The sequence below is a fragment of the Monodelphis domestica genome, chromosome 6, assembly GCF_027887165.1.
Source record: "Monodelphis domestica isolate mMonDom1 chromosome 6, mMonDom1.pri, whole genome shotgun sequence".
NCBI lineage: Eukaryota > Metazoa > Chordata > Mammalia > Didelphimorphia > Didelphidae > Monodelphis > Monodelphis domestica.
The window spans coordinates 220472928-221626360 of record NC_077232.1 but is presented as its reverse complement, the minus strand read 5'-3'; the positions used below and the strand labels follow the sequence as shown (position 1 = coordinate 221626360).

The 1153433-nt window shown below is 36.2% G+C and overlaps 5 protein-coding genes and 3 long non-coding RNA genes across 16 annotated transcripts; 4 read left to right on the top strand and 4 right to left on the bottom strand.

Annotated features, from left to right (window-relative positions):
• Positions 1-161544: 161544 nt before the first annotated feature.
• SPCS3 (signal peptidase complex subunit 3) lies at positions 161545-174765 on the bottom strand. Its single transcript, XM_001371218.4, has 5 exons — positions 174383-174765; positions 172615-172688; positions 169625-169701; positions 165933-166048; positions 161545-164967 (listed from the first exon to the last, which is right to left on the bottom strand). Exons 1-5 carry the CDS (start codon positions 174523-174525, stop codon positions 164832-164834), a joined length of 546 nt encoding a protein of 181 aa, XP_001371255.1. The 5' UTR covers positions 174526-174765; the 3' UTR covers positions 161545-164831.
• A 41610-nt stretch (positions 174766-216375) lies between these two features.
• ASB5 (ankyrin repeat and SOCS box containing 5) lies at positions 216376-306755 on the top strand. Of its 5 annotated transcripts, none has more exons than XM_007496089.3 (8): positions 216376-216583; positions 235848-236129; positions 288141-288220; positions 292140-292247; positions 293852-294002; positions 294157-294291; positions 301627-301818; positions 305274-306755. In XM_007496089.3, the coding sequence occupies exons 2-8, from the start codon at positions 235934-235936 to the stop codon at positions 305399-305401; spliced, it is 990 nt and encodes a 329-aa protein (XP_007496151.1). In that variant the 5' UTR covers positions 216376-216583; positions 235848-235933; the 3' UTR covers positions 305402-306755. The 5 variants fall into 5 exon arrangements, with proteins under 5 accessions (XP_007496151.1, XP_001364860.1, XP_056658911.1 ...); XM_001364823.4 differs by lacking the exon at positions 216376-216583 and adding an exon at positions 218367-218507; XM_056802933.1 differs by lacking the exons at positions 216376-216583; positions 235848-236129 and adding an exon at positions 262199-262238.
• Positions 306756-335197: 28442 nt separating this feature from the next.
• On the top strand, positions 335198-367403 carry SPATA4 (spermatogenesis associated 4). 2 transcript variants are annotated; one of them, XM_056802932.1, is made up of 6 exons: positions 335198-335442; positions 338506-338635; positions 338979-339097; positions 339209-339429; positions 349449-349562; positions 366961-367403. In XM_056802932.1, exons 1-6 carry the CDS (start codon positions 335249-335251, stop codon positions 366978-366980), a joined length of 798 nt encoding a protein of 265 aa, XP_056658910.1. In that variant the 5' UTR covers positions 335198-335248; the 3' UTR covers positions 366981-367403. The 2 variants fall into 2 exon arrangements, with proteins under 2 accessions (XP_056658910.1, XP_007496154.1); XM_007496092.3 differs by lacking the exon at positions 366961-367403 and adding an exon at positions 354724-354934 and having other exon boundaries at positions 335199-335442.
• WDR17 (WD repeat domain 17) lies at positions 366332-502398 on the bottom strand. Of its 2 annotated transcripts, XM_003341401.4 has the most exons (30): positions 502101-502398; positions 453548-453676; positions 450403-450586; positions 446889-447119; positions 441465-441716; positions 438666-438788; positions 433902-434086; positions 426908-427076; positions 422540-422631; positions 418418-418500; positions 416841-416927; positions 412919-413083; positions 405675-405877; positions 404234-404383; positions 404018-404148; positions 403530-403655; positions 402178-402333; positions 400346-400410; positions 396051-396183; positions 392450-392541; positions 389120-389219; positions 388359-388498; positions 386077-386097; positions 382579-382690; positions 378161-378302; positions 377633-377735; positions 376264-376365; positions 371613-371711; positions 371146-371326; positions 366332-368326 (listed from the first exon to the last, which is right to left on the bottom strand). In XM_003341401.4, the coding sequence occupies exons 2-30, from the start codon at positions 453668-453670 to the stop codon at positions 368207-368209; spliced, it is 3870 nt and encodes a 1289-aa protein (XP_003341449.1). In that variant the 5' UTR covers positions 453671-453676; positions 502101-502398; the 3' UTR covers positions 366332-368206. The 2 variants fall into 2 exon arrangements, with proteins under 2 accessions (XP_003341449.1, XP_003341448.1); XM_003341400.4 differs by lacking the exon at positions 386077-386097.
• Positions 502399-591506: 89108 nt separating this feature from the next.
• GPM6A (glycoprotein M6A) lies at positions 591507-1098568 on the top strand. 3 transcript variants are annotated; one of them, XM_056802931.1, is made up of 7 exons: positions 591507-592025; positions 1005439-1005631; positions 1044767-1044923; positions 1078488-1078641; positions 1085571-1085647; positions 1086620-1086685; positions 1096432-1098568. In XM_056802931.1, exons 1-7 carry the CDS (start codon positions 592022-592024, stop codon positions 1096582-1096584), a joined length of 804 nt encoding a protein of 267 aa, XP_056658909.1. In that variant the 5' UTR covers positions 591507-592021; the 3' UTR covers positions 1096585-1098568. The 3 variants fall into 3 exon arrangements, with proteins under 3 accessions (XP_056658909.1, XP_007496157.1, XP_007496156.1); XM_007496095.3 differs by lacking the exon at positions 591507-592025 and adding an exon at positions 868975-870081; XM_007496094.3 differs by lacking the exon at positions 591507-592025 and adding an exon at positions 988210-988427.
• LOC103103041 (uncharacterized) lies at positions 626268-666749 on the top strand. Its single transcript, XR_468613.2, has 2 exons — positions 626268-627366; positions 666389-666749. It is a non-coding gene; the product is annotated as an uncharacterized LOC103103041 (long non-coding RNA).
• LOC103104134 (uncharacterized) lies at positions 902957-905668 on the bottom strand. Its single transcript, XR_468618.3, has 2 exons — positions 905299-905668; positions 902957-903248 (listed from the first exon to the last, which is right to left on the bottom strand). It is a non-coding gene; the product is annotated as an uncharacterized LOC103104134 (long non-coding RNA).
• On the bottom strand, positions 921383-988159 carry LOC103103949 (uncharacterized). Its single transcript, XR_468616.3, has 4 exons — positions 988020-988159; positions 982873-982913; positions 925073-925181; positions 921383-921760 (listed from the first exon to the last, which is right to left on the bottom strand). It is a non-coding gene; the product is annotated as an uncharacterized LOC103103949 (long non-coding RNA).
• Positions 1098569-1153433: the final 54865 nt, after the last annotated feature.

Here is a 1153433-nt window from a genome sequence, read left to right as displayed (position 1 = left end):
AGTGCCCAGGGATGAAGTCCCAGTTGAGCCTTCCTGAGAATAGAGAAGTATACCATCATCCAGAATGTATAGTCAATAGATAACAAACTCCCCAAGACATGCCGACCTGTGTTACTACTCCTCACAACTAGAGGTTCTTCAATAAATATGGAGATGGCTATCTGCAATGTTTTTGTAGAGAGCTGTGATATGATTTATGATACCACCATCCCCTGGTATAGATCGAAATCCATGTATGCCTAATCCTGTTCAGTTCTTATCCATATCTTCACATAATCTTTTTATGGGATATCTAAGGAAGGGACCTTGAGATTTGGGAAGAGTTTACCAAATGACCATCCAACTGTTATCTTTTACTCTCAATACATGACCCACTCCTTTTCTAATCATACGTTTCTTTGCTGATATCTCTAATGTCACTTTTCCTGCATAATATTTGTTGGAAATATGTTTTAAGAAGGCTACACATTCATAGCATGAATCTCTCAATTGGCTTTTTGAAGAAAAGTAACTTTAATTCTTTGGAAAATATGGTATTATGCTTCATAGTTATACATCATGAGAAGAATATTAGTGTTTCCAAGACAGACGTTTCATTCAGGGGGAAATGGAGTCAGTCATTGAATGAATTGCATAGTTTCTGAAATGCAATATAGTACAAGTAGAGAGAAAACTCTTTACATATTCCCTCCAACCTAGATAGCACAGAATAATTTCATTCAATTTGGAGTCTGATTCATTGCCCATCTGTGAAATCTGCCCGAGACATTAGGGGGAATTATACTGCAGGAAGGATCTAGAAAGCATGACTAAAGATTACAAAGACTTCTATAAGAAGCTGATGATCTATGGAACCCAGCCGGTGTTTTCATCTCTGCTAGTAATTGAAATCAGGGTCTCCAGAAGAGAAAGCCAGATTTGGAAAAAGAAAAGCTGGTTAAGAAGATGCTGCCTTAGAGTATATGGTTTTGATTTTTGAACCATAGCTTAAAATATAGGAAATGCATAATGTACCTAACAAATGATGATAAAAAGTATTTGTCTGAACTCTTGACAGTCTAATCAAAAGGATTTTCAGCTGAAAAAGAAGGGAGAAAATTATCTACATGTACTCATCAAGCTAGATACCACAAGAAAAAAATAGACAAACAAAAATCCACAGAAGGCATAATTCGAGAAGCGAACCGAAGTTAAAAATCCATGGACTTAAAATGCACAAAGCATAAATTAGAAGTAAAGTGAAATGAAGATGCCAAGTCAATGATATTTATTTCACAAATATCACTAAGACCTGGTGGGATAGGACATGTATAAAGACTCATTAATATTCCCTACTCTGGTAAGGTATACTTTATTCAAAAGAAAAAGGAAAGCTAAAAAAGGAGGAAGTATCTTGAGACATTACTCAAATACTCAAATGGATCTGTGATCTCATCTGTCTAACAATACTCTCCTGCAATGCAGAGAAACATCCATGCCCCCTCATCCTGTACAACTTTGATCCATATACTCCATTAAATTTGCCCCTGGGGTCCATCTAATATGCCAAAAGTCCTCCTCATTTTTTTCTTTGAAATTACAAAGAAAACAATAGAGAACCCTGTTTATCTACCTGTCATCCCTTTCCTTCACTACATAATCAACCCATCTTCTCTTCCCGTCATGGACATTTTTTACTACAATGTTCCTCTATGATTACATATTATAGCTGGTTCACACCCATCCTGTGCCTCATTATTACATTCTGGGTGATTCTATATTTAATTCTTTCGACTTTGGAATTCAGTTTCTCAATATCATATAGCAACACTGTCAGTTATGGTATTAAAAAGATGAGTCTTTATTTCAATTGGAAAACTGAAGTCATTAAAGAAACTTTGCTGTTTCCCAAAAAATAGATTTAATCAAATGAGGTACCTTAGAATTCAGGCACCAGTGAGAAAGCAGAGTAGAGAGCATTTGAGTAAAAATCAACAGAAGCACAAAGAAAAATAGTTCTGTACACATAGTACCTCACGCAACCTGTATAGAAAAAGAGGAAATAAATGAAGAGTTGGGGGAGCAGATCACAAACCTGGCACAGAGTCATGCAATGCCAGTGATGGGAGACTGCAATTATTCACATAACTACAATAATTCTCTTTCCATCTAAAACAGAGCTAAAAATTCTCAACCTGCCACAAAAATAATGCCATACTTCAAAGATAGAGAATCCAAGGAAAGGAACGTCTATTCTAAACATTACACTCACCAACTGGAGGAAATGATGGAAACTTTGGGCTATCATTCTTACTCTAAGATTCTAGGATGTAAAAAGAAAAGGAAAGCAAGTCATAGCCTAATATCTAATGCATAATAGGTTAGATAGGTAGAAACACAGAGGTTACAATTTTACAGAAGAAATCAATGGAGAAGGAATGGAAAATTTTAAAAATCACATTCTGAAAATGTAAAAATAAATAATTCTGATGAGCTAAAGAAATGGAAGTTGCCTAATGAGACCAATGTTGATGTCTAAGAAAGTTACCAATGAACTGAATTTTAATACAACATGTACAGAAGATAGGGGCAAGAATAGGTAACAGTATATATATATATATATATATATATATATTTTTTTTTTTTTTAAAGTATGACCTAGTACTATAAGAACTGAAGGTGGGCTTGTCACTATTACTTAAAATGATACATTACATTACATATTCAGCAGTATACTAAGAAAAATACCACAGCACCTCTGAATCTCATTCTACCTCTAATAAAGTAATTAACAAACAACTAAACAGAGATGTGGGGTTGGATTAACTGAACCCTGGCAACTCTGAGAATTTGTGATTCTGGGAGAAAGTACTTTGCAACCTCATCAATGCCATAAGGTCTCTCTCTTTTTTTCAATTCATTGTCTGACACATCATAGCACCTACTTGATATTGGTATGTATGCGCATTGTTTATATGAGGTTTTGTATCATTTTATTGGACTGTTGTGATGCGAGCCCATAGTAAATCATAAATCTCTCAATTTCTGCCATTTTTATCTTAGTTTTACTGTTTCTATCCCTTTCTCTCTCTCTGCCTGTCAACACACACACACACACACACACAGAGCAGAAATATAACTTTATACACAAAGCAAGTTTCAAAATGTCGCCATCTCTCCCTAGCACGGGATTAGTCCATTCAAGACCAATCCCACACTAGGAAGTAGGGGGCGTGGTGCCTGCCTAAGCAGGGGATTGGTCCAGTCAATACCAATCACACGCCAGGAAGTAGGAGAGACCCCTGAGGCACTCTGGGGGATGTAGTTCAGGCCACAACACTCACAAAGCGCACTTACTGGAGGTTGACATCTGTGCTGTAATTTATAGTCTGAGATTTCCCCCTGAGAAGTTGAGGGATATGGCTATAGACCCACAGCCAAGATATGTCAAAGGCCCAGGTCTTCTTAGCCCCCCCATTCTATTTAAGCAGTATGGCAGAATGGATTAAGAGCGAGCTGGTCTCCGAGTCAAGAAATTTGGGTTCATGTCCAGCCTCTCCCCCATCCCGGTAGGTGACCTGTCACAAGACCTCTCAGTTCCCCAAGCTATAAGCTGCAGATCAGAAGCTAATCTACATTGGTAAAGATAATTTCCTCACTATCCCATGGGTCAAGACCAAATATATATTTATGATCTTATATTTTCAATGCAGTTTGAAAAATAAATAAATTACTCTTCTGGGACAGCAAGAGGAACAATTAGGACTAAGTGATCTGAGAAAAGTCATTTCCCCAGTGGAATAAGACATAGAAGGAAAGAAAGAGAGTAGGCCATGAAGATGGCTCAATATTAGTAGAAATACTCAGACCGAAAGCAGTAATAAGAGTTCTAAGACTAAGGCTGAGATAAGACACGGGCTGAAGTTAAGGGAATATGAGAATAGTTAGCTCCTCAGATAATGAATTGCGATGAATGGGTTTCTGCTGGGAAAGGGAGCCCTTTGATCATAAATGATTGCGCTCATTCATGGTCCCTCAGACAAGGTGGGATATGAGGTAGGCAGCGAATAAACAAACATTGGTTGACTGGACTTAAGTTGGTTTCACTAGACTAGCCTGGAAGAATTGTTATGTTTCATAAAATACCATTGGGACTAAAAGGAGATGACTATCTGATAATGAGAAATTAGGTCCACTTAGTTTAGATTTTATTTCATTAAAATTTTTTTAAACTATATCATCAGCATGTTTGTATTGTTTATGGTATGGATATGTTGCCATAATGAAGTGAGAAAGTACCAAAATGCTCTATGCATGAGAACACAGAAAAACAAATGAAAAGCTTATCTAAAGAATATAGCAATGTTGTGAAATCCTTTTGCTAAGTCAAAATCTCAAATAGTGAATAATTACTTGCTTACCAACATGAACTTATAAGGGGACCACCCAAAGGGTGAAGAGGCATTTTTTAAACCACTGCATGCTGTGTACTATTAACAAATACAAATGTTTTGAATAAGCAAGCACTGCATTTTACATGTGAGCTTTGCAATTTGATTATGATATTGTACCATTATGAATGTGCAATGGAGAAGGGTAGCTAGGTGGCATAGCAGATAAAGTGCTGCACCTGAAGTCAGGAAGACATCTTCTTGGGTTTGAATCTCACCCTGTGTGACCCTGAACAAGTCACTTAACCCTGTTTGTCTCATTTTCCTCATCTGCAAAATGAACTGGAGAAAGAAATGGCAAACTACTCCATTATCTTTGCCAAGAAAAACCCAGATGGAGTCACAAAGAGCTGGACATAACTGAAACAAGTGAATGACAACAACGGAGGAAGAAGAACAAGACATGACTTGAGAAAACAAAGTGTGATAATAGTATACAAAATTTTTGTCTTTAATAACAATATCAATGCTACTCTGGAAGCCAGATGAATTAAAACCACATAATCCATGAATGCAAATATTTCTGTTCCTAAAATTTTAATATACTTAACTCAAAAAGTCAGGACATATAAGTGGAAATTTATAAATTATTGGGATTGAAGTGCTACTAAAAGGGATCTAGCTCCCAATTACTGACCTCCAAAGGAAAAACATAAAAATGAAATATTTTGACCTTAATTGTTCTGACCCAGTCACGGGATGACTGCTTAGGGCAAGGTGTCTAAGTTATGGTCCAATCAGAAATGTGCTCCAGCATTTCATGGGGGTGGAAGTTAAAGACAGGAAAGAGAGTTTATCTAATCCTTTATTATTTGCCTGAATTGATTCCATTCAGTAAAGGAGAAACATATGTACAATGTGCTCATATGCTATAAGGTAGGGTGGTTGCAGTGCTACCACTGATAATAAAGAAGACATATTGAATAATCCAAATAACTGGTTTGGAAAAAAAAAACAAGACTCACTCCAGGTGGGCAGTATAAACTATGACTTATTTGGTAAGCTTTGAGGAGGGCTAGAAGACTTGCCTATTCTAATCTCTTTTTTCTTTTTTTTTTTACAAACATCTCACTTCCTTTTTTAATTGTTATTTTATTTTACTTTGTATTCAATCTATACTTTCTTCCAAAACTGAACAGAAAATGAGAAAGAAAATCCTTATAATAAAAATACATGATTAAACAAAATAAATTCCTACCTTAGCCATATCCAAAAATGCATATCTAATTCTTAAGTCCATCATTTCTCTATTAGGAAGTTAATAGTCTAGTTCAACATTAGTGCTCCAGAATCATGACTGGTCATTACATGGATCATAGTTGTGAATTTTTTCAAAGTCAGTATTGTAGAAATTATCTTAGTTCTGCATGCTTTGATCTATATCAGTTCATAAAAATCATCTGGTTTACCTACCAATATCCCTTTCATCAATTCTTATGGCTTGCTGGTCTTTCTTCTTAAACATAGAATGAATGCAACATATAACTTCCTAAGCTGCCAAGAAACATCTAAAGACTATTTTGCAGACCAAATGCTCATCCTCATTGGTGAAGCATCTTTTTACTGGAAATTCCCTGCACCAATGAAATCACACATCTGTTTTTGAGAGAGCCAGTTCAAACAGGCTCAAAGGAATCGAGTATTAAACATTTAGCGTGAGCATTTACACCTTAGAAATCAGCAAAAGTTACAAATCAGGACTTGGGTTGTTTTATTAATTGTCTGCTAGATAATGCTAATAATGTAGATTAAAATTAAAAGTGTATTATAAGAGGGCAACTAGGTGGCTCAATGGTTTGAGAGCCAGGCTTAGAGATAAGAGATCTGGGGTTCAAATTTGACCTTACACACTTCCTGGCCAAGTGAGCTGGGCAAGTCAATTAACTAACTGCCTAGTCTTTATCACCAACCAATACCACAGTATTGATTCTAAGACAGAAGATAAGAGTGGAAAAAAGTGGATGGTGAGTACACTTTTCTTTTCTAGAGAGCCAATACTTAGATACTTAATCAGCACACCTCTGATCCCATGTCATGTATTTATTTATTTGAATGTCTGGTTCTCATCCAGCAGACATATATTCTATCTCTAGGTTTGTTCCTAATGATTTTTCATATTTTCATAGGTTGATAGAATAAAAAGCAATTATTTTTGTTAAAATAGTATATCTTCAGAAGACTATCTCTACTCCATTGGTATTTAGTCTAATCCTCTCTAATTATAGAGATAAAGATTCTGAAAGGCCAGGAATTTGTGACTTGCCCTAAACATTATTTCTTTTCTTAAATATCAGGGGGGAAATTTAAACCCAGGATGCCTAACTCCAGAGTTAGTGTGCACTCCTCTGCATCAAGTAACTCTCATTTTATTTTAATGTATTAAAAATGAAATGAAGTAACTGGCCAATGGGGCCAAGCCATTGGACCATGAGCAACATTCCAAGAACTGAGATCCCATTTTAGCCAGTATCACACAAAAATGTCAGAAAAACACCCAAACTAAGTTATAGCATAAACTAAGCTAATTCTCTACAAAAATATCTGTGAGCCTGGGGATGTATTTTTGAAAAAATACACTTCTTTCCAAAAAGTTTACTTGTTAATCTGCCTGTCACAGTCAACCAGCAACTATATTTCTCTCTGAGGTTTGGACTGGAATTATCCTCATACTGTCACCATAAAGTCTTCTCTACCCATCATTAATACTCATGGAGTGAAAATCTGGTAAAGATGGAGATCACTTTCTTATAATTAGTTGTCCCAAATAAGTGGCCTCATGGGTTTCCAACTTGAAGAGATTCATTCTGCCCCCAACTGACCTTAGAAAAAATAAACAGCACATCAGAAATCACCCACTTTTAATACCCCACCTCCTGCCACTGATAATACCGGTATTAAAGAACTAAAGTAAGAAGGATTTTTTTTTTTTGCCAGAAATAAATTAAAAGCATTTGGAAAATATTTATATTGAGAACTTTAGACAGTTAAGAACTAGCACTGACAAGGTCAAGAGCCAACTTTTATGCCATTTGATTAAATTTTTTCTTTTTGATTCCAGCCTCCCAAAATTCCATTGGGGTAATGAACCATCTCCATCCTATTGGGCAGTGAAAGTGAGAACACACTTGCACCCTCTGCCTTTGGGTCTGGATTGACACCACATAAAACTCCTACTAATTACTCAAAAAAAAAAAGTTTTGTGGGTTCTTTGTTTGTCTGTTTGTTTTAAGAAGGTCGGACTAGTTCCTCAGGGCATTCTTGGCAAGTTTTCACCTTATCATCCCATCTCAGGCAGAACTTGAAGTGAGTTAGACTTCCAATGTGGTCATTCTGAAAGAAGAGAATCCAAATCTCCACAAGAAGTCTTGTGCCATTTTTTTTTGTTGTGTCTGACTCTTCATGACCCCATTTAAGATTTTCTAGGCAAAGATACTATTATATACTATAGAATTTTGCCATTTCCTTCTCCAGCCCATTATATAGATGAGGAAACTGAGACAAACAAGGCTAAGTGACTTACCTATAGTCATCCAGCTGGTAAGTGTAGTGTCTGAGCCTGGATTTGAACTCAGGAAGATAGGTCTTCTCCTAACTCTAGGCTGAGGACTTTTATCGGACTTTGTCCACTATGCCACTTACTGCCCTTATGAAGAGTCTAGGGAAGGTAATTTTGAAATAAGTATCCAAAAAATCCTTTCTAACTAATATTTTCCAGCATTCCAGATTTAGAACTGGAACTAGAAAGGACTTCAGAAGACATCTTGTTTAATTAACATCTTCATTTTACAGATAAAGCCATGAAAAACTTACCTCTCCTCCAATGTCACCTATTTAATAAACATCAAAGGAAGAATCTGAAATCAGATCCTCTGGCTCCAGAGAGCTCTTACCACCCAACCAAATTCCTGGGTGAATGGATAGGGATTTGGGCAGGTATTATTTCCCTCCTTGACCACTCATCTTCTATAGAATCTCCTCCATTTCACTTTCTTTTCGATAAAGTCCAAAGGAAAAAGAGGTGGAAGCTGTTCCCCAAAAGCAATACTGCTGTAAAGAGATGGTAACCACGTGAGGAGAACAGATGCCAGTGGTGATCAGCCTAGGTATGGCTGCTCTCTTCTACTGTCCCCAACTCCATGAGGCAGATAGGTGAATAGAGAGTTAGGCCTAGAGTTAGGAAGAACCTCAGATACTTACTTGCTGTGTTTCCCTGGACCACTGTAAAATAAGGATAATAACAGCATCTACATTCCAGGGTCTTTTGTAATGATAAAGTGAGATAATATTTTTAAATATTAAAAATTTAAATGAATAAAAAATTGAATATTTTATTTGAAATAAAATAAATTTAGAAATTAAGTAAATTTAAATATTAAATAAATATTTAAATATTTTGAAAATACACTTAAATATTTTAAATAAATATAAACACAGTGCCAGGCACATACCAGGTACCATAGGAAAGTTTATTGTCTTTCCCTTCCCATAAACATGCTAGTTACTCAGATAAATAGCAAAATGCTAAGTGTAGTAACCAAACCCCAAGCTATTCAGATTTTAAATGAATGTAAAGTTTTAGACAGGGAGCGGACATGGCACTAAGGAAAGGCTGCCTTATTATCCATGAAGCAGTGCAGTGGGATAGTCTAGAGTAGGCTATGAAATGAGGATAGTTTCTGAATTGCCTGATGTGGAATGTGGAATGAGGGACCCAAGAAACAATTCTATCTATACCACAGCAAGCAAACATCTGGGAAATGGGTAAATGTCCAGTTTGCAATTTAGTTAAGACTTAGCATACATGCACCCTGAGGGCTGGGATCTTATTGGTCAAACCGGCTGCCATGATTTTTGGTGGAGTAATACCAGAACACAAATGTTGAGCTTGACAGTCATTACCAAACCATTCTAGATGCCATGCATTGTTCCTTTGGGTGATTTTTCTAATTCCTGATCTCTGAAATGGCAGACAACAGCATTCACTCTTAGAAACATGCCAATCCATTGTGGCAAGTCATTTTTTTCCCATTTGGTGTCAAACTTCAATATCTCCACTGGGTCATCTTTACTGTATAACAATATAAAGAAAGAGACTTGAAAAGTATATGGTAGATATGAGCAGACTAAAACATATTACCAATCAAGAGTTATGTGGCAGAGACAGAGTAAAAGCTTTAATTAGACTTAATTAAGTTTTATTAAATTTAATTAGTCCAACCAGAAAAAGAAGAGGGCCAGGCACATGAAAGGCCAAGAGAAGTTAAAGGACTTTGCCAGGACTGCACAGCTGATAGATACCTGCAACAGGATTCAGACACAGGTTGTCCTACCTCTGAGCCCTTTATCTTCTTTATTGTTTCTTCTCTATTTGTATATATTTGTAAATAAATTTCTGACTCGAGATATAATAAATCTTGGCAACCACATAATTTCATAAAATTATTGTCCAACCATTAAATTTAACCCTTTCGGCCCAATACTATATTCACAATTCTGTGTTTCTTCTCCATAAATGCATGTTTTTCTTATCTTTCATCATATAAGACTAATGGTATTCTCCTTTATCATATATGTTATCCATAATTTAAAAGATTATATACTAATTGTTTTCCTTATTTAAAACTGCATGCTATAATTAATAAGGTCCTTGGTTGAAATTCAGAAAACATTTTCTTAAGTGGGGCAATGAATACCACGTCCCACAGGCATGAAGCTAAACTGTTACAGACTGCTTACATATGGCGATTTCGTCACATTTTACAGTTTGGGGGGAACATTTGAAAAGCTTCCTGGCTGGAATAAACTCTATCTATCATGATACCTCGCTAATGGACATTCTTTCTTTTAAAGGCGACTCCAACTTGTGATGAAGCTAACAGGCAAGATGAATGTAATATGTGACCTCTAAAGCCAAAGATTATCACTCTCATATCCTTGAAAATATGTGGGCCAGAGGTAAGCAAAATAGCATACTGTATATTGTATGAAGCAGTATGTGGGTCCTTGGCAATCTTCCCAGGTTGAAATTCTCTGCCGTGGCCATAGTCAAAACATAAAGTAACCAGAAACCTGAAGTATTCAGGATTAAAGAATAGGAAAAAACACACATTTCACTAGATGTGGCAACAGGCCTGATGAATGGTGTACTCTCTGACCTTTTCTCCTTGGAAATACCATATCACATACCATTGCCAAGGCATCCTGTCATAAAATGTAATCATCACAACCTAGTCCTCTTTCTGTGGATCCTTGATGAAGCTGGCCACATTTAAATGGCATGTTCTAGTTCTTCTGTTACTCAGATTGGGAAATGATGAAGCTATCTTGGGAATATAAAGCAGTCTTAATCCATATATCTTGGACAGGCACTGGAAGAGGACCATGATCTGGGTCCAAAATTGAGCAGAGAAGAGAGCAGCCTGGATTGCCTTTGGGAAATTGCATTCTATTTTTGACGACCCCCAAGTTTCTCCCCAAAACAAGACCCATCTTTTTAACATCAATATTTGCCTAGTGAGGCAGTATGACTGCAAGTCATGGAATCCCATAGTCTCTGATAAATGAAAGCTGTAGGTCACCCAGCGGCCAAAGGAGGTGCATGGTAGTGGGAGCAAATTATGATATGTGTCCAATGAAAATTTGCCTGAAAGTAGTGGTTTAAGAGATGTCATCAGAGAAGTACAGGGGGTTGACAGTGGAAGAAAGAAGAACCAGTCATCTAGTAAGAATGAACAATCAGGATACAAAATAAACCCACATAAATCATCAGCTTTTCTATATATCTCCAACACAGCTCAGCAGCAAGAACTAGAAAGAGAAATCCCATTCAAAATCACCTTAGACAAAATAAAATACCTAGGAATCTATCTCCCAAGACAAACACAGGAACTATATGAACACAACTACAAAACACTCGCCACACAACTAAAACTAGACTTGAACAATTGGAAAAACATTAACTGCTCATGGATAGGACGAGCCAATATAATAAAAATGACCATCCTACCCAAACTTATTTATCTATTTAGTGCCATACCCATTGAACTACCAAAATACTTCTTCACTGATTTAGAAAAAACCATAACAAAGTTCATTTGGAAGAACAAAAGATCAAGGATATCCAGGGAAATAATGAAAAAAAACACATATGATGGGGGCCTTGCAGTCCCAGACCTCAAACTATATTACAAAGCAGCAGTCATCAAAACAATTTGGTACTGGCTAAGAAACAGAAAGGAAGATCAGTGGAATAGACTGGGGGAAAACGACCTCAGCAAGACAGTATACGATAAACCCAAAGATCCCAGCTTTTGGAACAAAAATCCACTATTCGATAAAAACTGCTGGGAAAATTGGAAGACAGTGTGGGAGAGACTAGGAATAGATCAACACCTCACACCCTACACCAAGATAAATTCAAAATGGGTGAGTGACTTAAACATAAAGAAGGAAACCATAAGTAAATTGGGTAAACACAGAATAGTATACATGTCAGACCTTTGGGAGGGGAAAGGCTTTAAAACCAAGCAAGATATAGAAAGAATCACAAAATGTAAAATAAATAATTTTGACTACATCGAACTAAAAAGCTTTTGTACAAACAAAACCAATATAACTAAAATCAGAAGGGAAACAACAAATTGGGAAAAAATCTTCATAGAAACCTCTGACAAAGGTTTAATTACTCATATTTATAATGAGCTAAATCAATTGTACAAAAAATCAAGCCATTCTCCAATTGATAAATGGGCAAGGGAAATGGATAGGCAGTTCTCAGATAAAGAAATCAAAACTATTAACAAGCACATGAAGAAGTGCTCTACATCTCTTATAATCAGAGAGATGCAAATCAAAACAACTCTGAGGTATCACCTCACACCTAGCAGATTGGCTAACATAACAGCAAAGGAAAGTAATGAATGCTGGAGGGGATGTGGCAAAGTAGGGACATTAATTCATTGCTGGTGGAGTTGTGAACTGATCCAACCATTCTGGAGGGCAATTTGGAACTATGCCCAAAGGGCGACAAAAGAATATCTACCCTTTGACCCAGCCATAGCACTGCTGGGTCTGTACCCCAAAGAGATAATGGACACAAAGACTTGTACAAAAATATTCATAGCTGCGCTCTTTGTGGTGGCCCAAAACTGGAAAACGAGGGGATGCCCATCAATTGGGGAATGGCTGAACAAACTGTGGTATATGTTGGTGATGGAATACTATTGTGCTCAAAGGAATAATAAAGTGGAGAAGTTCCATGGAGACTGGAACAACCTCCAGGAAGTGATGCAGAGCGAGAGGAGCAGAACCAGGAGAACATTGTACACAGAGACTAATACACTGTGGTATAATCGAACGTAATGGACTTCTCCATTAGGGGCGGTGTAATGTCCCTGAACAACTTTCAGGGATCCAGGAGAAAAAAAACACCATTCATAAGCAAAGGATAAACTATGGGAGTGGAAACACCGAGAAAAAGCAACTGCCTGAATACAGAGGTTGAGGGGACATGACAGAGGATAGACTTTAAATGAACACTCTAATGCAAATACTATCAACAAAGCAATGGGTTCAAATCAAGAAAACATCTAATGCCCAGTGGACTTACGCGTCGGCTATGGGGGGTGGGGGGGAGGAAAAGAAAATGATCTATGTCTTTAACGAATAATGCTTGGAAATGATCAAATAAAATATATTAAAAAAAAAAAGAAAAAAAAAAGAATGAACAATCAGGAACATGTGTGATTCACTAGTATCCACAGGATGCTAAGGGATCGAAGGGTAGGTTTCCAACATGGCCAATCCAATACCAGTCATGGATCTAGTGCCGGAAAGGACCACTAGATCAACCAGTTCAATCTCCTTTTTTTTACAAATAAGGAACCTGAAATCCAGGGAGATTTGATGATTTGGCTGTGTACAGAGGTAGTAAAAGTTGGAAATGGGCTTTCAACCCAATCCTCTACCTCCAGAGGCAACATATTTACCCCTGGACAACATGAAAACCTTGTGGACTTGCCATACAACATGTTCAAGAGTCACACTAGTTGGGTAAACCTAGATGGGATATGATCTGTATCTTTGGGCGGGAGTAGTCACATTGATGAATTCACAGATCCATTGAAGTATTGAAAAGTTTTAGTAAGATATATATTTTATGTTTTAAATCCTATCTGAAATGAAAATGGTGGTGATAATTAGCAATGGTGATTAGTTATTTTGAAATATTGAAATAAAGCATTTCTAAATCGGAGGTTGTATTAATTGTGTATTCTGGAACACCATTCAATAAAGATGGGCATACATGATTTATTATCATAAATATTTATTAATTGACACAAATACATATTACAGGAATTGGGACCCTTTTAACTTTAGAAAGTAAAGTTCCCTAGTTTGGTACAGAGAAGCATTTTTATACTAGCAACTCAAATAAATGTTGCATTAGTTCAGTTTGTAAAATATTTTTTATAGATTGTTTTTTCCACTTCAATTGTAATAGTTGTTTGGTTTGGTTCTTTTGGGTCAATGACCAAAAAACACAACATGATAAAACTTTATTTCAATTCTTTACTTGGTGCCTCAAAAGATCCAGATCCTTTTGAACCTCTGTAGCCCTTGGTTTCCTTTTATTTTGTTATAACCAATAAGCTGCAATGCAAGAAATTCATTATTTGGTGGCCAATCATTGCATGATAACATCTTCTAAACTTAGCTAGGTTGAACCTCAAAAAAGAAATACTAAGTCCATAATCATATTCATTCTTGAAACTTTCCCCACATGTTAGGGCTTTCCAGTTCTTGTGCTCCTCTGGTACAAAAGAATACAGCCCAGTTTCATTGATGAACCCAAGTGGGTAATAAGGCAACCAAGGAAGACTTTAGTGAGAGTCTTTGTTCAGAGTCAAGTTTAATATTTGTGTTCAGATTGGTTTGAGTTCAACACATGAGTATAGTGTAATCCTTTTAGAGTTTCTGAGATTATTTTAGATCGAATATGGTAACCTTTGCTGACTGCCTTATTTTTTCTTTTCTAAAAGTTAAAGATTCAGTCACTCTATTACATTTTACTGGGAATTCATTATTTGCCTTTGAGTGGCTATGGATAAAACTTCATGGTGTCAAAATCCTTTCATGATTAATCCTCCATAAAAATGTAAAATTCTTGAAGACCAAGACTATCTCATTCATGTCTTTATGTATTAAATGCCTAGAATAGTATCTTGAATATATGTATATATTTCAGTTGAATCTATCCAAATCATGGAATCAGATTTTGGATTTGGAGCTGGAGCTGGAAGAAACTTTTGAATTCATTTACTCTGACTGTTAAATTGTATAGGTGAGGCAACTGAGGACAAAAAGGGGTATGAAAAGTAATAAAGAGGAAAGGGAAGAGAATTTGAAAAGAAAAATCTTATTCTCTCATTAGTGGATAAAAGTCCAACATGAACAAGTGGGTGGTACTAAAAGGCTGGGACTATGTTTCATTAAATATGACCTGAGAATCAATACCAACTGTGAAATTAGGAAAGCATATCAGAAAATCTCCAGAAACAAAAACAGTGTACATAGTTACATATAAAATAGAGGCTTTTTTTCCCCCTGGGGGAAAAGGGCTTCCCATTGAAATATGACAAGACAACAGATTATGAAGTCAAAGAGCAAATAAAATTTGTTATTAATGCCTACAACCTCATCTTGCCTAAAAGGAAAAAGAAGACAGTAATATGACTCACTCACTTAACAAATGAGCAGGTAAATTCTGGGCTTGACAAAATCCATCTGTGCCAAACTTGTGATGTTTCTCAACCTCCTCATATATTTCCTCTTCTTGTCCATGTGGTCTGTGGCATCCCTTTTATTTCTCCCTCCACTGATCTTCATCCAAAGATTTTTTTTTGCCATATTTTGACTCTCTGGTTCTGATATTTTCTCACATGGGTGAGGATATAATGCTACCCCCCCCCCGCCAGCCTTTCTTCATCAATTGTTCCTTTTAAACAAGTAACACTCATGTAGAGTCACATTTGAATAATGGAATGACAAGACACGAAGTCTATGATTCCTATGAGGTTACATTTCTAGTACTGCTTTAGGATCTTGATTCTTGGCCAAACACTAAGCATTTGTGCATAAACATGTAAGATTGTGAGTTTTATCATTGTCTTCCTTGTCCCTTTTGTCTCTTGTGAACTCTGGGTGTCTCAACTCCTTTTTTTCCTTCACTTTATTTAGCTTAGTATGGAATATCAGATAGTTTTCTCCTTCCTCCATCATTTTTATATTTTTTATTTGAAAATTTTAATTTAATTGATTTAGAATATTTTTCCATAGTTACATGATTCATGTTCTTTACCTCCCCTCCTTTCACCCCACTCCCGTAGCCAATGAGCATTTCCACTGGGTTTTACATGTGTCATTGATCCATCCTTTTTATTTTAAAGACCAGTTACATGAATGTGCAAAAAAAAAAAAAAGGCCAAAAAATGAGCAAGGAAAAAAAAAAGAAAAAAAATATATATATATAAGCTTTCTTTGAATATACTTCATCACTGGCCACAAGTTTAGCATTTCTACATTTTAAGTGTCTAGAAATACAAATCGTATTCTTGGAGACCATCTTCTTAGCCAATTATTCATTTTCCAAATCTTTTTCTCTTCTACAGGCCTTGCTTTTGTTGAGCAACAATCAGGAAAACCCCTATAGTTCTCAGTTTCTTGCCCAAAATGTTATTATCTTAGGCAACATTTTCTAGGTTTCGTCTGGCAGTATAATTTATCCACATGAAATCATCATCTTCATAGCAGTAGTCACTGATTTTGACAAGTCTTATAAGGTTTTCAGTTATATATTAGATACATGAATAGAACTCTATTATTGTTATCCATGAGTAGGAAGTCACCAGTCATCTAGGATTCTTTTCTTCCTCTGACCTTATACATAATCTCTTGTCTGACATCTAAAGTATCTCTGTTTTATCATTCCAGGAGGAAAAAAATAACTGATTTATCCTTAAAGAATCTAACTTATTGGGAGAGTTAGATGGCTCAGTGGATTGAGAGGTAGACTTAGAGCTCGGTGCTCCTGGGTTCAAATGTGGTCTTAGAAACTTCCTATCTGTGTGACTGTGGGAAAGTCACTTAACCCCTATTGCCTAGTCCTTACCTCTGCCTTGGAACCTATATACAGTATTGATTCTAAGATGGAAGGAAAGATGTTTTTTTTTAATATCTAGCTCCTCCTTTTCAGAATGATTTCTTTAGCCTACAAGTATACAATAATCCTTCCTTCCCCCTCTCTCTTTTCTTCAAACTTGTACTCTCCTGACAGAGATCAAGTTTTCCCTATATTACAACAGTTGCTTTCTCCCCCCAGTGAATATATGTTTCCAATTTATTAAGGAACATTTGAATCCTCCCAATAACCTGAAGTCTAGAGAAGCAGTCCTCAAGTCCCTTCATCTTTCCTTTCAGGAAACACGTAATCTTATCCATTGACTATATTTAGAAGGCACTCAGCTATAGAAGAAATATAAAATAACGCCTTCATGGAATAATGGATTTTATAGATTTAGAAATAGGAAGGATTCAATGTAAATCTTAATAAATAATCATGGTCTTCACACTGAAAGAACATGGGTACAGATCTTGAAAAATAACTTTAAAATACATTCCAATGAAAGAAGAGACAATATACTTCAATACACCAAAACAAAATGGTCAGTCTCCTTCTAATAGAAATTAGGGAGGCTAGTCTTCAGAAGATGTTGTCTCTTCTGCGTCCACTACTGGACCTATAATCTAATTTTCTAGCTATGTAGAACCTCTTGGTTCTGGAAACAGAAACCTGGAGTTTCTGCTTCACTAGTATAGCCTTAAAGATGTCATGGTAAGACACAAAAAGAGTAATCTGCTGGATATGGAGACGTTATAGATGTCCGTCACATTATAGGAAGGTCGTTACTTAGCTGGAGAATGCCTGAACAAAAACTTCAAGTTCATTCCACATGAGGATCAGTTGAAGGAAATTAGAATGTTAAGTTTGGAGAAGAAAAGACATGGAGCTGACATGCCAATTATTGTGAAATATTTGAAGGGGCTCTAGTAGAAATGGATTCAATTTTTTTTCCTTTGGTCTGCTAAGGCAGAAGAAATACTATGAGAACAATGGCTGGAAGTTTCAAAGAAAAAAAATTAGGTTTGTTGTAGGAGAAAATTTGCAAAGAAATAGAACTATTCAAACAGCAAATGGGCTGCCTTTGAAGGAATGAGGATGTTTCCTCTCACCTAAGGTCTTTAAGAAAAAGTTGGAAGAAAACTTGTCAGATATATTATAGAACAGAAGTGTCAAATACACAGCTCTAGGCTATATGCAGCTCATAACACTCCCAAATGTAGCCCAAAAAATAGTAAAATGTAATTGGGAATTGTTTAACAAAATATATTTAAAAATACAATTAAAGATAAGTAATGTAACATTTTAAAACTAAATCAATATGTGGCCAGAGGGATACTGATGTATGGATGCTTCTATTTGAGTTTGACACCCCTGTTGCAAAGGGATTTTTTTCATATTGAATTAAATGACTTCTGAGGACTCTTACAACTCTGAGACTCTATGACTGAAAATTGGGAAAGTATAGAATAAATCCCCACCGTGAACAAGTGAAAATTGAGGCAAGATACAAAATAGATATCACAGTTTTTCCACTGTGTTCCCTTGGGCTATAGATGTTCACATTCATCAGATATACATGATCTCTGACAACACTACGTATCAGAGGAGGACAAGTGAAAATACTTCAGGCTAATCTGTTTTTGCAACTTTGTAGACCTAACACATATGCAACTTTCTTCAATGTCTTTGCTTCCTTTCTTCTCACTCTCTTAACTGTGCAGTCTAACTTTTTTTAATGTCATCATTCAACTGAAACATCTCTCCCCAAAATGGCCAATGATTTCTTAGTTCCAGATTAATAACATTGTCTCAGTATTTCATCCTTCATCTCTCTGAAGTTTTGGACATTTGTGATAACCCTCTTCTCCATGATGTTCTTTTTTTCTCTAGGTTTTTGTGATAATCTTTCAGTTTTCCTCTTAACTACCTGACCACTTCTTCTTAGTTTCCTCTGCAGAATCTTGGTCCAGGTCTTCATTCATGTCTACTAATTGTGGGTTTATTCTCAAGGCTTTATCCTGGACCCTATTATCTTCCACTTTTATATTACTTTTATTTTTAATGATCTCATCACCTCCCATGTATTAAATTTTCATCTCTGTGCTAATGATTTTTCAGATCTCTTTATCCAGCCTCAACTTTTCCTCCTAATCTCCAATCTGATATATCCAACCACCTATTAGACATTTCCGATTGGATATCTTATAGACATCTTAAACTCAACATATTTAAAGTTATGTTCATTAACACACACACACACACACACAAGTCCTCCTTTCTTTATAATTTCCATTTTTACTGTCAAAGGTGGAACCATTCTCCTAGTCACCAAGATTTGAAACATCTAGGTATCAGCCACCTGTGTCACCCCTAACCACTCACTCTTTTTTACCACTCCTAATATCTAATGAGTTGCCACGTCCTGTTGATTCTACCTTCATAATATTTTCCATGTACATAGAAGTTCCTCCTTTGATACTGCCATCTCTGGTTCAGCCATTCATCATATCATATCTAAACTATTCCAGTATTCTACTGGTTGGTCTTCCTGCTTCAAGGCTTTCTCCACTCTAATCCATCCCCCATTCAGCTGTTAAATTAGTTTTTTTTTTCTAAATCATATGTCTATATCACACCACTGTTCAATAAACTCTAGTAGCTCCCTTTTACCTCAGAATCAGATACTAAATCCATTATTAAGCCCTTTGTAACCTGTGTCACACCTGCCTTTCCATTTTTTTATGCCTTATTCCTCCTATCCACCCTACTTCATCCTCCATACCACCTACCCTACTGTATACTATGAGATACAGTGACCGCAGCATCCTTGCTGTTTCTCACACCAGACACTCCATATCATACCTCTAATGCTAGCACCTCCTTTCTGTCAATTACTCTAATTATTTTCATATATCTTTTTTGGACAAAGTTGTTAGAATGTTGTCTCCATCATTTGATGAAAAGCTATTTGAGGGAGGGCTGTTTAGGGTATTTCTTTGTATCTCCAAATACATAGTAGATGCTTAATGAGTGCTTGTTGACTGTCTGGATGACTTTAGAGGACTTTGGACATGCCTATTTTAGTTGGAAGAATCAGTCATTAAATCTCAGCTTCTCAAATCTCACTGTCCTTGCCATGGGATCATTCCTTTCCCTTCTCTCCTCAAATCCAATTTAGAATTGTATTTTATTTCCCTTTTTAAGTTTTACGTTATGTAAAAATATAATCTGCATTACATCTATATCTGAAGGGAGGGGGTGGATTACTACCCTAGTATTCTATATTATATGAGTGTAAAAAAAGAACTTTCAGAGGACTTCCTGGAACACATGGTTCATCAAGACCCAAAGAACCCTTATTCATTGGAAAAGAGAGATTCTGGACTATATGTCTCTGCATCCATGCCTTCTTTCTTCCCATCACCATCCTAGGTTTCTGGAAAGCTTTGCAAAGATTCTGAAATAGACTATTCAAACTAATATGCATGTAGAATACCAGGTAAGTATGAAATATTTTTCCACTTTGGCCTTTCCCAGTGGGAGCTTGGTGGTATAATGAATAGTCCCCAGATTTTAAGTCAGGAAGATTTGGATTAAAATGTGGCCTCCAATACTAACTGTATGACCCTGTGCAAGTCACTTAACTTTTCTGTGCCTTAGTTTCCTAATCTGTAAAATGAGGATAATAGAATCAACCTCCTAAGGTTGAGAATAAAATGAGACAATAAATAAAAAGCACTTAGAACAGCATGTGGCACAAAGTAAGTGCTATTATTGGTATTATTATTTTTCCCCACAAAATGCATGTTCAAGACAATCATATTTATAGATATTGCTTCCAAATCGTTAAATCTAGAATCTTAAACTTGAGAAATATGTAAATATTTAATGGACGGAATTTTTTTAATTGATTAAAGTATAGAAATAAAAGAGGAGAGCTATTAAGTCATACCCTGTATTCATTTTGGTTATGTCCTCTCACAATATTATATTAATAACCTAGGACTTTATCACCTCTAATGATGTTAACTGGACAGAGAAAGAAACTCAGAAACTTTGGTAGATCTCCTTGAAACTTTTAGGGGTCATTTGAGGACTCGGCTCAATATCTACTTCATACTCAAGTTACCTTTTTCTATAGGGATTTTATCTCCAGATAGTAAGGGATAAAATTGTGCCTGAAGGTTTCCAAACAATCCACCTAATGTTTAGACATAAATCTTGTGAAAGAGATACTCAATCCAGGCAGAGGTAGAAGATTCTCTCCAAGTCAAAATAAACAACTCTGCAGATTGCAATTCTTTCATGAGCAACAGGCAGCATGAATCAACACCCAGCAGTTAACAGCCACTTAAATCATTTGAAAGGCTCCCAGGTGGACTGAACTATCCTTGAAGTTAACAGGTCATGGAGTATCTCAACAGCCAAAAATCTTTGCTCACAGATTGCCCTGAGTCCAGGAATCCATAACCACCTCCACTGTCCACCATATTCCTTTGGGGATTACGAAGGAGATCACCATACATCAAGAAGGCAAAGCAATTCCTCTGAGACATGAATCAAGAGATTTAAAGCGCCAATGAAATATGGCCATGATTATTCATCATCTTGCTTCCTTTTTCTCTTTACACTTATACTTATACAGTGGCTGTTATTTCAATTTAATTTAATTCTGTGACAGGTTGCCCAAATAGCTCTAACACTATCCAGTTCTGTTACCAGGTCTAAAAGAAATTTACCAAAGAATTAGAGGAATCAGTCCATGCTGAAAACAAACAGGTGCTTTTATTTGGCATATTTAAGAGGAATCCCTAAAGTTAAGACCACAGTGGTTTAACTTGAGAACCCGGTAGGAGCAGGAAGGGAAAAAACTGAGCTTCTCTATTAGGAAGGGTGAAGGAAAGAAATACAACCAAAGAGCTTCAAGCATGATGGTCTTCAGATTACAGCAAGAAGTGTCCATTATGGTCTTACGAGAGACTGCATTTATGACTGGACATGTGGTTATGCCATGCTTTCATGGACACACTCCATGCTTTAAGAGATGCTTAGCTTATCAGGATAGTTAAGTCCGCACAGTGGTTATGGTGGATCTGGGATCAAAGTCTTATAGGGCAGGGAAAGGCTCTGCTTCCCAAAGACCAGATGGATTTTCAACCCAAAGGTCACAGTCAGGAACAACAATCATCTAAGTGGAGTTCCCTTCCTAAAGCAGAAGATTCCAGATGGAGTGAGGAAGGAGGAAATGAGAATATTTAGTGTCCAGACAAGAGATAGAGTAGAAAATTAGAAATACAAGACAAATGAAATAAGCTAAGGAATAAACTGACTACTGATTAGGTCTAGGTGACTGACCTTGAGTTCTCAAAGTCTTAATCAACAGAGCACAAGCTAGAAAAACTTCCAGTGTGGGACTGACCCAAGAATATTGTCTCCTGATGGGACTATTCCCAGAATGCAACCACTTATTGCTGATTTTATTTTTTTATTATTTTTTAAATGTTTTTATTTTAATAACAAGTTTCCACATAAGTTTTCCAAAGTCATATGATCCATATTGTCTTCCTCCCTTCTTACCTCCCTGTTCCTGGAGTTGACAAGCAATTCAATCTGGATTACACATGTATTATTACTGGTGATTTTATAAAAAAAAATTTTGGCTGCAACAATTATGAAAATACCTAAAACATCTACTAATCTGAAACTAATTTGTAATCTGGTTCAGTGCAAGCAAGGCTCATTAATTTATTTTGACTAATTAATTACATTTTGACTAAATGAAACTATGCTGATAGGATTTGCAATGTTTTCATATGGCCAAGGAAACTCAAATATTCTGTATTTTATTTAAATATGTGATGAGTTCACAGTTTATATTCTTTTTTAAAATGGAGATAATAATACTTTTAGAGATAGGTAGCATGATATAGAAAAGCAGGTAGGTGACAGAGTGGATAGAGCACCAGACCTAGATTCAGGAAAGCCTAAATTCAAATCTGACCTCAGACACTTATTAGTTGTGTGACTCTGAGCAAGTCACTTAACCTTGTTTGCCTTCATTTCCTCAACTCTAAAATGAGCTAGTGAAGGAAATGGCAAACCACTCCAGCATCTTTGCTGAGAATATCCCAAACAAGGTCATGAAGAATCAGACATGACTGTAATAACTGAACAGCAAAGCATGGTAGAGAGTAGTTAGAGCACTGACCAAAGAGTTAGGGAGACCTGGGTTTAGGTCCTACCTCTCACACCTATTGACTTCATGACCCCCAATAAATCAAGCCTGTTAAACCCTCAAAACAGTGCCCCAGGCACTTCACACTAGATTTCAGATGAGTTTGTAGAACTACAGACTTATTCCTAGAAGCAACCTTGGAGGCCATAAGTCCAATCCCCTCATTTTACAGATGAGAAAGCTGACGTCCAGAAAGGTTAATTGATTTGCCTAAGGTCAAACGGTTCAGTCTAAAGTGGAATAGGGCTTCCTGACTCTACTTCCAGAGCCCTATCCAGGACTCCATCCAGTCTGTCCATTTATTGTCATTCAGTCCTTTCAATTATTCCCAATTTTTTGTGACCAGAAATATCAACACCTTTAAGACTTTCATCACTTGTGATTCTGCTGTTTTCCTTGGAATTTGAATCAAAAGATATCATTTGGCACATAATCCATGTAAAATGAAAACTAATCCATCAATGTGACAGCATAAATGAAACTGAGACGCTCCTATCTTTGCCACTGCTAAGGGACCTCTAGGACCTCATGGTTGGAATAAAGGCACACTATTCAGCACTCTACTTTTTCAATTAATATGGAAAGGTTGAATTAATATCATCTCAAAAGTACTGCTTGCTTAAGCAAAAATTGTTCAAGTTAATTAAAACTCCAAGTATTTCATGAATGAGATCTTTCTTCCATCATTCTCTTCTAGCTCTGATTCATCATTCATAGCTAACTGGCCAGACTAATTTTCCTTATTTATTTATCTAGCCATGCCACTCTTTTAATCAAAATTCTTCAGAGCTCCCTGTTACCTAATAAGCAATGTTCAAATTCTATTTCTTGGCATTCAAGACCCTCCATATCTGATACTATTGTACTATTCCCATATTATTTTTAATATTAATGTTAATTGTTAATATTAATTTTACATTATTAAAATTAAAAATAAAACAAAATTAATGTAAATGTTGATGTTAATATTAATAAAAATATTAATTTTACCCCATATTAAAATCTCCACTCAAACTACTCTATTCTTGAACATTCTCTTCAGTTTATGGTTTCTGATGACTGATATATAAGCCTTTTACCTCTTTACCTTCTTAAAAGATCAATTCAAATCCTCTCTTCCCCTATTTCTTGAGTCCTTGATAATCTAATTTATTGCAAAATCTCTCACTCCCCCTGCCTCTTACAAAATACTTTGTATGAACTTCTCTGGTTCACATATATTAGATTATCTTACAGTTATTTGTCAGGACTCCAGTCCCAACCCTTTGGACTTTCTCCATCCTACTCACCTGGGTGCCAGATTGGCACAGTTCTGGCACATAGTAGGTGCTTAATAAATATTGATTAATTGATCTTCCTCCCTGTCCCTTAGCTTCCTTTGATGTGTTGTTTTCCTCCATTAGAAAGTAAGCTTCTAAAGGGCAGGAATGTCTTTCATGGTGCTTATATGTGTATATACTGTGCTTAGCATGGTAAATGTTTAATAAATGCTTATTGATCTGTAGAGAGATCATCTATCTCTCTATATACCTTTTTACTTCAAACTAACTCTTTAGACATAGTAGGTGTGCTAACTATTATTACTATGGTATTGGCTGTTATTGGTTATTATTATTGTTGTTACTACTTATGGCACTGTTAGCCATTCATAAATATTTATAGAATGAAACATGATTACTGAGTTTAATTAGAATAGAGGTACAAATGTATGTCCAAATGCATTTTAATTGCAAAAAGGATTTTTTTAGCAATCTAATTCATACAATCACAAAATTACAGAATTCAAATGCCCTTTACATACATCTAAAAAACAATTCTCTCTATGATGTCCTAACAATCTCTATTTCCAGCAAGAAATTATCTACTACCTCTCAAAGTAATCCATATCACTTTTAAACCGGAAATATCTGAACCCAAGTCTCCTGAATCAAAGCAGAGACATAATTATCAGTTCTGACCTCATAAATAAGTCTTCCCAAATTCATAAAAGGCCCATTGAAATCAGTTTTAAAAGGAAAGTCATTGGAAAAGTAGAAAATCTTGGATGAGAAGCTTGAACTTCAGGAGAAAAGACTTTGTGCCAGGGCAGTTCCTTGGACACTGTCCTTTAGGAGAACAAAACAAGAAACCCCTATCCAGGATACTTTGAAGACTCTGCTTAGGACCCATGCCTGGCACTGGGTTGGGCCAGGGAGCCATAGCCTTCTATTTTTAGCTAATTATTTTTTCTGCCTAGAAACTAAATGTAGTGGTTTCTACTCCCTTGAAACAGTTCAAATTCTGCTAATACTCCCTAAATTTCAACATCTTAATGTTCCTAGAAGAAAAGTTCTAGTTGTCACTAAGCAATTCTTTACTCCATCTTCCTCTATTCCACCATGAATTTCAAAAATCACTCAGAGAAGAAAAGAAACACCACTCACCAAGTTATATGGTAAAAATGCACAAAGATGTTTAATCCAACAGAAATGGCAAGGGACTAGACAAATCTGATATTCAATTTTTAATTAGTACTAACCTATAACTTACTTCAGTGGCATTTTTGTGCTATTGCTAACATTTAATTCTATAGAGATGATAATATTTTAAAAGTTACTTTTTTGTCATTGCTGTTTTATGTTTGAACATCATTGACACAGGACTTTGACTTTGATCAGGAAACTAGAATTTTCTTTGTATTCCATTACCTGTGAACCTACCATCCCCAGTTTTGAAAAGGAAAATGGCCAGTGAGGAGGCAAAAGACCCAGGCTCTCCTTAACTTTTGCTAGGCTGGCTTAAGAGAGAATTCTGTGTTATTCTTAATCTCTGTTTCACTAGGGTCCCTCTGAAGCAATCATGTCTATATATTGGAAGGGCTGATTGGAAGATATTCCTTGAGTAAAATTTTGAAAATCACCATCAGCTTCAAGGAAAAAAAAATAATAGGCATGTTGCTTTTCACTAAATAGAATTAGGCAAAGACTTTCAAACTCAGTAGAGACTCAGCTAGTTATTGGCATTCATACAAGTATTCTCTGCTAGCATTTAGAGAAAAAAAAATACTCTCTGATTCCTGATTCACTTCCTTCTCTATACCTGTTGGTTGTCAAGTGAAACTCCTCAATTATGATCAAAATTGACAGCGAAAATACCAGGTAGAAACTTTATAAACACAAATACCAGGTAGAAACTTTACAAACTCAAATACAGAAACAAATCCACCTAGCCTATCATAAACTTTCATGGATGTCTATGAGATCCCCTTTAGAACTTGCATTCTTTTTCCCCTTGAATAAAGAACTCAGTTCAGCAATTAACTTGTTTTTAAACATTTTGTTCCAAATGGCAATCATTAATCTGTGATACTAAGTCCTTTTGGTCATTTGATGAAACTAGAAATAGCTTTTGGTTTAATTTAAACATAGGTTGTGTGTATGTGTGGTGAAATTTAGTTAAAGAATTTAAACATTGGTGTAATTGTGTGCCTACAATTGTATCCTAATCCAGCACTAGTGATATTCTGGAACCTGAGGATCTCCAAGGCTTTGCCAGAAAGTACTAGACTTTAAGACTTACAAACATCAGGAAAAAATCTCTTTAAAATGAAAGAGAAAAGCTGTCCCAAGTAACCAATGTGGATGCAAAGGAAACTCTTTGACAAATACATAAGATGTAAGCTGAGGCAGGTAACAAAAGATGAATATAAAAGAATAGCATGGTCCTATGAGAATAATACTAAGAGTGCTAAAGCTATGAATGAGTTGAGATTGGTGAGAAAAAAACAAGAACAAAAATATTGCTTTTTCATTCATTTTGTTGTTAGTTTTTAGCTAAACTTGGGAAAGACAAAGAAGAAATAGGACCACTGCTTGAGATAATGAATGATGGAGAAGTGGAGCTGCTCAATTCATATTTTATTTCTGGTTAGTTTGTTTTTTTCTTCAAAGGAAAATTCTTTTTGGACCAAAAGTACAGAACAAAGCTGATTATAAAGGAAAGGGTAACCAAGATAAGGGGTACGTGAACGTGTATTTGTATTTACATGTGAGTTTTGAAGGAAATAGGAGGAGGTCTGGAGAGAGTTGGTTCATTGCCTTTGATTTCATTTATGAAGGGAAATCCTAATGTGGAAATATTTCCTCTATACAGAATGGCCACTGCTGTTACGTACAGACATAGAAAGTTGCCTATGGTATAAAGAGGATGAGTGGTTTGCCCTTTGGTCATATGTCAGAGAGAACTTCAAGGTAGATGTCCATGACTTCAAGCCAGCCCTCTATCCACTAGAGGAAATAACATGAGAGCACCTAGATCACTGCCAGTGATCATGGAAAGAATATGGAGAATGAGAGAGATAACATGGGGATGGAGAAGGGCAAATGCCCTTATTTTCAAAAATGGAATCCGCACTCTATAAACCAATGAGTTTGTCCTCCATCCCCAGAAAAGTTCTGATGACGTTCAGCCATTTCTGTCATATCAGAATTTTTATGACCCTGTTAAGGGTTTTCTTGGCAAAGATACTAGAATGATTTGTCATTTCCTTCTCCAGTTCATCTTATATATGAAGAAACTAAGGTAAATGGGGTTAAATGACTTGCCCAGAGGCACACAGCTAGTAAGTGTCTGAGGTCATATTTGAAATTGGGTCTTCCTGACTTTGGGCCTGAATCTATGTACTAGACCAACTATCTGTTACAGAAAAATTATAGGGAAACTATAATAGGAGACTTCATTTAAACCAAAAATATAGGAGACTTCATTTAAACCAAAAAAAAAAAAAAGAGCAGAGCTCAAAGGGTTCACATCTAAACCCAGAGACCATTGAGAGAACGCTTTCTCTCTTATGGGTCTTTACATCCCCTAGGGACTTCTCAATCCTCCAAAGTTTTAATATTACTCAAGGCTTAAACAAACACACCCACAAACACTCATATACTCAGGGATACTAGAGGAATTTACTCTTCTTTGTCTAATGAAGACCACCTCAAAATGATCTTTCCAGTCATTTTCAGACATATTACTACCATAGTTGATCTAAAGATCTAAGTAGATTAAATCACTCAATGCTACTAGAGAGTAAATTTTCCTTCTGTTGAGTCTCACCTTCCGAAGAATCTATAAGGACTCTAAATGAATGGTTCTCAAAGTGTTATCTGGGTACCCTTTGGAAATTCTAAGAGACTTTTAAGAAGTCTGTGAGGTCAAAACTTTTCATAAATATATCATTGTCATTTTAACTTATAACATGGTAAATATTAATAGGTATAATATAATAAAAAACTCTCTGGGGTTCTCAATAGTTTTTAAGAATGTAACATAATTATAAAATACTTTTTATATAAAGTCAGATTTAAATAATTGGAGAAATATTCATTGTTCATGGGTAGGCAAAGCCAATATAAATAAAATGACCATCCTACCTAAACTAATCTACTTATTCAATACCATCCCAATCAAATTTTCAAAAATAAATTCATTAAACTAGAAAAAGGCAAAACAAAATTCAGTTAAAAAACAAAAGGTCAAGAATATCAAAAGAAATAATGAAAAAAGTATTGATGAAGGAAGTCTAGTAGAACTAGATTTCAAACTATGCTATCCAGCAATAACTATCAAAACTATCTGACAAACTGGCTAAGAACTAAAAAAATAGATGTGGAACAAGATAGACATACAATAAACAGCTTTAAAAGGTTTTGATAACCTTGTGTTTACAAAGATAAAGTTCCAAATTTTTGGAAAAAGAATTCACAATTTGGTAAAAATTGCTGCAAAAACTGGAAAACAGTTTGGCAGAAACTAGATATAGACCAATATCTTACAACATTTACCAAAATAAGACCAAAATAAATACAAGGCCTAGGTATAAAGGGAGAAATTTTAAAATATGTATAGGTATATAGTCAATCAGATTTATGCATAAGAGAAAAATTCATGAATAAGCAAGAGATTGAAAGCATTGTGAAAATATATTGTTCACTTTTAATACATAAAATTGAGAGGTTTTTGTAGAAATAAAGCTAATGTAGCCAGGATTAGAAGGAAAGCAATAAATTGGGGGAAATTATTATAGTTTCATGGAGAGACCTCATATCTAAAATACATAGAGAACCTTATCAAATATATGATTTTGAGCCATCACTCAATTGATAAATGATCAAAATGATATAAACAGTTTCTGGATGAAGAAATCAAAGCTAAATATATTTTAATGAAAATTTCTCTAAATCATTATTGATTAGTGAAATGCAAATGAAAACAACTCTAAGATATCATCTCATACCAGTCAGATTAGCTAAAATGATAAAAGGGCAAAATGACAAATGTTGGAGGATATGTGAGAAAATAAAGACACTAATATAATACAGAACTGCAAACTGATCCAACTACTTTGAAGAGCAATCTGGAATTATATCCCCAAAGTTATAAAACTGTATATGACTTTTGCCCCAGGAATACCATTATTTGTTTTATTTCCTAAAGTGATAAAGGAAAAAGGAAAAGAAACTATATGTTCTAAAATATTGATAGGAATTCTTTGTGTGATGGCAAAGAACTGAAAACTGAAGGGATGTTCATCAATTGGGGAATGACTGAACAAGTTGTGATATATGATTGTAATGGAATACTATTGGGCCATAAGAATTGACAAACAAAATGATCACCAAAAAAAAAAAAACCTGGAAAGACTTATATGAAGTGATGCAAAGTGAAGTGAGCAGAACCAGAAGGATGTTAAACACAGAAATAGCAATAATGTAGGATGATCAACTGTGAATGAATTATCCATTATCAACAAGGCTAGGATCCTGGACTACTCCAAATGGCAAAAAAGGATATCCATTGTCATAGAAGAAACAGAGACTGAAAATGGATTGAAACATATCAGTTTTCATTTTATTTTCCCCATTAATTTTTTATAGTGTAAGCAATATGTATCTTGTTCCACAACATGTTGAACAGGGAAATCTATGTTATATTATAATATATATATGACCTATATGTATATGTACAAATTTGTCTTGGATAAAAATACCCATTATAATTTATTGAATATTTATAATAAATCATAAGTATTATAATACTATTATTCTACATATATTTTAAAATAAAAATAAATGGTGACAAAAAAAGATTTGTTGGCATCTTGTCTCTCTTTTTTTTTTTAAACCCTTACCTTCTGTCTTGGACTCAATACTGTGTATTGGCTCCAAGGCAGAAGAGTGGTAAGGGCTAGGCAATGGGGGTCAAGTGACTTGCCCAGGGTCACACAGCTGGGAAGTGTCTGAGCTCAGATTTGAACCTAGGACCTCCCGCCTCTAGGTCTGACTCTCAATCCACTGAGCCACCCAGCTGCCCCCACATCTTGTCTCTTTTAAAGCAAATGCCTGAAAGGAGAAGTAAATAATTTCTCAAAAGGGGTAGTGGCAAAAAACAATAACAATAATTTCTATGTATAATTAGGATAGATTCCATGATACTATCAAATTTTTAAAAATTATTTAAGGGGTCCTGAGACTAAAAAGTGTGAGAATCATTCCTCTCTAGACCTAATGAACCACTCCTTTAAGCCTACTACCATGACTGTAGTACCTACTAAAGGGGAAGGAATTTGGAATTAGACTCCCTCTCCCCTTTATTTCATAATCTACATACATTGTTTTATTGAAGGTCAAAGTCCAAGCTGGATCATCCACATTGTGGCTCTATTCCTTAAGGTTCCTTGGCTTCTTAGCTCTGGCCCTAGCTCTACCTTGGTCCTAGAACTATTCCATTTGGTCTCACAATTCATCATTGTCTGGGAACTGCTCTTACATGTCAATTACAGTTGATCTTCAAATCCCTCTGCTTGTTCAGAACCTGTTCTGTTGCTTCTGAGACTGGGTCTGTTGGATATCTCTGTTCCTTTTAACGTGAGGCTATATGATTTCCAAGAAGAAATGAGGGAGCACAGAGCCATGGAATCTTGCCCCCAGGCAAATGAAGACTATGTGTATGTCTGAATTTATTTTGCCCCATACCTCACTGGATCTTTCCAAGTCTTTACCTCCTCATTATAAAGATTTAGTTCAAGGATTTAGACCAAGTGCTTTGAAACTGGCCATATAGAAAGCAATCATTATTAATATGAAATGGAAGGGACTAGAGAACCAGATAAAAGCTAGTTCATATTCCATCAAGGATTCATCTTTTAACTTTGTTAACCATGTTTAAAAAGAGATCATATTAACCAGGCTCCTTTAGTGCATAGTCTTTTGACTATATATATATATATATATATACATATATATATATATAATATCACACACACACACACACACACACACACACACACATACATCTTCTATGCTCCTCCACTTTCTCTTTTCTTCCTCCATTAGAATGGAAACTCCTTGAGGGAGCATAGTGTCTTGCCTCTCCCTTAAATGGGCAGAACTTTGAAAAAAAAAACAAACAAGAAATAAGTTCATTATTCACTGAGGTTTAAAGATGATATATTGATTTAAAAAAACTGATTCTTTTTCCATAAAGGCATGCCTGATTTATTTAAATGTATTTATTTTGAGTTCCAAAAAGGTTCATTGGCATGACTGGCACTAGATGTTTTTATTTACTTTTTTCTCTAAAATTTAAGGAGCCTGATTCATGCTAATCTGCCTCCTTTAAAAGATTTCATACACATAACTTCTTTATTTTAGAGTTAGAAATAAAATGAACCTAGAAAATAAAAAAGAGGTGGGATATCATGTAATCTGATCAGGTTCCAAAATAAAACACCATATAAACTTTAGTCCTTGAAGAAAACCCTTTGAACAACAATGGATGCACTTCAAAACCTGCTTTATTTTGGATTTTTCATATTTTATAATAGTTTCTTCAAATATACTCTGTCCAAGAGACTCCCAATTAAAGAAGATGTATAAAAATCAATGGGAACATACAGCTCAATTTAACACTAGCATTAGGAATGGGTGAAACAGTTTCTGTCCCCATTCCAGAATCATCCTCCAAAATTGTAATTGGCAACGGTCAGAAGACAAGCCAATTAAAAGTTTCCACAAGCAACTAGGAGCCAAAGCACTGCGGTCTTGGCTAGAGGACAGACCAGTGGAATGTCCACTCTCATCCATCATGAGCAGAGGTCACTTTGTTTTACATGACATTTGTATACTTCATCAAGGGAAGTGTTGCTAATCAACATATGATCACTTGCATTTCAACATTTAATGCCTCTAAAGGGTAAGTCCCTGGTAGCAATTCCAAATGAACTCCAGGATGGGAAAAGAGGAGCCAGAAGTCCCAAGGCTTGCCCTACCAGTGACCTTTCTCTAGAGGTAGAGTTACTTCCTTCTGTAGATGTTGGAGGCATTTCATTTTATATGCAACTTCCATCCAAATCAGCCCCCAAGTACAGACTGAGAAGAAATTTTGGATTAGAAAGAATCACACAAGGGAGCAATGTAGGATGTGTGCAATTCTAGCCCTGACTCACCCACATATTCAATAGAATTTTATTTTTTCTCTCTATGGATGCATGTTCTCTAAAAGTCAAATGGAGGCACAGAATGTGGTCCAGGAAGCATCAATAGCATCCTATTGTCTCTAGAAAAAAACACAAATTTCTCTGTTTTCCACTGGTACATAGCATAGAGTCAGTCACATAATAAATACTAATCGATTGATTAATTCAATGATTGAATGATTTAAAGTCCTACAGAATTTGTCTGCAACTTTCTATTCAAATTGACTTTCTGACTTTGTTCATGTTAGTCTCTCTTGAACCAACCAAATTTGCCTACTTGTAGTGTCCTATTCATGATACACCTCCTGCCCCTGATCCTTTGCTATATATCCAATTTCCAAGGCATTCTGTGTACTCTTGGAGACCAAACCAACATTCTTACATGTACCATCTCCCCTCCTCATGCCTTTGCACAGGCTATCCCTGATGCATGGAATATACTCCCTCCTAGACTCCACTGCTTTCAAAGACCATTTCCTAAATGATATCTTTGCTATCTGACCTGTAATAGCAATGGAATGACCTCAAGATTAAATAGAAAAAGTTCAGCCAAATTACCTTATGCTTCTCTTGCATGTATTCTATATATACTTATATGGGAATGATTTTTCTCCCCATAGAGAACAGAAGTTTTTGAAAAGTTATTCATTATCCTTTTATCCTCAAAGCCTAGCCCAGTGTCTATAACACTGTATTTAATAAATGTTTTTCAGATTGTATTGACTTCCATGGATTCCCACCATCAAAGCATCCCAACCTGCTTCTGGAAGTTATTTATAATTATATATATGCATATATATATATATGGGGGAGCACTACAATATTATATATTATGTATCTATTATATGTAATAATCTGAATGAGACATAGACTAGTATAGTTCATAGAAAACTGACCTAGTATTCAGAAAAACCAACTTTTAAACCCTGCTTTTGATTCCAACTGGGCAAGTTATTTAAGCTCTCAATGCCCTAGGCAACTCTCTAAAATTTATAGAGAACCTGAGAGTTTGCATTGGTGGAGGGAGTTGCCATATCAGGATTTCTAAACATTGTGAAGATGAGATTGACTCCCCCCTTGCTTATTTTTGAATTAATCAACCAAAGCTTGAACACCCCTACTTAATACTAAGTAGGGGAGGTCCACAAGCCACTTACTAAAGTGGGTGACAACTCCAGAAGCAACTGACCAGTGGTAAGGAGGAAGGGACAGGAAGTGACATAAAAAAAAAGACTATAAAAGATGATGAACTTCCATCCTGAACTTTCAGGTTGAAGGAGTTTGGACTGGGACTGTGGCTCTTGGACTGCTTCTGGTAAGACTGCCCCTGGTTATTTTCCCTTTGGATCTTCTCCTGGTGAGTGAAAAGCTGACCCTCCTTTCCTGGCATCTGGAGAGATTAGTTCCAAAAATTCCTCCCCTTCTTGGAGGAAGCCCTGTGGGTTGAACCCTTTCTTAATTCATCACCAAGTTCTGTGGCTGAGGGGTTAATGAACCCTGTGTGGGTTGAGTCACGGAATTGAGCAGCATTTAGGGTGATAAGTTAGACTTCTTACTCTACCCTCTTTCATATTTCTCTATTTTCACTCTCTCCACCTTTTTTGTAAATAAAAGCTGCTAAAAGTCACTTTGACTTGGGTTACATTAATTTTAAAATTAGCAACCACAGTATTATCTTAGAATTCTCATATATTTAGTCCAACTCATAAAATTTAATTCCTTACAACATTAATGAAATGTAAAATCTCCTCCCTCAATAAATATAAATAAAAACAATAATGATTTGCATTTTGATGTTTCCAAAAGCTCTTGATATATATTATCTCCTTTTATCATCACCATAGCAAAATGATAATATCAAGTATTACTGTTCTCTTTTTACAAATGAGGAGATTTAGGGAGATTAAATGACTTAATTAAGGCCACATTGTCTGGACTTCAATGTCTGAAATTTTTTTTTAAAATACCATCAAGATGGTAGTGGTGCTATGGACAGAGTCAGGAAGTCCTGAATTCAAATCTGCTGTGGGACTATGGGTACCCTCAAGTCTCACTTTCTCCATCTGTAAAATGGACATGATAACCTCCCAGGGTTGTGAGAATCAGATGATAAAATACTTGTAAAGTGTTTAGTAAAGTGTTGGGCACACAGTGATATAAATTATTACCTGTTATTATCACTAATAATAATGATAATGATGATGATGATAATTTTTAAATTGTCTCTCCATATCTCATCCAGAAATGCACATCCTGAGCCAAATTCCAATACAACTTTCTATAAAAGATTTAACCTACACTATTTTTCTGAACTAGACTAATTGACCCCTCCTTCAGGAGTTTATTGGCCCTTTTCACTTCCATAGACTCACCATATTTGGATGGACACTCAATCAGCTTTAATCCAAACCCAACTCAGAGCTCCCAAATTTAAGCAATGCCCAAGTTGAGTTTCCCCCTGTAGCAAGGTCCATTGGTATCCATCACCATACTCAATTTGAGAAGGTTGATTCTAAGAGCTAGTCCTTCAAGGTTCAGAATGAGATGCTTACTTTTTTTTAAAGTCCTGTGCCAACATGGTGGAGAAGTGACAGCTGGCAAAATGAAGACATGAGAACAGGAAAACGTGAAGATGAGCACAGCTCCAGAATGATGTTCATGTCACAAAATGAGGTCACAATAAAGATATAAAATAGATACCATCAGTTTCAACTTGTCTTAACTTCTTTTCCAATGAATGGGATGCCTTTCAAGTTGAATGCTACCCTTAATGCTAAGTGGAACAAGCTGATTAGGAATAATCCTGGCAAGTAGAAGATGACAAAGATAGCAAGATACACTGAAAGGAACTCTGATTCTTAAGTAAGGAGACTACATTTCAAATCCAGTCCTTACTAGTTGTTGTGACCATAGGCAAGTCATTTAAAATCTTTTTCAATTCAAAGTCAATTAAAATTCTTAATCTGTCTAAAAGTAGTAATACTTATATTACATATTTCTCATACTCATTCTCATTCTCAAATACTACATTTTTCTCATAGGTTTTGTGAGGGCAGGGTTTGGTAGTAAAATGTAAACTCCATGGTTTTTTTGGTAGTAAAATGTAAACTCCTTGAAGGCAGGGATTGTGCTGTGTTGTTGAATTTTTGGCTTCTATGTGTCCTTGTCACCTAATATGTTGTTCTATGGATAAGTGCTTAAGAAATATTTTTGAAGTACTATATTTGGTTATTCATCATTTTTGTTTCCTCATACTCCATTCCTCCAAAAATAAAGTTTTAGATCTAGATCTCCTCCCTGGCTGGGCAACATCAGAAGTAAGATTATCACACTCTCTAATAAGGTATTCCCTCATTTTTTGCCCTGCTATTTGTCAGTAATCAAAGGATATATTAACAATGAAGTCAAATTCCTCAAGTCAACCACTTAATATTCTCCCATTTTGCATCAGGTTAAACTATTTCCCTATACTGTCAATCCCATTCAGATTATGAATGACTTCACCTATAAGACTGAAATTTTAATAGATCATTTTGTGATCCCCATAATTCTGCAAAAAAAAATTGAAATTCATAAGATCTATATGTGGATTTAGAAGTGGAGGAATAACTGAGTGTCCTCCATAAAACCTTAAAATATCTATCAATGTCCATAAAGATGATTAGTCATGTTACTATATTTAAGTGAGCTCTTGTATAAAAGCATGAACATAATTATTGTTTGGGTTAGAAGGGGGTAATATTATTTTACAATAAAATCTTCCATACATGAGCAGTAGCTCACTGTTCTATTTCACTAGATCAGGTTCATAACATACACTTACTTCATCCTAGCGATAATAAGAAAACCTCCAGAGATTTAGAACTGGGATTTCGTTTGGACAGTAATCTAAAACATTGAATGTTTTTCTGAAGCTTATCTGAATCATCCAAACCTCTGGAGTCCACTAAATTGGCTCAGAAATCTTAGAAGGAGAGGTGCTCTCATAATATTTTTCAGCTCAATTTTTTGTTCTGATTTTAGCCAAAAATAACGTAAAAGAGATCTTTCAACACATGGAGGTTCAGCTTGAGACAAAAAACATGAGTGGGAGAAAAGAAAGAAAAAATCCTTGAAAAGTCAAGGAAGGTTCACATTGCTTTTCTCTCTGTTCTAAATACCCAATAAAAGTAATCATGTTGTACATGTGTCTTTTACTTTAATGGATTGTGGTGTGTCTGTGGCTATGGTACAGTTTCCATTTGGAGATGAGTCTAGTCTATGACAACTTTCCCTGCCTCTGGCTAATTCATCTCAGCTAAAAGGAATGAGAAACCATGAAGAGGAAACATTCTAAAGAGGTCAACTTATGTCATGAGGTACATCAGCAGAAGGACCTTGGGCAGGCCACTGAACCAATCTGAGCCCTATTTTCCTTATTTCTAAAAGAAGAGCATTAAACAAGATGGCCTTTGTGGTCCCTTCTAAACCTAGAACTATTATACTGAATGGATGGTGTCATATAACTATTAAATTGTGACTAAACTAGAAACTAGAAAAGGAAGAAAAAATTAACAAGGAAAAAAAGCCCCATGGTTAAGCAAAAGAAACAAAAAAGCAGACAAAAAATAAAAGACATAAAAGATACTGCAAAAAAAAAAAAGTGCCCTCAATTGCTTACAGTATTCTAGAGAAGTCCTTAAACCTTTTTCTTCTTTTTTTATGGATTCTCTTGGCTGTCTGTTGAAGTCTATGGATCTCTTCTCAAAATGTTTTTAAATTTGTAAAATAAAACACATAGCATTAAAAGGAAATCAAAGATTTTTGAAAATGAGATCTTTTTCCCATCCAAGTTTACAGACTCCCTTCCCCCCCTCCCCCCGAAAGCTACCCCTACACCTCTTGGAAGCCCATAGACCCCAGATGAAGAACTTCTGCCCTAAGGTGATAGAGAAAAGAGGTGGCAGCATGAAGCCACTTAAGCAGAGGCTGGCAGAGAGTGCTCTTGAAAATTCCATTGTTAAAATTGCTACTCTAAGAGGACTCTTGTTTCTTATTATAACCTTTCAAGTCTATCCAGCATTATCTGCAAGGGAAGCTCATGCTATTTATCCAGGCTCAGTGACTGGCAGGAAAGTGCCAGCTGTTTTCTCTAGGAAAATCAAATCCTAGGACTTAAAGACCTAGAAGAAATTACAGAAAGGATCTAATCCAACCCCTTCATTTTACAGATGAGGAGACTGAGTTCTATAAAAGTTATAAGGTATAAGACATCTTTTTCTAATTATAAATCTTATGTATGATGTTTCGTATCATTTCTTGTGCATGAATCACCATGAACAGGCTTCAGCCTATCTGAAGCCACCATATATCTCTAGATTTATATTTGGATCACCTACAGTTTTGATCTTTAGGGGTTTGGGGTGTCAAATATTCATGGCTATAAAGCATCACTAAAAAAATGGTATCAGAAAAAGAATTTTTATGTTTTAGTTTGTAACTTGAAAGGATTGAAAGAATGCTACCATTTCTCAGATGTAGTCCAGCCAGACCTCTTCCTTCTATTCAGTTCTGGATGTAGCTCATTGATGGACCAACTTAATAGGCTACCCATCCAAATGAATATCATAGATTATAAACATCTTTTGTTTTTTTTCCCTGCATTTTGTGTTAGGCTGAACTCTTTTAAGTGGTTATGCATTCCAGGAGGCTCTCTAATGTTCCCAGATTTAAATGTAATCAATATAATGTCTTCTGCTAACCAAAGCATCTTGAGGACATCAAAGGACTTTGTGGAAAGATTCAGAGCCAGAGGAGCCATTTTCAAGTCTTGATTCTGCTATTAACTACCTTTGTGACCTGGAGCAAGTCCCATGGCTTTTCTAAACCACAGTTTCCCAGTGGTTAAAATTAGGCAGTTGGATTACATGTACTCTCAATTTCCCTCCAGCTCCAAATTTATGATCCTGTGATTATTATCTATAGAAAATCTTCATTTAAACTCTTCCTCCATGTGTGACAAATCCCTTAGGTGAGTATGCCTCCTGATGTTTGATCTCTTGCTTGAAAATAGTGATCAGAGGGTGTTCTTACGTCTCTCAAGGAATCATGTCTAATCTTAATTCCATGTATACAGAAGGTATTTTGTTGGAGAGCAGTATTTAAGGCTGTATCTCTGTCACTCAAAATAAATTCTTTTTGTAGTCAGAAAAAAATAAAGATAATGGATTCTTCTGTTTTCAGTATCTTTTAGTCAATTGCATAGTTACAAAAATGTGGTCTGCTATACAATACCACTTGTGAAAGCCTTCCTGTTCATCTTATGATTTCATCAGGAATAATTGTCACTTGTATGTAGATAAGTATTATTAAAAAGTTTGCAAGAGAAAATACATATAGAGATCAGTCTTATATATTCTTCTTGACATCAATTATTGTTGTCAATATCAATCAACTTTTTTCAGCAGTACTATAACACGTGATTTTTCTAACCATTGCCAATCACTTCTTCCTCAGTTGTCTGAAAACTATATCTTCTTCAACATAGATTGCCTCTGTACATTATTGGTCTAGTCCAGCTTCTTTTTTCCAATCTTCTTATTTACTTTCTATTTTATTATTATTTCTGTTTTTTCTATTACTGTTTCTACTTCATTATTTCATCTGTCTTTTCTCATATAGCACACAGGAACAAAGATAGCAAAGTCCAAACACAATGGTTCAACTGTCCTTGATAAAGAAAAGAGTGTGTATAGAAACACAGAGATATCTTTTTCATTTTTAATCTCTTTGTTCTTTTTCTTCCAGTTTCTTCTTGAAATGCACTTGGAATTATCTGATTTAATTGTCTCTCATGCCAACTTTTCTCCAAACTCATTTTTCACTCACCAGGCTTCTCTCAGTTTTAGAAGACATTACTGTCTATAATCTTGTGTAAGTAGAATTGCTGACCAGAACTCTAAAGCCCACCTTCCCATGTTCCTTCTCATGTTATGTACTAATGAAGGGAAGATATAAGTTGTGTGTAGCTCTGTCCTCACACTTTTTTCCTGGAACACAGTTTGAGGAGATGGGGTGAGTGCCAGGCAGGAGAATTTTACTCGTATTATTTTCTTAGATTTTCATACTTTTGTTCTTTTATTTCTTCTACTTCAAGTGATTATTAATAAACCTTATAAAATATAATACTTGGACTTATTGGATATTAGTATTAATCTTACAATCTTCTGCTATCCTTCTCCATGAGCACCATCACAGATACCATGCTGATACAATGGATATTCTACTGGACTCAAAATTAGGAAAACCTGCATTCAAAAATAGCCTTAGATATTTCCTTGCTGTGTGACCCTGGGTTTGTCACTTAACCTCTTTCTACATCAGTTTCCTCATCTGTAAAATGGAGATAATAATGTCTACCAGGAATATTATGAGGATGAGACAATATTTGTAAAGTGCTTTTCAAGCTTTAAAGTACTGTGTAAATCTTTGCTATAATTTTTCATTTTGAAAATACTCTCTTAGATTGTGTTAATACAAAAATAGAGTCTAGAATGAAGATCATTGTTTCTCTTTACCCTGCCCCTATCAGACCACATCTGTACCAATATGCTCAGTTCTTGACATCACGTTTTAGAAAAGGACACTCATGAGTCCAAGTTTGTCCAGAGTAGAGCAATCTCGTGTGAGGAGACCCCAAATTATGCCACAGTTGAAAGAACTGGTGATGTTTAGTTTGTGTATGAGAAGACTTGGGAGTGGAGGAAACAGTGGATCATAGCTGTCTTTAAATGTTTCAAGGGCTACCATGTGTAAAAGGGAATAAATTTGTTTTGCTTGGCCCCAGAGGGAAGAACTAGGACCAATGGACAGAAGTTAGTAAGAGGCAAATTTCAACTCAATTTAAGGAAATACTCCCTTATCAATTAAAGCTGTCCAAATCCTTGTAATGAACTTCCTGGGGTGGGGATAGGATGCGGTGAGTTTCCCTATGCTGGAAATCTTCAAGGGAGGAGGTTATTTGACTGCTGTGGGAATGTTATAGAGGAAGCTTCTGAATAGATATGGGTTAGAAGAGGTGACCTTTGAAGTTCCTTTCTGTGATTCATTAGTCCCGACTTTATTTTCCTCACCTATTGTCTACTGATGGTTCAGGACTTCAGCTATCATTGGTAATAGTGAAGAAATTCCCTCTGCTAATGTCGTTATTCTGCACCCTATAATGTTAGAGAATTTCCTTAGGTACTGAAAGGTGAAGAGACTTGCCCTGAGTCACACAGACAGAATGTGTCAACTGTGAGATTTGAATTCAAGTCTTCCTGATTCTGAAGTCAGCTATCTATCCACTATTCCCATAGTGCTTTGCTATTTGTTTTTATTTGTTTAAAAGGTTGTGTCATAACCTAAATCATAACTTGGATCAGACTATGCCGCTCACTGAGAGTTGGGCTCATGCCTGATTTCTACAAAAGCATATTTGCTTTCTGTTCTTCAAGAAAACAAGTGAAGTGAGCAAAACCAGGCATAGGTACAAGCCACACACATACACGTGCAGTGTCACACACATATGCTGCAAACATGGAACGTGAGCTTTTTAAAAATAGTGCTCATCATTAAAGTAGGAATGGTGGGAATCCGGGGCACACATTGAGAAGTGCAAAAGATTATCTCAGGAGGCTTAAGCCTGTTAATTGGAAGGAGTCAGGTCCTGCGTCCAGCCTGAGAAACATGAGAAGAAAGACCCCAAATCTGTGGCTGTTATTTGTGTAGCCTCATGACTGCCCCAGTAACTGCACAGTTGGATGGAGATAGCTCATTCGCTTCCTGCAGAGAGGGACAAGGGAAAGTTAATTGAGAACAGTTCAGAAATATTCCACCAGCTGTCTGGCTTTCTTTAAAAGGCAGCCAAGGAGTTTAAAAACCTGCTTGTGGTTGAAATATTTCTTTACTCATTTTCCACATATGTGACTTGGGATCCCACAGAAGTACTCGGTCACAGCAGCATTTGGGGGGCTCTTTCAGAGCCGGAGTTGTTCATGAGGAAGCATGAAATACAAGGACTGATCATATCAAAGACATCCAGGGAATGTGCAGGGAGAGTGTTATGTGAAAAGTCTTCCAGAATGACTAGGACGCTGGGCAGAAATGGAAATGGGAGTTGAGGACAAGCTTCCTCGAAGCGAAGACCATCCATTAACCCAAGCATATGGAGACTGGAGTTGTCTTGGGGAGAAGTTAATCCAGACACACACAGAGAAACAGGTCCAGCACATAACTTCTGGCAAGCCCTCAAAAGCTGCGCTGAAGAACAATTCATCCATGACTTCTTGCTCCTAAAAACAGTTGGGGAATTCCCAGTTCATACCTGTTTGGTGGTCTTAAAGGGATGTGACCATTACAACTTCATAGTGAACAGAGGAAGAGAGAACAGACATAGTTCTCTGCTAGACCCTTACTCTGTTTTCTAATGCTTTGGCTATTCCAATAGCCTCAGAAAGAGGCTTCCCATCTCTGCTCTCTACCTCCTTTAATTCAACCTTCATCCTGCTCCAGACCAGTCTTCCTCATTGGACAGATCTAGTTGTATCACTTCCCTATGCTATAGGATCATTGTTTAAGAGCCAAAAGAGATATCTCTCGTTTTACCAATGAGGAAACTGAGGTCTAGAAGTTAAATGATTTTTCTAAAGTCACACAAGTAACAAAAAACCAAATTTGAATTTGAATTCCAGTCTTCTATTGATAAAAAGCATTTCTTATTGCTTATTAAAGTTGAATTTCCGATGTCTGATGTTTGAAGTCTTCCTCAGTTTAGCTCCAATTTACCTTTCTAGCCTCATTTTGTATGACTTTCATTCTACATTATAATCACATTGGACTACTAGCTATTTTGTTATCTTGTCTCTCTCCTGCCTTCCTGAATTTTCCACCCACTATTTCCCAGGCTTGAAAATGTCTTCTTCCATCTACATCTCTGTCAGTGGAAATCCTTGCCTTCATTCAATGCCCACATGAATCCTTTCCTCCTCCTCTCTAGCCAGAAGCTCTCTCTCCCAGAATTCCTACATTCCTTCTTGACCTTTCCTATATGTGCACATTAACTACCTGGATTTTAATAATATGGCTTTGTGTCCATTTGTATAGAACACAGTCCCTCCACTTGTTTGTATGCATTTATTTTGAGTTGCTTTGGTCTAAAATATCCATTCATTGGAGAAATAAATGAACCTTTCTGCAGTTAATTAGCCTGGTCCTCCCATGGCAGTCCCTCACTAATCCCATAGACATGGTCTTTCTAGTTCAGTAGAACCTACCAAAACTTGAGCTCTACTCACAGTGTGAGAAGATTAACACACATTTGTTAGGGTTTTAGCATTTACAAAGCACCTTGCACAAAAATACTGTCCTCCCCACTTTCTAGTTGAGGAAACTGAGTCAGAGCAAGATTAAATGTCTTGCCCATGGTAGTAATCAGGGTCAGAGCTATGAACCCAGTTTTCTGATTTTTGTAGCTTTTTTTTTCACTGTAATCCACAGCCACCTTGTACAGCATTATGAAGCATTAAAGTAAGCCTTAATGTAAAAACATGGTACCCAAAGAATAAAAGCAAGTAAACCAGAGAAGGAACATTTACTTGGCTGATTGATTTCCTCTTATTCTGTTAATAGAAAATTACAAAAGCCAGGCATAGAATAGGGAAACTACTGTACAATCCATCAAATTCAGTATTAGTCTCAACCACTGGGTTTCCTTCATGATGGGGACTAGACATGTATGTACATAGAACTTGCTATAGCTGCATGTACCCAAGAACAATAGTGGCATAGGGGATAGAATGCTGAGTCTAGAGTCAGGAAGACCTGAATTTAAATCTAGTCTCAGATACTTACTAGCTGCATGACCCTTGGCAAGTCACTTAACCCTGTTTGCCTCAGTTTCCTCATCTGTAAGAAATGGCAAACTATTCTAATATCTTTGACAAGAAATCCTCAAATGGGGTCAGGAAAACCTGGACAGGACTGAAAACAACTAAACAACAACTGGAGAACAAATCAAAAGGACTCTAACTACTGTGTGAATGGTGCCAGCCAAAAGCAAGCAATGCCATTAATTTTACCTATTCATATTCATATTCAATATTACCTGTCCATAAGCCTGTCCTTTCAAATGCAAATGATAGAATGCTATTTCTTTATCATATCTCAAGAGAACCCTAAACAAAACTTCATGACACCCCCTTCCTTCCTCTTCAGCACCATGTATGCTCACGCTGTCCCCATTCCCTCAGAGATCCTTTCTGCTCTTTACACAAGACACTTCCATCTCCTGACTGGAGGCGTTTTCAGTATCCCACAAGTCCTGGGGCAGTTTTAAATTCTACTCACTTTCAAAGTATAAATGCTAAAAAAACAACAATTGAAAGATCATTTGGCTTCATAAAATACTGATATATTTCTTCTTAAAATTCAGCATAATCATCATCTCGTGCTATACATTGTTCTAGTTGCTTTTCAGACTTTGTAGAAACTTTCATCAGCTATTGCTCAGTGACCGAAAGGATTGCATTTGTAATCCTAGCCTTAAGATCAACCCAGGAATGCGGTTTTGTTACACACAGAACAATTTTGACCACCCCCCTTCCCATTCCCCCAAAATGTCTAATGTTCTGGATCTGATTTCAGCCAACAAGATAATAAAAATGCCTTTTTCTCCCCAACATTTACCACCTTCAGTGAGAGAGACTGAAAAAGATAAAGATTCTAATTCGAAATTCACAAAACTAAATGTTTGGAAGAAATTTAACTTCCAAAGGACACCTTTGAAAGTCGATAACATGTATAGTTTTGAAGTTCTCAAAGCTTATAAGTGCATTAAGTCTTTTGGGATACTCCATAAATAAGACACGGTGTTGAGTTTTGGGGTCATAAAGACATGGCTACTAGGTGACCAGTTTCTTTTTTAACAAAGAGTTTCTGCCCTGAAACAAAGGTATAAGCCACAGTGGGAACTGCATATGTTTGTCACAAGAGAACTGAACCAAGACTTTCAAGCAAAGATCCTTTTAGGACCCCTCAGCGCCCATCCTCTTAAGGTCTACTGGTTTCCCTTATTCCTAAGGCCAGCCCTGAGTATCTCTCCTTCTAGGACAGAGATTTATTCACTAGTTTTCTCAGCTTCCTGCAAAACATTTATTAAGTCCAAAATGGTCTCTCAGATTTCTGTCCTACTTTCCAGTTCCATACTTCCCCCCTCCCACAAACCAAAGTACCCAATTACAAAGCTCCAGGCACACCAAGGCCTGAGATTGCCATCTTTTGTGCAAATCAGTCCATACCTAGTCAGTATTTTGCTTCTTTATCACAAGTATGACAGCAAGCGGGAGAATTTCCATAAGGAAGGCAAAAGTCCAGAAATAGAGCCCCCATTAAGGTGACTTTTTGAAATACAGTATTAAAGAGAAGAGGCACCTTCAGTACCACAAAGAGACTAGAGGAATAGCCTTAGATGCTGGCCCCACTTCCCTACTGAGCTCCGCCTGATAGAAACAGGCTCCTTCTCCAACTTGGCTCATAAGAAAGACCCTGGCAGTATACCTATAGAATGTTTCTTGTTTTCCCCCCCACTGTCCTTCATGATTGAATCCACGCTAGAAGACAGGTGTGGAGAATGAAATGTTCTTGAAATACAGAGCGATGAAAACCATTAGACCTAAAGCTCCATTTTCTAAGTTGGATTTATTTGTTTTTAAAATCTCATCAGGTTGCAGCTCTAGTGTCTTTGGGGGGTGGGGGAGAAGGATTTTTCATGATAAATGTAAATATAAGTCCAAAAATAAGTCAAAATCCAAAAAGCATCTATTAAGTGCTTAATAATTCTGTGCTAAGGCCTGAAAATACCAAGATAAAAGGTGGGGGGATGCCCCTTGTCCTCACAGTTTTTATCTTTCCCTTGGGAGAAATATAAAGATATAATGATCACTTGAGAGAGAGAAGTGAGAAAAATTTCTGCCAAAAAAATTGATACTTTGAAAATATGCAATTTCTCAGCTTGGATTATTCCCTCTTCTGATATACATCAAGATCCCTGAATCAATGAATAAGTATTTATTAATAATACATTTATAAGTATTTAATAAGCATCTATCATGTGCTAAATACTGTACTAGGTGTTGGGATTTAAGACAATAAGTAGTCTTTACCTTTAAGGAGTGTGCAGTCTATTAGAGGAGATCAGTTCAGTCATTTCAGTTGTGTTCAAGTCATTGTGATTTCATTTGGGGTTTCCTTGGCAAAGATAATGGAGTGATTTGCCATTTCCTTCTCCATTTTATAGATGAAGAAAATGAGATAAACGGGGTTAAATGACTTGACCAGGTTTCACAGAGCCAGTAAATGAGGCCAGATTCAAACTCAGGTAGATTATCCTTCCGGACTCCAAACCCAGGATTGTATCCATTATACAGCAGAGAGAGAGAGAGGCAGAGAGAGAGAGAGAGAGAGGCAGAGAGAGAGAGAGAGAGAGGGGGGGGCAGAGAGAGATGGATGGAGAGAGAGAGAGAGAGATGGATAGATAGAGATAGAAAGAGAGATAGATGGATGGATAGATAGATAGATAGATAGATAGATAGATAGATAGATAGATAGATAGATAGATAGATGAAGATCATCTTAGCTAAATTCAGAAATAAATGCTCATCAATAGGTTGGCCTCTAGTAAAATGAATTTTTTTTTGGCCAAAATAAAATTCCAAGATCTTAGTTCTGGAGTCAGAGAATATGGGTTCAAGTTCTACCTTTGACACTTATTGCTTAGCTATTAGGTGATACACTTAACCTCCCTAGGACTCGTTTTTTCATCTGTAAAATCAGAGAGGTGGAGCTGATGGTCTCTGGGTCCCTTCCAACTCTAGGTCTATGATCCTATGATCCATTGTGGCCCATCATAACTCAGCTCAAATGACAGCGTGTGGAAACATGAATCCTTTTCTGTTCCTCCTAGTTATTAGTATTCGTCTACCTCTAATTCCCCTGTCCCCATTACTACATAGTTTGACACTGGGAATAGAGAACTGACCTGAGTCCAAAAGAACTGGGTTCTGTTGTGTACTGCTGTGTGATCTCATTCAAGTCATTTAACTTCTTAATGCTACTATCTCCTCCTGCACCCTATTTCACAAAATGAAGTGGTTCTTCACATGAAAGAAAACTCTTCCACATATACAAGTAATCCTATTCCATTCTGTTGTCTCCAACAGATTTCCCCTTCCATCATTCCCATCCTCACTTATCTTCAGTCTTTTCTTGTCTACAAGTTGCTTTATTTTTGCCTACAAAGAAATCAATTCCACCTCCATCCTCAAAAATTCTCACTTAATCAAATCATCCTTATTAGTTTTCATCTATGTTTTCTCCTTTTATAACTTAACTCTTTGAGAAGTCTCTGTACAAGAGGTGCCTCCACTTCTTTTCCTCTTACTCTCTTTTGAAGCTACATATTATCTTCTACCATCATTATACAATCAAAACCATTCTGTCCAAAATTTCAAATGATCTCTTAATAGCCAAATATAATGGCTTTTTCTCAATCCTCATTCTTCTTGACCTCTCTGCTGCCATTGATGCTTATAGTTCACACTCTTCTTGATACCATTTTCTCTCAAGATTTCCATGATAATACTCCATCTTTGTTCTTTTTTCTATTTCAGTCTCCAGTCTTCTAACTGGAGTTTTGAATAAGTCATGGTTGAGAAACTTGGGTGATTCATAGGCCCACTTCTCTTTTTTCCTCTATGATATTTTATTTTGTGATTTCATCAGCTTCAAAGATTTCAATTATCATCACTATACAATTGATTTTCAAATTTACTTATCGAAGTCCCAATCTGTGACCTGACCTCCAGACTTGTATCACCAATTTCTATTAGGCACCTCAAACCCAACATTTCCAAAACTAAACTTAAACTAAATCTTTCCCCCAAAACTTCCTCCCCTTCTGAACTTCCCTACTACTAGTGAGAGCACCACCATTCTCCTAGTTCCCAGGCTTACATCATTCTTGCGTCCTCACTCTCTCTTTCTCTACCCCATCCATATCCAACCTCTTATCAAGAACTGTCCATTTTACCTTCACAATATCTCTCATATGCCCCCTTTTTTTCTCTAATTCTGCAGCCACGCTCATATATAGATTGCAACAGCGTGTGGGTTCCCTACTCCAGTTCAACCTCTATGCAGGTGTCAAATGAGTCTTCCTAAAGCACAGATTAGCCCATTTAAAATCCTCGCACTTAATTTACCACTATACTTGCTACATCATTGCAAAGGAAGAGCATGTGGGAGGCATTATTTCCAGTTAAATACCAATAACATAACCTCGCCAATGTGGAGAGTCAGGAGAGATTATTGGGAATTCTGGGAAATACCAAGGACTTCTGGGGAATGAAGTCTAAGGTTCAAAAAATCTCCATTTATACAATAGGTCTGACTAATATGTCTGCTATTCAATAAACTCCACTGACTCCCTATCTTCCCTGGAATCAAATATAAGATTCTTTGTTTTGCATTTTTAAGTCGTTCTTAACTTATCCCCAGCCTACTTTTCTTCTCTTACTACATCTTACTCCCAATTAAAGATTGTTTGATCCATTGACACTCTGGCCTCCTCTATTCTTCACACAAACGATTCCATGTCCAGACTTCAGGCATTTTCTCTGACTGTCTCCCAAACCTGAAATAGTCTTCCTCATCTCTATCTCCTGGCTTTTCTCAGTTGGAAAGTTCCAGCAAAAATTCTGTCTTCTTCAAGAAGCCCTTCCCTATCCCTCTTAATCCCAATAAACCTTCTCAATGTAGATTTTCTCTATCTTACCCTATGAACCGTTTGTATATAAATTTTTAACTATTGTCTCCTCCATTACATTGGGAGCTCCTTGAGTATGAAGGCTGGCATTTGTCTTTCTCTTTATCCCCAGGTGCCTGATAAACCCTTACTATTCAACCAACTAATCTGGTTCTAGCTTACCTTTCTCTGCTGTAAAGCACAATTTGAAAGGACTTGAATTTGAATTTTAATTCAAGTAATTTTTATTTGAATTTGCATTGAATTTGAAAATACAGTTTATGGCTGGTTAGGAATTCCTATCAGAGAGTGTGGTATAGTGCGAAAAGTAAGTTCTAGTCCCAACTTGGACATTCTTTCTGAATTTGAGGCAAATTATTTCATTTTTCTAGGTCTCGGCTTCTATAAACTAGAGGTCATACGACTGGCAAACCAGTACCTTAAGCAATAAATGAATTGCCAAATACTATAGAGAGGTGACCCCCTAGTGGCCCCTACCCCTTAACACATAAAGCCAGAGCTTTAAGGTTCAACCTTATCTATCAATTGACATAATGGAATCTGGATTTTGAGCTGGAGAGGATGGAAGAGAAAAGGAACTGGACCTTTGAGACTCCAAATGGACTTTGCTTTCCTGTTTCTCTTGAAGTGGGCAATACCTCCCTGAAACAAGACAAACATCAGCGACATGAGTATGAAAGTTTTCTGTTCAAAGAAATATAACTGAGGGCAGTCACATCAAGTGGCTCACGTTCTGGAAGAGTTTTGGCCAAGAGTTTTCCATGACAATGACAAGGCATCTCCTACTTTCTGTTAGCACTGCCAAAAACAGCCTTGGATGCTGAAGACTCCAAGCTTCAAAACAGTATGGAACTCCATTTGCATCTCCCTGCTGCTTTGGGCAATCTATCAGACCATAATCATGACTGTGTCAATGGGATAAGAGGGACTGTTCGGGTCCATATAGCTAGATCTATACATCTGATCTATGTCCATAGCCCATCAGTCCCTCAGAGCAAGCCAAACTGGGAGGAACCAAGTAACCAGCAAGAGAATGTATTATTTTTGCTTTTTCTATCTTTTTTTTCCTTCTTTTCTGTCCTGGAACTTAAAGACAGGCTCAAATGCCCTGAAATAGAGCATGCTCAGAATATTTCCATCCTGACCAGAAACAGGAAATGCCAGAAATATCATAAGGGAACTGGCCCCTGAGAGATTTCTAGCCCAATTCACATACCCAAGAAGTCAAGGTGGAGGGGAGAGGGGGGTAAGGAAGGGAGTGTGGATGGGGAAACTAAATCATGGCTACTTATCCAAATATCTCCTTTTCAAAACTTCCAGTTTCTATACAGTTCATTAGGCTTTCTGCATGTAGAACTCCTAGCTGAAAACATTCCCCGAAGATCGTTCTCTTTAGATTCTTCCAGTGTTCCTTTTTTTTTTTGCCACCAGCATTTTTACTTAAAGACTTGTCACTTCTCTTGCCTTCCCAAGGAATTCATTCCTGTTGAACGTTCTTAAAAGGGTAGCAAGGAAACAAAAGTAATGTTAGCCATCAATTTCTCTTTAATTCCTAACAGCAGAAGAAGAGGGCATAATAAGCGTACTGAACTAAGTTTCTCTCTGTTACCCAAAAGTCATTGCATTGCTCTGCCTACCTAATTATGAGCAAATAATTAGTTTTAATGACTGCTGTTCATTCTGCCTAAAGCTCTTAAGGAAGCTATAAAAACAATGAAAAAAGTTTCTCGGACTCTGTCAAGAAGAGAAACCAAGGAAGTTTCTAGCAGTTATCAGGAACAATTTGCAAAGACCAAGATTTTCTTAGCAGCCAGCCATGAAATGTACATGAAACAGAATGTGTTTTTGTTCAAGAAAGGAATGCATGGAGATTGGTGTGGATCAGTCCACTGGTGGCTGTCAAGATTCTAAATGCAATTATTTGACTGTTTGAAATTAACTTTGTCAGGATTTTGGAGGCTATAAATAGAACCTATGCAATACAGATTTTTATCAAACATAAATAAAGGAGAGGCTGAGAGATAAACATTTGATTTATCAAAAGAAAAATGAACTATTGTTTGGTTTAGATATTGTTATATGAGGTTGGCTTTTTATTAGTATCCTCACCCAGTTATTTGAGTTAAAAAAAAATCCATGTTCTGTTTGCCTCTTATAGGATGAAAATCATCTTCATTTGCAAGATGCCTTTTCCAGTCCCTTAGATGTACTTTCCACCTATTTTTATGCCTCTTGTACATACTTATGTACCTCCAGAAATGGTTCTCAAACTTTTTGGTCTCAGGTCCCCTTTACACTCTTAAAAAATAATTGAGCACCCAAAAAAGTTTTTGTTTATGTAAGTTATATTTATTAATATTTACCACTTTAGAATTTAAAATTAAGTATTAAAATATCAATTCATTTTAAAAAGCAATAATAAACTCATTACATGTTCATATTCAATATGTTTATGAACAATTACTAAATTTTTAAAAACAAAAAACTAATAAGGAGTGGCTTTGTTTTACATAGTTTTGGAAATCTTTTATGTTTGACTTAACGGAAGACAGCTGGATTCTTATATCTGCTTCTGCATTCAATCTGTTAGGATGTATTGTTTTGGTTGAAATAGATGAAGAAAAGTCCAGTCTCACATAGCTATGTAGTTGGAAAATAGAGGAGTAATTTAATATGGAAATAATGTTATTATTTAAAAAGTGTGTCCTCACAGATCCCCTGCAAGGGTCTCAGTGACTTCTAAGGGTTTCCAGGTCATACTTTTATTTATATTTTGTTATCTCACCCATTACGATGTATGGTTCGTGTGGAAGGAGACCATTTTTGCACCTTTTTTCTGTTTCCTGTGTTAAGCACAGTACTTAGCACATAGTAAACTTTTACTAAAAGCTTGGAGTTGGTTGGTTGGTTCATTGGTTGGTTGGTTCAACTCTGAATCCAATTTCCAGACATAAGCACAAAGTCTATTAGAACTGACATCATCAAGGGTTAGGGGGAAAAAGAAGAGATATGACAAACACAATCAGTGTCGTGGTAGCAAAGACAATTTAGAATAACTACAAGGACAGGCCCATAAACAACCAGGAAAAGTGGCAGGAAGGATGAGAACCAGAAGAGGACTTTCAAAGCCATATCTTAGCCTCGTCTTTCCTTCTGGGTTTGTCTGTCATGGGAATCTGGGTTTGGAAAGTATGTGCATGTCAGTCTAGCTAGGATTCTATGTCCTGGACAAGGAATCAAAAAATGCAGAAGATGGTAGGAAAAAAGATAAGGAAGGACAGTAAGAAGTTATTTGTGTCTCCGGTGGAGGCTTGGTGAACTGGAAACCTTCTCACAGTCTTTAGGTCCCTCTAGTAACATGTGAAACTCGATTCCCCTTTTTTCTGGGAGTGGGGATCCATACTGTTGATTTCTTCTGTGCTGAGAGCTCCTGGTTGTGGGAATTCCCACCACTGATGCAAATCAGCAGCTCCTCAGGAACTCAGAATCTTGGACAATTGCCTGGGCTCACTTAGAAGTTAAATGACTTGCTCATGAGTACATGAAAGGAAGACTTCATCACAGGTCTTCCCTAGGCCAAAGTCAAACCTCTCTCTAACTATGTCTCTGGCTTGAGGAGTGTAATGTGAGATAATGTCTCTTTAAGGTGTAGGCAGTTTGGCTGTCGAAAAGGTCAGGGAAAATACTATTGTATACAGAAGAAAAAAAACTATTAACTTGGGAAGGATGAACCTTTCATAAGTGAACAACTTGGAGATTAAGTGGCACAATGGATAAAGCACTGGGTCTAAAATCAGGGAGACTTGAGTTCAAAACTGGCCTCTGACACATCCATTATGTGGCTTTGGACAAATCACTTAACCTCTGTTTGCCTTAGTTTCCTCAACTGTAAAATGAGGATTATTATGAAGATCAAATGAGATAATTTTGACAATGCATTTTACACAGTTTTGGGGAAATACCAAACACAGTGAATGCTTAATACCTTCTCCTATATCTCTAAAAGCTGCTAAAGCTGCTAAAAAATCCATGTGCATAGAAAAAGCAGTTTAATTCCCCAAAGAGGCAGAAAATGGACTTTAGCATAAATTAAAAAGACTTAGATCGCTTTGTATGGGAAGCAAAGTAAATAATTTGTTCATATGTGTTCATTTTGCTTTGCTGAAAGGGGGCAGAGAAGGATTTTTATTTATCAAAAAAATGTTTAAAAAATGCAAGAGTTGAGAAAGACAAGTTTCAGAGGCAAAAACTGCTTGAGGGTTCCTATTTGAGGACTGACCAATGACTGAGTCTGCAGGGCATTGTGGTCTCTCAGCTCATTCACATGGAACTGCTTTTTAAGGATTAAGAAGTTAAATCTCACAAAATGAGTTAAATAAATTTTCAGAGACTATGGGATAATTTAATGATCCCTGTTGGCTTTATAACTAGACAAAAATAAATACACATAGCCGAAAAAGTGAGTTCTGGTTCTATTTTGAACACCTGAGACCGGAGAAGAACCTTCCTGGAGTAGTAAAGGAATTGGCAAAGGACAGTCAGTGGACAAATAAGCATCAACTGCTAGTTCTCTGAATGGCTAGATAAAGGCTGCCTGTGGCTCATTAGAAAACTGATGAATTATCCTCTTGTGCCATCTATAGTGTAAAAGATGTGAAGCTTCTGAGACCTGCCTATTGCTCTCTGTTGCCCTCTCTGGTTTGAGGAAGAAAAGGAGAATAATGGGATTTTTTAAATGATTTGGGATTGGACTAGCTGGCAATGAACTGGATGACGCAGAAATCCCAGTGAATAAAGAGCTGGCTGGGCTTGGCAAAGTAGATATATAGAACACTGCATTTGGAACCAAGAAGAGTAAATTCAGATCTTTCCTGGCTGTGTATCGCTAGATAAATCACTTAAACTCTTTTGGCCTCTCTTTCCTCATCTGTAAAGTAGGGATAACAATAGCACCTAAATCCCAACGTTATTGGGAGGATCAAATGAAATGGCATATGTAAAACCTGGAAGAATTATGAAATGCAGGTTATTATTGTTGCTCTTGTTGTTATCCAGGAAGAGAGACAGGCCAGTAGAATTTGAAGATCTCTGGCTTGAAGGGAAAAGCGAGTCAATACAGAAGATTCACACCCTCAGCACCCTTTTATGGGTGATTGAGAGAGGAAAGAACTCAGCGGTGCTTCATCAGTCGGAGAGCAGAAAAGAATTTCCCTGCAAGAGATCTGAGAAGCCGGAAAAGAGCAGTTAGCAGAGAAATAACATCATCTGATACAGATATTCATAGATGGACCAGTGACATAGAGGCCTGCAGCCTAGAGTTGTGATTTAGCCCAAACACAGGGATTTTCTTCATTCAGCTTCCTCCTGCCAAGTTTCTAGGGGACTGTTTTCCTTGCCAGAAACTGAAAGCGGTGCAGTGAGAGTGGGAACCAGATTTATGTATGAACCACCGTGATGTATTGATTTGTCTTACCATTAGGTTATATTTAAGATCTAATGCCATCATTAGGAGTGAATGGTCTTTGTGTGAATGAGAATCACACTGGTGGGAGCTAGATAACTATAGTGCTAAGTAGGAAGAGCATAAAAGTCCATGACAATATTACTTCCAGGATGCTAAGAAACTTTAGAATGTGTCAGTGGTCTTCACAGGGGGAGGAAAGGATTAGATTTACAGAGCACCTCTATGCCATTCCCTGCACTAAGGGCTTTTAGATTATTTCACTGAAACTTATAATAATCTGTGAGGTAGGTGTTATTTTTTTCCCCATTTTACATCTGAGGAAACTATGGCAAACACAGATGAAATGACTTTCCCAGGATCAAACAGCACAGCTAAAAAGTTCACTTAGGTCTTTCTGACTCCAGGATCAATGCTCTATCCACTCTGCCACAGCTGCCTCAGTTTACCCCAAGAGGGTTTAGAACATAGTGGTGATCCTTCTCAGGAAACTTAGACCTGCTGGTACTAAGATATGTTAGAGCAAACAAGTCATAAGAGTGAGATTGACATACCATGTAAGATGAGGAAGGAGAAGGGTATTTGCATTAGTTGCTAATATACAAAATATAAGATATAAAATTTTAATATTCACTTACTAGAGTTCTCTGCAATTCATTTCTGAATTTGGCCAAAGTTTTTTTAAAAAGATAGGTATATTTAATATAATTGATGGAGAAACCTATATAATTTAACACAGGCTCTGCCCCTCAAAAAAATATTTGATATAGTTATCTGTCCTCAAAAGATTTTCAGTCTAGTTATAGAAAGAAACAATAAAAGAAACTAAGAAATATAATAATAATAAATATAATTCATTTAATTATAATTATACATAATTTTATATATTATTTACATATAAAAATATAATTATAAAATAAATAAAATATAATAAAAAGAAAAATAATAAGCATAATTATATAAGCTTACATAATAAGCACTACAGACTGTGAGAGACAGATGTAGACAGAACACTGGGCTTGGAGTCTGGAACATTTCACCTAATGAATTGAAACTAACCAGCAATATGGTCAAGGCCACCATAGCCACTAAAGAAGCACATGACTAGAATCCAGTTATATCATTTAGCACCATAATCACCATGTAGATAAAAGTAGATATAAGGTGACTTGAGGGGGTGAAAAACCATAGGTGGGAAATAAGGAAAAGTCTTCATCTAGAAGGTGAAACTTGAGCTGAACCTTGATTGAAATTGGGGATTTTGAAAGAAGGTTATAAAGAGGGAGAATATTGTAGGCATAGAGGTAGACAATAAAATGTCTTTAATGAGCAGTAAGTACGACAATTTGGCCAGACCATATGGTTAATGGAGGGGAGAAATGTTGATATGTTGTGTGGAAAGCACATTATAAAACCATTGAGGACTACAGAGTTATTATTTTAGAGTTGTCTATCATCTTAAAATGGCTTAGCATTATTTGGGAAAAGCTACTTCTTGCCAAGAACCTGAAATTTTTAATGTATTTTTTAATATGCAATCACTTGGGCAGGAAGATTTCAGAAAAACTTGGAAAATTTTATATGTCCTGATGCAGAGTGAAGTAAGAAGAACCAGGAGAACATTGAACACACAAAGAACAATATAGTATGATGAATGACTTGGTTGTTCTCAGTAATACCAGCATCCAAGATAATTCCGAAGAACTCATGAAGAACATGCTACCCACCTCCCATGCTACCCACCTCCAGAGAAAGATCTGTTGGAGTCTGCATGCAGATCAAAGCACACTGTTTTTTTTTATTTTATTTTCATTGTGTTTTTTTAATGTGTTTTCTTCTACAACATGATGAATGTGGAATATTTTGTATGATAGCATATGTATAACCTATATCAAATATAACCTAAAACCTGTATCAGATCACTTACTGTCTCAGGAAAGAAAGAGAAAGTGGAGAAAGGGAGAGAATTTGGAACCCAGAATATTAGAAAATGAATGCTAAAAATTGTTTTTACATGTAATTGTGAAAAAAAATTAAAGGGAAAAAAATAAAATAAAATACACAGTCATGGAATTATAGATTAAGAACTATCTAGTGCAAAATCCTCTTTTTTTTAATGGATGAAATAAATGAAGCCCAAAGAAAATAAATGATTTATTTAGGGTCACATAAGTAACAAGTGACAGAATCTGGATTAAAAACCTGGTCATCTGATCTCAACTCCAGTGTGCTTTCCTTTGCTCCAAAATGCCTTTAATTCTTCAAAGTAATCAGCAAGAGTCTCTTATTTGATAATAATCAACCAGTCTTTGGGCTGGGTAATGTTTATAACTCTCAACATGTGTTTGGGCAAAACAAATGTGCTTATAATACTCCGAGGTAGTGACAAGATGTGTCTTTACTAAAACTGCTTCACATTCAAATAAAATAGTTCTTTGTATGACAAAGCACCATGCCTTTCACTATTTACATTATCCTTCAGGAGCAGTATCACTTATTAGAATCTTTCCACATCTAAAGAAAGGCCTACCATGTTTCCTACAGGACCATTTATAAAAGATGGGACAATAGTTATCCTCAGTCCTCAGTCACCTTATTACACTCAGCCCTTTAATTAATAGGTAAGGTGGGACCTTCGATGTCATAGAGTCTAACCCCCAAAAGTAAATGACTTACCCAAGATCGCATTAATTCAAAAGCATCCCAGACAAGGTTAGAACTCAGAATCAACTAGATAATGTACTAGACAGAGTCAGGAGAATTGGATTTTAAATCCTGTCTCAGATGCTTCCTGACTGTGTGTTTCTGGGCAATTCACTGGCTATCTCCTAGTCGTGGTTTCCTCATCCTCAAACTGGAAATCAACATAGTGCCTATTTCATATGGTTGTGTTAGGATCAAAGATAATTAATACCAGAAAAGTGCTTTATAACCCTAAAGTGTTCTCTAAATATTAGTTATTATTATTATTATTAAACCTGCAGTGTCCACATGCTTTGAAATTCATTATCAGATCGAGCATATTGCCCCTGTTGCCTCTACCTTCTGTTAAATTGATCTGGACACACTGAACTTGTTTTATTGAGTACAAAACCATGGAAAACACAAAGATCTCCATAATCTAAAGCCTCACCTCATGTAAAAAGTAAAACAAAAAATCCCTGCAAAAGGGTGGCATGAAATAGTGGAAGAAAATTCAGTTCTAGAAAGAAGACCTCAATTCAAAATCTGAATCAATTACCACCTGGGTGACCTTGGGCAAGTCATTTAATTGCTCTATCTCTGTGGCCTCATTTGTAAATTAAATGAATTTGGCTGAATGGCAGCAAAAATTTCTTCTGAGGTTAGATTTAAGTTCCAATGATTCATTCATAAGAAATTAGGATGGGTTGCTAAGAACAAATCCATTTTTATAATGCTTTTTAATGTATAAAAATTTCAGAGCTGTATAAAGTTTAGTGTATCACTAGTATTATATGTATAGTATTATATATATGTATATATACATTATATATATATAATGTATAGTATTATATATATATATAGTATATAAAGAATCATACATTAAATGGGGGTACTAATCGGATTTATGTTGCAGGATTATTATGAGGATCAAATGGGATACTATCTATGAAGTATTTAGCACAGTGCCTTGCACATAGTAGGTACTTAATAAATGCTTGCTCTCGTTCCTTATACCTCCTTTGCTTGAGCAGAGCAGCAAAACACAAAGTGTTATTCCACCAGATTTGACTCCAAGAATGCTTTTGAAAAGCAGGTTCCTGGTCAGGTCAAGTAAATGGTATGATTAGTCCAAGAAATAGGAAAATGATTCTATAAATTGAACAATGTTTTTTGAAAAACAAAACATTTTTGTTGTGAATAAAAAATGAAAGACTTCATTTTGTAGTAAAAGCTTTCCTGCCCAGGACACACATACACTCGTACTCCTTCTCAAAGAAAAAACCTCACAGCTGCATGCTGTGAGTTTACTTGACCCTGTTTCCTAGAATATTATCTAAAGGTTGAAATTAATTTCAAGTTGAAAGTGCATTAAATTTGCACCCAAAAATTTCCAGCAGAAGCAGTCATATGCCGCCATGCTTCCATTTGTCTACCATGATTTACTTTTGTTTTATCTGAACTATTGGGCTTTTACATTTTATTAAAATGTTTTATTTTTAAATTGCAAATATTTACAGACCAGTTCCACTTAGTGTGAGTTCTCTTGTAACAAAATGAAATGGCTCAGTCAAACTAATAATATAGTTAACTTATCTGAAAAGGCATGCAACAATTACATTTGTAGCACACACTCCCTCTCCATTTTTTAAAATGAACAAAAACCTGTTTTCTCTTCCTCCCACTTTATTGAGGGAAAAGAAAAGAAAAACACCCAAATGACATACCTCAGTGAAATAACTGCCTCTCCCCTTGATCCTCTTCAACACCCCTTCGAGGGTTTTCTTTTCACCTAGACTTACCTTCTGGGAGCCAACACTGTCTCTACATTAAGCTGGCCCTACCCACAAGTAATGCCCATCCTTGAAAAATGGTCTAGGTATATTCTCCATATCTAGCTCTCCTTCTAACAAAAAGAAAAACAACTACATATAGTTAGGTTTTTTTTTATTTTACATTATATTAGTTTTTCATACACACATACATATATATATATATATATATGTCAGACAAAACAAATTCCCTAAATGGCACCATATATATATATATGTATGTATGTATAAATGTAAATATGCCTCATTCTGTTCCCTATATCGATCATTTTTCTGTTATGTGCAACTTGTTTAATTATCAGTTTTCTATAATTATAAATGGTCATTTTATTATGATATATAATTGATATATTTAGAGTTATTTTTGTGGTGTTATTGCTATCAATTATTCTCCCAGTTCTGCTCATTTCTTCATTAGTTTATAAAGGTTCTCAAATTGGTCCATTTTTGTGACATTGATGTAGTTTACACTGTGTTCCTGTTTCTGCTTTTTAAAAATATGATATAGAAAAGAAAAAAGAAATAAAAACTACATATAATTATATGGGGGAAATGCCATGAACCACTACTATTTAGAGAACTATAAATCAAAACAAGTCAGATATCATCTCATACCTATCAAATTGGCTAATACACTGTTGGTGGAAATATGAACTGATCCAAATATTTTAAAGAGCAATCTGGAATTATGCTCAAAGAGCTATAAATCTGTGTATGCATTTTAAGTCAGCATTTCCACTATTTGGCTTATTTCCTAAATCAGGGAAAAAGGAAAAGACTTTATATGTTCTAAACTATTTATAGCAACTCCCTATGTGGTGGCAAAGAGCTAGAAATTAAAGGAATCAGTTAGTGAATGGCTAAACAAGTTGTGGCATACAATTGCAATGGAATTCTTCTGTGCAATAAGAAATGATGAGTAGGTTAATTTTGGAAAAACATGGAAAGACATAGATCAAAGTATGAAAAGTGAAATGAGCAGAACCAAGAAAACATTATAAATAACAACAGAAATATTGTTTGAAGAATGACTTGTGTGTGTCCACCTTCAGAGAATGAACTGATAAACAGAAATAAGTAAGATAAGCAGAAATAAGAATAAGTAAGATAAAACATGTTTTATATATACATATATCTTTTTATCAATAATATCTTCTCTAAGGGGAGGATGATGAGGGAGGGAGTTAACAGGATATTTTAATAAAAACAAATAAATACTTTTAAAAGTTAAGATTATAAATAAAACAGTGCTAGGAAAAGAAAGGAAATGAAGGAAGGAAAAAAGAAAAAGAGAGAAAGAGAAAGGAAGGAAGGAAGGAAGGAAGGAAGGAAGAAAGAAAGAAAGAAAGAAAGAAAGAAAGAAAGAAAGAAAGAAAGAAAGAAAGAAAGAAAGAAAGAAAGAAAGAAAGAAAGAAAGAAAGAAAGAAAGAAAGAAAGAAAGAAAGAAAGAAAGAAAGAAAGAAAGAAAGAAAGAAAGAAAGAAAGAAAGAAAGAAAGAAAGAAAGAAAGAAAGAAGGAAGGAAGGAAGGAAGGAAGGAAGGAAGGAAGGAAGGAAGGAAGGAAGGAAGGAAGGAAGGAAGGAAGGAAGGAAGGAAGGAAGGAAAGGATGAGTGAAAGAACGAAAGAAAAAGAAAGAAAGATCATTTGTATCCTAGAACCTAGAATCTAAAAGATTAAGCTAGTCTTTCAGTAGAAGGGGCATGAAGATTCTGAGACCTGCCCTCAGGTTTGAGACAAGCTTTGAGCACAGCTATTATCTGAGATGCTACATTTCAAGGAGTCCCCAGCACCAGACCTCTGCTATCTTCACTCATCTTCAAAGTAGTTGGCCATTTCTGCTTTTCCTATGACCTAACATGCAAAGCTAAAATTCAGTAAGATATGCAAATCCTCTTTTTTTTTTTTAATCAGTTATGGCTCAAGGTAAATAGCCCAGCCTCCTTGGGTCTAGGTGTGGGGCCCTGGAATTAGTAAAACAGAATTAGCTACTCTTTTGATAGCGTATGAGATGAACAATCTAGCTCAAGAATCAAAGAATAATTATGGATATCCTCAGGAAAATTCTCTACCAAAATGATCTAGAGTCTTCCCCTAATGATCATAAGCAAATATTTCCAAGACAGGAAGTCAATATGGAAAAAGCAAAAAAAAAAAGACCTTAGGTAAAATCCCTTACCGCCACCGTGCCTCAGTTTCTCCATTTGTAAAATCAGGAGATTTGATTAGATGGCCTCTGTGATTCCCTTTCAGTTCTATAATGATAATACTAATGAACTAGATGGCCTCTAAGATTTCTTTCAGTTCTAAATCTATGGTGCTGTGATCCAATATTCCTATAATTGATACAAGGCTCTCCTCCCTCACCACCACAAGCACATATTCTGAATTTTAAGAAAAACAGTATTTCATTGTGACTTCAGCCTCAAGTCTATGTATTGAGAAGGGGAAATCGCTACCATATCTCTCTACACTGGTCTTTTCAATTTACAAGAATAGTATTTACAACTGAAAGAATAGCAGGAAATGTCTAATAGCACTTAACACTAGGTCTCTAGGAAACCAGAAATACCACTGGTAGTCACTCAGGGCCAGATCTCAGAGCACCTTCATTTCACTTATTAAATTGTCTGAGCAAGCACCAGAAGGTGTTGGCTTTCCTATTATCAGACCAGATTAAATTAAGACATTATAGAGGCAGGAGAGTAAGAAGCATTTACTTAAAGGCAGATGTTTGTCAACTAAAAAACCCCCTCATGATGAAAAAGAATCCCTTCCCCCTCACAAAGGAGGTAATGTTTTGTTTTGGTTTGGTTTTTTCCTAAGAGATTTTTGCAATCAGAGTGAACAAATAATGTTTCTCTTGGAATTCCACTTGGGAAATGAACCTCTTCTCAAAAATCACTCATAATTCCCTCAAGGGCTTTGGGGTAGAACTGATTCCAATAAATTTCAGCTTAAACTTTACACTTTGTGACCAAAAATTCAGCAGAGCAGTTCAAATCTACAGTAATGTAGATCAAGCAAGGCTTAATATACTGATGAGAAGAGAATTAATTGCCCCTTTCTCCCAAGGTCAACTTTTCCCTTGTCTGACAAACTCTTAGGAGAGGCAGGATGATGCAATAAAAAGAATATTTGGGGAAAGGGGGGCAGCTATGTGGCACAGTGGATAGAGCATCAGACCTGGAGTTCAAATCTAGCCTCAGACACTTCCTAGCTGTGTCACTTAATTCTATTTGCCTAGCCCTTGAAGCCTTTCTATCTATTACCAAGACAAAAAGTAAGAATTTAGGAAAAAAAAAATATATATATATATGGCTAGGAGAGGTGGCCTGGATTCTAGTCCTCCTCTGCTCCCTAACTTAAGCGACCCTGAGCTTGGGCTCACTAGGCTTCATTTGTCTCATCTCTAAAATAAGGCAGTAAGACTAGAGGACTCGGGGGTCCCTTACAGCTCATAAAGTCTAGGTAAGCATGAAACTTGCATCCATTAGGCTTTCCAAATAGCTCCTGAACCAACATTCCCCCACCAACATGCAATCAAAATAAGCTGAAAAAATAATGTGTGTGTAAGTGCAGTTTTCTCTGAATTTTTTGCACATGATTTTTAAATTAAATTTTATTATCTTAATTAAGAGAAGTTCATTTTCTCTCACTCCCACCTCCCACACAATGCAACCTGCTCCAATCCTTCAGGCCCTCTCTGTTCCCTGGAAAGGCTCTGTTAAACCAATTAGCCAATTGTCTGAATGGCAAGAATGAGTCTCTCACAAGGGAAAACAACTATCTAATTTATCATTGAACCCCAAATCTCTTCATAAAAACCATATGTTCCTTGGATTGGTGATGGGATCCCTGAGAAAGAACTGAAATCTCAAGAGAAAGCTTTTAAAGTAGCAGGTGGTTGGCATTCTTTAGCCTAATGTATTGCTGTAAAGTCGAATTAATCTTTTAATTTTTTTTCTAAGAAAGTTTAGTGTGTCAGGTGTTAATGTAATGCCTATGATCCTCCCCAGTTAGGAGGCAGAGTCGTACTGAGGAATAAATACTAGATTTAGAGGCAGATTGCCTGAATTTACATCCTGGATCTGCCACAAATTATATATGTGGCCTTAGGCACGTCCCTGAATCTCTCTGGGTTTGGGTTTCCTCCTATGTAAAATGAAATCGTTGGTCCTTTGAGATCCCTGTTACCTCTAAGAGAAACCTAATTTTTAGGCTCCACCAAGTAGATAGAATGGATTTTTTCTCCTCCTTTGCAACATTTATAAAACCCACTTAAATTATTACATCTTCAAAAATTCCCCTGACCTATGTGTGTGAGAGAGATTCTATATTATCTTCCCTACTTTGAAAGTGGTTCTATTACTTTTAAAGTAATTTCCCAAGTCTACTTCCCTGACATCTTATCTCTCTTCCTCTCACTCTTCCACCACGTGTTCATCTTAAGCATCAGAGGCTTCTCTATCTATTCTCCCAATCTCGCTGTCATTGAAGTGAGAGCTTTCTCCCTTGCCATGATGGAAGACTTCTATCTCAGGTTCCTTTCATGTATACTTTGTTCTTTGGTTTAAATAATACGTTTGAAGTAAAATTTTTACAAAGTGAAATGAATTTTTTTTAAGTTTCCTTTTTATTAAACAAAGCTCCCTTGTTTGATTTCACACTATTTAATCAGAGATGCCTAATATTTTTCTAAAGAAATGAAGACTAGTCTTTAACTGCGATCTTGGCAATGCAAAATCAGCAGCATTAGTTGAAAGCAGACATTAAAATAACAGTCCTGATCAGTAAGACACCATTCCAAGAACATTTTACATGTAACTGGCTCAAGTCAGCTCAATAACTGGAAAAAGAATGCACTTTGTTTTCTGAAAGTTCATCTTGAACAAATTCATTGTTGTTGTTGCTTTTTCTAAAGTGCCATTAGCATTTTTTTAATAAGGTACTCACCGTCCAAAAATATTTGCAACTGACTCAATATTTGTAGCACATTGTTTTGATACTCATAACATGATCTCGTGGAAGTAAGTGGCTTACCTTGTTCTTTAACAGAAAGTCCTAATATACCCAAGAGTAAAACCCAGAAGAGGAAAACATTTCATGAAACCTTTTAAAGAGGGGGAAAGTATCATTTGATCACGATGGAGTCAACTCTGTAACTCGTGCAAGGGGGCCAACATGTCTTCGGTACTTCATGGAGCTTAATGCAATTCACAAAGGACTCGATTACTCCCAATTAAAGACTCCTTTCATGTGCTCCTAAGAATTGGATAATTTCTCAAGTAAAAGAGGAGATTTCCCAAGCTAATGGCTGATCTATAACAAACTGGGCAGGAAGGAGAATCAGATCAAGTGCCATACTTGCCCAGCCTCTAATGCACTAGGTGCCACCTAGCTGCCCATTAGTAAAAATACTACAGCATTTCAAAGTTTTCAGAGAGCCATACATGTATGTTTTCATTTGAGCTTCACACTTGAACCCAAACCATCACAACTCCAAATCCAGAAAGCTCCCTTCTTTGTGATGCTGCCTTTCACAGGTCTTTGCATTTATTTTGGAGAAGGGGGAAGCTATGTAGCACAAGGGATAGAGTGCCAGGTCTGGAATTGGGAGAACATGAGTTCAAATCTGGTCTCAGAAACTTCCTAGTTGTGTGACTGGACAAGTCACTTAATTCTGTTCACCTAACCCTTGCCCTTCTATCTTAGAGTTATTACCAGGACAAAAAGTAGGAAATTAAATATATATTAGATCTGGAAGAGACCTTAAAGATAATCCAGTGCAAATTCCTAATTTTACCACTAAGCTAGAGATACTGGAAACCAAAAAAAAAAAGGTAAAATTTTTATCCTTTTCCACACAAGAAGACAATGGCAAGGCAATTAATGGAATTAAGGTCTCCTGACTCCAAACCTAAGTGCTTTCCTCCCATCCTAAAGGGTACAGTGGATAGAGACAGACCAGGAATCAGGAAGATTTATCTTCCTAAATTCATATCTGGCTTCAGACACTTACTGTGTGGCCCTAGACAAGTCATTGGCCCTGTTTGCTTTAGCCTCCTCATCTATAGAATGAGATGGAGAAGAAAATGGAAAACTTCTCCAGCCAAGAAAACCCCAAATGGGTTCACAGAGAGTCGGACACAATTGAAAAATGACTGAACAGCAACAATAGCATGATGGCTTCCATCACTGTACAGCAAATATTTTAATGTATCTTTCTACCTACCTTGCAAAGTTTATTTCATTCTGTTTCTTCAAATATCTTAAATTCTTTATGTAGATTCCTTATCAAAAAAAGGGGGGTAATAAGAACTATATTTTTTACTTAGTAGGAGGAACAGAAAGCTTCACAGAATAAGGAAAGTCAGGGGGAACTTTTGCTCTCCCCAAAGAGGGAGAAAAAAGGAAGACTTATACCAGTTGTGACCCATTGGCAAGAAGCCTTGTCTGGTTCACTGAGCCACTGGAGGAGTGGTCTGCCTGTACCAAATTTGATTAGATGTGAGTTTGCCTCATGAAATTATCCCCTCTTTGCCCCTGTCTCATCATTGCCTGGGCAGCGCTCATCACTACCTCTGGAAGTTCCCTTCTCTACTTAAATTTTATTTATTTACTGTCTCCACTTTTATGTGGGGTATTGTCTCCCATTAAAAATAAACTGTTTTTTGTTGAATTCTGAGTGTTTAATATACTGAAGATGACCACAGAAGGAAGGGAAGGTCAAGAGGGAATCTGAGACCATTCTTCTTAGACTTAACTGTGACCCTGAATTAAGTTCCCATTATAAGGAAGGACTTCATTTATTCATTGGTCACTGTATATTTCAGGATTGGAGGCAGTCCATATTATTAACTACTAAATCCAGCTTAATGTTCGGTGCAACTAAAAATAAAAGAATGAGCTAAATAATTTATAGCTATTCATTTTTATAGGCCTGCTGGAAATCAGACATTTTTTGAAAGTTACTGCAATGAATTGCACTTCTTGTGTCATTTTTCCATTGTATCCAGTGATTCAGGGACTCATTTGGAGTTTTCTTGGCAAAGATAATGGAATGGTTTGCCATTTTCTTCTCCAATTCATTTTACAGCTGAGGAAACTAAGGCAAACAGGGTAAAATGTCTTACCTGGAGCCACACAGCTAATAAATGCCCTAGGTCAGATTTGAACTCAGGAAGAAAAATCTTCCTGACTCCAGGACCAGCACTCTATGCACTGTACAACCTCGTTGCCCTTTTACATACACTAGCCCTTGTAAACACCTAGTTGTGTGTTCAGTGTTCCACAAATCACTGTGTTCAACACACTGTAACTGTCATTTTGATTCCAAATCAAAAGTCCCATACTCAGGACTCATCATCAACTCTGGATTCACTAGCCATTTCTTTTCATCCTCAGCCCCAAAAGATTTTCAAGTGATGTTTGGGAAAACTAGAGCTCATCAGAAAAACCCACACTGTGTCAAAACAGCCTTTATAGGATTAGCTATCTCCCTTGTGTTTCCTGACAGTCATTCGCGCAGCATTTCCTACCTGCCAAGGAAAATCAGACAGAGCTCAGGAAATAGGTTTGTTTTTCTACCATAAAGTTTGGTAAAGAAGCATCAGTCAAGTCATGAGTTAACTAAGTAGTCTCAGAGGTTTCCAAAATGTGCTGCATCCTGAATCTTCCTGTCACCTTCACAACCTTCTAGACAATTGTGATAAAGGATGGAAAGGTGCAAATCTTTCCATCCTTTATCACACAGCTCAAAGTAGAGTGGTATTGACAATACTCCTACCTAGAGGCTTGATAAGGCTACGTATTGGAAGCTGGGAACTTTCTGAACTCTTTCAAACAGGTCAAATTTTAGGGCTCAGAACAGCCAGAACCACTGACATGTTTGCTATATCTGATACGATTACAAAGCCAGTCCCTGAAGTCCACTTCACAAGCATAATGTACTTCAATACTTATTTTTTTCACCAACAAAGGGCAATTCCCTTCCGTTAGTTTCAGAACGAATTCAATAAAACATCCTAGTGAGATCCAACTTTCATCTTTGGTTTGTGTCTATCACAATCAAAGTGACAGTCCACACAAATTTGAAGTATTGGGACCCAATGGACAGATTTATCACAATTTAGCATCCTCTCTCTTTCTCTGTTTCCCTTCTTTCATTTCTTAATCTTCTCCCACCATTGATTTCTTGTAGATCGATTTCTCTCGTGCATTATTTCCATGATGAGGAAGGGATTTGGGGAATAGAAATTACAGTTTTATTGCAATTGATTTGTAATTACCCTCAAACAGAATATCTCTGTGACATGAGTAGGTCCAGTGCAAAATATAATTTAGGACATCTGGTTACTTTCTTCAATCTACATATTTTTAAAGATCTAGCCTTTCATTGATGTGATTACCTCTTCCACACAAAAAAGTATGCTATTCTTCCATGAATCTGCTGATCATTTCAAAGTTACTTTGCCCCAAAGTGTTTATCACTTGTCACCAAACTTAAGATTCCTCTAGTTAAGTTTAATGAGGCTGTCATTGTTCTGACTCTGCCAGAGCTTATGATTCACTGACATGTAGTATAAGAAAAATCATCTCCACGCCATAAGGAAGCGTCAAATAAGGGCAGAATCTCAGGATCTCAGAATTTGAAAGTTGGGAGGATTTCAGTAACCATCTAGTCCAATGAAAGAATCTCCAGTGTTATATACCCAACACGTGGTTGTCCAGTCTGTTTGAAGACCTCCAGCCAATACACCCCATCTCAAGGCTGCCCTTTACACTTTTGGACCACTTACTGACATTAAGCCTAATTTGACCTGTTTTAAACTTTAAAGCTTTGCTACTTTTTAAGTAGCTTTTTAAAGTAACTTTTTAAACTTTAAAGTTTGGCCATTTGGACTAAATCTACCCCTCATGGTAGATCTTCAGATATTGGAAGACAACTTTCATATCCTCATCCTTCTTCTCAAATTTCCTCTTCTCCCTTTTAAATATAGCCAATTCCTGCAACTAGTTGGTTTTGGTGAAGAATTTCCACTATTGGCCACTAGTTTTGAGAAAAAGTCACAATGTGGGGTTCAAGAAATTAACTGATTAAAAATAAATGAAGAGAATAACAGGAATATTAATTTTCCTTTTTCCATGAATGAAACATGATTAAGAACAGGAGTTTTTAACCTAGAATTTATTTATAACCTAGAATAATAATATTGTGATAACTGCATTTCCTTTGTAATTCTAGGTATTTTATTTTATGCATTTAAAAAAATAGGCAGACGGGGTTTATGAAGTTCACCAGCCTGCCAAAGGGGTACGTGATACATACAAAAAACTTAAGAACTCCTGATCTGGGGGGAAAATCCCTTTGAAAGTTTGGTCTCCCCTTTTCTTCAACTTCAAATAATCATTCTTATTCCATTAACTCCATTTCCAGTCTGCATCATATTTCTTGCCATCTATGATCAAGAGGAGGACCAATAGAATCTGTCAGATGAATTAGTAATTTCACTAGATTCTTTGAATGCTTTAGCATCACATGGATAGAGACACAGTTTCTGTACTTCCCAGTATTTGTCCACATGATTCATTCATTCATCCTGCAAATTTACTGAGTATCCACCATGTACAAAATTCTGTACTAGGTACTATGAAGAAGAACAAGAATGAGACGCTGTTCCTGCCCAGATCAACAGTGAAGAAGGAGCAATTGCATGTACAAAACAACTATAATACAAAGCAGAATGAGAAAAGCACAATATCTGGTACAAAATAATGTATTGATCTGGAGATGGAAACAACTTCAGAGGTCAAATACTTCAACCTCATATTTCGCATATGAGGAACCTGAAGCCCAGGGAAGTTTGGGGATCTTGTGACCCAAGGTCACACAGGTAATACAGAAGATGGGTAAGCTCCAAAGTCAAGTTCTCTGCTCCTGATCCAAAGTCTATTCCATGACCTCCCACTATATAGCTACCAATACCACGTCTACCTTTTGGGTACTTTCTGATCCAAAAAGAAACCCAATGCTATATCTCTTAATATGGAAAATTAGAGGAGCAAGAAAGGATCCACAAAGACCAATGAGAATTTGACTGTACACAGTCTACTCCAAATACCAAAGTTTCACAGAACAGAAAGGATGTGGAAAAAGACATTCTGAAAGATGTAGCAAAATGTAGGTCCACTATAAAATATAATCTAGGTTCTCTGATTACTTTATTCAATATATTTTTAGAGGATCCATCTTTTCACTGATATGGCTACCTCTTCCACACATATAGATAGCTATCCTTTCACTTACTAGTCGATCATTTCAAAGTTGCTTTGCCCCAAAGTGTTCATCACTTGGTCAAAATCTTAAGATGAATCTATCTGAACTTAATGACGCTGTCATTGTTTTGAGTCTGCCAGAACTTTTCCATAATGTATATTGGACAACAAGCAACTAATATAAACACAAAACAATGACTTCAACACTTATAACCACCCAGAGTGGAAGCCTAGTACAACAGAAAAGCACCAGCTCTGAAATGGAGTCAAATCCTGCCTCAAATTCACCTGGATTCAAATCCTGCCTCATCTCTATTACTATTTGTGTAATCTTAAGCAAGTAACTTTATTTATTTATCTATTTATTTATTTATCTATCAGACCTCAAGTTGTTCAAATATAAAATGAGACAGACTCTGAGGTTCCTTCTAGCTCTAAATTTATGATCGTTCTCATTTTCTTGTTATGGCATCATAAGTCTTCTCAAATCATGCCCTTGTAACTCCCTCCCCATCACAGCTTTTTAGAAATACCCAGTGCCCCTTTTAAAGGGATCATTTAGAATTTTAGCTTGGTATGAGATGATAAAAAAGATGCAGTATTTATTGGAACTGATAAAAAATCAGTAAGAGCCAACCCACTCTGAGACATCCTGAGCAAATTACTGAGCTGCATCCCTCAACAATCCTAAGATTCTAAGTTGCAGAATGGCTGTCAATCTGCATTGGTAGAGAATGTTTCTTCACTGGGAGTTCCCTCTCCTGAGGAAATCACAGTTCTAGGCAAAATTTTTGTTTAAATCTTGAAGTATTAATAGAAATAAGTTTCCTTTGTCTCATACTTTGTTTGTGTTTGTGTCTTCAATTTTACATTAATGTCAGGACTTTGTTTTCCTGAATTGTTAACTCAGAAAACAATGAGAGAAGAAATTAGGCTACCTTCTTTCCAAGATTAAATATTTATCTATAAATGATTATAAAATTACATAAGAGATAAATATATCACAAAGCACATTCACTCCATTTTAAAATAAATGACTTAAGAGAGAAACAGAGCCAACATGGCAGAGTAGAAAAGCACTCAAACATCCCCTCCCAAATTCCCCTCCAAACAACTATTAAACAAAGCCCCAAATCTAATTCTGAATCAGAGGAACCAACGAAAGGTCAGGTGAAACAATTTGTCTTCCCAATTCAACTTAGGAGATCATCAGGAAAGGCCTGTTATATCAAGATGATGATGGAGTCCAGGACAGTGAAGGCAGCACATGCCCCAACCAAGGGGCAGTAGCTTTGACAACAGCAGAAGATTCAGGAGATCAGGAGATGCAGATGGTGGAGGGGGTCAGATAACTGGTAGGAAAAAAAAATTGCCGGCACTGAGTTTAGGACCCTGTTGCATTTCCCATGTGCAGGTTGTAGTCCTAGGACCAAAGGGAATGATAACACTTGCAGCTGCAGGGGAGCAAGGGTGTAGGTCATGGTTAAAGAAAGGAAAGGCGTGCTCCTGGTCATGGTCTCAATTCCAAGAAATTTTGGCAAAAGAAGAATAAGACACCTGGTCACAGGCCCAGGACTAGGAGGAGGCCAGGTGAACCCAGAGGAGCAAAGACCCTTCCTGGGTAAAAAAACAGAGCACAGATCAGGATAGCAGTGACCACACTTCTCTTTAAATAATACCATCTTGGAAACACCATATTGGTAGAAATTTCAACAGATTCCCAGAGCTAGTTCAGGAAAAAGCAGCAAAAAATTTCTGAATCTTGGGACTATGTTCCCCTTGAGGAAAAAAAAAAAAACAGTAGAGGACTTCTACTTCCCCTCTCAGAACTAGATAAATTTAACCATAAAATGAACAAGAAAGAAGTCAAGGAAATGGACAGAACTTGATAAAAGGCCTCTGGAGAAAATAAAATGGAAATAGAAAGGAATATACCTTCCTTTTTGATGGTATATGGCACTTTTATAAAAAACCTGACAGTCTATTAAGGCATAAAAAAATCATGACCAAATGTAAAAAAGACAGAATAAAAAATATTTTCAATAAAGGGTCATGGAAATATAAATTAAAAATTAAAAGGAGTACTTTAATTTATTAAATGCTAACTTAGGGGCCCAGAAGAATTTATATATTATTCTAAGTGTCAAAAGTTGCTCATAATTACCTGGTGATTCTGAGCCAATGTGTCATTCAAAATGATGTGTTCTAGTCATTTCAAATAATTAACTACCATCATATAATGCCATGAAATAAAAGGATTTGTGAAGATGGAAAAAAAAATTAAAGGGAAACTAACTTTTAACCCTAAAGAATTAGAGGGTCAAAGAACAAATCACAGAAACAATAGAAACAATAATTTCATTAAGGAGAATGACAACAGTGACACATTTAGTGAAATTTTTTTCTCTATAAATGCTTACATCAGTATAATTTAAAAAACTAGAAAGAGAACATACTTAAAGTCCCTAATGAAACACAAAAATTAGAAAGACTGATACTCAAAGGAGAGATTAATAAAACTGAAAGTAAGAAAGTCATTGAATTAATAAATAAAAGCAGGAGCTAGTTTTCTAAAATAACAAAATAGATAAATCATTGGTTAATTGTATTTTTAAGAAAGAAAATCAAATCACCAGTATCAAAAATAAAAAGGCTAAATTCACCACCAATGAAGAGGAAAGTAGAGCAATGAGGTGTTATTTTGAGAAATTATATGCCAACAAATCTGACAATATAAGTGAAATAGATGAATATTTACCAAAATATAAATTGCCTAGATTAACAGAAAGGGGAATAGAATACTTAAATAACCCCATATTAGAAAAAGAAATTGAACAAGCCATCAATGAACTCCCTAAAAAAAATCCCCAAGACCAGATGGATTCAGAAGTGAATTTTAATGAGCATTTTAAAAACAATTAATTCCAATACATATCTGAACCAGGAAGAGCAAAATTAGAGAAGGAAAAGTATATGAATTTCCCTAATAAATATTGATGCAAAAATTATAAGTAAAATTCTAACAAGAAAATAATAGCTATAATATAACAGAAAGATTATGTACTATGTCCATGTGGGATTTGTATCAGAAATTCAGAACTGCTCCAATATTGGGACAACCATCAAAATAATTTATTATATCAATAACAAAGCCAACAAAAATCATATGACTATCTCAATAGATACAGAAAAAGCTCTCAATAAAATGTAACATACTTCTTTTAAAAAACATTAGAAAGAATAGAAATAAATGGAGCTGTTCTTTAAAATAATTAATAGTATCTATCTGGAATTATTAGCAAACATTATCTGTAATAGGAATAAGCTAGAAAACTTTCCAATAAAATTAAAAGTTATGGTATATGACAATGGTACATGTAAAACCCAATGAAACTGCTCCTTAGCTACAGGAGGGGATGGGGTGGGAGGAGGGGAAGGAAAGAATATGAATCATGTAACCATGGAAAAATATTCTAAATTAATTAATTAAATTTTTTTTCAAATTAAAAATGTTATGGTAAATGAGTATCATTGATTACTACTATGATATATGAAATGATAAGCAGGATTCTTTTAGAAAAAGCTGGGAAGACACATAAATTGATGCAAAGTGAAGTGAGAAGAACCAGGAAAATATTGTACACAATAACAGCAATATTGTATGCTAATCAACTGTAAGGACTTATGATGAAAAATGCTACCCATCTCAAAAAAATAAAAGATGGCATCTGGATTCTGAATCATACTTTTTCAATTTTCCAATTCTTGGTTGTTTGGGGTTTGCATTCTCTTTTGAAACATGACTAATATGGAATTGTTTTGCATGACTATACATGTATAATCTATATCAAATTTCTTGCCTTCTCTAGGAGGGGAAAAGAGAGAGAGGAAGGAAATCATCTGAAACTCAAAAATTTTAAAAAAAAATCTTTAAAAAAATTAGATGTAATTGATGGAAAATAAGATTAAAATTAAATTTGAAAAATAAATTAAATTAATAAATTACTTATTTTCACATTTCCTAATGAAATATCAATGTATAGCTAAACCATCAATGAATTCATGGAAACTTTTAAACAACAACAAAAAAAAACCCACATAACCAATTTCCACAATAAATTGCATTCACTTCAGGCCAAGCAAACCCAAGCTGCCAATATATTGGTACACACAGCAGTGTTAGCCATTGGATCTCCACTTATATGACATTTCCACTGTGCAAAGTAGATTTGAAATGACACAAAGAAAGCAGATATAAGATTTTCAATCTTCAAACCAAAAAATGATGTAGAAGGTACAGCATGTGAAAAAGTTTCCATCAGCAGTCTCCTGCCGTTACTGTAAAGAAAACCAAAGGCTCACAGGGGCTGAAATGGAATTAGGCTACATCTCTCGGGGCTCCTTCCCATAGAATGCAAGGGACTCTTTGTTGCGCCTTCATTGGCTCCCTACATGACTCTCCCCCACCGATTCTGTCCCAGATGGCTCTACACTGTATGAAGGTGTCCAAATGGAAGACAGCTTGCCATTTTTTAAAAGTGCTGACTGGCAAACCAAGTGACAGTATGTTCAGTTTTAGTGTTTATAATACCAGAAATCTGAGCAGACTGGCATATTTGCAAGTGAGGGGGAAAAAAAGGAATAATAAAAACAGGATGAATGAGTAAAGGAAATAATGGAGGAGGGAAGTGCCTATATAAAAAGAGAACCAATAAGATAAATAAGAATAAAAGATAGGAGAAAAGAAAACAATATGGAACCAAAAGGCAAATGGCTGGCAGAATACCTGATTTTTAAAATTGATATATTTTATTTTTACATAACCATTATTTCCAAATATGTCCCTGCTCATGGGTTGGTATGAATTTCTTTTTCCCAGGATAGTTTTTAATTTAAATAATTATGATAAGGATTTATTTATCCATGTGTTCTATTAAATTTAAATTGTGATTGGACTCTGAATATTTATATAGGTGGTCGCCAGGGATTTAATTTCTAAATCCCAAAATGAATTACTAAAGTAAATGGAATTTATGTTGGTTTATTTACAATAGAGGGAAGATATTAAGGAATGAGAGAGAGAGGGGGGAAACTCCAGGTTCCTCTGAGCCAGGTAGAAATACTAAGGCCCTAATCAGGAAAAAGAGTCTCAAAATGATGGGCTTTCTCAGAGGTTTCTGAGAAAGGCAGGAACACTAAGTCAGCCTTTCACTCACCAACAGTGACCATCTAAAAGGAAAGAAGTCTGGGTATCTGTCTTCTGGTCGCTCCTCGAGTGTCTGTCTTCCAGTCTCCCCTCGGAGTCAGAGAGCTCTTCCATCTCCTTGAATCGAATCGAATAATCTTCCTTTGGCCTCTGGTCCTCTTGTAAAGATCTTTTTCTCTTGTGTCACCCCCCCTAAATTTCATGTCTACCAATCACAGCAGACACTTTTCTCCAGGACCTTCCATTCTTTAGTTCTCACCTTCTTGGGTTAGATTTTATCTTTTGGGGTTACTTAACACCTTTTTTTGGTTAGTTCACTTTTTGTAGTTACTTAACACCTTTTTGTTACAATGGGTGGATCTACTTAAAATACTTAGTTACCACCCTTTTGTAGATAAAAATCTAAAACTAGATTGTGAATTACAATTCAATCTTCCCAATAAAGGAAGAGCTAAGTATCTTCATTGTTACAGTCAGGAGATAGCTAAATCCAATCTTCACAGTCCTCAGAGTTCAGCAATTTATTATTATTGTTGTTATTGTTATTACTACTACTACTACTACTACTACTACTATTACTACTACTACTACTACTACTACTACCTAAATAAACCTGAGAAGCATTGTAATATAGTGGATAGAAAGTTGACCTTGAAGTCAGAAAAATGTGGATGTTTGTCTCAACTCTGAAACATATGGATATGGAACTCTGGGCCTATCAATGACCCCTTTCAACCTCAGTTTCCTCACCTGGAGAATGGGAATTACTTAAGCAAGTAACTTAAAATTTCAATGCCTTGCACAATTCTCCAAAACTACATTTTTGAACATAACAGGTCTTTAATTGTAACATGCCTTGTAATGATACATAAAAAGAGAAGAAGGAAGAAAAAGCAATTTAGCAAACCCAACCTTCAATCAAGTATGATAGTAAAGGTAGAGTTCCACACATATAGTCTTCCTTCTCTGGGAAAAAAGAAAAAGAAAGGGAGATACTTTTTCTTGACTATTATCTGGGTCCAAGCCAATCTTCCTAACTTCCTGAAAGACCAGCTTTCCACTGTACTAACTACATTGTCTCACACTTCTTTTTAGATAATTTTTAAAAACTGGTGGAACTTTGAGAAGACATTGATCAAGAAAGCCATGTTTTATTATTCAAATTTTACAAATTATCTTAGGAAATATAAAGTTTTCAGTAGATACCAGGCTTCATGCTTTTGCTCATTCTATTTATTCAACTAAAATTATAATTTATTTCTTGCATCTTATTTCCTAGACCTGGAAGAAATTTTAAATTCAAGTCTAGGGCCTTGGTCTGGGAAAAGACGAAATGATCTTTCAGAATGTGTTTTCCCTTCTTTAAAAAGTGCCCAATGAAAAATAGCCTCTTCAGGTAATGTAGACCAGTGTTTATAAGTGTTTATAAGTTTGGATAGTAGACAGTTCATCCTAATGTGTAATCTAAATACTTCTTGCTAATCTTTTAGTCCATTCACCACAAGTATATGTATTCAAGACCATTGCCATTTTTTGCTGAAGAATACTCTAGCTCTGTAAGTTCTTTATAGCTTCCATACTAGCAAGGCATTAATTTTAGCTAAAATGAATTATAACCCTGACAAGGCTTCAATTTGGAAACTTGTGTATTAAGAGGTAAAAGAGACCTGAGAAATCACTAGTCCAATCTCCCCATTTTACATCTAAGGAAATACACTAAGAGAGAGGCTTACCAAGGTCCATGGATAGTAAAAAGCAGGAGACATTTTAACCCATATCCTTTCACTATTGCAGGGCTCTTTCCACAATATTACTGAGCTGGTTAGTTCAGATTTCTTGGTATATTTTGGAGATGTCTGATAGGGAGAGAGATCTGTTCATGTGTAAATTATTTAAAAACCAGATTTTCATTGGTGATGAAACTATAAAGTTCTCAGTCTAGACAATTCTCTTTCCTGGCATTTCCTTGCAATGAGCTCTACTGGTTTCCAAACAAATTCAGGACACTCAATGGAAACAATTGGTTTTTATCAGTGCTTAAATATTTCACTCAGTGCCTCACCCAAAAACCTCCAGGGGTGGTTTTCAGGATGACTTTAAATCTGAAATCCCATCTTCCTTACAGAAAAGAATTGTTGATAGGACTCTGAGAATACTTGAAATCTACAGATCCTCCCCAACTATGGTCACTAGAGGTCAAGCCATTGTCTTCACTTCAGACCTGGCTGGCCAAGCCATTTGTTGATACCCAGTATCTTTGTCTAAAGTGATGATACCACAAGCTGAGAGAGCATAACCTCTCCCCAAGAATGGTTTTGAAAAATCCTACCACAAGGGCTGGCTATCTGCACTAGGAGTCACTGAAATCTACTGTGGATGTCAATTTACCTGAGATTTTTGTGTTCATGAATATTGGACAAGCACTAGCACTTTCAAGTTCATAGGTGGTACTCTGATGCTAAAGAAATTTTTTCTGGAGGAAACCAGTGGTTCCTTCCCCACTGTATGAATAATATGGACCATTCTTTATAACAGTACTAATGGAAGGATGGATTATGCAGCAAGATAGGAGCACCTATTACATGCTAGGTACTGTAGGGCTTGGGTATATAAATACAAAAGCAAAAGAGAAGACTCTTCCTTCCATGAGCACCTAGCTCCACAAACCATTTATAAAAGGAAGTTCTTCTTAGCTGGGTGATCTTGGACATCACTTAACTTCTCTTTGCCTCAGTTTTCTCATCCGTAAAATGGAGATAATAATAGCACTTATATTCCAGGATAATTGTGAGGATAAAATAAGATAATATTTGTAAAGTGTTCTAGAAATCACAATTATTATTGTCATGGATTAAAAATTAGAAGGGACCTTAGACATCATCTAGTCCAACCCCTTCATCTTATAGAACAAGAAGCTGAGACTCAGAAGTCTGGTGCTATGAAAAGTTCAACATGGAGTTACAGAATCTCCATCTGAATCTTGGCTCTGCCAACTATTACCTATATGATCTTAGGCAATTTACTTAATCCCTCTGGGCTATAGTTTCCTCATCTGTAAAATGAGGGGACTGAACTATGTGATCTTTAAGGTCCCTTCCAGCCTTAGAGGTATGATTCTAAATTCAAGGTAATGTAGTTTATACTCGTAAACTTTTAAGTGTTACATAAAGATGAACTATTACTACATTCGCATGGATTGCCCATGGATAAGGCAGTATACCCTCTGAACTACTCTACCAACTCATATTTGAAAAAGAAATCTACCTCCAGTAGGAGATAGATTGATTGGGAAGGACCTCGATAGATTGGTGTTGGAAAAAAACCCAACTAGGGAACCTCCTGTGCAATGCCTTCTCCTTCCAGAATCTTCTCCCAGGGTTTGTGGCTAAATTCTCTTCCTTCCCCTTAGAGACCATCTTTACATTTTTTCCTATCCCTTATCCTTACATATTCACGTTAGTGGGCTGGGGTGCCAAAGAACAGCTGAGTGTCCTATTCTCACAGGTCTCTTAGTAACCTTTAGCAACTGTCCTTCATATGCAAGACCAGAGTGTCCCATTAACATCAATCAGTTAGACTTCAGTTGTCTTTTAGGAAAGGCTTTTTACTAAGATAGCACAGTTAGAAGAATTGGGGAAAAACATTCTCCCAAAGATCTAAGGCATCTTCCTCCACAAATACAAACAGGAAAGAGTGGAAAGAAGTTTGCAGAATGAAGGTACATTATAGGGAACATTATACTCAAAATGACTGGTTCCTGGAAAGCCTCTCTTAAATATAGAATGATCTTAAATGGTGCAAAGGACTTGGGCTCCTTGAAGAACATCCTCTCTTGGGTCCATATTTGTTTCTGGAGCTTAATTGGAGCTTTTCCACCAGTTAATCAGTGAACAAGCATTTTTGGAGTACCTACTATGTGTCAGGCACTGTGATAAGCACCAGGGATGGAAAGAAATATTACAAAATAATAAAAATATTGCTGCTCTTAAGCATACTGTATAATGGGGAATACCATTAAATGAAACTGTTACACCACATTTGCCTGACTCATTGCTGTACTAACTACTTTTTTATTCATAGATCCAGAGAAGTGTCCAATTCTTTGAGTCAATCATAAGACATTTCCTGTTGAATGTCATTTGTCTTCATCCAATCATCAAAAGTATTATAATACTTTGTTTTTCCTTTTTTTATTTATAATATTTTTCCATGGTTCCATGATTCATGTTCTTTCCCTCCTCTCTTACCTCCCTCTTCCCAGAACTGACAAGCAATTCCACTGGGTTATCTGTGTTCAAGACTATTTCCATGTTATTCATATTTGCATTAGAGTGATCTTTTACCATCAAAACTCTAATCATATCCCCTTCGAACCATGTGATCAATCATGTGTTTTTCTTCTGCACTTCTGCTATAATACTTTTTAAATGGCCCATTCTCACCTAGTGTACATTTTTTAATCAAAGGGTTGATGGATGGGTTAGTTAGATTGAGATGACTACATTTTCTATTTGTCATTGAAACGATATAGTTACAGTACCATAGAATGTTACACCTGGAAGGAACTTAAATGACCATTGTATTCAATCCTTTCATTTGACAGTAAAGTAAAATAAAGGACAGAGTTCAAGATCATAAAATCATAGATTTCGAGCTGGAAGGGACCTTAGAAGTCACTAAGTCTATCCTCTCCTCTTTAGATATGAGGAAACTGGGGCAAAGAGAGATTAAACAATTTGCCCAGTTATTAGTCATATAGATAATGGAACCTAAGACCTTAGCCTTTAGACCCCTAGTCTAGGGGTCTGAAAGCTAACTTGTCTTGTTTGTCTAGGTTTGATTAGCAAGACTTCAGGTGTGTAGTGTGATAGAGACATGAAGAGAGAGCTTTCGCAGGACAAACCAAGATGCAAGAGTCAAGGATGGGGACCTGCCTGTCAATGAAGAAGAAGGTTCCATACAGAATGTTCCCAGGAGGAGAGGCAGTTGAGCTGGCCAGGGGGAGAAACTTGGGACTTCATCTCTGTCTCTCAGGCTCTGGGTAGTTGAAGCTGACAAGGGGAGAAACTTTGGAATTTGTTTCCCTCTCTGGGGTTGAGGCTGGCTGAGGACTCTTGTAGGACTGACTTGGTTTTGGGGATCTCTGACCAAGGGAGAAACTTCTGTTCTCTCTGAGATTTGACTGACCAACAGTTGAAGGAAAGCCAGGCTGAAGGAGAGATTTTGAACTTTTCTGGGGTTAAGCTGAGAAACCTTGCTGGCTTTGTGAAAGAAGAAAGAAAATTTTAAACAGCTGTTGTCCTCCATCTCTCTAACTGTCTTAGAGTCACAGTTTGTGCCTGGACTACTTTCTCAAACCCTCAAATTCTCCCTCATTTTAGATTAGGGACATCCTCATCCCTCTTACTTCAGTCTCCTATCCTGTTATCCCAATAAGCCCCTTGACTTGAAAAAGGAAAGAAAAGAATATCTTTATAGTTTACTCAAGGGGGAGGGAAGAAGCCAAAAGCTTCAAGAAGAACTGGGAGGTGAGGGAGGCAGGAAGGAAAGGGTTGGAGAAGGGAGGGAGTGAAGGGGGAAGGAGGTTAGAAAGATATACTGATTCATCAAGCCATCAGTAGGGATCAGTAGGCAAACCCTAGAGCATTCCCCAAAGCAGTTCCCCTGTGTATCAGCATCTCTGTGTGGCAGAATTCCTGTACTAGCATCCCTCAGCATTTCTCATTCCTACCTTCATTACAAACAAGCAGTTTCAGGTTCCCCTCTAGCAGTTCTCCAGTCACAGCCAGCCAGAGCATAGTCATTTACAGCAACAAGAAGCAGTTTCCTCAGTTTACTTTCTCTATTTCAGTAGGCATAGCAGCACAACTGGGTAAAAGGGGCTTAAAAAAAACAACTCTTCAGGTGAATTACATTACCAGTGATTTATAAAAATCCCCCTTTCTGAGAGCAACTGGGTGGCTTAGTAGATTGAGTCAGGCCCAGAGATGAGAGGTCCCGGGTTCAAATTTGACCTCAGATACTTCCTAGCTGTGTGACTCTGGGCAAGTCACTTGACCCCCATTGCCTAGCCCTTACCATTCTTCTGCCTTAGAACCAATACCCAGTATTAATTCTAAGACAGAAGGTAAGGGTTTAAAAAAAGCAAATCTTTCTCCTGTTCAATTTGTTCCTTTAAATAGGCACATATAGATGTGGACTTTGTCATGCTACTTACATCACAATGGCTAACAGACTGGATTCAGGTATGAAATTAAAGAATTTCCAAGAAGCTCTTTCATTAGAACATCAGGGCATAGGAAGCAAATAGAAGGCTTTGGAATCAAAAAGATCTCAGTTCCCATTCTGCTTCTGATATTTACAAGCTATGGGAAAATAAGGGGTTCGACTAGATGGTTTCCAAGATTCATTCCATCTCTAGATCTATGATTCTCTTAAATTATTTATCTGAGACTCATCTTCTTCATCTACAAAATGTCTTTAAATAATCTCTAATTTTCCATTTCCTTATCTGAAAAATGGATATTATAGCATACATAGGTAATTATTACATGAAGTTGTTGTGAGGATCATATGAGATAACAGACATTGTGGCAGGTGAAAGATGAAACGACTGAGGAAACAAAGGTTCATGTTTCCAAATATGTCAATTTAATAAGCAATACACAGCCACTGCCAAATAAACTTTCCTCAACTTTGGCACTAGACCTCAAATATACTCTACACACACACACACATTAAAACAATTAGTTAAACAAAGTCAATTAACAATTTGGATTTTATGACTTTATTTTTATTGAAAATTTTTATTTAATTAATTAATTTAGAATATTTTCCCATGATTACATGACTTATGTTCTTTCCCTCCCTGCCTATTCCCCTCCTTGCCCCATAGCTGACGCTCAATTCCAATGGGTTTTACTTGTGCCATTGATCAAGACCTATTTCCATATTATTGATAATTGCACTAGTGTGTGGCTCATATCTTTAGAAACTTACGAGGAAAATTTTTCAAAGCATGTAATTGATACAATAATATATATCTATATATATGTTTTAAAATAAGGGCAATTAACTAAAAGAAAACAATAAGGAGAGAATATTAGTTCATCTGTCTAATTGGAGGAAAGATTAGGGACTTTCCAAGTTGGGAGGAGAAGAGTGAATAGGTACAATTCCTTGAAATCAGAAGAGGAGGTATCTCACTCCCCCCATGTGTTGCATTCAGTCAAAAGAACATGAAACAATAACTGTTGATCATTGATCAGTACAGGGCTGGTTTTCAGATAAAACATAGGGGCTGCTTGACATATATGACAAAACTCCTTGCATCAGTCTTTGTTTCTGACCAGCTTTCTGTTCAGCATAACCTAGGACCTTAGTTGGGGGTTTCTAAGCAGCAGGTAGAAGTATTCCACCTTCCTAGTCATACAGGAGTAGGTTCAAACAATGCAATAAAGGTTTTCTCCCATTTCCCACAATTGAACAACCCCCCCCCCCAGGTCAGAAATTGAACTAGACCCATAATTGAACAGAAAGGGAACTAAGCAAGGTCCAGAAATGAGTCACAAGATGGGGTCAATGTGGTTCACTCAATTTCCACTACTCCTTAGTGTTTTAATTCCCTCAAGTTACCTACTCAATATAAAGAATGGTGTTTCAGTTATTTATCATGGTGATCAATCCCTTAACTAAAAAGAGGCCAGATGCTATAGTGGTTACACCATAGGGCTCTGAGCAAGAAAAATCTGAGTTTAAATCTCACCTCTGACATTGTGACCATTATCAAGTCAATTAACCTTTCCTTACCTCCAAGGAAGCTTCCATTAATTAACATTTATTAATCATCTACACTGAACCAAGGATTGGGGTAAGTGCTAAGGATAGGAAAAGAGGCGAAAGGTAGTCCCTGCCCTCAAGGAGCTCAAAATCTAATGGTTTCTTCTGAAAATTCCATGTCTTCTAATTATGCTAATCACCATTTACATAAAGCTTCCAAGTTTGCAAAAAACTTTATAAATATTATCTCATTTATTCTTATAACCACTCTGAGTGACATAATGTATTATTAAGCATATTTTATGGAGGAGGAATCTGAAGCATATAGCTATTAACCAATATGCCTAATTCAGGTTTTCCTGACTGAAGATAATACATCACTCTATCAATCACCCACTGTGCCACTTCACACTACCTAAGTTGCAGATCAGGTGTAGACCTCAATTGACAGAGGAAGTTTTGTCACTGAGTATTTATTCCCTATACCAATAAACCCAAAGTCCTGGCCCCCACCCCCTAAAAAAAACCCACTGCTAAACATAAGTCAGTCAAAGATGTTTCAGGTCAGATATGAATTAAATAATAAAATAATTATTTTGTTGATGCCCTCCCAAACAAAGGTTGAGTATATAGAATAAAAGTTATTGACTAAATTTTCCACCTCCAAAGTGTACCATCTTGCAATCTGTATCACCCATTAAAAGTAGTTCACTTTAGGAGGAGTGAACCAGTTCTTTCTATCATCTACCTGACAGCATTCAATAAAAATAAGTTCCTAATGGGAAGCTTATGAACTGTACTTGCTGTTGTCTTTCCTCAGCTCACAATGAGAAAACATATATTTTACTTAAAGTAGTATAATAGGAGAAAACTAAATCAGTAGTTCTCAAAGTGTGATCTACAGATCCCTGAAGGGTCGACAAAGTTAGAACTCTTTTTATAATACTTAGACATTATATGCCTATTAAAATACTCCTCCCTTTTCCAACTACCTATCTGTGTGAGGCCAGATTTTCTTCCTTAACTTGAATCAAAACAACAGACTGCAACAGATTGGATGCAAAAGCAGTCATGAGAATCCAGCTGTCTTCTATTAAATCAGACATTGAAGAGATTTGAAAAAAAAAGAGAAAAAGAAAAAAGAAAACAATGCCACTCTCCTCACTAAATTGTTTTGTTTGTGAAACTATAGTTTTAGAATTTTTTATAATTTTTGGTTTTATCATTGATCTTTTCAAATGAATTAATAATCATTTTTAAATTTTGTTTTAATTTCAAATACAGTAAGTATGAATAGCTAAGCTCACATAAGCAAGAGCTCTTTGGGGACTTCCATAATTTTTAAGAGTTTATAGGGATGTGGTCTCAAATACCTCCTAGCTGTATGACCCTTGGAAAGTCACTTAACCCCCATTGCCTACCCCTTACCTCTCTTCTGCCTTTGAACCAACACATGATATTGATTCTAAGATGGAAGGTAAGAGTTTTTAAAGAAAAAATAACTTTAGAAGTCTCCTGAGACCAAAAAGTGTTAGAAATCCCATTCTGGATGTTCTCTAAGATCTCTTCCTGCTTTAAACACTATGATCTTGGGAAACCTATGGTTGGTCAGATTCACTCTAATATTCTAGAACTATGGGTCTTCTTTTTTTTTTCCACAGACATTATTTAAATGAGCCTGTCTAACCATTGACTTTTGAAAGGAAAGTGGAGGCCCAGGGTAGACATGGACATAGTTATTGTAAACCTTACAGCACCTTCTGAAGCTTTTTCTTTTCCAACCCTTTAGCCTCTCTAAGACCAGGAGGAACAATTGTTTCATGCTCTCTAAAAACACCAACTACATTCATTTCTATTAATAGAAAAATCTGATAGCACACCAAGCAATGGTGTCGTGCATTTTCTTATCGCAGACTATTGTCTGAGCTCTTTGAGAACTGGTTCATATGCATAGACTAAGCATCCTATTAATTCTTCTTCAAGTGTGACTCTAGACATTGGTAGAGAGTCTAACAGTAATAACAATAGCAATGACTAACACTTTAAATCTGGTTTAAATTTTGCAAGGCATTTGGCTCATAACAATTAAAAATGAATAATTTTTCAAATTTGGTTTGGTTTTATTTTTTGCTGAATTTTTTTTTGCGTTCATTTATCAAGGAAAGACAGTCTGGACTGGTGATCTTACTTGCATAGTGATCTCTTACTGTGGAAATCCCTTCCAAGGATACAGATCAACAACTCACCTGTACCTTTTAGTGATGGGGAATGTCTGGAGCAACTTCCTCATGACTTCAGGTCTTCCTGACTCTAGATATATCCCTTTATATCTAAGAGTACTCATAAATGATGATAATAATTATAATTAGAAGAATAATATGATTTTCAGAAGAAACCATAGATTGTGAGCTCCTGGAGAGCAAGAATTATCTTTTGCCTCTTTCTGTATCCCCAAATGCCTGGCATTTAGTAGGTGCTTAATAAAGTTAAGTAACTTGCCCATGACTGCACAGGTAGCATGAGTCAGAAGACTTAAAACCAGACTTTCCTATGTTAGTCATTTATCTATTATGCCTCCCAAGACTGGTGCTTTTCGCTCCAATTTATAGTGGAGGAAACAGTCTCCAAATGACTTACTTTTGGTCACAAAACTCATGAATACCAGTCACCAGTCAGGATTTAATCCCATGTCTCCTGGTTTTAGGTCTACCAGTTTTTTTGCCATACTGTTTTATTAGAACATTGCCTTTCTTTCTTTCTTTTTTGCATTCCCCCTTTTTTTTCCACGTCCCCAGACTGGGCTGCCCAGAACGTACATAGGTTGCCTGACTATTCCCATAGCTGAAATGAGAAGAGAGTCACCATCTCTATTCCTTTCAGTGAAATTGAGGATCATTAGATCTTACCAGAGATTAGAAGACAGAATGGAAAAAGCCCTGGGCTTGGAATCAGATGATTCATCTTCATGAGTTCAAACCTTTCTTCAGATACTTACTAGCTCTGTGATGGTGGACAAGTCATTTAGCCCTGTTTGCCTCAGGTTCCTCAGCTAAAAATGAGCTGGAGAAGGAAATGGCAAACCACTCCAGTATGTTTATCAAAAATTGGACTCTACTAAAAAAAACAAAAAACTGACGACTTTCTGTATGTCCTGCAAACATTAATATATAACCTACTAACACAAGCAAAGAACCTTTGATCCTTGTCATCTGATGCACTGTCACACTCTAAGGACTCCTGAATCTTTCCTTTTGCCTTAAAGCTGAATTTTCTTTTTTAAGTTATATTCCTCAGTTAAAGTATGAGCCAGGTTTCTCTGCTTGTATCCCCAGCATGGGCACAATGCTTGGCACATAGTCAGTACTTTTCCTTTCATTCATTCCCTCACATATACTAATAGTCCAACCCTGGGCAAATCACTTCTCTGAGTCTCACTTTCTTCATCCACAAAATAGGGATGATACTTAGTAATGTTATAGGAATAGTATTAAGTTAACAGTTACAATAACAATGAAAAGATACAAGAGGGCTGTCATCTTAGAGAGGTGTTGTGAAGAAAGCATTTTGTAAATCGGGAAGTACTACATGAGAAGCAGCATAACCTTCCTATGGAGAATTTTGCCCTAATCCCAACTCAGACTTACTAGTTTATGGGACCCCAAGCAAGTCACCTAATTTTCCTTAGGCTCAAGTTACCTTATCTATAAGGTTAGGGGACTGGATTTAATGACCTCTAAGTTCTGTTTTAGCTCTAAATCCTCTGATCTGCAAGAGTAGGAAAAAAATCTTCACCAAGAACTCCTTACATTGATAAAACAGATTAGTTAGAAGAAAAGGAAGAGTACTATATTTAACGTAAGCTATTATTAGTATTCCTATGAGAACCTTCTTATCGATGGATTTCAATTTGATTCCGTTTATTATTCTTTTTTTTTACTTGTGCTGGAATGAACACAGGATCTAGTCATAGAAATCCAAAATCGAGCTTCTCTGTTTTCCCTCACCTCTGAAGCTTTTTGGGGAGCTTTGGCATATATAGCATAGACAGGGCACCACACTGAAGGAGTATGAGGTTTATCCTTTTTTGTATGCACACAGGCTGTAAAGGAAGAGAATAAATTTTATAAATAATCATTTATGTTAGAAACATTATGTTTAGGTATCCCATGGACAAGAAGCTTCATCTGCCTGTATGTCTGCTTTTACTTATGCATTACTTCCCATTGCCTACGACCACACAGGTTATTGAAAAATTGAGTGAGGAAGCTTCTTCTCTAGGCCTCATCTAGAAAATGAGTGTTGGACAGGAGGAGCTCTAGTGTCCCTTTCACACCGAAGGCTATTATTCTATGACTCCTCCAGTTTTTGGAGTACAGTAATGAGAGCATGGGGCAGCTAGGTGCTACAGTGGATAGAGCACTAGATCTAGAGTCAGAAAGATTGACCTTCCTGAGTTTAAATCTGGCCTCAGACACTTAATAGTTCTCTGATCCTGGGCAAGTCGCTTAACCCCATTTGCCTCAGTTTCCTCATCTGGAAAAATAAGCTGGAAAGGAAATGGCAAACCACTTCAGTGTCTCTGCCAAGAAAACCCCAAAAGGCTTAGCAAAGAGTGAGACACAACTGAAAATGACTGACCAACAAATTTAGAGTGTAGTCATTTTCTCATTCCTCTCTAGGCTTTGCTCTGGACTTTCTCTACCATGAACTAAAAACCTCTTCATCCTAGAAGTTCACTCTAGCCCTAGAATCCACACATTGGAAGCCCCCTCCATTATTATGGTCTCACCTTCTGATTGAATAACTCCCTGCAGCACCTCCATTTAAGAATTGTTTCTTAAGATTCTCCATGTCTTCATTCCTCTCCAGAATGTAAAGAAGACTTTTTCCCCCCTCTAACACAGCCCTACATCAACACCTTCATTCCTCCTCTTCCTCTTCAGCTTCTTTTTACATGTTGGCTCAGTCAATTAGGAGCAAACTCCTTAAGGACAAGGTCTATCTTTCTTGGTAATTTATAATCTCAAACAGACACATGGAAAGGGATTAATTAATGATATCTAATTTGATTTGATTTGTTAACACTTTAAACCTCATCAGCAAAATAAGAAACTTGGGCTGGAAGCTTGCAAGACCCCTTCTGATCCTAAATTTATGACTAGGAAAAAAATAAAATGCTATGTCACATTTGTGAGTATGAGTAAGTAAAGTACCCTAACCTTTCAGAGGATCAATATTCTCACCTGTAATATAGAAGTCATAATTCTTTATAGGGTTTGTAGGTGATTTTTTATGAAATAGCACTACTAAGTTTAAGAAATGATTAAAACATGAGTTACTATTAATTTTTCTGTGATCTCGTCAATATTTATAGAACTCTTCTTCCAAAGAACTAGAAACTTGCTCATAGCTAGGTAATTCATTGATTTGTGAAGCCAGTGTAGTAATAGAGGAAAGGTGCTAACCCTAGAGTCAGAGGACCTGGGTTCAAATGCCTTCTCTCACACTTAATTGTATTATATTGGGGAGGTCACTCAACTACTTCTTAAAATAAAGACTTGAAGTCCTTCCCTAATCTAAATATGTACTACTATGAGCAAGACTTCTTTGTGAGATGTTGGTGGGAAAACTGAATTAACAAAATACATAAGTGACTTTCCTTGGATGACAGTTGGTTAGGGACCAAGATGACCCTAGAGTTCATCTTTCGTAGGACTGATAGAAATGCTGTTTTTTTTTTCCCTAGTATATTACTCTTCTTACTTCCCCATTCTTTTTTCTTATCCATTGGGAGAACCAAACTCATTCTATCAGTAGGCAAATTGAAAATAGACTTTGCCATTGATGTGGGTATAAAATTAAGCACAGTACTTATTACCTTGAAATGTAAGTGTCAGCTACTAACTTCTAAATTTTAGAAGATCTATAAGTGGAAAAAAAAAAGACACACAGATGGTCTATTAGCTATTTCAGTTAATTCTTCTTCTCTTTCCTCAGACATCATTAGCTTCCTTTCCTAATTATCACTTGTGTTTTGGGAAGGATAAGACAAGTGTAGGCATTTCTGTTGGAGGTCTCTCCTTTAGTCTCCCAAGGTGACCAAAAGATTAAGGAAAGCAATCTTAAACATTTCAAAATGGTTCTTGTTCAAGACAAGTACTTTTTAGTGCTAATGTTCCATCTGGGTCTGTACTGACCATGGGTTTATAATCTCTTACTCCTGCCTCCTGAGAAGTAAAATTACTGAATCATTACTGATTAGGACCCTGATGCTACCCATTGGTAGAACTCCCTGTACTTTTCTACTGTTAATCTTTGTGATTCATTATCACACAGTAAAACAAATAATCAATCATTCAAGAATTTCTACAGCCACTGAAAGTCTTCTAGCTGGAAATATGACTATAGGAAAATGCTGTTTCAATTAAAAATCAATTAAGTGATTCCATCTTATAATAATACTTACACCAGTACTTTAAGAATTTGTGATATTTTCAGCATGGAGATCTTACAGGGAGGGAACTCATTTCAACAATGCTAATCATTAACAATCTAGACCTTGATAAATAGCCTGATGCATATCATGGATAAATGACTTGGCCATTAAGTGTTAGAGTTTGGAAGTGAATTCAGATCTTCTTACTCTGAGTCTAATATACTATTTGGTAGACTAGTCTTTTTATTGTTTGACAAAATAACAAAAGCAACAAACAATTCACATTATTAGAGCACTTAGAGTTCTCCTGAGAGCTTTCAACAAAACCAAGCTATGAGTTAGGTATGGCAGACATCAGAGATCAAATAATTAATTCCTTAATTTACAGATAAGAAAACTAAGGCCCGAAAAAGTAAAATGTCTTCTAATATTCCCTCGTATATTAGTGGCTAAGCTGGAAGCAGTCTAATATTCTTTTTACTCTTCCACGAGGTCAACCATTCCCCATAATCTATGAGGATTGTCTTTTAATTGAATCCCCAAAGTTCTATGCCACTTAGTATTCAATCTTACTTTTTTTTTCCCCATTAACATTCAGGAAATAACCTTCACTAACAAGAAGAACCTGTTTCAGTCACCTTTATTCACTAGAAGTCCCATGGTCTGAAGTTATGCCCCAAGATCATAGCTGCATATAGGCTTATCCATAAAGCTAAAAGGAACCTTAGAGACCAGCAGGTCCAACTCCCTCACTTACAAATGAGAAAAATGAGAAATTTAGTGGTTAAATGACATCCCTTCTCTCCACTCCACAGCTTTCCATCTTAAGTCAGACCCTCATCATTTCTCACCTGGCTTATTTCAATAGCCTTCTAATTGTTCTCTTTACCTCCAGTCCATAGTCTACCATCTTGCTGCCAAATCCATTTCCTGTAAGTGCAAATTTGACCATGTTACTCCCCTAGTCTATTAATCCCAGTGGCTTCCCATTACTTCTAAGATAAAATATAAACTCATCTGCTTAGTTTTTAAAGCCCTCTGCTACCTAACCTCAAAGCGCCTTTCCAGACTTGTCAGACATTATTCCCACCTCCTGAAACTCAGAGATCCAGTTGCTCTGTTCCTCACAAAGGGCATCCTTTTCCCCTCTCTCCATGCCTTTGCCCTCACAATGTCTCATGAAATTCCTCACTTCTTTTAAGATGCAGCCCAGGCACTCTCTTCCTCATGAAGGCTTTCTTGATTCCCCTCCCCAACTGCTAATGTCCTTCTTTCCCAATTATTTTGTATATATTTTGTCAGCAAATCAATAAATATTTACTAAATGCCTGCTCTGTGCCAGTCATTGTGCTAAGCTTTGGGAATACAGAAAGGAGCAAAAGCTAGTCCCTGCCCTCAAGGAGCTCACAATCTAAAGAGGGAGACCACAAGCCCTCAAATTTGTTGTGTCACAACAAGCTATATTCAGGATAAATAGGAATTAATTAATAGGGGAAAGGCCCTAGAATTAAGTCATTAGGAAAGGCTTGCTATATGCGATTTTAGCTGAGACTTAAAGGAAGCCAGGGATGTCAGCAGGTAAAGATGAGGAAGGAGAACATCCCAGGAACAAGGGTCAACCAGAGAAAATGTCCAAAGTGAAGAGATGGAATACCTTGTTCATAGAACAGCAAGGAGGCCAGAGTGACTGGATTAAAGAGTATGTTGGCAGGGAGTAAGATAAGGAAGAAGGCTGGAAAGGTAGGAGAGGGATAGATCTTGAAGAATATATATGTATATATATATATGTATATGTATGTATATCTCTGTCTGTGTGTGTGTGTGTGTGTGTGTGTGTAACTTCTTACAAGGAAGTTCTTTGTGCTTCTATTCCTAGTGTTATGGGCATGGAAGGGTACCCTTTGGGGTTCGGGAAGGATGCCTTTTGCAAGCATGCAAGACTCCAAAACTTAGCTTAAAAACAAAAAGAGATTTATTAATTTAGAAAGTAATGTTGAGAGTGTCCAGGAGGCTAGCAAGGTAGAACAGCAAGATGGGGGGGGGCAGTTCCCTGGGAGGACAGCATGAAAGGAAAGGCTGTTCCTCCATGGGGACAGCATGGATGGAGAGGCTGTCCCCCAGACGACATCAGTTCTGGGGTTTATATACACTTTAGATGCTAGGTCCTGGTGTGGACAAGACCAGAGTGAGTGTTGGTCCCTCAGGCATTTGGTGGGGTGGGGTGGTCATCTGACTGGGGTCTGCCTGGAGGCATAAAGATTCATTTCTTTGTCCACCTTAAATCTAGAGGACAAAAGAGGGTAAACATCTCAGGACCCTAGGTGGGGTCATTGGGTGTTTCTAGGTTAAGAGTCACAAGGATGCAAGGGCAATGGAGTTTCCCTGATAATAGTTGGCCTGGGTTTCTGGGGGTACAGTGCCCATGTCACTAGCAGCTAAACTTGGTATAATAAATACTTGATGGCTTGATTAGTTATCCTGAGTCGCACATTAATCAGTGTCTGAAGCAGGATTTAAACCCAGATCTTTTTTTTTTTTAAACTCTTACCTTCTGTCTTGGAATTAATACTGTGGATTGGTTCCAAGGCAGAAAAGTCATAAGGGCTAAGCAATGGGGGTTAAGTGACTTGCCCAAGGTCATACAGCTGGGAAGTGTCTGAGGCCAAAGTTGAACCTAAGACCTCCCATCTCTGGGCGGGGCTCTCAATTCTACTGAGCCACCCAGCTGTCCCCAAACCCAGGTATTCTTAAATCCAACCCTGGTACTCTATTAAAGTAGATAATACATTTCAAAATTAAATTTCACCTCAGGGTGCAAATGTGAATGATTATTTATCATCTTTATTAAACAAAGATCAAATGCACTCTTTATAAATCCTCCTCCTCATAGCAATCTTCTCACTTTGAATAATACACCTTGTACTCATTCTTCTCAGGGCTAATACCTCCCATTCAAATGGTCCAGTTCTGACTTACTTCTCGTACATAACCCAGCCTATGCTTGTGACTTGTCTTCAGCATTATTTTAAATAGTAACTTAAAAGAATTTTCTCAGGAAGTCAATATGATTCCTCCTTTTCATCTATAGCCTGGAACGTGGAAAAAGAACCAAGTGGAATAAGTACCTTTCTGTGGTTTGAACTGTGTTCCCCCTTCTGATTGATTTATTCCTTGACTGCATTGAGGTTAGCCCATAATTAAGGTATAGTGTCCTATATAGTCAGTTACATTGACCTCAAGTTACAGTTTAATATTTAGGATAAATGGGTCAGCATTAACCTTGGAAAAGGGGTTGTCAAGGCCCATGAGGACATTGATATAATTAAGTTTGGTCATGTTGGGCATGACAAGCATCATTTCACTCTAAGAAAATCCTATCTTGGGCAAATTGGATGGAATAGACAAATTCTCATTCATCTATCTAAATCCCCTTTCACAGTGCATTTTGCTCAGTCTTCCTCATATTGACCTGGCTCACTTTGTACTGTTGCTCTGACCTCCTTCATAGATCCTTCCTAGTCCTGGGTCATTCCATGACTTTTGATGTATTGCAGTGCAGTATTCTGTTTACTCTCTCTGGGAATACGCAAGACCCCTTCCCTATCCGTTCCCCAGAAGGATTCATGCTAAAGCCCTCAAATCCCTACCTTCACTGATATCTTGCAAACTTCAATCCAGCATCCCCCCATTAGTCTCTTCTTCTAGTGCTACTGAATTATTTTTACTGGGTCTGATACAAATCCCTGTTAACTACCCTCCATTAGCCCTCACTGCAGCAAAGCAATTTTTTTTCTCTTCCCTGGTTCTTTTATCTCATCTCCCAAAGGAGCTGTTCCAAACCTTCCTTTAAATCTCTATAAGTCTCCCATACCAACCTTTCCTCACTCTTTCACTAGAGGACCTGAACTCTTGGGGGGAAAAAAAAAAACCTAAACTAAAATCATTCTTTGTAAACTTTGTAAATATTGACTTTGTAAAAGTCAAACTTTGTAAACATTCTTTGTAAACTCTTTTTTTGACCCCTTCACTTCCTGTAAGAAAGAAGAGACCCTTATCTTAGCTCTCTACAGCTTTAATGGCTTCTTTTCCCATCTCCTATATATGAACCTGACCGTTATCCTTTCTCTCTAATCTTTGGTCTTTCCTTATCTATTCATTTTTTGCCTGCCACCTACAAAAAAGCTACAGTACTTCCATTCAGTTCTTTCCCCTTTGCAATATGACTACTTATTTCATTACTCAACTAAAACTGCTCTCTCTAGAGTTAGTAATGATTTTTAATTTTTCTTCTTCACCTTGGAAGAATTTGATTCTTCTGGGAACTCTCTCCTATCTTCGTTTTTGTAATAATTTTTCTCTTGTTTCTCCTCCCACCTACCTTCTCAGTCTCCTTTGCTAAATAATCATTACTATCATGCCCCATAACCATGGGAATGCCCAAAGTTTCAGTGCTGGATCCTCTTCTCCTCCCTGTAACATAGAGTTTTAGAGAGTTATCTAAAGTACTTAGAGAGAAATGAAGTGACTTGCTCAGGGTCATGATGTGTTTAGATCCTATATTCTTTAAAATTAAACATTATCTTTATACTTTATGTCTTATTTTCATGGGATGTTTCTAGTACAAGAAATGGAATAGATTTTCCAGAACTATGATCAATTATTCTTTTTCATCACTGAGGAAGATTATAGTCCTTTACCTCAAAGATGAAAGCTTCACCTCACCAGCTTATAGTCTATTTGAAAGTAAGGTAGAAATGGGACATAAAAACAGATCTTACATTACATTTATATCATTTACATGACAGGAGTATTAGAAAACTGAAAAACAAATAGATACACAGGAATTTTAAAATAAATATACTAATTTCCTTGATTTGCTTGAGCTCCCCAATTATCGAGGGAATTGAGAGAAGCTATATGGGACTGACTTCACCAATCAAGATACAGAATAACTTGACAAACCAACAAACCTTTGCAATCATTGAGAGTAAGCCATCCAGAAGCATGGAATCAGCAACCCTGAAACTAGCTCAGCTCAAACCAGATTTGGGCAATCTTTGAGCAATCAGCTAGCCTTGGACTCTTAGAGGTATTCCCCTTATATTGTCATCATCTTGGACTCTCTGTGTCATCATAATTATCTTGTTTACTGTCCAATGTGCCAAAAGTAATTCAGCATCCCTTTTTTTCTGGAATTTTTCACCCCCTTAGTGGCACTCTCTGCTCCCTGTGCCTGGAACTCTCCACCCTTTGTTAGAACTACATACAGTCACTCCCTACTTTCCCCAAATTGAACTGTTCCAGTATTAGACTGTTTGCTCCATATATCCATATAGGCAGCTGCTTAATAAAGACAACTCTTGACCTGTATGGGCATAAAATCTGCATTATATTTGCATGATACTTTAAGGATTTCATAATACTTCAAAAATATTTTCTCATTTTATATTTACAACAATAGTGGGAAGAAGAGGCTCTTGTTATCTCCATTTTATAGATGAGGAAACTAAAGCAGGCAGAAGTTAAGTGACTTGCCTAGAATCACACACCCAATAAGTGTATGAGGGCAGATTTGAACTCAAGTCTTCCTGATTCCAGGTCTAGGGTTCCTTACCACCTACTTGCCTCTAGAAACATAATATATCAGTATAGTCCAGTAAGTCTAAAGGGTTGTATATGTTCCTGGGAAGTAAATGCCCATTGCAGAGGAAGATTAACATCCTAGCAAACCCAAATTTATTGCCATTTTGGAATGCCTTAACCTAGAGTAGTACTATAAGTCTAGAGTATAGTGTTGGTTCCAGGATAAGATCAGAAAGATAAAGGTAGTTGATTTGAGTATGTATGTCATCAGATATGAGTCCTTTGTGGATTTGGGGGTTAAATAAAAATTGCTAAATAAATAGGAGGTAAATAAACCTGCTCTCTTTGATGTTTTATTACCCTGAGTACTTTCCTATGAGTGGAGGCTCTTTTCACCCTCTATCTGATAATGGAAATCTCCAGTAAAGCCGCATTCTGATATGCCTAGGAGAGGGAACAAAGTGTGTGAGAAGTTGAAGATCCAACTCCATCTATATGAGCCCAGAGCTTGGCCCACATATAATACCAGAGTCTCCTCTTCAGGCTTAAAAGCAAACTATGATCAGTTTAACAATATAAATGCAACAGTGTTCACATTTATAGAAGCTTATCTACTAGACCATCAGCTGGGATATGGAAAGCAGATCTTGACAGATCAGATTTGTATGGTTTTCCCCATGTCCTTTACATAAATTTATGGTATTAGTATTTCTCTGCCAAAATGAAAAAAAGTCACTATATAGAAATATAGTAAATATTTCAGTTGCCAAGTGCATTGGGAGATTAAGAAGACTGAAAGTTCTCTTTTAGAATGGAAGTGACTATAAATAAGTTTATACATGCAGCGTGGCAGGAAAAAAGCTCATTGCTCTTGGGTCACATGGTCTGCCCAAACTGGGTCAAAGATTATCAAACAAGAACAGGACATTCTTTTTACATGGGGGTGCAAGGGCAAAGGTGCAGCAAGAACTGCTTAAAAGGATTTGAGAATATAATTGAATTTGATTTGAGGCTTTTTAAAAAAATGGCATTGAAGGATTTCCCAAAGAGCTTAAACACAATATAATCTGATCATTAGGATTTTTCTAATAAAGGAGAATTAGCAGTTTTTAGTATGTCTTTGATCACAAAGGCAACTTTACTTCCTCCTGTGAAGCCATCACAACTAAGCAGTGACCCACCTAAAGGGAAGTGGCTTATCCTGAGGCAGAGAATGCCCTTTCCTAAATGTATAGAATATGATCTCATTAAGGCAAGAGTGTTGACCATTTGTCTTCATTTATTCCTTCAGCAAGCACACAGTTATTAAATTCCTACTACATATGAGGCATTGTATCCCTTCCCTAAAGGAGCTTAGATCATTTTGAGAAGAAACAGTATGTACACTGATAAGTAAAAACAAATACATACAAATGAAATACAAGGAGTTTTGGGTTGTGGGAAGAGCACAACATGGTGGTGGGGGAAGGCTGGGCAAAAGGAAGGTTCATGTAAGAGGTAGCATCTGAGCCAAGTTTTGAAGGACTCTAAGGACTCCGAGAGGCAGAAAAGAGGAAAAAGAACATTCCAGGAATGGGGGACAGTTAGTGCAAACAGAGGCAAGAAATGAGATGATGGGAACATATAAGGGGAGAAGGAATAAGCATTTATAAAGTGCCTACTGTGTACCAGGCACTGTGATCATTATAAATATTATGTCATTTAAAAAGAACAATAAGATTAGTTTGGTTGAAAAAAGAGTACATGAACAGGAGCAAAATTATGTCTATCTAGAAAGAGAGACTGGAAACAAATATTTTAAAAATCAAAGAAAGATAGTTCTCCAGTTAAGTCAACAAGCATTTATTAAGTGCCTGATGAGGCATTAATGTTAAGCACTGGGACTACCAAGAAATGCAAAAAACAGTTCCTGCTTTTAAGGGATTTAATAATGGAGGAGATGAGATTCAAAAGATTGCATACAAACAGGCTATATAAAGGATGAATTAAAGAAAATCAACAGAGTTATCAATAATATTAAGAATGACTGGGAAAACCTTTCTACAGAATGAAGAATTTTAGTTGAAATTTGAAAAAAGCCAAGGAAACCAGGAAGTGGAGGTGAGGAAAGTGAGAATTTCAAGCACAGAGACCTTCAGTGAAAATGCCCAGTCAGAGATGAGTGTCTTGTTAAAGGAAAAGCAAGAAAGCTTTTGTCTTTGATCATGGCATAGATATAAGAATGTATAAAAGACTAAAAACACAGAAAGGATCCAAGTTATGAACTTTATTTTATTTTATTTTTTAAACCCTTACCTTCCATCTTGGAATCAATACTGTGTATTGGCTCCAAGGCAGAAGAGTGGTAAGGGCTAGGCCATGGGGGTCAAGTGACTTGCCCAGGGTCACTCAGCTGGGAAGTGTATGAAGCCAGATTTGAATGTAGGACCTCCTGTTTCTAGGCCTGACTCTCTATTCACTGAGCTACCCAGCTGTCCCCCAAGTTATGAATTTTAAAAGGCAAACAGAGAATTGTAAATTTAACCTGGATGTAATAGAGAAACATTAGAATTTGCTGGTTGGTGGTACAGAAACAAGATTAGAGACCTGGGAAGATCTGTACATTAAGAAGACCAAATTGGCATCTGGGTTAGGGATGGACTAAAGTGGGAGGAAATTTGTATATTGAACTGCTTTATTTGAGGATTATTAAGGCATTCTTTATTAAAATGCAAAGAAGAGAACAGAAGGAAGGCCAGAAAGAGCCACAAGCAGGGCAACTTTGAAAACTACTAGTTGAAATTTGTAAAAAGAAACATAAGTTTAAGGATTTTTTTCTATTTTTTCTATTCTATATATGTGGAAATGACCATTTTAATTGGTGTCTATTAAGTTCCAAATAAAAATAATTTTTTAAAAAGGAAAAAGAAATGTCCATCGATTAGGTAATTTTAAAGAAAGCTTTAATTTTTTAAATGAACTTTTCCCAAAAAAGAAAAAATACCATCAAAACAATCTTCCTAAGGCAATAATGTAAGCATGTCACTTCCATACTCATCCAAGGATAACTTCCTCATAGACTAGAGGATAAAGAGGATACTATCTACCTTGTTATTTAATGCCTTAACAAATTGGCTTCATTTTTTTCTTGAACTTGACCATTGATCATCTTTTCCTCCTTACCTTTGTACAAACCTATGCTCTGTATTTAGAATACATTCACTCCTTTATTTTACTTCTCGGAATCTTTTCCCTCTTTTTAAGGCTCAGTTCAGCTATTCATTCTTCTATGATTCTCCTAATAATGAATGTTCTCCTTAATTTTCCTTATACTAAACTTATCTGAACAAATATTGCAAATGCCCAGTGCCCATACTGCCTATAGTACATACTTCCATGACTCCATGGCTAATTAACAATTTAACTCAAAAGACCAGTTGATTCCATGAAGAGGAAAAGTTGCTGTGTAAATTGAGGAAATAGTTTAGTAAAATGGGCCAAGCCAAGAAGCCCTACGCTGATACAGCTGTAGAGATACTCAGGTGTATCCATGGTGTGTATTGCTTCAATATGTCAAAGATCTATGTTTTCACTCTTCTGCCATTGAAGATTGTAACCCCTCCTATGATTAGAAGACTTCTTACTGAATTTCTGAGACTGAAAAAAATCACCATCTATTGTAACAATGAGTTTCTCTGGTGGTTCTTGACCAAAAGTCATCAGTCCATGGCTGAGCCTATTCTCAAACCTTTCCAACTTGATGAGATGTACCTAAGTTGTGCTCACCTGGCTCATCAAGAAAGCAAGGTCATATCTCCAACAGAATGAGGCATACAAGAGGACTTTAGTGGGAGAAGTATTTATGTTTACATATCTTTCAAATCTGAAGGAGATTTCTTAGGACCTTTGGGTTGATTTGATTCAATGAGAACTCTCTGACATCCATGTGCAGTAATCACCATGTGATCCAGGAAAACATAAATCAACCAAGATTGCTAAACTGAAAAAAGATTCCACAAATTAGAATGTGGTCTGTAAAAGCAGTAGCACTGTTGGGCTATGCCAAAGAGTTAGTGTTGTGATACATATCCTTAGGGAAAGAGTTGGACATAGCCCTAATAACCCATTGTAAACTTCAATTACTAAATAAACAACTTCACTTTTCACCAGGGGAGGTATGGGAGATGGAGAAATTCAATGATATTTAGAAACTGTCTTGAAGAAAAAATATAATAAAGTAACAATATTCTCAAATGGAGTTTAGAACAAAAGAAAATTTAAGTCAGTATGCATATTATCCACTTGAATTTTATGGAATAATGAAGTGGATTTTCTTATTTATTTTCAGAATTATGTCGCATTTCATTGGACAGTGAAGTCCAATGAAGAGGTAGTATGATCATTGGTTTAGAGCTGGAAAGGATATTAGCAACTTTCTAGTTCAACTCCTTCATTTTACAAATGAAGACACTGAAACCCAGAGAGGAAAAATGATTTACCCTGAGTGACATGAATATTAAATGGAAGAGGTCAATTTTGAACCCTCTGACTACAAAGTCTTTGCCCTTTTGTACTATGTTGCCACCCCAACTCCCAAATGGATTATCTTTGCTTTGATGAAGACAATGATATGTCAAGGTAAAATAAAAACATCTTTCTTGTTCATTCAGAGACACGATATTTTTATTTTATAAATAAGTAAATTGATCTTACTACATTTCTCTGCAGGAGACAGGAGAAAAACCCAACCAGATGAAAATCCAAGGTTTTCTACTTCCACCAACTACAGTTATTATTCCTTTTTTGTTCTTATTTTTTTAATGGAACTTCTATTCCTTGTTTTCTGTTCAGCAGGGGACATTAGTTAAGCAGAGATTTGAAGGATGTTAAGGATATAAGGGAACCAATAAAGAAAAATTCAATTGTGCATATGATTCTTGCCAACATGGCAGAACTGCCCTGGAAATGATAAGAACTTTGTGAAGAAGTTATGATTTCCTCCCAGAGTTTTTGATAAAGGAGAAGCAAGTCTGGCATAGTCTTAATACTCCTGAGAATTCAGGAAATGAGATTTCAAGGGGTTCAGAGAAAGAATAGATATGATCCTTTGGACAAAAATTACATAAAGAAATTATATTACATAAGGAAAGTTGAACCAGAAAGTATTAGAAATTCAACAATGAGTGAAGAAGATACAAAGGAAAGCAATTCCAATTAGGAAGGGGAAATAGTAACTATCCAAAGAGTGTGATATAGATATATATGGAACTTATCAATAAATCTATTTAAATATAAGTATATGACAAAAATGATAGATAGATAGATAGATAGATAGATAGATAGATAGATAGATAGATAGACAGATGAAGATGTATGATGAAAATGAAGGTAGGTAACAAAGAGTGCATATAAGAAGTTGGCATGGATCTATGAGAAAAAATGTGAGACTAGGGGAAAAAAGCTAAGGACAACAAAAGGACTTGTTGGCAAGCTTTTTGTTTTTTTAATCTATATTGTTGGAAAAGGGAAATCCAAGGGAGAGTCACACCACTTGAGGTGAATAAGACAATGATAGCTAGCAACAGAGAGAAGATAAAACTACTCAATTATTTCCTTGCTCCTGCCTTCTCTGCCAAGGAGAACGACCTTTGGGCTATAAAAGACAGGACATACATGGAGAACAGGGTATTAACACTCAACATCAGTAAAAAGAGAGTAAGAAAATATCTAACTTTCCTTGATGAATTCAAAATACTTGGCCTGGATGAACCATATATCTTAGAGTACTAAGTGTGTCATTTCTGAGTCACTGTCAGTGATATCTGAAAGGTTTTGAAAATAGAATGTGTGCCATGGGACTAAAGAAAAGCCAAGGCTGCCTCAATAAAATATATTTTTTAAAATATGCATGTTATATAATGTCCTTCTGTATGTATATGATATAGATTTGACTTTTTTAAGGAAAAACTATGAAAACTACAGATCAGCAAGCCTGACTTTGATTCCTCAGAAGATTCTAGCATTGATTATTATTAAAATATTTAGAGAGCATTTAGAAAGGAATCATTAGTTACATAAAACTAGCATAGTTTCATCAAGTATCAGCCATATGTTGTTGATTATTAAAGTGATTAAAATTCCGCCCTTAACATAGGGATGTTGCATTATACTAGAATTGTCTCTACCAATTATGAGAGGCTTATGAAAAATGTACCAGGTTTGGCTAGAAAGTCAGAATATGTACAATTAAATAGTTTCAGATCTGTTTGAATGGCCAAACTCACAGATAAAGTGATAGATTTTAGCAAAACACTTGACAAATTATCTTGTCCTACTATCATGGGAAATATGGAGAGAGGAGAACTAAATGACTGTACATTTCAGGTGTTTATTGTCATGTAAGCACATAGACACACACACAAACACACATAGGATATCTCAACATCAGCAAGTAGCTTAGTTTTAGGACAAGTATAGATGAATCTCTGGAATCTTGTCTGCCCCTCTTCAAGAAAGACTATGATTCCTGTCCCTTGTGGAGCAAGAGAAATGACTGCTGTATTCTTCTCTGAGACAGGGGTACCAGGCTAGAAGTATCTCTATCTGCCCTCTCCTCCTAAATATCATCAGTGTAAGGATTCAACTTTTAGATTCAAGCCAAGTCTCTGGCCACTATCTCTTAAAGAGGATGGGTATCCAAAAACTCCAAGCTTGACTGCTTCCCTTTTGTACTACTAATTACACAAAAGACAATCATAATAGTTACTAGGGAGTAAATTATTTATCCAAAGAGCAAAAAGAAATCAGAAATACTGTACAGATTTGAATATACCATATATACAAAAATGAAAGAGCTCCTCAAATGAGAATTTGTGGAAAGCTCATTCATCCAAAAGAAATGCCCCTGATGTCACCCAAGGACAAGTTCTTCAAAGTCTCAAGGGAGATGAGCTGAAAACCAGGGACAAGTGAAAGAGTCACCTTCCTCCTATGAGAGATCCTTTCTCTTTCTCCTCCCTAGTTAGTCCCAAGGAGTCTCTTTCAAAGCCAGAATCAATACTAGCTCTCTTCTCCAAAGTTCTTCTACTAATTCCATCCTTGCATAGGTGCATTATATTAGAATTGTCTCCATCAATTACAAGAGTCTTGTGCAAAATGTACCAGGTTTGGCTAGAAAGTCAGAATATGTACAATTAAATAGATTCAGATCTATTTGAATGGCCAGACTCACCAAGTTATCTAAATAGTTCAAATCTACTTGCCAAAAGATCTCCAAGGGAGAGCCACTTATCTGTGCTTGGCATTATGCTGTTTAACATTCCTATCAGTGACTTGCTTAAAGGCATAGATGACATAATTCTCAAACTTGTAGACCCCAGGAATCTGGGAAAGAAAATTAACATACTGGAGGGCATAATCATAGTCCAATGAGATCTTGATAGACTAAAACAGAGATATAAAACTGTCTGAAAAAAAAAGATTAAAATAGAAATGTTTAAATCAATAAAAATACATTTTATTGTTGTTTAGTTGTATCAGTCACCTGTGACTCTTCATAACCCTATTTGAAATTTCTGTGGCAAAGATCCTGGAATGATTTATCACATCCTTCTCCAGCTCATTTTATAGATAAGGAAACTGAGGCAAAAAGGTTTAAGTGATTTGTCTAAGGTCACCTATCCAGCAAGTGTCTGAAGCCAGATTTGAACTCTGGAAGAGGAGTCTTCCTGACTCCAGGCCAAGCACTCCCTCTGCTGTACTTCCCACAATACAACAAAGATTATGATAATTTGTGGTTTACTTTGTATGAAGGTCAGAAGTATTCCTATTTAAGTTGGATACCACTGGACAAAAAGTATTGGGCTAAGCTTGACAAGGGATAAATGTAAAGTTTTACACTTTGGTTAAAAAAGTAAATTTCACAAGCCTTATATTGAGGAGTTATGGTTGGCCAGTCCTTTGTATGGAGAAAAAAGAAGGAACCAGGGGTTTTTAGCTAACTGCAATTTCAGTATAAATGAGCCAAATGAGGGGGCATCCGCAAATATTCAGGTGGTCCTTGGCTGCCTTGAGATCAATTCATAACTTCCAAGAATAATAAAGTGAGAGTTCTGCTCCACCCTGCTCTGGTTGTTCTCTGCTCAATCCTGGGCACCATGGTTTATAAAGGACTTTGATTAGCGAAAGTATGTCTAAAAAGAGGCAAGTAAGGAACTTGATTAAGTCTGTGTCCTATATGGAACATTTTAAAGAAATGGGAATGTGTAGGCTGGAGAAGAAAAGAGACAGGGAAGACATGATCATTGTCTTTGTTTATTTGAAAGGCTGCCATGTGGAGAAGGTATTAGACTTTTTCTCTTTGGTACCAAAAGGCAAAACTAGTAACAGTGGGTAGAAGGGCAAAGCGACACATTTGGGCTTGATTTTACCTTCCTTAGAATTAAAGATGACCAAAAATGGAATGGACTGCATTGGGAAAGGGTGGGCTGCCCTCCTTGGAGATCTACAGGCAGAGGCTGGACAATTCTTTTTAAGGCATAAGTTTCTTTCTAATTTTAAAATTACATGATTCTGTAAAATGCCTGGGCTGTACCCCCCACATCATAATTTAATGTTGCCTATACACCCAAGGAAATCAGAGCAAAACAGATCAAATAGGGAGCTGTATTTATTAAGAAGGTCACGATGATCGCAAGAGGGATGCTGGGATCTGCTTGTTAAAATCATATAAAGTACTGTCTCTTTTGTAGGTCTCCCTGCAGTACACAGTGTGTTCATCTGAGACAAACAATACAGATGGTCAGTGAACTGGACCAGAGTTGAAAAGGAAAAAAGAGCAGGCAGGATTGCTTTGGGGAAATTGCAAAGCACTTTTATTGACCCTCCAGCTTCCCATCACAACAAAAGCCCATCATATCCATACAAACATTTTAGTGGTATTGCTGTATGGCTGCAAGTCTGGGAACCCACTGCCTCTCTAGAGCTTAAGCCCATCATCCCATGGAGGGCAAAGGAAAGGGACATAGGAAATGTGAGTAAAATGTGACACAAAGCCAAATTTTTTTTAAAAAAAAGGAATAAAGGAAGTAATCAAAATAATCAGAGTAAGAAAAGAAGATGGGTTGGATCCATAGAAAAAAGCAAGAGATGGCAGGTAAATGGCAGAGTCTGGTACCATCTTGAAACTGGGAGAAATCAAGGACAGTCTCCAGCATAATAGTTGGACTCCCAGTGGTAAACTTTTAGGATAAAACAAGAGGCAAATTTGCCCTTTTGGAGGGGGATATGCATGACTTCAGAACATGACATTGGAGAGAAAAGTCACAAACTGATGAGATAATCAATTCATTTTCATAGATGAGAGGACTCCCTAATAAGACGGAAACCAAAAATTGCTCATTGCCCAAAAGCATTTCTCTATAGCATCCCTCTAATCTACCAGACAAATAACCTTTATAGTCAATTAGAAGTCTTGCCTTCAAATTGTATTATCATCATCATCATACTAATAATGACAAAAACAACTCTGTGTTTATAGAAATTTCCTCACAATAAACTCTGTGACCCCTCTGGGCCTTGGTTTCCTCATCTATAAAATGAGAGGGTTGGACTAAATGGCCTCAAAAGTCTTTGTCAAAAAGAATGCTCTACCTCCAGAGAATGAACTGTTGGAGTCAGAATGCAGATGAAAACATACCATTTTTAAATTGTCTATTTGGGTTTCTGTGTTGGGGTTTTGATTTTATAAGATTACTCACAAAAATGAACAATGTGGAAAAAATGATTAAATTAAATTTAATTAATTTTTTAAATAAAAGTCTTTGTCACCTCTAAAATCTATTCCTAAACACCCGTTTGCCAAATTTCAGTTTTCACACCCGCAAAACAGTGTTAATAATCCCTTCACCCTGCATTTCATCCAATTGGGAAATTATGGAGAAAGTCCTTCATAAACCTTAAATGTAGATGTGACATTATCATTATTCTTCCTGTCACATAGAATGAACATTGAGAGTGGGAGGAGGAAAAAGACTAGTCTAGCATCCTTAGGCAGACTTATTAGCTATACTCTCCTTTAGAATCAGGAAAGTATAACAAACAGCCCATTAAAATCATTATTATCTTGTTTGATGCTAAGATAAAAAGATGGTATAAAACAAAAGATATCAATAAAAAAAAATTAAGGTTAAAAAATTGTAAGCACTAAGTTGCCTCCATGTCATCAGGTATAGAGCTGGTCTTGGAATAGAAAATCCCTTGGTTCAAGTCTTCCTTCTAACATATCTTGGTTATCTGATTCTGGCTGAATCTGGTCTTACACACCTCCTGACTATGTGACTCTGGACAAATCGCTTTCCCTGTTTGCCTTAGTTTCCTCATCTGTAAAATGAGCTGAAGAAGAAAACCCCGAAGAATTGTACACACCTGAATAATTGGGACCAGGGCAGCTTACTTGAGTTCTGAAGGCACCTAACTCTCTAAGATTATCAATTGCAGAGCAATTCCTAATATGCATTGGTTGAAGGAATTTTCTCATCAGAAGTCAACTATGTCAATGAAATCACAGGTGTGATCCAGAGAAAACACATCACCAGGACTAGAAAGATCACTCTTTTGGAAACTTAACAGCTGACAATATTTGTTAGAATTTGATAGAAAAAAAAGTAAGCCCTGATCCTTCCTCTAAAAAGATTTCTATGTAGAAAAAAAGAGGTTAGTGGTGGGAGGGGAAGGTCCAGTTTCCCTGAGAGGAGGCACGTTTTTATTTTGGAGCTCCAAAAAGTTTTCCCATGTTCCCCAACAGAAAGCCTGTTTGCCATTTCTGAGTTCTGACCACCTAGAACACTGCTCACCATAGGGGTACAGTAAGGAAAAGCCATTTGCCAGCATAAACTCATGTTGCATTGTTCTAAGGCAGCCCCCGCCTCCCTTATCAGAAATGTGCAAGGTGAAGCAGGAACAAAAGCAGGCCAGAAAGTTCCCCACTGCCCCACATATTTTGTGCTGGATGCAGAGCAATATACTGTGAAGGGGAATGTTGGAGCGGGTAGGAACCCTGAATGGTGCCTCTGCTCTTGGAAAAGAGGAAAAAGAATTGTGAGACCTTGTCGAAAAGGAAGGAGCCAGTGAAGCCAATCTGCGACAAAATCATTTTCACACAGCCATAATTCAAGGAAACCATGTAATATGTAATGTATTGGGTGGTGAATTTGCTTTTAAAAAAAATCCAAGTTTTTTTCTGGCTACTATAATATTTTTAAACATCGTTTGGATTTGGCTCACATCTTCCTTTGCGTCTTCCTTTGCAAGCAGACTTGCTAAACATGGGAATGTATGAAGCCCAGACCTTCATTGTGACTCATTACTATTGTTTCCTCTAACTTTTCTCACCATCTCATCCTGCATCAACATTTCCCTTGTTCTCAAGAATGAAAAACACTGATGGAAAAAAAACCCTACATTTTAAAATATCTCCCGGCCACATATAGTGAGAAATATGCTTCAGGGACTTAACTCTCTTTACTTTGGCTTCATTCAGGTCATTAGCTGAGTCTCTCTTTTTTAAATTATTATTATTCACGAATGATTTACACCCAAGTACAAAAATTATAACTTCCAAAGAATTTCAGACAATGAAGGAAAAAAATAGCTAATCAAGGACCACTTTGTTTGTCCCTTCTACGAGAGGTAGGGTAAGGTGAGGTTAGACTTTGATTCTCATTGCTAAGGCAGCGCCTGCTAAAATCAAGTCTCTTGGGCTCACTTTATACAATGCCAGCAGCACAGTGAGTATTTTACTGGATAATGATGCCTTGGTGTCTTAACCAAAAGTGAACCATATTTCGAGCAATGATACATGTATAACCCAGTGGAATTGCTTGTCAGCTCGCTCCAAGAGGCAGGAAGGAACGGAGGTGGGAGGGGAATCATGAATCATGGAACCATGGAAAAATAGTAAAAAAAAAAAAACAGTTAATTATAGCTCTATGAGCTGATCAGTGCAAATTAATATGCTCAGGGGACTCCACAAAAGGTACCATGATGGGATCCTGCTCATTATAATAGTTTGCATTTCTATGATGCTTAAAAAAACTTACCTTCTGTCTTAGAATCAATATGGTATGTTGGTTGCAAGGAAGAAGATCAGTAAGGGCTAGGAAATAAGGATTAAGTGACTTGTCCAAGATCACACAGCTAGGAAGTGTCTGTCAAATTTGAACCCAGGACCTCCCATTTCTGGACCTGACCCCCAATCCACTGAGCCACCAAACTGCCCCTTCTATAGTATTATAAAGGTCACAAAGCATTTTGCTCACCAGATTCCTGGAAGAGTAGCAGCATTAGTAAAATGAACTCCATTTTAGAGATATGGTCCAAGGACTCAGAAAGATTGTCTTGTCTAAAACCACAAAGCAATTCAGGTTTGCAGCTGAGACTCAACTCCAAGTTTTCAAGATCCAGACCCAAAGTGTACTTTCTATTACAAATCTCAAAAACCAGAAGAGCCATTTGGTTTAAAATCTAAAATGCAACTGGTAAGCCATCTCTCTCGGTTAATTACCTCCAGACTTGTCCTGTACATAGCACATTTGTACATAGTTATGCAGACCCTTTGCCCCATTAGACTGAGTTTCTTAAGAGTAAAACCTGAAGGGAAATGCCTTTCTTTGATTCCTCAGCAGTTAGAACATAATAGCCACTTAATAAAGGCTAGTTGCCTGACCAACTTCAAGGGAATTGTTCATTCAGCAAAATCTTAGCTATAGAAATATGAAGTCATTGACTCTCAGAGGGAGGCTACCTCAAAGGTCGTCTGCTTTAAACTATTCCAGAGCAAGAATCCCTCTACAATATCCCCCACTGAGTATCCAAACCTCTTGTCAAAGACCTCTAGTGATGGGAAATCCACCACCCGTTCTATTATTGGATAGCTCTACATACTAAGAAGTTGTCTATTTTCTTCTATCAAATTAAATCTTTCTCTCTGCAATTTCCACCCATCCCTTCCCCCTTTCTATTCTCCAAGATCAGATATAGAATAAGTTTAATATCTTATCCACTTGATACCTCTTCAGATAGAAGACAATTATCATACCCTAAGTTTTCTTATCTAGGCTAACCATGCCTGATGCTTGCATGGCATGGTTTCCAGTATACTTGCCCTCTTAGTACTCTTCCTTTAGACTCAGGTCACTTTGTTAATGTCCATTCTAAAATGTGATGCCTAGAACTGGACACCTTACTCTAGATGTGATTGAATTAAGGCAAAGTTCAATAAGAATGGTTTTTTCACTTATTCAGCAGAAGCATTTTAATTCAAATATTTATTAAGACTCCGATTTTTAAGGCACTGTGTGGTAGGTTCTGCAGATTACACCTGATAGAATTCATTTTAAGATGGTGTTAGCTTGCTCTTACTGCTATCACACTCATACTAAAATTGCAGTCCATCAAAACTACAAGATATTTGATACATGAAGAGTTATAATGCCATGACTCTGTTTTGTATACACGTACAACTGATTATTTGAGCCCAACTTTAGTACTTTAAATATATTCCTATTAAATTTCATGTTTTGACACATGAACCATTATTTTAGCCTATTGAGCTCTCTCTCTGGATCCTGATTCTGCCATCCGTTGTGTTAGCTATCCCTCCAAGATTTATGGCACCTTCTAATTTGTTAAGAATGTCGTGTCTTTGAATTCCCAGCACCTGACCCATAATAGGTTCCTAGTAAATGCTTATTGGCTGGCTGATTAATCTGTTCCATCATCCAAATCATTAATAAAAACAGTGAACAGTAGGTCAGGGACTGATGTGTAACTCAACAAGAGACCTAACTCCAGGTAGACATGATTCATTCATCATTCTGCTCTTTGGTTCTGGTCAGTTCTGTAAAAGTTAAAATTAAATCTCAATAATAATATTATATTTTAAGAGATTTATTAATGATCATTAGAAATCAAGGAATAAAGAAGATACAAAATAAAGACCACATGCCCATGGCTGGTTAGCCATTTTTTTAGTCAACCCCACTCACCACCATCAATGCTGATTCTACATCAGAGAGAGGGAGCCTCCAAAGCCCACACCCTTTATCCTCTGTCTAGAGGAAGTACGTAACGACAGGAAGTCAGTGGGCTCTTGGGATATGTAGTTCTATTTTAGGGTAACAGATTTTCAGTCATACAGTTCACCAGCTCCAAATCCAACAAATCATTTAGTCTTCATTTTTGCATCTTTTATGCATGGACATAATGAAACACTTGGTCAAATGCCTTGCTGAAATGCACTTATACTATATCTGTAGCATTCCTTTGATCTACCAGTCTATCTGCCCTAGCCAAAAATATAAGATTAGTTTGGCTTTGATAAGTCCCCTTGCCTTTTCGATTATTCATAAGTTATCTCTTTAGTAGTATAGTCTAGACTTTGCCAAAAATCAATCAAGTTGAACAGTCTATAGTTTGATGATACAGCCCTCTTCCCTTATTATAAAATCCAAAAAAAACATTTAGTTGTCTCCAGATTTGTGACACTTTTCTCTTTTTCTATATTTTTTTCAGACACCAACAACAGCTCAGTGATCACATTTTACAATGCAAAGCCTTCTCTTCAATTAAAAAGAGAAAAGACACAAGAGGAGATTTATATTTTTATAGTTTCTCCATTGTACATTATAATTGTGCCATCTTTTTGGGCAGGGGTCTTAAGTTTTTCTTAATCTCCTTCTTGCCTCCAATCATAGCCAACAGGTCCCTTTCATTATCTTTAAAAGCCAACATCAGTTTCAGGTAACCCTAAACTTGTACATTGATGCTTAGCTCCCTGTCCTGTCTTCCACAAACACTTGTTAAAACTTGTGGGCAAATGAGATCCCTGTGCAATCATATGTATCTTGTAAATTCCCTCTCCTTCCTCATCAGAATCATTTGTATCTGCAACACCATAATTTTGTTGTTGATCATCTCATTTCAAGTGGATTGGTTACCTTTTATAATTTTAATCATCAGACCACATTTGGAATTTTCTTGGCAAAGATACTTGAATGGTTTGCCATTTCCTTCTCTAACTCATCTTACAGATGAGAAAACTAAGGCAAAAAAAAGTTAAAGGACTTGCCCAGGGTCACACAGCTAGTATTTGAGGCTAGATTGGAACCCAGGTTCTTTCTCTTGACTCCAGTACAGAAATTCTATCCACTAAATCTAAAATCTAAATGCATATAAAACCATACCTGTAAACTAGATAGCACAGTGCATAGTTCAAATTCTGCCTCAGACACTTACTAGCTGAATCATTCTGGGTAAGTCATTTCACTTTCTCACTGCTTCAATTTCCTCCTCTATAAAATAAAGATAATAAGAGCACCTACCTCCTAGGGCTTCTTTAAGGATCAAATATAAATAACTTGCAAACTTTAAAAGACTTTATAATACTAACTACAAATATCCTTTTTATTTCACAGGCAATCTAGAAAATCCACATAAAAAACATAAAATGTTTTGCCTTTCATATTCTTTTCACAAACTTTAACTTTTTACTTATTTAAATTCTATAACAAAGCTGTGTGTGTTTATGGTATTAAAAGATAAAATATGTTGATTTTATATACTCTATGCATTTTATACATTTTTGTGTTTCTAAACTTTTTTTTATAGTCTGGTCCTGGCATATAGTCTGAAGCTTCCACAAAACTCCCCCCAAATTCCTACTTAATTTATTATGCCTATATATGAGTAAATCTGCCAAAATGAACCCAGGAACATAATCATAAAATACTTTTTACACAAATAAAGTCAGATTTAAATAATTGGAGAAATATCCATTGTTCATGGACGGCCAGAACCAATATAACCAAAAATACAATCTTACTCAATCTACTTATTCAATGCTAACTCAATCAAATTATATATATATATATATATATATATATATGTGTGTTATTTTATTGAGCTAGAAAAAAATCACAGCAAAATTTATTTGGAAGAACAAAGCATTAATAACATCAACAGAATTAATGAAAAATATAAAGGAAGGTAGTTTAATGGTATTGGATTTTAAATTGTTTTATAAAGTAATAAAATTTATCAAAACTATCTGACATTGACTGAAAAATAGAAAGATAGATAAGCAGAGCAGAACAGACATACAACAAACAATATTAAAGATTAAATGAACTTTGTATTTGACAAAAGTATAGATCCAGGCTATTGGGATAAGACACCAGTATTTGATAAAAAAAAATTGTTGGGACAATTGGAAAGTAGTTTGACTAAAGCTAGATTTAGACCAATATTTTATACCATTCACTAAGATATAATCAAAATAGATATAAGGTCTAGATATACAAGGAGATACCATAAGCAAATTAGAAGAAACAGGGAAAATATTGCCTATGAGATTTATGACTAGGAAAGGAATTTAAGAGTAAATAAGAGATAGGGAACATTGTGAGATATAAAAATGGATAATTTTGAGCACATTAAATCAAAAAGGTTTTGTACAAATAAAACAAATTCTGGCAAGATTAGTAGGAAAGGAGAAAATTGGGAGGAAAATTTTTCATAGATAGCCTCTGGGATACAGATTTTATATCTAAAATATATAGGGAACTTTGTCATATTTTTGTGGGAATAAAAGCCATCCCCTAATTGATAAATGAGCAAAAGATAAGAATAGTTTTTGGATGAAGAAATCAAAGCCATATTTAGGTAGGTGAAAAAATGCTCTAAATCACAACTGATTAGGGAAATGCAGACCAAAACAATTCTGAGGTATCATCTCACACCAATCAGATTGACTAAAATGACAAAAGGGGAAAATGACAAATGTTGGAGGGAATGTGGAAAAGTGGAGACACCTACATAATATACTGTTAGTGGAACTGTGAACTGATCCAACCATTTTGGAGAGGAATTTGGAATTAAGCCCAGAGAACTATAAAACAATAGTGTTGCTAGGTCTATTTCCCAAGGAGATTAGGGGAAAAGAAAAAGAATCTATATGTTCCAAATATTTCTAGCAGCTCCATTTGCGGAGGCAAAGAATTGGAAATCAAAAGGATGTCCATAAATTGGGGAATGGCTAAACAAATTGTGGCCTATGATTGAGATGGTATACTACAACATCATAAGAAACAATAAGCACATTAATTTTTTGAAAACTTGGAAAGAATTATATGAGATAATGAAGAGTTAAAGGAGTAGAACCAAGAGAACATTATATACAACTAGAGATTAATATTTACAGAATACCTTATGAATGTTAACCTGTGGAGAATGAATTAAAAAATGGAAACACAAAAGACATGCTCTATATACATATCTATTTGCTAGATGATGCCTTCTATGAGGTGGCAAAGGAAAGAGGATCTGAGATACATGGCAATAAATTTTATTAATAAAAAAACCCATGGTGATAGAAAAGTAAAATATATCAATAAAATTTTAAATAAAAAAATTTTAAACACTAAAAAATGTCTTATCCTAACCCACTCACTATATATTGAAAATGTAATGAGGAAAGTCATGATATGCAAGGATACCTTTTCTACTACTACTGCTATTATTATTCTGTCATTACCTATAATGAATTCTAAGAGTAATCTCTTCCTTCCAAGGTTCTCAACATTTCTATTTTTGGGAAGCATTATCTCCTAACTGGTTTGAATCAGACCCAGATGATCAATTCTATTTATTCACTCATCATCTCTCCAAATTTTAAGAATTGAAATTATCCCCAATATAAATCTGGAAATTTGAAGATACACTTTTTCTAGCCCAAGGAGAGCACCATGACCATGGACAACTAGATCATACTTGTGCTGGACTTGGAGTCAGGAATACCTGAGTTTGAATTCTAACTTGGACATTTATTAGCTCTGTGACTCTGGGTAAGTGTATGGACCTCTCTCAGTATGCAAGTGGAGTTCTTGGATCTTCTTCCAAGCTGAAAAGACTCTGAAACAATTTTTAAAAGCTCAGTGGCTTTACCAAACTAAATTCAAAGAGGCTCATTACCAAAGAAGTAGATTAACAGATGTTGTGTGTGGTTTTTATTTTTTTTTTTAATGTTATCAACACATGTAGACTATGGGTTAGGAGTCAGAAGCCCTATGTTCAAATCCTAGCTCTGCCACTTACAACCTATGTGACTGTAAGCAAGTCATTTCACCTCCTAAGAATCAGTTTCTTCATCTTAAAAAAAAATGGAATGGATGACTTCCAATGTCCCTTTGAGCACAAAAATTATGATTCTATAATCCTACCAAAGCTCAGGGTGATTGTGCTATGCCTATCCAAAGTGGATGGGGGCCAAGAAAACCTGTTATTTCACTGGATCCCCAAGGAATTCTTGATGAGGAAATTCCCTCTGATAATGCAAATCTAAAAGTTTTCTGTAATTTAGGGGCTTAGGGAGTTGGGAGTGGAGGGCTGAGAGGTCAGATGATTTACCAGTTTGCGGTAGAGAAGAGATGAGATGGCATTTGAACCCAGATTTTCCTGGTGCTGAGAGTGACCTACCATCTCTATGCTATTATATTTTCTCAACTAAAAAATGAAGAACCAAAATTCAGAGAGGTTGATAACAGTAATACCATTGGTATAGTACTTTAAGGTTCGAAAAATGCTCTAAATAAGATATCTCACAACAATCCTGTGATATAGGTGCTAATATTATTCCCATTTTAGGGAAGAAGAAACTGAGTCTGTTAATAAGAACCCAAAGTCACCTTCATACTGTTATAGCATCATATATTTGAAGCTACAAAGGATATTAAAATTAATTTAAAAAAAAACTCCTCCAGGGGAGAAAATTGAGGCTCAAAGGAGTTAAATGGTTTGCCAAAGCTCATAACAAAGGTCTGGAGAATTTGAATCCAGGTCTCCCTGACTCTAAATGTAGTGCTCTATCCCCTATACTGCATTGATTCTCATTAAGTATATATATATAAGTACTGTCAAGTTTAATAAAACACTTTTTAAAAATCCTAATGCAATATAGTTATACATGAAAATTGTATACAATTTACATACAAAAGAAATTATGGACTTCAAATTAAGAGATGAATTACTGGGACTAGAGTGATACATGGAAGGCTTCATAATAGGAATCCCCTTAACTAGATCTTGACAAATATATAGATTTTAGTAGGGTGGGAAGAAGAATAGGAAATTCCAAACTAAAGTCACGAATCAAGTCACCAAGGCAGAAATGGGAAGGTCACAAGCAGGGGATATGAAAACTCTAGCCTAGCTAGAAGATCAGGAATATGCCAGAGAGTAACGAGAAAAGGATACTTTGGTCAAGGTTTTAAATGTTAGGCTGAAGACATTGGATCCTGGGTTGTATTTTAAACAAGGGATAGGCAAAATGAAAGTGATCATTCAGAAAGGGTAATGGGATAATGAGAGAGGAAATGTAGCATCATGGACAGAGAGCAAAGAGCTGGCCTTGGAGCCAAGAAAAGCTGAGAGTCTGACACACATTGGCTGTGTGATCCTGAGAAAATCGCTTACCCTCTTAGTGGGCTGGGCTGCACTCTAAACATAGGAGTTGCCGAGAACACGCTGACTAGCTTTGACAAAGAGAACTTCCTCATTTGGCAGTTCCTTTATTAATAAAATGGCAGGTCTGGTGCTTATCCCTGTCTGATTGGGAAAGTAGGTATCAGGCTATGGAAACAGAAGGACTAGAGGAGAAACAAGTTTGAAGGGTATTACAAAAATCCAGGAATAAAAAGGTGTGGGCTACCAAATCACATTTTAGGGCTAGATGGGAGCTTAGCTTTAACTCTCAAACAAATTAGTTGGGGAAGTGGGGGGGGAGAGAGAGGGAGAGACATTTGAAAAAGTTTTCTACAAAAAACTTAAAGCATTACCACTTGAAAAATATCTTTAAAGACCTAAGGTCATTTAAAGAAGAATGACTCTTGTGATTCCCATTGCAAATTCATAGAGAATTGACCAAGATCCAATTTTTCAAATTCTAAGCAATTTTGAACAAACTCTCACAATTTCAGTAATATCTGTCACATAAAACCAAGGGCAAAAAGTATAATGGAGACCAGAACATTTGAAGAATATATCAGCATGCTCACCTGATGTAAATTTCCTGTGTGGCAGAGACTGAAGAGTCTGCTTCCAAAAAAGGTACAATGGCATGTATTGGAAGCCCTTTGGTGATGCATCAAAACACTCAGCGATAATCTATTACTGGTTCCAGTCTATTAATCACATGGTGAATTAGTCCTTTGATGGACTGTAGTTGCAAAATTATATTGGAAGAAGTTTTCTAAAAGACTTTTTTTGACTTGGGTTCATTTAGTTTTTTTGCTCATTGGTTGCTCACATGGATTTGGCTATTTTCTTAAGGGCATCTAGGGAGACATGAAGATGCCTTGGACCCTGTCCTTACTGAGATCAAAGGGTAGTCCCATGTAAAAGGACCTCAATTCTACTGCCCCATCATTTGTTCCTTAAGAGTTCTGAAAGGTCAGGAGAGCAAGTTTTCCAGGAATCTTGGCATCCCAATATCCAAGTCCTTCAGCCTCGCCCAGCATCAGTGCTGCAAAGAGTAATCTTAGGGACTGAGCCCAGAAACTGCTGAGATGAGCACTCCTTCAGAAGGGATGTTACATTTGGACATCAATTTGGTAGGACAAACAGAATGCAGAAACTGCGCTAAGTCTGAGCCCATTTTCCCTTGTAAAACCTAACTGGTGTTAATTGGTTAAAAGTAAATGCAATATTAGTCACTGTCACCTATCAGTGGGAGAAACATAATCAGTAGGGGCTCAAGCCAAAAAGATTGAAGAAAAGACACCCCAAAATCTCAAAAGACACCCATTTTAGAGGCTCTCAAAGAATGAGCGAGAGAGACCTGCTACAAAAGACTTTGACAAAATTGCTGAAAAGTCATGTAATTTTTCTTCTGATAGAACATCAGGCATTGTTTCAGGGAAAGGAAAAAAAATAAAGAGAAGGTTTATTCAGCTCTGTTATGCATTGTTACCCTAAATGTGACCATTTGTAAAGAAATACTGTTCAAGTATTTACAGTAACAAAATAAATATTGTACCAATGGTGAAGTATGAAACTATTAGCAAAACAAGTTTCCAAGATAACCAATTTATAATAAAAAAGTTTTAAACCACTATCTATAGCTAAAGAAAGAACTGTTGGAATTTAATTATAGATCAAAGCATGTCATCCTTTGCTTTATATCCTTCATGAGTTTTGGGTTTTTTTCAAACCCTTACCTTCCATCTTGGAGTCAATACTGTGTATTGGCTCCAAGGCAGAAGAGTGGTAAGGGCTAGGCAATGGGGTCAAGTGACTTGCCCAGGGTCACACAGCTGGGAAGTGTCTGAGGCCAGATTTGAACCCAGGACCTCCCATCTCTGGGCCTGGCTCTCAATTCACTGAGCTACCCAGCTGCCCCCCTTCATGAGTTTTTTATTATATATGTGATATTGATATGTGATATGTGTCTTCAGTCATGACATGGAGAATATGGAAATACATATTGCATGAAAATATTGGTAAAATCAACATCAGACTATTTACTACCATGGGGAGCAGGAAAGGGGGAGAGAATATCTGAATCACAAAATGTCAGAAAACAATTGTCAAAAATTGTTTCTATATATAACTGAAAAAATAAAATTTAATAATTTTTAAAAAGAAATCATGTTCAACATTGGCCAGAAGATCTCCTAAATCAGTGTTTCTTAACCTCGAGTAACCATTTAGTACAACCTCTTCTGAGGGTACATGCCAATAGATAGTTCTACTTTTTTATCTATTCTGTTATTGCTTCATCACTCTAATACCTTCATTCCCCTTGGCAATCCTCTCCTTTTCCTATTCAACCCAATTCCACCAACTTATCTTAAGCATTTACTATATCCTAATTGCTGGAGATACAAAGACAAAATTAAATTGTTTTTAAAGTGCCTGTCCTCAAAAAGCTTATATTCCACTGAGAGAAGGAAGGAGTAATATTTACACAGAAAAGCAGATACACATACTTGATACCTCGAGGGAAAAGGATTAATAATTAAGGGGAATAGAAAAGAATTCCCAGCAGAGATGGAAAAAGAGATAAGCCCATGAAGGAAATTAGGAATTCTGAAAGGTGAAAGTAAGGAAGGAGTACCTTCTAGAGATGATGGACAACTTCCATGAAAGGGTGGAAGAGGGCAATAATGTTTGGAGAATAGCTAGTAAGTCAGTTTGGAACATAAAATACATTAAAGAAAGTCTAAGTGATTAGCATAGAAAGATAAAGTCTCTTCCTGATCATTTAGCCTTCAAGTTGGATAACTGACTCATGGCTAGGTGACTGAATACTTGATCATTCTGAAATTAGTAAATCAAGGAAATAAATTACACACGTTGTCTACTTCATGACAGCATGAAAAGTTGATTCCGTGATTTGGGTATGCACATGGTGAAAGTAAGAATCTTAATGGTCATGGAAACCTTGGCAGAAATCATAGTATGAAAAATTAAAATTTTTTTCTTAACACTAATCCACTTGGAAAAATGTTTTGTGTAATATTTCTATTGTATAAATATGTCCATAATGTAGATATTAAAAATCACTGGAGGGTTTTATTTTAGATGAAGAAACTAAGGCACAGAAGAATTAAATCAACATATGTTGGAGCCTGACAGGACAATAGAGTTCAGTGGAACAGTAATATGAGCTGGAAGGGACCTTAGGGATCACAGTGCTCTTTACACATAGTAAGCACTTAATAAATGAGTTTTCATTCATTCATTTTGGCCCAAGTTTTTCATTTTACCACTGAGACACAGATAATGTCAGATTTGAGATTTGAACCCAGATCCTATGGCTCTAGAACTTGTGCTATTTCTACTACACTATATTAATTCCCTAATTTAGCTTCCTCATTTTAAAGATGAGGAAACTCAGAAGTTGAGTATGGTCCTATGTGATGGCAGAGTATAGACTAGATGAATTATTATGGCTCTTTTCATTAGTTTTAATTTCTTAAAAGCAACTCATGAATGGTTTACACCTTGAGAAATCATCTAATCTAAAGTGTCACCATCACAGAAGGCAATACTTAGATCATTTCATACATAATAAATCTCTGTCTATATGTATTATTAATCATAAATGTATTACTTAATAACTTCCCACTCCAAACTCTTATCATCATACAAGAGTAAGCCTAAATTCCCTAACATTATTCCCATAAGCTCTGATAAGCCTTAATATCAAGTTGGAAAAGCTTTGACAGTAGACCAAATAATAGCTTGTGTGTCTTTTCTTTGTGGACTAGCCGAGAGAAGAATACTGAAATTCATCTCCAAGATCTCCACAGGGTTATAATTTTTTCCACACAGTTAAGTCTCAAAGATATCATTCAAAGGTATAAAGAGGTTGCAATCTACAGCAATGAGGGAAGTAGCCACCCCAGAAAATCACAACTTCCTACAAGAGATACAAGCTTGGTTTATGTCTTGGTTTTGCCTTTTATCTGGGTGACCCTGAGCAATCTTTGCTTCTCTTGGTCTCAGTTTTTTATAGATAAAATGAGGGGGTTCAATGAATAACAAAAATCATGGAACATAGAATTGCAGAGCTGGAAGGAAACTCAGTGACTACTACCTTACGAAAAAAAAAAAGGACTATAAAAGACCCAACCAAAAACTGATCATCTACGCTCTGCTTGAAGACCTCTAATTTGGTATAACTGATCTCTGAGGTCCCTTCTGTCTCCAAAATTCTTCTTTGTTTTGGAGGACCAATAACATTACTGGTTAATGTCGTGGGTTGTGTGTGAATTAGATTTAAGTGAGGCAGAGTTGCAAAAAGTTGTCAGTCTCCACTGTCTTCCAGAGACATCATAAAGTCCTGTGGCAAAACAAGTCAAGATGACTGGCAATGGCCTGGGATGTGGTGAATGCCCTATGTACCTATGCTACCTATGATTTACATATAAAATTGAGGACGAATGGGACCCACATACCTTTGTGATCCCAAAGCCATAAAGTATAACTACATGTATAACTATTTTAAACAGCAATTAGGGATGTGGGGGACAAAAACAGACTTGGAGCTTATCGATATTCTCATTACAAAAATCAAGAACTGACTGAATAATAATAAGTAGTAGTAGTTTTCCTAAGGCCATTTGGACTTGAAGATAATTACATTAAACGAGTACATTTTAAAACATAGACACACTTTTAGAAAATGCTAAACATAAGTTGACTTTTGTTCTTTTATTTATTTTCTTTCCTTTTGAAGAGGCATTTTCTTCCCCCCCCAAAAAAAAAATTCTCCCTGGAAAAATAAAGCTTATGTTCCATTGAAAATAATTGCTGCTAGATGGTACAGTATAGAGAGTGCCAGGCTTGAAGTTAGGAAGATTTGACTTTGTATCCCACCTGAGACATTTACTAACTGTGGATCATCCAACCTCTCAGTCTCATTTTCCTCATCTGTAAAACAAAAATTATAATAGTGCCTACTTCCCAGAGTTGAAGTGAAGACCAGATGAGATGAAGAATCTTGTAAACCTCAAAGCATCAGCATTATTATTTTAAAATGCATAAAACAATCTTTCAAGATATTCTCAAGACCCATGAATATTCACCAACTATGAAACTCCTTTTACAACAATATAAGGAAAACATATACATCACTTAAATTGAAAAATCAGCAATTCTTGAGCAGGTCTGGCTAAAGAGGTAATTCTAACTAAAAAAGGAATCGAAATAGATAAAAATAGACAATTTGAATGATACAATATTACAAAACTTTTCATAAGCAAAATCAGTATAGTTAGGAAAAAGGAGGGGCAGTTAATGGGAAAATTATTCACAACAAATATTACTGATAAAGGTCTAATATTCAACATATGTGGGGAATGGACACAAATGTATAAGTAAAAAATAATTCTCTAATAGAGAAGGGGTGATGAAATCTAAGCCATCAACAACCATGTAAAAACAAAAACTCCAGATTTTTAACAATAAGAGAAACTGAAATTAAAACAACTCTGCCTCCTACTTCTTAGCAGAAAAATGGTGACTCTAGGTGCAGAGTGAGCTGTGCCATTTCAACATGATCAATGGGTTAATTCATTTTGTTTGAATATGCAAAAAATAGGTGGGGGGGAATAGGAAAAGGATGGTGTTAGCCATTGGGAAATAACAGTGATAGAAATAAGAAAAGAAACAATAGAAATAAAACTTTTTTATTAGTCCCAATGGGTGGAACCTTTATTTATTTCACTTCAAAATCAACTCAATCAAGAACTCTGGGGATGACTCCAAGCTCCTTTCCAGCTTTCTTTTATGTGTTGCTTTCCTCCACTAGAAGGTAACCTCTCTGAGGGCAGGGACTGTGTTTCTTTTCGTTTATACTGGTATTTCCAGCATAGCTACCGACACATAGTTTTCTCTAAGGTAAAGTTCTAGAATGAGACCATGGGGTGAATATGTATCCCATTTTCTGATGTCGTAGTAAGGTAGTATCAAAAACGGAAAGGAAAGACGGTTAAAGGGCATTCTAACTTCCTTCCTCCAAAACATAACATGCACATCCAGCAAACAACATAACATTTCCTTGTTCTTGATGATGCTATGAAATCATAACCCCATACTGACTTTTATCAAACAGTGATACATCCTCCGACTCACCCATCGGTAGGAATGTTTTTTTTTTTTCCTGAAACCAGATTCATATTCCTCACATGTCTGTCTATCTGTGCTCTCATTCATTTGGTACTAATACACATCGGAAACTGAAATGGAATTTTTTAATTAAGTGAGAAAATAAAAACTCATCATGATTAGACTCCAAAATATTTCAAGTTCCTGATAGGTTAATGGGGAGGATTATTATTGTTACAGTTCAATAAACATGCCGCACTTTGACATAACTGAAGGTGATGTCTATTCTGGGGGGTGTAGTAGAGTGGGTATCTGCATAATGTCTTTCTAAAGAGAAGGACTGACATCTGCTGGAGCCATGAACAAACTGAAGAAATGATGGGAAATGGCATTTAACTGTTCATTCTAGAATCTACTGAAGACATAGAAGAAGGAGAAAATAGATGCAGGGGAATGGATTTTAATGGGGAAGGGAAAAAAGGAGTGGAAACATTAGTGGAAGGCGTTACAGTGTGGCAAGCTGAGGTCGATAGAATTCCCAGAATCTAGATTCTGAAAATACAAAGTCCTGTAAAAGGTGGGACTTTCTTCCATCTTTCTCACTCTTGGTTTCTGGAAAATCAGAGGACTTTTTAAAATCCACTTGAAAATTGTCAGTAAGACTGATGATTAAGTGATGAGATCTAATCTTTCAGCACTTTCAAACAGTATAATCGGTGATATGGTTTTGTGCCCAGACCAGATTTGACTGATCATTTGATGAGTTTTAGAATTTAATTGCAATGATTATGACACTGATTGAATATATGGGAAAAAAGAATATGTTGCCTACCTACCCACTGGATCATCTGAAGAAAAATTGCATAAGTTGGATAGGGAATTCATGGTATTTAAAAACCCATATACAACGCAAAAAGAAAGCACCCATTAAAATGGATTTAAGATTGGTATCATAACTCTATGATCCATGCCCTCGATTAGTAAATATTTGCTGACTAGTGTTGGACAGTCCACTGAGCTGAGGTGGATATTGAAAATGGTTCAGTGGATAGAGCATCAGGTCTGGAGTCAGAAAGATGTGAGTTCAAATCCAACCTTAGATATTTACCAAGAGTGTGAATCCAGATAAGTCACTTAATTTCTGTCTGTCTTTTTCTTCATCTGTAAAATGGGGATGTGATCCCACCTTCCAGGGTCATTATTGTGGGATCAAATGAAATAATAATTGTTGAGATCTCAGCACAATGTCTGGCACAGAGTATGCATTATATAAATGTTAACTATTTTATTACTATTTTTATTTCTTTCCTATGTCCTTTCCTTTTCTTTCCTTCCCTTTTCCCTCTCTTCCTTTATTTCTCTTATCTTTTCATTCCTTTTCCTTTCCCTCCTTTCCTCTATTTGTTTCCTTCTTTTATTCTTGCAGCATCCTTACTTCAACAAATATGTATGATGGTTTATTTGGATAATAAGATGACATATACTATTCCCCACCCTAAAAGATTTTTATGATCTAGTTTCCATTTTAGTAGGGGCAGCAAAGTGGTACAGTAGGGAGATTCATCTTCCTGAGTTCAGGAAGACATTGTACATACACAGTAACAGCAATATTATGGAATGATCAACTGTTACAGATTTAGCTACTCCCAGCAATACAACTATCCAAGACAATTCTGAGGGACTTATGCCAAAGAATGCTATCTACCTCCAGAGAAAGAACTGTGGGAGTAGGAATGCAAATGAAATCTTACAATTTTTCCCTTGTTTATTTGGGTATATGTTTTGGGGGTTTGGTGTTATAAGATTACTTGCTTACAAAAATGAACAGTAGAAAAATATGTATGACCCAGATTGAATTGCTTGCCAGCTCTGGGAGAGGGGAGGGAAGAAAAGGAGACAATTTGGATCATATAACTTCAGAAAACTTAGACAGAAATTTATTACTTTGTTTTAAAAAAGACTCATCTTTCTAAGTTTAAATCTGGGATCAGACACTTATTTGCCATATGACCCTGGGAATGCCATTTAAACTTTTTTGTTTCAGTTTTGTTATCTGTAAAAATCTAAAATTTAAAATTAAATTTCAAAATAATTTTTAATTAATTTAAAATAAAATTTTTAATTAAAAATTTAAAAATCTGTAAAAATGTGAAAAATTCATTATCTGTAAAATAGCTGGAGAAGGAAATAGCAAATTACTCCAATATCTTTGCAAGAAAACCCAAATAGGGTCATGAAAAATTGAACATAACTGAAAACCACTAAACAATAATAAAAAACCCTCCATTCTAGTAATAATGTGTTGTATGAGTCTAGGCAAGTGATGATTTCTTTGGGCCTCAGTTTGCTCATCTGTAAATGAAGATTTTTTGAACCAGCTAACTGCCCATGTAATTTTCATCTTGAATCAGATAAGCACCAACATCACTTTCTTCTGGAACGTCCTCTGATTTGTGCTTTTAGGAGGAAGGCTCAAAAAGGTCCATTGTGCAATTCTCAGCATTGCAAAGGTTGTTCGTTGAAACTCTGAGCAACTAAATAAGACCAGGAGAGAATAAGATTTCCAAAGGGAAGCAACAGAGCTGTAAAGTTTGTTATTATGCCGGCATAGTTCCAGTCCTAGAATCCCTGTAATTAGGCACATGCTAGAGTCCTCATTCATTGACTAAAGCACATGATGCTTACTGTTTTTGAGCACTGATATTTCCAATGGCTCGTAGCATCTCAAAGTGGCAGCATGGTCCTTGAAAGGACCATAAACTGGCACGCTCTTTCTTTATGTGCCCTGCTGTGTCTATCTCAAAACCAGGTGTTTTTTCAGACTCAAAACAATACATTTTCAGTTCACTTTTTCTAGTATTTCATTAGCCTGTTTGGAAAATAGAAGCGATGTGCACTGCCTGATAGAGAATTGTTTTCTTCTTAGCATTGATGCACCCCCACATAATCATAGAAGTAGGAAGACCTTTGTAGACCATTTCACCTACGTTTGATTTTATGAATGAGGAAAATGAGACCCAAGGAAGAGAAAGAACGGCTAAAACATTCGAGAAGTAGGAAATGGCCAGAGCCAGGGTTCCATGACTGGCCGTCCGACTCCAGTTCAGCATTCTTTCTGCCACATCCCAAAAGAATGCTTTGTAACAAGGAATAGAAGAGTATCTATAATTCTACCACCAAAAGGATCAAGGAGCATTTCATGGCTCTTAAGCAGCTGAAGATGTGACCTCCTGTCTGCTGTACTGCCAGTCCTGATTAGTGCAAATAACAAAGGCTGAGAGGTGGCCACGGATTCATATTTGCACCACTCAAAGTTATAGTTTTCTAAAACATCATCACTGGTTCTAACCCAGTGGGAATATTCAGGGCTGCTCCAGTCAGTTTTCCAAGAGGATACAAATTCTCACCATCCGGCTTCCAACGTGATCAAAAGCATTGTAATCTTTGCTTTTCGAGTTCATGTTCAAGGGGAAAGGCCAGACAGAACAAATAAATACCTTCTACACGCCAGCCAATTTCTACGTTTAAACCTTTGTCAGAAAGGATTTGGCACTCAATGTCACCATCTAGTGGTGGAAAAAATCTGCTCAGCATTTCTTTTTCTTTTTCTCATTTTTTGAAGTTGTACCTAAACATTTGACTCCATTTCCCCCCTCTGCAATACACACCACTCCCGGGTGTTTGGGGAGCCTGGGCCTCTTGCCAAAAATGACCCTCCTATCTGGTGCTTTCTCTCCTGTACATCAGAACGGAGTCCTGTGCTCATTCTGGACTTCTAGGATGGACAGTGACAACTTTGGGGAGAAATATACAACAGAAGTACCTGCCAAGCACTTTACACATAGTATCTCATTTGATCCTCCCAACGACCCTGGGAGGTAGATGCTTTTATTATCACTTGAGGAAACTGAGGCAAAATGCAGTTAAGTGACTTGCCCAGAATCACACAGCTAATGAATTTCTGAGCCTAGAGTTAAATTCATACCTTTCTGACAACAGGCCCAGAACTCTAACCATTGCACCACCTGGCTGTAGGCAATGTTAAAGAAATACTAAATCCAGAATAGTTAGGAACAAGGTAGATGAGGTAGCCACTTACATAGTATTATTTCCAAGATGCCAAAGTAAGAACTCCCAATTCCAAATATTTTTTTCTGACTATTTACCAGAGTTTTAATATTCTACATTTAGAGAGTCATTTTTTTTTTACTTCAGACTCTTTGTTCCCTGTGAATATGAACATACACCTAGGAATCTTGTCACCTCAATTCAGCACTAATGAAGTGCTTTCTGTGTGTCAGACAGGTGCTAGGAACTGGAGGTAAAGCCAAAATGAAAGGACCCCTTCTCCTCCTGGAGGCGTTTACATTCTATTAAGGGGAAAGGAAGCATTCAGAGGCAGAAAGCATGGATGCAAAACCCATCCAAAGTAAATCTTAGTGTTGGAAGGGAAAGAACACAATAGCTTTGGGGAAGCTGTTACCCTAGAAGAGAGAGAGAGAGAGAGAGAGAGAGAGAGAGAGAGAGAGAGAGAGACAGACAGACAGACAGACAGACAGACAGACAGACAGACAGACAGAGACAGAGAGACAGAGACAGAGAGACAGAGACAGAGAGAAAGAGACAGAGAGACAGAGACAGAGACAGAGAGAGAGAGAGAGAGAGAGAGAGAGAGAGAGAGAGAGAGAGCAAAGGATACCTAACTGCACCAAATGAATTCAAGTCACCTCCTCTGGATGAACAACATCCTCAGGTGACAGACACAACCCCTGAGCCATTGTCAATAGTTTTTGAAAGTCAATGAAAAATAGGAGCAGAAAAAAGGAGAGTCCCAATTTGTCCCCCCAAGGGAAAAAAAAAGGAAGAAGAAGAGGAGGAGAAAGGCTACCAGCGTACTTGACTTTGACTTCTGAGAAAATTCTAAAATAGATCATTTGAAAAATTGATGGGAAACACCCAGATAGGGAATCCACAATTACCATAAACCATCATTACCTGATCAAAAGTTTGTCAAAGGAGACTAATCTCATTTACTTTTCTGACAGGACTGCTAAATAAGGAGATGAGAAGAATATTGTGGATAGAGTTTAGCTAAATTGGAGAAACTCTTGATGAAACAATTCATGTTATTCTCATATAGAAGATGGAGATAGATAAATAGGTAAATAGACAATAGATAGAAAGACACATGATAGACAGATGGAAAATAGATAGACGTTAGGTGATAGTACAATTATATGGATGCAGAACTAGTTGGATGGCTAGATTCAGTCAACAGGCATTTATTAAGTGCCTATTAAGCACAGAAAATACAAAGAAGAGGGGGAAAGAGTCCCCATTCTCAAGGAGCTCACAGCCTAACGAGGAAAGAGGAAAGCAACCTGAAACAAGTATGTACAACCAAAATATAGACAGAATAAACTGGGGATACTCTCCCTGGTAAGGCAATTGTTCTGAAAATAATCCACTGCTGTGATACGTAGCAGCCACAAAAGCTAATGTGATGTTAGGTTAAGCCAAGAGGCATAGTTTCTAGGAATGAGAAAGGGATATTCTCACTATTCTATTCCCTGGCGTTGTGCTCAGACTGGGGTGTCTCAGTTTAAGAAGGGCATAGATAAGCCAGAGAGCATCCAGAAAATGGCAGTCAGAATGGTAAAGAGCCTCAAATCCATCTCATGAGAGAATCATTTGAAAGAATCCTTAGATAAGATTCAAATGACTTACTTCTTGACTTCAGGTATTTGAAAAGCTGTTATATGAAGAAAGAATTAGATTTGTCCTGATTGTTAGGACCAGGAAGAATGGGTAGAAGTTGCAAAAAGACTAATCTGGGGTAAAGAGAGGAATGAGCATTTATATAACACCTATTACATGCCAGGCACTGTACTAAGCACTTCATTTTTTTTAACCCTTACCTTCTGTCTTAGAGTCAATACTGTGTAATGACTCCAAGATAGAAGAGTGATCAAAAACGAGGAAATGGGTTGTAAGTGACTTGCCCAGAGTCACAGAGCTAGGAAGTATCTAAGGACAAATTTGAACTCAAGACATCCCATTTCGATGCCTGCCTCTCAATCCACTTAGGTATCTAGCTGCCCCACTGCTAAGCACTTTAGACATTATCTCATTTGATCCCCATAATAACCCTGGAAGGTAGGTGCTACTTTTGTCCCCATTTTACAGTTGAGGAAACTGGGGCAGAGAAGTTAAGTTACTCGTCCAGGGTCACAGGACTAATAAGTGAAATAGAATTTGAATTCAAGACTTCCTGATTCCAGACTCAGAAATAAGTTTCACCACCTCATTGCCCCTAAAAGGTAATAATTAGAAGGTTGCCTTGGTTGAGTGTTAGACTGGAGAGGTTTCAGAAACAGAGCGGATGTCCAGATTTCTGGAGTTGATGGATATGAAGATGCCAAGTAGATAAGAGTTAGTTAGCTTAGTCTGTACTTATTTAACAATCAAAAGAGTCCTTCTTCAGGTCAGGGTTTTAAAAGTAGATTAGCTCCCCCTCTCCACCCATTCGGCAAGTTGAGGTAGCATCTCCAGACTTCTGGTTTGCAATATTTCTTAGGGAAAATGGGTCCAAGCCAGGATAGATGGTAGGGTTTCAGAGTGGATATATGTCCAAACAGATCTATGTTTTAGAAATATCAATTTGGTGGCTCTGAAGGAGCTGAATTGGAGATGTGAACATTTTTATTACAATTTGCAAAAGGTAAAGAGAGGGGGGAATGTTAGGAGGGTGGAAAGATTATCTATATACCCGTCTTTTTAGCAAAATTCCACCAGAAGGAGACTAGAATTCAAGAAAACAAATGGGGATCCTTGGTGACAGTAAAACTTCTGACTGATATTAACTCAGATTCACTTCTTTATTTGTAGATTATCACAACAACCCTGTGAGATAGGAAGTACACATATTATTATCCTCACTTAAGAGATTAGGAAATTGAGTCCCAAAGATACTAAGTGATTCAAGGTCCCCCAGATCAAGGCAGAGCCAGGATTCAAAGTTGCCTCATTTTTAAAATGGCATAATAATATTTTATTTGCCTAGACATGCCTACTAGTGATATACTCTAACACATAAAGGAGGCATGGCAAGAGGAGAATCAAGGTAAGAGGGGACTAGGATCCTGGCTGTGGTAATAGGAATGAGGGACAAAGGGCCTCCATTCTGCTTCTCCACTTTGGCCTTGCCAAAGACTTCCTTAAGATTTTTTAAATGGTGTAAGCAAATCTGAATGGTCTATTGCCAGTTGCCTGGGGCATGACAGAAAATGAAAGGAATTTATTTGCCCTTGCCTAGCTTGGCATGAATACTAGGGTACTTTCTTTTAAAGAGGGACAGTAAAAAAGAAAAGGCCTTGACTGCCACTTGAATTACAACCAAGTATGATTAACAAAAGAGGTGAGTCAGTTGATTAGCCTTTGGCCATGTTGGCACTATTGGTTTTATATAATTGATTATTTTTGGTTAAAAAGGAAAGCATATGCTTTGTGGTGGCAAAAAACTGGAAAATGAGGGGATGCCCTTCAATTGGGGAATGGCTAAACAAATTGTGGTATCTGTTGGTGATGGAATACTATTGTGTTAAAAGAAATAATGAACTGGAGGGATTCCATGTGAACTGGAACAACCTCCAGGAACTGATGCAGAGTAAAAGGAACAGAACCAGGAGAACATTGTACACAGAGACTGATACACTGTGGTACAATTGAATGTAATGAACTTCTCTACTAGTGTACAGAGAAAGAACTGTGGGAGCAGTGTAATAATTAAAATAGTTGAGGCCATAAACTGTAGTGATTAAAATAGTGGAAGACTTAATTTGCTTGGATAAAAGAGTGGATGAGTAAATTGTGACCGCAGAAAATTTTTTTTCACTACAGTGTCTTGTTTTTAAATCAATATATAAGGTGGTCGCCAGGGAAATATTCCCATTTATGAATATACCCAAGTCAACTGGGTTGACTGAGAATTTAATTAATAATACAATGAGGAATTAAAGAAAGAGAGAAAGAGAGAAAAAGGAAATAAATGAGAAAAGAATAGGCCAGCCCAGGCAGCCCTGGCCTACCCAGGCCTAAGCCCTAAGAGAAAAGATCAGTCAGTCCTTAATCACTCACCACAAGATCTGTCCAAGCAAGGATTCTAATGACACTAGGCCAGCTCCATCTCAACTGACTTCACCAGCTCAATCCTGAATCTGAATCTGAATGTGAATCCGAATGTCCCCAAGAGAGTCCCAAGAGAGACCCTTCAAGGCAGCCTTTCCCAGCTGACTGTCCCGAGGGAGACCCGAGAGAGACAGAGTCTCCTCAGAGGGAGTTCCAGCCAGAGTCCTCCTCAAAGGAAGTTCCAGCCAGAGACTGTCCTAAGAGCCTGTTTCCAGAGCTCTCTCCCAACAGCCTCCTTAGAGACTGTTTTTATTTTCTCAGATTTCTCATCTCCTTATATAGGGGGTTTTCTCCTATGTCACCTCCCCTAAGTTCTCCCATCTACCAATCACAGTAGATGTTTTTCAAAGGACAAACCATTCTTAGTTCACACCTAAGAAGCTGTAAATTTTTGAGTAATTCACACCAGGAAAGCTCTGAGTAAGTTTCTCAGCTCTTTGTTCCTTGTAAATTCACAAGTTGCCTGACCTTTATAGGTACTTAGCTTAAGAAAAGTATGGGTTTAAGTACTTTTCATTGTTCAGAAAAGAGTTTACAACTTTATCTTCCCCTAGGGCAGACCCGAGTAGGTAAAGTAGAATTCTCACATTCCTGCTTTAAGTAGAGTTCACTGCCCAAATGGGGAATGGTCTTAATCCAATCTTATGAGGTAGGGTCTGGGAAATTTTAAGGTTCACAGCAGAAACACAGAAGAAAAACAACCGCTGGACTACATGGGTCGAGGGGGATATGATTGGGGATATAGACTCTAAGCAATCACCCTAGTGCAAATGTCAACAATATGGAAATAGGTCTTGATCAATGACACATGTAAGACCCAGTGGAATTGTGCATTGGCTTGGGGGGGGGGGGGGGAAGAACATGAATCATGTAGCCATGGAAAATTTTTCTTAATTAATCAATTAAATAATTTTTTTAAAAGGAAAGTGTATGGGGAATGGGAAGGGTATGGTCAGAAATGATTGATGTAAAGTACAAAAGGTGTTGATAAAACTTTTTTTAAAAAGAGATGAACACATGACAACATGATGCTGATGACAACATCAATTCAAAAGAGAAGCAGTCAAGGGCAACTTATGGCACAGAGAGGAAAATGCAGTTGCGAAGCAGGGGAATAAGGTAGAAATGAGGCAACTCTTCCTTCCTTACCTAAGAACATGAATTAGCTACTTCAATTACTAGAAAGTCTCAGGGACCTAGCATGAAAGTCTATAGAAATTGAACCCTTTTCTGTAGAAAGAGCTAAGAAAGCTTCTTCACTTCATTTTCCCTGGCTATTCACTTTGCAAATGTTTTAACTAAATGCTTTGCTATTTGATACATTTTTCCTGCTTAAGCTAATGGTAGAAAAGATACCACATGGGGTAGAGGGGGAAGGGTCAAACTATATTCTCAAAACTTTGATTGTCAAAAACACCTTACATTGGAGGTACAGTGCATGAGGTAGCAAGGGGTTCCAGAGTGGGGCAGATTGTTGTTCCATTTGTGGGATCTTGACCAGAAGTAGTAAATAGTATTTATTAGTTCAGAGTCAAAATAAGTCTACATACACTAGCTCTGTAGGGATCCACTGGAAATTGTATTTGGAGAAGGGATAGGAAGGAGAGATGTCTAGTCTACATTTCTATTTCCGGATAGAAATTGAAATTGTTTAGTGAAAAAATGTATTTGTTTTAATAAGAAGCATCCACAATAGCGAGTTACACTGACTTCCTCTCACCCCATTCCTGTTGGCAGAGTCTTGGCAACAATTTGGCAGAAGTCTTAATTGTCCAAATGAAGACCCTATCAGCAATTTAGGCACTTTGAATCAAGGACCAATGTACGGTTGTGTTAAGTGCCATTATATGACTTGTTAAATTGTCATTTTATTTCTTGCCAATATTATTATTGTTGTTTCAGTCATGTCCAGCTCTTTGTAACCTCATTTGGGATTTTCTTGGCAAAGATCTTGTAGTGGTTTGCCATTTCCTTCTCCAGCTTATTTTGCACATACACAACTGAGGTAAATAGGGTTAAGCAACTTAGTCATGGTCACACAGTTAATAAGTATCTGAGCCAGGATTTGAACTCGGGGAAAATGTCTTCTGATTTCAGACCTGGAGCTCTATCCACTGAGCCACCTAGCTGTTTTTGCCAATGTGACTAGTCAACTATTACCCAGAGGTAGAACTAAATCCTCATTAAGAATTGTTGATTATGAAGTACCCAGAAATATGAAGAAGAAATAGAAAAGATTTTATACCAAGTTATAGACTCATTCTGAGACAGGGGAAGACGGATGTTAAGTAGTTGATGATTGAAGCAAGAAAGAAGATGGAACAGTCATTACACTTTATGACTGCCTGGGGACTTGTATAAAGAGTTCAGGATCCAGAGAGCATAGGTTCAAAATCTAACATGGCCCCTCACTCTCTGTGTGACTTATGAAAAGTCGTTGAACATCTCTAGGATTCAATTGCTCATCTGTAAAATGATGAGATTGAACTAGTAGTTCTAGAAGGTCCCTTTCAGTTCTAAACTTATGATCTTACTGTAGAGAGACTAGTGACATTTTCTGCTAAAGCCAAAATATGAGATAAAAGTCTGGGGATATATTACTGCTGGCCAATATATGCAATAATGTGGCATTTGTATGCCACAAGGGACTGAACGGCAGTTGAAATAAATTTTCCAACCTCAAGGTAAATAGTTTGAGACCAAAGATCTCAAAATTGGCACCAAAAAAAGGCAGGGGAAAACAAGATAATAAAAAAGATGATCTTGGTTAGCCCGGGGCATTCTGCTGGAATTTTGCTAGCTCCCTGGCTAGGAAGGGTGTCCCATAGCCTCAGTTGCACCAAAAAGACATCCACCTGCCTTATCAAGTGTAGACTCTTTAGTAATTGTAGCTTAGCAAATGGGAACAGTGTCCAACAGACAGCAGCAGGGAGCAGCAGACAGTCCTGAACACCTGAAGACCAGCAGATGGGAGCAGAGAGCAGCCTAGTCACCATAAGAACAGAGGGAATGCCTAGGAGAAACAATTTACAGAGTGGAAATAGCAGCATCCACTAGAACACCGCAGAACACATACATGATGCCTAGAAAAGAGCAGCAGCATCTCAAGAGCACACAAAGACAAGCAGCTCAGGGCATCTTCCCTCTTCCTTCTCCTCCAGCTACCAAGACAAAGATCTTTTTCTGCATCATCAGAAATATAAGTCGCCATTGCATGCACTTCTTTTTTTTTTTAAACCTTACTTTCTATCTTAGAATCAATATTGGTTCCAAGACAGAAGAGTGGTAAGCACTAGGCAATGGGGGGTTAAGTGACTTGCCCAAGGTCACACAGCTAGGATATGTCTGAAGTCAAATTTTAACCCAGGATCTCCCATCTCTAGGTCTGATTCTCAATCCACTGAGCCACCCAGCTGCCCCCACATACACATCTGAATATATTTCCTAGGCATGTATTCCCTATACATTGCCTTCCATGTTACCAATGATCCTGGCTTTTGTCTTGCCACTGGACTCTCATGCCCCTGGAAAAGAGAATGAGGCTGATTGACTTCGTGCAATAATGCCTCACTTAAGTCCAGTTCACAAACAAGAAAGACATCACCCTGTGATGTCATTGGTAATGTCATTAGTCTTCTTTGAGAATGAAGAATGAAAGCAGAGGTCCAGGTGTGTTCCCTGGCCACGGGCACTCTGAACATGCCTCTGGCTCCTGCTGATGTCATGGTGTGCTATGGGAAGGTTTAGCCCATGTGTCCAGGGGGAAAAATCTTTTCTTTTCTCTGTATTTAGGCTGTTTAATGGTCTTTCATGTTGAGCTAAGCCGTGGCAGGCTTGTAAACGTGCATGCCTTGGTGGGCATGCGTGGCCTTCGATTTTGGGGGGTGGTAGTCCACAGGATACTTCCAAAGTGAAGCCATTTTTCTGGAAGCCCATCTAGAGTAACTTATTCCAACTTCTAGCTCTGGGCACTTGGGTAGGTTATCGTCCACACCTGTCAGAAGCCGTTTATTTCTTCAAGACTCACCTTGGTCTTCCCTGCCAGCTCACATTTTCCCCGAGGGGCAAGTCTGAATGTCTTCTTCATCCCAATCACACCTGACCCTATAGCATGCTTATCTGTGGGTCCACACTGTCATTATAGAGAGAATCAAGGAGTAAGCATTCAAGTACTCTACGAAGTTCTGGGAAGACAAAGAGAAGTAGCAAACAGTCCCTGACCTCAAGGAATATACAGCTTTATGGGGAGGGAACAAACTGGGTATATGCAAGTAAAAATGTAAACTCCTTGAAAGTTTCAGATCCCCAGGTCCCTGCATTATTATGTAGCACATAGTAGGCCCTCCATAAATGGTCATTGAATTGACAATTGAAGGAGGCGTTATATAGTGACAAGAATAGTGACTTGGGAGTGAGGAAGCCTGTGTTACAATCCTAACTGCTATAAAACCCCTTTTTTCCTCAGGATCCTTTTCTGAAAAATGGAGGAGTGAAGCAGATGCTTGCTCGGGTCAGATATTACTTGAACAGCCAGGAGACAATCTTATGTTTACATTCCTTGCTCAGTGAAGCCCTTCTTGCTAAGGTTTACGTTATCCACAAGGTATAAATCAGTGACTATTTCCTTGAAAAAAGTTAGAGTATCAAGCTGAAACTCTAAAGTAGAACTCTTATCAAAATATTCCCATTAATCCAAAGAAAAGAGGCATTATTAAATTAATGTTTTGACTCTATATAGTTGCTAAAGAAACTTTTATTTTGATGCATAAATACCCAAATGGATCTGTGATCTTATCAATTGAGGACATTCTCTCCAACAATATAATAATAATAGCTAATATTTAAATAGTTCTTGCTACATGCCAAGCACTATGTTAAGTGCTTTACAACCATCTCATTTGATCCTCACAACAACCTTGGGAAGCTGGTGCCATTATTATATCCATTTTACAGATGAAGAAACCAGACAAATAGAGATTAAGTGACTTGCATACAGCTAATAATGTCTGAGGCTTTATAGCACTGCTGACTCCAGGAATTTTTTTGTTAGTAGCAATCTTTATTGATTATGACTCTTACAACTCATCCCAGTTTGTTGATACTATAGAACTATTATCTATATGTCCCCATGAATCCATCACAAGAGTCTACCCAATGTAATTAGGTCCTCCTTCTTATTCCCCCTCTCCTCACAACATGAGGACTCCTGACCATCCCATCTTTCTTTGTGATTCTTTTCCATCCTATATTCTGGTTCTTCCTCAAAGTTCCTTTTTTGTTATATGTAACAGTATGTTTATATCCATCATACACCATTCAATTGCCTTCCATGGAATATTCAATTTTAATTATTTGGAGGATATAGTGTTCCACGAATCACAGCCACATGAAATCACCAATAAAATGGTCTTTTGTTTCCAAGAAAAATTTTTTTTTGCTTTATTAAAGAAGCTTTACAGTTTTTCAAAGGCAATACAGTCAGTTCTCTATTTAATTCTGGATCTAGTTTATTGTCCACTTGTATTGTCTACTAAAGATGCATAAATACATGAACATACATATGTGTAGACATACATACATATATATAGTGTGTAAATGGAAATCTTGTGCCTTTGAACTACATTTTCCAGGAGCCCACTGACATTACCATTATGTGCTGAAGTAGACAGGAGAATAAATAGGGTGGTCTTCCGTGGCTAGCCCTTTTTGATTACTGTGGCAACTGTGGTGGAGCAGGCTATTTGAAAAGGTAGATTAGCCATGGGCACATGATTTTATTTTGTTACCTTTTTATTCCTTTATTTCTAGTGATTATTAATAAATTTTACAAAATATATTTGAAATTATTGCATATTAATTTTAATTTTTATAGTAGGCTATAGAGGCTATTCATATAGCTTCTTTAATAAAGCAAAAACAAAGGGACAAACAACACAAAAGACTAGGTTTTGTCTTCAATATTTGGTACTTTGGGGGAGATGGGAGACAAGCATTGATTGACTCCTTCACCCCCTGGGCCATGATTTTCTTCAGACTTCAGACCTGGGTTGGTAGGGGAGATTGTTATGCCAGAGAGATGGAAAGGGAAGTTGAAACTAACTGATGTCCAAGCCACAAAGCAGTTAGTTATACAAGAGCTGGGAAGTAAGGGGAGATTGTAAGGGGGAATAATACAGAAAAATGAGCAAAAGAGTCATCAATAGACTTCCCCAGGATAAACTGAATTTAGATTCAGTCAGAAACTCAGCCCTCGTCCTGGAGGCCACCCTGGGGCCCTGACCATTCACAGAGACACTCTGCTTGTGCCAACCACAGAGCAGAAAAATGCTTGACCACAGCCTTAGCCAACTGAGGCCTCTGTGAGAGTGATGTGATAAAGGTGGCATCAGAAGAAAGGATGGTGGAGGGAGAGGAAGAGGGTGAATTGGCAGAACCTAGGTTAGAAGACCCAGAAAATAAAGTCTTGCCATTTGGTAGTTCTTGAATTTGACTATAACATTCCTGGGTGTCGTCAGTTGGGGATTAAGTACAGGAGGTGATCTGTGGATTCTTTCAATCTCCACTTTTCACTCTTGTTCTAGAATATCAGGGCAGTTTTCTTGAATAATTTCCTGTAGTATTATGTCCAGGATTTTTCTTTTGTCGTGGTCTTCTGGTAGACCAATGATTCTTAAATTGTCTCTCCTCGAACGATTTTCTAAATCTTCTGTTTTGTGAATGAGATGTTTCATATTTTCCTCAATTTTTTCATTCTTTTCATTTTGTTTTATAGTGTCCTGCTGTTTTGTGAGGTCACTTAATTCTAGTTGTTGTATTATGGTTCTTAAGGACTGGATTTCATCCCTGGCTTTTTGGTCATCCTTCTATTTCTGGTCTGATTTTCTTTGGAGGTCATCTTTCATCCTCTTTGCCTCATCTTTCATCCTCTTTGCCTCATCTTTCGTCTCCTTTGACTCATTTTCAAGCTGGTTGATTTTTGGCTTTCAAGACAGTATTTTCTGTTTCCAGGTGACTTATCTTAGTTTTTACGTTCTTTTCCCAATTGTCTTCAGCCTCTCTTAATTGTGTTTTGAATTGCATTTTGAGTTCTTCCAAAGCCTGTATCCAATTCACTGGGATTCCTGATTTATCATTTCCTGATCCCACCCCCTCTGTTCCATTTACTCTTTGCTCATTGCCTGTACAGAAGCTGTTTATTGTAATTTCTTTCTTCTTTTTCTGTTGTTTGCTCATATTTACCCCTTCTTTGCTCCCCATATTTGTCTGTGCTCTTGCTCCTCTCAGTTTTTTGGTTTGCGGGGGTTTCTGTCAGTCTCCCCTCTTGGAGCTTTGACAGAAGGTCTCTCCCTGCAGTCTGTGGGGGAGGGGTATTGTTGTTTGAGCTTCCCTGTCCTCTGGAGGCTTTTGATTGGATTAAATTAAAGTCCAGCAGTCTGTGGGGGAGGGGTTTGGGAGTTTGAGTTTCCCTGTCCTCTGGAGACTTTTGATTAGATTAAATTAAAGTTCAGCAGTCTGTGAGGGAGGGGTGTTGGAGTTTGGGATCCCCTGACCTCTGAAGACTTTTGATGGGATTAAGTTCAGCTGGGTTGGGCTGGATGTGCCCTGAAGCTAAAACCTCCTGGAAGGCTGGAGCAATATGGAGGGTCTCCACAGCTCTGTCTAGGCTGCCAGCTTTGCACTCCCTCCCCAGCTCCTTCCCCGTCTCCTCTGTTCAACTCTCTGAGCCTGGCACAGCTCTGCCTGCAAGGTACACCCTCCAGACAAGTGCCTTTGCCCACCCAGAGGTTCCTACTGCTGCTGGAGGCTTAGCACTCTAGGTGGGAGGGGGAAGGGGTCCTGAGACCTTCCTTCTGCCTTCCCCTTAAACCCAAGTGTTCTCAGATTCCAGCTTTTGAGAGGTGTACCTTTTGGATTGAGTCCAGCAGGAGGGTTCCTTTGGCTCTGTCCTGTTGTTAGGTTTGATTTTCAGTCCCCTAGGAGCATTCAATTTGTGATCAGTAAGGAAGGATTTTCAGAGGTCTGAACTTCTGCTGCTTCTAAGCCACAATCTTGACTCCCAAGTCTTGCCATTTGGGAAGGTCAAGTAGAAGTTGTCTCTCCTGCTTCCACCCCTGAAAGTTTGCAAACAGAAAACCAGAAGCATTTGATTCTGTACTCTTTCCCCTATGGTGATCTTCGAGCCAGAATGGACTAGATCTGGAGTTCATAGTCAAATCTCCTGAAGTTAGAGCCAAAGCTAGAAGCAGAACCAAGTGCTTTGATGAGACTCTTGGTTCCATGTCCCAAGTTAAAGAGATGATTAAAAGGCTATGTGCCAAGGGCAAGGCAGCTGTGAAAAGAAGAAAAACCCACCCCAGACACTCTTCAGGAATACCAGGCCATTCAGGCATAGAACTCTTCCTGCTTGAGAAGTTTCTTAAATACACTGCTGACTTGCTTCAGCTCCTGCTAGGAAGCCAAAGCATTTATTTGATTTGGTTTTTCCTACATGGATAGTTGAGTCTCATTCTTGAATGATTATGGTTTCCTTTCAGGAGACTCTATAATGTTCCAGGACTTAAGGTAATCATCACAGCATCATCTAAAAAAATAGAGGACTTTATCTTTGACAAGAAATGCCCCTGCCACATGGGCTATGAACCTGATCTTCTCCAAGATCATATCAGACACCCTTGATCAATATGTAACTCTCCCTTCTCACAAGGTGATCTCGTAAGTTATATTATTCAGGGAACCTTAAATAATTTTGATGTATAGGTAAGAGATATTTTGTTTCAAGAGAGTCATTAAGACAGCATTTTAATCTATCAAACTAAATTCATAAAAAAATAACCAGTTTATTTTGGGGAGGTTGGTTATGTTTGAGTGTGCTCTTACAACAATAATCAATATGTAAGTATGTTTTGCATGACAATAATTTTTTAATAACTGGCAATAAAAGACAATAGGATTGATGTCCTATATAGCTTTCAGACACATCTGTGAAAGCAAGGATGTATTCTACTATGGCTTGTTGTGAATGTCAGTGGCAGGGAAGGGGAGGAGGCAGAGAATGTAGATGATTCTTATAAAAAATTTACATAGCTAGGAGAATAAGTTGATGGGATGGATGGATGGATAGATGGATGGGTAGATGGATGGACAGATGGATGGATGGACAGACAGATGGATAGATCAATAGGTAGATGGATAGATAGATAGACATGCAGACAGATCCATAGTTTCCAAGTCGCCTTTTTCTAGTATTAATAAGACCTGAGGTTTTTTCCATACAACTTTCCACCACAATTATCTCACCTCAACAATTCTTTATGTCTCCTCATAAGAATGTAAATTCTTTGAAAGCAAGAATAGTCTTTTTTACCTACTCTATTTTGATGTCAAAAATCCATTATTTCTTCAATACATCACATAGTATAGTATAATACATAGTCTCTATAGTACTTTTCATCGTGTACGTAACTATCTATTTGCCATTTAGGATTTTTGTAGTTCTAAGTACCATCTTGTGACTGCAAGTGAGTTGATAATATTTGCTAGAGAATGTGGATACCCATCAATTCAAGACTATTATTAATTGAAGGGTTTTTCTCCCTAATGATAAAATCCTTGTTAAGTTTTCTCCTCATATAGGTCAGCTTTCACTTGAAAAATCTCTTGAGATAAATTTGAAGTCTTTTGAATAGAGGCCCTATTCTCTTCTCTCAGGAACTATCCCTAAAGGTCATTTCCCTTGACAAAGGGAAAACAAAAGCTTCCAGGAGATAAACAAAACTTTTTAGGATGTTTGATTATTAGTTTCCTTCTTAGATAATTGATTACATTTTCACTATTTGTCTTTCATCCCTTAACTGTTGGGAAGCTCTCTACTTATTTTCAAAATGGATAATGTTGAACTCTGTCCAGATGTAGAAGTTTGTTCTAACCACCCAGTTCTATAGAAAACTGAGTTCTTTGTCCTAAACAAAGAAAGATGAGATTTGGTGATTCTATCATCACCATCCAATTCAGTCAATCCCTTCCCTAGAATCCTAAGGAACTAGAAAACTGCTGATATGTCAGAACTGGGAACTTTTTATGCCTAAAAATTATAGAAATCTGGTGATTCTCATTGGATGCCACAGTCTTAATACTTCTGGATATTATGATCTCTGACTTCCCCTCCCTCGATCGGAATGGTCTTTTGATCTGTAGTTATAGGCCACAAGTATTTGGTAGGTATCTAATTTGTAAACAGACTTGAATTTCCAGTCTCATCTCCAGCCCCGCTGAGACCTCTGCTAATTCCCAAGTGATATACTTAAATAAATCTAATTAAGACAAATAAATTCTTTTCATCTAAAAGGCAAAGAAAAAGCTAGCAAAATTATGTCCATTCACCAAATCTTTTCTATGGCCTCTAATAAAAATTTATGTCAAAAATGGAAACAATGTTAGAAATTATTAATAGAGACAATCATAGTACTGGAGGCAATGCTAAAGCTAGCATCATCCTCTAAATTCAAATTTGATCTTGGAACCAAATGAGACACTGGAAAGTCAGTGAACATTTAACAAAGGAGAACGTTTACTTTGTCCTAACAGCAAAGATTCAGTGACACTAGTTTCTCTGAATGTAGACCCTTTCATCTCCATCTGGAAATGTGTCTGGTCAGCAAGTCATCAGAGAATGGGCACTCAAGTGGTCATAAACCCCCACCAAGCCTATGAAGATCTAAATCCATGTGACTTGGATCTTTCATCCTCTTAGATGATCATGCAGTCACATCAAGGAAGCCAGGGCCAACAGATTCCAAGAGTAGCCTTGTCCTGGAACTACCTCTTGTTGGTTGGGATGGAGTGAAAGGTTGGTTTCATCTGGGAAGTTGAGGCCAAGCAGATTCCAAGGGGAAGCTTAACACTATCACACATAGCATTATAGATTTAGAGCTTGGAGGAACCTCAGAGGCTCTCTTTCCCAACTCACTCTCTGCCTGTCTGACAGTCTATCTGTCTGTCTGTCTGTCTCTGTCTCTCTCTCCTCCTCTTCCTCTTCCCTTTCTACCTCTCTCTTCCCCTCCCTCCCTCTCTCTCTCCCTCTCCCTCCCCCATGTCTCTCTCTCTGTCTCTCTGTCTCTGTCTCTGTCTCTCTGTCTGTCTCTCTCTGTCTCTGTCTCTCTCTGTCTCTCTGTCTCTCTGTCTCTGTCTCTGTCTCTCTGTCTGTCTGTCTGTCTGTCTGTCTCTCTCTCTCTCTCTCTCTCTCTCACACACACACACACACACACACACACACACACACACACACACTCACTTTTATGGATAAGAAAAGTGAAACCCAAGAAAGTGAAATGCTTGCCCAAATTCACACAGGTATAACCATCAGAAGGAAGATTTGCACCTTTTTCCTCTACTTCCAAAGCCAATCCTCTCCCTACTGCCCCACTATTTCTTTCCTCCCCAAGTATGGCAGTTATTTCATCACTTTATCACTTTAATATTTCTACTTTGTTTCACTATATATTTTGTCACTTTTTTGTCACTTTTGACACAAAGTCTCCTTTTGAGGGCATTTGCCCTCAAATATAAGAAATAATGCAAGAATGTAAGAAAAATAGGGACTAGAGAATCTGATGAATTCTTCTTTTTGATTATTTCTTCTGAGTCCCTAAAGTAACCCTAAGTCATTTTGTAAATGGAGCAGGACACCAAAACAAATGCCTGGCACATAGTAAGTACTTGATAAATGCTAGTTAATTGATTGATCCATGTAACTGATTTCCCCTTTTATTTTTTTCCCTTCATTAGTGTCATTTCTACCCTCTTTGTAAACACATCCAGGTCAGAGCCAAGTATGGTAATTCCCTTCTCCTTGAAGGTAAAAAGAGTTTCTTTTATATAAATCTTTGTAGATCTTTTCCATTTCTCTTTATTGTTATTTTTATCTGCTCTTGGGATTACTTCCCTTAAGTGGGTCTCTTGACAAGTTTTCTTTACACTGGTTTTACCTCTGCTGCTTTTCTCTGTTTTAGAAGGTCAACCTACTCATGTGATCTTGCATTAACACTAAATATTCTTTTTTTTTTAAACCCTTACCTTCCATCTTGGAGCCAATATTGGCTCCAAGGCAGAAGAGTGGTAAGGGTTAGGCAATGGGGGTCTATTGTGTGTGACTTGCCCAGGGTCACACAGCTGGGAAGTGTCTGAGGCCAGATTTGAACCTAGGACCTCCCGTCTCTAGGCCTGTCTCAATCCACTGAGCCACCCAGCTGCCCCCATCACTCTAAATATTCTTAACTTACACTGCCTTTGGCTTCCATAACTTTCCACTTGACAAAAAACTAACGTGAAGCTCCTTCCTAAGAGACTTTTGTTTTGTTTCTTATGATTATTACTGGGCATCTGTTACATTTCTTTTGTTTGTTTGTTTGTTTGATCTTTTATCAGTTACATTTCTGAAAGAACAATTACAATCTTTCTGCTTTCTATATTCCATCTTCCATCATCAAGAACTTGTTTAACTAGGTTAGGATCCAGCTATTTCAATTACATGTGGCAGCTTTTTTTCTCATTACTATTCTTTATTCCCACTTTATACTAATTTTAATCTTTGTTCTAACAAGACTGTGCTTTGGCTTTGTGTAGACAGCTGAATCAAGAATTATTCCTACAAACGAAATGAGTCATTGACATCTGACAAAATGTAAGCAGGTTCAGTTTGAGGGATCGGTGTTATTCAGTGCTCACTGTGTGTGACGCCCCTTACCCATTCTTTTTTCAAAGAAATTATTCAGGATATATAAGCATGAGGTTTCTGCATTATTCTACAAGCCTTTTGCTTAAAACCTAAACTTTAGTAGCTTAAAACTGTACAAGTCTTTCAGGATACTCTAAAGAACATAAATATGAAGAGATTTTAAATACATATACATATATAGTAGTGTGGAAGATAGACATTTGCAATTGGGGTGATCAGAAAACATTTCATGCAAAAGATGCAAAAAGGGAAGAATGAGGCAGGAGTAAGGGAGGAACGCATTACAGATGTGGGTTTGGCCATTGCACACGTACCATGCTCATTCCTATCTTTTTTTGTTCAAGATGCTCCCTCAATCTGCAGTGTTCTTCCCTCTCCTTCTTCTTCATCAATATAAATACTACTTTCAACTTCCAAATTAAGCTCCATCTTTTCCAGAGTGTCTGACTACTCCAGTCCCCAATGATTTCTTCCTTGCCTCTTACTATGTTTAAAGTCTATTCCATGCCACTCAGAGGGAGTGTGTGTGTGTGTGTGTGTGTGTGTGTGTCTGTGTGTGTGTGTGTGTGTCTGTGTGTGAGAGAGACAGACAGACAGACAGACAGAGACAGAGGGAGACAGAGACATAGAATCATAGATACAGAAGGGACCTCAAAGGCCAACTAAAGTAAACACCTAATTTTACAGATGAAGAAATTGAGGTCCTAGAAAGCTTGCCTCAAATCACATAGCAAATAAATATCCAAATGAAGATTTGAACCCATGTCTTCTGAATATAGAACCAGGGTGTTTTCTTGTGCAATGCTTCTCCTAATTATTTTTTTGGTTTCTGTAAGTAGAAATTCTATCCCTGGTTTCTATTTCTCTGGAACAATGTATTTCTATGTATCACTTTGAAATTTATTCCTGCTGCTTTCATATCTATCTTTTCCCAGCATGTTTCCATTTTTTCCCCTATAACTGACAGAAACCATAAAGCCAGATTCATTGCCCAAGTGGTGTTCAATTCAGGCAACTGAAAAGAAAAAAAAATCAATCCCTTTTGCTTCCTTCAGATGGTCCTTGTTATCTATAAATGGCTTATCTTGCACTGTCCTTTCATCTGTAAAGCACTTCAGAACTAGGCAGAGAACAAATCACACACACACACACACACACACACACACACACACACACACATCCCATCTCCAAGTGCAATAAAGCTGCTAGGACAGGCACTTCTTCCTAAGCCAATCAGTATTTGCTCAGTTAGCTACCAAAGCAGGGGACTGTTCTAGAAAGTCTCCCACTTGCTGTCAGTTGCTGGTATATTGATCAGGTAGCACTTCAACCTCTCCTCTCCCCTCCATCTCCAAGAATAGCACTTCTCCCAAGAGACTGGCCACATGCTCCAATGGTCCTCCAGGATGGTAAAAAACACAAGACCATCACCCCATCCCTAGGAAGCTGCATGATACAGATGGCGCACTTTTTTGAGGCATGCAAAGCTGAAGGTGCCTATTCTCGACTCTCCTAGGTATGAGCTTAGAGAATCCCTCTATGTATGTATCCCTCTTCAATGTAACAGGAGCTATCCATGGAAATCACAGTACCCCAAAGGGCTTTCCACGTGGACTGTTTTCATAAAGAATTCCACCAGTCTTTGTCAAATAGATCACTTCAAGAAAGAATTTGCTGACAGTACCAAAGAGTGTGTTGGTGTTGTTGCTGTTGTTATTTTGGGGTGTATTATTTTGGGCAGGAACTAGAAAATACAAAGAGTTCCCAACTATTCAAACTCCCTCAACCAATGAAGATCAGGAATTTCTTTGTGACTTTTAGTTTGCTGCCAAGGACCTTCTGAAGTTAAAAGACTTGCCTAGGGTCACACAGCCAATACACATCAGAGGTGGGAAATAGATCCAGTTTTTTCCCACTGAGGCTAGCCCTCCTTTAACTACCCTGTGCTGCTTAAGGAGTAAGGAGAAAACAAAAGACTGGAGCTGTAAGCACCTCGAGGTCAGGGACTTATGTCTCATCTAAAGGTGGTATCTTTGTAAGTCTATGCATGATGGACGACTGAATCCTGTGAAGCAAGGGGACAGATGTTGGTTATGTAGTGCAAACCCCAGAAGATCTGTTAAGAGGAAATTTCTTATTATTCAATCTGTTCTATCAAACTGAAATAATACCCATACTTAGTGGAGAAATTAAATGCTGGCACTTTGCAGAAGGGCTGGATGGACATCACCCCTATATCTTTCAATCCACTGAAATCTTTGCAGACTCTCCACTACGGTAGCCTTCCTTACCATTTTTAGTTCTATGGTTAGTACAATGACTCACCTTTTTGTGTGGCTCTCTACTGATTTCTGTAGGGTTGCATACCTAAAATAAAATGCATAGGATTACAAAGGGAAACACTTATTTCTAAGTAAAACTATTTCTTTCCCACCTAAGCTCACTTAGGAGGAGCAGAATCCTAGATCTAGACCTGAAGAGCCTTCAAAGTCCCCAGTGAGCTCATTTATATGAGAGGAAACAAACCCAAAGAAGCCTAGTGATCTGTTCCACATCCCACAGCAGGCTATCAAAGGTTCAATTTAAACCTAGATCCTCTGACTTCTCTCTTACCTAGAGTGTTCTCTCTCATCTATGCTCTGCCTCCTGACTTCCCTGACTTCCTTTAAGACCCAAATAAAATCCTCTCTTCTAGTGGAAGCAGTACTCAACTGCTCTTAGTCTGTGTCTCCCCTCTGATAATGCATTTGTCTTATATGAAGCTAGCTTTGTGCATATTTATTTACCTGTTGTCTCCCTCCTTGGGACTGCCAGCACCTTTGGAGAAGGGACTGTCTTTTATCCTTTTCTGTATCAGAGCTTGGCATGGTGCCTGGCACATAGTAGATGCTTAAAAAATGTTGATGAATGATTTGACTTCAAAGTTGGTTCTTCTTTCTACTCATCCTAACCTCTACCCGAATGAGGTGGAGAAATTGAAGAAACTGGTTCACAATTGACTATCGCCATTTCCCCTGATACTCGGTGATCTTAGGAGCATCTTTAGAAGAATGTTGGAACAAGGGGGATTTTTCCCCCCACCTAAGTGTTTTTCTACTGCCATGGCCTCTTAATCTACCCTCTTCCTCTGTCAATCTCTCTCTCACAAAATGACCAAAATAATCTTTGTGAAGTTCAGCTTTGATCGTGTTACCCTCTTACTGAAGAATCTTCAGAGGATCCTTATTGTTTGCAGAAAAAAACCCAGAACAGACTCCTTAGTTTGTCATTTAAGGCCCTTCACAGTATGGCTCCAACCTATTTTCCCAGGGGTATTTGTCAGTTTGCTTATCTAGTTTTTTCCTGTTGATCTATTTCATGTATTCTATTTTCCAGTAAAACTGACCCACTTTATCTTTTCCAAAACCGCTATTCCTTAACCCATCTCCATCTTTTTTAACAGCTTTATACTTAGAATGTATCCCTCATTACTTGGATCTCTTAGAATTCTTAGCTTCCTCCGAGGCTAAACTTGGATTCTACCTTCTGTGAAAAATGTTTCCTGATTCCCCCTAAATTATTTGTATTATGGACTCCTCTGGAAGTCTGCTAAATCCTACAAACACTTCAAAATGATGTTTTTAAATGCATAAAACAAAGTGCATAGCCTTAGAAAGGAAACCAATGATATGAAATTTAAAAGAGTTTTTTCCCTAAGTTCACAGACCCTCTATCCACAGAGCCCAGGTTAAGAAGCCTTTCCTTAATTAGTGCTTTCTCCCTTCTCAAATTATTATTTTTAACTTATCTCCAGAAATGTTGCTTCCATCCTGTGATCAAAGTGCTTTACATCCATTACTCCTTTGAGTTTCCCAGCTCACCTGGCTCATAGTAAGTGCTTCATAAAAACTTAGCGATTAATTAGGAGCCAGGCACTTTAGCAGGTGAGTTGTGAAATCTTATTTCCTGAGCCTTCCTGCTCTCCTGCTGAATTCAAGCAATTTTATGAAGCAATACAGGGGTCAACTGGTAAGTGTTTAACAACCATTTGGTTAAAAAAGCGATTTGGAGAGGAAAAAAACCATGCAAGCATAGTTTAATCTATATTGTTGTAGTTTGATCTACATTATTAACATTTTCTTGAGATTAGATCATCAATAAAACAATAAATCAAGACTTGATTTCTAGCCATCGCTGATTTCTGTAGATGCTGCTCATTCTAGATATTTAACAATCTTCCCTCACAAGCTGGTTATAGCTGGCTCCAGCACATCCCTACACTGTAATAAACACTGTGGAAACGAACATAGTCCAAAAAAAAAAAAATAGTCCCTTTTCAAGAAGCTCACTATTGAATGCAGAAGATAACTTGTAGATAACTAGATGCATACAAGGCATATATAGAGTAGATGAGGATTATTTGAAAAGTAGATGCTAATAACTAGGGAAATCCAGAAAGGGCTTCTGCAGAAGATGGGGAGAAAGGGAAGGAAGAAAAGAGGAAAGGAAGGAGTACTGTATTAAGTACCTACTGTGCACTAGGCACTATACTAAGTGCTTTACAATTATTATCACATTTGAGCCTTTCAAATAAATACCCTAGGACGTGGGGATTGTTATTATCCCCATTTTATAGTTGAGTAAACTGTGTGAAGTGACTTGCCCAAGACAAATAATTATTATATATCAGAATCAAATTTGAACTTGGATCTTCCTGACTCCAGAGCCAGCACTCTTCCCACTATGCCACCTCAATGCCTCTTGCTGTCTCTCAGACATCCTTTGAATTTTGGTTCTGCCACTTGGTGACCCTGGGGAAGGGGGCAGGACCTACGTAGCCATTAAGATCTTCTCCAGCTCTAAATCCCATGATACACATTCCCTGTGCTTTAAGTTAAAAGAGTATTGAATAAGGATGTGTGTGTGTGTGTGTAATGATCTTTTTTCTTAATCTACCAACTTAACATTTAACTGGCTTTCCCAGACGTCCAAGTCCTGTGGCTGTGTGTCTGAGGACAAAGGCTTGCACCTGACCGACCTTTCTCGAACATTCCTTCTGCTCTGGGCTAAGCCATTTATTCTTTTACTCTAACCAGCAATCCCTCTGACTCCCTTGTCCAAAATGCTCTCTTTCAGTCCATCTCTCTCCATAGGCATTGTCTGCTCCTCTTATTAGCTAAGCTCTTTGGGGGAAGCCAGGGACTTTTGCTTTCTTCTATCTTCATCTTAAGCAAGTTGATTTTTCATTCATTCCCATGTGGGGAATGAACTAAAAATCTAGATCTCCTCTCCTTGGCTTCTTGCCGATGCCAGTTTGAGGGGCTGGGAGCCTTTGATAACTTCAGATGGATGTTCTGCTTCCTTAGTGGCCTGGACTTCTAATACAGTCCTCTGCTCTCACTGTACTCTCACATCTCAACCCTTGCACAATCTCCAGCAATGGTTTATGTCCCCAAATACTTGTGCAAGACTGATGCTGCGAGGGCTGACAGGTACACATGCTGACCTCTTGTTACTATCTCTTCCCTTTCTTTAGAGGTAGCTGATGGAGGAGTGGATGTGGAGCCAGGGAGACCCGAGTTCAAATTCAACTTCAGACCAATATTATTAAACGTGGAATCCTGGGCAAGTCACTTTATCCCTGTTTGCCTCAGTTTCTCTGCTGTAAAATGGGAATGAGAATAGCACCTATTTTGCAGAGTTATTGTAAAGGATCAAATAAGATATTTATAGAAACAGCTTCCCTCAATGCCTGGCACATAGTAGGTGCTCTAAAAATGCTAATTCTCCCATTACAAATCACTGCCAAATTGAATATTGTTTTCATGTTCTAGAATACAATTCTGCATTCCTCATCTCTTCCACCAGAGGGCCCTCACTGTCTGCATAACAGCAAAGGAATCATTTCTGCAGTCAGTCCTTTAAAAAAAAAAACCAATACTCATCATTTTATCAATTTGAGGCAGACATCTGTTAAGCTTTCCCTGGTAAGGAAAAACATGAAACCACAATCTGGAAACAAAACAAGGTTCTACTGCAATTCATTCATTCATTCATTCATTCATTCATTCATTCATTCTATAATCCCCCCCCCCCCCCCAAATTTCCAGGGAAATATATATTTTATGCAGCTCTCTAATGATCAGGGAGAGACATCTAATAGCATCTCACTGAATACTGAGTGGAGTGGAATAGACTTGCCCATGGTTCCCCAGACTTTTTCCAGGCTTCTAGTCCCAGGGTCTGGTCTTGCTGCCTCCCCTGTTGGTCCCTGCTTCCCCCACCCTAGATTTGCCTCCAGAAAAGGACTCCATTTTTCTCTTCCCATCGACTCTTTCCCTGAACATGGCGTACTCCCCTTCTGATAGGGTGCTGTACGTTTCGGAAGCTCTCAAGGGAAACTTACTTGCATTGATAATAAGAGCTGACACTTCTATAGCACTTAGTGTGCACAAGCATTGTGCTAAGTGCTTTACCACGATTATCTCACTGGATGTGAAGGGGGACAGTCTGCCTACATATGGTACGCAGAGACTGAAATATTCCTCATCTTGGAACTAGGTCATACTCTCTTTGTTCTCCCTCCTTTTTCTCCCTCCCAGAGCCAGGTCTTATCCTCTGAGGTGCCTGGCACAAGCTCCTTTGGACTGGATGTTAGACCAGGCTCAACATCTCTAGCTGATGAGTTGAGCCACTGCTAAGGTGGGAGCCCTGCTAAAAATCGTGGCTTCATATGAAGAGGATCCAGGTCTTTGGTAGACATCTGGCTTCTTTCCAATACTTCCACACTCAAATGCCTTGCACCTAGCTTTCATAAATGCACACACTCACACACACACACAATCTCTCCTGGGTTTGGAGGCTACAAGGGACTTACAGAGAGTTGCGTCTCATTTTAGACCCTGGACAGAGCCCTGGGGAAGTCCTGGTCTTCTTTCCTAAGCACCCTGGATGAGAAAGACTCTTCCATATTTGTCCACCACAAATCTCTTCTGACCTTCGGAATTCCCATTCTAATTTTACAGTCACCCTTCTTGAGTCGCTGGAGGGTCCAGCCTTTGGGAGTCCTCTTTCTTTTGTCTTTGACTCGTCTTCTCTGTCCTGGTTGGCTTGCTGGAAAGAAGTTCTCTAGCTGGTCCATAACAGCTGTCTCTGCTCTTTGGGATGACACCCGGCTGTTATCAAAATCAAGAAGACAGAGCAATCGATCTGTGGAGTTCTCAATGCCCTAAGAAGGGCACCAACCTTTCTTATGCTATGGCTGCCTACAGGTGGCATATGTAGCAAGGGAGTGATGCCAATCTACTCAGAATGGCAGTGTAGCCCCCCACCCTTCTCCCTCTTTTTTGGCCTCATACTGACATGTCTGGAGGAGGATTTCCCAGAGAGGGGGATAATCATAGCTGAAAGCACTCTGCTTCTATCGGGGTCCTAGGGATAAGGGAGAGGAGGAAGGTGAAGAGAGAGAATATACACTCCCATTATTTTCTACTACAGCTCCTATAGGATGAGCAAAATTCACATCTACACAAATCAGTTTCAATGAGCCGATCACAATTATTATTTACTTCCTGCCAGACATTGTGCCAAAGGCTTGTCGTTGAGACATTTTCCAGTCATGTCCGACTCTTCCTGACTCCATTTGGGGTTTTCTTAGCAGAGATATTGAAGTAGTTGACTATTTCCTGCTCCAGCTTATTGTACAGATGAGGAGACTGAAGCAAAAAGGGTTTAAGTGACTCACCCAAGGTCTCCCAGCTAGAAAGTGTCTGTGGCCAGATTTGAACTAAGGAAGATGAGACTTCAGCACTCCATCGGTTATGTCCCCTGGCTATCCGTGCCAACTCCTAGAGATGCAACTATAAAAAGGAGCAAATCCTTGCCTTCAAGGAACCTATATGACTCCAATAGAAGACATAACACATTTAGGGGAGTGACCACAATGGCCACGGAAGGGAATTTGTTCTGAGGAGACACAGGGATAGTGAATGAATCCATAGTTCAGCTGATGGATGTGACCTTTCCAAAACCATGCCCACAGCAAGAGGCAAAAAGAGGAGGCGCCTGTGAATTGGGCGCAGATGGCTAGACGGTAATAATGTAGAATGGTTTGGCCAGCCCTAGTACTTCTTCTGAACTCCAATCTGACATCATTTAACTGCATAGGGTTCATTTACAATTGGGTGCCCTACTGTAAGCATATTAAATTCAACATCTCCAAAGCAGAACTCATCCCCCCCAACATATTCCTTCTAACTTCCCTATTTCCATCTGAGGACACCACCATGCTTCCAGGTACCCAAATTTCCAACCTTAGAATCAGCCTCAACGCCTTACTCTTCCTCATTCCACGTATCCAATCACAGCTTTGTCCATCTAGTTCCCTGCAATCCAAGTGTTTCAGTTCTATTTCAGTAATACCTCTCTCATCTCATCCTATCTCTTGACCCAGCTGGCCACCATCCTAATTAAAGCCTCATCACTCATCTAAATTCTCCCATCTGGTTTTCCTTCCTTGAGTGTCAACCCAACCCTGTCAATTCTTGGACACCAACTAAGGTGCTCTGACTGAATCATAGGTCTAGCCAAGTCACTCCCTGCTTAAAAACAAAAAACAAACAAAAACAAAAACAAACAAACAAACAAAAAACAAAAAACCAAGTGCTGGTATCTCGTTACTGCCTAAAGGAGAAACTATAGAATGACATTTAAATAGCCCTCAAGGGGGTAGCTAGGCAGCTCAGTAGATTGAGAGTCAGGCCCAGAGATGGGAGGTCCTGGGTTCAAATATGACCTCAGACACTTCATTGCTGTGTGTTCCTGGGCAAGTCACTTAACCCTCACTGCTTAGCCCTTACCACTCTTCTGCCTTGGAGCCAATACACAGTATTGATTCCAAGACAAAAGGTAAGTGTTTTAAAAATAAATAAATAGCCCTCCACAATATGACTCCAGCCTGCTCTTCAGACTTATTATATAATACTATTTATTTATGATATATTATTATAACTAATTATATATGCACAATATTATATTGATATAATATAATTATATAATAATTATTATATAATTCTTGGTGAATATGTGATCAGCCTCCTTGCTGGTCTGCACACATGATAATCCATCCCTCATCTTCATGCTTTTGCGCATTCCTAGAATCTCCTCCTTCCTCAGCTCCACTCATAGAATCTCTGGCTTCCTTCAAAGCACTCCTGCTAGCTGCTAGTGCCTCACCCTCTCTCCCCTGCCAAAATTATCTTCCCTTACCATTGTTTATATTTGTATGCATTTATGTGCGTGTGTGTTATTTCCACCAATAGATCACAGGCTCTCTGAGAGCAAGAAATGTTTCACTTTTGCCTTTGCATTCCCATCCCCTAATAGCCCCAGACCTCTAAGTGTATAATAAATGCTGTTGCTTCAATGACTTATCAAAGATGACACTTTAAATATTAAGTGGGATGGTAGAGATTCGAACCCTCTATCACACCTGGCTGCCCCATCTCCACCAAACCCAATCATCCACTGCTCCTACCAGAGATCGAATGCCTCTTATAAAGCTCGATTCTCCTTGTCTGACTATAACAGGCTAAGACAGAGAAGCCTGTATCTGATAGAAATGAGTAGGAACAACATGTGTTGTAGGTGGGTGCTGACAGCTGTAAGTTTCTCCATCTAAGTCTTAAACAACTGAGCAACTCACAGCCCACACAATGGCCATTACTGTTCCACTTGGATTAATACTGGGCAGACAGCCAGTTTTCCCAAGACACAGAAGGATTTTATATAAATGGCTATGTTTCTAGGTTCCTATCATTCAGGACAATAATTTCCAACCTTTTGGTTGCTTGAACATTCTATTATTATCAGTTTGACTTTTCACAACACAACTTTTTAATAACATCTATCAGTAATAGAATACTACATAAGATAATAACTCACATTTATGTAGTGCTTTAAGATTTTTTCAATTACCAAATATTTAATTTTTTCCTCCTATACTCCTGAGAGGGAAGGAGGGGAGAAGGAAGGAAGGAAAAAATGAAGAAAGAAAGAGAGAGAGAGAGAGAGAGAGAGAGAGAGAGAGAGAGAGAGAGAGAGAGAGAGAGAGAAAGAAAGAAAGAAAGAAAGAAAGAAAGAAAGAAAGAAAGAAAGAAAGAAAGAAAGAAAGAAAGAAAGACAGAAAGAAAGAAAGAAAGAAAGAAAGAAAGAAAGAAAGAAAGAAAGAAAGAAAGAAAGAAAGAAAGAAAGAAAGAAAGAAAGAAAGAAAGAAAGAAAGAAAGAAAGAAAGAAAGAAAGAAAGAAAGAAAGAAAGAAAGAAAGAAAGAAAGAAAGAAAGAAAGAAAGAAAGAAAGAAAGAAAGAAAGAAAGAAAGAAAGAAAGAAAGAAAGAAAGAAAGAAAGAAAGAAAGAAAGAAAGAAAGAAAGAAAGAAAGAAAGAAAGAAAGAAAGAAAGAAAGAGAGAAAGAAAGAGAGAGAGGAAGAGAGAAAGAGAGGAAGAGAGGAAGAAAGAGAGAAAGAGGAGACAGAGGGGAGGAGGGAGGGAGAAAGGATTATATAAGCGTAGTTAAGGAAAAAACAAATTCTACACTGAAAAATGCATTTCTCATTCTATTAGTCCATCATCTTTCTGTCAGGAGGTGGGTAACATTCCTCTTCTTCAGGCCTCTGGAATACGGGTTTATCATTTTGTTCATTAAACATAACTTGCCTTACATTATAACCCTGAGAGTAGATGATCATCCCCTTTTTAAACTTCAGAAAACTGAGTGTGTTAACATTAAGGCTCAAATTTGGATCTCCTGCCTGAGTCTAATCCTTTTAGCCCTACCTCCAGTACCTTTCACAAAAGAGATGCATTGCACCACATGGGGTATGTAGGGCAATATTTATGTCAACTCCTATATTCTACTTGGAAATATTTTTATGGCAAGGTGCAGCTCAGCTAAGAGGCTCAGTGGATAGAAAGCCAGACCTGGAAATGGGAGATCCTAGGTTCAAATCTGTCAGACACTTCCTTGCTGTGCAACCCTGGGCAAGTCATTTAACCCCCATTGCCTATCCCTTACCTCTCTTCTGCCTTAGAACCGATACTTAGTGTTGATTCTAAGACAAAAGATAAAGGTTTTTTAAAAATATATTATATGGCATATATGTTTGGTTTTTAATTAAAATTTGGAGAATTCAAGAAAAATGTATAGATTTTCCTTATTAAACAGTTGAAGAAAGTCCAGAGTGTTCAAAAGCAGAACTGGGAATAACCAGTTTAAAAAGATGATTCCAAAGAGGAATGTGGAAACAGTCAAGTAAACAAAGAATAGAGCTCGTAATCTATGCTTCTGGGAAGAAAGCTAAGTCAATATTCTCTGCCTATCCATAGTATCTCTCTATATCCAGGAACTTCCCTTAGGCTGATTGAAAGGTGACAACCATATAGTAATTGCTTTGCCTCCCCCCCCACCCCCCCCACTTCCTAGCTATTCATGCTTTGTTTTTTTTTGGGGGGGTTGTATTTTATTGTTGCTGTTAACATATCTTCAGGCATGTCCAATTCTTCCAGATGACATTTAGGGTTTTCTTGGCAAAAATCCTAGAGTGGTTTGTCATTTCCTTCTCCAGTTAATTTTACAGATGAGGAAATGGAGGCAAACATGGTTAAATGACTTGCCCAGGATCACAGAACTAGGAAATATCTGAGGCCATTTTTGAATTTGGGAAGATGAATCTTCCTGACTCTGGACCCAGAACTCTATTCACTGTGATATCTGGTGACATAGAACTGCTATTTATTTCCTCCACACCCCCAAAAATGCTTAAAACCTTAAAGACTCAAAAACATACATTGACAAAGACTTAAAAAGAGTGATGTTAACTCATAACCCTTACCATACTCTTCTAGATGCCCATATTTGAAATAGAAAAAACATGCAACAAAATGATGGAACTGTTGCCTACACCTTCACCTTGGTTTCGAGTCATCTGGACACCCCTCAGGACCATGTCTTCTGGCAAACCAGTTCACTGTTTGGGCTCATTTCCTCGGTAGATCTTGGTGTTTTATTGTTGTTGTTTTTTCCGGAGAGGAGGTATAATTGCAAAAAAAACACTTCTGGGTGCCAGCCAATTGTGACTGAGGGTCCCCAGAAGTCCTGAAATCCCACAGTGGCCATTCATGAAAAGTGTGTCTCTTATGAGGAACACTGGAAAACAGCACTGAATTTTTAGTTAGAGGACTTGAAACCCTTACTCTCTTTGGTACCTTGACCACTCACTTTTTCTAGGAATTATCTCAAATATATTCCAGCCTTTGCCATTTTTCTAATATGACTCACCTCACCCAGTTTGAAGGCTTTAGACTCACCACACCTTGAGATGACCGCCTGCTTTGGTAGGAAGCATTTCATAAATTTCTTGCTTGAGGCAGATGTGATCCTAGTTTCCAGGTATGTGATATTTTCTAGTCTATTGCCTCAAGTTAATCTCTAGGATTTGAGTACCACTAACTGGATACTAGCCCATTACTTGGCCTTGACCTCAGGAGCCTATATTTTCTACTTGCCCATTTATTGACTCAGATGACCTTACCTAGATATATGGATTAATGAATGGAAAAAGCATTCATTAAATGCTTGCTTTGTGCTAAGCACTGAGAGGTAGAAAGAGCAGAGGTGGTCTCTGCTCTCAAGGAGCTCACATTCGAACGGAGCCTGGGGTGCGGCAAATGACACATAGGAAGAAGTCAATAGCAAATATTGGAAAAGCCCCAGGGTTCTAAGAGGACAGCCACAAAGCAGATGGGAATGCTTATTTCCACTGACAAAAAATCATATCTTTTTCTGGTGCTGAACCATTTGACAGAGCCAAGGTCTTGGGTGACAAGAAATTTCTTTCCTGGGTCTTCTGTAGCTGTGACTGTAGCACCAGGAGGAGCCATTGCTAGGCTGTATCTTCATGGGGACCAATTGCCTAGGTGGTGGCTATAGGCTAGATGCACTGCAATCCCATAGGCTCTAGGGTTGGGATCTTGGACCATTTACATTGTGATTTTTAGATTTTCTCCATCTTACTTAGTGTAGCCCCCAGGAATGTGTACACCCACAGTACACTGGCATGTGCTAGCAAATGACAAATCAGAAACAACTGACTGTCCCCTGGGCTGTCCTAAGCCAAGCTTGAGCCACAATTGGCACATATGAGACGCAGGAAGTGATGTAGAGAACTGCCTTTGGAGTTCTTGTCACTTCCTGTGGAGGGGGCTGGGCGCCAGTTCGATCCTGGAACTGGAGCCTGGAGGAGCTCCCTCAGACAGCTTCCTTGAATCGGTCATGTGATGAGTGATAAGACTGAATCCCCTTTCCCTTGGCTCTCAGGGGAAGGCTGCCCTTAGTCAAGGCCTTGAACTCCTGCCTGGCTCAGCCTGAGCTGGAGCAATTTGAGTTAAGTCTTTTCTCTCTCCCTCTCCCTGTCTCTCCCTCCCTCCCTCTCTCTCTCTCCCTCCCTCTCTCTCTCTCCCTCTCTCTCTCTCTCTCTCTCTCTCTCTCTCTTAATTTCTTCCTCCTATTGTAATTAAATCACCATAAAATTCCATTCTGACTTGAGTGTTTCATTTAAGAAATTAAATCCTTGGCAACCAATAATTATTACATTCATTCTCAACCCTAAATTTATCCCTTACAACATCCAGGACTGAGGGAAGATGGTGGTCCAGGTGGTGGTGGTGGTTTGACTTACCCACCACATCCTGCTTCCAATTTTCCAGTCTCAGCTATAGCTAGGCTGGCTTATCCACTCTTTGGTTGGCATTTGATTGATTGTTGGTGGGGGTGCCTTGTCCCTTCTCCATAGGAATTGTTTTCCCAGATGATGGCTGTGAGGGTCGAGTGCTAGATCTGAAGTGAGAGCAGCTATGTGACCCCAGCCAATACCCTGTTCTGCTGGGTTCTCAAGTGATGAGTGTCAATCAGTTGCTATGAACTTGTCAAACAAGCATTTCAGTCCTTTCTAAAGTGCCAAATATGTATTATTGTCACACGGGTAAGTATGCAAGTGCTGGTTAATAAAGATTTCATGTTGACTGAATGTCAGAGAAGCCGGCTTTTATTGGAGGAAGAGTCTATGCTAGTCATCTAATGAGGCTAACTATCCTTACAGGGCCCATCTCCCAGAGGGAAGTAAACATCTGCATCAGGTTGAAATCAAACACTCAAAATGGTTGGGTTGCAACAGAAAGAAGCACCACTTCCTGAGGGAGATTTGGAGGTAACGGGCAGTCAGCTGGAAAACTGTCAGTACAAAATGTCATTTTAACTCCGTGCACTAATTTGGCACATAATTCGAGTTCCGGAAATTAACAGTTCGTGCATCTTAGTGTTTATCCACATCAAATGAACCCTGAATTACAGAGGCATCCTCGTCCTTCTACAGAGGAAGCTGTTTTTAGCGATTCCAGGTTTAAGAAACTTCTGCCAATAATAAGTGAATTTCAATGTAAATCCCGAGTTGAATTCTGCTTGAGACACCATCGAGGTTAGCATGTCTGAAATCTTTTTTTAGGATGTTCTTTTGAGACTTTAATATTACTGCCAGTTCCCATTGAATTCTTCCCCCATTTCCCACACCACCTCTTGCAACAAAGAATTCATGCAGATATTCTTCCAGGGCTTGCCCTACATTTAGAAAAATCAAGGTGTGAAAACTTCCAAGGTTTTTCTCAAGACTTCAGTCCCAGATTTGTGCATGGGTGGGAGTGGAGGTGAGAGGGATTATAGGTTTATGCTGGATTTGGAGTCAAAGGACCTGACTTCAAATTCCGCATCTGTCATTTATTTTATTCTCCGGGTGACCTTGGGCAAATTATTCCACCTCTCTAAACATCCAATCTGTAAAATCTGTAAAAATGGAAAGCAATATGGAACAGACCACGAGGTGAGTGGACCTAGGTTCAAATCCTACCTCTGATATTTAGCATATGACCCCTTTTCCCTGGGCCTAAATTTCCTCTTAAGACAAAGTAGGGTATTGGAGTAGGTGGTGTTGGGGGCTTCTTCCAGCTCATTATCTGAATTTCTGATGTCTAAATCCCTTCCAGCTTTGAATTCAGGATCCTTATGGATCCATCATCTTCACTCCTAACAACTGCTACCATTCCCAACTATTTCCATTCATGAAGAAGTAAGTCACTTAGCCCCTCTGAGCCATCATTTCCTCATCTCTAAAACATTGCCCTATTTCAATGATTCAGAATTTCACCTGGAGGGGCATTTCCTCTACCAATGAAGAGTGCCGCCCCTTTCTGATTTAGTAGATGGTGATGAAGTTGTTGTGAACAAGAAATCCACCACCCAACAGCGTAGCTCCTAAAGAACCCTTCTGAACTTACCAAGCCGATTCTTCAAATGACACCCATACAGTCTATCTTGGGGCCCCAAGTTCTTCCAGCTCAGTAGGACCTTCCAGAGCTTGTGCCAATTTAACATAGCATTTAAGGACCTTGTTACCTGCCACGCCACAAGGAGGCATGGGAAGAGGACAATTCTGAAAGGATCCATACAATGGGGTCAAGAACCCTTGTCCTACCCTCAAAGACATTGGGATGAGAGTGCTTGGTCAGTCTTAAAAGCTCTCCAGCAACATAAACCATGATGAGGATCTCCAATCCTCACTGGCGCTGCAGGCACAGGAACTCCAAACCATTCTTCTTGACTGGAGTTATTCTTGGTTGCCACCTCTCCTCCCATATTCAGTCAGTTACCACACTGGGTACATTCTACATCCACCAAAGCTTTAGCATTGGTCTCATGTCACACTTCTACCCATACCTCACTCAGCAGCTCATTGCCTGGGCTCTGGGGTGTGTAGCAGATAAAGAGTAGTGGACTTGGGACCCAGGAAAATCATGATACCTTATTTTATAAACAGTTTTAAGGTTTGCAGAACACTTAATTCATATTACCTGACTTGAACCTTACAAGAATTCTGTGATATAGATGTTTTTACAGATGAGGAACTGAGGTGGAAAAGGAATATGTATTTTGCCCAGGACCACATTGCTAACAAGAATCTATGATTGGATTTGAACCCAGATTTTTCTGGCTCTAAAATGAGCACTACTACAAAATTTAGATACCTATATGGGTTCCAATCCTGCTTTAGACACATTAGCTATGTGTCCCTGTGCAAGCCATCACCTCTCTGAGTCTGTTTCATCATCTGTAAAAATGGATTTAACGATATATAGTCTCTACTTCATGGAGTTGATGTGAGGTTCCAGTGAGGTTTTATGGTTGTTGTTGAGTCATGTTATTTGTGTCTGATTCTTTGTGACCCCATTTGCAGTTTTCTTGGCAGATAGTGGAGTGATTTGCCGTTTCCTTCTCCATCTCATTTTCTAGATGAGAAAACTCATAAGTAGGGTCAACTGACTTGCCCAGGATCATACATCTAGTATTTCAGGTCATATTTAAATTCAGGTCTTCCTGACTTCAGAGTTGACACTCTTTCCACGGTGCCACCTAGCTGCCCATTCCAATAAGGTTAGTCAGGTCAAAGCCTTTGCAAACTTTAAAAGAAAACATTAGTCATTATTATAGCCTATCTGGTCTCCTGGACCCTAAGATCTAGTCTCTACAATCCATCCTTCACTGATCCTATCACTTTCCTGTTCACAAACTTTCCATGGCTCCTAGCTACATATTGAATAAAATACAAATTACTTAGTCTGACATTCTAGGCCTTTAATCTGGTTTTAATTTAACTTCCCTGCCTCTTTTTATGTTTCCCAAACTGTGCTCCAGTCCAAAGGCATGCAAAAGCGTCATGGACAGGACCTGGATTCAATCCCACCTCTACTACTTAGTACCTGCATGATCTTGAGCAAGACACTCCCTTTGGTCTGATCCCACTACCAAACAAGGGGTTTGGACTGGATGACCTCTACAATGGACTCTAGCTCTAAATCGAGGATTCTATGACTACTCATTAATATGAATTCCCCAATGTCTCCAATTCAATAAATATTAAGTAAAAAATAAGATTCACCCCAATAAACAAGGCTCACTTACCCCTCTGATTCCCAAACAAGCCAAATGTACTGATTCCAACCAAGTTATCACAACTCTGACCCTGGCAAGAAATACAGTGAGGCTGAAGATAATGAGATCTGACTACTTGGTGTGCCCTCTTGCTTGTAAAAAGGGAGAATGAGGCAAAAATAAGTCCATCAGCTAACACATGCCATATGTTTGTTATTGGCAATAAAGAAGCATTTTTCACTCTGGCATTGTCACTCCACAGTGGTGGCAGAGCTGGGGAGGGGAGGAGTGTCAGTGTCACTGCTGTGATTATAATCACTGCATATTGAGGTTTACAAGAGTGCATTACCAGCCAAATTGTATGTGGCCCTTTTTATTTGCAAAAGACACATGGGACTTGCCTGGCTGCCAGCTTTTAGTCCACCCCTTCCTGTGTTGCTAGTGATTTCCTGAGAGTTATTGGAGCTTTAAGATGAATTGTAAGCCCATTGCTTGTTAGTGCGGATGGGGTGAGTGGATAGGAACTGAACTGAAAACCTGATGAGATTTGAAAGGGTGTTTACACTCAACATTCAGCAAAGGGTAATGACCATCTGAGAGGCACAACTCTGCATAGGGGTGGCAAAAACAAATGCTCATCACCCTCCTCGGCTAGGAATAAAAAAAGCTGCGGACCTTCAGTTGAGAAGAATGTCAGCAAAGTTACCTGGGACCCCGGTGTGTTCCGGCCAAGGCAAAGGCTACCAGGGACTTGGAACAGAATGGAAAATGTGTTGACTAGCTATAAGGAATATGGAACTGGGTGGTCTTCCTCACTGTAATAACACTTTCCAGAAGATGTAGTAATGGCTGCAGCCGTTAGGTCAGTGACAGAGCTTCAGCAGAGTAGATAAGAGGAATAGGGGCAGTTCTGGTAGCAGAGTCAAAAGCAAAAGGCAGAACTCCAGTGGAGAGAAGAGAACAGGGGAGGCATGCAGCCCCACAAGTGCAGCAATGAGTCCCCACCACTCTCCAATGAAGAGTATAAGGTGGCAGCAACAAGAGGATCCCAGGAACATGTTACATCATAGTTATGAAGTAAGGTAAAGTCACCTGAAGATGGAGTCTCAAGGATTCAGGAAAAAGCTTTACAGCCTTGAGAAGGCCGACAGGTTGGTGGCCTGAATCTTCCCTCTCCTTAGAGCCCCAGTTTTCTGAGGATTTGTTCAGAGAAAAAGCTGACTCAACTCCCCAATCACCTGTGAATCTATGGGAGATTATAACCACTTCTGGATGGCTGACTAAAAATAATTCCATGGTTTTAACTTTTGCCTGTAACCTATCTTGCTATTATTGTCTCAATTAAATACTTCACTATTTGATTAATGGTTTCTGCCTGGTCTGTTAAGAACTGGATGAAGATTACGTTGATTTCAGTGTGAATTCCTGGCATGACAATGGTGCTACACATTTGTAAAATACAGGAGGTAAAATTAGGTCACATAAGATTTCGGGTGAAAAGGCTTCCATTAATCTTTCATTTTCCTCCTAATTCATCTTCAGGGACTGATGTTATCCTCCCAATCCTTCAAGATTTCCACCTCCCCCAACTCCCATGATTGAACCTCTCCACCCATTTTCATAAATATGATAAAACTTTTTTCAGTGTTATGTTGCTTATTTATGTTTCATCCCCCTACAACAAACTTTTCAAAAGCAAGGATTGTCATTTATGTTTACCCAACCCTATTATGCATGGTTCCTCAGGCTTAGTAGGTACCTAATTAAGATTAATCTATTTTCATAATTGATATCAATAATTCAACAATTCTCCAGAAAGATTTCAGGGGATTTCTTTTTCTCTCTATTTTAAATTACATCTTCCTCCATAAGTCAAATACCTCTAACAGCAACAATAAAAGCTTCAAGGTGGGAGCTGTGTACTGGCTCCCAAGATCCATCTTTGCACACTGGACATTCAATAAAAATTGCCTAGTACAGCATAGAAAGTATATCCAATTTTTAAAAATCCATTATTATATCAAATAGAACTTATAAGAAACTTCTAAGTGAGTCCAATTGTGTATACTTTCCCTTTCTAAAAGCAAAGAAGAGGTGAGAATTTTAACATGAATTGCATATAAGTAGCTGATAAATACTAAACTTATAATAGCCTAATTTAAAGGTCTAGGAGTTGATTTTGGACTTTCTGATATTCAGAGTTCTGCCAGATTATAACTATAGGAATGGATACTAAGTAGACCAATTTCTTTTATCATTCATCTCCTTTAGATATCTATATCTTATTTGTACTAATTAGCTGGCTTTAAATGGTCTTGCATTATCACCAAATCAGTTACATAAAATTGATTTTTCAAAAAAAATTAGAACTGACTTCCAACAAGAATACTTTCAATGCCTTAACCATTTTTCAGGCTTGTAATGAAGGCCCATTTGACCTTTCCAATTCTATTTAACTGTCATGAATCACAATTCATCAATCAGTCTTTATTTAACTTAACAAGTTTGATTACAATTCCTCTATCTTGTTGGGCTCCTTTATGGCACCACTCAAAACTTTACATTATTTTGGAAGGATTGGCTCTCTGGTTATTTAAAATAAACTTGGCATGAAACAAGGTCTTACTTTTTTCCTAAATAAAAATTTTAATACAAACTATTTAATAAACAAAGTTTCTCTATTGTTTTCCTAGTTTTGCAAATAGTTTATGCTTAATGTTTTTCATTTTAATTTCTGTAACCCATAAGCTAAGTACCTTTTCTTACCACCTCAAATATTTTTCACCAAAATATAAAATATTCCCATGTAAGTTTTCATAGTAAAGAAAAACATGAATCAGCAGAAGGATGATTTATTATTTCAGGAGAAATTCCCCAATGGAAATGTCATTTTGTCTCCTTTTTAAAAAAAACTATTAAAAAAACAATAACATAACAATCTGAACCTCATATTTCACAGCTTATTCCCAATACTTTTCTTGATACAAATATTTAATTACAAAGTGCTTTATGTAGTTTCTCACTTGATCCTTACAATCATCCTGTGAAGCAACAAATACAAATATTAGCCCTATTTTACAGGAGGAAACTGAGCTTGAGAGGTTAGGTTACTTGACTAGTCACACAGCTAATGGACTGGAGTGCACCTTAAAGTGGGAGTTTTTTTTTGTTTTTTTCCCCATGTGGGCACGCATACTTCCAATGCTTGAATAGTTCATAGGCACTATGGGGGAAAAACAATTTCTTGGCCCTTTAAGAAGAAAAAGTGCAGCATGGCTAATTGAGGCCATTAGTTTGTTCACAAGTGCCAATAATGGCTCACATTTATACTGGATGTGAAGTCTGCAAAGTTCTTTAATCCCAAGGACCAGGTGAGGTAGGTAGTGATGCTGTGTCTATCTCAAGAAAAATGGTTTCTTTCTCCCAACTGGGAAGAACTCATTATCCATCTCACAGTCCATTGTAGTACCTGGTTAGAAGGACTTGATAGTTCTTTCCCAGAAGGTAGACTTGTGGGAGCTGGGCATGAGAATGTTAGGAAATGCCTGAGTAAAAAGCAGAGATTTGAGACTTTCTTTAGAGAACTAAGGTGAAGTAAAGAGGACTATATGTCCTATAAGATGCATCAGCCAAGTGAATAGTTGATTAGACAGTTAATATAAAAAAACAAATACAGTCAACATAACATAATGAAGAGCTAGCCTTGGCCTAAGAGAAACAGGTCAAGACCCAACTATTGACACCTACTGGTCATGTAAGACTAGGCAATCCCTTAACCCCTCAGTGCCTCAAGCAGTTCAATAAAACCTTAAATAATAAAGAAGGCGATTTATATTTATAAAAGAGGCTCCTCATATGTAGCTCCCTACAAAGACAAAAATCACATGTAACTTGTTTAAATCAGAAATTTACACTCTGAAAATAATCACTACTCTCCTAGAATTATAAAAATCAACTTCAGAAAGCCAGTGGAGTTGAGGCAGGATGAAATGTCTTTTTTTCCAGCTTGCTATACTCATACAAACCAAAGGGATATATATATATATATATATATATAAAATCTATATGGAGACTTCTACTATGGTTTATATTTTAAGGAGTAACCCAGTTTATACATTAATTCAAATGGTTTGATCCCACGAGGCTCCCCAACTAGCTACAGCAAAGGATTGGAGGCACGCAGGATAAGAGAACTGTGGCTACAATAGTCAACGTAACACCCACCTTTCTCCAGCCCCCAAGTCAGCTAGGGATGAATATACAATGTATCTGAGATTTGGGAAGTGGAGGCAGATAGAGAACTTTGTAAATCTGCAGGAAGGGATCCTATAACCAAGCCCTATGGACTAGGCATAGCAGGCACACAAAGGATTATTTTCTTAACTATCAAGTATGACTCAGTTGTTATTTTAGTCTTCTTACCTTTAACAAGAAATACATTATTTCACTTAAGAAATTATGTCTGTACTTGGTGTCTCATTTATTTTTACATCAACTGTTTCACACAAAAAGCAAGACTCCCAAAATTCTTTAAGATGCATCATTTACTTATAAACCAAATTTATTTTATTAATAAAAATGCTGAATACTTATTGCAATTAAGAAAATCCTCATTGTCTTTAGTATTTCCATTGTTTTCCTCATGAAATCTTCATCTATTACGTAAACAATTGCCCAAACTGCATCAAAAATATGCAACTTTTTCTTAAACAATTGTCTCTAAGCCATTGGCAACAACAAAAATTGCTTCATTTCTTCATGTAAACAGTCTCTGCTAAAGCAAGGAAAGCATTGGAAATGTATGGGCTTAAGTTTGGTTACTACCAACATTACCAAAGTTCACAGCTTATGGCTTTTCACAACACCAAAAATTTCATTTCATTTCAAACTAACACACATTAACAACCTGGTTAAGTAGCACCCACACCAGGGTCTAGAACCCATAAGCAAGCTGCACCACATTGTACCCAGGAGTTCTAGGCAGAAACAGCCTCCCACTTTTGTGACTCAAGATTTGCACCTAAAATGTACCTGACTACTATCTTTTGGATGAGCCACTTTAATTACTGTGATAATTATAACTCTCAAAGGTCACAAACCAAAGGAATCTAATTCAGGCCTCTCTGCAGAATGGGTAGACCCAGAGGAAGTATAATAAAATGTTTTTTATTGGAGGCTACAATTTAGATTTTAATGAAATTTTATTTATTTTCCAAAAACTTTTGAAGCATTCTTGTATTTTAACCCAACACTGCCACTACAGAAACTGCAATTTCGACAAAAGGAAAAAATAGATTTAACTTTTAACTTACTATTAACTAAAACTGAGGCAGTCTGAAGCCATAAGTTTTTAATCTCCCTTTTTTTTTTTAAACCAGAATTACTTTACTAAGTGCCTTCCAATTACCCAAAGCTTTTTCAGGACCCTATAACTTCTTAAATTTTATTTTTCAAAGCTTTTTCTCATACAATTCAATAGTATGTATGCACTTCGTGAGTATTTCTACTTAAAAGTCAGTAACAAGTTCATATTTCTATTTTTTAATGAAACCTCTTTCAAATAATTTTGGTTCTGAAGTTGATCTGGCTACTAAGCACTGATTAACCAATAGAATTGTGTGCCCTCAGAAATGTTCCTGGAGTCCAGGCCCTTAATTCAGGTACTATCCTTGCCCTGAACAAACTCACAAGTGAAACAGACTAATCAGTTATCACTAGACTATCCAGATTAAATGAGGTGTTACTATACTTTGCTTCCTAATTACACATCAAGTAAACAATTAAATAGCATCAGGCCAATCTTGGTTTGTCACTTCCATCAAACTCACTCAATGTGAGTAGAAGTCTTATAAATAATTAATGCTTTCTCAAACTTTCGCGACTATCCAGTAGCTCAAATAAAGTACTAGCTGAACAGCAGGCTGCTTGTTGTACACCACTGCTTTCTATGATCAAGCCATGCCCTTATCATTCAAGCTCAATTATAGTAGTTTTAGTGTCAGTCTAGGCGCCATATTTCCAAGCTGATATTAGTCCATATTACCTTAAGGGAGTTAAGTTTGCAAGGCCTGGGGGATCCAAGAAAAATTATTTTGTATTGGATGAGGGAAAGCTGGATCAAAGTAGGTTATCCTTCCTAATATTAGGGCTCCTCCTCATCCCATGGGCTGTTTTTCAAGCAGCATCCTTATGCTAAAAGTAACCCCCCATCTGAAACCTTTACCTTACTTTTCTTCCCTTGACACATTCAATCCTGAAGAAATATGTCAGAGTCCAAGACTAGGATTTATAAATGGGTTATATTAATTATAATAGCAACTCACTAAATTTGCATTTATAAAAAATGGTTGTTGTGAATAAAGATAAAAGACAATTTTTGTTAGGACATCAGAATAATTCTTAAGAAAGAAGAAGCCATTTGATTGTTCCCAATTATGTAACCACTGTGTTAAAATGTTTGCTCTTGAGAGGAAGTTTATTTATGGTTTCCTATTTGCAACTTTTAAGGCCAATTTATAAAAAGGTTTAATGTCAACTTCAAATTTGTTACCTGCTATATATCTTACAATTTGATTTGCACTGAATGTGAGCATGTATGCTAACTATGGCCAATTGCAGTTTGTTTATAACTTAGCATGCAAATGAACTGGTTTATATCTCTGAGGTCCCTTCTCTCAATTTCTGAGATACAAAAATGTTTAAAATAACTACAAATAAATTCCATGGAATGGTTCTCAGGATAACATCTACACTCACTTGTTCCCCCTCACAAGATGACATAACACTCAGGAAGCAGAGCACAAGGCATCCAGAGTTAACAAACATGATGACCAGATATGGCTCTGTAGAATGGCCTGTAAGCTGTGGCAAGCTGGTACTATTTTCATACCGTTAGTATCAAAGTATAGCCTGGTGGAAGCTTTTAAATAATCCCCATTCAATGACACTAGGCATGCTCACCAAGATAGACTTGTTAGAAAGGAGGATAAACCATGCTGAAATCTTCAATTCTCAGTGACAATGCTAAGAAGTTATATAAAGATATCACAGGAAGGAAAGTTTAAAAAAAAAGTACTTAAAAGACACACATTTGGTTCACTTAAGAGGCTTTAAAAATTTTTGTAACAGACAGGCTTATAGCATATAAAGAGGTATTTAGCCTTTTAAGTGGAGAAAATTGCTAGTTACCTGTATTAAAAAAAAAGAAATATGGGCATTCCTAAGTGACACTTAAGTCACTTTTAGCTATTTTGTAAACCAGACTTCTAATATATAACAATATATGACAGTATTTTGCCGGTTATCAGACATACTCAGAAAAGATACAAGAGAATGTCTACATCTGAATCACATCAAATGCTTATTTGCATGAATGGAAGGCATATAATACAGAGTTCTTATGACTCTACAGGCACCTGGAAGTTTTAACTACCCTTCATGCTCTTCACTTTATATTCCATAAGAATAATGGAAATGCAGAGAATACTTCAAACAGATATTTTACAAATCAAGACTATTTGAGGGTTTTTCAACTTTTATTAATAAGAAAGGTAATACTTCATTCAGGTGGCCAATTTCAAAAAAACTTTGTCACCTATTTACCTTTCCTTTCAGTTATGTTTTTCAATGTTGGCTCTTGTAAAAAAAACAAAAACCAAAAGAAACCTAATTTTTAAAAAAGTTACAACCAAAAGCAAGTTTTCTCTTGCTATTAGGGCAAAAGAAGAAGGAGCAAAAAGGAGCAAAGGGATGGGGCAAATGAGATAAAATTCATTAAGTATAAAAATATGTTGCTCAAATTCAGAATAATAATTTAATAATAACTCTTTGTTATTTCATATGTATCTGGGAATGGAATAGAGACATGTCCTGATCCTGTCACAAGAGGTAGAATTCCAGCATTTGGTACAACATTCCAAGAGAGGGTTAAAGTAACATTCCTGTTTCCCCTGAAAAAAGACAGATGATAATTAGTGGTCAGCAGAAATATTTGCAGCTTCATGACTAAAATCACTGAGCTCTAAATCATTTTATTTGCATATAGCTACTACTAAGAAGATCATCTTTGCCACTTGAACTCTGCTTCTACTTTGTTTCAAATGTAGAATCAAGAGAGGAATAAAGTTTTAACAGCAATTTGCAAGTGACTGCTGACCTATGCCTTAAAACATACTTATTAACAGCACCAATGAAAGTTTAAATTAAGAGTCCGCATCATATAATGGAAAGAACGTTCTAAACCTCATTGGCCCTCAGTGCTCTCCTGTTACATAAGAAGGTTGACTAGAGGTAAGGGCCCTCCCACTCTAACATTCTATGACTGTATAAAAGAAGTTCATGAGCCCCCAGCAATTTCCCAAGTTTTCAGTTATAGGTTCTACCGCTGTCATGAGTTGACTTAGTAATCCTGACTTTGAAAGTAAGCTCCTGCACTTCCTATACCTATAAAAGCAAAAACCACACCTCCAGGAGAAACACAGAATGAATAGACTCCTGTTTCTACTGCTACTACTCAAAGGATGTGGTATATTATACATGGAAAATTTGCTCTACTGTTCAAGTGGATCAAAGGAACAAAGATGGAGAGAGGAATTAGAAGGACTCATCTAGCCCACCCCCTCAGTTTCTATAGATAGGGAACTGAGGTCCCAGAGAAGTTCAGTCATGTGCCCATGATCACAACTTCTAGACTCCAAATCAAGAATAGCCCCTATATTGCACCCCACCCAGTGCCTATCCCCCTCTACCCTAAAAGGTTCTACAGTCAGTAAGTAAAAATATGCATAAATATTATTTTGTCTCTTGCCATTTTCTTCCCAGTAGTGAAATATTTTTTGTTTCATCTAGTTTCTCTTTCCCTCTCTTCTTTCACAAAAAACATGGTTAAACAGTTAAAATGGCATAAGTTGCTCACTTGAGACCATTTCCATCGTCAAAGAAAAAATATTTTGATTTCATATCTTTCAGCAGCAGCTTCGGATTATCGCCTCTCAGAATGATCTTGTCCCAAAGGACAACCTGGTTCAGAGCCTACATTGAAATGAGAATTAATTAGACAACTCTTCTAACACAACATCTGGTCAGTGCATATTAAAAGTAGCACTGATCCAAAGGAGACAGTTTAGTAAACATGCAATTTAACTTATATTAATCAGCCTGACTTTTAAGAAAATCTCTGCAATATTAATATTAAAACATGAAAGACAAGCAAAAATATGAAGAACCACATTTAGGCCATAGAGATGACCCTTTTACCACAAGGAAATCACAGTCCTTTCATTAAGCTGCAGGGTGGATCTAATGAGGTGCCACAACCTAAGGAGCTCCAGAGAGCAATTCCCCAACTGAAGTATCGGTTGACCTTTCAATACTCTCTTAAGTTTCCTAGGATCATACTTAGGATGCCTGATTCTACTTGGGGTGACTATGAATAATTGTTCGTGCCCTGCCCCCCCACACACACACATTTAAAAGGGCCCCAAATAGTGTCATAAGAATTTATGACTGTCTAGCAACTTCAGCTACCCCTACTTAACAAGAAGTTCCAGTCTCATACAGGAGATGCTGGATTATTAGGAATGGCTTGAAAAAAGAATCATTGCCTTTAAATAATTCATTTTCTTACCAGAAATGTTTAAAATAAAAACAATGTAGCCACAATGTAGTTCTCTCATGAATCCTATTAAGACCAGCTCTCTGCTGGTTTACACATAAACAATATTGCAATTTCCAAAATACAGATGAAAAACAATTGTGCAGTTATAATCTTAATTTCTAATGCACAAAAATTATTTTCTTTATATCAAAGAAAAAACGAGCCCCCAAATGTTAAAGAAATGAAAAGGAAGAAAAATTCCAATGACATTCCCTGTCTCATTCATTATCTTTATACAGCCCAGTTACTAAATGTATGGCCACTCTATTACGAAAAAAAATACATCTTTTTTAGTGTCCCAGGCATGACTGTAAGACTTCTTAAGAAATACAAACATTTGGAATGAAGGAATTTTGAGTTTGAATTTGGCCCTGCTACTTATAAGTCACCTGCTTCTTTGGGCCTCAGTTTCCTCCACTGTAACACGACAGAGCTCAACTAAATGCTTTGTCCCTTCCAGTTCAAATCTGGGTGAACTTAATAGAGAAGTACATGATTATTACAAAACCTAAACTTACCATCATTGCCATTCAGATTTTAAATCTCTCAAAGCATCTTGGTCAAATACCAAAGCAAACTCATTAGTTACACAGGAGAAAAATAGAGTAAACTGGACTACTTCTCACAAATTATTAATTTGTTTATGCTATCCCAGACACAAAAAAATTACTAGGGAGGCAGAAAATCCAGGTGAATTTCTGAGCTTGTTAAATGCTCAATTATTATGCTGGTGTTTACTCTTTTGCTCTCATGCCTAGTTTATGAACTGCTTGTTTTGAAAGCTGATGTTTTAAGGGGTTCGGTTAAAGCAACCAACCAAATCAAAATGTGAGAACAGACATATAATATGCCAATCTGCTAATTGCTGCTTAACATTGGCTATTGTCAAAGAATAGTTTAAATGACATGTAAAAACCACGACTACCTTCACCACTGTCCCTTAGGCTACTGCACCAAAATAAGATTTTATATGGAAACCCAGACACAAAAGAAATAATTTTACATTTTAATTCTTCTTTCTAAATAACAGAACCATGAATTTTATTAACCTCTGCATAAAACATGCTGGGATTCCTTATAATTCTTATGGTGGCTTTTCTAATTTGTTCCATGAAAATAAAGTATGAAGTGAAACAACATGCTAGCTAGGTTAGTTTCATTAGAATGATGCTATAAATGTCAAAACTGAGCAATCAGCCAATGAATATTACCAGAAAGGTTTTATGTTTCTATGGTCAAGGCTGATTATAAGGTCTATTCTTTTAATATGTGTTCTTGGTAATGTTATTGCACAATGGGTCTTGGTCTGAACAATCTCATAAAGGATGAACTTACTCCCTGTGGCATGTTTGTTACACTAAGTATATTTTAAGCATGTTAACAATGATATAGAATTTTATGGCTATCAATGTACTTTACAATATGTGAAGAAATGAAGAGTAAATGACTTGGCACAAGGTCACCCAGTTAGTTAATATCTAAATCAAGGGTAGAACTAAGGTCTTCCTGACTCCAAGTCCAACACTCTACCGAGACTGTACCACCTGCCCATCTATGTTTCCACTAGGCAATGTGGGCCACTTAACTCTTAAATTTCTAGGGGAACCAATGTTAAACATAGATACTTCAAGTGAAATGATTTCAACTCTTACCAATTTTGGCACAATTAACTACAAATTTACATCAACAACTATCAATAGCTTATTGACAGAAAGTCTTGCATAAAACAAACTATTAACATAAAACAGTCAGAAAACCAAAGCACAATTGAGTAAGAGTCTTGGCTTTGTGATTTACTGTCTATCCCATCTCAGTTATTCCTCTCCTTCCCTCAACATACTTGAGCAATAATGTAAAAAAATGACAGGTACTGCTTTCTGTAGAATTTGGGTGATTTACTTTTTAATATGTGGGATTTCTCTTAAGAGAAGAAAGATGAGAGGAGGAAGAGACCGGAGGAAAGAAGAGAAAGAAAAAGAGAAGGAAAAGGAGAAGAGGAAAAGGCAAGAAGAAGAGAAAGGTCATGGAAAAGGAGAGAGAGGAGAAGGAAGAGAAGGACAAAAGAGGAATAAGGAGAAAAGGAGAAAGAAATAGAGAAAAAGGAAATGAGGCTAAGGAGGAAGGAAAAGGAGAAAAAGCTGGGAAGAAAAAGAAAGGGAGGAGAATAAAGAGGAGGAGAGGAAGAGAATCAGAGAGAAGAGGAGGAATTCCCACCATTATGTGGCATGTTTTAATAATTAAAGGTGGCACTTGCCTCACTACTTATTTTTTTAAACATTCCAATAGTGGTATTTTTTAGAAGAATGGAAAACAGTGATCGTGATAATTAAGTCTAAATATCTAAATTATAAATACCATAAAACCTCCAAATCATAGAAACATGGAAAATTATGAACATATAGTATATGAAAACTCTAGAACACCCACCACTAACATTTTGCAAAAAAGTTGGCATATAATCAAACATGCAAAAGAAAATTTTCAGCAAAGTATTTCCACTAATTTCAAGAATTTGGTCTGATAAGATTCCAAATCTGCACAGGTTAACAAAGGTTTATGGTCCCCCAACTCTCCTCCAGCCTCGCTGAAGACATAGTGATCTAGTTTAAACTAAATCATTCTAAAATCTACCTCTCACAATGTTTTTGTAAAATGAAATAATATGTGTTAAAGGGCTTTACAAATTTTAAACCTAGAGACCACTTTCTAGATTCACACTCAGGCTAAAAACAGTCCCAAAGAAGTGACAGGGAGGGCTGTGGAAAGAGCCTGGTATCACCACATCAAGTTCTCATAGCTTTCTCTCTCTTTAAGCTCATTACCAATATGGTACAAAGAATTTCAATTTTTTACAGGAAAATACATGTCATGTAACTCATTTCTGATGCTAATTTTAAGTAGTTTTTAAGTTAATATACATTTCCAAATATACATGATACATATATACTTACATTATTTTTTGTTGAATATTCTGCTGATAAATATAGAAACAACTGCTTTACATTCCAATCAAATATATTCTCTAGATGTAAAAAAAAATTAAGGAACAAAGACATAGAAAACAGCACACAACTTTAATGGTCAGTTCTCAATTATTCAAAGATTTCTAACAGAATATTCTGACATAAGAATGTTGTTCTTCAATCACCCAATATGCTAGTCATTTTCCCTTCTGTAATTAAGTATATCAAAAGATCTTAGATTAAGAGCTAAAGGGACCCTGGAGATCATCAAAGTTTTGCCCTTCCTTTTACAGATGAAGAAAATGAGATTAAATGACTTACTCCAGATTACATAGAAAAATATATTGGAACCTATGTGCTCCAAGTCTAGTACTCTTTCCATTATAACATATTGACTCTTAGTATGCACTTCTGTCTGTGAAAAATTAGCTATAAATCTGCCACAAAAAGAAGGGAAAATACCAGAAATTTGGGAGATTTTTAAATTAATCATTGCCCTCTTTCCCTCCACTACAGAAAGGAAGGGAAGGTAGCACAGAATCCAAGTTCAATCTAAGTTATTATTACAAAGGAGAAAACTAAGATCTGTAGGTTGAAATTATTTGACTGAAATCACATACTAAAATGATGCTTATTGGCTGAAACTTCACGATATATATATATTTGCTTTAATAGAAAAATAAACATAATCTGTTTACCAGGTTTTTGCAAGTAACAGTATCTAAGTCAGAGTTGTGTGAGAATCAGTGAGGTAATATATGTAAAGAGTTTTACATATCTTAAAGTAATATATAAATCATAGTTACTATGATTAGTAAACCAAGTAACATCAGTGTGCTAGGTCACTATAAACAAGTTTACTTCTCTGACCTTGTTTTCCTTATTTGTAAAATGAAGGAACTACCTAGACTAGATCTAGGTCTCTTCCAGCTCCAATTCCCAAAATTAATAAAGGACTCAAAATCTACTTTTCTGTGAAATATCAAATTCACATTGTAAAATTTAAAGTAAAAAGAAGCATCTATGACTATGAAACAGGGAGATCTGGGTTCAAGTCCAGCCTCTGATACATATTGACTATATTACAACTGGGGCAAATCACTTAACTGCCCAGTGCTGTAGATGCCTACCTATACTGGTAAAGATAGTCTTGCCATCAAAAGTTCCTTATGCCAATAAAATTACAAGCCCAGTACAAAAAGAAAATAATGAAATTATCTTACAGCATTATGTGCACTGTGGATCCTTTTCCTAAACCAATCACTGTACAATGAACCTACATTGCCATTTTAAACTGAGCAAAATATTTAAAATAAATTTCAACTATTTTCAGTGCTTAGCACAGTGCCTAGCACATAGCAGGCACTTAGTAAATGTTTATTATTATTAATTGAATGATTGAAATAATCAGATCAAATGTTATAAACTGTGTTATTTTTAATTAATTAAAAACAAAGTATCTCACAGAATGGCAATTCAAATAATTTTGTGCCTATTACATCTATATGCAAGTATATAGGACATTTACAGAACTAGCACTTCCACAGGTTGTAATCTGTACTTTGTTTTAGTAAGCTGATAAATATGCACTGGAATGCAAACATACTTAACAAATTACTACTGATATCAATTAGAGAGAAATATTTGAATGAACCAAGGAATGGAGAGCTAATTAATATAAGAATATTTAAATAAACCAACGAATAATTTTTTAATCTGAAAATTTTCAGTCTAATCCAAGCTCCTCAGCAATAATGGGTTAAAGATGACCACAGAGGCCTGAAAGTAAGTCACAGAAAATATTTAATGTAACAAATGAACTTAATTCCCTTTTTATTTTTTTAAAAAAAGCAAGAACCTTGCTTTCACAGTAGCTTACTTATAAGACACTAGCCCTGGCACAAAAGAGAGTATCTTCTGTTTAAGTACACTTAGAGAAAGAGTTCTTAACCTTTCCTGTTCCAAGGAGTCCTTTTAGCTCTTTGGTGAAGCCCGCTCCCTTTATACAAAAGAAAGTTACAAATTAAAAATGAAATTATAAAGGAAACTAGTTATGTTGAAAGTTATCTTTTTTTTTTAATTTTACAGACCCCAGTTGAAGAATCCCTGATATGGAAAAATATGCTTGATACAAATGCCCTTATCCTTTTGTATATTGGCAAAGTAGGAATGGCAGGAGAGGGCTGTCTCAATAAAACAGTTGAGACCAGACCTAGAAGTGATTTAAGGTGCTTCCAAACCAAGAATGGTCTAATAAATTGAGGTGGGAAAAAAGACATTCACAATTTTCAGGAAGGCATGGTTGGCAGAAGCCAAAAAACTGGAGGGCCTAGATAAGCTATTAAATCCAATCATAAAATGACTTCTTCAATTTTAAATAATTCTGTCCTGCCTGTGAAATCATATATGCTATAAAAGGATAGTAACTGTCAACTGAGATAGTAAACTGACACCACAAACATGTAACCTAACATTACACAAGCAAACTGCTACATAAAACTGCTACTGAAACAGCATTGATGGCTCCTGGGTTACAGGATATTAGATGCACTTTCTATATAGTTTGAGTATTAGTAATTATTCATTCTACCCTGATTTTGTTCTAAAAGAAACTTTTAAAAGTGCAAAATCTCATTTTTGATGGATTAGATTTATGTAATATTTCTTCTGAATAATTCCAGGCCTGGTCACCATGTATATTTTCTTGAAGTATGAAAAAAATATCGATGTAGAGAGGAGCAGTTATTATTAATCTTGTTTTGCTAATAAAGAAACTGGGGTACAGAGATTAAATAATTTTTTTAAGCAACATCCAAGTTAGAGACAAATTCACAGTTATAAATGAGGTGTTCTGAAGTTCAAATCAGTTTTTTCCCCCTTCATTAGAATCTTTCAAATGTTTTAATTCAGCTTACTATAAACTTAAAATAACTGAAATTTATGTGTATTTTTGCTTTTTTTTTTTCCATAAAGGATATCGGCTGTTACATCAAATGTAATGAATCCCAGGTCACTTCGTTCTCTAGGTCCAGTGAAGTCTTCTACATTTTTTCTGAAAATAAACATGAGTTTTATAATCCTTTAAGCATAAAAAGTCACAGAGTTTCCATGTCTGCAATTTCTTAAGAGAACTGAATCCTCCTGTACAATACATATACAATACAAAACAGCTTATTCCAAACATATGTGTGTCTCCTGGTCAGTTCTATGCTATATAAAAATAAGTAGACATATAAACTGAAGAATTAGGGCTACCCTGGATACATAAAAATGTTATAAATCTAAAAAAAAGATGGACATTGAGCCCAACTGAAAGGAAATAGCATAAGTCTTAAGTAAATATCAAAGAAGGCCATCAGCTGTCTTCATATGCTTTAAGAGTTCCTGAAAAAAAAATTGCAAGAAATCCTTGAAATTAGGCAATTTCATAAATAGATAGAAAACGTTTTCACTGAAGGAGATATAGAAAATAAAAGTAAATTAACCAATGGCTAAGGGCAGCAGAGCAAACCAAACCAATGGGGGTAGGTAGCAGAGGAAGAGTGATTTAGAAGAGCTCTCAGAGTTAAAAAAAAAATTGCAGGAAAGCCTTGAAATTAGGCAATTTCATAAATAGAAAATGTTTTCACTGAAGATGTAGAAAATAAAAGTAAATTAACCAATGGCTAAGGGCAGCAGAGCAAACCAAACCAACGGGGGTAAGTTAACAGGAAGAGTGATTTAGAAGAGCCCTCAGAGTTAAATACCTGACAAGAAAGGTCCAAAGTTAAAGCTGAAAGCAACAGGGAATCAGCTTGACTAGACAGGAAAGAGACGAAGAGAAAGAATATTATGTCTGTCAAGATAAATAAGCATAGAATAGAAGACGGTTTTAGAAAGATTTTTTTTAAGACTACAGGCAACTGCGGCAATAACATGTCGGTATCCTATTTCGTTATGATCATTTCAGAACTGTCAGAAAATTCCCATCCTAAAAACAGCACAAGCTTAAATAAAACAAAAAGGGGGGGGGGGGCGGAAGCAGTGAGAGAGTATCTTTTCACAAAATGCACCGAGGATTTCCCAAAAACCTCAGCAGGTGCGAATCTGGGGTATGGACGAATAAATTTTCCAAGGAAAATCTTAAAAGCGAGAGAGGGAGGAACAAGTCCAATTCAAATGTATGTAAGCATCGTAAAGATAGTTGGGAAAGGTCTAAGAAAACAAAAATAACAATACCAAGGTTTAAGAGATCTCAAAGTGCTTTGTCTCTGTCAGGGGAAAAAGTTGCAGGGTTGGAACAGTCATGAAATCAGGAATACACGAAATGAGAAATAAACCCAGGGAGGAGTGCAAACAGGAACCACACTCTAGCGGGCACACTGCAGATGTGCCAGGAGGGGTAGGGAAGGGGCAGGCGCCGGCCTCGGCAGAGCCGGAGTTGGCTGGTGTGGGGCTCCCTCATTGGCCCGCGCGGGGGAGGAGGGAAGTGAAGGAGCAGGAAGGAGGGCTGCAGTCTCTGACCTGAATTAGGGGAGCCAAGAGAGCAAGCCTAAGAACTTAACCCGGGATGGGTGTGCAAGCAGATAGGGGGTTGGGAGTTGGGGGTGGCCCGGCAGGGCGGGTGAGGATGGGGGAGGGAGGAGGCTGGCCCTAGGGTAGCTACAGGGTAAAGCCAGCGGGGTAGCGCAGCCCGGCCAGGAGCGGGGCTGGAGAGGAGGCTCCCCCAGCCGCCAACGCACACCCCCTGCCCCGTCCCGCACTCACAGCATGATTCGGGAGACGTGGACTCGGACCGGGACCCTTCTGTCTTTGAAGGCGGTGGTGATGAAGCAGCCGAAGGTCAGCGCCGCCATCACGCTCAGCGAGAAGGCGAACAGCGAGTTCGCCCGCGACAGAACCGTGTTCATCGCGGCGGATCAGCTCGGCTTGGCCCCTCGCACTCGCTCCCCGCCGCCCGCCCTCCTTCACACACGCTCCTGCTCACGCCACACGCCACACGCACCCCCACACACACCCGGCTCGGCTCCGGCCCGGCTTGCTTCTCTCCCCACCGCCCTGGGCGCGCGCGCGCCTCCCGGGAGCGAGCGCGCCGCCACCGAAACCCCGGCCCACCCCCGCACCTCCCCCCACCCCGCCCGAGGGGCGCGACTCCGCGAGAGAGGCGGACGCGATCTTACCCCCGCCCCCGATCTGCTCCGCCCCTTCCCGCGCGCGCACTGACAGACGGGGCGCGGCCCCGAAGTCGACGGAAGCCAAGCGGAGGAAAGGCGGACAAGGTCCTGAAACCTTCTCTCCCTCCCCCTCACGCCGCAGTCTGTGTGACCCGTAGCCAATCAGAGAGGCACAAGGCGCGAAGGCAGGAGAACAGGAGGAGCGTGTTTCGCGCACTGACGCTTTCGTCATGGGGGCCCGCCCACCGTTTGTAGCCCCGCCCCTTGGCCCCGCCCCTCCCTTTCTCTCACCTCTCTCTTAGATCTAAGGAGGGGCTAAGCAGTGTCAGGTCAAGCAGGGGGTGGGGCTCGCATCCTCCCGCTCATTTCTCTGCAGGGTTTGGAAAGCTTTGCCTGAAGACTCTTCTTTGCCTATGGTGGGCTCCATCTGGCAGTTTAAATCTCATTCATTCCAGAGCAGATCAGTGCATGGGAAAGGAAAGGACTTTGTAAAAAACGCCCTGACCGCCCCCAGCCTCAGAAACCGAACAAAAACTGAACAGACCCGACATGGGTGAAGTTGGGGCATTTGTGTCCTGACCCTGGGCTCAGAGAGAGGCCCTGGGCTAGTGTTCCAATTTAATTTACTACGGCTCAATTTAACAAATCTATATGGAGTTTGTAAATATTTAAAATGTGCTGGGGAATGTGAAAACAAAACCAAAATAATAATAAACTGCATTTCTTATCCTTAAGAGCTTATATTCTATTATTCCCTTTTTTAGTGTATGAACTGTTTGAGTGCAGCATGTCTACTACGTGCTAGGCCCTGGAGACAGACTAATAAAAAGGAAAGACTCCCTGCATTATCCTGAGGGAGTAACAGGATATAGACCAGTAAGTCTATATAAGGAATATATAAAGTTTCACAAAGCAATTTCAAGAGGGAGTTCTTATAATGGGAGGGGCTGGGGAAAACCTGGTAGAGGTCCTGAGCTTATTTGAAGAAAGGTAGAAAAGGCAGAGGTTTTGAGGGAATGATGTCAAATACAAGGAACAGTTAGCAAGCCATTTTTACTGGAACTGAGAGTGCATGAAGGAGAATGATGGGAAATAAGCCTGGAGTTAAAGGGACCCAGCTGATGCCAGGTTTAGCATGAGTAAGAACTTTGTATTTTACTTCCTCCTCCTAGGCAAGGAGAGGCCAGAGAGGGTTTTTAAGTGGAGGAGAGGAGAGTGGCATAACCAGGACAGTGTTTTAGGAAGATCATTCTGGCTGCTTTTGGAGGATAGGTTAAGAGGGAAGAGACTAATGGCCAAGAAATTTAATAATAAGCTATTGGAATATTCCAAGCAAGAGATTAGAAAAGAAAATGGAATAAATACAAGAGGTGTTGTGGAGGCAGAACTGACAAGACCTGGCAACTGAAGGAGAAGGAAGAATCCAAAATACCCCAAGGTTGTGAACCCTCATGCCTGGAAGGATGGTAGGGCCATCAATTGAAAAGGGAGTTTCAAGGAATGATATTTTTGAAGAGTATTAATTACCATTTTGGACAGGTTGAGTGTGATACCTATAAAATATTCATCCAAGTAAAGATATCCAGAAAACAGCAATACTGGACTTGAGTTCAGAAAAGTGAGTAAGGGTGGATATAGAGCTTTGTCACCCATCTAGAGATGATTGATAATTGAACCCAATGGAAGGTAAAAACACTCTAGAATATTGCAAATGCAGCTAAGCTAGCTCTCCTTGCTTTTATTCATTTCTGGGCCAACTCACCATCCATCTGCAATAGCTAGGTATCCAAGACATGTCATAATAGATTAACTCCAAGGGATATCTGACTATTTCTTCTAAGGATCCATAGAAGATCCTGGATCCATGATTCAATTAGTATATGTGTGCTTCCTTTACCCAAGCAAATTGCACCCCCTCTAAAACTTGGTAGTCTTTAAGAATGACTTTGCTTGAAAAATTCATCACTTAATGTGATGAATTCAAGTTCATCTATTAATAAGCTCCCCAACATTAGTGTGGGTTTGTTCTGAAGTCACACTCAAAAAGTCTTGACAGTTTAGTAAGATTTGCCAGAAATTGTGTTCCACTGGCATTGCCTTTAAGAAGTCAGTGTCTCAAAAAAAAAAAAAATATATATATATATATAAATTAATTAATTAAAGAAAAAAGTCAGTGTATTTTAGTGAAGGGTCTTTTAGCTGCATGTCAGAATAAGAATGGTCTGTGTCATTCTTACATTTTTAATATGGAAGTCTTAAGCTTTAAAAGTCTTATGTAATAACTCATTTATTCAGTGCTTTATGATTTACAAAGTGGCTTCCTCACAACCCTGTGAAGTAAGTAGTATTATCATCACCCACCTATTACAAATGAGGAAATTGAATCACAAAGAGTTTAAGTTAATTGGCTAAGGTAAATCACAGCCAGGAACAATAAAAGATGGGTCTTTAATTTTAGGCTAATTCCCAATCAGTAAAATTTCAGACTATATTTGGTAGATTTCAGGTTGTGTATATGTATATGTTTAATAAACTCTTGTGTTTTTATTTTGGTTTAATATCACCTACCTTCCCCTTTCTATCCTCTTTCTTTTGCCCTTCCCAGAAAGCCATCCCATATCATCATATAATCAGAAATCATTCCCAACCCCAGACAACTCCTACATAAGCTTTTTTTCTCCTCCTCCTTCTCTCTTCTGGGCAGTTTCGTTGGAGAAAGTGACAAAACACCAAAGATATGGCCTGATACAAATCTGTGTTGTATGAATTCAGCCAAATTTTTTCTGCTGCTTAACAATCTTTTTATTCATCTATTATTATTTTTATCTTCTTGATTCCACAGTGTGTTCCTCACAGCAGCTGTTCCAAACCTCCTCCTCTTCTAGTCTCCAATCCTGTCCTTTCTTGGCAAGTGATCTGACCTCCTACTTTCTTTCAAAATTGGAGACCATCCAGAAAGAACTCCCTCAATCTTCTCTTACTCCCACTACTAAGTGTCTCTTTCTTTACCCCTATCTCTTAAATCTTCCATCCTATTTTAGGAGAGGCAGTTTTCTAGCTTTCCAAGGCTAACTATTTAGCACCTTCCCACTTCCTCTGTGACCTGGATTCTTTAATTATCCCTTCCCTCTTTTCTTCATTCTGTTCTTTTCTACCAGCTTTTACCCCTTTACCTTTAAAGATCATTCAATCAACAGGCATTTATTTAGTGTTTACTGTATGGCAGGTGATGTTCTAAAACTGAGGGCAAAAAGATAAAAGAAAAACAAGAATTTATATTCAAATGGGGAAACAGTATGTACATATACAAATATAAGCATAATGTATATATAGTAAGGACTGTTTCCCCACATGTAGCATAAAGATGTCTTGTGTAGCAAAAGGGGAGGTAAAATAGACATCTTTAGCCTCTTCTCCAACTCTTTTCCAAAGGAGATTCTCATTCTTACAAGATAGGGAAGGAGGAATTTGGGACCAGCAGCTGCAGTTTTCCTCAGAAAGAGAGAGTACCAGGCTAGAATTATAATTATTATATTATATTCTAGTCTAGGGGATGAAGTTTTCAGGTTCAAGATAAACTTCTAGTTGCTGTTTTTTAAAGGGGAAAGGAGGACCTCAATTTTATAGTCAAATCTTGATTTCTTTCCCAACAAATACCAGTTTCACAATGAACACAAATAGCAGATAGCAAAGAAACCCATTTATCCAAGTCAATACCAAAACAGAAACCAGAGAAGGTATACACAGGAGGATAGATACCAGACAATACAGAGTGAAAGAGTTCTTCCATTGGGAGCAAGGTAACTCAGGTCAACTAGAAGAGTCCCAATTTTCACCCAAAGAGAAACTCCCTCAAGTCTCTAGTGTAGCAAGCTAGGAATCCGGACATGATGGAGACTGCCAGTTCTTCCCAGCTTGTAGAAGGTGATATAGGAATGGACTATTTCTAAAAGAAAATGTGAGATTCTAAGAGACAGAGGTAAGGAGAGACTGAGATCTTCCTAGCTCTTAAAAAAAATGACTTGTCCAACCAACTCATATTGTCTTTTCCTGTTTCCAATCTCTGTCATTCACCCACCACTTACCTGATGTTCCCTTTTTCTACTGTCCCTCCCCTTCAATCTATCTACACACTGCTGCCAGACTAATTTTGCCAAAATACTGGTTTTATCATGTCAGTCTCCTGTTCATAACATTTCAATGGCTCCACATTAGCTCAGGTTTTTAAAGTTGGCATTCAAGTCTTAAACCATTCCCCAAACAACCTTTCCAACATTTTGCTCTTATTGTTCTCATAGCGTGGATTCTCTGCTTCAGGATGCCAGCTATTAGGCCCAAAGCATTTTCTGCCTTTCTTCAGGCTTTTCCCCTTACCTGGAACACCTACCTATCTTCCACACCTATTCAAATCCTAACCAGCTGTTCCCCTACTAGTCATATCTCCCAAAAAAGATCAAAGAAAGAGGAAAAGGACTCATATGTACAAATATATTTATAGCAATTCTTTCTGCAGAGGCAAAGAATAGAAACCAATGAGATAACCACCAATTGGGGAATGACAGGGCATGTGAATGTAATACAATATTATTGTGCCATAAAAACAATTATGAAAAGGATGCTTTCAGGAATCCCTAGGAAAATTTGGATGAATTGATAATGCAGAGTGGAATGAGAAGCAAGAAAATAATTAATATAATAAAAACAATATGACAAAAATAAATAGCTTTGAAAGACTTCAGAGTTTGAAAAAACAACAACCCAGCATGATTCCAGAGGTCTCGTGATGAAACATGCTACCCATTTTCTCATAGAAAATTAATGGAGAGGTAGAGTCAAGATGGCAGCCTAGGAGCAGCAATAGTTCAGACCTCTGAAAACCATTCCTTACCAATAACAAAGTAAATGCTCCTAGGGAACTGAAAATCAAACCTAACAACAAAACAGAGATGGGGAAACCCTCCTGCTGGACTCAATTCAAAAGTTACGCCCCTCAAAAGCCAGATTCTGAGAACACTCCGGCTTAGGGGGAAGGCAGAGGGAAGGTCCCAGGCCTCCTTCCCCTCCCCCCCCCCCCACCTAGAGTGCTAAGCCTCCAGCAGCAGCTGAAATCTCTGGGCAGGCAAAGGCACTGGTCTGGAGGGTGTACTTTGTGGGCAGGGCTGTGCCAGGCTCAGAGCAGCAAACACAGGCGGCAGGGAAGCAGCTGGAGAGGGAGTGAAGAGCTGGGAGCCTATACAGGAAGGCTGACACCCTCCATATTGCTCTAGCCTTCCAGGAGGTTTTGGCCTCAGAGCACATCCAGCCCAACCCACATGAACTTAATCCCATCAAAAGTCTTCAGAGCCCAGGGAAGCCCAAATTCCAACAACCCTCCCTTACTGACTGCTGGACTTTAATTTAATCAAGAGCCTCCAGAGGAAAGGGAACCTCAAATTCCAACACTCCTCCCCCAGAGACTGCACTGAGAGATCTGACAAAGCTCCAAGAGGGGAAAGTGACAGAAATCCCCAAAACCAAAAAAATGAGAGGAGCAAGAGGACAGATAACTATGGGGAGCAAAGAAGGGGTAAATATGAGCAAACAATAGAAAAAGAAAAAAGAAATTACAATTGACAACTTCTGCACAGGCGACTAACCAAGAACGAACAATACACAGGAGGAGGCAAGTAATAAAACAGAAATCCCAGCAAATTGGACACAGGCTTGCCAAGAACTCAAAATTCAATTCAAAACACAATTAAGAGAGGCTGAAGAAAATTGGGAAAAGAATTTAAAAACTAAGATAAGTCATCTAGAAACAGAAAATAGTGTCTTGAAAGCCACAATCAAACAGCTGGAAAATGAGGCAAAGGAGATGAAAGATGAGGCAAAGGAGATGAGAGATGAGGTAAAGAGAATGAAAGGGGACAGTTGGGTGGCTCAGTGGATTGAGAGCCAGGCCTAGAGATGGTAGTCCTAGGTTCAAATCTGGCCTCAGACACTTCCCAGCTGTGTGACCCTGGGTAAGTCACTTGACCCCCATTGCCTAGCCCTTATGCCTCTTCTGCCTTGGAGCCAATACACAGTATTGACTCCAAGATGGAAGGTAAGGGTTTAAAAAGAGAGAGAGAGAATGAAAGAGGACTTCCAAAGAGAATCAGATCAGAAGGAGAAGGATGACCAAAAAGTCAGGGATGAAATCCAGTCATTAAGAACCAGAATACAACAACTAGAATTAGGTGATCTCACAAGGCAGCAGGACACTATAAAACAAAACCAAAAGAATGAAAAAATTGAGGAAAATATAAAGCATCTCATTCCAAAACAGACGATTTAGAAAATCATTCAAGGAGAGACAATTTAAGAATCATTGGTCTACCAGAAGACCATGACAAAAGAAAAAGTTTGGCATCATATTACAGGAAATTATCCAAGAAAACTGCCCCAATATTCTAGAACAAGAAGGAAAAGTGGAGATTGAAAGAATCCACAGATCACCTCCTGTACTTAATCCCCAACTGACAACACCCAGGAATGTTATAGCCAAATTCAAGAACTATCAGACCAAAGAAAAGATATATAAGCTGCCAAGAAGAAGCCATTCAGATACCACAGAACCACAGTAAGGATAACTCAGGATCTGGCTACATCCATACTGAAGGACCAAAAGGCATGGGATATGATATTCCAGAAAGCAAGGGAACTAGGTCTACAACCAAGAATCAACTATACAGCAAAACCGATTATATTCTTACAGGAGAAAGTATGGTCATTCAACAAAATAGAAGAATTCTAAGAATTTGTAAAGAAAAGACCAGACCTGAACAGAAAATTTGATGCCCAAACACAGAACTCAGGAGAATCATCAACAGGTAATTTAAAAAGAGGGAGGAAAAGAGAAAACAAAACAAAAAAAAGAAACAAAAAACCACTTTGTTTAAGAGACTCAATAATTTAAAATGATATGTATCCCTATAAGAAAAGAGGTCATTGGTAACTCTTAAAAATTGTTATTCTCAACTGGGCAGCTAGAAGAATTACACTTAGAGGAAACAGTGACAAACTGTATAGGATGAAATGATAAGATATAAATAGGTATATAGATATATGTATGCATAAATACATATACATGTATATATATATATATATACACAACTAGAGCTAAAAAGAGATTAATACTAAAAGTAATGGGAAAAGAAACAAAAGGGTGTAAATTTATATGTCACAAAGAAGCTCATGGTGGAAGGGGGGAGAACATCAATACAATGGAAGGGTAAAGAGGTTGGAGATAGGACATACTCAACTCTTATGTGCATTGAAATTGACCCAAAGAGGGAAGAACAATCCAATCCATTGGGGCAGAGAATACATTTGTACCCTATAGGGGAGTAGGAGGGTAACAAATAGACTGTGGGGAAGGGAAGCAGTAAAAGGGAGGGAGAGGGTGGAGGGTAGTTTTAGAAAGACTGCAAGGCAAATAAGGGGGAGAATAAGAAAGGAGGGGGGTAGAAAAGGAGGTAAAATAAGGTTGGGAACTGGAGGGATTGACTAAAAACAAACATTGGTATAGAAGGAAATAGTGAAAGAAGAAAAGGCAGGACCAGGAGTAGAAATCAAAATGCTGGGAAATACATAGCTAGTAATCATAACTCTGAATGTAAATGGAATGAGCTCACCCATAAAATGCAAGCAAATAGCAGAGTGGATTAGAATCCAAAAGCCTACCATATGCTGTCTACAATAAACACACATGAGGAAGGTAGATACGCATAGGGTGAAAGTAAGAGGATGGATCCAAATCTATTGGGCATCAACTGATAAAAAGAAGGCAGGAGTTACAATCATGATATCTTACAAAGCCAAAGTAAAAATAAATCTAGTTAAAAGAGATAGGGAAGGTAATTACATCCTGATAAAAGGCAGTATAGGCAATGAGGAAATATCAGTACTCAACATGTATGCACCAAATGGCATAGCATCCAAATTTCTTTTTTTTTTAATTTTATAATATTTTATTTGATCATTTCCATGAATTATTCATTAAAGACAAAGATCATTTTCTTTTCTTCCCCCCCACCCCCCGTAGCCAACGTGTGATTCCACTGGGTATCAGATGTGTTCTTCATTCCACTGCCATGTTGTTAATATTTGCATTAGAGTCTTGGTTTAGAGTCTCTCCTCTGTCATGTCTCCTCAACCACTGTAGCCAGGCAGTTGCTTTTCCTCGGTGTTTCTACTCCCACAGTTTGTCCTCTGCTTATGAATAGTGTTTTTTCTCCTAGATCCCTGCAGATTATTCAGGGACATTATACCGCCACTAATGGAGAAGTCCATTACGTTCGATTATACCACAGTGTATTAGTCTCTGTGTACAATGTTCTCCTGGTTCTGCTCCTCTCGCTCTGCATCACTTCCTGGAGGTTGTTCCAGTCTCCATGGAATTCCTCCACGTTATTATTCCTTTGAGCACAATAGTATTCCATCACCAACATATACCACAATTTGCTCAGCCATTCCCCAATTGAAGGGCATCCCGTCGTTTTCTAATTTTTGGCCACCAAAAAGAGCGCAGCTATGAATATTCTTGTACAAGTCTTTTTCTCCATTATCTCTTTGGGGTACAGACCCAGCAGTGCTATGGCCGGATCAAAGGGCAGACAGTCTTTTATCACCCTTTGGACATAGTTCCAAATTGCCCTCCAGAATGGTTGGATCAGTTCACAACTCCACCAGCAATGAATTAATGTCCCCACAAATCCCCTCCAACATTCATTACTTTCCTTTGCTATCATGTTAGCCAATCTGCTAGGTGTGAGGTGATACCTCAGAGTTGTTTTGATTTGCATCTCTCTGATTATAAGAGATTTAGAACACTTCTTAATGTGCTTATGAATACTTTTGATTTCTTTATCTGAAAACTGCCTATCCATGTCCCTTGCCCATTTATCAATTGGAGAATGGCTTGGTTTTTTATACAATTGATTTAGCTCTTTATAAATTTGAGTAATTAAGCATTTGTCAGAGGTTTTTATGAAGATTTTTTCCCAATTTGTTGTTTTCCTTCTGATTTTAGTTACATTGGTTTTGTTTGTACAAAAGCTTTTTAATTTGATGTAGTCAAAATTATTGATTTTACATTTTGTGATTCTTTCTATGTCTTACTTGGTTTTTAGTCTTTCCCCTCCCAAAGGTCTGACATGTATACTATTCTGTGTTTACCCAATTTACTTATGGTTTACTTCTTTATGTTTAAGTCATTCACCCATTTTGAATTTATCTTGGTGTAGGGTGTGAGGTGTTGATCAATTCCTAATCTCTCCCACAATGTCTTCCAATTTTCCCAGCAGTTTTTATCGAATAGTGGATTTTTGTCCCAAAAGCTGTGATCTTTGGATTTATCATATACTGTCTTGCTGAGGTCCCTTGCCCCCAGTCTATTCCACTGATCCTCCTTTCTGTCTCTTAGCCAGTACCAAATTGCTTTGATGACTGCTGCTTTGTAATATAGTCTGAGATCTGGGACTGCACGGCCCCCCTCATTTGTGTTTTTTTTTCATTATTTCCCTGGATATCCTTGATCTTTTGTTATTCCAAATGAATTTGTTATGGTTTTTTCTAAATCAGTAAAGAAATTTTTTGGGAGTTCCATGGGTATGGCACTAAATAGATAAATAAGTTTGGGTAGGATGGTTATTTTTATTATATTGGCTCATCCTATCCATGAGCAGTTAATGTTTTTCTAATTACTCAAGTCTAGTTTCAGTTGTGTGGCAAGTGTTTTGTAGTTGTGTTCATATAGTTCCTGTATTTGTCACGGGAGATAGATTCCTAGGTATTTTATTTTGTCTAAGGTGATTTTGAATGGGATCTCTCTTTCTAGTTTTTGCTGCTGAGCTATGTTGTAGATATATAGAAAAGCTGATGACTTATGTGGGTTTATTTTGTAACCTGCAACTTTGATAAAGTTGTTGATTATTTCAATTAGCTTTTTGGTTGAATCTCTAGGATTCTTTAAGTAGACCATCATGTCATCTGCAAAGAGGGATAACTTGGTCTCCTCCTTGCCTATTTTGATGGCTTCAATTTCTTTTTCTTCTCTAATTGCTACTGCTAGTGTTTCTAGTACAATGTCAAATAGTAGAGGTGATAATGGGCATCCTTGTTTCACTCCTGATCTTATTGGGAATGCACCTAGTTTATCCCCATTGCAGATGATATTAGCTGATGGTTTTAGATATATACTGTTTATTATTTTTAGGAATGACCCTTCTATTCCTGTGCTTTCTAGTGTTTTTAATAGGAATGGGTGTTGTATTTTATCAAAGGCTTTTTCTGCGTCTATTGAGATAATCATGTGATTCTTGTTGGTTTGCTTGTTAATGTGGTCAATTATGTGGATGGTTTTCCTAATATTGAACCAGCCCTGCATCCCTGGTATAAATCCTACTTGATCATGGTGGATGACCCTTCTGATCACTTGCTGGAGTCTTTTTGCTAGTATCCTATTTAAGATTTTTGCGTCTATATTCATTAGGGAGATTGGTCTATAGTTTTCTTTCTCTGTTTTTGACCTGCCTGGTTTTGGAATCAATACCATGTTTGTGTCATAAAAGGAGTTTGGTAGAACTCCCTCTTTGCTTATTATGTCAAATAGTTTGTATAGTATTGGGATTAACTGTTCTCTGAATGTTTAATAGAATTCACTGGTGAATCCATCAGGCCCTGGGGATTTTTTCTTAGGAAGTTCTTTGATGGCCTGTTGGATTTCATTTTATGATATGGGATTATTTAAGAATTCTATTTCTTCTTCTGTTAGTCTAGGCAGTTTGTATTTTTGTATATATTCATCCATATCCCCTAAATTGGTGTATTTATTGCCATATAATTGGGCAGAGTAATTTTTAATGATTGCCTTAATTTCCTCTTCATTGGAGGTGATGTCCCCCTTTTCATCTTTGATGCTGTTAATTTGCTTTTCTTCCTTCCTTTTTTAAATTAGATTGACCAGTACTTTGTCTCTTTTGTTTGTTTTTTCAAAGTACCAGTTTCTTGTCTTATTTATTAAATCAATAGTTCTATCACTTTCGATTTTATTAATTTCTCCCTTAATTTTTAGTATTTCTAGTTTGGTTTTCTTCTGGGGGTTTTTAATTTGGTTACTTTTCAGTTTTTTTATTTGCATTTCCAATTGATTGATCTCTGCTCTCCCTAGTTTGTTAATATATGCACTCAGGGATATGAATTTACCTCTGATTACCACTTTGGCTGCATCCCAAAAGGTTTGAAAGGATGTCTCGCCATTGTCATTTTCCTCGATGAAATTATTAATTGTTTCTATGATTTCTTCTCTAACTAAATGATTTTGGAGTATCATATTGTTTAATTTCCAATTAGTTTTTGATTTGGTTTTCCATGTACCATTACTGATCATTATTTTTATTGCCTTTTGGTCTGAAAAGGCTGCATTTATTATTTCTGCTTTTCTGCATTTGTGTGCCATGTTTCTGTGACCTAATGTATGGTCAATCTTTGTGAATGTGCCATGTGGTGCTGAGGAGAAGGTGTATTCCTTTTTATCCCTATTTATTTTTCTTCATATGTTTATTAATTCTAATTTTTCTAAGATTTCATTCACTTCTTTTACCTCTTTCTTATTTATTTTTTGATTTGATTTATCTAAATTTGATAATGGTTGGTTCAAGTCTCCCACTAATATGGTTTTACTGTCTATTTCTTCCTTCAATTCTCCTAGTTTCTCCATTAGAAATTTGGGTGCTATATTATTTGGTGCATACATGTTGATTAGTGATATTTCCTCATTATCTAAAGTCCCTTTTAACAAAATATAATTACCTTCCCTATCCCTTTTGATCAGGTCTATTTTTGCTTTGGCTTTATCAGATATCATGATTGCCACTCCTGCCTTCTTTCTGTCAGTAGAGGCCCAGAAGGTCTTATTCCATCCTTTAATTCTGACCTTGTGGGTGTCTACCCACCTCATGTGTGTTTCTTGAAGACAACATATGGTAGGGTTTTGGATTATAATCCATTCTGCTATTCATCTATGTTTTATGGGTGAGTTCATCCCATTCACGTTCAAAGTTATGACTGTCACTTGTGGACTCCCTGGCATTTTGATATCCTTCCCTAATTCTAACCTTTCTTCTTCAGCTCTGTCTTTTAGTCCAGTGATTTACTTTAAATCACTCCCTCTTGTACTTCCCTTTCTACCCCCCTCCCTTCTTATTCCCTCCCTTATTTTCCCCTGTAGTCTTTTTAAAATCCCCCCCCTATTCTCCCCCTCCCTTGTACTGTTTCCCTCCCCACCAGTCTGTTTTTTACCCTTCTACTCCCCTATAGGGCGCAAATCTATTCTCTTCCCCAATGGATTGGATTGTTCTTCCCTCTTTGGGTCAGTTTCAAAGTACATAAGAGTTGAGTATTTCCTATCTCCAACCTCTTTACCCTTCCAGTGTATCGATGTTCTCCCCCCTCCCGCCATGAGCTTCTTTGTGACATATAAATTTACCCCCATTTGTTTCTTTTCCCATTTCTTTTAGTCATAACCTCTTTTCTTTTTTAGCTTTAGTCATGTATATATATATATATATATACATACACATGTATATGCATTTATGCATGCATATATCTATATACCTATTTATGTCTTGTCCTTTCATCCTATACAGTTTGTCAATGTTCCTTCTGAGTGTAGTTCTTCTAGCTGCTCAGGTGATAGCAACAGTTTTTAAGAGTTGCCAATGACCTCTTTTCTTATAGGGATACATATCATTTTAACTTATTGAGTCTCTTAAAATTTTTTGTTGTTGTTGTTTTTTCCCCTCTTTTTTAATTACCTTTTGATGATTCTCTTGAGTTCTGTGGTTGGACTTGAAATTTTCTGTTCAGGTCTGGTCTTTTATTTATGAATGCTTGGAACTCTTCGGTTGTGTTAAATGACCATACTTACCCCTGTAAGAATATAGTCAGTTTTGATGGGTAGTTGATTCTTGGTTGTAGACCTAGTTCCCTTTCTTTCTGGAATATCATATTCCATGCCTTTTGGTCCTTCAGTGTGGATGTAGCCAGATCCTGAGTTATCCTTACTGTGGTTCTGTGGTATCTGAATGGCTTCTTCTTAGCAGCTTATATATCTTTTCTTTGGTCTGATAGTTCTTGAATTTGGCTATAACATTCCTGGGTGTTGTCAGTTGGGGATTAAGTACAGGAGGTGATCTGTGGATTCTTTCAATCTCCACTTTTCCTTCTTGTTGTAGAATATTGGGGCAGTTTTCTTGGATAATTTCCTCTAGTATTATGTCCAGGCTTTTTCTTTTGTTGTGGTCTTCTGGTAGACCAATTATTCTTAAATTGTCTCTTCTTGAACGATTTTCTAAATCGTCTGTTTTGGAATGAGATGCTTCACATTTTCCTCAATTTTTTCATTCTTTTGGTTTTGTTTTATAGTGTCCTGCTGCCTTGTGAGGTCACTTGATTCTAGTTGTTTTACTCTGGTTCTTAAAGATTGGATTTCATCTCTGGCTTTTTGGTCGTCTTTTTCCTTCTGGTCTGATTTTCTTTGAAGATCGTCTTTCATCCTCTTTACCTTGTCTTTCATCTGCTTTGCCTCATCTTTCATCTCCTTTGCCTCATTTTCCAGCTGGATGATTTTGGCTTTCAGGACACTATTTTCTTGTTTTAGTTTAAGTGCCTCTGTTTCCAGATGACTTATCTTAATTTTTAAGTTCTTTTCCCAATTGTCTTCAGCCTCTCTTAGTTGTGTTTTGAGTTCTTCCACAGCCTGTATCCAATTTGCTGGGATTTCTGGTTTATCGTTTGCTGATCTCTCCCCCTCTGTTCCATTTGGTGAGTAGTAGCTGTCTATTGTGGTTTCTTTCTTCTGTTTCTGTTGTTTGTTCAAATTCACCCCTTCTTTACTTCCTGTATTTGTCTGTGCTCTTGTTCCTCTCATTTTTTTGTTTTTTGGGGACTTCTATCAGTCTACCCTCTTGGAGCTTTAACAGAAGATCTCTTGGTGTAATCTCTGGGGGAGGGTTGTTGGAGGTTTGAGCTTTCCTGTCCTCTGGAGGCTTTTGATCGGCTTAAAGTCTAGCAGTCAATGAGAATGGATGGGGAGCCTGGGCTTCCCTGCATTCTGGAGACTTTTGATGGAATTGAGTTCAGCTTAGTTGGGCTGGGTTTACTCTGAGTTTTAAACTTTCTGGAAGGCTGGAGCAAATATGGAGGATCTCCAAAGCTCTGGCCAGGCTGCCAGGTCTATGCTCTTTCTAGGCTGCCATCTTGACTTTGCCTCTAGGTTTCTGTTTTTTCAGAACACCCTGCTCTCTAAGATGGAGGGGTCATGGCTTGCCTGGGCTCTGAGGGCTCCTGATGGGATTAGGTTCACCTGGTTTGGGCTGAATGAGCCCTGAAGCAAAAAACCTCCTCCTCCACAATCTGTGTTGAATGCCTGGAAACTGGCCCGGGTTGTTTTCAAGGTAAGCCCTTCACGGGCCCTGAGGTTTTTGTTCTTTCAGAAGCTCTGAGGGCTCCTGATGGGATTAGGTTCAGGTGGTGCCCTAAAGCTGGGACCTCCCTTGAGACTCAGATGGACGGACCCAGCCAGGGGGCTACAGGCTTCCCCCTTCTCTCTATGTTTCCCTGCTGTCTGTGTTGGGTGCCCCAGAGACTGGCTCAGGTTGCTTTCAAGGTGAGTCCTCAGATCCCTGAGGTTCCCTCTACTGCTGTGCGCTCAGCACTCTGGGTTGGGGGGGGGATGGGTCCTGGGACCTTCTTTCTGCCTACCCCTTAGATCCAAGTGATCTAGGGTTCTGGCTTTTGGGGTGCGGTTCCTTTTGATCCACGTCCAGGAGGAGGGTTCCCCAGGTCTATCCTGTTGTTCAGCTTGAATTTTGGTGTCCTAGGAGCACTCCGTTTGCGATTTGTAAGGAAGGGTTTCCGAGGTCTGAACTTTTGCTGCTTCTATGCCGCCATCTTGACCAGAAGTTCAGCATCCAAATTTCTAAAGGAGAAATTAGTGGAGCTCAAGGATGAAATACATAGAAAAACTATACTAGTGGGAGACCTGAACCTTCCTCTATCCGAACTAGATAAATCAAACCAAAAAATAAATAAGAAAGAGGTAAAGGAAGTGAATGAAATCTTAGAAAAATTAGTTAGCAGATATGTGGAGAAAAATAAATAGGGACAAAAAGGAAAACACCTTCTTTTCAGCAGCACATGGTACTTTCACAAAAATTGACCATGTATTAGGGCATAAAAACATTGCAAACAAGTGCAAAAGGGCAGAAATAATAAATGCAACCTTCTCAGATCACAATGCAATGAAAATAATAATTAGTAAGGGCACATGGAGAGGTAAATCAAAATTAATTGGAAATTAAACAATAAGATTCTCCAAAACAGGTTAGTTAAAGAACAAATCATAGAAACAATTAATAACTTCATCAAAGAAAATGACAATGATGAGACATCCTTTCAAAACCTATGGAATACAGCCAAAGCAGCACTCAGGGGGAAATTTATATCCTTGAGTTTATATATTAACAAATTAAGGAGGGCAGAGGTCAATGAATTGGGCATGCAAATTAAAAAACTAGAAAGTGAACAATTTAAAAATCCTCAGATGAAGACTAAATTAGAGATCCTAAAAGTCAAAGGAGAAATTAATAAAATTGAAAGTCAAAGAACTATTGATTTAATAAATAAGACTAGAAGCTAGTACTTTGAAAAAACAAATAAAATAGACAAAGTACTGGTCAGTCTAATTAAAAAAAGGAAAGAAAAAAAATCAAATTGACAGTATCCAACATGAAAAGGGAGACCTCACCTCTAATGAAGAGGAAATTAAGACAATCATAAAAAACTATTATGCCCGATCATATGGCAACAAATATGGCAATCTAGGTGATATGGATGAATACTTACGAAAATATATATTGACTAGACTAACAGAGGAAGAAATAGATTACCTAAACAACCCCATATCAGAAAAAGAAATTGAACAAACCATCAAAGAACTCCCTAAGAAAAAATCCCCAGTTCCAGAAGGATTCACAAATGAATTCTATCAAACATTCAAAGAAGAACTGATCCCAATATTATACAAACTATTTGACAGAATAAGTGAAGGAATTCTACCAAATTCATTTTATGACACAAATATGGTACTGATCCCAAAGCCAGGCAGGTCAAAAACAGAGAAAGAAAACTATAGACCAATCTCCTTAATGAATATAGATGCAAAAATCTTAAATAGGATATTAGCAAAACGACTCCAGGAAGTGATCAGAAGGGTTATTCACTATGACCAGGTAGGATTCATACCAGAAATGCAAGGATGGTTCAATATTAGGAAAACCATCCACATAACTGACCATATTAACAAGCAAACTGACAAAAATCACATGATTATCTCAATAGATGCAGGAAAAGCCTTTGATAAAATACAACACCCATTCCTATTGAAAACACTAGAAAGTATAGGAATAGAAGGGCCTTTCCTTAAAATAATAAACAGTACATATCTAAAACCATCAGCAAACATCATATGCAATGGGGATAAACTAGAAGCTTTCCCAATAAGATCAGGAGTGAAACAAGGATGCCCATTATCAACTCTATTATTTAACATTGTACTAGAAACACTAGCAGTAGCAATTAGAGAAGAAAAAGAAATTGAAGGTATTAAAATTGGCAATGAGGAGACCAAGCTATCACCCTTTGCAGATGACATGATTGTCTACTTAAAGAATCCTAGAGAATCAACCAAAAAGCTAGTTGAAATAATCAACAACTTTAGCAAAGTTGGAGGATACAAAATAAACCTGCATATGTCATCAGCATTTCTATATATCTCCAACCCATTTCAGGAGCAAGAATTAGAAAGAGAAATTCCATTTAAAATCACCCTAGACAATATTAAATACTTAGGAATCTGTCTGCCGAGACAAACATAGGAACTATATGAATACAACTACAAAACACTCTCCACACAAGTAAAACTAGATCTAAACTGGAAAAACATTGATTGCACATGGGTGGGATGAGTTAACATAATAAAAATGGCAATCCAACACAAATTAATTTACCTATTTAGTGCCATGAACTACCAAAAAACTTTGAACTACAAAAAAACTTTTTTGATTGAATTAGATAAAAAGTAACAAAGTTCATTTGGAAGAACAAAAGATCAAGGATATCCAAGGAAATCATGAAAAAAAATGCAAAGGAAGGAAGACTTGCAGTCCCAGATCTCAAACTATACCATAAAGCAGTGGTTATCAAAACAATTTGGTACTGGCTAAGAGACAGAAAGGAGGATCAGTGGAATAGACTTGGGGTAAGTTACTTCAGCAGGACAGTCTATGACAAACCCAAAGACCCCAGCTTTTGGGACAAAAATCCACTATTTGATAAAAACTGCTGAGAAAATTGGAGGACAGTGTGGGAGAGATTAGGTTTGGATCAACACCTCACACCCTACTCCAAGATAAACTCAGAATGGGTAAATGACTTGAATATAAAGAAGGAAACTATAAGTAAATTAGGCAAACACAGAATAGTATACATGTCAGACCTTTGGGAAGGGAAAGACTTTAAAACCAAGCAAGACTTAGAGAGTCACAAAATGTAAAATAAATAATTTTCACTACATCGAATTAAAAAGTTTTTGTACAAACAAAACCAATGTAACTAAAATCAGAAGGGAAGCAACAAATTGGGAAATAATTCTTATAATAAAAACCTCTGACAAAAGTTTAATTACTCAAATTTACAAAGAGCTAAATCAATTGTTCAAAAAATCAAGCCATTCTCCAATTGATAAATGGGCAAGGGACATGAATAGGCAATTTTCAGTTAAAGAAATCAAAACTATTAAAAAGCACATGAAAAAGTGTTCTAAATCTCTTATAATCAGAGAAATGCAAATCAAAACAACTCTGAGGTTATCACCTCACACCTCACACACAAATTGGCTAACATTTCAGCAAAGGAAAGTAATGAATTCTGGAGGGGATGTGGCAAAGTGGGGACACTAATTCATTGCAGAGTTGTGAATTGATCCAGCCATTCTGGAGGGCAATTTAGAACTATCCCCAAAGGGTGCTAAAAGACTGTCTGCCCTTTGATCCAGCCATAGCACTGCTGGTTTTGTACCCCAAAGAGGTAATAAGGAAAAAGACTTGTACAAGAATGTTGATAGCTGTGCTCTTTGTGGTAGCAAAAAATTGGAAAATGAGGGGATGCCCTTCAATTGGGGAATAGCTGAACAAATTGTGGTATATGTTGGTGATGGAATACTATTGTGCTCAAAGGAATAATGAAGTGGAGGAATTCCATGTGAACTGGAACAACCTCCAGGAAGTGATACAGAGTGAGAAGAGCAGAACCAGGAGAACATTTTATACAGGGACTGATACACTGTGGTACAATCAAATGTAATGGACTTCTCCATTAGTGGCAATGCAGTGATTCTGAACAACTTGGAGGGATCTATGAGAAAGAACACTATCCACATCCAGAGGAAAAACTGTGGGAGTAAAAACACCAAATTAAAACAACTGCTTGAATACATGGATCGAAGGAATATGGTTGGGGATGTAGACTCTAAATGAACATCCCAATGCAAAAACCAACATGGAAATGGGTTCTGATCAAGGACACATGTAATACCCAATGAAATTGCCTGTGGGCTGTTGGAAGGGTGAGGTTAGGGGAGGGAGGGAAATAATGTGATTATTGTAACCAAGGAATAATGTTCTAAATTGACTAAATAAACTAATTCAAATGGAAAAAAAAAGAAAAGTAATGGAGTCAATATGTAAAATGCTGATTTCTTTGTGGATGTGACTAATATAAGCATTTAATTTGCTTAACTATGCATATTTATTACAAGGGTTTGTTGTTGTTGTTGTTTTCCCAACAAGCAGAAGAAGAAAAATTAGATTAATTTTTAAGAATACATTATATATATTTTTAAAATCCAAATCAGGTTTCATGTTTTAAGTCTTATTCTCTTCATGCAGTCATCCTTGACCATATCAGTCCACAGAATTAATTGTATAATACCTGAAATGTATGTCATTCAATAAACACTTCTTAATGCTTGCACTGTGCAAAGCTCTGAGGATATAAAAAAGAGGCAAAAGACAGGCCTTAACCTCAAGGTGCTTCCAATCTAATAGGGGAGACAACACACACAATTATATACAAAGTAAGATATAAACAGGATAAATAAGAAATAATCAACAGAGGGAAGGCACAATTCGGGGAAAGCTTCCTGTAGAAGGTATGGTTTTACTTGGAATTTAAAGGAAATCAGGCCAGTCATCATGGAGGAAAGAGCATTCCAGACATGGGATAGAAAATGCCTAGAGCCCAGAAAAGACTGATATTTTGTTTATGGAACAACCAGAAGGCTCAGAGACATTAGAGCTTTGGCCCATTATCACAAAGCAAGGAGTGAGATTCAAATATAGATCTGTCTAGCTTTAAGTGCTGCACTCGTTCCACTAGATCTCATTGTTTCAGCAAATGTTTGTTGAGCATCTAATGTGTACAAGATTTATAATATAATTTTCTTCATAAATCCAAATCTTCCACACTTGATCCACTGCATAATCTGCCACTTACACAGATAACAGCTCCTTTAGGACTTCCTAGATAGTCTTCAAGGTTTCCATTTGCTATAAAAGTAATCACTCTATAATCAAACTGATAAGGAATTTTCCCAAACTTAGCTAGGCTGGTCCTTGGATAATAGACATACAACCCTTTCTAGTTTAGTTTGCCTTGCTAGGGCTTACACTCCTCTGCCATAGCCTTGGAAAACCCAGGATCACCTCCACATCCAAATGAGACATCAAAGGAGGATGCAACTCAGAACAAATGAATAATTCATTTTAATATGATAATGACTTTTCCCACAAGGTCCACCAGTGTGTTAACTCTAGAAAAGAGGGAGAACCAGAAGAAATTGTCAATTTGGCTAAGGAGAAGGGATTTTATCTAATGGGTGTACAGGAATATGCAAAAATTGGCAGATGTTTATGACCAGAGGAGGAGATGGGCCAGTAGAACCAGAGACAACAAATGGAAAAGGACATTTCCCCTATATGCTAAAAGAACAAGATAACTCAAATTAATTGCAATCACAAATTTTGGAGAACAGGTGATGAAAACCTTTTCAGTTTATTGGTCAAGTATCTTTCAGAAGATTTATGGGAAAATATTGCCAAGAATGCCAAAAGATGAGAAAGGGCAGAGGGTTTTTGATGGACTAAGGACATTATACATACAGATAGACACATAGCTCTTTGAAAGCATCCAAAGGAATCTTTGGGGACTTACTTTGGCATCTGCATAATTCACAGACCGCTTTGCTCCTAGCTCATTTTTGTGTTTTACAACTTCATCAGATATGGTTTGGGTTTTGTTGGATTTTTTTTGCATAAAGGAGATATGAGATTTTATTGTTGGAATTATAATTCTAACAATGATTTGTATACACATACTTTCATTTTCATCTTCCCTTCTGTAAGAAATCATTACAGAAGAGTAAAAGGATGGTGATCAGTATTGGTAGAAGTGCCCAAAGTGATGAAATTATAGATCTTTAGAAGCATTTTAAGAAGTCATTATCATAGTCAAGTACATTCTTTAATGCTCCATTTACTATTTTCTAAGGCCTTATATACAAGTGATTGAATTGTAAAGAGGAAACAAATTTATAGCTGCCAAAGAATGAAAGCGTGGAGAAAGCCCTGTATACAATAGTGTTATTGCTGAAGATACTAAAAAGGAAAGATTGCAAAGTAACTGCAAGCCCTATTATTATTTCTCGTATTCAGAAGGGAAAGTATAAAAGTATCTTATTTCTTCATAACCTTTCCTTGAAATCTCTGCTCTAAAAACTTTTAACCAATAGTTTTAGAGGAATATATATGCTAGAGCTCAGCTGTGAGTGATGAGACATCTTCCTGCTATTCAGTTTCCTCTGTAGATGATCCCTTCTGGAGAAAATTTAAAAAAGAAAAATTGTACTGGAAGCTCTGTGTGGGCATGCTGCCAGGTTGTAATTGTTATACCACAAATCTGCTTTCATGCTTTTATCATGAGCCTATTTTTGCTCCAGACATGAAAAGAACCAGAGTTTAATCCACGAATATGCAAAATCCATGAATCAAACTCCAAGACTTTCTCCTACAATTTGGTACTTGCAGTGCTAAGAGAGTCCAGGAAGCCCATGTGAAAATAGCCAAAGAGAGGTCATTAGATTGATGGATGGAATACTTGGACAGGATTATGATTAACCTTACCTTCTCTTCTTACTCTTCCAACTGACTTTTTGAACTCTATGGAATTTCTAAATTCTCTTTTCACTCCATTTGTCTGCAAGAGCTTTATAATTCAGCATAATGTTTATTAAGATCTCTTCAGACTGATTAGGAAAATAATCTAAATACAAGTTATGAATGATAATTTTTAGTTGCACAGTCTTCTAATTTTTATTTTATAATGTGTTCATGTTAGTTAATTTTTTATTATCAGACTATCTTCTTCTCATGTCTTGGATGGTATCATCCACAATACAGTTTTATTAATCACTTCACCCTTCTGTAGATTTCCACTGTTAAGAGAAAAAAAAAGATCACATATAAAATGAGAAGGATCAATCAGATTCGAACTTAAGAGCATAGACTCCATCTTGTGCTGATACATGTACTTTCTTCCATTTTGTTATTTTTTTGTTATTCATCCATGGGAAACTAGATGATATAAATCATCTATAGTTCCATACATATATATAGGTGGTTATAATTAATCAGCATCTTTTCATTTTGGGAAAAGAGGACCCTGAAACTTATTCATCTCCCTCCCAACTTGAAAAATCCCAAACCTTTCCTGTAATTAAAAATTAGATTCTCTAAATTTGTATCCTGAATTTCATCCTAATTAATGATTTCTGTTATAATTAATTGATCTTTTGGACATATTTGACTGGTTTTGGGGAGATAATAATTTGTTTTACCTGATTTTTGGAGTCTGGCCTACTTGAGGAGTCCACTGACCATTGCCTTATTAATTGCATAGCCAATAAATCACTTAAAACCAAATTGTTCCTCAGTTATTTTTTTTTATCCGCTATAGTTGGAGAATGTTTGCTTCAATCAAGGTGGAAAGTATGCTGTCAATGGTCCTTCTTACTATCTCCAGTATGGAGAAATAGTTCCAGTTGATCATTAAATAACTAAGCAATGAGCTCCTAAAGCTCCCCCACCCCATCACAACAAACTTATCCAGAAATTGGATTTGATGATTCCTTTAAATGAAATGGAACTGATTTTCCTAGGTATAAAAATGTCCTACAAGAAGAAATTTATTATTTTTAATTCTGTAGATGCCTTCTTTTTCAAGAACTTCAGAGAGAAAGGGGATATTACCTAGAGCAAAACTTTAGGTGATGACAGTGAGGAGTGAGTAGTTGTCAGGCAAAGAATCCATACATGATCACTTGCAGAGAAATGTGGAAGAAAAGCCTAGGATTACTAGATGGATACAAACTGATTGTAAAGAAGTTAAACTATACTTCATGATAAGAGGTAAGAAACTAGGTGCAGTCCTTGGTTCAGGCCCTCATTATCTCTTGCCTAGATTATTGTGGTGGCCTCCCTGCTTCTATTCTCTCCTTATTCCAAACCATATTCCACATAGCTACAAAAGTTATTTTTCTAAAGTTCATGGCCTTAGTCATCTCAGTCCCCTACTCCATGAGCTCCCATGACTCCCTATTGCTTTTAATACAAATTCCCCTGTTGGGTTTTAAGAAATTATCCTAATCTAGGCCCAACCTATCTTTTAGCCTCTTTGCACATTGTTCCATTTCCTGCTGATTAAAATTGGCCTTTCTTCTGTTCTTACCCATAGCATTCCATCTCCCATGCCAATGGCTTTGTACAATGGGCCATCCCACATATCCAGAATGTACTCTGTCCATACTTCTGTCTCACAGAATCCCTTTCCTCCTTTAAAAAGCATTCAACTACTACCAAAAGGTAGTATGAAGCTTTTCCAGCTCTCCTCTCCATCCCACCCAAAGGGTACTGTCTTCCTGCAGAGTTTTTGTTGTGGTTCAGCTATTTTAATCATGTCCGACTCTTTGTGCCCCCCCTTTAGGGTTTTTAGGGCAAAGATACTGAAGCCATTTCCTTCTCCAGTTCATTTTAGAGATGCAGAAATGGAAACAAACAAGGTGAAGTGACTTGTCCAGGTTCACATAGCTAGTAAATGTCTAAATCCAGATTTGAACTCAGGAAGATGAGTCTTTCTGACTTCAGGTCCAATGCTCTGTCCACTGTACCACCTAGCTGCCCAATTGCCTAACAACCCTGACTTTATTCCATATGTACTGTTATCTTTCTATTTGTTGTGCATATATTCCTAAATATACTTCTAATCATGTCCCTGAAAGCTCTTGCTCCCAGCCCAGACCTTTGAAATAAGGTTACCTGGCCCTAGATGGATAATGATTACCTTATTTCACCTTACAGCCATCATCCAGGGAAGCAATGTCAGAGGAGAGGGGGCCAGCTTTCCTTTCCAAATGCCCACCAAATAACATCCACAGAGCAAGTAAGTCAGTCTAGCTGAAGGAGCAAGGTGCCCTGAAGGAGAGGCAGGAGGCAGGAGGCAGGATGTGTCAGGTAAGTCAAATCACTTTCACCCTCTTGACCACCATCTCCCCTAGGAGTCAATGCAGTACTCTGAGCAGAAGAGCAATATTTCCAGGCTCGTACCCACAGCCACCATCCTGGGAAACAATAATTGTGGAGAAGAAGTCTAGCAACTACTCCTACAGGTACTATGCTACATTTATCAAAGACCCCCAAAAGAAAGTCCTTGACACTGTCATAGAGTTCACCATTAGAAAATGACATGATTTTATTAGTAGAAATGACATTAAAGAAGAGACATGTCCATCTGCTTAGCTGCTAGCCCCTAAGCACCATAGGACTTTCCCAGTCAGCTGTGTGGTGCCTTCCCAGTTAGTAGGTGAGCTCCTTGAGAGCAGGGACTGCCATACTTTTCTATTTATACCCTCAGCAGTTAGCAGAGTATTTTGAATATTGTAGGCAATTAGCATTTGCTTTATTCATTCTCCCAACAGGGTGTAGGCTCTTTACCAGTAGAAATGATTTCTTCCTTTGTTTTTGTATATATAGTGCCTAGAAGAATACCTGGCTTACAGCAGACACTTGCAAAATTGCCTGATTGAACAGTTCAGTCAAGAAAAACATAATTGAAAGCTAAAGTGAAAGGGGGATAATATCTAAAGTTCTAGAAATCTAGGCCCCTGGTGTTTAGAATGATCTTCTTTCAACTTGTCATAGCATCACACTTTTAGAGCTAGAAATCCAACCTTTTCACCCACCAGAAGAGGAAACTGAAGCTGAGAGGCATTAAAAGACTTGCCCAGTATCACACATCTAATAAATATCATGGAAGAATCCAGACTCAGATCTTACTAACTTCAGATCAGTCAGGTCAACAAACATTTATTGAAGACTTGAGATAGTATCTTAAAAGCTGATGGTTGGTTTAGGGGATATGGGGAAGACAGGAGGAAGGAAGGGTAAAGACAGGGAAAAGGAGATGGAATGCTTCTAATCAATACACGTGACTCTTGAATTGTAAAGAAAATTTTTTTGTTTTCAAAGGCTTTGAACCTATAGCCTAATAATTGTCCTATTACATTTACACTAAGCAATAATCTACTGTACCCCTCAACTTTTATTTTTCTGAAGGAGAGAATAATCCAGGTTTGAAATCCATCAATGTATGGTGTTCCCTGTGTGGACATTTTGTTCACTAATGGAAGGTTTGGAATTTGCTTGTTTTTAATGGTGTCTAAAAATATATATATATAGAAGATGCTAAACTTAGATAGACAACATGACTAGGAGGCTAAGAGTCTGGGTTCAAACCATATTTCTGATATAAAATAGCTGTGTACATAGAGTATACTGGATACATACCTTAACCTCCCAGGGCCTCAGGAAACTAGTTACAGAGGTATTGTGTCATTAAGTAGAGTGTGTGATGGGGAGTAATATGTTAAAAAACTAAAGAGCCAAATTGTGGAGATATTCAAATACCAAACAAAGAAATTAGTAATATTTGCCCTTAGAGGTAATAGGGAGTCATTGGGATGTGGTGAGGGATGTGTATATGTGTATGTGTGACATCATCAAATCTCACATCAGAGAAATCACTTTGGCAACAGCATGGGGAATTGATTGGCCCAGGGGAGAGATTTGAGGCAGGTTCACTAACTAGACTATTGCAATATTCCAGAATAGAAGTGATCAGAACCTAAAACTTGGTAGCTGTGAGTGAAAAGAAGGAGGATCTTTCAAGAGGTGTTGTGGAGACTGAAATGACAAGATTGGGCAATTCACTGGTGTCCAAATGGGGAATAATCCCATTCCCCATTTGGACAGTGAGAACTCTACTTAGATCTAAAATGTGAGAACTCTACTTAGATCAAAAATGGGAAGACCTCTACTCCACCCATACTTAAACCTGCTTTAGGGGAGAAAACTCCTTGTTGAACAATGAAAAATACTTAAACCCTTAAAAAATGTTTCAGGTAAGTCAAATCACTTTCACCCTCTTGACCACCATCTCCCCTAAGAGTCAATGCAGTACTCTGAGCAGAAGAGCAATATTTCCAGACTCGTACCTACAGCCACCATCCTGGGAAACAATAATCGTGGAGAAGAGGTCTAGCAACTACTCCTACAGGTACCACGCTACATTTATCAAAGACCCCCAAAAGAAAGTCCTTGACACTGTCATAGAGTTCATTAACATTAAAAAATACTTAAATATTTAAGCCATGCCTATTTTTAGAATTAATACAAAGGGGTGCTAAGTACCTATAAAGGTCAGGCAACTTGTGAACTTACAAGGAGAAAAGAGGAAAAAACTTACTCAGAGATTCTAGCCTACTCAGGTGCAGATTACTAAAAGGATTAGTCTACTCAGGTGTGAATTCAGAATGGGCTGTCCTTTGGAAAATGTCTACTGTGATTGATAGATGGAAGAACTTAGGGGAGGTGACATAGGAGAAAACCCCCTATATAAGAAAAGGACAGCCTGTTGAAAGGAGGCTCTTGAGAGACAGGCTCTAAGGAGGTTGTTGAGAGAAGGACAATCTCTAAGGAGGTCTCTCAAGGGAGGCTGACTCTGGCTGGAACTCCCTCTGGGGAGACTCTGTCCCCCTGAGTCCTCGCTTGAACAGATCTTATGGTGAGTGATTAAGGACTGACTGATCCTTTTTTTTAGAGCTTAGGCCTGGGTTGGCCAGGGCTGCCTGGGCCAGCCTATTTTTTTCTCATTTATTTCCTTTTTTTTCTCTCTCTCTTTCTTTGATTCCTCATTGTATTATTAATTAAATTCTCTATAAAACCCAGTTGACTTGGGTATATTCATAATTGGGAATATTTCCCTGGTGACCACCTTATATTTGATTTAAAACAAGACACTGTAGTGAAAACATATTTTCTGCGGTCACAATTTACTCACCCACTCTTATATATACTACAATTTATATCTTCCACTATTTTACTCACTACAGTTTATGACAACCAACCATTTTAACTCTTACAGTTTATGGCATCCACTCTTTTAAATGCCACACTGGATAGATAGGGTGAGTGAAAGGAGTCCAGATGGTCATCCAGGTGGCAAACCTGGATAGGATAGAAGGATAGTTTTGCTTTCAACAGTAACAGCAAGTTTGGAAAGAAGGAAACAAGCATGTCTATCCTAACTACAATGTGCCAGGCACTGTGCTAAGTGATTTACAAATATTATGTTAGCTGATCTCACCACAATCCTTTGAGGTTGGTGCTACTATGATCCTTATTTCACAGTTAAGGAAACTTAGTAGACAAGCAATTAAATGCTCAACGTCACACAGTTAGGAAGTGTTTGAGTTTGGATTTCAATTCAGATCTTCCTGATTCCTGGTCCAGGAGTGGACTCTATCCACTGTACCACCTAGTTGTCCAGAAAAGGTTTGGGTGGGAAAATAATAAATTATATTTTATTGAGTATAAAGTACCCATGGGACATCAAGTTTGTAGTGTAAGGGTTAAAATTAAGGATTTGACTAAAATATATGATTCAAATATTATTGCTCAAAGTCAAAGTGACCTTTAATAGTTTTATTTACAAAGGAGATGGACAGAGTGAAAGCAGAGAAATAAGGGTAGAGAACACATTAACCTACTCAGCCAAGACTTGTTGACCTTCAACAGGAATTAAACTCTCTCCAGAAGATAGGAAGGGAAAGCCAGCTAACCCAAGTTCCCTCCAAGAGGCAGGTCAAGACAATTAGTCCAGCTGAAGGTGATTCCCGAGGCTGACTTTCTTCCTTGAACTAATCTTCTTCTTGAGGCTGACTTCCTTCTTGGAGTAGACTTCCTCAGCCCCAGAAATACAGGGCCTTTTATAGTGGTTCCTTATCCCATCCCCCTCTCACAAGGGCCAATCACAATTTCCAAATTGTCTAGCACTGCCCAGAGTACAGTGTCTGGGATTCACACCTCTCATCCTCTGAAGGTATCAGCTCTTATCAAATACCTCTGAAGGTCAATTTCTCATGAAAAGGTTCACAGTTTCCTGATTGATTGATTGATTGAATTTCTAAGGCTGTGAATTCTTTAAGTGGTTTGCAAGCTCCTCTACTTAGTTAAAGCTTTTGTTGATTCAATTAAAAGGTGTATTAATTCAAAATAAGCAAAGGGAATAAAGGATTCCCTTTCACAAGTGTGAATTCAGTCTAGGCAAAGGTAACAAAAAGAATTTTCTTTTCACAGTAACTAGTAGTTACTTGGAGATAAAAGACTGGAGCTCAAGAGAAAGATTTGATTTGATTACATGGATCTGGCATCACAGAAATGATCATTAAGACCATGGAAGCTAATGAGATCACCAAGCTAACTAATACATAGAAGAGGACCAAAGACAAAGCCTTGAGTGGCACTCACAGTTAGTGGGTGTGACATGGATAAAAATCCAGGTAAAAATACTAAGTGTGGTCACACAGGTAAAGAAAAATTCAAGAGAGAACAGATTTATGAAATCCAGAGAGAAGGGAGTAACAAAGTAAAAGCTGGTCAATAATGTTAAATGATACAGGAAGGTCAAGAAGGATGAAGCTCAAGAAGAGGCCATTAGCTTTGACAGTCAAGAGATTATTTGTATTATTCTGCTGTAAGAAATGATCAATTTGATGAATACCAAGAAGCACAGAAAATTTACATAAATTAATGGAAAGTGAAGTAAGCAGAGCCAAAAAAAAATCTAACACAATGGCTGCATTGAATAATGGAAAGAAAATTAAACGCAAAAACAATAGAAAATGAACATTGCAAAATTAAAAAGAATAATCATGGTCCTATAGGAGAGATATAAACTATACCTCTCCCAGTTCCTTTGTAGAAAGGGGACCCACATTTTTTTGATGTATTGATCAATTTTGCTGATTTTTTCTCTTCCTCTTTTTTCTTTCCTTAAATATAACAAGACAAAACAAAAGCAACTTTGTTATAAGGGTTATGTCTCTGAATCAGGACAGATTCAGGGAAAATCTATACAATAAAAGTATCAATAAAATCTATTTTTTAAATCCTTGGTAACTTTAGAGAAACCAATTTTACTTGAATGGTGAGGTCAGAAATCAGATTAAAGAAGGTTTAGAAGTGATTCAGAAAAGAGGAAGTGGAGCTAATTACAGAGTAATCTTTCAAGGGTTTTGCTAAGAAAGAGAATACATTTTAGCTATATAACTATATATAGCTATAACTACAGCTAACATTTATTGGCAATGTAAAGATGCAACTCAGGGGAATTTTTCCAGGTGAAAAAAATTAGCCAGGCACTTCACAATTATCTCATTTGATCCACACAATAGCCCTGGGAGGTAGGTGCTATTGTTTTCCTCAGATAAGTATAAAGATTAAAATTAATACTCAATAAGTAAATATTATATTTTATAAAGCTTTATTAATAATAAATAACTCAGAAGAACTGCCTGAATTCAGCCTGGTCGCAGGGCAAAAAGAGAGCATGGGAGGGGCATACATCCACTTAAATACCAATAATGTGATCTCCCCAACGTGGAGATGCAGGAGAGATTATAGGGAATTTTGGGAAATACTAGCCCTAAGGATTTCTGGGGACTGAAGCCAAAGGTTCAAAATCTCCATTTATACATAAGGAAACTGAGACAAATAAGCATTAAGTGGATTGCAGAGAATGCTATAGCTACTAAGTGCATGAGATGGAATTTGAACTCAGGTCTTCCTGACCCCGAGTCTATCACTATATACTACATAACCTAAACTAAAGAAACAAAGTCTGATTTTTTTGGATGATGGCTATAGGAACTGGGATGGACAGAAGGTTAGGGGTCTTTGAGGTGCTGGTCTCTGATTCCAGGAGCCAGGAAATGTAATAGATAGATACTTGAGGGTCTCTCTCTCTCTCTCTCTCTCTCTCTCTCTCTCTCTCTCTCTATATATATATATATATATATATATATATATATATATATATATGTTATATATATAACAAATGCAAGACTTAAAAGATTAATTAGAAGTAACAGAGAAAAATCCAAGAGAAAAGGAGATAGAGGAAATCAAGAAACTAAACACTGTTAGAACCTACCCAAAATCTAGTTATAAACTCTCTCTCTCTACAGAGAGAGATATAGATATAGATATAGATATAGATATAGATATAGATATAGATATAGATATAGATATAGATATAGATATAGATATAGATATAGATATAGATATAGATATCTAGACATTTATTTATGCTGTTCTGAATGACTGTCATGGAGGTAACTAGCAGTTTCACGTAGTTCTATCAGACTGATCGTAGCATATTTAGGGAAATAGTGTTTTTAAAAGTTCTTTAAGTGAGGTGTGCAACCCTTTAAAAACTGTCTTAGGATATGACGAGAAGACTCCTCACTATTAGCCTCTAGACCCAATATTGATTCTGCCATTTCTGAGAAATGATCAATGAATATGGCTGGATGTTCCCCTTTGTTTTGCATGAGTTTATCAAATCTTGCCCATACATTTGGCTTCCAGCAACATTGCTTTATTGCTTGGAGCAGCTCTTCCCTACATTTCCTTAAGTAGGACATGCTAGTGGGATTTGCAAAATCTACATCTTCCCTTTGCTCCTCAGTGAGCCAACTAGTTAAGTTGTTGTCAGTCCTGGTCTTTTCAAGGAATTGCCTTTGTTCATGGGGACTAAACAGTTCAGAGAGGAGAAATTCTACATCTTCAAAGTCTGGGTCAAAGATCCTAAAAACACATTTCAGTTCTCTCTGTGTCTTAAAATGACCCACATGATTTTTAATTCTCTGGATTACATTAAAAGGCTGTTCTATGAAATTTGGAAAACGTTTCTTTAGGGATTCAAGTTCCTGAGATGTAAACTGCCTGTGCACTTTAGATTGTAGTACACCAGTTGTACTTGAAAGCTTGGTGACCTCCTTTAATGGACAAATTTTTTCTGGTTCACTATCAGACTTAGTGTCCTTGTCACCTTCATTTCCCTTAGCATTGACCTTTGATTTCTTTGCCTTTCTTTCTTTTTCTTTGGGTGTACTATCTGTCTATCCATTGTTCTTGTCCTCAACCTGATCAAGCCCTTTTTATTTGATCAATTCCTCAAACAATTTCTTGATAATGTTTTCCAGGTATTTATCTACCACCAGTATCTGTTCTGCCTCTTTGGGGATCACAAATGTATAAATATTCTTTAAATAGGTCAGAGTCTGTAAGACTGCCATAGATATGATGTACACTTGAGTCAAAATCTGCCAGAGTATAGGTTCAGTTTGAAAAGGCAACTGCAGTATAAACTTGGTAGTGTTGCCAATGTAATCCAGAGAATCAAAAATCATGTGGGTCATTTTGCTATAAAGTATATTGTAGACCCAGAATTCAGGAATAGCTGCCATCACAACAGCTCCACAGAGAATTTGCTTAAACATGTTTCTTTTTAAGGGATTATATGGTTCAGTTGTTTAGGGGTGCCAATCTGTAATAGATAGATACTTGAGGGTGTCTATTTGAGAGATACTAAATGACTAACGGGTCAAGGTTTGCCTACCCTCCTCCCTCAATGCCTCCCATTTCCTCCCTCTTCAGAAGCCTTTCAGCTTCCCACTTCCCCCTTTCTTCTGTGAGTTATGAGATTTCAGAGGAAATGCTCTTTTCTTTTCTCAAGTAAGGGTTTATTGGGGGAAGACAGGACAAGGATGGAGAATAAGGTAAGAGGAGTAGGATTTCCCTATTCTCTAAAATGAAGGTTAGGAGGATATTGGGAGATATAGCAATCCAGTCACTCTTGTGAAACAGTCAGTCAGAGAGATATGAAGACCACTGTCTTTTCTTCTTCTTCTGCCAATCAAATCAGCCAGATCACCTCCAACTTTGATTAATTCAAATCTCAGAGATATAACTAGCTTCCTTCTTTCTCTACCTCAACCAGAAGCCAAAAGCCCCTCAGCCCAGTTCAGCTGTTGGCTTCACTCCAACTGTCTCCCAGTCACATTCCAAATGGATTCTTCATTTTGACTGACAGATGACATCCTCAGCTTTCTGTCTTGCATGCATGCCTCCTCCACAGCAATCTCCATTGGGGTCTGAAGAGAGAGGATGTGGTCAAAGTGGTAGCAATGGTTTGACTTGTCTGGTAGAAACTGATTCTCATCTTCTTTCTCAAATGTAAGCTAGGATAATGTCATAGAAAGGATTCTTTGCACTCCTTGACTAATTCGTTCCTTCCACCTGGAAAAATTCCTGAATTGCTTCTTCATATTGCCCATCTTTTTTTCCTAATTGGTTTACCCCTGGTCAGTTAAAGTATTCATTTCTAGCTGTCCTCAGCAATCTGAAAACCTGTATCAAATCATTCTGCTGCCTGATATAGTTGTTCTAAAAGTGTCCTTCCCTTTATTCCCATTTCCCCTAAGTCAGTTTGCATAGCTACAGAGCCCTACAGGCCCACAGGGGAGAAACATATTTATTAATCCATCCATCCAGATTAACTAAAAACACTGGCATATCTGAAGCCTTTGTTTACTTTTTACAGTTGTCTACAAGGAAACCAATTTCAATACAAGTCACAAAATAGATCTGGAGAGAGGGAGGATTTCCCAGAAAAAAAAATGTGTTAGGAAAAACAGTCGATCTTCAAGACAAGCTAGATTTGGCATTTGTGACAAAATCATCCAATACAAACAATGATAGCACCCTTTGTTTATTGTCATTACTTGTCAGCTCACAAAAAAGGTTTCATTTTGAGTGACTACAGCAGAGTTGACATGACTATGGCATACAGAATGCAACTATTTTATTATAAAATATTCATCATCTTCAGGTATTGTCATGGTTATAGCTATAGTTAATTTAGTTACTATTATTATTAAATAACAATAATGGTTCTTCATACTTATATAGCACTTTTAAATTATTTTTTTAAACTCTCACTTTCCATCTTGGAATTAATACCGTGTATTGATTCCAAGGCAGAAGAGCAGTAAGGGCTAGGCAATGAGGGTTAAGTGACTTGCCCAGGGTCACACAGCTAGATGTGATCCTAAGACCTCCCATCTCTGGGCCTGATTCTTAATCCACTGAACCACCTCATTGGTCCCCTATATAGGACTTTAAGGTTTACAAAGTGCTTCCTGTGAACTAAATAGTGAAACTATTATCCATTTTACAGATAGTGAAACGATTATCCATTTTACTGAAGTTCCAAGAGATTAAGTAGTTTGCCACATAGGGCAGTTGGTCATCTGGAAAATTAGCTAGAAGAGGAAATGGCAAATCACTCCAGCATCTTTGCCAAGAAAACCCCAAATAGAAAAGAAAACCCTAAAAGAAAACCCACAACTGGACAACAACAATATCATGGGCCACACAACTAGAGTATCAGAATCAAAACTAAAACGGTTTCCTGATTCTAAAACCAAATTCTTATGATTTCTTATTAAATGAATTGTAGATCCATCCCAAATGCCCAAGTAAATTGTTTCTCCTTCTCCTCACTAAAGAAGAGTGCCACTTCTATTCCTTTCTAAAGTATAATAGCATGGTACAACCCTATCAGATTACCCTCTTTGGGGGGTAGTGTGGTGAGAGGAGAGAGAATATGGACCTCAAAATGTAGGGAAATGATTACTAAAAATTGTAGCAACATGTAAAAAGAAAATAAAACAAGGAGCTTCATGAGGTGAGATTCTCATATGCATCATAAACTTAGTTGGAAGAGTTATATTCTATCTGAGTCATCTCATCATAAGCCTTTCCTGCCATCTTCTGAATCATTTCACTTTTCTCTGCCATGATTATTTCTCCAAAGACAATAATCTCACTACACATTATAGCTTAGGGCATGGCCATCTTTCATTCATTTGTTTTCACCAGTGATCTGTAGAATGATCTCTTTAAAGTGGCTTTAGAGTATTCTGGACAACGTAGTCATCAGGATGCCATTGTTAGAAGAAGCTTTGGGGAGGTAGAAGGATCCCTGGGTTTGGAGTCAGAGCACTAGAGTTCAAATATGGGCTGAGCTATTTACTACCCATGTCATGTTAGACAAGTCACTTTACCTTTGTAGGAGAAGTGATTCAATTTCCTCATCTATAAAACGAAGGCATGGGACTAGATGGCCTCTATGGTCCCTTCCAACTGTTAGTCTGTCATCCGAGAGGATCTAGAGGGCCTTATCATCTCTAGAACACATATATCCACTGGCTAGGAACTACATGAAGACCAGGAGCCGAACCTGGAACTGAATAGGAAGTAAGGAACAGGCTAGATGTGAGAAATTATGCAGCACCTCTCAATAATCCCAAACTACTCCCCAACCCCAAAACCCACCTTAACACCAGTGATTCCCTGGGATACTGTATGGTTGGTAACCATAAAACACCACATTCTTTGAAGAATTTAACTTACAGGTGGCTCAAAGAATCAAGGAAAGATGCACAGCAGGTCAAATGCTCTGCAACATAGCCCCAGTGATGATGTTCAAGCAAGCAGCATTAGGGATATCAATCGGAAATGTATGATGGGAAAAGAAGGTAGGTCAGGTAGGTGAGAAGCTAAAAAGATGAAAGATAAAAGATGGACCATCCAAATGCTGCACTTTTATCTTCCAAATACTAAAAAGCCTAAAGCAAGGCATCTTATCATGTTGGGCAGCAACTCTTTTAATAGAGAACTTATGGGAAGACACAGACAAGGATCACACAGGACAGGAAAGCTGTAGGATTTAAATTAATATCCAACACTCCAAGAATTATATTTTATAGAGTTTATTAATAATCACTTAAAGTAGAAGGAATAAAAAGGAAATAGAAGTTAAAAAGCCTAATTTTCTAACAAAATTAAGGCAATGTGAGCAATAGCTTCCTGGTTTTCACCTTATGTCACCTCCACCAAAACAATCAGATCAAAAGAGCAAGAGGTAAGGCTACACAAAATGTATAACCTCCCTATGTCTACATGTAAGGTGAGAAGGAGAGTGGGGTTTGGGGAATTGTCGTTTTAGGGTTCAGATTCTAATTACACAATCCCCCCTGTGATTCACATGGAAAATGAGCATGTAGAAATCTCCCAGATTTACATACAGAGTTTCCCCATGGAATCAGTACACATAACCAATTTACATCTCTAAAGATCTTCAACTACATATTGCACTTTCTAAGGGGAAATTATAATAATTTGGGAATAAAAGGGAAATAAAAGAGAAAAAGAACAAAACCAATGATTGCTAGGTGCATTTACAAAAAGCCAATTAGGGGGCAGTTCCCTTTGGCATAAGAGTGTACATACAAAATAAATGCATTCAACCCCACACAGTTTAATTTCAATACATCCCAAAGTTAATTCTGGATCTTTTGGTGCAGCATGTGGTCTCTGCAGTCATCTCCATGACACCTTCTCCGTTTGGAGTTCACTTCCTTGATTCGGGGAGGTAGCAAGTTTCTTATCCTAAAATACAAGAAAAATTTTTCTAAAGGTAGAATTATATGACAATTATACAAAGCTCATGTATGTAGTGTAGACTCTAAGATGACTCTTCCAACTCACTCAAGTCTTAAGCAGTCAGAACCCCAGAGGGCTGGTACTACATTTCCCCTCAAGGCATTAGGGGCAACTCTGTGGAGTTGTTACTTCTAAAACTTCCCCTTACAGGTCCTATCCAATATACTCTCCAATATTATTTAACCAATTAACATCAATTATTTATTTACTGAGACATTTACTGAGAGGGGATAGCAAGACCAAAGAACAACACATACCCCAAATGGGAAGCCCATTCATTCTCCACTCTGCACACCCACTCAGTTAATGAGGAGAAAAAAGTTCATACAAACACACCCACTTCCCAATCTGGGGAGAGCTACTTTCCTGGGTCATTTCTTCCTTCGTGGAGTCCCTACCAGGTTCACTTCTCCACATGGTATATAACCAATAGATAATTTACTTTTTGTTCATCTGGGATGGCTGCTTGTTTTGCTGGGTCAAACTGGTGGCTCCTAAGGGAAGGCTCCTCACTGGATACAGCTGCAAGGTCTAGTCCCCATTTAAGCAGCCTCACCAAGCCTTCATGCAGATTGGAGCCAGGCAAGTCTGTTATATGTGTTTTAAGTGGCCTGGGTCCTCATTGTTCCTATTATACATGGCTAGGTGATAATCTGTACTAGTGAAGGAAATGCCCACATTGATGAGATCATCAATCTATTGAAGTTTATAATGTATTTTCTAATGTCTATCCAGCTACTACTATTTAAGTAGTTAAAGCTAAATGAGAGAATATTCCAGTTTTTCCTTGAAGAAACAAATAAAGGAGTTGGCGGAATCATTTTTGTTGGGCAACCAAAAGATCAAGACATATTTCATGAGGCATTTGGTTATCTCCTATTGAAATGCTTATGATAAATATTTGGAAGAAAGATAACCATAAAAATAATTTCTACATTTCATACAAAATATCTATTTCTAGGTAAATAAAAATATGAAAAATTCAATATAACACCTAATTAAATCTACATGTAATTTTATTTATTTGTTATTATTATTATAACCCTTACCTTCCATCTTAGAATCAATGCTATATATTGGTTCTAAGGCAGAAGAGCTGTAAGGGCTAGGCAATGGGAGCTGAGTGACTTGCCCAGGGTCACACAGCTAGGAAGGGTCTGAGATCAGATTTGAACCTAGGACCTCCTGTCTCTAGGCCTGGCTCTCAATCCACAGAGCCACCCAGCTGCCCCCTTGTGATTTTAAAAATAGATTTTTATTGATTTGTTCTGACATCACCTACATTTCTCATTATGTGTATTTTAATAGTAGGTGACTTCAATACAAAAATGAACATGGAGGAGAATGTTGCAAAATATGTTGAATTATGGTTCAAAAAGTAAAAAAAAAAGCACAAAAAAAGAGGTCAAAGATTTGCAAACTAAACAAACTCCTCCTACCCAAACATAACATATTTTCTTTGCTTTTTAAAAATTAAATTTCATTTTTCAATTAATTAAAATCTACCTTTTATCCCTTCAAAATTTCTCTTCCCCCTTGGAAGCAGGAAGGGAATAAGCATTTATTAAGTACCTACTATATACTAGGTACTACACTAAGCATTTTAAAGATATTATATCATTTGGAAATGGGTATTATTATGATCCCCATCTTAAAGTTTATGAAAATGAGTCAGATGAAGATCAAGTGACTTCTCCAAAGTCATATAGCTAAGAAGTATCTGAGGCAGAATTTGATTTCCAGTCTGACTATCCCTAGCACTTTGTACCATTTAGCTGCTTCTACACAAAGAAAGCATAGGGCAGCTGGAAAGTGAAGTGGATAGAGCACCAGACCTGGAGATGGGAACACACATCTTTTGAAGTTGCTCTAATGACCAATATTCTAGGTTCTGGTTATTTGCCATCAAAAGTCTTATCTTGTTCCTCCTTCTTTGATCTCTTTGGTTATAGACCTTTTACTGGTATCAGTGGATCAAAGGATATATTTAAGATGAATAATTTTGGGGCATAATTCCATATTATTTTCCAGAATAACTAGACCAGTTCACAGCTCCAACAGTGTTTTAATACATCTGTTTTCCCACAACCTCTTTAGCATTGTTCATTTTTCTTTTTTTTTATTGCCAGTTCTGCCAATCTGATGGGTATAAGGTATATCTATTTGCAGCTTATCTTCTACTTTGTGGGACATGTTAGTCTATATCTAGTTTCTGTAAAACTACTGTCTAGTTTTCCTGGCAATTTTTGTCAAATAGTAGAATTTTTACCCTAACTGAAATCTTTGGGTTTATTTCACTCCAGACTAGTGTGCTTATTTATTTCTAAATAGTATACTGTACTTAACCTGTTCCACTCTTGGACTTTTCTATTTCTTAGTAGTACCAAATTATTATGGCTACTTATTGTTTTGTAGGTTAGTTTGACATCTATGAAGACTCCCTTCTTTCCCACCGTTTTCCATTATTTTCCTTAAAATGTTTGGCCTTAATTTTGTTATTTTTTTCAAACTCTATAAAATAGTGCCCTGGCAATTTGGTACAGCATTGAATTAACTAATTTAGATTGTATGGTCATTTCTGTTATTTTGGTTCAGCTCACCCATGGCAATTCATATTTCTCTAAATATTTAAATGTCTTTATTTGTGTAAAGAATGACTTGTAGTTGTATTAATATGGTTTTTGTGTGTTTATTGGCAGGTAGACTTCTAAGTGTCTTATATATCCTATAATTACTTAAATGGAGTTTCCCTTTCTATCTCTTCCTGATGAGTTTTGCTGGATATACCCAGAAATGTTGGTGATTTGCTTCACCTTATTTTATATCCTGCAACTTTGTTGGTTATTATTTCCACTTATTTAGTTGAGTTTTTAGAGTTTTCAAAGTAAAGTATCATATCATCATATATATGACTATTTCCTTTTTATTGCTATTTATTTCTTCTATTTCTTTTTCTTGTTTTATCACTAAGCCTGGCATTTTTAACATGATATCACAGGATGTTGGTGACAATGGAAATCCATGATTTGACCTTGATTTTACCTGAAAGTTTACATATAGCACTGGCTCTTGATTTTAGATAAATGCTATTTATCAAATGAAGGAAAGATCCATTTATTATTATGCTTTCTAGTGTCTTTAACATGAATTGGTAGTAGATTTTTTTATGAGTTAGGAGGTACTGACATGATTAATAAGAAATAAATAAAAGACATAATTTATTCAGTTTTAACATGCCCAAAACTGGTTATTAAATAATATGGGAATCATTTACAAATCATCCATATATAATCATACTATTGACTTATTACATACAACAAAATTCAGAATCAATATAAACTAGAAAAATTTACCTTGAAATTACGATAATTTCAACCTGAGATGAACAAGTTGTTGATATCAACAAAATGGAAAATTGATAAAAAGACAGATATAAATATAGACTATCAGTATTTCCTAAGGAAGTTTAAACAATTTATATCAATAGTCATATCAAGTAGACCAAAAGAGCATAGAAACTGTCAGCCAACAAATACTTGAAGTCTTATGAGAGATATGATAGCCAAAGGGAATATCTAATTCATAAATGCATTTTCAAGGTCTTACAGAGGACAATGGAAAGTTATCATCAGCAATAGCTCATAAAATAGTAGAATAGAGGCCAAAAAAGTTACAGAAAGATTGGCAAGGCTTTAACCTAAGCAAAGTCATCCAAAGCAAAGTGAAATCAAAGATGTATGTGAACAGAGGCTAATAAACAGAAAATAGAGATCTACAAAGATCTTTACAATAAACTATTTTGTTAAATTCTTTCCTTCCAGTATGATATATTGGTTCTAAATCATAAGAATGGTAAGGGCTAGGCAATGGGAGTTATATGACTTGCCCAGAGTGACACAGTTAGGAAGGGTCTGAACCAAGGATCTCCTGGCTATTGACTGATCCCTCTTACTGCCCCCTACATTAAACTTTTTAATTATCAATGATAACACAATATCCACATTTAGACTCTAATACCATAACCATAGATAAGGTGAAAGCTGCATGAAGAAAACAAAGATGGGAAGAATTAAATGGATTAAAGATGTATTAGAGGAGAGGCTTGATTCAGGCAGTTAATAAACTCAAGTGGTGTTATGTCTAGAATAGATTACAAACCCTTCTATTTGGCATTTAAGCCTTTCATAACCTGGCTTTAAGCTAGTCTTTCTAGCATTATTTTATATTATTCCCCTTTGTACATTCTGGATTCTGTTCTTATTGCTCTATTTTGTGTATGGCATCCTGTCTCCCATATCCATGATTTGCATAGAATATCCCCCAATTCTAGAATTCCTTTCCTCTTCAATTCCACTTTTAAGAATAACTAATTTCTTTCCAAGTCTGACTAAAAGCTATCTTCTATATAAAGCCTTTCTTGATTATCTCTCTCCCTAATGCCTTTTCTCCCCAAATTATATATATATCTATATATATATATATATATATATTACACACACACATATATATACAGTATACATTTATATGCCATACACACATATATAATCAATTGCATTTATATAACATATATTTCTTGTTAGTATTTATTTTCTCCAATGATAGAATATAAGTTCCTTTGGTATGAAGACTGTTTTATTTTTTCTTTGTCTATCCAGCACGTAACATAGTGAATAGCACATAGAAATTACTTGTTTGTTTCTTGTTTGATTGACATCAGAAGAGAGCAGACTATAACACATCACTAAAAAATAATTAAACTATATTAACTGGATGCAGGAGATGTGGTATAAAAGATGCCAGTAAGTAATGTACAACTGGTATAAAAAATGGAATTTATCACTTAGCAATAGTGTAGATAATATGTTGATAGCCTGAATATTCCATCAGTTTCATCGTAATACTGAAAGGAATAGAAATAGAAAAGAACCCCTAGCATATTGCATGGACCCTTTGTAGCCTGTTTATATAGGACCTGGACAAGGTTTACTCAGAATGCTCAACACATAGACAGGTTCCCTTCTACGTCATTGGAAAAATTACCCACATCATCTTGATTAAAAATTTATCAGAGTATTAAGATATCTTTTGATGCCTTCCTGCAAAGAAATGCCTGGTAGAATTTATCATCTTTATTTACCTTAAAGAAGAATGATTTCTAAAGAACAAAGAAAACATTTTGTATTGTCAATCACAGAAGTGACTAAGGTGCCATTTTATTGACATATCATACCCATCCTACAAGATGATTATCTGACTATTAACAAAAGTCTATTGTGGAAAATGAGTAAGGGGGTATACTTGGCATGACAAATACCAAATGAAAGAAAAAACATTATTTGTTCAGTTTTAACATACCAAAAACAAGTTATCAACTAATATGTGAATTATTCCAAAAGCTTCTATCTGTATAATCATACTTTTGACTTGTTACATACAACAAAATTCAAAATAACACAAAACTAGAAGAATTTACCTTGAAATTGAGATAATTGCAACCTGAGCTAAACAAGTTGTGTAGCCTTTAGCTACACTAAAAACATAAAAGCCTTGAATCCAAATGTTAACATTCCCTAATCTTGTTCAACTTGTTGCTCAAGGTTTTCTCTAAAATATTTACTTTTCTTGTTCTCTAGTTCATGAATAAAATTCTCCCATGTCCCTGTTCTCTCTATCACACACGTAAATTATTTAAAGTTAGCATCATTGGACAGTTTGAAGTACCATCCTAAGACTGAAGAAAAAGCAAGTTAATTAAAAGTCTGCTTTGTCTAAAGAAAATACACTTCCTACCTCACAGGGGATTTGTGGGGATTGCCACCCATTGCATAAAATTTAGATGGTGCCCTGAGAACCTTGGAATGTATCTAATAAATGCAAACTAACTGGATTTCTACCCTTTTGCTATTTATGAATACAACCCTCTAAGAGAAATTTCCATACCTCAGAATGGTTAAGCTTACTAAATTCATTGTGGATATTGTTGTTAGAAAATCAGAATCAGAGTACATAGGGAGGTACCCAATGAGAATATTGATGAGCTAGTCTGGGCAGGAAGACAAGTGTATCCATTTTTGCTTTGTCAGGTGCTGTGTAGATGGTTAAAATGGAACTTGGAAATGACATTTTGGCTGGCTGAATAACATAACAATATATATTTCCCTGGGCAGGCAGAGCTTATATATGTGGATTTTCTCTGTTGAGTGATAGAAGAGGAAAAGATTATTAAGATCTGTAAAAACTGAAGAATGTCAAAATCGTGAAACATTTTTTTTTAAAAAAATCCTCTCATGATTAAGATATTATACATTAAAAAGAGCATAAACCATGTGGCAACATCCAGCTTAAACCAGTAGGTTTGTTGGAGTCCAAGACATGCCTAGCACCCACTGTTAGGTCACAGTCAAAGTCAATTGCAGGCCTTGAAGGTGGCCCTGAAGGTTGATTATCTACACTCACCCACTCTATCCACGACACCTGTCCCAATGCCAGAGACCCAAGACTAGATGAAAGGAAGATCAAAGTCACATCTTCTTGCCCTGTCAAATGCAGAGATCTGAAGCTAGGAAGAGGGGCCGCCTATCCACTGGCCCAGGATGTTGCTCTCTAGCACACTGAGCGACAGTCATCACAGAGTAAGATCCCTTCTATTTCTGGGACCCTATGATGTTGCCTTTGGCCGTCTTCCCTGTACTGCTAACTCTTCCTTCAACAGCGTCCTGCTGGGGTCTGGGAACGACCCTCACACATTTTAGTGTGTTCATCCCAGGGAGAAAATACTTATGAAGTTAAAAACTAAACAGAAAAAATGGTAAATCATTGGTATCAAGAAGATGAATGTTATTTGATTCTTCTGGATTTAGGTTTAGGAGCTACCCTATAGGGATATATCTTTGAACAGTAGGGGGAGTCTGACACCCCACCCTAGGATGCTCTGCCTCACCCTATTCTTCGGCCACCAGGAGATGACTTTAGAATGGTTTTCTATACACTTATGGATAGTGTGAGTGGTAGGTTTAATATTTAATGACTACAATAAGTATTTTAATCATGAAATAAGAGCCATGGCAGTCAGAAGCAGGCAGGCTCTCCCATCTCAAGTCTTATTTTCTTTTCACCTGTTTGACATTTTACATTTGTATCATATTTGTTTAATTCTGTTAGTAGAAGTAGTAGTAATTCATTTTTATATAGTTCTATAAGATTTACAAAGCACTTAACTTGATCCTTGACATAGCACTATAATGTAGGGAATATCATTATCTCCATTTTATAGATGAAGAAACTGAGACTGAGAGAACTTAAGTGACTTGTCCAGGGTTACACAACCCTGTGTGGTATAGTGAACACTGGACTTGAAGTTAAGAAGAATAAAGTTCCAATCCTACCACAGAAATTGGCAAGTATTTGATCAGGGGCAAGTAATTCAACCTGTCTCAGTTTCCTCATTTATAAAATGGAGATGATAATACTAGTTTATATATAGTAACTAGGTTGTGAGGATCAAATGAGATAGTAATATGTATAGAGCTACATGTTAGCATTTTACTTGTTATTCCTTCCACACATTAGATTGCAAGCTCCTCAAGTACTGTGTCTTAATTATCTTTGTATCTTTCTTGGTATCTAACTGTCCCTGGAACAAAATGTATCAAATGCTCCAAAAGCTCAAAAATATTTCTGCCCAGATGGACCTTACAAAGTAGGAATGGAGGATTTACAAAGAAAGGTCTGCTTAATATATTTGTATATATAGCAACCACCTACCCTCCCCCCCCCAAATTCTTTCCATCATAACAGAAGCAAGAATTCCCTGGACATAGAAAAAAAATCCCGTTCCTTCCTAAATTTTCTCCCTTTCCTGAATACGTATGAAGAGTATCTACAAATCTGATTGACCTGAAAGGCTCCTTTCTATTCTCCTTAACAGAGATATGTTATGTGTTCAGGGATACTTACAGTCATAGAATAGAATCAGAGATCAAAAGCTAAGAGGGACTGTGGAGACCATCTAGTGAAACTCCTTTATTTTCAGGTGAGGAAACTGAGGCGCAGGTATGTTATTTAGTGGCTAATGCCTAGCTGATATACTACATGGTCTTTACCATTCTTCCTTCAAGTCATCATGGGCACTAGGAAGTTAGCAGAGACTCTCAAGGAGGAATATCAATTTACTATTTAAGTCTCCAAGTGAAAAATAATAACATTAATAATAATAACAATTCTTCCCATTATTACATGAATAGCAACAGCTTTGAAATCCATGGAGTCAGTCTTTTTGATGTATAAATTTGTATATTCTCAAACCCATAATAGTAATTAAAAGTAGGTGTGAAAAGACAAAAGCAAGAAAACAGTGCCTATGGTTGTCAAGGAAACCATAATCTTGGAATTCTAAACAGGATCATTCACAGATTCTACTCTAATGAACTGGTCTGCTGTCTCTAGGAGTAATCAGCATATGATGTACTCCAAGCAGTATTCATCTCTTTGGAAAGAAAAGAAAAAACAATCAGATTTGAGAACCCTCTGAATCTTATTCTCCATCACAGCAAGCAGGTTATTTGATTACCTTCATCTCTGATTGATAAAATGCTTTTGGGTGATGGGTTAATAATAATAACAATTAAAAACTAGCTTTTAATAATAATTGTTGGTATTATTAACTGTTGGTTATATTATATATATATAATATATATATTATAATAATAATTGTTGGTATCATTTTGTAATCAAGTCCAACTCTTTGTGACCCCATTTGGGTGTTTTTGGGTTTTTTGGCAAAGATACTAGAGTGATTTACCATTTCCTTCTCCAGATTATATTACAGATGAGGAAACTGAGGCAAACAGGGTTAAGTGACTTGTCCAGGGTCACACAGCTAATATCTGAAGTCAAATTTGAATTTATGAAGATGTCTACTTAATTCTAGACCTGGAATTCTATCCACTATGTCACCTACTTGCCTTGTATTTATATAGTCTTTACAAATATTAACTCATCCTCCCAACAACCTTGGGAGGTAGGTCCTATTAGTACCCCAACTGTACAAATGGGAAATCTGAGGCAGAGATTTTTTTAAAGAAGTAATTTGCCCAGAATTGCACAGTGTCTAAAGCAGAATTTAAACTCAGGTCCCCCTGACTCCTCATCCTTCATTCTGCCCAAAGGACCACCTAAACACCATTGGTGTGGTGTTCCAAGGTTTGCTGAGGACTTTATATATTCTCTCATTAAATCCTTTAATCTTCACAACAACCCCATAAGTTGTACGTATTACAAATCTTATATTCCATAGCTTCTAAATAAAGAAATATGACTTCCTTACTGTCAGTAAATGAAAGAAGTAGGGTCTGAACCCAAGTCACTCCAAGACTCCACACTTCATCATACTCATAAAGCAAGTGCTGATTCAACAACCACACACACACACATGCACACGCACAAACGAATGACAGCTCTAACAAAACTGTAAACACTGATGCCAATGTTTATTTTAGAAATGTAAGATTTTTTAATTTTAGAAATGGACAATTCTGTAGAACCTTATTTTTATATACAGTTTTAAAACAACTCTCTTTGGTTTCTGTGAAATAGGTTGGGGTTGAGGGCAGAGAATATAGAAGAAAGAAGACTATAGGTGGAGGTAAGGTGGCAGAAGGAGCCCCTCTGAATCTCCTTCCAACCAATCATTACAAAGGGTCTTAAAAGGACAGAAATCAAAATCTTATGAGCAAAGGGGTTCTCCCATGGGGCACAGCCTTCAAGGTAGGCAATGTTTGGGCATTTCCTCCCTATTAGGGGGTAAAATTACGCCTACCAAAGCACAAGCTGATCAGTCCTCCCCCATACCACCTACCATGCCAGAGTCAGAGCAAGGGCCAGGCAATCTCTAAATTCCCAGGGACTGGCTGAGGGTACCATATACTTACCCTTGAGAGCAGTGCAAGGCCTTGGCAGCAAGATTTGAGACCTGAGGCTGAAGAGTATGGAGCCTGGGCAGCAGAGCCTGGAGCTTGGGCAGAAATAAGGCTAGACACAGCTGAGGCAGCAGGGACTGGAAAGGGCAAAATACCTAAAAGGGCTTTATACAAAGAACATCATATTACATGCCTTCACTCAGGCTTATGGCTGGGAAAAGAAGATACTACCAAGGCAAAGCCCTGAAAGACAGGAGCTAAGAAAACTATCAACATGCAAGAACCCAGTCAATTATTGGCAAAAAAAAAAAATACACAGCAACAACAAAAAAAATTGACCCTGGATAATTTCTATGGAGAAAAAAAAGCAAACTACAGAAGCAATAACAGAGAGTGACAAATAAGTAAACACATCCAAACTTTTTAAAAAATAGAAATTGGTCATAAGCTCTCAAGGAACTCAAAAAGGAGTTCAAGAACCAAGTAAGAGAGATAGAAGGAAGAAAGAAGACTGTTTCAAATTGGAAGATCTGAGCTCAAATCCCAGTATTTGATAGTTGGCATATATATGTGGCCCTGGAAAGTGACTTCATCTCTCATGAGTCTGCGTCTCCTCCTTTTTAAAATGAAAGGCATGGACTTGATGACCTAAAATCCCCACTAGCTCAAAACCGTGATCTTATGTGTGCTATTGTTTATAGATAAAAATGAGGTAACTAGCCTTATAGTCTAAGAATCAGGGATTTGTTGTTCCATCATTTTTCAGTTGTATCTGACTCTGTGACCCAATTTGGGGAGATACTGAAGTGGTTTCCCATTTCTTTCTTCAGCTCATTTTACAGATGAGGAAACAGAGGCAAATAGAGCTAAGCAACTTGCCCAGTGTCAACATGGCAAGTGTCTAAGGTCAGATCTGAACTCAGGAAGAAGAATCTTCCTAACTCCAGGCCTGGTACTCTGTCCACTCTGTCACCTAGCTGCCCAAGTAAAACCACACAAATTCTCAAATGTCCCTGCTTTTTCTGTAGAGAAAAGCATAGTCTATTAAATGGTTGATAGATATTATAGATACAACATATGGTTGCAGAAGTATATTTCTTTCTTATTATGAGGTCAACTGAGCTAGATAAAAGCCTCATTCTCATTAGTGTCATTTTAGGGACCCAGGAATACAACAGGACTGATAAAATGATGTCAAGAACTCAACTCTAAGTAACTGTGACACAGAACCATTCTCCACCAAACTCTTTGGTATTTTTTCTGCTAAGACCTCTGACAAGCTCATAGTACAGTCAGGTGCACAGAATTTCTGGCAAGCATGCAGATACCACCAGGGAATACAACACAAACACAGACATAAAAGGAAAAGCATTCATGCATACCATATCCTCAGAACTTCATTGTTCTGACACAAAAAGGTCTCATGTGGCTCACTTACTTAGCCTCCTTCTAAAACGCCTCTGCCACTATGCTAGAATGGACTAGGCTAAACACCCATCCAGGAACCCTGGTTTGACCTGCTTTTATATGTTGTTTTTAGACTGACTGGCCCAAAAGACCATGTTATGGCTAACATAAGCAACAGAAGCCTTTGTGACTTGCTTTAAACAGACCACACAATTTCTGATTTGGCATACTTGTGGTCACCTAGCCTGACAACTCTCAGAATCGTTCTTGCATCTTGATATGCTCTACCCCATTGTGGGTCCTTCTAATTACTAGGTAAAGTACTGATTAGAGCATGAATCAAAGTAAGAAGACCTAAATTCAAATCTTGCCAAAGACATTTAATAACTGAGTAACGCTGGGAAAGATGTTTGATCTCACTCAGACTTAATTTTCTTTACTATAGAATGGGAATAATGGTATTACTGCATTGGAAAATTATACAGATCAAATGAGATAACATGTAAAGGGTTTTGCAAACAAAGCTGTTTATAAATTCTAGTTATGATGATAATAATTATTGTTATTAATATAATTATATTTATTTGTCTCTACATCCACTCTAGATAAGCCACCCTCACCGTAAAATAGCAGAAATTTTTCTACCTTGAGAGGTGATTGGTTATAATTGTGTAAATTATTGGTTATGGCTCTGTGCTCTTATTGGTTAAATTTTGTGCTTTGTTAATATGCAAGGACATCTTCTCTTTTAAAATGCCCATTGGATTATCCTGTAATATTTAAAGGCTGGATGTTTCAAGAGTAGCTTTTTCTGTTTTTTCAATTCTCCTGGAAATTATATAAAAACCTACATGTTCATGACTTTGTTTCATTTGGCCTTGGACAGATATTATAGTATAATTATAAGAGGGGATTAGGAACTAAATATAAGGGGAAGAAGGAACTCCTGATAAACTGGACAAATTACCTCAATCAAAATAATGATTGAGGCATCTACGGAGATGGTATAGGAAACTCCTCTGACTGGTGGCTAGAGCTTTCTCCAACATGATTGTCTTCAGAAAGTTGGGAAATACACTCTGTTTAGAGGAATATGACCCTCCCTTCATGGACTATAAGTCAAGCTGGTAGATACTCTTCTCTCCTTTCCCTTATGACTTCTGTTGTAGTGTAACTAGGAATGGGGAGGAGATTTCTACCTTATTCCTTATCCCTCTCCCATTCCTCCACCAAAGGAATGATTAGTTAATAGTGACTTTCAATAGAAGCATCTTGCAGCAAAAGCACATAGCTAAGGCAGATAAAGGTGCCCTCTCTGATGAATAATGTTTACCATTCTTGGAGTTCCCTACATCTCTAGGTAGTTCTAGGTTAAGCCACATGATTTTTTTCTTAATATGTCAAATGAAAGAATCATTTGTCTTAAATATCATTAATTCATTCCTCTAATTATTCTATGAAAGTCCTCTAAATTTCAGCAACAGAACCACTCCAATACTGAAGTCCTTGGATAGAAGATTCCAATTTGTTAGTATCTTCCAAATGGAAAGAAAGCTGGATTTAGTTATTGATTTCTTTCAGGTAATTTAAGTAAAATTTATTGTTCCCACAGCTATACAGTGTTAAGTCAAAATTAAGTTGAGTTGAAATTTCAATATTACCCAAGATATCAAAAATTTAATACTAAAGAAAGATTTCTATATTCTCCCAAGAAATTTTTCATGGGAGAAGCCACATATTTCTGCAAAAGTGAATTTAAAACCTCTATAGCTGTTTTGGTGAACCTATGGAACACATGCCAGAGGGAAGCTGCTCTCTTCTCCCTCTCCACCATGCTTCAGGACATTTTTCAAATCACCTCTGCCCAGCAGACCAATGGGAGCACTTCCTCCCTCTCCTATCTGGGCTAAGGGGGTGGCTCACATGTGGCATAAGGGTGCAGTTTATGCATTTGGTCTCTAAAATGTTTGCCTTCACTGATCTATAGGATTCAGCTGGCTACATATACTTAAGAATGGCCAGGAATATGATGTGGCAGGTAATAAAAATAACTAAACTTCATGGACTTTGATTTAGTCTAGGTGCCTTTCCCCTACCCCTTTGCTACAAGACAGAATTTATAAGTGGTTTGGAGTTAGAAAAACTGGAGAACTTCAAACTCCAGAACTGGAGTTTGATAATTCCTAGGTATAGCCTTCAGAGACTAAACATGAGAAGTAGAGGGAATGTTCACCATGATTTTTGAGTGAGCTGTTCATGTTAAACCTGGGGGCATCATTAGCTAAGAGGACATATCTGAGAGTGTGATTTTTTGAGGGGAAGGATTTAATTATTTTCTAATCAGGATTCTGGAAAGGCACAGGCAGGCCAATCTATAAAGAAAAGGGGGGAGGGGATAAAAAGTTTCTCTCCTTTCCCCCTTCCTCAAGAGTTATTATTGATCCTATGTCATAGATACAAGGTTGGCTACTTTTCTAAAAGAACTATTTTTTCTTTAAATTTAAAAAGTCTAGGTTCAGAACTAAAAAGATCATTATAAAGCCCATTCTTCTCATGACAAAGGGAACACCATAGCCAAAGGAATAAGTTGAAGGTAGAAGCTGGCAATAGAAAGGAGGCCTATGGCCATGTGCCCAGAGGGGCTATGCCTGGCAATACCCAACCCAGATCTCATATTTAGTGGGAACAGTGTCCAATCAAGCAGCATTCAATGAAGCAGTACATAGCACATACAGTGGAGACTGTATATCTAAGGGAAATTTGGGGGAAACAAATTTGGCCAAAATAGCATAATCATTATTATCACTATTAGCAGCCCTGCAGAGTTGACCCTAGTGCAGCTGGGAGGTAACGCAGACAAAGTGCTGAACCTGGAGTCAGAAAAACTCATCTTCCTGAGTTTAGTTCTGGCACTTATTAGCTATCTGACCTTAGTCACTTAACTCTATTTGACTCAGTTTCCTCACTGGAAGATGAGCTGAAGAAGGAAGTGACAAGCCAATTCCAATATTTTTGCCAAGAATACTCCAAACGGGGTCACAAAGAGTCAGAAACAAATGGAAAGTGACTGAATAAAGAGTGCCCAATCCCTACAAGTGAGCTGGCCAACCCCTCTATATAAATTCTCTCTATGTGATCTGACCACATATATTTCCCATTTTATTTTTCTCAATCTATTTCTTTTGCTCATCTACTATTCTCATATCAATCAATTGACAAATAACATTAACTAAGTGTCTAGTATGTGTTCGGCACAGTGTTGAGCTTAGCTAGGCTGAACCTCAGATGACAGACTCCCAGAGTCTATCCCAGGCTAGTAGACTTTTCTAACTTGGTAGAAATCAAAGCTTACACTCAGTTGCCATAGTCTTTGAGACTGTGGGGTCACCTCTCCACAACAAAGTAAGGATCAGGGTTGGATATGAATTGAGGAAGTTACAAATAGCCATTTATAATTTGGACCATCTTAAAATATTTCAGGGATGGTGGGAATTTTTCCTGAATAATGTTGATATGTGTACACAGTCCCCAAACTCTAAGGAAATATATATTTTCTTTATATTCATATGACACTTTACAGTTTGCCAAATGCTTTCACATTTAATCCTCCCAGCAATCTTCCGATAGAGACAAGAAAAGTAATGTTCTTCAATTATAGAAAAGTTCTGATGGGCTAAATGATTTTTGCCCTGTGGTTACTAAACTAATTTAGTGATGGAATCGTTTATTACTCAGTTCTTTGCTCCATATATCAGAGGCTCTTTCCACTATACAGCCTCCCTTCTACTCAGAATGTTTTACTTATTCCTACTACCATAAGAGTTTCTGAAGGGCATTTGAACTTAAACAAAAATTCCTGACAGTCACTAACCAGAATGTGGAAATGAGGTGGGGGGGGGGGGAAGGGGGCAATCTTTAAATGCATACTTGAAATTTTAATAGGAAACCCCAAACTGAAGGGCAAATGGTATTTCTGTAGATGAAGTTATGGGGGAAAATTCTTAACAAATAATGAACTAATACTTCCTACCCAAGTGGGTTTATTTTTTATGGTAACAGATGGTAACAGATCTTTGCTCCAAAAGACGAGTTCTAATACGGAGTCCAAACACTAGGCAAATTTCTTGCACAAGTAGAGAGATTTTTACAGGACCGCTCTAGACTAGGCAAAGTTTGTTGAGATTTTTTCCCTAAAAAATTATTATAAACCCCTATGAAACCTCAGAGATTTTATGTGCAAATGAAGCTTCTTAGTGTGCGTCAGATGTGTGCCTAGCCGATTATCACAACAAACATTTGCTAAACACCCAGAGGGTACATGACACTGTACTGAGCATTATAATACTGACTGCTTGAAAATGTACCCTTCTATTTTTGTTGTGTGTAGTCGGATCAGGAATATAAAAAACTCAGATGAAATCTTTAGATCTTTTGTCAGGCAATGAAGAGATACTTTGCCTTTTCTCTCTCTCTCACACACACACACAATTCAAATCTCTACTGAAAATGCTTTGTATTTTCCCTGCACATTGTAAAAAAACTGAACTACCCAACACTTGCTAAACAAATCTCTTGAAAGTGGCATTTCTGACATGCTATATTTCAACAAGATTCCCCCCAAATTGTTAAAAATTGCTTTGTGCAGAGTTCCTTTCTGGGTTGGGAGATGGGAAATTTAGATAAGACAGTCTGTCCTTGATTTTACCTTATTCAAAGCAACCCAAACAAACAATTGCAGTGAGAAAGAAAAACCAGGACTATTCAAAGAAAGCAATGTGGATGCATAGGGGACTCATCAATAGATTTTTAAAAGATGACATAGAAGATGTAAGCAAAGTAAATCTCTGAAGCCAGAAGCTTAGAACAAGATTGAAGAATGCAGAAGACAATTAAAAGGCCAAGGGGATAATCAAAGAAGAAGTTGGGCTTCTATATTTCAAGGCACTAAAAAAATATCACAGAGATGGGAAAGAATCATATTTTGTTAGGATTTTTAGACAAACCTTCTACTAGGTATTTAGCCTTCAAGGAACTCTGATTTCCCCTCTCAGTAAAAGAATGGCCATTCTCTGGAAGTGAATGGGAAAGGAACTTCCCTCCAACTGACTGAATATCCCAGGAGAAAACTGAGGTACCTCTTCCAAAAACTTTTGTGCCATTTAGTTCATGAGTCTGTTGTGTGTCAGCAAAAGAAAGATCAACACTCTGACTATGTGTACTTCATGTACTTCCCTGCTTTGAGAACCAGCCAAGCCACTTTGAACATGGTCCTTCCAGCTGGGCATTTCCCAGACCAGAGGCTCTAAAGGGGAAGTGACCTAGCTCTGGACAAAGAGAGAGCAGAGACAGAGCTGAGAAGTGGCTGGAACTCCTGAGTTCTCTGTGCATTTCCACTGGGGTACCCAGGAGGTTTATACCTCCCAGAGCTATTGGGAGCATCAAATAAGGAAAAATTGTAAAGCATTCAGAACAGTGACTGGCATAATGAGTGCTATATAAATATTAGCTGCACTAACGTGCAGTATCCCCTCATCACTAACTTTGTTACCGTGTTCTAGGACTCCAATTTGGTTCCCTCCCTAATACCAAAAGGGAATGAACTTGCCCATGAGGCAAGGTAGTTAGATGGAGCAGTGAATAGAGTGCTAGTCCTGGAATCAGGAAAACCCAAGTTCAAATCTAACTTCAAATACTTACTAGCTGTGTGACCTTGGGTGTGTCATTCAATCTCTATCTACCTCAGTTTCTTCAGTTGTAAAATGAAATAATAATAGCACCTATCTCCCAAACCTGGAAAAAAAACCACAAAACTACCAACATATTTATAAGTATCTTTAATCAAAATAAGGTAGATAAATCTGGGAAAATGTCCTCCTGGACATCCTGGGATGTCCTGGGACTTCAAATGAACTACAGAATACAAGATGCTTATGTACATTTTAGGAAAGGGGGATGAACAGCAGCCCAACCACCCTATTTCACTAGAGTTCAGGAACAAAGCACCAGCCATAGTCTAAGATAGCTGGGAGTAGCCTAGATGCAGTAGTCAGAAGCTATGATGATTGAATAATAAGTAATTAAGGTTTGATTATCTTTAGCTGAGTTCTGGCTTGAGTGACTGAAAGGTACTTGAGGATTTATTACTGAAAGTTACTTGAGGAGTCAGTCTGGGGATTTCTTGATGCCAGGTTTTCAGGGTCAAGGTCAATCTGGAAGCTTCAGAAAATAAGGCTGTCTATGTATATGTTTATGTAGTACTATATAATATGAGTATGCATATATCTTCTATGTGGATGCAGAGAGAGAGAGAGAGAGAGAGAGAGAGAGAGAGAGAGAGAGAGAGAGAGAGAGAGAGAGAGAGAGAGAGAGAGAGATCAACACAATGTCTGGCAAATGATTATTCTTTCCTGCCATGCCAGTCAAAGTCCCCTTCTGGGGTCCAGGTCAATTCCCTGAAGGCAGAGAAAAGGGAAAGAGCTAGGGGATTTCTATCCTCTCTGGTATTCACTTCTTGGCAAACCCCAAAGATACAACAAATGCATTAACATGGATGGCTTTACAACACTTTCCCAGATACATAACTGGGAAGTATACCCATTGTCTCAGGTGTCTTTCACTGAGAGTCATGCAGAACCCTGGGGACAGAGCTAGAGATCAGAGCAATCTTTCCTGGAGTCAGGCACTAAAGGCACCATTTCCTGACTAGTAACCTAAGTAACTCCCATCATTATACAACCAATTACAGAAGTTTGCATCCTAGTGCCCTTGGCATAGAAGTGATAGAATCTTTAAACGCCTTCCATCTCTACAGTCTTCTTCCCCTGCCCCCATTTTACAAATGAATTTGAGGCCCAGAAAATGACTGCGAAATAATTGAAACCTAAGCCACTGTCTCTGAAGCTAGTATTCTTTCCAACATACTGTACTTACCACTTTATCTTTATTTTTTAAACCAGGGCAAAAAAAGGTCTTCTTTCTGATACAAGAAATATTGGTTCATATTTTCAAACATGGAAACTGTGTATGTTCCAAATACCAGAGGATATGGGATGAGGATTGGGTGGAATGGAGTTTCTTTTGGGGAGTCACATTCATCCTGCCATTTAAACCCCTCCAGTGTGGTTTCCATCTCTACCATGCCAATGAAACTGTTCTCTTAAAGGATATTAAGGATGTCCTGTTGCTCAGATAAAGTGACTTTCTCAGTCATCATTCTCCTCAGCCTCTCTGAAGCATCTTGACACTATTTTGTGGATTCTCCACATTTAATAACCTTCCATAGATTCAATGATGCTTCCTTCCTTTCTAGTCATTCCTTCTCTATTCCATTCATCTTTTTGCTATGGCCCTCATCACCCCAAATTTTTAATCAGCACCCATATGCTACCTCCTCCACAGCTTCTTTCTTGATTAAAACAAACTGAATGGTGAAGTGGAGAGAGGTAGTCATAGACCTAAAGTCAGAAAGATTTGGATTTGAATCCTTTGAATCCCACCTCAGATACCCACTAATACATGTGGCCCTGAGCCAAAATCACTAATCTCTCTGGCCCTGTTTTCTCTTAAAGAGATAAGGACATTGTCCCTGACAAGACCATTAAAGTCCCTTCTGCTCTAAAGCTATGCTCCTATAGCTTCCTGGTTTTCTGACTTCTTAAACATTCAGAGCCTAAGCCACTCCATTAATCCATTGGTTATAGACTGGCTTATTTTTTGTTGTTTTTCAGTCATTCTGTCATATCTGACTCTTCATAATCCTGTGGTCTATAATGTACCAGGCTCTTCTATCCTCCACTATCTCTTGAAGTCTGTCCAAACTCAGGTTCACTGCTTCCATAACACTATCTACTCTTTTCCCATCTTTTTCTTTTCCAATGAATCCTGTCTTCTCATTAAAGTATCCAGCACCACAATTTGAAAATGTCAATTCTGTAGCACTCAGCTTTCCTGATACTCCAACTCTCATAGCCATGTATTGCTACTGGAAAAATAACTATAGCTTTGATTGTACAAACCTTTGTTGGCAAGGCGCTTTTTAGTATGTGGTCCTAATTTGCCTTAGCTTCCTTCCAAGGAACAAACATCTTTTAATTTGATGGCTGCAAGTTACTGTCTGCAGAGATCTTTGAGCCCAAAATGTAAAATCTGACACTTCTGCTATTTCTTCTACATTTGTTTGCCAGGAAGTGATGGAACCAGTTGCCAGGATCTTAGGTTATTTTTTTTTATGTTAAGCTTCAATGTAGCTTTTATACTCTCCTCTTTCACCCTCATCAGGAATCTTCTTGTGAGGAACAAGATAATGGACTCCTCATAAGTCCATATAAGGAGTAAATAGAAAAGAAAATTGAGTTAAGTTTTACATTCCTAGCTTGAGTTCCTTTTCCCCATATCCATGTCAGCAGGACAGTGTGAAGAACACATGATAGGTTAGTCTTTTTAGAGGCTAACAGGTGAAGTTGCTTTACTTTCATGTGAATGATTGGGATTATAAACTGTATTCTGATCAGCTAGTTCTAGATTATAACTCTCATAATTTTCCAATGATCAATAAGGGAAGGGATTGATTCATGTTAATAAAAGGGAGCCTGAGTGATCCCATTCCTTGTATTTGCTTGTTGGCTGTAACACTGGCACATGAGTACCTATTCTCAAGAAGATGAAACAAAATAGCCTTTGCCACATTAATGCCAAGTTCAAGATTCTTTTGAATAGGTGGTTGTTCTCTCTTCTTAATTTTTCTTTCTCTCATCATAGAGGCATCATTTGCGTATCTGAGATTATTGATATTTCTCCCACCAACCTTAATTCTGTCATTGGATTCATCCAGTGTGGCATTTCTCATGATTCTAGATGATCTTCAAATAAGTTAAATAAATAAGATGACAACACATAGCTTTATTATAATCTTTGTGCTCTTCAACCAATCAGTTCCTTGTTTAGTTCTAACGGTTCTTATTGACCTGCATACAAGTTCTCCAGGAGATAAATATGATCTGGTACTCCCATCTCATTGAGAACTTCTCACATTTTCTTGTGATTCACATAGTCAAAGGCTTTAGTGTAATCGGTAAAGTAAAGATAGATATTTTTCTGGAACTCTCTAGTTTTTTCCATAATCTAGTGAATGTTGGCAATGTGGTCTCTTAGTTTCTTTTCCTCTTTGAAAATCAATAATCACATGTTACTGAAGCCTACTTTGCAGAATTTTAAGCATAACCTTGCTAGAGGGTAAAATAAGCCCAATTGTTTGATCATTTGAACATTCTTTGGCACTATCTTTCTTTCAGATTGAGACATAAACTGATCTTTTCCAATCCATTGGCCACTGTTGAAATTTCCATTGCATATCGAGGGCAGTAATTGAATAGCATTATCTTTTAGGCTTTTTAAATAGTTCAGATGGAATTCTGTCACCTTCACTAGGTTTATTGTTAGCAAAGCTTCCTAAGGCCCTTATGACTTCCTTCTCCAGCATGTCTGGCTCTAGATTAGTAACCCTCATGGTTATCGGGGATGTGAAGATCTTTCTTGTATAGTGTATACACTTGCCACCTCTTTGACTTCCATTAAGACCCTACTACAATTGTCTTTTATTGTGTCCATTTTTGCATGAAATGTTTCCTTGATATCTCTAATTTTCTTTTTCTTGTCCTTTCCATTCTATTATTTCATTCTATTTCTCTGCACTGCTCATTTAAGAAAACCTTCTTCTCTCTCTCTTTGTGATTCTTTGGAATTCTACATTCATCTGGGCATATCTTTCCCTTTCTCCTTTCCCTTTCCTTCTTTTCCTCAGCTATTTGTAAAGGCTCCTTAGATTGTTATTTTGCTTTCTAGTGTTTCTTTTTCTGGTTGTTGTGGTTGTTGCTGCTGCTGCCTCCTGTATAATAATATGAACCTCTGTCCAATTTTTCAGGCACTCTTTCTACCAGATCTAATCCCATAAATCTATTCATTATTTTCACTTCATATTCATAAGAATGTTATTTATGGCATACCTATATGGTCTGATGGTTTTCTCTACTTCTTTCAAGCTGTCAGAATTTTGCAATAAGAAGCTCATGATCTGAGTTGTGATGGTCACATATAATCTCAAAAACTATAGATAGAATTATATTTGATTGAATCCTAGGCATACTATTTAACAACCCAGTAGTACAAGTCTATGCTCCAACGATTGGTGCCTAAGAAGCCAAAGTTAATTGGTTCTATGAAGGGCTACAATATCATCTAGAAATAATATCAGGAAAAGGTATAACACTTGTCATAAGGGATTGGTAAATCCTAAAGTAGGAAATCCAAAGATAATCAGAATAATGTTCTAGTTTGGCTTCAGCATACAAAATGAAGCAGCTAGGTGGATGGAAATCCAGGCCTGCGGAAGGAGGTGCTGGGTTCAAATTTGGATTCAGATTTCCTAGCTGTGTGATGCTAGGCAAATCCCTTAATTCTAATTGCCTAGCCTTTACTGCTCTTCTGCCTGAGAACCTATACTTGACATTGATTCTAAGACAGAAGACAAAGATTTAAAACAATGAAGTAGAGAAAGGACTAATCGAGTTTTTGTCAAGACAACTCATTAGTCATAACAACTCTTCACATGAACATCACTGAATGATCAATACTGACTTATACTATCCTCTAATTAGTTCTTGCTTATAAATCTTGTCTCTTCAATCAGACAATAAACTTCTAAAGAATGGGGACCAAATCTTATATCCATTTTGTGTTCCCCAGAGCACCCTCATGTTATGTACATTTTAAGTACTCAATAAACAAATATTTTTTTTATTTGATTAACCTAAGCTAAAAGGAATGGCACTGGGAATAGAAAAGGGTTGTTAACAGGATCTTTATTTGCCTAGTCAACAATAGTTCTTACTATCTTCCTTGAGAAGGACAGCATGGTAATAACATTACTCAACATTTAGATCCTGCTTCAAGGTCAGCAAGCATTAACATACCTTGTCTTATTCTACCTTCACAACCACACTGTGAAGTACATAACATGGGTTGCTGATGGATAGATAAATAGATGGATGGATGGATGGTCAGAGCAAATGAACTTTTATTAAGCACTAACCACTGAGTTTACAAATACAAGAAAGCAAAATTGTCCCTGCCTTCATGGAGTTTACATTTAAATGAGGGAAAACAACACAGAAAGAGGAGCTATAAGAGGAGGGAGATGTATTTTCAGAGACACTTAAGCACCTACAAAGCAAAGTAGAAATCATTTGAAGAGTGAGTTCAACTTTGAAGGAAATAATTGTGGCTGGGCCCCTCCTGAAATTGTGGCCTTGGTGAGGGATTCACCAGCTGAGACTCAAGATAAGAGCTTTCTCACAGATTGAAAAACAATCTAGCCAATAAGTTGAGCTGCTTGATTCTACAAATACTATATATCATTTCTCTAACACTTATTACCTTTATAATGTTAAATAAGTCAATTGACCTTGCTAGGTCTATTTCCTCATCTATAAAATGAGGAGGTTGAACTAGCTGACTTCTGAGAACTGTGTTCATTTTACAGATGATGAAGTTAAATGAGGCTCAGAAAAGCTAAACAACTTATTTATGTTCACACAGCTAAATATCAAAGGTAAAATTTGAACCAAGGTCTCTCTTGGCTCCAGTGGAATTTAGTTCATTTTTCTCTGCTTCTCTCTCTCTACATGGGTAACATGGAATATTCATTGAATCCAGAGTGAGGAGATCGAGGTTCAGGTTCTGACTCTGATCCCCACTAGCTGTGAGAATTTTTGCAAATCAGTGACCTTTTCTGAGACTCAGTTTCCTTAGGAGTAATACTTAACATTTTTTACGTGACTTAATGCGTAAGGTTTGTGGAATGAACATCTTCTGCCAGCAATTACATGTGAGCTACTACTATGAATTACTTCAGGAAGCTTTAGTTTTTATTTGGTGATTCACAAAACTGGAGGTGGTGAGAGAGGCACATATGGAAGGTACACTGAGAAAGGGGATAAGAGATGGGAATGCAGGAAAACATTCAAAGGGAATAATCTATAGTTTGAACTTGAGTCCCTGGAAAATAAAATATCTTGACCAATAAATCAACTGAGTTTTTAACTTCCTATAAAAATGGCAACAGCTTTGGAAAAAGAAATATTTGGGAACATGGGAGAATCCAACCTCCTGACTAACTAATGTGGAAATGATTATTTTTAATAGCTGGTAAAGCTATTTACTGGTAAAGCGGAAGAGATGAAACCTTAGACAGGCACTAGGAATATGACTAAGGAGAGGATTATTTCTCCAAGTACATCAGTGAACTGGTCAGCATAGTGACTCAGAGCATTCTGAGCTTTTAGCTTTCTGGAAATTTGGAATCAAATTATCAGTGTGCTCAACAAGAAGCTAAAATGGAGCTAATCATCACATCCACTAAGTGTACCAGCCCTAGCTCTAAGCAAAAGAGGTGACTGGCAATCTGGAACACTCCTTAGAATAATGTCTATAAGTACACAAAACAAAATACAAATGTTCACAAAGGAAATCAGTTATATTGAAATACAGTTTTAAAAAATAAGTAAGTTTGTGGAACTCAGATTAAGAACCCCAGATCTAGATAAATAATGTCACTCTCAGTCAGATCAATGATCCATCACATCAATTCTAATTTCCTCTCTAATAGTGATGCAAAATATGGTCATTATTCTATCCTCCTTGTCTATGGGTAAATCATTTCAACACTTTTATCGCCTCATCTATTCAAACAATATAATAATACCTGTACTATCTATATCAAAGGGATGGTTATTGTGAAGGACATTCTTTGCAAACATTGAAGAATTATACAAATGCTTTGCCGTCATCATTATTATTTTCATTACATTGACTTTAGTGCCTGAACTTGATCCTTGAAAATAAGTTGGGGTCTTGGGAAAAGAGAAGCCATTTTGTTTGCTAACTTTATGTCTTAGCTATGAAATTTCTAACCCTTTTCTCTAATACAAAAGTAAGGCTAGAATCAAAGTCATCCTTGGATTAACTCAATCCTCTTCTATCATGCTATGAGATACTTTTTGCCCCTGGACACAAATTTCAAAGCTATAACTTTAAGTTTCTGATCCTCTCTGTTCCTGGCTGCTGCTTTGGGAACCTACAGCTTTAAAGAATCTAAGAAGAAGAGAGACATGGCCCAGACCCTATCAAGTTATGCCAGGGATTCCACATGAGTAATATCAGTCTGGATCTGGGCACATTTTATTTTTTAACTTTAATATTTCACTCTATTAACTCTTTTCAGCTATAAATAGCACCAGTTAGGAAGCCATTTTTATTTCATTCATAAAACAAATTCATAAGAGTCATGTCCCATTCCCCATACATTCCCTGTTGGCTTAAAATACATCTCTTTCTTTGGTCAAAATTTTCTTTTTTGGAAAATCCAAACCAAACACTTTTGTTTTTATTATTAACTACTGCATCACAAAGTTCTTAGTTCTTCTGGGACAGTGTCAGCAGTATTTGTGGGACACCCACATTTGGATATTTGTAGGTCAAACCTGACAACAATCAAAAGCAAATGACAGAATGATGAAGAGTCATTGTGGTCACCCAAGTCATATCAACTATTGGTGGGTGATGATCTAATCCTAAAGTATTTCAACTGGTCCTCTTAGAGGCCTGACTTAAATGGAGAGAGTGATAGTTAAAAGACCTATGGTTCAGTCCTAGCTCTTCCAGAATCTTTGTCAAGGGGTAAGTCACCACTTCTGATAAGCTTTTCATACTTCATCTTTTAAGTGAGTGAATTAGAGTGGGAATTCTCAATCTTGTTTGGTCTCATGTATCTCTTTGGCAGTCTGGTGAGACCTATAGACACCTCACGAAATGTTTGCTTTTTAATTCATAATTGAAGGAAAAACTATTTTGGTTAGCAAAAAAAAAATTATTTTACATTCAAGTTCAGAGATTCCTTGAAATCTATCCACAGAACTCTTGATCTAAAGGATTTCAAGAGTCCCTTCTAGATATAAAGCTTTGATCCTCCAAGGGAAAGCTCTAACCTCAAGCAGTGGACTTGGAAATACAAAGCCTATCAAGTAGCTTTAACTTGGTAACATATTGTATTATCATTAATAAGCAAGGAGCCTACACAAAATGAACTCGAAATTAGTCATAGGTTTTTATACAGAGTTAGAACTGATCTGGACATCAGAGAACATCTAGTTCATCTCTTTCATTTTCCGGCTCAGGTAAGTGAAGCCCAAGCCAGGAAGCAGCATCCAAATTCATACAGCTATTTTGTGACAGAGGCAGGAATAGAACCTACTTGGGTTCTGGCTCCCAGACCAGTGCTCTTCCCACTATTTTTTATAAATGAAATAATAAAAATTAAAGGAGAAACGAATTTATAGAGGTCTGGGATTGACTTTTTAAATTGAGACTGGAAAGCCCAGAGTTCTAGAAATAGGGCATGTGATAAGTTGGCATCTGTGGAGTACTGTCAGGCCAATAGGAGGGCCTGGTGAACTTTTATGGCCAGTATAAATATTTTGAGCTGCAAGCATCATGACCACCTGATATCTTCTTTCCTCAGGATCAGCTGCTTGGGGGCCGTGTGTGGCCAGAGCCAGGCACATTTGAGACTTGGATCTCAGTCCTAACACACAAGTTCCAGCAGCCATGTCTGTGGAAGAGGAAAGCCGTCCTTTTGCCCAGCAGCTGTCCAATGTCTACTTTACAATCCTTTCGCTTTTCTGCTTCAAACTCTTTGTGAAAATCAGCCTTGCCATCCTGAGTCACTTCTATATTGTGAAGGGGAACCGCAAGGAAGCTGCGAGGATAGCAGCTGAGTTCTATGGAGTGACCCAAGGGCAAGGTAAGGCTCTGATAATGCTCTCTGATTCATAGCAAGTCAGCTTTGACTCAGGTTGGCTTCCTGGGGCTCCTTTGCTCTTCACAGATTTCTTCTGGGGGCCAGCTTCAAGGCCAGATTTTTGATTATTCATGAAAATGTTTGTGAGCTCACTCCTGGGTCGTTTCATGAAGGAAAGTCTTAGTTTGTTATGTAAACCCTTCTAGTTAGTGTCCCTGCTAGGCAAGACAGGGAACTCACGCCAAGATAGGTTTAACGGAAGTGTAACAACAACAATTGTATCATTTCCCATTAAACACCAAAAGACTGTAATCATTCTATTTTGCCTAAACATAAGAACTTAACTTGGACAGAGATCTTCAAACTCATTTTACCTACCTAGTGGATCTTGGACTTCTTCTTTAATCATATTCTAACTCAAGTTAATTCAAGGGACAACTCAGGCGTGTACAAAGTTACTGAAATTGGAGGTAACTTGGGAGTCTAGCTAGAGTGGTAGATTATTTGTGAGATCATTCTTTTGAGTAGAATATAGTATAAAACTACCAAATTAAATAAATGAAACTCCAGCTTCCAGGACCCACAGCAAGTCCTTTTTTTTTTTAAATAGTTATTTGCTATTGCTTCAACTTGTGAAAAATAGATGACAAGTTATGTGATAATATGAATAATTAAGACCTTATGTCTGGAAAATGATCCTCATATTCTAAAAATTGAATTCTGTGACCACATGTGAATCAGTAGTACCAATCTTAGACTTTAATGGGTATCATGAAACTATGTTTGTATATGACATCAGTCCAATTAATATGTACAATCAAAAGGTTTATGTGTCTATCTCAATAATGATGTCAGTCCTTTAGACTAATATTTGATTTGAGCAACAGAATTACTGGAAAACTCCAAATTCTAAATCAGCAAAAGTTTAGATTTAAGACTGGCATTGATGGAGAGAGAGAGAGAGAGAGAGAGAGAGAGAGAGAGAGAGAGAGAGAGAGAGAGAGAGAGAGAGAGAGAGAGTTCATAATAACTTAAATCAAGAGCATGTTATTCTTAGCATCTATTGTACTAACTTTTGTCATTGGGTAGCAAAGTCTATTTTCAAATGTAGGTTATGTCAAAGAACATTGTGTGGGAAGCTGAATGAAAAACGGAGAACCCTAGTAAAGTTTGGGGCATGAAGCTATACAGTATATAAAGTTGGCCACAATATTGCATTTGTTACTGAAAAGGAGGCAATTTAATTTGTTGCTAAGACAGTAGGTTGTGGTAGATGTTGCAAACAATCAATAAGTTTTCTGTTACTGAGACAAACCTCTCTATTAACGTGGGATATTCTTTCACAAAGACAAAGGTAAATATTTGCCATTGGCCTGAAGGAGAGGACTAGAGGAAAGGAACCTCAGCAAAGTCCATTGTGGGAGACACTATAACTATCCAAATGAAAAGGGGAGGGAAAAATAAGTCACTTCTGTGTTTACTTTGTCTTCATGCATGACACCAGGAAACTGCTTGTTTGGCTTTTTCTAGGCTGGATATTTGGATAAAGTTGACTATGTAAATGACTGATTGGAGTTTTCCCTTTCTAGCTATACAGTGTGACTCCAAAGTAATGACTAATTTTATGTGTGTGGTTTGTAAAACTAGGGTATTGGCTTTTAGTGCCACACCTTGTGTCTTACATTTCAGTGTGGGAAGGCCTGGGAGAAACAAAAGAAATTTCTGTAAGTTGAAATAGGTTACAAGAGAGACCTCTGGAGGTCCTTAAAAATAGAACAGTTTCTCATCTCTGGTATGGCTTAAGCAGAATTCTGTTTGAAGCTGAGGGATGGCTTAGATGACCTCTAACATTCTTTGATTCTAGGTGGTTAAATTATGTGCAGATAAAACCACCAACTGATATCTAAACTGTCTTCCCCCTTTCCTATTACCACTTGGGAGATCAAATGATAGAAAATATTAATTTAATTGTTGAGTATTTGGATCTTTTAAAAATCCTCTGAATTAGTGGCTGCTAAATAGCCCAAAAGTAGATAGACCTCTGGGCACGAAATCAGGAAGACCTGAGTTCAAATGTGAATTCAGACACTTACTTTCTGTGTGATCTTGGGCAAGTCAGTTAGCCTCTGTTTACCTCAGTTTCCTCATCTATGAAATGGGAATAATAATAGCATCTACCTCATAGAGTTGCTGGCAGGGTCAAATGAGATTATATTGGTAAAGTAAATAGTACATTGCATAGCACACAGTAGACATTTCATAAACATTCGCTTCCTTTCTAATTGACATACTTCAAGTCACTTGGTACAGTGCCTCTAGAATTAGATTTAAGTCCAAATCCTACCTCTGACATTCATAATCATGTGGCCAAAGTGCTGGGCAAGTCACTTAATCTCCCTGTGCCTTGGTTTCCTAATTTGTAAAATGAAGGAGTTGGATTAAATGGTCCCTTCTAGTTCTTTTTCCCTCTCTGCCCTCCCCTTTCTTTTTTCTCTGGCTCTCTCTTTCCATTTCTGTTCCTCCCTCAAAAAAAAAAAAGTCAAACCTAAATTCAGTGCTTTCTTTGATCTTCTTAATCAGCTAATCAGCCTTAATTGTTTTTGTATAATCCAGCTGTTTTCCATCTTCCTAAGGGAAGATTATCACCTTCATTCCATTTCAAATTAAGTTTCTTATTCTGACTTTCAAAGCTGGCCAAACCCATTCCCCAACCATTTCTGAAATGAACATGCCAAATTCTCTGAAATCTGAGATGTCATTGCATGTCACTGCATGTAATCATTTCTTTCGTAACCACAGTAGATGCTGCTGGTGACATTCTGGATGTCCTTTTCATGAACACAGTAGCACTTGGGTATGAAATAAATGAACCCATTAATTTTGTTAGATACCATCTCCTATCAGATCAACCTTTTGGGGGGGAGGGAAACAGAGGGAATCTTGGGGCAGGTGCTAAGTAAAAGATAACTTTTATCCTCTGAAGATTTCCTATGTACCTTCCAATGAGTATAAAGACCAAGATGTGATACAAAGAACATCCAGAAAAAAATTATAAAGTTACCAAATTGATTCCCCCAGAATCCACTTGCCATTGCACTGAATTTTACCTTTGGAAGAAAAAAAAGGCTTCATTTCTCTACCATTATAAAGAAAAAAAAAAACCCTCTTCCTTCACCCTCCTTTCCTATATAATGAGTAGCCCTAGCTTTGTTCTCTCCTGGAATATTTGCTGGACCCCCTAGCCTCTACAAATCAAAAGTCTATTCTTAACGTTGTTAAAGTTGTCATTAGCTTTTGAGACTAGCAGTTGGAAAATGAGATAGCTACCCAGGAATTCTAGGCAGCTTTTAACTTTATTCCTAACTGGTGGAGAGACCAAAGCAGCATGTGACACACCGTCCTGTCCTTCAGAGCACTGATATTTGGTTATTATAAAGGTTGTGCCCCATCCTGAGACATTTGTATACAATCATTGGACAAAGCTATGAAGAAGCTGTTTCTCTACTTTTATTGTCCTAATGACAGCCTGTCAAGAAATTTTTGTCCTCTACTGATGAATAGTTTTATTCCAGTGATAACCCAGGTTCTGAAAGAAGGATGAACGTTCTTTAGAAAGTCAGTGGACAAGGCAAAAATGTGATATAATTATCTGTCTTTGGAGTTGTGGTCTTCTTCTAGTTCATTTCTTCCTCTCTGTTTCATTCCCACTCTTCCTCCTTATCAGCCACCCTGTGCCCTCTTCTCTTTTCTCCTCCTCTGATCAAAATCTAATATCAAGAAATTGTCAGCACAGAGTTTTAAAATTTTAATGTAGATTTATCATCTTATTTCAGAATCATGTTATCTTTGGCCGTATTTCCATTAGACTGGAAATTCTTGAGGGCAGAGACTGTTTTTGTTATGTTTTTGTATCCTCGGCCCTTTACACAATACTTGGCACAAAGTGGGTGCTCCACAAAGACTTGTTGACTTATTTCTGATTGCAGAATAAATGTCACTTCCTCTCTTAAAAAAAAAAAAAAAACTTCAGGCATCAGTGGGAGCAAATAAAAGAGAGAGTTCTTTGGAGCATCTACTTTCATTATATCTAAGGCCCTGAAAATGATTCAAATTTAGCTTTCCTCAAAAAAAAAATGTATTGAGGAAACTCCTTATGTCAATTCAAATCAGTTCCTAACCTGAAATTTATAGTCTTAGGGAGTTACCTGAATGCCTGAGAGATCAAGTGACTTGCCCAGTTAAAGCTAATACTGTGTGTGTTAGAGAAGAGTCTTGAAGAAGATGAGGAGGAGGAAGAAGAAGAAGAGAAGGAAGAGGAAGAGGAAGAAGAAGAAGAGGAAGAGGAAGAAGAAGAAGAAGAAGAAGAAGAAGAAGAAGAAGAAGAAGAAGAAGAAGAAGAAGAAGAAGAAGAAGAAGAAGAAGAAGAAGAAGAAGGAAGAAGAAGAAGAAGAAGAAGAAGAAGAAGAAGAAGAAGAAGGAAGAAGGAAGAAGAAGAAGAAGAAGAAGAAGAAGAAGAAGAAGAAGAAGAAGAAGAAGAAGAAGAAGAAGAAGAAGAAGAAGAAGAAGAAGAAGAAGAAGAAGAAGAAGAAGAAGAAGAAGAAGAAGAAGAAGAAGAAGAAGAAGAAGAAGAAGAAGAAGAAGAAGAAGAAGAAGAAGAAGAAGAAGAAGAAAGAAGAGAGGCTTTTGGTTGTTATGTAGGAAGGTATCAGAGGTCACCCCTTTCTTCCTGTCTACTGCAGTCCAAGTGGTCCTGTCCCCATTACTACAGTGGCTTTGCTAACTCCTCAGGTCTCTGTACTTGAACACACATAGTCCAACTAAATGCATCTTAAAATATCACTTTGAAGGAACACCTAGCACTCCTTGCCCTAACTGCATTTTGTAAAACTTGTCTGAGGTAGAAAACATGCTAATTATGGTTCTGCTCATGAGCTTTATCTCTCAAACCAGTTTTCTCTCCACAATTTCCAAGCCCAAATCCTAAGTTAGTCTTGACTCTTTTCTCTCTTCTTCTCCACCCACATCCAAGTCCTACCTATCAGTTCTTCCTTCATGTTATCTCTCTTAATTATTCCTAAATACCCATTCCTATTGTTACCACCCTTTCAAATTGCCATTCCTACCCTTTATTATCTCACTTCAAAATTAGTTTCCTCACTGGTCTTTCCACCTCCAGGTTTTCCCTTTTCCAATCCCTCCCACATGTTCTGACAAATTAGTCTTCCTAAGGTAAAACTTTGTGCCTGCCATAGGCTATTTAGAAACCCACAATCTCTCTGCATTACTTACAGAATAGAATTTGTATTCCAAACCTTGACATTCAAGGTGTACCACAATCTGGCCCACAATAAAGTCTCTCTTTTACAAATTTATATTTCTTACCAACAAAGTAACTCTGTTCATCGTCTGTACTTTCCCAACTCCAGGCACAATGTATACATTCCTGTTTCTTTTGCTCCAATTTTATGCCTATCTAGAGTGGTCTTAATTCTCATCTCTACTCATCTTAGCCAGTTGGTAGATAAATTAGTACTTATTAAGCACCTTCTATATGCCTTAGCAAAGGCACTCTACTAAGCACCAGGAAAACTCATTCTTTAAGACCTAGATCAAATTCCATTTTCTCCCAATAACCCCAGTTTACCAGGATCTCTCCTTCCTCTAGTTTGCAAACTCCTTGAGGGCAGAGATTGTGCCTTAAATTTCCCTCTCAGGTCTAATCCTCAGCAAATTATGACAGATTGTCCATAAATTATGTTGAAGAAAGATCCTCTAACCTGAAAAAGATCCTTTTCTGCTAAGGTTGTTATTGTTATTTTTTTTCAGTTATCAAGAATGTTTTCCTCCTTTTCCCCTCCTTAGTAAAAGAAAAGAGAAAGAAGGCGAAGGTTATGTACATGTCTATCTATCTATCTATCTATCTATCTATCTATCTATCTATCTATCTATCTATCTATCTATATTTGTGCAATTGTATCTACATATATACATATAAACAAATAATTCAGTTAAGTAAAACAAATTCCCACATTGGTCATGTCCAAAAAATTTGCATTTCCTTCTGCATATATAGCTGATCACCTCTCTGTCCTGAGATAGGGATCATGCTTCTTCAGGCTATCATGGTCCTCTGGAACCATTGGAACTCTGGAATCAGAATTTTTAATTATTTCAAAGTTGTTTTTTTTTAAAGTCCTGTTATCTACATCATATTCTTGGTTTCATTTCTAACTAGAATGTGATGCAATAAAGCTATCTCAACTTAAAAAAAAATAAAGATAACCCACAATCCAAGATAGGTGTTCACCTCAGAGAGTCATGCCGAGGGTTTAGGTTGGACAAAAAAAATAATAATAAAGAGGAAAAAAGGGAAGAGATGGGGGCTATTGTATGAAGGGAAAGCAGATTTAATATTCTTTTTTCCCTTATCATGAAATCCTAGCCAAGGTTTAAAAACAGCTCCACAGATTTGAATTTATAGCAGCAGATGCCAACAGCAGCAGTAATGTCGTTCAGCATCTATTTCTAAGCAGCAAGTTGGTCCAAGCTGCTTCTGAAGGGCTAGTAGGTGTTGATTTGTGTGTGAGCTTAGCTCTTCTAGGAAGACTTGTCAGTGATGCTATAATGAAAAGTTACTTCAGAAAACAAGTGTATATAGAGACTCCTCCTCTTTGCCCCTTTCCATTATCTAAAGGTAGAAAAATACCAGGGAAATGCTAGACTTTTTCTGTTTTGTTTTTTTTAAAAAAACATATCTACTGGACTTGGGAGGAGATAACAAAATAAGCATATCCATGCCTCAAGAGAAATGTTATTCTGTAAGAGATTTGACACCCTAATGAATGGTGTGACCAAATAGGGGAAAATTTTAATTTATTTAAAATTATACACTCCCCCCAGCAGCTCCAAAAGCATTTTGTTGGCGAGAGCATCACAGCATTTTAAATTAAGGAAGGAATCTAGGAAGGAAGAATGAAGTTGAGAAATGTCTTGACAACTGTTATTTTGGTTGGAGAATGTCAAAGTAACTTGTGATAGCTGGAGAGGGGTAGCAAGATAGAGGAGATTGGTACCACTCTCCTTATGGCAGAATGGAAGCTGTACTTCCACACATATTTACTCTTCTTAACCTATATACCCAGATCTGTTTCCTCTTATACTCTGATTTATTACTTATTCCTAATTACCTACTCCTATACTTTAATTTTTTTCTTCTTTTTTGCCTTCTACTTTTTTCCATACCCCCCACACCCATACAAAAATGTTTCTTCCAATTACTTTCTGGGTATTTATTTTCACACTGCCATAGATCTAGAGTTAGAAGGGGCCTTAGATATCATTTAGTCCAAACCTCTCATTTTACAGATGAGAAAACTGAGACCCAGGGAACTTAAAAGCCTTGTCCAAGGTAACATCAATAGTAAGCATTAGAAATGGAATATGAGTCTAGGGATTCTGATTCTAGAGCTTGCACTCTTTTCACAGTGCTAGGCTAGTTTTGCTGCTAAAGAATTTCAACCAGAAAAAGAAAATTTGTTTCTATGTTCATGAATCTTTATGAAATGATGCCTAGCTGGTAAAAAAAATGTTACAACTGGATTGTCTAATATTCCTCAGACTCTATTTTCACAGGAAATGTTCAGTTTTGTTGTGCATCAACTGAAAAAAAAAAACCCTACCTAGCAACAAACAGGATAATGGACATTGAGTTCCTACTTCTAATTTTACTATCTCTTTTGACTGACAGAGAATTGTTAGAGGTGGCCAGTTGTTAGAGGTGACCATTTTTCCTCTTCCCTTTCCATTAATCAAGTTCCTTCAGCTTCATTAAATTCACTGTTGTGTGTGCACATATGCACATATATGTTATAGGCAAATTTTTGTTATATATGTACACACAATAGGAAGAGAGAATGAAAGAGAAGAGACAGAGAAGGGACAGAAAGAAATAAACAAAGAGAGAAAGACAGGCAAACAGACAGAAACAAAGAATAGAGATAAAAAGAGAAAGAATAAGAGTAGAGAGAAGAGAGAATGAGAAGGGGAAAGAAAGAGAAAGAATATAAGAAAGAGATAGATGCCTTGTCCATGTCAAGCATTGCAGTATTTGCTGTCCATTCGTTTGTTTGCTTGTTTTTATCATTCTTGTCATTTCACTCCTGAAGAACACTTCTAATGAAGAATTTCTCCTACCATGCAGATGAGCACCTACTCTGTAACATCTTAAGAGAGGTGAGAAGAAGTATAGTAGATAGAGAATTGTCTTTGGAGTAAAGAAGCCCTGAGTTCAAATGTGAACTCTGGTACATATTGGTTGGCACCTTGGAAGTTCATTTAATCTCTTAGGGCCCCAGGAAATCCTTTAAGAAGATAGGAATATAAAGACAAAAAAGAGACAGTCTCTCCTCAAAGAACTTATTTTTTTAAGAAAATAATATGAACAAAAAAGGAAATACAAAATATGGTGTGGAAATAAATTAAGACATTAAACATTTGGCATTTGTTTTGGGGAGTGAGGAAACTATCAGCTGGGGGTATACGGTCTAGTTTCCTGCAGAAGTTTACATTTGAGCTAAATTATGGAGGAAGGTAAGGTTTCTACAAGGCAGAATTGTGGAGAGATTTCATCCTGAGCATGGAGGTCAACCAGTGAAGAAGAAGGGCAGGGAGAAAAGAAATAGAGTGTGTTATGTACAAGGAGAGGCAAGGTCAATTGGCTGAGCAAAATAAAATGTGAAGGTGAGTTGTACTATGAGCTTGGAACAGTTGCAGAAAAAGAGTCAGACTATGATGGATTTTTAAAGCTGAATGAAGAGCTTCCTGAACCATCAAAAAAAGAACCTGGAAGCAGAGAGACTGCTGAGGACACTATGACAATAATCCTGGTGTGAGGTGATAAAACCTTGACCTGAGGTTAGGTATAAAGCAGACAAATGTGAAAGCTATTGCAGGGGTGAAAACTAACTGAAAATGAGGGATAAGGAAGAGTGAAGAGTTCAAGAAACTTGAAGAGGGGCCAACTTTAGGCTATTAAAGGGATGTTGGTGCCCTTGGAATTAGAGAAGTTAGGAAGAGAGAGGAGAGTTCTATTTTGGATATATATGTAGAATTTGAGATAGCTTTGGGATATATAGTTGGAGATTTGGGACTGGAATTAACCAGCCAATGGGGATATGGGACTGGAGTTACAAGGAAGGATTAGAGATGGATATAGAGTTCTCAGAGCCTCTTTATTGGAATTATTGTTGAACCTATGTGAGATGGGGGTAATGAGATCATGAAATGAAAATGTAAAGAGGTGAGGAAAGGTCCCGGAATAAAATCCTGGGGGCATACCCACATAGGAGATAGAACACAGATGATGGTATAGAAAGGAGAGTACTATGCATCTAACAATGGACTAGGTCTTTTGGGAGATACAAAAATAATTGGCATGGTTCCCACTTGCATGGAACTTTGGGGAAAGACATTTTTACATGAATTAAAGAATTAGACATAGAACAGAAGGATCATTAGTTTAAAAGTACACAATAAAATGCTAAACTGAAATTAATTACATATTAATATGGTATAGGCAAAAAAAAGGATGATAGCAGATATAGGCTGGAGTTGTCAAGATAAGCTTCAGAGGGAAGTCGTATTTGAGATGGTCCTTCTTATTGTTTAGTTGTTTCAGTTGTGTCTGACTCTTCATGACCCCATTTGGGGTTTTCTTGGCAAAGATACTGGAGTGGTTTGCCATTTCCTTCTCCATTTCCTTTTCCAGGTAAGGAAACTGAGGCACAGAGAATAGAGTTTTGTGATTTGCCTAGTGATACACAGATAATAAGTCAAGTTTGAATACAGGGAGATAAGTCTTCCTGACTCCATCTCCAGCACTATTCACTGTGCCACCTAAGTGGCTCTGGTGGTCTTTAAAGGAATGTTAATATTAAGATAATTAGAGAGAAGTAGGGAAAATCATCCAGACAGGTAGAGCAATATGAGTTAAGTCAAGAAGGTAGGAATGAGCAGGCTACATCAAAGACCATATGTTGGGACTTCTGGCCAAGATGGTTACGTGAAGTGAAGAGGGAAGCCTAGGTCCCCAAAACCTATTCTAGTAAAAACCTAAAAATCACACCAGATTGAAATGAGATAGAAACTCAATGAAAAATTAGAGTAAATGGCTTTTTCCAGCTCCTAGGGAGAATAGGAAAGGGTGCCTCTATCAAAGCCCCAGGGGAAGCAGTTTTAGTAGCCTTTCAACAACTACCAGAGACAAATGATCCCACATTGCTCTGAATTTCAAAGCATCAAGAAAAGAGGGTTTCTAGCTCTACTCAGAAAGCCCCAGGATGATTGTAAAGCCACAGGAAGTGTGTATAGCAAGTAAAGCATTATGGCAAAGGATGTAAACATATCCTTTTTAAAGCAAATAGTTAGCCTCTAATTAATCTAATTTGTGAATCTGAATTTACACATAATGTATTTGCTTAAAGTGAAGAACACTTATACAGAGCTATAATTTGGTGGAGAAATAGGTTCTTTGCCCAACAGGACCAAAATTCACATGGGGGCACTAATAGTTTATTACAGGTCCTTTATCTTCATAGAAACAATACAGCTTAGTACCTAGTTAGCATCAGAAGCTACCAGATGGTAAATTTAATAGATTTCCATTCCTACATGGTATCTCCCCCAGCAATTGCCTCATCTAGCTTTCCTAGGGGCCTCTGTCTCTCTATACTATTCTATATTTCATTCTGTCTTCATTGAGAGATGACTTCCTATCTCTTGCCCTGGGTATAGTTTGGGGTATGTTTCTCAAGCACAGATTTTTTTAAACCCAGTTTTAGTTGTGTACCTATATAAGCATCTCTTGATCAATTAGACAATCAGGTGACATGATGTATATACTCAGTCTTGAGTTTAAATCTTTTCTCAAACACTCACAATCTGTGGTTAAATCATTTAACCTCTCTGTGCCTTAGTTTACTCATCTGTAAAATGAGGGAGTTAGATTTGATATCTTAAGATCTCTTCTGCTCCACATCTATGCTCCTCTGAAATACTGGCTTGTTTCAACAACAATAAATCTATTCAGGAAACAGTAAGTGCCTATTATGTGTCCCATAGTATGCTAGATACCCCCTGAAAAAAAAGGAGAGTTTATACCTTTAAGTAGCCCTCCTTCTACTTTGTGGGAACAACATACACTCAAATAAGTACAAATTATATACAAATAAATACACAATTTAGAAAAGGGAAGGTGCTCAGTAGATGGGAGTGGATCAGGAAAGGCTTCATATGGGAGATACAGAGTCTTTAATGGAAATAAGGATTCTAAGGAAGGGAGACCATTCTTGGAATGAGGAGCAAGAGCTTGGATATAGGCAGAGAAGAGAGAGATGGAACATCTGTATGGGGTGATGTGAAACCTCTAGTAGCTCAGTAATATCTGAGAAGTAATGTGAAATTAGTCTAGAAATATAGATTAGAGTCATATTAAGAAAGACTTAAACTGCCAAAAAGTTTTAATTTTATCCTAAAGACAATATGGAATAACTGAAGTTTCTTGAGCAGAGATATGACATATTTCTTCATACTTTAGTACTACCACCAATTTGATAATTATGTGGAAGATAGACTGGAAAATGGGGAGAACTTCAAGAAGCAAGATGCATTAGGAGACTTTTATAATGCAGATTAAGGGTAGTGAGAACCTTATTTTGAGGATAAATACTCTGTGAGTCTAGAAAAGGGGATGGATTTGAGAAATGATATGGAAGGATAGTATTTGGCAACTGGTTGGATTTGGGGGAGTGAAGAAGTATAAAGAGTTAAAGATGACTCTTTAGGTGCAAACTTGGGAAACTGTAGAGTCACATCCTCAAAAGATAATGGGAAGTTAGGAAAGGAGTGAGTTTTGGGGGAAAGATAATAATGTCTGTTTTAGACATGTTGAATTTGAGATTCCTACAGGACTGATAGTTAGGTGGTATATGTTAGAAGTTGGAGATTAGGAGAAAAAAGAGCTAGATTTGATGGAGAGTCATCAACATGGAGATATTAAGATAAGACTTGGTAGCTCAGAAAGACAGAATGCAGAGAGAAGAGAAAAGGGTCCAGGACAGACTCCTGAATGCTCATGTCAGGTCTGTTAGAAGAACCTGGAAAGTATAGTGTTATGAAATCCTGATAAGAAGAGAGTATAGTAAATAGGGGCAACTAGATGACTAAGTAGATAGAAAGTCAGATCTGGAATTGGGAGGACCTAGATTCAAATCTAGCCTCAGATGTTTCTTAGCTATGTGACCCTGGTCATGTCACTTGACCCCAGTTGCCTAGCCCTAACTACTTTTCTGCCTTGGAACCAATTCTTAGTTCAGTTTCTAAGACAGAAGGTAAGGATTTTTTTAAAAAAGAAGAGAGTAAATAGGAGGAAACTATTGGTCAACAATATGAAAAAGAGGTCAATACAAATGAAAACAGAGAAAAGGCAATTAGATTTGTGCTAACTTGTGTTTGGTTCTTTTCTCTGATAATGGAAATCAAGATCGAACACTGCCAATTTATTCATAAAACAACTTGGCTTACTATGTAGAGTTCATAGGCTAACATACCACCCCCTCTGGAACTGATCTTGCCAACAGTCTCAGAAACATTAAGAGCTTCTTGGAATCCCCTGATTTCCACACAGAGAGACTTTTCTCCTGGAACAGAGCCTCTCTATATTCCTAATACTGAGTCAGGCTAACCAAAGGCTCCATGATGTTTCTATCAATGACAAGATCACAGAAGAGCAGCACCTTAGTCCTGAGTCCAACTTCTAGTCTCCATGTTTGTGCCTGTGTTCAAACATGAGAGGACAAAGTACTATACACGAATGGCTTGGAGAAGATCTACCTCCATCCCCAATAACAAATTATAGGGGATCCCTCAGCAGAATATGGTAGATATATTAGGGGACTCAAAATGAGAATGAATTGGGAGCCAAATTCAAACACTTATTAGCTTTGTGATCCTATGCAAATAATGTCATGTATGTGAATTATGTGAATCTTGGTTTTCTTCATCTATAAAATGAGAATGTTGAACTTGATAATCTCAGGGGTTCCTTCCAGTTCAAAATCCATGATCGTAGGTCCTCTCTTCCCACGCTGGATTTCAAGAGTTCATGTAAAGCAGTGAATCTACTGCCACATTCCTCTTTTCCTTTAAATGTAGTTCTGTCCTTTCTCACATCCTCTTCCCATTCTTGAATTTTTGGGTTCTTTCCTTCTTATGACTCTCCATCTCTCTCATGTTTCTTTCTATGCACTATCTTCTCTCTAATATAGACAAAATTATTCAAATATGAATGCTGCATCTCCCAAGTTCACCCACAATATGACTTTTTGGAAGTAAAATACCATGAGCCTAAGCATCTGCTACTTAACATCTGACCTTAGACAAGTCCCTTTCCCTTTTTGGGCCTCAGTTTCCTGGCATTTGTAAAATGAGGAGGTTGTACTAGCAGGACTCTAAGGTCCTTTCCAGCTCTAACTGATCCTCTGATATTTCATATAGAAATGACTTGGCACATTTCTACATATATCCAAGCTTGGCTGACCCCACATTTTCTATGATTGGAATTTGGTCTTGTTGATGCCATGAAATGAACATTGCTTATTTTCTTACCTTTCTTACATTGGGTGTAACTGCCTTGTCCTTGGGGATTTTGTTTCTGACCTATGTAGAACTAGAAATAGCAAATGCATTCTGTGCTATGTATCTTCCCTCTCTCCTTTCCAGGCAAAATCCATGGCTTATATATTAATCATAAGATGGGATCCTAATATAAAATGTATTCTGTAGGTGCTGCAGACCTTCGTGTTTTGTCAGGCCTAACAATTCATGTTTCTTTTTGGAGTCAAGTTTTGAATTAAACAATCTAGTTTCAGGTTTAAAACAAAGTAGACAAACTGAACTTTTTTTAAAATCTGAACATAGGGCTTGAGTTTCCTTCAAGGACTGTATATCATAGCCTAGCACAGTGCCATGGATTCTGAGAATTAAATAATAGGTAGATAATGTTTGTGGATATGATGCTAAAGACAATTTTCCAAAGAGAACAACTAAAAACAGAAAGCCAATTCTGTCTAAACATTGCATAATCATTGACCCTCAGAAATAGAAGGAGTCTCAGGGGCCATCTCTCTAGTCCAACCCATATCAGAACAGAAAATTTTCTTCAACAACATTTCTAACAAATACCTAGCTTTAGCTTGAAGAATTCCAATGGAGAGGATTTACATGAATACATTCTTTTTTTTCCAAATTTTGGAAAATTTTATTTATTTAATTCATTTAGAATATTTTTCCTTGGTTACATGAATCATGTTCTTTCCCTCCCCTTCTCCCACCCACCTCCTGTAGCTGATTTGCAATTCCACTGGGTTTTACATGTGTCATTGATCAAGACCTATTTCCATATTATTGATATTTGCACTAGGGTGATCATTTAGAATCTACATCCCCAATTATATGAATATATTCTAAATTATATATATCTATTATATATATAAAATGTGCTTCATTTTATTGTGGTTGATTTTGTTGTACTTTATAACCCACATCAAGCAAGTCTACTAGTGCCATTTTTCCAATGCATGGGCTCATATTGTGTCTTTGTGTCACATTCTGGCAATTTTCACAATGTTTCAAACCTTTCCTTGATTATTATATCTGTTATAGGGATCTGTGATCAGTGATCTTTGAGGTCACTATTGCAATTATTTTGGGGCACCACAAACAGTGCCCAGAGGAGATAGCAAACTTAATTGACAAATGTGGTGTATGTTCTGACTGCTGCAGTGACCTGCCATCCCCCTATCTCTCTCCCTCTCCTTGGGCTTCCCTATTCCCTGAGATACAACAATATTGCAACTCAGCCAATTAATAACCCTACTATGGTCTCTTAAGTGTTCAAGTGAAAGGAAGAGTTAATCAATGTGGCAAACCTCATTGCTGCCTTATTTTAAGAAATTGCCATGGCCAGCCCAACCTTCAGCAACCACCACCCTGATCAGTCAGCCGCCATTAACTTAGAGGCAAGAACCCACTGAAGGCTCAGATAATGACTAGCCTTTCTTAGCAAGAAAATATTTTTTAATTAAGATCTATACATTTTTTAGACATATACACTTAATAGACTACCATTTAATTTAAATAAAACTTATATGCACTGAGAAACCAAAAAATTCAGATAACTTGCTTTATTGCAATATTCAGTCCCATAATATCTCTGAGGTATACATGTATATACATTTTTACACATATATACATGTATACACATAAATACACACATATTTATTCATATGATACACACACATGTGTAATAGCTCATTACATTGCCCTGACACACAACAGCTCTCCAAGATAAATATCCCCAGTTTCTTCAACCAATCCTTACACGGCACATTAACCAAGTTCTTCATGATCCTGGTTGTCAGACTCTAGAATTGAAATGATTGTCTTCCTTTTGTAAATCACAAGTGACTGGTGATTCTCCATTTATCATATGATTATAAGATTTAGATTCTCATTTCAATATTCATGACTTCTTGCTTTACGTGAACTAGTTATTTTTAATGTCTGAAATCATCTTCACCCAGCTCAAAACCACTTGCTAAGTTGTAAACTAATTTTGTAATCATTATGCACAGCATTTTAATGTTTTTCTAACAAATATAAAATGGAAACATGCCACAATTTTCTGTTTAATAGAATAATAACTACCTCAAGAATATTTTCTAATATTTTTCAAAATGGAAAAGAAAAGCATCTTCTAAAGTTGCTCAGAAAACTTCAATGCCAGTGCAATGCAAATCTAAGAATCAACATTTGAAATTGATGATACCTGATTATATCAATATTTGGATTAGTTGGAATTTTACCAACTGCTAAGATAAATGGAAATGACTTTTAAGCCAGCCACCCTGACTTTAAGCTCTCCTTTCTGGAATTCATCTTGTCAAAATTATCTTCCTTAAAGGTTACTTTCATCATGTTACTCCCCAACTCAAAAATCTTCAATAAACTCATCTCATTTTTTGCTTTAAGTAAATGCTATTTTTAATAATTCATATCACCTGTAGCCAGTTCCAAATCTATATGTAGGCCATAAAATGTAGTGCATTTAAATATTATAATTGCATGCTCCATTTCAAAAGTTTTATAGTCAATAAAAATAGCAATACCCTGAAATTTCCTACAATAAAATCATAGCCAAGTTCAGAGGTCTGTTTCAATTTGTCATTATAATCAAGAAAAATATCCTCAAAGATTGCTCAAAAAAGTTCAGGACCCAGGTGATGCAAATCTCAGAATCAATACCTTAAATCGATGATATCTGCTTATACCAATATCTAAACTGGTTAATTGGAATTTCACTGCAGCCTTAATGTAAATAATTCCCTAGATAATCTCCTTTAATCTTTTCTCACTGCAATTCATCCTTCCTGATTTATCTTCTGTAAAGTCTATTTTCTACTTATTCGACTACTAAAACAATTCTTGAGTGCCTCCATGTTTCCTATTACATTAAATCTGAACTCCTTTGCTTATCTCCTTATTTAACTTGGATTGACTTTTTACTCCAACCACTTAGTACAGTGCCTTGTACAGAATCTTTGCTTAATAAATATTTGTTAACTTGAGTTTGATATTCAAACTTATTTTCTACTATTCTCAAACATGCATCATGTGCCCTTGACTTAATGAAGATTGCTCTTCTTCCCCACTGTCCTCATTCTCACTTCTCATTTCTATTAGGAAGAAAAATATAGTAATGTATACTATATGTGGAACAATAATTGACATAATGTTCTTATCTGAAATACTCTCTCCTTGTCTTTGTTACATATAAATTACATTTAAACAGTTTTACAGAGTTTTCTAAACCAATTTTCTCTTTAAAAAGAAGTATGAGTTTAAGTTAGGATTGGAGTGGTACTGGTACTCCCCTTTTACAGAAGAGGAAAATGACGCCAAACTTCTAGAAAAATCTGTCTATATTCACTGCCTCCACTTTTTTTTTTCTTTTCAATCATTTCTTAATCCTTTGTAATCTGGCCTGTTCGCTCAGCTCAACTAATATTGTTAAAAAAAGCCTTAATTGACAATCTAATGGTCTTCTTTTTCAGTCCACACCCCTCTTGGTTTATTCATTGTTTTTTGACACTGTTGACAGTCCTTTCCTCATGAATACTCTCTCTTCCCTATGCATTCATGACATTACTGTCTCCTGGTTTTCCTTCATCTCCTTGGGTGATTGCATCATCCCTATTATATTCCCTAAATTTGGATATTACCTAATGCTCTGTCCTAGACCTCTTATTCTTCCCTTTCCATACCCTCTCTCCTTGTGACCTCAATCAAGTCTTATTAGTTTAATTATCATTTATCTCTAGGCTGATGACTTATAAATCTGCATAATAGCTACATTTTTCCCTTGAGCTTTAATTCCTGTATTATTAATTCACTATTAAACATCTAAAGCTGGATGTTTTAAAGACATCTCAAATTCAACACATCCAAAACTTAACTCCTTATCTCCCCCCCAAAAAACCTACCTCTCTTTCAAACTTCCCTATTTCTTATTCGTTGATTAAGGCATATTACCAGTTAGGAATAGATTTAAGTGAAATCAACAAATGGAACTTGAATCAAAAAAGAAAATCCAAGAAACAATAAAATATTTTTATTTTGCTTCCATTTCCTCTATCTATCCCTAGGTGTCTTTCTAGCTGCTATACCACTTTTTCAATCCCCAAAATGGAAAAGAATCATTTATCTTGGACAACCTTTAGTGGGCAGGGCTCTAGTCCTGGGGCTAATCAAACCAGAGCTACCATTGTTTCTAGAAAGGCTTTGACCACCTACCCAACCCCATATATTTTTCCACTCACCATTGCTGTGGTTCATTATTAACTGTAATTTCTTTGAGGAAAGGTGCTATCTCACATTTACATCTGTATTCCTAGTGGCTCTTAATAAATGCCATGTTCTGCATAGCTTAGTAGATAAAGATCTGGCCTTGAATCCAGGAAGATCCAGGTGCAAGTCCTACCTCTGATACTTTCTTCTGAATCCCTAGGAAAGTCTGAATCTCTCAGTGTTCTGAGCAACTCTCTTTAAGACTATAATTGCAGAGAAGCTGCTAACCTGTATAGGTAGAAGGAGTTTCCTTATCAAAGAGTTCTCTATGTCAGTGAAATTACCAGTCTAATCCCTACCCCTTATCCCTCATTTATTCATCCATTTATTCATTCCATCAAGGAAAATTATCTTCATACCAGGAAATTCAGTATAGACCCAAGATGGAATTGAAATCCATGAAAAGTGGGACAAAATTTGTCCTTCTCCTAGTCAATGGGAGAGGTGCTTCAGAACAAGAGAAAGACAAATTTTATCCCAGTTTTCAAAGTAGGAGGAAAAGATGAATTCTCCAAAAATAAGAGGGTAAGCTTAACTTTGACTTCTAACAAAATCCTAACACATGTTTTTAAAACAGTGGGCTATTAGAAATTAGATTACTAGGGGTCAGCCATGAGTTCATTAAGAACAAGCAATTTTTGTTAGCTTCATTTATTTTCAGGAAGTTATTAGAGAATATCATGGACAGAATATCACCAAAGCATTTTGTAAGTCTATCACAATATTCTTATAGAAAAGATGGGAAGATATGAACTGAATAGAAGTATAATTGTGTAGTTATATTCAATGTGCATTTAGATGGACACTCTATTATAGAGTTTTTCCAATGGTATATTTATCTGGAACAAGGAGTACAGATGGACAATGAGATGTAGGATAAGAGTTGAATAAGAAGAGCAAAATAGTCCGGATTGCTTTCAGAAACTACAAAATTCCTTCAAGTTTCCCATGAAAGCATTGACCTGCATTTTAAATTCTAATATTTTTTTCTAGTGGTACTTTATGGTAGGGAGATTTGGAATACAAATGCCTTCAAAGAATGAAAATTAGTATCAGAGGGTAATGGAAAAGTACCTGATAATGTGAGCAGGCTATAAAGTAAAACCAATCAGGAACACCCAAGGAAAAGCAGAAAAATATATTATCAAGGAATTAGATGATAGAAAAGGAAGACATGACAAAAGTGAGGAATAAAAGGTATCCAGATAGGTCAAAAAGTATTCTTAAAAGGAAAGCCCCTATCATCTTGGGTTGATCTTATGTGATCAACTTATGGGAATATATGGAAAAGAGTCACACAGGATGGGCAGGCATGAATTGCTTGCAATCTGCATCACTGGACCAGAACTCTTGAATTAGTGACTTCATGGATTCCCTTGACTATTTTTTTAAACCCTTACCTTCCCTCTTGGAGTCAATACTGTGTATTGACTCCAAGGCAGAAGAGTGGTAAGGGCTAGGCAATGGGGGTTAAGTGACTTGCCCAGGGTCACATAGCTGGGAAGTGTCTGAGGTCAGATTTGAACCTAGGACCTCCCATCTCTAACTCTCAATCCACTGAGCCACCCAGCTGCCCCCCCCCCCCGGATTATTTGAGAAAGGCATTTAGAGCTGGTTGAAAGACCAGATACAAGAAGGAGAGGTGCTTGAGAATGATAATTGATGATAATTTTGTTGGATATATTTATCAGAATGTCATGGGATCTATTATTGGCCCAGTTCTGTTCCACATTTTAACCAATAACTTGGATGATGAATATGAATATTCATCAAATTTCAGATGACATTCATTTGAGTGAAGTAGCTAATGTGTTATATATGTCATCCATGAAAATGGGTCTTCCAAAAGCTCATGACAGATTAGATGGGCCAAATCTAACAAAAGATAATTTAATGTGGATAGAAATATACTTGAACTAAACAAGACCAACTGTAGAAATATGAGGGACAATTCTAGTGAACCACAAGCTGATTTGGGATAAATAATTCAACATGGTGGACAAAAAAAGGTTAATGCAATAATGGATTAAACTAAAAAAAAGTAATAGCAAACAAAAAAGGTGCTGTGGAGTGGAAAATTAGAACCCCACTGTACTAAACTCTAGTTAGAAAATATATTTGACTATGAGTATTTGATAAAGTCTCTTAAGCTATCCTTGTGATCAAGATGGAGGGATAAACTTAATAGATTAAATGGCCAGATCCAAAGTGTAGTCATTAATTCATCAATTTTCAATTTGGAGAGAGAGTCCTTGGACCGGTGTTATTTAGCTTAGCATAAAATCATAGGTTTACATCTAGTAGAGACTTCAAAGGTTATATCAGTTTATATCTCTCATTTTACAGATAAGGAAACTGAGATCCAGATAATGATTAGTGATTTGCCCAAGGTCACATAATAAAAGTCTGAAGCAGGTTTTAAGCTCAACTTTTCCTGACTATAAATTCAGTATTCACTTGGAAGGAGATATAAATAAGCTCTCTTGTTTTGTTGTTTTTCAGTCTTGTCCATCTCTTTGTGATTCCATTTGAGATTTCTTGGCAAAAATCCATGAGTAATTTGCCATTTCCTTCTCCAGATTATTTTATAGATGAAGAAAATGAGGCAAAACAGGGTTAAGGAATTTTCTCAAGGTCACAGAGCTAGTAAGTATCCAAGGCTCGATTTGTACTCAATAAGTGTCAGTTGAGACATGGCAGTCAAAAATTTTTTTGTAATCTTAGTATGGACTAAGAAGTATAGAATTTAGAACAAGGGAAGTGATAGTTTCACTGTACTCTATTCTTGTCAGAACTAATCCATGTTTAGTTCTGGGAAACACACCAAAGGAAAGACATTGACAAGCTGAAAAGCATCCAGAAGATGGTGACCAAGGATGGGAAGAAGACTAGAGACAAGGCTGGAGTTAGTTATATACAGCTCCTACAAGAGAAGACAGGGGAGATAGATACTAGCCTTCATTCAAACTTTTGAAGTAGGGAAGGGATATGGGAATGAAATAAGAATTACAAAGGATTTTGTAAAGAGGTAGATTTGGGCTCTTTATAAAAGGAAAAGCTTTCTAACAGGCGATGTCATATAGTGAAAAGAACAATGAACTTGTAATCAGGAGACTTGGACTTAAATCGTGGCTTTGTAGCTAGATCGGAGTTGGCTAGACCATTTACTATCTATTTTATCATGGGAAAATTATTTATTTCTTTTGCCCAAGTTTTCTCATCGATGAAGTTGTGATTCAATTACTTGAATGATCCATTTCACAAAGTTGTCTTGAGGAAAGTGCATTGTGTTTTACATGTGACACCCTGTGAGAATAATTTGCCCATTTTAAGAGAGCAACATAACAGTCCCGAAGATCTCTGTGGTTCTTTTCTTTGTAGCTTTAGATGGAAATTTATGAGTTCAGTTATAATACTCTTGGTCCTAGTAAAGAAAATTTCTAACATTTAGACAAAAGGTCAGTTTTCTTCCTGAATTTTTACATTTATATCCAGTTCTAATTAAGCTTTAGCCTCTTTTTAGTTGAAGCAAAATTCAGGTTTCCAGAAATATTTTAAGTTTGTGCAGATTTATATGATATCCATTGATCAACAGGAACCGGGGGGAAAGTTGGAGGAAAAGATCTTTTATTAGGATCCCCCTCACTCCTTAAATAGGTAGGCATACCACTGGAATTAGCTCAAGTCTTTTTCTCTGAGATACTTTTGGAGATAATGGCTCTCTTCAGAATCTCAGCCACATTTTGGTCCTGCCTTCTCTTTGTCCTTTTGCTAGTTGCCCTGAGCTGCTGGTTCCTAAATCAATTTTCAGTGACTTCCTCTCCTGGTCCTTCCTCTCCTACCAGCTACTACTACCTACTCTCACTACCAGACCCTTGGATGTCCACTTGATTCTGAGATGGCTTCTAGTCTGATTTCATTTTTTCCAGGAGCTTTGATTCATTCAAGGAGGTGTACAGACTCTATTCACAGGCAGTTATGATTAATTCAGCCAAGAAGTATGCTTGACTAACAAAGATCACTCCATTGATTATCTTGTCTCACTTTAAAGTGGGATAAGATAATCAAATGGAGCCCCTTATCTTTACACATATAAATATGTGTTGCCTTTCTATAACAGTTGAAACTATATAAGCACATAATAAACTGTGTCAAGAGGTAGAAAGTTTTCTATCACTGGACATTGGGATATTGTAAAAGTTATTCCTTCTGAGAAATGGGCTGGATTTAGATGACCTCTATGGTCCCTTTCAACCCTGAGATTCTATAAAGAAGAAAATATGAAATCTGTGAGGTAAAAGACAGAAGTGACTCAGAGAGCAGTAGCAGAATGGTTCAGACTTTTTGTTTGGTAAAACATTCCCTAGAAGCTGTGAGATTGTGTCAAGTCATCTGTAGGAAAACCAGTGGATTTGCCAATGGAGCCTATTGATGTTCTCTTGGACAAATCTGAGTTGCAACTAGCATACAAGAAGCCTCTAACTTCCTATGATTTTTGCTCTCACAATGCATTCCTGTTGATGTTTTTATGATAGCAGGACTAAGCTTCAGTGATTATTTTGCCCAATCATTCAAGAACAATATCAGCATTCAAAACAATCTCATCATCTGCTGCCTACCATACAGTCAGTGGTGATAAAAACTATTTGTGTCTGGGGCCCTGGGGAGGGACAGTTTTCTACGGAAGATTATTATTACATTAAGTCGTCGTTCATGGTGTGAGCTGAATTTTTTCCTAGCAGCTGTTGTCTTTGGAAAGGACACACTAGGCCTTTATCCTAGGTATGAATCTGTGACCTTCTTTTAATTGTCATGCTGAGTACTTAGTAGAGATGGATGGGCATGTGTGTGTGTGACAAGGGCAAGAGAGAAAAAGGAATTGGAAGAGAGAGAGAGAGAGGCGCCGCAGGTACTAGCCAAATGTTAACTACTCAGGCTATCTCTGTATTTCTTATTTCCTTCTTTACCTCTGGCCTTGTTATTAATATTTATTTCTATGTGAATAATGCAAAGTGATCTTAATGCACTGTCTTTCTTTGCATAGTGGTTTTTATGATTATTATATCAATTATTCTCATCAAAACTAGCTATATTTTGAGTGTAAATGTAAGACTTGGTAAGAACTGATGAGAGAGTATACCACAGACTTCAAGATCTGATTCAGAATTAAGTAAACAAAGCTAAGAGAACAATTTATACAATGACAACAATATAGAAAAAATGTTTAAAGACTTTAGAACTCTGACTGATAAAATCATAAGCCTGGAGGACTGAACATGAATCAAGACACATACCTCCTGCTAGAGAGGTGATGGTTTTAAAATCCAGAAGAAATGTTCATTTTTGGACATGGTCAAAAATGGGAATTTGTTTTTGCTAAACTTTTTTTGCATTTATTTGCTGTGAGTATTTAATTTTTTTTTAAATGGGGAGGGACATAGAGAGGGAGTAGAATGTTATTAAAATATATATGTACATAATATATATTTACATATATTGAAGAAGTGACATAGGGTTATTTAGAGTTCATCAAATTCAGAGGTGATTCTTAACCATTTCTGTGTCATATATGCCTTTAGCAATAAAGGAAACCAATAATATATTGAAATATAGTTATCAAAATATTTTTTAAAAGCAAGTTCCTGGACTTGGGTTAGTAACTCCTGAACTAACATGACCCCGTCACTTTATAGATGAAGAAATAATAGATGTTCATAGAAAGTAAGCCTGATTGAGGTCATAGAGCTAATTTGTGGCAAAGATGAAATAATACTTCTAGATTCCTAGAGTACACTTTCCACCACATAACACTATGTCATTGGTCACTCCTCCTCACCTCCAAAACACACACATACACACACATACACACACACACACAGAGTAAGCTTCTTGAGGGCAAGGATTGCTTAATTTCTGCTGTTATATCCTCAGAGCAAGTATAGTGCCTCTTATGCAACAGGTACCTAATAAATGTTTGCTGATTGGAAAGGGAGAAAGGGAGATTTGTTCAATTCTTCCATAAGCACATATTATATAACAGAGTAAAAAATCCTATCTCTGATTAAAAAAGAAAAATAAATAAATAGTATCCAAATAGTAACTATTCAGCAGGGCAGGCTCCATCTATAAAATGAAGAATTAGCCCTTACAGAAGGATCTGGCACCAAATATCATTCCTATAGAATAGTTTCTAATTCAGAGACAAAGAAGAATTAAACATGGAGGACAAATTCCATTCCCATAGGACTCTGTAGGCAGAACTTCTTTAGATGGTGAGTCTGATCATGTTGACCCTTCCCATCTTTTCCTCTTCCACTCAGTAAACTTCACTGGATCCTCATGACCTCCAGGATCTTCTGGATTGCATATAAGTCAATCCTCTATGGATATGAAAACTTCTGTGTGCTAATATCTGGAACTCTCAGTGAATTTGGGGGTGGTCTACTGTGGGGCAGCAAGGACTTCATTCCATCTGGGAGAGGTGTTGCCCAATGAACCGACAAGGGAAATGCCCTATGAAGGGGCAGGTGATAAGGAAAGATGGTTAATGACAGAGATCAGGGGAGAAAAAGGGGCCAGCCAGCCTGCACGACTGCTTTCAAGAAAACAACAAAATGGGATAATAATAATAATGATAAGCCCAGCGTCCATGAAAAGGACTTATGTGAAATAAGGTTAAAGATTATAGGAAACATTAAATGTCAGATTAAGCACATATATTGTATCCTAAGAAACAAATAAAGGTATTTGAGAAGAAAAGGGAAATGGTGCATGAGTTCCAATTACTGTGGTAGCTGAGTGTGTAAGGTAGGATTAGAAAGATGGAAACCAGGGACAGACTATTTAAAGAGACTATTATAATAATCTTGGTGAGAAGAGGGAGTAAACTAGAGTGGAGGCAATGTGAATAGAGAGAAGGAGGTAGATAGATATGAAAAGCCATTTTAGAGATAGGCTTGACAACTGATGGAATATGGCAGGTGAAGAAAGAGAAAAATCAAGGACTCCAGACAGGATGACTGGGAGAATGGCAGGGCCATTAATAGAGCTGGGAAAGGGATTTTAAAGTCATTTTTTTAATTGACTGTATGAATTTATCTACTTATGTATAGGGAAATCTCAAAAGCTGATATCATTAAAATGTTCCAACACTTTTTGGGGAGAACATGGATATTCTGAATGCCTTGCTTTGTCAATCTTCATGATTGATATACTTCAAGATTAATGGTATTGACAAACACAATGCAAAATTCTGGTGGTGAGACTTATGCGTTCTGTTAGCTACAAAATAATCTGGAAAATAGCCTCTCAGAATTTTAGTAAGAAAGGTGGTTGTACTGATTTTGCTTGTAGTCTCTTACTATTCCTATGTTTCCTAAACACATCAAAACCATTAACTGAAGTAGATGGTGTATTTAAGAAAATATAACCCACAAGTTTAGAAAATATGGTTTTGGTGGGCAATGCTTGTAAATAGAACACTTTGTGGATAAACAGAAATCTTTTAGAGCACTTTGAATATTTCTTGTCCAACACTGGTCTCTGCTGAGTCCTACTATGATGACTTCTCATGGTGTAAAAGGTAAGCCTGGGAGGAGGAAAACAAACAAGAGCCTACTATGTGCCAGGCACTGTGCTATGAGCTTTACATATATGATCTCATTTGATCCTCACCACCATAGGAAGGGAGTGTTATTATTTATCCTCACTTTACAGCTGAGAAAACAGAAGCAAAAAGGGATTCATACCTGAGGTGCCCAGGGTCACACAGCTAGTGTCTAAGGGCAGCTAGTGTCTGAGGCCAGATCTGAACTCAGGTTTTCCTGATTCTAGGCCTCTATCCATTGTACCATTGTACCACCTCACTGCTCTATTTGTGGATTCTTGAAGTCTGTACTAGTAAACTGTAAGCTGTGGCAGATACTATGAAACTAGTGAGACTTTCCTTCCAGAGATCAGATGGTATTTAAGGTCCAGACTAGTAATCAGGAGAAAGGTTCATCATGAGAAAGCTGGCCCCAATAGTCAATGACGTCTTCTGGCCATGTCACCTTATGGATACCCATCTTGGTACTAGAAGTGGAAAGGTTAGGTTCAGGAGGATCAGCATTGATGGAAGAACAGCTATGCCAACTCATGGACTGGAAAACAGTAAGTAATTTATTTTGGGTGGACTTTAGCTCATATGGACAGGAATAATATTAGAAAAGGCTGAAAAGGCAGTGTGGTACCAAATTATGGGATGATGGACCAGTGTGAACTTTGATCAAGAGGCTATAATAGCAAGTAGTGACATGGTCAGTTCTTCATAAAAAGATCAGTGCCACAGTGACCTAAAAAGACAATGTGGAAAAGTCAGGAAGTAGAAACAAAGATTTTCCAAAGCCTTATTGCAATGGTTCAGACAGTTAGTAATGATGGGATGGAAGTGGAACTAGATAGATTGTGGTAGTTGCAAGAATGGCTTAGAATCAATTGGTCAAAAGAGGTGAAGAACAGAGAATAGTCAGTGAAGATGACAAAGTTTCAAATATGGGAGTTTGAGTGGAAGGTAGAAATTAGACTTGTGATTTAATTGATATAGAGAATTTTCACTGTTATTAAACACTTTACATTCTGTCAGAAGAGACAGCATGACTGTATATACAAAATGAGTTCGAAAGCCACTTTTTTGGTGGGAAGAGAAAGGCATTAGCAATCACAGGAATAAGGAAAGGCTTGAAGTAGAAAGTGGCATTTGTGCTAAATCTTGAAAATCTTGAAGAAGATTCTAAGAGATAGATGTGAAGAGGGACTGCATTGCAGGAATGGGGGCCATTTCATGGAAAGAATTGGTCAAGGTTGAAAAATAATTATTTGGTACTCATTTGGATAGAGCTAATAGTTGAAGAATTGGGAGTGAAGGCACTTGAAGAAGGAAAAAGTATAGGGAAAGAACAGGAGGACCAAGGACAGAATTTTGGATAATATCCACCATAAATAATCTGAAAGCGGATAAGAAGATATAAAAGGAGGAAGAAAGGAAAAGTTGGAGGTAGGAAACAGGAGAATGTGATGTCTATGAAGCTAAATGAGGAGAGAGAGAGAGGAGATGCTCAAGAGTGTCAAAACAGGAGAATGTGATGTCTGTGAAGATAAAGGAGGAGAGATTAATCAAGAGAAAGAGGGAATGCTCAAGAGTGTCAAAAATGTAGAGGACAAAATATATGAGGACAGAATAAAAGCCATTGGATCGAGCAGTTATGAAGTCACTGGTGACCTCTAAGATAAAAATTTCAGTACACTGATAGTGGTAGAATCTATACTGCAAGATGTTGAGGAGAGAGGGTGGGTGATAAGAAAGTGAAGGCATCTGGCATAGGCGACTCAAGAACTTTGGGGAGCAGGAAGATGATGGTATGGTAACTGGATGGAATACAAGAATCAAGGGAAGATCTGAATGTTTGTATTCAGGTAGGAAAGAGTCACTGGAAAGAAAGAGATGGAAGGCAAAATGGGATTAGAGGAAAGACTGGCTGGAACATGGTTCTGGAGGAAATAGGAGTTTATGAGATCAGGTATATATACACAAGTTAAAAAGATCAGGCAAGAGTTATGAGACACCATCAGAGACAGTAAGGAAGGAGGAGAGAATCTGGGAGAATAGAAGTTCCTTGAAGGGGGAGGGACTTTCTCATTTTTGTACTTGTATCCCCAAGGCTATAATAAATAAATTCTAGTCGGTTGATGAAACTTAAGAAATTTTGAGGCGGAAAGGAGGGAAATTGATAGGGAGATCCTATTATATGATGTCAATAAAAATGGTCACAAAGTCACAAGTTATTACCTAACCTTTGCTATAGCAACTTCTGAATTGGTCTCATAAGATCTTGCCAGGTCTTTGTTTTGAAATTTTCATTGGCTTCTTGGGAAGTGTGTTCACAATGAAATTTCACAGCTGAGAAGTATAAGCTAACAAATTTGGTGGGGGGGGGGAGACTCTCAGGCATAATTTTAAAGTCAGAAGACTTAGATTTAAATCTCAATTCTTTTACTTACTATCTTTGTAGCCTTTGGATAAATCAAATCCCCTGTGGTCTAAATTCCAAGATTATGAAATTTGAGGTGGCTGACTTAGTGATTTCTGTGGTCCCTTCTAGCTTTAAGCACAATGAATCAAATCCTATGGTTGCATTGTTGTTGTTTTTGTACAGTTGTTTCAGGTGTGTCCAAATCTTCATGACCCTTTTTCAGATTTTCTTGACAAGGACACTGGAGTGGTTTGCCATTTCCTTTTCCAGGTCATTTTACAGATGAGGAAACTGAAGCAAATAGGGTGAAGTGACTTGCCCAAGGACATACAACTAGTAATTAATTATCTGAAACTGGGTTTGAACTCAGGTCTTTCTAACTCCAGACCCAGTTCTTTCCACTACTAACTGTCCCACAGTATACATAATTTATTATCAAGAAATCTTTCATTTTAAGAAACTAAGACTGTTTCTTATAGTAACAGTAGGATTATTCATGCTACTTGGATTATTAACATTTTGGTTCAGAAAGTTTGAAAATTCCAAGATTTTTAACTCTTCTTTCTTATAGCATTATATTGTTCCTATAAAGATTTTATGTCATTATGCAGTTTTAACTATTTTAGACTTTAACACCTTTTTATGCAAAGAAGAAAGCATCTGGCATTTAAAGGCAAACAATTTTTTTTTCTTACAGCTGGCACAGCCATCTATTTTTCTAACGATGGGTAGGACACAGATTTCTCATCTGCAATAGTCATTTTTTTGTTGCAGAATTCAAAATCAGAATAAATGAGGTACAATTTGCATAATAACAGTTGTCTCAAACTTGAATAAATTTCCTTTTAGATGCCAATGTTCATTTCTTTCACATCTATTATTTGTCTTAGTAAAGTTTAAAATTACCTAAAGATTTTATGAATCAATTTTATAATATTGATTTTTACTTATAGCTTCTGAGTGCCTACTAGTAAGTTAAACAGTTAGTAATCCCAGAAGTACAAGATTTGATTCGTGTAACCTTGGGCAAGTCATCTAACTCTCTAAGCCTTACTTTCTTTATCTGTAAAATGGGAGGATTGGACTAGATGGCCTTTAAGGTCCCTTCCAGCTCTCTCTATATGGTCCTATTACTCTATTTCAATATGGCTATCATATAAGAATAGACTTATAATATTATCATCATATCTGTATTTACCATTTACCAGATATTTATGACTTTTCATTAAATACAAAATTGAGGACAAGTAAGAACTATGTCATGGACTACCAGATGTCACTGTAGGTTTCCAAGCAACCTTTATAGAAGAGGTAAATGACTTTGAGACAAGGGTTAATCTCTGCTTTCCTCATAAACAAGGTGCCTGTGTGTACAGTATTAAATCTGGTTCTAGACTTCACCCACCCTCCGCCATCTCCATCACCATGTCAGTTAATTCAGGTAGCCATGTCCAAGCCCAAGCAAGAAGGATGGAAGGACAGACTGCCTCAAAGACTCTTAGAGTTTGTGGTCGCTTTCTAAGTCCAAAAGAAAACATTCCTGCATTAACTGAATAATGGCTTCTCCCACATGCTACAACACCAGACAAGAAATTTGGAATCATTGGTAAAATATGAATCTGGCACCATTTTGATATTTAAAATCATGTCTAATTCTCCTTTGCCCATAAATAAACCACATTGACACTGTATAGATTCGACTCTTTTAAGTATTTCTTTTTATAAAGTGTGACAACTACACAAAACCCATGGGGCTGTGGGCAAGACTTTCTACCTCTCTCAGGCTCAGTTTCCACATCTAAAAAAAACCAAAGGTTTGGGCAAGATGGTCTCTGAGGTCTCTCTTCCATTTAAATCTATAATCCTCAATTTCTTCATGAACAGATTTCTTAAGCTGTCCCTGCAAAATGATGCAATTTTGAAAGAAGTAGAACTTTGTTTTCCTGAAAGTCATGTAAAATTACTTATGGAAAAAAGAACAAAGCAAAGCAAAATTACTATAATGCAACTGCCCAAAACTTTGAAAATTTTAATATAATTTTTTCACTAAAATGACTGAAAATTTTTAATTTTATTTTTTAAACCCTTATTTTCTCTTAGAATTGATACTAAGCATTGATTCCAAGGCAGAAGAGTGGCAAAAGGATAGACAATTGTGGTTACATGACCTGACTAAGATCATACAGCTAGGAAATATCTGAGGCTAGATTTGAACCCAGGTGGCTTTCTGTCTACTTAGCCACTTAGCTGCCCTTGCACAAATTTGATTGAGCAATATGACAAAACTTAACTGTTATCAACTTGACCATGAGCAAGTCACTGAAACACCCTTGAGCCTTAGTTTCTTATCTGTAGAATGGGGAGTAGGGGCAATTAAATGGTCTTTGAGGTCCTTTCCTGCTCTAGATTGATGAACTTATGTTCTCATGAAGTGGAACTCATGATTTAAATTAGAATTTTGTTAGCCCTTCTGGCCAGAAAGAAGTAATCTTGAGTAGCAGAGAGTTCACTTGGAGCCAGGAACATCTAAGTTCTGACATTTACTCCATGCGTCACCCTAGGCATGTAACTTAACTTCTCTTGGTATTTTTTTTCTAGTCTACAAGTTGCTTGAAAAGGTGTCCATCTGTATAAGCAGAGGAAATTCCTCCCCAGAGGCTTCTGGACCACTGAAATCCCAGCCAGAGCAGCACCTCAATTAGATGTTTTTGCTTTATTCTGCTTCCCAAATCATAATTTTCTGGTCATAACACCTCTGTTTAGAAACTCTAATTCAAATGATCTTCTCATGAGACCATTACCTTGCATTTGACCACACTTAGGTTTATTAGCCACCTTTTCTATAGAAAAAAGCTCATGAGGGCTGTCATGCAATTTATCTCAATCCACTTGACTTCCTATTATTGGACAAGGCTTCATTACATTCCCTTATCTCACAGAAATGTGCCATTGTTTATACATACCCCAATTTGTTTCACTCCAATCAATGACCACATGCTTTGTTCCCAGTTCTTTTCTCACACAAAAAGTTCTTTGCCAATACCAGTAATATATGGAATCTTTCTTTTTTCATTTGACCTCTTCAAGGTTTAATGCCTAAAAGTGAGTACTCTGGGTTAAAGGATATGGACATTTTAGTCACTTCATTCTTACATAACTAAATTACTTTCCAGAATAATTGGACCTATTCCTTGTCCTACCGAAAATGCATCAGCATGCCAATGGCCCCCTCCAACGTTGACTTCTTCCCATCTGTTTTCATATTTGCCAATTTGTTGGGTGTATGGCAAAACTACAGCTGTTCTGTGCATTTCTCTCATTATTAATGATTTGGAGCACTCTTTCATATGGTTGTTTATATTTTGCAATTTTTCTGAGAACTCATCATTTATATCCTTTGATCTCTTCCTTGTTGGAGGGGTTAAGTGTTTTTAAAATAACTTGGGTATGGAATTTTGTGATTGGCTTTCCGAAAGACTTGAGAAATTAAATTAAATCCATTGCTTCTTGCTTCTACAGTTTTATTTAGTACCTGAATGAATTCTGAAGTTTTTTCTGTTTCTTAGCAAGTATGTTTTTGTATATGTATACTATTCACATATGATTACACTAGACATTCAGTCAAAGGAGAACCCTATGTTTTAGTGGGTGAAGTATCCCTAAAGGAATATACCTCTTTTCAATGGATACAATGGGTATTTGTTTAGTTTGTAGCTAAAAAAAGTAAGAGAGTGCCTCACTAGAATGTTTTATTGTTTTATTATTTTTTTGTTTTTATATCGCCATAGTTTCTAAAATGTAGCCCTGCCTTCCCGAAAGAGTTATCCTTTGTAAAAGAAAGAACCAAAAAAAGAGAGAGAAAAACCAACAATAAACCAGTTCCACAGCATAACAAGAATGGAAATAATAGGCAGGAATTATCTAGAGAACAAGAATTGGCCCAATATTAATAAGAAAGAGGATGACCTGGATTTTTTAAATTTAAAAATGCAGCAGAAGTGTTAACATTGCCTTCATTGTAAAAAAAAAAACTTAAAAGACAAACTAACATTTAATATGTCATTCTTCTCAATAGATACTTTATTCTCCCCTGTGGATTTGAGCTAGATGCCCTAACTGACAGTTACAATCAGTTGAAAGGAGCAAATGTAGATACCCTTTATCTCCCAAGCTGTGGCTTTCTTCATGTACCCTTGATGGGCTGCATGAACTGCAGGTGATACAGTTTTCATTCAGTCTAGATCCCTGGGGGAAGCAGGGTGGCTCAGTGAATTGAGACCCAGGCCCAGAGATGGAAGGTCCTGGGTTCAAATTTGGCCTGAGACAGTTTCCAGCTGTGTCAACCTCAGCAAGTCACTTAACCTCCATTGCCTAGCCCTTACAACTCTTCTGCCTTAGAACAGTATTGACTCTAAGACAGAAGGTAAGGGTTAAAAAAATTAAAAAACAAAAAGAGCCTAACTAGATTGGGAGATCCCTTGGGGCTAGAGGGAGCCCAGCAACTTTGAATAACTAGGCAAAGAAGAAGGGGAGGCCAATAGAAGGGGAAGAAAGAGACCTAAGCAGATGCAGTCCAATCCCAGTTACATGTCCAAGACAACTGCTGCTTTTTGCACTGATTTTTTTAATATTATATATCACCCTTTGTAGACATTAGCTGGGATTAACAATATCTGAGTAAATCGCTTGGGTTTCCTTGAATGAAGTTGGCCCTGTCCAGAGAGGAACAGAAAACTAGGCTCTTCCATAACACTGTAGGGAGCCACAACTTTTATTTTGATCTATGGCTAGCACACATATAGTCCAGAGCAGAGGTGTCAGACATGTGTCCTGCAATACTGCCCAGTGCAGCCCAAACAAGATTAAAATGTAATTGGAAAATATTTAATCAAATAAAAATACAATAAAACATAGATGATGTTAATGTGTGGTTTTCTAAATCAAATCAATATGTGTCTGGAGGGATTCTTACCTATGGTTTATGGAAGAGTTTGACACCATCGATCCAGGGCGCTTTCTTTGGCAAGGTGAGGAATCACATCTTCGATGTTCACTGGACAGTTCTTTTGATGAACTAGAGAAGTAAACAACATGACATATGATGAATTTCTGTCAAATTGAATCAATAAATCTAATCTAATGATATTGATTTGAATTGATGGAGAATATTTACAGTGTAATTTCAGAGAAAAGAGAAAGTATTAAATATTCATCTATGTGTTGGATTTGCACTCAGGAAAACCTGAGTTCTAGTCCTGCCTTAGACAACTAGTAAATTGTATGACAGCCGAAATCACTTAACTTCCTTTAGTCTCAGTTTCCTCATCTGTATGATACAGGGGTTTGAAAATCTTGTGATTTTTAAATTGCTTTCCACCTTCAAATCTATATCCTATATGTAATGAACTCCAGGTTAGTTTTGAATTCAACAGGGGGGTTCAAGTTTTGCCCTTCACTTTCAAGCTATGTGTCCCTAGACAAATCACTGAGCCCCTCAACCTTCCCACAAAACTGTAAAATTAGACATTAGTTGCCTCTCTGTATCAATGGAAGGCATTTCCACACCATGATTTCTTGATACTGATGGAATCACAAGCCCTGATCTACTCCCATGTCAAAAAAAAAATAGGTATAGAAGAAAGAATTTTACTTCCCAACGGTTATTTTATTTCTCCAGAAACTTGGTACTCGATCACCAAAGGAGTGGATAAAGCCCTCGGATTATTATTAATAATAATAGACAGCAGAATACATCAGAGTTCTGCCAGGTTCTCCTCCCCTCCTATATCCTTTTTCCATCAAAACACATCCCAAATAAGTCACTATTGTAATAAGATCACCAGCCCACTTAATCCAGGGTGTAATGTCCGGGATCAGTCACAGCTCTTGACTCAGACACAGACCATGTATCTTGTTCAAGCTTTACATACCAGCAAGTAGTAACTATCATATGTGTCCCCTGCCCCTATTGAGATTTTTTTCCTGGCTTTTTAAAAGTGTGTGATCCAGCTGCACCTAAATTGACAGCATTCTTCTTTAAGGTGTTGAAATGACCTACCAAAATAACCACATATGTGGCACAGAATTGAAACACATGTTCATTCTGCAATTTTTATCTCTGGCATAGGAACTGGACCACCGTGACCCACCAGCACATCAGTAAGAAGGCTGTGAATTTGGACTGGAACCAATTCTAAAATAAGGTTCTTACTGGTTGATGATTAGAGCTGGCCAGCTGACCTCACCTATCTAGCGTGCTTATTTAATGAACATGAGGAAGAACAGTTAAAATAGTTTCTTGGTCTCCTGGGCTGAAATTGTTTTGGCCCAGGGTTCCTGATCATTGAGACATAGCTATATCTATATCTCTGCATATCTATACATATACTCAAGTAGATATAGATATAGATATATCAAATTTCCATTGGTCTTACTCTGTGCAAAACAAAGCACAAACTCTCCAATTCCAAAAACATGATTTATTAAAAAAAAAACATTTAAATGCAGAAAGGCCACACAAAAGCCATCTATATTTTTTAGTTTTTATATATCTTTAATCCTTACCTTCTGTTTTAGAATCAAACTATGTATTGATTTCAATGTAGAAGACTGGGAAGGAGCTGGGAAGTGGGGGTTAAATGGCTTACCCAGGGTTTTCCAGGGTTAGAGGAAGTGCCTGAGGCTAACTAAATTCGAACCCAGGACCTCCTGTCTACAGGCCTGGCTCTCTATCCACTGAACCACCTAGCTGCCCTGTACCCCCATGATTTTTAAATCAGAGCTGTGATTTCATTGGATTAGAGGAAACTTTTACCTTTGCAGTTCTCTTACTCTTCTGAAAGTTGCTCCTAGATGGTACTGAGAAGGTATGACTTGCTCTTGGGGTCATATACACTTCGATGATCAGAGGGTATGTAACTTTTATAGGGTCTCACAGCACCTGGGACAGTGAGAAGGGTGAGTGACTTTTCCCTTGGGTCACTGTGAGTAAAATGATTGGCCCAGTGTCACATAGCACCTGGATGAGTGGTTTGCCCAGATCACATGACCTGAGAAGTGTATGTGACTTGAAAGGGTCGCACAGGACATTGGAAACTGAGAAGGGTGAGTGGCTTGTCCACAGTTGTCCTTGGCTAATGCACATAAGAGTCAGGACTTGACCCCCATCCTTCCTGCCTTGGAGGCCGGTTCTCTCTCCTCAGACGTTCCTCTTCTGTCCCTTCCTCCCTCCTTCCACCCTCCCCGCAAGAAAATACATCTCATGTCAGTGGTTCAGCCCTTCTCCCGCCGAGCCTCAGCTGAGTCCCTGCTTTTAAAAATAGCCGATGCTGGTGCAATGCTTGCCGCCCATCCCCCGTCCCGCACCCACTAGCCCGGCCTCAAGTGGTCGCGGCCCGCATTCTGTGCTACTAGTAGCTTTGTGTGCGTGGTGTAAGCACACAGCTCTTTTTTATAACCTACATACCAGGAGGTAGGGCAGGGACAGGAAAAGGGGATCACTGGGCTCCTTGCGCCCAGTCGCGCGTCGCACTTGCCCCCCCAATGCGCCCAGAACGCAGCTGGGAGGACCGCGAGTCCCGGCATGTCCGCAGACATCCAGCCCCTGGAGCGCAGGAGCGACGCTCAGCAGATGCTCCCCAAGAGAAGGCTAGAGAGCGGGGAGCCGTGCCCTTCCAAACGAAAGGCTAGCTGGGGTCTTCTGACCAGTCAAGGTTAGTAGAGCAGCACTTTCGTCACGTCTTGGGGGCCCCGACCTTGTCCCCTCGATTTTGCAGAAATGCCCATAGGCTGGGGATGCTTTCCGGAATGCAGGCGCAGAACCGTAAATGGAGACTGGGCAGGGAGGCAAGGATGGTTTTGTTTGTTTTGTTTGTAACTGCTAATCCCGGACACATATCAGCTGACTGACCCTCCTCTTGGTGGGGATGCATACGATGGAGAATTGTGGAAAACTATGCATTCAGGCTGTTCCCCTCTCTGTTTCTGTGTGAGCCTGAACCGGGGCTAGGAGAGCAAAGAATTCCTTCCTCCTTCAGCAGGGCCCGGTAGGTTGGCAAGCAAAGCAATGTGGACCTCCCCAAGGGGGTCGAGGTCATTTGGATCCAGGGAGGAGGAGAATAAACTACAAACAATTCTGCATTTGCTTTCCCACACTGTACAGATGGGAAGCTCAAAACAGAAAAAAAAAATTATAAGAGATGAATAAAGAATGTTGAACAAATTAGAGAAATCAGATTTCAGTGAAATTGCTGTTTTCAAAAAAACAAAGACCAGTGTGAATTGTTATCTGTTTTAGGAGAAAACAGAGAAATGCTTGATAAAAAACAAAACAAAATGGGAAATAGCAAACTATTCAGACAAATTCAACAATAGTTACCCAAAAGATTGAAATGAAATGCCATATAATAGTTTTATATTTAAGATTATTTGTTATAAGGGACTTTTTTGTTAGAAGTGTTATTTACCTTTTGGGGTCTGGACACATGATTTGTGAGGGAATTAAGGGTATATAAACTCCCTGCACTCATACAAATCTTTAATTTCTCTCATATTCCAGTCTTAGAATATGTGCTTATGACTAAAATGAAAGGTTAAGTGACTTGCCTAGGATCATACTACTAGGATATATGAAAGGCAGCACTTGAACCTAGATCCTCCTCTCTGGCTAATGTCATGTTTCATCTGGACCTAAAATGTTTTTTTTTTTTTAATATTGGTTGGGAAGAACTAGCTTATTTCATTTGGGAACTAAAAGATGCCCTGATTTCATTGATGCATGTCCCCCTATTTAAATATGGAATATGATGGTCAATCATGAATGACTTTGAAAAAATACCATCACCCAACAGGAAGCCTTCTGGTACAGAGTACTGGTTTGTTTTTGTTTTTGTTTTTGTTTTCCATTTTCTTTCCTCCTAACAATTTCAGAAGAAAGAATCAAATAAATGAGCATACGGGAAGCCATTTATAGTGCAAAGAAAGAGAGAGGGAAAAATACAAGCATTCAAGTTCAATAATTGGTAGGCACAAGCAAATCACAGGAATAGCTTATGTAATTTTCCATGAGGGAAAAATAAAAGAGATGAGTCAGTTTCGGCCTGTTAGGTTACAAGTAGGGGTGTAGAGGAAAGAAATTTGTTGTTGCTCAGTCTTTCTTCCAGACGAGTGAACAAGAGACATACTGCAAATCACTGCTCCAAATATTTGGGGAAACTAATATATTGTGTATTTAGAAAGCGGTTTTCATTATTGTTGATAATCAAATAGCTAAGCTCTTTCTAAATACAAATTTTATATGTGCTATTCCCCACTTTACAGCTGGGGAAACTGAGGAAAATAAAGGTTAAGGGATTTGCCTAGTATCATATAACTAGGAAGTGTCTGAAGTTGGGTTTGAACTCAGGTCTCTGATACTGTGCCATGTAGCTGCTTTATGAAGGTTCAGAGCAATTCAGGAAAAGGTCATTTAAGCAAGTTCTTAAAGAACTTTTGGATTTTAACAAGTAAAGGTAAAATATTCCAGGGAAAGGACCCAGCATTAACAAAGGTGTGGTTAGCACAAACAATAATAAAAAAAAACCTCTTGCTTAATTTTGCAATAGGCTACATACACATAGGGAATAAATGGGACCCAGATTGTAGCACATCTTGTATTTTAGGGCAAGGGGAACTTGGATTTTATATTTTTTGCCCATGGGAAACCATGAGAACATTGACCAGAGAAGTAAAACTATCAGAAGAAGGCTGCCTGCATCAGCCATTATGGTAGCATGGAATGCAAGAGAACCCAGAGGAGGCTGGAAGCAGGGAGATCAGAAAGCAATGACATGGAATAATGAGGGTCCAGAATTAGATGGTGACAATTGCAATAGAAGAGAATAACAATGAAAGTCATGGCCCAAGGGATGAGAAGACTTGCACTCTAGTCCTATTTCTGCTACTCACTAGCTATGTGAGCTTGAGAAAATTGCCAAACTTTTCTGAAACTACTTTTTCTCATGTGTAAAATGGGGATAAGAAAAAAAATAACAGGATTTCCTCTGTCCTTCTAAAGCAAGGGTTCTCACTTGACCTAGAGTGCATAGCTTACAGGGATAGATCCCAGGGAGGTTGATGAACTTGAGTGGGGAGGGAAAATAGGACTTTATTTTCATTAATCTCTAATGGAAACTTGAGCATTTCCTTCAATTATTTAAAAACATTATTTGGAGGAGGGCCTATACATTTCACCAGGATAACAAAGTGTTCACAAAAATGGGTAAAAAATCCCCATCCTAGAGCTTTTCTTGAGAATAATGCCAGTAAATGTGTAACATAGTAGGTAATTTAATCAACGGTGAATTGACAACACCTTGAAATTTATAATTTGCCGTGTATAGGTAACACTTTACTCTTTATGATTCCTCATTTTTGACTGTGGGTAGTGTCTAAGGTAATGAATGGTAATGCCATTGTCAGTACAAGGGAAGTGAGGAGGAAGAGTAGATTTGAAGAGAAAGTTAACAATAAGCAGATTTGGAGATTTTGTATTTGGGGGAGCAGCTGAACACTCCTGAAGATGTTTACCTGGCACCCTAGACATAACTTCTAAATTAGAAGAGAGATCAGGGCTGAGGATAAAGATTTGAGCATTAAAATTCCAAACTTTTTAGTCTAAGGACCCCTTTGCACCCTTAAAAATTATTGAGGATCCCAAAGAGCTTTTTTAAATGTAAGTTATATCAGTTTAGCTTATGAGAAATTAAAACTGATATTTAAAAAGTTACTTCTTTTAAAAACAATAATGAACCCTTTTCATATAACTTTTTTAAAACTGAAAAGTAGTTGTGTTTTCCAAAATGAAAAATCTTTAGTGAGAAGAGTGGCATTTTAAAATATCTTTCTGTGAATCTTTTTAAAGTTCTGGCTTAATAGAATGTAGCTGGATTCTCATATCTGCTTCTATGTTCAATCTGTTGTGATTTTTTGGGGGGGTTGAAGATTATGAAGAAAATTTGGTCTCAGAGATATGTGGTTGGAAAAAAGGAGTACTTTAATAGTCATAATGTCTTAGTATTATTTGGAAAAATAGTTTTGACTTTGCAGACCCTCCAAAAAGACATTGGAAAACACTAGGGAGCCCAGGGATCATACCCTGAAAATGACTAATCAGTAGAAATGACTTTTTTTTTCTTGCCTAAATTAATCTCTTCTAAAGATTAGGTAAACCAAAAGCAAGAGGAAATGAGTCTCTGTAAGCAAATAGAAGCCATTTTCCCTTATATAATCAAAGGTATGTGGGAGGATAAATCTGATATTTTGGTTAAAATGGACTTAGCTGTGTATTTCAGCTCTCTGTAACAGATGACTTAGGATTTCTCCCAAATGGACTGTTTTCTAGTGAAAGGCTTTATAGATATTGCTGCTTTATTTGATTTTCTTCCTTTGGATAAAAGAACAAATTATTATTATTATTTGCCATTTGTTCTCTTCAAGGGCAATCCTTTAACTAGTTAGATGCATAGGGTTTACAGTGGTAGAACAAGGGTCAGAGAAATAAGTCATTGATTATATAATAAGCTGAATTTCCTTTCAAATCTTTAGAAATCTCATTGGCATTGCCAAGTCCCCGTAAAATCCACGGATTCACATTTGAACCAATATCTCTCTGAAAATAGCATTTTTTTACCAGCCACAGAGGTGGAGAAAGGCCCAATCACCCCAGTTCCTAAAGGACACTGGCTCAGTTCTCACAGCTCTTTTCCTTTCCAAGGCAGATCTAGGTTGAACACATGAAGCAAACAGGATTTGGTGAGAGAGAACAGATCTTAAATAGGATTTTTTCATAAGATTTTTGGGGTTTGGGGACAGTCTGAAATCTGGAACTTCAGGGACAGTTTGCCAACATAATTAAAACTCCTAGATCTGTCTCAGGTAAAAATGGAAGCTAGTCATAGGTTTTGACCTGGGTAGGTTTGAGGTTTTCTGGTAAATTGAAAGAATAGCTAACTAGAATGGTTCTGTGATCCTGCCATCTATATAATAAGCATGCATGCCTAATCCTCTTTTGGTAAAGGGCTGGTTAAAGTACCACAGGTCTTTATTCCCAATGAAGGTGGCTGATATGTCCCGGATTTTATGATCTTTTTAGCAATAGTATAGTCTGGTGGAAAGAGTTTTCAGTTTGGATTCCTTAAGACTTGGGTTCAAATCATGCGTCGGAAGTTTTCCAGTTGTGTGACCTTGAATAAAGTATTTAACCAGTATATGACTCAGGCAATTCCTGGAAGAGTGGCAGTTCCACAAACTGACATTCTGCCTATTTTAAAAAATAACAGCATGCACAAAACTTTCTAATGGCAGAGTAGCAATAGCATCTTTGTATACAAATGGCAGCACAAATAGTAGTTGATTAATTAATTGATGGATTAGGGTGCAGTAGCAAAGCAAAGGTTTGACACCTCTTCATCAATGTCATCTCCACTACTAACATGATCTGTTTCTGATGTGGAACTCTTTGCCAGTGTTAAGGTCTCTAGTGTTAAATGCTTTCTTTACTGGGTCTTCGGCGTTTGTGGCTGTGACCCTAACGGGAACACTTGCCAGGATTTAGCTCTACAGGGATTACTTCTCAGGATAATGGTTGAGGACACCGAGTTGTGGAAGCATTCATATCAGAAGGCTTCTTGGGCTCAGGGTCTGAGGAGGAATGGCTGTCAGGGCGATAAATGTGGTTTGATTTGCCTGACACTCACTTTCTCCTTTTTCTCCCAGCTGGGTTGGCTTGTCTGTCCTAAGCATGATGGCAGCTGCTGGAAGTGGCACCCCCCCTTGCACATCTGCTCCCCCAGATGATGATTATAATGGCCAAGCAGGAAGCAAAACCAGAGATCTGGAGGGCACTGCCATTCCCAGGGCTCTACAGCCTGTTTATTGGCAATTAGCCAGGATAATGAGTTTTGGTAGCCAAAAAAAAAAATCATAACTCAGTAATCAACTTTATAGAGTAAGATTTAAATTAATAAATAACTTCAAGTATTAATTTAATAAAGTTTTTTAGTAATTTCTTGAGGTAGAAGAAATAAAAAAGGAAATAGAGGTTCAAAACCTAATTTTCTAAACTAAAGTAAGACCATGTGTATAAATGTGTAAATTCTCCTGCCTTGCTGAAAGCCAGCTTCAGTGACTGCTCAGGGATAGAGCAAGAGAGGCAGGGTCAAACCAAAACTTTATCCTACCTATGCATGCAATGTTTGCACTTTGTGTGAGCACTCAAATGGGATGCTGGATAAGAGAGTCCTGGGGAACAAATTCTATCTACAAATAGCGATGAGCATCTGAGAAACTACTGAGGCAGGCCCTTGGTCGCCATGTTGCCCCTTCTTGGGACCATCATCAAAGTCTGTCCAAAGTATTTGTCAGTTATCTGCTGTTATGGGTCTTGAGTTCCCCAATCACCTGCAGGCTAGAATCAACCTCTGAAATTGGACTCTGGTGAAAGATCATAGTATGATAGCTTTGAAGCTGGCTGGGACTTTGGAGGCTTTCCAGTCCCACCCCATCTTTTCAGATGAGGTAACAGAGTCTCAGAGAGCAGTTAAGTGATTTCCCTTAAGGCATCAGAAGCAGGATTTGACCCCAGACCCTCTGAGCTAGTGTTTTTTTCCAGTAGGCATTTGATATAAGGTAGAGAATGCTGTATTATGTGTATATATGTATACACACAAAAATACTGCTGTTTTATAGGGTGTATTCTGGAATCTGTAAAATGTTGGCTTTGAGAATTGCTTTTCTGGATGGATCCATGGTGAATCCCCCATTTCTTCCCCTGACCTGCATTTACAAGATGGTCTCAGTGGTAAGGGCACAGTAAATCCTTGGAAAGAAGCCAGTCATCTGGACCAAGTAGGGACCAGCCTGTCACCCAAGGGCATGCTCATTAGTACCATGTCCAACCCAATTAGGCCAACTAATCCAGTCTGAGAAATATCACAGCTCTGTGGGGATGCGATGATGATTGAAATCTTGGTTTTGAGAGTCATTCTTTCACATCTATCTCAGAAGCATAAAATTCTAGAGGGGGGAAGGACCTGGGTGGCCAGCAAGTCCATCTCCTATTCAGGAAGGAATCTTTACCACAACGTAAGAGCAACTCTTATATGGCACTTTTAAATATTTAGAGTATTTTATATATTCACGTGTATGTATGTATAAATATAGATATATCTTATTTGATCTTCATAGCTATTATTTCCATTTTTACAAGCGAAAAATTGGAGACTGTGAAAGGTTAATTGATTTGCCTAATTTGGTCTGTGAGAGGATCTGAACTTCTGGTCTTCCTGACTCCAATCTCAATATATCTACTCCCCACCTAGCTGCCATATACATACCTGATAAATGGCGTTCTACCCTTGAGCTAGATTCACAAATCCCTCTAAAGCCCTCGGTGAGCCTTTTTCTTGTGGGAAAAGTGAAGCCAAGTGGTTGTGACAGAGATTGCCTTCTCTGGGTGAACCCCCAGATTTTTCTTTATCCTATTTCTGTGAGAGAAACTTAAGTTGTGAGTGACATCTAACAGTTTATAAAAAGAGTCTAGTTTTCAGAGGGGCTGTGGACGTAGAGCTACTCTGCAAAACTAATAATCAGTAAGAATAATTTATAAATAAGAAAAGATGATCAGTATTTTTTAACGTAATATATTCATTCAGAGGGTTGTTTTTTCCTTTCCAACCAATAGTTTAGGAAGTGGAAGGTCATATGAAATTGAGCTCCTGTCTCCTTAACAGGATGACGGAACCAGCCAAGTAAACGACAAGATTTTTTATTTTCATAGAGAGATATGAGTCGGCTTTACCTAAATAGTGGCTGGCTTGAAGTGCCGTGGGGAGATGGAGATTTAGGTATGACCTGTACCCCGGTAAAAATGATTTCAATTCATGTGGATGTTTTTATTCTCGAAAGGTAATGTTTACAGAATGGTACCGAGTGCTGTTCCCCGTAAATTATATACCAGATGGCCTGGAACCAGTGTTGTTTCTAAATATAGTCAGAATTACCTCCTATGTAGTTTTCAAGAGAGACCAGAACAGTAGGGGCTCGATTAGCATTTTGAAAACGGCCGTTATTTGTTAAAATTACTCAATTTTGAGTCATTTATCCTAAATGGATAAAATTTAAAGTTTCCTGTTACCAAGTTAAGTTGGGGATTGGGTGCAAGGGGGGATTGTTCCTTTGGAATCCTTGATATTATGTTTGGGGAGCAGGATCTGGTATTCCTTCCCTGACTTAAGGGATAATGGAATTTTGAAACCGTTCAATTATTTTACAAGTTGACAAGTGCATCTGATGTGTGGTCCTGGAAAAACTGGCACATGGTCATAGCTCAAAACCTATTACAATTGAAAGTAATTACAGATTTGTTGCTGTACAAGACTGAACTGAACCCACCCAGTAGCTGCTATGTTTGGGTATTCTTGGAGGGGAGAAGAGAGGGCCAAGGTACAAAATAGAACTTGGAATGGGATGGTGCATCATTTGATTTTCACATGTTACCAAAATAATGACAGGCATTTTTTCCCCTGTTGGATGTCAGGGAAGTACTTATGAGGGAAGGGATATTTAGAGTGCAGCAGGCAGAACTGAAAACAAATAGAAGAAAAATGGTCAGTTTTCCCCCTACTGATTTAGAATGTGTGTGTATATGTGTACAAATACATATAATGTATACACTGTAATTTATTAATCTATTAGATTTATTTAACTTTGTCCTCTGTGGTACACTATAATAACATTGTGATTAACAGCTGCCAGTCATTAGCTTAAATAGATTCAAAAATCACTTAACGACTTTATAGAATTAATTTAATGAGTGCTGAAAATACGTTGGGTGGTCAGTAAATACTGTTTTGTTATTCGTGTCTTACAAGATCCCTCTCCTCCATACTTGCATGGACCTAGTGGTGTTCTTAGGAATGTACCATCTATCTCTGAGAATATAAGGAAGTAGCAGGGAAGAGGAAAACAAGGATATTATCTCATCTGATCCCCACAACAACCCTGCTATTATTATCATCCCTATTTTAGGTTAAGTGATTTACCCAGACTAGTAACTGTCTGGGGACAGATTTGAACCCAGATCTTCCTGACTCGTGGTCCATCTCCTTATCCATCCATTGCCCTGTCTAGCCACCTCTAGAGTGCCTGGAGAGCACCCATATGATGTTGTTATCTTTGTTATTATTACTACATTCAGTTCTCTCTCCATCCCAGGCAATATAAAGCAGTGTTCACAGATGGAATCCCAGCCATCATCTCATGGACCCATAGGGCAGTGCTACCCGGAGTTTTGGAGAGAAAGAATTCAAAGGAAGTTGTGAGGCAGGCAACAAGCAAAACATTTGGGGCGGGGTGGTTTAAAGAGTGAATTCAAACACTTTCTTGTGTCCCTTTTAATAATTGCTCTCTATGTCTCCCACTTCCCACTTTCCATTTCTTATCTTGTGCCTGCAGACATCACTGATAAAGTGAAGTCAAACCCAATCTTTTTGACTGACAACAGAAACGAGAGATGAGGGCTGGCTGAGATGAATGTCAGGAATATCTTCTCTACAAATACCATGGCTAGACCTCCTGTCTTTCAGATCTTCAGAATAGTCCCTGAAGGAATATTTGGGGAATGGCCATTTCTCCCACTACTTCTCCCTTTTCATTATTGTTTCCAGGGCTGTGGCTGGCTAGCTGCCACACTGGGGAGGGACAATGGAAGAGCAAATGCTATGAGTGGTATAGAATGATACTGAAGATTATTTATTCTTTAGCTCTAGTTTAGAGATAATTAAATTTATTCGGTCTTGACAATGGAAGAAACCCTCACTCTAACAAATGCCATGATTAAAATATGAGTTTTTCATAGATAGGAATTATCTATTACTTATTAGTCTTTTACATAGCAAGTACTTAATGAATATTGGATAAATCAGATTTAGTGATTTTGCAGTGATTCAACAGAGATAAGATGGAATAATGATGGCCATTCATTGGCCATTCATTGGCTGGCAAGCTCTGCCTTCAAGGCCCACCTCAGACACATGTAGTCAGGTGGCCCTGGGAAAATTAACTTTTTTTCAGTGCTCAAATGTCATGTCAAACAAATTTCTGGAGATTTAGCATCATGTTGCTCTTTTTTTTATCACTCTTTGATCAAGATAAATGGAGCATGCTACCTAAGAACAAAGGGTCAATGTCTTATTTACATTTTGCCAAAGATTCAGAATTTAAGATTCAACTTATTTTTATAGTATGTTGTCCTATAATTTAATTTTTTAAACCCTTACCTTCTATCTTACAATCAATACTGTATCAATATACAATATACAATATCAAGTATCCCGCCACAAATATAAGAAATATGTCTGACAAAAGAATTATCTTGATAGGATAAATAATAGGGGTTCAAACCCCCTTATTTCTAGAACAGTAGGAGTTGAACCTACATTCAAGAACTCAAAATTCTACGTGTTTCCTTTACTGAATGAATAATATTGGTTCAAAGGCAGAAGAACACTAAGAGCTAGGCAAGAGGGGTTAAGTGACTTGCCCAGGGTCACAGAACTGGGAAGTGTCTGATGCTGTAATTTAATTTTTAACAGGCTTTTTTAAAAATGAAAACTGGTGTGATAGATTCTGTGCTTTAATTTTTTTTAATGAAAGAAACATTCTAAAAAAGATAAGGGATAAGGTAAATTTTGAAATTTTCTCATTGCAGTCAAATTGTATACACTGTCCATAAGAAACAAGATCCAGATGCTTATGAATCATTTTTATATTATTTGCCAAATTACTTTTCAAAAACCACATTTCTATGGAGACTAGAAATCAACCTCCGTGGCTCTCAAAAATGAGAGATATCAGTGATTATATCAGCTAAATACTGAGGCCATAATTTTCTTTTTTAACAATGTTATATAGCTACTTTGTGAATTTTTAAAAATCCTATCATTTCATGAAATATTTTTGTTGTTCAGTCATTTCAGTCATGTCCAACTCTTCATTTGGGTTTTTCTTGACAAAAATATTAGAATGATTTGCCATTTCCTTCTCCAGCTCATTTTGCAGATGAAGAATCTGAGAAAAACAGGATTAAGTGACTTGCCCAGGGTCACAGAGTTATTAAGTGCCTTGGGGACTATATTTGGATTCAGGAAAAGAAGTCTTGCTGACTCCAGGCACAGCACTCTATCTCCTGAGCCATCTAGCAGTCCCTCATCAAATATTTACTGACATAAAACATTTACTACACAATTAGGGTGGAGGTTACATGAAAAGAAACTCCTGTACCCACAAAAACTAGTAATGGTAACTCTTGATTAACCAGAACACTCCAGCAAGGTGATTTATCATTAGTTCCATTCCTTAGATAATTAATGGTTATTGAGGAACCTTTTTTTTTTTGCTTTATCTCATTTTGTTAAAGTTTTTTTTTTTTCTAAAATAGTGATGATGAAAAAAGGCAGCTACTTAAAGGGATGTTTGATTGGTTTGTTTTTTTTTTTAATGTGTGATTTCAAGGATGATGAAAGCCCCCTTCTTGAATGTTGATCAAAATTTAACACAGTGCCTAGGACATAGTTGGTGGTTAATAAATGCTAATTGACCAGCTAATTAAGAACTTAATCTAACATTGAAATGACTGAGTTAAATGACTTCATATAGCTAGAATTGCTTTACATTATCCTGACCTAAATTATCCTTTAAGATAGATAAGGTAGATAATTCAAATAGTATTAAAATACCTGAAAAGATCTATGACTTCACAGGCATGAGCTATATACTAGGGTACTATCTACTGGTACGGACGACATACTTTCAAGTGTCATTTTCATTATTAACATTTTCTCCCATCATTTTCTTAAGTCTAAACAAATTAAAAAATAGATCAAGCCTCAATTTGTTGCATTTGCTCATTTCTGACGTGCAAATGCTCACAATGTTAAATTTCACAATCAGCTGTTATCCCCAGCTCGTATAAACCAGCTGCAGAACACCCCCAGGATGTGTCTTAGGGGCTATTATTCTCCATGTTTCCAGTTTCCTGTATAAATCTCAGTCCCTGTGCTGACACAAAACATGTTATTACTGCCCCTCCTGAAAACTACAATTTGAAATATATGGTTTTATTGAAGAGGAAGTGAAATAAGAAATGGTGCCAAGAGAAACCCACAGGAATTCAGTACAATTACTGAGCTGCCTATCTCTCGATTTTTATTTCAGTTTGTATCTAGGAAATAACTAAACTCCTTCATTTCTGTTCATCCAAGTGGCCAAGGATATCGAAGAACAGCAACTCACAGCTCACCCTTATTTCATAGAGTGCTTTCCCCCTCCTCAGGACAGTTGTCTAAGGGGTACGGAGTACAAAGGAAAAAAAAAGATAAATAAAATAAATCTCCTGCTTTTGAATTGGGTGATAAGCATCCTCTATCACCTAGGAAACAGACATGAATCGTTATGACCTCCAAGTCCTTTCTTTACACTAGCATTTCCCAAATTATGTTCCATGGAATCTCACTGTTCTGTAGGGTGTGAGTAGACGTTCTTTGGGGAAGGAAGGAATGGGAAAAAATTATCAAATATTTAGTATGTGCAAAATCTCTGTACTAAGTGCTGGGAATCTAAAGACAAGTCAAGCAGTCCTTGCTCTCAAGAAGCTCACATTCTAATGATGGGAAATAACACATATAGGAGGTTTCAGCTGCAAGTCACATAAAAAGGCCCTGTGGTCCTTCTAGTGAAGCAGCAAGGCAAATGGCAAGTGCATCTTCCTTGATGTCATTTGCCTTGATAAAGCCATCCGATGTTGAACTATTTGATAGCACCAGGGACTTCAGTGGCAAGGATTTTTCTCTCTACCTTTTCAATAGATGTGGCTGCTGAGAAGTAGAGAAAAGTAGAGTATCCACAGAAGTAGTTACCAGGTCAAAATGGCACCAGAGATACTCTCCTCAGTGATGGCTAGAAGCAAGGAATGGTGGTGGTCTGCTTTTTTGGGCAATGGAAAGTTATGGTTTGACCTGTCCAGCACAAACCACCTTCCATTTCTCTTTGTCTCCTACCTGCCAGGCCCGTATTAATCCATCAGCATTCATTAGACACTTATTATGTGTCTGGCTAGTGATATTTTCATGTTTAAAATGTTACCTACAAAATCGTATAAGTACAAAAATATTTATTTCATGTGAAATTTTTTCATTTCATTTTTTAATTCAATTCAAATTTCATTCATTCATGAAAAAATATTTTTCATTAGGAAAATAGGCTCCAATTTCTGTTTTGCTTTTAAATTTCCCTGAGTCCACCTTTATCCCAGGAATTTTCTATAACCCCAGATTCCTTGGAGAAACATTTATTGCTTCATTGCTATATTTCAAGTCCCCAAAGTGCTGGTAGCCAAATTAGTTTGTAAAATGTCAAGTAATTACAAAACTTTTAGAACTATGTGGGAAAATAAAACTTTATTTTTAAAAGAAAAAAAAAACCCAACCCTGAAGAACATAGAAGGCAAGCCAAGTCTGAATCTGTGAGACTATTCAAAAAGACAGCAAACAGATTGCAATATACTTTGCCCTAACCTGTTGGTGAACTCATCAGGCTTTGAAATGATTACAAAAATTGCTCTCCAGTAGTAGCTCAGGTCCACAGAAGTTTAAGGAATTTTGATGGAGATGATTCATGCCAGAATTGGGGGATTTTTGAAAGTTGCCTTTATTTCTTTAAGCTAAAGGGAAATAACTAATTTCTATATGATCATAAATTTAGAATTGGAAGGAGCCCTTGAGCTCATCCCAGCCAGCCCCCTTCATTTGGCAAATGTAGAAACTGAGACTCACAGAACTTAAGTGATTTGTTCAGGGTTAAACAACTATAATGTATTTCAAATTGGAATTGAACCCAGGTTTTCCTGACTCCCAAGTCCATTACTTTATTCATTATCCAAGACTAAAGGAAGGCTCAAGATTATTCACTCTGTTGCTTCTGATCTGGTATTTGGAAAACAAAGAGAAATTCCCCCCAAATTGCTTCACATTCACCATTGCCAGATGCCCCCCCCATCACGGATTATTATTATAATTATCAGTGCCCAAAAGGTCCAAGATTTTTTTAGGGAAAGGACTGATGCAAACATGTCCCTCCTTCTTACCACCAACATCATGAATTTTAATAACACTCTTGGAAGTAATTCAAGTGGGTAAACATTGCCAAAATCTATTGTTACTCAAGCCCTGGTAATAACAAGATCAGCCAGTCGTCCACTGGGGCCCCAGTTCAGAAGGCAACCAGCTGCTGGAATCCTTCCTATTATTACCCTGTGTAAAATGACCTTTTAAGGATAAAAATAAAAATCTTCCCCCAAATAGGTGTCAGCTTGAGTTTTGCCCAAGCTCTACCCTACAGCTGCTGCTGCTACTTAAGCAGTTGTTATTGAAATAAAGCAACTATGCAGTAAGGAGGAAGTGGTAGGAAGCAGTTGGTTAAGAATCAACCCATGAAGTGAGTATAAATTAAAATACCAATTTTTGTAAGGAAAAGTTCAACTCCAGTGATACATCTGATTCTCTTGGACCCTTGGCTCTACATTATCCCAATCTAGAATTAATGCTCAGATATCATATGGTAAAAATAAAACTAAAACAAAAATGCATATTAGGTATCTATCCCTGAACCTGAGTTTCCCCACAATAGATTAGAGAATTTATTTAAGATAAGTCTTTTAAGAGGAAACTTTTGAAAACAGGGATCCTTGACTCCTTTCTGTCACAAACTCTTTTTAACAATGTGTTGAAGCCTAAGGACCTCTTCTCTGAATGTTTTTATTTTAAATAAAGGCAAGAAGCACAAAATTAGTGAAAATAAAGATGTGATTTTTTTCCAACTCAAGTTCATGGTTCCCCCCAAAAATTGATCCATGGGTCTGTCAACTCCCAAGTTAAGAATCTCTGTTCTTAAAAGGTTTGTGGTAGAGACTGGAGAGAATTTAACTTCCTCTTTGTGGCCTATATGAGGGCCATAAACCAAATTAACAAGTGGGCACAGATGCCTGTTCAACCTTTTTAGGGGCATGAAAGGGTAATTTGAGAGGGAATCCATTTCTCCTTATGTGTAAAATGAAGGGGTTGGGCTAGATGGACTCTAAGGTCCCTTCCGACTATAAATTTCTGGTTCTCTTAAGACCTGTGTTTTCTAAAGCCTTTTCTGTGGGTCTGTGATGGCTCAGAAGCAGTAATTCTCTGCTTAAATGATGTCTAAACCAGCCAGAAATTCCATAATGGGGCATTCTCTTTCAGGAGCCAAAAGGAGACTTGGGCAACATCATGCTATAAAATGGTGACATCATTCAAGTTTAATTTCAACGTGCTCATCCTCTCCTTGATATGGGTCCTTTGTCTCCACTGCTGTAGATGAATGACACATCACTTTTCTTTATCTTGGCAATTCTTGTCTGTGTCCACCTACTGTGGTCATCTAATTTGTTACCAACAAAAATGCATCTTTTTTAACTATGTTAGTGTTTAGGGGGGCTTTGTTTTTGTCATTGATCTCCTTGGGGATCTACATATCTAGCAATTGAATTTTGGGTTCCTATAGTATGTCCTTTCCATTACATAATTACTATTTGCTACCCAGAGTGGTTGGATCAATGAACAGAGTAGTAGTGTGCCTGTCTGATTACATCCCTGCCAGCATTGATTATTACTATCTTTTGTCATCTGCCAATTTGCCAGGTATTGGGGGAAACCATAAGTTGAAACTTAAGAGATTGTTTTGACTTGCTTTTTAAAAATCATTAATGTTTTGTAATAGTCTTTTATTTAATAATCTGCAGTTCTGGGGCAGCTAGTGACTCAGTGGATAGAGAGTCAATCCTAGAGCTGGGAGGTCCTGGGTTCAAATATGACCTCAGGTACTTTCTAGCTGTGGGACCCAGAGTAAGTCACTTACACCCCATTGCCTAGTCTTTACTGCTTTTTTGCCTTGGAACTGATACTTACTATTAATTCTAAAAATTTTTTAAAATAATAATAATTTGCAGTTCTGTTTTGAGAAATATTTTTATCCTTTGGCCAATTTTCAATTTTCTATGAATGGCTTTTGGTCTTAATATATTTCTATTTGTTGCAATATATATATATACGTATATATATATATATGTATATATATATATATATATGAGATATCAGATCCTTTCAAGACATTTAATGCAAAGATTTTCCCCCCATTTGACTTCCCTTCTTATTTTTGCTGCATTAACTTTGTTCTTGCAAAAGGAGTTTTTCAGTTTCATGTAATTTAAATTGTCTGTTTCATCTTTTATAATTGCCTCAGTCCCTTGTTTAGATAAAAATTTGCCCCTTACATGCGGCTATGAAAAATATATATTCTGCTTTTCATTTTACATGGTATGATCTTTAATATTCTATTCATATATTCATTTGAATTTATTGTAGAAAATGTTGTAAAATGTCCTACAGCTAATTTCCACCAGATTAATTTCCAGTTTCCCAGAAGTTCTTATCAAATAGTGATTTTTCTCCCTTTGGCAATCTATATTTTAAGGTTATTGTACACTGGGTTATTGAGTTTCATTGTTTCTGATTCTTCTTCATCCAGTCTGTTCCACTGATATACTTTTATTTTTCTAAATGGTTATAATTGTTGTAGGGAAGTGCCCTTCTTTTGTGTAAATGATTAATTCTTAGGAATAACTGAGAAATTCTTCAGTAAAGTGAATGCACTGGGCTGAATGTTCAGATGTTGTTGCTGTGGTCCTCTGACTTCTCTCTGGAGTAGTCCTAGCAGAACAGGTCTGATCCTGGCAGAGTTTGGGAATACACCCAGAAAGATACAGCAGACCTGGAATGGTCTGATCCCAGGGTGCCCTAGGACGAACAAGGATATTTTGGGCATTTTGTTGACAATTGACTCTACTCTTCATTAGGAATAATACAGGAGTAACAGGGATTAATTTTACTCATGGATTTTGGTTTGTTGGTGGTATTTTTGGTAGGTTCTTGGGCAGATCGATCGCCACTTCATGAAGCAGCAAGTCAAGGCCGTCTTCTTGCTCTGAAGACTTTACTATCACAGGTAAGAAACAATATGGATCTTTAAAACTTCCCTATTTCCATATGTGAAGTGCATGATTGAGTATTCTCAATACTGGGCTGTTTGGAACAGTGAGAATTATGGCCTCTAATGGTCTGAAAGGAGCAGAATAGCAGGTTCCTCAATTAGATTGTAAGCTCCTTGAGGACAGCATTTTATTTTTTATCCCTTTTTTGTGTCCACAACAATTAGCATAGCACATAGTAAATGTATAATAAATGTGAATTGATTTATTGATTGATGACTATCAAGATTAGAAAATCTGATATTCCCCAAGTCATGGAGCTAGAGACTATCTGAATTCAGGTTGCCTGACTTTCCAGTGCAATTCTCTTCCCATTGTGCCATCCTGATACTCAGTCATTTTTTTTCTAACACTGAGGAGGCCAAATAAAATAGTAGAAAAATACAGATCTGGGTTCTTTCTAGTCCTGGCTCAGGCACTAATCAGTTGCCTAACCTTATGTGAGCCATTAACCCTCTGCATCATCATCTCCTTATCCATCCATAAAATGATAGAAATGGTCTAGGCTATTCCTAAAGTTCTTACTATCTCTAAATATGGAAAAACCTCATGGAAATTTTGCTACATATAATAGAGAAAGGAACCCATAAAAGGCCAGTAGATTCAAAAGATTAATTTCCTACAAAGGGTCACACAGTTCATTGAAGGAAAGAGTTAGCCTTCTTAAGATTTTCCTTAGCAGATGTCCAGCATCTGCTGAAACCTGAGATTGTAGTATATGGCAGATTTGGAACCACTCTTCATACTTGCCTCCCAGGAAATCTTGAAATGTTTGATGGAAGTCTGAGGAATCCTAAATCCAGACTTCTATGAGGATTTATTTTTCATATGCTGTATTAATTCTCATATTACTCAGAATTACTGTGTATTCTGGGATCTGGGTTAGAGATACCATCCAGTCTGCTGCTCCTGGCATTTTCTTTGTCTTTGGGAATCCCAAAAAGTATCTTCTTTTTTTCAATAGAATTTGCTTCATAAATAAGAAAGAAGGGTTCTTTTCCTCTCTAGGTGAGGGGATGGGATGTATGGAAGGCTGATGCCCCACCTCTTAATTAGCTGTCACCAATTAAAGATGTCTTGGGATGTTCAAGGGAAAGACCGAATAATGAGTTCCTAAAAATCTATATATTGAGCTTTGGTCACAAGAGAGCCATGGAAACCTATAAATCACTTTATTGGTTATGATACTTAACTGATAAAACCTAATGAAATCAGTAAACTTATATTATTACCTCCAAATCAGTCTCTTGATAATGTTAAACATAGCCTTGCCATATGCCAGTGAGAAAGAGGCTGCATAATAATGCAAGGGGTGGGGGAATCCCCTAAAAACTAAAACTGAAGAATTAAATTTAGGATCAGAGGACTGGGGTTCAAATCTCAACTCCCCTTCCTTATTACCTGTGAGATTGTGAGCAAGTCATTTAACATCTGAGACTCACTTTTTTTATCTGTAAAATGAAGAAGACTCTAAGATTCCTTTCAGTTCTGATTCTTCCACCATTTTGAATCTGTCTTCTTCCATTCTGAGAATGACTGATGATCCTAGACTAGTGTCTTGTACTACTGGAGATAGGCTAGAAAATAGCTAAGATGGGGGCAAAGATAGCATGAGTCACAAGACAGCAAGGAGAAAAGCTTTTGGATTTTGATACTATTAAGATACTTATGATAGTCATTTGTCTACCTGATTAAGGGTTTTTCCTGTTCTCATTTGATATTAGGGCCCATATGCAAAATAATTAAATCCCCCTCATCAGGAGCCCTGTCTGAGATCTTCAGTAAAGCTCTGAGATAATAACTGTGGTACAGTAGTAGAAAGAGGATTATATAAAGTGAGTCAAGAATCTGGCTTCATGTACTTTATAGCTGTGTGACTGTGGGTAAATCACATAATCCTGTTTGCCTAGCTCTTGCCCTTCTGTTTTATGGCTGTTACTAAGCCAGAAAGTAAAGGTATAAAAAAAGGAGTGAATCAGAGTACTGGGTTCTGTTTTACCTTGACTACTAACTAGCTGTGTGACTTTAGGCAAGTCACTTCCCTTCCTAGGCTGTTTCTTCATCTTTAAAATGTAGGGTTTGAAAGAGAGGAGCTTGAAAATCCCTTCTTACACTTAATTCCATAATCCTAAGAGTCCCTCCCACTTGGTCCTATGACTGTCAATTGGTTACATGATGCATCACAAAGTAAATCTAGAATGGATTTTGGTAGTTGCTTTAGGCAGTCTAAGAGCAGAGATTTCATCAAAGCAAACCACCAAGTCTACAATTATTCTGAATGAAGATCACAGATTGCTAAGGCTGAAGAATGCTCAAGTTATTTTACTTTTATTGTAATTAACAAAGGAATGTACTACAGGTCTGAGGTTATTTCCTCAACCTGGATTGCCTGGAGCACCTTTATTATATTTTATAAGTTCCATCAAACCAAGAAAGAACTGCCAAAATACATTCTCTTCTCATCTCTCCTCACTCAGTGAGGGAAAGGAAGGAAGGAAGGAGGGAGAGGGAGGGGAGGGAGGGAAGGAAAGGAGAAAGGAAGGAAGGAGAGGGAAGAAAGGGAGGAGAGGGAAGAAAGGCAGGGAGGAAGGAAGGAAGGAAGGAAGGAAGGAAGGAAGGAAGGAAGGAAGGAAGGAAGGAAGGAAGAAGGAAGGAAGGAATGAAGGAAGGAGAGGAAAAGGTAGGGAAGGAAGGGAGGAACAGAGGTAAGGAGGAAGGAAGGGAGGAAAAAAGGAAGGAAGGAAAGAGGGATGGAGGAAATATTATGGGACAGCAGTTTCCTGATTTCATGGGGAGTTCCTGCCTAAAGAATTACCAAGCCCCAACAAATCTTTAGAAAATAGAGATTTATTAGGTGGGAAAATCAAATGGCTAGGAGGCAAGATGGAGTTTATTCATCCAAGGATAAGAGACTCTAGTTTATATAGTTTTACAGGTAAAGCTGGTGATGTGTTATCATACAAGGACAGAAAACTGGGGAAAAGGTAGTTGCCTGAGGTTAGGAATGCTGTCTATAAGTGAGATATGCAGATCTCAAAAATATGGAACATACATGCCATCTTTGTCCATTCATCAGGGATATTTTGTTCCTGAAATCAGAAGTTCAAAGGAGTCCTTGAAGTGTCGCCTAGAATTTCTGGTTTTCCTGTGTCCCACTACAGAGTCAGGACTGAGGAATTCCTCATGTGCTCTTTCTGGTCTGGAGTCCTTCTAGTGACTTCCAGTATCCAGGGTGCCCCATACCCCCAAGAAGGAGGGAAAGAAGGAAGTTATAGAATCCCAAACAAAGATCATCAAACACATCATTTTGAAAAACAACAGATTCTATTAAGATTATCTTTTATTGCATGTGAAGACAATATACATTTATAGCTGAAGGGCATGGCAGTGTTCTCTTTCTCTCAGGCACCTTCTAAGGAATTAGACATTTCTATTTTTCAGAATATCCTTAGACGATGTTTCCAAGCAGCATCAAATTTTGTTGGAGAGAGTTTAAAAACAAAAACAAAAAAAGGCTATATATAGAGCACATGATAGTTGTGGGGTTTTTTTCCCTAAAAGTGAGCATCGGACTTGGATTTAATGCCATGTCAAACTCTCACAATAGATCCAAAGCGGTACTGATGACTCAGTCTGGTGGGGGTAGAGTTATAAGGATTTCTCTAGCACCTACTATGTGCAAGACTCTGCTTCACCTTAACTTGAATGTTTCCTCAGGCTGTCTTTGCCTCTCAGACAAAACAATTCCTGTTCCATGGAAACCTTAGAAGTCTCAGATTCTCCATTGCCTTGTTCCTCTCAGCTGCTATGGATGATAGATGGCTTTGCCTAATGCTTTTCCATCTCATCTTTGAAAGTTATTTATGTCACATTTAGGGATATAATGTAAATACGGTAACGATCGACCATGTCACTCCTCTGCATGAAGCCTGCCTGGGAGATCATGTCGCTTGTGCCAGGACTCTTCTTGAAGCTGGAGCCAATGTAAGTAACTTTTTTGAAAACAATCCTGAAACCCCTCCATTCTTAAATTGTCTTCTGTAGCTAATGCTAGATTCCGCTTGGACTTCAGCTCTGATCATAGCTCTTTTCTGCTTTAAAATCAGTGTCTCCCATTTGCCTCATGAACAGAGTACAAATTGCTTAGTTTGACTTTCAAGGCTCTCCAAATTATGACTCCTCCCCTATCTTCCTCCCCTACTCCTATATGTACATCTTCTCTTGTATTCCAACTAAACTTCCCCATGCTTTTTTTTTTCTGCTGTTGCTCTTTTCCTTATACTATTTCTTCTCCCTAGATGCCCTTTATCTTACTTCTATTCACAACCCTGCTTAGCATTCAGTATCACCTCCAATGCCAGTGGTATGGTAGATAGCTTGGAGTCAGGAAGAACTGAGTTCCAATCCAGCCTCAGACACTCACTAGCTAGAGTCACTTAATCTCTGTTTGCCTCAGTTTCCTCTTCTTGCAAATGAGGAGAATACTCGTCTCTACCTCCCAGGGTTGTCATAAAGATCAAATGAGATCATAATTGTAAATGATTAGTGCAGTGCCTAGAACACTGTAGACACTATATGTTAGCTGCTCTTATTGTTGTTACTATTCCTTCCATGGAATCTTCACTAAAACCCCCAATCTGATGTGACTCCATCCTACTCCCACCTCCCGTCTTCCAGCAACATTACCCTTGTATAACCATAATCTCCTTAAGAACTTGGACAAAGTAGCCCAGCCTCAGGACCTCAGACAGCTCTCTAAGAGAACAAGTTGAATGGCATGCTCTTGGAGGGAAAGGACTATCTTTTGTGTCATTTTGTATCCCCAGCATTTGACAAATCTAGCACTGCCTGACCATCCCACTTTTTTTTAACCCTTTCTTAGAATCAATACTGTTTTGATTCCATGGCAGAAGAGTGGTAAGAGATATGCAATGGGTGTTAAGGGACTGGCCCAGGGTCACACATCTGGGAAGTATCTGAAGCCACATTTGAATCTATGACCTCCCATCTCTAGGTCTGGGTCTCAATCCACTGGGCGCCTCAGCTGCCACTCCATCCCACTTTTTGATCCCCATTTTAAGCAGTCATCTATTTTCACAGTCAGGTCTTTCCTTCCCTGACTGACATAATTGCATTCCCATTGTTCTGTCAATCAACACTGGCTTATTGCAAAAATTTACTATAAAATCAGCCTTTGTATTTGTATCTCAATATATTTAAATTTTTAAAAAGGGAATATATTGGGGACAAGGGAATATTCAGTATTATTGGAATATTGGAATTGGAATAGTCAGTAATTTTGGAATATTCCTATTGGAATCATTACTGCTATCTCTAGTCCCTTTTTGTGGGTCCTGCGTGATGAGAAACAAGAAAGAAAACAACAGGAATTGTAAATGGTCCCAATTCTAATTAAGCATTTTGTCATTAGAAATTTGACTCATTTTAGGTCTTAAGTTTTAAAAAAAAGGACTCGTTCTTCTAAAAGTGGCATAGGAACTTCACACACACACACACACACATACATGAAGTCCTTTTCATATTTGATTTTGGTAGTCCCATTCTCTGCTTTCTCCAATTTCTTTTAGGTGAATGCAACAACAATCGATGGTGTGACCCCATTATTCAATGCCTGCTCCCGAGGAAGTGCCAATTGTGTTGAACTTCTGTTAGAGTATGGTGCTAAAGCTCAGCTAGAATCATGCCTTCCCTCACCGATGCACGAGGCAGCCAGCAGAGGTAGGCTATGAGCATCCCAGATGTGGCTGGTCCATTGGGAAGGAAGGAAGACTAGTTCAGAGAATGCAGTGTATTGTGTAGCTCCAGGAAAAGAGGGCAAGGAAGGTACATTCTCCAGAAGAAGAATAAACTCTTCCATGTTGTATATTGGCAGGTCACTGTGAATGTCTAGAAGCCTTGATATCCTGGGGCATAGATGTTGACCAAGACATTCCTCACCTGGGAACCCCTCTGTATGTGGCTTGTATAGCACAGCAATACCACTGCATCCAAAAACTTCTTTATGCAGGTAAATTTTTTATGTGTATGTGTATAAAGATTTTTCAGATGTCTATAAATTAATATATAGGTGTCTATAATAGGTATATGTCTCCATATGTCCTTAAAGTGCTTTCTGTTATTTACTTTGCATTTTGACAGCCAGCAATTTCTCCATATTTCCATTGCTTTTAAGCATTTTTCTAAGTATATCTTATTTTCATAGAAATTTTTTTAGGGAAACCATTCTAGCTATAATGTTCAACTGACCTACCAGAATATCATTCTTATTGAATTGAACATCAAAACCTGCACAAGAATAATACTTCTCTTGAAATAACAAAATGGTATCATTTTGATTTGGGTTATACTGGACATAGAAAGCCCTGTACCTCTTGGTTATTGCTGCTACGGAAAAAGCAGCATAATCAAGTTGCTGAAATTTGAGCTTTGTCCCAGATTACATCCCACCAAAGCCAAATAGAAGCCGTTTGGCCATTACTCACGCTTCCCTTCTTCAGATCCTGCATTCCAACCAGACTGATGGGTTCAGATTTTCCTAAATATACCTGCGTAGGGCCCACCTCAGCTGTCCTGCACAGACTGCTTCTCTTATTTGAGGTGCTCTCTCCTTTCCTTCAAGACCTAGCTCTAACCTCCCCATCTCTGAAAAGCCTTTCCTTACCATCTCAGCCCTATTACCCTCCTTGTTCCTATTGCACAGTGAATAGACCACTGGGCCTAAAGTCAGAAAAATCTGAGGTCCAATCCAATCTCGGACATGAGACTTGGGAAGTCACTTAAACTCTTTCTCAGTTTCCTCAGCTTAAAAATAGGGATAATAATAGAATTTCCTTCCAGGATTATTGTGAGAGGATCAAATAAAATAATATTTGTAAAGCACTTAGCACAGTGTCTGATAAATGCTATTATTATAATTATTTTACATTTTTACATTTAAGATAGTGGATGGATGGGGGAAAAATTTAAATTCATGGAACCCACATTGTGAATTATCCCAGAAATGGCAATTATGATCTTAATAGTCTACCACTATAATGATACCGAACAGTTGAAGCCTAGCTCTAGCTGTTAATGTTGGTACCAATGTGTAAAAAGAAAATATGGAGCAAGGACAAGTTTTGTATTTCACAGCAAAAGTCAAGTTTTTCTGGATGTCTTCTATCTTCTATTCCCTCCCAATATATGTACTTAAAGTGTGAGTATGCATATATATATATGTATATATATATATATATATATATTTAATTTCTGTTGGTTTTAAGTCTATACTATGAAGAGATTAGATCAATTACCTGTGAGAGGAAATGGGAATTTGTGCAACACAGAGCTCTTTTAGTATGATACCCTCCCTGATGGAAAGAATCTGTTCATCAATGCACATCTACAACTTGGATCTTATTTACTGTATGACCTCATTTTACACAAATGCAACACACATGAAATGAGGATATGGCATTGCTAATAAAACAGGGGGCAGAAAAATCCATGAAATAAAAATTTTCATTATGTGCCAAATCCATGCCATTTTCCCAGGCAGCATAAAAAAATCTTGCAGCAGTTTGTCCAATCCTGCTCAGTCTCACTCTGAGTCATTACTTAATATGAGTCATTATATTGTTTTACACCAAACATTAGCTCCCTAAGAGTCTTTGTGCAGAGTTCTCACCCATAACAAGTTGTGTCCTTGTCAGAGCAATGCTTCTCTTTGTTTCCTTAATACTATTTAGTTATTAATAATGGCCCCAAAGTAGAAGAGTAGGGATGCTGGTAGTTCTGGTAAGCCTAGGAAAAGTCACAAAGAACCAGGTATGTTCAGACTGATTAAATAATGGAATTTCCTATTATTAAGCATGATTTCCGACTTATTCAAAGGAACTTAGAAAATATTGGTTGAATAAAACAAGATCCTACCGTTAGACTATAGTCTTAGGGAATTACCTGGAGACTCAAGTGACTTGCCCTTAGTCACACCTCTAACTTGTTTCCATAGCAGGACTTGAATCCAGATTTTTGCTGACTCCAACATTGATTCAATATGGCATATTGCATTTCATTAAAAAATATATGTTGTGTAAATAGTCTCTTAAAGGAATTGTAAATATATAAGATTCGAAAACCTAAGTGTCTATACAAAGTAATCTTATTTAGATATTCAGAAACTCTTTTTTTAAAAAATACTTAAGGTTATTTGTGGATACCATTTCAGAAACTGAAAACTTATGGAAGGAACAATGTGGTTATACTTTAATAAAAATGCATTCATTTATGATGAATGCAGTATGAAAATTCAAATAACCCAAACATTGCCTACCAGATTATTATTAAACAAACTTTTAAAGTAATGTATATTTGTCTAGCATTTAATTTTTTTCCCCATCTCTACTTATGATATACTGAACCAGACTTAACAAATCCCATTTGCCAGTGCAAGCCTTTTTTTTTTTTACAGATAATATGGAAGATTTACTCAAGTTATTTCTATCACTGAGAGCCCCAGGAAATGAAACAAAAATAATTGGCCTTCCCTGCTACTTTTTTCTTGCCTTTTTTTTGCCTTTTGTCTATTTTAAACTAAACAGACACCCAATAAAATAGGCATTTCCATATACACCATAGAATAGAATAAGAGGAAAAACCACACATTTCTATTTCATACAGTCTGTCTTTCCTTTTATGTCTACAGTAAGTTTAACATGTAACTTTCAAAACTGTCCTGCGTGCCTGTAGCACTTTAAATTTCAAAGGAATTTCATATACCCTACCTAATTATAAGGTATTTAGGACAACTGTATGAGACAGAATAGGGCAGGAACTGCTAGCATCTGTATTTTGCAGATCAAAGAAAATAGGCTAAAAAGTCTTTGTTGCCCAAAGACACAAAGATGATAAATCAAATAAAGTCTATGAACCATACTTCCTGGTTTCCAGCTAGAACAGGATTTATGGTTCGACCTGTGGTCTAATATTTGAGGGACATCTCATTTTGGATTCCACCTTCCTGAACATTCAAGGGTATGGGTATCCCTGAAACCCTTTGATGGGGTTCTGATCTCACTGATCACTCCCTCTGTTGGTGGGCTATTTGTTAGAACCCTTTAGCCATGCAGTAGAGTATAGAAAAATTGAAGTTTGCCTCTTAAATGTTCTTGTCATTCAGCCTGTCTATAGATGCTTTGTTTTCAATGTAGTAATAGAGTTTGCCTTTCCATCCATATGCTGAATGTGTATATACCTAGATATATATATATATAGAGAGAGTATGTGTATACATATACATAGATAGATAGATAGATATGAAATTCATGCTTTATCAGCTTAAATAAAATAATAATACAGTAACGGGGAAGACTTTTTTTTGTCTTAATGGTTCATTTGTTGTGTTTTCCAAGAAAATCATGTCTATTGCTTTATAGTAAATTAAGACAAGAAGTCAGTTCAAGTCAGGTCAACAAATAAACATGAATTCAGCACCAGCTTCATTTCAGAGGATTTTGCTAGGGAGATTTTTTGAAGCACTGACTATTTTACACACTGGAGCTCCTAATTTAGTTTAACTAAATGCTCAATTCTCTTCTATCCCTAAAAATTTCTCACTAAAACCTGCCATCTCACAAAGATACTGTTGTCCTGTATCTCTCCTCCTTCTCTTGGCCAAATCCTTTGAAAAAGTAATTTTATACTTGATGTTTTCTCTTCCTTTTCTCTCACTTATTTACAACCTCTGCAATATGGCTTTCAACCCCATTGTTCAATGGAAGCTGATTTCTCCAGAGTTTCCCATTGATTTTCTAATCGCCCAATCTGATGGCTTTTTCTCCTTCTATTTACCTGTAGGCAGTATTTGATTTGATACTGCTAACCAACCACTTTCACCTAGATGGTCTCTGGGTTTTTTTGGTGGCCTTTCTGTCTCTTGGTTCTCTCCTGACATGTCCGAATCTTTCTTCTCAGTCTCTTTTGCTATATCTTTATCCTTTGACTATAGTTGTCCTCCAAGGAACTGTCCTAGACCTTCTTCTCTTTCTCTTCTATACTATGGGTTCTGTAATATTTATAAAGGAAAGATGGGGGGGGGATTGAAAAAACAGGGGATACAGAAGGTTTGTAGCAGGGAATGGAGGAGTTGAAGGGTGAGAAGGAATACGGCTACTGGTGAGGCAAAGGAGAGAGATGCCCCCTGCCACGAGGCTATATTTTGAACAAAATGGGGTGTCCAAGAAATGAGCCACTTATGATAGCCTACAGGAATGTCTTCTCACTGTATTGTTGCTGAAATTGCTCCAGAGCAGGTAAACATGGACCCTCCTGAGAGACAAGCCTTTCCCCAGAATTTGGTTGCCCAGCAGGGATCTGATAAGGAACTTTTGTAATGGATGACTGAACTGAGGTTCAGCTCCCTCTATGCTCCAGAAAAGATAGTCCATTTATCTGACTGCGATATTCTAATGAGAGAAATTTTAATAACCAGTTCGGATTGGAGAGGTATCAGGGAAAAGGGAAGAGGGAGGTCCCTAAATAAGGTTGGAGTCTTTCTCAGCTTTAGAGCTGAGGCCAGGCCTCACAGGCTGGTGGAGGTTTTCTCTTATTTCTGTCTATATTATATTTGTACTAGTTTTCTTAATTTCAAAATCATAGTAGTAGACAGCAAGTAACAAAAAAGTTCTGACCTTCACATCTAGTTGGACCTGTCTCTTTGGGCTGAAGAAAATAAAGCACTCTATCCAGACTGGGAAGCCAAAGCCCTTCCCACTTCCAAAACCAGGAAGGAAGTACTCAAGTCACAAGACCAACTGCCACTCCCAGTTGCTCCTTCCCCCATCAACTGTCAGTCTTGTCAATTTCTTCTCTCTCTAATATTCCCATTGTTGCCTGTTCCAACACAGTGGCAGAAAGTTCAGAATGTGTTCTAGTTTCCTTTCCACAGTTCTTAACCTCTTTTGAGGAGTCCTGGGTCCTTTTGATAACCTAGTGAACTCTTAAAAGTTTTTGTTACCTACATCCAAAATTAGAGGAACTGTGAAATTTTAGTTAGAGGTTTCTGAAAATGAGTATGTACATTTTCCCCCATCCAAGTTCACAGATCTCCTGAGACCTATCCATGGATCCCAGGTTAAGAGCCTGTACCATGTACCATGTCATAGGTGATCTCATCAACTCTCATGCATTCAGTTATATTTATGCAGGAGATTCCTAGATGTATTTGGTCAGCTTTCCGGTCTGGAGCCTCATCGACTAGGGCTCTTAAACTCAAGATACCTAAAATAGAATTGTGTCCTTTTTCTCTAAAACCCACCACAGTACAGAACTTCTTTATTGGAGTTGGGGGTCACCATCTTCCTCTCAGGCACCAGGTTCTCCATCTTGATGTCCTCCTCAACTTCTTACTCTTGCTTACTCCACATAGCCAGTGCATCACGAGTCTTAGGATTCTTTCTTTAGAACATGTGCCCCCTTTCACCTATGTCCCCTCCTCTCCTGTCTCAGAGACACCACTCTAGTTCAAGCTTTATCATCTATTGCCAAGTCTAATTGCAAAAGTCTTCTAACTGGACTCCCTCTTTCAGGCTATCCTCCACACAGGCACAAAAGTGATTCCCTGTTCACTATCCCTGTTCAGTAAATTCCAGTGGCTGTGTTATTCCTAGGAACAAATACAAACCCTCTATTTGTCATTGTTGAGTCCTTTCAGCCATGTCCAATTCTTTGTGATCCCTACTTGCAGTTTTCTTGCCATTTCCTTCTCCAGCTCATTTTTCAGATGAGGAAACTGAGGCCCACAGGATTAAGTGACTTGCTGGGGGTCTCACGGTTACTATGAGTCTGAGGTCAGATTTGAACTCAGAAAGATGAGTTTTCCTGACTTCACTCCACTGTGCTGCCCCCAAATTACTCTTTTTAGCTGCTCCTCATGATTGTAATGATCTCCTTCCTAATTTCTGCCCCTTGAAATCTCTGGCTTATTTCAAGATTCAGTTACTCTACCACCTCCTGAAGGAAGCCTTTTCTGATTCTCCAGATACTATTTCCTTTCCCTCTAAAATTATCATCCATCTAGTCAGTATTGAAAGAAATAAAGAAAAACTGGACTATAATTCTGAGCTTGAACTGACTTTATTTGTGGGCAGATACAGTCAATGGTCTCATCACACCTAGTCTGTGATGAAAGACCTCTTGTGAATCTTCACATTTATTTTATAGGCTTTTGACAGTTGATATAAATCATTGATGAACAAACCCCATATATTCAAAGTATGTTAGCTAATAGTTGATAACTTCTAATATAAAATCCAAGCATTTTATTGATGTTATAACTAAAACCCTTATACAATTTTACTCTTCAAAAAAGTTAGTTATCTCTTTGAGTCTTAAAATCTGATGACCCAGTTATTGCTAGAAAAGGAAATATTATTTTTATAAATATCATAAATTTTATTAAATTTGATTTATTAAATAAATTTAAATTAAAAATTTTAATATATAAATACAAAATTTTAAAATTTTTAAATCCTATTTTTACAAGTGACTTTATGATTGATTCTATAATCTTCATCCAGAATCAGGATTTAGTCAAACTATATAGTTATCTCACTACAAGGTTGATAACAGGAGTTCTTAAGCTAACTCTTCTTCTTAGCAATCACTGCTTATAGACAGTTAATTAATAGCTGGGACTAGCCTTTCTAACATCCTAGTTACAGATACAATCTATATGAGATGACTTGATTTTACAATAAATGACATAAAAGCAATAAAGAGAATTTCATATATATTATATGTATATGAATACATATATATTTCAATTCATGGTTATTCTAGTATGTGTGTGTGAAATTTTTCAAGTATGGAATTGATTTGATGCAATATATTTTAGTTTTCTAATTAATAGTAAAACACAATGCTACAGTGCTATTCCAATCGAGAAGTAGAACAAAGAGATATACGGGTATATGCACATAATATGTGTATACAAATATATTTCCATAGGCTCCCTGGTAGAACATAAACTCCTTGATGGTGGAGACTGTTTTTGTTTTTCTTTGTATCTTTAGAGCTTAGCAGAGTGCCTGGAACACAGGAAGTGTTTGATAAATGTTTGCTGCCTGATTGATTCTTATTTGATAGGGAATAAAAGGGACATTTTATAGAAGACTACTTAAGATCATTTAATACTGATCCTATAAAATTATTGTAAACCATTCATAATTTCTTTACAGAATTACTTGCCTAAATAATTTGCTTAAGAAGTCTTTGGACTGTCTAAAGTTCTAAGTTGCAAGTATAAACAGTTAGGATTTTTAGGATTTTAATAGTCTTTTCTCCATCCTCCCCCTTCCATATGTAGGTGCTGATGTTCAGAAAGGCAAATATTGGGACACTCCATTACATGCAGCCGCTCAGCAGTCTAGTATAGAGATTGTGGGTGCCCTGCTTGAATTTGGGGCTGACATCAATGCAAAAAATACAGAGCTTCAGCGGCCTGTGGATGTAGCCACTCCCAAAAGCTTGGTGGAGAGGATGTTGCTGCAGCAGGAAGGTAATGGGGGACTTTTATATGTACACTCTTGAAAATGTTTGGAATTTTTAAACCCATGGTTTGTTTATGTGTGTGTGTGTGTGTGTGTGTGTGTGTGTGTGCATTTCTTCAAGTAGGAAGTTGATTTGATGTGATGTATTTTATAGTTTTCAAATTCATAGAACAGCATATTTCAATGCTGTATTGCAGTAGAGAAGCTGAACAAGAAAATTATGCTGAGAAAGAATTTTAATGCTGGAACCCAAAATGCGAGAAGCTTCTTTGCCATTATATATATGCCCTTGTATTATTGGATGGTAGTTGTTATGCCTGAACATAGTTAAGAGAGACCTCATTTCATCTCTAAGTAATCTTAACCGTATTTGGCATTTCATGTTCATCTCTGGGCACTATATTTTAAGGAGGATTTGGATAATTTGGAAAGCATCCAGAATAGGGTGAAATGAGATAGTGAAAAGATGCTGATGTTGGGTAAAATTGGGTTGTCCTATGAAGACAGAACTTAATTAAAGGAAATATTACAACTGTCTTCCAAGTAGCTCAGCTTGTTATGTGAACAAGAGATTGACTTCTTTTTCTTAATACCAAAAGACAGAATTGCAAGTAGTGGGCAAAAGTTTCAGAGGGTTGTGGGCTCCACCTCCAATGTCCTAATAATAGGAGAACTTCTAAACTAGAAGAGGTTCTGGGATTCCCTTCATTAAAGGTCTCCAAGCAATGAGTGGATGATCACTTACTAAAGACATCATTATTGGGGGGGTAGGGTGGGGGGGATTTTTAGTAAGGTAGGGTTTGAATCATTTGGCCTTTCAAGCCCTTCTAACTCAGATCTTGGAATTCTGGGATCCTTTTAGTTCCTCATAAATGCAACATGGAATTCATCTTGAGCTCACTGGAACTCTCTTCTTAATTCCACTCACAGAATTAGTTGATTTTTAAAAGAAACATAGATCTTAAGAACTGGAAGCCACCTTAAGGATCTCATTGTCCATCCCCCTTGTTGGTTGGACACATAAGAAAACTGAGACCCAAGGAGAGTGAGTCTCAAGATCACACAGGGGCAGAACCAAGACTCTAGTGTAGATATACTGTCTACCACTTCCCAGTGGAAAATTCTTTCAACAATGCCATGTGTTTATAAAAGCCCATACACATATACAGAAAAAGCAAAATAAATGCACAATATGTAATTAAATGCCAGTAAAATGTAATTTGATTTAATGGGTTGTGACAGAAGCTGGAAGAAAGAAGGAAGGAATTTTTGAGGAAGAATGTAAGATATGGCTTCTATTTTATTTTTATTTATTAAATGCAATATTGAATAAAAACAACCCTGTTGAATGATAAGTGGTATTTTCAGACATAAACATAGAAACTTTAAAAATTTGTGTATTACTTTCTAAAGAACATAATTTCCAGGAAATATGTACATTGTCATTATTTTTCTGAGAAAACAAACGGCCTGATTCAGACTGCCTTTAATGATATGTCATTAATTGATTTTTTTCACTGTTTAACACAACAAAGACTTTGATAATTTCTGCTTCTATTATGAACATACCTTGGGAAAATTCCTTTGTTTCTGGGATCCACTTTCTTCCTCTATAAAACAAGGGGTCAGTCAGTCACTCCATATTTATTAAGCACTTACTATGAGCCAGGCATTTATTTGACTTTCATAACACCACCAGGAGAGAGCTAGGTGCTATTATCTTCATTGTACTGATAAGAAAACAGAGGCAAACTAGTTGAGTGACTTGCCCAGGGTCACACTGCTAATAAATGTATGAACCTGGATTTGAACTCACATCTTGACACTGGACCTGGCACTCTATCTACTGTACCACCCAGGTGCCCCTAATTCAATTTATTAGCTTGGAAAAAGAGACTATGTTGTTCTGCTTTAGTCTTTGCTTAGTGCTTTCTGGAGCCTGTACTGCTTTAATTCAACAAACATTTATTAAGGGCTGCTCTGTGCAAGATGAGAGACCAGAAGGAATAACCAGAGAGCAGACACTGGTGTTCAGGAATGTAAGATTAAAATTAATATCCAGAAACTCCAAGTATTATATTTTTAAGTTTTATTAATAATCACTTGAAATAGAGGAAAAGTATAGCCTGAGTAAAGAGGAGTTTCTCCCAGACTGTTCACAGAAGAGTGAGAGAGGTGGAACTACACAGAATTTATATCCTGCCTACGTCAGCACTAAGGACCGGAGGAGAGTGGGGTGCTGGGAATCGTAGTTCAAGAGTACCGAAATTAATTACAGTCACCTGGGGTTATGACCCCCCCCAAAGTGATCTCTGAGCTCTGGGCAACTCTCTTAAGATCTTAAGTTAGGAATGAATTCGATTGCAGATATATCTAGCTAGTTTGTATTACTGGAAGGAGTTTACCCATTGGCAGTCCCCACACCAGTGAAGTCACAGGTCCAGGCTTCCTACTCCCATCCCCAAATGTGCTCATTCCTGTTTCCTGCACTGAGTACACTGAGACCAACAAAAAGAGTTGGGTCCCACCATCATTCTCACAGCTTGACGTTCTGGCCATTCTATCCAAAACATAAGGAGGAACATTTTTACCCATTTACCCCCACTGTCGTAGGGGAATAAAGAACCCAAATAATTACATCCAAAGATTGATTTATTTCTTTATTTTACTGTAATTAATTAATTTTGCTTAAAGCATGTAGTTGATGAAACAAACTGGAACCAAGGCTCTTAGTAGCCAAGGACTATTGGTTTCTACAGTTTAATAAACAATATAATATACAACTAAAAACGGGTAAAAATGGGGCTATGGGGGTTGAGACAACACCTGGTTTCTTATTGGTGGAGCAGATCAGGGGACTCTGACTTGAGAGGGAGAAGGAATGGTTTTGTGACTTTCCTTAAAATAGGTGACCTTTGGGAGGGGAGTAATCTTGTGACTTCTCCAAAATCAGGCCACTGACAAGCAGCTGAAACTTAGCTTCATAAAATGGTTTATAAAAAGGGCAAAATGGAGTCACTTATCCAATTTTTTAATGTAACAACACATCCCCCCCTCCCAGACCTACATATAGATGCCATAGTAAATTTCATTTTAAATTACATGCTTCTCCAGTTTGGAAAATGCTTTATTATTATTATTATTATTTTTCCCCATTTGAGTCCATTCACAATTCTTTTTTTTGGCTTATATACCAACTGGCTTCTAAGAGCAGAGTCAACTCCTTATCTTGCAAGGCATCAACCTCTTGGGAAGCCAGAAAGTCAGAATTGCAAACCATCTCTTTTATTTCAACTTCAAGATGCAATTTTTATCCAAGGATCTGAACTCTTGTCAATAAAACATGCCATAGAACATATTAGCTGTTGTGTCATATTTTGCTGAAGGGTTTGATAACATGTTGAAGTACAGAAAATTTACATGGTCCTTAGTTGACAAAAACCCTTGTGTATTTTATTTATAGCCACCCCAAGCTCTCTGTGCCAACTTTGCCGGCTGTGTATCCGAAACTGCATAGGAAGAGCAAGGCTGCATCTTGTTCCCCAACTCCAGCTTCCAACAATCCTGAAAGACTTCCTGCAATACCGATAAAAGCAGTAAACTCACCCTTGATCACTCTAAAAGCAAATGTTGATGTTTGTTCTCTAGAATGCTGTATGTTTCCGATCCAAATATACTATAGATGAGGTAAAAGGTGGGTGAGGGGTGAGAGCCCTCAAGGAAGCTGTGGAGAGAGTTCTAGTCTAATATCTATATTCATTGGATGCTAAATTATTTTAGTTGGTGTTAACCTGTTCACCGTACTTTGTATTTCATGTATGGTCTAGATTTATCACCTAGTCCAGAGAATACTTTTGTTAATGTTGGACAAAAAATCAAAGCCTCTACATTTCATATAATCTGATTTTCAAATAGAAACAGAAATGAAATGCAAACTTACTAAAACTATTTAAATTGCATTACACTGTAAAATGTGATTGGTATTTCTTTAGATATCTGGTTAGTAGCTTACTCCTATTGATTGAAACTTTATCGCAGTTTGTTTTTGTATAACTAGTCTGTGAGTCATGCTTTGGAAAGAATAATAGGGAGAGATCTTGGATCAGAGCTGTGTACTCTATTAAAGGAAATTCCTTATATTGAATTTTTTTTTTACTTTTTCATTCTAAGAAATATTTCAAAAAGGAAAGATAAGATGGCTTTGACCCTACAGAACCTACAAAGAATATTAAACACTTTGTGTTTTTAATTCTTAGAAAGAAACACTTAGAAAGCCATTAGGAGCCTAACTAGGGCTTGTCCAAGAAATAAAATAATAAATGTTTATCCAGCATGGACAGTGCCTGCTAGAATCTCTAGGCCTGTCACTCACCTGTCACAAGTCCTCCTTGTGAGGGACTGACGACCATATCAGAGATTTCTCCTCATTGTTTACACATATCAGCTTAAGACCCAAGGAGCAGATTTTAGGAATTATGAAGTAGATGCAGTAACCCAAACAAGTAGGACTCATAACGTGGCCCAACTGATCAAGAAGCTGCAATGTACACTTGTTGGTCTCCAAGGGACAGGACAGGCCAACACTGAATAAAATGCAAGATCAATCTTTTAGAAGAAACTGGTTAGAAGTTATAGCATTTCAAGAAGAAATACCAGTAGAATACTATTTTAATAAGCTGAAGCAATATCAAAATCTCCAACACTCTATCCAAACCTCATTAATGGTGTTTTGTTGTTGTTTACAATAAAAAGTAGTGTTTGCTGTATTTATAGATTATAATGAATGAATGGAATGGGGTTAGGAGAGAGGAGTTCTGAATATGGGGGTTAATTCCAAACTAGTGGTGCCTGCAAGGGTAATATGACTGTATTCATCCCTTGAGTTGTAAGTATATTTGAGTGAAATGTAAAATATTATTAATAAAATCTGATTTTTTTCAAAATATATTGTTTTGGTGTGTGCATATGTGTGTTTTAATGAATTTAAAGGTTTTTGTTTATTTTTTAGTTAACTACTATAAGGTTTAATTAGGAGTTTTGACAAAATAAGAGAGCAATTTTTAATAATTTAAGTTTTAATGAGAATATAGTAGAGTTGTAAATTAATATTACCCCTTTAAGCCAGAGAAAAGAAAACTTCTAGCAGCTTTTAACAATGAACAATTTAGTTTAATTAAAATAGAGATAGAAAAAGAATATAGTAAAATGAATATAGTAAAGGAGAGAAACATATAGGAAAGAGATAGAGAAAGAACATTTCCTAATGTCTATACTAGTTATTCTGTAACTACCTATAATTACTACCTAAAACTGCCTATATCTACCTACAATTGCCTATAATTACCACTAATAACAACCACCCCACAAAGTTCCAACCCAATCAGTGTTTAATCCAACCCCAATTAGGTCTGTCAACAAAGACCATCCACATTCCAAAAAGTTCAAGAAAGAAAAAACCTCAAAGCCCAAACCAAAAGCCAAAAACCCAAAAGCCAAAAAAGGCTTTAGAGACTAAAGCCAAAAGCCCTCTCAATAAGGTCAGGCCTGCCTTTATATTCCAGCAACTAAATGCCAACCATCCACCCAACTCAGGCCCACTTCTCCACAACTCCCAGCCCTAACTGTCAGCAACTGACACTTACCCCTTTTATATTCTTTTCCTATCTCACTTCCTGTCTTTATGGTTTGTGATAGAGGCTGGCACTAAAGAAAAACTGCCAGACTGAAAAGTATGTGAAATTGATCACCCTGATGGGGGAGGGGCCCTTCCTTTTTTCCTTTTTTATTTTTTTAAGACAGGTTTCTCCTTCCTGTATTTATGGTTTCTAATTCCTATCACTGTGGGCTGGTTAATCCCTACATAGCTCTATGATAAGAGGACTTCCGGGTCTCCCATTAAATTAATAAAAGGTATAAAGAATTCCTTTTTTACACTACAATGGTTCAAGGGTTGGGTTGAACCAAAAATGGCATTGGTCAGTTCCTAGTAGATAGATATTTCAAATTTTGTCAACCAGTAAAACAACTAAGAAATAATGACTTATTTTGCGAACTACCAAATGACCAGCAACTTAGTTTAACAAAACTAACACTTGGCATTTCATGGTTGTCTCTAACGAGAACTGTTGTGTAACTATTATCACCCCAAAACCAACAGCTACCAAAAGCTCTTTTCCACACATATGGTATCCTTTTTATTGTTCAAAACCTATTTCCATGTTTAATATTTGTAATAGAATGATCATTTAAAGTCAAAATCTCCAATCATATAGCCCTTGAACCATGCAATCAATCATGTGTTTTTCTTCTGCATTTCTATTCCCACAGTTCTTTCTCTGTATGTGGATAGCATTCTTTCTCATAAGTCTCCATAGATGGCCGTCTTAAAGACTTTCAGTTGTCAAACTCTAAAATTGTAATCACACTTAGGTTATAGGGATGATATCACCTATCTTTTGGAGCACCTGAGGCACTTCATCTTGCATGTGAGTGTCTCCAGAAATCTACCCAAAGTTCAAAGCTCAGTGACTCTGTACCCACCATACATCATAGTTCGTTCGTCCATCCCTGCTCATGCATTTGTTTTCACCAGTTAGCTGGAGGCCATAGTTTATTCAAAGCAAGGCATGTGAGAAAAATACAATAGAATATTTTCCCCAAATATGGGACACAAACTGCTATGAGTCTACATAGCATCTGTGGGAGTAGAGTTACATGGAAAAATCAGACTCAGATGGTTGATACTGTTTTTGTGTTTGTGCTTCATTTTCAAAGAGGACCAGTGACATCCCCACCAATAATGTCTTGGCCACTCATGAATTCGATTTTAGTGAGGCAGAATTCCACAAAGATGTTAGTCTTAGTCTCTCTTCCACTTATCAAAATCCAGTGGAAAGACAAGTCAAGATGACAGTGGATGACTTCAGTGTCTTCAGTGCTGGACCAAGTTCTAAGAGCTCCATGGCATCTACTTCAGCTGCCTTCATGGTCACTGAAACCATTTGTTTTCATCTGCCCATTCTGCAAGGGGAAGTCTTCACATGTTTAGGGTAGCCATCTCTTAACTCACTGGTAGGTTTGAGGTCTGTTGGTTACCTTCAACCTGGTTTAGTCCATCTGCCTTATTAGGAAGATAAATTCAAGTCCTGCCTTATTCAATTATTGGTTGTGTGATCCTGGGCAAATTCCTTAAGTCCTCACCCTGTTTCCTCATCAGTGAAATAGGAGGGAGTTGGACTCAATGGCCACCAATGTCCCTTCCAGCTGTCTATATGATCCTTCTATTATTATATTTAAAAAAGCAATTAAATTTATAGTATCAGTAATAATAACTATACCTTTCCCTGTAGGTCCTTCATTAGTAACAGGGATTTTTTATTTTTATTTTATCTTTTGCACTAATAGGCCTGATGCCTACCACAATACCTGGCACATCATAAGTGTTAATTGATATTGTAAAGATAATTTTAGGTTTGTGACTTAAAGATCTAGATTTAATTGGTCACTGGGAAAAATCCCAAATAAAATACCCAAGTCAGTCTGGAAATTTATGGTAATTTAATTAATATAGAGGAAGGGAATTTAAGGAGGAGTGAAGAGGATAGAGGATTCTCCTGCCTGGCCTCTGCCAGGGGGAGTTTTAAAATCCCTGCCTCTAGGTCTCTGAAGAAGATTAGAGACTTCTAAGGAGATAATGTTGGAAAAGTAAAGGAGGGAAATTCAGCCAGAAACTCACTACCGAACCGGACGATAGCTTGTAGCCACGCTAAGATGCCGAAAGGCCAGCACACTGCTCTCAGCTAACTCTCCACCACCAATCGGGGAAAGAGAGTATTTCTGAGAGACAAAAAATCCCAAATATATAGACCTTTCACCCTTGTGTCTCCTCCTATAATTTTTCACATCTACCAATCACATCAAAGGCTTTCTCTAGGACTGCTCATACTTTTAGTTCTCATCTTCTTTGATTATATCTTTTGAGTTACTTAACACTTCTTTGTTAAGTTCACCTTTTGTTAGTTACTTGACCTTTTTGTGATTAATTTAACCTTTATAGTTACTTAACACCTTTTTGTATTAAGATCTAAAAATAGACTTGGCTTAACATTCTAGCTTCACTATAAAGTGAGAACTAAGTACCTTCATTGTTCAATCAGGAGATTACAACTTTATCTTCCCCTAAAGTATGGTCTAAGTAGGGTGGAGCAATTTAGAGTTCCCAAGACATTCCTGATTTTGTTAAACTAAGTATCTTCATTGTTACAAACAAGAAATAGCTAAATCCAATCTTCACAATACTTGTTGATTGATTTGTATAATCTGATAATTTATAAAGCTTTTTCCTAATAATCCTTTGAAGGTAGGTAATATAAATATTATTCATTATATTAATATTCTAAATAATACTTACATAAATATAGTTTACAGATAAAGTAGATTCAGCAACTAAATTACTTATTGATGTTCATATTTTAATTAAGTATAAGGAACACAATTTAACTCTTTTTGATTATTCAATCATTATTATGAATACCAATTAATGCATAATGGTGTCCTCCAGAGCTCTTGAGGTATTGAGGGGTATTTGTCCCAGTACAAAATGGCTACAAGCTGCTTACTCTGCATTCTTTTCTACTTTTTACAGTTTTTCTGCCTTGCCATCAGTGTCAATAATTAATTCTTACAGCTGCTGGTGGGCCTGCTAAGCCTTCTAATATGTTTTGGGCTTGGTTAAAGAATAATAGAGTTATGTGTTAATTAAAGGAAATAGACTATGAATCAGGGCTTAAAGAAAAATTTATGAAAAACTTTAGTGTTGACTTTGGGATAGGTTTCAGTTTTTTTCTTTTAATTTCTTTTACTGGGAATCTTTTGGGTTCTTGTGTTCCTAAAAAAGCTTAAATTGCCAGGTACATGAACTATGGATAGGTCTAAAGCCCCAACAATTTTTTTAAAGATTTCAAACTTGATTAAGAATATTTAGCATTATTCAGATTTTCCAATTATAAGTAATCAAACACAAAAAATTAAAGCATCTTTTTTATATATTAAATGCTAAATTAGCTAGATTAAATGCTAAATAAGAGGGACCCTGTTAAACAGGCTTATTCCTTCAACAAATTCATTTCATTCAATTTTCCAATATTTATTGAAAATGTACTGTCTTGGGGACAGCTGGGTAGCTCAGTGCATTGAGAGCCAGGCCTAGAGACAGGAAGTCCTGGGTTCAAAATCTAACCTCAGACACTTCCAAGCTGTGTGACCCTGGGCAAGTCACTTGACCCACATTGCTTAACCATTACCACTTTTTAATTTGATGTAATCAAAATTATTTTATATTTTGTTATTTTTTTCTAGCTCTTGCTTGGTTTTAACGTCTTTCCTTTCCCAAAGATATGACAAGTATACTTTCAGCATTCACCTAATTTACTTAGAGTTTCCTTCTTTATATTCAAGTCATTCAACCATTCTGAATTTATCTTATTGTAGACTGTGAGGTGTTGATCCAAACCTAATCTCTCCCATACTCTCTTCCAATTTTCCCAGCAGTTTTTATCAAATAGTGGATTTTGGTCCCCAAATCTGGGATCTTTGGTTTTATCATAGACAGTCTTGCTGAGGTCACTTACCCCAAGTCTATTCCACTGATCCTCCTTTCTATCTCTTAGCCAGTACCAAATTGTTTTGATGACTACTGCTTTATAGTATAGTTTGAGATCTGGGACTGCTAGGCCCCCTTCCTTCACATGTTTTTTTTTTCATAATTTCCCTGGATATCCTTGATCTTTTGTTCTTCCAAATGAACTTTGTTACTTTTTTTCTAATTCAGTAAAAAAAAAGATTTTGGTAATTCAATGGGTATGGCATTAAATAAGTAAATTAAATAGGGTAGGATTGTCATTTTTATTATGCTAGCTCATCCTACCCACGAGCAATTGATGTTTCTCCAATTGTTTAGATCTAATTTTAATTGTGTGGAGAGTGTTTTATAGTTGTGTTCATATTGTTCCTGTGTTTGTCTCGGCAGATAGATTCCTAAGTATTTTATATTGTCTAGAGTGATTTTAAATGGAGTTTCTCTTTCTAATTCTTGCTGCTGAGAGATGTTGGAGATATATAGAAATGCTGATGACTGATGTGGGTTTATTTTGTATCCTGCAACTTTGCTAAAGTTGTTGATTATTTCCACTAGCTTTTTAATTGATTCTCTGGGATTCTTTAAGTATACCATCATATCATCTGCAAAGAGTGATAGTTTGGTCTCCTAACTGCCTATTTTAATACCTTCAGTTTCTTTTTCTTCTCTAATTGCTACAGCTAGTGTTTCTAGTACAATGTCAAATAGTAGAGGTGATAATGGGCATCCTAGTTTGACTCCTGATCTTATTGGGAAGGTTTCGAGTTTATCCCCATTGCAGATGATGTTTGCTGATGGTTTTAGATATATACTGTGTATTATTTTTAGAAAAAGCCCTTCTATTCCTATGCTTTCTACTGTTTTCAATAGGAATGGGTGTTGTATTTTGTCAAAGGCTTTTTCTCCATCTATTGAGATAATTATGTGATTTTTGTCAGTTTGCTTGTTGATATGGTCAATTATGTGGATGGTTTTCCTAATATTGAACCATCCTTGCATTCCTGGTATGAATCCTATCTATCAGAGTGAATAACCCTCATGATCACTTGCTGGAGTCTTTTTGTTAGTATCCTATTTAAGATTTTTGCATCTATGTTCATTAAGGAGATTGGTCTATAGTTTTCTTTCTCTGTTTTTGACCTGCCTGGCTTTGGAATCAGTACCATATTTGTGTTGTAAAAGGAATTTGATAGAACTCCTTCTTTGCTTATTCTGTCAAATAGTTTGTATAATATTGGGATTAGATGTTATTTGAATGTTTGATAGAATTCATATGTGCATCAATCTAGACCTGGGTTTTTTTTTCCTTAGGGAGTTCTTTGATGGCTTGTTCAATTTCTTTTTCTGATATGGGGTTGTTTAGATAGTCTATTTCTTCCTCTGTTAGTCTAGTCAATTTATATTTTTGTAAATATTCATTTATATCACCTAGATTGCCATATTTATTGCCATATAATTGGGCATAATAGTTTTTAATGATTGCCTTAATTTCCTCTTCATTAGAGGTGAGGTCTCCCTTTTCATCTTGGATACTGTCAATTTGGTTTTCTTCTTTCCTTTTTTTAAATTAGATTGACCAGTACTTTCTCTATTTTATTTGTTTTTTCAAAGTACCAGCTTCTAGTCTTGTTTATTAAATCAGTAGCTCTTTGACTTTCAATTTTATTAATTTCTCCTTTGATTTTTAGGATATCTCATTTAACCTTCATCTGAGGATTTTTAATTTGTTCGCTTTCTAATTTTTTTTAATTTGCATGCCCAATTCATTGACCTCTACCCTCCCTAATTTGTTAATATATGAACTCAAGGATATAAATTTCCCCTGAGTACTGCTTTGGCTGCATCCCATAGGTTCTGAAAGGATGTCTCATCATTGTCATTTTTTTCAATGAAGTTATTAATTGTTTCTATGATTTGTTCTTTAACTAACCGGTTTGGAGAATGATATTGTTTAATTTCCAATTAATTTTTTATTTGCCTCTCCATATACCCTTACTAATAATTATTATTTTCATTGCATTGTGATCTGAGAAGGTTGCATTTATTATTTCTGCTCTTTTGCACTTGTTTGCAATGTTTTTATGCCCTAGTACATGGTCAATCTTTGTGAATGTACTATGTGCTACTGAAAAGGTGTATTCCTTTTTGTCCCTATTTATTTTTTCTCCACACATCTACTAACTCTAATTTTTTCTAAGCTTTCATTCACTTCTCTTACCTCTTTCTTATGTATTTTTTGGTTTGATTTATCTAGTTTGGATAGAGGAAGTTTCAGGTCTCCCACCAGTATAGTTTTTCTATCTATTTCATCCTTGAGCTCCACTAGTTTCTCCTTTAGAGATTTGGATGCTATGCCATTTGGTGCATACGTGTTGAGTACTGTATTTCCTCATTGTCTATATACTAACTTTTATCAGGATGTAATTACCTTCCCTATCTCTTTTGACTAGATCTATTTTTACTTTGGTTTTGTGAGATATCATAATTGCGACTTTTGCATTCTTTTTATCAGTTGATGCCCAATAGATTTTGCTTCATCCTCTTACTTTTACCCTATGTGTGTCTGCCTTCCTCATGTGTATTTCTTGTAGACAGCATATGGTAGGATTTTGTTTTCTAATCCACTCTGCTATTTGCTTGCATTTTATGGGTGAGTTCATTCACATTCAGAGTTATGATTATCAGCTGTGTATTTCCCAGCATTTTGGTTTCCACTTCTAATCCTGCCCTTTCTTCTTTCACTATTTCCTTCTACACCAGTGTTTTGTTTTTAATCAGTCCCCCTAATTCCCACCCTTATTTTACTTCCTTCCCTTCTTATTCCTCTCTTATTTTCTTTACAGTCTCTTAAAACTACCCCCCCATCTTCTCCCTCCCTTGTATTGCTTCCCTCTGCACCAGCCCGTTTATTATCCTTCTACTTCCTTATAGGGTACAAATCAATTCTCTGCCCCAATGTATTTGATTGTTCTTCCCTCTTTGAGTCAATTTCAATGCACATAAGAGTTGAGTATTTCCTATCTCCAACCTCTTTACCCTTTCAGTGTATTGATATTCTCACCCCTCCTGCCATGTGCTTCTTTGTGACATATAAATTTACCCCATTTTGTTTCTTTTCCCATTTCTCTTAGTATTAACCTCTTTTTTTAACTCTAGGTGTGTATATATATATATATATATATATATATATATATATATATATACCCACACACACATATATACATATTTATGTCTTGGCATTTCATCCTATACAGTTTGTCACTGTTCACTCTAAGTGTAATTCTTCTAGCTGCCCAGGTGATAATAACAATTTTTAAGAGTTTCCAATGACCTATTTTCTTATAGGGATACATTTCATTTTAAGTTATTGGGTCTCTTAAAAAAAAGGTTGTTTTTTTGTTTGTTTTGTTTTGTTTTTCTTTTTCCCCTCTTTCTTAATTACTTTTTGATGATTCTCTTGAGTTCTGTGTTTGGGCATCAAATTTTCTGTTAAGGCCTAGTCTTTTATTTACAAATGCTTGGAATTCTTCTATTTTGTTAAATGACCATACTTTCCCCTCTATGAATATAGTCAGTTTTGCTGGGTCGCTGATTCTTGGTTGTCGACCTAGTTCCCTTGCTTTCCGGAATATCATATTTCATGCCTTTCGGTCCTTCAGTGTAGATGTAGCCAGATCCTGTGTTATCCTCACTGTAGTTCCATTGTATGTGAATGACTTCTTCTTAGAAGCTTGTAATATTTTTTCCTTGGTCTGATAGTTCTTGAGTTTGGCTATAACATTTGTGGGTGTTGTCAGTTGGGGATAAGTATAGGAGATGATCTGTGGATTCTTTCAATCTCCACTTTTCCCTCTAGTTCTAGATTATTGGGGCAGTTTTCTTGGATAATTTCCTGTAGTATCATGTCCAGGATTTTTCTTTTGTCATGGTCTTCTGGTAGACCAATAATTCCTAAGTTGTTTCTCCTGGAATGATTTTCTAAATCTTCTCTTTTGTGAATGAGGTGCTTCATATTTTCCTCAGTTTTTTTTCATTCTTTTTATTTTGTTTTATAGTGTACTGCTGACTTGTGAAGTCGCTTGCTTCTAATTGTTATATTCTGGTTTTTAAAGACTGGATTTCATCCCTGGCTTTTTGGTCATCCTCCTTCTGGTCTGATTTTCTTTGGCGGTCATCTTTCATCTTCTTTGCCTCGTCTTTCATTTTCTTTGCCTCATCTTTCATCTCCTTTGCCTCATTTTCAAGCTGATTCCTTTTGGCTTTCAAGACACCATTTTCTGTTTCCAGATGAGTTATCTTGCTTTTTAAGTTCTTTTCCCAGATGTCTTCAGCCTCTCTTAATTGTGTTTTGAATTTTATTTTGAGTTCTTCCAAATCCTATATCCAATTCACTGAAGTTTCTGGTTTTTTTGCTTGATATTCCTTCATCCTTCTCTGTTCCATTTGCTCTTTGTTCATTGCCTGGATAGAAGCTGTCTATTTTAATTTCTTTTTTCTTTTTCTGTTTTTTGCTCATATTTACCCCTTCTTTACTCCTTGTAGTTTCTTGTGCTCTTGCTCCTCTCATTTTGCATTGGATCTGTGGTTTGGGACTTTTCTGTCAGCCTTCACCCTTGGAGCTTAGTCAGCAAATCTCTCAGCACAGTCTGTGGGGGAGTGGTTTTGGAGCTTGAGCTTCCTGGCTCTCTGAGGGCTAGATGAGATTAAATTCAATTGAGTTCACCTTGCAGAGCTGAATGTACCCTGAGGCCAAAACTTGGAAAGGGGGAGGCAATATGGATTGTCTCTGCTACTGCAACTAGGCTGCCCATTCTGTGCTTCTTCTCCAACTGTTTCCCCACACTGCCTGCGTTCAACACTGAGCCTGGAATAGCTTTGCCCGCAAGGTACTCCCTCCTGTCCAGCACCCTTGCCTGCCCAGAGATTCCAGCCACTGCTGGAGGCTTAGCGCTATAGGTGGGGGCGTGGTCCTGGGACCTTCCCCTGTACCCCAGAATGCTCTCAAATTCAGGCCTTTGGGGGGGGACATACCTTTTAAATTGAGTTCAGCAGGAGGGTTCCTTGGCTCTTTCCTGTTGTTAGGTCTGGTTTTCAGGCCCCTAGGCCCATTTAGTTATTAATCAGTATGGAAGGGCCTTCAGAGGTCTGAACTTTTGCTGCCTCTAAGCTGCCATCTTGACTCTGCCTCTGGGAATCTTAACACAAGGGAATTCCAGAACAAGAACATTGGATATAGTTTCAGAGGACCAGAGTTCAAGTCCTGGCCATGAATCCACTGTTTGTGTGACCCTGGACAAGTCACAGAATCAGAGAATTGACCACAACCTCAAAGGCCATCTAGTTCAATGACTTCCTTTTTCCAATGAGAAAAAGACATAGGAATTAAGTAGAAGAGATGGGAGTTAAAAGTTTGATTCCAAATCTAGAACTCTTCTAAGACAGGAATCTTCAAGGCCTCATTTTCCTTATCTATAAAGTAAATGAATTGAATTATATGACTCTCAGTCAGATAAAGTCCCTTTCAGCTCTAAATCTATGTTCATATGGGAAGTGGTCTCATAAAAAACTAGAGGTAATCATTGATTTATTTAAAAAATAATCCTATCCACATTTATTTTCAAATAAGCAGGAAAACCAAAAATAGGATTTAAAAGGTAATTTAATAAACAATAAATATTTCCTATTTCTCATATGGATTTGATGCCAAAGAAATGTGTTTTTTGGAATGACATTTTAGCTTGCAGCATGTTTGTATTTTGTGTTTTATTTTTAGTACTAATCTTTAGTCAAAAAATACCTTTTCTTCTCACACATTGTCAGCCTCATTATCCTGGCCCTCATCATCACCACTCACAGGGACTACTTAACAGCCTCCAGACTGGTCTTCTAGGCTCCAGTATCTCCTCCAATTCATTATTTACACAGGTGCCAACATCAATTTTCCAACCATGTCACTCACCTGCTGAGAAATCTTCAGTGGTTCTCCCATTACTTAAAGGATAGAAAATAAACCCAGCAGCCTGACATTTACAACCCTCCCCAGTCTGGTTCCAAATTACTTCTCCAGACTTATTTCCTTCCTTTTTCATACATTTTGTATTCCTCTTTGCCCTACTAGTTGTTCTTAGACTATACCTAGCTAACCAAGGAGCAGAAATCATCACTTTGACAAATAATAACAATTTGAATTTCTGATAATGATGACCTCATCATTTATTTCCTTTCCATTGTTTGCAACTGAGATTAGATGGTTTACAGTAACGATTTCTGTTTCCAAACATTAAGGGAAATTTTTTTTAATGACAATTGACTGGTTCCATTATTTCTAAACAGTATCAAGTATTCTGATTGACTTGGAGTCTTTAGTTATTTGATAAGTTTACTTGTTAAAATATGGATTTCTTAGCCAAAGCCAATTTTAGAAGTATTAGAGAAAGTTGTGTATCTGACTTTGAATGGTGCCATGGAACCTAGTCTTGTCAAGGTAGGAGGAAATGAGATGTGCTGTAGCTCACATTGTGTTTAAATTGGCAGAACATGCAAATATGGAGGAGGGTGTTCTAATCAGGTGGCAGAACACTGTCTGGCTTCCTGTCACCAGATTCCCTCCTGACTGTGTGGGGAGTCTTCGATGTGGGATGGGCAACAATGCAGGCAGATGGATTAACTCCATGGGTACTGGAGGAGAGTGCCTGGGAGGGTAAAGAAAGTGCCAAGACTGCCATTCCCTGGTTGTTGTTGACTATACTGCCTAAATCTCACTGCCAGCACAGTCGTCTGAAAGTAAACTGGGGCAGTGCATTGAGCAGCTAGAGAAAGAGGTCTTCACTTTCGGAAACCATGCAATAAAAGCCATGGGCCAGCTAGTGGAGCAGGTGGCCATAAAAGCTTCAGCTCTTTTCTGATGCAGATGGAGAATGAGGGCCCCCAATTTATAGTCTCTGACCCAAAAGTTCTGGTTCCTCCTAATTTGGAGCTCTGAGACTGGAGGAAAACAGACTTAGGTTAGACTCCCAGCACTGCTCTCAAGAAGACAGTGACTTTCTGCTCTGAGGGGCCAGCTGTGAGTAGACCCTCTGCCCCAAAGAGCTGAGGTGGATGCTGAAGAAGTTCAACCTGAAAACTGATGAATTCCTAAGACAATGGCTCCGAAGGGTCTAATAGTGGTTGGCGTTCAGTGTTTCAGTCCTGTCTTCCTGACCCCATTTAGGGTCTTCTTGGCAAAGATATAGGAACGTGTAATGGATGTGGAGATGGAGTCACCCCACTAAGTTTACTTTGAGGCTAGAGAGTGAGAGAGATGGAATGGAGCAAAAAGGTGGAAAGCAGGGATAGATTGTTCCTCCCCTCTCTTTTCTTAGTAAAACTAGCACTAGTTGTCTTCATAATTACAGAGTATATCTCTTCAGAGACTGGGTTGAATGTAAAGTCAAGGACTGAAACTGGTTCTTCTTCCTTGAGGAGAAAGTATAGCAGTCCTCCCCAAGCTTCAGGTCTCTCTCCCTGGATATTATGAGGCAGGAACTTGATCTAAAGAATAACTATTTATTCTAAAGGGATTCAAAAGATAGGGTAAATAGGATTATTGGGTAAGGAAGTGAAAAGTGGGAAGTAGGAGATCCCTAAAGACTAACAACTGACCCCCTCCCCAAATCCTGAACAGCCTGACACTCCTAGGTCAGTTGTGAGAGCTGTCTTGACTTCTATCTACCCAGGTTGTAGTACAAAGTTCAAGGACAGATTTTAGGGGATAGAGAGAGAAGTCTTTGGATGGATGGCTTTATAATAAAAGTCCTATCCACTCCTTTTCTCATCAGCTGGATCCAAGAGGTTTTGGGTTCATAGAGAGATGGTCAGTGTTCAGAAAATCCTCTGCCTCAGAGGTTTCCCTTAGACCAACCACCCTTGAGGAGTTCCCAAAGAGAAGTGAAGTAACTGTCTTTGAATCTTCTCAACTCCTCTGTTCCTTTCTGGAATTCTCTAACTTCCTTGCTCCTCCCCTGCTTGGGTTGCCCTTTTGCATGCTGAATCTGACTTTCCTCTCTTAGAAATGGTTTATCATTTTCTTCTCTGTTCCATTTTGTAGATGAGGAAACGGAGGCAAACAGGGTTAAATGACTTGCCCAGGGTCATGCAACAATTAAGATCTTACTAACTTCAGGCCTGGCACTCTTTCCTCTGTGCCACCTAGCTGCCCTACCCTCCTCTCCCTTTACTGAATTCTAAAAGACTGTTTTAGACTTTCAGGGCCTGGGAGAATTTTCGGAGGCCCCCCTTTTACAAAGCCAACTTAAATATGTTCAGACCCCTTTAGATAGATGAGATAAATAATTTATTTTCCCTGGCCTTATAAAGATGAATTTCCTTGCAGCCAGCTCAATAAACATTTATGAAGCACGTTTTATGTGCCCAGCACAGTGCAAAGAACTGGAAGTACAAATAAGAAAAAAGACAGCTCTTGCTCTCAAGGAGCTTGCATCCTAATGGGGAAAGATGAAAGGATGGTGTGCTGCCAAAGGCTACCTGGACTGTGGAACAACATGGTAACTGGTGCCATTGAAACCAATGAGAACATCTGGTGGGAAAGAAGAGCTGGGCATGAATTCCAGGACCTCTATAAAAAACTCTTTCCAGGTATTTTGTAGCACCCCTGCCAGGGGCAACTAAGGGTACCGATGAGGTGTGAGTGCCAAAGCAGAAGAACTCTCCATGGAAGTGCCCTGGTGATGATCCTCCTGGAAGAAGCTTGATGGTGGTGGTGCTGAAACCCAGGGAGCAGCTAAGAGATGTCTGCAAGAAATAAGGTGAGGTTTCCAAAAGAAATCAGTTGGGAAGATTTGATTCATTTGGCCTTCCCAAGGCCTGCCTTACCCTATAGTATGGTACAGGCCAATTAAAGTGCTCTCAGAATGGTTCAGACTTCAGCAAAAGGCTTGCCCCACCACACAACCATACACACGTGAGTTGATCAATGAGTCAATTTGAGCTGGAAGTCAGGACAATTATTGCTTGGGCAAGGGCTGCTGTCACTGTGGGAATGGTGGAGGAGAGTCCCAGAGACCTTCTACCAGAGAAATCTTCCATTTTGTGTGGGTACCCTGGAGCTCTGCCAAGCTCAAGGGGCCCCCCAAGCTCCCTGTCCCACTTGTATCCTTGGGAGAAGCTCCTGAGGGTAGTCCATGGGGGAAAGGGATACGATGGCATTGGGGCTGGTGTGGGCCCTTTCAGCAGTCTTGCTCCGGAGAGTGAAAGAGATGTGTCCCCAGTGATAGGGATAAAAGGGGTTGGAATACTTCACTATCCCAGATCCCCTTCGACACACCTGAGTTACCCATAAGTTCCTCTAATATGGGGGCTTTCTGAGCCCTTTTCAAGGCTGTTCATCCTCCCTGCTACCCATCTCTCTCCTGTGGTCCCCAGAAGCCGTAGCATGGGCGGCAGCCACATCCCAGGAACCTGACTGCAGATGGGCTCACACTGGTTTAGGATGACTGACAGGCCTCCAACTTGTCAGTGTTAGAGGAGCATCTACCCCAGGCATGTGAATGAAGCCTTCCCCCAATGGAAGGGGTACATGGGGACGACATGTCCCAACAGCCACAAAGGTGCTAGAAGCAGGCATTGTGGAGCTCTTGGAGCTTTATCAGACATCGAAAAGGCCAAGGCCATCACCAGTCATCTTGACTTTTTTTTTCCACTAGACTTTGATGAAGACAGAGTGTGCAATTCTGCCTCACTTAAATCCAATTTTACGCTGCTATCACCAGTGATGCCATCTTGACCCTCTTTGAGTACTAAAGCCCATGTGTAAGACAGGCAGTGGGAACCTGGCAGCTTACAGAGGTCCAGCAGAGAGCAGAACCTCGTCACCATGTCAATCTCTACTGTGATTTTTAAATTTCCTCCATCTTGCTTGGTCTAGCAACCAAGAATGTGCATTTAGGATTTTTATAAGTGAAATCCTTGGCGATCTGTAATTAATATATTCACTGTTTGACCCTAAATTTAAATCTAACACTACCATGTTCTTGATCTCAAGCCTGTGGGACAGGGAGCCCAGGCCCAGGGCGAGGGGTATAAGGTGATCAGCCTTGTCAATGCTTCCTCCCCACCCCCATCTCTGTTGGCTAAAAGGAGTCAAGAACAACTTGTTTTCAGCTGGGAAGGAGTCTGATGCACTTTCAGCATCCTTCCCCAGGTTTACCTGAATTCTTTTTCACATTATAGCGGCAGAGACCTGAAAGACCTCCTTTCCTAGGGTCATTAGTGCACACTGGAACACCGATGGTACAACGTAGACCAGGCCAGAGGAGGCCACTGTGACAGAGGGATCAGATGGGTGCTCCTCTATAGAACAAGGGGTGGCAAATCAATCTTAAGAAAACTGAGGACCTAGCCAACTTAGTCAAGTTGTGGGAAATACACTGGGCGATGAAGATCCACCTGGCTCCTGAGCCATCCATTTTGCCTGATGGTTCCATTCCCTTCGAGAGAGGCTGATGTAACTAGATTTTAGCAGCCATTAATATAGTAATGGGAGATTCCTTGGGGAGTAGAGTTGCTGGTATTTGGCAGATCTCCAGGCTACGTTGCTGGCATATAAAACCTTTGAGAGACAGAGCAGGGGAGATCTTCATCTATACTCATTCCTGGGCAGTAGCCCTAGGTCTGGCCAAGTAGACTGGGCCCTGGAAAGCACAGGATTAGATAATTAAATGTTTTCTCCTTTAAGACTAATGGAGGAATTTTGCTCCATCAAAGATATATGATTCATAATCAAGTTCAAACTGTGACAAGGATGGCAGAGACTGGGGAGTGGAACTAGTGTCTTGAACATTTGTGTGGTTCTATTGCCTTTAAAAACAAACAAACAAACAAAAAACCTTACCCACCACCCTAGAATCAAGACTATATATTGGTTCTAAGGCAGAAGAGTGGTAAAGCTAGGCAGTGGGGGTTAAGTGACTTGCCCAGGGTCACACAGTTAGGAAGTGTCTTAGGTCAAATTTGAACCCAGGACCTCCTATCTCCTAGGCTTGGCTCTCCATCCACTGAGTCTCCCAGCTGCCCCCTGAAACAGAGAGAGCTTCAGCATCTACTTAGGTCCCAGGAGAGGCTACATGCAAGAGTTTATGACTTGGTAGCCACTTTACTATAGATGACCCTGATGCAGAAGGAAGATTTGTTGACTGTGCCAGAAGTGTACGCATAAGCCCTAAGTTTCCTGAAGCTTCTCCTGCTCGTCACCACCACCTCACATGAGGAGAAGAAATCTATGAAGACCCTGGTGGTGCCATCATCTCTGGTTGGTCCTGCTATTCTTGGGAGCTACTCTGGCTCATTATTACTATTCTGCATTAGGAGATCCACTCTGAATTGCAAGGATGTGGCATCACCCATCACATGGACCATACTGTAAGACTTGGAGACAGTTTTTCTGAGGGGAGAAGAAAAAGGTTAGGATTTCTGGCTTTTGCTCTTTTCTTTTTCCCCTTTCCCCTTTTTCCCTTTCTTAGCACTACCAAAGATAAGAGGATTGCATAGCTATTAAAATGGTAGAAGGCCATCTAAAAGATCTTAGGATCTTGCTACCAATGGGTGGTAAATGATGAGACCACCATTTTCTTGATGCAGTTTCCTTGCCACAGCAGAGATAGAGGACACGTCCTCCCCTTCCCACAATGTGATTGGCTCCAGTTTCCATAGTATAGTTAATTGGGCTTGGGGACATAGAAGTTCCCATTCTCATGAAGACAGGGCCCCTCAGATTTGGTGAATGCTTGATACTACATGAGTCACCATACCCTGATGACTACTGACCAGAGACATTTCCAGATGGAGAAAAGGGTACTTGGATTCAGAGAATCTAAGTGTCATTGTATCCTTGTTGCATTTTCTTGAGGTATTAGGGCAAAATTAATCTCCTTTGTTAAATGTTCATTGATTTGCTAGTGCCTCATTTCAACCCTGAACTAAGAGGGTGCTGCTCTCTAGCACCCACAAAAATGATCATTAATCTATTAAGACCTCCTCACAAATCTCTGTTCTTCAGCTTCACTACCACAGTAGAGAATCATCACTTCTAAGTAGTTTGTAATTTGAAATAGGTGTAAATTCAGAGTCAAAACCAAATATAATTCAGGAAAATGTTTTTTTTATTGTAATTTGCCTTTAAGTTTTAATCTTCTGGGGTGTACTTCACTTGCATTTCTGTAATCCTTCTTATCTTTTATGATCTAGCTCAGTTTCTAACTACTCAGTGAAGCCTTCCCTGATTCTCTGCCTATTTCTCACCCCTAGAAATATGCTTTTTTTCCTCTTCAGTCTTTCTTGGGGAATTTGTTTGGATCTCTTCTTTGCTCTGATCATATTTTACCTTGTTTCATATTATGCAAATACATGTAGGATCCTACTAATTTCATTTTAAGCTTCTTTTGGACTTTGACTGTATGTATATCTCACTCCTCTCCCACCCACACTGCACCATATATAGTTCAGTGGTTTTCACACAGTATCTGCTTTGTGTTTGTTGAATTAAAAGAAACATGAAATTTTGGAACTTAACTTTTCACTTTGTAGAAAATGATTATAACATGACAAACACTTATTGGAAACTAAAATGTTTAAATAAATAAATGGAATTGCATCCTTTTTTATTATAAAAAGTTGCTTCTGATATCAGAATATATTTGAAAGATACTTTCCTTTTATTGATGGACTGTTTGATAACCTAAAAGGACAGAAAAAAGACATGTGTGTGACATTCTTTCCAGCAGTTGTCTCCACCAAATTCAAAGTAATGCCTTTCTTCCAGTCAGCAGTTTCCCAGCAAAATATCAGGAAAACTAATAAAAAGCAAATTTTGAAGAACAGTGTCTCAGCTAAAATTTTAAGGAAGGATAGAGGCTGTTTAGATGACTAGTTAGAGAATTGCTCTTCAGTTGAACTGGGAGAATTTATTTGAAGGCAAACAATGAATGAGGAAATGGGGCTGGTTCCTGGAGTTGCTATTAGGAAAAATGAAATAATATTTATAAAGCCCTTTGCAAACCTTAAAACTTTACATAAGTACTAATGATGATGACGTTGATAATTAATGATGCCTATGGGGCACTGTGGTCTATCAGATCATGTACATGTGTCTATTTTTAGAGTTTTAAAGGTTACAACTGACAAAATTGTACATCAATCAATGTATAGGGAGTATAGGAAAATTATCTAATCATTGCTGGGCTTATAGAAAGATGACTTTTGAGAGTGGCTTTACCTCATAAAACTTGGAGGCTTTGGTTTAAGGCTTTATAGAAGCAGTTCTAAAGTCAGCAGGAGAAGACACTACAGGAAAAGGTAGGTACTGACAACAGGAAGGATTCTTTATTTGCTGTGCTGGGCATGTGTTGATCAGAAGAGAGACCTTTCTTTGTTCATGGGTGGAGCAGCTGCTAAAAAGTGCATTGGAGGGGAGCTGAATCCTACCGCTGTGTACAGAAGTATTTAAGCTTACTGTTTTTTTCTGGCATCATCTACAGATGGAGATAGGAATGCTCTTGGGTATGCCTGTGTTGCCCTCTACTGCCCTCTATGATTTGAGAAGGAAAAACCATGATAGAGGTTTTACATCTATTTTACTGAGATTGGTCCTTTCCTGGGAGAAGAGGCAGGGGACTGATTAGACAAAGCCAAATCCCCTTTTATTTGCAAATCAGAGAGACATAATAGCTCTTTGGCTTAAGAGAATTTAAAATAGTCTGACACTTACTCGGCTCCCAGTGAGCTAAAAGAGATGTGGTAAGGGCCAGAAACAGAGCAGGAACAGAGAAGCAGCTCTCTGAGGGACAGATGATCTCTGAAGGACAAAGGAGGGCATTAACACCTCTAGTCCAGAGTGGTGAGTTGCCAGGCACTTGGCTTTCCTCACTCATGGCCCTCCTTGCTAAGTTTCTGTGGGTATGCAATGGTAGGAGAATATAATGCAAGCTTATGGATAGATGATGATATTTTGAATAGTCTCATTTTTGTCTTCTATTGAATTACTGTAATATTAGATCATTGCTGACTTTGCCTTCTATTGGTAAAAGTTATGATTATTTCAACTTTTACACTCTAAGAAGATGTGATTATTCTTTCTTTTGCCTTACTAAGTACTTATCATGTTTAAGAGTTAATAGAGCCACAGTGACTGATTTTGTATAAATAGGGGACTAAAGATCTAAAAGTGGAAGTAACAGGAGTGTCTCCATCTCCTAACACCAAGATGACCCCTAGGTGAGGGGGAAGAATGAGAGAGACAGAGAGAGGCTTGTAGCATCATGGTGCGACCTCTGGAACTGCACATATGACTGATGGAGTACATACTGGGCAATTGATCTTGCCCAAAATATGAGAGGAGGGGATGGTACCATACCCAAGATGCACATTTTAAGTCACTAATGTTTACATACTTGAGCTGATCTCCTCTAGAGGATTTTTGAGGACATAAAAAGAATCTATGACTAGATCTCCATATACATAAACACTACTGAAGGAAGTACTTGCATGCGAGGATAGGAGAGAGAGAGTAATCATAGGCCAGTGAAGCACTGTAGTCTAAATTAACTCAGGAAGTTAAATTTAATTTGTTTATAAACTCACTCCTAAAGTCCCACTCTGGCACCTCATATTCCTGAAGGCTATGCCAATGGCTAAAAGTTCTGCTGCATCATATCAAACTGAGAACGTTTTTAAGTGATGTTTATCTCTGGCACCCTAGGACACGGTATAGGTAAGCCACAACAATGTATAGTTATCCTATTACAACTCAGGAAGGTTGTCTACTAAGACAGAAAAGCTCTGTGTGATCAGCTTGATGGAGGCAGTATCCATATCTCCAAAGTTACAAGTCCTTAAAATACCTGCCTTGTAGTTTGTGGCACAATCTCAGGCAACTTAATTTAGCTGCTTCAGTGGGTTTGCATTCAGGAAGATGGACTTCCTTGCTATTTCCACAATAGGTTGTCTCCATTCCAGCCATCATTCTCATCTTCCTTCCTCATGTCCAACCACTGGGTTCTGATAGTGTATAAATTCCTCAATTGTATTTCTATACCTAGCACTCAGCACAATGTCTGGAATATAGAAGACTCTTATTATTTTATATATTAAATAACAGTGAGAAAATTTTCAAATGCTTCTATCTCTAGCCCTATGGATGAGAGAATCCTGGTGGCTCTGTTACTACCAACTACTAGAGAAAGTTGCTAACTGTTCAATGAATCTATACCCTGGTCTTTATCCCTCCTGTGGTCAGGCAATAATGGGAGAGTGGGGTAGCTGCACATGCAGCTCTTACTTTCTCTGCTATTAAAACTGAAGTTGTTCTTAGTGCTAATTTTTAGTACCTTAAATTATCATTCTAAAGCACCATAGGGAAAACACAAACTTTAGTTTTATAAAAATTGGAATTTCCAGTAGCTTTAAATAAAATAATTTTTAGGATGAAACCCTGCAAATTAGTGTTCTATATCAATATTCATTAAAACAAATCCTTTTTGATGACACAGGGCCCATTCAAATAATCCTCCAAATTACCACTGAATTTCATATTTTCAGAAGCTGTAAAATGAAGCCAAATTCTCCTTTTTAGAAAAAGAACAATTTCAGACACAGTTCAAATCCAGTAGATTTTTAATTACATATATTTTCATACAAACAAAACCCAGTATACTTTAAATTATGATTATATTATACTTCCAAGATGCTTTTTGCTTTTACACATAAGCCTAAATAATATCTGCATATTCCTAAGAAATTTATTTTAACATGGTTCAATGTAATTCAAATGTAATTCAACAGGGTTCAAGAGTAATTATTTTTATGTTTATAAGCAGAATACAACTAGTAACATAAACAAAATTGGGTTTTTTATGTAGTATCAAAATCATTAATATCAATAAAGGAAATTATTTCCTTTGCTTAGTTAAATCAAGTCCTAACAGCAAGGATGAACAAAAAGAAAATAATGGAAGATATTTTTGACATGGTGATTATCTGGTGAAGAAAATCACACAAATCATTCCCTTATCTTGCTTTCTCTTGTTCCCTTATTTTCAGGTTTACTAAGAAATGCTACACCAAACTCCTTAAAAATTAGTGTTGCTTTATTATTTTACATTTAATTCTTTATGCTTTTCCGATTTATTCACATCACAGGAAAACTTCAGCTAGCGTTGCTAGAAATTAATTTAAAATGTGAAGTGAAATGTTAAAATCAAGATTAAAATTTTGTATTTTTTAATATTTATCCAGTATATAATAAAGAAGCCAAATAATAAAGAACTGCTTTTGAAAGAAAATGCTTGAAACAGAACTATCAATCAATCAATCAATAAGTAATTGTTGTGACTAAGCAGTGAAGCAGGAAGACATGCTGGAGGAGAGACAATGTGCCAGGCAAATCAAGCTATCACCATCACATGGACTGCTATTTGCCCTCAGACTCTGATATATTTTATATTTGCCCTCAGACTTAGGAACCTGAACCCAAGAGTCTAAGGAAAAGCAGTGTCCCACAAATCACCAGACTTGTTTCTAGCCCAGCCTCTGAAGCCATTCCTGAGGAGAGAAATCGTTGTGGAGGAAGGGGCCATATTCCTCATCACCACCAGCAACAACTGCCTGTCACAAGAATACTGGAGTGGCAGTATCCTCCACAAAGGTGTCAAACTTGAGGACAACAGGCCTCTGAACTCAGTTCACAAAGCCCCAACTGTAGACTGAACTAGATTAAAATATAATGAGGAAATGTTTAACTAAATAAAAATAAAACATAGATAATGTTAATTTGTGTTTTTCTACGTCAATATGCATCATTGCTGCAGAGCAGTCCACTGTCCTGATAAAAGACTATCCTGGCCACTGTCCAGTTAAGCAACTCTTGTGGAGAAAGGAGGGCCTGCCATCTGAACTGCCAACTAATTCCCTGCTATTGAAAAGTAAGACAAGCAACCTAACTAAAAGAGTAAAGTACTGTGAGGTTGAGATAGAAAGCAACATATTCCAGGAAAAACTACCACCACCTTGACCTAATGAAGATAACCCAGAATTCTGAACCCAAGATTTTGGCAAGAGTAATGTGGAGATATAGCCTGTCAAAAGCTCCTGCTAATACCACAGTCACATCTATTAAAGATACAGAAAACAAAAGTTCTTGTTATCAAAATCGTTGGCATGGTCAAATGTTCAAACATGATTTTATCAGTAGAGATGACATTAAATAATAGGCACTGTCATCTACTTTGTAATAGCATCCTAAGGATCATGGGACCTTTCTATTTGTATATTCCAGTACCTAACAGTGTTTTACACAGTGATTGATAAATGCTTCATTCATTCATTCATTTATTCATTCATTCACTGGTGTTCTAAGCATTAGAGACTTAAATGCAAAAATAAAATTACTTTTGCCTTCAAGGAATTTATATTAGTTCATATGTTTGGGGATCAGGTCTGTTTCTGAGAAAAGGAATTACCGAGTTAAGTTTATCTTGACTATTCATTTGTCTCAGGTTTTTTCTGATTCAGAGTTCTGGGACAGCAATTGTTCAATTTATTTTGAAAAGCTATAGAACACTGGAGTGAATGGAAAACAGAGTATGCTTCAATTATTTTAAGTTAACCACTAAGGAAATATAGATGATACTAGAATTGTTCCATGATTATAGAATACATTTACTTGGTAACAGACAGAGGATGGAAAAACTGATACCAACCATGAGCTAATGTAGGTTCGTTCACAAAGAGGTGTCAGAGTTTAACACCAGAAAAATAAGAGAGAAGTTAAAGGACACATTTCAGAACTACATAAAAGAAACTGTAACTTGCTGAGTAAATTGGTTGTCCAAAGAAAATATGAAATATACCTTCTACTGCCTCCTGAGACTATCTATTCAAACTTGCTGAGACAAAGACTGAGAAGAGAGACTTCTTTTGAATTCTCACCTGCTGTTGCTGGGATAGAGAAAAAAAAATCCTGTGAGCTGTGAATTGGTTAGTGGAGCCATTCTCAAAACTATTTGGGACTATGCCCTTAAAAGTACTAAATTATGCATATATTTTGACAACTTTGTGTAATTCTGCCTCATTTAAATCTAATTCACATGCAAGTCAGACATCTCTCGGTGATGTCATTGGTTCTCTTCAAAAAATGAAGGACAAACAAAAACAATGACCCTTTGAGATAGCAATACTAAGTCTATACCTCAGTCATCAGAGAAGAAAAGTCCTACAGATACAAAATATGGCAACAAAGAATGAAAACTCAAGGATTGCTCCTCAGTTGGAGAATGGTTTACTTACGGCATATGAATGTAACAGAATACCAGTGTTGAAAGAAACAATGGAGGGGATGGTTTCAAAGAAACTTGGATGAACTTGATACAAAGGGAACTGAGCAGAACCAATAGGACAATTTCTACTGTAACACTGTAAAGGTGAACAGTTCTGAAAGATCACAAGAATTCTGATAAATGCAATATAATAACCATATGTAATAATTCCAGAGAACTGCCAATAAAGAATGCTATCCACTTCCATACAGAGAATTAATAGATTCAGAACATGGAATGAGACATGCTTTTTGTACATAACTAATTCAATAATTGGTTTTTCTCGATTAAGTATATTGGTCATAAGGGTTTTATTCGTCTTTTGTTTGCTTTGTTTTGCTTTTTGTCCCGTGGGAGAAGGAGTAAGAATGAACATTGGTTAATTCCTTTAAAATTATTTTTAAAAAGATCATAACACAAATTCAACAGAAGTCATCAGCTAAACCTGAAAACTAGAAGTAATGGATGCTTCAGTTGCTGAGAAAAAGAAGTCCAATTAAGCAGAGGAACAGCTTGTAACAGAATCAGAGAAGTCACATAGTATACCAACTTATTTGAGAATGTCCCCAGTGGCATCTTAATGAAGCACAGCAGGGATCAACTAAGCTTAACAGAAGAAGCATGTATTCAACAAAAATTGTCTTTATCAAGGAATGTTTAGGGACATTTTCTTTTTTTTTTAACATTATTTTTTTATTTGGTCAATTTCAAACATTATTCCTCAGTTACAAACATCATTCCTCCTTCCCCTCCCCTAGCTGACATGCAATTCCACTGGGTATTACATGTGCCCTTGAACATTTCTATGTTGTTGGTATTTGCACTAGGATGTTCATTTAGAGTCTACATACCAAGCCATATCCCTTTTGACCCATGTCATCAAGCAGTTGTTTTAATTTGGTGTTACTACTCCCACAGTTTTTCCTATGAATGTGGATAGTGTTCTTTCTCATAGATCCCTCTGAGTTGTTCAGGATCACTGCATTGCCACTAATGGAGAAGTCCATTACATTCAATTGTACCACAGTGTATTAGTCTCTGTGTACAATGTTCTCCTGGTTCTGCCCCTTTCACTCTGCATCACTTACTGGAGGTTGTTCCAGTCTCCATGGAATTCCTCCAGTTTATTATTCCTTTGAGCACAATAATATTCCATCACCAACATATACCGCAATTTGTTCAGCCATTCCCCAATTGAAGGGCACCTTCTCATTTTCCAATTTTTTGCCACCACAAAGAGTGTAGCTATGAATATTCTTGTACATATATTTTTCCTTATTATCTCTGGGGTACAAACCCAGCAGTGCTATGGCTGGATCAAAGGGCAGACAGTCTTATAGGGCCCTTTGGGCATAGTTCCAAATTGTTAGAGACATTTTCTGAGATAAAAAGGGATAAGAGAACTTATTAGTTCCAGAGTTATGGAATAACTTGAATACATGGGTTTTCCTAACTCGTGTGCTTCCTTGACATGTTTCTGTAACTGTATACCCATTATTTTTTTTACAGATATTGAGTGCTTTTCTGGCATAATCTGACCTAGATCTATCTGTGGCCTGAGCTATATTTATTATTCTTGCATTTTTGTTATGTGAGTGCTTGTGGTGCTATTTATTGTTTTTTAGCATTTTGTTAAATAAATTGCGATGTTTAAGATCTAATGTTATCATTTTGAGTGGGTGGGTGTGCAAAAATGAAAGAACACTGGTTGGAAGCTGAGAGCTATATTAGTGACTAAAGGGAATATGTTCCGCGCAATAAGGTAATTATATACACTGAGGGATCTGTCAATGTGAGATCAAGCTGGGGCTAATGAGCCAGAGCTGAGAGTAAATGCTGGGCTTTATCCCATTATGTCCATTTCAGACATCTTAATATAATATGCAGATGTTACACCAAATATATAGAAAAGGCTACATGTACCATTCCAGCAGAAATCTGGTCATTATGCTAACTTCTAGCAAACAATTTACAATCAGGTTGTAGCAGCATCAAAGTATGTCTTACATCTCATAATGATTTTTTAAAGAAATAGGTGACTTAATGAGGGACAATTGCTGATGGCAATTAAGTCTTATTGAATAGATTAAGTTGTGTTCAATGTCTTTAAATTGAATGCTAAGTTGTTTTTGGTCACATATTCCAGAGGTCCCAGAAAACATGATAATCTTAAGTATATTATTTTCTAATTATTAAAGTCTTGGTATTAAATAAAAATCTAGATTAGATTATTAGACATAGGAAAAGTAATCCATTTGTGTTTAGCCTGACAAAAGCTTTCCTCTATTTTCCTAATATATAAATATTTCCATAGCATTAATTTTTTATGGTTTGACTGAATATTTAATTGGTCACCAGGGATTATATTTCTAAATCCCAAAAATGAATTACTAAAGTAAAATGGAATTTATGGTAAATTATTTTCAATAGAGGGAAGATATTAAGGAAGAGAGAAAAGGGGAGAAAGAGAGAGAGATCCAGCTTTCTCTGAATCAGGTAGAAATTCTAAGACCCCAGCCAGGGGAAAGGAGTCTCAAGACGATGGGCATTTCCCAGGGGCTCACGCCTCCAGAAAGGGCAAGGAAGGAATTCAGCTTTTACACTCACCATGTTGTCAGTTCAATCAGCAGATTCTTTTATCAGCCTCAACTCCTGCAGGCTCCACTCCGGGTATATATCTTTCAAACTCCAAGTGACCCTCTTCACTCCAAGTGTCTTCACTCTAAGTGACTCTCTTCAAGTCTCTCTTTGTGTCTCTGTTTCCACTTTTAAAGACCTTTTTTATCTTGTGTCACTTCCCCTAAATTTTTATGTCTACCAATAACAAGCTATGCTCCACTCCAGGACTGCCTACTCTTTTACATGTGGGTCACAGACCTCCCACTCAATGTATGAAATGGGTGTTTACACCTTTTTGTGGTTAAAATCCAAAATGGGTAGATCTCCATACTCAACTTTTAAGTACTGTTATTTACATTTTGGGGATTAAAATCTAAAAATAGACAGGGGATTACAATGCAATCTTCACAATCAAGGAAGAGCTAAGTACCTTCATTGTTGCAATTAGGGGAGAGCCAAATCCAATCTTCACAATAGGCAAACCTTCCATAGCAAAGCTTAGTTCAAATCAGGACTTTGGCTGGACAGAATTTCACAGACTATAGGATACAATGTTGTTTCTTTGTCTAAAGAACCAGCAAGAAGGCCAAATACATGATGAGCTCATTTTCTTAAATTATAAAATTGAGATAATATACTTCTTGAACCTATAATTCACAGGGTTGTTCAATTTAATTAATTTCAAAGCAACAGTTATTGAGCACCATCTATGTATAAGGGTAGTGTCACAACATACAGATAGAAGGTAAATAGGCAAAGTCCTTGCTTATATTTTAGTCAAAAAGGTTATGTAATAATACAACCCTGGAGAATGTCATGTAATTATACTGATTGACTGGGTATCCTATAAATTTGTTACAAAATCTCAAGTGGGCCCTTACTAGGGCAAAGTAATCCTTTCACATCTTCCTAATTAACTCACTCTACCAATGACTTCTACACTATTTTATCCTTTCCCCAAATTCCTGTCCCCTTGAACCCTTCAGCTGTGAACCTTACCTTATATTTCACTGAAAAAAAATTGAGGTTATTATTTGAAAGTTCCAACTTCTTTACTATTCCTCACCCCATAATTATTCAGATGCTTTTTGCCACTATTTTCTCACATCATGTGAAGATGGTACCTTTCTCCTTGCCAAGACAGAACTCTCAATATACCATGATCCCATTCCATCTTGTCTTTTCATGCAGATAGCCTCATCATCACACTAATCTTCATTCATTATCTACTAGCTTTTTCTCTAGTATCTACAAACATGACAATGTCTTCACTTTCTTCAAAAACTGTCATTTTGTCCTTCCCCTTTTATTCATTCTTGCTATCTATCATCTTATATGATCTCTTCTCCCTTTTCTGTTTTAAAATGAGAGCTGCCATAGTAGACATGCTATTAATAAATGCTTATTGATTTGATTTGGACAAGTGACTTCATGGGAATGTCATGGGAATAGGGAACTCTCAGGTGAGCAAATTTCCTCTACCAATGTTGGATAACACCATTTCTACAATTTAATAACCTTAGTGAATTACCTGGAGTACTTAGAGGTTAAATGAATTGCTTGAGGGCCCACAATATGCATCAGAGGCAGGACTTGAAACTAGATCATATTGGCTTCTGGCCTTTTGGTTTTTAGACCTTCACAGGGATGTCTCTCTAAATACCAATATATGTTAATTTCAAAGATTGGGGATTGAAGGAATTGGGGAAAGGCCTTGTGAAGGAAATAGTATTTGAGCTGTTTTTTAAAGGAAAAGATGAATTGTTTTGGCAGAAATGTTTTGTAAGCTTTATGCTATAGGAAAGTCAATTATGTATGTTGGGGAAAATGAGCAAACTTTAGTTTCAGTCATCAGAGATCAAGATAAAGAATTAAGATTTTCATGTGTAGATTTACTCTGAAAACTCAGGTGCAATGTAGCTGTTTTGCATTAGTAGTCAGCTCCCCAATCACTGCAGGCCATCAAGCTAACAGACTCTCTGTGAACCCTTTGGGGGTTTTCTTGGTAAAGGATACAAGAATGGTTTGTTATTTCCTTCTCTAGCTCATTTCACACATGAAGAAACAGAGGTAAACAGGGTTAAGCATCTTGGGGGAGGGGGGTCACATAGCTGGTATTTAAAGCCTAAAGCCTAATTTGAATTTAGGAAGCTTAGTTTTCCTAACTCCAGGCCCCACACTCTATCCACAGTGCCACCTAGCTGCCCCTAGAGGTAAATAAAAATAAATACGGCTAATGCAAAGGTTATGCCAAAAAAGTTTCAGGTCAGTTTATTATTTGGTCTCTGATGCTCCATCTAAACCTAGAGTTCTATGAGTCTGACAAATGTCCTGGGCAGGCACACACAAAAAAGAGGAATCCAGTGATTCCTCATTAGGACTGAAGTGCTATTAAATAATGTCTAAAGAGAAGATTATAGGTTTCTAAATGTGTAGCTAGTAGGGTCCCTAAGCTATTTATTTTACAAGTGAGGAAACTGCGGCTAAAAAGGCTCAAGTGACTGCCCGAAAGGAGTGTACACGAAAAGGAATGTCAACTTCTCCCTCCAATGCAAGAATTGGGGTTCTTCTATCCACTCCGCTGTCTTGCTCCGCCTTCAGGTTCTTCCAAGAAATCAGCGAGATTATTTTGCTCCCAGGGAAGAAGGAGCAAAGTCTTTTAGAGCAAGGAACCAGAAATTCCCAAGATAATCCAAGGTATTTCTAAGCATGGCGCCTCCATCAGGTCGGTCCTCGGTGAGAAGAGAAGCTGCTCGCGGCGGCGCAGCGACGTGCTGATGCCCCTCCCCCTCTGGTTGCCGCGGAGGGGGACAACAGGCCATGGCTGCGGCCGGCCCCCTCTCCAGTCAACCGCCACAGTCAAGGCCTCCAAACATCTCTACAACTGCTTCCTCAAGAAGGCGAAAGCTAATTCTGCCATATTGGTCTCCCCCGAAGAAGTCCCGCTTGCCTAGGACCGTCTTGCGCTGGCTTCAAAGCATGGACCTCACTTTTTACCCCAAGAATATCAACAGGTGTGTGGATACAGGCAGCTACTTCACTCGCCCCCCTCACCCCCCCCAACTGACGCGCCGCGCCTGCGCCTCACCTCCCTCATTAATCTCCAGCAAGTCCCTTAAGGCACTCCGCCCCCAGGCCTGCAATGCACCAACGGGCTTCTGCCCCAACATCCCTACCTCCTTCGACCGCCCCGCCCCTCGTATAGGCACTACCCACTGGATGCCACACGCTTGCGCTGTACCTCTCTCTGCTTCCATCACTTTTTCTATGCAAAGCTCAACGCCTGCGCGGCCAGAGATCGACCTACCACACCCCGCCTTTGCTCCATCTCCCCTAACCTTGGCGCCTGCGCTCTCTCTCCCCAACCCTTTTTCTGCCGCCCCACCCTAGATGCCCCGCCACACACAGGGCCGGACCTAGGTAGTAGGAGGGACCTTAGAGTCAGAGACCAGCCCTTTCCTTTCTACATGTAGACTACCTTCTGGACCTTTATCCCCTCTCTATAAAGGAGAGATGTTAAGAGGTGGGAAGACCCTTTTATTTTTACAGATTAACTTATCAATAAGCATTTATTAATGTTTACACTAGCACGGTCCAGGCTTCGGGAATACAAAAACAAAAATGAAACAGCCTATGTCAAGGAGCTTATGTTCTGGGGAAACTGAGGCCCCAACAGGTTAAGTGGCAGAGCTAGGATTTGAACCTGCGTCCTCTGACTACACTTTCAATGCTCGTCTCCTATATTTCTGGGCTTCTCTGTGAGAAACAACGTAACTTAGTTGATGGCTTGCTAGGCTTTAAGGGGTAAAAATATGATGGTTCTCAATCCATTGTGCCACCTAGTTGCTCCCCATACTTAATTCTTTTTTTTTTAATTCATTTATTTAGTCAATTTAGAACATTATTCCTTGTTTACAAGAGTTACATTATTTCCCTCCCTCCCCTGCCCCCACCCTTCCCGCAGCCGATGTGCAATTTCATTGGGTATTAAGTGTGTCCTTGATCAGAACCTTTTTCCATGTTGTTGGTGTTTGCATTAGGATGTTCATTTAGAGTCTACATCCCCAGCCATATCTCCTCGACCCATGTCATCAAGCAGTTGTTTTAATTTGGCGGTTTTTACTCCCACAGTTTTTCCTCTGAAGGTGGATAGTGGTCTTTCTCATAGATCACTCCAAGTTGTTCAGGATCACTGCATTGCCACTAATGGAGAAGTCTATTACATTCGATTTTCCACAGTGTGTCAGTCTCTGTGTACAATGTTCTCCTGGTTCTGCTCCTCTCACTCTGCAGCAATTCCTGGAGGTTGTTCCAGTCTCCATGGAACTCCTCCACTTTATTATTCCTTTTAGCACAATAGTATTCCATCACCAACATATACCACAATTTGTTCAGCCATTCCCCGATTGAAGGACAGCCCCTCATTTTCCAATTTTTTGCCACCACAAAGAGCGCTGCTATAAATATTCTTGAACAAGCAAGTCTTTTTCCTTATTATCTCTTTGGGGTACAAACCCAGCAGTGCTATGGTTGGATCAAAGGGCAGACAGTCTTTTATCGCCCTTGGGGCATAGTTCCAAATTGCCCTCCAGAATGGATGGATAAATTCACAACTCCACCAGCAATGCATTAATGTCCCAACTTTGCCACATCCCCTCCAGCATTCATTACTCCCACAGTTAATTCTTAATAAATATTTGTTGAGTTGATAATAAATGAACATTATATCAAACTCCTACTATAGGTTTTTCTATTATGATCCTTTTGTATGAGTCATCAAACCTATAACCATTTTATATTCTGGCAATCTAAGAAACTGGCATACCTCCAGTATTATAAGTGCTATCAACAAATGTGAAAGCAGGATCATCTTGGGATAAATTAAAATGGGGATAATACTTAAATAATAATTAACAGAGCATTATACTTTACCATTCTCTCTGCTGTTATATCTCTCCAGGTTCTTTCTCAGCACCTAATGCTCTGAAATTATTAAGCTATTCATGAATTCATATTCATAAAAATGAAAATCATTTTTATATCCAGGTGACAAAGATTAATCAACATGCATTTAGATATAATGACACACCAAAATGATGTAGAGATGCTATAATTTTAAAGACTCCCCTGGAGTTGGTTCCAACGAATTTATTAGTAGATTCTTAAAAATGGAGAGAAATTGATAGATCATCTTGTCCAGCTTCTGTTTTTATAGATGAGGGAAGTGAGGCTCTGTACTATTTTGTTTCCTCAAGGTCATAAAGCTATGTAGAGGCAGATTTGGATTTTGAATCTAGAACTCCTAGTTCATTCTTTCTTCTTCCTGTATCAAACTACCTCAAAACCAAAGTAGTTTGAAGAATTTCTTACTTCAAGTTTTGGAAAGCTTCAATATTGTTATCTCGGATCCACATTAAATATTTGAATCATACTGTTCCACTCAAATCATCTAGCAAACACTGTGCTAGATTTTGGGGGTCATGAAGAATTAAGATAAGACAGAGTCCCATCCTTTTTAGAGTTTATAAGCGAAACTGATGATAATATGATGATGATGATGATGATGTGAGAGAGCTTTGAGGTGAAACCCCAGATTCCAGACAGGTACCGTTTTGCATGAATGCAAAGCTCCAAAATTTAGCTTAAAAATAAAAAGAATTATTTATTTGGAAGCAATGTTGAACAGTAGGGAGGCAGTCTGGGTTTTTTATAACCCTTTGACAAGAAAGGTTACAGGATGGGAGGGGGTTTAGGGGTGGTGGGTGTGGGGGTAAATCAGGAATGAGTAATAAATTGGGTTGGGGGGTATAAAGGATGATCTGTGGAATTCAAAGGATGCTTGGATTAGGTACCACCCAGTGCTTATCAGGGTAGAACTGGGAAGTGCATATCTATGTTAAAACAGGATCTAAGGGAAAATCCTAGGGGAAGAAAGGAATTCCATATGTCGTTTTGACCAGGAATACTTCTGGAGTTTGGGGTGTCTAGAGGGAAACCTTGGGCCCCATGCCAATGATACAATTGCAAACTAACTAAAATATAGCATTCTGTTTAATCTTCTTGTTGTTACTGGTCAGAGATTTTTCCAATGGCTTCCTACTTGCAGAAATATTCAGTATCTATTATCCACGGGATCTTAAACTGGCAGCTTTTGGGAATGGAACTTCCATAAAGACCAAATTGGCTAATTGGTCACAGCTGGAAAGTGTAAGTTATTAATCATATTTAATTTTAAGAAAATAGCACACTCCCACTCTGGATTTAAAAATAAACAAACAAATGGGCTAATTGTAAAGCATTTAATACAGGTGTCTGGCAGAGAGTAAGCACTATATTCAAGTTAACTATTCTTATTATTATAATATCTATATTTTATTCCATTGAATTAATTATGTTAACTTTTTAGAGGTTAGGAAAAGGATTAATTGAAAGATATAAATGTAGAATAAATCTAAGTAAATTCGTTAAAATGAGACTGTAATGTAGAACTCTTTACTATTAAAAATGCCTAATTGACTCAGCTAAAGATTTTTTGTTTTTTGTTTTTAAGTTTTTTGCAAAAAGACATTTGAAAATACCCAAAGAATTAATTCATGGGACACTTCACTGTAAACCTGGAGTACCAGAAATATTGATACAAGACGTCTATACATTACTCACAAAACAAGAGTGAGTTATTATTAGATATTTCACCTTTAAAATGAACAGTCTTAGATTTATGTAATTTTTATTTCCAAGGCTTTGAATAAACAGCAAGTTTTTTGTTTTGTATGTTTCCAGAGTTAAAAATATCCAAGATGACTATGTGAACTTCACAGATTGTAACTACCAGATAAATATGCCACTGGTGCCCAAAGCAACCGTTTCATCATTTATCAAGAGTAATATTCGGTTAACTGAATTACTGAGCAATCCCAATATACTTAGTAATCAACTTAAAATTGACTTTCTGTGTGTCTTACAAATGTTACAGAGAAGACTGAGTAGAAAACTCCATCCAAGTAAGTTTTCTAACAAAATTATTTTTTCTCACTCCTTTTTGGGCTTTATATTCTAATATTCTAAAAAAAGGGAACTCTTTCCGACCCTGATCTCCTGAAAGAGGAAATGAGGACTGGACTTGTAATAAGTAAAATTATGAAGGAAATAAAGTTTGTTCTTGCTAATTTCCATATCTCTAGGCCGTTGCTTCAGCTTCAATTTCTTCTTTTTTGCTTTTCTGATTCTCAACCATTTTAGCTACCCTTCTTCTATTTGTTAGCAAAACTCTAGTAAAGTTATTAATCATATCAGAGTAATTTGTGTTTAAATATACATATTTTTTTTTCTGAAACAGTTATGAAACATGGGTGACAGGACATTTATCCTCAAATTTGTAATGCATCATTCTACCAAACATATAGATAGTTCTTTTAATGGTCCTAGATTGTTAACTGCTTCAAGAGCCCAATATTTTCCTTGAGGTATAAAATAGATGCAAATAAGGAAATAAAATAATCACAGAAAAAAATTGAATTACAGACAACTAAAAAGGGCAATGGTAAGACTTTTTATTTCATATATTGAGAAGTCATATATTTCAGTGCAACTTTACAGCAACCTCTTCCTTCTTAACATTTTGAGGAATAAAAATCAATTTGAAAATCTATGAAACCTTCAAACAATTTTTTTAATGAAGGTGTCAGAAGGCATTCTATGATAATTACTAAAGCATCTTGATTTCCTTAATAGACCATACTAATCTATGAAGAATATGATGACTTCTTATTTTTTCAGTGATATCAAATAATTATAATATATCCTTCAAAATGGTCAGAATTGTGTGAGAACCTCAAATTTTTATTGAAATTGATCCTGTCAATTAATTGCATTTACATATGCAAAGTTATTAGTAGAGAGAGGTTTTTCACTTGAAGTTTTTTTCCATTGATCAAATAGTCTAAACCAAAAAAATATAGTTTTGTTTTTTCATTTAAAGAGTGTCACATTATAAGTGTTAATTAGACCTTAGGATAATGAAAGTTATGGAAAAAAGTTGTACTTTCTTTAAACTTATAATAGACTGAAACATTTTTTCATCTTCCCTACATTAATTGTACTTTTTCTTTTCTTATGTATTATTTATTATAGAAGTTTTTCATTGAAATGATGGTTTTTCTTTGTGAATTTTCTTTAGGAATAGACTAAGCAAATTGTTCCAGCAAATGTCTTGCAGAAAACTGGGAGAATTTGTAACTAAGTGACTAATTTTATACCTGGAACCTTAAAGCATCTTACCTATAAATGAAAGGTCACAATAAAATTAAAGACTAATGTCTCTTTTATAATACTAGCAAAAGCTTACATTAATATACATAATATACACTTTAGGATGTATTCAGCACTTAACTCACAATTACTCTGTAAACTGTCTTTCATCATCAAAACTTCAATTTTCCTCAAAGCATTTTTGTTCATTTTATTTGGCTAATTTCTGATGAAATTAGCTCTAGTCCTTTTAGACTTTTGTGATGAGTGTTGTGGTTAGTAGGCATCAACTAATCAGACTATTTTTGTGCTCTGAGAATTATGACCTCACAAAAGGTAGTTGTTATGGTACTTAGTAGATCTAGGAATGATTATAAACTGATGTAATGATGGGATTTGGCTTTAAATTCAGATATTTAGTTATCATTTTCTAGCTATTTAAAAAAATACACTCTTCTTCCCCAAGAAGAGACATCTACTCTCCCGTATGCTGCTCTCAGTATTGCAGCTTATTCATCAACTGAATAACTAATTAGTTTTCTTGGCTGGATCCCTGTATAAGACATTTAGACATCTCACCCTTGTTAGGAAAGGCACTTATTTTTGTTTATCCTTTAGTGGTGACTTGACTGGAACCATTCATAATGCCTTAAAGGCTAATAATAACGGCAAAAATATGGAGATGATTTGGGATAGAATCACTATGTCACTGATCTTGTTCTCTTTTATGACCTTTCACTGCTAGTTGGCTCCCTCACATCTGTGTATAATCATACTCAAATCTCCCAAATTCTTAAAAATAAACAAACAAAATTTCCTTTGACCATTTGCTCTTATTTTGCTAACATTCCATTTCTATACTTCCTTTCACTATTGAATGTCTTGAGAGAATTGTCTACACTCAGTGCTACCTCTTAATTTGTCACCCCCTTCTTGCATTCCGAGTTCTTCAGTTCTATTCTTCTGTTTCAGAACTTACAATGACTTCCTAATTGTCAAGTCCATTGGTTTTACTGTTCAGATCTTCACCTTAATCTATTTGCAATTTCTGACTATTCAGTCTTAGTAGTGACCCTCTTGCCTCTTGACTTCAGAGACACACATTATTTTGGTACTCAACTTACCTCTCTAGCCATTTTTTGACTCCTTTATTGGTACCTGATTTCTTTCTTGTCCCTTTAACATATCCTTTACCAATATTAGTAATTAACATACAAAGGGCAGTAAAGTAAAATGAAGACAATAATCAAATCCTGAATAATGAATAGATCAAAGAATAAAAGTAAAGCTTCAATTCCTTGCCATCATGGGACCAAAGAGATGGGATCTATTCTTGGACCTTCCCTGGGACAGAATTTAGAATATATTGTCCATATGAAGATCGCATGTATTCTGAACTCTTTCACTAATGTATATAAGAAAAACATTGTCTAACCCTTCTCTAACCTTTGAGTATCTAAACACTAGATCTTTTACTTCCAATAACCTATATAGGACCAGAGACCCAGAGACAAAACTGAGCAATGGTCAAATGCATGTTTCATATTTATGTTGTCTTTTAGGAATATATCTTTATGTGCCATCTTGGGATAAGGCAGAAGATGTGATGGCAAGCATGAGCATCAGTTGTTTGCCAACCAAAACTATTGACTCAATCATTAGGTCTTATAGGATTACAATTGAAATGGATTCCAGAAACAATCTAGTACAGAGTCTGGCAAACTATGGTTTACAGGACAAATTCAGCCCATTACATGCCTTTGTTTGTCTGGTGGCAAGCTAAAAGTAGTTTTTACATTTTAAGATAAAGTTTTATTGCATTTTAAAATGCAGTAATAGATAGTAATAGAGAATTTCAGAACAGGGGAGAGTTTTTTTTTTTGGGGGGGGGGAAATAAGTTCTATTAACTCCTAAGTTTAAACCCGAGTGGCTAAAAGAATCAGTAGATTAGTCAGTCATTGAACAATTTATGTCTATGATGATAAGCACTATGAAAAATGGTAAAGCTAGAATTACAGAGAAAGACAGAATCCCTCATCACAAGGAGCCAAGTTGGTACACTCATTGGAAATAGGGAAGTTATGGGTGAGTTTAGATGGCCAAAAAAATTAATTCTGTTCAGATATATTAATTTGTGATGCCAGTGGTATCTCTCCTAAAAATGCTCACCAGCAAGCAATTGAGGATATAGGACAGAAAAAGCTCAGGATAGAGAAGAGAGTTAGATGTGTAGATTTCAGATTCATCTTGATAAAGCTGAATTTATGGAATGGATGAGATAATCAAGCATTTGAGTATAGAGAGAGAAGCGGTAAAGGCCCAGGATTCCTTCATGAATTGAAGATGGAATACAGATGATGATCCTGCAAAGGATACCAAGATATGGTCAAACTAATAAGAGAACTCTGAAAAAATAGTATCAAGAATAACCAAGGATAGGCTGCCTTCTGAACTTCCGGTCAAGATGGCGGCTTAGAAGCAGCAAAAGTTCAGACCTCTGAAAACCCTTCCTTACTGATCACAAACTGAATGCTCCTAGGGGACTAAAATTCAAACTTAACAAAAGGACAGAGCCAGGGAGCCCTCCTTCTGGACTCAAATCAAAAGGTATGCCCCCCAAAAACCGGAATCCTAGAACACAGGAAAGTAATGAATGTTGGAGGGGATGTGGCAAAGTGGGGACATTAATTCATTGCTGATGGAGTTGTGAATTGATCCAACCATTCTGGAGGGCAATTTGGAACTATGCCCAAAGGGTGATAAAAGACTGTCTGCCCTTTGATCCAACCATAGCACTGCTGGGTTTGTACCCCAAAGAGATAATAAGGAAAAAGACTTGTACAACAATATTCATAGCGGCGCTCTTTGTGGTGGCAAAAAATTGGAAAATGAGGGGCTGCCCTTCAATTGGGGAATAGCTGAACAAATTGTGGTATATGTTGGTGATGGAATACTATTGTGCTCAAAGGAATAATAAAGTGGAGGAATTCCATGGAGACTGGAACAACCTCCAGGAAGTGATGCAGAGTGAGAGGAGCAGAACCAGGAAAACATTGTACACAGAGACTGATACACTGTGGTTCCATTGAACGTAATGGACTTCTCCATTAGTGGCAATGCAGTGATCCTGAACAATCTGCAGGGATCATAGAGAAAAAAAACTATCCTCAAGCAGAGGACAAACTGTGGGAGTAAAAACGCCGAGGAAACGCAATTGCACCCAGTGGAATTGCTCGTCAGCTATGGGAGAGGTGGTGGGTGGTAGGGAGGAAAAGAAAATGATCTTTTTTTTTTTCCAATGAATAATGTGTGAAAATGACCAAATAAAATAATGTTTAAAATGTTAAAAAAAAAGTTTTAGACTATAAAAATGATGTCATTGATTGTTTAAAAAAATTATGGGACTTTTGCTTAATGAATCTCTCTGATTCCAGGACAAGAGAATACAAAAAGAGCAATTGCACAGTGCCAAAGAAGCACGAAGCTAAACTGGATAGTGCCAATCAAACATAAAATCAAAGAGATCAACCAATCCCAATGGGATTGATGAAATTTTGAGCCAAGACAAGAAGACATGAACTTGTTTGGGGTTCAAGGTTGAGGCTATTTTGACATATGTCAGAGGAAGGTCTTCCTTGTCCCACATTCTGTCCCACATTCTACCAACTATCTCAAATTTGTTGTTACTGAGGCACTCTCCTATTTAGGAGAAAGGGCTAATTATAAGCTCTTTAGATTTGTAGTAAAGTTTTATAGTAATTCATTTTCTAAAAACATTACTCATCTCCCCAAATTTAGGTTATTTGACCATGGTACAATGGCTAGGCTTTGTTTTCTGCTCTACTTTTGGGTTTTATGGTTGTATCTGCTTAATCCTATCCTTGGTTCCTTGAGTTTCTTTGATAATCTCTACCTCCCAAGGTTTGGTCTTCCTGGAGGAAGGATCTTGGAGGTCAGATTACTGTTCATTCAGGACATTCTGGAATATCCTGGCTTGAGAATTCTTAGGCTGCACATTGGTTTTGACCACTTCTCAATAAAGTTCTCCAGCACTTCCAGGGTCTACACACTGGGGTTTTCTTAGATGAGCCTTCCACTCTGGCTGCATCTGGATGCAGTGCAGGTTAAATGTGCCCTTGGTCTGTCTCTGGTTACATGTGGACCTACCCTGGCTCTGGCTTTGCTGGCAGCCCCCTTTTTCTATTCTGGCTGATCTTTAGTTTTGTGGTTGGAGTTTTGGGGGTTTCTTCTGGGATTTATTTATTATTATTATTTGGTCTGGTGTAAACTTTAGGGTTTTGCTAAAGTGCTTATGTGGGAGTGGGACAACTTTCCTGCCATTCAAGCAGTCATTTCGATTAGAATCCAAGTGAATGTTTTAAAAAGTTGGGACAATCAGGAAGTGTTTATAAGATAGCAAAGGAGCTAGTATATAAGGAGAGATTGAAAATTAGGAAGAGGGCATTATTAAAGGAGCTTATAGTACACTGCTCCAGAATCAAGCAAAGGCAGACTCATTACTCCCTACTGTCACTTCTAGAAGGCCCTCACACCACCTACTACCATCACTAAGCATTACTTCCTTCATATTTTTCAATCAATTTGCCGTTTACTAAATGTCTACTCTATTCCATGTTCTTAGGGAACAAGGATTTCCCTATGATAATGAAATTGTCTGTCTGGTCCTAAAAAACAAGCAATGTTCAAATATTGAGCTAGATATCAAGAATATCATGATAACAACAAACCAGTCCCCTCCCACAAGTTTTATATTTTATATTTATATTTAGGGGTATATACTCTTGGGTACTTATGTAAGTAACTTCTAAGGCTTCATTTGTTTCAGCCTGCAACTAAGATTGCATCTGTGTAAGAAATTCCTTTTCAGGAACCTTCTTTTACCAGTACATATCACACTCTATAGCCTCAGGTCCTGGAGAAATGTTTGGTTTGCTGAGAGACTGAATACATTTTATAGTTCAGGGTCACAGAACGAGGATATGGATTTGTACCCTAGTTGTCTTCACTCAGAAGCCAGCTTTCTCTTCATACTACCAGGCAGCCTTTCAAATACTGAATGTATGCAAAATAGTTGAAAATAAAATTTCAGGAGGGAGAAAGCTCTCACACATGGAAAAAGTAAAAAAGCTAGGAAGAGATTTGATTTGAGCCTTGAAGGAAAATAAAATGCTTTGAGTCAGCAGTAAGGAAGAAATGAGAGATACCTAGAGGATTGACAGATTAAGGGCTTATCCTGAATTACATAACCAGAAAGTGTTAGAGCCTGGACTCATTCTTAGGTATTCATGGCTTAGAGGCCAGCTTTCTATCCACTGCACCATGCTGAAGCATTTTGAGATATTGCTTATATACACATATATGCATCTATACATATTATAATAAATTCTGTTCTTTCTCAGTTTCCTTTGCTGGTGCAACATCCATATCATTGTAAGTGTTCTCTCCTCTTTTCTCTCTACACTGTTTCATCAGCTCCCATGAGTTTAATAAGCACAGGATTAATAAAAACAAACCAGTCCCCTCCCACAAGTTTTATATTTTATGTTTCTATTTAGGGGTATATACACTTGTTTTCTTCACTCCATACAGATGACTTCCATTTCATATATTCAGTTCAAATCTTCCTCCTAAGTTTCAGGCTCTCATCACCAATTTCCTATCAGAAATTTCAAAATAGGTCTCCTATAGAAATCTCAAACTTAATTTCTCCCAAATAAAACTCATTATCTTTCACCCTCAACCTTCTCCTCTTCCAAACATCTTTATTTCTTTCAAAGGTGTGGCTATCTTTTCTGTCTCCTAGCTTCATAATCTTGGTATTATCTTGGAATTCTTTATTCTTCCTCACCCCATATATTCTGACAGTTTTTATGCCTTGCCATTCATTTCCATCTTCACAACTTCTCTCTAATCCAATTTCTTCTTTCTAATCATAGAGTTGTCACCTGACTTTAGGTTCTAATGACTCTTATTTACATTATTGCAGCAGTCTTTTCCTGTCTCAAGCCTTTCTACTTTAGTTCATCTGACTCACTACTGCCAAAGAAATTTTGCTAAAGCACACAGATAGGACCATATGAAGATGAACTTTTTTTATCAAGTTTCTTGCACATCCTGCCTTTAGCCTGTCTTTCCAGTCTTATTAGATATCACTTTCTTTTCTGCACTCTGGGATTGTGCCAAAGTGGCCTTCTCTGTATACCTCACACACCATACTCCTATCAATACTTGGTGGTGTTAAGCAAAATAGCATATATAATTATTTCCTTTGCTTTAAGAACCAACTAGTACATTAGAATCATGTCATAATGACCTAGTCTTTGCATAATGATAAAGTCAAGAGTTATGAAGTTGAAAATAAGCTAAAACTCATGCCACCTACTCGTGGTGATTTGGCTCATTTTACCATTTATGAAACGAAACTCTAAGCCATGGAATCAGAGAGCTGGAAAAGACTTTAGAGGTCACCTAGTTCAACTTCTCACTTAATGAAAGAAACCTTTCTACAAAATCTCTAACAAGTTGCTGCCTAGCTTCTACTCAAAGATCTTTAGTGACAGGTATGATGGTCCCTTTCTTGGAAGCCTTTTACATTATTGAGAAACTCTAACTGTGAAAAAGTTATTTCTTAGTTGAGTAAATATCTTTTTGAGTCCTAGACTTCTCACTTCCAATGTGATCTTGAGCAAATGACTTTCTTTCTTGCAGCCTTAGTTTCTTTATCTGTAAATTTTTTTCTAGTTCTAAAATCCTATGAGCCTGTGAAATTATACCCATTGATTCCATTTCTTAATTTTGAGGCAACAACAATTCTTCAAGGACAAGGACCTTGTCTTATTTATTTTGTATTTCCTCCAGTTCCCATCACAGTGCCCTATGTAGGCATTTTTTTAATTCAACAAACATTTAAGTAACTTGTGTTTGGTGCTGAGAAGAAGATCTATAATATATCACTGCTCTTGAGAAATTTATTATCTGATGGGAAAAGACAACCATACAGATAACTACTATGAGGTATGAGGAGGAAATGAGAGAAGTGCTAAGTAAAGGTCTAAGTAATTACCTATGAGAAATAGGGACATGATTTTCATCTGGTATGCGTGTGTGTTTGTGGGGGGAAGGAAAAGGAGGAGTGCATAGATTGGTATCCTAAATTGACCAGGAGGAAAGGGAAGAACATCAACCAATGGGAAAAGAAGTTATGTTTCATGGGAGCTGGCATGAGAAAAAGTATGAAGAATTGGAAAAATGAAAAGAAAGAGATATATGTTGTTTATAGTAGTCTCTCGGTAACTGAGAATGATGATTGTCTTTGTGCGGTTTCATCTATGGTGGGTGGGGTTAGGATAGATGAGTGTGCACAAAGACACTTGTGCGTGAAGGAGATTTAAGTGGAAGAGTCGATGCACAGAGACAGTCCCACTCTCTCGGTGTTGGAAGCCTGGGTCCAGTGGCACGAAAAATCGTTACACCTGGAGACTTCCTCAGCTCCATTATCCAATGGATACACGGATAGCCGTGTTGTCTTTTGTGCTCCAACACGCCCTAAGCACTCCACAGTGCTTTGCTGTGTCGCCCTCACAGCCGTTGAACCTTCTTATTGCTTTCTTCCGTCTGTTCGGCCGAAGCAGTCTTCACATGCTGGTTGAGCAAAGCCCTGGTTCATCAGGGATTGGAACATAAAATATATGAGTCTGGTATTGTGAGATAAGTTGGACAGTGTAAGTTGGTTTATGGAATGGATGCATGAGTGAACAAATGAATGCCTACTTTCTACCATGTATATAAAATCCTCTTTTAAGTATTTGAAGAAAACTATCAGATGTCCTCTTTAATTCACTCCCCACATACACTCACCTTCATTATAGTCATGGAACTTATAGATAGAATCTAAAAACCATAGTTGATTGCTGGAGTTTTTCCTGTTGTTTCTAGCCCTATACTCATATTTCTAGGTCTATTCTGATATAGTTGGAGAGAATTAGAAATTTTGTTGGGAAGGACTGCATTTGGATATTAAAAGTTCAATTTGATGAGTCAAAGTCACCATAGGCAGACTTCCACACTCATTTTCTCCAATCAGCTTTCTAAAGAAAGGCCAGTCAAAATATGCCTGAAAGATAGAGAAGGAAAGGAAGACTCTTTAGGTACATAAGAAATGAAAGGTCATGGGAACTTTGGTTGTATCACCATGGAAATAGTTAAGAATGAAAACTTCTCCACTAGAAGGCAAGCTCCTTGAGAACAAAAACTGTTTCACTTTCATCTTTGAATTCCCAGAGTTTGGTATGATGGCTGATAGACAGTAGACATTGAATAAATGCTTTGTTGATTGATTGGTTCATTATTATTATACAATCAAAATTTCTCTAGGACCTAATAGGAACACAGAAAATGCATCTTTAACTGTTTTGAATTTGGCCTGTAGTGGAATATATATATATATATTTTGTTTTCCTTTTATTTGCTAGCTTGTTTTAATAACATTTATATATATGATATAGAATACAGGTTGTGATTATTCTTAATTGCTAATACAGTCACATCATCTTTTTAACACAATATGAGTAAAGGTAAACTTTGTGAAATTTGGTGAAGGTGGGGTAGGGTGGATAGAAATCCTTAGTTAATATTTACATTTATGTCTAATAGTAATCAAAAAATCCAAAGTCCAAATAATTCATTCATCATAGATCATGGATGATTATTTTGACATAATTTTAAAAAATCTGTTTTTGTCATTTTTTGTAGAGTGGTTTAACATCAAACCAACAATAGGAGAACGTTGTCTTCCTCCTGCTAAAAAGAATGAGGATCTTTCAAAATGTGTCTTGGTAAAGGATAAATGTGTTGCTACTGTACTAGGTAAAATTATATTTTACTTTTCTGATAAAATATCACCTTTTTCTTTAACCTTTGCTTGTTCATTCAATTCATTTAAAAAATATTACTGTGACATTATATAGGTCTAGATTTTTTCTCAAAAATGTATATCAAATTTAGTTATAAAGAAGTCATATACCATTTAAAATGTAGGATTGCAATATTGTCTGATCAAATACTTGGTATAGTAGCATATGGTCAATGGTGTCAAATAGAAGGTCCCTGTGGATCATATTGATTTAGAAAACTACATATTAACATTATCTATATTATATTTTTACTTATTTTATTAAATATTTCCCAATTGCATTTTAATTTGATTCCAGTTGCATTCAAGAATTTTGATCTGCAATGCAACTCATGCAGCATATTTGACACCACTGATCCTTCAATTTTGTACGTCTAAACATAAAGCCTTCTAGACCCCAATTATCCAAATTCCAAGCCACTGGTGGACACTCCTGTGACCTGAAACAAAGGCTGCTGAGTAAAAAAAAAAATAAATGCTGAGTAAAAAGGCCTGTATGAAGAACTAAAACAGAGGTCCAGTGATATTGTGTGGCTTGAGGACGTGCAAAAGTAAGCAGTAAGGATAAGAAATGAGGATGTTGAAGAGACTGGTGACTCAGCCTGGGACAGTTTGAAGAGGGTTCAAAGGGAGTATCAGGAGAGGTTATGAGAAGTGTGGGAGGGAAATGGAATTTCTTGTCCCCTTTTCTCCTTCCTCTGATGGATTGCCTGGATCTAGTGAAGGACAGGGGAGAGGTGAAAGCTATAAACCTTTTATTTCTTTTCTCTTTTTGGAAGGTAGTAAGGAGTTTCCCAAAGAATTTGTGTTTCTAGAATCACTGATAGATATGATTCCTTCAAAACAACATTTTAAATGGGAAGTAAAAAAAAAAAGTTTTAAACCAGCAGCTTACTTCTGCATCTCTATTTCTGATATTAACTATTCCTGGCAGTTCATTTCCCCTCCTTCTCCATGTACTTCTTCCACACCAACTGCTTGATTTTCATCTCCCTTTCTTTAGTTTTCTCTTTCCCCAAAGCCCATAATAGTATTCTAGTAATATGTGGTCAGCAAGCCAAAATATTTTGTTTTTATTCATCAATCCTGCTTCAGAGACATGTCTCCTTTTAGCTAACTGACAGAATAGAAGCAGGTAAAAGTGGTGGAGATAGCTTTGGCAATGATGGAGAGGGATCATTAAACATGTTGCAGGCCACCAAAGATGTTTCTGAATTTCATTTTGTTTGTTTTTGGTTGGCAATTCTCAATTTCCTCTAACTGGGATAAATGCATAGAATAGTAATTCAGTTCAGCTTCAAGGTGCCTTGGGAGGCTTATTATAATATTTCAGGAATTTCTACCCTATATTGGTACCTGCGATCAGTTCTGCTTAGTACATGAAGGAAAAAAATAGTAGGTTTGAAAGACCCTGTAGTAACTTAAATTAGTAAACCTGTAAAGATTTAACAGGAGTCCAGACTACATTGTAAAATAGTCTTTACTTTTGATTTCACTTTCAATTTTTTTGTTCCATTCTGCCTTAATTTTTTTTTTCTTAAGGACTTTTGTTTGCCTAGTTCTGAAAGAATTTGCCCTAAACAGCTTAAAATGGAGCTGAATCATGACCTAGTAGGGTCTGAGCAGCCTCCTTGGAGCCTAAAGAGATACTTGCCTCAATGGAGAACCTTTTCAGAGTTCAAGTGCTCAAGAGGGCAAATTCAAGCTGTCTGTGAGCCCCAGATTGCAGAAGAGAGTTGAGGGAAAAAGTGCTTGCTTTGGGCTGAAGGACAGAGGGGTGGAGCATGCAAAAATGTTCTCAGCTGCTGGGAAGAGGGGGAATGGAGCAGCTCTCCAAGTGCCAGCTCTGAACATGTGCCATGTTTTCACCAGTGCTGTAAGAGCCTTGGTGTATAAATCCCCAAACCAAATGATTCACATTTGCTAAGCATAAGCTTTAAAATGTATACATTCATGGCACTGTTGCTTTTTTGGAAAAGTAGCTAAAATAGTTGTCTTTTCTAAGTAGTCAGCATGTGCAACAAGATAGGAGATTACTGACTTTTTAGAAATAGCCTAGGAATTGACAAGTGAGTGACATCCAACTTTTCTGCCCTTAAGATTTGAATGTATAATATGAACATTCTTTAAAAAGCAAAGGGTATTGATTGGCCCAGGCTACAATCAACCCATATAATTATCTTTGTTGTTGAGTTGTGTCTGACTCTTCAAGACCCCTTAGTGGATTTTCTTGGCAAAGATATAATTAAGCTACACACTTAGAATCACAAAGTCTCGTATTCAGGCTGATGCACATGTGACAAGGACATACCTTAACCAGTCTGTCCCTGATCATCATTGAGGAAGAGCCTGCTTTCTCAAGACAATGCTTTCCATCTCTGCATTTCTTTAGTTGTTAATGAAGTTTTACCTTTTACCAGGATTGGATTTACCTCTCCTCAGGCTCAGCTTACTGTTCTACTTCTACTCTTCGAAGCCAAGTATAATGACTCTTCTAATAGCCATTCAAATACTTTGAAAAATAGCTACAGGCTGTCTTTTCTTCAAATTCTCTGTGCTCAAGGCTGTACTTCCTCAGATGGCATGAATTGCAGGTCCTTCACCTTTCTTGCTCTGCTCCTCTAAATATTTTCCAGGGTATTAAGATATTTCCTAAAATGAGGAACCCCCCAGAACTGAAAGCAGTTCTCCAGACGTGATCTCATCAAGGCAGAGTTTAATGTGACTATCATTTTCTTATTGATGGATACTCTGATTCTTAGTGCATCTTAGACAATGTTACTTTTGTAAAATTCCACATCAAGCTTGTACCACACTAAAATATTCAGAACATTTTTTTCAGTTAGCTGTGTATCACCTTCTAACATTTGTGACGTTGATTTTTTGAACCTAATTTTGACTTTACCTTTATCCCCATTAAATTTCACCATATCTGATTCAGCTCAGTTTTTAGCTTATGATTTTTTTCTGAATCCTGATTGTCATTCATTGTATCATACCTATCCCTCCAAGCTTTATATCATCTGCAAATTTGATATGCAAATTATTGATTAAAATGTTAAATAGCAAAAGTTTAACCATAAGACCCTTTGCAATGTCCAAGCTGCATCAGTCTTTGCTCTGAGTCCATTACCTCTAACAGCAGGTCCATTTTTGCCCAGTAGCATTATAACCAGTTTTGCTTGGTAAGTTATCATTGCCTGTAAGCCCAAGAGACCTGGGCAGTTTTCTTTTAAGATTTCTTGGAATATAATCTTTTATTTTGTTTTGTTTTTCATAATGGAATTCAAATAGTGATTATGAAATGTTTTCTTCTTAATTTATTTTCCAGGTCATTTGTTTTTGCTTGTGAGATACTTTACCTTTTCTTTTTTTTCAGCCTTTTGCCTTTTAATATTTCTTATTGCCTCACAGAGTCATTGACTTTGTTGAATCATTTGAATTTTCAGGGTTTTTTTCCCCTCAGGCAAGGTTTTGAACTTCCTGTGCCAAATTGTTAATTCCATTTTTTTCTTTCATTGCTATCATTTCTTTTCCATTTCCCCCCTCAAATAATATCATTCCAATAAAACCAAAATTAAAATACTTTTTAAAAACTTTTGCTTCATCCTTCCCACTCTAGTTGACTTTGTGCCCAAGCTTTGTTTTTTTTTTTTTCAGAAACAATGCTTGTAGATGTTTAGAGTCATTCTCTGTTTAAATTTTGAGTGTCCCTGCCACACTAATAGCTCATTATGGGGGGTCAGGTTGTTTGCCCCATCTTTCAACTTGCTTCCTACCTTCAGTTTGATGTTAGAGCTGGATACTATGGCACTTCTGGAGGGAAGATCTGGACTGACCCTGTTGCTGTTTTCTTGAGTGTTGTGTTATTCTGAGATCTCGGGGACAGGCTGAGGACATACAAGCTTTTAGTGTTTGCAAAATGGTCTGATCCAGAACAGAGTCTGATTGCTATCTACCCTGGTCTGAACTTGGCAAGTTCCTGTGGGTTTGGGACTTAACAAGACTAGAATGCTGCTTGGGCAGCTAACAAGCTCTATTGATTCAGAGCAGCAGAAATATAGACTCACTTTTGGTTTAGGATTCCAGTCCTTATCCCTTTATATACTGGGCTGGACATTGGACATGAGACCCCGTTTTGCACCTGAGACCTGAGTAACACAACTGCTGCTACTGCTGGTTTCTGAACTTGTCACTTTCTTAGTACACTATTCAGTCTCCCTACCTGGGAATGCTTCTTCTTGGATCTAAAACCTGGTGCTGTTTAGTGAGTGACAAAGCTGCCATTTGGTACCTGTCCCCGTTGGTGTGGGTCTGGTACCTCCTCTTGCCTGGAACAGAGCCTCTCCCTGGGCACCAGAATCTTCCATTCACAGTGTGCTCTTGACCAACCCTGTCCTCATTGTCTACAAACTTCACTGTATCCCTATGTTGAACTGGGCTGGACAAAGGATTCACTGTAAAATGTTTCTGAATTTTCCCATGAGGATTCAGTCTGGCATATATTCTAGACCTGACAGGAAAAGTTTGTGTAGAGGAGCTCATTGAATTATATCTTGTCCCTCCACCATACTGGTTCCATCTCTCCAGATACTTTTCTTAACCAACTATTTATTTCCAAAAATCTGCTTCTCTCTTCTGAATCCCATACCTCTGATTGACAAAAAAAAAAAGATGAAATACTGCTTATGAATGTAGAGTCTTCATTTTTATGCCCCAAACTTTGTAATATCTAGTAATGCTTTTAGGGCTTTTTTCTGGCAGCATCACTTGGATCTATATGATTCGTCAGAAGTGGGTAATTGTCAAATGGGGAAAAACAAACTGCACTTGCAGCCATGAGAACTGGGGAATCCTGGCTCCAACATTTACTAGGTTTGGGACCATGACCAATGTTACATCAATATCCTGGGCTTTTCTTCCAGTGAAAAGAGGGTGATAATATGCTATCTATTTCCATAGGATTAGTGTGGAGAAATCATTTTGTAAGCCTTGAAGCACATTAGAGAGGTGAATTATTCTTTTATATTTAGAAATGCATTAAGTAAATATAGAGATTTTGTGGCAGATATTTGACTTTTGTTTTTTGTTTGTTTTGTTTTTTAAATTTCCCAGCGAAAGACAGCCATGAAACCCAGGTTAGAGAAATTCATGTGAAACAAGGAGACAAAGAGGCATTTGAATCCAGTGTTGAACCCAACAAATATCTGGAAACATTTTAATTAAATCTGTCAGCTTTGGAGAAACAAACACCACACGAAAGATAATCTAATCAGCCAGACAGATGTGTTTTAGAAATGTGTAAAATAAATAGTGTTGCAGGCCATATTTCTTTTTTTTATTGACCAAAATGAAATTTATTTAGATTACCTGGGAATATGGAGTTTCCCTCATCCTTGTTCTCCATTTCCATGAATAATTGAGAATGAAATATGCTCAGATTATTATCATTAAAATGCTAGAGTTTAGGTAGATGGGAAGTTAGAGATCATGTAACCTACTTGAATCAGAAATTCTTTCTATAGTATCACCAACAAGTAGTCCATTTATGGGAAACTTACTGCCTCGTAGGATAGTCTCTTCTTTTGGACTTGGATTATTCAGTGTTAGGAGATGTTTATTTAATCTTTTTTTTAATATCATTTTTCATTTATTTCTTCCTTCTTTTTTTAAACCCTTACCTTCCACCTTAGAATCAATCAGTACTACGTATTGATTCTAAGGCAGAAGATTGGTAAGGGCTAGGCAATGGGGGTTGTGACTTGCCCAGGATCACATAGATAGGAAGTGTCTGAGGCCAAATTTGAACCCAGGATCTCTAGGTTTGAGTTTCAATCCACTGAGTTACCCAGCTACCTCCTCATTTATTTATTTTTAATATTCTTTCCTTTTTAAGTTTCTCAATCTTTCTATATCCCCTCCAACATTTGTCATTTTCCTTTCTGACAAATTTAAGGTGGTACCTCAAAGTTTTTTTAATTTGCATTTCTCTTACAGTGATTTAGAGTATGTTTTATGTGAATATATATATAGCTTTGATTTTTTCATCTGAAAATTTCCTGTTTACATCACTTGAACATTTATCAATAGGGGAATGACTCATACATTTATAAATTTGACACAATTTCTTTATATATTCAAGAAATGTTTAATGAAAGAAACTTGATTTAAATTTTTCCCTTGTTTTTGTTTTCCTTCTAATCTTTACAACATTAGATTTCTTAGAGCAAACCTTTTTAAATTTAATGTAATCAGAATTATCTATCTAATTTCCCAGAATGCTTTCTCTTGTCTTGTCACAAGTTCTTCCCTTATCCATAGATCTGACAGGTAAAGTATCCCATATTTCTCTAATTTGCCTGTGATATCACCCTTTATGTCTAAATCGTGTATCCATTTTAACTATATCTTGGCAAGTGGTGTGATGTTTGTCTAATCCTAGTTTTTCCCAAACTGCTTCCCAATTTTCCTAGCAATTTTCATCAAATAGTGAACTATTTTTCCCAAAGCTTGAATCTTTGAGTTTATCAAACACTAAATTATTATGATCATTTATTAGTATGTGTTCTGTACCTAATCTATCCCACTGACAACGGCACTCTTTATTTTTAGCCAGTATTGGCTTTTAAAAATTGTTTTAATGATTATACTTTTAGAGTTTGAGATCTGGTAGTACTAGGTGAGCCAACTTTCTTCACATTTTTTTCATTGATTCCCTTTATAGTCTTCCATATGAATTGTTATTTTTGTAGCTCTCAAAAATTAATTTTTATTATTATGGTACTGAATAAATTAATTTATATGGAATTGTTATTTTTGTTATATTGGCTCACCATGCCCATGAGTAATTACTATTTCTCCAGGTATTTAGATCTGATTTTGTCTGAAAAGTGTTTTGAAATTGTGTTTGTATAGTTTCTGGAGTTTGTCTTGGCAGGAGTCTCCCAATATTGTCTACAGTCATTTAAAACAAAATTTCTCTCTCTTTTGCAGCTGGATTTTGAAGGTAATATATAGAAATCCTGATGACCTAAATGGATTTATTTTATACCTTGCATCTTTGCTTAATCTATTCATTATTTCAATTAGTTTTTTAAATGATTCTAGGATTCTCTCAGCTTGCCATCATATCATCTGCAAGGAACGATAGCTTTGTTTCCTCATTGCCTATTTTAATTCCTTCAATTTCTTTTTCTTCTTTTATTATTCTAGCAAGCATTTCTAGTACAACATTTCACAATAGTAGTGAAAATGGACTTCCTTGCTTCACCCCTGATCTTATTTGGAAGATTTCTAGCTTTCTGATGGTTATAATAGATTCTACTTATCATGTCAAACAAAGGTCCATTTTCTTCCTCTGCTTTCCAGTGTTTATGTAGGAATGAGTGTTGTATTTTGTCAAAAGCTTTTCCTCCATCTATTGAGATAATCACATATTTGTTGTTTCTGTTATTAATATGGTCAATTATGCTGAGAGTTTTCCTAATGTTGAATCAGTTCTTCATGCCTAGTATAAATCCCACCCAGTCATAGAATATATGATCCTTGTAATATATTGATGTAATCTCCTTGCTAGTATTTTATTAAATTTTTTGCATCAATATTCATTAGGTAAATTTACTGGTCTTTAGTTTTCTTTCTGTTTTTGTTCTTCATGGTTTAGGTATAACCATTATATTTGTGCTATAAAAAGGAATTTGGTAGAATTCCTTTGTTTTTTATTTCAAATATTTTATATAGAATTGTAATTGTTCTTTAGATATTTTATAAAATTTACTCATGCATCCATCTGGTCCTGGGGTATTTTTTTTAGAGAGCTCATTGATATAGTCTGTTCAATTTCTTTTTCTAAGATAAGATTATCTAAATATTTTAGTTCCAATTCTGTTAAAATGAACAATTTATATTTTTGTAAATATTAATTCATTTCACTTAGATTTCCAGATTCATTGACATGCAATTGGGGAAAACAGTTCCTAATAATTGCTTTAATTTCCTTTTCATTGGTTGCAAATTCACTCTTTTCATTTTTGATACTAGAAATTTGGTTTTCCTATTTCCTTTTTAAAAATAAAATTAACCAATGGTTTATTTTTTTTTCATAAAAAAACAACTCAATTTTATTCATCAATTCATTGGTTTTCTTTCAACTTTATAATTATCTCCATTGATTTTTAGGATTTCCAATTTCCTATTTAATTGAGGATTTATAATTTGTTCATATTCTTTTTTTAAATTTCATGCCCATTCATTGATCTGCTCTTTCTCTATTTTATTGATGTAAGCATTCAGAGATATATTTTTCCCCTAGTATTGCTTTGGCAGAAAATTTTGCTATGTTGTCTCATTGTTGGCATTCTTTTCAATGATATTGGTTGTTTCTGTGATTTCCTTTTTGCCAACTCATTCTTTAGGATTAGATTATTTAGTTTTCCAATTTTTTAATTAGTTTTCAATCTATTTCTTGATGTTCCTTCATTGAATGTAATTTTTATTACATTATGATCTGAAAAAGATGCATTTAATACTTCCTCTTTTATGCTTTTGGTTAGTGGTTTTTATGCCCTAATACAGGGTTAATTTTTGTGTAGGTGCTATACACAACTGAGAAAAAGGCTGTTCCTTTATATTTTACTCAGTTGTCTCCAAAGGTCTTTTACCTCTAACTTTTCTAAAATTCTATTCTTTTCATTAACTTCTAACTTGTTTATTTTATTGATTAGATTTTTCTAGTTCTGACAGGGCAAAGTTGTGATCCCCAATAGTATATTTTTACTATTTCCTTCTGTAATTCATTTAACTTTCCTTTAAGAATCTAGATACTATACCATTAGTGCATATACATTTAGTATTACTATTACTTCATTGTCTGTGGTACCATTTAGCAAAATGTAGTTTATTATATGTTTTTTAAATTACATCTAATTTTACTTTTGCTTTTTCTAAGATCATGATTACTACTCCTGCTTTTTTTTAAACCTCAGCAAAAGCATAAAAGATTCTGCTTGAACTCTTACTTTTACTCTGTGTTTCTCTGTTTCAAGTATATTTCTTATAAACAACATATTGTTGGATTCTGGTTTTTAAATCCCTCTGATATCTGCTTCTGTTTTATAGGTGAATTCCTCCCATTCACATTCACAATTTTGATTCCTGTGTGATTCCTGATCTCCCCTTTTACCCTGTCATTCCTCAAAAGTTTGTTTTGCTTCTGACTCCTGCTTCCCTCAGTCAGCCCTCCCTTCTATCATTACACTTTCTCTTACCTCTTCCCCTCCTACTTTCCTGGAGGGCAAGTTAGATTTCTATACCAAACTGATTATGTATAATATTCTCTCTTATATCCGATTCTAATAATAGTAAGGTTTAAGCAGTATCTGCCACCCTTTTATCTTTCCCTCCACTGTAAAAGCTCTTCCTTTCATACTTCTTTTATATAAGATAATTTATCCCATTCTACCTCTCCCTTTCTCTTCCCTTAATTTTACTTTTTTGAAATTATCTCATCATAATTAACTCACATTCATGGCCTCTGTTCTAACTATCCTAATAATGATAAAGTTGTTAGGATTTATAAGTATCATTTTCCTTTGTAGGAATTTAAACAATTTAACTGCATCAAATTCCTGATGATTTCTAACATTTTTATGCTTCTCTTAAATTTGTATTTGTCATGTAATTATCTTATATTTCAAAGTCATATTTTCTACTCAGCTCAGGTCTTTTCATTAAGAATGCTTGAAAGTCCTATATTTCATTGAATGTTTATTTATCCCTCTGAAGGATTATATGAAGTTTTGATAGGTTGTAATCCTAGCTGTTTTGTCCTCAAGAATAGCACATTCCAAACTTTCCAGTCCTTTAATGTAGAACCTGCTAAATATTACATTATCTTGACTATGGCTCCATAATATTTGAATTGTTTCTGGCTGCTTGCAAAATTTTCTTGGGAATTTTCATTTTGTGATCTTTTTCAGGTGATGATCAGTGGATTCTTTCAATTTCTATATCAGTTTAAGATATTAACTTTGAGTAGTCACAGTGAGTATGGTCCTCCAACCTTAGCTTGAAGACCTCCAGGGATGAAAAACTCCATTCCTTTTGAAGTAGACCATTTCACTTTTATGTAGTTTTAATCATTAGGAAGTTCTTCTTTGTATCAAACTTAAATCTTCCTCTCCATAACTTCTATTTTTTACTCCAAGCTTTGCCTCCTGGAATCAAGGTATCTAACTCCTACATATTGAAAAGATTTGTTCTTAATACGCTATCATTTTTATTTCTCTGACTATATAATTTAATTTCTAATACTGCTCTGTAACATTTTCAAAGCCTTTCCCTCATTTCTTTGTCCTAGCAGTCATAGGAATGCCCTCACATTTGCTGATTCAAAGCTTCTAAAATTGAGATAATTAAGATTGAGAATATAAGTTCCATCATGTCCAGCAAATAAAACCTAGTTTTTATTTATTTATAAAAACTGGGGGTGCATGGCAATGTCCTTGTCTTGTCCCATTAAAATGAATAGATAAAAGTCAACCTTTGGTAGGCCCTAACTTGTCTTCCCCATATAGATTGGTAAGGATATTGGAATCTTGTGATCAGGCTTGTGACTTTCCCTATTATCATGGGGAAATAACGATGGGATGGAAAATATTAGCTCATCTTCTCATTAGGTGTTCATCAATTAGAGACTGTATAGGAGGAGACTGAAAAAATGAGCTCTCAGAATTGTATTTAAATGGCTCAAGATTCTGAATGAATTATCTTTGGTCACCAAGAGAGATCAAAGACCAATTCATTTATTAGTTATTGCTAACCTAATGAATAAATTGATTTTTCTTACCCACAACCCAGTGTCCTGGAATTTTTACTCATCACAATATTCATTCTCCAGAAAATTAGAAATAGCTTTATCCCCCCCCCCCCCACCCCCCAGCTAAATAAGTTCCTTAAGCTGAATTTCAACTACATATTTTTACAGTGCTTTCCTCATCCTGGTTACTCTCTTCTTGACATACTCCATCTTGAGGTATTGAGAATTCAACAAAGTATCACCTATGTGGTTTTCCTAGAGTATTCAGTAATAAAATTATTATCTCACTTGCAGTGTAGTAGGATAAAGCTTTGCATTTCACATTTCTGATTCATATTGATGTTGCTGTTCACTAAAACACCCACTTCATCTTCACAAAAGCTATTGTCAAGCCATATTTCCCTCATTCTTTACTTTGAATTCTTTAAAAATTTAAATGTAAACTCTACATTTTCCCTTGTGAAACTTAATATTATTTGGCTTGGCCCATCATTCTAACCTATTGAAATAGTCTCGATGATAGAATCAAGATTTTAAAATATCATCTGATTCTCCCTCCACATCATCTATATGATGAACAAGCCCTTCACCTATGTATTAACTAAGTTGCTGATAAAAACGTTGGACATAACAGGACTATGAGCCACTGCCTCAGATAATCCACTCAACATATCTAGCTCAAGTTGAAATTTACTCATTGGTGACTACTTTTTGGTTCCAGTTACACAACTAGCTACACATTCACCTAACTGTATTATTGATCAGTCCATACATCTCCAAGCATAGCATGAAAGATTTTGTCAAATGTTTTGCCAAAATCTAAATTTACTGTATCCCTAACATTCTCTGAGCTACTAGACTACTCATCCCCCAAAATGATACTAGTTCATTCTGCTATGACTTTAAAGAAAATCTATACCTTCTATCTTAAAATCAATACTAAGTCCAAGGCAGAAATCAATACTAAATCCTAGGCAGAAGAGCAATAAGGGCTAGGCAGTTAGGGTTAAGTGATTTGCCCACAGTCACAAAGAGAGTATCTGAGGCTAAATCTGAACCCAGGACCCCCCCCCCCATCTCCAAGACTAGCTCTCTATCCACTAAGCCATCCACTGTACCTATGACTTGTTTTTGATGAAATCAACTTGGCTTATTGTGGTCTTGACTTTCCAAAATACAAACCATGCCCTTAAAAATATATTTTAGTGTTTTGCAAGGCATAGAAGTTAAGCTCACTGGTCTTTACTTCACATACTTCATTCTTTTCCCTTTCACTGAAAATTGGGAAATTTGTTTTTCTTTCCATAATCTTTTAAAAGGTTACTGATAGCAACTCAGCAATAATGTTTATTTTCTTCAGTAGCAAAGGATGTAGTTCATAAAGCTGAACTCTTTGGGAGTAACTAGTTGTAGTGTGATCATCACCTCATTTATTTGGGACTTCTGCTCCCTACCAGCATTTGTGCTAAATTTCTAGGCCAAAGGTCATTCTCATGGGAAGAAGAAACAAAAACAAAATAAGAATTGAATCATTCTGCCTTCCTTCCTTTTTTCATTATCATCATCTTACATATCCTGAACTGTGATCCTTCCTTTGATGGCAGGGATATGTAATTTTTTTTTGGAAAATCTCTTTTATTCCTCTTAGCAATCATTGCTAACCTCTGCTCATTCTCAACTTTAGAACTTTGACCCTTCTTGGAGGGCAAGTCATTATTGTGTATCCATCCTGTTACTTGGTCTTACTTTTATCTGCACTACACTAAATTCTATTACTCTAGATACAAATAGGAGAACTCCAGCCATCACTGTAACACTGTCTTCTGCCAGCATACATCCTACCTTTAGAATCACCACATATTCTACATACTGACTCCACATCCAACTCTTGCTGAGTTTGCTACTGAGTTCCTCCTTATGCAAAATCTCAATCTGTTTAGGCAGCTCCCTTTTCCCCTCTTAATTCAAATAAATTTTGCTTCCATCTTAAGAATTTCATTATTAAAAGTTTTACATCCTTCTTAGGCTAACTTCCTCTTCAAAATCTTAGAACATTCCTTTTTCTGAATCTTTTGAAATAGGTTTTCCCTAAATTCTAAATGTATGTCAAACTAGACCCAACTTTCTTTTCCTCTGTCACAAACTGCTATATGCCTCCAATTTTCTTCAGTAAGTAGCTTCTCCTTTTTTATTAGAATCATGCATAAAACAGCATTTCCTATCCTGTTACTTTTTCAAACTTTGGAAATATTGTCATCACTATGACAAGTCACACACATACTATATGTAAAGCATATATATAAATATATATATATATATACACTATATATGGAGGAGGCGAATAAAGGAGAGAGAGAGAGAGAGAGAGAGAGAGAGAGAGAGAGAGAGAGAGAGAGAGAGAGAGAGAGAGAGAGAGAGAGAGATTTGGAAGGATACAATCCTTCATCTATACTATGTCATGCTTTCATGCCAGATTTCTAACGTGTCCCTAACTTCTCACCTAATTCTTCACCTTAGGTGGTTGTTAGTATAATCATTGCTACTTTTACCTCTCTTGATCCTCATTCAAATGCTCTAAACCATGATCCTCCACCTGGGTTCTTAGATTTCCTCATAAAAAATATATAATCTTAAATTGCACTTTAATGTCATTTCAGACTCCATACCTCTCATTTACCAGAATCTCAGAAAAACAGAGGGCAAGAATCCTTTTTTTAGGTATGGAGGAGCACCTCTTGTTTTTTTCGGGGATATATTAAGAACTTCCTGTTTGATTTTTATATTGATCTTTAGAACAGTAATTAAGAGAAAAATAAGGGTAGAATAACAGTACTTCTAGGAATGTGCTTAAAGTATAGCTTTGCTTGGGAGGAGAGGGCAGGGGGTGACATTCTTAGTTCTCAATACCCTTGCCTATTTTAGGTAATTATGTGTCCAGTTGTTTGTTCCTTGCTCGGATATAGTCCCTGGAGAAGGCTAATGCCTTCACAAATTGTTCACTGCAGTTTTCTCATCTATAAAAATGAGAACTGGTAACTATCTCTTAAAGTTGTGAGGATCAAATGAGAAAATGTTTGTAAAACATTTTACAAACCTTGGAAGTGCTATGCAAATGTTAACTATTTTTAGTTCTTCAGAGTTCATGAAGGGAAGGTAGTCTGGAAAGGAAGGTAAAAGAGGTAGAGCATTAATTACTCAGAACAGATCTTTGGCAGCTTTACTTTGAAGCTCAGGATAGACAAATTTCCAAAGAAGAAAGATATCCTCTTGCTTTAGGAAGACTCGAACTACTTCTAAATGCTCAGAGGTTTGGATGAAGGGAATTATTCCACTAGTATTAGAGCTTCATCCACTTGGGAGAACTTTAGGAGAATGTCCTTGTTCGGTAGTGTGGGGTTAGAATAGGGTTTGGCCTGAAATCACTAATCTGCGTCTATCTCAAGAGTCAAGAACCCCCAAACCCATTATATCATGAAGTGTCTGGGAAGAGCTGAGGGTACTATAAGACAACTCAGAGGCTTCAGCACATTCCGAGATGGATGTAGAGGGAGGTGGAGAATATGTAGTGACTTTTAGAGGCAGGATGTATGCCGGCAGAAGACAGTGCTAGGGTGATGGCTGGAATTCTTCTATTAGTACTTCGTCCAGTAAGATTCAGTGCAGCCAACAGCTGGATCAGATATGCCTGCTCAGGACTATGGGGAGAGAATATGGTGGGGGCTTGTTGGGAGGCCAGACTTTCAGCAGACACTGCAGAGTTGAAGAATCCTTCTTGGGACTTGAAGCCACCATAACATCCCTCTGTTCACAACACTTCACATAGTTATATGTGACCTCTCCTGTGGCCCAATTAGAGTTCCCTTCAGATACGTTATGGTCATTATGCTAAAGAAGAAGAGTTGGTAGCATCTTCCCTGACTGTCTGGCATCTAGGTTTTTGGATGGAGCCTTAGAACATGACACCCATCAGGTAACCTGAGAGTTACCACAACAGGCATCTTGGATGTGAACATTACAGACACGGTGTCATTGGCCGACTGGAATAACATCTGCCTTCAGCAGTTAACCAGTCTAGGTTCAATATACTGGCCTCACACTTGAGACACAAAGATTAAAACCAACAGTCTCCACCCTCAAAGACCGTTCATTCTACTGGCAATGAGAAAGATCATGAATACAAATAAGCGTGGCACGAGGAACATTAGAAAAGGGCAAAGCTCTAAAAACTTGGAAAACAGAAATCAGATACAGTTTCACAAAGATGGAGATGCCTCAGCTGAGCCTTAAATACAAGGACTCTGAGAAGCAGAAGTCAAGAGAGTGCATTTGGGCATGGAGATGGTGTGCAAATTGATGAAAACTGGATATTGTGTTTGGAAAATAGCTAGCAATCTAGTTTGACTTTAGCCTGTCTAGAGGCAACTAGGTGCTATACTGGCACCTCAGTTCAACTCAGGAAGACCTGAGTTCAAATCCTACTTCATACACTTATTATGTGGACCTCGACAAGTAATTTAAATTCCATTTGCCTCAGTTTTCTCATGTGTAAAAGTGGGGGATATTAGAACCCACCTCTCAAGATTTTTATAAACCTTGAAATGCTATGCAAATATCATTATTACTAATGGCTATTCAGAGTCTTTGAAAGGAAAGTTGTATGAACTATATCTGGAAAGGAAGAGATAGAGGAAGCCAGACTAGTTATCCCATAAGCAATGAAGAGTCATTGAATTTGGGGAGTGACATGATCAAACCTGTGATTGAAGATTATCCTGCCATTTCAGTGGAGGAGGCATTGAAGGGAGACCCTGGAAGTAGGGAAAGCAACTAGTAATTTAAGCAAGAGATAATTATTTGAATGACAATAGTGCCCTTGAGTGAAGAAAAGAAGGCAAATATAAGAGATGTTGGGACAGTAGAAGTGACAAGATTTAGTAGCTATATAAACATGTGGGGGGGTAAGGAGGAAGAATCAGAGCTGACTTTGAGGCTACAAATCTGGACATCTGGGGAGATAATGGTACCCTCAATTGGTATAGAAAAGTTTGGAGGAAAAGCAAGTATAGGAGAATTATGAGGAACATTGTGGATATAAGGTACTTCAGAACATATCTAGGAGGAGATACTTATGTGTGTCCAGTATTCAGAAATCTTGGGGTTTTGTATGTGGCTGTTATGGAGGATGTCCCAAAAGACTTAGTCCTAGACTTTTGGGACACCTTCTATTTGATGTCTAGTTTCTGGCAAGGATATTTGATTGAATAGCAATTGTGTCTACATTAAATATATTCATTTCGGAGAATTGAGTTCAAGCAAAAAAAAAAGCATTTTTAAAATTTAAAGACTCTAGGAAGATATAATCTGTAAAGATGACTTCCTAAACAAAAGCATTCATTGATTTTCAAAGGACTTATGCCTTTATGTTGAATTTTGAACATCTGTGTTAACTTAGGGTAAAGAAAGTATAAACATTTTCTAATGAAGAACAAAGAAGTAGTTGCTACTATCTTGCAAGACTTACACTTAGAAAGTATTTCTTTTTAATTCAGGATGAAAAAATTATATTCCATTAATTGGGTATGAGAACAAAATCACATTTCAAAAATATACATACTATAACTGCAAATGCCAAAATTAGCACCGCATCTTTTACAGGAATATATTTTCATATTTTTATATAAGATAGATTAGGATCATTTAAGGTAGAAACCTATTAAAGCCAGCAATATCATCTTGTCCATATTGTTTATTACAAAACAATGCTAATATTTAAAAGTGTCCTTTAATTATTGGGGGTATTAATATAGAAAACTGGATAATGGAAAATGAATTGATTTCATGAATTGATTTTAAAGAGAGATTAAATTTGATTGTCTTCCATAATAAGGCATTTTGTCCACACACTGATCCAGTTAAATGGCATATTTAATGTTCTAAAAAGAATGAATGGTAATAGTAAATTATATTAGCTTGATATTTATGTTTAGAACATTACAAAATATTGAAAGAGCAACACAGTAGCAGATGCAGTTATCCCCTCAGGATTAATTTTTTTCTTCCAGTAAATATGGTATATGCTTATGTTTTTTGGGTCTAAAAAGGTAGAACAATTTGTTCACAATTTGCATTTTTTGTTGTACAAAATGAAAATTGAAGTGTTTACAGTTTTATCTATAACACTACAAGCTGTTTTTATGTATTAATAAACATAGTAATAAGGTAATGATTGTACATGTTTAAAAGTTTTAACTTTTAATTGAAGATAAACTTTGTTGTTATCGGCTTAGAAAATTAAGAATGACAATAGAACTTAGCTGAATTATCCTAAGTATGGGACTTTTAATATTTACATGGCTATCCATCTTTTCCCCATATGGTAAATGATAGTTGATGAAAATTTTAAACTTTGATAGTGTGAAAAGTATATATGTGTATATACATAAACCCCACTAAGAATAGAAAGAATTTCAAGCCTTTTTTTTTTTTTAGTCAATGAGATTACACAAACAGTAGATTTTTGTTCTTTGTGCCATCAGATTACTCAAGGAAAATATGAAGAGGCTTTGGAAGCAGTTTTAAGGAGAAAAAATATTATGGCTCTATGTTCCTAACCTGGAATGACATATCAAAGTCTATGATAATATTCTCAAATAATTGCCAGAGTATCAAAGCCCTGTCTTAGCTGTGTTAATTTTAATAATTTTTTCATAGGCAGGTTCCAGAAACAACCCAATCTGATTAAATTATTATCCTTGTAGTCAAACATAAGGCTCTGTTTTCAAATAGTTGAAAAGGAACAAGATTTAAATTTGCATAGTGTTTGTTTTGGATAAAATGTGTGGTTTCCTTACAGGAACTTATTCCAAATTGTTCCCATGAACACATTTTCTACTATCTCAAAATTATTAGTTAAGACCAACTGATTAGGGATAGGTTTATCACTCATACACACACACACACACACACACACACACACACACACACACACACACTTTAAAAATGTTAATCAAAATACAATTAAACAATTAGGCCATGTCTATCTAAATAATTTCAGCTATTTAGAGGAAAAGTGAGGAGTTGTCATTGATTCTGCAAAGTTCCCGATACCTAACTGAATTTTATAATTTTTGTCAGTTTGTTTCATTAATATGGAAGCATATGTAATTATGTAGGCAAACTTTTCATGTGACCTTGAAAATTGAGTTGATTGAACTATGCATACATTTATTTACACTTATCAAATTTCTAAGAGAAATATTTTATTAAACATGAGCTAAAGATAAAAAGGGATAATTACATATTTTACAAACCAAAATAAGTAGTGATTCAGTTTCCACTGAAACATGTCAGGGCATAATGCTTATCTTGTCGTTTTATGTATTTGAAACATAATAAATGTAGATGTTTTAACTGCTTGGTATTTTGGTATTTTTTTAAGTGTGCAAAGGATTTTTATACATTGCAGATAGTATAGTCTCTTGTAATTTAAATCTTTTAATTGCTTGATAAAAAGGATATTAACTTTTCTTCCAAATATGACTATCAATTAAATTAAAAATGTGGTGATTTTCCTTTAAATTACTTAGGTGTTTCATTTTCATCATTTTCCTTTTTTTCCCTCCCTTATATATAAAAATTCCACAATTCAAATACATTTGTCATTCAAAATAAAATCAACTACCATTTCTCTGTCCTTCAACATCAGAGGTTAAGGTAACATTAACCTGCATGTTTCTTCCCTCTTCTTTCCAAAGTAATTTAGTATGGAGAAAAAGATTTCTTTCAGAATGGATTGAGTCGTATTCCTGTCCCTAAGGGGGAGAATGGATTCACCTTTGCCCACATCAGAGCATCATTTAGTGAAATTGCTGATTTTCCATCTTCAAGGAAAAAGACAGGACCCTATGATACAGAAATAATGAAAGAAAGAAAAAGAGGAGGTTTATAAATAAATTTTTAAACTTCTAGAAAACAGTCATTCTTAAAGTCAGTATACATATTAAAATATCAAATATATGTACTTACTGTCTAGATAATTATGTTTATGATAGATGAAATGGAAACTAGTTTTCATTTTTACCATACAAATCCCTTATGTAACTATTAGTGATATCACTTTGAAAATAATCAACTTTAGTTTAAAGATGTAGTAGAGTTACCTAGTTTAGAAAGTGAAATTGTGTATGTGTAAGGATAGGCACATATTAACATTCAGAATTTTCCCTACTTCACTGGGAAAAATACAAGCACATGACTATCAGCCTGAAAGTTTGACACTCATGCTAGAATTATCCACGTGAGAATGTATTGCCTTCATATGAAGAGGGTGAGAAAGTATATACACATGCTACTCTGACTAAAACTGTATAGTTTTAATCTATCTATATATCTATCTCCATATCTCCATATAGATATATATAGAGAGAGTTAGGTTGGTAGAGAGATAGATCAATCAAAACACATTTTAATCAATAACTTTTCAATTGGCAAAAAGAAACTTGACTGTTTCAATTGTATAAGCTATTTCAAAAGAAGAAAACATTAACAGGAATCTAAACTTTTCTTCTATTCCCTAATGGTCATTAAGAGAAGAAAAAAACTTCTATATATTTCCAGAGCCATATTCAATATCTTTTTTCAGGTGATCAATAATCCTATAATATTTTTAAATGTCTTTTGTTATCACAGGGTTGTTGTGAGGTAAATACTTCACACATCTTAAAGGTAGTTCTAAAGAGTTAAATCCAAATAAAGGGCCAACAAGATTTTTGCTAAATTATCTAGCTAAGGTTCTCTAAGGGTAAACACATTTCTTTTTAAGAGCTTATATCTCAAAGTTCAGTGAACAAAACATTTGTAATTCTGTTTTCAGGGGACTAACACCTTTATTAATATCAGGCACTTATATGTGGTTAATTTTCTTGGGAATATGATTTGACTTATAGTATACTTATATCTGTATCATAACAAAACAAATATAGATATATTACTTTCAATTAAAACAGAGGATGACTGGGGAAGAGCTAAACAAAGTATGGTACATAAATGTAGCGGAATATTCCTATGCCATATGAAATGAATGTGAAAAATTCAGAGAAGCATGGGATCTTTTTTATGAGACTTTAGAAATTATCCTCTGCGTTTGGAGATGTCATTTTGGAAGTCAAGCTATGTAGCTTCCTGTCATATACATTTCAAAAAGATATATGTCCACCTGTAGGAAGCATTTCATGCCACGTAAGGAAATCAGCATAATTACTACCAGGCAGAATCTTCTTAGCACTTTTATTTCAGAGGTGCTCTAAAAGTTCTATTACCTAGCCAAAGAACTCTCCTATTCTTTTACTAATGTCTGAATTTTCATAATTACAGATTAATTTCTTTGGCTTAGTTTTAATTTTATGTTAAAATGCATAAAAAACTCATCAGAGGGATAACTCATTAAGCCTTATCAGTTATTCATACTGTAGTGCAGATGAGTTTATCAGATTCTTTTCTGAGTTGGTTTGATAAAGCAGGTTTTGATGGAAGTTATGGCATCATTAGGCTTATATGGGGAGTAAGAAGTGAAATCTTAGGTTTATGGGAAAGAGGAAAAATGATTATAAAAGCAGAGAGGTAAGTAGTATTGAAGAGAGAGAGAGAGCACCCATTTTATAAATTTATCTAGTTTAAACTTTGACTACAAGTCCATATTCACTCTTTGAATTTTCAACTGTGGTAAATACATAGGCAGGTTTATTTACCCCCTAATCCTATAGTAGTAATGTTGACCTCTGTCAATGTATTGTGAAAACTTAATTGGTGTGTCAGCATATCAGACTTTCTCTGTCTTCAAAGTCTAATTTATTAATAAGTGCAAGTGGTTGTGGTTTCTATGATTTAATCCAAGATATGTTGGGAAGGTCATCCTTCTAAAATATTTTCTCCTTTGGCCTTACAGTTTATCTTTAGGAATTCATTTCTTGGTCATGAAAGTTTTTTGGTCTTCAATTCAAATTCTTTAACACTTGGGAAATTAGGAATTGTACATAATAGGAGAGATGCCTAGGTTTAAGGCATGGTCAGGTCAAAGTGTAGTGATGATAAATTTTACCTAAAATTCCTATACCACCATGATTTATGTATCCTTCAAGTTCTACCAAAGGTATATGAGACACAGGAGGTATGGTGTGTTAGAGTTCAGGTCTCACCAGTAATGGATACTCGTTTAGACACATTGGTATCATTTCCTTGAGCAATTTCCAACCCTTTCATAATGATCTCTTCCATTAGAAATTACTAAAAATGTTCATTATTAATATCCAAGTGGAGAATTTATTATTCTGACAAGAGCACAAATATCACAAGTGCCAACTCTTTTCAGCATGTCACTGTTTGTGGGGCTGTCAGAGGAAGTCTATCAATTCGATTCTATTTTCCATATATAATTTTTATTCACCTCATCCCATTTGTTATTTAGTTTGCTCTCCCATGTAATGATAAATTCTCATATATTGCCTAGAATGCTTCTACAATATACTGAATCACTGGCATTACATCTTAGGGAAGTAAAAGACAGACATTTAAAGCAGACTGATGAAAATCTCTGCTGGGTCCCACAACTTTTTACATTAATTTTGTGCATATTACATACATTAATTTTGGAATAATCAGACACTTAAGAAATTATTTTTAGTCAGATAAATTTAACATCCTACTTGCATACTATAAGGATGTACCTGGATCTTTAATCCTGTCAGACAAGAGATATAAACAGCTGAATGACTGGGAAGATTCGAACCAGTGACATAATCTGGTCCAGTGATTTCTCTGAGTGGCTCTTCCTTCATTTTCTTTAGTAGACTTTCATAAATCATTCTTTGGGAGTCAGTTGGAGAAGTATGTGGAAGTTCTGTTGATCTATGTATCAAATACATGTTAGTTTTTAATGGCTTTAGAATCATAAAATGTTAATGATGTTAGAAACCTGAGAAATCAGCTATTCTAACACACATGAATGAGGAAAATTATTTCCTACTGATTAAAAGAAAAACTAAAGTTTATAAAAAGACAACAAAATATTTGTTTTGATTAAAGTAATTTAGAATATTTTACACAAATCAAGATTTTTTTTATTCTGCCAAGAAATAAATGACTCAGCTATTCAGTACTTCATTGAAGATTTTATTTTCTACATCACACTCACCTGTTGACTGGCTGTAGGCAAGATCTCCAAGCATCTAGTTCTTCAGAAAGTTGTTCAATTTTCAAAGGGACTGACACATCCCTCCGTTTTAAAAGCTGGCTGAAATAGAGGAGCATAAATAAATGCTGTTTCCATATTACTTGAAGGTTTGCAAAATGATTTGCATATTCATTTGATCTTCACAGCCCCCCTAGGAGTTATGATGATTGTCATTTTACAAAAGCAAGCAAATCAAGACTCTAAGAGAGGTGAGATGTGTTGTCCATGATTACAAAGGTTTTAAGCCTCAAAGGCATATTAACTTACTCTACATGAGTCTCACAAAGGAATGGCCAAATCCCAGATCTCTCCATTAAGCACAAGTGTTCCACTTTCCCATTCAGAAACTATGACATTAACCTCTTTCTGACCATAACCTCTCATATTTCCACCTCTCCTTACGTATGCTTCACCCCTTTTAATTCTATTTTACACCATTACTGAGACTTCCAGATTCTCTAAGTCTTAATACTCATATTTTCTCAAGCTTCATTTTCCTTCCTTTCTAGCCTCAACCCAAAATTTAGCCATTTCAGCTCCACAGGATTCTCTATGAACCCTTCCCTCCTATCACTGCTCATCATGTGCCAAGCTTCCACTCTGGATTATTTTCACCATCTGCCAACTCTACTCCTACTTACACACAACTGGATGCTTATATGATGTATCACACAACTCAGCTAACTGGGGACTGCACAAATAGCTATCCAACCTCAAATGGACCTTGCTTTCAGCAAAGAAGTAATTTGATTTCTTTCTGATTATCTCATTCTTCACAGAGAGTATGCCAAACTAGCTTAAGCCTTCCACATCTCTTCCCTCCTCCGAAAAGCTTGATTTTTACTTTACTAAAAAAATTGGCCTTGGAAATGCCTTCCTCCTATGGTTCTCTTCTGTTGGCAAGTTCCCAGCCTGGACTACCATTTAATGAGGTGCTTACAACTCAAAAATTAGCAAATGCTACAGATCAGAACTTGATTTATTGTTTTGTTGATTGACCATATTTAAGAAAGTAATGGAGAAAAAATGTTAATAATGACATTAAAAATGAAAAGTATGACATGCATACTTTGTTTTTAGAAAGCCAGTCATTAAACATTTACCAGCATACTATGTATGTATACTGCTTCCCAGAAGTAATATTTGAAAGTAAAAGATTAATGTACCAAAATAACAAATGCAATTTAAAATAACATGTTATTCAGACCCAAAGGTTTGTCTTTACAATGTATTCAGAACAAAAATATAGCAAATGCTGAAAGAACATGGCAGTCACTATTAATAAAAATAATGTTATGTAGTATTTAACCTTATAGCATATATACAAGGAGCCAATAAATAGAGAGGGGCTGAGGTTCTTTCAAATGGAAAAAGAAAGCAAGAAGACAGACTGTTTGCTCCCATTTCAATTGCTCATGAACAAAGTACTGAAAATGTATACTATAGGAATAAAATGTGGTAAATTGAGATATGAATTTCAATATCAATCTAGTACAAATGAATAGAAAAGTAAGCAGGACTCACTGTACACACTGACTGCAGTTAGCCTATACAAAATCAATGAAAGGCAGGTAGAGTCAGATAAATGACTAATCTTAGTTCTGGAGACGATTAAAAAAAAATCCCTTCTCTCAGCAGAGGGGACTACATGCATTGTTTTGGCAAACAATGGGAAATTGAGGGGGTGCCCATCAAGTGGGGAATGGCTGAACAAATTGTGGTACATGTTGGTAATGGAATACTATTGTGCTATAAGAACTGATAAGCAAGATGATTTCAGAAAAAGCTAGGAAGATCTGCAGGAACTGATGCAGAGTGAAACAAGCAGACCTAGGAGAATATTGTACATAATGATAGCAATATTGGATGATGATTATTAGTGAAAACTTGGCTACTTTCAGCAATGCAATGATCTGGGACAATCCTGAAAGACTTATGATAGGGAATGCTATCCACCTCCAGAGAAAGAACTGTTGGATTTGTCTTTCACATCAGTGTATTTACAGTTTTATTTGGGGGGTGGGGAGTTGGTTGTGTAAGAGTATTCTCTTACAACAGTGACCAATATGGGATTGTGTTTTGCATGATGATAAAAAAAATGAAAATGAAAAAAAAATAAGGCAGGTCATAGAAGAGATAGGAGGTCCATGCTCCAGATCTTTTGAATTTATGTCAAATGTTATTTTTAAGAATCTACATTTGTTATTGCCATTGCTTTTACCCATTTTTCATTGAAATGGCGACTACCTTATTTTGGGAAAGTGTGATTTATTGTCATCTTTTTTGCATGTATGTTATAAAAACATGAGGGAAACTGTCTCTCTGGTCCTTATTTTTTTCATAAGAAAAGTCAGGGGGCTAGAAAAGATAGTCCCTGGGTTTCTTTGTAGTTCAAAAATATCTGAAAACAGAATGATAACTCTCAATTATAGTGTTAAATCTATTCCTCTTAATGTGAAATCTGGCAAATGTTTAGACATCAATAAAATTGGCAATCAAAATAAGGTATCAATGGAAAACAGAAAAAGAATTTCCTCCACAGTTTCATGAAAAATAGTTTTCCAGGCTTCACTTAAAAATTTCTTGAAGCAGTATGGTCATTTACCAGGAGCAGATCTAATTGTTAAAACATTTTTCCTTACATTGGACACACATCTACAGGTAGGTTCTACCCATAAGGTCACATCCACCTTTTTGGCATCTGTATTTCTCTGCCTTATATTACTTCTTCCTTCTTCTCTGCTATCTGCCACCTCCAATGAGGACTCCTGTCTTCTTGGATTCCTGCTACTTCAGTGTACAATGTGCTTCTTTCTCTAGGCTGATGCTACCTTTTCTATTGCTTGCCAGAAAATTCTCACTATGAGGATACACCCTTGATGTAGAGAGATAAGGAGTAAAATTGCAAATATTTCGTGGAAGAATTCAATGATAATAATTATGATAGCATTCATTCAGAAAGTATAGGAATATAGAGGTTAGAAAAGGAATAACAGAAAATGTTAATTGAAAGGAAGCAGTGGAACTGCTGGATCCTCACTTTTGATGGTGAGAAATGTAAAAACAAAAATATCATGGACTACTATGGAAATGTGTAAGACCAATGGAAAGAGGGGGCTTGGACAGAGATTGATTAGTTGACAGCTACTGCCATGCAATTTTTTAATTGAATTGAATGAACAAGGATGTGTAATTTCATTAGTGCAAAAAGTCCCTCTCCTGATGCAGATTATACAATCTCTCTGTCTGCTGTGGTCAGAAATATATTATCATATAGTCATCCTTTTGGTGATGCTCCTCTCAAAAGTCAGGATTGGTCTTGGGACCACTACTGAAAACCTTTCCATCTTGGTAGAACTTGCCATATTTTGTTCTCCATTGGCATAATCTCTGAAAACCAAAAATGGCTTCCTGCTCTGTCACCTTGCTCCCTGGATGACCTTGGGTAAGTAACCCTTAAGTTTAATCCTTAAGTTTAAGTACCTTTATTTATAAAATGAGGAAGGATGGACAAGATGAACTCTAAAATGACTTTCAATTTTAAGATTATAATCTCTTGAATAAAGTTCTAGTCAAATATAATTTCTCAAAAGAACAAAACCTTCAGAGTATTTTCCATGGAACCAGCCATCAGAAATTCAGCACGGAAATACTTGGGAATATTCAGACTTACTGATGAAATTTGAAAGAAATAAATATGTGTGGTTAATCTTCATAGTTTGCTCTCACTCTGCATGAAATGTAGTGATAGCTTGACAGAGAAGAGAGGTAAAACAGGAATCCCAAGCCCAAGTAGGTCCTTATCATTGTCACCTATCATCGGTTGCATAACTTACTGAGTTGTTTTTTTTTTTTCAGTTACTAGATGTAACCTTGAGTAAAAAGCCAAGAAATTTAACTTAAATTTTGCCTTAACAAATGCAGACTCACCTTCGAATCCATTTCAGAAAAGACACAATTTCATAGTTTATCTATTTTTAACTGGGCCTTTGAATTGGTCAACATTTTCCAACTGATCATGTTTTCATTCTATTTGTTCAAGTTCATGTGTAAGTGGCATTTTTTTTAAACTCTTGCCTTCTGTCTTAGAACTGTTCCAAAGCACCAGACCAAAGTAGAAGAGCACCTTGAGGCAATTGGGCTGACATTACTTTTAGGGCACAGCTAGGAATTGTCTTGATGTCGCATTTAAACTTGAATCCTCCTGACTCCATGCCACTCTCTCCACTAAGTCACTTTCTAATGTATCCTGAAAGAACATAATTTTTACATGAATAGAATTGGGAAAGAAGAAGGGAGACCACCATCCCTTCAACTTTGTGATGATTTAGATGTGCCTTTGTTACTGCAGCATATCTTCTCCATACTATGGAACTAACAGGAAAGCTTGTCTCTCTGAGGACATTCACTGATTTTTACTCAGAATTAATCATCATTTTCAAGGACAGTCCATTTAGCAACTTGGTTGGTCTGAGAGAGAGGGAGTATTCCTCTTGCCCTTCCTACTGAGTAATTTTTACTTTATGTATTGATTTTACTCAAAAGAATGAAAAAAAGAATAATTTCAAGTTCCCATTTTCAAAAACAAATTGTTTTTCATGACAGCAAGTACCTTGTATACTCGTAAAGGGCTGGCACAATGCTCTGATACTGTCTTCTGATTGCTAACAAAGCACCAACATAACCACATAATATCAGCAACTCATTTCGCACTCTAAAAGAGAACACATTTATTTAAAGAACAAGCCATTAGTCATCTGAGGAATAATAGAACATTATTCTAGTGCTTAGCATCTACATATATCCATTAAAAACACTTATTACTAAGCAGGATTATTAAAATTTCAGTGAAAGCTGCAATTTGAATTGCTGAAGATTTGTAGCTTGTAAAATTATCTGCCCATATATATACAGATAAGTAGCAGAAGACCAGTTGTCCTATAAATATTTTCTAATTTAAAACATAACATCTTAAATGGAAACTCTCCATGCTAACTTGCTTCTCACCATTCTATTGTTCCTACTCACAGCAGGGACAAGTTAGGGATTCCTCAGCACATTGTGGGATTCCCATAAATGGCATTCACCCCCACTGCTCTGATGGAGCTGGGAAGAGACCTGTAGGGCGAGGAGGCCACTTTTTCTGGCTTGATTTAGGCTTACTGAGGCCACATAATAAAACAGGATTATTCCTAAACCTCTGCCAAATTAGGTTTGGCAGATTATATTTAATCTCTAAAAGGGGCTCCCTTACATTGAAGGCTAGAATAAGGATTAGGGCTCTCTCTTGCCATGAATCCCACCAACCCCAAAGTTTGAGGTGGTTGTCTACATAGTTATGTCAAGGCAACAAGCATTCATTAAACACTTTCTGGGTACCAGGTACTGTGTTAAGTGTCATGGTTAAAAAGAAAATATTGAAAACTGTTTCTGCCTTCAAGGAGGTCACTGAGCCCTTGGAGCCCATGCTACCCGTTCTTGACATTGCCTAAAGGTTTGGGACTGGCTGTGCTTGAGCCATGTGTAGGTTCATGTATCACTGTTTTATGTGAGGTCCTCTACACCAGAGGTATCAAATTCAAATAGAAATTAATTCCTGCTGCTACATACTGATTTAGAAAAACATAAATTAACATCCGTGTTTTAAATTTTTATCATATCTGACAAACATTTCCTAATAGACTTTAATCTGATACTGGTACTTAGTTGTAGCCAGTGGGTCTCAAGTTTGACATCCTCTGCTCTAAATTATGGGGTTTTTTTTGGCTCCAAATTGATTCCACTGTAATTTTAATTCTCTTACCCCTCTATACCTTCTATCTCTACCCCAATAGGACAAATTTCATGTACAAGAAGTTCATTCACTGTTCCTAGAAAGAAACGAAATCTCAAACTAACAACAGATTAAGACAAAAGATAAGAATTATATTTAAATAAGACAGGAAGTTCAATTTCAGTATTTGGAAGAGGAATGTACTCACTCACTACATCTATGTAGCATTAGTCTTTCAGTGCGGATGTAACTCATAAGGTCAAGAATTGGATCGATTGTATCCAAGGTCCAGTCTGAATGGCTTATTTGTTCTGATTAAAAAAAAATCCAAACCAAAGAAAAAATGACCATAAGCAATCTTGCAATTAAGGAAAATGTCCCTGCCAATATTTGACCTTCAAAATGTGTATAAACTACATATAAAAATCACCCTTCCCTCTACTAATCAATTTCATCTGTTTTCCATGTCAGTGAAGTAAGAGATCAGGAGTATCTGCTTATGGTACATTCCCTCAGAGTCCCCTCTGAGACACCAGTTCCCAAGCAGACAAAACTAAAGGAATGAGGAAAATAGTTCACTAAATTGGGTCCAGGTCTTCGGATGGATTTTCATTTTAAATTTTAGAATCACTGATTTCTTTTAGTCCCTCAATACATGAGCCAATGTTTAATTTGCTTTCTGCAAGAGGTCAATAGATGAAGAGATTGCATATAAATATGCCATGTATAAACTCACGTTTGATGAAGCGAATACCAATAGGAAGGGCTTTTTCAGGATCTTCACTTAACAAGTAATACTTTATAGTTTCAAATATATTTCCATCTGCATGGGCAGTCTCTGCTAATCGTGTACATTCTTCTATTGTAGGTAGATTACACTAGCAAACAATTGTTAAAAGAAAAAACAATAATTTTAAATATGTTAATAAAGATAATTTAGGGGAAAACAGAATAAATGCTTTTGTTTTTTAAAATTTTTCCAACAAAATTTAGTATGGTAGGCAGAGTTGCATGGATTTATGATCATTAATCCCTACAATTACATTTGGCAAGGGAGAGGTAAAGTATCTCATACTATTTTTTTTTTGCCAACTGCCTTCACTTGATCCTATCACCCTGCCATCCCTTCAAACTATCATCTGATATCTTTTCCTCCTGTCAGAGGCACAATCATGGAAAAAAGTGGTTTATGATCACTGTTCCAAACTTCTTACCTCCACTTCAGTTCTCAAGAAATGTTTAAAAGGGCTTTCAGCTTCTTTCAAAGGTACTGGGCTCCTTATCATTGGAATCAGTAAGACAAAATCTTGAACTTTCCTATTTGTTAGTGATACTGTAAATAGGATGATTATTCAGGTGTGGATTAGATGACCTCAGTGATTCTTCAAACTCTGAAATTCTGTGATTTTGATATTCAGTTACATCCAGCTCTTAGCCCTTTTCTATTCAGCATTTGTATCTATCACTTGGATCTAATTGACACATCTATCTCTAAGTAGCATGCTTATCAAAGTTAGGACTGACACAAAGTTGGAAAAGGGATCTCACCTCAGAAAGATCCTCAGAAATCAAACTATCCAAACCACACCTGATAATCTTTCTTTAACATTTCCCTAAATTTGTCATACTTTTTGAACCCAGCCAATAAGGAGGAATTTAGCAGTTCCTGTGGCCACCTACACCACTCTTGGATTAATGTGTTAAAAATTTGTTTCTTTATATTTAGCCAAAATATGTCACTCAGTGATTTCTATTCATTAGTCCTAATTACATAATTATTTTGAGGCTAAGCAGAATGTGATAATAATCCTGAGTCTTCTTCACATATCAATTCTTTAAATATTTTAGGATGACAATAATATTACTGATAAGTTTATCTTCTCCAAACTAAATATTCCCAATTCCTTCAATCCTTTCTTTTATAATACGATCATCAATTCTCTTACTATTCAAATCATTCTTCTCTAGTCATACTACAATTTATCAATACCCTACCTGGTATGTATGGAAAGTCAGTATTGGATACAACACTGGAGATATGGTCTGATGGAGACAAAGTGCTATACTTCTAAATATGATCGCTATTTCACACTAACTTCCTTATATCTTTTTCATCAATTGTCATTCACCTATGATCTCCCCATGTTATACTTAGAGAATTAATTCTTTGAACCCAAATATAGACTTTTATATTAATCTCCATTAAATTTCATTTTGTGATATTTGTGCTATTATTCCAGATATCAGTGCATACTTAATGATCATGTATGGTTTCAAAGAGATCCCACAGATGGAATTTGAATATGTTTGAGTATCCCGTACTGTTTTTAAAAAGCAACTGGAAGGGGGCAGTTGGGTCACTCAGTGGATTGAGAGCCAGGCTCAGAGACAGGAGGTCCTGGGTTCAAATCTGGCCTCAGACACTTCCTGGCTGTGTGACCCTGGGCAAGTCACAACCCCCAATGCCTAGCCCTTAATGCTCTTCTGCCTTAGAACCAATACACAATGTTGATTCCAATATGGAATGCAAGGTTTTAAAAAAAAAAGCAACTGGATCAGTACATTTAGACCCCAGTAGTGAGAGCAGACCCCAATAAAATCAGAGCCATCAGCTAGAAATCACAAAACACGTACTCTGCTCCCCAGCATGAGAAAAGCAAACTTTCCCTCTCCCCAAATACTAGATGTGCAGCCAAGAAAATCATAATACAAGAGTTCTGTGAGAAGAACATACAGTATTGGGTCATAATTGATATTCTGACATGTGTTTTATTATCCTATAGAAAACACTGCTTAGAGCCACTATGGCAATCTACATTGTTTCCATCTTGTAAATCATTGCCAATCATAATTCTTTAGCCTAAGTAATTTTCCCTATAAAGTATGTACCTCAACGCAATAAACTTTGTCACCGCAGCAAGAGGATGTCTGTGTGTCTAATCTGCCAGTCTGGCAGCTCGACCCTCCTGTAAGCCCAAGTCGTTTTTCTCATCCTGGTTCCATGACCCACAAATAATTCGTCAAGCAGGACTTGAAAAGGACAGGAAGCAACTCTATCTAAAAGCTGAAGAATAGTTCCTGACCTATATTGGTAGATGGGGGTTTCCTTACCAGGACTTCATTGCACTAGTGAAATCACAAGATGAGGGAGATTTAGCTCGACCACTGTTCATGTGAATATGAGCTGATGATTTTAGTGGCTTGTAAGCTCTGTATGACTTAGCAACATGTCATGGCAGCCAAAAAGCCTAATATAATCATATTGGCAGCATTATTAGAAGTATGGCATCCAGAAAAATAATACAAATTAATCCACTGTACTATACATTAGTTAGATCACACCTGGAATATTGTATTTAAGTCCAGATAATACATTTTAGGAGAGACACTGTGAAGATAAAAGGGGACCAAGATCATAAGAGTTTCCTGAGAAGAAACCAAGATTGGAAAAAAGAACTTAAAATAATTTTAGGGATTGAAGAAATTGGGATCACAGATCCAAGAAAGAGAAGACAGGATTGACAGAGGATTGTAGGAACAGAGCTGAAAGGATCATCAAAGGATCACAGACTGAGACCTGAATCTTAAATGTCATATGGTCTAATCTTTTATTTTACAATTGAAGAAATCAAGAACTAGATAAGTTAGGTGATTTACCCAAGGTCATAGATAAGTAGCAGGGCTAGAAAGTGAATACTATTCCTCTGTCTTTAAATGCAGTAGTCCTTCTGCTAATGGATGACTTCAAATAATTATTATATTATTATATTAATATATGCAAGATATATTAATATAATACATAACAAAAAGTATTATTCTAATAATTTATCATGCCACAGAGATGATACACACTGGAAAAACAAGAATGAAAAATGCCTCCTGTCCAGACAAGATGGGTCAAACTTACTGCTCCAAGTGTGGTCCAAACTAGATTAAAATGTAATTAGAAAATGTTAAACAAAATTAATAAAAATAAATTATAATATGAATAATATTAATTTATGATTTTCTAAGTCAACCTGATTGGAGTTTGATACCACTAGTTCAGACCACATGATATACAGATAGATGAATAGCCCATTCAGCTGATCCATCAATATGTGTATCTTGGACAGACAAGGCAGATGGTTAATGGTCAGGATTCGTAATTGAATAAGTGAAATTATTAGACTCTATTTGGGAAATTACACAGTACTCTGAATGATGCTAAGTCTCTCCTGAATACAAAAACCTATTTTAAAAATACTAATATATTGTGGTAAAACATGAAACGCCACAAGATCTTAAAGACACAACTGATAGACATAAATATTCTGCAAGCCTATTAACTGTGACATTATCCATCCAAGAAGTAGCCTACAAGAGATGCACTACCAGAAAATGAAGTGGTTCAGTTATGTATTGAGAATGAGGGGTAACAACAATCAGTCCTTTATAAAGGTAATGTTCAAAGACCCAGAGGAAGGCTTTGCTTGTTTGAGGACTTCAGGGAAGATGTGAATAAGAACTCCAGAGAAGAAATTTGGTTGAATTCCAGTCTACACTGCTGGATTGTGTGCCTACATTTAGAAGAATAGGTATCCACTGAAAGTATTGAGGTGATGTAGTGAAGGGGTTAGACTTACTCTGGGCAGCTGAGAAAAGTTGTAGGACCAAAAGCGAAGCAGCTTTTAGCCTCCTATCATCTTCCTAACAGTTTTAAAAATTGGTTTAGGTATGAGCCCAGCTACATTGAGGTTTATTCATTTAAAGGACTTAAGATGTATCTATATGGATGTATGATTTCATAGGGACAGGGAAATCTTAGTAAGGAAACTCCTTCCTCCAATGCAAACAGGCAACTGTTCTGCAATTTATTGGCTTAGAGAGTTAGTCTGGGAACATGATGAGATTAAAGGATTTATGCTGAGAGAACCAATATGTATCAGGTGGAATTTGAACTAAAATCTTCTTGTTCTCAAGCCAGCTATCTTCCCACTATGTCACATTACCTTTTTGTTCTACTTCTAATTGTTGATATAATTAAGAGAAAACTATTCTAATTTGGTTGGGATTGTTGACTTAATTTCTCCACATGTTATAGTTTCTTAAACTCAAAGAGAATTAAAATATAGCATTTCTGTGTCTATCAAGAATCCTTATTCATTAGTATACCTTCTTATGTAGGTCATTTATCTCTTCAGTGGATCCTGGGTAGAAAGCACAAAGTTTGACTAAGTGCAACTCATTATTAGGAATTCTCATGAGAAGGTCTGTAGCCAAATCCCTATTCAAATAACAAATGAGAAAATGTTATTCAGGAAAATGTAAATAAACATAAAAAATTCAAAATTATAATTTCTCCTTTATATTTTCTATTTACATATCAAACAGACGTTTTAAATTGAATATTAGAGCTCCTTATCTAAGTGTAAATCATCAACATTAAAGAAGTATAAAGAAAAAATTCATCTTCCTCCTATAAATTTTATGATTCTCAGCTAACAAGATAACATTTGAGTTACTATGGATATGATTGTGTCTATTGAATAAGAACTTTATTTAGGGAGTTGAAATTGCTAACCAAATCAAATAGTCCCAAACCATCTTCTTGCATTCAGTTGATTAATCAACATTCCTTAAAGTCAAATCATGGCCACTTTCTTTTTGCATTCAAGGCAGGAAAACTGGAAATAGCTAGCATGCTAAACAAGCGAAAATGTACAACTATTTAAATTTTGCCACCTCCAGTCTTTGGGTACTTAGTAAACTTTCAGGGAATCAACAAGTCAACCAAAACAAACAAACAAACAAACAAACAAACAAAAAACAAAAACAAAAAACAAGGGATTCAATTGATAGGTTTTTCTTTTTAAAAATTCATTTAGTGACCCACAAAATTGGATGCACAAATTCATTAATAGATTAAAATACAAAACTGGACTGAAAGCTTTACAGTTTTAGACACTTTTAAAAATACAAATTCCTTTTAAATCATATTGTGAAGGCTTTAGCTATTACAGAAAACAACAGTTTTAGAAATATTCATAATCAACTTTCAGTTATACAAACATTAGTATTCATCATTTTTATTTTTATTATTCAGGTTCTTTGCTTTTCCTCCTCTTTCTACTTCCTGTCTTCTTTTTATTATTATTTCATAAACTGTTACTAGAAAATGAAGAAATGAAAAGAGCACCTATTAAAACTCAAAGCTATTCAAATAACATTTGTTTTAATCCTAGTAAATGTTCTATTAGGGAGGCAGTTTGAAGATTTTCAATATTATGGCATGTGAAATTATTATTAATAACAAATAATAATGAATTATATTTTATAATAGCATCGCTTAATATTTAGAACAACATAATTTTGCATTATTTCAATCCAGAGATTTATAACTTTTTTGTATCATAGACTCCTTAGGCAGTTTGGTGTAGCCTATGAATGCTCTTCTTAAAATAATGTTTTTACATTAATTAAATAAAATACTTAGGATTACTAGAGAAACCAATTAAATTAAAATGTAGTTATCAAAATTTTTTAATTCAAAGAAACTCTGGAATTTATCCTCAGATGCTAGGCTAAGAGTCCTCATTCAAAATTATTTTCTTCAATTTCCCAAATAATTAGATCTGTGATTACCAGTTTGAACACTCTCTCCACAAATGCACATTATAACTCTATACCTTAATAAAAGATCTTCTTAAATTAATGTGGAAAAGCGAATAATCCCTTTGGGTGTTGAGTGTTTACACTGCCAACAAGTAGCTAATCTAGTCCTTCAATGATTTCAACCCTTCCTTAGTGGAAGCTTTTCCAGCTCAGTAGGACCTACCAGAGATTTGGTTCTACTGACACCTTCAGACAAAGTCAGCACCCTGTAGCTAGTCTGGTGATGAGCCTCTCCCTCTCTGAGGGTGCTGGTCCTCAGATGCCAGGAAAATTGTGTTATTTAGCCCATACTTAAAGTCTTTCCAGTGAAGTATGATCTGCCAAGGTCCCCACTTAGCTTGTTGGGATTCACCGCTATTGCTACTGTCATTATTAGTCCTAATTTCAGGAAATAGTAGCTTCTGAGCAAAATATGAATCTAATGGAAGAGAAATTCTATTTATTTTGTGAATTATCCACTGGAACTAAGAATTTAGTGAAATAAATTTAGCTAAACTCATTTAAAGGTATACTTAAGAACTTTATTGGAAGCCTATTCTTAACTTTTTTGTAGTCTGTGTTGTCTAGGACTAAAGGGGGAAAATCTCCTTGGAGTTTATATTAACTATCTTAAGCCTGTTGATCTCTTCTTCCTTCATCTCTTCTTCCTCCTCGGACTTCTTGATTAACTTAATTTTATTCTCTTTCCACCTTCACTTACAAATGAATCTAGGAAAACATGCAGAAGCCAAGTCTGGAGGTAAGACTTGAATGATTAACTTTTTCATCTTGCTGTGCCCCATGTGTGCAGCTATCCAATCTACCCAATGTTCATAGGATTTTGTTTGTACAGTTTAGATCTTCATATCTTGAAGAGAACTATGTAGTGGTAATTTAGCATATTATCATGATTACAGCATACAAAATAACTTATATACTGTTATTTGTGTGTATCTTATTCATGCTAATATGCTCTTGCTCTCTCCACATATATATATGTAATATATATGGCAAATATCAAAGATGTAACCCCCTTAATGATGGCTCAGAGGAAGCAAGCACTATATTTGAAAATGAAGTCATATCTAGTATACTGATATTTCTGGGTTCTTGCAAGGGAAATAAAATATTGTAGTTTCTATATTTGGGATTCTATTTTCTTTGCTGATTTTTGTCCTGTATATTTTCATCTTATAAGCCACATTTAGTATTTAAAAAAAATTAAGGTGATGTACATGTCATATATAAGTCAAATTTCTAATGGGGATCATTTAAAGATTTCTTTGATGATAGACTTTGAGCAGTCTCATAGATCAAAATCATACCCATCATTCAGTAAGGAATTAGTTGTTATATTGAGAGAAAATGATGAAATTTTCCTTTTCTATCTGCTACTCAATGAATAATATTTCAAGGTTTTTTCCCCAAAGTGTCAAATCCTCTGTTTTATGGTTTTGTCTCAATGACCTAAATCAACATCAGTTTTTGAGCCACTTTTAAACATGACCTTTACCACAGCAAGTTACAAAACTCCACAGTGGTTGAGAAAGCGACATTTGATTTGTCAACATCAAAACAGCCTTGCTAAAAAAAAGATTCCCAAGTTTTAACTTACTGGCACAAGGAAATTACTTTTAATTACTTCTTTTGATGGAATTTATAATGAGGTATAAATATACATTAAATTTTAATTTTGAGATAATTAGATATATTAATGATGAATTATTACTAATCTGTTAAAGACTACACAAAGAATTAAAACTCTTAATTTTTATTTTCAGAACAGTCATTTTTTATTATAAGTAACTAGAGGTAATTTACTAGATGAGGTGTGGTTATAAAGTAATAAGATTTATTTTCATGTATGACTGGTTTCTATTTCAGAATACTCTGAATAATGTAGCTTTGTATATTAAGAAAAATAATATCAATAATTTATAAAAACTTCTTTGAATAATGCAAAATGGTGTGCTTTTTGGTTTATTATTTAAATCATAGCCTTATAAAACTATATAATACCTGTATCCAAGAAATGGAAAGCTAAAAAGAAGATGTTGAAATAATGGTGAATACCCATAGGAATCAAAATTTTCATTTTAAACAATATGTGAAAAAAAAACCAAACACTCTTGGTTTATTAACAATGGTTAAACTCATATTTTTATCTTCTGTGTCATGTGAAGACTCATCTAATGGTATACTTTCATCATTCAGGCTTTTTCAGTAGCTATAAAGATTACAGTCACTCATCAGAAATTACTTTGATTCCAAATGAATGTTTCATAATATAGGTTTAGTCCTACTATATTTTTAACTTCCCTTAGAATATATGTATATGTAAGAACAACATAAAATACAACAGGAAAATTGGAAGGGATTTTTTGAGATTTAAATCAATTAGTTAATGCAAGAGCTTTTATTAAGTAACTATAACTACTATGTTCCAGGCACCAAGGATCATGAAGCAGTTGTTGCCTTTGAGCAGCATAATTATATTCAATCAGGGAAACAACACTGACATAGTAGACCAAATATTGACAAGATCACTTCATGGGGAAGGCATTAGCAGCTGCCAGACAAGGTAAAACTGAGAAGAGCTTTGAAGGAAATGAATAATGATAAAGGCAGAAGAGAGAAGTGAGTACATTTAGGCACGGGGGAAGAGGGGAAGAAGTGATGTGTGTGTGAATAGTAATAGATCACTGAGTAAAGCAATATAGAATAAGGCTAAAAAGGTAGGCTAGGGCAGGATTTAAAAGTCAAAGAATTTTGTTTTTGACCACAGAGGTAATCCTGGAGTTTCCTGAGTAGGGAATAGCACAAATAGCCCTGTTTTTCAGAAAATTAGCTTTGGCCTGTATGTGTAGTATATGCTGGAGAGGGGGAACACAAGAGGCTTCTGGGGTAGTCTAAATAAAAAATGATGAGGGCCTCAATAGGGTGGTACCCCTATGAGTAAAGGAAAGGGTTCAAATGCAAGAGATGGAGAGGTAGAGGTAATTTATTAGATGAGGTATAGTTATAAAGTAATAAGATTTATTTTTGTATGATATTATCTTCTACTTTAGTTATACCTTGTATTACTATGAATAATATAGTTTGGTATATTAAGAAAAGTAATATCAATAATAAATTATTTAAGAACACTTCTTTGAATAATGAAAAATGGTATGCTTTTCACTTTATTATTTTATGGGTACCTAGAGATCAAAGCTATAGCTTTGGAAAGGAAGAATATAGGCAAGTGAATATTTTATTACTCTTGAATTTAGCTTCACATATCCTTCATACTTTTATCATCATTTCATACCAATTATTGACACTAACCCTATCTTTCTCTTCAGGGGTTATGTTTACCTGTAATTTGGGAATAATTATTCAGAGGGAACCACATTATAAATTTGTTTCTTTCTGTTCTTGGGGAAAGCTATAACCACTGAATGGTTATTATAATATTAAGTCAAAGTAGAATGATTGGTTATTCTCAAGGGAAAACTAGCATCCAATAAACATGTTCTCAGATGAGTGTTCATAAAGGCTGGCTCTGGGAAAACCCCTCCCTCATGCTACTGTTCCTCTGAAAGGTACCTGCTTGAATAAGTGGAGGAGACCTGGTTCAAGACAGGAGGCTGCTCTCGTCTAGGGTCTGTCTAAAAGGGCAGCATATCTGTAGTGTTTTTCATCAGATATATATGTGGGAAAAGATCCTGATCCAATAAGTATCTTTATAAGCTCCAAAGAGGGACAAATAATTGCAGAGGGGTAGAGTCTCTATCTTAACTCCTCCTGTATTCCAAGCCTGAAAAAGGGCTGAGGACAAGGGCAGATGTTTTGCATAGAGTTCCTCTGCTTTGGATTCGAAGGTCTAAAATTTAGCCCTGGAACCTCCTAAAGTTTTTTTTTTTCTGGAATTTGAGGAGCCAAGCAAAAGAATGCCCTGTACCTTTAGTTATTCACATGGGACAGAAGAAGAAAGCCCCCCTATGTAGGTACATGATGTTTAATATACTGAAAGAGGCTTGGAATTGGGACTACTAGAGAAGAGAGTAGCTTGAATGTGTGATTTTGTTATGTAAATAAATAAGTTCTAATTACTAATCATAACCTATCCTGTTCATCTTATCTTTGCTTCATTCTCATCTCTAGACAGGGCTTTCTGATAATCTTCTTTCTGGGGGAAGAAGAAAGCTGAGATTCTTCCTGCATACTTATTACCCAAAGCACCTGATGACAATTTGTTTTTGTTTTTAGAAAGACTTGACATGATCTGATGAAAATCCTTAACATTTAGAAATCCTTACCATGTTGGAATTGTCATACACTTTCTTGCTAGTAATTCTAAGGCGTAATGGGTTGCTGGTGCTGCATTCTCTCCTAAGACGGTGCCCACACTGACAGCCAACTCAAGTTCATTTCCACGAATCAGGTTTGCCATGGCAAGCTGGCTCAGTAAGAAAATATTATCTTCAGTACCAGAGATGCTGACTAGGTAAACTATTCTTCACCCCGGCCCCCTCCAAATGTATAAATTACATTCACAATGTCAGTCTTACATAAGCTATCAGGTCAAAGGAACTTTATGAACTAAGCAAGATTAGCTATATTTTTTAAAGAAAGAGATTGAGAAAAGTGGTATAGCCACAAAAGGTTTTAGTGTCAGAGGCAGATTACACTAAGGTACTCTTGGTACTTTTTTTTTTTTAATCCATAATAGTCCCACGTCAAATAGCCTTCTTGTTAACTTTTTATGAATAGTTTATATAAATGCTAAATATCAACAGCTCAACTAGCTCAAAAAATAAACTGATACTAATAGCCTCAATGCCAAGAAAAATCACAAACTAAATAACTGTATCTGATAAAGTCCTATATTCTTATAGCAAAGGAGCAAACAAACCAAGCAATGCATAGTTGTCAAAAGGGACCTTAAGTATAATGTACTAAATAGTTCCCTTGAATATGAAAGAGATTTAAAGCATTTTTCCTGAGGACTATTATATTTTATGATATAAAAAGAGTGATTGGCTTTTAATTCATATACAGAAATGCACAAATGTTGTACCTCAATATTATCTACAGCAAGATAGCAACATGCTGCTAGCACTGCCCGTCCCTCCTGGAAATACCATTCCGCCAGTTCTTTACTGACCCTCTGTAAAAGTCTGTGGAGAAAAGAAGACTTAACTCAAGAAAAATTTTAACACAGGCATAGACAGAAACCATCTTCCATTGTCACAGGTTATTCTTGGGTAGCTAAAAATAGGTGGCATTTAGATAACACTTTAAGGTGGTCAAAAGACTTCTGGAACAACCCAGATAAGGCAGCTGAAGCTCACACAGATGGAGGCACTTGCTCAGGATCAGGACAGACTCAAAACTTCTCTTTTCTGACTCAAAGTCCAGTGATCTTTCCTCTATATCAAAATGTATGCAATATGAGTGAGTAGCTAACTCAAGATAATCCTGGAGGGTGGTACCCAGCATGGGGCATGCATCAGGGCATTTGCCCATGGGTGGAGAAACATTAAGGGACAATTAGAACTCTTTTCCCTTTCTCTAGAAGGAATGGCGTTTGGAGGGAAGGCAGAAGAGAAGCTAATAATGAGAGAATGGGAAAAGCAAGAGTAATATTCCACTGAAGGAGCATCTTGATTGTCTTGGGCATTGATTCCTTCATTTTATTGTTAAGGGTCACTTTGTGAAGGGCAGGGTAGAACATTTCAGGGATCCTATGAGTGTTTCCACAGACAGGGTAGATAAAGAGCCAGGCCTTCCTAGAATACCTCTAACTTGTCTATCCCTCCCTGACACTTTGCTTATCTCTAAATTTTTACCTTCCAAGATTGTTCATCTTCCCAGCTTCACTGCTTGTCAGGCAAGCAGGGGCCACTGCTCTGAAGGGCTGTTTGCCCTTAAGGAAGGATGTGCCCTCAAATTTCAACAACCTGGCAGAAAGAATGCTGACCTGGGAGTCAGTTCAACAGGAGAACCAGTTCTAGTTGCTGAAGTGAAACAACTAGATGGGTTTAGGAAGGGAGGGGAGCCTTTGTTTTGGACTTTGATCTCTGGAGGAGGTGAATCTTGCCAAATGGCACCCTTGAGAAGAGGAAGTTAAAGATGATTGATTCACTCCATTACCTTGGGTTTGAACCACCCCTTTGTGCTAGGGTAGTAAAAGAGAACCTTTTTTTAGAACTGAGAGCTAAGAATGGGCCACAGTGTAAAACATTCTGCTAGGGAGCAGCAAAAGGTGCCCTGAGGTAGGGACACATACATGATTGTAGCATATGTTTGTATCCATTTGGACACCATGTTTCTGACCCTTAACTTCCTAGACATATGGGGAGTGGGAGTTGAAATTTTTGGACATGCCAAGTGAATGATCAGTGTGGTCTTAAAACCCAATCTTTTAAGTAGAGGGGGGACATTTCCCGGGCAGTGTCAGTCTCATGGTTACCTTGACAGTAACTTCCATTTCAAGCTACCAGGGTAATGCAAGAGACATATGAATGTGTTTTTGAGGTGACACGATATGAGGAAGTTGCCACTATATCAACCCCAAATTCATTTCCCTTCTAAAGAGGGGTCTAAGCTAGGGAGTCCATACTTTGACTCTAGAGTCTTTCTTCAGTCCTCAGGGGAAGGTAGATGTAACAACCTAAGAAAATGTTGAGGAATCTTATTTACTATTTCTGGACTTCTGGGACTGCTTTATTTTTTGTTTCCATTTTTCTGTAGGACAATTTTAAACTGTCCTGTATTTGATATAAATTGTTACCTTGAGTATTTATATAAGACCTATGACCCATTTCCCACTGTAATATAGAAACCTGTTCATGAGCTATTTTTAGACGTATTCTGAGATTTCCTAAAGGCAACTAAAGGTTGAAAAATAGTTACTACAGGAAGGTTATTCTTAGAGGTTTGTTTGTTTGTTTGTTTTTTACAGTGCTGGCATCTAGAGTCTTCTTTTTTGTTAATCAAATATATGCTAATCGATTTCTATTTATAACATATGTTTATAATAGGCACATATTCTTAAAAGATTATATGACAAAGGCTCTGCTAAAGTTTTGTTAAATAAATTTTGTTTTGAGGCTATAAAACTTTGGGGAACCATCAAGCCAGCATCTAAGAAAGTTATAAACTTCATTTCCTTGAAAACATCAAGGCCCACTGGAACAGTTTGTTCAAGGGATTATACCATGTTCCCAAATATGATGTTTACTTAAACTTTATGAAGCCCTAACATAGGATGATTTTGTGAATGGGTCGGAATATTTGAAATGAGGACTCTCACAGGAAATCTAGATAATTATAGTCATAAAGCACCTAAATGGGTAGAGTGGATAGGCAGAAAGTACTCCCTGAGTGACCATGGTCAAGGCAACATTTACTAGGGCCATAGTTTCCTAATCTGTAAACTGAGATTCATTTTGATGACTTCTAACTTCCTCTCCAACTCAAGATCCATAAGACTTTGAGAATAGAGACTGAGTAAAGAGGCTATGATGAACAATATTCATGTCTCAGTGGTACACTATTCAATGGCTCTCCAAAAACATGTACTTTTAGGTTAGATCTGTATTATTAACATTTTTCCATCACCTTCTTAAGCCTAGAAACATCTATAAAACAATGAGTCAAATCATGACTTGTAATAGCATTGTTGATAGCTGAGATATGAAAGCTCACAGTGAAAATTTCAAAATACATTCCTGAGCAGCTGGATCCAGCACACTTCCTCTCTAAAGAATATTTATTGCTTTGTAACCTGGATCTCAGTTTTCTTTTCTGTAAAATAAAGGTATTGGCCTGGAGATAGCTTCACACTCTAGACCTCTTATCCCAAAACTTTAAAAATTTAAATGGTGTACTATGATTCTACAGGCATTTGAAGGTACTTGGGACTAGTTAATATCAGTGGTGGTTGCAGTGATGATGGCAATGGAGAATATAAGAAATACAGTGGGATCATTTGATGACAGAGGACATTGATCAGCTGAAAAACTCTACTTACATTCCTGCTTTCTAACTAAAAATTTTCTGCCATTTTTTAGAATGACTAGCAGCATCTCAATATTAAAAAATACAATCACCTCTTTATTAATCTCAAATTCTTTGTATATTCTCCAAGTTCCCTGCTTTTCTTATTCCTCAAAATCTTTAGTTCTCCTAACAACAGCATACAGGTGTATACAGACTACTTCCCTTTTGCCAGCACTTCACCCTTATCAGATTTTACAAGAGGACTAGTTGGAGGAGAAAACTCTAATGGGCAGTATAGGTCATCCCCTTTCTCTGTGTGCCTAAGAGGGTGAAGATCAGAGCCAAGAAATAACAAATGACCATGACAACAACAATTTCATATTTATACATGTATATCACTTACTCATTGTTATCATCCATGTTGATTCCATCAGAATATGAAGATCCATTATGTACAAACACTTGTGGAATCTGTATATTTCCCTCACAAGCAGCCTAGAAATTAAATTCACATTGTTGAAACAGCTGATAACTTCAGAAGATTTTTAGAATTAAATAACATAAAAAGTATACTTAAGGTCATAATTACTTGTTTGAAACATTCTATAATTTGGAATTTTATTAGGAGGTGTGTGACTTTGTCATTAGCATGAGGAACTGCCTCTACTGCATCTCATATCAGTAACATCTAGAAACTTAGAGGTGCTGGGAGATGCTGAGGAATTGACAGTCTAAGTAAATGTATTCAGGATTATTTAACTTGAGCTGTATGGTTAAGAGGCAGGTCTTGAACCCTGGTCATCCTGATTCCATGCCTGACATTCCACATGCCATAATGTTTCTCATAAATGAGGAGAGAAGTTGTTTTTCAAAAGTTAATGCTGGAGGCAACTAGGTAGCTTTGTAGATAGAGTGCCAGGTCTGGAATTGAGAGGACCTGGGTTCAAATCTGGTTTTGGATACTTCCTACTTGTGTGGCAAGTCACGTACCCCAAATATCTAGCCCTTACCACTCTATTGCCTTAGAACCAATACTTGTTTCAATTCTAAGACAAAGTAAGGATTAAAAAAAAGTTAATGATAACAAAATGTTACTATGCCTACATGTGTAGGAGAGGTGTTTTTTTTTTCTCCTTTCAAAGTTTCCAACCTTTTCTGTTCCCAACCCCTGCTGCTGGTAGAATCCTTGCAGCTTATTCAGGCTTTTATTCCAAAAGTCTCTGGGTTCCTCTCTCTTACACATTACCAACAGAAGCAGTGTTAAGCAAGTGATTATATAAAAAAACTTTCATATTAAAACCTCCACACATACCTAAAACATATGTGCATGACATATATGTGTATATGGATATACAGATCAATGCATGCACATAATATATATTTAAATACATATAAACAAATATACATATATTATGTGCATATGGGATATATATGTTGTATATATCCATATGTAGTTATATATGTTTTATACATCCACTTGTTTATATATATACACATACATGTTATTTGATTTTTTCTTTATTTTATTCCAGTAACAAATTTATATGTAACTTTTCCAAAGTTACATCATCCATGTTGTCTTCCTCCCCTACCCCTCCCTGAGTTGACAAGTAATTCCAATGGGTTATACATATACATATATATGTATGTACATATATACACATATATGTTGAATACATCCATACACATAATTCTTTCAAAATCCAGATTCCTGATCAGGAGTGAAACAAGGATGCCCATTATCACCTCTACTATTTGACATTGTACTAGAAACACTAGCAGTAGCAATTAGAGAAGAAAAAAGAAATTGAAGGCATCAAAATAGGCAAGGAGGAGACCAAGCTATCACTCTTTGCGGATGACATGATGGTCTACTTAAAGAATCCTAGAGATTCAACCAAAAAGCTAATTGAAATAATCAACAACTTTAGCAAAGTTGCAGGATACAAAATAAACCCATATAAATCATCAGCTTTTCTATATATCTCCAACACAGCTCAGCAGCAAGAACTAGAAAGAGAAATCCCATTCAAAATCACCTTAGACAAAATGAAATACCTAGGAATCTACCTCCCGAGACAAACACAGGAACTATATGAACACAACTATAAAACACTCGCCACACAACTAAAACTAGACTTGAGCAATTGGAAAAACATTAACTGCTCATGGATAGGACAAGCCAATATAATAACAATGACCATCCTACCCAAACTTATTTATCTATTTAGTGCCATACCCATTGAACTACCAAAATACTTCTTCACTGATTTAGAAAAAACCATAACAAAGTTCATTTGGAAGAACAAAAGATCAAGGATATCCAGGGAAATAATGAAAAAAAACACATATGATGGGGGCCTTGCAGTCCCTGACCTTAAACTATATTGCAAAGCAGCAGTCATCAAAACAATTTGGTACTGGCTAAGAAACAGAAAGGAAGATCAGTGGAATAGACTGGGGGAAAGCGACCTCAGCAAGACAGTATATGATAAACCCAAAGATCCCAGCTTTTGGGACAAAAATCCACTATTCGATAAAAACTGCTGGGAAAATTGGAAGACAGTGTGGGAGAGACTAGGAATAGATCAACACCTCACACCCTACACCAAGATAAATTCAAAATGGGTGAGTGACTTAAACATAAAGAAGGAAACCATAAGTAAACTGGGTAAACACAGAATAGTATACATGTCAGACCTTTGGGAGGGGAAAGGCTTTAAAACCAAACAAGACATAGAAAGAATCACAAAATGTAAAATAAATAATTTTGACTACATCAAACTAAAAAGCTTTTATACAAACAAAACCAATGTAACTAAAATCAGAAGGGAAACAACAAATTGGGAAAAAATCTTCATAGAAACCTCTGACAAAGGTTTAATTACTCATATTTATAATGAGCTAAATCAATTGTACAAAAAATCAAGCCATTCTCCAATTGATAAATGGGCAAGGGATATGGATAGGCAGTTCTCAGATAAAGAAATCAAAACTATTAATAAGCACATGAAGAAGTGTTCTAAATCTCTTATAATCAGAGAGATGCAAATAAAAACAACTCTGAGGTATCACCTCACACCTAGCAGATTGGCTAACATAACAGCAAAGGAAAGTAATGAATGCTGGAGGGGATGTGGCAAAGTAGGGACATTAATTCATTGCTGGTGGAGTTGTGAACTGATCCAACCATTCTGGAGGGCAATTTGGAACTATGCCCAAAGGGCGACAAAAGAATGTCTACCCTTTGATCCAGCCATAGCATTGCTGGGTCTGTACCCCAGAGAGATAATGGACAAAAAGACTTGTACAAAAATATTCATAGCTGTGCTCTTTGTGGTGGCCAAAAATTGGAAAACGAGGGGATGCCCATCAATTGGGGAATGGCTGAGCAAATTGTGGTATATGTTGGTGATGGAATACTATTGTGCTCAAAGGAATAATAAAGTGGAGGAATTCCATGGAGACTGGAACAACCTCCAGGAAGTGATGCAGAGCGAGAGGAGCAGAACCAGGAGAACATTGTACACAGGGACTAATACACTGTGGTATAATCGAACGTAATGGACTTCTCCATTAGTGGCGGTGTAATGTCCCTGAACAATTTGCAGGGATCCAGGAGAAAAAAACACTATTCATAAGCAAAGGATCAACTATGGGAGTGGAAACACCGAGGAAAAGCAACTGCCTGAATACAGCGGTTGAGGGGACATGACAGAGGAGAGACTCTAAATGAACACTCTAATGCAAATATTATCAACATAGCAATGGGTTCAAATCAAGAAAACATGTAATGCCCAGTGGATTTACGCGTCGGCTATATGGGGTAGGGGGGAGGAAAAGAAAATGATCTATGTCTTTAATGAATAATGCTTGGAAATTATCAAATAAAATATAATAATCATAACTAAAAAAAATAAAAAATAAATAAAATCCAGATTCCTATTCCCTAAAATAATCAACCACTTTGCCATGATATATGAGAGTTATATCTTTTGATGTACCTGTGCAACCAGCAGGGCTTCTTTCAGTTGACCCCTTGAAGTAAAAAAATTAACTAGCTTTTTTATATCCCCCGTAGCAATGCAGTATGGGATGACATCATCATTTTCTTCCAGTATTAACTGATTTGCTCTCCTATTAAAAAATCAAATACTCCAATTACAAAACTAACAATAAATTAAATTTACATGATTTCATGTGGTACTCACAAGTCTTGTTGGTCTTATCACCTCCATTTTATAAAGGAAGAAACTGAGGCTCAGAAAAGGTATGGGACCATGCTCACCCAGGTGACTATCAGACTTGAGATTTTTCTATATTTGTATTATTAACTACTCCTATGGCAAAGGAAAGAGCCACGGGTGAGCTAGGAGGTGCCTGAAAGCCCATAGGTTTTTGAGCTATGTTTGAACTAGTGATCCACTGCCAGTGAAGACATAAGGGAGAATGATTCCTATCTTTGTCAAGGATGCAAAATGAAATCCTTAACATGATGAACACAATGGCCACTTCTTTTGCTGTCTTGAAGCACAGACCTCATCTTTCAATAGTTAGCCAGCCAGCCAGCTAGCACTTAACAAAGTGCTTGTCCTGTGCTAACCACTGGAATAGGCACTAGGGGTACAAAGGAACACAAAAGACAAGGAACATACATTCTAGGTACATATAAGACATAATCAGAATGGACAAAAGGGAATCTGAGAGGGGAAGGCACATTCTGAAATGATTCCATCGTAGCTAAAAACCTGGCTAATTCACTGGTCTATAAGAAATCTGGAAATGGAAACAGAATTTAGGGGGGAAACTTTATTCTGAAAGTTTCTTTCCTTTTATCCCCAGCAAAAAGACCTATAACACTGAAATAATAATAATGGTCTCAGGAGAGTAATCAGTATCCTTTGGGTAATAAACAACATTTATGATATTCTATAGATGCAAATTTCCTTAGAGTTTTGGCTAGTCATTTATTCCTCTTTCTGTTGTTGAGTTTCTAGTTCATTTATTTTTGATTGTCTTGTTTTCACGCATTGGTAAATTCTCCAAGTAACTGGTAAGTATTTAGCAATGGAAATCAGGGAAAGCTAATAATGCAGAGAAGACAAAAAGTGAAAAAAAAACCAACACTGAAAGTGAACTTAATGAAGCAACAAGAAAGCTCTATGATTGTTCAGTTTGATGACTTGGAAAACCTGAAGTTCAAGGGAGTGTTGAGATTGGCTGATGGGAGGGAAAAAAAAAAAGAAGCAGAACCTTGGAACACAGAAAGCAGAGGAAAGAAGAACTGAATTCAAAGAAATGGTGAGTGCAAGTAATATAGGAAAAAAAGAGAGAAATAGCAGCAAGTAGTGAGGCAACCCAGAGAAGACAAGAGGGGTAGAAAGAATGGCAATCAGGTGGGAAAAGTTGCAACGGTAGTTGTGGATCTGAGAGACATGATAGACCTGTAAAGTTCTCCTTTTATGATGAAGAGACAAATGATAGATAAACATTTTATCAAGGTAATAAATGATAGAAGAATAGAGAGATAAATGATAGAGTATTAGATGAAAGAATGAAAGAGAGTGACATAGAGAGGGGGAGAGAGAGAGAGAGAGAGAGAAAGAGAGAGAGAGAGAGAGAGAGAGAGAGAGAGAGAGAGAGAGAGGGAGAGAGAGAGAGAGAGAGAGAGAGAGAGAGAGAGAGAGGAGAGGGAGGGAGAGGGAGAGGGAGAGGGAGAGAGAAATAGACTTCAGGATTGGGTACAGGCTCAGCAGAATTACAAGAAAGTTTTTTCTTTCTTAATGGGGGGTGGGGTGGGAAATATACCTGTGATTTCATTCTGTAGGGAATTCTAAGGTTGGAGAAATTCCTTCTACCAATATAGATTAGCATCTGTTCTGCTTTAAAAATGCAGAGTGTTAGAAAATTCCCTGAGGAGCTATGAGATCAAATTAAAAGATTGTCTAGCATAATACTTCCAGCATACATCAGCACAGCTCTTCATATAAAGGATTAAAAAACTAGTTTATATCAATTATATGAATGAATGTTAAATTATAATGACTGGGTTTTGTTATCATCCAACACTATTTCTCCTAGATATATATTTGGACAGTTCTGAAGACTTTTTTTAAACCCTTACTTTCTAGCTTAGAATTGATAGTAAGTATCAGTTCCAAGGCAGAAGAATAAGGGTTAGGCAATTGGGATTGAATGAATCCAGGATCTCCTGTCTCAAGGCCTGGCTCTCTATTCATTTCCCCACTTCACTGACCTAATCTCATTCTGGACACTTCTTGACCCTCTTTTTCATTGCTTTTTAGTTGTTTGTTGTGTCTAACTCTTCATGACTCCTTTTGAAGTTTTCTTGGCAAAAATACCAGAATGATTTGCCATTTTCTCCTGTTTATTTTACAGATGAGGAAACAGAGGCAAACAGGGTTTATTGCCCAGTGTTACCCAGCTGGAAAGTATCTGAGGCCAGATTTTAACTCAGGAAGATGTGTCTTCCTGACTCGAGGACCAGCACTCTTTTCACAGCATCACCTAGCTGAAGTCATTTTTTATATATTATGCATATACCCTTTGATGTTCAGGCTGTTTTCTCCGTTATGCTCTTTGATGGCAGAGACAGTTTGTGCCTTTCTGCATTCATCACTTTGCACAACACTTGGCACCCCACAAGTCCTTAATAAGTGCCCATTGATTGCCACAGTATAGTAATATTGTTGAAGACTAGCAATATATTCCCCTTGGCAGCCTGAACAGAAAATTCAAAACGATAGATCATTTTCCTAAGGTCCAAAGAGCAATAAGAAATGCTTTAAATGCTTCTTGTTGATGAAAGAAAAAGCTGTCCTAAAGCAAAAATGACCTCCACTGACCTGCTCTACAATTCACTGGAGACAAATGAATTCTCCAGTTGTTTAGTGAGGGCTGAAGGGCCTAAGATACTCTTGTCCTCGAGGTTGTACTGCATTTAGCTGTAAACAAACAAACAAGCAAACTGGAAACAAACTGGAAACACAACTGGAAACAAAACTGGAAAAAAGAGTCTCTATTCCCTGCAGTCTTTTTTCATTGTTATAGCAAGTATGGAAGTAATGGAGTAAGTAGTAATGTTTTTGTTACCATGGCAACTGGAAACTAAAGATTTTGTGTCAGTCTTAACTTGTTTAATTTCTTTTTTTTTTTTAATTTGGAGAAGGCCTGTGATTTTTCTGTAGCTCAATAACCAAGGGTAGAAAAATGTATTCCTTACTTGTTCCTCAGAGGCATGACTAATGGTTCATTCACTAAATGATGATGGAACCCAAATTAACTGGTCTCACTAAGTAGATCTATTACTATCTGGTATTATTTGCTAGCAACCCTTCTCAGAAATCATGTTAGGATGCTAGACTCTAGCATGACTAATGGTTCATTCACTAAATGATGATGGAACCCAAATTAACTGGTCTCACTAAGTAGATCTATTACTATCTGGTATTATTTGCTAGCAACCCTTCTCAGAAATCATGTTAGGATGCTAGACTCTAGCATGACTCTAGCATAAAGTCATCAGCAGCTATTTAAAGGGCTGCTTAAAGGGGAAGACAGTATCTTTGGGATCCATGGGAATCCTTTTATAGCATCAATATATTCTGTTACACTCATGGAGTGAAGCAAAGAGATAGGAGGAAGGGACACCAAGGATAATTTCCTTAGGTTTATAGAGAAGGTATTTTCAAAATCAAGCCAAAATGAGTGTTGATTCCTAGGTTAACTCTCAGGACCTGCCTTTACTTTAACTTCATGGAATGGACAACTGCATTTTCAGTAGGTGTGGGACCTTTTTCCACAGTGGTAAGTGATTGATTGATTGATCAGTGAAGTGCTACTGATATTCCAAGAGCATTTTGCACCAGCTTTCAATTAATACAATAAATTAAGCTATATTAATAGTCCCATATTTGGACATGTGAATTATTTGAATAGTGTTTCATAGAATTTAACCTCAGAGATGAAACTCAACTTCCTGGATGGGTTCCAAGAACAAAACCTCTGAACTCTGAGAATGGCTTGAGCAGAATCAGCTGTAGCTTTTATCCTGAACCCCACCAAAGAATGATACCTCTAGATTCAAATATTTGATGTGTATTAGATAAATATAATTCTAGCCCAATATCTTCCTTAAAGATAAAAGAGAAAAGAAATGATCCCCCATCATGGCCATCTTCAACTACCCAGAAAAGTAGAAATTTCAGGCTTCTCAGTCTTTTGTTACAAAGCTAACTGTTACATAAACATCATAGTTTCACCATATATTTCATCTTACCTCTGCATTAACTTCTTCCAGTATTTCATTGAGACCCCTGGCGCAACTGAGAGTGCTTTATCCCACTAGAACAGAAAAAAGCGTCACAGCTATGTTGATTACAGCCACATTTTACCCTTAAATTAAGTATCTTTCACTGTCATTTTACATGCTAGAGTCTTACAAGGCATTAGAGATTTCAAAGACTTTTTATTCCTCTATTTCATATTAAAGATTTAAAAGCATATTTTTTTCATTTAAAAAAACTGTGAACATTGAGGGAAACAATATTAGTATAAAAGTAAAGAAGACCTAACTTCAAATCCAGCCTCAGATTCTTACTAGGCTGTGTGACCTGGGTAAGTAACTTAAACTCTATCTGCCTCAGTTTCTTCATCTTTTATAGCACCTATCTCCCAGAATTATTGTGAGGATAAAATGAAATACTTGTAAAGTACTTTGTAAGCTCTAAGAGCTATATAAGTTTTAGCTCTTATTAAAGGAAAACAAAGTTAGAAATATATCCTTTAGACAGAAAAACAATTCTACACTGATCTTAATCATAATTTAAGTATTTGGTATGAAATACCACTTATTTATTCATTCCTTCCTCCGTCTCTTTTGGCATTATGCTATGAACTGATTTCCCCATGGAACAAGCAGTAAATCATCCCTACAATTTTTACTTACTTTATCAGGGCCTGTTTTAATTAAATAAATCAACGTTTTGTTGCTAGTATTCAGCTATATAATTAAAGTTGGTTATCAACTAAAGTAAATAATTTCATAAGGTATTATGATATGCTAAAATTTATATTATCTATATAAATTATTTTTAAAACTGTGCATCTCTACAACAGCAAGGACAATGTGGAAGAAAGTTGAAGTGAATTATGCACTAGGATAAATTTTCCTTTTGCATTATAAATTTCTTGAAACCTTCCATAAGAATAAATATGTTTGCTAGCTATTAAGTGAGAAAACTATTAAATAATGGTAGTTTTTATTTAGATAGTATAAATTTGGGTTGGTCAAATCAGGGAGGAGTAGTGTAACCTTTTAACACAGGAGAAGCAATTCCTTGCGGAACCTGAGAGTTTATTTTGGTGGACTTAGAATCCCTTAGCATTAGAAATCCTTCTTTATCCACATATATTTCAATAAATATTTTATTTTTATAATGAGTCTCTTTAGCGTTCTTATGCCTGGCCCTGAAGGGAAATTCACTTAATCACTGAGGATATTTTTGATTAAATCTATCAGAAGTATACAAACAGTTTTGAACCTATATTGAACAGTTTTGATTATATCTATTTTGTGTAGCTCACCATCGTCATTTATTTTTACAGTATACAAAAGTTTTAGTTATATCTCCGTGTGGATAAGTGTATAAATTTAGAGTACTTTGGTTAAAAAAAATAGTATCAGGATAAACTGTGAAAATGGCACAATCATCACAAAAGATTTTTAAACTTGCTTTATGACACGAGAGTTGAGACACTGGAATTCCTAAAGCTCCTTTAACTGATACTCTATTGTTGGAAATGCCTTATCTGGTTCTTGTGAGGTTTAGCTGTTACTTTTAATCACTACTTCTAATAATATTTGAAACAGTATTCCAATGAATGGTAGGAATGAAATGGTAGGAACAGGCTATTTGAGGGTTGGGGGTTTGGGGGTAGGCAAAGACCTCCAACAAGTAAATGATATAGACTTGTAATTCTACCTCCAAACTAATACTACTTTATCTGTATATGTGGTTTGATTTTTAGTCAGAAAATTATTATTTAAATTCAATAAATGTAATATATGAAGCTTTCGGATGTGATCATTATTTTTGAGGGACATCTTACCTCTCCAAGTTCAACCATAAGCTCACAGTATCTTTGAATGTGTCCTAATCTCAAGTGTATCTCAGCAGCTTCCTTCAGGCGTTCTTCCTTACTAGGTGCACCAATGCCACCTCCAAACTTAGACATTTTGACTGTGGTTAGTTCTTGTGCTTTGGACTAGAAAAAGGAAATTATTTAACAAATTCGGTGATACAACAGTCATTGCAAATAGAAATAACCACAAGTTCAATACATACAATAAATGACTTTTAGTATTGGAATTATGAATTTCGTTTTAAAATATCCATCAATTAAAATTTTTCCTGCTTAACAGAAAGTAGAACTAAGATTTATGGAGAGGCAGGTGGGAAGATGACATTTTCAATAATACCCAAATACATGATATATTTGCACTCATAAAAGTCAGTAGCAGGTGCTAATTATGAAATTATAAAACTGAGATTGAAGGAAGAAAGACATTTTGTCTTTGAAATGCAAAAATGATTGACTCACTCTAAATAGTCAATGTGTTTTGAGTATTCATCCCAAAATGATCTGCAGTGAGTCAATCATTCTCTCACCTGATTTGGGTTGTTACCCATAGTACTGTACGAGGTTTATAAGGATTCTGTCTTTTTGTAGATTTTTTTCTCTCTGAGAAAAAAGCAACCAAGGAACTTTAAGGGTCATCTTACATTGTCTTGCTTATTGATTTCAAACTCTAACAACTCTTTCAACTAATGCCATTGTCCAGAGACTTCAGAAACATGATATTCCATGAAAATTTATTTACAAGGATGGGTTAGTCTATACTTACTTCATTTCTTGCTTTCACATTTTTTTCCTCAAATAATCAGCAATGTGACATGATGGCCAAAATAGCTAATGCAATCTTAGGGCACATTAGGGGAAGCATAATATTTCAAACAAGAGATGTAATAGCAAAGAATTCTAACAGAGTTGTTCAGAATATCAATGGTCTATGAATTTTCCATCACTGAAGGTCTTTCAGAGAAAGATGAGTGGCCACTTATTGAGAACACTGTAGAGGAAATTGCTACTCGGGTATGAGCCAGATGTTTTAGAACCCCTTTCAATGCCAAAAGATTGCTCACTGGCCTACCTCACCAATGCAAGAGATAGAAATATATGAAATATTGAACAAAGAACAGTGAGTGAATATTAACTCATTCACTGTGGTGCTTCTGAGTCTGAAGAATGGCTCCAGAGAGTTAAAAATAAATTAGATTCAATCCATAACAAAGTTTGTCTCCTTTTTTTGCTTTTCATGATCACCTGTGAAAAGAGTTTCCCCCAACTCCAGCCAAATGAGATGAAGAACAACAGCAGGCTTATTTGTTTGCTTTACTTACAGTTTTAAATCTAACCAGATGTTTCATATGCATAATTCCTTTGGAGTAATCCTGGGGAAGTAAACTATCATCTTGTCCTTGTATTACTGCAACTAGGTCCCATAAATTTTTGCTGCCTCCTGGAGGCTAAAGATTAAAATGGAAACATCAGATAGACAATAGTGAATTTAAGGGCTTTTTAAAACACCTCCATCATAATCATAATTCTTATTTATATGATCCTATAAAGTTTACAAGGCATTTTTCCAGAAGATTCCTATGAAGTACATAAAGCAAGGAATATTATTTACATGACTCATGAGGAAACTGAGGCTCAAAGAAATGAACATGACTTGTCCACAAATTCAAAGTGAGGTCTGCTGACTCTCAGTTCAGAACCCATTTAATTACACCATAAGACTATTAGAAATAAATAAAAGGAAAGGGGAAAAAAGCCCATTGTGGCTAAATGTAGGGGAAAGTTCCTTTTGAAGTTGTAGAATACTCACTGATAAACATTCTGAAAACCATCTTAGTTTTCTTCCTCGCAGATTACTTGTCAGTTTTTCTATGTCTTGCTTCATCTCTCTTGATACTTTACCACACAAGAGAGGTGGGGCACTTGGTTCCATAGCACGATCTAAGAACAAAATTCGGTGAATGAGAAAAACAGTTCATTGTAAAATATTAGTTAAGAGAATTTAAAATGTATTTATGTTTAGTACCAGTGTTCCCAATGATTTCTTCCCAAGATTTATCTGCCAGAATGTTTATTTGTAGAGGAGTGATTAAAGGTATTAATGACCAGAGTCTCACTGTGGAATCACGGGAGCACGATGCCATCGTGAAGGGACGACTTGGATGGCACGTTAATCCTAAATGGAAAGATTTAGATTATTTAACCTCAAACAAAAATATTTCAAGATCATTTACATTTTTGTATAAGATTAGCAAAACATCTACAAAGTTAAATTTGACATAATATTGTAAATATCTAAGGGATGATCTCAAATGTATGCCCTATTTACATTTCCCACCATATTGCAAAAAACTGTCTAATGCCCTTATTCTACAAGCAAGAAGTGCTTGTTTTTGCGGGCTAATACCAGAATTTTCCCTTGGCATGGTACATACTCTTTTGTTCAGTTTTTGCAAAAAAGGATCCTTGGTTTTTGGGGGCAGGCATTGCACATTATAGAGGTTTCTGGAGTGGAATATTGCAGTTCATGCAGACATCCATGTTAGCACTGTGATAACAATGTGCATTTCTGGTTCCCCAGAAAGTCACTAAAGAAAATTATCCAACTAGGAAAGTGGTTGATCTACATAGCTTACCCTGAGGCCTTCAGTGGTGGCAGCAATCAGAATAATTATTCCCTCCTCCCAATTATATCTACTTGAGCTCTTGATTGCCTAATAGCCATAAATATATGCTGTAAACCCAGAAATTCTTCAAGGGACTATTGTTCTCTAAGGCCCATTCCAGAGAAGTACAAATGAATTCATTGAAAGAACCTCAACATTTCTTCTCTGCTTTTAAAGGTCAAATACTTCTGGGGGTGGGATGGGAATACTGCAGTGTTAAACTAAAGGCTTTTACATAAACATGAGAAATGTAGAACATGATTTTTAAAACAATAAAGCTATTTCTCTCACAAATTGTGATTTTTAAGAGAAGTGAATCTTAACACTAGGTAAAACTGTCAATCAGATAGTTAACATGATTTATTAAATGTCTATAAAATATACATGATTATAATAGCCAATGGTTGGAAGCAAGTAACTAGCTATGAGATGAATATGTAATTGAAGAGCAACCATTTCTGAATTTAATGACTGTAAAAGATGCTCACCCTCCTTCTCTCTTTTACTTCAATCATATGCCTATGGGCCAAAGCATCATGGGTTAGACTTCCCAAAGCAACTGTTTCTGCAACTCTAATACATCCACTGATTTTTCCCAGCAAGAATTTAAGGCCATCAATTTGGGTGAGGTTAACAATCAGATTTCCCATACCTTACATGAAGTAGTTCAAGATTTTTAGGCAAATATTATTATTTAAATAAATAAATGGATATTCATAAATAAACAAATAAATGGGTATTGGCAAAATGCAGGTGCTATTAATAAAAGAAGTAATTTTAATGGTAAAAAACAACAGTTACCATATACATCTGCACCATGGTCATATACAGTATCCAGACAGGTTCCTTCTCGAGTATCCCACACCCGGATAGTACTATCCCAGCTGCCCGATATTAGTAGATAGGGGATTTCAGTATTCCACATTAATCCCCGGACAGGTGCGGTATGTCCAGTAAGTATATTTATGCAAGCATCTTGTGTATAATCCCATATTCGAACAGTACTGAAAATAGGACAGATACAATATAAACTTTAATTTAGCTAAAAGATAAAATTGTCCTAAAAGTATAATATTATCACTTGGTATTCATTTTTTCTGTTTCTAGAAAGCATTAAAAAATTTCTTATTTTAAAACACATGGAAATGAAATTTAATGTTTTTGTTGGAATAATATAATTAGACATGATTTTTAAGCTTTTAGTCTATTTCAAGTGAATAATTTTAATATTAAGTGGCTTTAAATTATTAGCCATTTGCATTTTGGGCAAAGAATATAGACTACATAGTTTTTTTTTATAGTTTTGTTTTATTATCCTTTACAAGCATACCAAAAGTTTAAAGGTAGAGCATTTATTTAAAGAAGTAACTTTCTTAAAAGTAAATGTTCATATAGCCAAAGATAAAATGTAACTAGTTTGCTGAATTTCTTCTAAAATATTTTGGTTAGTTAATAACAACAACAATAAAAAAATAAAATAACTATTTTTACATTAGAAAATAATACCTTCAAAAATGTGTTATTTTTAAAAATTAAAAAAGCATTAAATCATTATATTTATGGACAAATTACTATTTTCCTCATTTATTCATGTATCTTATGTTTTCTAATAATACACTTGCCTTGGTCATTATTAAACAAGAATTAACTTAAATCAACCTTACAACTATCACTATGAAAATTAACTCATTAAAAATACATTCATTTTAAATCCTGAAATGCCAGCTCCATTTGTAAATTTTATTCCTCAAAATATGACCATATAGAAATCATCTATTTGTTCCCTCAGTGCTTTGGACAAAGTAAATGATTGAGACATTTTATTCATTCATTCATTACTCTCAAATAGTTACTTCTACTGTAAGTAGAAGAGGTGGAGTGAGGATAAAGAACTAGATGATTTCTAACATCTCTTCCAGATTTAATAATGATAATTACTCAATATTTTTGAAGGGACAATATGAAAAGATATCTTTGTCATTAAGATATAGGTTGGCTCTACATGCCCCATTTAATGTATTTTGGGGTCATAATGTCTGATCGTTAAACCTAGGAAACTAGGAAACTCCACAGGGTTATTCACACATACACACACAAGTCTTCCATCAAAGACAATGTAAGAAATGAATGCCCTATAAGATTTCATAATTATAAATATGATTAAGTTGGACAATATGCCAGATAAATTTCAAGCCTCTAAACAGGAATATACTTGATTATCAAATACTAGTCACACTTTAAGTAAATTACCTAGATTATTTTAAGGAATTTTATATAGAGAGCTGGATGAGCTGGGTTCTAATGTTTTAAAAAATTAAACTATTCAAAGTATAAGGCAAGATGTTTGAAGCAGAATCCTAGAAAATGACAAGGTTGAAATTTATTTAACAGGGTTAGCCATGGGAAATCACCTGTGTTTATCTCTGTGCCTTCTATTTATAAAATACCTAAGTCATCATAGTTAGTTAATGATGTCTTCTTTTTCATAATGTTCAGAGATTTCACATTCTCTCACTCATAATCTCTTTCAATGTTAAGCCACCTTCATTATCAAGATGTTTTCTCTTAAATCTAGCAAATTCCATATGCTGCAATCTAAGCCTATCAATGATATTTGTACTTTTCTTTGTGATAAAGGATGAAAAGGTTTGCTTCTGTGACAGCCCAAGCCAATTCTCTCAAATTTTGAACAGAGACTTTAAAACAATATCATTCAAGGAAAGTAATATAGTGCATTTTGTAGATGATATCCTCCTAGCATCTCCATCTGCTAAAGTGCATTTTAGAGATAGCAAGATTCTTTTGATTGAATTATATAAACATGGACATAAAATCTCTAAAGCAAAACTTCAGTGGGTTTTGCCTTACTTTGAATATCACGGTTTTGTGTTGTCAAAGGGTTCCAGAAGTATTACTAAGAAAAGAATAGCTGATATCCAGAAACTGAGTGCACCTAGGACCAAGAAGCTACTCAGAGCTATTCTTGGGACAACTGGTTTTTGTAGACAATAGATACCTGCATATAGAGAAATTACTAAATGTTTAACATATCTAACCAGGAATATAGAGCCAGGATCTCTGAAACTTAAACCTGAATATCTGCAAGCCTTAAGTAAGCTAAAGGAAGCAATTTTATCTGCACCAGCTCTTGGAATCCCAGACTATACCAAACCTTTTCAAATATTTGTGCATGAGACCAAAGGTATTGCATCTGATGTACTGACACAGACTAGGACAAAGTTATTGTCCAATTGGATACTATAGTTGTCAGCTAGATCCAATTGCTGCAGGTACAGTTCCTTGTTTAAGAGGTGTAGCTGCTGCATCTGTGTTAGTTCAAAAGTCATCAGAATTTGTTTTGGGATGCCTATTGACAGTATTTTGTTCACATCAAATAGAAGCACTAATGAGAAAATTTAGTATTCAACCATATTCAGACCAACGAATATCTAAGTATAAAATTATATTTCTAGGTAGCAAAAGCATCACATTGAAAAGGTATAGTATATTAAACCCAGCTACACTTCTTCCTGATTTGCCAAAGAATGGTGAACTATTACATGAATGTTTAGAAGTAGTAGATCTAGTGGATATGCCAAGGATGGATTTAAAAGACACTCCAATTGAAAATCCAGATTTGGTTTTATTCACGGATGGATCTTCATATTTGTGTAATGGAAATAGATGTACAGGTGCTACAGTTGTCACAGAATTTGAGACACTGTGGTATGGATCATTACCTAAGTAACCTTAGCACTCAAACTGCAGAGTTGATCGCTTTAAAGCAAGCATTTCTTCTGGAAGCTGGTAAAAGTGCAAACATTTACACAGACTCTCATTATGCTTTTTCTGTTTGTCATGCTATAGGAAAGATATGGAAACAACGTGGTTTTATTACTGCATCGGGAAAACCAATTGCTCATGTAGAAATAATAACTGAGCTGTTAGATGCTATCCAGAAACCTAAACAAGTAGCAGTAATCTATTGTAGAAGTCATACTAATGGAAGAGATTCAGTTTCTAAAGGAAATCATAGAACTGGCATAATGGAAAAATTTGAGGCCAGAAGTGCCCCAGTGTATATTATGAACTTATCAACTATAGAATCTGATGATCTAGAAAAAGCTTATATAGACTCAGAAATACAAAAATGGAAAGAGAAGGTTGGAACTAGAAAAGAACATGGTATGTGGTTAACAGATACAGGAAAGCTGCTGTTACCAAAAGACCTGTATACCTATTTGTGTCAAGTCATTCACACAAAAGGTCATTTTGGTACTGAAGCTGTAATTGACACTGTAAAGAGGCAATGGGTTGCTCCTGGAATAAGTACTGTAGCAAATAAGATCTGCTCAAGCTGTTCTGTTTGCCAAAAATTCAATCAAGGAGCATTCAGACAGAAAGATTTAGGTGGTAGAACTTTGGCATATTGTCCATTTGAGAGTCTGCAGATTGATTACATCAGCATGCCAAAAGCTGGAAGATACAAGTTTTGCTTGGTAATTGTTGATAGATTTACCAAATGGCCTGAAACTTTCCCCTCAAATACAAATACGGCTAACTTTGTGGTGATAGTATTGATTAAGGAAATTACACCTAGATTTGGAGTACCATTAACAATAGACTCTGATAAAGGATCCTATTTCACTCAAGACATCCTGAAAAGAGTCTATGAAAATCTAGGAATAACACCAAAATATCATGTGCCTTATCATCCCCAAAGTTCTGGGCAAGTTGAACGCGTGAATAAGGAAAGAAAGACTATGGTGGGGAAGCTCTGTGCTGAAACTCATCTCAAATAGCCAGAGATTCTTCCCATAGTTTTGTTTTACTTATGTACAAAACCAAGAGCAGATTTGCATATATCATCCAATGAAATGCTCTTTGGACATGCTCCACTACAAGCAAAAACTTGTAAGACAGTCTATACATCTCTCTTAGGAGGAGATTGTCAACTTGCTTCTTTCTTAAATGCTTTACCACAAAGACTAAAAGAATTACATGATATGGAAGTATTAATTCAAACTTGTCCTTCGGATTATTCTCTTCAAAATTATGAACCAGGAGATATGGTATATGTAAAAAAATTTGCAAAAACATCAGCAACACAAGGAAGTTGATTAGGTCCTTACACTATTGTGTTGGTTTCTCCATCTTCAGTAAAAGTTTTGGGTAGAGATTCTTGTTATCACTGTTCACATATAAAATTAGCACATGGTATAAATAATGAAAATGTACAAATCATTGAAGAAGAAGGAAATGAAGAAGAGATTGCAGAAAGATAGAATCATCAGTCAAATTGAGTCTGTAGTCAAAAAGATCAGTAGGGAGAGGACCATTCCTGCAGAAGAGGATAGAAGAGGACAATGCAGATGAAGAGGAGAATTCAGGATGAAAAGATTTGCAATTTGCAAAACTGTGCAAAAACTGAAAAATGCCAACCTAGGTATGATTGACAGTGGCATGTGACCAAGGGTCACATGGGAGCCTGAGTTTCAGGATCTGGGAAGATTCCATTTGGCCCAACTGACTTTCTTCTGGTTTCCTGAGGAAGTTGAGAGGAAGGCATGAAGAGGATTTCAGGATAAACTTTATACTTTGGGTAATGTAGTATAGTAAATAATGACATAGCATTTATTCACATACAAACACAAATATATTTATAACTATGGTATTGCAGAAGGATATTCAAGAAGTAGGAGTAAGTATGTTGCATACAACAGTAACATAACTCTTTTATAACAGTAACACAGACATTTGAAATAGCAAAACAGCATGACACAGCAAAAGTAACAACATAAGAAGACAAACACAAAACATGAACATGCTTAGGTTACATTGAATCACTACTTAAATGAGTGAAACAATGTATAGTTAGGGTACTAACAATGTTATGATTTGCTATAGATATGTTATGTACTAACAAAATGTAGTTACATACTTAGATTTAGTTTAGGTATAGAAATTTGGTTAGGTTATTTGAAAGATAGAAATTAGTTAGGTAATATTAAGTAAGATAAGAAAATTGGATACTGACTTGCACTACATCATACATTATACAACACAAACAACATATGATATCACATATCAAACATAATTGTAAGTAAATATATAAATATATGTAAATAGGGTATATAATAGGATTGTAAATTAATTGTATTATAATGTATGTAGACATGTAAACTATGTATAAATATTAATTGTACATAAGTCTATATATGTGCATATGTATAGCATACATGTATATTTTGTATGTACTATACATGTAAATTATGTACCTAGCTCATTAATATCTTTTGTTACATGTATTTGCATAACTGGTTTGATGTTTGGTTTGATTTTCATTGTAAAACTTATGCAATGTTGTGTTTATTGTGATTTTCAAAATTTTTTCTCTAAGTTAAATGTTAATGTACTGCAATAGTAGTACAATGTTCTGTTTTAACTGATAAGAGTATTTTAAGTTTGATATTTGCATGGAAGTTATGTTCATGTTTTGTTTGATGATATTTGCTGTTTTGATTTTGTTTCTGTTTGACTTTTTTACTTGTTCATTATTTGTTTTCCTTTTCCTTTTTCCTTATTACAATTCCTTAGAATAGGTTAGTGTAAGTTAGAGTAAGATAGTTGAGTGTAGGTTGTTTGTTATTTTGGGTAGATTTCTTAGTTTAGGTAACTGGTAAGTATTTTAGATTGTGCACAAATTCAAAAATTGTGTTTCCAATGATTTTTGATTTGTGCAATAGGGGGGAATGTGATAAAGGATGAAAAGGTTTACAATTTACAAAACTGTGCAAAAACTGAAAAATGCAAACTTAGGTATGATTGACAGTGGCATGTGACCAAGGGTCACATGGGAGCCTAAGCTTCAGGATCTGATTCCATTTGGCCCAACTGACTTTCTTCTGGTCTCCTGAGGATGTTGAGAGGAAGGCATTAAGAGCATTTCCCTGTGTTAAACTGAGAAAGGAGTTCCTGTATCTGGCTGCTGGCAGCACCAGTCTTACTTGGACATCAGGACTTGCTTGGACACCTAACAACAACAGATCCTGGCTCTAACTGTTTTTGGACTCCTGCTATGAGATTTGAATATTTGGTTAAGTTTTTAGTTTAGTAACCTAGTTAGTATAGTTTAGTTAGTTTTAAATAAGAATAAGCATAAGCAAATCCCTAAGCCCTTATTCCTTTCCCTTCCAAAACAATAAAATGGATTTTTTTATTTTTTCCTTGTGTTACCCAAAATCCTACTCTAACATCTTCCAATAAGCAATTCTATATACTAACAGTATAGCTTAATTTTTTTTAATCCTCATTAAAAAACTTATTATTTCAAACTAGGCAGGCACTGGAAGCACACACTTATTAACAAATCATTCACTATACTTGATATCAATACCTCTAGCTTTCTGGGTCTGGTCTGCTTTTTGAACTCCATTTTCTTAGGGATTGCTTCTTTACTAGCATCACCCTTTCCTTTTCTCCTTTTGGATAATTTCTGACCCTTCTTTGTCAGGATTTTTTGGTTTCAGCTCTGGCATTGGAAAAGGTTTAGCAAATAATCATGACAACCTCCACTGCATTTCATATTAACTTTGGTTTATATCAACAAGGTCTTAGCTTTTTTGCTTGGCCAGAACAGTGGAGTCTTGAAATGGAGTATATGATCTGGGACTTACTCCTACCTCTTCTTTCTCATAGTCCTTTCATTATAAATATGTATAAACTGAGGTATAGAAAGGTAAAATTACTTGACAATTCAGTTAAAAAGTAGCCAGAATTTGATGACAAGTTGCATGTCTCCAAATGCAGTACCTTTCCCACAATACCATGCTACCCATTATATACTATGATGTGTTTGAATACAGTTAGATGTTATTGAGATGTGCTAAGTAATTGTGGAACTTAACTTTAATTTATTAACCAGTACTGTGGTGACACAAATGTGTCTGTTTTCAGTATTTCATCAAATTTAGATCCTGTGCTCTAAAATTTTGGCATGGGCAATTAGAGCAAGAATCAAATCTTTAGAATCCATGAATACCTACCCATCATCAGAACCACTGCATAGTATGCCTTCTCTCAAAGGAGACCATCTTACATGAAACACCTTGGCCGTATGTCCAGAAAACACCTTCAGCGGCTGATCAGAATTGGTGGCTAAGTAATAAACACGGACATTTTTGTCTTCACAGCCAGTAGCTATCATATCTCTGCAATATTATCAATATGATCATCAGAAATGGGAATTATTTATAGTATCAATACAAACTCAAAAATTGAGAGCAGCTATAATTCCTATGAAAAATTTAGACTATAAGCCAACTTAAATAAAAACATATTGTATTTCTATATATCTTTACAAGAAAAATTCACCCATCTCCTTAGAACTCAGGGCTTCCATTTCATACAAACCTTCTCTAGGACTGTTCTGTTCAATTGATTTCATACAAGTGAGAAGTATTTGCATAAGTTTCAAAGCACATGGGCTCTGCCAACTAAGGAGAAGTAATTCTGGTTCTTTCCTTAAATTCCCCACAATTTATAAAAGCCTTAAAAGATTACAGCAATTCCTTTTTCATGTAAGTTCATTATAGGATTAGTATGGACTCAGTTGTTCTGAGATACCAGCTTCCTGCAAAATTTCCTAGCCTGCTGCTGATTAGAGCAGGTTCATTGCTTTTCCCTATCATTTCTTTGTCCTTAAAACTTCCCTGAACCTTAAAAACCTCAAAAAGGTAATTGTCATGTTACTTTATTAAATGGAAACCCTTCAGGCAGTTTTACTATTTTGTCTTTTAAATTCATCTGAAGCCCATCCAAACAAACAAGTTGGTGTGGGGGCATGGAAGGGCAAACTAAGAAGAATCAAGTAGATTATTCTCTCTCATGGATCTCCTACTGTAGTTGAGGGGTATGCCACACAAATAATTCTATTCCAAAATCAAACATGTTAATGAAGCCGAGAGCTTATTGACTTCTTTAAGGTTTACAAAGACTTTTAAAATATATTATCTCCTTTGTCTCTCACAATGTTTTTAGAAAAGTTCTTCAGGTATTAGAGAATATTAAGGCACAGAAAGATCAGTGATTTTCCCATAATCACACAGCTATAAGGGTGGAATTCAGACTAAGATCACTCTTGACTCTGTAGACCAGTATTCTCTCTATTATAACATTCTGTCTCTCATTATACCAACATTCCTTTTACTATAGCATGCTGATGAGAGTAGAGTACAATGTGAAGTGTAAGAAAGGATCCTGCTTTATAAGTAAGGTCCGAAAAGACTCTATGAAGCATGAGGAGTTTGTATTAGATTTTGAGGGACTGGAATGGTTTTTAATAGGTTGAAGTATTCACATATACATATATTATATATATATACACACACATAAAATTTGACATTTACAGATTTACAGATTAACTCATTTCATACTTATAAGAACTCTGGGAGGTAGGTATTATCCTCATTTTACAGATAAGAAAACTGAGGCGGACAGATTTAAGAGACTTGTTCAAGTCCCATAGCTAATAAATGTCTGAAGTCAGATTTAACTCTTGTCTTTCTTATTCCAGGCCAGCATGCTATCTACCTCTAATGGAATGCCCTCTAATGAAGGGCAGGACATTCCAGGCCTCAAGGAACAAAGATAAGGAACCTAAAGAGGGATGCTAATCCATTCAGCAAGTCCTAGGCAAGTAGGTAGGAAAGAAGAGGTTTGGGGCTGGCTAAGCAGGTTAGTCATCTGTTCCCAAGTTCTGGGCCTTCCTAAATTCCAGAGGCCCTCTCCCCACTTTCCTCTCTCTCTCTCTCCCCATAAGCCATGGCTCTGACAATTGGGTTTAACTGTTTACTTATTATCCATAATACCAAAGATGTCTTCCCAGCTTTAAGCTAGGGAAGAACTCAAACAAGTATGAAATTGTATAAAACATGAAGAAGATACATGTGTACCTCTGTCATGCTGGGTAAGATCCCATAACTCTATGAGAAAACCTTGCGGTTTGAGAAATCTCAGGGACTTGGTTAGAAAAGAAAAAAACTGGGGGTGTGAAAGCCCAGAAAAGAAGAGACAAAGGAGCTTTTCAAAGAGGCATGGAGTTTCTTCTCCTCTGCATCTACCATCAACTTTAAATTGGGGCTCTAAGTTTTTCCATAGTGCCATTTGATATATTTAGATTATTAGCATTTAATGAGGGAGAAAACCAAGGGATAGGATCAAAGCCAAGGATGAGACACTTTCATCCTTCACACCATCTCTTTGAAACTCTCCGAATATAAAACAAGTAGGTATTAGTAATAAAATAGTTTAACCCTGTTTTTACCTTGATGCTCAAAAGCACAGCTGTCATATATATTAAAGGTTATTCTATATCATACTAAAAAAGGCATATTATATAACATTGGGCACATTGATTCATTTAACCAGAATTTATCAGGTGCCTACTATATGCAAAGCCCAAGATACAAATTATTTGCCCCATAATTTACTCATTCCATAGTAAAGTATGAGAGTTTTAAAATATTTTCAATGTTTCTCTGATGAGTTCTATTAAAAACCACAAAATGTTTCCTATGAACAAATCTGAAACATGATATCAATAGTTTTTAAGTACACAGAGCTCAGGGACCATATCTATATTGAGCATCCCTAGTTCCCTATATACTAATAAGTAGCTAGTAAAACAGTCCCTATTTGTGATAGGCCCTAGGATAGGATGTGGTAGGATATAGAAGAAACACCAGATTGCACAATGCCCAGGTTCCAGGAAGGGACAGGATAATTATTGGTTGGGACAGAAATAAAAGGGTTTTATTTCCTTTTGTTGATCAGAGCTTCACAGTTGAATAAAAGCAAACTCAACACTTGACTTGTAGACTTGGAAGTTTGTTTGTTTGTTTTTCTTAAATCAACAAGAAAGCATAATTTTCAAATAATAAACCAATATTTATATCATATGAAGCCATTATAAATTTAAAAGTAAAAATTTCAAAATTGAAAGACAATTTACTCAAATTACTACGGGGAAGACCTCTAGACTTTGGTTCAGGAGAAATCAGCCTAGTCCTAGCTTCTCCATTTACTAGATTTTTTTTTATTTCCCTTTAGTTACTATAATGATCAGATGAGGTAATATATTTGAATGAGCTTTGAAAAATATAAAATTTAATTCTAATTCTCTAAAATGTGTTATTCTTATGTAGAGACCATCTTGTTAGGTAGATGGGGCAAAACTACTTCTCCTCATTCTTTAGATGAAGACACTGAGGCTTAGGGATATTAAGAGGCCATTGCTAAGACAGCTAGTCAAGGAGAAGCTGGTCTTCTGACTCAGGAAATAGGTGACACTAAGCCTGGCATGGTTCTATGGGTTCCTCACTGTGGGTCTTCCTTTCACCAGAGCAGATCAAGACTTTCCCTAACTTCTCACCCTATATATGTGCTTCCTGTCCATGTTTTCCTCTAGATCTTCTACAGAGCTCTGCCACCAAATACCTCTTATACTTTGTTAATGACAAATGCTGGAGGCCTTCTTCTAGGTCTTTGACCATTGCCTAGGGATCCATGCAAAATCAGGCTGTCTGTCTGCTCTGCTAGCTGGTGAGGTGACTGGCCCACCTCTTTTTCCCATCTTAGATTTCTTTAGGGAGCTCTCTCTTGTGGAACAGCACAAGTCATTATGTACTACCTGTTTTCAAGGATCTCACCTACTTGTTTCTAAGGATAATATCCGATATAAAGAATGGTAACTATATCTTTAGAGTTGGTTTTAAAACTGGTACAACCACTCATTTTTACGACTGGGATAACTCTAATAACTCAAAAGTCAGTATTCATTCTCTTTGTAGAATCTTCTCCCTGGGGTTTGTATCCAAATTCTCCTCTTTTCCTCTTAAAGCTAATCCATGAAATTTACTCTATCCCTTATTTACTTCCTACAATTTCATAAAAGAAGATTGCACTTACTTGTTGTTTTGGCTCCAATCACAACCAAAAACTTCAGCAGGATGTTTGTATTTGTGGAGAACTTTACCATCAATTGTGCGAATAATACTGAAATTGATTATAATATTGTGATAGGAAAAAAAGCAACATGCAGAATACATTAATAAAGAGGTCAAAGTGAGATTTACATAAATTAAATTGTAAACTCCTCAGGAGAGATACTTTGTCTTCAAAGCACCAGGAATATTTAATGGTGCTCTAAAATAATAAATAATAATGATAGCTATGTGCTTATTTAAATTACATAATAATAATTGTGACAAGTTAAAGTTAGTACATTTTGCTTTAGAAAATTCACTTCCTTATTATGTAATATTTTTCATTGGGGCTGGAAATCATTTAAACTAAGTTTGAAAATATATTGGATTAAGGAATTCCTAGTGAGGAAAATTCCTCTACCAATGGAGATCTACACTTACATCCTCTCTATAGGGTTGTCTGGCCCATTGGAAAATTAAATGACTAGCCCAGGATAACCCCATCAGTCTAAGTGAAAGGCATGGCTTCAATTCAGATCCTTCTGTCCCTGAGGCTAATTCTGTATCCATTATGCCATGACTGCTTTTCATATACTTTTATATATGTATTAAATATAATCATTTACATATTACATTTGCTGTTTTAAAACTTAGCAGAGTAAGTTTAGTCCAGGGTAACAACTGTATTTACAAAATTGTTTAATTTGGTAATATAACAAAGCACTTGGCTACAATTAAAACAGAACTATTAGCATAGCTACAAACTTTTGCCCCCACCCCCAAAGACCTCTTATACTTTGTTAATGACAAATCTCCTTTCCTGCTTCTCACCCCTTTCCCCAAACACAAAAGCTATTCTACTCTATGGAAAAAGAAAAAGAAGGCAAGTCTTGATTCCATTTCCCTTAGTCTTAGTCTAACATTGCTTTTTGCACTTTGCTTCTTGATTCAGTAGAGACTCTTAGGGAAAAAATTAACTCTTAAAACACTCTGGTTAACTCCATTTCAACAAGTATAAGTCCCATGAACTTGGAGAATTTAGTCTTAATGAGAATTTAATGAAAATGAAGTGTTTTATGAACTTGATCACCATAAAAGCAGACTTCTGGGTCTGTTTCTTGGAGCCTCAAGGCTGTCCAGCCTTATAGAAGCTATTTGTAAGCCATACATATGTACTTACAAAACATATTACTTGCCAAAGAACAAAAAACCTCAATACTTATTTTTCATAAACATTACACATACATTCATATATTACAAGAAAATTTATTCTTACATTTTTAGCTATGGTTACTAGCTCTACCCAAGTAATGGCTCAAATAGTATTTTGTTCCCTGATTAAAGAAGTATCACATAGAATCAAAGACTATTATTGAGAACAAGATTTGACCTTTGACATAATTTAATTCAACCCTTTTGTTTTATATATGAAAAAACTGAGGCTCAAGATTATTACCTAAAATATACCCAATCCATTCTTACTCCTTACTCTAATCGAATGCTATAAGTATTATTGAATGTCTGTGGCACAAAGGGAAGCATTTTAAACACAGTACTCACCAGAATCCATCACCACTGCATGTTGCTATTCTTTTGGAATCTTTATGACTCCAGGCAATGCAGAATATTCCATTCTTTCCATGCTTCAAAAAATGCAAAATTCCTATCAATAAGAAATAATTCACTCCTTTTTCTCTCATTTATTTACTTCTCTGGGGAGTACTTTTTTCCTACTAAGAACTCAACATTTTATTCCTTCTAACTATTTCTAGAACTGTAAAGGGTTAAAAGAAACAAAGAGGTCACTTTCAGCTAGAAGGACTGGGAGAGAGCCTTGAAGTAAGAGACAGGTTTCAACAGGCAGAGATGGCAAGGACATGTGTAAGAGGAATGAGAGGGCAGTCTGGACAAATATAAAGAGTCAGAAGAATGGAACTGGGAAGCAACTAGTTAGTATTTAAATTTGGCTGAATTTTTGAGTCAAGGCATTCTTAGCAATGATGGGAAATTGAAGACATCCTTCCAAGGTACAGTGAACATATAATAACTCTATTATTTAGTTTGTTTGATTAGAAAAGTACCAGGGTATACTGCATAGAGAGTCAATCTCAGAGTCAAGGAGACCTGAGTTTGTCTCACTTTTTACATATCACATGTGTGATTATAGGCAAAACATGTTTTGACATAGGAAGTTTCCTTGCAAAGAGTTCTCTATACCAATGGAATCACATGGCCCAACTAAAAAATAATGCAAACCACATTCCAAACATGCAGAAGAAATGGCAATGACCATCTGGGGCAGCAGAGTGGCAGATTAGATTAAGAGCTGTCCTTGAAGCCAGGAAGACATGTTCAAGACCTACTCTGATACGTACTAGCTGCCCAAGTGCTATAAGTGCCTGGCATTACAAGAAACTCTCTAAGAGTATAAACTGTAGGGAAAGTGCTGACCTGCAAGAGGTAGTGGGAATTTTATCATTTGGAAGTTCCCAGTACTGAGGTAGTCACAGTTCTAGTTCCTATCTCTAATGATTTTTAAAACATGTGTGGAAAAGTTGAAAAGATAGTACTCTTATTAATTCAACAACTATTTATTAAGCATAATCTAACCTCACTCTCTCCTTTCCTTCCTGTATTCCTCCCTCCCTCCCTTCCTCCTTTCCTGCCTTCCTTCCTTCCTTTTTTATAACTTCTTTATAACCCAGTCTCCTTATCTTACATAAGCTGGAAGTATAAGGCTTACTTACAAACCTGATCCTGGTCTAAAAGTATGGAAACTTTGTCCTGCTCTATTTCTGATCTGGATTGGTTTGCCTTTCTTTAGGCAGCCCAATTGCCCCCCAGCTCCCAGCAGTTTATCACACAGAAGTTTAGCACAGTACAGACAACTGCTAGGCATAACTGAGTGTAGCTCATAACTCCTGGGCTTACAAGATATGCCAACCTCAGTTTCAGCCTTCCTATATATATATCTGTGATCATTTCTAGCAGGTATTTATTTCAAAAACAGCATTCAACCTTCATCTTTGTACTTAATTTTATTTTTAAACTTTATAATTAAAGCACTACAATGATATTAAACTAAGAAGATTCAATTAGCACAATTAAATGACAGTGGATGTTTTAACCTGGTGATCTAAGTTGTCTATATATACAGTTCCAATTCACTAGCTCTTCTTAATTCTCCACTTTGTGTTGTGCAAAGCTGGTTTAAGCCACTCTCTCCCTCAATATAAATTCCTGAATAAACCACAAACAATAAGTCACCTCTAACGCCAATTTTTATAGAAATAATATTATTTATATTATATCATAGAAAAAAGGAGGACAAAAACCATTGTTTTATCACATTCATTCCTCCATGACCAGTTCTTCAAGGGCTGTGTGCTAGGTTTGTATAACATGTTACCATTCCTCAATAAACATCTCTTTAAAATATTAAAAAAATATTTAAATGGGCTGTTGGGTAGTCATTTAACTCTAAATGGAAGCTAACACAGAATCTGTGACTTTACCACAGGAAGGGGAAAATGTTTGCTGTGAGGATCAAACATAATAATATTTATAAAGGGTTTAATCCAGTGTGTAGCACATAATTTAAACACCTTAATAATTAAAAGGACTTAATAAATGCATGTTCCCTTCTCTATCATAAAATAATAGGATTTTTAAACTGCAAAGTATATTAGTGATTATCCAATTACAAAATTATAGACTATCAGATTGGAAGGAACATTAGAAGGAATCATCCTTCTAATCCTTCATTATAGTCCCCCCATTCCTACCCTCCCAAAAAAAGTTTGATTCAGACAGAATAAATAACTTGCCTAGGATCATATAACTAATTATATGAAACTCTCCCATTCTGCAAATAAGTAAACTAAAACACAGAGATATTGAATAACTTATCCATTGTCATTTAGTGAGTTGATGATAGACCCAGAACAACCTCCTGACTTCCAGGTAAAAACTCCTTTTGAGGATATAATATAGAGGGTGATCTATGGATTCTTTCAATTTCTATTTTGCCCTCTTGTTGAAGAACATCAGGGCAGTTTTCTTGGATAATTTCTTGTAGTATGATGTCAAGGTTTCTGTTTATTGCTAGGTTTTCAAGTAGACCTATAATTCTCAAGTTGTCTCTTCTAAACCAATTTTCCAGGTCAGTCAAATTCTCAGTGAGATATTTTATGTTTCCTTTTATTTTGTCAATCTTTTGACTTTGCTTTATTCTCACTGGTTTGTGAGATCATTAGATTCTACTTGCCCAATTCTGGTCTTTAAAGAGTGGTTTTCAGCTATGATCTTTTGATCTTTCTTTTCAGTTTGGTCTGGCCTGCTTTTCATGGTTTCCAACTGTTCAATTCTGGTCACCAATTTGCTTATAATCTCATTTGATTTCTAGGCTTCCATTTCCAAGTGGGAATTTCTGTCTTTTAAACTGTTATTTTCTTTTTGAACTATTTCCCACTTTTCTTGCCAAGTTTCTTCTATCTTTCTAATTTGGTTCAAAAAATCAAATCTGAGCTCCTCAAAAGCTTGTGATCAATTTCCATTTTTTGAAGGTTTAGAAGTGTTAACTTATTTGTCATCTTCTGCTGTCCCCTCCGTGGTCTGGGATTTTTTTTTTTTTTTGCATAAAAATTATCTGGGGTCAAGGTTTTTTCTTGTTTTGTTGTTGTTGTTGTTTTGGTAGTTGTGGATTGTAGTTCTTGGGTGTTTGTGGCCATTGCTTTGTGCCTTCCAGGTCAGAAATCTGAGTGAGGAAGGTGGGCAATCTTTGTATTGAGCTCCAGAGAGGTTTTTGCCCTGAGGTTATTTTTTAAGTCTCTGCAGCAATGTCTGCTGAGAGCAGCCTTTCTCTGCCCAATCTTTGTGCCTAATCTCCATCTTTCCTCAGCCTCCTGGGGTCCCAAGTCTCCCTGCTTTCAAGGGTAAGTCTGTGGTGTCCTCAGCCAGCCCCTGAGAACCTAAATATTGCCCTGCAGAAGTCTGAGTGAGGAGAGTAGCCAAGTCTCTGTATTGAGCTCTAGAGAGGTTTTTGCCCTAAAGCTATTTTTCAAGTCTCTGCAGCAGTGTCCAATCTCCATATTTCCTCAGCCTCCTGGGGTTCCAAATCTCACTGCTCTCAGGTGTAAGTCTTTGGTGTTCTCAGCCATCCCCACCTAAAACCTAGAGGTTGCCCCATGATGGTGAGGTAGGTGGAGTGGGGGAGGGAATGATGAGCTCATGCTTTGGTGGGAATAATTTTTCCCCCTTTTATCATGGAAATGCAGAAACTCTGCCTACCTTCAATGCTGCATCCTGGGGGGGGGGCGCCTTTGCTCATCTGATTTTAGTTATTGTCCTTTTGAGGCCCTTTATATCAGTTGGTTGAGAGGAGAAGAAGAGCCTTGCTTCTACTCTGGGGCCATCTTAACCCAGAAGAGCCATGTAAAGACTCCTTCCACAATGCCTTGTTTTATATGGCTAATTTTTTGAGGTGGTGCCAAGTATCACATGAAATTTTTTGGATACTAAGAATTATCTGAATACTAAGGGAAATATGTTAAGTCTCTCTAAATTAATAATGCTATTTAATTTTCTATGATATGCAAGGTATATAAAGACACAGTTTCTTTTAACTTTTTTTGTAGTCACCACCAATTTTTAAAAATTTAAATAAAAATAAATAAATCTTACCTCATTGAATCGGGCTACCATTTTGCCTCTTTCAACATCCCAAATAAAAGCACCATTTCGTGAAGTTGCTCCAGCAATACAGTTTAAATCACCTTGGTAAACAATATAAAATATATATGTTTCTCTCTGAGTCTTACAAATATAGCGATTGTTCCTGTTTCTAATGCTAGCAAGACACCAGGCATTTTCTTTAGTTGCTCAAGTATAACTAAGACTTTGTCTTACTTCTTTTTATTGAAAAATTTTGTATTAAAAACAAAATTAGAGTACTTTTTGTTTTTACAGAGTACATTTCCCTAATTAAGTAAAACCATCAAATAGTAACATTGTAATAATATAGTCACTTCATACTTTTGTAATTTACTGATTGTTAACTTAAAGAGTTGATGGATGCATCATTTAACTTTGATAATATGGTACAAATATTCTTCATTGTAATTGACCTCAATTTTATTGCTTATTGCCATTTTTTATGTTATGGTTTCCATTTTCTTTTCTCTGTATCACTTCTTTCAGATCCTCACTTGTTTCTCTGACATAATCATTTCTTACAATTCAGTAATATTGTGTTATGTGAATCACAATTTGTACGGCCATTCTACAATCATTTGGCATATTTTGGATTTCCCATTTTAATTACTAATAATGCTGCTTTTAATATTAGAATCTTTTCTTGCTGTCATTAACCTCTTTGTGGTTATGGGTTCTTTGAATCAAAGGACATAAACAATTTAGTATCTTCTTTTTTTTAAATGCTAAATTATTTATCAAAATGGTTGAATTAATTCATAGTTTCACCAATAGTGAATTAATGTTTCTACTTTTTGACAGCTCCTTCAATATTACATTTTCTTATCTTTTGCCTTCTGTGTTAATTTAATGATGTGCAGTAGTATTTTAGTTGTTTTCATTTGCAGTTACCTGACTTAAGAGATTTTTTAACAATTTCTCGAATGTTTATTGATAGTTTTCATTTCTTCTTTCAAGAACTTTATATCCTTTGACCATTTATCTAAAGGGGAAAAGATTGAGTGCCTACAAATTGTACCCCTTTGAAGGAAAGGAATGCTTTACTTTTTCCCCCCCTTAGGACTTAGCACAGTGCCTGAAATATTGTAAACATTTAATGATTGTTGATTCATTAGTTTATTGGATCTTATAGATTTATATTAGTTCCCTGGCTTCCTTCAAGATTCATTTCAAAGCACACCTTCAAAAAAGATCTTTCCTACTTCCTCCAGTAGCTAATGACTTTTCCTTTCAGGTGAACTTCTACTCTGTATCTTGTATGTGCCTACTTATTTACATGCTGGATCCAACATCAAATTGTAGGATCCTTGATGTCAGGGGCTGTGTCTTTCTGAGTTTTTTGTTTTTTTTTTATCCCAGTACTTAACACAGAGCCTGGTACACAGTAGATTTTCAATATATACATTCAGACAGACCAACTGACTGATTTTATCTATGTTTAATGAAAATGTTTTCCTCAGTCTGTCTTCTCTTCTAGTTTTTGTTGCACTAATTGTATCAGCACAAAAGTTTTTTATAATTCATATTGCTTAATTTTGTCTTTAAATATTTTTCTGTTATTCTGATAAAAACAATTTTGATCCATCTCTGTAAAAGATATCTTTCCTTCATAGTCTCATTTTTATGGTATGATCATAAATATTTATATAATTTATTTATTTAGACTATATTGTTATATATAACATTGTCATCAGTATTGCATAAGATGATGAATTGAGGGGGCAGCTGGGTAGCTCAGTGGATTGAGAGCCAGGCCTAGAGATGGGAGGTCCTAGGTTCAAATATGACCTCAGCCACTTCCTAGCTGTGTGACCCTGGGCAAGTCACTTGACCCCCATTGCCTAGCCCTTACCACTCTTCTGCCTTGGAGCCAATACACAGTATTGACTCCAAGACGGAAGGTAAGGGTTTAAAAAAAAAAGATGATGAATTGATCCTATTTTCTGCCAAATTACTTTCTAGTCTTCCCAATTGAGAAGCCCCCCCCCCCCCCCCATCTAGAGCTTTAGGATTTTTACCTTATTGAAAATTAGGCAACTGAAAGTTTTTGCTCCTTTTAAAACTTAGTTATCTCATACCCTTTACTCCTCTATTTTTAAATTCCATATCAATTTTGTTTTGTTCAATAAAGCATCCCCTTAGTAATTTGGTTTAATACTAAATCTGTAGCATAATTTGGGCAGTATTACTATTTTACTAGAAAGATATACCCTACCCATAAAAACTGAACCTCTTTGCAAATAATTTGTCTTCCCTTTTTTCTATAGGGAAAAATGTTTTGTAGCTATATTCTCACATGTATATGTGTACATATGTATGTGTATAGAGAAGGAGAGATTGTTGCAATTTAAAATTGAATTTGTTTTCTGCCAAGTTTCTGTTGTTTGTATACAGAAATGCTGATGATTTGGGGGTGGTTTTATTTTGAATCCTGCTTTAGTGGTTCTATTATCTGTTTTTGTTGCTGCTGATATTTAGTTTTTAAAGTATATCCTTGCTTCCCCCTGATTAATCCCTTAATTTTTTCTTTTTTTCCTGCTAGAGCCAGTATTTCCAGCATGATATCAAATAATTGTACAAACACTACTATTATTTCTTGCTTCATCCCTGGTTTTATTGGAAAAGCTACCAGTATTTGTTAAAAATCCTATTTCTTGGTTATGGATAAATGCTTTTGATTTTTTTAAAGGAAAGACTGTTCATTACTATGTTTTTCATCTTTTTTTAAAACACAAATAAGTGCCAAAAATATAGAACACCTCAAGAATTTGTGTGATACCCTGATGTAAGCTATGCTAATTTCTATACCACTCTTAAGTTTAGTACATAGTTAGATGAGCTTTCCCCAGAAAATCTCTCTCTCTCTCTCTCTCTCTCTCTCTCTCTCTCTCTCTCTCTCTCGTTCTCTCTCTCTTGTTCTCTCTCGGTGTTCTCTACTTTGAATTTAAGAACCAGTAGAAATTCATTCTGCACTATGACAACTATGTTCCCATCTTCATGCGATAGGCAATTCCAGATATTCTGGACAGAAGAGCAATAGGAGGGAGCAATTTTCATCTCTGAATGAGGGGGATCCAAATGAGGACAACAACAAAGGAATTTTAGATATCAGATCACCATCCTTTTTAAGAGGCACTTCACTTTTCCTTGAGTTTAAATTTTTTCATCTGGAAAATAATGATAAAAATCCTCCCACTACCTACTTCCTATAGTTATCATCAGGTATTGAAACTTCAAAGTATTATTATTGTTATTGTTGAATACTATATTTTCTTCTATTGTAGATCTTGGGGAGAGGCCACCATATTTACTCTATCTTCCTTCCCTATCCCTTACCCTAGTGATATTTCCACTTTAAAGAGAGAAAGAGGAATTATCTGGCATCTGCCTCCTCATCCTTGACCACCCAAAAGGCAAGGGTTGGGTATGTCATTCTTTTTATCCCCAGTCTTGACCACAGAGCCTGGTACACAGATGACAACAAATGTTTGCTGATTATTTTCTGAGCCTAAACCTCTTCTACAAAGAATAGCAAATCCAGAGGTGTAGTAAAAATAATAACAAATATATTTAAATATTGTAACAATTCTCCTTTCCTTAGGAATAGAACAGAAGATCAATGGAACATTAGATTTAGAGCTAAAATTCAAAGTAGAGAATACTGAGAGAGAGTTTCTGGGGTAAAGCTCATGCCTGTGACCACCCTAACTATGTACTAAACTTAGAGTGCTATAGCATCAAGGAGATCAATCAAAATCCCTCATTTTAAAAATAAGGAAACTGAGACACAGAGAGGGTAAGTGATTTGTCTACAATGGGGTAAATTTGAACTTAGGTCTTTCTTACTCCAAGAAAATTTCTCCACTATTAACACATTATCTTTGCCCAAATTTACAGCAAAACCTAACACATAAACATCCATATTTTTTTCTTTTCATTTTTACAAAAAACCACTTTACTAAAACATTTAGCATAGTATTTCTTTAAATGGCTCCTTAACATGTTTGGAATTTGTTTATTCACATAACTTATTCACACAAGCCTTTTCAGGAAAACATTCCCTCTGTAAAACTGAAGGACCCTGTCAGGCCACATATGAGAGCCACACACAAACTCTTCCTGATCATCTGTGACTCTTATTTTAATCAAAGTCTTCCACTTGCATGCTATTAAATATATGAGTGTTGAACTAACAAAATGTTTTTGAAAATAATTCCTAACAAATCCAAGTGACTTTAATAGCAAGAAAATAATTCAAATAACAAAATAGTTGGAACAACATGTACATATTAATTGTACGTATATAGTTTATTAAAATTCCAATAAAGTTGTCCTCACCTGGAGCCCAAGAAACAGAATAAATAACTCCTTCATTACCAGGAGAGGTATAGGCTGCTGTCAATGTATTTATATCCCAGACTTTTATAGTTCCATCAAATGAAGCTGTTGCTAAAAGATTAGGATTATCAGGTTTAAATTTGCAGTCAAAGATAGTTTCCACATGCCCCTACAAAGCAAACAAAAAAATAAAACATACAATGTATAGGAAAAATATATTCATAAAAATATTATCATCTTACATAATTTATAAGTCAATTTTGAATACATGAACAAGCTGACATCCTTACTGTAATCTTCTAAAAATTTATGACATAAATGTATAATAATTGTGATAAATATATAAACAAAAAGATAAGATATTGGAAGAAATTTGCCAATGAACTAATGCATAATTTAATATATTGCACAGTTCTAGATTTCATTGAAAAGAAGTTCCTCAAAACCATAGAAATGTTGGTTAAATTTCCAACTACAAATACTTGCAATAATCCCATTTTCCAACTGGTGGAGACATTTACTATTGAGTTCCTATAAAGTCAAAATTTCAATATATTAAAAAACAAACAAATAAATGAAACAAAATGCCTTAAAGGAAAATATATTTTCTACACAAAATATAGATACTAAATATACTTGTGATGGCTCAGTAATAAATATATGATGATCATTTATCTACCATCTTATTGCTAGAGTTGAAAAGTATATATTTTCATACTATTTTTCTAACTCCATTTTTATTCTTTAAGTCAAACAGCAACAACCAAATCTGCAATCAGCTATTTCCTCTTATTTCTTATGCAACTAAGTGGTGGAGTAGATAGAATGTTCCTCCTAGAGTCAGGAAGCCCTGGGTTCAAAACCTGTGTAAGGCACTTACTAGCTGGGTGATCCTGGGCAAGTGACTTGACCTCTTGACTTCAGCTTCCTTATCTGTAAAATGGGAATAATAATAGCACCTTCCTCATGGGGTTGTTGTGAGGATCAAATGATCTTAAAGCACTAAATAAATGCTAGTTATTATTATTATGATGATGAATATTATTGCTACTTGTACTAAAAGGATACATATAAAGGTTGAAATCTGATAGCATCAATACGACTTCAGTTGTATAGCTATTCTTAATTTTAATAAAGTGATTAATGCTATAAAAATAAAAATGGGCATTGCACAAATATAGGATAATTGTTTGACTTGTATGTTTGTAGCATATAATTCTCTCTATATATAATTCTACAATAATTTTATATAATACAACATCTACAAGGACCCTATCAGTATGATGTTCCAATGTTTCTTCTAGAAAATATTTACACATCTTGTTATTTTTGTAATATTTGTGTTTTGTCTTTGTTGTTTTGTCTCTGCTGCCATCACTAAGGGGACATACAAAACACAAATCTTTGGGGCTGTACCATGACTTATTTAACGAAGTTTAATATAAAAGGAAACTGAAGAAGTGCAACTCTTTCCGGGTTGACATCCAGATAATAACCAGGAAAAAGTCAAGGAGATAACTGTTTTCTAGATGGTCATTTTCTCAATTCAAACTGCCAGGGCTTTTTTTTTAAGTGTGAAAGTGATTCAAAGTCTTTGTTTCCTAGAAATTCTTTCTAGAGGGAAGAGGAAGATAAGACTAGAATGACCTAACAGCAAGTGCTCGGCCCTCCTGGGGAGCCAAGGTTTTTCATATTTCTGGTTTGTATTTATCTGTAATCCAAAATAACAATTTTTGGCTTCTACAGAAGAATATGTCCCTAAAGATACAATCTATGAAAATGACTGTGTTGCTGTTTTAATGGGAAGGAGGACCTTAAAAGAGAAATGGTGGTAGGTCAGTAAGAAGAGAGTGAAAAAAGGGCAAATAAAGGTTTACTCTGTGAAGTCTATGGAGTCATGCTACTAAAGATTTGTACCAAGGTAACTTGGTAGAATTCAAACCCCTAATGCAAACAAAGATTTAAATTTAAATTATGTGAAATGCAAAAGTCAACAAAACTAAATTTCATTTTAAAATTGAAATAGATTCAGAAAGTTGATTTCAAATCTCCATGTCTTTTCTCAAAGCACAGCAGAATAACAAAAACATAGGACTGGGTCCTATTCCTGACTCTGCCATTAACTAGCTTTTAGACTTCAGTCAAATCCCCTAAACTTGACTGGGCCTTCGATTCCTCATCTAGAAAATGAAATGCTTGAACAGGATGATCTCTGAGGTTCCTTCTAGTTTTAATGGTCTATGAGGCTGTGGTGTTTCTTTGTTTCATTTCTATCTCTAAGTGATTTTTATAAAAGCAATTGTATTTTTCATATGAATTTTTAATATAGATATTTATGGTTTTAATCAATCAATAAGCAGTGCATTCCTGATATTGTGCTAAGTTCTGAGGATTCATGAACAAAATGAAGCTGTCTTTCTCAGGGAAATTATTACTGGAGGACACCACACATACACATACAGATTTATAAAAAATATATATATTTTTTTAAAAATACAAAGTAAATTTAGGGGAAGCAGTACTAGCACTTGGAAGGATAAAGAAAGGCAATCATATGTAGGACATAGCACTTGAACCTGGTACCAGAAACATTGGTCCAGATTTCAGTTTATATCTGACCTGATTGCTATATGGTGGAAAGGCAAATTATTATCTAGAACAGCAGTTCTCATCCTCTCAATTTGTAGCAATGAGAATACATAGTGCATATCAGGTATTTACATTCTGAATCATAACTGTAGCAAAATTACAGTTTTGAAGTAGCCACCAAAATAATTTTTTGGTTTGGGGTCACCACAACATGAGGAACTATATTGCGGGGTCACGGCATTAGAAAGGTTGAGAACCACTGATCTAGAAGGTGAAAGGCAAATCTCAGAAATATGGGAGAAAATGAGGACCTTCCTTAAAGGTGAGGTGAAAAGGAAGGTATAGAGTCAGAAAATTTATTTAAGGAATAGGCAGGTAAACGTAGCTGTCATGAGAACTCAAGAGGAAGATTGCGTAAACCAACACCAATAAGCTATCTTTTCTTGGGATAGGAAGAAGTCCATAAGGGCAATTAGAAATAGCACAAACAAGGGGGCAGAGAATTGGGATTAGGAGTCAGGGAGAACTTCAGTCCAAGTGTTACCTCTAACACAAATCTGGATATGTAACCCTGGCTGGGCAAGTCACCCTCTCTGTGTCCCAAGCAACTCTCTAGAACTAGAAATTGAAAATGAATTTCTAATGTAGACTGACAGAACAAGTTTCTTTCCAGGGAAGGTCTATTAACCACCCCAGCAATAATTTCTGCCAATTATATACTTTGTCATGAATGAAATGCATTTATTAAGTACTTCCTCCTCTTGTGCAAAGCACTGTGCTGAGGACTATGGATATAAATAGAAAAGCAGAGAATTCCTGCTCTTAATGAATCACATTTTAAAGGGGAAACAACACATAGAGCAGTTTTCATCTGCAACATCCATCAGAAGGCCAATGTTTCCTAGGATACAATAACAAAGCAGACAGTAATGCATCTTCTTCAGCATCATTTTCATTGATGAGCCATGTCCCCTTTCTGATATTGCACCATTTAACTGTGTGAAGATCTTTGGTGGTAAAAATTTTGTTTTCCATGTCTTCAAAAGAGCAGTAGCTTCTGAAGGGGCAAGGGTTGCTCCCCTGAGATATGGGTGTAGGGACCAAGCAGGAGGCAGGGCCAGTGGTTTGGAGAGCATGACTTCTCTTGAAGCTCTTGAGCTTAACTACCCAGTGTTGGCCATTGGAATTGGTGGTGGTGGCAGAATAGTAAGCACTCATCCCCAACAATTGCTCTCCTAGGTTATGGTTGCTGGGGACAACACTGGAAGTAGGGTTGGTGGTTTAGGGGGCACTGCCATTCCTAGGGCCCTTGTGCTGTCCTGGACATAGACTAAAAGAATGTAGGGATTGAGGTGGTGGCTGAGGTCTGATGATCCTGGCTCATACTGTACCCAATTCCATCCTTAGAATATCTTGTTGCTTTAGTGTATTCCTTAGATATTCATTTCCCTTCATATAAGAGACTTTGGTTCTGCTCTCATTAACTCTTGGCTGGGCTATTTTAGTGGTCTGCTAATTGGTCTGTCTCCATATTCTCCAAGGTAGACTTCCTATGAACAGATCTGAAAGTCTCTACCTTGCTCAAAAAAAATTCAGCAGCTCCCTTATCAAACAAAATACACATTTTTTTTTTGGCCAGTAATTTAAGATATCTGCCTCCAGGTTTTTCTTCAGCTTTATTTACAGTACCCAAGCACATTCTGTATTCAGCTAAGCCTTCTCCTGTCTCTCTCAAAGTTCTTCCATCTGGCTGAAACAGATATTCCCACCAACAGAAATCCATTTTTTAAAAAATTGATCAGTAGGCAACCTCTCCACAACGCTTTAATTAATCCTTATAGCTACAATGATCCTTCCTTTTGTTGACTCTCTCTTGTCATTCTGTTAGTCCTCTCCTGTGTACAATAATTTTCTAATTTCTTTTGTCACTGCTTGTATACATATCTCCCTCTCCCACTAGGACATAAGCTCCTTCATTTGTGGCAGGTATTTTTTTCTTCCTTTCATCCTAGGCATTTAACATATTGTTGTGGCTGTAGTATTTGCTTAAGTAACATTTATTAATTGGGACTGTTTAAAAGAAAAAAGTGAAGAAATTTTACAAACTATCTTAGTCTTTTGTTTACAAGTATTCTTTGTTATGTGAGATGGCTCTCCGGGAGAAGGCAGGGAAGGGATACTGGGAGAAATTTAGGTAACATGAAAACATAATATCAAGAAAATTATTTTAATAAAAAGAAAACACAGCTTCAAAAAAACACATTTCTAAAGTTTTTATTTTATAACTAATAGCTCTACTTGGGCAGTAGAAATCAATCAACATATTTAAAAGATATCTTTTTCATCAACTCAAACTCTCCTATTACAAATGGTTCTTTGTGGGTAAGTGGTGCACAACAAGAGGCACTTGAATAGTTCATAAGGACCTGAAGAGCCCAAAGCAAACAAAACAGGCTTTGAAATAGGAAGAGAAGTGAGATAGTATATTCTTTGCAAAATTCAGTCCAAAAGTCTCCTTTATTGTACTCGCCTCTATTTCTTTAATTCAAGAGGACACTGATGATAAGAATCAGAGCATTTTAGTCATACAAGGGACCTTAGAAATTATTTAGTCCAATTCATTTTCAGATAAGTAAACTTTAGCCAGGAGTGGTTAGGTAAAGCTAGTCACTGACAGAGTTAAAGCTAGAACTCAAGTTATTTGATTCAGTGATTCAATAATTATTTCCCCCCCTGCTGCTTCCCTAATGAAAGTCTGGGTGTTTGGTCTACTTTGAGCTTTCTGGCTGAATTTCAAAGAAATTCAATCATTTTTATGCATGGCAATGCATCTACAAAAATATTTTGTACTTATATGAAATACTAAATTAACATTCTGGAGCCATTTAATAAATGTGCACATCATATTGCTATCTCAATTTCCTATTGTTTCTTAGCCTTTTAGTCCATTGAGAGCAAGATGTAGAAAGTCATAGGCAAAGGATTGTCTCTAACCTTGAAAGGAACCATGAGCCTTCACTTTATTTTTGCCATTGCTCCCTAAAAGGTACAGAAACAGGAGCTTTGGGCTGGAGAAGTGAGAGAATAACCCACAAAGCCACATAAACATTGACAGTGAGGTGTTCTGAAGAGAGTGGGAGAGCCTGGGCTAACAGTGTGGGGCTTCTCAGTGTTCCAGCTCTCAGTGTTCACTGATGGTTAAATAAATGTACGCCCATTTAGGTAGAAAGGCTGAATAATAGCCATGCTCTGAGTACTGCTCTCGCTCTCTTTGAGAATACAACTGCCTGCTCATTGGGAAATGGGTCTCCCCAGTGAGGACTTTGCTTGAAGTCCTCGTTCAGTGGGGAAACCTCCACTTCTTTGTTGACTAGTTGTGTCACCTGGGAATAATAATGGTTCTGACTGCAAACACAGATACACATGCTTGGATTTACTCACCACAGAACTGCTGTATAATGCGGTGTCTACTCACCATAGAATGGAGAGGCAAAAAGATATACAGAATAACAAGAAAACAATGCATTATAAAACAAAATCTATTGAGAAGCTGTGGGCCTATTACTCCTCTAGACTTACAGATATCCTCTAGTTCTAGGATTTATCTTAGACCTAGGAATTTTAGGAAATGTGCAAGTTGAGTATACTTGCTATTCCCCACAAAGCCTGTAAAAGAGTATCCTTTTGCTTTTTGATTCATTAGATAAAATGGTAGAAAGTGGAGGAACTCTGATATGAGACTCTCAGTACAGAAAAGGGCCTAAAAATCCAGATCAACTTTGGAAAGGACTGGATACTCCCATGAAAGGAGATGTTTTCCACTCCAACTTTCTTATACAACCTTTATAAGCACAGCTGGCCTAACACAGAGTACAGTGAATGGACTTGGACAGTCCAAAACAGGAATTGTGCTATAGGTTCAAGAGTCTTGCTTGAGTCAGATCCTCTCTGTTACAGCTACTTCATGTTATTTCCTTTCTCATACCTCCAGCCCACAAATCCTTCTGCTTGGCACAAGGAGAAGAACAACCATTAAGAAAGGGGATCAGGGAGAAGGAGAGCCTTATCCATGATTCTTTGTTATTTGTAATATATGCATAGGTAAGATATCATTCAGCACCATCACCTTTGTTGATGCTGACGGTAGGGTTTTTGAGATTTCATTAGTGGAATAGTACCCCCAATGTAGAAAATCTCACCATCAATATAGATGGGCAACTCTTCTCTTAGAATCTTAGTTGCCTAAGGCACTGGGAAGTTAAGTTGACCATCCATGGTCATGCTATGAAACACTAAACTTGAACCTAGGTCTTCCTGACTCCAAGTCTTACCCTCTATCCACTCTATAAGACATAATGTTAAAAGATAATAAAGCATATATTTTAGAATATGATAGTAGACATACCAAGTCCCTAAGAAAATCCCATTTCTTGGCTCCCATATCATAAAGCCCAACTCCTCCATCCATAAAACAGCAGACTGCATGGGCAGGTGGAAGAGAAAAGGCTTGGTTCTGTGTCAGACTTGGGGGAGGAACAGCTTCACTAGTTGAGGATGTATAATGATTTTTGGTTGGAGAATATGCTGAAACTATTTAAAACAAAGAAAAAATGTAAACCATATGAAAGTATTAGTCAAGCAGTCAATAAACATTTATTAGGCATCTTACTAGGTGCCAGAAACTGTGCTAAATACATGGAACTGGAACCAAGTTTCAATACATCATTTAAAAATAAAGATGTTCAATTATTTGTTTCTTTTGTAATTTAAGTCTTATGGAGGAAGCCAAGATATTCAGGCTCAACTTCCTATATAAATATAGGAATATTTTTGAGACACTGTTTGTATGAAGAAAATGTATATACATAGCCCTAGTCTCCTGCTATAATATATACAGGGAGATAGCAATATAGCTACAAATATATATATATATATATATATATATGCATATATATAATACAATACTTAAAATGGTCTTACTAAACAGAAATACATACAAGTTGTTGTAGAGTAATAAAGATTTCATTAAAATTTCAGTGGAAGAGTATAGTTCATCCTCTTTCAGGGATCTGCTTTTTTTTAAAAAATCCGAGATATCTAATATTATCACTTTAATGTAAAACCTCTCTAAATAGTGCTGCAATTAATTATAACATTTCCTAATAACTTTTATGGAGAGAGATTAAAGCATTTTAAAATCATAAAAGCAGAAACGACCTTCTAGATCATCTGGTTCACCCCTCACTTATTTACAGATGAAGCAAATGAGACCCAGGACTTTTGTTGATTGTAAAAATAAAGGACTCATGAATTGATGGGGTCAAATGCTAGTTAGAGGCAGAACTAGGAAATGAATTCAAATCTCCTGACTCCCAGTTAAATGCATTTTGCAATTCCACTTGCTATTGGACCGCAAATGTTAATAAAAACCTTATCCTTGCCGGATAGGTACTTTTACTGAATTGCAGAGTCTATTGACCCTCAGAAATGAAATCATCAGTGAAATGCTCCTGTGATTCAAGTGAATTGCCTTCCCTGATGTACTAACAGTTATATTTTACATTATTTAAGATGCATCTTCTTCATATTCTGGACTTGAATGTCATTTCTTCAACTAACCTCTTTACTTAACATTTTTCTGTAAAAAAAAAAAAAGTACATTTTAAAAATTGGAGTCAGCTTGCTAACTTGCTGGTTTTTAAAGGCCCTTTCAACTCCAATCCTTTACAAAGTCAGTTTATAATTTTGTCTACAGAAATTAAGTTAGTTTTCTGAACAAGTGTTAAAAATTCTGGATAATTAGTTTTTCCCTCTTATTCATCTGTAGGTGTATGACCAAATACTTAACCCAAACTTTACAGTAAGGTACTATGCCTTATTGTAACACCACATTAAAGAAAAAGAAAAAAAAATTAAGATTTCTTCTCTGGTATGAAGGGAGGGCCAAAAAATTTTACAGCAGATTTTTCATATCATTGGGCCACCATACCCCTAACCCCTGTGATATAGAATGGATACCTGTCTGTCCCTCTTTCTCTCTCCCTCTCCCTCTCTCTCATTTTCTCTCTCTTTCTCTCTTACACATATATATATATGTATGTTTTGTGTATAAATATATTTTATATGTAATATGCAAAGTCTCTATCTATATAAGATATCCTAAAACATTTAATACCTTACATTTTTAAATAATTAGAAAACTGACATGATACATGTAGATCTAAGACTTTAAAATGGGTGTTAAACTTCAAATACATATCTGCCATGTGGCTAATGTTGGAATGTGACAGAGGTGTGAATAGGGAAAGCAGAAAGACCTCAGTGACTTTTCACCTTAAAGAGAACCTGATGTTCTATATAGATTGCTCCTTCTATATTGCCAAACTGAATCACAAAGCATATGACCATATCTGATTGCATGGAAGGATATATATTAACCGGATATTTATTTTTGAACCTTACTACTCTAATTCTTTTGAGGTTCTGTAGGAAGAGTATTACACCTCATAGGAGTTAAGAAATCCAGATTCAGTTTCTGGCTATCTTGTGTGATGGTTTGAGTGTTTTCATAGTTAGAATACAAGACTTGCATTAGGAAGGCCTTTCACATTTGCCTTTGTATTCTCAGCACTGACCATAATACTTTATGGTAATCTTTCTCTGTCTCTGTCTCTGTCTCTGTCTCTCTCTGTCTTTGTCTCTGTCTCTGTCTCTCTCTGTCTCCCTCTCCATATATAGATATAGATTATAGATATTCACATATACACATATTCCTCTGACTCTAAAAACAACTTCTTGGAGGTAGGTACTTCAGGAACTGAATCAAAGAATTTCAGAGATGGAAGTGACCTCAGTGGTCATGTAATTGAACTCATACAGTAAAAGAAGAGCTATACCACACACATGAAAAGGGGTATTCACCCTCTGCCCTGGGCCCTCTTCTCTTTCCTCTCCATATTATCACAGTTAGTGTTCTCATCATCTCCCATCATTTCAGCTATCATTTCTATGCATATAACTCTCAGATCTTCTGTTCAAGACTTAATCTCTATTCAGACCTTCAGTCTCACATTTCCAGTTCTCTAACAAAATTCTCAAACTTGTAAATGCCCCTTTTCTACTCTAGCAATATCAGAGGGCCTGGTAAGGCCCCTCATCACTTCAGGACCTGATTCAAGTCTCCCCTCACTTGCATCTATGCCCCCTCAGCTCTCAAAATGATCTTCCCCAACACACATCTGACCATATAGTTTAGTCAACTCAGTGATTTCCTCATTACCTTCAGGATCAAATATCACATCCTGTTTGGATTTTAAAGCCCTTTATAACCTAGTCCCCTCCTACCTTTCTATTCTTCTTATGCCCTCTTCCATCCAGTGACATGGGTTTCCTTAGTGTTTCTCATACATGACAGTCCATCTCCTGTCTCTCAGTGTTTTCACTGGCTGTCTCCCATGCATGGAACATTTCCCCTCCTCAATTCTACCTCCTGGTTTCCCTGAATTCCTTCAAGTCTCAGCTTACTTTTTTCCAGATGCCTTTCCCTAGTCTCCTTTATCTTAGACCATCTCCAATTGGTCCTATCTATATTTTGTCTATAAATAATCGTTTGTATGTTGTCTCTCCCATTTGACTGGGAGCTCCTGGGCACCTGGCACCATCTTTAGCCTTTCTTTGTATCTCTGGTATTTGGCACAGACTCTAAATAGATATTATATGGCCTACTTTGATTTGATAGAAGCACTTATTTAAAATTTTTTCTTTGGACCTCCTTTACTTACTTGTTCTTCCAAAAATGTCAACTCTCTTGCCTCTACATCTATAAATGCCTCTTCACCAAAATCACATCCCATATTAGAAATGCTATCTGTCGGGGCAGCTGGGTAGCTCAGTGGATTGAGAGCTAGGCCTAGAGATGGGAGGTCCTAGGTTCAAAACTAGCCTCAGACACTTCCCAGCTGTGTGATCCTGGGCAAGTCACTTGACCCCAATTGCCTAGCCCTTACCACTCTTCTGCCTTTGAGCCAATACATAGTATTGACTCCAAGACAGAAGGTAAGGGTTTAAATAAAAAAAAAAAGAAATGCTATCTGTCCAACATATTCTTCTCAGGATGCAAATATTCTCTTGAATTTCTTATCTAAAAAAACTCTACTGAATTCTAAAATTATTATATTAATGTACAGCATTCATCAAGCAATTACTATATGCTTCCGTTGTGCCCTAGAATCTACTAGGTCTGGGTAATTAGACACATTAGATTGTGAGCTCTTTGAGGAGGGACTGTCTTTTTTCCTCTTTGTGTCACTCTAGTGCTTAGCTCAGCACCTGGCACATGGAAGGTGTTTAATAAATGTGTATTGACTGAATATAAATACATAAGCAAAAAAGTCCTTGACCTCAAGAAGCTTACTTCTCTTTTTAGTAATTTGTGTGTGTGTGTGTGTGTGTGTGTGTGTGTGTGTGTGTGTGTGTAAAACAACAGCAGTCGAGAGTTAGAAAAGGCTATAGAAGAAGGGGTATCTAATGTGAGTTTTGAGTGAGAGTAGGGATTCTCAAAGGCAGAAGTGAGGAGGGGTGTATTTCAGGAATGGGAGGAGCAGTGTGTGAAAATGACATGAAGATGAGAAATAGAATGTTCTTATACCCTTTCATTATCTTTATGAGGATAGCATCACTTCTTTCCAGCCACTTTCTCCTTTGGAGGCATATTAAAAGACTATGAAAAAAAATCTTCCTAACTACTTTAAATGCTGCTTCACCCTTTCTCCTGTACCTTAGAATTGCCCAGTGTTGAGTTGAGGATCACAGAAGATTCATCAAACTGCTCTCTTGACCCCTTCGTTTTGAAGATCAATTACTGAGCATTTTTTGAGTGTTTACTAAGTGGCAGGCACCAGTGTTACAAGATCAAAGTAATCAAGCCCAGAGGGAATAAATAATTTGCCCAAATTCTCATGGGAGGAAAATGGTGAAGTCAGGACTGAGATCTAAATCTTCCAACTTTGTAGTCATTGTTCCAATATTGTTCCAATATGTCAGTCCCAAAACTTTTTATTCCTATCCTCAGTCCAACCCAAGCCATTTTTAAAGCCTCTGATGCTTATTAACAGCTATTATATTTGATATTGACAAGAAACTTTCTAATCAAATGATGTATTTTACTTACATTTTTTCTTTGGGGGAGAATTAAGTACATGTAAAACATGAAATCCTGTTTTCTTCAATTTAAAATTCTCAAGAGGTGTTGACCTTGAAACATTCCAAACTCTAAGTATCCCAACTTGGGAATCTAGAAGGAACAGAAAAATTCCCTTCAGTAAAGCCCAGTTTTGAAATTGGATTACCTACATATAATTGTAATTAAATAATTTTGGAACTATAATTCAGAGAGATTTGTGTATTTTGTTAACATCACTCTTACAACATAGTGTTAATATATTCACATAACTATAGCTCATTTTACATATGGAACAAACTACACGTATGTAAAATCTATCTGTATAAAACACATACTATGTATGTATAAACATATACACACATTGGTTTTGGGGGAATGTAAATTCATCCCCTACTTTCTGGCTATCTACTCCCCAGTCTTGTCTGCTGCATTCATTATTGTACCCATCCATCCTGTAAAGACCATTCCCTGGAGGTGAGGTGTGAGATCTCATTTCTGGCTTTGTCCTAGGGTTTCCAGGTCTCTCACCTGACCCCCTACTTCAGGTAGACCCTAGTTATATTTGACTTTGCTCCCTACTCACTAGTCATATTATCAACAGCCTAGATAGCTATCTTGACACTAAGACCCAAATAGAATATGGTGGAGGCTTCAACCCTTTCATCACTGGAAATTTTGCCTGAGAACCTCACTTCTCCCTGTTTCTGAGACCTGATCAAAATTCACTCTGCCATTTGTTCCTGAAAGGAGCAATGTCAGTCTACTCCCCCTATGGCTCCACTCACTATCTGTAACTTTCTGCATCTAAGTGCCCCTACCTATCTACTATTCTCTTATATGTATTGTTTCCCTCTATGAGAATGTAATAGCTTTGGAGATGGAAGCCATCTTTGATTTTCTCATTTGTATCTCCAAGGCTTAACAATAGGGCTCAGCACCCAATAAGGGCTTTGAAAATGGTGGAATATGTAGGTGGTTCAATGGGTAGAATGTTAGGTCTAAATCTGAGTTCAAATCTGGCCTCAGACACTTAGTAGCTGTGTGGCCCTAATCATGTCACTCAGTTTCCTCATCTGTAAAATGGAGATAATAATAGCCCTTTCCTCCCAAGTTATTATAAGGATCAAAAGAGGTCATATCTGTAAAAGACTTAGCACAGTGCCTGGGACAGAGAAAGTGCTATATAAATGTTAGTTATTATTATTATTGTTGTTGTTGTTATTATTAGCCTTTCAGTCATTCATTTATACTCATGCTTTCAAAATAAACTAAAGCTTTCAAATCAAGCATTTCTGTCTTTTTAGCTTTTTTCTATTAGCTCAAAATGCTCTCCCAATCACCATATACATTTCTTTTTAATTCTACATAAATGATAAAATGATGACTATAGGCAAAATTAATTTATATTAAGCTCCAAGTCTATTAAAAATCTTTAATCTACTGTTTAAGTTACTTTGATCTGCCTATTTCCCCTACCTATTACATACTTGTTGAACTCACTCAGAAATAAGTACTAGGCAGAGAGAAGTCCTTCTTTCTTATTTCTCTCTTTCATCTACAGAGATGGATGGGACAGAGCACCTGGGCTTAGTACCCTGGGAAGCTAGCAAAGGGATGAAAAGAGTTGATTTCCACCCTCTTCTGCCTTTTGTTCCTCCAAATCTTCTTTTTTGATGACATATTGACCTTCTCTTCTCATCCAAGTTCTTATGGTCTACCATCTTTGGCAGAGGAAATTACCTTTCTTTCCTGCAGACATTTTTCCTCATGTCAAACCCAGAAGAAAAGAAAAAAAAAACATTTAAAAAATCTACAACCTGGTGACAGCCAGGTGGTTCAATGTATGCAAAATCAAGTCTGGAGATCAAAGATCATGGGTTTGAATCTGGCCTCAGACACTTCCTAGCTGTGTGATTCATTGCCTAGTCCTTAACACTCTTCTGCCTTGGAACTAATACACAGAATAGATTCTAAGACAGAAGGTAAGGGTTTAAAAAAATGCTAGCTAAGCAAAATCAAAATTTAAAACTAATAAAACATATGAAAGATAAAGTCATATTTGTATGACATGCTATATCCAAGGTTGGAGGTTCAAGATCAAAATCCCTATTCATAAGAAAACTGGTCCATGTTCATGGGCAGCTGACTGTCTTTAAGGGTGCCTGATACTGGACATAAATTAGGAGAATTTCTTACAACATCTCAAAGTGCTTGACATCTTCTTTAAACATATATCAAATCCTCAAATGTTTTAGACTATCACAAGTTTTTCCCAAGGGCTATTCTGAGGACTTCATATGGCATGCTCGTTTTCTTAAAATCTATGCCAGAAACACAAAAGCTATGTCACACCTTCTCAAAATCAAAAACCTCTGTGTGATCAACTTACCTTCATCATCCACCCTGGACCTATTCTCAGGCCCAGGTCATGGCTGACAATTTATTAATAGAACCAATAAAAGCCCCCACTCCTACCACCCCCATCTACTTATTGACCTCACATGAACCTAATTGATCTTACAAAATCACACACAAGTTTCTGACATACCTGATAGACAAAATTACATACATCATGGGAATGGTTATCTGAAATATGTAGGGTCCTAAAGCTAATTTTACATTCCCTTTTCAGACATATGTAGTTCCTTAGGATGATCTTGGGAGCACAGAATTTAGACAGTTTTAAGACTCTTTAAGAATTAATCAGAACAAAGAATAAAAATAGAGGTTTGATCTTTTTTTTTCATAATGCACTGACTTCAATTGTAACTCCTCAATGACATGTACCTCCAGTTACAAACATCCCAGGTGCAGTAGGAACCCAGGCTAAACACTGTACTGATGCTGCTGCCGTAGGAAAATTAAATGTTGTGATGCAAGAGAGTGATTCAGAATCTACAAGGCGAATGCCATTGTGTAAATTCGCCACAAGGAGATAGTCAGTAGACAGTGGGTCCCACTCCAAAGCTGCCACAGGATCATCTTCATCTGTCCCTTCAAGAGATTCAGGTCTCAGAACATGTTTCTGACCCTTAGAACCTATTATTTTACCAAAAAAAAGAAGTTTTATTTACAAAATAAATCATTCACAATTTATAATGCATCAGATTACTGTTCTCTATATTCCAAGAACCATTCATGTGTAGAATCATGAAGATGATTTTATTCGCAGAAGCAATGGCAATACTATAGAAGAAAGTAAGAATTTGTCATTATAAATGTATTCAGATTCTCCATGTTACTATTAGTGTGGAGAAAGCAGAACTGTCTCTACTTTCTGATGTTCATAGGTAGAAAAGATAACAAAGAAAAATAATTATCTAGTTATAAATATCAATATAATGTGAAATCCTGTTAATAATGGACAAAATCCTTTAGTAGATTTTCAAAAAGACCAGGTACCTTAAAACAATTTGTATGATAACAACAGTACAGTAAAAAACACAACAACACTTTGAAATCTCTATGAACTATAATCAATACAATGGTTATTCCTGATTCCAGAGTACTGATGATGAAACATGCTATCCAAGACAGAGAGATGACTGGTTTAGGGTACAGAAGGAGACATAATAAGTCTATATAGTCACTGAGGAAATGTGTTTTGCTTGACTATGCATATTTTCTCATGAGAAAATTTGTTTTTCTTTTCTTTTTCAATGGTGTAGGAGGGCATGAAACAGAGAAAAGAAGACCCAGTTTATCAGTAATAGAGGGAGATGCTGCAAATGTTGAATATTGTATTCAGAAAAGGTCAGTGAATTATTTTTACTTAACTGTTACACTATTACATAAGAACTCTCATAGGTGGGAATAATCTATAAATGTTTGTAATGTAAAGATAAGGCATGAGTAAAATTTTAAAAAGAAACTTTGCTGAATATTCTTGTATAAATGAAAAGGAAAAAGAACCTACAAATATAATGATAAAAAGATAAAATTAATGACTAAATTTGTCATTTGCTTTATGTGATTCCCCCTCTATTTCTTGTTTGGTCATGAACTCTTCTCATGTTACTAAATCCAATAACTAATTTCCCACGGTCCTCCAATTTACTTCTGATACCACCCCTTCCTTAAATAAAAATCAATTATCTTAGTTATAGAGTGTGAGATGTTGGTCTATGGCTAAATTATGCCAGACTGTTATGCAGTTTTCTCAGAAGTTTTTGACATTGTTTTTGCACCTCTGGCTGAGATCTTTGGGGTTTAGGTTGCTGAGCTCCTTTGTTTCTGTACATTGTGTACCTAATCTATTCTATTGATAAACTACTCTTTTTCTTATCTAGAACCATAGGTTAATAGGAGATCTGGTACTGGGAGACAGTTAAGCTCCTGTTTCTGCCTCCACTGGTCCTCATTCAAATGCTATTCACTGGTGGCCAAAAATTGGAAAATGAGGGGATGCCCATCAATTGGGGAATGGCTGAACAAATTGTGGTATATGTTGGTGATGGAATACTATTGTGCTCAAAGGAATAATAAAGTGGAGGATTTCCATGTGAACTGGAACAACCTCCAGGAAGTGATGCAGAGCGAGAGGAGCAGAACCAGGAGAACATTGTACACAGAGACAAACACACTGTGGTATCATCGAACGTAATGGACTTCTCCATTAGTGGTGGTGTAATGTCCCTGCACAATCTGCAGGGATCAAGGAGAAAAAAACACTATCCAAAAGCAGAGGACAAACTGAGGGAATAGAAACACCAAGGAAAAGCAACTGCCTGACTACAATGGCTGAGGGGACATGACAGAGGAAAGACTCGGAGCGAACACTCTGATGCAAATACTAACAACATGGCAATGGGCTCAAGTCAAGAACACATATGATACCAGTGGAATCACACGTCGGCCACGGGGGGTGGGAGGGAGGAAAAGAAAATGATCTTTGTCTTTAATGAAAAATGCATGGAAATGATCAAATAAAATACTATCAAATGCTATTCACTAGGCATCACCTTCTGTTATAGTCTCTGGATTTCCTCATCTGAGTATATCTTCTAAATATATATTATACTCACAACCACATTTATACTTGTTCTTTTTGAATGAGTTATACCCTAATTCCAGAGCTATATTCCGGTTATGGATTTTATTCTACCAAGTTCCAATGAGTCCATAGGTATTTTGCATCTTGGTGTAAGGCTCTAGTTCACCTTGCTTGTTATTCAGATTTTGAATATTTATGTGTAGTCATAAGACCATGGCTTTCTTTGCTGGTTCCTTTCTTGGATTTCTCCTACTCTGAATTCACAAGATTACCTAAGCATCTCTACTACTATTGTTCCTCTACTGTAACTTCTGTCTGTTTTCTCATTTGCAGAAGCAATTTTCTTCCTCTCTTCTCCCTTTCAGTTTAAAGGACCTAAGATTAGATTTGCAAGGCTCTAGGCAAATATATTCTTACAAAACCCTTTTTAGAGGCAATCCATTCCTGAACAGAAGCCTGGTCAAACTTTTTAAGTTGTAAATTGTGGTCCAGGAAAATTCAAATCCTGTTCTCAAATGTTATATGTGAATATAATATAAATGTTATATTCCCAAATATGCATTTCTCCCCTGAAGTTCTTGCATTCAATCAACAGCAACAATGAAAAACAAAAAAAATGAAAAAAAATTTTCCCCTAACATCCTCACTTTCTTTACTGTGATTTCTTTAGTAATGTGAATCAACAAGAAGAGGATCATAGTCACCAGACTGACAAGTCTTAGGAAGTTCTCTGTCAGGTCCTGGATATCTGCCTTTGGAACATAGCAGGCCATTCTAATGTTAAAGGGATTACAAATGGATGTCTCATAACTTCAACAATGAGTTAGGAAAAAAATTAAAAATCAAAACAAATTAAAAAGAAATAAATGAATAATATGGAAATAGAATTTAAGTGATAATATATGTATAACCCAGTGAAATTGCTTGTCATCTACAGGAAGAGGGAGGGAAGAGCAGAGGGAGGCAGTAAAAATCATGTCACCATGGAAAAAATTAAAAAATAAAATCAAAACAATGAGTTAGCAACAATATTATTTATCTCTTCTTCCTCTGACCTCCACTGATCTACCTTTCTCTTTCTTAGCCAGTACCAGATAGTTTTGATAATTAAAGAGGATTCCAGGCTTTCTCCTCATCTTTCTTCTTCATTTTCATGCATAAATCCTCCGTTTTCTTTTTCCTTAAGGTAACCATTTATTCTCTTTGAAAACCTAGAGTCTGAAGAGATTCCCCAAGCCCTACTTATCTTCTCTTCTAGGAGCCATTTCTGCACTTATAGTGCAGAAAAGAGTCACTTCTGGAAGCAGAAATCCAAATACAAACACTGTACAATTCTATGACAGTTAATACAAAATTCTCACTACTTTCCATTCTTGTTGGCAGTGAGACCCATAAACCTGTCCTTGTTGGCAGCCTTCCTGAGGAATTTATGAACAGATTGTTTACCCTTATTTTCTCCTTTTCACAGGGGAAATCAGAAGCCTGAGATTTGTATGCTTTTTGCATCTTTTCTTAAAGAAGGAAAATTGATTTCCCCCATGCTTTCACTTGTAAGTTTCTCCCCTAGAAATTTACAATAGTACTTTCCTCTTTACTGTACAGAAAATGTTTCTTGGATGTAGCCAGAAGTCAGTACTTGAGAGTATGTGAAGCTCCCCACAGTGTATCTCTATTGTCTAAGAATATAGTTCAAAGAAGGTTATAAGAGTATACCTTTTGAGGCCCAGAAATCTAGGTGGTACTAGACTAGACTACCAAACTACTACTACTATTAAAAAAATAACAAAGGCTAAAATGAAGACAGAGATGGACTATCCTCTACTAACAAATCTAAAAATGGAATCCAATTAAATTGATAATAGATTTATACTTACAGAGTGCCTTATCTTATTAAACACTTCATTCACAATAAACATAAATAAAGTACAAGTCCAAATGAAAGTACAACCCAGTGGAATTGTGTGCCAGCTACAGGAGGGGTTGGGGGTAGGGGAGAGAAATCACATGAATCTTGTAACCATGGAAAAAATATTCTAAATCATCTAATTAAATATTTTTTTTAAAAAATGAAAGTACAAGTATTATTTCAAATACCTGGGGTCCTGATAAGCTGATTGGTGGTTGTCTTAGTTGCCCATTACCTCTAGGTCCAGGATGTTTTTCTGGACCTAGAAACACTTTGTTTCCCAGATTTCTCCTTCACCAGCAGTCATGTACCTTCTGTCCTTCGCTTCTATCCCATTTCTACTTTCCAGTTCTTGAATCTTAATCAAATCAACCCTGTCATTTTTTTTCCAGGAAAGAATATGCCTATATACTTCCCCTTTGGCTCTACTCACCATATCTGTAAACTTTTCAAAATACTCTTCTCTACCTCTCTCCTACATATGTTGTTATCCCTACCCACCCCATCCCACCCCATTAGAATGTAAGCTCTTTGAGGTCAAACCCTGTTTTAATTTTGTATTTATATCCCCCAGCAAATTGAATAGTGCTTGGCACATAGTAAGCACTTTTTCCCCTTTTTTCCTTCCTTTACTCTTTCCTTTTTTCCTTCCCTCTTTCCTGCCTTGCTTTCACACATCCTTTCACATGAAGAAACTGACAAAGAAATATGAAATATTTTGTTTACAGTCATACTGCTAACAAGTATCAATGCCACGATTCAAAGCAAAGCTTTCTGATTATAAGTTCACTATTCTTACAACCACACTAGTATTGCCATTCAAAGAATAAAAAACATCTGAACAGGTAATCAATGTTTTAGTATAATAGTTATTCTATATATTACATAAATGTATATATATCTAGTGTAATAAATACATACTTATTGTATGCACAGATCTGAAACAAAATAGTGATGGGATGAGGACCAAGAGGCAGGAAAGGGCATGGTCAAGATCTTGGCACTCTCTCATGCAGTCTCTCACAACCATTTTAACATGCCCAAAATTAGGAACACTAAACTTTTTCTTTAATATCAGAGAGGTCTCTTCTTGATGATGAAAAGAAATCTCTTATGAGATACTTTCCATAGCCAATGAGACATCATCATTGAGAGGGAGGTAAAATGAAACCCTCTTAGTAGAAGAAGGCTTAAAGAGAAGCCAGGGGATAGCAGCTCTACTAGGACTGCTCTAGTCAACAGGCATATTGATTAAGTATCAAAAGCTCCAAATTACATAGTTTTTATACTATTTGAATATCTAAATGATTACCTGGCTGAAAGAGTGAGAGGCTTCCATCAGTATGTCCAAATACAACTTTTCCTCTTTTTTGGGGATGCCATCTAAAGAGACAAATATCAGACAAAAAGCTGTGGGCTTCTCTGTGTACAGTTACACCTAGATCTGGTCCTGAAATAGTCCAAATATTCAGCGGGCCTCTGTGGGAAACAAATGCCACAGTATCTCCAGCATTCCAGCACCAGCTAAGGGAAGCAGGAACTCCTAGAACAGATTTTTAAAAATGACTGGGATAAAAGATAAGTAGTCCAAATAAGCAAATATACAAAGCAACATTATTTGCAGTTATTCCTTCCTGAAATTTATTTTTTAACACAGTGTGTCCCAACAACCTTAGTGCAGTTATATGCTTTAATAGTTGAAGCTTATAAAAGTAAATCAAATTTAGGGTTTAGAAACATAGATTATCCAAATTTTAGTTGTATAATGGTGGAGATGAGCACAAAACTCATCGATTCTACAATTTCTGTATCTATCCAATCTCAGTCACATACACAGCCACATCTTAAAACTCATCAGCACTCAGAACTTTACCATACCACCTCTGAGATTCAGATTGCTAAAATTCTCTCCTACAACTTTTTGAACTTTCCTCTTTTCTGCTATCCTTGGACAAGACACAACTTTCTGAGCTTTAGTCATCTATCTTTAAAATGAGGCAATTAGATTGCAATGGTCCAAAAGATCCCTTCAAGCTCTAAATTTATGATACTACAAATTCCTCTTTCCTATCCTAGTGCCCTCTATTCTGGCCTCATTTTACCTTCCTTCTAAGCAGCAGCACCAAACTTAAACCATTCCAGTGCCAGACTCACCACCATACTAGAATTCTCCTTGCCCTTCTCTTCCCTCTTCAGTTTCATTAATTAATAAATCCATGCTGGATAGATTAACCCTCACTGTTACTTGGGAGTCCTTTTATTCATCTTACTCCATGGCTCATTTTCCATAACAACTATTTCCTCTTTTCTTTAAAGTTTCTGAATATTACTCTCCTTCATATTTATAGCAGACTACTCAGCCTTCCCCATTATTGAGTGCTTTGAGACCATTTGATAGGAACTACCTCAATTTTCCTCTTCCTTTAAGTTGCAAAATTTCTGTGTCTTCCTCTGTCATGTTTTTAGAGGAACAGATGGCTTGGTTTCCCTTTTATCTCCAGAATTCTGGGGCTGGGGCCTGATTGGACTGTGCCTCACTTGGCCCACTATTCTGAATAGGTCCCAGACAGGCTTCACTTTATTCCCTGCTGTCCATCTATCCGTCATCTAAACTAGGCGTATCAAACTTGAAGCTTCAGCCACAGGTTTTGGTAATAAAATTCCAGAGTACCTAATTAAAATGTATTTGGGAAATTCTTAAAAAATAAATAAAAATATAAGAAAACATAGATAATGTTAATTTATGGTTTTCTAAGTCAACATGAAGCAATGGTCTGATTTATGTACACCTCATCTGGCCCCAAATCTGCCCTGGCTAATAAGCATGTCAAGACTATTAAGCTATCATAGGATGTTTCACAAAATAATAACATACAAGAAAATGTGTAAAAAATGGAAAGACCAAAAAAAACAATCTATTCTATAGCCTAAGCAGGATAAGGAAGGCAAGAAGGAAAACAGGAGGACTTTTCTTGAAAGAAAATAACAAAGGTATGATTTATGAATGAACTGACATTGGTATAGTGCCTTAAATTTTATTCTTAAAGTATATTACATAATCTAAGACATTTTTGATGGGATTACTTTATCAGTAAAACAGAGGAATGTTATAACTGACTGTGAAACAAAAATGTTTACCAAGGACTCATTGCTATTGTTATGGAAGATATGGAGAGAAATATGCTAGACAGACCAGCATACAGTTTGATGGGTTTTCAAGAACAGGATGAATGACTGTACCCAAAAAGTAGTCATTAATTTGGAGGGGAATTTAGAATTGTTCAGGTGAGTTCCTGGTCCTATTCTGCAATCCTGGCTCTGTTCCCTCCTCCTCCCCATCATCCCTACCTTTGAGACAGCTATCTTTCAGTGCCTGAAGTAGTATAATATGTAGAAAAGAGAATACTCTTTTCCTTCTTTGCCTTAGAGGAAAGAAATACAATGAATTTGCAAGGAAGGAAATTTTGAAAAACTTCCTAACAAAATTTTGGTACTTCAATATGGCAATAATTCTATGACCTCTTCAAGATGAGTATTACCTCCAACAGTTCAGACTATAGAATATCCTCACCTTCTTATCTACATCTCTCCATATATTCTCCATAAGGAATATGCCCAACATACTGGGGGGGCATCTCTCAGATATAGTGACCCTTTTACGGATACTAATGGAGCAAGATGGTTCTCAGTTATTTCTTAGTTTTGCTTACATGACAAAATCTAATCACAAATCTCTCTTGTTTCTCTTTATCAGAGCTTCATTGGTAAAGTGTCATAACCTGTTGCACCATGCATTTTGCTATAGATTTTGTAGCTACCTTCAATTTTCGTTTAAGTCCATGGCATTCCAGGACTTATAACCATAGACTAGAAGAATGTTGTTGTCAGAATGATAGTCTTATAACTATCCAAAAGAGGAATGGGTTTATATAGAAAGTTGAAGTGTCCTCACCTTTTTTAAGAGGCTGGATGATTTGTCAACTACAGAGAAAATTCTTGTTCAAATTAGATGACCACTGACATTCCTTCCTCCTCTCAGTACCACTGTGAACTAGGGATTATAGATAGGGGCAATCTACTAATAAATGTTTATTGAATTGAATCAATTAGCATACACTCAAGAATTCTGATTGACAAAATTTTTGATCTGATGATTTTGATGTCTAAGTCTCATATGCATATGGTAAATAAGGAGGATGCAGGAGCCCAAGATCTTTTCCATGCCGTGATGACTTTAGTGAAATGGAAAAAGTATAATTAGAAAAAAACAGTCATTTATGATTTTGTTTCCTTGCTTTTAAATGGTCATAATTCTTCCTAATATTTCTTCTTGTTGTTTACCATTTGGTTAAGTGTTTTTAATGGTGCCACAAAAAGAAAAAGTACATTCTAAATTATTTTGAACTAGGTTAACCAAAGAGCAGAAAGCCCAAGGAAACTGGAAGTGTATAGCCTGTTATTTTTTAGTGTCATTTTAGAATAGGCTTAAATTAAGGAATCCTGGATGAACATCATGACTCCACTACTTTCAAAGTTAAATGTCAAGCAGTAGAGTATCTAAGACAGAAGGAAGAAAGAAAGGCAATTCTTGTCTTCTCACATAAACAAGAATATTTTGTGTGCTTTATCTGTCCTCACATTAAGAAGAAAATGAGATAGTCATTACCTCACATAAATTTAATGTGAAATAATAGAGGTAAAGGCTAAGAACTAAATATAACTTCCCACAAAACTATGTACCAATCTCCTTTAAGGCTTAAAGTTCATTGGTGTTTGTCAAAGGAAAAATAATACCTATTCAAAAAGTAAACCTACTGTAAAAATACCTTTTGTATTGTCAAGTTTTGCCACAACTTTTTGCTCAGCCACATTCCAAATGATCACTAAAGGATCTGCACTGCCACTCACAAAGATGTCTGGGTTATGGGGACACCAAGAAATTGCAGTGATTGTCTTTTTATGTTCAGACATAATTGCATATAATTTGAATTCATTGTACTGATGATCCAGCTAAAAGAAAAAATACACACAAAACAAATACATTAATATATCACTTACATTTATATACTGTTCACCAGAAAATTAGAAAAAAAAAACCACAGCTTTGAATGTACAGTTTCCTATACATATTAGCATAGCATTTTCACTAACCTGGACATTGGCTGCAAAAGAATGAAGCCTAATTAAGAATTACAGATTTCAAATCTTTTCATTTTAGCTTTTAAATATATTTGCATAGATTCTGAGCATATAAAAACTGTCTGTTCTTTAAAAAGAAGATAAATGTGTTTCTATGATATTATCTATCTTGGACTTGAATATCTAAAGTCCTGGCTAACTCTCGAGCTAATATTTAGATATCCATTAAACAGTCTGTAGAAACAAAATAAATATACTATGCCCATGTTATTTATTTAAGCAAAACGTATTTAATTTTATAGAATCTCAGAGGTAAAAAGGATCCCAAAGGCCTAGGAATCTGACTCATATCTAAAAAAAGAATTCTTTTTACAACATGCCTGACAGTCATCCAAATACACAATAAGGGGCAAAACTGTCACCTTCCTAGGCAGACCATTAAACCTTGTAAATATTTATTATTTTCACAAGACATATACTTATGTAGTTCTCCTGTACAACATATATGCTTGTGGCATAATTATTTTTCAACTGCTTTCATAATTGTTCTTTCAGAAAAGAACTGAATTGCCAACTAATTCACCTGATTTGGTTACTAAGTTGGTTGAAAGAACCACCTTGGTGATACCCTGGTATCTTTTAGTTGCACCTGTTTACGTGTTGCCTATTCCTCATTTTGATATTATCTTTAAGCTAGCATGATAGGGCATGTTTTCCTATCTTTTTTCTTATATCATTTATAAATGTGATTAAGGCTTATAGTGTGGAAACAAAAAGGAAATGCATTGTGGATAAAGGATCTGACCTTGGAGTCAGGAAGTCCTGAGTTCAAGATTGGCATATAAAATTTATATTTAGATTTACAGACACACACAATTGTGTGTCTATATGTGTGTGCATGTAATATACATGTGTATATACACATGCATATATATATATATATATACACAAATTAATTAATCTATTTCTGACTTACTCTGGGCAAAAGACTGAAGTACTCAGGACAGCCAGCAATTCCCTAACACTATAAAACTGCAAAACAGTTGTGGATTTGCATTGGTAAGGAAAGTTTCCTCAACAGGAGATCATTACACAGAAATAAGATGCAATTAATAAATGTATCAGGGGGAAAACTTCTTGTGTTTTGAAAGAAAAAATTTTACCATGTGTAATTACTTTTTAGTGACAGACCAAGCCCATGAGTGAGCAGTTAAGCTGAAAGGAATAATAATGCTTTGCATGTTTATTATACTTTATACTTTTCAAAGAGCTTTCACATAAATTATCATATTTAAAGTTAATAGATCTGCTACTTTGATTCATTTTATGTCAATTTTTATAACACGTATTTTCCATTAGGATGAATTTTAACAAGGATTTAGGGCAAGGATGTCTAGCTAACACAGTTTCCACTTTTTCATGTATATTATTAAATCCTTGAGTTCACCAATTTTGAGTTCCTTGCAGTATTTTATGGCAAACAAATTTTCCTCATAATTTTTTAATTACTCATTAATTTCATGATATATAAACTTTTCTAGGTGATAAACTTAAATCGACATATTTTTAAATTGCCAATCATGGAACACGTTTAAATCGTTTTACTAGGTTTTGAATTACTGTGCATGATATTGCAATGCTTTTAGAATGATTATGAACTAATCTGAAAACATTTGCAATGACATCCACTGGAAAGCAATAACAGGTCATTGGGAAACAGGAAATTAAACTATTTAAAGTTTTAACTTTTGGCCTTTAGTACAGTTTCTGGCTACATAATAACTTACTTCCTTTAATCCTTCATAATCTGTGATTTCACTGTAGCATGACATTGGCTCTGCATTCTCAAAGTCTATACCAATGGAGAGCAAACTGGTGAATACTCCAAGGAATGTCTCATTGACGAACTATGTACATTGATAATCGGAGGACCATCCTAGATAATTTCAGATGCGACGGTCTACTAAGATATCTAGAATACCAAGAGTGATGAAACTAGATCTTTTGAGTACTGAAACTAAGTCGTGGGCTTGAGTTTTCTGCATTCAACTTATATTCATTGGTTTCATAAGCTCCAGGTAGGCTGAAATCCCCCTTATAGTACACTGAGCTCTAAAGGTCTATCTTAATTATTTTATTAAGTTGGAACTTTCTTCTAAATGTTGTTTGAAATATATAAGCTAGAGACAACAGCTTGAAAATAATGAGAAAAATATTTCCTAATAGTTATAGCATGGGCAGCTAGAAGGTATAGTGGACAGAGCACTCAACTTGGAATCAGGAAGTCCTGAGTTCAAATCCTGCCTCAGACACTTACTAGCTGTGTAACTGTGGGCAAGTCTTTGCTAAATGAGCTAGAGAGGAAAATGGCAAACCATTCCAGTATCTATGCCAAGAAAACCCCAGATGGGATCATAAAGAATGACTCAAAGCAATAATTATTGTAGAAATAAATAAGTTATATGGAAAACATTTGTTTGTGTATTCCCTTTATATATGTGTAAAAAATTCCTCTATGGATTTAAATATAATATAAATAATACTTTAATATGATTAATTATTAAAATTTTAAAGTATTCTATGAAAATATTTCAAATGATATGAATATATAAAGTGTACATAATAATGAATATAAATACATACATTTAATATATATTTAAAACTCTAAGGGAATCTTTTTATAATCTAAATATTATTTTGTAAAACTATCTTAATACATAAGAATATTCCTATAATTCTTAATTTAAAACAAGGTTGATAAGTATTAAAATATAAACCAATAACATTGCATCTTCCATAAAGTGTTGAATTACTAAAAAGTATTAATATTACCTGGTAAATATAGATTGCCAGAGTAGCACAGTAAGCAAATCTGTCCCCACTGGCTGCACAGACATCTTTGTTCCAAGGCTGACATCCAGCAGCCAAGAGGCCCACTTGCTTGACTTGGGACATCTTTGACTAGAAGAGAAATGTGTGAAGAAACACCAGAGTCATATCCATTGATCAATAAGTCAGTTTATAGTTCATTGATAACACATATCAACTATCCTTCACTTTGAAAGACATCTGAATTCGGTTTTGTGTGCAATAGTGGGCAGAGTGGAAATTAATATACAGAAAGTTCTAGCAAGATCTACCTTCACATATTCTTTGATGACTATACAATCTCTAACTTTGGGGCCACTAGAAAATTGCCTACTGATTTCCATTTCTACTCATTAGACCACTGAATCAGATAAACTTTCTCAGTTTGGAAGCCGCTATTTCAGAACTGAAAGGTACAATTATATTTGCATATTTGAATGATTATAGTTTAGGAGGACTCTTCTGCTAATTGTCTCATATAATTGAATATCTCCTTAGAATGACTGCAGAATAGGGCTCAATATTTATAAAGCATTTAACATTGATTTTCATTAAATATTATTCACAACATCCCAGTGTATACTTTTGTGGGCTGGACCTATGACTATGTTGGTATAAGGAACTCTCAGGGAGAGAGCTCCCTCTAATAAAATGCAGATGGCAGCTTGCTACAAATTCAAATTATAATATTATTAAGTATTGCTTGGGGTTAAAGGAGTTGCTCAGGTTCACATAGCCAGAATGTGTCAGAGGTTAAAAAAACAAGTATTCTGGGCCTTCCTAAAGCCACTGAAGCTACTCTACCCACCATGCCAAGCTGCCTTTCTCAAAAGTAAAAATAAAAAATTGATGTGACATGATTAGTATGTGTATATGTATATATTCACACATAAGTATACATGTAAATACGCACGTAAATGTATATATATATATATACATTTTTATTCAATGTAAATGAGGAATATCAGAGGGAAGGCACTGGTGAGAAAGAAAGGAGGAGGAGGCTGGGTTTAGGCTTCTTGCAGAAGGTGGGATTTGTGTTGAGTTCTTGAAAAAAACAAGGGCAGCTAAGTGGCTCAGTGGATTGAGAGCCAGGCCCAGAGATGGGAGGTCCTGCGTACAAGTCTAGCCTCAGACACTTTCAGAAAAGAAAAAAACCAGGGAAACTAAGAGGCAGAGGTGAAAAATGAAATTATTCATGGTATAGGGGAAAGTCAGAGAAAAGATAACAGCCAAGAAATGGAGTGCCACATGCAAAGAAGCCATTGTTTCTAGATCTTACAGTACCTGGAGGAAAGAAAAGTATAAGAAAACTGGAAAAGTAGGGCCAGGTTAAAAAGGGTTTTGAAAACCTAATGGAGTATTTTATATTTGATCCTGTAGACAAAAGGGAATCTATTGACTGGGTGTGGAAGTAACATGGACAGGATGGTGATTATTTCCAAAGCCAAGTAAAAAATGGGCTAAAGTTGGGTTAAGTCCAGGTATGAGGCAATGAAGACCTGGAAAAGGATGTTAGCTTTGTGAGCAAAAAGAAAAAAATTCCAATACAAAGGATTTTGTGAAGGTAGGAATTATAAGACTTGGCAATAGATTAGATATATGGGTGAGTGTGAGTCAGGAGCTGAGGATGACATCAAAGATGCAAGGCTAGGTGACATTTTTTTTCTATCAGTGATAATGACATTTTAATGTAGGTATATATCTTTTGCTGTCCTCTTTTTCTTGGAGTAGGGAGTAAATATGGTTTGTACTTCTCCTGAGTGTTTAATACCCTCCTCTGAAGATAATCCATATTGCCCCTAAAATTGTATCTTCAGCTGTACAGACAAGCTCCGAATATGCTTTATTTAGTATAGTTGCTTTCCCCATTTTTGCTTTCCTTAATGACATTTCTATTTTATCATGGGGCTAGGGACTATAATATTAGAGTCTCAAAATTCTGGGTCATTATGACTGATGGAAAAAATGTATTATAGAAATCTTGACAGATTCTTGTCCTTATTAGTTCTATCTTTCAGTGCTCCAGGGATAACCTAGATAGTTAAGTCTCTTGGTAAGATTTTTGTAAACTAATTATTGTTTTATGAGGGAATGTTGCTTATAAAATTTGACCAACCACTTCTGGAATATTATGGAAATGAGTTATAGTCTTAAGTTGTGCTACCTTTAGTTACTATATAGCTTAACTTGGCAAGAAGATCTGTTTGCTGGCTAAAGTGGTTCCTAGGCACATTATGGAACTCATTTTATAAGAAATGGTGACAGGAAATAATGATGATTGGTGTTGATATCAATTACTTTATCCATTTCCTATTTTGCTAAAATAATTTTTAAAAATAGGTCTGGTTGGTGCTACTTTGACTGCACATTCTATTTTCTCATTTTTCTTCCTTCTCTTAATTTAGTGTTGATTGATTCACTCTAATAAATTGGTTTCAAACTATTGATTTCCAAAGAAATACTTCTTATACAGATGTAAATATTTATTTCAAAAATTACTCCATGAAAAATAAGTTGTTTCTTGTATACAAAATAGAATTACTCAAAATTTTTATGATTTTATTTAGTGTTTATGTCTAAAACCTAACTGAAAAAATTACAAAATGTAAAACAAATAATTTTGATTACATTAAATTAAAAAGGTTTTGAATAAACAAAACCAATGCAACAAAAATTAGAAGGGAACAGGTTGGGGGAAAGTCTTTATAACAAAAACCTCTGACAAAGGTATAATTACTCAAATTTATAAGGAACTAAATCAATTGTACAAAAAAATCAAGCCATTCCCCAATTACTAAATGGACAAGGGACATGAATAGGCAATTTTCAAATAAAGAAATCAAAACTATTAATAAGCACATGAAAAAGTGTTCTAAATTTCTTTTAATTAGAGAATGCAAACAAAAAATTCTGAGGTACTACCTCACACCTAGCAAATTGGCTACCATGACAGCAAAGGAAAGTAATAAATGTTGAAGGGGATGTGGCAAAATTGGGACATTAATGTATTCCTGGTGGAGTTGTGAATTAATCCAACCATTCTAGATGACAATTTGGAACTATGCCCCAAAAATGCTATATGACTGCCTGCCCTTTGATCCAACCATACCATGGCTGGGTTTATACACCAAAGAGATCATAAGAAAAGACTTGTACAAAAATATTTATAGCCATGCTCTTTGTGGTGGCAAAAATTTGGAAAATGAGGGGATGCCCTCCAATTGAGGAATGGCTGAACCAATTGTGGTATCTGTTGGTGATGGAATACTATTGTGCTCAAAGGAATAATGAACTGGAGGAATTGCATGTGAACCGGAATGACCTCCAGGACTTGATGCAGAGTGAAAGGAACAGAACCAGGAGAACATTATACACAGAGACTATACACACACTGTGGTACAATAGAATGTAATGGACTTCTCTACTAGCAGCAATGCAATGATCCAGGACAATTCTGAGGGACTTATGAGAAAGAAAACTATCCACATTCAGAGGAAGAACTGTGGGAATAGAAACACAGAAGAAAAACAACTGTTTGATTACATGAGTTGATGGGGATATGATTGAGGATGTAGGCTCTAAATGATCACCCTAGTGCAAATAAATATCAATGGTATGGAAATGGGTCTTGATCAATGACACATGTAAGACCCATTGGAATTGCATGTTGGCTACGTGGTGGGGGGAGAGAACATGCATGTTGTAACCATTGAAAAATATTCTAAATTAATTAAATAAAATTTTCCAAATTATAAAAAAAATAAAAAATAAAAACTTCTAACTCTGATCTGAACCAAAAAAGTATTTATGATACAAAGTGGGAAGCCATGTATAAGCATTTGACCTCATTTGCTTTTTCTCACAAGACATTTCTTTAACTTTTTTTCCTATTCCTTTACATGTCCACCTTTACATAGAAGTCATCTACTACTGATGACTCTTTCTTAGCTGAGAATCTCTTCATAATCAGAAAGCAGTTATAATTTCAAAGCCTTTCCAATATGACAGAACTTTCACTTCAATAGCACAGCCTTTGAAAAACCAGAGTTCTCTCTAGGCCATGATGACAGATTTATTTTAAAATAATAATAATATAGTTGATGATGTCCATATGAAAAATTCTTCTGTTCAAACTATCATAATTCAGTAATATCAATAACAGTTGACATAAAATGCAGAATTTTTAGGGAGTCTATTAAGAATCTATGGTTCTATAAAATCTTAAATCCATTATTTTCTCTTAAATAAAAGTATGGCTTCCAGATTACAAAGGGAACCAAAGTTTTTAAAACATCTTAATGATCACCCGATGCACATGGATCACACCATGCTATAAGTCTCCATTGAAAAGTACATTAAATAGCTCCATTTCATGGAAAATTTCTCCAATGATATAAAAAATCAGTTGGATTTGTAAAGTGTAAAAATCTTAAAAGTATATTAAATAAGTATAGATATTAGAGGTTTTAAGCTTGAATCTGAAAGTCACACCAAATCAATGGATAAAGAATATATTCATCAATACTCTGGCCTCTTTCAAAGAAGGCATGAACAGCTTAAAGCTATTAAAGAGAAAACTATGGCTAAAAAAATGCTAAAAGACTCAATGACATTCAGAAATTAAAGCTCAGCAGGAAAAAAAAATTTAAACCTTCTACATGATTACAGTTTTAATGTAATTTTTCTGAAAGATAAAATGAATTATACTGGATTTAGAAAGCATCCTAAAAATACATGTACAACATTAATAAAAACATATGACCCCATTACCCTTAGGCAGAAAGAGAAAAATTTCCTTACCATAAAGGAAGACTGATCAACACTCTTATAGCACATGATAGTATTTTTAAACTAAGATACACCTTTAAAACAAGTGGATATCATTTCACCATGCAATAATAATAACAACAGTATGCCGATGGCTGACCTCCAGAAGGAGTGAAATTAAAAGAACCTACGTGAGTAAATCAACATAAAATCAATCAATATGTTGAACAAGAAGGGTCAAGAAATTGCTAAATTATGTAGATTTGTTTATGGACACAGTGAATTATTATGATGACTACTCAAGGCCAGGTCACTGTCACAAGAAATTAAATTCAGTTTTCTTTAAGGAGTCTCGTCTTACTGATCAACATAGATTATATAAGGAAATGGCTATAGAATATATCACTGAAGGCCTCAAAAACTTAGTATGTAATGATCATCTAGCAAGATAAGACCTGGTGGTTAGAATTACACATTATAGAATCACAATATGAAATGATCAACTGTAATAAACTCAGCTACTCTCAGCAATACAGTGATTCCCAACAGTTCTGAGGGACTTCCAACAAAAGAATGCCAATCCTCTCCAGGGAAAGAACTGTTGGAGTAAGGAATGCATACTAAAGCATACTATTTTTTCACTTTAATATATTTGGGTTTTTATTTGGGGGTTTTGGCTTTATGTATTTTCTTACAAAAATGAACAATATGAAAGTATTTTGCATGATAATACATATATAACCCAGATCAAATTGCTTCCCAGCTCTGGGAAGAGGAAGGAAAGAGAGGTAGGGAAATAATAATTTATGTGAGAAATTATTATTACATGTAATAGGTAAAATAAAATATCTTTATCTAAAAATTTTAATTTAATTTTAAAAAAGAATCACAATATATTTCTTTGACTGACAAAATATACAGGAAAGTTCAACTAAAAATTCTCTGGATCTATAGCATTATCATAGTGGTTTCCATTTAGTGATTTGTATACTCGTTGGGAGTTCATGACAGTGGTCTCAGGAATTCATGCTAAAAATCCTTCAATTGTGTCCTAAGTACTAAATATCAACACAAATGTGCCATAATTATATTTTTCCCTGAGGTAAAAGGCATATTCATGTTTCAAGCATTTTAGGTTTGGTACTGTAGAGATTCAAAGTTGTCATGATCATATGCACAATGATTTTGATGATTGTGCAGTGATTATATCAAACTGACTACTTCAGACTAAGTGCAATGTACCCTGTCAGTTTCTCAATCAGATTCGTTGTTTCCAAAGAATCAAAAAGGTTCTTCTGTTTTGTGCAAACTAATTCCCAATGAATGGTCAGATGTATGCACATCCCTTGTTTGTGCTCTATACACTTAACCAAACTAGCTCTCTTATTCACCTCTGTTAATCAATAATTGTACCTCATCAGCTAAAAAACAAAGTGATCAAAATATAATGAATATTTGCTTTCTTGGAGAACAGATGTCAGGCTATTTGAAAACAATGATCACAGGGCATCCACATTATACGCCATTTTAAAACAGTTATGGACCATGATAAACATTCTGAAGAAACAACTCTTATTTGCCTCTCATTGAACTATTAATTCTGTTTTATATTTTAAATGTATCCTCTGCTTATGCTACTAATCTTCTAACTGGCAAATTCTCAAATAAACCAGTTGACAAAACTGGTCAGTTGGTCAGTAGCCAACTCCACTTATATTCAGTAAGACTACAACAAGTGTGCCAGAAGAAATATAAACATTGTTTAAAATGGAGCAATATATATATATATATATACATAAAATTGAACTTCTAAGACATTTATCATTTGATACAAGGCTTTTTATTAGCTAGTTGAAAAGTAAATATTTTATATTGTAACTCCCTATTAATTTTGTCAATTCATTAGGTGGCTAAGTTTTTTAAAATAATTTCTATCACCAAGCAAGTGAGCTTTTAAAGCCTATCATTTCTCATGATATATTTTTGAGATCAAGAATTTTCAGTTTATTGTTTTTTAAAATCAAAATACAAAAACAAACTCAATGTGGAACCAGATTTAAGGCTCTCTGGTGTTGAGTCAAATATTGGAATTTTGTTCACATATAACATGTTGTTCAACATTGAAATTCAATTTATACATGATAATATTTTATTAAACACCTAATTTGTAACTTACTTCATAAACAATGTTATTTATATTTTTAAAATGACATGAAGTTTAATATGATATCTTGAAGATAATAGTAATCATGTGGTATTGCTGGATTACATGTTCATAATTTTGTATTTATTTGTAATCATAGATAGGATAAGATTTTATATTTAATAGTTATAATCAAATAGTATAAATTTAAATTTGGTGCTTTGGGGACAAAAGTTATCTTTGTGGTCATTTTAAACACTAAACAATTACAATAAGTAATATGTTAAATTACCCCGTGATTGAATATGTTAAGTGACTCACTGATATCCTGAAATCAAAGTTCAAATAGGCAGAAAAAATTTAAAGTAATAAACATCTGCACATGAAAAAAAATTGTGTTATTGCTGAAAAGGGGTTTGCAGAACAATAACTGCACAAAACACTGGTAACCACTGTCATAGACTAGACTGAGATCAATAATTACCCAAACAAAACATTTATACATAAAAGCTTAAGAGCATTTTAAATTGATCCCACCATACTAAATATTCATAATCTTCAAACTATGTAGAACAAAAGCTATCAAAATACAGAAACCAAGGAGAAAAAAATCAAAATCACAAGGGAATAGGATGAGTCGTGTGTTATCTTTATCACTGTTTCCACTATCAGAATTGTACCCAAAGTAACTTCTCTGAGTCTACATAAAGAAAAAGAAGAGCGAACAGTAAAGAGGAAGGAGAACAAAAAGGAGATGATAGTGAATATGATGATGATGATGATGATGATAATGATGATGATAATGATGATGATAATGATGATGATGATGATCTCAAAAACCTGTGCCTATCATTCCTGTTGTTCTGTCTGCAGCTGGAACAAAACCATTATCACAAATTGGACCACAACACCAATTTTTAAAATTTAAACAATGTTTGTAAATAGATATTGTCACTCAAATGCCCATAATCACTTGGCTGAAAAGATCAAAATTAGGTGGGAACAGAATGAGGTCCATATCATTCCTATTGTCTTGTTTGCTACTGGAGTTATGCTGAGGATACTTTCAGTAAGTTTACTTACAGTAAGTCTAAATCCTAAGTTTTATTAAACTGCAAAAAGCATTTATTTGGTCTATTTGTGTAACAGTCTGTAGACTACTGAATAGGAAGAAATTTATCAAGATAGCAATTTGTCTCAGAACCAATTCTGTTTGAATCCCATTAAAATATAACAACAACACTAATAATAATTTTAAAAAGTTACCAGAAATAAAAGAAGGGTTAACCTTAAGGAACTTGGGCTTCATTAATCAATGTAGACCAATCATGTAAGGAAATGATAGAAAGTGCAACACAGAACTGCAAGCTGCAAAAATTAAGCGCCTGGCAAGACACAATCTGGTAGCTAGAATTATGTATCAGAAATTTGCAACCTTTTATATATTAATAAATGACTAATTCTCACACTATAAATACAGATCACAAAAAATCCTAAGCAACTCAACCAATAGGCTGTACTATACAGGGACAATGACCACAGAATTAACTGTTGCCTACAATTAATTTCATTGGCAAAACATTGATTCTTAAAAATATTTTCAACAGATCTTTCCAAAAAGTTTTTAAAATAAAGTTTAATTTAAATGCTAGCACTTTCATTCAACTCCAAAAAACAGTTATTATATCTGTTCAATAGTCTATAGACTATAAGAAATAAAAGAATAGCAGAAAGATAGTGACTTTTCCAGGATCATTACTGTTTGAATCCCATTGAACAAGAAGATAATGAGGCAATAGGACAATTGGATTTAAAACTACAAGAGAATTATAGATTTTCTAGTCTATCTCATACATTTTGCAGATAAAGAAACTAAGACCTAAAGAGATTGTGAGACTTTCCTATGATTACCAAGAGAAACAATCTCTTCCCCATAGTTAAGAGAGAACTACTACAGAGGTAGAAAGAGGCTTATAATGAATGATCACTGGGTTTTGTTTACGTATTTATTTTCATAAGGATGATTTAATAAAAGAAGGCATATTGGAATAATGATCCTAATGTTTTTTAAAAGGTATAAATGAAAATGACTAATTGGATGAGTATATTACTTATAACTAATTTATACGTAAATACTCAAGTTGCACAGGTCCTGTCATGCAGTATTCCTTTTCCACTCTCTCCCACTTTTCCTTGAAAATACATTTTACTTTATCAATTACATGTAATAACAAATTTCCACACAAGTTTTCTGAAGTTAGATGATCCAAATTGTCTCCCTTCCTCCTACCTGTCTCCCTTCCTCCTACCTGTCTCCCTTCCTGGAGGTGGCAAACACTTCAACCTGAGTGCTACATGCCTCCCACTTTTTTTAATGCCTTTTTAAAAAATTAAGTTTATTTATTTAATTAATTTAGAATATTTTTCCATGGTTACATGATTCATGTTCTTTCCCTCCTCTCTTCCCACCCCCCTCCCATAGGCAATGTACATTTTACATGTGTCCTTGATCAAAATATATATTCATGTTATTAATATTTGCACTAGGGTGATAATTTAGAATCTACATCCCCAATCATATCCCCATCAAACCATGTGATCAAGAAGTTGTTTTTCTTCTGTGTTTCTACTCCCACAGTTCTTTCTCTGGATGTAGATAGTATCCCTTCTCATAAGTCCCTCAGAATTGTACTGGATCCTTGCATTCCTGCTAGTAGAGAAGTCCATTACATTCTATTGTGCCACTGTGTAACCATCTATGTGTATAATGTTCTCCTGGTTCTCCTCCTTTCATTCTGCATCAATCCCTGGAGGTCTTTCCAGTTGACATGGAATTCCTCCAGTTCATTATTCCTTTGAGCACAATAGTATTCCATCACCAAAAGATACCACAATTGGTTCAGCCATTCCTCAATTGGAGGGCATCCTCTTATTTTCCAATTTTTTGCCACCACAAAGAGTGCAACTATAAATATTTTTATACAAGTCTTTTCCTTATGATCACTTTGAGGTATAAACCTAGAAGTGGTATGGCTGGGTCAAAGAGCAGGCAGTCTTTTATCGCCCTTTGGGCATAGTTCCAAATTGCCCTCCAGAATTGATGGATCAATTCACAACTCCACCAGCAATGCATTAATGCCCCATTTTGCCACACCCCATTTATTATTTTCCTTTGCTGTCATGTTAGCCAATCTGCTAGGTGTAAGGTGATGTGTAAGAGTTTTGGGATTACCATTTCTCTAATTATAAGAGATTTAGAATACTTTTTCATGTGCTTATTGATAATTTTGATTTCTTTATCTGAAAATTGCCTATTTATGTCCCTTGCCCATTATCAATTGGGGAATGGCTTGACTTTTTGCATAATTGATTTAGCTCCTTATAAATTTGAGTAATTATACTTTTGTCAGAGGTTTTTGTTATGAAGATTTTTTTTCCCAATTTGATGTTTTCCTTCTAATTTTGGTTGCATTGGTTTTGTTTATATAAGAACTTTTTAAGTTAATGTAATCAAAATTATTCATTTTATATTTTGTAATATTCTCTATCTCTCACTTGGTCTTAAAATCTTTCCTTTCCCATAGATCTGACAGGTATACTAGTCTATGTTCATTAACTTAATTTATAGTTTTCTTCTCTATACTTAAGTCTTTCACCCATTCTGAATTTATCTTGGTGTAGTTTGTGAGATGTTGATATAAACCTAATCTCTCCCATACTGTTTTTCAATTTTCCCAGCAGTTTTTGTCAAATAGTAAGTTTTTCCCCAAAATCTGGGATCTTTGGGTTTATTGTACACTGTCTTGCTGAGGTCATTACCCCAAGTCTAGTCCATTGATCCTCCTATCTGTCTCTTAGCCAGTACCATATTGTTTTGATGACCACTACTTTATAGTACAGTTTAAGATCTGGTACTGCTAGGCTCCCCTCCTTCACATTTTTTTTATTATTTCCCTTGATATTCTTGATCTCTTGTTCTTCCAAATGAACTTTGTTATAATTTTTTTCTAATTCAGTAAAAATGTTTCTTCATAGTTTGATAGGAATGGCACTAAATAAATTAATTAATTTGGACAGTACTGTCATTTTATTATGTTAGCTCGTCCTGCTCATGAGCAATTCATGTTTTGCCAATTGTGTGGAAAGTGTTTTGTAATTGTGTTTATATCCTCCCACTTTTAACTAGCCTATCGCCAAAGAAGCTACCAAATGCTTTGGCATGAAAATGAGCTGATCCCATATCCATTCCTTACCACTTCCTTTTTTCCCTTTAGGGTTAGGATATTGCAGCCACTGTCACAATGATGATGATATGAGAGAGAGAGAGAGAGAGAGAGAGAGAGAGAGAGAGAGAGAGAGAGAGAGAGAGAGAGACTCAGAGAGAGAGAGAGAGAGAGAGAGAGAGAGAGAGAGAGAGAGAGACTCAGAGAGAGAGACAGAGAGAGAGAGACAGAGACACAGAGACAGAGACAGAGACACAGAGACAGAGACAGAGAATGTCTGGCACTTTACTAAATGCTAGAGATACAAATAAAATCTAACAAGATAATCTCTTTATTCACAGCTTATATTCTGTTGGGGGCAGCAGTAAATAAAAAATGAGCTGGAAATCAGGAATGGGTGAGAAAAACGATGCTGGCAAAGGGGTAGAGTTGGGAGTGAGGTATATATGGCTGGAGTCCCTCATAAAAGAGACTCAGTAATCAGAGAAGTCCTCAGAGTAAAGATCACTTCACTGTGAGAAAGCTATTAACAAGCAAACAATTTAATTTCACCTTATACAAATCCTTCAAGCACAGGAAAGGTAGAAGAGTGGTAAGGGGTAGGCAAATGGGGTTAAGTGAACTGCCCAAGATCACACAACCAAAGAAGTGTCTCAAGCTATAATTGAACCCAGGATCTCTCATCTCCAGGCCTGGTTCTCCATCTGTTGAGACACCTACCTGTCCTTTCCTTTACTTTAAAGAGGAAGAAAGTAAAAACTTTTAAGTGTAAATTTTAGACCCAACCAAGAACCACTTCAAGCATTCTACAACCCTTTAAGGTCCTTCACTATTTAAACATAAATTATTGCAATGGTGTTGTTTTTTTATTCTTTTTCATTACAAATAGACAGTATGTCACTAGAGATGGTGACACAAGTCACTGGATTTGCAATTAAAATGTGTGGGTTCAAATTCTAACTCTAGGAGTTGAACTGGTTGTTCTATAATATGATACTTACTTCTACTACATATCTAGGTATATAAATATATATAATTTATGATTTTATGATTATCATGCATGTGGGTTAAGTATGCTTTTGTGAGCTGACCTTCCAGCCACCATTTAGAACATTAGCTCTTTGTTTTACGTTCCAATCAATAAATGTAATGTGCATATTTGAAATATAAACTGAAAATTTATAGACTACTTATAATTTGTAAAATAAAATGTAATTTTGTCCACTTTAATTTGCCAATAACTTTGGCTTTTTAAAATTCAGTTTTAACTAAAGCACATATGCTATTACATTTATATAACCTCACAGGCTCTGTGTTATTATAAATATATTGACATTTAATCCTATAATTCATTTAGTTTCCATAAGGATATATTTATAAAATATAATTTTGTTAAACTGGGAATATCTGTCCCTAAATCTCTTAGGTTGGTTTTCTGTTATAACTTATATTCTTTAAAACAAGCAAGCTTGAGTTTGAATATCAACCTCCAAACAAGCCAGGAATGAAAATTATAAAGCAGACTGAAGAAAATGGCAGCCTATTGACAGAAACAGTATCAAAACATTTGAGGCATCAATAGACCCTCCAGTATAATATTACCAATTATTTGCATTTTGAATCTAAATGAAACCTATAAATAATTTATAAGACTTGGGAAATCATGGAAATTTTTTCTCTAAAATACTACAAATATAAATCATATAGGATAGCTGTAATTAAATGATATCATCAGTTTCCAAGGAGATGAAAAAAATGACCAAGACTTTGACATCTCTGTATTAGCCCAAATGATAATATATTACTCTTATTTACCAAAAATAGAAATCCATTTAAATATACTAAAATATATTAATTATAAAAATCCTATAACAACTTGGCCTATGTATGTGTAACTGTACATAGCTTATCTATATTCAATATACAAATATATATATTAAATATATATATGTATACACACACACACACACACACACACACACACACACACACACACACATAGAGGATACATATTGTACATAACTACATTTCCCCTACCTTGGAATAAGAATCATTTTTTGAGAACCACCTTAGTATTTCCATGGTCATTCCAAAGCTTTGCTAGTTCAAAAAGTTCAGTCTCTTGTTATGACAACTACAACTCATTTCACTTGAGATGAAGGAACTAAATCCTGACTGTTCACTGAATAATGCAGATTTATTGCAGAAGAAAAGCCCGAGCTCTGTCACACCACATACAAATCAGCAGTGCAATAGATTGGCAACTACATCCCTTTACGAGATATCATTTTCATTTTGTTTTTTACTTAAAGTCTTTTGTTCTTGTTCTCTTTCTATTTCAAAAAATTATGAATTTTATATGTTTGCCATTATCTCATGTTATTTTCAACATGGAAAAACACCTTTTTTTGTTGATGATCCAGTTTGGTCAGAGTGCCCAAACAATTAACAAAGTTTACTATAACCAGTTTATGAGTGAAATTAATTCAATAAAATCTAAGATAAAACTATATGTATGAGTATTATTACATATATTATTACAGTATTATATTATATTATAGTACAGTATATATATAAAGTATAATTACATACAGATACTTGCTTTTCTATTTGGTAATATGGTGATAGGAGATCTTACATGAAACAATTGCCCAAAATAAGAAAAAATTTTAAGCTAAAATTAAGTTTTAAAAAAATAGGAAATCACAATATTAATTTACACTTTTATGATTGAATTTTAATGCCTCCAAGGTTATTTCCTATTCATAATCGATTTATAGATATAAGTTTTACAGATGGATATTTTTTAGCTAAATAATTTAGTTTATCCCTTTGTCACTATGAAGCAACATTTAAGGATAATCGCTCAATATCACAATGCCTCTGCTTAAAAAATAAACTCAAATTTACAAAATATATTTAAAAACCTAGAAAATAATAAGCATTTCCATGACTTAGCAGATCAATTCAATGTCTATGGAAATCAAAATTCATGCAGGAAAGTTTTCACTTTCACATTGAATATTACCATTCTGACTCAAAAGGGGTATTTTCAGCATTCAGCACTGATCAAGAATTCTAGGATCACAATCACTATTATCTAAAGAGTAAAGACAACTCGGTCATTTCCACATCACAATCATATTCTCAGATATAAGACAAATCTTTCTTTTTAATTTTTTTCTTAATTAAAGGTATTCTAACAAGGATTTTTCCATGCATAGTCCACTGGGATGCACTTGTTGCTACATTTTCTTGATTAAAAATAATTTCACACAATATCCTGAACCAGAAATGTTTTGATCATCTAATTTTAATTTAAAAACCCTTATTGGTTCCAAGGCAGAAGAGCAGAAAGCACTAGGCAGTGGGTCAAACAACTAAGAAGTGTCTGAGGTCATATTTGAATTTAGGACCTCCTGTTTCTGGGCCTGGCTCTCAATCCACTGAGCTACCCAACAGCCCCTGATCATCAAATTATAAGGTACCTCAACTGCATGTGGAAATTTCACCATCACCTGCACCATCTCCTTTTGGAAAACTGTTGGGGCTACAACCCACTAGTGACTCTCAAGTTTAGCCCCTAGCCAGCCTCAGCTCTTACCCCACCCACTTGAAGTAATGCCAACTAGAAGGACAAATAACAGCGAAATAATAAAGTAGAAAAGGATAAATAATAAAAAAAAAGGTTTATAATGGTGGGAATCTCAGAACACAGCTATGGAGAGAATAGTAAGGTAGGAGACTTGGTAGAATAAGGCAGAAAAAAGTTCATATTCTTTACTATCATGCACGAGAGGAAAAAAATAGTGAAAATCTGATACAATTTAATATTTTCTGGTTTCTTAGTTGTTAATAAAAAAACAACAACAACAACAAATATACCTTTATCTGATGACTAAGAATGTTGTCCCTAAAAAGCAGAAACTTCAAAAGAAAAAATACACATTTATCTATATAGTAAATAATAGAATTGACTGAAAAGCATTGTGGGAAAATGATAGAGTAAGATGGGAAGCGTTCTTATCCTCCTAAAATTCCCCACAAACAACTGAAAATCAATTCATAAAATCAACTTTTAAAGGCAACAAGAACAGATAGAAATCCAAAGTGTAGCCGAATGAAGACTAAGGAGAAAGCATTCTAATTTTCCTGGCTCCAGTCCCACAACCTTAGTCCCAGGAGGCAGGAACAGAGAAAACAAAGGTAATCTACAGAACAGTTTTGGGAGAGCAGGATTAGGAACTTAACCTGGAATCTGAATCTGTAGGATGAGGGTCCTTAATTCGGTTTTGTCTCAGGATACTCCTGGCTAGATCCTGGATACTGAAGGAATGGACATCTTGGAATTGGTAGGCATCAGGCCATGAGAGCAGGAACTCAAGACTCATGACTAACAAAGGAGAGACTTTGGAGGCCAGAAAAACCCAGAGAGTATGTTTGCTGAGGAACTTGGGTCCATAAACTGTGGTCATTCCCAGGAGAGGAGACACTGGTTGTTGCCACAGAAAGAGGTGGAATTGCTGCTTGCAGTTGCTCAGGTTGGAGCACCTGAGCTCATGGGCTAGGGTTTGAGCAGGAATGAAAATACATCTGACTTAAAAGACCTCAAAAACAAAACAAAACAAATCATAGATCAAGGAAAAATTAGAAAAGAAAATTTTGAAGGATCATCCAAATGGAAAAAAAAGATCCAGAAACTTATGGAAGAAAATAAGTAGAATTGGATAAGTGGAAACTATGATTTCCTAAGACAAGAAATAATAAAGCAAAACCAAAAGAATGAAATCAAAGCAGTGAATATGAAACATCTTACCACAAAAACAATTGACCTGAAAAATAGATCAAGAATAGTTGGACTCCCAGAAATTTACAATAAAAAAGTTTAGATGCCATAATCCAAGAAATCATAAAAGGAAACTGCCTATAAATTCTAGAAACAGAGAGTAAAATAGAAATTGAAAGAATCTACTGATCACCACCTCAACGAGACTCAAAGATGAAAATATACAGGAACATCATTGCTAACTTCTGTAGCCCCCAGACTAAGGAAGCAATACTTTAAATAATTAGCAAGGGAAAAAAAAACAATATAAATACTGTGGAGCTACAGTCAGAATAACATGACTTAGCAACCACAACATTAAAAGAATGTAGGACATGAAACATAGCATTTCACAGTGCAAAAGAAGGGGGCTTACAGCAAGAATAATATATTCAACAAAGATGCGCATGAGTATAAAAGAAAAAAAATATTTAACAAACTAAGAGTTCCAACTCTTCCAGATCTCAGCATAAAATTTGATCTATAAGAAATGCACAAAGGTAATGAAAGACTAATCATAATCAATCCAAAAGGTCAAATTGATTCTGACATGAGAAAATGTCATCTACAGTCCCTGGGAATGGCATTATTGCCTGGTGTTCTGAAGGGGCAGGTATGGATGGAAGACTTTTGGTCAAGGGAATGTAATGGAATGAGCCTAGATGATAGTGGAATAGATCAGAAGGAGGCAGAGTGGAATGGCTATTTCATATGGAAGGAGAATGAGTGGAGGAACTGCCATGGAGAAGGGTATCACCACTGTAGAAGGCTAGATTTACCAGAACCCAATTCTCATCAGACCTGGGATGAAGAGAAAACAACATACATAATTTGAAGGTAAAAGGTTTTTTTAACTTACAGATAACAGGAGGAAAATGGATAGGATAAGGAAGGTACTGGAAGTTCCCTTATGTGACTGAAGGAAAAAAGAGAAGGAAGACTGGATTAAGAGAAAATAGGACAAGGGTATAAGAAAAGGGCGGGAAGGGAAGGGAGAAATATCAAGAGGTGAGTACATATCAAGAGATAGGAGGTAAACTGAGAGGATAAAGGAATCAAGAAGTAGGAGGGCACAATTGGGAGTTAAGGAAGGGGGTTTTGGAATGGTAGATAGAATAATAAAAAGTAAAGGGCAAGGGATAAGGGAGTGATCTTTGGAAAAGTGAGCCAATTTGGAACTAAGAAAGCAAGGGGAAAGGATAATGGAGGATTTGGGGGAAGGAATGTGAAAAGAAGAGGTATTAGTCAAAGGAAACTGGACATCTGAAGAGGGATACAGCGGAAAGAAAGGAAGAGGGAAACAAACAGTGAAAAGGAACAGAGTAGATGGAAATGTACAACTAGTAGCTATAACATTGAGTGTAATGAGATCAATTCACACATACAAAGAAAATGGCTGTCCAAAAAGATCAAAGAAACACACTGAAAATAATAAATACATATAGAGTAAGGTGAGGGGCTGGAGCAGAATATACTATACCTTAGTTAAGCCAGAGAAGACAAGAGTAGTAAGAATCCAAGTAAAACAAATCCAAAGGAAACTCAGAAGCAAATAATGTTTATATTAGCATATATATATATATATATATATATAATATGCATATTCTAAACTAATGGTAAGCAGTTGGAATTTGTGATCTTTCACATAATCTTTTTAATGTACTTGTTTATTTAATTTTTTATTGGTGGTGGTGGTAGTTAATAAGCATATAATAAAATTTTAAAAGAATATAACAACTTTAAAAGATGCTACTTAAATTGAATTTTCTTTTCTTATTATAGTGATGATGGATTAAAATAGCTAAAATATTCTATTTTCAAAATGCCATTCAAAGGTTGCCATGGCAATTATTCTATAGTTTCAAAGTGTAATTAGGATAAGATATAGAAAGTAAATTCAATTTGAAGCTCTACTTGGGAAAATGGATGCATTGGATATTATTTCAATATCATACAAGTATTCTGTATCTCAGTATATATTCTCAATATGTAACTTTAAAAAATGTCATTTTATATTTGAAATCTTAACATAGGTTTAAATAAAATAAAAATAATAATAAATAATAAATAAATAAATAATAAAATAAAAATAATAATAAAATAAAAATAAAAAATAGTATTTCATCTGCAAGTCAAGAGGCTAGAAAAATGTCTTCTATCTAGCCTAAACATAAATATACTCTAGGTTTCATACTACGTATTACTTCATTATTTATCTCTGCTAACAATTAAGCTATCTTTTTCCTCTTAGAATGCATCTGTGCAAAAATATTCTTACCAATGGTACAGAGAAAATAGCTGTGTGCAAAGGAATATTAATCACAAAACCCCTGTAATATAAACATGTTTTACTCTTTCTTGGTATTCATACCAATCGTGCTCAAACCAGGTTGAGAAATAAGTCATCCAAATCATAGAATATTCCTATTTTAAGTTAAGGCAATTGTAAATTCAGCAACAAGGAAATTTAACACCTGAAGTGAGGACAATATGTTCCTACTAAAAGAACTTTACCAAACTGTCTAAGCTCTGCAAAATGAGATTCAGTGGTAGAAGCAAAAGAAGAATAGATATTTCAGCTAAAATTGTTTGAATTAGAATATGAACACTCATTCAAAAGAATAAAATGAGAAAATGGAAGCCTATGTGAAGTACAAAATAAAATTACTACAACCAATAATTGTTGCAAAATCATCAGTTGTACAATTATGTTTCTGTAAAATAAATGGAAATAAAACTCTCAAATGAAAGACAGTTTAAAATAAATATTATAAAATTCCAGGTAACCAATCTGAAATTTTATAATAGGAGGAAATGAAAAATTAGTTCCATCTTCCATCTAGCTACAGTAATACTTCCAGAGATTGCTCTCCAGAGGTCTATAGGATGATCTTTATGCCACTCTACTCTTCCCACCTACCCTACACATAAAAATTTTAAGTTAAAATTGCATAGAAAAGGTGGATAGTTAGCTATTTGTGGTTACCATTAGCAACGATGCTTACAATAGAATTCTTTGCAAACCACCTCAGAAAGTTTAAAGAGACCATATCCCATAGAACCTAATGTCTTAAAGAAAATAGCAAATTAAACATTTTGTTTTGCTAATATTGCCCAGTTTTATATCCCCAATTGTTCTTTTAAATATGCTCATTTTCTGGTAAATAGCAGGTACAGTGGGAAAAATGCTTCACCCTAGAGCCCATGTCTTCCCAAAGATGCAATATTTCAAATATATTTTTCTTGACTCCACAGACCCACTCCAAATCTCTTTATATGTTTTATATACATATTGCATATACTTATCTGTGAACACAGGGCAGCTAGGTGGTACAGTGGAGAAAGCACCAGAGGTCAAGCTAGGTGGTACAATGGTTTAAAGTTGGGAAGACCTGAGTTCAAAATATCCCTTAGAGACTTACTAGCTGTGGGATCCTGGGCAAATTACTACTATTGTTATCAATTGTCTCATCTGTAAAATGAGCTAAAGAAAAAAATGACAAACCGTTGCACTATTTTTGGCAAGAAAACTCCAAATAGGGTCACAATGATGGACAGGACTGGAACAACAATAATAGAAAACCTCTGTGAACAAGTGTAATTTCTCCATAATATATAAGCTCCTTGAGGGCAAGGACTATATCCCATTAAGTACATATACAAAATATGTACTAGATAATAATAAGAGGTTGGGAGGGAAAGCCCTTGCAAGGGGCTAAGCTTCATGAAGGAGGTGGTATATGGTAGACAAGTATTTATATATTCTGGCTACTTAAATGTAATAGGAGCTAAGGAGAACAGTATATAAAGTGCTGAACTTTAACTCAGAAAAACTGGAATTTAAATTCAGCTGGAGACACTTGCTAGCTGTGTGACACAGGACAAGTCACTTAACCTCTATTTGCCTCAGTTTCTTCTTCTGTAAATTGGGAATAATAATAGTATCTACCGCCTGGGCTGTTTCTGAGTAGCAACAGAAATAATCATTATGTGCCTGGCACACACATATTTTAATGTATCTAATATAATCATATTTCATGCATATTATTATATATAAAGTTGTATTTATAAATTTAAAATAAAAATAGTGCCTGGACCTAGAAGTACCAGATGTTTAACTGTATCATAAAGTGGTGGTCATCAAAATAATATGGTACTGGCTAAGAGACAGAAAAGATCAATGGAATAGACTTGGGGTAAATGACCTCAGCAAGATAGTGTACAAAAAACCCAAAGATCCCAGCTTGGGGGACAAGAACCCACTATTTGACAAAAACTGCTGAGAAAATTGGAAAACAGTATGGGAAAGATTAGGTTTGATCCAATATCTCACATCCTGTATCAAGATAAATTCAAAATGGGTAAATGACTTACATATAAAGAGGGAAATTAAAAGCAAACTAGGTGAATATAAAATAGTATAGCTATCATATCTATGGAAAAGGAAAGAATTTAAGACCAAGTAAGAGACAGAGAATATTATAAAATATAAAATTGATCATTTTGATTATATTAAATTAAAAAGGTCTTATATAAACAAAACCAATGCAAACAAAATTATAAGGGAAGCAACAAATTGGGAAAAATATTTATTTGTAACAAAAACCTCTGACAAAAGTCTAATTTCTTAAATTTATAAGGAGCTAAGTCAAATGTAAAAAGAAATCAAGCCATTCCCCAATTGATAAATGGGCAAAAGTCAAGAATAGGCAGTTTTCAAATAAAGAAATCAAAACTATCAATAAACATATGAAAAAAATGTTCTAAATCTCTCATAATTAGAGAATTGCAAATCAAAACAACTCTGAGGTAACACCTAACACCTATCAGATTGGTCAATATGACAGTAAAGGAAAATAATAAATGTTGGAGGGGATGTGGCAAAATTGGGACACTAATACACTGCTGATGGAATTGTAAATTAATCCAACCATTCTGGAGGGAAATTTGGAAATATGCCCAAAGGGCTTTAAAAGACTGCCTGCCATTCTATCCAGCCATATCACTGCTGGATAGACAATAGGGAAAAATACTTGTACAAAAATATTTCTAGTCGTGCTCTTTGTGGTGGCAAAAAAATTGGAAAATGAGGGGATGCCCTTTGATTGGGGAATGGCTGAACAAATTGTGGTATCTGTTTTGATCGTGCTAAAGGAAATAATGAACTGGAGGAATTCTATGTGAACTGGAAGGACCTCCAAGAATTGATGCAGAGTGAAAGGATCAGAACCATGAGAACATTGTACACAGAGACAGATACACTGTGGTGCAACTGAATGTAATAGACTTCTCTACTAGCAGCAATGCAATGACCCAGAACAATCCAGAGGAAATTATGAGAAAGAATGCTATCTGCATCTAGAGAAAGAATGGTGGGAGTAGAAATAGAAGAAAAACTTATAATTGATCATGTGGTTAGATGGGGACATGATTGGGGATACTGACTAAATGATCATTCTCCTGCAAATATTAATAATATGGAAATGGATCTTTTTAAACCCTTACCTTCTGTCTTGGAGCCAATATTGACTCCAAGGCAGAAGAGTGGTAAGGGCTAGGTAATGGGGGTTAAGTGATTTGCCCAGGGTCATACAGCTAGGAAGTGTCTGAGGCCAGATTTGAACCCAGGACCTCCCATCTCTATATCTGGCTCTCAATCCACTGTGCCACCCAGCTGCCCCCATAGAAATAGATTTTGAACAATGATACATGAATAACCCAGTGGAATCACTTGTCAGCTGGGGTGGGGGGAGGGAAGAGAGGAGGGAAAACACATGAATCACGTAACCATTGTAGCATCCCAAGCATATTCACATCTATGAAATATAAATGACTGTATGGCGACTGTGTCTCCAAGCATAAGGTCATACCAATGAGGTTTGTGAATGTAACCTTGAACTGGCCATGCGGCCCTTGGCTAAGACAAACTCATTAACATGCTCAGACTCAATTCCCAGGGAAAGCGCGGTTTGCAATCTACACGCCCAAAGGTGTTCCCTCTACCTTGCCACCCAATCTTGATTGTCTATACTTTGTGATGTGGTTACTATGTCCTTGGGAGTACCGCCCAAGCAAGACAGGAATTAAATTCAGAGGCAAACCCATGAACTTCCTCTTGCCTCTTGGCCTTTCTCCCTTTCAAGGAGCTCCACTGGGCTCCTCAATGACTATGTCTCTCTCTCTTCTTGACCTTCTCCTTCCCCGAGGCTGTAACCATCTTGGCCTGCATTTCCTATCTTAATCTCCTCATCCACCTCGTGTTCCTTTGTACTCATACTCTATCAAAGGGAGTATCATAGGGATTGCCTGCCCTATCCAACCACTGACTTGTCCCTGTCTTTCATTTCCACCCTGGTTCTCGGTTCCTACCTCTCCTCGGGTCCCATCACAAAGGTGAGCCCCTTCCCTTGTGGAACCCTGCTGGTCAGGGAAGTCCATTAAGGAAAACCCCACAACCATGGGAAAATATTCTTAATCAATTAATTAATTAATTAATTTTTAAAACAGTGCCTAGAACAATATCAACACTCTGTAAATGTTAGCTATTATTATTAAATGCCATTTTGAGATGGATATAAGAAATTGCCTTTTCTTTCTCTTTAATTCCTCAAACAGATCTGGTCATCTTTACCAGCAACCTGTCAGCACTGCCATGTTTGGAGATGGGTCCCTGCTGTTAGAAATCATCTCATACACACTGCTAGCCAATTTTGTTAAGAATGAGATCGCTCAAATCCCAAATTCGGAATTGCATTACATCCCTCAAGCACTCTCTTTCCCCATGTGGTGACTAGTAAGGGCTCAGAAAGGTGCCCAGACTTGTAGGATCTGAATGGTTCTTTCATTATTGCTCTTCAGCTGACATGGCTTTGGGAGAGGCACTAGAAGCCAGAGCTCTTTCAGAGCCTCTCAGGGTCTGATGCAGTGGCAATATGTGTGTTAGCTTCTACAAACTCTCATTCAGTTTTTGCATGGTCCCTACAGTCATCGTTCACCAAAAAATACCCAGCAAGAAGCCTAAGCACCTACATACCCCTTTCCTCGCTCTCTTTCCCTAGCACATGCTACCAGCAGATCTCATTCTGTTCTTTTCACACAAAGCATCTTTCTGTGCTCTGAGACTTCACACATTCTGGAGTTAATCTCCCCCACCATACCTTCTCCACCAAGGGAAAATCCTGAAGCCTCCAAATCCAAGCAAAATGACTGCCAGCTGAATAATGCGTAACCCACCAGGAGCTTGTTCTCTTAGGGTCTAGTCTAGCTCTGATAGTACATCTCAGATGCCAAGTACTCCATCAAATAAAGTACTTCATGAAAATCCCTGAGGGAATAGTAAAAAAAAAAGTTTTAAAAATGGAAAAATAGAAAAACCTGTTTACAATACCTCTAGCATGTCTTAGTATCTGGAAACTGCCTTAAGAGAGCTCAGAAATTAAGTCATGAATAAACTCTAATTCTTTGCTTTGTGGGGAAGCAGAGGTAGCTCAAGTGATAGAACTCTAGACCTGGAATGAGAAAGATCTGAGTTTAAATCCAGCCTCAGACACTCTTTAGCACTGTGACCTGGGGCAAGTCACTTAACTCTGCTTTAACCCACTGAAGAAGAAAATGGCAAAGCACTCCAGTGTCTGCCCAGAAAACCCTAGAGAGGGTCAGGAAGATTAGGACAGGACTGAACAACAACTTATTAGAAGATAAATGGCTCAGTGCCTCACGGTTCCCAGACCTGCTTGTCCATCAGTGTTAGGCTGAGGTGTCACCCAGTCTGTAGCTTGGTATTGTCTACTCTTTGTCAAATAGTAAGTAGGGAAACTTCCTGCCTGCTACCTGGGGCAGGAACTGAGATGCAATGGCTCATCCTTTTACTGACAGTGGGGTGGGGGTGGGGGAGTACCCGTAATGCTGGATCATTTTATTATTAATATTAAAGTGTAATATTCCCTTTCTGAACTCCTATCATTCAGTCTAGTTTTTAGAGAGCTCTCCCTTCCTAGCTGAGGATTGACATCACACTCCTCCCAAGACCTGGGCTGGGCCTTTCTATTTATCCTGTAAACTAACTAACTAGAACTAGTCCAGGCAACCAAAAGTGACCCATTGTGTGTCCTGGTCCCATTCATTATAGTTTGAAGCTTCCTGGCCTACAAAGGTGAAACTAAACCAGAAAGGTAGCTGGATCTCTTAGGCAGCCCTCTCTAAAGATGAAGTAATTGGAAGAAGTTGAAAGTTCTTTAGCCTACCTTCTCATTTACTATCCAGTAATCAGGTGAACTTTCTATGGTCAGGATTGGTCTTAGTCATTTGCGCTGGGAAAGAAAGACCTGGATTTTTACTGATCCTGGATGCTCCCTGGGAAGATTTGATCATCCAGATCACTGACCTCAATTTATTGACTATTCGCTGGCCTAATTAATAAATGATTTTTGTAATTAGTAAACTGATACCCAGAACTTTGTCACTCAGAATTGTACTTGCTACCCATGGACATACACATATGAGTAGTTTTTTTTTATCTCATTATTAAAGTTATCAATAAAAGCAGACTCTATTTTGAAGCCATTGATGGGATCTGCCCATCAACATGTTGCTACTTTGACATAGTTTTAATAAATTATTTTTCATTCCCTTCGTCCTAAGTTTTGCCTTCTTAATCAAGATGAAAATCTGAACAAAGAATCTTCCTTTAACAAACTGGTACACCCTAACTTGATATAATGACTACCTCTGTTCGAGATTAGTTTCTGGGGTCTAGGAAAATTTCTTGGAACCTAGCCAAAGCCATGAGAACAAGCATCTATTTCCATAAAAACGGGCCCAAAGTCAGCCAGGAAGATGACTCATACTCTATTACCTGTCCTTTCTTTCACTTTATCATCCATTAGAAAAGTTCAGAGATATCAGAATCTGGGAGATACAGATCTGGCAGCAGAGACAGTGGCTAACACCTTGCTACCTACCAATCATTGCCCTAGAACCCTTCTGAAGTGAGGACAACTGACAAGTTCTTGTCAAGAGATGGCAACTTTCCTCATGATAAGGGAAAGGTGAGAAGCCATTTTTATTCACTTGGTTCCCTCTCCTCACGCCACCCTATTAGCTGAACTACTTTCCAGTTCATCATGATGGCTCATAGACATCCACCTGGAGATCCAGACCTCAGAAGCTACAACATCCTCTGCCTCTTGAGGCTCCTGGGAGACCTCAGGTGTCTATAAAGACTATCTTTTAATACATCTCGTTTGGACAGCTATGTTGTGTGTAGCTCTGGCTCTCTCTTTTCCCTCTTCTAGGTTGGCAAGAGTGAGCTAAGCACTACTCCAAGAAGCTGAGAATGATTCCATGAGGGACAGGAGCCCAACAAGGCACAGCAACTCTGACTGGCCAATAGTCTCTGGGAGTGAAGTAGGGTCAAAGAAGACTGGAAGTGGATCCAGGAGCCTCCCACTAAAGACTTTAAGAAAAACTAGATAAAAGCTCTGAGTCTAACTCCCTATCTTCGGAGCACCTCATTTTGGAATTTTGCCAGCTTGTCCTTGATTTCTTTTGCCTCCATTCTGATTGAGTATGTAAAACCCATTTCTGATATGTCTCTGGAAGAAGAAAACAATAACAAAAATATATATATATATATTGCATGGAGGCAGGGTCTAAGCTTTGATCCCAAGATCATCTTTCACTTTTATGCAAATTATGTTAGGTGAAATATGTTCAAAACTTTTAGTGATGTCCAAATCTTCTTGATCCCATTTGGGATTTTCTTGGCAAAGACACTGGAGTCATTTGCCATTTCCTTCTCCAGTTCTCTTTACAAATGAGGGAAATCATCTGAGGCAAATAATGTTAAGTGACTTAGCCAGAGTCACACACATGGTGTTTGAGGCTAGATTTGAACTGAGGAAGATAAGTCTTCCTAATTCTAGACTTGACATTCTATACACTATGCTAACTAGATAATCTAGCTGAAATTGGTAAAATTCTTATTTCGGGGGGACATCTGGGTAGCTCAGTGGATTGAGAGCCAGGCCTAGAGGCAGGAGGTCCTGGGTTCAAATCTGACCTCAGACACTTCCCAGCTATGTGCCCCTGGGCAAGTCACTTAACTCCCATTGCTTACTACTCTTCTGTCTTAGAATCAATACACTGTATTGAATCTGGGACAGAAGGTAAGGGTTAAAAAAAGATTCATATTTCAGTCTTCATAATGAATATCTATCTAGCCTCTCACCCAAACAAAACCTCTTATTTTTTATTGTATTTTTACCAGCATAAAATCTTTCAGTCCCCCCTACAAACTAATCCCATTCTTTGGATGATTGCCTAGATGTATTTATGAACCAAATAGGAAAGGGAGAAATGTGAATAGGAGAAGAAATACTAATTAAATAAAGTAACCCTATATTTCTGGTTCCTATTCTCACTGATAGGACAGAAGGCATTCTGGTGCCACAAAAATGATGGACAAACACTACCTTCTTCCCCTTTACAAAAGAATTAAGATTAGGAAGTGATAGCAGCATGAAGTTCTAGAATTATGGGTTTAACTCCAAAGGTCAGTGTTTATTAAACAATTGGTCTTAAAAATATATCCAGTTGAAAAGAACCTCAAACAGAAATAACAAGCTTTAGTCAGAGGGTGACAAAGTTGCTGATTAGGAGATTTCACACATGCCAAAAAAAGTATAAATTAAAGTAAAAGAACACCAATATCTATTTATAAACTCTTACACTGATAACCTGGGAGTAACATAAAGAGAAGTATGTGGCTACCTGTCAACTTATATTTTCTTTGTAAGGCAACACTAAAAGAGGATTTTTTCAACAAAATTTATTGTGATTATTAATAAAATAGCTTTTATTTTAATCATAAAGAAAATTGTTCTAAAAATTAATACTGCTTTTCATAACATTAATTATCAGAATTTAAATCCTATTATGTCCTTAAGAAAGACAGGACCAACCATATTGAAATTGGAAAAGATCGCCATCTATTGATGATTCATTTAAGTTGAAGTTGCATACCTCACACTTCCTCAGTTTTTGAAGTTTTGAAAATTCATTCAATTCAAACATTTGTAACAACTTCTCAAATCTAAAATATTTGTGGCAATCGAAAACTACTTAGCTTTAAATTGTCTTTTAAAGGGGGTAAGAAAGGTGACAAATTCAATTACATTTATTAAATTTCACTGTTTGTTATCTTACTGATCAAATGAGAAACATAATAAAAATTAATTTCAGGCCTACATGGTTCACAATACTCTCCTTAACTAATGAGAAAGATTATTTCATGAACCTTTTGCCAGTTTTGTCAGAGTTTGTGAAATAAGCTATAATTTACATTTATACACAGATGACCTTAAATCTTCTGACACAAATATACATTTTTAAATTTTTCCTTTAGACATCTCCCATTCAACTGCCAGTGAGTGGGTCAAGCATTAGTTTATACATTAAAAACAAAGGTAAGATCACAAATCCTTTCTTCCCAGAAAGGTATTATAAAAGTATACATTAAAGTGAGAGAGGGAAGGAAATTACAATAATTACAAATCAAATGGCATGTAGAAAATTAAATCAATCAAGTAAGCTAGTATTTTGCTAAATGACTTCTCGTTCCAGGGCAGCTAGGTAGCACAATGCTGGGTCCAGAATCAGGAAGACTCATCTTACTAAATTAAAATCTAACCCCTCAGACACTTACAAGTTGTTTGACCCTGGACAAGTCACTTAATATTGTGTGCCTCAGTATCCTCATCTGTAAAAGGAGCTGGAGATGGAAACAGAAAACAACTCTTGTATTTTTGACAAGAAAAACCCAAATGGAGTCAAAAAGTTAGACATGACTGAAATGACTCAACAACAACAAAAGAATTCCAGGACCTCTGTTAGATTCAGAAAGCTAGCACATTCCAGAGTGTCTATATTTATTGGAAGTAGAGGAATTCAAGGCACAAGGGCATTGAACTAGTTGTCAAGGGCATTAATTAGCGAATGAAACAAAGCACTAATGGGAGTGTTTCCTTAGTCCTAAGCAACCAGCAGATTCAACTCCTGTTGTAACTAGGTTGTCAAATTTCTAACCTATTTGGATTGAGTGAGGACCAGATATCCCAAGGAGCAAGCAGGTTTCCCCTTCTGTGATAGAAACTATTTACTTCAGTTGTTTCAATGAATCTAAAATCTCATCAGTGTGGTGTTTGCTCTGGTGGTCTAAATCTTAATCTGGTCTGGTCCTGCCATCTTGTTTTTTGTGATTCTTGTTCATACCCTCTATAAATAAATTCTCCATTGGGGATTTTCCCTTCACTCTGGAGGCCTTTCTCTAAGTCTTTTAAATTTCAAGAGGATCAGTATAACCTTCATAATCTGTTCTCTCTCTTCTCAAGCTTACTATACCACCAGTCTGTCTCCTTTGACAATGACTTATTCTGTTCTGGAGAAACATATTTTATACTTCTTCCACGAAAACTGTGGTTGATAATATGCTGTAGTTTATTCATGATATTATGGTTTTTCCCATTGCTCTGAGGGTCATTTATGGTCACCTAATTTTGATTATTTGGAGATTTTAGTATTTTAAAACAGTCTTACAGCATTACCAGATTAATATTGGCATGAAAAAAGGAAAAGGCTTTGTTTCAAAGAGCACCTTGGAATTGCTGAAAGCATTGTTCAGTTTGGCAATGCCAATCCAGCCCATTTTCTTATTATTATTCTATCCTAGATGCACTTCTATTGGGACTAACAGTTCAATTTACAGGCATGTCATAAACTAAACAAAAGGCTGCCTTCTTCTATTTTGTTTTTTCTTTGTGCTTTTTTAGAACCATCTCCGTTAAGCAGTGATGCTTGCATCTCTTTGAGGAGCCCTGTACTATTCTGGGGCTTGATATAATCAATACTATGTCATCTGCAAGTGGGAACATCTGGAAGACTTCATCTCCCAAAAGGAACACCTTTTCTACCTGGACTCTATACAAAGCAGGATCCATGATGATGGCAAACACCTCTAAAAAGCACACATTTCTTTGTTTTATACCTAATTTGATGTTGGTCCTGAAAACATGGGATAAGGTTATTCCTTTGCTTGTTATCTATCAAGGAATATTAAATGACGCCTTGTTGCAGAAGAGCCTTTAAACCTTTATTTTGCACTATTGATTCAAATACATATCTATAATCTATTTTTAAAAATTACAGTGAAAGCACTATTATCTGCCAGCTGATAATGTGACTATGCTTAATAACAAGAAGAGGCACTATTTATATAATGCTTACTATGTGCCAGGCCCTGTGTAACATCTTATAACCATCTTATTTGATCTTTTGGGAAGAAGTACAACTATTATCTCCATTTTACAGATGAGGAAACTGAGAAAAACCAATGACTTGCCCATGGTCACACAGTTAGTAAGTGTCTGAGACCAAATTTGAACTCAGTTCTTCCTAACTAGGCCAAACACTCTGTCTATCCACTGAGTTATCTAGAAGCATCTAATTCTATGATTCTAATGAGGAAATGGAAGTTAGATATGAAAGCTTATACATTTAGCTAGGGACAAAGCTGGGACTTGAAACTAGATCTTCAGATGCTTAGGCCGATTTTCTTCTCAGCCTTCCTCCTCCATTTTAGACTTATAATTAATCACAAATACAATATAATGTTCATCATTTTAAGATACTTCATATATATAGTTCTAATGTAGCTATAATTTAATATAATCATGTATCTTTTTTAAGGAATCCATTTCAAGCTAAATTTTCAATTTTCCTTAGGAAGAAGCTGATATAAAAAAATAGTCCTTTTCTTTTTGTGTATATTCTAGACAGACTTTATCAAATGAGCTGAACTTGATGTTCGAATTTAAAATATGCAAAACATAGATTATTCTGAAATTATTTTATAAATTAAAAGGCATATCCTTTGTACAAAACTCATCTTTTCCTTCTTCTTTCTCTGAAAGGATGTCAAATTTAATTAAAAGTGGCTGAAGACCATTTATTTAGAGGCAAGGTAATATTAAATAAGAGAAAAGAGATTTTAAGAGTATAAGTATGCCAAACCCAGAATTACATTCAAAAACTTACTCTAAACAGTGTGGGAAATATTGTTTAAGGGTGCAATTCTTATTTACTGCTTATTTTGAATAACTAATTATGCTACTACAGTCAGGAAGGTTTGGCTATCAAGAGGCAGCATGGTCTGAGGGAAAAGGACTGAATTTCCATTGACAGAGTCCTGGATTAATATCCTATTTCTACCACTTACTATATATATATGTAACCACATTACATGTGTGAAATAACATCTGAATATGATGTCATCTCTCTGGGCCCCATATTGGGCACTATATTTTTTTTATATCAGGATCCTAAATTATAAAGGCCATATTAGGGAGAATTCCTGAGCCAGGTCACCTGGCTCCTTTCAGTTTGTACATTTTTGGACTCTCTGTCCTGAAGAATGTGGTCCTTCCACAGACTTGGGCTGACAGGAAAGGTTCTCTAATAATACTTGTACTGTGGACATATGAAACCTTACCTGTCAGTTTGGGGAAGGGCTGAGGATGTGATAGACCACTTCTTAATTAGTTATCATCTCTATCTAAATCTGTACCTGAGCTGGGAGATTCCATTTGTCTTAAGATGATTGAGAGGTTCATTTGACCACAATTAGGATGCCTTGATTGGTCAATTAATAAATTATTTTAAAATTAAGAAAATCATTCTCCATTTAATTTTAATCACTACAGCACCAAGAGGCAGCTGAATTAAACCCTTCCAGGTGTAAATGTTACTTTATAATCTGCAGAGCAAGAGAGAAGCAGCTATTACTAATAAACCTTAGAGGAACTTGCCTCTTTACTTCTGAGGCTTCCTGTAGTTGGCCTTTAAATGTGAACTAGCCTAGAATTCAGAGCCAAGGACTTAAATGATCCTTATATTAAGAGATGGCTTTTCTGTAAGGAATAAGCATGAAAACCCTGTGTATCAGAACAGTGTAAATCTGGGAGATCTTTGTACTTAGGGGGTTTTCTTTGTATGTCTTTATTCCCTAGGTTATATATATATATATATATATATATATATATATATATATGTATATATATATATATATATATATATATCAGTGAGAAAGAGGCAGAGGGAATCAAAGACACTTAAATACTCTGAGTCCAATTACTTGGAAGAATGGTGCCACCATTAAGAAAAATGAAGAAGCCCATTATTATGAACACATTTGGAAAAAAAGATTAAATTTGGTTTTAGCTCTATTCTATAAGGTATTAGTGGGACATACAAATGAAGATGTCCAGAAGGTGGTATAGACAAGGGTCTTAAAGTACAGGAGGGAGGACTGAAGCTATACATTTGGGAATCATTTACATATATGATCATTAAAGTAGCGGGCAGGGGTGAGATTATCATAGGAAACCATACAGGAGCAGAAAAGGATCAATGATGAAACAATAAAGAATATTTACAGTTAGTGGGTAAGAGGGAACCAACAGAAGCAATAATGAAGGAACAGAGAAATGGGAAAACAGGAGTACTATAGTTTCCTGGAAGCATTGGAAGGAAAAAGGACTATAACAGAAGAGGGGTCAACAATACTGCAGAGAGAACAAGGAGGGTGAGCACTTAGAAAAGCCTAGAATTTGGCAATTTTGAGTTTACATGTGATCCTTGAGAAGAAAGTTTCTAAAATGTGTTGGGGGGTTGAAATTAGATTAATAAGGGCTTAAAGATCACTTATGGTAACCACGTGACTGGCTTTTCAGACTATTCTTTCAAGATATATATCAGTAAAGGAATAGGAGGTAGAAGACAATTTGTCTTGATGTATGGTGTAGCTGGGATGGCTTGAGGAGGTAAGTTCCTGAACCAAGTAGAAATCAAGAAGCAGCAAGACAGAGAGCTATAATGTTAAGAAAACTAATTGAGACTTTGTCCCTCATTAGTCCCGGACTGACATAAGCCATATTCTGATATTATCAAGGGAAATCATGAGTGGGAATGTGAGTTCCAAAAGTAATTAGTTGAAAGCTCCCATGATTAAACCCAGTCAGATGTAGTGCTAGAGTTCTAAACCATGGATAACAAATATTGTTGTTTTTCAATTATCACAACATTTGAATAGTTTTATAATTTTCAAGCATTTTCCATATTCATTACCTCAAAGGACCTTCTAGTTGTTTATTTTCTTCCCTTCTCAGTTTATCTGTTAACACTTCTCTGTTATCTGTAACACTTACTGTTAGTATGTTGAATCCTCCAGGAAAATGTACGGTATTGAAGAAAATAGAGTGGAATCATTTTAAACTTGCAAACAGATCTAACTTATTTGCTAAATAAAATAGACACTTATTATGATATACTGCATCATAGCCAATTCCAAAAATATAATGTAAATAAATGTTTTCTTTTCAGAGGAATTAAGAGGTTCTATCTGTTAGGGTTTGTAAACCAACTCATGATTGCCAATTCTGCAAATCCACAAAGCTAGGTATATTTTATGATACCTAAGGACATAGTTGGTCTCTTCCAACCACAAGAATGAAAACTATACCCCACAAGACATGAATAACTCTTTCCCATTTTCTTATATACAAACAGTCACATGTCCTTCTTATGTTATTTGAGCAGCTGTTTGTCCTGAGTCACACTCTTCCTCCTCCTCTCCAGATCCCAGGATTGTATAGCACAAGGTAAATTCTTTTGACCTTTATGTGCCTTTTCCCCTGCTTCTGATCCCAGTAAAGCTTACTCATTTTCTCTAACTATATTGCTGCATGTATTTTCTGAACAACTGATCTGCCAAAAAGTTTGGTCTCAAGACAGGTTATGACAGTAGGTACCACTTTTCATTGTTGCCTCAGGTGTCCAGCACTGGTGCTATAATGCCTTGCACATACTAGATCCTTACAAAATATTTCTTGACTTGAGGTTTGTCCTTAACCAAAAAACATTTATGCCATCCAAAATGGGTCCATAGATCAAGTCAGGGAGAGATGTAAAAACTGTCCCAATTCTCTCCAATGACTAATGACAAGAATAAGTATATCAAAAGCATATTATGAGTTCAGGTATACAGAATTAATTCAGTTTGCTGCCACCACAGCAAAAAAAAAAAAAGGTCCCTGTTATAATCTAGTTTATAACAAATACTTAAATGCAGTATTGTTGTCCTATTGTGACAGTAGTCTTCATTCCTTTTAACCTGAATCTTACTTTAGCCATTATGCTATATGTGACCTAGAGCAGGAAAGACTATCTATTGAACAATAACAAAATAGGCATGATTTATTTGGTTTATAAATTGACCTCTTCAGTGACACTTGATTTGCTTTTAAGGCATCAGTCTTGATCAAACTAAGAATTATATCTCAATGAATATAATGTCAGTTAATAAGAACTGTTAAGCTAAAGATGTGATTTCTTTATAAAATATTAAATCTAGTAGATCAAATGAGATCATATATTTTAAACACTTAGCACATGGTAGGTAATCTATAAATGCTATTTCTTTCCTTTCTAAGATCTGCTTGGCACTATTTTAAAAGGCAAATATATCTCAATACTGTTAGTTCATAAAGCAGATAAATTAAGAGCTAAGGATTTATTTGAATTACAAAAGAATTCACCACAAGATCTCCTTAAATACTAGTTACTCTGTATATTTTAATGTTTCATTGCTAATGTTATTACAAAGAGGTTTAGGCAAGGCAGAAAATTGTGAAAATAGGTTTTAGAAGCTACTGTGAAGTTCAGTCAATCCCAAGTTAAGGTAAACCTCTAAAGGTTAAGTCTTTCCATATACATACATGCACATACAATTACAGGCAGATTTTCAGTAACCATATGGTTTGGAAAGGGAGCTATAACTCTACTCAGACTAGCCCCAGACTCCCTCCAACTAAGGCATCCATACACCCAATCCCTCTTTCATCTTTCCACTCCAATTTTACTGCCCAACCATTTTCCTTACCTGCTAATGTTAAAACTTAATTTACTGAAGCAGTGGTTATGACAGTGGTAGTTTCTCCATATGAAAGGAACTGAAATGTCTAAAACCTAATCCCCATACATTTCAAACTATGCCAGTGGCATACAGATTCAGGACAGGAAAAATAATAATAAGGCAACCTTGGGACTCTGCTACTGTCTAAGTTTAATTTCTTCACATTACCTTCTACCTTTCCCAAGTTTTCCATTACATTTAGCAGGAAATTTCATTTGTGTTTTCATGATATATGTACAAAATGTGATACTCTTAAATGCATATATAGTAAATAAAATGAATTAATCATATGCCTGTTATGATCATACCTGAAATCTCAGATTAGGTTACAAGTGGAAGTAAAGCTGGTCACCATATGCTAGTTCCTATTTGGGACATTTAAAAGAAAAATCCTCATTTTTAAGCTGGCATAAATTTGAGTCTGCTCAAGAAAAGCCAAGGAATAATTAATATTAGAGTATTTGATGTATCAAAATGCTAATTCACAGAATATACAGTTGAAAGAGGAACTCATTTTACAGGTGAGAAACTTGTGGCCTACATAGGTTAAGTAGCCTTACATTAGTCTTGCAGCTAGTTAGTAGCAGAGTGAGGACTGATGCCCAGATCTCCAGCATCCCAGTTCAGCATACTTCAAAGTACATCATTTTGATTTTCTGGTATAACATAACTTACACTACCATCATTACCATCATCAATCTACATACTGAACCCACTTACATGATTTCCACATTTTAAACTGATAAAATGGTGGAGAGGGGGAACAGAAAAGGATGGCCCAAAGTATTCATATAAACTTCTTGCCACATACCTATAACAATAGGAAACTGGTGAGCTCTTTCAGGAATATGATTTTCTTTGGCCAGTTATTTATCTATACTTTAACAAGCAGAGTCACTTATGCCTCTTAGCAACTCTAAACTTCAGTGTTCAAGTGACCTATATCACTTATAACCACAGCAACTCTAAAAAGAAAATAACATGCAAGAAAACATTTTGCCTTTTCTAACTCAAAATTACAGAAGCCAGGAACAACAGGATAATAGAAGTAAATATGCTGAAATTTGTCACATAACTATCTCTGAACCTCATTTTATGTAACAGATATATCCCTTTAAAATGGCATATAATCTTATTTTTGTAGAGAGTCTTACTTAAATGTCTCATTAAAAATTTGCTATTTATAGGAATTATTTGGCAAATACTCTGGTAAAATAATTTTTTAAAAGATCCATGAATTCCCAAATTCACATTTTATAATTTGGGGCTTTTGTACATTGAGAACATGAGTTACTGTTGTCTTCATCATATTGTTAGATATCTGCAGGATACAGAGTATGTTTCTTTGTGCAGAAACAGTGTGAAATAGCATCATCTAGTTTCAGCCACTGTTGCTCAATAATTTACAGTTTACCCTTGGATGGCAGTATGATATATACCAGTGATGGCAAACCTTTTAGAAACTGAATGACCAAACTGCAACCCTCATGCTGCATGTGGACCCCCATCTTACCCCAGTCAGGTGAGGGAGGAAGCACTCCCATGGGGCTGCTAGGCAGAGGGGTTGGTGATGGGTGAAATGTCCTCAGGCACATAGAAAGGGGGAGGAGAGCAGCCCCCTCTGGCACATGTGCCATTGATTCACTAACATGAGTACATACTATACTGAAAAGAGTCCCACACTAGTCAGGAAACCTGGCTTTCAGTTCTGGCTCTGCCTCTTAGTTTCTGTGTTGGCAAGTTTTTTGTCCTCCATCTCTTCATTTTTATGATGAAAGAGATACAGGGAACCAGGACCAACCAGGATACACAGCTCAAGTTCCTATTCCCAAGTACACCCGCCTTATTCTTCAGTCAATTTGCTTGGACTGAACTTTGAAATGAATCCCAGTGGCTTCCTTGTCCCTATATGCATGTGGGTAACCCTATCACTGCCAAATTTGGGCTCCCCCAAGCCTCCCAGCTCATTTATTACATTTTATTGGGGAGACAGAGTTGTTTCCTATTCTCACCCTAATATGGCCAGGGGGCTGCTCCATTCCAGGCACATTTATTTAACCTCCTAATTAAATTATAGTCTGTGCCTGAAAAAAAAATGGAGTGAACTAGATTACTTTTATGGCTGAAGTAAGAAGAAACACTTAATGAGTTAGGTTTTAAGAAGCTTCTAAATTAAAACGGATATTCAGACAAAATAAGACACTAAACCCAAAGAGTATTTCAAAGGAGACCCACTTTTAACACTGGAGCTTGTGATAGAGGCTGGCACTAGAGAAAAAGTGCCAGACTGAAGAGTGTATGAAATTGATCACCTCAATGGGGGAGGGGCACCAGGAGTGAATTTCCGGAGAAGAGAAGACTCTGGCTGGAGAGCAGTGAGGGTCTCTCCGGCTTAAGACATCTAAGAGAGAAAGTGGATAAAGACTTTCTCCTAAGAGTTACCCATTTTTCCTGCTGGTGACTGGAAATCTTCTTTCCCCCCCCCCCCCAACGCTTCCCAATTGAAGGGACTTTCTGAAGAGAAACCTGAGCAGACTTTAACTCAGCTCCTGTTGTCCAGGGGTGAGTCAACCTGACTTTCTCTCAGGGGGCTCAGGCTGCCAGGACCTGAGTCCCCCCCAATCTCAAGGAGGGAGGGGAAAAGGTTTAGATAGAGACAGGGACTCCCTTTCCTCTTCTGTCTTTTTTTTTTAACAAGCTGGAGCCCTAAAATAAATGGTGAAAATATGAGAGTAACATTGTAACTCAGAAATACATAAGACCAAAGTTGGGGCTACCTAAAAGGCATTATTTGAAAGATGTCAGAAAACCTGGCTATTAAAAAAAATACTAATGCCTCTAACAACCTTGTCATTCTTACCAGTAAAGCCACTAATGGATTAAACAACAAAAATGATGAGTTATTGGAAGATGCCTATAATTATGGTTCCTGCATACAATCATTATCCCATTAGTATAGATGAATTTATTGGTTTAGCTAAGTAATAGCCTTTGAAACAAACATAGGAGGGAGTTTTAGGTAGATAGAAGTGAAAAGTCTTGGGGATCTAGGTCATCTTGGAGCCTGTGACTTGGGCAAATTCAAAACAATGGGGTATTCTGGATAGATAGATATCTGTTAAGAAGAATAAGAAATGGAGTGTGTTAGGACTAAAAGGTAAATTTTGCATTCTTTGCAACTTTGTCACATAAATCTATGCTCTAAATCAGGAGTCCTTAATTTTTTTTTGTCTGAGGAAGGTCCTTTACAGAATAATGTTTTTAAAAAACTCAAATAAGATACAGAGAATTATACAGAAAACCAATTATACTGAAATATCATTAGCAAAATATTTTTGAAAAACAAGTTCACAGACCTCAGGTTATGAATCTCTGCTCTCAAGGCAAATTCTGACAGCTGAAAAGCTTCCTGTAATCTTGTTTTTGGTCTTTCTAACATTCAATTCTAGGAACAATTTTGAAGTTGTTTAGTGGATCTTAATTGCCATAAAAAATAACTTGGAATAAATTTCTAAGGCAACTATGTATCAAAACACAGAATACATTAAATTCAGATCAAACCTTGAATTATACTATGAAGAAAGTCAACTTACAATGCAACTTATGGAACAGATAAATAAAAATCAAGTTATACTTGATATTTCTAAGTGGCTACCATTCTCCACATCAGAATTTTTCCTATTGTGTGACCATCCAGTCTTTATGGCCAGTTCAGTTGTTATTTTAACCTTATCTTAGTTATTTAAATCATGATTATCCAGTGTTCTGGATTTTTTCCATGAAGGAATGCAACAGAAAGCATCAAAGTTGGTGGTGGCTTATACTAATGCTAGAAAGGGCATTGGAAAATAGCAGACTTAAGTTCCTATCTTGCCTCTACTGTTAAATTAATTGTGTGGGCTTGAGTGGTCCCCTCCATACTCTGTTCCTTAGTTTCTGATACTCTAAATTGATGCTTAGGTTTAATAGTTCATAAGGTTTCTTCTACCTATGTCTCTATTTTCCTAAATTCTACACCACGATTATTTTTCAAGTCTATCAACCAGATAAATATTTTAGGAATAATCTTTTATGTAGTTGTCTTCTTTAACAGAAGACATGTGTATAGCAATTCATCTTAAAGCAGCTCATTTTCTTGAAGCAGGCCTAGTTAATATTTACTAGGCCTGCTTTGATTTATTAACACCTTTCCATGAAGCTTCATTATGCATGTCAAGGTGAGCTTGGATTATTGCCAGATAAACTCATGGAGCACAAAATCTTGAGCATTGTACCAAGGTAGTAAAACTTTGAGTGTGGGTCTCACAAGGGACTTTTTATATGTCATTGATGGTTCAGTATAGATATGGTTGGAAAAACTCATTATCAAAGGTTGATAAGTCAAGAAATGACTTTTTTCACTTATGAAGCAGTCCTCTAAAACATAAAAGGGGTGTGATATGCATGTTTGGAGAATGGATGCACACCAAGAAAATCATCTTTGAAGTTTAAAGTTGTCCTTATTAGCAAAGTTCTTGGGTATGAGGGTTGATTATATTCTTTCTTAATTTAGACAATGATTATTCTTCTGCAACATCAAGTTTTTGCTGTCATTTTTGCTCCTTGAATTATTTTTGTTTCTATTTTCTAATTTAACAATGTCTTTTGTAATTATTCTTAATTTCTCATCTGCCATTCATTGATAAGTAATATTAGGAGTTGTTTAGACAATTTCAAAGAAGAGTGAAATATCCTCCAAATTGAAGTATATAGAATAATCTCATGAAGAGTTGTTATTACTATAATTTATTCCTATTTGATTTTTCAAACCTAAGTGTCAAAACTGTGACACTACTAAGTGCAATATAAATTGTTTTCATGGATTGTGGCACTTTTCTTCTTGTACCTTAATTATATCAGCTTTTCTTTTCTTTTTGTTGCTCAGTCTTTACAGCTGTGTCCAACACTTTGTGACCCCATTTGGGGTTTTCTTGGCAGAGATATTAAATGTTTGCCATTTCTTTCTCCAACTCATTTTACAGATGAGGAAACAGGGGCAAATAGGGTTAAATGATTAGCCCAGGGTCACAGGGCTAGTATCAGAAGCTTCAGATCTTCCTGACTCCAAGTCCTCAGTCTCTCCATTGTGCCACCTAACTGCCCCTTTCTTTTCCTACATATGATCATTAGAAGTACCATATAGCAGTATTCACTACAGTACCAAATAGGGAGGCAGTTGTTATTCTATACTTAACAAATATTACTATAGAAATTTATGATACCATATTTATGCTACCATTCAGTCTTAAGGTATATTACATGTTCCTAGGGTTTCTGTGTTATTGCTAAGCTTACTGACTACATTGCTTTCCCCAATTTTATATTCACATTACATTTTACATTGTAATTTTGTATGTATATGTGTGTGTGTGTGTGTGTGTGTGTGTGTAAATATGTGATTCTAGCATCAAGTGATTTAATCTGTATGGAGAGTATAGACATTCTCTCTGGTGATGCTCATCATAATCTTCTTCATATCTTACAAGAGAGTCTTTGATAGTGGCTAGGACTGAAAAATTCATCGCCCACCAGGACGGCAGTGAGCCTCGGAATACTTCCAGCTGAGGCTGACTCTAGTTTGTCATTGGACCTCTATCTGAAGCCTCTCCAGCCTGTAAGGATTTGCCATACTTCTCCTTCTACTGACAATGCCTTAGAAAGCCCAAGGTCACAAGGACCCCAATGATGAAAGGCATAGCAGGAACTATGCTTTGTAGAAGAAAAATGTTTTAAAATAAAATCAAAATTTCTCCTTTTTTTGGAGAATTGCCCTGTGACTCCAATGGTATAATGAACTCCAATGAGAAAACTTCCTCCACCAGTGAAGTTCAAAGCCTGCTCTGCAACTTAGTCTTAGAGTTGCCAGAGGCACTTAGAGGTTAAGTGACTTATCCAGAGCCCACAACTAACAAGTATTAATGTGTCTAACTACTGCTCTCACTTTCTTTTAGATTTTTTCATTTCATTTCATAATTCATAATTTGCAATAGCAGAAACACTTTACCTAGTTTTAAATAGTTTGAAATCTGATTGATAATATATCATAGTAAAATGTGCTTTTTCTCTCTGACATGACCATCCCCAATTAAAAAAAAACAACCTCTATAACAACTATATGATTCATTATGATGCTTATGGCATCTTTTCTACTAATTATCTAATTTAAGTTACAGAAAACATGGTATGAAGGATACTAATGATTATTTTGCGCCCAGAATCTATTCAAAGTCTTTATCATCCAAAATGTCAAAGGAAAGTGTCTTTTATTTTCATTCTCTTGAATCCATTCTAAATAATTTTAAATAACAAATAATCTCAATAATCCATCTAAATAATTAAGAACTTTTTAAATTAAATCAACAATAGATAAAATAGCACATTTTACTAGAATATTTTTTCAAATTATAATTTTAAAACCATTTAATTGTCCCTTGTTATTAAAAAATAGCTACCCACATTTAGATCCTCTTTCCTAGGCAATCCTTGCTTTTTCCTCACACTTGGTCATCTAACCACAAATCTCTAAAGAATGCTTTCATTGATAGTTAAAAAATGAATCTATTTGACTTAGCACAGCATAAACCATGTTACAAAACTGGCTCTTGCAAAGGACATTTCTAATCAGTGACATACTTACAGAGCTTCCTACAATATTAGCCTAGGCTGTTCAAAGTATTTGCCTTTGTTCCTTCCTGTAACTGTCATGTAGGTGGTGCAGTTAAAACATCCCAAGTTAAAACATAATATTTCATGGTAATCTTAGAATTGGTAGAACCAAAAGAACAAATTCCCAATCTAATTTTTAAAGCCACTACTTTTTTATTATTTTACCACATACAGAATAATCAGGAGGTGCCAGCAAAATTTAGTATATTTCTCTAATAATACAAAGGAAGATGAATGAAGATTGGTAAGAAATTCCCAATTTTTAACTTTCTGAATAATTTATAAATTTTCTTTTCCTGAAGACACATTAAAGCCAATAAAAAGAATATATGAGGAATAAAGGCATAGCTGCTAGATAAAATGGATGTACAAAACAAAGAATAATAATAGGGTTTTTTTTTGTTTTCTAATTACAGGAAGAATAAGACCAACATGCATATTTGAAGGCAGGTTAAGGTTGTATTCTAATGTCCTCTAATAAAATTCTTCTGAAAAGCCTCTCCTTAATGGTGACCTTATTCTGGAAGAACAAAAGCTTTAACAAAAGCTATATTGAAATGGAATGGGGGACAGCTGGGTGGCTTAGTGGATTGAGAGCCAGAAAAGGTAGGTCCTGGGTTCAAATTTGACCTCAGATATTTCCTAGCTGTGTGACCCTGAGCAAGTCACTTGACCACCATTGCCTAGCCTTTACCACTTTTCTGCCTTAGAACCAATACCTAGTATTGATTCTAAGATGAAGGTAAGGGCTAAAAAAAATGGAATGCTTTGGATATATATTTCATGACCAATTGTGACTGTAGTTCAAGAACCAGTTTAGCCAAGTTCAGAAAAGGTGCAGTAAGAATTATAGTCACCAAGTGATTTTTTCTGGCCTTAATATAGATGAAATCATTGCCCTTTCAAAATCCTGAAGAAATAATATCAATATCAGAATCACTAAGTGCTTTATGGACTAAATTGAAACTATTAAGCAAGGATGTTAGGTTTCTTTTAGCATGCTTTAATACTTCACGAATCTATGATTGATTTCATCTGCATGAATACTCTCTGTAGCAAAGCAGCTTGCCTGTTTTCCCTGATCCAGAAAATGGTCTTTGAGAATTGCTGAGGCATGGAAAAAATCCATCAACCTGAGGTCAAACTTCTCAGAACATAAAACAACAAAGCAGATTTAGATCAACTGTTGTTATGCCCTCATGTGTTGAATTTCAATCTAATTTAAAGATGTGCGTAGGAGAGTCAAGTACCTCCATATAGGAGATACCTGCCCCCCTTGTAAAAATCAATGTTATTGTGACCCATGTGTTTATAAAGAGTAATTTGGTATATGTTTCAAATTTGAGTGTATTTTCAGTTTTATTATTAGGCAGAGATATTGGAAAAATAAATGGAGCACAGTGTATTAGATTTGGAAGGAAACTCAGAAATCACTTAGGTGAACCTCTCATTTTGAAGAAACTGAGGTAACTTTCTCAAGGTCATAGGGATTTTTTTAAAACCTTAACTCCTGTTTTAGCATTTATTCTAAGTATTGGCTCCAAGGCAGAAAAGTGGTAAAGGCTAAGCAAATTGGGTTAAGTTACTTGCCCAGGGTCACACAGCTAGGAAGTGTTGGAGGCCAGATTTGAACCCTCCTTTCTCCAAACTTGGCTCTCTATCCACTGAGCCATCTAGATGACTCCCCACCCCCATCCCTCCTACAGTTTTAAAATGACCAAACTTGCATCTGATCCCAGGTGTCCTGTATCCCAGTCAAATTGTATTTCCACTATACCAAGTTGGCACTAAAATGAAAACTTATTACAAGGTTTATTTGTTTAAAGCAAATGGGAATAAAGAATTGAAAGTATTAACATAAATATAAGGAATAAGAAATAAATACTTCCTACAAATATATCTGCAGCATCCATAAAAATATTTATTTCTCTTTAAGTATTTAAAATTGTACAGGGTAGAAAAGACCAACACAAATAACCAGACTCAACTGGTCTATACACTCTAAATAATACACTCTAATTTTGGAAGCTCACAAATATATGTTATTTTCACTCTATGCAAGCATTTTGCAACAGGTATTTAATTTCCAATATATTTCAACTTAAAATAGTGCTTCTTCCTACAAAGTCTTAAAGTAATAACTTAAAATTACTTCCTCTGAATAGCAATTTCTAAACCAGCCAATTAGACTGGCAAGGACTTTTCATATATATTCTGATAAACAAAATAAAAATTTGAATGTTACCTAATCCATTATGTGAATATTGAATGTACTCTACTTGTAACTCAAAGAGACCCCAAGAGGTCATTTGATCCCATTCCTCAGTTTAGACAAATATAGTATTATCATTATTCTAATTTTACATATGTCCAGTAGGGCAGAATATCCCATGACCCAATGAATAATTTTCTGGAGGATTGTGTTGAGAAAGGATATTAAACACCTTACCACCTTATTCAAAGGCAAAATAGGAATGAAGTGCAGAAAGGGTGTGCCTACACCTATACTCTAGAAGTAGAGGAAGCTGAGGTCAAGAGTTTTGAAATGAAATAGACTAAGTAAAATTGAAGTCTAGTACCAACATAGGGAACAACCAGGGCACACCAAGCTGCCTTAGGATAGGCAAGATGGTCAGTGTGGGAAACAGTACAAATCAAAGATTCTCTACTGGGCATTTGCTCCACTTTATTGCTCCACTTTACATCTACTGCCCTGACTAGTTTCATCTTTGCCCAAAGATGTCCTAATGCCACAAAGTGTCTCCATGCCAGGTAACCCCAGTGTCCCATGCCCCCATTATTTTTTCCTTTCTTCTTTTGTGTCTCTGACTTTAGATTATAAACTCCTTGTGGGTAAGGATTATTTTTCTTTTTATTAATTGTATTCCCATTGCTTAGTTCAGTACCTGAAACATAGTAGGTGCTTAATAAATGTTCATTAGATTGCATTTCTACTGTCCAGCCTGGGCAAGGTAGGGAAATAAAATCTCAAAAAAAAGATAGAAATAAAGGGATTGATCTGTTTAAATATAAACTCACTATATCTTTGTTGTAGTCTAGGTATATAATTCTTTGTAAATTTATTATTGTTATAGTCAGTAAATGTGAATCTTAAAATTTCTCAGACTCTACCTTGGAACATTATCTTAAAGTTGTGGTTAAGGTTATTCCTTATTTGGAACAATGGAGGTACTTGGTCAGGAATGTATTGGGAACTTTAAAATTACTCCACCCATACTTAAGCATACTTTAGGGGAAGTTAAAGTTGTAAAACTCCTTAGTGAACAATGAAGGTACTTAATTCATACTTACAGTGAGGCCAAAAACCTTAAGCTGGGTCTATTTTTAGATCTAATGCAAAAGGGAGCTAAGTACCTATGAAGGTTAAATTAATCACTAAAAGGGCAAGCTTAGCAAAGAGATGTGAAATACTCAGAAGTTTTAGTCTACCCAGAGAAGGTGATAACAAGATGTGAATTAAGAATGGTCAGACCTTTGGAAAACGTCTACTGTGATTGGTAGACGTGAAAATTTAGGGGATGTGACACAAGAGAAAATTCTCTTTAAAAGGAGCTGTCTGGAGTAGAAACACCAAGGAAAAGCAACTGCCTGACTACAATGGCTGAGGGGACATGACAGAGGAAAGACACTGAGCGAACACTCTGATGCAAATACTAACAACATGGCAATGGGTTCAAGTCAAGAACACATATGATACCAGTGGAATCACGCGTCGGCCACGGGGGGGGGGGGGGGGGGGGTGGGAGGGAGGAAAAGAAAATGATCTTAGTCTTTAATGAATAATGCATGGAAATGATCAAATAAAATACTATAAAATTTAAAAAAAAAATAAAAGGAGCTGTCTGAACCAGTTCAAGGGTAGGTAGTCAAGTTAGTTCAGCTTTGGTAGCTGCATTGGAGCGTGAACTAGTTGGAGTAGCTGGGTCTCTGAACACTAGAGTTTTCCTTGGAAAGATCTTGTGGTGAGTGATTAAAGACTGACTTAGTTTCTCTCTTAAAGAGAAAGGCCTAGGCCAGTAGGCCCTAGCCTTTTCCTACTATTTCCTCTTACTCTGTCTCTCTCCCTTTCCTTAATTCCCTCATTTATATTAATCAAAATATCCATAAAACCCAGCTGACCTGGGTATTTCATACTTGGGAATTTTTTCCCATGGTGACCACTTATTTTTGATATAAAATCAAGACACTAAAAATTATCTTTACCAGTGTGGCCAAAACCTTACAGTTTGGCCATTTACCACATTTTCGTGATCACATAAATCTTAGGTCAAAAAACATGGTACTTGGAGTCAAGAGGAACATGAATCCAAATCCTGCATCTGACATCCATTAGCTATATGACTCTGGGCAAAAGACTTCATTCACCTTTGTGCCTCAGTTTTCTCATCTGTCATGATGCCAGTAATATCTCTATCAAGAATATGCCACAAGAGAAGGAGTGGAGTCAAATTAGATTTTTACAAAATACTTTGCCTTAGTAGAATATAGAATATAGAACCTTAAAGTAGAATATAAATGTCAGCTCTTATTAATACCTAGGATAGCTAATTCATCACAATGGCCTCATCTTCCTATTTAAATTAATTTTTTGAATAATGATTTTTCTTTTCCCATCATTACAATAAAGTTTTCCCCATGTTGTTTCTTCATTATATATTTTTCTTCAATTTAAGCCAGCACACATTTATTAAATTTTTGTTTTGTGTTAATCTTCATTAACAGAGGAAGCTTCTCACTAAGAGGTTACCATACCAAAGAAATTACATGTTGAGTAGAAAAAAAGTTGTGTGAGGCACTGGGTTAGGCAAGTAAGTGGTGTTGGAGTGGTGTTTGGATATTAGCCAGGCAGCAAAAGAGTTGGGGCTATAAAAAAGACTTACCTTGCCTATCCCTTCTTGTGGATAACCAATTCTTTTGTTCAACAATCTCCCTTCCTCAGTGGCTTACATAGAAAACCATTCATTAATCAAATCAATAATTAAGTGCTTACTATGTGCTAGATACTGGAATACAATGTTTAAAGAATGAAATTATTCTTATTTTCAATTAACTGAGATGTAATGGAGGAGACTGTTGTAGTTCAGTTGTGTCCAACTCTTCATGACCCCATGGACCTCAATGTAGATGGGATTTTCTAGGTAAAGATATTGTAGTGGTTTGCCATTTCCTTATCCAGTGGATTAAGGCAGAGGTTAAGTGACTTGCCTGGGGTCACACATGTCTGAGGCCAGATTTTAACTCAGGTCTTCCTAACTCCAGGCCTAATGCTCTATCTATTGGGCTATCTAGCTGCCTCCTAATGAAGGAGATTAGTACACATAATATATAAAGCACAAATGTGAAGTAATATAGACATACATACATAAACACACACAAAATAGTCAATCATAAGAAAGTAAAGGAGAGAGGGCACCAGCAGTGGGAGACATTTAAAAAAAAGGTTCGTACAAAAGATGGTGATTGTGTGGCATCTTAAAGGAAGAGAGTAACTCTGAGGCAGGGAAAGTAAAGAAGTACAATCTAAGGATGGGAGAAGGCCAGTGCTTCCATTGGAGATGGAGTGTAGAGTGTGAGGAACAAAGGACAATTTAGATAGCAGATTATGGAAAAGAGAACAATGAGATTGGGAAAATCTGTTGAATACCGATTGTATAGAGCTTTAAAATCTGAACAGAGGATTTTGTATTTTATCTAAAAGGCAATTAACAAGAAACTACTGGAGTTGACTGAGTGTGGGAATGACACCACTAGATTTAGGCTTAAAGAAAATTATTTTAGCAACAGTATGTGAAAAAGATTGGCATGGTGAGGGGCTTGGAGGATTATTAAGGAGGCTACTGAAATAACAGTAGGGAAGAAGATTAGGTATCTGTGGGAGGGGAGAGAAGAGGGACCTGATGAAAGGGATGTAAAGGTAGAAGATTTGGCAAACTAATGAAGGTGAAGGAGAATGTAGTCTGGAATAATACTGAGACTGAGCCTGAGATCCTAGAAGGAGTGCAACACCTTTGACAGAAATAAGAACATTAGGAAAAGGGGAGGATTTGAGGGGAAAGATAGTAAACCCAGTGTTTAAAATGTTGAGTTTCATATATCTCTAGAATATCAGTTTGAAATATACAATAGGCAGCCTTTAATATGGGATTGAAGTTCAGGAGAGAGACAGAACTAGGCTGTTGATGGAGATCTAGGAATTATCTACATAAAGAAGATAGTTAAACCTATGGCAGCTGATGGTAAGTTTATTTTTTGGGGAAAGATAATATATTTATAAAATTTTATAAAAATCAATTGTATTTACCTGATATGATCCAAAGATGGGGGAGAGGGGAGAAAGGGGACTATTAAGATTTTTGTTTACTTCTTGCTAAATAACTTCACAAAGCATATGCTAAATACAGAAAAACAAAAGATGTTTTTACTATTTCTTTAAAACATATTTGATGTGATTATTATACATATCATTATATTAAATACACAAGTGCATATAATACTGAATGTTCTTATTATAAACTTCAATATCATTTCAGGAGTGGTGGGCACTTTCATTACCCCAAGGCTTTCTTCTGCTAACTTCAGAGAGACTTTCCTATAAAAAGGTAGCTCATGGTATTGTTGGTGATGTTGATATTCTAGACTCAAAATATCAACAGCTACAACATTCAAAAATATTATAGACTGTGTCTCTTAATCTTCCTAAATCACAGATCTGATTATGCCACTCTCCTCCCTCTCACATTCAATAAACCCCAGTTTCCTTGTTGCCTTCGGAAACTAATATAATATATCCTGTTTGGTTTTTCAAGCCCTTCATAACCAAGCTCTTTCTACTTTTCCATTCAATGGCACTGACCTCCCTGCTATTCCTCAAACAAAACATTCATCTCATGATTCTAAGCATTTTCACTGGCCCTCTCCCTAGCCTGGAACACTAGTAATCTTGTCTCCTAGCTTCCTTCAAATCTCAAACTCAAATCCTATATCCGGCAAGAAGCCTTTCTCAATCCCTGATGCCTTTTCTTATTTATTTTCTCTTTTTCCTACATCTTTTGTATGTCTTATTTATACATTGTTGTTTGCATTGCAATCTTCCCTCATTAGACTGTGTACTCCTTGCGGGGGTTGGGTTTTGTTTTGTTTTTTTTTTTCCTTTCTCTTTATCCCCAGTGCTTAGCATAGTGCCTGGCAAATAGTAAGCATTTAAGTGCTCTTTGACTTTTTCAGTCAACAGTCATTGTTGCTTCTCATACAGTAGCAATCTCGGTTTGTTGCGACTGGTATAACAACTGAGATAAAATATGCCTTAAGCTCCCACAGGGTGCAAAATACCTAGGGAGACAACAAACTAGGCGCTGGCTCTGCTCTGAGGAAGGTTAAAACAGGTTGGTCTCCTTTTTATTCTTAAACAAGGCAGATCAAACTGCAGCCTCCATCCTGAAACCTTCTTCTTGCTGGTACCTAGATGTGGTACCAGAATGGCTCAGGTTGGCATGAGGCAGAGACCCTACTAGACCGTCAGTTAGGACTCAGAGCAAAGCTAGAGAGCAGGCACAGAGACAGACAGGTGTGCCTCTCTACTCCCAAAAAATCCAGGGGGAAGTTTTTATAAAGCCATTCCCACCCCACCACTTCCCCTTCCCCTGTGCCTCTCCTAGCAACTCGCCCACCACCTGCATGCCTCAGGTACCAACAGGATTCCTTGCCCAGGTGCCTGCCTCCGTAGCTCTGGTGTCCTTATTCTAACCAACCCCAATCTGGTGCTCGGTCCCCAATCACCAGGACCAGGACAGTCCAGATTTCCTTACCTGCTGGAAGTGCCAAGAGTGAAGGTTGAGGACAGCGGCAGGTGCTGAAAGCCAGGAAAGGAGACTGAGGGACAAGCATGGCCCCGCCTCGGCCCCGCCCGGCCCCTCCACCCTCCTCTGACTCGGGCTCCCTCCTGGGCGGGGATCGTGGATAGGATGGGCGTGGACCAAGAAGTGGGGAGGTGGACCTTATGAGAGGACCGAGGTGGACAGACCACGTGATGGGAACACCGGCTTCTAATTGGAGACCCCAGGGAGAGGCAGGGACAGCCAGGATCCTCGAGGACCCCGTAGGAGAGTAGTGGTAACCAGGCAACAGGGAATCAGGGGCTCGTGGCCGGGAAACCTGGGCGAGGGCAGAGAGGGCAGAGGGGCGGGGCGGGGCGGGGCGGGGCGGGGCGGGGAGTGGAGCAGAGGGAGGAGCAAACTGGGGTGTGGCTGGAACCTGTTGAGGAGGGGGAGAACTCTGCGGGGGCCTCCTTCTGAGCCTGGGTGCTGCTCTCCCACTCCCATCCTTGTCTTCTCTCTCCTTTGCCTCCTCTTTTCTTCCCTAATCCTTTCCTTTCCTTTTCTCTTCCCCTTCCCTCCTTTTTCCTTCCCTCTTCTTACTTTCCCCTTTAATCCTTTCTCTCACCTCTCCTTTTCCATTCTTTCTTTTGTTCCACATCTTCCCTCTCTCCTCTCCTTCCATCTGCTTCATTCTTCTCTCACTTTCCACACTTTTTCACCTTGAGCTCCTTGAGAGTGGAACTGTTTTCTGTCTTCCTTTGTAAATACTCGGTGCTTGGCACATAGAGGAGCTTAATAAATGCTGGTTGACTGACTTATTCTTTTCCTTCTGTTTCTCTTCCTTTCCCTTTCTTCCTTTCCCTGCATCCTATTCCTCTCCTCTTTTTCCAACTCAGTTTCCTCTCATTTTTCCCTTTGTCATGATAAAAACCTTCAATAAAGAGAAACTGAGACGCAAAGTTCTGAGCACGATCAGTTTCATATGGCTAGCAAATACCAATATATCAGATCCAAGACTCATCTGTAGTCAAAGATACATTTGACAGTCAAAGCAATTTTTATGGTGACTATTTAGATTTTACATGTGAGTGGTTGGTACTTCTCACATCAGTTCCTCACTAGATGGACCAATATCTAGAACTTTCAAGTCCTGGGGTAGGCAAACATCTTGTCATCAACTTCACTCATTGTTCCTGTGGTAAGCAAAAACTCACAGATTAGAATTTTTGTAGTTGGATTTTAGTTCATAAGAATAATGAAGTTAAACACTTACAAATTTTACTAAAAGAGTCTGTACAATTAAGTCTGAATTTGATTTACAATTTTTGATTCTGATTAGATAATTAATCATGGAATATAAATTTTTAATTTAAAAAAAATTTAAATTTCACAATAGAGAAATGAATGTATAGGCTTAAAGGAGCTCAAAGTCACACAATGAAGGAGCCATCCAATACATAGTGAGTGGATCATTAATACTCATTAGTCTGATTAAATTTTAGTTAAGATAATACAAAAGAAAATGGGGTATCAATTTTCATTTTTATATTCTTCTTGGGTTCTTCACTCTCTCCATTCCTTCTTATTTCAATCAATCAGTAAGCATTGCCTACTATGAACCACAGTCTGAAGATAAAAAGAAAAATGAATTATTCTTTGCCCTCTAAGAGTATATATTCTATAAGAGAAACAATTTGTACTCATATGTAGCTTTGCTTTGCTAGGGCATACAAATCTCAGCCACTTTTACACACAGTTTTCCCAGAATCTGCTAAGATATCCATTTTTGTGCATTCTTGGATCAGTATGTTGGGCTATCTATACAAGATAAATATGAGATATTTGAGGACAAGGCACCTCTAATAGCTGGGAAGACCAGGAATTGTAAGGCCTATAGGAAATAATGTTTGGGGTGAATTTGAAGAAAACCAGGAGGAAAATTTGTGCAAAGACAGGGAAACCGAAGATGAAATGGCCTAGGTCAGATACAAGAAATCAACCATTTTGGATCATAATGTACATGAAGAAGCATATGGTATAATAAATCTGAAAAAGGTAGCAGTGATATTGTGAAGGGCTTTATGTGCCAAAATGTTTGTATTTGATCCTAGAGACAATAGAAAGGTACACAAACTTCTTAAGCAAGGGTCAGAGCTTAGAACATAGTCAGACTTGTGTTTTAGGAATATCAAGCAGAAGAGCGGATGATGGATCAGAAAGAGAGGCACCTTAAATAGGGGTGGTCCTATCCAAAAGAGTGGAGAGAAATGGATGGACATGTGAGACAGACCCTTTGTAGAATTGAAAAGACTTGACAATTGATTGAAAGTGGTAAGGAAAAGATAGTATGAACCTAAGTGCCTGAAAAAAAATGTGGTACTCTCAACAGAAAGAGGGAAGCTTGGAAGAGTAGTGGATATAAGGAGCAAAGATAATGAGTTATTTTTTCAACATGTTTAGTTTGAGGTGCCAATGGGCATCTAGATAGAAATGCCCAATAGGCAGTCAGCATCAGAATAGAGCTTTGGAGAAATATTCTATTGGAAATAAAGATTTGAGATTCAACTATGTAGAAATAATAACTTAATGTGAGAATGGATGAGATGACCAACAGGAAACAAAGAAAAAGGAACTCAGGGCAGAGTATTGGGATACAGCCACAGTTAGAAGGATGGTTATGCAAGAAGGAGAAGAACCAAAAGAAGAAATTGTCACAAAAACCCAGAAGAGAAAACCAGGAGGAGAGAGTGATGAGTAATGTCAAGTCCTGCAGAGAGGTTAAGAAGTATTGAGATTGGAAATGGTTATATGTATATGTGGTATGGTGATTTGAGGACCAATTCTGGAGTCAGGAATCCTGAGTTCAAATCCAGTTTCAGATACTTACTAACTGCATGTCCCTAGGAAATTCACATGTCTGCCTCCAGTTTCCTCACCTATAAAAGCAGGATAATAGAACCTACCTTACAGTATTGTTGTGAGGATGAAATGAGATAATATTTACAAAGCAATTAGCACAGATCCTGGCATATAATAGGCACTGTATAAATTAATATTCCCATCCTTTCCCCTTTCCTATTCACTGAGCTTGACAATTTAAAAAATCTTGATCATATACAAACATTTTTACTCCAAAGTAGGGAGTCTGTTTTTTCCCTCACATATTCAGCAGACCATTCAGCCTCTGCTGCGAGTGTGAATCTTGGCAAGATACCAAGGCCCAGGTATACCCTAGAGTATTCAAGAAGCTCCTTAAGAAATGCCTTATGGCTAGGATTAAGTTGTCTTCATTGGTTCAGAAGGGATCATAATAGTTAACATGTTTTCACCATAGTTGAAAACTGACATTTTCATTGTGGATTTGAGAAGTTTGATATCTCCCAAATTTTAAATTTGAAATTGTTAAAATAGCATTGCCAATGGTTTCATGGGTAGACGTGTAGGATCTGCCAATATAAGAAATTAGACAAGGATAAGCATCTAAATTCCTAAAAAATATGAACAAGTCAAAGGGGTAAAAAAGTAAATTAATTCCCTCTACCAAATGCAGTAATTGAACTTATGAAACTAACAACTCACATTTGCACAATGCTTTAAGTATGCAAAGCATCCTTCCAATGACTTCCATTATTTTCATTTTACTGATGTGGAAACTGAGGCTCAGACATTATGTGATTTAATAACAACCACATAATTAGTACCTCAGTTATATTTTGAATCCAGCCTTGCCTAGGTCTCTTTCTACAAAAGACTTATTCATATTTTAATTAATGAAGTAGTTATTCACTTAAATTTGACTGCTTAATTCATGACTCTTTTTTGTTGTTAATTACATAACTTCATTTCCCCCTAATTATATGTAAAAATAATTTTTAACATTTAACATTTATTTTTTAAAATTCTGATTTTCAAGCTCTCTCCCTCCTTCCTCTCCCCAGTCCCAGAGCTGACAAGCAATTAGATATAGATTTTACATGTGCAATCATGCAAAATGTTTTCTCTCATTAGTCTTTTTGTGGAAAAAAAACTAAAAAAAAATGAAGAAAGTGAAATATAGTATGCTTTAGTCTAGATTCAGGTTTTATCAGTTCTTTTCTCTGGAGGCAGATGGCATTTTCCATCATGGTTTCTTTGGAATTATCTTGAATTGTATTATTGATAATAACCAAGTCATTCATAGTTATTCATCATACAATATTGCTGTTACTGTGCCCAATATTTGCCTGGTTCTGCTCACTTCCCTCTCCATAAGTTCATGTAAGTCCAGATTTTTCTTAAATCATTCAAATCACCTGATCTCCCTTTTCTTGTGCAAGTGCTGGCCCTTTTCACTGCATACACACACACACACACACACACACACACACACACACACACATATTCCCCTACCACCAGGGCCTGGATTTGGGTGCCCCAGCAAAGGTCAGGTGTAGATCTGGAGAAGGTGGCCTTGAATATGTTGGCAGCAGTGAGAGGCGTGTGTGTGTGTGTGTGTGTGTGTGTGTGTGTGTGTGTGTGTGTGTGTGTTTTGAGAACAGGGATATCATTGAGTTCGGGGCTTGGTACCAGCACTGCCCCTTCTGGGGCATGGCTTTATAGGCCTTGGGGAACAATTCCAAATTGCTTTCCAGAGCAATTGAATCAGTTCACATCTCTTCCAATTGCACATTAAGGTCTCAGTTTGCATACATCCTCTCCAACATTTATCATTTTCTTTATCTGTCATATTAACCAGAATAATAAATGTAAAGCTGAACCTCAGAGTTCTTTTAATTTGTATTTCTCTAGTCAATAATGATTTGGAGCATTTTTTCACATGACTATGGATAGCTCTGATTTCTTCATCTGAAAATTGTGTGTTATATATTTTGACCATTTATCAGTTGAGGAATAATGTATTCTAATACATCTGACTAATTTTTCTACCTGTTTGAGAAATGAGATCTTTTTTAGAGAAGCTTGTAAATTGTTTTAATAGTTATGAAAATGTGTATTACTCTCCATCTTATTTTCTCTATTTTTTATCTTACACTCTCTCCTTTTATGTTGTCCATCCTCAAAAGTGTTTTTTTTATGACCACTAACCCCCTACCTCAATTTACCTTCCCTTATAACAGCTCCATCTCTTATCTCTTTCTCCTTTTGCTTTCCTATAGCGTAAGAGATTTTTATACCCAATTGAATGCGTATGTTCTTCCCTCTTTGAGCCAATTCCGATGAAAGTAAGGTTCAATTGCTCCCACCTTTTCTTTTTTAAAAATGAATACTAGTCACAGAAATTTTCTGGAGAATTTAACAAGATCCTCCAAACTACATTGCTTTTCAGAAGCTACAATACACAGGTGTGTGGAAGAAGACTACAATAGCTATGTTGGGAAAAAAATATATGGTTCGGGGTCAAGAAATAAAAGAGTTCAAAAGTTTATTAATTTGTAGATTCTTCAGATGCTACACACCTGCAAATCAAAAATATTGCCTTTAAAGAAGAGTTAGTGATAAGCATAGAAAAAAGAATTTTTAAATGAAATTAACTATATCTTGATAGGAAATAACATCTCAGATTGTTTAGCAGTCATTTCAGAAACATTTTTCATTCAGAAGATTGATTTGTCAGATTAGAGGTTAAAATAAATTCCTAGAACAGATATGATAATTTCATTAAAATGCAAGTGACTTCTTAAGCTGTCATGTCTCAAAGAAGTGTAAAGATATCAATTTTATCAACAATTGCTGTAGATATTTAATCAGTAGACAACAAAAACAGAACACCAAGAAAGTCAAAAGTGGCTAGAAATCTCTATCAGAAAACAATCTTCTCACCAAACAGAGGAAAATAAAAATGAACAACAACACCAATTTATAGTACAAACTCATTTACACAATTAAATTATATTACAGCATTATGGAGGGCAAAGATGGAAGATTACAACCAATGTTGCCTTACACTATGTATGAAACAATTCCTAACAAAACAAGGCCTCAGAAAGCTTAAAGATCCCTCTAAGTCAGATCATTTTAGAAGTATTTTCAGTTGAAGATAGAAGACAGACAATACACAAGACAAAACATGCCTATATTCTCATTAATAATCATGGTAGAAAAATTGCATTTGGACTCTATCAATGCTAAGGAACTTGTGAAGAAATAGCAACAACACTCATACAAGTCTTCCCAGTTTTCCCTGGTATTTTGTCCTTTTTTATCATTTCTAATAGCACAATAGTATTCCCTTAAATTTTAACTTCAGCGATTCCCTCAATTAATGAGCAGCCCCTTAACTTTTAGTTCTTTGCCACTACAAAAAGAAATCCTAGAAATATTTTTGTATATATGAGTCTTTTTTTCTCTTTCTTTGATCTCTTTGGGATATAGACCCAATATGGACCAAAGGACATTACGCAGTTTAATAACTTGGGTCATAGTTCAAAAATGTTTTCTAGAACTGCTAGATGAAACTGACAAACTTATGTATAAGACTTTCAATAGTTGACCTTTATAGAGCTTATGAATTTTTACAGTTTTCCTTCCTCACCTCTTCAGTTCTCTTCCACTTTGCACATTCCTCATATACTCTTTGAGCCAATGACATTAACCTCTTTGTTGTTCCTGGAACAAGATACTTCATTTCCCAACTCTAAGGCATTTTCATCTGATGTTCTTATCTTTGCCTCCTGGCTTCCTTGAAAATCTTTTTTCCCTTCTTTCAAATTTCAGATAAAACCTACCTCCACTTGGAAGCCTTTCCATATCCCTCAATTCTACTGCCTTATCATTATTGATTTTTCCAATTTATTCTGTATATAGTTTGTGCATAGTTTGCATGTTTCTTCCCCATTTGTGAGCTCCTTGAGAAGAAGGCCTGACTTTTGCCTTTCTTTAAAGCTCCAAAGGTTAGCACAATTTCTGGAACATAATACTTGTTTAATAAATGTTTATCGACTGATTATAAAGTATAGTGAGTATAAGGTTTTACAATATCTCTTATTTAAAAAAAATAAATTTGATTTAGTTCAAATGTTATACTCAAAGAAGGCATTTCAACATATTAAAAATTAAACAAAGTTTATGATATGCAATTATGGACATACTTTTATTTTAAAATCTCTTGGACATTTATATCAATCAAGTCATAAAATAAGGGGGTTATTTTCACCTGAGATGTTTGCTCATGTCATTGAAGGCAAAGAAAATTTCAAAGAAAAGATAGATTCCCTTCAGGTAGTAAGAGTTCTATAAGTATTTTTATTCATATATTTGAGATAAATGCATTTGCTAACTAAATATAGTTTGACTCAACTCACATGTGGCATGGATAGATAATCTGATCAGGGTTCTGGTCTACTCCTCTCAAATGGATGATGCAATTCTCAACTTTGCAAAAAGTGTGAGGAAGCTACACAGATATCCCTAGAAGCTCAGTGGGAGAAAGGAGAATAGGATCCTTGACTATTTCAACCATTCTATCTCTTCTTCAGCTTCCTATCATCAATAGGAGTATTTGGCTAGAATTATACTTACCACACCTTAAATACTGGTAGTAAAACAAAGTTTTCCCTGAGGTACTTTACCTTCCTCAAGGGGAGGGTAATACTTAATTTAGCAGCTTAGCTTCTTCCTGCCCCTCAAATGCCAGTTATTAAAAAAAAAAGACCTCATTAATGGCAAATGGTGAACAAACCCATTTATCTAAGCAAATCAGTAAACAAAAGTCAGGGAAATTGAGATAGAATTGATCAAAGAATACACAATAATAAAGGAGTGAAATAAAACAATTCAGTTTGACCAGAAAGGGAACAGTCTACTCTTAGCAGTCTCAAGAGTTACAAATGCTAGAAGTCAAAAGATGTTGAGTGGAGGGCAGCTTTGTCTACATGTCTATAGCTCTACGGGCTCCCAATAGTAATTCAAAAGTTCATACATGCTTCTTAAGACTACCTCTCTCAAAATCCATTTCCCAATGGTCCTCCAGCAAATTGCCTTATGCAAGTAAGCATTATCACATCTAGCATTCCCTCAGCTGATTCAGTGTCATAGCTGCCAAATCTCACAAAGTGCATGGGTCATGGGGCAGTGGCTCATCAAACGCATCCCTATCTGCTTCTAGGAAGGAAACAGTTTGTGTATATCTAATCACAAATTTTGACAGCAAAACTTACAGAATTATGAAATAGATTGTTTTAGCCATCCACAATGGAAAAAGAAAGTAGGTAAAAAATGCACATTGCTCAGATATGCAGTGGGATAGGGAATCCATTTGGCTAGTATACTAACATGTAGACTTTGTACAAGTGTTATAGATGGACAGTGAGTGACCCAGAATTGGACAGAATCTAGGAAGAGGTTGGATAAAGAAATTGTACTGTTCTTTAAATAATGCCTCGATGTATCTAACATCAATATTCTTTTGGTCATGCCATGTACTATAGCTTAGAATTTTGTATTACAATATTTTAAGAATCAAAATTATAATTTTCCCAGAGGGTAATAGAAAGTTGCATACAATGAGGGTGTAATTGGCCTACACCTTGGCATAAACAAAAAGATATAAAAGAAAAAATTCTCATTTTTCCTTCCTAATAGGACCTTAGAGTACCTCAAAATAATGTCACTTAATTTTTATGTTTTAAATTTTTAAAGTGCTTTAGTATATTTACTACCTTAGTAACCTTATGAGATTGATACTATAAGTATTATTATCTCCATATTATGGATAGGAAATTGAATGTCAAAGAGTGTCTTTGCTCATGACTACCCACAGAAGAAATATCAGAGGCAGGAATTTAATGTAGCTTTTCATGAATACAATTCTAGGACTTTAGAAACTGTATACCTGTTTTTCAATAACTCATCCCATGAAAACTTCCTACCCATTTTACAGATAGAGATATTAAGACCCAGGATGTGAAAAGATGTGCTCTTTTCACTATCCTCCACTGTATAACCAGAAAAGGTGGTGAAATGGTCTTGTTTCAAAAATGAGATATAATCTATTGATAGCCCAAGTACTCATAGTATTGTCAAGTAATTAAAAGAAACAAGGGAAAATTTCCAAGTGTGTTGGGTTAATATTCATTGGGAATTTTAGACCCTCTTTGATCATTTATTACCTTGATGATGTCTTTTTTGTTTCTTCTGGGATTCAAGCCATCATTAGTAAGATGTTATGTCTTATTTAAATTTAAATTACCTCCATTGTGCTTTGAGTTACATGCTATTAAAATTTTTTTTTTTGAGATCATGGTGTTTTATACTTTGCACCCATATAACTTCCCTGGTGGAAAAGTGATGTTAACTGGATACATTTTTCCATTATAAAGCAGGATAGGATCATTGAAAGTATGCTGTTTCCGAATGCAATCTACTGTACTCTCTTCCTCTTATTCTATTTTGAACCTTGTTCATTATCTGTCTGGATTGCCTGTCTAAAATAAATGTCACTGGATGGACTGTGTTGAAATTCTTTTTGAAATTATGGTCCCTTTAACTACCCCACCAATTAATATATAGTATGTAAGTAGTGTAAGGGTTAAATTAAGGAGTTTGGCAAAGTTAGGAGAGCAATTTAATAAAAACTTTGTTTAATTTAAAAAGAAGTATAGTTGGAAAGATAGGAAAGAGAAAAAGAGAGACTATTACTCTTATACCCTTTAATTCTCCCTAAACTAATTCTCAGTAATAAATAATTCCTAATAACTACCTCAAATTTTCTAATACTACCTCTAACTGTCTTCTCAGGACAGGTTCTTTTGCCTAGCATACCAGGCTTAATCTACTCTATCTGTAAACTATTCTCTAACTCCCTAAACAATAGACAGCCAACTGCCAGCAGCCCCCTGCCTGAGAGCCAGATCTCCTGCTCTGTAGAGATCCTAGACTAGGCAAAAAGCCCCTTCCCTCAGCAGCTGCTTCCTTTATCTCCTCACTGACCAAATGCCCTTTTACCACCTTCCTGTCAGAAAGCCCCCTACTTCCTCTCCTCAGTGTCATGGTCTCCTTAGTAATGGAACCTGTCTGTTCTCTGATCCACTGAGAAACCCTGCTCTCTCCCCTCTTAAACTAGACAGAGGCAGAGATTAAGAAAATCCTTTTAACAGTAGCCAATATAAGGTAGTAGTAACTAGGAAATAAGAACTGAATAAAAGAGGGAACATAGAAGTCACTTGCCAAAACTACTTCCTAAATTAAGCCATTTCCATAAACTATGTGCGAAATTAAGAGCAATAAGTGAGGCTCCTATGAATGGCCCTTGGTATGCAAATTCCTGACATAGGCAATAAATCAGAGAAAAGTTTTGCTAATAAGGCAACCCTAAGGTGGAAATGATAACTATGAATGAGTAAACCCAAAGGTGGTAAATACAACTTGGGCAATCTCCCTACTAGAATTCTGTAAGGATGAGTCCCACAAACCCTGCCCTACTGAACATTATTTCAACTGCTACTTGTCCTTGCTGCCCAAAGGCCCCCAACCCTGATCTGTAAGTGACTCTATGATTCCTTCTCCTTCCCCTGTGCCTTTCCTCCCATTATAATCTATTCCTTATATATGAGTCTGCCTCCCTCTTAGATCCCATAACCCTATGTCATTCAGCTCTCTGTGTGCCTTATTAAAGCATAATTGATAGATTATTCTCCATTTGCAGCCAGTGTGGTCTTTTCAAATATCCAAAGAACTGGACTTGTTCATCCCAACCCAACAGGGACTCCCTTGTGATCTCCTTCCTTAAGACATAAGCCAGATCCCCAGGCTTAGACTTCAATTCATTGATAGCCAAACTTAAGGTGAACCTGGAACAGTGAATCTATTGGTAGAAAACAAGGACTGATATGGGAACCTGATGCCTCTCTGGATCGGTACTGTCCCCTCAGGGTTAGACTTAATAAAACATGGACTAATTCAATGGACCATCCATCTTACTGCATGCTGGTTTTTCTTGTGAAGGTAGCTAAAATGGCCTCGTAGAACCATGAACCTTAATGCAATCAATACAATGTCATCTATCAATAACCTCAATATTGACAGAAAATCTTTCTTCTACATATTTTTATTCCTTTTATTCCTTTGAGAACAACCTCCTAACATTTGGTTAATAAATTGTGAGCATAATCCTTTTTGTTTTATGCCTTCCTTAATGCTAATAATCAGGACATATTAAATGCTATCTAAACAGATTCCAAGAGTTGTTTGAGATAGATTCCTTTTATTTTTAAACAATTTTTAAAATTGTCCAGTACCATTATATGACAATCAAAGCCACAAAGATCAGTTCTCTGGAGCTTAAAAGATAAGGACAATTTTCAACAGTTCAGAGAAATAAAGAGAGAGATGCTTTTCTTTGCCTGAAATGAAAAGGAATTCCGTCAAGAGTCTGATAAAGTGAGTTGTTAGATGAGAGCATTTATCTGAATAAGATAGGAGACTATTGTAGGCCTTAATTACTCAGATATCTCAGTATAATAATAGCTGACATTTCTGAAGCAAATTAAGTTTTGTTACCTGCATTACCTTATGTGAACTTCATGGCAATTCCTTAAGGTAAATAGTAGAAGTATTATGACCCTCATTTAATAAGTCAAGTGGAGAAACTTGTCCATTCATGGTCATTTGACTAGTAAGAGCTGGAGATAAACTTTGAACCTATATTTTCTTTTTTTTTTTAATTTTATAGTATTTTATTTGATCATTTCCATGCATTATTCATTAAAGACCAAGATCATTTTCTTTTCCTCCCTCCCACCCCCCGTAGCTGACGTGTGATTCCACTGGGTATCACATGTGTTCTTGATTCGAACCCATTGCCATGTTGTTAGTATTTGCATTAGAGTGTTTGTTTAGAGTCTCTCCTCTGTCATGTCCCCTCAGCCATTGTAGTCAGGCAGTTGCTTTTCCTCGGTGTTTCTACTCCCTCAGTTTGTCCTCTGCTTATGGATAGTGTTTTTTCTCCTAGATCCCTGCAGATTGTTCAGGGACATTACACCGCCACTAATGGAGAAGTCCATTACGTTCGATTATACCACAGTGTATTAGTCTCTGTGTACAATGTTCTCCTGTTTCTGCTCCTCTCGCTCTGCATCACTTCCTGGAGGTTGTTCCAGTCTCCATGGAATTCCTCCACTTTATTATTCCTTTTTGCACAATATTTTCTAAGTTGAGGTCTAAGATTAATTTGTGATACAATTCTTTCTCTGTGTCTATGTCTCTGTCTCTGTATCTCTTTTTATATTTATATATATATATGCATATATATACATACACATACAAATGGGTACTCACGCAGACCCACAGATACACAAATACATATCTATATTTCTCTATATGTAAATCTCCCCTCCTGGATCACTGCCTTGTTGTGGCAGAGGAACTTGTGTAGCTCAAAAATGAAACTATGAACTATATTGTGTATGGAAAATCCAAATGGACCAGTCATAGTGAAAAATTCTAACAAGATCCAATGAAGAAGGAAATAACAAACCATTCTAGTATCTTTGCCAAGAAAGTATTCCAATGGACAGTATTCAAATGATAAAAGAAATTACATGGGAAGTTGAACCCCTTGGGTCAAAAGTTGTCCAACATTTTACTTGGGAAGAATGAAGGACAAACTTAGGTAGCTCCAGAAAGAAAAAAAGCAGATGAGCCAACACCAAAAGGAAGCTCAGCTGCAGATGTGTGTGGTGACAAAAGGGAAGACTGATGCTGTAAAGATCAATATTGCATAGGAACCTGATGGAAAGATTAAAGATCAATATCTTGGATGTTGGATGGGAATAGATAAATTTAATTCGACTGATCATTACATATACTAATGTGGGCAAGAACCCTTTAGGAAAAAGAAAGAATAGCCTTCTTAGTCAATAAAAAGGTAAGAAGTCAAAGTTTATCATTTCATTAAAAACTTACAACATTTTCTAGAAATAATACCAAAAAATGTCACATTCATCATAGGGAATTGATATGCTAAAGTAGGAAAGCATTGAATAATTGGAGGGGCTGCTAGGTAGCACAGTGGACCAAGGCTGGAGTCAGGACTTGGCTTCAAATCTGGTCTTAGACACTTCCCAGCTGTGTGACCCTGGACAAGTCACTTAACAATAATTGCCCAGTCCTTGCCATTCTTCTGTCTTAGAATTATTATTAATGTAAGGTTTTTAAAAAGGATAGCTGAAATAGCAGGCAACATTAGCCTTGGAGTACAAAATGAAGGAGAGCAGAGACTAAATGAGTTTTGTCAAAACAATTCACTGTTCATAGCAAACCTCCTTTTTCTTTTTCAAGAACTCTACACATGAACATCACCAGATGGTCAATATTGAAATCAGGATTGATTACACACTTTGCATCCAAAAGTAGAGAAGTTCTATATAGTTAGTTAAAGTAAAATCTAGAGCTGATTGCAGCTGAAATCATGAGCTTCTTATTGCAAAATTTTGACTTAAATTGAAGAAAGAAAGGAAAACCAGCAGACTATAGAGGTATGACCTAAATAACATCCCTGAATATGAAGTGGCAGTGATGAATAGATTTAAAAGATTCAAACAAGTTAGAGTACCTAAAAAAACCTATGGATAGAAGTTCAAAAGATTTTACAAGAGACATAAAAAAAAAATCCCAAAGAAAAAGAAGAATCAGTAAGTCAAATGGCTACCTAATGAAGCTTTACAAGTAGGTGAGGAAAGAAGGAAGGCAAAAGGGAAAGTAAAAAAAGGGAAATATATCTAACCGAGTGCAGAATTATAGAGATGAGCAAGAAGTGATAAGATTTTCTTAAATGATGAATACAAAGAAATAGAATGGGAAATAACTCTTTAAAAATGGGAGAACTCTTAAAGAAAATTGGAGATTTTGAGAGAAATGTTTCATATAAAATTGTGAATGATAAAAGACAAAATAGTAGGGACTTAGCAAAAATAGAAGAAATTAAGAAGAGGCAAAAATTATACAGAATCATAAGAGAAAGATTTTAATATCACCAATAATTATTATAGTATGATTACTGATCTAAAGCCAGACACCTTGGATAATAAAGTCAAGTGGGCCTTAGGAAGCACTGCTAACAATAAGGCTAGTAGAGATGATGGAATTCTAGTTGAGTTATTTCGAATTCTAAAAATGGATACTTTTAAAGTGCTGTACTCAATCAATATACCAGAAAATTTGGAAAACTCAACAGTGAATATTATATTGGAAAAGATCAGTTTATATCCCAATTTTAAGGAAGGACAATGCCAAAGAATGTTCAAATTATCAAACAATTATTCTCATTTCACACACCAGCAAGACTATGCTTAAGATTCTGTTTGTTAAGCTTTGAAAATATGTGAACCAAGAATTACCAGATGTGCAGGTTAATTTTTTAAAGAGGAAAAGAAACTAGAGACCAAATTGTTAACATTTATTGTATAATGGAGGAAACAAGGGATTTCCAGGAAAACATCTACTTCTGCTTCAGAAATTATGTGACAAGTCCTCAAAGACATAAAAGTACCAGATCATCTACCAATCTCCTGAGGAACCTGTATGTGGGTCAAGAAACAATAGTTAAAACTAAACGTGGAAAAACTGATCAGTTTAAGACTAGAAAAGCAATACAACAAAGCTGTGTATGATCACCTTAATTATTTAACTTACATGCAGAGTACATCATCTGAAATGCCAGACTGGGTGAATCTAAAGTCTGAATTAAAGTTGCTGGGAGTAAAGAGTGAAATCAGAAAGAAATTAGGTGAACATAGATTAGCATACCTGTCAGATCTATGGGAAAGGAAGGAATTTAAGACCAAGCAAGAGATAGAGAACATTGCAAAATGTAAAATGAATTACTTTGATTACATCAAATTTAAATGTTTTTGTGCAAACAAAACCAATGCAACCAAAATTAGAAGGAAAGCAACAAACCGAGAGAGCATTTTTATAACAAAACTCTCTGACAAAGGTTTAATTTCCTAAATATAAAAGGAACTAAGTCAAATTTACAAGATCAAGCCATTTCCCATCAATAAATGGTCATGGGACATGAATAGGCAGTTTTCACATGATGAAGTCAAAACTATCAATATGCACATGAAAAAGTGTTCTAAATCCCTCCTGATTAAAGAAATGCAAATTAAAACAACTCTGAGATACCACCTTACACCTAGCAGACTTGCCAATATGGCAGCAAAGGAAAGTGATAAATGTTGAAGGGGTTGTGGCAAAATTGGGACACTAATATACTGCTGGTAGAGTTGTGAATTAGTCCAACCATTCTGGAGGTCAGTTTGGAACTATGCCCAAAGGGCTTTAAAAGACTGCCTGTCCTTTGATCCAGCCATAGCACTGCTGGGTTTATACCCCAAAGAGATAATAAGGAAAAAGACTTGTACAAAAATATTCATAGCTGTGCTCTTTATGATGGCAAAAAAAAATTGGAAAATGAGAGGATTCCCTTCAATTGGGAAATGGCTGAACAAATTGTGGTATATATGGGTGATGGAATACTATTGTGCTCAAAGGAATAATGAACTGGAGGGATTCCACGTGAACTGAAACGACCTCCAGGAATTGATGCAGAGTGAAAGGAGCAGAACCAGGAGAACATTGTAGACAGAGATTGATACACTGTGGTACAATCAAATGTAGTAGACTTCTCTACTAGCAGCAATGCAATGACCTAGGACAAGTCAGAGGAACTTATGAGAAAGAACACTGTCTGTATTCAGAGAAAGAATTGTGGGAACAGAAATACTGAAGAAAAATATATGATTGATCATGTAATTCAATATGGATATGATTTGGGTTTTGAGGTTAAAAGATCACTCTACTGCAAATACAAATAGCATGGAAATAGGTTTGAACAATGATATGTGTATAACCTAGTTGGGGGGCGGGGGTTGTTCATGAATCATGTAACCATGGAAAAATATTCTTAATAAAAAAAAAGAACTCCCAGGCTAATGGGAGAGACAGCATGCAAGCAAACATGTACCAACAGGTTATAAAAAAATAAGCTGGAAATAATAAACAAAATAAAATAAAATAAAATTACTGGGAGAAATATCAACAGTCTCACATATACAGATGACACTATTCTAATGGCAGAAAGTAAAAAAGAATTAAGAAGTCTCTTGATGAGGGTGAAAGGATTGTGTAAAAGCTGGCTGGAAGCTTAATAGTAAAAAGAAAACTGAGATTGTAACTACACATCCCATCACTTCTTGGAAAAGAGAGAGAAGAAATGGAAGCTTTTATCTACTCTATTCTTCCAATCTTGCCTGATTCTCCTCTTATATATATATAGCCTAGTAAACTCCTGCTTCCTAGGGATTCAATATATTGGTACTGGGCTTAGTGTGAATATTTAAGTGATTGCAATAAAATTCTCCTTAGCTCAAGGAAATCCCCAACAGCAGGAACTACAGGCATACACTACCATGCCCAGCTCTACCTTTAAAAAAAAAAACAACAAAACTTTACCTTCCATCTTAGAAGTATTGGTTCTAAGGTAGAAGAATGGTAAGGGCTATGGAGTTGGAGTTAAATGACTTGCCCAGGGTCACCCAGTTAGGGAGTATCTGAGACCAAATTTGAATCTAGGACCTCCCATCTCTAGGCAAGACTTTCTATGCACTGAGTGACCTCGATGCCCCCTTACTCTTTCTTTTTTACAAATAAATAAAACTAAGGGTAACGGATGATTTATTCATTATATTTGAATTAATTTATAAGGAAAGTGGTCTTGGGTGTCTAGTTCATTGCTTTTCCCATTATACACTGCTGATTCCCCTTTCTTTTGGCAAAGAGATTTAAACAGGATGAATCACTGCTAAAATTAGAACCACACAAAATTACACAATCTAATTCCTAACTCTGGGATCAGCTCACCCTGTCTTTGATGTAATGATCTCATCTCTTAAAGAAACACAATATCAGTCATTCGAAGAGGGTCTTATGATGTCTGGGCAACTATTAATTCTTAACATTTGGAGTACACAAAGTTCTTATGATTAAGTCTCAGAGCAGTGACTAGGGGAACTGAATGACTTCCAGTTAATTGAATTTCACAGTTGGAATTGTGCTGCTTGAGTATAGGCTTTGAAAATCATTTTCTTTTTACTTGATCCTACTAGGCCAGTCAGCTCTCTAGTAACTTTGCAAAGCAAAATCACCCCAAAATATTATGAAATTTGAATTTGAAACAAGGATTTTTATTTTAGTAAATGTCTTTTATAGCCTCCATCCAATTTTCTATAAAAGCATGGTTAATGGATAAACTGATCAATAATAGAAGTAAGGAAGACAAGTCATTCAGAATATTATTTTAAATTTAAATTTAGTATATTACCTTTTAAAAACCATATAGAAAAGTATCAATAAGGTACTAAACATTTCTATTTGCAAGCTGTGGTATCTCAGACACTGCATTAGTTTAAACAATCGTGATAGGTCCATAGAATTCAGGGAACATAATTAAAGACTCTTACTAAGTTTGTATAGCTTCAAGATTCATTGATAGTATACAAGCAGATCTAGTGCGTGTACAAACTCATGCAACAAGGATATAAAGATGGTTTCAGGTCCCAGTTTTGACCTAGTTTAAAGAAACAAAGCTTTACCCCTGAGTAGTGGAGCTCTAGGCCACCAGTCCACTTCAGATAGTCAATAGACTCTAGCACAGGCATTCTTAACCTGGGCTACAGGGAATCCCAAAAAACCCACAGATAGATTTTAGGGGTCCCATCAACATGAATGAGAAACATTACATCTTTATATAAAATTGGATGGATTTTGGGGGGTGATCTTATTCATTTTATTCCATGGATTTAGTTTTCTGAGAAAATTTCTATAGACTTTCAGATTACCAAATGGCTCCATGATACAAAGAAGGTTAAGAACCTCTTTCTTGATGGCCTCTGGATATTACGGGACACTGAAGCAGATAAAAAGGCTAGAGTCTTTTTACAAATGTACGTATTTTAGGTACATTAGGTACATAAAACTTAGCACAGAGGTTGGCAATATTCCTTTGGCATCCAGACTGGCCAGCTCTCCTGGAGAGTAATTAATCACTGTGACTGTTCACATATTCACTTTCTTCCATGCTTTATGGGACTACATTTAAGAGAGAGTTGCAGAAATTCTTGGTTTTACTCTTTAGACCCTCAACATACCTGTAGCTTGCAGTATACATTTCTTCAAGGTAGCTTTTTCTTTGTGGGATGTGAGTTTCATGTGTTTGGTTTAATTATAAATTAATATGCCCCTACCTTTTTTCTGAAATTGAACACTTATCTCATGTTCCCTGAAATATTTTTTGGTCAATTCTGGTGGATTATAATTTATAATATATTTTATAATTATATATAATATAATTTATAATATAAAATGGATGTACTTTCAAAAGAGGGCATTTTGAGCCAACTTTTTAATCTGGTCTTCTAAGATCTCACAAGTCTAAATATCATAAGCATGCTACTGGAAGCTCTAAATTTTTTATATTCCATTCATATGTGCAGGCAGATTCCCCATTTCCCACCATATTTCACTGCCAGTTATTTTCTTGTATGCTACAAGGGATTTAAATAGATGGGCATTTTTATCCTTTAAACACTTGAGGAAGTGGAGATCTTTTCAGTTTCAGTGATCTGATGTTCATCAGAATAGAATCAGGAGGGAGGGTTGAAGCCCTACACAAAGTATGCCCATTTGCATGTTTTTAGCTATTTAGGGACTGGAATTTTATAAGGTTATAAGGTTTTATAAGGTCAGCAATTTATATTTTTATATATATATATATATATACACACACATATATATCTTATGATTAATAGTATTTTTTAAAGTTAACGATATAATTTGCTTTCATTTTGGGAGTATCTAGATGGCACAATGGATAAAGTATAGATTATAGAAAGATCTGAATTAAAATCCAGCCTCACACACTTATGAGCTGTGTAACTAACCCTAGGCAAGCCAATTAACCTTTATCTGCCTCAGTTTCTTCATTTGCAAAATGGGGATGATAATAGCACTTATATCTCAATGTAGTTGTGAAGCTCAAATGAGATCATAATTATAAAATGTTTAGCAGAGAGCCTGGCATATAGTAAGTGCTATATAAATATTAGCTTTTATTATTATTGATGAAATAGTTGTAAATCATGTAGCATTATGCTTGGCACATCATTAGTACTATGTAAATATTTTTCTTGCATTCTTTCAGTCATGTCAGACCTCATCTGGGGATTTTTTGAGAAATGTTGAAGTAGTTCATCATTTCCTTCTCCAGCTCTTTTTATGGATGAAGAAATTGAGGCAAATAGAGGTGAGAGACTTGCCCAGGAAAACACAGCTAGTAAATGTCTAATTTGAATTCAGGAAGATAAGTCTTCCTGACTTCATGTCCAGCACTCTATCCACTGTGCCACCTAGCTACCCATATAAATTCTGGTTTATTATTATCATTATTCATATACAATTTATTTCCAAATATGGAAACCTTCCTAAATATGAAAAAAGAAAACAGTTCACAAAACCCAACCAATACATAAGAACACATACAGCACCCACAAGCATAGTATTCGAACTCTTCAACAAAAGGAAGTAGATGGGTGGGTTGTTGGGGTTTTTTTCATCTCCTCTCTAGGGCCAAGTTTGGCCAGTATAATTATCCAAGCTTAACTTCATTTGATTTTTCTTCCCATTGTTGTAGTTAGTAGTATATATTGTTTTCCTGACTGCTTATTTTACTCAGCATCAGTTAATCCATTTCTTCCCACATTTCTTTGAATTCCTTAAATTCGTGTTTTCTCTGGTTGCAAGAATATTTCACTGAGTTACTACACTTTGGCCATTTCCCACCTGTTGGGTGCTCAACTTGTTTCTAATTCCTTGCTTCTACAAAGAAATGCTGCAATGAAGTTGTTATTTGTGGGATCATTATTTCTGCCTTTGACTTCTTTGAGTTATTATCTAAAAGTGGGATTTCCAAGACAAAAACCATGGAAGTTTTAGGTAATTAAAAAAAATAGGGGCAGCTGGGGAGCTCAGTGGATTGAGAGCCAGGCCTAAAGACAGGAGGTCCTGGGTTCAAATCTGCCCTCAGACACTTCTTAGCTGTGTGACCCTAAACAAATCATTTACCCCCCCCCATTACCTAGCCCTTACCACTCTTCTGTCTTAGAACCAAAACACAGTATTGGTTCTAAGACAGAAAGTAAGGGATTTAAAAAAATAATTCCAGGGGACAGTTAGATGGCTCATTGAATAGAGAGTCAGGCCTGTAGACAGTTGGTCCTGTATTCGTACATAACTTCAGATATTTCCTAGCTGGGTGGATGTCACTTCACCACAACTGCCTAGCCATTACCATTCTTCTGCCTTAGAATTGATAGTAGAGGTTCTAAGATAGAAGGTACCAGTTATGAAAAATTTAATTAAATTAAAAACAATAAGCATAGTTCCAAATTACTTTTCAGACTATTTGGACCAGTTTATAGTTCCTTTAGCATCTCTGTTTTTTCTCAGATCCTCAAATACTATTTCCATTTTTTGTCAACTTTTGTCAAGTTGCAAGATGTGAAGTGAAATAAAACTTCAGAATTCCTTTTATGTGTATTTCTCTTGTTGGTGATTCAGATTCAATATTTTTATCTTCTGAACATTTGAAAATGTTAAGATCATCTTGATTTTGATGCTTTGCTTACTCATCAGGAGGGAAGACTGAAGCAAAATATGATGTATACTCTATCCTTTTATTAATAGTTTGCAATTCTTTCAAAAATTATTTCTTCTTATCCTTTGACCTTTTAATTTATTTAGGAATTTCTCTTGCTTTTACATTTTTGCATAGTAATAAATTCATAAATTCTAAAAATCATATTTATAGATTATAGCTTAAATATTATATAATAAAATAAAACCATCTTATACAACTTTTATATTATATGATGAATAATATATCTTAGAGATCAGACATTTCTCCAACTTGTTTAATGCTAATTTTTTTTATCATTTAAGAGTTACATTTCTTTCCCTAACTGATCAGATTTTATTCAAGCAAACCCTTTTCAATTTCATGAAATCAAAATTGCTTATTTTGTCTTTGCAATCTCCATTATCTTTGAGGAAGAATTTTCTACTTTGCCAGAAATTGTCCACTTTCCTACATTTAAAGAAAAGCCCAATGTGACCTTTTATAAGATTTATTAGATGGCATCTTATAAAATTTATTTTGCTAAATGGTATAAAGATGATGATTTAAACCTATTTTTGCCAGATTATGTCCCCTTTCCTCCAAAATTTGAGTCAAAATGGAAATCTTTCCCCAACCAGTCTACATCTTGGGGTTTTTCAAACATTAGGCTATTAAATTTGATCATTTATTTTGTGGCTGAACAAAATAAGTTTCTTCTGATTTGTGTGATACATGGGCAAGGGTGGTGAGCTGTGGGGTTATTTAAGTTGAGTTATGATATGACAGTAATGAGATTCTTTATGCACCCACCCAGTGTTGTGATCTAGACTTGCGGAGGCTTATAAGAGTTCTAAGGATGCCAATTGTCTGCTATTATTTCAAAAGGAAGGCTTTTACTTCTTGCCTATTTCTTCTTTAATTATTCTAAATCTAGTACATTTTTTCCTTCCAAGTTATGTTTGAATCATTTGTGGAAAACAACTATAGTACTCTGTTATTTTGCAGATTAGTAGTATTTTATCTTTTAAAAAAATATTATGTTTAGAAACCAAGACCAAAATTTTACTGCAATAAGCTTTGGTTTTGGTCTCTAGTAGTTGCCCATTCAATCTGGACATTTTGTTTTTCTTTATTTTTTCATATTATTTTGTTTTATTTGGAATTATGTGCACCAAAAGAGTGAGCTTTAGGAAGACTTCTGACCCTAATGATTGTGGGGCCCTCAGCAACTCACTTAACTTCTCAGTGCCCTCCCTGTAGATCTTGAAACAAAGGTCATGATGAAAACATGTATGTATTGGGAGTAGAGTAGCTTTTCATGTGTGAGTTGATTTGAAATGATGTATAGCAAATGTTTAATAGCTGGCTCTCCAAAAAATATGCACATGTGAATACATATTTAAGTATAACCTTCATTATTAACATACTTTCCATCATTTTTTCTTAAGTCTAAGAAACCAACAAAACAGTAAATCAATACTTGATTTGTAGTGTTTGCTATTTCTGAGGCTCAAATTCTCACCCTGAAAATTTGGCAGTAATTTCTCTGGATGTTGCCATCCATGATCCTCCCAACTAGGAGCTTCTATGAAGCATCAAATTTGGACTCTTTTTTAGAGGTTATTCTTGATAAAAAGCTTCAGAAAATAATATTAGAAAATCATAGCAAAGAATAATGATTGGTCAATGGGTCATTGAAAGAATTTTATTATTTGAAAGATCACCTGTCAATGGACACCCCCTCATTTTCCAATTTTTTGTCACCACAAAGAGCATGGCTATAATTGTACAAGTCTTTTTCCTTATTATCTCTTTGGGGTACAAACCCAATAGTGGTATGATTGGGTCAAAGGGCATGCAGTCTTTTAAAGTCAATGGTTGAATAAATTGTGGTATCTGATGGTGATGGGATACTATTGTGCTCAAAGGAATAATAAAGTGGAGGAATTCCATGGGAACTGGAACAATCCCCAGGAATTGATGCAGAGTGAGAGGAGCAGAACCAGGAAAACATTATACACAGAGACTGATACACTGTGGTACAATCGAACGTAATGGACTTTTCTACTAGCAGCAATGCAATGACCCAGAACAGTCCAGAGGAATTTATGAGAAAGAACGCTATCCACATCCAGAGAAAGAACTGTGGGAACAGAAATACAGAAGAAAAACATATGATCAATCACATAGTCCAATATGGATATGATTAGGGTTTTGATGTTAAGGAATCATTCTACTGCAAATATGAATAACATGGAAATTGGTTTTGAACAATGATGCATGCATAACCCAGTGGAACTGCTTGTCAGCTCCTGGAGAGGGGAGGGAAGAGCAGGGATGGGAGGGAATCATGAATTATGCAACCATGGGAAAATATTCTAAATTTTAAAAAGGAAAAAAGAAAGATCACTATCCTTGGATGTCAGAAGACTGGATTTTAGTCCTGGTTCTGTCACCATAAAGCTTTAGGCAGGTCACACTCTCTTTGGGTCTCAGTTTCTTCATCTGTACATTGAAGGAATTAGATGAGAACTATATGGGCCTGTCAGTTCTAGAATGATAATGATTCTGTAAAATTTAAGAGCAATTGGAATTATTGTGCTCTATATAAAGATGGTGTCTCTATATTCAAATTAAATTGGTCTTACAGGTTAACACTGCTCAGCACTGTTTACTGGGACAAGATACTCCATCTATTTGGATAGGTCACAACTGAATTAATCATGAGATAATCACAATTAATTGTTGACAGCCAGAGGCAAATTGAATGGGTCATTTATTCAGATACAAATCAGTGTATCAGGAAAAGGCATTAGAGGTAAGGATTTTGGTTCTGTTTTGTTTCCCACTTTCTCTTAAAATATTTCAATATTAGCTATTTTGAAATTGAAGGTATATGATCTAGACAAAAATTACAATTTAAGAATTATTTATTCAACAATAAGGCTTTGGAGAGGTTATAGAACTTTTTTTAATTTGAAAAAAATGGAAATAAGTATTTATTAAAAGACTGCTCTGTGCTAGGACTTTACTAAGTTCTTTACAAATGGTATTTCATTTGATCCTTACAACCCTGAAGGATAGGTACTATTATTATTCCAATTTTGTGATTGAGGAAACTGAGTCAGGCAGAGGTTAAGTGACTTGCCCAGAGTCAAGTCTCTGAGATATGCAAATGTTTGAGGCCAGATTTGAATTCAGTAAAATTCTAATGACTAACTCTAGTCCCAGCACCTTATCCACATGCTCAAACCATCTCACATAGATCTAGGAGTCAGGAATACCTGGATATATGTTTTGTGTCTGGTACTTGACTAGCTATATGTCCATAAAACAATCATATAACAGCTGTAATCTGAATAATAATACCAGTAGAGCCCAACTCACAAAATTATAAATTGTATAAATATGCATAAAGTAATATTATACATGTATATATGTGATTGTGCTAAATAAATACCCCCTATTATTATTACTAGATAGGGTTTCTTGTTTGCTTTTTTCACTTTGCTATGAAAATAATATATTTCATAATATATAAATATATCATGGATGCCATGACTACAGTCAAGTGTCTCTCCAGAGTCAAGTTGTAACACCTTCCTAGACTCAGAGGGGAAAATCACTTACTCAGTGAGCATTTTAAAGTGCCTGCTAGGTGCCCGGGACTAATCAAGTTGCAGGGGATATAAAAACAAAACAACGAAACAAGCCTTAATCTCAATATAAGTGCTTATATTCTCTCAGGAGTTGAAATTATCATATTATTTTTTGATGTTTAATTAATTTATTTAATCAATTTATAACATTATTCCTTGGTTACAAGGATCACATTATTTCCCTCCCTCTCCTCTCCGCACCCTTCCTGTAGCTGATGCGCAATTCCACTGGGTATTACATGTGTCCTTGATCAGAACCTGTTTCCATGTTGTTGATGTTTGCACTAAGATGATCATTTAGAATCTACATCCCCAGCCATATCCCCTCGACCCATGTATTCAAGCAGTTGTTTTTCTTCTGTGTTTTTACTCCCGCAGTGTTTCCTCTGAATGTGGATAGGGGTTTTTCTCGTAGATTCCTCCAAGTTTTTCAGGGTCACTGCATTGCCAATAATGGTTAAGTCCATTAAATTCGATTGTGCCACAGTGTATCAGTCTCCCTGTACAATGTTTTCCTTTCACTTTCACTCTGCATCACTTTTTGGAGGTCGTTCCAGTCTCCATGGAATTCCTCCACTTTATTATTCCTTTGAGCACAATAGTATTCCATCACCAACATATACTATAATTTGTTCAGCCATTCCCCAATTGAAGGGCATCCCCTTGTTTTCCTTTTTTTGCCCCCACAAAGAGCACAGAAGTACAAGTCTTTTTCCCTATTACCTCTCTGGGGGACAAACCCAACAGTACTATGGCTGGATCAAAGGGCAGACACTCTTTTATCTCCCTTTGGACATAGTTCCAAATTGCCCTCCAGAATGGTTGGATCAGTTCACAACTCCACCAGCAATGAATTAATGTCCCTACTTTGCCACATCCCCTCCAGCATTCATTACTTTCCTTTACTGTCATGTTAGCCAATCTGCTGTGTGTGAGGTGATACCTCAGAGTTGTTCTGATTTGCATCTCTCTGATTATAAGAGATTTAGAACACTTTTTCATGTGCTTATTAATAGTTTTTATTTCTTTAACTGAAAATTGCCTATGCATGTCTCCTGCCCATTTATCAATTGGAGAATGGCTTGATTTTTTGTACAATTGGCTTAGCTCTTTATAAATTTGAGTAATTAGACCTTTGTCAGAGGTTTTTGTTATCAAGATTATTTCCCAATTTGTTACTTCCCTTCTAATTTTGGTTACATTGGTTTTGTTTGTACAAAAACTTTTTAACTTGATGTAATCAAAATTATTTATTTTACATTTTGTGATTTTTTTCTAGCTCTTGTTTAGTTTTAAAGCCTTTCCTTTTCCAAAGATCTGACATGTATACTATTCTGTGTTCACCTAATTTGCTTATAGTTTCTTTCTTTATATTCAAGTCATTTATCCATTCTGAGTTTATCTTGGTGTAGGGTGTGAGATGTTAATATAAACCTAGTTTCTCCCATACTTTCTTCCAATTTTCCCAGAAGTTTTTATCAAATAGTGGGTTTTGGCCCCAAAAGCTGAGATCTTTGGGCTTATCATAGACTATCATATTATTTTTTAAATATTTTAAATTTATTTTGTTAAATTTTCCCAACAACTTTTCCCCCCTTTCTTTCTTTTTTAAACTCTTATCTTTTGTCTTAGAATCAATACTGTGTATTGGTTCTAAGGCATAAGAGTGGTAATGCTTGGTATTGGGGGTTAAGTGACTTGCCCAGGGTCACACAGCTAGAAAGTGTCTGAGGCCAGATCCTATCTCTAGGCCTAGTTCTCAATCTACTGAGTCACCCATCTGCCCCCTAATTACCTTTTAAAAAAATTAACATTTATTTAAAATTTTTTGAGTTCTTTTACTCCCTATTATCCCTCCCTGAGTTCTTGAAAAGGCAAGCAATATGATATCAATTATACATGTGAAGTTATGCAAAACATTTCCTTATATTGCAATAGAGAACATAAACAAAATTAAGAAAAAGAAATTGAAAAAAGTATATATCAAGAGTTCATCAGTTCTCTCTCTGGAGGTAGATAACATTTTTTGTCATACTTTCATCAATAAATTACATATTATTAAGCATGTAGAAAATACAGAGAGGCAGACTAAATTCCTGAAGATCCTGTGTGACTCAACTTTGTATTTCGCTTAGGACTTGGCCTAGCTAGTGTTCTCAGCATTTAATATTCACTTAAGAAATGTTTGTTGAATTGAATTAAAGGTCATGAAAGCTCTGGCTGGCTTTGCCAAGTTAGAAAGTCTACATCTATGGGTCCAGTATTGTCTAAGGGCTACCCTAAGTGTGGAAAGTCTCATTACCAGCAGATTAGCCATTAGCTGAAGATTTTTTTATTATTATAATAACTCAGTAAGACCTTCTAATAATAATATGTATATCATATAACAAATAATATCTGAAGGGATTGTATTCTATCTACATTATTATGGGGAATGCGTATACCATGAAATAACTGATCTTTTGAAATACTATATATGAAATTAATTTTTTGTGGAAAGTAGAGAGCATATGCCTGTGACTTTATTGGTACAGGGCTCTGTTGGTGAACCTATGTCATGTGTATGGGAGGAGGTTGCTCCCCTCTCCCTCTCTACCATGCATGAGGACTCACCCACCCCTCTGCCCAGCAGCCTAATGGGAGTGTTTCCTCCCTCCTCTATATGGGGAAAGGAGGGGATGGGAGAGTTGGGGGTGACACTCATTCTCTGGAGGAGGCAGGGCATGGCACATGGTCTCTAAAAGGTTCACTATCACTGTCCTATACCATGCTATCTTTCATCACTATATTTTCCTAGATCAGAACATCCAAATAAACTGATTTTTCTATCTTCTTTCTAATATTATTCATCTTGAATAATATTCAGAGAATAATAATATTCACAGAATATTTCCATCTGAAACATCCATTTTTGCTTCTAATACCCAATATTGGAAATCTAACCTCAGGAAAAAAAAATATTTCCCAAAGGAAAAAAGAAATGACCACACTCAAAAGCTTGTGGCAAAGATTAAAAAATCAAAATGATCAAATTCTTTGAAAGAATAGCCAAAGAACATTTATCATAGACTACTGTGACTGTGCATACCCCCCAGCAAGACTGGGGGAAAGGTACAGATTTCTGACTTCAGAGAAAATGCTTAATATCATTCTGTTTAGCAAACAAAGACCGCTGTTGCTATCAAAGGGAGTCTCTTGTGAAGCAGTAAACTGAAAAAATCTCAGAGGACTTGACACCTGAAGACATGATTGCAGTGTGAGAGGGGGAGGAATGGAAAATATTTATTTTTAATCAATTTATCCATTATTGTCACCTGATTAAAAGGAATTTATCATGTTTCCTCTGTTTTTAACATAGCAATGAAAAACCTTAGAGCATACCAACTGCTTGGTCTTCATAATATACCTCTAATGCTACTTTGGCAGTGTTTTTTATGTTAGTTAGAAGGTGAAATCTCACAGGAATTTTCCCTGTTTTTCTACTCCCAGTACAAATCCATCTAGCTAAAAATATCTCTATTGTTTTGTGAAATATGAACTGGCATAGACTAAACTTGAAGGTTTTGGTAGAGGGAGGGGATAGATGCTAATATGACCTTCTGGGCACTTTTTCGATGTTGGATGGTATGTTTATTTGCCCTTTAGGCTGGATGCAACATTTAGAACCTGGCAGCAATATGGTATAATACAAAGTACTTCAGACTGGGAGCCATGAGACTTTGATTAAAATTCTACTTCAATCACTTGCTGTCTCTTTGACTGTAGAGATCATTTAAGTTCTCATCTACAAAATTAATTTTGGATTCAGTCCAAAACTCTAAGGATATCCAAACATATTTATAATTCTTGCCTGAGGTGACAAAGAATGGAAATCTGAAGTGCTACCCATAAATTAAGGGGTGCATATGTCTATATGAATGGATAAATATATCGGTATGACAGAATGCTATTGTGTTATTAGAATTGATAAAGAAGAGAATTTCAGAGAAAACTGGAAAATTGGGAAAACTTCTATTAATTGATGCAGAATGAAGTGAATAGAACTAGAAGAAAAAATTAACTAATGACAACAATGTGATAAAGGTAAACAAGTCTGAAAGATTTAGGAACTCATAAGTGTAATGACCAATCACAGTCCCACAGGACTAATGATGAAATATGCTACCCACTTTCTGATAGAGATGTGAAGAACTTAAGAGAATAGAATGAAATAATTTTAACATGGTTAATGCAGAAACTTGTTTTGATTAATTATATATGTTTGTGTTGGATTTGTTTTTCTTTTGTTCTCAGTTGGATTGGGAAGTTAGGATAGGAGGGTGAGAACTTTAGGTATTCAATTCTTAATTTACAAAAGAGAAACAACTGCAACAGACTTAAGAATCTTGATCAAAGCAAAGAGCAATCATATTTCCAAATAACCTATGAGGAAGTATGTCAGATTAAACAAAATTTCCATTTCAAAAGCAGACTTCTTGCCACATTGGCTTGTCACCTGCAAATGATTAATGCAGATAACTCTTCCCTAGCCTTAATGATATTTTTTCCTCCTGCTCTTCAATAACCAGAAGAAAGAATTCTAGCTTAGATCCTACAATATTATGACCTTTGGATCCACTTTAGGAAGTAGGTACCTTTGGAAAGGAGTAACATTTTTTTAAAAGGGAGAAAAACCCAGCAAACTTAGAGTACTGAAGAAACTGCAAAAATCTTCAGTGAAACTCCAACTATTGTATTGTTTAAATAGAAAATGTGTATGTCTTCTAGATAGTGCTAAATTTATGGTTGGACTAAATATTTAATTGGTTGCCAGAGATTTAATTTCTAAATTCCAAAAATGGAATTTATGGTAGTTTATTTACAATAGAGGGAAGATATTAAGGAAGAGAGAAAAGGGGAGAGGGGGAAGAGAAAGAGAAAGAGGAAGAGAGAGAGAGAGAGAGAGAGAGAGAGAGAGAGAGAGAGAGAGAGAGAGAGAGAGAGAGACAGAGATAGAGAGAGACAGAGACAGAGAGAGAGAAAGAGAGAGCAAGCTCGCTCCAGCTTCATCTGAGTCAGATAGGAATTCAAACACCCAGCCAGGGGAAAGGAGTCTCAAAACAATGGGCCTTTCCCAGAGGCTCAGGCCTCGAGAAGGGGCAAGGAAGGACTTCAGCCTTTACACTCACCACATTGTCAGTTCAATCAGCAGATTCATTTATAAGCCTCTAACTATAAGTGTGTCCCTTCTCTCTAAGTGTCCCTCTTCATTCCAAGTCTCTCTTCACTCCAAGTGACTTTCTTCACTCCAAATGTCTCTTCAATCCAAATGTTTTTGCTTCACCAAGTATCTATGTTCTCTCCAAGTCTCTCCCTTCAAGTGTGTCTGTGTGTGTCTTTGTTTCCACTGTTAAAGACCTTTTTCTCTTGTCACTTCCTCTAAATTTTTACATCTACCAATCACAGCCCACACTCCACTCCAGGACTGCCCACTCTTTCACATGTGGGTCACAGATCTCCCTCAATGTATGAAACGGGTGTTCACACCTTTTTGTGGTTAAAATCCAAAATGGGTAGATATCCATAGTCAACTTTAAGAATTGTGTTTACACTTTGGGGATTAAAATCTAAAAATAGACAGAGGATTACAATTTAATCTTCACAATCAAGGAAGACCTAAGTACCTTCATTGTTATAAACAGGGGAGAGCCAAATCCAATTTTCACAATCCCCCCTGATGATCATTGGGAGACTAGTCTTCCCAATCATCATTTAACATAATATTTTGTACCCCTAAAAACTTCTAACTACCGTGAAGATTGGAGTTGATTGGTGATAAAGAATCTTGCTGATTGAATTGACACGAAGTGAGTGTAAAGGCTAACTTCCTTCGTTGGCCTTCTGGAGGTGTCAGCCTTGAGGAAAGGCCTATTGTCTTGAAACTCCTCCCCCCCTTTTGCTCTCTCTCTCTCTCTCTCACTCTCTGTCTCGTGCTCTCTTTCTCCCCTATTCTCTCTTCCAAAATATCTTCCCTCCATTGTAAAAATAAACTACCATAAATTCCATTTTACTTTAGTAATTCATTTGTGGGATTTAGAAATTAAATCCCTAGTAACCAATTAAATATATTCAGTCCAACCATAAATTTTAAAATCTGGTGACCATGAAGGGACTGACCACTTTCATACGTGGGTCACAGACCACCCACTCAATGTATGAAATGAGTGTTCACACCTTTTTGTTGTTAAAATCCCAAATGGGTAGAACTTTAAGTACTGTGCCTTACACTTTGGGGACTGAACTCTAAAAATAGACAGGGGATTATAATTTAATCTTTACAATCAAGGAAGAGCTAAGTACCTTCATTGTTACAATCAGGGGAGAGCCAAATGCAATCTTCACAATGGTCAAGGAAAATAATTTTTATAACTTTTAGAAGGAAAATAAAGTTTACACAAAGAATAAAAATTTGAAATATACTACACATTTCCTGACAGAGAGTTGAAGGACATAAAATACAAAGATATACATGTGAACATTGGATGTAACTGCTGGGGAGATTCCTTTTGTTTAGCTATAATTATATGTTATCTGTGGTTTTCTCCCCCATTCTCTCTCAATTTATGATTGTAAGTTGGGCTAAAAAAGAGTTGGGAAGGTTAACCAGAATGACATTAAAAATAAGATGACCATTGAAGCAGTTTTTAAAGTCCACAAAAGAGAACACAATAAAGTTTAAAAGGAAGTATAGAGCAATGATATAAGTTGTGAGCAATGTATAGAATTTATTACATCACTTTTTTTTAAATGTTCAAATGGTATGAAATAGAGATTTATGGTTTGATATACAATATTCTTTTTGTGTTCTGCAATGGAAACAGTGTTTTTTTGCATCCTTAAGTATAGAATAAAAATGAAATTAGGAAAAAAAAAAGAAAACCAACATGTTTCCAATTCTGAGACTGATTGTTGGTGGACTGTAAAAGCAAGGAGAGCCTCTCTTTAGATTGAAGTTTAGGTTGCCCCTTATCTTACAATTTCTGAAATATATTATAAAGAAGAAAAGGAAAAGAACTAATATACGAGAACAATGATGTTTGGCAGACTGGGCAATCTCAGGTGGGAATTTTTTGTCTATTTCTTTGTCCTTTTCTGTCTTATATGTATTCAAGAAAGCACTTGTGTTTGGACTCTGCTGCCTGAGGTCTTGGACATAGGAAGCACAGAAGTCAATTAGTCAGCTAGTCAACAAACATTTATTAAGTGCCTATCAAAGGTCTGGGTAATGACCACTCTTTGGAAAGAAAGTCACAGTATAAATGCATTCTTGAAGTTGGGTTTGTACTGAACATGCCAATTTTTACCCTTTTCACAATAGAAAAAAAATGGATGTGAAATCTTACATTTTGTGTTAAAAAAGGTCAAGTTAACAGTATTAAATTCTTTGATTAATATGAGTATAATAACTACTCCATTAATAACTACAATTTTTTCCACATTTTTCTGAAACTGAGTTAAATGATCTGACATCACATAGCTGATAAGATCAAAATTATTTTAAAAACTGAATAAATCTAGCAAATGAATCAGCATAATACTACTCCATACAATTAATATGCTAGAAAATAAATAAATCAAGAAAATCAATAATAAAATATCAACTTCATGATGTTCATAAAATACCCATTCTTTCTTATCAAGTCAGAATGTGGTGAAATGGGAATGAGGTAGAAAACTAGTTGCGCCCATTATTCTTCCAAGGCTATTTATAAAGATCTACTGTTTCATGTCAAATTTTTATCTTTTACAATTTCTTTTAATTAAATTTCTTCAAACTATAAACAATACAAAATGCAGTATTTTTTACCATCCTGAATTTGGAACCAATCCACCCCATTTCAAGCCAACAATATTGAACACCTACTATAATACAATGTTTACAGAAATTATCCTTAAGGAAGCTACATTGGGTTAAAAAGATAAATCTTATAAACTACTAAGTAAACATAAATTTTAAGAAACAAGAGAGTATTGGTGTCTAGGAATCAGGAAATAAGAAAAAGATTCCTCCAGGAGTTGACCCATAGACTGAGCCTTAAAGTATACCAGGGATTACAACCAGCAGAGATGAGGATATAATACTTTCTAGATTTCAAGGACAACCTGTACTACAACTGAGAGGAGGAAGCTAAACTATCAACTTCTATGAAGAGCAGGTAAGCCAGTATAGCAGAAGGTAGATTATGTGAAAGGATATAACATGAAAGTGTTCCCTAAATGTAGGCTAGGAGCAGGCTGTGAGAGGTTTTAAATGTCAAACAAAGGAATTTATGTTTTAACTTAGAGGTCACAAAGTTATTTAAATTTTTTTAAAAAAGGAATAACATAGCCAAATTTGTGCTTTGAAAGATTTTTGGCAATAGTGCAGGGGATGGAGATGGGGAGAGAAGAGAATGGAAGGTGGAAAACCAATTAAGAAGCTGTAGGAGTAGTCCAGGTGAGAGGTGATGAGAACCTAAATTAGGGTTATGGCTGTTTAAGTTGAAAGAAGGGTAGTATATTCAAGATATGTTGGGAAGTTATCATTGATAAGACCTGGAAACTGGTTGAAAATGTGGGTGAGGAAGTGGGAAGAGTTGAGAAATGATTTTCTTATTGTCCTATTTCCTGTGAACCTAGGGGATTGGAAGGATGGTGGTGCTCTTGACAGAAATAGGGAAATGTGAAGGAGGAATGGTGGTTAGGGGCAAAAACAATAAACTATTTAGGACATGTTAAGTTTGAGATGCCCAATGGATACCCATTTGTTTGGAGATAACCAGTAGGCTATTGATGATATAGGACTAGAGCTCAAAAGATTATGGATATTTAGATATCGGAGTTATTTGTATAGAGATGATTATTGAACCAATAATTGTTGGTAAATTCACCTTTAGAGAAGAGGTAGAAAAGAAAAAAAAAGAAAGTCCAGGACAGAGCCATGTGGCATATTGGAGAAAGAAATATGAGCAATGATTCAGCAAAGAAAACTGAGAAGGAATGAGACATGCACAAAGAAGGCCAAGAAAGAGAGCTGTGCCATGAAAATCCAGAGTAGAGAATGTATCCAGGAGGATGAGATGGTCAGAATGCTCATTTATGTGCTATAAGAAATGATGAGCAGGCTGCCAGAAAGATCAACATGAACTGATGCAGAGTAAAATAAGCAGAACCAAGAGAACATTGTACATTGTAACAATAATATTATATGATGGTAAACTGTGAAAGATTTAGCCATTCTCAGTAATAGAATGATCTGGAACAAGTCTGAAGGACTTATGGTAAAGAATGCTATCTACCTACTGAGAAAGAATTGTTGAAGTCAGATGCAGATCAAAGAATACTAATTTTGCATCAGTTTGTTTATGTTTTATTTGGGGGTTTTGGTTTATAAGATTATTCACTTACAACAATGACCAATATGGAAGTATGATTTGCATGATAAAACATGTATAACTCAGATCAAATTGCTTACCATCTCCAAGAGTGGGAAGGGAATGGAGGTAGGAAGACAACTTAGATCTTAGAATATAAGAAAACATATGTTGAAAAATGTTATTACATGAACTTGGGGAAATGAAATATCTTTAAATTAAAAAAAAAAAAAAGAATACTCTGTGGTCCTTCATGGGTTACCACCAAGACTTTTGATCTCAAACATTAGATAATCTTTTGCTATCAAGTCCCAGAACCCAAAATGCAATTAAAGACAATTTTTTTCCTTCTGTCTTAAAATCACTACTAAGCATTGATTCTAAGGCAGAAGAGTGGTAAGGGCTAGGAAACTGTGGTTAAGTGATTTGCAGGAAGGAAGTATCTGATGTCATATTTGGACCCAGGTCCTCCCAACTCCAGGCTGATGCTCTAGCCACTGTGCTACCTAGCTGCCCTCAAAGTAAAGAAAATTAAAGAGGATATTAGATAAGTAAAATAATCCTAAAATGGAGTAGAAAAAAACACACAAAGAACATTCAGATATTCAGATATGCAACCATTTACTCTCTTACACATGCTTACTGGTTTCTCTTGTAGGTCATTTCAGTAAGAAGATTATTCCAGGGTGGATAAATCCACTTCATCCTTACTAATATTTACTATTTAAATCTCTTCACCTCACCTTAGCATCCTCTTCTTTTCAATGCTATTACTATCCTCTCATCTTTCTCTTACTTTAACCTTCTTGGGTCTAGGGAGGTTAAACTTTAAGCCTAATTTATAAAAGTAGAACAGATGAAACTTGAAGCCATAAATCTGGTTCAACTACTTAAAACATTTTGAAATATACTTGCTTTTCTTTTGGAAACACCCTATATATCATGTGCATCTTTTCTCGTTTTTGAATCCAAATGCTGTTTGGTACAGCTGCATCTTACTCACATTTTTCTCTCTTGCTAAGCTGGCAGGGAAGGATATTTTGACTGCAGAGAAAAGGAATTCATTATGCTGCAGAGCTGGGAGGATGAAATAGGGTCCAGAGATCACAATTGCCTTCAGCTCAGCAAAGGCCAAGGGATTCAAGAGCATCAAATTGCTGCATTCCATTATCCCCAAAATGAAGAGCTGAGAGATATTTTCCCCCCAATGGTAAAATTATGTCAGGATGTCTCAGAGTTTTTATGTGGCTTCATGCTGAAAGTATCTTCTGCCTACTGTCTCTTCCTTCACCAGAAGGCAGAAGAGAAAGAATCAGGCTGATCTGATCAGAATATTATTGTAAATCCTCCAGGGAAGGATAAGATCTAACCACTGAAGAAAGTCTGAAAGTTCAAAATTAGGAGACTAAGAGAGATGATTTGCTATTGTTGCTTTGCTATCTTTGTAATTTATTTTTCAAACTAACATTAAATAAAAGGTTAACATTCATATATTTAATTGTTTTTTCCTCCTTATCTCCCCTTCCATTAAAAAGAAAAAGAAAACACATATGTGCATCTGAGCTAAATGAGTTGTCTGCCTACAAGAAATAACATATTCAATAGACATTAAAAGAAAGGGGCAGCATAGGTTGTAACTGTATTTTTCAATTTTTAATTTTATGGTATTATAGCTCTAGAGCTAGAAGGGATTTCAGAGGCCATCTAGTACAATCCCTTCATTTTACAGAGGAGGAAACAAGCTCAGAGTGGTCAACCCTGCCCAAGATTACACAGCTCTAGAAGTTTGTATCTCATCATTATCATCATTACTAGAATTTTATATAGTGTTTTAAGGTTTGCAAAGTGCTTTACAAATATAGCTTCTTATTTTATCCTCACAACAGGTAGGTGCTATTATTTTTCTCATCTGTGAAATAAAGAAAATAGAGGTTAAGTGGCTTGCCCAGGGTCACACAGCTAGTGTGTATCTGAAGCAGAATTTGAACTCAGGTTTTCTTGGTATCCCAACTATACAGGTCTTTGTAATCAAAGTACCTATGAACACACAACAATTTGGGGGTGAGAATAACCATCTTTAATAAAAGATGATCCATTTACATCAAATGTAAAGTAAGTATAAATATATTTGCATCAACTTCCCTTACATGAAGGGGAGAAAGATTAAAGAAGGTAATAGACATAAGACCAAGGGGAAATAGAACTCTTAGTTGTAGGTTTATATTAGATACCATAATCTTTGTCAAATGGAAAGTTCTCTGAAAGCTGAACACAGGGAGGATTTCTATCATTCATTTTACAAATCATGGTGTCTGTAACAGACAACAAACCATGTCATGATTGAATCTGGATTTTACTCCTGAGATGTGCATTTTAAGCAAGTTTCCCTAATAAACAGAAATGTACAGTATCTGATTATAGAGAAATCAAGTGATTTCTATAAGCTTACAGCAAACCTTTACTTGGCATTCTTGAGTACTTTCAATGGAATTAATTTGTACACTTTAAACAACTTACACAGTGTGCTGATTGAGTAAAAGATAAGCCCAAAGACCTGGAGGCTCAAATTAGCATTTGAAACAGCTTAAAATAGCAGATTGGTGTAGGTTAGAGATTAATGATTCACTAGCTTCCAAGCAATTATCACAGCATTAGAGTCTTTATCTGCCTTTGTCATTCCAAAGTCAGTATTTTCCATTTTACAGAACTTCTTATGTAAGAACTTTGAGGTTGACATTATGATTATTAGTTATCCACAACATGACAAATATGGAAATATGTTTTGTACAATAGCACATATAAACCAATACCAAATTCCTTATTTTCTCAGGGAAGGGAAGGATGGAGAGAACATATATCTCAAAATATTAGAAAACAAATGTCAAAAAGTGCTTTTACCTATGAGTGGAAAAAATAAAACATTAAAAAAAGAAAAAGGAAGGAAGGAAATAAAAGATCATCAGTGAACCACTAAAAATAAATTTTAAGAAAGAAAAGGAAATTCAAAAGGGAACAGTGAGATGCAAAGCAGTGTTGAAATTACCATGTTAAATTCCAGTTATTTCTTAGAAAACTGTACAGAGGGAAAATTCATGTTTTCATGTATGGTTCCATTTTTTTTGTCCTTTGTAGTGGGAAATATTTGTATCTGTAAATTTTATGATAAAAAGAATTTTTTAAAGGTCTGAGATAAAAATTTTAAATGTTCAAGTTTAAATTATTGAATTTTTTCTAGTTACACAAATATTTATGATGCTTTTTTGAATTGTTAAAATATATGAAAGCATTTCTTTTATTATTTTTGCCTGATACTAGCTATGTGTTAAAAATTTAGGACATCAGCTATTTTTCCTATTCCTCCTTTGAGTTTTAAGGGTTGTGTTCCTGACCATTTATTTTAGTTGCTACTAGGAAGTAAATTTGTATTCTAGGCAGCTTAAATGTAATAGTTTACTTCTTCCCTGATTCTTGTCAAATGTATTGGTGCAGAGGAAAGAGCTATTGGTATGGCATCAGAAGACCTAGTTTTGAAACTTTGCTCATGCCCATATGACCCAGATAACTAACTTTGGTCTAATCTCTTAAACTCTGTGGGTCTCAGGTTTACTTATTTGTAAAATGATTCAGTTGCACTTTGTGGTTGGGAGATCCCCTCTAGCTTTAGATCAATGATCCTATGAGTAAATTATAGGTTTATCACTTATATAACTGATTCCTATAGAATCATGAAATCATAGAGTTGGAAGGGACCTCATAGACCATCTAGTCAAACTCTCCTCTGAAGAACAATTTCCCTCTCTGACTACTCACTGCTTCTCCTACAAATCACCTCAGTTCCAAAAGGTTATCCAATTTTTGAATGTTTAATTTTTAGAAATTTCTTCATATTGAAATGTTTCCTTTTAATCTCCACTCATTGGCTCTTGTTTTTTCCCTCAGGAGCAAAAAAATTCCCAGTAAGTCCAATTCTTCTGTATCACAACCATTCAAATATTTGAAGACAGTAAGTAAGCTGGTTTTGACAAAATGAGTATTGGACCAGGATGCTGGAGAGAGAAAAAAAATCAAAGAAGTTAGAACTATAAGAACTGGAATATTATTTAACTCCGATGAAACAGAACAAACTAGTTCTCAAGACCTCCAAGGAGGCAAAATCATCACTATCTCTCAATGTAAGTAATTCCATTTTTAGCCAGCTCTAATGGTTGGGAAATTTTACCTGACATCAAGCTAAAATTTCCCTCCTTTTAACTTTCAACTTTATAGCAAGTTCTGTCCTCTGGGGTCAAGCAGAATAATCTAACCCTCTTATCCATCCTTTAAAGACCAAGAATCTCCAAGGGAGTCGAGACTCTGCATACCAGACAAGGAACAGGCATTTTTAAAACAAAACATTCAATAAGAACTAAAACAGCAAGCAAATAAATGGGCAATCTCTAAATACACACTTGAGGAATTAGGGTCTCATCCCAGAACAAACAATGTGAGAAATAATCTACTGCAAGACTCAAACTCTCATGTAGGGGAGGGCACCATAAGTGCCAATTATGCAGTTGGAAGGGTAATGGGAAACTCTTCATGTAGCATCTGAATCTCCTCCCCTTGCAGTAGCTCCATCACAGCAGGAATACCTCAGCTCCCCATCTTTTTGGCAGTTGGGATGCAGGCTACCCTGCCCTGCCACTGTCCTGGATTCTATACCAGGTGCCACCATGATTATTCCTTAAGCCCAGCTTTTCCTCATCCCCTAATCAGTGTCCACACCTGGGTTGCCTATATAAAAAACAGTCAGGGTCAAGAGTACTTCTTCAAATGAATGTTCTTTCTGGAAATCCTTCTCCCTCACCTCTACCCATACTAGTCAAAGTTTGAAAATCTAGACCTCCCCTCATCTAATATATCCTTGACTGATCCTAACAATAATATTTCCACCACCTACCTCACAAGGTTGCCATTATCTATCCATCCATCCATCCATCCATCCATCCATCCATCAATATATTGCTATTAACCACACATTTCTTGCCATGTGCTGCTGGGTTCTGGAGATATAAATAAAAAGACTTAGGAAGATTGACTGCAGTATTTCATGTAAGGAAATCTAATATTGTGGAAAGATCTCTGAATTTGCAGCAAGATCTGGTTCACGTTCCAACTCCAACATTTGTCTTTGTGACCTCCAGTAAGTCACTTAATTAAACCTTTTGGACATGAGATGAGAGGTCTGGACCTTTGAAGTTCTTTATAGCTTTAATTCTTACACTAGATGTGAAGGCACTAAGAGCTATAAAAATGTGTGTTATTAATAGCATCTCTTTAGAGAAAAGATTCTTAACCTTTTTTGTGGCACAGATCCCTTTGGTAAACTAAAGAAGGCTACAGTTCCTACAGTTCCTATCTCAGAAGGGTTTTAAATGCATAAAATAAAATAATACAACGGAAACCAATTATACTGAAATATTTATCAATTTTTTAAAAAACAAGTGCACTGACCAAAGATGAGGAACCCCTAGAATGCCAATATGAACATATCAGGGGGTAGCTAGGTAGCTCAGTAGGTAGAGCACTGTGTCTAGAGGCAGAAGGTCTGGGGTTCAAATCTGGTCTCCAACACTTCCTAGCTGTGTGACCCTGGGCAAGTCACTTAACACCAATTGCCTAGCACTTATTAATATCGTCTGCCTTGGAACCAAGACTTAGTAGTGATTATAAGATAGAAAGTAAGGGTTTATTTATTTTTTTAAAGAATACATTAGACTCTTAAGTATTTATCTTTTGATGATAATTCTTTTAAAAAATGTCCTAAATAGGGAAGTGTGGAATAACTGAATCCTCACCCTTCTTTTGTCATTAGAGTCATGTGGTTTTAGTAAAGCACTTTACACTTAATTCAGTGTCAATTATGCAGCACCCCTTCTGGACTCTTTTTTTCTCCTCTTCCAAATATTAGGGTTTGGTTACATTATTCTATGGACCCATGTAGCTCTAAAATTCCACAATTTATGAATCTAGATGTCTGCAGTCAAATTTGTCAAAGTCCTTTTAAATGAGAAGCTGCCTGATACAGAGAAAGGAGTGTTAGTTTGGGACTTAGAAGAACTGAGTTCAAATCTTTCTTCTATCACTTACTACCTGTATGTCCCTGGGCAAGTCACTTGACCTCTCCTGACCTCAGTTTCCTCATCTACAAAATGGAGTCAAATGAGATAGTCTTTGCTATATTTTATATTTCTAATTTTGTGATCTTCTGGAAATAAAAAATAACAATTTCATTTGTAAATAGAAGCAAAGCCAAGCATTATCCAGTTCTGCTGACACTGGATTTTGTCTTTGTTTTTTCCTCTCTTGAGGGGACTTAATGACTAAGGCCAGTGACATATGCTGTGATTGTAGATGCAGCTGACTGCTTGAAATAAGTTAAGCAAATTTAGGAAAACCTCCTTATTCACCAATGTTAATAGGGAAAATTAAAAGAAGGGTAAAAAAAAGACAACAGGTACAGTTTCAAGTTAAAATTTTGCCCCCTAGTTATCTCTTCATAAATCACCCTTCAGGAGCTGCCTCATTAGATTCATTCACGTGGTTAGGCTGACCTCTGGTGGGAATAGCCTAGAATGATATTCACTATAAAAAGGATTGCCATGTGTGTTTTCTTCTCATTTGTTTCTTTTAATGTCAGAAAAGAAGGCAAATATGACCTTTCTATGAGTTTCCTCCTTTGATTTCTTTTATAAGGCACTCAAAAAATACTCGAACACTATTCTCAAGTCCCATTTCTTGTGACTGGGTAAAGAGAAGGATGCTATCACTTTCATCCTTCTGGTACCTCTGGTAATCGAATAGGACCAGAGTTGGAATCAGCATGAGTCCATTGAAGCTTTCTCCTAGGTTTTGTTTCCGGGGGGAGGGAATACATCCTTTCCCAGAGGATTACTAGCTTCTTGAAGGGACCTTCTCCCCTGTCCAGTCTTGGTCTACTGCACCCCCTCTCCCATGTCCCATGGTTGAAACATCTTTTCCCCTTTGTTGCCTGACTTCCTGTCAGGGAGGGCATTTTTCGTTAACTCTGGCCCACTCCAGGACCCATGCATGTCACTTAGGATCCCAGGTTTCAGAATAACATCATCTGGGATTAGCCATTCAGGCAGTTCTGCCTCTTACTCCCAAACTCATCCCTCACACACCAGAATAACAACTCCTTGAGGACTAAGACTGTCTTACAGCTCTCCCTCATTCTCACTACCATCCAACTCTGTTAAGATGAAGTACTCAATAAATGTTTGTTGATATTTTTTATAATGATTCTTGAAAAAAAGGTGGTCCAGCTACTCCATTGTCCCCTGTAATAATGAAATGAAGGGACTCTGTCTACCTCAGAGTCAGGATGTTGGGAGGCACCAGCCCACCATTCTAATTAGATCTTTTGAGCCAATGAGAAAATATGGATTGGTTGTGACCCACACCAGTAGTGTCCAATTCAAAGAGAAATGAGGTCATTAAACTATGCATAGGTATCCTTACAGCTCCATATTGACTTTGAAAACCACACATGTTTACATATTTATTTTTATTAATACATAAATGCATCAAAATCAGATAGGAACTACATTATAATATGTATTCAGGAGTATTATGGGCCATCAGCCAAATATCTGATAGCTCTGATCGATGCTGATAGAAGAGATACCTATGCTGATGGATCCATTGAACTTTTTTTAAAGGATATATTAATTAATGGTTGGCTTCTAGTTAGCCTAGAACTAAGCTTTCCTGAAAAAATAAATAGTAGTGGGAGAAACTGTGTCTTTCTTTCAGGCTACAGAATAACTCTTAGCCCAGAGCCTGGCATTTAATAAATGTTTCTTTCCTGACAGACTCTACTTGCAGAGACACTCAACCACCAGGGATTGTAGCAGTAGGATGCCATTGATTAGTGTAAATTTCTGTTTCCGTAGTCTCCCCAAAGAAGAATTATAGTAGTAGGAAATTCCAGTAAAATCTTAGAATCCTGAACTGGAAGAGATCTTAGACATCATCTGGTATCATTCTCCCATTTTATAGATGAAGAAACTGAAGTCCAGAGGAGTTATGACATGGCCAGAATAACAAAGGAAATAAGTACTAGAGGCCAAATATGAAAAAAATATGAATTATAAATATAAATATGAAACCTATCTCCTAATTATAAATCTATTGCTATTTCAACTATACCATGCTAAATTTCAACTAATTAATGTAATAAATATCAAAATCTTAATTAGGCATCCATCTAGTCAAAACATGCTCTGTATCACCCCCTAGTTAGCAAGCAAACTAATCACCACCAATGAATCTCATCTCTTTTTTGCTAACTCTAGATCCAAGAGGTCTTAATCTTGGGACCATGTGGACCTTCTCCTGTAAGTAGATTTCTAGGGGTCTGTGAACTTGTTTTAAAAAAAAAAATTTGGATAACTATATTTCAATGTAATTGGTTTATTTTGTAATGATTTTTTAAATATATCTAAAATCATTCTGAGAAGGCTCCCCAGGCTTTACTAGATTGCTAAAGGGTCCAATACATTAAAAAGGATTAAGAATCACTACTCTTCATGTACAACATTCTTAGTCACCCTATTATATATTCCCCTGACCATAATTTTGTAGAGGAACATCTAGAAAGTAACTCAGAGGTCTTTAACTCTGTTCCCTCTCATTTTACAGATAAGAAGGTCTACTGAGTTGCTTTAGATCACATAGGTAGTCAGTGGTAGAGCTGGAACTTTGAACCAAAGGTCATTTGACGTCAAACTCTGCACCTTTTCCCACAATATCATATTCCTTCTCTAGGTAACTCACCTTGCCAGGAGCCAGGTAAAAATTAGCTTGAGTACACACATAGTAGGGAAAAGCATAAGTAGAGGCAAGAAGTAAAAGGAAATTGGCAGCAGGAACCAGGAAATTGATGCTTAGCTAAGAAATACAAGGAACCGTTACCATGGTTATGAAAGAGTTGCCTTTTGCAGAGCTGTAATGAAACTTCTCCAACTTGAGGGATGCAGTTGCAGGAGGATGGAATTGGCAAGAGTAGCAGGAAATAGAACACATTCAATAAGCCTGTAAAAAGAAATAGTATTAACCTTATCTGCCAGTAAGACAGGCAGCAGAGTGCGATGGATTTCAAGTAGGGACTCCTAGTTTGGAATGTCATCTCTAATATTTAGTAGCTGGATGAAATCAAGTCATGCAGCTAGTAGCATAAGTAAATTGCTTAATATATCAAAAGTTTGCTTTTCCCTCATGAGTAAAACAGGAATACTAATCATTCTACTACTGACTTCACAAGATAATTTAGACATTAAAGTATTACATAAATGTTAGCTATTACTATCTGAATTTTTCCTATAGACTTTTTTTCCTACTGAATTATCACAGAATCAAAAAAGCATTGATCAAATGCTACATAACTGATTTATCATGGTTTAATCTATGGACGAAGTAGATTCTAAGGTTCAAATCATATTCCTGCTCCTTTAAAAAGCTTTCCTTCTTCACACCAGGGAAATGATTCCCCCCTTTGTCAAATTTCTTATGCCACTCTGTTGGATTCTCTGTTATTCAATGAATTTTAATTTGTATTATAAACATATTTGTATTGGCCACCCTACTCCTCTCCCCCCTAAGTAATTTAGAAGCTCCTTGAGGAAAAGTTTTTGATGTTCAGCTTTTTTTTCAGATGGGTCCAATTCTTTATAACCCCATCTGAGGTTTTCTTGGCAGAAATTGGATTGGTTTGCAATTTTCCTCTCTACCTCATTTTACATATGAAGAAACTGAGGCAAACAGAGTTAAGAGACTTGTCTAGGATCATATAGTTAGTACATGTCCAAGATCACATATGCTGAGTCTTCCTAACTGCAGGTCTGGCATTCTTTACATAGGTGCTCCATGAAGGAGATATACTATCATTCAATCTGTGTATCCCAAACACCTATAGAAAAAATAGTGTACAGTGCTCATGAACCCTCAACTTATTTTTGTTAACTTCAAACTCAAATATTCTCAAATGAGGTGTGATCTATTGTCAGCATATCTTAAAATATTACATATTATTTTTGCTTTTGCATCCTTAATATCATTCATTGACTCATAGGACCTTGGACTACTTCTGTTGTTGGTATTCAGCACTTCCTTTGTAATCAAAGAGTTCCACACAGAACCTTTTAAATCCTAACTCAAAACATAGTTATATACTTATCTTTAGGATCACTTTTAGGAAACCTTATCTGATTCCTTCTCTCCATTTAGGAATGAAATTTCTACCTCATATGTTACGCACAACTTTCTTCATGCTCCGTTATTATACATTTGTCATGGATTATTTGTTATTGTACTCTTACTTTTTGGTGTGACCAAATGCTCTCTCTTAAACATTATATCTCTCTTTGTAACTAAGAAAGGAATAAGTATTTACTGGTCACTTAATAAATATTTGTTTAATTAGAAAGATTTTTTTTTTGTACATTTCTCCTACATCTTTCATGTTCCCCATGGTGAAAGGTTGTGTCTGCTTTACCACATAGACATCTCAAACTACATTGCAATATGAGAAATATACTTTTGTGGAGGGAACAAATCAGAAAAGTTCCTACTTAGACAATCTGATCACTACTAAACAACATTAAGAAGTGAGGCTCTGTCTGAGACTCTGTCAACTTTTTTAGCAACATTTATTTAAAATGACTTATTTTCAAGTGTCTTTGTTCATTTATTTAGATCTCTATCTTTATATCTTTGCCACAAACCTATATGGTCAACTAAATTTTCATAACAGTTCCCTCCATTTCTAAAAATCATCTGTGAGCAAATCTTCTATCAGGGAGCTAGGTGGTATAGTGCTATCAGAAAGGTTTGAGTTCAAATTCAGTCTCAGATACTTAAAAACTCTTGTGACCCTGAAAAATTAATTAACCGGCATCAATTTCCAACTATAAATGGGGACCATAGTAGCCCCATCAGGGTTGTGGTGAGGATCAAATGAGATAATATTTATAAAGCACTTAGCACAGTGCCTTCCATATAGTAGGTATTCTATCTCTATTCCCTTTCTTATTGGGGAGCCAAATTCATAGAGATTTAGTGATGTCACATCTGTCTCTTGGCTATTTGCTGCTTCCCCCATCCTTCAATTTTAACTTGGAAAAACTAGAATCATCAACCTAAAGCATATTATAATAGTTTTTAGCAACAGAGCATAAAGTTATCTAATTCTAATAGTCAATAAATAGAATTCTAATATCTAATGAAGGTAATTTATTTTAAAATATTGTCTAAGATCATAGATAACCCACTCTAAAAGGAACCTATCCCAAGAAATCCAGACTTGTACCTGAAATAAAGTTTCTTTGAAGACCACTTTACACAAATTATAGGATGTCAAAGCTATTTAGAACCTTGGACATTACCTATCCCAATTTCACTTTCTCTTACATGAGAAAGCCAGTGTAGAAGAGTGTTGTTGTTTTTTTCTTTTTTTTGAGTCAAGAGAAAACTTCATTCTAATCCTAACCTCTGCAATTTACTAGACTGTGATTTGTGGCAAATTTAAAAGAGCTTTGAATCTGGATTAAAGGATCTCAGTTTCAAATGTTGCCTTTACTCCTCAGTACCTGAGTGATCATAGGCAAATCAAGAACCTATAGTGAGCTCAATTTCTTGTCCAAAAAATGAGGGGTTGAACTGGAGGGCTTCTTAGGTCTCTTCAAACTCTAGACTGATCATCCTACATACCTCTCTGAATTTCAGGAGATTTTGTCTAACCTATAAAATGAATGTGGTGATATAGGTATTACCAACTTTACATTATTGTAATGAGACTCAAATGAAATGCAAAGCTTAAAACTCTATATGAATGTCAAATATCCTTACTATTAACTTGCCCAAGGGCATACAGCTAATTACAGTCAGACCTGGGACTCCAGCCCAGTCTCTCAATTTGTTTCTCAGGGTACTTTCCATTACACCACACTTTCCAAAGTTGGTTGAGTAAATGACAAAGTACTTTTGTTTTAATAAGATGAAAGAATGTGGAGTGGTGGATAGAAAGTCAACCTCAAAGCCAGGAACACCTAGGTGTTACGTCTTGTTTTTGAACAAATATTGCAAATCATTTAACCTCTCAGTGGCCAACCAACCCTCTAATAGTAGAGGTTGCAGAGCAGATATCCTTCTGTAATAACAGCAGGATTTTCCTTCCTAGGAGCACAATTAGGCACCAAACGAAGAAGATTAAATATGTATTAAATAATTATGTTTTTCCATAAGTGGTCTTTGGATTTCTTCTTCTACTGATTCTTATATCTTCATTGTTTTCTTATATATCTTCTCTTTTTCCAAAACAATCTCAACATAACCACTCTTATTAAAAAAAAAATCACTGATTTTCTTCACATTCCGTCTGTTCTTGCTTAATATTTTAGAGTCTTGGGCCAATAAAAATGCAGTAATATAGGCATAGGGTGGGGGTAGGTGCAAATGGTTTCTGGAATTTCTAGAATCTAGGAATGGGATGAGATTTCCTCAAAGACATATAGATGATTGTTTTGTCTTTATTGGCTGGATCTGGATAGTCTTTGTAGTTTAAATCTTTGACATTTTATCAGCAGTACAGCCTGAGGGCAGCAGAGAGCAGCATACTGGAATCAAATTATTCACCTCAGCCTCTGTGTACAATATCATTTGGTTAATTTTGGATATCCCTGTACTTGGCTTTCTATCACAATTTAAGCCTGCTTCTTAATTCAAAGAGGAAGCTTCAATAAATAATAATGCAATTATCCAGAGAATTGAATGGGGCAAGCAAGGCTTGGGTGGAGAGAAGCTTGTCCATTCTTTGACAATCCTTTGCAGTGGGTATCTAAGCTAAATCGGGACTGATGTGAAATCAAATACTTCAATGGGGTGCCATTCAAGCATCTTGGACTCACAGTTTCCTCTTGTTTAGAAGAAGGGAAATTTCAGTTAATGCTGATTACTCTAATATTGTCACTGGAGATCCAACTGCAATGAAGCTGTAGGAGTCAAAATCTAAGTGCTGTGTTAATAGCACTGTAAAAAAGAAACAATAGAGCTTAGCAACTAATGGGTAAGAATAAGCAGTAGTTTGAAGTATTATCTTATTAAACTCCCTTTCTCTTATTAAGCTTCCCCCAAGAATTTCCTAAGATGTCTTCCTTAGGGCTTGAACAGAAAAAGAGATGCTTGGCTACAGTTTGCCATTGTTTTGAGGGACACCAAGAATAATAACTATAATAATAATAGCTAGCATTATATGGGCAGCTAAGTGGCACAATAGATAGAGTGCTGGACCTAGAGTCTTCTGACTTCAACTCTGGTCTCAGACATTTACTAGCTGCATGACCTTGGGCAAGTCACTTAACCCTGTTTGACTCAGTTTTCTCATCTATAAAATCAGTTAGATAATAAAATGGCAAACTAATCCAGTGTTTTTGCCAAGAAAACTCCAGATGGGATCACGAAGAGTCAGATATGACTGAAAAACAACTGAATAACATCTATATAGTATTTACTATGTGCCAGGCACTATAATAAAAACTTTACAATTATTATCTCATTTGATCCTTGCAACAACCCTAGGAGATTATTATATATATATATATACATATATATATATAATCACACACACACATATATATATATATATATAATTATAAATTATCCCCATTTTACAGATGAGGAAACTGAAGCAGAAAGGGATTTGTTCCTAGGTCCCTCAGCTGGTAAGTGTCTGAGCTCTTATTTGAACTCTAGTCTTCCTGACTGTAGACCCTATTCTATCTACTGGGCCACCAAACCCCTTAGAATTTTCTTAGACATGAATTTTTCATGGAACTTGCCATACTTGTGGATTAAAAAAGAAAGGTTTCCACTAATTAGATGATTTGTCTAGGACATTTAAAAATCAATAAAACATTTTAAATGAATAGTTGCAAAGAATGAATATGTCCCATTTCCAGGGCTATGGCTCATAAAACTCTTATCTAATGCTTAAGTATTTACAATTGATTAGCAGCACTATAAACGCAGTCTTCTGTGCAAATGCTATCTTCATAAATGAACAGTTATTTAATCAATACAACTGTGCTGCAAGGAAGAGATAAACAGAACACCTCCATTCCTGATGAAATGATATATCTCTAGACTTTGAAATGATGCCCCAAGGCACTTAAGAGATCAATGAAATATAATAAAAGTAAAAAATGAGAAGCAGCTGGGTTCTACATCAGCCTAAAGGCTATCTGAGTTTTCCAGAATGCAAGTGAATTAGACAAAGATATGTTCTGTCCCGGTTCTTACAACCAGGCTTTAAGCCTTGTTATTAATAATTGATACTTCTATACATCTTTGAAGTTGTCAGACATTTTACATATAGTATCTGATCTGCTCCTATTCAAAATACTACAAATGTGTAAAATGGGAACACACTAGAGAAGGAAATGGCAAACCACTCTAGCATCTTTGCCAAGAAAACCTCAAAGACACTGTCCATGGGGTCAAAAGAGTCTTACACAACTGGATGACTGAACAGTAACAACAAAATTCTATGGAATTGGTACTATAGGTATTATTATCCCCATTTTACATACTAGGAATCTGAAGTGAAATTTAGTGATAATCACATAGGTAACAAATGGCAGTTGCTATTTGAACCCATGTCTTCCTGATAAGTCCAGCATTCAGCAACATGTGATGATGATGATATCTAGCATTTAATAGCACTTTACAGTTTTCAGAATACTTTACAAATATTATTTCATTTTATTCTCACAACAAATGTGATATAGGCACTATTCTTATTTTCCAGATGAAGAAACTGAGGTAGGCAGAGATTACATGATTTGTTTGCGGAGTACCACGGGCAATAAGTGGCTGAGGTTGGATTTGATTTCATGTTGTCCTGACTCCAGATACAGTGCCCTTTCCATTACACCATCTATCTGCCTTGCAATTTTAGAGCTGTAAATGACCTTAGACATCATTGTGGTTTAGGGGAAACACAACCAGAGCAGTAAGAATTAGGATAACGGCACTTTGCACTTCATTTGATGTGTGAATTGGGTGAGGAACTTTACTCTGACCTCACCGTTTTCTAAGTAAAATGACAGAAATTGGACTAATTAATGTCTGTGGCCTCATCTAGCTTTCTAATTATTGACCCCTATAGAATGGATTTATTTTGTAAAAAAAAGATGAAAATTTCTGACCTCATACATTCATTTTATGTAGCCATTTCCAAACAAATAGGTTTGCGGTGTTTTATCCTCTTTGAGATTCTGATTCTTGCAGGCCAGTATGGCCATGAAAAATATGCAAAAGGTACCTTAATTGAGTTTTAAGACTAAGAATGAGAAACAAGGAAGAATGTCTCCCTCTCTACATGATTAACATCATGCTTTTTCATGGATTATAAGGTGAGTCCTCTGTGCCTCTTAGAAATTTTTGAAAAGAGGTAGACCCAGAATGACTTGAACATAAAGAAGGAAATAATATGTAAATTAGGTGAACACAGAATAGTATACTTGTCTGATCTTTGGGAAAGGAAAGATTTTAAGACTAAACAGGAGTTGGAAAAAATTGTAAAATGTAAAATAAATAATTTTGATTACATTAAATTAAAAAGGGTTTGTACAAACAAAAACAATGCAATCAAAATTAGAAGGGAAGCAACAAATTGGGAAACAATCTTTATAACAAAAACCTCTGGCAAAGGTCTCATCACTCAAATTTATAAGGAACTGAATCAATTGTACAAGAAATCAAGCCATTCCTCAACTGATAAATGGGCAAGGGACATGAATAGGCAGTTTTCAGTTAAAGAAATCAAAACTATTAATGAGTACATAAAAAAAAATGTTCTAAATCTCTTATAATAAGAGAAATTCAAATCAAAACAACTCTCAACCTCATACCTAGCAGACTGGTTAACATGACAGCAAAGGAAAGTAATGAATGCTGGAGGGGATGTGGCAAAGTCAGGACATTAATGAATTGCAGAGTTGTGAATTGAGCCAACCATTCTGGAAGACAATTTGGAACTATGCCCAAAGGGTGCTGAAAGGCTGTCTGCCTTTTGATTCAGCCATAGCACTGCTGGGTTTGTACCCCAAAGAGATAATAAGGAAAAAGACTTGTACAAGAATATTCATAGCTGCACTCTTTGTGGTGGCAAAGAATTGGAAAATGAGGGGATAACCTTCAATTGGGGAATGGCTGAACAAATTATGGTATCTGTTGGTGATGAAATACTATTGTGCTCAAAGGAATAATGAACTGGAGGAATTCCATGGGAACTGGAACAACCTCTGGGAATTGATGCAAAATGAAAGGAGAAGAACCAGGAGAACATTGTACACAGAGACTGATACACTGTGGTAAAATCAAATGTAATGAACGTCTCTACTACTAGCAATTCAGTCATCCGGAACTATTCAGTGGGACATATGAGAAAGAATGCTCTCCACATCCAGAGGAAGAACTGTTGGAAAAGAAACAAAGAAGAAAAACAACTGCTTGATCACATGGGCCAATGGGGCTATGACTGGGAAAGTAGACTCTAAAAGATCACTGTAGTGCAAATATTAATAATATAGAAATGGGTCTTGATCAATGACACTTGTTAATTGTGTATTAGATACGGGAAGAAGATGGGGGGGAGGGGAGGGAAAGTACATGAGTCTTGAAACCATGGAAAAATGTTCTAAATCATCTAATTAAATAAAAATTAAAAAAAAAAAGAGGTAGACCCAGTATTTGGTAGTCATTTGCAATGGCATCTAATCTATCTTTGTTCTTCATTATTTCACTTTTCTATTGATGCAGGTTGGGTAGACTGAGACATTTTGCTCAAAGGGAAGGCATTGAACAGGGAGATAAAAGCACCTAGAGTGACTGACCAATTCATGAGAGGAGTTTCCAGTAGAATTCTATTCACTTCTATCTTTATCTGACCTCTTCATGGCTGGCAGTTTCAAAGACATGACTTCTGATAACATTTGGTAAAGGTCCAATCCTTCTTTTGTCTTCATAGCCCTAACACCCACAGGTCACTCCCCAAAAGCCTATAATCTGCTTTAAATGAATTCCTGAGTCCTAGTTATATTTCTTCATCCCCTCCAAACCCAATGAAACCAGGACTAGCACAGGAGGAGGAGGAGACACAACCACATCTATAGATTCTTTTGGATTGAGTAAACAGTTTGCTGGTCATTTGTATGATATTAATAAATGCTGTGGTTATATTTGAGTTGGGTAGGACTCTTTATCTGTTCTTTGAAAGCCAGAATTAGACAAATGCTCTTAAACAATTCAAATGACCACTATCTTACCTCAACTGGATGGTCTAAAACTGTGTTGGTGAACTTGTGGCATGTGTGCTACAGGGGGCTGCTACTCTCCCCTTCTCCATGTGTGCTTGAGGACATTTCTCTCATCACCCACCCATCTGTCCAAAAGCTCAATGGGAAAGCTTCCTCCCTCCCCTGTCTGGGGTGCAGTGGGGGGGGGGGACTCACATGTGACATGAGGGTTGCAGTTTGGGCACTCAGCCTCTAAAATGTTTACCATCACTGATCTAAGATTATCCACTCAACATAGAGCCTAATAATGAATTTCTTTAGATCTTTTATCCTCCAACCCAAACTACTTCACTCTCTGGGAAGGAAAAGAAGATTGAGTTTTCAGCTTAGATCAGTTGTGATATAGCATAGACCAAAGTTCCAAGTCCAACAGTTTCCTTGTTCATGTCCCAGGCACCCTGACTTCATGTAACTTTCCTGCTGGACTGATTATAATATCCTTCCAACAGCCCTTAACTCCAAGGTTGCCATGGCTTGTCCCCAGTCCAGTGGGGATTCTGCCTCCTGCATCTATTCCTGAGAAGGATAAGCATAACAAGACAGACACTTTTATATTTTTGAAACACTCATTTTTAGGACCACTGAGACTAAAAGAAGAAAGAGGCAAGAAGGAAACCTTTTTCCCATCACTGGCTCAGGTGATGGCATCCATGTTGTGGGCTAATTTTCACCCTCTCTGGATCCCAAGTAGAAAAAAAAATGAGATTTTATCTTCCAAGTTTTATAGGAGCAGCCTACTCAGGTGCTGTAGCCAATTTGAAGGAGGCTACACTCACAGCATGTCCTCTAGAAGCAAAGTTCCTTCATGTTAGGTGATCTGGACATGCTCCAAAGCCCCCATTAGAACAAGAATTTCTGGAGGAAAATGTAAAGCAATTTGGCAGAAATTAGATCAATATCTCATGCTGTATATACACTACAATAAGCTGAAAATAGACATGTGGTCCAAATATTAAAAGTCATCCAATAAAAATATTAGAAAAGCACTACATTTAATTCTATGATTCTTTGACCCCACACCCAGCAAATTATTAAAGAAGAAAAATGGGAAAAATGTCAGTGTAGGCAGAGTTTTAGGGGGAAAAAAGACTAAAACACTGTTGGAACTCCAAATTGTTCCAACCATTCAGTCAATATTTATTAAGCACCTCCTATGTTCCAGATAATCTTCTAAGTACTGGGATGCAAATAACAAAAAAAAAAAAGAAAGAAAGAAAGAAAGAAAGAAAGAAAGGAAGGAAGGAAGGAAGGAAAGAAAGAAAGAAAAGAAAAAAGAAAAGAAAAGAAAAAGAAAGATAGTCCCTGCCCTAAAGAAGCTTATAGTCTAATGGGGGAAGATAACATACAAAAGGAAGCTGAAAATTGTGAGAATTGGGGTGGGGTTGGGAAAGGGAGAAGTTACCCAGGATAGAGAAGTCCCATGGAGTACAGGAAATCAAGAAATGGCTCGCATAGATACACTTTTTAGATGGAGGCTTTTGGAAGAGCTCTTGGACCACCCTCTGCTTAGAGGCACAGAAAATATCAAAAGTACCAAGGAGGTATAAGTACCAAAGGTAAAGTTATCTTACGTAGCATGAGGTTCCTGGGAGCATGAACCAGTTCAAAATTATATTAAACAAGAAACAAAATGTCTATTTCTTTTGACCCAGAGATCTCACTGTTCTACATTTATCCCCTAAAAGATTGAGGTGAGAAAAAAATTCTCAATATATATTTAGAGAAATACTTTTTTTTATAAGAAAGAACTAGAAACAAAGAGGTCTGTTAATTGGTTGAATGGCTAAATAAATTGCAGTATATGGATGTAATAGAAAATTATTACTATGTTGTAAAAAATGATGAAAATAGTAAATATAGAAAAGCATTGGAAGACATGAATTGATGAAGAGTGAAGTAAATAGAACCAGTAGCAAAATGACTATTTTAGAATAAAATAATATAATATAATAGAACCAGAAATTAAGCAATGCTATGTAATCATAATGATCAAGTCTATATCCAGAAAAGGAATGAAATAATACCTTTCATTTTCTTCTTGGTATGGATGGGCCACTTTCAATGTGGGTTATTGTTATACTTACCATCCTAGGATGACATGCTACTTAATTTCCTTAAAGTTTTTGCTTTTTCTTTCTTTTAATAATTTTGTGAGAAGCTGGTACTTTGAAAAAAACAGACAAAATAGACAAAGTACTGGTTAATTTAATTAAAAAAAGGAAAGAAGAAAGGCAAATTAATAGCATCAAGGATGAAAAGGGGGATCTCACCTCCAATGAAGAGGAAATTAAGACAATCCTTAAAAACTACTTTGCCCAACTATATGGCAATAAATATACCAACCTAGGTGATATGGATGAATATTTACAAAAATATGAATTGCCTAGACTAACAGAAGAAGAAATAGATTTCTTAAATAATCCCATATCAGAAAAAGAAATCCAACAGGCCATCAAAGAACTTCCTAAGAAAAAATCCCCAGGGCCTGACGGATTCAGCAGTGAATTCTATCAAACATTCAAAAAACAGCTAACTCCAATACTATACAAACTATTTGACATAATAAGCAAAGAGGGAGTTCTACCAAACTCCTTTTATGACACAAACATGGTACTAATTCCAAAGCCAGGCAGGCCAAAAACAGAGAAAGAAAATTATAGACCAATCTCCCTAATGAATATAGATGCAAAAATCTTAAATAGGATACTAGCAAAAAGACTCCAGCAAGTGATCAGAAGGGTCATCCACCATGACCAAGTAGGATTTATACCAGGGATGCAGGGCTGGTTCAATATTAGGAAAACTATCCACATAATTGACCACATCAACAAGCAAACCAACAAGAACCACATGATTATTTCAATAGATGCAGAAAAAGCCTTTGATAAAATACAACACCCATTCCTACTAAAAACACTAGAAAGTATAGGAATAGAAGGGTCGTTCCTAAAAATAATAAACAGTATATATCTAAAACCATCAACTAACATCATCTGCAATGGGGATAAACTAGATGCATTCCCATTAAGATCAGGAGTGAAACAAGGATGCCCATTATCACCTCTGTATTAGAAACACTAGCAGTAGCAATTAGAGAAGAAAAAAAAATTGAAGGCAAGAGGAGACCAAATTATCACTCTTTGCAGATGACATGATGGTCTACTTAAAGAATCCTAGAGATTCAACCAAAAAGCTAATCGAAATAATCAACAACTTTAGCAAAGTTGCAGAATACAAAATAAACCCACATAAGTCATCAGCATTTCTATATATCTCCAACACAGCTCAGCAGCAAGAACTAGAAAGAGAAATCCCATTCAAAATTACCTTAGACAAAATAAAATACTTAGGAATCTATCTCCCGAGACAAACAAAGGAACTATATGAACACAACTACAAAACATTCTCCACAAAACTCAAACTAGACTTGAGCAATTGGAAAAACATTAACTGCTCATGGGTAGGACAAGCCAATATAATAAAAATGACCATCCTACCCAATCTCATCTATCTATTTAGTGCCATGCCCATGGAAATACCAAAAAAATTTTTTACTGATTTAGAAAAAACCATAACAAAGTTCATTTAGAAGAACAAAAGATCAAGGATATCCAGGGAAATAATGAAAAAAAATACAAAGGAAGGGGGTCTTGCAGTCCCAGATCTCAGACTATATTATAAAGCAGCGGTCATCAAAACAATTTGGTACTGGATAAGGGACAGAAAGGAGGATCAGTGGAATAGACTGGGGGCAAGCAAGCTCGGCAAGACAGTATATGACAAACCCAAAGATCCCAGCTTTTGGGACAAAAATCCACTATTTCATAAAAACTGCTGGGAAAATTGGAGGACAGTGTGGGAAAGATTAGGTTTAGATCAACACCTCACAGCCTACACCAAGATAAATTCAAAATGGGTGAATGACTTGAACATAAAGAAAGAAACTATAAGAAAATCAGATGAGCACAGAATAGCATACATGTCAGACTTTTGAGAAGGGAGAGGCTTTAAAACCAAGCAAGACTTAGAAAGAGTCACAAAATGCAAAATAAATAATCTGGAATACATCAAATTAAAAAGGTTTTGTACAAACAAAACCAATGTAACCAAAATCAGAAGGGTAGCAACAAATTGGGAAACAATCTTCATAAAAACCTCTGACAAAGGTTTAATTACTCAAATTTACAAAGAACTAAATCAATTGTACAAAAAATCAAGCCATTCTCCAATTGATAAATGGGCAAGGGACATAAACAGGCAGTTCTCAGCCAAAGAAATCAAAACTATTAATAAGCACATGAAAAAGTGCTCTACATCTCTTATAATCAGAGAGATGCAAATCAAAACAACTCTGAGGTATCACTTCACACCTAGCAGATTGGCTAACATGACAGCTATGGAAAGTAATGAATGCTGGAGGAGATGTGGCAAAGTCAGGACATTAATGAATTGCTGGTGGAGTTGTGAATTGATCCAACCATTCTGGAGGGAAATTTGGAACTATGCCCAAAGGGTGATAAAAGACTGTCTGCCCTTTGATCCAGCTATAGCACTGCTGGGCTTGTACCCCAAAGAGATAATAAGGAAAAAGACTTGTACAAGAATATTCATAGCTGCACTCTTTGTGGTGGCCAAAAATTGGAAAACGAGGGGATGCCCTTCAATTGGGGAATGGCTGAACAAATTGTGGTATATGTTGGTGATGGAATACTATTGTGCTAAAAGGAATAATCAAGTGGAGGAATTCCATGGAGACTGGAATAACCTCCAGGAAGAGATGCAGAGCAAAAGGAGCAGAACCAGGAAAACATTATACACAGAGACAGATACATTGTGGTACAATCAAAGGTGATGGACTTCTCCACTAGGGACAATGCAATGTCCCTGAACAATCTGCAGGGATCTAAAAAATACTATCCACAAGCAGAGGATAAACTGTGGGAGTAAAAACACCGATGAAAAGCAACTGCTTGACTACAGGGGTTGAGGGGATATAACTGAGGAGAGACTCTAAATGAACACTCTAATGCAAATACCAACAACAGGGAAATAGGTTTGAGTCAAGAACACATGTGATAACCAGTGGAATCGTGCATCGGCTATGGGAGAGGGAAAGGTGGTGGGAGGGGTGGCGGGGAGGAAAAGAAAATGATTTTTGTTTCCAGTGAATAATGTTTGGAAATGACCAAATAAAATAATGTTTAAAATTAAAAAAATAAAATAAAATAATTTTGTGACAAAAAATAATTTGCTAATTAAGGGAATTGAATAACAAAGCAGAAATGATATTAATAAAAACAGAGTTTATAAATAAAATTTTAAAAAAGAAAAAAGTAAATTAGAAGGCATATTTTAAAAATAAGCCTAAAGTTGAAAAAAAAAAGCTATTTATACATGAGTTAATTTCAAGATGGATTTAAAAAAATCTTAAATGTATTACTCATATCCAGTGGGTAATGCAAAGTGGTATATTTTTAAAATGATTTGATTTCAAAGATAATAACCCAAGGCAACTTTATATAAAGGAAGCTAGCTCATGTTTCTACATTTATTCCCTTTTGAAAAAAATTTCCTAAGGAACATCTATGATTTAATAAAATCTTGATGTAACTGGCTTTCATAGTAATGTTATAGAGGTGGGTGGATTTGTTTCAGAGAATTGATTGTGTTAGAGAATTACTGGGGGCATTAGAGAATATTTGGAGACAGATATTATAATAATTCAGTGTTTTTGTAGGTTTGGGTCTGTGGTTGTTTGGTGGTCAAGGATAGGCTTTTCAAAATTTTTTATCTCAGGTTCCCTTTATACTCTTAAAAATTATTGAGGACCCCAAAGAGTTTTTGTTTATACAGGCTATATATATCTATTGATACTTACCACATTATAAATTAAAATGGCTTAGTATTATTATATAAGTAGTTTGCAACTCACAGACCTCCCAAAGTCTCATGACTCTTGACAGCATCTTATTTTTATACCATCAAGAATATAATCTGTGTATGAGTATATATGTATGTATGTGTGTATATATATGAAAGGTAGATTATTTATAATATATGCTTACATATATATATGAAAAGTAGCTTACACATACATGAAAAGCAACATATACACATATATAGAAAGATGAAAGATGAAAGACAGCTTAATGTAAAGGATAGAAAGGCAGAAATATATTTTTAATATGTTTAACATAACTAAAATAATTAGTTGTGACAGTACATAGAGGGGCAGAATAAAAAATATCAAAGTTGAATAGTGACTTTTTTTCCTAAAGATTAAGAAAAGAATTTATTGCATTTTGGTAATTAAAACCTATGAATGTTGTTATTCAGTCATTTTAGTCCTGTCAGACTACCTGAGAACCAATTTTGGGTTTTCTTGGCAGAGATACTGGAATGGTTTGCCATTTCCTACTCCAATTCATTTTACAGATGAGGAAACAAAATGGAAACAAAAACCAATTAACATAAAAAGTACAACACAAAGAAATAATAGTGACACATAATGTTCGAGACAACTTCCCAGCCCAGAGAAAAAGCAATCCAGAGGAAAAGCAACCCATAGGAAAATCATCCCAGAGGAAAAGCATCCCAGAGGAAAAGATTTTAAACCAGCCCAGTGGAAAAGCATCAAGAAAAGATGCAAGAGACAAGAAACAAAGAGGAAAAGCTGAAATGGACAGCTAAGACTTTGAACTTTGTAAATTTGTTAATATAAGAAGAGGACAGATTGAAAATGAGACTTAAGTGTAAGACTGAGTGTGTTGAAATAATAAAACAAAAGTAATTTCACATATTAGGGAAATAGCATGCATCACTACATAACATGGAAGAAAGAAGAGATCCATCAGTCAACATGAGAAGTGGAAATCTGAAGAAACTTGGTAAGTATTCATTCAACACAACACTATTAGACACAAAACACAAAATCACAAACTGACATTGAGAGACCTTCTTTATATAAACAAGTGTCTGAAATTGTATTTATGCAAAATGTAAATATGTATATAGTTAGTTCCATTGGGTCTTAGGCAAATAGAAAGATCAGTAGATATTTCTATTTGACTGACATCATGATGTGGAACAATGTGTATTGTTGTATTATATGTAAATAATTTCTGTAAATAAGTTATTAGTTTTAGTTAACTTAGAATAAGTAGTATTAGCACTAAGATTCAAATTTCTTGTAATAGTTTTGTTTGACATTTTTGTACTGAATTTATTGTAAAAACCCAAAACTACCCTTGCCCAAACTTTCCTGCTAAGAATTCCTTAGAGTAGATTTAGTAAATTGGTAACTATAATATAAATATGTGACCTTGGGAAGGTCACAACAAAAAAGGGGACGATTGTGGAAAGGAAACAAGACTGACGGTTTGTGGGGGAAGGGCCCAACTGGGAGTGGCAGTTGGGTCTTGTGACTAGCACTTCCTTCCTGCCGGGTGGGACTTGAGTCCTGGTGTTGGAGGAGAGAGGAGCTTTTTCAGTCCAGTCTGGAGTGGCATGCTCTTCTTGGTTCAGCCCAAAGACACAGGCTTCTAAAGGTTAGAATTGTTCTTGTTTGCTTTCTGTGTACTGATAAGAGTCTGAATTAGAACAACAAGAGTAGATGGGAGTGGGACAAACTCTCTACCAGCCTCTGGGGCCTGGCCTCAGGTCTGAAACTGAGAAAAACTCCAATCCCAACTAGTTATTAAACTTTATGTTATTTGAATACGCAGTCAGATAAGTGGACTATCTTTACTGGTCATAGAAGGAGCTGAACTTCAATTTCAGTCATTCAAAGACAAACTGTCCTTATTGGACCCCTGCGGTTTCCTCTCAGCAGGGGGCATCTCCCTCCCTTGCTTCACCAAACAGTGTTCCCTCTCTCCCCTTAACTCCTCCTTACCCCTATACAAACCTCCCATTATTCCCCATTTATTCCCTGTTTTCCAAATCTCTTTTCCTTTCCCAATAAATATTACAGTCTCCCTAATAGAGAAGCTGGGGCTTCAGGAGACAAACAGCTGAGTGGGCTACCTGACTCAGGTTCTACCAGGCTGCCTTCTATTAGGAAAGAGAATGTGGACTTTACCTGTTTTTGAGGTTCCTTCCAAACAAATCTCACTTTGTGTCCAGTGTCCTCACTTACAGAACCGATTCATTTGAATCCAAACAGCCTACCCTGCACATCAAGCTAAGTCAAGATTCTACCCAATGCACCAGATATCTTCTGCTAGTACTTTTAATATTTTGTAGATAACTGTGTAGCACTCAGGTGTTCCTTCAGTTTTCTGTAGGTATTATTGCATACCGGTCTATCTACTTTTCCAGTTATTCATTCATAAGGACTTATTTTTGTTTCTCTTAAATATATATTTTTATCTGCAACTCTTAAAAATACTATTAAAAGATACATATTTAAGAAAATATATTATTAGATATCAGACTTAGATTGCTTGGGTTAGGAACTGAATGGAGAGTCTCTAATGGGCCAAGAGTGCTCTGTTTTCTTTCCTTTTAAAAACATTTTGTGTTTTTACCCCAATTACATAGAGTTATAATTTTTGGGAATCCATGTTCTTTCTTTCCCTCTCTCCCTTCCCTGCAAGATAAGTTTATATGATATAGGCTTTACATGTACTATCATATAATACATGTTTCCATGTTTATTATGTTGTGAAAGAAGACACATATCACTTACATAAGAAAAAATTCATGAAGAAAATAAAAGGGAAAATGGCATGCTTCAGTCTTCATTCAGATTCCATCAGTTCCTTCTTTGGAAGTAGATAATCTTTTTTCATCATGAGTACCCTAGAGTTGTCTTGTATCCTTGCATTGCTGATAATAGTTAAGTTGTTCACAGTTGGTCATTGCACATTATTCTTGAATGACATGTTTTCTAAAAGGCTACCAATGAGTTTGTGGGCTTGGTGATTGAGTTTGATCTTAGCCAGGAGGATAAGATTGTGTATCACCTTTGGTAATTAAATTGAATTGGATATTTACCATAAACCTCATATGGATCACTTCCATCTGGGGTAATCTACTAATTTTGTTTTATTTTTTGAATATGAAAAAATTATATTGTAAAAACAATTTTAACATTCATTTTTAAAACTGAGTTCCAAATTCTCTTTCTCCTGTCTCCTCATCAAAAAGGCAATTTGAAATATGTTATACATATGCAACCTTGCAAAACATTTCCTTATTAGCCATGTTGCCAAAGAAAACAGAGACCAAAAGAAAAAAATAAAACCCAAACCAAGAAAAATCAAGTTTAAAAAAGTATGCTTCAATTTGCATTCAGACTCCATCAATTCTTCCTCTGGAGGTTTTTAATTTATTTTTCATTGTAAGTTCTTCCAAATTGTCTTGAACCTTTGTATTGCTGAAAATAGATAAATTATTCACAGTTGTTCATCATATATTATCATTATTGCTGTGTGCAATATGCTGGCTCTGCTTAATTCACTTTGAATCAGTTCATATAGGTCTTCCAGGTTTTTCTGAAGTTATCCATTTCTTATAGAACAACAGTATTCCAAGATAATCATATACCACATTTTGTTCACCCACTGCCCCGTGGATGGGCATACATACCCTCAATTTCCAATTCTTTGCCACTATAAATATTGCTGCTATGAATATTTCTGTACACATAGGTCCTTTCTTTTTTCTTTGATCTCTTTGGGTTACAGACTTAGTAGTGGTATTATTTAGGTTCAAGAGTATGCGCAATTTTATAGCCCTTTGGTCATAGTTCCAAATTGTTCTTCAGAATGGTTGGACCAGTTCACAATTCCACCATTAATATTCCAGTTGTTCCACATTCCCTCCAACATTTGTCATTTTCCTTTTTTGTCATATTAGTCAATCTGAAAAATATTAGATGGCACCTCAAAGTTGTTTTAATTCACTTTTCTCTAATCAATAGTGATTTAGAGTACTTTTTCATGACTATAGCTAGCACTGATTGCTTCCTCTGAAAACTGCCTATTCATAAAAGGATTTGTACAATTTTATTCATTTCTCTATATATCTGAGAAATGAGGCCTTTATTGGAGACAATTATTGTTAAAATATTTTTAATTTTCTCTATTCCTTCTAGTGTCAGCTGCATTGGATTTGTTTATACAACCCCTTATTAATTTAATGTAATAATTTTACATCCCATAATCTTCTCTATATCATGTTTGGTCATAAATTCTTACCCTATCCATAGGTTTGACAGGTAAAATATTCCATGCTCCCATAATTTGCTTATGATATATCATCCCTTATGTTTAAACCATGTACTCATTGTGGTCTTGCCTTGGTATACAGTGTAAGATATTGGTTTATATTTAGTTTCTGCCAAAATGCTTTTCAGTTTTCCCAGCAATTTTTGTCAAATAGTACATTCTTGTTCCCAAAGATTGGATCTTTGCATTTATCAAATATTTGTTTGCTATGGTTATTTTTAATGTGTATTGTGTACCTAACCTCTTCCATTGGTCTACCACTCTATTTCTAAGTCAGTATTGGATTTTGACCTATTAATCTGAAAGCTGATATTTGTATTTTCATGAAAAGTTGATGAAACATCCACACTCCTCAAACTGGTAGAGATGATTAAAAATAGAAATAATCTATTTTGGGGTAACAGGATTAATTTAAAATGGGAAGAGAGGAACACTAATATTCAGTTGGTCTAGTCATTCTGGAAAACTATTAGGCAAGAAAAGTGGTTGAAATATTCATAACTTTAAACATAGTACTGCTCAGCACAAGGTTATTAAGACATTAATAATTATACTTTTGAGGTAGAAGGAAATTGGGGACATCTAGGTGGCTCAGAGGATTGAGAGCCAGACCCAGAGTAGAAGGCCCTGGGTTCAAATCTGACTTTGGACACTTCTTACCTGTGTGACCCTGGGCAAGTCACTTAATCCCCATTCCCTAGTCCTTACTGATTTTCTGCCTTGGAACCAAAACACAGTATTGATTCTAAGATGGAATGTTAAGGTTTTGTTCATTTGTTTTAAAGAAAGAAATGAAAGAAGAAAGAAATTGAAATAAAGTGACTACATATTGATTGGTAGAGATGGCTGAACAAACTGTGGTTTATGAATGTCAGGAAATATTATTGCATACTAAGAAATGACTATTGGGAATTTAGAGAAACTTGTATGAAGTGTTACAGAGCAAAGAAAGGAAAATTGAAGAGAAAAATATACAGAGGAAAATGACGTTAAAAGGTATCAGAATAAAGATGAATGGAATGCATAATCTTGATTTCAGAGGACTGATAAGAAAACATTTCCCTTTACAAGTCTTGATTGAGAGATCTGGCCTTACAGATCTGGAGGACTACATTTGCTGTCAGCCTTGATTTATAGGTTAGTTTGTTTTGATTAACTGTTTCTCTTTGTTTCAAAGGAGGATTCAATGAAGGAGAAAACTATTGGAAAATGACAGTAATGATAGTAAAACAACAAAAAAAAACAATGAAACCTTCATTGGACAAAAGATGTGTATATATTTAAAATATATATTTTAAATTTTTATTTAGCCTGGGAAGTGTTCATTGGAATCCTAACCCAATACCTCAGTATCTTCCATTTTTAAAGCTAGTACTTATGATCCTATGATGTTGATGCAAAAACGATCATGGTTTCTCAAACTACACCAACCAAGGTAGGCTTCAAATAGGGTTTGGCAATAAACTTATATGGTAGCTAGATGTCAATGGCTAGAGTGCTAGAGCTAGAGCCAGAAAAAATCTGAATTCAAATCCTGTATCAGAGACTTACTAGCTGTGATGTTGGGCAAGTAATATAACTCTATTTGCCTCAGTTTTTTAACCCACAAAATGAATTGAAGAAGAACAGGGCAAACCATTTCAGTATCTTTGCCAAGAAAACTCCAAGGAGGGTAACAACAATTTGGACTTGACTAAAAATGATTGAATAATAACAAGGGGCCATACAGATACAAATGTAAAGGTGATTAAGGAAATCAATCGATCAGATTTTTTCTACATAACATATTATGAAGCTCAAAACAGCCTACTATCAATTATAAGCTTTAGCTTATGGGTGAAAAGACTGTGAAATACTTCGGATCAAGTAAAATTATGACAGATAAGAAGTCTGTTGCAATTGACTGAGGAAATTTTTCATGCTCCTGGTTCCTGTGTAAAAGCATAGAAGTCGCCTAGAGTTAGTAAATTCCAGGGATTGGTGATCCAAATGAGTTAACATTTTACAAATCACCGAGGAAGACTTATGTGGGGAGGAAGGAAAGACCTTGCCCAATTTCTTTCCTATCCCTATCCTTTGGTCAGAGAAGGATTTTGTCAGCTTTAAAGGATCTAGAAGATGGTGGACTTCCCATCTTTCCATTGGTGCCTTAATCAGCCAATAAACACTTATTAAGTGCCTAATGTGCAAGGCACTTTGAATCATCTAATCCAAGTGTTTGCAATGAGAATCAAGGAGAAATTGAATATCAATTCATAATCCAATATGAACCCCAACAAAAAACAAACCATCTCCCCAAAATAAAAATCCTATATTGTTACTACAGAAGGGGAACTTCTTGAGTACCTCTCAAAATGGAGAAAAGGACTTCAAACAATGAAGAGGTATGATTTACTCCTTTGGCACATGGAGTTCTTCAAGTTTGAACTCACTTTCAGCTGGACTCTGCATGTATTTGTGTGGAGAGAAACTTTGGGGGCAGGGGGTTGTTTTGTACCAAATATTCTTACTCTAACACTTTAGAAAACACCCTTTTCCAAAAAAATTCCTTAAAGTCATCTGATTAAAATGATTCTCAACTGCCAATTTTGGGGAGAAATTAAATTTGGGGAGAACAAGATAGTAATTAAGAAAATCATTCTCAATTCCTCAAGGAGGATATGTAAACTTACTCAGAGATCTGAAATTCATCTGTGAAAATGGAAGTTGGGAAAAGGATCCTCAAACTTATTTATGCTGCACTAGCTATTATTATCATTATCTTATTGCTATTGTGTTTGCTAGATGTTGGTCAGTCTAGCTAAATTTGAAAAAGTCCTTCACCAGACAGTTGACCAACAGGTGATTTAATTTTTTTCCCAATTAAACTTTTAAAAAATACTCCACTAATACTGCTGAACTGTAGGAGGGACATGTCATCATGAATCTTTCAAAACATTAAAAATGGATGCAGATTTGGGCTTTAATTGTGGGGAGTATGCTGCTTGGTAGATAGAAGGTAGATTGGGACAGATGGATTAGATTGGGTCTGTAAGAATGTTTTGGGAATAGAGGGAAGCCTGAGAATAAAAGTGACAGATGTCAAGGAAAAAAGAATTCAAATGACAATAATTCAAGAAACAAATTCAAGCAATATGTTGAGAGTGGCTGAAGGAGAGCTGGCAAGAATAGAAGGCAATCGAAATGAAGCAAGTTGGAAAGAAAGAGGTCAGTGACGTACTTTTAAGCCCCCAATTAGGATCTAAATACATGTTGGATAATGAGAAGCTATTACTGAGTTAGTGATAGTAAAATTAATGAGTATGTAAGTAGTACATTTTGGTCTTTTCAGTTGCATCCAACTTTTCATGACCCCATTTGGGGATTTCTTGGCAAAGATACTGGAATGGTTTGCCATTTCCTTCTGTTGCTCATTTTCCAGATGATAAAACGGAGGCAAGCAAGATTAAGTGATTTGCCCAGGGTTATAGAGATAGTAAGCATCTGAGGTCAGATTTGAACTCAAGTCTTGATGATTCTAGACCCAGTGTTCTCTCCACTGCATTCTTTAGCTGCCCTTAAGTAGTCACATACTCAATAATTTATTTTAGAACATCATGCAATTTGGAAATGCTATCTAAAGGCTAGTAACTACTCCCAAACTATAAACTCAACACAAACAATAACAGTAAAAATGAACAATTCCTTATCATGTGAGTTTGGGTTATAGAATCATAACTTTAGTGATGGAAGAAATCTTAAAGGTCATCAAATCCACTCCTCATTTTAGAGATGAGAAAACTGAGACCCAGAAAACTTAAGTGATTGCCCAAAATAACACAGTTAATAAGTGATAGAGCTAAAATTTGAACCCACATCCTCTGACTCTCAATAAAGTGCTGGTTTTTTCTACTAAAACATGTTACCTATTATATATGTACACATATACATGTGTATGTATATCTATATGCATATGTATATGAATATGTGTACATATATGTATAATCATAAGTGAATGGCAATACATTCAGTAACAGCTATAACAGGGTTGTTAAAACATTGAAAAACTAAAGAACAGTAATAGAAAAATAAACTGCCTAAAATCTCAGAGATTAAATTTAAAAGTAGCAATGTGTTTTGAATGACTATTTGCAAATAGATGGATTAAAAATTAGGTGCTGCTCTAACCCTAAATTCTGATCAAGAAGATCAAAGTGGATTTTCAGCCCATGATTTTGAAATTCCTCATAAATCACCACCCCTGCCCCTACTGCCTTGGTTTCATCATTTTTACATTCTGTATGCATCCTGGGTGAGGAGTGGGATGATGGGAATATTTGAGTCCTACACTGGCAAGGAGAATGGACTTTGACCAGCTGAGACTGGAGAGTTTCAAGTGTCAGCTACTCCCCCTCCACCCCTTCCTGCTTGTTTGTATAAATGTCTATTTTTGTATCCTGATTATGTGAGACAATTTTACCTAATCTTTCTTTCCTTTTTTCTTTTAAAATCATCAAGACGTAATAGAACAATCCCTAAAATTTGTATTAGACTTCCTTTATGAACCCTGATAATGATGAGAGAATCTCTGTATCACCTTCCCATATTTGAATGTAAGTTTACTATAGTTTAATCTCTATGATGGACAGGCATGCAGTGCATTGGCCCTGGAGTCAGAAAGACCTGAGTTTAATTCTGGCCTCAGACATTTACTAGCTGTGTGACCTAGACAAGCTGCCTCAGTTTTCTCATCTGTGAAATGAACTGGAAAAGGAATAGAAAAACCACTCCAGTATTTTTGCCAAGAAAATACCCAAATGGGGTCAGGAAGAATTGTACAGAACTGAAAATGACTACACAATAATATCTATGATTGTTCATTTGTAAATATTTGCCTTTTTATATTTCTCTTAAACTCCTATGCTTGAACTTCAAAGTTTCTGTGCAGTTCTAGGTGTTTTATCAGGAATGCCCAGAAGTCCTTTATTCCATTAAAGACCCATCCTCTTCCTCTCCCCATATGCTTTTGTTCAGTTTTACTGGCTAAGTCATTCTTAGCATGTGACATTTGCCGTTAGGAGCATCATATTCCAAGTTCTCCACTCCTTTATACTGATTGCTGCAAAAAAGAGTGTGATTCTGACTGTGGCCCCTTTGGCACTTCAATTCTTTCTTTGTAGCTGTTACAAGTATTTTTCCCTTTAACTAGAATCTCTGAATTTTGACCATGATGTTCAAGGGAGTTTACAGTTTGAGGTTCCTTTCAGGAGATGCCTAGTATATTTTTTCTATTTCCACTTTGCCCTCTGATTCTAAGAAATCTGGGCAGTTTTCTTTTAAGAATCCTTGAAATAAGAGGTTTAGGCTATCTTTTTTGGTTATGGCATTCAAGTAATCCAATAATTCTTAATGTTTTTTTCTCCTTAATCCGTTTTCTAGGTCAGTTGTCTTTGCTACGTGATACTTTATGGTCTTTTTTATTTATTTCAATCTTTTAATTTTGTTTTAATATTTCTTGTTAGCTCATGGCATTATTGTCTTGTGTATGGTCCATCCTAATTTTTAGAGTTTGTTTCTTGGCCAAGGTTTTGTACCTCTTGTGCCAAACTGTTGATTTCCTTTCCAATTCCTTTTTCCATAACTCTCATTTTTTTAAAAAAAATTTAACTCATGCATCCATATTCCATTTAGCTCTTATTTTTAACTCTTGTTTCATCTCTTCCAACAATTTCAGTTAAATTTGTGCCCAAGATATGTTTTTCTCTGAAGCTTTGCTTGTAGATGTATTGGAGTCATTTCTTCTTGGTTTGTGTTTTGAATGCCCTTGTCACCATAACTGCTCTATATGGTAAAATTCCTTTTTTTTATATATATTTGCTCATTCTTCCAGTCTACTTCCTGTCTTTGGAACTAATTTGTTAGGGCTGGGTTCTGCTACACTTCTAGAGGGGATATCTTGGCTGTTCCTTTTGTTCCCTTCTTAAGGTACCGAGTCTTTCTAGTATCTCAGGAGTACCTGCAAGCTTTCATTGCTACCAAAGTCATCTGATTGAGGGCAGAATTTGAGTACTACCCCTCTGGTCTGAGAGGCAGTTACTGACATGGATTTGGATATGAACCACAAAAGATAATGGATGTGGTCCTGTTAGTAAGTTGGGAAGCTTTGCTAGTTCATAAAGAGCTGCCGGCCCCTATTCTATAGAATCACTGCTCTGGTTAGCCTTCTTCAAGCTTTAGGACTAGGAGCTGAAACAACTATCTCCCTCTGCTCTTGAGATTCAAACTATGCTCCTGCAGATTACTTTTGCATTCATTGATTGCTTAGGGCTGACCACTCTCCCTGATTGTGAGGCTCTTTCTCAGCCTACCCTGGATCAGAGACCTGGAAGTTTCTAATGAACAAAAAGACCCTTCTACTTTTAGCACCTGTTCCTATCCTAGTTGCTTGTTTGAAGACTTGGGGTGGGAGAAAGGGTACTGGTATGAGTCTTCTTGACAGTATATAGCCTATTCCTGTCCTAGAGTGCTTAACCTAGTGAGCTTGTGGCCAGACCCTATCACCAGTGTCCATAAACTTCTTTATCTTGCTAGGATGACCTTGGGTTTTTTTTTAAGGACTGTGATTTTTCCTTGGATTTTTTAATTAGAATATAGTATTTTGCATTTTCAAGATCTGTTTGGAGGAATTTTGATTTTTTTTAATGGGATCATGGCTGGTGAGGGCAAGTTCACCAGAAGGCTTCTTCCTTCTCCACCATCTTGTCTCTTTCTCTTTCTCCTTTATTCTTATACGTGATGGCTCCTGGATTTCAGAGTCCATATTTCAGCAGTTTTCCTGCAATGCCACTATGCTCCATATTCCAGGGTCCTGCATTCCTGATTGGTAAGAGATCACCTAATCTAGGGATTCCACTATATGAATATAAACTCCTTGAAAGCAAGAACTGTCTTACTTTTTGCACTGATTTGGCCACAGTGTTTGACATAGGGTCTGACACATAATAAACATGTTTTTTTTATATTATTTATTCATTCATTGACTCATAGGAATAAGAATATTCTCTCCTTGTGGGTCTCATGATAGTCTAACAGTTATTTGCCTCCTCTCTCCCTTAGGACCTGGCTGATATGTTTTTTGTTTGCATCAACAATTCTTTCTGGGTCTCAGGAGGAGCACCTAATTTTCTCCCAAATTATCCCTGCCTTCCCTCAGGGTAGCTGGCCAGGATTATTTAAGTTATTGAGAGCTGCTTTCCTAATCCCCTAGGAAAGGGGGGGAAGGAGTCCTACTACTGCCAGAGAAAGACTTTAATTCATGTGGTTTAGAAGCATCCAAGTAAGACTGGTATGTATGGAATAGTCTAGACCATATAAAAACATTTCTATAGTGGCAAAACACAATAGATGAAAAAGCAGCAGCAGACTGAAAAGTGACAGCCCAAATTTCACTCAAATTACTCAGTCTCTGCCTTTAAATCATTTATTTTGGAGAACTCATGAAGCTCAAATGACATTCTCCATTGCATTCCACTTGGGTCTCCTACTTAGGATCTTTTGTGGAAGGGGAGATAAGGAAGGAGTAGGGAAGGAACTTTCTGGGCAAAAATCTCACAAGGAATTGGATAAAATTGATAAAATAATGAAAGTTCTGCTAACTCAGCTGTTAACTTGGTTAGCATTATCCAGCTGAGGAGAAGGCTACAAACCCCTTGGTAGCAAAAAAATGTCAAACCCAAAGGAAGCTCTAGCCTGCAAAGCACAGCTGGCAGAAATTGTTCCAAGAGCGGCAGATGTTGGAAGACTGTTTTCCCCTGCTGGAAATCTGGGTCCTCTAGCTATATGTCTCCAGGGAAGCTATTATACTTTAGGGAGAAATAAGAGACCCTCCTGTCCCTCTCCTGAGGCTCATTTTTGATTATGGAACATTTAACTACCCATCTTTTATGAATATGATAGTCTTTAGCTTAACTAATACAATGCAATGCCTATAGCAGATTTTTCTTAATTACCCTATTGTTTGGCACGTACATTTTTTTTGGTATGCCTTGTTATATTTATTCCAGTGTGCAGATGTTTTTAAGAGCTGAAAAAAAAACAACAAAACAAAAAAGCCCTAGTCCTCTGTACTTCTCAGTTTCACACAGATGGACCCACTGGTTTGTATGGTTTCTAATTGCCCCATTAGAGGATGTAAATGATGAAATCATTGAATACTGAAGCGTCTCTTCATTACCAATAGAAATCCACACCTCATTACCAATATTTTTAGCAGGCATGTAAGTACCTATATTTTCTACGTATCCCACTTTAACATTACATTTTTGGCACTCAAACAATAAGAGAGACCTTGAGTAATTATAAACATCAACATAACATTCCTCCCTCCCCTACCACTCGAGGATACTCAAAGGGTAGGCATGCTACATGTTTGTCACAGGAAGATGCTAGAAAATATTTAACAATTTACTCTCTGGGGGAAAGGGAGTACCATAAAACACTTTTATGTTTAATAGGCACAATTGACACTTTTCCCATTACTTTTTAGATCTAGACAATCAACAAAAGAATAAATCAAGTCCTGATTTTTAGCATTTGCCAATTTTCTGAAGTAAAAATGATAGCACTGAGAAGTTAGCCATCAGCTCTTTTGAGCCAATTTGAACTGGCTCCGGCATACACTTATAAGATGTCCCTTGGCATGGGTTCTCATCCCTACAACAAGAGAGCCTTTGCCCTTAGTCTCATCCTTCAGGTTATATAGCTGGGTAAGGAAAGAGTCCTAGTCCCTTTGGTTCTTTTTCAGAACACTAAGAATCTCTAACTAATCTCTAGAGGGAAGTCATAATGGTTTCCTCTTGCTGAATGGAGTTGGCTCTGCTTGGCCAGGGTATAACAGGTTGCTCCTGCAGGCATTTAGGTACCTATATTTTCTTGGTATACTGCTTTAACATTATATTTTTTGGCACTTAGATAATAAGAAAGACCTTGAGCAATAATAGACATCAGTGTAACATTTCTCCCTTCCCTACTACTAAGACACTCGAGGGATGGGCATGTTAGATGTTTGTCACAGAAAGATGCTGGTAAATATTTAACAACTTAGCATTATTAAAAATATTTTAACAATTTAACAAGAAAAATCCCTGACTCTATCTTCTCTCTAACCTCAAAGGAACAACTACAGCCCAGCAACTCCCCTGGCTCCTAGCTCTCATTATCACCATCCCAGGACCAAATTCTGCCACAGAAAAATAGCCACTGTAATCTTCTTCCTTCGAGGGAGCATAAATGCTATCAGCATCCTCTCAATTTTCCTTCTCAGGGAAGGAGAGCACTAGGTCCTCTTCCAACTTTACCATGAACATTCCCAATTCCATTTCTTTGCTTATGCTGCTCTTCCATCCACAATGCCCTCTGTTCTTCCCTCTTCCCTGCAATCTATCCTGCAGATGTGATTGTGGGGAATGAGACACATTTTTGGACATGGCCGAGTGAAGTCAATAAGTTTTTATTAAGCAGCTGCCATATGTGCAAAGGGATGGGGATGCAAAGGCAAAAACAGTCCCTCTCCTTAAGGAACTCACAATCTAATGGAGGAGACAATATGCAAACTAAGGACAAAAACAAGATCCGTGCTGGTTGAATTAGAGGTGCCTTTACAGGAATGATGCACGTACATGTGGGGACTTAGAAAGGCTTCTTGCTGATGGTACCATTTTCAATAAGATTTAAAGGAAGCTAGGACAGCTAGGTGGGGCAGTGGTTAGAGAGCTGGATCTGGAGTCAGGAAAACTCATTTCCCCAAGTTCAAATCTGGCCTTGGACACTTACTAGCTGGAAACCCTGGGCAAATCACTTATTTCTGATTATCTCAGTTTCCTCATCTATAAAATGAGATGAAGAAAGAAATGGCAAACTTCTCCAGTCTCCTTGCCAAGAAAACCCCAAATAGGCCATGAAGAGTCAAACTGAATAGTAACAATAAAGGTAACCAAAGACACAGAAATGAGGAGGAAGAGAGCCCTAGTTCTGGGGGAGAGACAGTGAAAATAGCCAGAGTCAGTAGAAGGAGTTCCTTATACAAGGAACAGCAAGGAGGCCAGCATCACTGGATCATAGTGTAGGTAGAGTTGAGTAAAGGATAAAAGGTAGTCGACTTGACAATGCATTTTTATTAGAAGGGTTTTGTTTTTGTTTTTTTCTTTTTTTCAACATGGACAAGAGGTGGAAAGGAGAGGAAATAAATAGTAGTTAATTGAAAGAAAGGGTTTTTTTTTTTTTTTAAGAAAACATCATCAAGGAAAGGGACATTCCAGAGAAATAGGCAGACATATGCAATGATGCAAAGTAAATTCAAAAGAATCAATGAAACATCATATAGTGGTAGTCTCTCGGTGACCAAGAATGACATTGTCTTTGTGCATTATCATCCATTGATGTACCCTCATGTGGCTTTGGAGTCCAAAGACTGAGGCGCAGAGTTTGTAGCACATGGGGCATGGGACTCCAGTTGTTACGGGAGGTGCGGTTGTGGCCTGGTGTCGGCGTTCACGTGCAGCGGCAAGACGTCGATGTCGCTCATCTTCAAAGGTGGTGGCGGCATGGTGAATGTGGGTTCGCCAGCTGCTTCTGTCAGAGGCAGTGAGTTCTAGTTGCTTTGGTGTAATGCCAGCCCACTTCAAGTTGGACTCTAGCTGATCCTTGAATCTTTTCTTTGGTCGACCTTGTTTCCTGAGTACAGCTGACAGCTCACCATAGAATACCAGTCTTGGTATTTACTGTGGGTCCATGCTGATGATGTGTCCAGACCATCGTAGCTGGGTTTTGAGGACCATGACTTCGATGCTGGTGGAGTTGGCTCTGTGGAGGACTTCCTGGTTGGTGATTTGGTCCTGCCATCAGATCCTCATGATTGACCGGAGAGAGCGTTGGTGGAATTGCTCCAACTGCTTCATGTGCTTCCGGTACAGTATCCATGTCTCACAACCATACAGGAGTGAGCTGAGGACCACTGAGTTATACACTTTGAGCTTTTGGTCTTTTGGATCCTGGCATTAATCTTGTGGTCTAGGGACCCGTTGTTGGCGATGGTACTACCCAGGTACTTGAAAGTGTTGACATTAGAAAGCTGTGTGCCGTCGATTGTAATGCACGGCTGGTGAGTTGGCCCCCCTGGTGCAGGTTGGAACAGCACCTCTGTTTTGCTGAGGCTGATAGTCAGGCCAAACAGTTTTGTTGTGGTGGAGAACCTGTCCACAATGGTTTGAAGATGATTTTCTTGGTGGGCCATGAGAGCACAGTCATCTGTGAAGAGAGCCTCCAGGATGAGTCTCTCTGTTGTCTTTGTTTTTGCAGTCAGGCGGCGAAGGTTGAATAGTGAGCCATCCAGTCTGTATTTGATGTAGACGCCCAGGTCTAGATCCATCACAGCATGTCATAATACTTGGATGAAAAATAGGTTGAATAGTACCAGAGCGAGGGCACAGCCTTGTTTCACGCCATTTGTTATATTTAAAATAGTGAAGAGCCATAAATTGTAAGATTTAAAATGGTTGAAGATATAAATTGTGATAGATATAAGAGTGGGTGAGTAAATTTGACTGCAGAAATTATGTTTCCACTACAGTGTCTTGTTTTTAAATCAATATATAAGGTGGTCACCAGGGAATATTCCCAATTATTCAATATACCCAAGTCAACTGGGTTTTATAGAGATTTTAATTAATAATACAATGAGTAATTAAAGGAAAGAGAGAAAAAGGAAATAAGTATGAAGAGCCTTAGGCCAACATGGCCTAGACCTGAGTCTTAAGAGAGAGAAATCAGTCAGTCAGCCTTTTATCACTCACCACAAGGTCTGTCTAAGCAAGGATGTCTGGGGAACAGAGTCTCCCCAGAGGGAGTTCCAGCCAGAGTCAGCCTCCCAAGGGACTTCTTCTCAAGAGATCTTCAAAGGGCCTCCTCCAAAAGGATCTATCTCCAAGTATCTAAGGATCTCCAAACCTCCCTTGCTCAAGAGATTCCTTTTCTTATATAGGGTTTTTTTTCCTATGTCACCTCCCCTAAGTTCTTCCATCTACCAATCACTGTAGATGTTTTCTAAAAGACAGCCCATATGAATTCCATCTAAGTCGACTAATCCCCTCAGTAAGTCTGAACCAGAGAAAACACTGCTGTGTCGACTAATCTCCTCAGTAAGTTTGAACCAGAGAAAACACAGCTGAGTTGACTAATCCCATCAAGAGAAAACCTGCCCGACCTTTATAGGTACCTAGCATCCCATTGTATCAATTCTAAAAACAGGCATGGCTCAAAGAACTCTTTGCCTTATTAAAAGCATGGGTCCAAGTACTTTCATTGTTTAGCAAGGAGTTTTCTCCCCTAAAGCAGTCTTAAGTATGGGTAGAGCAGAGGTCCTCCCATAGCAAGGAGTTTTCTCCCCTAAAGCAGTCTTAAGTACGGGTGGAGTAGAGGTCCTCCCATAGCAAGGAGTTTTCACATCAAAATGGGGATTGTTTCCAGTAGGGAATTTGTTCCAATGGAGGATTCCTCAATGTGGAAATTTTTAACATTCACAAGTCTGAGAAATTTCAAGATTTACAATCCCCCCTGATGATCATTGGAAGACTAGTCTCCCCATTGATCATTTAACATAATCAATTTGTAATCCTAAATGCACTTCTAACTATAGATATACACAATATTCAAATTTCTAAGAGGAATTAGAATATTGAGGGAGGAAATAGAAAAGGAAAGAAAGCAAAACCAATGTTTTTCTAGGCTCATTGACAGAAAGCCAAATTAGGGGCAGTCCCTATTGGCATAAATGTGTACATTTACAATAAATGTTCAATTAAAGTTCAGTTCAATCAATCATATCCAAAGTTCATTCTTGATCTTCTTGATGAAGTGTAGGATTTCTGGCATCTTTCTGCAACAATTCATTCTCTGGATTTTGGAGTGTCAAGCTTCTTTCTTGAAGATATTTTCTCGAACAAAATTCAAAAATCTTGGATTTTTATAACAATACAATCTTAAACAAAAAAATTAAAAAATTCTTAGATTTTAAATTAAAATACAACCCCCCCCAAAGTAGGTGTAAAAAAACATTCAGTTCAACTCAGAATGCAATGTTGAGTTATGGGGGTGTTTGAGTCAATTATCAAAAGAGGAGAAAAAATAATCAAAAAACATAAGGAAAAAATCAAAATAGGTCCTTGTATAGGTCTAATTTAAAGTAATTTCTATCCCACAAGTATGTAGGACAGAATGCAGTAATATTTCACTTAGTCATTTGTAGCCAAGACTACAGGAAGTTGCCATAATATAAGAAGAGAAGAATTAGAATTCTATTTTGATGGGGAAAGGTTATTCCCTTGTCTAATTTTTTTGTCATTCTCAGGGATATAGGGAGCCAGCATGATAGTCCAATTTTGTACTTGTATGAGTACTTCGCAAAGAGTGTAGATACAAGGAAGTCCTATGATTTAATGTATGTCAAGCGTCGCAACCTCAAGTCTCACATTAGTATTTCCTGTGTGCTCTTTTTGGCACTATTCAGGTTAAGTCTGTGCTCCTTGTTTTTTATCCCTTTTTCTGGAATCAGATTCAAACATTAATCACAGTCTCATAACATTTTATCAATAAATGGCAGGTTCCCATAGTTTAAAGCTTTTGCGTATATATTGATATTATAGCAAGAATATATATTAACTTCTATTACTGCAGGAAAAAATATTAATATTAATTATGTGTACCTTTAGTACAAGAAATGAGAAAAAATCAAATATTCTAATCAAAATAAAGAAAAGCAATAATAAAAATAAGGAAAAAAATCAGTAATTCAATGTGTCTCTCGAAAATCAGCATCCATTTGTCTATGGATTATTATCTCCAATTCATGAGATAGGTTACAGTCAATCAGTCTCAGCAGAAGATGCTTTCTTCACATGTGAGCAATGAATCCAAGAGTCTTTTTCTCCAATCTTTATAGATGTTGGAGTAGTTAACAATATTTGGAATGGTCCTTCCCATGAAGGCTGAGTTGCTCCAGTTCGCTTGAAATTCTTGATATAAACTTTATCTCCTGGGTTCAGGTCATGCAGAGAAAAATCTAGTGGTCCAGCTTGTACTGCAGCTCTGGATTCATGAAGTTCACGTAGTTTGTGCTGTAATTCCTGTATATAGGAAGCAATAGGAGTATCTCCCCCTAATAGTGAGGTATATGCAGGGGAAAAAGGTTTAGCCTGTATAGGCGGGTGTCCCAAAAGCATCTCAAATGGCGAGATATGTAAGTCTCCTCTAGGCCTGCTTCTGAGATAAAATAGGGCCAGAGGGAGAATTTCAGACCATTTTAAATGTGTCTCAGTGCATAATTTTCTAATCATAGTTTTAAGTTCTTCCTTTCCACTTGGCCTGAGCTCTGGGGATGATATGGAACATGGAATTTGGGAGTTATCCCCAAGCAAGAGTATATCTGATTTAGAACAGAATCAGTAAAATGACTCCCCCTATCGGAATCAATACGTGCTGGCAGGCCAAAGCAAGGAATAATTTCTTTTAAAAGCACCTTAGCAACAAAAGCTGCTGTGGCTCGGGCTGTAGGAAATGCTTCTGGCCATCTGGTCAGTTGGTCTACTATGACCAGACAAAATTTATATTGTCCGGCCTTTGGCGTCATTATGAAATCTATCTGCAGATGTTCAAAAGGTGTGTAAGCCAGAGGACGTCCACCAAAGGCTTTTCCACAAAATACATGTTGGTAAAGATTCCTCTGGTACTTCCAATAATAAAGAACCATCTGGTGAACAAGTTATTGTGGCTCTGAGTTTGCATAGAAGGTCTCTCCCCAGCAAATTTAAAGGGGAATCAGGCATTAAAAGAAAGGAATGTTGTACCTCTAGGGGTCCTACAGACACCATTCTAGGGGCAAGTTTTTCAACTCTTTGGGGTATTCCTGATACCCCCACTACACTTTGTGAATCAACAGAATAACAATTTAAATCTGGTACATTCTTCAATACAGACCTGGTAGCTCCAGTGTCTAATAGACAATCATAATAAGTGTTACCCACCTTTAAGGTAACATGGGATTCATTAGTATGGGGAGGGCAGTGGATAGGGACAACGGGTAGTAGAACATCAGGGTCCAGAAAATCAAAGGTTGTATCCTCCGATTCCTGTGCCCCAGCCCCACCCAGGCAACATCATTGTGTTTGGGATATTCCTTGGGCACCCCTTGAAGGGCACCTCGACTATTTTTTGGACGAGCTCCATTTCTTATATTTTGTTGTTGGGTATTATCATTTTCTTCATTTGGAGCATTGTCATTATTTTCCCAGTTCCTATTTCTATAATTCTGGTTTTTAAAGTTCTTATTTCTATATTCATTATAGTTATTTCCATAATTGTTATTATAATTTCTAGAGTTTCTAAAATTCTGGTTTCTATGACCATTATCATCTCTATAGTTGTTCTGGTTTCTATGACCATTATCACCATTTCTATAGTTATTATTTCTAAAGCTATTATTAAACTGCATATTCCTTCCAATCATCTTAAGAAAGGTTCTACATTTCATCATTTTGTGGCACTTCATCTCACAGAAGTGGCAAGTTACTGATTTATTCATGAATTCCCGCAAATGGTCTCTCCCTTATTTTTCAATTGTCTCTTTAACATTTCAATTTCTTTCTTTAAATCTTCCACTGATGTATCTTCTTCCTCACGTCTTTTTACATGACATTTATAAACATAGGTTGCTACTCTCCTCAATTCTTCAAGGTCCATAGAGTCCCAATTAGGACAGCTAATTCTAAAGTAGTCTTTTACCACTGAACAACAATTCTTAACAAATTGCCTATGTATTTGTCTAATGTCTCTTTCTCTGGATAAATCAAGGTCAATATATGTATTCCCTACGTCAATAAGTCTGTCCATAAACTGGGAGGTTGTTTCATCAATACGTTGTCGGGTTTTTTCAAATTTTTACCATTTTTCAGGTCTATCAGAGAAAGCTCTCATTACTGTCAATAATGCTTCTCTGGCCTGGTTTAGTTTTGTGTAATCTAGTTCAACATTGGGGTTCCAATGTGGATCTTCAGTTGGCCAATAATGTCCTCTTCTACCTCGCTTTTCATTAGCCAGAGAGACGATATTATTTTTCTCTCTCTTTGTTAATAATGCTTCTAATATATTCTCAACATCCAACCAAGTGGAGTCAAAAGTTCTGAATATGTTCTCTAATTTTTTTATAATTAATATTGGTTCGTCCTCAAATGATGGCATCTCTTCCTTCATTTTTTTTAAATCCTCAGGGGTAAAAGGTGTATGATGTCTTACAGATAGCAAGTTTCCATTCTTATTAAAAGTGGGTACTTCCCTTAAAGGAAATAAGCTATCTGAATTATTTGGTACTCCTGTTTCTAGGCTTCTTGCTCCATTTTCAATTGGGTAAGTCTGAGAAATAGAAGAGTTGGGCACATTAAAAGGAAGGATTTGTTGTTGTCCGATGGGGCCAGAAAATTCAGAGGTAGGGTGTGAATTTAGGTTGGAATGTGAACTTAAAGTGGATTGTGTAGGATGAGAAGGAGGAGCCAAGAAAGAAGTGTGAAAGGATACAGAGGTGTTTGGGTTGGAGGAATCAGTAAGGTATGAAAAAAAAAAAAACCTATATAAGAAAAGGAATCTCTTGAGCAAGAGAGGTTTGGAGATCCTTAGATACTTGGAGATAGATCCTTTTGGAGGAGGCCCTTTGAAGATCTCTTGAGAAGAAGTCCCTTGGGAGGCTGACTCTGGCTGGAACTCCCTCTGGGGAGACTCTGTCCCCCTGACACCCTTGCTTAAGACAAATCTTGTGGTGAATGATAAAAGGCTGACTGACTGATTCTCTCTCTCTTAAGACTCAGGTCTAGGCCATGTTGGCTTAAGGCCCTTCATACTTATACTTTTCTCTCTCTTTCTCCTTCTTTAATTCTTCATTGTATTATCAATTAAATTCTCTATAAAACCCAGTTGACTTGGGCATATTCATAATTTGTGAATATATTCCCTGGCGACCACCTTATATTTGATTTAAAAACCAAGACACTGTAGTGAAACATTTTCAGTGGTCAAATTTACTCACCTTCTCTTATATCTATCACAATTTATATCTTCCACCATTTTAACTATAACAGTTTATGCCATCAACTATTTTAAACCATTTTAACTCACTACAGTTTACAACATCAACCATTTTAAATCTTACAGTTTATGTCTCTCCAACTAATTTAATTATTACACATTGGAGATGTTGAAGCCATCAGAAGTCTCTCCACCAGATAGGACTTCCCCTGTCATGTCGACATGAAAGAGCTGGATCAGTTTGACGAATTTTGCTGGGCAACCAAGCTTGCTAAGGATGACCCACAATGGGTCCCTGTTCACTGTATTGAACGCCTTTGTCAGGTCTATGAAGACAATGTAGAGACTTAGGTTCTGCTCAAGGCATTTTTCCTGCATTTGCCTCACCGTGAAGACCATGTCGATGGTGCTGCAATCTGGTCGGAAGCCACATTGTGATTCAGGCAGGTTCTGCTCTGAAACAGATGACAGGAGTCTGTTGAGTATAACACGGGCGAGGATCTTTCCAGCAGTGGAGAGTAGTGAGATGCCTCTGTAGTTGTCACAGGCTGCTCGTGAACCTTTGTTGGCGTGTTGGAGCACAAAGGACAACACGGCCATCCGATGCAGCTGAGGAAGTCTCCAGGAGTAACGACTTTTCGTGCCACTGGACCCAGGCTTCCAACGCCGAGAGAGTGGGACTGTCTCTGTGCATCGGCTTTTCCACTTAAATCTCCTTCACGCACAAGTGTCTTTGTGTGTACTCAGGGGTGTATGGGGTGCTCAGGGAGGGGTAGTATCTCTGGTATGGAGGGCTTGTCGGGCCCTCCTAGGGCAGCTCTCCAGCCTCTGACCCTCACCTGACACCCAGCTCTCACTTGTGGCTCCCAGTAGCTGCTAGCATGCGGCAGCGGCCACTCCCTGGGCAAAGACTTCGACAGGCCGGCTAAACCTTGTGAGGGTAGCCATCGGGTCATCGACCCCTGGTGAACCAGGGCTTTGCTCACCCAGCATGTGAAGACTGCTTCGGCTGAACAGGCAGAAGAAACCAATAAGAAGGTTCAATGGCTGAGATGGAGACACAGCAAAGCACTGTGGAGTGCTTAGAGCATGTTGGAGCACAAGAAACATCATATACGACAATGTAAATGGAAAGAATATGACACGTTTTAAAAACCTTTTTATAGTTCAAATTTCCCCATGAAAACTTACGTAACTCTCCAGCTCATTATGATTTTCCCTTCTCTGGACCTCTAATGCACTTAGATTTAGCACCTTCTGGGTTAGTATTTAATTTCAGGTGTGCCATGGTATCAGTCTTGCCTCTCTAACTAAATTACAGTGTCCTTGAGGGCAGGACCATGTCTTATAACTCTCTTCTGGCCTCCACAGCCCACAACAAAAGAGCCCAAATGACCTCAGTTTATTGGTTGGTTGAGTGATTGAGGTATTTTGTTTCAGATACCCGTAAAGCTTTCTTTACACACAGAGTATATTCAGTGGATTTGATTTGCTGCTTTTTAAAAAATGTTGCTCTCAGTGATGTGATGTATGTTCATATGGAAATATGAAGGCCATGTCTTGGTCTCTGATCAGAAAAGTCTTATAGATAAGCAGGCCCTGTGATGACAGCAATAAACAATTCTAATCAAGATTCAGGGGTCTGGTGAAGAGAGATTCAACTGGCTTGCAAGAGCCAATTATTAAATTTCACATATGAGCATTTACACTTTGAAAATAGGCAAACACTGAAAATCAGGGCTCCAGTTATTGTCCTATTGATTGTATAGACTGAAGAAAGTGATGGGGAAAATATTAATAATGCAGTTTAACCTTAAAAATGTGACCTGTGTATATTTTTTTTGGAGAGTTGGTTGATAAATGTTTACTGTTGTGGGAAATGTAATTCCAACTCAGTCTAGGACTCACTTACTTCAAGAATAGGGAGGTTCAGGGAGCGGCTGGGTAACTCAGTGGATTGAGAGCCAGGCCCAGAGACGGGAGTTCCTAGGTTCAAATCTGGCCTCAGACACTTCCCAGCTGTATGACCCTGGGCAAGTCACTTGACCCCCATTGTGTAGCCCTTACCACTCTTCTGCCTTGGAGCCAATACACAGTATTGACTCCAAGATGGAAGGTAAGAGTTAAAAAAAAAAAAAGAATAGGGAGGTTCATTGCAAATCTTATAAAATAGGGTTAACAATATATACCTTAGAAACAAAAAGGGGGCTGTGACAAAAAGGGAATTCAACAAAGGTGGGGAGGGGGAAAAATTAGGGGCATTCAGGGCTTTGACTGATGGTCTGTCAGTAACCCCTCTGTGTGAGACGCCTTCATGAATGGGGTGCAAGCAAAGGTACACACTATTAGGAGCATATTTGTACAAGAAGTCTTGATGTTTGAGATATGTATCTGTGTGAAAAGCCCATCATAAAAGTCTATGAAATGCATGTCTTGCAGATTCTGTTGTTTATACAAGTGGTTCTTTAATTGCACCAGATCCACTTTCTTTAGCTACTTGCAATCCTGGGGTCAGGGACTAAGGTGTTCTTCATGACTTGGGGTCAGGGATCCCCCCCACTCCACTCCACTCCCACTGCCAAGGTTTTCTCATGGAAGGGATATATCAGAGTCCATTCTATTTTTGTTCTGATGATCCACCAGCATCTACCTTTTTGATGTTTCTTCTACAGGATGCTCCATCTCCCTTCTATGATTTTCACTGGTTGTCTCTTATGCTTTAAACATTCTCCTTTCTCTGTTCTGCCTCCAGGATTTCGTCTAGACTCAGATTACATTCCATCTTCTGCAAGAGGACTTTCTCAGTTTCCTCTTCTTCCCCAGTGTCTTTCCTTTGAGATGATTTTCTCTTTACACACGGTATATTTCTTGTATGTATAGTTTCTCCTTCCTTCCTTCCTTCCTTCCTTCCTTCCTTCCTTCCTTCCTTCCTTCCTTCCTTCCTTCCTTCCTTCCTTCCTTCCTTCCTTCCTTCCTTCCTTCCTTCCTTCCTTCCTTCCTTCCTTCCTTCCTTCCTTCCTTCCTTCCTTCCTTCCTTTTTTCCCTCCATTGATGGGAATGCTAATCAGTGTCATTCTTGAAAGAATTCAGCCTCAGACTTTTCCCATAGGGATCATTTTCTAATTTATTCTTTTTAGTTCTGTTTATTTCATTCTTTTACAGTCTCTCACATCTTCCTATGTTTCTCAGAATTCCAAATAAATGTAAGCTCTTCCTGCACAATAATATTTGATTACATTCTTATGCTACATTTTAAAAAATCCATTCTCTAATTATAGGATCATATAGTTAACGTACTTGCTCAGGGTTGCCAAGGTAGTATCAGCGATGTGATTGGAATATGTTTTCTGACAATAGAGAGGATCCTTTTTAAAAATGAAATTTAAAGGAAGCTAGGGAGTCAAGGAAGATGAGATGAGCAGGAAGAGATTTCCAGATGTAGGATACAGACAATGAAAATGTCCAGGGACAAGAGGAGTCTCTTGTGCAAAGAACAATAAGGAGGCTGGTGTCACTGGATCATGTATGGAGTCTGTAGAGATGCGCCACACTGACTTCATTCACATAATAATTATGCTAATTATTTTCTGATGTTGAATTATCTTTGTGTCCCTTATATAAATCCAACTTGATTATAGTGAATTTCTGGATATATGGCTTGCAGTCTTTTTGTGCTCATTGCATTTATAAGTTTGTATCAATATTCCCTGGTGAGATTGATGTAATTCTTTTTCTTTTAATCTTTTGCTTCCCTGGCTTTGTTACAAGGACCATATTGATTTCATAAATAGAGTTTGGTAGAGTTCCTTCTTTTGCAATTTTTCAGAATAATCTTTGTTGCAGAAATTTTAATTTTCTTGAATGCCTGATAGAATTAGCATAAATATGTCTGATAGGAATTCCTCTCTCCCATCTTTGTTAATTCTCTTATAGTTCTTTCTTTTTTGTAAGACTACATGTTTAAGACCCTTCTTTCTTGTTTAGATAATTGAGTATTTTACAAGTTAATTCAAGATAACAATTATTTAGATTAAGCGCCTACTATGTTCCAGATGTTTTGCTAAGCCCTATAGATAGAAAGTGAGAAGACAGTTCCAGCTCTCAAAACTAGGTAATATGCAGAGTAGATGGAAAACATTCTCAGAAGAGTTTTTAGTATCTGGAGGAAACAGGGGAGTTACCAATTACCTCTTTTCTTATAGGGATAGATATCATTTTAACTTATTTGGTCTCTTAAGAAAAAGTTGTATTTTTTTGTTTTGTTTTATTTTGTTTTTCTTTTTCCCCTCTTCCTTAATTACCTTTTGATGATTCTTTTGAGTTCTGTGTTTGAGCATCAAATTTTCTGTTCAGTTCTGGTCTTTTCTTTACAAATGCTTGTATTTCTTCTACTTTTCCAAATGACCATACTTCCTGTAAGAATATAGTTAATTTTTTTGTGTAATTGATTCTTGGTTGTAGACCTAGTTCCCTTGCTTTCTGGAATATCATATCCCACGCCTTTAGGTCATTCAGTGTTGATGTAGGCAGATCCTGTATTATCCTCCCTGTAGTTTCATGGTATCTGAATGACTTCTTAGCAGCTTGTAATATTTTTTCCTTGGTCTGATAGTTATTGAATTTGGCTATAACATTCCTGGGTATTGTTAGTTGTGGGTTAAGTACAGGAGGTGATCTGTAGATTCTTTCAATCTCCACTTTTCCCTTTTGTTCTAAAAAAACAGGGCAGTTTTCTTGGATAATTTCCTGTACGATGATGCCCAGGCTTTTTCTTTTGTCATGGCCTCCAGTTGACCAATGATTCTTAAATTATCTCTCCTGGAACAATTTTCTAAATCTTCTGTTTTGTGAATTAGGTGCTTCATATTTTCCTCAATTTTTTTATTCTTTTGATTTTGTTTTATAGTTTCCTGCTGCCTTATGGAGTTGCTTGCTCCTAATTGTTGTATTCTGGTTTTTAAAAACTGTATTTCATCCCTGGCTTTTTGGTCATCCTTCTCCTTCTGATCTTTCATCTCCTTTGTCTCATTTTCAAGGTGATTAATTTTGGCTTTCAAGACATTATTTTCTTATTTTAGTTCAAGTGCCTCTCTTTCCATATGACTTATCTTGCTTTATAAGTTCTTTTCCCAGTTGTCTTCATCCTCTCTTAATTGGTTTTTGAATTGTATTTTGAGTTCTTCCAAAGCCTGTGTCTAATTCACTGGAGTTTCTGTGTTTTTTTGCTTGGTGTTTCTTCATCCTTCTTTGTTACATTTGCTCTTTGTTCATTGCCTGGATAGAAGATGTCAATTGTAATTTCTTTTTTCTTTTTCTGTTGTTTGCTCATATTTACCCCTTATTTTCCTCCTTTTGTTGCCTGCACTCTTGCTCCCCTCATTATGTTTTGGATCTGTGGTTTTGGGCTTTTTTGTCAGCCTTCCCCCTTGAAGCTTAGATAGCAAATCTCTCAATGCAGTCTGTAGGGGAGGGGTGTTGGAGTTTGAGCTTCCCTGCCCTCTGAAGGCTTTTATGAGATTAAATCCAGCTGGTTTGAACTTGTAGAGCTGGATGTGCTCTGAGGCCAAAACCTCGGGGGGGGGGGGGGGGATATGGAGTGTCTCTGTTGCTGCCTGCTTCTTCTACAACTGCTTCCCCACCACCTGCGTTTGATGCTCTGAGCCTGGCACAGCTTTTTCCACAAGGTACTCCCTCCAGACTAGCAACTTTGTCCACCCAGAGGTTCCAGCTACCACTGGAGGTTCAGTACTCTAGGCTGGGGAGGCATCCTGGGACCTTACTTCTTCCTTCCCCTTAAAACGGAGTGTTCTCAAATTCAGCTTTTGGGGGGGGGGGCGTGCTTTTTAAGTTGAGTCCAGCAGGAAGGTTCCTTGGCTCTGTCTTGTTGTAAAATTTTATTTTCAGTCCATTAGGAATATTTAGTTTTTAATCAGTAAGGAAGGGTTTTCAGAGGTCTGAACTTTCGATGCCTCTAAGCAGCCATCTTGACTCCACCCCTCTCCTCATCTAGTATTTCTGAACAGAATAAGATGTTAAGAAGATCTGGAATGTAGGAAAAGATAAAATGATTAAGTACCAAACAAAGGAATTTGCATTTGATTTTGGGTAGTAGAGAACACTGGAGGTCATTGAAGGGGGAAAGGGGAGGGTGTCATAGTCAAGTCTATACTCTAGAAAAATCTCCTTGAGTGAGGATGGATTTCAGTGGGGGAAAATGTTGTGAAAGTCAAAATGATAAGATTTGGTAACAAACTGAATATATGGAGTAAGTAAGAATGAAGAGTTGAGGGTGATAACAAAGTTGCAAGCCTGGGTGACTAAGAGGATGATGGTGCCCTTAATAAGAATGGAGAAGCAGGGAAGAAAAGAGGATTTGGGGTCAGAGTTAGATTGTAAGGGATATTTTATATAGGTTGAGTTTGACATACCTACTGGATATCCAATCCCTGATGTCCAAAAGGCCATTAATATGGAGCACAAAGGAAAGATTTAGGACTGGATACATGGATCTGGGAATCATTTTTGTAGCTGTAATAACTGAACACATGGAAACTCATGAAATTACCCAATGAAGTTTTTTCTGCCCTTTTACATTTTTTCTTTGTGTTTTAGCACACAATCAATTTGTGTAAAGATGCCTTGGGGATCCTTAGAAATATATATATCATTTCCCATTTATTTGGATGAATTTCAATTTTTCCAGCAAGCTTATGCAGTACTGTATTTCTGTTGAATTTTTCTAGTTTTGAGAAAAATATTAAAATCTACTATCATTGTATCACTATTAATGTCTTCCTATATTTGACCTAGGTTTTCTTTTTTTAAAAATATTTTTAAAATGTATTTATTTAATAGAATTTATTCCCAGGTATCTCATCTCTCCCCCCGTATCAAAGAAGACATCACCCAACAAAAAGATATGTATAAATAGATTGTCTTTCTTAGTACTATTTTTCATCTTATTCTCTGGATTATTCTTCATATATTAATTCAATAGCTACATATAATATTCCTTTGTTCTACTTGTTTCCCTCTTATTTCATGAAGATTTTCCAACTTAAAAAATTAACCTGCTCATTGTTTCTTATGGTGACCTAGATTTTCTTTTAAAAACTTAGATATTATGCCATTTTGTGCATAAAGCTTTTTGTTATTCTTTTCATTGTCTATGGTGCATTTTAGTATAATGCAATTTCTTGTTTATATTTCCTGACGTTGTTGCTTGAATTTATTTTTATTCTTTCTTTCTTTTTCACCTCCATTCATTATTTTAAGCATACTGACATTTGTAATACTCCTTACCAAAAATATTCTTTTTTTTTCTTTCCATCCCTTTTCTTAACCTTTTTTTCCTTTTAGGGTGTTCTAAATCTAAGTTTCATATCATAAGCTTTTTGTTTACACAACCATTCCAAATTCCCTTTATGTTCTTCAAATGATTTGGAGTTTCTGGCAGAACTTGACTTTTGTTTCTAACCAACCCATGGAGAATGAGATTTTGATTAGTGTATGACAATTTAAATAAGTAGCCTGAAATAATATACATAAATATAAATATAACTAAAATAATAGTTTATTTTAAGGTAAGAGAAGGAAGGGAAGGAAATTAGGATAATCTATCTAAAAATCAAGTTGTAAATCTACACTATCTAATAGTTTTCTACCTACAGATTTACTTGCTATAACTAGTTAAATTAAACCCCCTTAGTTAAAATATAAAATGGGAAGGAATTGAAGGTAACAGGAACTGGGTTCAAAGGAAGGGTCTCACTGACAGTTGTCCTCTGGTGTCTTGAGTAGCAATGTTGGAAATCATCCTCAGCATCAACAGGATTCACAGGGTTAGGCAGAATCACAAGGAAAGCCACAGGATAGAGAATATCTGGCTCTTTTGGTTCATCCCAGAAGAACCCGACAGAAACTCCTCTTGGCTGCTTAACAGTCTCTCTCAGAAGAAGAAGAAACTGCCTGTCACTTCTCTGGAACCTTGCTCTTGCCTCTGCCCTACAGGATTTCCTGCTCCTGGTTTGTAGCATTGGTCTTGCTCCTGCTAATTTCCCTAGAACACAATATAGGATGTTTTTACATTTCATATTCAAGGCCATTCAGTAGCCAAATTACTTCTTTCTGTTTTTCTCACATCTACAAATAAGGGTTGTAATTGGTGTTCAGACTGATCAATCTGTAAACATGTTGGAATTCACATACACATCTATAGTATAATATAAACTCACACATGATTATGCAGCAATAGTTTAATTTTGTTTTGTTTTGTTTTTTCTCTAAATTTCTCAAGTTCTAATCTGGTCTCAGAAAGTTTCTAGCTGTGTAACCCTGAACAAGTCCCTTTTTCAAAAAATGAGCTGGAGAAGGAAATCACAAGCCACTACAATATTTTTGCCAAGAAAACACATTGAATAATATAGTCCACAGATTCAGTAAGAGCTGGACACAATCAAACAACAACAAAGTATATCACTTAAAGAAGGCTCATAGAAAATATATTTCTAAATTTCCATTCTGGAGAATGGACAAAGAGGTCAAAAGTTTCCATTTTTTTTATTCTCTTCATCAAAATTTGGGTGAGTTGACTGTCTTGCTGATATCATGTTTTAGATATTTCTCTCCTGTCTGTTTCTGACTCTCTTGACTCTACCCCCAATCCATATCTGCCTCCTTACTCTAAAAGTTTCCCTTTTGTATTCTCACTGTGCAATATCCACCTGCCTCTGTAGCTCCCTTTCACTTTTGGGGAGTTTTTTCATCAAGAGGAAGGGTCCAGGCCATCCATCTTCCCATCTGCTCTGCTTCTAGCTCTTCAGATTTTCTTCTCTAGGTACCTATCCACTCCTTGCGAGGCATTTCCCACCCATTTCAGATCAATTTTATTTACTGTCATCACCCTTTAGAATATAAGCTTTTTGAAAGCTAGTACTCTTCCTTTTTTGCTTGCTTTTGTAACCTTAGAACTTAGCCAGAGCCTGGCACATAGAAAACATTTAATAATCTCTTTCTCTTTTTCAGTCATCGCTTTTGACCAACTAATACCTTTATCTCTAATATTGTGATCAGTTTTAGAAAGGGTCATTGAAATGTTCAAGATTCATAGTTCCCATGAACAATGAGTTATAATAGAATACTGAATTGTTTTCATCAGAAAATTCTTTTAAATGAACATTTTAAATGGTGTGTTGCTATCTTGAGGTATTTTACATAAAGCTTGGAGTCATTGCATCCCTTTTCCCTTCTGTAGTATATATTTTTTAATCTAAGTGACAGATTTTTTTAAAGCAAACTTTCCTGAAATATACTTTTCCTTTATATAATGAATGCTTATTTAAATATAACTTCTATACTGTTACTATTATATATTAGAGACTCATATGACACTCTAAGTGCAGAATACTTAATACACATTGCCTCCTTTAATAATTATAATAGTGTCTATTTAGCTCTTTGAAGGTTTTGCAACCTTTAAGATTAATAAAAGACTTTACCTATATGCTAACTCTTTTAATCCTTACAGCAACCCTATGGGGTTAGATATTGTAGGTATTTTTATAACAAGTATACAGATGAAGAAACTGAGAGTCCTCAAAATTAGATGATTTGCCTGAGGCCAAGTAAGTATAAGTGGCAAATTAAAACCCAGGTCCCTCTGGACTCCAAAACAGATCATAAATCATTACCCAGAGGTTAAACTAATCTCCTCATTTCATAGATAAGCAGAGAGTGAGGCCCATGGGGAGGTTAAATGACTTGGTCAAGCATATACAGAAACAAGAGCATGGTAGTCTAGTCTCTCATAAACTGAGCTCTTAAGGCGAGAATTTGCTATTTAACAAAAGTGTTGGGAAAACTTGAAAGCAATCTGGCAGAAACTAGGTATAGAACAACATCTCACACCACTGAGTATAATTAAGCTCCAAATGGATACATGATAAAGAGTAAATTATAAGCAAATAGAGAAAGTAAAAAATACCTATCAGATCTCTAGATGGAGAAGGATTCATGACCAAACAAGAGAGAGTAGGTTCAAAGGAGGTAAAATAGCAAATTTTATTTATATGAAATATAAAAGAGCTTACAGAAACAAAACCAAATGCAGCTATAATTAGAAGAGAAATAGGAAATTGAACAAAATATCTTTGTAGCGAGGTTCTCTGATTAGTTTCATAATCATGCACAGGTAGTCCAAAATATTCAACACACAAGTCAGAATGGGTAACCTTTGGCAATTTTCATCCAAAATAATAAGGTGTCAGTTGAGGGAAGTATTCCCAGGAGTTTCAGTGCTATGACTTTTCAAGAAAACCAGATGTAACATCAGAGTTCAGGGAATGTTGGGAACAAGACTGTCCACCAGCACCAGCAGTCAACCCCACCTTTTTCCCCCTTGCTCCAAGACCAAACTTTTAGAAGAGCTACAAAAGTTTCATTACTCTAATAATCACAAGAACATAGCACTTCCACCACCATGACATTTTTACTAATCGTTATTTAACCAACGAATAGAAATATTTCTAGGACATATTAAACATGGAATAACAGTTCCAAAGACAGTTCATTCTCACTACCTCCCAAAAGTTGGACGACCACTTAACCTAGATGGGATTAAAAACCTAGAACTGGAAAGGATCTCAGAGGCAAAGGAGTCCACTATCCTGATATTACAGATGAGGAAACGAAGGTCCAACGACTTGCCTAGGGTCATCTGGAATAGAAGAAACTAGACTGGGAACAAGGTCTTATGACTCCAGAATTAGTTCTGGATGCCATAATGGGGATTCCTTTTTAGTTATGAGTTAAACAAAAGAGGCTCCGAAATCTCTTCCAATTCTAAAATTCGGGGGGGGGGGGAAAGGAGAATCGAAGTAAAGGATTCTAACTGAAGTGTCATTGTCCCCAAATAGGTATAATATTCCCAAATGTCACAGCTCTGAAAGCACCACACTCAGACTGGTTGATCCCCTTATCTTTTCCTGATATCTCATCCACAGCTGTGTGGAAACTTTGCTACTTGGTTTCAGTGCTTTCGTGGTATATGAGAGAGAAAGGATGTGAGGAAAAGCAGATGAGTGTAGCGGGTCTGGACTTAGAAGGAGGATCAGGGGAGTGAAATTGGTGGTAGTGGAGTGAGTTGTGAGGAGGAAGTGCACAGGGGAGGAGGGAGGAATTACAGGGCGGGGGGGTTCCTCTAGTGAGGCATGACAGGTGAAAAAGGAGGAGGGGTTTTGTACGCCCGCCTTTAGTTGACTGACGCCAGAGGGAAATCTCCACTGGGAGGGGAGAGGGGTGTGAGGGTCAGTAGCAAAGCCAAGAGCCTGTGTTCCTGGGGAGGGGAGAGCAGCTGGCCGCTCCAAAAACTTCGGGCTACCTCTGCAGTCTGACAATCTCATGCATCAGAGCCCTAGGAGGGAAGGGCAGAAAGACTTCTTGAAATGGGTGAGTGGGGGCTTCCAGGGCTCATTGTCCCCGGAGCACAGCAGCTTTAGTGGAATCGTTCCTTTTGGGAATTGGGGGAGACTGGAGCTGAGCCTCCTTCCTGGACGAGTCCAGCTTGGCCACCGCCCACTCGTTGCTTCCCTCTGGGTCCTTCCCTGTGAGGGTGGGAAGCATGGGTTCGGGGTGGAGAGGCTGGGGAGGGGGGAGGTCTGGAGGCGCCAACGCCCCTCTCCTCTCTAAAGATTCTCTGGCTCACTCTCGGGAGGCGAGAGAAGCCAGATAAGAAAAGGGTCCCCGATGGATGGAGCAGTACGCAGAGGACTGGGGGAGGGGGGGGGTACACCGAAGGGAGGGTGGGGAGATACACCTGAAGGATGGGATTGCTCTTGGTGCCTAGGTAACTGGGGTGGGGGGAACAGAGGAAATCCGGAGGATCTTCTGGGGGATCCGAAAGGCAACTGGGATCCAGTTCCTTTTTTCAATAGCACAGCTAATGTAGGGAAGAACCCGAATGGAAACTTCATCAAACTTATAGTTTATGAGAAGTCAACTTGTATGTTTGAAAGTGTTGTGGGGGGAAAAGGGGAAGGCATTTCTGGCCCCGGTCCAATAGGAGCGCCATGGATCCGAAGGTTTACAGTAGGAGTCGGGAAGCTGAGGGTCAGTTTCCCCAAACTTTGGCCATTTCAAATGGTGAAAGAAGGAGCTGTGTGCCCCATGTCTTGCTCTGGTGTTGGGATGTGACCCTGGGCACAGTTTCGTTGCTCTGAACGGACAGGTAGAGAAGAGAAGTGCAAAATAGCTATTCGAACCCGAAAAGAAGATAGTGTCCAGGAGAAAGAATGTGTGTTAGAGGGTAGGGGCAGTAAGGGAATGTCCATTGTTCCCAAGAGCCATTTCACGTCTGAGAGTTGAGACTTGAACCCATGCCTTCTGGCTCCGAGTTTAACGCCATTATCACTACACCACATTTAAGAAACAAACAGTCCTTTAAACACACCAGACTTGTTGGAGGCTTTTCCTCTGCTACAGTGGGACACACATCTTGTAAATTTTGGCAGGATTCACTCATGTTAGTCATAGGAGTTGAAGGAAAGGTCTCTGAAAAACAAACCAAGAATATTTTTAATTGAGTATAGTATATCTGAATTGTGCATATACCACTGGGATTGGGTCAATGTAGGTCCATCAGAACAAACGCAACCAAATGTCCTCATTTAACTTGTACCACTACAAGTCCCAAGTAAATCCATCACAGAATGGAGGATCAGGGCAGTATGCAGGAATTTTGTGTCAGGGGAGCCCCAGAAATGATTATGGAAGACATCAGGGCCATTGGCCAGCAGAGTTGTCAATTAGGATCAAGCAGCAGTAGTGGTCATTGGTTGTTATTCCAAGGTTAGCTGACCTGTTGATGATTACCAGTGACAGGAACCTCAGGAATATAGGAGGACACTCGGGAAAAGCACTTTTCCTTATCTCATGCATCTACTGACTTCACCCAAGTTGGTACCCAGGAGTAGTCCTGAGATGTCCAATACTGTCTGTAATGGCTTCTTATCAAGTAACTGGAGGCAGGTGGTAGAAACTTCTAAATGACCCCATTGGGGTTACACTCCTGAGAGGCCAATGTTTGAGGATATTTATTTGGCAGTTCTAGCATATATAAAGTTGGAAACCATGGAAACCTGAGTCTGAATCTTGCCTCTGATGCTTACTAGCTTTGTGACTCTGGACAAGTCACTTAATCTCTCTGAGCTTCAGTTGCCTCATTTGTAAAAAGGAAATGATAATAGCACCGACCTCCCAGGGCTATTGTGAGGATCAATTAAGAGAAAATATATAAAGTACTTTGTAAAGCTTAAAATGATATATACATGGGACACCATACTCTTTGCCTCTCTTTAGGCATTTTAATGATCACTGTTTTGTGACTTCTGTGGTTCATGTTTAGTTGGGTCTGACACTTCTTAAACCCATTTGGGATTTTCCTCACAAAGATACAGGAATTGTTTGCCATTTCCTTCTCCAGTTCATTTTACAGATGAGGAAACTGAGGTAAACAGTGACTTGCCTAGGGTCTTACAGATAGTAAATACCTGAAGCAACATTTGAACTCAGAATAATGAGGCCTGGCATTCTATTCACGGTGCTACCTAGCTACTATATTTCTGTAGACCCTAGGACAGCCTTGATGAACCTTTTTCCAAGTTCCAATGCCCAGAGGGCAAATTCAAACTCTCTGTAAGCCCCAGCACTACCAAAGAGGGAGCTAAGGGAGGAAGTGTTTGCTTTGGGCAACTGGACAGAAGGGCAGAGCATGCAAAAAAAAATGTCCTTGGGTGCTGGGAAGAGGGGGAATAAGTGTTATTGTGCCACATCTTCACCAATGCTACCCTAGGACAAATGGCCATTGATCCCCCTATGCAGGGGTATTGGAAGGAAAGAAATGGAGTGAGCAGCCGAGGTCAACATGACTGCCCTGAGTATAGTTCCTACTTCTTGTGAATGCCTCAAGGTATCTTCAATGTGTCTCCCAGGTTCTTGTCCTTTTGTCTGCGACACAGAATTGTCTTGACCTGTCCCAGTTGTCCTACCCTTACCCAGCACTCCTTCCAGCCCTCAAAGAAATCAAATCGTGCCAGGCAATAGCTGTTGTAAGAATAAAGGGATGCAACACAGGCATAGTGAGGAATCAGAGGCAACAGAAATAGGAAGAGATACAGCAGAAATAATAATAAAAATAACTACCATTTAAATATTGCTTAATGGTTTGCAAAGCTTATTTTACATATATTAGCTCATCTGGTCATCACAACAACTTTAGAAGTTAGGTGCCATTATTAGGTCCATTTTATAGATGATGAAATAGCCTGAAATGTTAAGTGACTTGCCTGGAGCCATGAGAGATGGGGATGTGAATTTGAATTAAGGCCACTCAGATGAGGCTGCCCAATGTACTGGCTCAGATTTATAACAGCTGCAATTAGGAGTCAGTAAGAGTGTTTCCCTTCCACCTCTTTTAAGTGCTAAAATACCGTAAAAACACTTTTTCACTCAGCATCTCTTTTTTTCCAAAAGCCTTTTAAAAATCTTTAAAAGTCAGCAAAAAAAATAAAAAAGGAATACTGCTTTAGAAAGATTTAAAAGAGAGAGAGGACATTGCTACAAGCAAAGAGGAGGGAAAGCTGAGTTGATTGCATTAAGAGAAAGCCATATAGAGAGCACAAAAACCTTTCATGGACAATCAATGTCAGTAAGCAGGGAGCCATCTTAAACTGGGGGTGTTACAAATGAAATTGATCTTTTAAAGGAAGTCAGCATTACTCAGGCCAACACGGCTGTCCAGTCCTATTTGCCTTGTCTCCCTGGTGCAAATGTAGCCAATTCTTTGACATTGCTGCCTGGTGGAGAAATCGGGGGTGTTAGGGTTAATTGAATATTGAGATTAGAAGAGTAATCATGCATATTATACACAGGGCCCTCAAGAAAACTGTGAAGTAGGTGAAGTGAGTCTTAGATGGAAGTAGGGGCATGTAGCCAAGGAAGAATACAAAAGCATGGCATGGAACCTGGAGACCAGTGCCAGGAAGGCTAAACCCCAGAATGAGTTGAAGCTTTTGAAACTTGCCAAATTCAACAAAAAAAGTGTTTTTTTGAGGTTTTTTTGTGGGGGAGGTGCAAGAGAAATGGGATGTGACAAGAAGACTAGGGGTCAAGCCTGGTGATTGACATGGATCAGGGTTATTTTAATGGAGAAATTCATTCAACTGCCACTTTGCTGATCTGTTTTCTTTAGCAGGGTAAGTAGGACAGCATAGTTGAAAGATCAAGGACTGATTGGAATCAGAGGTCCCTAGTTCAAAATTCCTGGCTCTGCCACAGTGTGACTTTGGGAAATGTCCTCTTTAACGGTCCACTTTTCATCATGTGTAAAATAAAGGGTATGTGTGTTATATGATCCTCCCAATTCTAAATCTATCCTCCTCTGATCTTCAGGCTTTGGAAAGATAGTAAAAACACATGGTCAGTAGGAAATTTATGGCAAAGATGGGTGTTTATAGATAAATAAAAAAGGGTCTGGTAACTAAATGAAGCAGTGTCGTCGGTGTCTTGGCCAATACCTCTTTACAGGACGTTACTGCTACAGACCATTATATAGCCCTGATGAATAATCAATTTAGAGTTGAAAGGGTTCCAGTTTAATCCCTTCCACAGGTTTATCTTTATGAGTTAAAATACATTCCAGGTAAAACAAATGAAATCTTTTGTGGTAACCTACTTCAAATGTTTGCTTTTTTTTTTTTCAGTAGTAAAATTTTGCTTGTTTAATAGTGGAACAGATATAGATTTATCCATTGTATTTTCTCCAATAAAAAAAAAAAAAACATTCCCCCCTCCCAAACCTCTTTTTTTAAGTAAGTTAACAATTTACTGGCCTTATGTGATATGTTAGAGACAATTCTTATTTACATTTGACCCCTTTTTTCTGCTGTACAAAGCTCTATTTTAGGCAATTGGGGGAAGGGGAAGGGTTTGAAAAGGAAAATGAAGCTCAATGGAATGAGTTTAACTCTAAGCCCAGAATTAGGTTGGCACTTGAATCTGCTGCATTTTTTAGGGCACTGTGAAGCATGTTAATTCCTCCTCTTTTGTTTCAAACAGTTTGGTTTTGAGGTCAGTTTGGTTTCAGATACTAAGGGGTCATGGAAATAAGGCTTGATGTGTTCAAACTGCATTTCTGAAATTTCAAAATGACTGTCAGAGAAAAGCCAAGCCCCAAAGCATGTAATACCAAGCAAGGTTATTTTATTGATACAAATAAAGCCAGAGAGAATTACTTCAAAACAAATGTTTCTGAAGTCCTTTCAATGTACCCCACTGAAGTAAATCATCTTCCTCCCACCTTTATTCTTTCTGCTTAAACTCAGAGAAGCCAAAACTCTTATGTTTTACCTGTCTTGTCCTTGAAAAAATCACTTTGCTGGTTTTGCAAGATTTATTATGCTTGGGATAACCTCTGGTTCCTTAAACTTTGTCATTTGTCCTAAAAGCCAATGCATTCCACCTGTGTATTCTCTCCTTTACTTACAGCCCCCCTTTGAGTTTGCCAGTGCCAGTTTCGCTTAGTTTGGCCAATTTTCACTTAACTTTCTTCTATTAGAGTTTATGCAGAGCCTAAAGCTAAGGATGGCATGCTAGGTGCATTTTGGGAATTGCTGTTTTCACCTTTTAGGAGATCCTATCTCTTATACCTTGGGATCACCTTTTAGTGGTATATGCTTATTGATAGTCGTTAAAAGTATAAAAAACAGTGTGTGTGTGTGTGTGTGTGTGTTGGGGCTATTGTGGGAGTATGGAGGTTGCTGGCCCTCAAGCAAAGGCTGCCTGACTACTTGTCCAGATGTTGTTTTGTGGGGAAATAGCTATTCTTTTACAGATGTCCATTGGACTCTGGTCCCTGAGGTCCATCTAACTGGGATTCTGAAAATTTGCATGAAATGGATAGCTAAGAAACAATTAGAGACCTTTTAATGTGGACTTCAGTTCTTATTACAGTAAATATATATTGTATTATATATGTATATATAATACATGTATATTTAATATATATATATATATACTTTTGGGGAAAGGTGGGGAGAAAAGGAGTGATTCAATACTGAATTTTTTTTATGCTCTTCTAATAGAAAAATGTGAAATGTTGATTGAAGGATCCTATCTAAACAGATAAACCAGGTAGTATAATACTACATTTTTGCCTCTCTGATTTAGACAACTACAGTCAAGTCAAGAAGTATTTATTAACGGTCAAGTAAGTTGGTTTAGTGGATAGAGAGCTGTGCCTGGAGTCAAATCTGGCTTCAGACACTTCCTAGCTGTGTGGCACTGGACAAGTCACTTAACCCCACTTTTCTAGCCTTTATGAGTCTTCTGTCTTAAAATTATTACTTAGTGTCAAGTCTAATGCAGAAAGTGAAATTTAAAAAAAAAGTATTTATTAAACACCTGCTATGTACCAGGTACAGTACAAAGTTCCAGGGGTACAAAGAAAATTAAGAACATTCTCGGCTTACAATGTATTTCATCTAATGGAGAAAGACAGTATACAAACAACTTTGTTTAAGCAGGGTATAGACAGGATCATTTGGAGGTGATCTGAGGAAGAAGGCACTGCATTCTAAGAATTGAAGAATTTGGGTTGATATGAATTTTCTAGAGTGTTGTCCATACCTCAAAAAAGGTTCTCTTTTTGCATCCCTTACAATGTGATCTGAATAGGAATTTGAAATTTTGAGATATCTTAAAGTTGACAAGAATGATGAAGTAACAGCTGCTATTTTTGTGTCATTTTAAGATTTGCAAAGTGCTTTGGTACAGTATCTCATTTGAACCTCACAAAAATTCTGTGAAGCAGTTGTTATTCTCCCCATCTTATAGAAGAGAAAACTGAGGAGGAGAGAGGTTAAGTGACTTGCCCCAGTTCTATACAGATAGTATTTTTTGCACCAAATGTGTGATTCTGCAGTTCTGCTTCTGAGGCAGAATTTGAACATAAGCCTTCCCAATTTTAAATCCAGGGCTCTAGTTATTGTACCTATTGAGAAATAACAAAGAACATTTAGGTACCCCATTGCAGTGCATAGTAGTCCTTGTCAGACAAGTCTTGAGTTCGTTTTTGGGCAAAAGTACAGCATTTTGACTTAACCTGCTTTCAGGACATTGAAAAATAAATGGAGTTTGCCATCAAGTGATATGCTGCTGTGTCAACACAATAGAATACTGTGGAGATAGAGTCTGATTGTCATGGCGATCATGCTCTAGCTCAGTTAGGACAGGAAAGGACTGGAGAGAGGGGCCCTGAGTGAGTCAGGGACTTGGTGAGGACATGAGAAGGGAAAATGGACATGTGGGGAGTCGAATGAAAGACCTATAGGGGCTATTGAGTGAAAAGCCTGATGGGAAGTGAGATCCCTAAGAGCCTGGACTTCTAGGTTTTGTCCTTGTATCTCTAGCTTGTAGGACAATGCCTTGTCCTTAATTCTTTTTAAATATAAGTTCATTTGAGAGCAGGGGCTGTTCTGTTTTTTTTTTGTTGTTGTTTTGTTGTTTTTTGTCTTTGTGCCTCTAATGCACAACACTTCCTTGCATGTAGTAGATAGCTAAAAATGTTTATTGATTAGTTAGTAAATATTTGATGGATTATATTATATTGAATAAATAGGGAGGAGAAAGTGAGAGTCAAGGAGAAAAGTGTAGACAAATAGGCATAGAGAAAAGGAGAGCAGAGATCTACCTCACCATTTTACTAAGACTCAGGCAATCACCCTTTCTAGATGTCTTTCCTAAAAAACATGCATGAAGCACCAAATGATGCCTATTCTTAATCTTTCCAATTAAGATATCTTAGGATTCCTTTCCATTTTCTCTACTTTTCAGCTGGATAATGATTACCTCTGTACTGGCTGATTCATTCCTCAGCATTAATTTTTGCTTTTGAGCATTCTTCTGGGAGAGGGCAAGACTTCCCTTTCTGTTCGTTGCTAGCTAGCTTCTGGCAGGAATGGGGACTCCCTACAGACTAGAATCTGGAAGAACTGGGTAGCCAAAATGTAAATATGAAACTGAAACCTGGAATTGACCTGGTGAATCTGTGCTTGACAAAACACACACACACACACACACACACACACACACACACACACACACACATCCCATTGACATCATTTGGGCACTTTGCCAGTGTAGCCAGAATTAAGGCAGTGTTGTAACAGGCAGGGAGATCCAGAGTCAATAAGGTCAGGTGTCAAGTCCCCTTGGATAAGTTACTTAAAACTTTTCAGTTCTTCAGACAACTGTTTGTAAGTTTCATAAGAATTGCAGATTGGCTTTGGTGGAGGGAGATTCCTCACCAGGAATCTCTATACCAGTGAAATAACAAGTCTGGGCTAAAAGACCCAGTTATAAAGAATGTATGAACATTCAGTTGATAAACATTCTACTTCATGGAACTGAGAGAAAGAATTTGAAGTATTTACTGCTGTTGAATTCAAGTAGGGAAATTACACCTTCAATACACTTTACATTCAATTAACTTAATTTCAGGGCATTAGACAATCAGTTCTGACACCTCATCAAGCTAATTAAAGTCCTCTTCTATTAGGTGCACTATCACTGAGATAAGATATTAGTAACTGTAGTGAAAAGATGGAAGAAAAAATTTACACTAACTTCACTTTTTTGTTAAATTCATGGAATTTCTATCTTATGATCCTCTCTTGCAACTTTTCTCAGATATCTTTCAAAAGTTAGGGTGGTAGAGTACACAGTGGCTAGTCTATTAGCAAGCCTTGGTCCCATTGTTTCAAATTTGCCCTTTGCTAATAGTCAATATGACTACTGGTGAGATCTCCATAATGTTCATATCATTTCTGAACATGAATAAAGATATATATATTATCTCCTGGAATACGATCCAGTATGATGTCTTATTTTCTCAGTCTGGTGTTTTGAAGATACTAGTTCTTGAAGAGGAAAAAAAAACCATCAAATATTCAGAAGAGAAATAGTGACAGAACATTGTTGTTAACATTTCTGGAGATGAGTATGCATAATTTCATAGTTATCTTAGTATAACCCATTTCTCATTAGGATAAGGGTAAAGCTTTTAGTTTAAAATTAAATTAAAATTATGAAGTTAAAATAAATATAAAATGATTTTAAATGGAAATAAATTAGAATAAAATTAAAATGAATAAGGATACTACAAATACATTTTTGTTATTAGAGCTATGAATTGGTCCACCCATCTTGAACAATTTGAAATTACCTAAGAAAATTGTATATCTAAAAAACCATTCATTCAGCAATCTTACTATTAGACATATGCTTCAAAGAGATCAAGGACCAAAACAAACATCAACTATTTGCAAAAATCCCCATAGAAACATTTTTTTGGCATGCTAAGTAGAGCACTGAACTTTGAATTAAAACAACAACAACTTGAGTTTAATTCCTTATGCAGACATTTAGCTGTGTGATCCTGGGAAAGTAATTTTTATCTGTGCCTCAATTTCTTCATCGGTAAATGAGACAGGTTGGATTCTAAAGTTCTTTCTAGCTTTAAAATTAGGATTGTATTGTTATGTGATTTGTAATTGACCGGTCAAGCTGTTGTATATGAATTCGAAGCTATATTGTACACTAAGCAATGACAGAGTAGGGACTGGACCTATGATGTCATTAATATATGAGTGAGAAGATCCTGTCTATCAGTGCAGGATGGTACATTCTTTATAATTTATAGTCTTTAAAGGTTGCTTAGGGCACTGAGAGATTAAGTATCTTGTCCAGGATCATATGGCCAGTACAGGTCAGTGGTGAGACTTGAACCCAAGTTTTGCTTGACTGAAAGCAATGCTCTCTATCCATGAGGCCACACTGCTTCTCAGGATGATCTAGAGTATGAGTAAGAAATGATGAATAAAAGTAATTCAGAGACGCATGAAATTTGCATGCAGAATGAAATAAAGAACAGGAGAATAATATTCACAGTGAGTACAGTGTAAATTAAAAGACCATGAAAAGGAAGTTGAACTCTGAGCAAATGAAGAACCTTCATAGTGGTTCAATAAAATAATAATGAAGCAGACCTCCCTCTTCTCAGTAAAAGGATAGAGGCTATCTGGGTAAAGTGTAGCATATATTGTCAAATGAATTCACTGGATCAGCTGTTTTTGCTTAATTGTTTTTCTTTGCTAAAAGGAAGGGTACAATTCTGGAGAGGAAAATGATAAAAATCAGTGATGTAAAAAGAAAAGGAATCAATACAGCTATTTAAAAAAAATAACAATGGCCAGTGGCCACAAAAGACCTACCTTTCAGTTAGTCAATTAGTCAAAAAGCATTTATTAACCACTTACTATGTGCCAGGTACTGTGTTTCTACAAAAAATGATAAACACAATCTTTGTCCCCACAGAGTTCACAGTCTCATGGGGGAAAAAAACCAAAAAACAAGCAAACAAACATGCCCAAACAAGCTACTCACAAGATAAATTATCAGTACAGGAAATAATTAACAGAAGGCAAGCCCTGTTGAGAAGAAGGGTTGAGGCAGGCTTCCTGTAGAAAGTGGAATTTTAGTTGGATCCTGAAAGAAGCCATGGAAGCCAGGAGATGGAGATGAGCAGGAAGAGCATCCCAGATGTGGGAGGCAGCCAGGGAAAATGCCTAAAGCAGAGATAAAATGTCTTATTGATAGAACAGTGTTATAAAGTACTTGGGTGTAGGAGGGGGTAGTAATAAGGTATAAGAAAACTATATAAGCAAGAAGAGGGTGGGACTAAGGAATGAAGTGCTTTATATGTCAAAGAGAGGATTTTGTATTTCATCCTGGAGTAGAGTAGGGAACCACTGGAGTTTATTAAGTGTAGGGTGGTCACTTAAAATCTGTGGTCAGATCTGTACTTTTTAACTTTGTTTCTAGCAATGGTGAGGGCTTCTCTTGTCCTTTATCCCCTCCCTGGGATTCTTAGTGTAGTGAGCAACTAATTTGTCCATGGAAAGACCAGAACATGTCTCCAACCAGTCATCCATTAGATCCAGTCCAATCTAATCCAACAAAACTCTAGGTTTACTCACTCACCTAGTGAAACATATTCCCAAAAAAGTTTTTTTGGACCATGACAAGGCAGTTCATCTTTTTAAAAGAAGTAAGGTAAACTTATTTGCTAATTATAAATGAAAAGAGAAGTTCAAAGAAAAATACTCTCTATCAAGAAAATCATCCAAGTGTTTGTTTGACTGAGTGCATAGATCATGGATAATAGGTTCCTTTGATCTAATTGAATTAGGGAGCATTCTCATTAGTACTATCTATGAGTTTTATTCACTTAACCTCAATTAACCTAATGGACCCTCCTTTAGATAAGGTGATTAATGGGTCCTGAGTTAAATAAACTGAGAGATATAGTGATTCTTAGTTTAACCAGGAACTGGGTGTTTTTCTTTTTAAACTATCTAAGAGAGATACTTATATAAGTTTATGTAGTGCTTCATTGCCTAATTATTAAATCTATCTTTCTGAGATATGTATTTGCCTGGATCTGTTATGAATAGAGTCAGAGAGTAGCAAAAGATATGTTTTCTTCATTTTATGCTTCAACCCAGCAAATATTTGTTAAGCAACCACTTTATTACTTACATCTTGTTTAGCCTTGTGACAATATTGAATAAATATGACAGCATTCTTGCCCTCATAAAGGACATAGCTTTGATTCTATCTAATTGATTTGAATTAAATTTGAAAGTATTAAATGCCTATCATATGCTGTTCCTTTTGCTAGAACCAGAGAATAGAAAGACAAAGATGAAAATCCCCCTGCCTTCAAGGAGCTTTCATTCTTCTAGGGAATAGAGTAGGGAAACAACATGTATGTAGAAAAGTAAATGCATAATTAAATACAAATGAATTATGGGATAGAGTTTCTAGGTGGCTCAGAAAATAAGAGTTCTGGGCAAACTGTTCAAATGGTGTCTCAAAGAGTCCACACAACTGAAAATGACAACAACAATTATGCAGTGAAGGGCAAAAACAAGAAACTACTAGAAAACAATGAGACAAAAGAAATCAGATATAATTAAGTCCTAAAAATAAGTCTACAGACAAGGCAGAAATTAAATATTCTAAAGTGCCACAGGATATATATAGACATTAGGAACAATGAATGATCAGGAATGAGAAAGCTGACTGTTATTAGGGAAAGTCTTTTGGAGGTGGGTAGATGGGAAGTGAATCTCAAACTGCACTTAAAAGATTGATTGGATTTGGAAAGGGAGAAAGAATATGGGAGTAAGTATGTTACTTGTTGAGGTCAGTGAGAGGCTGGTCCAGATAGATACATAAACAGGAGCAAATTTGTAAAGGAAAGGGAGATAAGAAGAGATAGATTGTGGGAGGTATTCAGTATTTGGCTGAGGATTTTGGATTAGGTTAAACACAAACAGGATCAAGTCACTGTAAATTGTTAAGCAGGTATGTGATAAGATGAAAGGTATGTTAGCTAGATTAGTGTGGCAGCAGTGCTAAGCAGGATTACTTCAATGTGGAAGATATTGGATAAAGGTAGATAAATTAGCAGGCATAAAGTGTACACTAGGTTTGGAATAAGGGAGTCTCATTTTCAAGTCTGGTCTTAGACACTAGCTGGGTGATCCTGGGCACCCTTTTTTGCCTCATTTTCCTTATCTGTAAAGTGAGTTCAAGAAGGAAATGGCAAAACACTCCAGTATCTGTACTAAGAACACCCTAAATGAGGTCACAGAGAGTCAGATGTGACCAAACAACAACAAAGATAAATTAGGATATTATTAAAATAGTCTAGAAATAGGAAAGTTATGGGTTGTACTAAATTTGATGGCAGTAGAAATGGAGAAGAAAAGACAAATATGAGACATAAGCAGACTTCATCATCTTTTCATTTTGGAACTTTGTTTTAATCACTTGAGCCTTCTCATTCTCTACCATGATGCCCCCCATTTTCCCATTGATGAGTTTCTCTTGGGACCTCCATTTTGGAGAGGGATGGCAAGATATCCATCCTTCATTCTCCTCCTAAATTTGCTTTAAAATTTCCAGATTATGACACTGCCTTCTCAAGTTCGTTCTTCCTAATCTACTTTATTCTCCACCCCTATTTTTTACCTTTCTCTTATGTGTTATTTTCCTCCATTAGAATTTAATCTCCTTTAAGGTAGGGCCTATCTTTCTATTTGCTTTTATTTCCATCTCCGGTGTTCAGCATAGACCTTGGAATGTAGTAAGCATTTAATAAATGATTATTACCTTTCCTCATTACATTAATTGCTAGAACCTGGTGGGATCATAGGTAGAGAGGATAAAAAAAAAAAAACCAGGGAGGAATTGAAGTTCATTTTAAGATTATAAAGCCATCTTTTTAGTCTACCTGTCTGGCCTGGAGGAGAAGTAGTTTTTTATTTCATTCAGCTGAATGAAGGGGTGGGGGGAGAAACCACCTTTTTTAAGTGCTTATATGTGCCAGGCACTGTACTAAGACCTTCGAGTACAGATAGAAGAAAGGAGGGCAGTGATACCTTCAAGGATTTCATTTTCTAATTAGAGCAGACAACACCCTTGGTTTTAGAAGGTTGAGGATCAGCTTAAGGTATGAGATATGCATGGTACCTACACTGTGGCATCCTGTGAAAATACCCAAGAAATGATGTTGAGCAAGTGGTGTTGGAGAAGATAAGACAACAGCTCCCCCATCAGAACTCAGGGTTCCAGAATCAGAATATGAGTTCTGATGGGAGGAGGGAAGCACAGTGTGTAGGTGATAACAAATATTTAAACTGTTAAGTGTTCAAGCAACTGTACTGGGCACCAGGAATAAAAAAAAAAAGCATATTAAACTACCTACTTGTTTCTTCTTTATTTGCTTATTTATTGGCTGGTACCATTTTGAATCTACAAGGATTTACTTTCAATGTTTTCAGTTGTGTTATTAATTAAAATAGTAATAAAAAAGAAAATTCATATTTTATGAAAGTCATTTCATCAGCTAAGTAAAATATCTTAAATGGCAGAATAAACACAGCATAGTGTTCCATTGGGTCACAGCCTATTGACTGTGGATTAGGGCCATGGAGTTATTGCAAGGGGACTTCAAGATCCCCGGAAGCTCATTCCATAGGAGAACTGGTTGAAGGAACTGTAGAGGTTTATTCTACAGGTTAGAAGGCTTAAGGTCAACATGACAGCTATCTTCAAATATATAAAGGGCTATCAGTCAAAAGGATTAGAAGGGTTCTCCTTAGCCTGAAGGGGCTGACAAGTAGGAGTACTGGGTGGAAGTTGAAAAAAGGACAATTGTGGCTTGACATAAAGAACAGCTCTCTAACAATGAACTATCTATGTAGAAGGGTGCTTTGGTATATTCCAAGATCAATTCAGATTGTATCACCTTTGTGGAAAATGGATGGGGACCTGTTTCTCAAATCTTCCATAGACTTGATACTATTTTATGTAATCTGGACTTTTTCATTTTACCAAATCCCCATTTTATCTACAAAAGCAGAATGGGCTAAGTTACTCCTCTTGGGTTTTTAAGGAAGATTCAGATCTCTGTGAATCCAAGAGTACATCCATAGATCAGTCAAAATATCTTGTAAAGCTCAGCAAATGTTTTACACAGATATTTACTAATATTTTTCCAGTATATGTAATTGCTATGATGAACACACTGTGAATTCATTCAAGAGTGTTACTGTAAGTTAATAAACATTATTTTAATTAATTTTTTCTATGGTTACATGATTCTTGTTGTCTCCCTCCCCTCTTTCCTTCCCTCTCCTGGAGTTGTCAAGCAATTTCACTGGGTTATACATATATTATCACTCAAATCCTATTTCCATATTTTAATAAACATTTATTAAGTGCCTACTGTATGCCAGCCAGCATAGGTGAAGTAAAGTGGTACAGTGGATAGAGCACTAGCCCTGGAATCAGGAAGATCTGAGTTCAAGTCCAACCTCAGACAGACACTTTTTAGCTTTGTGATGAGAAGCAAGTCACTTAAACTCTATTTGCCTAGCTTCCTCATCTATAAAATGGGGATATGTTGAAGAAGGAAATTGTAAACAACTCCAGTATCTTAACCAAGAAAACTCCAAATGGGGTCATGCAGAGTCAGACAAAACTGAAAAAAAACATGTACCAGAAACTGCTAAGCCCTGGGGATACAGATATGAAAAGAAAAAAAAAAACCAAAGAATTCTTGCCTTCCAGGAGCTTATACTTTAATGGAAGAAGAAAACATACAAAAGGAGTTGAAAAAGTTGTTGGGGAGGAAAAGACAGGAGCTGGGGAAAGTATTTGATAAAGGGGTAGAGTATAGAGGTCAGAGAAAACCCAGAGTAGGGTAGCCAGATGAGAAGTGAGGAGATGTTTGAGCCTGAACTCCTCCTTAAATGAAGGTGTTGGATTTTATGGCTCTACTCTCTAATCATAGAGACCAAGAGGTGGTAATGAGGTGGAGTCCCAAGGCTATTGGGATTTTGGTTAAGATCTTCAAGTTTTCCCTTTCTGAGTCATTGTGGAATCACCAGAGAAGTCCCAAAGCAGTGCTACCAGGTGAAATGGGAATAGCTGAATTCAAAGGTAGTTTTGTCAATATATTTATTTTTTTACACAGAGTCATAACTGCTGTAACATGTTTTGCCTTTAAGAAGCAGTCACAAACTCTTGGGGATTCCCAGTAGAAAGGAAAAATTACTGGATTGAAAATTAAGAAATGTTGATTTGGAGTCTGTCTTGCTGCCTGTGTGAGCTTGAGCAAATCATTTATCAACCCAGTTTCCTCATCAGTTAAATGATGGGCCTGGACTCTATGGTGTTTAAAGGCTCATTCAGCCTTGTGATTTCTATTTTTTTTTTAGAAAATTCCCCTGAGTTGCTTAGAACAATCCAATGTACAATGTTGTTTTTCCCATCCCTATTTGGTCATATCAAAACTACCAAAAGAATACTATTAAAAATGCAGGAGAAAGATAGTGGGAAAAGCTAATCAATTAGAAATTCTCAAGAGTACAAAGGAAAATTTACTGTCAACTTCCAAACTCTGTTTTATGTAATGGCTTCTGAGGTTAGGGATCATTGGTTGTTGTCCTCAAAGAAGACCATTGTGCTGGGTTCAATGAATCCCACTGTGGCTGATCAGACCAATATGAGCTTGGAAGGCTCTAGCACAGGTTGGGCACAAATAGCACATGTATCAGGGACTGCATATTGAAGATGAATGTTGTCATTCTGTAAATATATAGTTTCCTGTGCTTTGAGTGACTGGGTCTGTTTCATTTCTATATAATGACGATTAGTAGTAGTCTGGTATATTTTACATTGTGTTCTACCTTCTTATTTGAAAATGAAACTTTTAGATTCTTAGCTATTCTTTATTTCATTTAAGTACTAGCAGGGAAAACACATAGAAGGAAGATAATTAAGAGCCTATGATGTATTAATTATTAAGTACTATAAATATTCTGGCATCAATGCTGATGTCTGTGGCTTTTTAGAAATTACTTTAATAAAGTATAACAGCAGCAGAATTTTATTTTTCCACTATATACCACCCTCAAATTTGTCAGAGAATGAAATAGAAACCTCAAATACACCATTTTCTTCCTTTCTTTTCTCTCCTGTATAAAATTTATGACACCAGAGATAGGCATTTAATGTTTAAAATTTTTATTGAATTACAAATAAGTTTATTAGATAACTCTCCAGGCTAACAAGTTGCTTACTGACTTACCAAGCAAAAGCAATGGGAACTGAGAGGAATAGAATTTTTTATGTCAAATAATTTGAATCTGCACTAACAAAAGTAAAGGTTAAAAAGTGTTACTGAATAAAAAAAGGAAAATATGCTCTTTTTAAGTAAAAAAATTCAATCACTATAAATTTGCCTTTTCTTTCCTACTTTCCACCCTACTCACCCTTTATCCACCATTGAGAAAGCAACAAAACCAAAACTATTACAAACCTTTATAATAAGCAAAACAAATTCCTGCATCAGCATTCTGAATCCATCATCTTTTTTTTTTTAAACCCTTACCTTTCGTCTTGGAGTCAATACTGTGTATTGGCTCCAAGGCAGAAGAGTGGTAAGGGCTAGGCAATGGGGGTCAAGTGACTTGCCCAGGGTCACACAGCTAGGAAGTGGCTGAGGCCAGATTTGAACCTAGGACCTCCTGTCTCTAGGACTGGCTCTTAATCCACTTAGCTACCCAGCTGCCCCCCCATCATCTTTTTATCCATAGATGGTAAGCATGTTTCATCATGAGTCCTCTGGAATTGTGGTTGGCCAGTTTCTAAGAATTCAGAGGTCCTAAGTCTTTCAAAATTGTCTTTACACTATTGTCATTATCGAAATTGTTCTAGTTCTTCTCCTTTCACTTTGCATTAGTTCATATGAGACTTCACAGGTTTCTCTGAAAATCATCCTTTTCATCATTTCTTATAGTGCAATAGTATTCCTGTTAATTGTTCAACAACCTGAGAATGTCTTGTTTTGTCCTAAGCTGAGCTAACAAATTGTATTAGGCTGAATAAAGCCTTTCCCTAATAAGCCCAAGTGCTTTAATCTTTTGGATAAACTTTCCAACTGGTTAAAAGCATTTTAATATTTTATAGCAAATGTTTTACGGTTGTGTAGTGGATTCCAGGGCTGATGTCAGAAAGACTCATCTTCCTGAGTTTAAATCTGACCTCAAACACTTATTAGCTATGTGGCCCTGGGCAACTCTCTTGATTGCCTCAGTTTCCTCATCTGAAAAATGAGCTGGAGAAGCAAATACCAAACCATTTCAGTATCTTTGCCAAGAAAACCCCAAAAGAGATCATGAAAATTCAGATATAACTGAACAATAGCAGCAAAAGTTTTGCTGAATATAAGAAAATAAAGGTCAAAGGTTCTCCATTTCTCCTTTTTGACAACTTGAATTCATTCTTCCCACTTTTGATCAGATGTCCACTACTTTAAAAGTCTCTCTCTCTTTTTGTTTTGTAATGCCTGCCTTCCATCTTAGAATCAATACCAGGTATTGGTTCCAAGGCAGAAGAGTGGTAAAGGCTAGGCAATGGGGACAAAGTGACTTTCCCATGGTCACACAGGTAGGAAGTATCTGAGGCCAGAACTGAACCTCATTTCTAGGTCCAGCTCTCAATCCCCTGAACCATTTAGCTGCTCCCTCTAGTAGTCTCTTTTTATGCTTCTGGGTAATGAAGATTTTTGCTTGGTATTTTTTCTTGATGGAAGCCTTTCCAAAATGTATCATTCCCTATCTTTCTCCAAATAGAAGCCTTATGAGAAAAGGAAGTCAATTAAGCAGAGCCTTGATATTTTATATAATATTCTATCCTAGCATTTTCCTTCCTCCCACTCTCCCCTCTTCTCTCCCCCAAGTGACCCAGAGTAGAGGTTTGTTTTATTAACAGTTTGTGCCCATGGACCTTAGCATAAAATAAGCACTTAATCAGTGTTTGTTGACTTGAGTTGGCTTACTCTCAACCAAGGCCATTTTGGAAAAGGGAGCTGAAAAAGAGAAGAGAAAAGGACCAAAGGTCCAGAGGGGAGGGGATGTCAATGGTCATCTAGGGAAGAAGAGGTTTGACATTACCAGAGACATGATGGGGGGAAGGAACCCAGTTTTTTCTTCACTAATGAGTGCATTTGCAAAAAAAAAAATAGAAAAAACATTTTTGAGTTAAAAAACATCAAAATCATGTCTCACTATTTTGTTTCTATATATTTTCTTTTCCTTTCCTTTTTCATTATGGCTGGAGTCCATGATAGCTGGATATGGCCCAGGTCTCTTTGGAGCTTGGAGAAGAACTTCACTTTCCAGATATCTTTGCCTGCATGATATCTGCCAAATTTAATTTTGATATTTCTTCATGTACCTTTAGAAGAACATATATAAAAGTTGTAGTGATAATTGTATGTGTACCCTGCTGGGTTCCAGGTTTTCAATAATGTGCCTTCAGATTATGAATAGGTAATCAGGAGAAAAACTGATACTTGGGAGAAAGACTATAGATTTTAGTCAAATAAATAGTTTCTTCTATTGTATAAGAACATGATAAATCTGATTTTTCTTTTGTGAAAGAATAGTCTGGAAGCTATCCATCCCAGGCTATCACCCCCCCTTTGCTCCCAGGTTTTTATAATTAAGGATTCTTTCTGGTACTAATACATTGATGGACCAATCTTTTGATTTGAAGATGGCCAGCTGCCAAGTTGCTGTATACTATTACTTAGATTATGGAGTCCCCAAATGTAACTGTTAACCATCTGATGGGCATGACAATTAGATATAATGCCAACAGTTGCTTACTCAAAGCATTACTTGAAATGCTAAAGTCAAAACATGACTTATGAACTGATTTTCCATTTAGTCATCACTACCTTCATCAGAGGATGCCTGTCCAATTCACTAGTTTCTTTGGAATAAGTCCTCTATTGTGTTAGGTTCTAATGCTGACTACACATTACAGAATGGAGAGGATCTTTCTCTTTCCCCTGACTACAAATGATTTTGGCTTCCCTCCCTACTTATATTATCATTTGGAATCAGAATTATACTGGCCTGGAGTTTTCACAGAAAGGCACTGTTTAGGTTTTTTTGGTTTTGTTTAAGACACATTCTTTGATCTCCATCAAACCTGCACAAAACTTCAGATTCATCTAAGTGTTTAACCTTCCCAGCAAACATGATACTCAGGCATGTTTCATCTGTCGAATTAGGGAATTGATCAATGAATTTCTTTTATATATTTCTTGTGGATCTGGTTGGCTCTGCTGGGAAAATCTGTTGAACCTATTAGGAAAAGCAGTATCATAGAAAATTAGTTTTAGAGTTAGGAGCCCTGGATTGAGTTTCTTTAGCATGATTTAGTTGTGTGACCTTGGGCTAACAATTCTGTCTTTCTGACTTTTCATTTTCTTATTTATAAATGGAGTGTGTGTGTGTGTGTGTGTGTGTGTGTGTGTGTGTGTGTGTGTGTGTGTGTGTAGAGGCAATGGTTAGTATTTATGGCCCAGGGAAGCAATTCATGTGGGGTAGGGTAGGTAGTTGGTAAGCATTTATTATGTGCCTATTAGTAGCTAGTCATTGTACTAAGTGCTAGAAATACAAAGAAAGACAAAAAAAAGATAATCCCAGGGGCAACTAGGTGGCTCAGTGGATTGAGAGCTAGGGCTAGAGATGGGAGGTCTTGAATTCAAATTTGGTCTCAGATGCTTCCTAGCTCTGTGAACTAGTGAAGCAAGTCGCTAAACTTCAGTTGCCTAGCCCTTACCTTATCTCTTTCTTGGAACAGATACTTAATATGGATTCGAAGATAGAAGGTAAGTGCTTTTTTTAAAAAGGCTGTCCCTGCCCTTAGGGAGCTCACAATTTAATAATGGAGGCAACATACAGATAACTATATTTTAAAAGTTATGTATAAGAGACAGTAATCAAGAGAGGGAAGGATATAGAATTAAGAGGGATGATGGAGAAAGTCCTGCTGGATGAGAGATTTTAGCTAGGGCATACAAGAAGCCAATGAAGTCAGAAGGAAGAGGCAAGGAAGGGGAACATTCCAGGCAAGTGGCCAGCCATCCTCACTAACTGCAAACAAACTGCATCTAAGGAACAGACAAGTCATGGACTGAAGCAGCAAGGAGAGACTATTCTACCAGGCAAGTCAAAGAACCACCACCACCTTCATCTTCATCTCTTGTCAGATTGGATTGAGAGAGACTCTGAACCCAAAAGCCTTGGGAAAGTCATTCCCCTCTACACCATTACTCTAGATTCAAGCCCAGTCAGCCCGGAAAGCATTGATCCTGGAAAGAATACCCCTGTGTAGATGCAGCCACAACTACTAAAGAGCCAGAAAGTAAAGCTCTTGTTACCAGAGTGCTTGCCACTATGAAATGGTCCAACATAAGAAACTGATAAATTCCATCAGTGGAACTGATGTTAAAAAAAAAAATGATATTACCATATGCCTTAGGATGGTGGGAAACTTTTCATCTGACTTGTAGCTAAAAATTTCTATATATTTCTAATAAAAGTTCAAATCCTGCCTGACTGTCTATGAATGGGGGCAAATCATTTTTTGTGTCCTAGCCTATTTTCTATGAAAAGTAGTTGAGAAAGTGCTTACTTATACATTGGTAGAGTTTCCTCACCCAGGTTCCTTATATTAGTGAAATAATCACAGGTTTCTTTTTTCTTTCTTTACCTGTTGGTACTATAACTATAAAAATTGCTGTCCTAATTCTGCTCCTTTTGTTTTTTATCAGTTTATATGAATCATCTCAGATTTCTCTGATTTTTTTCCTTTTATCATTTGTTACAGTGCAATATTCCTTTTCCATTAAAATAGTTTAATTTGTATGTGATTAAAAACTATTTTAGGCATTTAAGACAGAATATAATTTAATAAAATTAAATTATATGCATGCCCCCAAATTTTTATTCTCTAAAGCAAGTGCTATTAACTTAAGGTTCATGAACTTGTTAGTTTTTAAAAATTAATTTAATTTTTTTTACCAATTATATGTAAAAACAAGTTTTCACATATTTCCCAAAGTTATATGATCCAAACTGTCTCCTTCCTTTTCTTCCTTCCCCTTCCCAGAACTGGCAAGCAATTTGATCTGGGTTTTATATATATATGTGTATATATATGTATATGTATGTGTATATGTGTATATGTATATATATATGTATGTGTGTATGTATATATGTATATACGTGTCTATATGTGTATATATAATCACATAAAATATATTTACATATTTGAACTTGTTCATTTTTAAAATATAGTTTGATAACCATTTATTTCAACATGATTGGTTTTCTATGTAATCCTATGCACCTTATTTATGCATTTAAAAATGTTTTGAGAAGTAGTTTGTAGGCATCAGTAGACTGTCAATAACACAAAAAGAGATTAAGGACTACTGTGAATTTAAAGCAATGTGCCATGGTGTCAAAACACACTTAGAACATGTATTAATACCCTGCATTTAGATTCAGTGCTACTTTTAAATGATCAAGGATACACAGTAATCAGAAACAATTTTTTCCAGGAACAGCAAAGGCTATAACTTTCAGCCCTTTTTCTGTGCTCAGCTTTCCTTTCCTCCTCATCTTCAATGTTTTCTTTGAAAGCATCTTATCTAACAGTACTCTGATAGATTAGAGAAATCCCAGAAAACCTTTGGATGAGGGTGGTAGAGTTGGGTGGATAGTTAGAGGTCATATAATTCAATCCCCCTTATTTCATAGATGCATACACTAAGGCTCAAAATACCCAAGATGACACAGTTATGGTAGAATTAGAACCTAGTCTATGGCCCAGATTCTATGATGTTACCTGATTTAATCTGATAGATTACCTAATGGATAGATATGTATTTTTTCATTTTTACTTTTTATTGCAATTATTAAATAGGTTAATAAATAAATAAAGGTTTTTTAAAGGCAGAGTGTCATTCTCTGAGACCTGGATCAGAGCATATACCCAAGAGAGAACCTGTGGCCTGAGAGGGAGCTGTTCATATGATGTTCAACTCTTGAGAAAAATCTGTTATTATTGTATTCTCTTCAGAGATCATACCAAGTATGCCTAAGTATTCAGGATCTAGGCATGAAACTTAGAAAAAACTTCTATTTCTAGAAGTCTAACAAAAAATTCTTTTCATTATTTGATCCAAGATTAATTCATTATTGACCTGAGCAGATCAGCTGATACCCCCAAACCAAATGTTTCTCTTGAAAGTTGATCCATGTTGTCTCTGTGACTAAACATTTTTTTTAAAGTGGATGTTGCCAGAAAAGGATTAATATTAGATCCTACTTCAAAAATGTGTCCATTTTTTGAATATTTCTATTTTAAATGAGGGCTAGATTTGTTTCATATTTTGGTGTGCTAAGTCTAGTAGTTATTAAGACAGCTTAATTACCCTAGTTTGAAAAATATTTTGTGCTGGATTCTTCATTGGTTTGAGGATTGATAAAATTGACTGGTTAATTTCACATAGCAATAAATATAGGATTTAATATAACATGCAGAATTAATAGCGGAAAAAGTACAAGTTATTAACTCTCCCATCTCGTATCAGTTTTTTAAGCTAATCTTCACTGGTTTCATTGTTATTCAGGATATGGGTTCTGGTTTTGTATGTTTCCTACAAACCAGCTGTGTGTCCTTGGCCAAAGCCTCACCTTTTGGGCCTCAGTTTCCTTAATTCTAAAATGAAGGAGTTGTACTAGATGATTTCTGAGATTCCTTTCGATTTTAACATCCTGCCATTTCATGAGACTAATTTGCAAGGGTGGCTGTGACATATGGTAACAGTTTGAGTCCCTTACTACTAGGGACATCTGTTTTTCCCCCCAAAGCATATTTCCAAAGGCTACAATGTGTATGTAAAATATATGGGTGGGTTCCATGGTCTCAACTACATATGTAAAATGTGAGACAAATTGTGTGTGTGTGTGTGCCTGTGTGTGAGTGTGCAAAGTTGTAGCAACTCCATCATCTATTCTGAATACAATTTTATGTTCTGATATTTGTATAGTGGATTTTCCCCAAGAATTAATATATTCTAAAGTGCATGGCTCAGTTTCTTCATATGTAAAATGAGTTCACTGGACTCGGGGACATTGCTGGCCTCTTCCAGATCCAAATAATGCAAATAATTTTTTTTTTACATTTTGTCTCCATATTATAGGTATTATTTATCTTAGTTTGTTTTTTTCCTCCTGGAATTTGCCAAATAAAAAATGTTTTGGAAATTTAAGGAAAGTTCAGGGTAAACTGAAATCAGATTTGAGGTTAAGTATTTTGTTTAATAACTCGTGCCTTCCATCTTAGAATCAATACTGGATATTGGTTCCAAGGCAGAAGACCAGTAAGGACAAGGTATTTGGGGTTAAGTGACTTGCCCAGGGTCACACAGTGAGGAAGTGTCTAGGTCCTGTAATAGATAATATCAAGGGGGTATATTTGATGGGTAAATGATAACTAATAAAGCTTTTGCATGCTTTTCCAATTCATCTTTCACAGTCCAGGTTAGAACACAGGACCTCCAGTCTCTAGACTTGACTCTCAATCCACAGAGCCACCTAGTTGCCCTGTCTTGGACTAAATATACAGATGAAGTATGTGTACATTTCTAGGAAGATAAGTCGAGTATGAATAATATTTAGAAGGTCTGCCTTAGAGAATATGCAAGTAAATTATTTTGTAGCTGCTAGGGAGAAAGAGAGAAGCCCTTTTAATCACACTCATAATCATTCAAAAGTCAATGATCCGAAAATATAATGAGAAGCAGTGTACCTTATGGATGAGAAGATTTTCCATTGATAGATTACCATTATCAACATTGCAATTATTCTGGCCAAGGGATGGTTCTCTTTATCATTCTGAGCCTTAGTTACCTTATCTGGGAAAATTTGAATGATAAAACAGCCCACCTGTATGATTAGGTTTTGTGTAGATTTCTAAGAATGGTGACTTTGTAATGCTCTTAATTTTGGCCAGAAGCCTTACAAAACTTATAGCTCCAGAAGACTAAATGTGATATTTAAAATAAATTATAAGTTCCTCTATGATAATTGTTATATTATTAATTGTGATGTTTTAATAATATTGTTCTATAACATATAATATCATTTTAGTTTAAATTATAAAGATCAAAGCAGACTTAGAGCTTCAGCACTAGGTCAGAAAACATTTCAGAGGACTAATCTGATCAATACATCACTTATTGTTTTAATTATAGTGTCTAAAAAAGTTGCAGCTAATTCACACATTTGTTGCACAAAGTAGAACACTAGGCAATAGTCAATGATTGATTGCCTTCTTCTAAAATGAGCTTATTTATGGTGTTTAATAATCAATAAACACTTATTAAGTGCTTACTATAGTAAGGCACTATATACCAGGGACTTTGTTAGCTATACAAAGAAGCAAAAGATAGTCTCTGCCCTCAATGAACTTACAATCTAATTGGGGAGACAACAAGCAAATAAATATGTACAAACAAGTTATATACAGGATAAATGAGAAATAAGATTGGGAAGGCATTAGAATTAAGAGGAGTTGGAGAAGGCTCCCTGTGGAAGATGTGATTTTATGTGGGACTTTAAGGAATCTAAGGAAGCCAATAGGCAGAGCTTGGGGGACAGGCAGAAAAAATGCCCAGAGTTGACATAAGAGTGGCTTCTTCATGGAATAGCCAAGAGGTCAGTGTCAATGGATCAGTGGTAGGGAATAAAGTGTAAGAAGATTGGCAATATAGGAGGGGATTAAGTTCTGAAGGGTTTTGAACATGTAACATGATGTATTTGATCCTGGAAGTAATAGAGAATGACTGGAGGTTTATGAGAAGAGGATGGGAGAGAGACATGGTCAGACCTACTTCTAGAAAAATCACTCTTGTGGCAGTATAGAAGACAGATTGGAATGGAGAGAGATTTGAGGCAGATAGACCCACTAGTCTGCTATTGCCATAATCTAGGCAAGGTGATGAGAGTCTACATCAGAGTGGTGAAAGTGTCATCAGGAGAGAGAAGGGTGTTCAAAAGATGATGCCAAGGTAAAATTGACAGAGATTAGTAAAAGTTTGGATGTGAGGGGTGAGAGATAATGAGGAGTCTGTGATGACACTCTCATGACACTTAGGTGGTGAATTTGGGCAGCTAGGAGTATGGTGCTGAGCTCTATAGTAATAGGTTTTGAATATGTTGAGTTTAAGTTTTCTACAAGTTTAAAATTCTCTGGAGACTGCATATTAGTTTATAATTAGTTATTAGATTATGATTTAAAATTCTCTGGAAACTATTGCACATTATTTTCTAATTAATTAGACTACCCTTTAAAATTCTCTGGAGACTGCATATTAGTTTATAATTATTTATTTGATAGTAAAGTTTGCAGTAAGAGAGAGGCATTATTACATAATCACCTGGCCACATCTAACTAATCTGAGTTTGTCCAGCTTTTTGATAGTCAAAAGTCACTAGACCAAGAGAGCTAGCCAAGAGCCAGTCAAGAAACAACAAGTCAAAAAGCCCAAAAAAGACCTTTTTGCTTCCTCTGTCCTCTCATATAAAGCCATTGACTTCACTCCTTCTGGGACTCTCTGGTTGGTCAGACTTGACCTCAGTCTGGGTCAGAGGGCTCTTGCATCCTCCTACAGTATACATGCATGTCCAATCAAATTGGGTTTTCAGAACTTTCCTTTAAAAAAAAAACAAGGACATAATTTATATTAAATCATTCAGTTCATGATGTCTCAGATGTGGTTAGATAATAAGATAAGAGGTCAGTAGAGAGATGCTAATAAAATCCATGAGAACTGATGATGTTACCAAGTTAGGTAGTGTAGAGGGGGAAAGAAAGAGAGGGGTCCAGAACAAAACCCTGTGAAACCCCTAAAATCCAAGTGTATGATCAGAATCCAGCAAAGAAAATAGAGAAGGAATGGAAAGATAAATAAGAGGAGAACCAGGGGAATGTGGAGTCCCCAAAATTTCCACCTGTAATTCCTTTAGCTTTTCCTTAAAAAATTTGGATGCTCTAACACTTGGTACATATATGATTAGTATTAATAATGTTTCATTATCCACAGTTTCCTTTAACATAATGTAGTATTTTTGTCTTTTAATTAGATCTATTTCAACTTTAACCTTGCCCAAGACCATTATTGCTACCCCTCCTTTTTGTTTTGTTTTGTTTTGTTTTATCACCTGAAGCATAAAGTATTTTACTCCACCCTCTAATTTTTCTCTATGTGCATCTCTCATTTTTAAAATGTATTTCTTGTAAACAACATATTGTTGAGTTTTGTTTTTTAATCCATTCTGCTATTTCCATTCTATGGATGAATTCATCTCATTCACATTCAGAGTTACAATTATTTGTTGTGTATTTCCCTCTATTGTATTTTTCTTTACCGTTTTTACTTCTCTCTCTTTTAATTAATAGTATTCTCTTCAGAAATCTAATTTTCCTCTAACCACCACCTCTCTAAGTTTTACCTTTCTTAAATCCCACCTCTATTTTGCTCTCCTACCTTTCTAAATTCCCTCCCTTTTCTCCTCCCCTCTCCCCTTCCTAATTGTTAATCTGTTTACTCTTCTATGAGTTCCTCCTTAATCCCATTGTCACCCTTATTGGTTAAAATAAACTAATAAACTATATTATTCCGCCCTTATCCCTTTATCCTCTTTTTTCTTAATCAATATACCCTCATAAAATTTCCTTTTTTAATTTTTATCCCTCTCCTTTATATCTCCGTATAAGGTAAGAAAAATTTTAGTCTTCTCTATGTATTTATTATTCCTTCTTTTACCCAGATCCAATGAGAATAATGCATTAGCATTACTACTCTCCATCCCCTGTTTTCCTTCATTATAAGATTTCCTTTTTAGAAGTTTCTTCTTTTTTATTAAATATTTTATTAAATATAAAATATTTTTATTATAATACATTTTTGTTTTTTCCAGATTAAATGTCAATGTGAAATGGGACACTTCACAAATGAGTTCAGACACCTAGAATATTGATTATTGGAACCATAATTTATTAATAAAAGAGAGAAATAAAGAAACTACCAGCTGGGACAGAATTCCCTAATGGAATACTGCACCTGTTGTAAATTAGGGAACAGGTTATATAGGTTCCTAGATACAAGTTACACATACAGGTTCTTATCTTGACAATAAACAGACCTTAATGCAGGAATTTTATGTTGGAGACAAGAAGTCCATTTTGGGGGTTGTGCAGTTCCCTGACTCTTTGATATTCCTGAAATTCCTCCTTGTCTCCTGCCAGATTGTTATCTACTTAAACAGTTTGATCTCCTAGTCTAAGGGAAGCCAGGTCTGTCCCCTAAAAATGGGACAGGGGTAATTTTTCCATCTTTGCTCTTTTGGGGGCTACTTCAAATGCTATTTTTAATATTTGTTTTCTGATATAGGTTGTATATATATTATCATAGAATACATTTTTTCATATTCCTCATGTTGTAAAACAAGACACATATTGCTTACAATTGAGAAGAGTTCATGGAGGAAATAAAGTAAAAAAAGAATAGTATGTTTCAATTTGCATCCAGACTCCATCTGTTTCTTCTATGGCAATGAATGTCCTTTTTTTGTTGTTGTTTTAAGTCCCTTGGAGTTGTCCTGGATCCTTTCTTTGTTGGTAATAGTTGTCATTCACAGTAGATTGTCATACACTACTGTTTTTACTGTGTACAACAGTTTTCTCCATGTTCTGCTTACTTCACTTTTCACATATATTTTTCCAGGTTTTTTGTGATCATCCTGTTTGCCATTTCTCATGGCGATCTTGAATTTTTGATAGCTCTCCCAGCAAAGTTCACTTCCTCTGACAATGAAACTCCCCTTTCCAGGGTAGCCCCTCCTAATTCCTCTGTCCTTCTCAGTAGTCTTACTGGCAAAGCTAAATCAGGAAGAGATAAGGTGGGTCTGGCTCATGACCCTTTTCTCCTACTCCAGTATCGGTGTAAATGTGGAGAATGTGTATAGTGGCCATTCTTTGGGAAGACAGGTTAAGTTAACTAAACAATAAGTATGTGCCAATACATTCTGTTTCCTTCCTCCTGATCTGTTAATGTCTCTCTGGTTTCCCATTCATCTCAACCCCTAGGATTTGGGTCTGCCAGGGAAAACCAGGTGCTGACTCTAACTTTGGTTTGTGTTGGTTTAGATCCTGATTTTGACCCCATCCCTTTTTTATCTAGGAGAGATTACTCACCCCTTCAGCCCCAACCATTTCTTTAATCGTTAGCATATTGTCACTGGTACCCTCCAAATCACCTTGGTAGGATAAGACAATTTCCTATTGAATATGGCATCCATACCTGATCTGTTATAAAACTTTGTGGCTATGTGTTTAACTGGACAGTAATATGGTGGTTGACTCAGTCAGCATTGGGGATATCACCACTAAAGAGGCAATCATGGGAGGGAAGTCCCTGTAACAGGACTAGTCCATTCTTGCAACGACACCTCCTAGAAGGACCCTACTTCAAGTCTAGCCTCGGACACTAGCTATCTGGCCAAGTTAACTTAAAATCTGTTTGCCTCAGAGTTTTTAACTTTAAAATGGGGATACTAATGGCACCTAACTCCTAGGGTTGTTGTGATGATCAAATGAGATAATATTTATAAAGTACTCAGCACAGTACCTTAGTAGGTACTTAAATAATGCTTATTTACTTCCTCTGTTCATAGCCTTCTATTGCTGCTCTCATTTCAGGAACCCAAGAATTATCAGTACCAGATCTTTTAGAATGACAGGGAAAGGAAAGGGTGGTTTCCATTAGATTTCATTGAATTTCCATGAAACAATTATATGGGATATCCCAAAAGTTTTAATTTGGTAAATTTTAATAGCATAAAACCATGCTAAGATATTTTGGGACACCCTATATATGGGCTCTTTAACATTTCCTTTGGGTGATAGGGCAGTCTGAGAAAGTTTACTGTTCAGAGATGCTGCCTAGGCTGTTTTAGAATAGCCTGATAAGAATTGAGTGGTTCTACCTTCTTTCTTTTATCAGTTTCCTACCCACTTTATATTGTTTGGACATTGTCTTTCACAATTCTGCCTTTGCTCGGTTAAACTGATTTTTATAATTAAATTTATAACTTCCCTGGAAAGTGTTCTAAGATAATTAAGAAAAAAAATATTTGAAGTAGAATGTACATTGTTTGAGGGTAGGGGTTATTTTGTCTTTTACTTCATATTACTAGTCTGGCAGATATCCTACTGTGCCTGTCACATAGTAGATACTTGGTAAAAACTCATTAAATGAGTGAATAAATTTAATTACATTTTGATTCTATAGCTTAAAAATAGCATTTATTTTGTAGAATATCATTATTTTCATCTTTATTTTGCATAGGAACTGGAGGGGGATGAGAATGAGGGAAATAAAATCTCAGTGTCAGAGTTTAGTGACCTGGATTCTGGTAACAGCTGATTACTAATACAGCTAAGGGAGAGCTTATGAGAAAATAAGTCTTCCCTTTAGGGGAGCAAAGGAGATCCTGAAGAAGCCTGTGGCACTGACAGTGTCTCATTTTTGCAGCTACCAGGATCTAGGGATTATATAGACTAAACCTGGAAGTTGCTGTATTTCTTAGGAAATCTGAATGTGGATCTAAATTATTTTCATAAGTTCTAGTGGTATCAGGTGGAATATTCTGTCTGGCAGTAAAGTGTATGAAGTGAGGAAACAGTTGTCATTTTTGTGCTCTCCTAGTAAATGCAAACGGGACATTGCCAGCATATAAGAGTAGAATTGTTTGTAATTAGGACCAGCTTCCCTAGTTGTAGAATCAGGATCTCTGTGATCACCCACTTAAATAAATGCTTCTTTAGAAAAAAATTGACAAGACTTAAAATAATACCCAAATGATTATGTTTTCAAGTGTACATAAGCCAGTTTTGAGACAGCACAGATGTGAATGTTTATTTATATTTGTATACACTTGAAATTAGTTTTATTTGTAACTCTCTCTCCAGCACACTAATCTTTTAAAACTAGATCCAGAGAGTAATGAGAGTAGCAGCTGAATTTGGTTTTAAAAAAATTAGCACCTCTTGCCTCATCTTTTTATTGGCAAGTCAGGGGCCTTTTATGAGATGAGAATAATAAAGCTTGTTCAATTAACTTTATAATATGATGAGCAGTGGAAATGATGGGACTGAAATGATGCATGTGACTAATCTGGCTGAAATATTTTTGTATGTTGGAAGGAGTATTGTCTCATTCAGAGTTAGACAACCTAGGTTCAAATCCTGCTTCCCCATGTAATTTTGGGAAAGTAAGTTAACCTCCTTGGTCTTGAGTTTGCCCACCTGTAGAAGAAGGGAGTTTGATTAAATGCCTCTTCGGTTTTCCAGCTCTTAATTTATGAACTTATGAAATGGCATTGATTTCAGCTGGTGGCTGATTTTTATTTCTGCACTATTAGATTTCAAAAGAAAAGGATCAGTTACTCTCTTTATACTTCAACCCAATGTTTAACGTACAGCAAACACCTAGTTAGCTATATTCTTTCTTAAAACAGTCCCGTAGGTACTGTAGGTATTTGTCTCTCCTAGAGTCCAGTGGTATCATGGAAGAAACTTGAACAAAAACCCTCTTCATTACACTTAGTCTGCATTATGTTCAAATACCTATGTGAATAACCAGCTTGTGGAGGGAAGAAAGAATAAACCTTGGAGTGAGGAAGAATTGAGTTCAAATTCTGCCTCTTGTGCATATTAACTCTTGACTATGAGTAATTTTTTTTTTTAATGCTCAGATCAACTCTCCCAGAGTATAAATTTGAGACAGGTTAGACATCTTTACCAGTGGAGGGATAGAGATCTTCATATGATGAACATAGAGAACTCACAGATCCAAATTTGAAAAAAAAAATAAAAGAAAAATCACTTATTAAAACATCTTTAAGGAAGATTTAAAAAATATTTTTAGCAGTTAAGGCAGATCTGCTATCAATAGGTGTGTTCAAAGTTAGAAAAATACTTTTGACTGTTTGGGGATTCATATATCAAGGAATTGTAATGCCCTTGGGAGGGGAGCTCATCCCCCTGAAAGACATAGATTTTGAGTAGGCTTCTTAATTTGAGTGTTTGTGTGTGTGTGTGTGTGTGTGTATGTATGTGTGTGTGTGTGTGTGTGTGTGTGAGAGAGAGAGAGAGAGAGAGAGACAGAGACAGAGACAGAGACAGAGACAGAGACAGAGACAGAGACAGAGACAGAGAGAGAGATGGATCTGTTTGGCACTCTGGTGTAGCCTGTGGACCCTTTCTTAGAATGACATCCTAAAATAATGAAAGGAAATGCTAAATTTTGGGCAGAGAGTTGAGAAAATAAAGTTGAATTTTTTTTCTCATCTACATTTGCATACTCCCTAAATCTGATCACATAATAGGTATGTAAATCCCAGATTCAGAATCCCTGCTTTATTTTTGTTTGTTTTATCTTTATTTTATTTAATAACAAATTTCCACATGAGTTTTCCAAAGTGTATGATTGAAGTTGTCTTCCTCCCTTCTTCACTCTCCCTTCCCGAAGGTGAAGAGCAATTCAAATTGGATTATACATATATTATCACACAAAATTTGTTTCCATATTGTTCATTTTTATAAGAGAATAATCTTATAAAACCAAAACCCTAAATAATATACCCAAATAAATACAGGATAAATCATATGTATTCATCTGCATTTATGCTGCAACAGTTCTTTCTCTAGAGATAGATAGCATTCTTTTTCTTTTTTTTCTTTTATTTAATTGATTAATTTAGAATATTTCCCAGGATTACAAAAATCAAGTTCTTTCCCTCCCCTTCCTCCAACCCCCTCCCATAGCCAACACACAATTCCATTGGGATTTACATGTGTCATTGGTCAAGACCTATTTCTATATTATCGCTATTTGCACTAGGATGATCATTTAGAGTCTATATCCCCAATCATATCTCCAGGAACCATGTGAACAAGCAGTTGTTTTTCTTCTGTGTTTCTACTTCCACAGTTCTCCTTTGAATGTGGATAGCATTCTTTCTCATGTGTACTTCTGAATAGTTCTGGATCACTGCATTGCTACTAGTAGAGAAGTCCATTACACTCAGTTGTACCACAGTGTATCAGTCTCTGTACATTATTCTCTTGGTTCTGCTCCTTTCACCCTGCATCAATTCCTGGAGGTCTTTCCAGTTCACATGGAATTCCTCCAGTTTATTATTTCTTTGAGCACAATAGTATTCCATCACCAGCATGTACCACAATTTGTTCAGTCATTCTCCAATTGAAGGGCAGCCCCTCATTTTCCAATTTTTTGCCACCACAGAGAGTGCTGCTATGAATATTCTTGTACGTGTCTTTTTTCCTTCTTGTCTCTTTGGGGTATAAACCCAGCAGTGCTATGGCTGGATCAAAGGGTAGGCAGTGTTTTAGAATGTTTTCCAGGATTACAAAATGCCCTTTGGGCATAGTTCCAAATTGCCTTCGAGAATGGTTGGATCAATTTACAATTTTACCAGCAATGCATTAATGGACCAATTTTACCACACCCTCTCCAACATTTATTACTTTCCTTTGCTGTCATGTTAGCCAATCATGCTAGCCAATCTCAGAGTTGTTTTGATTTGCATTTCTCTGATTATAAGAGATTTAGAACTTTTAAAAATTTGTTTATTGATAGTTTTGATTTCTTTATCTGAAAAAATGCCTATTCATGTCCCTTGCCCATTTATCAATTGGGGAATGCCTTGATTTTTTTTTTTGTACAATTCATTTAGCTCTTTATATATTTGAGTAATTAGACCTTTATCAGAGGTTTTTATTATGAAGATTTTTTTCCCAATTTGTTGCTTCCCTTCAAATTTTGTTTGCATTGGTTTTGTTTGTATAGAAACTTTTTAATTTAATGTAATGAAAATTATTTCTTTTATATTTTTTAATTTTTTCTCACTTTTGCTTGGTCTTGAAATCTTTCCTTTCCCAAAGATCTGACATATATACTATTCTGTGTTCACCTAATTTACTTATAGTTTCCTTCTTTATATTCATGCCATTCACCCATTCTGAGTTTATCATGGTTTAGGGTGTGAGATGTTGATCTAAACCTTATCTCTCCCATACTGTTTTCCAATTTCCCTAGCAGTTTTTATCAAATAGTGGTTTTTTGTCCCCAAATCTGGGATCTTTGCATTTATCATAGAACCGTGATGGCAAACCTATGACATGCTTGTCAGCACTGAATAGCCATTTTTGATGACAGATGGCTGGGTGGGAGTTCAGTGTGCCTTGAGGCCTGGCAGCCTCCTGGGGAGCCTTGCTTTCCCACAGCTATGGCCATTCCCCAGCCTGGCAGGGCAGGGGCTGCTCCACAAGCTGGCCATGTAGGTGGGGGGCCAGTAGTGCCAGGCCACTGGGGCACTGTGAGACTCCCACAGTGGGCAGAGAGGAGGAGCTTCTAGGGAGGAGGAGCTCCCACAGGCAGGCAGGCAGACTGGCTGGCAGGTGGGAGCTACTGCTCTCATGATGTCCCTGGGCTAGCTGGCTGGGGAGGGGAGAAGTGGGGTTGGGCCAGGCCGGCTGGTGGAAGCCTGAGTGGGACTCCAGCCAAGGTGCAACTGAGGAGTGCCTGAAACTGATTACCAGACACTTTTAGCACCCTGAAAAATATACCATTGACTTTATTTGCAATTTTCCCCCTTACATTCTTTTGTGAGATGTTATTCTCCGCATTACATAATATCAAGACCAACAAAAGAAACAGATTGACAGATGAAGTCAGTAGCACTTGCTTGGGCTTGAAGTGTACGAAATACCAACCTTCAATTGAAGATTTAGCCAATGAAATTTAGTAACAAAAAAGTCACTAATAGGCAGATTAGTTAAAGAATTTCCCCCTCCCCCTCACTTATCTTAGTTCATGGCACCCCACACAAATTAAATAATATCAAGACCAACAAAAGAAACCTACTGATAGATGAACAAGGAAGTCACTATGCAGGGAAGTTAAATTAGTTTTTGGTTTATTAAATAGTTATATATTACAATTATTTTTGTTATCTAATTTTTTGTTTTCTAAACTATAAATATTGCAAAATTATGGTTTTTTTTCTTGAAGTGACACATCACCTAAGTTATGCTAGGGTTTTTGGCAAATTTTGACACATAAAGCTCAAAAGGTTGCCCATCACTGTCATAGACTGTATTGCTGAGGTCCCTTACCCCCAGTCTATTCCACTGATCCTCCTTTCTGTCTCTTAGCCAGTACCATATAGTTTTGATGACCACTGGTTTATAGTACAGTTTGAGGTCTGGTACTACTAGGCCACCTTCCTTCACGTTTTTTTTTTCAATATTTCCCTGAGAACTGTCTCAGATCATTGTATTGCTGTTAGTAGCAAAGTCTATCACATTTGAGAATCCCTGCGTTAAAGAGTTGCTTTCAGAAACAGAAAGGGTAACTAAATAACTTGCTGGGATCACATTTAGTATCAGAAGCAAGATGTGAACTCAGAGCCTGAACTCAGAATCCAACATTCTTTCCATTTCTTGTCTCTTAAAAAAACAAAACAAAACAACCAAACAACTCCTAATTCTTATCCTTTTATTTGGTTGGGTCAAGTTTAAATGTGTTTATTGTTGGAAAACATCATTTTACACTGTTGCTGATAGAGGGAACTCAGTTGGGTTCAGCAGGTGATGGGGTCCTCAGTGAATGTGGCAGTACTCTCAGTAAGCCCAGGAGCCCATTCCTGCCTTGCCACTCTTTGGTATGGAAGAACAAAAGCAAGGGGTCTCTGGTGGGTTATCTTTGAGACATTGTGGGCTTAAATCACTCATATTACCATTCAACACATCAATCGGTCCCCACCTCCATCCCACCTCCCTTGAGACTTCTGTGAGACAAGCCTTTTGAGGAAAAGTGCCTGGCTGTGATTGTTGCTCTGAGGATGCTGGTTCCCCTGGGGGCTCTGACCTCTGCTAGGGTCAGCATCCTCTTGTTCTCTCACTGAGGCTGGTTTGTGTCACTTTCACTGCATCCCTGGGAAGGTCTGCCAGCTGATCTGTGGCAGGATATGCCTCGCCCTCCCAGCTCTTGGCTTATCCCAGCTGCTGTCTCTCAAAGTAAGCCCTATCAGGTGATATTGCTGCCGCTGTGGAGAGAGGCTTGGCTAACATGAATGGAGAGGTAGGGAAAAAAAAGAAAAGAAAAAAAAAGCAAACCCAGTCTGGTTTTCCAACTGTTCCTGTTTCTGTTGGTTGGCTTTAGGGATATTATTTGGGGCTTTGAAGTTAGGACTCATCATTTTTTTCTGGTTGTTTTGCCACTCTGTTAAGTGTCCTTCTGTTCCTGAAGTAGTACAGTATAAAAACAATGGATTTAAAATCAGAAGACTTGGGTTTGAATATAGGTGCACTGTCATTTACTACCTGTATGCCCTTGGGTGAGACTTTCCTGGACCTCAGTTTCTTCTTCTGTAAAGTGAGGGAGTCCAATTATAGATGGCCTCCATGGTCGCCTCAAATACTAAAATTATGATGTCTTTGATAGCAGGACCAATAAAATGGGAATAATAATGCTTCTCTTATCTCATACAGAGGCAACTGGTGGTGTCATAGTGCATACAGAACTAGACCCGGAACCAGAAAAATTGGGGTTCACATATGACCTCAAACATTTATAAGCTGTTACTAGCAAAGGCACTTAACCTCTGCCTTCCTCAGTTACTTCAAATGTAAAATAGAGATAACAACAGCACTTACCTCACAGATTTGTTGTGAAGATCAAATAAGATAAGTTTGTAAAGCATTTAGCATGGTGCCAGGCATATAGTAGCTGCTTAATAAATGCTTCTTTTGGGGGCAATTATGTGACTCAGTAGACAGAGGACCATGCCTGGAGATAGGAATTCCTGGGTTAAAATCTGGCCTCAGATACTTTCTAGCTCTGTGACCCTGGGCAAGATACTTCATCCAAATTGCCAGGTTCTTACCATTCTTCTGCTTTGGACTAGATACTTCTTTTTTTCTCCTTCGTTCCTTCGTTCCTTCGTTCCTTCCTTCCTTCCTTCCTTCCTTCCTTCCTCCCCCTTTATTTCCTGGCAGTGTTGTAAGGTAAGAGATTTGTAAAACCTAATAGCACTCTACAGGGTGTCCCCAAATTCTTAGTGCAGGCTTAAGCTTTAATCAACTTATTAAGCTTATTAATTAAAAATAGTCACATCTACATGATGGTGTTAATATTGTTATTATAAATATTCCATGACCATTGGATAAATGAAGTAAAAAAACTCCAACTACCCTATAATCTAAATGGTATTTATTACTTCATGGTCTTTTTTCCCTCCATTTACCATGGTTCCTTTTTAAGTCTTTTGTTCTTTTCCCTATCCTCCCCACCTCCAGCTTCTTTCCCTCTCCAGGTCCTCATTGTGACTCAGAACACTGTGGAGTACTTGGCTGGAAGGCAGCCTCTGTGTCACAGCAACCAGAGTGACCTTCAACCTTCAGTTTCCTTCACTGTTGGAAAGCTCAAGTTTGGTGGTGGTTTTTTTTTTTTTAATCCAACCCTGACACAGAATTTTTTTAAAGGGCTTTTTCCTCCAGTGAAAAACAATCTTGTTTACTGAAAAGTGGCAAAGCACACTGGCAAAAAAGGGGGAAAAAGTGATTTTATTTCCACAGAATTTGCCAGTTCTTTCTGTAGGGAAATCTTTTCTTTGATGGTTGGGAAAAAAAAGAGGAGAGAAAGGACACAATGGAGTATTTCAATATGTTTGCCTTTTAGAGCACAGGAAAATGCGAAGACCTGTAACTGAATTGGCCCCAAAGCAGTAGCATAATGTACTGGTTGTATTTTCTGGTTAATAGCTAACTGGCTATAAAACTCTGGGGCATGGAGTTCATTTACTTATTTTTATTTTTATTTTTATTTTTTTCTGGGTGAAAATACTTTTTTAAAAATCAATAATGGTGATCTTGGACAAGCCACCAGACCCCACAGTTTCTACATCTGTAACATCCCAGGTGGACTAAATGATATTTCTTTCTTTCTTTTTTCCTTTCTTTTTTCCTTTCTTTCTTTCTTTCTTTCTTTCTTTCTTTCTTTCTTTCTTTCTTTCTTTCTTTCTTTCTTTCTTTCTTTCTTTCTTTCTTTCTTTCTTTCTTTCTTTCTTTCTTTCTTTCTTTCTTTCTTCCTTCCTTCCTTCCTTCCTTCCTTCCTTCCTTCCTTCCTTCCTTCCTGCTTTTCTTCCTTCCTTCCTTCCTTCCTTCCTTCCTTCCTTCCTTCCTTCCTTCCTTCCTTCCTTCCTTCCTTCCTGCTTTTCTTCCTTCCTTCCTTCCTTCCTTCCTTCCTTCCTTCCTTCCTTCCTTCTTTCCTTCCTTCCTTCCTTCCTTCCTTCCTTCCTTCCTTCCTTCCTTCCTTCCTTCCTTCCTTCCTTCCTTCCTTCCTTCCTTCCTTCCTTCCTTTCTTCCTTCCTTCCTTCCTTCCTTTCTTCCTTTCTTTCTTTCTTTCTTTCTTTCTTTCTTTCTTTCTTTCTTTCTTTCTTTCTTTCTTTCTCTTTCTTTCTTTCTTTCTTTCTTTCTTTCTTTCTTTCTTTCTTTCTTTCTTTCTTTCTTCTCTCTTTCTTCTCTTCTTTCTCTCTTTCTCTCTTTCTCTCTTTCTCCTCTTTCTCTCTTTCTCTCTTTCTCTCTTTCTCTCTTTCTCTCTATCTTTCTCTGTCTCTGTCTCTCTCTGTCTCTCTGTCTCTGTCTCTGTCTCTGTCTCTCTCTCTCTTCCCCCTCTTGGGTATTGGTTTCAAGGCAGAAGAGTGGTAAGGGCTAGGCAATGGGGGTTCAGTGACCTGCCCAGGGTCACACAGCTAGGAAGTGGCTGAGGCTAGATTTGAATCCAGGACCTCCCATCTCTGGCCTGGCTCTCTATTCATTGAACCACCTAAATGCCCTTTGAGAATTTCTTTTAAGGGACTCCCAACCTTGATCATAGGAAAAACATTATAGATTTCAGTAAATTTCTAATGATGAAAATGGAAATGTCAGTAATAGCAATAGCTTTCTTCCATATAATTAGAATATTTTCTAATTTATAAAATTACTCAATGAGGTATATAGACTGCCAGTAACTATAGGACTGCATAATGAAAATCAAGATACATAAATTAGAGACTCAATCAATCAGCAAGCACTTATTAAGTAGTCTAATACCAATATGCTTTTTAATAATTTAGAGGCAGCTGAGTGACATAGAGGTATAAAAGCTGGGCCTAAAATCAAGAAAACTTGAGTTCAAGTCCAGCCTTAAATGTTTACTAATTGTGTGACCCTTGGGTGAATTACTTAACCACTATATGCCTCAGTTTCCCCACTTGAAAAATGAGGATAATAACATCTACCTCTCAGAGTGTTGTAAGGACCAGATAAGATAATATTTTTTGCAAATCTTATTTTGCAAATCTTAAAGTGCTAAATAAATTTTGAACTACTTTTCTTATTGAGGCAAGATATATATGTAGATTTGTGTAAATATAAAAACAGAAAATATATACATGATGATTTTAGGAGGTGGTTCTAGTAACTGGGAGTGTCAGGGAAAGGCCTCTAATAGAAGATAATATTTGAGTTAAGATTTGGATGAAACTAGTTTCTCACCTCCTTACGTCCCCCAAAGTGCTAAGGGGCACAGCATTCCAGGTCCGAAGGACTGCCTTTGAAGGACAGGGAGGGACAGCAAGATGGTGTCCTATGTTAGCAATAACAAGAGGGTCCTATTGACTGGACCATAGAATTTATTCAGAGGAGAAAGTATGACTAAATTGGACAAGTATTTTGGAGTCAGGTGGTGACTAGCTTTAGAATGCCAAATAGAGAACTTTTCATTTGCGTCTAGAGGTAGTAGGAGCCCCTGGAATTCATGGCATGGTCAGATTTGTACTTTAGAAAAAACACTTTGCAGTTGTGTAGAAAATGAGCTGAGATGAGAGAAACTTGAAGAAGGGGGGCAATGTAGAAGGTTATTGTAAATGTTCAGGCAAAGGAAGAGGCAGTCAGGTGAGTAGAAAAAGGGAGTGAATGAGAAAGATGTTGTGGATGGAGGAGCAATCTATTGTGAAGTCTTATTTCATGTGCAATGAGGGAGACAGAAGAGTCAAAGATGACTGAGTTTGGGAGATGGCTGTGCACTTGACAGAACAGGGAGGTCAAAGGAGAGCTGGGATTTTGGGGGGAATACGATGAGTTCAGTTCTGGACATGCTCATTTTACATGAGTGTGGAACATCTAGCTTGACGTTGGTGACGAGGGATCAGAGTTGGCTATGTACCTATGGGAGCATTTGTATGAAGGGGATGATTGTTCACCAAGGGAGGGAATATAGAAGAATGCTTAAGACAGAACCTATGGGAATAATCATAGTTGGGACAGGGTACAGTTAAACAGTCCAGCGAAAGAGACTAAGTCAGACAAGTACCAATATGAATCTGAAATTCCTCAATCATGGAAGAAAGGGTAAGGTTGGTTTAGTGCCAAATATTCTATTAAGTTTAATTTTTTTTTTAAAATTTATAGTCCACATTCAGTATCTATGGCAACTTGGGTCTGCTTACATTGAGTAGCTGATTTCCCAGTCTTCTTTCATAATAGTTGCTATTTTTATTATCAATATATTTAATTAAGCTCTAACTATAAGCTCTTTCAGGGATTTGAATCAAAGTGTGACTGAGCTTAGGTGGCTCTCTATCCATTATGCAACACTGTCTTTCACTAATAAAATGCTAATACTGAAACAGGATGTTATAATAATATAATGATAGTTTAATTCTCAATATTTCTGTAATAATGAGAGGCCATATGTAGAGTGAATAGAATTCTAGACTTGGAGTCTTGAAGATCCATTTGAATCTTTCTTAACTGGGTAAATAGCTTTACTGCTGAGTCTCCAGCAACATCCTAAATTGATCTGGAGACAGTTGCAAATCTATGTCAAGGAGAAAGGATACCTGCTCTGAAGAAAACAGGGATCCTTGATTTATTATACAACCTACCTCATTGTTGTAAGATTAAAGACCTGTAAATAATGATGATGACTATTGTGATAATTTTGTTGTTGGCTCTTTGTACTTCCATTTGGGGATTTTCTTGTCAAAGATACTGGAGTGGTTTGTCATTACCTTCTCCAAATCATTTTACAGATGAGGAAACTGGGGCAAATAAGGTTATAGTATTGCCCAGGGTCACACAGCTAGTAAGTATCTGAGGCTAGATTTTAATTCAAGTTGTCCTGATTCCAGGGCTGGCACTCTATCACTTGGTCACCTAGGTGCCCCATAATAATAATAACTAGATTTATGTAGTCTTTACTATGTGCTGGACACAATGTTAAGCACTTAGCAATATTATTAAATCTATCCTCAAAATAGTTCTGGAAGGAAGGCACTCTTATTATAATCCCCACTTTACAGTTGAAGAAACTGAGGCAAACAGATGTTAAATGACTCAAGATCACATAGTGTTTGAGGTCAGATTTGAACTTAGGTCTTCCTGACTTTAAATCTAGTTCTCTGTCCACTGTGTCACCTTATGCTCTGATAATAAAGTGCTATCTAAAAAGGAGACATCGTTCTCTCCAGTTATATTCTTTGAAGCAGTTCCCTACTTGCTACCATTTTTTTTGTTTGCTTTAAAATTTTTTATTAATGTACATCCGGTTGTCTGATTCCATTTTTGAGTTAGCCTCAGCCCTGGGTTCCCTGCTGATAGAAGACTTAAGTGGTTTAAATTGGCTTTGGGAAATAAGTGCCCTTGAGACAGGATCACTTTTGTTCTAGGCTTTTGCAGATATAAGTGCAAATCAAGTTCCATCCAAGATACCTTTGCCTATTGGAACAGTCTTACAGATTTCCTTTAGAAACCAAGAATTAACTTTTTATCTGGAGTCTTAGAGAGCAGGTAAACAAGCCTTTGGGATACTTTGAGGCATACCCCATTTGATTTGGGACATTTAGTTACATCTCAACCACCACTTATTTGGTACTTTATTGCTCCCACTTTTGATACCCAATTTCATGGATCAAATTCATTCAGAATCCTGAAGCTCTGGGTCTTATCAGCTTCTCTGATCCTGGCCTCCAGTGAATGTGGGAGCTACCCAAGTTAAACATGGTTACATGTATAAGAACCAAAAAATATGAAAATCTAAACATAGGAAGGTTGGGCACCTTCATTAAAGCTATAGTAGGTAGAAGGGAAAGCTTAACAGTAATGACTAAGTTTAAAATAAGGGGAAAAAATCAGGGTGATCAATAGACTCTAGCTTACCCATCTGTCCCTCATCCCAAACTCTGGTCCCCCTTCCCTCCATAAACCCCCCACCCCCCAATATCATCAACATTCTAATTTATAATTGAATAAATGCATTGTTGTTTTTTGTCTGAATACTTTTCTAAGAATTTCAGCAGGTACTACAACCAGTCCTTTCTCTGCCTGGTGAGAACATTCACCCAGGATTTGTAGGAATGACTGAAAATATGTGAGCTAACAAATAAAGCTGGCTGACATGATTTCCAATTGTGAACAATGGAGTCTATCCCTCAAGAAATGGCTCTCACTCTAGGCCTAATACTAATCTGAGTGAAGAGGGAGTTTCAAAGGAATTGTATTAAATTCTTCCATTAAGGGAAGAAAATATGCCTTGGGATTCCTCAGGTCCACCAACCTTTAGTGTTTAGAGGCACTAGCATAGCTTCTTTTTAAGTGTAGTGATAGTCAGTTTTCTTTTCTCTCACCATCATTTCAGAGAGTAGATGTAGATGGCCAGAATTACTTTATTGGCCTGAGGACTGGGTGTAGATGAGTGCCTCTTATCAGGCAATCTACATTCCTCATCCTTGCATCTCATTCATTTGGTGCTCCCAATTTTTCAACACTTAGGGAATGACTCAATAACCTGAATTCCTTTAGGGATACTGCAAGTTTTTTGAAAAGAGGAAGAATTCTTATGTTCATCTATGGGACAATTTTCTTTATCCAGCTCTCAGTGAGGGCTAGTAAATTGTAGAGTTTGGTAGATTAGGGACCTAATAGGTACCAGGAAGAGGAGTGGAAGAGATGGACAGAAAATATAAGCTGCAATGATCAGTTTCTCCTGACCCTCCCCCCCCCCCTTAAAAATCCAATTTTAAGGTAAGGTAGATTGATAAGAATATTTCATTGTAGGTTTTTTTTTTTTTTAATTTTTAAGCTGTGGTTAAAATTTGACTTTTTGGTATCTAAACAAAAGTTATCTTTTTCCACTGAGGCTCACAAACAAGCAAAACTAATTCAAGGATATTGGAAGCCTTACTAACATCCTAAGTGGATTATCAGTGATGGTTGAGGCTCTTCCCCCCAGACTCAGTATAATAGAATATGATTGCTCTTAGCTTCTAGAATAGGGATAATCTGGTTGTTCATTCCCTGACACCCCAGTTCAATAGAACTAGCTGAAGTAGCAACAAGATTTGCTTATCTCTCCTAGGTTTCTGGGCCACAGGAAAAACAATTAAAAAAAAAAGGAATTTTAGGTCTGGTTTCTTGAAATCTAAGAAAGTAAAAACAAACTAGTCTAGAGGCAATTTTTAAAGATAAAAAAAAAATTAGCTTCTCCACAAATATCCTTCATAAAATAGTAAGTTAGAGGGAAACATTAGTATGGTCATGCAGTTAGCTAGGTGGTGTGGAATTCTAGAATTGGAGTCAGGAAGCTCTAAGCCCAGATTCTATCTTAAAAGTGGATTCATATTCTATGTGGCCTCTTATATTACTTAACCTCTCTGTCCAAGTTTCTTCTTCTGTAAGAGAGAGACTATAATAACATTACCTTTACAGGGGCATTGTGAGCATCCCCAACACCAGCCTCAGGTTTTTACTAGCTATATGATCCCGGACAACTTCTCAGACTCAGTTTTCTCTTCTGTAAGGGGGGTCGGGGCAACCTCTTTGAAGCATTGTTGTGGAAAGGAAAACTAAAGCAAGTTCTGGACTTTCTGCCACTAAGTTGAAACCAACAACAGTTGGAATGTTAGAGAGAAGATATTGACAAGAGTGACAATTGGTAGGGAAGGGGCAACTGGGAGTGGCAGTTGGTCTTGTGACTGGCACTTCCTTCCTGTCCCTGGAACTATAAGGAGCCTTTATTCCTGTCTCTGGGTAGAAGTGGCTCTATTCCTGAATTTCCCAACTGTGGGCTCAACCTGGATCCCTGTGATTGTGTTCATCAGACAAAAGGACTTAAGGGAAGCAGTTTGGACTGTAAGGCTGGTCTTTAGGGGTGTCAGCCCTAAGAGACAGGCCCAAACAGCTCTGAAGGGCAGAACTTTATTCCTCTTGCTATCTACTGCTAAAGACTTTGAACTTAAGAAAACTAGCATTGGCATAGTCAGTAATAAAAGAAACCTTCCACCAGCCTGTGAGGCCTGGTCTCAGCCCTAAAGCTGAGAGAGACTCAAACCTCATCTAGGGAAATCCCTCTTCCCTCATCCCTGATACCTCCCCAATCCAAACTTGTTATTAAAGTTTATCTTTATTTGAATATTACAGTAAGATAAGAGGACTAACATTTCAGGGGACATAGAGGGAGCTGAACCTCAGGACAGCCATTCAACTATAAACTATCCTTCTTGGACCCCTGCTGGGTGACTGAGTCTGGGGGGAGGCTTGTCCCTCAGGAGGGTCTGTGCTTACCTGCTCTGGGGTATCTTCCACATCAGTCCTATAGAGAAGACATCCCCTCAGGCTATCATAGGTGGTCCATTTCTCAGGAACCCCATTTTTCAAAAATAGCCTCTCAGCAGGGGGCATCTCTCTCTCCTTTTACCTCATTGGCAGCCATATTCCCTCTCTCCCTTCAACTCCTCCATTCCCTGCTACAAAATCTTCTGTATCCCCTGTTCTTCTATTCCATCATTTTTCCCTATAAAGATTACATTGTGAAGATCAAAAGAGATAAGATGTGTAAGTTGTTCAGTTGTATATCACTCTTCACAACCTCATTTGGGATTTTCTTGGCAAAGATAATGGAGTGGTTTACCATTTCCTTCTCCAGCTCACTTAAAATAAGGAAACTAAGACACAGTTTTAAGTGACTTGCCCATGGTCACCCAGCTAGTAAATATTGGAGGCAAGATTTGAACACAGATCTTCCTAATTTAAGGTACTGTGCTCTATCTACTGGCACAGCCTAGCTGCCCAGAGATGTGCAAAGCTCTCTACAAATGCTAGTTCTCATATGCTAACCTCTTTCAACCCAAACTATTTCAATCCTCATGAATCTTCTATGATGACTCTTGAGAACCTGGGATGGATGGGACAAAGAGTCCCATGAAGCAAGGTGAAGGGTCTACCCTGGGCCAGATAGTCAAACTTTTCATCTAGAAACTCTGAGTCTTTGTTGCTCTCCTCCTGGACTAGAGTCATGAAGCTACTAGAAAGGTCCTGAAAAGAAGGAGCCCTAAGGAGGGCAGCCTTGAGCTCTCCAACATGGTGGAGAATCTGTTTTATCTTTCCCTGAATGCCATCTATAAAAAGATGATGTCACAAAGCTGTTGGAGGAGCTCCATCTGCCCAGCATCTTCTTCCCTACTTCAAAGTACTGAACACTTTCAGTTAACCCACATTTGGTTCCATTTCTCTTAACTGTTACCCAAGTAATAGCACCCTATTTAATATTGTTAATTAAGCTAAAGGTCTACAAAGATGGCAGAGAAGTCTCCTGGGCACTCTGCTTTATTTCCCCCCAGCTTAACCTGAAAGGTATACTGGTGGAGGTTGTAGGGGTGGGAGTCCAGACACATAAAGTAATCCTGTTTTCTTCTTGGCTGTTGGACCAATGCCATGTTCAGCCCCTGTCCCCCTCCCCTCCCTGCAATAATATTAATCAGTTTATTTTCTCTCCTGGATTGATGATTGCCATCTGTCAGGAACAGGCGATTGCCATCCTTTTCTTCAAATTGTTCCAACACATTATCTGTACTTCCCAGGATCATCTGACCAAATTTATCATGAGAGCATCTTTTAATAGTGACAGCTAACATTGATTTGATTGTTTCTAGCGTGCTGTGCATGGACACTTGGGTCCCATCCACAATCTGAGCCTCTCTATTGGCTACAATGTTTCTGGAAGTGGAGGTCAAACTCAATTCAGCAGCTAGAGCATTGGTCTCTTGGGAAAGTTTGGGTTCCCTACTCTCTACTACAACTTCACTCCCTTGATGAATAATTGGCAGGTTCCCCTCAGTAGTATCATCAATTGGCTGGATTTGAGCATATTCTAATCCTCAATGAAGGAGAGGTAGCCAGATCCTTGTTACTGGTAGGCTTGACAGGCACAATTTATACACAAGTGCCAGTGTGCTCTGGCTCCTTGGTTTTCTTAGCTGCATGGACACTAGCATTAGGCTCAGCTTCAGGCTTATTGGAAGACATTGAGTAGGCAGAAATCACACCTCCAACCCCTTGGAGGAATGGGAGAGTCACAGAATTTTCTCCCTTGAGCTAGAGTTTGAATCTGCTCCAGCTAGAAGTGGAGGATTTTTTTTTCAGGAGCCAGGTGGAGGAGGGCTAACAAACAGTTGTGCTAACTCAAACCAGAAGAAAGGTCTTTGACCATCTCAGCCAATGGGGAGCCAAAAACTGGCTTTGATGCTACCACTGGTGGGATAGGGTCTGGTGAACTATAAGACTTCACAATTGAGTGAGGGGAGGGGGCACAAGTGTGACAGGAGCAGGGAGGCAAGCAAATAAAGAGGCAGATAAATTGAGGTAGACACTCCACTTCTGTGGGGCCTCCAAACAACCTACACTCCCTACGCACAAGGGAAGCTCATTAGCACCCAGCTTGAAAAAGGGAAAACTTTGGTAACCATGAGATATCTTCACTTAACAAAAGCCAAGCATTGTGGTCCTGCACATAATACCACAATAAACAATAGTTCCCTTGAAGATAAAATCTAAACCCAGGTTGAATGGATCTGAAATATATACTTAAAGGAGCCAAGGGGAGGTAAGGTGTCCTCTCCATGCTGTATCTTTGAGATCTTTTCCTTTTAAATCAAAGCATTTCCAAGTGCCTTTTGCATTCAGCGCACAATTCAAGGCCATGGCTGCTCTTTGGTCTCCCTGAAAAGGAATCTTGAGGCTCTGAGTAAATGTTGTTTTGAAATTCACCATGGGTGCCAGAGGCCTAAACACTTCACTGCCAATATTATAGTTTACAAATCTGTAACTCAATTCAGCTCAATCTAGTGTGATTTCACTGGGAATGAACAATGAAGTCCCAAAGACTGCTGAGTTGAATTATGTTAAATGGATACAAGTCCTAAAGTACTTTGAAGATGAATGGTATTATTCAAGATTTGGGTGTACCCCAAAACATGGCTTCATAACATCAAAATACACAAGGGCCAAAGCTACAATTTTTTTTGACACCCCCCCCCCAATGCCATAAAAATAATAGCTTACAGTTTCCAGGCTCAACAAAGATCTTTTTTTATACAACTCTGCAGGATAAGTGGTAGGGGTATAAAGGATTTGCACCTTTTGGCAGATGAGAAGACTGAGGCTCAGAGATTGGATGCCTGCTCCAAGCAGTGTCTTAGAGCTACGGGAATGAGATCTTCTAACTTGCAGCTGCAACTCCAATGTGCTTTGTACTACATTTCAAGGCTCTAAATATAAGAATTGAAGAGATTAGAGATGTTCAACCTGGAGAAGATAGAAGGGAATGTAGAAGCTTTCTTCAAATATTCTGGAAGTTCTGGAAGGGCAGAAAAAAGAAAAAAATGGAAGCTCAGCATCAATAAATCATTGACAATTAGAGGGACAGAATAAATGGACTGTGGGGTTGCAGGAGCAGAGGTGTTGGATTCCCTCTTAAGTGAGGTTTCAAAGCAGACCAATAGCTACAAATAAACTGGGATTCAAACTAGATATCTAAGATCCTCTTCCAACCTTGGGATTTTGTGATTGTCTCATAAATAAGGATGAAGCTTTTCTAAGGAGAATGATGCAAGATGAAAAGGAAATTTGTGTTTTTCTCTGCAAATTCGATGGTTGTGAAAAGAATCTGCAATTTTTTAATACATTGCTTTCAATATAATGAGGTCTCCATATAACATGAGATTTTTAATTTAGATTTATTATCCGTTTTTGAAGTTGATACTTCTTGCTCAAAACCATAATTAACACAGATTCCAATCTAGGTGGTAAAGTATGTAGAGCATTGGATCTGGAGTCAGGAACTCAAGTTCAAATCCAGCCTTGGACACTTATAAATTTTGGATAATTTTATTTAATTAATTAATTTAGAACATTTTTCCATGGTTATAAGATTCATGTTCTTTCCCTCCCCTCCTCCTACCCCCTCCCATAGCTGACTTGCAATTTCATTGGTTTTTACATGTGTCATTGATCAAGACCCATTTCATATTATTGATATTTGCACTAGGGTGATCATTTTAGAGTCTACATCCCCAATCATATTCCCACAGTTCTTCCTCTGGATGTGGATAGCATACTTTCTCATAAGTCCCTCAGAATTGTCCTGGGTCATTGTAATTGCTGCTAGTAGAGAAGTCCATTACGTTCGATTGTGCCACAGTGTATCAGTCTCTGTGTACAATGTTCTCCTGGTTCTGCTCCTCTCACTCTGCTTCAATTCCTGGAGGTTGTTCCAGACTCCATGGAATTCCTCCACTTTATTATTCCTTTGAGCACAATAGTATTCCATCACCAACATATACCACAATGAGCTCAGCCATTCCCCGATTGAAGGGCACCCTCCTATTTTCCAATTTTTTGCCACCACAGAGAGCTCAGCTATGAATATTCTATTACAAGTCTTTTCCCATAATATCTCTTTGGGGTACAAACCCAGCAGTGGTATGACTGGATCAAAGGGCAGACAGTCTTAGCGCCCTTTGGGCATAGTTCCAAATTGCCCTCCAGAATGGTTGGATCAATTCACAATTCCACCAGCAATGTGTTAATGCTTGGACACTTATAAATGTGTGACTCTGGGCAAATCATTTGACTTCTCTCAGCCTCAGCTTCCTTCCCCTACAAAAGGGGTCCTGTGACCTCTGCCTTAGTGCAGGCTGGAAGAAACTTGACTTTAATGACCATGGGTGAACTAAAGTTTTTAGTATGGTCTAAGGTTTCAATTCTAGACATTTCATCTATTGGCACTGTCTTAGTTACATATAAATCTTCATAAATAATCCAGTGAGTGAGTAGATTTATTGTCTTCTTATCACTTTCCCACCTCCTTCTGCTGGTGGAGTGAATTATTATTTGCTAAATATATTATGACAAGTTTTATTTTTAGTCTGGGGCATTGCAACTTCCTCCCCCTCTAGAGTTCTTATGAAAGAATTGTTGACAGCATATACAATAGGAGAAATAGTTTCACCAGAAAATAGTTAGAATTTAAAATTTTCCATTGGTGCAGAATAAATGTTTTCATATCACTGCTTATGCATTATACTACCCCTTAGCTCAGAAGCTGAGTCAAGGTCTCTCTCTTCAGTGCCTCCCATGTGTTATACTGCGGTGTCTACTGCAGGGACATGAGATCTACAGTTACGGTACTTGAGGAGACTGAATTGAATAGGCTCACTAAGCTGTTAAGATTACATCAATAAATAGAAACTTTTTTCTACAAAACCCTTTTCCTTAGCTTTTCTCTAAGAACATGGTAATTCATGGAAATTATTAATATGTACCAGTGAAGCAAATGAAATGTGTTACTTTCTGGTTTGGGTCTATACAAAACCTAAGGAAGAAAAAAGAAATCTTAATAACTAGTTATACCTTGATTGGGGAAAAAGATAACAAAGGGATGTTCTGTGGAGCAAAATTACATTTTGCCTTTTTTTCAGTTGGCAAATTCTCTGCTGTAAAACTTAACAATATCCTCAGGTAAACAACTTGCAATTTTTTTTTGCCAAAAACATGAAAAGGTTTCCATGAGTTATAATTTGCAAAAATCACACCATTCAACAATAAATACCTTCAGCAGATTTTTCCTATGATATTTTTCACTTTGGTATTTCCTTCCTTCCCATTTAAATATGTATTTTGACACTTTAAAATGTAACTTTTGTCTGTCCGAGATAGTATTAAAAAAAAACAAACCATGCTATTTGTATTGATTTAGAATCTTTAACCCTAGAGATTACATTTCCTGGGAGTCCACTGACTTCTTGTCGTTATGTACTTCCTGTAGACAGAGATATTATATAAGGACGTGAAAGGTCCCACCTCTTTACTTCCTGTCCTGAGCTTAGTGGTGGTAAGGAGGGTGTTTGAACTGGCTGATCAGCCATGGGTACGTGGTCTTTATTTTGTATCCTCTTTATTACTTGATTTTTAATGAGCATTAATAAATTCCTAAAATATAATATTTTTATTTATTGAGATTTAATTTTCATTTTTACATATCCTATAGGGTGTCATTCTCCTTTTGGCTTTAATTTCCACCACCAAAATTTAGGACAGTGCTGAATATTTTGGTATACATTGAAACTTTCTTTCTATTTTTACCTTCCTTGGTACAGATGTTCAGTAGTAGGATCTCTGAGTCAATAGATAAGATTGGCTTACTAATTTTTCTCAAATAATCCCAAATTACTTTCCAGATTCATTGTACTAATTCACAGTTCCACCAATAGTGTATGAGTATGACTCTTTTCCCACCATATCTCCAAAATTGACTGTCTTTTATCACTTTGACTATCTGATAGGTTTGAATTGAAACCTCAAAGTTGCTCATATATATATTAGTTGTTTGGAGCACTTTTCATATGCTAGTAGAGAATTTGTAATTTTTATTTTGAAAACACTTTTTGTGCTCTTTGGTCACTCATTTATTGGGAAATGTTCTTGGTCATTTATTTGTGTCTATTCCTTATAAATCTTGGTTTTCTTTTATTAGAGAAAGTTAATGCCAAAAAAATCCTGATTGACAATGTATATTATTCTAGCTGTATTATTTTGTTGGGATTGTCTCTGTGCATCGACTTTTCCACTTAAATCTCCTTCACGCACAAGTGTCTTTGTGCACACTCATCTATCATAGATGAAAACGCACAAAGACAATCGTTGTCCTTGGTTACCGAGAGACTACTACTACTACTACTACTACTACTATTTTGTTAGTTTAGTTATCATCAACTTTCTTGTCCTAGTGTGGAATAGCTACTTTATTGCAATGCTTTCTATTGGTGACCTGGGTCCAGTTATAGTTAGTTATAGCTCTCTGGTAATTTTATATCATTGCACTCTATAGGTAGAAATCAGTTATTGTTCTTCACAGGTTGCTGTTTGGTTAAGTCAAGACCTTGGTTTATGGCTCTAAGATCCATTCCTGTTCCTGACCCTTATTAGCAAGTCAGTTAACTTCACTGAGCCTCAGTTTCCACATAGGTGAAACGGGGATGACTACTTGATCTGACTATCTCATGGGGTTGTATTAGCAAAGTGCTTTGTAAACCATAATGTAACATACATTTGAATTATTATTATTGGCTCCTTATCTGGAAACTTTTGTCAATCTTCTGTGGTGGGAAATGTCTAGGTTTTCTCATGATATTCATATTCTTCACAAGGCAGGAGGACCTTTCTATTAGCCTCATGGTCTAGGACAGAGGTTCTCAACCTTTCTAATGCCGTGACCCCACAATACAGTTCCTCATGTTGTGGTGACCCCAAACCAAAAATTTATTTTGGTGGCTACTTCAAAACTGTAATTTTGCTACAGTTATGATTCGGAATGTAAATACCTGATATGCATTATTTATTCTCATTGCTAAAAATCAAACATAATTTAAACATAGTAATTAATCACAAAAACAATATTTAATTATATGTTGAGAAATATTAATCCAGCAAAAGGCATCCTGAGTGCTGGGGTGGGAGGTAGATCCTACCTGGGGAGGGGGTCCGTAGAGGTTTCCTTGTTCTTCCTGTCGTCTCCCTCTAGCTCCAGCTGAGGCTTCACTTTGCTGGGGTTACTTGTCTCTGTTATCTGCTCCAGGAGTTATCTGCTCCAGGACTCATTCTTAACCCCTTTGGAGCCAGAGCCCGGGTGCTCTCTCTGGGTCTCTGTTTCAGTTTGATCTCTAGGCAACAGGGTAAATCCATAGCCCCTCATAGGGGGAGGGCTGCTGATAGGTAACTAATATTAGTACAATGTGTGGGCAGCAGGGTCCCCATTCGTTCTGAGATCTTGTTGTAAAGTAGCACGATTTCTCAGTGGCTTTAAGTGACCCTGTGTTTTGGTTGTTCCACCCCTGCCGGGGTCGTGACCTAAGAACCGCTGGTCTAGGAGGTGGTCAAGTCTTCTATAGGCTTTCTACTCTTACCCCCAGTTTCTAGAACCAGAGCTTTCTTTTCTTATATCTGCATTCCTGGTTCTAGCATATTAAGTTGATGATGAGCCAACTATATTGAGGTTCCTCAAAGAATAGATTTCTTTGTGTCTTTGCTTAAAAGTCATAGAATCTCATTTGGAAGGTATTCAGAAGCCATCTAATCCAAATCAATAATCCCTCTATGATATACCCAGCAAGGGATCATCCACCATAAGATGAAGGTTGTTCCTAATGGAGAAACTCATTAACTCCTTGAAGTAGAGTTGGATAACTAATTGTTAGGAAGTTATTCTAACATGGAATACAAATCTTCCTTTCTTAAGTTCCATCCTTTGATTTTAGTTCTTTCCCCTGGGCTGAAGCAAAGCCATTCTAATCACAGAATCTCAGAGTTGGAAAGACCTCAGAGATCATATCACCAAACCCTCCTTCTGAATGAAATCCTTTTAAAAGCATGAAGATATATCAGGTCCACACCTCCTTTCCCACTCTACCCCAAGGCTACTCTTGTTCAGGCTAACTATCCCCAATTCCAGATTCTTCTCATTAGGCATATTACCAGAACATTCAAATCCCTCACTGGTCGTCTTGACTTTTGTCTTGCGGCTGAATTTGAAGTGATTCTACAATGGCTCTAGAAGAGAGTGAACAACTCTATGCAACTCTACCTCACTTAAATCCAGTTTATTCGAGAGTCACAAGACATTAATTAGCAGGGATGTCATTTTGGTTTTCTTTGAGTAAAGAGAGTGATGAACCAATTAGCCATTGTCCTTAGTTAGAGGAGGCAAGTGGCATGGATTCCTTCTTCAGCTAGGATGAATGACAAATGCCTCTTTGCAGGAATAATTTTATATCCTTTTTGGGACCCTTTTTTCAACATTGCATAGAAGTAAGTGCAGGTTTTCTTTAGCAAAGATAGCTTATTGGCAACATTAATCAGTCAACATTTATTAAGTGCCTACTTTGTGTCAGGCGCCATGCTAAACACTAAGGAGATACAAAAGGAGTTAAAAGCATCCCTGCCTTCAGAGGGCTCCCCCAATCTAATGGGGGTGATAACATGTAAACAAATATATACAAAGCAAGCTACATACAGTATTAATAGAAAATCATGAGCAGAAGGAAGGAACTAGAATTAGGAGGAGGTGGGGAAGGTCTTCAGTAAGATTAGATTTGAATTAGAATTTATAGGAAGTCATTGAGATCAGTAGGTGGAGTAGAGAGAGAATCTTGTTGGTGGAATAGCCAAGAGGCCAAGAGTACTTATTGGGGAGTAAGATCTGAGAACACTGGAAAGATAGGAGGGGACTAGGTTGTGAAGGGCTTAGAATGTCAAATAGAGCATTTTGTCTTTAATCCTGGAGGTAATAGAGAATCTGTAGAGTTTGTGGAGGAGGACATTGACATGATCAGACCTGTGTTTTAGGAAAATCACTTTAGTACTTGAACTTCTACCCATCCAACTGTCCATTCTTCTGTTTATTTCAATAAGTTACTTGGGGAAATGCACAGGCAAATGACCTGGAGTTTGCAGGGTCATATGTCTAGAGAGATTGCTTCTGAAAATCCAAGTGTGCCCTGAAAAGGGTAATGATCTCGGAGCTTGCCTTGCAGGAAGAGATCAAAAGGAAGTGGGTCAATCTCTCCTCTTTATCGCATTTAAAAATTTTTATTTTTGTGTTATACTTTCCTCCCAACAATATGTAGATACACTTTTTAATAATTGTTTCCTAGATCTCCCACACCAACATAAACTGGCAGGTATCAGCTAGAATCAGATATAAACAGTTGTGGCATGATAATTTTGGAGGCAGAGAAGTACTAAGAAATGAGAGAATGACATTTTCCAATCTCTTCCTACCTTCCCTCTTCCTCCCTGAGATGGCAGGTAATATGATATAGATTATACATGTACTGTTGTTTAATATATATTTCCACATTTGTCATGTTGTGAAAGAGGACATATATTTATATAAGAAAAAAACTTGTGAAGGAATTAAAGTGAAAAATGTATGTTTCAATCTCCATTTAGACTTTATCAATTCTATCATGGTAGATAGCTTTTTTTCATGCGTTGTTCTTCACTGTATTTTGTAAAAAATTGTCATTTTTTCGATGAACAAAATATTTTTTCTTTTTCCCATCATCCATTAGAAAAACAAAACAAAAACAAAAACTCTTATAATGGACATGCAGTCAAACATGGCATATCCAAATTGTCTTTGATTCATTCTTATTCTTGAGGCCATTACCCTTCCCTGTTAGAAGGAGGTAGCATACTTCAGCACTGGAGCTCTGGAATCATTACTCATCTTCTCTTCTGCTGGAACATAACTGACCTTTTAGAAAAAGTAGAATCCTGTACTGGTACCTGTGCAAGGCCTCTGGGGCATCTTTAAGATCTACTTCTGTGGTCATGGACATGAATGGCACAGGATAAGTCATTTATAAGGGTAGTAGGGCTCCATGGGAGGAAAGTCCATGAATACATTTATCTAGGTTTTAGTAGTTTTTTGTATTTGTCATGAATGAAAAAAACATTTTGAATAATAACTGGATTTGTACCTGAGGACTGTGTCCTCAGCACTCTCCTGATAAGACTAGAGATCTCACGCCTAAATGTAAACTGGCAAATGTCAGCTAGAATCAGATATAGGCAGCTGTGGTATGATAACATTGGAGGCAGAGAAGAGCTATGAAACAAGGGAATGATAACAGGGGAAGAAAACAGGGGTGAAATTCCTTCTAAATATGTGGGTGCAGGCAATTGGCTGTGCTTATTGTGGGTTTCTCTCAAACCTTTGTGCTTCACATCTTAAAATGGATAATTTAGGTTTTTGAAAAAGCTATTTCCCGAACCATTTTCCTCAATCTATTGCACAAAATGATGATTCGCTTAGAATACTTCTTTGTGGAAAATTGTCCTGACAGAGAGCTGGTTCTAACCCAATGTATTTATAGCCCTTTCAGCTGCAAATGAGGTAGAATTTTGGGAGCTCTAGGGATGGGAAGACAGCTTGGTCCAGATTGATGTTTGTCTACCTGTTGACATTCTATACAAGTGACTAGAACTGTAGCCTCCAGAAATGCCCATGCTTTCAGTGTATGAAACTCCTCATTACTCCAGGAGGTAGTTTTTCCATCATATGGTTTTCTCTGTTCACTGAACTACACAGAGGATTGCCCTCATGAGTTGCTGGTGTAGTGTGAATTGATGGATACTGACAGTTATCAAATGTTAGCATTTGAAGGGACCTAGTTATTAGCTAGTCAAAGGATCCAGAAATGGAAGGAACCTCAGAGGCAGTTTGTCTAGTTCTCTTATTTTACAAATGAGGAAGTTGCGATATAATGAGGTAATTCCCAGACAGGATTTGAACCCAGATCTTCTGTCTCTAGAACCAGTGCTTTTTTCCCCTATTATAGGTGAGGAGGGAAGAATAGAGCAAAGCTTCTGGAATGATTTGCCATTTCCAACTCTGAGCTTGTTTTACAGATTAGAAAACTGAAGCAAATAGGGTTAAATGGCTTGCCCATGGTCATATAGCTAGCAAATGCCTGAGGCTGTATTTGAACTCAGGTCTTCCTGACTCCTGGACCAGAACTCAATGCTTCACAAACTTCCCTACCGGTATGAAATTCTCCCATCTGCATTCCATTCCCTTGTCTTTAAGTTTAACGGTGTCCTTTTTTTTTTCCAAAATTTTAATTTTTAATATTTTATTCAGAGATTTGTATAGTACCATATGTAGGGTAAAGTATGTTAGGCCTGAGAACCCTGGACCGGGAGCACATATTTTTCCTCAAAATAAAACTAAGGATCCTGGTTAATCTTTTGATATGTATCAAATTCTAATTTCTAGAATCACTGGTATTGCCATGAATTTTTTTCTCATCCTCACATTGAACTATAACTACAGTCAGCAAAGAATTCACAATGGTGACCTTTTCAATCTTATCTTTCCTTGCTGAAATCCGCAAGAAAAATCCTTACTTTAGATGAGAATTTGTAAGTGTTGGTGAAAAGGGTCATTAATGTAAAACTTGAAAATAGCATTTTATTCCTTGGTGAAGTTTGTATGCCAGATGAAAGTAAAAGCAATGTTTCTCCATTTTTCAAAACATTTAATCACATAATTTAACAGCAGAACACATAGAATTTAATAGTATTATATTTTTTTCAAGCACAATTTTCAACAATAATGTCTTTTCTCTCATGGATTTTCCTTTTCTCCCTTCCTCCTAGTTTTTCTTCTTCCTATAAACCAATGATGGTGAACCTTTTAGAGACTGAATGCCCAAACTGCAACCCTCACTTGCCCTATCCCCTTTACCCTAGACAGGGAAGGGAGTAAGTGACATCATTGGGCTGCTAAGCAAAGGGGCAGGTGATGTAAAAAATGTCCTCAGGCATAATTGGAGAGCACAAAGGGAACAACCCCCTCTGATATGCATGCCATCGGTTCACCAATATGGCTATAAACATTCCGAGTTCTCTAGAGGGTAATGAAGAAATATTGATGTTGGAGTTACAGGACTTAGATTTAAGTCTCTTCACTACTACTTACTCTCTATATGTACTTGTTGGTTAGTTGTACTCTTAAGAGGGCTGAAATGACATCACTGATGATATCTTTTGACTATCAGATAAATTGGATTTAAGTAAGGTAGAATTTCACAAAGCCATCAGCCTCACTCATTCTTCCTGAGTTATTAAAGTCCAGTGGCAAGTCAAATAGTCAGGATGACTGGTGATGGCTCAGGATGCAGTGGATAACTTTGGCATCTTTGTGTTCCATAGTACCTACTTCAGTCACCTTCATGGCCACTGGGCAAATTGTTCTCATCTACCTTTTTCTCTGGGGAAAGTCTTAACATGCCTTGGTAGACATCTCCCTAACTCAGTGATGGGTTTGTGCCCAATTGACTACTCTCAACTTAGTTTAGCCCATATGCCAAGAGAGACTTAAATAGTATGTGGCTCCTTCACATGCCATAGTTTCTTGGAGCCACAAATGAGAATTGAATGTCATGTGGACATCAAAGGAGGAAAGCAGTCCTGAAAAAGGCTTATTGATCCTTTATATCTAAACACCCTGAACACCCCATATTGTTAAGATTAAAATTTAGGGGAAACTGAGGCAAGGTAGAAATTAGTTTCTCTGCAAGGAGAATTATATTTTTAGAGGTTTATTAAATATTAAGAACTTAAGAATATACAAGTAAGAAAAGCACATGGGCCGAGAGCCCCATTCAACCTCACCTACTTCATGAAAGACCTGCCTGCTTGTAAGCGGAAACAGGAAAGAGCCCCAGTAGGCTTTTACAACCAGTTAAATAGAACTTTTGATCCCACCCGGGTGAGGATCTCAGTGAGATTACAAAGCATTCTGGGAGCCAGAGCAAAGACTTCTGGGGTTTGCAGTCCAGGGTTCAAGTCTCCATTTTTACAACAAGTACTTGTACAAGTAACTTGATCTTCATGGGTCTCAGTTTCTTAATCTATAAAATGAAAAAAATTAAACTGGAAGGTCCCTTCCTACCTCTTCAGACTTCACAGAGCACACACTTTTTACCTCACTAATACCCTTAGTGATGCCTAATATAGTCACTGATATGTATTTGTATCTTATAATAAACTTTATCAAGGACAGGTACAGTATCTTAACTAAATGTTATAACCTATCCCAGTGCTTTGCCCAGAGCACTTGTTTAAAAAATGTTAGACCAGTCAATGAGATTCAGTCCCATCACAGCTTTTAAATAGTGGCACTCTTTATTTCACTAGAATCTTAACAGGGTTCTCCAATTTTCCTGGGCTATCAAGGGCAGGAATTTTCCTTTTAATGGAAAAGATAAAAATGGCCATTTTTCAATAAGTTTCTTTAATTATGTAATTTCATATATGACTAGATACTTTAGTAAAGTTTTAGTGGTTCAAATATTGGCAGACACTTAATTTTTATGATTAGGTAATCTTTGCAATAATTACAATATTGTTGATGCCATTCACTTCAGAAGCCCCAAATAATATGAAGGCATTTAAATTCTATTTTCCAAATTAATAGTACATCTCATTTTCAAACCTATAGTTCATTTATTCAAGCTGAAGAGATAATATTTTGCACAATCGTTTGTCTAAAATTCAATGAAACACACTGTATTCTCTTATGGTACTTTTTGGGGGGCAAATTGTAGCTCTTGCAATTAATGCCATTTATCTGTGAGGGGGAAAAGGGGTTATTTTTAAGAGGGATGGACTGGATTATTTAAGAGTGTGGTCACGCGGAATTTATATTAATTACAAAGAGAATTTATAATTTATTTATAAAATGTAGAAAGAATGAAGTAAGAAATCAGAGAGAAAATAAGGTAAGATATCTAGCCTAAAGCACTAAGTAATGTATCGCCAGCTCCCTGGCTCAACCCAGGCAAGGGAATTTTGTCCTCAACCAGATAGGCCTCAGCCCTTGTATCCCAGGACCTGGGGAAGTCTCTTCAGAAAAAAAATCCAGTAATTAAGAGTAAGCTTTTCACTCACCACATGTCAGTCCAAGGAACGAACTGGGTCTCAGGTCCAATCAGCAGATCCTTCTGCCCCTCTTCACCAGCCTCAACTCAAAAGCATGAAGAATTCCTTCAGGAAGTTGTCACTTTCTTTTAAAGACATTTTCTCTTGCATTACTTCCTGTTGTCTTCCCCTAATTTTACATCTACCAATCACAGTTGATTCTCTGCTATAGGACTGCCCAGGAGGTAGTCAGTTGATTCTGATTCATCACCCACTATCACACACGTGGGTCACAGACCTCCCCTCAGTGATTTAGTGGGATGTTTACACTTTTGATGATAAGATCTAAAAATGGGCAGATCTCCATACTGAGCTTTAAGTAGGGTGTTCTAAAAATAGTCAAGGGCTACAATTTAATCTTCACAATCAGGGGAGAGTTAATTATTTTCATTTTTACAATTAGGAGAGAGTTAAATTTAATCTTAAAATCTGCCTGCCCTTTGACCCAGCCATGCCACTGCTGCATAAGAAAAAGACTTGTACAAGAATATTCATAACCATGCTCTTTGTGGTGTCAAAAAATTGGAAAATGAGGGGATGCCCTCTGGTTGGGCAGAACAAATTGTGGTATCTGTTGGTGATGGAATATTATTGTGCTGAAAGGAATAAAGAAATGGAGGAATTCCATGTGAATTGGAATGACCTCCAGGAATTGATGCAGAGTGAGAGGAGCAGAACCAGGAGAAGGTTGTACACAGAGACTGATACACTGTGGTACAATCGAATGTAATGGACTTCTCTACTAGCAGCAATGCAAGGATCCAGGACAATCCAGAGGAAATTATGAGAAAGAACTTTATCTGCATCTAGTGAAAGAACTGTGGAACCAGAAATGCAGAAGAACATGTGATCAATCATGTAGTCCTATGTGGATGTGATTAGGGTTTTGATGTTAAAGAATCACTCTACTGCAAATATGAATAACATAGAAATATGTTTTAAACAATGCTACATGTGTAACCCAGTGGAACTGCTTGTTGGCTTTGCAAGAGGGGAGGAGAAAGAGGAGAGATCATGTATCATGTAACCGTGGAAAAATATTCTAAATAAAATTTTTTTTAAAATGCCACTTATCTAATAAAGTTGGTCAGCAGAAACTGCCAAGTTTGTTAATTATACCAGCCTATTCTAGGTTTTATTGCTGAAAATGAAATTATGATCAACAGCTTTCCTGAGATTTTTTTCCCCCTTGGAATGTATTTATGTTAAAATAGAAAGGATTAAAGTGCTGTGAAGCCTTAAGACTTTTTGAAATTCCTTTATTTAAATCTTGTGGTTTTCCCTGATCCTGAAGGTTGCAAGCTTGCTATTTTATTGAATGCTAAGCTAATCCTGGGCTGAATACATAGTGTCCCATTTTCTGCCACTTAGGTGGTTCCCAGGTATTTACTTCCCAACAAACATCCCATATAATTCCTCCTAATTGTTAAACTTGGCTTTTCTTTGCCTTAATTATTTGACCAGTTATTACTTGTGTGCCAAGAAGAATAAATGAGATTTCATGGGCTCCATTTTAACTAAGACAGTAAGTGATGGAGGAAGCTTGGGTTTGTGTGTGTGGGAAGACTCTTTGAAAGTCCTTTTACCAAAATGGAATGTCAGAAATTGACTGTCCAAATGGATTAATTAGTTGCTGTTGGTACTTGGCACATGCTTTTAAAAAATTAATATTGATGTTAGTGGCCCTTTAGGATTTTTATAGGAAGATATTCTTTACAAATTCTTTTCTAATTCAGTGTCGCACATACACAGTAATTTGCCTAGAGACTTTTTCTTCCTTTCCCCCAAATGCATTTAGAATTCATTGGCAGAACTTCTTGAGTCTAGCAAGTACATTCTTATAGTTATAAATGTTTGTCAAATTGGTTTTTGGAATATTATCTAAACAACCTCATTAAGATAATTTTAAACTAGATTTTTGCAGGACCACCCATTTATGGAATTTATTAAATGTGAAAAATGAGCCAGATATGGAATGGCTGGTTAATCCAGCTTTACAAAGATGAAATTTGCTCTCTCACCCACAGATCTAGCACATGGAAATGTTCTGCATATATCTGCAACAAACAGCAAGCCCACATCCTCACTATCTTTGCAAGTGAGGTGTTCTCAGAAATATCAATGACTGCTATCTCTTCTGATAAGAAGAGGCTTGCAGTACTAGGCACTACTCAGAGTATATGATCATAAATCATTTCACTTTCAGATAAGGTAGAAAATATCCATGTTATTTTCGTAACTTAAATTGCTTGCCAAATGTAACTGGAGAATATTTTAGCATGAGGTATGAAATCCACATTACTAAACCCAGCAAGTATTGGGCAAAGAGAACTGAGGGAATCCAAAGATCTGGGATTTAGTAATATTCATACCACTTGTTAACTCTCTATGACCATAGGCAAGCCACTTACTCTTTCTGTAACTGTAAAATGAAGGGATTGGCTTCAATGAATAAATCAATTGGAAGTATTGCTCCTTGCTCAACACAGTAAAGGAAAGCACTGCTACCACCCTAACTATGTAGTTGAGAGAGTCAAAAATATTAATTGCTGAATTTTCAGATGTGACAGAAAACATTACTACAGAGGTCCATTGGTCCATTGAGCCATTATTCATACTAAGCATAAATCAGATATCTAGAAAAAGCAATATCTGAAATCCTATCATCCTTTCCAGCTTGGTTTCTGGGAAATCTTTGGAACTCCATTTTCAAAAGCTCATGTATTACTGATTATATATGTTTTAGATTATTTGCCCCAGAGGATTAGACTCAATTTAAAAGATAAAAAGGGGGAGATGCCAAGAGCTTTAATTTTAGAATATTATTACCAATTACTTTTCTTCTGGAGAACCAGAGCAGAAGGGTAATAAATATATTAAGTTTGAAAGACCCATGTCGCATAGGTCATATCATATTTTAGTTTTGAATCTTAAGGCATTAACTAAATGATGTCAGGAAATTTAAAAAATGAAACAGAAATGAAATTCATCCATGAAGCCCATACTTACTTTGGAACTCAGGAAAGTACTATTACAAAGTCTCCTGAACACAAAAGGAAGATATCCCTCTTTGTATCTTCCACTACATTTTCCATCTCATCTGAAATACTCTAGTGGCTCCTGATAGCCCTACTCTGGAAATGAGGTTTTAAGGACTCATGTTCACTCCATTGTAAGTGTACCTAGCTTCCTTTGTCTTCAAGGAGGTATTAATTTACCTAGTTTGTTCCAGGTGACTGAGGTACTTTAGCAGCAGTCAATCAACAAACACTTATTAAGTGCCTCTTTTCTTTCTTTCTTTTTTCCCCCCCAAACCCTTACCTTCTGTCTTGGAGCCAATATTGGCTCCAAGGCAGAAGAGTGGTAAGGGCTAGGCAATGGGGGTTAAGTGACTTGCCCAGGGTCACACAGCTGGGAAATGTCTGAGGGCAGATTTGAACTCAGGACCTCCCATCTCTAGGCCTGTCTCTCAATCCACTGAGTCACCCAGATGCCCCCAAGTGCCTCTTTTCTAATGAGATAGTGTATGCAAAGTATATGTGCTGAAGTCTATGGTGATTTCTTATTCCTTGCATTTTTAAAATGTTTGGTAGAAAAATTTTACATAAATTATTAACACAAAACAATACAGATAAGCAGATTAGAGAAGGGTAAACAAAATGCTTGGTAAGGTTGGATAAGAGAAAGATAAGATTGGGGAGAGGGAAGAAGTTTTTTGAAGGAAGAGGCGTCATAATGGGAATATGTGACATTTTAAAGCTTGCAAAATATTTTGCAAACATTATTTCTCTTGAACCTCAGCTCAGAGCTTTGGGACAGAGACATATAATGCTCATTTTATAGAATAGGAAACTCATTCTCTCAGGCTCTGCAAAGAAGAACGCCTTGACCATGGTTATACAACTAGTGTCAGAGGCAAAATTTAAGAGCTTTAAGGTAGTTTAGGAATTCCACCATGGTGGATGAGGGGTAAGGGAGAAAAGTTGAGGCAAAAACATTAGCATCAGCAGAAGTACCAAGTAAGAAGAATTTGGGCATACATACTATGCAGAACAGGGAATGAAAAGACTTTTAACCTTTTCCCCCTTTTGACATGGATCCTTTTCTTCTCAAGATAATGATTTTTAACCAAGATAAACTCAGAATGGGTGAATGACTTGAATATAAATAAGGAAACTATAAGTAAATTAGGTGAACACAGAATAGTATACATGTCAGACCTTTGGGAAGGGAAAGATTTTAAAACCAAGCAAGACTTAGAAAGAGTCACAAAATTAAAAAAAAATTGTACAAACAAAACCAATGTAACTAAAATCAGAAGGGTAGCAACAAATTGGGAAACAATCTTCATAAAAACCTCTGACAAAGGTTTAATTACTCAAATTCACAAAGAGCTAAATCAATTGTACAAAAAATCAAGCCATTCTCCAATTGATAAATGGGCAAGGGACATGGATAGGCAGTTCTCAGATAAAGAAATCAAAACTATTAATAAGCACATGAAAAAGTGTTCTAGATCTCTTATAATCAGAGAGATGCAAATCAAAACAACTTTGAGGTATCACCTCACACCTAGCAGATTGTTCAACATGACAGCAAAGGAAAGTAATGAATGCTGGAGGGGATGTGGCAAAGTAGGGACATTAATTCATTGCTGGTGGAGTTGTGAACTGATCCAACCATTCTGGAGGGCAATTTGGAACTATGCTCAAAGGGCGATAAAAGACTGTCTGCCCTTTGATCCAGCCATAGCACTGCTGGGTTTGTACCCCAAAGAGATAAGGAAAAAGACGTGTACAAGAATATTCATAGCTGTGCTCTTTGTGGTAGCCAAAAATTGGAAAACAAGGGGATGCCCTTCAATTGGGGAATGGCTGAACAAATTGTGGTATATGTTGGTGATGGAATACTATTGTGCTAAAAGGAATAATAAAGTGGAGGAATTCCATGGAGACTGGAACAACCTCCAGGAAGTGATGCAGAGTGAGAGGAGCAGAACCAGGAGAACATTGTACACAGAGACAGATACATTGTGGTACAAGAGAACGTAATGGACTTCTCCAGTAATGGCTTTACAGTGTCCCTGAACAACCTGCAGTGATCTCTGAGGGGAAAAAATAAAGATCAAGGAGAGACGCTAAATGAGCACCCTAATGCAAATACCAACAACAAGGAAATGGTTTCAGAGAAAGGACACATGTGATACCCAGAGGAATTGCGCATTGGCTAGGGAAGGGGTGGTGGGGGGTTGGAGGGGAGGAAAATAAAATGATCTGCTTCCAATGAACAATGTATGAAAATGACCAAATAAAATAATGTTTTAAAAACTAAAAAAAAAAGATAATGATTTTTAAATAGGTAAAGGAAGTGCTAAATTATTTTTACAGGTTAGTGAAAATACAGATGTCATTTTACTCATCCGGCTTCACAGACCCCAAGAAATCTACCCCTAGGCCTCATTATCCTTTCTTTGTCATCTCTGGCCCCCACCTGCCTTTTCCAGAGTTTGGGCAACCACACACAGTGACTGATTCATTGATCCAACATGATTAAGTACCTATTATGGACACTGACTGTGTTAGATGTTGAGGGAAATACAGAAGATAAACCTGACCTCAGGAATTTTATTATTTCATTAAGATACATCAAACAACATGATCTATGTAAAGCCTTTGGCAAACCTTAAAGGACTATATAAAGGTTAGCAATTATCATTAAATCAGGTAGGTGGCAGTACATTCAGAGAAGGATGTTTTGTTGATTGGAATTTCTTTCTTTAAATTTCTTTAAATGGATATTTATGAGGAGCTAAGCCATTTTGTTACTTTAAGTAATTTAGAATATGTATACACAAACATTCACACACACTCCTCTCTCTTTGTGTGTATGTTGTCCCAGATATCTTAGTGCACTTTTAAATTGTATATATTTACAATAGGTCACAAAAGACATACAATTCAATGTGCTTTAACTTTTCATGTTAGAGTAGATAAAACCCAGGAGGCAGGAGAACTGGGCTAAAAGCCCTCCTCTACCACTATTGATTTATATTCTTATGCTTTGTATCATAACAAAATTACTGTCTCATTGCTTTCTCCCAAAAGGAAAAAAAAAAATAGAGCAGTGTGGTTTGAATGCAAACAACTACAGACTGTGAGTTGGGAAAGCCAAAGTAAAATCTCAGCTCTGCTACTAACTTGCTTTGCAAAGTGGGGTATCTTCTGGCTATTCTGTGCTTGTGTTTCATCCTCTAAAACTAGGTGAAAGAGTATCTGCCTTCTATTCTTTACAGAAATATTGTGAGAATCAAATGAGATGACATATTAGAACGTCTTTGCAATGTATATATAGTATGTGGAAATGCTTTTAAGAAAATAACAGGTTAACGTGTCGGGGGGGGGGGGGAGCAGTCAGACTGTCTTTGCTAGAGTAGCAGATGAACATAATGAAACAGTTACATTAATTTACCATCCTAATGACCTAAGGGAGTTTTGAAAAGAAAATGTCGCTTTTGCATGTTACTTTGTTTCAGTCAAAGTTGTCCCTCTAGTGGTAAATGGAAAAAACGACAGCCAAATCATAGAATAAATCTTGGCTGTATTCAAATAGGGAAGAAAAATACTGTCAACAAATAATAGATTGTCTCGTTAATAGCAGATTAACTCATATCATGGAGATAATTTCACAGTGATCCAACATGTTTGAAAATTAGGGAATGCCTTTCTCTTTTTCCAGGGAAAAGCAGCCTGGCTTACATGGAGAACACTGAGTTTGCAGTCAAAGGATGAAGTTTCAAATTGTGGCAATGCTATTTGATACCTGGGTGCCCGTGGGAAACTGACTTTACCTCTATTGGTCTCTGTTTCCTCATCTGGAAAAAAGGAATGATTGAACTTGATATCTAAGATCCTTTCCAGTTCCAAGCACTATAATTGATTTACTATTATAGCTTCAGATGGCTGTTGTTAAAAATGTAGATGGTGTAGAAGTTAGCCTGTGTTGCAATAAAAGGCACTCAGATAAATATAGACTTATGATTTTAAGCATCCTTTTTGTTTAACGCTCCATGTTGAATTCAAAGCTTGTTTTTCTTCCATCTCAGGAAGATGTCATTTTCTGGATTAAGGCCTTTGGTTCTTTCTTTAAAGATCCCTCTTTTTATTATAAGAGAATATTTATAAAGGTCTTTGCAGATCTTAATGTACTATATAAACACTACCTAGCAATTGATTTATGTGTTTTTCCATAGTTCCTTGAATTTTTCATGTTCAGTGATCCTTATTATGCAGTGATAATCTATTAATTTTATATTATAATTTGTTTATCATCCCCATTTGTTTGGCATATAATTTTTCTCCAGAGTTTTGGTATTACACGTTGCCAGGCAGTCAGTTAAATATTTGCTAGGTATTTACTATGTGCCAGGTACTGTGATAAGACCTAGGGAAATAAAAAGAGACTAAGGACAGTCTCTGCCTTCAAGGAGCTAACAATCTAATTCGGTAGACAACAAACAAATACATGTACATGTGATATATTCAGGGTATGTATAAAACTATTATCAGAGGAAAAATGCTGTATTAAAAGTAACTGGGAAAGGCTTCCTATAAAAAATGAAATTTTAATTTAAACCAGAGAAAATGCCCAGAGCTGAGAGATGGAGTGTCCCGCTCCTGAAATATCAAGGAGGCCATTTGAACAGAGGATTTTGTAATTGATATTTGAAGTGATAAGTAGTTACTGGAGTTTATTGATTAGGGATATGTGACATGATTAGAACTGGGCTTTAGAAAAATCACTTTGGTAGCCAAATGGAGGCTGGATTGGAGTGGAAAGAGAATTGAGGCAAGAAGACTATTGCAATAGTCTATATATAAGTTGATAAGGACCTAAATCAGAGTGATGGTAGTATCAGAGGAAAAAAGGGGGATGGTTTCTGAGAGATGTTGAAATGGTAAAACTGAAAGACCTTGGTGACAGATTGGATATGAGGGATTGTAAGGATGACACCTAGGTTGTGAGCTTAGTGTTGGGCTCTACAGTTATAGAGAAGGTAGAATCAGAGAAGGCTTTAGAGAGATCTGTGTTGGACATGTTGAGATTAAGATATCTACTGGAAATCCAGTTAGAGATGTCTGAAAGGCATAATTTTAAATTGTTTTCAAGATCAATTGAGCATATCCATATCTCTACCAGCAGTGAATTAGCATGATGAGCTTCCCAAAGCCAGTTCACCAATATTTTTTTTCTCATCAATAACCCAAGTTAGTGGATTCAGGATGATATCATTTTCATTTTTCTTTATCAAGATCAAGTGCTTATTTGCTTAGGATTTTACTGTTCAGCTTCACTTTCATTTTAGTGGCTGTATTTTAGCCCATCTGCCAATTGAGTTACTCTTCTGAAGATTCACCAAAAAAGGAAGGAAGACTGAGCCATTTGAGTTGGTGGGGCATGAACTGAAAGCAAATCATGAAATTTGTGGAAAATGTATACACTTGAGAGGAACATTAAGCACAAAAAGCACTAGGAAAGAGAGGCAGAGAGAGATGCTGAATATTCTGGTAACTTTCTGAGCATGCCAAATTGGAAGTGAGCTAACAGAAGAAAATCCAAGTGCCACCTGGTGGCTTGCTTAGTCTTAACCCTGAGAAACAGCTAAGTCTCAGTCCCTAAGTCTAATAACATAAATGTGTTTATCCCTTTGAGGCCTCAACCTCCTTTTCAGGGATAAGAATTCTTTATTTCTTTATAAGATTTTTTTGAGCAACTCATTAATTTGGACATCCTCATTTAAGGTCCATTTTTGGAAGTATGTTGAAATAAGAAACTTTTGGAAGAAGGATAGCTTATGTTAAAAAAAGAGAGCAAGTTCTGTTTTGGACATTTAAGATGCAAACATATTGAGTAGTCTGTGGGCACCTAGTAGGAATATTTATTCAATGGGCAGTTGCCATGTCACAGATCTATCATGTGAAGCTTTTTTCCCAAAGTTGTGATCAGATCTGTAACTTTCTTCATGTTTCTGTTTTAATCAAATTGTCTGGGGTTGTCTTCTCAAAAGTCTTTTATGCATTTAATTTTTAACTTTTCCTGGGCCATTTGGTGTATACATTTGATATTGATAATATTTTAAATATCTATGGGACCTCTAAGTATAAAGTAGTTGGCTTATTTCTCTTCTTTGATAGTATTAATTTTAATAAGTGTCTTACCTGAAACAATGCGTTATAGCATTGTGCAGGAGAAGGGATATTACAGTTGATATCAGAGCCTTTGGGTTTGCAGTTTTATTTTAGCATTTTTATACATGTGATCACTAGTCAGTCACCTACCTCTCTGGACCTGTTTTCTTATTGTAATAGGAGGCCATTAAACTTGATGACCTGTTCAATAAAGTGTCTCTTTTGTGTACTGTGGATATAAAGAAACAAATGGTAATCTCTGTTCTCAAAGATCTTACTTCTAAGTGGACAAACCAATGGATTTTTACTTGTTTTCACCTGAAGCACTTGTCTTTATGTATAGTGTGTTTCATATATTCAGTCAATTATTGTCATTACATCCATTCTGTCATTGTCACACTTTATGGTACAGTTTTGGCAATTCAATTCAAAAGACTTCTGTTAAATACGTGCTGGAAATTAAAAGACACATACACACAAACACACACACATACACAAACTGAACAAACCCTCCCCTACAGTAGTTTACACTCTATTCAAGGGAAATAATATGTACAAAGATATGTTTCAGGAGGCACCACAACCTGCATATAGTGTAGTAGTGTAATTATGTGGCTTGGAGAAGTTATAATAGACATCTCTAGCCTCTTCTCCCCCCACTGTTCCTGCTAAGATTTGAAAAAGGAAATTATGCCCAATAGTCACTCTATTCTTTTCAGAGAAATGGGGTACTCAACCTGGTCAATCAAATATTATCAGTCTAGGAGATGAGTTTCAGGTTCAGTCTAACTTCAGGTTGCTTTTCCATTATTGGGGAAGCAGGACTCCAAGCTTTATATGTAAGACTTGATCCCTTTCCCACCAGATCCTAGTTCTTCAAGGAACATGCATAGCAATTATCAAAGAGAACTCATTTATTTAAGTTGGTAGCAAAACAGAAATTAGAGGCATACACATGAAAATATATAGTAGACAATACAAAGTGTAAGAGCTCTCCACTGGAAGCAAGATAACTCAGCTCAATCAAGAGAAAGAGTCGTACTGAAAGGGAAGATTCCTAGAGCTTCTAGTTTAGAAAATTGGGGATATGGACATGATAGAAAATGCTAGCTTCTCCACATCTACTTTTTCCCAGAGTCTTTCGCTTCCATAACCTGAAACAGTGTTGGTATCCTCCATCTTCCTTCTCAATGCTGAAAACCAGAAGTATAATTGCAGGGCCAGAAATGCTTTGAAGCTTGATGAGAACTCAGAGACTGAAGATCTCTAGCATTCACCAATTCTTCCTCACCTCTCAAAAGGAGAGATTCTTATACCAATGAGCTTTTGGCCTGGGGTCCAAAAGCAAATATAAAGTACTTTCAAAGTAATTTTGGGGTGAGGATAGAACTAACACTTGGGGAGCTTAGAAAAGTTCTCAAATAGGAAAAACTTGCGGAATTGTTAGATAGCCTTACTAAAATATAAGATTAAAAGGGAAAATGTTTTTATTTTTAAACAGAATAAAAAGAAGGAAGATTATTTACTGGCAGTGAGTTATAGGTAAGAGTTATGTGTTTGAAAATAGTCAACGAATTTGCATCAGCTATTGTGCAAAATTTGATAGAGAGCTGATAAGATATGAATGGAAGGATTTCCTGTGCTAGCTGAATTTAGATAGCTTAAATTTTTCAGTTTTCTGACTTTCTCCAGCTCTGGTAGGCAGTCCAGAGAGATTTTTGGTTTGGGAAGAATAGAAGCTCAAAGGATGAGGAAGCCTTCTAGGCAGTTTCTAATAAGTCTTAGGCCATCTGAAAACTCCAAACTTAGCAGTCTTCATTATTTCTTTGAGAAGAAGGCTTGACAAATATCCTGGTAATAGTTTTCCATGTCTCACAACCTATAGAGTCAATAAGTTTTTCTCAATATATAATTTAAATTTATTTTGTGGTAATTCAAGCCTATTTTCTCCCTGATATCCTGATTTCATTGAAAAGATGCCTACTGTTTAGTCACCTACAATAGTCTGTCTATGCCCATCCATATATTTGAGCATTATTTGAAAGGCTATAGCCCTTACTTTTATAACCTGCATCAATGAAGTTACTTAACTTTTTTCTCAAATTTTCTCAAAGGACTTACTTCCCTAATCTCTAATCATTTCTGATGCTCAACTTTGTACCCACTCCAATGAAGACACTGTGTTCCAGAATATTAGTACTTGCAATCAGAAATCTTTATTTTAAATCTCACCTCTCACAATTCCTATATAACTGTGGGGAAGTCAAATCCTTTACCTTTCTATGGTCAGTTTCCTCATTTAAAAAAAGTGGAATGGAGACAATAAAATCTGAAGAATCACCCTGACAGTTTTTCCAAAGCTCAAATGAAATAATGGCTATAAATAATTTTGCAAACTTTAAAATACTATATAAATGTTAGCTATTACGATCATTATTATCATACTCCTTGTTTTGCTTAGTTTGAAGGGCACAAAATAGGCATTCCAATTAAGGTGTAACCTTTGAGAACAAAATAGGAAAGTTTACTTTATAGCTTCTACCTTTCTTTCTAAAGAATGGCAAAAATACAAGCTTCTTTTATTAGTATAGTTCTGTGTTCTTACAATAGGCATGGAAATTGGCCATCTGGGAAGGCAAATTGGTTTTCTTTTTCTTTTCTTCTGTTCAGATGTATTTCCTTCTAATTTGTAATTTTTGTCCCCTACCATTAAGAGACCAGTGACATTTATGTAACTGAACAACGATGTGTGTTTGAAATCCTTGTTGAAATAGAAAAGCTGCCATTTTAGCTGGATGTCACTAGGAAATCAAGAGGGCTGCATAGACTGGTTGCGTGGTTTCTTACTTAAAATTTGAAGAGTATGGCTAGTAGAAAGACCTATTGGATGTGGAATTGTACCTATAATAAAATCTCAGTTTGATTCTTTGCTACCTTAGAAGAAGAATGGACTAACAAGACTTCAAGACAGAACGAATTTAGTTGAATTTTGCCTCGAAAGCATATTATAAGCTGAGTGACTCTGGGGAAGTTACTTTAACATTCTGAACCTCAGTTTTGGTAACTATTGGAGAAGTGATATTAGTATCTGCCAAACGAGTCACCCCCTCCTCCAATATTGATTGTGGGGAAATGCCTTGTCAGTGCTTCTGTCTCCTCATTTGTAAAATGTAGAATGGAGATCAAATAGCTTCATTTGAAGAACAGGCTTAAACACATTTAAACAAGCTTAAACCACTATGTAAATGACAATATTATTGGTTTGACCCTGGACTAATCATCTAAACTCTCTAGATCTCAGTTTCCTCATCTGTAAAACAAGGAGGTTGTATCAAATAATTTCTACATTCCCCTTTAAAAGCTCCAAATATGATGATTTTATTTGGTGATATGAATGAAAATCTATCATCTTTTTTTAAACAAATGGTAGGATTAATTCAATTTCAAAAGAATGACAAGGATCAGAAAGTGGTAATTAAAATGCATTTCATACTTAAATCCTTTATGACAAAGCTTTTAAAAATAAACAGATTAATAAAAGTGTATCATTGGCTTATTCAGGCCATCTTATTTAGCACTCATACTTTCTTGCCTTGGTTACCATAGTTACTGGTTTAATCATGATGCACAGAGCCATTTCTAATTACAGTATATGCCAGCATAAAATTAATTATTTGAGTATCTTAAGTCACCAACAGCTTGCAGCTTGTTCTTTGGCACTTTATTACCACCCATCCTGAAGTAATATATTTGCTCATCATATTTAATCTTTCATTTTATTAAAATGAAGGTTGTTTTCTAATGTGCTTAGATGTTAAAAGTCTATGGTATGGGAATTTTAAACTGATGACAGGACATGTCATGAGTGATGTGTTAGCAGTATATAAGGTAATGTTTATTAATATCTATGAAATGTGAAATAACAAGCTTTTCTCCTAAACATTTGAATAAATTACTGTGGTGGTTCCATTTATCATTTGAGAACACAAGCATATTCAACCAATAAACCACATTTAGATATTCATTTTTTATAAATGATAATTTATAAAACTCTAACATTTATATAGACTTTCAAAATTTACAAAACACTTACTATACATTATCTTAAAAATCCATTTATTTATAATGTCTGCATCAAACACAATGTTTTGTACACAGTAGAGACTTAATAAATGAATGGTGCACTGAATTGAAACAGAGCCATCAATCATAGTGCAAGAACATTCCCTCTTATTTTACATATGAGCACCCAGAGACCTAAGGAGAGAGAAAGACTTGTTCATGGTCATATAAGTGATTAGTGGCCGACCAAGGATTGGATCCAGTGTTGTCCATTCCCTCTTCTACTACCCTCTCTCATTTTTTTCTTTCTCATGTCAAAATTTTTTTTAAGTATATTATGTTATATTAAATTCCATTGTTTTTTCTTGGGCTAAACAATTGTTTTCTACACATATGTCAATTATTCCTATCTATAAGACAATAATTATATAGAAATCATTTTATTACTAATTAGCCAAAAGTAATAATATTCTTAATTAGAACATGCCCTATTTGCATTTTTGACTTAGAAATTAGCTTTGATAATAACCTAAAAGGGCATGGCTTTCATCTCCACAAAAATCTCCCCCAAATCCAACAATAGTCTTTGCCCTCTAGTAGTTAAAGGTTTACTACTGACTTCTATTGAATTTATATTTCAAGCAGTATTCTAAGTTGATTATTACAATGCCTTCTCTGTACCATATTGAAATAACATTTATATATGTTGTCATGGGAAAAATGTATGTTTTTAAGAAACTTAAAGCTCCTCAGAGCTCTTCCTATCCTAATGGTACTCCATATATGTCTGCAGTTTATCTGATAGAAAAATGACTAGTACATGGAAGTTCAAGAGATATTTGTAGCTATCTAGAATATGACCAATATGATAGATTGAAGATGATGGTATTATGAGACTAACTCAGTATGGTCTTTCTTGAGTTTCTGTTAAATATACCTGATTTAACTTTGGATGAATACCCTAATTGAATGGGGAACTAGATGATGCAGTGGATAGAGTGCCAGGCCTGGAGTCAGGAGAGTTCATCTTCTTGAGCTCAACTTTAGCCTCATGTACTTATTAGCTGTGTGACCCTAGGCAATCATTTATCTCTGTTGCCTCAGTTTCTTCATCTGAAAAATGAGCTGGAGCAGGAAATGGCAAACCACTCTTTAACAAGAAAACTTCAAACAGGGTCAAAAAGAGTCAGACAAGACTGAAATAACTAAATAACAAGAACAACAACCACTAATCCTTAAAATCATTCACCTGATTTACAAGTCAGCCCAGTGATACTATTTTTGCTTGTGGGATGATGTGTGTGCCTGCCAAGCTGCTTGGGTTTGCCCAGTTGGAATGTTGAAGATATCTAAACTCAAAATTAATCTGTGAGCTCTATAAGTACCAACCCAAGCCTTGTCATTCCCATGACGATGTACCTGACACTATCCTATAATTTCAGATTTGGAAGGGTGAAGGGGATTCATCCTATTTTAGTCTCTTCCTCTAAAAGAATCTGTGTTCTAACATAGCTGACAAATGGTCATCCTGCTTATGAAGGCAAACCTCCAGTAGGGGAGAACCCATTGCCTCTCATGGTAACCCATCCCACACTTTGTATAGTAGAGATAGGAGGTAGCACCTACATTTGCCTCTTTGCAACTTCTAACCATTGCTATGACTTTTTTTCTATGTGAGGCCAAACAAAACACTTTTTTCTCTCTTCCAAATTATAGCCTTTAAGTACTTGAAGACTGTTATGCCATTTTTGCCTGGAGGTATCTCTGCACTAAACATTCCCTGTTTCTTCAGTTGATCCTTCTGTGTCATAGATGTGAAGCCCTTCACTATCCTCATCATCCTCTAGATATTCTTCAATTTCTCAGACTTTTTCTCAAAATGTAGCCCTGAGAAATGAATATTATACTGCAGATCCCGTCTGATCACCATAGTATACCACCAGATTATTACCACCTTTTTTTCCTTAGAGTTTCTATTTAAGGCTAATAGGTCCTTCATTTCTGGTTCAAGATACTTTCCCTTTCCTTATTAGTTTTTTACATAATCCCTCCAATGAATTTTATACTGAACATTTCCATTTGTTATACTAATACATTAATTAATAAACACATGATGGATTTTGTGTTAACTATCATAGCTTTAAAATGAGTGAATTATATAATTATTATTGAGACTGCAGAAAATCCACCTATCTTTACTGGTGAAGATGAGCTTAAATTTGTGTTTTTTATCTTATGTTCTCTTGGGGCAGATACAGTTCACTAATAAAAGCGTTACTATTAAATGTATCTAAACCAGCTGAATGGCCAACTAAGTGTCAAAATCGATAGAGTACTGGGATTAGAGTCAGGAAGACTTGTCTTACTGAGTTCAGTTCTGACCTCAGACACTTACTTGATGTGTGACTCTGGGCAAATAATTTAATCATTTGCCTCCGTTTTCCTCATTTGTAAAATAATCTGGAAAAGGAAATGGCAAACCACTCCAGTATTTTTGCCAAGAAAACCCCAAAACCGGGTCATGGAGAGTCAGACATGAATGAAAACTATTGAACAACAACAACATACCAACTTGAATAGAGGCAAATTTCCCTCCATTTGGATTTATCATTTCCTGCAAGAGGAATGTTAACAACAGGATGTTAAGTCTTTCACGATTCCAAAACCACAGAAATTAAACTGTAGAAATGAGAACTTCTCTACATAAGCTTGCCATGTTTTCAGCATGTTGCTTTTTCTCTGGCAGAGTGGTGATTTGATGGTGTTAGGTATGTTTGTTCTGACATGCTTGTTCCTACCCCAGAATTCCCTGTGGATTCTAAATCTGATCAAAATGTGTGAGAGCCGTGGGTTGGGCTCCCATATAGATCCCATGCTGAGGAGCATTTGTACACACTCAGTGCTTCTAAAAATAAAGCAGTTCCCAGTCATCTGTATGTTTAATCCCATTGTAATGAATAATTCTATGCTTCTGATTTCTTTTGCTTATAGAAAATAAAAATCAAACATCAAGTTATGGTGTAGAAAGGAGAAACAGATTCTCTTCAAATTCATTCATTCATCTGAGAACCAGTGTGTATCTTCTACCTGCCAGAAGCTGAATATCATTGCTATTGTGAAGGTAGCAGTTTATTAACATGACCTTTAAGAGTTTATTCACTTCAAAAGGGCTGGCATGTCATTTATTTTAGATCAATTAAAACCAAAGAATTTATTAAGATCTGTCTATGTCTGAGGCACTATTCTAGGTGTTCGAGTTAAAGCAGAATAGTCCCTGCACTTAAGGAGCGGCGTATTAGGTGATTCAACATATAAGAATGCTTGGATGAAATAAAGAGGATCTGAGTTTAAATTCTGCCTGAGACCCTTTTTATCTGTGTAAAATTGGACAAGTCACTTCATTTGGATTTGAGTTCCTTAACTCAAAAATGAGAGAGTTGTATTCCATGGCAACTGGAGATAAGGGTTTGAGACAAAGGTCACTAACAACCAGAGGGAATAGGAAAACTTTAATGAAGGAGATGACACTTTGAATTGAGTCTTGGAGAAGTTAAGGATTCTAAGAGGCCAATAAAAGAAAAGCAAGCCAGACAGACATGGGGCAGAGCCAGTTGGTATGAAGTCATGAAGCTAAGGGATAGATTGTTCTGTATGAGGAACACCACCGTATCAATTTAAATAGAAAATAGAATATATTTGGGGCATGTGGTATGGAATAAATATCGAAAGATGACTAGGAAATCATATTATAGAGGACTTAAAGACAAGAAGTATTTCTGTTTTTTATCTTAGAGACAACAGGGAAGCACTGAAGCTTCTGTAGCTGTGAGTGATATGGTGAGGCACTAGATATGGGGATATAAATTTGCCCAAGGTCTTCCACAGTGCCTGGCACATAGTTGGTGCCTAATGAATGCTTATTGACTGGCTGGCCATTGTATGGAGGATGTAGTTGAGAAGAGAAAATTCAAACAAAGGAGACCATTTAGGAGGTTATTTCAATAGCCCAGGCAAGAGGAAATGATCATTTGAACTAGGGTAGTGGCTATATGAGTAAAGAGGAAGGTCTGTGTATGAGACAGGTTGTAGAGGCGGGATTGAGAATGCTTGGGTGTGGGCATGAGGAAAATGTGTCTGGGTAATGGAAGAACAGTAGTTCTGTCGGAGACATAGTTAAGTTATTGGAAGTTGAATGGCATTGCTGATGAAATGACAGTTTCAATTTCCTTTCTCATTCTAGTTTCAGACCTAATTTTCAATGGAATTATTCATTTGCACTCTTGAAAATCTTAGATTATTATTGGGTATATATGTATATTTATATCTGTATCCTTATATATCTATATCTATATCTATATCTATATCTATATCTATATATAGGAAGACTCTTCTTCCTGAGTTCAAATCTAGCCTCAGATAATTTACTAGCTATGTGACCCTAAGCAAGTAACTTAACTCTGCCTCAGTTTCCTCATCTGTAAAGTAAGATGGACAAGGACATGGTGAACCACACTAGTATTTTTGGTAAGAAAACCCCAAATAGGGTCACAAAAAGTCAAACTTACCTGAAATGAATGAACAACTACAACATATCTTTAGATCTACATCTATACCTATGTTCTTGAAATATTTTCTCTTGATTTCTCTGCCCTGAATTTTCTCCTTCCTCTGTTCTACTTATTGACCTCCCTGAGTTCTTTTAAGTCTCACATAGAATCCCATCATCTAGAAGATGGATCAACTCCTATTATTTTCTATTTATCCTATATATAGCTTGTTTGTACGTATATGTTGGCTTGTTTCCCCCATTTGATTGTGAGCTCCTTGAGAGTAGCAATTTTCTGCCTCTTTTGGAATCCTCAGTGCTTAGTAGAGTGCTGCTTCATAATAGGTGCTTAATAGCTTTATAAATGTTTATTTATAAAGGTAGTTTCTTTGCCCCTCTCTTGAATTTCTTGGGAATGCAGACCTAGTAGTGGTATTGCTAGGTCAATGAATATGCATAGTTTTATGGCTCTTTTGACATGACTCCAAAGGTTTAGTGTCCCAGTTTTTTCATATCCCCTTCAATATTTATCCTTTTCCTTTTTTGCCATGTTAGCCAGTCTTATGGGTATGAGACAGTACTTCAGAGTTATTTTAATTTACATTTCTCTAATCAATAGTTATTTGGAGCATTTTTTCATATGACTAAAATAGTTTTAATTTTTTCATTTGAGAAGTACCTGTTCATATCCTTTGCCCATTTTTTGATTAGGGAATTCTTTGTATTCTTATTCATTTGGCTCAATTCTCTAATATTTGAGAAAGAAAGCCTTTAGCATAGAGACTTGCTATAAAGATTTTTTTCTAGTTTGTCATTTGCCTTTTAATCTTGGTTGCATTGTTTTTTCATATACAGAAACTTTTTAATTTTGTGAAGTCAAAGTTATCTGCTTTACATCTAGTAATGCTCCTTATGTCTTGTTTTGGACTAAATTCTTCCCTTATCCATAGATCTGATGGGGGAACTATTTTGTGCTTTTGTATTTTGTTTGTGGTATCATCCTTTATTTCTAAATCATGCATCCATTTTGATTTTAATTTGGTATGCGGTGTGAGGTACTGGTGTATGCCTAATTTCCAGTTTTCCCAACAATTTTGTCAAATGGTGACTTCTTCCAAATGCTTGGATCTTTGGGTTTGTCAAACACTTGGGTACTATACTCATTTACCATCCCATTTTGAGTGAGTGCTTAATCTGTTCCATTGGCTCTCCACTATATTTTTTAGCCAGATTTTTTTGATTACTACTTTCTAATATAGTTTGTGAACTGGTACAGCTAAGCCATCTCCCTTCAGTTTTTTTCATTAATTCTCTTGATATTCTAGGTCTTTTCTTCTTCCAAATGAACTTTTAATTATTTTTTCATAGATCTATTTTTATATAGTTTGATTATTATGACACTGATTAAGTAAATTAATTTGAGAAAAATTGTCATTTTTAATACATTGGCTTGGTCTGTCCATAAGGCATTAATGTATTTCTAGATGTTTAATTCTGATTTTGTGTGAAAAGTATGTGAAAAAATATTTATATCAACTTTTTGTGGTGGCAAAGAAGGAATGTCCATCAATAGGGGAACAATTGAACAAACTGTGGTATATATTTGTGATGGAATACTATTGTGCCTTAAGAAATGACAAATAAGATGATCACAAAAAAACCCCAAAATCAAACTCTGGACTTATCTCTACTAATGCAAATTAAAGTGAACAGAATCAAGAGAATATTGCACACAGTAACAACAATAATACATGATGATCACCTGTGAAGGACTTAACTATTATCAATTAGGCAAGGATCCAGGATGACTCCAAGGGGCTCATGACAAAAGTAGATATCCACCACCATAGCAGGAACAGATGGAGTCCAATTGCAAATTGAAACATAACATACTTCACTTTATTTATTCCATGAATTTTTCTCTAGTATAAGCAATATATGAAATATGCATATTTCACATGACAAACATGGAAATAGATCATATGACACCATATTTATGTGTGTATATATATATATATATATATATATATATATATATATATATATATATATATATATATATATATAAAACCTATATCATATCATCTGCCTTCTTTGGGAATGTAAAAATAATAATGAGAACTATAAAAAAATAATACAGCAATGAATTGATTATTGATTTATAAACTGATTTCTATACTCTGCTTGTTGTGCTTACAAAGTATCTTCAGTTTATGTAAGTGAAGTGTGTGATAATTAAAATGTTTTGGGAGCAAGGGAAATATATAACAATTATGACCGCTAAAATATGTTTTCTACTGTGTCTTGGTTTTATATAAATATAAGATGGTCGCCAGGGAATATATTCCCAGTTTATGAATATGCCCAAGCCAACTGGGTTTTATAGAGAAATTTAATTTATAATACACTGATTAATCAATAGAAAAAGAGAGAAAGTAAGAAAGGAATAAGAATGAATAAAGCAGTCAGTTGGTTTTATCACTCACCCAAGATCTCTCTAGGTAAGGCTTCTCATGCCAACCTCAGGCTCCAACTTCAAGAGAGCCTCCTTTCAAGAAATGTTTCCAGAGAATTCTCCTCCTGACTCCTCCTGAGTTCTCCTTCTACAGCCTCCTTCAAGACCTCTCAGAGCAAAAAACTCTCCTCCTCTGTCCTCAGACCCAGCTATCTTTAAGGAAACCATCTAAGTTCCCTCCCCTCAGTTCTCATATCTACCAATCACTGTCGATGTCTCCCCTGTGCCAATGGTGGCTCTAGTTTAACCCAGGACCGCCCAGAGGTCTGTGGCTTTGCACATGTCTGTTGAAGGTCATATTCTCAAATAATTAAATCTTGATCTTTGCTGCAGCCCTTCCTAAATCCTGTTATTCTAAGTAGGGAGGAGATTGTAGTTTCCAAGACCTGGTTCTGTCATTCCAAGTATCTCTATTGTATCAATTCTAAAATCAATCATGACTCAAAGAACTTCCTGTTCTATGCTTAAGCATAGGTCAAAACCCTTTCCATTGTTTAGCAAAAGGTTTCTGTCCTAAAGTAGTCTTAAGTAGGGAGGAGAAGGATCCTCCCATGCCAAGGGGTTTCACATTCCAATAGAGTTCTTACTATCAGTAGGAAATTTTTTCCAAGTATGAGATTTCCCAATGGTGAAATTTCCAACATTCATAAGTCTAAGAAATTTTAAGGTTTACAAGTGAAGCTCATAAGTGAACCTCTCTTCAGAGCCAGGTGCAAGAATGCTAAAGAGACTCTTGTTATTAAAAAAAAAAAAAATATATATATATATATATATATATATATTGAAAAAGAAGGATAAAAAGGATTTCTAACTCTAAGGGATTCTAACTCCACCCAAATAAAACTCTCTGGTTCTATAAACTGCTTCTCCTGTTTCCACGGGCTACACTGATCCTTCCTGTTCTGATTAACCCAAATTTTTACTATTCTAAATAAATTAACTCTGTTATCCTTATAATGCTTAAATTTGTCTCCAAGTTATAAAAATAACAAAGACTAGCTGGTTGAGCCTCAGCAAGAACCAAGTTAGGACTCTGAGCCTTCACAGACTCAGAGTCCAGACTAAAGGCCAGGGTTTTCTTTGATCTTTTCAGAGTTAAAACAATCTATAAAAACATCAATAGATAGTCAATAGTGTTTCCCAAGTTGGAACAAAAAATACTTAGCTCCCTCAGGTCTTTCCTTCTTTTCCTTCTACCTCAGTGAGAGAGAGAAAAAGATGTTACCTCCTCCAAGCCCTTAGAGAGAGAATCTAATTGCCAACTGCCACAAAAAATCATTAGACTTTAAACTGACACTGTCTCAGCTCTGTTTGAAACTCCAATTCTTTCTCAAAACAGCTCCCCTACTTCTTATCTCTAAATAAATATAACAAGACTTAATTTCTAATATCATCCTTATAAGAGGGTGGAGGGATAGGAAGGGGGTTTGAATTGGGATTGCAAAATGTAGGAAAATGAATATTAAAAATTATGTCAACATGTTTTCTGGAAAAAATTAAATTTAAAAATATTTATTTGATACCCCCAGCACACACACAATATGTCCCCAAAATCTTAGTGTACTTTTAAACTTTAGCAACTTTAGAAGTGTGACAAGGAAATCACTTTAAAAGACTGATATATATTAATTTAAGATCGCCAAGGAATTAAGGTATGTAATTCCTAAATGAAAACTCAAGTCAGCCGTCAGCCTTTTATAGAGTTTAATTACAAACAGGAGGAAGAAAGGAATTAGAGAGAGAGAGAGAGAGAGAGAGAGAGAGAGAGAGAGAGAGAGAAAGAGAGAGAGAGAGAGAGAGAGAGAGAGAGAGAGAGAGGGGAGAGAAGGGAATAGGGCTTAAATACCCCCTCTGTTTAGGCTGGGCCAAAAGGCCCAAGCCCTTAGATAGCTGGGGCAAAGAAAGGAGATCAGTCCCTATTACTCAGGTGACCAAAATGGAGAAACAGTCTCCGGGGCCCCCACCTTCAGCTTCCTTCAGAGCAAGCTTCTCAGAGCACCTCTCCAACCACTCAGAGCCAAAACTCTCCCACCAACCCACCAACCATCCTCAGACCCCTCAATCTTTAAGGAAACCATCCAAGTTCCCTCCCTTCAGTTCTCACATCTACCAATCACTGTCTATCATTTTCCCTGTGCCAATGGTGGCTCTAGCTTAACCCAGGACCGCCCAGAGGTCTGTGGCTTTGCACATGTCTGTTGAAGGTCATATTCTCAAATAATTAAATCTTGATCTTTTGCTACAGCCCTTCCTAAATCCTGTTACCCTGAGTAGGGTAGAGATTGGAATAATTAAATTTTGATCTATGCTGCAGCCCTTCCTAAATCCTGTTAGGACTGAGTGGGGTGGAAACTGTAATTTCCAAGACTTGGTTCTGTCATTCCAAGTATCTCTATTGTATCAATTCTAAAATCAATCATGACTCAAAGAAATTCCTGTTCTATGCTTAAGCATAGGTCAAAGCCCTTTCCATTGTTCAGCAAAAGGTTTCTGTCCTAAAGTAATCTTAAGAAGGGAGGAGGAGGAACCTCTCATGCCAATGGGGTTCACATTCCAATAGCCAAGACCCACTATCAATAGGAAATTTTTCAAGTATGAAATTTCCCAATGATGAAATTTCCAACATTTATAAGTCTAAGAAATTTTGAGGTTTACAGAAATATAATGCTACAAACCTGTTGTAAAAAAAATATTACATTTGAAATATTGTTTAATTTTTGTTATTTTTTTAAATATTGATTTTATTGTTAAAATTCTCCTATGTTGTGCTGTACATCACTTGAATCAATTTTCCAACTTTACAAAAATTTTTATCACCTGCTACTTAATGATGGAAAGGATTGCATTTGTAATCCTAGGCTTAAGATCATCCAGAATTGAAATTTTGATGCATATATGAGAGTTTTGAAATTACCCCACAAGAAAAAGTCAGCTACTGAGCTGGCCAAGCAAGAGAACCTCTTCTATTGCTTTCCTAGTCCAAGGAAATGTCATTAAGAAATTGTCACTCATGCCATGAAGTATGACAGGATACTCTGTCATGTTAAAGTGAAAATGAAAAAAAAGTATTGTTTAGAATTCACAAATAAAATAAAGACATAAGAAATTTGAATGATTAAATTTTCAAATAATTTTGGGGGTAAATTTGTAGCATTTATGCTTCTGAAATTACTGAAGCTTTAAACTGGTCTAAAACTTCTGGGATTTGCTATCGATGCATTTGTTTCTATTATTAAAATACAAGTTCCTTTCCAGGAGAGATTGTATGCTCAGCACTGATGCCTGGCACATAATAGGTGCTTGATAAATACCTTCTACAGATTGATATATCAAAGGCAGTCATCAATTTGAGAAGAAATTGTTTCTGGAAACAATAGTTTTAAAGCATTTTGAGGCTGATTCTACAGGAGTCTCTGAATTAGGATTTTAATTGGAGAAAGAAAAAAAGCAGTCCCTATTACAGACCATCTAGTCTCTCTTATTTTATAAATGAGGAAAGTGCATCCAATATTGTACAGCTCATAAGTGGTAGGGTCACCACTTAAGGTCATAGATCTAAATCTTTAAAAGACTTGAGAGGTCATCTAGTCTAAAGCCTTCATTTTATAACCAAGGAAACAGAAACCTAGATCAGCTTGCCCAAGGTCACACAGAGAGGAAGTGTCAGAGTGAAATGTGAACCTAAGTTCTTTTATTTCCAGAGCCAGTGCTCCTTAACACACTTTCTCAGGTATGTTCCACTTTACCACCTCACTCTGATCTCCTGAGCCCTTCTAGCCCTTCTACCTCTCACCCCTTACTGCAATACTCTCTCTTCTGCTTCATTTGGATCTGAGGTGCCATGAGAATCCAATGGATCCCTCTGATTTGATTTTAGTTTTTGAATTGAGTTGTACCAATCAATTGAATAGAAACATTTGATTTGTTGTCTCCTCACTATAATAATAATGGCCTATTAAGATAGGCAGGTTTTGTGCTTTTCCAAAGCAATTATCTGTATAAATAGAACAAATTTCTTAACTGGGAATTCTCAATTTGGAATAATAGTACTGAAATCTTTAAAAAATCATGTCTCCTCTATGCTTTCTCTTTTTCAGACTAGAAGGTCTCAGTTCCTCTAAACAGTCCTCATAGTGGAAGGGTTTGTGTCTCTTCGCCATACTGTATTCCTGTGTTTTAGGTGAGCTCAAGCTTATCTATGCCCCTTCTAGAAATTTCCATTCATTATGGAAAATACTATTCCCAGATGACCAGGGAAAAGTAAAACAGAGTTCTATCCTTTGTTCTGGGGATTATATTCCTATTAATGTGTCCTTCAAATACATGCCAGGTATTTGCAAGCCACTAAAATTGGGTTATTCCAGCTCAGATAGGAGGAGAGGAATATACATTCAATCTCCAGAGAGACTTGATAGGGTTTCACTGATAGTTTTGCATTTTGCCTTAAGAGAGTGGAAGGGGGAGGACAGTCCTAAGGCAAAATTTCAAAGTAGGGGAACTTTGTTCCTGATATTTTCTCATTGCCCTGTCTTCATCTCTGGCGCTTCCTCTCCAGGACCCTTGTGTCTATATGATGCTACCTAATGGTATATGCTATCTAAATACTTCCCTGGAGTACCTTGCTGAAGATTGCCATTCTCTAAAATACCACCGGCTCCAAAATTTTACTGTCCTCATCAAATTCTCATCCATTTAATATCCATTTCTGAATTTCAGCTAGCTTCTAGAACAAAAGAGGGTAGGGACTGGATTTATGGTTTCCTCAGGAGGAATAAATTCCATCTACTAATACAATACAGAACCTTCTCTGCAAAATCTAGTCTTAGAGGGAGTTTAGTGTCTTGTCAAGGAGTTTCCTATAGCCATTATGTGTCACAGATGGGACTTAACAATTATAAAGTTCTTAAAATGTGAATAACTAATAGTCTTTTACTAATTCAGGGGCATTCACATTGCAAAATTTAAGATAAATGTTTCCATGGTAGAGTTTCACATAGTGAAGTATTGTCAGGCAGGGAAGGCCTTCCTGAGTCCTTTAAATTTCCTCATGGAGAAGTCAGAGATGGAGGATTGAACAGAACACTTAATAAATTAATTCTCCCTTCTCTGGTCGATAAAATCAAGAGGGCTAAGGATATAGATTAACAGAGATAACGACTTGTTAAAGTCTTAAAGGAAGTATAAAAAGTGCTAAAATTTATTCCTTTTTTGAGTTGTGAAGTTCTTAAATCTAGCTTAAGCAGCTTTACACATATCATCTCATTTGAACTTCACCACAATGTAGCTACTGTGATTTTCTCATGTTATTCTGCAATCCTCCAACCATGCACATCCCCACACCAATATTATTTAAAATGGCTTTTGCCATTTTTGTCAGTCCAATACAGCAGTCAACTGGGACTTCTGAAGACTGATGATGAAGCCCCCTTTAAATAAAGGAGAGGAGACACATAATGAGATCTGTACTTCAGACATAGCCATTTGCCTAATTTAACTAAATATCTCAAAGAATGGCTTCTATTTAGGGGATGGGAAAGAGTAGATAGGTGGTTATAGTAATGCCAATAATGTACCAATAAAAGAAGACAAAGCATCATAGAACAATGAAGCATGTTTTTAAAAAAATGTCCAGAACAGAGCAAAACAATGTCAGGAAGGGACATGGGCAAGTAGGAATGTTTTTGTTACTACTATGTTCAACTTAATATTCACTTAAAAATTAACTAAAGTTCAGTTTAATTATTTAAATTAATTAAATGATACTTCTGTTCCTTGTAAGTTAAAGGATTCATGTTTGTCATTTGATAAAGTCATAATTTCAAAATAAAGTTATAAAAAAGGAATAGTCAGACCTCATCCTCTCTTTGCCAGTCTTTGCATACTCTACTCTCACCTCCCCAGTCACTAAAATCCAGCTTCCCCAGCCTTCCTACTGTTCTTTGAACATTGTGCTCCATCTTTATTCCCTGGGTCTTTGAAGTCGACTGAAATATTCTCTCTCCTCCCCTCAGCCTCTTGATTTCCCTGGCTTCTTTCAAGTCTCAGATCAAATACCATCTTCTGTAGGAGACCTTTTTTAGTACACCCTCTTCTTCCCAGCTATTAGTGCTTTCCCTTCTGAGATTACCTTTCATCTACTCTGTATATGTCAGGGACCTCGTTGTTTATATGTGGTCTCTCCCATTAGAATCTGAGTTCCTTTGAGGCAAGGATTATTTTTGCCCATTTATTCTCATCTCCAACACCTTAGCACAGTGCCTAAAACATAGTGCTCCATAACTGCTTGTTGATCAAATGAAGTTAGCTAAGAAATGGACTAGGACTAGGAAGGGACTAGAAAAAGGTCCAGGTAAGTAAGGCATATATTCCTAAAGCTCAGAAACAAAGATTCATTCGAAAGCCAGAATCCAGGAATTGTTTGAGATTCTGTGGTCAGACTGTAAAGATCTGGGGACCAGGACACCTAGAGAGAAATGAGGCAACCTGTGATAACCATGATTTGGAATAAACAAGAACCAGAAATCAGGAGCAAAGTTAATATGGCAAAACGTCATGCACCTAAGTGGGGAATAGAACTATCCTGTTTGCTATGATCATCAGTAGAAGGAGATCCAGCCCTAGAGATAGACTCTTACAGTCTTTCAATAATACAAATTTTAGCAATTAACTATCTCCTCTCTTATGTTCTTAATTGCTTCTTTCCAATAGAATATAAGTTCCTTGAGGGCAGAACTGGCATATATTAGTTTAATAAATGTCTGTCTAGTCAAATCAAATCTCTTTACAACCAAATTACAAGTGCCTTGTGGCAACTATGCCTTTTTTATTGGGGGTAGGGTAGGGAGGGCATGTATATCACACAGAATTTGCACAGAGAAAGCAATAAATTCTTATTATTTGTGTGATTGACTGATTAAGGCCTTTTATATTTTCTTGAGTAGGTTAATCAGCAGAATTAGCTTGCTTTTGGAAGCAGTGTTAAGAAGGAGTTTGTCTTTTATGGCCAACTAATGTATGTGGCATGATAGAGTTTACTGATTATAAGATGTGCCACCATGCCCAAAAGCATAAATAATGCTTTGTTATCCTCGGGATGAAAACAAATTAAACTGGATGGACTTTTTATTGCCCTACTGCCACATGAAAGGCTGGCCAAAGGCTTTTGCAGTAAGCTAATCTTCTTCCTACACTATATTTTTGTTGAAGTGGATGAGTTCAAAGAAAATCCCATACATCTTAAAATCAAGAACAAAACATTGCCAAATGTCCTTGAATTATATCAGTTTTAGTATATGATTAGACCTTTTATAAGTTTTTTAAGCAGGTATTTATTGAGATGAGTATACTCACATTTTTTGTTCTGTATGTCCTTAGTATTGTGTTAAAATTTCCCAACGGCACTGAAATTTCAAATTAATCATATAAATATGAAAGAAAGTTTCAGTTGAAGTTAAAGAACTTGAAGCTTATAAGGAAATATAGAATAAAGCAAGATGTAGATTTTTCCTTTATGAGGAAAAAAGAACTATGTTTTTGGTGATCTTTATGAATTATCAAAATCAGGTTTTTGTTTTTTGTCATGGTCTTTCTGTGCCAATTTAATAATAATAATGATAATTATGACTAGTATTTATATAGCCTCTTTTCCTATATTAACTCATTTGATCCTCACAACAATCATTTTTCAGATAAGGAATTCGAGGCATAGTGAGGGTAGGTGATATGTCCAGAGTCACACAGCTGGAGTCTGAGGAGGATTTGAACTCGTCTAACTGACTCCAAGTCCTATACTTTACTCACTGTGCCACCTAGTTTAGATGAGATCAAAATCCATTTTCCCTAATTTTATTTAGTTTAACAAATTTTATACTATGCCTGTTTTTCTACAGCATCTTAGAAGTGCTCCAGCTTTCTTTTATCCAAAACACAACTCATAGAACTAATTATTTGTGCACATTCAATGTCTATTCTATTTCAGTGATGATGGTGATGATTATGATGTTATGTAATAATAATAATAATAATAGTTGACATTTATGTGGAACCCTAAGATTAGAAAAGCATGCTCCCAAAACTAATTCCCTGGATCATTGCAGATCACTTATAAGGAAGATATTAATATTTCCCCCTTTTCTTCACTGAAGAATTTGTCATTGGTCATAGATCTATTAATGATAAAAAGTGAGATGTGAATCCAGGTCTCTCCTGACTCTGAAACTAGTACTCCTCTCATCTACTACCTTTATATTTTGAATCAGTTAATAGATTTAAATGTAATTTGACATTGAATTAGAGTGGTATATTTACACATTTCTGATCTGCCTTCTTCAGCTTACAGTCTACCACTTCTGATACACACTGAGTTAGGACTCGAAATTGTCTTGACAAGCTCCTATGTTGGGCTTTATCTAATAAGATGATCGCTTCCCATAGACCCCTCATTGTTCCTTAAAGCTTTTTGTGCTTTTGTATTTATTTGTTTACCAAATTTCATAGTGAAAATGGGTAGGGACTCAAATGAATGAAGATTTAGGAAAAACCAGCTTAGCCTGTTCTATGCATATTTAACATTTTATAGTAGTAATTGAATCATTGGTCATACAGCCTGAGTCCCCAGAATAAATCATTTTTACTTTTACTAATAAAGTAAAACTGTACTGACCTGATAAAAATGGAAATTTCTTTTTGGTCTTACAATTTATCAATTTAGAAGTTTGAGTACAGCTATTCCGAGAAAGACATCTTTGGCCTTAGATTCAAACAACATCATAAACCTATGGGATACAGAAATATAATGTTATAAAGATAAAAATAGTTTTAAATTCTAACCATATCTGTTACAATGCTCCAAAAATAGGATTTTTTTGGGGGAAATACTTTGATATTGGACTCCAAAGGGTAGTCATATCTGCAAATTTATAGTTCACTCTTTTTCTCTCTTTGTAGTGTTCTAGAGGGATACAGAGCTGGAAGGGGAAGCTAACACATGGAAACACAGTCAGGATCCAGAAAGATCTTGACAGTCTAGAGCACTGTGTTGGAGCTATTAAAATGAGATTTAATAATGATAAATGTAGTTTTACCCTTAGGTTCAGAAATATAATTTACAATGGGGCATGGTTTGTGAGCCTATTTTGCCTCAAATATGTTTTGGTCCATGCTTCCTTAAACTCTTGGAGCTGGGAAATACAATGCTAGTAAAGCTTAGCCCAAAGAAATGATTGTGTCATTTTGCTTGAGAAAGATAGATATTTAATGGAAATGATCAGCCCATAGATTTTATGATCAATGATTGATTCGTAAGTGAACCAGCAGATCTAACATGAGGAACTAAAGTCCATAATGAACATTTAAATAGAGGTTAGTCTATGCAATTTTATACTTTTAAAACTTAAAGCATTAAGTTTTTTTGTATGTCAAAGATTTGGGGGATATATTAAAATGACTCCCATAGATGCAAAATAGAGTCTTTTAGAGTTGTCTGAAAAATGTTGCACAATTATTCCTGGAAATAGAATGGGATTATATTCACAATAAATATCACCAGATCTTACTTGGCCATGAGGCTATGTGGACTTCCCAACTTCTCAGAGGAAAGAACAAAGAAGAGTAAAGGTGAGAACATGACCAAGTCTTCATATCTCTGCTCAACCCCAGGGAAAGGAGGAAAGAAAGGAAAATATGAGAAGGCTTCACTCTTTTGTTCAACACAAATGGGAAATGAAAGGGAAAATGAAAGATATGTAATAGCTCCTGTCCTATGAATAGTATATGTATGTATGTCCTTGTCACCTGGAGGTAACAGAGCAAATGAAGTCATTATTCAACACCTCAGCAACCCTGGCCTGAACTTAGAGGCCATTCAGACCCTCTCCTCACATTGTATAAGTTAGGCTATTGAGTTTCGGAGAAGAGAAGTGTCTTGTTCAAAGTCAAGACCAGTTGGTTGGGAAGCTTGTACTACGGATTAAATTAGTCTCATCCTCCATTCTTCTAGTAGGGCCCAAGACTCTGCCTTTGCTCTTATTCTCAAGAGTGAGTCAATGCCCATCTATAGAGAAAGCCCTACCATCGTAAGGAGTAAGCATGAAAAGAGAGTTATCTGACTACTGTTAAGTGATTGCTAGTAAGTTTACCACATTGGTCCCTGAGGGAACATATGGCACTAAATTAAAAGGAATCTGACCCAATTTACAATTATAAATAAGTATTTTACAATGAAAATCAAAACTCTCAATCCCATAACCCATTTGGGAACATTCCTGTGTTGGTGGAGGATACATAAGGGAGTAATAGGTTGTTTTTGCCATTTTTTCCCCATTTAACCAGCTTTAAGGGTCATTGTCAAATATGTTAATAAAGTGGATAATGGAGCAGAGAATACCTTATAATAGCCATAGATGAGAGCAATTCATCTGAAAAAGATCTAAGGGTTTTAGTGGATCAATAGAAGTCAAATATGTGATATGGCATCCAAAGAAACTAATTCAATCAATCAATGTCCAGACCATCGTAGCTGGGTTTTGAGGACTATGACTTCAATGCTGGTGGAGTTGGCTCTGTCGAGGACTTCCTGATTGGTGATTCAGTCTTGCCATCGGATCCTCATGATTGACCGGAGGGAGCGTTGGTGGAATTGCTCCAGCTGTTTCATGTGCTTTTGGTACAGTGTCCATGTCTCACAATTGTACAGGAGCGAGCTGAGGACCGCTGCATTATACACTTTGAGCTTCGTCACAGTGCTTACACCGCTGAGTTGGAGGACTTTGCAGCGCAGCCGCCCAAGTGCCTGGCTGGCCTTTTGGATCCTGGCATTAATCTCGTGGTCTAGGGACCCATTGTTGGTGATGGTGCTGCCCAGGTACTTGAAAGTGTTGATGTTAGAAAGCTGCGTGCCGTCGATTGTAATGCACGGCTGATTCGTTGGCCTCCCTGGTGCACGTTGGAACAGCACCTCTGTTTTGCTGAGGCTGATAGTCAGGCCAAACAGTTTTGTTGCGGTAGAGAACCTGTCCACAATGGTTTGGAGATGATTTTCTTGGTGGGCCATGAGAGCACAGTCATCTGCAAAGAGAGCTTACAGGATGAGTCTCTCTGTTGTCTTTGTTTTTGCAGTCAGGCGGCGAAGGTCAAATAGTGTGCCATCCAGTCGGTATTTGATGTAGACGCCCAGGTCTAGATCCATCACAGCATGTCGTAATACTTGGGTGAAGGATAGGTTGAATAGTACCGGAGTGAGGACACAGCCTTGTTTCACGCCATTGGAGATGTTGAAGCGATCGGAAGTCTCTCCACCAGATAGAACTTCCCCTGTCATGTCGACATGAAAGAGCTGGATCAGTTTGACGAATTTTGCTGGGCAACCGAGCTTACTGAGGATCACCCACAATGTGTCCCTGTTCACTGTGTGGAACGCCTTTGTCAGGTCTTGAAGAGGGTAGATGGGGTTAGGATAGATGAGTGTGCACAAAGATACTTGTGTGTGAAAGAGATTTAAGTGGAAAAGCCAATGCACAGAGACAGTCCCACTCTCTCGGCGTTGGAAGCCTGGGTCCAGTGGCACGAAAAATTGTTATGTCTGGAGACTTCCTCAGCTGCATTGGATGGCCTTGTTGTCCTTTGTGCTCCAACACGCCCTAAGCACTCCACAGTGCTTTGCTGCTTCGCCCTCTCAGCCGTTGAACCTTCTTATTGGTTTCTTCCGTCTATTCAGCCAAAGCAGTCTTCACATGCTGGGTGAGCAAAGCCCTAGTTCACCAGGGGTCGACGACCCAATGGCTACCCTCACAAGGTTTAGCTGGCCTGTTGAAGCCGTTGCCTGGGGTGTGGCCGCTGCCACATGCTAGCAGCTACTGGGAGCCACAAGTGAGAGCTGGGTGTCAGGTGAGGGTCAGAGGCTGGAGAGCTGCCCTAGGAGGGCACAACAAGCCCTCCATACCAGAGATACTACCCCTTCCCTGAGCACCCCATACTCCCCAGTGTCCAGGACTAGAGAAGGCATAAGGGGCCATTTTAGGGATTTGTGAGAAGCAAATGAGATAATATTGGGAAAGCACTTTGCAAACCTTAAAGTGCTATAGACATACTAGTATATATTATTGCTGTTATACTCTACCTTAGCCAGACCATATGTGATGTATCATATCTATTTATTATGTCTGTATTTGAGAATAAGATTGATATACTGGACAACATGCAGAAGGTGAAGAACCTTAAGAATCATGGTGTGTGAGGCTTAGTTGAAGGAAATAGGAATGTTTGCAGATTGGAGAAGATTGGGAGGGATGAGAAGAGAAAGAACATGAGAATTGTCTTCAAGTCTTTGAAGACTCAGACCAATCATATAAAAGAGGAATTGGATTTTTTATGCATGGCTTCCTGAGGCAGGAAAAGAATAATCATTAGCAATTCCCAAAAAGTAAATTTAGACTTCGGATATAAAGGAGGGAAATTGTTAAAATTAGAGCTATCCAAAATTAGGACAAGTTGCCTTAAGAGGTAGTGAGTTTCTCCTCCATGGAGCTCTTCAGATAAAAGCTGGACCTCTATTTGTTGGGTATACTGTAGAGGGAATTTGTTTTCAGGCATGAGATGGATTTGAAGATCTCTGAAGTCCTTTTCATCTCTGAGATTCAGTAGTTCTTTGAAATGAAATAGACTTCACTTTTTGGCTTTGAAACCAAGGTGGTGACCCCCTGTCCCCAAACCAACATATGTTGTACCTTTCTTATTTTAGTTCTCCATGTTGGATTCTGTGAAAAGCATTAAGATGTTCTCACATTTGGTAGAAGCTCTTTACTTTCACACTTGGATTTCTAAAACTGCTAATTAATGTGCTGCAGATCTTAAATATTATGTCAGACATTAAAAATGAACTACACTATTGAATTTCAGTGATCTGCCAATTAATTCTCAAGTAACATCCTTTTAGGGTGCAAGGAATCCTGATGTTATATTATATTGCCGAAATATACTTTTTGTTTAACAACAAGAGACATGGAGTTCAAGACCACAGACATTTAAAAACATCCCAGGCTTGATATGATGGCAAAAAACCTATAATCCTAGGTAGTTGGGAGGCTGAACCTGAAAGATCTTTTGAATTTAGGGCTCCAAGCTGTGGTGGTCTATACCAATCAGATGTTGTTAGTCAAGTTTGGTATTATTCATGTTTGCATTGGAATTAAGGTTATCTCAGTTTGGTGATAGAGCAAGTCAGAGTTCCTAGTTTGATCAGCAGTCAGATCAGGTCTGTGGGTAGACCCTGTCTTCCAAGCTGGACAAAATAGGGAGATCTAGTCTTGAAAGTTGGGTGGCGGGGAGAGAAGAAAACATGTGAGAAAATTAAAGATCTCTATTTATCTTTGCAAGCATCTTGTACTTGAATCCTTTCACAATTAAAATAAACCAATTGATTTTTATTTAACTAAATGTGAATTATGTTCATTTCTTTGACTCATAGTAATGACAAACACATGTATATAATATATAAATATAATATATAATAGTATACAAATATATGCATTCATATGTAAAATAGTGGCACATGCACTGCTAGCATGCTAAATGAAGTCCCTCAGAGTGCTCACCATCCAAATCTTGTACTGAGCAATAGAATAGTCTCTGCCCTTAAAGGAAATAAAAGTTATGCCAGCTGGTCACCTCAGAATGATGATTAGAGTTTCATCCTACTGGAAATTTGTCTAGTAGTTGAATTATAAATATGAAGCCGCATAATTAGAAGTGGGAAAAGTAAAATGTTAGTGAATGTCACTGGATAATATTTTAAATTGTCTAATTTTTCTTTTATTTGTCTTTTGTTCTACAATCAGTGTTAGAGTAGTGAAAAAAGAGTTGGAGTATGCTAAGATTCAATGGTTTTTAGAGCATATGCAAGTACTGACTTAACTGTCAGTGTTCTAATATGGTATCCTTGTCCAGTCACAACCAAGTCAACATAAAAATATAGGAACTGAATCATTATTAATATTCTTATAAATGAAATCAGAAGACACAAAAGAGGTTCAGTTAATGGAATGATGGCTTAGAGGTTCTTTATGGAGAGGCAAATAAAGAAGTTTATTTTTTTATTATGGCTCCAAGGAAAATAAGTAACATAATTTCATGGGAAACATGTTTATCTTGTACTACAGTATTCATGATGAGAATTTGCCAAAAAGTAAAAAATTTAAAAACCAGCAACAACCTCCTATGGAGATAATTGCATCTTATAGGCTGACATCTCTTACAAAAATGAGAAAAAAGAGACAGTGCTTGAAAAAGTCTCAAAGAGCCTCTAAATTAAGCCAAGATAAACTTTAATGTGCAGTGATTTTAAAGCAAATGTGGGTAAAGAGAAAGATAGTGAAAAATATGTTGGATATTGTGACCTGGAATTAAAAAATGATGGAAGTCAATGACTTCTAGACTACAAAGAAACCTTTATGCCATAAAAATCTTCTCCAAGAAGAGAATTAGAATGCTCTGGACCTGCTGAACAATGGACAGGATTAAAAAAATGAGATGGACTCTAACTTGACAGGAAATATATAATTACAGATGTGTGAGTCATTTATGAATCATCTATGTACTGTCAAACTATTACTTGTTAGATAAGAACAAATACTAGACCAGCAGTTTCATTGCTCTTAGGAACTATCAGATGAGAAAACTCCATTGCTACTTATAATCTTAGAAAGTTGTTTAGAGCACTAAGTTGTTATGAGACTTATTAGAAAGTACATCAAGATCTATACCAGATTAGAAAAAAAAAATTAGAAGATCTGGCATGAAATTAAGACATGCTCTAATTAATCAATTAAAAATTTCTTTTTAAATCTGAACCTCTGGTTTCCTAGTTTTCAGAGAAGGAAGAATTCCCTTCAAAGTTCAGTTTAAGCACCACTTCCCACCATTTCTAATTCCCTAAGGTATTCATGTCTCCTTTACCAAAAGTTATCTCTGTATTTACTCCGCATATATTTTGTATTGACCTGTATGTGCATATAGCTTCCCTGATAGACTAGAAGGTTCATGAAGGTAGGGATTATTGGATTTTCTTCTTTGTATCCACAGGAAAAAATAGGAAAGAATTTCCCATACTTGTTGATTTGAATGTGTTTGGATATTGTCCCTACCCATTCTCTTTGATAAGCATTCTTATATAGTCCAGAGACCAGGCTTGCTGATTGAGTGTGAGTGATGAATCTAGTTCATATCTTCCTCCAGTGCCTGATAGTGAGTAGAGATCAAGGTTCTCCAGGATTAAGCCAATGGAGCACAAGTTCTGGTAGGTCCTCTCAAGCTGGAAATACTGTGTATTAGCCCACTGTCTTTTTTTGGGGGGTGGTCACCCAATAATCAACATAGTTAATGCCTTTTTTAGTCAAAGCAACTCTCAAAAAAACTTTACCAGGTTTTAAAAGGTATACACTATATATTTGTAGAAGGATTACCCACAATATAACTTTAAATTGGAAAGCATCTAATTATGCACTGACTGTATATAAGGGAAAGTGTGTAAGGCCTGAATTTAGCTTTTGACAATTTTTAAAGGACTATATTAATTTATTTGAATTTATTTGAACTCATGTCCCTGTCTATTCTCTGAATATTTGGTCCTCATTACAAAGACTATGCAGCATTATTTTCCTAGAGCATTTTTTGATGAGAATTGTCTTTTGTCTCATTTGCTATAAATAGAGAAACACATCTCTCAGCGATTGTTCTAAGCATTACATCAGAAAGAATGGATTTAGAATAGTTGACAAACCCTACACATTATAACCCATGAGTTATAATTTCACAGACTGCTTCTTTTAATTCAATTCATTCATTTAAGAGACATTTGTAAAGGATCTATTAGATATGAATTAGGTATCTATAAGTTTGTCATTTTCTTCAGGCATGTGCCTGATACACAGTAGTTGCTTAATAAATGTTTCTTGATTAGCAATGAGGGTTCATGATGAGATTTTTACTTCTCAATCTGTGATTACAGGAAGATTTAGGGGCATGCTTCAGTTTATTAAAAATGATGACTAAAGGACAATAGAAATTTGCTGTAGCATTAAGGTCAAAGAGGAGTATTGTAGAGATGGTTCTGGACTTGTGGATGAGTCGAAGGCTAGGGCACTAAGACTCAACTCAACTAAAGCTCAACTTTGCTGATTTAATTGCAGGCTGAGGATTATTGAGAATTGATTTATTTCATTTGTGACGCTGAATTGCAGTATCTATGTAATTGGTCCATCGCCATGAATCCGAGAGCTGTGGGAAGCAGTATATGTGGTATAAGTGGGGGAAAGGAGCACTTAACTCAAGACTGGAGAGACCCTTAGTGAATTCTTCCTACAGTTCTTACTCACTCTATGACCACGTGGAAAGTCAGTTAACTTCTCTGAGACTCAACAAGTAAAAAAGGAGGCAGGACCTAATATAAATATATATATATATATATATATATATATGTATATATAAAATGGGGTTATTGAGAAGTAGAAATGAGATGTTGTATATACAGGGCTTTACAAACCTAAAAGCATGATTTAAAAACACAGGGATATCCCCAAAGTCTTTTGTGTTTTATTATGTTATACATAATTATACATAAATTACATACATATATTATACATTACACATAAATTATACAAACACAAAATAACACGAAGACTTTTGGGACATTCTGTGGAAGGGAATGCCCTAAATCTTAATTTTCTCATCTATAAAATGGGAGTAATAATATCTGTAGTACCCACCTGCTAGGATTTTTGTGAGGTCCACTTGATATGTGTGTGTATGTATTTTGCTCAGTCATTTCAGTCATGTCTGACTCTTTCTGACCCCATTTGGGGCTTTCTTGGCAAAGATACTAGAATGGTTTGTAGTTTCCTTCTTTAGCTCATTTTATAGATGAAGGAACTAAGGCAAAAAGAATTAAGTGACTTACCCAGAGTCACATAGCTAGTGAGTGTCTGAGGCCAGATATGAACTCAGGAAGAGATGTGTTGCTAACTCCAGTCCTGGTACTCTATCATAATATGCATACTTCTTGATAGAATTTAGAGCATTATACAATTTTCAGTTATCAGTAAGTCATAAAATCATAAGATACAGAAGGGATCCCAGGGGGCATCTAGTCCATCCCACTCAAGTTCTACTGCAGGAGAATGATGGAGTAAGGTAAGGCACTATTTGGCAAGTATTCATTCTAGAAACAGAATTGATGTAGCTATTCATGAAGCATCAATTATATATTGGGTATTGTGTTAGGTGCGAAGAATACAAATTAAAAAATGAGATAATCTCTGGGGTCTCCAGGACCTGAACTGTGTGTGTGTGTGTGTGTGTGTGTGTGTGTGTGTGTGTGTGTGTGTGTGTGTGTGTTGGGGTGGAAATATGTTCATAGATAAATTAAAAAATTCACAAACAGAATAAAAACAAAGTGATATCAAGGAGGTGGACACTAACTCTAGGGAGAATTAGGAAAAGTCTCTTGATAGAAGGAAACAATTGAGATAAACCCCAAAGGAAGCAATCAATTCTAAGAAGCAAAGCTGTAGAGGAAGAGAATTCCAACTAACAGGTTCAGATTGTGCAAATAAAGAGAGGTGAGGGACAAAAATTCATATATACAAAACAGTAATGAGTCCAGGCTGGGGCCAATTCCTCTGTTTAGATCAAGTAAATGGATAAAAGCAAGGTTGGGTTTTTTTCTCCCTCCATCTTCCCTCAGGACATCAGATTTTACCAAAATGTAGGTTCTTGGACTAACCTGAGTTTTGGTCCACTTCCATATTTACTTCAAAATTTAACAGTTTCCCCAAATTGTGCATATTCTTTGACCTAGTGATACAGCTACTTGTCCTGTATCCTAAAGGGAACAAAGAAAGAAGAAAAAGCCCCATGTGTACAAAAAAGTATTTATAATAATTCCTATTCAAAATGGCAAAAAAGTTGGAAACAAAGGGGGTGCCATCCATTGGGAATGACTGAACAAATGGTGGTTTATTAATGTAATGGAATCTGTGCCATAAGAAATGATGAAAGGTGGGGCAGGGTTGCTCAGTGGATTGAGAGCCAGATGGGAGGTCTTGGGTTCAAATGTGGCCTCAGACACTTCCTAGCTGTGTGACCTGGGGCAAGTAACGTGACCCCCATTGCCTAGCCCTTCCCACTCTTCTGCCTTAGAACCAATAATAGTATTCATTCTAAGACAAAAGGTAAGGTTTAAAAAAAAAGAAATGATGAAAGGTGGTGGACAGCTTGGTGGCTCAATGGATTGAGAACCAACCCTAGAGATGAGAGGTCCTAGGTTCAATCTTCCTCGCTAAGTGACATTGGGCAAGACATTCAACCTCTGTTGCTTAGCCCTCACCTTTTTTCTACCTCAGAATAGTACACAGTTTTGATTCTAAGTTGGAGGGAAAGGGTTAAAAAAAGAAATGGCTAAAGTATGATTCCAGAGAAGCCTGGGAAGATTTGTATGCTCTAATAAAAAGTGGAGGGAACAGAACTAGAATGATGCAATACCAACATTGTAAAGACAAATCACCTAGAAAAACTTAAGAATTCTGATCAATGCAATAACTAACCAAGATTCCAGAGGGCAGACAATGAAACTTGCTGTTTACATCAGTTCAGAGAGGAAATGGACTCAGAATGCAGAATGACACCTATTTTTGGACATTGTCAATATGCGGGCTTTTTGACTGGGAATTTTTATTATCAGAATTTTGTTTTTGCTTTCTTGTTTGCCTTTTCCTTTTTCCAATGAGAGGGGTGGGAGGAAGAGCAAATAAATGTTTGTTAGCTGACAAATGAAAAGCAAAATAAAATAGGTTACACAAAAATGGATTAATGATTAGAGGGACCTTAATAACATGCCATATGAAGTTCAAAGGTTTTCATAGTCTTTACAATGCATTGTAGATTGCATCTGTCTCATACCTTAGTAGACTTCTAATTCTAGTTCAGGTAAAAAAAAAAATCCTAACCTGATGACTACCTCTTTGTAATGAGTCTTTCCAAATTTAGCTAGGTTGGCTTTTGGATGATATCCATTAAATTCAACCAAAATTTCTTAAGCACCTACTCTGTGTAAGGTGGGCAGCTAAGTGGAGACATATTGCAGAGTGCCAGACCTAGAATCAATAAAACTCATATTCCTGAGTTCAAATCTGGCTGCAGAACCTGGACAAGTCACTTAACCTTGTTGGTCTCAGTCTCCTTATCTATAAATTGAGCTGGAGAGAAGGAAGTGGTAAAATGGCTCCAAATGGGGTCACAAAGAGCTGGACATGACAGAAATGACTGAACATTGGGACAAAGGCAAAAATAAAATTTTCTCCTGGATATGAGAGGTCTCCTTGATAAGACTAGCCACAACTTGTGCTCTATTAGTGCAAGGCTTTGAGAAAAAGTCTTTAGGAGAGACGTGCTCCCACAAAGCAAAGAGATTAAAATATGATGGCTTCCAGCCCAACTTGCTTTATTTCTGCTCCGTTTCCTTTGCCTGTGTGGCAGATAATGAAACAGAACAAGAGAGCAGGTGGTTTGCATGGCTGAGCCTGTCTTAGGACACCCACAGGCCCCAGCTGATCCCCCTTCCACAGCCCAACTGGCTCTTCTTTAACTCCTCACTGCACTATAGGAGGCAACATCTGCTTTCTGGAATAACTCCCCCTTCCCCAAATACACTCCTTAATCGACCCAAGTGCTTCTGGAGAAAGAGGATTTTGTCTTGTATTAGTGAAGCAAGGAGAGTTTTTAGCTCAGAGTTATCAGATTATAGCTTAAATAATAGACTCTAATATAATATGCTAGATCCAGAAAGACACTGATAACCATATAAGACTAAAAACTAGGAGAGGATATTCTCTTTTTCATATATAAGCTTATCACCACAATGGAGCTGCCACCACATTTTATATTGCAGGATAATGTCTTTAAGGATGTTGCTGATGAAAATAATGATAAATTTAAAAAAAATCATAGCTAGCATTTATATCGAGGCAACTAAATAGAGCTCCAGCCTGGAGTCAGGATGGTTCTTTTTCCTGAGTTCAAATACAGTACCAGACACTCACTGAACAAATACTTAATCCTGTTTGCCTCAGTTTCTTTACCTGCAAAATGAACTGGAGAAGGAAATGGCAAACCATTCCAGTATCTTTGCCAAGAAAACCCCAAATGGGTTCATGAAGAGTTAGATCTAGCTGAAATCCATTGGGAAATGTTCTTTAAAATTTGTAAAGTACTTTATGTGTTGCCTCATTTGATTCTCACAATCATGCAATATAAGTGCTATTCTCATTTTGCAGATGAAGAAACTGAGGCAGAGAGCAGATAATGTGCCTTAGGTCATACAGTGGGTAATTAAAATAAATAGGAAAATTAACTTAGTTTCCCTGAATCCTAAGTTCAGCACTCTATCTACTGTGCTACCTTTGAGGGGAAAAGATCCATAAAGTTTTTGGATATTTGTTTCACATCTCCTCCCCTCTGTCTAACCCCAAATGTTTGTGAAGCCATTTTTATGTTCTTTGTTTTTTTTTCATTGCTTTTCTTTTATCCTTTTTTTCCTACTTCCAAATGGTTATTAGGCTTCCCTAAGAAGGACATAGTCTTTTTCTTAGATAGCCAAGTGACTCAGTAGATAGAGTTCCGTGCCTGGAATCTTGAAGACTCTTCTTGCATTCAAATCTGACCTCAGACACTTGTTAGCACTATGACCCTGTGTAAGTCACTTAACCCTGTTTGCCTAGCCCTTGTTCTTCTGTCTTAGAGTTGTCCATAAGACAGAATATAAGGGTATTAAAAATTAATACAGAGAATAAAATCCATAGAATTATAAAGGAAGTCAATGGTTAGTGAAAATAAAGGTCTTCTTTTTTTGGTCTCCTCTCCAAGTTCTTGAACTCCCTGATATCTATCTACAGATACTTCCATAGTTGCCTAGTTAAGAATCCCTGAACCAGAGAGTGCCTTGGGCTCTTTTCAGATCTCCAATCTAACAGAATTAATCTATAATTCTGAAAGAAGGAAGAGAATGCTAGGGAGAGCTACAACTGGGTTGGCTAGAGATGAGCGGTAAGAAGGGACGTAACAGAGGAAAATAATTTTCAACTAAAGCCAACAATGATCAAGGTCAGTTTTTGCCTCTGAGTTTGGAGGAGAGGAAGGTGCTGCTTAAACATTGTCATTAATGGTGAGAAAATTGCATTGATTAGGGAATTAAGAAACCAACTAGACCTCTTCTAGCTCAACCCACAGTAAAATCCTTACTTATTGTCCTAATAACAGCTCTAAGGTAGGCAAGGCAAATGGAGTTAAATAATTTGTCTAGGGTCATACAGTTAGGAAGTACCTGAGCCCAGATTTGAATCCAGATCCTTCCAACTCCAAGCCTGGCACTTGATACACTGTACTGCCTGACTACCCCCAGAGACTGATTTTTTAAAACATAGGGTGCCATTTTAAACAGGAACCAGGTGTACTTATCAAAGTATATTGCTTCTTTGTCCAAGATGAGAAGCATGTATACTCAATGTTCATGCCAAACTTTAGCTATTGAGATAATGATTAGCCGAAAGACAAATGAATGATTAGATGAGAAATTTATTAGATAGTAAGATTTCAATGATATATTTCCATTTCAACCAAATACCAATTTGGATGATTAGAAATACAAATTCAAGATCTCTTTCCATTGGCAGAAGTACCTAGGGAAATGAAGGAAATGTTAAAGAGTTTTACAAAGACAGGGCAGTGTGGTGGATTGAATACTGGTCGTGACCCTAGACAAGTTTCTTAATCCCTCTGTGCCTCAGTTTCTTCCTCTATAAAAGTGTATAATAAAACTTGCAGTCTTCATCTTGAAGGATTCTTGTGAGGCAGATGAGAGAATATATATAAAAATGCTTTGAAACACTTTAAATAACATCAAAATGTTAGTTATAAATATATTTGTACATACATTTTTTCAAATAGCAGTAAGGGGAGAGTACTATTTTTCATTTGCTTCAGCTCTTACACCTAGGTGGCAGGCAGATCAGTGGTTAGAGCACCTGGCTAAGACTTAGGATGACTTGAGTTCAAATCAGACAATGACTAGCAGTATCACTCTGGTTTAGTCACTTAAACTTTTTCTACCTCTTTTTCCATAATTATAAAATAGGGATCATCATAGTACCTATCTCCCCAGGTTGTAGTATAGATAAAATGAGATAATATTTATAAATGCATAGTATAATGGCTGGCACATAATAGGAGCTATATTATTATTACAATACTAAATATATTATTTCATTGGCTTAGGAAACTCCTGGTGAGGAAACTCCTCTTACCATCACCGATCAATAATTGTTGAACAGTTTTATGGTTTAAGAGATTTGTCTTGGACCCTGAAGGGTTAGGTAAGTTCCCCAAAGTCACCCAGCCAGTAATTAGCAGAAGTAAGACTCAAACTCAGGTCTTCCTGCCTCCCACTCTCACAGTGAATTCAGATAATATTTTTCTGGTCTTATGAATTCAAAACAAACAGGAAATGATGGAATATGGGACTGACTCCTGAAAGCTTGGTTGCTATGAGCTAGTTTTCTTTTTTCAAATGTGGGTTTAAATAGTACAAGAAGACACTCTCCTTATAAAGAGGGAGTTCAGCAGGTGTTAAAGTCACTAAAATACCTAATTAAGGCTGTCTTCTTAATGTAATCAGATTATTGAAAGAGCATTTCAAACAGGAGAGCTTAAAAAAAAAAAACGTGGGTCCACGGTTTTTGTATTGACATTTGCCCATTTTTGAAGATCTTTGCAAGGCACCCACACAAGTGAAGGAAGGAAATCCTGGGTTAAGTTCTTAACAAATATTATCTCATTTGAGTCTCGCAATGACCCTCTGTAGTAGGGGATATTATTGTCCCCATTTTACAGTTAAGGAAATTATGGCAGACAGAAGTTAAATGACTTGGCAAGTGTCTAAATGATATAACTAGTCAGTGTCTAAACCTAGATTTGAACTCAGGTCTTTCTAACTCCACTTCCAACTGTCTGTCCTTGGTGTTTTCAGTAGGAAAGAATACTGTTTAGAACAAATTTAATAGTCATCCATTGTTTCTAATTCCATTTGACACTCATTTCCCCAGTGGGGCATATATAGTCAAGAACTGATTGCCATGAGTATGGGGATTCATTTTATGTATTCAGTTATAAATTCTAATGAATTAAACTTGTAAGATAACAGTTTGTGTCTGGGTACCCATATAGATTTCTCCTCTCTAGCCTAATCTTAAAGGGAAGATGATGATTAGGTATTAGTATTTTAATATATTACATCTTTGGAATATATTGAACTTGCTCTTCCTTGGAAATTAGAGACAAATGAGTGCTTGGAACCTCATTCTTTGTTATGGGACTTGTCAGACAGTTTTTGAGGTCAGATGAAAAGCAGTGGCATCTATCCACCAGGAGCCTGATGAGTGCTGATGCCCTCACTCTTCTCAGGCTGTTCCTGCCAGCTACAGGCACATATGAGACCCCAAATATAGTCAGCCCCCTAAAGAGATCTACACTCTCTCAGGAAATAGAAACCTGGATCCTTATCTCCTGGGAGCAGTGCCGGAGAGCTTCTCCATACTGTAAGGGTGGGGATAGGCTGGCAGTGTACACTTGAGAGTTCTTTGGGGTACCGGGTTCTACATAGGACCTACCATTCTATCCATGCATAAAATACCCTACCTAGGATTCCTGGGACAGCCAGGGAGTGAATCAGAAAGAGTATTGGAAGCTGGGAGCCTCAGCAAAGTTCAGTGACCCTAGGCAAGTCACAAACCCCAGAAGCCTCAATTTCCTTATCTGTAAAATGAAGATAATAATAGCCCATACCCTATAGGGTTGTTCTGAGGATCAGATGAGGTCACATATGTAAAGAGCTTTGTAAACTGTAAATGCTGGTTGTATATGTTTATAACACTATTCTACTAATATTAATTATAGTATTATAATAACATTAGTAGTATTATTTTAATGGTATTATCATAATATTTTAATCACATAATAGTATTATATATATATTAATTATAATGATGGTATATTAGTAATGTGGTTAATAATATTATAACAATATTATAGCGCTATTATTAATCATTATAACAGTATTATGGTGATTTTTAGTCATTATTATAGCAATATTATAGAGATATTATTTCAATAGTATATTAGCAATATGGTTAATAATAGTACTATAATATTATTATAGTGATATTAGTCATTATTATAATAATATTAGATATATTAATTATTACTTCAATAGTATGTTAGTAATGTGGTTAATAACACTACTATAACAGTATTATAGTGATATTATTAGTCATTATAACTATTATAAATACTAATTATTATTTTAACAGTATATTAATAATATGGATAATAATATCACTATAATGGTTTTATAGTGATATTAATTATATTATAACAGTATTATAGAGCCATTAATTTAACAGTATTTTATTTTATTTTAACAATATTTTAGTGATATGGCTAATAATGTTACTATTACAGTATAATAGTGATATTATTAATTATATTATAATTATAAATATATTCTCAGTTATATTACTTAATAGTATTATAGTAATATTATTAATAATGTGGTTATATTAAAGAGTATATAATAATAGAAATAATAGTATAACCATATAGTCATTATTATTAAAACACTGGTCTAGTAATGAATGTTATTATAATATTTATGTTAATGGAATTTACATGATTATTTTCTTACCAGTAACAGGAATTTCTCCTTTTCGGGAGGCCTGTAGCTTATATATGGGGCAAACCCTGATGTGCAGGTGTAGCTACCACAGCAAAACTTAGTAGGATGTTTTTACACTTCAAACATGCCTCAGTGGCTTTGTTCCTGAACATCCAGATTTCTCTGTAACCAGCAGCAGCTGGGAAGGCTCCAAGCCCCTGACACACCATCTAACACAAGCTATATCGGTGCGGTTCATTTTTGCTGAAACCTGAATTTGAGTAATATGTTTTCTACTTGATCATGGGAAGCTAGAAAAAGAAGGCCTGATCCTGCATGTATCAGCATTTCCTCACTGTTCAAGCTACCTCTTGTGGCTGTTGGCAGGTTAGAGAATGTTTCATCTGGTGGATAGCATTTCCCACTCCCCTCCCCACCAATAAAGGTAATTAAGCAACAGCCTATAATCTGCACTTGAAAGGAGCTTTTACTTGAAGGTGCCTGGAAAAAGAGTTTGCCATGCATAGACTGCATATTCTATTACAAATATTCTTCTAAAGAGCCTCATTGAAATTCATTATGATTTTTTTTTTGTAAATTCAGCATAATCTGAATGAAATATGTACTAGAAGTTCTTCGGTGATTTGCAGAGTTGTTTTTTTCTTCTATTTAATCTCCAGATTGTGCAGTTCAATATCCAATTTAACTTCCTCTTGCCTTTTTTCAAAATTATTTCTTTATTGTCTAGTCCTTGGCTTTTATGGAATCACAGTGTAAGTTTCAGATAAGTTGTAGTTAGATTACTCCAAAGAATGTTCTTTTGTTTTCTTTTTTTTCCTTATATTTGATGCATGAATGTATTTTGAGCATCAAGGTGGCATAGTGGATAGAGTGGTAAGCCTGGATTTAGGAAGACTCATCTCAGATACTTACTGTCTCTGAGACCCTGGACAACTCACTTAATCTTGTTTGCCTCAGTTTCTTCATCTGTAAAATGAGCTGGAGAAGGAAATGATACACCACTGCAGGGTCTTTGCCAAGAAAAACCCAAATGGGGTCAAGAAGAGACAGATGTGATTGAAATGACTGAGCAACAATGAAGTTAAGAAGAAAAATGTTCAAACCTAAAGATTTACTCTGTTCTGATTCTATTAATGCAGTGTTGCCTTCAGATGATTTAGGGATGGGAAAAGTGGAGTGAATTAGGCAGATACCTGTTGTAGAGTGAAGCAATCTAAAGCTGATCTTTTACACAAAGCAAATCTCAGAGAACTCTGCACTGGTTACATTAAAAAAATTTTTTTAAATCTTATTGAAATGCTCTCATTGAAAGAATGCTATTCAAATCCAGAGAAAGAACTGTAGAAACAGAAATGCATTAGAAAAACATATGATCCATCATGTAGTGTGATAGGGATATGATTAGAGTTTTGATGTTAAAGGATCACTCTACTGCAACTATGAATAACATGGAAATGGGTTTTGAACAAGATAATGGATAACCCACTAGAACTGCTTGTTGGCTTTGGGAGGGGGAAGGAAAGGGCAAAGGTTTGGGGATGAAGGCGATCATGAATCAGGTAACCATGAAAAAAATTGCTAAATAAAAAATAATAAAAAAAGAAATGCTCTTATCTTCCTCCCTTGGCTTTGGACCTACAAGTCTCATGCCTGAACTGAGGCTACATTTTCCTGCCTCTTTGTACTCATCTTTTTATTGCTGAATACCTGGGTTTCAACTTTGTGGGCTTGACTTTCTCTGACTTCTTTGGATCTGTTGACCCAATTACCCCCTTGACTAGGAACAGGGCCCATTAATCACACCCTCATCTTCTCTGCTGGAAAGTAGTGGTGTCATAGTTGTCAAGAACTAAGCTGTACTTTTGTTATTTCCATGATTGGCTCCTGAGAAATGTGAGCTAGCTTTAATTAAGGTTAATATGTAGTTTTGATTAATTTTCCAAATTAAACTAAAAACTTTCTTTTATTTCTGATTCTTCCGTTGATTATTGTTATTGAGAAAAGATTAAGGATTAATCAATAAGCATTTATGATATGATGAATAGTGTTCTGGTCTTGGATTTAGGAAGGCTTGGGTTTGAATCTCATCTTGACACTAGCTATATGACAGAGCCAGTCACATCTCTAAGTTGTAGTTTCCTCAAAGGTAAAGTGAAGAAATCAGATGTGATGATATACAACTGGGTGTCAGCCACTTTTAAAAAATAATATTAAATTTGTATTTTTTCCAGATTACATGTCAATATAATTCTAATATTCATTTTCTGATATTTTGTAGTTCATATTCTCTCCCTTCCTCCTATCACTCTCCACTCCCCAAGAAAGCATCTCCTTTTCTCAACTTAATGTCTCCAGGATTCTGATGTTTTGTCCTTTACGAGAGTATTTCATCATTACAACTGATGAATGTCCACCGTGAACCTCTATATTGTCCTCTGGGTAGTCTACAGTTTTGATTCCTTGGAGACTGTTCTGTTTCATGATATGTCAGGATAATGACTCACTGAAAGAATATTGGGGTTAAAAGGCATAATAATCTTTTTTTTTCTGCCCTTTCCCATATGGCTAGTTGAATCAGACTCTTGAGTGACTATGGATGCCATTTTGAAAGCTCTACAATGTTCCAGGGCTTGATACATTTAGCATAATTTTATTTGCAAAAAGGAACATATGTAGGTTTCATACATATAGCAAATGCCTCATCTGTTTGGACTCTTTCACCAAGCATATTCCATGACAGTGTTAAACACTTTGGGAAAGTTTATGTCTTCCTATTTTAGATCTTGCTTAATATTAATCATCAGAAGATCTTCAAACAGGCATAGCCTTTGAAGTCAAGTATTAATTCCATTCACTGATTATGAGTAAGACTTTTGTGGCACTGGAATTTTAGTCAAGGAAAATATTGACTGATTTATTTATTTTTTTAAACATTATTTTTGAGTTCCAGAACTTTGGTTTGCTCTAGTCCCATAACCTCAGGCATAAGATACCCTGGAAAAGCAGGGAAGAGGTGGATTGCAATCCATTATCTCTACCTTTCAGAAACTTTAGTTGCCTTTAAGACTCAACTTAGTTACCTCCTTCTTCAGGAAGCCCTTTCTGAACTCTCTAGTGGTTAGTGAATTATCTCTCTTCAAAATAATTTGTCTTCTATTTATATTCTCCATCCCTCTAATATCTCAGTTCCTTGAGAGCAGGAACCATCTTTGTTGTTATTTTTTGTTTTGTTTTGCCTTGCACATAGGTGCTTAATAAGTGCATTGCTGAATGAAAGTGTTAAGAGTGCAGCTGTCATTGACCAACATAGCATCATGACTGGCTAGACTTTTGGCAGATTTGCTCTGCTTAGAGCCCCCTGGCAGTTTGCAATCTGCCCCACTGCACAAGCTTCTCCAGGGTCACACACAATACTGTTTAACACAAATATACATACAAGGAAAGTATCCACTCAACCACAACCTCCAGAGCTGCCCTTCAGAGTCATACAACTTTCTCAACGTATGTTCTCTTTTTGCAGCACTGTTTCCAAGATGAGAGCAAGACTAGGAACATTGGTTTAGAAATCTTGGATGGCTAATGGTCAGGAGGGGGAATGGTGGGAAAAAATAAGCTGAAGAGAAAGCAAGGTACCTTCATCAAAGTTATTGGCAACACCAGGTGCTTTCCTGTTCCAGCAATTTGTTGCTCTAGCTTCATTATTATGGCAACAGTTCTTCCTTAACTCAAATCAGTAAGATACTTCTTTCCATAATTCTCTTTACCAAGAAAGAATAGTGAGAGAAGCTTGAGGAATATATCATTAGGTGGTAAAAGGAAAATGAAGAGTGAGCAAAAGAGACAGAAGAAGCAATAAGAGATGTAGGAGCAAAACTTTAAGAGTACACTCATAGAAGTCAAATTAGGTGACAGTATCAAGAAGAGAGTGGGAAGAGTGGCCAAAAGTCAGTGACCCCTGCTGAAATAAGGTCAAAGAAAATAAGAACAGGAAAAGCCATTAGATTTGGTGGCAAGATCTCTAGTCTCCATGAAGACAGCTGTTCCATTAAAGTGATTGGGAATGGAAGCCATATTGTAAGAGGGCTGAGGAATGAGTAGTAAAGTAGAGATCTTGAGTTTAGCTTATTCATTCTTGAGGTCTGGAAGCGATATGGGGAAAAAGAAAGGATAATAATTTCAAAATAGCTTTTTTTTTTTTTTTAAAGTAGGGACAAATGTGTTTGTAGACTTAAGAGAAGGCTCAGGTAGAGAGTAAGTAATCAAAAATGTGAGGAAGTAAGCTACAAATGAAAAATGACTGCCCAGATGGCTAAAGTTTATTGAGTAGATGAGTGATATGACCAGGTCTGCACTTAAAGAAAATCCCTGTGGCAGCTGGTTGGAAAATGGATCACAGAAGAGAGAGATGAGGCAAATGAGCTAACTGGGAAGACATTGCAATAGTTCATGTTAGGGGAGATGAGTGTGAGCTAAGGTCCTAGTTGTAATAATACCAGAAGTACAGGGTCATTGCAAAGAAATGACCAGCTGTGAAAATGGGTTTTGAAATACTTAAAGTACTAAATAGATGTCACTTATCATTGCTATTGTCATTTTATTGTTATACCTTTCTTTCTTCCAGTGCTGGCCCCACCCACTCCAGCAGAATTCATGTTAGTGCTGCTACTATTAGCAGTCACCAATTCCATTTTTTAAGAAGAATGTTGATTCAAGTGTACAAAGACAGCAGAAGCTCTTATTGAACAGACCTGAACTATTGATCAGATTTCACTCTGCCATTTGCTGAGCCAAGCAGGGATAACTTTAATCTACTTCAGATACAATCTACTATAGCCATGTAAGATTGGGTAGGAGTTGTACTTCGGCCATGTTTCCCTGTAACAATGACTATTTCACAAAAGAAAAAGAAAAATAATTTGAGGAGATATTCTCCAACAGATTTTTGGTGGCCCCCATCAGGAACAGAACAAATGGAACATTCTACTACCCACTATTTAGAATTAATGAGCTTTATTTTGGCATCTTCCTTAAAGCAAAAAAAGCTCAGAAATTACTTGCACACATGTATGCTTCACCAGTCTCTATTGTTCACCTCCCAACACATATATTGTGTGAATGATATCTTGTTTGAGATTCCTTGTCCTGTTTATCTCTGTCCATTTACATGCCTACTAACCATCTGTAAGAGAAGAGGGCTCATTGAATTTTAAGACATTAGAATCATAGTGATACTTTGCTGCTCAAAAACTATTTCTCAAAAATCTGAGGTCTTTATGACAGAAATCCATCATAAATTTATTTCCCTTTTGTCCTTAACATAAAAACACATACCATCTCATCATCTCACAAACATTCCATGTCAATTCTACCCAAGAGCATTGGTTCTCTTAAAAAACAAAGGACACATATTCCTGCTGGTTCCTCAAATGCAATGCCCTTCCTCCAGTTCCTTTTTACCCTATCCAAGTTACTACTCTCCTTCAGTATTCAAGTCAAGTCTCACCTCAATTCATTGTAATTGGATATGGAATTGGTGCTGTTCTTGGTACTAGAGATATGTATATACATGAGATTCTATTCAACCTTTCTTATGAAACTTCTCTTGATTATTCCTCCTACCCCAATCCCTCTCTCATTTGCCTCTTTAAAGTGTCTCTGAATGTCCATAACATTTGAAGCATATGATTCAGCACTTAAATGATGTGTCCTCTTGTTCACCAACTATTTTATGCATATTCATTTTGTCTCCCTTGCTGGAATCTATATACTTGTAATTGACTTGGAGACCTGGCAAGATTCTGGAATGGATCATGAATGAAGTATTATGAATGCTTAGGGAAGTCAGGATCACTGAGTTAACATGAGTTCATCTTGCCATGCAAGGCTAACTAACTTTTTGATGGTGTTAACCAGATAGTTGATCAGGAAATATCATTGTCCTAGCATATCTGAATTAAAGCAAAGCATTTTTACTAAGTTTTTCATTCTGCCCATGTGGACATAACAGAGAGATATGGGATCAGGTGATCCTTAAGAAAGACAAATTTAACCAAGCAAGACATAGAAAGAGTCACAAAATGTAAATAAACAATTTTGATTACATCAAATTAAAAAGGTTTTGTACAAACAAAACCAAGGAAACCAAAATGAGAAGAGAAACAACAAACTGGGAAAAAATTTTCATAACAAAAACCTCTGACAAAGGTCTAATTACTCAAATTTATAAAGAGCTAAATCAATTGTACCAAAAATCAAGCCATTCTCCAATTGATAAATGGGCAAGGGACATGGATAGGCAGTTCTCAGCCAAAGAAATCAAAACTATTAATAAGCACATGAAAAAGTGCTCTACATCTCTTATAATCAGAGAGATGCAAATCAAAACAACTCTGAGGTATCACCTCACACCTAGCAGATTGGCTAACATGATAGCAAAATAAAGTAATGAATGCTGGAGGGGATGCGGCAAAGTTGGGACACTAGTTCATTGCTGGTAGAGTTGTGAAATGATCCAACCATTCTGGAGGGCAATTTGGAGCTATGCCCAAAGAGCGACAAAAGAGTGTCTGCCCTTTGATCCAGCCACAGCACTGCTGGGTTTGTACCCCAAATAGATAATAAGGAAAAAGACTTGTACAAGAATATTCATAGCTGCACTCTTTGTGGTGGCAAAAAATTGGAAAATGAGGGGATGCCCTTCAATTGAGGAATGGCTGAACAAATTGTGGTATATGATGGTGATGGAATACTATTGTGCAAAAAGGAATAATAAAGTGGAGGAATTCCATGGAGACTGGAACAACCTCCAGGAATTGATGCAGAGTGAGAGGAGCAGAACCAGGAGAACATTATACACAGAGACTGACACACTGTGGTACAATCAAATGTAACAGACTTCTCCATTAATGTTAATACAGTGTCCCTGAACATTCTGCAGGGATCTAGGAGAAAAAACACTATCCACAAGCAGAGGACAAATTGTGGGAGTAAAAACACCGAAGAAAAGCAATTGCTTTACTACAGGGGTGGAAGGTACATGAATGAAGAGAGACTCTAAATGAACACCCTAAGGCAAATACCAACAACATGGAAATGGGTTCGAATCAAGGACACATGTCCTTGGATACCCAGTGGAATAGTGCGTCGGCTATGGGAGGAGTGTTGGGAGGGGGGGAAGAAAAGAAAATGATCTTTGTTTCCAAGGAATAATGTTGGGAAATGACCAAATAAAATAATGTATAAAAAAAAGAAAGACAATTTAGACCTGACTGAATGCCTAGATGTGGTCATTTGTCTGAGGTCATTCTGGATGGACAGTTTCTAGTCTCTACTGTCCATGTTCTACTACTGTTTGAAATTTTTGTCAGTCATTTAGATTAAGGCATAGCTGTCTTATTAAATTAAAGGATGATATGACTCTGGGAAGAATAGCATATTTAAAGAAATTTTTAAAATGAGTTAAAAAAGAATAGCATATTTATTGGAATAAAAATTCAGTAGCCAAAAACCAATAGGGGAAAGGGGAGAGAACAAGTGTTTATTAAACACCTACTATATGCCACATTGGGGGTGGGTGGGAATAGCTAATTATATTTCATATAGATTGATGGCCTATCAGGGGGAAGATGGATAGAACTGAACTTAATTTGCCTGGTCCCAGAAGACAGAAATAGAAAGAGTGAGTAGATTAGAAGATTCTTTGGGACAGAAAAAACATTTTTTTAAAAGTTGCATACTCAGTGCCTAACACAAAGCCTTGAACAAAGTTTTTGTTGTTTTTTTTAGTCATTTTTTAGTTGTCTTACTCTTTTTTGGGTTTCTTAGCAAAGATACTAGAATGGTTTGCCATTTCTTTCTCTAGCTCATTTTATAGATCAGAAACTGAGGGAAATACAGTTAAGTGACTTGATCAGAGTCACATAGCTAGTATGTATGTCTAAGGCTGAATATGAACTTAGGTCTTCCTGGCTCCAGGCCCAGAACTCTTCCACTTAATTGCCCCATAAACAAAACAGTCACCTAATAAATAATTGTTGAATGCTGAATTCATGGGAATAGCACATAAGAGCTCATTACAAGTTTAGAGAAATTAAGGAAAAATTCTAACAATTAAAATGGTCTAGAAAGGGAAGAACTTTTCTCAGGTACAAAAAGAAAGAGAATACCTTCAAAGATAGTGAGTTCTCCATCACTAAAAGTCTTCAAGTAGATGACCAGTTGCCAGGGACCACTTGTCAATCATTTTGTAAAGGGAATTCCACCTAAGGTATAGATCGAAGCTAGAAAGTTCCCCTCTTAATTCCAAGATTCTATGAACATTACACCATAAATCAATTATTCAGTCAATAAACATTTACTGTCTTTATTTTTTTTATTTTTTTTAAAACCCTTACCTTCCGTCTTGGAGTCAATACTGTGTATTGGCTCCAAGGCAGAAGAGTGGTAAGGGCTAGGCAATGGGGGTCAAGTGACTTGCCCAGGGTCACACAGCTGGGAAGTGTCTGAAGCCAGATTTGAACCTAGGACCTCCCATCTCTAGGGCTGGCTCTCAATCCATTGAGCTACCCAGCTGCCCCCTTACTAAGTCTTTATTATATGACAGGCAGTGCTAAGTGATGCAGACACAATGCCTAAAATAGATAGTATTTGCCCTGAAGGAGTTTACAAGTATTCACAAGTAGTTATTACTCTGGAGACTAGAGAGACCATCTTCAAGAATTTTTTTAAACCTTTTCTTCTATCCCAATTATTCTGTCCATCCTTTCCAACATGTCCATTCTACCCTTTTCTTTTTACTGATCCCCTTGTTCCATCTTTTTATCCATTTTCTAGTTTTGCAGCTGCTCCCTTTTTCCATCAATTCAGCCACCCAGCATAGCCTCATATTACACTTACAGAAAGCAGTGACAGATTTTGAAGTTTATATTTATTCAGAGAATGTCTTAATCTCCAGTAGTTCTGATTTCTTTTAAGGAAACTTGCAACTTGGCACATATGGCTACCACTGAGCTCGGGATTTGCACCTCGCATGAAGATTGCATCTTAAAAGCTGCTATCAGTGTTAAATCATATTTTTGAAATGATAACTTGAGTAGAGGAATTATGGCTGAACTCCAGAAAGTTCACAGGTGCATACTTTTGCAGTCTTCACATCTCTATTCACTAAACTATTGAAGTCAAGATTTTGCCCAGATGTCGAAGGGTTCAGTATGATGATATCGACTTGCCATACTTTTCTTTAGGGGAAGAACTTTGGCCATTATTTAGCCCTATTCATCCTTTCTGGAGTTGGCTTGGTGTGAACTCCATAGCTAAGGAAATGCTTTTCTAATTAAGTTAGTTCTGTTCTTTAGTGAGTGCTCATAACTCATTCTATTGGTGATTATCTTGTATCTTTTTTTTTTTTGTATAGAACTAGAGGTGTCACTGTCCTCTCCCCAAGCTAGTCTTCAAGGGACATTTTAGTTTCGTCTCTGTATCTGCAGAGCCTTTTACCCAATACAGTTATGGCCCATGCTTGGTTAATCAGTCAATTGACTAATTGGGAAGCATTGTGGCACAGTGGAAACAGAACTTACTGGATTTGGAATTAGAATTCTTGGATTCAAGTTCTGGCTTTTCTACTATTTGCATGACTTTGTTCAAGTTTTTTATGAAGGGGGTTGGACTAGATGACCACTAGTATTCCTTCCAGTTCTAAATCTATGATCCTGTGAACTGTAATTTTTAGATTTGTAGATAAGACTACAAAATCTAAAGTCTACCTAAATGTTTACCAACTAGTCCATAGTCATTGATACTATTTTTTCTATACTCTGAGTTTATACTAGTATTGACAGGGGGACAAGGCCAAGATGAACATGAATTCTCCTTCCTTAAATTTTCCTAAAATACTATGTAAGGATTTCTCCATTCAACCAATTACTCTCTATTTTGTATGATCCAGTTGTATATTGTATCTCTTTTTCTCTATTATTCGAAATCCCCATAGGATATGATTTCCTTAAGGGAAAGAATTTTGTTATTTATAAATCTTTGTATCACTAATGTATGTGAGTAAATATTTACTGAATTGGATCTTCCTGAAAAAGCTATAGTAGATTATGGGCCAAAGGTATCTTTTTGTGTAGGACCATGTGGTAATCAGGAATTCTAGTTTTTGAGTGGTTGTGGGGCTTCAGAGGAGAGGCCCTCTAGTTCAACCCTTTCACTTCACATATGAATAAATGGATTCAAAAGGAACATTACGTCGGTAACAAACTTCAGAGGCAGAATTTGAATTCAGGTCCAGTGACTCCAGAGTTAGTACTCTTTCCATTGCATTAGACCTACCTCTAACAATATGAATGGACTGAAAATCTTAACAATATAAATTTATAATATAATCTCCATGTAATTAAATATAATGTCCCATGTAATATATTGATGGAAGCATTGATTGATAAAGATTATGGGTGATTCTGCAGATATGAGAACATTTCAGTGTTGGAATCACACCTATGTATCATCATGGAATTTTACAACTGACACAGTTCCTAATTTATAATGTTCCTTCTTGAGCATTGCTTTCTGTAAGTAATGACGTATAAATATATATGTGTATGTGTGTGTATGTATATATATAGATATGTATTTATTATTGTTCATTCCTTCAATTGTGTCCAACTCTTTGGTTTTCTTGGCAAGGATACTAGAGTGGTTTGCCAATTCCTTCTCCAGTGGTTTAAGGCTAATAGAAGTTAGATATCTTGCTCAGGGCTGTACAACTAGGATGTATTGAGACCAGATTTTAACTCAGGTCTTCTTAACTTCAGACCTAACACTCTGTCCAGTGAACCATCTTGCTGCCTCCTTCATATGTGTGTGTGTATAATATATTTAAAAATGTGTGTATAGGCATACATATACAAACACACATATACAAAAATATATATTTATATCTGTGTCAAATAGTATGTGGAGAATGGTCAACTACCAATTCTCATAATTGCAGATATTATATGTGCCCCTATGTTCACCTTTCAGAAATGGTTGTATTGATTAATTGGTTGTCCAATGAAGTATTTTGTGCTTTTGCTGAAAGGAAAATTCTTTGTTTTGTTTTTGGCATTGAAAAATGTTTTACATATTCTAAGGAGAGTCCTAGGTTTCACCAGACTCACTTACCAGAGATGGTCATGACTCCAAAAAGGTTAAGAATCTCTGACCCAGGGACTTCCTGGGAGTTCCTTATATCATTGAAATCATAAAATGTAGATTTTAAAATTAATATCCAAAATACTCCAAGTATTATATTTATGAAGTTTATTAAAATTAACTTGAAGTAAAAAGCCTGAGTAAAACCAGACTTCCCAGACTTGCATGGAGAAAAAAAAAAGAGCCAGAAAGGGAGGAGTTACCAGAACTTATATACAAATGTGAACAGGCAATGTGGTGGGAAATGGAAAGGAATTCTGGGAAATATAAAAGGAATTTTTGGGAATGTAGTTTAAAGGTAGAATATTTTCACTTACACAAAATCTAATGTCTTACACCTTCTCAGTAAACTTCAGTGATGCCAAATCACTTCCATAATAAAATATAAAATCCTCTGACTGGTGTTAAAAGCCTTTCAGAACCTTTGCCATGCCACCTCTCCATCGTTCTTATAACTTATACTCTACCAATGTAATACTCTACAGTCTAGTGGCACCAGTGTCCTTATAATTTCTCACTAAGACTTTCCACTGCTGATCTGTTTTAACTGACTGATCCCCATGCCTGGGATATACCTCCTCCTCATCTTGACCTCCCATATCCTTTCCATTTTCACTTAAAACCCTACCTTCTGCAAGAAGCCATTCCATTCCCCCTTGAGGCTAGTATCTTCCCTTCAAAATCAGTTCCAATTTAGTCTGTCTAGAGTTTGTTTGTACATAGTTGTTTGCATATTATCTCTCCCATTGGAGCTCAGTCTTTTTCCTTTGTTTAGATCCTCAATACTTAATACAGTGTCTGGCACATAATAGACTGATTTCCTGATTGATCTAAAGGCAGAATAAGGGATACTGTCACCCAAATGGTAGGAGGTACAATTTATGTTAGTCATTTTAAAAAGTAGTTGGTTTTTCCCCTTATGGGAATTTTTAAGAATGGGATGAAAACCCATCTTTCTGAGATGATTTAGGTAAGTTTCTTCCTGGGGATATAGGGGTGAACTAGAGTGCCTTTTTGCTCTCTGATGCAGAGTTCTAAAAAGAAAAATAGAAACTTTTGAAAAACCTACACATAGTGAAGTTAGGATTCCAAATGACTGGCATTCACTTCTGTTTAAAATATTATCAAGAGAAATTCCAGTCAAGATGGTGGCATAGAGGCAGTGAAAGTTCAGACCTCTGAAAACCTTTCCTCACTGATTAAAAACAAAATGCTTTGAGGGGAGTGAAAACCAAATCTAATACACAGGACAGAGCTAAGGAACCCTCCTGCTGGACTCCACTTAAAAGGTACACCCTGAAACAGCCTGAATTCTAGAACACTCAGGTTTAGGGGGAAGGGAGAAGGAATGTCCCAGAACCCTTTCCCCACATACAGTACTGAGCCTCCAGAGGTGACTGGAATCTGTGGGTGGGCAAAGGTGCTAGTCCAGAGGGAGTACCTTGCTAGCACAGCTGTGCCTGAATCAGGGTCATAGGGTCATAGGGTCAGACTCATAGGCAGTAGGGAGGCAGCTGGAGGAGAAGCTCAGAGAAGGCAGCCCAATCACAGCTGAGACACTCCATCTCCCCCTCCCCATGCCTCAGGTTTGGCCTCAGGTCACATTGAACTCTGCAAGATGAACTCCACCCTAGCTTAATCTTATCAATAGGGCAGATAAGAAGTCTTCAGAGCTCAGGGAAGCTAAAGCTCCAACACCCTCCCCCCACTGACTCCATTGAGAGCCTGCTGAATAAACTCCAAGGGTGAAGGCTGCAATTACTACAGAATACCTTAATAACAAGGTGGACAGCCCAGCTCCTTTTTAGCTTCTGCTGCCAGCTGGGGAAGCTCTGACATCGGGGCTCAACCTGACCAATCAGGAGAGCAGAGAAGAAGCCCCTTCAGGACAGAATAGCCCAAACCCACAGATCCAGCACAAAATCAAAGGAGCAAGATTACAGGCAATTACAGGGGGAAAGTAGGGGGAAAATATGAGTAAACAACAGAAAAAGAAAAAAGAAATTACAAGTAACAGCTTCTATCCAGGCAATGAACAAAAAGCAAATGAAACAGAGGAGGATCAAGGAACACCAAACAAAAACACAGAAACACGAGTGAATTGGACACAGGCTTTGGAAGAACTCAAAATATAATAAAAAAAATTAAGAGAGGCTGAAGACAACTGGGTAAAGAACTTAAAAAGCAAGATAAGTCATCTGGAAACAGAGGTACTTGACCTAAAATGAGGAAATAGTCTCTTGAAAGCAAAAATTAACCCATTTGAAAATGAGACAAAGAAGATGAAAGATAAGAAGGAGGATGACCAAAAAATCAGGGATGAAATTCAGTCTTTAAAAACTAAAATCTAACAACTAGAAGCAAATGACTTCACAAGGCAATAAGAATATATAAAACAAAATCAAAAGAATGAAAAGATTGAGGAAAATATGAAATACCTCATTCAAAAAATGACAGACCTGGAAAACAGAAGCGGGGGAGATAATTTAAGAATTATTGGACTACCAGAAGTGCATGACAAAAGGAAAAGCCTGGACATCATCACACAGGAAATTATCCAAGAAAACTATCCCAATATTCTCAAGCAAGAAGGAAAAGTGTAAATTGAAAGAATCCACAGATCACCTCCTGTATTTAATTCTGAATTAACAATGCCCAGGAATATAATAGCCAAATTCAAGAACTACCAGACCAAGGAAAAAATAGTACAAACTGCTAAGAAGAAGTCATTCAGATACCATGGAAATACAGTTAGGATAACACAAGATCTGGCTGCATCTACACTGAAGGACCAAAAGGCATGGAATATGATATTATGGAAAGAAAGGGAACTTGGTCTACAATCAAGAATCAACTACCCAGCAAAACTGACTATATTCTTTCTGGGGAAAGTATGATCATTTAATAAAATAGAAGACTTCCAAGAATTCATAAAGAAAAGACTGGACTGAAAAAGAAAATTTGATGCCCAAAGAACTCAAGAGATTCAACAAAACGTAATTAAGAAAGGGGAAAGAAACACTTTTTAAAAAGGGACCCAATAAGTTCAAAGTACTTGTACTCCTATAAGAAAAGATGATACTGGCAATTCTTAAAATTGTTATTATCACCTGGGTAAATAGAATAATTATACTTAGAGGGAACAATGACAAACTGTATAGGATGAAGTGCATAAATAAATGTACAAAATTAGAGGTACAAAAAGAGGTTAATACTAAGAGAAATGGGAAAAGAGAAAAAATGGGCTAAATTTATATTTCATAAAGAAACACATGGTGAGAGTGGGGGATAAAACCTATACACTGGAAGGGTAAAAAGGTTGGAGACAGGAAATACTTAATTCTTATGTGCACTGAAATTGACTCAAAGAGGGAAGAACAATCAGATCCATTGGGGCAGAGAACTGAATCTCACCCTATAGAGAAGTAGATGGTTAACAAATGGACTGGTGTGGAAGGAAGTAATACAAGGGAAGGAGAGGGTATCGGTATTTTAAAAGGATCCTAAAGAAAAATAAAAGGGGAATGAGAATGGGGGGAGGGAAGCAAAACAAGGGTGGGAATTAGGGGGACTGATTAAAAATAAAACACTGGTGTAGAAGGAAATAGTGAAGGAAGAAAGAACAGGATTAAGAATGGAAATCAAAATGTTGGGAAATACACAGCTGGTAATCATAACTCTGAATGTGAATGGAATGAACTCACCCATAAAATGCAAGCAAATAGCAGAGTGAATTAGAAACCAAAATCCTACCTACTATATGTTGTCTACCAGAAACACACATGAGGAAAGTAGACACACACAAAGTAAAGGTAAGTGGATGGAGCAAAATCTATTGGATATCAACTGAGAAAAAGAAGACAGGAGTTGCAATCATGATATCTGACAAAGTCATAGTAAAAATAGATCTAGTTAAAAGAGAAAGCGAAGGGAATTACATCCTGATAAAAGGAAGTATAGACAATGAGGAAATATCAGTAGTCAGCATGTATGCATCAAATGGTATAAAATCCATATTTCAAAAGGAGAAACTAGTGGAGCTCAAGGATGAAATATATAGTAAAACTAAAACTATACTAATGGGAGACCTGAATCTTCCTGTATCAGATCTAGATAAATCAAACCAAGAAATAAATAAGAAAGAGGTAAGAGATGTGAATGAAATCTTAGAAAAATTAGAGTTAGTAGATATGTGGAGAAAAATAGAGACAAAAAGGAATACACCTTCTTTTTAGCAGCACATGGTACATTCACAAAGATTGACCATGTACTAGGGCATGAAAACATTCTAAACAAGTGCAAAAAAGCAGAAATAATAAATGCAACAAAATAAATCCACATAAGTCATCAGCATTTTTATATATTTCTAACATATCTCAGGAGCAAGAATTAGAGAAATTCCATATCCTAATGCAATGAAAATAATAATTACTAAGGGTACATGGAGAGGCAAATCAAATATTATTTGTGAATTAAATAATATGATTCTCCAAAATTGGCTACTTAAAGAACAAATCATAGAAACAATAATTTCATTGAAGAAAATGACTGATGAGACATCCTTTTAAAATCTATGGGATGCAGCCAAAGCACTACTCAGGGGGAAATTTATATACTTGAGTTCATATATTAACAAACTAGGGAGGGCAGAGATCAATCAATTGGGCATGCAACTTAAACAACTAGAAAGTGAACAAATAAAAAATACTCAGATGGAAACTAAATTAGAGATCCTAAAGTTCAAAGGAGAAATTTATAAAATTAAAAGTAAAAGAACAATTGAATTAATAAATAAGACCAGAAGTTGGTACTTTGAAAAAAACAACAACAAATAAAATAGACAAAGTAATGGTCAATCTAATTAAGAAAAGGAAAGAAGAAAACCAAATTAACAGTATCCAAGATGAAAAGGGAGACCTCACTTCTAATGAAGAAACTATTATGCCCTATTTTATGGCAATAAAAATGACAATCTAGGTGAGATGGATGAATATTTACAAAAATATTAATTGCCTAGATTAACAGAAGAAGAAATAGAATACCTTAATAACCCCATTTCAGAAAAAGAAATTGAACAAGTCATCAAAGAACATCCAAAGAAAAAATCCCCAGGACCAAATGTATTCACAAATGAATTCTATCAAACATTCAAAGAACAACTAATCCCAATATTATACAAACTCTTTGACACAATAAGCAAAGAAGGAGCTCTACCAAATTCATTTTATGACACAAATATGGTACTGATTCCAAAACCAGACAAGCCAAAAACAGAGAAAGAAAACTATAGACCAATATCCCTAATCAACATAGATGCAAAAATATTAAATAGAATACTAGCAAAAAGACTCGAGCAAGTGATCACAAGGGTTATTATTTATTATGATCAAGTGGGATTTATACCAGGAATGCAAAGATGGTTAAATATTAGGAAAACCATCTACATAATTGACTGCATCAACAAGCAAACCAACAAAAATCACATGATTATCTGAAGAGCTGCAGAAAAAGCCTTTGACAAAATAAAACACTCATTCCTATTGAAAACATTAGAAAATATAGGGATTGAAAGGCTTTTCCTGTCTCCCACACATCTCAGCAGCAAGAATTAGAAAGAGAAATTCCATTTAAAATCACCCTAGACAATATAAAATACTTAGGAATCTATCTACCAAGACAAAGACAGGAACTATCTGAACATAACTGCATAAGACTTTCCACACAATTCAAACTAGATCTAAATAACTGGAAAAACATTTATTGCTTATGGGTAGGACAAGCTAACATAATAAAAATGACAATCCCACCCAAACTTATTTACTTATTTAGTGCTATCCCCATCAAACTACCAAAAAAACTTTTTTACCGAATTAGAAAAAACCATAACACAGTTCATTTGGAAGAACAAAAGATCAAGGATATCAAGGGAAATAATGAAAAAAAAATGTGAAGGAAGGTGACCTACCAATACCAGATATCAAACTATACTATAAAGTAGTGGTCATCAAAACAAATGGTACTGGCTAAGAGACAGAAGGGATGATTAGTGGAATAGACTTAGGGCAAGTGACCTCAGCAAAACAGTCTCTGATAAACCCAAAGATCCCAGCTTTGGGGACAAAAATCCAGTATTTGACAAAAACTGCTGGGAAAATTGGAAGACAGTATGGGAAAGATTGGGTTTACATCAACATCTCACCCCCATACCAAGATGAACTTAGAATGGGTGAATGACTTGAATATAAAGAAGGAACCTATAAGTAAATTAGGTGAACATAGAATAGTATACTTGTCAGATCTTTGGGAAACGAAAGATTTTAAGACCAACCAAGAGTTAGAAAAAAATCACAAAATGTAAAATAAATAATTTTGATTACATCAAATTAGAAAGCTTTTGTACAAACAGAACCAATACAATCAAAATTAGAAGGGAAGCAACAAATTGAGAAAAAATATCTTCATTAAAAAAACCTCTGATAAAGGTCTAATTAATCAAATTTATAAAGAGCTACATCAATTGTACAAAGAATCAAGCCATTCTCCAATTGATAAATGGGCAAGGGACATGAATAGGAAATTTTCAGATAAAGAAATCAAAACTATTAATAAGCACATGAAATAGTGTTCTAAATCTCTTATAATCAGAGAAATGCAAATCAAAACATCTCTGAGATACCACCTCACACCTATCAAACTGGCTAACAGACAGCAAAGGAAGGTAATGAATGTTGGAGGGGATGTGGCAAAATTGGGACATTGATTCATTACTGGTGGAGTTGTGAATTGATCCAACCATTCTGGAGGGCAATTTGGAAGTATGCCTAAAGGGTGCTAAAAGTCTGCACTTTGATCCAGCCATAGCAAAGAGATAATAAATAAAAAAGACTTGTACAAGAATATCCATTGCTTTGCTCTTCATTTTGGCAAAAAATTGGAAAATGAGGGGATGCCCCTCATTTGGGGAATGGCTGAACAAACTGTTGTATATGTTAGTGATGGAATACTATTGCGCCCAAAAGAATAATGAACTGGAGGAATTTCATGTGAACTGGAATGACCTCCAGGAATTGATGCAGAGTGAAAGGAGCACAAATAGGAGAACATTGTGCAGAGTCTGATACATTGTGGCATAATTGAATGTAATAGACTTCTTATTCTCTATTAGTAGCAATGCAATGATCCAGAGCCATTCAGAGGGATTCATAAGAAAGAACACTATCTACATTCAGAGGAAAAACTGTAGGAGTAGAAATAGGGAAGAAAAAACAATTGCTTGATCACATTGGTTGATGGGGATATGATTGGGGATGTAGACGCTAAATGATTATCCTAGTGCAAACATCAATAATATGGAAATAGATTTTGATCAAGGACACATGTAAAACCCAGTGGATTTGCACATTGGCTATGGGAGAGGGTGGGGGATGGTTAAGGAAAGAACACAATTCTTATAACCATGGAAAAATATTCTAAATTGACTAAATAAAATTAAAAAAATTAAATATTATCAAGCTGGTTGCAGAAATGACAGATTATATCCCCTAAAAATCTGTTTTAAAAAGGGAAACATTAAATGTTACTGTTACAGGTGAATCTTGATTTAAGCAAACACATAAAATATGAATTCATCCAAAAGAGAAATTAAAGAGCGACATTTTATTGTACTCATTCATTCATTTATTTTTGTCATTAAATTTCTTAAATTTAATTAATTTAGAATATTTTTCAATGGTTACATGATTCATGATCTTTCTGTCCAATTCATTTATATGCAAAGTGATTTGACAAATCTCAAAAATATGCTCAGGGTACCTCAATGCTCTGGTAAGACCTATTCCCTTTCTCTGAAAGCTTGCTGAGCCCATTTCAGGACTGTTCATCTACCTTTAATGTCCACATTCAACAGCTTTAACCTGTGGCTCCAAGAAATAGTGGCCAAACCTTGGCAAATCTATCACTGAGTTAGGGGGATATCTCTGCCCAGTATGTGAAAACATTCCCCTGCAGAATGGCCAGATGAGGACAATTTATTCCAATGGCCAGGAAGGTGACTGAAGCCAGCACCATGGAGTGATTAGAACTCGGGCAGGTATCGAAGATGCCAAAGTCTTCCACTGCATCCCAGGTCATTACCAGTCATCCTAATATTTGTCTTGCAACTGGACCGTCATGATTCAGGAAGAGAGAGTGAAGTTGAGGTCTCTGCAACTCTGCCTCACTTAAATCCAATTCCAAAGTCATGATGTCATTGGTCCATGATGTCATAGTTCTGTGACCTTTGGCAAATCACCTAACCTATCTCAACCTTTAGCTTCTTTGTTTATTAAATAGGGATAATTATATCACCTAATGCCAGAGTTGCTGTGAGGGTCAGATGAATAAATACTGTTAAGGGCTGGACTTTGACAAAGCAAAGGGCAGGCTAGGGAAAATCTTTGAGCTAAGTATTTACTAATGGTGCATGTGATAAAGGACACCTCAATGGTGTTCCTCCATTTGCACCAAAGACAAATAACATCTCATACCTAGGTGTGTCTTCCTTCTGATTGACCTGACAGTACAGTACATTTGGAGCTCCCCTGGCCATCCGAATTGGTAGACACTTTATGGAAGAGGTGGGCCAAGAGCCCCCAGCCTCTTTCCATTAACTTATCACTACACTTGGGGAAAATGACTTTCAAACGTGGCTGACTGGCCCCAATCTGGCATTTAAGGAATGGAATTTTAGCTGGTTTATGGAACCCAACTTGCCTCTAACAAACATGGCCAGAAAAATATTAAGCCATCTCAAGCTTCTTTTAGACCAAGTCATCCCAAATCTTTATAAGGGGAATAGCAAGGAAGAAGGGATATGTCCCTGGGGGAGGGACCTACCCTGCCCCACCTTTTATAAACAAAAGTAAGGGTCCTTTTTAGAATGGGAAAAGTCTCTTTTGAGCTAGGCTAAGAGATAGGAGATTTAAGCAGAAAATGGTGTATTATAGATTGATATTAAAAATCAAATGATACAGTATAATATTAATTTTCATCTGAAACCTTTTGAAACCTTAATGTGCTACTTTTATGATAGTGAAGTGGATTTGATTTGTGTCATAATAGACTTTGAACATCCAAGGAATATTGGTAAAACATGGAGAGAACTCCCTGACCTGTGAGTTCATTTAACTAGGGAACTCCCTAATGAAGAAACTCCCCCTGCCACTTAGGTGAGAACTTTTCTCTCTGACTTACAGTCTTTGAGAGTGCTTAGAGCAGAGCCATGTGGCCCAGGACATTCTCCAATGAGGCCCAAACCACATGAAAATGTAATTGGAAAATATTTAACAAAACAAAATGTAATAAAACATAGATAATATTACAATTTAAAACTAATGCAGCCATCAGGGATCCATATGTAAAGGTTAGAAGCCTGGTTTCAATATAGCTTTGATACCAATAGCCTAGAGCACCAAGAAGTAAAAGGACTTTCTAGTGGACCCATTGCTAACACACATCAGAGGTGGGACTTGAAACCAGATCTTGTTGGCTCTGGGTGACCTGCCTTTTTGTAAAGCATCATATAAAGGTGAGATATTATTATTTGTTAGTGGATATGCATGGTGTTTCAATACCATCCTTTATGTTCATTAATGCTGTTATTCAACTTTTATTTTCTTTGAAATCAAAATAATCATTCTTATAATGCTTTTATTGCCAATATGCTGGTAAGAAAATAAGGATAATTCACTTAAAGACATTACTGTTTTCCTTGAGTTATTTTAATCATATTCAGAATATTTGGAACTCCCATCTTGACACCCAGTCTTCATAATGCGTGACTGATGTAATATTTGTTGGGAAAGGAAACAGGAAGATTGGAAAACAGGGGGATAAATGGGAGGTTTGTATGGGGTATGGAGGAGTTAAGGGGAGAGAGGGAACACTGTTTGGTGAAGCAGGGGAGGGAGATGCCCCTTGCTGAGAGGAAACCGCAGGGGTCCAAAGGGGTCTGTTTGTCTTTGAATGACTGAAACTGAAGTTCAGCTCCCTCTATGACCAGTAAAGATAGTCCACTTATCTGACTGCAAATTCAAATAACATAAAGTTTAATAACTAGTTGGGATTGCAGTTTTTCTCAGTTTCAGACCTGAGGCCAAGCCCCAGAGGCTGGCGGAGAGTTTGTCCCACTCCCATCTACTCTCGTTGTTCTAATTCAGACTCTTATCAGTACACAGAAAGCAAACAAGAACAATTCTAAACTTTAGAAGCCTGTGTTTTTGGGCTGAACCAAGAAGAGCATGCCACTCCAGACTGGGCTGAACAAGCTCCACTCTTCTCCAACACCCGGACCCCAGTCTTCCCCCTTACTCCCCCTCACCCCCCGCAGGAAGGAAGTGCTAGTCACAAGACCCAACTGCCACTCCCAGTTGGCCGTTCCCCCATACAAACTATTAGTTTAGTTTCCTTTCCACAACTGTCCCCTTTTTTTGTTGTGACCTTCCCAAGGTCACATATTTATATTATAGTTACAATTTACTAAATCTACTCTAAGGATTCTTTGAGGGAAAGTAAGGGTAAGGGTAATTTTGGGGTTTTGCAATAATTTCAGTACAATAAATGTTGAACAAAACTATTACAAGAAATTTGAATCTTGGTGCTAATACTACTTACTCTACGTTAAATAAAACTAATACATTATTTACAGAAATTATTTACATATAATACAACAATACACCTTGTTGCACATCATGATGTCAGTCAAATAGAAATATCTATTGATCTTTCTATTCGCCTAAGACCTTATGGAACTAACTATATACATATTTACATTTTGCATAAATACAATTTCAGACACTTGTTTATATAAACAAGGTCTCTCAATATGTCAGTTTGTGCTTTTGTGTTTTGTGTCTAATAGTGTTGTGTTGAATTAATACTTATCAAGTTTCTTCAGATTTCCACTTCTCATGTTGACTGATGGATCTCTTCTTTCTTCCATGTTATGTAGTGATGCATGCTATTTCCCTAATATGTGAAATTACTTTTGTTTTATTATTTCAACACACTCAGTCTTACATATAAGTCTAGTTTTCCATCTGTCCTCTAATATAAACAAATTTACAAGTTCAAAGTCTTAGCTGTCCATTTCAGCTTTTCCTCTTTGTTTCTTGTCTCTAGCATCTTTTCTTGATGCTTTTCCTCTGGGCTGGTTTAAAATCTTTTCCTCTGGTTTGCTTTTCCTCTGGGATGCTTTTCCTCTGGGTTGCTTTTCCTCTGGGATGCTTTACCTCTGGGTTGCTTTTCCTCTGGGCTGGGAAGTTGTCTTGAACATTATGTGTCACTATTATTTCTTTGTGGTGTACTTTTTATGTTAATCAGTTTTTGTTTTCATTTCTCAGCACTATCTATTGTCTAATTATCTTCGATATCTGTTACAGTGGTGTTGAACTTTTTCTGGTTTTACGTGGGAACAGTGAAACCATGAGTCTTTCCCTGCAACTTTTATAGCTGTTGGGGTAGTAAGCAATACTTCATGTGGTCCAGTCCATTTTATGTCTGTGGCCAATTTTCTCTTGAAAATTTTTAAGTATACTATATCTCCTGGTTTGATGTTGTACAAATTGTAATCCAGGGGTACTGTTTGTTGTATCAAGCCCATTTCATGCAATTCTGCTATTCTTATCTGTAAAGCTTATATATATTTTGTTAATTGACAATCTCCACCTATCATGGCAATGTAAGCTGGTTTACAAGTCCTTCCTTGCCAAATTGCATGTCCATATAGCATCTCAAAATTTTGTTTTCTTTATAGGTATTATTGATGTATTATATTCTGAAATTGTTGGGATTAAAATTTTCTGATCCAACAAGCTATGGATAATTGGGTTGATTCCATTGATGGCTTCTTTACTTAGTTTGTATTGTGGTATCCTTGGTGGTGTCCCTTCTTTAACTTCTACTTTTACTGGTGTTGCTGAGTTTAGAATCCCTACATCTGAAGAATGTGTAGCCCAAAGTCCTTTGGGTATATCACTTGGTATTTCAAATACTGTACCTTCATTCTGAACTTGTTCATCACCCACTTGCCCCATGAACAGCAATGGATAATGTTTTAAAGAGTCTTTGGGTAGATGTAGAAAGATCTTCCCCAATTTATCACATTGAACAGTTGCTCCAATTTTACACAAAAAGTCTCTTCCAAGAAGGTTGATTGGGCATTCTGGGATTAACAAGCATGTGTGTTTTGTTGTTAGGGGTCCTAGTGTTACCATTTTTGATTTTAGTTTTGGTACTCTGTTTTTTCCCTGTAGCCCCCATTATTTGTACGTAACTTGTGATTTGGCTGTCTTCGGGAGATGTTTTTAAAACAGATTTAGTTGCTCCTGTATCGATAAGAGCTGGATAGATCTCATTACCCACTTTTATCATGACCCTTGGTTCTGTGTTCTCATTTTGTTGGCACACTTGGACCATAGGTGCCTCTATTTCTATTTTGTTCAAATCCCAGTTTAGTTCTTCTGCTACAGACTTTTCTTGTTGCTCTGAACATCCATTTTGCAATCCATCATCAGTTTGCAAGGGATTTGCATTATCATGGAGACTTAAGGATGGCATGACAATGTTTGTGTTTGCTTTTTCTTGTGCAGTTACTATTGGTTGGAATTCTTCTGCATAAGGATTTAAAGTTGACTTTTCTATTATATCATTGGTATTGTAATATCATCCCTGCTTTTCATGTCATTGTCTCCAGGAGGTCTGCTAATTTGAATGTTTTCTGTTATTGCATTTTCCTCCTCATTGGACCCTTCTGTTGTTAGCTCATGTGCTTCACTTAATTCATTTACAGTTTGTGTATTACAGACTGTTGTCAGTTCTGTTTCTTCCTCTTTCTTCATAGTTTGTTCTACTGTTCCAAAAATTTTCTCTTTAATCTCTGTCACATCATTATCTAATTGTATTTCTTCTTCTATCTGTTCTTTAGTTTTATTTTGTGCTTTTGGAACCCCAAGTTCTATTTGCATGCAGTCTCCTTCCTTTTCCTTTTTCCTTTTTCCTTTCCCATTTTTCCTTTTTGATGTTACCCCATGAACCTGGCTTCATAACTGACTTTGTTTGGCAGCACCTGAGAGTACTTGAGAATAATGTGGCTTCGCTCCTTGTTGGATGTACCTCTCCATGGTTTCTAAATTTGGTGCTTGCAATGAATTCTTGCAATTATAATCACAACATTTTGCATTTGTTTGTGTATTATTGCTGCTATACTTTACATTGCTTTTCCAAAACCTCTGTTTGTTATTAGGTTGGAATAATTGTGCCTTTAAATAACAGTCTTGAACAATGTGACCTATTATTCCACAGAGGAAACATCTGGGTAAATTTCTCCTTTGAGTGCTTTCTGTGTAATTTCTTGTGGGTTTGTATGATTGCAGAGTGGCTAGATTTTTTATTTCTTCAATTTCTTTATATTTACTTGAGCTATTTGCCTCCTGGAGCTTGGCTTTAAGGTCTTTTATTATTTCATCCTTTTCTTCTGGCATTTCTTTATGACCTGAAAATATGTAAGTTGCCGTTTTTCTTAAATCTTCCAGACTTAGTGTTTCCCAATCTGGGAATTGAAGTTTAAAATATGATCTAATAGGTGTGTTACTGCCTTTCACAAATTGTCTCCTTATGTGTTGGAGATTTTGTTCAGTTAAATTTTCAAATCCAAGCACATCCTCTGCTACTTCAATCACTCTATCGAGGAACTTTGATGGATGTTCCCCACTTTCCCGTCTCAATCTCTCAAATTTTCCCCAAGTATCTGGTCTTTTTGAAAAACTTTTCATTGCCTCTAATAAATCTTCTCTGGCCTTTCTTAGGTAACGTAGATTTTCATTACTAGATAACTCTAAGTCTGTTCCTTCCTCTGGCCATGATGTTAAATTTGGATAGTTTCTTGTTTCATCAATGAATTGTTGTTTTTCCCTTTTTGAAAATAATTCTGAGAGAAGAATTTTAGTGTCCTGGAAATCTGGATCATAAAGCCTAATTGCTCTTTTAAATTCTTTTAAACATCTCATCGGTTCTGAAAACCAGGAAGGCATCCATCTTTTCAGACTTTCAAGGTCAGCTGTTGTAAATGGTTTATGTGTTTTAATATGAATTATGCCGCTATCTGGTTGTAGGCTTGTTTGATCTCTTAGTGGCAATATTGGTATTCCACCTTCAGCCCCTTCTGTATTTTCTTGCTGAACCACATTGTTATTTTTAGGTATGTCTTGTTGTGTGTTAATACCTTTGCCACATTGTATCTCTTCACTCAGTTGCTTAACCATTTCCTTTAGTTGCATCATCTCTTTTATGGTTAAAATCGTCACAGCCATTTCATTATCTTTTGCTTTTTTCCCAAAAATTAGATGCACACCTATTTTTAGGGCATAGTATAATTTGGTTACTACGAATAAGGCTCCAGCATATGTGGGAATGAATGAAATCAAACGATACATACTTATATTCAGCCATTGCAAACTTTCATAGATGCTAAGCAGAAAATAAATGTAATCCAGAATCGTGACAAACAATAAGTCAAAAAACATATAAATGACATATGCAATCCAGGCTAGAGTACCCATGGCAAGTAATAGTTTCTTTGCCCTCTTGTATCTTGAAAAGCTTTTTGCAACAGAAAAAAATGTTTTTAAGTCTGGTCCTTTAAGAGTTGCCTCCTCCCTTCAGGAGGAGTGGTTACTTTTGGGCGTGGTATCACTAGGCAGATTAGTTGCACTCAGCACTGCTCTCAAAATGGTTACTTTTCACAGTCACACAGGCTTTCGAAATGTATGCAGGCCCAACTTCTCAAATTCTTGACAAAATAGGTTGGAAAACCTGGCTGGCTCTGCCAAAAACTGTAATATTTATTGGGAAAGGGAATGGGATTGGGAAAAAGGAAGATAAAAGGAGTTTTGTCTTTGAATGACTGAAACTGTAGTTCAGCTCCCTCTATGACCAGTAAAGATAGTCCACTTATCTGACTGCGAATTCAAATAACATAAAGTTTAATAACTAGTTGGGATTGGAGTTTTTCTCAGTTTAAGACCTGGGGCCAGGCCCCAGAGGCTGGTGGAGAGTTTGTCCCACTTCCATCTACTCTCATTGTTCTAATTCAGACTCTTATCAGTACACAGAAAGCAAACAAGAACAATTCTAACCTTTAGAAGCCTGTGTCTTTGGGCTGAACCAAGAAGAGCATGCCACTCCAGACTGGGCTGAACAAGCTCCACTCTCCTCCAACCCCAGGACCCCAGTCTTTCCCCTCCCCCCCACCCCCGCAGGAAGGAAGTGCTAGTCACAAGACCCAACTGCCACTCCCAGTTGGCCCTTCCCCCACACAAACTATTAGTCTAGTTTCCTTTCCACACTGAGTGAACATAAACTATCCCACTCTAACTACAACATATTCTTCTCATTCATATCTTATCCAGCCTTTCACCTAGACTACCTTGACCACTTCTCACTCAGGGCATCTTTATCAAATCAAATTGCTTAACAAAAGAGTATATCAGTTGAATGAATAATTCACTTTTTCCATATCTCTCCCTTTCTGCCATTTGAATTCCCTCAATAGAATGTAAGTTTTTGGAGACAAGCCTCTTTCTTGTTTTTATATTTGTATTTCCAGCCTTTAGCCCAGTGCATGGCACATAGTTCATGTTTAATAAATGCTTTTTCATTCCTTCCTTCCTTCTTAGCCAGTACCTATTAGGAATCCATTTGAAGTAGCCTCATCCTTCAAATGAGTTCACCTTAAAAACAAAAGCTATCTAGATATATAACAATAACCAGAAATGAAATGTATATAGCACCTTAAGGCTTCATTACATTTAACATTCAGCACAACCCTGTGAAGTAAATATTGTCTTATTATTGCTCATTCTGTTACATCAGGACTGCCTGCATAGTTTTGCTCAGAAATCATATTGATTATATTAAGGGTCAATCCCATTTGGTGTTCTAGCAGCCTGATTGGGAAAACTGAAGGAAGTATATTAGGAGCAATATAGCATTCTGCCTTCTGTTCAAGTATGAGTTAAGAGACATTTACCTAATGTTCAAGCCTGAGATAACCATTTCTATACTATATAAATGTCCATCAGATTGCTTTAGGTTTACCTTTCCATTTCCTTAGTGAAAACAGAGTCTGATTGTTCAGGCTTTCAATACAGAATCTGCATATGTCACAGATACCCCCTTGGTATTTATAAGGCAACCATGCTTTACCTTCTCTCTCTATAGTATTCTTCTTAGGAAGCTTTTATGTTCTTTGTGTTGAAATTCTCTATGCTATTTGATATTCTTTGCTGCATATTTTTTCTTCTTTCAAAGTGATTTTTTTTTCTCCTCTTACCCACCTACTCCTCCTACAGAACAGATCTCTTTAACAGTCCTATCCTTAAATTTGGGGTTATCTTTTGGCTTTTAAATTTTTCCTTTTTTATATTTGTTATGTGGGGCAATGAATGAAAATCAATCTTTTTTTTTTCTAGGTTTTAATTGCTTTACTGGGATAATGTATGTGGACAGAAATCAGGTCTTGTTCATTTGCATTATATTTTCACTAATCTCCATGAAAAAGTATCACCTAGGTCCTTATTTTTAGCCCCATTTTTATATCTTAGTTTCTCTGCTCATTTAATGTTCTTTAATGAACATGCTGAGCATTGCATATTTGGAGTAGCACTTCAGTTTGAACTTGATTCTTTGGGACCTTGGATAAGTAAGCTTCAGCTTCCTCATTGGAAAAATGAAGGGATTATATTATTGTATATAATCTACAGGAACTCTTCCAGTTCTGAGTTCAATGCAACATGGACTTATCATATCTCTAAAAGAGACCTTCAATAGGGCCTCATACTGCTAGTCAAGAAGTCAAGTCAATAATCATTTATTAAGATGCTATTGTGTATCAGATCTGTGCTGGAGGTATACAAAGAAAGGCTAAAGAAGTCCTTGCTCTGGAGGAGTTTAAAATCTAATGGGGAAGAAAACAGACAAAGAATTACAAATTCTAATCCTTAAATAGAGAGATTAGTTAGAGAGAATCTCAAGAGGAAGAGACTATTAAAACAATATTGGGAAAGGCTATTTTGCTGAAGGTAAGATTTTAGCCAAGACTAGAAGGAAGCTAGGGAAGCCAGAAGGAGAATGTGAGGACAACCAGTGAAAATACCAAGTAGTTGGAAGTGGAGTGTCTAGTGCCAGGAATAACAAGGAAGCCAGAATTCCTGAAAGAGAAAGAGAGACAGAGAGCGAGAGAGAGAGAGACAGAGAGAGAGAGACAAAGAGAGAGAGAGAGACAGAGAGAGAGAGACAGAGAGAGACACAGAGAGAGACACACAGAGAGAGAGAGAGACAGAGAGAGAGAGAGAGAGACAGAGAGACAGAGAGAGACAGAGAGAGAGACAGAGAGACAGAGAGACAGAGAGAGAGAGGAAGAGAGAGACAGAGAGACAGAGAGAGAGAGAGACAGAGAGAGAGACACAGAGAGACACAGAGAGAGACACACAGAGAGAGAGACAGAGAGAGAGAGAGAGAGAGAGAGAGAGAGAGACAGAGACAGAGACAGAGACAGAGACAGAGACAGAGAGAGAGAGAGAGACAGAGAGACAAGCAGACAGACAGAGATGGTTTAAAAAGGCTAAAAATGTAGAAAGCAGCCAGGTTATGGACAACTTTAGAAGCCAAACAGAGCTCTTCATCTGACCTTGGAGGCAATAGAGAGCTGTTGAAGTTTATGGAATAGAGGACTTGCTATTTAGGAAAATCCATTTGGCAACTGAGTAGAGAATGGAATGGAATTGGGAGGAACTTGATGGAGGGAGAACCAGCAGCAAGCTATTACAATAGTTTATGCCTGAGGTGATGACCCTGAATCTGGGTAGTGTTGGTGTCAGAGAAAAGATTAGGATCTAGAGATGAAAGATGTTGTGAAAGTAGAAATAACAAAAGACTTGGAAACTGATTGGCTATTGAGGGTGAGAGATAGTGAGTAGTCCAGAAAGATACTTAATTTGCAAGTCTAAGTGAGGTTGGTATACTCAATAGTAATAGGAAAATTGGGAAAATGGGTCTGTTTGGGGTTTGGGAATAGTGGATATGTTGAATTAAAGATCTTTGCAAGACATCCAGTTTGAGATGTTCAGTTAGTAATTGGAGATGAGATACTGAAAGTCAGCAGAGAGATTAGTGCTAGATAAATAGATCTGAGATTCATCTTCATAGAGATAATTGAATCCAGGGACCTTATGACATCACCGGTTGAAATATTATAAAACGACAATAAACGAGAACCCAGGACAGAGCATTGTGGGATGCCTAGAATTAACAAAGGATACTGAGGAGAAGTTAGATAAGTGAGAGAAGAACCAGGGGAAAGATCAGTGTAATAAAGAGCTAGAGAGTATCAAGGAGAAGAGAGTGATATGGAAAATTGAACTGTGACATTTTTATAAAATCATTTTTCCCCTTTGATCCCCCGCAGAGTAAGGATGAAACCTTTTGATTTTAAAGCTCAAAGAGTTTCTACACCTGAGCTACGCAACTGGATTGAGTCCTCCATGATCTTTGCAAAGAATAATAGCATTCAGGGATAGGGCCAAGCAGCCACTTAATTAGGTAATGAAATCAGTGCACTAGGTAGCCACCATCTTGGATTATAGCCATGGGAAGGGTCTGTTGCTGTCCTTAGAACACTCCCTTTCCTGTGATGAAGTAATGAGGGGGGAGTTGGGGTCTCTAAGTTGACCTTCTTACTGGCTATTAATGTCCAGGGAAGGGACTGAGTGATAACATCATAACAAATAAAAATTGGCTTGTGCCACAGGAAGTCGCTGTCTTTTGCCTCTCGTTTCTGACTCAGCCATTGCCCAGATGATCTTGATTTTTCTTCTTTCTGAGGACCCTCCTTTAGCCCTCCTCAGGTTCTTTGCCTTTTTTTTGGCATGTATATAGTGTATTGAGGGAGTTCACTAGTTAGTTTAGAAATCTCGAGTGGCCAATTAATAAATTAAATTTGAATATACAGCTTCCTGAGAATTTCATTTGTTACAGCAATCAATAGTGTAAAAGGCTGCATAGAGGTCAAGATGGATGAGGATTGAGAAAAAGGAAATACTGTCTTGGGTAGTGACCCAGGGAGATAACAAAAAAGGAAAATGGATTACTAACTATGTTTTAAAGCCAAAACATGCTTTAAAGGTTATCAGGTCCATGAATTCTTACTCCTGGACTAGATTTTGCTTCCTTTGCAATCTTATATATTTTGTGAATTTAAAAACATTCTGAGAATAGATTCATAGGCCTCACCATAATTATCAAAGGGGTCCATGATGCACTAAAAGTGCAGAACTTCTGGCAAATTCCTCATTTTATAGCAGTTATATCTTTTCTCAGGTTAGACAGTTAAGAAGCAGAAAATCTGAGAGTTAGACCCAGGTCATCCATATATAAATTCAGTTCTGTTTCCTATAGGCCACATTGGTGCTTCTTCCACCTGTAGGGTTTGCTTTTTTGTTTTGAAATGACTTGAGATCTATAGTAATAGAATTCATCCATAAATATTGCTTCTTCAGTTCCCCCTCGTCCCTTACAACCACTGTCACCAAAGAAAAGGAACATTGCTGTCCTTTATTTGCTGTTAGACACACCATCTTTAGACTACTTTTTGTGAGGATTAGGCCTGATAATGTTTGGAATGAGAAAAAGGAGAGAAAATACCAGCAGAAAATTCAATTCAAGAGACTCTCTTCAAAGCCTTATAGGGAAAAATCTTAGAGAACTTCAGTTATATTAATATTGAAATGGATTTTTTTTTACAAAATTGAACATAGAACTAAGAGCAATGGAATAATTTTTTGAATGCTAACCATGGGATACACACAAGGCAAACAAAAACAAAATGAAAAGTCAAGTAAGACTTAATTCTTTTTGTAGGAGGAGAATAAAAGATGTAAACAGATAAATAAATACAATCTGAGGAGGGGATAATGTATGGAGGACTAAAGTACCCTAGTAGAATTCAAGAGTTTAGGGATAAATGCAGAGATTTTGGAGTCATTGGTATTTAGGTGAGCATTATACTCAAGGGGGCTAATGGAATCCTTAAGAGAAGGTCTAATGATAAAAGGAAGAACCTTCCAGTGTAGAATCTTTGGGTATACTCAGACATACAGATCAAAGGTTGAAAGATGATCCCTCAAAGGATGCCTAAAAAGATTAGGCAGGTAGGAGAAGAACCAGGAGATATCAGTGTCATGAATCCAAGGAAAGAGAAAGTGTGAGCAAAAAGAGATGCTCCATAGCTTTGGTCAAAAGTTGCAAAGAGATCACGAAAGGATGCTAACTGGGAGATTTTGGATTTTATTGTTGAGATCATTGGTACACTTGAAGTTGAATTTAGGGGCCTAAAGTCATATTGAAAGAGTTAAAAATGTAAGTAGGAGGTGAAGAAGTGAAATAAATTAGTTTTCTTTTAAAAAAAGAATTTGGTTGTAAAAAAGAGGGAGAAATATAGAATAATGTCTTGAGGAGTTTCTAAGATTGTGATGATTTTATTAAGAAGAGGGCTTGGGGCTCAGTGTAGAAAGCCAGGCTTAGAAATGTGAAGTCCTAGGTTCAAATCTGGCCTCAGACAGTTCCTAGCTGTGTGGCTTTGGGCAAGTCATTTAGGCTCCCATTGCCTGGTCCTTACCAATCTTCTACCTTGGAACCAATACTTAATATTGATTTTAAGATGGAAAGTAAAATCAAAAATAAAAGAGAAAATAAAAGGGGAAGAAGTCTGAACATGTTTGTTGACAATAGAGAAAAGTCCAGTAGATAATGAGATATAGAAGGCAAGAAGAAAAGATATTGATTGAAGGGCCAAGCTCCTTGAGGAGACCAAAGGGGAGGGAGGATGGGGTACCTTGGAGATTATGCTGGGCCAGTTTGAACTGGAGCACCTCAGAAACTGGCAAATGCTACAAATAAGGGATTGATTTATTGTATTGTTGATGGTCTAGACTTAAAGCGAAAGAGAAAACATTACTAATGTGTATTAAACTACATTTTAGAAGATATTTTTGGAGAGACCGTTGTTAAATATTTACCAACATATCCTTTTGTTTTTGCCTTGGCAAGACAAAGCTATTCTTTCTTCTTAGATTGGATAAAGGGAGGAGAAAATAGGGTATCATATAAGCAAGGATTCTTAATCCCTTTATTCTTAATAAAAATATTCTGATCACGGTATTTCAATATAATTCATTTCCTTTGTAAACATGTATTTTATTTTATGAACTTAAAAACATCCATATGAAGAGGCTTCTATTGGCTCCCCTAGATTGTCAATGATGCAGAAAAAGTTTAACTCCCAATAAAAAGGAACAGACTGGGAAAAGAGAGAGTTCAAGACAGATGGTCTAGTGAGACAGTAGAAAAGGTATTCTGCTGAAAGAGAGAAATGAGGAGGTCCTGAGGAGAGAGAAAAGGTTTGAAACATCCACTGTGGGAGTACAGTAGAGTCAGTCAGGAGGTAATAAAAGGATTGCTATGCAGCTTTAAGGGCTTAGCTGAGATTAGCCTAAATTTGTTGTATATACAGTCAGCATGGTTGTGGTTTATTGTATCTTTCTCCAGTGGCAATCAGTAGCATATGTAAGAATGAAGAGCTAGTTTGTTTTGTTTTTTTTTGCACATTGTAATAATACACTAAAATTCTTTATTCAGTTATTTTAGGGCATCAATTTGCTATTTAAAAAGATTATAGAAATAAATAATGTGTATCTCTTCCCTTTTACATTCTTTTTGTTTTCCAGTTATTTCTTCATTCATTTCCAACTCTTCCTGATCCCATTTGGGGATTTTTTGGCAAAGAATCTGGAGTGGTTTGGCCATTCCCTTTTTCAGCTCATTTTACAGATAAGGAAACTGAGGCAAACAGTAAGTGAGTTACTCAGGGTCACACAAATTATCTATAAAATGAACTTGAGAAGGAAATGGTAAACCACTTCAATATCTCATCAGCCAAAAATAACATCAAATGGGCTTACAAAGATTTGGCCATGAATGAAAATGACTGAACAACAAAGCCCCAAGGACACCCATATAGATGAACTGATTGATTAAGCTGAATTCAGATTAATCACATCTCTCTCTATGTGGTATGTGCAGGTGATAGATATTTTTCAATTACATTTTCCTCCAATGTGACTAGTTTGATAGAGGTCTTTCACATTGCTATGGATTTCAGGAAGACACCAAATCAAAAGCCAGTAAACATTTATAAAGCACATAGTAGGTTTCAGGCACTCTATAACCATACTAGGGATACCAGTATGAAAGAAAGGAAAGAAAGGCTTGGTCCAGAAGGAGCTTACACTCTAATGGGGGAAGACAATTCACAAAAGAAGCAGAAAAGTGGCAGGTGGTAGGGAGTTAGCAAATGGTACCAGATGCAGCAAACTTGGTGGACATTAGTCAGAGAAACCCCAGGGAAGTGCTGCCAAGGGAGAAATGAGATTTCTGGGCTGAGCTCTGTCTTTCAGTGGTTGTCTAAAAATCTGTGGATGAGACCCTACAGGGTGATGAGAATATCTCAATAGTAAGAGTTCCCTCATAACACAGAATAACTTTGGGGTGTTACACCCTGATGCAGTCAATATTATGCCATAGGAGAACTAGAATGATTGGAGCTTCCTGCCATGAATGGGAACTCTTTCTCCCAGTATGACCTTACATAGGACATCTCTGATTCTGAAAAAAATTTCCCACGCATATGTCCCTGTTTATTATCTTGAATGATAACGAATTTGTCTTTGTTGTTGTTGGCCATTAGGTTTGGTATCATTGATGCTAGGAGAAACAAGACAGATGCTTTGTCTAACAGGGACACTTTTTTTTTTTTAAAGTAGATAGATGTGGAGGTGAGAAGTTTGGGGTTCAAATATGGCTTCTAATATTAACTTGCTTTGTGAAAATCACTTAACCCAATTGCCTAGCCCTTATTGCTCTTTTGCCTTGGAAGTGATACAGAAGGTAAGGATTAAAAAAAAGAAACTAGTTAGATGGAATAATGGATAGCGTACTAGAACTAGAGTCAGGAAGATCTGAGTTCAAATCTGTTTTTTTGTGTAGTCCAGGGGAAGTCTACCTCTTTTTATCTCCATTTTCTCATCTCTGAAATGGGCATCATAATAGCAACTACTTCCCAGGTTGTTGTGGAGAGAAAATGAAGATAATTGTAAAACATTTTGCAAGTTGTAAATGATCATATAATTGCTAACTGTTTAGTATTATCAAAAAATTAAAATCTTAATGATATATGTGTAGTATATATTATACACACACACACAGAAAGATTATGAATCAACACAAACTAGTTCAGTATATGAACTACTTTCCACTGTCTATATTACCTCTAATTCATTACCAAAATTAATTTGTTAAACAAGGAAATGGTCAATTAGGCAAGGGGGGGTAGGGTTCGAAAGGGAAGTAGCAAATACTGGCAGCATAAACTAAGGTGTCCTCAAAATTCCATTTCTTTGCTATTGGTTATATATGTTAATACGACCCTTAGCCACTCTGGGTTATGACAGGTAATTTAACATTGAGGACCCTGGACTTGAAATGTTATTACTGCATTATCTTGCCTGGGGAATCCTTAATGAAGTGGAGCTTCTTGCTCAGGGTCCTCCACCATCCTTTTGTCCCTAGCCATCTAAGGACTGATCTATGTGCCTGAAATCTGAGAAGTCCCCTCTGAAGAAGAGGAAATTAAATTAAGAGCAGATATATGTATATCTGCCTCCACAAGATAGGGTTTCCTGAAGGAAATGGCTCATCCAATAAGTTCCTTTCTGATATTGTAGCTATAAACTATGGGAAATGTGGAAGAGAGTTAACTTTTTTCCCCACTGTTTTTTGTAGAGTTACCCATACCAGGGCTATATGGAGGGTTCAGAGAGATCTAGCCCCTCTGGTGTGAAGGCTCACTGAGCCCTTTTCAGGCTTGCTTATTCGCCTTTATTTCACCCAGCTCTCACCTATGGCTCCAGGAAGCTGTAGCATGTGCATGGTTGGGGGTCACCAGCATGCCTCAAACGAGTTGGTGAGTTAGGTGAATGTTTACCCCAAGACTATGAAGACTTCTTCTGGCATAACGGGTGAATGAGAACAGTTTGTTCCAATAGCCATGAAGCTGACTGAAGATCAGTTCCTGATGATCCCTAAATCATCCTGGGCCATCACATCCTCCTGACTTTTGTCAACTGGACTTTGATGACTCTGGAAGAGAGATTCAGTATGAGGACTTTATACAATTTTGTCTCATTTAAATCCAGTTTATTAAAAGTCAAGATAGGAAGAACCATTAGCTGAAGAGAAAACCCTTTTGTTTAGGAAGCTTGGAAAGGGAATTCTACCCCCAAGCCATTTCTCTTCTCTCTCTTTCTTTCCCTTTCTTTCCATTTCCCTCTTCTCTTTCCTCTGTTCTTGCTCCAGAATCAATTAACACAGCAACCATCTCTGACAGAAGAGGCAACATTCCTTTACCTGTGGTATTCTCTCCTCTGCCCAGCTTTCTCTTCTCTTTTGTTCAGCTCCCATTTCTCCCCAGAATTCAAACTGGGCTTTTGCCTGGTTGCAATGGGATCAGACTCTCCATCCTTCCCCCATTTCCACTAACAAATTTGACTCAGGGGAGGCAGAGATAAATTAAGTGGAAGTAGAGAATATTCATTCCATTTCAAGTTCAGCTGGGACAGGTCCTAGAAAGTTAGTTTAATGAAGATTTCGGGAAACTACTTTACAGGAGAGGGGTTTTGAACCTTAGGCTCAGGAACTTTAAAACATTGTTGGATAACTGAATTATAATATAATTGGTTTCCTTTGCAACCTCATGTATTTTGTATTATGTATCTAAAAATGTTATTTTGAGAAAGGGGCCATAGGCTTCCCTAAACAGTCAAGTGGGTTCATGAGCCCCCAAAAGTTAAGAAGCCCTGTCTTAAAAGGACCCAAGGACATGTGGATTCATTTAGATACTTTCTTTTTTAACTGTGTATAGATAGGAAGCTCATAATTGGAACAAAGATTAAGAGCTAGCAAGGACCTTCAGAGTCATCTTGTCCAGCTGCCTCATTTGACAGTTGAGGAAATTGAGATCCAGCATTTACATAGACACTAAGTCCAGTCACAATTTGAACTCATATCCTCTGAGGGCAAATTCGTTAATGGTTTTTGCTAGTTTAGGTGACTCAGTTTCCCAGCAAGTGACCACTTCTTATGACAGATAGGATTGATATCTATAAGAGGCAACTGTCATTTTTTTTGAGCATTCAGTTTTTTGCATTTAGCGCAAGTTCTTTAAGAAAAATTGATGTGATCGAATTATTACCTCATTGTTAACACCGTAATCCTATCATCTCCTTACTCTAGTCAAGGCATAATGACAGGGACTCCAGATTTCCATTAGAAAGAAAGATTTAATAAGCCAGAGTTCAAGAATATTCTCAAGTACCAGCCTGTGACTCAAAAGGCAGCTAGTTCATTTATTTAGCTGGAGCTCTGACATTTTGTTTCTAGTGGAAACCAAGTTGCCTAAGGGACAAAAGCTAATCTCTGTGAAGAAGCTACTTTTATGCATTAAATCATTGGTTCTAACTTGTGGGCCATGGCTAGGGGGGATGCTGGAGAGTAAGCCTTGAATGAATTCACATGCACACCAAGGTTTATCATTTTGAGCTTTATTTAGCTCCTACAAAATGTGTTTAAAATGTTCATGTATTATGTGTTACATAATGGCAATATGCTTATCTTTAGATACAAGAAAATATGCAAAAATTACTTTTAAAAAATATAAATCCTGGTGTAATTTAATGGTGTATAATAAAAATATAAATCCTGGTGCAATATAAATCCAGCTACAAATTCATGGAAAATAATTACTGCATTGCCAATGGCTTCTTGTATTCTCTATGTTCTTTAACTAATAGATACTAGTGGTAGAATGAACAGAAATATAGTACCAAATGTAGATGAATATATTTGGAGATGGAATGGACCTTGGAGGTCCTTAATCCCAACACTTTTATTTTATAGATGAAGTTCAAACAAGATAATGTTTGTAATGCAGAGTACGTGGTACATAGTAGGTGCTTAATACATTCTTTTTCCTTCCTCTTCCCTGTAGATGAGGAGACTATGGCAGAGAAGTTAAGTCTTTTGCCCAAGGAAACACAGCTGGCAATGTCTGAGGCAGGAGTAAAACCAGTTTTTTCTGTCTCAAGTCCACTGCAGTGGTTCTTCAGTTTTTCTCATCTTAAAATCCCTTTATATTATCAAAAATTATAAAGAACTTTCCAAAGAGCTTTTGTTTATATGTGTTATATTTATTGATGCTTACCTTATTGGGGCAGCTATATGGCTCAGAGGATAGAGCACTGGGCCTGGAGTTGGGAAGATTCATCTTCCTGAGTTCAATTCTGGCCTCAGACACTTACTAGCTCTGTGATTCTGGGCAAGTCACTTAACCATGTTTGCCTCAGTTTCCTTATCTGAAAAATGAAATGGAGAAGGAAGTATAGAAGTTTGAAAGAGTCAGACAAAACTGAAAATTATTGAACAACAACAATTATGGGGTAGAAAAGAAAGCAAAACCTAAGAAACTATTAGAATACATGAAGAATTGGGCAGGACTAGAAAACAACTGAACCATGTTAAAAGTTAAAATGCTTAGTTATGAAAATAATTTTGATCTTATGGGCTCCTGAAAAGGTCTGTCATAAACCACTCTTTGAGATCTGCTACATTTTGCCATAGTTTACAAAATATTTTGCTTTTAATAATGTCCTATATAAAAGTCTGAAAACAATCATTTTCGATGCACTACTTAATGTTTATGTTTAAAGCAAATGTATGGATTTGGTATCATCATATTTTTTCCATTGATGATCATCATTATTTTAGAGGTGGAATCCTCTTGGGAAAAAATTGGTTCCAACACAAAAAATAAAAGTATAAAAAAGATGGTCAGCAGTTCACCTTGTGCACCTAATTTTCCCTTAGGACTCCCTGGATGAAGTTAATCAAATTGCAGATAAAGCCACATCATCCATTGGACCAGGTTGTTAAGTGACTTTGTTTCTTTACTATAAGAAAGAAGGGGATTGGACTTGATGGCCTTGGAAGTCTGTGACACTTCTGTGTCTGTGATCCTGTCACTTTCTTCATTCCAGGAGCTAAGGTCTTCCAAATACTCTACATTTTCCATATTTAATAATCACTGAAATTTTCAAAGTGCTTTTAAAAGTTTGCAAAGTTCTTTCTATCTATTCTCTCCTTCGGGCTTCACAACAACCTTATCTCTAAGATAAAAGTGTTAGACTTAATGAACTCCAAGATCCCTTCCATCTCTTTCTACATTTTGTACTTAATATAGTTCATTTGACTATTAATATTTACTAGTTAAAAACATACCTAGTACAAAGGTAATATTGTCCCTGTTCTACAGATACAAAAATGGAGGGTCAAAGAGCTTGTGACTTGCCTATGATCATTCCATCTAATAAGGGTCACAGAAGAGATAGAAGCCCAAGTCTTCCTGATCTAGGTCTAGAACTCCACAATGCTCCTCTTCTTCCCCCATCCCTTTCTTATTCTTTTTTTAATTGAAAATTTTTATTTAATTAATTAATTTAGGATATTTTTCTATGATTACATGATTCATCTTCTTTCCCTCCCCTCTGTCTACCCCGTCCCATAGCCAAAGTGCAATTCCACTGGGGTTTACATGTGTCATTAATCAAGACCTATTTCCATATTATTGATATTTGAACTATGGTGATCGCTTAGAGTCTATATTCCCAATCATATTCCCATCAACCCTTATGATCAAGCAGTTGTTTTTCTTCCATGTTTCTACTCCCCCAGTTCTTTCTTTGGATATGGATAGTGTTCTTTCTCATAAGTCCCTCAGAATTGTCCTGGATCATTGCATTGCTGCTAGTAGAGAAGTCTATTATATTTGAATTGCACCACAGTGTATCAGTCTCTGTGTACAATGTTCTCCTAGTTCTGCTCCTTTTGCTCTGCATCAATTGCTGGAGGTCATTGCAGTTCACATGGAATTCCTCCACTTTATTATTCCTTTTAGCACAATAGTATTCCGTCACCAACATGTACCACAGTTTCTGTAGCCATTCCCCAATTGAAGGGTATCCCCTCATTTTCTAATTTTTTGCCACCACAAAGAGTATGGCTATAAATATTTTTTCAGCAGTCTTTTTCCCTATGATCTCTTTACCCCTGTCTTATTCTTAACAGCTGTTTTATCTTTAACAGTAGGCTCCCTCCCAAGGCAATTGTAAAACTAATGGAAGAGGTTCTGAAACAGAAAGCAATCCTTAGTGAAAGTGTGTGTTGGATTTTCTCCTTCAGTAATTGTCTAGAGGCAGCTAGATGCCTCAGAGCCCTGGACCCACAGTCAAGAAATCTGAATTCAAGTTGGTCTCATACATTAGCTGTGTGGACTCTAGACATTTTCGTTTGCCTCAGTTTCCTTAACTGTAAAATGATACTTCTAATAACACCTGCCTCAGACGTTTTGGGGATTGAATGGGATGTTTGTAAAAAGTGCTAAGGACAATTCCTGGCCCATAGTAGAGGCATAATAAATGCTTATTTCTTTTCCCTCCTTTTGATTTATAAGTTTCAAAATGGGTAGTATTCAAATTGGGTTCAAGTCCAGAGACCTGAAGGTTTTAGAGAAATCCCTGTTGAGGGTGTTAGTTGAGGTGACAAGCGAGAAAGGAAGGCAAGAATCCAATTTTCCAGAGCAGCCTGAGAACAGCCTCTATTGTGGAGGCGTTGGTACACAGACATGCAGACACAGGAGCTGTGGAAGGAGGAGGACAGCTTAGTCAAGGATAGCTCCATGGTTACGGGCTGTAAAAATAATGGGAGAAGAGGAAGAGAACTTGGGTGTGAAAAATCTCTTCTAAGATAGGCTGCCACCTACTTGACTGAGAGACAAGGGAAGATCCTTTGGTTTGAACTGGCTTAAGTGCCATCAGCCAGCCCAGTGGAGATGAGAAATCTCTGGCGAGCTCTTTGCTAAGGGTTCCCAGCAGAGAGAGCCTCAGCTTCTCACACTGAATAAACAGCAACATTACACAATCAGCAATCAGTGAGAGCAGCCTTGCTTCCCCTCACCCTCCCCAGCTTTGCTTGTCATCAGCAAGGCAGGGGCACTGTTTTTGCCTGAATTTGAATGTTGCCTGCATCCAGCTGTGGCCATTGAATCAGGCTTTCAGATTGATGTAGTTAAGCACAATGCTCAAGATGACTTAATGGGTCTGGAAAATGTTTACTGGTATTGAAGCAGTTCTGTAGTTTTCATTACCAAGAGAGGTCACTGCTGGAGTGGTATTCTTCCTCCACATCCCCTGTTTTCTGAATTCTGGGATGGAAGGTGGGGAGGAGAGGGGAGGGCAACAAGTTAAAGGTACCCTGACATCAAAACCCACACCAGCTGTTTTTCTGAGAAAGAAATAACAGGCATTCTCTTTCTCCCCTTGAGGATGTAAAGATAGCTTTCATCAGTTTTCCACCACTCAGTATAAACCTCATCGCAGACATGTTCCCAACACCAGTGATTCTGTGGAATGAAAGAATGAAAAAAGAATATATTAGTCAGGAAGTCAATAAACATTTATTCTATGTGTGGGTCCTGGGTTAAATGTGGGGGATACATGCAACAAAAGGCAAAAGGGTAGCCTCTACCCTCAAGGAGGCCAGCTAGATGGCACAGAAGATAGAGCCTGGCCTCACAGTTAGGAAGACTTGAGCTCAAATCTGATCTCAGGTACTATAAGCTATGTGACTCTGGGCAAGTCACTTAGCCTCTGTTTTTATTAGTGCTTCAACTGTAAAATGGGGAGAATAACAACACTTGCCCCCAGGGTTCTTGTGAGGATCAAAAGAAATAATATTTGTGAAAAGCATTTAGTGGAGTGCTTGGCACAGAGCAGGTACTAGATAAATGCTTTTTTCCCTTCCTTCCATCTCCATTCACTTGGTGTCTTGGTATAGTTGCCCCTCAGGGTAAAGAAACCAAAGAATAATCATATTGTCCTTGCTCATTTTGAGAGACATATTTTATTACATTATCTTCCTTTCTAAACCCAACCCTCTTCTGAACTTTGCTGTTACTGTTGAAGCCACTACCATTTTCCTAGTCATACAACTTCATAAGTCTGATGTCAGTCAATAAGCATTTATTAAGCCCTTGTGCTTAAGACATTGTGCTACACAAAAGTAAAAGACAGTCTCTGTTCTCAAGGAGCTCATGGTCTAATGAGAGAGAAGTTATGCAAATAAGTAGATTAAAATGTTTAGTAGATAAATTAGAAATAATCAACAAAGGGTAGGAAGAGTAGGAAAAGAATTCTGTAGAAAGGCTTCCTGGGATTTTATCTGGGACTTAAAGGAAGTCATAGAAATTAGGAAATGAGGATGAGGATGAAGAACATTTCGATCATGGGGGACAGCCAATGAAAATGTCCAGAATTGTGATAGAGTGCCTTTCTTGAGGAGCTCTAAGGAGGACAATGTCACTGGGTCACAAAGTACATGAGGGTGATGGTAGTACAAAGCATATGAAAACTGGAGAAGTATTTTTGGACTGGGTTCAGTTGGGAAGTCTCTCTGGTTATGGAGGATTCTGAACAACAAACAGTATTTTATCTTTGATACTGGAGATGATAGGGAACAACTAAAGTTTATTAAGTAGAGGAGTAACACGGTCCTGCTCAACTCATTCTCTCCTACCACTCACCTCTGCTCAGTAGCCAAATTATGGTTTTCTACTCTCCATAACATCTCTTACAACTGTCCCTTTTTCTATATAGCCACCACAGTAGTTCAGGTCCTCATCATCTCTTGTCTGAATTATTATACTATTATATTCCTCATTAGTCTAACCTGCCTTAGACTTTTCTCATTTCTAATCCATTTTCCCTATCTGCCAAAGAAATATTTCCTAAATCTCAGACTGACCCTGTCCCTCCACTACCCAAGAAACTCTAGTGGCTTCCTATTGACTTTAGTATTAAATATATATTTCCTTGTTCATCTACTTTAAACGTTTTTATTTTTTTCCAATTTTATATTGTTAATAATTTTTATACTATAATACTTATATAGACACAAATATATGGGAGGAGAGAGAGAGAAAGAGACAGAGACAGAGACAGACAGAGAGAGAGAGAGAGAGAGAGAGAGAGAGAGAGAGAGAGAGAGAGAGAGAGAGAGAGAGAGAGAGAGAGAAACTGGTGTGGAAAGAGCACTGTGCCTAGATCAAGATAACCTCAGTTTTCTTATATGTATAATGGGGATTATAATAGCATTTACTTCCAGTGTTATTGTGAGGACAAAATTCAATGATAATTGTAAAACATTTTGTAAACCTTAAAGCACAATATAAATGCTTGCTATTATTATTATTACATATATAATTTATAAATGAGCAAATATACACACATGGGAGAAGTGCATGATCAACAATTTGTCACAGATATGGTTGTGCAATCAAAATGATTTGGAGACTCATTTTTGTAGACCAATGTGGAACTGCCTGCTTAGTTTTCTATAGGTTTTGAGATGACTAAGCCAATTTTCTTGGCCATTTTTAAGTGCTCCTTAACAGGAGCCGTTTCAGCAAATATCTGACAGCTGCTGGCTCCCTGCGAGGGGAAAGCCAAAAAATACATTTCTAACGTGGAGTCTTTATAAAAACATTTCCTGAATCTCTTCCAAGTCACTCACTGGTTCTTCTTCTTCTTCTTCTTCTTCTTCTTCTTTTTTTTTTGTGAGAGAGGGCTGGATCTGGGGATCCCACTGGTACAGGTAAATTTGGTATTATTTTTGATGATCTCACAGAGTTGTTGGAGCCTGTAAGAGCTTAAATGACTAGCCCACAAACAAAATGGATTAGACACAGTGCTTGAACCCAGATCTTCCTGACCCTATCCTTTCTGCCTTGCATTTTTTAATTTTAAAAAGTTTCTATTTTTTTAATCGGTCATAGCATTTACCCACAAGTGTACTATTGTTCCCTCCCTGCTTCCCAACCTTATAGAAGGAATCATCTGGGAAACAGACATGTTCATACAAATGATGTCTTTCATGTTTCCACCTTTCAGTTCTCTCTCTAGAGGTAACATTCATAATTTATTCTTCAAAAATTAAATCTGTAGTGGTGTATGCTGCTCTCTTGGTTCTACTCATTTTGCTGTTCACTAGCCCTTGTACTTCTTAACAAGTTTTATTAAAATTGTCCTGCTTATTGCTTCTTATATGGCACTGTAGTACTCCATCACAATCATATTCAAGAATCTGTTTAGTCATTTCCCAATTGATAGACATCCCCTGAATTTCCACTTCTTTGCCACCACAAAGAAAGCTGATATAAATACAATTTTTTAATAAATACAAATATTAAAAGAACTCATAGGTTCTTTTCTTTTTTCTCTGATCTTGTTAGGTGTGTATTTTTTTAAAGGTAAGTGACTTGTTCAGTGTCACATAGCTAGAAATGTGTCTGAAGCTAGATTTGAAAACAGAGCCTGTGAGATCCCTGACTTTCAGAGGTTTTTAAAGGAATTTAGCAGTTAAGTTCCCTTCCAAGTTTTGTGATTCTCTCCTCAAAAAATGAACCATACCTTTATTTATTAAAAGACTCTAAAGTCATAGGTTTAGAAAACTTCTCTTGGGTCACTTCTCTTGGGAGTTTGTATTACTTACAACTCCACAGATTTATGCCTGATGAGACCTTTTTATGAGTTTATTGTTTAAAATAGCTGACATGTTGAAAAAAGCCAACACTTACTTCCTATCCCACCCCCCTTCCCCTGCCCCCAAGATAGTGGAAAGGATCTACTTTGAAGAAAAACATGACCACTTCCTGGCTTTTGAAAACTACAAAGACCTTTGATGTAAAAGCACACACAAGGCAGTATATAAAGTGACCTCATAGGAAAACTGGAATAATGGAGAACAGCTTCTTTTCATATTCATTGAGACTTTTATTTCTACTTGACAAAGCTTGGAACTGGGTCCCAAGGGGCAATGCTGAGAGCACACCAACATTTTCAGCACATCTGTTTCCCTTTGAAAGGGGTACAACAAGAGAGACATCCCTGAGGTTGTTTTTATGCCACAAAACTGTGAATAGCACACACACCTACACACACATACCCACCAAGCCTTTGACTAAAGCAGTAATCTTAGAATCAACTTTTTATTCTGTTGAGTCTTGGACTCTCGGGTCCTTTTTCTACCCTTCTGACATGGGACTACAGAAGCAGAATGGTTCCTCATAAGATCAAGAGCCATTTTGTGGTGGTTTGTGTGTGTGTGTGTGTGTGTGTGTGTGTGTGTGTGTGTGTGGTTGCTTTGTTTTGTAGAATTCATCACCAAGGTTGCAGCCTAAGGAAGACATTTTTTCATACTTAGATTGACTGGTCCTTAGGAAGGATCACTGTTTTTCCTTGGCCATTTTAAAAGCCATTCCAGCATCATAGGACCTGCCAGTGCTGGTTCTCAGCTGGCATGACTTTGGAGAATCTAGGGTCACTTCCATGCCATGAGAAGGCATTGGAGGAAGACTTTGTGGAGGATTTTGATGTGTTATAGCCCAGATAGGAGTAGGCTGCCACAAGAAACGAATGACAAAAGCGAGAGCTTAAAAATATTATTAAAAAATTTATGATTCAGAAAAGGAATATGGGATGGTCACATGGCAAGAATCAGGGATAACCACTGGATTGTCCCACTTATATGTTTCTAGTGTTGAGAAAGCAAGGATGGCAATCTACATTTTGCCTATGCTTATTCCCTGTGACAAATTGTTTAGGGGACATGGGCAAGAATTGCATAGGATAGGCAGGCGTAGTGGATTGCAAATGACCTCTGGGATAAAATTTAAACTTAAAGGAACCTTAATGCCTAACAAGTCAGCCCTGAAAATCGATGGCCTTAAAAGTTAAGTGACTTGCCCAAAGTCAGCAGATATCTGAGACACAATTTGAACTTCTTGCATGCAGACTCAGCAATCTTTATCTTTCAAATAAACATTCATAATCAAATACTTAATATTTGAGTCTTGAGTCTTTGTTACTCTAAGTTAGATGAAAATATTTTCACCAAATTATTTGGAGAGTTGTGCTATGTGAATATCTGTTTCTGTTTGCATGGAGTTACCCCTAGATCCTCCATGGATGAGTTCCCAGGAAGACAAAGTTTTAGATGTGTCCTCTGATACTATCTGTGTAATTTTATGGGTGAGTCTGAACCTCAGTTTTCTGATGTGGAAAATGGAGCCAATGAAGAATATATCTCCTACCCATTGAGTTCTTTTTTAAATTTAATTGAAAATTTTAATTAATTAATTTAGAATATTTTTCCATGGTTACCTGATTCATGTTCCTTCCCCTCCTAGCCACCTACTAAGTTTTTTGTAAGGTTCCAGGGAGATACTAAATGTGAAATGCTTCGTAATATTTTAAAACACTATATAGATATTAGTTAATTTGATTCCTAGTCCCTATCAGGAGAGGAAATCAAGAGGAAGATGAATGCTCCTCACCGAGACTGTCATGGAGTGGATTCCAGCTTCAGGGTATGCCTTGGACTAGAGAACTCCATGGTCCTTCCTCCCTCTGAGGTGCCATGATCTAAGCCAGTGACTATTAAAGACTCTGGCAGAGATACAATCTTTACTCTTCCAGAAAATGGAGAACACTGTAGAACATTGTTCTTGTTTGCTTTCAGGAATCAACTCAGGCTCAAATTACATTTTTGTCTGTTTCAGAACTCACATAATATTGTATTCATAAAGCCTCTCTTGCTTGTATCTTGCTCTAATTATAAACTGTTCCTTGGAGTTACCAGGGAGAGACCAGGAACAGCCTTTTCCAGGTTCTCATGCTTGATTCTACCCTCAGATCTTTTCTACCCAGGGTCCTACCCAGGATCTTTTCTAATTCTAAAAGCTAGAGCAGGAAGAATTCAGTATCATATGAAAAGGAAAGTACAGTACAATACAGAAATCTTGCCATGGCTATAACAGCTTACTGTAGACTCCCATCAAAATAGCTATAATTGGTCTCTAAGGTTAATAAAACACATGCATTATCTCATTTGATTCTCACAACAGCCCTATGATAGAGATATTATTATTATTATTATTATTATTATTATTATTATTATTATACCCATTTTACAGATGATTAATTGATTTGCCCAAAATCATGTAACTTATAAATGTCTGAGACAAGATTCAAACCCAAGACTTCCTGATTCCATATACAATGCTCTGCTCACTCACCATACTGTTTTTAGGTGATCTTAAAATACTCCTCCATAAACTACATTGGGTTAGTCTGACTAAGCACAGTGTTGGAAATTATAAGGTACATTCAGGTTTCCCTGGTTTCTTTCAAGATTTACTTCAAATTCTGCCATCTACAAGAGGCATTTCTAAGTCTCCTCCTGCTAGTACCCCCTTCAGTTTATCTTGCATATATCTAGCATGTACAGAATTGTTTGCATGTTTTCTCCCCCATTAGAACATAAGCTCCTTGAAAGCAGGAAGCAATATTTTTATGCCTTTTTTTTTGCCATCAGTGCTTGGCTTTGTGCCTCTGGCATTTAGCAAATTCTAAATTAATTTCTTTGCAATCTGAAGAATTTTGTTTTCTGTATTTTGAACATTATTCTGGGAAGGGATCCGTAGACTTGTCCTGTCTGACAAGAGACAGCCTTCTATATAGGTTAACAATTTCCAATTAATGAAAGAAAATTCATGCAAAATGGAGACATTAAAGTGAGGTTTGAGTGATATAAAAGGCTATTTTGTCAGATATGGGTTGAAAGACACAAGGTGATACCAAGAGAAAAATACAGAGATAGGAATAGGAAAAGTGCATGAAAAAGACTGAAAAGAGATTTTTCTGGGATGGAGCCAAGGAAACTGGCAAAAGAATAGTAGGAAATACCAAAGAAATGTAAAATATACCTTTAGAGGTGAGCTTTGAGGCCACAAATGAAGAGCATATTTGAAAATCATTCTGGAGATTGCCACTGGAAGTAATGTTTTTTTATAGTCTGTTCTAGCAATAGTGGCAACAGAACCAGATGTGTAAATAAAAGTATTCTGCATCAAGACTGTGGAGTATGAAACTCAGAACAGTGGAAAGAATATAGGTCTGGTATTCAAGAGAACTAAATGTGAGTCTCAGCTTAACCATTCAATTTCTATATGACCTTGAAGAAGTCAGTTGACTTCTTCTGTAGACACATTTTGTCATCTGCCAAATTAGGAAGTTGGACTAGATGAAGATGTCTCATGGTTCTCTGATGAAAATACTAGTTCTTATAAAAGGGCATTTTTGAACTTCAGGGCTCCTTGGTCAGAAAGCTGAACAACTGGTAGGTATGGGGTAATGGTTGAAACTCTCTGTTACTGTTACCGATTCAGATATAAATACAGATTGGCAGATTTAAAAAATAAGGTGGTATTACTCAGTCATTTCATTCATGACCCCAGTTGGATTTTCTTGGCAAAGATACTATAATAATTTTATAACTGTTAAATTGGGGTTTTGACAGAGTTATAAAGTCAATGTTGTGGTCACCAAATTAAAAATATCCCCAAACCAGAAAAAAAAAAAAACCTGTTAGCAGCTTTTATTTATTACAAGAAAGAGTTGAAGTATGAAATGTAGTAGGAAAAGAGGTAAGGAGTTGCCTAGCCTAACCTAAGTGCTGATTCAATAAAATTCAGCTCACTCCCCAACAAAGTTCCAATCTCCACGTGGAAGTCTGAGTCACTCACCAGCAAGCTGATGCAGGATCCAAGGAAAAGAGTCTCTCTACAGAACTCATACTGAAGGGAATGTCCCTCTGAAGCACCAATGCACAGAGAGGGTCTCCTCACAGAGCCACCAAGGCAGGAATCTCCCCAAGCCAGAAGTCCTGGTGATGTCTTCAGCCAGGGTTCCACCAATGCAGCCTCCAAAGCCAAAGCAGGCATCTCAGCAACCAATCTTTCCAGAAGCCAGGACAGGAATACCGGGAACCAATCTCTCTAAACGCCAAGAAGAGAATGAGTGCTAGATGATGTTGATCTCTTTTTATGCCCCCCTTTTCAAAGAAACCAATGGCAGTCTTTCAATTTGCCTAGCACTACATAAGGCAGGGGAGGGGGTGGGGACAGTAGACTTTGGGGTTGTCACTCTAGTAAGTGACTTGTGAACTCTCAAACTTAATGGCAAGTAGGAGTACTTTAAGTTCTTGATTTGATTAACTCAAAATAGACAAAGAGAATAAAGAATCCCCTTTCACAGTTTGCCATTTCCTCCTCCAGCTTATTTTACAGATGAGGAAACTGAGACAGAGTTAAGTGACTTTACTAGGGTCACACAGCTAGTAAGCGTCTGAGACTAGATTTGAACTCAAAGGAATTTTCCTGATTCTCAGCCTGCTCTGTCCACCTAATTGTCCCCCAAAATAAAATTATAGAGATAAATAGGTTAGGGAGGAATGTGACATTGTGAACAGACCTAACTTCAAATCTAGAAATAACAACATCTACAACAACAACAACAACAACAGTAATACCTGTCATTTGTATAATATTTTAAGATTTTCTGTGTTTTATTAATAACTCATTTTATCCTTACATCAATCTGAAATGTAGATGCTATTTAGTATTTCTATTTTTCATATGTGGAAACTGAGGCAGACAGAGAGTAAGTGATTTGTCTAGAGTCACAGGGCTAGTAAGAAAATGAGGCTAGATTTAAACTCTTGTATTCCTAGCTCAAGATCCAGAATTCTGTCCAGTGTGCTAATAATCCCTGCCTCTGACATATACATACTGGCTGTGTGACTCTAGTCAAGTCACTTAACCTTTCAGGGTCCCCAGGTAATACTCTAAGACAGTAACTTGTAAGGAAGGTATTGATCAAATTGACAAAGGTAGTTTTAAACAAGGAGCTTCCTACATCTTGATGTAACAGGTTGGATGAATTAATAATAATAATCGACATAATTCTAACTTGGAATCACTAATTATAATGAGTTGGACTCAGGAGATGATGAAATGGAAGAGCATTACTTTCCAGTACAAGTAAAATAAGTAGTCATCACTTCCTGGAGCCAAAAGAAAAATAATTCTAATTGAAGTGCCACCATTTTTCAATTACAGTGATGTTTAGAAGAGAAGACCTGATGCTGCATTTCTGAAATTTGTCTGGTTTTATTTGTTATACTAGGACATGAAGGTAACTCATACAACAGAATTTCCAGGAGGAAATTTAAAAGAGGCAACACAGTTTGGAATTCTGGGTAAAGAGAGTAGAAATAAGTAAGGAGCTTATCTCTCTATCTCTATCTCTCTCTGAAATAGTAGTAGTAGTCTCTCGGTGATCGAGAATGACTATTGTCTTTGTGCAGTTTCATCTACGATGTACCCTCATGTGGAGTCCAAAGGCTGAGGCGCACAGTTTGTGGCACATGGGGCATGGGATGCCGGTTGTTACGGGAGGTGCGGTTGTGGCCTGGTGTCGGCGTTCACGTGCAGCAAGATGTATCTCTGAAATACTTTATGTATTAAAACAATTTTATGCCTATGGAATTATAAGCATTCTGCAATTCAGGAAATAATTGCCTACCTGATAGTCCACTATGCAAAAAAGGTATATATATTCAGCAGAGAAATTTAATAATAATTGATGAGTTTTGTATAAAATATGAGTTCAGTTCTTCACAGATAATACCCTGAAAATTCCTGAGTGAGCTTTTTCTAAAAGTTTCTGGAGGTACTTTCTGGAAATGTTTAATCAATCACTTAAACTTTTATGAAGTGCTTATCATGTGCAAGGACAGAAGACAGTCCCTGCCCTCTGGGATCATGGAACAAGGACTGAAACATAAAAGGGATTGATATTACATGGAGAGTATCAATCTAGGTGCTATTAAAGGTCACTGCTAGGAGGCTCAATGAATAGAATGCTAGACCTGGAGGCACAAAGCCTCATCTTCCCGAGTTCAAGTCTAGCTTCAGACGCTTATTAGCTGTGTGACCCTGGGCAAGTCACTTTACTCTGCTTCAGTTTCCTGATATGTAAAATGAACCAGAGAAGAAAATGGCAAACTGCTCCAGTATCTTTGCCTAGAAAACCCCAATCCATTCTCCAGTTTGATTAAAAGTCCACATACTTTGAATGGTTCAGTGGTAGTTTCCAGAGGCTTGATGGGGCTGTTGAGATCCTAACTCCAGAAATGGGCTATCCTAAGGAAGTGGTCATTGAGCCATCTTTGGGGAAATCATGAAGCAGCTGTAATCCAGCAAACAATCATTAGATGACAGTAGAGTGGAGAAAGCCCGGCAAGTAACATCAGCAAAGCTCAGGGAAGTAAGCAGTCAAATGGAAGACATCAGCAATTCAGCTAAAGAAGTAGTATTAGCAACTTTGAGGGGCTGTGGCTAGAAACCTTAGTTAACTAAAACCTCCTTCTAACAAACTAAAAAATTCCTAACTAAAATCTCACCTTCTACAGGAAGCCTTCCCCAGTCCCAGTGAATCCCAGTGCCTCCCCTGTTAATTATTTCCTATTTATTCTGTATATGGCATTCTATATATTGGTTTACATGTTGTTTCTCTTATTAGATTGTAAACTCCTTGCTGTCAGGGACTGTCTTTGGTTTCTTTTTGTGTCTTGAATGCTTGGCACAGTTCTTGGCACACAGTGGGCACTTAATAAATGTTTATTGATTAATTATTGATTGATTGGTACCATTTTCCCACTGGTGATGTGGGAACCTGTGGGCTTAATTTCAACTCTTTCTTTAGTTCCAGTTGAATCACTTGCAAGTCACCAAACAGTTTACAAAAGGAGATTTACTCTGCCCTAGAAAAGCAAGGATAGGTAACAAGGATATAATCAATTATAGTAGTAAACATTTATTGAGCTCCTATTATATGCCAGGCTTTTAGCTTCTCTCGGAAAACTCCCAAGTCCCTCTAGAAGAGACATGTCTGGTCAGCAGGAAAGGATAGGTTGATTCAAGTGTTTTTCAAAATTCAAATGTTCTTCAAAACTAATCCAAGTTAGAGAAGGTCTGAGTCTGTGTTGGTAGGACTTTTTCATGTCCTTAGGTGAAACCAAAGGAAGCAAGGATCAAATATAGTCCCAGAGACAGGTTTGTTGTCTTTTAGGTAAAACTAGTCCCTACTTAGCTAGGTGGCATAGTACAGAGAGTGCTGTGCCTGGAGTAACGAAAACCTGAGTTCAAATTTGACCTTATAAACTTAAGAGTTATGTGACCCTGAGCAAATCACTTAACTGTGTTTGCCTCTATTTCTCATCTGTAAAATGAACTGGAGAAGAAATGAAAAACCTCTGCAATATCTTTGCCAAGAAAACCTCAAATGGGGTCATGAAAAGTCAGATGTGACTAAATAATAAAACCAGCAACAATTTGAATTGTGGGAAAACAGGAAACCTTCCTCTTATGATGGAAGAGGATGGGCTATACTGTCATAAGTATTAACGCATGAAGATATATTTTAAGGCATGATATGACTGTAACCATTGTGATAGCAAATAAATCCTTAAGAAGAATGTTCTTTGATCCAACCGTTCTGGATGGCAATTTGGAACTATGCCCAAAGGGAGGTAAAAGTCTACCTACCCTTTGATCCAGCCATACCACTGCTGGGTTTGTACCCCAAAGAGATCATAGGGAAAAAGACTTGTACAAAAATATTTATAGCCACCCTGCTTGTGGTAGCAAAAAATTGGAAAATGAGGGGATGCCCTTTGATTGGGGAAAGGCTAAAAAAATTGTGGTTTATGTTGGTGATGGAATACTATTGTGCTCAAAAGAATAATGAACTGGAGGAATTTCATGTGAACTGGAATAACCTCCAGCAATTGATGCAGAGTGAAAAGAGCAGAACCAGGAGAAGATTGTGCACAGAGACTGATACACTGTGGCACAATCAAATTTAATGGACTTCTCTACTAGCAGCAATGCAATGATCCAGGACAATTCAGAGGAACTTATAAGAAAGAAAGCTATCCATATCCAGAGAAAGAACTGTGGGAGTAGAAACACATAAGAAAAACAACTGCTTGATTACATGGGTCAATGGGGATATAATTGGGGATGTAGTAGACTCTAAGCGATCACCGTAGTTCAAATAGCAATAATATGGAAATAGGTCTCGATCAATGACACATGTAAAACCCAGTGGAATTGCACATTAACTATGGGAGGTGGGTGGAAGGAGTGGAGGGAAAGAACATGAATCATGTAGCCATAGAAAATTTTCTTAATCAACAAAATTAAATTAAAAAATTAAATCCAAATCCATATTAAAGTTAAAAAAATGTTCTTCCTATGAACTTGGGTAACTTAAAGTTTTTGGTATTATATTGATTTTGTGGTTGTATTGATATATTTTTCTTTTGATATTGATTTATTTTTCTTTATTATTTTATTTATTTAAAAAGGGAAAAATATTTTTAGGTATTCAAAATGCATCAGCATATCAAATCAACATCATATAATATGGTTTCACCCTGGCTTTAATTATCAAGTTGGTGTAACACTGCCAGGAGCTAGTCTATATCTTTCATTTAATATTATTAAAATCAATAAGAATTTGGTCTAAGGACGAAGGAAAATTAAATAGAATTTTGAATGTCAAATCCATCATATTGAATAAAAAGGGTTACATAGCCTCTACTTCTACTCCTTAAAGAAAGTTTCTGAGCAGTTAAAATAGAAATCAGAGTTGAAAAACACTTGATTCTTTCAAAGCATTATGAAGCCAATCTTTGATATGACAACAACATGAATGACACTGCTGTAAAACAAAGATTCTCATTTTTGAAAACATCATCCTCTGTCTTCTCAGAATGATTGATCTTTTTCCTTTCTATATAGTTCTCTACTGAAAACTTAATTTAGTGTTCCAGTTCCCTTAAGGCATTATACAATGAAATGAAATAGGGTAGAAGTCCTTATTAACTGTACTGGACACATGGCTGATCAACTTTGCTTCTTCAAACAAGCATTCAAAATCTGGTGAAGTATAACTTTCATGACTTACTTCACTATATTTCATCCATCAGAGATTTGATAGATCCATGAATTCATCAGTGTGATCACTTACTCCCTCCTTTGGGTCAAGGTCTTCTCATTTTGAATGATTCTTGCCCAGGGTTTTCCATAACCACTTTATACAAGAACCTCCACTCCTCAATGCTCCTCTGAAACCTGTATTTTCATATTAGCCTAGTATGTTAGGCTATAGTATATAAGGACTTAATTCTTAATTCTTCTGGTGATTCTTAGCTTCCAAGAAAGCAGCTGTTACTTTATTTTCCTCAGCTACATCTTAACACCTTCACAGGGATGTTTTTAAATGGAATCTGATTTTGAACAAAGTATTAGAGCTTTTAGTTTTAGAAGTATATTATTGAGGAGGCTTCTTATGCCCTTCCATAGGTTTCTGAGTTTGCTGCTAGAGTAGTAAATGGGCTTGCTTCATAGGTTTTTCTAGTAGGAACTCATAATATAAACCATAAGATCTTTCAACTAATGGCAATAGTCTATCATGGCTGCATGGCTGCATGGCTGTCCCTTTGAGAAACTGCCCCATCTGCTAAAGAGGGTACCTATGGAATGAAGGAGCCAATCTTTAGGATGCATTGACCCATTTAAAGTATAAGACCAATGTCCACATTAACCCTGACCCTAAGAAATATCTTTTCTCCTCCAATCTCAGAAACTATCTCTGTTTCACATAGAAAGTTCTCTTTACCTTCTTATTTCTCTCCCCATCACCCATCCTAGGGTTCTCTGATATTTTGATATTGTAGTGAATATTCTCTTCAAGGAGATCTTTGCTTTATCAAATGTTACAAAAAAAAGAAAACCTAGTCTTAGACACCAAAGAGCTAATTGTTGGAGGCAAAGCACAAATTCATGAAAGGTTTCATGAACAATTTAATTGTTATCTATATAATTAAGAGGCAAAATGCTTCCTCACACTGGATCTGAAAACAATTTCTGTTTTTGTTGAACCCAAAGGCAAAGTTTTACATCTGGAAATCCTATTGACAAAAACCTAATAGAGGCGACATATTTTGAACCACTACCAATTCATTTTTCTCTACTATGCTTCAGTGTGAAGGCAGCAAGGTGGCACAGAGAATGGATGACTTGAGTCTCTAATCTAGTATCAGATACTTCCTGGCAATGTGATCCTGCTGAATCACTTACCCTCTGCTTCAATTTCCTCAACTGCAAAATGGGAATAGTAAAAGCACCTACCTCCAAGGCTGTTAGGGTGAAATGAGATAATATTTATAAAGTTCTTTGCAAACCTTAAAGCACTATGTAAATGCAAGCTATTATTTATTATTAACATTATTTATATGTTAATGTTTTTGATAAAAATATAATTGTTATTTATGTGATTAAGAACACAAATGAATATCATGGACTAAAAATGTAAAAGGAAGACAGATAAATGTGGATCAAGTTGCATCTTTAAAGCCTATTTTACAAAGGAATAAACTTAGGAACTCTTGTTTCTTCCCTTGCATTCCTTCTTCCCTCCTTAGAACTATTAGAAAGCAGAAGCTATATGACACTTTAATTATAAAAGCTGACATTTATGTAGCACTTATAAGGTCTATAAAACATTTAGCATCCATTGAGCCTCACCAAAGCCCAGTCAGGAGAAGGTAGTGTAGGTATCATCTCTTATTTCAGAGATGAATAAACCGAGGCTCAGAGAACTTGGGACACTTGTCCATGGTCATGTTGCTCTGAATAATCAATCATAAGATCTGAACTCATGTCTTTTCTGACTCTATTATATCACACTGCTTTTATGTTTTTTTATAGGTTCCATAGCAGGGGTTATTACCTGGGGTCTATGAACTTTTTAAAAAAATAATTGCATTTCAAGCCAACTGGTATCCTTAGTAGTTCTGTTTGTTAATTTATTCATTTTTTGGGGGGGGGGGAAAAGGCTTCACCAGACTACTTTGAGTCAATAAAAACAACAAAGAGATTAAAAAGTGATCTAGGATAATGATTTCAGTGATATAGGAAGCTTCTAGATGAGAGAAGTTCCTCTACCAGTGCAGGTTGGCACCTTTATTCTCATCTTGGGGAACAATAAAAGGATAAATGTCTTGTCCACAGTCACATAGCCTCTGTGAGTCATTGATAGAACTTGAACCCAGGTTTTCCTGGCCTTGAAGCCAGCTCTTTACTCATTCTGACACACAGTCTGCTGTAGAAGCATGTTGCATATGGCAGAGGTTTTCTATTGGTGATAAACAATGTATTTGACACTCTTACTTAGTGAGATGCTTTGGGCTCACTGATTGCTCTTGGGCCCCAATTATATTGTGTATGGCAATAGAAAGTCTCCTCCCTGGAGAAAGTGTGCTACCTGAGAGCAGAGGATGAGGAATTTCCATTCTCCCTTTGGTATTCTCCCTGAGAGACCCATTTATGCACGAGTGGTATCCTAGTTACCCAACAAGAGAATATTTGTTCCTGAGAGTTCTTTTACATGTAGGCTTCTGTCTGTAGGTTGATGACTGCCCACTCTTCATTTGATAGGTCAGAGATTCAGGCATTCTTTCCATCACCATGAATACTTGTAGAAACAACTCTTTTTTGTCTAGCTCTAAAGAAGAGAATAAGGGGAAAGAAGACCCCAGATTAGTGACTTGGTGGACTTAGAACTAACTGATGAATTTTCTTCAGATAGAGATTGAAGATGATGTTTTTCAGCATAGTATCTCCATCTTATACATTGTATCCCCATTCCAATTTACTTCTAATTAAAAAAGACTAAGGGGAGTCAGTGTTGTACAGTGGAGAAAGTTGCAGACGCTTCATTTTATTTTATTTAGATTTTTGGAAATGTTTAATTAATTAATTAAATTTGAATATTTTTCCATGGTTACAAGATTCATGTTCTTTCCTTCCCCTTCTCCCCAACCCCCTCCCATAGCCATGCAGTTCCACTGACTTTTACATGTATTATTGATCAAGACCTATTTCCATATTATTGATAATTGCACTAGGGTGATCATTTAGAGTCTACATCCCCAGTCATATCCCCATCGACTTATGTGATCAAGCAATTGTTTTTCTTCTGTGTTTCTACTCCCCCAGTTTTTCCTCTGAATGTGGATAGTGTTCTTTTTCATAGATCCCTCCAAGTTGTTCAGGATCACTGCATTGCCACTAATGGAGAAGTCCATTACATTCGATTGTGCCACAGTGTATCAGTCTCTGTGTACAATGTTTTCCTGGTTCTGCTCCTTTAGCTCTGCATAACTTCCTGGAGGTTGTTCCAGTCTCCATGGAATTCCTCCACTTTGTTATTCCTTTCAGCACAATTGTATTCCATAACCAACAGATGCCATAATTTGTTCAGCCATTCCCCAATTGGAGGGCATCCCCCCATTTTCCAATTTTTTGCCACCACAAAGTGCAGCTTCGAATATTTTTGTGCAGCTCTTTTCCTCTATTATCTCTTTGGGGCATTGCAGACTCTTTAGTTAGGGGGCCTGAATTCAAAATCTTCCTGTAATCTTTACTAGATGACTTTGACCAAGTCACTGGTATGAACTTATTATACGTTATATGCCTTATTCCATTTGAAACCCATTTTGGTTGGGATCAGTTGCACTCTTTAACTGGGCATGCATGTGTGTACTATGGGAGGATCCCTGACCTCTTGGGAAAGACTAACCCTTGTTCTGAATGACTACTGATGTATGGAAAACTGAGCTCTGACAGAGTGGATTGAGGCTAAGTCTGTCTGACAGAGAGACCCAGAAGGAGAGACATCCATGGCTTAATAAGAAAGGGGACTGAGGAATCCAGAGCTTTATTTCTGAGTTTTCAACTCATCTTATTTAGGTTAGAAAATTGCTGGTATGGCAGTTTGTGGCTGGCAAACTCATTAATTAGGCGTGACTGTGATTTTTTCTTTTTCTAACTTTTACTAATAAATAATCATAAATTAATATACAATTTGCTGAGAATTTTAATCATTACATATTTAAGTTCCTTGGCCTCTGTTATTCATTTGCAAAAATTTGGGGTTATGTTGGATATTCCTTGAGATCCATTTCAGACCTATAATCAGAAATGTTTTGGTTTCATTTTAACTCAATACTAGGTCCTCAACCATAACCCGAGTTTAGTTTTCAAAACTTGATAAGAACATACAGTATATCATTCTTTGCCTATGTTTCTTTATAAGAGTTTTATTGTTGTTCATTCTTTTCAGTTATATCTGACTCTTCATGACTCCATTTGGGGTTTTCTTGGCAAAAATGCTGGAGGGATTTGCGATTTCCTTCTTTAACTCATTTTACAGATAAGGAAACTCAGTCAAACAGGGTTAAGTGAGTTGCCCACAGTCATATAGCTATTAAGAATTAGGGACATGGAAATATTCATTTTTATACTAGTTGGATTCTGTTATTGCATATAAGGCTCTTTTCTCCATCACCTGTGAGTCATAAAGTATTACCTTCAATGTTCTTGCCTTATAGATTACAAATGTTGCATGTCTCATAGAAAATAATAAAAGTCAAAAAAGCTGAAACTTTGGTCAGTCTCCAGAGGAGATTGAGAGGAAATCACTGTCTTTGCTTATTTGTTAGTTCATTTGGTTCTTTTTTATTAGAGGCTTAGCAGTTTGAGGTAAGATTTGTGGCCTTGTTTTGTATGTCTATCTAGTTTTGGTCACTTTTATTTAGTTTATAATGAGCCAATTAGAATAATGGAATGATTCGTGAAGTACACTCGTCTTCATTACCTGAGGGTCCATATGGGAAATAGTGCTTGATTTAGTACTGAGGTGCTGGTTTACACAGACCTGAGTTCTGGTTCTGATTCTGATATTTACCGTTTATAGGACACTAGGCACGTAAGGTTACTTATCCCAAGTTTGTGCACAGAAGGCAGAAAACAAATTATCCAGCAACTCCTTTAAGCTTGCAGGGCTTACTCAATGAATCTGACATTCCGGAATACTCTTTCAGGATTACTTGTCTGAAAATCATGTGATGCAAGGACTGTCTGAAGGAAAAAGAAAAAGAAGAGCTAGGAGAGGGGTGGGAGTCAGGATATCCAGTGCTGAAGTTTTTGAAGGTCTATTCTGCAGAAGAGGGATGAGATTTATCTGTCTGGTCCAATATGAAAAAATGGGCAAAAGTTACAGAGACAGATTAGGGCTTTGATAAAAGGGGGCAGTAGAAGAGAGTCAAGTTCAGAAGAGGTCTAGGTTTAGAATTGATCTATGGTGCAAAGGTGAGGTAAAATATAAAATGTCTAATGACCAACCCCACAAATGGTGTCATCTAGTGGCAATATCTATCATCTTCCCAAAAGTCATTGTTATTCCACCTACTGAATCCTTGTCTGTTCATGTGTGCTTGGGAAATTTCTTTTTCTGTTGAGCATCTCCTTTTGTATGTAGGAATAAATGAACTGTCCCGGCCTAGATTCATATTGTACATTGAATACATTCAATGGAGTCTTCTGAAAAAGACCCCAGAAATGAGCCCTTAGGACAGTTGTTCTTAGGATGCTATTGTGGAGGAGGGGAGAAAGGAAAAGATGAACCAAAGAGTGTGAGACCAAGGAACAGAACCCCTTTCATCATTCAGGATCCCTTAGGACCAAGCCAAGTCCACAAGTCCAACTTGTATACTGAGTACAGGAAAGGGGAAAGGAATACATGCTCCAACCACTTTGTGGACTTATCAACAGTTCCTCTCAAAACCAGACTTAAAGCACGAGAAATTTCTAACACAGTCGAACAATCTCCTTGATTTTTCTCAGAGAGGTAGAGGAAACTTACAACTCAGTGCATTTCTCTTGGTTGGAAAACACTCTCAAGCCTTTTGCTCAGTAAAACGCCTTTAACTCCCAACTGCATGACAGTGCCAGCTACGTCAGCAGGGATCATAGCCTCACTTTTCATTTATTTAATTATGTGCTTACTTTTATCTAAATAAATTGTTCTTATTGATTGGAAGTTACAGGCTTGTCTTTACCCCTTTTCTCTGTATCCAATTCTAAATTGAAACTGAGTTGACTTAAGCTTAAAATTGGCACATTTTCTTTTCTTGTTCCTGTGGCTTTCTTGCCCACCCAAGAGGAACCTGCCAGGAATCAGATAAATGAACTTGCTTGTGTCCATTTGTTGTGCTTGCTCTCTCTCTCTCTCTCTCTCTCTCTCTCTCTCTCTCTCTCTCTCTCTCTCTCTCTCTCTCTCTCTCTCTCCCTCTCTCTCTTTCTCACGCTCTCTCTCCCTCTCTCTCTTTCTCCCTCTCTCTTCTTGTTGTTGTTCTTTTTCTCCTCCTCCTTTTCCTACTTCTCCCCCTTCTCTTCCTCTTCTTCCTTCTCCTCCTCCTCCTCCTCCTCCTCATCTTCCTCCCATTCTTCCTCCTCTTTTCTCTCTCTTTCCCTCTGTCTCCCCCCTTTTCTTCTCCCCCCCTCTCTCTCTGTCTCTCATTCTCTCTCTCCACACCATCTCCTATTTTTTACCAGCCCCCCATTCCCTGTTTTTTTTTTTTAACTCCCAACAATGGACTTACTTTAAACATTGTTTTCCTCAAGGGGGGAGCGGGGTGGGGGGAGAATGTAATCCACAGCTTTGTTTTCTTTTGAACCCTCGGGAAAAGTTTTATGTCTAGAAATCTTATTGATAGAAACCTCTTCACCATCCCGCTTCCCTCCTTGTATTAACTCAGAGCTATGAATTTTGAACAGAATGTATTAGTCTTCTCTCTTGTACCCCCTAGCAGAGGCAGTTGGTGGCAAAATGGATGGAGCACTAGGTTTGGAGTCAGGAAGATATGAGTTTTGTTCCAACCTCAGATACTTCCTACTTGAATGAACTAGGCAAGTCACTTAACCTCTGTCTGCCTCAGTTTCTTCATCTGTAAAATGAGGATAATAATTACACCTACTTCCTAAAGTTATTGGAAGGATAAGGTGAGATGATATTTGTAAAGTGTTTTGCAAACTTCAAAATACTTTATACATGCTAGCAATTACTAATTAGTTCACAGAGTTTTTATAAAGATTAATGTATCAATTTTTCCAATTTTTCTTAGAATTATAGGAAAATCTGATTCATCTGAAGGCTTTTTTCATTTCAACAAGTCAAATTCATATTAACTTATTTATGTATCAAATGTCATGTATCTGAAGGTCTTGTGATTCTGTCCTTTAGTTCAGAGTCAATCAAGCTAATTAGTCAGAAAGTAATTTTTTACAGTAGTAGTACTAGTCATAGTTATAGTTATTGTAGGCATAATAATAGCCAGCATTTAAAAAGCACTCTAAGGTTTGCAGAGCACATTACTAATATCACCTCATTTGATCTTCATAACAACCCTGACAGGTTAAAGCCATTAGGGTCCTTATTTGACCACTGAGGAAACTGAGGCAGATGATGGTTAGTGACTTGACCAGGGTCACATTTATATTTGCCAAAGGTGAAAAAAAGTGTTAGGTATAATTAACCCAGATTTATTTAATAGTTTTTTTTTCTCTCTGCTGTTTCAACTTTTAAGAAAGTTGAATATGACCTGCATTGCAGCTCAGACTTCAATTTTTTTCTTTTTGTGTTTAAATACTCATGGGAAGGTGTTGTTCTTCAGGAAAGAGTGACTTTTCAATGATGGAGAAGGGCAAAATGTGAAAAGAATATGGTAGAAGAGGAACCTCAGTGGGAAATAAATGCCAAAGCCCTGAGAAGGAAAACACACACACACACACACACACACACACACACACACACACACACACACACACACAGCTATTCAGCGAGATATCAAAGAAAGCTTATACTGACTTGAACACCTCAAAGTTCTGTGATTTTGTTGGCATGAGATACTTCTCCACTTTGCACATTTAAACCTTTGTGTGAATGACTTAATAGATGGTCTTAGAAAGTTGGTTGAAAATTTAATTACCTTGCAGCCACCCTGGTGATGAGCCACTTCGGAACTTGGCTAGGCTAGTCCTTGGATGTGAGGCAGACAGTATATTAGCAGGCTCATATTAAAAATCTTTTTAGTTTCACAAGACCTGCTTAAGATTGTATTCTCATAGCCTTGTTTTTGGGACCCCAAGATCACCATCCTTGCACAATGAAGCATCCCAAGTAGAGTTGTGGGTCCTTAAGAGTATTAAATACAAAAAACCAAATAACATGTAGTTTTCTAGTTGAATCCAAGTAGATAATAACAACAATTATATCAGATTTCCTTAGGAATGCTATTTCATGGATCTAGCTGCAAAAAATAAAATTTTTTAACTGCCATACTTAATTGATTCCATTGGCTTCCTGTAAACTTCAGGATAAATTAGACTACCTTGTCTTGGTTTACAACTTGGCTCCCACCTATCTCCTCAGCCATCCAAACTGGCTCTCTCACTATTCTTTGCTAATGGCAGTTCACCTCCCACCTCCATGCACTTGCCCTGACTATCCACATTGTCTGAAATGTACTCTTTCTTCACCTCTTCTACCAAGGTCCTCTTCCATTAAAATGTACCTCCAGCACTGGGCTTTTACAGTAAAGATCTAACTTCTTCTCTCCCTATTTAATGATTTTGTTTTCATTTGTTACATATACTTATATTTGTATATGTTGTCTTCATCTATTGTATTCATTCATTTGATCTAACTTATAAATGTATCTCTTGTCTATTTGGATAGAATGAAATCTCTTTGATCATAACTACTATTTAAAAAAATTTTTTTCCAAGGTTACATGGTTCTTGTTGTCTCCCTTCCCTCTTCCCTTTCCCTTCCTGAAGTTGACAAGCAATTCCACTGGGTTATACATATATTATCACTCAAAACCTATTTCCATATTATTCATTTTTGTAATAGATTAATCTTTTAACACCAAAACCCGCAAATCATATACCCACATAAACAAGTGATAAATTATGTTTTTCTTTTGCGTTTCTGTCCCAACACTTCTTTCTCTGGATATGGATAGGGTTCCTTCTTATAAGTCCCTGAGAATTGTCCTGGATCATTGCATTGCTTTTAGTAGCAAAGTCAATTACATTTGATCATCCCACAATGTATAACTATTATTTAATTGTTTATATTTCTATCCCTAGAATCTAGCACAATTCTTGGTATGTGGTAGGTCTTTAATATATATTGATTAGAGCCTAAATCTTTTTTTTTCCTTTTCAATTCACCTACCTTACCTTCTCCAATGAGAAATAGAGTTTTTTTTTTAATTTCCATCATCTTGATTTTCCAATGAAAAGTAATGAGTAGTAATGCTTATTTCTGGGAAGTTAATAGAAGAACAGTCTTGGAGTCTGGAAGTTGTTGTTAATTAGTAGATTGATCTTGTACAACTCTTCATGGGAGTTTTCTTGGCAAAGATACTGGAGTAGTTTGCCATTTACCTCTCCAGCTCATTTTCCAGATGAGGAAATGGATTAATAGGGTTAAGTAGCTTGCCTAGGTCATTCAGATAGTAAGTATGTGAGGTCAGATTTTATTCCAGGAAGATGATATGAAGACCACCTAACCACCCTGGAGTTAGGAAGACCCACATTCAAATCCTGTGTCAGACATACATTTGTTATTTGACAATGAGCAAGTCATTTAATCACTCAGTACCCTAGGTAACTACCTAGAATTACTTGTTAAAGATAAGCTGCATTGGAATAAGAAATTTGTGGTCCTAGATTTCTCCACACTGATGAAATTCACAAGTCAGGACCATAAAACTTTTTCAGTCATAATTTTGTTGATATTTTAATATTGATAAGTTTCTATTTTCCAACTAAAATATAGATAAATATTTGTCAAGAAAACCCTAAGTTTCATAAATATTTTACAGTAAGTGAAAACCCTTAAAAATCCCTTTGCTCATATATTGAGATGTTATTTGCTGAGGTTCAATTATTGTATATTTATTAAGTGAATCTAATTACTTTCTAGGACAATATTATGTAGTAAACAGATTTTGTGAAAAACTTATAAGCTTGAGAAAGAGTGAGGACATTTTTAAAAGTTAAAAAAATTAGTGGAAATAAAAGAATCAGAATAAATCTAGGATGGAAAGTATCTTATTAATAAATTGTTAATTAAAACAAGCATACAATAAAAGGGAAAAGTATTCATCCTTTCAAAAGGGCATAGCATTAGAGCTGGCACAGCAAAACAACATTTATGAGTTCTGCAAAGCATAGGACTTTTAAATCAAGTTATCTAAAAATAAAACAGGAGGAAGGAATTAGCATTTATATACATCTTTTATGTGCCAGGCATGGTACCAAACACTTTACAAATATTATCTAATTTGTTCCTTGCAAAAATTTTTATCTCATTCTATCTTCACAATAGGTGCTGTTATTATCCTTATTTTAAAATTGAGGAAACTGAGGCAAACAGGTTAAGGGATTTGCCCAAGGTCTCATGGCAAGTAAATTTTTGAGGCTGCATTTGAACTCCTGTCTTCCTGATTCCAGACCCAGCACTCTATTATGCCACCAGGAGAAAAGGTAAAAAAAGACCATCAGCTTGTAGAAATAATATAAATATATAGAAATACATCAAAAGGCAAGAGTTGTAAGAATTCAGAAAAGCATAAAGGAATCAAGAGAATTGACTAGAATTGGGAGAGATAGGTCTTCTAAGACCAAGTGTTTTTAACTGGGGTCCATGACCAAATTCCAGGAGGTCTGTGAACTTGGATGGGAGGAAAAAGACATCATTTTCAGAAACCTTTGATTTCCTTTGTAATCCTATGTATATTATTTTATTAATTTAAAAATATTTTTGAGAAGTATTCCAGGGGCTTTATCTGACTACCAAAGGAGTCCTCAACTATGATAAAAAGGTTAGAAACCATTGGACGACCAATTCCCTTATTGTACAGAAGAGAAATCTTATACCTTTAGAGATTAAATGACTTGCCCACTTTCAAGCAAGATTTTCAGAATGCCTGTCTTCTGACTTCAAATCTAGTCCTCTTTTCCTGGGCTGCCCATGGTAGGGAAACATATATGGTGGTAGAAGAGAGGAAACTAAGACAGGTGAAGAGAAAACAATAAAAAACTTAAAGTACTAAATTAGGAGCTAGTTTAATTCAATGTCTGAAGAGACATTGTTGGCTCTGGTGGTACGGGATGAATTGTAAATATGTAATATTTGTTCTAAATCTTTTTTTGGGATTTAGAGCCTGAAAATCTGGTGCACAATTTGAATATGTAAATGTATTTCATAATAAAACTGAGAATAAATGTGATAACATGAAAAAATTGAACTATCCAGATACACATACCCAGTTGGCATCAACACTTTGTTGATTTTATATGAACTTGAGCGTTCTGTAAATTCAAGGGTTGTTATTATTGTTCTCATCATTATCATTACTCATAGTGAGGCCTACCCTCTTGTGCTTCTTTACCAACAAAATTATTAACACTCCTGAAGTGTAAATTAATTTTCATCCTCATCAGTTCATTAAATTATAAGGTGTTACTAAAGCTTTAAATATTATGAAAACCAAGAGGTAAGAGTAATTGAAGTTGAATGAATAGTGTTGAAAGAAAAACTCCAGCAAAAAAAAAAATAATCATTATTAATGAAACAGCCTCTTGACACCATCGATGTAAAGCACAATAAAGAATATACAGATGAATTCTAAACATTATTGAAAGCCTGAATTTTCTAACTTGATTTATATAAAATTAACTACTAATAATGGTGAATGATTACTTTATGAACACAAAATAAGTAGCATGGTACAGTGAATAGAAAACCAGCCTTTGAACTAGGGAGATAGGGAGTTCAAGTCTTGGTTCTTACCTTCTGGCTTAGAATCAACACTGTGTATTGTTTCCTAGGCAGAAGAGTGGTCAGGGTTAGGCAATGTGGGCTAAATTCCGAGACCAGATTTGAACCCAGGACTTCCTATCTCCAGTCCTGACTCTCAATCCACTGAGCTGTCCCCCAAGCCCACCCCTTAGCATTACTTTTTATCTGACTACTATAGACAGCTGTTTGTCAAAGAAAAAATCCTTAGAGTAAAAAACTCAAGCCACCCAAAACTTTACTCATATTTAGAGGCTACTTACATAAGACAGTATGGTGTAGTCAGGAAGACCTGGATTCAGTCAATCAACATTTATTAAGAACCTATGGTGTACCAGGTACTATGCTAGGAAAAAGAACCAGAAGATGTCTCATCCCTCAAGGAGCTCATAATCTAATAGGAAAGACAATATGTAAACATATCTACAAACAAACTTCATACAAGATAAATAAGAATTAATTACCAGAGGGAATGTTCTAGAATTAAAACTGGTTGGTAAAGGCTTCCTGCAAAAGACAACATTTTAGTTGAGATATAAAGGAAGTCAGAGAAGTCAGCAGGTGGAGTTGATAAAGGAGAACATTCCGGGCATTGGAGATCATCAGAGAATAGACCTGGAACTAATAAATAAAATATCTTGTTAATGGAATAGCCAGGAAGCCAGTGTCACCAAAAGGAAGAGTAATTGGTGTTTCCCATCCTGCTTTAAACAGGTACTGGCTGTCTGACACTGGGAAAGTCACTTAAAACAGTCATAGCCTCGGTTTCCTTATCTGTAAAATGAAGGAGTTGGATGTGACTCTAAGATCCCTTCCAACTCTAAGTCAATGCTCTTATCATTCAATTTACATTCATCTAATTACGTTCTAGAGAAGAGCCATTCAATAAGAATGCTTTCTAGTGGGCTCTTTGGGTTCCAGAAAGAAGGCTAAAAATAAATCATAGCTTCAAAATCATAAGACATTTCCATGTAATATGAAAGCAATAGTACAATTATGATGGAGACATTAAAAATGGTCATGAAAACATGCATGTGATGAATTGCAGGAGAGGAGAAATACATATGCATATGTGGAAAAGGATAAAATATGAAATTAGGTAATGAATCTAATACAGGATTATTTAGAACAGGAATAAAAGCATAACTTAAATTTTTGAGCAGGATCTCTACAGCTCCAGTGCTGTTATTGGCATTTCTTGCCTCCATTTTCTTCTCACTTTTGCATCTGAACGTAACTATTCAGTTCTATTTAGTTGTGTGTCTTCTTAGATGGAAATGTTAAATCTCTCAAATTACATAGCAGGCTTGACTAGGAGCATGTGGTTGCCATGGTGCTCAAAAGATAGCATTCAGAAGCATATGAATAATTTTTTTTTTTGCAGAAAAAAAGGTGAAAACCAAAAACTGAAAAAAAGATGGTTGAACAGAGCATGTCTCCTATGATTAAGAATGTAAATGATATTTAATTTAAATGACAAAAAATGGATTTTCTATGCTTTTTGAAGCTTCCTATATGTTGTTTATTTTTGTTAGATCCTTTGCCTGCTAGAGTGAAGTAGCAGCTCATACCTATTTCCTCTTGTCCCTGGCTTCAGTGAAAAAGCCATTGGGTGGATGGGCTTAATGGGGGGGGGGGCAAGAAATTGATAAAGAGGAATGAGAGGATTTAACAAAAAGGAGATCCAGTTGCCCTTCTTGATGTCAAAGTTCTTTGGACAATGGCAGAGTAAGAAATGGAGATTGATGAGTTTCTTCCTCTGGAAAAAGGATGGAATAATGGTGCCTACCTTACAAGGAGGATGTTAAGCCCAGATGGGGTAATAAGCATAAAGCTCTTTAACATTAAAGAAAGGACTCTATGTATGAGTCATATTATTATTATTATTATTCAGTTAAAAAGCACTTATTAAGTGTCTACTACATACCAAGCACTGTACTAATTAATGGAAATACCAGAAGTAAAAAAAGGAAAATAGGCCCTACCATCAAGAAGCTAATGGGGGAGACAACAGACAAATGATTAGGCACAAACAAGTTATATGTAGGATATATTGGAAATAATCTCAGAGGGAAAGAACTAGCATTGAGGGAGAGATATTAAAAAGCTCATTGTAGAAAGGGGAAGGTGGTACTTAAAGAAAGCCAGGAAAGCCAGGAAATGAGGATGGAAGAAATAGCATTGTAGGGATGGAGAAAGCTGGTGAAAATGCCAGAAGTCTGGAGATGAGTGATTTGTGGGAGGATTAAGAAGAAAGCCAGTATCACTGCATCCAAGTATAGGGGGTGGGGGCAGTTGGAGAGGGGGCTAGGAGAAATTAAAGTATAAGAAGACTGAAAATGTAGGAGGGGAGCCATGCTGTTTCCATGATGGGAGTCAGAATGAGATGGTGGATAAAGAGCTGCTTTGGAGTAATGGACATCTGAGTTCAAGTCCCATCTTTGACATTTATTGGCTGTTTGACTCTGGACAAGTCACTTGTCTTTTCAGTGTCCCAGACTATTTTCTGAGACTATAAATTGCTGACCTGCATTGCAAGAGTAGTTTTCCTCACTGGAAATTCTCTACACCGAGTAACCATAAATCTGACCCCAAATAATAATAAATACTCTTAGAAGGAAAGATGTTGACCCTGAAATTCAGTAAATGGGGAAAAAAATGAGAAAGGATTTGTCATCATAGCAGCTAACATTCATATAGTGTTACCAAGTGCTTTAAATGTATTAGCACATTTGATCTTCACAACAACCTTTTTAGGTAAGTGCTTTTTTCTTATAGATGAGGAAACTGAGGCAGACAGAGATTAAGTAACTTGCCCAGAGTCACACAACTAGTAAATATCTGAGGTAGAATTTGAACTCAGGTTTTTTCTGATTCCAGATCCAATAATTTACCCACTGTGCCACCTAGTTGCCATGTCAGGCCCTTTAGAATTTGGGACTTTGGGAGCAGCTCAGTGGATTGAGAGTCAGACCTAGAGATGGGAGGTCCTAGGTTCAGGTCTGGCCTCAGACACTTCCCAGCTGTGTGACCCTGGGCAAGTCACTTAACCCCCATTGCCTAGCCCTTACCACTCTTCTGCCTTGGAACCAATACACAGCATTGACTCCAAGACAGAAGGTAAGGGTTTAAAAAAAAAAAGAAGTTGAGACTTTATGGAAGAGACAAAAGAGAGGTACCATTGTGGATTTCTATGGCAGGTGATATAATCAGAACTGGGGTTTTAGGGTTTTAATTTAGTAGTAGTGGTTTACGATAACGTGGAAGGAGAAAATAATGATAATAATAACATTTATATAGCACTTTCTATATGCTAGGCACTGTGCTAAGTGCTTTATAATTACTATCTCATTTAATCAAGACCAATTATAAAGAGGTAGAATGCCAGGAAAGTAAAGTGATTTGCCCAAGATCATATAGCTAGTATCAAAGACAGGATTTGAACTCAGATGCTCCTACTCCAAATTGGAGTACTTTACTGTGCATCCTTTCTGTAAACTGGCATTTACTTGGTGGCTTACAGAGGCTAAAATAACCCACTGGAAGGCATTTACTATTACTGCTTTTGTGTAGGCAGAAGCTGCCAGGGTTAACATTGGCATGCTCCATCTTCCACAGCACTCTTCACTCTGAATTAAAGCCCTTTACCTGGAGTGTTCTTTCCTCCTCCCTCTTAGTCTTAATCCTTTCTATCCTTCAAGGACCAGCTAAGATGATAACAACTAAACTAAGCATTCTTTGTTTTAGGGTGCTACACAACTGAGAAGAGGAGAGAGATCCAGGTTTTTCTTACTCTTATTCTCCTGCCATTGTAGCAGAGTGGCAGGGGAGGCAGGGATAGTTCAAGGGAAGCAGGAGATTGAAATTCTGCATTGAATTGAACAGGCAGACTTCAACACAAGAGATCTATGCTATCAATAGATACATTAAAAATTGCAGAGCATTATAGGAACTAGTCTTTTGACCGGCATAAGCCCTTGGTGTATTTTGGAAACCAATCTGGTTGCTGTGAAAGTGAACCTGGAGAAGAAGTGGGAGCTGCTGTTAGAGGGTCTTTGAGGTGTTCATTCCTGAAAGATTAGGGCATCAATAGTAGAGGAATTCAGAATGAGAGTAATTACAAGGAATGATCCAGTAGACAGCATGAGTGAGATTAGGACTATAGAGAGTTCTTATCTTGAAAATTTGGAAAAGAGTAGAAATAAAGGCTGAAAATGGAGGGTCAAAACTTCAGCTTGTCAGTGAATAGCCAAACTTTATATACTCACAAATAGGTAACAATGGCCCAAGGTTAGATTCTGCCAAGTACAGTGTATCTGAATAGAGAACAGTTGAATTCCCTCTTTCTTGTTTTTCTTTGGAAAGAAAGGACCTAGATGATTCGTGGCACTAGGCAACTTGACACAGTGATTTCCCCCAGCCAAAAATAAACTCCCATAGTGTTCTGCTCTCCTATTATAGCATTTTCCCCATGTTGCCATGTAGTAGTGTCATTTACATACTTTTCCTCCATCCTGGATTGTAAATTCCTGGAGGGCAAGGACCACACTTTTGACTTACTCTTCTATTAAATGAGAGATCTATGATTTCCTCCTTCTTCAAATGATAGACAAATGATTTCTAAGGTTCCTTCTAGGGAGGGCAGCTGGGTAGCTCAGTGGATTGAGAGCCAGGCCTAGAAATGGGAGGTCCTAGGTTCAAAATCTGACCTCAGTCACTTCCTAGCTGTGTGACCTTGGGCAAATCACTTGACCCCCATTGCCTAGCCCTTACCACTCTTCTGCCTTGGAACCAATATACAGTATTGATTCCAAGACAGAAGGTAAGGGTTTTAAAAATTAAAAAAAAAAAAGGTTACTTATATCTCTAACATTCTGTAATTCTGTTTTTTCATTCTTATGTCAGTGGCACACTTAAGCACATAGTAGGTGTTCAGCAATGGATCAGCAGAGAAAAAAATTGAACCAATATTGGTTAATTATGAAATAACTAATAACTTGATAAGGGGCTGTGAAATAGGACTTATTTATATTTTTGGATGACAGAAAATTTCTGATGTGATTCTCATATATTCTGCTATATGGCAAAGTAGACAATAATAATAATAACTAGCCTTTGTATAGATTTTTCTAACATTTTTCATTTGATTTTCACAACAGTCCCATAGGGTAGAAAATACAAATATTGGAGTATACAGGATGTTCAGGACAACTGAGTCCTTTTCAGGATGCTCATCCACCCAACTGTCATGTGGGGCACTATGAAGCTTTAGCACCCTGGTAAAACCATCTTGGCAATGGGCTAACATTTTTGAGTTAGGGGGATGTCTACCCCAAGCACATGAAAATTTGCCCTGGCAGAATGAATAGATGAGAGAACAATTTGTTCTAATGGTCCTGAGGGCAACTGAAGCAGGTATTGTGGAGTACTTAGAGCTCATTTAGATATTGAGGAAACCAAGGTTTCCATCCACCGAATCCCAGGTCACCACATCATCCTGACTTTTATCTCACCACTTGACTTTCATGATTCTGGAAGAGAGAGTGAGGCTGATGACTTTGTGTAACTGTCTCATTAAACAGTTCACATTAAACTAGATATCACCTATGATGCCATTGTTCCTCTTAGAAAATGAAGGACAAACAGCAACAAGAACTATGGACATTATATTATCCCCATTTTACAGATGGTAAAATTAAGGCTAATAACTTGTCCATGGTCACTTAACTGCTAAGTGCTGGAGGCAGGAGTTGAATCCAAGTTGCTTCCTACCTACTCTGTACCATGTTACCTCAGAGACATTTTGTGTTCTTCTCTTTCCATTTTTTTTCTCTTTAGAAAGTAGCAATCCATTCTAAGGAAGTAAATTCCAGAGGCAAAACAAGGATATGAAAATTTCAAAAGACATTAAAATTCTATTTGGAAAAAAAAGTATTAATTGTGGTATTTTACATCCACTGAGGTAAATAAGAGGTGATTATTCACATCTTGGACATATTACAGTTAATTTACTAATAATTCATTTTTTAAAATGTTCTCCAACCTCACAAATATTTATTAGGGCTTGCTATGTATGAGTCACTGTGCTGAGTCTATTAACTATGATATCTTTTAAAATTAATTTCTTCAGATAATTATCAGAGTTTATTAAAAAGATAACAATTAGATAGCTTTTTTATAAAGCCTCAGTTCTAATTGACCCTCAGGTATCGCAGAAGCAGTGACACAGTCAATTAAAATGAATTTAAGCATATCTGAGAGCAAAATATTGTACATTGGTGGTTTTTCATTCTCTCTCCTCTCCATTCCTTAAAGGTCTTTCTGATTGGTGAAGGCTTGTTGAGCAGGTATCCAATTGGAGAACAGAATCATGAAAATGGTGATGTCATGCTTTAGTTTGTGTCTTGAAGTCATGCTAGATAAATAATTTCTTTGAGATCGTGTTGTTTCTAATCCATCAAGCTTGCTTATTTGCTGGCATTAATTAGAAGCAGTGAAACTCTTCAGATAGATCTTATAAATCAAATCATCTCACTAAAAAACCTACCAACTAGAAAGCCTCCCACTCCTTTCTAAAATAGACCTCTCCCATCAAATGAAAAATCATACCACTAACTGTCAAATGAATGAACACTGACACTTATTATCAGTTGTCTTTCTTTATGCAGGTTGATTATAAAACATTTTCTAAAATCTAGAGAGAGGGGAAAAATGGAATCAGTCAGAGCCCTCCCAAGATTTGTTGGAGGGCAGGATGCTGATCACATTTCTGTTTCACAGAAGTGGTGTAAATTTTAGAATCTTATTTTCACAGGAAGGTTATACCATCTGTCTGCATGTTAATTCACTGCTTCAGTTGTTAACTCCTTTGCACCTTTTACTTGTCACATAAATTATAGTATTGTTTCTACATTAACCCCTTTGTTCCCCTAAATAGCATGGTAGAGTCTTTACCCTAAGGAGCCAAAACAGTTTGTATTAAGGACAAGGATATTAATTAAAATTCACTGTGATAACACAAAACCAGAAGGAAATGTATAGTGCTCTTAATAGCAAAGACAGTCTTTCCAGTGGAAAGAGCTGGAATCATTTTCCCACTGCTGAAAAGCTTTGACCTTAACCTTGAAGTTCCTTAGCATTACATCTCAAATGAGAAAGATGCTAGCCTTGACTTATGGCTCAGAGAGGTGGTGAGGAGTCCTGGGTAAAAATCAAAATGGCTGTTATATATAAGGAAGAGCTGTGAGCTAATAGTACTCTTCCAGAAATTGAAGAGAGTGATTGGAGAAAAAAAAGGAGAAAAGAGGAGGGTGTGAAATTATGGAATGGAGTAAAGTGATGGAGGAACTGGAGAGCAGTCTGGATGTGGAGAAGCAGCACCGGGGTACAGAGCAGGCCCCCGAGAAAGTTCAGAAACCTGAACTGTTATCTGCAAATAGTCAACACCTTGGTGAGTACCAGTGACACTCTTGGAAGAAGTGGGAGAGGGAAGGTGTGAAAGAGCTGGGAGCAGAGCAACTCATGCAGAGGAAAAAGAGGGAAAGTATAAAACCTTTGAGAGATCATGGAAAAGAAGAGTGGTTGCTATAACTGATTTGTGTAATTGTTCATTCATTTAAGGAGAGAGAAAAGGAAGTCTAGATAAAGTAAATTAATGCAGGTGCAGAGTCTCTTTGAGAGGAAGTAAATAGAACTGAAGGATCTTTTGCAGTTAATAGCTTTTGTAAAGGAAAAGTCAATAAGACCTCAAATAGAAATTAAATTGTAGGAAGTTTAATTGCAAAATCCCTGGGGATGAGTCAAATATATTTATGAAGTAGGTGTCAGGGATGAAAAAACTAATTGAGGCTTAATATTGCGACAACCTGTGGTTAACTTGGGAAGTGTTTGGCAAGAAGTGGGGGAGGGAACAGTATAAAACCCACTGGTTGAGCATTGCAGTAATGATTTTGCACAAATCAGAGATAAAGATTTGTTACGTATGAAATGATCACTGGAAAAAGAATTAGCTGCCAAGTTTAAGAGATATCACAATACTGCTGAGAGTTAATATTTTAAACATATAAAACCTATAGACAGGTGACCATATGTATGAGGTGCTATTCTAAGAGGATCAAGAATAAAATGAAAGTTAAGGGATGGAGATGGTACTCCAGAGGTGTAAACAGAAAAGAGGGAGACTTATAACATTAATAGGGTAATCACAAATGAGCAACACTAAGAAGAAGAGGGAGAAGTATTTATATTAGTAATCTCCAATGCACCTGGTAATGGAGAAGGAAAGCTTCTTTGGGGGAAGTACTCTGAATCTGATTGCCAAAGAGTGAAGTCTGAGGCTCTGGATGAGTAGTTGGGTGAGCATTTGAGACCCTCTTCTAGACACCTTGAGAAAAAGAAAGAGCAAGCAGGAGAAGCAACAGAAGATGGCCCATAAGTCTTCATGTACATCAAGAAGGAAGGTAGAAGATGGCATGAGAGGTTGTGGGAGAGGGAGATGGCTTGGTTTGTATCAAAAGGATGGTTATGGCCTGAAGGAGGAGAAGGCTTTGGGTTCTCTGACAGCCCAAAGGCCCACCTGAACAGAGGCTATGGCCATCCCCTTTAGGAAAGCATAGGTGAACAAAGTTGGAAGAATAGAAAATACAGTGAATGAGGTACTGCAATCTTTTGTAAAGAATACTTGATACAATGTCACTTTCTCAGGGTGGGAGAAGTGAGAGGTTTTGAAGGAAAGAAGTAGATCATGGCCCCAGGGTGATATGTAAAAAGAAAGAAGAGATGCAGGAACACTCCATGGTGAGGTTTCACATGGAGAAATGGGATCAGGTGGTGGTGAAGTGGATAAGATGCCTCATTTGGTGTCAGGAGGACTTGGTTTGAGTCGTGTCTTCAGTTGTTTGACCCTGAACAAGTCATTTAATCTTTCTTGGCATCTGCATCCTTCTCTATAAACTGGAATAAAATTACTGGGCTGCTATGAGGGTCAAATGAGATGCCATATGCCAAGCTCCTGAAGAGTGGTGATTGCCTTTATCTCTCTCTGTATCCCCAGTGCTTAGCATAGTGCCTGACACAAAGTAGGTTCTTAAAGGATGCTTATTGACTGTAGTGCTTTGAAAGCCTTAAAATATTAGCTTTTCTTCTTATCTTTTATTTTGATGTGGGGCAAGAACAATTGAAATAGGGAGGAAGAAAGCTTGGATGTACATTGTTGGAAGATGCAGGTGGAAATCTGATATGTAAAGCAGTTCATGGATCAAAATGTGAAGGTGTAAGGATGAATTTGAGGAAGGTAAAAGTGCAGCTGATGTGTGGTTTGGAAGACTTATAGTTTTTCCTTCCATCAGTATATCTCTGGATAAAGACTTAGGAAATATGGAATTGTTTTGAGCCCTTTGGTTTGAAAAAAATCTGTTGTATTGGGGGGAAGAGTTTTCTCAATTTCCAGCTGTTAAATCTGTTCACCCTTTCATTTATTGCAGTGCTGGGATTCCTGAGATACTTTGGATTTTGTTTTAGCATGCCATACAAGCTAAATTCATATAGCAATACCACAGTCTTGCTCTAGAGAGAGAACTATTTGATGATGTCGATCAGAATATAGGCTATAGGGAAATTCTTAGCTCAAGTGAGAAACAGGTTTATCTGGTATATAAATTGTTTTATTGAGCACATGATTAATTGACCATTAGAGAAAGTCTTAGCTGAACAACATATAAATTTATTGATAATGAGTACTGTTGAATAAAAATATGATTCTTAACAACAGTGCCAAACACAAAAGCCATTCAATTATACCTCAGAAGAGACAAAACTGGAGAACCTCTCCTACTCCCTATGCCAGGACTCAAAGTTAACTTTTTAACTCCCTAATATAGGGAGAAGGTGAGGTTGTGAGGAGAGTGGGTAAAGCCAGCCTTCTGCTCCTTGGCTCAATTCCAGGTCAGCAAGCAAAGGCAAGAAGGAGGCCTAGAGTTTTCATAGGCCACCAGATGGAGAGAGAAGAAAGGTGTGAGTAGTACCTCCAGTCTCCTGCTCCCCTCCCAGGGGCAAGGCAAGAGAGCAGAAGAAGAAACAGAGTCGGTATACACTACCTCTCTGATAAGAGGGACAGAGGTCAAGGGCCCAAACTCCAGGAACCCTCTGTCATTTCTACACCAAAAGTTCTTAGTCTTTTTTTGTGCCATGAACCTCTTTGGCACTTTGAGGATCCCTACAGACTCTTCATTATAATATTACATATATTGCAAACGAAGCCAGCTATATTAATATATAGTCATCCAAGTATTGAACAATTTCATTGACAACTATTATCAACAAGACAAGGATCCAAAACAACTCTATAGGGACTCATGATGAAAAAGGCACTGCCATAGGAGGGACAGATGCAGATCGAAACATGCCATCCTTGATTTTATTTCCTCCATGAATTTTACTCTAGTCTAAGCAATGTGTGTCATTTCATAACATGAAAAGCATGGAAATATGTATTATATGATAATGCACAACCTGTATCATATTACCTGCCTTCTTGGAGAAAGGAGAGAGTAGTGGGAAGAAAGAGAGGAGAAATAGAGTGAGACAGATTTTTAGACATAGCCAATGTGAGGATTTGTTTCTCTTGGATAATCCTCATCATTATAATTTATTGTATTTTAGAACAAATCATATATATTATATAATTGTTATGTTACACATGAAAAAAATTTTAATGGTAACAAAAAAAGAATAAAAAGAGCAAATGATGGGAAACAAGACAAGTTCATGGAACTGAGGCTTAGAAACTCCTGTAACCTAGGCTAGGTAAGTCCAAGACTTAGTTAAATAACTTTCTTTTCATCTCTGTCCTCCATAGAGATGCATCTTTATTGAATGTAATCCCTATCTATGTTGAAAGCTCTTTCAGTCAGTTAGAAAGAAGTCTGATTCTGGGTTCTAGTATTGAATCAAGATAATTCTGCCCTACAGGGTAAACTATTCTGTAATTATTGACTTGTTGGAGAACTTTCTTATACTGTCCTCAGCTAGTCAGGGAAAAGGGTGGAAGATAGGCCAGCCCTGCTACTTCTCTCACCCCTTTATCCCCATTCAAATAGACAGAAAGTACATGTTGTCTGTTTACTAGGACATGGTAAGGGATTTGGGGCAGATGATACTGCATCATAGCCATACAATAGAGGGAAATGAGGACACTCCACTAAATTAGAGAATATAAGAAACTGGGTTTCCACTTGTTTCGAGATACAGGCAGAAAAATCTAATAGTGATGTTAAAACTATATTTTGGAAAGGGGGAAGGAAGGTAATGCAAAGGGAAAACAGCACATATAAATAATATTGAATTTATTAACAGAGAAGGGATGAAGGGAAGAAGGAGAATGGGAGAAGGGAAATCTGACTGCTTTACCCTCTAATTAACCCCGCTATTTAACTACCTTAACTAATTACATACATTCCTAAAGGCAAGTCCAACAGGTAACCAGATTTCTCATACTCAGAGAGTACTTTGATGGATCAGGGAAAGGAATCCAGCTGAGACCTCAGATGTCCAAAAGAGAGACTGATTTCCTCCAGTTTTCCTCTCTGTCCACCAGAGGGTATTGGGGAAACTCATGCTCATTCTTGCTTGATGGTATTCAAAGAAGCTGCTTCCAAGATGTCCAAAGGAGTCCAGGAGATATCAGATCTGCACCCTTCAGGCTTCACTTCTCAGCTCCAGACTGCTATTGAAAAAAACAAACCCTGTCTCTTTAACAGTCTGGAAATTTTCCTACCAGCCTCTGAGTCTTGAGAGCTTGCCAATCAAACTCTTTGCACCCTATAATTTCCCTCACTATAGTGAAAAAGTTCATTGATCAAAAAAGGAATTTTAAGATTTGGATTTGAAATAAAAAATTGAACTGATGTGTGTTTTGAAAAACATTTTAAGTGTGTGTCTCTTAGGCAAAAGCAAGAATAAAATCTCTAACGTTAAAGATCTTGGGCAAGTCTCTTAATGAATTTTGTCTTCTCTTTCCTCAGCTAGAAAATAAAGGTGCTGGATTAGTGGACCTTTGAGGTGCCATCCAAATCTACAGCTGTAGTTCTCTGTAGATAGCAAATGTGTCTGTGTTTTGAGCCCTTCAGAAGATAGATTCCTGTCTTTGCTAAATCCTCTTAATTCTTAGTGCTTCTGATTACCTTAAATTCATATTAAAGATATCTTGTTTGCACACAGTTTTTTATGTTGTTTCCTCCATCAGACTGGGAGCTCCTTGAGAGCAAGGGCTATTTCCCCAACCTCCCCATCTTTCTTTTTAATCGTCCAGTGCCAGCTTATGCCAGGTACATAGTAGAACGCTCTTAATAAAAGCTTGTTAGAGGTTGTAATTTACTTTGGTTATCCATGGGAGCATAAAAGGAAATCACTGGAGACACCCACCCATTGGAGACACATTGGAGACATTTATGTCTCTTAGCCTTAAAGGAACACTTTGTTATGCACATCACTGCTTTTCTCTGCTCTATTTTTATCTCCTGTAGCTCTGATTTATTTATTTATTTTTTGGATCACAAAATTTTAGCTGAGGAAAGACCACTCCTTCATTAAATGGATGAGGAAGCTGAGGCCCAGTGAGAAAAAAAAAACGAGTTTCTTAAAACCACACAACTGACTAGAATTAAAAGAGATCATAGTCAACTTCCTTTTTTTTATGAAAAAAAAATTGATTTGTTTAGATTACATTCTCTTTGCCCTAAGTCTAAGAGTATCTCCAGGCTTGGCACAATGACTGGCACTTAGCAGATGCTTAATAAAGTCTGTTGACTTGATTTGACTTGCTCTAATGCTCCAGTGGGTCTATGATCCCATTGATATAGGTACTTTGTTTAGTGATAGAGATCAAAATGCCTTTGTGGCACAGAACAGTTTTCTTGAATTGTGGCTTGAAAAAAATGCAAATCTTAATGATTGTCTTCTCTAAATTTAGGCTATTTCTTAGTTGACAAATAGGTGTGTGTACATATGTGTGTATAGAAAGATAGATCGATAGGTAGATATATAGATAGATTATGAACTCCTGGTGTCCATGAACATTTTTTAATTAATTTTTTTGTTACATTAAACTATCCCTCCTTTTCCCCCCATTAGAGAAGACATAATTTGACAAAAATATACACACACATATATAGAGGTAGACATACAGAAGCCATTCTTCAAACAATATTTCTGTTACTGAACTTAACATTTTTTTGATAATCATATTTCAGTGTAATTGGTTTCCTTTTAATCTTTTTTATTTAATTTCATGCATTTAATATACTTTTTCAAGAAGGGCACCATATACTGCCAGAAGGAATATAAAAAGCTTAAGATTTCCTCTTAAAGACTGTCACCAAGCCTGAATTAAGTTAGTAAAATTGACAATTCTTTGTAGGTAGAGGACCAAAGTCCCTTCTTGTGCCATAAAATATCACAGTGTGCAGGACCTTGGTGGGTGGAAGCTTGTCAATTGACAAGAATTTTATTAAATACCTATGATGGGCTAGGTGCTAAGCATATTAAAAAATAGTTCTTGCTCTCAAGGACCTCATAATCTAATGAAGAGATAAAAATTTCAAATATATTAACTCAATAAAATTTAATCCACCAAAGCTAAATGAATTAGACAGCCACTAGTTGATATATTGGATAGAGTGTCAGGTCTGGAGACAGGAAGATGAATCTTCCTGAGTTCAAATCTGGCCTCAGACATTTACTAGCTGTGACTCTATGTAAATTACTTAAACTTGTTTGCATTAGTTTCCTTACATGTAAATTGAACTGGAAAAGGAAATGGTAAATGACTCCATTTCTTTGTCTAAAATAAAACCCACATAGGGTCATGAAGGGTTGGACAAGACATAATATGACAGAATGACATCAATAAGAAAATTACAGATGAGCTTTACACAGGCAAGTACAAGAATTAAAAATATGCCTATACAAAATGTCCTTTGATTTATTAAAGCTTAGAACTTCATTAAAATTTTTGGAGCACCATGTATTTTGATTGGCAATAGTCAATGGTAGATTGGACATGAGATGCTATTCCCTTGACTATGATGTGACCAGAATGACTCCTTCTATAATTAGAAGATACTTTCTAGAAGCATCAACGGATACTTAAGAAGTATCCATCATGTATATGCTGGCCATGCCAAAGGTATAATGAAATATTCTAGGATGTCATGGAAAGAGCCTCCATAGGAAAAAGAGTAGTGAAACAAAGGGAAGAAAAAAGAAATTGAAGCTCATACCTAAATAAATGCAATTTAATTTAACTCACCCAGGACACAAATATCAACACTTAGGTTACTTGCTATATACATCTAAAACTAGGAACACCAATATTTAATAATGTAGAAAACAAAACCTACCTTCTGTTCCCCAAGACATTCAGTCTATGAGCATTTATCAAATGTTGACAATTTTTTAGGCACGTTGCAGGGCTAGGGACTGGGGATACAAAGACAAAATGAGATATTCCCTACCTATAGAAAGCTTGTATTTCTAAAAAAGAAAATGAGTACAGGCTATAACATGGTAAAGTCTGCCTGCTCAGCATATGATTCATCTCTGAGAGATACAAAAGAGGGGAGGGGAGAAGGAGAGGAGGAGAAAGAGGGAGACATAGAGAGAATATTTGTTCTCCAAAGAGTCACATCATGTCTTAACTTGTTAGACACCATGTATAGCCATAAGAGTATATGAAACCAAAAAATGTAAATAGAAGATAAAATGGGAGAGAAGGTATTAGCAGCAATGAGGGTCAAAGCTGGCCTCAGGTGGAAGGTGATGCTTGATCTGTACTTTGGAGGAAACTAGGGATTCTAAGAGCCAGAGCTGAGGAGACAGGGGCATGTCATGGATTAAAGATAGCTCCTATGAAGTTAGAGATGGAGTTTTATGTGTGAAGAACAGTAAGAATTAAGCCAGTTTGGTAGGACCATAAAAAGCATAAAGGGAAGTCATATAATAATCCTAAGAAGGTAGGCTCTAGCCAGCTTGCGAGGGATTTTACATTTGACCCTAGAAGTAATAGGTGAGCTGGAATAAAGAAGTGACTTGTGCTAATGGTCAGACTTGAGCTTTAGGAAGACCATTCTAGCAGCTATTTGGAGAATGGATTGGAGAGGGTAGAGACTTGAGGCAAAGAGGCCACTTGGAAGGTTGTTCTGTAGAGTTGGGGCAAGAAATAATGAAGACCAAACTTAGGATGGTATAGCTGAGTGAGTAGAAAGATGGTGACTGATTGTTGAATAAAGAAGAAAATCTGTCTCTGGAAGGAGAATAAGTGAAAGAAACAGATGTAAAGAGACTGGCATGAATAAGATGGTGGAGAAGACCCCAAGAGAAAAGAGAGTTGAAGAGGATGAGGAAGAGGCAGTTGATGGATTATGAAGTATATCTTACTGTTGTGTTTCTGCTTTTTCCTTGGGTTGAAGGCTACTGAGTAAATGATCTAATAATCACTCTTTTATAAAGTTTATTAGTTAATTTCTGGCTAACCTTTCCACAATTCAATAACAACAAACGAAATTAAAACCCTTTATGTTCAAGATTCTTTGTTAGGACATAGGTGAGATTCCTTCCTGAATTCAGTCATCATACAAAGGGGGTAATTAACCTCAAGGCTACATGGACTGTGGTTACTATTTCATAGTCTTAGACACCAAGGAAGTAAAATCAAGCCAACAGATAGATTAAACAAACAGGCAGATAGATATATACCTCAGGAGGTATATGCAGTCTGAGAGGCAGTCAAAACATGTGAATAACTTGTTTAAACATTTTCCAAAAATATGTCCTGGGTTTTATTGTTTTCAAATGTATGTTCTTTAAAAAGGAGTATGGTCCATTTGAGAATGGGCTATTGATGACTAGACTATACTATGGTAAAAGACAAAAACTAAAAGGAGGAAGACTTAGAGCCAGTCTTAAAAACATATATTTAACTCCATGTATATAGGATGGTGGTGGGGGCAGGGGGGCATATATGATAATTTAAGACATTAACAGTATCACAATAGAATGTCATTTTTTCTCTTTGCTTTTGTCCCAAAATATGATCATTAATTTTTTTTTTAGTGATAAGAAGGCAGCCTAGTAGATTTTTTTATTCTTAATTTAAAAGTAATCAGTCTTTCAATGAGCAAAATGAAAGGTAAAAATAACTAACTACAAGGGCTTTTAATTCAAAGCTTCTCTAAAGATGAATATGCTTTCAACTTTTTTGTTTTTTTAATGAGGATAAGATAGAAGTTTCTCTTCTGCTTGGATCTGATAGAAGACTGGGATTAAATTGAGAAGTTTTTTGAATTAAAGATTAAAGTAGAAAAATATTAATTGTTCTTAGCATTTGCCATTCTTTCATGTCTTCCTTAAAATATTTATCTAATAAACCAAGTAGTATAACTAGAAGATATTCTCCAGAAAAATAGAATTTTAGAACTGGAAAGGAAGTGAAAATTTATTTACTCCAATCTTTTAATATTATAAGTATGCTCACTGTGGTACAAATTAGAAGACTTTCTAAAGGGCATGAAGCTAGTTAGAAAACATAAGGGGTTTTTTTTGTTTGTTTGTTTTTGTTTTTTTTTTAGTGGAAACAACTTCATTTTTTTAAACATTATTTTATTTGGTCATTTCCAAACATTATTCATTGGAAACAAAGATCATTTTCTTTTCCTCCCCCAACCCCCTACCTCTCCCATAGCCAACGCGCAATTCCACTGCGTATCACATGTGTTCTTGATTCGAACCCATTTCCCTGTTGTTGGCATTTGCATTAGAGTGTTCATTTAGAGTCTCTCCTCAGTCATATCCCCTCAACCCCTGTAGTTAAGCAGTTGCTAGAAAACATGTTTTTAACTAAGATTCTGCTTTCTTAGTCCACTGGTCTATATACCATTCTATGTGACTATACATTTGCTCAAGAATTTTTGATAGAATAAAACCATAAAAGAGTATTAAAAGGGTACAGATTGAGATATTCTAAACCTTTTCTAGACCTTTAAGCCATTGTCTAGATTTCACCTGGATTATAAGTACCAAACTTGAGGAAATTTAAATCAGTTCTGAAGGGCTTTTCTTAAAAATCCAAACCTGCAAAATAATGACAGTATAGGATTAAGCATAACAATTGAATTTCAAAATTAGTATAATTTATGATATGTTTATATAATAATGTATAATTTATTGATCAATACATAGAATTCTCCTATTGATAAAGCATTATGTGGATTATCCTTTTGATAATGCAAATGAAGCTAAAGCAAGAGAAATAGAAACAGAAGTATCTTCAGACCTTTCTTCTTCTGTGTGATAGTCCTTTGGGGGAGAGCATTAGCACTGAACTGTGAACCAAAACCATAGATTAAAAATATGAATTCTAAGCTGGGTGACCCTGGGCAAGTCACTTGATCCCCATTGCCTAGCCCTTACCACTCTTCTGCCTTGGAGCCAATGCACAGTATTGACTCCAAGACGGAAGGTAAGGGTTTTAAAAAAATATATGAATTCTACTTTTCCATTGCCTCTCTAATTGGTTTCAGTGGGAAAATTATGGCCTAAAGGAATTTATAGTGTATGATATTTACAAAAAGATATGGCCCTCTTTTTAACAGAGTTCCAACATGATAGCTTTGATTTCTTCTTAAATAGTCACATAAGCTTCAAATGGTCTGAAATGTTTCCTATACTTAGAGTGCCAACCCCCCAAAATTTCATTTTAGTTTGAATTAAAGAGAAAAGTTTAACAGAAGTCTTTAGAATAACTATGCTTTGAAATATCGGTTAATAATTTGCCATGCATATAGCGTATAAGATAATCTTATGGTTCTTCTTTTAGAGTGATCTTTTATTTGTCTTTTATTTGGTGACAAATGAAACTAGAAACGTATATTAAAAAAAGGGGAAAAGTTTTATTTTAAGCTGATATTGACATATCAAGGCTCACCCAGATGGTCATATATTTGTCTTGCTCTGAGCACTGATAATACCATAATAATTCTCCCTCCTCTTGTATCCCTCATCTTCTAGTCTTGAACCTTGATATTTAATCTTCCATTTGAGTACTTTTTAGTAAAAATAATAGCTCATACTTTTGTTATACTGTACAGTTCCTTCAACTTTTTTAATAGATCAAATTGTCAAACATTTAATAACTAAAACAACAAAAAAGGTATAGATTGCTTGTGAAACCATGAACTTTTGTTATATGAAGTCTCTCAAAAGACTTAGTACAGTTTTAACCAGACTAAAATTTTTGGGACACAGTGTATATTTATTTTTACTTTCATTCTTTTGCTTTTGTCACTTTCTACTAATTCATTTTGTCTACAACAGATAATTGAAGCAAAACAAATCTAACACAAATTACGTTGGAAAATGTATGTCTCACTTATCACCTGTCATCCATCTCCTCTCTGGTAAGATGTGGCAGGTAGACTTTTTCATCAGGCATTTCCTGATTAGTCACTGTATGGATGAGTATTGAAGTCTTTCAAAGTATTTTTCCTTCATATAATTTAATGCATGATTTGTTTCTGTTTATTTTGCTCCTTATCAGTTCATACAAATCTTCCATTTCTTTGATTTCTTCAACTGGTCATTTCTTATGCAGTGATATCCAATTATATTCTTAGACCAATATTTGTATAGTCATTTCCTAGTAAATGGGCACTTATTTTGTCAATCATTTTCCCAACTGAAAAAGCTCTTTGATGCCACACACAAACACACACACACACACACAAGCTGCTATGGATATTTTTGTATATATGTGTCCTTTCTCTATGTTTTTTAAATATCTTAGAGAGAGGTATATGCCTAGTAGTGGTATTGCTTCATCAAAGACAACTACATAGATTATTATTATAATATATACAATTTAAATTATTATTTAGAGCAGTTATACTCATTCAATGTCTACCCATTTTCCTTTTTTGTCATCTTTGCCAGTCTTATGTGTGTGCTCAAATGTTAATTGTCTTAATTTTAATTTTTCTCATTAGTGATTTGAAGTATTCTTTTGTTTGGCTGTGTATTGCTGGATTTTCTTCTTTTTGACACTTACTTCTTTATATCTTTGAAGAATGGCTTGTGTTAGGAAATCTCAAGTTCCAATCTAGCCTCTGACCATAATAGTTGTGTGACCCTAGGAAAGTTGCTTAACCTGTCTGAATTTTCTTATCTTTACAGTGATAATAATAAGGCATTTACATCACAGGGTCATTGTTAGGACTAAATGACATAATGTTTGAAAAACACTTTGCAAATGCAAAATATAAATGCTAGCTATTATTATTATTTCCTTTTTTATCTTGGATTTTGGATCTATATCAGAGATATTTAGTTCTAATTTGTTGTTTTTCTTCTAATTCTAGCAACATTCACAAGTAAAAGTTTTTTCCATTTTATATATTTAAAATTGTCTACTTCTGTCCCTTGTTTTGTGAAGAATTCATCTCATAGTCATAGTTGTAAAAGATACCTTCTGATGTGGCTTTTTATTTTGAGATCACTTATCCCTTTAGAACTTACTGTAATAGGTGGTGTGACAATTGCCAAGACTCAATTTCTCACATAGGTTTCTTGCTTTCCCATAAGTTTTGTTGAAGAGACTAATTCTTAACTCTAGTAGTTAGTCTTATTTTAAAAAATCAAATGCTGCAGTACTATTTTTTATTGCTTTGGGGTCTTGTGTACTTAGCTATTCAACTTTGCTTCTTTTATTTTTTTAACCAGTAGCAAATAATTTTTATAATTATATTTAATTTATTCTCATGTGAAACTTTCTATAAATTTTCATTTTCTTCCCATCTGTCAAATTCATGAGACAATGTTATTCACAGTCTTCCCCACCCTTCTCTCTTAGATTTCATAAATGAATCTACATTCTAAACTGTCATTGCCATTGGCGACCATATAGCTCTTATTGATAAAGAGATTCTGGATGAAGTGGTTTTTAGATTCTTTAGACCTTCCCTTTTGTATCAAATGCCTTGCACCAATTAAGCTTTCATAGGAAATGGGGCAGTTTGTTGTCATAGTTTTTCAATTGCTTACAATTTTTCTAGAATCAATAGCTTTTAAAAAATGTATTAGAGCAGTTTTTAGTCAATCAAGAAACATTTATTAAGTGCCTATATCATTTAGTATCTTCTATTATTGGCATTACTGGCATTGATTTTGATCTTTGCTTTATTAAGTTGATGGTTTGCCTACACATCTGTAGCTGATTAAAAAAATGACTCCTACATCAATAACTAATAATTTTCAGTGTAAAGTATAGCCAGTTTTATTTTTGTGATATTTAATTCATGTTATTCCTAGTATTTCCAGTTTATTTGCAATAGATAGATAATTCTATAGAAGAATTCTGTAATTTTCAAAGATTTAGATTCTTTCCTCTCTTGATCTTGTTAAAGGGAAGTTTAACAGAAGGGATCAAACTAACTAACTATATATTTATATATAAGGTTTATTAGCTAAAGGGACAAGGGAATGGAAAGGGAATTAGGGAGTAACTTATTTCTAACCCACCCAGATATTAAAATCTTAGCCTTTCTAAATAACCTTAATCTAACTAAATAAAAGGGTAATTAAAGATAAAGGGACTAAGTAAAGTTCACAGGGCCCGAATTCTCACAACACCAGAGTTCTTGGTTGGGTCAAACAGTTGTCTCAAAATGAGTCCTTACAAGGTTCAGGAAGGGAGGAGAATCACACACACACACACACACACACACACACACACACACACACACACACACACACACACACACCATCCACCAGTGGGGGGGGGGGATCATTCACTCAACCTCTTCTTAAAGATGATCCAATTCCCAGGCAGCTCCAAAGTTGGTTTCCTTCAGAGAAATACTTCCACACACCCTCTCTCTGCTTCCCAGAGAGAGTTATCAATTGCCAGTTTTCCAACTGTCTTAGAATGCTGACCCAGTCTGTGGAATCTTGGTTTGAAGGCTGTCAGCCAGCCTTGCTACAATCTTAAATAATATTTTCCAAAATAACTTCCATATGTTGACTTGATTTGGAAGGTCTTAAGTCCTTCTCAGCAGGTAGGTGGTTCAGTGGATAGAATGTCCAGCCTGAAGTCAGGATGACATCTTTTTGAATTCAAATATAGCTTCAGACACTTACTAGCTGTATGACTTTGGGCAAGTCACTTAACTCTGCTTCAGTTTACTAGTCTGTAAAATGAGCTGGGGAGGGAAATAGTGGAGGCAAGTAGCTGGCTCAGAGAGTTAAGAACCAGACATAGAGATGGTAGGTCCAAGATTTAAATCTGGTCTCAGATACTTCCTAGGTGTGTGACCCAAGGTAAGTCACTTAACTTCCATTGCCTAGCCCTTACCATAATTCTGCCTTCGAGCCAATATATAGTTTGGATACTGAGACAGAAGGTAAAGGTTTATATGTTTCTTTTAAAAGAAAAAAATGGCAAATACTCTAGTATCTTTGCCAAGAAATCCCTAAATGGTGTCATAAAGAGTCAGACATGAAGAAAAATGACTTTTATACCTCCTTCTGCAGCAAAAACTGGAATATAAACTTCAATAATCATAACTATCATTTTGTACAACATATCATGAGCTCTTCTGTGTGAGCTGGCCAAGTGTTCTGGCCAAGTGTTCTGACATTATTATTATTGTTGATATGCTGTTTCAATGCACATTAAAACTAACTTCACCAACTCTTTTACTTTCATCTCCAAGGAGAACCTATAAACTATATTTCATTTTAATTGCAACTTCCTTATATTTTCCCTTTGTCCTTCTTAGAGGGTATGTCAAAATTACTGTGATTCAGCTCCTCTATTAATATGTTGACTCATTTGTCATTGGACAAGGATCTTCTATTTAGCATATGAATAGTTTTGCTAATGTTTATAGATAAGTTAAAGTCAGTGTGATGTGCAGCTCTCCTCAGTTTTCTCCTGTTCCCTTGATGCACACACAAAGTGAAAGACTGTTTTGCATTTTTATTTTTTCCATGGCTAAAGATTTCATCAGCTATTTGCCCATATGCTAATGACAAATCTCTCAGTATTTATCTAAGCTGGTACTTTTTTTTAAAATAATACTTTATTTGATCATTTCCAAGCATTATTCACTAAAGACAAAGATCATTTTCTTTTCCTCACCCCCCACCCCCCATAGCTGACGCGTGATTCCACTGGGTATCACATGTGTTCTTGATTTGAACCCATTGTCATGTTGTTAGTATTTGCATTAGAGTGTTGGTTTAGAGTCTTTCCTCTATCATGTCCCCTCAACCTCTGTAGTCAAACAGTTGCTTTTCCTTGGTGTTTCCACTCCCACAGTTTGTCCTCTGCTTATGAATAGTGTTTTTTCTCCTAGATCCCTGCAGATTGTTCAGGGACATTACACCGCCACTAATGGAGAAGTCCATTACGTTCGATTATACCACAGTGTATCAGTCTCTGTGTACAATGTTCTCCTGGTTCTGCTCCTCTCGCTCTGCATCACTTCCGGGAGGTCGTTCCAGTCTCCATGGAATTCCTCCACTTTATTATTCCTTTTTGCACAATAGTATTCCATCACCAACATATGCCACAATTTGTTCAGCCATTCCCCAATTGATGGGCATCCCCTCGTTTTCCAATTTTTGGCCACCACAAAGAGTGCAGCTATGAATAATTTTGTACAAGTCTTTTTGTCCATTATCTCTTTGGGGTATAAACCCAGCAGTGCTATGGCTGGATCAAAGGGTAGACATTCTTTTATCGTCCTTTGGGCATAGTTCCAAATTGCCCTCCAGAATGGCTGGATCAGTTCACAACTCCACCAGCAATGAATTAATGTCCCTACTTTGCCACATCCCCTCCATAAGCTGGTACTTTTTTGTCACTGGGACCATACTTAAAATATTTCCAGGTTGGTAGAAGAGAAACTAGTGATCTACCTTCTAGACTTCAATAAACCAGTCCTAGCCTCAGTCAGAAACATTAGTGTCAGATCCTCTTATAATGCCAAATTTCCATTTTGCATCTTTTCTGTAGACTTAGTTTTGAGCAGGTAACTTCCCTTTTTGTTTTTAATGATATTTTCCACCTCAATTACATGTAAAAACAATTTTAACTTTGGTTTTTAAAAATTTTGAGCCTAATTCTCTCCACTTCCTCTCCCTGAGATAGTAGCCAATCTGATATAGGTTTTACACATGCAATAATATAAAGCACTTTTTCATATTAGCCATTTTGTGGAAGAGATCTTGAAGAAAAACATCAAAGAAAGAAAGTGAAATATAGTTCGGTTTGGTATGCATTCAGACTTCCATCAGTTCTTTCTCTGGATGTGGATGGCATTTTTCATTATGTGTCTTTGGGGACTGACCTGGGTCACAATATTGCTAAGAATAACTAAATTGTTTACAATTGTTCATCATATGTTGCTGTTATAGTATACAGTGGTCTCCTGGTTCTGCATAAGTTCACATGTAGGTCCTCCAATATTTTCTGAAATCATCCTTCTCATCATTTGTGGGTTATAAATTAATATTCAGTAACCAAGTATTATATTTTAAAAGTTTTATTAATAATAATTAAAGTAAAAGTAAGTACCTGAACTCAACCCAATAACAAGTGAAAGAGAGCAAGGGAGGCAGAGCCTCAGAACTTATACAAATGTGACCACTCTTAAGTGGTTGAGATATTAAAAGGAATTTTGGGAAATACTAAGGGACTTCTGGGGGATGAAGTCTAAAGGTTCAAAATCTCCATTTACACACATTTCATATGGCACAATAGGATTCCATTACAATTGCATACCATAATCTATTCAGGTGTTCCCCAATTGATGGACAGTGACTCAATTTCTAATTCTAACCATAAAAAGAGCTATTATAAATATTTTTGTAAAAATAGGCACTTTTTTCTTTTAAAAAATATCTTTGCAATACAGAACTAATAGTGGTATTGCTGATTTGAAGGGTATGCACAGTTTTAAGCATAGTTCCAAATCATTCTCCATAATGGTTCCTTTTCTTTTATATTAGCCACTGTGACAGGTGTGAGGTGGTACCTCAAAGTTGTTTTAATTTTCATTTCTCTAATTAGCAATGATTTTAGAGCATTTTTTCATGTGACTATAGATAGGTTTAATTTCTTCATCTGGAAACTGCCTACTTACATCCTTTGATCATTTATCAATTGGGGAATAACTTGTAGTCTTATAAGTTTGACTCAGTTCTGTCTATATTTGATAAATGAAAACTTTATGAGACATATCTGCTCTGAAATCCCTGCCCCCCCCCAGCTTTCTGCCTTTTCTTTAAACTTAGTTGCATTGGTTTTGTTTGTGCAAAACATTTTTAATTTAATATGATAAAAATGATCATTTTAAAAATGGACACTAATCCATTGTTGGTGGAGTTGTGAAATGATCCGAACATTCTGGAGGGCAATTTAGAATTATTTCCAAAGGGCTACAAAATAGTGCATACTCTTTGATGCAGTAGTATCATTGCTATTATCCAAATGAAATTTTAAAAGGGGAGGGAAGGACCCACTTGCACAAAAATATTTATAACAGCCCTTTTTGTGTTGGCAAAGAATTGGAAATTGTGGGAATGTCCATCAGTTGAGGGAATGGCTGAACAAATTGTGGTATTTATTGGTAATGGACTACTATTATGCTATAAGAAATGATGAACAGGATGATTTCAGAAAGAGTTGAAAAGACCTACATGAACTGATGCAAAGTGAAATTAGCAGAACCAGGAAAACTTTATACACAGTAATTGAAATATTGTGGTATAATCAACTGTGAAAGACTTAGGTACTATCAGCAGTACAGTGATCCAGGGCAATTCTGAAGGTTTTATGACAAAGAATGCTATCTACCTCCAGAGAAAGAATTGTTGAAATTTGAATGAAGATCAAAGAATACTACTTTTCACTTTAGTTTACTTGAGTTTTTATTTTGGGGTTTGATTTTATATGATTATTCTCTTATAAAAATTAATAATATGGAAATATTTTGCATGCTAATACATGTATAACCCTGATTAAATTGCTTACCATATCCAGGAAAGGGGAGGGAAGGGAAGAAAGGAGACAATTTGGATCATGTAACTTCAGAAAACATATGTGAAATTTTTTTATTACATATAATTAGTAAAATAAGATATCTTTCTCAAAAAAGGTAAAAGTTACAAAGAATGTTGTATTTTCACATTTAAATACTCATCCACATAAAGTGACATTTAATGCTTCAATATTGTGTTACAATAAAATTTAAAAGAAATTATGGGAAAAAATTTATATCTAAATCATGTATCCATTTTGACTTTTTCTTATTATACAGTATATCTCAGTATGTCATATTTCATATGTCTGAAACATATCTTTTTCCAGTTTTCCCAGATATTTTTGTCAGATAGTGATTTCTTGTCCCAAAAGCTTGGATCTTTGGGTTTATCAAACCCAAAATAACTATAATCATTTGCTACTTTGTATTGTGAAGTTAATTAATTCCACTGATCTGCCACTCTATTTCTTAGCCAGTACTAGATTGTTTTGATGATTGCAGTTTTGTAACACAGGTTGAGGCTGGTAGTCCCAGGCCACTTTTTTTTTCACATTTTTTTTCATTGATTCCATTGATATCCTTGATTTTTTGTTCTTCTGAATTTTATTTTTTCTGGCACTATAAAATAAGTTTGTAGTAATTAGATTGGTACAGCACTGAATAAATAGATTAATTTAGATAAGATTGGCATTAGGGAACCCACAAGGAATTAACATTTTTCTAGTTGGTTTAAATGTTTATTTTTGTGAAAAGTTTTTTTATAATCATATTCACATAATTCCTGTTTTTTTCTTAACAGATAAGATAGCTTACTTTGAAAGAAGTCTTAATTCTATGCCATTTCCCAAAAATTCCTAGAAGACTAGAATAACATTATATCTATAGCAAAAATTCATTTTTTCCAAATTATAAGGTGAAAAATCAAATGCTTATCTGTTTTGGTAGAAAAAAAGTCCTCATTTGTGAGTTCCTAATACCCATGAATTCAAAGATTCAGTCCCAGCCCTCTTATTTGATGACTTTTCAGCCACTATAGCTACTGGGCAATATTTGAGTGAAAGGAATATATACAAATACTAAAAATGCCAAAATAGTCCATAAATCTTTGAAGAGCTTAGGTATTGGCAACTTTTCTGAAACTTGCATTCTTAGAGAAAATCATCTTTGGCATCAAAACATTAAATAATTTGCCCAGTATCATGCTGCTAAAATAAGTTAGTGCTCTGACTGGTAGCCAAGTCTTCTTGGATCTCTCTCCTATACTACATTGCCTTTCTGGAATTAGACAATTTAAAAAATGTATCTGGCTTGGTGATGCCCAATTTAGGGAGGCAAGAGACCAGTTAGTTATTAGAAGCTGGGTTCATCATAGGGTTCAATAGTACCATCTCAACAAGTACCTGGAACGATGACTCTTATTGATTTTGGGTAGATTGGAAATAGAGGAGTCATCAAAGAAAAATTAAAAAAAAATTTTTTCCTTGGGAGGAAATGAATTATAGAAAATGTGATCTAACACATGGGGGAATCTTTCAATATTGTGTGATTTACATAATTTCATGTAACAAAAAGTCACTTTTAGCTTGTGCTACTTATAACTAAAGATAAATCCTCAGACATTTAATTATAGCTTGCTTTTTGGTATTTGCTAAAAGAGAATACTGTGTAAGATTTGGTTTAGTCTAAGATACAGTGCTGCTTTCATGTGCTATTATTGGCCATTCTAGTCATTTCTTGACCACTCAGAAAAAACTTGACAAAAAAATTTAAAGGTCTCCATGCTGTAGTGCAGCCAATCTCTCTATTTTCCTCATTTAATATGCCTTTTTTTTACCCAGAGTACATTTATGTGTTGAGTGAGTATTCATCAGACATTTTCAAAAGGGTTTCAAAGGCTATGCATAAGTTGGTATAATGCTGCATCATTATCTGCTGTAAGTGGAACTGGACTATTGGGGTGGGAGAGAAAGAGATGGGTAGTGGGGCATTTGCTTAGTGATGGGTTGAGAGAATCTATAATTTTCTAGAGAAGGGAGGAGGTGTTTGAATGGATGACCACAAGGTGACCTCCATGAGCCCTTCCAATCTTAAACATTGATGATTCTTCTTTGTTGTCCCTAGACCCTTTGCCACTTGGCTAATCTGCAGAGGCATTTGCTTGACCTTTTTCTGAAGCCCATTCAACTCTTATGCTACATGAGAACAACCTTTTGTTATTTAGTTGTTTTAGTTGTGTTCAACCCTTCACAACCTGATTTGGGGTTTTCTTTGCAAAGATACTGGAGTGGTTTGCCATTTCCTTCTCCAGCTCATTTTACAGATGAGGAAACTGAGGCAAACAGGGTTATGTGACTTGTCCAGAGCCACATAGCTTGTTTCTGAGGCAAATTTTTTCCTCAGGAAGAGGAGTCTTTCTGATTCCAGGCTTAGCACTCCATCTACTCTGCCACTTAGCTGTCCCATAAGAGCAACTTGCTAAGGTTCAAAAAACCAACTGCTGTCATTTGGAATACTTGTTTGCATTTCTCTAACTGCCTTACAGCAAGCAGAGACCAATTTGCAGCAAAATATCTAGGCAGTTGTTGAATTAATCTAATCTATGTCAGGCCACCTTGCCCTGTTTTTCTTCTCATTCTCCTGAGTCTCCTCTAGTAAGGAAACATTTCTTCAGTCTTCCTACTGAGGGAATTAGCTACATCTATAGCAATAGAGACTCTTTACAGAAAAAAATGGTCCTTTAGATATCAAAAATAAAAGGGGCCATAATTAATATGGTTTATATGGCAGCAGATCAAGATAATTCCATGCATAGCAGCAAATTAACTTTTTGCTATCTTCCAGTCTTATTTGCACAACTGATGAGAGGTTTATTTTCCCCATTTCCCTGAACCAAAGGAGCCCTTTCAGTCAAATAAAACAATTTTTAAATGCCTCTCATAGATTTTTTAATGTGTTAAAATTGAATAATATTACTTCATCCTCATTTTGGAAAATATATATAGAATTGAAAAATGGAAGTAATCAAGAGTAGCTTATACAAATTCTCATCTTTCACCAATAAGCAATCAAGGTCTGAATTTGTAGTCTCCAAAATGGAACAATGTATATAGTCTTGGTAATGAATCATTCACCTGTGGTTGTCATAATGCTATTAAATGTCGGTTTTTAAAAAGCAGCCTAATATATTTTCCTCCCTGTTTGCATATGGTAAAATAGAATCTCAGAGGTACTTAGAGTAACAGACCATCTCCAGTTCCTTCAGGGTGGGAACTTTGTTCTCTTGATATTCCATAGAGCGTTTTGTGCATTAGAGGAGAGTAAAAAATGACATGGGGAATCAGAGTCCTGGAAATGAGTTTGACAGATGGTCACAGTCTAACCCCCTGTGTTCAGCCAATATTACACCTAAACTCTTCCAGACAGATGGTTGTTTATCTCAACTTTGCAGACAGGTTAAGGAAAAAAAGCTGCAGGGCTGCAGAAAATATTTTTTAAATTAAAAAAAAAATCAGACTGGCCCAAAGTTAAGTATCATAGATTCCAGGACTCAAAAATATTTACTAAATCCATGAATGATATACTTGATGTCTCCGAACAACAGTAGGTCAAGATAATACAGATCAAGTTTGGTTTGGAGGGTTGTATTTTCAGTTGGCCTTAATATACTTGCTAGCTGACAGATAGCCTCTAGCTCAGTTTATTTCTTTAAGACTGTGACTCTGTAGACCAGAACCAAGCTGCATGATATCAGAAGCCTCAAAGACAAATTCAGAGCCTTTCTTGAGAAGTGTATGCTGGGCTTCTTAGTATCCATTTTTCCATCCAACAGCCCTTTATTAGGTGCCTACTGTATTCAACATGCTGGAAATACAGAGGTAAAAAAATTATGTCTTCCCCTGTATGTATTTATGTATGTATTTGTATTTATTTGTATGTATATGTATTTATTTCTTATATTTATATGTACCAGGATATATATTCCAGTGTGTTTAACATAGTGTCATATATGTGTGTGTGTATACATATATAGAGGGAGAACAAGAGTGAGCCAGTGAGAGAGAGAGAGTAAGGAGAGAAAGAAGGGGGAGAGAATGCTAAAGAGTAAGATTAAAAAAAGACAAAAGAACCACATTTCTAGAGAAAGCTTGAGGAGGGAAGTATCCCTTTTAGGTAAGGACAATCAGGGAAAATTTCAGAGACATAGCAGTAGCTCAGCTGAGCAGAGGGAGAGAGAGAGAGAGAGAGAGAGAGAGAGAGAGAGAGAGAGAGAGAGAGAGAGAGAGAGAGAGAGAGAGAGAGAGAGAGAGAGACACAGACAGACAGAGAGAGACAGAGACAGAGAGAGAGGAGAGAGAGAGAGAGAGAGAGAGAGAGAGAGAGAGAAGGATTTCAACAGATGGAGGTGAACAGGGATCACATTTTAGGTACAAATGATGGTCTTTATTAATTACTAGACATGGAAAAGAGAAGGATGAGAATAGTCCATTGTATGAAAACTGAAGAGTGAGTGAAGACAAGTAGTGTGAACTTTATCACAAAAGCAATTTTAGAACCAGGTTCTACAGGGCTTTAACATTTTAGCACATAGATTTTTTTTTCTGTTTTTTAAAATGAATTAACTTTCCAAGGCAGAAGAGAGGTTAAGGCTAACCAGGGTCACATAACTGGGAAGTGTCTGAGGACAGATTTGAACCCAGGTTCTCTATTCACTGAGCCACCTAGCTGTCATTAAATACTAATTACTCCCCTTTTTAAAACCCTTACCTTCTGTCTTGGAATCGATACTGATACTGTATATTGTCTCCAAGGCAGCTAGGCAATGGGGGTTAAGTGACTTGCCCAGGGTCACACAGCTAGAATGTGTATGAGGTCAGATTTAAACTAGGACCTCCCATCTCTAGGCCTGGGCTCTCAAACCTCTGAGCTGCCCCCAGTACTAATTACTCTTGAAAACAATCAGAAATAAAGATCTAGTCTAGAGATTCTTAATCTTTTATTTATTTATTTACTTTTTGTCATGGATTCTGCTAAAGCCTATGGAAACCTTTTCAGAATAATGTTCTTAAATGCATAAAATAACAGTTACAGAAAAAACTAACTGTATTCAAATAAATATCAAAATATATTTTTTTTAAATTTCACTGACTACCTAAGAGCCCTGACTACTCACATGGAAATTATGTTGTTAAATACCAGAAAGGAGATCTTCTCATTTTATATTCCATTTTTACTTCATGTAGAAGATGTGTGAACAGAGAGGAAAATGCATTAGATAAGAGAAACAGTGTGTCTGAGGTGGTAGGGAATTTCAGGAACTGAATCCCTGATACAACCATTCCTCCGTAGCTACTCTATGTCTATGGTATAGCTACTGCTTTCCAAGACCAGTATTGTGTTGGGGATTCAATAAAACATTGACTCAGAAGTCAAATCCCATTTTACTGTTAAGGTCTCTTGCGTTTGTCATGTATCCTTTTTCTCAAACAATATTGGATGTGACCTGAGACTTCACAATGCTATTCAATCTCCTGCCTGATTGCCTTCTCCATATTTTCAGCTTCCAGGATATTATCAAGGAAGATACTGGCTTCCATAGTATTCTTGTTGGAGACTTAGCTTCTGCCCCCTTCCTTCCTTTCTCACACACTACATAATAACTGGCATAAAGGTTGGGTCAGTCTGACCAGAGTACAACAATACTGAAGGCAGTACAGAGCTGGCCCAACTTAAATATTTGCTCTGCCTGAGGAGATGTAGATGGTTCCACCAGAAAAAAAAATCTCATGATTTTTGCTATCATAGGGTCTTCTGAGGGTGGCTGCTGTCCTATTTAATTTGGGCACTCTGAAAATTGCTATGGAGACCACCCAGAGCCTCAGTTGCTTTCTCTTAGTTACCATCTGGAAAATCTTGGATCAAACATCTAAGCTTTTTCTTAGTGAATTGGGAAAAAATGCTGCTATTTTCCATGCATATATTCATTCATTCATTCATTAGGAAAAGGAGCCTAGATTTATAGTCTTCCCATGCTATTGGGCATCCTCTTTGGACAAAGAGGTGAAGAAAGGAGGCAATGGGATGCTGTGGAATGTCTTTTTATATAATCACATAGGTAAAGCAAAAATATACCAAATTGATACATGCATCTGCTTATATACATATGTATATATATATATGTTTATATTTATTCATACATTAAGTTTTTAATCAGCATCTACTAAGGGCTCAGGCATTGTTGTTGTTGTTGTTGTTGCTATTTTTTTCCATGTAAGAAAAGTGAAGGGAACCCTTTTTTCTCCTAGGGGCATTTTATGGTAAAGCAGTAAAAGAAGTAGATGATGGTTTTGTGGGTACTTATATCACTCTCCCCAAATGTTTTTCTCTTATTAATTTAAACTACTTCAATTTTTATTTATTGTAGTAGCATATATTGGGATGAATGCTTAGGCTCAACATGACTATCTGTTGAATTGGTTATTGGTTTGTCATTCTTTTTATGTTTGTACAGTTTTTCCCCCCTGTAACTATACTACTGAAATATTTTACCAAAGAACTTCATCCTATTCAGTATACAAAAATTAATGCTTTTGTAGTATTGGGTCAGATTCACAGTTTCTGCTCTGGGAATTGTTTATCATCCCACAGGGGAGTCAGTGCTTGAATAATTAAAGAAAGGGTTTTGGGGGCAAGTTTCTTTATATTTTTAAACAAAAAATGTAATTGAATTTATTTTTACTATTTCCAGAGCCTAGTGAAATACATATACACACATATGATTCAACATTCAGATGGATTTTGGACCAATAAACAAAATATATGTCTCGATGCAAAATTTAATAAGCCTTTATTATTATAGCGCCTTTTGTCATTTTTTAAATTTTACAGTGCCAGAATTATTTTTAAATCAGACATCTTCATAGCTGTACTTTCACAGCATAGCACAGAATTTATAATCTTAGAACCTTCCTCATAAAATGAAGATTGTACACTTTGCTTTATATAAAACATTGACAAGTTAGAAAGCTATGTGTTAGTATTATTTAATGTACTACTAGTTCAAGGTAAACTTTGTTTTAATAATTTCAAGCCAAAATAATGGACACACTAAAAATTGAATCAATAATATAAAAAATCCCAAGATATAGAAATAAGTGGAGACTCTTTGCCTAGTTCAAAGATTTGAATAAATTCTGGCTTTACATGTTCTACATTGCATCTCCAAGCTTTTCAGTTGTGGGATGTAAGTTCAGTTGGCAACAACAAGAAATAGTCACACAGATTATCTTTTCTATTTCAATGGTATCATATGATTTCACTGATGTGGATATTTCCTCCTCTGATATGCACTGAAGCCCATTCCTGTGACTCTCATTCTTGCCTTTCATTAATTGGGGACGGAGAGGTATAGTGACATTTTGATCCCCATCTTTACAAGTGGTACAAATAGGATAACATTCTATGAATATTCCTTTCTTATTGATATGATACTCCTTCAAAACATCTCGTAAGCAGAAGGCTTTCTTTCACTGAGCTTCATCTAGTACCTGACTTGGTACGAATGAGTGAATTAAAAATCATTTATTGAATACCATGTTAATTTTTGGGATACAAATTAAAGATGGAAGATATTCCCTGTCTTTAAAGATCTTATATGAATAAAAAAAAATTTTCAGTTTACACACATTTTATTTTTTCTCTCTTCAATCCACTGGAGAGACAGAGTATAAGAGGAAATGAACACCCTTGAATATATAGTTAAGCAAAATAAATTCTCATATTGGTTATTTTAAAGTGTTTTTCTGTTTATCATGTCTTTATTATGATGTGGATAGCATTTTTAAAAATATGGAGTAACTGATAATTTAGTTTAAGTAAGCAAGTATTTTTATTTAGTACTGTAAACCTGACACTGCAGTAAGCATTGAGTAGATGAAGAAAGACAAAAAGCAGTCTCTGCCTTTGAGTAGCTTAGAGTCTAATAGGAGAGACAACATGAAAACAACTAGGTCAAAACAAATTGTTTACAGTATAAATTGGAGATATTCTGGCCTTTAAGGTTAAGGAGAGCTAAGAAAGGCTTCTTACAGAAGGTGAGATTTTAGCAGAGACATTAAGAAAGCCAGAGAAGTCAGGAAGTGGAGAGGAGAGAGTTCCAGATTTAGTTGTAGCCAGTTAGGAAATGGTTTGTCTTGTGTGAGGAACAGCAAGTAGTCCAATGTCATGAGTTACTGAATATACAAAATGGATAAGACTGAAAATATAAGAAGAGGTCAAATGATGGAAAACTTTAAAAGCCAACACAATGAGGATTTTGCATTTGATCCTGGTTCCAAGGGAGCCACTGGAGTTTATTGAATAAAGGGTTGACATACTCAGATCTGTACCTCAAGAACAGCAATTTGGCAGCTCTATTGAAGATGGACTGGAGTAGGGAAAGACTTGAGGCAAAGAGACCAATCAGAAGACTAAGTAGTCCATGGGCAAGGTGATGAGGGACAGTACCAGGGTAGTGACAATTAGTGTCAGAGGAAAGAAGAGATGTGAAAAAAAGACAGAAATGGTATGACTATTTAGATCATAGTTCTTTCAGAATTGATCATATTTACAGTATTGTTATAATTTGTTCTTCTGACTATCCTCACTTGACTCTTGTGAATTTTAAAAGTCTCCATCTTGCTTTAGCACCCAAAAATTGTGCACACCCACACTACACGGGCATGTGCTAGTCAATGACAAATCAGAAATAACTAACTGCCCACCTGGGCTGTCCTAAGCCACGCTAGAGCCAACCATTGGCATTTGTGAGACACAGGAAGTGAGGTAGGGAACAGCCTCTGGAATTCGCTCACTTCCTGTGGAGAGAGCGAGACAGGAGTTGGTGTTAGGAGCTTGGACAGGGAGGACGCCCACAGACAGCTTTCCTTCAGATCACTCACGTGAGTTAAGGACTGATTCTTTCCACCTTGGCCCTTTGGGCCTAAAACTCCCTCTGCCTTGGTCAGAGGTTGAGTAGCCCCTTTTCCCTTTTCTCTTCTCTCCTTCTCTCCCTCTCCTTTCCCTACTCCCAGTGTGATTAAACCTCCATAAACTTCATTCTGACTTGAGTGTTTCATTTTAGGAATTTCATAAGTAAATTCCTTGGCGGCCATTGTTCAATATTACATAAATCCTGTAGCCACATTTTTAACCAATTACAGTGCTCATAACCTCTCCCAGAAGCCTAAATTTTAACCATTACACTCTACATTCATTTGTATAAGCTTATTTTCTAATGGGGGAAATAATACCTCTAGGTAAGCAGTGATCAGAGAGGAGTGTTTTGGTTCAGAAAGTTATAGGGATAGTGAATTGGTAAATTTGGTGAAATGTCTATTGTTCTCAGGTGAGAAGAAATATGTTGTAGTGCTGGATCTAGTAACAGAGGGCCTGGGTTCAAGCACCAGCTCTACTGCTTAGGACTTGTGGTACTTTGATCAAGTCATTGATAAACTATCTGGGCCTCAGGTTCCTCATCTATTTGCAAATAATGAGAATGCTGGTATTTTAAGACCTCTCCTAAATTGATAATTTGACCATTAGTCCAAAGGGGAGCAAATATCTCCTTTAAAAAGAGTAGTCTTAGTAATTCTGAGGGAGTTATGAGAAAGAACACTATCCACATTCAGAGAAAGAACTGTGGGAGGAGAAACACAGAAGAAAAACAACTGCTTCATAACGTGGGTCGAGGGAATGTGATTGGGGACGTAGACTCTAACCGATCACCGTAGTGCAAATATTAATAATATAGAAATAGGTCTTGATCAATGATAAATGTAAAACCCAATGGAATTGCACATCGGCTATGGGAGGGGGATGGAGGGAGGGGAGTGAAAAAACATTATTTCTTATAACCATGGAAAAATATCCTAAATTAATTAAATAAAATTCTTCAAATTAAAAAAATAAATAAAGGAAATTAACCATTTAAAAAAATAAGAGCAATTTTAAACCAATGGCCCCATGTTTCATCCTAAAACTACTGAGGAAAATTACTTGACTGGACAGTCCACTAGAGTAATACTAACTTTGCCACTTACAGACATTTTGAGCACCATGAAACAAAAGACAATTAAAAACCCATCAGGAAATCAGAGTGATTTTAAAGATGCACAATGAATAAACCATAATATTATATATAGTTCCTGGATAATAGTTGAATTTATACTGGACAAGAGTCATCATTAGCTATAATTACACTTGAAGTAAATGGGAATTGGAGAAGTAGAGTGGTGGCTGTAGGTGTAATTGTGCCAGGAGGAAAAGAAGCTTTTGCCAGAGAGGCAGACCCTCACCTCGTAGGAGATTGGGAAAAACAGTTGGGGTGCTAAGGCTTGGAATGGTTATGCTACACACTTCTGGAAAAAATCCTATGCAAGGGTACACTGTCCCTTTGCTGAAGGAACCATAGTTGAGACCTGTGCTTTGAAATAGTGACATTTGTCCTGACCTAGTTATAGCTCTTCTTCAGGACCTCTGGTGCACTCTTTAACTAGTCAAGCACAACTACTACCATAAAGTCCTCTACCCTGCCTCTTGATGATCAGTATCCTGTCTAGTGGCTACTCTTTCAGCTACTTCGTGTTTATTAGAGGATCTAAGGATTCCCCACCTCTTTCCCTTATTCCTTATCACCCAATGAACTCTTGTTTCTCCTTAGCCCAATCAAGAATTTGTCCTCTTGAAGCTGTTACATGGAAAATAAATCAAATATACTTTTCTTGGCCACCAGAAGCAGAAGAAATAAGACTAATAAATGGGACTTATAGGCTGTGATTATTGTTTATGCCTCCATATTAAGAAAAGGGAAAATTAAAATAAAACCCTTCTTAAAAATTCTTGGCCCATTGTGGAATGAATTGACTCACTTGCCTATTAAAAAGGTTGGATGATACTTTTTGGAGAGGCTATAGAGAATGTCTGCTCCAGTTACAGATTTACTGATTCAATAAGCACTTATTAGTTTCTTTCTATATATAGGAACTGGCTTAGACACAGAATATAAAAAAATTAAAAAAGAAACAGGCTCTTCCCCTTAGGAACTTACATTCCACTGGGATTGGATCAGATAACATTCAGGGTCTTTCCAAATTCTAAGATTCATAAGAAATCAAGTGTTTTTATTTCAAATTAATGCATTCCAGGAATACAGCAAAATATTTTATGAATATATTATGATAATGACACCAAAATCTTGAGCCTTTTGAGGAAAACAAACAAACAAACCCCCAAATAGCTGTGGAATTAATCCCATTCATGATGCTTAATTCTTTTTTTTCTTCTTTCACTAGTATCACATTACTAGAATAATACCATAGTACAATGGTAGGTAGGTAGGTATCATGTAAAAAATAAAACCCCTGAAAGTAAGTTTCTAAAGTTGGAAAAAACTTATCCCTAAAGTATTATCCTTTTCAATTAAAAAATTCCTTAGACTCTGTTCTTCAATAGAAAATGACAATAATACTATACTTATAATATTACTAGTTCTTTGTCAAGAGCAAAAAGGATTTCCTGATTCACTTATTTTGTTCTATTGTCTCTGCTGTTTCGCAAGGGTGAATATCTTGTTTCCTTTCTCTCCTAGTGCCAAGATCAGAGAAGTCCTATTTACCATATTTTATATTTACCTATTTACCATTTTTAATTTAATTTTTACTTTATTATTGACTTATAACTCAGACTCATTTTAGTTGGGACCAGAAAAAAGGGCTAAGAAGAAAACGTCTTGTGGTCAGCAAAATATATGTTTCCAAGGTTTTGGAAATGATTTTGGAATGATTCTTTTCGATTTAGTGAGAAATGATCATTAGGTGGTGTATGTCCCCTTTGGATCATTGCTTTGTCATCACAGAGGGGCTTGCTTAGCTCAATGAAACAATGAGCTATACAGTCATGGTTCCCCAAGATGTACAAGTCATAGTGGAGAGTTCGGACAAAAGGTGATCCTTTAGAGGAGGAAATGGAAAATTCCTTCAGTATCTTTGCCAAGAAAACACCACAGAGGTTTGGGTTTTATATGAGTTTTCTCTTATTACAATGACCAGTATAGAAGTATGTTTTGCATGATAGTACATGTATAATCCAGATCAAATTACTTATCATCTCTGAGAGGAAGAAGGGAAAAAAAGAAGGGACAGAATTTGGATCTTTTAATTTAGGAAAATATGTTGAAAATTGTTATTGTATATAATTAAGAAAATAAAATATTTTTAAATAAAAAATGTATGGGAAGTTAAAAAAAGAAATAAAACACATAGACAGAATTATATGGTCCACAGGATAACAGTCAGATACAACTAAACAATTGAACCATTGCCACAAAAACAGAACTGTGAGCATCAGGTGATATAATTGAGTGCTTATATCAGTCATCACAGATGGAAGCAATACACTATCGATCATTATATTTCTTTTATGAAATTAAGAGAAGCAGACATTTTCCTTTAAATTAAGAAACATTAAAAGAACAAGGAGTTGGCTAGACAAAAAAGAAAAAGGGACAAGGCTAACTGGAGTGCCCCACCCATGACTTCTCTGTTTCTAAAACTAAGAATTTATGAGTGTTGTAAACAGCCTGATTTAAAAGAGAGAGAGGAGATCGTAGGATTATAGATTTAAGGTTGAACGGGACCTGAGAGTTTATCGAGTTCAATCCCCCTATTTTACAAATGAGCCATCAGAAAGATTGCTGTTTTCCCAGGGTCACAGCTAGGAGTATCTGAAATAGAATTTGAACCCAGGTCATCATGAATCCAAGATCAGTGCTCTATCTGTTATACAATATCCCAAGGAGGTTGAGGGAGAGGGAAGAAACACTTTCCTGATTTGAAACACTTGACTTTTAATCATGTGTCTCAGACTAGCTGTGTGTCCTGGGAAAAATAACTTCTTGGAGGTAGAATGGTTTAGTAGATAGACTACTAGGATACCAGGAGTCCAGAAGGACCCAGATTTGAATCCTGCCTCAGACACTAGCTTTAATTTCTTTGACCTTCAGTTTCCTTATCCATAAAGTGAGGGGATGGAAGTTGAGGACCTCTCAAGTCCCTTCCAGTTCTAAGTCTGTTCCTCTGATGTCTCAGAGTCTAAATTCCCTGAAAAGTGAGAATAATCTTACCTACATTATCTACTTCATAGGGTAATTATGAGGAAAACATGTGGTAAGTTATATCAGACTATATCAATGGGATTCACGTTAATTTTTAAAACACCTTTCATTTAGACATTCTATGATCCTTTAAGTGTCTGTGAATGAAGGGTGCTAGGAAATTTTATCTAAGAAATAATTAACTGCCTTATCTACTTTTGGGAAGGATCTAAAGTGTGAAGTACAGAAGTGTCTTTTGTTGAAAATGCTATGTTTTCATTGATCTTTGAAGATTTATATTGCTTCTTTCTTGTATCTTCGTGGACAAGAACATGGAATTTCCCTATAAATTATGAAGGCAGAGCAGAAGAGTCACTCGGTAGAGTTATCCAATTAGGATTCCAAAGTCATATATTACAACTTGAGGTTTTAAAAAAATAGTGATTTTAAATATATTCTGGGTTTTCAAGGGAAACTCCCTTTGGGGATGGTAGGATGGAGAAATGAAATCCAAATAATGTGAGAATAATTTGACCACTTGAAGCAAAAAATATGGAAATAAGATATAATATAAACCATCATAAAGGGAATAATTTACAGTTCCTCTCATTTTCTACTATAGTAAAGGACTTCACTTTTGAATATTTTCCTGACTTCTGTGGTGTTAGGAAGATAATACTTCTGAGTTTTCTCTCATGGTAAAATGAAAAGAATAGCAGTTCTGGAGCAGAGGGTCTTGAGATCAAATTCTCCCTCCTGGATTTACTAGCCCTGTGATATTTTTATAGAGCTCAGTGTCTTCATTGTCACATGAGACAAATGGGACTAAATGGCTTGAGAGATCCAAGATGATAATATCTATTCTCTTTCATTCCAGTATTTACTAAGTATTCCTCAAACCTGATATCCTTCCTTGCATTTTGGTGCACACCCATCCAGAGTTTGGAATGCATTCCTCATGTTTCCTCTCAGCATTTTCATCTTAATTCAAGGTTCCCCTTCGGTGGGACTTCCTTTAGGGGTGCCCCACAAATTCAACTGTAATCAGTATTTCTATCCTAGACAAAGATACCAAAATCATGCTTATCAAATCCTACAGATGTCACACTCTGGAGGAATAATTCCAAAAGAGGAAGGTCTTCCTCAGACCTCCTCCCTTTCTTTCCATTTGAGTAGTGCTCCACCTTTTCTTGTCACCTTATATTTATTGGTTTATCCATTGGATTTCTAAGTAGGATACAAGCTTTTTTTAGAAGTATAAATTCTATCTTTTTGTCTCTGGTATCTAGCACAGTAACTTAATGAAGACAAGAGCACCAAATTAACATTTATTTAATTGAATTGAAAGGATAGGAGGAGTTCACAGGCTGAACTATACCTCAAGGGATACTTAGTTCAAAATGCTAATTCTTTATATCTACTACTCTTGAAGTTGGCTGATTCTAAAGATGAAATAATTTATTGGGAACAAAATAAACAAAAAACTATTATACTTTATAGAGCCCAACACTTTAATCATCCATTATTATCTATTAGATTTTGTCATAGCATAATTATTTAAAAATAAGCACAACACTATAATTGATTTAAATATTCAATTCAACATCATAAGAATGAGTCTTTCTTACAAATCTCGGGTAGTACTTTATATTTTAAAACCTTGTAAATTAGCATGTGTGGATACACATTTCTCCTCTACTGTAGTTTCTTGGAATCAATGCCAGGGGTGAGTTGGAGAGTGGGGGAAGCTCTTGAAATACTAGTTAACTAGTTTAGTCTGAGGCCATAATTTATATAAAGCTGACAATTCCATCTCTTGTTCCTGGTGGTTATCCACATTATTTAAGGCTTTATTTTCTAATCTTTTTCCATGGTTACTTGATTCTTGTTGTTTTCCTCCTCTCTTCCCTCCCTCCTCCTGGAGTTCAAATGCAATTCCACTGGGTTATATATACATATATTACATATATTATCACTCAAAACCTATTAACATATTATTCATTTTATAACAGAGTAATCTTTTCATCAAAAACCCAAATCATATACCCATATAAATGAGTGATAAATCATATGTTTTCTTCTCAATTTCTACCCCCATATTTATTTTTCTAGATGTGGATCACATTCTTTCTCATAAGTCCCTCAGAATTGTCATGGATTATTGCATTGCTTTTAGTAGCAAAGTCTATTATATTTGATTCTCTCACAATGTGTTCAGTTACTCTGTTTAATATTCTCCTGTTTCTGCTTATTTCACTCTGCATCAGTTCATGTAGATCTTCCCAGTTCTTATAAGAATCAAACAGATCATCATTCCTTATAACATAATAGTATTCCAACACCATCATATACCACCATTTGTCCAGCTGTTCCCCTCATTTTTCAAAATTTTTTTTTTGCCACTACACAAAGCACAGTTATAAATATTTTTGTTCAAACAGATTCATTACCATTTATCTCTTTGGAATACAAACCTTTGGTATTACTGGATCAGAGGGCACACATTCTTTTAAAGCCCTTTCAGCAAAATTCCAAATTACCTTCCAGAACGGTTGGATTAATTCACAACTTAACCAGCAATGCATTAGTGTCCCAATTTTGCCACATCCCCTCCAACATTCATTTTTTTCCTTTACTGTCATGTTGGCCACTCTGCTAGGTATAAGGTGGTGCCTCAGAGTTGTTTTGATTTGCATTTATCTAATCAGGAGGGGTTTGGAACATTTTCCCATATGATTGTTGATAGTTTTGATTTCTTCATCTGAAAGCTGCCTATTCGTATCCCTTAACCATTTGTCAATTGAGGAATGGTTAGATTTCTTATGAATTTGAGTTAGTTCTTGGTTTATTTTTTTTAATTAGACCTTTGCCACAGAATTTTGTTTTAAATTTTTCCCCAGTTTGTTGCTTCTCTTCTAATTTTGATTGCATTGGTTTGTTTCCAAAAAATCTTTTAAATTTAATCAATAAAAATTATTCATTTTACAACTTGTAATGTCCTCTGTCTTGCTTGGTCTTAAGGGATATCCACATTCAAACACAGAACAAAAAAATACTCTCTCAGAGCTTTCCACTCTTCCAGGAAAGCACACACAAACATATTCATACTACATACATGTGCATACACACATAGACATAACTTTCTGGGATAAACTCATCTGGACTAACCCTAGAGAAATCACCCTTGTTCACAGAATATAAAAAAAAATGTCTACATCATACTAAAAGGGGCTCCTAAGTAATATGCTTTCATGGATTTTCTAAAAACAGATTTTCTATTCTTTCTTGTTGTAGTATCTTATCAGCTACTTTTATCTTCATATCTGTGAAGGTAGTTGTTGTCTTTGGGCATCCCTGATAATTTGGATTCTATTAACTGAATATTTTTCAAATTCCACATATACATGGGTGAAGTTCCAGAATCTGCCACAGTAGGATCTTAGATCCTTGAGAACAGAGAAATTTTTTAATTTTCCATTAGTAAGTTTCTTGAACTCAGTACTTGCTTTACAGACAATAAATGTCAAGTACTGACACTTTTGTTCCAAATTGGTGGATCAGGGAAAAAGTGCAGTCTGTGAAGAATTAACTATTTTAAAGACCAATTTGTTTAAAATCAAATGGCAAAAGGTGACTTAAAGATTCTGTGATGTAATAATTCATGTATTTAATGAGACCAAAAATATATACATTTTTAAGTAGGGGCTCCTTAAAGACTGATGTGAATTTATGCATGCTGGAAAGGTAATCTCATTAGAAATAGCTTTTTTTTTCAACCAATTGGGGTTAAGTGACTTGTCCAGGGTCTCACAACTAAAAAGTGTCAGATCAGATTTGAACCCAGGACTTCCCATCTCTCAGGCTGGCTCACAATCCATTGAGCTACTGAGCTGCTCTCAAAGAGAGCTATTTTTGAAATAAAGAAGGCCAGACAGCCACAAAACAAGCTGTCACTAAAAATTATATAGTGTTGCAAATGCTCAAGAAAACACTGTGTTGCTGTTTTTTCTTTTCCTAGGCTGTTCAAAGCCACTAGATTATAGCCTTGGTGTTTTGACAACTATTCAGGAAGGGGAGCTATATAGGCTTTATGCCAGCCAGCAATGGCAATGGAGCTTGGGGGTTGGAGGTATAGTGGCAGGAAACAGATATATAAGAGATTGAGAGAGAGACAGAGATAGACATACATAGAGAGACAGAAATAGAGAGATTTAGCCTTCCATGGATGCACTAGGACTCCAAGTAAGGCTAGCTTAGTTCATGGGGAAAAGCCCTCAGCAATATGATTCTTACCACATCTTTCACTCTACAGATGAAAACATTGAGGATTAGAAAATTAAATGACTTTCCCAGGGTCACATAGTAAATGCCTTTGTCATATTTGAATCCAAATCTTTTGACTTCAAGTCTACCAACTTCTCCACTCCACATCATGTCTTTCTACTTTCTACCTAACTAGCCATTCTTATAATAACAACTATATCACTGTTTTCCCCAATATATGTTCAAAGGATTTAATGGTGAAGACTACTTTCTTTTTTTTTAATTATTTATTTTTAAGAAATTTTCTAAGGTTAAACGATTTATGTTCTCTCCTTCCCCTCCTTCATACTCCCTCCCAGAGCTGACAAGCAATATCACTCAATAAGACTTTACCTTCTGTAAAAAATAAAATATTGATGGGAAGCAATTTCTGAATGCAAAATGACATTTTATTATAGGAGTTGTAAATTACAAAAATCAGGATCTAGCCTTACCTCAGCTTGGCCAAAGACCCAAGATTTGAACTGCTGAAGTCTTTTATGTGCAAAAAAGTCAAATTACAAAAATTCCATAGGGGGTAGTGGTGGAGGCAAGAGTGATCAGCTGAATGTTTCTTCAGAAGAGGAAAACCTTTTAGAAGGTTTCTTTCTTCTAGAAGATCAGATTGTTTCCTTTTCTGAAGAGAAATCTTATAGACCCTCCATACCATATATGGTGAAGTCATCAGGGTTATTCCCTATTTTCAAAGCCAAAAGAGATACCGTAGTACTGAGAAATAGTGATATATTCCAAGACATTAATATATATATATATATATAAACCCTCATTGGGAAAGGTATTTTTTAAAATTTTATTTTTAATTAATTAATTTAGAATCTTTTCCCATGGTACATGATTCATCTTCTTTCCCTCCCCTTCCTCACTTCCCCCTCTCATAGCCAATGAGCAATCAACTGGGTTTTACATGTGTATCATTGATCAAGAACTATTTCCATATTATTAAAATAGCTAAGGTCTTTTTGCAAAGCACTTCAAGGGATTTTAATTTGTTATTTTGTTCACAATATAATTATTGATTATGATTCTCATATATAATTATTCGGTCTATTAATAATTGAGATTATTTATTACAACTTATTACTAAAAACTGGTTAATAGGATTACATGCAGAGAACAGCTCTTAGGAGACATGAAACAGTGAATATAAACTGAAGTAACTAATTAATTTTACAATTCTACATGATGCTTTCCATAATCTCTTCATTGTCAGATCTTTCATAAGAGATTTGTCTCTCTCTTGAGTAGTCAGTGATTTCTATCTTAATAGTTATTTTTGTACTGGTTTTACCTCTTCATCTAGACTATAAGCTCCTTAATGGCAGAAACTATATTTTTTTCTATGCAGTACCATGCAGATGCTTCTGACACTTGCAGATTTGTAATCTCATCAGTATAAGTATTCCCTGTTATAGTGCAGACCACAACAAATCCACTCTTCATTAAGTATGCTTTTTTTTATCTTTGTCTTCCCATGGAGCTTCCGTAGGAACTTTATCCAATCTGTTGAGTGTCCTTCTCTAAATCTCTTCATATTTCATGAATATTAATGAAACCCATGAGCTGTAAACAATTGGTTATACCTAACCTTTAAGCTATATGATGAGTCAACTTCCTTGTTGGTCATATATCTCTCTGATGTTGACCAAGAATGTATGGTCTTGCAGATAATAGTCACCTAACAAATGCTTGTTGAACAGAAGTAATATATACTGTTTTCCCTTACTTATATAGATTTTCTTGGCATTATCTTGGTTATCTTTAATAAGGCAGTAATCAGACAGCATAGCTGTACATAGAAGTGATAAGGACTTAAGAAGCCTTCATGAAATTGTTTTAGTTGTTATAATCATGAGAGGTAGGCCATGGGATCATGTTACTAAGTGACTAATAGAATGCAAGATTCTTGGGGCAGGAGCAATAACATTTGTATCTCTAGAGCTAGCATAGTGTCTGTCATGTCATAGTTACTTAATGAATATTGTTGAATCTATGAATGGCTAAATGAGATTTGTTCTTTTGTCAAGACATTGAGTAAGTTGAAAATTATCCTGATGAGGAAGAAAAGAAAGAGAGGCAAATAATGACACCAATGTCTGGAACGAATATTCTTCAGAGAGCTTAGATTTTAAAAGAATATGTTAAAAAATGAATGGGAGAGTGGGACACCCCCATGTATGACTATAAAAGACTGCTGTGGAATATAAAGAGTCAAAAAGCCTAAGCCCAAAGTGAGCTGAAGATTGTTTTTAAACGCTAAGAATGATACAAAGAAAAAAAGAAAGATTGTGTGGAATAACGAAAAAGAATGAGGAACCACATGTTAGATCTAGAAGGTCCAATCATACTAGAAAGGTTGTATGTTGGTTAAGAAGAAACCTGGTTAAGTATACAGCTGATTGGTTTTCAGAAGCTTGGTTATCAAGTGATTATTTTTTTTAGTGATAACACAAAGATAGTCTATTAAAATGGAATAGTCTAGTAATATGAATTGATGGAGTTAGTATCCAAATAGATGAAATAATTATATTGAAATAATAAAATAAGATAAATTTAATGTTTTGAACAGGAGAGGTAATAGTTTTCCTAATGTGATTAGATCACACTTGAAGGATTGTATTCAGTTCCTTATTTTAAGAACATAGCTAAACTGGAATGTATTTTAAAGAGGATAGAAAGGACAGTCCTTCAACCAGAAGAATGAAGGAATATTCAGTTTAGAAATCCAGAGACTTCAGATGTGATGAAGAGGGAACCTAATAACTCTCTTCAGATAATTTAAGGCCATTATATAGAAGTGTGGTATGTGCACAGCTCCATAGAGTTGGACTGGAACAAAATTAATTGAATTTTCAAGGAAGTAGATTTTGATTCCTAACTCTACAAAGTAGAATGCGAAGCTGTATAAGGTAGTAGCAAATCCCCAGCCATAGAGTTTAGGAGCTGAAATTGGACAGCTCCCTATTAGGAAAATTATAACATGGAATAGAGATTGTACAATATAAGACATAAGATTGCTTTATACTTATGAGTCTGTGAGGGTGTGCATTTAGTGACTAGATGGTAGTTTTAAAGTTTAACAACCAAATAATGATTATTTGAATTTATACTCTGTACTCTATTAATTCTTTAATCAATAGATTGAAAAGCAATGATATAAATTGGAAGAAGAGTTAAGATAGAACTAGAAAAACTGGCTTTTCATTTCTTTTGTTTCTTGGTCTCTTCTTCTCCAAAGTGAAAATATGGTGATATTAACCAACTTCATGTGTACCGATAAAGAGTTGTTGTAGTCTTATGGCAAATTTACAAGCAGTTTTTTTCACATTATCTTTACACATTATTCAATAACCTCATACTTTGGAGAGGTGATCAAGGAAACTGTAACTACATTTCACATAGAGCATATTGAAATGCAGTTTAAAAAATGGATTCATTTCCTCAGATATTCAAAGAGAATTTCAAATAGAGCCCAACATGAACTAGTGTTTATTACTATCCAATTTGTTGCTTTAAGGTGATTAATAAGTTATCATTTTTAGATTCATTCTGGAATTATTTCCTGATCAATATATTAGTATGACTACTTATAGTGTGAATATTAAGCATGGAAATCACAAAGGTTGTTCATTCACTCATTCAACTCATTTATTGAATGCTTGTTGTGTACAGACAGAGTCATATAGTAGCTATACTACAGACAGTAGAATCATAGATCTAGAGTCTTCAGATTTCAGAAGAGACTTCAGAAATGACTTTTTAATTTTATTTTATAGATAATGTTCTAATAAATCCCAGGTTATGGATAGAACCATATTGAGTAGGTCTATCAATGAGCCAAGGAGGCAGGTGGGTGGCTTTGTGTTTTAGAGTATTGGACCTGGAATCAGGAAGTCCTGAGTTCAAATTTGGCCTCAGATACTTACTAGCTGTGAATTCTGGGGCAAGTTATTTAACTTCTGTTTGCCTTCATCCACTGGAGAAGAAAATGGCAAAGTACTCCAATATCTTTGCTAAGAAAACTCCAAGGACAATATGGGCCACAAAATCATGAACTTGAACCTCAACAACACTAGCAATGATCCTATATTTCCTTTTTTAATTTAAAATTTTTTCTCATGGTTATATGATTCATGATCTCCCCCTCCACTATTTCTTCCCCCCTCCCAAATCTGACAGGCAGTTCCACTGGGTTATACATGCACTACTGTGCAAAATATATTTCTTTGTTATTTATATCTGCAGTAAAGAGATCCTTTAACATCAAAACCTCAGTCATATCCCTTTTGCACTACGTGATTGATCACATATTTTTTTAATGCGTTACAGTTTCCACAGTTCTTTTTCTGCATGGGAAAAGTGTTCTTTCTCTGAAATTCCTCTGGATTGTCCTGGGCAAGCCTATATTTCCATACAGATAGTTACATAAACCAGCGAAGTCACAGATTTGAAGAATAACAGCAATGACCTCAACAATGAGAATGATAACATTATAATACATGGAATAGTAAGCATAAAGTAAATTCCCTTTTTAGAAATATTAGAACATACCAGACAGTGGAAAAGGGAAAAAGAAGGAATATTGGCAAGACATTGAAAGACAAAAATAGATATGCTAATCAACAAAAGTATAGGATTTATAACACAGGATGCAATATCCTCACTGCACCTGATACTGAGAAAACTATATATGAAATGTCATTAGATTTGTAGCATGAAGAATAGGAATAAATTTTATTATGTTCTTAGAAGGGTTACCAAATTGGCAGGAAGACAGAAATAAGGGCTTTTGTAGGATTCAAATTGGAAAATAATCCAAGAAAAAAGAATACATTCAATAACTCCATATAAGATGATGGGAAATTAAAAGTTCACCATTACCTATCACTTTGTCAAGTGATGTTAATTTGAAAATTTTTTTCTGTTTCGATCTAAATATCCATTATATTTGAGGAATCCTTGAGACTTAAAAGAGAGTTCAAGTACCCTTATGAATTGAACTTGCAATCCTTTCAGGAGAGGATTTGACCTCTATTGAAGAGGTGAGTAGTGCTATAAAATGAAAAAATCCAGGTTAAGTTTGGTCAGGCTCATGTCAAAATAATGTTGAGATGCAATATGTGAACGACTATGATAATGTAGATGAAAACAGATATCAAAAATCAGATTAAATGCATTGATTGATCTTGGTCCCAGAGGACAGAGGATGTAAACACAGTTCTTTTCCTCCTTGGTAAATAAGTGGTAGACTAGAGGTATGGAAAGTTGCATATGCTGTCAGAAAAAGTCACTCTGCCATTTTGTTTTAACTGATTTCTTTGTTCTACTAGAGTTTTCCATAGGGAGAGAGGCTATGGGGAAATGAGTTTGTATTGGTCATTAACATATAGCACAGTACTAATAAGCATTTAAAAATAATGTCACACAACTGCTTGATCACATGGGTTGATGGGGATATGATTGGGGATGTAGACTTTAAATGATCATACTAGTGCCAACATCAACAACATGGAAACAGGTTCTGATCAAGGACACATGTAATACCCAGTGGAATTGTGGGTAGACTATGGGAAAGATGGGGGGGAGGAAAGGGAGGGAAAGAATATGATTCTTGTAACTAAGGAATAATGTTCTAAATTGACTAATTAAATAACATTAAAAAATAATGTTACAATGAGAGGACAATTCCTGTAGGAGTATTCAGAGTTGCTATTCTAAAATTCTTTCTTTCCTTTATGACTACTTTTGATTATTGATTCCTAGTTTTCCTTCTTCTGGACAACAAAAGCATAGCTTCCGTCCATTGCTTGTCATTGCTACTATTTTTGCTGTATTCTTGGATTACAGTAAATAGCAGTTATCTGGAAAATCTTCTCCTGATTTATTGCATACACACCTTCTCAGTTTGTTTGAACATTGGCAGCATGGGAGATGAAAAGCTGGAATCACAATCAGGAATTTATGTTCAAGTCTTTTCTCAGATACTTATTACTATTTGATCCTGAGTAAATCACTTAACTCCTACAGATCTCAGTATCCTCATCTGTAAAATGATGATGATAATAACAGCACCTATCTCAAAGGACAGTTGTGAGAATCACATGAGATAATATATGCAAATGTGTAAATCTTAAAACACTACCTAAGTGTTAGCTATTGTTATTTATCTTCAGAGATAGGGGAAGAGATAGCTTTGCAGGTATTTTTAGATTCAAATTTTTAGCTTATGTTGATTAGTCTCTTTTTTTACTCTGTCAAATTGGTAGATTGGAAAAGCTTATGAATTCCCTAAAATTATGTTATGTATTTAAGGAACATAAAATTAAATATAAAAGATTAAAAAGAAAACCAATTATATTGAAATACAATTGAACCAGGTTGAGCCCTCATGGGTTGAAGAATAAGAATATTACATAATTAGCCATAAAAGTAGTTTTATTTTCACTAAAGTTTGAATTCTAGTTAATTTTTACTTCTTTTGGGGTTTCTAGTTAATATTACTATTTAGAAATTGTTGACTAGAGGATATATTTGCAAAAATAAGTGGCTTCTCCAAAAATGAGCAATCTCATTATTTACTCAAAGTATTGGGAATTTATACCTTTTTTCAAAGAAACATGCAAGTCATGAATGATGAAGCCAGCTCCAAAGGATTTTTGTATTTCCTGTTCCACTTTTCTCTTCTTATAATTAAAATTAATTTGTATAGATGAATATTGACTATGAAGACATATTTCTGTGTACAAACAAACCAACCTGCCACCCAAAGAAAGTCATCAGCAAGTGTTGGCCCTTTCTTAAATCAGAAGTGTCAAACAGATGGCCAGCAACTCTCTAATGCCATCAGATTAAAAAATAATTAGAAAATGTTTAATAAAATCAATAAATCATAGATATTATATTTAAAAATAAGTCAATATGCATGATCCTTAAGGATGGATTAGTGACCCCCTTTTATATTTGAGTTTGAAATGACTACCATAGAGAATAAGTTAAGCTTTGCCAGGTATTTTCAATGCCTTTTATATGCAGCACTAGAGAAGAAATGGTTTCATTCCTCTGAGATTTCCTTTGAATGTGTGTGTGGTTGAGTACATGGTTTGAGAAACCCCTTCTATAACTTAATAACAATTTCAATCCTGTAATTCGTATGGTGCAATGTTTGTTTTTTGTTTTTTTGGCTAGCAATGCTCCCTGATATTTCCCCACCATTCCTCTCAAATACATGTATTTGCATATTCATATATATGCTTATATATGCATGTGTAAATATAGATGTATATTTCTTACCCACATATATTAGTGTGTAATAAGTGTTGTGTATTATTTTAAAAACAAAACAAATACCAGAAGCAAAAGGTCGGTTTGTGTACATAATGCCACTATAGTATTGTTATTTATCATTTTGATGTTTGTTTTGCTTTTTCTGCTCCCAAAGGAGACACTGTTCATATCTATCTGCCTTCCTGTAATACCATTCCTATCAGCTTCCTTAAGGCTATCAGGAATTTGAATTTGGAAAGCTCAGGAAGGGTAATTCCTTTCCTTAGAAATTTTGGATGAGTCTCTTGGTGTATGTTGTTGAGGTCTGCAGCATTCTACTGGCCCTTTAATGCTGTGCTTCTGTTGTCATGGAAATAAGATTTTCAAGTAGGTTTATCTGCCGGGCTTTGCTTTTTATAGTCTCCCTATAATTTTAAGTTCGTTTTGGACAGGCATCCTTATCCATTAGAGAACAGCAGCCTTTATATTATTGTCCCTTTTGGTTTAATTTTCTCCTTGTTAAGGTGTATAGCAAATTTCTTTAAAAACCTGGGAAGAAGTGTTAGGAGCCTTAGCATTTTTTAGATTTATCTAGCCATGATTACTCTTTAATAATTCTAAGCTTTTGTACATAAAAAACAAGTCATATTTTAAGGAAATAAAAAGGAAAACAAAGAATTCAAGTTTCAAATATCTAGATTAAAAAACATTGACCATTGTCAATTCCTTTTCTTCTAAAGAGGTAAATTTTATATGCAGTTGTATTATTGAGAGAGAAAATAGTTAAACTGACTCAGATATTCTCAAATATACAAGGAATTAGAGAAATAATAATCAATTCGATAGGTTTTCTGAGTATCTAAATGACCCTTGGAGATATTCACCAATGCATGATAAATTGTGGAGTCTAGTACATTACCCATTGTCAGAAATTGAAGCCAATTTGCTTGGTAGTATACTGGAAAAGTATATGGTGTAAAATTGAGATTTGAACTCTGGACTCCATTCCCCAGGAGTCCTTGCTAAGCTCCCAGAATGCTTTGTAATCTCACTGAATTCTCAGGTGGGCCGAGATCAAGAAGGGATTTAACCTGATTGCAGTCTTTTGTGGCTCTTTGGGACTTCCATTTTGGAGCAGAGGCATCTCTTCCATGATGTGAGATTATCTTGTCTAGGCCTCTCTGGCCTAGGCACATGTTTTCTTATCCTGTATTTTCTTTAATCCTTAATCTTTAATAAACCTCATAAAATATAATACTCCTTGCAGAGAGAAACTAACTTCTACCTGCCTCAGTCTCCCTAAATTGTAATCTTTACAATGGAGAGAGATGACCTATGTAGGTTCCAGTCTCCGCTCTGATATCTACTACCTCTGTTGCCATTGGCAGGTTATTGCATGTTTCCAAGTCTCAGTTTCCTTATGTGGAAAAACATTGATTTAAAAAAGAAACTCAATCTGTACTGCTTACCTCATAGCATTGTTGTGGAGACCTGGCATTATAAAACTTAAATAACTGTGACATGTCACAACTGATTGGGTGGAGATTAGATTGTCATAGTCTATGAGTAACCTTTGTTTCTCTGGAATGAGATGAGGCTGCAATTGTCTTCTGTTGTCTATAGTTAGATTTAGTATCATAGGTTTATGACTGAAAGGGATCTCAGATACAGATGAGGAGATTGAGATAAAGGAAGGAAAAGTATCCACAGTCATGAAGATAATATGTGATAGAGTAAGGATTTGACTCCATGTCCTCTGGTTTCAGATTGAACACTTCTGTGATACTACATCTGATGGACATCTGATTTTCTCAGTATACTAGCTTTCCCTTCAAATGACTGATCTGAAGGACTGGGAACATGAGTTGCTATGTTAACAATTATCACTAGGTCAGACAGTCTTAAACTTGGCTCCAGAGTGCCAAGTTTTTCCAGCCAGAGAAATAATGCCATTTAGCCCCAAGTTAGTAAGAATAATGAACTAAGACAGGAAACTATCAGCTGGCTTGCTTTGCCCATTCTTCCCCTACAGTTCTCTGTGGTTATATCCTTTGTGAGCTCCCGCTTTTTCCCTGCTCTTCCAGCAGTAAACCTACAGCATTTTAATAGTATTAAGAAAATGTCTGTCATCCATGCATTTTACAGACCTTTAAAGGTATAATAAACAACTTTGATCCAACTATTCTCTGAGCATAAGCATGAGATAAATAATACAACAGAGAGAACACCTTCGGTGATAGTTGTTACTGCATTAGAGAGATTGGGAAGATAGCAAGGTTCTCCAGCTGCTCCTGAGTGCAGATGACATTGCAATGATGTATCAAGCTCCAAAACATTACTTAACCTTCTAGAAGAGATACTTAACCATTCACTTTTTTTTTTTACCTAACCACTTAAAAGAGATCAGTCAAATGAGAAAGATTGATTGCCTGGATCATCACATGTAATAACCTACATCAATTGTGTGTGTATGTTTGTATGTGTACCTAATCTACCTAATCACCTATGTACAAATAGGGCAATGATTTAGACCCAGAATTACATGAGAGGAGAGCAAGCTGAATTGCTGTAAGACTTGTTACTTTAATGACGCAGATCTCCTAGAAACAAGGACCTATTTCTTTAATACCGATATCCCATTGATAATATTGGATGGCTGTAAAATAGAGAGCACAGCAGTCTCTGAAGCACTGCAAGTGATTAACACACAAGGGGCCAAAGAGAGGCATATGGTGAGTTTGAGCACATTTCAACATGTAGCAAATGATGAAATTGAAAGAAGAGAAGTAAAAGATATCATTAGGGAAATGTGTGATAGAAATAAATGCACTGGTCCTGTGGTAAGGGCAAAAGATAAAATGTAAAAGTACCCCATTAGTTTTCTTCTAATATCAAGAGAAAGCAAGTAAGACTTTACACACATTGGTGGTTCCCCTTTGGTGAATTTATGGGAGGACATGAACAAGGGTTGCATCAGCTGGGAAGACAGGAATGAATTTCAGTTTTCATTGTGGAAGGGAAGTTCAAGTTGATAAACTCATAGACTCATTTGAATGTGACTCAGGATTTGTGGACTGACTTACTGAGATCACATTTAAGCAAATTATTTTGTGCCTTTGCTTTTTAATGCAATATGTTTCTCATGCACAGAATTAAACAGTGTATCTTTAGAATTGATATTGCAAATCAACAGTTAGGATAGCTTGTGAATCTTTTTAGGTGTTCATAATATTTGGTACCTATTTTAAAGGTAATAGAAGGGATAATGACATCCATTTAATATTACAATAACAAAATAATAGCACAGTGAAAATAAAGCTTTCTAGTGTTGGGTGTTCTATATTAAAAACTTCAAGTCTGGCTATTCTTTCAATAAAAACATTTATCTTGGTATATATACTGTCCAACCTGATTTAGCCCAGATAGAAAAATAAACTTCTTTATATTGTGGCTTGAAGCTAAGGGAAACATGGCCTCTTCGAAATGCCCTTTGAGAAAAATGACAGTGAAGACTGCCAATTATTTTCAGCTCCTATTGAAACCTCTCAGTTTGGTTCCATTTCATCTTAGTGAAAAAATGTACATGCTACTGTATATCCTTTTTTGAAAAAAAAAACATAACATTTTTCTTTTTTCTCTAGAACTTTTTCTCAGAGATTGGAAGATTGACCCAAGGGTTTGCAAGCACAAGCAGTTATAGAAAGAGAAATTTCCTGGGAATATTTCCCCAAAAATGTTAGGGCAATTTGATTATATATTATTTTCTCCTTTAAATTTTGTTTTTCCTTTCTTACTGAGGAAATGAGTAATAAATTGAGAGAATAGGACCTCCTTATCCTTTTCACAGTCCACTCTTAATACATTGTTGACCTAATAACTCTCTCTGTAGTATCACATAGATTCAGGATTCCCAGAAGGATGACAATTTGGCAAGATGAAAAGATTTGTGCTTTCCTCTTAATTAATGTAAAGCAAGTTGTTTTGTTTGGACTATGAATTTCTATAGCTTTGAATTTTAATTATCTCTATTCTGAGACCTATCAGCCAAAGATTGGGCTGTCCAGATTCCATTGAGAGAAGTCCATAAACTCACCCAATGATGGAAAATTAGTGCTAGCATTTAAATACTCCCAAGTTTTCTTACTAAAGAATAACAAGACCAATGATCTTACAAGTCTGTTGGGCAAGTTAGTCAAACTCAATAATGACTTTTGACTTAGGATAAAGTTTCTAAATTGGGCAAAATATATGATACCTTTGTGATTCAAAAGCATTGATGTTGGCTTCAAGTGAGCCTCAGCAGGTCCCCAAGGGCAATTAATGCTCTGTGAAAATTGAGTTCATTAAATCTTAAATTCAAATTATTATTAAAATGTATCCGTGATTTTTTACTATATTAAGAATCTTAATGGGAGTTTGGTATGATTGAAACACGAGAGTGTCCCACTTTAGAATTTAGAAATGCTAATTGGTGTCTATTTGAAATTGGATACTATAACTTTTATTGTTTTTAAGGTTATTCTTTCTGAAGCTGTTTAAATCATTCACATTTTCTGTCTTCTTTTCTTTTTTTCTCCCTTCTAATTTCTAATATGAACCAAACTTTTTGAGCCAAACATATGCTGTCATTCTACCAGCTTCTAAAATGGTGATTGTTAACAGCCTTATGGTCTTTCCCATGGGGTTTTAATGCTCCATCTGCTAAAATAGAGATTTTCCAAACAACCATCACCTCTCATAATGGAATACTTTGGGGTAATGTTCCTCATGACCTAAATCTACCTTTCCTCACCAGAAATAGTATCTATATATTGATCTGGGATATTAGCTTCTGACTTCTAAAAAATTCAACCTAACTAGAAGACCATAAAACAACTGTTAGACCAAGTTCCCACTTTTTTAAAATGAGGAAGAAATGATGATCAATTGAGGGGAGGTCTATTACAGTTCTTTTGGATAAATCTGGATAAAATAGTTATGTATTTATCAATGTGTGTGTATGTATATACATACTTAGGGAAAAATGAGAAAAATGTGGAAAATAGCCTTGCTTAAAAAAAAAAACAACTAAACTAAACTGAAGTAACATTCCATTATTGTGCTATTTTTAAAATCTATGTAAATAACACTTGTAAGGCCTCTGGGAAGAGAAACAGCCCTTCTCTCCTCCCTCATATCATTAATGTGTTTGATAGAAATTAGGGGGAAGTTAATACTCCCCTCCCCTAGACATTTATGTTTTTTTATATATAAATCTCTTGCTATAATAATAGTGCAAATATATATTCTTGTAAGATTCTTTGAGATTTTACCAGTGTACCATGGATGATAACAGGCTCATATCTACTAGCAAGACTTTCTATTTTTAGGGGAAAAATCACCCAGTGTCCTGCTTTTCAGCTGTGTGTTCTCCAGTCTCTTTCATGCTGTGTGTTTCAGCATAATTATAATGTAGTCCTCTTTTGCACTGCACTTCCCTTTTTATATTTCCAACTGGCATTTCAACTGGCCGAGGGCAAAGAGAAGGTAGTTATGGTAACCTGAGAAAGAAAACATGCAATATCTGTTCATAATTTAGTTAGATAGAAAGCTGAACACATTGAGCTAGATTACATATTAAGGGGGAAAACATTTTGAATTTGGTATTCAAGTGACCAGTAATCAAACATTTTCTCACATGGCAACATTGGGTGATCATAAATGATAGCTTATGGAATTTGAGTAGGAATTTTAATAAAAGATATTTCTGCAGGGCAGAACTGCTGTAGAGGAGATAATATTGGGGACTAGGGCTCATTCAGTCATTCATCATTACCTAATCTAGGGCAGGAATCCAAAGTGAATTAAACATAGTCACAGACTTTGTGAGCATACTCTCTTAGGAAAGGTACCTAGAAAAAGAATGAGTAGGAACAAGATAAAGGAAGAAGAGGGAAAAAAGAAGGCAACTCTGATAGCCATGACTGAGAATGGAAAGTAGATTTTGCTTATCTCTCACATCCCATTCCCATTCCCCATTAAGAAATCCATTCATCCCCTTCTTTTATGTATGGCAATAATTAGCCAGAGGGGAAAAGGAATATGGGGTGTTGGGGGCATTCTTTGAATATCTGAATCAATGTACATCTAAGGCACTGAGAAGCTTATTGGAAAAGAGTCATCACCAAGAAATTTAGTGAGAACATTCATGTTTTTTATGAATATGAAATACAGAAAAAATCTTATGTAACATCTTTAGTCCATATATTTGTACATTCTCTATCAGGGGTCCCCAAATATTTTACACAGAGGGTCAGTTCACTGTCCCTCAGACCGTTGGAGGGCTGGACTATAAAACTTAACCCTAACCCTAACCCTAAATTCGCTGATTTCTAACCCTAACTCTAACCCTAACTGGGCAGCAGTATACAGGGTGTGGAATCCCCTCCCCCAGATTGCCATTCATCATGCTGACATCTTCCATTGTGCAGCCACATAATCCTTTGATTGGCACCTGTTTCTAAGGCAAAGGATTATGTCATCAGAAGTAGTACTGTATGTGAGCGATGCCCCGCTTTGCAGCGCTGCCACATACTGTGCTGACCAACAATGAAAGAAGTGCCCCTTCTGGAAGTTCAGTGGGGGCTGGATACATGGCCTCAGTGGGCCACAGTTTTGAGACCCCTGCCCCTCCACTTATTGCCATGTAAGGTGGAAAGACTAAACTTCAACAAATATGTGATGCAGTAGGGTGGGATGGATATATTTAAATATCACAATAGGGTCTACTAATTTTTCAATTTATGACTCTCCCCACCACTTCCAATATTCCACATGAATGCCAACAATAACAAACAGAATTGTGTTCACATAACAATTATTGTTGAGAAACTTTGTTTTGCCCAGAGCAGAAGAGGACAATAGAACAAAGTTAATAATGAGGAATGAAGGGTTGGGGTGATAAGTTAAGATGGTAAGGAGATAATGACTGACACTAGTTTGAAATATGGAAATCTGAAAAGTATGTGAACTCTTCCTCTGTGAGAGAATAGGGCTTATTAAATCACCTGCTTATTGGGAGACTAGTTTGTTTATGCTTTGTAGATTCTGATCTGTGGGAAGCTCCCAGTGTGGAATCTTCTTCTGCTCATGACGGCAGATAAGCAAATATTCTACAGTATTTAGTCAAAAGATTGGCTTGGGCACTGGGAGGTTATGCAATTTCCACAGGGTCATACTGACGATTATATATATATGTATATATGTGTGTGTGTGTGTGTGTGTGTGTGTGTGTGTGTGTGTGTGTGTGTGATTAGTATAATGAAAGAGACTTGAGCTCAAGTTATTCCAATACCATATCTCACTATTTTTATATATAATATTTTGCTTTCATCGAAGCCCTTTTTTCTAGGGATATATTCATTATTTATTCACTGTTGTTATAAGGAGTTTTATTAAGTTCATTCTGTCTCATTAAGAGCAGAAGTTCTATGTTAAAGGAAGTTGTATTAATATCACTCTGTTGTTTTAAGAGGCAGAGCTGATAGCTCTCTTCTGTCACTTTAAGAGATATATCATAAAAGGGGAAATTTTTTCAGTTAAGAAGGTCTTTCTCTCTGACTTCAGAGAGATCAGGGCGGTATCAATGACTCTGTCAAAGGATCTGACAGTTACTTCAGACAGTTTGTTTCCAATTATTGGGTTGGAGAAGTTAAAGATTTATTAATTAATGCTCATCACTTAGTTAGTTTAAATGGATAGAAAATTTAATATAAGTTAGAGTAGGGCAGAATAGGTCTGCTTTGCTGGGCAAGAAGATCCTGCCAAGAAAGGCAGTTAGAAGTAGGGTTCTTTAGAGATTTTTAGTATAGGATTTGGGTTTTAAGATTTAGTATAAGATTTAGAGACAGACTATCCTTTTCCTACCTCCTATTTCCTATCCCTAACTCTCCTCCAAATAAATAAGGATGCTAGTTTATCTAACTGCTCTCAGCAACTTTCATCAACCTCAAACAATAATATTTACCTCATAATAGCTTGGCTATAAATTTGTATTAGCTAACACATTGTGGAATAGATAGGTTTAGTTGATAAGTTCAAAATTGAGTAGATAAGCATTTTAAATTATGTGTTTTACTAATTCATTCATAGCATTGTGTAATGACATAGAAATAGTGCAATAAGAATTTCTGACTTGTTCACCAAATCTAATTTTATGGAACTTTTGAGAAGACTAATCTCAATCTACACTTGAATCAAAATATCTATAGCATGTCAACAAGTGATTATCATGACTTATATAGATTTGATGATGGTTTACTAATGAAGGCATTATGATCATATGATGTAGTACCAACTATAATGCTTTGCACATATAGTAGATGCTTAATTTACATTTTTGACAACTCAAGCCCAAATTAATATAATTTATAACTCTTTATTTGTGCATATAAATATTTGAAATATTTGAAACAAATTATAGTATACTTGGTAGATAATTTGCTTTTGAGTCAGAAAGACCTTCATTTGCATACTACCTCTGACATATACAAGCAGTGTGACCCTGAGCAAGCCATCTAACTTCCCCAAAGATTCATCAATTCTTCAAGACTTTAAGTTACAGAACAGTTGTAGATGTGCATTGATCAGGGGAGTTTCTTTATTAGGAGTTTCTAAGTCAATGATTTCACGGACCTGGACCTCCTCAGCTCCCTCACTGCCACATTGAATAATATCTAATTATAGAGAATAACAATTGCCTCTTGAAAATTCTAGCTAATGCTTTAGCATTTTGTACTCTTTGATATCCTAAAATGAAATTTCCATATTTTTGTAGAGGCCTACAAAGCATTTAAATTTAAAACTTACTATTAATGTTACTATAAAAATATATTTTTATAAAAGAATAGAGGACATTGATCCAAATACATTATATTCCTATTGCTCAAAATGGGTCAAGATATCAATCAGGATATTTAGATAATAACTAATAATTTATGATAAATATTTTTATCCCACCCCAGTTTTACAAAGAGATGAGTAAAGGATATCAAAGGATCCAGAATTTGTACAAGCTAATTTTAAATGTGTGTAATACTGAATTAAAGATCTAACTAAACATATGTTTTGTGAATACATGAGTTTGAGAGTTTGATTAAGGAAAATCTGATTTCCAATCTTGGCATTCTTTTCGGGGTATCCAAGTTACTCAATAAATCATCAAGTATTTAGAATTTTCATAAATCAGTGGTAATCCTAGGTTAATATTAACAAAGTCACATGGAGAATTGAAGGAATTCAATAGCTAATTCAGGCCAAAATACCACAATTATCTAGTATATCCAACAGAGGCCAAGGTATTTGATGGCTATTTTTAATCCTTCCTGACTAATTTTTATAATTTCCCACTTTAGTTTGCCAGTGTAGACCTCACCTAAATATTACACTCTACTATTTTTCATTTCTAATCAATAATTTGAATATATTTGAAGTCTCATATATATATATATATATATATATATGGTTTCAATTATGTTAGTCATGGTAAATATCTGTTTTTTGAGTAATTGATATATAACAGGATAGAATCAGATTTTAAAACAGTATATTGCTAGTAGCCTCAGTAAAATTTAATGATACGCTTTTAAGGATAAGTTCAAGGCATCAAAATAATATAAACAAACATAATCCTTGATAACAGGCTAACAGTTTCAGTTTTATTTATTCAGTAGATTTACTCTGTACAACTCTAAATAATATACTGAAGTTTAATTGAGAGTACTTAGCATTATAAAGTTGAAAACTAAGAAAATGGGGTTCACAAGAGTGCAGAGGATATAGAGAAATTAGAATTTAATTAGAATGGAAGGTAGAAAGGAAAGAGTTAGAAATGACTCCATCAGACCATTTTTTCTAGAACAGTGGTACTAAACATGGAGTCCAATAGACTTGTGTTGTTTTTTTCAAACCCTTACCTTCTGTCTTAAAATCAATTCTGTGGATTGGTTCCAAAGCAGAAGAGTGATAAGAGCTGGGAAATGGGGGTTAAGTAACTTGCCTAGGGTCACAGAGCTAGGAAGTATATGAAGGCAGATTTGACCCCAGGACCTCCACTTTTCATTTTTTCCCCATAAGACAGCATCAGTGGCTTTGTCAAATGTTTATTAAGCTGGTAAACCTGTTGATGACAGCATTCCACTCTTCAACCAGGTTAGTCATTCTGTTCAGAAAAAGAAAATGTTCTTGCCTGGATAAGCCACCCTTGATGAAGATGTGTGAACCTTTGGTGATCCTTTCTAGCTATTCATGGATATGTCCTTGGCAATATGATTCACAGAAATTGAGGTCAAATTCACTGACATCCTTGAACTGTACTCCACTATGTTCTCATTTTGAAAATCTGGGTAACATTTCTTTCTTTCTAGCAATAAAATTTATACCTTTCCCTTTTTGAAGATTTTCTAAAATCTTCAAACTAATGGTTCATCATAAAATCGATATATTTTCAGATGTTTGTCACCTGGGATTGGTAATTTGACTTCCTTAGCACTTAAATAGGTGAGTTTGTGTGTGTGTGTGTGTGTGTGTGTGTGTGTGTTTGTGTGTGTGTGTGTCTTTGATTTATTTTGAGTTTCAATTCCCTTTTATCTATTCTTGGTCTATTAAAAAAAAGTTGAGAAATTTTAACCTTGCTCCATCATCTGTTTTCTAACTGAAGCTATATTCTAATCTGTTTCTGAGCCTACTCTTTCCCTCACATCTCTCTCTTTCTCATCCTACTCTCTGTATTAGAATAGAATTAATTTAGCATTTTAATGTAATGAGCAACTAAATAAATTTAAATTAAAAATAAAAAGGATCAATATTAAGTGTCAATTCCAAGGCAGAAGAGCAGTAATGGCTAGGCAACTGTGGTTAAGTGACTTGCCCAGGATAACTAAAATGTGTCTGAGGATATATATGAACCCAGGTTCTCCTATCTCCAGGCATTGCTCTCTATTGTGGGTTTCAAAATTAATAATCAATAACTACATATTATATTTTAAAAGTTTTATTAACAATAACTAGGACAAAAGAATTGCCTTAATTCAGCCTGGTTGCAGGTCCAAAAAGAGGAAGAAGGAGGAGTTACAGCCATTTAAATACCATCACACAAAATGTGGGGATGCAGGAAAAGGGAATTTTGGCACATTCTAAGGGAATTCTGGGGGATGAAGTCCAAAGGCTCAAAATCTCTATACATTCCCCCCCTCCATGATCCTATTGGGAAACCAGTTTGCCCAAAAGGATCATGGAAACATAATCAACTTAAAGATGGCAATAATTTGTGGATAAAAGGAAAAGAGAACAAAACCAATGATTAATAGGTTGACAAAAAGCGAAATTGGGGGCAGTCCCCTTTGACATAAGAGTATACCTTTGAAACAAAGGCATTTCAACCCCCCCGCACCCCCCGCCACTCCCTAGTTCAATTCACATCCCAAAGTTCACTCTGTATCTTCTGGTGCAGCATGTAGTCTCTACAGACATCTATCTTCATGGTACATTCTGGATTCTGGGAGGTAGCAAGTTTCTTATCCTAAAATTACTCAAATTTGAATCTAAAAGTTCACAATAATATCTTGGCCTCCCTGAGGTGAATAATAACAAACATAGGGATCACTCAGGGATGCATGACTGAGTTATGAAGTATATGAATCAGCTTGCAAAAGAAAATAAAAAACATGAAAAAATCCAAATAAAAGAGAAAAATAACTTGTGGATGAAATACAAAATGTAAAAGTTTTATGTCTAAAAAGTCTAAGTAAAGGAAAAACAAATCTACAACAGATCCTTGAATCAGGGCCCAATTAAAATGACTTAAGCAATTTTTCATTACCCAATCAGTAGTCTGGGCTATAGAAAGTTTGCCACACCATCAAAGTCAAAAAAGGGACTAGTTTATAGGAGCCAGGTAGGAGCCAAATTTGAGATACTTGGTAGAATGTGGGACAAGGAAGACCTGCCTTTAACACATTAAACAGCCTCAACCTCAAACCCCACAAAAGTTCAAGTCCTCTTGTCTTGGCTCAAAATTTTCATCAATCCCATCAGGATTGGTTGGTTTCTTTGACCTTGTGCTCCATAGGCACTATGCAGGTGCTTTGTGCTTCTTTAGCACTGTACAGTGGCTCTTTTGTATATTCCCTTCTTCTGGAATGAGACAGAATCATGAAGCAAAGTCCCATAATTCAATTCTTTTAAACAATCAATGGCATCATTTTTATAGTCTAAAGCTTTTTGGGTATTCATTAATATTGGAATAAATGTACTTAAAACTCATATTACTGCAAAATAAAAAAAATAAAGAAAAATCTTCTTGATACCATTGACATGTGCTTCAAATACAAAAAGGAGAGAAAAAATTTAAAAAAAACCTGAAATAGCATATTGCACATGCAAGCAAAAACAATAATAAAAATTTTAAAAATCAAAAATATATAGCTTACAATTAGTGACATACTGGGTCAGACATTTGTCTGAGTACAAATGATTTTCATAATAAAACAGTAACACAGTAGATAATGCAATTCAAAGTACTAAAGTCCCCCAAATTCACAATAGCCCAGTTAATTACAATAGCAAACAAACCCACTATCATATTTCACATAAATTGCTGTGTGACATAAAAGCCCTATGAACTGAAGGATATTTGTCACATATTTTTACAGATGTAGCAAGTCTTTCAACCTTGGCAAACATATTTTTAAACAAAGTAAAACTTATTTGGATCTAGAACATCATCAATAAATTTATATTGTTCTGGTGGAAGTAAATTAAAATGAAGAGTTTTGCAGGGGCTCTTTTTTGACTTCTTGATTCACATATATATATATATATACACATATATATGTGTGTGTGTGTATAATTTATCATAATTATATTTTATTTATTATCATATAAATAAAAAACCATCCATTTAGAAACTACTTGTTACTAAAATTATTTCTAAAGACCCCTTAAAATTACAATTAAATTCTTAGTTTATTAAATTCTCTAAAGATTGTATATAGCTTTTGATGAAGTCCATCCATCATCATCCATGTGACAATACACAAAGGCAACATATCATCTTTGATGGATCTAGTGAAAATGGTTTGGGCAAGATGTTCATGGGCTTACAATGATATTTTTGTTCTTCAGCCAAGGTAAAGGTACAAATTAAAGATTTATATAGTCAAAACATATCTTAAAATGAATCAGTATAACAGAAAGACTGATTAAATTAAGACAGATAAACTTAAAAAAATTTAGACCTTAAAGCAATCAGTAAATACAATAATATAAACCAATGAGAAGGTCCAGGCAGTGCAGTCAAAATCCTTTTCATCAATCCCAATAGACTTGTTCACTATTATAGGAGGAGAATAAACTCAAAATAGTAAGAAACTTCCAGATCTCTTTTAAAGTTTCTCTCCCCTCCCCCAGTATTTATTATCCATTTAGATTTCATTTGTCAGAGGTCTGAATATCCTCATAGAAGCACAGGGAAGAATCTCCACACTGCATGTTGAGAGCAGTTAGGACTTTTAGGACTTTGTCAAAATATTTCAGGTTGGTTTCTAGCATAAGCAAGATTTCTTGTAGCATATTCTTGAGGAGAAAGAAATAAAGTGGGAAATCTCCAATGAAAATAAAAAGTCCCAGGATAAGAATTAAGCAGATCCAAAATGCACTTTTTTGTTCTACCAACTCAAACTGTTGTTTCAGAGTTTGCAATAGCATTTTTCCTGAAAGAGACTGAATGGGGTTTGTTTAAAGAGTAAACAGAAAGAAGCATAATAACATATTTACATATGAGGGGAAAAATACTTCTCCTTGGTGTTTTGGGTCAAGAGAAAGAAAGAAAAAAATCAAGCTTATTCCACAAAACTGACTTAAATCTACTGATTTGGAACTAACTGCCCTCCCTGTGAAAAACCTTTAGTAACAGTCTTCTAAACTAGGAGTCCAGGATCAGATTTTTTAAAAAATCTGCTTGATAATAGTAGGTGTGGAATTCTTTTTTCCACCCTGAAAAATGGCTATGGCAGGCTTGAGACACACACTTGGGGTGTAGAAAGGGATTGGGGCAGAAAGATTTTTATTCGTCACCCTCTGTGGAAAAAATATTACTGGAATTGGAAGGCTTTTGTGGTTGGTATGGTCTCAGTAAGAGGAGGCTCCAAGCTGGGTGGAGAGTGGTAAGGAATGCTGGCCAAGAAGATGGACAGGAGAAACAGCAAACAGCAGCAGGCAGCAGGAAAAGGCAGGAGCACAGGCACACCCTGCCACTGGACCTCTTGGTGGGCAATGACTGGGCAAACTTACTATCTTTACTGTAAGGTTTCTGCTCAAAAATTTTTGAGAATTTGTAGTCCCTTTGTGGTTGCCAAAAAGTGGGTTTCAAAATTAATAATCAATAACTACATATTATATTTTTTAAGTTTTATTAACAATAACTAGGGCAAAAGAACTGCTTGAATCCAGCCCAGCCACAGGTTCAAAAAAGAGAAGGAGAAGTTACAGCCATTTAAATACTATCATGCAAAACATGGGGATGCAGGAAAAGGAAATTTTGGGAAATTCTAAGGGATTTCTGGGGGATGAAGTTCAAAGGCTCAAAATCTCCATTTATACACTATCCACTGATCAGCCCTGCTGATCCCCTCCCACACATATATATCTTTGTCATCCTTTGTATTTCTTCTCTACCTTGAAACCATTCTGAAACTTGGCATTCCTGATAAAATGCTTACAGAATCATATGATGTTTTTGTATTCCTTATTACCTATAACTTCTTCTTCTGTACATCTCTTTAAAACTTGAGTTGATTAACAAACTCCTTATGCAAACTCCTATGATCTTTAAACATCTCTTTCCTCCTCATAAAATAGTTTCCATTTTTTAGTTAAGAATTTCATTGTTGAAAGTGTCATATCCTTCCTAAGCTGATGTAATTTACCTCTAGGATTTTAGGATACTGAATTCTAGCTATACTTTCTCCAAATCCCAAAATATGTTTTCCCAAAGAATGCATGCCACAGTATGTCTAGCTTCCACTCAGCTACCAAAACAAATTTAATACAGAATACTCACTTTACTTCAAGTTTTCATGAGACTAAGGAAAATGGTCAGAGACAGACATATGTACGGAGAAAAGACTGGAGGAGAGAGAGACAGAGAGACAAAGAGACAGAGAGAGAGGGAGAGAGAAAGAACTTATGTTTTCTCAATACTGTTTTGGAATGCCACAAATGATACCCCTCCCCCTAATCTCTTGGTTTTTTTCTTTTGCATTGTTTTTCCCAAAGGAATTCTTCTTAAGGAACTCAGTCACAACTCAAGGCCAAATTGCCAGGGCCACTTGAAACCTTCTGGTTTTGTTTTAATACCCAGGATTCACTAGATTCACCTTGCATCCCAAGGATCTTCTCACTTGCCTGCTGGGGATTATCAGATTTATGACATTGTGGCTACTTCGACCTTATCTCAACATGACTGACTAAAAGACAAAAATCCCCCAATCAGTTTGATGCTTTCCACTATTCAGATTACTTTTCTTTTTATCATGTTTGTGTGTATCTCTGTGTGTGTGCATACTGATACAGTATGTCTATATATAATCCATGTATTTACTTAGGTTTTGCCTTCAGTGAGAAGAACAAGTTTGAGTTGATTGTCCTAACAATGATTTCTAACTGGCCTAAACATGATTTCCAAGGAAAAGCCCAAAACTATATATTTATCTTAACCCTTAATGCCATAAGAATTAAGGCCTAATTCTTTCTTTGAGAAGTTCTAAGGAGAAATTATTTCTGTCCAAATGTTCAGTTCAGGATCAAGCCTCAAAATTTCATTGTTCCTGTGGTAGTCTAGACCTAGTTCCTAGGTAGTCTAGTTTTTCTTTTCTCTTTCCTTTTTTGTTTTAATTTTTTCTTTGTTAAACCCTTATCTTTCATCTTAGAATCAATACTGTATATTGATTCCATGGAAAAAGAGAAGTAAGGGTTAGGCACTGGGGGTTAAGTAACTTGTCACCGAGCTAGGAAGTATCTGATACCAGATTTTAATTAGGACTTCCTGTCTCTAGGCCTGACTGTTAATCCATTGAACCATCTCCTTGCCCCATAGCCAGTGTTTTTCATCAGAATGACTGGGAGGATGAGCAAAGATATTAGCAGGACAGGCTTCCTTCTATGGAACAAGTACTTCAGGGTCTACTGCCAAGGGGATAAGAGAAAGCCTGAAGATGCAACTTGAGGCATTGCAGATGATACTTAGATTTAACTGTTCTTTCCTTTCCCCTGGACTTCTCTGTTCTCTGTGGGAATTTCTCTTTATTCCTTCTCAGAGCTCCTTGGCTATATCCTGAAAGAAAAAGTGGAGCTGTGAAGGCAGGTTAAGAAAAAAGATCCCCTAGCATCTTTCAACAGCTGCCTTAGGTTAGGAGGACGCACTCATTCTTGGAGAATCTCATTTCCTTTTCCCCAGGTCATCTGAGAGCATACATGTTGTGCTCATGGCAGATGGATGGTCTCATCCTGCTTTATTTCCCAGCCCAAAAAAGAGACTCGTCTCTACCACAAACATGAGGTACAAGCCTGAGTTAAGAGTCCTGTTCCTGGTTGATATGAGTTTTTGTTTGAGCTTGAAACCAAAGACTTACTTACCACTGGATAAAATACATCAATACTCTCAATTTCACTTAAGTCTCTGTTTCCCTTAACTTCTCTGAATAGATTTTCATTCTTCTTTCATACTTTCATTCTACTATCAATTCATGTAATTTGAAATTTGTGACATTATCTTTTAGATGGAAAGAGGGCACCAACATTGGAATGAAGTAGGAATAAAACCAAATCAAATAGGAGTGGAGCTCACATGCAGCTCATTAGAGTTCTTTTCTACTCAATCGCTCACTGAGCTTTTCCCTCATTTTTTTAAATTTCTCACTTATCTTATTCTTTGAGGAAGTATGCCAAAAAATCTTATGCCAAATCCATTGCTTCTTATATGTTCCTAAAGATCTTTGGTCCCCAATATCAGGAGGTGTCAGGATGACTCCATAATCGCCTTTCCCACTCATCTGTGTAAGGGAGATGCCTGCTCATATCAGTGCCCAAATGATTAGATGGCCTCTAGTTTGCTCCTTAGTTATCAGGTTGGGCCACTTGACTTCCTCTGGGGCCAAATACTATTATTCCGATAACTTGGGGCTATTTCCCACAAAACTAAAGATGGGGGAGATTAGGTCTACTTTGCTTTATACATAGTAAATACTTCCTTAAATGTGAATAGTGTGATATGATTTAAAAAGCTATTTTCCTTCCAATGCTTAGTTTGATTCTTATAATAGCCTCATGAAGCCAAGACAGTCATCAAAGAAAAATATAATCATGTATTTTGCATTATAGGTATAAGAATGCCAGAAACAATTTCACTAAATTACCATTATTCTAAGTCATGGATTGCTCCATTCAGAAAGAGATGTGCCCAAACTAGCTGACTCCCTGCCTATCCTGAGACATTTCTACAAAAATTCTTTTGAACTCCTAATTTATAGACAGTTCCTTGTTCTTCAAACAAGGAATATTTCACAATCAAGTTTGAACGAGGCCCTGGATTTTTGGCAACAAGTCAGTTAATAATTTGTTTCATTAAACTGAATAATAGTCACTTAACTTGTGTCTCAACCTTGGACAATAATTTTCTTATAAACATTCAGGACTCTATTTAATATTCCCTTCAAAAGTCTACCTTCCTAGCTGGTCAAAGATAAAGTATAGTAAGATATACCAATACCGTATACAAAGTATACAAAATATATAAAGGTCAACCAATAAATAATACTAATAATAGCTAGCATTTTTATAGTGCCCCAAGATTTGATCCTAACAAAAACAACTCTGTAAGGTGGGTGCTATTATTATCCCCATTTTACATATGAGGAAACTGAAGTAAGCAGAGTAATGACTTAGCTAGGGTCACACAACTAGTGTCCAAAGTAAGATTTAGTCATTGGGGTTTCCTGATTCTTTGGATGTACTGAAGAAATATTTTTTCATTAACTGAAGTAAAGAAAGACTTTTTACTCCTTTTAGTCTAATCATTAACTTAATCCTGTCCAGGTCAAGGTCCCCTGGCCCTAGGCAGAAAACTGCCCTAATTACTTCAAGAGAAGAGTCCTTCCTGGGCTCATAAAAGAGGAGAGCAAAACATTATCTCCCCTGTGTGTGATATATATTAATGTGTATCTGCGTATGCATTTACATAGACACATGCATATATATGGCTAAAAGTGAAGTTAAATGACTTATTCTATTTGCATAAACATTTGTAAATGCAAACAAGCATAATCTTAACTTTTGACTTGTATAGTCTCTTTCTTTCTCTCTCTGTCTCTCTCTCTGTCTCTCTCTGTCTCTGTCTCTCTCTCTCTCTCTGTCTCTCTCTGTCTCTGTCTCTCTGTCTCTGTCTCTCTCTCTCTCTCTCTGTCTCTCTCTCTCTCTCTCTGTCTCTCTCTCTCTCTCTCTCTCTCTCTCTCACACACACACACACACACACACACACAGAGGCATACACTCATTCCAAGACCTAGCATTGATGATTAAAACCAGGGATATAAGCAAACATCTGTTGACCTCATATAAATGTGCTCTCTCTCCCTAATCTGCCCCTTCAGTAAACATTCAGGGGCCACCCACTCCTCACAATGCCCTAAAAGTGAAAATGAAAAAAGTGAAAGCAGAAGAACTAAGACCTGAGAGACTCAGGCTAGGCTGCCATTAGCAGACCTTCATGGCTGACCAAGTAACTGAAAACTTAGGAAGTGAAATTTTGAATAAGGAAGATACTCTACTCATATATATTCGTGTGTGTGTATTTATGTGTGTATATACATATACACACATATAATCACAAAGATGCACAACTCACTGTTGTGACCTGAATAAGGTTCAAGCTAATGAGTAGGGGAATTGGGAAGAAAACCCATAACTTGCTACTGACTCATGTTCCTATGTTCTTTCTTACTACTTCCCAAATGAGGGCATATTTCTGATATTCAAATTCATTGGCATATATGGTGGAGTGTGAATGTATGTGGGTATCAGCATATATAACAAAAATGGTATAAGATGGAAACATGAGATGTTACATAGAAATGATACCATAGTTCAAGAATAAAAGAAGTAGTTTGATACTTATATTGATATTTTCAAGTTAAATAAATGCATTTTACTGAATCATCAAATTCATTGATTTGTACTTTCATTGATACAAATCCCAAGCCACCAATGCCTTCACATCCTATAATCTGCTTGTTATGGGGTGCGGGTTATGGGGTTCTCCTATAAATTCTCCATAAAAGATAACTCCACATGGTAAAGGACTCTTCTAGATTAAAAAAAAAAAAATCATAGATACCAGAGAAGCAAATCAGGCTATTCATTTGCCATGATTTTTTTCTCATTATATGGGCAAAAAACATTATATGGGCAAAAATTCCTTTTTTGTTGGATTTTTTAGCATCTTCTGTATATGTTATTATTAATATGCTTCAGGGTATATATGCTTAATAGAGCTCTCCTTTTCCCTTTTGGGTCATCATTCTTCAGAGTTCAGTCTTCTATGAACTGTAATCATGTTCAATTACAGGAAGGACAGTTGTGTTTAAAATGTTGGAAATGGGGTATGCATGCTTAAGAGTTCACATATTTGGTTCCCTGAATGTATTACATGATTACTTATTTTTAAAAAAACCTTACCTTCCAGTATTGGTTCCAAGGCAGAAGTGTAGTAAGGTCTAGGCAATGGGAGTTAAGTGATTCACCCACCCACAGTCACATAGCTAGGAAGTGTCTTATATCACATTTGAACCCAGGAACACCCATCTCTGGGCCTGACTCTCAGTTAACTGAGCAACCTAGCCACCCCCCTCCAATCCAATTCCTAAATGTTGATCCTGGCTATATTCTTTTTTTCTGTTTACGTTTAACCCAGACTCACTAGATCTCTTTAATGCTACTCCAAACTATATGTTCCAATGAATTATTTCAATGGGCTGACTATCCATATGCATTTCATAGTATATAAATAACAGACTTTCATTATGCCATTGGTTTTTTTCCTTTATTGATTGTTATACCTATTTCTTTTGAAAGATTTTAGACCATGATGATAAGGTAATATAGTACTCTGGAACTTGATTCAATCAGCATATTATACACATATAGGTCACTAGTAAACTTCATTACCTATAAGTATTCCTAAATCCACTTGGAGTCTACATAGGACATGCTTTATGACAAGGTGGCAATCTTTGGCAAGTATTGCCTCCCTATCTTATGCTTAACTTAGTAGAGCAGATTCAGTTGATGACTTAGGTTATCCTCATTAAAAAAAAATTATATGATTTTAATATATGAATAAGAAAGTTTGAAGGAGAATCTAGTGTTGAATTTTGCTCCAAAATTTAGTGAATATTACAATAAAAAATTCATGAAGCAAGAATTTGTCTTCTTCATGCCTTTCAGACAATCATATAGCTATAAGTATATGGTCTGCTGTGAAAAATATTTGCAAAGCCTTTATTTCATCATTTGTTGTCAAATTTTCTTTCTCACTTTCATACTAATAAATTAGTTTTTTTTTCCTTTCCTTTTTAAGTAGTTTGGGGTTTTTTAAGCTCCACTTTGATTTATAAAATGGGTTTCCCCCCATCTTTAGATCTCTTCATTTTCAGAATTTTTATTTTGTGTTAAACTGAATTTTTAATTTGTTGAATTTCTAAAGGGTTTATTTTTTTAGTTTTTCTCACAATGTGTTGGTCTATTCTTTATCTTTCTCACTTTCTATGAAAATGGATAGAGATAATAAATTTTTCTCTTATGATTACTTTGACTGTATCACTCAATATTTTTCCCTCTATTCCCTGCCTCCTTTTTTATTATAGGGTCTTACCCTAATTTTCTTTTTTCCTCTTGTGCAATAATTCTTCAATACCTTGTTTTTGGCTTATTTCTAAATTAAATTAATTTTATTATGTGCATTTACATATATTAATGTGCTTCATTTTACTTATACTTTCTCTATATTTTCCCCTATATTATTCCCCCTCTCCCCTCTTGTTTTTTTCATATCTCTCCTGATTTGAATGCATTTCTACATCAAATTCTTTGTATACATATGTGTATTTATGTGTGTTTTCCTTTTTTCTTTAATAATTCAGATGAAAATAAAATTTAAATGACAGCCCTTTCCCCACTCCTTCCATATTAGTATTGACTTCTATTTCTGAGCCTCAGTTATGTGAGATAATAAATTCCCTATTCTTCCTTCCTTTTCCCCCAAGTTTGTCTCCCCCTCCTTTCTTTTTTCAGCATTATCAAAACACAACAAAACCACTTCAAGCCCCTCTATATCATTTGACCACTCTCTCCATGACCCTTGATGACATAGTTTTGAAAGGACTCTTCTATTAGCCTCTCTTTCATTGAAATGCAAACAGTTTATCCTTATAAAATCACTTTTGATTATTCACTTGTATTTACATTTTTATATTCTTCTCCACACTTGCTTTTGCATTTCAAAGTTCCCATTCAGTTTCTTTCTTTTCATTGGGAATATTTAAATGTCCTCCATTTCTTAGAAAATATATTTTTCCCTTTTATAATTATAATCAGTTTTTCTGGGTAACTTATTCTTGGTTGTGAGCCTGTATTTTTTGCCTTTTAGAATATCATTTTCCATGCTTTCTGTTTCTTTAATGTTGGAGTTGATAAATCTTGTGTGATCCTGAATCTGGCTGAGTTTTTACTATCTGATTTCTTAAATTTTTTTTTCTTTGATTTAGAAGTTCCCACATCTTTAGGGTGATGATGTTCCTTAGAGAATGATGAATTCTTTCTTTTTTCATGTTGCCTCCTTATTTGGTTTTCTTTCATGATTCCTTGAATAATTATATAAGGATTTCTTTGCCCATAACATTTAAGTAGTTTTATGAATCTCTTCTTGATCTGTTTTTGAAGTTTTTTAAAAATATGAATGACATTTTCTTCTATTTTCTGAGTTTGTTGCCTTTCTTTTAATATACCTTGTCTTTAGAGTCCATTTTTACTTGGTCCATTCTAATTTTTAGAGATTCTTATGTCATTGTTATTGTTTTTTCTAATCTCCTGTTTTGAATGATTTATTCTCTTTCCAAATCCTCTCCTCCTAGGTTTTGCTTCTTTTCCAATTCTTTTTCTCTATCATTTTATTTTCATTTAAAATTTCATTTTTAACTTTTAAAAACTCATATCATTTCTTCTAGAAATTCTAATTGATCTTAGGGGGTTTGGTTTTTAATTTAAGGATTTCTTTGTAGACTTTTTGGGGGTTTTCTCTTATGGATTTTTATCTTAGGCACTATAGTAGTTCTTTTATTTTATTTATTTGTTTACTCATAGTGCTGAAGTCCTTATTTGGGGAACTCATTTCAGATCTCCCCTAAGTAAGGAATTTTCATCAAAGTAAACTTAGTGAGTCACTTTCCTTCTTCCTAAGAGCCTTTCCATTGCCTGCGGATGGGGTCTGAGTTGTGGGTCTCAGTTAGATCCCCTTTGGGGATCTGAACAAATTAAGGTCTTTTACTTCACCCTATGAGACAGTTATTTGCCTGATTTTACTCTTCATCAAGGGATTAGACTACGGGGGAGCTTCCTTATTTGACCAGGATTCTTTTCTTTACCCTAACACCAACCTTGTCCGCTCCTCCATGGATCAATGTTATCTGAAGCCCTTTCTTAAGTGAAGGGGGATGGCAGAGACAGAGGTTTTTTTTTTCTTTTTTCTTTAATCCATGACTGAGGTCACTCTGCCTTGTGAAATTATGCCACATTGAAGCCCTTTTATTCCATAACAACTAATGCCCCAATCATCCTTCCAACCATCTCCCCAAATTGACTGACTTTTATGAAAACCTTTGCAATTGTAATGTTGTATGTGTAATGTGCAATGAAGCCCTTCACTTTCTCCTTGTGGTTAAGTTTGAGGTGCCCCCCAGTGTGTTGTTTCTGATCAGAGCAACTGCTCAACCAGGGAGTTGAGTCTTGAGGTAGTTAAAGCTGAGTTACAGAAGAAAATTCCCTTGCTTCAAACTTTCAGAGTGCTACTGAACCAGAATAAAATGCAGCTGTGGTCTCCTGGATCAGAATAGAATCGATTCTAAAACAGTTGATAAGAGTTTAAAATATGTAATTTGGAAATATTTAACAAATTAAATTCAAATACATTACAAAATAATGATACTTTGTGACTTCCTAAGTGAATGCAGTCCATAGGGATCTATTTTTATTTGAGTTTAATACCAGTGGGATAATGGTTAGGGAGAACTGAATTCTTTTGCTTCCTTTATATCTTTCATCTTGGTCTGCTTGTTTTTGATTTGAGGACCATTTTAAAAACTAAAGAGAACTGTAAAAAATAAATTTGAAGTCTTTAGAATTATATAAAGTACTAAAGAATTCAAATTATAAGTAAAGTCCACCCAGCCAAAGTTGTACTCAATTTAATTAATCATTCAACCTTGTTTTTCTTTTAAATAAAGGTTTTGAGCCTCTTACTGTTTCATTATGTAACCTAAAGACATGTAAGGTTCATTTACTGCTCTGTTGCTGTCCTGATCTCCTGTGAATTAATCCATGCAGAGGGCAGCTCTGTAGAGATCTTCAGCAATTAAAGGAAGTGCAACTTTTTTAATTACACTCATATTTTGATAAAAACTTGAACTTTAATTAATAGTTGTTAATAAGAATTGTAATATAATTTTTTTATTCTGTTATGCACATAAAAAAGAACATATGATAAAAGAGTAAGAAAATAACAAAATCGATTAGTTAAGTGATGCAGTTAGGCTTGGAGCAGCTAAGTGGAACATTGGATAGAGCTCCAGATCTGGAGTCAGGAAGACCTAAATTCTAATCTGGATTTATACTTTCTAGCTGTAGGGCCTTGAGTAAAGTACTTAAACTTGTTTGCCTCAGTTTCTTTATCTATAAAATGAACTGGAGAAGGAAATGGCAAACGGCTCATATCTCTTTGCCAAGAAAATCCTAAATGGGATCACAGAGTCAGACATGACTGAAATGACTGAACAACAATAAAAATAGTCTCAATAATGAGGCTTCCCTAGGGCTAATGAGTAGATAAGAAATTGCTCCCTTTTACTACTGTTTCTCATCTTGGTGCATGTGCACAATGAATCTCCTTGCTTAGAATGCACCACTTCTTGAATTCTACATTTCTGATTCCTTATTTGCTTTTGATTGTTGGTTCAGGGGCTACCATATCCATCAAGTTTTTACTTATCCCTTCAATTGTTAGTGTTTGATTCTTGCTCAGATGTTCCTATATTTATTTATTTTTATGCCCATAGTGTCCCATAGTACAACACAAGCTTCTTTAAGACAGGTACTCCTAGCTTTGGCTCTGTAACTACAGAACAGATAACAGGTACCAAATAAATGTTTGATAAATTGAATCTAATTGAATCATGCTATTTTACTATCTCTATTTCCTTTTCAGTTTCTTTTTTTTTAATGAGAGAGAGAGAAGGGGCTCAAATAAGGATTATCAAGCAAAATATTCAGAAACCAAAAGAAAAAATGAGAGAAGAGTAGCATGATCCAGGACAGAAATCATTTGGTCTTGACCCAGTGTTATCCTACTTCTTTCTCTTATTATTTGTTTTATCTTGGCCAAGTTACTTAGCCCTAGGTGTCAGTTGTCACATTTGTAAAATGAGATTTTTGGGCTGTGTGGTCTCCATGGTCCTTTGAGGTTCCTAGATATAAAATTCTGTGAAACCTAAATACCATGACCATGAGACCATTCATTTAGAACTGGACAGGACCTCACAATCCATCTAGTCCATGTCTTTCATTTTCCAAATGAAGTAAAGGAAGCAGAGAAAGCTAAGTGTTTTGCCAATCACACAAATAGAATTAGAGATAGTTTGAAATTAGATCCTCTGAGTCCATAAGCAATGCCTTTCCCAATGTACCAAGGACAATTATATGTAAAATCAAGAAAAAAACATATTTGATAATAATACTATATATATATATGTATACACACAATATAAACTACTATATTAATCTGATATAGGACATATTTCTCAAATCTCACTTATATGAAATGGGAGCATGACTTATAATTATTATTTTTTATTCTATATGAATTTCATAGACGATTTCATTTTGCACATGTGGTCTTTTCATGGGTGTGGCTTACATCAAAAGTATGCTATTCCTAAAGTCAAGAAGGCTTGAATTCAGATACTTACAGACAGAGTGATCCTGGAGGAGTCGCCTAATCTCTACCTGCTTCAATTTCCTCATTTATAAAATAGGAATAATAATAGTATCTATCTTTCAGTGTTGTTATGTGATAACATTTATAAAATGTTTTTGAAACTTTAAGCATTAAAAGCTAGCAATTACTATCCTTTAAAATACATAAATACATTTCATTTATCTATATGTTATACAGAGAGGATAGATATATGTATGTATGTGTGCATATATGTGTGTGTGTGTGTGTGTGTGTGTGTGTGTGTGTGTGTGTGTAGATATAGATATAAAATAAATGCCAAAATTCTAGTACCTCATTGTGGCATGAATGTGATTCCAGATTCTTGAAGGCAGGATATTGGAAAATCCATCAGTCTTCTAAAGCCAGAAGGTTCTAGAGTGTGGTGTTGGCAATGAATTGTATGTCTAGTGCCTCAGAATCAACCCAGTTATACTACATACTCACAATTCTTGAAGATCATTCAGAAAGTGGTGGGAAGGTAGGGGTGGGAAGGTTGGGAGGGGTGATGTGATTTGCTTTTGTGATCTGCTCATATGATCATGGGAATTTGAAATATTGAGTAAATTTAAAATCTACCCACTTTATAAATGGATGATATTTCCTCCATTGATTTTTCTTGTGGTCAGACGTCTGATTTCTTTGGGAAAGAGAACTCCTGGGTAGAAACCTCTCAATCAGTGAAGAATAACAAGTACTCAGAAGCTTTTATGTCTTAAAGAGGTTCCTGGGGCACTGAGAGCCTGGGAAAGTCTCAGCTCTCCCTGGCATTTACTAAAATTAAAAACCACATTAATTGATTGATTCTGATACAGTTTTAGGATGTTACTAAAGAGACCATTTATTTCTTCTCTGTTGCAAGTACAAGGAATGCTATGCAATTCCCTCAAATCAGGGACTATGTCATTTGATTGCAAATTAATTATCATAAAAATACATTAACAATGTGTAAGTTCCTACTTGAGTTAATGTTGCCTACGTCAGTTTTCCTCAAACATTCTCTTCAACTACAATGAGTAAAATTGAGCATTCTACTACACATTTTAGCTGAAAGGACATTATTAAATGGCATTTCCATTTGTAAGGGGTAAAAGGGGTTATTTTTAAAAGGGCTGGACTGGATTATTTAAAAGAATGGTTGCCAAGAATTTATATTAATTCCAAAGAGATTTATTTACAAAATGTAGAAAAAGTGAAGAAAAATCAGAGAGAGATTAGGGTAAGATATCTACCTTAAGCACTGAGTAATTTACTCCTGGGCAGGGCGAGTTAGTCCTTAGGCCTTGGCAAAGCCAGGGACCTGGGAAAGTCTCTCAGAAAAATCCAGCAGTTAAGAGTTAGTTTTTTCATTCACCATGTGTCAGTTCAAAGGAAGAGAATTTAGAACAGCCTCACCAGGAAAACAGGGTCTCAGGTCTAGTCAGCACATTCTTCACCAGCCTCTATTTCAAAGAATGAAGAATTGCTAGTAGAAATGCTCTCAGGAAGTTGTTACTCCCTTTTAAAGACACTGTCTCTTGCATCACTTCCTGTGCCTTCCCCTAATTCTATGTCTAACAATCACAACTGAATCCCTGCTTTAGGACTGTGCAGGAGGCAGTCAGTTGATTCTAATTTTTCACCCACTATGGCACATTTGGGTCACAGACCTCCTCCACTCAAGTGTGACTGGGGTGATTAAATCTAAAAATGGGCAGGGGCTACAATTTTAATCTTCACAATCAGGGGGGGAGTTAATTATTTTCATTTTCACAATAAGGGAGAGTTAAATTTAATCTTCACACATTCCTTGTAATTTCTCCTTTCTCATTAATATGCAGGTATACCTCCACTAAGTTATAATGTTAAGTCTACATTAGTCACATTCTATTCCAGAGTGGCATTCAAGAGGAGCTTAACTTCCTGGAATAAATGTTTAATTTAAAGCAACAGATATAAAGATTAGAATTTCACAGATCATAGCATTTTTAGGTATGGCAGTAATTCTTTTATCTTTTTTAATATTTTATTTGATCATTTCCAAGCATTATTCATTAAAGACATAGGTCATTTTCTTTTCCTCCCCCCCTCCCCCCTAGCCAACGCGTAAATCCACTGGGCATTACATGTTTTCTTGATTTGAACCCATTGCTATGTTGATAATATTTGCATTAGAGTGTTCATTTAGAGTCTCTCCTCTGTCATGTCCCCTCAACCGCTGTATTCAGGCAATTGCTTTTCCTCGGTGTTTCTACTCCCACAGTTTATCCTCTGCTTATGAATGGTGTTTTTTTTTCTCCTAGATCCCTGCAAATTGTTCAGGGACATTACACCGCCACTAATGGAGAAGTCCATTACGTTCGATTATACCACAGTGTATTAGTCTCTGTGTACAATGTTCTCCTGGTTCTGCTCCTCTCGCTCTGCATCACTTCCTGGAGGTTGTTCCAGTCTCCATGGAACTCCTCCACTTTATTATTCCTTTTAGCACAATAGTATTCCATCACCAACATGTACCACAATTTGCTCAGCCATTCCCCAATTGATGGGCATCCCCTCGTTTTCCAGTTTTTGGCCACCACAAAGAGCGCAGCTATGAATATTTTTGTACAAGTCTTTTTGTCCATTATCTCTTTGGGGTACAGACCCAGCAGTGCAATGGCTGGATCAAAGGGTAGATATTCTTTTGTCTCCCTTTGGGCATAGTTCCAAATTGCCCTCCAGAATGGTTGGATCAGTTCACAACTCCACCAGCAATGAATTAATGTCCCTACTTTGCCACATCCCCTCCAGCATTCATTACTTTCCTCTGCTGTTATGTTAGCCAATCTGCTAGGTGTGAGGTGATACCTCAGAGTTGTTTTGATTTGCATCTCTCTGATTATAAGAGATGTAGAGCACTTCTTCATGTGCTTGTTAATAGTTTTGATTTCTTTATCTGAGAACTGCTTATCCATGTCCCTTGCCCATTTATCAATTGGAGAATGGCTTGATTTTTTGTACAGTTGATTTAGCTCTTTATAAATTTGAGTAATTAAACTTTTGTCAGAGGTTTCTATGAAGATTTTTTCCCAATTTGTTGTTTCCCTTCTGATTTTAATTACATTGGTTTTGTTTGTGCAAAAGCTTTTTAATTTGATGTAGTCAAAATTATTTATTTTACATTTTGTGATTCTTTCTATGTCTTGCTTGGTTTTAAAGTCTTTCCCCTCCCAAAGGTCTGACATATATACTATTCTGTATTTACCCAATTTACTTATGGTTTCCTTCTTTATGTTTAAGTCACTCACCCATTTTGAATTTATCTTGGTGTAGGGTGTCAGGTGTTGATCTATTCCTAGTCTCTCCTACACTGTCTTCCAATTTTCCCAGCAGTTTTTATCGAATAGTGGATTTTTGTCCCAAAAGCTGGGATCTTTGGGTTTATCGTAACTATCTTGCTGAGGTCGCTTTCCCCCAGTCTATTCCACTGATCTTCCTTTCTGTTTCTTAGCCAGTACCAAATTGTTTTGATGACTGCTGCTTTGTAATATAGTTTAAGGTCAGGGACTGCAATGCCTCCATCATATGTGTTTTTTTTTTTCATTATTTCCCTGGATATCCTTGATCTTTTGTTGTTCCAAATGAATTTTGTTATGTTTTTTTCTAAATCAGTGAAGAAGTATTTTGGTAGTTCAATGGGTATGGCACTAAATAGATAAATAAGTTTGGGTAGGATGGTCATTTTTATTATATTGGCTCATCCTATCCATGAGCAGTTAATGTTTTTCCAATTGCTCAAGTCTAGTTTTAGTTGTGTGGCGAGTGTTTTGTAGTTGTGTTCATATAGTTCCTGTGTTTGTCTCGGGAGGTAGATTCCTAGGTATTTTATTTTGTCTAAGGTGATTTTGAATGGGATTTCTCTTTCTAGGATTTGCTGCTGAGCTGTGTTGGAGATATACAGAAAAGCTGATGATTTATGTGGGTTTATTTTGTATCCTGCAACTTTGCTAAAGTTGTTGATTATTTCAATTAGCTTTTTGGTTAAATCTCTAGGATTCTTTAAGTAGACCAACATGTCATCTGCAAAGAGTGATAACTTGGTCTCCTCCTTGCCTATTTTGATGCCTTCAATTTCTTTTTCTTCTCTAATTGCTACAGCTAGTGTTTCTGGTACAATGTCAAATAGTAGAGGTGATAATGGGCATCCTTGTTTCACTCCTGATCTTATTGGGAATGCGTCTAGTTTATCCCCATTGCAGATGATATTAGCTGATGGTTTTAGATATATACTGTTTATTATTTTTAGGAATGGCCCTTCTATTCCTATGCTTTCTAGTGTTTTTAATAGGAATGGGTGTTGTATTTTATCAAATGCTTTTTCTGCATCTATTGAGATAATCATGTGGTTCTTGTTGGTTTGCTTGTTGATGTGGTCAATTATGTGGATGGTTTTCCTTATATTGAACCAGCCTTGCATCCCTGGTATAAATCCTACTTGATCATGGTGAATGATCCTTCTGATCACTTGCTGGAGTCTTTTTGCTAGTATCCTATTTAAGATTTTTGCATCTATATTCATTAGGGAGATTGGTCTATAGTTTTCTTTCTCTATTTTTGACCTGCCTGGTTTTGGAAACAGTACCATGTTTGTGTCGTAAATGGAGTTTGGTAGAACTCCCTCTTTGCTTATTATGTCAAATAGTTTGTATAGTATTGGGATTAACTGTTCTCTGAATGTTTGATAGAATTCACTGGTGAATCCATCAGGCCCTGGGGATTTTTTCTTAGGGAGTTCTTTGATGGCTTGTTGGATTTCATTTTCTGATATGGGATTATTTAAGAATTCTATTTCTTCTTCTGTTAGTCTAGGCAGTTTGTATTTTTGTATATATTCATCCATGTCACCTAAATTGGTGTATTTATTGCCATATAATTGGGCAAAGTAATTTTTAATGATTGCCTTAATTTCCTCTTCATCGGAGGTGATGTCCCCTTTTCATCTTTGATGCTGTTAATTTGCTTTTCTTCCTTCCTTTTTTTAATTAGATTGACCAGTACTTTGTCTATTTTGTTTGTTTTTTCAAAGTACCAGCTTCTTGTCTTATTTATTAAATCAGTAGTTCTATCACTTTCGATTTTATTAATTTCTCCCTTAATTTTTAGGATTTCTAGTTTGGTTTTCTGCTGGGGTTTTTTGATTTGATTGCTTTTGAGTTTTTTAATTTGCATTTCCAATTGATTGATCTCTGCTCTCCTTAGTTTGTTAATATAAGCATTCAGAGATATGAATTTACCTCTTATTACTGCTTTGGCTGCATCCCAAAAGGTTTGAAAGGATGTCTCACCATTGTCATTTTCCTCGATGAAATTATTAATTGTTTCTATTATTTCTTCTTTAACTAAATGATTTTGGAGTATCATATTGTTTAATTTCCAATTGGTTTTTGATTTGGTTATCCATGTACCATTACTAATCATTATTTTTATTGCCTTGTGATCTGAGAAGGCTGCATTCATTATTTCTGCTTTTCTGCATTTTTTGTGCTGTTTCTGTGACCTAATGTATGGTCAAATTTTGTGAATATGCCATTTGGTGCTGAGAAGAAGGTGTATTCCTTTTTATCCCTATTTATTTTTCTCCATATATCTATTAATTCTAATTTTTCTAAGGTTTCATTTACTTCTTTTACCTCTTTCTTATTTATTTTTTGATTTGATTTATCTAAATTTGATAATGGTTGGTTTAAGTCTCCCACTAATATGGTTTTGCTGTCTATTTCTTCCTTCAATTCTCCTAGTTTCTCCATTAGAAATTTGGGTGCTATATTATTTGGTGCATACATGTTGATTAATGATATTTCCTCATTGTCTAAAGTCCCTTTTAACAAAATATAATTACCTTCCCTGTCCCTTTTGATCAGGTCTATTTTTGCTTTGGCTTTATCAGATATCATGATTACCACTCCTGCCTTCTTTCTGTCAGTTGAGGCCCAGAAGGTCTTACTCCATCCTTTATTTCTGACCTTGTTCATGTCAACCCGGGTTTGGCAGTAATTCTAACAAATCCAAATATATTGTGTGCAGATGCACTTGAGGAAAAGACAAGACTTAAGATTGCAAGTGAAATTGAGTTTGTAATCAACTTTTTGAACACTGAAGAGAAGTTTTAAAAGGATTTTTAAAATTGAAATTGTGATTTATTATTTGTCATAGACATGTAATACTAAAAAAGACCTCAGTTTACAGAATTATTATGTTAAGGCCATAGAGTGACTTGCCTGAAGTTACAGAGTTCCTTAATGCTAGAGCAAGAGCCAGGACCCGAAGGATTGCTCCTCATTCTAGTACTTTCTCATCTTCATGACAGTGTTGTGAACTTGGTGTCGTTCAAGAGTTTTAAACTCACTGGCAAAGGGCCCCCAGCATTCTCCAATGCAACCTGAAACAGATTAAAATATAATTTTGAAATATTTCATGAAAAAATTAAAAATACAATAAAACTTAGATAATGCTTTGATGTGGTTTTCCAAGTCAGTATGTGGCCTGAAGTGACCCTTAAGTTCCCTTTAGTAACCTCATTCCTATTTGCATTCTTTTTAAACTCTGTACCTTCTGTCTTAGAATCAATGCAAAGTTTCAGTTCCTGAGCAGAATAGTAATGGCTAGGTAATTGGGATTAAGTGACTTGCTCAGGGTCACACAGCTAAGGATTATCTGAGGCCAGATTTGAGCCCAGGACCTCCCATCTCAAGGCCTGGATGAGTAGGATATACTTCTAAATTTGATCTCCATTATTAACATTTTTTTTCTTCATCACTTTCTAAAGTCTAGACAATCAACATAGTACAGCAAGCTCCAATTTGCGATGTTTGCTGTTATTTAAGGCATAAATGCTCCTGGTAAAAATATAACAATGTGCCCCCAATGCATCTAAAATAGCAATTAAGAATACTTATGCATATACTTTAAGTTTTTTCTTTACCTCTGCTTCACAAATAAGAATATTCATTTAGGCACAATTGCTCTTCTAAATCTATCATCCCTTTTCTATTCTGTGTTCTTTATTAGAGAGATAGCATTGTGAATTGGGTAGAAAAATCAAGTCCTGCTTCTGACACAATTTGGTTGTGAGATCTTGGGCAAGTCACTCAACTTGTGAGGTTTTTCCTCCAAATTCTCTAAGAAAGATGTTCTTAATGTTTTTGTGTTATGGTCTGCTTTGGCAGTCTATTAAAACCGATGGCTTCTGATGAATAATGTTTTTAAATGAATAAATTAAAATAGGAAATCAATAACATTAAAACATAATTATTAATTTTTTAATTAATATACCATAGGCTAAGAACCCTTGCTCTAAGATTAATGTGTTTACAGTTGCTTGTCTGCTTCAGTAGATGGGATTTTCTCATGGGAATTTAGTGAAAATGTGAAATTATCCATACACACACACACACACACACACACACACACACACACACACACACACACAGAGTTTGATTTAGTTGATTTTCAAGGACTCAGAATGGAGCAATCTCCTAGACCATGAACATATTTGGTTTTGGAAATGTGAGTGCCAAAAGTATATCATTTCAAAAAAAATAATTAAGCTTGCTTCATTTTACCAACTCTAATTAGACCCTTTTAGCATTATGTAATTAGAGAATCTTCCTAATGTACAAAACCAACATCCACAAATGGACTTCTAAATTGGTTTTTTAATAACAAATGTATTCTTTAGAGAAAGAGAAAAGATTAGGTCAAATCACCTCAGCAAGCTACTATACTATCACATGTATCTGATGGACCAAACACCTCCATGCTTTCTTAATTTCAGCCTGCTTGAAAATAAAAAATACATTCCCATGTGGATTCCCAGGAGTCTATAGAATTCAAGATCGCCATTGCATAGAGATTTGCAACTTTGAAGCTCTGGATAAAAGCCATTGTATTCAAAGTTGATGAGGACCTGAAATTTCCAATATATCTTGATTAGCTAACTTTATGATCCCTATTGCCCACCACCCCAAATGATAACCATGGGCCATTTCTGCTTTGACATCAAAGTTGTCTCAGCGGGTTGATGATATTTATATATATTGAATTGAAGCAAGAATTGCTAGAAACAGATTAGTTCCCCTGTTAGTCAAATACAATATCTGGACTCTCTCAAAACACTAATATATTTTAGAGAAAGGTTAAAAATATTTCATCATATAGACACTCTATACATTATTTACATAAAAATATATTTTGATGTGTGAAAATAAGCTTTAGCTATCATTTCTATTTCATCATTGGTCATTTCTGAATGACATAATTAAGAGTACCACATTTTAATTATGAAAGGGTATACATACATCACCTAAAGTTACACATTTTTCTTTGCTTAATTTTTAAAAATGAGATATTGGTCTATATGGAATGAACTGGGCACCAAAATTTAGAAGATTCTGACATTTGCACCATCAGCATGTAGAGACAATTAGGCTTAATACCTAATTTTGAAGAAGTGTTAAAACAGGAAGTTATCAGGAAGTATTCTTCCCCAAGTGTGCAGTACCCAGGGGTTATTTCTTTAATCCCTAGGTGTAGTTAGTTTCCCTGGAACTGGCTCTAAAATGTGCATAGGGCCTCTGTCACCTCTGAGGTCTTCTCCTACCTTTGCTACCACTCAGTTGAGTTTTTCTTTGAAAATACTGATTTAATATTTGTAGCAGCTCTTTTTGTGATGGCAAAGAATTGGAATCTGAAGGGAGGTCTATCAATTGAGGAATGGCTGAACAAGTTGTGGGATATAATTGTTATGGAATACCATTGTGCCATGAGAAACGATGAGGATGACTTAAGAAAAACCTAGAAAATAAACTAATGCAAAGTGAAGTGAGCAGAACCAGAACATTGTACATGGTAACAGCAATATTATATGATGAACATTTCTGAATATTTTAGCTTTTCTTAACAATGCAATGATCAAAGAAAATCTATAAGGAATCATGATGAAAAATGCTATCTACCTCCAAAGAGAAAACCGATGGAATCTGAATGCAAACTGAGACATACTATATTTCACTTTCTTTCTTCACTTTTACTTTGTTTGGTTTCTCTTTCACAAAATGACTAAGATGGAAAGATGTTTTAAATTATTACACATTTAAAATCTGTATCAGATTGTTTGCTGTCTGGGAGCAAGCAGGATGGGGTGTGGGGAGAAAGGGAGGGAGAAAGAGTGGGAATCTGAATCAAATTTTAAAAAAATGAAGCTTAAAATTTTTTTCATGTAATTGAGTAAAATACAATTATTTTTTAAATGTTGATTTAAGACAATATTGTATAGTTTATAGAAAACTGGCCCAGGAACTAGGAAGATAGGTTCAAGTTCCAACTCTGGCTCATCTGGGCTGAAAGACCCTTGAAAAATTACTTCCCCTGTTAGTTTTCTAGCCATTCAAAGACTGTAGTTTTCAGAGAAGATTCTAATCTATACTAGTAAAGGGAATTCTCTATAATAATGAAATTACATGTTCAACAGGTCAAGGCCTTACCCTAGCCTTTCATTCTGCTTGACTTGAACATATTTTGTGGTTTGTTATTGGTGTCACATAAAGAATCCATATTCTTTTCAATTTACTTAATTAAGTATATTGTTATGTCTGTAAAGGATATGTCTGTAAATGGAGAACAAACTCCAACTTTCTTATTTTACAGATAAAGAAACTAAGGCTGGGAGCAAGGGTCATACAATTTGTGAAGGAGGAAGAACCTGAATAGAGCTTTTCCACATCTATTGATCAAGTAGCTAGTAATTGTTTAATGCTCTATTAAGTCACCTCTGTACCACAGGGAATCAGCCTCCATGGTTGAACCACTACCTCCCTGAATTAAATTCATAAATTTGGCTGCAGTAGAGAATGGTAATATTTCTTTCCACTATGTAACATCTCTTCTTATTCGATGATAGAAATAGCAATAATAACAATTTTGCATTTCACTATCAGCTAATACCCCCAAATACTTCAGAGCCTATATCATTTGATCTTCCCACCTACTTTGTATATCAGTAGAGGAAGTATTGGTAGAGCAGCAATTATTAGCTCAGTTTTATAGCTAAGGAAGCAGCTATTGAGAAGGTGATTTGCTTTTGATATGCTATGATGGACCCAGGGCAGCAATGAATATCCTTTGATATTTAGTATAGTTTTCTCTCCATCATAAGATAATACCTCTTTTGATTATATGGAAAGAAAAAAAGTTTGCAAACAGTTCCAACAATAATCCAAAAAGGAACAATAAAATGAATGTTCGTACTGTATCTAATGATAATGATGCAGCTTGGGCCTGAAGGAGAGAAAAGACGATTCATCTCCCTCCTCTTGTTGGAGAGACAAAGGTCTACAAGTATGGTTGGTTTTACTTAAATGTTTTTCTTTTTTAAAATATACTTACAAACAAAACAAAGGCTCATTAGGCAGGTAAGGAAGTGAGGTTATATTCTAAAAAGAATGCTTTTTAAAAATACATCAGTAAAACTTCTTTGAAAAAGAAAAAATAATATACTGTTCCAACTACAAGGAAGTTCGGGCATCAAGAAATTAATGTCTTAAATTATTTTACTTTTATACACAAGGTTTATGTTATTTTGTTTACTTAAAGTGCTCCTAACTTTTCATTTTTCTGTGAAGGGAACTATTGTAAATAGTCAGTTTTTGATTGAGAGGCAGTGGAGTTTAGTGGAGAGGGAGATCTGTCTCAGATTCAGGAAGACCTATATTCAAGAACTCCCTTTGACACATGCTGACTTGGATGATTCTAAATTAAACTATTAATCTCTCAGGGTTCTAAGCAAATTCTCTTTGACTGTAAGTAGCAATCTTGATTGGGAGGTCTATTTACCAGTGTGATCATAGGTCCTGGTTCTTTGCCTATTTCTTATCATATTCCTATCATAATAATGGCATGTATGTAAAGTTCCAAACACCATCTTTCTAAATAACAAAGCAGGAAGCACATCTAGATAGTGGCTTGTATAAAATACAGGGAACAAGTGGATTTTAATCTCAAGCCAAGTCAGTAGTTTGAAATGGCAGCTAAAAACCTTGATGCAATCAGTGGCTACCTTAAAAGGGGTTTAATGTCCCCAGAGGAAAGCTGTGATAGGCCTGCTAGAGTCTATTGACTTGGTCAGCCCATATTTGGATTGTTATTTTCAGTCCTGAATACCACTTTGAAGTGGAACATTAGCCCTCTCTCCTCACTCTTGCTAGGCAGGCTACATCTCCTCAGGGTTCTCTAGTACTCTGAGAGGCTTAGAGATATCTCTTTTCTCTGGCATTTGCTAAGGCTCTGACCAGGGCTAGTGAGTAGTACCCCAATTCCATTTAACCACCTAACATCAAGTAGCTTTTACAAAAATGTATTTACTTCAAAGAGAGCAAGTACAAAGATACAGACGTCCCCCTCAAACCTCTCTCTATACCACTTCAGTCTGAGAGGAATGGTACAACAGGCTCAACTTAGCCCAATACCAACATAGCACAGGTCCCATCTAGTTTATATCCAAAGTTTGTAAAGCTTCCACTGGGCAAAAATCTGGGGGTGTTCCTGAATATTGCCCCTTACTCTTCAGTTTAGATCAGCTCTAATTCCCTGTAGAGCAAGGGGAATTGGAGCCGTGGCTCCTGGATTTGTATGGCTTTTTTTTTTTACTCTCCTAATCTTTCAAAATTCACTTTGTTGGAGACACCACTCCATTCACTAAATGCCATGAGTAGAAGACTCCCTGACATCCTTCAAAAATGTAAACGAGACAGAGAATAGTAGCTGAATATGCTGGGCCATTGTGAATGCTTCTGCAGCCAATCAGTGTCTCCTTTACAATATGGAGCTAGCTAATTGCAACTAAAATGTCTTCACATGTTCCAAGGTTTGTTCCTTCAAAGAAATTCCATCATACATTATTAGAATTCTCCTAAAAATAAGGTTCTTCTCAAGTTTTCCAGATAGAGAGAGAGAGACACAACATTTTAGTCATTCTGCATATACCAGTGCCCCATTACATGAGAAAGGATATAGATAACCTGAACAGTCCATAGTTGGGGGTGCACAAATCCAAAATCATTTCAAATGAGAATTAGTAGAAGAGTGTTAAGTGTTTTCCCTATAGAAGACTCATGAATAGAAGGGAAGACATTATAGTTGTCTTCAAGTATTTGAAGAAACATATTGAAAGGGGATTGGAATAATTTTGTTTGGCCTCCAATGGCAGAAGTAGGAACGTGAATTTACCAAAAGAAAGATTGGGAGTTGATTTGAGGAAAAACTCCCAGTTAATTTGTATTGTCCCCAAATGAAATGGTCTGCCTTAGAAATCTGATCCCCTGGGAAAAGGAGCCATCAATGCCATCTACTGAGAGCTGAATGGAATTTCAGGTGAAATAACATGGAAGATGGTACTTTGTGCCAAATCAAGAAACAGAACTGACACCATCTGCTGAAGAAGTGTAGGCTGAGTAATACTGTGTAAGACAGCTGAGGAATTGTGACAAGTAGTAGTGATGGAGAGTGATGGTTTCACCATCTGCTGGGACTTACTGAGAACTGCAGGCAGATTGAGGAAGAAGGCCCAGATAGACAAAGGGATTGTGGAGTGGAATACTGATGAAGATCAAGCCCAGGAAACTTGATTGAAGAGATGTATTCTCCTGATACTACTGTGCATCCACAGTAGAAGCAGCACTAACTGGTTTAGGATCATAGCTATTGAGGGGGAAGGGACTTTCAAGGTCATCTACTGCATCATTTTCATTTAACAATTGAGGAAGTTAAGGCTCAGGTAGGCTTTGTGATTTGTCAAAAATCATCCATGTAGTAAGTCAATATTGAATCCATGTCCTTTGACTCCAAATTGAATATCTTTCTATTGATACAACTTGGGCTACAAAGCCTTTTGGGCAGTGTGCTCATAGGTGAGCATTGCTTTTACCTGTGCTCTCTAAATGAACCTTATTTCTCTTCTTTTGATCTATATATCACTTTGAAAATTTATTTGAACCTGTAGAACCATGTGCTTCGAAGAGGAATTGGTGATAACACATTGGGTTGTGTCACATAGTAAAGTTCCAATTATGTCTTCACCTCAGGTGCTCCCTCCTACTGGAGGTTTATCCTAATCTCACCAACTGGAGTAAGCTCTCTCCTCAACAGTACTTCCTATATATTTTTGTATCTACTTTTCTTTGTACACATTGTTTCTTGTGAAAGAATATAAGTTTCTTGGGGGCAGCTGGGTAGCTCAGTGGAATGAGAACCAGACCTAGAGATGGGAGGTCCTAGTTTCAAATCTGGTCTCAGACACTTCCCAGCTGTGTGACCTTGGACAAGTCACTTGACCCCATTGCCTAGCCCATACCACTCTCCTGCTTTGGAGCTAATACACAGTATTGACTCCAAGATGGAAGGTAAGGGTTTAAAAAAAGAATATAAGTTTCTTGAGTTTAGCATTTCTTTTGTCTTTGTCTCCCCAGCATCTAGCACAGTGCCTAATACATAGCAGGAGCTTATTAAATACTTGTTGAAGATTGATTGAATAATCTAGGTGAAGGCAATGAGTCTGAAAAGGGAAATTTCTCCAAATCTACATGTGTCTTCATGCCATTTGAAAACTTCTACTATAAGGATTACTTATGTAAATAGTTCAGAAAAGCTATTTCCCTTCATGGCATGTACTTCAGATCTTTCACTATCTTGGTTGAACTCCTCTGGAACTTCTCTAGCTCATCAACTTCTTTCTAAAGTTTGCTACCCAGAACTGAACACAATGTCCCAGAGGTGGTCTGCCCTGAGGAAGGTGCCATAGAACTATCTCCTCTCTAGTCCAGGGCACTATGTTTCTCTGGAAGCTACTCCACAATCCCCATAACATACCATTAGCTCACTGAGCTTTCAATTCACTAAAAACCCTGATCTCTTCTGGATGAAATGTTTCCTAGCCACAGCTCCTGCATTTTTTAATTGTGACAATAATTTTTTTTAGATATAGGGTAAGACATTATATTTCTGCCTGTTAAAATTAGTCTTCTTAGATTTAGTCCAGTGATCTACCTTGTCACACTCTTTCCTCTTTTCCAAATTCTGACCTACCACATGGAAGACACTGAGCTTCATGTTGGAGGAGAGACCAAAAAGGAAAAGAAAGAAAAAAGACTAAGACAAAGGTACATGGTCCCTTGATCCTCCTTCTAGTTGGAAATATTAATATATTTATTAGACTATTAACTCCTTGAGGGCAGGGATTGTATTGTTTTTCAATTTTGTATCACTAAACCTAAAACAAATTTTTGTCCATAATCAGTGGTTAAAATATATTTATTGGATAAAATTGAACTGGGCAGTAAGTGACTGATGTAGTCCTAAGAGTGTTCAGAGAAGAAAGGTATCTCTTCTGTCTCACTGAATTTTACCCAAAACAGAATTCTGTTGCTACTGCATCCTGGGCAAATGTAGCAGGGTACTTAAGGGTATCCTAGAAACATTACTGAGACCCAAAACACGAGTTTTCAGGCTGTATGATTATGTGACCAATTCCTGGACAAAGTAGGGCATTTTTTTAACTCTTACCTTCTGTCTTAGAATCACTATCAATTCTAAGGCAGAAGAACTGTATGAAATAGGAAATGGAGGATCAAGTTACTTGCACAGGATCACATAACTAGGAAGTGTCTGAAGCCAAATTTGAACCCAGGATCTCTGGGCTCTAGGTTTGACATTCTTATCCACTGTTCTACCTAGCTGCCCCAAAGTAGGGAATTTGATCAATTAGTAGTATTCTGGAACCAGAAGGACCCAAGGGTATAAACACTAAGATATTGCCTTTTCTCCCTCCTCCTCTTCCTCTTCCTCTTCTTCCTTTTCTGTCTTCTCCTCCTCTTCCTCCTGCTATTGGTGGGGGTACCAGAAAATACTTCAATTCTGATTCCCATGCTACAAATGCCATTAATGCAACAAGAAGACTGAGAATTTAGTTTCACAAAAAGAAGACATTGAAATATGCAGCGTCCCACGGCTGTGTTAACTTGCCATGAGACATATCACATAACACTGAATCACTCTATGTGCAAGTAATTTTAAACCTGTCAGATTTTAAAATATAAATATTATCAATGATTGAAACTTTGGGAAAAAGTTATTAAAGAAGGAATGTATTATTACAGAAAGAGATGTCTATACCTTCTTAAGATATTACCATATGAAATAGAGGTATGATTGTGTTGTAGTATCAGAAAAGACAACAGCTACAAACTAGTGACCCAAGATACTATCCTGTCTCTCTCTGAAGCTGTCAGAAACCAGGAGATAAAAGCAAGGAGACTCCAGACAACCTGGGTTCTGTTCTTAAACTGAAGTTAATACTAGGGGAGCAGAGATGATTACTTTGTTAGAAATGGGAGAGAAACTTTAATAAAAGAGTTCATGGCTTTGTCATAGCATCTGCTGATAATAATAATTAATAATAGCTTGATCAACATGACAACCTTTTAAGGGAAGTACTATTATCCCTCTTTTGTAGGTGAAGACACTGAGGCTTGCCCAGGATCACATAACTACTATGTATCTGAGGCAGGATTTGAACTCAGGTCTGACTAAATCCAAGTCTAGCATTCTATCTACTATGTCTCCTAGTTACTAAGACTTGGCATGTATAAGATTTCCCCTAAGGGGTATTATTATACTGGTAGTTTTCCCTTTTGGTAAACAATGATCATTTGGGCCACCTAAATCCATTCCATGGCAATTTCATCAGGTTCAATCTTGAAGCTTTCCTTTTAGTAATAATCTGTATAGGGGGAGGAGGCAGCTAGGTGACTACTCAGTGGATTGAGAGATGGGAGGTTCTGGGTTCAAATATGACCTCAGATGCTTCCCAGCTGTGTGATTCTGTACCAGTCACTTAATATCCATTGCTTAGTCCTTAATGCTCTTCTGCCTTGGAACCAATACACAGTAGATAAAGGTTTAAAAAATAATAATCTATATGGGTCATGCTTATCCAAAATTGGGTTTCAGGCCCTGGCAGCTCCTACATTTGATTCATTTTTTAGCTTTCCTTAGAGACATTCAGAATCATGTTATTGTGCTGTTTGTATGTGTTCCTGTTTCATGTTGTTAGGAAAGATTTTTGCTATAAACTGCCTGAGATCTTGGGCAGAGATAACTCTGGATGACTAGGAATCAGCTCTGCCACAAAGAGAGCAACAGCTACTTCCCTGACAACATGTTCCAAGCTCTCCGCTATTCTTTGTTACATTTGTGACAGAAGTAATGGGACCCTGATGAAAAGCTAGGGCTGTTTGGTGGCCAGTACCCAGATTATTACATTTAGAGGCAGTGTTATATATTGTAGAGGCTTTGGACTTGGAAGCAAAATGGATGAATGAACAAATCAATCAATCAATCAATCAATCAATATTTATTAAGCACCTTCAAAGTACCTGGCACTAGTTTTTGCTGCCCACTATTTGTGAGACTTTTGGCAAGTCATTATTCTCTCCTGAGGCTCAGTTTTTCTTTTCTTACAATGGGAATACTCCAATCTCTGCCTGCTTCATAGGCTTAGAGCTGTGAAAATTAAATTAGAAAATGTATGAGAAAAATGCTCTACCACCATAAAGTGATATTTGTGACTTCATTTAGGATTTTATTTGCAAAGATATTGGAGTAGTTTCCCATTTTCTTTTCCAGTTCATTTTACAGATGAGGAAAGTGAGGTAAAGTTAAGTGACTTGTCCAGGGTCACACAATAAGTGTCTGAGACCAAATTTGAACTTGGATCTTCCTAATTCCAGTTCTCTATCCAGTGCTCCAAAGTCAACTAGTTCCTAAGTGACTTCAGCAGAACTTCCAAAAAAATTTCAGTGGATTTGTGTTTTTAAAAAACAAAATGAACACTCTTTTATAATAGCATTTTCAAAAAAAGGAGTCACCCTATACTTATACCTTTTCACTATTTCTTTCCCTTTTGACTTTGTTCTCATGTAGATTGAATAACTAATATTTATATAATGTTTTAAGGCATATAAAACACTTTCTTCTGAACAATCATGTAAAAGAGATGTAAATTTTTTTTATCTTATTACATTTTGGGGAGTAGTAAGTAGTCTAGACCTTACATATGATTTCTTCAGTGCTCAGAGCCCTCCAGTAAATAAGGAATCCATTCTACCAATACCAGTGAGCAACCAAACTGCAATTATAATCCCTGGATTGCTGAGAAATTAAATAACTTCCCTAGCATAGTCAATATTTGTCAACCAGGAATTGAATCCACTTCTCTCTGTTGCTTCTTAGTGCAAGCATTATTACCTCCATTTTGCTGGTGAGGAAACTGAGGCTTAGAGAAGGAAGTGATACTCATGATAGTGGTAGTAGTAGTAGTGAATAATGATAATGATGACAATAATAATAGTGAGTACATAGTAAGTGGCACTTACTATGTACTATACTAACCACTTTACAATAAATAGTTCTCTCATTTTATCCCAATAACAACTCTGAGATATAGGTGCTATTATTATCCTCCTTTTATAAATGATGAAATTGAGGCAGACAGAGGTTAATTGACTTTTCCAAGGTCACATAACTAGTAGACTCTGAGGCTGGATTTGAACTGGAGGGTTCCTGATTCCAAGCCAGACACTATTCACTGCACCATCTACCTGTCCCTGAGAAGTGATTTGCCTTGGTCCATATAACTAGATCCAGGATTTGAACCTGCATTCAGTACTCCTACTACACTATACAGCACTGCTCCTCTCTCATGCATGGCTCTGCTATCAAATACTCACTCAGTGGTCTTTTCCCACACTTTCAATTCTTATAGCACTTGTATTATGTCCTTATAGGTGATAAAAGCTGATAAAAGTTAGCAATGGCTAACTGAATCCTTTCATTTTACAAATGAGCAGCAAAGCTCTGAGACATTTAATGCCTTGCCCAAGGTCACACAAAAAGTAAATGTTAGAGCTGGGATGAGACTCCATGTCTCCTGATTCCTGTATGATATTAATTTACCTTTATTGCTATCTAAGTCCCTTCCAGATTGAAACTTCTACAATTCTCTGGTCCTATCATCTTCATAGATATTCAACTCATCTCCAATCTTTGTTAGGGATTTTTTAATCAGTTTTTTCCATTATTTTCTTCCTTAAACTTTTCCCTTTCTTCCCCCTTCCTCACTGGTAGGACTGGGGACACACCAGGAACTTATTAGGTGGTTTTTTGAATTAATGAAAAAAACTCAAGTTGATATATAGGGGCTTGCCACAGTGTGACAGTCACCAATATTATGTTCATTTCTTGGGCCTCGGGGAACAGAGCAAACAAGGAAAGTATCAGATTAAAGTTGAAGAATGAGACCTGACTGGAAAGGCTAAAGAGATACTGAGTAAAGTATTTATATATCTGTTCAATAATTCCCACCAAAGGGTAAGGACCTTGAGCATGGGAACTATCCTCAATTCCATGTCCTTAAGCCCAACTTAGAGAGCTTTGCACTTATTAGGTACTTAGGAAATACTTATTGAACTAACCTGAAGTCATAAATATTACACAATTTGCTACTACAGGATGTATTCAATATGCTCGAAATATAACTCACTACATTTCCGTTAAACCTACTCTTCTTCCTATTTTCTTTATTTTAACATCACGTTTCTTCTGGCCAATGGGTCCACAATCTCTGAGGCATCTTTGACTTTTGACTCTTCCAACCCTTATATTCTATCTTTTACCGCATCTTGTCAATTCTATTTTCCCACTGTCTCCCACAACTGCCCTAGTATCTTGATTTGACCACAACCATACTATTTTAGGCTCTCATCTCCATTTACCTGGTCTTCTGACCTAGCCTCCAAATTCATTTCGCTTTTGTCACTCCCTCCTCCCTTCAGTCCATCTCCAAACCGCCACCAAACTGGCATTCCGAAACATGGGTGTTACCATGTCACACTGCTGTACACAAAGCTCTAGGTTCTCCTTTTTGCCTCTAGCAGAAAATATAATCTCTTCTTATTGGTATTGAAAGTCCATCACCATTTGGCTCCAATCTGCCTTTCCAACTGGATTATACATTATTTCCCCTTACTTTCCTATCTTTTCTTGGTGCCTCAATATCTCTTTTCACTTTTTTTCTAATTCCTCTATAGTTTGGCATACAATCTCATCATTTAATTGAATCTCCCCACCCCTTCTTCTTCCATCCCTCAAAAACTCTATGCCCTCTTTGCAACTTTCTTATCAGTGTCAAAGAAATAGTCGTCAAAACCAATTGCTTGATCACATGGTTCGATGGGGATATGACTGTGGATGTAGACTCTAAGACATTACTGTAGTGCAAATATCAATAATATGGAAATAGGTCTTGATCAATGACACATGTAAAACCCAATGGACTTGTGCTTTGGCTATGGGAGGGGGATGGAAGGAGGAGGGGAGAAAAAGAACATGAATCATGTAACCATGGAAAAATTTTCTTAATAAATTAAATAAATTTTTTAAAAATAAAAGAAAATAAAGTAAAAAGGGAATAGTCTTCTTCTTAGTTATCTGGGCTGTGTGCCATTCTTGACATTCTTTAATTATTCACTCCACATATTCTGTGGTCAAATCTTCTGCCTTTACAAGCTCTCTAAGAAATGTAGCTTCTCCACTCATGACCACAATCTAGTCCAAGCCCTCATCTGCTCTTGCTTAGACTACTACAGTAACCTTCTGACTGGTCTCTCCCTTCAAATCTTTTCCCACTCCAATCCATCATCCATTTAGCTCATAAGGTGCTTTTTCTAAAGAACACCTCTGACCATGTTACCTTTCTACTCAATAAGATCCAGGGATTCCTGGAGCAAATATAATTTGTACCATTTGATGTTTAAAGCTTTTCATCAGTTTCTTCCTTCCAACTTCTGCAGTGTTCTTAAACATGACTCCTCTCCACTTACCAATTTCACTGGCCTACTTGATACTTCTTTACATGAAACCCCATTGCCTCATGCCATAACTTTGTACTGGCAGCCTCCCATGCTGGAAATGCTTGGCCCACTCCACTTCCACTTCTAAGCTTCCCAATCCTGTCTTCTTCAGGCTTCTCAGCTACTGGTGCCTTCCTTTTGGAGATTACCTTTCCTTCACTATGTATATACTTATATTTACCCACTTATTTACATGTTTTTCTCCCCATTATACTGTTAGCTCCTTGACTGTAGGAACTGCTTTTATCTTTTTTTTTTTTAAACCCTTACCTTCTGTCCTGGAGTCAATACTGTGTATTGGCTCCAAGGCAGAAGAGTGGCAAGGGCTAGGCAATGGGGGTCAAGTGACTTGCCCAGGGTCACACAGCTAGGAAGTGGCTGAGGCCAGATTTGAAACTAGGACCTCCCATCTCTAGGCCTGGCTCTCAATCCACTGAGCTACCCAGCTGCCCCCTGCTTTTATCTTTAAAAATTTTTTCATTGCTTATCTTGATGCCTAACTTTTAATAAATGTTTGTTCTCTCGCCTACGTTAGTATTTCATGTTCTAGCAAAATGAGCCTTTTGGCTATCCATGATATTCCATCTCCTGGTTTTGGACCATTTTCCCAAACTGTGTCCTGTGTTTGGAATACTTTCCCTCTTTACTTTTTTCTTTGAGTCTTTCCCTTCCTATCAGGCTCAGGTCATGTGCATTGTCTTTAAGAAGCCCTTCCTGATTTTCCCAGTTGTTAATGTCTTATTCCTTTCTCGTCTCACTCCCCATCACTTTGCAGTTTGTGTATATATATATATATATATATATGCATGCTATGTAAGTGTGGCTTCTTATGTCCTATCTGTGAATTTGTTTTATCCTTCCAGCAGAATGCAAGCTCCTTGAAGATAAGGCCTGCCCTTCTTTTGTATTGGTATTCTGAGCATCTAGTACATTCCTTGGAAGAAAGTAGGTACTTAATAAAGGGTTGCTGAATGCTTGAATTATTTAGTTAAAATAAAGATTGACTAACTAGAGGACCCACTTGTTCTATTTTTAATGGAATAAAAGCAGCTGAAGGGTTCAGAAAAGAGGTATCTAGCTAGTAGCTGTGTCTTATTAAACCTAGTTTGGTAGCCTTTTTTTCCCCCACCATCTGCTCTATAGCACGTTTCAGAATTGAGCAGCCTCTCATTAATTTTGAACATTAGATTGTACTATAAAAATCATAGATTATTATAAGGCAACCCATGATGCCTCAGGAGTTCTCTGGCTAGTAACTTCATATGGCCCTGTTATTTTCCTGTGTTTTCACTGGGTTCTTTGGATCACGATTTCTTTTTTATGAGAAATCCAACCAATGGTACAGGTAACAACTCAATGCTTTTTCATCCTGGGTTGTGCCTATCCATGTTTTCTAAGAAATAGTGCATATAAAGGACTCTTTCAATACATTGGAGGCTTTTCTTGGAATCATCTAAAATTGGGGGAATGATAGGGAGGATATTTTAGTCAGAATGTTTATCTATACTGAATAAATTCCTGATATTTAATACTTCCCACAATCAAGCTTTAATCTACCTTTCTATCTATTACTCCTTATTAACTATATGTTTTAGCCAAACAGGATTCCACTCCATGTTTTTATTGTCCTTCCTTCTCTTGTCTCTGAACTCTTTCATAGCTGAAATAGACTCCATCTCTTTCAATATGACTTTTTCTTTCCCTATTGATATCTCCCTCATCCTTCAATAGAGGTGTCCCTTTTAGCCCCAAGTAACCAGGTGAAATTTCTTTCCATCTATGGTGGGTTTTTCCCCCCTTTAGGTCTTTGCCTTGCCCCTTTACACTATTCCTATATTTCTTGTATGGGATGACTTATCTGAAGAGATACCAAATGATGACAATCAAGCTAAGGGAACCACATGCACCATGAGGTAACTAAAGTCAAGACTGAACAAATACTATACTCGATTCAAAGCCAACATTGGGACTATTCTATTAAAGTTGAAGGACACATCCTTTCCTTTCTGGTAAAAGCCAAGGGGTTGTCACTCAGGCATTACACATTTATTAAATACATACTATATGATAGGTATTGTCCTAAGTCCTCTGGAAGTATAATCATGCTATTAGGTGATTTTGTTTAACAGCTTTAGAAGATTGTATCTTGTATGGTTGTTGTTACTTATGTTTGAAACTCACGCCAAAACAAAATCTATCCCTTTTTAGCTGCCCCTCCATCCAACAAAAAGATAGTTATATAATTCCTGGAGCTATTTGGCAGTAATGTCACATGCACTTAGGGACTAGCCCAAATACCCAGAGATTAGACTGTTCTGAAAGGAGGAAAAGTTTAGCACAGTGCTCCAAAACTCAGCACAATGCCTGGCTCTTAGCAAGCCCTTAATAAATTACTTATTGACTGGTTAACTAATGTAGCTCTTCCTCTTCCAAACAACTTGGTACCTACCCCAATTTGAAACTGAGACTGCTCTGAAAGCAGTAATAGTAGTATTGTCCTTTAGGAGAGGTAATGGATCTCATTGGCCAACAAAACCCTAGAGTATGTTTATTCAGTTTTTGTTCACCGAAATCCATTTCAGGGATCCACTTATTCAGTGTACTAGGGCTCATTCTAGAGGATTACTTGACAGAGAAGCTATGAAAAGAATTCCTATGTAGATATAGGTTGGACTAGTTATTCTTTGAGGTTCATTATAATTTTGCTGTTTTATAATTTTGCCTGTCTACTTGTGGTGGCCAATCGCCATACTCGGTCCCTAGATAATATGAAGAAATGCTTACTCTTTGACCTTCATTGTTTTAAAATCCCCAAAGAGCACTACTTTTCTGTTTGAATATGTCATTTTAAATGGTCCATTTGCCAATATTATCCCTTCCTTTGAGTTCTTTAATGGAGGCTGAAAGAAAATGGGTGTGTAGTATGATTGAAGTTTTCAGCCCTTTTTAAAAAATTTTTGGTCAATTTCTAACATTATTCCTTAGATGCAAAAATCATATTCTATCCCTCCCTCCCCTTCCCCTGCCATTTCCATACCTGATGCGCAATTCTACTGTGTATTACATGTGACCTTGATCAGAACCTATTTCCATGTTGTTGATGTTTGCACTAGGATGTTCATTCAGAGTCTACATCTCCATTCATATCACCTCGACTCATGTAATCAAGCAGTTGTTTTTCTTTGGTGTTTCTACTCCCACAGTTTTTCCTCTGATTGTGGATAGCATTCTTTCTCATAGATCCCTCCGGGTTTTTCAGGATCACTGCTTTGCTACTAATGGAGAAGTCCATTACATTCGATTGTACCACAGTGTATCAATCTCTGTGTACAATGTTCTCCTGGTTCTGCTTCTCTGACTGCATCAATTCCTGGAGGTTGTTCCAGATCACATGGAATTCCTCCACTTTATTATTCCTTTTAGCACAATAGTATTCCATCACCAACATATACCACAATTTGTGCAACCATTCCCCAATTGAAGGACATCCCCTCATTTTCCAATTTTTTGCCAACACAAAGAGCGCGGCTATGAATATTCTTGTACAAGTCTTTTTCCTTATTTTCTCTTTGGGGTACAAACCCAGCAGTGCTATCTGTGGCTGGATCAAAGGGCAGACAATCTTTTAGCGCCCTTTGGGTATAGTTCCAAATTGCCCTCCAGAATAGTTGGATCAGTTCACAAGTCCACCAGCAATGAATTAATGTCCCAACTTTGCCACATCCTCTCCAGCATTCATTGCTTCCCTTTGCTGTCATGTTAGCCAATCTGCTAGGTGTGAGGTGATACCTCAGAGTTGCTTTGATTTGCATCTCCCTGATTATCAGAGATTTAGAACACTTTTTCATGTGCTTATTAATAGTTTTGATTTCTTTGGCTGAGAACTGCCTGTTCATGTCCCTTGCCCATTTATCAATTGGAGAATGGCTTGATTTTTTGTACAATTGGTTTAGCTCTTTATAAATTTGAGTAATTAGACCTTTGTCAGAGGTTTTTGTTATGAAGATTATTTCCCAATTTGTTACTTCCCTTCTAATTTTGGTTGCATTGGTTTTGTTTGTATAAAAGCTTTTTAATTTGATGTAATCAAAATGATTTATTTTACATATTGTGATTTTTCCTGTCTTGCTTGGTTTTAAAATCTTTCCTTTCCCAAAGGTCTGACATGTATACTATTCTGTGTTCACCTAATTTACTTATAGTTTCCTTTTTTATGTTCAAGTAATTTACCCATTCTGAGTTTATCTTGGTGTAGGGTATGAGACGTTGATCTAAACATAGTCTTTCCCACACTGTCTTCCAATTTTCCCAGAAGTCTTTATCAAATAGTGGACTTTGGTCCCAAAATCTGGGATCTTTGGGCTTATCATACTTTCTTGCCGAGGTCACTTACCCCAAGTCTATTTCACTGATCCTCCTTTCCGTCTCTTAGCCAGTACCATATTGTTTTGATGACCACTGCTTTATAGTATAGTTTGAGATCTGTTACTGTGAGGCCACCGCCTTCGAATTTTTTTTTTCCATTATTTCCCTGGATATCCTTGATCTTTTGCTTTTCCAAATGAACTTTGTTATGGTTTTTTCCCAATTCAGTAAAAAAGTTTTTTGGTAGTTTGATGGGTATGGTATTAAGTAAATTAATTTGGGTATGATAGTCATTTTTATTATTTTAGCTTGTCCTACCCATGAGCAGTTAATGTTTTTTTCCAATTGTTTAGATCTAGTTTTAATTGTGTAGAAAGTGTTTTGTAGTTGTGTTCATATAGTTCCTGTGTTTGTCTCGGCAGATAGATTCCCAAGTCTATGTTGATTTTAAATGGAATTTCTCTTTCTAATTCCTGCTGCTGAGATGTATTGGAAATATATAGAAATGCTGATGACTTATGTAGGTTTATTTTGTATCCTGCAACTTTGCTAATGTTATTGATCATTTCTACTAGCTTTTTGGTTGATTCTCTAGGATTCTTTAAGTAAACCGTGATATCATCTGCAAAGAGTGATAGCTTGGTCTCCTCATTGCCAATTTTATACTTTCAATTTCTTTTTCTTCTGTAATTGCTACTGCTAGTATTTAATGTTTTCAGCCCTTTTTAATGGCCATAGTATTTATTATTTCCACCTTCTTTAAGTTATGTGCATGATAATTGCTACATTTCCTTGTTTGAGGGAAATGTATCTTCATGCCAGCTTTTTGAGGGACACATAGAAGAAAAATAAGCATCTTTTCATTTTGTCTTTGTTGTTGCTATATTTGAAAATATTGCCAACTAGACAATCACATTTGTGGGGGCTGAATCATGAATTTGATTGGATTTTGCCATGTTGGCATTTTTAATGATGTTCTCAAAAAGTAGATGCTAAATTTTCATTATAAGGCACATCTATGCAAAATCAGCACTCGTATTTATTAATGAAATCTAATTAAGAATGATACAAAAAAACTTCATGGAAGAGTTAGGCCAACTCTGATGAAGTAGGAAAATTGTCGTTTTGTTGGCCTACAAAAAAATGAGCAGATATTTATTTTTAAAATAATTCTGAATGAAAGAATTTTAAAAGTTCTGACAGATTGTGTATATTTGTTGTTGTTTTTTTTTACCTAACAAGTGAACTCAGGTTTGGAAAGTCAAGTGACATTTAAAGAAGTAACTTCTGCTTAATTCTTCCTTCATTAAATTAAATCCAGGTATGTTTCAAAATGGGAACAAAATAGCTAGGTTTTCTTTTTTTTTCAGTAGGAGCATTTCTACTTTGAAAATTGTCAAATGTTACAAATCAAGGCTTCATTTATTATTTTGTTAATTGGCCTGACTTGAAAAAAGTGATGGAAAAAATTCTTGTATTGCAGATTAAATTTAAAAGTGTTTTCTTGCATATATATTTTTTAAAAAGCTGGTTGTTAATTATTTAGCATTAAACCCACTGTTGAACTCATACTTTATTGTTTTAGAGGCAGAGAGTAAAGTAGAAAAAGGACCCTAGAATTAGAGCACAAAGACGGGTTCATACTATGTTGACTTATTAGCCATATGACCTAAGGAAAGTCAGTTGACCTTGACAGATATCAGTTTTCTTGTCTCTAAAATGGAGATAACACTTGTACTCTCCATTCTACAATGACTCTGTAAAATAGGGTATATTATTATCCCCATTTTATAGCTCAAGAGACTGAGGCTGTGAAGTTGGAATACTTGACCAAAGTCCATCTATATCCTTGCAATCATCTTAGTAAACTTGTTGCCATTCTATTGTGTATGTGTGTGCGTATATAAATGTATGCAGTATATCTGTAATTACATATGTCTTCCTATTTATCTATCTATGAAGGGAAGTGTAGATGTTATTTACCACAAAGATATGCCCCATATACCATCCTTGTTTGCACTGAACTATCCCTTTTAGGAGGAAAGCTTACAATTAAGCAAAATTGGTTTACAGAGTGACTATATCTGACTTTATATATGTATATTTATAATAATCATTCATCATACTCTACCACTGTACCAAGATGAAGGAGATGTTTTATCATATACTATCTACATCTAATCACCACAATTAATTTGACTGGCTGCCTTTTGGAATTCTTTTTTGTTTGTACAACTATAGTTAATCACTCTTCTGGTTTCTTCTTACTTTGCTCCAAATCAGTTCAAATCAACATTCTCATTTGCCTCTTGAATGCTTTATAATAACCAGGTCTTACAAAACAGTAATATTACATTACATCCATATAGCACAATCTAAGTAGTTAATGTTTTAGTTAAATGTAATGCCCCAAATAAATTTATTGCATGCATTGGAAGGCAATGGAATCATCACTGACTCTTTTTTGAGGTTCAAATTCATAAGACTAGTGTGAGGACTGGATTAATGATTTATTTCAATAATAATGGGTCAGTAATTTTAAAAGCTATTAAGAGCTTTTAGGCAGCTAGGTGGTGTAGTGAATAGAGTTGGATCCTGGATTCAAGAAGACTCATTTTTCATAGTTCACATCTGGTGTCAGAAACTTCCTAGCTGTTGGACACTGGGCAGGTCATTTAACCCTGTTTGCCTCGTTTACTCATCTGAAAAACAACCTGGAAAAGAAAATGGCAACCCACTCCAATATCTTTGCCAAGAAAACTCCAAATGGGTTCACTAAGAGTCAGACAGGACTGAAATGACTAAACAACATCTAATAGTAATTAGGATCACATATATATTTTTGAGGTCTCTCTTTAAAACAGTTCCTAATTTATCTTTGAACGTATTTTCTTTTTTTATTTGAAAATTTTTATTTAATTAATCAATTTTGAATATTTTCCTGTGGTTACATAATACATGTCTTTTTTTATTCCCCATCCATCCATCCCCCTCCCATAGCAATTCCACTGCGTTTTACATGTGTCATTGATCAAGGCCTATTTCCATATTGTTGAAAGTATTTTCATGCCATTTCTTTGAAAAATGAATATGTTTCTATCTGGTAGCTATAGTTTGTTATGTTTTAGGTTGAGGTTTCTTTGCATCGATTAAAATATGAACCCAATTTTTGTGAATCAACAACAAAGGAAATCATCCAAATATCTTTGTTTAAAAGTAGAATAATTTATTTAAAACTGCAAGAGTTTGTAAAGGATATCTAGCTCCACCCCTCATTTTACAGAGGAGAAAATTGGGCAAAGCAAGTGAAATGACTTTCCAAAAATGACACGATTAATCAATCAGCAAGTATTTAAGTACAAATTGGGTGCTGGGCACAGAGCTAGACATTGGGAACCCAAAGATTAAATGAATCCTCCTTGACCTCAAGGAGTTTACATTCTAAATGGGAAATATGTAGACAAAGATATCTATATATCCACACACACACACATACATATTCATTTATATATATACACACAGTTACTCTCCTCCCCTTCTTCTTTCAATTCTTTTCTTTCTCTGTGTATATATGTGTAACTAAAGTTAAACTGTACTATGAACATTTTTTCCATCACTTTCTTAAGGCTAGAAAATCTGCAAAAAAAGAAATCAAGTCCTGATTTGTATTGTGTATTTATTTCCATGGTGGAATCAATCAGTTCTTGGGCACCATGATAAGTGGTTCTAGCCTATAGGAGAAAGGCACAAGCAATTGGGTGACCAGGAAATATTTTATGTAGAAGGTAATATTTGAAATGAGTCTTATAGAAAACCAACAGTCCCAAGAGTCACATAAGGAAGAAATTCAGTCTAGGCATGGAGAAAATAATGAGTTCAAATCCTGAGAGGCTGGAGAAGATTTGGTGCTTGTGAGGAATAGCACTGAGGCCATTTTGGTGGTACAATGAAATATACAATGTTGATCTTGGAGTCAGAAATATCTGATTGTGAATCCTGCCTTAAATTCTTACTAAATGGACAAATCATACTATCAGCCCACTTCCTCGTGTATAAAATGGGAGTAATAAAATCTATTTTATAGGATTATTGTAAGGACAAAACAAGAAAAACTTATGTAAATTATTTTGCCCATTTTAAAGTTATATAAATACTAGCTATTATTTATTATTTTATAATTGTAATATTATCTGGATTGTAAAGTGCACAAAGGAAAGTCATGTGTAGTCAGGTTGGGGTCAGGTTTATGTGATCCTTGGGATAACAAGAAGTCACTGGAGTTCCTTGAGCAAAGTAATAGACAGGACCGGAATTTCAAATTCAGTAGTTAACACTCCAGATCCAGTTTTAGTTTTGTTTTTACTTTACTAGGCTTGCCCTACATTTTTGGTATAATTCAATTTGAATTTAGAAGTAGAAATGTTCTTATACCTGGCCCTTTGAAAATAGGAATCTGGCAGAAGAGCAGACTGGTAATTGCTTGTAAATACTTTTGGGAATTACCTTTATTAGGAACTAGAGAGAGAGAGGGTGTGAGAATAAGTCTGTACCTATGTTTGTGTGTGTGTATTTAAAAGGTTCCGACCACAACCATTTGGCATTTGTTCACATAGAGGAGGATTTGAAGTCTCTGAATATTTAAAAGTTCTGCATTTGATTCCCAATTCTTCCCCTTTGTAACCACTGTCACAGTTTTTCTGAGAAAACTCTGGAAGCTCCTTCTACAAATAGATTCGATCCATATGCATCTTGCTCATTGCTTCTAAGAATTTCATCTCTTTGTTGTTCATTTTAATTCAATGAGGATCCAGTAACCTCATTTAGGTATAAGGCATCATGGAAGGTGCCAGGGTGAAGAGTGGTACAATGCTAAATAAGGCCAGGTCTCTATTCCCAGTGAGTTTATAGTTTATATCACAATCAAGTTTTAGAAGGCAGAAATGTAGGTGGAAGTCATTCCAGGCAAAGAGATAGTCAGAAGAAAAGCATGGAGGACTTCCAGCAAAGATGGTGAAGTCTAGATTACAGCTGAGCTCAGCTCCATTAAAAACACTCCATAGTTAAGATGAAAAAGGGTGGCAAGTATACCATTGATCAACAAAATGAAGGAAAACCTCAAGGAAGCTCCTCTATCCAGTTGAGAACTGTCCAAGAGAATGACCTGGTCTAGGGTTTAAGGGGTCTGAAACTAATGTGAATTCTGACATTTGTCTGCATTAGTAAGTCTGTCAAAGCAAGATGAGGCTGAAGATCCCAGGTGGATTAGTGCCCCAAGAACCTCAAGGAGTCCTGAAGCCATTGTGATATTTAATATCAGTTTAGAGTCCATGATGGGAGAATGAAAAAAAGTAGGATCTAATAATACCAGATCATAAACTATCCTACAAGGAAACATTCATCAAAACTATTTGCTATAGTTTAAAAAATAGAAAAGTTGTCTGCATAGAACCAATGAAGCAAAGAGACTCATGAATATTAATTCTTGTTGAATTTGTTTTTCAGTCCTGTTGGATTATTCTTGACCCAATTTGGGGTTCTCTTAACAAAAATACTGTGATTGTTTACCATTTCCTTCTCTAGTTCATTTTACAGATGAGAAAACTGAGACAAATAAGGTTAAGTGACTTGCCCACAGTACACAGCTAGGAAGTGCCTGAAGTCAAATTTGAACTGTGCTCTATCCACTCCACCACCACCGTCCTACCGTTTACACTGTAAGGTAATCCTTGATAAAATCCAAAAATATCAATAAGCTTCTTTGGTAAACACTTTTGGGAAAATTGGACAATGCTCTTAGAAATTAGGGTTAATGAACATCTATACTCCATAAAACTCCCAAATTGGTAAATGGCCAAATTGGGAAGGAAACAAATGAAGATGAAGGCAGCTGGGTGGACTGAGAGCCAGGCCTAGAGATGGGAGGTCCTGGTTTCAAACTTGGCCTCAAAAACTTCCTAGCTGCATGACCCTGGGCAAGTCACTTAACCCCCATTGCCTAGTTCTTCTGCCTTCAAACCAATACATGGTATCAATTCTAAGAGGGAATATAAGAGTTTAAAAAAATCATTGAAGAGAATCAGGTAAGGAGATATTGTTCATAGCTATAAATAGGGGGATAATTCTTGACCAAATAAGGGTTAGGAATGATCACAAAAGATAAAATAATTTTGATTACATGAAATTAAAAATTAAAAAGGTTTGCATAAGCAGAATAAATTGTTATAATTAAAAGAGAACTAGTTACCTGATGGGAAAATCTTTGCAACCAACTTCTCTGATAACAGATATACAAGGTAGGAAAGACAAACATAAAAGGCAAAAGTTATTCTCTAATAAATAAATGGTAAAAGGACTAGAAATAGGAAATTTTCAAGTGAGGAAATGCAGATCTTCACCAACCATACAAAAATGCTCCAAATTAGCAAGAAAATTAAAACAACTCAAATTTCGCTTTATACTCCTCTGATTAGTAACAGTAACAAAAAAGGAAAATAGGTATGTTGAAAAGGCATTGGGAAAGTGGAGCCCTTGTTGTACTATGTATGTATGGAACTGGATATTTATCAAATCATTTTTATCTTTATTTTTTAAACCTTACCTTTAATCTTAGAATCAATCTTGTGTATTGGTCCCCAGGCAGAAAAGCAATAAGAGCTAGGCAAAGGGGGTTAAGTGACTTGCCCAGGGTCTCAGAGTTAGTATGTGTCTGAAGCCAGATTGAACCCAGGATCTCCCATTTCTAGGGCCTTACTCTATCCACTGAGCAACCCAGCTGTCCCTGTCAAATAATTTTCAAAAATCACTTTAGGGCTATGACCCCAAAATTTCAGAACTGTGAAGAGTTATTTCTGGTAGTCATATGCCCCCAAAGACTCCAAGATGGAGGGGTAAAATATTCAGAGCAACATTTTTGTCCTATGAAAGGCGTGCAAACAAAGAGGGTATAAATTGGGGAATGATTAAAGAAATTGTGGTATAGGAATGTACTAGAATATTGGACAATAAGAAATGAAAAATGGCATTAATTCAGAGAAACTCCGGAAGGCTTCTATGAATTAATGGAAAGTCAAGTGAGGAGGACAAGAAGAATAATTCATACAGTGACTGTTGTTGTTCAGTTCTTTTTCAGTCTTGTCTTAATCTCTGACCCTATTTGGGTTTTCTTGGCAAAGGTACCCAAGGAGTTTGCCATTTTCTTCTCACTCTCATTTTCCAGATGAGGAAGCGGAGGTAAACAGGGTTAAGTGATTTGCCCAGGGTCAAATAGCTGGTGTCTGGGGGTCAGATTCAAACTCATGAAGATTAAGCTTCCTGATTCCAAACTCATCCACTGTACCACTGAGCTGCTTCACTGACAACAATGTATATAAACACAACTTTTGAAAGGACTTTGATCAAGGTATTGATCAATTCTTACTTCAGAAATCTCATGATAAAATAGACTTTCCACCTCTCAGAAGATGTGCTGGGCTAAAGGCACTGAAAGAGAATTAGTTTCAGATGTTGCAAATATGTTGACAAGTTCTGCTTGGCTCTATTTGTTACAAGGGTAGAATCTCATGGGATGGGAATGTGGGGATTGTGGTTTAGTAGGTAGTATTAGTGATGCAAATAAAAGGTGAAAAGAGTAAATAAATCAAAGTCTAGAATAGAAGTATATTAAGAAGGGGACTTAGGCAAGTAGGCTAGGTCAGCTAAATACATAATGAAAGAGAAAATCTAAAAGAAAAAGTCAAAAGATAGCAAAATGTATTGAGGATATATTGGTCTATCTTGTGGCAGACCAAACTGTTATGTGCATAAAAGAGTGGAATGAATTAGACCTGGATAGATAGAGTGGAACCAGATTGTGGACACGGTGATCAGGCTGGAGAGTTCAGTCTTGTTAGAGTAGTCAAAGAGATATAGAGAGTTTTTTAGTAGTAGAGAATCTCTAACATTTTATGATCAAATCTGTACATCAGAAAGATTTGCTTGTTGGTTGACTAAAAGGATGTCTTTGGGCAGAGATTTGGAGAGGCTAGAATGGGAATTCATTCTTAGGCTACATCCATGAAATTCTTTTCAAAAACTATTTTGATAACTATTTTCAATATAATTCATTTCCTTTGATAGCATCTGTGTTTCCTTTTATGCACATAGCAATGTTATTCTGAGAAGGGGTTCACAGGCTTCATCAGATTGTCCAAGGGGGTCCAGGACTTAATCCAGATTAAGAACTCCTGCATGAAAAGCAGAGAGCTCTCTTGAGGGCTCTTGTATTTGTCCAGGTGCTAGATAAAATGGATATGGACAAAGATGGTGGCAGTGGGACTGAAAAATGAATAAAGAAGCAAGTGATAATATGGTGTCTTATACTGCCAGAACCAAAACCACACCTTCTTCACTCCTCCATGAGTAGGCACTAAAAAGGCTCTTTTGATAGAAATCTGTGGCCTGAATGAACTTAGCCTTCCTCACAAGCCTTTGAACCAGAACTCAAATTTAAATATGGACATGTTTCTTAGTTTAGGCTTTTTATTTATTTTTTTGGTTGGTTGGTTTTGTTTTTTTGGATATTCATTCTGCTCGATTTTAAAAGCACAAGAGCAGGTGGATGCACAAGTGTAATGGCTGAGCCACTGTTTGGTGGGAGAAATGATGTCATGCACTTGTTTCTAAACTGAGGCTTTTTTTAGGTGGGGGAATCATGTAGACTGGCTCCTTTTGAAAGTAAGGCATATAAAATACATAGTCACATAGATCAATGGATGGTCAAAACATCTTTCTGAAAATGTATTGTTTGGGGCGATTTTAACTAGAAGAAGAGATTTCTGGTAAAATCTAGATAATTACATGCATAGTATTTTGATGCTTTTGCTGGATGTGTGTATGTTGTCTTCAGGGAAGAGATTCTCTCCTGTTGCTATCCTGAAATGCTTAAGATAATCAAAAGACACACTGTTTATTTTCCTCTTGCACCATTTGTGAAGTATTGGAACTTTTGCCTCTCTGCAGCCAGAGGTACAAAAATGCTAATTTATTGCCAGACTGCAGCATTGTGATTTGCATTCGAAATCAGACTGCAGAATTCCCAGAACAAGTGGCTGTCCCTCCTGTGCCTTAGCCAGAATTTCTCCATCCTCCTTCTGCCTTCTCCCACAACCTTAACCACCAAAATCATGCCCAGTGCCTTCTTTTTGAAAGAAGTAATTCCAGTGAGCTAGAGTCTGAACTTTAAATCCCAACGACACCAACAGATTTGTTTTCAGCGTTTACCTATCCCCTTAGGAATCCCCTGCCACCGCGATGGAATAATTGCTTTAAACGCTGTCCCTTTGAGGCTTAAAGATATATGCTCATCTCCTTCAAAAATCTTGCCCCTGCTTATTTTTTAAATCTGAAAAGGTGTGAGTTTACAAATACCCTTTCAATAATAGCCTTTTAAGATCAAACCTCAGATAAGTGTAATTGTATCCTTTCCAGGAGCTTTTAAATCAAATTAAGTAGATCCTTAGAGAAGAGGAAAATTTAAAAAAAAAAAGCATTTCTGTAACGTATCTTAGTGAGAAACAACTACTGCATAAAAAACCCACAGGCATCTGGGCTTTCCCACTTTGGTAGCAAATAGGGGGAATTATGGGTTGGTGGTCTGCTTCACGTTAGGATACCCCTCCATCTGTTCTCATTGCAGCCTGGTTCCAATTTAAAGCCCAGATTTCAATACAAACCTCAATTTCTTTCCCCCATTTTATATGCAAAGCGAGGCTTATGAATCCCTGAGTCTCTGCTTCTGAGACTGACACCCAGTCCACTCCCCCCCCTAACACACACCCCCAAATTCCGCGGCTATTTGTTTGAATACCTGCTTACAGTGCTGCACAATGGGGCAGCTTTGAGAAGAAAAATTGATAATCTTCACGGAAGAGTAATTTGAATGAAATTACACTTGACAGCCTGTCTCCCAGCAAACAAGGGGAGTGAGGGAGCCTCAGCTAAGCTCTGAGGACTTGCCTTACCCACTGCTTTTTGGAGCTTCCCAGGAAAAGAGGAGGAACGAACGGGGACAGCCACAGTTTCTCTAACATCTAATTGAGGCTTCTGATTAAATCCTCTGCACCACTGTATACCGAAGAAAGGCAGTCATGGAAGAGAATATGGAAGAAGGACAGACACAGAAAGGTAGTGGGCTGAAAACAGTTTATTTGCAACTACGTCGTTTTTTTAGCAGCTTCCTTGTTTGCTATTAGGGGCATGCCAGCCAAGCTAATGAATAATCTCTCTTCAAGCAGATTTTCTTTCTGGGTTTTTGCTCTCTGGCCACTCGTATTAATGTGTGGCACGAATGTCATGATTTTTGGTGAATATTTTGGATAAGGGGTATGCAAGGGGATAGAGTACTGGTTTAGGCAGTTGGTCGAAAAGCAATGGGGCACTAGATGCTATTTTGGACCAGTCTTTGTTAACCTTCATCTATTTCATTTTTCCATGCTTGTTGAACTGGGTCAAGGGAACCCTGGTGTGAAGTAGGATGGAGCCCCTCTCTCAATGTTTGTTGCTAGTCCCAGCTAGAACCTTGACAATGTAACCATTATTTTCACCTTTGAAAAGGGTGCCCTATGGAACAAAGACTTACAGTATATTTAGGGTATTGGTATTGGGGTGTGTGTGTGTGTGTGTGTGTTTGTATGTGTTTGTACCAGTGGGTTGTGAGTGTTGGCTAGCTTTTCTTTTTTCTTTCTTTTTCTTCTTTTTTTTTTTTTTTTTGCTTTTTCTTCTTTTTTTAATCCCCTTTTATTCTCTGTCTGTGGAAGCTGTCTGGCTTTGGCATCCATTGAAAGAAGGCTTGTAAATTTTCCAATCATGTCTGTGCTCTTCTCTTTATACCCAAACAAATCGAATTTCTAGAAAACGGGAACCCAAACGGGAACCCAGTTATTGGCATGTTGTCTTTCGTATCTTTTATCCTAAATAGTATGTACTAAGTTATATTTGTGTGGATGTAATACCCAGGTTTAATCTTAAAGAAACCCACTCTAGCTAGTATTTATGTGTCAAGTGGTTTGACTGGAAGAAGCCATGGTTTTCACCTCTGATGTTGTCTATCCCTGCTGCCTGGGCACAGTCTTATGTAATGTTTTAGAAAATGCTCTTGAGAGCCAAGTAACCCAGGTGACACTTTGAAGAATCAGAGTTGAAAGGGAGCAATGAAAAAGGAATTAAAGATTAGTAATTGAAGTGGATATAAATTGAATGTAAATCCTTCCCCCCCATCCCCCATTCTAGGTTTTTACTAGATTGGAGGTAGTGCAGCAGGTAATTTTTAGGATAATTTCTTTGCTTGTTGCAAGTCTGTGACATGCTCTCTCATTATTGTTGACCTATTTCACTTTATTGGGCTTCCTCTCTTGACTTGATTTTAGCTTTGCCAAAAAGATTCAGACATTTCAGAGTCAGAGAACATGGGTATCAAGTTGATCTCAGATTTGTGTACACACCATAAGGGATAGCTTCACTGGCACTTCACTCACACTAATAGCAATGTAGTAATGAATATTATATGGATTTATATGGCGCCATGACTTTTTTTCACCAAAGGATTCCACTCCTTTACTAAATAACCTACCTTAGTAGGCTTTAAATTCACAAATCAGCACAAATAGATGGCTTAGAGAGCTTTTAACTAACAAGCATCTGTGAGGTTCTAATCTTTTAAAATGAATCAGATGTTATGACTTTATGTTGGGAGTATCATAAGCATCTTTCAAAATGCCTTAGAAATTGAGAACGTGACAGCTGAACCAAAGATATTTATCTCACTGCTGGTGTTGTCTGGACAAGTCAGCTAGCTTTAAAAAATATTAGTTTTCTTATTTTAAAATTATGAAAACATAACCCAACAGGAAGTAAATAGAGAGTAAACAGGTTGGTATATAGTGTATACTAGGCAAAGCTAAGTAAGTATTTGGAAGAACCAATAAACAAGACAGATGATGTAATTAATTATTGCCATTATCCTGGGGTATGCGGAAAACATGTCTGATTTTTTCTGTTGGAGTTTAATGTGTTAGGATCCCTCCTACCCCTTTTAAAGCAAAGTTGTCATCACAAACAGGAACAAAACATATGGTAAACCTGAAAAAAAGTTAGCTTTAATTGAAAAGCACATTCAATTAAAATGGCAAGATTTATGGATTGTTTTTAAGGAAAAGGATTTGTTCTCAACCTTCTCATCCCTGTGAATTTCTTCTCACATACCTGTGTCAAAGTCTCTACAGAAGTAGATTGTTAAAGAGTACTACTGGAATTTAGAGATGAGATATACCTTTGAGGGAGCTGCAGGTGACAGTAAGAAACCTGATGATACTTGAACTTGGAAGGAGCTTCTGAAAAACTGGTGAAATCTTTCTAGATTTCTGAGTAGCTTAGGTAAAAAGGCATAGAGAGGGGTTCTTAATCTAGGATTCTTGTCTTTTTTTCTTTTTGGTAATATTTTGATAACTATTTCAAAATAAATGGTTTCCTTTCAAAGCCTATGTAGAATGCTATGTGCATTAAAATATTATTCTAAAAAGTAGTCCATAATTTTACCAGACTGTCAAAGGAGCTGGAGACACCAGAAAGATTATCAGATAGGTGTGCTGCTTTAAAGTAAGATATTCAAAAGAGGTATTTCAAAAATATCTTGTAAACATCAAAGCATTATATAAATTCTATGGTGGTGGTGGTGGTGCTAGTGACGATGACGACTATGATGCTATCTGTACAGGTGCAGATTTTTGTCCTCTTAGCTAGTCAGCTTATCACATTCTTTAAGTTTGGGAGAATCTTTGCTACTCCCTTTCCTTTGGACCACCCTTTTCATACATCTTGATGCTTTTCCCCTCTTTTTCAATTCCTAAAAATCCCAGGAAGAATTTTTCAAAAGGATTTCTGCCTGCTTACCCAATTACTTATTTGCAGCTGCAGAATGTGATAGCAGCCATGACAGAAACCAGTAGTCCCATCTCTCATTTTTAAAACAAATAATTTCAAATGAGCCTGTTCTTTCAGATTATCCTTTAGAATCTTGAGATGCTATTTCTCCTATTGTATTTTTCAGTATGTAAAGTTGATAATTAACAAGGAGGGAAGGTATTTTCATGTAGGGATGACAGATGATGATGGTGATGATGAGATTACCTCATCATCCCTGCTTCCACAGAATGGGTCTTGTGCCTGTTCACTTCAAATTGACAAATATTTGCTTAAATGCCCATTGTGTCAAAAGCTCTGTGCTAGGCACTGGGAAGAGATTAAATTTAGCTGATTGATTCTACAAACATTTATTTTAGTAGCTACTATGTGCCAGATTCTGTGCTAAGGTAAAGATGAAATTCCCTGTTCTCAAGGAGTGTATATTCTTCAAGAAAAGATGTCAACTCTGCCATGAGTCACTTAGTATCAGACACAAACCCAGGTCAATATGATATAAAATCACACAAATTAAATTTTTTGAGGTATATCAAAATTGTGAGATACAAGGGGCAAGGAAAATACTTATGAAGAAATCCAATAAGACTTCTTGGAGGAGGTGGTATTTGACATAAGTAGTTAACGGTGTAGTTCTTGCTCCCTCTCCCTCCAAGCTACCATGATAAGATATTTTTTAAAGGATTTTATTGTCTCATTCTTATTAAATCAATTAGACTACCTAAAATTCCTTTATTTTTAGGATTAAATAAAATGTCTGTATACTATATTATTCCAGAAATGATTATTATAGAGCTTATCTTCTTTCTAATTCTTTCTCAAATATCTCTAAGCAATAACTAGGTGCTTTTATTATTATTGCCTGAAAATCTTTACCATCTGGGATTGTGAAATTGTCTTGAGGTTTAGTTTAACCTGTTGAATTCCAGATTACCTAATCTGATGACTAGTCATTGCCCTTAAGGAATTGTTATGTGTTGCTTATTAACACCAAATTGTGCAATATTTACATTTTCAATATTTGTAAATATTTATCAATCACTGCAATCTAAGATATTTGCTGCTATCCCCAACTTTGACTGAAGGTATATTCTGATAGCCTATCTTCTTGAATAATTGGAATAGAAGGACCCAGAAGAATGGTTTTCACTATGTAGACTATCTTACTTAGCTCAAATGCTTGGGGCAGGGAGAGCTACAGTGAGTGGTCTTGGAAATGGGGAATTTCCCCAAACAAAAATTAAAGGTAAATTGTTAATGAGATTAGGAACCTTTCACTCCTGGCTAATATTTTATTTCAGATATGGCCTCAAGTGGTTACATTGCATTTGTGGCTTGGTGATGGAGGTGAAGAGAGCTAAGAGGTTAAGTCTATTTCCAAGTAGACAAATTTCACCTGTATAAATGCTGTCACAACTGATCTCTTCATTGGGCAGTAGGACATATTAGGAATAGAATAGATGAGTCTAGGAGTCTATTAGCCTCACAGAAACCTGTGCTGAGCTTTGACTGCTATAGTTGTTGTTTTTAACCACTAGCATTTAGTCTTATTTAATGTGGAATGGTCTTTAAGAGTTTAATAAATTAATTTGGCTTCCTATTTTGGTACCATATTGTTGTAAGACAGCTGTCAGTGGGGGGAAATGAGGTGAAATTTCTAAGGAATTGAGAAGTTATTACACAGAACTTTCTCTATTCTAGTTACCATAGTTTCCAAGCTTGAAATAGGACTTTTTTAGAGTCTTGTCATTTGGTATTTTCATAGCACCTGTTTTTAAGCTTTTCATATCTGGAATCGTATTCATCTCAGAATTCCAAAATACTCAACAAAATAGAACATCTTTATAAAATGATAGAATAGCAGATTTGGGAGCAACTTCAGAGGTCACAAATCCAACCTATGCCTGAACGAAGATTACTTCTGTAGAGTCCCTGACAACCGGTCATCCATCAGCAACTTGTGACTCTGTAGTGGGCAGCTCATTTTGGTTTTCGACAGATATGATTAGTTTTAAGGTTATACTTATATTGAACCAAACCCTATCTTTCTGCAGTCATAGATATTTGTTTTGTCCTCTGGGGCCAAATAGAATGAATTGAATCACTTTTCTTTTACACAACCCTTCAGGTATTTGAAGGAAGTTACCATTCCTGCCACACGTCATCTTTCTAGGATAAAAATCTCCAGGTCCTTCAAAACTAATCTTGTATGCCATAACTTCAAGTCCATTCTATAATCTGCTGACCATCTTGTCAAAATCCTTCCTAAAACATAGTAGTTAGAACCGACAATTATCCCACTGAAATGAGTACTCAGTACCATAATTTTAGAGCAGTAAAAGATCTTAAGTATCAGATAAGGAAACTGAGACCATGAAAGGCAAAATGACTTTTCCACAGGTAGTAAATTTTAGAACCTGGCTTTGAGCTTAGTTCTTCTAATCTTTCTCTTTTGCTTTTCCTTCAGAACAACTTCAAATTTCTTCTTTTGAAAAATGTTAATAGGCTTTCCTTTAATTCAAGTTAATTGAAGCTTTCACTAACTACCTCATTGAAAAAACAGTAACTGAAAAAAAGTGTTTATTAGATTCTGGTTTAGTTATTTGAAGTAAATATTTCAGAGGGCTTCCAATAAAAGATGGCTTTTACCAAGACTAGATTAATCAGTTTACAAAATGAAGAAGGGATGCTTTTTTTTTTTTGAAGAAAGTATGGTATTGGGAAAAATTCACACACACCTTCTATGTATACAGCCACTTCTTTTCATCAAATCCACATAATTGAACACAAAAATCATGATATGATTAAAAGAACATGGATTTTAAATTCTGAAGACCTCAATTTGGATCCTAGCTTTGTCACCTAGCAACTATATAGCTGTCCCTCTGACCCTTGATTTTCTCATCTGTAAAATAGGAGAAGTGAACTAGATTGTTTTTAGGGGCCTGTTCAGCCTTGAATATATGAGATCTTTAATCTTTACTCTGCTTTTAATACTGACAAATATAGATTTAGACTATTTTCTTATCTTGGGAAATCCAATTGGAAAGCATCCATAATAACAGGTGGCCCAGCTGTGGATTAGCTCCTATTATAAAAAAAACAATTCATGTTTTCCCATTGCATTCACTATTCATGTTGTGATCATTGTCTTAAATATCCTAATCTGAAATGAACTCCCATCTCTCCCCTGTTAAGAAAAAATAAAGTGAAGGAGGTTTGAGCCATATCATTTTATCTTGGATTTTAAGTAGGAAATGAGACTTTTGTCCCAGACCAAAATGACTAGCCAATTAATGTTTGCATCTAGGTTTTGCTGGGCAGTTAAGAATTCTAGGAGAATGAAAGTAGGGTAGAAGGTAAGAAGGAAGCCATTTCTAGATTCTCATGTGTTCCAAGCTTAAGGGTTATTGGACCTTTTAGGATACCTGTTTTTGCTAATACTGCTTTAGTGAATCAAGCCTTAGGAAAGAGAAGAAAGTCCACACCAATGACATTGAGTACAAGTCACTTAACCTCCACAGAAACTAGTTTCCTCATCCATCACAGAGGAAATAATGATCCTTTCAGTTTATGTGACTCAATGAAGTTGAGTAATTAAGATGAAGTCCATAAAGCAGTTTGATGTTCTCAGGGAAAGGTGATGGGGAACTTCTCTTATTGCTTAGAAATATGGAGAACTATTAAGGGGGGAATGAATTTTCTTCTCCTCTTATTAATTAATTGTGTATTAGCCATGCATTCATACAAGTCCAATATTTCCTATGCTTTGATGCCATGAAGAATTAAGGCAGGTACATTTCTTTTTACTGATTTCTAATCACCCTTTCTTCTCCGGGGTTTCCACTGTCAATCTTTACTTTGTTCACTTTTTATCATCAGTCATGCCTAGTATTATTTCATTCATTGAGAAATCATAAAAGGCAAAACATTGCTGTCTTTAATACTCATTAATTGATTGAGCAGTATACATCTTCCAAAAGGATTCAATGTAACTTTAAAAAAATAAAATATCAGAATTTAGCTACTGATTTTATTCTTGGATTTTCTTAAAACAATGGAAGTAGTTGGGTACACACTGCTCTTCCTTGAAATGAAAGAATGCAAAAGGAGTGTTTTCCTATTTCTATCATATACTGTGGTCCTATACTTTTGCCTTTTGACATAATTTGATCACATGTCTATCCTGGTTAAGTAGAACAATAGCTGCTAATTTACCACAAAATGTGTTTTGAAAACAGATATATCAATTCAGTTGTGAAGATGGTGATTTTCCGAAAGCAGAAGTCTAACTATTCCATTCTCTTGATTACCAACTTAGCTGGCTTCCAACTATCTCTTAGGTCAAATCCCAATTTCTTTAGCATTGAAAGCCCTTTAGAATTTGGGTCCAGTCTACTTTCCTAGCCTGATTGTGCAAAATTCTCCTTCAAGACTTGTCAACTTGTGTATTGGAGACTTTTCATATCCAGGTATTATGCTGTTTTACAGATAACCCCCATGGCCTGAAGAACCATCATTTCTCACCTTTGTCTCTTAGAATCCCAACTTCCTATGTTCCAGGAAAATTTTTGGGGACTTATGAAAAAGAATGCTCTCTCCCTCCAGAGAAACAACTGTTGGAGTAGGAATGCAGATGAAAACTTATGATTTATCACTTGTCTATTTGGGTATAGGATTTGGGGTTGTGCTTTTATTAGATTATTCACTTACAAAAATGAAGAGTATAGAAATATTTTTCATGTGATAATATATGTATGAACCAGATTGAATTGCTTGTCTGCTTTAGGGGGGGAGAAGAGAGGGAGACAATATGGATCACATAACTTCAGAAAACGTATGTGGAAATTTGTTATTAAAATAAAAAAAATTTTTTTTAATTAAATAAAAAAAGAATCCTAACTTCCTGCAAGGTTGAGGTCAAGTACCACCTTCCTGCCTTTCCTGATGTTTCTAGATGTTAGTGTTTTCTACCCCAGAGAATTATTTTGTATATATTTTGCATTGATTTCTGTGTTTATAATGTTCTCTCTTCTTGCACCCCACTATCCCCACCTCAAGGTAAGTTTCTACTTTTTGGGTTTTGTCTTTGTACCCTCAGAACTTAATGTAGTGTCTAAAATATAATTGGTGCTTAATAAATATTTATTGATGGGCTTTGGATTTTTTGTTTTATCAATTTTGAAAGATTTTTAACTTTTCCAATGATTTTCTTTTAGTAGTAAATCATTATTGCCTCTGGTGAAAGTTTGTGTAGTCAGAGTTATCCCTGACTTTCTGTTCATTAATCTGTTTTCCAGAAGGGACCAGACACATGTTTTGCATGTTTCATAAATGACAATGAAAGAGAGCATGAAGGCTTAGTGACTGTTTGCAGTTCAGTTCTCTATATTACCTTCCTCTCTGGTTGAAGGTTGACAGTGTCCTAAGAAAAAAATAGTCTGAAAGTGGCTCTCAGGAGTGTGCTAGCTAATTTTTCATACTGACCATGAATCATTCACCCATTTCCTGGAAAGGAAGGTTGTAGACACTGAATGAAAAAATAGGGAATAGAATGCAGGATTTTAGCTGCACAATGACACACTTGGAGGGAGTCTGGTAACAAGGAAGGATCATGATTACATATGTTGCTAACCCATGAAATCTAGTTTAGGTTTTTAAATCCAAAGATGTTAGATTATTGGTTATGATTATATATGCATTTGACATAATTTGTTTTCATTGGTAGTGGTTTTCTTTGATTGGCTTATGAAATAATAAATTATAAACCCACGTGATTGTAATTATTGTATAGATTAGTAACATTGGTTATTAGTTTACTTTGTAGATTAGTTATTAGCTGTGTAAGAATTAGAAAAGAAAAATTCTCTGCATGTGACAATTACAGAAATACTAAAATAATTGTTTTAGAAATATGGTATGTGACAGAAATGAACAATCCTTAATTGTTTCTTTTGTTTGAACTTGGTGCAAGTCCAATGGAGTGTTTATTAAGTTGTGAATGTCCTTGAAATATGACTGAATAAGATATCAATTTGAAACTGTAAAGTGCCTTGTAAGGTCAATTATTATAAACTGGGACAAACCTAATTAAACTATTGCCACAAAACACTGTCGGGTATTAAAGTGTAAATCATACACATAGATGATGGTCAAGACCAGCTATAGAGTCTACATTATATCATTCTACTATTATGTGGAATTACAGAAAGGAAGTCAGTATTTGAAAATTAATTCCCACTTGTAATTACAGTGTTCAATGGTTTGTACTGTGGAAAGCTAAAAACTAAGTCCAATAGTGAATGTATATATTTTTTGTGATATATACTGTCATGGCCCAACAATATTTTATGCTTTTGCCTTGAGGCAAAATGTTCCTTTTAGAAATATTTTATTTTTTTCCATTTACATATAAATAATGTTAACATTTGTGTTATAAAATAATGAATTCCAAATTTTCTCACTCCTCCCAGAGATGGTAAAAAAAATACTTTTAAAGAAAAGATTTGGAAATAGTTGGATACAGTGCAAGGATAAAAAACAAATTCCTATTTCCGTTGGGAGAAGTAGGAAAGCAATCATTTCTTTCTTAAAACAAACAAACAAAAAAACCTTACCTTTTGTCAGAGACTAGATGCTGTCTCTTTTCCAAGGTAGAAGAAAGACAAGGCAATCATGGTTAAGTTACTTGCCCAGGGATGTGTAGGTAGGAAATGTTGGAGGCTACATTTGAACCCAGGGCTTCCTATCTCCTGACTTGGACCTGATTCTCTATTCACTCAGCCACATATTTTCATTTCTTAAGCACCTACTCTGTGCCAACTAGGCAAAGCTCTATACTACTAGTAGTTTCATTTGATCCTCAACAACCTTGGGAAGTAGGTGCTATTATGATCCCCATTTTACAGTTAAGAAAACTGAGGCAAACAGAGATGAACTGATGTTTCCCATGGTCCCACAGCTAATGGATGTCTGAGACCTCTTGACATGAGGTTCAGCATACTACCTACTATGCCACTAGCTGCCTCTAAAAGAAGGAAATTATTTGCTTGCTTTTGCTACAAGAGTGATACTTGAGGTAATCATCACATAGTTGTTTCCCTTCTCCCCACCTCCCCAGAATGGAGGGAAGGGTAGGGTAGTGTGGAATTCTTACCAGCCTGTTAATGTTGGGGGTCAAATAATTGTCAGTAGGATTGTGGAAAGCTATTTAAAATACATTTAATTAAAATCATTATATTCAAGAACAAACGGCTAAATATAACAGATAGGGAGGCTTCTTTTGGATATGTCTTAATTTGTATGTACATGTGTATTTAGAACTTTAAAATATGTAACTGGTTGACTTTTAAGGAAATGTTGAAATTAAAATTTAGTTCATTTTAAACCTATGAAATCAAGATTTGTTTTGAATAACATGGATGAACTTGCCCTTTTAATGCAGGTCCTCTTTGGTAAAGTTTGATTTAGAATAAGTATCTTGGGGGCAGCTGGGTGGCTTAGTAGACTGAGACCCAGGCCCAGAGAAGGGAGGTCTTGAGTTCAAATTTGGCCACAGACTTTTCTAGCTCTGTGACACTGTACAAGTCACTTAACCCCCATTGCCTATCCCTTACCACCCTTCTTCTTTGGAACCAATACATAGTATTGATTCTGTGATGGAAGGTAAGGTTTTTTTTTTCTTTTAAGAATAGGTGTGCCTTCCTAAACACTTAAAATGATCAGCATCCAACCATTTCAGCAATCTTTATTTTTTCTCTAAATCAGGTATCCGGTCATTCTTTCACATTTTCTCATTTTTCCATGATTTGCAAAAAAATATCAATAGAACAAATGCATTTTGTTCAGTCTTTGTGTGTAGAAACATCTATAATTGAGAGAAGTTTTGATTTAGCTATGTATCTATAGGGAAAGATCATATTCCTGATCTGTACTCCAAAATATTCCAACAAAATGAAATTTATTTTTACAAGCCTTTGTGATCCTTTGTGATCTTGAATAGACAAGGGAACAGTTGAGGCTGCTATCCTCAACTCCAGGGGAAAGAAGAATACATCTTTCTTACCTTCTATCTTTTTCTGGACTTAGCACAATGTTCAGTACACAGCAGGCACCTCCTACATATTTGAATTTTCAAATTCGAATTCATTTGTGATTTCCCTAGCCAGCTGATTTTCATTAAAGATCTGGCCCTTTCTCCTTTGTCTCATTTTCCACATCAGTGAAGGCAATAATTTGCCAATCATGGATTTATCCAGCATAGAGTATACTTGATGGAGTCACTCTGAGAGATAAAGAACTGTCTGGATTACTTTATTCACACTTCTTTATTTGTGAATGATGACACTTAAAATTAATTATCACTGGAGCTTATTAGATAGATATTTCTTCCATCATAAAAATGTTGAAGTACAACTTTCATTTCTTGTCTTCTAAAACGTAAAGTATCTTTCTGTTGTTAAGACATTATACTGTATCCCATTGACTTGCCATGAAGTTGGTATCAGGTCTCATTGACCTTTGACTTGGCCATTAACCTAACATCTCATTAACCTAACAGACATTCAAATGTTGGCTACATCTGTAATTTTATGCAACTTGCCAGCCCCCCACCCCCCAAAGCAAGTCTTTACTCTCTGGTTTTTATCTTTGTATCTTGAGGATTTGTTTGTTTATTAGTGTTGGATTTTTTTATTTATCAATTTTGAAAGATTACTTTCCCAATGATTTTCTTTTAGTAGAATATAATTTTCTTTGTCTCTAATGAATGTTCATATCATCACACTGTTGAACTGACCTTCTTCCTGTTACTCTTTCCTCCAGAAGGCACGAGACCTAAGTTTTGCCTATTTCATAAGTGACAGTGAAATAGAGTATTAAGGATTAGTGACTGTAAGAGGTCCAGTTATCCTTATTACCCTTCTTTAAATAGCATAATGTTACTTTTTAATGTAGTTGAAAACGGCTTCCTTCTTAAAGGAAAATAAAGCAACAAACAGTAATGCAGGATGAAGACAATGAATATTCTATCTCATATTTCCAGAGATGGTTGCTACCAATTTTGGCATTGTGGGCTGGCTACTCTAGATGTACTTGGGAGTAAAAGCATGAAATACATCCAAAAAAATCAGCCTTTTGTAGATAGACTCAAACTATAGGAGGAGAGTTTTCACTGTAAACTGTTTGCTATTGTTCCTGAAAACAATAATTGTATACAAAAATCTTTTAAATAATTTTCTTTAAGATACTAGGTGATTTTTGCTATAAAGGCAGACAGAGGTTAGAGATGTGGCAGTGTTCAATCTCTTAGATTCTTATCAATTAATTATTCTTGTTAACTAGGTGCTGAGCTCAGTTGTAAGCATTCTACTCTCAGCACCTACAAACTTGGGTGACCTTGGACAAAGAACACTGGCTTCCTTACCCAAGTTGAACCTCTGCTGATTCATCCTCTGAACCTTAGGACTAGTCACTGAACAATGGTTGTGGTGAAGCTAATGATAACCATAATCTATGTCTCTCATTTTTCATTTAAATAACATTCCTTTGATATTTATCTTTTCATGTGTGTATAGGGTCCCCAAAAGTCTTAGTATAGTTTTAAGCCTTAATAGCACTAAGACTTTTGGGACACCTTTAAATTCTGCCTTCCCTTGTCAAATTCATAAGCTTCCTGAAGGGAACATCTACATTTTATACTCTACTTGGAGTTTTCCCATCTAACACAGCATTCTTGTCTATTGATAAATCAGTATTTGATGATCTAATCATCCTTCGAGATAAAAAGGAAAGTAAGCATTTAATATTCACCTGCTCTAAGAACTTAGGAAGAGACAATTACAGAAGAGGATAGGTAAACTAAGCTGCATCAGGGGAGACTATGACATCATTTTCAGCCTGTTTTGCAGGCTTTCTCTTACTCCATCACCCAAATTGAAATGAGGGGTTTAGCAGCAGCATTCTTGGAATGCATTGCTTTCTCCTGGCTTTATTTTTATTTTATTTCCCCCCTCCCCCACCTGATTTGCTGGTAAGTGGGCATGTTTTTACTGTTATGATTCTGATTAAAAAAATAAATTATTTGAACTCTGAAGCTCAACTGTGACAGTATAAGGAGCTTGGTGTTATGGGAGAAAATTCTCTATTCTCAGTTCATGTGGTACGTACATTTTGGGAAATGTATAGTTAACAGTGCAAAAAGTATTAAGGTAAAAACTAGGTTTTATTATTGGACTCAGGTATGGATTCAGGCCTCAGAGAAAATCTGATCCCCTATTAGAAATTCACAAACAAAAAGAAAAAAGAAAAATGATAAAAAACGAAGTTTCATAAGCCCTCATAGACAACATGATGTCAGAGTGACAGAGAAATAATTCATTTACATAGTTCAAGCTTGAATATTCTTCATTACCTATAAAAGTCAAGGAGAAGCTTGATCTATAATCCTATAATTCTGTTAATGTCATAAAAGTTGAACAAATTTAGTTTAAGAGTTTTGATCTCATACATCCTTTAAGGAAACAAACCTTGTAAAACAAAGTCTAAAGGTAAATTAAGTAACATTATAGATTAATCTACATGAAGAGATTCAAAAATAAGCTGATTGAGGAAGAGGAAGATTGACATCCTGCCAAGGGGTCCAGGACAGATGAGGTTCTTCCTCTAGCTTCTTATGTAAGGAATGGTTAAAGATGTAAGTACATTTTTAATATCCTATTGGGCAGGGTTTAATCAGGTAGGGTTAAATTGTTTAACTAAAATTTGTGGAAGAAATGACTCTGAGTTCTGAATAATAAAAGGAAATGCTAAAAAAAATTCCTAATTTTGGTAAGGTATTTCTTATAACTGCTTTACAGAATGAAGACATTTATGCTCCAAGTTATCAGATAATTTATAGTGAAAACTTGCTGGCTTTAGTTGTGATATGAACAATAAGCTGAGGCCAGAGGAAGTAGAATTACCCCTTTTGTTATCCCTAGCACTTTAGCACAGTGCTTGGCACATCGTAAGTGTATAATAAACACTTACTGCCTGCCTGCTGGTGAAATTAATAGTTCAAAATAGCCCAAGAAAATAATAGAGGATAAGTCAGGTATAGAGAAACTTACTGGCTCTTTGTACTTGAGAATGAATTTAAAAGAATGGTTTTTTAGTGGGTAACAATTTTCATTTCTTTTAACTATCTTTTAACTTAGATTTCAATGTGTTGATTAGTTTTTTTAATTCCATTTATTTATTTGTTTGTTTATTCCATCTATTTCTTTTTAGGCATGAAGCTTGTATGCTGAATGCCAAGGCTTATACAAACTCCAATGCCTCTTGAATCATACATACTCAAAGGGTCAAATGATCATAGATTGGGAAATTCCCTTCAACAATGAGGAGGGCCATCAATCCATGTCTGCCAATCCTGGGCGTCTCTCATTCATATCTTCTCCTTTGTTGGCCATGTGAGGACCAGCTTATATGCTGGAGGACCTCTACTTATTTCTAACATTGTGGAACAACACTGTGGCTAAGCATCTATTTTCCTGATACCTGAATAAAGCATCTTATTTTCCAATGAAACAATTCCTTGATACTGTCTTTTACTTCTGTTCTCCAGAATTCCTTGTTAGTTATATGTTGCAGCCTGCTCATATCTACCATGTGTCCCTATGTTGCTCTCTGTGGAGTACTCATTGTTAGATCTTTGAAGGTAGTTGTACTCTGTGAGTCGCTGACATATAGCAGCATTGAGGAAATGTTAGTTAAGTATTGAAAAGATGAGTCTATTTTTGTTGGAAGCTTGGGGTCAGCAAAGGAACTCCTCAATTTCCCAAAGATAGTCTAGTTTACTCTCTTCTTCCTGGTCAACTCTGTGCCTAATTAGCTGTCCATCTGCACTGTCCAACCCAGATATACATATCAATGAACAAATTTATAGTGTGTCATCCAAAATATACACTGGAATCTGAGTATTAGATGCTCTTTATCTACTTAGTCCTTTGTAAATATATGAATAGACCAAACTTCTTTATGTTATTAGGGAGGTCATCCAGGAGACTCATCAGTGTCCTTAGGCTTTTGCAATCAGCACAATGTCATCTACAAATAGAAGTGTCTAGTTAACTTTACCATCCATAGAGAATTTGTCTTCAAACAGGACTCTGTGCTAGATCTTTCCCCTCAATTCCTGGCACATAGTAAGCTCTATATAAATGTTAGCTATTATCATTATCCTCATCTCAGGAGTGAAACCTTTGGTGAGCATACATCTTGCTATTTTATGCCTCATCTGATATTTATTTTCAGGGGCTATTGAACAGGCTGAGTGTTATTATTATCATCTAACAAGAATTCCAGAGTGATTTTGATATATGGATGAAAGACAACTTTTTTAAAAATAATAAAATCCTGGGAGGCAGTGTATTGTTCTATTCAGTCAAATACCTTTTCTTAATCAACAAATAATAAGCATGAGATCTTATGTTTGCTCCATCTTCTAGTTAATTGTGTAGTCATAAAGATGTTTCTTCATTGTTGAATACTAATTATAAAGAACTGATTGTTTCTTACTGAAACACTCATAAAAGATGTTCTCAATTTGTATGTAGGTGATTCATAAAGATTTTATAAGATTTAGAGACTAAACACAAAGGTAACTAGCTATTGATCTCTCCTTTTTAAAATATCAGTAAGATCTGAAATTTTTCTAGAACTTTAGTGTCTTCCTTGTGTATCAGTCCTTCCACACTCTCACAGCCATATCCTCTCTAGCACAAATCTCTATGTAAACTTTTAGCTGTTTTTCCTATCTTTATAACTATTATTACAATTTCTAGCTTCCTCATAAGCCCAGTCACATCTATGATATGTACAGTTATGGTGGTCCCCATTGTCCTTTATACATATAAACTTATTATAATGATATTACTATATCATTACCATTTTCCTCCTGTTTCTGTTTGTAATCTAATCCAACATTGTCATGGACAACTATCTTTCTTTGTCAAATAAGTTGGATGTTTATCAACTAAAGCATTTTGTCCTCTTTTGGTTTCCTTCTTGTGGCAATTAATTTATATTGATTAAATTTCTGGGTAAAATTACTATAGTCAGTGTCACTTCTGCTGTCCAATTCCATCTTGAAATTTTTTAAATTGTCTGAGTAGTTAAGGTTAAATTGTTTCAATTATATATCATAGCTTTGTCACTAATGACAATGTTTTTCTCCCTTTATTCCTCTATCATTTTGATCTTAGTTTAGGTGAGTTGATGGTTTCAGTGTACACAGAATATTGAAATCTACATCATTCTCTATAGTGTTATTTGAGCCTCACCATAATCACCTATCTATCAATTGCCTTTTTCTGAAGAAAGGGTTCATGATATTGAAACTTTTAGGTCAGCTTCTTTGTAATCTACTTGTCTTTAACCATACTCATACCTTTATCCTGAACCATTCTTGATAATATCAAAATCAATCAGTAAACATGAATTAAGTGCCTACTAAGTTCTAGTCACTATGATTACTGTTGAAATTACAGAGTCAAGAATTAAATTTTTCAGTCCTCAAAGTGTTTGTATTCTCTTGGGGAAGACAACATATTATTAATAAGCATGAATATGTTTGTGTGCATGCATACAAATAGGGAGTGGGATGATTAAAATTATCTTGAGAGACTGAATTTTGGGTAAAAATGTCAATTTATTGGATATATCAGGTTTATTAGACCAGTATGACAACTGATAAAATGACATATTGGTCTGTGAGTTTTTTGAATGACCAAGGACCTTTAAGCTGAATTAGGTACTTTAAGAGTTTTAGGAGCTCATTATTCAGCCCCTATCTGCAACATCCCAAGACATTTATAATTGGTGGATAGCTAATTAAGAGGTGGTCTATCAAACCATCCATCTCTCCCCATCCCCACAAATGGGCAGGTCAAGTATACAGGAAAATAACCTTTGTCCCCTTCATTTATTAAGTAAATTTTAACTAAAAAGGAAGACATTTTGGGGGATTCCTAAGGAAAAGGAACATGCAAAATTCAGTAGACTGGATGGAATTTCTGACTGTAATAAGGGACTATTTGAATGGTAAATGATAACTAAAGATTAGGGCTGTTAATCTTCTTCCTTCCTCCTTTCCTCCCTTCTTCCTCCCTACACCTTCCCTTCTTTCCTTCCCCCTTCCTGTTGATTCTCCTATTGATCTCTCTAATCAACTCAAGGGTGAGTTTATGATATCTCAAATGAAATATTCTTTCTTTTCTCTAAATTAAGTAAGGGCTTTATTGGGGAAGAAAGGAAAGATCAAATTGGAAGGACAAAGGGTATGGGATTTCTCTAATACTAAAATAAGATTTAGGTTGAAGGATGGTGGAATATAGTTCAATTTGGAAAATGGCTGATAGGTCTGGAAGTTCAGTCACTATCACAACAGAGCAAATCAGAGAGAGCTGGACTTTTTTCCTCCTTTCTTTTGTCCCCAAGCCAAGAGACCCTTCTCCTTTCTCTCTTCAAAGCTAAAGCCAAAAGACCTCAGACTTCCTTTGGTCTCCCAAGCAAAGAGTTCAGAATTCAGTTGGTCTGCTCCTTCCTCCAACTGCTTCTTCTGGTCACATTCCAAACCAGAATGCTCTCGTTTGAATGACAGGTCATCAGTCCCAGCTATTCCTGTCTTGTTGCAGGCTTTCCCAATTTCTCTCTTCCACATGACCCAGACCCAGACTCAGAACTACACAGTAATTCTTCCTAACAAACAGGAATTGATTTAGGTCTTTTATACTTGAGTCCTGCCTGATAAGAGAATTAATATAATATATGAAAAATAAATTCTCATGGGAGAGAGGGCTAACCTGGGGGATCAGGCAGGCATGAAAAAAGTGTGGTCTGAGCTGAGTTTTGAAAGTGACTCATTTAGTTTACTTTTATTTCTTAGGATAAGAACATATTTAAAAGGGTTAATAGTTCATATTTAATGTTCCTGCAAAAATCTATTTTATAGAGACCTGGAATTTTTAATCATGTGACTCAAAAACTACCTTACCTAGTGTGTCAAGGCAAGATTAGAAGAAAATCTGAGAACATAAAGATGTTACCCAGATATTGTGGAAGAGAAGTTATAAGGCATGCAAAAGGACCGAAGCAGTGGCTGAGTGGTGACCTGACTGTCAATCAAATGAAGATTCTAATTTGGAATGTTACCGGGAAAGGCAGTTTGGAGCCAAACCAACTGGGGGCTGAATTCTGGACTTGGCAAGGTGGTTGCCTTTGAATTAGGGTCCTGATTGATTTCCTGGTTGCCTTTGAATCAGGGAAGGAAGAAGCTGGGTTTATCTCTGGGATTTGGGATGATCAAGCTGGAGGTGGCCTGGTGACTTTGAAGGCAGTAGTAGAAGGACAATAGTCCATATATCTCTCTGACTTCCCCTGTTGGTGATAGTGACTGAAATACTAGACTTATCAACCATTTCTCTCAATATCCTCCAATCTAAGGCTAATTATAGAATTAGGGAAACCCTCAACCCTCTTACCTCCATCTTTCCTGTCTTTCCCAAATAAACCCTTACTTGAGATAAAAGAAGTTATATATATTTACATATATATAAATATACACCCCAATATTATATATTACAATATGGACCTTTGATCTACACAAGAGAAGTCAAGTTTTGTAACACAACAATTATGTGGATCTTTCTGAATAAAGTCTGACATGTCACAAATGTGTTTTGTTTCAGAGTAATTAGGTAATATTTTTCCAGTTATCTTCAGTTAAATTTTCAGTTAATGATTTAGGTCTTCCTGATTCTACCCATTATACTTGCTAATGCTTTTAAATTGAGTTCAAGTCCTGCCTCTGACATATACCTGATATATTAACCACAGACAAATCATTTAATCTGTCAGTGCCCCAAGCCCCTTACTAAACCTGGATCAATTAGAGATTAGTTCTAAATTAGTTTCTATATGGAATTAATGGAGGGAGCTTTTATATTGAGAGCTACTATACCAATGTAATCACAGGCCCAGACTTGAAAACAAGTTTTCAGGGTCCTAAAGACTTTGGATTGCAGTACAAATTCCTGCAGCTGCTATCAAACTAGAGAAGAGATGAGCTGGGTTTCTGTCATCCAAGGATTGACTTCATTAAGTATGGAGGTGGTGAAGGGATTGGATTTTCATAAGTAGAGGAGGTACTTAAGCTGATAATAAAACTGATATTCAAGATATGTGAAGGAGAAGATTGGTTGGTAGAATCTGTCCAATTTCCAAGGTCTTTTGAGATGTCATTGTTCAACATAGATAAAACATGTATTTGAGGGTAATTGTTCCCCTTCTTGAATTTGGATGAGTTCAGCACTTTGGGAGTTTGCTAATGGCATTTCCACAATCACAATTCATGCCAATGATTCATTGGACCTGCCTTAGATAGCAGAAAAATGTGTGTGTGTGTGTTTTTTTTTAGAGTGACAGTCTTAAAACTCTCACCTAGCAAAGGTGACTAGATTGTCTGTCATTATCTAACTGGGTGTTGGATTGCTGTTCTAGCATGAGTTTGCTATGCTTTATAGGCACCAGGATAATTTTATGAGTTAAGTAAGTAGTCCTTGAGGGACAATGAATTAACAAACCAGTTTAGCAGTGGATGGGTCCCCATCATTAAACTGAATTATGGGTGACCTTGCTGCTTTCATAAGAGTTCATTTATTTAAACACACACACACTCACTCACACACACATAGACATTACATGAGAGAGGAAAGTAAATGCTTCTGTTAAAATTGGTTTCTTCTATTAGGAGATATTACATAAATTTGCAGCATCTCCCTTATAAAAATGGGATGAACCATAAACAGTATGGAGTTTAGTTGGATTTAAAATTAAGCATAGAGACATTTTCTAGATGTGTGACCCTGGGCAAGTCACTTAATCCCCATTGCCTAGCCATTACCACTTTTCTGCCTTGGATCCAATACAAAGTATTGATTCTAAGACAAAAAGTAAGGCTTTAAAAAAAATTAAGCATTGGACTTATTCCTTTTGGTATACATGTATATTCCTATTTTTATGGGTGGGAGCAGGGGAGGGGTTAGCAGAGATACATTGCCTTGGACATAGAAAATAATTCACATTTTTAAATGAATAAATATTGAAGATGGAACAAAATCAGGAATTTTCTGTTAGCTTTAGGAAGCTTGTCATTGAGCCAGATGTCTTCATTATGGGAGATACTGACTATCCATGGACTTTTCTACTTTGTATTGCAAATGAGTGCCTCCTGTACCTAATGTACACTGAATCTCCCCTGGAACTTAGAGTTGTATTTTACTACCTCCACCCCGATATTCAAGTAGTGTCATGATTTCAAATCACTGACATGCCCTTCATTACAATGATTGTTGTACTTGTAAGAGGTGAAGGCCAGATACTGGTGTGAAAAAAGAAGCAATGCATTTTTTAGAACCAGAGGGACATGAGTTTGAATGCCAGGATTGCTATTTGATAGCTATGTGATCTTGGGTAAGTGACTTAACCTCTTCTGGTCTATATTTCCCATTTGTAAAATAAGAGGCCTGAACTAGAGCAAGGCATTTTAACCATTTTTGTGTGATACAGATCCCCCTGATAGTCCAGTAAAACCTAGGGAATCTTTCTCAGCATAACACTGGCTGTTGATGTTCTTTTTACAATCATAATTGAAGGAAATTATAAATTTCAGATAGAGTTTAGAGAAAATAAAAGTAAATTTTTTCCATCCGAGTTGGATGACCCCCACCCTCCACCAGTCTGTTCATAGTCTAAAAGCTAAGAATCCCTGTGCTACGGATACAACCTATCTCACACTGTTTTACCACCTCTGGGAGGGAGAAGAGAAAAAAGAGAGAGGGAGGGAAGGAGAGAATTGGGATTGAAAAATGTCAGATAACAATAGTCAAAAATTATTTCTATGTGCAACTGAAAAAAAAAACCCATCAAAAAAGAACCCTCTGTGCTAAAATCTGTTAAGCCTATAAAAGATTATCTTTGCTACTCACTTTTTTGCCATATGTCCCTAATGAGAGGGAGTCTCAGGTCAACAAATCCCTATTACTGAAAAGTCTTTCAATATTCTGCTTTAAAATTCATCTGCTTGATATAACCACTAGAAAATGAAAAAAATTAAATTAGGATCAAGATGATTAATTAATTGTAGATCCTCTAAAAGGAGAAGCAGTGGAGAGGTGTGTTACATGACTATGTTAACTCAAATTTATATTGCAATTATCAATTACAAAGCACTTTCCTTTCAGCCATCCCCATTTTACAAATGCTGGAAGTTATCTGCTGGTAAGTAAGTCTTGGTCTTCTAAAGCAAAGTACATCTTCTTTCTATTTATTCATTCATGTGTTCAGTAAACATGTACAATGTGCAAATCACTCTGCTAGGTACTGGAGATTCAAAGACAAAAACAAAACAGACTTGCCCTTAAGGAGTTTCCATTCTATTAGAAGAAACCATGAGATCTTTCCATTTTCAAGAGCTCCAGTTATGAACTCTGACTTCTCAGTTAATTATACTCTCTCTTCAGAGATTTGCACTTCTATTTCTAAGATGACAAGTGAGGTTAACTTGGAAGCATCCCCAGAAATATAAATTTCCACTTTTTCAGTCTGTGGGTCTTAAACACATATGCCCTACTGGCCTAATTCACTATTCCTTTGAGCTCAGCTTCAAGAGCTGGTTTTCAGGATTGATTGACATTTACTATCCTGGAGGCTGCCAATTATTCCCTGTGTGAGATGGGAACAATAAGAACCATCTGCTGGAGCAGTGTTGTGTCTTTTTGGCTGAGGTCGTTAGTGCAGGGGTCCAGAGATAATTATGATTCCCTGTCACAAAGACTAAAAGATGTGAATGGATTTTATCCCACCACCAAGAAATCACCAGCAGATAAAGTGTCTGAAGGTTGAAAAGACTGTCAATTTTAATCATTACAGAGCAGGTCTTTGCAACCCTGACACCCTTGGTACAGAGCTAGTATCTGCTTAGGATTTCCACCTGCCTCTCACAGTTTTATATGTGGATTGTCACTGGGAGTTAGCTAGACAACAATACATAATCACAATATATAAAATTCACACTCATACTTTGTATGATTCATGGTTTTGTTTATAAATTTCCCTAGAAAATTATTGTTTTCTAGACAATTCTTAGTAATATTTGAGAGGAAATAAGACCACAAAGAAACATCTTTCATGAACAAAACACATGTATCTTCTTTGCTTAGCTGAAGAATCCATTTAAGTTGGATTAAAGGGAAGAAAGAAGGAATTATTTAAGGAGAAAAGGAGAATTATAATATATCAGTGCTCTTCAGTGGTAATGATAATCTTTATTTTTAATATGCATAGAATGGACTAGATGGCCTCTAAGCTCTCATCTAACTCCAGATCTATAATCCTATGTGTTAAGACTCGAATAAAGGCAAACCAAATGGGAGCAAGAAGAACATATCATCTCCATCATCCTATGGGCTACTCACTGAAAGATGCTTTCAGGGAAGTTACAGAAATGACTCTAATGTGATACTTTCTATTTTGAAAAGTAATTATTTTGTTTACCTTTGCATGTGTTCAATCTACCTATATAATATACACACTTGATTAAAGAACTATAGTGATAGTGATGACCATTTCTAAGATCCATTGAACATGAAAAGCATGAAATCCTAACTTACTTTTTTATATTGCTTTATGAGGAATTTTCCTCACCAAATTGATGTGAAATCAGTAAGGTTAGCATCATTATCCTTGTTTTATAGATAAGGAGTCTAAGACTTATAGAAAGAGGTTCATTTGCCCATGTCTATAAGACATTAAACATTGGTGCTGGAATTTCAGCTCAAGTCTTTGGACTCTACCATTAATACTTTTTTTCCTTCTACATAATTCTACCCTTCTCTGCATATGTATAGTTTTACACTCACTCATTCCTGGGGAAGTATACTGGAAAGATATTATATCTGTAGCTTGATTAAATTACATTTTAGTTTAATACAAGCTCTCTCCTATTTTCATTATCTCATTGCCACTAAGATGTGTGTTGGGCTATTTTACTTAATTGTGGCTTTGGGTGACCTGGCTGTAGGACTTTTTCCTCATCTTGTGGAGCTCTGATACTTGGATATATGATTTATGAGGGGAATGTTTGGCTAGGTGACCATAAACATATTGCTATACACTGTACAGGGAATATAAATATTAAAAACAAAGTCTGAGGTGGGAGGGTGGGAAGGAAGATGGTAGAGAAGTCAAAGAAGTATATAATGATTGCAACTGAGTAGTAAGTGAGATATCTGGAATTTGTCAATCCTGTTTCCCTCCTTAAATGGAGGAATCTTTGGCTTCTACTCTCCAAATCAGAGGAACAGAGGATACTGATGCCATATGGGTAATCTTGTAAGATAGTGGGATTTCCCAATGATGAACTTGGTAGGAAAATGATGAAAAAAAATGAAGGTGAAGGAAATGTAGTTAGGGTCAGTAAAATAATCAGCAATTCAACAAAACCTGAGAAGTAGCTAGTGCTGAACTTGTCAAATCTTTCATCAGAAACTAACTGTATAAACAAGGGCAAATAATCTCTATGCCTTAGTTTCTTAATTTACAAAATGAGGAAGTTGGACTCAGTTACTTCTAAGGTACTGTCTAGCTGTACAAATGATGACTCTATGTTCAAATTACATTTTTGAACAAGACAATAGGAATTTCCTTGTTTTTGTATGCATAAAGTACTTGGATATTGGAAAGGGTTCAACTTTGGCCATTGCAGATTAATGCATTATGAGAAATATACTTCCTGTGTATATTTTCTGTGGGATTTGTTATTTTCCCAGGCTTTATTTGCTGCTTTTCATATATGACATCATATTGCCAACATCAGATTAATAAATTTGTGTTATTGGTCAAAGGTTCAAAGCAGAGTGGGTCTAGACTTTTCATCATTCCATCATTTAGTATAAGAAATACAACTAAAATACAGTGTCAACAAATGATTAAAGCAGATTGTTTAAAAGTGTAAGAAATCTGTTGGCAAGGTGAAGATTACTTTTACAGAATAAGGGATTTAGAGTATGAGTTGAAAGGTAGGATTAGTTGGGGGTTTTTCCTTAAATATTGTTAATTCAATTTTTGGCTTGGTAGATGGAGTATAGCAAAAGATGTCCTTCTAAGGATGTACTATTAGCAACTATTAGATTATTTCTATGGTTAATTCAGGTACATCAAACTGGGACTGGGACTAGGCATAATAAAAGCAGTTTCTTAGGATCAACATCAGTTATATATTTATAAATGTCCCTATTTTTAATGCCAGAAAAATCCAATATATATATATATATATATATATAAACATACACTCACATCCACACACATATAATGTTTAGTCAAACTACAGCAAGGACTCAAAGCTGATAAAAGACACTTAATGGATGAGGAGGGCAGGACTATGATTTTTCAGACTTTGTTTATAAATTACCTTATCATGGCATTGTCCTTGCATTTCCCTGGGCCTGAGCCTTAGTTTCCTCATTTCTATAAAGGGAGGATTGGGCAAGATAAAGGTTGAGGATGGTTCTTCTTCCTTTCTTCCCTTACTACAAATGTCTGTGATTCTATCTTTTCCCTGAACTTTTTTTAATATCCTAACCTTTCACCTTAGAATCAATATTGAATATTAGTTTGCAATGCAGAAGAGCAGTAAAGTTGAGGCAATTGCCCAAAGTCACTCAACTAAGAAATGTCTAAGGTCAGACTTGAACCTAAGACCTCCACCCCTACCCCATCATGAGGCCTGGCTCTCTCTCCACTGAGCTACCTATTTGCCCCTTTCTCCCTAATCTGTACACTTCCAGGCTCCTCTCACTTTCATCTAGCCTATACATTGCTATTAGACTAATATTCCAAAAAAGCCCAACCATTTTTAACATGCCACTCTAGTATTTAAAAGAAAAAAAAAGTATTGAATACTTTTAACTATAGGACTACATTTATATTCCTTAGGCTGGTAGTTAAGGAATTCCATAAATGGGCTCTATTCCACTTTTCAAACCTTCTTTCTTTTTTTTTTTTAAGTTTTTTTTAAAATATATTTTATTTGATCATTTCCAAGCATTATTCATTAAAGACATAGATCATTTTCTTTTCCTGGGTAGATCCTCTGGGCATTACATGTTTTCTTGATTTGAACCCATTGCTTTGTTGATAATATTTGCATTGGAGTGTTCATTTAAAGTCTCTCCTCTGTCATGTCCCCTCAACCGCTGTATTCAGGCAGTTGCTTTTCCTCGGTGTTTCCACTCCCATAGTTTATCCTTTGCTTATGAATAGTGTTTTTTTCTCCTAGATCCCTGCAAATTGTTCAGGGACATTACACCACCACTAATGGAGACGTCCATTACGTTCGATTATACCACAGTGTATTAGTCTCTGTGTACAATGTTCTCCTGGTTCTGCTCTTCTCGCTCTGCATCACTTCCTGGAGGTTGTTCCAGTCTCCATGGAACTCCTCCACTTTATTATTCCTTTTAGCACAATAGTATTCCATCAAAACCTTCTTTCTAGCTACACCTGAATTGATAGGTTCTACTCTTCACAATAGTATGTTGGCCTTTCTACTATCTGATTCAAGATGGATTTTCAAGCCTTTGCAAATGTTTTTTCTTGGCCTGAGATTGTTCAGTTTTATTTTACTGATTCACATTCTCATGTATCCTAGCACAAATACTATTTTCCCTACAAATACTTCCTGGATCTCAACTCACACATATATCATCCCTCTCCTCTTCTCTTTTCAGGCACTTGAACACATATAGGTAATCAATGATTTATATATATATATATATATATATATATATATATATATATATATATATATATATACACATATATATATGTATATATGGGATTTAACTATATTTCCCACTTAAGAACTATTAACTGATAATGGAAAATGGATACCTTCTCTTCCTCCTTCTTTTCTTGATATTTACCTTCCCTCAACTAGGTGCTTCTTTTTTTAAATTTGAAAATATTGAATTTAATAGAAAATATATTACAATGCAAATAAGTCAATTTATCCATTAGCTTAAAACAGAATTTTACTAATCACATAAAAGGTAAAATTGAAATTCAAGTAGAAAACACAGTTTTTAAAAATTCTGTCACAGGCACTTGAATCAGACTCTTAAGATTTTTTTCACCCCAAATGGAGCCAGCAGCAGCTTTTCATAGGCATATAAAAGATTATACAGTAGGAAGGCTACAGAAAGAGTGGAGTGAAGGTGTAGCAGTCCTATAGTGGAGTGAACAATGGGGGAAGTTCCCATTATCTGGAAGGGGAACAGTGGCATGAAATGTTCTAGGAAAGACTGAATTTTATGAAAGGATGCTAATTTTGGCAAACATATCTGTGGTATAAGACTGGTTATCCCTAATGGACAAAGATCCTAGAGGGCTGGGAAAATAACTGATCTTTTGTGTAGCTCTCAGTACTCAACTAGGTACTTCTTGAACCATTTCCTTTCTTACCACACTTGCTCCCGTTCACTTTATCTATTATGTACCAGGCAGTGGGGAAGATATTAGGAATATAGAGATAAAAATGAAGCTATGCCTATCTTCAAATAGTTTCCATTCTACTGGCTTCTTACCTAGTCTTCCATCCCTAGGATGGAGAATACTCGCATTTTAATGTTACTTAGCTGGTTTATTTGTGTCTGTGCTGTATTCTTAAACTATAAGTCCCTGGAGAATAGGGACAAGTAGGTCTTGCATTTCCTTTGAAGCCTGCTTAGCTGTTAGTAGCTGAAGGATACATCCTAGATACTTAATTAATAGGTACTGTATGAAACATTCTCTTGACCTCTTCCATTAGCTCCCAGAACAACTGCTCTCCTCTATAGACAGCTTTCACAATGATTCACAATTAACTTCAGCAGATGGTAAGCCAGACACTATCACAGTGAGACCTGGGCTATCATGTTCCTTCTTTAAACTCCTACCCTCTACAGGAAACATTTCACCAAACCCCTTTAAATGTTAATATCTTCCCTCTAAGGTTAACTGCATTCTGTGCTGTTTATATTGTCCTGTTGATACATAGTTGTTGCATGACATCTCCACCATTCCATTATGAGCTCCTATAAGGCAAGGACTGTTTTACCTGTCTTCAACTCCCTAGCACTTAACACCGTGCCTGGCACATTATTATTATTTAATAAAAGCTTGTGGATTTGATTTGGTTGTCCTTTCATCCTACCTAGCCACAAGAAGTTCGTGAAGCAGCAAGGTTATTGGTGCTCTATTTTTCAGAGATCTGCCAAATTCCTTTGCATCATCACAAAGATCATGCTGCATTTTCATAGTGCACATCTTGATTTGGCAGAAATTTTCAGTTATAAATGTCAAAAGTAGCCTGTGAGGGATCAGTGCCTGGGAAGTACTTGGGGGTTATGTTGTTTCAAGGTGTATTTTTCTCTAGACACCAAAACATAAAACAGGCTCCCATCGGCATTTCCTTCCTGGACCCTAATGATCACATTCCTAAAATTGGCTTTATTGTCTGATACACATTTGTTTTTACTGAATGAACAGATTTTTAAAAGTGATTTGGAGATTATTCCAAAAAGAAATCCTGCCCTACATTTTCCATCCACAGGACTGAGTCTTAGTTGGAAAAATCCTGAGCTAATTATAAGTAACATTTTTTTAAATCAGCCAAGTTATTAGCCTCTTATACCTTCTCTCCTAGGCTCTTTGACAGTAATCCTCTAACTTGTTGAAGCAGATATCCAGATTCTTCAGGATATCCCTGGTCCTTTTTTCAAAAAATTGATGACATTCCTCATCTTTAAAAAAATATATACTTTTGGGGACAGCTGGGTGGCTCAGTGGATTGAGAGCCAGGCCCAGAGATGGGAGGTCCTGGATTCAAATGTGATTTTAGACACTTCCTAGCTGGGCAAGTCACTTGCCCTTCTTCTGCCCTAGAACAAATATACAGTATTGATTCTAAGATAGAGGTATGGGTTTTAAAATAGAAATAAAAAAATATACTTTAAGTTGTCTAGCAAACCAAAGTATCTACATTTCTAGTACATGCTAATGGGCATTGATGTGTTGCCTTCTGAGGTAGCATTTATCTCTCTGGTATTTTTGGCAGAGGGTGCCTCAATCATACTTCCTAAGAAAGAACCCACAGCTCTCTATTTAGATTCAATTCACCCTGGATACTCAAGATCTACCTCAAAGACTCTTTCTAAGGCAAAACTGAGACTGTACATGCTGAGACTTGGCAAGTTACATGGACTGAGATACAGCAATTGTGTAGTCTAGGGCAGGGTAGAAAACTCTACTACCATTGATGAAAAACTATGGTCCTGTGGGAGTTATTGTCCAGCAGAAGTCTTGAGTTTTCTTATAATCCATGTAGCTTGACTTATCTCAAAATACATACTTAGGTTCCATGGAGAAGATAATTTCTATTGTTAGTAAAAAGTCGTGTTGTAAAAGTATCCTTTATAGAAAAAAAATAAAGGAGAGACAGTAAAAAGTTTTTAAAATATATAGAAAGTTGGCCGGAGACACTTCCTAGCTGTGTGACCCTGGGTAAGTCACTTAACCCCCATTGCCCAGCTCTTACCACTCTTCTCCCTTGGAACCAATACACAGTTTTGATTCTAAGATGGAAGGAAGGGTTTTTTAAAAATATGAGAGAAGTGAAGGGATTTCAGAAGGGGGTAAGAACAAGCTGGAAGTGTTGTTATTATATGATAGATTCCTGGTTTTGTATTTAATCCTCCATTTTTCTTGGTAAATAGAGAATTAATGTTTGTCATGTTTATAATAAAGACAGTCTAGTAGTAATTAAAATGCATCCCTCATTGTGTGTCCAAGCATGTTATGCTATAGGAAGCTGCCTTCCTGGCCTATACCTAGCTCTGACTCTTTTCGGTGACCTACTATTGGTTACATAAGTAACATAGCTTACCTGGGCTTATAGAAGCCAGGTATCCTCCCTCCCAGTCTAGTGTTTGTGGTAATGGCACAGTTTGACTCGTTAAAATAGCTGATTTTTAGTCCAGGCACCTGTATGATGTGCCCTGTGGCTGGATTGAGGTGATATAGTGTGAACAGAGAAAGGAGAGATGCAGAAGATATTTCAGTGGAAGAAATCAAAGCATTTGATTGACCAGATATTAGTGGTATCACAGAGAGAATCGCCTTGGTGATCAGGGGAATACAGTAGAGTAACCAATGAAAATAAGGAGTTTAGGGGGCTTTGATCTGAAAAGGGAAAGTATCCTAAGATAATAGACATAGAGCTTGAAGTTACTTCAGGATCCATCCATCTAATTTTGTAGATGAGGAAAAAAACCCAGAGAGGTCCTGTGGTTTACCCAGGATTATACAAAGAGTAAATGATAGAACTAGGAATCACAGTTGACTCCAAACTTGAAAGCCTTTCCACTAGCTGATATTGTCTTCTTTAGGTGAGGAAATGTGTTTTAGACAAGCTCAATTTGTAAGAGGACTGTTAAAGAAAGCTGTCCTCCAGGCAGCTGGAGATCTGGAACTCACACTCTGAGAAACGGGTCAAAGCTCCCAGGATATAATTATCAGGATAGAGGTGGTTGTTAAGCTGTGACACAATGTGAAGGGAAAATGTTAGGGAATACCTGCAATTGGACAATGAGAGGAGAAAGGTGGCTCAGGTAAGAAGATAAAGAAGTGAATACAGCAAATATATTGGAACTACTAAGGAAGTCCAGAGGCTTGAGAATGATGTTGAGCTGGGGCCAAACACATAACAAAAATGAAAAAGCAAGGAAAAAGCAAAAACTATTCAATTTGGCATTCAAATTGGACTTTCAAGAATTGGGAAGTGAAGAAATCATGTCATAGGCAAGAGATTAGTAGGTAATAGATATTGAGGAAACAAAAATTGGGGATAAGTAGTGAGAAGAAAGGAGGAAAAAGAATGTCAAGTAGACATTTTTGTGATAAAGAAAGATGGAGATGTGTAAAGGTAATGGAGAGAGGGAATCACATACCCCTTTTTTGATACCATAGCCCCAAATACTTAAAGCAATGTTGTAATCTTATACAGAAAATAACAACATTACTGAATGAATAATGATGGTAATAAGCTTAGTATATTTATAAAATTACTTCAACTACCATATCAATCTAGTTATATAAGTAAAAATGTATATAAATGTATTTTAAAATATAAGTTGAAGTATTTCACTCCACATGAAGAAATTTAAAATATTGGGTTATATAGAAAATATATCCTTCAATATCTCTTCTCACTTATTCATGGAATGGAAATCAAAAGTGACTTATTTTTCTTTTCCACTCCTAAAATAATTGTTTGAGTTAAAATTAATTAGCATGCAAATTAATGAAGGAAAAATCATACATACTGAGTTCTAAATATGAGCCATGATCTAGCCCAAGGAGGTGGGAGCCATTGTTGATATATCTCCGAAAATATCCATATAGTGTTTTACTGTAGCTCAAGTCATCTTGACAAATTTGTTTTTGGTACTTCTACTAATACAGATTGTAATTCCTCCATACATCATCATTTTATACCCCACAGCAATAGAAGGTATTTACTTAAGTGTATACCTGTGGTTTGTCCCAGTTATTTTCTTGAAGTAAGTTCTTTGAGAACAGGGACCAATCTCTTTCTTAGCTTATACCTACCACAGTGTCTGATTAACAAAATGTTTGTACAATTAAACTAAAATGGCAAAATTTGTTTTTCTTTTCCCATATATCAACCATTGAAGCTCTTCCCATTATGCTGAGATCTCATTTTCCTCTCTGGTCATCAGTTTACTCATATATCATAGGGAGACATTGGAATATGGGAAGTCTAAAAAGTAGTATATGATATTATGGTCTAAAAAGTACTATATGATATTATGGTTTAGCCACATCCATACCCAAGCAATTTACCTTCGTAGAGATATAACTATAATTTTTGTTCTAGAAGATTATTATGATTCTGATCATAGCAATAGTAATTATGTTGTGGCATATACAACCCACTATTTGTATTAATGCATTACTTTATATACCATTGTTTACTTTAGATTCTCTCTGCCATTTAGAGATAGAAATGCTCATCTTTGTTATTTTATAAGATTAAAAGCATTAAATTGTTTTTGAAAGATTGAATGCCTTTGAGGTTGCAGAAAATTTAGGTATGAAAACTGAAATGGCTGAATAAGCAGGTAAGGGAAAATATTCTTGATATAAAACTGTTTTGTTTCTGAAAGACCTGACAAGAAAATAATTTTGCACCCAAATCCAATCCATCAAAGATTATATATTTTTTTATGGACAGGGGTAGAACTGGTTTTGTGGAGGAACAAATTTGAATTTTTGTAACAGTATGGCCATACTGCTAGTTTCTTCTATGTCATGGTCCTTGTGAAGCTTTGGGACATCCTATTTTCACTTGTGATCTTTGCAAATATACTACTTACTCTTTTCCTGAACATATTTCCATTTAACAATGGAACACAGGTTGCAGAAAAATTTGGCATATATGCCATTTGCATGCCTCATTTTCTTTGCTTTTGTACTAATGATGAAATTAAATGTATTGAGAAAAGTAAAAAAATAAGAAAATATTGGATTAAGATAAATCAAATAAAAATATCAGATTTACAGTGTTAACTTTTTTTTTAAAGGAACAACAAGATGGAAAGATTAAAAAGCATTTTTTATTGTGATTAGCTAAACTATTCTGGCCATTTAAAATTAACTAAGATTTCACTTCAAACATCTTTGTTGTTCAGTCCCTTGGATTAAATCTCAGTAATGTGTTACACTCTCTATTGTCCCAGTGAATATGTTGACAGATAGTAATTGGGTCACTGCATTGAAATGCCCAGTATAAGCTCAGAATTCTCTTTGCTGGTTGGCATGACAACCATAGGGGTTGATTAAACATGCGCACAGAGGGATAGGGAACCTGTAGTTCTTAAAGGCTGTTAACCAGTAGAGCAAATTGCAAAATTTCTGTTGCTAATTGCAGAAACAGCAGATATTTCCAAGAATTGCATTTTATGTTCTTCTTATCATGTGCTTTTAATGTGTTTCTAATCAGCTGATCAAAGTGAACAAGAAAATCCACCCTGATGAAACCTACACATCAAAATATGTATCCATTAAAATTATGATTTTTATATTAAATATTGATGATAGAAACAATGAAAATTAATAATTGGGTATCCTGAGATAGGAATGAAAAGGATCCTAAAGAATGTCATACTTCAATTGCTACAAACTTTTATTTTTATATAGATGTTTCATTTTCTGAGCCATTTTGTGAAACAAATGGTAAGTGACACATACAGATGGCACATGCAGACATATTGGCACAAAGTGTTGGGCTTTTGCATAGATAGTAGTGCAAGAGCCAAATTAGGGGGGCTTTAGAAAGAAGAAATTGTTGTAAAAAGAGAAACAAAAGGTTTCTCTGATAGTACTCTATTTATACATTTCTTTGTGCCAGGTTATGAGCTACACGAAGGCAAAGATTGTATAAAGATAAACAGAAATTTCTTGGATTGGACCTGTGGTCCACTGAAAACTGTTATCATGTCTCCAGTAGAAGCCTGAAGGAATGTGATTTGGAAGGGCCTACCAATAGAGATACCCCAAACCCTACTAGTATTCTCTGTTAGTCTAATCTTCAATGATGCCAAGCATACATTCAGTCTGTCCTACTTCTAATGGGGATGGGTACAATAAATACAATTTTGTGGCAACTACTCCCTTTTGTTTGACATAGAATTATCCTCCCTTTCATTCATCTTAAAATGACTTCTCTTAAATATTAGAGATGTCATCTACTACTTGGCTTTTGGTGCTTACTCTATGTCAAAGATTTATAAATATATGAACTTCCATCATATTAATTGAGGAAGAAACCATTTTTGATAGATAGACAAAAGATAGGAAGAAATAGTTTCTGAAAAGAGAAATGCAAACTATCTTATCAATTCAGAAATTTCCTCCAAAACTACAGACATAATTCATTCATATCTGTTCATTTTGTGTTACTCTTGACTGTGCTTTTCTATAAGTGTACTAGAGGTTTTCCGTACTTTCTCTTAAGCTCATGAACTTCCCATTAGACTGGCAGCCTATCTATCATCTCTCTCTTCTCAATGATACCAGCCTGTCTTCTCTTTTTATTGTACACTTGCTTGTTGGCATCTTTTGTTCCTTTTCTTCAGAGTTCTTCATTGATTCTATGTTATTGCTTGTTCTCAAATACCAGAAGCCTTTCCAGTTTCCTCTGGGCAATATTTATTTTTTATCTGTAAGGGATAAAATTTAGGGTAAAATCTAAAGTTCACAATCATTCAAAGAGTATAATATTTTATTTCTTTCTTGCACATTGAAACATTGGCAAAGCATTAGTATCAAAAACAGGGGTCTTTGTTTTTAATAGAAACAGGTTCATTAAAGGAACTTTGTTATATCTTGAAGGCAATCTGGTATGCTCTCCTTTTTCTGTTCAACAGTGTGCCCAGTAATTGTCATTACTTCTTTTGGGCAACCTATACAGTAAGCTGTCAATAACAACATAAACATATTTCATATCATTTACTAATAATAATTGGATCACTGATCTAAAGCTAGAAGAGACCCTAGAAGCCCAATTCCCAAAAGATAAATGTGAATTAAAACAATTCTAAGTAGTCATCTTATAATCAAATTGGCAAAATAGTCAGGGTTGGAGAAGCTTTGGGAAGTCAGCCACAGTAATACAATATTGGCAAGAAAAAAATAAATAATGTATATGGGGAACATTGATGGCATTTTAAAAAACTTAAAACCCTTACCTTTGGTCTTGGAATCAATAATGTGTATTGGCTCCAAAGCAGAAGAGTGGTAAGGGCTAGGCAATGGGGGTCAAGTGACTTGCCCAGAGTCACACAGCTGGAAAGTATCTGAGGTCAGATTTGATCCCAGGACCTCCTGTCTCTAGGCCTCACTCTTAATTCACTGAGCCACTCGGGTGCCCCCTTGATGGCATTTTTGATCAAACAGACATTTCAATGAGGGAACATATTTCTTTTGTCTGTTATATAATAGATGTTCAATAAATGTTTGTTGGCTACTCTCAATACAAAGAGTAAAATGTTACATATGCTTCCCTCAGTGTTTAGCTATACTCTAGCAACAGCTAAAAATATTTGACAGAAATGAATCTTCTGAATATTATTTTAAAAAGATAATTAAAATGTCAATATCATTTTAGCTAGAGAATTTACTGATATGTGATAAAGACTGAGGGAGGTCATAGACAGGAATATCCCATTTACCTGCAAATATCTATAGTAGCACTTTTTTTGTGGCAGCAAAGAACTAGAAAGAAATAAATGGCCCTTAATTGGGTAAAGGTTAAACAAATTGAACTACACAAATGTGATGGCATATTATTTGCCATAAAAGAAACATCACATATAAAGGATTCAATGAGGCATGGAGAAGTGAACAATAACTAAGTAATTGCCAGGAACAAAACCAACAAAAATTCCGAAGCTAATCCCTATATTATTATGGTGATCAAGAATTTACTCTAGAAAACATTTGATAGATTGCACATCCTCTTGGTGAATGACTGAGTGTTGAATATTGTCAGATTTCATTGTCATATTGATTGGTTTTTTGGAACTGTTTTTTTTCCCCTTTGTTGATGTTGTTATTGTTATTTCAAGGGACAGCTATGAAATAAACTATGAAAAATAAAATATACCCATATACTTTCTGTTTCATGCACATGTATTATTCTGAGGTTTCATCATGACATGGATATGATTAATAAAGACCATGCCAATGAAACGCAGTTTCATATTTCCTACAAATATGAAAGTTGAGTGGGGTCCTGGCAAACAGACTTTGTCTATTCTCCAAGCACCAGGCTAGCTAGATATAGAGAAGCTCATCATCAGAAATGTATCCACCAGAGTGACAAATTTTTAAGCCATGCACACCAATCCAAGAGACAAGAATTATTCAGTAACAGAAAGTACTATTGCTACCATGGGAGAAAACTCCTGCCAAAGGAGATGGCTTTATAGAAGAATCCAACTATATTTATCTCTGCTTATGCATTAAGCTGAGATTGGTACAACTTTGGATGTACTTCTTTATTTTCTGTTTGTTTTAACAAAATCAATATAAAGTAAACCTTTTTCATTTTAGGGAGATTCTTCTCTTTTCTAAAAAGGAAACTATCACATTATATGAATCATTGTTCCCAAGAGTTGATGAAGAAGACATTTTTGGTCCACTGCTGTTTGATAGGGTGGAGATGGTGGTTGCAGTAAAAGTACATTAAAGAATAAGAATAATACTTACATGGCCCTTTGATGATTCCAAAGATCTATACAAATTTGATCTCATTGTATCCTCAAAACATCCTTGGGAAGTGAATACTCTTATTTCCCCCTTTTTTTGAAGATGAGGAAAGTGAGAAATGTTTCACTAAGATATTATTACAAGTTTTGCTACTGTTTAGTTTTAGTTCTCATAGGCAGTGTTTTTTTTAGTGATGTTTCTTGAATCAAATCCAGATTTTTCAGCAACTGTATGATTCACAGGTGCCTTTTCTTTAGTGAGAGAGAGGTTTAGTGTTCATTTTCTGTAGCTCATATCTTAGTTCACATGTGATTTTTGAACATTTGAGGAAAATTTGGGGCATGAAGGAAGTTGCATAATGATGTAATAATAATTCAAAAGATGTAATAGAGGTAATGGGTGGTAGCAGTAGGACTGGGCAGTTAAAACAAAGTGATGATATATTAAATTTCCAAGCTGAATTGGGTATATAATTTGTTTGGGGGATCTTCATATTTGAGTCAAATTATGTTTGGAGCTTGGTTGGCTGAAGATCCTATTTTATGGCAAAAATCCTGAATAAAAGGCTGCTAAGTTTCTATTGTAAGAAGAAAACCCTGAACTACTGAGGGTGGTGATAACATTTATTTGCTGTGAAATGCTAAGGAAAACTTCTGTTTACAAGTATAGTAGTTGTTTTTCTCCTTCTACATTTTCCTCCCCTTTCAGTTCTTTTTCTCTTCCTTCTTTTTCTTTCTCACTCCATCCTTTCTTTTCTTTCCTTATCCTTCTTTATTGTCCTTATGTCTTCTCTCCTCTTGTTTCCCACCTTTTCCCCTTTCTTCCTTTTTTCCTCTCTCTTCCCTGTCAGCTTTTCTATTTCCTCTCTTTTTCTTTCCTCTGCCTCCCTGCCCCACCATTCTCCTCCTAGACCCCAGGAAATGACATGAGGGAAAGTCCTGACATTTTCAGAGCATTTTCTGAATAGGTCTTAAAGAAAATCTCAACTTATTACTTATGCCTTCATTAACCTGTTGTTAAATTTGACATTTAATGTGCCTAACCGGCTTGCAAAAATGTGTTTCTGCTGCCTTTGCACATCCAGGCTTCTACTTCCCTTTCCTATTTCCCCATTCTATTCTTCTAAAATGTTTGCAGAGAGAAGGTATTATTTTCATGGCCTCTCTTTTTCTCTCTACTATGTGACCATAGGAAAAAAAGCTTTACCTCTCTATTCCCTAGTCTGCTAGTCTTTTCTACCCCAACACTTTAGACAGCTCCATTTCTACTTATATTTTGTTTCCTTTCATTGCCATCCTCCCTTCCCCCATTAATGCATAACACATGTTAATGAACATCTTCAAAAGAACAAAAGGAGCCTAGGGACAGAGTGGGAGTGAGGAAGGGGGGGGAGATGGAAGATAAACTGAAGGAGAGGGAGGGGGAAGAGGCAAACAAGAAAGAAAAGTGAGCATGGGGACCTATAGTAAAAGGGAAGGATGAAAGATAGGAAGGGAACAATGTTAAATTTCTTAGTTTATTAAAAGCAATTACTTTAAATAGGCACATTATGCTATATCTGAATGTTTTTAAGAATGACTTCTAAAGAGTTTTTGTTTGTTTGGTTTTTCCATCTCCACCTGGAAAGAGTATTCTCCTTTGAGTTCATTCTTGAACATGAAAATGGGATGTTTTGATTGATGTTTAGTAGTTTCTAGGTCATGTTTTTTGATTGTCTACATGGAATGAAATGAGATGATGCATAAAGAATGTTTTGTTGACTTTAAAGCATTTTAATAATGTCATATGGTGGTGGTCTTTTTGGTGATTTTTTCAACAGAGTTGCCACCCAGCAAGGTGACCCTGTTGCAATCTTGGATTTGGGAGTTTGTCCAAAGGCTAGGCTCAACATGAATTAATGGAATTGATTTTGCCCTCCTGTTGCAATGGTTTGACCAGGCACACTGGGTGGAGATCATGATTATGGAAGGATATTCCACAGGCCTGGAGGATGGGAGAATGAGCTTTTTCCCTGAGAGCTAAGTAGATGCTGGGCATATTCACATATGATATTCACAGCTCTGAAACCTGCCTGACTTTGTCCAAGACACTTCATCTCTTACAAGACTCAGATTTTGCAATGGTTAACTGAGGGATTTAAACTATGAGGTCTATCCTAGTCTAATGTCTATCAGTGTAGTGCTTAGAGAGTTGGAATGTCTGCCTTAAATTCTACAACTATAAAATGGAAGTAGTAATAAATCATCTACCTCTCAGGATTTTTGTGAGGATCAAATGAGATAAAATTTTGAAGTATTATTATTTCCTTCCTTCCTTCCTTCCTTCCTTCCTTCCTTCCTTCCTTCCTTCCTTCCTTCCTTCCTTCCTTCCTTCCTTCCTTCCTTCCTTCCTTCCTTCCTTCCTTCCTTCCTTCCTTCCTTCCTTCCATTTCTGGTATGTGGGATAACATAATCATGAAACAAAGGGTACAGTGTCCTAGGTATTTTTGGTTATAAGTACATCTGTTTATGAATTAGACCTTCTGGTTTCATGGAAGATAACAGTTAAATGAAATAAATGAAATACATATATTTAGCATGTATAAAATATTTGCTTATATATGAGACAACTATATTTCATATACTATTTTATATATAGTATGCATTTTACACATCAAATAAATGTCTTATGTATATACACATTCATTTAGGTTGAAGCTGATTTGGTGGGTTTAGGGCTTAGGTAAGGGAAATTTGACTTAAAAATTTTATAGGAAGATTAAGTTGATGCTTGTGCACATCACAAAATAGAAAAAGGTAAAACCAGAGACAGAGAACCTTAAGGGGCTATTTTAGGAGCATAGCGATTAAGTAACCAAAATAACTGATTGTGGTAATTGAAAGAAAAGGGATTTATATGGAAACTATTAATGAAGAAAACTTATTAAGATTTGATGACTGAGTGAATTGGGGAAATTAAGGGAAATATCAGATCATTCAGGGATTTTGAGTCTAAGTAATTAGAATGATGGGTCCAACTGATAAAGATAAAGAAGTCAGAAGGGTGAACTTATCTTATAAACAAAGTAAAGAGACAACTAGCCTTTAGTCCTCAGTGGGACATCAAAATAGAAATGTAACTGGAAACTTGGAACTGGAGTTTGAAAGTACAGTCTAAGAACCCTGAGAAGTAGAGAGGGACCAAAGGGAAGGCAGAAATGGGAGATGTCTATATTACTGTTTGGGAGTTAAAGACAAGAAGAAGAGAGGTGATGTGATGAGGTAGAATGTGTGATAAGGAAAAATGATGAGTGAATTGATTTATTTCATTAAAATTGGGTGAGGTCATGAGAAATGGAAAAACTCAACTTTATTTCTCCTGGTGATGGAAAGGACTAGATTTGGAGTCAGAAAACTTAAATCCAAATGTTGGCCCTGAAACTTACATTCTGAACTTGGGCAAGTAATTTTTCAGGGTTAGATTAGAACTCTAAGGTCCATTATAGTTCTGAATTCCATAAGCCTAGAAGGAAATAGCACTGTTCCTCTCTTCTTCCCATCCTAAACATCACTAGGATTGATTAAGAATATTGAATAGTAGATGATTTCTAGGGGTGTATTGTAAGAGTTGATGAAAAGCACATACCACTTAAAGAATACATTGAAACTCTTTTTTTCTTGGATGACTGTCTAACACTTCATTTTTAGGTATACCAAGGTGAAGAGGAGTTATCAGTTCTGTCTGTTTCCAGTGGATCTGTTGAGCAAAGGATGAGCTTGGGGGAGAAGTAGAAGAATAATTATTATTTCTACCCCAGTTTCTATTTCAGTAGTGAAGGAATTAGGAATTCTGACCATTTATGGAAGCTATGATGCTTATTCAAGATTGCTTATCTTTTAATTTAAGCAAAAGTCCATATGAATTAAATGGAATATTTTCCAGTGAAGAATTGGTCATGAAGTAATGCTTGTTTATACATTATTTTTGTGAAATGATCTCAATATACTTCTCAAATGTAAATTAGAAATACTAGCATTTCCAGGTGCAATTTGTTTTTGTTCAACCTACTTGATCACAAGAACACCAAAGTGAATGCCTTTTTTAAAGGTATTTGTTCAACAAACCATTCTCTTTAGGGCAAACAGAGAAAATCCTTTAATGACCTCACATTGTTCAGAACCAGAAATACCAATGAAGAAAACCAGGAGCAGGTATTTATTTTTCCATTTGCTTAATCATGTCGTTTCTACTCTTAACCTATCAGTAATGTGGTTTGCTGAATTCAGGCAGGAGGAAGGTGTTTAGTAAGTGTTTTTCACAGGTGTTTCCAGGTTCTCCCAGTTGCTACTGATATCACCTATATTACATTACCCTCTATCTGCTCTGAATTTAACTTTGTATATATTGAACTTGTAAGTTGTATGGGTCTACATGTATGTATGGGTCTCTTTAGCTATATCTTAAAGGGAAGCATAAATAGATATCTCTAGAATCCTCTACCTACCCTTAATCAGTGGAGACTAATTCTTTCCAGGTAGGAAGGAGGAAATTGGGGCCATGAGGCAGGGTACTCTGTTCTCCTTAGAGAGGGAGTATCTGGCTAGAATTGTATATTTCAGCCCCTTTAAGAGGTTTTTTGTTCTCAAGAAATGATTTTTTATGTTCAAGCTACCCTCCTGATTTCTATCCCTCAGTGGTGGAGGGTTCAGTGCTTTCTCAGAAAGCTTGACTTTGTTCACAGCAAATGCCAGTTACACAGATACTGTCACACAGTGGATAGTGAATAAACTTTTTCCCCAAATCAATAGCAATGAAATCATATTATATAATAGACAATATATAGAATAAATCAATGAGATATGAGAGAGAGAGAGACAAACACACAGAAACAGACAGAGGGAAAGAAATTCTCTTGGTTGCTTTATTCTTTACACAGACTTTGATGATGGATCTCACTGAACCAATAAGGAGAATCTTATGCAGATGTCAAGCTTGGGCTTAGGGTTATGTGTATTTATATATGACTCATTAAAAAGGATGCTCCTTGAAGGAAGTTTTTGATTTTTTTTCCAAGATGAAAAGCACAATAACTACCATGTTTGTTATTGAGCCATTTTTGAGTCATGTCCAACTCTGTGGCCCCATTTGGGATTTTCTTGGTAAAGATACTATAGTGGTTTGCTATTTCCTTCTACGGCTCATTTAACAGATGCAGAAACTGAGGCAAATAGTATTAAGTGACTTGTTCAGAATTATACCGTAAATCTCTGAGGCCAGTTTTGAGCTCAGGAAGAGGAGTTTTCATGACTCTCCACCTGGTGCTCTTTTCACTGTACCACCTCACTGCCCAAACTGGCACATAGAAAGTGCTTAACATATGCTTTTTGACTCTATTCTTTTTGTTTGTTTCTTCATTTGTAAAATAGAGATAACAGTTATTTTTACTACTTATTGAAACACACTCTAAGTCTTAAGGTAATGTGGGTTAATGCATATTATGAGGAAAGTATTTGGTTAATAGATGATTTATTTTTTTCCCCTCTTTATCTCCCTGGAAGGATGATAAAGTACTTTGCTCACAATGGATATACAATACACTTGTATGTATAAATAGGGGTTTCTTTTGGGCTAGCTGTGTTACTCAATAATAGCAATGACTTCATTTACTGGTATAGATTGGCAACTGGTCTATTACTTACCATTTATAGAGGTGTTAGAGGTACTGACAGGTTTATTAGGGATTAGCCTCTAGTTACATAGCTAGTGGCAGGACTTGAACCCATCTTCTTTTTAAAAAATTTTTATTTAGTCAATTTAGAACATTATTTCTTTGTTACAAGAATTGTATTCTATCCCTCCCTCCGCTACCCCCACCCTTTCCGTAGACTACATGCAATTCCACTGGGTATTACATGTGTCCTTGATCAGAACCTATTTCCATGTTGGTGTTTGCATCAGATGAGGATGTTCATTTAGAGTCTACATCCCCAGCCATATCCCCTGGAACTCATGTAATCAAGTTGTTTTTCTTCTGTGTTTCTGCTCCCACAGTTTTTTCCTCTGAATGTGGATAGCATTTTTTTCTCATAGCTCCCTCCAAGTTTGAACCCATCTTGTTACCCCAAAGGTTAGCTTTCTATCTGCCATTTCAAAATGGCTCATTATATGTAAAGGTGCTTTAGTGATATTGTTACTAATGGCCTTATCTGAACTACTTCAAGATATGCAGGTTGAGATGCACCAACTGATTTTCCTATGAGCTCATTGTTTCCAAAGACCCCTGCTACTTTATTATAGATCATAGATTTTTGACACACAAGACAAAAATGAAAGCCTCCTATCTATATTTCCAGAATTCGTCCGTGTTGTCAGCTTAGACAATGACATTTAGTATAAATGACATTTCCCTTATCTTTCTTGGCTGTTGCTATCTTGATTTATGAAATTCACTTCTCCTTCTGGACTTGCCAAAATGATAAGATTTTCAAAAAATTATGAGCATATAAAAATGTTACAGTCTTTTATTCTTTTGGTTTAGCTTTGTAAGTAGTCATGGTAGGGCTCATCTTAATGAGAACACTAATAAAAGTTATTAAAGTTATGCCAATATGCATTAAAGTTATGGACAATAACACTAGCCTAGGATCCACCATTAATATTACCTACCTTCTCCCTGTGGTAAGGATCAGGTGCCATGCCTTTTCAGGGAGTGTACACTGATGTCTGGTATAATATATTTAATTCATTTACTACTATGAGCTGATTACCATCGTAGTTGTCTTTTTTTAAGTTTAGTTGGTGCCCTTAAAGGAATTATTTCCTTGTATAGAGAATAAGAGATGGACAAAGTCAATTAAATACAAAGTATTTTGGGATGTATAGCTTGGCTTGGTGTACAGTGTAACATACCAAGGTAGAACTATTTGTCTTGTTATACAAATAAAATGTTATTGGAATCAGAACAGGTAGAGCTACTTGTAATAAGGATAATTTGGAAAGATTTTCTGTAGGACATTCCATTTGAACTTGAACTTGACAGAGGAGGGTTAAGATTTTAAAAGGCAATAATCTCTGGGTGTTAGGAGGGAAATTCCCAAAGAATTAAAAAAGAGTCAATATGGAAAAGTAATTAGTCTAATTTGACTGGAAAGAAGCTAATTTATGTACATATAGAATGAGAGAGGACTCTCTGACAGTACTTTGGGCCAGAATGTGTGTAGTCTTGAAACTGGACTTTATGTAAGGGTGGAGGGAGAAGGGGACTCATATATTTCTGGGCAAGAGAAGAACATGGTTAAATGAGTGTTTGGGGAATAGTAATCTGACAGCAATATGTGTGATAGATCTATTGGAAAGGAGACGGCTTGGTGACTAGAAGTCCAAAAGGATGGAAGTTGAAATGGTCTAGGGAAGATGGCCGAAACTAGGGTAGTGAAAGGAGCAGTAGAAATGTAAGTTAATAGAATACAGATCTTAGAAGGATGAAACTTTATAAATCACCAAGTTAGAAACATTACAGCAGAAAGAGTGTCCATATTTTATTTTTTATGAATGGAAGATTCTCTGATCATCATAACTGGGAGTTCATTGCTCCATTGCTTGGGACTATCTTTAGCATTTCCAAATGATTCAGAGACGTACTTGCTGCATATATTATTTGTTATATATAATATATGTGCTATATATATATATGTATATATATATATATATATAATCTCTCCATGTTTTCCAACAGCAGTCAATCAATAAGCATTTATTAAATTTTCCTCTGTTGGAAAGAGGGCTTGCAGAATGCTTAGAGGGGAGATAGAATCCAAAGTTGAGAGAAGATGGATATTTCATTAGGTGGAGTTGCAAAGAATATGCATTCTAGTTATGAATGATAACCAGAACAAATGTGTAGCAGAGAACAAGATTGAAATTGAGGAAGAGAGAGTTCCAAGTGTTGGCTGAATTGTTAGAATGTAGAAAAGGAATAGTGTACAGTAGGAATGAAAAAATAGGTTGGAACCATTTTGCGAAGGGCTTTATGTGACAATCTAGGGAATTTTTACATTAACCTCAAAGCAAAGGGATGATGCTGATATTTTTGAGAAGGGGAATGAATGATATGGTCAGCCTTGTGTATTAAGAAACTAATGTTAACAGGTTGTGTAAAGAATTATTGGAGAAAGGAGGGAACTTGGAGCTATAGAGATTACTCAGGAGACAATTACAACAAATCTGGGTTTCTATTCAGTGATCAAGTCAATAAGCATTTATTAAGTGTCTTCTATGTGCCAGGCTAAGTGCTAAGTGCTGGGGATACAGAGAAAGTAAAAAAGAGAAACAAAACAGACCAAAGAAGAGAAAGTCATTCTTTGCTTTCCTGGAGTTCACAGTGTAAAGGGGAAGAAAGACAACATGCATATATGCATGACACAAATAGAGGATAGTGGAGATAATCTACCATTAAGTGTGATCTGGAAAGGATTTTTGTAGAAGGTAGGGTTTTAGCAGAGACCAAGGGAAGCCAAGAATCGGAGATGAGAAGAGAGAGGAGTCTAGTGAGGGATGGCCAGTAAAAACATCAGATGGAGTGTTTTGTGTGAAGGAAACAAAGGAAGCCAAGTAAATGAGTGTCATTAGATTACATATAGGTGGAGGAAGTTAGTAAAAATTCAGAAGTCTAGAAAGTTAGGAAGGGGCCAAGTTTTCAAAAACTTTGAAAGCCATAGATAGGATTTTCTGTCTTTGCTTTGCATGCTGTGAAGGCATGCCTTTGGGAGATACCTAGTACCTCCTTCTGTAAGAAGACATTCTACATTCTCCTACCAAGTGACTGGGGACAGCCTCTTCTTTGGCTGTATAGCTGAAAAAGCAGTTTTTTGAAATCAGTAGACTAGTGCAGCCTCTCTGGCAGTATCTAAAGGACGAAGTTCCATGAGATGTCCAATAGACAATTGCAGAATAAGATCAGAAGATACTTGTCCATGTTCTTATCCACACTGTTAATATAATAGTTAACTTATTATAGGACTGCAAGCTTCTTAAGAAAAGGTACTAAATCTCATTCATCTGAGTTATTCCTCCTTAATACCCAACAAAATGTGCTACATATAGTAGATAATCAACAATGAATAAATATCATTTAGAAAAAAATGAATAGTAAGAAGTCAGTCACCTGTGCCAAATAGAAAAGGAACACAGAAGTTGGTAGTCTTAAAATTAGATGGTCATCACAAATCTTGAATTGAGAAATAACAACATGGCATATATACTACAGGTGTTTAGTCACTTTTAATTTTTTTTTGTTACATTAATATGTGACAACTATTTGGAGACTCCACTATTCTATGAAAGTGATGCATAGAAAAAAATCACCAAAAAATTGTCTTAGAAGCTTCAAGGTGCTGAATTCTCTTGTTAACACTTTGTTCCCCTTGTTGGGCTTCATGGAAATAAAACTTGATATTAATGAGAAAAAATGTGGAATAATTAGTCATCCAATATGCATTTTAATCAGGACTAGATTACTTTAAATGTGAAAGAGTTGATCTCCAAATGAATAATGGTAGAAGTGAGCTCCTATTTCCTCTCCTGGATGCATTCCAGCTGTACAGCCAAGATGGAGAATCAGTCATCCCCTCTTTTGGGACTCCACAGAGCTGGACCCCAAGTAAGTTACTGGTTTAGCACTGCTGTTTGATTTTAGTGGATCATGACATATCTTTACTTCATTAAACAGAGTAACCACAGACATAACTAAAATTACAGTGAATAAAATATAACTTTTAAAAAACTTTTTAAAAAGACATCTATAATAGATGAAAACATCACATGATTAACATAGCTTCATTTTGGTATTTCTTGTTACTCAAATTATCTGACACTTTTGTATGTATACTTTTATGTTTTTTCTTTTGTCATTCCCATTACTTTTAGTGCATATAATTTATTTTGATGGATTTTTAATTTTATACATATCAGATGTTTTTTAAAAAGCTAAAGGAGTATATTTTGACAAGCTGTATTATTCAAGGCAAAGAACACTAGGTCTGGAGTTATAGGTAAAAATCATCTTTCCTTCCAAAGACTTTATCCCAGTGAAAAATATAATGGTTAGGTCTGCATTCAGACTCCTTTAGTTCTTTCTCTCAAATTTAATGGCACTTTTCATCATGAGTCCCTTGGGATGTCTTAGATCATTGTATTGTTGAGAATAGCTAAGTCATTCACAGTTGTACATTGTACAACATTGCTGTTACTGTGTATGATGGTCTTCTGTTTCTGCTCACTTTGCATCCGTTCATGTTAAGTTTTTCCATGTTTTTCTGAATCTTCCCTACTTGTCATTTCATTTAGCACAATAGTATTTTATAAAAAATTTGCAAACAGAATTATAATACAAGAATAGATTAATCAAATAAGTTTTAATATTATTAAACTGCTACTCTTTTTGGAATATAGGTTGGACTCATTTTAAAAGTCATTGGAAAACTTATAGATTTTAATAGTTGTCATTTAAATATTCCTTTAACATTTTTCTTTGGAAAATGGGAAGAACATATGGTCATGCTTTCATAACTATAGATTTGAAGGGCATGTTTTTGAACAATAAACTTTAAAAAATCTTAGATGATTTTTTTTTTTACTAAGCCTTTTAGAAGATTAGAAATCTTTTGGAAATCTTAAACAAGTGTTCATATTAATGCAATCTAGCTTTTGTTGCAAGTTATATACTGGAATCCTCAAATCCATTTAGTTCAATGAGCATAAAGTTCTGTGGAGCAAATATTTTCCTGAATGTTTGTGTTTAGGCTTGCTTTTTGTAAACAAGGAAATCTCTGCCTTTTTGATTCGTTTACAGTGTCAGGAAATACTTAATAAGCTGTTGTGTACAGACTCTTTAGAAAGTAGTTTTTGAAACAAAAACAGGAAGTCATAAGCTTCTAACAGCTGATTAGCTTCCATTTCCTTGAAGAGAAGCTTATAAGTAGATTCTCCATTAGGCAAAATATACTCTCATTATTAAGGGAATTGTCTGTAGCAGTCTTATGAGGTAGAGACAGACTTTCTGGTATGTCCCATTTCACAGGAATTCCATGCTGATGATCCTGACACATGCACAATTCCTAAAGGGAAGTCACAGCCATTATATAATTTGCTTAAGTTACAATTCCATCCTTAAAAAAAAACCAAAAAACCTTTTTTTTTTCCATCTATCTAGGTCATGAAGGTAGAAACTTATGCAAGAATTCTTCAAAGGAGAAAACATAAATGAATATATTATTGAAAATAACAATAAAGCCACTCAACCAATTGAAATAATTATCTAGTTATTAACATGAGCAGCAATGGTTTAAATAAGTATATAAAGCCGTTAAGACCTCTATCTTAGCCTCTTTGTCCAGAAGATTTAAGTTATTATACAAGGTCTCTAAATGCAAGGAATCTATGTGACTAAGAAAGCAAAGGAAAATAAAACTTAACCCGGTCCAAAGTTATGAGGCAAAAATGTTGCATGGACTTAAAAAGACATTTTTTGAAATTCAATAGAATTTTTCTTTGGCAAATATACAGCTTTATTAAGGAAAAGAGATTGACAAGATAAAATTCATGTCTTAGAGAGAAGCAGAACCTCATTGCAAGCAACACAGAATAAATTATTGCAAAACAGTTCCTTCTTATGAAATGCTGACCCTTGTCCTGGATCCAAGGTCAGTGATTGAATGGGTTATAGGTTGAATAAGTTACAGATGCTGAGAGACTTTGTCTACACCTGACTTTTCTGGCATGGTTTTCAGTTTTGCCTTCATGAATCAGCACAGCTTAGTCTTTCAAAATCAGAGTTTCTTTTGCTCCATCTGGATCTCCCCCACTGATCAAGGTTGTGGCTAAGTCACTGTTTGGGAGCCAAGTAACATGATAAATTTTCTTTTACATGAGAAAGGCGCACATTACTTGAATTTTCCATAAAATTTACATATAAATTGACTGAACACAGGGAGCAAGTTATTGCAGAAGAGGACAGTCAGGACTGTTTTGTGGATCTTGAATCTCCATTTTATATAAGGAAGGCTTCTGTAGGCCAATAGTGTAACTCTTTGTAAGGAAACCCTTTTTTAAAATATTTAAATCTATCTTTTGTCTCTCATTTTAAAAATTACCAAAGTTCCTTATGCTGTTATGTGTTCATTCTCCTATTATGTTAAATGCATTATACATATATATGTGTGTGTGTGTACATGTATTTGGCTTTTTACTGTTTGATGAGTCTCTTTAATTTAATGTTATATGACTACTGCTTTTGGGGGGTTATATATTTGCCTCAAGGTTTCTAGCTCATTCTGTCTACTCCGAATGACATTTATCTTCTCTTACTCTTTACCCCTTTGTTTCATTCTCCTGGGCTATGGAGAGACCTAATACTTCTTATTTACTCAGTATGTTAATCCTAGGTAGAAGAAAAACATGAAAGACAATCATTTTGAAGTGTTTTCATTACTTTCACCTTGTTTCAAAAAGGAATCTTAAATTGTGTTGTTAAAAACTTAACATTGTACACAATCACAACCAAACTTGTTTAGTAACAACTTAAAACCAAATCAATAGATTTCAACATTTAACATAAGATTAAAAACCTCTTTAGGACTGTTACTTTTTTCCCTTTCATTATGGTTTGATTTTTAAAGCAAATGATGGATTCCTGTCTTTTTTGGGGGTAACCAGTATATTAGGTGGTTGATCTTTATAGATTGTGGTGATGTGGAATCAGATCTGCCACCCTCCTCTCTTCTCTCTCTCCTCCCTCCTCCCTTCTCCCTCCCCCATCAGTTGGTCTCTTCATTTGGTGACACTGGAAGTCAGATCTGAGTGAGTTTCCTGATATATCTGATAGATAACCCATTCTTTGAATAGTTAGAACAAGGGGTTTATTTAAGGAAAGGGGAAGGGAAAGGAAATTGGATGGGAGAGAGGGTTTAGGTTTTCCCTGATCTTAAAATAACCCTACATTAAAGAATAGTATAGTAGAGTCTTGAATGAAGGGATATGGCTAACAGGATTGAGGATCTTTAAGTCACTTTTATACAGAAGAGATAAATTCAGTAAGAAGAGGATCTCAGTCCATATTCCTTCCTGTCTCAGGAGATATTGGGTTCTGACTTTTAATTTTTTTCATAGAAAATCAAAGGGGCATTAGAGTTTACCTTTTCCAACTTTCTTATAGAAAAGAGTGAAGTTTCAGGAAAGAATAACTTATTCTATTCTATTTTAAAGTCATTTTGGAAAATGCAGACAATATAGGTCTTTCTTGGATGTCAAATATCTTGGTTTCTCTTCCTGGAATATTTAGTTACTTGTTTTAAATAGTGATACTATCGCACGGTTTCTTTAATTTCCACCTTCCTCTCATTTCTAAATGATCTCAATTTCTAAGAATAATATGAAAGCAACATCAGACAAATAAGTTCTGATCATATTACTCCTCTGAAACTTTCAAAAGTTTCCACTGCCCAATTAAAAAAAATACAAATTATTTTGCTAGCATGGTCCCTTCTGTCTGACTTGAACCTTTTTCATTTTTATCCATTACTATTCCCTTTTATACATTCTACCATTCTCTTTTTTGATATCTTCTGATACCACATTTTACTACATTTAACTTTTCATGGCTATAAAGATTCTTCACACCTCTCAGCTTATTAAATTCTTTTCTTATGAGACTAACTCTTTCATACAACCTTCCCAGAAAAGATTTATGTGGAGATTGTGAGGTAAGATAGTTGTTTTTGAGTATTTAAACATCTGTCCTGTGGTAGAGGGATTAAATTTACATTTGATCACAGAACTTTTTTTTTTTTGCACAGGTTGAAAGCTACAAAGAAAACAGTTTAAGCTGATATCTGGAAAAATTTCCAAATAATCAGAGTTGTCCAAAAGTGCTATGGGTTATCTTAGAAGTTAGCAAGCTCCTTGAATACCTTCAAGTAGAGGCTAACCAATCACTCATCTGATATAGTTAGAATTTCTTTGATATATAGGTTGGACTAGATGGCCATTGGAGTCCTTTCCAATTCTCAAATTTCATGATTCCCTCAATTGGAATTCTTGTTCATATCTTGGATTTCAATCCATTTGATCTCCTCTGTGCACTTCATCATATTCTACTTCATGTCATACTGGTGTACATATAGAAAACTATAAGAGGCTTGAGGGTAGGAACTGTCTTTCTTCTAGCACACATTTTATTACCCCAGCACTTAGCACAGTGCTATGCATATACTCAATCACCTCTTGGTGAACTGAATTGGGAGACTAGAATAGTAGTTAGACATATATGCGACTGATGTGTAGTTGGAGACTTTGAAATGTGCCTTGTAATGATTAGCTAACATCTCTAACTGGACCAAACATTTTCCTTGCCTTTAAAATTTTTTTTTTAATATCAAAAGACTCTGCTCAAGGGCTGTGTCCTCCATGGAGCCTTACTTAATTCATCATAGGATCATAAATCTAGACCTGGAAAAGATCTTAGAGGCTAGTAGAAAAATTGGGATTTGAACCCAGGCTTCCTTGTTCCAAATCCAGCATATTTTTCACAGTACCCTTTTGTCATTAGTCACTAAAAAATATTCATTAAACACTTAAGAGATGCCAGGCACTAGGCAAAGACTTGTGGATACAAATAAAGGCAAAACCATTCCCTACTCCCAAGGAGTTCAGTCTAAATCTAAATACTTTCTAATACTGAAAGTATTTACTTCCTCCATTCCCTAAGAGTAAATATAGGTCAGATTTTACTATCCAAAGTTGTGTCACTGGTCTTTTCAAGTTCCTTGAGTAGGGCTCTCCCCTCAATCATACTGTTTCCATGATCTACTTTGAAGAAACCTATGCCTTAGAGACCACCACATCATTTCTCTCTTTAATTAAGCTGCTACCATTTTAGTTATGAAGAGACTGAAATAACTACAAGCCTCCCAACACACTCTGGCAAATTTAAAGTTAAAAATATTAAGTGCAGAGTGGATGGGTGACCCTTGTAAGGAATGCTAAACCAGAGGATTCATCCTCAGAGATGAGTTAGCTTCTGTATCTGTCCCTTTGAATCCTGAGATATCATGATTCTGTGATGAACTGGAATCCTCATATCAGTGAAAAATACATACAAGGATCTCATCATACCATGTTTTTAGAAATAATTAATGGGAATAGACTTATAGAGCCTGTTCCTTTAGAACATCTCAATAAAAATTTAGCCATATTTTGATTTATTTCCTAGTTCTAATTAAAAAAATCTAATAACTTGATAATGATTCCTATGTTAATAAATAAGTATGTCTATTAATGCAATCCTACAAATATTTATGGACACTCGTTACTAGAAGAGGATGCTTTTCTCAGTTAATTAAAGTTGAATCTGGGAGAAGGAAAAGCTAAGCCTTCTTCTGTGCTCTAATTGCTACATATTATCTAGGGTCCACTGTAGATCAGAGCACTCTGGCTCTACTTGGATTGAGACATGATTCCCAACTCAACTGAAATATTGCAGGAGCTCAGGAGCAATTTAGATATGACACAAAGATACCCCAGAGTGCCTTTTATAAGCTTCTCTCCATTAGAAACCTTCTGAGCAGAGTCAGCTTTTTTATAGCTCAAATGTTTTCATTGTGACTGTACATGATCTGTACCTGTCAAACAAAACCACCCATGAAATTGGAGTGCTCAGTCCTGGCAGGAAAACTGACATAGGGGTGAACTGTCCTCAGTTTGATAAACATTGGCATTTGAAGTCTATAGGGAAACACAAACATGTTTTAAGACAGACAGAAGCCTGGTCCAAAGGTCTGAACACTATGTTGTTGTTGTTTTTAATGCCCATGCAGTCATGCTCTTCCACCAAAATCATATTTTCATTTTTTAGAGGTTAGTTTAGATTCTCAATAATGATTCCAGAGGAGGGAAAATGCCAGCAAGATCCAGGAAGTATGGTACAGTAGAGAGATCACTTACTTTGAAGGCAGAGAATCCAAGTTAAAATGCCAACCCCTTTCCTGTTCTGTACTTCAATTTCCACATTTGCAAAATGGAAATAGATGAAGTCATCGCTATGGTCCTTTTCAGTTATACATCTGACTACATGTTTACATACTTAATTATGTTTACTGGAAGATTTTAGAACAAACTTTTACTTTTAATTATTTCTTTAAGGAGGGAAAACAGGAGATAGAGGGGCACATGCTAAATCTGGAATCTGAGGACCTGGATTGAATGGATTCTTCACCATTTACTTCCTATCTGAGCTGGAGCAGATAACAACCTTCTTGAGTCTCATTTTCTTCAGCTGTAAAATAGAGTTGAACCTATGATGCTCTGATGATCTATGTTGAAAGACTTCATATGTCCTGTTGGTAGGCTGTGCCCATGATCTTATGGCTGGCAAATGAGCAAAGATATTATTCAGATACAGCATGTCCACAGACTAAGCCTTTTAAGGGTCCTGAAATGCATCAAGGGATGGAACAACGTTAGTCCTGAAAATGTTGATACTTAAAATATCAAAAAACAAAACCAAAAACCTCCTGTCATGTAGTAAGCTTTTTGGGGGTGGTTAGATTCTCTTTTCTTCCCTCCTGCATGATTATTCTTAATTGAGCATAATGAAGATAAATGTTGATTTTTATAATCTTCTGAGTAAAAATAATGTTTTTTCAAATGTAAAGTTTTAAAAACATGATTTTGTGGTTTAAAACCATTCAAGGTTAAGAACTTTAAGTGATTTGCAAAATAATATGGTGGTTATTAGTACTTCTCTAATGGTCCCTTAGGCATTCTCCCTTTAGAAATCTTATTAGTGATTCATAATCATTATGTAAAATTTTCTTTTGCTTCATATATGTAGTGTAATTACCATCATTTTTATTCCCTATTTCCCAGGAGATATATACTTTGCACTGACTGCTAGTCTATTACAGCGTTTTTACCCTTATATTTAGAAGTCCTGTAATGGGATTAGAATAGTTATGACATTTACTCATTATTCAGATCCCCTTAGTTTCCTCAGCTTAGTTGAATGGATAGATTGTCCAAATTTTTCTGGATAAGAACCAAACAGAAGGCTTCCTTTGCCAAAAGAACTTCATGATTTACAAGCCTTAGGAACTCAATCGAAATAGTAATAATAATTAATCTTCTTTTGGTTTCATGTTTTTGTTTTTTTTCTAGTTGTGTCTGATTCTTTGTGACTTTCTGGGGGTGGGTTCTTGTCAAAAATAGTAGAGTACTTTGGCATTTCCTTCTCCAGCTCCTTTTATAGACAAGGAAATTGAGGCAAATAGTGCTAAGTGACTTGCCCAGGTCATACAGTGTGTCTGTAAGTGTGTGAGACTGAATTTGAACTCAGGTTTTCCTGACTTTAGATACAGAACTCTATCCACTGTGCCACCTAGCTGCCCTGAGTAATAATAATAGCTAGCTTTAAATATTGTCTACTATGTGCCAAGAACTATGCTATACACTTTACAAATATCCCCCTTGATCCTCACAGCAGCTTGGGAGAGGTAGGTGTTATTATTACCCCCATTTTAGAATTGAGGAAACTGAGGCAGAAAGAGGTTTAATGACTTGCCCAGAGTTGCACAGCTACTTAGTGTCTGAGGCCAGATTTGATCTCAGGTCTTCCTACTTCCAGGTCTGGTGCTCTATCCACTGTACTGCCTACTGACTGGACAGGCTGTCACAATGTAAAAAAGATGAAAAAACTTAAGACCTCAAAAAATTTTAGTCATTTCCTTTGTTTTCACTATTTTTTGAAAATAAGTGAACTAAAGCAATCCTTTTATTTTAATTTATTCTTGGAAAACATTTAGGAGAGGGATAGGGCAAGATCTTTATTTTTCCCTTAACAATGGTAATTTTTTTTCTCTCTGTGATAAAATTACATTTAGTAGTGGTATTAGGCTCAATGACAAAAACCTGTAAAGAGGTTCTGAGAAGGTTAGAGCCTGAAGGTACCATAGAGGCAACCAACTTGAAGGCCAAAGCCAATTCTTCATGTATAATAAGGATTTTTCAGATGAGGAAGCTGAGTAGAGGTGTCCAGTGACTGGTATAGCTAGGACTAGTTCCAAGGTCTCCACATCCATTTCAGTCTTCTGTTCATCATACTATTCAGCTTGAGTGCTATTCAGGGGAAAGAATACCAGGTTTGAAGTCTATAACCCAGAGTAGGAATTCCAGTTCGACTAAGTGTGCTACCAAAGGGAAAGTGTTCCTTCAATAGAGTCTCTTCAGGCTATAAAGTCCTTATCTATAAAATGAGGTAGTTAAACCAGATGATCTTTGATGTCCCTTGTAGTGTTATTTCTTATGACCTCTCTCCTCCCGAGTTCACCAAGACAAAATGTGATATAACAGTGGTTATTTTGTTGTCAATGAAATAAATGCAATATGGTGGAGAGAAGTAATGATTTGTAATCAGAGGACATGCGTTCTTTACTTATGTGTATGACCCTGGACAAGTGACAACTTCATAGTCTTGTTTTCCTCCTCCATAAAAAGAGCAATTTGGTATAGATGACTCTAAGGTACTCTAAAATGTAATCTATTGACTTATTGGCAGCCATTGACACATACGTGCCATATGTGCATAGGAAAAAAAAAGGAAAAATAAGCAATTAAAAAAACATGACAACCTTTTCAAATGTTCTTTGGATAGGCTATTTATTGTCCCTAACAAGGATGTTATCCTTATCTAAAGAAGTAAAGAAACCATTTGGTTATAAAAAGAATCAGCCTCATGACAAGCTTCTTCTTTGGTGACCCCTCGTGAATACTAACAAGTTATTGGAATTTTTAGCCCATACGGTGAATCTCAACTCACTTAATGATTCATTCTCTCATTAAATTCTCCACATAATGAACGGTTTTTCCCTTGTCCTTATAAATGTGACAAGTGCATTAAAAAATAATGAATGGAATTTTCTACCATATCCAAAGAAAGGGCCTTTGAAACTCATTATCTTTAAGAGATTAATAAAGACGTCAAGTATATTTTAATATATTTTTAGCACATTCAAAATGCAACATATTTTTCTTTAAGATGAAGCACCATTCTTTGGATTTTGTATGCTGAAACCCTTTTGTCAGCTGATAACTACAGCAACCTCTCCAGCTGTAACCAGGTTGCTATGGAAACTGAAGACTGCTTCTAGTGCTACAGTAGTTTAGGCTAACAATAAGGAGTAATAGCCAATCAGAGCTTCTCTTTACATCAAATTTCCAACCTAATAATTATGGATACAGTTAGTCTCTGTCTCATGATTGAAAAAAATTCCACTTTGCTGTAGAATTCACCCCATGTTATATTTTACTTTGTAATAATGAGAGCAATTCCACAGTGCAGTGATGTTTCCTTGAAGAATAAAATTCCCTCTTCCCCTCTGTTTTTTGCATGTTGGTTAAAGATGTTTGCCAAAAGTTAGTACTGATACTCACTCAAATTTGATAATTCCATATATCTGCTATAAATACCTGAGAATGATTCTAGTGAGCTAGAATTTTCAAATCATTCATCAGGCTTTTAGGTGTGGTTTTTCTCTTAACTCTGTTTAACAGATGATGATGTATATTGATTGCATTAGTTGACAATGTGGCAATAATGGCTGTAACTTGAGAATGTTTTGTAATCAGTCAATTAGGATCAAGGCTGCTGGTACAATTTTGTATATAAGTTGATATAGGACGAGAAAGGATACAAATAGTATGAATGATGCCCAATGGAAGGAGCACCCAGTGCATTATATCAAATTACCTGTTGATTGCATAGCCAGATGTTTATCTGGGTTTATGTGTTAACTTCTCTTAGATAATAACTGCCACAACAATTCTGAGGTCTTTATGATCCACCTGTAGAGAAAGAACTGTTGGAAGAGAAATGCCAATGAAAATACATGATTTATCACTTGTTTATTTTGGTTTGTGATTTGAGGTTTTAGTTTTATAAGATTATTCTCTAACAAAAATGAATAATATAGAAATCTGTTTTCTGTGATAATAAATGTATAACCCAGTGGAATTACTTATCAACTCTGGGAGTGGAGAGGGAAGAAGAGGAAACAATATGAATCATGTATCTTTGGAAAACATGGGTAAATTTGTTATTGGAATAAATTTAAAAAAAGATTATGTGCCACAAAGAAAGAATTCCTCTTTTAGAAAAAGAGAAGAGATTTAGAATTGGAAGAGATTTTAGAGGTCATCTAGTACAGTCTCTTGATTTTATGGATGTGAAACTGAAGCTGCAATAACTTCTCCAGAAACACATAGTTAGTAGATAGCAGATGGAAGATCTGAATGCAAGTTTTCTAGACTCTCAACACTCTGGACAGACTGCCTCTCTTACTACTTAAAGTTTGTACCTTCATTGGTTCCCGAGATAGGACTCTTTATAAGATAGATAATTATCAAACATTTAGTGAATGAGTAAAAAATAAATCCTTAATTATCAAAAGAAAAAATAATTAAATGATATCAATGATTAAATAAATACATCTATTCATTCCTAATCTCATGTAACTTCATTTGTCATTGTCTATACATGTGGGTATCTCTGATTTTAGAAACTGCACCCTTTTCCTCAAACGCAGTCCTAAGTTTTGAGTGGATATTCATGTGTAGGGCTTGGAGCTAGACCTGGGGGTTCTTTGGTATTAGGAACTTCCATTTGAAGAGACTCAGCACCAATGTATTCTGACATTCCTTCAGCAATTTATCATTTTAGAGAGTTGCCTAGAGCACTGAAACATATATTGATTTGCCCAATGGCAAACAGCCAGGAAGTAGTTGTCAAAGGAGAAAACTGGACTATGTCATGCTTACACAATATGTGTAACTTATGAAAATTACTTGTGCTTTAACCTGGCTATATTCTAGAAACAATGTGGAAATTCATATAAACCCTCTTGTCCGAGTATATAGGCAAGGTGAAAATGATTTCGACATCAGTTTGGACAAACAGCACACCTTTGACATATGATATGGATTCCTGGTTTCTGATAGTTTTTGTGAAAATCTGTCCTTTCTACTAATAATGATTCCCACCTAACCCTCTCCTCATGAGAGGCTGAGAACCATTTGCAAAGGCTAGAGGGAAGAGGGTTCCATTTGAAAATGCCAATTGCTTTTGCCTCACCCAGTCTCAAAGGAATAGCTTGTTATTTAGTTGCATTTTCACCCCAGTATTTTTAACCAAGCAATCAAGAAACGTATATTGTTCTGTGCTAAATAGGATGATAAACTCTGAGGATACAAAGAAAACAAAACAATATTCCCTGCCCTCAAGGAGTTTATATTCTACAAACTAAGACAGGATTTAAATAGAATAATTCATACAAGATATGTGAAAATTATAACTACAAAGTAACCCTACTGACAAAGTGGATTAGGAGACATATTTATGCCAGACCTGACTCAGAATCCTCCATTAGGTTATAGCTCTATCTTACAACATAAAAGTTAGTGACTAAATAAATAAAATACAAGTTAGAAATCAAAATTAGTAGAAAATAGAAGCCAATCTGTTAATTTGTTAGTCTCTGATAATATTTATTCAAGTGACTAACGTAGGCAAAAGTGCCTTTTAAAGATAATCTACAGTAGCTTGCATTTTTCTAATTTTTATAAATACAAAAGGTGATTATTATTGGAAAGAAATAGCAAAATATTATTTTTATTTGCTTGCTTTTAAACTAGAAACTCCTCAACATCAGTTTTTCTCTGGTGCCTCAGCTTTGTCAGAAGAAATCCTGGCTTTGGAAGATTTGGAACATGGGTCTAATGAAAGATGTGTTCATCAAAGGCATACCAAGGGTGAAGGCATATGAAAAGAAACTTGGAAACTAATTTTAGGTGCTGCAAGTCAAGAAAATCATATGAGTAGAGGGGACTCTCCACACTGAAGTAATTTGAGGCATTGGCTTTTACCTAAAATTGCTTTTTATTTGAACACTAAGAAAACATAAAAGTTTATATGTATAAGTGCTCTTTAAAGAATAAAGAACAATAAATACATGAAAAATACTTTTTAGTAAACTATGTGACCAAATATAAATTTCCATCTTGCAAATGAATTCTTGCTGTATGAATCTGTAAGTGCAAAATGTTAACATTACATATTCAAAAGTAATCATAGGGAAAAAAGAGCCTCTTGATTTCTTTCCTAGTCTGAATACAAATCTCTTAATCTGAAGTTTTGAATCATAATTCTTTTTTCCCTTGCCCCATTTCTCCAGGTGTCTCCTGGAAATGTTCCTTTTGAGCTACAGTCCCAGCAATGTTTTGAATATTGTCATTCATCTTATCTTAATTATCTTCATTTATAGTCTTCACTATAATTTTTGTATCCCTATTTCTGACAGCCCCTACTGTTTTTAATGTGTCACTCAAAGTCAGAAATATACTATATTTGTTTGCTCTGGCAGTCATCTTTCAGAATATGTCTCTTTCTGTTATTTGCCCAGTGCCACCAACCATGAGGCAGACATCCAGGTGGGAAAATTGCTTTTCACCCCATTTTGGAAGACAAATCCTTTTGCCCTTAAAAAAAATGGACCCCAGAATCATGTGTGTAGACTCCACAAAAGCTGGGCTTCTATCTTAGCTATACTTTTTGTGTCTTCACCAATGTAGAACATGCTATTTAATACAAAGGAGGTATTTAATAAATCACTGTTGAATAAATGGATGAATGAGGGATTGTTGATCTGAAAGTCAAAATCTTGTTCTTTGTCCACTTCTAGAATAGCCCTGTTGATATTTATGTTATAGTAAAAGAGAAAAGTATACCAGAAAAATAAAACCACATAATTATATAATATTTGATATTATAAATTAAGAACATCTCACAATTTTGCACATAATCTGTGATTGAGAGAAAGGAGCATTTGCAAGTTTATTGGTTGATTATGATTTTACAGCATTGTGTCTCTATAAGCTACCTGCTGTGATTTGAAGCACAGTGTCTCTAATGTTACATTCATCTTTGGAGTTTTGCTTTGAGATGGTAAAGATAAGATGATTTGATTAAACAGCAAAGGAAATGGAAGCTGGAGCAGTGACATAAGGTGACATAAGGTCAGTCATTAATTTGTTATTGCAACTGACTTCCAGAAAGGTAATCCCTCCAGTGAGCTATCAACGTGATAGGTATTTGCTTCTTAAGGATATAAAGATTTTTAAAGATTCATTATTTACCATCAGTGAACCTTGGGGGGTGAGAAGTTTGTTTGCCTCTCAAGAGCTTTCACAGATGAATACTTAATTATTGCATGATAAACAATGGATGCAGCTTTCATTTTATTTTTGTATCTTTTTGTCCATGTATAGTTGAGGAACTGATTTCAAAGAAAGAAGAAAAGGCAGTACTTGTTCCTAATTGATCAAAAGTGGTACAATCAGTATATCTCACCAAGCTATTCAATAATTATGTTGTCTGGCACATGGGATAATAAAGATGTAAATTTGTCTAGCACTTTGACATTTGCAAATTTCTTTCTTCACAACAGTCCTGTGAGGTAGGCAGCACAAACATTCCCAGCGCCATCTTACAGATAGGGAAACTGAGGCTCAGTGCTCTATGAAATGCTGGAGTCAGGATGCAAATGAATATCCAGGACTTGTGACTCTTTGCATTGCAATATAGTTCTTTTCTTCTTTTGAGTATTGAGATTGGATTAATCAATTGACAAATATTTATGAAACCTAACTCTATATCTGGCACTGAGCTAAAACCTGGAGATACAAAGAAAGGTTTAAGGCAATACCATACCTTGAGATGCTTACAGTCCATATATATAGTCCATATAGTCTAATCAGTCCATATATAGTTACATAGGAGCTACACACAAAGTTTGTAGATGATGCCTTAGAGGAGAAGGCTTTAACAGCTAGAGAGACTGGGAAATGTTTCTATCAGAACGTGGCATTTGAACTAGCTCTAGAAAGAAACCAGGCATTTAAATAGGTAGAGTGGAGGTGGGAGAGTATCTTTAATACTGAATTCTTACATACTTTTTATATTAAATTCTTGTTTTTTTAATAATGACAAAGAAAATCAATAATAAGATATCATAAAGTAATCTTCAGTCAGTTGGATCCATGATTTCATCGATGTGAGCGCTCCCTCTGCTGATACTGGTTGCACTTCCATTTTTTAGCTTATCCCAGGTGATTCTTGTGCTTGGCCTACAAGAAGTCCATCATCAGGTATCTAGTGCCCTGAAGTCTTCCCTCCAAGTTTTGCAGTATTTTGTAGATGCAAATCCAGTATCCAGATGCCCAACAACATACTGTGATTTAATCTAACAAGGTAATATAGTATAGAGGAAACAGCTAGCCTTGAGCCCTGAAGACCTTAGTTGAAATTTTACCTTTGACACATATTGACTATGTGTGTCCCTAAGCAAGTCACTGAATTTCTCAAGGGAACACTCTAATACATGGTGCCTGGGACCTAGTAGATGCCTAATAAATGTTGATTGATTGATATAAGTTAAAGAGAAACTTCTGACCTAGATTAGTAGAGCAAGTTTTCTCATTTAATGGTTCCCTATATCAGTGAAAATCACAGGTCTAATATTTTTTTCTATTCCTTTCATTATATTAAAATTAAAATTGTCTCCATCATTAAGTAGCTTATATTTTATTTTCTGTTCATAGTGTCATGCACTCACTACTTGACTGGGCCATTCTCCCCCATCCCCACCCCATTGTCCATTTTCTTTATTTTTTCCATCTCACTTCTGAGCAAATCATCATTGTTGTTATGTTCCTAGGTTGGTTGTATAAATCATATATGCTATGTATGAATCATAAAAAGTACCTCTTGACAGGATTTTGAGTGGCACTCCTAGAGTGCCAGTGATGCCCTCAACACTCTTCTCAACCTAGTTAAATCTATAATAATTTAACTTGGCAGCTAGGTTGAACAAATTCTATTTCTGTTAAAATCAACTTTTAGCCCAGAGTTATCTTGAGTCTGAAATGGCCATATTTCTAATTCTACCCAGGCCCATTCTCTCCCCTTTAGTAACTCGTTATACTCACTAATAGTCCAATAGCTTTTCAAATGAAAGCTTTATTAACTGAATTTCTTTAATGGGATATTTCCTTTATGTTAAAATCAGTGTATATAGGTCAACACAATTCCAAGGGCTTTAGAGCTCAATTTTTAAAGTACCTTAGGAAAGTACCAATTTTTTTTTCAGTTGGTATTACCATTCTTTTTTTTTACCATTCTTTTAAAAATGATCAAGCAAATATGAGTAACTCCTCCTCTTATGAATCTTTCCTTCTCTTCAACTTTCCATTCCTGTTGAAGACACCCTCATCTTTCTAATCTTCCAGGTTCTTTATTAAGGCATAAATAAACATTATCTGGCTCCTTAGTCTTCCCAACTACACATATCTAATTAAGTTGCCAAATCTTGACATTTCTATCATCAAAACATTTTGAGTGTGACCTCTTCTTTCACCCCACACAGGCATTATTCAAGCCCAGTCTTCTGGATTAGATTATTACAACAGCCTCTTAACTGGTCTCAATGCCTCACGTTCTCTCCAATCTAGTCCATTCTGTACCCTGCTGCCAAAGAGATTTTCTTTTAGAACAGATCTGACCCTACTCAATTATAGTGGCTCCCTTTAGACTATCTCTAGAATAAAACATAAACTACATTTTTTTTTAGTTTTTAATGCTCTTTCAAATCTTTGCCTAATTTGTCTTTCTAGCTTCATTGCATATTATTCATCCTTCCACATTCTGTAACTCAGTCAAACTGGCTTGCCACCCCCAGTTCCTCACACAGAAGAATCCATCTTCAGTGACTCTGACTTTCCACATGTGTTCCCTCCTTATTTTATCTTCTCCATCAAGAGAATTTCTCTCTTCCTTCAAGGACCATCTCTTGCATGAAATATTTTCCTAACCCCTCAAGTACTGGTAAACTCCCTTCTCTAAAATCTTAGTTTAAATATTTTATGTTTATTTGTATTTTATCTTGTTTCATTTATCCTGGATATACTCTACTCACACATGTATTTATTTTCTCCTCTTTTAGAATATAGGATCCTTCGTATAGGAATTGTTTCAACTTCTACACTTGTATCTCCAGCACAGAAAAGAGTGCCTGGTACAAAGACAATAAATGTTGGTTGATTAATTTAATATTCTACAGCAGATCATATCTCTAAAGTTACAATTAAGGAAATGTATAGATATTTTTACATTCCACTGTGATACTGTTTGTTAATTATAGGAAAAAATATTGAGCCACATACCACTTTTAACAGGAGGCATCTGGCATATATTGAAAGCAAGAAATTTTTCTTGAAGGATAGAATACCAAGAATAATTCTGATGCTCCTTTGATCATACATATTAAGTAAGGCAAAGAGCAGGAAGACCCAAGCTTGACAAACTTGTTGGCCACTGGCATGGAGCATATTAGTCATTTGTTGAATTCAAATCGATAAAGTGTTTTTTTTTTTTAAATAAATACTAAGGCCCTCTAGATTCACCTCTTGGCTGTGAATGGAATTGCTTTGCTTCCATCAAAAGTAAAAGACATTGCAGAACCACCTAAATGAGATCACCACATGAGAGCTTGTTCCTATTCACATAGGAACAATCAAGTAGATTAAGGAATTCCCATTTCATAGATTGTGATAAAGAGTTACAAGGAGAAACACAAAGACCTGACCCATGTATTAGACACTACAGGCAGACATTAAACTGGGTTCAGGTTGAATGGGTGAAAGAATTCAAGCTATTCTGCATTTGGGAAGCCAGGTAATGCTTTTAGTGACTGAACATTTCTCCCAGAAACAAAGACTAATCTTTTAAAGACCAGTATTTTTCTACTGATATGTGATTCTGAAGCAAAAACACTACCCCAATCTCTGAAGAGTCAGAATTTCATATTACATAAAAGGACAGTTGTGTGGTACCATGAGTCTGTGACTGCACATCACCAGTGCATAACTGTGTAGTACAAGTGACACAAAAATATCAATAGGAAAATGGGGTAGCAGAATATGACATGGTTTAGGTATGCCGCAAGAACAAGGGAAAGTCTGTGGGTGATTTGCGTGTTCTGTTAGTGACTATAATATTAAAAGATCTAAAGGAAATCCTCTAGCATATTGGATTCTTTTCCTTGACTCCATGGAGAAAGTACATGGAAAAGATTCACATGTGATAAGAAGGCAAGATGAGTTGTTATCTACATCCTTGAAGGCAGTATCCACATTGGCAAAACCACATGTGTAATGTTATGTTTGAGTCACCATTCTCTTTCCTTTGTCCATAAAAATATAGAACACTCCCAGACCTGGTCAGAGGTACTATATGGTAATATCTATTTTTTTACAAAGAGTATTCTTTCTAATTTTCTAATAATGCTTTACACCATTGCCTTCATATGACATGGATGTGACCATGAGTGCTCAACGATTCTGCCAGGGATGAACAAGCTCTAGCCCATCTTATTGCACCAGAAGGGCTCTGCATAAAAAGCCAGAGTTAGAATATATGCTTGCTATCTGAAAGTCAAAAAGGCGCAACACCAGTTTGACCATATGATAATGTTGAAGATGAAACCAAATACCTGATGTTTATACATCACATATTATGGGATAGGAACTGTGTCTAAGTACTTTACAGTTATAATCTTATTTCATCCTTTCAACAATGCTGGGAGGCAGGTACTATAATTATCACCATTTTGGCAGATGAAAAAATGGAGGGATATAGGTGAAGTGATTTGCCAAGGGTTACATAGCTAGTAAGGGTCTAAGAGCAGATCTGAAATTAAATCTTCCTGACACCAGGTTCAGTGCTCTGCCTTATACACAGCATCTAATGAAATTCTTCAATTAAACCACAGAGCCACTGTAATCTACTTTAGAGAAAAGAATATTCACACTAATAAATTGTGGGTTTTAAAAATATTGTGGCCTGGGGACTTCATCCCCCAGCATGCCCCAGGGGTCCTTCCTCTACTTCTTGGCTTGGGATTGATCTTGAATGGACCAGTCCCATGCTAGGGAGGGACCATGTTTCTTCCTGGCACAGGATTGGTCTACATAAGGACCAATCCTGTACCAAAGAGAGACCTTTTACTCTGACTAGATTCAGGATTGAGGAGGGTAGTCAATTTCAGGTGGAACTCCGGGTTTTTTTCTTTGAATAGAAGGTTTTGTGAGTTTAAAAGTATAGAGTTTTATTTCAGCATCACAAAACTAATAAATGCTTGTAATATCAGAGTCTTAAATACTGACATACTTCATTGCCAAAAATTTCTTTACTAGAGGAAAAAAAAAGATAGAAAGCCTAAAGATGAATTGGAGGGCATCTGAAATGGAGCTTATGGTTTTAAAGAATCATCAGATACTGCTTAAAGAGATATCATTAAGAAAGGCATTTGCTGAAATTCAGTGTCCTGAAAGTATATCCAATCAATTACTTGCTAATAAAAAAAAATTACTCTGGGGCAAGGGTTCTTAACTTTGTATGTGTGCGTGTGTTTCATAGACACTGTTTAACATTCTGGCAAAATCTATGAAAAATGCTTTTTGGAATACTATTTTAATTGCATTAAATAAAATGCATAGTATTATAAAGGTATCTAGTTATATTGAAATGGTTATAGAAGTATTAAGATTAATTAAAAAAGATTGCAGACTTCAGGTTGAGAATTCTTGATATAATTTGAAGAAATTGGCTAGAAGCAATGTGTCAAGAGAGCATATTGTGTGTGGAATTCTGAAAGAAGGGGGAAAATCATCATTGTTGGGGAGATGAAGGTAGACCAGAAAGATGGAGGATGCTTAACAAGATAATAATGCAACAAAGGATCTACTTCTCTTACCTTAACAAGTCAGGAGTAAAACAAATAGAAGCAAGTTACAGGATCTTTTTTTGTCTTGTACCCTGGAGAATCTTAGTGGGAATGTTGCCTTTGGAAGGTGTAATGTAAGCCAATGCTCCCTTGAATGATTTATGAAAAATGTTGTTTTGTGGCTCGTTTTAGCATTGCTGGCACTGTGATAAAGGAATTTTTCCCCCCAAAGAATTCATCATATTTCTCTGTAGTTTCATTCAGGTTTCCGTTTTACCCCTACAGTTTTAGATAGAAAGCCCCACTTGTTATATATTGAAGTTTTATATTAAAGGGTTAGTCTTCTTAAGAGGTCTTAAATTCATCATTTACAGATAATGGTACACAATCTTATGCACAGTGCAAATTTCAGAGAGAAGAAAAAAATCATACAAAACTGACAGTACCCCTAACATAGTTAAGATGAAAATTTGCAACATCTTAGGAAATTTAACATCTCTTTCTAAGCATTAGGTCATATGCAACTTAACTGATATTTGTGTCATAAGTCAAGAAGGAATATTAGGGACTAAATCTTAGTGGCAATTGCTGCCATCTTGGTTTACCTTGAGATGAATGCTTAATCTGAATTACATTTTTTGAGGGTGGTGGAAGTTGAAGAAGGGAGGAGGTAGTGAAGATAATTCCTTGTTGTAGTAAAAAACTTAAATAAAGCCCTGGCCAGAAACATACACACACAGAAACAAATTTGAAGCATTCCGTACTTTATAATTATTCATCTTAAATATTAGTCATCTAGATGGAGATAATAACAATACAGCAAGTTAAACAGAAGATACCTGAAAATAGTGGGGGAAATTTGTGGAGGAAGAAATTAAAATGAATAAGAGAAAGATTTTTACTGATTTTCCTAGTCAAAGGATATCTACTGGATTTAAACATTTAAAAGAAATTTAAACTCTAAATAGTTTATACACATATATAATAAAATATATTTTGAACACTAAAACTCCTTCCATCAATTCTAACCATGATATGAACCTGCATTTATTTAATCATACTATTTATTTATAAAAGTCACTTATGTATATCAAGAGCAATATTTTTTTTACCTTTCCTATACCTTTCCTATACCTTTAATCATCAATATCCTTTCTAGCTCTAGGATCCTATCTTGTTGGCACATATGAGTCTTACATGCTTACTAAAGTACAGAGCTGAAACTGTATTTTTGTGTCCTTATGTCATCAGTACTAAAAACAGTAAGTGCCTTTCACAAAGTAGATTATTAAATGTTTTCTTAGTCTAATTAAATACCAGGTTAATCCAATTATATCCCTAGAACTAATCTGAAAAAAAAAGAAAAAAATGGATTATTTGTTCCATGTATATCAAAAAGATATTGGGGGATAAATAAGTTTAGATAAAACTACTTTTGACCTTAGTTCTTTTCTTTCTCTTGGCACCTCTTGGGTTCTATCTTTATCTCCTGTAGACTACCTAAATTATCTCTTTGGCCAAAGGGATGGTTCTGAATAGGTAACCAGGGCTTTTGTCATCAATGTGAAGTTTTCATATTCTTTTTTGGGTGAGAATGGGGAATTGAGCCTCTCCCCCTTGCTAGCAATAAACCTATAATAAAATAATGACAACAACAATGATGATGAAGATAGCAGCTAACAATATAAGGTTTGAAAGCACTTGAAAATATTATTTCATTTTATTCTCCTAAAAACCTTGCTAGTTAGGTGGTATTATTATCCCCATTTTCCATATCAGGAAACTGAGTCAGAAAGGTTAAATGATATACCCAGTCACACAGTAAGTGTCTGAGGTGGATTTAAACTCAGGTCTTTTGGGCTTCAGATCTAACACTCTATGTACAATGATGTCACTTATTGGTAAAACTAGTCTTAAATTAGGAAAGATTTTTTTTCTCTACATGTACAGTTTCCTGCCTTACTCTGTCAAGAACTATGCCCAATCAGAGTTGCTATTTATTTATTCATTCATTTATTCAACATTTACTAAATTTCTTGCACTATATGGAGCACCCTTGGGATACAAAGATAAAGAAACAATGGCCCCTGCTCTCAAGTAGCTAACTAACAATCTGGTCATGGAGATTTTTAGCAGCTCCAATATAGCTAATAGAAAACAGAATGTAACAACAAGAAGGTATGAGAAAAATGTTTGGCAAATTCAGGAGTGCTACAAAGAGGGGACATCTCACCACATGGTCTGTCACATTGAAATATGGACAAAGAATAATCAAAAAGCAATTCAAAACCAGGGCATAAAAGTAGAGCAGATATTCTGCTCCTCTGGACATGTACAACATCATCAGATTTCTTGACCTTGATTCGGTTGTGGTTTTAAAATCCAGTTGTAGGGCAAAATTCAGTCAAGTACACTGATAAATCGTTTGGATCTTATTTTGTATTTTCCTTGAAAATGGCAAGGGACATCATTGCTGCTGAACAGAATAATCGAGGGGCATGAAAGACTTCCAGCAAACACACCACTCTCAATTGGTATTAGTATTCTGAGCTCCAGGAGCCTCGGGTGGTTTTCAGGGAATCTCTTTAATTGAATGAATTGGGAATTTCTTTTTTTTGGACTTCTGTAGCATGAAATGTACATAAACCATATGAAATGATAAAGAGAAGGTAATGCATTAGTATATTATATAACATAGTGTTCTATGAAATGTATGTGTCCCTTTTGAATTTTATTTTATATTATTGAGTAGGAGTGGATATGGGCATCATTCAGACTGAATATAGTAGGGCATATTTAATTTGGCATCACCTATTATATGTGTACCTTGCTTTGAAAGAAAATCAGTTTCTTATACAAAGACAAATGTTGAAGTATGAACTATATTTCCCATGAGGGTATATATTTTCTGAGGCATATTTAATTTCTGGCTTAAAGGCCTTGACAGTGAATTTGTAAAGGGATTTTTGTCATTGTTTCTATTGTCCAACTGCATTGTCAGGCATTTCTAGTTTTGGCATACATATCCAGCATGGCGCACGCACACATTTCTTTTGGCTAGATTATAAGTGGTACTCATTTATAGAGAAATCATCTTCCTGTCCCCCACAGGAGAGTCACCTCCACACAACATGTGCAGTTTTCATTTGCCAAAAAAGGGGAGCTTTTGAATTTGAGCTTTCCAAAAGCTGTTCCATCTGCAGCTCTTGAGCTTTTCCATTAATTGTTTAATTTATATTAAAATAAATAAGTAAATTGCAGAAATCTTAAGGGAAAAATTATTTACTTGGTGAGTATTCAGAGATCAGGTTGATTTTATTCAAAGAAATTAGATGGAACTTGGCTATTAGAAAATCTAAAAAGGGACCAAAAAGACAATGAGCCTGTTATTATTAGTAGGGATAATACAGAATCAGCTGACCACAAAGTGATAACAATTTGCCAACTGGGCAGCCAAAAGCTGAATTGGATAACCCACTGTTTTGACCATGTGGACAAAGGAAACAGTGAGTATAGGAAAATTGATTTGGAGTATTTAATAGACTGGGGCTCACCAAATGCCAATTGGTGACAGGTTTTCATGCATTATGAAACTTGAAAGAAGTATTGACCTTTAAAACCATTTTCTATCCTGAGTCCCATAACTCATGGGAGTAGATTCTTGTAAGAGGGATTGCAAAAGGGAATAGAATAATGACAAGCCAGATCTATTTCTCCAGGCCAAGAAGAAAAGGGAATCTTCAGGACTAAAAAACTGATAGTGAGTTAAAATGCTAGTTGTAAGAACCTACATGGATGTTAGATGCTTCAAAGTTAATGGAAATTGGAGTCAGATGAGACTACTCATCTTGTTGATATATTAATACGATCAAGAGAAACTGCATTTAAATAAAGGACATTTCAAGTTGAGTGTAGTGGCCAACACTGCTGATTAGAGCAAATTGAGATTGCTTTAATCAAAATAGCACAGTTTGGCTTTGCATATATCAGATATTCTCCCCCTAGCCTGAGGCTTCTTCCACTACAACAAGTTTTTATTTTTTTTTTAAACCAAATTTTGATAAACATCTTCAGAAAGAGTTACCTTGGCAACCCTTTCATTTTACTTGCAGCTATAAAAATAAGCTAGGCAGCATATTTGATGCAGTCATTGTTTCTTCCTCTGGTAGCTCTTACAGCTACCACTTGTCAATATTATGGTTAAATGGCATTCCTAGAGCATTTACATTAATATGCTCTTAAATTACATATACTACATTTTAAATTCAAAGACAGAAATTCTAGATACATACACATTCCATTTAAACCCTTAAATAGAGATTATAGGAATTTTTAAAAATCTCTCTCTACAGAACAATGTGTTTTTCCCCAGGCTTAAATTCTTGTTTTTGTTTTTTAAAATTATTAAATCAAAGCAAGTTGACATTCTTAAGATTTGCTGGAAAATTCCTTATTGTTTTGGACTTTTACAACTCAGCTATAATTGGACCCTGGAAATAGGCTGAGTTCCTTCCAAGTAAGTGTAGGGTTTTAAAAAAAAGAGGCTGTGTTTAATCTGTGCTCTAAGGAAATGTGAAGAATCTAAAACTCAGTACAGTGTTTTGGAGGGCAACTGTTACAAACCTGCTTGCTTCCACTCTTCCCCCATCCCCTTTGGCTACTTGTTGCAGTCTTGTTATCCTTTCAAGAATCAGTTCAGATGTTCTTTTCTCTATGAAGTCTTCTCAGATACTTTCCAGCTAGAAGTGATCTGATCATTCTCTAAATTGTCAAGGAACATTTTTAGCTAGCCAGAACTCCTCCTAAGTCATCGTTGTCCTTTGAATTGCCCTATACTGTGGACTTTTCTCAGTTCTCATTCTCTTGTACCTTTTTGTAGCATTTAACAATAATCACTATATTCTATGACCTTAGGCTCTAGACTTTCCCCTTCTTGATCTTTCTTCACTCATTTCTGTTCTTGATCTTTTACTTCATTCATTTCTATTCTTGATCTCATCACTTAATACCAGAATTTCTCAAAGCATAAATATACTTGGCTCTAGAACTAAAGAGATAATGAAAGGCTTGACAAAGATGCCCTTATCAAAATACTTATACTTTAATGGCAGAAATAAACATAATTAAGGAATATGACACAAAAGAGAGGGGAAAAAGAGAAAAAATACTATGACAAATTTGAGGATGGATTTCCCTTGACCTTTCTGAAGGTACCAGCCTTCAAGGAGGCCCCTCATCTTGGAGGAGGCTGGAAGCCGAGCTAGATTTAATCTTCTTAGAAAGCCCCTTGACTGAGGCCTTGGAACTCCCCCTGGCTCAGACCTGGCCGGAACAGATCTTCTTCCCTTCTCCCCCCTCTCATTCCCAATTTCTTCCTTCTATTGTAAATAAACCACCATAAAATTCCAAAAAAAAAAATTAAATTTGAGGATGGAAGGATACTTTTAACCTCAGAGGATCATGAAGAATTTTAGAGAGGATGGGGCTAGAGTACTTATGGATCTTATGGAGAACTAGACCCTGAAATAAGGGAGGAGCTCCAACATAGAGATGAGGTTTGTAAGGCAATTCACTTTAAGCATAAAGGACTCATTGAGAAGAGGCACAGAGATGGGATAGGACAGAATAAGAGGAAATGAGTTTGGAAAAAATAACAGACTTATTAAGGAAAACGTTCAGTGGTAGGCAAATGGGGTTTGTTTATACTTTAATTGGTAGGAAATGACAGCTTCCATATTATGATTTCTGAGTAGAGGAATGACATCCTCAGGGAAAAAATGCCAGGAAAAATTACTTGGCCATCAGTGTGAAGGGTTTAGAAAATATATTCCAGAGGCAAGAAGATCAGCTCTGAAACCTTGGTTTCCTTATCCATAAGATGAGTTAGTTGGAATATTTGATCCCCAAAATTAAATGTTCTCAGACCCTGTTATATCTTTTTCATACTATAATTAATGTGCACTTTATATCATGTAATTTAAAAAATAGTTAGGCTTTCGAAAATTTACTGAGGATCATTCAGGGATTGGTTCCATTGATTTGAAACAGTATCTAGGAGCTGCACAGAGCTAATTGGATATAGGGATTAAATGTATGTTAATGGAGACACTTACTTCTCTCCCACTGCCTCAGTTTTAACTGAAAAGTTTCAGGTTTTAATTTGATGTCTAATGAATTTGTTTGACCTACATAAGTGGCATGATGGCCTCCTTTCTATTTCTTTAAAAAGATGACTAGGATCTTAGATTTAGAACTGGGATGTATCTTAGACTTCATATAGCCCAATCCCATTTGTATAGATAGGGAATGTGAAACTCTGAAATGTGATGTAGTTTGCCTAGTGACTTTTCAACAAGACCTGTGAGGGGCTAAGATGAAATAGAATAAAACTTATTGGTACATTAAAAAGATAAAAATGACTATTAATCAACTAAAATACTTGATATATTACACTGTGATAACAAAACAGTTGTCTTCATGTGAAATTTCAACCTTCTTGCAATACTAAATGTTTTGCTCGCTTGAAAGCAACATTTAAATTGATTAGTTCAGATCTCCTTTTGATTTAATTACTATTAAATATTTAAATGAGTTTTAAAATTCTAATAAATCCAACAATAGTTTGAAATGAAATGAACACTGTCAGGGGGAAAAAAAAAACACATTCAAATGTAACAAAGCCACAAAGCTTGGGTTCCATTGGTATGGAACTTTCCTCAGTGTTGGAGATCAATACTTCACCTGCATGAGGGGGGAAATTGGAGAGAGCAGAAGAAAGGAGAGAGCTGTGCTCTTCGGTCTGCTCAGAGGCTGCTGCATAATGGAAGATAGATGCTAGTAAGAAGCCAGCAGGCAATGTAGTGTCAGTCTTTGTCATATTCTTAACTTCAGCTTGTTTCTCTAGAGATTGAGGAATTTCTCCCCTGGGTAAGATCTGGGACTGTCTTGGTCCAGCTGACTATCTCAGTTTGACTTTACTCTGTTGGCTCCCTCACAGGAGCAAGAGAAGAAACATCTCTAGATCTCCACCCCAGCTCAGCTCCAAGGGAGACTTTAATTCCTGCTGTGAGGCGAAGCAGGAGATTGGAACTAGGGAATGGCTACTATTCTGCTCTCCTCAGAGAGACGGGTAACCAGTCAACAGTTCTGTTGTAAGCTAAACTCTTGAATACTCTCCTTTAATGGGAAAAGACGAGCTGAGCTATATATCAAGGATTCTTTCCAAGTGCTATTTCCACAATGCATACTCATAGCAAATAGCAGAGAAAGACATTTATCCAAATCCATAGCAAAACAGAAGTCAGAGAAAGAATCAGTATGAGAGTTAATACCAGGAAATACAATTGTTTCCTTTTGGGAGCAAGATATCTCAGTTCAACTGAGAAAGATTCCCAGATTTCACTCAGAGGGAAAGTTCTACACTGTTTATTCAGTGAGCTGAGGGTAGGGAAGAGATAGATTCTCCCTTCTACATGCATGTCAGCTACTTCCTAGATACTTTTCTCCTTTCGTGGTTTTGTAGAGAAGCTAAGAACCAAAAGCCTCCAAAGAGATTGAGATGTCACCAGAGCCTGAAGAGCATGGATCTCTTCTCTTTTCTACTCTCTTCAGCTCAGCCCCTCACTCAGGCATGGGAGTGTGGCCATCCTTGAGGAGAATTCCATACCAATAGGCTTTGGGGTTTGGGTTACACATAGGCTGTATCAGTCTAGATTCAGGCTATTATGAACCTAGATTATATTCTTATATCGCACCTCTGTATATGTATGTGTGTATAGACCCACAAATGAACCTATGTATACAGCCTATATACACAAATAAATTTATCAAAGGGAAGGTAATATAGACATATAGTCATGTGCATACAAAGAACATAGCACTGATCATAGAATGAAGCTTCCTTTTAAAATTCAGAATTGGAAAAAAGAACCTATTATTTTTATCAATATGGTAAAATTAAAACCAATATTTCTTGCTAGAGTGGAAAGCAATATCCATTTCCCCAATGCACATTCTATGCTTCTATAAATGATTACATTTTATGAATTGACATTGGATGGACACGTTGAATGTACAGTTTACACATTATTAAGTTGGGAGCACACAATTAAGCATTTATGGATTATTCTACATCATTGCATTTTATGGCCCAGATAAACTGAATTTAATCAAGCCACATGGCATCTGCTATAGAATTTGACAAGCCATTAATGAAAAAAAGTAAATTACTTTTGGTAGTCATTAAATGAGATAGTTTTCTGAAAATTCAAAGTTTGGGTGACATATAGGTTAGCTGTCTAAATAGCAGTTGTTTAAAACCTTGCATCTTTTAATGGAAGAACTGTAAAGATTGCACAGCAAAACACCCAGGGACAGAAACCATTTTTTCATCAGATTCATCTTTTCACAAATCAGAGGTGAATAATGGCTTTCAGAAGGCCTCATTATTTTAGAGAGGGAGAAAACTATTGGATAAATGTGGAATAAATCAGGAAATTAAATGGAAATTAGTAGATAAATTTCATGGAAAATTTCTTTTATTATTTATTTTACACTTGAAGTTCATCCCTGAGCTTCCTTGTTTTTCCTAGTATCATAATATTTTCCTACTTTAGGAACTGCCCCCATTCCTGCTGTGTTATCTCCTAGGTAGATAGCATAAAAAAAAAAGGCAGCTTTTGATGCCAGTGTAGAAGCAGATTTCTGGCTAATTGTGAAGCTGTTCATTTTGTTCTTTCTGTGCCTTTATCTGCTTTCATATGCCTCTTCATTTTCTTGAATCTGGAAGGCTTTCATGTTCATGTTAAAAACATTAGCTGCCATATCCATGGAAAAATGACATACAAGAATACCTCTTGCATTTTTATATGGGTGATCTGAATATTAAGAAACATAACTGTTAGGGAATATTTTTAAGTATTTAATGGAAAAGTAGGAGAAAACACTTTTACTTCTTGCTATTTTGAAAGTGACATGGATATTATCCCATGGAGCCTTCTAGGGTCAGCTTGGTATGGTGGAGAATGTTGGAAATGGATTCAGCTGACCTGGATTTGAATCCTGCCTCAAGCATTTATAGTCGCTAGATTTGTGACCCTAAGAATATCCTAGTAGTATAGATTTAAATGCAGACCTGGAGGGCTATTTTGTTCAACTTCATAAGTATATAAAGGAACTGAGTGCCACAGAGGATAAGTGAACTGTCCAATGTAGCAGAGATAACAAACCAGGATTCAAATGCACTTCCTCTGACTCTAAAGTGAATTGTGCATTACTTCCAGCATATCTTTACTTGTTGTTTGTCCTTCATTTTCAAAGAGGACTGTGATGTCTTGACTTGCATGTGAGGTGGATTTAAGTGAACTAGAGTTGTACAAACTAATCTACCTTCATTCTCTCAATCATCAAAAGCCAGTGGAAAGACAAAAGGCAGGACAACTGACACTGACCCAGGATGCAGCAGGTGGCCTTGGGGTTTTCACTCTCTGACCAAGCTCTAAGCACAGTGCCTATTTTAGCCACTTTCACGACCAGTGGAACAAATTGTTCTCATATGCCCATACCACTAGGTGAAATCTCTTCCAAACAGAACGTCATCAGTCAAATATACCCTTTATTTTGTTTTAAGAAATTGTATTCTGAACTTTACTCCTAAAGGAAGTGATGATTGGAAGATGTTAAAATGTTTTGGTTTGAAAAATTTTCCTTGCTTTCACTTTCATGAGGCCCTTACCAAATTTCTTTGCCTTTTCTTATTTCTCATTATGTTTGATCTCTCAGCAGCATTGAGTGTCTTTGAACACATTCCTTGAAATTGTTTCTTCCTTGTTCTATATGACAAAGTATTAGAGTTGCTAAGTGGAAAGATCTCTGGCTTTGGTTTCATAAGTCCTGTGTTCAAATTTTGGTTTTGGTTAAAAAATTCTGGGGGCAGCTGGGTAGCTCAGTGGATTGAGAGCCAGACCTAGAGATGGGAGGTCCTAGGTTCAAATCTGGCCTCAGACACTTCCCAGCTGTGTGACCCTGGGCAAGTCACTTGACCCCCATTGCCTAGCCCTTACCACTCTTCTGCCTTGGAGCCAATACACAGTATTGACTCCAAGACGGAAGGTAAGGGTTTAAAAAAAAAATTCTGTGGGCCTCATTTTACTCATTTAAAATGAAGAGGGTGAACGATGTGACCTGTGATGTTCCTGGAAGCTCCAATTTTTAATGACTGTTTTCTATTTTCTTGCCTGGATTTATTTCTTCCTCTGGAAATTAATAACTGCGATAACTCTCCCAAGTGCAATCCTTTGCATTGTCTCTCTTTTCTCTTTTGATTTTAAGTGTTCTGCCTTCATTCTCAAATCAACATCTGTGTTCCTGACCTCTTATATTATTTTCAGTCAAATATTTTCGAATGTCTATGTTAATTTCTAATTAAATGTTCCAAATTTACTTTATTTCAACATAGCAGAAACTTCCTCCCTTCCCGTCTTCATAAATGATGTCAACTAAATTGCTGTTCTCTTTGCTTCCAGATCCATCATCATACAGTCTTTTTTGGTCTCATTTCTCCTTCAATCTCCATATCCAATTGTTTCCTAAGTCCTTTCATTTATTACTTTGAAACAGATCTAGAATTGGTTCATTTATATAATCCCTTTCACTGCTCTACAATGGCCCATGTTATATCTTACCTGGATAGCCATAATCAATACTGGCTGAAGGTTTACAGCTTCTCTCAATTCTGAGTTAAACAGACCTTTATTAATTGCCTACTAGGTCCTAAGTAGCTCAAATGCAAATACATTTTTTCTTTCTTTTAACTTTTTAATTTTTAAAATTACATATAGAAATAATTTTTGACAATTTGTTTTCTGACATTTTATGATGCAGATTCTCCCCCAGCCCCACCCAATGTGGTAACTAGTCTGATATAGGTTATACCAGTTAAAAGGAAAGAAAAAAGAATTCTTAAAAGTCCTTATCCTCAATGTGCTCATATTTTGCTGGAATAAATCATATTATACAAGATCTTTAGTTTTTTTCTAAAGCACAGCTTTAATCATGTTATTCGATGGCTTGGAATAACTATTGATAGCAATAATAATATGGCATTCATTTAGTGATTTTAGCTTTAAAAGCACTTTTCATGTTCTTCATGTGATGCTCCAAATAATCCTGTATGGCAGATGCGATTATTATCTTCATTTTACAGATTAAGAAACTGAGGCTAAAATAGGTTAAACCAATTGTCCAGTTTTACACAGCTGGTGTCTGAAGTAGGATCCAAAGTCAGATCTTCCTCATTCTTGAGTCCTTCTTCTTCTACTTCTACTTCTACTTCTACTTCGTCTACTATACCTTGTGGTTTCTCTACTATTTATGTACAGAGTTTGGAATTGTTAAGTTTCATTTCCTTATCTTCATAACTGATCCTCTCTCAAACTCTCTCAATCCTTCAGCATTCTGAACCTTCTTGTAGAGTGAGGCTGGATTCATTGCCTCATCAATGTACTATCCTCCATTCACATTCCTGGGACTTTTTCATAACATTTCTTCCACTTTGGGTTGCCTTTGTCACTCTTCCCTACTTATCTAAATCCTGACCATCCTTCTAGACTTAATTAAATTCCATTGTTCCTATGTTAATATCCCTAGACTACCCCAGATTACTTTAATTTCTCCATTCTCAGGAATTGTTAGACACTTGCTATTTGAGCAAACTTCCCTTTAACATATTTATTCTATGTTTTCTCATACACACATTTCCTTATTTTGATTCCCCTACTATATTGTGTAATTTCTTTGAAGTCAGGGATTACATTTATACTCCTTATCCCTCATTGAGCCTATTGGGGCACACAGAGGGCTTTCAGCACATGCTTCTTGAACTGAGCATTACTGAAAGACCTCTAGGCAAAATTATTCAAATACTCAATAATCACATAGCTAATAAAACTCCTTAGAGAGACAGCTCAGCCTAACATTATTAAAACATATTGAAATTAGTTGGTTTTCAGTATGATAATAGGCACCATGCACATAGAAAACTTCCCTGAAAACAAGGAAATTTCAATGGACTATTTTTAACCCTCCTCACTATCTTAGCTTCATCCTCTTCAAAATAGTTTCTTGTATCTCCCATCCTAAAACTATGAGGATAAGAAGTATGAACATGGATTTTACCAGTTTCAAGCTTCTTTCTCCCAATTACCTGATGTTTTCTTCATTGACACAGTGGATAGAGTGCCAAGCCTGGAGTCTTCCTACATTCAAATCTGACCTCAACTACTTACTAGCTGTGTGACCCTGGACAAGTTCATTCAACCCTCTTTGTCTTAATTTTCTTATGTCTAAAATAAACTGGAGAGAGGAATGATAAAACACTCCAGTATCTTTTCCAAGATAACCTCAAATGGGGTCATAATGAGTCAGGCATGACTGAAATGACTAATCAACAAATTCTTCAACTTAATATTCTAGTGATCATATATAATATTAAACTCTACCATCCAGTTTAAAATGGTTATAATAAATTATGTCAAATATACAATGAACACTTATTTGATTTGTCTTTATTGGTTCACCAGGCCCTTCTGGACTAAATGAGTTCATTAAATAACTTTGTACAGGAAAAAAAAAATTCTTATTTTTTGAAATACTTCATTTCAGTCTCTGATTTTTTTAATGCAATATTTTATTTTTACTCTTTTCAATTAATGAGCATTGCTACCTTCTCCTTTCCATACACCCACCCAATTGTCACACCAATGGGCACCGTCAATGGGAATCAGGAAGACTTTACTTCCTAATGTTCCTTTGTACACAGAAAGACAAAAAGGAAGCTCTGAAAACTCTATTTGTTCTTTGTGAAAGAACCTGCTTGCCCGGTTTAAGTCAAAATGGCTTAGATCAAGAGTTTGATGCATCATTAAAAAAAAAAAGCTAACCATGGAGCAGCCTGCACCATGTAAATAACAACCCAACAGCCTGGCTGGTCTTGCTGAAGGTTTTTCAGCCCCTGCTGGGGCCTGTTGGAGCCTGGCAGGGTGTATTAGTCATCTTACATTTAGCAAGATGGGCCAGGATGTTTGCAGCACTCTAATTCAGGGAATCATAATAAAAAACACTCTTGGTTATTACAATCGTCAATGGAAAGCACTCTTCTAAATGGGTTTTGAGCATCCCAGAACATTTATAGATGGAATGTTAGGCTCCTGGCAGGTCTTATCCAGGTGCTTGTTATGGTATTCAAATGATTTCCTATCACGGTGGATCAACAGATACCCTTTGCAAGCTTACAAAACAACTTATAAATAAATCCCACACATCTAGCTATTGGCAGTTTCATCAAACATGATAGAATTTCATTTTGTTTTATATTATTTTTATATCTTATATAGTATATATATTTATATTATAATTATAAAGAGATGGATTATGTGTTTTAAACCCTCTGTCAGGTTTAATCAATATTGGTAAAAGCTCAATATTTAAAAAATTGAGCAGTGTTATCAGGCTGCTTATTTTAATAGAAATGCTCATCTCATATGTAATATTAAGTTTATTGTTCACAATACCTTTGTGCACCATATTAGAAAAGTGTCTCTGGAAGGAGCTTTAGGGGATCATCTATTCCAATCATCTAGTCTGTACAGTAGCACATTTACACATCATCAGATAGATAATAAACCACCACATTATTAAAGCTGCAAGAAGAGAGGACATCACTAGTTAGGACTTGAGTGGATGAGGCCCAGAGATTTGAATCCATCTAAATCCATCTAGGCTATTTAAATATTTATTCTTTAAGGGATACCTATTCCATCTTGGTTTCCCAAATATAACATTCTCTTTTTTTCTGATAAGATTTCTAGTTAAATCAGTTTGCTAAAAAATTAAAGATAATATAGCATTAAATTACTTTTTCCTCATTGTGCAATAAAATGACAGGATTTTTGTCCCTTATTTTGTTTCAGATTGCAATTAGTGATGGTTCTGTCTTTTAGTAAGGTATCTTTTTTCAGCCTTGGTTACATTTCCTTCCAACTTGATTTGGCTTTATTTTTTTTTTGCACCCTTTGAGAACTAGTTCAAACTACCTACAACTTTGTCTCTTATATTTCTGTTCCGGGTACATATAGTTGTTCTTTGTTAAGACAATTTCTTACTACCCTTCTTCCTTTGTCCTATTAGTCATATTTTATTAAGAAACACCCACCCCATTTTGTTACTTTCTTTTTCTTTTTTTATTTTTTGATGTGGTCTGAACCTGTTACTTTTTGGTGTGAAATTTCCAGGTGAGGAACATCCCTTTACCAGTTCAGATCAATGAAAAGTTTTGCATCTTAGTCTTATTGAGTTTCCTGAGTCATTAAAAAAGTTAAATGACTTGCCTGTGATGGCACAGATAATATGTGTCAAGAAACAGGACTTAACGTCTTTCTAAGGCTTCCTCTTTTCACCTTCCTATAGACATTTTTTAAATGACTTTGCCTACAAATACTATTCTATGATATTTTGTCTAAGCACTCCTTCTGCTTATGCTAATCAAAATCCTCCATGCTTTCTTGTTCTCTGGATTCTTGTTCATGACTTTCCATAAATCCTCACAAGAGGACCTTCCCAATGCACTGAATTATTTCTTCTTGATCCTTTAAGAGTTTTGTTATTGTGTCTTGTGGGTTGTCTAGCTATTGTTTCTCATTATGGCTAACTGACTAAAACCACTTTCTTTTCATTAAATATGTATATAGCGATATTTTCCCCCACTTCTCACATTTAGATCCTGATGGTCACTAGATCTAGCCTGCTTAAGCCTGCCATGCATTTTTTTTGCTCCCAGTTTACTTTGGTGCTTCATGATGTCATGGAAGTTACCCCCAATTCTCAAAGGCAATAGCAATGGCAAGTTGCCTCAGAAGCATATGGTATGTAAACATGTACAACTCAGTGAAGGACTCACCTTCTACCAGAAGCGTTTCCCAGGCACCTTTAATGTTAGTGTCTTCCTTCTAAGATGATCTCCAATTTGTCCTGTACATATTTACTTTGTACTTTGTTTGCATGTTGTTTTTCCTGTTAGATTGTGAGCTCCTTGAAAGCAGAGCTTTCTTTTCACATAGTAGTTACTTAGTCATTGTTTATTGATTTGACTATTAGAGCTTATACTCCGACAGGTTCCATCAGACTCAAAGCTTTAAGCTTGGACCTCTTCATAGACTTTGTGTCTCATATCTTGGTAATCACACACAAAAATTCAGTGGTGAAAGGGACTTCCATTCCAACTCATATATGAAACATAACTCCATCAACAATGTACTTGACAAGTAGTTTTCTAGCCTTTGTCTGAATATGTAAAAATTAAGGACAATCATAGACCTTCCAAATAATTTATTTCATTCTAATGTAGCTCTAATTGTTAGGAATTTCTTTGGATAATAAATCAAAATTTGCTTCTTAGTAACTGCTATGTATTGTTCCTCATTCAGAGTAAAGCAAATTTAATCTCTTTTCCATCTTACAGCCTTTTAAATACATGATACTCCCCTGAGTCTTCTCTACTTAAGGCGAAATAGCCTCATTTTATTTTATAAGCCTCCATATTGTATTGATACCAGGCCTTATTGTCCCACTCTGGACCTCTCTAGTTTATTGTGACCTTCTACCTAATGAGAAGAAACTCATCAATTGAATGATGGCTACATAGGGGTGGCCAAGGAAATTTTTTTTTTGGATGCTGAAACTCTGGCTATAGTCTTGCCATAACAAGACACTAGATTATAATTTGGTATGATCTGGACTCATCAACATGGATGTTGTGGAAGAGGTATAATTAATAACAGTACCAGAAGAACAATAATATAGTTTCTTTGGTGGACCCTGAGGAAGTGGTTCCTCGTCGTAATCCCCTAAAATGGTTATGCTGATTAACTAATTTCCTTTGTCTTTTTTTAAAATTCTGAATTTATTGGTTTGTTTTCTAAGCCCTCTGACTGGGTTTCCCATAGTTTCCTTCTGCTTATCCTGGAATGAAGATGGATATCTGACTTCATATGGACCTATAATTTCTTCTCTAATGCAGTTTAAGGAACTAGTAAAACCAGTAACCCAGAAAGATGATTTTGCTAATGTAAAGAGTGATGAGTGAAGAAATGCTTCTCTAGGCCAGAAAGAGCAACAACTGTAGATCATACAAGGGATGTCTGAGATAATGATCCTACGTCCAAGCTGTGTGAGAGTTATGATTTTGAATTCAGGTGCCAACCCTTCATTTTTATTGTCACTTATAGGTTAGGGGACTTTATGTTCATATAGTCAATGTCTGTCACAGGCATTGAATTCAGGTCTTGAATTCAGACTTCATGGGTCTAAAGCTAGACCTCTATCTGCTACATCAATATGCTTCTTCATTGGTCAACTTTCTGCCTCTTATTGGAGAATAGACTAGGGTGTCTAATAAGTGATATGAAGCAGGTACATTATTGGAATATTGTAATTAACTTTGTATAATTTACTGGTGTATTCCAGGAAAACCACTGTTATGACGTGCCCAATGAATATTGCCTATAGAATATTCTATGAAATTAGAATCATAGACTTGTATATTGAGATCTAGAACATATCTTAGAGATTATCTAGTCTAAACCCTTTTTCATTTTATTAATTTGCTCATTTGTTATTTTGTAGTTTCCAGGTATCTTCCTCTCTCTTTCTCCTCTCTACACTAGAGAAGATCTTCAATGAAAAGATATATGCATATATAAAACTGTCCATTTCTTTTTTTTAATTAATCTGCTTATCATTTCTTATGGCACAGTAATATTCTGTCACAATCATATACCACAATTTGTTTAACCATTCCCCAATTGATGGACATCCCCTCAATTTCCAGGTCTTTGCCAACTCAGAGAGGGTTGCTATATTTTAGAACATGTAAGTTATTTTCCTTTTTCCTTAATCACCTTAGGAAACAAACCCAATATTGCTATTGGTGGGTCAAAAGGATATACACAGTTTTATAGCTTTTGCGGTATAATTCCAGATGGTTCTCCAAAATGGTTAGATCAGTTCACAATTCCACCAGCCAAAACCTTAATTTTCATATCAGAAAATGAAGTTTCAGATACTTGACCTTACAAGTAATAAGCAATAAAACAAATATGTGATTTTGGTTCCTTTGCCTCTGAGTCAAGTGATCTTTCTATTCTTCCCAATATTCTACCTGAGGCCTCAAGATTAATTTCAGAATGGTAAATGAATTTACTTTAGGGAAGATTTTTTAAAAAGTATCATTAGACACATTTATTTATGAGTCTGTCAAATCAAACCTTTATATTCAATCAATCAACCAAAACACATTTAATGCCTAGTATATTTCAAGCATTATAGTAACTCTCAAGAACATTATAGTTGTCTCATCAAACAAAGGGGGATTTACTATAATAATCACCATTCTTTGAACTTGGTACTTTAATTCTAAAGAGTTTGTCATTCCCTGCAGACACTATAATTTTGAATTTTTTTGTTTTATGTCAGACTTGATGATAGGCTATTGCCTTTTGAGGTCATAAAGGATAGTTTGTAACTAATCCTGCTGATTGTGAGTTATGAATTAAGGAGATTTTGATTATGTGGCTTCCATGAAATTGCAGAGAAGAAAAGGCAGCTGCATTAAGATAAACTTATTTTCCCTTCAGTGGAATGATCACATCAGCAATCTGAAATCCTGCATGGTTCAAAGTATAATTACTATACTTTTCCCTATTTCTACTAGTTACCACATGTCAAGTTTATGCAGTACCTTAGCTAACATCAGATACCAAGGTCAATTTGGTTTGATTGAAAATGAACATTAACATTTTCTATTTGGTCTTATGCTTCCATCATATACAAAAATACAAGAAGACTATTATTTGGTTGTTGGCGACTTTTTCTGAGTTTACAAGGTTTGTTATTCTGAAAAACATTCAGTAATAAAAAAGGACATCATTGTATGTGCATATATGCATGTATATGTTTATGTTCAGTAAATACCCTTCATTTAATCTTTTAAACCCTTACCTTTCATCTTAGAATCAATACTGTATATTGGTTCCAAGACAAAAGAGTGGTAAGGTCTAGGCAATAAGGTTTTATGACTTGCCCAGGGTCACACAGCTAGGATTTGTCTGAGTCCAAATTCCAACCCAGGACTCCTGTCTCTAGGTCTGGCTCTCTATCTACTGAACCTCCTCTCTCATTAAAGTTTTTCTCTAATAACCTCTCATATCAGAGTTTGGCTTTTTCATCTTCAGAGGTCATAATGAACCACCATTTCTGAAAGAGTCTATCAAACTGGAAAGGCTTTGTATTTGGGTATAGACCCAATGAACAATGTAGTTTACTTTAGACCCAACCGTGGGTCTGCCATTGGAGAACCAGTCTAGCCATGTTTGAAAATGCTTGATGGCAGAAGTCTGAGCAGACTAACCTTCAGGTGACAGATCTTGTAGCATAATAACTCATAAAGACCATTGACTAAGGCCCAGAAGGGTCATGATATTTGTCAGTGGAAGGTATCCCCACCCCTATGAATGAATGGGAAATTCTATGAATAGAAATACCCTTTAAGTATTTATTCATTCAGGTATCCACATAATCATCTGCTTGTCAAATATCTCACTGTAAAAAAGTCTCTCTTATGAGTCATTAATTTTTTTAGTGCCTTTTGCTTTCATATCTTTGCTATTTCTCTAGGTTAAAAACATTCCTATTCTTAACATTGTGTACATTTTAAAAGCTCAGCAATGTAAACCTGTATTTATTTAGATAATATCATTATTAACAGCAACTTGCCTTCTGCAAAATGAGAGCAATTCTAGCTACTGAGGCATTTAAAATTATATTGATTCTAGGCTTATACAAAGCTGTCTCTGAGTATCTGAGTACTATGAGAATTTAGGGTAATGGAAGGTATAGGCGGAGAGGGTATCACCAAAGACAAGAAAGGGTGGTCCTCAGTATTAGATAATGCAGAGAAGCCAAGGTACATGAGGACTGTGTCAAGGTCTTTGGATCTAGCAAGTAAGAGATTATTAGTAATCACTGAGTGAAGAAGTCAGAATACTATTGTTATCCCTTCAGACTGAGTCAATTAAAATCCCAGTCACCCGTCTAAATCACCTTTTACAGAATTAAAAAGACATAGGGACCAAAATCTGATGAAGATGGAAGAGAAGAGCTTTTGAAAATGGAGATTTTTCCACTGTCTTTAGGTAACCAGAAAGGAGCCAGTAGATATGAGATTGAGAATCAATGACTTATGAGACAAGCTTTGGGAGGAGATCAAAGGGGCAGGAATATGGACCCAAGCAGAGAAATTCCCCTTGCCAAAGGGAAGTATCACTTCTTCCCCAAAAGGCTTCAACAAAACACTAGGGATGGGTGATGAGGTAGAGGAGATAAGAGATATGGAATAGAGCTTATGTTGGATGGTCTCACATTGTTTCCCTGAGAGGATTTGTGGAAAAAGAAATGGAGAGGAAATGAACATTTGTTAAGTGCCTTCTATGTGCCAAGGTGCTTTGCAGAACACTTTATAAATATTGTCTCATTTGATATGATAACCCTGTGAGTTAGGTGTTCTTATTATCCTCATTTTACAGTTTAAGAAACTAAGATGATATTTAAGTGACTTGCCCAGGGTCACACAGTAAATGTCTGAGGATGGATTTGAACTTGACTTCTTACCTCCATATTTCACTCCAGGATTTTATCCACTGCTCCATCTAGCTGCCTTGGTTTGGCAGAATCACTGGGGATTTGAGAGAAGGTTTAGGACTGCTGATTTAGCAATGTCAGTTAGATTAGGAAAATGTGAAAAGATGATTATTAGCAATGAGGACAGAATCAAAATTTGGTACTAGGAATTACTTCAGATGACATACTTTCCCCCCCAGTGGCCAAACTCCAAGTGTGTTTTTCTCTAGTTCAGCCCCTTTGAAGCATCCCTTGGCAATGACTTCCCAATATCCTAGCATCTCTGCACCTTTATCCTGATGCTGAAGGGCACCCCACAATTTCTCACCTACTACCCAATCATCTACCTGGGTACATTTTGTGATTCTTCAACCCAGTAGTCAGAATTTCCCTAAATTTTCCCTCTGCAATGTTTCTTGTATCCATCACCTCATTTCTACTCCCTGTTCAACCTTTCTGATCCATACCCTAGAATGTCCCAAATGTACTGGTCTCCCTGCCACCCCTTCCTTCAACCATTCTTCACACAACTGTGAGAGCAATCTTCCTAGTGTGCAGGTTTGGATATTTGTGCGTTAAGTAGATTTAATTAATTTCCCCCATTGTATGAAGTAGACTGAATTCATTGTGGTCAAGTAGACATAATATTAAATAACATTTCATTCTATAAAGAAGATAAATGAGTTAGTCTTCATCTAAGACAATCCAGAAAGCATTGTTCTTTCTTTTTCTCATGGCCACCAGCATAGGGTTTGTTTAGTCACTTCTTTTATCTTTTATTGTATGTTAGAGTTTATATTTTTGTGGCTACTAGAATAGAAACATAAAAATGCTTTCTGGTCTATTTTGAAAGGAGGGATACTCATTTGTCTCTCCCCAGAATTCATAGCACAGAGGTATTATTTAGAACTGTTTACTTAATACAATCTAGTTTATTCAGTGGGAAAACATTTCTTAAATAATTTAATCTGTCAGACCAAACAACCAGATTGATTTATTACTTTTTTCCTTCACTTCTTAATTGACTTTTTGATGTCCCATAGGCACAGCTTATGACTTATTTGTGAAGGTTGAAAGACTAGCAATGTTTGACCACCACGATATTCAAATTATATACTAACTACATTTAGAAAATCTAAGAGACTTTTCTCCAGTGCCTCACTTAAGTCTGTAGTGGCTCTTAGATTATAAACGTATCTTGAAAAAAGAGATAATATTTGACTATTGTGCAAATTCTCTAATGTCTACACTGCTATTCGTTCAATTACTAGAAGCTTTTAATTTCGAGTAGAACACAAGATAGGCTTCTAAAAGGAATAATAGGATCATAGAGAGCTAGAAGAAATCTCACCTCAGAGGTCATCTAGTCTAACCACCTGCTTCTACATAAGGAAACCAAGACTTGTAGAGGTTAAATAATTTACCCAAAGTCCTACAGCTAATAAATGTCAGAGCAGAGATTTTTAATTTAGGACTCCCAGTTCCATACTCTTATTCTCTTACTATTCCATATTCTTTGTCTTACACCATTCACAATAAAGCCAAGAAATGACATGCTAAAAGGCAGTAATCTGAGTATGTATCAGTGTAATAGACTTAGCAGCATTCCTTGTGGGTCATACAAAAAGACTGACATTTCAAAAAGTATTTAAAGATAGCTAAGATATTGTCCTTTAATAACATTCTCCTGTGATATTGTAGTAGACTTGAAGTGATCATTGGGTGGTCATAAATTTTTAAATGGTTCTACCCATATTGAAAAGTTTCCAATACCAGGTGGGGACCAGCTTGTAGTTCTGGTATATTTGACAGCCAGCCTACTTAAGGCTGTCTTATCACCACAAAGGTGGCTACCAAGTAATGATTTTTTTTGCCATTGTATCCATATAGTTTACTAATGTACATAGGGGCTATCTATAATCTATGTCCATGAAGGACCTACTATTATATATAAAATCATGGATCTCTTGAGAATTGAGATATGTTTGACAGCATTTTTGCCTTACTATTTCCTGTCCACATGGATATTATGAGTAACCTTGTTACTTGTTAGCTTACTGAAATCGATTTTACTATTCCTATAACTAGCATTCCTCTTCACTGGGACCTGATCAATCCTTCAAGAAAAGGAGATTCCTTATTCTTTCTATTCCTTTGTAGTCAGTGCTAGTGAGATAAAAAAAAGAACATGGTAGCTGTTATGATTTGGCTTTTCATGGAAAAGTATGAGCCGAGCCAGATGAAAACAGAGGGTGAAAGGAGATGATTTTCCCCTTTGTGGGAACTGCTGCTCTCAAATCTCTTTCCTGATGACTGCATTTCCTGCTGAGTGTGCCACACATGTATGCAGTGACAGAAGCTATTGTCCAAGTCAATTAAATGGAATCCTGTTGATAGGAAGGGTCTGGCCTATGGTGAAAAAATGACTTTCCCCTTAAAACTTTTGTTGATTGAATTTACACATCTAATGGCCTTCAAACCTCTAAGAGTGTGGGATAGGATCAATAAATTGCTTTCTAATAGGACTTCATTTTAGTTCCTCAGAGAAAAGAATAAGAACTCTGTAAACTTAATTCCACTTTAGAGTTATCTTTTAATATATTATATCATAAGACTTGGGGAGATTGTTGAGAAGTAGCTAGGAAATATGATGATGATATTGTTAATCATGATGTTCTAAGATTTGGAAAGCACTTTACAGATTTCTCATTTTGTCCTTACTACAGCCTGGTGAAGTAGATGCTTTCATGAAGAGTCATGTTTTACAAATGAGGAAACTGAGGTTGACAGAATTTAATTATCTAGACTAGGATTATAAAGCTAATATCTAAGTTTTGGAACTTGTGTCTTCCTGACTCGAAATCAAAAGCTCTATCCAGTCTACTACTTAATTGCATCAGTAAAATTCTGGGTTTAGCATTGCATGACTTCAGAAAAGTGATTTTACTTTTAAAATCTTCAACTGGAAAGATTGAGGCTGCCCATCTCACCACGTTGTTGTAAGAAACTGCTTTGTAAACTACAAAATATTTTATAAATAACAAACTATGATATTGTAAGGCAGTGCCATAGCAAATGGAGAGATGACATTGAGGCTATGGAGACCCTCCAATTTTCAGTTCTCATGTCCTAGCTGTGTGACTTTGGGTAAGTCATTTAACTTCTTAATGGTCTAGGCAAATTTCTAAGAAAAGGGTTCTTAACCTGTGTGTGTGTGTGTGTGTGTACATTCACATATGTATATGTGTGTTTTGGCATTCTGATAAAGCCCAGAGAGCCTTTATCAGAATGTTTTAAGAGGAATAAAAATATCTATTGAATAAAAAAAGAAAGTAGATATATTGAAATAAAATTGTCAAAAGATCAAATTAGAGAACATGGAGACTGCTTTACAAACCTTAAAGTGCTATATAAATCCTAGCTATTTATTTTTGAAGTTCATGGAGCCCAGAGTAAACCTTCTTTTGAAGACTACAGGATTAAGTAATGGTAATATGTGCACTTAGGCAGAGGGAGTTTTTTCATCTGGGAGTTCCCTTTATCAGTGAAATCACAGACCCAATACCTCAGCCTATCCTAATTATTATTTTGGAGCACTTATCATGTAGACTTACAGGAAGAGAAAGTGTGTCTAAGTAAGAAAGGACATTGTATTTAATGGAAAGAAATTCTTGGAACTAAGCACAGGAGAAAATGTAATACAGATGTTTACTCAATTACCCTCAATTATTAAATGTTCCCTTAAACACCCTTAGTTTCAAATTTCTCATTTATTTAAATGACCATTTAATCTTCCCTACTCCCTAATACAGCAATGTAAAAATGGTCATTATTTCATGAATATGTATTGAATTGAAACACTACCCACCCTCAAGATGTTTGTCCTCACCACCCCACCTCGATCAAACTGTCTTGGGCTTACTAAGTGTGCTGACTAGGGAAGGAAAAAAAGGAAATTGTGTAACCTGGTATTTCACCCTCACTATATTCTATTCATATTTTGTCATCTTGTCTAAATAGGTATTTCAAGTAATTTGGTGTCAAGTAGGTTGTTGAAGTCAAGATTATCTAGGTCTGTAGCATTTTCTTTGGTTATGTTCAATATAATAGATTCAAGGATAGATGGATAACTATATTCCCCCAATACTAACAAATGGCTTGTTGTCAACCTGGAGAAAATTTGTTGATGATTTGTGATTCTTGACTCTGACCTGTTCAGTCTTTTAACCAAAGAATTAGATAGAAATTAACAGATGGCACAAAGTTAGGTGATATAGGTATACATCTGTTACACTGGATGGCAGGAATAAGATTCAGTAAATTCTCAAAGGTTTTGAATGATGGCCTCCGAAATAATAAGATAAAATTTAATAGAAATTCAATTCAATTATTAAATATCTGCTATTATGTGCAAAACCATAACATAAAATACTGCCTAAACTAACTCATTAAAAAAGTTCTCATGGAACTTTTAATTTACTGAATTATGTGTAAAATCTTGCACATAAAATTAAAAAAAAACATCAACTGTGCTAGTATACATTGGAGAAGTTATAATTTAACAGAAATCTGTGTGAAAATAATCTTTCGGATTTAGTTGACAAGTCCAACATGTACCAAATGGTGTGAAATTCTCACTAAAAAATTAATGCAAAATAAGGAACTAGTGCCTTAATATTCTATGCTGATCAGACCACAAATGGATTATTGAATGCTTTCTGGATGTCATGTCTTAAAAGTGATATGAACAAAATAGAATGTATCCAGGAGGTGATGAGAGTAGTGAAGAGTCTGGACACCATGCCGTAGAAATATGAAATAAACTGGTAATGTTTAGACTAAAGAATGATACATCTTAAGGGAGGGTGGACATATGACAGTTATCTCTGAACAGCTGCAGGACCATTGTACAAAAATTCCTAAGGCTCATTTGGTGCATCTAGGACCGTAGTGAGGAAGTTGTAAAGTATGTAGATCTTTGGTTCAATCTGAGGAAGACCTATCAGGCAATTGAGTTCTCTATATTTTCTGAAAAGAGGTGGTTCCTTGTCAATGGTGGTCTTTAGATATCAGGATCATTTACCAAAGATGCTTTAAAAGAGATTTCTGCTTTAGCTGAATTAAAGGTGAGAACTAGGAAAGTTTTCTGACTAAGAATCTATGATTGTATTATCCAAAGAGTAGTGTCAATAGAAAGGCAAGCTAGAAGTCCTAAAGTAACAGGTTTCTTTTTTATGTCCTGAAAACCTGAAAAAGAATAATTATTTTTGACCCCACAATACTTAAGTGCCAATGATCAACCGAATTGATTGTCTTCTCCATCATCCTTACTTTGCGTTCAGTTTTCAAGCACTAGTGTTTGAGGGAAATTTAAAAGTCAACTTCAGTATCAGTTTCCTTCTTCTATTCAACTAGTATTGAACTAGATTTGTTGTTTGTCTTGCTATTTTCTTTTTCAGTGTAAATTGATAGCATTTCATTTGTAATGTGAGCTAGACAGGCTTGCCATGAACTAGCTTGGGAACCTAACCACCACATATGATATTATTTATCTGAGAAACTCTGTTCCTGATTTCAAAACAATGAATTCCCAAATGAGCATTTGAAACATAATTAATTTGAAAATGAGGACATCGTATGTCTATGTCCAAAGGCAAATAAATGGTTTCTTAGGAACATTATTAAATGCAATTGACAACCAGAAACACTGCCTTTAAGTATAGTATTTTTTAAGTTTAAGATCTGTCTACAATTTAATTTGGCATCAATTTCTTATGAATTGGAATTATTTCATTTTGATCTTTGTATCCCCAGCACCTAGTACAGTGCCTGTCACATAGTAGGTACTTAATATAAACTTGTTGATCAGCAGAGGGAAAACTGACACTGATGATGTCTTAAGATTCTTTCTGGTTCTAAATCTTATAGACTGGTCTTGTGAGATCACAGGTGCTTAGAAGGACTGAATTATGGGAATATGGCAATTATAGTGATTTTGAGTAGTTGAATAGGCATATTGTACAAATGTCTGATAATGAATAGTTACACATTTGTCTAAGCAATGAGGTAATAGACTCCCTGGAACCATTAAGATGAGGATCAAGCTCCTTTTGGAGGAGCCTACAAAGTGCTTCAAAATCTTGGAGACCCCTTGGTCTGAAACCAACTATAAAGTAGTAATATCCTAAAGATATTGGTGTATCTTTCTATCACATGCAGAATATAGAATATAGATGGAGGACTAGGGACTGATTTGTGATTTTCTTAGATTTAGAAGCTTCATGCAGGTTGACACATTCTCTGGAAATGATTGCAGTCAACCAGGGTTTCTTAACTTTTTTGTGTTCTGGACTCCTTTGGTATTCTGATGAAGCTGGTGGATCTCTTCTTAGAATACTGTTTTTAAAGAGAGAATAAAATGCAAAGGATTACAAAGGAAACCAGGTATTGAAATACAGATGTTAAGATATTAAAAGTTCAAAGATCCCTGATTAAGAATCCCAGAGTTACTTAGAATCCTGAGAGGTAAAAAGAGACTTGTCTGGAGTCACAAAGGGAATAAGTGTGAGAAGGGGGACTTGTTTTCAGCTTTTCCTTGTTTTCAAGGCCAGCTCTCTTCCCAATATATACTGCTTCTCTTTAATGTAGACCAAGCATGTGCTATCACTGTATTAAAATAGATTCTTGCTCATTTCCTTTACAAATCCATAAAATAGTAAACATTTAATGAATTTAGAAGGATAATAGATTTTATATTTGTGTATAAATTGAACATGTACATATACATATACATATACCCTATATACACATATATAATCCCATGCTTTTTCCCCCCTTCTTAATCATGTCACAAAGAGAAGTAACAATGCTTTGCTATTTTTAAACAAATCATTATAGTATCCTGGAGTTTCGAGAGAGGAAAATAGGAAAATTCTACCATGGTGTGTGGATATCTTTACAGTATCATAAGGTCAATCAGGATGATTCATTGAGTTGCTGGCTGCTTAAGACTTAGATATCTCAGTAACCAGCAAAGACAGTTCATTAAGCGCCTATCTGCTAGTTCTTTTATGGAATATATTTATTGGTGACCTTTAAGCAGGCTATAAAAAATGATCTGCAATTCAGTTTCCATAGCTTCTTTACAGCATTCCCCTTTCACCTTATTTTTGGAAGACCTTTACATTCTGACAGATTTTGAATGCAACAAGATGAGTTAGAAATGTACTTTTAAAGTTTAAATAGCATTCTCTCTGAATTTTTAAAATTCTATTTCTGACTGATGTATAACAACAAAAATGTGATTTTGAACAATCTTACTATAAGCTACTTACTAGGTTTACAACTTCAAAAACAAATTTAGGTACTATGCTTTAATTTAATTGATGATAGAAAATATGTTAAGAAGTAGGACTGTTAGGTAGATGGATTTTGATAAATGCTAGTTGGTAACAGGTAAATTAGTTGGACAGTTAATCCAAAAATGCTATTTATAGACATTTTTTTTTTGCTTTCAGACATTTTTGCAAATCTGGTAGCATATGGAGTACATCTAACCCCTTTGAATTTTACTATTTCAAACCATGATGATCAGAGAAATGACCAAAAATCAAAGATGGAGTAATATTCCACTAGCTAGATAAGTTATTTTTTGATTGCGTGTGTGAACATTTTATTGTATTGCATTGTGTTTACAAAATTTAGTGTCTTTTTAGGGCATCAGCTTAAAAAAAAAGATGACCTTACTTGAAAATTGTGTTTTTACCTATCCTTCGTGTTGTCATTTTTTAGAATGGATTATTTCATAGTTGCAGGAGCTCCCTCCCTTGATGCAGATTGCAATCCATTACAAAAATAAAATCATCACCTGGTAACCACCTTTCTAGTATAAGCCTCTGAATTCAGCTAATCTTTGGATTTCAGATCCATTGAATCACAGGATAATATTTTTTAGAGCTGGGAAGGTACTAACAGGCAATCTAATCAATTACCTTGATTTGGTAGATGAGGAAAATAAGACCAAGGGGGGTGAAGTAATTTTCTCAAGTTAAAAAAGTAATATGTGACAGGACTGGGATAAACTTCTACTTTAGTCACTTATTTTTTCTCTAAATAAAATAACCTAAAATGAAAGATTTTATTTTGCCTTTTTAATGAAAAAAATCAATCCTAAAGCCCCCATTTTATTGATATTTTCCCCATTTCTACATACATGTTTTCTCTAATAACAATAGATCATTGAGATTACTTTAGTTTGAAACATTAACTTTGATTGACATATACCTCCATTTTGTAAAGAGTTTTGAGTATGGGAACTATGTAGTAGTAGTTTAAGGAATATATTCCATGATACTTGATGGATTAATTCAATGGACTGTCTATACAATTATAGGTTTTCTGGGCAGGATGTTTTTTTTGTAAAGACAGTTGGACTGCTCTCTTAAGTGATTATAGATTTCATTGAAGATAAATTAAGTACTTAATATATCAGTATGCTAAACAGTTAAAGGTCCTACTAAAACCCACACTCAAAAATCTCTTTGAAATTCCTGAATTTAATTTATTAGTTTTTGCAAAACCCTCAATCCATTCTTCCTTGGAAATTGAAGCTTCAAGGCAAAATAAATATAATTAGTTGGTCTGCACATCTCCCTACTTGGTCTGACTAAGTGATTTTCATCCCCTATTCTCATTCTTCTTTATTCTTTGGCTAGTGTCCCAATACAGATGAGAACCCAAGTTAACACGTCTTATGTAGTCAGGATACTGTCTTGTACATCTATGAATAATTTGGAGAGATTTTTAAAATCTTTTTTTTTAATAAAGTGGTTTGCAAACAACCTGATAATTATTTCTGTGCTTTCTGATGAAATGAAGAGAGTGCTTAAAGCACCACTGTTTATTGTTTTATGGTGCCTTATATTTAATCCGAAAGGGAACATAGTTTAAAAAAGGACAAAGTTGAAGAATGTCCACTTAGCTCCTTTAACAATGATTTTTTCACTGGGAGAAATGTCACTGCTGCCATCATTGTTGAATAATAGACAGAACCCTTTTGATGGTATTTTCGAGGTAATGCTAATGTCAGTGGAATGATTTTGATTTTGAATGTATCTTTTTACTACCATGAGATATATTAAAAGTAAAAACAGACTCTACCTCACTGTTTCTTGGACAGATTTATTAATATTGTGATTACTATGTTTGTTATTATGACAATAACCATTCTTCCAACCAAAAAACATTTGATTTTTCTTATGTGAATAATTAGGAAAAAGTGGAGTAATTTGTTTTTACTTAATTATAGAAATATATGTTCTATTGATCAGCTTGTACTGATCCCACTTTGCATCACACAATTCTTTCCATGTTTTGTTGTAATCTTAACATTTGCCATTTTTCATGTTGTCCTAATATTCCAATACTTGTATATTTTTTTCATTACTTAGCCATTCTCTAATTATTGGACATACAGATTGTTTCAAGTATGTTGCCATTACAAGTAAAGTAGTTTAAAATTACCTTTGTATAGATTAAAAATTTTCCCACTTTTAACATACTTTTGACAATTAAAAAAAACCCGTAGGTCATCTAATTCATTCCTGAGGATTTAATTGTAAATTCTAAGGAAAACAAACATTAATTGAATTACTGTTTATTGTAGCTAGACTATTCATTTTAGACTAAATTTATGGTAAACTTAGATTTTTATATACTATATGAGTCTTTCAGAACATAAATTTATTAAGTATTTACTAAATATCAGACTCTATGCCAAGTCCTAGGGCTACAAAGAAAGGGGGGGGGGCAAGTCAGTCCTTGCTTTAGAAAAAAAAAAAACTTCATATTAATCTACTTAGGAGTTTTATGTACAATAAATTTGGGTAGTATAATGTACCCTTCTATGGTGTACAATATGAATCTAAAAGTACAGCATGTTGCTGTTGCATCTTTGCTTTCAATGCATAATTTTTCATTGTCTGGATAAATATTCAGGAATACAACTTTCTACAATATTATTTGAAGAGAAAAATGAAATTCAATTAAAAAAGAAATCTCTTTTTACACTTTCCAGAAAAATAATGTGACAGTAAGTGTTAACTACCTAGACCTTATAAAATTAGAGGGTTCCAAATCTAACTTTGGAGAAATCCTTGTGTCCTAGAACTCTTGAAAATCACAAATAAAGGTTTAAATATTAGGGAGCAGTAGTCATTTCTAAGATACTATAATCTTTACCCTGTTCTCTTTTTCCCTTCCCCAGGATAAATAAGGTCTTCATATTATGAAATCATTTCTTTCCAATAAACCCTTCCATGTGGACCAAGATAATAGTACATAGTGACCTCCCTCTTCCTCCCTTCCCTATCTCCTCTTCCTTCTTTCTCCTCCTCCTTTTCCACCTCCATCTTTCCCTCCTCCTGTTTCCCCTCCATTTCATTCCACTACCTCCCTGCACTCCATATATATATATATATACATATATATATATATATATATATATATATATATATATATATATATATATACTCATTTATAAATGTCTACTACCTGCCAGTGAAACGTGTCAATGATATTACATTGTGGGGGGGGGGGGTCAGAAATATGAAGTTTGATGGAGATTTCCCATTATTCTAAAGTTTGCGAGCTTGAGTTTTCTGGAAATAGAAGAGAATATAAAGAATTATACCACCATGCCTTATGTTCCTGTTTATTCGTCTTCTGCTCCCTTCAAGTGTTACTTTTTAAAATTCTTTTTTGACCATCCAGATTGAATTAATAGACTTAAATATTAGGACTTTAATTCCCATTCATTTTACCCAGCATTATATATTCACACCAAATGGGCTGATTATCATCATTATCCTCATTTACTGTTGTATATCTGCAATCAAAACATCTACTCATTATTATGTAAGCATCTTGAGACCAGGGTCTATTTTTGCTTTTTCTTTCGATGCTTGCCACTTTTGTGCCTGATGCCGTGTAAATAATATTTGTTGATTGATCTTATTTGGCAAAAAGTACTTGCTCAGAAATGACTAATTTTGTAATACAGTGGCATTTAGTTTACAAAATAAAAGCCTGAAGGAAACAGGATAAATAGGTATCTGAACTAAAAATTTAGGAAAAGATACTCAACTGAATATTTGAGCCCTCAAGTGTTCTAATGACCCCTTCCCCCAAACACATATACAAATTATAACTCAATACCTTGTCAGCTTACCAAGGTAACTTCCTCTAATTTTTGCTCTAAATTGCAATCAGGTACTCTCCAGTTTCTTTGAAAAAGATATGACTGCCTCCACAAATAATATTCTATTTTGATAGCTAATTTTTGCTCACTTTAAGGTCAGTCCCTAAGCCTCCTGAAAAGGACTGCAAACATTTTTAATGAATATATTTAAAAGCAAAACTGATACCCATACCACCTGTAACTGTATTTCTAAAATGAGTAACAGATGGTGTGTGGGAAGAATAGAACTCAAGTGTTGGAACTTCAGATACATGAGTTTGTTTTGTCTTAGTCAAATTGTCAACATTTTAAATCATTTAAAATTTTTCTTACATCTCATTTTAGAGATAGTGTATCATGCCCTTTATGTTTTGTTTTAAGCAGATCCAATTGAAGATAAGTGGGATGTGATGGTATCACTTTGACCATCAGGTTTATTTAAAAATGTTTTGAGTCTCCTCTTATAAAAATACTGTGAAAAGAGAAGTTTATGTTTGTTTGGGGTCCTCTCTGCATGAATTTTAATGTAATCATGCTTATTCTCATTATCGCCTTGAATTGTTAAAATTTCAACTGTTGATGGTTAAATCTGTGTTCCAGTGCTCACTAATCCATTTTCTAAAATCAACCACACTTCAAAAACAGAGAATCATTGTGCTTAATATTATGACCCAAGAATCATCAAATTACTTATAGCCAGAGGCATAATGGTGTTTAAGACTGGAGCCAAGAAAGGGGAAACACAGATTGCAGAAATAAAATTACTTTAAGTATCAAGCTGGCATTGACAAATTTATCTTTTGAAGAAAATGAGTTACTGGACAAATATATGATTAAAATATAGAGTGGCTGCCAGCTTGCTTTATTTGATGGACAGCTCTTTTGGCTTGGAATCCTTTTCCAAGTGTTCCACTGACAACCTGAAAACCTTCCCTTAGTAACACTGAAAGTAAATTAACCAACATATTTGTTAGTTAGTTAGTTAGTTAGGGTAGATTATGAACAGAATCGTTGGGTCAAGAAGCCCTTTCTTAGAATTTATCTGCTTTGGTGGTTAGATAGTTGAGGCACAAATATTGGTCAGTTCTATAGTCCTTGGTATTTATATACTATTTTATTATCTTGTCTTATAAAATAAAATCAGAGGACCCAAGATCAAGAACTAAGATATTTGGAGCCAACCACACCCTCCAAAAAAGATGAACTTTTAAAAAATAAAACAATTCAGGTATTAGATTATCCGTAAAAGGAAAATTTGACTCATATTCAAAAATTCCCATCTGAATACTTAGGCCCTCAACTATCCTAATGCAAGTATACAGATAAATTACCAGGCAATACCTTGTTAACTTAAAAAGGTAATTCTTGCTTTAAGCTGACAGTAAATATTCTTCACTTTCTTTTGAAAATTTTACCACCTACCCAAATTATGTCAGATGTTGGATTTTGAAGCGATGATCACAGAAAGGAAATTTTGATGTGATGATCATCACTGCCCCAACATCTGAGAGAATTTTTCTTGTAGAAATACCATATTCATTTCTACTAAGTTTGTTTAGGAACATAATACGGTTTCTTGCAAGGCTAGGAGGGAGAGAACAGGACATAGGAAGGTATAAGGCAGTTTTCTATATCATCTGATCTTCTGTGAGTATAATGATTGTGTGTCAACTGGAATTTCATTTCCCTCTCCATCTTTCTTTCTCTTCTCGATGAAGTCAACTCATATTTTCCTGGAGAAGTCTGGGATTGCAATCTTGCAGGCATGGTCAAAAGTTAGTGAGTGAAATGGTTCGATGGGGATATGACTGGTTATGTAGACTAAACGATCACCCTAGTGCAAGCATCAATAATATGGGAATAGGTCTTGATCAATGACACATGTAAAACCCGGTGGAATTGCTCATCAGCTAAGGGGAAAGAACATGAATCATCTAACCGTGGAAAAATTTTCTTAATTTATCAATTAAATATATTTTTTTAAAAGTTAGTGAAGAGAGAAACTGAAAATATGACACCTATTAACTGTGACTGACACTTGTCAGTGATTGGGCTAGCAAACACCTAAGTGAAATTCAGCTAAATGCCATTGGATTCTGTGCTTAAAACTGCCTATGATTAAATTATCTTAGATAGTATATGTAGCCATAAATTTAATTAAGATTTTTAAAAACAGATGCTTATTAATCAATACTTAATGGCACAAATCAGTGTTAATACTACTACTACTTACATTTATATACTTTCAGCTTTACACTGAGTTTTACTCTAAACTGCCCTATAAAATAGGCTTAAATAATCCCCAACTATTTACATTTGGAAATAATTATAATATTAATTTTGTAACTTTTGCTGTTTGCCTGACATTTGGAGAATTAAGAATAATTCAAATCAGATCTGTCATACTACCAAGGTCTGTTTCAGTAGAACAAGAACAGGTTTATCAGCTTCTCTATGTAGAGATATTTTAGCTCTAACCAATTCTGTATTCCATGGAAAGGGTAAACAGTATCATCTCTCAAACTAATGAAAAACAGTAGCCCCCATCCTCTTACCCTTACTACCCTTGTGCTTTGGAACCAATATAAAATATGTGATTCTAAGATGGAAGATAAGAGTTTGAAAGAAAAAAAAACAACAACTGAATGCAGGACTATGACATGTCATATATTTCCAATTTAAAATAATCCCTGAGAAGTATTTTTTCAGTTTTTATTATAACTTACTTTACTTGTGTTTTTCTTTTTAAAATTATTCAAAACTATATTATCTTTTTTCCTTCTAGAAGACAGAAGTGAGTCATTGTTCTGAGAAGTTTGAGACTTATTCCAGTATTTATTTAATTTACATATTTTAAATCATCAATGGGTCCTTGAAAAGGACATAGCTAAAGAATCTAATGCAGATGGGTTGTATTTAAATAATTTATAAAGCTCATTTTGATCATGTAGTTCTATTTCTATTAGTTTGTATGCTCAAAATTTCTAGGATATTTAAATGCTACTTATTAATATAAAATATGAAGAGATCACCCTGGATGAGAGGTAAATTATATATAACAAATTCAGTATTATTCCTGAAACAATTCAGATTTCCTTCCCTACCCTAGAGACATAATTTGTTTTTTTAAACCAAAAACCTTCTAAAAAATCTTGATTCCAAGATATAATCTGAGTTTTAGAGGTTAAAATGAGGTAAGAATTTGGACAAATATGTTCTTTTCTGCATATTTAGAATCATATACATATACCAATATGGCTTGACTAGATCATGTATGCTTATTTATACTTGTATCCATATGTAGGTACATATTGACCTATATGCAAATATCTATAAAATATGTTTATAGATATATACATATTCATATATATAGTTACACGTATATGTATATGAATAATTGTATATGTGTATGTGCAGTTGTACATATATACGACTCTATATATAAGTTGCATACATGTTTTGTCTTTCTAAATACATAGGCGTGCATACAGTGCCTTTCTTATATTTGAAGGTTTCCCAAAAATCTTAGTGAAGTCTTAAGTTCTAATAGAACTTATAAAATTTTATTAAGTTTTATTAGCTTAAAAATACACCAAGATATTTGGGACATCTTGTAGATTGGAAGGTACTGATCAGCTGTTTTCTCTACATAAGCACTAAAATAAAGATTGAAAAAATAAGGCTGTAAGGCAAGCATAAAGGAATGTAAAATGCTTACTTTATATGGAAAGGATATTCTAATAACAATTAGAATAATTAGAATAATTCTAATAATGTTCCTCAAGGGCATGAAGAATTATAAAACAAAGTGATTAGCTATAAGACAACCTTCATCCCAGGAGAAAATGGACTGAAATTGCTAAGAGAAGATCATGCTATGGCAGTGATTGATGGATGGATTAATAAGAGACATTAGGGATTTCTTTAGCTATTCATGAAAAACTGTACACTTTGGTCATGTCTATGAGATATCTCCAGGTATGATTCATGTTATGAGGTAGGGTTTGTAATAAATGTCCCCATGAATGCCTATTTCAGGTTGTGATGCTAAGAGAAGTCAAGAGGCTATAAGAGATACTGGCAAGGAATCATATGGAAATACTTTTGTAAAATTCAATCTGTGACTCCCTAACTATACTCATTTCCATTATCAAATTTGATATCTACAAATAGATAGCAATATGTACCCATTTAAAGAATTATAGGGAGTACTACCACACTGAAGGTACCACACTTGGTAGGTCCTTAATGGAAGAATTATGGAAAGCCATGTATAAGAGCCACATGTGATGAGAAGCCATGGACTAGTGGAAATCTATGGAGGGAGTAAGCTGCATCTGGGAGATCCCGTTTGTTCCTCAAAGTTTCTATCAACACATAGCTGATTTCTCTAAGGGCTGAGATAACTCTGTCGAAGTTATGGACTTTTTCCTAACCATGGAAACAAAGATACAGAGATGGAAAGGATCTTGGAGAGGATCAAGTCCAGTGCCCACATTTAGAGATAAGGAAGTGGAGGCATAGAGTTGGTCAGTTACTTAGGTAGTGACATAGCTAGTGTCTGAAATTGGATATACATCTAGTATTTAATTCCCTACCTGTTCTGTTACATTTGGCTTTAGACTATCTCCCTTTAAAATTTATTTTCCACTGTTGGAAGCTATTTCCTAACACTACCTACTTTGTCTGACTCATAGAGTGTTGTTACATGATACTGGCATTTGTCTCTCTGTAACACCCACACATTGCTCCTAATTCTTCCCTTTCTGGCCAAGCAAAATAAGGATAATTTCTTTTTCATATGATCTTCCAAATATTTGAAGATAGCTGTCATATACTGCTCCCCACTAAAATCTGCCCTACAACCTAAACATCCCCAATTCCTTCACATCCTTGAGATATCATTGGTCCTCTTCAAAATGAAGGAAGAACATGAAAATGATATGGTTTTAAGTCTTCTCTTGTAACCTTAAGGCAGAGGTGGGGGGAGGGCACTAAATATACTTTGAGACAGGTAATTGTAAAATTGTATAAGGCCAAAGGTCCTAAAGCTGTTGCATTCATGAAGATCACATGTTCCCTTCCATTTCCCTGGAAATCCAGAGGCAATGTGCCAAATTTGTTAGTGAATGAACCTTGAAGTCAGGAAGACCTAAATTCAAGTAGAACCTCTAATACTAAATAGTTGTAGGACACTGGGCAAACAGACTCTCCTAGTCTGGAAGTATAGGAGCTACTCCCAGACCCAATCTCACTTTTGATAATCAAAGAGCCTTTGACATGTTCCATTTTTGACCTGGATTAGTCCACCCCTTCTCGGGTGGGCTGGGAGCCCTACTCCCAGGAGCTCCTGTATTGATGCCAGATTTCAACCCACCCTGTTCTGGGCACAGGAGCTCAGAACTCTGGAGCTCAAGACATCCACTGGGCTCAAGTTCCCTGATAGCAGGAATCATTGGCAATGGCAACCCTGCCTAGCTGAAACATGTTTTTTTCAAAAGAGTGATACAATTTGGATGGAGCAAAAACTATGTCTAACATAATAATGTATAACACAGAAGAGGTAGTTTGAGGTCAGAAATGGAAATCTTTGAGTGCAAAGTTACTAATGAATATGTTTCATTCCATATTTAATGGGGAGCCATTGATGTTTTTGAGCTGAGGAATAGTATGAGTGAAAGATTACCAAGGTACGACATTCAGAAAGGTTGCAGAAAAGTAGAACTATAATTGAGAGGGTGAATAAGTTGTGTCATCCAAGTACAGGTTTTAATTTTGGGCCATTAGGTAAGCATAAGAATAAATTCATTGGTTTGGAGGCCTCTGAAGGGTCATCATCAGCTTCTTTCTTTGTAAACAACTTGCCAAGGTTTGTTTGTAGTGATTTTAATTCTCAGCTAATGTTTTCTTAACAGCTATATGGTCCAGAGGATTAAGTGCTGGATTAAGTCAGGAATACTCATCTTTCTGGGTTCAAATCTGGCCTCAGACATCTACAAGCTGGATGACTTTGAGCGAATCACTTAATCCTGTTTGTCTCAGTTTCTCTATCTGTAAAATAAGCTGGTGAGAAAAAATGGCAAACTACTCTAGTACTTCTACCAGGAAAACCCCAAATGGGGTAATGAAGAATCTGACACAATTGAACAACAACGTTAAAGGAAAAAAAATAGGAAGAATTTTGATAAAGTAAACATCTTTCTTGCACTGTTGGTAGGTTTGGTTTCTTCAACATGTTAAAATATATAATTTCTATTACAAAATACACATTTCTCCATTACACCTATAAGAACTGGTATAAAACAGTCAAGGTATATGCCTTCCTTTTTGACCTGAGCACTTGTTAAAGAAAACTTGCTGCGTGGTGCTGAAAATCAGTGGAATGGTGCTTGAGGCATGCATGGATTTCATAACCCAGCTTTAGACAAAGTAGTAGAAGTGGAGATGAGAAAATAAAATGAGTTACTAGGAAACAAGGAAGAGGAATGATTCATGACTATTCTTGGCAATCTTAGCAGTAAGATCACATCAGTTGTAGGTGTGAAAGATGATTGCACTTAGCATTTTCTGACTTTTCTTGCATTGACATATCATTTGAGAGAGTTGCTTGAAAATAGTGTTCTATCTTTTGAGTATCAGTGAATGTCTTTCTGTTCATTCTAGGTAGCTAGGTGACATAACAGGTAGAGACTGGGCATGCAGTCAGGAAAACCTGGATGCAAATTCAACCTCAGACACTTGCTAAACTGTGTGACTCTCAGCCAGTTAATTATCTACCTGCCTTAGTTTCCTCAGTTGTTACATGGAGATAATGATAGCATTTGCCTCACATCTTCCTTTTCTGTGGATTTGAAGACCTGAGTCCAAAAATATCTTTCCTTTGTATTTAAAGCCATCACTCCCACCTTTAACTGTTAGCAAAATGTTTGTACAAGCCTGAAAAGCAAATATCTGAACCACACAATTCTTTCAAGACACTGCCCATACACAAAGACTTACGCTATTTTATAACTGGATCTCAGAATTCAGAGCTCATAGTGACCATAGAGAGCATGTGGTCCAAATTCCTCATTTACAATATGGAAATGAAATCCTATTGAGGTCCATTGACTTGTTCAAGGTGATGTACAAAAGAAGTAGAACCTAGGTCCTGTGACCCCTGATCTAGTGCTTTTTCTGCTCTATCTACCCCTATTAAGCTAAATTTAGTCCATAGGTTCTTATCCTTTCTTTGTGTATCATGGCAAAGAAGAGAATGGAATCCTTCTCTAAATAATGTTTTTAATTGTAAAATGAGCTACATAAGGTTACAATGAAAATCAGTTATATCGAAATGCACTATCAAAATGTCAATAATGATGATGATGATGATGATGATGATGATGATGATGATGATGATGATGACCTGGTTAAGAATCCCTCTTTGAATAGTTTTTCCCTCCAGCTGATTATCTAAAGATAAGACTTACTAGGTAAAGTAGAAGCATATAACTTGATAAACACCAGAAACAATGAAGATTTTTGACACAAGCATTGTGACCAGAGAAGTTTGGGCCAGGTGTGCCTCATTGGATTATGCTTATCTCCCTGGTTACCCAAACAGTACATTTTTGGAGGAATAAATAGCAGTGAAGAATGGACCTTAGTTAATACAATGTCAGGATCCATTGCCATGAATAGGAAAGTATGTTGGTCTCCCAGGCTTCAGCCTCCATATCATCAGCTAACTTCTTCAGTAAATACACCAGTCAGTACTAGCTTCAACTTCACTTTATTATTTAGTTTATAATTTGGTGTTAATTATTGACTAATGCTTCTCTTTCCCTATATCTCATAATGACTCTGCTTATAGTTCAGGACTCAGGAAAGCTTCTACAAATAAAAAAGATGTTCAGTTTTTCTTTCAGCAAACCATATCATAAAATAGAAATAAACCCTTGAAAATATTTTTTCATAATATTAGATTACTGAAGGAACTAAGGAAAAATACCTCAGGGGGAGAAATATATGTACTATTCATGTGTATATATACAAACATATATTTTCACTATTAAAATATTCAATTATGCTAGTTTTATTATAGTTATTCATCAGTTACTGTCAACTTGATTGAGAATAACAATATGGACTTTCTGTACAAAGATAAATCTACCAGGTAATAGGTTTATTTTGCAGGTGGAATACTTTGTGTGATGAAAATAGTAGTAGTATATTTATCCCTTCAGGTCCCACAAGAACTACAACTCTACACCAATAAAAGCAATATTTTATTATGAGAACAGGATTTTAGTGTACATATTTATAATGGTTTCATTTTTCATTCAATAACAAGTAAAAAGCTGTCATTTAAAAAGGTATTATTCCTAGTTGGAACATTAATGTAAAAGAAATGTCAGTAAATTCATTAGATAAAATAAATTTTAGAGAAGTAACTTGATGAAAAGTTTTGAGTTGGTAAATTTACCTGTAATTCAGTGGATTACCATTTCAAATTTTTAGCTCTTTCTGCATATCATAATGCAAATTTGCTGCCAAACAAAGCTGGTCCTCTGTAATATTGTAGAAATTATATTTTCCAAAATACGTTTTCATAATTAGCTAGGTAATACACACATTATCACCTTAAAATAAGCTAATATTTTTATTCTTTATGAGAGGCAGTGACATGGTGGTTGAAGCCATCTATGAAGTTAAAAAGACTTATCTCAAGCCCTATTTCTTTTTTTTTAAACCCTTACCTTCAGTCTTGGAATCAATACTATATATTGGTTCCAAGGCAGAAGAGAGGTAAGGGCTAGGCAATGGGTTCAAGTGACTTGCCCAGGGACACACAGCTGGGAAGTATCTGAGGCCAGATTTGAACCTAGGACCTCCCATCTCTAGGCCTGAAGCCCTATTTATTGTCATCCTGGGCAAGTCATTTTTCCTCATGGTGTTCTCAGGCAACTATTTCTAAACTCTTTCTGGCACAAAAGTTGATGATCTTCATTTCCAGTTGTTTCTTTTTATAACCACAGAAACTCTTGAGGGCTATCTACTAATTTGTATAGAAGTTGAGATCTTTGTTGGTGGAGGGAGATATCCTTAGCTATGTGGTACAATGTAGGGATATCCTATAGGCTGCTGCAACCTGTCCTAAGTAAACCCCAACCAAATTAAAATATAATTTGGAAATATTTAAAACAATTAATAAAATAAAATAAAATTTAGACAATATTATCTTTTAAAAATAAGTCATATGTGGCCTGCAGTGACCTTTATTTAGAGATTAGTGACCTCCATTTCTAATTATGTTTGATCCCACTAGTATAGTGGATAGAATGCTGGACCTGCAGTCAAAAAGGCCCTGAATGGAAATCAACCTCGGGCACTTAATGACTGTATGACTCTGGTCAAGTCATTTAACTCATACAGATCTCCATCTGGTCTTGCTAACCTCTGAGGTCCGTTCCACCTCTATATCTATGATCCTATGAACCTAGAGAGAAGCCTTTACTAGCAAAGATTCTTCAGATCTGTCTCATTAAATCACAGACCCTTTAAATAGGTCTTATAAAAGTGGAGATGCCCCTAAGATCTCCCCAAGGGCGTTGCTCAGAGAGTTTGACTTCTGCCTGATTTAGGCTAAAAAAGACTTTTAAAAGACTTTAAAACACCCTGACTAGACTTAGAGGCTCCTCACCAATAAGTTAGCTATGCACTGATATAGTGTTTGGCCATGAAAACTCATAAAACAAAGTAAAATATGTGTCCCTTGTTTCTGTAATGTGACTTTTACTTCTGTAATGAGGATTTCAAATGGGAGATAGAGAACACTAAGAATCAGACGCTTTTAGATTATGAATATTAATTGAATTGTTGGTATTTTAAATATCCAGCATATATACCTAATGATTATTGAATCAATATGATTCTCAAGCAGTGAACTGTCATAATATAAAAAATTTGCTGTAAATAAAATCAGAAGACAGAATGACATTGCAGCTAAATGAAAGACTGGCCTCACAGATTTTCCTCGGAGAGGCAAGTAAAGGAATCATTCCATTTGGTTTTATCATGCTCCTCAAATCAAAAAGAAACGTCATTTCATTGGGCATTCTCTCATCCTGCCCTCTTAATACCCATGATGAGCAAAAACAAAGACTACCATGGAAGTACAGATGCCAACATCTATTTTTGAGGATGAAAAGATGGACAAATTTTATTAAGAATTCATCTGGAAAAATCAGTGTTGACATTCAATGATACTCTGCTATTTTAATGCAAAAACTGGCCATAGGGAGGATCATGAAAAAGCTTTCAGAGCATGTTTGAGACAAAGAAATGGACGAATGGTAGAGAAAAAGGTATTGAAGAGAGCCATGTGTTCCATTAGAGGAGAAGGCTTGGGTTGATAACATCCATTCTAACTCCCACCTCAATTGAAGTTTGAAGAAAAGATGTGTTTTTTACCAAGGTTCCACTTTTCCATTGACAGATACTACAATATATTATAGTGATTTTTTTAACCACATATTTCTACTAACCCCTAATTAACACTTTGCCTTAACTACAAAGAGATCAGAGGTTAATTAGAAATATTCATAAATGTAAATTTATAGCAGAGAGTCAAACTTCTGTCTACATGTTAGTAATTTTTCTAACTGGTGGCTCTGATTGATTATAATTATACTACTAACCTTTGATCTAATCTCTTTTAAGTAGCAAAGGAGGAAATTAGGTGGACTTGTGGGTTCGGGATATATTGTCTCTGTTCTTAAAACAAACTAATTATTATAACAGAGAGTTTCATTTAAAAGGGAGCCCTTTTTCAATCAGCCATATGTGTTCTGTTTTACCATCAACTACTGATGGCAAAGGCCAAGATTATCTCCAAACCAGAGAAAAGTGAAAAGATGAGAAGGCAATGAAAGCAATTAAAATTACTCCAACTTGACCTTTTCAAATATGCAGCTGGCATTGAGGATTGAGAATTGAAAGAAAGCCATCTTTGGTAATTATCACCATTTCCTATAGATGTTTAAAGCAAGGTAAAGAATGACAATTCCTTCCATATTCCTGTCCTATTTATAAATTTTAGATTTCACATATTATGATGCATGGATATAATTCACTAGATTTTTATCAGCTAAAATGAAAAAAAGATGATTTCTCCCATTAATTTTTAACTTGCTATAGACTCCACTTAAAATTAAATATAGCTAGGACCTTGATTGGATTAGTGTAGCCTTCCTCTTCTGTGCAGGATAGACCCCTAACACTTAGTAGATTGGCTTTGATTTGTAGCTCTTTTCCTTCCAGCTCCCTACAAATGAATAAATAAATCTTCATTGGTGGTTATGCCTTCTGGTTGTTGTTTTGAATCTATCTAGGTTGGTCTTGATCTGGTGGTCATCTTGACTCCTGAAAATGTTCCAGATCCATAGGGCTTGCCAGAGTTTATACTCTATTGGCGACATTCCAGGATCCATTCCACATTGCAATGAGCCATTATGGGACAATTTAGGGGAAAATTTAAAAGGATACGTTTGTAACTTACATTCCACTTATAGTTGATGGCTTTCTTTCCTATGTAGCAAAAAATATTGTGGGTATATATATATATATACATATATGTGAGTGTGTATATATATATATATATATATATATATATATATATATATATACACACTCATTACACTCAGTTGGTTTGGCTTAGTTCTCTGTGTTTAGAACTCCTAGAGAACCATTTAATAACAATTAGAATGACCAATTCTGCTCTAGCTCCCCTGGTTACAGAGCACTTAGCAGTATATTGATGTATAACCATAACTGATTTTCCCACTTGTGGTGATGTCCTTTCTCCCTATAATAATTACATCATGAATCAGAAAAAAGATGGTGGCCAAATTTTTGCTTGATTTATATAAATTCTATTTCTGTCGTAGCCTAATGCTATCCACACGATGGGTGTTCAGCAAATTTAATTTATGGATCCTCCTTTCCTCTGACCACATTTTACACTGATTATAGGTCTTGAACATTTGTACTTTGGAAGATACTCTACAGAATGCTCTTGATATAGAATTTATATGCTAAAAGGGGAAAAACTTTAAGCAATCTTTTAAAATGGAAGGCACCCTTCTCGTAATCAATAAACATTGAAGTTTAGTTCAGAGCACAAAAGATTATATATTTAGCAAACAGACATTAGAGGTTATCTACATTTTACAGATGAGGAAACCGGTCCAGAGAGTAACGTATCTTGCCCAAAGGCAAGTGGGTAGGAAGTGGAAGGTCCAGAATTCAACATCAAGTGCTCTCTCCCCCTTCCAGTTCCAGGTAGAGAGATTTTGAAATGCTTTGAGTATTTGCTTCCTAACAAAAGAAATACTGTTCTTAGTTTGAAACCTCAATTTTTTGCATTCATTCATTCAATCAGTGATTAATTGAGCAAAGAAAGAAGCTTTATAAACCTTAATAACTTAAAACTGCACTAATACTGTTGGAACACCTTAAATCAAGTGGCTACTGCTGATGCCAGACATTGGGCACTGGGGTTTTGATTATCTCAAAGAGGCAGATTTTTTTAGATATTAACAACTGGTATGTGGCCATAATCTCCCTGGGAAATATAAAGATGGTGCAAAGATAAGCTTTTTAACAGGGAAAGGACAGATGGCTGCTACTCCTGACTCCAAAAGGCAGTGTGTGCTTCTCATGGGTTTCATTGGTTTAGTCCAAGAAGGACATGTTAATGGTAGAACTCTCCATGGATAACTTCAGCTGAATAGGCCACTTAGATTTCAGGACTTTTTCCTCTTTGGGTTATGAGGTCACAGGTGTTGTATCTTATTATGTTAGCCTTCCAAGAAGCTCAAAATAACTTGGCTGTGGTCTCAGCTGACTCTTCAATTCATTTGTTTTCCTTGTTTTTTGGAACATCTTTTTTTGAACGACCTGGATGCTCAATGAAAAACCAGCTGTGCTTTGTGGGCCAAATTAAACAATAGATGGACGAGTGTGCCGTATTTATCCCAAGCTGTCACACACATACTAAATCCTTTTTTTTTATTATCTTTGGAAGCCAAGCTTGGAAAGGATCCAAAATATTACCTTATTTTGTTCAAAGCATTTCAGATAGGAACTAGAATACAGCATATGTAAATAATGTCCTTTCCCTCAATTTAAATATAAATATGTGTATTATTTTATCTATTTCTAGTTATTCCATTTGAACTTCACTATCTGTTTTTTGGGGGGTGTTCATTGTATTCATTTCATAGTTCTTGTATTCCTCTTCCTCAATCTGATGAAATCTTACCCTCACCCCAACTTATATAACAATATTTTTTACTTCTAAAATGAATATTATTATATGGCACATATCATTGGGACCTCTTACTTTCAGGATTACTATTGTCCAATGGTTTTAACCAATGGTTCTGAAGTTCTTGGGCCTGTGAAACAAACATTTATGCCTATTATTTATCTCTAATCTCCCCTAACGTCTTATTCTGGTTCATTATCATGAAGAGATGGCCTTTGGTTTTTGAAAGTTATACCAGTGAACTACCACTGTGCCAGGGCCTGTGAAGATGATAGGGTTTAAGTACATGCCCAGTGATAATATGACATGCTTGTCATGAGAGGTCTACTTCAGCTAACTCAAAAAAAAGTTCATTACTAGGGTGGTCAAAAGATGATGAGATTATTTTTGTCTGTTTATATATTTTCTAGACCACCTGCTAATTCAATCAACAAAATAATTACTCCTTTTCTATCCAACACATTCATGTAACAGAAAATTCAAGAATTTATAGTCATATAGTCATATTTGGTGACAAGCTTCATAGACTATTAGAAATAGGTCTCTGTAAGGGCAAGATTTTCTTACTGCATAATACAGTATAGTCCTTTAAGATATTTAACATTTCACTAGCATTCAAGCAATATAGCTTCTAGGAATAGATTTCCCAAGTTTAATTTTTAAAATCTTAGATGAAGTCTTAATCCATTTCTGGAAAGTTTACCTATTAGTGGGCATAAAGGGTTATATAAAGAATGAACTGGATCTATTAGAATATTAAAATGTTGAAGTTAGATATTGTGCTCTTCTGTTTATGAATTCTATCAATGAAATTGCATATGCAATGGATATGATTTAGCTTGTGGTTTTAAGTGATGTATGAATTTACTTCCTATTTTCATATAATCTTAAAAAGAGAATTAAACAATATTAGATATCTAACTTTGCTCCCTTTTTGAATTTTATCAATATTTTAATTGTTTAAATAATCCTCTATTTTATTTTTAATTATTTGTAAATAGCTTACCTCTTACTTGGGCATACTACCTTGACACAGAATTCTATGGTAGGCCATTTCTCACTGCCTAGTCTTGAGAAATATTTTCAGGGATCCTCACTTTTTTTCACAATTTTTGCCATGTCTTCACCCTTCCCCGAGTTTGATGAATGTAAAAATGGATTTTTCATCTTCTCACCCATTTTACTATTTTTTTTCTTGGCTATGTACCGTCAGTCTTGTTTTTTCTCTGAAAATCACCAGTCTTCCAAGGAAATGCCTTCCTCCTTGCCATAGAAAGGCAGACTACAACTATAGAATATTATAGATATTTACAGGTATGGTCAATATATTTGGTAGATTTGACTTCCTTATTTTTCTTTCTATTCAGGAAGGACTCATTTGGTGGAGGAAGAAATATTTCTGGAAATAACTAATGGCCACAATAAAACATTTTAAAAATCTTTACTTATTTGCTTATTTATTTAAAATACCATTCTCCCTTATCTTCACAGAGTATTAAAATAATACTTTTAAATGACTATTTCATAAAATCCCTTATTTTTCCCTTTTTAGTCTTCCTTAAAATTTGATGTTATATCTTCTTTTCCCCTCAATAATCCATATTTTACCTTATGTAAACACATACACATACTTGCAAAACTATAATGAAATATGATATACATATGTGTGTGTATATATATATGTATATATATATATTAGTGTTATATAAGTGGCATAGAAATTCAGGTTACAATCTGGGAGTTAAAAGATTTTTTCTAAAATTGTTTGAGCAAAAATCCCTATTTGAGTGGAACTATTTAAAATAAATAACAAATAGTCATTTGCGTTTCTACTTGGAGAACTCTAGTGACATTCATTCCCTTCTCCCAAGGAAGACCTTTGGGGCAGATCCAAATCTTAGGACTGCCTTTTTAAAGCTTCCATTAATTACTCCTAGTTCTGCCTCATGGGACTAACAAGAACACGAGAGCCCTTCATCTACTCCAAGGTTACTATCATGCTCCTCATGAGGCCTCTCTTACACAATCTAAGCCTTTCCGCTGCCTTCAAATGATCCTCATGAAACATGATTTTGAATTTCCTTTCCATCTGAAATGTCTTCCTCTGGTTCTTCTATAGCTTGTGAATGGCATTCCTAATTTGTAGAGCCCCAAAGTGGAGATAGTTTTCATGGATTTAGTATTGGAAAATGTCTTAAAGGTCAGTGAATGCAACCTCTTTATCTTACGAATGAGGCCTATGTAACTAGTAACACTCCTATAAGCCAAAAGTCAGAAAACCGAGATGGAACAAAGGCTGTTCCTGGAAGCAGGGATTAAAGCATGTATCCCCATGCCTGGCCCTTGTTCATTTTAAAGGAATTGTGAAATATAAAATTAATACTTAGATTTTTAGATTCTTTCAAATTTTATCTTATTAGGTTTGACCCATTTTTCTGCCCTTTGGGGATTTAATTTAATTTTGATTCAGTCTTTTAATAAATTAACTATTTCTTCCATCTCCAAACTTGATAAGAATCCCACCAATGCCTTCATCTAAGTCATTGTTCAACACACTGAAATGAACAAGGCCAAAGACCTCAGAGCACTGTAGAACTCCAAAAGAAATGTCTTCCCTGGTTAATGCTTATTGCTAGTCTTTGGGTCCAGTCATTCAGCCACGCCTGAAGTTGCTGAATTATATCATCATTTTGCATTTGTTTCTTCATCTTTCCCACCAGGGAATTTCACATGCATTGCTAAAATGAATGCATAACATATCTTCATCATTCTCCTGATGTACCCATCCAATAATCATTAAAAAAAAAGAAAATGAGGGTAATTTACAAGGACATTTTCTTAATGAACTGAAACTTGACTTTTAGTGATCACTACTTCCCTGTCAAAATGTTCTGAAACCATCCCTTAAATAACACATTTTAGAATTATACCAGGATTTGAAGGCAGAATTATCAACCTGTGCTTTGAAGATTCTATCTTCTTTACCCTTAAAAAAATAAAATTCACATTTGTTCATCTCTTCTTCTGTGGACCCTTTCTCATTCTGCATTTGTATTTGAGTCTGTGATTAGTTATGACTTAAATAATCACTGAAAGCTTCATGGAGGGGATAGAATTTGAGTTGGGTCTGGAATAAGTGTGGGCTTAGGGTACAGAGATTCATAGGAAGCCAAAGAGGAGAAATTGTGAGCAAAGATATGATGATAGGAATGTATATGATATGTCTGAGGCTATGAATATATTGAGATATGTGTTCAAATGTGGGTAAGAAATGAAATGTTGCTTATGTTGGTTTCCAAGTCAATGAATTTAACTTCACTGTTTGTAGGACTAAAAGGGATCTGAATTACTCCATTCCTTAGCATGTGGTTTCAGGAGTTTCCACATTCTCCAAAGTTTTGTTTTTGTTTTTCCTTGAAGATCAATCCTTTACAAAGAACACACTAGTGTTCCAATAGAAGATGTATGGTCTTTCCAGGTTGGCAGTGTCTGCTGTAGCTTTTTATCTTCTGGCATAGCTTTGAGATCAAGGTCTCCCCATATCAAGAGAAGCCATCCAACCTCTGGAGTTGGAGTAGGAGCCTTTTTTAGACACACATCCCTAGGTTTCACTAATATAATTATTTTCCTTATAGAGCTACCTGTTAATCCTTTTAAATGACCTACGGAAGTTTTGTATTTGCCACATGCTTTCTTCTTTCCATGGTATAAGCTTTAATATTGAAATATTTAGACAGATAACTTCCCTTCATCCTCCATAATTGGGTTCATGTCTCCAACAGAAATTAATATGATTTGCCTTTTACATAAAATTAGGAAAAGAGCATTAGCTATTCATTTCTTGGGATAGGTTTTTTTTTTCATTATTGGTGAATTAATAGTCTGATTCTATTTCTCCCACTTCTTTTTATGAAAATCTATACTGCTTCCAATTTTGTAGCCTTTGAGTATACATGGCTCTTTATATTTCATGCAACTGACTTATGGGTAAGATTTGAATTTTATCATTCATCATTATAACAGAAGTATTCATTCATCCTCCTATTAGAAAGGATAAAAAAGCCCAGTAAACAGTGGCTTGAAACCCAAAATAAGAGAGGATATAGTAATAAATACCTAATTGTTTTATTTTTCTTTATTTTTTAAACCCTTGCCTTCCATCAGGGTGGTAAGGGCTAGCAAATGGGGGTTAGGTGACTTGCCCAGGGTCACACAGCTAAGAAGTATCTGAGGCCAGATTTGAGCCTCTAGGCACAGCTCTCAATCCACTGAGCCACCCAGCTGAGGGCCCTAATTGTTTTTAGTAAGAGTTTTTCTCCTTGTTGAGTACATTTTAAGTACTTGTTGAGTACTACATTTTAAGATATTGAAAAACTAGGAGTCATGAATGTTGAACAACAGTGTCAAACTGTTAAAATCATAGAAAATCAGATAGGCATTACCTGGCTAAGGAGAGTCCAAAGAACTTTCAGAGAGGGGATACCTGTTGAATAGAAAGCTTGATATCTATACTGTAATATAGTATAATATTAATATATAATTATCATATTAATATAGTAATAATTGTATTATATATTATATAGTAATAATACTATTAATTAATATAATATAGTATATAATATAGTATAATAATAATATAATAAAAATATAATAAAATATGTCATTTACACATTTAACCTCATTTACTTTGATGGGGTTCTTTGACTGACTAGGGAAATGCTGTAAACAAGTGCCCGTGCCTTTAAACTGCTGCCACCTGACTGTGTCTAAAACTAATTTCAACAACTCAGTTGCCTTTCCTTATTTTAGACCAATGAAAATTTACCACATCTTAGAATAGATAAAATTTATGAAGGTGGTGCAGCTTGAGCTCAGGTCAGCCATTTGTTCTTTTACTCTGCTTTTCCACACATCATTTACTTTATAACAGTTATAAATCTTATTTTCCAGAATCTGGTTTATTAGAGGATCTCACCTGGACAGAGAGGTAGCCACTCATGTGGTGAGAGTTTGGGGTATTTTAGATATCGCCCATCTATATTGAGAAATGCGATGATTACAAGCATGTCATGGAGTCATAGCATGCACATAAATATCTTGTGTTTCTCTAGATGGGTGGAAATAAAATCAGGGCAGTTGATATATGAGAAGAAATTGGACCACATCTTACCCTGTTATCCATTTTGGTAATTGTATTGAATTATGTGTTGATAAAGTGAATTAGGCAATTTGAGCACAATGTATACTTTAGTAAACTGGGAAGCATCCATTTTATTAGAATTTCGAGGATGACAAATTGCACAACATATCATTTAGAAGGCTGACTTAGGAGTAGAATTTATGACATGACAGCTGACAGATTTACCTGTTTGTTTTATTACCTTTTGGATTATGATCTGTCTCACTTAAAATACAATAAAGCTAATGTAGAGAAAGCAACAGCACAATCTTCTCGGTATTTTCATAACCATGAATGAAAACCTTGTTTTAAAGGACAATAGAATACTGGGATTTTTCATGTGCTAAACTCTGGAACATCCTAAATATATTATTTAAAATTAGTATTTAAAGATATTGTAGTTTTTATTTTTTAAATTAGCATATACCAAGTGGCAACAAGACATTTGTATGTTCCTATCAAGGTTTTTAAATCTTCCTTCTACACACCCTCTTCCTGAACCCTCTACATAGTATGTACATGCTTGATAATTCTTCATTTAATACTTAGTCTTTGCAGGCTTGAAGCCTTCACCATGATTCATTGACTACACATCACAAAATAACTATTACTCATATAACTTGGCATCACAGAATAACTATGTTAAACAGTAGAGCGGAATGGAATTTGCATTTCTATGAAAGAAATATTAAAAAGTGCCCTCTGTACCTCTCCCCTCCCCATTGTACTTCACCTTAGACCTCCCTTTTCTATTCAGAGGCAAAACTCTGAACATATCATACCTTGTCCCATCAAGAAGTAATATAGGAATTCTTGCAGAGTGCATGGATACGCTCAATAAATTAAGAAGGGATTGATCCCTTGGTGCTTTTATTAGAAGGGTATTACAAATGCTCATTTTTCTTTTCATATTTAATGTTCTTAGCTGTATATTTTTCATTCTTTTTGCTTTTGAAATTTTGATTAGCAAACTTTTGGAAAGCTTTAAGCTTTTATATAGCTGTAAAAGATTTACAAAACACTTTATAGATATTATCTCATTTAATCCTTACCAACAATGTAGGAGGTAGGTGGTATTATTATTCCCTTTTCATAAATGAGGAAATTAAGGCGGATAGAAGTTAAGCAACTTGCTTAGGATCACAGAGTTTAGTAATTTTCTAAGGCTGGATTGGAACTCAGATCTTCCTAATTCAAGGTGTAGTGCTCTACCCTGTGCAATATCTCATTGCATTGTAATGCCATTTGATCCTCATCCCAACCCTGTGATGCAGTAATAGTTATTGTTCTTTCATTTCAGTTATGTTTGACTCTTTGTGACCTGCTTAGGAAAGTTACTGGAGTGGTTGGCCCTTTCCTTCTCCAGTTCATTTTACAGATGAGGAAACTGAGGCAAAGAGGTTCCTCCCAACTCTAAATTCAGACTTCTCAGCAGTGTTACCATACTACCTTCCTCCTTCTGGGTATAGTCTTCTCTCAGCAATGTGATGGCAGCATGTGTCCCACCTCCTTCTGCTGAGAGTTATTTTATCTGCCCTTCTTGTCACCTCTTCTTGTTCATTATTTCATATAAAGAATGGAAATCTCTAACAAAAATCAGTTTTTTAAATAGCCAGAAGTGAAAATGGGTTCATTTCTAGTCTCATGCTTTGTTGATTAATCATCTCTATGCTCAATTATCCTTCTATGTACTCCATAATTAGGCTGTATTTGTTCTGGGTCACATAGAGCTTATGCTCTGGGAGACAGCAAGGACAGAAATAATTTAGAGAGAAGGCATGCTTTCCCAAGATGAAAGAAAAAAGGGATGACAACTAGCATGATTGGAAATAGGACTGTTTTTATCGACTGGTAGTTAGGAAACATGGGTTCAAGTCCTAGTCTTATCATTCATTAGCCCAAGCAAATTCCCTAAATCTTCCTCTCCTGTGGTTTCATCTTTTGTAAAGTGATGGGGTTGGACTTGCTTATTTCTAAGGTTCCTGCTAATTCAGTCATTCTCTGAGTGTACTCTGAGTCGTTTTTCAGGATTTAAAAATGAAAACATCAGCCTTAATTGTGTTTGAGTCAAAGCTGGAGGTTTAGAACAAAGCAGTACATGCTTCAGGGAGACAAGGCAGCTGGAGGCAGGATGGGAAGAGATAAAGGACAGGAAGAGGTCCAGCACCTTGTCAGTAGTTCCTCTTTATGATTCTTTGTAACTTTTATATCATTAGTATAATCACACTAAAACCAGGTTTCACTACAAATTGGTTTTTAAAGTTAAATTAATTAATTTGTTTGTTACATTAACATTTCCAGATATGTCTCTTCCTCCTTCATCCATCGCATTAGTGAGGGCATCATTTAACAATATATATGTATATGAAATATATACATGACATACATATATGTATGTATCACATATATGTCTATATTATCAAATGATATGTATAATTACATATAAAACTATATTTTGTTTGTTTCTGTTCATCAGTTCTTTTTCTGGAGGTATACATATATGTTATTCTTCAAACAGTATTTCTCTCTTGCTATATGTAATATTCTCTTGGTTCTGCTCATTTCACTCTTTTAATTTTTTATTAAGGAGCAATTAGGTGGCTCAGTGGATTAAGACCCAGACCTAGAGATGGGAGGTCCTGGGTTCAAATCTGCCCTCAGACACTTTTTAGCTATGTGATCCTAGATAAGTCACTTACCCACCCCTCGTTCCCCCATTGCCTGACCCTTACCACTCTTCTGCCCTGGAACCATGGTATTGATTCTAAGACAAAAGGTAAGGGTTTTAATTCAATTTAAAAAATTAAAAAAAAACCCAAACGCTTAACTTTCATTTTAGAATAAAAATCATGTATTAGTTCCAAGGTAGAAGGATGGTAAGGATTAAGCAGTGGAGGTTCAGTGACTGCGTCACACATCTAGGAAGTATCTGAAGACAGATTTGAACCTATCTCTATGCTCTCAGTCCACTGAACTATCTAGTTGCTTCTTGGTTTCACTCTTCATAATTTCATTTAGGTCTTCCTATTAAAAAATATCCTACTTGTCATTTCTTTCAGTGCAATAATGTTCCATCACAGTCATGTATCATAACTTGTCTAGCTATTCTCCAACGGATGGACATTCCTTCAGTTTCTAGGTCTTTGATACCACAAGGAGAGTGGCTATAAATATTTTATAACATATATGTTCTTTGTCTTTTTCCCTGATCACATTAGATCATTAGATTGATAGGTTGTTCTTTTTTTTTTAAACCTTTACCTTCCATCTTAGAATCAATACTGTGTATTGGTTACAAGGTTACAGGAAGAGTGATAAGAGCTAGGCAGTTGGTATCAAGTGAGTTGCTCAGGGTCACACAGCTAGGAAATGTCTGAGGTCAGATTTGAACCCAGGACCTCCCATATCCAGGTCTGGCTTTCAATCCACTGAGCTACCCAGCTTCCTCCAGGTTGATAGATTCTTTTAGGAAGGGGTAAAGTGATATTTCTTCTTTTATTAAAACAGGGTATTATGAAATATGAAAGGCAACATCATTCTTTTGCCATATTGTTTGACCATTTTTAAAATACAAGTAACTTTCCATTTTGTGTCATCTAAAAAGGAAATTATGCTACCAATATCACAGTCTGGCTTAATGATATGAAAGGAAGCATTTCTCATGCTGTGAAAACATAAAAATACACATTTTTAATAAGCACAAGTAGATTTTTCCCATTAAAAAAGTTTATTTCTAAATCTTTTGTCCCCAAGCTCTTCTGCAGTTCAGTCATCATATGGTTGCCAAAATAATCTAACAAATACATTAGTACAACAGTGCCATTCTCCTGCTCAGAAATCTCCAGCAGCTCCCTGTTGCCTCTAGAATAAAATACAATTCCTCAGCTTGATATCTGAGGCCCTTCATAATAAAGCCTTAGCTACCTTTCCAGATTTAGGTCACCTTATTTCCTTTCAAGTCCCCTGAACTGCTACTCCATCATGCCTGTACACAAGGTACACAAGCCTACTCAAATGCCTGGAATGAATTCACTTCTCATCTCTCCCTCTTTCAGATCCTTAACTTCCCATCAAATATGGCCCCAGATATTAGCCCTTTTGGGAAGCCATCCCTGATCCACCTCAAACTGAAGCATTTCCTCCATCTTTGAATGTCTTGGGAGATTCTGATTGACATCTTGAATACATTTAATCAATTCCTAAGGTCATTCTTCTTCTGGTACATATTATATATGTGGCAAGTCACTTACTATATATTTTAATTAATAATAATATATTTAATATATTTATGTATATTATGTATGTATATATAAAATGCATATTTATCTATTGATATTGAGAAAAAAAGAGATAGAGATACATCTCTTTGCCCCTACTAGATATAAACATCAGGCCAGGGTCAGTTTTTACCTTCGTATTCCCAATGAGAGTCACATCAGAAACATGCTGCTAATGATCCTGAACAAATGCTTCAGTCCCAAGGCCACTCTCTAAGATATCAGCCTGCTTAGCAGTTGGCAGTTGACTAAGGGAGTCTTCTCTTTAGAACCTTCATCTACCAATAAAAACAGGTTAAGCCAAGGGGGAAAAGTAAACAAACAAACAAAACCCAGTGGGTGCTGTGTACATAGTAGATGGCTTACACGAGTTGAATGGCGTGGACTACCATACTTGGCATGTGGTCAAACCAAAATGGTGCATCTATCTGAAGCGTGCCTATGTTTACCAGAGGAGGCATGGCCCACAGAGGCAGAAGCAATGGATTGGAACAGAGGGAAGAGGCTGATCAATACAGCAGTATTTCCGACATCGTTTTAGGTGAAGCTCTAAATATTTGATGTATTGCCCCGATAAAGCAGCAAGTGGTAGCTAAATTAGAGATTATTATAAAGACGAGAGAGACCTCTGGTCCTCTGATGCCCAAGAGAGTCTATTACTTGGGAACTTTGAAAAAAGGAAACTGCTTCCCACTGAGCTTTTAGAAGAGATTTTCAGAATGCGGGCACCCTTAATGACTTTTGTTTTGTGTACCACTTAATGAACTATTAATGCTTTCAACTTAATGGGCCTTAATAATGATTAATATTTTTATTTTCTTGTGTATACATGCCATTCAACAGAGATTAAAGTTATTAATATGCACACAAAGAATGGCATTTTAGCTTGGCAGGGGAGAGTTCCACAGGCTAAGAACCCAGTAATCTGCAAATCTTGAGCTCATTTTTGTTTATAAACTATTCTGTTTACCAGACTTAGGAACTGGAGTAATTGGTAGGCGACATATGTGCACATAGATCATATCTCCTAATCCTCAGATCTGGATTTTGAGTACAGTCTTTTTTATTTTGCAAGAGCTCTTTAAGAGAGTATTCAGCTATGATCAGAGCCTAAGTGCTCGGCCTGATTTTTCCCTTATTTGGAGAGGCAGATGAATGTCCATTGAGGCTGAGGTCTGGAGGGATTCTTAGAATGGGTCATATTCCACAATTGAAATATATGCATTTATCTAGAGAGGGATTAAACATAATTCTGAAATCTTGAATCAATATAAGCTTTTTAATTCTTCCAATGATCTGCAGTGTCTTTGCTGTGGACACTACAATGCCACAAATTGCAATCTATTTATTCCTTAGTAAATGGTCTTCAGTCAATGCTTAGAGCCAGGAAGAATCTGAGTTCAAATCTGAATTCACTTACTCTTTTACCTGTGGCAAATCACTTAATCCCGTTTGCCTCAGTTTCCTCATCTGTAAAATAAGCTGGAGAAGCAAATGGCAAACCATTCCAGTATCTTTACCAATAAAACCCTAAATAGGGTCACAAAGGATCAGACAACCAAAATGAGTTAACAACAACAAAATAGTTTTCATGAATTGCTTTGTTAAAAAAATATATCCATCATTTGGCAACTAGCCTGCTAGTGACGAGTCTTTTAAAACTTAGATAGGCTAGCTCTTGGATAAAGGACTGCCATAGCCACATTTTCCAAGCTCAGATGCAAAATATTTACAGCTTGGCAGATGATGACCATCATCTCCTTGGTCAGTAGAGTTTCTGTGGACCCATAGGCATCTTGATGCTATGATCAATCAGAGCTGGAATTTAATACAGCATGAAGGAGTCTCTTGCTACCACAACTAGGGAATTTAAAAGGGTAAAGATGTTAATAGTAGTAGCTCACTTTTCTATAGCTCTCCAAGGTTACAAACACTCTCCAGGGAGAACTCAGGGAGATGGAAAGCGGAGTTATTATTATCCCCAATCTACAAATGTTGAAACTCTGAGTCTAAAAGGGAAAAAAAAAGCCCTGCCTGAGGTCACATAACTACCAAGTGACAGAATTGGTTTATAAACCCGGATCTGATGATTTACTAGTCCAGACCCCTTTTAACTGCTCCACCCTCTTTCTATGTAGGCCAGGAGAACTGAATACACATGTTCTTTGAAGCCCTTGTTTGCTATTGTTAGACTTGTCAACAGAAAGCCTTTGACAGTCTATTTTGAGCTTTCTTGTGGATTATTAAAAAAGAAAAATCTTTTCCAACGTTGCTACATCATTATCAAATTTAGCACTGATACTTCATAAATATTCAATGAGTCAATGAAAAATCGGGTATCTTTTAAAAGTGGTTTTACCTAATTCAATCACAGACTTTTAGAGTCAGAAGGTACCCAAGTGTCCTGCTAGTCCAAAACATACATGAAAAGTCTTCCCACTATAACAAAGGGTCATCTGCCCTCTTCTGGAAGATCCTTAAGGGAATGCACCATCTCCCTAGTCATCTGATTATACCTTTAGAGAGTCTGAATTCTTAGAAAGAGTTCCCTGAAATTATGCCTCAGTTTCTCTCTTTGTCATTTCCATTCATTTCTATTGGTCTTGATTACTAGGACCAAAAAGAATAAATCTATCCATTCTTTCCTCTGCAATATTAAACTCTCCAGATACTTGAAGGGAGACAATTTTCCCCTTGAATCTTTTTTTAATGACCTTTTTGCCCAGTTCCTTCAAATGATCTTCATATGACATCCACTCAAGACCCTTCTTCATCCTTTGGTCCTTTTCTGGACAGTCTTTAGTTTATCAGTGGCCTTAAACTATGAAAACTATAATATCCAGAACCAAATATAGTAGTCTAAATGGGGTTTGTTAAAGTCAAAGGAAGGTGGGATTATCACCACCCTATTCCTGAAAGTCATTCCACTTTTAATGAAGACCAAGATCAAAAAATAGAATTATTTTCCTGGTATGAGAAACAAACTTTTGATACTATCTTCCAATAAGACTGTACAGTGAAACCCCACAATCTTTTTTAGAGTAACTTGTGCCTAGCCATGTGTCCCCCATCCTGTACTTATACTGTTGATTTTTTTATACTCAGGTGCAAGATTTTAACATTTCCCCCTAATGAACTTAATTTTTTTAGATTCAGCCTAGTGCCCTGGCCTGGAGATATCAAACTCAGCCAGGAAGTGTCAAAGGCTGACAAAACCCTGAGTTCACTGATATCAGGTTAAAATATAATTAGGAAATGCTTAACAAAATAAATAAAAATACAATACAATGTATATGATGTTAATTTGTAGTTTTCTAAGTCAATATGTGCTTGGAAGGGATCCTTTTCTACTTGAGTTTGACACTACTGTCCTAGGCAGTCAGGATCCTTTTGGCTTCTGAATTTGTCATCTACTGTGTTAGTCATTCCTCCAAACTTCTGTATCATCTGTACATTTCATGAAATATCATCTGTGCCTTTATCCAAGTCACTGATAAAGATATCGAACAAAACAGTGCCAAGCACAGATACGGAGCACAAAATTCAGACTTCCTACCACAATGAAAGTGAATCATTAAAAATAGTTCTCCTTGAGTCCATCCATAATCAGTTGCCATTTAATCCATATACTTCCATTTTCTCTAAGGAACTGTGTGAAATTTTATTTAAAATTTTTAATAAAATCTAGAAATAATTATATTCATAACATTTTGATTAATTGTTTCTGACATCTTTGGGAAACATACACTAAAGTATAAACTTGCCAAATACTAAGTGACCAAATGGCTTGGGTGTGGCTCTAAAAATGTTTATCTTAAGAGGAAAAGGAAATTGATTCATTAGGATAATCTGGCCCCAGGCCTCTCTTGGGGAATTACCATTGAACCAGATTCTATACATAATATATTATGTCAATCTAATGTAGTCAGTATAAATGGAGTAAATTTGAGAGAATTCTCTCACTGAAGTTTCAGGTCAACGATGAAAGATAGTCACAAAATAAAAATGTAACAATTCTCCAAATAGACATTTTCAATAGATGAAAAAGTTGAATGACTAGCCCTGATATATTGAAAGTTAAGAACCACTAGTTCTTTTCTTGGTTCAGCAGTTAACAAAGTATGTGGGAAATGTCTTCATGACGTTGAACTTAAGTGCAAGGCTTCATTTGTTTCATCTATAAAATGAGAAGGTTAAGATCAGGCCATCTTTAATTTCCACTTTTAGCAATAATCTTTATTATTTCTCTGACTTAAATTGAACATTAGACACTCCTTCAGGCAAATAGTGAATCCTGTCCAACTGTTGAGCATCAACTAGTGTCCAATTTATGAACCATATGGCCTTGGGAAAAGTACTTCATTTCTCTGAGACTCAATGTTCTCATCATACATTCAGCTCCTGCCTCCCAGGGTTATTATGAAAAAAAAAAAACTTTGAAAAGAGCAAAATCTTACACAGATGTGAAATATAGAGTTCTCATATGTTTCTCTCATTGACTATACAATTGTAAAGCATGTTCCCACAGAGTCAACACCTGGTTCTTAATGAATAGTTTGACTTACATACAATAAACATAGGACTGCATGTTTCAAAGAGCAGTTACAACAATTTGGTACAGATTCAAGATATCCAGATCACATTTTAGGAGCTAAAGCTAGTTTATAACTTAGAAAAAGTGGAAGCAATTCCTTTGAATTACACTTGGTTGGAATATTGCTTTGTATTTTATATCTCATGACTTCAATGTTATCTATCAACATCACTGACATGTTTTGGGGTCTGTCTGGTTCCTACCTAAGGCATATTTTTGGTCTCCAGGAATCTTTATTGGATTATGAAGTAGATGTGATTTCCAGTGGTACCACTGCAAAAGAAATATAACATAGACATCTTGTTCAGAGAAAAAGACAGGCGACCTATCCATTTTAACTCACCGGATCCAAAATAACAGATCCTGCTTCTCTAAGCCCATAAGTACTGTGCATTCTACCTATCTCAAAAGACTGACGTGAAAAAATAACTTTATAAAACTTTGTACAAATGGGAACCACAAAGAAGTGAGAATTAAGAGTTGGAAATGTAGGTGTTTTTTCCTGTGCTAGAGAAAAATATCTATAGAGCCAATGCTAATTTAAGTTTGCCAAACACAGTTTTATGGTTTATAGCTTGTACCGTGCTTTCCTTACACTATTCCTATGAGGCAGGGTGTGTAAAAATCATACCAGTTTTACAAGTGAATACCCTGAAGTTCAGAGTAGTTATGTCAGAGACTTAAATCTAGTTTTTCCAATTCTAATTCCAATAGTTTTAGAATGAAAGCAAAAGACTTCCTTGTGATATATTTGAAATAGTGAGAACAATGGAATTTTACCTTTTGAATCACATCTGCAAAGTCCAGCAAATTTTGGGAAAATATAAGAGAATATAATCACTGTTTTTGGAGCCATGAAATCTAGTTTTTTAATCCTGGCACTGTTAGGTACTACTGGGGAGATTTTGAGCAAATCCTTAATCCTCTGCTTGTAGGACTCTCCTCAACTATAAAATAGTAGCTATTGCAGTGTATGACCATGAGAGTCTAAATTTAGGATGAGCCATTTTGTGATTTTTCTCTAGGCATCCTACACAGCTTTTTGCCCTTCCATTTGCCTCAATTTGTGTTGTATTGGAAATCATCTCCTGGACCACCATTTTGCATTCTTTCTTTAGAAAGCGAGACAGTTTTTTTTTGTTGTTGTTGTTGTTTTCCCTAAAGGCTTTGGCTTCTAAAAAGCAATGGTAATACCTTTATGTCTGCCATGGAGCTCTGTTTGTATTTTCATATACTTTGCATTCTTTAGTGGATGTTCATTTCCTATAAGTAACTATATGATGCAGATATAGGACATAATAGAGCTAGAATTCCTTTATATAAATAAAGAACTATCATTTTAAAGGTTCATATGAACGTTTCTGGTTTTATAAATAGCCAACAATTCTTACTTATGGAATGGAAAGAGTAACCCTGGGAGATCATGGCAAATATTATCTCCATTTTACTGAGAAGGTCACTGAGACTTAAAGAGATCTAGGGACTTTCCCTCTCTATTAGCTTACAGAGGTAATAAATTGTGGGACTGAACCTAGATTCTCTTGACTCCAAGTCTTGTTGTTCAACTACACCATGCCCTCTTCCAAATAGAACTGCCATCAACCTAAGCTGGCAAAATATTAAATTATTATGAGCTCTGTTCTTGGAATGAGATGGTCCATGTTCAGATTCCTCAGGTCATATATATGGTTCTGGATATGATACTACAAGTGTAAAAACTTCAGTTCCCTCATCCGCAAAATAAAGATAATATTTATACTTATTGGTCTCAATGGGTGGTTCGGTGGGAAAGTATTTTCGAAACCACAAGACACTAATTGAACATTATTATTCCCACCCTCACTGCCAAGAGGCATGCCCTCTTGTAAGACACACTTTTTTTTTTTCTAAGCCAGGTGGGGCTTTTTTACTGAAAAAGCCAGTCTGGTATCCCTTGGGAATTTGTGTGTAAATAGCACTTCAGCACCATGAGATCAGTCACATTTAAGGAACTTAAAAAAAAAAAACTGGTGCCAAAGATTTTTCTCTTTCATTTCCCACTTGAAATCATAATTTGCCTCTACTGTTCATTTAAAACATTTGCAAAACTCTTTTCCTCCCCTTGAATGTCTAAGTATCAAATATAGTAGTTGTCAGTCTTAAAAATGAAAGGCAGAACACAGAAGTCATCATTCTCTTTGTCAGATGCGTTGGCTAAAAATAATTCTCCCAAATGTACAAGGCTTTGGATATTGCTCCTCTGAGAGATTCATGAAACAACAATGACTTTTCTGTGGTACTACAAAACACAGTCTTCAATGTTGTCATCCTAACTAACAGCATTGGGATACTAAGTGGGGGCCTTAGAGAATTGGCTGCCAGGAGAATTCCATCACATTGATCTAAGGGAAATGCAAATACTAAAGAGCTGGGGCAGCAGTTATCATGATAAATGATCCTGGCTTACCAGTCTTGTGAAATGCATGTCTGAGGCCACCCTTATGTACCTCTCATGTTTAACTAAAATATGAAATTTCAAATGGGAAGGGAGACCTTGGCCACATGTATCTATATGGAGATTATACCTCTATGTCTTTTTATTTGCATCATTCTGCACCACAAGGCCCTCAAGCCAGAATGTGTCCAAGGCAGAACTTGAAATCAGGTCTTTTCTGATTTGGAAGCCAGCTCTCTGTTCACGGAGTCATGCTCTTTTTCATTTGAGTATGTGTACTAGACCTGGCTAGAGAGATGAGATTTCTGCCCTCTTTCCCCCTAGTCTTTCTCCTGTATTTTTTCCTCTTATATTTATCTCTCTTAAAAAAATCAAAACAAAACAAAACAAAAACCCTTACTTTCTGTCTTAGTAGCAACTTAGACAGAAGGGCAAAAGCTAAGCAAACAGGATTAAGTGACTTGCCCCGGGTAACACATTTAGGAAGTATCTGAGACCAGATCATGCTTATATCTTAATCAAACCTGCAAAGAGGGTTGTGAGGAAACACAACATAATTCAGTGAGTAGTACCATATGTCCTAAGGTATTCCACTTATTAACAAGAAAGACAGACAGACAGAAAGACATACATAAATTTTGAGAGAGGGAAGGAAGAAGGAGGGGCAAAAAGAAAGAAGGAAAGAGAAAGAAAAAGGAGGAAGAGAGAAAAAGGAAGCAAAGAAGAGAAAGAGAAGGAGGAAAGAAGAGAAAGAGAAACAGAGAAAGAAAAGAAGGAAGGAAAAGAGAGAGGAAAGAAGGAAGGATGGAAGGAAGAAAGAAAGAAAGAAAAAGAAAGAGAAAAATAAAGGAGGAAGGAAGGAAGAAATTTATGTTTTCAAATCCATTGGAGAATAAGAATGTGAAATAAGATGGCAGCTGTATAGTTTATGCTCAGACTTAGACTGAACCAGTTTGGAGGCCTGGTTCCATGGTGTGACAGACCATAAATCAACCCAAAGAAATATTACAACATAACCATACTCACAACTTCTTTTTGTGCTTTTCCCACCCTAGGAAGAACTTTATCAGAGAGACCTTGGGGATGCTAGTATTAGAAAAGATTAGTCTTAATGAAGGTAGCTGCTTTTCAGAGCAGCTGGATCTTCATTTCACAGGCATGGATGCAACAGCATCACTGTGAATAACTAGGCACCAGTCGATGAATAATTAAGGGATTTGGTACCTACAAGTAGTTAAGAAGCAAACCGATGTTTTGCATCAATGAGAACTACACATTTCCCTTTCCCAGTGGAGGAGGATCTAAGAACCACTTTGAACTCCCTTGGCAGTTCAGCTCTTTGGGGACCTGACCCAATAAGTTGGCTGAGAAAGAGGGAGGCCAGCCTTTTGTTGTCTGTATTGCATGGCAAGGGGTTGTAGAAACCCAGAAATAGATTCTTTTGCCTCTGCATTAAAAACATCTTTTTGCATTCTAAAAGGCTTCAGTTATAAGTTAAATAAATGCTTGCAGATGGGAAGCCCCTACTTCCTTTGAAATGCTGCCATTTTAAAGTACCTTCCTGGTTCCAGGGGCACCTACATCAACATTAGTCAAAACTCAAAACCATTTTACCTAGCTCCAATACTACTGAAGAGGATTTTTTGGGGGGGTATTCAACCCAGCCCTACTATTTTAATGTTATGTATACATCTTATTTGTGCTTTCTGTTAAGAATGAGTACCTGGAGAAAAAATATGGGTTTGTCACTCTTTACTGATTCCATTGAAATGAGGCTTAAACGTAGGTAGTGAATCAGTGAATTTTATCCGTGTTCAATTTTGCTGATGTGATATTTCAGAATGTCACTTTGAGTTATCCATTATCCATTTTCAGCACATCTTAGTATTTGTTATCAGAATTTGTTGTCATGAAATCACACCAACTTTTCTACCCATCACTTCATTTGCACATTGAAATCAAGGGCAAAAATCAGAGATAAATGCGTTTGTCTTCTAGGGTAGTCGGTTGTTGTGGTGGAAAATGAAGATTAAGGCAGATTCTATAGTGATTTGGCTTGGATTGGCTCAAAACTTCTTCCTTGATGTGTATGGTTTCTTTTCAAATATACTTTTCTTTAACAAAAACTGTCCTTTTCCAGTTCTGATTCTGCAGTTAAGACATAAGCTTGAGCTCTGGTATTATTATTATTAAAAAGTTATTTTAGAATATAGACTTCTAAATCTGAAAACACTTTATCCAAGTACAACTTTCCATTTCTCGGTTGCATTTCAAATGCAACATATGATCTAAAGCTGGTAAAAGGGGTAAGTGGGAGTTTATAAAACCTTCCCTTACTCCCAACTACATTTTTGAAGGGAAATGTGATTTATACATGAATATTTTATCGCACTGGGAGTTCAAACATTGGTCAATACAATTGCAAAATTGTAACTATACCTCACTAATTCCACAAGGGTATGCTTAGGATTTGTGTACTTTCTATTTATGGTTTTAATAAAACAGTCCATGATATACTAAAACATATGGTGATCATATTTGTTGATGAGGGAAGTCTTTTTTTTCCCTAAGAGTTGGAAGAATAAAAACTAATCAGAATGTTTAAGTTCTCATTAATATTACATGAATTGTAAGTCCATATTTGTATCATGAATTATAATAAATTCTAAGCAAAATTATATACATATTTATAATATATTACATATATATTTTATATATATATAAACACAGTATATATATATACACCTATATAGGTATTAGATAGCTATATCAATATAGTATATGTTGAATATGTAAATAGAAAATCTATATACTATAGAGTAGATTATATATATATATTTAATTTTATTTTAATAACAAATTTCCACATGAGTTTTGCTAAATTATATAATCCAAAGTGCCTCCCTCCCTTCTTCCATTCCACCTTTTGGAGCTGGTAAAGAACTCAATCTGGATTATAAATGAATTATCATGCAAAACAGGTTTTCATTAGATATTATATCATTATTTGGGGTATATATGTATAAATGCCAAGAAGCAATATGGCATAGTTTATGCTCTGATCTTGGAGTCAAAAAGACCCAAGTTCAAGTGATACCTTCTGACATAAACTGGGGCAAAACACTTAACTTCTCAATCTCCTTATTCATTCTCCAAGGTGGAAAACATTCTGCCCTGGTAGAAAAATAAGAATACCTCACACAGATAAAATCTCAAATCCAGATAATCAAACTAGAAGGTAATTTGTGGCATGTAGAACATGGCATAGAAACCAATTATAATTTTTAAAATATTTCTCTTTTTTCAGTACTAGCAAACATTCTTTGGGGATTAGACAGCAGAAAGAGCCTCTAGAGTCTTAGCATTTTACATATTATTATTTTATTTAATATTATTTTACATATGTTTACATATTCAAATGTAATATCTATGAGGCATGATTTATTTCTCTCAAAGGAAATTTTGAAGAAGTGTTTTGCTCAAATTTATTAAACTTGGAAAATACTTTTACTAGTAATGTTATGTATGGTTTTGCTTTGTAGTGTGATTTACAAGCCACTTTAATTCTACTCCATAGAATTAATCAAGTGGATAAAAATTATTTGGGCTAAAGAGATTAAAAAAATGAATAAGATACTTGGATATGGCACTCAAGGAGTTCACTGTATCACTGCATAGAGGGAAATTAAACTTGTATACAAATAAATACACAAAAGAAGTACTAGCCAACATTTGGGCTTTAAGGTTTGCAAAAAAGTATCACAGTGAGACAGATGCTATTACTAGCTCCAGTTTATAGATGAGGAATCTAAATCTGAGAGAGGTTAACTTGCCTAGTTAGATGTGACAAGGCCAAAGAGGTGACTTTTCCAGGGTCACACAGGCAGTATCTGAGGCAAAACTTGAACTAAAAATTTCCTCAATATGGCAAAAATGCAAAAGAAATATCCAAAATCCTGTTAATGAGAGAAACAATATAATTTATCATATGGACACATCAATGTAACAATATGACAATCAATAGAAACATATGACATTTAAAAAAACTCTTGGTTGCCATTTTGAACTTAGAAGGAAATAATACCAAAGTATGTAACTTGCTGGCATGTGGAATTTCTGGATGTATGTGAAAAGATTACTCTATAAACTGATATTGAACCTCAACAAAAGCATCATCCTTGCAGACACTATTAAAGACACACTGTTAGTTGTCAATAATCAGAAGGACACATTCCAGATGTTTCAGGTGTAGTTTGTTCAGGAATAGGATAAATGTTGTCATGTTTGTTTCAGATACTCTTCAGAAGGAAGGAATTTTGTTGGCTGCCATTATTGCATATTAGAGTGAGTCAGTAGCTCATGGGAATAATTTATAGTGACTCCTAGATCTGTTTCCTGGGTTCTTGTTGATAGTTTAGTACCCATCATTTTACAGATATACTTTGGATCATTTTTAAAATTAATGCCCAACTTTATACTTGCCTACACTTAAACTCAGTTGCCATTCAAGCTAAGTAAATGATCCATTTGGGAATTTTATTACATTTTGTTATTTAGTCATTTTTTAGTCATGTCTGACTCTTCATGACTATTCTTTTGGTTGCCAGAGATACTGGAGTGATTTTCCATTTCCTTCTTGAGTACATTTATAGATGAGGAAACTGAGGCAAACTGGGTTATGTGACTTGCCCAAGATCACACAACTAGACCAGATTTGAACATGGATCTTGACTCTAGGCCCAGCACTCTATCCATTGTATCATCTAGTTGCCCTAATTTTTGTTACATAAAGTCTTTTTTATATAATTAAAAAATAAAAATAACCAGTTGACTATAAAACAAGATATTCAGAAGCTCTAGGTAAAGCTTGGAAATTGTGCTTCCTGTTCAATATTACCCAGTGGAGATTTTGAACCTTCATTATAACATATCACACAATTAAAAATAAAAAACAAGACCTTATGTCATAGAGAGAGGTCTTCATTATATTATCTTAAAAATGTATAATTAAAAAATTAATATGGCATAGTGTCTCTCTGTACTCCCTCCAAATGGCACCCTTGGTGGATGCCTAGACCTATACACAGCTATATTATTAATCCAGATTCATGAAGCTAGGAATTTCCTATTTTCATTGCTGTATCCAGAGCAATGGCTTTTTATTATCACTAGTTATTTAAGGCAGTTTCCTGTTCAAATAGCAACACCAAAATCCTCACCTCCTCTTGCCACTCCCCCATGTGACTGACATTTTAAAACAGCCTTTGGAAGAAAATGTTAAAATCTTTATATTTGAAAGTATAAATAAATTCAATTCCTTTGTTCCTTTTGTTCATATGCTCTCTTACCCTCTGGACAAAAATTCTGCTAGATTAATGTTACAATTATGCTTTCATTTTATAGATTATATTTGCTGAAGTGTATAGTGATTCTACTCTTTATTATATAGTCCACCTACTTCATTCTATGTAAGCATATGATGTAGGAGTCTGTTGAGTTCATGATCTTCCTTAATAATTTTTCATTTTCTTTTAAGTATAAATCATGCATTTTGGTCAATAGACTTTGAAAATTCCCTTTAGTTTGTTTGTAATAGCATTAAGTGGGTGCGTCCATGGATAGATATATATAGACACCATTGTACATTCCTCCCAGAGTTTTTTATATAGTACTTCAGCTTCTGGAAAGACAGTTTGAGAATGAATAAGGGCTTTCAACCTTTCTGCTATCTTTTTCCATCAGGTTTTTTGTTGTTGTTGTTGTTGTTGTTGTTTTTCTTTTTTTTCCCACTCTTGGTTTGGGAACCGAGAAGAATTTAAGCAGGAAACTTGTGAAAACTGTTCCCTAATTCAGAGAAGAGCTGGCTTTTGAGATTTTTATTTTGTTGATTTTTACTACAATGTCATTTTACTCTATATTACTCAGATAATGGTCTTCAAAATTAAATACTAGTATTTGAGAATTAACCAAAAGGCTTTCTACAATTTTTTGGTTATCCTAACTTTTTTTAATCTCAGAAAAATAAATAATTAAAAAATCAAATCCAAGTCCATAATTAATTTTGATTAACTACTGGCTTCAATATGATTACTTAATTCATATGCTACCTATATGTTAGGGTTAGTAATCATTTTAATAAGTATTCTTAACCATGCATATGTGGTTTTTGAAATATATATGTATATATAAATAATTCTAACTATTTTAGTATATTTAGTTTCGTTTGTAACTGTATACATTGTATTTTGTAAATCTAAAAATGTTATTCTGAGGAGTCCATAGGCTTCAACAGATTGGCAATGGGATTCCTACCCCCCAAAAAATTAACAACCCTTATTTTTGAGTATCTAAAGGTGCTTTTTATTTTATATGTCCTCAGTCAATACTTTGATTGAAAAATTTACATGTTTCAGAGATTGTATTTGTTTATAGTTACAAAGTCTTCATAGCATTTTCTCATTAAATAAGAAGCCACAAATTCTTTTTATTTTAAAACTATGGTTTTCCTTGTAATCTAGAAATAAAGATGATTATTTCACATTTATAAATAATATTAAAATCTAGTACTCGTCAAATTCACATTCATAGTTGAAAAATTCCCGAATATATTTCGCTTTTTTTTCTTTCCAGATGATTCCCTTGAACAGCAATATTTAAAGATCTTAAAATTAAACCTTTAAGGCAAGTCCCATTTAAAAATAGATTACTGTGGTCCTTTTCAGATTGTGTTTTTTCTCATTTGTAATTATTCTCTCCCAGGATGAATCTTTATCTCATGAACAGAGGTGGTAAAGCTGAGGACAGGCAGCTCTTGAAGTCTGGTCCCTAAGGGCTTCCTGGTCTGGTCTAAGCTTAGGGGGTAGCTGTGTTGCTATGGTGATGCTACTCTTCTAAGAATGGGGAATCTTTGCTTTTGGATGGCAGACAGCTCCTCTGCCTGCCAACAAGTCTGTGTCCTCCTGTCAGGAATATAATGATGGAAGCCTTCCCAGATGGGAGTGTTGTTAAAGCCTCCCTCAATCAAAGACGAGACTTGGGATGATTATGATTTAGTCCACCACACCAAAAGACCAGAAAGGAGTTTGAAATAAATGTGTTTTAACTTTCATTCTTTTTCTGTGCTTAATTGGGATCAGAGGACTAGAGCATATCAAAAATTTTTATTGGAAATATACTAGACCCAAAAGGGGAAAATGGAATATGGACCTGACAATCTTACTGTATATTAGTTGTCCAAGGATGAGCTTGGCTAAATTTCAAAATGTTCATCAATAGAAGACTGACTGCCATCTGTTTTTTGCCAGAACAACTTGGAAAGACCTGCCTCTAAATAAAAATAACAGAGGCCTTCATACCACTTATAGAAAGCTTTCCACACATTATCTATAACTTGGAGGAATTATGATCAGAGTTGGGGAATAGGGTTATACATACTAGGAAAATCATGGATCTTCTTAAATGAAAAGGTTCTAAGGGAGATAGCAGCTTTTTTTCTAGTTTTCAGTAGCAGCTCCAAAATATTTAGACTTAAATCTAATGGTCCATATCCCAAAAAGAAATGTTCTACTCACTTGTCAGAATAAGTCTGAGTGTCACCTAGAATTGAAATTTCACTTGCATTTTTCTAAATTTTCTTCATCACAAACGATTCTTAAAAAAAGAATAGTTGTTTCATTCTTTGAACTACAGATTTGGAAATCTAAGGATCAAGTAGTGGTGCCTTGCTGCCTCTCAGGAGTATTTATCTGGGTATAAGATCAAGTATGACAAAAGGCAGGCAGTGTGAAGGAATAAAGATACTTGGCTTAGAAGCCAGAAGATCTGCTTTCAAGTTCTAAATGTGACCTTAACTGGCTGTGTGACCTTGGATAGCCTCTTCATTATTCTGTGTCTATAAAATGGGGGGATGGGAGTTGATACACAACTATCAAACCTTAATTGACCTAACATTTTACATGCTGGCAGGTTTGGTTTTGTTCGTTTTGGGAAATAATTTGACTATTTCCATAGTTTAATACTATACATCTCTTGGTTGTTTCAATCATATTTTTATAGATGTAAAAATGTATTTTGAAGGGATGGTATTCAGATTTATGAATTAACATTCATGCTGCTATGAATTTGAATTTTAAACTCATAATTGCTAGGTAATTTGTTCAAGTAGTATTGATTTTTAGAAGGAAAAAGGTGATTTACTCATGTAGAAAAAGGAGGAAGGGTAAGAGGTAGAGATCAAATACCCACATACTAGAACCCTCATAATTTCCAGGGAAACTGAAGAAAACTCTGACATATTGTGTGAAAATTTGTGGTATAATTTTTTTTCCTTATTTCACCATTTCCTTTACTTATACAAAATAGTGAATAATCATATCCTGTCTGATTTTTAGAAAATGGTGGTTTAGGATTTAAACAAGTCATTCTATCCTGAAGCATCTATTTTGAAGGGTTGGGACTAAAAGTTTTAACCCCAGCATCTTTTGGTTTGGTGCCTCTAGGATTGGTGTACTCATCAGGCTTAATAGCCTTATATTCATTGGGATTCCATAACTTAGAATCAGACATGGTAGTCTTGGGGTCAGACTTGTTGACCTTGGATGCCTTGGGATTGGACCTGACACCCTTAGTATCTGAATGAGTAACTGGTGTTAGCCTTCATAGCTTTGGTGTCAGATTTTATTGCTTTGGAGCCAGATTTGGAAGTTGTGATATCAGACTTGATATCGGAGTCATATTTATAGAGTCAGTAGGCATTACATTCTTGGGGTCAGTAATTCTCACAACCTTAGAGTCAGGTTTCATAATCTTAGGGCCTAAATGTTTGGTGCCAACCTGAGATTTGGTGGCCACCTTGTGGCCAGTGCATCATGCATTGGCCTTGGAGATTTGAGGCCTGAGGAGCTTGACCCTGGAGGCCTTGGTGCTTAGGACCTTGGTGTCTTCTGCTAAGACCTTGGTGGCTTTTGCTAAGATCTTGATGGCTTTAGCTAAGCCCTGGGTGGCTTTAGTATTGTTTGGGCCTGCATCTTTTTCAGCCCCTCCTTGTGTTTCTTGACAAAGCACATGTTTCTCAGAAACTTGTAGTCAACCCCTTTCAGAGACTTGAATCTCTGTGACCTAGGTTTCTGGATACCATTTCTGTGCCACTTTCTTCATTGATTGTGGTTAGTGTGGTTCTTAGACTTAGTCACCTTTATACTGCAGCCTGTCCAGGGCAGGTACTTTATGAACCAGAAGGAGCCAAGAGTCAGAGGAGATTGTGGTGGATTTTTGGAGTACATAGGCAAGAGTCATAGATAGACTGCAACCTATGTCACTGGAAAGAAATCCAAATTGAAGAGATCTAAGATTCATCTGAATACTTTCTTTGAGTATCCCATTAAAAAATGAAATTCTGATGGTGTATTCAATTTTGCTGATGATATATTCTGTTTCAAGAGCTAATGTCATTAATATTTATTAAGCATCTGCTATGTACTCAGCACTGTGATAAAGGATACAAAAATAAATAAATGTGGTCACTGTGCTAAATTTGTCTACAACTAAGGTAAACAGATGAAGTTTAAAAACATGAAACAACTTTGAAACATCATTGAGACTAGGGACTTTATACCTGGAAAAACATACCTCTAGGAGGTGTGTGAAACTTATTAATATGAGTACAGGAGAATATTAGGCACATATATTAGTATGTTGAAATTACTATCTTTCATTTCTTATGTACATATAATGGTAAACAATGGATTGTATTTCTATTCATATTGAATAAGGAGTGTGGGAAAATTTTCTGAAAACTAAGGGGTCCTCTGGAGACCAAAAAAAAAAAAAAACATTGGGAACTCCTGCTTTAGACCAGAGGACACTTGAAATACTGAGGGGGAAAAAAGCTTCATTGTGGATCAATGCTATGGTCATCAGAGAAGACTTCTGGGAGGAAATGGCTCCATAGCTAAGCCTTGAGGAAAGTATAGGATTTGAATTGAGGGAAGAGGTGAGGAATGGCTTTTCAAGAAAAGGGAATAGCATGAACAGAGAATACTGGGGAAAGAAGATGGAGTTAATCTCAGTAATTCATTTCAACAAACAGTCATTAACTATTATGTGCCAGGCATGGGATGGCCATGAGGTTAGAGAGGCAGTCTCCTGAATGATACAACTTAAATGTGTGTATATATCCCTATATGTCTTTCTCTCTATATATGCATATACATTCCATTTCTTGTAATTTTCATAACATTGATTATGATTATCCCTTCTGTCAACATGAGACATGGCACACTGAACCAGCATCTCTACTCTACAGTGGTTAGTTCTGTGCTCCGGTAACAAAGAACTTGCTAAGTAAGAAATCTGCTATTTATCCTTTTCTTACAACCCACAAAGCCTGGTTTCCAGAATCTACTGGATGATATTTGTGAATTCAACTATCTTATTTTCTCTTTAGTGAGAAGCCACTCATAATTCAATGTTTAAATTAGATGACTAAAATGTGCTAATTCCCACTTTTCTTTTGGTTCTCCACAGGGTGTTTTGAGTGCTGCATCAAATGCTTGGGGGGTATTCCCTATGCCTCCTTGATTGCCACCATCTTGCTGTATGCTGGCGTTGCCCTCTTCTGCGGCTGTGGCCATGAGGCCCTCTCGGGTACCGTCAACATCCTGCAAACCTATTTTGAGATGGGAAGATCTGCTGGAGATACCATTGACGTCTTTACTATGTAAGCCACTTTGTTGTTATTGTTGCTTTTCAGTCACTGCTTACCCCATATGTATGAGGAATTTAACATGTATAACAATTCTGCATTTGAAGATGAATCAAGTGATCAGATTACTAGAGGAAATGCACTAGTGTGTACCTCCAGACACATCCCTAAGGAAAAGATTGTCCCTTATAATCAGTCAGTAAGATTATCTAACAATTACCACCAAGATTAATTTGTGCTTTGACTTCCTTGCCAAGTTATACCCATAGTTTCATTACACCCCAAAGCTAGTTGTATTCCAAGCCCACTTCTCATGTCTTTTCATCCTTTTGATTGGGGTGGTAATTCAGTTTCATGATAGAACATTAGGTTAGTAGTAATAGTTTTATCTAATGTTATTGCAGTACCACTTCCAAATTGCTGTTTGAATAGATGAATCCCTTAACTGTTCTGTGCCTAAGTTTTTAGTGGTTGTTTGGTGTATTAGAGAGCTCTGGACGTGGGAGCCAAAAGTCCTCATATGATTTTTTGCTGTGGCACTCACTAGCACCTTCAAAGTGGAACAGTCTTAAACTTTCTGAACCTATTTCTTTGTCTGTAAAATGGGGATACTAATAATGACAGCATCTATAGCATAGGGCAGTTATGAGTAAAGAACTTTTAAAAATATTTGGGTGCAAAATCCACAGAGGAAGATTTTGACTCAATATGAGGAAAAACATCCTAATAGAAATGGAACAGATTCCTTCTAGATGAATGCCCCTTCACTGATGGTATTTAGTCAAAGACTGGAAGACCCTTTATTTGGAATGTTGTCAAGGGGATTTATGCCTCAGGTATGTCTTGGACTAACTGGTATATGAAATTCTGCAGATCTGTAACATAAATGTGAGTTATAATTAATCAATTCAATGCAATAAGTATTTATTAAATTTCTACTCTGTCCAAGGCAACATACTAGGGATACAAAGACAGAAGAGAGTTTCTGCCTTCGAGGAATTTATGATGTTCTGGAATAATCATTGCCATCATCAACAAATCAACCAGCAAGCATTTGCTTAAATTTTTTCCTTAAATGCTTAATAAGCACTTACTACAAGCTGCGCATTACGTCATGTGCTGTTATAGAAATGAAATTGTGACACCCATTGCTCTCAAAGTAACTTTAATTCTGTAATTAGATTTCTGATTCCTTAGTACTGAGTACTTCTCAGCACATCAGTTACTAAAAATTTAGGCACAGAACAATGAAGGGATTTATCCAGAGCCACACAGCAACTCAGTAAGTGGAGCCAAGCCAAGATAAAACACTGTCTTATGATTACCTACCTGATGCGTTGTGAGACTGTGAAGTTAATAATTCTAATCAAGAGAGTGACTTTTTTGTTTTTGTGAATAATCTTATAAAACCAAAGCTCCAAAACATAAACCCAAATGAACAATTGAAAAATTATATACTTTTCATCTACCTTCTGACAGTGGATAGCATTCTTTGTCATAAGTCCCTCAGAACTGTCCTCGTTCATTGTATTGCCAATAATAGCCAAGCTTATCACAGTTGATCATTCCACAATATCACTGTTACTGTGTACAATATTTTATTGGTTCTGCTCATTTCATTCTGCCTCAATTCACATAGGTCTTTCCAGCTCTTTCTGAAATCATCCTGTTTATCATTCGTTATAGCACAATAGTATTCTATCACCATCATATACCACAATTTATTCAACCATTACTCAATTGAGGAACATCCCCTTAATTTCTAATACTTTGTCACCACAAAAAGAGCACCTATGAATATTTTTGTACAAGTAGGTCCTTTCCCCACCTTTCAAAATTTTTTTCCAGGATATAGACCTAGTAGTGGTATTAGACTGCCCTCCAGAATGAATGGATCATTCCACAGCTCCACCAGCAATGCATTAGTGTACTAATTTTGCCACATCCCCTCCAGCATTTATTATTTTCCTTTATTGTCATATTGGCAAATCTGATAACTGTGGGTTGGTATCTCAGTTTTGTTTTAATTTGCATTTCTCTAATCAGGAGGGATTTAGAACATTTTTTCATATGATTATTGATAGCTTTGATTTCTTTACCTGAAAACTGCTTATCCATATATTTTAACATTTGTCATTTGGGGTATGACTTGTATTCTCATACATTTGATTTATTTTTTTATATATTTGAGAAATGAGACCTTTGTCAGATAAATTTGTTATAAAATATTTCCCCATATATTCTTAAGCAAATGCATACCAAATTTTATACAGAGTAATTTGTGGGGAATGAGAATGGTGACCATAGTAAATGAGGACTAGGGAAAGGTACATGAGCTGAATTTTGAAGGAAACTGGGGAATGCAAGGGGCATTCATGAGGAGAGAGTGTATTCTAGTAATGGAGACTGTACCTATGCAAAGTTACAGAGATGGGAGATGGAGTGTCATATGTAAAGAACAATGAAAAGGCCAATTTAAATTAGGAATCATCCTACATGCTACCCTATGCCACGTCAATTGTAGAAGGAACAACTTTTGAGAAAGAATCTGGAACCTTTTGGAATAAAGGCTCCTAAGAGTAAGATGTTAAAGGCAGAGTTATTGGATCACCTTGTCTCCTTTTATACATAAATTCTTTAAAGAAAGTGAATTCTTGTGATTACTTTCTAACTCTAATGAACTTATGATTCCAAAGGGTCTGCTTTTCAAAATTTGGTCCCTTTTGGATGACAGTTAAAGCCATTCCCTACCCTCAACTTATTTAGTCAGCTGTAACATTTAGGAAATACAACTAGTTGAATCGGGGAGGCAGTTATCTAGGCTAAAGAAGTGAGGCAATTTTGAATGATTCTGCTGCCACTGAAGTATGACAGCCAGGTTAATGTGTTCAATCGAGCATTTCTCAGAGTTCTGTACATGTGGCCGTAACTGTCATTTGAGGCTGCAGTGTTTAAAATAATGTCTCTAGCTTGACTACACTTCTTAGACTTTTTTTTCATCAAGCAAGAAAAAATCCATCATTTTATTAAGCTCTAATTTATTTTATTAGTCCCTGGGAACATATTGATGCTTACTACTCTCAAATCAATACTCCTTGTTTTTAAGTTTGCTTGATCTAGTTTCTTCTTGGTGCAAGCCTGAAACAAAAGCCACATTTGGAAAGATGATGGAAATGGAAATACCAAAGGCATTACTGAATCCTGAACTAAATTTTCCTGCATATATAAGCGTAAGGTTGAATCCATGCCTTTTATGAATCTTATATATATATATATATATATATATATATATATATATATATATATATATATATATATATATATGTAGCATTTGTGATCCTAGCAGCTTTTAACAGGCACATTTCAACACCTAGACTATTTCTTAGTAACTGTTCAATAAAGGCTTGCTTATTTTTTTAAATGTTGAAGATCACCCTTCTCTTTGTTCTTCCCTTTCCTTCTCCTTCTGTCCCCTTACTCTTCCCTCCCCTCCTCTTCCCTTTGCCTTTCCCTTTCCCCTTCTCTTCCATTCCTATTTCTCTTTCCCTTTCCTTCCCTTCTTCCCTTCTTTGCTTTCTTTTCCTTTTTTCTATGCTATCTCTCCCTTATACAAACTACAAATGCTACACACACTCATACACACACACACACACACACACACACACACACACACACACAAATTTTTCCCTGCACCCTCCCATTTACAAATAGAAATGTTGCCTTGGGCCATGAATTATATAATTTACTGTTAAAAGGAAATTTCTTTGTTCAAGCTTTTGCCCTAATTAACAAGGCAAAACTCAAAACAAAGAGAATTAAAAGGAGTTTATGAAATATAGGTCCAGGTAGAAAAATGTTGAGAGACTGATCACAGAGACTAATAAGATGGAGCCAGCTTCTATTGATAACTTTCCATAAAGATAATTCTGGTCAGACCACATCAGTAAAAGCAGATGGGCCGTGCCATCTCAGTTCCTCCCTAGTTGATTCTATGGTAGATTCATAGGTAGGGGTACCAATGTCACCAGCAGGAGTGCATAATAAATAGCAGTAATACAAAAAGTATCATTAAAATAAAGGTAATAAAAAAGTTTTAGACGAAGTGACGCCTTCCCCACCAGAGCATCCTTCAGCACTGATTGACAGACAGGACTGAGACTAGTGGGTCACTGAGGCAGCATAACTTTCAGAAATACCTATGGCTTCCTTATCCCATCATGGAGTTCTTAGAACGTTTATTTTAAAGAAGATCCCAGAACAGCCATTCTTCATTCCTCTTTTGTATCTTCAGACTCTGAACATTTCCAAAATGACCTTTGGGCCAGCAACTCTCCCTGTTTCGGCTCCCTTTTATGCCTATTTTTTCTCTTTATTTTTATAAGCAACTTGATAGGGACTGACTTTCTGCTTATATTTGGTATGATGCTGGGCAAGTGACTTACCCTTTGTCAGTTTCAGTTTCTTCATCTGCAAAATGAGAATAATAATAGCATCAACCTCTTAGGGCAGTTAGGAGAATAAAATGATATGATATTTATAAAGTGCTTTTATAAGCCTGAAAGCTCTGAATACAAGTTAACTATTATTATCATTATCATCATTGTTATTATTACTAAATTTGTATCACACAGTGCCTGGCACATAGTATGTTTCTTTTTTTAAAATGTATATAAGTAAATGGTGATATTTCTTGCCCTTATCACAGTGCCTTGATCATAATAAACACTTATTTTTTTTAAAAGATCTTAAATTTTGTTGTATTTTTTCCCCAATTACATGTTGGAAATGGTCAGAGTCAGAAGATCCAAAAAAGGAATGAAGAATGGCTGTTCTGGATCTTTAAAATAAAGATCCTAAGAAGAACTCAGTGATGGGAAAGGGAAACCATAGGTATTCCTAAATTCCCAATTTCTAACATTTGTTTTCTGACATTTTACCATCCAAATTCTCCTCTTTCCCCTCCCAAGTTGTCAGGTAATTTAATATTTATTATAGTTGATAAGCACTTAATAATTAACTTGACTTCAAAGCACTTTAAAAAGTATACCATTGCAAAATATGATGATGATGATGATAAAGATGCTGATTATGAGAGATAATGATAATAAAATAATCATGACATTTGTTTATTCAAAATTTTGGAACTTCCCAGTTATTTTAGACACCCTCAGCCATAGTCGGAAAAAAAAAAAATCTTAGTGATTAATTGGCTATACTAGCGTTTTCCTCCTCTGTCAATGGAGAGGAATGGACTACTAAGCTCTGGAAGTACCTCATAGCCCCTGGGCCATGAACCTATGAATAATGCAGAAGTTGATCCTACGAGGTCCCAGAACTCTTTGATGTATTTTGGAATCCTGATATAGGCAATCCCTTTACAGATACATATCACAACCCCTCTGGACCTGCTTATCCTGTGTGATTCTTGTCTATTTTCATCCATGTGTGCCCATCCATGAATCTTCAATAAGACTTTTTAATGTTTACGGTTTTTGTTTTTAATCTCTTTGGCATTCTGGTATATCCTATGACTCTCTGTTCTGAATAATGTTTTCAAAGGAAAAGGATTACAAAAGAAACCAGTCATCACGTGATAACACATGTATAACCCAGTGTAATTTCTGGTCAGCTTTGGGAGGGGGAAGGAAAAAGGAGAGGGAGAGAACATGAATCATGTAATCATGGAAAATATTTTAAAATAAATAAAATCAGTATGTTATTAATGAGAAAAAGAAACCAGTCATATTGAAATGTCATTATCAAAATATTTTAATAAAAAAAATCCAGTTCATGAATCCCAGTTAAAAATTCTTGCTTTATAGAATGTCAAGGCCTTTTTGCTCTTTGATTATAATTTTAAACTCTTTTCTAAATTTTAAAGTGAATATATGAAATGAAGATGAACCTAACTGTCCTGATTTCTCCAAATCAATTTAAATTTAAACTAACTGCAGTGTCTCAGAATCAAATTCTGAATATTAAAATCACAAACAAATCATTCAATGAATGTCATGCAAGTACTCAAATAGTTATGAATTGCATATATATTCATTGGCTGGGAAGAAGCCACATTTTTGTTTTATATACTATGAATTTCTTTAATGGACTTTCCAATAAGTTCTATTGACTATTTTGTTTCATTTTGATTTTTAAACTATAAAATTATAATTTCTTAATTATGCACAAACAAAATTTAATCATAATATTTGATCATTACAATTATTAGGAATTCACATTACTTTCACTCTTTAAAGGCTGAGAAATGGCTTTTCTGGCAACAACTCTCTTGAATAGGCAGTAATAGTGTTAAGACTTCCATTTTATACGTGATAACCCGAGACCCAGAGAGATTAAATGACTAAGGAGCAGAACTAGAAATTAAAATTATATCTTATCTCTAAGATCCTGTGTAGTGCCCCTAAAAATTCTTGATGCTACCGGAGTTCAGAGGAAAAGGGAGATTAGTATAGGAATGTTTTCCTATAGGAGGTGAGTCTTGACGATTGAGTAGAGGAACATTGCACTAAGAATTTTGGAACAGTTTGTATCATGGAGCTCTTCTTGATGAGGGTTTAGGTGGGTGTGGTAGAGAGAATGCTAGACTTGGAATCAGGGAGACTTAGATTCAAATCCTGCCCCAGCCTGTAATTGCTGTGTGACCATGAGCAAGTACCTCAGTTTCCTCATATAGAAAATGGGGATATTAATAGTAGCTACCTCATGGGATTTTTTGTGTAGAACCACTGAAATTTTACATTTGTCAACCTTAAAGCACTATGTAAATGTTAACTCCTGCTCCTCTTCCTTCTCCTCCTCTAAATGACCCAACCTGAGGCAAAGGAATTGTTCAATTTTATGAGTAGAAGGAGAATCAGAAGGATAATGAATATACCAATGTTTTGTGACCATGACAAAATTATTAAACCACTGAGTCTTGATTTCTTCACCTGTAAAATGGACATCAATATTTATGGAAGCTAATTCACAGTATTGTTTTCAGGTTCAAATAAGGTAGGAGAGATAAAGCATTTGAAATACTTGCTATAATCTACTAAGTAAAACCATACACATATATGACTCCTATGAGTGGACCAGAAACTAGACTGATTTTAAACACAATTTTAATTTGTGAAATCTCCTTGTGACAACAACTTTACTTTGACATTTCAGTTAAAAAAGTCATATTTAAAGAAAGAAGCAAATACCCTAAAATTCTTTAAAAAATAAAGAAAAGTTCATGATTTTGACTTTGTAAATATTATATTGTCCTTATTTAAATCATCATTGGAAAAATAAATACTCAAATTTATTCTAGGGTATTGATTTTTCAAGCAGGCAGTGAGTAGTTAATAAAATTAGTTCTATTGAATTGAATTAAATTGATTCATACTGTGGTAGATAATGCAAATATCAGATTTGGGGCAGAAGACCTGTTTTCAGATTTTAGTTTTATTAGCTATGTATCATAAAGAAAAAAGTCATTTAGTGTCCCTGTGCTAATATTTTCTCCATCTGTAAAATAAAGGATAGATGTCTCAGTTGATATCTAAGGTTTCTTGCATTTAAAAATCCTTCAATTCTCAGTTTGGGATAAATGAGGGGATTCTTGGACAGATAGATAAATGGGAAGAAGGGGTTGAAAAAGCATTTTCCAAATAAGTTAAAATTCCCTAAGTGAAGTGATATATTAAATTTAAACCATAAACTCTGCCATATCAAAGCTCTTCTTTTAATGAAAGAATTGACTAGGAACAAGTAATCAGATTAAAAATTAACTGCAGACTTCCGGTAAAGATGGCGGCTTAGAGAAAGCTGAAGTTCAGATCTCCGGAAAACCCTTCCCGACCGATCTCAAACTAGAAGCTCCTAAGGCGCCGAAATTCAAAACGATCAACAGCACAGACCCTGGGAACCCTCCTCCTGGACCTGGACCCGGTTCAAAAGGTACGGCTCCCCTTAAAAGCCAGAACCCGAGATCCCTCGGACCTCAGGGGTAGGAGCGCAGAGTCCAAGGCTCCCGGAAGCGGCAGCGACGCCGGGCTCAGAGAGCAGGGTCTGAGGAACAACAACCCTCAGGGTCTTCTACCCAAGTCCCAGTCCGGGTGAAAGTTACTGCCTGGGGCCTCCCCTGCAAAGAGCTGGTCGGTCCGGGGGAAAGTTACTGCCTGGGGCCTCCGCTGCAGAGAGCTGGTCAAAACAACAGCAACCCTCAGAGCGGGCAAGACAGCCTCACGGGCTGGATCCTGCTATCCAAGTCTCAGTGAAAGTCTGTGCTCTCGGAGCTTGGGGAAGCGGCAGCCCATCCCCCCGCAGGCCGACGAAACAGCCTCACGGCCAGCGATTCTGAAGGCAACTTCCGGAAATTGAGCCAGGGGGAGAGTGTGGCCTCGTGGTCCGACCCTTCCATTCCAGTTCCAGTGAGGCATATTCAGTTTAACCCAGGGAACGCTCATAGAACCAACATCTGCCCAGGACTAAAGCCTCTGATCACCAGACAAAGACAAGAAAAGCCAATCCTCCACGTTCAGAGATGACAAACTCCACAGAAGCACCGAAGCCCCAAAATACCAAGAAAAATAAGAAGAAAGGGGCGACTCTGGACACATTCTATGGAGCCAAAATACAAAATACAGAGCAGATAGAAGAAGATATACAAGAAAATTCTCCAAAATCCTCCAAAGGAAATAGAAACTCTCCACAAACCCATGAAGAATTTGAATCAGAAAGGACCAAAAAGATGGAAGCCCTCTGGGAGGAAAAGTGGGAAATAATGCAAAAGAAATTCACGCATCTACAAAACCAGTTTGACCAAACTGTAAAAGAAAACCAGGCTTTAAAGCAAGAACTAATAAAGCAAAGCCAAAACACCAAGAAATTAGAAGAGAACATAAAATATCTCACCAACAAGGTGATAGATCTGGAAAACAGGGGGAGAAGAGAAAATTTAAGAATAATTGGACTCCCAGAAAAGCCAGAAATAAACACCAAACTGGACATGGTGATACAAGATATAATCAAAGAAAATTGCCCAGAGATTCTAGAACAAGGGGGCAATACATCCACTGACAGAGCTCACAGAACACCTTCTACACTAAACCCCCAAAAGACAACTCCCAGGAATGTAATTGCCAAATTCCAAAGCTATCAAACAAAAGAAAAAGTCCTACAGGAAGCCAGAAAAAGACAATTTAGATATAAAGGAATGCCAATCAGGGTCACACAAGACCTTGCAAGTTCTACTCTGAATGATCGTAAGGCATGGAACATGATCTTCAGAAAGGCCAGAGAGCTGGGTCTCCAACCAAGAATCAGCTACCCAGCAAAACTGACTATATACTTCCAAGGGAAAGTATGGGCATTCAACAAAATAGAAGACTTCCAACTTTTTGCAAAGAAAAGACCAGAGCTCTGTGGAAAGTTTGATACCGAAAATCAAAGAGCAAGGAATACCTGAAAAGGTAAATATTAAGGAAAGGGGAAAAATGTTATCTTCTTTTACTCAAACTCTCTTCTATAAGGACTACATTTATATCAACCTATGTATACTAATATGTGGGGAAAATGTAATGTATAAATAGGGGGTAAAGAAAGACCAAATAGAATAATGGTTCTCACACAAAGATTCACAGGGGAAGGGGAGGGGAAGAAAACTCCTATAAGAAGGAGAGGAAGAGAGGGGGGGGGGGTTTACTTAAACCTCAATCTCAGGGAAATCAACTCTGAGAGGGAAAAACATCCAGATCCATTGGGATCTTGAATTCTATCTTACCCAACAAGGGTAAGGAGAAGGGAAAACCAAGGGGGGGAGGGGGAGAGGGAGAACAAAAAGGGAGGGAAAGAGAGGGGGGAGGGGGAGGGAACAAAAAGGGAGGGACTAAAAAGGGAAACATCAAGGGAGGGGACAAGGGGGACTGATTCAAAGTAAATCACTGGACTAAAAGGTAGAGCCGAAGAAGAAAAGGTTAGAATTAGGGAAGGCAATCAAAATGCCAGGGAGTCCACAAATGACAATCATAACTTTGAACGTGAATGGGATGAACTCACCCATAAAATGTAGACGAATAGCAGAATGGATTAGAATCCAAAACCCTACCATATGTTGTCTTCAAGAAACACACATGAGGCGGGTTGACACCCACAAGGTCAGAATTAAAGGATGGAGTAAGACCTTCTGGGCCTCAACTGATAGAAAGAAGGCAGGAGTGGTAATCATGATATCTGATAAAGCCAATGCAAAAATAGACCTGATCAAAAGGGATAGGGAAGGTAATTATATTTTGTTAAAAGGGACTCTAGACAATGAGGAAATATCATTAATCAACATGTATGCACCAAATAATATAGCACCCAAATTTCTAATGGAGAAACTAGGAGAATTGAAGGAAGAAATAGACAATAAAACCATACTAGTGGGAGACTTAAACCAACCATTATCAAATTTAGATAAATCAAATCAAAAAATAAATAAGAAAGAGGTAAAAGAAGTGAATGAAATCTTAGAAAAATTAGAATTAATAGACATATGGAGAAAAATAAATAGGGATAAAAAGGAATACACCTTCTTCTCAGCACCACATGGCACATTCACAAAAATTGACCATACATTAGGTCACAGAAACATAGCACACAAATGCAAAAAAGCAGAAATAATGAATGCAGCCTTCTCAGATCACAAGGCAATAAAAATAATGATTAGTAATGGTACATGGAAAACCAAATCTAAAACCAATTGGAAATTAAACAATATGATACTCCAAAACCGTTTAGCTAAAGAAGAAATCATAGAAACAATTAATAATTTCATCAAGGAAAATGACAATGGCGAAACATCCTTTCAAACCTTTTGGGATGCAGCCAAAGCGGTAATCAGAGGCAAATTCATATCCCTGAAAGCTCATATTAACAAACAAGGGAGAGCAGAGATCAATCAATTGGAAATGCAATTGAAAAAACTCGAAAGCGATCAAATTAAAAACCCCCAGCAGAAAACCAAATTAGAAATCCTAAAAATTAAGGGAGAAATTAATAAAATCGAAAGTGATAGAACTATTGATTTAATAAATAAGACAAGAAGCTGGTACTTTGAAAAAACAAACAAAATAGACAAAGTACTGGTCAATCTAATTAAAAAAAGGAAGGAAGAAAAGCAAATTCACAGCATTAAAGATGAAAAGGGGGACAGCACCTCCAATGAGGAGGAAATTAAGGCAATCATTAGAAATTACTTTGCCCAATTATATGGCAATAAATACACCAATTTAGGAGAAATGGATGAATATATACAAAAATACAAACTGCCTAGACTAACAGAAGAGGAAATAGAATTCTTAAATAATCCCATATCAGAAATTGAAATCCATCAAGCCATCAAAGAACTTCCTAAGAAAAAATCCCCAGGGCCTGATGGATTCACCTGTGAATTCTATCAAACATTCAGAGAACAGTTAACCCCAATACTATACAAACTATTTGACATAATAAGCAAAGAGGGAGTTCTACCAAACTCCTTTTACGACACAAACATGGTACTGATTCCAAAACCAGGCAGGTCAAAAACAGAGAAAGAAAACTATAGACCAATCTCCCTAATGAATATAGATGCAAAAATTTTAAATAGGATACTAGCAAAAAGACTCCAGCAAGTGATCAGAAGGATCATTCACCATGATCAAGTAGGATTCATACCAGGGATGCAGGGCTGGTTCAACATTAGGAAAACCATCCACATAATTGACCACATCAACAAGCAAACTAGCAAGAACCACATGATTATCTCAATAGATGCAGAAAAAGCCTTTGATAAAATACAACACCCATTCCTATTAAAAACACTAGAAAGCATAGGAATAGAAGGGTCATTCCTAAAAATAATAAACAGTATATATCTAAAACCAACAGCTAATATCATCTGCAATGGGGATAAACTAGATGCATTCCCAATAAGATCAGGAGTGAAACAAGGATGCCCATTATCACCTCTACTATTTGACATTGTACTAGAAACACTAGCAGTAGCAATTAGAGAAGATAAAGAAATTGAAGGTATCAGAATAGGCAAGGAGGAGACCAAGTTATCACTCTTTGCGGATGACATGATGGTCTACTTAAAGAATCCTAGAGATTCAACCAAAAAGCTAATTGAAATAATCAACAACTTTAGCAAAGTTGCAGGATACAAAATAAACCCACATAAATCATCAGCTTTTCTATATATCTCCAACACAGCTCAGCAGCAAGAACTAGAAAGAGAAATCCCATTCAAAATCACCTTAGACAAAATAAAATACCTAGGAATCTATCTCCCAAGACAAACACAGGAACTATATGAACACAACTACAAAACACTCGCCACACAACTAAAACTAGACTTGAACAATTGGAAAAACATTAACTGCTCATGGATAGGACGAGCCAATATAACAAAAATGACCATCCTACCCAAACTTATTTATCTATTTAGTGCCATACCCATTGAACTACCAAAATACTTCTTCACTGATTTAGAAAAAACCATAACAAAGTTCATTTGGAAGAACAAAAGATCAAGGATATCCAGGGAAATAATGAAAAAAAACACATATGATGGGGGCCTTGCAGTCCCAGACCTCAAACTATATTACAAAGCAGCAGTCATCAAAACAATTTGGTACTGGCTAAGAAACAGAAAGGAAGATCAGTGGAATAGACTGGGGGAAAGCGACCTCAGCAAGACAGTATACGATAAACCCAAAGATCCCAGCTTTTGGGACAAAAATCCACTATTCGATAAAAACTGCTGGGAAAATTGGAAGACAGTGTGGGAGAGACTAGGAATAGATCAACACCTCACACCCTACACCAAGATAAATTCAAAATGGGTGAGTGACTTAAACATAAAGAAGGAAACCATAAGTAAATTGGGTAAACACAGAATAGTATACATGTCAGACCTTTGGGAGGGGAAAGGCTTTAAAACCAAGCAAGATATAGAAAGAATCACAAAATGTAAAATAAATAATTTTTACTACATCAAACTAAAAAGCTTTTGTACAAACAAAACCAATATAACTAAAATCAGAAGGGAAACAACAAATTGGGAAAAAATCTTCATAGAAACCTCTGACAAAGGTTTAATTACTCATATTTATAATGAGCTAAATCAATTGTACAAAAAATCAAGCCATTCTCCAATTGATAAATGGGCAAGGGAAATGGATAGGCAGTTCTCAGATAAAGAAATCAAAACTATTAACAAGCACATGAAGAAGTGTTCTACATCTCTTATAATCAGAGAGATGCAAATCAAAACAACTCTGAGGTATCACCTCACACCTAGCAGATTGGCTAACATAACAGCAAAGGAAAGTAATGAATGCTGGAGGGGATGTGGCAAAGTAGGGACATTAATTCATTGCTGGTGGAGTTGTGAACTGATCCAAACATTTTGGAGGGCAATTTGGAACTATGCCCAAAGGGCGACAAAAGAATATCTACCCTTTGACCCAGCCATAGCACTGCTGGGTCTGTACCCCAAAGAGATAATGGACACAAAGACTTGTACAAAAATATTCATAGCTGCGCTCTTTGTGGTGGCCCAAAACTGGAAAACGAGGGGATGCCCATCAATTGGGGAATGGCTGAACAAACTGTGGTATATGTTGGTGATGGAATACTATTGTGCTCAAAGGAATAATAAAGTGGAGAAGTTCCATGGAGACTGGAACAACCTCCAGGAAGTGATGCAGAGCGAGAGGAGCAGAACCAGGAGAACATTGTACACAGAGACTAATACACTGTGGTATAATCGAACGTAATGGACTTCTCCATTAGGGGCGGTGTAATGTCCCTGAACAACTTTCAGGGATCCAGGAGAAAAAAAACACCATTCATAAGCAAAGGATAAACTATGGGAGTGGAAACACCGAGAAAAAGCAACTGCCTGAATACAGAGGTTGAGGGGACATGACAGAGGATAGACTTTAAATGAACACTCTAATGCAAATACTATCAACAAAGCAATGGGTTCAAATCAAGAAAACATCTAATGCCCAATGGACTTACGCGTTGGCTATGGGGGGTGGGGGGGAGGAAAAGAAAATGATCTATGTCTTTAACGAATAATGCTTGGAAATGATCAAATAAAATATATTTAAAAAAAAAGGTAAAAAAATTAACTGCAACTACATGGGATGGTAGGAGGATAACATTTTAGAGATAGTCATTATAAAAATGGCGGTATGTTTGCAATCATTAATTGCATTACATGCTGAAGAGCCTTGTGCATGGGATTACCACAGTGTACCTAGGTTTCAGCAAAGTAAAGGATAAAGTCTTATGTTTACTTTATAGATAGTTGGAAAGAAGTGGACTGGATAATCATAAAGGATCTATAACTAGGTGATCAGAACCATAGAGTAGTCATTCATGCATTGCTATCAAAATGGAGTGAGGTGGAATTCTCTAAGCATTCATTTTGGGTCCTGTTTAATCAGTGATTTGGATGAAGATATTTATGGGATGTTTATTATCTTTTTAAATGATACAAGATGAGAGGAACAAGTAATAAAGAGATGAGAGAATCAAGATACAAAAAAGATTTAGACAGGCTAACCCTACTCTAATAAACTGAAATTCAATAGAGAGAAACTTAAAATCCTGTGCTGAGATACAAAAAGTCATTCTGGTCATGAAATTCAAGTTCAGTAGGAGAATTCCTCCTTGGGTAGACATCGGACTAAGTAATCTCTGGGGTTAATTTGATATTTGGAAATGGAAACTTCTTCCTTTGAGAAGGAAAAGAAGAAAAGGCGAGTGAAAGTGGATTAGATAGGTAAGCTAAGTGCTGGGGATATATTAAAAAAAGGGCAAAAGGCAATCCCTGTGCTCAAAGAGCTCATTATCTAATGGGAGAGGCAACATACAAACTATGTACAAAGAAGAATATACATGATAAATTGGAGATAATCATGAGAAGAGAGTCAATGGAATTAAGAAAGACTTCTTGAGGAAAGTTGGATTTTAGCCTGGACTTGAAAAAATCCATGGAAAGGGGAAATGAGGAAAGAGACTTCCAGGCAGGAGGAACTGCTAAGGAAAATGCCCAGAGTTGGGAAAGGTAGTGCAAGTAGTCTTGCTCAAAAAACAGCATGGAGCTGTGCCCTCAGATCACAGACTATGTAAGTTTGATGTGTAAGAAGACTGGAAAAGAGGAAGGGAACTTTTGAAGGGCTTTGAACCTGAACATATTTTATATTTTATTCTGAAGGTGATAGGGAGTCACTGAAGTTTTTTGAATGTGTGTATTTGTGAAGAAGGATTATGGGTGATGTGGTTAAACCTGAATTTTTAGGTTACTTGGAAGCTGAGTGGGCTGAAGTGGGAAGAGACTTGTGGAAGAGAGAACTAGCAGGTTTTTGTTAAAGTCTAAGATTGAGATGATCAGGGCATGGACCAAGATGATCACAATGTTTGAGGAGAGAAGGGTGTATGTGCACCAATTGGATATTGGTAGATTGGGGGAAGAGTTGAGGATATATATGTACGCATATATATCACACACATATGTGTATATACACACATATTGCTTTAATGCTGGCAAAATCCTTTTTGTGTATTATCTCCTTTGGGAGGGAGCAGAGCCAAGATGGCAGCTTAGTAGCAGTGAAAGCTAAAACCACTCTGAGAATCCTTCCAAATATATTATCTAATTTGATTATTGGGTGCTCCATATTGCTGGAGATACAAAGCAATGGGAGAAAAGCAAGTGGAAACATGAGTTGAACTAAATGTTCCCTGAGGATCCTTCCCAACTCTCCAGTTCTGTGATTCTGTGATTGACTTAATACATTGCAAAAAGTGAAATCCTTTGGTGAGGAAAACAAGGCCAATAATAGTTTAGAGAATGGATTGATCAATATGAGCAGTTAGGGATGTTTCCTGTGGGCACAGAACCATGGGAAGCTAACCCATCTATTGAAGGATCACATACACAAACAACCTTCTTAACAGTATGCTTTAACAGACTCAATTAACCAACCACAACCCTCAGGCAGTCACAAGGGAGCAACAGTCATAGCAGTGCTCATATTTGGTTACAGAAGTCACGCTATGTTTTACCCCAAGGAGATCTCTGAGGAATAGAGTATATAAAGAGAAGGGCTGAGAATTGAACCTTGAGATCTGGGTCAAGTTAGAAACACTCAGCTATGTACTCAGTCAGACAGACATAAATCCTCATGGATTATTTCACAGTTTATCCTCTCCTGGTTCAGATATTTTGCCTTTTGCAGACAAAGATGTTCACTCCTCTGTTCCAATCCAAGTTGGTTTTCTTTGTGGAGAGGGAAAGGCCATAAAAGTGAGGAGTTAGATTCTATTGAAATGTGATGCAAAGACACGGTCACTTTTGTGCCCGGAATGTAGCCCAGCTATTTCTCAGATAGACTAGGCAACATTCTACAAACTGCTTGTTTCTTAGAAATACAAAAATAAAAATTTCTCCATTAGATTTTCCACTCAGTAGGAAGATTAGCTTGCTGTGCCTTTAATGATTTGTGGCCTTATTTGCCTGCTAAATTTCTCAACTTAATGAAGGCCTATAAGTTTTGCAAGCATATTAGGCAGGAAGCCAAGCATTTAAAAGGACTGTCAACATGGCCTGCAAGGAGAAGACAATACACCTATCCTGTGATCAACAGCATCGGACCATCACTCATGCTTCAAAGGTGAAATTCCAATTTATTTTCAGGTAGCCTATTAGCTCCAAGACTTTTGGGGAAGGTGAACTATTTTCTGAGCCACCAGCCTTCAGCAATAAATGGGCTATTTTTTAAAAAGCAATTTTAAGAACTCAGGTATCAGGATAACTTTTAACCTCTGCCCAATTTATTCTAATAGAAAAAGAATCAGTATATTTAGAAATGTCAAACTCTTTTGAAGAATTTTATCCCTAAAATCCAATGCCTTTTCCTTTCCCTACCTCCCCACCATTCTTGGAATGAGAGTTTAGTCGCTCTCCCCATCCTTTTTAACCAAGAATTGGATATCAGCATCCTCACTTTTTCTGCCTCATGATACTTTACATCTTCTCATAGAGATACTTTACATCCCTCATAGAGCAGCCAAACTGGTTTTGCTGGTGTTATTCACATAAAGACCTCCCATGTTCCTTTCCTTACTTCTGCATAGGCTCTGTGCCCTATATGCAAGGACTCTCTCCTCCCTGCTATCTCTGATGAATCCTGACATTCTTCAAAGCTGAGATGAAGCCCTGCTTTCTGTAGGAAGCCTTTCTCAATGCTAGGGACCCCTCTCAGTGATCTTGGGTTTATTTTGCATTCTCTCTTTTCTATTTGTTTTCTCTCTTTTTAAATATACTTAAATGTGCTTGTGTTGTGTCTTGGTAGAACAGGAGCTCCTAGAAGACAGGATATTTTTGATTTTGTCTCATCTGTACCTAGCACAGTGTTTAGCATATAAGTGGTGCTGAATAATTGAGAGGAGAAACCACTGCCTCCTGAGATAGTCTATTCTACTTTTAGACAATTCTAATTATTAGGAAGACTTTTTGCTTACAAATTTGAATTAATCTCTCTTCAACTATCCCCCATTTTCCTATTTCCATCGAAAGAATCCCTCTTTTACATGACTGCCCTTTACTAAAAATATTCATGTCTCATTCTCCTCCCCACCCCAACAAGTCTTAGGAAGCTTTTCTTTATATCTACTGTAAGAGAAAATATGCATTAAATAATTTTAAAACAACATTAAATGCTTAATAGCCCTGATGTAAATATTAATAGGTTCCTCAATATTGTTTAAATTAAGTGCATGGTCTCTCAGGTCTTATCAAGCAAGAAAGGTTCTGAATAGACCACAGCTAAATTCAAAGACTCATTCCAAGTGCTTGGCTGCTGTGTATGAGTGGTTTGGAGAGTGGTCAACATTAATAACTCATTGACCCAATCTATATAGGGGCAGCAGTGCATTCACTGGTGAAGGAAACAATCATGCTGGTGAAATAATGAATTCTGGTACATTAGGAAGAGCATTGAATTTGGAGTCTGAAAAACTGATTTGAATCTTGGCTTTGTCATATCCTAGCTATTTAGATTGGGGCAAGTACTCAAACTCTCATGGTCTCAGGTATGTTTGGTGTCTTTTTTTTTTTGTTTTGTTTTTTGTGTCTAGATGACCTCTGAAGTCTTTTTCAGTGCCAACCCCTATGGTTCTTGAAGTAATAAATACTAAAATGTGACTCATTTAACTAAACCACAAATAGTATCCAATCAAAAATCCTACCATTCCATTTTACTGAGGAGCCAACTAAGGCATGGAGACAAAAAAAAAGGGGGAAAAGATGAATTTTCCCAAGTTTATCAACACTGTAACATGGTTGTCTAATAATGAACATTACTTATAGATTTCTGGTCTGCATTAGTGAAGGGAGTTCCCAGTTGGGAGTTCCATATGTCAATGAAATCACAGATCTGGACAAAACAAAGTGGTGAGGCTACATGTGTTGCAAGGACTGTCTCCCACATGTAGTGTTGGGGTATCATATTGTTTGGAGAGGCAGAGAAGATATCTCTAAGGACTCCTCTCCCTATCTGTCTCCAAAAGAGTAATTCCTATCAGGAGTAGAAGCAGCAAATTGGGGGTCAGAGACTATTCTTTTCAGAGAGAGGGAGTAGCAAGCTAGAATTATATCTGCCTGTTCTTATAAATATTATTAGATTTGGGGGTAAAATTCTTGGGCTCACTCTAACTTCTGATCATTGTTTCATTATTGGGGAAAGGAGGACCCAAAGTCTACGTCCAAGATTTGACTTCTTTCACACCAACATAATACACATAATGAATAGCAAAGATCCCCATTATCCAAACTGATAGCAAAACAGAAATCTAAAAAGTAAACATTTGAGAGTATGTATCAAATAATTTAGAATAAAGAAGCTCTCTCACTAGGAGCAAGATAACTCCATTCAACAAAGAGTTCTAGATTTCATCTAAAGGGGAACTCCCCAAAGTCTCTAGTGTAGCAAGCTAGAGTTTAGGACATGATGGAAACTGCTGGCTCCTCTTATGCCTTTCCCAACAACATGAAGTATGAGGCAAAGCCTCATCCATCTTCTGTCTCAAAGCTGGAAGCCAGGAGAAGCTAAAGCTATCTATCCTCACATGATCAGGAGTTTTAGCACCTACCTGTAGAAACCATTTTCAGATGAGGATACTGGTTCAGAGAGATCTGATATATTAAAGTCATGGTGGTCCTATGCTGAAAAATCTATGATTTGAATCAAAGTTCTCTGAATCCAAATCTATTAGTCTTTCATACTGCATGTTCCATGCTTCAATGTTACTTATTTAAAACTAACTAGATTTCATTCCCCCCTTTAATTTTACTCTATTGCATCTTTTCTTTTTAATCTGGGAATACCCTTTATTGTTTTTTGAGAAAATGAATCCTTCTTTCCACCCTTCCCTTAGCTTTATGGTTTCATATCTCTGAACCTCAATTTCCTTATCATTTCTCCAAGGTAATAATATCAAAAATTCTGACATGAAAGTTGACACTCAATGTTCTGGGATTCCAAATTGCCAGAGCTCAGTGTAATGTAATACAACATGAATCTCTTGCAGAATTTCATTCTTATTAAATAATTCTTAACTTCTGCCTGGCTTACTTTTATCTCATCTTATTCTAAGAACTCAGGATTGTTCAAATTGTCTTTCTGAATATTGATGAACCCCTAATTTCAAAGGAAGCTGGACCATTGTTTTACACACACTGTTTTACCTGACTGATTTTAGTTCTCATTCCCTCCTTCAGAATAAAGAAAATCCATTAATTTGTAGTGTACATAAATTTACCCACTCAAATGTTGTCAGAACCCTCCATACAGATGCATATAGCGTGTTTAGCCATTGTTTCAGAGCTGTTAACATTTAATGAAAAAGCTTTTTTTGGTGGAAGAAGTATGTTAATGTCAACATCCATCTGCTTTTTTCCCCTTTATTTGATATCTAAGATGATTTTCTAAGAAACAACCTTTCTTGAAGCTTCAGTTCATTTTTTCTTTATTAGGCATAATGAATCATACTCCTGAGCTACTTATCATAATAATTCAGTAATTCAGATGTCTATGATTTCATTTGGGGATATTCCATCCACCCATATAATTCTCTTCATGTCTTAGTATATAGTATAGTATAAAACTTCATGAGTTTTAGTTCCCTAAAAACCATCCCTGATAAACAGGCTTCTGGTAATCAGCAACTCTGATATTATCTAATTGGTTCCTGGGTGATATCCAGAGCCATTTTTCCTCGTGTAAATCCACTAAAATCTATGTTTCACGAGCCTCAGAATACCCCGTTTTGCTCCTGTAATTGATGAAGCAGTGAGAATGGAAGGAAATCAAAAAGAGAAAGATAATACCTAAAATTTTCCATTATTGTATACCTAGATAATAGAGGAACTAGGACCTTCATTGTTACTTAATTGACATTTGGAATATGACTATAAACTTTTGGTAAAATTCCTCAATTAACTAAATCAGAAGTAGTATTCTATGCTTGAAGTTCCAGGTAAATATATTAAGTAGAGACTTAGGTAATCTAAGTGATATTTACTGAGCTACTTTATTTGGAAAATGTTGTCTTTAAAAACATTTTCATTGCTTACCAACTGCTTTACTTCTTGTGAAAGTTTTAAAAGTTAGCAGAGAATATGTTGTAAAAGCCAGCAAGAGAAAGAAAATAGCAAAGTTTGATGTTAGCACCAACTTAACAGACAAGTTATGTAATATGAGAAAAGGACTTCTCATCCCTGGAGTGAAGTGGGAACATATGTGAAAACTTCATAAGCCTTTTGAGACAAAGATTATTATTTGGAAGTGTCTCTAAAACTTAAGAGAAATTTTCTGCCAACAGCCAAATAACTATCACTTTTTATGCTGATACTTTTGATAGAAACACATGTGAAGAGACATAGGGGAGAAAAAATCTTGTTCTTTTAAAGGCAAAAGGACCATAGACAAGGAAAAGAAGAAATTCCAGAACTGAATGGAATGTTGCAAGGGAAAGATATCTTAGGAAAAAAAAAGAAAAAACTGCTTACAATAGCAGTTCAAGGAGACCTCTTTTTTAAAATTATATTTTTATTGTCATGCAAAGCATACTTCCATATTGGTCATTGTAAGAGCACACTCATACAAAACAAAACCCCAAAATAAAGCCATAAAGATACTGATATGAAAGACTTCTCCAACAGTTCTTCCTCTGGAGGTGTATAGCATTCCCTGCTATAAATCATTCAGGATTGGCCCACATCATTGCATTGCTGAGAATAACCAAATTTTCATAGTTGAACATCATACAATATTGCAGTTATCATGTACACTGTTCTTCTACTTCTGTATATTTTGTTCTGCATCATTTGGATCTTTCCCAACTTTTTCTGAAATCATCTTGTTTATCAGTTCTTATAGCGCCATAGCATTCCATTATCAAAATGTACCATCATTTGTTTAGCCATTTCCTAAATGATGAACATGCCCTCAATTTCCAATTCTTTGCCACTACAAAAAATAGCTGTTAAAAATATTTTTTACAAGTAGATCCTTTCCCCCTTTTTATTATCTCTTTGGGATACAGACTCAGTAGTGGTATTATCAGATCAAAGTTTTATAGCCCCTTGGGCAAAGTTCCAAATTGCCCTCCAGAATGGTTGGATCAGTTCCCAATTCCACCAACAATTGTTCACTTCACATCTCTCAAAGTCTGAGTTATTTCAAGTGCTAAGTGAAGATAATAGTTGCCCTATATACTTCATTGATTTATTCTGAAGAAAGAATTTATAAATTGTGAAGTATTATAAACATTACCCCAATTTTGCCACATCCCCTCCAACATTTATCAATTTTCTTTACTGTGATATTAACCAATCTGATATGTGTAATTTGCATGTCTCTAATCAAGAGTGATTTAGAACATTTTGTCATATAATTATTTATGGCTTTGATTTCTTCATCTGAAAATTGCTTGTTCATATCCTTTGACCATTTGTAAATTGGAGAATGGCTTGTATTATAAATTTGACTTAATTTAGACCTCTATTGGAGAAATTTGGTATAAAATATTTTTCCCAGTTTGTTGTTTATTTTCTGATCTTGGTTACATTCATTTTGTTTAGATAAAAGTTTTTTTTAATTCAATATACTCAATATTATACACAGAGACAGATACACTGTGGCACAATCAAATTCAATAGACTTCTCTACTAGCAGCAATGCAGTGATCCAAGACAATTCTGAGGGACTTATGAGAAAGAACGCTATCCACATCCAGAGAAAGAACTGTAGGAGCAGAAACACAGAAGAAAAGCAATTGCTTGATCACATGGGTTGATGGGGATATGACTGGAGATGTAAACTCAAAATGATCAACCTAGTGCATTTATTATCAATAATATGGAAATGGGTCTTGTTCAGTGACACATGTAAAACCCAGTGGAATTGTGCATCGACTGCAGGAGGGGAGGGGGGAAGTGAAAGGCGTGAGGGGAGAGAAAGAGCATGAATCTTGTAACCATAGAAAAATACTCTTAAATTAATTAATTAAGTAAAATTAAATGTGAAAAAAGAAAAAAATTGATATACTCAAAATTATTCATTTTACATCTTCTAATGCTCTCTATCTCATTTGGTCATAATTTCTTACTGGTGGAATCCAAAATAACATGGTTTGTTCCACTAGTTCTCAAGGAGAGTTTTTGATAGAAAATCCCTACTAAGATTCTAGCCTTTACCCTGTTCCCATTCTTTTAAAGTCAATTATCATTAGACTGGTAAAAGTGATAGATGAACTAGATTCTCAGTCTTCACTCCATTAAGTACCAAATAGTTATATTAACTCCTAAAACCAACCTAGCCTTTCCATGACTTTTTCAGCCTTAAATGAAGTAATATCATTTATCTGACCATTTGAACTCACTTACTAACCTCCTCAACAACTGTCTATAATCAGACAGAGAAAGCTCCAGACAATGAGTCTGAGACTTGGATTTAAGTCGAGGTAGATCTGTTTTTCCAGGTCATGGGATGCTTTATGAAGCTCACTGAACCTTTCCAACACCTAATTGGCATAGCTGTAAAAATATAAAATAATAATTTTACTACCTACCTACCAGGGTTGCTCTGAAGTAAATGCTATATAAATATTAGCTTTATTTCAGGCAGTTCAGCCACTAATTACATAAGTGACCTAGATAAATCACTTCACATCTCTCAAAGGTTGAGTTTCTTCATCTGCTAAAGGAGCATAATACTTGCCCTCCCTACTTCATTGATTTATTATGAGGAAAAAATTTATAAACTGTGAAATATTGTAAAAATGGGAGTAATTATCCATCATTTGAACTTTCACTTCCTTTTTTTTTAGTAGAAACAGGGACAAATTAACTGTAATGTGGTAGTTCTTTGCCAGCCAGATTTCCTAACCAACCTAAATAACATAAAGTGAATAGGGACTTGTAGTATTTCTTTCATCTTAGATGTGGGAATGGAAATAATGGGAACCTGAGAAGTATCTATGAAAGGAAGCAGGAATGTATGTGTGGGAGAGTCGTCTTTCCTTTCAAGTAAAATGGTGACTGATTATAAGTAGAAGGGAATGGTTGAAAGGCTTATTGTAACTATAAATACTTAATTGTTTTTTAGTTATTTTCCAGTCTTGTCCAACCGTTCTTTTGGGCAAAGATATAGGAGTGGTTTGCTATTTCTTTCTCCAGCATTTTACAGATGAGGAACTGAGGCAAACAGGGTTAAATGGCTTGCCCAGGGCCACAAAGCTAGTAAGTTTTCAAGAAGAAGAGTATACCTGATTCCAGGCCCAGCACTCTCTCAGCCTCTCAGCTGCCCAAATGTAAATACATACATACATACATACATACATACATACATATATATGTATATATATATGTATACACACATATTACACAATATCAACCAATCATAATTTGTCACTCAGTAAACATTAAATGCCTATTAGGTGCAAAGACACTTTTGCTAAGTGGAAAGAGAGAGTCAGAAATGTTCTCTTTGAGCATAAATATATGTACATCTATGTACATTTAAAAGTTTCCAGTCTTTTTTTAGAACTAGTTTCTAAGCTATCTTCTAAGCTTCCTTTTCCTTTAAACAGCTTAATACCTCCCCATCCCTTACTGCTTGGTCCTTAACCACAAGCACTTATCCTCCCTAAAGCATCTTGCCTTGGCTAATAGCCCTAATTTCTACCTTCCTAAGGATGACTCTGCCCAGATGTTACCTTCAGAGAAATTTAAAATTTTAAAAATTTAAATTTTTAATTTAAAATTAAAATTTACATTGGGAATTTAAAAAAATCGACTTTAAAATATAGTACTGCCTTGCTGTATTATAACAGTAACATGCTTTGACTAATTAAAAATGAACTTCATTTATATGTATATATGTATATATTTAGAGAGAGAGAGATACAGAGAGACATAGAGAGAGAGAGTGACTTCAATAAAATCTAGTTGTTTTGACATTTCTTTTTCAAGAAAACCTATTGTCTGCTTTCTCTTGGTGGAATTTTTCATTTAAGTCTTACTTTTGTTTTTGCCCATTTGCCCTAAGGTATATCTTGACGTGTGTAAGAAGTCATAACAGGTGAAGAAAATATATTAATTCATTGGTCTTTGTAGGAGATTTCCATTTACAGTCTTCAATAATTCTTTTCTTATCTTAGTAGAATCACAAATTGAGGCTTTAGAACTGGTAAGAGTCCATCTAGTCCAACCCTCTCATTTGACAGGCAAAGTTCACATACTAAAAGGACTTGGCCAAGATTACACAGATAATAAGAGACAAAACAGGGATTCAAATCCTGGTTTTCTGAGTACAAATTCTGCTACAAAATGACATTGGTTTATTTTTGTCATGTAAAATGTGTGCCATAATAATCTATTGATTTTGTAAGCAAATTCAACAGTTTGAAGGGATGACCAGTGAAATGATGATCAAATTGGTTTCTTTAAGTCCAGATAGAGCTGAAATAGCTTTGAAATAGAATTCTTACTGGATGTTTGAAGTCTACATAAAATGTACAAATGTTTAAGATATCTGAGAAATCTGAGATAAGTTGAGAGTATTGTGATGATTATCCTTTATGGCTCAATTATGATCTTCTATTGGAATAAATGAAAGGAGGGTCTCTCATGGGGCTGTTGATAATTTATGATCCTTAATAGATAATGAGGGTCAGAGAGCTGAATTATTTTGCTCATGTAATACATTTTCTATTAGGCTGGGAGCCAGCTCCCTGAGATCAAGAACTGTCTTTACCATTCTCAGCATTTAGCACAATGCCTGCTACATAGTAGGTAATTAATAAATGTCTGCTAATTGCCTAATGTTATGAAAATTTTACAACTTAATAAATTTTCAATAGCTTAACAAATTTAATGTTTAATGGTGTCAGTCCATAAAATCTAAATCTAAAGTAGAAGGGGATTTTTTTAGAGGACTAGGGTCTAACTCCATCATTTGATAGTTGAGGAAACTGATGCCAAAATTGGGTATAGATTGGTCCATTAAATGGCAGAGACAGCATACAATCCCAGGACCTCTCTTACCTAAAACCCCTGAGTCAGAAAGTGCCTCAAAGGTCATCTAGTCATTAGCTTACAGATAAGGAACGTCAAGACAAGACCCATTAATTGAGTTGTCCAAGGTTACACAGGCTGTGATGTAACCTAAATTAGAACCTGGATGAGAACATGAATATCTTTGACATTGTCCCACTTGCAACTACATTATCCTAACTCCTGAATCCAAAGCTACATTAACTTTTAATGCCTTAAAATAATTTTATAATAAAAATAGCTTACAAACAGGATAACTTACTCATTACTTTCAAGTTTTCAAAATACTTTATATAGAATATCTTACTTGATCTTCCCAACAACTTTGGAGGTAGGTGTTATTTTTCTTCCCTTTTTACAACTGAAGAAAACTGACACTTGAGGAAATTTCATGACTTGACCATATGTTGGAGACTTCATCTTGCTCCCTGTTAATCTATCTATCCCTATGTCATCATCTCTTTTATACTGAACCTGCTGAAATAGTGGGGTTACTAAATCTTGGACTTGGAGTCAGGACGACCTGTATTTGAATCCTATCTCCAGCATGTATTTGGTGATCCTGAACAAGTCCCTAGATCTCTCTCAGCCTTACTTTCTTCAAATGTAAAATGGGGATAATAATAGAATGCCTGCCTCACAGGGTTGTTGTGAAGAGGTCAAATGCCATAATTTAAATAAAATACTTTACAAACTGAAAACCTACATTTAAATAATGACTATTATATGTTGTCATTATCATCATTTTACAAATTAGGAAACTAAGACTCAGCAAGGAGGCACCTACTATTTTCTTTATTCTTTTTAATTTAAGTATCCTGTCTGAGGTAAGAGCCTGACCAAATCTGAAATAGGTAAAAAAAAAAAAAAACAGGGAGTGTTTGTGGTATCATTGTTTTTACACAGTATAGATGTCTTAGTTACTCTTCTTTTTACAGTCTGGATATCTTAGATGCTCTCCTTTTATACAGTATAGATGTCTTGGGTTCTTTTGCTTTCTTTTTTCATTTTGTTTTGTTTTCCAGAGTGATGATGGACACAAAATCACCAGGGAAATACTGCCCAGTTTACATAATCATAATCACAGAATCTCAGGGGACTGGCAGGATTAAGTAAAACAAAAGTCACAGCCAAGATTGATAGCATATAAACAATATTATCAGAGAGGGAAAGCATCTCTAGAAAATAAAAATGTATTACAATGGTACAAAATATGCCAGTGTTGCCATCTCAGATGTTGGAAAGTAATGTAATGGAAAGCAAAAGTCTCAGAGAACAGAAAATATATATTGTATATTTTTCTGCTTGCTCTAAAGATTCATAAAACAAACAAAAACATAATACAGCAAAGGTATCATCCAGGTGTAAACATAAGAATTCAGGATTCTATCATCCCAACTACCATATTTTAGATAATTTTGTTTGCCAAGTATTCCGAAGAGAAAAAAAAACATTTTAAAACAAATAAAACAAAAAGTAGTCAAATTCATCTAATGTAATAAGGGCCTTTCTTCCAGTTGGTATCATTCATTTCATCCTCAGAGATCTGTCTTTTAGCATTTTATTAAGTGTAAGGAAGAAAATCAGTAAGAAAAATTTAATTGAAAATGAGATAGCCATGGTGGTATTGTCAGAAGGCCTGATTGAGTTGAGTTCTAATGTTTCTAACTATATATATTTGCTAAGTTGTGATGATTGCGGGCCAATCATTTAGTTGTGTTTTTTTGTCTCAGTTTCCTCAACTGTAAGATGTTTAAGCAAAAATCCTTCAAACCTAATCATAACCATTTATAAGAAAACAACTCTAGAGATGACAAACTCTACCTCTGACCCTGGAGGTGGAGTCTGCACATAGCAACCTGTATTTTCTTTCATTAGGGTTAGGTGAAAAGAAAATATCAGAAAGCTCTAAGAATCTTGTCACTCCACCAGAGCTGGCCATCATTCAACCCTAAACTATCCTTTAGGGTAGAGAATGAGACTAGCCACAAGATAACAGGGAGCCTGATCCTAAGTCAAGAAAGGGACAGGATTACAGGTCATTAACAAGAAGGTTGGCAGAACAAGTTCTAATAGTAATAATTCTGTGATTTCTGCACCCATGCAGATTGAGTAGATGATACATATGTGACTGTGGCCTAATAACCAATTAATCTGCAGGCAACATGGTACAGGACTCTCCTAATCACCAAGCTGGTCCACAAACAATGCAGTTTTCTCAAGACCACTGCTCAGAGCCTATACAAACCTTTCCAGCAGAGTTTGTGTGTCCACTGAGATAGTCAAAGAATAATTACAGTGATTTCCATGTCACAAAGAGGTGCTACATCAGAGTAGTACTTCACTGAAAGCATATATGATAATTAGATCAAAGTCATTTTTCTTACAATTGGGAGATTACTTCTGGGCAGGTACAAGTATCACAAAGGAGATTTGTTGTATGCTCCAATTTGCTGCCTTGTTATTGTTACCATTTTTCATCACTCAGGAAAGAAAGAGACATTTTAGGAACATTTGGAACTTGGAGGCATTTGAACATTTTAGGAACGCAAAAGCTTTTGAGCATATAAGGGCTGGAAAACATATTCACCTGCTAGTTAATAAAATGAGTTTAGCCAGTGGTAGCCTTTATTTTTTAATCAACCATGGAAACTCTCTCTCTCTCTCTCTCTCTCTCTCTCTCTCTCTCTCTCTCTCTCTCTCTCTCTCTCTCTCTCTGTCTCTCTCTCTCTGTCTCTCTCTCTGTCTCTCTCTCTCCCTCTCTCTCTCTCTCTCTCTCTCTCTCTCTCTCTCTCTCTCTCTCTCTCTCTCTCTCTCTCTCTCTCTCTCTCTCTCTCTCTCTCTCTCTCTCTCTCTCTCTCTCTCTCTCTCTCTCTCTCTCTCTCTCCCCTTCTTTCTCTCTCCCCCTCTTAGTAGGGGCATCTGAGCTGAGATTTCAGAAAAAAAACAAACAAGAATTCTGAGATAGTGCATGAGGACAATGCATATTCCAAGCATGGAGAATAGCTTGTGGGAATGGCTTAGAAAAGAGCCTGGAAACACAGAGAATCTTTAGGAGGCCATAAAATGGTCTATGCAAAAGATGAGGGCCCAAACTTAACACTTTAACATTTTTACAATAGCTCTCTGCAAGGATATTAGAACTATACACAATTGATACTCATTGGTTGGGAACTGCCTGATAATTTCATGGCCAGAGTTATTAGCATAAATGCCATTGGTGAAATATTTGATGAAAAATTACTGAATAATAGCACTCCTTGGGCTTTGGATTTGTGGTTATTACAACTTACAATGACAGCATCTATTATTTTTTAAAATTCATTCTCTTTTAGGGCTTTAGTAGAATTCAAACATCAACTCTTCTGACAGTTTTCCAATGTGGTCCTCAGCAAGGGATCTAATTATTGTTGGCTCCAGTTTGATCCTCAGGAAAAATTAACAGAATGCCACGTAGGCTGGTTTTACATGACATTCATTCATGACAGCTCCCAAAGTTGTTGAAAATGAGAAAAATGAATCTACTTCATTAGCTGAAAGTAGAAATGTTTGCACTTCTAAACACTGATAAAACCTTATTGCACATTGTATTTGTAAAATAGGTATATATGTGTCTGATTATATATATATGCATACATTTATTTTAATGCAACAAGCTTTAAGGTAGAAGAAACATAATGGGTCTATTCTTTTCTATTTGTAAAATATATTAATTCAACCATCTTCTAAGTTTAAGTGTGAATGAAGCCTCATCCCTCCCTGGTGATCTTCCTCCCCTCTTCTCTCTTAGTACTTGGTTCACATCTTTCTAATGGGAATTATTAGTCCCCCAAATATGCTGATTATTTAAGTACAAACCTTGTCCTTCTGGAAAGCCACCCATGAATATTGCTTTGTACATAGTAAACTCTTAATAAATATTTTTTGAACAGGTGAAAGCAAGTCTGTAAATTTAGGAAGTTATTTCATTTCCCTGGTCTGCTTCTCACCCAATACATCCATTTATCCATCCTCTCCTCCAAAACTCCATCATCCTATCTTCTGTCTCCTTTATCCTTCTTTCTGTCATCAGCCAGATGTTAACTTTACCATTCTTCTCTCCTCCTCATCTAAGGTTTACTTTTTTTTTCTTTCTCCCCACCTGGGGTCTAGTTATGTGATTAAGGTAACCATTGATCCTGATATAATCTATATCTATTTATTCCTCTTATAGAAAGGGGAGAAGGAAGAAGATGATCTAAATTGGTAATTATCAAATCTTGTTTCTATATGTAATTGAAAAAAATTAAGTTAAAGATAAAAAAGATAAAATCATTGCTAATTTTAACACCTCCTAACCCCAGTCATTTGCTGGTAAATGCTTCACATTAAGGGGGCAAGGAAGTATTATATGACATACTTTTTCACTTAATCTGCGTTATAAAAAATTTCTTCATCACTTTAAGTCTAGACAGTCCACAAAATAATAAATCAAGCCCCAATTTGTAGCATTAGCCAAATTTAAAGTGCAAATGCTCACACTAAAATTTTAACAGGATGGCTCCAGCATCCCTGTAACTCCAAACATCCCTTCTCCCATAAAAAAAAAATCCATATAATCTGAACTTATTTTTATACTGTTTGGCACCTGATAAGTCCTTAGTAAATGTTTGTTGATTAACTAACTTACATTTTTCCTTAAAAATTTTTTATAGTTCATAAATAGTATATGTGTTATGAGATCATGTATTCAGTTTGTTCAAGTATTTCTTGTTTCATTAGAAAATGATGTAAGCAAGTATTAGAAGGTGTGGACATGAAGTTAGTCAGAAACGAAAATATTTTGAACAGAGAAAGCTTGAAAGGTAAGAAAGAACGGGATTAATAGGGGAAATAAAATGAGGGAGAAACACATGGTAATCATAATTATGAATGTGAACAGAATACACTCATAAAATGGAAGAGGACAGCAGAGTGGATTAAAAGCCAGAGCCCTACAATATGCAGTCTATGGGGAAAACATTTAAAGCACAGAGATACATATGCAAAGTAAAGGAAAAGGGATGGAGTAGAATCTATGATGCTTCATCCAAAGTTAAAGAAACAGGAGTAGCAAGTTTTATCTCAGGCTGATTGGAATGGAAAATAGTATTGCAGCATAAAAAATGGCAAACAAGATGATCACAAAAAATCCTAGAAATACCCATATAAAGTGATGCAAAATGGAGTGAGCAGAATCAGAAGAATGTTGAACATATTAATAGCAATAAAGTATGATAATCTGGTATGAATAATTTAATTATTAGCAGCAATGTGAGGATCCAGGACAGCTCTAAGGAACTCATGATGGAAAAGGCTCTCCGCTGCCATAGAAGAAATTCATGGAGCCTGAATAGAAACTAAGGCATCTATTCTTCACTTTATTTCCTCCATGAATTTGTCTCTACTATAAGTGATATGTGTCTTCTTTCATAATATGGTGAACATGGAAATAAGTATTGCATATTAATCCAAGTATAGCCTGTATCATTTTGCCTGATGTCTTGGGGAAGGGAAGGAGGTGGGGGGAGGGAGAGATCATTAATCAAAAAATATCAGAAAATAATTATTGAAAATTATACTGACATGTAATTTGGAAAAAAATTAACTTAAAAAACAGATATTTATGTTAGGCAACTAGATAGTGAAGTAGCATGTTGGACCTGGAGTCAAGAAGACTCATTTTCTGAATTCAAATGTGGCCTCAGAAACTTATTGTGTGACCCTAGTCAAGTCACTTAACATCATTCCCATACCTTTGAAATGAGCTGGAGAAGGAAATGGCAAACCAATGTAGTCTCTTTGCCAAGAAAAACCCAGCTGAAGTCCCAAAGAATCAGGCATGACCAAAATAGCTGAAAAACAAATGGTAAGCAGCAGTCCACATAGCAGTGACTCTAGTAGTTCCACAAGTTGCTGCCGTTCACATTGAAGAAGAAAGGCATGATTTAGTACTTGTAGGACAGAGCCATTAAACATTCTTCTATGGAAAGAGAAAAGTCAGTGGGAAAAAGGAAATAGCAATGTGAAAGCCTAGAAATCATGCCCAGGGTAGGTTTGGAGGGGCAGATTCTTATTACCATTGTTTAAGAGCTGGAAGGGGCACTGGGTCACCTAGTTCAGCCACCTGAAGTGGTAAATCGATGCATAAGAACCTCTGGTCTTGCTGCTACACCCAAGCCCTGACCCCTACCAGTCCAAGTTGCAAGGAACAGAAAATAACCATTTCCCAGTCTTAGGAATTTTAAATTTACAACTGAGCAACAAAACACAATCTTTTTTCTTTTCCTTTTCGCCATTTTAATTTTCTTAGGACTTTTGACATTTTGTTTGGAGCTGGATCTCCACTTAGTTAGAGCACCTCTTTTTTTCACTTACAAATGTTATGTAAATCACTTCACAATGAGGTTTATTGTCACTCTACCACATTGCCCTAAGTGTTTGACATGGTAAATTGGCTTTTCGAGTTTAAACAACTCAGACATGTTAACTGGCATGGCCAACTTGCTGGCTCACACTGTCTCATTGCCCTTGGCAAATAAAGGATAGTAGGATGTAGGTTTTTACACGGTCAAAATAAGTCACTGAACAATTTCTTTGGCCCATTAGACAAAAGGAGTTTCTTTCCTTTTCTTTCCTTTTATGTAGTATCATCTTTTTGGTTACCAAGTGTTTTATTAATATTTTAATACAAATGTATTCCCCAAAGATTCTAGATTTTTCCACTCTCACTTTCCTTTGCCATTTTTGCCTCTTTTCTTCATTCCATGTTTGTACAGAGGCAAAAAGATTTTTCCAGAGCTTCATAAAACACATTCTCCCTGCTCCTAACTCCTCCACCCCCTCCCACATTGCATCCCATTCTTAGGGAGGAAGTGAGATAAAAACAGATCAATTTGAAGAGGCAGCATTGTAACCCCTCTAATGGAGGGGTAGGAATGAGGGGCTCCTTTTTGGTAATCATACCTTAGCCTAGAGCTGAAAGTCAGGAAAGCAGATTGCTGGAAGTACTGACCCTTTGTGACTCCATAAGCTATGGAGAATTGAGCATCCATCCCCATCACACACACAGGAAAATTCCCTAAAGGCAGCTTATTCATTGCTTCCCTATTGGGCTTTATCATTAGCATCATCACCACAATCCTTGCTGTGTTGGGATACTGGAGTGGATATCTCTTCTGGTTTTTGTTGGAGAGGGTTTTGGAACTCCCTATTGTTTCATCATCTGTTAAGGGTCTATCCCTTGTGTCCCCTTTTCCCCCCTTTTCTTCCTTTGATATTTTACTTGTAAATTCAACTAACACAGTTGATTTCCAAATCTGTGTTTTCAGAACTGATTCTGTGCTAAGCATGAGAGATATGCAGTTCTTAGTACCCTTAGGAGAGAGCTAATAGAGTAGAGCGGATACTAGAGAATGTTGGCCTTGGAATCAGAATGGATGGATCTGAATCCCATCTCTTATGTTTTCTAGCCATGATATTTAAACTCCACAGATCATCAGCTTATTCGTCTATAAAATGGTTATAGTAAAACTTGTATTACTTAGCTCACAGAATTTTTGTGAGACTTAAATGAGATATATCAAACATTTTGGAAACCTTAAACAAACTGCTGTTATATCTATCTAATTTTCCCAAAAGTGAGCTCACTCATTGTTTTCCCCCCTAATGTACTTGTCTTTTATGTAATCATATATCATTTCCCCTGACAAACTCTATGATACAACTATTTAAATAGTATTCTAGTTTTACAATCTTTGACTTATCTTCATTTAACTATGAGATGAAAAGAACTCAATTTCCATGTCCTATTAATTATCACCCTGGCTTCTACTCTGACCTTTGTATTTTCACTGTCACCACCTTCTTACAATCTCATATGACACCTAACTCTTGTAAGATCTTCCTGAGAGTCCTTTCCACCTCCATTCTCTTACTGTGTAATTGTCTCATTGCCAGAATAATATTGATTTTTGCAAAGACTTCGCCATGGTACTCTCATCTTTGGAATTTTTATTAGTACCCTATGGCCTACTAAAGTAAAGTTCAATATTCCCTCCTTGGCACTGAGGGCCATCTACCATCTGGCACTGCCCTACCTTTCTAGGCTCATCTCATGTTACCTATTCAGTCCACTTTATGCTGCTGCCAAAAGTGATTACTCTCCCTACTGCTCACTCCCACACTGTTTATGATATCTTTGAGATCAGCATCCTATGGGTCCTCCAAGTCCCAGAATAAATATTAGTTCTTCTGTGAAGCCAGATGTGAAGATTAAAATTAATATACAATACCCCAAGTACTCTATTTAATAACATTTATTAAAGTAAATATTTATCTTCAAGGAAGTAAGGCTAGCAAAAAACCATAAGCCACTCCCCCTCCTCCACATGGATCCAGAGAGAGCATGCCCAGGCAAAATCGAAACTGAATACGAAATTAACCAATGATGCATGTATATGAAAGGGCAAAGGGAATTGTGGGGATTGTAGTCCCCAGGGTTCAAGATTCCAATCAATACACAGAACTCTTTTCATTTCTCAAAAATGTTTTCACTTTTATCATGGGATATTTACCGAGAAGATAGAGCAAAAATAGAAACTCAAACAATTCCCTTAAATTAGGAGTATATTTTCCCTTAAACTACCATGGTCCCTGGGGAGAATGGATTCAAATTTAAAAGTAGTTCTTCCCAAATATTTGGCCCAATCACTTGATTTCTAAATGGGTCATAGCCAATAGATGAAGTGATTTCCTTGTTTGCAAAAGCCATCCCCTTGGTGCTGAGCCACTGTTGATACCTTCTCTACTTGTTGGACTTGTTCTCTTACAAACTTTGGCTTGGACTGTTTTTTGTGGTACCATCTTGAGTTTTCAAAGCTCACAAAGTCCTGGACTAGTTATTCCATTCCACTTTATATACTCCCTTACCTGAGGTAGGAAGAGTAGACACAAGAAGGGTAGATGCAGGAGGAGAGGACCATGTGCTCATGACAACATGTTGACTACGGATAGGAAAAATAGACTGCTAATACTAGTGCTCTCTCCCCCAACTAGAGGATTAAAGCAGACCTGGTCTCCTCACTCAAATTTAGCCAGGCAGGAAAAAGAAAGACAACTGACATGATTCTATACTTTTCACTTGTCCTACCATGTTCTCTTCTCTTTTACAGTTATTTGGATCTAAATCAAATTCACTTTCTTTTTTTTTTAAACCCTTACCTTCCATCTTTGAGTCAATAGTGTGTATTGGCTCCAAGGCAGAAGAGTGGTAAGGGCTTGGCCATGAGGGTCAAGTGACTTGCCCAGGGTCACACAGCTGGGAAGTGTCTGAGGCCAGATTTGAAACTAGGAACTCCCATCTGTAGGCCTGACTCTCAATCCACTGAGCTACCCAGCTGCCCTCCAAATCCCCTTTCTTAAGGAAGCTATATCTTATTTATACATTTGTCCTTCCTTCTACAGTGCATAGTAAGCAGCCAAGAAACCCTTGACTGAATACTGAATGAGTTGTGTGTTCTCATGTGGCCAACTCAAATAGTTTACCCCTTTGACTTATGCTGCTAAATAATGTATTATCAAAATATAAACAGGCACAAGTGCTTTGCTTAGGATGATGCAGAGAGGAGGGTCATAAGAACAACATACTTATACAGAGAAAGGCCCCGATTACTTGATTTACAATATAATGATTTGACTTCAGACATTTACTTGTCCCTATGTGAATAATTTATTGAACTGTTTTGATTGTTCCTCAGCTCAAAAATCCTCAACAACTCTGTTGCTTCCCATTGTCTATTGTTTTTTTTTCCTTTCCTGATTTATCCTCATGTCCACTCCCTTCTTTCTACTGAAAACTCTAGCCAAACTTACCTATTCTCCACTTTCTGACCATGCCATAAATTTTATTTCCTTCATTCTTTCACCAATAATTCCCCCATGCTAGTGATTTCCTCTTTCCTTCTTTCTGTTTGTTGAATTGGTACCGATTCCATAACCTTTCATCTACTCCCAAAATTTAGTTAACCTCCTTGATCATCAGTTTTTCATCTATAAAAAAGAGAGATAGAAAACTATAAAATTGCTTCCAGTTTAAAATCTATAATCCTCTGTCAATTACTCCATGAAGCCTTACTTCATTCTCTTCCCACTCCTATAGTTAGTATGGCCTTTTCATCCTCAGACCTCACATATTTTGTTTTGCACCTCTCCATGTTGATTTTGATTCACATTTTCTATTTTCTTTAATAACAAATTTCCACATAAGCTTTCTAAAGTCAGATGATCAATACTGTCTCCCTTCTTTCATCCCTTTTCCCCTCCCAGAGCTGACAATCAATTCAATCTGGGTTATACATGTTTTATCGCACAAAACATATTTCCATTTTTAAAAGTTTTAGTATTGATGTCATAATCCCCTAATAGATTATTAATTCCATGAAAGCAGAGACTGCATTTTATCTAAAGTTTATATGTCATCCAATGTCTAATAAAGTTGTCTGAGAATAGATAACTTTGCTGAATTGGAATTCATGCAAAATAAAGTCAATGTGACATAAAGCCTGAGCAATGTCATAATTGATTAGCTGATTGTCCCCAGCTCTGATCCTAGACTGGTTCTTGGTGAATGAGAAATATAAACTTATATTTCTTCTCTATTTTCTTCCTCTTGTCACACTCCCAACTGAAAATGTGCGATGGGGGCAGAATAGCTGTAATCTGTGTGAAAAGGAGATTCTAGGTCATGAACCAAGTTTTCCTTCCAAGTGAAATTAGCATGCCTGTTGTCATCACAATCTTTTTTGCTCTGCCAAGAACACAGCATGTTTGAGCTTCAAGATATTGGTGGCCTCTGCCAAAAATAAAAATAAAATATCCCTATCAGAGCTAGTTTCATATCTTCTCTCTAGATGATGCATGAAATTGTACTTCTGATTTATAAAGTTACTGAATACAGAATAATTCTATGAAAAAGAAAATAGACTTATAAGTGGAAATGGAGTATTTTTCAAATTAAATTGGAATTGTAAGAGGAATTCATGGTCAATTTTAATAGAGAAAAATCCTGTAAAAATAAATAGGCTTACTGTATTTGGACCAATTTTTTAGATATTCTAAAACCTGAAAATGGAAGACCACAAACTTTGTAAACTATTATTTATTGAAAAAATTACTTTTAACATTTTTAAAACTAAAAATGCACTCTATTTGCCACAACCTCATACTCATATATATAATATATAATGTATATGCATATAAATATGAGTGAGAATAAAGCATTTATTGAGTACTTACTATGTACAAAACAGTGTGCTAAGTGCTAAAGATACAAAAAGAAAAGTAAGAGACTCCCTGCTTTCAAAGAGCTCACATTCTAAAGGATAAATAAGTGGGAGAATTGAAACTGGTTTCTGGATCCAAAACCACCTCCAGCTATGTTAAAAAAAAATTCCCGCTCATCTTATTACTTTACATGAATGCTTATACTTTGCAATTCAACATTGATACATTACAAATATATCCTGTTGTAAAGGTTATTTATTAGTTATGTTATGAAATGATATGACATATTAAGCTGGGCTCTTTGAGAATTTTTTTAAACCTATGAATATACTGAAAATAAAAGTGCAAAGTAACAGCAATCAGTGTGTAAAAATATTTAATATAACTGAAGGAAGGTGTAATCAACACCAAACGTGAGCTAATTGAGTGTGATTTCGCCACAGGTCAAAGCACCTAAGCGCTCAACAGTGATTATGCCCACAGCTTTGAGACATGTAACATGGAATGGAGACATAGACTTAATAGAGAAACGCTAGATATAAAATAAGCTATGACATCAGAGGTGCAAAAAGAACACTGATTCTTGGATTTGCAATTCAACTTCCCAGGATGTAGCTGCTGCTGTTTAGTCTGTGTTTATGTCAAGTTAATTGTATGAGTGTTAGCATGTGAGACCCAACCTTTCTTTAATCAGTGTTTCTCATTTAAGAATGAGACCTCTCCAGGACTGTCAGTCTGGTGCAGAGTCTGTTTTTTGTTTTGCTGATTTAACTCCTGGGCTTCTGGAATCCTTAGCTCATTGAGAAAGTTTACAGGGATGATTGAATCCTGCTAGATTCCCTCAGCCAGAATGTGGGGCATTTTGACACCTGCCTCTGATTTGCTGCTAAGCATCACTTCTTCAACATGGTCCCTTCCTTGATGACAATGTAATTCAGGCACTGACTCTTTACCCTGGAAAACATCTATCCCTTTTAATATAATTAATCCTAGGCTGTTTGGTTGCGAATGGATTAAACACTAATCGCATCTTTAAAGAAAACAGTGTTATAATAAGATATATGTCTGTAATATTTGATTCCCACTATATGTTTATATTAAATATATGCTATATATAATGTGTATATTTAACATACAGAATGTGTATATATACATATATATATATATATATATATATATATATATATATATATATATATAAATATTTAAATGTTTGGGGAGAGAGAACTATACCTTTTTAGCCTGAATCATTGGTGTCTATTAGATGTATCCAAATTGTGATTTTAAAGCATAGTTTCATTTAGGAACTGTGTAGGAAGCCATATAGAGTTTTGGAAATGAAACATGGAGCAGAGGAAAGCTACTACTTTAAAGAACTGATTAACAATTAATAGAAAAAAAACAATTGAGCTATATGGGACTAGTACCATGGAAAGAGTACTAAGCAAGATGTCAGAGTATCTTGTTTGAACATGACCTCTAATGCTCATTGTGTGCCCATGGGCAAGTCAGAACATCCCTGGGTTTCATTTTACTCACCTATAAAATGAGTTAATCTGATGTGATGGTCTCTGACATCCCTTCAAGCTCTGGATCTATAATCTTCTCATCAGTTACCCTATGTAATACACAAGTGTCAAGGAACTTTATATCCCTAATCCTTGAAGATTTATTTCATTATAAAGGCTAAATGTTGACTGATGTTAGTAGGAAAGAACAAACAGGATATTTATGAACTAGGGATTAATTAACATTTACTATCAAAACAATATTTATAAATAAATTTATGAGATATTTTTTGATGACAGAAGAAATTATACATATAATTAACCAGTCAACATTCTAACTCAAATTATTCTAAATCACAACAATATTTCTGTTATTTAAATATTCTCTTGCAACATGCATGGGTATTACATAATGATTCTTTATTCCACTTTGGAACTAATTTGCTAAAGATTATCCTTGACTAGGATAGTACAAGTCTCCATTTTCATGTGGGCAAAAAATAAAAAATTATCCCGCCAAACTGAAAGTAGAAATGTTAGTTGAAATGATCAATGTCTATTTCCATCTACCATTACAGACCATGAACATTGCATTGAGTTTTCATTACAATTGATCATCAGAATATCAGAGTTGAATTTTTAGCCTTTGCAATGAAGAGTTGAGATAAATAACTCTGACTTTTCCCCATATAGGATTGACATTTTCAAGTACGTGATCTATGGTGTAGCAGCTGCCTTCTTTGTGTATGGAATTTTGCTGATGGTGGAAGGATTTTTCACAACTGGTGCCATCAAAGATCTATATGGAGATTTCAAAATCACCACTTGTGGCAGATGTGTGAGCGCTTGGGTATGTAATTGCATAAACTTTTAACTAATTCCTTTTAAAAATGCACAAGTGTTTGAATTTGTTTACCAACATATTAAAAGTACTTGTTATTTTTGTATTCCCACTCTTATCAGAGAAGGGTGAGGAGATATTCAATCCCCTCCCGATCTCATCTGTAGAGTGATAATCCAGTCAATATCATTGGAGGTGGTACCTGGGGACCTACTTGTTTATTTGTTTATTTAATATTTTATAATAATTTACTGGGTAGTAAATGGCTAATAACCAACCCTTTTCTTTCCCAAGTCATGGAATTGAAGGTTACCTAAGCAAAAACCAAACCCTTTCCCTAATATTTCTCTCCATCCTCCCTCACATCCTGATCCACCTCATTCTTACTTCTTTAGGTTCTATCCCTCAAGGACCACTATCACATTGATAACATATATATGTTAACATGCTAGACTTCTTCTCTCATAAATTCCTTCATACTCCTCCGATTTATGCATCCCTCCAAGATCTTTCCTTCTCATTGGTTCACTTCATCCAAATATATCATCTTTTTGAAATTTTTCTTGCAATTATATATTTGCAGATTTTTATAGGTCAATCTTCCTTATTTCTCTTAGAGTACATTACCAGGCATCCATTGTTCCTTTGTGTTCCAACCCTGCCTTTATACTTGAGGATTTCTGTATATAAATTGGTATCACTCCAAATACATCATCACTCTCCAAATTTATCAACTCTTTCACTCCAACAACTTCACCTTCACTCTACATCAAGGATGATCACACCTTGCTTTAATCATCATCCACAAATATTCTACCTTTAAAACTACAACTATGAAATTCTGCTTATTGATTTTCAACGCATGTCTTTACTTCTTGCCTTGAATCTTAACCCTCCTAAACCATTAATCATGGAACATCAAACAATTATGCTGACTGAATCTATTGCAACTTTATGTTATTTGATCTCATCTTGGTCTTCCTTGGTAGAAAGTAATCATTTTGTTATACGCTCATTTACTCCCAGTGTTTAATTTAGAATTTTTTCTTCTCTTCTTAAGCCACTCTGTTTTATGCTACCCTACCTTCACCCTCCCAGCAGTGAATTTTGACTCTTACTTTAGTGAGAAAATAAGGGATAGCTATCTGTCTTTTCACTGCTGATGCCTTAAGTCCCCTCTGCATCATTACTTAGTCTCTTCTCCTTTGTTTCAGTCTCAAAAAATGAAAGTCGTTTTCTTTAAAAAGGACAACTCCACGAAAGGTGCCCTTCATCCAATTCTTTTCTATATTTCTTATGAATTTACCCCTTTTAGGTATTCCATCTTTATAATTTTCATTTTCTATCTTTCTACTAGCTTCTTATCTATTGCCTTTATGTCCAAATCTCTTTAATCCTTAAAAAAAATCCTTACCTTAACCAAACAATCCTTTTATCTCTTTTTTTTAACTTCCAAACTCCTAGAAAAAATCATCTCTAATTTTTCTTGCAATTTATCACTTTCCACTCACTATTCTGCCCCATGTAATCATAATTAGACTTTCAGCTATACCACTCAACTGAAACTCTTCTGTCCACAGATACTAAGGATCTCCTAACTTCTAAAAACATTAGTCTTATTTTTCTCCTTTCGCTGCTTTTCTGTGGCTTTTGACACTGTTGATTACTCTTTCCTCTTAGATTTTCCCTCTTCCCTAGATTTTCATGGATTTGTAAATGATTACTTTCATTTGCATTCTCTTCCCTTGGCTGCTGTTCAGATTCAGGTTAACAAATGGAGGCACTTTGAAACCAAATGATAAAGCAACTAGAGGTAAATTTAAGCTGTTAACATTGTAGATTTGCTTCAGAGAATGGGAATCATATGCTCGAACATAGGATTTATATGCCTCCTGTGCTGATTTATGAAGGAAATAGTTCTTCTCAATTAGTTTTTCCAACTGAGCCTGAATGTCAGAAATTTTTGACCAGGAAAATTCAATACTTTCTTACCTTTTTGGTCCTTCTCCTGCTCCTTTGCTTTATCTTTGCTTTATAACTTCTCCTCTCTGCATGGGTGTGCATAAAGAATCTGTCTTAGTCTCTCTGCCTTTACCATATCAAATACCATGAGTTTGTTTATTAGCTTGATGTAAATGGTTCCACAATCTACATATTTAGCCTTCACCTTTCCCACACTATAACCCTATATAACCCATTTCAATACTGACACCTCAACCTGTGGATCCCATAAGTCTTTCAATGTTATTATGTTCATGATATAATTCATTATCTTTCTCTAGACCCTGAAACCCATCTCTTTTCTTTTCTTTTTTTTTTAACTCTTACCTTCTTTCTTAGAATCAATACTGTATATTGGTTACAAGGCAGAAGAGTGGTAAGTGCTAGACCATCAGGGTTAAGTGACTTGCCCAGGGTCACACAACTAGGGAAGTGTCTGAGGCCATATTTGAACCCAGGACCTCCTGATTCTCCATCCACTGAGCCACTTTGCTGCCTTCAACCACCCCTTTTCTTAACTTCTTCTTTTCTGTTGAGGGCACATTTAGGCTTCCAGCCACTTAAATTCTCAGCTTCAAAATCATCTTTGATTACTCATTTTTCTTTACCTCTTCATAGCCAATCAGTTGCCAAGTCCTATATATCCTTAATATCTCTTGAATTCATCCCCATAGTTATTACCCTAGTTTATCCCATCATCACTTCTTACCCAAATTGTACTAATAGATCTCCCTCCCCCAAACCATGTCCCATGTTACTGTCAAATTGACATTTGTAAAGTGCAAGTCCAGTCATGTAACTTCCTTGCTCAAAAAACCCTAGTGGCTCGCTACTACCTCTAGGATAAAATATAAGTTTGAACTTGTCATTTAAAGTCCTTTACAATCTGGCTTCTAGATTTATTCTCATTACCCTCCAATGAACACACCACACATACACACTAGCCAATGCTAATTCCATACATGATATGTCACGTGTTGTCTCCATGCCTTTTGTATGGGCTGTCTCCCATGCTTGGAAATGCTTTCCTTCCTCAAACCACCTCCCTCTTGCAGAATTCTTAGCATCCTTCAAAACACAGGCTCTTTCCTATAGTCATAAATGATATCAGTAACTTGACTATGGTAGAAATAGAAACACTGCACACACCATGTATCACTGAAGATTTTACATTGATCTTTATGCTTATTGAGATTTTCACCCTTGTTTTTGAATTTTTATGAGTGTTTATACATTAATTTAAGCCCTTGATCTTTAACTGCTCTTTATAACCTCTTAACCATAAAACCACATCAATTTTTCTTTCCTTTGGCTCAACAAAAACCTGACAGTCACATCTTGTTTCTACTCTCTGAAGCCCTAATCTCTAATTTATTTGATCAACTTATTTCTTACCAGTTTGTTTTTACTTAACTTTTTATTTATCTTCCCTTAGCAAGTAACTTCACTTTGAGGTCTCTTAACATGTTCATTGATTTATTCTGTTCTTCTTCTTTCTCCTGAAACCTGTCACAGAAGTTTGAAGCAAACCTGGGGTTGGAGATGTTATATTAAGTTTTCCATCTCTTCCCCCTAAATTTTCTTCCCTAAGTCCAGTCTCTGCCTTGAATCTCAAGTTCAGCCTCTTATCCCTAAAAATAGATTGCAGCGTGCCTTTGGAAAATGAATATGAGAGGGATGAATTAAAGTTATGTTAAATATTTAATTATGACCAGTGTTGTTTCATGAGATATTTTGTTTTATAAAGATCTGTAAATCTAACTAGTCATAAGAAATTACCTCAACTGTTTTCATCTTCTTTATTCACTCAAAGATGAAGTCATAGCTAGGTCCTGGAATCCTTATGTATAAAAACAATTTTTCCCAATCTCCCAGCATCAGTAGTAGTAGTTGTAGTATCATCCCCATTTATATATATATATATATATATATATATATATATATATATATATATATATATATATATATATATATATGAAACACATTGCCATAAATACTTCTTGACTTGATATAGCCACTAAATTTAAAAATCTTTTAGTTGACTGTTCCCAAAATTTCCTGGTAGAGACCTGATTTAACACCTTAAACTTTGTTAGAAAAAAAAAAAACTAGACTGGACATATTATCTGCTCTCTTTCCAATCTTATTTAGCAAGTAAGAGAAGTCTTTAACTCGTTCCTCAGCTAAAGGAACAAAAAATAAAAACCTCTTAAGTTGTTTTTTTTTTTCCAAAATCAAGAAGAAAATATAATAAATGTTCAATTTTATTCTCTATAGGAGAAGAAACAATCATTCCTCTTTTCTTAGAATGTGGGCAAATTGTGACTGGCATGAGAAAATAGGCCATTCAATTTTTACCCTAAGGAAAATTTGTTAAAAGAGTAGGCAAAATAAAATAAAATGAGTGTAGCAAAGGAGAAAAAAAATTAAAAGTAGGCATTACATTTTTAAGAATCTCTGAATATTTAAAAATTTATTTAAGAAGTTTCCCTTTGTAGCATGTAAGGCAAGTACATAAAAGACCTAAATCTGGGTCACTTTGAGCAATATGAGCATTGTATTTCTATTCTGAAAAAGCCAATGGATCTTTTGACATACTATATTTTCAAATTTAGTAAAACCCTCTTATAAATCTCTTCTTAATTATATTTTCATAGTCTATTCTTGTATGCATTGAATATTGAAATATCCTTAAAGATGGCAGGAGATAAAGAGAAGAGCCTTAAGACAGATTCAAGCATCATTAGACAGTAGTTTATATTGCTATAAACATAACACTTTCTGCTAAAGTCCTACTCTCATGCCTTATTCTAGAGTGACCCAATGTTCTTTTTCTTATTCAGATATTTTATTTTCCCAATTACACATAATAACAATTTTCAACGTACATTTTCTGTGATTATAAAATCCAAATTGTCTCCCTCCCCCCTCTCAGAGATGATAAGCAATTTGTTCTGGATTATACTTCCATATTTGACCCAATGCTCTTGAGGGATATGACAATAGAGTACCATGGCTTGTCTTACCAGACCAGAAAGGCTTTGACTATGAAGCCAAGGGTAGACTATGCCCATCGTCCTAGGACCTAGCTACAATTCTGAGAAGCCCAGGCATCAGAGTGCTTAGCACTTGCTCCCCAAGAACTGAATTTTCATAAAGACTTCTAAGATTTGAAAGGGTCTTTGATGGTATGAAGAGGAAAGACCCACATTGATGGATCTTCTTTTGTGTGTGAGTAACAAGTCCAATACATGAAGTACCTTTAACTTAGAGAATATCTGCCTCTAGCTCCAGAATTATAATAGTATTCAACTATATTGCCAGGTCCTGCTAAACTCACTTCCAAATAGTATCTTAAATAGGATCATATGCAGACTTCTGCAAAGGAAAGGTAAACATTCTCAGGTATTTGGCAAGTCTTGTGTTTGTCCTACCCTTATCCTATTCAGGAAACAGAAATGAACATTTTCCCCCCTTTCTACAAGGAAAACCAGACATAAAAATTTAAAATTTTAAATCAGAGAATGATTGCTTGTTATTAGAAGGTTTCTATGAATGAAAGAAAAGACTATATATGTCAATAAGAGGAGGAATGGAAGGTTCAGGGATGTGATGATTAAAAATTCTAAGATACTGAGTTCCAGGCCAGAGAAGAAGTTTATTGATCAGGCTCACCAATAAATTAATTGGTCAGTGATTTTTCTAAGTGTTTAAAGACAAAGATAGTCAGCATCTTGTGTTATTATATATAATTTTGGAAGCTCATTATTCATCCTTCCCCCTAAGACAGACCAAAGAATTTCTAATTAGTGAATACCTATTGAGGAAGTGGGCTAAATAATTTTCAGTCCCTCCCTAATTCCTTCATGGTGATGGAAAATCACATGCCTGATTCTGGAATTCAATGCCCAGATGAAGAAGTCAGGTAATGCCTGGTTAGGTGGGACATTGTCCAAGTCTTTTCAATACAGGACTCAAGGATGCCGTCCTGCTGCCCACAGACACACTTGACTTAAACTAGTTTTTATTGTTGTTCTTGTTTACTTGGGCAAGATGGGAATTACAATCTGAATTTCAGACATCCAAATTTAGAGCTTGGGGTAGAGAGTAGTCCTCGGATTGCCAGGAGCCAAGGCATGAGGAAAGAGGTTTGAAAGACAGGCTGAGCTTTGATTATAAAATTATAAAAAGTATTGCTTAGAAATAATACAGCATTAGAAATGAATCTTCTCAGGGAAATATTATTTGAATACCTATAAACATTTTCCCCAATTTTTTAAGACCCATACCTTCTCTTTTAGAACCAATGCTGTGTATTGGTTCCAAAGTGGATAAGTGCTAAGGGCTAGGCAAAGAGGGTTAAAGGATTCACCTGGGGTCACATAGCTGGGAAGTTTCTGAAGTCTCATTTGAACGTTGTTCCTTTGTGTCTAGGTCTGCCTTTCAAATCACTGAGCTACCTTGCAGCCCCCTTTTTCCTGTTTTTCTGAGTTGAACCAACTGAGCCCTGGCCCTCTCCTCTTGTCCACATGTCAATTTAGTTTATTTGCTACAATCTTTGACCCTTAATTCCAGATAGGTAGTTTGGTGTTAAATATAAACCATGTATTCCTATTGCCTTCTTCTATATCTTTATCTTTATTGAAATCAGCCCTCTTCTTCCACAGGTTCATTTTAGACAGATTTGCTCTTTTCTTAGCTTATTCTTCTCTGCATCTTGGACGCTTGTTCTCTTCTGATCAAAATCCTCCACATCCTGAACACCCTCTTCTTGGGGGGCCATTTTCTTTTTGATGCCACCAGAACAAAGAAGAGGGGTTGGTGTATACCTTGTTCCTCTCTGTCACTGCCAAACTCTTCCTTTGCTTGTATTCCTGGTTATCATTTTTAATTTGAAATGTCTTTTTTTTAATACTACTTGCCCCTTTATCCAGGTTCTCTGCCACATGCACTCCTAATGATAGAGTGCCCTACTTTTGATCCCTATGTTTATTCACTCTTACTACTTAGGTAGGACATGTGTATTTCTTAGAAAATGAACTCACAGTTTGTGGGGTCCAGGGAATGTGCCCTGTTGTTATCTTCATTAGTGTGTCAGGAAATATCTTTACTTTGAACTCACTTCTGTATCTGACTAGCAGAATATGCTGATGGGCAAATGGAAGCATTTGAAGAATCTTGTCATCTGTAAGAGTTTCTTTTTTTGAACTCTGCTGGATCTCTTTCATACCAGTGGTAGATAATTTGGTTGAGCACATCTTGCTTCATATTTCACATTATATTCATGATAATAGGGTCATTAAACAAAATGAACTCTTTCATTAGATTTTCAAGAAATATTAAATAATTTTTATGTCTAAGATATATTTTGTTGGAAAAGAGTCTTTAAGATGGTGTTTTGGATTACTGAATTGAATTTTTAAAAATAACAAACATAGTGGGATCCTCTATTCTTTATATCTTTCATCTTTGTGATAATAAATACATAGTTTACTACTGAATGTAATTAATGAAAGACCTTTCTGGTCTCTGCTATTGGTTTAATTAATTCTTATTGAATGTATTGATTATCTTCATGAAAATTTTATATAGATGGGACTACAGGGAGATGAGTCAATGGGATATATTCTCTTGGTTGCATTTTTAAAGTATTTCTAAAACCTGAGATTCCTTTTCAATCCTTTTGTTATTTCCCTATCTTTCAATCAAATTTGCTTATAGTATCTTAGAGACTCAAATATGCTGGTGTATTATGGATTTTCTCAAGCTGCATTTTCCTTCTGTTCACAATATTTCTGAGAATATTTCTTGCATGATTTATATGTATGATATTCAGGTTTTCATTTTCATGGTGCCTATTTGCAGAAAAACACTGTTCTTCATTCTAAACTCTCTTTCCCTTGCCTATGGGCAGCTAGGTGGGACACTAGATAGTCCTGGGGTCAGGAAGGCCTGAGTTGAAATCTACTGTAAGATACTTCTAGCTGGGTGCCTTTACACAAACACTTGATCCCTGCCTCACTTCCCTAAAATGAAATAGGGATAAAAGTAGCACCTTCTTCACAAATTTGTTGTGAGGATCAAATGGGATATTAGCAAAACACTTGGCAGTGGGCCTGAGACATACTAGCATATTAATATAATATAAATAATATAACATAAATAGGCATTTAATTAATATAATACAAATATATGTTTGTATAGGACATTCTAATTTCTTTATTAAAAACTCTAGTGTCTATCAAATTTCATCTCTTTGATATTTTAACTTTGATTGTTCTTCTAAAACTTTCTGAGACATCATGCTAATTATTCTATCACTGCTTTAGAGAGCCTTGCAAAGTTTGTTATACCTTCACCTTCCTCAGAAAATTTCTGGCACTCTTCCCTTTGTTTAGTATTATTTTTTCATTGTAACAACTCCTTTCTTCAGTTATTTGTTTAATTCCTAGTTTTCCCAGTCTTTGTCATCATTTATCCTTCATAAACATACTTTTTAATGTCTGCCATTTCTTGAAAAGCCAGTGACTTTAGTGATCCTTCTTCAAGTCCATCTTGCCTTTTTAAAAAGTTTTATTGAATTTTATTTTTTTCAATTAATGTAGAAACAATTTTGATAATTGTTTTCTAACATTTTTAAACTCAGATTTTCTCCCTCTCCCCTTCCTTCCCAACCCTAAGGTGGCAAATAGTCTGATATATTATACAAGTGCTTTCATGCAATACATATTTCCATAATCCCCATGATATGACTGAAGACACATATCACATATATGATTAAAAATTTCACAAAGGAAATAAAGTGAAGGGTGGTATGCTTAGATTTGCAATCAGATTCACAGTTCCTTCTTTAGCAGTAGATAGTACTTTTTTTTAAAATCAGGAGTCCTTTTTGTTATCTTGGAAACTTATTTTGCTTATAATAGTTCTTCAAAATTAATTGTCATACAGTATTGGTTTGCTTATTTCGGTTTGCATCAGTTTATATGTCTTTCCAGGTTTTTCTGAACTCATCTTGCTCATCATTTCTTATGATGCAATAATTTCCCATTACAACCGTATACCACAGCTTGTTTGTCCATTCCTAAGTGATGGACACTCCTTCAGTTTCCAATTCTTTGCCAGAGCTGCTGAAAATATTTTTGTACAAGTAGGTCCTTTTGGCCCTATCTCTGATCTTTCCACCTCATTTTCCCCATTTATCCTTTTTCTCTTCTTTTAGCCTTTTCCCTGTTCATGAATGTTTTTGCTTCTGTTTGCGTGCCTCCCTGAGTTCTTCCTCCTTTTTGTCTGTCCCCTCACTTTTTTTGTTCCCCCTTCTTACTTCCCTACTAGATAAGATATTTCTGTACCCGAGTGTGTGGGTTATTTCCACTTTGTGCCAATTCCAATAGAGTAAGGCTCAAGCATTACCATCTCCTCATCTTCCCTTCCACTGTATGTATTTTTATGCCTCCTCTGACTTAATTTACCCTCATTTTCTCTTTTTTTTGCAGTATATTACTCTTTCTTTTCCCTTGATTAAAAATATAATATCCCATTATATTCAATCTATTCCTTGCTCTCTGTCTATATTTGGTCCTATTTATTGCAAAAAGTGAAAACACTCTTAAATGTCTTCAGTACCTTCAGCATCCTAAGCACTTTAGCTACACTAATCATAGATCACAGTCATCTGAGTTTAATGAAATGAGTTTAGAAATGTAATGAGTTTAAACCTATTGTTTCTCTTGACTACTTTAAAGTATCTTAAGTAACTCTTGGACCATAAGTACTTTAATTATTCTAGTTATCACTTCCCTATGCAAGGAATGAAATTAATTTAACTCCATTGTTTCCTTTGTTTACTTCAAGAATATCAAGTAACTTAAGAAGTCTCTTGCACTATTGAAGTCTTAGGTATCCTAGTTATTACTTTCCCATGTAGGGAAATGATTACTGGTTCCCTTGAGTTTTTTTTTTTCTGTTTCCCTTTTTATGCTTCTTTTGAGTGTTGAATTTGATCATTGATTTCTTTTAGCTCTATCCTTGTCTTTTGTTTTCTCAGACTGTCAGTGATGAACAATATCAGTTCTTGAAATGTGAGTGGCCCATTATGATTCTGCCATAGGAAGATAATGAGCCAATTGAAATTGAGCCTACTTTTTCCCCTGTTCCCTGTCCCACTTATGGGCTCCATCATTTTCTCTGTAACTGATTTTCATCTTTCCCTAGGCTAATCACGAAGGGGTTGACAGAGATTCAGGCACTTGATGAAGGAAAAAATTTCTAATTTGGTCTCTTTTCCATTAGCTACCTATTTCTTACTAGCTACCTATATTGCAATCAGTGCTGCTCTTCTAGGCCTCCCTCCCTCCCTCTTCTACAGTCTTCATCTGAGGCTATTTGTTTTTTCCTACCCTTCCCCTTCCCTCTTGATCCTCCATGCTCAACATACCCTGGAATTCCTCTCCTTGGACAATAACAAGGGGTCATCTCTGGAAGTTAATGTTTAAAACTACAGATGTTGAAGTATCTAGGACTCTTGCCTCAGGACAATCATTTATTATTAAAGTATTTCTTTAGTGTGTTAGAAACTGCATGTTTTTAGATTATGGTCATATCCCCTTCTTGAACTTCCTATGTTGAAGAGGGAACAAAAAGCAGCTAGTAGTACAGTAGACCTCAATGTCCTCAATTATAAAATGGGATAATGGGATAATAGTAGCACCTATCTCTCAGGATCATTGTGGGGACCACATGAGATATTTTTAAAAGCATTTAGATCAGTGCTGTGAACATAGGCTCTCAGTAAATGCATATTTACTATTCTCTCTTTTCTTCTCTTTTTCCAAATTTTAATATTTCATTGCTGCATCTTGTTCTGTTCTCTCTGCTCAGTTAACTTAATTTGTCTTAACCTTTTCCTGAAGCATTCCTATCTCTAGTGAGATGCAGTCAGAACTGTAGCTGATAATTCTGGTGTCTGGCTCAAACAGTATAAAACTTGCCCTCAAATTGCTTCTGTAGTTCATTTTGTGGAAACAAAAATAACAATTAAAAAATTCAGTTCATCAAGAGAGAGCGTGAGTCATTATAGTGGCTTGGGAGGATAAATAGGAGATAAATACCTTTTCAGTGCTAGGAAATGACTCAGTAATGATGTGGGGATAATTTTTGAATCAGCTGTTTAGCTACAATCAGATCATGGGCTGGTTTGAGAACAAAGTTAGTAAGAAGATGTAAAAAAAATAAAAATAGAGAAGATTAAAAGAAAGATGGTACCATGATCAGCCTTAATAGTACAACTAGTGATCATTTGGCTACACTGTCAAAACCATGATCATGTCTTAAGTTTTCCATGTATCTTTGTAAAAAAATTTCCATTGTGTCTATGAAATTCAAGTCTTTTAGGAAAAATGAAAAACAAAAAAAAATCCTAAAACCTACCCCACTTAAGATGACTGAAGTCATCTAGCCCAGCCTCTAAAGTCAAATGTTTCTTCTCCTCTGTCAGCAAGGCCTCAGGCAGTGCAGGAGGGAAAGCTGCTCTGATATTACTTAGTCTTGATGGGTCAGTTTTTGGAGAGAGAGCAGGGGAGAGGCCAGTTTTGGAAAGAACTGTAAGGAGAACCTAGAGCAGGGACGTGGTAGTATTAAGGATATATTCACAGGATGGAGAAGAGTTGCACTCTATTGAACCCATATATTTACTTTGAAGTTAAATTTCCCCTCTTCTCTCAGTATTTCAGGAAACTCAATAAGGGAAATGCCATAAAGATTAGGGCTCCCCCCAAAAATACTTGTATTCCTTCCTTAAGGACATGAGTGCTTGTAATAAATGTTGTGACCTCTAAATCTGAGAATGCTGGGACAAAGCCCTAGCTACAATTCTGGGTGTGATTATCTGACGGCCAGATCATTCTACATGTCAATATAAATGGTTTCTTAATAGCATTGCCTTCTTTTTGTTTTTAACTCTTCTCAATACTTAAGATTTGGGATGTGGGATGATTACTAGGGCTTAAAAAGGGGGGTAGGGGAGTGGGGAAGATAGCCAGTATCTCTGGACCCATCTTTATTTATAAGGCAGTTTCCGAGTTTTCCTTCAATTTATTCATTTTTATTACTGAATTGGCGAGAACAGTGTGACCTTGGGAAAATCACCTCTTCTCTGGGCATCAGTTCATTTGACTAGGTTGATCTCTATCTAAAGCCCCTGCCAGCTCTCTAGCACTCTTTGATTCTATAGAACCTATTGCAAGGCATAATTGGATTTCACAAAGATGTCCTACTCATGGCAGACTCAAGGTTGCATCACAAAGAATCTGAATAATTTTTTGTTTGCACAGACTATGTCACCCACCTCTCCTGTTTTATTAATACCAACAGTGTTCACCTCCTTTCCTTCTGAAATGGAGAAAACATAAATACAGTGTCTACATCATAACCTCTGCTTTCTGCTGCAAATGGAAATTTGCTCATCATTCAATGTGGAGGGGCTAGGGCAACGTAACAAGACCCCTTTTCTGTATTAAGTGATAGCTCTTAAGTGTCTTCAGGTTACTTGAAAATATGTTTTCTCACTAAGATAATTTTCTTAGACTGAGGAAATAAACAGATTAGCAATTTTTGAGTTTAGGATATCCTGTTAAAATCCAATCTGCTTTTCCTACAACTACCTATATAGTTGTTTACCTTCGCAAAGCTGAATGAATCCAATTAGACACTCATCTGGAGAAATGGCAGTAAGCCTATGCCTTGGATTACATCAAGTAGCCCTATGTGGAGCCTTGCAGATTCCAGCTTGTTCTCTGCTCAGGATACTCACATTCACAGCAAGACCAAATAGGCACAGATATTGAGATGACAACTATAAATGGGTCTTAGATACAGAATTCATTTCTAGCACTTTAGTGAAATTTAAAAGGAGAAAAAAGTTGATAAAGTTTGCCACATAGGATATAGAAGCCCAATATAAGTGTAGCGAGGTAGCCAGCAGATCGAGTACTGGACCTATAGTCAGGAACCTATAGTCATCTTCTTGAGTTCAAACCCAACTTTAGACACTTACTACGTGTGTGACCCTGAATATGTCCCCAACCCTGTTTTACTCAGTTCTTCATTGGTAAAATGAGCTGGAGAAGGAAATGACAAACCACTCCAGTGTCTCTGCCAAGAAACCCCCAAATAGAGTCATGAAGAGTCAGACATGACTAACACAACTCAAGTTATTTTCACCTTTTCCTCTAGAACTCTCAATGCAGCAGTACAATGTGCTGGAAAATGTTGAATATGGAGCCACAGGTCCTGGGTTTAAAACCTGATACATCCCTTTATTATCTGGGGGATCATGGACAAGTTAATTCATTGCCCTGGGTCTTAATTTCTTCTTTTACAAAATAAGGGGTTTAGAATAGATGATCTCTAAGGTTTCTTCCATCCCTAAACCTGTGAACTTCTGCATTTGGATTATAATTTGCCTCATATATCTAAATCAGAAATCCTAGTGTCAGGATTGAGTTCTGTAGCTATAATATTGGATTTCTTCTCGCATGAAGGTACAAGACAAAGTTTTGCTTTCTGTAAGTAGAGGTAGAAATCAAGAAATTAGATTAAGTATAGAGCTCTGTATAGAAGTGACTGAGAGCCTGTATTAATTCCATAATATTGCATTGAGAACCTAGGAAATCCACCTACTACATTAATATTTTAAAACTAGAGACATAAAGCAGCAAAAGAACTAAAGAATTTCTTTCAGGTTCCTATCATCTAAATATGAACCTCTAAATCAGGTTCGTATAGTCTCATATAGTTACAGTTGAAAGAAAACTTAAGAGATCATCTAATCCAAATCTTAGATAGATACACACTCAAAAGGGCTTCATGGTCAGTATTAATTCACCAGTAGCATTCTCTCAAGTGAAAATTGAGCTTGATTTTCTTTGTGGTCTACTATATCCTCTATCCTAGTTAATATAATAGCCTAAGAAAACAATTTCACTAAAATACAAAGAAAAAATTCATTCTTATGTATGTGACATATAATATAATCATTTCTAAATATCAGATCACCTTTCCAGTTAGTGATGGTGAATCTTTTAGAGACCAAGTGCCCAAACTGTACTCTCACACTGCATGTGAGCCCCCACCTTACCCCAGACAGGGGAGGGAGGAAGCATTCCCATTGGGCTGCTTGGCAGAAAGGCAGGTGAGGTGAGAAATATCCTTAGGTGCCTTGGAGAATGGCATGTGTGTCATAGGTTCGCCAACATGGTATTAGATGCATATCTGTGGGTCATTCTTTGTTAATGACTCCTATTCTTTCACAATGCTAAAATATCCCCATGAGAAAAGAAATTAGAAGAGAATATACATATCTATCCTATTTTTTTCTAACCCATCAGGGGCATCAAGAGCCCTTGGCTACAACTCAGGAGAACTATCTCATCCATGGTGTTGTCTTTCTGTATACAATGAGTCAAGATGCAATAAGTATTTACTATGTGCCAAGCACTGTTCTGGAGGACTGAGAAGAAATTCCTGCTCTCAAGAAACTTACAGTGGAAGAGGATAGAATAAATATGAAGAAAATAAATAAGAACGAATACAAAGGGGCAACTGGATGGCTCATTGGATAGAAAATCAAGTCTGGAGCTGGAAAGACCTGGGTTCAAATCTGATTTCAGATACTTCCTGTCTAGGTGATCCCTGGGCAAGTCCTTGTAATTCTTCTGTCTTAGAATCAATACTTAGGATCTAAGACAGAAGTTATGGACTTTAAAAAAATTGATACAAAGTCTAGGGGTGGTAGGTCTGGCTCACCCTTTCATCTCCTTTAACTTATTTCACTTTCCTTCAGCAGCAAAATGAGAGGACTGGATTAAATGGCCCCTGAGGTCCTTTCCAGGTCTAAAAGTCTTTACGTCTGTTTACCAAACAAAGCACCAGCAGTGTGGCTTATATTTGAGTACAAACAGCTTGTTCCAAGAGTAAAATAATAACTAACAGTCATGTAGCACTGTAAAGTTTGAGACACATATCATTTCATCATCACAAAAATCCTATGAAGTAAGGGCTGCTTTTATCCCCATTTTACAGACAAAAAGAAGAAATGGAGGTTCAAAGAGAGTAAATAACTGGTCCAGGTTCACAAAACTAAGAAGTTCTTTTCTACAACAGAATTTGAACACACATCATTCAAACCAGCAATTTTCTCTAATACGGAAGCAATTAAAAGCATCTGAACTCCTGCATTTTAATAAAATTATCTCATTACTTTTAGGATCATAAAATTATAAGACCTCAAATTTGGGAGGGATCTCACCTGCACCTGAACAAGTTTCTTTTCAGTGATACTGTATTATATAGTCATTCAACAATTTGGAGATCCTGAGTTAGGGGAAACTTAGGCCTGAGGTCACCTCTTATGTTTTGGGATGGTTCTAAGTGTTAGAAGACTTTCCTAATTCTCAGCCTAAAACTAACTATTCTCTAGCTTCTACCTGGTCTTTTCTCATTGTATCCTCTGGATAGTTGTGATGACCTTCGTGTGGCTGTTCCCTCTACAGAGATTCATTTGGGGGAAGTAGTATGAATTTATTACAATATTAATATCAAATTTAATTAGAGATGGTGATATTCACTTGGAGGTCCTAGGAGTGATTTTTCTCCCCAGTCCTTAAGCAGCTGTCAATTCTCCTACTTATATAGCTCTTTATATAAATAGGAAATATCCCTTATTTAATACAAATAGCTTAATGGAATTCTACACCCATGAATCAAGTCACAAATCTAATTCCCTCTAAGAAAAGTATTCCTACAAACTGAGAGAATGCATGAGTCTTGTGACACCATTTTGGGTCTGATATCTTTTCCCAGTTTCACCAGGAGAATACTTCGCAGTCATTCTGTAACTGGATAATGCCAGGCAGCTTACCAGGCTCAACAAATAGCTTTATTATATGTTAACAGCCCCCCTCCTTGCACCATGAGGACAAGGATAAGTTAGCAACAACAACAAACAACAATTCGATTGGGAACAGAAGGGGTAGAGCCTGCCAATATATTGGTCATTTCCAACATTTGGCTGTTGCTAGATGCCTATGTGTTCTAACTAGAAACGTATCCCAGAAGATGAGTGGGTTGAATCTTTATGCAAAAGTTCATTTTGACATGAGACTAAACAAAGCCTGGACATTTCCAGGCTTTAGTTGTTTTGTTTTGTTTTTTTACACTACTACTAATTTGTTCCTTCCACTAAAGTATAATTTAACAAGCTACAGGTCTAAATTGAAAATATTTCTGGGAAGAAGTCATTTTTTAACTGCTTAAAAAATATATGGCTCCCCCAAAGTAAAATAATTACCTAGAAATAGAAAGTCTTAAAAGTTAGAGCAGCTTAAATCTAGACAGAGTCTCAGAAAAATGACTAAATCTTTAAGCTTCTCTATTCTTATAATGAGAATAATACATAAAGAGGGTACAAATATTTTTAGTTATTGAAACTTCTATATTTCTATAGTTGTAGTATTTTCTAATATGGTTTGGAAATCATAAGCAGATGGATTTGATATGAACCCTCAATAAATTCTAGAATCCATCACTAAACAAATAATTTCTATTCACTTTGAAAAGAATATGGTAATCACAAAGATTTAGTAGAGTTCATTGAAATCCTTTGAATTAGTTTTGCAAAATTAGAGGATTCCATAAACATTTTACATACATACATACATATGTATATCCACATATAAGCATATGCTATTTCAACAATATATTCAACAGAATCTTCCCTTTATCATTATTGACAAAATGGAGCTATGTTAACCAGCTAATAAACCACTTAGGAAAACTCATTGTTGGTTAAACACACAGAAGATCATTGATATTCCAAAAAAAATGTTTTAACCTAGAGGAATACCTCTGGTAGCATGCCACCAATAAATGCAGGCCTGGCCCAATACTGGTTACCATTTTTATCAATAACTTGGATGAGGGATACTTTGAAAAATTATATAAATTACTTGAAACAGTAGAAAGGGAGAGCTATTATCTTAAGATGACAGAATTAGGACTTGGGAAAAAAATCTATGTAGGTTAGAACACTGGGCCAAAATTAGCAGGATGAAATTTCATCAGGATGTCTAAAATCTATGTTTAGGTTAAAAAAAACTCCATTGTACAAAATCTGGCTTAACTGTACTTCGTATGATAAAGACTAAGGGAATTAAAATGACTGATGACTGGCTTAAGGTGATTCACAAAGTGATCCAGCTGTTTAAAAGACTGATGTTGATGGATGCTCAGTTTAGGTGCCTCCCTGATTGCTCTAGCTAAAATGTAGGAAGAGCACTATCTTCTTGCCTCCTTCATTCTCAGTCTTCTATTGATCCAGCTCAGACTTCCCAAGAGAATGCCTACTGACTGTTGGCAGAGTGTTTTGTTTCCCTCTTACTCAGCACCATGTCTTGTCAGTGTAGAACTTGCACAGGGAAAAGGAGGGATGTGTGTGGGGCAGAGGAGTATGCCAGGATGGAGAATCATCATGAATCAGAAGAACAGATGAGGGAATGAAATTTTATTTTGGGGAGGATAGCAAGGAACTTGTTCTTGCTAGTAATAATAATAAAAATGATAGCTAAAGTTTACATAATACTTGAAAGCTTTACAACATCTAGTAAAGTAAATATCTTAGGTATTATAAAAATTCTACAAATGAGGAAATTTATGTCAAAAAGAGGAAATGACTTCCTGTGGTCACAGAGTGGTGTCAAGAGTTAGGATTCAATGTATTCATTATATAGATGATTCATTCAAAATGTTTTTAATTGAAAGTTTTTATTTAATTAATTGATTTAGAATAATTTTCCATTGTTCTTTCAGTTACAGAATTTTTGAGAATTCTTCCTAAATTTAAATGTATCTATGTAAAACCCAGTGGAATTGCATGTTGACTATTGGTAGGGGGGAGGAGTGGAGGGAAGTAACATGAATCATGGAACCATGGAGAAATATTCTAAATTAATTAATTAAATAAAATTGTTCAATTCAAAAGTCAAAAAATAAATTTAAATGTATCTGAATAGTTTCTTTTTTGTAGGGAATGGATAATTTCTCAGGTTTTTTCAAGTCTTAATTGGTTTTTAAAACATATTAACAGAAATTTTTTATGGAATATTTGACTCCTTAGACTATATTCACCACATTTCATTATCACCATCTAGATAGTCAGCAATGTGCTTTCCATTAGTTTAAACCCATTTAAATCTACATTTAGATCCTATTTGTTTTCTGTCTACAGAGCATGATGTGTTCTATGGCTCTTTTGTTGTTTATGCTTCCTATTATATTTGTTAGGTTCTTCTTGTGAGGAAGGGATTAAAACAATGTAATGAAAAGAGATCTTTCTCATTTTTTTTCCAGGCACCTTGAGCACTATTCTACCCTGAGTCTTGTTCAGTGATTGGAGCTCTATGTAGTTGTCTGGATTTTGTGTTTTTATTGTTGTAAGGTAAATCAGCACAGATGTGTCTTGGATGGCAAAAGTGCCAAGAGAATACACATAGCCTCTTCTGTGCAGTACTTTCTGTCCCTATAGTAGCTTCTAAGTCAATCAGAAAATAAGCCTACATTTTCAAGTAGGAAGTGTTTGACATTTCTCCCCTCTGCATTGAGGTTGTAGCTATTTCACTCCTTTTTATAATAACTCAAAAAAACAGCCTCCGACTCATACGATTATGATTCTCAGAGTCAAATGACTGGTGAATATTCTCTTCATGCCAGACCTTTCTCTAAATTTAGCCTACTTACATCTCACTGAGGCAATTAAAATTAGAATACTGGAAACATCTTCTTATTTCTTATAGAAATATGGAGAATTGGATTGGACACGTTAAATTCTATGTCAAATTTAAATGTATTTTTCTAACATTGAAATTGACTTATCCAAAATGACATAATTTTTACCCATCTGTCATTTCCTTGATTTATCCATTTTTGTACTCACCAAAGAAGTTCTGAGTCTGCTGCTTTAATTTTTTTAAGTACCTTGTCCTAAAAAGGATGCCAAGTTACTTCTTTTAATTTTTAACATTATTTTTCCTTTTTGATTCAGTATGGCAAGGTTCATGAGCTGCCAAGGTCAAAGATGGTGAGATTGTAACAAATGGGGAGTATGAATACAGCATTAGTAACAAATATTTTAACAGTGGAGAAAAGCCTCCTGTCCAATGGGTTAATCTTTTAGGGAACATTTAATATGGAAAGTCATGGTTAAGATTCACATAAGATGGAAAGATATAGTGGGAGTACTTGAATTAAGAGAATAACATGCATTAAACTACAACTTTGAAACTATAGTACCCAACAATTTAATTCAACAATATATGTAGTCCTGGTTCTTGGAAAACTTTTCACATACAATCTCAGAATCTTATACTTAGAAGGCAGTGGTAAACTATATGACGATGGCATCATAAATAATGCTAGCATTTAAAAGCTAGCACTGATTTTGTGTTTCAGTGAAACAGTCATCAGCCTTAGCTGTAATTCCTATGCAAATACTTCTATTATTCATTCAAGCTTCATTTTGATGAAAATACAAAACAAACTGAGAAACGCCAAATACCTGTTAATGGTAGGTTTAGAGCACTTTACTTAATAATGTTTGGCATTCATGTTTCATTGAGCAAAAACAATGGTTGCTTTCCCCCTATATTTATAATCACTTTCAGTAGCTGGGGTGGCTGCTTGGGACATCTAATATCTTGGGAAATAAATATAAGTGGAAACTATTTACCTTTTATATCATATAAGAACTACCAAACAATATAAAAACTCATACAGGAAAAGTAATTTTTTCCTCCAAAGTTTAAGTATGCAATAAGCACAAGTACCTGTTCTTGGTGTTTCTTTTTCCTTTTCATTCACTTGGCCTTTGCAAAGAAGAGAAGATTGTTTTTAACATTTATTGCCAATTGATTTGACTGCAGGGCAAATAATCATGGCAATAAAGGATGAACTACTGTCAGTAATTTCTTTCTAATACTCAACTTCCTTTCTTTTTCCAAGAATAAGTGAACTTTTTCAAAATTAGTATTCAGCCAATTAATATTTCAAACATCATCCAGCATATTAAATACAAACAATTACATCATATTTGAAATCGTATAAGACCTTAGAAGTCATCTAGACCCATCTCCTAATTTTACTCATGAGGAACTTGAAGTCTATAGGGGTTAAGTAACTTGCTTATAGGCAAATATTTAATAAGAAACCAAAGGAGATTCTGAACTCATGCCTTGCATTGCAGTTCCAGGGATCATTCTAAAGGTGAGTGGTTGAAAAAGTTGATAGAATCAATGTCCCCCTTCAAAGTATATCAGTATTTTTAGAGTAGTATAAAAATCCTCAAGATCAGATGTTATACTCTCATTTTTAAGTTTTTCAAACTAGAACAAAGTTCTAAAACTAGGATCTGGTAAACCTTCCAGACAGTGAAATGTGATTATGTTCCTTCTATTCATAACACTATTTTAAAGTACTTTTGATTGAAATAATCAGATATTTATTAAGTGACTCATTTATGCAGGGCAAGGGGAATAAAAAAATAAAAGCAACCCAACATCTGAATGAAATTAGTCTACAGTCTAGGGGAGAAATGGCAACCATATATGAATAACTAAAATAATATATTGGAAAATTATTAAATGCATAGGAGAGGTCATCAGCAATGTAGTCTGGGAAATTTAAGAGAAAAGGGATCACTGACAGCATGAGCAAAAGCTTTAAAGTAGGAGAGCTCAGGATTGGGTAGTAGATAGACCTCTGATTTCCCTGGTCTAAGGAACTCTAAACCTAGGAAACTTCCTAATGTAGGTTAGCACCTTCTTTGGAACTTAGCATCTCAGAGAGATGACACAGCTATTAGGTATTAGAGGAAGGACTTGAACATAAGTCTTAGTGTCTTGAAAGAAAACTCTCCATTCATTATGAATCACTCTTATCTTCATATATGCTTTATATCATTTATCTTCACAATGTTTACATCTGATCCCATTTTTCTCTTGCCCCAAATCTTCCATTTATTCCCCACTGTCTATAAAATTAACTTCTTAGCTTCTCCAGAACATGGCTCAAATCTGGATCATGGAATTGTATCATAATTTGCCTCTTACCATACTTCATCATCCAACCAAACCAGATAATTTATTTTTTCCCAATCTCATTCATATGGAGAAGAGGGTGATGGAAGTAGGACCACCATGAAGGAGGCCATTCTATTACTAGAAGCAAGAAAACTGAACTTCACCCTAGTGCAAATATAATTAATATGGAAATAGATCTTGATCAATGGCACCTGTAAAACTCAGTGGAATTGTGTGTTGGCTATGGGAGGGGGATGAGGGGATAGGAAGGAAAGAACAGGAATCGTGTAACCGTGGAAATTTTTTCTTAATCAATTAAATAAATTTAAAAAAAAAAGAAAAACTGAAGTAGCATCATGGCAGTTGGAGTGGGTTTATAGGTAGGAAGCTGAGAGAATTGGCAAGAGTAGTCAACTGAATGGATGAAGTGAGAATGAAGAGTCAAGAATATCCCTGAAGTAGGAAGCCTGGGTGACTGGCATAAAGATTGAAAGCTGGGAGGAGGAAGATGATGACTTAAATATTGGACATGTCAATGTTGAGAGACAGGAGGGATATTTGTGTGGGAATGCCATGCTGGTAAAAATGTGGAACTATATAAAGCTCAGGAGAAGACAGAGCTGGAGATGTATTTGGATTAGTCATTGTCATACCAATATTAACTGAACGTGAGATTGCCAAGGTTGTGGAAAGTGTGCAAAGAGAAGAGAGCCTTTGCTTTATTAGAATTAGATTTTTGATTTAAATTTGGGGGAGTTATTCTTTTCTGTCTTTGTACATGTTTCCTTGTCTATTCACATTTTAACAGGCTCTTTGTTCTTTTTCCACTTGTCTCTTATAAAGAGTAGATGATAGCAACACTACTGATGTCCCAGTAAAAATAGGCTTTTTATTTTTAATTCATTTTTGGAAACTCTTCCCTTCCATCTTTGAATCAACACTGTGTAATTGGTTCGAAAGCAGAACAGCAGTAAGGGCTAGGTAATGCAGGTCAAGTGACTTGCCCAAAGTCACACAGCTAGGAAGTGTCTGGGGCCAAATGTGGACTCAGGACCTCCCATCTCCAGGCCAGGCTCTCTATCCACTGAGCCACCCAGCTGCCCCCTAAAAATAGGCTTTTAATGACTCCAATCACAGATCACACAGTATTTTATATTACTGGAATGAAAACCCACCTTTAAGTCTGAAGAAGCGAATTTCCATTTGTTGTCATCTATATTATTTTACAAACAAGCGTAATGGATCAGGATGGAAATTCAGTCCTGGAGACAAAGTGCTATGCTCTGTTACTTAATGCCTTTTCATCTTGGACTGGCAGAATTGAACTCTGGTACCCATTTCAGAGAGTAAGCAGGGCTATTTTCTGCCTTTATAATACTTTGAGGAGCCTTGGTCCCTTTATCCCAATTCTTACTACTTCATATTTGGGGACATTCATGCAAACATTTTTTCAAATGATTCACTTATTTCTTCAGGCTCACTCACAGTTCACGCCAATCTTATGTTTCTATAGGAAGGATTACTTTCTGCACTCCGCTTGAGCCCTGGTGGTCAGTGGTATGTTTAGCAGTCTTAATGCATTTCTGCTTTGCATTTGCTGATTTGTGATCTTCTCATAAGTCCACTCCAGCCCACTCCCTGCTTCTCTTTTAGGCTCAGCATTTTCTTTCATTTATAGACTTGGCCACCATCCAGCACACCATGTTTCTCTGCTTTTTTGGCTGTTATACAGAGATTATCTTTGAATTTATGGGGTATTTTCTTGATATTATTTGCTTGGTGGCTTCATATCTGAAATAATTACCAAGATTACCTTGGCAGCAACACAAAGGCTGGATAGAAGTGGGAGGCTAAAGGCAGAGAGACTACTTAGGGGGTTTCTGCCATAGTCTGTGCCATGGTCTAAAATATTTGTGTACCATCAGTATATTTATGGTTTTATTCTGATCTTTTGGTTTTGTATGAGTGTGCTCTTGCATTAATGACAACACAGAAGTGTGTTTTACATGATAATGAAAACAAAATTTTAAAAAGAAAAATATTTGTGTATGACAAAGACTGTGTGTATCTATACTCAACCAATATGAAGGCTGAGGGGGCTTTTTCACCTTGTTTAACCATTCTCAACCTGCAGATCTCATGGAAAAGATTTTTTGTACCTTCCTTGACCTAACAAAACTCAGCATAATACAAATGGCTAAAAGGTTTTTCCCACATTCACACCTTGGCATCTATTATTCTGCTCTGTTAATTAAAATGAGTAGCACAGCTTTTAGAGGAAGGAAGATGTGAGGACACTCAAGGGCCAGGGCTCAAATTTCACAAGTCATCCCTTTCTAGGGCTTATCAAGTGCTAATAGACAGGCACTCCAAAAATCTATCCCCCCTCACTCTGAAAGAAAGAGCAAATGAATCAGGATTGAGGAGATGCTGCAAGGTGTATATTGATTACTCACCTGAGTTCATTAAAAGAGTATTTGAGGAAGCTCTTCTGATGCAGTATTCTTCTCATATTCATTTTGTTTTGTCCATTCTTAAGCTTTAAGCTGGAATTAAGATACACAGAAATAATCAGTCATTAGCCTGAGAAAAATAGGTATTTAATCTCTGATAGAAATATGAAATAAGGTAAAAAGACAGCAAAAAGGAAAGATGAGAGATGGGTTAACATAAATTTTAAATAAATAAAATATTTAAATGAATTTCTTGAAAAGGTAAATCTAATGATAAATTGGTCATTTGAGAAATAGTTAGAGAATATGCTGATAGTGAGATCTATAAGCCCCAACTACTCCCACCCCAAAGAAACAATGGGATCATTGAGAGCCACAATGTTCTAGGACTAGGGAGATGATAATCCTGCTTTACTCTGGCCCAGGCCGGATACACGTGTAATCTTGGGTTTGGTTCTGGGCGCAGTGAACATGAAAATGAGGGAGACCAGGATAGAGAAGGACCTAGAGGTTTTACCCTATAAAAAATGGGAGGAAAAAAAGTGGGGACATTGAGCCTACAGAAGAAGTATGGCTTATCATAGTTAGCTTTATGTATTTGACATATATATGTGTGTATATATATATATATATATATATATATGTCTTGTTTCATTTTTGTTTCTTTATATCCCTAGTGACTAGCATGAAGTATATGATATCTGGCACATAGTAGGAAATTAACAAATATTGATTAATTATTTTTTATTTACTATTTTAAATGGAAAGTATTGATTAAATGTCTATTAGGTGCTAAATTAAAGAAGCTTCATGACATAGTTGATAAATAGAAAGCTTAGGAGTCATGGAGACCCACATCAAGTCCTGGCTCTTCCACATTCTGGCTGTGTGACCACTAAATGCCCCCAGGCAACTCCCTAGGACTGTATATAAATGGCAGAGAGGCTGAACTGCATTGACAGAAGACATTTTTCACCAGAAGCTCCTGGTTTTACTCAAATAAAATCATGTTTGATCTAAAAACAAATATACCAGGTGCTAGTTCCATTTTTCTTTAAATATTTTTAGACCTTTTTTAGATTTTAGACATTGGATATTTCTTCAGATATAAACATTTAAACATTAGATATTTTAGACATTTAAACATTCTTTAGATACTTTTTCTTTAAACAGGGGATGCTTCACCCAAGGAAATATGAATAATTAAGTAGAATAAAAGGATTAGAGACATCTTAACCAAAGTTCTAAGCAGTCTTTCACTGCCAGTAGCCTTACTCTTTTGGAATTTGTCACATGTCTTTTCCTAGAAAAAAATCCAGCAAACAAGACTTCTTCATTCTGCAATCAGATTGAATACATACTCAAAATAGTCAAGTATTTTGGCCTGATATCCTCAAAGTGCTTATATGTTTCTTTGGCCACTCAGAAGAAATAGTGTATGAGTCAAGAGTTAAGTCACCCAAGAGAAAAACCTGTACAGAGAGAATACCTCAACAACAACCACAGCTGAACCACAGAGGGAAAAATGGCATGACAACCAGGACTACAAGAATACCTGGGGGGGATGGTGGAATAAAACAAACAAGAGATAAAAAAATGAAAGTAGGAATTAAATCGGAGCTCTGAAGGGAAGAATTAGACGCATAATAGTATAGAACAAAAGGACAAAAAATCTGATCCAACTACATACTTACCCAAGTATTCCCTCATAAATAGAACAGAGGAAAATAATTCATTTTTTATGGAAAATGGAGTTGCTTTTTTTATTAAATATTTTTTCACCCATTACATGTCTGAAAACATAAACCCAAATAAATAAGTGAAAAAATCACATGATTTCATTTGCAATACAACTCCAACAGTTCTTTCTCTGGAGGTGGATAGAATTCTTTTTCATGAGTCCCTCAGAATTGTCCTGGATTGCTGAGAGCAGCCAAGTCTATTACAATTGATAATTTGACAATATTACTGTTACTGTGTATGATGTTTTTCTGGTTCTGCTTATTTCACTCTGCATCAGTTCATGGAAGTCTTAAAAAAATGGAATTTTTGGGAAGGTTATAAGCCCTCTATAAAAGAAGACTTTGAGAGGAATTTAGGGTTCCACTCTTTAGCTACTCCAAGCATGGGGACTAACTATGTCTATATTGCCTATTTTGTGGGTTACAGAGCAAAAGAATTAAATGCCTTCATCAGAAAATAATAAATAATAATAACAGAGATAACTAGGTGACACAGTAGATAAAGCACCTGGCCTAGAGTCAGGAAGTCTCATCTCCCTGGGTTCAAATCTGGCCTCAGACACTTATTAACTTATTATTATTAGACACTTATTAGTGACTTTGGGCAAGTCACTTAATCCTTTTTTGCCTCTGTTTCCTCATCTATTAAATGAGCTGGAGAGAAATGGAAAACCACTCCAGAATTTTTGACAAGAAGACCCCAAGTGGGGTCATGAAGAATCAGTCAAGACTCAAATGACTGATCAGCAAATAATATAACAAAATGAAAAGATTATGAAATAAAAGAACTGACCTAGGAAGCATGTCAAGGAGATATGGAATCAAACTCTTTAAAAAGGATGGCCAAAATAAAATTCCTAAATTTTGCTTTTAGTGTTTTAAGGTGTGAAAGATGATTTATACATATTAATCAGTTTTATCTGCAATAGCCCAGAGAAGTAAGTGGTATTATTACCATGCAGTGAGCAAAGAGATCCTGTGGCTTGCCTAGAATCATAAAGCTGCTAAGTTCTTGAGGCAGAATTTAAGCTTAGTTCTTCCTGACTTTAACCAGGTTCAAAACTTTCCACTATGCCACCTTAAAGCTTCTAGAGTATATATATATATGTATATATATATACTGTAAAGTATATGTGTGTGTGATATTGGTCTATATCTTTCTCTGCTTTGTTGCCTGCTGATTTAGGCATAAAACAATATTCATATCATAGAAAGAATTCAGTAGAGCTTCTTATTTTCCTATTTTTGCAAAGTTTATCTAATATTAAAAGCTTGAACTGATTTGTAATTCTATCTGTTCCTGAGTCCTCACTTACTTTATATCTGGGAATTATTTTTGTTTTTTTTTAATTTATTTTTCTGACACTGGGCATGTCAGTTTTCTAGTTTTGTGCTACTTTATGACTCTTGAAAGAAAATAAGACAATTCTGCTAGAGTTAAAAAAAATACCAAACATTTCTAAGTGAATTAATTTTTTAAATGGGAAGGAAAGGAACCTAACAATAAACATCAGATCTCAAACTATACTACAAAATAGGAATCAACAAAAATATTTGGTAATAATTTTTAAAATTAGAATGCTGATGGGCAGCTGGGTGGCTCAGTGGATTGAGAGTCAGGACTAGAGATGGGAGGTCCTGGGTTCAAATTTGATCTCAGACACTTCCTTCCTAGCTATGTGACCCTGGGCAAGTCACTTGACCCCCATTGCCTAGCCCTTACCACTCTTCTGCCTTGGAACCAATACACAGTATTGATTCCAAGATGGAAGGTAAGGGTTTTTAAAAAAAACATGAGAATGCCGATCAATGGAACATATCCTTATAAAGGAACCAAAGCAAATGAATAGCATAATGTTTGATAAACCCAGAGGCCCCAACTATTGGGCTAAGGACACATTCAACAAAAATTTCTAGGAAGACTGGAAAACAGCCTAGCAGGAACTGGGTTCAGACCAATATTTTACATATACCTGCATCAAAATGAGTTTATATGTTTATATATATATATAGTCATAAACTAATTAGAGGAACAGGAAAAAACATACCTTTACCACATGGAACAAAGAAAGAATTCTTGACCAAACAAGAGAGAGAGAGAAGATCACAGGAGATAAAATAAACATTTTGAGGATATAAAATTGAAAAACTTTTTTTACGAATAATGTACTAAACTAAAAGAAAAGTATTTAAAAGGGAACAAGTCTTTTCAGAAATCTTCTCTGTAAAGTTGTGCTATCCAAGATATGTAGGGAACTAATATAAAAGAAAAAGAGGCATTTCTTATAGATAAAAGTTAAGGATGTCAACTGAGTTTTCAAAAGAAAAGCAAGTTATTAATAACTGTATTAAAGAAATTACTTTAAATGACTTAAATAACCAAGTAAGTAGAAATTCACACTCCAAGTTTTCAAGTCACACTCATCAGACCTGCCAAGATGACAAAAATGGAAAATGGTAATTGTTGAAGAAGATGGAGGAGAAGGGTACACTAATGGATTGCTTGGGTAGCGACATGAATTGAGCCAACCATTGAGGAAATCCATTTTGAACTATGCTCCCAAAGTCACTTAATTATGCATAACAATGATAATGTTAATAGATCTATATTCCAGTGATGAAATAGTAGCACTGAAAAGATGCATCAGTTCCATTGTGTGATCCCAGTATGAGTGCATGGGTCATCATGATCTTTATCCTGTACACAAGATTTTCACAAACCATTGAACAGCAACAATTAAGTCTGGCAGTAAATTGGTGATTTTAGCTCTGTTGAACTTATAGAGGTAATGGAAATTGGGGTTAGAAGAGACATTAGAGATCATCCATTTTAATCTTCCAATTTAACATATGAAGAAATTGAAGCCAAGAAAAATTCTGTGACTAGCCCAAGGAAACACAAATATGACATAGCAGAGCCACCTTCAGAGGGATGACCTGTCTTATTCAGGTTTGGGTGACCATTTCTTTCTTCTTATTCACTAACTACCTTACAGCTATTAAATGGCTGCAATGGATTGCTTTTTAAGTGCCTAGAATTCCTCCTTCCTTCATATCTGCAAAGTTGAGACTGGGCAATTGTCCCATTATATGCCTCTATAGCTCCCAAGAGTGCATCAATCAACATAATGTTGCCACACAGTTTATTAGGCATAGCAAAAATAAATGGAAAAACGACTTGGAGTGCCCTTTAGGAATCTCAGTTAGGGAGCTCAGGTCAGTCACATCAGTTAAGACACCCACCTCTTTTCTCATTCATTAGAATTGGCAGTGGTTATGTCACTAAAACTTCATTGTTGAGCAACTTCCATGTCACTACCGAGCTCAGCTAGGGTTTCTCTGTGGACTCTAAGAACTATTATTCTAAAGTCTGAGGTATATGTCAAATCATTTATCATTAACTATCTTAGTCATTAACTAAGATTTTAAAAAATGGGGAAAAAGGTATTTTTAAAATTAAAGTTAAACCTTGCAAGCATATCATAAAGATAAAAACAATGAAAACATTAAAAGTGGGATATTTCTCAAAATTGCCTAATTTGGGGGCAGGTGTAATGTACTCTCCAAGGATTTTTACAGCTAGGAAAAATGATAAAGTGAATCATTGAGAATTTATAAGTGTTCTTTCTAAAAATATAGGAAACCATATTATTGATAGTCTTGGCAACTTAACCTGGCATATTTTTTATATAAATTTGCAGGCTCAAGAAACATAGGCATATGGTTTGTTCAGCTATACGAAGGTAAACCACGAAGTCTCTTAGATATTTATAGAAAGAGAATGCTTATGTTCTGGGGAAAATGTTTCACATTTTGAAACTGATTCATCTTGCTATAAAATATATATCAGAAGTTCAACTGCTTCATGGGCATGTCTCATACTTTAGCTAAGGAGAAATGGTCTTTAAAACCATCTGTTTTCATGCTTTGAATTTGGGTATTTTAAGGACTATCAGAAGATGTTAGCTTCATAATAATGAATGTACATGGTAAGCATCTATATGATATCCTATGTTGATGTGCATATTAAGGATCTAAGGTGAGAACTGGAATAACTGTCTTCCATAGGAGCAAACTCATTCTGCTTTCACTCTGTCTCTACCCCACACATTTCCTAGATTCAGCAACAACTCCAAGAATGAGAATGAATCAGATGAGGGTGAAGGAGAAGAGAGGTTCTAGCTCTCTGGAAGTTCAATGAATGACATTTATATTCTACTCATCTAAAGAACTAGGGCACTACTCTGCCTTGATTAACCCTAGCATAAATCCCATACACCTACGCTTTCCATCATTCTCATGTTCATTCTCATGAGGCATAACCCACATGGATATACAAATTCAGATTTGCTCCCATAGTCATACGGACATATAAATGGATGCACTGTACACCAGTGTACATATAGTCTCTAAGAGAAAATGACTGAGGACAGAAGGCTTCCATTATAGTTGAGGTTCTCTTATGGATTCCCTGTGTGAGCTTTGACAAGTCACTTTTCCATAAAAACAATTTTCAGTTTACTCTTTTGTAAACTGAGGGGTTTGAAATACGGTCACCACTAGTCTTAAAACCCTGCAATCCTTCCTAGATTTTAAATCAGGAGAAAATAAATCCTTTTAAGACCTGGAAGTTCAATTCATCCTAAATCATGCCTTCAGTATTCAAAATTTCATAGCTTCTTCAAAAATTATAAGTAGCCTGTTAGGATGCAGTGTCAGATTAGCCAAATTTATTATTTGCCATAATGATAAATAAGAAAATATATTATTTCTTACTGGATGCAACAAAAGCTCTGGCTTTAACTGAATTTAACAACTTTAAAAAGGTAAAATCATTGTTGGCAGTTTAAAAATTGCCCGATTAACTAGAAAACAGGAAGATAGTTTTTATTTTAAAAAACTATTTGGAGACAGCTAGGTGGCTCAGTAGACTGAGAGTCATGATTACAGATGAGAGGTCCTAGTTTAAAATCTGGCCTCCAATACTTCCTAGCTGTGTGACCCTGGGCAAGTCACTTAACCCCCATTTCCTATCCTTTACCAGTTTTCTGACATGGAAACATTACACAGTATTGAGTCTAAGATGAAATATAAGAGTTTAAAAGAAAGAGAGAGACTTCTAGAGTTGTAACTCTTATTTATACATAAACACACAGTAGTGACAATATAATTGTCAATGGTCACAATAATAAAACTCTTAAATCCTCCTCTCTTTTCAGATTTCTCATCTATAAAGCAAGGATGTACTATGTCAGAGAACATCTAAAGTCCCTTCTAGTTACAGGCTCTCTCTGACTTAGAGAAAACATTCTCAAAATCCTTGAAAGGAAAACTATATGGACCTATACTGAAATGTAATACAAAAGAACCATTTTAACTGTGATATATTTTTTGTAAATTCCCATCAGTTCAAATGACTACGTTTCATTTTATCATCACCATTTTTTTTCTTTACCACTTTCACTGCCATTTTCTTCATGGCCACTCTGCAGTGTCATCTTTAATACTCTTTTTAGATTTGAAAGACAACATATTTTGAAGCCATTAACAATAGACTAAAGAATGATACTTTCCCCTATCATTAAGATCCATTTGCAGAAGAGATCCTCTGATGACTTCTACATTTTTTTGTCTAGAAATAGAGGAGTCCCTTCTCACTAAAAGCTACTCCCAGTTTTGACTTCTAAGGGGTTACGTGAAGGGCTCATGGCTGCATGTAATTTCAGTATAATTCATAATTAATATTTAAAATTCATTTTATATAAGTCTTAACCCCCAAAAGATGGATTTTTAATAAAAAATATATAACTTGAAGACTCATGTCAGGATGAATAACTCACCAGTGTCAACCTGCTGAGGGAGGTAGAGGATCCTTTTATGAAAATCATCTATATATATTAAAGTTTCTACAATCTCATTTTAAAGACTGATTTCTGTATCTCTAGAAAAGAGGCTGTAGAATTAGAGGGAAAAATCAGGTTTTGAACCAAATAGATACAGGAAAAAGTACAAAATGTATTTTTGAAACAATACGGATATTTCCATGGGAGTAACTCATGGATCAGAAAGAATATAGTATTTTAAATAAAAATATCTACATTAAAATATGTGCTTTGGGCAAGTCACTGATTCTCCTCATCTGTAAAATGAAGTGGTTGTACTAGATGACCTCTAAGGTTCATTTTGTTACTAAATCTATGATACTGTGAACCTGTGAAGAAGATACACCCAAAATACTTTGGGTTTTAAAAGGTTACTCTTTTACAAAAATGATTAATATGGAAATAGGCTTTGAGTGATGGTAATATATGTATAACCCTGTGGAATTGCTTGTCAGCTCCAGAGAGAACATGAATCATGTAACCATGGGAAAATACTGAAAAATAAATAAGAATAAAATGAAAAAGATACACCCCAAACATTGCCATACACATATGCACAAACCCACACATACCCACCCACACATGTGCATACATGCACACACTTATCACACACACTTATGTTTGCACAAATATGTACCTATGTGTATGCACACATATACGTTATATCCCAGTGCCTAAAACACAGAAGACATCCCAAACTGTTTATGGGCTGGTTTCTGTCAGTCATATTCCAGCCTACAAGAAGGCTCCATTTGGCACATGTGTAATCTTTGAGAAATATCTTATGACCCACTTAGGATTTAAGGGTATTTGTTGTTGTTCCATTGTTTCAGTCACGCCTGACTCTTCATGACCCCAATTTGGAATATTCTTGGCAAAGATACTGGAGGGGTTTGCCATTTCTTCTTCAGCTCATTTTAGAGAAAAGGAAACTGAGGCAAAAGGGGTGAAGTGACTTGCCCAGGCTCATGAGGTCTGCCAGATTCTGGACTGGGGACTCTCTCCACTGAGACCCCTCACTGCTTTTTTAGGGTTATACATTCTATTTAAGTCTTAAGAAAATCTAATCTGAATAATGAACTAGTCAGTGGCACCTAGGAAAGACTATTAGATAAGTGAGGTCAAGAGGACCAAAGCTTCCAAATGTTTTGTTCCACCAAACTTATCAAAGCAGGCAAGGGTCTGAGAATGAGCTATGGATCAAGTGGGGTATGATCCAGTAAGAAAATGCGGATGGTGATTCGCAGGTATTGGTATTATGGGACATGGAATATTAATGTCAAAAAAATCTGGTTAGATATTAAAAGGGCAATCCACAAAAAAAAATTACTTCTGCTGCTTCTTCTCCATGTGAGTTTTAGTTAATATGGACCTAAACATTTTTTTTAAATTGACATATGGTTAATATTACTAAGTTTTGAATGTTCACTCCTAAAAAGTCTAAGTACACCAATGAATTTAAATGCTCTAACTATTTACAGCTTGGAATAATATGGAAGCAATACAGTAGAATGGGTAGAAAGTTAGACCAGCATCAGGAAAACCTGGGATTTGATGGACTCTGATATTAACTCACTTTATAGATTCAGTCATCTAACCTCAGTGAGTCTGTTTGTTCATCTGTGCAGTGGGGAAAAAACATCTCATCAATCAATCTTCAAAATCATCCATAATGATATTTCTCAGGATTATCTTGAGAGACAAAGGAAATCAGGAATTTAAACCTCTTTACCAACTTTAAAGCACTATATAGATATTAGTTACAAAATAACTCAATTTTCTTTCCTCATACTTTTTTTTAATTTTTAAATTTTTTAAATCCTTACCTTTCATCTTAGAATCAATATTATGTGTATAGGAGCAGTAAGGGCTAGACTTTGCTCAGGGACACGCAGCTAGGAAAGTGTTTGAGGCCAGATTTGAAGTCAGAACCTCCTGTTTCTAGGTCTGACTCTTAGTCTACTGAGCCACTTGGCTGATCCTACTTTTCTCACATTTTAACGGGAATGGTGTTCATTTATTAAGAGTTTCTCTCTGTTTTTATTCTGTGTTTTCCAGGACCTTGAACATAATATGAATTTCTAAAGGATAGAGAATAGATGGTGGCATTTATCAAAAGAAGCAGTTAATGGGGCTTGAGTTAAAATGAGACACCAGGGAGGGGTTAACTCATTTCACAAATGTCAGAATCCATGACGGCACCAATTTTCCAGCTTATACCTGTGTCCTCTATTCCGTCTAACTCACGTTTGGCTCCCATAGCCCCTGTCACAGAAAACATGTTCTTCCCAATAAACAGAGCTTGCTCTCATCCGTCACTGGGCTGCGCTCTAGCATTGACACTCCGTCTGTTTCTTCTGTGTTGCAGTTCATCATGCTGACATATGTGTTCATGTTGGCCTGGCTTGGAGTCACGGCTTTTACCTCTCTGCCAGTCTACATGTACTTCAATATGTGGACCATCTGCCGTAACACCACATTAATGGAAGGAACCAATCTTTGCTTGGACCTCCGTCAGTTTGGTAAGTAAAATGGCGGATTCCTATTCATCGGCCGTTGTCTGAACTGTTGCCAGAAAATGATCTGGGAAGTTGTTAAAGAGCAGCACTTACCAACTCTCTGTCTGAATGCATTCACTGTGCAATCTCTTGCAAAACTAGTGGGATGATGGAACTCAAGGTGGTCTAGTGGTAGTTTTGGTCCTTGTACTACAAAGTTGGGCCAATTTCCCTTCTGGGGGGTGCTGGGAATATAAAGACAAAAAAGGTCCCTGCCCTCAAGAGCTTATATTTGGGGTGGGACAGAGGACACAATGGAGGGGAATACCACATGGATACAGACAAATAAATACAATATAAAGAGGAAGAGAGTACTAGCCATTTGGGAAATCACTTCTTGTAAGAAGTAGCACCCAAAATGAGCCTTAAAAGAAGCTACAAATTCCAATTCCAAAATAAGAAATGCCTAGCCAAGAGCCCTGAGGGACTCATTTAAGTCTTTTCCTTTCTTTTGCCTCTTTTTTCACTGATTCTGTTCTCTATCTATCGCTTACTTTTCTACCCCTTAAAAGTGGAAAATGAAGGCTAAGTATCCACTAAATGAAAAAGAGAGAGAAAAAAAGATTTCCTCTAAATGAAATCATTCCCCAGTGGTTCATCACAGCATGGAGGCTTAGGTTCTTGAATGCTAGTTCTGGTTACTTTTGCCAAATTGAGTATGGATCTGTCATGAGAAGAGAGCCCACCTAAGTTCAGGAAGACCCCTTATGTGAGAGCTGCATAAATTCAGAAAACCATTGATATAGACATGGTTGTGATCTGTGTCAGTGGGAGAAATATCCAACCACTCACATTCAAAAAGAAATTAAAGGTCTTCAAGTCCTTTGCTCAGGATAACTCTATGAGAAATATGGTACAAAAGTGACTGTGTCCATGTTACAGATAAGGAAACTAGGTTCTCAAAGTTTATGAAGAATGATTATAGGATCATTCTGTTAGTATATATTAGCAGCAGAATTTGAACCCAAGTCTCCTGACCCCGTGTCTAGTTCTCCTTCCAGTGTATATTCTACACTAAGAAGACCCTCAGAGCCCAGTTCAATTGAAGTACTTGAAAGAGCCCCAAAGTAGAAAAGTAATCTTATTTCAAGTTCTCTGTTTAATAATTATTGCAGTATAACAGAAAGAATACAGAAAGAATAACTGGGTTTTAATACCAATGTAAGGATAAAGGATAGGAAAAAATTCATAGATTGTCTTTAAGAGTAAAGGAGAAGAACTTAGATACAAACTTCTCCTCCTTTCCTCTTAAAGGCAACCTATGCATTTTCCCCTATCCCTTATCTTTACACCTATAACTACTGAGTAGTTTAGCTTGGGCAAAGCAAAGCCCTTAACTTCTTTGGTTCTCCATTCTGTTATCTATGAAATAAGGAATCAAGACAAGAATAATTCCAACTCTGATTCTTAAAAAGATTGTGATGTTCCAAGATCTTGAATCTTACATCATCACCAGGAAAACATCTGTGGCAGAAAAAAAGTGTCTGCAACAAATTACAGCTTGGAATCATTAAAAGTACCACACAGTTTCTAAAATGCAATCCAGCTCATTCTTTCTTCTATTCATTTCTGGGCCCAACTCATCATCTGTCTTCTGTGCCTTCCCCAGTTATACATAGGTATGTAATACCTCAGCAGACTGGCCTTTCAATCATTTGATAGTCGTCATTTTTTATTTACCTAGTTTTCCCCTGTTTGAACTGTTTAAAATAATTGCTTTCCATTAATCATGACTCTCAATGAAGGGTCTCTGTAATGTTCTTAGGGTTAGTACAAAAAGCACATCATCCACAAACTAGAAAAGTCTGGATCATGTCCACTTTCTGGAATGTACATGAACTGTCCTCCATACCAGTGTTGAATACTTTTCTGTTTTATGTCTCATTTGATATTTGATAATAATTAAAAGTTAAGTGAATAGTTATTTTATGGTACCATTTATCAAGAAATATTTCTTGTTAGTAATGAGCTATGTTTTGTTCTTCTGAATCAAAAGACCATCTAATTTATTTAATTCTAACTTTATGCTAAGCACTGTGCTTATCACTGGAAAAACAAGTATAAATAGAAAGAGTCCCTACCATCAAGGAACTCATATTGTAATAGGCAAATAAAATCCATAAAAGAAGGTGTTGCTATGATAAAAGTTCAGAATGCAACCTGAAGAGAAATTAGACATGGCTGACCTAGATACCCTTCCTGGGAGTCACTCAGAAAAGGGAAAAGAAGGCAGGGTAGGAAGGAAAGGGAGAGAAAGAGATCTTGGATTGCAATAAATAAATAGTGGCATTTTGTTTGCTTTCTACATTTTAGTCTCTAAATTATATTCTTTATTGTTCTTAAATATTGTCAGTCTTCTAATTTATCTCTGAAGGGATGTGAAAATATGTATGAGAGGTGACAAGGAATTTGAGCTTTAGAAAGCTGAAATGACTTACTCAATGTCACCTATCAAGGTAGGTCTAAAATCTGAATTTCCTGATTCTTAGTCCATTGCTCCATTCTCTAGTGCATCTATGCAGCATGAGATCATAGGAAATGCCCTGAAATTGAAGTCACAAACCAACTGGATTTGATTTCTTACACTATGACTTTCTTTCTTTCTGACTAAATTTATTAAATACTTAGCAATTAGACATTAGTAAATGTCATAATTTGAGTAAATACTACTGACTAATTGTATATGATCTTGACTAGTTAACTTTTCTCAAGCTTCAATTCTTTATATAATCAGACCTCAGCTTTCACACAGAAGGATAACAATTCCTAGAAAATTGCTGGAAAATCAAATATGTGAATGTCAATACATTGAACCTATGGGAAATAGGGAATTAAGTTCCTGTAACTACTGGAAATGGTAATCTTTCCCTAGCTATTGCTGAAAACACATTTTTGTGCATGTAATTCTTTATTATAAAATATTAATTTTGATAATATACACTTTTTCATTCATCAACCCACAAAATATAATGCACAAAATAAAACTGGCAACATGCAAAACATTTCTCTCGCTAGTAATTCCCTAAGATTTTGAGAACTTTTGTTATAATAGTTCCATTAAAAAACTCATTGACTTTAGACAATATTGATTTTTCATAATACAAGATGGCATAATACATTAGATAGATGGCAAAAAAATTCTTAAAAGGAAAACATCTTAAAATCTGAATCTTACCTTCAGCTATGTCTGATTGTAATGTGAGGGCATTGTACTGTGTAACTATTTCTTCCTTGTCCATCTCCTCACACTAAACTTGTACCTGATGGATATTCTGGCATGAAATTTACCTTATACCTTTATTTTCTCAGTAAGCCACATCATTGACTTTTCCTGCTTGGGTTCAGAGCCAAAAGGACTTGTATTTACTTTAGGGGTTTAATTGCAACATGAAACTAGAGTTTTAAAGGCAAAGAAAAACTGCGATGAATATATGAGACCTTTACAATGCTAGAGTGAACAAGGCTAGTGAAGGACTACGTAGAATATCATCCCCTCCACAAACTTGTGCTCATCTTGCCCCCCATTGTTTCTCTACCAAGCATCCCCACTGATACATATAGTTGTCAACACAAAAGTTAAAATGACATGATTAATAAAATCACATTAATGCTTCAGTACACAAAAGTTAAATGTGTGAATGTTGAGGATTGATAGTATATAAAATGAGACTCAAAGGGATACTGTAAGGCTCAAACACAAGGCACTGAAAACTCTAAGGTGATCCTTAGACTAAAAAAAAATAATAATAAACTGTTCCGATTCCCTACCTGTGTTGTCTCTGTACACTTGTTTCTATAGTTTTTGTTAGCCTGTACATCTACACGTATCCTTGAAACAGAGGATATATGGATCCTTTCGTAGTCCCATCTCTGTTTTATGTCTTCATTAGGATAACCAGATGTTTTTTGGAGTCTGCTTTGGCTCCAACCTTTCCCTTTCTTCCCTGGGAGGGACTCTTAGATCTCATCAATAGCAGGTTGACAATGAGGGTAAATGGTTTACTGAATGCTGAATGCAGGTAACCAAGTCTCCTTTGTGCTCCATTTTTATCTGTACTATGAGCTGGGGTCTTCTATACAAAGGGACAATCTATTGTGAACAGACTCATGGCTTTGGATAATTTCTGTGCTTAGACTTGCTCTATTCAGAGAATGTCCACTTGATCTGTCAGGAGTTGAGACGAGGGTATCATCATGTAATCATGGGCCCTGGATTCTGAAGGTGTGTTTTAAAGCCCTCCTTCTGTCTCTCACTGGCTGTGGGACCAGGGTCAAGTCGATAAACTCTCTAAGCCTCAGTTTTCTTTGTAAAATGAAAAACTGGACTAGAAAAGCTCTGAAGTCCCTCCCATCTCTAACATTCTTCATCTCTGTATTCTTTCCAGCTGTGGAGACTATAACCCATTGGTCTTTCTCATCCAATAATGGATGACAGGTCTCTTTATTTTACAGATCGTGAAACCCAGGGAGATAGTTAAGTGACTTACCCAAGGCCACCCAGGGAATCAGTCAGTGGTCAAGCACCTACCTAGGCTAAGTGCTTTAACTATTACCTCATTTGATCCTTACAGCAGACTATGAATGAGGTGCTATTATCACCCCCATTTGATAGTTGAGGAAATCTGAACACAGAGAAGTTAAATGACTTCCCTAGAGTCAGTTACAAAAGTAAAGATGTCAGAGGCTGGATTCGAACTCCAGTCTTCTTGGTGCTCAATGCATTATGCTACCTCATTTTCTTAAAGATACCAATATTAAGGGGGCAGCTGGGTGGCTCAGTGGATTGAGAGTCAGGCCCAGAGACGGGAGGTCCTGGCTTCAAATATGGCCTCAGACACTTCTAGCTATGTGACCCCCATTGCCTAGCTTTTACCACTCTTCTGCCTTGGAACCAATACATAGTATTGATTGAAAGTAAGGGATTAAATGAATGAATGAATGAATGAATGAAATATTTCTCATAGGTTAAGCTAGGTAGAAGAGTAAATATAGCATGAGGTCTGGAGACGGGAGGTCCTGGGTTCAAATATGACCTCAGGCACTTCTAACTGTGAGACCCTGGGCAAGTCACTTAGCCCCCACTGCCTAGCCCTTACCACTCTTCTGCCTTAGAACCAATACCCAGTATTGATTCTAAGACAGAAGATAAGGGTTTATTTTTTTTAAAAAGATACTTATATTATAAAGATGGGTCTTTTCATGGGGAAGTTGGTCCCCAATGTAGCATGGTGCAATTATAATACTCTCCACCCAGTGCTATGGTGAGGAAGGCACTTCCTAAACTTTCAAAGCCTCTATGAAGGTGTGCTGTTTTTCTGTTCACACACATCCATTTTAGTGGCTTGCTGTTTCATGGAGACTGTACCTTCAAGGGAATCGTTTGTGATACCTTCTTAACTCCATCTTGGATTCCCTCTACTGCTCAACACATTTTTGAAAATGTCTCACTTCACTGTCCAGGGGATAGGTGCTGAAAAAATACAAATTTATTTTAATACAGCAGAATGAGAACATAATTAGCAAGGAAAGTCTGCAGTTTAAAAAAATGTCAGTCATGCCCAAGCCAGATGAGTGACCTGTAAGTTCTGTCCTGAGCCACCCTGTCACCCATCAGTGTGGCAGAGAGAACTCTTCGATAAAGGACAAACCATAGGGTGAGTCTAGCAGCCAAGCCAACAAGACAAAATGCTGATGAATTAACAGGGATGCAAAGACAGCCTCTGCCCTCTAATGGGGAAACAACCAGGTATACACAAGATACACAGAGTAAATTGGAGATCATCTGCCAGGGAAGGCACCAGCAGCAAGAAAGACTGCAAAGGGCTTCTTGCAAAGGTAGGACTTCAAGAGAGAACCAGGAGGTAGAGATCCAGGTGAGTATGCTAAGTGTCAGGAAGAAGAATTGCCAGAAAAGAATCTAAATATGTAAAGAATCAAATGGTAGCTATGAAAAGGGGCTGGGAGGTGGCTCAGCAGCCAGAAAGCAAGGTGTGAATTCAAATCTAGCCTCAGACCCTGGACAAGTCACTTAACCCCATTGCCAAGCCCTTGCTGTTCTTCTGCCCTGGAACTGATACCATGCATCAATTCTCAAACAGAAGGTAAGGAGGTTTAAAAAAAATAAATAAAGATTGGAGAAACTGAACTCCTGTGCTTCGCCCACAGTTGGAGGAGGCTCAGGAATGCTTGCTGAGTTGAGCTGAAATACTCTATTATTATTACTAGTTTTGAACAGAAATTCAGGTTCTGGCTTGATGCTTACATACTCCCGGTGGCCTGTTGTAAGTTACAGCCACTTTTGCCCATTCGATAATATTTTCTTCCCGGGACTTTGGATGTGATTTAAAGAGGAGCCAGGAGCCAAGCTTAGTGGAACAGAAGCGCCTCGTTGCCCTTCCAGGCAGCAGCTGCTTTCCTTCTTAACAGCTGCTTAAGTGCTCCTTGGGGGAAGAGGCTCCAATCCTTCTAGCAGAAGCTTTGTACTGGACAAGCAAATCTGAATTTTGACCTCTGCAGCACAGGGACAGAAACTGTTAGGGTAAATGCATTATCATGCTAATAAACCAAGTGTTTGCACTGGCTGTGAGTTATTTTCCAATATAGGAATACCCTGATGGCTAGAGTCAATCAAATCCAAGGTGATTTTTTTTTTTTTGAAACACTGCTTCAGGGCTCGATGATCCTGCTTCTTTTTCCATATCAAACTGTTATTCTCCAGGATGAAAGCTTGTACTCTGCTCACTTAACTCACTTAAATAGCATAATGGGGGAAAGTAAAATTGCACCTGTAAAATCAGGGTCACTTGTTAGGCTAGTTCCATAATGTAGTCTTTCCCCTTCAGCTACTACTAGCATGTTTATACCGTATTCCTTACATTTTTCATGCATTGTAGGGATTGTGACAGTTGGGGAGGAGAAGAAGATCTGCACCATGTCTGAAAATTTCCTGAGGATGTGTGAATCTACTGAGGTGTGTGGAGAGATCAAAATAAAAGATACACTATATGCTCAAGGTTTTGCCAAGTGTTTAGCATTTACTGTGTTCACTTCTTTCAACATTTTGTATTAATTATACCCTCCCCTGCACGAGTATGACCAAAGGAAAAAAATCCCTACACAAATTCAGTTCAGAACCATAGGTCTCTCTTTGTGTTTTAAGTTCATTTCATTACCTCTTTATCAGGAGGTGAATTTTGTGATTCATTTTCATCCTTTAGAACAACTTTCGCTGTGCTGGTGAAAGTGCAGAAGTCTTAATTTGTAGATGCCTAATTTTTGTTCAATTTTTTAGTATGTGGTCCAGCACACAGAGAAGTTTTGTAAAAGGGACATATGATGTAGCACATATGTTTAGAGTTGAGGATATTTCAGGGGAAGAGAAAAAAGATCTTCTGATATGTATGGAAAATATCTCCATTAATTTTGGAATTTGTAAAAACTCTTGGTTACAAAAGAGTGAAAAGGAAGCCTATAAAATCACCATTAAAAGACATTATAGTTGTTAAGTCATTATGATGATAATGATTATTATCATCCGTTCCCTTATCCTAATCTTTATAATGCAATTAGGCTAATGTTGAACAATTATAGGGATTTAAAGCATCCAGAATTGACTATAGCCTCTTCAGAGTAAAATAAATGATACAGATGGCTATTTCATTAGGCCATTTGTTTAGTCAGAGGAACACTAAGTACAGTTTTTTTTTATTTTTAAAAAATTTATTATATAAATAAACAGAAATAAGCTGAAAACATTTAGATAAACAAGTACAAAAATAAATGTGTAAAACCACAAACTCCACATTGTTTATCATTTGTTTGAAAATATGTGATTGTGAATTATATGTCTGCTGATATTACCATCTACTGCTGTTAAGCTCTCTTTTTGTTACCAAGCTTGTTTCATGGGTTTTTTGTTGGTTTTTTTTGGACCTCTTTGCAGCTGAACATGACATTCCACTTGTTTATCGTGGCCCTTGCTGGAGCAGGAGCAGCAGTCATTGCTATGGTAAGTCCTTGTACCTCTTGATTATTCATGGTTCAAACTGTATCTTAGTTCTGGATTCAGTGACCATTTTTCCCCAGTGAATGAAGCCAGAGGAACCTTTTTATTTTTTTGAATCATGAGAGCTTTCTAAATTGTCGGAGTCAAGAATGATCAAATGTATTTAATTACTGACTTAATGTAACATGATTCTTCTTGGAAAGAAGCATTTTCAGCATAGCTAAAGCAATAAAAACATTTTATTAATCTTTTAAAATTAGAAAATGTCCCCTTTTCCCCTCCTACCTCCTTACCCAAAAGAAAAAAAAAGAATTACAAAACAAAACAAACAAACAAAAAAACTTTGCAGTCAGTATTCATAGTCAAACAAAAGTTATCTTATTGGCTTTGTCCAAAAATCTATATATCTCAATCTATTTTTATCATGAAACTTCTGGAATCATGTCTGGTTACTCCATCAGAGTTGCTAAGACATTCAAAATTGTTTTGCAGTGATGTTACTGTGTAAATTGTTATCTTTGTCCTCTATATTCATTAATTCAAGTCTTTCCAGGTTTCTCTGAAACTATCATTTGTAAAGTTGTGTTGTGTTTTTTAAAAAAACCTATTAAGTCTGTAAATAGTTTTGTATAATAGTTGCGTTATGCAGTGACTTCTAGTAGAAAAAATACATTTCTACAAAGATACATCACTGCAAAGAATGATATGGATAAGCCAGTTTACCTCCACGGGCTTCAGATGAGAGAATTTTTAAAGACCCTTTTAAAGACCTCTATGATAGTTTGTTGCCATGAGTGCTTCTCATATAGAACTGGCCATACTAGGACGGACTCTGTGTGAAAAATACTATCTCCTTTTATTTGTCATTTGAAAACTAGGGTATTAACCTACAGAGCATGCCTGTTTACTCCTAATACTCCACTAGAAGTAGAATATCTCTGTTCTTCAGAAACCTTCCTGATAGTACATATTTTTATCTTCTCAGCCTTCATTCTTCTAGAATCAAAGAATCCTGGTATTTCATCTTTTCTCATAAATGTGTCTTCCATGCTTTCAGTCATTTTAGAGAGAGAGAGGTCAGGAAATGATTCATGAAAAGGGAAACCAGAGGAGGTGAGGTTGAGTCCTGCCTCTGACACTTACAACTAGATAATTTAAGTGAGAATATATTATGGAGCCTGCCTGAACCTAAATGGCTAATACCTACTCCAGAGAGTTCAAGGAAAGATTTTATATAAAATAAAGAGCTAAATAAATAAGGCCAATCATAAGCTACCATTTATCTGAACATTTTCTTTATCCAGAATATACTCCTTGGTGCCCATCAACAAAAATTATGCCCATTGGTGCATGTGCAGAAGGGCCAAGTTAGAACCACAGCAGAGCAATCTTTGCTGCCTACAAATCCCCCAATTCTGTCCCCTCAGAAACCAGGAAAATTTCTTGGGGCTTCAATAACTAGCTTGTTCTCTGATGATCTATCAGAGTCAGAGCCTCTAATGCTTCATTTTAGTTCCTGTGAATGATAGAAGTGAGAGGAGTACACTCTGCCTCGTAAGTGCCTGCCCCAAGGAAGACAAAGGCTTAGAGACAGGTGCCATCATTTTTAATGTAGAGGCTAAAGCCAGTCTAGTGGTAGACTCTTCTCTGAAAAATCAGACAATGACCACCATATATATGTTTTACCCTTTCTTCTCCTCCTTTCCTTAGAGATTTCAGACCAAATCAGCACTGAACCAGGCAATTAAAGGGGGGGGGGGCATTATTATTACCAAAATGAGACTTTACCTTAAGACTTAGCCTATGTAGCCGTGCAGTCCCACTCACCCCCCCACCAATCCTGTGTTTCAAAGGCACAGAAAACAACTTTCTGTGAATGTAAGTCAGTACCCACTGCTACTTAGTCATAGTGTTATTTAAGTTATTGTAACCCCCTAGAACATTCTTAAGAATTTTCAGAAGTGTCTCAGAATTCATTAGAGCAGTTTCTCCTAATTAGTGCCAAGAAATAAAGATGATCTAATACTTTCCTTCAAAATGCCAACACATTATCACACGTATTGTTGAAAGGAACATTTTCCTTACATTTGATGTCTCTTTATTAGGAAATACTGAAAAATAAGAGAGAAAAATTATTATGGTCCATGACTGCATTGATTTAGTAAATCTAATAGCAATTTCACAAAAGCCTTTTTCAAAAGCACCTACTTTGTGCAAAACATTGTGCTGGGCACTGGGACAAAGACAAAAAGGACACAATAATTACCTGCAAGGACCTTATATTCCATTTGTAAACTACCACATGTGAACATGGAAATAAATACAAGATGATTTAGAAGAGAGATAGCAGCAAAATGTCAGAGATTCTAGAAGACTTCCTAGAGGAAATGCCCAATGAACCTAAAAGAAGACAAAGGTAGAAGCTAGATTGTAGAAGACCTTACCTATCAAGGTGAAAACTTTGTACATTATCCTAAAGATAATAAGGAGCCACTTGTGATTTTTAAGTTCAGGAGTGATATAGTCAGATCTTTTTGCACCTTAGAAAAAGGACTTGGTTTGGTGTCTGAAAGATGAACTGAAGAAGGCAGAAAATGGAAACAGGGAGATCAGTTAGGAGACTTTTACAAGAGTACAAGCAAGGGAAGGTAAATAAGGTGGACGGCTATATAATAGTACTTTCAAGAGAAATAGAATAGACAGGGGATCAGAATGTTAGGATGTAGGGAAAGGAAGGTTAAATTGCTTTTTCAAAATATAGCATTTGAAATACCATAGGAATATCAAAGTAAAGTTATCTTTGAATTGATGCTTGTGTAGGACTGTTACTTGGAAGGGAGTTTGGGGCTGGATAGATAAATTGAGGAGCATTTCCTTAAAGACGATAGAACTAGCTGAAATCACTAAAAGAAAAAGTGCTGAAAGAGAAAACTTGGCCTTAAGAGAGCCATACTTTAAGTCTGAGAGATGATTGAGAAGCCAGATCAAGTGCAAATGAGAGTTGAAATAGGTAAAACCATGGAAAACATGGAAGCCGGGGAAGAAGGAAGTATGTAGAAGTACATGATGGCAAAATGTCTCAAAGTTGTAGAATAGACAAGGAGGATCAAACCTGGCAAAAGGACATTTGGTGGTTAATCAGTATCTTTGAGAGAAGAGTTGCATTAGAATAGATAGAGGAAAATTGAAATTGAAACGAGTTGACAGCATTCAAAAAGAACACTGGGGCCAAGATGGCAGAGAAGAAACAGGGGCCCATCTAATCTCTACTAAATCACCCTCCCCAAAACTATAATGAAATCCTTATGAACAAATTCTGGAGCAGCATAACCCACAAAATGATGGGATAAAGTAATTTTTCATTCCAAAACAACTTAGAAGTCTGACAAATGGAATTTAGTGTACTGGGGTGAAGGTGGAGCACAAAGCAACAATCTAGGGGAGGCCCCTCCAAGGCAATAGACTCTGGGTGCAGCTGAAGTAGTGGTAAAGGCTTCTAGAGCTCTCAGCCACAGATGGCAAGAGGGGTTGGATAAATGCTCAGAAGGAGATTGTAGGGGTCCCTTTGCTGGCTCTGAGTGCAACTCTTATTGCATTCCCCATATGCAGTTCCAGATAGTAGTTCTGAAGTGAGGTTTCAGGGTGAAAGAGGAGCACTAGCAAATACCAGTTCTTGCAGCCACATGGGAACTGGAAACCTTGGTCACATTTCCAAAGGGGAAAAATAGTGCTTGAGGTTAATCACAGCACAGGATAAGAAAATATTAAACATGCCTCTTCTTTCATCATGCCATCTTGGAAGTCCATTACATTAGATTGTTCCACAGTGTTTTACTTTCTGTGTACAGTGTTCTCCTGGTTCTGTTCATTTATTCTGCATCAGTTCATTAAGGTTCTCCCAGTTCATATACAAATCCTCCAGATCATTAATCCTTACAACATTCCATCACCATCAGATACTACAATTTGTTCAGCCATTCCTTAATCGATGGACACCCCCTCATTTTCCAATTTTTTGCCACCACAAAGAATGCTGCTATGAATATTTTTGTACAAGTATTTTTCCTTATTATCTCTTTGGGGGTATAAACCTAGTAGTGGTATTGCTGGATCAAAGTATATGCATTCTTTTAAAGATCTTTGGTTATAATTCCATATTGCCTTCCAGTATGGCCAGATTAATTCACAACTCCACCACTAATGTATTAGTGTCCTGATTTTGCCACAACCCTTCCAGCATTTATTATTTTCCTTCACTGTCATTTTGGCCAATCTGCTAGGTGTGAGGTAGTACCTCAACATTGTTTTAATTTGCATTTTTCTAATTATGAGGGATTTTAGAATACTTTTTCATGTATTTATTGATAGTTTTGATTTCTTTATCTAAAAACTGCCTATTCATGTCCCTGGGCCATTTGTCAGTTGGGGAATGACTTGGTATTTTTTGTGCATTTGACTTAGCTCCTTATAAATTTCAGAAATGAGAACTTTGTCAGAGGTTTTGGTTATAACCCCCCCCCCAATTTGTTGCTTCCCTTCTAAATTTGATTGTATTGGTTTTATTTGTACAGAAATTTTTAAATTTAATATAATCAAAGTTATTTATGTTACATTTTGTAGTGTTCTCTATCTCCTGCTTGGTCTTAAATTCCTCCCTTTCCCATAGATCTTATAGGCATACTATTCTATGTTCACTTAATTTTTTTTATATTTTCCCTCTTTATATTTACATCATTTACTTACTCTGAATTAATCTTGGTATAGGGAATAAGATATTGATCTAAACCTAATTTCTCCATTCTGTTTTCCAGTTCTCCCAGCTGTTTTTTCTCAAAATAGGGAACAGAATCCAGCTTTTAACCTTTTTTTTTTAATTAAATGAAAAGAAGAAAGATGGAAAATAAGCAAACAAAAAAAGAAACATTAAAGAAAGTTATTTTGGTTATAGGGAAGACCAAAACTTAGAAATTAACTTCTTAAAGGAAAACAAAGTCATTACTACTACATTCAACCTCTAAGAAAAAATATAAATTGATATTAAGCACAAAAAAGAATGGAGGAGCTCAAAAAAAGGAATTTAAAAATCAAATACCCATCAGCTGGAGAATAGCTGAGTAAATTATAGTATATGATTATAATGGAATACTATTGTGCTATAAGAAATGACAAATAAGAGGAATTCAGAAAAAAACTTGGAAAGACTTAATATGAACTGAAACAGAGTGAAATAAACAGAACCAGAACACTGTACATGATGACTGTAATATTTTACCAGGAACAGCTGTGAGTAACTTAGCTATTCCCAGCAACACAATAAACCAACTATCCTGAAGTACTCATGATAAAAAATGCCATCTGCTTCCAGAGAAAAAGAACTGTAAGCATCTGAATCCAGGACAAAGCAAACTTTTTCTACTTTCTTAATTTTTAAGTTCGAGTTTCCTTCCACAAAAGGATTAATAAGGAAAATGTTTTACATGATTGCACATATAGTCTAAGAGATTGCTTACCATCTTGTGTGGGGAGAGTTTGGGGGTTGGTGAGGGGCAAGAATTTGAGACTTAATATTCTTTGAAAAATGTAGGAAACTTTTTTCCATATAATTGGGGAAATATAAAATTTAAAACAGTAGTTGAGAAGGGAATGAATATTACTTCATAAGAGTTTGTTGGTGAAGAAGAGGTACCTTAGGGTGAGAATTTTCAAAGTAGTGTGAGGATGAGTGAAGAGAAAAAGAAATATTGAGATTCCATACTGTCTCTCATCTGAAAATTTGAGATATAATCCAGACTTTTTGAGTTTTCTTGATCAGTTTCTCCCCAGGTGGATTGGAATAAGAGTTCCTGTTTACAATCCATCCAATCAACATTTAAGTGTATACTTTGTGCCAGAAACTGTGCTAAGTGCTGAGGATATAATTTCATTTATTTATTTATTTATTTCCATATTGTTCATTGTAAGCAATCTTATAAAGCCAAAAGAACAAAACATAAAATCAAATAAATAATTGAAAAATCATATGCTTTCATCTGCATTCTGACTCTTACAGCAATGCTTTCTTTGAAGGTGGAGAGCATTCTTTGACATAAGTCCCTCAGAATTGTCCTAAATTATTGTATAGTTGAGAGTTGCTAAGTCTATCACAGTTGATGAGGATACAATTCATAAAAAGAGAATTCTTGCCCTCAAGAAGTTAACAATCAAATTTAAGCAGACATCACACAAAAGCAGGGGGGAAGATATGGGAGTTGGAATGGGAGAGCAGAGATGTCAGGGAGCATTGAGGCAGAGCAACAACTGCAAGGTCAGTTGAGGGTCCAGTTTCTGCCCTCTATAAAGCAAGGTATTAGAGGGAATTTGGTGCTCTACCTTCCAGCCCTTCGATTAGAAGAGAGAGGAGGCTGAAGGTGACAGATAGACTCAAGGCTTGAGTTAGCAGCCTATGGTGAGATTAAAAGTGATGAGTTTTTCCTAAGAGAGGCATCTTCTTCCCTGGAGTTGGAATCTGGCAGAGCAGCAGATGCAAAGAGGAAAAGTTTATTTGGTATCAAAGATGAAATCTAGTCAGATCTAGATTTTTCTCTTCTCTTCCAAAAACATGACAAGAAAATGAATTTATAGCAATGTGTTTGCTTTCTGCTATTTAAAAAAAATACAATGTGTAACAATGATTGCATATCACTCAAGGAAATATATGCATGTATATGTTCGTCCATTCAGTATTCTGTGTAGTGGAGGCATACAAAAGATTAATAAGAGAGCCTTTTTAAAAATTTAAAATATATTTCCATGGTTACATGATTCACGATTCCCCCCACCCTCTGCTCTATCCTCCCCCTCCTGAATCTGATAAGCAGTTCCACTGGCTTATACATGCATCATTGTTCAGAACCTATTTCTGTGTTGTTCATATCTGCAGAAGTGTGATCCTTTAACACCAAAACTCCAATCCTAACCCTATGACACTACATGATCAATCACGTATTTTTCTAATGCGTGTCCATTTCCACAGTTCTTCTCTGGATGTGGACAGCAATGTTGCTCACAAGTTCCTCTGAATTGTCCTGAATCATTGCATTACTGCTAGTAGAGAAATCTATTATGTTCGATTGTGCCACAGTGTATCAGTCTCTGTGTACAATGTTCTCCTGGTTCTGCTCCTTTCACTCTGCATCAATTCTTAGAGGTCGCTCCAGTTCACATGGAATTCCTCCAGTTCATTATTCTTTTCAGCACAATAGTATTCCTTCACCAATAGATACCACAATTTGTTTAACCATTCCCCAATCAATGGACACCCCCTCTTTTTCCAATTTTTTGCTACCACAAAGAGTGTGGCTATAAACATTTTTGTACAAGATTTTTTTTCCCCTTACCTTATTATCTCTTTGGAGTAGAAACCCAGCAGAGTTATGACATATGGATATATGGATACATATATATGGATAGCATTCTTTTAAAAGCCAAAAGAGAGCCTTCTTTAAGAGTTGCTTGAATAAATTTGTTAAAGAGGAAGGAAAGCAATAAAAAAAATGATGGGAATGGGAAACAAGGTGAGCATTTTAAAATAATTTAGGACATTTAGAAATTGCATCCTAATTAAGTTGGGAAAGCAGATAATGAAAAGCACATGAGAGAGGAACACCCTGCAAGGGCTTAAAAACTTGCAATGAATCTGGACCATGCCAGAAAACAAAGAGATGTCTCACAATGAAAAACATAAAAATGTACATGGGATTTAAAATCCATTCATGGTAGCTGCTAAATCTAGAAAATTCTAACATTAAGTCACTTTGAAAGAAATCACATATAAATCTGTAGAAATAGCCATTTAATGTCCTCTGCTTGTTCGATTTAAAGTTTTTGTCTTACACTGCAGCAGTTATCAAAGTTGTACTTAAAAAACACTTAAGATATTAAATAAAAATCTTTCATAAACACTGTGAAAGGGAAGACCAAAAAAATATGACTGAGCTATAGACATTATTTAAGCAAGGAAATGAAATGGTGGCATCAGAATGTCTTGAGACAATCATTTAAGGAATCAGTAGTCCTTATTATCAGCATGCCATATGCATTAACAGGTAAGAACCTAGAAAATAACCCTTCATCACACCAGTGCCACTGAAAGTCTGGCACTTTCAAAATTAATTGCTATACAAATGTGACAAGTATAGATATGAAAAATAAATGATCAAATAATAAAATTAGTGGTTTTTATTTTTGTCTTAGTTTATTTAGTATCTTATCCCATCAAAATTATATTATTTCAGTATTAATTATCTTACTTATTCAATAGCATAAAGTAATGTTTTTTTTTTATTTTTTAACCTTCCTGGAGATAAAAGTAGTCATCTCCAGTTTTTTGAAAATTATGGTAGAAAAAAATTTGTACTCTCTTCTCTTCATCCTTTAATCCTTCAGAAGAGTTAAAAACTAACAAGCAAACAAAAAACTCTCAGCTCAAAAAATTATTAGTTACATATCTCAGTGGTGGTGCATCTGTTAGCAATGAATATCTTCATGTGGTCTGTTGAAAAGCACTAGTGGGCTTAGTATCATATTTTCCATTTTGGAATTGACAAAGCCTTTCAGACTCTGGGTCTTTGAAGCTGTGCTAATTTACGTATTAGCTAATGTGATTTAGGGTGACAGTAAGTAGGCATTAATTTGCATTGCTAGGATTAGAAATTTAGATTGTTTACTTCCTCTAGTATTTCTACTGTTTGTTTTTTTTTCAAATTCTTGAAATCCAAGTGATGTATTCCTCAGCATGGTGGCAGGCTACATGATGGAGTAAAGACTGAGGGTTTGTGATAACATGATGTCTTATAAGATACCAGTTGTTAAAAACAAAGTGCCTTCATTATTAGATCATAGAATGAACTCTTCCTCATATGTCTTAATACTGTGCTAAATTCTATACTGTATACAAAAAATCTAAAACATGATTATCCATAGGAAGAAAAATGGAAAATTGAAGAATAAGATTTATATATAGTTATATTTTAAAACTTATCAAGATAAGTGATAAAGAGTTATAGTCAAGAACTGATTGTTATGGCAGGAAACTTTGATCATTTCAAATTTAAAAAGGAAAAGAGTTTAAGGATGGAAAGCCTGAAGGTAAGGTAACGTTCTTAAGAAAAGAGAATAGTTTCTCATTTTAAATAAAAAATTCCTCTCCTTCTACTTTATTTATTTAGTTTTCTCTCCTCATCAGTTCTCTCCCTCCCCCCTTGGCTGATCTGTTCTTAATTTAAAGAAACTTGAAAATTAAATTGTTTAACATACTTGTGTATGAATGAGCCTACCACATAGTAAGTACTTACTACATGTTTAAATGAACAAAAGATTTTAGATCAAAGAATTTAGGAAAAGGGAACTCAAAAAATGGAGTCCAAAACACTATTTTAAAAAAATTTTTATGAAGTTCTCCCTTTTCAAAGAAAATGAAACTGAGACCATGACTTGCCCTGTCACAAATAGGCAATAAATACTTGAGACAGAATTAATGAGAAGAGATACAGTCTGATCACTGTGTAGATAAAGAATCTGACTCTCAAGGAGGTTAAGTCAGTTGTCTAAATTCAGTAAGGTAATGGACCTAAAAATCAGATTGTGAAAACTAAGTTTTTGGTTTTTATCCAATATCTTTTTTTTGTTTGTTTGTTTATATGTTTTGTGGTTTGGTTTGGTTTGGTTTTTTTTTTCTTTTTTTGGTAATGCATTGTTTTTGTCTTTGATAGGTTCATTACCTTATGGTTCTGTCTGCCAATTGGGCCTATGTGAAAGATGCCTGCCGAATGCAAAAGTATGAGGACATCAAATCAAAGGAGGAGCAGGAGCTTCATGATATTCACTCTACCCGCTCTAAAGAACGACTCAATGCCTACACATAAGGAAATCACCATCTCTCTCCTTTCTAACATTTGAATGCTTTCTTGTTTAACTAAAGGCCATCCAAACCATTTCTAAGCAAAACAAAAGTGCTTCTCAAAAGTAAGATAGGTGGGGTGACTAGTGAATCATCCAAGTCTTTCTTGTTAAGCACTTCTTTTCCTAATTAGTTAATTTTATGTGATTGTATTCTCTCCTACAAAGCTCCTATCCAGCCTTTCCTGAATCCTCTCCAACTAATTAGTTCTGTCAGATCAAATATACTAATATTGTCAAATATGAAGATTTGTTTGATTTTTTAATCATTTTGTATGTGTTATGCATAACACCTTTTGCATTGTTTCCTATGTTTTTGAAAAGAAAAAAATAGCTTTTTTATACTTTTTAGTTTTGATTTCAGTAACTACAGGTATACTTCAAAGGGACCATTGTTGTACAATACGTACAATATTACAGAGATGACACAATGATGACTTTCCTTGAAATCTGAAGCTCTTGCCAGATGGATCTATCGCCATCTTGACTGCAGGTCCTTGGTAATGTTTTCAACAATTAAAGGTGCAATTTCTAAATTTGTAACAGTAGGTAAAAAAAAGTGCTTCTTATCTTTGTTAACATTGTATTATTCTTGATGTTCTTAAAGGGTATTTCTCTCAAAGTTTTATTGGTGATTTTTCTTGTTTCTGTTGTGAGCATGTAGACAGTGATGCTAATAATGCATGGCCACTTGCCTTTTTCCAAGGATGTGACACCATGATTACCTTTTAAAGACAGCATATGTAGACAATTGTTCCTAGAAACAGCTTGCTGCCCAACTAAGTAATTCTTTGTGATCAGACCAATGGCTCGGCTGGATTAAAGGTGATTTAACGTGCTGAAGTTAGGATTTCATTACAATTATAAAAGTGATATATCAAAAATACATAGCACTTTTACCCCTCAGAAGTCTTTTTACCTGCTTTAAAAATTTTGACGGATTGCACCTCTATGAATGCTACTTAAAACTGTACAGGACATGTTATAAAGGCTTCCCTAAATGTAATAGCTTTGCTTGCAGTTTTCTGACATCCATCAATTTGCCTGTTGTGTGTTTAAAGTGAGGTCAGAAGCCACTATGGAACTTATTATTTGGAAATGTATAATAGATTTGGAGTTTTATTTTAAGTAAGTCAATTTCAACTGAAAGGTCAGTCATATTCTTTTCAAAGAAGTACCTGTAATCAAAAGATTGGGGGAAAAAAGCACTCAGTATTATTGGACCAAATTTGGTGTTCATTTTCACTTTTATTTTGCCTATTTCTAATGCTATAAGAATGCTGTAAAGTGTCTTTTAAATTGATGTAGCCTGACAAGACATTTTTGTCAGTGTTAAAAATCCTAGATAGTTTTGTGCACTTCTTGGACCATTGTGAAATTCTCAGTATAAGTGCATTTCTAATAAAGGTTCATGACTAAACATCTTTGTACAATAACTAATCATGCATCACCAGTGAATTTTAAAATCTTGTAGTAGGTGGGGGGAGGGGGTATTACTCTAGTTATTTGTGGCATGGTCCTGCATTTAGTAGTATTAGTTGATTGATTTGGGGTTGGTTTTGGATTTGGGTTTGGGGTATTTTTTTTTCTACACTTAGGCTGTCTTACCGGATCAACACTTTTCTGATATGTGCAGTATTACAGTTCTTCAACAACAACAAAAAGTATTATGAACCTCCTTCTGATTCTCTGTTGTAGTGTTTCAGTTCTGTGTCTTAAAGAGTTTGTGATAATTTTAAAAACTGTCTTTTAAACTCATGTAATGATGTTGATGCTTTTGGCTTTTCTCTGGTATTAGTTTGTATTTTCACAAAGAATGCTTTGTAGCAGGCATTACAATTAATCTGTTTTGTACATAAATGTGCCAACAGCTTGATGGTGGCGTTTTTGAAATGTAGAACAAAGTGCTTGCAAAATGTAATAAACACACTTGTGTACTTTGTGTATTTATTTGTTAGTCCTTGCTGTCTTTTGTTTTTGCTCTCTTCCAAGTGTGTGATTTTTTTTAGAAGAAATGGGCCCCATCTCCACTTGGCCTTCAGGACTGACTCTGAAACTCATTGCTAAGTCTGTAAATGGATCTATATTACAAAAATGCCAGGAAATAGAAGGGTTCATGTGATATATTAGGTCATGTAGACCAGATAAGCTGGATTATTCCACTTGCTGCATTTTCCTTTTGTCTCATTTCTCCAGCTTTAATTTAGCACCTTATAATTGAATAATGAAGCAAAGGGGAACAAATACAACCTTAATTCAAAAAGAAAAATGAATTATTCTTCCTCCTCAAAATTTCATTCATCCGTTCGACAGAAGGTATGACAAATTTGCCAGCACTATCAAAATAATTAGCCAATCTCCTGGAAAACACAATTTTCATTAAGTATGAGGAATAAGGATTCAGATTGTTCCTCAGTTTCCTTTCTACATGACTCAGTGGTGTACTGAAAGTTTCACATGACTAAGGACAAAAATAGTAAGTTCATAAAACATATTGTCAAAAGAGACTTTGGAACTTTTAGTTCAGCTCCATCATTTCATAGAAGAAAATGAAAACAAGTAAAAAGTAACTTGACAAATGTTAACACAACTACTAAACAGCTAAGAGGAAACCAGAACCTAGATGTTCCCAATTCAATTCTGTTGCACATCCTATTCCATTTCCATTAACTCCCTATGCCAAGAGAAGATTTGTAGGAGAGAAATGTATCTGTGTATACATGTCTCTATTACTGTATCGTAACTATGTCAAAAATAACCCAAAAAATTCAGTAATTTGAAGATAGCTAAAGGTTGATTTTTTTTGTTTATTATAATTCACTATTGAGTTTTAATGAAATTGCTATTCAGAATGAAGATTCTAAAGGACTAGATATTCAGGAAAATCAAGAGCAGGTATTTTAAGCAAGTTCTTTCAGGAGAACATAATAACTTCTGTTATCATTATTATTATTGGTTGGTGTGAGACAAAAGACTGACAACCGGAAAAGGACAGTGGCTTATCCAGGACATTTAAAGGAAAAAAGGAAGGCCTCAAGCACAAGGAGGGCAGATCAATGAGAGAAGATTAATGGAACAATCACAAATAATTACATAGAATAAGGTAAGATCAAATGGTAGTTAGCTTCATTCATCATGGATCTAATCAACATAAAAAATGCTTTCATCACTGTAGGGCTCTTATAAATTCTGAAATAATATTAATCAGGTCATCAAAATAAAATAATATTTTTTCTAAATCATTCCACACCTTTTGTAACATTAAGCATAAGTTTATAATTGACTCTATTCCTCCAATATTATATGTACTCATGAAATACCTTCCTATAAAAATATCTGATTCTTTGAATATCTATCTTCCACCAATTATACAGGAGGTAAAACCATTCTTAGTAGATCCATTTCTTTAGCAATTATCAAAGGACATTTTATAGACAAGGAATTAGGACAGAAAAAAAGGCTAAAATGACTTTTCCTAACCATAAGTCCTGGTTGAATTCTCTAGTCCACTGGATATATGTGGTGAGCCCTCTCCTACAGTTAAAAATATGAATTGTTCTTGTTTTTTTCTAGTGTAAATGGAGTGGATTTTTAAAATTTTAGCATAAGATCATCAGCAATGCTATGAGCTTACATCCTTTTAGACCAGTTAGGCTACCTATTTTAAAACTAGATGACTATAATTATTAGTTCAAGATAACAAATATGGTCACTTTTCTTGATTACCTTGAAAAAAGGCAATATATATGAAATCTAATTAATAGTCTAGCAAAGTTTCTAGATAATTTTAAATTGCAGCATGAGGTGAGTTATTGGTCCAGATGTAAACATATTTATAATGGTTTTAGATGAGTTCCATGGATAGTATTTTCATTCTCTTTTTTGCTAATAGAAATATTGCTTGCTTAGCTTTTTCAGGCCTGTTCTGCTTGTGTCTATTTTTAAAAACTACATCATGCATACAAACTCAATTGAACAGATGCTACCTATGAATAATAACCTATCTCTCCTGTTTGTATTTCTGGCTTGCAAAGCCTAAAGAGGAAGGAACCAATGGGAGGAAAAGAAATAGAAAAAGATGGTCAATTTGATCGCAAATGAGAAGTACAAGTGAGGAATGTGAATCAAATAAATTCTGGTGTAAGGAAGAGTAAGAAAAGCCATAGTAATGTTGAAAGTAATATTCTTAAATATCAATTCAAAATGCCCATTTTTTTCAACAACAAAAAGAAAACATATGATCTATACTCATAGACCTGTACAACAGAGAGGAGCTATGGGCTATTAGGTAAAACTTTTTAAATGGATTTTAATTATAAATATTTGATTAATAGTTTTAAAAATAAAAACCCTTACCTGCCATCTTAGATTCAGTACTGAGTAATTGTGCAAGGCAGAAGAGTAGTAAGAGCTATGTAAATAGGATAAAGTGAGTTGCCCAGGGTCATACACCTTGAACATGTCTGAGGCCACATTTGAACTCAGAACCTCCTCTCTCTCTCTCCAGGCCTAATTCTTTATCCACTGAGTCATCTAGATGTTTCTGTTAATATTTCTTAATATGTACTTCCAAGTAATTCACTGTAATGCACCTACACCCTCTTTTACCCCATAGTACACGTCTTTGTAACAAAAAAAAAATACAAATACAAAAAATACCAAAAAAGCAAAACAAGTAAAGCATTATGTGTGTCTGACATACTTTATTCCATATCTACAAACCAACACCTCTGGAAAAAAGTGAAACTCGTGCTGAATTAAAACCATTCCAAATAAAATACAAGAAAATAAAAATGCCTAGAATTTCATTTCCCCAATATTATACACTTCCAGTCATTAACTGTTTTAGGCTTCTGGGTCATCATTTCATACGGTGAAATTTTAAACTTTATTTTCATTATCCAACAGGCACCATGAAAAATGTGGCACAAAGGCACATGACATCCTCTGTCAATATCATATGACAGGTTTTGAGGTATTTCATCACAATGTGATTTCTTTATTCTTGCCTGCCCCTTAGCACCACCACAATAACACTCTGCCTCAAATTAAAATTCTGATCCACCTATCCTTTGGGAAGGGGTTAGCTATTTCTCAGTGACCTTGATCTTTTGTGTTTCTATGGGAAAAAAGGAACAGGACAGTTATGTCTATTGTATTATTTCCATGAGGGTTTGGGACCTTGGAGTAAATAATGCCATATGAATTTACTTCCTTTTTAAAATTTTGTATGATATAAGAATAATCTGTTTATGATCCCAAGGAAAGCTTTGAATAGGGAAAAAAACAAAGAGAAAATTATTAATAAATTTTAAGTTGCCTTGCCTGAAATTGATAACATGTAGGTGAGGCATCTTACCTATATATATGAAAATATATATATATACTAGGAAGCATTGGCATTTTGGGGCATCAAATTCTAATTAACTTATGATTCCTTCTCTTCTAGCACCAATAATAAGGAATGTTATCATGTAATGAGACTCTTATTCTAAAGTGATGGCTACCTTTAATATAATCATCCAGATTTCCAAAATTCCTATCAGCCCCAAATAATGTTTTTTCCTATCAGAAGAGACTCTGTTGGTAATAATACCATTAAGTTGTTTGTTTTGTTACTGGCATAGATTTCTGATTTGATTATTATGGAAATTTCCCCTCTCATTCAGATAGGTATCTCATCGGTAACTTACAATCTTAGAAGTTTAAATGGGACATTGAAAGGTAAACTTAAAATTGGCATTCTATAATAGGGTGAAGGGAATGATAATAAAATCAAGAAATTAAAAATGTACCAAAATGTTATAGGATTGAAAATATATTTTATTTAAATTTAATATTAACTTTATTTCAACTCCATGAAAAGTAATTGCATTACTAGCAGATTTTAGTTATGTAAAGCTTTAAATGTATGGAATTTACAAAATGTGCAGCTACACAGTCAACAAGCACTTATCTGGGGGTACAAAAAAAAAGCTCTGTTTTTTCAAGAAGCCAAATGCAAATATGGACATAAACAGACTATAAGAAGAACAAAGTATAAAATACCAAACTATGAGAAAAATAAATATGGGCATAAGAAGAATAAATAGAGAGAAGAGAGCAGGGATGGTCTTTGGGATCAGGGAAGCCTTCTTGTAGGAGGTAGTACTTGAGTTTTGTCTTAGAGTAAAAAGAGAAAATAATCCAGGTGTGGGGTCAACTAAGGCAAAGGCAAACACAAATGAGAGATGGAGTATTATGTGTGATAAAAAGTGCAAAGGCTCATTTAGTTCACAGAGTCATGAACAATTAGACTAGAAAGTTAAATGGAGACCAGGTAGTGGAGGGCTATAAAGGCTAAGCATAGAAGCTTATACTGGATCTTCAAGGAAATGAAGAAGCCACTGGAGTAGCAGAGTCAAACCTGAGCTTAAGCACAGGCACTTTAGCAGTTGAATGGATAAACTGTAGTGGCTAAAATCTTGGGACATGGAGAACACAATTAGGAGTAATAATCTTGCCAAGAGGTGATGAACTCCAGTGGTGGCTCTGTGAGAAGAGATAGAAACTGTAACATCTGGAAACTGCTGAGGGAGAGTGAGGAATCCAAGATGATTTGAGGTTATGAATCTAAAAGACTGGAGCATTGGTGGTGCCTTCAACAAAAAGTCTGGAAGAGGAATATGCTTGGGGACCAAGATAAAAGTTCTCTTTTAGACTGTGTACATTTGAGATAACTCCATGTCATCAGGTTTGGAATGTGTGATAGGCAGTGGGTGATGTGGGATAGCACACTGGGAAAAGATGGGGCTGTATAGATAGTGTCAGAAAAATGTTAATGCAGTTTTAAGCTACAAAAACGTAAAACTGCACTCATATTTTAGGGATACCCCATATACAACAGGGACTAATTTATAGAGAAATAATTAAACCCATGGTAGTTATTTAAGGAAAACAGTGGAGAGTTAGAATAGAAAAGGGTACAGTCTTGGAGAATATCTCCAATGACATACATGAAGAGCCAGATAAGGAAACAACAACAACAAAATAGCCAAGAGGAGAACCACGAGATAACAGTGTCAGGAAAAGCCTCTGATGAGGGTGTCCAGAAAAAGATAGTGTAAACTATAACTGTAAAAATGCAGCAGAGAAGTCAACAGGAACAAAAACTAAGAAAAAGCCCCTGATACTTGGTTTTTAAAGTATTCCTGGTAGACTGCTGGGTTACTTGAGCAAAAGGATGGAGAACTAGGAATTTTATCTTATCCTCATCACTTTTCAATCATCTTTTCCCAATCCCTTTCTCCCAAAATATTATGGACCAAAGATAAAGCAACTTCAGCCATTTCCTGTGGTCTAGAACATACAGAATCTAAAAGAAAGTAAACAAGTCTTCAACAAAAGAGAGTTTTAAAAAAAATCTCAACAACCCCTGAACTGACACTCATTGACTTTGAGGCTCTACAACACACCAGCCCTACGTTCCAAGCTACCAGGGTGAGACTACACTAGCAGATGCAAGAACAAGACACAGCTCCCACACTATAGTCCTTCTCCCTCTTTCCTGAACTGTAGAAAACAAATTTCTGAGCTCCAGATATTTCCTAGTAAATCTTCAGGAACAAAATACTGCTGGGTTGCAACTCCAATGCCCAGGAGAGCAGGTGCTGGGGAAGACAATCCCAGGACACCAACATGGAAGGAACACAACTCTAGGATAGGACACTGTGTGTGGAAAGGGGGACAACACTCCACTAAGTCTAAGGGAATCAAAGATGAGAGTCTAGGGTGGATAGAAAAAGAGGACGATGAAGAGATCAAGAAAAATCCTTTTTGGAAAGGGTCATGAGAATAAAAATTTTAAAACAAATGACTAGAACTTGTTTAAGAGGAAGAGTAAAGGGGGAATCTATTTGACTGAAAAGGAAAAAAAAAACGTGTCAGGGACAGAAACATATAACTAGATAAAACCAAGACAGAAAAGGTCCTAGTAAACTATTCCTCTAAAGGAAAAAGGTAACAAATGAGAAGCAGGAATCAGAAGTGAGGATAAGAAAGCCAGTGGAAACAGCCTCCTTAAAAAAAAAGATTAAAATAAAGTAAATGAAGAAACATGGTAGTTTGTATACAGAAGAGGGGAAAATCTTAACTTAAAAAACTCTAATATGAGAGATAGAAGAAAATACAATCCTGATTTTCATAAACTTAAATGTGAAAGGATTAAACAATCCAATAAAAATGTAAAAACGTGACAGATTGGATAAGAAAACAAAACTATAATTTGTTGCTTACAAGAACCAAACTTAAAAAACAAAGATGGGCATGAAAAAAAATACCTGCATTAAATCAATCCCAAAAAGCTGATCTTGCTTATCATTCAAAAAACAAAAAGGAATAAACAAAAAATATGTTACGCTGAAAGGAACTATAAACAATAATCCAATATTAGTAATACATTTGTAAGTTTCAAATACCTTGGCCACCAAGTTCACAAAGGATACCTTATCTGAGCTTCAAAAAGACATACTAACACAATAGTGAGAGGAGATTTCAATAATTCTCTATCAATTTTAGATGTCTATCAGAAAGAAAAACAAAGGGAAAATATGGAACTAAATAAAGTCTTAGAGAAATTAGAGTTAAAGACTAAATAACAACTCTTAAACAGGAGAACAAAGGAATACATATATATATATATATATTTATATTTCTCCAGGGAACATTAAAAAAATTTACCATGTACTAGGACACAGATATTGCAAATCAATGTGAAAAGAAAAGAAATAGGTGATATATTCTTTATAAGTCATGATGAATTAATTATTATTGTTTTAGGGACCACAAGCAAAAAATACAACCCCAGATGGAGAGTTAACAATGAAAACCTAAATAATGTCTGGATCAAAGAAGAAATCATAGAAACATTTGATAACCATCTAAAAGAAAATTATAATGATGAAACAACATTCCAAAATTTCTGAGGTGAATCCACAGGAGTAAAATCATGTCCTTACAAACATACTTTTAACAAAATAAAACAAAATGGATTAATTAACTGATTATTCATTTAAAAAGTTAGAAAGCCAACAAATAAGTAAAAAATAAATACAAAAGAGGAATCTGAAATCCAAATATTAGAAAAGGAGGTTGTTCTGGCTATAAAGAAACTACCAAATTACACACACAAAACCCTAGTCCTGATGGATTCAGAGAAGAGTTCTATCAATTTCTAAAGAACAGTACTCATAGTTCACAAATTATTCTCAAAAACTGTGAGAGAAAATACCCTACTAGAATCTTAGTGGAGACGGAGAAAGAAAGATTTAAGGCCAGGTCAAATAATATAACACTACACATACTACATATATTCAAGGTACCATACGATAAAAAAACCAAACAATGTAAATTTGACTACACTTCAGCAATCTCCAGTATTTAACTAAATGATACTTTAGATTTGTATCCAAGTACTTCAGTTTAACTAACATATCATGTGTTGAATTGCTTTAATATTAGCTCCAAAGAGAAACTTAAAGGTTTGACTCAAAAAAACCCTAAAGTATATAATATCACATCATATCATATTGTGTCATGTAGTCACCCTAATCTTAATACCTAAAACAAGAATATATAAAACACCAAAAGAACATTATAGGGTAATATCATTAATGAACATTGGCTCAACAATTTTGAACAAAATACTCTCAAGCCAACTACAGTGACTTATTCAAGAAATCATTCATTATGACCTAGTGGGATTTATTCTAGTAATATAAGATTGTTTTAACATTGAGAAATTAATAAACATAATTAATCATATTAAAAGTCAGATCATCTTGAACCATATGATCATCACAACTGATATAGGAAAAAGTCTTCAACAAAGTAATGTAATCATTCATGCTAAAAATCCTACCAAGTAGAGGCACTATGATTTTTCAGTATCATAAAAAGTATTTATCTAAAACCAAATGGAAACATTATACAGTTTAAAATTTAATTTAGAACATTTTAAATAAGAACAAATGGCTGACTCCATTACATCCAGAAAGAGACTTGAAGTTGGGGGGAGAGAAGTGACATCTCTCTCACCAGGGAGAAGGAAGCTAACAGTATCAAGCATGTTTAATCTCTGAGGGAACAGAAGTTAAGGTCTGGAAAGGCAATCAGTGTCAGGGAGAGTTGAAAGGGAAGACAATCCATTCTCTCTCTCTCTCTCTCTCTCTCTCTCTCTCTCTCTCTCTCTCTCTCTCTCTCTCTCTCTCTCTCTCCTTGACTCAACTCCATCTTTACCACACTCTGATCCTGACATAGCAGGGATGGAAGATTCCATTCTTTCCCTTCCCTCACACTTGTGGAGATTGGATTTAGCTATTTTCTGATTTTAACAATGAATATACTTAGTCTAACAAAATCAGGGAGAACATTAAATTACTCCACCCTACTTAGAACGTACTTTAGTAGAAGATAAAGTTGTAATCTCCTGACTGAACAATGAAGGTATTTAACTCTTACCTTATAGTGAATCTAGAACTTCAAGTTGTCTATTTTAAGATCTTAATACAAAAAGATGTTAAGTAACTATAAAGGTTAAATTAATCACAAAAAAGTTAAGTAACTCACAAAAGGTGAACTTAACAAAGAAGTATTAAATAACTCTAAAGATATAATCTAATCAAAGAAGATGAGAACTCTAAAAGAATGGGTATTTAGAGGAGGGAACACAAGGGTGAAAGGTCTATATATTGGCTCATTTCCTCCCTCTGGTACCTTTGGCAGTGGAGAGTTGGCTGATAGCAGGGTGCTGGGCTTTTTGGCATCTTAGCATGGCTACAAGCTATTGTCCGGTTCAGTGGTGAGTTTCTGGCTGAGTTTCCCTCCTTTACTTTTCCAACTTTATCCTCTTAGAAGCCTCTAATCTTCTTCAGAGACCTGGGGGTGGGGGATTTTAAACTCCCCTGGCACAGGCCAGGCAGGAGAAATCCTATATCCTCTTCCCTCCTTCTCGTTAAATTCCTTCCCTCTATATTAATTAAATTAACATAAATTTCCAGACTGACTTGGGTATTTTATTTGGGATTTCCCCTGGTGGCCAATTAAATCTAGATTTTAATCTAGATTTTTTCACAACCCTAAAATTATCTTCACATACTGCAATTGTATTACAATTATACACAATCAGGATACACTAGAACCTTTTCCATTAAATTTGGGAGTAAATAAAGGATGTCTAGTCTCCCCATTAATATTTGATATTGCTCTAGAAATGCTATCAACATCAATAAGACAAGAGGAAGAAATTAAAGGCATAAAAATAGGTAAAAGTATTCCTATTACCATATAGTTAAAGTATTCCTATTTACTGAAAATGATGATTTAATTGTAATACTTAATAAAGATACAAATTGAAACAATAGCTCTAGCAAAATTGTAGGAAACAAATAAATCCTCAAAAATCAATAGCATTTCTATATACTGAAAGCAAATCACAAGAATCAATTATGGAAAGGGAAATTTCATTCCAAATTACCATGAAACCTGATCATTGACTTACCAAAGCAAACAAAACTTTTACAGACTCAATTCAAAGTGCTTCTTAAAGACATAAGAAAAAAATTTAATAGGCAAGGAAGGATGAAGAAGTGTTTCAAAAGAATGATAATATGTCTCTTTTTGGAAATACTGAATTTAAGATATCTACTGGCAGTTTAATATGTCTGAAAGGCAGATGGATATGTGAACCTAGAGTTCAGCAGAGAGATTGAGGTAGGAAAGTTATATTTGAGAATCGTCAGCATAGAGCTGGTAATTAAATCCATGGGTGCTGATTAATTCACCTAGACAAGTAATATAGAGGGAGAAGAAAAGGGAACTCAGGACAGAAACCTGAGAGACACCTATGGTATAAGAGCTGATCTGCAGGAAGATTTAGCAAAGGTGAGTACAATCCTTGTCCTGGAGTAAAGTTTTCTTTCAATCATCATCTCCATTTGTTTCTCTGAGATTTTGTTAGAGCTATATTGTGGTAGAATGCCTTCTCGCATTCCTTATATTCATAAGGTTTCTCTCCAATGAGTTCTCTGATGTCGAGCAAATCCTAGGATCCATTTGAAAGCTTTCCCACATCAATCATATTCATAATGTTTCTTACAGTATGGATTTCCCAATGTCGAATAAGTCCTGGCTTATGTCCAAAGGCCTTTTCACTTTCATTACATTCATGTTTCTTACTGGTTTCTTAAATGTGTTCTTGTGTTCAGTGAGTCCCATCTTCAGATGGAAGGATTTCCCACATTTGTTGTATTTATAAGGTTTCTCACCAGAATGATTTGTCAGGTGTTGTAAAAAGCTTTATTTTCTGACTAAAGGACTTCTCTTGAGTTCAATACATGATTGAGGTTTTTTACCAGTATGAATTCTCTGATGTTGAGAAAGCTTTCGTTTCTGGCTAAAGATCTTTCAACAGTCAATACATTCAGATTTGTCTCCAGTACGAGTTCTCTGATGTTCAGTATGGTTTGATCACTTATAGAACACCTTGCCACATTCATTACAATGATGTACATATACAATCACCACTATGAATTATCTGATGGTCAGTAAGCCATTCTTTTAGTCTAAAGGCCTTTCCACATTTATTACATTTAAATGATTTCTCACCAGCATGAACTGACTGATGTTTAAACTGCAGTTTAATACTGAAGGTTTTCCCACATAGATTACATTTCTATGGTTTCTCACTAGTATGAATTGACTGATGTTTAGTAAAGTATATGCAGCTGTAGAAAGGCTTTGCACATTTGTTATATTTATAAGGTTTTTCACTTTATATTATATTTATAAGGTTTTTCACTTTATATGAAGTATGAATTTTCTGATTTTCAGTGAGGTTTAAGCATCTTGCAAAGGAACTTTCCACATTCATTAAATTCTTAAGATTTCTCACTAGTATAAATTGCCTGATGTTGATTAAGTTGGGCTTTTAGTCAAAATGTTTTCTCAGAGACATTACATTGATAATGTCCTGATATCTGGGAATCTCAGTCCTTGGGCAAAAGGTTCATGTTCATTAATTTCATAATGTTTCTTTCCAGGATGGATTTTCTCAGTAAGAATACATCATTTCCTTGAGGAGATCTCAAATTATTATATTCATGAATTTTTCTCTCTAGTACCTATTCCAGAACAATCAACAAAAGTTGAACTAAGGTTAAAGCATTTCCCATATTCATTATATTTGGACTTTTTCTTTGAGCACCTACTACTACATTTTTGTCTATTTCCATGCCATCTATAGTACTTTACTTGGACTCTTTTCGTCTATCTGTTGTGAGAAAAGGATTGGCCCTGGTTTGAAGCTTCTGTCATAACAAATTCATTCATGCACCATAGATTTATTGGCATGTTTCTTTTGTGTGATTTTGACTTGCAAGAATTGCTTTTCTTTCTTGGCCAGATGATTCTTTTGAATGGCACCACAGGTCCTGGATTCTCCCACTGGGAAAAAGAGACCATCCTGTTTGGGAATTTCCTGAGATGACTGTCTCACTGAAATACTTAGCTTTGTAATGGGGTCATTGGATTCTTGCTAAGTTCCCCAACTTGGACTTTTAATCCTCCCTCTAGTATCCATGGTGCTTCCCTTTGCTCCAACTGATAAATGGCATATGATTTGGAAAATGCAAGTCCCAGAGAGTCCCAGTTACTATAGTTCTCCAGCATTCTATCTCTGTAAAACTCCTTCTGAGAAGGGTCCAGGTACTGTGACAAGGAAATCACTTTAAAAGAGTGATATATATATTAATTTAAGGTCGCCAAGGAATTCAACTATGTAATTCCTAAATGAAAACTCAAGTCAGCAGTCAACCCTTTATGGAGTTTAATTACAAGCAGGATGAAGAAAGGTATTAGAGATAGAGAGAGAGAGGGAGAGAGAAAGGGGAGAGAAGGGAATAGGGCTTAAATACCCCTTCTGTTTAGGCTGGGCCAAAAGGCCCAAGCCCTTAGATAGCTGGGGCAAAGAAAGGAGATCAGTCCCTATTACTCAAGTGACCAAAATGGAGAAACAGTCTCAGGGTCCTCCACCTCCAGCTTCCTTCAGAGCAAGCTTCTCAGAGCACCTCTCCAACCACTCAGAGCCAAAACTCTCCAACCAACCACCCCCAGTCCTCAGACCCCTCTCTCTTTAAGCAAACCATCCAAGTTCCCTCCCCTCAGTTCTCACATCTACCAATCACTGTCCATGTCTTCCCTGTGCCAATGGTGGCTCTAGCTTAACCCAGGACCGCCCAGAGGTCTGTGGCTTTGCACATGTCTGTTGAAGGTCATATTCTCAAATAATTAAATTTTGATCCTTTGCTACAGCCCTTCCTAAATCCTGTTACCCAGAGTAGGGTAGAGATTGGAATAATTAAATTTTGAGCTATGCTGCAGCCCTTCCTAAATCCTGTTAGGACTGAGTAGGGTGGAGATTGTAATTTCCAAGACCTGGTTCTGTCATTCCAAGTATCTCTATTGTATCAATTCTAAAATCAATCATGGCTCAAAGAAATTCCTGTTCTATGCTTAAGCATAGGTCAAAGACCTTTCCATTGTTCAGCAAAAGGTTTCTGTCCTAAAGTAATCTTAAGAAGGGAGGAGGAGGAACCTCCCATGCCAATGGGGTTCACATTCCAATAGAGTTCCCACTATCAATAGGAAATTTTTCAAGTATGAAATTTCCCAATGGTGAAATTTCCAACATTTATAAGTCTAAGAAATTTTAAGGTTTACAGTACATATACTCCTCCTACGTGAAGTTCATCATCACCTTCTTGAAGGCCACTGCATCCTGTGGGGTCTCTGTGGTCAGCAGCTCAGGGGCCATCTTCTCCCCAATTTTACCTCCTCCTTGGCAAGGGCAGAATCATCTGAAGACAGAGCTTGAGGCATTAGTAATACTAACAAGTGGTGGGCTGGGGCAAGTGAAGTTTTACATCAGAGGAAGCACCTGAGCAGAGTCCCAGCCTGCACCTCGTGCAGCTGCTGACAGCCACTTAGGCCTGGATATCTGCTAATGGACATAAAACACCTGGGACCCACTTGGCCACTTTGCCATCACCTGGGCAGGCAAAGGTTTCTGGGAGATGTAGTTCTCAGGGCAGCTGTGCATGTCCATCAGAGAAGGATCCTGGCATAACTGCAGCCTCTGGCTGCTTCCTGGGTCTGTAGCTGTGCAGGCCTAGGTACCAAGCCGGAGACTGGGATTGGAATCCTACCTTAACTCGTAGTTAAGCCTGAGAACAGGACAGCAGGAAAGATGCCATGCCACCATGTCTCTTTGTGTCTAGTGGATAGCTCTGATCCCTCACCATTCCTGCTCCCTTCTTGGTTGAGAACCTAGGCTCAGGTTGTCCTAAAAATGCCAGAGGCCACTCTCAGGGAGCTGGCCTGTCTCCCCCAGGCTTCTTTTCCTTCCTTCTCTTCCCCCTCCTCTTGGTCCAGCATCTCCTCTTCCTCTCTCTTCTCCACAAACTGTAATGTTAAAGATTGTATTATAGAAAAATTAGAAAAGAAGCAGATCATTTACCTCTCATAGCTACGAACAAGAGAGAAGCAATTACAAAATGGAAAACAGATAATTCTGATTACTTAAAACTGAAAAGCAAGACTTCCAGTCAAGATGGTGGCCTAGAGAAAGCTAAAGTTCAGATCTCCGGAAACCCTTCCCTACCGAACTCAAACTATATGCTCCTAGGGTACCGAAATTCAAAACGAACAACAGCATAGACCCTGGGAATCCTCCTCCTGGACCTGGATCAAAAGGTACGCCCTTCCCCAAAAGCCAGAACCCTAGATCACTTGGACATAAGGGGTAGGCAGAAGGAAGGTCCCAGGACCCATCCCCCCCCACCAACCCAGAGCGCTGAGTCCAAGGCAGCAGAGGGAACATCAGAGCCTTAGGGTGAGCTATTCTGAAGACTGCTTCCTGAAAACAACCTGACTCAGACCAGGGGGCACCCAACACAGACAGCAGGGAAACAGAGAGAGATGGGGGGAGCTAGTAACCCCCTGGCTAGATCCATCCATCTGAGTCTCACAGAAGGTCCCTGCCTCAGGGCATACTCAGTTCAACCCAGGGAAAGCTAATCCTATATCAGGAGCCCTCGGAGCTCCGGGAAGCCTTGGCCCCCCCTCAGAGTACTGGCTCTTCTAAGGCACAGAAACAAACACCCCACGGAAAGGGCTAAGCCAGGCTCAGAGCGTGGAAGTAAGGCAATGGAGAAGCATTGGGAGGGAACTGAGGAGGGCAGTAACACGGAAACATCAGCAATTCCTGGCTTCCCTGGGAAGACAGAACAACAACTGCATAGAATGGACAATCTGCCTGGGGCTAAAACCTCTGAACACCAGACAGAGATAAGAAAAGCTAGTCCTCCCCACTCAGATAGAGATGGCAAGCTCCACAGAAGCACAAAAGTCCTCCCCACTCAGATAGAGATGGCAAACTCCACAGAAGCACAAAAGCCCCAAAATTCCAAGAAAAACAAGAAGAAGGGGGTGACTTTGGACACATTTTATGGAGCAAAAATACAAAATACAGAGGAGATAGAAGAGGAAACAGGAGCAAATGCTCCAAAACCTTCCAAAGGAAATGGAAACTCTCCACAAACCCATGAAGAATTTGATTCAGAAAGGATCAAAAAGATGGAAGCCTTCTGGGAGGAAAAGTGGGAAATAATGCAAAAGAAATTCACACATCTACAAAACCAGTTTGACCAAAGTGAAAAGGAAAATCAGGCTTTAAAGGTCAGAATTAGGCAACTCGAAGACAATGAGCAAGAACTAATAAAGCAAAGCAAAAGATCAAGAAATTAGAAGAGAACATAAAATATCTCACTGACAAGGTCATAGGCTTGGAAAATAGAGGGAGAAGAGACAATTTAAGAATAATTGGACTACCAGAAAATCCAGAAATAAACAGCAAACTCGACATCATAATTGATGGCATTGAAAGAGTTCACAAAACACCCTCTACACTAAATCCCCAAAAGACAACTCCCAGGAATGTAATTGCCAAATTCCAAAGCTTTCAAGCAAAAGAAAAAATCTTACAAGAAGCCAGAAAAAGACAATTTAGATATAAAGGAATGCCAATCAGGGTCACACAAGACCTTGCAAGTTCCACACTGAATGACCGTAAGGCATGGAACAAGATTTTCAGAAAGGCAAGAGAGCTGTGCCTTCAACCAAGAATCAGCTACCCATCAAAACTGATTATATACTTCCAAGGGAAAGAATGGGCATTCAACAAAATAGAATATTTCCAAGTTTTTGCAAAGAAAAGACCAGAGCTCTGTGGAAAGTTTGATACCGAAAAACAAAGAGCATGGAATACCTGAAAAGGTAAATATGAAGGAAAGGGAAAAAGAGAAAAATGTTAGCATTTTCTTTTACTCAAACTGTCTTCTATAAGGACTACATTTATATCAATCTATGTATACTAACATGTGGGTAAAAAGTAATGTGTAAATAGGGGGAAAAGAAAGACCAAATAGAATAATCTTTCTCACACAAAGATTCACACGGGAAGGGGAGGGGAAGAAAACTCCTATAAAAAGGAGAGGAAGAGAGTTTTTACTTAAACCTTACTCTCAAGGAAATCAACTCTGAGAGGGAAGAACATCCAGATCCATTGGGATCTTGAATTCTATCTTACCCAACAAGGGAAGGGAGAAGGGAAAACCAAGGGGGGTAGGGGGGAGGGAACACAAAAAAGGGAGGGAAGAAGAGGGGGGAGGGGGAGGGAACAAAAAGGGAGGGACTAGAAAGGGAAACATATCAAGGGAGGGGACAAGGGGGACTGATTTAAAATAAATCAATGGACTAAAAGGTAGAGCTGAAAAAGAAAGGTTAGAATTAGGGAAGGATATCAAAATGCCAGGGAGTCCACAAGTGACAGTCATAACTTTGAACGTGAATGGGATGAACTCACCCATAAAATGTAGATGAATAGCAGAATGGATTAGAATCCAAAACCCTACCATATGTTGTCTTCAAGAAACACACATGAGGCGGGTTGACACCCACAAGGTCAGAATTAAAGGATGGAGTAAGACCTTCTGGGTCTCAACTGACAGAAAGAAGGCAGGAGTGGTAATCATGATATCTGATAAAGCCAAAGCAAAAATAGACCTGATCAAAAGGGATAGGGAAGGTAATTATATTTTGTTAAAAGGGATTTTAGACAATGAGGAAATATCATTAATCAACATGTATGCACCAAATAATATAGCGCCCAAATTTCTAATGGAGAAACTAGGAGAATTGAAGGAGGAAATAGACAGTAAAACCATATTAGTGGGAGACTTGAACCAACCATTATCAAATTTAGATAAATCAAATCAAAAAATAAATAAGAAAGAGGTAAAAGAAGTGAATGAAATCTTAGAAAAATTAGAATTAATAGACATATGGAGAAAAATAAATAGGGACAAAAAGAATACACCTTCTTTTCAGCATCACATGGCACATTCACAAAAATAGATCATATACTAGGTCACAGAAACATGGAACTCAAATGCAGAAAAGCAGAAATAATAAATGCAGCCTTTTCAGATCACAAGGCAATAAAGTATTGATCGGTAAGGGTACATGGAGAGCCAAATCAAAAATTAATTGGAAATTAAATAATATGAAAATCCAAAATCGGATAGTTAGAGAAGAAATCATAGAAACAATTAATAATTTCATTGAAGAAAATGACAACGGCGAGACATCCTTTCAAACCTTATGGGATGCAGCCAAGGCAATACTTAGAGGAAAATTGATATCCCTGAGTGCATATATTAACAAACTAGGGAGAGCAGAGATCAATCAATTGGAAATGCAAATGAAAAAACTCGAAAGTGATCATATTAAAACCTCCCAGCAGAAAACCAAACTAGAAATCCTAAAAATTAAGGGAGAAATTAATAAAATCGAAAGTGATAGAACTATTGATTTAATAAATAAGACAAGAAGCTGGTACTTTGAAAAAACAAACAAAATAGACAAACTACTGGTCAATCTAATTAAAAAAAGGAAGGAAGAAAAGCAAATTAACAGCATCAAAGATGAAAAGGGGGACAGCACCTCTGATGAAGAGGAAATTAAGGCAATCATTAAAAATTACTTTGCCCAATTATATGGCAATAAATACACCAATTTAGGTGATATGGATGAATATATACAAAAATACAAACTGCCTAGACTAAGAGAAGAATAAATAGAATTCTTAAATAATCCCATATCAGAAAATGAAATCCAACAAGCCATCAAAGAACTTCCTAAGAAAAAATCCCCAGGGTCTGACGGATTCACCAGTGAATTCTATCAAACATTCAGAGAACAGTTAATCCCAATACTATACAAACTATTTGACATAATAAGCAAAGAGGGAGTTCTACCAAACTCCTTTTATGACACAAACATGGTACTGATTCCAAAGCCAGGCAGGTCAAAAACAGAGAAAGAAAACTATAGACCAATCTCCCTAATGAAGATAGATGCAAAAATCTTAAATAGGATACTAGCAAAAAGACTCCAGCAAGTGATTAGAAGGGTCATCCACCATTAACAAGTAGGATTTATACCAGGGATGCAGGGCTGGTTCAATATTAGGAAAACCATCCACATAATTGACCACATCAACAAGCAAACCAACAAGAACCATATGATTATCTCAATAGACGCAGAAAAAGCCTTTGATAAAATACAACACCCATTCCTATTAAAAACACTAGAAAGCATAGGAATAGAAGGGTCATTCCTAAAAATAATAAACAGTATATATCTAAAACCATCAACTAATATCATCTGCAATGGGGATAAACTAGATGCATTCCCAATAAGATCAGGAGTGAAACAAGGATGCCCATTATCACCTCTACTATTTGACATTGTACTAGAAACACTAGCAGTAGCAATTAGAGAAGAAAAAGAAATTGAAGGCATTAAAATAGGCAAGGAGGAGACCAAGTTATCACTCTTTATAGATGGCATGATTGTCTACTTAAAAATCCTAGAGATTCAACCAAAAAGCTAATTGAAATAATCAACAACTTTAGCAAAGTTGCAGGATACAAAATAAACCCACATAAGTCATCAGCATTTCTATATATCTCTAACACAGCTCAGCAGCAAAGACTAGAAAGAGAAATCCCATTCAAAATCACCTTAGACAAAATAAAAATACCTAGGAATCTATCTCCGGAGACAAACACAGGAACTATATGAACACAACTACAAAACACTTTCCACACAACTAAAACTAGACTTGAGCAATTGGAAAAACATCAACTGCTCATGGATAGGACGAGTAAATATAATAAAAATGACCATCCTACCCAAACTTATTCATCTATTTAGTGCCATACACATTGAACTTCCAAAAAATTTCTTTACTGATTTAGAAAAAACCATAACAAAGTTCATTTGGAAAAGCAAAAGATCAAGGATATCCAGGGAAATAATGAAAAAAAAAACACAAATGCTGGGGGCCTTGCAGTCCCTGACCTTAAACTATATTACAAAGCAGCAGTCATCAAAACAATTTGGTACTGGCTAAGAAACAGAAAAGAGGATCAGTGGAATATACTGGGGGCAAGCGACCTCAGCAAGACAGTATACAATAAACCCAAAGATCCCAGCTTTTGGGACAAAAATCCACTATTCGATAAAAACTGCTGGGAAAATTGGAAGACAGTGTGGGAAAGATTAGGAATTGATCAACACCTCACAGTCTACACCAAGATAAATTCAAAATGGGTGAATGACTTAAACATAAAGAAGGAAACCATAAGTAAATTGGGTAAACACAGAATAGTATACATGTCAGACCTTTGGAAAGGGAAAGACGTTAAAATCAAGCAAGATATAGAAAGAATCACAAAATGTAAAATAAATAATTTTGACTACATCAAATTAAAAAGCTTTTGTACATACAAAACCAATGTAAGTAAAATCAGAAGGGAAACAACAAACTGGGAAAAAATCTTCATAGAAACCTCTGACAAAGGTTTAATTACTCAAATTTATAAAGAGCTAAATCAATTGTACAAAAAACCAAGCCATTCTCCAATTGATAAATGGGCAAGGGACATGGATAGGCAGTTTTCAGATAAAGAAATCAAAACTATTAATAAGCACATGAAAAACTGTTCTAAATCTCTTATAATCAGAGAGATGCAAATCAAAACAACTCTGAAGTATCACCTTACACCTAGCAGATTGGCTAACATGATAGCAAAGGAAAGTAATGAATGCTGGAGGGGATGTGGCAAAGTAGGGACACTAATTCATTGCTGGTGGAGTTGTGAACTGATCCAACCATTCTGGAGGGCAATTTGGAACTATGCCCAAAGGGTGATAAAAGACTGTCTGCCCTTTGATCCAGCCATAGCACTGCTGGGTCTGTACCCCAAGGAGATAATGGAGAAAAAGACTTGTACAAGAATATTCATAGCTGCGCTGTTTGTGGTGGCCAAAAATTAGAAAACGAGGGGATGCCCATCAATTGGGGAATGGCTGAACAAATTGTGGTATATATTGGTGATGGAATACTATTGTGATAAAAGGAATAATAAAGTGGAGGAGTTCCATGGAGACTGGAACAACCTCCAGGAAGTGATTCAGAGCAAAAGGAGCAGAACCAGGAGAACATTGTACACAGAGACTAATACACTGTGGTATAATCGAATGTAATGGACTTCTCCATTAGTGGCGGTGTAATGTCCCTGAACAATCTGCAGGGATCTGGGAGAAAAAACACTATTCATAAGTAGAGGATAAACTGTGGGTGTAGAAATACCGAGGAAAAGCAACTGCCTGACTATAGCGGTTGAGGGGACATGACAGAGAAGAGACTCTAAACGAACACTCTAATGCAAATATTAACAACATGGCAATGGGTTCAAATCAAGAACACATGTGATACTCAGTAGAATCCCGCATTGGCTATGGGGGGTGGGGGGGAGGAAAAGAAAATGATCTTTGTCTTTAATGAATAATGCTTGGAAATGATCAAATAAAATATTATAAAATTTAAAAAAAACTGAAAAGCTTCTTTACAGACAAAACTAACATTTAGAATAAAACAGGTAATGGTCCAATAAGGGGGGTGGAATCTTTGTATTCAATTCCTTTGAAAAGAGTTTCGTATCCAAGATATAGTCATAATTCATAGACATATGCTAGACTAATTACCACTGCCCCAATACGTAAGTGGTCAAAGGATAAAAACAGTTCTTCAAAAAATTTCTAAATATTCACAACTCCCCCACATGAAAGAGCACTTCAAATCACTAGTAATAAGAGAAATGTAAAACAAAACAACCCTGAAGTTTAATCTTTCACCTGCAAATGGGCAAAAATGACCCCCCAAATGGCAGTATTCCACACTGAAGGGACTATGGAATGACAAATACACAAATGCAAAATGCCTGCAAATACTAGATTCTGTGGTACACATTGGTTTATTGGATGCATTTAAATAAGCTTCTATTTCTAAAGTTACTAATGAAATCTTTCACTAAAGTCTTACTTACAAAACACATTATAAAATTAAAGTGGCCCTGGATTTTTGAGGTCCTGTTAGACTAGAGAGACTTAAATACAGGTCTTTCTGGACTATGAGTCTATCAATTGAGTACCAGTTTATCTAAAATTCACATGTACATCACTAAAAGATTAGCAATAAGGAATATTTTTCCCACAGAAACTTACAAGAGTTCATGATCTCTTTCTCTGAGAATAGCTATCACAAAGAGATTGTAGATCTTTTGACATATCAATATTTTTTTCTGAAAATTATTGACAGATTTTACCCAAGAACTTGGGTTATTACTTGAATTTCAGACATTATTGTCAAGATCATTAATGTCAAGAACAACAGAGGTTAAGGAGCTTACTGATCAATTTCACTTTCATCAAGCATAATAAGCTAATTGAAAATAAGCCAATTAAGAATAGTTTATGTGATGTATAAGAATGGCCTAGATGATCTAAAAACCAAGTGCAAAGAGCGTGCATATTCCTTCACAGTGTACCCCAAATACCCAATAAACTATGCTAGCTTCAGAGTATTTTTCCCAAGTGGTAGATTGAGTTAATTTTATTATCATACACTGAATGTGTTTTTGATAGAAACTATGGAATCTTGTTCCTAAAAACAAATAAACAAACAAAAAAACCAGGAGAAATTCTAATAGAAACTCATCCCAGAATCAGAATTCTAAGAGAACTCATTGTGTATCTACTCCAAATACTCATCAGCTGATAAGATGAAAGGGAAACTCATATTTAGATATAATGTTGTGCTGGAAATGGTTGAATAATTGTCCAGGTTCAGAGAATGAGTTATTGGCAGAATCAAAACTAGGATCCATGTCTTCTGATTTCTTCACCTTGTATTAAAGTAGGAAAAAGCAGTTTAGGATGGCAAACACTGGATTTACAATCAGAGAATGTTGGTTCCAATTCTTTGGTTATTTAATAATTATTGTTGCTCATCCTTTTTTTTCAAAGAAAGCTGATGCCATCACAGGTGATATCTTTATTTGCTCATGAAACACCACTTTCTCTTTCATTGTCATTGAAGTTCAATGGCAAGAAAAGTCAGGATGACTCATGAGGGCCCAGAATACAATGGAAGACCTTGGCATTTTCAGTATCTGACCAAGATCTAAGTACTCCACAATGCTTGCTATATTTGCCTTCAGGGCTATGGGAACCAATTTTTCTTATCCATAACTTAATACCTGTATAATCTTTAATAAATAACTTAACTCTTATGAACTTTAGTCTTCCTCAGGAAGGGGTTTGATGTTCTCAAGCTTCCTTCTAGTTCTCGAACACATAAACTCTTAAAGCCCTTTCTTGTCCTACAAACTAAGATTTCTTATTTTTAAAAATAATCCTTATCTTCTGTCTAAAAATCAATACTATGTACTGGTTCCAAGGCATAAGAGTGGTAAGGCAATGGAGGCTAGGTAATTTGCCCATCATCACACAGCTGGGCAGTATCTGAGACTAAATTTGAATCCAGGACTTCCTAGCTCTAAATCTGGTTCTCTATCCACTGAACCATGTGACTGCTCTCCAACCTAAGATTTCTTTAGATACAATGATCTTAATCCTGAATTATGAATTTTCCACAACAAGGACCTGCAAAACATTGGCCAAACAAAACACATATTGATGAAAATCTGCTTTGTGAAAGTTTTGACAGATAATTGTGCAGATGATAATTTTAGAAATGTGCCATTTCCCTAGCTTGTTAATAAAAAAATCTAGATATTAAATGTTCTCCTCTGCCCCCCCCAAAAAAATTAAAGAGAAATACAGCTGTTCTATGCCTTTCTATAAAGCCACTATTTGGCTGAAATTTTACTTAGTAATGATGTTCAAGGCCATCCCTCTTGAAGAAGAAGAAATGTTTTTAACTTTGAGGAAATTTGCAGTGTTCTGCTTTGGGCACATTTTTTTCATAGAGATGTTTTTTGAAACTAAACATTATGTGAAGGAATTTATAAACAATCATGAGGTTATAAGCATATGTAGAAATCTTTTTTCCTCAACAACAAAATTCCTTTGTATTTAATCCCAAACTCTGATACATCCTAAAGGCTTCAGAAGAACATAACATCTTTGGAATTCTACCCTTTGTTTATTTAGTGATCTCATGACTTCAAGTTTTGTTGGAACATTACATATAGTTGTTGGCCAAAAGTCCTGCATTTCTATGGATAAAGGGAAAAAAAATCTAAATCTCTAACTTCCACTATCCACTTGTAGTAATTAAGGTCAGGAGAAATGATAAACATTACTCTAAAATTATGAAGCACTGGGTAAGAAACTAAAGAATTTCAAGGGTCACAAGAGGTATCTTCATAACTTCATAACTGCTATTGATTAGCTGAAGAGAAAGTCTCATTTAGGATTAGACCAGATTAAAAAGATGGCAATATCTTAAACTAGATTTGAAGTTTTGACCAATCCTTAAAATAGAAATGATGGGTTGTTGGCTAGAATTAGAGTCCATGTCATGAAGATTGGTAAAGTTACACTTGTCTAAGATTATGTGATAATATCAAGATGCTTGTGAAAAGACAGAAGGAAGAGGAAGAGGAAGTAGACATCTGCCAAATCAAATATATAAAGCAATTGCTACAAGAAAAGGATAAGAATATCAGGGGAGACAACCAATGCATAATTCAAAGGAAGCCAAATCTTAGCAACTTTCTTGAATGTCGATGTGAGAAAAGAAACATCTCAAGCTGGCATAGTCCTCAAGAAAGCCCCCTTTTCCCCCTCAGGTAATGCAATATGATTGTAAACAAAAGAACACTCTAAGACCACTAGTTACGTGTCTGAGGAAAGTCTTGAACCCATATTTTTCTATCTCTAAGTAACGCCTTTTTGAGTTAGAAGCCTTGGGCTTAGATGTTAGAAGGGAAACCTTGAGAAAATAATTTACTTTCTTCGTGGGAAGTTCCACAAATTCTTCCTCTGCAAAAGTAAGAATGAGATTATATTGTCTCCAAAGTCACACAAAGTATTTTCACAGTAAGAAAAAATTAGTTGGTTTCGAGTTGTGTCTCTAACACATATTGGTTGGTTGTGTTACCCTATGCAAATTACAAGCTCTTAATACTTTAAACAACTGTCTAAAAGAAGGTTTCTTAACTGTTTTGATGATAGTCAATCGACTAGCATTTACTAAGCACCTACTATGTGCCACTCACTGTGGTGACATTGATTCTTTTGGAAGTCCAATGCTTGGTAGTCTGGTGAATCCTACATATTGTTTGTCAAAATATTTTTCGATGCATAAAATAAAATACATGAGTTTAAAAAGGAACCAATTATATAGAAATACAGTTTCCTCTATAAAACCACTGATCAGAGTTTAAAAGCCTCTCCTTTCACTAAGGCTAAAGATTCCAGAATAGAACAAGGACTGGCTTAGAAGAGAGAATTCCTGCCCTGACCATTACCATCTCAGAGTTCATTGTATTTCTTAACTTCTCTGTGTTCCAGATCACTGCAATCAGCACATTCAGCAACCGAGCCAAGGTAATGTACCCCATCTCCAGGGTAAATAGCGTGTGCCTAGAATGGCAACTGGTCTGTTCCACTACTTCCCAGGACCCCTCACTATTACAGAGTGATTACAGAATGATCAAACTAATACAACATTCAACAAGCATTGACTAAGAGTTTATTTGGTTGCAGGCACTAAGGTAGTCCCTAAAGACAGAAATAAAAATAATCAAACAACCCTTAACATCATGAAGGTTACACTATAGAGGGGAGAGGAATTGGGAAGGGGTAAACCATGTATAAATATATAAATATGAACAGAACCAATACCAAAAAATAGAAGGCAATTAGTAAAGGGCTGGACAGTTAGGGGAGAAAGGTTTAGGAAAAGTTTCATGTACAAAGTGATACTTGAGCCTTTTTGAGGGGTTCCCTGACATAGAGGGGTGGAGCATGGGGTCAGGAGATGGAAAGCAAATGTGAGGAAGAAAGAGAGGACAAAGTGACCAAGGAGAAAAGTGTGAATGAAAATAGATGTAGAGAACAGATCTCATTAAACTTTTGAGCTTATTAGTCAATTAAGATAATAAATTAATAGACCATCAAGGCTCTCATACATCCAGTAAGATGTCAACCATTTCTATAGCAAAATCATTGGGGATTCCCCCAAAAAGGACATAAAAAGGCATTCAAAAACAATCATCAAAATCAATTTTTTTTTCTTAATGAAGATCCAGCAATTTTAAGGAGAAATTGTATTGTCAAGGTGCAGTCATGATGGTAGAATGAAACCACCATTTTTTCAAGCTGTCCCAACACCCACCCCAAAAATAACAACCAAAAAAATGGGTCAAACCATATTCTGAGCAGGAAAGCCAATTAAAAGTGATAATGAGTTAGCCATTTGACCAGGTCAGGAAAGCTTAGGAAGGCAGGCAGACACACACACACACACACACACACACACACACACACACACACATACATTCAAAAAGATTTGGAAGATAAGTTAAATATGAGATGATAGATAAAAAATAAAATTAAGGGGATGAAAAATAAAGATGTATTGGGAGAAGGGGGAAAGGAAAGGTAGAATGAGGTAAATTATCTCACAAAATAGAGGCATGAAAGAGCCTCAATAATGAAGGAGATGAGGGAAGTAGAGGGTCTCTTTGAACCTTAATATCTTTGGAATAGACTCAAAGGGGGAACAACATGCACACTCATATGGGTACAGAGATCTGGCTTAGCCTAAAGCAGAGATGGTTAACCTTTTAGAGACAAAGTGCCCAAACTAGCACATATGAGCTTCCACCTTACCCCAGACAGGGGCAGGAGAAAGCCCTCCCATTGAGCTTCTGGGCAGAGGGGTGGGTAATGAGAGAAATGTCCTTATGTGTGGAGAGGGAAAAGAAAGCACCTCCCCCCCGCAGCACACTCCAGCACATGTGTCATAAGTTCACCAATATGGCCCTAAAGGAAACAAGGAAGGGAAAGTGATAATAGATAAGGTGGTGATGATGGGTTGATAGAGGGAAGAGCAAACCAGAGGAGATGGTAGCCAGAAGAGAAACGCATGAAGGAAATCATTGCTGAAAAATATTTTATAGTGAGTTTCTTTGATAAATGTTTCATTTCTGAAACATATAGAGGACTGAGTCAAATTTGTAAAAATACAAGTAATTTTCCAACTAATAAATGGACAAAAGATACAAAAGGCAATTTTCAGAGGAAGTAATAATAACTATCTACAGACATATGAAAAAAAACCAACATTGTACACTGAGATACCACCCTACATATCATGTTGGCTAATAAGACAAAAATGGAAAATGATAAATGTTAGAAGAAATGTTGGAAAAGATACAAATAAATGTACTCTTCATGGAGTTGCTTCACTGCTTCAACCACTCAGGAGAGCAACTTGGAATTATGCCCAAAGAATCATAAAATCATACGTGCCCTTTGACCCAACAATGGCACTACAGAGTCTATATCCTGTAGAGATTTTTTTTTAAGTGGGGAAAACAATTATTTGTACAAAAATATTTATAGCAGCTCTTTTTATTGTGGCAAAGAATTGGAAACTAAGTGGGTACCCAACAATTGGACAATGGCTGAACAAGTTTTGATATATGATTGTGAAAGAATACTATTATTTATAAAGAAAAATGATGAGCAGATGCTCTCCGAAGAATCTGGAAAGACTTACATGAACTGATGCAAAATAATCTGAGCAGAACCTGGAGAACACTCCACCAGTAATAGCAATATTGTATGATGATCAATTATGAAATGACTTATTTTCAACAGTGCAATGACCCAAAACAATTATGGCAGCTTTATGATGAAAAACACTAGATACCTCCAGAGAAAGAACTTAATGGAGTCTGAATGCATTTTGAAGCATAATTTTAAAAACTTTCTTTTTTTCCTTTTGTTTCTTTGTTTTTTGGTCTGTGTTTTTTTTTAACCACATGACTAATAGGGAAATATGTTCTACATTACTGGTGTGTATAACTTATGTCTAATTCTTTGTTTTTGCAAGAAGGTAATAGGGGGAAAAGGGAGACAAAAAATTGTAATTGTATTTTTTTAAAATGAATGTTAAAATTATTTTTATATGTAATAAAGGGGAAAATCATTCAAAAAAAGGAAGTAACATTGAGACAGCATGTCAAAATTTGTATGTTGTAGCCAAAGAAGTACTTAGGAGAAAATTTATATCTCTAACTATTTACATCTATTTTTGTCATTGGTATCTCCAATCTGTTACACCAGCAAAGGAGAGAAAGTGTAGATCAATAATGGAGAGCTACACCTTAGGTCATTATGACAAGCACAGATCTCTCCAGAGGCCTCCATTACACTTTTCCTGAATAGGAAGAAAACTGAAAGATATCAAGTGCTTGTGTAATTTAAAACAGGCCTATTATGCAAAGGCATACATGCGAATGTAGAGCAAACTGGTCTGGTACCAAAAAGCTCAAAGTTTAGACAACCAGAGGCTATACGTATAATTTCCAACAAAAGAGAAGCAGGAGTGGGACTGATCCAGGAAGGAGCAGAGGTGATGGCCAGGCAGATACAAGGGGGAATAGACATCTTAGGTACCATAATTTTAGGGATGCTATAACACTTTCCTGAGCATGATATAAAGCAGGAACTAATCAGGTTCCCATACTTGAGAATAGAGTTTGGTAGATGAGCAGCCAGGAAAGATGTTTTGTCAAGGTTAAATGTAACAGTGAACAGGATGAGAATAACTCTAAGATAGAAAGGCTGGGATCAGAGATACCAAGTCTGCCACTAGACATATTTACACAAAGCACAAGGACTTTGGTTAGCAATCCTAGACTAATTTTGAAAGCTAGAATGGAATGAACCAGTGGCTATTATTTTCAAAGATAATCAGTTGTTCAAATTACAGTGGGTCCTAAAGACAGTCAGTTTCTCCAAAACATTCTGAACCCCAGGGAAATATAGTTAATCTTACACATATCCATCACCCACATAGTGGGGCAACCGAAGTCTATCAAGATGACTTTATATTTAGAAAATCTTTATCATATTTCTTGCCTTCTCAGTGGGTAGAGGGAGGGAATTTGAAACTGAAAATTATTTTTTCAATTAAATTTTTTAAACTAGTACCTTCTGTCTTAGAATCAATACTGTGTATTGGGTCCAAGGCAGAAGAGCAGTAAGGGTTAGGCAATGGGGGAAAGGGACTTAACCAGGGTCACACAACTAGGAAGTGTCTGAGGTCAGATTTGAACCTAAGACCTCCTGTCTCTAGGCCTGGCTCTCAATCAACTGAGCCACCCACCTGCCCCCTAAATATTTTTAAAGGACCTTTCCAATCTTCTTACACCTTATACCTAAATCCCCTACACCCAACAACTCTCCAGTGCAATTGGCCTCCTTGTCATTTCTAAAAAAAAAAAATGCATTTTATCTTCTGATACCAAGCATTTGCACTGACTTTTTTGCTGACCTGTGAAATTATCTCCATCTTTATTTCTACCTATTGGCTCCCCTGGTTACTTTCAAATCACAGCTAAAAATCAGACCTACTAGAGGAAATCTTTCCTCATATCTCTTAATTCTACTTTCTTCCCTCTGTTCATTATTTCAAATTAATCTGAATTTGCTTTTTTGCACATAGTTGTTTGCATTTTGTCTCCGCCATTAGACACTGAATTCTTTAAATGCAGGAACTATTTTTTTAGGGGGCAGCTAATAGTGCATTGCTTAAGAGCTCAGGGCTTAAAGTAAGACAAACTTGAATTCCACTCCAGACATTTACAAGCTAAGTGACACTAGGAAAGTCATTTAACTTCTTTCTATAGTTTTTTTACCTAGTTTCCTCAACTATAAAGTGAGGACAATAATACCCCCTACCTTATGAACTGTTAAGATCTAATGATAAACTATTTTAAGGCATTCAACACCTTGCCAAGAACATGGTATGACTTTTCTTACTTTGTATCCCTAGCATTATGCATTAATACCTCACATGAAGCCACCACTTAAATTAAAAATTAAATGTGTATTAATTAACTGACAATATCACACAGAGGGAAGTGGAGATGTTCATATGTGTCCTCAACAGCCTCAACAGATAACAAAGCAACTTTGAAGAAGAAAAGGAGTAAAAGATTCCGGTATAGAAATATATGATCAAAAAAGAAGACAGGATGGTCACAGTACATGGGATAGATAAGTGGTAGATATACAAGGGACCACCAGTGCCATAATCAAATTATCAAGAGAAAATTAGAATCACAGAACTATATATTTAGCCCTAAAGGAGATCTTAGAAGCCATCTAAGCCAACTCTTTGATTGTAAAGGCAATAAAGCAAAGCATCAAAACATTATATCTTTCTTTATATCTTTTCAAACAGTTAACGGTAGACAGCATTTGAATTGAGAATAAGGAGTGAGAGTGAGATGGAGAGGAGGCAGAAACAAGATGGCAGCTTAGAGGCAGTGAAAATTCAGACCTCTGAAGGTCATTCCATACTGATGAATAACTAAATGCTCCTAGGGGACTTAAAACCAGACCTAACAACAGGACAGAGCCAAGGAACCCTCCTGCTGGACTCAACTTAAAAGGTATGCCTCCCCAAGAGCCTGAATTTGAGAGCACTTTGGGTTTAAGAAGAAGGAAGAAGGAAGGTCCCAGGACCCCTCACCTACTCAGAGTGCTAAGCCACCAGCAGTGGCTATAACCTATGGACAGGCAAGGGTGCTGGTCTAGAGGGAGTAGCTTGTGGGCAAAGCTTTGCCAGGCTCAGAGCATTGAACAGAGGTGGTGGGGAAGCAGTTAGAGAAGAAGCCCAAAAAGGGCAGTCTAGTTGCAACAGGAGAGACATTCCATATTGCCCCCTCCCCCTTCCGAGATTTTTACCTCAGGACACATCCAACTCTGCAAGGTCAACTCAGCTGGGCTTGATCTCATCTAGCTCTCAGAGGACCAGAAAGCTCAAGCTCCACAGACAGCTCTGAGAACTTTACTGAGTAAGCTCCAAGGGTGAAGGCTGACAGAAAAGTCCAAAACCAGACTGGAACAACCTCCAGGAAGTGATGCAAAGCGAAAGGAGCAGAACCAGGAAAATATTGTACACAGAGACTGATACACTGTGGTACAATCGAAGGTATTGGACTTCTCCATTGGTGTCAATGCAGTGTCCCTGAACAATCTTCAGGGATCTAAAAAACACTATCCACAAGCAGAGGATAAACTGTGGGAGTAAAAATGCTGATGAAAAGCAACTCCTTGACTGTAGGGTTGGAGGGGATATGACTGAGGAGAGACTCTAAATGAACACTCTAATGCAGATACCAACAACAAGGAAATGGGTTCGAATCAAGAACACATGTGATACCCCATGAAATCACACTTCGGCTATGGGAGAGGTGGTGGGAGTGGGGGGAGGGAATAAAAGAAAATGATCTTTGTTTCCAATGAATAATGTTTGGAAATGACAAAAAAAATAATGTTTAAAAAAAAAAAGAAAAGTCCGAAACCAGAGATCCAAGAGAAAATGAGAGGAGCAAGAGCTCAGGCAACTACAGGGAGCAAAGAAGGGATAAATATGAGCAAATAGCAGGAAAAAAAAGAAATTACAATCAAATCCTTCTCTCCAGGAAATGAACAAGGAGCAAATGCAATAGAGGAGGATCACAGAACATGAAGCAAAAACACAGAAACTCCAGCAAATTGGACACAGGCTTTAGAAGAACTCAAAATACAATTAAAAACATAATTAAGAGAGGCTGAAGACAACTGGGAAAAGAATTGAAAAAGCAAGATAAGTCATCTGGAAACAGAAAACTGTGTCTTGAAAGCCAAAATTAATCAGTTTGAAAATGAGTCAAAGGAGTTGAAAGATGAGGCAAAAAAGATGAAAGATGACCTCCAAAGAAAATCAGACCAGAAGAAAAAGGATGACCAACACACCAGGGATGAAACCCAGTCTTTAAAAACCAGAATACAACAATTCAAAACAAACAACTTCACAAGGCAGCAGGATACTATAAAACAAAATCAAAAGAATGAAAAAAATGATGAAAATATGAAGAAACTCATTCACAAAACAGAAGATTTAAAAATCATTCCAGGAGAGACTTCAGAATCATTAGTCTGCCAGAAGAGCATGACAAAAGAAAAAGCATGGACAGCATATAACAGGAAATTATCCAAGAAAACTGCTCCAATATTCTAGAACAAGAGGGAAAAGTGGAGATTAAAAGAATCCACAGTTCACCTCCTGTACTTAATACCCAACTGACAGCACCCAGGAATATTATAGCCAAATTCAAGAACTATTAGACCAAGGAAAAAATATTACAAGCTACTAAGAAGAAGTCATTCAGATACCATGGAACTACAGTTGAGGATAACACAGAATCTGACTGCATCTACACTGAAGGACCAAAAGGCATGGAATATGATATTCCAGAAAGCAAGGGAACTAGGTCTACAACCAAGAATCAACTACCCAGCAAAACTGTCTATATTCTTACAGCGGAAAGTCTGGTCATTCAACAAAATAGAATAATTCCAAGCATTTGTAAAGAAAAGACCAGACTTGAACAGAAAATTTGATGCCCAAACACAGAACACAAGAGAATCATCAAAAGGTAATTAAGAAAGAGGGGAAAAAAGAAAAACAAAACAAAACAAAAAAACTTTTTTTAAGAGACCCAATAAGTTAAAATGATATGTATCCCGATAAAAAGAGAAGACATTGATAACTCTTAAAAATTTTTATTATCACCTGGGTAGCTAGAAGAATTATACTTAGAGGGAACAGTGACAAACTGTATGGGATGAAATGCCAAGACATAAATATGCATATAGATATATTTATTCATAAATATATCTATGTACATATATATACAATTAGAATTTTAAAAAAGAGGTTAATACTAACATGAATGGGGAAAAAAACAAAATGGGGTAAATTTATATGTCACAAAGAAGCGCATGGTGGGAGTGGGCAAGAACATCAATACACTGGAAAGGTAAAGAGGTTGGAGATAGGAAATACTCAACTCTTAATTTCATTGAAATTAACTCAAAGAGGGAAGAACAATCAAATACATTGGGACAGAGAATTGATTTGCCCCGTATAGGTGAGTAGAAGGATAAAAAATGGACTGGTGGGGAGGGAAGCAATACAAGGGAGGGAGAGGGTGGGAGTGTGTAGTTTAAAAAGATTGTAAAGAAAATAAGAGGAGAATAAGAAGGGAGGGGTGGTAGAAAGGGAAATAAAATAAGGGTAAAATAAAAAAAATTAGGGGATCCATTCAAAACAAAATACTGGTGTAAAAGGAAATAGTGAAAGAAGAAAAGGCAGGACTAGCATTACAAATCAAAATGCTGGGAAATACACAGCTGGTAATGATAACTCTGAATGTGAATGGAATGAACTCACCCATAAAATGCAAGTGAATATCAGAGTGGATTAGAAACCAAAGCCCTACCATATGCTGTCTACAAGAAACACACAGAAGGAAGGTAGACACACACAGGGTAAAAGTAAGAGGATGGAGCTAAATCTATTGATTATCAACTGATAAAAAGAAGGCAGGAGTCATAATCATGATATCTGACAGAGAAAAAGTAAAAATAGATGTAGTCAAGAGAGATAGGGAAAGTAATTATATCCTAATAAAAGGCAGTATAGACAATGAGGAAATATCAGTACTCCACATGTATGCACCAAATTGCATAGCATTCAAATTTCTAAAGGAGAAACTAAGGGAGTTCAAGGTTGAAATAGACAGAAAAACTATACTAGTGGGAGACCTGAACCTTCCTCTATCAAAACTAGATAAATCAAACAAAAAAATAAATAAGAAAGAGGTAAGAGAAGTGAATGAAATCTTAGAAAAATTAGAGTTAGTAGATATGTGGAGAAAAGTAAATAGGGACAAAAAGGAATACACCTTATTTTCAGCTGCACATGGTGCATTCTCAAAGATTAACCATGTACTAGGGCATAAAAACATTGCAAACAAGTACAAAGGAGCAGAAATAATAAATGCAAGCTTCTCAGATCACAATGCAATGAAAATAATAATTAGTAAGGGTACATGGCAAGACAAACCAAAAATTAATTGGAAATTAAATATGATTCTCCAAAATCAGTTAGTTAAAGAACAAATCATATAAACAATTAATAATTTCATTGAAGAAAATGACTATGGCTTTTTTTTTCTTCAAAAGTTCAATGATGGCAAAGAACAAAACCCTACAAGGCCAAGGCTACAAGATTCATCTCTGACGTTGAAGGAAGATCACATCGAGACCTTGAAGAGGGGGCAGGAGGAAGCCCAGAACAGATTGTACCCACCGCACCCTCTTGCCTAGCTTCCTTCAGCTCCCAGGAAGAAGCTGAAGCCCTGGAATTGGCTGTGCCCTGACGCGGGGTTGGTCATGGCATCATCTCACTGTGATGTGTGTGACTACCCTTAACAAGTTCAAGGCAAGAGACACAAATGAATCAATTCCATGATTCTTAAAGAACTGGCAAATGACAAAATGGGACCAACCAGAATTCCAGAGGACTCACAATGAAACATGTTACATACTTCCAGATAGAAGAAAGAAATCTTTTCTTTTTTTTTTAATTTGGTCAATTTCCAACATTGATTCCTTGATTACAAAAATCATTTTCTATTACACCCTCCCCTCCTACCTCCCCTCCCATAGCTGACGTGCAATTTCACTAGGTATTATATGTGTCCTTGATCAGAATCCATTTCTATATTGCTGGTATTTGCACTAGGATGTTCATTTAGAGTCTACATCCCCAATCATACATCAGTATTCTAAACATCTTAATTCTAAGTAAGACATACAGGCATTAGAAACAGGGCAAGGAAGTTCAAGTATAAAGAGCAGCATGCAGGGGGAAAAAAAGAATTTTTAAGAAATCCCCAGAGACAGACCTTTAGGGGTTAAATGAAAAGCCTGGGATATAGACAAAAATAAAATGATAAAATTTTGTTGCATGAAATGTGAGGAGGGAGGAAGGGTCTCACCCTTGCTAAAGGTGCCATATATTGGCCTAGGTTTGGTTCCACTGAGGGTTTGTGAATGATGAAATCTCCTTCTAAATGCAAAACTACCTCAGAATGTGGAAGTGTGCTTATTCTACCCTCTGACTTCCATGGGTGTGAACATTTGTTTTAAAAGAGAAAATCAAAGAAAAAAAGGAAACAAGAAGTTTTAGAATCATCTAAGGAGAACGAGAATTCCTGGGATCCACTTGAAGCTCTTCCTCCTCTATATTTACTAGCTCTGGATCCCCCTCTTCCTCCACCACCTCTACCACTACCTGAGGAAAATTTATCCTCTCCACCTATTCCTGATGGATCCCTTTGTCAAGAACTTAGACAGTTAGTAGAGAATCAGAAGAATTTGCCTCTGGGGTAGGGGGTAATAAAGCAATCCTACTTAGGGATGTCCTATTAGGACAGGGGAATAGATTTGCTAATGCTCCCCTGAGTGGTTCTAAAGTAAGGAATTTCAAGAGAGGGATGAAAAATCTCCTGGAAGACCCAATGATTGTAGAAGACCAGTCTGATGGATTTCTCATTCCCAATCTATAAACCTGGTCTGAGATGGCATCCATATTGGATCATCTTTTCTCAGAAGAGCAGGGCCATATCAGGTGAGCTGCTCTGAGCTTGAGATAATGAGCATTCTGTAGCCCAAGGTGGACCAACAAATCACAGAAATTATCTCTCCAGGGTCCTACTTGGGATCACAATAACACAGCCCATCAGGAGAATATGAGAGATCTTAGGAGAATCATTATTCAGGGCATATGCATAGCTGTGTCCTGAACTAGAACCTGAATGAGGCATCTGAAGCCAAACAAGAAAAAAATGAACCCTCTCATTGATCTTTTGAATTGATTAAAAAATTTAATGAGCAGATGCTCTGGTCTAGATGTGACTGACATTGTGGAGCAAAATTTTCTAAAGACCTATTTTTGTAAAAGTTAAAAATTAAATCTCAATAATAATATTATATTTAAGAAATTTATTAATGATCATTAGAAATCAAGGAATAAGGAAGATAGGAAATAAAGACCACATGCCCATGGCTGGTTAGCCATTTTTTTTTAGTCAAACCCACTCACCACCATCAATGTTGATTCTACATCAGAGAGAGGGAACCTCCAAAGCCCATGCCCTTTATACTCTGTCTACAGGAAGTACGTAATGACAGGAAGTCAGTGGGCTTTGGGGATATGTAGTTCTTTTTTAGGGTAACAGATTTTCAATCATACATTTTGTAACTAGTTCCTGGCCAGATATTAGTAGAAAACACTAGCAAGTGGAAGATTGGGTGAATGAGCCATTGGACAAGCTATTACAGTAAGCCCAAAAGGTATTTATGAAAGATGAGCTACAGTGAAAGGATAGACAAGTACCAGAATGATTCCCAGAAAGCAAGGATGGAACAATCCATTTGGAAGGCCTCTAGAGGCTACGTGTCTCCCTAAGACACAGGTCACCTGGAACTTAAACTCAACTTTCAGGTCTCCAATTCTACTTTTTTGGGTTGTGTGTATGTGTGTCTGTGATGATGATGATTATACTTTGGGGCTATAATCTAGTCTGGAAATTCACTTTCTACCTCAGTAGGAAACATTAACATTTTATCATTCATCTTAGGGAAGGGAAATGGAGTAGTTACATAGATTGAAGGCAACAAGTACTAACTGATTTTTGTGTTTCTCCAAAGTTCCAGTCCAAGGAGTTCCCAGTGATTACTGTCTCATACTCATCTAACCCCTTCTATCTTTCACAAAACATAGGAATGAACAAAGGTCAGAGAACTACATGGCATAGATAGCAGAAATGTGAAAGATAATACAGCTAAAGAGGACCAAAAAAGAAGGGTGAAATAAGAAATCTTTTGGAATGGAAAAGTATGAAAGAACAGATTTGGACTTCCTTAATATGAAGGAGAATATGCATAGAACTGAATGGGGAAAAGAGTGAATATTTACAAGGAATATGTGTTTCTAAGGGTTCAAATTTTATGTGAATAAAAAGATGGTGATCAGTTTATGTAATTCTGTGGAGCTAATTAACTCTGGCTGGATAAAATGATTTGGTTAACCTTTTTGCCATATTATGTTATCACATATGTTACCCTTTTAGCACAATTAGAGAACTATACTAATTCTCTGTAGTTAGCTGCATCTTCCAATAGTGTCACTAGACTGCAAAGGAAATAGCAATAGAAACATATTGCCTACTTAATTTTTTGGAAATGGGATTTTTATTCTTTACACATCTGTCTGTTTGCATTGCTTTTCAAATGGTGGGAAAGCCCTAGGATAACAATGTTCAGCAGAAAAGATCATATATACTATATAAGTTTAGTATAAGGCTAGATGGTTCGTAGAATTAGCAGATGAGATGAAAATGTATTACATAGAACACTGTGCCATGAATGAAGAATTAGAGTTCAATGTACTGGTCTCTTTTCTGACTCTGAACAATCTTATGACCAGTCATGGAGGAAATAAAATGCCAATGTTGGAACTGAAGAGTGGGTCAGCAGACAGGAGATCACAGGAAGCTGGCAATAGCAGTAGCATGAGATGGATAAGTAGGAAAAAAGATGGATCCATGGAAAAGAGCCACTTGAGATAAAACAGTTGTAGAACTGGTGGTGATAGGTATTTACTTCCCAATAGAATTTACCTATTGGCCTGAAGAGCTGCTGTTCTTTTTGTCTCACAAAGAACTGTAACAGGTGCGTAATTGTTTTTTTTTTCTGTCTATATTTATTTTATCTTTTTTCACTGTAATTTAAAATTTATTTTATTTTCTCAAAATACATAAAAAATATTTCCAACAATCTTCAAAGAACAAAATCTCAAATTCTCTTCTTATTTCTCTCCTTCTATACCCTCCCAAACCACAACCCCATTGAGATAGTAAGCAATCTCACAGATTTTGCCTGTGTAATAATGCAAAATATTTTTCCATATTAACCCTTTTGGGGAAGGAAATGTGAATTTAAAAAAATAGAAAGAAGTGAAAAAAGTTTGCTTTAGACTGGATTCAAAATCCATTAATTATTTTTCTCTGGAAGCAGATGGCATTTTTTATCATGTGTCCTTTGGGATAGTTTTAGATCTTTGTATTGCTGAGAATAATTACATTATTCATGTTTTTTTGCCATACAATATTTCTGTCACTGGATGCTCTCCTGGTTCTGCCTATTTCATTCTGCTTTAGTTTGTGTTAAATCATCCCAGGTTTTTCTGAGCTCCTCCTGCTTGTCATTTATTAAAGCACAATAATATTCTATTACAATCATATACTATAACTTAGCTATTTCCCAGTTGATGGGGATCCCCTCACTTTCCAATTTCACATGAAAAGTACTTAATGCTTTAAATATTTTTGTACAAAGAAGTTCTTCTCTCTCTTTTTTTAATCTCTGGGATTCAAACCTCATCACAGTATTTATGGGTACTGTACTGTTTTATTGTCCTTTGGTTCTTCATATTTGTGTAATGGAATTCAATTTACAGGTGCTGCAGTTGTCACAGAATTTGAAACACAGTGGTATGGATCATTACCTAGTAACTTTAGTACTCAAGGTGCAGAGTTAGTCTCATTGAAGCAAGCATGTCTTCTGGCTGATGGTAAAAGTGCAAATATTTATACAAACTCTGGATATGCTTTTTCAGATTGTCATGCTACAGGACAGATCTGGAAACAATGAGGTACTATTACTGCATCGGGAAAGCCAATTGCTCATGCAGAAATAATAACTGAGTTGTTGGATGCTATCCAGAAGCCTAAACAGCTAGTGATGATCCATTGTAAAAGTCATACTTATGGCAGAGATTCAGTCTCTAAAGGAAATCATAGAGCTGATATCACTGTGAAATTTACTGCCAGAAATGCTCCAGTGTATATCATAAATTTGTCAACTAATGAATCTGATGATCTAGAAAAAGCTTATGTAGACACGTAAATACAAAAATGTAAAGAGATGTTTAGAGCAAGGAAAGAACATGGCATATATGGGTTGCAGATAATGGAAAACCACTGTTACCAATAGACTTGTATACCTATTTGTGTCAAGTCATCCACACAAAAGGTCATTTTGGTACTCAAGCTGTAATTGACACTATAAAGAGACAATGGGTAGCACCTGGAATAAATACTGTAGCAAATAAGATCTGCACAACCTGTCCTGTTTCCCAAAAATTCAATCAAGGGGCATTCAGACAGAATGGTTTAGGTGGCTGACCTTTAGCATATTGTCCATTTGAGAGTCTGCAAATTGATTATATCAACTGGAAGATACAAATTTTGCCTGGTAATTGTTGACAGATTAACTAAATGGCTTGAAGCTTTTCCATCAAATACAAATACAGCTAGCTTTGTGGTGAAAGTATTGATTAAGGAAATGATTCCTTGATTTGGAATACCACTTACCATAGACTCTGATAAGGGAATCTCATTTCACCCAAGACATCCTGAAAAGAGTCTATGAGAATCTAGGAATAACACCCAAATATCATGTTCCTTATCACCCACAAAGTTCAGGTCAGATGGAGAGCATAAATAGGGAACTCAAGATTATGGTGGGGGAGCTTTGTGATGAAACTCATCTCAAATGGCCAGATATTCTTCCCATAGCTTTGTTTTACCTACGTACAAGACCAAGAGCAAATTTACATATATGATTATATGAAATGCTCTTGGACATGCTCCATTACAGGCAAAAACAAACTTGTAAGACAGCCTATACATCTCTCTTAGGAGGAGATTGTCAATTTGCTTCATATATGAGCTCTTTACAACAAAGACTCAAATAATTACATGATATGGGAGTATTAATTTGAACTGGTCCATTGGACTATTCTCTCCATAATTTCAAACTAGGAGATATAGTCTATGTTAAAAACTTTGCTAAGACATCAGCAATGCAAGAGAGTTGGGTAGGTCCTTACACCATTGTGTTAGTTTCTCCATCTTCAGTAAAAGTTTTGGGTAGAGATTCATGGTATCATTGTTCACATATAAAATTAGTGCATATTATAAATAATGAAAATGTACAAATTATCGAAGAATAAAATGAAGAAGAAGAGATTGTAGAAAGTTAGGATCATCAGGCAAATTGAGTCTGAAGTCAAAAGGATCAGTAAGGGGAGGATCATTCCTGAGGAAGAGGATAGAAGAGAACAATGCAGATGAAGAGAATTCAGGAAATTAATAGACATTTTTAAAAGACTGAAATCTTATAAATTTAAAGACTTTGAAAATTTGTAATGAAGAGGATCACAGGATTAATGAACAGATTGATTAAAATTGTGGGGTAATGTATTATAAAGCAAAACAACATAACATATTCACACAAATGAACATAAATATGTTCACTACTATGGAATTGTAGAAGAAGAATTATTCAAGCAAGATTAGATGAGAAAAGAAGAAAAGATCTGAAGTAGTGGTAAATATATTGCATGCAACAGTAACATAACACTAACATAACAGTAACACTGACATTATACTAGCAAAACAATATAACATAGCAAAAGTAACAACATAACAAAACACAAACATGGTTAGGTGTAATAGATGATACTTAAATGAGTGAAACAATGTATAGTTAGGGTACTAACAATGTTGTAATTAGCTATAGATTAGTTAGTTACTAACAAAAATTAACTACATAATATTTATTTTAATATAGATATTTAGGTAGACAGAATAATTTTGAAGATAGGGAATTAGGTAAGATTAAGTAGATATGATAAAATTAGATACTGAATTGCAATACAACATACATAACATCATACATTACATAACACAAAAAACATATGACATCATATATCAAACGAAATTGTAAATACATATGTAAATAGTGTTTATAATGGGATTGTAAATTAATTATATAATTGTGTAAGTATATATGTGTATATGTAACATATATATGTGTATAAATGTGAAGTGTATATATGTATATGTGTATGACAAACATGTATTGTATATATGTACTATATGTATATATGTATTTATAGGCATGTACATTATGTACATAGCTCACTTATATCTATTGTTACATGTAGTTTGAAAAGGGAGTTTAATGTCTTGGTTTAATTCCTGTGTAAAATTTATGCAATGTTGTGTTTGTAATTTTCAAAAATTTTTCTCTAAGTTTAATGTTAAGGTATTACAATAGCATTAGAATATTCTGTATTAACTAAGAGTAATATTTATGAGTTTGATATTTGCATGGAAGTTATGTTCATCTTTTGCTTTCGATGTTATTTGCTTGTTGTGCTTTTGTTTATGTTTGAAATTTGTACTTCTTCATTATTTAATTCCTTTTTCCCTTTCCATAATAAAGTCCCCAGAATAGGTTAGGATTTGTTAGATTAAGATAGTTGAGTATAGGTTGTTTATTATTTTGGGTAGATATCTTAGTGTAGGTAATCTATAGGTAATATAGTTTGTATACAAATGCCAAAATCATGTTTTCAACATGATTGAGGCTTTGTGCAAAGGGGGGACTGTTAAAATAGGAAATAAGTCTTAGGACATGAGTGATTGACAGGGCAAGGGATTAGAATTTTCCCTGGAGCTGGTGGAATAGAATTCCAGAGAAACAGTTAAGAAATTGACAATCTCTTTGGACCTGGATGAAGGAGGAGGAGGATTTTCCTGGAGCAGCTTGAGGAACCATTGTTCAAATTATAAACCTGGTAGTATCTTTGACTATGGAGAAGGCAGTCTTCATTCTTCTGCTGGACAGATAGAACAGACCACCTTCGGTTTTTTCTCTTGGGATTTTTGGGTGTTGCCCACCAAAAGAATCTGTTGTAAAACTGCTAATCCCTAAATACTTTGCCTTTAATGTACTTAGAAATAAGATAGTTTGTAGTCAAATAGCTTATAATTTAGAGGATAAAATAATTAAGATCATTCCCTTTCCCTTCTTTGCCTTTTTGCCTTCCCCTTCCTTGTTTTAATAAAAACAAAATATTTACATGTTCCTTCTATGTTTCTTCCCTAAAATTCCATTCAACCCTATTGTAATATTTCAATAGAAACCTTGTTCTCCAAAATGATTGAATAGGTGCACAATTACCCTCCTGATGTACATGTCTCAATTTTTCCATATCCTCTCCCAGTTTTGTCATTTTCCTTATATGTCATACTAGCCAGTCTGTTAGGTACAGGGAATCTCTTGGCTTTCAGTTCTTCCAAGGTAGTATGATGTGAGGAGAGATGTGTTTAATACTTTCCATGTCTGTTCTCTGGACTGGGAACAATCACGAGACCTGTTTACCATCTTGGAACTGTGGCCAGGGTCCACAGCTGCCTTGCAGCCTTGAATGCTTGTGTCTGCTAGTGCTCTTCCTCCCCACCACCCAGGATGACTCTCTGAATCTGTGTATGGACAGTGCAACAATAGTCTTGTACCCAGAATCAGTAAAGGAATCCCCATGATATGCTTCTAAGCAGCTGTTCCCCCTTTCTAGCTGTAGTATAGAGGACTGGAAGCCTGTGTTAATACTGCAGTTACACCAAGGGCATTCATGGGTCCTGCCCTGGAGTTTTGCTGTGTTCCACCTCCACCCTGGTGCACTACATCCCTTGTGCTGACCTTATAAGTTGTTTTGGGCTGAAAAATTACTCTGCCTCATCTTTGGAAGGAAGGAAGGGAGGGAGGGAGGGAGGAAGGAAGGATGGAAGGAATGAAGGAAGGAAGGAAGGAAGGAAGGAACGGAGGACAGGAGAGAGGGAGGAAGAGGAAAGAATTGAAGAAGGAAGAAAGGAAGAAAGGACAAAATTGTTTTTACATATGAGTATGAAAAAATAAAACAATACTGAAGAAAAAAGATTGTTAATTCATTAACAAAAATAAATTTTAAAAAGCAAAACAATGGAGTAACGCTAACATTACAATCTTCTCTGAAAGTGCATACACCTTTCACATCTGTAGTACCTTCCACTCAAATTCCATTTTTATTCTTCTCAAATTGAAAAAAAAGATGAAGAAAAACAAAATTTTGTAAAATATACATATTCATGCAAAACAAATTCCCTCATTGACTGTAGACAAAAAATAAATACAGCTATTTTATTATGTAACCCATATATTGAGATATCATACATAGTGTTGAATACTCATGGTCATAGCACTGATTACAGTTCTTACAGTTTTTATAGCTGTGTTTCTTTCTGTGTAATTGTGTAAATGATCCCCTATAGCAAAATAATACCCCATCAAATCATACACCTCAATTTAATGGGCCTTTCCCTCATTGATAGCATCCCTTTAGTTTCCAGTTCTTTTCTACCACAAAAAAAAAGCTACTAAAATATTTTAACATATCTAGCCTTTTGCTCTTCCTCTGATCACTTCTGATATAGGCCTAGCAGTACTATAGTTGGGTTAAATAATATGTACTATTGAGTAATGTTTTGTATATAATTCCAAATTATTTTATACAATAGTTGACCTCATCTTTCACAACTCCATCAATATCACACTAAGGTGCCTGTTTTCCCATAGCCTACTGATGATTTTATTATTTTTAAACCAGTAATAAATTGCTTTAATAATTTCTGTTTTGCAGTATAGTTTGAGATCTGGCAATGAAAGATCTCTTAATTTCCATTTCTTTTCATTATTTCTCATGAAATTATTGATCTTTATTCTTTTTATAGGAATTTTATTTTTTCTAATTCTATAAAATAATGCTTTGGTAGATTAATTGGTATGGCATTAAATAAATTAAAGTAGCACTGTGATTTTTATTATATTCATTCATAATGCAATTTTGGGGGACTCCTGTTCCCTAGACAGACAAATAAGGGTTGAAGGCAGTGAGGAAAGGGTTGATGAAATGGCTTCCCCATTAATTCCCTCACAGAGTCCCCAGATTACTTGAGAGGAGACACAATGGTCAAGGCTTACCCCTTGGTCAAGGCTTACCCCTTGAGGGCTGTGCTGGCCCTCAAAGGTGGGGGGAAGTCTTCTCCACAAGGAGAGGTATATGGGTCCCCAATCTGGATATGTGTTAATTTGAGGGCACTCACAAGCCTCCTCCTTGAGTATTCTTGAAAGCTGGCAGCAAGATGGAGTCTGCCAATGAGCTTACTCTCTAGATATAAACAAGATTAAATTCGCTATCTGACTGCTCAACGTGATTTGTTTGTGAGTTAGGGAAAAGGAGAAGCAGGTAAAACTTAGGGGGTTGTGGGTCACCCTAATTTTTGTCTAACTAGTTGCCTGAGTCAGTCGCTGTTAGTCCAGTAGTGTAACCTTAAAATTTCTTAGACTTATGAATGTTGGAGATTTCCCCATTGGGAAATATCATACTTGAAAAAATTTCCTACTGATAGTAAGAACTCTATTGGAATATGAAACTCCTTGGCATGGGAGGATCCTTCTCCTCCCTACTTAAGTCTACTTTAGGACAGAAACCTTTTGCTAAACAATGGAAAGGGCTTTGACCTATGCTTAAGCATAGAACAGGAAGTTCTTTGAGTCATGATTGATTTTAGAATTGATACAATAGAGATACTTGGAATGACAGAACCAGGTCTTGGAAACTACAATCTCCACCCTACTCAGAGTAACAGGATTTAGGAGGGGCTGCAGCAAAGATCAAGATTTAATTATTTGAGAATATGACCTTCAACAGACATGTACAAAGGGGGCAGACCTCTGGGTGGTCCTGGGTTAAGCTAGAGCCACCATTGGCAGAGGGGAGAGATAGACAGTGATTGGTAGATGGGAGAAATGAGGGGAGGGAACTTAGATTGTTTGCTTAAAGATAGAGGGGTCTGAGGACAGAGGAGGTTATGCTCTGAAGGAGGTCTGAAGGGAGGAGGTTGATGCTCTGAAGGAGGTCTGAGAGGAGAGAGGTCCTGGAGGGAGAGCTCCTCGAGAGGTCTTGAAGGAGGCTGTGGAAGGAGAACTCAGGAGGAGTCAGGAGGAGAATTCTCTGGAAACATTTCTTGGAAGGAGGCTCTCTTGAAGGTGGAGCCTGAGGTTGGCATGAGAAGCCTTACATAGAGAGATCTTGGGTGAGTGATAAAACCAACTGACTGATTTATCTCTTAGGACTGAGGTCTAGACCTTATTGGCTTGAGGCCCTTCATTCTTATTCCTTTCTTACTTTCTCTCTTTTTCTATTGATTAATCAGTGTATTATAAATTAAATTTCTCTATAAAACCCAGTTGGCTTGGGCATATTCATAAATTGGGAATATATTCCCTGGCGACCATCTTATATTTATATAAAACCAAGACACAGTAGAAAACATATTTCAGCGGTCATAATTGTTATATATATTTCCCTTGCTCCCAAACATTTTAATTATCACAGTTTATGGCTCCCACTCTCTTATCTACAACTATTTAAAGCTCAAAACTATTTTAAATCTAACAGTAGGCAGGGTAGAGGTAGAAAGGGGGAGAGAGCACTGCTCACCGAATTGAATACAGTATCTCAATAGTGTATTTTTTTCTAATTCTATAAAATAATGCCTTGGTATATTAATTGGTATAGCATTAAGTAAATTAAAGTAGCAGTGTGAATTTATTATATTAATTCATCCTACCAAAAAGTAATTTGAAATTACTTAGGTCTATTTCTCTAAATAGTGACTTATAGTTTTATTTTAAAAGTTCTTGTGTCTTTCTGGGCAGATTCCCAAGAACCATAGATTTTCTGTAGTTATTTTAAATGGCATTTTTCTTTTAATCTTTTCTTGATGTATTTTGTTAGTATATGAGACCTCTTTCCAAGAAATGTTTTCAATTTCCCCCCATATTTATGGCTTTCATTTTAATCTTGGTAATATTTGTTTTATTTGTACATAAGCTTTTCAATTTAACATTCAGAATTATTCATTTTACATCTTATGTTTTCTATATTTTATCCATAAATTCTTCTATACATAAATTTGACAGATAATATGTTCTCTGTTCTAATTTGCCGATAATATTTCCCTTTATGCCAGGTCATATATTAATTTTGATCTTGTCTTGGTAAATGGTATACTATACTGGCCTAAACATAATTTCTACCAGACTACTTTCCAATTTTCCCAACAATTTTTACCAAATACTGAATTCTTATTCCAACAACTTGGATCTTCACTTTTGTCAAATACAAGGTTACTATAATCTTTTACAACTATTTCTCTTGTGTCTGTTCTGTTCCTTTAATTTTACTTAAAGACATATACATGAATGTGCATACACATGCACACACACACACACACACATATAGTATATATAGTAAGAATGGGGGCAGGGAAAGATTTGGAACACTGAAAGGACCTCTGACAGGAGGACTGAAACAGAACCAGTGGCAATTGGAGAGCAAAGACTTCTGGGAAGGAAAAACTGACCTGAGATTGTTCTGAGGAGCCTCTGAGCTTTTGATCTAGGTCCTGGACTGAACAGGACATATTCTGGGACTGAGGACTTTGACAGAAAAGCTACCTGAGAGTATCCTTTGTCAGCATCCAGTTTCCTAGAGATCATTCCTCAGTCAGACATCTCTAAACATGCCTTAATTGAGAAGAAGATATCCCAAACCCCAAAAGAAAGCTGGCCCCCCTCCTCTTGGAGATCTGACTAAAAATTAGTTTAAACTACCAATAACTTTAGCAGAGTAACAGGATATAAAACAAACCCATTGGCATTTATACATATTATTGACAACATCCTGCAAGAACACATAATAGATAACTCATTTAAACTTAACATAAATAAAATAAAATACCTGTGAATTTGTCTACCTAAAAAAAACTTAGAAACTAAATGAACATAATTATAAAATACTTTTTTATAGAAAGTTAGATTTAAATAATTGGAGAAATATTATTTTTTCATGGGTGAACAGAGTCAATACAATTAAAATGATAATCCTACCTAAACTAATCTATTTTCCAATGCCATGCCAATAATATTACCAAAAAAATGATTTTAATGGTCTAGAAAAAATAACAAAATTCAGTTTGAAAAACAAAAGGTCAAAGATATCAAAAGGATTAATGGAAAAATATGTAAAGAAAGGAGGTCTAGAAATCAAGAGTTTGAAGTATATTAGAAAGTAGTAACTATCAAAAATATCTAGTACTGCCTAAGAAATAGAAAGGTAGATTGATGGTACAGAACCCACATTCCTAACACTTTTTTTTAAACATCTATTTATATAATCATGATTTTTTATTTATTTTGTTATTAATCAGATTAAGTTTACATTTCCTGAACATTCAAGCAATTTCCCATTCCTAGCATAAATCCAACCAGGTCATAATTGTGATATGTTGTTTTAACTTCTTTGCTAATAATATTTTACTTAAATTTTTTACATCTATGTACATTAATTGTATTTATCTATAGTTTGAGTCTTCTGTTTTGATCCTCTACAGATTTATATATAAAGACCAAATCTTTGTTATAGAAAAAAAATTGGTGTGATCTCTTATTTTGTTAGGATTTTTTTTTACCTTTCAAAGTTCATTTAGGGTTTGTTGAATTTTTCATTTTTTTAATTTTCATTTTTTAAAATTTATTGTTTTGGTTACAAAACTCTCTTTATTTCGCTCCTTCCCCTCCACCCACCCTTCCTGCTGTGCAATTTCATTGAGTATTACTTGTGTCCTTGATCAGAACCTATTTCCATGTTGGTGTTTGCATTAGGAGTTCATTTAGAGTTTACCTCCCAAGCCATATCCCTTTGGGCCTAGTTCCAAATTGCCCTCCAGAATGGTTGGATCAATTCACAACTCTACCAGCAATGCATTAATGTCCCAACATTGCCACACCCCCTCCAGGATTCATTACTTTCCTTTGCTGTCATGTTAGCCAATATGCTAGGTGTGAGGTGATACCTCAGAGTTGTTTTGATTTACATTTCTCTGATTATTAGAGATTTAGAGCACTTTTATGTGTTTATTAATAGTTTTGATTTCTTTAACTATAAATTACCTATTCATGTCCCTTGCTCATTTATCAATTGGAGAATGGCTTGATTTTTTGTACAATTGATATAGTTCCTCATAAATTTGAGTAAATAGACCTTTGTGAGGTTTCTGTCATGAATTTTGATTCCCAATTTGTTGCTTCCCTTCTAATTTTGGTTGTATTGGTTTTGTTTGTACAGAAACTTTTTAATTTGATGTAATCAAAATGATTGTGAACCTTAAAAATTCTCAGACCTTACTTCATAAGGTTGGATTGTGAACCTTAAAATTTCTCAGACTCTACTTCATAAGGTTTGGTTAAGATCATTCCCCATTTTAAAACAATGAAGGAACTTAGATCAGGAATGTGAGACCTCTACTTAGATCAGGAATGTGAAGACCTCTACTCCACCCCTACTTAAGCCTACTTTAGGGGAAAAAACTCCTTGCTGAACAATGAAAGATACTTAAACCCATGATTATAGTAAGACAAAAGTTCTTAAGCTGTGCCTATTTTTAGATATAACCCAAAAGGGTGCTAAGTACCTATAAAGGTCAGGAAACTTGTAAATTTACAAGGAGCAAAGAGGTGAGAAGCTTACTCAGAGGTTTTCTTGTGTGAACTTAATCAAAAATTTAAGCCTTCTTAGAACTGAACTAAGAATGGTCTGTCCTTTGGAAAACGTCTACTGTGATTCGTAGATGGGAGAACTTAGGGGAGGTGACATAGGAGAAAATTCCCCTTATAAGGAGAGGAAAAGATGAGTCTCAGGACAGTCAGAAGAATCTCTCTCTGGAGATGGATGGCTGGCTGAACTGATGTCTAGAATTTTGCTTGGGACAGATCTTGTGGTGAGTGAATAAAGACTGACTGATCTCTTTCTTAAGACTCTTAAGATCTTACGATGTTGGCTAAGGTCCTTCATACTTATTCCTCTCTTACTCTCTCTCACTTTCTTTAATTCCTCATTTGTATTAATTAAAATCTCTATAAAACCCAGTTGACTTGGGTATATTTAATAATTGGGAATTTTTCCCTGGCGACCATTTTATATATGATTTAAAAACAAGACACTGTCTTGAAAACATATTTTCTGAGGTCACAATTTAAGCCAACCACTCTTTTATCTACTACAGTTTATGTCTTCTACTATTTTAATTATTACATTATTGATTTTACATTTTGTGATTTTTTTCTAGCTCTTGCTTGGTTTCCAAAGTCTTTCCTTTCCCAAAGATCTGACAAGTATACTATTCTGTGTTAAACTAATTTGCTTATAGTTTCCTTCTTTATATTCAGGTCATTCACCCATTCTGAGTTTATATTGGTGTAAGGTGGGAGGTGCTGATCCAAACCTAATCTCTCCTATTCTGTCTTCAACTTTTCCCAGCAATTTTTATCAAATAGTGGATTTTGGTCCCCAAAACTGGGATCTTTGGGCTTCTCATAGACTGTCATGCTGAGGTCATTTATCCCTAGTCTATTACACTGATACTCCTTTCTGTCTCTTAGCCAGTACCAAATGGTTTTGATGACCACTGCTTTATAGTATAGTTTGAGATTTGGGACTGCAAGTCATCCTTCCTTTGCATTTTTTAAAATAATTTCTCTGGATATCCTTGATCTTTTGTTCTTCCAAATGAACTTTGTTATGATTTTTTTTTTCTAATTCAGTAAAAGAGTTCTTTGGTAGTTCAATGGGTATGACACTAAATAAGTAAATTAATTTGGGCAGGATTGTCTTTTTTATTATGTTAGCTCATCCTATTCACAAGCAGTCAATGTTTCTTCCATTGTTTAGATCTAGTTTTAATTGTGTGGAGAATGTTTTGTAGTTGGGTTCATTTATTTCCTGTGTTTGTCTCTGGAGATAGATTCCTAAGTATTTTATAATGTCTAGGGTGATTTTAAATGGAATTTCTCTTTCTAATTCTTGCTACTGAAATGGGTTGGAGATATATAGAAATGCTGATGAGTTATGCGGGTTGATTTTGTATCCTGTGACGTGGCTAAAGTTGTTGATTAATTCAATTAGCTTTTTGGTTGATTCTCTAGGAGTCTTTAAGTAGACCATCATACCATCCACAAAGAGTGATAGCTTGGTTTCCTCATTGCCAATTTTAATAACTTCAATTTCTTTTTCTTCTCTAATTGCTACTGCTAGTGTTTCTACTACAATGTTAAATAATACAGGTGATAATGGGCATCCTTGTTTCACTACTGATCTTATTGGGAAGACTTCTAGTTTATCCCCATTGCAGATGATATTTGCTGATGGTTTTAGATAAATACTGTTTATTAATTTTAGGGAAGGCCCTTCTATTCCTATACTTTCTAGTGTTTTCAATAGGAATGAGTATTGTTTATTTTTTTTATCAAAGGCATCTATTGAGATAATCATGTGATTTTTGATGATTTGCTGGTTGATATGGTCAATTACGTGGATGGTTTTCCTAATATTGAACCATCCCTGCATTCCTGGTATGAATCCTACGTGGTCATAGTAAATAACCCTTGTGATGACTTGATGGAGTCTTGTTGCTAGGATCCTACTTAAGATTTTTGCATCTATATTCATTAGGGAGATTGGTCTATAGCTTTCTTTCTCTGTTTTTGTCCTGCCTGGTTTTGGGATCAGTACCATATTTTTGTCATAAAATGAATTTGGTAGAACTCCTTCTTTGCTTATTCTGTCAAATTGTTTTATAGTATTGGGATTAGTTGTTCTTTGAATGTTTGATAGAATTCATTTGTGAATCCATCTGGACCTGGGGATTTTTTCTTAGGGAGTTCTTTGATGGCTTGTTCAATTTCTTTTTCTGATATGGGTTTGTTTAGGTAATCTATTTCTTCCTCTGATACTTTAGACAATTTATATTTTTGTAAGTATTCATTCATAACACCTAGATTGCCATATTTTTTGCCATATAATTGGGCATAAGAGTTTTTAATGATATCCTTAATTTCCTCTTCATTAGAGATGAGGTTTCCCTTTTCATCTTGGATATTGTCAATTTGGTTTTCTTCTTTCTTTTTTTAAATTAGACTGACCAGTACTTTGTCTATTTTATTTGTTTTTTCAAAGTACCAGCTTCTAGTCTTGTTTATTAAATCAATAGTTCTTTGACTTTCAATTTTATTAATTTCTCCTTTGATTTTTAGGATCTCTTATTTAAGCTTCATCTGAGGATTTTTAATTTGTTCACTTTCTAGTTTTTTTAATTTGCATACCCAATTTATTGACCTCTGCTCTCACTAATTTGTTAATATATGAACTCAAGGATATAAATTTACCCCTGAGTACTGCTTTGGCTGCATCCCATAGGTTTTGAAAGGATATCTCAGCATTGTCATTTTCTTCAATGAAATTACTAATTGTTTCTATGATTTGTTCTTTGACTAATCAGTATTGGAGAATTGTACTGTTTAATTTCCAATTAATTTTTATTTGTCTCACCATGTACCCTTACTAATTATTATTTTCATTGCATTGTGATCTGAGAAGGTTGCATTTATTATTCCTGCTCTTTTGCAGTTGTTTGCAATGTTTTTATGCCCTAATACATGGTCAATTTTTGTGAATGTACCATGTGCTGCTGAAAAGAAGGTGTATTCCTTTTTGTCCCTATTTGTTTTTCTCAACATATCTACTAACTCTAATTTTTCTAAGATTTCATTCACTTCTCTTACCTCATTGTTATTTATTTATTGGTTTGATTTATCTAGTTCAGATAGAGGATGGTTCAGGTCTCCCACTAGTATAGTTTTTCTATCTATTTCATCCTTGGGCTTCACTAGTTTATCCTTTAGATATTTGCTATGCCATTTGGTGCATATATGTTGAGTACTGATATTTCCTCATTGTCTATACTGCCTTTTATCAGGATATAATTACCTTCCCTGTCTCTTTTCACTATATTTATTTTTACTTTGGCTTTGTCAGATATCATGATTGTGACAACTGCCTTCTTTTTATCAGTTGATGCCCAATAGATTTGGCTCCATCCTCTTATTTTCACCCTATGCATATCTACCTTCCTCATGTGTGTTTCTTGTAGATAGCATAAAATAGGGTTTTGGATTCTAATCCACTCTGCTATTCACTTGCATTTTATGGGAGAGTTCATTCCATTCACATTCAGATTTATGATTACTAGCTGTGTGTTTCCAAACATTTTGATTTCTACACCAAGTCCTGCCTTTTCTTCTTTCACTATTTCCTTCTAGACCAATGTTTGTTTTTAATCACTCCCCCTAGTTCCCAGCCTTATTTTACATCCCTTTCTACCCCCTCCCTTCTTATTTCCCTCCTTATTTTCTTTGCAGTCTTTTTAAAACTATTCCCACCCTTTCCCTCCCTTATACTGCTTCCCTCACCACCAGTCCATTTGTTACCCTTCTACTCCCCTATAGGGTGAGTATCTATTCTCTGCCTCAATGAATTGGATTGTTCTTCCCTATTTGGGTCAATTTAAATGCATCTAAGAGTTGGGTATTTCCTGTCTCCAACATCTTTACCTTTCCAGATTATTGATGTTTTCCCTCCTCCTGCCATGAGCTTCTTTGTGACATATAAAATTACCCCCAGTTTTTTTCTTTTCACATTTCTTTTACTATTGACCTCTTTTTTTTAGCTCTAGTTATATATATATACATATATATATATATGCATACATATATCTATATACCTATTTATGTCTTGTTATTTCATCCTATACAGTTTGTTACTCTTCCCTCTAAGTGCAATTCTTCTAGCTGCCCAGGTGATAACAACAGTTTTTTTTTTAAAATCTTTTTTTTTTTTTAAATATATTTTATTTGATCATTTCCAAGCATTATTCGTTAAAGACATAGATCATTTTCTTTTCCTCCCCCCCACCCCCCATAGCCGACGCGTAAGTCCACTGGGCATTAGGTGTTTTCTTGATTTGAACCCATTGCTTTGTTGATAGTATTTGCATTAGAGTGTTCATTTAAAGTCTCTCCTCTGTCATGTCCCCTCAACCTCTGTATTCAGGCAGTTGCTTTTTCTCGGTGTTTCCACTCCCATAGTTTATCCTTTGCTTATGAATGGTGTTTTTTTTCTCCTGGATCCCTGAAAGTTGTTCAGGGACATTACACCGCCCCTAATGGAGAAGTCCATTACGTTCGATTATACCACAGTGTATTAGTCTCTGTGTACAATGTTCTCCTGGTTCTGCTCCTCTCGCTCTGCATCACTTCCTGGAGGTTGTTCCAGTCTCCATGGAACTTCTCCACTTTATTATTCCTTTGAGCACAATAGTATTCCATCACCAACATATACCACAGTTTGTTCAGCCATTCCCCAATTGATGGGCATCCCCTCGTTTTCCAGTTTTGGGCCACCACAAAGAGCGCAGCTATGAATATTTTTGTACAAGTCTTTGTGTCCATTATCTCTTTGGGGTACAGACCCAGCAGTGCTATGGATGGGTCAAAGGGTAGATATTCTTTTGTCGCCCTTTGGGCATAGTTCCAAATTGCCCTCCAGAATGGTTGGATCAGTTCACAGCTCCACCAGCAATGAATTAATGTCCCTATTTTGCCACATCCCCTCCAGCATTCATTACTTTCCTTTGCTAGCATGTTAGCCAATCTGCTAGGTGTGAGGTGATACCTCAGAGTTGTTTTGATTTGCATCTCTCTGATTATAAGAGATGTAGAACACTTCTTCATGTGCTTGTTAATAGTTTTGATTTCTTTATCTGAGAACTGCCTATCCATTTCCCTTGCCCATTTATCAATTGGAGAATGGCTTGATTTTTTGTACAATTGATTTAGCTCATTATAAATATGAGTAATTAAACCTTTGTCAGAGGTTTCTATGAAGATTTTTTCCCAATTTGTTGTTTCCCTTCTGATTTTAGTTATATTGGTTTTGTTTGTACAAAAGCTTTTTAGTTTGATGTAGTCAAAATTATTTATTTTACATTTTGTGATTCTTTCTATATCTTGCTTGGTTTTAAAGCCTTTCCCCTCCCAAAGGTCTGACATGTATACTATTCTGTGTTTACCCAATTTACTTATGGTTTCCTTCTTTATGTTCAAGTCACTCACCCATTTTGAATTTATCTTGGTGTAGGGTGTGAGGTGTTGATCTATTCCTAGTCTCTCCCACACTGTCTTCCAATTTTCCCAGCAGTTTTTATCGAATAGTGGATTTTTGTCCCAAAAGCTGGGGTCTTTGGGTTTATCGTATACTGTCTTGCTGAGGTCGTTTTCCCCCAGTCTATTCCACTGATCTTCCTTTCTGTTTCTTAGCCAGTACCAAATTGTTTTGATGACTGCTGCTTTGTAATATAGTTTGAGGTCTGGGACTGCAAGGCCCCCATCATATGTGTTTTTTTTCATTATTTCCCTGGATATCCTTGATCTTTTGTTCTTCCAAATGAACTTTGTTATGGTTTTTTCTAAATCAGTGAAGAAGTATTTTGGTAGTTCAATGGGTATGGCACTAAATAGATAAATAAGTTTGGGTAGGATGGTCATTTTTATTATATTGGCTCGTCCTATCCATGAGCAGTTAATGTTTTTCCATTTGTTCAAGTCTAGTTTTAGTTGTGTGGCGAGTGTTTTGTAGTTGTGTTCATATAGTTCCTGTGTTTGTCTTGGGAGATAGATTCCTAGGTATTTTATTTTGTCTAAGGTGATTTTGAATGGGATTTCTCTTTCTAGTTCTTGCTGCTGAGCTGTGTTGGAGATATATAGAAAAGCTGATGATTTATGTGGGTTTATTTTGTATCCTGCAACTTTGCTAAAGTTGTTGATTATTTCAATTAGCTTTTTGGTTGAATCTCTAGGATTCTTTAAGTAGACCATCATGTCATCCGCAAAGAGTGATAACTTGGTCTCCTCCTTGCCTATTCTGATGCCTTCAATTTCTTTATCTTCTCTAATTGCTACTGCTAGTGTTTCTAGTACAATGTCAAATAGTAGAGGTGATAATGGGCATCCTTGTTTCACTCCTGATCTTATTGGGAATGCATCTAGTTTATCCCCATTGCAGATGATATTAGCTGTTGGTTTTAGATATATACTGTTTATTATTTTTAGGAATGACCCTTCTATTCCTATGCTTTCTAGTGTTTTTAGTAGGAATGGGTGTTGTATTTTATCAAAGGCTTTTTCTGCATCTATTGAGATAATCATGTGGTTCTTGCTAGTTTGCTTGTTGATGTGGTCAATTATGTGGATGGTTTTCCTAATGTTGAACCAGCCCTACATCCCTGGTATGAATCCTACTTGATCATGGTGAATGATCCTTCTGATCACTTGCTGGAGTCTTTTTGCTAGTATCCTATTTAAAATTTTTGCATCTATATTCATTAGGGAGATTGGTCTATAGTTTTCTTTCTCTGTTTTTGACCTGCCTGGTTTTGGAATCAGTACCATGTTTGTGTCGTAAAAGGAGTTTGGTAGAACTCCCTCTTTGCTTATTATGTCAAATAGTTTGTATAGTATTGGGGTTAACTGTTCTCTGAATGTTTGATAGAATTCACAGGTGAATCCATCAGGCCCTGGGGATTTTTTCTTAGGAAGTTCTTTGATGGCTTGATGGATTTCAATTTCTGATATGGGATTATTTAAGAATTCTATTTCCTCTTCTGTTAGTCTAGGCAGTTTGTATTTTTGTATATATTCATCCATTTCTCCTAAATTGGTGTATTTATTGCCATATAATTGGGCAAAGTAATTTCTAATGATTGCCTTAATTTCCTCCTCATTGGAGGTGCTGTCCCCCTTTTCATCTTTAATGCTGTGAATTTGCTTTTCTTCCTTCCTTTTTTTAATTAGATTGACCAGTACTTTGTCTATTTTGTTTGTTTTTTCAAAATACCAGCTTCTTGTCTTATTTATTAAATCTATAGTTCTATCACTTTCGATTTTATTAATTTCTCCCTTAATTTTTAGGATTTCTAATTTGGTTTTCTGCTGGGGGTTTTTAATTTGATCGCTTTCGAGTTTTTTCAATTGCATTTCCAATTGATTGATCTCTGCTCTCCCTTGTTTGTTAATATGAGCTTTCAGGGATATGAATTTGCCTCTGATTACCGCTTTGGCTGCATCCCAAAAGGTTTGAAAGGATGTTTCGCCATTGTCATTTTCCTTGATGAAATTATTAATTGTTTCTATGATTTCTTCTTTAGCTAAACGGTTTTGGAGTATCATATTGTTTAATTTCCAATTGGTTTTAGATTTGGTTTTCCATGTACCATTACTAATCATTATTTTTATTGCCTTGTGATCT

What these genes read in the sequence shown, in the direction of transcription:
- SPCS3 (XM_001371218.4), bottom strand. Translation starts at nt 174,525, where the DNA reads ATGAACACGGTTCTGTCGCGGGCGAACTCGCTGTTCGCCTTCTCGCTG. An exon ending in CACGTCTCCCGAATCATGCT is followed by an intron (nt 172,689 to 174,382) that starts GTGAGTGCGGGA and finishes GTTTATTTTCAG; the next exon opens with AAAAAATGTAGAAGACTTCA. An exon ending in TACATTTGATGTAACAGCCG is followed by an intron (nt 169,702 to 172,614) that starts ATATCCTTTATG and finishes ATTTTTTTTTAC; the next exon opens with ATCTAGAGAATATATTTGAT.
- ASB5 (XM_007496089.3), top strand. Translation starts at nt 235,934, where the DNA reads ATGTCTGTGGAAGAGGAAAGCCGTCCTTTTGCCCAGCAGCTGTCCAAT. An exon ending in TGAAGACTTTACTATCACAG is followed by an intron (nt 288,221 to 292,139) that starts GTAAGAAACAAT and finishes TGTCACATTTAG; the next exon opens with GGATATAATGTAAATACGGT. An exon ending in CCAAAAACTTCTTTATGCAG is followed by an intron (nt 294,292 to 301,626) that starts GTAAATTTTTTA and finishes TTCCATATGTAG; the next exon opens with GTGCTGATGTTCAGAAAGGC.
- SPATA4 (XM_007496092.3), top strand. Translation starts at nt 335,249, where the DNA reads ATGGCTGCGGCCGGCCCCCTCTCCAGTCAACCGCCACAGTCAAGGCCT. An exon ending in GAGTAGAAAACTCCATCCAA is followed by an intron (nt 339,430 to 349,448) that starts GTAAGTTTTCTA and finishes CATTTTTTGTAG; the next exon opens with AGTGGTTTAACATCAAACCA. An exon ending in ATGTGTTGCTACTGTACTAG is followed by an intron (nt 349,563 to 354,723) that starts GTAAAATTATAT and finishes TAAATTTCCCAG; the next exon opens with CGAAAGACAGCCATGAAACC.
- WDR17 (XM_003341401.4), bottom strand. Translation starts at nt 453,670, where the DNA reads ATGTCCCAAGTCAAGCAAGTGGGCCTCTTGGCTGCTGGATGTCAGCCT. An exon ending in TGTATGACAATTCCAACATG is followed by an intron (nt 386,098 to 388,358) that starts GTAAGGATTTCT and finishes TCTTCTTTTTAG; the next exon opens with CTTTCCATTTCTTGGATACA. An exon ending in TGGTATTCGCTTCATCAAAC is followed by an intron (nt 377,736 to 378,160) that starts GTGAGTTTATAC and finishes TTTTTTAATCAG; the next exon opens with AACAAATAAGCCATTCAGAC.
- GPM6A (XM_007496094.3), top strand. Translation starts at nt 988,328, where the DNA reads ATGTTTACCAGAGGAGGCATGGCCCACAGAGGCAGAAGCAATGGATTG. An exon ending in TATTTCCGACATCGTTTTAG is followed by an intron (nt 988,428 to 1,005,438) that starts GTGAAGCTCTAA and finishes GGTTCTCCACAG; the next exon opens with GGTGTTTTGAGTGCTGCATC. An exon ending in ACCATTGACGTCTTTACTAT is followed by an intron (nt 1,005,632 to 1,044,766) that starts GTAAGCCACTTT and finishes TTCCCCATATAG; the next exon opens with GATTGACATTTTCAAGTACG.